This window comes from Elephas maximus, chromosome 9 (genome assembly GCF_024166365.1).
Source record: "Elephas maximus indicus isolate mEleMax1 chromosome 9, mEleMax1 primary haplotype, whole genome shotgun sequence".
In the NCBI taxonomy this organism is placed as follows: domain Eukaryota; kingdom Metazoa; phylum Chordata; class Mammalia; order Proboscidea; family Elephantidae; genus Elephas; species Elephas maximus.
The window spans coordinates 110,233,831-111,349,961 of NC_064827.1; the positions used below are offsets into that span (position 1 = coordinate 110,233,831).

The 1,116,131-nt window shown below is 41.8% G+C and overlaps 11 protein-coding genes and 2 non-coding genes across 41 annotated transcripts; 3 read left to right on the forward strand and 10 right to left on the reverse strand.

Moving 5' to 3' along the window:
- Positions 1-5,089: 5,089 nt before the first annotated feature.
- Positions 5,090-98,636, forward strand: ZNF484 (zinc finger protein 484). Of its 5 annotated transcripts, none has more exons than XM_049897183.1 (5): positions 5,092-5,534; positions 30,086-30,132; positions 32,058-32,190; positions 58,671-58,769; positions 94,876-98,635. In XM_049897183.1, the coding sequence occupies exons 4-5, from the start codon at positions 58,730-58,732 to the stop codon at positions 97,188-97,190; spliced, it is 2,355 nt and encodes a 784-aa protein (XP_049753140.1). In that variant the 5' UTR covers positions 5,092-5,534; positions 30,086-30,132; positions 32,058-32,190; positions 58,671-58,729; the 3' UTR covers positions 97,191-98,635. The 5 variants fall into 5 exon arrangements, with proteins under 5 accessions (XP_049753138.1, XP_049753140.1, XP_049753141.1 ...); XM_049897185.1 differs by lacking the exon at positions 32,058-32,190 and adding an exon at positions 58,248-58,374 and having other exon boundaries at positions 5,436-5,534; positions 94,876-98,636; XM_049897181.1 differs by lacking the exons at positions 30,086-30,132; positions 32,058-32,190 and adding an exon at positions 58,248-58,374 and having other exon boundaries at positions 5,090-5,534.
- Positions 98,637-143,102: 44,466 nt separating this feature from the next.
- IARS1 (isoleucyl-tRNA synthetase 1) lies at positions 143,103-262,354 on the reverse strand. 3 transcript variants are annotated; one of them, XM_049896102.1, is made up of 34 exons: positions 262,216-262,354; positions 241,412-241,537; positions 238,104-238,260; positions 237,744-237,863; positions 235,646-235,728; positions 233,110-233,227; positions 225,751-225,898; positions 223,473-223,560; positions 223,157-223,217; positions 216,535-216,630; positions 210,883-211,005; positions 210,214-210,305; positions 205,734-205,832; positions 204,341-204,467; positions 202,718-202,791; positions 201,821-202,015; positions 199,591-199,677; positions 197,078-197,161; positions 195,715-195,859; positions 186,438-186,558; positions 182,795-182,886; positions 181,007-181,084; positions 179,851-179,972; positions 179,354-179,456; positions 179,029-179,112; positions 177,178-177,352; positions 171,489-171,601; positions 167,275-167,370; positions 166,173-166,349; positions 162,060-162,165; positions 154,870-154,995; positions 150,931-151,074; positions 150,119-150,271; positions 143,103-143,635 (listed from the first exon to the last, which is right to left on the reverse strand). In XM_049896102.1, exons 2-34 carry the CDS (start codon positions 241,528-241,530, stop codon positions 143,553-143,555), a joined length of 3,789 nt encoding a protein of 1,262 aa, XP_049752059.1. In that variant the 5' UTR covers positions 241,531-241,537; positions 262,216-262,354; the 3' UTR covers positions 143,103-143,552. The 3 variants fall into 3 exon arrangements, with proteins under 3 accessions (XP_049752059.1, XP_049752058.1, XP_049752060.1); XM_049896101.1 differs by having other exon boundaries at positions 162,054-162,165; XM_049896103.1 differs by lacking the exons at positions 143,103-143,635; positions 150,119-150,271; positions 150,931-151,074; positions 162,060-162,165.
- Positions 185,010-185,143, reverse strand: LOC126083505 (small nucleolar RNA SNORA84). The gene has a single exon (XR_007518847.1). It is a non-coding gene; the product is annotated as a small nucleolar RNA SNORA84 (small nucleolar RNA).
- Positions 248,465-248,598, reverse strand: LOC126083506 (small nucleolar RNA SNORA84). The gene has a single exon (XR_007518848.1). It is a non-coding gene; the product is annotated as a small nucleolar RNA SNORA84 (small nucleolar RNA).
- An 11,819-nt stretch (positions 262,355-274,173) lies between the features above and the next one.
- Positions 274,174-316,818, reverse strand: NOL8 (nucleolar protein 8). Of its 8 annotated transcripts, none has more exons than XM_049896109.1 (18): positions 316,625-316,818; positions 316,126-316,259; positions 314,921-315,064; positions 314,227-314,289; positions 311,799-311,877; positions 301,239-301,374; positions 300,409-300,477; positions 296,142-298,043; positions 294,614-294,727; positions 294,043-294,165; positions 293,705-293,795; positions 290,183-290,321; positions 288,784-288,861; positions 281,589-281,857; positions 279,686-279,812; positions 279,050-279,120; positions 274,775-274,857; positions 274,174-274,243 (listed from the first exon to the last, which is right to left on the reverse strand). In XM_049896109.1, exons 3-18 carry the CDS (start codon positions 315,057-315,059, stop codon positions 274,193-274,195), a joined length of 3,534 nt encoding a protein of 1,177 aa, XP_049752066.1. In that variant the 5' UTR covers positions 315,060-315,064; positions 316,126-316,259; positions 316,625-316,818; the 3' UTR covers positions 274,174-274,192. The 8 variants fall into 8 exon arrangements, with proteins under 8 accessions (XP_049752066.1, XP_049752067.1, XP_049752062.1 ...); XM_049896110.1 differs by lacking the exon at positions 316,625-316,818 and adding an exon at positions 316,529-316,613; XM_049896105.1 differs by lacking the exon at positions 316,126-316,259.
- On the forward strand, positions 316,780-697,989 carry CENPP (centromere protein P). Of its 2 annotated transcripts, XM_049896128.1 has the most exons (8): positions 316,780-317,404; positions 332,454-332,635; positions 355,770-355,858; positions 364,127-364,215; positions 420,553-420,649; positions 696,488-696,567; positions 696,931-697,022; positions 697,733-697,988. In XM_049896128.1, exons 1-8 carry the CDS (start codon positions 317,298-317,300, stop codon positions 697,858-697,860), a joined length of 864 nt encoding a protein of 287 aa, XP_049752085.1. In that variant the 5' UTR covers positions 316,780-317,297; the 3' UTR covers positions 697,861-697,988. The 2 variants fall into 2 exon arrangements, with proteins under 2 accessions (XP_049752085.1, XP_049752086.1); XM_049896129.1 differs by lacking the exon at positions 332,454-332,635 and having other exon boundaries at positions 317,319-317,404; positions 697,733-697,989.
- Positions 428,348-450,308, reverse strand: OGN (osteoglycin). 2 transcript variants are annotated; one of them, XM_049896126.1, is made up of 7 exons: positions 450,123-450,308; positions 448,873-449,040; positions 446,507-446,600; positions 436,019-436,177; positions 434,301-434,503; positions 431,712-431,807; positions 428,348-429,754 (listed from the first exon to the last, which is right to left on the reverse strand). In XM_049896126.1, exons 1-7 carry the CDS (start codon positions 450,300-450,302, stop codon positions 429,584-429,586), a joined length of 1,071 nt encoding a protein of 356 aa, XP_049752083.1. In that variant the 5' UTR covers positions 450,303-450,308; the 3' UTR covers positions 428,348-429,583. The 2 variants fall into 2 exon arrangements, with proteins under 2 accessions (XP_049752083.1, XP_049752082.1); XM_049896125.1 differs by having other exon boundaries at positions 428,363-429,754; positions 448,873-449,120; positions 450,123-450,260.
- OMD (osteomodulin) lies at positions 456,444-468,792 on the reverse strand. Of its 2 annotated transcripts, none has more exons than XM_049896121.1 (3): positions 468,663-468,792; positions 460,365-461,318; positions 456,444-459,821 (listed from the first exon to the last, which is right to left on the reverse strand). In XM_049896121.1, exons 2-3 carry the CDS (start codon positions 461,302-461,304, stop codon positions 459,478-459,480), a joined length of 1,284 nt encoding a protein of 427 aa, XP_049752078.1. In that variant the 5' UTR covers positions 461,305-461,318; positions 468,663-468,792; the 3' UTR covers positions 456,444-459,477. The 2 variants fall into 2 exon arrangements, with proteins under 2 accessions (XP_049752078.1, XP_049752079.1); XM_049896122.1 differs by lacking the exon at positions 468,663-468,792 and adding an exon at positions 468,396-468,652.
- ASPN (asporin) lies at positions 507,094-550,582 on the reverse strand. Of its 2 annotated transcripts, XM_049896123.1 has the most exons (9): positions 550,440-550,582; positions 550,292-550,346; positions 542,032-542,311; positions 535,512-535,624; positions 530,863-531,076; positions 520,077-520,187; positions 511,543-511,636; positions 510,956-511,094; positions 507,094-507,949 (listed from the first exon to the last, which is right to left on the reverse strand). In XM_049896123.1, the coding sequence occupies exons 3-9, from the start codon at positions 542,279-542,281 to the stop codon at positions 507,752-507,754; spliced, it is 1,119 nt and encodes a 372-aa protein (XP_049752080.1). In that variant the 5' UTR covers positions 542,282-542,311; positions 550,292-550,346; positions 550,440-550,582; the 3' UTR covers positions 507,094-507,751. The 2 variants fall into 2 exon arrangements, with proteins under 2 accessions (XP_049752080.1, XP_049752081.1); XM_049896124.1 differs by lacking the exons at positions 550,292-550,346; positions 550,440-550,582 and adding an exon at positions 547,837-548,016.
- On the reverse strand, positions 568,262-611,066 carry ECM2 (extracellular matrix protein 2). Of its 2 annotated transcripts, none has more exons than XM_049896114.1 (10): positions 610,871-611,066; positions 606,025-606,334; positions 601,882-602,070; positions 598,863-599,405; positions 596,551-596,666; positions 594,656-594,791; positions 588,837-588,994; positions 586,180-586,319; positions 584,301-584,627; positions 568,262-569,456 (listed from the first exon to the last, which is right to left on the reverse strand). In XM_049896114.1, the coding sequence occupies exons 2-10, from the start codon at positions 606,308-606,310 to the stop codon at positions 569,288-569,290; spliced, it is 2,064 nt and encodes a 687-aa protein (XP_049752071.1). In that variant the 5' UTR covers positions 606,311-606,334; positions 610,871-611,066; the 3' UTR covers positions 568,262-569,287. The 2 variants fall into 2 exon arrangements, with proteins under 2 accessions (XP_049752071.1, XP_049752072.1); XM_049896115.1 differs by having other exon boundaries at positions 598,863-599,339; positions 610,871-611,064.
- IPPK (inositol-pentakisphosphate 2-kinase) lies at positions 697,828-777,097 on the reverse strand. 4 transcript variants are annotated; one of them, XM_049896116.1, is made up of 13 exons: positions 776,816-777,094; positions 764,522-764,569; positions 761,679-761,774; positions 754,174-754,240; positions 752,157-752,278; positions 749,319-749,408; positions 723,929-723,987; positions 723,137-723,209; positions 718,922-719,201; positions 716,423-716,573; positions 715,342-715,444; positions 705,850-705,929; positions 697,884-701,208 (listed from the first exon to the last, which is right to left on the reverse strand). In XM_049896116.1, exons 1-13 carry the CDS (start codon positions 776,894-776,896, stop codon positions 700,983-700,985), a joined length of 1,476 nt encoding a protein of 491 aa, XP_049752073.1. In that variant the 5' UTR covers positions 776,897-777,094; the 3' UTR covers positions 697,884-700,982. The 4 variants fall into 4 exon arrangements, with proteins under 4 accessions (XP_049752076.1, XP_049752077.1, XP_049752073.1 ...); XM_049896117.1 differs by lacking the exon at positions 776,816-777,094 and adding an exon at positions 770,968-776,809; XM_049896119.1 differs by lacking the exons at positions 752,157-752,278; positions 754,174-754,240 and having other exon boundaries at positions 697,828-701,208; positions 776,816-777,097.
- A 49,749-nt stretch (positions 777,098-826,846) lies between these two features.
- BICD2 (BICD cargo adaptor 2) lies at positions 826,847-926,410 on the reverse strand. Of its 2 annotated transcripts, XM_049895408.1 has the most exons (8): positions 926,016-926,410; positions 847,562-847,774; positions 840,812-840,964; positions 838,720-839,184; positions 836,491-837,516; positions 835,435-835,586; positions 831,144-831,354; positions 826,847-829,179 (listed from the first exon to the last, which is right to left on the reverse strand). In XM_049895408.1, exons 1-8 carry the CDS (start codon positions 926,253-926,255, stop codon positions 829,174-829,176), a joined length of 2,466 nt encoding a protein of 821 aa, XP_049751365.1. In that variant the 5' UTR covers positions 926,256-926,410; the 3' UTR covers positions 826,847-829,173. The 2 variants fall into 2 exon arrangements, with proteins under 2 accessions (XP_049751365.1, XP_049751364.1); XM_049895407.1 differs by lacking the exon at positions 826,847-829,179 and having other exon boundaries at positions 829,190-831,354.
- A 42,242-nt stretch (positions 926,411-968,652) lies between these two features.
- Positions 968,653-1,107,520, forward strand: FGD3 (FYVE, RhoGEF and PH domain containing 3). 7 transcript variants are annotated; one of them, XM_049895419.1, is made up of 20 exons: positions 968,653-968,738; positions 969,311-969,433; positions 970,392-970,468; positions 1,017,291-1,017,448; positions 1,020,466-1,021,114; positions 1,041,008-1,041,097; positions 1,041,690-1,041,826; positions 1,044,540-1,044,696; positions 1,055,822-1,055,960; positions 1,056,497-1,056,555; positions 1,058,760-1,058,906; positions 1,059,150-1,059,242; positions 1,062,742-1,062,821; positions 1,063,882-1,063,912; positions 1,065,157-1,065,264; positions 1,077,884-1,077,946; positions 1,097,207-1,097,329; positions 1,099,197-1,099,337; positions 1,100,668-1,100,808; positions 1,105,019-1,107,520. In XM_049895419.1, exons 5-20 carry the CDS (start codon positions 1,020,515-1,020,517, stop codon positions 1,105,241-1,105,243), a joined length of 2,334 nt encoding a protein of 777 aa, XP_049751376.1. In that variant the 5' UTR covers positions 968,653-968,738; positions 969,311-969,433; positions 970,392-970,468; positions 1,017,291-1,017,448; positions 1,020,466-1,020,514; the 3' UTR covers positions 1,105,244-1,107,520. The 7 variants fall into 7 exon arrangements, with proteins under 7 accessions (XP_049751376.1, XP_049751377.1, XP_049751374.1 ...); XM_049895420.1 differs by lacking the exons at positions 968,653-968,738; positions 969,311-969,433; positions 970,392-970,468 and adding an exon at positions 1,002,315-1,002,476 and having other exon boundaries at positions 1,017,291-1,017,470; XM_049895417.1 differs by lacking the exons at positions 968,653-968,738; positions 969,311-969,433; positions 970,392-970,468 and adding an exon at positions 1,002,315-1,002,476.
- The last annotated feature ends 8,611 nt before the right edge of the window (positions 1,107,521-1,116,131 follow it).

A 1,116,131-nucleotide genomic window follows, 5' to 3' on the forward strand; every position in this document is an offset into this window, starting at 1 on the left:
TTTGACAACGAATACAATGCCATTCCTCTTCAATTTATCATTCCCAACATAGTAGACCATAAGATTGTCAGATTAAAAATGGCCATACCAGTCCATTTTAGCTCACTAATGCCTAGGATATCGATGTTTATGCATTCCATTTCACTTTTGATGATTTCCTGTTTTCCTAGATTCATACTTCATACTTTCTACATTCTGATTATTAGTGGGCATTTGCAGCTGTTTCTTCTCATTTTGAGTTGTGCCACCTCAGCAAATGAAGGTCCTGAAAGCTTGACTCCATCCATGTCATTAAGGTCGACTCTACTTTGAGGAAGCAGCTCTTCCCCAGTCGTATTTTGAGCATTTCCAAGCTAAGGGGCTCATCTTCCAGCACTATATCAGACAATGTTCCGCTGCTATTCATAAGGTTTTCACTGGGTGATTCTTTTCAGAAGTAGACCCCCGGGTCCTTCTTTCTAGTCTGTCTTAATCTGGAAGCTCAGCTGAAACCTGTCTACCGTGGGTGACCCTGCTGTATCTGAATACCAGTGGCATAGCTTCCAGCATGACAGCAACATCCAAGCCCCCACCGTACGATAAACTGACAGACGCATGGGGGCAGGTAATCATAGGTGGATGGATTTACATCTGGGTTATCAATTCTGTTGCACTGGTCAGTGTGTCTGTTGTACCAGTACCAGGCTGTTTTGACTACCACAGGTGTCTAGTAGGTGCTGAGGTCAGTTAGTGGGAGGCTTCCAACTTTGCTCTTCTTTAGTAATGCTTTACCTATCCTGGGCTTCATTCCTTTCCATATAAAGTTAGTGATTAGTTTTCCCATCTCATTAAGGAATACAGTTGGTGTTTGGATCAGAATCGCATTGTATTTGTAGATTGTTTAAGTAGAATTGACATTTTCACAAATTCGAGTCTACCTATCCATGAACATGGGATGTTTTTCCATTTATGTAGGTCTGTTTTGGTTTCTTGCGGTAGTGGTTTGTAGATTTCTTTGTATAGGCCTTTTAGGTCCCTAGTTAGATTTATTTCTAATTTTTTTTTTTTTTTTAGGGGCTATTATAAATCATGGAGCCCTTTTGGTACAATGGTTGAAAGCTTAGGTGCTAACCAGAAGCTCAGCAGTTCCAATCTACAAGTTGCTCCTTGGAAACTCCATGGGGAAATTCTACTGTCTTATAGGGCCACTATGTTTTGGAATTGATTCAATGGCAATGGATTTGTTTTGTTTTGTTTTTTTGTTTATTATAAATGGTATTGCTTTCTTGATTTCCTTTTTGTAGTTCTCTCTAACAGTATATAGGAATCTGATTTTTGTATGTTTATCCTATATCCTGCTCCTCTGCTGAATCTTTCTATTAGTTCAGGTAATTTTCTTGTGGAGTCTTTAGGGTTCTGTACGTATAGTATCTCATCATTTTTGAATAGGGATAGTTTTACTTCTTCCTTATCAATTTGGATGCCCTTTATTTTTCTTGCCTTACTGCTTTAGCTAGAACTTCAAGCACAATGTTAAATAGGAGTGGTGATAAAGGGCATCCTTGTCTTGTTCCCATCTTCAGGGGGAATGATTTCAGCCTCTCTCTGTTGCGAATGATGTTGGCTGTTGGTTCCCCTTATTATGTTGAGGTGTTTACCTCCAATTCCTATTTTATTAAGTTTTTATGTGGGATGGCTGTTAGATATTATTGAATACCTTTTCAATGTGATGATCTTGTGATTCTTTTGTTTTATTTATGTGGTGGATTACATTGATTTTCTGATGATGAACCCTGCTTGCATAAAAAAAAAAAAAAAAAAAAAAACCTGGTATGAATTCCTCTTGGTCATGGTATATCGTTTTTTTTTTTTAATTTGATGCTGAATTCTATTAGCTAGAATTTTGTTGAGAATTTTTGTGTGTATGTTCATCAGAGATATTGGTCTGTAATTTTTTTTGTGTGTGTGTGATGTCTTTGCCTGGTTGTGGTATCAGGGTTATGCTGCTTTATAAAATTAATTTGGAAGTATCACTTCCTTTTCTATGTTCTTAAATAGCTTGAGTAGTAGTGGTGTAAGCTCTTCTCTGAATGCTGGTAGAATTCTCCAGAAACCATCCAGGCCAAGGCTTTTTTGTTGTTGAGAGTTTTTTAGTTAACTTTTCAATTTCTTGCTATGGGTCTGTTCAGATTTTCTATCTCAGTTGTGTTAGTTTAGGTAGGTAGTGTGTTTCTAGAAATTTTTCCATTTTCTTTAGGTTTTTTTAATTTGTTGGAGTACAGTTTTTCATACTACTCCATTATGATCCTTTTTATGCCTGTTGGATCTGTTGTAATGCCCCCATTTCACTTCTTATTTGGGTTATTCGCATCCTTTCCTGTTTTTCTTTTGCCATTTTGGCCAGTGGTTTGTTGATTTTGTTGATCCTTTCAAAGAACCTACTTATGGTTTTGTTGATTCTTTCTATTGTTTTTCTATTCTCTATTTCCTTTATTTTCGGTCTCATTTTATTATTTCCTTTTTTCTGGTGGCTGTGGGTTTCTTTTGCTGTTCTCTGTTTGAGTTGTAAATCTAATGTTTTGATTTTATCCCTTTCTTCTTTTTTTGGTGTGTGTGCATCTTTTGCTATAAATTGACCTCTGAGCACTGCCTTTGCTGTGTCCCAAAGGTTTTGGTAAGATGTGTTTTCATTCTAGTTTGATTCTATTAGCACAGCATGTTTATGAAGATACCTCTAGCGGGGAGGGCATGGATGGCAAACATTGAAGGCACACATTATATATGTATAGACAGTCCCTGACTTATAGTGGGGTTCCATTCTAATGACTCTGTTATAAGTCAGTTCCTTATTTCACATTAACAGCCAATGCTTCTTATGGTACAAAAAATTGGATAAGATCATGCTATAGGCCTGGTCGGAAACCCTGGTGGTGTAGTGGTTAAGTGCTACAGCTGCCAACCAAGAGGTCAGCAGTTTGAATCCTCCAGGTGCTCCTTGGAAACTCTATGGGGCAGTTCTACTCTGTCCTATAGGGTCGCTATGAGTCAGACTCGACTCGAAGGCAATGGGTTTGGTTTTTTTTTGGTATAGGCCTGGTCTACGGTGAAGTCAGTGTCAGTGCCCTAATAATGAAGTCAGAGTTGTAACGGCTGTCAGGCACATGTGCAGTTCAATCGTCATATGTCTTTAAGAGTTGAATATTGCCCAGCTCTCTATCTGTTATGACTCCTGACACTCACTTCATTGTAGACCAGGCCAGAGCCTACTAACAGCAATATTTTGAACAGTAAATCATAACATTGAACAACTGCAAGTGAACATCTGGAAATGATATCAGCAAACTACATGCTGCAACACTAGTATATATTACTAACAATAAGATGGACAAACAAATCATAAAATAAAAAAAATGTATTAAGTGCAGTTCGTTGTAACTTAAAGACCTCCTGAGTCAGGGACTTCCTGTATAATATGCACACACACACGAGAAACACATATATATGGGAGAGAAAGTAAATGGGGCAAACTTTTTTTAAAAAACATGTAAAGCTAATGTATATTGCCAAAAGTCAGAACAGTAGTTGCATCTGGAGAAGCAGGAGATAGTGGCAATCAACAAAAGACCAAATTTTAAGGACATTTCTCTGGACATTCTCTTCTTGAGCTTCTGAAGCCTACAGGGAGGTAAAAATACTTGGTGTGCCAAAAAATAGACTCCTACTGTCTATTAGTTGTTTCAAGTGTTCTGGTAATTTCATGTCACAAAACAGTTGTTATTGAGGAAATTTTAGATGATTTAAAAGTAAATCACGGGAGGCAAATAAAGTATTAGGATAATGAAGGCCTTGTTTTTGTAAATGGATAACAAATCTTCCCTGCAGAAGAATTACAAATAATTTATGCAGATATTGTCCCCCCAAAAAAGGTGAAGCATAATGCCTCACACCTTAAGTGAGGGTTGTTCATAGGGAATTACTTCCAGAGAGTATAATAAAGGAGAGGAAATAACTTTACAATGGAGAAACCTCACAAACATTACTTCAAGCCAGATGATAAAAGTCGATATCAACAGTGATAAGTCATGTTGATAGAATTTACTCTTGATGTGATGAGAACGGCCTTTACCTCTGTGGTGTTCCTTCCCCAAACCCATAACCCCCATCTTATGAGACAAACATCAAACTAACACAAATTGAGGGGCATTCTATAAAAACACCCGACCAGTACTCCTGGAAACTACAAAGGTCATCAAAAACATACCTAAGAACACATGACAACTCAGTGACCTCAGTAGGGCTGGTGTCACCCAGTGTGGTCACCATCCTTAAGTGGGGCTGGCCAGCAAACGCCACCTGGTGGGCTGAGCGCTTGGCCCCGCCCTGCCCCACCTTCCTGCATTTCCTCCCCTGTCCCATTGGCCAAGGCAGAGACCTTCCTCTCCGCCCAATAGCAGGCACTCCGCCCACACCATGACTCGGGTGTGTGTAACGAATTACTGTTCCTTACAAATGGGTGACACTCACCTTTGTGATGCCACTGCCGTGGTAGCCCCTTCCCTTGCGGCGCCTGCCTGCTGCTGCAGCCCTGGATCCTGGGGTCATTTTGGTGTAGCCCCTTCCCTTGCGGCGCCTGCCTGCTGCTGCAGCCCTGGATCCTGGGGTCATTTTGGTGTCACCCCTCTGACAGCGTCAGGGGGTGCGGTTGGCACCCCGCTAGTGACAACTAAATGAAATATGGTATCTGGATGGGATCCACAGTCAGAAAAAAGACATTTTAAAAAATGGATACAAAAACCTCACCTAATGATCAGGGTTTGAAGAGAATTTCTGCTCAGTGATTCTTGTTTCTAGCCACACTGCACTCAACACAGCCCGCAACGTTGACCCTCAGATTTCCTCACTGACCTATCCTGGATCACCAGAAGCTAGGGGTCCTTTTGCTGTTGAGTTCACCTTTGTGTTGCCAGCGTCTGTCCAGAACCTGGACCTGGGCGGCACTCGCAAACATTTTTTTGATTTAAAGAAATATAAGGAATGAAACCTCCTCGGTTCCCCAACACTCCGCATTTTGCACAGTGGCAGTCGTCCGTTCACATCCCAGCCCTGGCTCGCCGCAGTCCTCGCGGCTCACACTTTAACCCGGAACGCAGAAGCCTCGGGGAAGTAAGGGCTTCGGTCACACGAGCGCAGGGAGGGCCTGTGGGCAACCTAGAGTGACGGCGCTCTGGTTCCATCCTGCTGTAGTCCGAGGGGAGGTACTTCTGCCTGTCTGTTTTCCGTCTAAAGACTCGCCTCTGCACGGTACGTACAGAACTTCAACTAGGCGGCCGGGGAGCTGGAGTAACTGCAAGGCGCCGCCATGTTGGCGCCAACCTAAACCACTGAAGCAGTGGGAGCAGAGCGAGGTGTGGATTATTCAATCTCCGGCTCAGCAAATCACTGCTGAGCATGCGCACACCGAGGCGGGCCGTGCGGACTCCCAGAGGGCCTGAGGGACGTTGAGAAAGAGGAAGCCGGTCCTGTTTTAGTTCCAGTGACTGTACACACCGCCAGAGGTAAATGCCACTGTCCTGAGAGGGTGTGGGGGAGGGGCAGGTGAGTGCAGGGATGGGCTGAGGGAAGAAGAGTTTTTGGTGTCCGCTCTGAGGAAGCCGGCTCAGTCACGGGGGAGGGTCAGTGGGTCGAATAATGGGAAGTGGGTGTGACCTTTCGTGGTGGATCTCTGGGCTGAGTGATGGGCGGACGAGGGTCCGTGGCGCGGGAGGGGAAACGGGGGCCTGGGAAATGAGCGGTCTGAGGGATGAGTCATGCTGTTCTGTGTTGATTTTCTCTGCTGTATGCTTTTTTTTTTTTTAATGCTTACCGGTCTGTTTACATTCCTGTTTCTGATTTATTATCATAGTATATTTTGCTGGGGATTTAAAAAACATATTGCCATAGCATTGCATATAATTTTCCATTTACCTTATTTTGATCTCTTCCATATCCAGATTAGTAGTTCCTTTGACATCCCTAAGCAGGAAACCGTGGTGGCATAGTGGTTAAGTGCTCCGGCTGCTAATCAAAAAAGTCAGCAGTTCAAATCCACCAGGCGCTCCTTGGAAACTCTATGGGGCAGTTCTACTCTGTCCCATAGGGTCGCTTTGAGTTGGAATTGACTCGATGGCAACGGGTTTTTTGTTTTGTTTTGTTTTGACATTCCTAATAAAATATTTATATGTCTTTCTTTTTTTCTCTTATCAGGCATTCCAAGAGTTCATGTATTTTATTGGCTATTTTGAAGCAGCAGCTTGGTTTTCTTTATACTCCCTGGTGGTTGTGTGCTGCGGTGGAGTCCCTCTGACTCATGGCGACCCATAGGGTTTTCTTGGCTGTAATTTTTATGGAAGCAGACCACCAGGCCTTTTTTTCTGGGTGTCGCTGGGTGGGTTCCAACACCAGCCTTTTCATCTGATGTAATTTGTTGTTCTTTCCCTTGTTAAGTTTTATACTGTATACATTGAGGGGTGTAAAATTTCCTCTAAATACAGTTTTATCTAGGAAATGTGTAATTTCATTTTGATGTTCCACTGAATTACTTAGGAGAGTTTCTTTATTTCCAAATTCTAAAAATAGCTTTTAATTGTTTATTGTTTATTTTATTGTATTGCCAAAAAATGTAGCCTGTCAAAGTCTCAGCTTTTAAAAATCTGTGCTCTTCTTTAAAGGCAAGTTACGCAATAAACTTTGTAAACTTTGTAAATGTTCCATGGATATCTTCTCTTTGTATGGTGCAAAGATATCTTTATATATATTAACTTTTTGCTTGTTTCTGTTTTTCAAATTTTCTTTACTTTTCCTGCTTTTGGTCTACTTCATTCATCGTATTGCCTAGTGGTTTATTTTATAGCCGTATTTGTCTCTTTGTTTTAGATGACGTGCTTCACGAATGGGTATTGGACTTTGTCAGATGCCTTTTCTGCCTCTCTTGAGATGATCATGTGATTCTTTTCTGTTGTTTTATTTAATTGGTGGAGCTCTGGTGGCATAGTGGTTATGAACTCAGCTGCTAACTAAAAGGTCAGCAGTTCAAATCCATCAGCTGCTCCTTGGAAACCCTATAGGGCAGTTCTACTCTGTCCTATAGGGTCTCTGTGAGTCAGAATCGACTTGACAGCACCTAACAACAAACTTGTAAATAATAGATGCCTTTTGTTTTTTCAAATCCAACCTATGGTTTCTGTTCATAGGAGATGTTTTCTCCTTCAGGTTAGTGTAGTAATGATCTGATTTTATGCCTTCCCTCTTAATTTATATTCATATTTATTTTAACTTTATTATTTTCTTCTCTTCCCTTTTGTACTTTTCATTGGTTCAGTAAGATTTCTATTCATTCTGTTTCCGTTCTGCACCCTATATAACCTCTGTTTTTCCTGAGATAATTAGGAATGTTTTAGGATATTAATAATAACATGGAATATTATTAACTTTCTCCCTTAGTGATCTCCTTATCATACCATCATCATTCTTTTTATAATTATATTTCTTGTAAGAATTATTGCTGAACACTACTTTCCTATTTGAGATTTCTCATTCATTTTGTTCTGATTCATTTTGCATTTATTTGGAATACTTCTTTGTGTATTTTCCTCAGATAAAGATAGAGATACTCTGCAAGTGTTTTCATTTCTGCAAATGTCTTTCTCTGGCTCTTACAGAGGAATGACTTTTAGATGCGATTTCTAATATCATTTAGGTTTCATTACTACGGGAGCTCCGGTGCCACAGTCGTTAAGCATTTGGCTGATAACCAAAGGGTCGGCAGTGAATCCACCAGCCGCTCCTTGGAAACCCTATGGGGCAGTTCTACTCTGTCCTTTAGATAGGGTCGTTATGAGTTGAAATTGGTGATGATTTGAGGGGTCTGTGAAGTCAGATAGGGAACCCTGGTGGCACAGTGGTTAAGTGCTTGGGTGCTAACTAAAAAGCTGGCAGTTCGAACCGAGCAGCTGCTCTGTGGGAGAAAGATGTGATAGTCTGCTTTCTTAAAGATTACAACTCTGGAAACCCTATGGGACAGTTCTGTGTCATGCGTCGGAAATCGACTTGATGGCAGCAGGGTTTTTTTTTTTTTGTGAAGTCAGATAATGCTGTTATGTGGGACGCAGTGATTACATTCTGTGTGGATTACTGATTTTGTAATAAAACCAAGACCAGTCCATTGCAGCCTATTTGGTTCTGACTCATAGTGACCCTCTAGGACAGCGTAGAACTGCCGCATCGAGTTTCCAAGGCTGTAATCTTTATGGAAGCATACTGCCACATCTTTCTCCCATGGAGCAACTGGTGAGTTTGACCCAGCAACCTTTCAGTTATCAGCCCAGTATGTAACCACTGTACCACCAGGGCAATTTAGCTAATATTTAATGAAAGTTTATGTGCCATGCATGAGCAGGGTGCTTTTCAAGTACAGGTAGTCCTCAACATATGACGGGGTTCTGCTCTGACAACTGTGATATAAGTTGGTTCGGATATAGGTTGAATACCTCGGTTTTTTTCTTTAGTTTTCATTATTACTGCCTTTTATTATCAGTATCTTTATAAATCTGATCTTTATTTGTCTTCTGGGGTTGGAAACTACAGATGTATTTACAGATATATTTTAATACATTCAGACATAAAAAAATACACACATCCATAAAAAAGGGATGATGCTGGTATTTTGTGAGTTGTGTTAATAACTCCACTTGTGGAGGGTTCTAGATTATCCCTGGAAATGGGTATAGCGTTTCTAGTGAGAAGATTAGGGAGAGTTGTCTGTATGGTCCTTTTATGCACTGCAATGTTGTATGTAGTATACATTATTAATGATAAGATGTACGGGGAAAAAAAAAGGTGGTCATAAGTATGGTTTGTCCTAACTTGAATATGTCATAAATTGGGAACTTCTGTATTATGAGACAGGTGTGTTTATCCCAAAAGTGTAAAGACAAGAAAATGTACTCTGAAGTGAATTCTCCTAGCTAGAAGGTGAAAGAGCTGGAATTCACATGTATGTTGATTTTGTCCCACATATTGTCTCTGGACGCTCACCCAGCTTCAGGCTCCTGGGAAAATTGGAGTTCTAAGATACAGAGGTGAGGCCCAGTATAAACATGCCAGCTAAGGAGAACTTGTCCCAAAGGCCCCACGTTCCAGCTTGGTAGGAGTGTGATAGCCCCTGTAAGGGGAAGGAAGGAGCCCCAGACACCAAAGTGAGCAACACTTGCCTGATGTCACAATATGCTGAGCCTGTTCCCTCTAGTGGGAGAGATTTTTAAAACTTTTTATTAGGAAAATCTTCAAACTTACACGAAAGTAGAGAGAATAGTATAGTGAATACTGTATACCCTCATCACCCAGTCTCAACAGTTAACATTTTGTTATTCCTTTCCACGTGCTTTGTTTTGGCTGAGTATTTTAAAACAAATCCCAGAAACCATGTCATTTCACCCATAAAGACTTCAGCATGCATGTCCAACTGTTATGGACTATTTTTTTTGGCATTATGTCAGTAACCCCGTAATATCATGTGATACTTTAATCCATAGTCAAATTTCCCTGATTATCTAGAAATGACTTCTTAAGCATTTTACTATGAAAATTTTTCAAGTATATACAAAAGTAGAAAGAGTAGTATAATTGCAATGCAATTAATTACTTTTGTGTGCATAGAGAGGAGGAACCCACCACCACCAAGGAAGGAGAGACCAGCAGGAAGACCCGGCAGCAGGAGGCAGTGTGGTGGGCTTCCTGGCCCACTGAGAGAGAAAGCTGAGTGCCTTTGGGCAGCGACTGAGGGCCAGGCAGAGGCGTGCCTGCGAGCATGGCTGGGGAGAGGTTATCCTGATGGAAGAACTGTATCCTGTGTGTTCTTGAGCCTGAATTGTAACTGTTACTTCCCCAGTAAACCCCATAATTGTGAGTATGGTCTGTGAGTTCTGTGTGGCCACTGCAATGAATTTTCAAACCCAGTAGAGGGTGCTGCGGGAGGGATGGTTGATGTCAGAGAATTAGTAAAGATGGCAGAGAGAGGAGGCATGTCTGACCTCTGCCTCATGGGAATCAGCCTTGGACTGTTGATCTTGATTCTCCTTCCCCCTTGTGAAGTAAGAGGAGGTCAGACATGTTACGGAACCCTAGAAGGTGGGTCCTTGTCCCGTGCAATCAGACTTGCCAATTATCTGGACACCAGTCTTTGAGAAAGAGAAAGTAACTTCATTGTAATGCATAGAGCAAGGAGCCAGGAGGAAGTTCCTCAGGCTGGCTCACCAAGTTATGGGGATGCAGGGCTTACATGTGATTTGGGCAGCAAGATGGCAGCCGCATGGGCATCCTGAGGAGGGAAAATTCTAGAAGGTAGCCAGGAAACAGGAGGCGATGTGGCTCTTGTGGGACTCTCGCTACGGAATAGGGTCCGCGTGATGATTTTTCCTTCTGATTCATCCCACCTGTTGCTCTGTCTTCTTTTGAAGTCAGTTAGCAGTCACAGTTGGCCCTTCTGAGCATGAACTCTAGCTTGGGCTAGTTTAAGGGCTAATGGAAGTTTGCTGGGATTCCTAGGGTCAGGTTACAGATGCAGCCTTTAAGGTGTGTTTGTAGTAATGAACCCCCATATATGTGATAACCAACTTCCACAATTATCAACTCTTGCCCAGACATGCTGTCTGTGGCCTCCCTTCTACCACAGTTTTCCCCTTCTGCTGGATCATTTTAAAAGCATTGTGTCATTTCATTCATAAATATTTTAATATGTAAATCTAAAAGATAATACTTTTATAAAAATAGCCATACTACTATACTTACATACAAAAAAAAATTACAATATGTTTTTAATATCATTTTATGTGCTTTGGACTGGTAGGCAGATTTATAGACTTGGTTAGATTCAGTTCCTTTTTTTTTTTTTTGCAAGACTGTTTGCCAGGTAGTATTGTATCCTTTCATCAGGAGTTTTATAATGTCTGTGTGTTGTAACATAAGGAATTGTCATGAGGGATAAGAATGAGGATCAGGACAAATCTGGTTTCTGTGAAGTGGAGGTCAGACATATCTCCACTTTGCAACTTCTTCACCATTTCTGACACTAGCCGTTCCTCCCCCACGTCACTCTCTACTTCTCCGCAGGATTCAATAATTTTTTGCAATGGCCACACGGAACTCACAGACCATACTCTCAGTTATGTGGTTTATTAGGGAAATAACAGGATACAACTTGGGATCAGGGTCAAGAAGCACACAGGCAAGGTCTGGAGGGCTCCCCTGAAGTAGAGAGCACATCCCTCCCTTCTTCACTGCAGGCCAGCTTCCTACCAGGACAGCTCTCTCAGCTGCTCTCTGCCATCAGACCTCTCTCTACCCTGTCGGCCTTTCTGCTGTTAATGGTCTGGCTCAGAGCCAGTGTGGCAGTCCCCTCAGCTGTGCGGGCCCCCTGTCAGCTGTGCAGCCCCCTGTCAGCTGTACAGGGCCCCTCTCTCAGCTATGCAGGCCCCGTCTTAGCTGTGCAGCGCCCCCCCTCAGCTGTGCAGCCCCCCGCCTCAGCTGTGCAGGCCCCCTGTCTCAGCTATGTAGGCCCCTCTCAGCTGTGCAGGCCCCTCTCGCAGCTGTGCAGGCCCCCTGTCTCAGCTGTACAGGCCCCCTGTCTCAGCTGTGCAGGCCCCCTGTCTCAGCTGTGCAGGCCCCCTGTCTCAGCTGTGCAGGCCCCCTGTCTCAGCTGTGCAGGCCCCCTCTCAGCTGTGCAGGCCCCCTCTCAGCTGTGCAGGCCCCCTCTCTCAGCTGTGCAGGCCCCCTCTCAGCTGTACAGGCCTCCTATCAGCTGTGCAGGCCCCCTCTCATCTGTGCAGGCCCCCTCTCAGTTGTGCAGACCCCCTCTCTCAGCTGTGCAGCTTCCCCCCACCCCTCCCCCCCACCCCCACCTTAGCTATGCAGGCCCCCTTAGCTGCTGGCTCTACTGCAAGGCCCCTTTCAAGCCTCTCACTGCTAGCTCTGCTTCCTGGCCCCTTCTGGGCCTCTTGTTGTCTTCAGTGTTACTGCCCTTGACCAGTATTACAGCTCTTTTAGTAGGTTCCTCTGGTAGTAACCGTAGGTCTAAATTTCTCTGCTCCAGGCTCTTGTTTGTCTTGTGGTTTCCTCTTCCTCTTCTAAACCCTCTATGGGGTTGGAGGCCTATGTAAGGAAATGGCTTGTCAATTACAAGGCGTGGCCCTCCCAGCAGGACAATGAGTCAACCAACCTCTATGGACCAAAGGTTGTTCAATCCTATTGGGTGGTTTTACATACCACCTTGCCAATTAGTAAACTGACCAATATCTGCAAGATGAGTGAAGTAGACCAATCACAGGGCAGACTCTGGCCCAACCAATCATTTCTGGCAGAATTACAAACTCAGGGCCAGAAAGGCCATGTGTAAGAGAAACCCATTGCACTGCAGTCTGGTTGTCTCTCTTTTTGTGATGTGAGCAGCTATCGATGATCATTCCTAGATCCATTATTTCATTAGGGGTGCAAAATGAACATTCCGTTTCTACCATTCCTTCATTTATTAGCAGGAATATTTATATAAAGAGAAACTCTTTCATCATATGTTTGGTTATCCTAAAGTACTGCTACATTAGAAAGGTAGCAGAAATGCTTGACTCTTCCCTCTTTTTTTTTTTAAACCAGTTCCAAAAATATTGATGTGGTTTGCTAGAATCTTCTAAAGTTCCTAGAAATGTTGTCTATTTTGATCTGGGTGGCAGATGCACAAGTGTGTACATACTGAAAAATGCATCAAGTCGTATACCTAATATCTATGTACTTTATGTAACTTACAGTCCTTAGGTGATGCAACAGTTAAAATGCTTAACTGATAACCAGAAGGTTGGAAGTTCAAGTCCACCTAGAGGCACCTCAGAAGAAGGCCTAGCAATCTACTTCTGAAAAATCAGCCATTGAAACCCCTATGGAACGTGATACAACTCTGGCACACACGGGGTCACCGTGAGACAGAGGTGACTCAGTGACAATTTTTTTATACCATAATAAAAAAAAAATAATGAAGAAGTAAACAAGAAGTTTTGCTTGTATTAGAAAACTGTATTTCACAGGAATACTTCCAGTATAAAAATTCAAAGTAAAAATAAATTTTAAAAATTAGTCATGAAAAAATACTGGGGTGGGCAAATAAATCTAGGGTAAAGGGGACACAGTGACCAATGTGTGAGCCTTGATCTGAGCAAAACATCAAGAAAAAAGGTGTTTCTGGGATAATTGGGGATATTTGAGTATGACTGAATATTATGAACTGAATATTAGAGTTTTATTATAGAATTACTATTTTGTGAGGCATGATAATGGTCTTTTAGGAGATTTATGCTGATGTATTTAGGCATGAAGTGTCACAATGTCTGCCATTTTTCAAATGGTTCAACAACAACAAAAAAGTATATGAATTTATATGTGACTCTGTGTGACTAGGAGCCCTGGTGGTGCGGTGGTTAAGCGTTTGGCTGCTAACCAAAAGGTCAGCAGTTCGAATCTGCCAGTTGCTCATTGGAAACCCTGTGGGGCAGTTTTGCTCTGTTCTTTAAGGTCTCTGTGAGTCGAAACTGACTCGATGGTACCCAGCAACAACAGCAGCAGCAACATGTGTGACTAAAGCAGCCCTGGTGACTCAGTGGTTCAGCACCTGGCTGCTAACCGCAAGGTCGGTGGTTCAAACCCACCAGCCCACGTGAGAAAGATATGGCAGCCTGCTTCTGTAAAGATGACAGCCTTGGGAACCTGACGGAGCAGTCCTACTCTGTCACATGGGGTGGCCATGAGTTAGAATTGACAGTACCCAACAACAACGTGTGTATGTATAGAGAGATAAATACGGCAAATGCTAAGTTTGAAACTAGGTAGGTGGTATATGTGTTTCTTGTACTAATCATGCAACTTTTCTGTTAGAAAACTGACATAAAAAAATTGGTCTCAGTCAGTAAGTGACTTGGTTTAAGTCTTAAGGTTTGTTATTAACTAGAACTAGATTCACTTACTGCATTGTAGCTAAGACAGAGTTTCCATTAAAATTCCCTTGTGGGAACAGTAAACGAGACAATAGTGAAAAACCTGCAAAGCTCCTTCTTTTTGGTCTTCCCTGTGGATGTTCTCACTACCTGGGATGGCTGATCACAGCAGCTCAGTAAAATCATTAATAGGACAATATATTCTAAAAAAATTTTGTTTACTAGCAAATAAGAATATAAAAATATAAATTACCTAGAATTTTTTCATCATTCAAATATAATATCTGTTAACATGTGAGGATATTTCCTTCTATGTATGTGCGTGAATGCGTTCATGTATGTGTGCATGTGTATGTATACACCCATAGAAACATATAGTTTAATGAAAACAGAATTATCCTGTTGGGTACATCTTTATTTTTACCTGAAATTTTAATATAAATATTTCTCTATAATATTTTAATGCTACATAACATTATCTTTGGATGTCTATGGATTACTTAAGCAATCCACATTATTATATATTAAGATGTTTCTAGCCTAGCTTTGATATTAGCCATGCTGTGATAAAACCCCTACGTTTAAATCCTCATGTAATCCGGGATGATTTTTTAAAAATAATTTATTTTTGGGAGAGCAGTTAGGAGTATATAGCTAGGTGTATGTCAATTTTTGTATGAGAAACTGACTTGATTTGTAAACTTTCACCTAAAGCACAATAAAAATTAGAAAAACAAAAAGGAACGAAGTATTGATACATGCTACAATACAATGGCAGACATCGTGACACTTCATGCCTAAATACATCAGCATAAATCGTCCTAAGTGAAGGTAAGCAGACATACATGGTCATATATTGTATGACACCATTTATATGAAATATCCAGGATAGGTAAATCCATAGAGACAGAAAGCCAATTGGCGGTTACCTGAAGCTGGGAGTACAGAATGGAGAGTGACTGCTTAATGGGTGTGGGCTCTCCTTCGGTGGTAAAGAAAATGTTTTATAACTAGATAGTGGGGATGGGTGCAGAGCATTGTGAGTGTGCTAAAGGCCACTAAATTTTACACTTTTATGTTATGTGAATTTTACCTTGATTAAAAAAAGTCTTACGATAAAAATAACATGGTATTAATATGCTAGATGTAAGATCATTATCTTTGCCAGATATTTTCCTGTATCAATTTTATTCTTCAAAATATAATGGAGAAACCAAAGATTCAAAGAAGAAACTGCAGGACTAATAGCCCACCCAAACCACGGCCTCATCTGCCTTGAGACTGGAAGAACTCGATGGTGTCTGGCTATCACTACTGACCATTCTGATCAGGGCCACAAGAGATGATCCCTGAGAGAACATGAGAAAACAGAACAGAACTCAAATTCTTAAAAAGTCCAGACTTACTGGAGTAGTTGAGACTGGGGACTCCCTGAGACTATTGCCCTGAGATACTCTTCAAACATTCAATCTAAACTATCCCCTGAAGTCGCCTTTTAGCAAAATAACAGATTGTTATACAAAATAAAGGATATTACCTGTGAGTAGGGTGCCCCATTAAAAAACATTTGAGACTAAAAGGTAAACAATTACTCTAAAGCAAAGATGAGAATATAAGGGTGGGGAAACTAGAGTACTGGAAATGGGACAACCAGAAAGCAATTAAAGAGAATGTTGGCAAACTGTGGAAAATGTAACTAATATCTCTGAACAATTTGTGTACAAATTGTCAAGTGGGAACCTACTTTGCCGTATAAACATTTACTGAAAGCACAATAAAATTGATTTAAAAAAAAGTTCATTTTTGTTGTTCTTGAGAGTGTACCCCGCAGAACATACACCAATTCGACAGTTTCTACATGTAGAGTTCAGTGGCACTGATTACTTTCTTTGAATTGTGCAGCCGTTCTTACCCTGCTTTTCTGAGTTGTTTCTTCCCCATGAACATAAACTCACTGCTGCCTAAGTTTCCTATCTAATGTTTTGAGTGGCTGTGGTCAGTTTGATCTCATACAGATAGATCTTAAAAGAGCTCAATGCTCATGGCAGACATTGTTTACTAGTTAAACTAAAGTGTTGTTTGGCTTTAAGAAGACTTCAGAGGATGTTTTGATTTAAGGTTAAAGATTATCTCAGGGCGATAGTTTCAGGGGTTCATCCAGCATCCAAGGCTCCAGAAAATCTGGATTCCATGAGAATTTTTTTAAAATGGTATTTTATTGTATTTTTCATGAAAGTTTACAAAGCAGTTTAGTTTCTCATTCAATAATTTCTACAAAAATTGTTTAGTGACATTGGTTACATTCTTCACAATTATATGAATAATCTCATTATTTCTGTTCTGATTGCTACATTTCCATTAATCTAGTTTCCCTGTCCCTTAACCTTCTTATCTTTATTTTAAAGTAATTGTTGACCATTGGGTCTCGCATAGCTGATTTTTTAAAGGAGCACAGTACTCATAGGCAATAGTCTTTATTTTGTGAGCCAGTCTGTTATTTAAAAGGCGATTGCAGGGCTTGTTTTGGTTCAGAGTTTACAGAGCATCTCAGGGCATTAGTCTCGGGAAGCCCTCTAAGAATTTGGGTTTGTATTACACATTTTCTCCCATTCTTTTGGGGTCCATTTTTTGTGGCCGTGATCAGAATGGTTGCTAGTGGTTGTTGGGTACCATCTAGTTCTTGGCCTCAGGGTAGATGAGGCCATAGTTCATGTAGAGTGTTAGTTCTGTATCCTAGTTTCTGTAAAAATGGAGTGGCAGAGAGGCGTCTGAGCTCCTCTGACTTCACGGGGGGGTTGGGGGGAGAAAGAATCAAGATCACCAGCCCAAGGCTGATTCCTGTGAGGTGGAGGTCAGACGTATCTCCTCTCCAACCTTTTTACCAATTCTGACACCAGCCATCCCTCCCATACCACTCTCTACTTCTCTGCTGTGTTCATAATTTGTTGCAGTGGACACACAGAACTCACAGACCGTACTCACAGTTATGGGGTTTATTAGGGAAGTAACAGGTTACAGTTCAGGTTCAGGAACACTCAGGATACAGTTCTTTGATGAGGCAGCCTCTTCTCAGTCATGCCTGCAGGTAGGCCTGTCTCTTCCTCGGCCCCTTGGGCCTCTTGGGCTGGCCCAGCTTCTGCCCTGCTTGGGCAAGTGTTACAAAGCTCTTTTGGCTCTACTTGAGGCACCTCACTCTGTCAGTAAGCCTCAGCCCAAAGGTGCTCAGCTCTCTCGTTTGGTGGTCAGTGAGCTTAGGTCTGCTGCCAAGTGCACAGAGGCACCCCACTCTGCCAGCAAGCCTGCTTCCTGGAGGTACTCAGCTTTCTTGCTCTGTGGGTGGGCAAGCCCCATGCCCAGAGGCACTCTGCCCTGCCAGCAAGCCTCCTGCCTGAAGGTGCTCAGCTTTCTCGCTCCGTGGGCCAGGAAACCCACTGCACTGTACTACTGCGTTCTGGTTCTGCTGGCTCTGCCGCAACTGTTTCTCTGTTGCTACTTCTTGCTGTCTGTCACTGTCTCTGGTGTCATAGCTCGCTCTCTGTCTCCTGGGTCTAGGAGGGCTTCAGCACAGGGATCCCGGGTCCAAAGAGTGCACTCCTTGCTCTTATTTCTTGGTGGTAGTGAGGACTCCCCTGACTCAGGGATTGGCTCTCTTTTAAGCCTAGAGGAATGGCAAAACTAATTCCCTTGTTGGGGTTCCATATATCTTATTCGCATGGTCCCACCCCCACAAGGATGCCATGCACCTTATTTGCATTATTAGCAAGCTATCCAATCCTCTTGGTGGGCCACAAGCACCTCATTTGCATTCCCTCACCCAGTCATTTGGTGGGAGTTACAAGACCGTGGCAAGAAAGACCACATAAACGTGATCCATTGCACTGCAGTTTCCTTCTTTCTTTTTGTCCTGGACCAGTAGAGACCAATAGTTGTATGTTAGATGGCTGCTTGCAAGCTTTAAAGACCCCAGACACTACTCACCAAACTAGATGTAGAATATAAATTTTATGAACTATATTATGCCGGTTGACCGAGTTGTCCCATGAGACTATGGTCCTAAGCCTTCAAACCCAGAAAGCTAATTTCAGCAAGTGTTTGTTTATATCAAAGAAGCATCCATATCTGTGCCCCCATGTGCTTTATTGTATATAGTAAAACCTGTGAAAGCCAAAACCTGTGTAAGGCAGAAACCTGTCAGATAAGGAAAACTCAACGTATTTTCCGCTAAAATGAGAGCTAGAAAAGTTGTAAGACTGCACCCTGTCAAAGGTTGAAAACTTTCGAGACCCCAAAAGACAAGACAGCCCCATTGAGTTCCAGCTGTGACAGCTTTCACTGTATATGAATATATATGCATGTACACACTTATATACATATGCATATACATTTGCATACACCTTTTTTTTATATATATACACCTATATATATACACATATATATATGTGTACACCAATCGTGCATACCTGGAATAAATCTCACTTGATCATGATATATACCCTCTCCTCACTTATCAGCATAGATAGGTTCCAAAGACCAGGTTGTTATGTGAAATCAGTGTTATGTGAAAATGAAGGATGACCACATCAGATCACAATGGGGAGGATCACTGCATCATTACATAACTGCCAAATTACATCATTAAATAACTGCCAAACCACTAAGAGTCATGGCCCAGCCAAGCTGACACATAACCTTAACTACCACAGCCAGTGTTACTCTCGCCTGGCACCTTGCTGTTTGTTACTGCTAGGTGTATGTCGTTAATGTGCAAAATAGTAGATTTTCCACTATTGTAGTAAATGGGAAATGTCAGATAATGAGATAATAAGTGAGGATAAGGTATGTAATTCTTTTTAATATACTGTTGGATTCTTTTTGCTAGTATTTTGTCCTAAATTTTGACATCCATATTCATAAAGGATATTGATCTGTAGTTTTTCTTGTGGTTTCTTTGTCTGGTTTTGGTACCTGGCTTTATAGAAAGAATTAGGGAGTATTTCTTCTTGTCAGTTCTTCTCTAATTGTTTGATAGAATTCCGCAGTGAGGCTGTCTGGTCCTGGACCTTTCTTTGTTGGGAGTCTGTTTATTACTGATTCAATATCTTCACTTTTTATGGGTCTGTTGAGGTTTACTACTTCCTTTTGAGTCAGTTTAGGTGGGTTATGTGCTTCTAGTAATTGTCCATTTCATCAAATGTATCAGTTTTGTTGGAGTGTATTTGTTCATTGTATTCAGTTGTGGTTCTTTTTACTTCAGTTGGGTGAGTTGTAATGTCTCCACTTTCTTATTTTGGTTATTTCACCTTTGTCTCTTTGTCAGACTAGCAAGTGCTTTGTCAATTTTATGGATCTTTTCAAAGAACCAATTTCTGAATATTTTAATTCTTTCCACTGTTTTTCTGTTCTCTATTTCATTTATCTCTGATCTTTATTATGCTTTTCTTCTAGTAGCTTCAGTTTGCTCTTTTTTTAGTTTCTCAAGCTGTAGAGTTAGACTATTTAGTTGAGACCTTCTTTTTTTAATATAGGCATTTATTGCTATAAATTTACCTCTGAAGACTGCCTTTGCCACATCCTGTAAATTTTGGTATGTTGTGTATTCATTTATCTCCAGGTACTTTTAATTTCACTCTTAATTTCTTCCTTGACCCAATAGTTATTTAATAGTGTGTGGTTTAATTTCCACAAGTTTGTATGTTTTCTATTTTTCCTTCTGCTTTTAATTCCTAATATTATTCTTTTGTGGTCAGAAAAGATCCTTTGTATAATTCCAACCTTCTTAAATTTGTTGAGACTTTTTTTGTGGACTGTTATATGGTCTATTCTGGAAAATGATCCATGTGCACAGGAGAAAAATGTGTATTATTCTGATGATGGGTGGAATGCTCTGTATATGGTGCAAATAATGAGCGTATTACACATTTTTTTCAACTGTGCCCTCCACCTGTGAAGAATTTTCATAAGCACACTATGCTAATTTTTTTTACAGCAGCGTGTAAAAAAATTAGCATAGCATGCAAAAATACTTTGTGGGCGGGATGGCACAGTTAGGAAAAAATTTTTTTAACACATGCATTATTTGTGTAAAAGCACAGTATGTCCATTAGGTCTGATCAGCTTATGGTATTATTTAATCCATCTATGTCCTTACTGATCTTCTGTCTAGAATTGAAAGTGGTGTATTGAAGTCCCCAACTATTATTGTGGAATTTTCTATTACTCCTTTCATATCAGTCAGTATTTGTTTCATGTATTTTGAAGTGCTCATATTAGGTGCATATATGTATTTATAATTGTTTTGTTTTCTTGATCAAATGACCCTTTTATTATTATGTAATATCCTTTATTTTTGTAATTCTGCTTTCAAGTCTATTTTATCTCATATCAGAATGGCTATCTCTGCTCTTTTTAGGTTACCAGTTACATCGAATATTCTTTTCCATCCCTTTCCTTTCAGTGTGTTTGTATCCTTGTGTCTAAGGTGTGTTTCTTGTTGGCAGCATAGGATGGATCATGTTTTCTTTTAATCCATCCTGTCACTCCGTGGTTTTTGAACAGGGAATTTAGACCATTTATGTGGTTTTTTTTTTCTTTCTTTTTCAACTGTGCTTCAGGTGAAACTTTACAGAACAAATTAGTTACTCATTCAATAATTTATACACAAATTGTTTTGTGACATTGTTTGCAATCCCTGTGATGTGCCAACACTCTCCCTTTATCCACCCCAATTCCCTGTTTCCATCCCTCCATTTTTTTATGTCCCTTCCTGCCTTCTTGTCTTGCTTTTGGGCAAGTGTTGTCATGTTAGTCTTGTATACATGATTGAACTAAAAAGCATGTTCCTCAGATGTGTTATTATTTGTTTTATAGACCTGTCTAGTCTTTGGCTGAAGGGTGAACTTTGGGGGTGGCTTCAGTTCGGAGTTAAAAGGGTGTCTGGGGGCCATAGTTTCAGGGGTTCTTCCAGTCTCTGGTCTGGTCTACTTTATTGTGTATGTGAATTTGAATTTTGTTCTACATTTTTCTCCTGCTCTGGTGGAACCCTCTGTTGTGATCCCTATCAGAGCAGTTGGTGATGGTAGCTAGGCACCATCTAGTTCTTTTTGGCACAGGCTGGTGGAGGCAGTAGTACTTGTGGTCCATTAGTCCTTTGGACTAATATTTCCCTTGTGTCTTTGGTTTTCTTCATTCTTCCTTGCCCTGGATGAGATGTATCTTAGATGGCTACTTGCAAGCTTTTAAGACCTCAGACACTACTCACCAACATAGGACGTAGAACATTTTCTTTATGAACTTAGTTGTGCCAATTGATGTAGATGACCCCTGCATTCATGGTCCCTACCTCTCCACCCCAGTCACTCAGTTCTTCAGGGTGTTTGGATGTGTCTATGAAGCTTCTATGACTTTGTCTTGGTCAAGTTGTCCTGACTTCCCCTATATTGTGCTCTGTCTTTCTCTTCACAAAAGTTAACAGTTATCTGCTATGTAGTTAATGATTTTCCTCCACACCCATGCCCTCCTTCATAACTATAAAAGATTGTTTCTTTCTGTGTGTAAACCTTTTCTTGAGGTTTTATAATAGTGGTCACATATTGTATTTGTCCTTTTGTGATTGACTTATTTCACTCAGCATAATGCCCTCCAGATTTATCCATGTTGTGAGATACTTGGCTGATTCATCATTGTTCTTTATCATTGTGTAGTATTCCATTGTGTGTATGTACCATAATTTGTTTATCCAGTCATCTGTTGATGGGCACTTAGGTTGTTTCTATCTTTTTTTCCTATTGTGAATAATGCTGCAATGAACATGGATGTGCATATGCCTATTTGTGTGAAGGCTCTTATTTCCTTAGGGTGTATGCCTAGGAATGGGATTGCTGGACCATATGGTATTTCAATTTCCTGCTTTTTAAAGAAGTGCCATATTGTTTTCCATAGTGGCTTTGCATTCCCACCAGCAGTGCATGAGAGTTCCAATCTCCCTGCAGCTTCTCTAATGCTTGTTCTTTTTTTTTTTTTTTTGATTAGTGCTAGTAATGTCGGGGTGAAATGGTATCTCATTGTAAGTTTGATTTACATTTCTTTAATGGCTAATGATCGTGAGCATTTCCTCATGTGTCAGCTGCCTGAATGTCTTCTTTGGTGAAGTGTCTGTTCATATCCTTTTCCTATTTTTTAATTGGACTATTTGTCTTTTTGTTGTTGAGATGTTGCAGTATGTTGCAGATTTTAGAGATTAGACCCTTGTTGGATATGTTGTAAACAAATTTTTTTTCCAGTCTGTAAATTCTCTTTTTTATTCTTTTAAAGAGGCTTTTGATAAGCATAAGTGTTTTTTAGGTGCCCCCAGTTATCTAGTTTATCTTTGGTGCTTGAGCCTTGTTAGTTATGGTTTGTACTCTATTTTTGCCATATATTAGGGCCCCTAGCGTTGTTCCTATTTTTTCTTCTATGATCTTTATAGTTTTAGGTTTTATATTTAGATCTTTGATCCATTTTGAAGTAGTTTTTGAATATGGTATGAGGTATGGATGCTGTTTCATTTTTTAACAGATGGACATCCAGTTTTGCCAGCACCATTTGTTAAAGAGATTATCTTTTCCCCACTTAATGGACTTTGGGGCTTTGTCAAAGATCAGCCCCTGTGTGGATGAATTTACACCTGGGATCCCAATTCTGTTCCGTTGGTCTATGTGTCTGTCACTGTACCAGTGCCAGCCTGTTTTGACTACTGTGGCTGTATAGTAGGTTCTGAGATCAGGTAGTATGAGGCCTCCTATTTGTTCTTATTTTTCAATAATGCTTTATTTATCCAGGGCCTCTTTCCTTTCCATATTAAGTAAGTGATAGTTTTTCTTGTTAAAGAATGCTGTTGTTATTCGGATCAGGATTGCATTATATCTGTAGGTTGCTTGATATATTCTTTTCCATCCTTTGATTTATGTCTTTGTGTCTAAGATATGTCTCTTGTAGACAGCATTTTGATGGTTGTGTTTTTTATCCATTCTGCCACTCTTGTCTCTATGGGTACATTTAAACCATTTAAATTTATTGTGGTTGTTCCTCGGTATGAATTTATTGCTGTTATATGGTTATGCTTTTTTTTTGTGGTGCCGATGTTTTCCTTATTCCTCTTACTCTCTTGTGTTGAGTTCCTTTTTTTTTTTTTATGGGTTTTCTTTTCTTTCATTATTGTAGATTTTGTGTTTTTCTGCTTTTCTTATTCTGATTGAGTTTGTTAACTTTTATTGTGATTTCCTTGAAATTTACCCTTATCCGCCTAAGTTTGAACCAGTCCTTTATTACTTAATATTGCCTTGACTTCCTTTCCATTTGAAAGTTCTATACTTTGTTTTGACGTTGTTGTCATTTACACATTGACATCTCTGGTTCCCTGTTTTAAGTCGTTTGACTTTGTTTTATTATTGAGAGTTCTTTGTCTAGGTTGGTATCTAGCTGTTGCTGTCCTGCGTCTTAACCTCTGATGTTTTTGGTTCTCTAACCAGGGGGCTCCCTTCAATATTGTAAGTTTGGTTTGGCTTTTGCCAGTTCTCTTAATTTCTTTTTATCTTGGAAATGTCTTAATTTCACCATCATATTTGAGAGAGAGTTTTGCAGGATATACTGTTCTTGGTTATTATATTATATATTGTTATTATTACATGCAAAAACCTGGAGATGGAACACCAAAAGGGAAGAACATGCTCTGCATTTCTCAAGCTGAAGGAACTGAAGAAAAAATTCAAGCCTCAAGTTGCAGTATTAAAAGATGCTGTGGGGAAAATATTAAACAACTCAGAAAGCATCAAAAGAAGGTGGAAGAAACGCACAGAATCACTATTCCAAAAAGAATTGATCACCGTGTAACCATTTCAGGAGGTACCATATGAACAGGAACCAGTGGTACTGAAGGAGGAAGTCCAAGCTGCACTGGAGGCATTGGTGAAAAACAAGGCTTCAGGAACTGATGAAATACCAGTTGAGATGTTTCAAAAATGGATGCAGCGCTTGAAGTACTCACTTGTCTATGCCAAGAAATTTAGAAGATGGCTACCTGGCCAATGGACTGGAAGAGATCCATATTTATGCCTATTCCCAAGAAAGGTGATCCTACTGAATGCAGAAATTATCAAACAATATCATACACAAGTAAAATTTTGCTGAAAATCATTCAAAAGTGGCTGCAGCAGTATATTGATAGGGAACTGCCAGAAATTCAAGCTAGATTCAGAAGAGGATGTGGAACCAGGGATACTGCTGATGTCAGATGGATCCTGGCAGAAAGCAGAGAATACCAGAAAGATGTTTACCTGTGTCTTATTGACTGTGCAAAGGCATTTGACTGTGTGGAGATTGGGAAGAATGAGAATTCCAGTACACTTAATTGTGTTCATGAAGAACCTGTACATAGATCAAGAGACAGTCATCTGAACTGAGTGGTATAAAGTCAAGAAAGGTATGCGTCAGGGTTGTATCCGTTCACCATACGTATTCATTTTGTATGCTCAGCAAATAATCTGAGAAACTGGACTGTAGGAAAAAGAATGCAGCATCAAGATTGGAGGAAGACTCATTAACCTGCATTATGCAGATGACACAACCATGCTTGCTGAAAGTGAAGAGGACTTGAAGCACTTAATCATGAAGATCAGAGACTACAGCCTTCAGTATGGATTACACGTCAACATAAGGAAAACAAAAATTCTCACACTGGACCAATAAGCAGCATCATGATAAATGGAGAAAAGATTGACATTGTCAAGGAGTTCATTTTCCTTGGATCCACGGTCAATACCCATGGAAGCAGCAGTTAAGAAATCAAAAGACACATTGCATTGAGCAAATCTGCTGCAAAAGACCTCTTAAAAGTGTTGAAAAATAAAGATGTTACCTTGAAGACTAAGGTGCACCTAATCCAAGCCATGGTGTTTTCAGTCATCTTCTATGCATCTGAAAGCTGGATGATGAATAAGGAAGACTGAAGAATTGATGCCTTTGAATTGTGGTGTTGGAGAAGAATATCAAATATACCATGAACTGCCAAAAGAATGAACAAATCTGTGTTGGAAGAAGAGCAACCAGAATGCTCCTTAGAAGGAAGGATGGCAAAACTGTGTCTTACATACTTTGGACATGTTGTCAGGAGGGATCAGTCCCTGGAGAAGGACATCATACTTGGTAAAGTAGAGGTCAGCAAAATAGAGGAAGACCCTCAATGAGATGGATTGACATGGTGACTTACCAATGGGTTTAAGCATAACAATGATTGTGAGGATGGTGCAGGACCAGGCAGTGTTTCATTCTGTTGTATATAGAATCGCTATGAGTTGGAACTGACTTGATGGCACCTAACAATATTATTCTTGGTTGGCAGTTTTTTTTTTTTTCTTTCAAGGTTTTATATATGTTATCCCACTGCCTTCTTGCTTGCATAGTTTCTGCCGAGTAATCAGAGCGTAGTCTTATGGTTTCCCTGTTGGAAGTGACTTTGTTTTTCTTGAGCTGCTCTCAGAATTCTTTCTTTGGTTTTGGTTTTGGCAGTGTGATTATGATGTGTCTTGGTGACTTTCTTTTAGAGTCAATCCTATGTGGGGCTGTTGAGCTTCTTAGTCGGTCTGCTGTTCATCTTTCATGGTATTTGGGCAGTTCACTGTCAGCACATCTTCAACAATCTTTTCTGTGTTTTCCATTTTCTCCTCCTGTTCTGGAACTCCGATCAGGAGCAAATGTTTGCTCTTGATTGTGCTCCTCATAATTCTTAAGTGTACTTCATTTTTCTCAATGCTTTTCTCTTATTTTTCCTCAAAGTGGAATCCATGGGTTTGTCTTCAGTCTTGCTGATTGTCTTCAGTTGTTTCAAATTTGTTCCTATAACTCTCCTTTAAGTTGTCCATTTCTGAAATTTTGTTGTTTATCTTTTGGATATCTAGTTGCTGTTTTCGTATGCTTTCTATGTGTTTACTTTGATGTTTTGTTCTTGTATTGTTTTTTTTAATTCTATTTTTTCCTTGTTTTCCTTGATTTTGACTGTGTTTTTATTAGTTTTATCTGCGTTCTTTATCTCTTTCCTTATTTCTTGGAGAGTTCTGGATATTAGTCTTTTGAATTCCATATCGTATAGTTCCACTGCTTTTTCTTCTACCAGAAGGACATGATTCTTTATTTTGGTCATTTGCTGGAGCCATCTTGTCTTTCTTTTTCATATGTTTTGATATTGCCTGCTCTCTCTGAGACATTAAGGTATTATTTTCTTTATTAATTGTACATTCATTTGTTTCATCCTGCATTTTTGTTTGGTTTTGATATGTCAGAGTGGGCTGGCCAGGCATATTTTGCTGCTTGTTCTTCTGTAGGCATGATAGTTGTCACCACCTTGTCCAGGGGGACATGACAGCAAAAGGAAGGGTGAGCCTGTTTTGCTGTACACTGGTTTGGTGAGGTGGTTAAGGGTGGACTGGGTGGGTGCTATCAGTCTCCTGATATAGGTCCAGCGGTGTGGGAGCTTTCCCAGCCCCATGCCTGATGGCTGGTGTTGTCAGATGGGGAGCAATGTGGGCTCACTTCCAATCATTTAGCAGCTGCTCAAATGGCAGGAGAGAGGGGGCAGTGCGGGCTTGATGTGGCGGTTGGCCTGAGCAACAAGGGTATTCTATCCATAGCAGCATGTTGGGGGGGGTGGCTAGTGGGGCAGTGGCATAAGGAGCTAGTTGGGAATGGAGAAAGAAAAGAGAAAGACAAAAAAAGTAGCCAGTGGGTGGGGGCTGGGCAGACCTGGGGGCCAGAGGGAAAGGGGACAGGTGGCATACGAGGCTATGTGGGAGGTAGAAAGAAAAGAAAGTAAAAGAAAAATAAAATAAGTGGTGGTGCGATGGGGGCGGGATTGTCTTGGGACGGCATTGGTGGCCCAGGGCAGCAGGGGTGGAGGTATCATATGGGGCTAGGCCTGAGAGGAAAAGAAGGGAGATCAAAGAAAAAAATAATAAACCGGCAGTGCTGTGAGGGCTGGGCAGACTCAAAGGCCAGTTGGAAGAGAGTGGATCTGATGTGCAGAGGTAGGTGGGAGGAAGGAAAAAAAGAAAGAGAAACAAAAGCAAAAAAAGAAAAATGGTGGCAAGCAGGAGCCTGCTGGTGAGGGGAGGTGGACCTGGGGTGGTGGCTTGCAGTGCTTCTCTAGCCAAGCGGCACAGCATGGCCCATCAGGAAGGGGTGACAGCAGCATAGGGGTCTAGGTGGGAAGGAGAAGGAAAAGGAAGAAAGAGAAAAAAAAAGAAAGAGAAAAAAAAATGGCATTGAGGGAACCGGCATGTGGAGGTGGAGCACACCCAGGGCAGCAGTAAGCCGGTGTCTCTGCAGTCAAGCGACTGTGGCCCATTGGGAAGCAGCGGAAGCAGTGTACAGGGCAGAAGGCTGAGACAAGCATGTTTCTCTGCTTGCCAGGTGCTCTGCCTCCTGTTGGGAGCTCCGTGAAGTTGCTTTCTTATATTCTCTGTCCGGGGTTGTTGCTGGCTGTTCTCCAGGATGGCAAAGCTGTGCTGCGTTAGCTGGCAGGGGACCTTCACTCTGTAGCACTCCTTGTTCTCTGTTCTCTGTCAGTTTCTTCTTCCATCTGGTGCTTGATCTAGTTCTTTATCCCTTCATTTGAGGCTTTGGGTTCAAGGATTGACATTTGTATCTGTTTTGCTTAGTTTTTTGGGTCTTTGCTACAGAGAGACAGCATGGTGCTTCTCCCTATACTGCCATGTTGGTTCCACCTCAGATTGTATACATTTAAGGTAATTACTGGAAATAAAATACATACATCATTTTGCTGATTGTGTTTTGAGTGTCTTATATCTTCTTTGTCTCATTATTTCCATATTTCTGTTATTTTTTGTGTTTAGCAGCTTTTTTGTGTTGTCTTTTTTATTTTTTCCTTCTTCCCATTTGTGTATTAGTGATTACAATAAGTATTCATTGAACAACTTACAAATCCAGCAGTTTATTTCAGCTTGCTGCCAAAATTTAACATACAAATAAGTAACATGTATTAACGTACTAACTCTTTTCCTGTTTTGCTTCTTCCTCCCCCTTTTCTGTTGTTGTGTCTCTATTTACATCATTATGCAACTTATATCCAGTAGATTTAATTAGTACTTCCTCCTTATGCACTTTATATTGTATTGTTGAATAACATAGGAATTTGAAATTTTGTTCTGCATTTTCCACATTTTGATCAGGATTTTTCTATATAATTCTTTTTTAATTAATATTGTGTTGGGTTTTCAGTGAAGTTTCACACAGCAGCTTAGTTTTCCATGTAGCAATTTCTACACAAGTTGTTCAGCGACATTGGTTACATTCTTCACAGTGCGTGAACATTTCATTATATCCATTCTGGTTATTTTGTTTCTCCTACGGAATCCTTGATAAAAATGTTGAATAGTGGTAGCTGGGCACTATGCAGTTCTTCTGGACTTATGGAAAAGGAGGCAGTAATTCATGCAGGAAATTAGCCTCATACTCCATTTTCTCCTATTCCTGACTATCCTTCTTCCTCTGTTGCTTCAAGTGCATAGACACCAATTGTACCTTTTCTTGTTTATTCTAATTTTATTTTGTAGTTGTAGAGAATATACAAAGCAAAACATAATACCATTCCAACTGTTTCTACACATACAATTCAGTGACATTGATTATGTTCTTTGAGTTGTACAATCATTTGCACCTTTCTTTTCTGAGATGTGACTCCCAAATAAACTTATCACACCCTAAGGTTCCTATCTTTGGAGTTGCTGTTGTCACTTTGATCCCATATAGATAATTCTTAAAAGAGCATAATGCTGCTGAGGGAGAGTGCAGTGCCTTACAACAGGACACTTGGGGGCAAAGTGGGATGGCTCTGGGCACTTATCGGCAGAGCTAAAAGAGCTTTGTAACACTTGCCTCAGCAGAGCAGAGGCCAGGCCAAGGACTGAGAGCCAAGGCCTGTCCTGAGGCAGCTGAAAGGAACCTGTCCCCAAGGGCCAAGAAGAGCCTTGCGTGGCCCAAAGGAGCTGAGAGAGCTGTCCTGCACTGAAGAAGGGAGACTTTGCCTTCTTTCTTATTTTGATTATTTGCATCTTTTTCTTTCTTTGTCATTCTAGCTAAATATTTGTCAGTTTTGTTGACCTATTCACAGAATCAACTCTGGTTTTGTTGATTCTGTTTATTGTTTCTTTGTTTTCAGTTTTCTGCTCTAGTTTTTGTTATTTCCTTTATTGTGGTAGGTTTGGCTTAGTTTGCTCTTCTTTTTCTAGTTCCTCATGTTGTTTTGAGTTAGACTGTTGATTTGAGATCTTTGTTTTTTCCTTTAGGCATTCATTGCTGTAAGATTCCCTCTGAATACTGCCTTTGCACATCCCATAGGTTTTGGTATGTTGTGCTTTCATTTTCATTTGACTGAGAAATTCGCGATTTCTCTTTTGATTTCTTCCTTGACACATTGGTAGGTTAATAGTGTGTTGTTTAATTTCCATATGTTTGTGCATTTTCCAGTTGTTTTTTTCTTCTTTTTCTGTCATTGATCTTAGCATCACTCCATTGTGTTCAGAGAAAATACTTCGTGTCATATCAGTCTTTTAAAATTTATCGAGACTGGCTTTGGGACTTAGCTTGTGGGCTGTGCTGGAGAGTGATTCATGTGTACTAGAGTAGAACACACAATGTGCTGTTGTTGGCTGGAGTGTTCTATATATGTCAGTAAATTCAGTTAGTAGTATCATTCAGGTCCTCTATTTCTTTATGTTCTTTCTAGATGCCCTGTCCAATATTGAAAGTCATGTATTGAAATGTGCATCTGTTATTGCAGTGCTATCTATTTCTCCAGTTCTATCAGTGTTTGTTTTATATAGTCAGGTGCTCCGATATTGGGCGTGTATATATTCGTGACTGTTAAATATTCTGGATTAATTTAACCTTTTATGACTATGTAATGTCCTGGGATGATTTTTTTTATGATATAGTCCTAGCAATAAATTTCCAAGTCAGAGGTTCATGAGCACTAAATAATGTATGCATCAGTGTGTGACATTTGCATACTCCCTTTTCTCATATGTCCCCTTGCCCATCTGTTTCCTCAGATCTCTCTGCCTCTTTCTCAGAAGAGCCAGAAATGACCATGTCCCTGGTGAGTTATTATTTGTTCATTTATTTGTTGCTTTCTTTATTTTCCAGTAGATTTTAAAAGGCCTCTAATGAGTTTCCGAGGAGTGCCTGGTGGATTTGAACTGCCGACCCTTTGGTTAGCAGCCGTAGCACTTAACCACTACGCCACCAGGGTTTCCCCAAGTAAGATGGACAAGCATAAATAAATAAAAACTAAGATGGGAATATCAACTCCAAGTCAAGTTTGGAATTTAGATATGTGAGTTATGTGGCCTCACACATTTATGAACTTTCAACTCTAAGATTGTCTCTTACCTATGGAAATTAGATATATGATTTATGCTGTTGACAAGTAACAATTTATTTTAGCTATGGTAAAGATATCCTGGTTCTTGATTTTCTGATTCCGATGTTTGAGATAATTTTTGATAAGTCTTCAGATGATTAGTGACACAACAGTGTACTCAACAATAAACCTCTTATAAGTATATTAACAGGTTTTCTATTATTGCCTGCTCACACCTTTAATTGCATATGAATTCAGGTTCTGAATTAGTAGATCTGGGATGGGATCTGAGAGCCTGCATTTCTCAAAAATTTTTGTGGGATGTCAGTGTTTATCCAAGGACTGACCTCTGAAGAAAGGTTTTGAGGTTTTGTTATGAGCAAGTATTGAATTTTGTCAAATACTCTTTCATAATCGATGTACATGAATGCTCATGTGATTTTTTTTCTTTAACTTGTTGATAATGATAGATTACATTGATTGATATTTGAGTACTGAATAAACTCCATTTGGTGATGATATATGATTCTTTTCGTATATTGTTGAATTGTATTTGCTAATATTTTCTTAAGGGTTTTTGCACCATAGTCATGAAGGATATATGTGTGTGTGTGTGTATATATATACACACACATATGTATGTATACATATATATATATGTTTTTTGAGGGGGTAGTGTTCTTGGTTTTGGATCAGTAATATTGGCCCCATAAAATGAATTGTAACGTATTGCTTTATCTTGATTATTCTGGAAGGAATTGTGTATAATTTGCGTTTCATTTTCTATACAGTCTTTGTATAAATTTTTGTATCATGGTAATTCTGGCCTCAGAATAAGCTGGGAAGTTTCCCCTCCTATTTTCTGGAAAAGATTATGTAGAATAGATGTTAATCCTTTAAATGTTTGTTAGAATCTCCAGAAAAATCATCTGGGCTTAGATAATTTTTTATTGGAAATTTCAAAATTACCAATTCAATTTCTTTAATACTTATTAAAAAAAAAAATACTTATAGGACTGTTCAAATGATCTATTTTATAAATAGTTTAATTAATTAAAAATGCAAATTATTTATTTTATTTTGGGATAGTTGTAGTAGTTTGTGCTTTTTGAAGAACTGGTTTGTTTCATATAAAAAATATAGGTTGTCAAATTTACTTTTTTTTTACTTTCAGCTTACCTATATCACTGTACACTATTGTCTATCTCATTACCCAATATTTCAACACCTACAACAATAGTAAAAAATCTACTGTTCAACAATTTTTTGTGTTAAGGATGTACGTCTGGCAGTAACAAACGCCAAGGTACAAGGCAAGAGTAACGCTGGCTGTAATGGTTAAGGTTATGTGTCATCTTTGCTGGGCCATGATTCTCAGTGGTTTGGCAGTTATGTAATGATGTACTCATTCTCCATTTTGTGATTTGATGTGGTCATCCTCCATTTTCGAAGAAAACCAATTTTTGCCTAATTACCTGGTCTTTGGTAAGTTTCTTTAGACAGCATATAGATGGGTCATGTGTTTTTATCTACACTGTCAATTTCTATCTTTCGTTAGTATATTTAAACCATCTACATTTACTGTAATTATTGAGTAGTTAAGGCTAAGCCTGCCATTTTATTTTTTGTGCTATCTTTGGTCTGTTTTTCTTTTTTTTAAGCTGACTTTCTCTGGATTCACCCGTTGCCATCGAGTTGATTCCAATTCATAGTGACCCTATAGGAGCGAGTAGAACTATCCCATGAGATTTCCAAGGCTGTAATCTTTATGTCACATTCTCCTCCTGTGGAACGGTCAGTGGATTCCAACTGCGTATCTTTTGGTTAGCAGCCAAGTGCTTAACCACTGCACTACCAGGTCTCCTTTGTCTGGATTACTTGAACACATTTTGGAATTCCATTTTAATTCACAATCTAGAATTCTGCATTCAAGCAAAGCCCATTTGTTGTTGTTTTCAGATGCCGTCAACTCAGCCCTCAACTCATGGTGACCTCATGCACAGCGGAATGAAACACTGCCCAGTCCTGCGCCATCCCCATGCTTGGTTTTGGATTGGACCATTGTGATCATAGGGTTTTCACTGGTTTATTTTTGGAAGTAGGTCACGAAGCCTTTATTCCTAGTCCATATTAATCTGTGTGCTCCTCTGAAACCTGATCACCATAGCAACATGCAAGCCTCCACTGACAGAAGGGCAGTAGCAGCTCATGAAGTGTATTGGCTGAGAATTGAACCCAGGTCTCCTGCATGGAAATTAAAAATTCTACCACTGAACCACCACTGTTCCCGAACTCAATTTAGTGAGGGTAAAATAAAGACATTTGCAAACATGCAAGTGCCCAAAAAATTTTACTTCCCATACACACTTCCTGGAGAGCTACTGGAGGATATGCCCTAAAAATGAAAGCAAATTCAAGAAAGTGCCAAAAACCCCTGAACTCTGTAGGTGTGTATAGTCAAAAGGGCTCTATACTACAGTGGTGCCCTCTTACCTGTCATTTGGCTAGAGAGAGTATACCTCTTTCTCCATTGAGTACAATGTTGGCTGTGGGTTTTTCATAAATGTACTTTATAAAATTGAGAGATTTCCCTTCTGTTTCTATCTTGTTGAGTGTTTTTTACAATGAAAGGGTGTTGAATTTTGTCAAATGCCTTTTCCTTATCGACTGAGATGATGATGGGCCCTTTTCCTAATTCTATTAATATAGCGTATAACATTGATTTTGGCTATGCAAAGGCATTCAGCTGCAGATCATAACAAATTATGGATAACATTGCTAAGAGTGGGCATTTCAGAACACTTAATTGTGCTCATGAGGAACCTATACATAGATTAAGATGCATTCGTTTAAATGGAACGAAGGGATACTGCGTGGTTTAAAATCAGGAAAGATGTGCGTCAGGGTTGTATTCTTTCAGCATACTTATTCAGTCTGTATGCAGAGCAAATTATCTGAAAAGCTGGACTATATGAAGAAGAACATGGCATCAGGATTGGTGGAAGACTTATTAACAACCTGTGATACGCAAATGATGCAACTTTGCTTGCTGAAAGCAAGGAGGACTTGAAGCACGTACTATTGAAGACTAAAGACAACAGCCTTCAGTATGGATTACATCTCAACGTAAAAAAACTAAAATTCTCACAAGTGGACCAATAAGCAGCATCATGATAAATGGAGAAGACATTGAAGTTGTCAAGGATTTCATTTTACTTGGATCCACAATCAACGCCCATAGAAGCAGGAGTCAAGAAATCAAACGACGTATTGCATTGATCAAATCTGCTGTAAAAGACTTCTTTAAAAAAAAAAAGCGTTAAAAAGCAAAGATGTTATTTTAAAGACTAAGGTGCACCTGACCCAAGCTGTGGTGTTTTCGATTGCCTCAAGCACATGAAAGCTGGGCAATTAATAAGACCAGAGAAGAATTGGCGCCTTTGAATTATGGTGTTGATGGAGAATATTGAATGTACCATGGACTGCCAAAAGAATGACCAAATCTGTCTCGGAAGAAGCACAGCCAGAACGCACCTTAGAAGCAAGAGTGTTCTTTGGACATGTTACTAGGAGGGGCCAGTCCCTGGAGAATGACATCATGCTTGGTAAAATAGAGGGTCCGTGAAAAAAAGGAAGACCATCAAGGAGATGAATTGACACTGGGTGTGCACTGGCTGCAACGATGAGCCTTAAGCATAGCAGTGATGGTGCATAACCAGGCAGCGTTTCCTTCTGTTATACATAGGGCCTGTTTGACTTGGAACTGTCTCAATGGCACCGAACAACAAGAACATTACATTGGTTGATATTCTAATGTTAAACCATCCTTGGGTTCTTGAGGTATATTCCACTTGATCATGATCTATAATCCTTTTAATATGTTTTTGGATTTGGTTTCCTCATATTTTGTTAAGTATTTTTGCATCTATGTTCATTAGGGATATTGGTCCATAGTTTTCTTGTGCTGTCCTTGTCTGGCTTTGGTATGCTTGTCTCATAGAATGAGCTCAAGAGTGTTGCCTCCTCTTCTATTTAAGTAGAATTGGGGTCTTTTCTTCTATAGATGTTTGATAGAATTTCCTAGTAAAGCCAGCTGGTCAATGACTTTTATTGTTGGGAGGTTTTTAATACTGATTTAATCTCTTCACTTGCAGTGGGTCTGTTGAGATCAGTTCTTTCTTCTTGAGTCAATATAGGGAATTTAGGTGTTTCGAGAATTTTGCCCATTTTGTCTAAGTTATCTAATTTGTTGGCCTGCAACTATTCATAGTATTCTCTTATAATCTATTTTATTTCTATAGAGTTGGTTGTAATGTTCCCAGTTTTGTTTTTCATTTTAGATATTTGCATCTTCACTCTCTTTTTATTAGTCAGTCTAGTCAAAAGTTTGTAGATTTTATTGATCTTTTCAAAGAGTGAAGTGCTAGTTTTGTTGATTCTCTTTATTGTTTTTCTGTTCTCTATTTCATTTATTTCTGCTCTGATCTTTATCATTTCTTCTGATAATCTTAGGTTCAGTTTGTTCTTCCTTGTCCAATTTCTCAAGTTGAAGAGTTAGGTCATTAATTTGAGATCTTTGCTCTTTATTAACATAGGCATTTTTTGGTATAAATTTTCCTCTGAGTACTGCCTTCACTGCATCCCATAAGTTTTCATTCTCATTTGACTAAGTACTTTTCAGTTTTTCTCTTGATTTCTTTTACGCATTGGTTGTTTGGTAGTGTATTACTTAGTTTCCCCATGTTTGTGCATTTTCCAGGTTTCTTTATGCTATTATTTTCTAGCTTCACTCCATTGTGATCAGAAAAGATACTTTGTATGATTTCAAGTCTTTGAATTTATTGAGACTTGCTTTGTGTCTAAGATATGATCCGTCCCGGAGAATGTTCCATGTGCACTGTAGAAGAATGTATATTGTGCTGTTGTTGTTGGATGAAGTGTACTATACATGTCTTTTAAGTCTAGTGTTGGTCCAGTCTTCTGTTTCTTTATTAATCTTCTTTCTAGTCTTTTTTAAAAAAGATTATTATTGAAAGTGGTGTACTGAAGTCTCTGCGGTGTGATGGATTACTTTTGTTTGGCCTTTCTCACCATGGTCTTGTAATTCCCACCCAAATGATTGGGTGGAACTGTACAGATAAGGTAATTCTGGCCCACCAAGGGGATTGGGGAGCCCTGGGCCCTGGTGGCACAGTGGATAAGAGCTCAGCTGCTGACCAAAAGGTCGGCAATTTGAATCTACCAGCCACTCCTTGGAAACCCTATGGGGCAGTTCTGCTCTGTCCTGTTGGGTTGCTATGAGTTTGAATCGACTTGACAGCAACGGATTTGGTTTTTTGGTTAAGATTACTTTTCAATTTTGCCATCTCGCTAGACTTAAAAGAGCCAATTTCAGAGTAGGGAAAGGATCTTACCACCAAGGACATAAAGGCAGAAGTGGAGCACGTCCTTTGGACCCAGGATCCCTGGGCTCCTGGAACCAGGAGATAGAGAAAGAGAGTGAGCTGTAACACTGAAGATGGCGAAAAGCAATGGCAGAGAAACAGCAGCAGGATACAGCGCAGTGGGCTTCCTAGCCCACAGAGCAAGAAAGCTGAGTGTCTTTGGGCAGGAGGCTTACTGGTGGAGTAGGGTGCCTCCGGCACTTGGCCGAGATGGTTTGCTGACCCATGGAGCTAGAGCTGAGTGCCTTCGGGCCAAGGCTTACTGGCAGAGTGGGGTGCCTTTGAGCACTTATTGACATAGCTAAAAGAGCTTTGTAACTTGCCCAAGCAGGGCTGAGCCTGAGGTTCAGAGAGGTGTGCCTCCGGGCACAGTGAAAAGAGGCTGTCCTAATGGAAGAACTGTATCTGAGCATTACTGAACCTGAATTTTAACCTGTCACTTCCCTAATAAACCCCATAATCATGGGTATTGTGTGTGAGTTCTGTGTGGCTACTGCAGTGAGTTATCGAAACCAGCAGAGAAGTGCCACGGGATAGACAGTTGGTGCCAGCATTGGTAAAGATGATGGAGAGATGAGGCATGTCTCTCTTCTGCCTCATATGAATCAGGCTTGGGCTATTGATCTTGATTCTCCTTCCTCCTGGTGAACTTCGAGAAGGTCAGAAGCCACCCCTGCCACACCATTTTTACGGTCTCCAACCGTTATTGTGGAGTTGTCTATTTTTTCCTTTAAGTAGTGTCTGTCTGCTTTGCAGATTTTGGGGCTCTGGAGTTAGGCGTTAGTATTTATAATAGTTAAGTCTTCTTGATGAATTGTCCCTGTTGTTATTATGTAGTGTCCTTTTTTGTTTCTTATAATAGATTTTGACTTAAAGTCTATTTGTCTGGTATTAAAATTGCCATACCTGTTCTCTTTTGGTTTCTGTTTGCATGAAATATTTTCTTCCATCCTTGCATTTTCAGTCTGTGTCTTTGTGCCTGAGGTATGTCTCTGGTAGATAGCATATACATGGGTCATGTTTTTTTATCCATTGTACCACTCTCTGTCTTTTGATTGGAGCTTTAATCTATTTACATTCACGATAATTTGATAAAAAGAGTAATTCTGCCATTTTGTTGTGTTTTGTGTGTCTTATACTGTTTTTGTTCCACTCCACTTTTTCTCCAGTGCTGACTTCTTTTGTGCGTAGATTTTTTGTGTGTGCATGCTGAACCATTTTGTTTCTCTTCTTTCTTTTTTTTAAAATAATATTTTATTGTGTTTTTTGGTGAAGGTTTACACAGCAGTTTAGGCTCCCATCCAGCAATTTCTACACAAGTTGTTCAGTGACATTGGTTACATTCTTCGCAATGCTTGAACATTCTTATTATTTTCATTCTGGTTATTTTGTTTCCATTAATCTAGTTTCCCTGCCCACTTTATTTTAAAGTACTTGTTGACCACTGGTTCCATCTGTGTTTTGTGTATCAATTTTTAATTTACTTTCTTTATGGTTACCTTTAGAATTACATTTAACAATTTACATTTGGAACAGCTGGGCTTATATTGATACCAACGTAACATACAATCTATACCTATGCCACTGCCCCGTCCCCGTTTATGTTGTTGTTTAAACTAATTACATCTTTATACCTAGATATGGTGGAAACCCTGGTGTCATATTGGTTAAGTGCTACAGCTGCTAACCAAGAGGTCAGCAGTTCGAATCCGCCAGGTACTCCTTGGAAACTCTATCAGGCAGCTCTACTCTGCTCTATAGGGTCGCTATGAGTCGGAATCAACTCGATGGCAGTGGGTTTGGTTTTTGGTTTTGAGCTAGACATGCTATAATTTAACTTTATTTCATTATTATTATATGTGTGTGTTTATTTGTTCCTCTATTTTTATCTTATTTTATTACTTTATTACAGTATCTTAACTCTGGCTTTTATATTTGTCAAGCCATTTCCTTTAATGGTATTTTTTTTCCCCCTGTATGTACAACTTTAAGTTACTATCAAGTGTCCTTGATTTTCCTTCTGGAGGACACTCTTGAGCATTTCATATAGGGCTGGTCTGATGGTAACAAATTCCATCAGCTTTTGTTTATCTGGGAACATCTTAATTTCACCCTCACTGCTGAAAAACAGTTTTGCTGCATGTAGTATTATTGGTTGACAGTTCTTTTCTTTTAGCACTGCCTTCTTGCCTGCATGGTTTCTGCAGGGAAATTGGTACTTAATCTTATTAAAGACCTCATGAATATGATTCTTTGCTTCTCTTGTGCTGGCCTCAAAATTTTTTCTTTGTCCTTGGTTCTTGAGATTTTGATTATAATATGCCTCAGTGTGGCTCTATTTAGATTTATCCTAACTGGAGTTCGTTGAGCATCTTGAATGCGTAAGTTCTTGTCGTTCATCATATTTGGGATTTCTTCAACCATCATTTCTTTGAAAATTCTTTCTGTACCTTTTGCTCTCTCTTCTCCTTCTGGGACTCCAAGTAAGCGTGTATTATTCTGCTTGATGGTGTCCCACAGATCCATTAGACTTTGCCTTTTTTTTGTTTTTTCATTCTTTTTTCTTTTTGCTCAGACTTTACAATTTCAATTACTGGATCTTCGAGTTCACTGATTCTGTCTTCTGCCAATTCAAATCTGTTCCTAAGTCCTTCCAAAGAATTGTTCATTTCTGTTACTACACTTTTCAGTTTCAGTATTCCTATTTTTAAATTTCTATCTCTTTATTGAAATTTTTGTTTTGTTTTTGGATCACTTTCCTGATTTCCTTTAATTTTTTTCTGTGTATTCCTTTAACTCTCTGAGCACAATTAATGCTGCTTCTTTAATGCTTTTGTCTAGTGATTCTGTTATCTATTTCTGTCCTCTTATTTTGGTCTTTTTCTTGGGCCATTTTTTTCCTGCTTCTTCATATGCTTTGTAATTTCTGTTCGTAATAGCGATATTAAGGTATTTTACTGTGGTTACTCTGGAGATTTGATTCTTCCTGTCTCTAGGGTTTGCTCTTCTTCTCTTTATTGTTGTTGTTACTGTTATTTTAAATTATTGATGGTTGTATTTCTCTGCTTCACTTCCAGACTTTCTGTCTGGGTTCATTTGCTGTAGTCCCTTTCCTGTTAGTTTCTCTGTCCAGGGGCAGTAGCCATCACTGTTTTATCTCTAGGTTTCTTGAGTGGGAGGATACCTCAGCACCAAACTGTATGGCTTGCAGTACTTGTGGTCACTTCCCCTTAGGATATTGGAAACATTGACTATATTACCCTGGCTCCTGACTCCCTCCATCCCAAACTATGCTGGCTATGCCCCTCCAGCACCAGCCCCTCATTTGGGAATACAGATGTTTCTGAGAGCTAACCACAAATCCTACCTCTGTGTCCTTGGCTATGCCTGTCTGGCACTAGGCCCCCCACCATCCGTGAGCTGCACATGTCACAGACATACCCCACCACTCGCATTCCAGGAACGTTGGCTGTGTTAAACCAGATGCAGAGTTCCACCCTGGAAGCAACAGCTGTTGCCAGTTTACCCTGTGTCACTGTTTATGAACTGCAGCCAACTCTGTGTTCACGTCATTGCTCCTTTTTGAGATCCACAGGTTACCCCTGGCCACACGGTGCTTACTGTGCCATTCTGTCCCAGGTCTGACTGCTCAGGTGTTGCTTTGGTCTGTACTGTCCTCACCCAGTCTCTCTTTCCTGAGCCCAAGTATTCAGAAACTCAAACTCTCACTGTACTTGCCAGGCCACTTCTCCCCAGGCCCAGATTCTCAGTGCCTTCTCCAGGTCTTGGCTGTTCATAAAGTCCAAGCTGCACTGCACTCAGTATGCCACTTCCTCCTGAATCCCACATAGTCCCAGGCCTCCAGTGTGCCAAATCACCCTTTCTTAGGTCTAACTGCTCATTCGTACCCAAGCTGCATTCACTGGTGCCTGGCTGTTTGCAAAGTCTTGGCCTTACTGTGCTGTGCACACTGCTCCCTCCCAGGACCCCTGCAGCTCCAGGATTGTGGCGTGCCAAAGTGCCCTTTCTTAGATCTGTATGCTCAAACTTCCCTGCCTGTAGTGCCTTCACTGTGGCCTGGCTGTTTGCAAATTCCAGGCCTCTCTGCAGCCCACACAGTGCTCCCTCCTGGGACCCACGCTTCCCCAAGCTTGTGATGAACCAATGTGCCCTTTCTTAGGTATGCATGCAGAGGCTTCTCTGCTCATGGTGCTGTCACCAGGGCCTGGCTGTTGGCAAATCCCTGCCTCACTGTGCTCCGCACAGCACTTCCTCTTAGGACCCACTCTGTCCCAAATCTGTGGTTTTCCTCAGCACCCTTTCTTAGGTTTGCTTACTTAGGCTTTCCTGCCCTGGGATGTCTTCACTGGGACCTGGCTGTTTACAAACCTCAGGCCTTGCTATGCTCTGCACAGGTTGCTCCTGCCCCAAGATGAACATACTGTGTTTGGGAGGAGAGTAAGATGAAGACGCTTTGCCAGCCTCCACTCTCCCATGGTCAGTATGTTATCTTTCCTTGATTCAGTGTTCCCTTTGGCCCTTCAACCCTTCTTCTGATATCTGGAGTTAGGTGACTACCAATTTTATCAGTATTTGCTTATTTTCTTCTGTGATATTTGTGGGGGTTTGAAGTGTGCAACTGCTTATGCTGCTATCTTGCTCTGCCTCCTGCCAATTTTTTTTATTATTTAAAAATATATGTAACACACATTTGCTAATTCAGTGTTTTTCATGTGTACAATTTAGTGACACCAATTACATTAACCATGTTGTGCAACTATCACCAATACCTGCTGCCAAATTCTCTATCCCCATAAACAGAAACTCTATGCTTCCTAAACAATGATTCCCCCTTTCCCTCTCCTTCCTGCCACTGGTAACCACAGTAAACTTTATCCATTGCCTTTGAGTCAGTTCCGACTCATACTGACCCTATAGGACAGAGTAGAATTGCTCCATAGTGTTTCCAAGGAGCACCTGGTGGATTTGAACTGCTGACCTTTTGGTTAGCAGCCAAACTCTTAACCCCTATGCCACCAAGGTTTCCCAATCAACTTTGGTCTCTATGTATTTACATGTTCTTGTTATTTCATGTAAGTAAGATCATACCGTATTTGTCCTTTTGTGATTGACTTTACTTCACTCAGCATAATGTTTTCAAGGTTCATCCATGTTGTTGCATGTGTTGGGACTTCATTTCTCTTTATGGTTGATAATATTCCCTTGTATGTGCGCCTGACCCAAGCCGTGGTATTTTCAATCACATCATATGTATGTGAAAGCTGGACAACGAATAAGGAAGACCGAAGAAGAATTGACGCCTTTGAATTGTGGCATTGGCGAAGAATATTAAATATACCATGGACTGCCAAAAGAACGAACAAATCTGTCTTAGAAGAAGTACAACCAGAATGCTCCTTAGAAGCAAGGGTGGCGAGACTGCATGTTACATACTTTGGACATGTTGTCAGGAGGGATGAGTCCCTGGAGAAGGACATCATGCTTGGCAGAGTACAGGGTCAGCGGAAAAGAAGACCCTCAGCGAGGAGAATTGACGCAATGGCTGCTACAATGAGCTTGAGCATAGCAATGATTGTGAGGATGGCGCAGGACCGGGCAGTGTTTTGTTCTGTTGTGCATAGGGCCGCTATGAGTCAGAACCGACTCGACAGCACCTAACAACAGTAACGATGTACGTACCACATTTTGTTTATCTCGTCATCTGTTGACGGGCATTTAGGCTGTTTCCACCTTTTGGGTTTTGTAAATAACGCTGCAGTAAACATTATTGTGCATGTGTTGGTTTGCATCACAACTTTCAAATCTCTTGGGTATATATGTGGAGTCCTTGACAGTGTAAGCTAGTTCCTTTGTGGCGCTTAGCTGCTGACCAAAAGGTTGGCGATTAGCGTTCACCCAGAGGCACCTTGGAAGAAAGGTTGGTGATCTATTTCTGAAATATCAGCCATTGAAAACCCTGTGGAGTACAGTTCTCCTCTGACGCACATGAGGTCACTATGAGTCAGAATAGACTCCAAGGCAACTGGTTTGTTTGTTTGTTTGTTTGTTTGTTTGGAGAGGTATATGTGGAGGGGTGGGGAGGTGGAAATGCTGGTTTATGTGGTGTTCTACGTTTAACTTTTGAGGAACCACCAAACTCTTTTCCACAGTGCCTGTACCATTTTTCATTCTGCCCAGCAATGGATTAACATTCTAATTCTCTACATCCTCATCAATATTTGTTGTTTTCTTTCTTTTTTTAATCTGAGCCATCTACTGGGGGTGAAGTGGTATCTCATTGTGGTTTTGACTTGCATATTCCCAGTGGCTAATGATGTTGAACATCTTTTATGTGCTTGTTGGACATTTGTGTATTTTCTGTGGTGAAATGTCTATTTAAATCCTTGGCCCACTTTTTTATTGGGTTGTTTGTTTTTTTGTTGTTGGAGTTATTTATATATTCTGGATATTAAACCCTTTTTATTGTGATTCAGATGAAAGTTTACAGAGCAAATTCATTTCAGATTCAAAAATTTAGACACAAATTGTTCCATGGCATTGGCTGCAGTTCTGCATTGTGCCAGCACTCTCTCCCCTTGGGTCTATGGTCCTTTGTTTTTGAGCCTGGGAGCGCCATCCTGTGAGGTGTTTAGTTATGTCTAAGAGGTTTCCCCAGCTGTGCCACTTGTGTGCTGTATTGTCTATATTAACATATGAGGAGCACCTACAGTCATGTATTTAGAAATTTCCACCTTTGAACCTATATCTGCTGATGGGTGTGTTCCCTTACCCATGCCCTCACCTCTTGGTGTATCTGTCTGTGTATCAATTTGTAGATTATTATTCTTTGATTCTATTATTGCAGGATTGTCTATGCTATCATAGTTATCATAGTTGTGCATTATTCCTCCATTCCTCTCAGTGTCCTCTTTTGCCTTGGTCATGTTGTGCTGATTTCTCTCATATTGTGTATTGCCTTTCCCTTCACCAATATAAACTCATGTCTATCTCTTAGGTGATTCCGCCCTCCCATCCCTGGTAACCATCAAAGAGTCTTTTTTTTCCTTCTTTTCCTGTGTGTAAACCTTTTGTTATTACTTTATAAAAGTGATCTCATACAATATTTGTCTTTTTGTGATTGTCACTTACTTCACTCAGCATAATGCCCTCAAGACTCATCCATGTTGTGAGATGTTTAGCGAAACCATCATTATTCTTTATTGTTGCATAGTATTCCATTGTGTGTGTGTACCACAGTTTGTTAATCTGTTGATGGGCACTTAGGTTGCTTTCACCTATTTGCTATTGTGAATAACGCAGCAATGAACATGGGTGTGCATATGTCTATTTGTGTCACAGCTCTTATTTCTTTAGTGTTTATATCTAGGAATGGGATTGCAGGATCGTATGGTTTTTCTATTTCTAGCTTTTTGTGGACGTACCATACCATTTTCTGTAGTGATTGTATCATTTTACATTTCCACCAACAGTGTATAAGAGTACCAGTCTCTCCACATCCTTGCCAACATTTCAACATTTGTTATTTTCTGTCTTTTTTTATTAGTGCCAGTAATGTTTGGGTGAGATGGTACCTCATTGTAGTTTTGCTTTGCATCTCTCTGATTGCTAATGATTCTGAGCATTTCTTCATATGTTTGTTAGCAGCCTGAAGATCTTCTTTGGTGAAGTGTCTATTCATTTCTGTTGCCCATATTTTAATTGGATTATTTATCTTTTTTGTTGAGGTGTTGAAGTTTTCTATGAATTTTAGAGATTAGACCCTTGTTGTATATGTCATAGCCAAAAACTTTTTCTCAATATGTGAACTCTCTTTTTACTCTTTCAGAGAAATCTTTTAAGTGTTTAATTTTTAGGAGGTCCCAATTATCTAGCTCATTTTCTTGTGTGTGTACATTTGTATTTATGTTTGGTAATCTACTTATGCCACATATTAGGGACCCTACTGTCGCCCCTAATTTTTTCTCCATAATCTTTATAGTTTTTGTTTTTTTTATTTAGGTCTTTGATCCATTTTGAGTTAGTTTTTGTATATGGTGTAGGTGTGGATCCTGTTTCATTTTTCTACAGATAAAAAAAAAAACCCACTGCTGTCGAGTCGATTCCGACTCATGGTGACCAGTTCGAACCCACCAGGCGCTCCTTGGAAACTCTACAAGGCAGTTCTACTCTGTCCTATAGGGTCGCCATGAGTTTCTACAGATAGATATCCAATTTTGTCAGCACCATTTGTTGAAGAGACTGTCTTCTTTCTCATTCAATAGCCTTTGGTACTTTGTCAAAGATCAGCTGTTCATAAGTGGATGGATTTACATCTGGGTTCTCTATTCTGTTCCATTGGTCAATGTGTCTGTCAGTGTACCAGTACCAGGCTCTTCTGACTATTGTGGCTGTACAGTAGGTTCTGAGATCAAGTAGTGTGAGGCCTCCTACTTTGTTCTTCTTTTTTAATAAGGTGTTACTTATTTGGGGCCTCTTTCCCTTCCATATAAAGCTGTTTTATTGTTAGGTTCCGTTGAGTTGGTTCTGACTCATAGCGACCCTATGTACAACAGAACAAAATACTGCCATGTCTTGCGCCATCCTCACAATCGTTACTATGCTCGAGCCCCTTGTTGCAGCCACTGTGTCAGTCCATCTTGTTGAGGGTCTTCTCCTTTTTCTATGACCATCTACTTTACCAAGCATGTTGTCCTTCTCCAGGGACTGATCTCTCCTGATAACATGTCCAAAGAACATGAGACGTAGTCTTGCCATCGTTGCTTCTAAGGAGCATTCTGGTTGTACTTCTTCCAGACAGATTTGCTCCTTCTTTTGGCAGTCCGTGGTATATTCAATATTCTTCGCCAACACCACAACTCAAAGGTGTCAGTTCTTTTTCGGTCTTCCTTATTCATCATCCAGCTTTCTCATACATATGAGGCAATTGAAAACACCATGGCTTGGGTCAGGTAAACCTTAGTCCTTAAAATGATATATTTGCCTTTTAACACTTTAAAGAGTTCTTTTGCAGCAGATTTGTCCAGTGCAATGCATCTTTTAGTTTCTTGACTGCTGTGTCCATGGGTTTTGATTTTGGATGCAGGTAAAATAAAATCCTTGAATTCAGTCTTTTCTCCGTTTATCATGATGTTGCTTATTGGTCCAGTTGTGAGGATTTTTCTTTATGTTGAAGTATAATCCATACTGGAGGCTGTGGTCTTTGATCTTCATTAGTAAGTGCTTCAAGCCTTCTTCACTTTCAGCAAGCAAGTTCTGTCATCTGCGTGACACAAGTTGTTAATGAGCCTTTCTCCAATCCTGATGCCGTGCTCTTTATATAGTCCAGTTTCTCAGATTATTTGCTCAGCATATAGATTGAATAGGTATGGTGAAAGGATACAACCCCGATGCACACTTTTCCTGACTTTAAGCCACTCAGCATCCCTTGTTCCTTTCAAACAGCTTCCTCTTGATCTATGTACAGGTTCCTCATGAGCACAATTAAGTGTTCTGGAATTCCCGTTCTTCACAATGTTATCCATAATGTTATGATCCACACAGTGGAATGCCTTTGCATAGTCAATAAAACACAGGTAAACATCTTTCTGGTATTTTCTGCCTTCAACCCGGAACTATGTGGCATCAGCAATGATATCCTTCATTGTTTGTCCTCTTCCGAATCCAGCTTGAATTTCTGGCAATTCACTATTGACGTGCTGCTGCAATCACTTTGAATGATCTTCAGCAAAATTTTACTTGTGTGTGATATTAATGATATTGTTTGATAATTTCTACATTTGGTTGGATCACCATTCTTGGGAATAGGCATAAATATGGATCTCTTCTAGTCTGTTGGCCAGGTAGCTGTTCTCCAAATTTCTTGGCATAGAAGAGTGAGCACCTCCAGCACTGCATCTGTTTGTTGAAACATCTCCATTGGTATTCTGTCAATTCCTGGAGACTTGTTTGTCACCAGTGCCTTCAGTGCAGCTTGGACGTCTTCCTTCAGTACCATCGGTTCCTGATCATATGCTACCTTCTGGAATGGTTGAATGTTGACCAATTCTTTTTGGTACAGTGATTCTGTGTATTCCTTCTATCTTCTTTTGATGCTCCCTGCATCATTTAATATTTTCCTTATTGAATCCTTTAATATTGCAACTCAAGGCTTGAATTTTTTCTACAGTTTTTCAACTTGAGAAATGCTGAGCATGTTTTTCCCCTTTGGTTTTCAAAAAAAAAAAAAACGTTAATTGGATTCTTAATTTTAAAAAGTTAGTGATTTGTTTTTCCATCTTGGTGAAGAATATTGGGATTTGGATTTCATTATATCTGTATGTTGCTTTGGGTAATGTTGACATTTCCACAATGTTAAGTCTTCCTATCCAAGAGCATGGTGTGTTTCTGCATCTGTGTAGATCTTTGGTTTCTTGCAGTAGTGTTTTATAGTTTTCTTTGTGTAAGTCTTTTATGTCCCTGGTTAGATTTATTTCTAAGTGTTTTATATTTTGGGGGACTGTTGTAAATGGCATTGTTTCTCTGATTTCATTTTCACAGTTCTTTTGTTGATGTAGAGAAATCCAGCTGATTTTTATATTAATCTTGTATCCTGCCACTTTGCTTAATGCTTTTATTAGTTCCAATAGCTTTCTTGTGAAGTCCTTAGAATTTTCTATGTATAGGATCATATCATCAGTGAATAGGGATAGTCTTATTTCTTCCTTACCAGTGTGGATACCGTTTATTTTCTTTTCTTGCCTTACAGCTCTCACTAAGACTTCCAATACAGCTTGAATAAAGACTGAGATAAGGGGCATCATTGTCTGGCTCCCGTTTGCAACCAAATGCTTTCAGATTCTCTTTGTTAAGGATAACGTTGGCTGTTGGTTTTATATAAATTCCCTTTGTAATATTGAGGAATTTCCCTTCTTTTCCTATTTTGCTGAGAGTTTTTATCAGGAATGGGTGTTGGACTTTATCAGATGCATTTTCTACATCGATTGATATGATCATGCGAATCTTTTCCTTTGTTTTATTTATGTGGTGTATTACATTGAGTGATTTTCTAATGTTAAGCCAACCTTGCGTGCCTGGTATGAATCCCAGTGAGGTGTGATGTGTTCTTTTTTTTGATATATTGTTGTATTATATTAGCTAGGATATTTTGAGAATTGTTGCATCAGTATTCATGAGGGGTATTGGACTGTAGTTTTCTTTTTTAGTGGTGCCCTTGCCTGGCTCTGGTATTAGGGTCATTCAGGTTTCATAGAATGAGTTCAGGAATATTTCTTCCTTTTGTATATTGTGTAGGAGCTTAAGTAGAATTGGTGTCAACTTTTCTCTGAACGTTTGGTAGAATTCTCCAGTGAAGCCATCTGGACCAGGGCTTTTTTTTTTTTTTTTGGTTGGGAGTTTTTTATGACCTCCTTCAATTTCTTCTTTTGTCATGAGTCCATTCAAATTTTCTACCTCAGTTTTTGTTAGTTTAAGTAGGTGGTGTGTTTCTAGAAATTTATCCATTTCCTCTAGGTTTTCAAATTTGTTGGAGTAGTTTTTCATAGTATTCTGTTATAATTCTTTTTATTTCAATTGGTTCTGTTGTAATGTCACCTGTCTCATTTTATCCAGATTGTTTGCATCTTCTCCTGTTTTTCTTTTGTCAGTTTGGCCAGTGGTTTGTCAATTTTATTAATCCTTTCCAAAAACCACCTTTTTGTCTTGTTTATTCTTTCTGTTGTTTTTCTGGTCTCTTTCATTTATTTCTGCTCTAATTTTTATTATTTTGTTTTTCTGGTGACTGTGGACTTCTTTTGCTGCTCTTTCTAATTATTCAAGGTATAAGGTTAATGTTTTGATTTTTGTCCTTTCATTTTTGATGTGTGTGCTTATTGCTGTAAATTGACTTCTGCGCATGGCTTTTGCTGTGTCCCAAAGGTTTTTATGTTGGGTTTTCGTTCTTATTTGACTCTAGGAATTTTTAAATTTCATCTTTGATTTCTTCTGTTACGCAGTAGTTTATTTAGTTTCCATTTATTAGATTTTTTCCTTGCTCTTATTGATTTCTACTTTTACAGCATTGTGATCAGAGAAGATGCTTTGTATTGTTTCAATGTTTTTGAATTTATCAAGGCTTGCTTTGTGGCCTAAGATATAGACTATTTCTGAGAATGATCCATGAGCACTGGAGAAAAATGTTTGCTTTGCTGCTGTTGGGTGATGTGTCTGTATATGTCTATGAGGTCAAGTTGGTTGTATGTACTATCTAGGTCTTTTGTGTCTTTGTTGAGTTTTTTTCTAGTTGTTCTGTCCTTCACCAAGAGCGGTGTGTTAACATCTCCTAGTATTATTGTGGAAGTGTCTATTTCTCTTTTCAGTACTGTTAGATTTTGCTGTATGTATTTTGGAGCTCAGTTGGGTGCATATATATTATGATTGTGTCCTCTTGGTGGATTGACTCTTTAAACATTATATAATGTCCCTACTTGTCTTTTATAATGGATTTTGCTTTAGAATCTATTTTATCAGAGATTAATATCACCACTCCTGCTCTTTTTGGTTATCATTTGCTTGATACATCTTTTTCCATTCTTTAAGTTTTAGTTTATATTGTTTTGTCTAAGGTGTGTCTCTTGCAGACAGCATATTGATGAGCCATGTTTTTTTAGTCCATTCTGCCACTCTTCGTGTTTTTACTGATGCATTTAGGCCAATTATGTTCACTGTGATTATTGATAGTTATGAATTTATTGCTGTCATTTTCTTGTGATTTGTGTTTGAGTGTTTGTGTGTGTGGTGTTGGCTGTTTCTTCATTCCACTTAATTTTCTGTGCTGAGTTTTTTTTGTGTGTGTGTGGCTTCTCTTTTCATTTTTGATTTTGTGTGTGCTCAATCTTTATCATTTTCTTTTATATTTCAATGAGTAGGTTTGTTAACTTACTTTGTGGTTTCCTGAAATTTACCTTTATCTTCCTAAGTTTAAAGAAGTAATTTGTTTTTTGATATCACCTTGACTTCCTCTCCATAGTAGTCCTTAACCTATATTCTTTATTCCCTCTTTATGTTTTGAAATGGTCATCAGTTACAGAGAGACGTCTCTGGTTCCCATCTTTTAGCTTTATTTTATTTTTGAGAGTACTTTATCTGAGTTGGTTTCTGTCTGTTGTCATGTGTTTTAATCTCAAGTTGTTGTCTGGTATTTTATTTGTTTTCTTTTGGAAGAACCCCTGTAATATTTCTTGTATAGTTTGTCTGGTTTTTACAAAGTCTTTTAATTTCTGTTTATCTGGAATGTCCTCATTTAACTATCATATTTGAGGAATAATTTTGCTGAATATGTAACCCTTGGTTTGCAGTTTTTTTCTTTCACGGATATATCTATATCTGTATGTATATGTGTATCTCTATCTATATCATCGCATTGCCTTCTTACCTGAATGGTTTCTGCCGAGCAATCAGAACTTCGTCTTATCAATACCTCTTTGTAGGTGATCTTTCATTTTTACTGAGCTGCTTTCAGGATTCTTTCTTTGTCTTTGTAAAGTTTGATTATGATACGTCTCAGTGTTCTTTTATTGGAATCTATTCTGTATGGGTTTCATTATGCTCCTTGTATGGTTGTTGTCTTGTCTTTCATGACATTAGGGAAGTTTTCAGTCAGCAGTTCTTCAGAAATTCTCTCTGTGCTTTTTGTTGAGTCCTCCTCTTCTGGGATTCTGATCACACATACGTTATTCCTCTTAATGGTGTCCTACATAACTCTTAGGCTTTTTTTTTTTTTAGTTTTTCCTCAGATCAATAAAGGGATTGGTTTTCTATTCCGCTGATCCTGTCTTCCGTGGTTTCAATTCTACTGCTATGACTTTCCATTGAATTGTCAATTTCTGAAGTTTTATTGTTAAGCTTCTGGATTTCTAGTTCTGCTTCTGTATCATTTCCCATGGTCTATTTATTTTGACATTTTGTTCTTGCATTGTTTTCCTGAATTCTTCTAGTGTTTTGTCTATGCTTTCCTTGGTTTTGCCTTGGTTTTCTATAGTTTCATCTTTGTTTTCCTTGATTCCTTTGAGGACCCTATACATAAGTCTTTTGAATTCATTGTCAAGAAGCTCCATTACCTTTTCTTCCTAAGAGAGAATTTCTGGTTCTTTATGGTGGCCACTTGCTGAGGCCATCTTCCCCTGCTTCTTTAGGTGGTTTGCTATTGTCTGTTGTCTCTGGGACATTAAGGGTTCTTGTATTTATATTTTATTTGTATAATGTTTGCTGGGTCCTGTTTGTTTTGTTTTAGTGATTTCTGGCAGGTGTGACTGGATTGTGCTCTGGTCACTAGATCACTAGACTGTCCATGCTGGAGCCCTCCCTACCTGTCTTTCGGTCAGTAGAGTGGTGGGTAGGTGTGGGAGCCCATATCTCTGTTTCTGATCTTGCAGGACAACTGAAGGTCAGTTGGTTGGGCTTTACCTCTGTGTTCAGTTTCGTGGCTTAGGAGCAGGGAATGATGCTCTCTGTGCAGGTGGAGCAGCCAATGTGGTGGGTGTGGTGGGTGAGTAGGGGCATGTTTGTCTTCTCTTGCTGGTTGCAGGGGAGGTGGTGTGGGTGGTATGGGGGGTGGTAGGGGATGTTCACACAGTAGCTCTACCACCACTTCCTCCTGGGCAGGGGGAGGAAGGAAGGAACAGCAGGCGAATATTCAATCCGTCATGCCGCATCTATCTGTGGTGGGAAGGGGGAGAAAGCTACAGTGGGTGGGTATGCACGCGCTCACTCTTCATCCCTGTGCTGGGCAAGGGGAGGTGGTATGCACCCCATAGTCATAGGTCCTCTGCCACTTGCTTTGCAGGTTAAGGGATGGATTAGAGCATGGGAAATGCATACACAGTCATGTCACCTCGTGTGAGGTGAGGAGAGGAAAGAAGGAGCTGCCTGGGAATATGCACACAGTTGCACCTCTGCCTCTTGCTGGGTGGATTAAGCGATGGGTCACTCCTAGAGAATGCACGTGGTTATAACACCTCACATCACATGGCGGGGGAGGGATGAAGGGACTTCGGGGGGTTGTGCACATAGTCACAATTCTGCCCCTTGCTGAGCATATAGGGATGGAGTCATATCTGGCAGTTATGTGCACAGAGGTGCTTCCTTGTGTTAGGCGAGGACAGGGAGGAAGGAGCTACTGGGGAATGCACACGCAGTCACAATTCCTCTGCCCCTCGCTCGGCAGGTTAAGGGAAGGGGTCATGCCTGGTGAATGTAAGCATGGTGGTGCCACCTTGCGTCAGTTGGTGGGCAGGGGAAAGAAGGGGCTGTGGTGGGATGTGTGCACAGTCACAGTTCCCCTGTTCCCCTTAAGGGAGAGAGTCACACTTGGTGGATGCATGCACAGAAGCGCCACCTTGTGCTGGAGGGAGATGTATACACAGTCACAGCTCTTCTACCTCTCGCTAGGCAGGTTAAGGGATCAAGTTGCACTTGGTGGATGTATACACAGAAGTGCTACGTCATGGTGGATGGGGGGAAGAAGGAGGGAGCGGTGGGCACGCTCTCTCACTGTCCAGCTGCTGCTACCCTCCACTGGGCCCTTAAGCAGGGAGTAGGTGGCAGGCAGGCACATGCATGGGGGCACGCCTAGTCTCACTTATCAGGGAGGCAAATAGGAGTAGTGGATGGGGTTGGATGGGGCGGGGGGAAGAGGATAGGGTCGTGCTATAGTCCCCCAGTCAGACAAGGTGGTTGGGGTATGGGGCTCTCTGCCACCTCTGATCAGGAGGTTTAGGTGTGGCAGAGTGTGTTCCTCTGGCTAGGATACACGGGTGCCAGGGCACCTTGCATCCACATGAAAACCTGTCCTCTCTTGCATGTGAGTGGGGGGGGGGGGGCCGGGGGACCAGTTGGGTGGGAGAGCTTCCACTGACACTCCACGAGTCCTCCACCTCGTGTAACTCTCACCCCTGAAGCGGCAGCTCCTGAGTATCTCTGGTTCTGGACCTGGCACCGTCCCCATGTCGGCTTCCTCATGTGTATCTACAGAGGTTCTCTATCCCTTTTGGGAAAGTTAAGAAGTTGCCCTACTGTTTTCTTCACCCAGGGTCGCTGCTGGCTTTGTCCTAAGTTAGCCGCAGTGGGCCAGGACAGCTGGCTGAGCTTCACCATTCCGTGTTATTCCTCTTTCACTGCTTTCCTTATTCCTTCCAGTTGGTGTTCAGTTCAGCCGTTAGACTTTCTTTTTGATGTTCACGCTTCCTGGATTGTTACCTGCTTCTGTTTTGATTGGGTTTTTGGTGCAGGGGGACATTATGGTGTGTGCGACTAAGCTGCCGTCTTGACTCTGTCTCTTAAACGCTTTTCTGATACATGGCTCCAAAAGTTTTCTCCAAGTCTATGTTGTTAAAGTCCTTTGTTAAACAAAAGTATTTTCATTTTGATCATGTCCAGTATATCTGTTTTGTCTTTTGTTGTGAGTGTTTTTTTGTCATATCCAAAAATCCATTGTTAAAAAAGTAGGTACTGAAGGAATACCCCTATATTTTCTTCTGGGAGTTTTATGGTTTTAGTTCTTACTTTTAGGTTCTTGATCCATTTTGAGTTAATTTTCATATATGTGATGTGAGGTATGGGTCCAGCTTCGTTCTTTTGCATGTGGATATCTAGTTGTCCCAGCACCGTTTGTTAAAGAGACAAATCTTTTCCAGTTGTTTAGACTTAGCACCCTTGTCAAAAATCAGTTGACTGTAGATATATAAGTTTATTTCTGGACTCTCAATTCCATCCAATTTGTCTATATATCTATTTTTATACCGGAACAAGACTCTTTTGATGACTGTAGTTTTATAGTATGTTTTGAAACCAGGAATTGTGAGTCTTCCTACTTCGTTCTTTTTTTGGCAAGATTGCTTTGACTATTTGGGATTCTTTGCAGTTCCACGTACGTTAGGGGATTGGTCTTTCCATTTCTGCAAAGGAAGCTTTTGGACTTTTGATAGGCCTTGCCTTGAATCTATAACTCACTTTGAGTAGTGTTGGCATCTTAACAATGTTAAGTCTTCCAATCCATGAACACTGAATGTCTTTACATTTATTTAGAACTTCTTTAATATTTTTAAGAGTGTTTTATAATTTTCATTGTATAAGTGAAGGATGACTTTGAATGGAAGAATCAGCATCAGGCTGGTTCCTATGAGGTGTAGGTCAAGTATATTCCACTATTCAATTTCTCCATGATCTCTGACACCACCTGCTCCTCCCTCAGCACTCTTTTTCTCTGTTGGATTTGGTAATTGGCTATAATGTTTCACAAAGCCCATGAATACTTAGGGTATGTGGTTTATTGGGGTAAAAGACTAACTCGGGAATAACTGCATATGAATATGATTCAACACAGTATCCACATCAGGAAGAGGCACACAGGCAAGATCTAAAAAGGCCCTCTAAGCAGACAGCGGAGCCCTCCCTGGTGGCACAGTGGTTAAGAGCTATGGCTACTAACCAGTTTGAATCCACCAGCCGCTCCTTGGAAATCCTATGGGGGCACTTCTACTCCTATAGGGTCGCTGTGAGTCAGAATTGACTCAATGGCAATAGGGTTTTAAACAGAGAGCATGTCCCTCTCTTTGTCAGTCAGGAAGCTTTTGGCCAGGACAGCCTTTGAAGCAGAAATACCCCCTGACGGTGTAGCTCTTGGAATAGAAGTGTTCCCTGTCTTCTCACAGTTGCCTGCATTTTGGGCCTGGTGCTGCTACTTTAGGCCACACTCTTCCACTGCCTCTGAATTGAGCTCCTCAACTGCCTAAGGGCTAGTCTCTGCCCCTGCCTCTGGGCCAGGTTCTGCTGCTGCCTGTGATCCAGGCTCTACCTCTTCTCTTTTGGCTGGTAGGCCCTTTTTTTTTTGGTTGGGACTGCTTCCCCACCATGCAGCTCTCAGCTACCACTGCTGTCAACTGGCCCGGCACTTAACCAGTACAACTCCACCTGGCACAGCTCTCAGTCAGGTCTGAGAGGGTTATCAGTGCAAGGCTTCCAAGTCCCGAAGGATGTGTCATCCTTCTCGGCTCTAGTGAGCTTTTGTGTTCCAGGGCCCCCTTTTTTTTGAAGCCAGTTTTTTTTTTTTTTTAACTATGGTAAAATATATATAACATAAGAATTTTCAATTTTAACCATTTTTAAATGTATTTTTAATGGCATTAATTATATTCACTATGTTGTACAACCATCACCATTATTTGTTTTCAAAATTTTCATCATTCCAAACAGTAACAGTAACAGTAACTCTCTATCCATTAAGCAATAATAACTCCCCATCTGTCTTTCCTTCCAGCCCCTGGTAACCAGTAATCTGCTTTCTGTCTCTATGAATTTGCCAATTCTAGATATTCCATATATATGAAATAATACGTTATTTGTCCTGTAGTGTCTGGTTTCTTTCACTTAGCATAATATTTTCAAGGTTTATCTATGTTGTAGCATGTATCAGAACTTCAGTCCTTTTCATGGCTGAATAATATTCCATCGTATGGATATGCCACATTTTGTTTATCCATTGATGGACACATGGGTTGTTTCCACATTTTGACTTTTGTAAATAGTTCTGTGATGAATACTCATATTCCATTATACGGATATGCCACATTTTGCTTATCCATTGATGGGCACATGGATGGTTACCACATACTGACTTTTGTGAATAGTGCTGCAGTGAATATTCACATACAAGTATCTATTTGAGCCCTTGTTTTTAATTCTTGTGGGTATATATCTAGGAGTGAAATTGCTGGGTCATAGCCAGAGTCTTTTTGTAGCTGAATTTCAGAAGTGGCAGTCTATCGCCTTTGACATATTTGCTTTGTTAGAAAAACGTCAGTAGACCTGTGCACACTCAAGGGAAGGGGATTACCCTGGATCATTGTGAGCCAATATAGGGCCTGCCTACCACAGTCCACTCACCGTTCACAAGCTGAGTGAAGTTAAAATCTCCATGTCTCAGTTACTCGGTCTGTAAAATGGGGTCATAGCAACTGTCGCACATGGTTGCTGTGAGGGCAATACACAATAATGTGTGGAACAGCCAAGCCTAGTGCTGGCACAAGACAGCCGTGTGCCTCCTCTCTCCCCTGAGCCACAGAAGAACCATGCGTTAAACACTTTTCATGACTATGTCTGCAAGTTAGAAATTTATCCACATAGATTAAGCTGTTTTGGAAACTCACTTTCAGAGAACTCTCCAGATAAAATTATGTTTATGTCAAAGAGCCTGGAATAAAGGGCTCTCTATTTAAAGGCTGCCAACACGCATGAGGAGGCGGGATCAGTACGGTGTTAATAATTACAGTGTGGGTGTGAATATTCCATGGATTATGAAATGCTTGCAAAAAATGGGGCCTTTTGCCACACATCTCAGTCATTAGCAAGGTTTCACATTCAAAATTAGTCAGAAAAGGTAATTAGTTGTCAAGGAGTGATTGTAGCCGCGTCCTTAACATGACGGATGTCTGTGCAAGCTCACGCTAATAATGGCTTGTGGAATTTTCGTTCAGCAGACAATCAGCAGTTTGGCGGTTAGCAGACAGTCTGAGAATCAATCACGATGGTAGTCAATAATTTATCGTTTCTCTTTAAAATCTGGAACCTGCATCAGCTTAAACAGAAGTGAGCACCGATGGGGGAAGCTTGGCATCAGCAAAATCCCGAGCCCTCGTTGGGCCTATTTAAACCAGTGTCCATTTTCTACCCAGTGCAGAGCAGAGAAGTTGTCTGAGTCCGTCCTGGGGCAGAAGCAGCCACATGCTATTAAAATAAAAACAGGGAAATCATGACATAGATATTAATTTTTTAATTGAAGTATTTTATTATGTTTTCAGTGAAAGTTTACACAGCAAATTAGGTTCCCATTTAACAGTTTCTACACAGTTTATTCAGTGACATTGGCTACATTTTTCAGTGTGTCAACTTTCTCGTTGTTGTTGTTCTGGTGGTTTTGTTTCCAGTAATCTAGTTTCATTGCCCTCTTGCCGTCTCTATTTGTTTCTGAGAAAATGTTAATCATTTGGTTTTATATAGATGATTTTTTAAAGGAGCACAGATAATATTGTTTATTTTATTAGCCAATGTGTTACTTAGCTACAGGGTGACTTCAGGGGTCAGTTTGGTTCCAGGTTTGAAGAGTATATTGGGGCAGTAGTCCTCGAGAATCCTCCAGTCTCAATCGTCCAGCAAGTCTAGACATTTTTCTAAAGAATTTGAGCTTTTGTCCAAATTTTGCTCCTGTTCTGTCAGAATCTGTCTATTGTGTTCCTGATCAAAATGGTCAGTAGCGGTAGCCGGCACCATCTTCTATATTTTTATGTAGATGATGCGCACCTTCTATGTTTGTTTGCCAGCTGTGCCCTGCTGCTGTGAAGTATTTTCGTAAATGCCATTATACCATTTTTTTTACATGTTGCTGTAAAAAAATTAGCGCTTATGAAAATACCTTGGGGCCGGGGGAGGTTGTAGCTGGCAAACAAGCATAGTGTGTTATTTGCATTAAAATACAGTAGTTCTTCTGGTCTCAGGGTAGATGAGGTGTAGACTATTAGTCCTGTGGACTAGTTTTTTCTCTGAGTCTTTGGTTTCCTTCTTTCTCTTTTGTTCTTGACAAGAAGAGACCAATAGTTTTGCCTTAGCCGCTCACAAGCTTTTTTTTTTTTAATTATGCTTTAAGTGAAAGTTTAGAAATCAAGTCACTCTCTCATATAAAAAGTTATATACACCTTGCTATGTACTCCTAACTCCTCTCCCCATAATGAGGTGGCACGTTCCTCCTCTCACCCTGTGTTCCCTGTATCCATTCAACCAGCTCCTGTCCCTCTCTGCCTTCTCATCTTGCCTCCAGACAGAAGTTGCCCATAGTCTCATGTGTTTACTTGAGCCAAGAAGCTCACTCTTCACCAGTGTCATATTCTGTCTTATAGTCCAGTCCAACCCCTGTCTGAAGAGTTGGCTTCGGGAATGGTTTTAGTTATGGGCTAACAGAGTCCAGGGGCCATGACCTCTGGGGTCCTTCTGGTCTCAGACCATTAAGCCTGGTCTTTTTACTAGAATTTGAGGTTTGCATCCCACTTTTCTCCTGCTCTATCAGGGATTCTCTGTTGTGTTCACCGTCAGGGCAGTCATTGGTGGTAGCCAGGCACCTTCTAGTTCTTCAGGTCTCAGGCTGATGGAGTCTCTGGTTTATGTGGCCCTTCCTTTGCCTTGGGCTCATATTTTCCTGTGTCTTTGGTGTTCTTCATTCTCCTTTGCTCCAGGTGGGTTGAGACCAATTGATGCATCTTAGATGGCTGCTTGCTAACTTTTAAGACCCCAGATACCACTCGCCGAAGTGGGATGCAGCATGTTTTCTTAATACACTTAGTTATGCCTGTTGACCTAGATGTTCCCTGAAACCATGGTTCCCGGACCACCCCCCCCCCCCCCCCGCTACTCTGTCCCTCAAAGTGTTTGGTTATATTTAGGAAACTTAGTAGCTTTTGGATTAGTCCAGTTGTGCTGACTTCCCCTGTATTGTGTGTTATCCTTCCCTTCCCCTAAAATAATTCTTGTCTACTAATTAGTGAATACTCCTCTTCCTCCCTCTCCACCCTCCTAACCATCAAAGAATGTTTTCTTCTGTGTTTAAACCTTTTCTTGAGTTCTTATAATAATGGTCTCATACAATATTTGTCCTTTTGTGACTGACTAATTTCACTCAGCATAATGCCTTCCAGATTCCTCCATGTTATGAGATGTTTCACGGATTCATTGTTCTTTATTGTTGCATAGTATTCCGTTGTGTGAATATACCATAATTTGTTTATCCATTCATCCATTGATGGACACCTTGGTTGTTTCCATCTTCTTGCTATTGTAAACAGTGCTGCAGTGAACATGAGTGTGCATATATCTATTTGTATGATGGAAAACAGAGCCCATTTGAATTGTCTTGTTAAAGAAAGGACTCACTGACTCAGTAAATTAATCGGTACAATATGAATGGCAGAGTATTTTTTTCTTTTTTAAGTGATCTTTTATTGAAATATGGCAGACATACAAAAGAATGCACGAAATATATGTATGCAACTTGATGAATTTTTACAACTTTTTCCTGTGTCATCAGCATGCGGATTGAAAAAAAAAACTAAAAAACAGAACATTATTAGCACCACAGAAGGGATGGCATGATATATTTAATGAGATTTATTTTTTTCTTCTTAATGTAAAAAGTAGGTGTTTAGTGGAAACCTTATATGCTGTCAAAAATTACTAAATTTTTTTAAATTTAAATTTAAATTACTAAATACAAAAAATTATGTCAAAAATTACTAAAAATAAGTTCCTGACTACCTTGTTCTCACCCCTCAGTCTTGATCCTTCACATTGAATAGGAATGTGTTTTTACAGGGATCAGTGTCATTCAAGGATGTAACTGTAGACTTTACCAGGGAAGAGTGGCAACAATTGGACCTTGCTCAGAAAAGCTTGTACAGGGATGTGATGCTGGAAAACTATTTCAACTTGGTTTCAGTGGGTAAGCATAGCTTTGCTGGGTATAATTTTAAGCCTGTACCTAATTGAGTGTTTTGTTTTTGTTTTTCCTCAGTGGAATTTCTGCAATCTATGGGATTTCTGAAGTATGTGGGACTTCAAAAGACTGTGGGACATCTGAAGTTGTGAAATGGTTTTGTCCTTATTTTGTCTCATGTTCTTAATAATCTCTTTGGGGTATTATGAATATAACTGTTCCCAGTCAGCTTTTCTGAAAATTAAATGAAATGCTTCATTGTATGGCCATTGAAACCAAGCTCTATCATTTCCTGTTAATAGGGTATCAGATATCCAAACCAGAAGTTATCTTCAACTTGGAGCAAGGAAAAGAGCCACATATGTTGGATGATGGTGAAATCTCAAGTCAGAGCCGTCTAGGTAAGTACGGAACCAAGAGACAGTGTGACCGAACTGCAGTTGTACTGGGAGAGGCTGATAACATTGAAGCGCTATTAAGATAACTTTCTTTATGCATTTTAAACTTCTAGAACTGCTTGAATAAAGTTTGATATTGGTCCCTCAGATATCTAAATTCCATCCCCACTTAAGGACTGTTGCCATATCGGTTTGTATTCTTCTTTGCTTGACTTTTTAAGGAGGGGATGTGCTACAGTTACTGGTAGTTTGAGTCATATCCCACCCTATATCATCCCTAGGATCCTACTTACTTGCTTTTTTTTCCTTCCTCTAGTATTCTATGCTTTCTACCTTCACCAAGGTCTTAGATCCTTTTCTTATACATTCGGATATTCGCAGATATGCCTTCTTTCAAAATTACTGGAATCATACTCCTGGTGGTTCCTTTTCATTTTCTCTTAGTGCCTCAGAATTGTCTTCTAGAGCTGGCCTTATTTTATAGTCTCCTAAACTTCTATATCTCCATTACTACCCTTCAGTTGTTGACTTTGAAGGTACTGTTGCCTACATTTGGGGCCAGCTTTTTGCTGAATTTGACATTTTTTTTCTACTTGTCTAATATAACACAGTATTGACTTGGTCTCTCTGACTAATTTATTTATGTTGATATTTTTAAAAAAGTTTTTGTACCCCATGCACAAAAGGTAGCTCTCAGTTTGTAGCACAATATCATTATCAATGTGTTTAAGGCCCCTTCTTTATTTATTTATTCCTCTTTATCACCATTCACTATACCCATTTTTATCATTCCAGTAGGCAACTGCTCTAATGTATATGACATGTTTGCTATCTATCTTTGAATTTGTGGGGTATTTTGTAAAATCTAAACTGTTGGTATTTTTAATTTATACAAGTAGTACTGAGTAATATATCCTATTCAGTTTCTTTTTTTCACTAAGTGCTAAATTGGTTCATGTTATAATATGTTTGTCTAGGTCATTGCTTCTCACTGCTGCATAACTTTCCATAGTGTGGATATATATCACATTTTATTTGTCCAGCATCCCAGCTACTACAAACAGTGCTGCAGTAAATTTCTTCATGAATTATTTTCTAGATTGGCTATGTTATTCTATAATCCTCTCAACATTCCACAAAGATAATGGTTTTCCCACATCCCTGTCAATACCTAGTATTATCCAAATTTTTAATAATTTGGCTAACCTGATGAGTTTTAATTACCAATTATTATTTTAATTTGTGTTTTCTAATAAAATGCTCTGAACATTATGATGGTTAAGGTTATGTGTCAACTTGGGTAGGCCATGATTCTCAGTGGTTTGACAGATATTATGTAATCATCTTCCATTTTGTGATCTGATGTGAACAGCCAATCAGTTGAAAGGCCAATCAGTTGAAGGCCAATCAATTGAAGAGCCAATCAGTTTCCTTGTGGGTGTGTCCTGCATCCAGTATATATGGATGTTCTGGCAAAGCTCTTGCTGGATCCTGGGTTAGACTTGTTATCCTCTGAATCCCAGTTCCTGGGATATGAGCCAGCAGCCTTCCACTTGACCTGCAGATCTTGGGATTTGCCAGCTCCTGCAACCCCATGAACCAGCAGCCTTCCACCTCATCTGCTGATTTTGGGATCATCAGCCTCTACAACCATGTAAATCAAGAAAAGCCTCTAACCTGACACCTAACCCATGGATTTGGGACTTACCAGCCTCCACAACTGTGTGAGCTGTTTCCATGAAATAAATCTCTATCTCTCTCTCTACACTTCACTGGTTTTGCTCCTCTAGAGAACTCAGGTTAAGCCATTTGGTACTGAGAGTGGTTCTAGAGGAATAAAATCTTAAGAATGAGTTTTCAAAATTGGTTCTCATGTCTGGCGAGACTTAAATACACTGATGACTCTAATTCCAGTAAGGAAGAGGGCACAGCTAATTCATGGCATGAGGTGGCATTAGAAATATGTAAAATATCACCACCATTGGATCAAATATTTGTGAGAAACAAAGCTCTGGGTGATTATATATTTGACAGCTTTTAGCATTTCTGTCAAACTGAGAAATATAGGGAGGCTGGTTGGTTGACCTTGCTTTTTCTAGACAAAGTGGTGAAAGAAAGAGATGAGCTCAGGCCTTCAGAGTCCTAGCTCAGGTACCGCATGAAAGGCCTGAAAGTTGCCGCTTGTGCCCTGAAAAAAAGCATCATTTTTTGTAGTAACAGAGTTGATATTGCCAAAAATGAAACCCAGAGTCTTGTCCTAAGAGTGGCTGAATGATAACACCAATTATATTCCCAACCTCGAATAGTGTCTGAAGTTAAAGTGAGGGCAGTGTTTGGGAAGAAATGGGATCCTGATATTTGGTATGGGGACATATGGGCAGATAATCAAGAAGCTGGGGACACTGAGTCCCTAAATTCCTTTGAATCACTCCTAAGAACAGAACAAGCCCTCTAACTCCCATCTGTAGAGCTTATTCAGTCTTAGTCTGCTAAGCCACCCTCTGCAGTAGAACCATTATTCCTTTCACCCCCATTTGATGAGATTAACCCAGCTGTGTCTGAAGGGCCTTTGTCTAAGATATCATTTAGGGAGTCATCTGCGGCATTGCCTGGGGCATCACCTGAGACAGATGCTTTAAAAGACATTGTCGAATGTCCCTAAGACCCACTCCCACCATCCATTTTTGCTTCTGGACCTATGACTAGGCTTAAATCCCAGTGAACCCCAAGAGGTGAAGTATAAAGTGTGACCCATGAGTAGGTATGCTACATTCCAAAAGAACTCTACTTGAGTTATCTAATATATACAGACAGACACCTGGGGAATATGTGTGTAAATGACTGTTGAGGGTGTGGGATAATGGTGCAGATAACATAAAGATGAATCAGTCTGAGTTTATGGGTATGGGTCCACTAAGCACAGATTGTTCATTGAGTTTTTTTTAGCTCGAGAGGTTAGAAAAGGATCTAATAGTTTATTTGGATGGTTCACTGAAGCATGGATTAAGGGTAGTCTACACCAAATCAAGTTGAAATGGTAGACGTTCCTTGGTATACTGTAGAAAAAAGTATCCAAAGGCTTAGGGATATTGGCATGTTAGAGTGGAATTATCAAGTTGGACCCACAGACTCACCCATGGAGTGCCCAGAGGACACACCTTTCACCACAATGGTGAAGAACAAATTTGTGAAGGGAGTTTCCGAATCCTTGAAGACTGCTGTGATTGGTATCGTGTGTAAGTCAGATTTGACAGTGGAAACTGCCCTGACTGAATTAAGATACCTAATTACAATGGGGCTGATTGGACCCAGTGGTAGTAGGGGCCAAGGTGGCACTTAATCATTAAAGACAGGGTAGTCACAGTTACCATAATGGACAGCAGAGTCAAAGCAGTAATCAGAATAGCCTGACTGGTATGGATTTGTGGTGTTGATTACCTTGTCATGGTGTCCCTAGGAGTGAAATAGTTGTGAAATCTACTAAATTATTTACTTGATCTGTACAAGTGGAAGAATTCTGAGTGAAGTGAATGGCAGTCTAACTCGAATCATCAGAACAGAGAGTCATAGCCCCTCAATCAATTCTCAAACTTGAGCCACTTTACAGACCCACAACCTCTTGAATTAAGGGGAGACTGGGTCCCATTGAAGAAGGACTCTGCTATACTGCCAAAAATGTATACTGCTAATCTTTCAGCCTTCTCCAAAGGTATCTACGGCCTTTGACGAGAGAGACAATTCATTGGGGAAAATGAAATAATCAGATTTTGGGGGATTACTGGACACTGACTCTTAACTTACACTATTTCAAGGAGACCTAAATGCTACTGTGGCTCACCAGTCACAGTGACTACATATGAAGGCCAGGTTATGAATGAGTCTTAGCTCAGGTCCATCTCACAGTGGTTCCAGTGGGTCCCTGAATCTATCCTGTAGTGATTTCCAAAGTTCCAGAATGCATAAGTGGAATAGACATGCTCAGCAACTGGCAGAATCCCCACATTGGATCTTCGTCATGTAGAGTAAGGGCTATTATGGTAGGAAAAGCCAAGTGGAAGCCATTAGAACTGCCTCTACCTAGGAAAATAGTAAACCAAAAGCAGTACCACATTCCTGAAAGGATTGCAGAGATTACTGCCACCATCAAGGACTTGAATGATGTAGGGGTGGTGATTCCCACCACATCCCCATTCAACTCACCTCTCTGGCTTGTGCAAAAAACAGATGGATCTCAGAGAATGATAGTGAATTACTGCAAACTTAACTAGGTGGTGACTCCAATTGCAGCTGCTGTTCCAGATGTGGTTTCATTGCTTGAGCAATGAATACATCTCCTAGTACCTGGTATGATCTAGCTAATGCCTTTTTCTCTGTACCTGTTTCAAAGGACCAAAGGAAGCAGTTTGCCTTCAGGTGGCAAGGGCAGCAATACACCTTCACTGTCCTACCTCAGAGGTATATCAATGCTCCATCCCTTTGTCATAATTTAGTCTGCAGTGACCTTGATTGCCTTTCCCTTCCACAAGATGTCACATTGGTCCATTACATTGATGATATTATACTGGTTGACCTAGTAAGGAAGAAATATCAATGACTCTAGACCTTTTGGTAAGATATATATCTCATCCTGTATCTTGTATTAGAATCTGACTTCATTTTTAATGTTTGACTGCTGATACCTTCTAAGCCTTGTCCCTTCCTCCCCTTCTACCCCACATGTGGGCAAGCTGAAAAGAAAGCCTGGGTACTGCATCCCTTAGCATGGTGTGAGGTTCTGTGAGACATAATAAATCCACTCTTTCTGACAGCAACTATGAGGATAATAATCTCCACTTTTACTTCTCTGTTATACTTTTGTTCAATTCTGACCTCATTTGCCCGTGTAGTATTACCTGAATATAGGTTCTGCCTCGTGCAACTTTGAGTCAATGAAAGTACACCAAGGTGAGGAAATAGAAGGGCATTTATTGCAAGCGTGCAGGCAAGGAGCAAGGACGTGTATATCTCCAATCAAGCTCCCCGAACCAAAGGAGGCAGAACTTTTTATACCGTCCCTCACAAGGAAGTACATACAAACATTGTGGAGTAATAGGTTATCATGGCACGCAGGTGCAATAAGATAAATTGCATTTTTTCCCCCAGTGTGTACAGAAAATGTCAGATAATCTCTACCTGGGGTGGGGATCTTAATATTCAATTAGGTCTTAATGAGGAATAGGTTACTTTAGGACAATTTTGAGGCTAGTAAACAATTTTGCCTGATTTAAGGCAGAAGCTGAGTTACAGACAGTGCTCAGGTTCTTGGTAATGGACAGGTGGAGCAGGTCTGGCTTGATAGCAGCTGAGCAGCTGCTGGTTGCACTCAACTATCAGTCCCTCCTTCTCTTTGAGGATATGGTGATAAGCCATATTCCCTTGGTTGTGGAGAGCACCTTCTAAATGGGGTAGTGACTTCTTGATGTAGAGGATTGTATTAAACATAAGTTTTAACCTCATGCTTGAGGAGCCGACCCCAAGATAGGCAAAAGGGTAGACACTGAAAACAATAACATACAGTTAGCCTGACTGCAAAAAAAAGAAAATGAGACCAAAAAGGTTTTTGAGCCATCCAAAGTTAGGAAGCCTTGATATAGCAAGTCAGATAGTCCTTTGGAGTCATCTGTTGCATCTGTTGCCTTTTGTTGTAGCTGCTGTAGATTTAGTTCTATACTTCATTGGAAGTGTTCATCCAAACATAGCACAAGGTATTAATAACTTTACAGACGCCACCTTGTTGAGCTAAAATAAAATCAATAGTTATGCAGTTGTCTAGGGCTACTTTAGTTAGGGAGTTAAGGGACTTTACTTGAGCCTGAAAGGCCGTAACCATATCTCAGATGATTCCTTCCATTGTTACTGACGCATTTCTGACTCATCTCTCAAGTTGTGCAGTTCCCATTGTCCAAATGAGGGACCTGGGGAAAGAATAACCTCCTGAGTACTCACTGATTACGTGGCATTGGCCAGACTCACCCCAATCTTTTCCCCACAGACAGAGGCCTTTTTTTTTATAGGTGGTAGCTGGTCAGGTCCAAACTAGTTGTCCATTGTATGCTCTCATTATATGAATAGATACCAAAAGGTATGCCAGGATGTCCCAGCGTACAGTGTCCAGTCATTTTCCAGCCATCTAAACATTGAATTGCCTAGGCATAGCATTCAGGAGTTGGGCCTGGGGTTTGGAATTCTGGGTGCCTTTTACCTCTGCACAGAAATACGTAGCCTGAAGGGACCCAAAGTGCACCTGCTCCTATGTCATTATTTGAAAAGGAAATGGTCTGGTTTATTTGATTAAGCCACAGCTCATTTACTGAGTTGTTGCACACAGGTAAAAATCCCCAGCAAGTGGGAGCATATAACTTGCTGCACATAGGTGGTCTGGGCTTGGAATTTGTCTTCAAGTCTGTTTTGCAGGGCCTATTTGCAAGCTGTTGGGATAAACTGGGAATTATGTGGGGATTCAGTCATCCAGTCAGTGCAGTTGCCAAATTTCCACTCTCCATTCTCATAGTGGGAGCAATTTCTTTTTGCCATTTCAGTGTCATTAACTCAGGAGCGTTGGGTTAGGTTAAAACAAGGTGCCCAGGGTCCAGGGTGCCATAGCCTGACGTGTATCGCTCACTTGAAATTGCTGTAGAGTTGATGGTGGCATGAGGAACTAGGCTATAGTTGTATACTGGAACTGCTAGTGGATCAGAATTTTCGTGGGTTGATTTTGTCATTGGGTGGCAAATCCAACATTTAGTGACGTTGATGGCACTTGCTACAGATCGGACTAATTTGACAAAAGCATATCTCTGCCAAGACCATGTGAAGGACAGAGTTAGGAGAAGAATGAAGGTGAAGTACCACAGCTTCATATTTGCATGAAACAGGGTCTAGCTTAAGAGACCTGCGATTTTAAACAGGGTAAATATGAACAGGAAGGCAAAAATCACAGTTAACAGGATAAAAACATTGAAAATTAAACTCGTACTCTATCAGTTGAAAACTCAGAGTCTCCTAAATAAAATCTTCAGGTCTTGTAATGGTTGACAGCTCCAGTTTCCTGAAGAGTTGTCATTGTAAGGTCAGGGTCTAGGGCAAGTGCCGCTTTCAGCCGGGTGTGGTGAATCCAAGGTTTGACTCCTTTCAGTTTGACCTCTGTATGGGTGATGAGAAGCACCTCGAAGGGTTCTTTCCACATGGGCTCGAGTAGCCTGTCTTTCCAGGTGTACAGCAGGACCCAATCCCCAGATTAAAGTGGGTGGGCTGTCAGGTCAAGAGGGTGTTCTTGTCTGGCAAGGGTCTGTCTGTGGAGGGAATAAAGGACAGCAGACAACGCAAATACTCTTGTACGGTTTTTTCACCTAATACAATTAAATGGTCACCATTTGTCAGCCCATGACTTTTCAGGAGGGGCTTCCCATAGGCTAGCTCAAAAGGGCTTAATTTGAGGTTGCTTCTGCAAGCTGCCCTAACCCTAAGCAAGGCCGTAGAGAGAGCCTGTATCCATATTAATTTTGCTTCTTGACACACCTTTGTTATGTGTCTTTTAAGCATCTGGTTTGTTCTTTCAACCTGTCTGCTGGTTTGTGTTCTCCAGGCTGCATGTAGTCACTATTTGATATCCAGGAAATGTGTGACTGTTTGGGTTACTTCAGCTATAAAGTGAGGTCCATTGTCACTTCCTGTGGAAGCAGGTAATCCAGACTGTGGAATGATGTAATGTATAAGATGTTTGGCTACTACTTTAGGTTTTTCAGTTCTACATGGGAAGGCTTTAGCCCAACTGGAAAAGGTATCTTCAAGGAGTAAAAGATACTTGTAGTTTCCAATGGTGTGAGGCATTTCAGTAAAATCTAATTGCCAGTCTTCTCCTGGTGCTGGGTCTTGGTACTGTACTCCAGGGAAAGAGGGAGGATGATGAGGTTTTGAATTTTTTTTATATAGATGGGACACTTTTGATAACTTCATTTGTGGTGGAATGAACTTCAGTGCTTAATATATGCTGTCTTATCCATTCATACATACTTTCATGTCCGGAGTGGGAGGATGCATGGGCATTTTTCAAAATGGGATACGGCATCTGTGCAGCAACTAGAACCTTTCCTTGTGGAGTGTATCTTGCTTCCTACATCTCAAGTGGCTCCTTACTCTTCAGCCCATTTGAGGTCTTCTTCTGAATATCCTGGGTCGTCTTCTTTTGGGATCTCTATCTGAGGCATCAAAGGGGCCACAATGACAGATTGTGATTGCATTTTGGCCACTGCTTTTGTAGCTTCATCAGCTCTCTGGTTTCCCCTAATAACATCTGTATCTCCTTTCTGGTGTCCTTGACAATGGATGACTGCTACTTTTCTTGGTAACCAGACAGCTTGTAGTGCCTGGAGGATTTCTGTTGCATATTTCATTTCCTGTTCTGCAGTATTACAGAGGCCTGTTGATTTCCAAAGGGCTCCATGAGCGTGCAAAATTCCCAAAACATACTTTGAGTCCATGTGAACGTTCACTGTTTTACCTTTGATAATTGGAGAGCCCTTACCATGGCAATGAGCTTAGCATTTTGAGCTGAAGTTCCTGGTGAAGTGTTTCTGCTTCAAGGATTTCCCAGGGTGTCACTATAGCATATCCAGCGTTATCTTTTTCCATATTCCATGAAGCTACTTCCATCTGTTAAGATCTCAAGGTCAGGGTTTTGGAGAGGCTTATCACTCAAATCAGGTCTGCTCCAATAAACTTCATCTATTATTTGAATGCAGTGGTGTCCCAAACCAGGGCTGGTTTGTGAAGGCAACAATGTAGCTGGATTTAAGGTGGTTGCTTCTTTTAAAGTTGCATCTGGGTTGTCTAATAAGACAGTTTGGTACTGAGCCACCTGCCCTGCTGTCTTCCAGTGAGCTCCTTTTTGTCCTGGTATTGTCAAGACCATATGAAGAATAAACACAGTGGTTTGTTGCCTCAAACTTAGCTTTCCTGCCACCTTTAAAATTAACACTGTAGCTGCCACAGCTTGTAGACAAGCAGGCCACCCCGTAGTGGTCATGTCTAGAATCTTGGAAAAATAAGCAATAGGTTGTCACCAGTCCCCCATCTTTTGGGTTAGGATGCCTGCAGCTATTCCTTGACTCCTATGCATGAACAATTCAAAGGGTTTTGCTAGACTGGGGAGCCCCATCACTGGGGCTGATAAAAGTTTTTCTTTAATTGTCTGGACAGCTTGTTCTTGTTCATCAATCCAAATAAAAGGATCTCAATCTTTTCCTTCAGTTGCCGTATATAAAGGTTTGGCTATTAGTCCAAAGTTGGGAATCTACATTTTGTCAAAACCTGACATTCCTGGGAATCCTTGGAGTTGCCACTGGACCAGGGAGGCATGATTGCACAAATAGCTTCTTTTCTCTCTGGGAGCAATTCTCTTTTTCCCTGTTGTTGTTGGGTGCCATCAAGTCGGTTCCGACTCATAGCGACACTGTGCATGACAGAACGAAACACTGCCTGGTCGTGCGCCATCCTTACAATCGTTATGCTTGAGCCTATTGTTGCAGTCGCTGTGTCAGTCCACCTCGTTGAGGGTCTTCCTCTTTTCTGCTGACCCTGTACTTTGCCAAGCATGATGTCCTTCTCCAGGGACTGATCCCTCCTGACAACATGTCCAAAGTGTGTAAGACTCAGTCTCACTATCCTTGCTTCTAAGGAGCATTCTGGTTGCACTTCTTCTGAGACAGATTTGTTCGTTCTTCTGGCAGTCCGTCGTATATTCAATACTCTTCGCCAACACCACAATTCAAAGGCATCAATTCTTCTTCGGTCTTCATTATTCATTGTCCAGCTTTCACATGCATGTGATGCGACTGAAAATACCATGGCTTGGGTCTTTTTTGGGTCAGGAGCACCTTGGTCTGCAAGGTGACATCTTTGCTCTTCAACACTTTAAAGAGGTTCTTTGCAGCAGATTTGCCCAATGCAATGTGTCGTTTGATTTCCTGACTGCTGCTTCCATGGCTGTTGATTGTGGATCCAAGTAAAATGAAATCCTTGACAACTTCAATCTTTTCTCCATTTATCATGATGTTGCTTATTTATTGGTCCAGTTGTGAAGATTTTTGTTTTCTTTATGTTGAGGTGCCATCCATACTGAAGGCTGTAATCTCTGATCTTCATTAGTAAGTGCTTCAAGTCCTCTTCACTTTCAGCAAGCAAGGTTGTGTCATCTCCATAATGCAGGTTGTTAATGAGCCTTCCTCCAATCATAATGCCATGTTCTTCTTCATATAGTCCAGCTTCTTGGATTATTTGCCCAGCATACAGATTGAATAGGTATGGTGAAAGGATAAAATCCTGACGCACACCTTTCCTGACTTTAAACCAATCAGTATCCCCTTGTTCTGTCTGAACAATTGCCTCTTGATCTATGTAAAGGTTCCTCATGAGCACAATTAAGTGTTCTGGAATTCCCATTCTTTGCAATGTTATCCATAATTTGTTACGATCCACACAGTCGAATGGTTTTGCGTAGCCAATAAAACACAGATAAACATCCTCTGGTATTCTTTGCCTTCAGCCAGGATCCATCTGACATCATCAGTGATATCCCTGGTTCCATGTCCTCTTCTGAAACTGGCCTGAATTTCTGGCAGTTTCCTGTCGATATACTGCTGCAGCCGTATTTGAATGATCTTCAGCAAAATTTTGCTTGTGTCTGACATTAATGATATTGTTTGATAATTTCTGCATTCGGTTGGATCACCTTTCTTGGGAATAGGCATAAATACGGATCTCTTCCAGTCAGTTGGCCGGGAAGCTGTCTTCCATGTTTCTTGGCATAGACGAGTGAGCACCTCCAGCACTGCATCTGTTTGCTGAAACATCTCAGTTGATACTCCGTCAATTCCTGGAGCTTTGTTTTTCTCCAGTGCCTTCAGAGCAGCTTGGACTTCTTCCTTTAGTACCATCGGTTCCTGATCATATGCCACTTCTTGATATGGTTGAACATCGATTAATTCCTTTTGATATACTGACTCTGTGTATTCCTTCCATCTTCCTTTGATGCTTCCTGCATCATTTAATATTTTCCGCATAGAATCCTTCACTGTTGCAACTCAAGGCTTGAATTTTTTCTTCAGTTATTTCAGCTTGAGAAACGTCAAGCGTTCCCTTTTGGTTTTCTGTCTACATCTCTTTGCACATGTCATTGTAATACTTGGTCTTATCTAGCCGCCTTTTGAAGTCTTCTATTCATTTCTTCTACTTCATCATTTCTTCCTTTTGCTTTAGCTGCTTGACATTAGTGAGCAAGTTTCAGAGTCTCCTCTGACATCCATCTTGGTCTTTTCTTTCTTTCCTGTCTTTGCAGTGACCTCTTGCTTTCTTCAGGTATGATGTCCCTGATGTCATTCCACAGCTTGTCAGGTCTTTGGTCACTAGTGTTCAATGTGTCAAATCTATTCTTGAGATGGTCTCTAAATTCAGGTGGGATATACTCAAGGTGATATTTGGGCTCTCATGGACTTGCTCTGATTTTCTTCAGTTTCAGCTTAACTTGCATATGAGCAATTGATGGTCTATTCCACAGTCGGCCCCTGGCCTTGTTCTGACTGAGGATATTGAGCTTTTCCATCGTCTCTTTCCAAAGATGTAGTCAATTTGATTCCTGTGTGTTCCATCTGGTGAGGTCCCTGTGTATAGTTGCTGTTTATGTTGGTGAAAAAGGTATTTATAGTGAAGAAGTCATTGGTCTTGCAAAATTCTATCATTCGATCTCCTGCATTATTTCTGTCGCCCCCACATGTCTGTCAGTTTGTTGTACTGCGGGGGCTTGTGTGTTGCTGTGATGCTGAAAGCTATGCCACTGGTATTCAGATACCAGCAGGGTCACCCAGGGAGGAAAGGTTTCAGCTGAGCTTCCAGACTAAGACAGACTAGGAAGAAGGACCTGGCAGTCTACTTCTGAAAAGCATTAGCCAGTGAAAACCTTATGAATAGCAGCAGAACATTGTCTTTTTCCCTGAAAGAGGTGAACACCCAGGAGTGTAACTTCGGCTTGGGAGATCTGGGCCTTAGGTCTGGATACATTGTACCCAGCCTGGCCCAGAAAGTTAAGAGTAGAGATGGCGTTTGAATTTATTCTTCCTTAGGCTTGCTCGCTTTGAGCAAGTCGTCCACATACTGAAGCAGAACTCCGTTTTGAAAGGCTAGCTGTTTTAAATCCTTAGCCAGAGTGATACCGAACAATGTGGGCTGTTTTTGAACCCCTGCGGGAGTACAGTCTAGTAGAACTGTTGCTTATTGCCCCTTTCGGGGTCCTCCCACTCAAAGGCAAACAGTTCTTGGCTTTCAGAATCTAATGGTATACAAAAGAAGCCACCTTTTAAGTCCAGAACAGTAAACCAAGCAAAATCTCCTGGAAGAGTGGCTAGCAAAGTATATGGATTTGGTACTACAAGACAGACTGTGTCTTACCTGTATAGTGCTGCTATAGCAGAAATACCACAAGTGGATGGCTTTAACAAACAGAAATTTATTCTTTCACAGTCTAGGAGGCTAAAGTGTGAATTCAGGGTGCCAGCTCCAGGCAAAGGCTTTCTCTGTCAGCTCTGGGGAAAGGTCCTTATTGATCTCGCCCTGGTCTAGGAGCCTCTCAGTGCAGGCACCCCAGGTCCAAAGGATGCACTCTGCTCCTGGTACTGCTTTCTTGGTGGTATGAGGTCCCCGTGTCTCCCTGCTTTCTTCTCTCTCTTATATCTCAAAAGAGATTGACTTAAAATATGACCTAATCTTGTAGATTGAGTCCTGCCTCATTAACGTAACTGCCTCTAATCTTACCTCATTAACATCATAGAGGTAAGATTTACAGCGTATAGGAAAATCACATCAGATGACAAAATGGTGAACAATCACACAATACTGGGAATCATAGCCTAGCCAAGTTGATGCACATTTTTGGGAGATGCAATTTTTTAATTCAGTCTATAAGAGACTATTTGGTTAATTGCTTCGAGGTCTTGAACAAACTTATAATCATTAAAATGAGGTTTCTTTACAGGCAAAACTGGTGTTCTATAAGTGGATTGGCATGGTCTTATGTGTCCAGATTTTAGATGTTGGTGGATAAATGGGTGGAGGCCTAGTTTCACCTCTAGCCTTAGAGGGTATTGCTTGAACCGTGGTGGGTCGATTCCTGATAACACTTCAGCCTTGACTGGAACAACATTTGTAGCTCACCCTGATTGCCCTTGCACCCATACCCAAGGGACTACCACATCTTTTATCTGTTTAGACACAGTCTTAGTGGGGCTACAGTGGACATCCTGAGGGTCAACAGGTGGGCCTGCATTCTCCACCCTTTCCTTTTTGGTACTGTTAAATTTAGTTTACCATCTTGGAAAAAAGCACATCTCACCCTAGTAAAGGAACTAGGCACTCCAGCATGTAGAGAAAAGAGTGAGTCAAAGTAGGGTCACCAACCAAATACTCCATGGGTTGGATAAAATTTCTAGTAAGGTTTTTTTCCTGTAATTCCTACCACTGGTATTGATTTCTTTGATAAGACCCCCTTCATATTGCTAATAACCAAATGGGTGGCTTCTGTGTCCAATAAAAAGTCAAATCATTTCTTCACTGACCTTTACTTTAACCAGGATTTCGTCAGGTGAAACTGGAATAAGATTGGCCCCTGGTCCCCCTCAGTCTGACTCTTCCCCTTGTTGTATCATAACCTTTTCAGGTTCCTTAGAAGCCCTCTGTCTCTTAGGGCATTCTTTCTTCCAATGTCTTGTTTATACCACACACATTGGTTTTTCCCTAGCTTAGGCTGAGTCCCTGATCCCAGGGAAAATTTCCCCGGCGCTTTTTTTAGGGGCAGAAACTTCCTCTTGGCTGGAAGGCAGCTGCAAGCATAACTACTTGCTGCTTGGTAGGCTGGTTCTCCTTTTTCTCCTGCACTTGTTCTCAGGATAGACCTTGAAGGCTATTTCTACCAACTGTTATATTCCCATTTCCACATTGCCTTCTACCTTCTGTAATTTCTTTCTTATGTCGGGGCACTTTGCCCTATGAATATTCATATTTACCATATGAGCGTTTTCAGGCTCCTCAGGAAATTGTTTGAAAACCGTGAAAATTTGTTCAAGGAAGGTAGAGGGGTCTTCCTCCATTTTTTGTTTGACTTCATACACTTTGTTTAAATTATGTTGTTTGGGTGCCCCATTTTTGAGCCCAGGGAGCAAGCAGTCACAGTACTGACTTAATCTGGCACGGCCAGCCTGGGTGTTTGAGTCTCCCAAACTGGATCAGTGGCCGGTACAGCCAAATCTACAAGAGGGTGGCCATCGGCATTTTGCTGGTGGAGCCTGTCTGCTTCTTCCCTGACCTTTTCGAAAACCATTCTCCTCTGTTCCTGAGTGAGTAAAATGTCACATAAGGCTTGACACTTTGCCCACTTTGGGTTGTGGGTTTTAAAAAGAGAGGCAAAGAGATCATGCATTCCCTTAAGATCATCTCGGTATGCTGGCAGATTGTTTGTCCAATTGAGTAAGTCAGAAGTCGTGAATGGGCTATGTACCCAGACCACGGCTGGGGCTCCCTCTGCCCCGTCTTCACCTCCACCTGGTGCAGGGAGTTACCTCAATGGGTATAGCCTTATAGAGGGTCCTGGGGCTCCTGGACAAAATCGGGTGCCATTGTGAGGTGTGCTGGGGAAAGCATCGCAGCACCAGAGGCCTTGGGCTGATGGAGATTTACAGGATAACGGGAGGTCTATGACCTCCAGTTAAAACTGGGTCCTCTTCCAGAGGACTAGATAAAACAGGGGTTTTAACCTCAGTTTGAACCATGATTTTACATTGTTTCTACAAACTCTTATTTTGCCACAATGAGATAAAAGCTTCAACATACATTTTATTATCCCACTTTCCTTCTTTAAAACCAAAAAACCAAACCCACTGCCATCAAGTCAGTTCTGACTAAGAGCAACTGTCATAGATAGAATTGTGTTCCCCAAAAGTATGTGTTAACTTGGTTAGGCCATGATTCCCAGTATTGTGTGGTTGTCCTCCATTTTGTGATTTTCCTATGTGTTGTAAATCATAATTTATACTACAAAAAAAAAAGATAGAAGAGCTCTGATTGGCTGTTTTGCCCATGTAGCTAACCTTAGTTTTCAGTCCCTCTAGTAGTTAAGTGTGGCCCAAAACCCCCACCATAAATCACATTTTTAGCAAAGGTTATCTAGTGTGGCACAAGGTCCCCAAGTAAACAAAGACATTTATCAGGCCAGAATATTCTAAGAATTTAGAGATTACCCGCCAGGAGCTATGGACTCAGTGGCAATGGGTTTTGTTTTTTTTTTTAATTCTTTACTACACAGCACTTCCACAACATAGGTTCTGCCTTGACTTTAACATTTGCTAAAATGCACCAGTTGGCAGATTGTTACGACCTTAATGTTGTTGATTTTGACTCATAGAGACTCTACGCACAACAGAACGCAACACTGCCCGGTCCTACGCCATCCTCACAATTGTTGCCACGCTAGAGCGCATTGTTGCAGCCACTGTGTCAATCCATCTCATTGAGCATCGTCTTCTTTTTTTCTGACCCTCTACTTTACCAAGCGTGATGTCCTTCTCTAGGGACTGATCCCCCCTGACAACATGTTCAAAGTATGTGAGACATAGTCTCGCCATCCTTACTTCTAAGGAGCGTTCTGGTTGTACTTCTTCCAATACAGATTTGTTCACTCTTTTGCAGTCCGTGGCATATTCAATATTCTTTGCCAACACCACAATTCAAAGGTGTCAGTTCTTATTTGGTCTTCCTTATTCATTGTCCAGATGCATATGAGGCAATTGAAAACACCATGGCTCGGGTCAGGCACACCTTAGTCCTTGAGGTGGCATCTTTGCTTTTCAAAACTCTAAGGAGGTCTTTTGCAGCAGATTTGCCCAGTGCAGTGCATCTTTTGATTTCTCGACTGCTGCTTCCACGGGTGTTGATTGTGGATCCAAGTAAAATGAAATCCTTGACAACTGCAATCTTTTCTCTTTTTATCATGATGCTGCTTATTGGCCCAGTTGTGAGCATTTTTGTTTTCTTTATTTTGAGGTGTAATCCATACTGAAGACTGTGGTCTTTAATCTTCATCAGTAAGTGCTTCAAGTCCTCTTCATTTTCAGCAAGCAAGGTTGTGTCATCTGCATAACGCAGGTTGTTAATGAGTCTTCCTCCAATCCTGATGCCCCCGTTCTTCATATAGTCCAGCTTGCTGAATTATTTGCTCAGCATACAGATTGAATAGATATGGTGAAAGAATACAACCCTGACGTACACCTTTCTCAACTTTAAACCATGCAATATCCATCCCCTTGTTCTGTTTGAACAACTGCCTCTTGATCCATGTACAGATTCCTCATGAGCACAATTAAGTGTTCCAGAATTCCCATTTTCTGCAATGTTATCCATAATTCGTTATGCTCCAAACAGCCGAATGCCTTCGCATAGTCAATAAAACACAGGTAAACATCCTCTGGTATTTTCTGCTTTCAGCTAGGATCCATCTGACATCAGCAGTCATATCCCTGGTTCCACATCCTCTTCTAAATCTGGCTTGAATTTCTGGCAGTTCCCTGTCGATAGACTGCTGTAGCAGCTTTTGAATGATCTTCAGCAAAATTTTCCTTGCGTGTGATATCAATGATATTGTTCGATAATTTCAACATTCAGTTGGATCACCTTTCTTGGGAATAGGCATAAATGTGGATCTCTTCTAGTCGGTTGGCCAGGTAGCTGTCTTCCAAATTTCTTGGCATAGGTGAGTGAGCACTTCCAGCGCTGCAACCATTTGTTGAAACATCTTAATTGATATTCTGTCAATTCCCAGAGCCTTGTTTTTTGCCAGTGCCTTCAGTGCAGCTTCGACTTCTTCCTGATCATATGTTACCTCCTGAAATGGTTGAATGTTGACCAGTTCTTTTTGATATAGTGACTCTGTGTATTCCTTCCGTCTTGATGTTTCCTGTGTTGTTTAATATTTTCCCTGTAGAATCCTTCACTATTGCAACTTGAGGTTTGAATTTTTTCTTCAGTTCTTTCAGGTTGAGAAATGCTGAGCATGTTCTTCCCTTTTGGTTTTCTATCTCCAGCTCTTTGCAAATATCATCATAATACTTTATCTTCTCAAGTTGCTCTTTGAAATCTTCTGTTCACTTCTCTTACTTCATCATTTTTTCCTTTTGCCTTAGGTACTCGATGTTCAAGACCAAGTTCCAGAGTCTTTTCTGACATCCATTTTGGTCTTTTCTTTCTCTCCTGTCTTTTTAATGACCTCTTGCTTTCTGCATGTATGATGTCCTTGACATCATTCTGCAACTTGTGTGGTCTTCAGTCATTAGTGTTTAACATGCCAAATCTATTCTTGAGATGGTCTCTATATTCAGGAGGGGTGTACTCAAGGTCATAGTTTGGCTCTGTGGACTTGTTCTAATTTTCTTCAGTTTCAGCTTGAACGTGCATATGAGTAATTGACGATCTGATCCACAGTCGGCCCCAGGCCTTGTTCTGACTGATGATATTGAGCTTCTCCATCATCCCTTTCCACAGATGTAGTCGATTTGATTCCTGTGCATTCTATCTGGCAAGTTCCTTGTGCATCGTCGCCATTTATGTTGGTGAAAAAGGTATTTGCAATGAAGAAGTCATTGGTCTTGCAAAATTCAATCATGTAAAAATCTCTGGCACCGTTTCTATCACCAAGGCCATATTTTCCAACTACCGGTCTTCTTTGTTTCCAACTTTCAGATTCCAATCACCAGTAATTATCAGTGCATCCTGATTGTGTGTTCAGTCAATTTCAGACTGCAGAAGTTGTTAAAAATCTTTAATTTCTTCATCTTTGGCCTTTGTGGTTGGTGCTTAAATTTGAATAATAATCATATTAACTGGTCTTCTTGTAGGCATATGAATATTATCCCATCACTGACAGCATTGTACTTCAGAATAGATCTTGAAATGTTCTTTTCGGTGATGAATGCAGCACCATTCCTCTTCAAGTTATCATTCCCACATTGTTGACCATATGATTGTCTGATTCGAAATGGCCAATACCAGTCTATTTCAGCTCACTAACCTAGGATATCGATGTTTATGTGTTCCATTTCATTTTTGACGATTTCCAGTTTTCCTAGATTCATACTTTGTGCATTCCAGGTTCTGATTATTAAGGGATGTTTTCAGCTGTTTCTTCTCATTTTGAGTCATGCCATAACAGCAAATGAAGGTCCCATAAGGTTTGACTCCATCCACGTCATTAACGCCAACTCTGCTTTGAGGAGGCAACTCTTCTCTAGTTGTGTTTTGAATGCCTTCCAACCTGAGGGGCTCATCTTCCAGCACTATATCAGATAGTGTTCCACTGGTATTCATAAGGTTTTCACTGGCTAATTCTTTTCAGAAGTAGACTGCCGGGTCCTTCTTCCTGGTCTCTCTTAGTCTGGAAGCTCAGCTGAAACCTGTCTGCCATAGGTGACCCTGCTGGTATTTGAATACCAGTAGCATAGCTTCCAGCATCACAGCAACAAAGAAGCCCCCACAGTATGACAAACTGACAGACACGTAGGGACTCAGTACTGGGGCTCAAATTACTGTTATACTTTGGGATCCCACTGAATTTAAACAAGAAACCCCTTATTGCCTTGAAGGGAGTTTCTGAACATAAAATACAGGACAAACTGATATACATTGTTAGAATAATGCCTTCCCTAAATCCCCCCAGGGTCATAGCCCCTATTGCCCTAAAATATCCTGTAGTGGGAATGGATGCAATGACTCAATGAGTAATAGATTAAAATTAAATTATGTCTGTGTCACTTACAAATTGGCTTCACGATGAAACCCCACGGATGTCCCCCTCTACCCTACCGCCATTTAAAGTATCTAAGATGCCCCATTGTAAATCAAAACAGAGCTTTTAAGGATTCAAAACCATTATATAAGATATATTCAGAGAAGAAATGATTATCCTCATTATAACCTGTAAATATTCTGCTGTTACAGATTTGGCTATTAATGTTCTTTTTTAGTGCCTATTTCAATAGCTACTCAGCCACAGCTTGCTTTCACCTCTGAAGGGACACAATATACCTTTATTCACAGGGTACCTTGGCAGCCTTACCTTCACACACAGTCTTTGCAGGCAAGATCTTGACTGTATCCACCTTTTCCCAGGAGTACTGTTACGACATTACATTGATGACGTCCTTTTTCCAAGGACATCTCTTTGACACACACGTTAATGACATACAAATACTCACTGTGTTAATAAAAATCAACATAAGGCCAGTTCCCAAAATGTGAAGATAACTTGTTTTCCTGCTTCTCCATTATCCTGCTCCTAGTCTCCCACATGGCACTTTGTCTCTCTGACCCTAAACACCCAGAGTTAGGTCAGACCTTATAAGTTAAAAGGACTCTGTCCTTTTAGATCAGCTGCCTACATAGCCTTTCTCTGACCACCAGCTACATTCAGTCCTCTGTGCTGCCTTTTGCTGCTCCTAAAAAAGAAAAGTGTGTTGAATAATTCACTAGAATGACTCACAGTGACTACCTGTACTTACAGTTATTTGTTGTAACCAGAAAGGATACAAATGAAGAGCCACCTCAGGTGCAGTCCAGGTCTCAGCACAAGGCCTCCATTGTCTCCAGGGACATGCCACCCTCCCTGGTGCATGAATGTTCTCACCAATCCAGGAAGCCCAGCTGCTTTTATGTTCAAGGTCGTTCATAACAATGTATATTTATGATTAGGGCCTCATTGCACAGTCATGATTGATCAAATCAATGAATATGCATGATTGATTGCGTTATTCCCCCTTCCCCTCCTGAGGTTAGTTAGCATGCCTGATTTGTAACCGTCACTCATTTGCACACCTTTCCTAGCCGTTTTAGAAAAATGAAGGTACCTAGATTGTTTGAGAAATTTCAAAGGCTGTTTTCATTCACAGGAGACAAAGGTCAAATCTAGTTCTTAGTTACATACTCAAAAAGGAGCTTACAAAAAGGGGATGGGCTAGTGCACTACCCGTAGTACAAGTTCCTGCCACCTTAGTGAAATTCTTGAAAATTATTTGGTAAGCTAAGGGTTGCTCTATCGCTTACACTGTCAAGGAACAACGATTGATGCAGTCAGCACCTACGATATTAAAAACAGGCCGAACATCTAGGCCTTTTAGGGTTCTGGTGCCAGCGTCCTGTAAAAATGGTGTGAGGGCGGTGTCTGACCTCTTCTCTCTTCACAAGGGTGAAGGAAAAATCAAGATCAATAGCCCAAGGCTGATTCCTGTGAGGCGAAGGTCAGACATGTCTCCTCTCTCTGCCATCTTTACCAGTTCTGATACCAGCCATCCTTCCTGTGGCGCTGTATACTTCCCTGCTCTGTTTGTTAATTTGTTGCAGTGGCCACACAGAACTCAGACAATACTCACAATTATTGGGTTTATGGGGGAAGTAACAGGCTACAGTTCAGGTTCAGGAACACTCAGGATACAGTTCTTCCATCAGGACAGCCTCTCTTCAGCTGCGCCCGCAGGCATGCCTTTTTCTGGCCCCTCAGCCTCTGCCCTGCTCCACAAGTTTTACGAAGCTCTCTTTTTTACCTCGGTCAGTTAGTGCCCGGAGGCACCCTACTCCACCACAAAGCCTCCTACCAAAGACACTCAGCTTTCTCACTCTATGGACTGGGAAGCCCACTGCGCCATCTCCTGCTGCCATTTCCCTGCCACTGCTTCGCGCCATCTTCAGTGTTACAGTACTTTCTGTCTCTGTCTTTCTCTCTCTCTCTCAGTCTCCTGGTTCTAGGAGCTTCTCAGCGCAGGGATCCCAGTTCTAAAGGATGCACTATGCTTCTGGCTGTTCTTCCTTGGTGGTGAAGAGATCCTCCTCTTCCCACCTCTGGGATGGTTCGTTTTAAGCCTAGTGGGATGGGAAAACTGACCAGTCCCACTGGCAGGCCACAGTTACCTTATTTGCACAGTCCTACCCAATCACTTTAGTGGTTAAGTGCTACGGCTGCTAACCAAAATGTCAGCAGTTCGAATCCGCCAGGCGCTTCTTGGGAACTCTACAGGGCAGTTCTACTCTGTCCTATAGGGTTGCTATGAGTTGGAATCGACTTGACGGCAGTGGGTTTTTTTTTTTTTTTTTTTGGACCCAATCACTTGGGTGGGAATTACAAGACCATGGTGAGAAAGGCCACACAAATGGGATCTATGGCACCACCCACACTACTCATTCACAAATATTAGATAAGCCCATTTATATTGTTATTTGCAAATCAGTCCACCTTGAATGGGGCCCCATTCAACAAAAGCCTCTAGAATCTGTCTAAATTGCAAGATAACAGGCATTCGTATTAGTTCCCTCAGAGACTCCTTCATTATAGAGGCTTTGTCAACATCCTGTCTTGCTTCCTGAAGTCTCTGGCCCACCTATGGTGGCCATAAGTTACCGGTGGGCTTCTGGTGCAAGAAACTGCCCTCCTCTACCCCATGCTATATGTACTTAGAGTGGCATGTGCTAACCATGTACTGGGATCTCCTGGAAATAGAGGCTGTCACAGACCATGAGCTTTTGCCCCTTTTTACCCAATGTCCATTATACCTTGGATCATGGAAACAACACCCAAGTCTGGTGTGGCCATTGAGGCTTTCTTGATACAGGATGGATCTAAACTGGGCACTCTGGCATATCCTAACCTGCAGGAGGCGGTGGCCTCCCCTGTCTTCAGTCCCTTGCCAGATGCCGTCGTGCTGGAAGAGGTCACCTCTCCCTTAGACCTCGTGACTACCTGTGATACCTCTTGGGATCAACCAAACGGACAGTAATGGGAGTTCATAAACTTTGTAGGCAGCATCACCTCTGTCACACATGATAGAGTTCATTGGAGAGCTGTTGCTTTTTATCCCTTAACTGGGACCTTCCTGCTAAATTTGGGGCCAGGGGTCAGCACGAATGGCCAAACCTGAGGCAGTTATCTTAACACTGGATACTTTGGCCAACAACCAGCTCCATCTGTTCATTTTTACAGATGATTGGGACATTGCCATTAGTCTGGCCATCTGTTCTGATCAATGATAGCAAGTTTCTTGTCCAAGGTTGCCCCCTTTGGGGGAAAAAGAAAAGCTCTGGGAATATCTCGCCTTATAAATACCCGAAACATAGATTCACAGTTATGCCTGTCTCTATATCTACTAAAGTCACAATAGAAGGCCTCACCAAAACACTCGTATTACCTTTGGCGTTCCAGACATCATTGATAGTGACCAAGGAGTGACTCATTTCACTTCTTCGAATATACAGTGGTAGACTTTGAGGCATTCAGTAAAACTTCTGCATCTCTTACCAACCTCAGGCTGCAGGCCTCATAGAGCACCATAATGGCTTATTTAAACAAGTTCAACTTCAATTAAATAAAACATGGCACTTTTCGGTTATCAGTCAAACATCAAGGGTGAACTCTAATAAAGAGTCTGACTCCGTTTTTTGATGTTTGACTCTTGACAGCTTTTAAGACCCACCACTCCCCTTTCCTTGTGTCCCACATCTAGGCAAGCTGATAATAAAACTGGGATGCTCCCATGGTGCCTGCAGGTGGCACAACAGTTAAGTGCTCAGCTTAACTACCTACCAAGTGGCCCCACGGGAGAAAGACGTGGTGATCTGCTTCTGTAAAGATTACAGCCAAGAAAACCCTATGGGGCAGGTCTGCTTTGTCATATGGGGTTGCTGTGGGTCAAAAATCAGCTCAGCAGCACCTAACAACAATAACAAAACCCTGACCACATGTAGGAACTCTCAGCCTGGCCCACCCGTGGACCACCTTACAAATCCCAGGCCAGTCCCCTTTCCCTGCTCTCAAGCCATTTTGGGAGCTGCTTGGGAGCCACCTGCTCTCCCCAGAAAGTCTCGTTATGTGAGTAATAAACCTTTTCATATCCTCTTGGTGTCTGTGGTATCTTTAGTCTCAACATCTGAGACGTATCTTGGGTGGGTATCCATGTGTTTTTATAAGAGGACTACAAAGCGTCTGTTTTCTAGGTGAATGTTCTCTCTGTGAACTGCTTGTATTTATTTTCTGATTTCAAAATTGTGTTTTGCTGTCTTTTTCTTTGTGATTTGTACTTATTATTTTTTCTTTATAAGCTTTTTCTCTTTTTTTTTTTTTCCATAACCAAGGTACCTCTATGAACTGACTTTTGTTCTGTGATCTTCTCTTCATAGACCTCAAAGAGTTTGAATCCATTTGAAGACTTAGCCTTTTTTTTCTATTCTGATCGACATCTCCAGTCCGTTTATTTCTCTTGACACTGTAATTCCATGTTAACTGTATTGATGGAATGTGTTACTTCATCTTCAGTTTAGCAATAATTGGAATTGTCACCCTCCTCATCAGGAATATACCTCACCTTCAGAATTTTGTCAGATTATATTGCGGTCTTTGACTTTTTCTTCTGATCCTTCTTACACAATTCATTCCACTACTTCTTCTAATTTTTGTGTTTTAAAAGATAACATTTAGACACGCTCATCTTCTTACTTTCCAGTGTTATCATCTAAAACCAGTTCTATATTTTCTCATATCTGGATTATTCTAACCCTATTTGGATATGCTATTGCAATTTTTTTTTTTACTAGTTCACTGTAAATGTTAATCATAGACTTCATTACTTAAAACACTGTTTATCTTGTCACAGCTGTGTGGAATGATACTAAAGTTTACAACTTACTATCTAACACATGACAGATTCTTCTCTCAGTGGGTCTGTAGGCTAAAGAAAGAACATGGCACCACCAAACACAAGAAAAGATGCTCAACATCATTATCCATCAGAGAAATGCAAATCAAAACTACAATGGGATACCATTTCACTGTTTTTTAGAATGGCTAAGATAAATAAATAACAAACATTGGCAAGGATGTAGGGATATTGGAACTCTTACCCATTGCTGGTGGAAATGCAAAATGATACAGTCATTGTGGAAAACAGTGTGGCAGTTCCTCAGAAAACTAAAAATAGAGCTACCATATGACCCAGAAATTCTACTCCTACATATATACCCAAAAAACTTGAAAGCAGAGATTCAGAGACTTGTACACCAATGTTCACTGCAGCACTATTCACGATAGCCAAAAGGTGGAAACAACCTAAATGCCCATTAGCAGATGAATGGATAAACAAAATGTGGTACATACATACACACAATGGAATACTACTCAGCCAGTAGGAGAAATGAAGCCTTGATACATGGTACAGTATCGATGGAGCTGGAAGACATGCTGAGTGAAATAAGTCAATCACAAAAGGAAAATATTATATAACCTCACATGCATGAAAAAACCAAAAGCAAACCCGTTGCTGTCAAGTCGATTCCGACTCATAGCAACCCCACAGAACAGAGTAGAACCGCCTGGTGGATTTGAACTGCCAACCTTTAGTTTAGCTGCCATAGCTCTTGACTACTATGCCACCAGGGTTTCCACTTATATGAAAAGAAAAGGCAAATGTATAGAGAACAAAGTTTATTAGTGGTTACCTGGGGTGGGAGGGAGGAGAAAAGGCGAGGAGTTAGCAGTGATGAAAATACCACGTTGACAATGCTAGGGCTGCACAGCCGATTATTATAATTGCTGTCAGTAAGTTGTACACCTGTAAAAGGTTGAATTGGCAAAAGTTGTGTGATACATTTATAACAATGACCAAAAAAAAGAGTAGCTGCAGAGGCTGTTTAGGTACAACCAAAACCTTATGGAATATGGTTTCTGGGTTTGAAGGTTTAGGGTCATGGTTTCTTGGGACATCCCAGTTAACTGGCTACTGACTTGTTTAGTGCCTCTGTTCTACCTCCTAATTCATTGCATGCTGCCTAGGGTCATAAAAGCTTGCACGCAGCCATCCAAGACACAACAATTGGTCTCTATTTGCCTGAAACAACAGAGGAAGAAGGAAAATCAGGAATAGGAGGAAGATACGGAATGTGTGGCTAATTGCCCCCATGAACAACTGTCTCCTTTGCCATGAGACCAGAAGAACTAGATGGTGCCCACCTACTGTTACTGAACATTTTGATCAAAGATGCTATAAGAGAATACTGTTCAGAAGGAGGAAAATACAGAATTTCAAACTCTTACTTACTTCAGACTTCTGGAGCTGTGAAGGTTGAATGAACCCCTGAAACTGCTGCCCTGAGATAATGTTTAAACCTTAAACAAAAAATATCCCCTGAAGTCTTCTTAAAACCAAACAACAGTTTAGCTTAATTAGTAAAAAAAAAAAAAAAGAAAGTCTGCCTTGAACATTATTCTCTTTTAAGACTTATCTATATGGAATCAAATTGGCACCAGCAATTAGAAAGATTGGATAGGAACCTTAGGGGGCAGTGAATTTATGTTAATGGAGAAGGAACAACTCAGAAAAGGAGGTTGAGAATGGTCACACAACTTGAAGAATATAATGTCACTAATTGGTCACTAATTGGAAACTCTATGGGGCAGTTCTACCTGTCCTATAGGGTCGCTATGAGTCAGAATTGACTCGACGGCAATGGTTAGTGGGTAATTGGTAAATGTAGAAACTATTGAACTGGTGTATGTTTTGCTGTGTATATTCTCAGCAACAACAACAAAATAAAAAGTATTGTATTTAAAAAATTATAAGGAAATTAATTAAATAAGAAAAAATATCTTGTAAAAAAAATCATTGCCTTATATTTGCAATTCAAATTTGTCTCTCTTTAGTTTCCATAATCATGTCTATTCCATTTTAATGTTTTCTTTAATGTTCTCCCTTCATAGACCCTTTGATTATTTTATGATCTGTCTATTCAGATAATAGATATACTTTGTGCTCAAGTTTCAGTTGCTCCTTGAATTGGACCTCTTACACCATACCTTTCCCTTTTCTAATTCTCCAACCCATAGAAACTTCTTGAAAATGAAAATAAGTTATGTGACAACTGAGGCTTTACCCCTACTTTTTTTTAAAACTCTGTCTTTGTTAGATAGTGTTGCTGTAACAGAAATGCCCCAAGTATGTGGCTTTAAAGGACAGAAATTAATTTTCTTGCAGTTTAGGACTCTAGAAGTTCAAATACAGAGCATTTACTATAGGGGAAGGCTCTGTGTCAGCTCTGGGGGAATACCCTTGTCTCAGCTTCTGTAGCCCTGGTGCTCTTCCGTTCCTGGGAGATCTTCATGTGGCATCTGTCTCCTCCCCATTTCTGCTTGCTTCTGTGTCTAATTGTTTTTATAACTCAGAAGTTATTAGTTTAGGAAACACCCTGTACTGTTCTGGCTTCATTAGCATAACAAAACCCTATCCCCAAACAGGATTATATCCATAGGTATAGTGATTAAGATTCCAACACTTATTTGGGGGAACACAATTTAATTGATAACAGTCTCTGTAGAAAATATTTAATAAAATTAAATTATTTCATTTAGGTGATAGAGGAGTTTGTTTTGCTCTATGTCAGAGGGATTTTAAAAATTTTCTGCTGAAAGCAATTCCAAGGGCCGAAGATTGTAAATGGAATGTGAAGATAACTGCATGAAATCTTCAGAATCTCAGCCTCTGTGCATTATTCATTTCTGTCACGGTGAAAGTCTCTGCTAGCTTAAATGCCAATATGGTGATTCAGAATATCCGTGCTTTTTAAGTTCATGGAAAAGGGAGTCTCCTGGAGTTGTGATGAGATTTGGTATTAGTTTTTGGAGCATACCCAGTGCCATTGAGTCGATTCCGACTCATAGCGACCCTATATGATCCATGAAGATAATGAATTTTTAATAAAAACAGAGGCTCAAAAAAAAAAAAATGCTTAGTTGGAAAAAGAATATATGTTTTGATTCAATAATAAAATGGACTTTAGTGACTAATGGAAAGATAGGTTGATATACACACTTTATTTTTTGGCCTGAATTATGACTCTGTATTTTATTGAATGAGTAATTGAATCGGTGGTGACAGGGGGAGCAAAGTTTTTACATTGAGCATAAAAAAAATATGTCAAGTTGTCAGGCGTAGAAATGGATTTGTAATCTAAAGAAAGTGAAAAGTTGCAAAAGATTCAAATCCACATTTAGGAATCCAGTAGTATTAGATGTCCTCACAAATAAAGAAAATTATTAATGTGTGTGAATAAAAATGTAATGTAACAGTTAAAGATCATGCTTGGGGACATGTCAGGGCTCTAGAGATAGAATAAAATGGACATGAGGTCAGACTATGTCTATATTCAAGAGCTTTAGTAGGACAAGAAAAAATATATGAAAAAAAATCTATTTTTTACGTAAATATTCACTGAGCGTATACTGTATCTTCCATGCTGTTCCAGAATTTGGAATATTAGTGATTCTCATTCTGAGTCAGAATGGTATATTAAAGTCAAGTTCCTAGAACAAAGACAGCACAAGAGACAGTGACTTAGTGAATATAAACATTGCATCTTCACATGACAGTTCTGAAGTGAGTAGTCCAGGACTACCAGGCAACTCTACTTCTCATGGCGATTCAGAGACAGAGTTTCTAATGAGTCATTGCACAACCATCCCTTAGGGCAAGGGTTGGCAAAACCTTTCTGTAAAAAGCCAGATAGTAAATATTTTGGACTTTGCAGGCCATACGGTCACTGTTGTAACTACTCATTTCTGCTGTTGTAGCCTAAAAGGAGCCATAGACAATACACCAACAAATGCGTGTGGCCGTGTTCCAGTAAGAACTTTATGCACACTAAAATTTAAATTTCACATGTCATGAATGTTTTCTTCAACCACTTAAAAATGTAAAAACCATTCCTAGTTTTCAGATGGAAGCTTGGATATGGCCCAAGGGCACTGCCAGCTACACAGAACTGGGTGCTAAGTCTGGAGTATAGCCAGTGGGAAGAGAAGAGGCTTAGATGAGACACACCCACTTCCTTAAGACATTGGCAGGATAGTCACGAATATAATTTTTGTTCCCATTTCATTGGTGATAACTTCAATACCTAATGGCAAATGAGGCTGGAAAACATAGTGTTGTGAGACAACTGTATGCATGGTAAATGAATAATTTCTTTTATAAGGATAAGCACAACGCTGGTTCCTATGGAAAAAAAAAGTTCCTATGAGGCGGAGGTTAAAGATGGCCCAAATGTCTAGCTTTTCCAGACTGCTATACCACTCCATTTTCTCCAACACTGACTTCTCCCTCTCCCCTCAGTGCTCTCCCTCCCATCTTTGGGTTCCCTAATTCACTGCAGTGTCTCACAGAACTCACAAACCATATAAAGGAAGTGGCTCACGCGGTTGTGGAAGCTAGCACGTCCCAAATTCTTGAGTCAGGCATAGGCTTCTCCCTGGCCCTCTGTCTCTGCTCACAGGGACTCAGCTTTCTCACTCAGTCAACCGGGAAGTCCACTGTGCCACATCCAGTGGGTCTCTCCTGCTGGTCTCTCCTTCCTTGGTGGTGGGCTCTTCTCTTTCCTGCCTCTGAGGTGGCTCGTTTCAAGCCCAGTGGGATGGTAAAACTGACCAATCCGTTTAAAAACCAAACCCAGTGCTGTCGAGTCGATTCCGACTCTTAGCAACCCTATAGGACAGAGTAGAACTGCCCCATAGAGTTTCCAAGGAGCACCTGGCGGATTTGAGCTGCCGACCCTTTAGTTGGCAGCCGTAGCACTTAGCCACTACGCCACCAGGGTTTCCCCAATCCCTTTGTTGTTAGGTGCCCTCGAGTCGGATCCGACTCATAGCGACCCTCTGCACCACAGAACGAAACACTGCCCAGTCCTGCGCCATCCTTACAATCGTTGTTATGCTTGAGCTCGTTGTTGCAGCCACTGTGTCAGTCCACCTCGTTGAGGGTCTTCCTCTTTTCCACTGACCCTGTACTCTGCCAAGCATGATGTCCTTCTCCAGGAACTGATCCCTCCTGACAACATGTCCAAAGTATGTAAGATGCAGACTCGCCATCCTTGCCTCTTTGGAGCATTCTGGCCACACTTCTTCCAAGACAGATTTGTTCGTTCTTTTGGCAGTCCACGGTATATTCAATATTCTTCGCCAACACCACAATTCAAAGGCGTCAACTCTTCTTCAGTATTCCTTATTCATTATTCATTGTCCAGCTTTCACATGCATATGATGCAATTGAAAATACAATGGCTTGGGTCAGGCACACCTTAGTCTTCAGGGTGACATCTTTGCTCTTCAATACTTTGAAGAGGTCCTTTGCAGCAGATTTGCCCAATGCGATGCGTCTTTTGATTTCCTGACTGCTGCTTCCATGGCTGTTGATTGTGGATCCAAGTAAAATGAAATCCTTGACAACTTCAATCGTTTCTCCGTTTATCATGATGTTGCTCAATGGTCCAGTTGTGAGGATTTTTGTTTTCTTTATGTTGAGGTGTAATCCACACTGAAGGCTGTGGTCTTTGATCTTCATTAGTAAGTGCTCCAAGTCCTCTTCACTTTCAGCAAACAAGGTTGTGTCATCTGCATAACGCAGGTTGTTAATGAGTCTTCCTCCAGCCCTGATGCCCCTTTCTTCTTCATATAGTCCAGCTTCTCGGATTATTTATTCAGCATACACATTAAATAGGTACGGTGAAAGAATACAGCCCTGACGCACACCTTTCCTGACTTTAAACCAATCAGTATCCCCTTGTTCTGTCCGAACAACTGCCTCTTGATCTATGTAAAGGTTCCTCATGCGCACAATTAAATGTTCCAGAATTCCCATTGTTTGCAGTGTTATCCATAGTTTGTTATGATCCACACAGTTGAGTGCCTTTGCATAGTCAATAAAACACAAGTAAACATCCTTCTGGTATTCTCTGCTTTCAGCCAGGATCCATCTGACATCAGCAATGATATCCCTGGTTCCACGTCCTCTTCTGAAACCAGCCTGAATTTCTGGCAGTTCCCTGTCAATATACTGCTGCAGCTGTTTTTGAATGATCTTCAGCAAAATTTTGCTTGCGTGTGATATTAATGATATTGTTCTATAATTTCCACATTCGGTTGGATCACCTTTCTTGGGAATAGGCATAAATATGGATCTCTTCCAATCAGTTGGCCAGGAAGCTGTCTTCCATATTTCTTGGCATAGACGAGTGAGCACCTCCAGCGTTGCATCTGTTTGTTGAAACATCTCAATTGGTATTCCATCAATTCCTGGAGCCTTGTTTTTTGCCAATGCCTTCAGAGCAGCTTGGACTTCTTCCTTCAGTACCATCTATTCCTGATCATATGCCACCTCTTGAAATGGCTGAGCATCAACTAATTCTTTTTGGTATAATGACTCTGTGTATTCCTTCCATCTTCATTTGATGCTTCCTGCATCATTTAATATTTTCCCCATGGAATCCTTCACTATTGCAACTCGAGGCTTGAATTTTTTCTTCAGTTCTTTCAGCTTGAGAAACGCCGAGTGTGTTCTTCCCTTCTGGTTTTCCATCTCCAGCTCTTTGCACGTGTCATTATAATACTTTACTTTGTCTTCTCGAGAGGCCCTTTGAAATCTTCTGTTCAGTTCTTTTACTTCATCAATTCTTCCTTTTGCTTTAGCTGCTCGATGCTCAAGAGCAAGTTTCAGAGTCTCCTCTGACGTCCATCTTGGTCTTTTCTTTCTTTCCTGTCTTTTCAGTGACCTCTTGCTTTCTTCATGGATGATGTCCTTGATGTCATTCCACAACTCGTCTGGTCTTCAGTCACTAGTGTTCAGTGTGTCAAATCTGTTCTTCAGATGGTCTCTAAATTCAGGCGGGATATACTCAAGGTCATATTTTGGCTCTTGTGGACTTGCTCTGATTTTTGTCAGTTTTAGCTTGAACTTGCATATGAGCAGTTGATGGTCTGTTCCACAATAGGCCCCTGGCCTTGTTCTGACTGATGATATTGAGCTTTTCCATCGTCTCTTTCCACAGATGTAGTCAGTTTGATTTCTGTGTGTTCCATCTGGCGAGGTCCATGTGTATAGTCGCCGTTTATGTTGGTGAAAGAAGGTATTTGCAATGATGAAGTCATTGGACTTGCAAAATTCTATCATTTGATCTCTGGCGTTGTTCATATCACCAAGGCCATATTTTCCAACTACTGATCCTTCTTCTTTGTTTCCACCTTACGCATTCCAATCGCCAGTAATTATCAATGCATCTTGATTGCATGTTCAATCAATTTCAGACTGTAGCAGCTGATAAAAATCTTCTATTTCTTTATCTTTGGCCCTAGTGGTTGGTGCGTAAACTTGAATAATAGTCGTATTAACTGGTCTTCCTTGTAGGCGTATGGATATTATCCTATCACTGAGAGCATTGTACTTCAGGATAGATCTTGAAACGTTCTTTTTGACGATGAATGCAACACCATTCCTCTTCGAGTTGTCATTCCTAGCATAGTATATGATTGTCCGATTCAAAATGGCCAATACCAGTCCATTTCAGCTCACTAATGCCTAGGATATCAATGTTTATGCGTTCCATTTCATTTTTGACGATTTCCAATGGAAATCGTCCCAATCCCTTTAGTGGGCCACAATCACTGTATCACAGTCCCGCCCAGTCACTGGGTTGGGAGTTACAAGACCATGGCTGGAAAGGCCACACAAAAAGCAATCCATTACACCACACATGGTTACAAACTTCATGCTTTGAAGGAAGGGGACAGAATTTGATGGACAGCTATATTCGTTTCCTAGGGCTAACATAACAAATTACCACAAACCAGGTGGCTTAAAATAACAGATATTTATTCTCTTACAGTTCTGTAGGCTCTAAATCCAAAATCAAGGTGTTAGCAGTGTTGGTTCCTACTGGAGACCCTGAGAGGAGAATCCGTTCCATGCCTTGTCTTAGCTTCTGTTGTTGCCAGCAATCATTGGTGTTCCTTAGCTTATAGACACGTCACTCCAATATCTGCTCTGTCATCACATGGCATTCTCCTCTGTGTGTCTGTGTGTCTCTTCTTCTCTTCTTATAAAGATACTCGTCATATTGGATTGGAGCCCACCCTCCTCCAGTATGTAGTAGGTATGACCACACCTTAATTAATTATATCTCGAAGACCCTATTTCCAAATAACGTCACATTCTGACATTCCAGGAAGCCCATGAATTTTAGGGGGTGCTAGGATAAGCCAAGAGCCCTCGTAGCATAGTGGTTAGGAACTTGGTTGCTAACCAAAAGGTTGGCAGTTCAAATCTACCAGCTTCTCCTTGGAAAACCTATGGGGCAGTTCTACTCTGTCCTACAGGGTTGCTATGAATTGGAATTGACTCAGTGGCAATGGGTTTTTTTTTTTGGTTAGGATAAGTCATATTTAACATCTCTAACACCAAATGTGTAAAGATCAGTTTAATTCAATTCTGTTCCCCTTCTGTTCAGGCAGCACTTCTTCCTCTGACCCTTACTACCCTGAGCTAGGTCAGAGCTCACAAATTAAAGGGAACAATTCTCCAGACTGCTATGTCTGCCCAAAATTTCAGATGCCAGATTCTGGGATAGGAATCCCTACAGCACTCCCACTTCTATCTGACCTGCTGGCTCCCACTGGTGCCCTGGTAGCACAATGGTTAAGAGCTCTGGCTGCTAACCAAAAGGTTGGCAGTTCAAATCCACCAGCTGCTCCTCGGAAACTCTATGGGGCAGTTCTCTCTGTCCTATAGGGTCACTATGAGTTGGAATTGATTTGATGGCAACAGGTTTGGTTTTTGGTTTGTTTTTTTGGTTCCCACTACTCCCTTGGGTTCAGTAATTTGCTAGAATGACTCACAGAAATCATGGAAAGTGCTATACTTATGGTTGCAGTTTTATTATAGCAAAAAAATACAAATGAAGAGATGCGTAGGGTGAGGTTTGGCACAGTTGCCAAAGTGGAGATTCCATGTCCCAAAAAGGGTAAGCTACCCTCCCATGTTGTGTTAGTCATCTAATGCTGCCATAACAGAAATACCACAAGTGGATGGCTTTAACAAAGAGAAATTTACTTTCTCACAGTCTAATAGGTTACAAGTCCAAATTCAGGGCATCGGCTCCAGGGGAAGGCTTTCTCTCTCTGTTGGCTCTGGAGGAAGGTCTTTGTCCTTAGTCTTCCCCTGGTTGAGGAGCTTCTCAGGTGCAGGGACCCCATGTCCAATGGACGTGCTCTGCTCCTGGTCCTGCTTTCTTGGTGGTATGAGGTCCCCAACTCTCTGCTTGCTTCCCTTTCCTTTATATCTCTTGAGAGATAAAAGGTAGTGCTGGCCACACCCCAGGGAAACTCCCTTTACTTTGGATCAGGGATATGACCTCGGTAAGGGTGATGTTACAATCCCAGGCTAATCCTTTTAAACATAAAAGTACAATCACAAAATGGAGAACAACCACAGAACGCTGGAAATACTGACTTAACCAAATTGATACACACATTTTTGGGGGGACATAATTTAACCCATGACACACATGCATCGATGTCTTTCACAAGTTGGAAACCCATGGAGCTTCCATGTCCAGAGCCCTTATTGGGACTTCATTATGTAGCCATGATTGATTTATTCCCCCCTCCACTGAGGTCAGCTGATATCGTGAGGTGGGTCTTTCTGGTCTGGCCAGCCCCCACCCAAGAGTCACTTCATTAGCATAACCTGTTAGGTTAGGTGTGGTCTGGCACACTCATCAGAGGCACTTCAATTACTGGGGAAATTTAAAGGCTTCAGAGGTTATGTCTTAGGAGCCATGAACAAAGACCAAATTCTTTGGGTAAAGTTAAATTCTTTTACTCAAGCGGGGACACTGTTCAACCCAGTATAACAGCTTCAGTCTTTGCCTCAGATGGGTGGCCCTTTCTCTTGTTATAGGCTTCCTATTAGATGTATGTATTTCTGCACCCAAAACCAGAGGTGAAGAACGGAATCATAGGCATTCATTTACTGTTTGGCTAAGTTAGGAAGGTTGAGGCTACAATAGTTTTGGGGCACAGTGGTTAATGGGGAAAAGCAGGGAGGTTAGTGAGCCTTTAAAGATGAAAGATAATAATAAGGATCTAGACTCAGAAACATTTCTTTTAAGCCACAGCGTTTGTCACTTTATTCTTTTCACTGTAGTTCTACTACATAAGGGAATGGATTTGCTTGTGTTTGAACCTCTTCTTTCCCAACTATTAAACATTTGATTTGGGCAATGTCATGGATTGAATTGTGTCCCCCAAAAATATGTGTATCAATTTGGCTAAGCTATGATACCCAGTATTGTGTGATTGTCCACCATTTTGTCATCTAATGTGATTTTCCTATGTGTTGTACATCCTACCTCTATGAAGTTAATAAAGTGGGCTAGGCGGCAGTTATGTTAATGAAACAGGACTCAATCTAGAAGATTGTATTGTGTCTTGAGCCAATGTCTTTTGAGATATAAAAGAGAGACACAAACAGAGAGACAGGGGGACCTCATCCCACCAAGAAAGCAATGCCGGGAGCAGACGACATCCTTTGGACCCAGGGTTCCTGTGCGAAGAAGCTCCTAGTCCAGGAGAAGATTGATGACAGGGACCTTCCTCCACAGCCAACAGAGAAACCCTTCCCCTGGAGCCGATGCCCTGAATTTGGACTTTTAGACTACTAGACTGTGAGAGAATAAACTTCTGTTTGTGAAAGCCATCCACTTTTGGTATTTCTGTCATAGCAGCACTAGATGACTAAGACAGGCAAATGGCTTAACTCTTTTGTGGCTCAGTTTTCTCATCTGTAAAATAGGGAAAACAGTAATACCAACAGAAAAGTGTGATAATGTTCATTGAGTTAATGTAGAACTTAAAACAATTCCTGGCACATCTAAATGCTATTACTTATCATATGTTGTTGTTAGGTGCCATCAAGTTGGTTCTGACTCATAGGAACCCTGTGTACAACAGAACAAAACACTGCCAGGTCCTGCTGTATCCCCACAATCATTGCTTTGTTGGAGCCCATTGTTGCAGCCACAGTGTCAATCCATCTCTTTGACGGTCTTCCTCATTTTTGCTTACCCTCTGCTTTACCAAGCATGATGTCCATCTCCAGGGACTGATCCCTCCTGATAACATGTCCAAAGTACATGAGATGAAGTCTTGCCATCCTCACTAAGGAGCATTACAGCTGTACTTCTTCCAAGACAGATTTGATTTGTCCCTTCTTCTGGCAGTCCGTGGTGTAGTCAATATTCTTTGACAACACCATAATTCAAAGGCATCAATTCTTTGACCTTCCTTATTCATTGTCCATCTTTCCCATGCATATGAGGCAATTGAAAACACTATGACTTGGGGCAGGCACACCTTAGTCCTCAAAGTGACATCTTTGCTTTTTAACACTTTAAAGAGGTCTTTTGTAGCAGATTTGCCCAATGGAGTACATCGTTTGATTTCTTGACTGCTGATTCCACATAACTTTGATTGTGGATCCATATAAAATGAATTCCTTGGCAACTTCAACTTGTTGACTGGTGGCTTGCATGTTGCTGTGATGTTAGAAGCTATGCCACCAGTATTTCAAATACCGGCAGGGTCACACATGGTGGACAGGTTTCAGGGGAGCTTCCAGACTCAGACAGGCTAGGAAGATGGACCTGGCAATTTACTTCTAAAAAAATTGGTCAGTGAAAACTTTATGAATAACACTTAAACAGAGAAAATATTGAAGTTGTCAAGGATTTATCTTACAGTAAATATAATGCAAGTTTTTTTTGTATATATTATTATATAGTATATAAAAAGAAAATACCCCCCAAAAAACCAAACCCACTGCCGTTGAGTCGATTCTGACTCATAGCGACCCTATAGGACAGAGTAGAACTGTCCCATAGAGTTTCCAAGGAGTGCCTGGCGGATTCGAACTGCTGACCTCTTGGTTAGCAGCTGTAGCACTTAACCACTATTCCACCAGGGTTTGCGTAGCATATATATCATATGTAAATACCCAATTTTATTTGTATGTATTTATTATATTTATGTATAGCCTCTCCCATTTCTCCGTGTTCACCCTGAATCAACTGCCTTATTCCTTCTGTTAGCTGTTCTTTGTGTCAATTTTATTTTTTCTTTCTTTTTTAGTTGGGGATATTGGATTTGAAACATCACAACAGGGAATTTCTGAAGAAGCCTTGTTCCATTCTATGGGAGTTAATCTATTCAGAAGAGATGACTCACTGTATTCCATTTTAGAAGCATTGTGGCAAGGTGATGAATGGGCAGAGAGATATGAGGAAAACCAAAACAAACTTTCAAGTCACGTTGCCTTCATCAACAAGAAAACACTGGCTAATGAGAGAGGCTGTGACTATAAGGACATAGAAAAAATAGTTCCTATAAACACAGACCTTGTTCCTTCAAGAAAAAGGATCCATAACTGTTACTCATTTGGAAAGAATTTGAAGCATGTTGCAAACTTACATAATTATAATGGAAACAGCACAACAGAAAATCTTGATAAGATTATTGGATATGGTAATGATTTTACTCATGTAAATTCTCACACAGAAATGAACGCTTATGAATGTAATCAATGCAAGAAAGTCCTGAGTGATAAGCAAGCTCTCATTCAACATCAGAAACTTCATGCTGAGGAGAACCTCTATTTATTTTCAGACTACATAAAGGTTTTCACTCAGAAGTCACATGCTTTTGCACATCAAAGTATTTATACTGAAGAAGAACACCATGAATGCAGCAAATGTGAGATAATATTCGCTCAGAAGCCCCAAATTGGTATAGCTCAGATGGTTTATACAGGAGAGAAACCCTACACATGCACTGAATATGGGAAGGAATTTTCCCTTAAGTCAAACCATCAGAAAACTCATGCTGAGGAGAATCACTATAAATGTAATCAATCTGGGAAAGCCTTTATCCAAAAGTCAGATCTGTTCAGATTTCGGAGTTTTAGTACTGGAGAAAAACCCTATAAATACAGTGAGTGTGGAAAAAACTCTCAGAATTCAGACCTCAATAAACATAAAAAAATTTATACAGGAGAGAAACACTTTGAATGTACTGAATGTAGAAAAGCCTTTACAAGGAAATCAACGCTAAGTATGCATCAGAAAATTCATACAGGAGAAAAACCCTATGTATGTCCTGAATGTGGGAAGGCCTTTATCCGAAAGTCACATTTTATTACACATGAGAGAATTCATACTGGAGAGAAACCTTATGAATGCAGTGACTGTGGGAAATCCTTTACTAAGAAATCACAACTCCATGTGCATCAGCGAATTCACACAGGAGAGAATCCCTTTATATGTTCAGAGTGTGGGAAGATCTTCACCCACAAAACAAATCTCATTATACACCAGAAAATTCATACTGGGGAGAGACCCTATATATGTACTGAATGTGGGAAGGCCTTTACTGACAGGTCAAATCTCATTAAACACCAAAAAATTCATACTGGAGAGAAACCGTATAAATGCAGTGACTGTGGAAAATCATTCACCTGGAAGTCTCGGCTCAGGATACATCAGAAATGTCACACTGGAGAGAGACACTATGAGTGCAGTGAATGTGGAAAAGCATTCATCCAGAAATCAACACTAAGTATGCATCAGAAAATTCATAGAGGAGAAAAACCCTATGCTTGTACAGAATGTGGGAAGGCCTTCTTCCACAAGTCACATTTTATTACACATGAGAGAATTCATACTGGAGAGAAACCTTACAAATGCAGTGGTTGTGGGAAATCCTTTACTAAGAAATCACAACTCCATGTGCATCAACAAATTCACACTGGTGAGAAACCCTATATATGTGCTCAATGTGGAAAGGCTTTCACTGACAGATCAAATCTCTTTACACACCAGAAAATTCACACTGGAGAGAAACCCTATAAATGCAGTGACTGTGGAAAAGCCTTCACTCGGAAGTCAGGCCTCCATATACATCAACAATCTCATACTGGAGAAAGACATTATGAGTGCAGTGAATGTGGGAAAGCCTTTGCAAGAAAATCAACACTAATTATGCATCAGAGAATTCATACAGGAGAGAAACCCTATATTTGTACTGAATGTGGGAAGTCCTTCATCCAGAAGTCACACTTAAATAGACATAGGAGAATTCATACTGGAGAGAAACCCTATGAATGCAGTGACTGTGGGAAGTCCTTCATTAAGAAATCACAGCTCCATGAGCATCATCGAATTCACACAGGAGAGAAACCATATATATGTGCTGAATGTGGAAAGGCCTTCACCATCAGATCAAATCTTATTAAACACCAGAAAATTCATGCTAAACAGAAGCCCTATAAATGCAGTGACTTTGGGAAAGCTTTAAACTGGAAGCGACAACTCAGTATTCCTCAGAAATCTGATTCTGAGGAAGTAGAGTGTCCAGTGCCACAATCATGGTGTGGAGATACAAAGATGTGAGAGACTACAACTTGACTGAGAAACAGAAGGTAATCGAGGTGAACTCTCCTCTAGTTAGAAGTATGGATATGTGGATTCCTTAGCTGATGCTCAGTTCCACATACGGGGAGACACTTTGGAGAAAGTGTTTAAGTATTGTGTAATGGCCATACTTAGTTATTTGAAAGATACTGGCATTGTCAAGCCCCTGTGGATAACAGAAGTAAATATGCAGGTAGATGACTTGCACTGTTTCTTTTTCCACTTTTTGAATAAGGAGCTTTATAAATTCAGAGTTTTTGAGTTTTTCGTGCTCTGGGTAGCAAAACTATTCAACATTGACCAAAAACTTTCATAATGAGTAGAGTGGTGAGAAAATTTTTCATTGTCTAAACACTCTAAGAACACTGAAGTCAAGGCAAAGTGTAGGCAGTTCAGGTCTCTAATGAAAGAAGCTGGAAATTTTTGTGAAAATTTAAAATTGGCACTAAAGACAGAACTCTACTAAAGAACTGCTTTTATCCTCTCCTCCTTTGGAAAGTCACCATTATTTATTATTTATGTGTGGAAACTTGGAAAACAAAAATTTAAACTTAAAATTTGACTTTGAGATTGGCAGATTAGAACCGCAGGCTTACTTGAATATTACCTTCTTTAGGTAACCAACATGTTCCCTCATTTACTAATTCCCAGCTGTGGCAGTAGGTGCCTCACACTCAACAGGTATACAAGAAAAGAGCTCCCAGCCTGTGACCAAAAATTCCTCAATGATGTAAATAACACCCCTATAGACTACTTATCACCATAGAACTGGCCCTAAGACCGTGGAATTGGGCCTCAGGAAGCCCCGGTCTAGATAACAGTACTTTGGATCCTTAACCTGATCCACAGAAACCTGCACTTGCCTAGGATTCCTTTTTGAAAGAGACTAATTAAGAAAATGGATTTCAAAACCTGTAATTATTTTCCTCTCAATCTTGTTAATATTAGCGACCCTACAGCGACTCTACATACACATTGCATACTAAATTACTATGAAACACAATTGTATTGTGTTTCTTAATTGTTTCTTTTCTTAGAGGATAAAATATAGTTGAACTTCTGGAAGAGTACGCCTCCTTTCCCTTCCCAATCTCTACAAGTTAATCTTTAAAATTGTTTCTCCAATCCTCTCTGTTCTTATGGAAGCCTTGGTTACGTAGTGGTTAAGAGCTTGGCTGCGAACCAAAAGGTCAGCAGATTGAATCCACCAGCCGCACCTTGGAAACCCTATAGGGTAGCTCTACTCAGTCCTATAGGGTTGCTATGAGTCGGAATCGACTTGACAGCAATGGGTTTGGTTTTGATTTTTATGTTCTTACTGACTTTCCTATCAACTTTTATTCTATCAGATACTGAAAGAAGTGTGTTATAATCTTCCAGAATAATTATTAATTTTTCTCTGTCTAGCTCTACCAATTTTTGCTTTTATATTTTGAGTCTTTGTTTTTACATATACTCAGATTTAGAATATCACCTATCTTGCATTTAAGTTGTGCATTTTTAAAGCAGAATATGGTTGAGCTTTGGTTTTTATGTAGCATGACAACCTTTGTATTGTAATTGCAGAATTTAGTACATTTACACTAAAAAAAAAAAAATTTTATGTAATTATTGATATATTTGGTTTTATTTGTAGAGTTTGTTCTTTTTTGTTTTGTTTTCTCCCTGTCTTTTTTTTTTTATTGTGTTTTATTATCCCATTTATCATAACATTGCTAGTTATACATTATTCTACTTACTTTTTTAGTGGTTATCCTAGAGATTACAGTATGCATACTTCACTTATAAATTAGTACTTGCACCACTTCCTGGACAAGGACTTACAACATTAACTCCGTTTATTCTCTTCCTGACTTATATGGTATTGATGTCTTTCATATCAATTCTCTATATAGTTGAAACAGCTGATCATTATGGTTTTAGAGTCAATATTTATACTAACCCACATACTTACCCTTTTCATTGCTTTTTATTCCTTCCTGTCGTTTAACTCTTTCATATGTACTGGTATATAAAAGTACCATTCATATTTTCTGCCTCTGGGGTTTACAGATATACTTTTGTAACATTTTTAATACATGCTGATGTTGGGGCAGGGACTTCTGTAACTGTGTAAACCAGAAGGATATTCACTGGTGCCATGTTGTGCTGAGAGGTTATTGCAGGAAGTGCTGTAGGTGGGAGGAGTGACTGTGAATGACTTTTGTCTCTTTTTCCCCCTCTGTTCAGTGAGATAAGGCTCGTAAGTACATTTACTGTTTCCTTTGTGTTACTGGGAGGGCTTGGTTTTCGGCATTGGGTGATATTCAAGTGCACAAGTTATTTTCAGGTGTAAACATAACCCTTGACATGTTTCATGTACACAGTTATGAATAAGTACCAATTACATTTTTGGGCTGTTTGGAATTCTGAACAGCAAGATAAGCCTTGTAAGGATATTTATGGTTTGCTTTGTTATTGGGAAGGCGCAGTTTTCAGGATTCATAATATTCATGTGAAAAACTTATTTTTAGGAGAAATACAGTGTAAGCACATGTTGTAGCATCCTTGATGTACTGCATGTATGTTTCATGCAGTCGTCAAGGACCTATCTTCTGGTTTCTGAGCTGTACTTCTTTTACAATAAGAGGTAATTTTTTGCACTGGTAATATTCCCATGACAGCACTTCCTTTTGGGGCTTTAGTTTTATAGGAAGCTGGAATTATGCAATGTCTCCACTTGTGTATTCTTATATTGGTTTAGAGGTATGGTATTTGTATTATCCTGTTGTGATGGTTCAGGTTGCATACTCACGTTGGTGGGACATGATTCACAGTGGTTTGGCAGTTATGTGTAATGATGTTCCACTCAACAACATAAAAAAAATTGTTAAGAAAAAAAAATTTTTTCCCTGCCTCATTCCACCTATCTTACCTCCAGAGTTTACTGGTATATATGTGCACCACAAAATATTAATAAAAAACAATATTATATAACAAAAGATTACTAGCTATCTTAGTTATCTAGTACTGCTGTAACAGCAATAACACAAGTGAACGGCTTTAACAAAGAGAAATTTATTCTGTCACAGTCTAGGAGGCTAGAAGTCCAAATTCAAGGTGCCAGCTCCAGAGGAAGGCTTTTTCTCTGTGTCAGCTCTGGGGAAAGGTCCTTCTCATCAGTCTTCCCCACTTGAGAAGTTTCTCAGCACAGGGATCCTGGGTCCAAAGGATGCACTATTCTCCTCGCTGTTGTTTCTTGGTGATGTGAGGTCCCCATGTCTCTCTGCTCACTTCTCTCTTTTATATCTCAAAAGAGATTGACTTAAGACACAACCTAATCTTGTAGATTGAGTCCTGCCTTAGTAACATAACTGCCGCTAATTGCACCTCATTAACACCATAGAGGTAGGATTTACAACACATAGGAAAATCACATCAGATGACAAAATGGTGAACAGTCACACAATACTGGGAATCATGGCCTGGCTAATTTGACACACATTTTGGGGGAACACAGTTCAACCCATAACATTCCACTCTTTGCGCCCCCCCAAATTCATGTCCTTGCCACACATAAAACACATTCACCCGTCATATCTTAGCAAAAGCCTTAAACCAACTCCAAATCCAAAATTCAAAAATTTCTCTTCATCTGTGAAATCTAGAATACGAGGTATTTGCTTCCAAAGTACAATGATAGAACAGGCACAAGCTAGATATTTCCTTTACAAATGGGAGATATTGGAGTGAAAGAGGGGACAACAGGCACCAAGAAAGTCAGCAGAACACATCACATTAGCCCTCAAGGCTTTGAAAATAACCCTCTGTTCTCTGAGACCATTTAGACAATGGCCTTGTCCTTCAAACTCTAGGTGTTGACCACACTCTCCAGATTCTGAATGGAGGCCCCTTGGCCTTGGCCCTGGGCTTCAGCTCTGCCTTCCAGGCCCACTGGAACAGCAGCTCTGCTCCCTCCTAGTGCTTCTGAGTGGCGACTCACCCTTTGAGACCAAGGTAGCTTGGCTCCCTGTGTTTCTTGTCTCTTCAACTTCTGTCTCCTGGTTCCTTGGCCTCTCAGCCCTTTGAGCCTCACTGCCCATGTCTACCTGCTGGGGCAGAGACATCCCACTCCACCAGTAAACTTCAGCCAGAAGGCACTCAGCTCCCTGGCTCCATGGGTCAGCAAGCCTAGCTCCACTGATAAGTGTTCAGAGCACCCTACTCTGCAAGGAAGGAAGCTTTCTGTTCAAAGGCACTCAGCTCTCTCACTTCATGGGTCAGCTCCAGTGCTGTCTCACGCTGGTCTCCTCGTTCTGCTGCTACCATTTCTTTGCTGCTGCCATTTCTCTGCTGCTCCTTCTTGCTGTCTGTGCCATCTCCAGTGTAACAGCTTTCCTCACTTCCTTCTCAGTCCTCACCAGAATTGTCTTTGGTGTCCATAATTCCACCAACAGCCTCTTCAAGGCACTCTAGGCTTTTACTGTTAGGCACTTTAAAACACTTCCAGCCTCTACCCATTCACAGTTTCAAAACTGCTTCCACATTTTAGGTATCTGTTAGAGCAGCACACCATTCTCTTGGTACCAAATACTGTTTAGGTTATTTTTTTAGTGCTAATATAATAGAAATACCACAAGCAAATGGCTTTAACAAAGAGAAATTTGTTCTCTCACAGTCTAGGAGGCTAGAAGTCTGAATTCAGGATGCTAGCTCAAGGGAAGGCTTTCTCTCTGTCGGCTCTGGGGGAAGGTCCTTGTCATCAGTCTTCTTTGGTCAAGGAGCTTCTCAGCACAAGGACCTCTGGTCCAAAGGATGTGCTTTTCTCCTGGCTCTTGTTTCTTGGTGGTATGAGGTTCCCATGTCTCTCTGCTCGAGTCTTTCTTTTATGTCTCAAAAGAGATTGTCTTAAGACACAACCTAATCTTGTAGATTAAGTCCTGCCTTGTTAACATAACTGCCGCTAATTGTACCTCATTAACATCATAGAGGTAGGATTTACAACAAATCACACCAGATGATGGTTGGACAGTCACACAATACTGGGAATCATGGCCTAGCCAATTTGACACACATTTTGGGGAGACACAGTTCAATCCATAACACCATTACTCAGTGATTTGGCATGCATTCCATTAGTGAAAAAACATTACAACAACAACAAAAAACCATCACTGTTGACTCGATTCTGACTCGTACCACCAAAAAATTACACACCAAAATAAAATAATTCATTCACAAAAGGGTTAAGTTTCCCTTTAGAATCATTCTTGTTCTGAATGAAGAGTACCCTTTTATATTTATTTTAGTCTGACTTTGCTGGTAACAAATTCAGTTTTGGAAAATGCTATTTGAAGACTATTTTTAATGAATATAGGTTACTAAGTTGGCAGTTCTTTCCTATTAGCATTTTGAAGGTATTCATTACAGTCTTCTTCCTGTTGCTTTTTTGAAAAGAGAGTTGTCAATCTAATTGCTGTACCATTGAAGGCAATGTGCATTTTTATTTTTCTGTGACTCCTTTAAAATTTATCTCTTTGTCTTTTGTTTTCAGCAATCGTACAATGATATGCCTAGATATGATTTTCTATATATTTATCTGCTTGGATTTTGCAGTACTTTTTAAAAGTGTGGCTTGGTGTCTTTTGTGCATTTGGGGAAATTCCTAGCTGTTATTTATTCAAATAATGCATCCGATTCATTTTCTTTTTCTTGTAGCAGTAACTCCATTATTAAGATCCCCTCTTGACCTGTTTTTATTGTTTGGCGTTGGGGCAAGTTCTTCTGGGTTTTGGTCATGTCTTGTATTCTCATATACCTAAATTTCTTTTTAATCAACTGTGAGACACTGTACATTAAAATCTGTAGAGATAATTAGATGGTCTGGATGATATCTTCTTCTACCGAGTGTTTGCCTTTGCTTCTAGCACGTGACTAAGCTAGGAACACTAGCAATCCCTGATGGCCTTCACACAATATGTATTGCAATTTCTTACTTGGTAGCTCTCATATGGCTTCAGCAAAAGTAAATGTATCTAAAATTTTTTGCACCTTTACTAATTTTCAAAGGGAGTACTGGTATCTACCACCTACTCTGCCATTAGTAGGCATTTTTAATTTATTGATAAACCTGTTGTGGTCAAGTCAATTCCAACTCATAGCAACCCTATGGGACAGAGTAGAAATGCCCCATGGGGTTTCCAAGGAGTGGCTGATGGATTCAAACTGCTGACCTTTTGATTAGCAGTGGAGCTCTTAATCACTGTGCCACTGGGGCTCCATAATCTGTTGATAGCTGTTATTATTTAAAGAGTATGGAGCCTAGAAATATAATTTTTAAATTACCAAAGCTTTACAAAACTACTGACCTAAAAATGAAAGTCTACTGATTTGATTCACAACATTACATTATTCTCAGTTTTTACGTCTGAAAGTCTTAAGGCATTCATTTTTTTTATTTAGACCCATGTTTCTGAAACCAGTGGGGACAAATAGACCAGTCCAACAATTGCCTTTCTTTTAATTAAAATAATATATTTAAACATGCACACATACATGTGTATACACATGCATAAAATTTTTTATAAAAGTGACTTTTATATTTTCTCCCTTCCTGATTTTTGTACTTCCTTCACTTCCATAGCAACTGCAGCTATATCGATAGCCTGTCATCAGATAATCAGTGCTAATTCATATTTTTCTTTTTACTCACAATCATATACAAACACGCTATCTGTGCACACATACACGAGTGCTCGTGTATGTATTTTTGTTGACAAAAGTGGAGTTGTATGCAGTTTTTTGCAACATTTACATTTAACAGTAACTTAAATAGCTGAAAATATTCTGTTATATGGACAGACCATGATTTGTTCAACCAATTCACCATTAGTTATTCACATTTTTGTCACTAGGAGAAATGATCTTATAACTCTCTTCTAGAGGTAGCATTGTTGTTATTATGTTGTTAGGTGCCATCTAGTTGGTTCCGATTCATAGCAACCCTGTATACAACAGAACGAAACACTGCCCGGTTCTGTGCCACCCTCACAATTGTTGTTATGTTTGAGCCCGTTGTTGCAGCCACTGTGTCAGTCCATCTCATTGAGGGTCTTCCTCTTTTTCGCTGCCCTCTACCAAGCATGATGTCCTTCTCCAGGGACTGGTCCTTCCTGATAATATGTCCGAAGTACATAAGAGAAAGTCTCGACATCCTCGCTTCCAAGAAGCACTCTGGCTCTATTTCTTCCAAGACAGATTTTTTCATTCTTCTGGCAGTCCATGGCATATTGAATATTCTTTGCCAACACCATAATTCAAAGGCATCAATTCTTCTTCGGTCTTCCTTATTCTTTGTCCAGCTTTTGCATGCATATGAAAAAACTAGAAAGAGACTAAAAATACCATGGCTTGGATCAGGCGCACCTTAGTCCTAAAAGTAACATCTTTGATTTTTAACACTTTAAAGAGGTATTTTGTGGCAGATTTGCCCAATGCAATACATTGTTTGATTTCTTAACTGCTGCTTCTATGGGCATTGATTGTGGATCCAAGTAAAAAGAAGCCCTTAACTACATCAATCTTTTCTCCATTTATTATGATGTTCCTTATTAGTCCAGCTGTGAGGATTTTTGTTTTCTTTCTGTTGAGATGTAATCCATACTGAAGGCTGTAGTCTTTGATCCTCATCAGTAAGTGCTTCAAGTCCTCTTCACTTTCAGCAAGCAAGGTTGTGTCATCTGCATATCACAGGTTGTGAATAAGTTTTCCACCAATCCTGATGTCGCATTCTTCTTTATATAGACCAGCTTCTCAGATTATTTACTCAGCATACTGGTTGAATAAGTATGGCAGAAGAATACAGCACTGACTCACACCTTTCTTGATTTTAAACCTTGCAGTATCCCCTTGCTGTGTTAAAAAGACTGCCTTTTGGTATATGTACAGGCTCCACATGAGCACAATTAAGTGTTCTAGAATTCCCATTCCTCACAATGTTATCCATAATTCGTCATGATCTACACAGTTGAATGCCTTCACATAGTCAATAAAACACACGTAAGCATCTTTCTGGTATTCTCTGCCAATATCCATCTGACATCAGCAATGATATCCCTTGTTCCACGTCCTCTTTTGTATCCTGCTTGAATTTCTGGCAGTTCCCTGTCGATATTGCTGCAGCTGCTTTTGAATGATCTTCAGCAAAATTTTACTTGTCTGTGATATTAAAGATGTTGTTCTATAATTTCCACATTCTACTGGTTAACCTTTCTTTGGAATGGGCACAAATATGGATCTTTTCCAGTTGGTTGGCCAGGTAGCTGTTTTCCAAATTTCTTGGCATAGGCTAGTGAGCACCTCCAGCACTGCATCTGTTTGTTGAAACATCTCAATTGGTATTCTGTCGATTCCTGGAGACTTGTTTGTCACCAGTGCCTTCAGTGCAGCTTGGACTTCTTCCTTCAGTACCATCGGTTCTTGATCATATGCTACCTCCTGAAATGTTTGAACATTGACCAATTCTTTTTGGTACAGTGACTCTGTATATTTCTTACATCTGCTTTTAATGCTTTGTGTATCATTCAATATTTTGCCCAGAGATTCCTTCAAAATTGCAATTTGAAGCTTGAATTTTTTCTTCTGTTTTTTCAGCTTAAGAAATACCAACTGTGTTCTTCCCTTTGGTTTTCTATCTCCAGATCTTTGCACATATTGTTACAATACTTTGTCTTTTTGAGCTGCCCTTTGAGACCTTTCATTCAGCTTTTTACGTCATCATTTCTTCAGTTGGCTTTAGCTGCTCTATGTTCAAGAGTAAGTTTCAGAGTCTGTTCTGACATCCATTTTGGTCTCTTCTTTCTTTCCTGTCTTTTTAATGACCTTTTGCTTTCTTCATGTATGATGTCCTTGATATCTTCCCACAACTCACCTGGTCTTCAGTCATTCGTGTTCAGTGTATCACGTCTGCTCTTGAGACGGTTTCCAAATTCAGGTGGGATATACTCAAGGTTGTATTTTGGCTATCTTGGACTTGTTTTAATTTTCTTCAGTTTCAACTTGATATTGCATATGAGCAGTTGATGGTCTGTTCCGAAGCCAGCTCCTGGACTTGTTCTGACTAATGATATTGAGCTTTCCCATTGTCTCTTTCTACAGATCTATTCGATTTGATTCCTGTGTTTTCCTTCCAGTGAAGTGTATAGCGGTCATTTATGTTGTTAAAAAATGGTATTTGCAATGAATAAGTCATTAGTCTTGCAAAATTCTGTCATGCGATCTCCAGCATTGATTCTATTTCCAAGGACATATCTTCCAACTACCAGTCCGTCTTCCAGCTTTTGCATTCCAATCACTGGTAATTTTCAATACATCTTGATTGCTTGTTTGATCAATCTCAGACTGTAGGAGTTGGTATAAATCTTAAATTTCTTCATTTCTGGCATTAGTGGTTGATGTATAAATTTGAATAATAGTCATATTAACTGGTCTTCCTTATAGGTGTATGGATATTATCCTATCACTGACAGCATTGTACTTCAGAATAGATCTTGAAATTTCTTTTTGATGATGAATGCGTCACCATTCCTCCTCAATTTGTCATTCCTGGTATAGTAGACCATATGATTGTCTGATCCAAAATGGCTAATACCAGTCCATTTCAACTCGCTAATGCCTAGGATATCAGTGTTTATGCGTTCCATTTCATTTTTTTTTTTTTAATTTTAAATGTGCTTTAAGTGAAAGCTTACAAATCAAGTCAGTCTCTCACACAAAAACTTACATACACCTAGCTACATACTCCCAATTGCTCTCCCCCTAATGAGACAGCCCGCTCCCTCCCTCCACTCTCTCTTTTCGTGTCCATTTCAGCAGCTTCTAACCCCCTGTATCCTCTCATCTCCCCTCCAGGGAAGAGATGTCCATTTCATTTTTGATGATTTCCAATTTTCCCAGATTCATACTTCGTACATTCCACGTTCTGATTATTATTGGATGTTTGCATTTGTTTCTTCACATTTGAGTCCTGCCACATCAGCAAATGAAATTCCTGTTAGCTTGACTCCATCCACATCATTAAGGTTGACCCTACTTTGGAAGGGCAGCTCTTCCCCGGTTGTATTTTCAGTGCCTTCCAAAGTGAGGGGCTCATCTTCTGGCACTATATCAGACGATGTTCCCCTGCTTTTCACTGGCCAATTTTTTCAAAGTAGACTGCCAGATCCTTCTTCCTAGTCTGTCTTAGTCTGGAAGCTCCTCTGAAACGTGTCCACCGTGGGTGACCCTGCTAGCACTGAAATACCAGTGGTATAGTTCTAGCATCATGGCAACGTGCAAACTACAGTAGTACGACAAACTGACAGATGGATGATGGCTCTTACCTGCTGGAGTTTTTCTGTGGAATACACTACCGGTCATTGGACTGATGAATTGTATATGTGTTTTGTTTTAATAGATGTTGCCAGATTCCTTTGTAATAAGGCTGTAGCTTTTCATATTTCCAGCATTAGTGTATGATGTAGCTGTTATTCTTTAACTTTGAATAGTTTTATGGGTTTAAGTGATACCTGATTTTATTTTTTTTTGTATATTTGTGCCTCTTTTAGATGTTTCTTAGCCATTTGCTCTTCCATAAGTTGCTTTTATAAACCATTTATGCATACAATCTTCAGGGGTTGTTTGTCTTGTTAATTTGTAACACATTTATTTATTAAAGGTAGTAACTCCTTTAAAAAAAAAATCTATTGTTAGTCTATTGACTGTATATTTTCCCATGAACATAATTTTATTTTTTACATTTTAAGCCTGACTTACTGTTCTTTTACAGTTTCTGAATTTTGTGGTTTTATTTAAGTTTTACATATTTGTAAGATTTTTACATGTTCCTCTGTATGTTTTTGTGTATCTTTTCGGAAAATAATTTGTTTTTTGTTTTTCTTGGATCTGGATAGCCACTTTCACAGTGGTAGACACTTCTTTTGCTGAGCCAACGGGCAATTCCAGTACTTGTTATTCTCACCATTTATTCACTTCATTAGCATCTTTTGAAGCTGGTAGTAGCCAAGTGACCTGGCTTTGACTAAGAAATAATGAAAAGATGGGTGAATACATCCAGGGGGAAACTTTGTTTTTCTAAGAAAAAGGACAGACTTAGCTTATGCCATCAATTTTACATTTCTTTCTGCCTTGTACATGATGTCTTGGGCAAGCTTCTTTCAACCGTAAGAGAAAAGCCTAAAGAATCAAGGAGACTCTGGTCTTGACATTATTGAGTTAACACGAGAAACAGCTTACCTCGAATTTTGCTATGTGATAAAAATAAACATGTTTTGTATAAACCATTCTACAATTCTAGCTTTATCTTGCACCCAAAGCCTTCTTAAACTTACTCAGGCATCAAATTTTATAAAGTAATCCATCATTTTCAGAATCCTAGTAAAAGAGATGCCTCACACCAATCTGAGTAAGATAATGAGATAGCAAAATTATGCAAGATTCATAGTGAGTTTAAAAAAATCAGATATTGGACCAATTGATAGAATCAGAAGGGAGTACTACCTACAATAAATACAGGGCATACTTGGTAAAAATTGAAGAATGAAAACTTAGAAAATGTCAATAACCACCAAAGAAATGGGAAATACTATGAAAGAGCTGCCATAAATGTAGCAGGACCATAGGAAATGATTTCATACATGAAGCACAAAACATAAATTTAAAAAGCAAAAATGATTAATTGGACTTTTTAAAATTAAAAACTCATGCTTTTTGAAAAACATTAAGAAAATGAGAATGCAAGATACAGAATGAGAAATTTTTGCAATATATGTATCTGACAAAAGACTTGTAATCTGAAAATACAGGGAATTTTACCCAATAATAAGATAGATAACCCAAATTAAAAAAAAAGGCAAAAGATTTGACTGGAGACATTTCATAAAAGAAAATATGAAATGGCCAGTAAGGACAAAGAAGGATCTCTCACATCATTAGTCATCAGGGAAATAAAAAACACAGTGAGATACCTCTGCTTATTAAAATGACTAAAATTAAATTGGCAACACTGAGTGTTGCAAGACAATTGAGAACACAAGCGTAGCAGGTGAAAATATAAAATGGCATAAGCACTTTGGAAAATTGGCGAATTCTTAAAATGTTATATTGTTATTGGTAGGTGCCATTGAGTTGGTTCAGACTCGTAGTGACCCTGTGTACAATAGAACAAAACACTGTCTAGTCCTACACCATCCTCACAGTTGTTGCTGTGTTTGAGGCCATTGTTGCAGCCACTGTGTCAGTCCATCTTCTATCATATAACCCAGCCATTCCACCCTTAGGTATTTAACCCAAGAGAAATGAAAACCTATGTTTGTACAAAGACTTGTACATGAATGGTGATAGCTTTGTTTGTAATAGCCTCTAACTGGAAACAACTCACCTGTCCTTGATCAAGTAAGTGGATAAACAAAATATGGTATGTCCATAAATGAAATACTACAGTACTATTAAGCAATAAAAAGGAATAGACTACTGATAACATATAACAATATGGATTAATTTCAGTCATTTTGCTTAAAAGAAGTGAGGCATTGTCTTGGTTATCTAGTGCTGCTGTAACAGAAGTACCACAAGTGGATGCCTTTAACAAAGAGAAGTTTATTTCCTCACAGTAAAGTAGGCTAAAAGTCCAAATTCAGGGTGTCAGCTCCAGGGAAAGGCTTTCTCTCTCTGTCGGCCTTCTCATCAATGTTCCCCAGGACTAGGAGCTTCTCTGCACAGGGGCCCTGGGTCCAAAGGACATGTTCTACACCCATCACTGCTTTCTTGGTGGTATGAAGTCCCCCCGTCTCTCTGCTCACTTCCCTCTTTTATATCTCAAAAGAGATTGCCTTAAGACACAGTCCAATCTTGTAGATTGAGTCCTGCCTCACTAACACAACTGCCGCTGTCCTCCTTCATTAAAATCCTGGAGGCAGGATTTACAACATACAGGAAAATCACGCAATACCAGAAATCATGGCCCAGCCAAACTGATACACACATCTTTGGGGGGATGTAATTCAATCCATGACAGGCATAAAATAGTATTACTACTGTATGATTGCATTTATGTAAAGTTGTAAAAATGCAAACAAATAATAAAATGACAATCAGATCAGCAGTTGTCTGTGGCTAGGGGTGGAGGGATAGCCAGCAAAAGGGCACAAGGAATCTTTTGAGGATGATGGAAATGTTCTGTATCTTGATGTGTTGGTCATTTCACAGGTGTCCACAACAGTCAAAATACATTGAATTGGAAGGAGATGGCCCAAGATAGTGGTTTAAGTAGACACACCAGGCTGTGGCCTGATAGCAAAGATCTGAGAAAGCAAGTGAAACAGATACAGATGACATTCCTGGAAACCTGAGCATGGGTGCCTGGGTGTTCCTCTTTGGCTGCAGCCACCAATCAGGACCTGGCTCTGACCAAGCATGAGGAAAGGGGGGTTTTCCTGGAGTCTGGTTGGGTGGGGACCTTCTGCTGACACTATGGATCTATTACTCCATGTGTACAACCCAGCCTAATGGTTGGGGACTGCCATTGGTGAGGAGTCCTGTCTCCGGATGACCAGAGGAGAACACTACTCCTGGTGATTAGAAGTGTGATGCCCTGCCACCTCTGCTGTTCTGCCCACCTGGGGACTGTAGTACAAGACCCTCTAAGCTCCACCCAGCACCGCCCCAGCTGCCGCCCCTCCCTACCAACCTAGCAAGCAGCAATGAGTGCTCCTGTACTGCTGGCTGCCTGCCACATTCTCCTGCCCACCACACCTCCCTACCTGCTGCCCCTCCCATACAGCAAGTGGCAGAAAGTGCCCTGTGTACCCAGTCACCCACCCACACTCCCCTTCCAAAGCCCTCCCTACCCAGTGAGCAGCAGTAAGTGCAACCACATTGCCATTCTCCCATCAGACTCCCACACCTGTCACCCTGCCCACCTGGTGATGAGCAGAGCACACTCATGCCCTGGCTGCTCAACACACACCCCCTGCCTGAAGCCCTACCTACCCAGTGAGTGCAACTGCACCACTGGCCACTTGCCACAAACCCTGCCCATTACAACCCCATGCCCACCACCCAGCCCACCCAGTGAGCAGCAGAGGGTTCCTGTGTCCCCATTTGCCCGCCACCCCACCCCCTTGGCAAGCAGCAGTGATCTCAACTGTGCTGTAGGTCATCTGCCACACCTCCCTCCCAGACACCCACCCACCAGGCAAGTGGTAGTGGGTGCTTCCACACTGCTGGTCACCTGTCACACACACCCACCACCCCACCTACCTGGGGAGTGACAGCCTACTCCTGTCCAGCCCACCCCCAGCTGCCCTGCACAACCTGATATATCAAAACAGAACATAGAATCAGGACAAAACAAACCTACAATCAAAAAATAATATCTTAATGCCTAAGAGACAGCAGGCACTAACAAATCACGTGAAAAAAGAGGTTAAGATGGTTCAAACAAGTGAGCAAAATAAAGGGAAAGAAAACCTTCCTGAGGAAGAAACGTTAATGGAACTACCTGAGAACAAATTCAGAAGACTTATATTTAGGGTCCTCAAAGAGATCAAGGAAAACACAGAAAAAAAAACTCTGGAAGAATTCAGGAAAACAAAACAAGAACAAAATGACAGACTCAATAGACAATCAGAAATCATCATACAATAACAACAATTAAAAATCCAGAAGATTAACAATAAAATATCAGAAATGGATAACTCAATGAAAGGGCATAGAAGTAGAATTCAGTCTGTGGAACAGTCAGTGAAATAAAGGACAAATCCTTTGATACTAATTTTTTTTATTAACAATCAGAAAAAAAGAATGAAAACCTAAGTTATGTGGGACGCCATCAGGAGGACTAATTTACGAGTAATAAGAATTCCCAGAAGAAGAGGGGGAAAAGGTAGAGAGAACCTTTGAAGATATATTGGCTGAAAACTTCCAAAATATCGTGAAAGGTGAGAACGTTACCATCCAAGAAGCTCCATGAACCCCATACAGGATAGATCCCAGAAGAAACTGACAAAGACATATCATTATCAAACTTTACAAAACTAAAGACAAAGAATTCTGAGAGCAGCTCATGAAAAATGAAATATCACTTACAAAGGAACGCCATTAAAGCTAAGTACTGTTCTCTGCTGAGAAACCGTGCAATAGGATGACATATAAATTCCTGAAGGAAAATTATTGGCAACCAGGAATCATATATCCACCAAAATTGTCTTTCAAAAATGATAGTGAAACAAAGACATTTCTAGATAAGCAGAAACTAAGGGGGTTTGTAAAACCAGACCAGCCTTACAAGAAATATTAAGGGAGTACTTCAGATAGAGAACCAATAACATCAGACAACAACCTGAGATAAAGACACACAACAACATCACCCAGGTACCAACCCAGGTAAAACCTTCATAAAGCAAAATAAAGCTAAAAACTGACTATAGAGAACCGGAGCAGTTAAGCTATAAACAATGATAACATCAAAACAAAAAGGGGAAATAAAAGATGTAGTTGTAGGACTTCCATATGAGGTAGAAGTCGAGGTGATTTCAAGATATAACATACTCAGTTTTCAAGGGATTAAGGGAAAACTTCAGGGTAGCCACAAAGAAAAGCAGTAAATCTACTTACAAAATGAAGAAGAAAGCCAAAAAGAATCAGTAAAGCCCAAAACAACAACAATCGATAGGAAAAGAAAACCCATATATAAAAAGAACTCTGCACAGAAGATTAAGAGGAACAAAAACCATTAACACCATTAAAAAAAAAAAAGTAGAACAAAATGACAGCAGTGAATCCGCATCTATTGTTAATCACACTGAATGTAAATGGATTAAATGCACCAGTCAAGAGAGAAAGCAGAATGGGTTAAAAAATGTGACCCATCAATATGTTGCCTACAAGAGACACGCCTTAGACACAAAGACATACATAAGTTAAAAAGCAAAGAATGGAAAATTATACACAAGTAAACGGTATTGAAAAGAGACCCGGGGCTACTTCCTTGGCTATTGCTCAATCGCTCATGCCTGTCCGTAAGCATATTTCCTAGAAGCAGATTGTTTTGAACTTCTGCCCAATTTGGTTTTGTTTTTGACAATTAAAAAAGATGTTTTACTGAGGGAAAAAATATTGGAGAATCCTGGGAAGTACCAGCCTGGTTCTTTTGCTTCTTGGGAAACAGTAAGGCTTTGCCTTTGGGAAATCACTCTCTGCACTCACCTGGAAAGTAACCAAGCCTTTCCATGCCACTGGGGCCTGTGCCCTGATGCTGCAGATAGGTCCAGCCATAAATCTTTGCAATTATGTTCTCAGGACCTGGCGTGTGGAGAGTGGGAGGCTCAGGTGTCCAGCCAGACCAGCCTCTTTCTGTGCACCCAGTGCTGCCCACCCAGCTTGTGTCTGAAGTTGTACATGACAAAGCAGCTAGAAACTGAAAAAACAATGACAAAAAGATGTTAACCTGTGTTTTATTGACTATGCAAAAGCATTCAGCTGTGTGGATCATAACGAATTAGGGATAACATTACAAAGAATGGGAATTTCAGAGTACTTTATTGTGCTCATGAGGAACCTGTACATAGACCAAGAGGCAGTCATTCAAACAAAACAAGGGGATACTGTGTGTCTTAAAATCAGGAAAGGTGTGTATCAGGGTTGTATCCTTTTACCATATTTATTCAGTCTGTATGCTAAGCAAATAATCTGAGAGGCTAGACTATAGGAAGAACAGAGCATCAAGATTGGTGGAAGACTCATTAACAACCTGCGATATGCAGATGTTACAATCTTGCTTGCTGAAGGCAGAGGACTTGAAGCACTTACTGATGAAGATCAAAGACCACAGACTTCAGTATGGATTACACCACAACATAAAAAAATTCTCAGAACTGGACCAATAAGCAACATCATGATAAATGGAGAAAAGATTGAAGTTGTCATGGATTTCATTTTACTTGGATCCACAATCACCACCCATGGAAGCAGCAGTCAAGAAATCAAAAGATGCATTGCATTGGACAAATCTGCTACAAAAGACCTCTTTAAAGTGTTGAAAAGCAAAAATATCACTTTGAGGAATAAGGTACACCTGACCCAAGCCATGGTATTTTCAGTCATCTCATATGCATACAAAAGCTGGACAGTGAATAAGGAAGACCAAAAAAAGAATTGACGCCTTTAAATTATGGTGTTGGTTAAGAATATTGAATATACCATGGACTGCCAGAAGAACAAACAAATCTGTCTTGGAAGAAGTACAGCCAGAATGCTCCTTAGAAGCGAGGATGGCGAGACTTCGTCATGTACTTTGGATATGTTACCAGGAGGGACCAGTCCCTAGAGATGGCCATCATGCTTAGTAAAGGAAAGGGTCAGTGTAAAAAGAAGTCCCTCAGTGAGATGGATTGACATAGTGGTATTAACAACTGTGAGGATGGTTCGGGACCAGGCAGTGTTTCGTTCTGTTGTAAATAGGGTCACTATGAGGCAGAACCAGCTCAATGCAAGAAAACAACGACAAGTCAAAATGCATTATAAGAAAGAAGGGCATTATATAATGATTAAAGAGTCAGTCCACGGAGGCATAACAATAATTAGTATTTATGCACCCAATGACAGAGCTCCACAATACATAAACTCTAACAGAATTGAAAAGAGGAATAATTCTACAATAATAGTATGAGACTTTAACATACTACTTTTGACCTTGGGCAGAACAACTAGAAGGAAACTCAGAGATACAGAAAATCTAAACACAACCAACTCAACTTCACAGACATATACAGAACAAACCACTCAACAGCAGCACAGTATACTTTCTTCTCCAGTGCACATGGATCATTCTCAAGTATAGACTATATTCTAGGTCAAAAAGCAATCCTTAATAAACATAAAAACATTGACAATACAAAGGCTCTTCTCTGACCATACCTGTATACAACTAGAACTCAGTAACAGAAAGAATAAGGAAAAATAAATAAATGCATGGAGGCTTAACACCTTACTTTATAACCATAGGTCACAGAAGAAGGTAAAAATGAAATTTTAAAAATTATTAGAATTAAATGAAAACGAAGACACAATGTATCAAAACCTTGGGACACAGTAAAAGCAATGCTCAGAGGAAAATTTATAGCAGCAAATGCATCATCAAAAAAAAAGTTCCAAAATCAACAACTTGAACAAATAGAAAAGGAACAGCAAAAGGATTCCACAGTCACCAGAAGAAGGGAAATAATATCTGAGCATAAATAAATGAAATAGAAAAAATCAACAAAACTAAAAGTTGGTTCTTTGAGGGGATCAGTCTAATTGACAAACCACTGGCTGAACAGACAAAGGCAAAAAATGAGAAGACATAAATAAAATAAATGAAATGCATGACATTACAACAGAACCAACTGAGATAAAGAGGATCATAACAGAATATTATGAGAAATTGTAGTCAAAACAGATTGGTACTGGTACGACAGACACATTGACCAAGGGAACATAATCAAGAACACAGATGTAAATCTATCTATCTACAGATGCTTGATCTTTGAAAAAGGCCCAAAGTCCATTACATGGGGGAAAAGACAGTCTTTTTAACAAATGGTGCTGGCAAAACTGGATGTCCATTTGTAAAAAAAAATGAAACAGGACTCACACTATACACAAAAACTAATTCAAAGTGGACCAAAGACCTAAATATAAAACCAAAACCTATAAAGATGATGGAAGAAAAAATAGGATCAACACTAGGGGCCCTAATGTACAGCACACAAACTCTGCAAACCATAATTAATTCAAAAATACCAGAAGATAAGCTAGATAACTGGAATCTTCTAAAAATTAAACACTTAGGCTCATCAAAACACTTCACCAAAAGAGAAGGGAAAAAAATTCTTGGCTAAGACATATATAACAAAAGTCTAATCTCTAAAATCTATAGGAAAATCCAACACCTCTACGATAAAATAACAAAGAACCCAATTAAAAAATGAGCAAAAGATATGAACAGACACTTCATCAAAATGACATGCAGGTGAGTAACACATGAGGAAATGCTCATGATCACTAGTAAAGATATAAAAGTCTACCTAGCTCAGTTTATTTTGATGAGACATAGACCCTTTGCCTCCTAGGTAGATTACACAGAAGAAAGAATAACTCTCAATATCATAGGTGAAGGCATTACACGGTAAACCAATGAAACAAGATCATCAAAACTGGGCAAACTTTGCTAAGATTTTAACACATTTCATAGCTTTTCAGACTCAAGTATTATAAGCCAAGGTCAACAAAATGTATTTCCAAGTTTTGTCCTTGGAACAAACTGACACTTTGTTTTAGGTCTGATCTCAGAGGATCTTTGAGGTCAGAACTAACTTCATAATACTATTAAGAGGTTATTGACATGCAACACATTTGTTGTTATCTTCAAATGATTTAATAAATGAACATTTTAAACATCAATTTTTGGCTTTTGGACTTGGAGTCGATTTAAGACTTGCTATGATACTATGGCGTGAATGTGTTTTACATGTGGCAAGAACATGAAGTTTTGGGGGCCAAAGGGTGGAATGTCGAGTATTGAATTCTATCCCTCAAAAATATGTGTATCAATTTGGCTACACTATGATCCCCAGTATTGTGTGGTGGTTCATCCTTTTGTCATCTGATGTGATTTCCCTATGTGTTGTAAATCCTATCACTATGACGTTAATGAGATGGATTAGCAGCAGTTATGTTGATGAGATCTACAAGGTTAGATAGTGTTTGAGCCAATCTCTTTTGAGATATAAAAGAGAGAAGTGAGCAGAGGAATATGGGGATCTCATACCACCAAGGTTCCAGTGCAGAGAAGCTCCTATTCAGGGAAAGATTGATGAGAAGGACCTTCCTCCAGAGCGGACAGAGGAAACCTTCCCCTGGAGCTAGTGCCCTGAATTTGGACTTCTCGTCTACTAGACTGTGAGAAAATAAACTTCTATTTGTTAAAGCCATCCACTTGTGGTATTTCTGTTTACAGCAGCACTAGATGATTAAGACAGAATTTTTTTTACATGTACAATTCAGTAACATGTTCATCATGTTGTACAATGATCATAACTATCCATTTCCAAGAGTTTCTGTTACCCTTAACAGAAGTTCATTCCCCTGTAAGCAGTAACTCCCTCCTTCCCCCTCCACTGTCACCCCTGGTAACCACTAATAGGCTTTGTTCTCTATATATTTGCCTGTTCTAAATATTTTACATAGGTGAGATCATACAATATTTGACTTTTTGCACCTGACTTATTTCACTCAGCATTATGTTTTCAATGTTTATTCATGTTGTAGCATGTACTCCATTGTATGTATGTACCACATTTTGTTTATTCATTCATCTGTTGATGGACATTTAGGTTGTTTCCACCTTTTGGCTATTGTGAGTCGTGTGGCAATGAACATTGGTGTATGTGTATCTGTTTGTGTTCCTGAAGAGTTTTTAATTTTGATGAGATCCAGTTTATAATTATTTATTTTATGGACTGTGCTTTTGCTGTCAAATCTAAGAACCCTTTCCCTAACCCTCAATCCCAAAGATTTTCTCATATGTTTTCCAAAAAATTTTATAGTCATATCTTTTACATTTAAGTCTGTGACACATTTTGAGTTTAACTTTTTATAAGGTGTGAGACATAGGTTGAGATCATTCAGCAAGTACCATTTAATAAAAAACCTATCCTTCCTGCACTGAATTACTTTTCCACCTTTGTCAAAAAGAGTTAGGCATGTTTGTGTGGGTTTATTTCTGGGTTGTCTATTCTGTTCCACTGATTTATCTATCACTCCACCGGTACCACACTGGCTTGTTTACTATAGCTATGTCCTAAGCCTTAATATTGGGTAAAATGATTTATTCTTTTCCAAAATTATTGTAACTATTTTAGTTTTTTTGTGTTTTTGTAATAATTTTAAAATAAGCTTGTCTGTGTCTACAAAAAAATATTGGGATTTTGAGAGGAATTTCTTTAAACCTATAGATTAAATTGGGGAGAATTGATACTTTTACTAAATTGAGACTTCCAATCCATAAACACAGTATGTCTCTCCATTTATTTATGTGTTTCTTGTGGATTTAATTGTATCTCCCACAAAGATATGTGACCCTGTTTGGAAATAGAGTTTTTCTTTTGTTATGTTAATGAGATTATACTGGAGTAGGGCGGATCCTTCCTTGAATGTTGTCTTATAAAGAGGAGTACAAGAAGGAAATCAAAGTCTATATGAACCATGGCCTTATCCACACTGAGAAGAGAAAAACTAGGTGGTGCCTGGCTACCACTACTAACCGGTCTAATCAGGTCCACAATAGATAGACCCTGATAGAATGGGAACAAAATGTGGAACAGAACCTCAAATTCCTAAAAACAAAACAAACAACAAAATAAACCCCAGATCTACTGGACCTGTTGAGATAGGAGGACTCCTGGAAGCTATTGCCCAGAGATACTCTTAAAACCTTGAATCAAAACTAACCCTTGAAGTTATCTTGTAACTAAATAACAAATTGGCTCAAAAAATAGTGAATATCAATCACCCATAAATACTGTGCTCCTTTTAAAAATCACCTATGTGAGACCAAACAGTCAACAATTACTTTAAAACAAAGATGGGAATTTAAGGGGCAGGGAAACTAGATTAATGGAAACAGAACAACTAGAAAAGAAATAATGGGAATGTTCACGCACTGTGAAGAATGTAACCAATGTCACTGAACAACTTGTGTAGAAGTTGTTGAAGGGAACCTAAACTGATGTGTAAAACTTCACTGGAAACACAATATTATTAAAAGAAAAAAAGAGGAGTACAGAAGAGAGATACAGACACACAGGGAAGAAGCCATGTGAGAATTATGTAGAAGCCAAGGAACACCAAGAAACGTCCAGGGCTAATGCTAAAAACTCATTGCCGTTGAGTTGATTCTGACTCGTAGCTACCCTTTAGGACAGAGTAGAACTGTCCCATAGGGTTTCCAAGGGGTGGCTGGTGGATTCGAACTGCCGACCTTTTGGTTAGCAGCCGAGCTCTTAACCACTTCGCCATCAGGGCTAATGCTATAACATATAAAATTCTGCAACAGCAACAACAGCCCAAAAGTATGTATATGGTTACATGGGTAGATATGTATGCATAGGGTAGATATGTATGCATATTTATAGGACAGCAGTGGGAGTACACGCTTGTGCATGTATAAAATCTTTAGGCATATGTATATACATGTTTGTGTGTAGCATATATATTCATATATATAATCAAGCATTTTTATATATATGAATCCTAACTCCTATACCTGTGGTTACAGAGACTTCCTAGACATAGCCAAACAACTTGTGGGATTAGTTTACTGGGTTGAAAGGCTTGGAACCACAGTCTTGTGGGACAACTCAGTCAACTGGCATGACATAGTTCATAAAGATAATGTTCTACATCCTAGTTTGGTGAGTAGTGTTTGCGGTCTTAAAAGTTTGTGAGCAGCCATCTATGATACAACCATTGGTCTCCACACGTCTGGAGTAAAAGAGAATGAAGGAAACCAAACACTCAGAGAAGAAACTAGTCCATAGGACAAATAGCCCACATGAACCATGGCCTTTTCTAACCTGGGAACAGAAGAACAAATGGTGCCCAGCTACCACTACTCATCATTCTGACCAGGGACACAATAGAAGGTCCCGACAGAATAGGAGAAAAGTGTAAAACAAAATTCAAATTCTTAAAAAAGGCTAGACTTACTGGACCTAGAAAGACTAGAGGAACCCCCAAGACAATTGCCCTAAGATACCCTTGAACTTGGCACTGAAGCTACTCCTGGAGGTCACCTTTCAACCAAATAATAGACTGACTTACAAAACAAACAATATCCCCCATGAGTAATGTGTTCCTTAAATAAACAATTAAGCAAAGATGAGGAGGCAAGAAAGGAAAGGGAAACTATATCAATGGAAACAGAAAAAACAGAATGGAAATAATGAGAAGGCTGACACATTGTGAAAATTGTAACCATCACAGAACAATTTGTATAAAAACTGTTAAATGGGAACTCAATTGGCTGTGTAAACGTTTACATAAAACACAACAAAATAATTTTAAAAAAGAAATGCCCAGGGCTTCCAGAAGCTGAAAGAGACCAAGAATGATCTTCTCCTAGAGCAGACGGAGTATAGCCCTGCTGATGCCCTGAATTCAGACTCCGAGCCTCTGAAACTGACACAGTAAATTTCTGTTTTTTTAAAGCCACCCACTTATGGTATTTTTGTTTTGTTGGCACTAGGTAACTAAGACAGTCTTCTTAGATTTTTTTTGTCAGCATTTTATAGTTTTCAGCATACAAGTTCTGTACACATTTTGTTAACCTTATTTCAAAATATTTTCTTAGAAGAAATTATAAATGGTATTGAGCTGTTAATTTTGGTTTTGACATGTATTTTGTTATTATGTAGAAATGAAATCGATTTCTGAGCATTGATCTTGTATCCTAAGAATGTGCTGTACTCACTGATAGTTCTAGGAGTTTTGATATATTACTTCTGATCTTCTACACAGGAAATCATGTGATATGCAAATAGGGAGAGTTTTATTATTTCCTTTCGTATCTCCTATGCCTTTTTTTTTTTTTTTAAACTTACTTCAGTGGTAAAACTTCAAATACTATGTTGAATAAGACTAGAAACCCTTGCCTTTTTCCTGATATAAAGGGGAAAATATTCAGTCTTTCACCATTAGCATACTGTCACCTGTAAGTTTTCCATAACCTTTATCGAGTTAACATAGCAGCCTCTATGTTTAACTTGCTGAGAGTTCTTATCATGAATAAGGGTTGGATTATGTCAAATGACTTTTCTGTGCCAGTTGATATAACGTATTATTTTTCATCTTTAGCTTGTTGATGAGGAGCTCTGGTGGTGCAATGGTTAAGCACTTGGCTGCTAACCAAAAGGTTGGTGGTTCAAATCTATCAGCTGCTCCACAGGAGAAAAGACCTGCTGATCTGCTCCAATAGAGCTTACAGCCCAGGAGAGCCTGTGGGGCAGTTACTTTGTCATATAGGGTCACTGTGAGTTGGAATCAACTCAACAGCACACAAGAACAACAACTGGTTGATATAGTAGATTACATTGATTTAAAAAAATTTTGAACCAGATTTGTATATTTGAAATAAATTCCCCTTGGTATGGAGTATAACTCTTTTTATACATTGTTGAAATTGGCTTGATAATATTTTGTTGAGGATTTTTGCATTTAATTACATGAGCGATATTGGTCTGTAGCTTCCTTCCTTCTTTTCTCCCTCCCTCCTTTCCTTCCTTCCTTCTTCCTGCTCTCTCTTTTTTCTTTCCATACTCATTTTGTCTGGATTTGGTATCAGGGTACTACTGCCCTCATACAATGAGTTGGGAAGTGTTCCCTCTTCTATTTTCTAGAAGAGATTATACAAAATTGTGTTAATTCTTTTTTTAAACATTTTTTATTGTGAGAATATACACACCAAAACATTCACCAATTCAACATATTCAATATGTGTAATTCAGGGACATTGATTACATTCTTTATGTTGTGAAACCAATATCACTATGCTTTTCCAAATTATTCTACCACCATTAACATAAACTCAATGCCCCCCATTATGGATTGAATTGTGCCCTCCAAAAATAGGTGTTGTAAATCCTAACCCCTATACCTGTGGTGGGAGCCCTGGTAGCACAGTGGTTTAGCATTGAGCCGCTAATCAAAAGGTCGGCAGTTCATGCAAAAACTCAACAACAAATAACCCAATTAAAAAATGGGCAAAGGATATGAACAGGCACTTCACTAAAGAAGACATTCAAGTAGCTAGCAGATACATGAGGAAATGCTCACGATCATTAGCCATTAGAAAATGCAAATCAAAACTACAATGAGATTCCATCTCACTCCAACAAGCCTGGCGTTAATCCAAAAAACACAAAATAATAAATGTTGGAGAGACTGGAACACTTATACATTGCTGGTGGGAATGTAAAATGGTACAACCACTTTGGAAATGGATTTGGTGCTTCCTTAAAAAGCTAGAAATAGAACTACCATATGATCCAGCAATCCCACTCCTTGGAATATATCCGAGAGAATTAAGAGCTGTCACATGAACAGATATATCCACACCCATGTTCATTGCAGCACTGTTTATAATAGCAAAAGGATGGAAGCAACCAAGGTGCCCATCAACGGATGAATGGATAAATAAATTATGGTACATTCACACAATGAAGTACTGTGCATGGATAAAGAACAATGATGAATCTGTGAAACATTTCATAACGTGGAGGAATCTGGAAGGCATTATGCTGAGTAAAATTAATCAGTTGCAAAAGGACACACATTGTATGAGACCACTCAAGAAATAGTTTAAACAGAGAAAAAATATTCTTTGATGGTTACGAGAGGGGAAAGGGAGGGAGACAGGGAGAGGGGGATTCACTAATTAGACAGTAGACAAGAACTAATTCAGGTGAAGGGAAGGACAACACACAATACAGGAGAGGTCAGCACAACTGGACTAAACCAAAAGCAAAGATGTTTCCTGAAAAAACCGAATGCTTCAAAGGTCAGTGTAGCAGGGCTGGGGCTTTGGGGACCATGGTTTAAGGGGACATCTAGGTCAATTGGCATAAAAAAAACTAAGAAAACATTCTGCATCCCATTTTGGACAGTGGCATCTGGGGTCTTAAAAGCTAGCAAGTGGCCATCTAAGTTGCAACAATTGGTCTCAACCCACATGGAGCGAAGGAGAATGAAGAACACCAAATACACAAGGTAAGTGTGAGCCCAAGAGTCAGGATGGGCCACATAAATCAGAGACTGCATCAGCCTGAGACCAGAAGAACTAGATGGTGCCTGGCTACAACCAATGACTGCCATGACAGGGAGCACAAAAGAGAATTCCTGAAGGAGCAGGAGAGCAGTGGGATGGAGACCCCAAATTCTCCTAAAAAGACCAGACTTAATGGTCTGAGACTGGATGGACCCCAGAGGGCATGGTCCCCAGACCTTCTGTTAGCCCAAGACAGGAACCATTCCCAAAGACAACTCTTCAGACAGGGATTGGACTGGACTATAAGAAAATGATACTCGTGAGGAGTGGGCTTCTTGGATCAAGTAGACACATGAGACTATGTGTGCAGCTCCTGTCTGGAGCGGAGATGTGAAGGCAGAGGGGGACAGAAGCTGGCTGAATGGACATGGAAACACAGGATGGAGAGAAGGAATGTGCTGTCTCATTAGGGGGGAGCAACTAGGAGTATATAGCAAGGTGTATGTAAGGTTTTGTATGAGAGACTGACTTGATTTGTAAAGTTTCACTTAAAACACAATTAAAAAAAAAAAAGGTCAGCAATTCAAATCAACCAGCCACTCCTTGGAAACCCTATGGCATAATTCTACTCTGTCTTATAGGGTCAGAATACACTCAACAGCAACAGTTTTCGTTTCTGTTTATACCTGTGGTTATAATTCCATTTGGAAATAGGGGTTTCTTTATTATGATAATAAGGCAGTATTCGTGTAGGATGTGTTTTGAGTCAATCTCCCTTGAGATTTAAAAGAGCAGATTAAGCAAGCAGGAAGGAAGCAGAGATGAGGTGAGATAGATGCCAAACCAAATGAAGATTTGCAAGGAACCAAGAAATATAAGTTGAAAAGAGAGAAGGATCTTCCCCCAGAGTCAACAGAGAGAGAAAGTCTTCCCTAGAATGGCACCCTGAATTTGGACTTCTAGTTTCCCTAAACTGAGAGATTTCTGCTTGTTAAAGCCACCCATTTGTGTTATTTTTGTTATAGGAGCACTAGATAACTAACACAGAATTTGGTTCCAGGAGTGGGGTGCTGCTCTAACAAATATCTAAAACGTGGAAGTGGTTTTGGAATTGGGTAATAAGTGGAGGTTGAAAGAGTTTTAAGGTGCCTAACAGTAAAAGCCTAATTGCCACTTGTCTGTCAGTTTATTGTACTGTGGTGGCATCCATGTTGCTGGAAGCTATGCCACTGGTATGTCAAATACCAGCAGAGTCACCCACAGCTCAGTGGAGCTTTCAGACTAAGAGACTAGGAAGAAAGGCCTGGTGATCTTCTTTAAAAATTGGCCAATGAAAACCTAATGAATAGCAGATTCGGAGGATGGCACAGAACTGAGCAGTGTTTTGTTCTGTTGTACACAGAGTCACTATGAGTCAGAGCTGACTCAATTGGCACCTAATGACAATAGTAATAAAAGCCTAGATTACCTTGAAGAAGCTGTTGGTAAGAGTTATGGATGTCCAAAGCAATTCTGGTGAGGGCCCAGAAGGAAGTGAGGACAGCCCATAGAGAAAGTCTCTATCTTCATATAGAGAGTACATATGAGGCCATCAACAGAATGTTGCTATTCATGGATGTTAAATGTGCTTCTGGTTAGGCTTTAAAAGGAATTGATGAATATGTGATTGGACAATGGAGTAAGGGGATGGTTTTTATGCAGTGGCAAAGAACTTGTCTGAATTATGTTCAATTGTTTCATGGATGTTAAATGTGCTTCTGGTTAGGCTTTAAAAGGAAACAATGAATATGTTATTGGACAATGGAGAAAGGGGATGGTTTTTATGCAGTGGCAAAGAACTTGTCTGAATTATGTTCAATTATTTCATGGAAGGTAGAACTTGTAAATGATGAACTTGAATATTTGGTTGAGGAGATTTCCAAGCAAGATCTTAAAGGGACCGCATGGTTTCTGCTTGCTGTTCATTGTAAAATGAGAGACAAAAGAGATGGACTTAAAAATGAGCCATGCTAAAAGAAACCAGAACTTAAAGATTTGGAAAATTTTGTTGTACAAACTAAGGACATATGCCCTAAAATCCTCACCAAGGACTTGGTGACTCAATCTTTTGTTAAAGAGATTAAACCTGTGACTGATGGATCTAACCAACTACCACAGCAGAAAACCCATCAGTTTAGACGGAAGGGAACAGAGATAGGGTGAAAGGAAGAAAAGCTATCTTCCTCTTAGAATCCTAACTATAGGAAGCAGGCCACAGGAGCTACATCTGTTATCCTCTAGGAAAAGAAAAGGACCATTGCTGGAGCAGCTTGAAGATCATTAGAATTGTTGGAAGGAGCAGGGAGGCAGGGCTGCCTCAGTATCAAAGGGTGGAGGCACAGCTTCCTACGTTTTAAAAGGTGGAGTCAAGGTCTCCTAGGTTTCGAAGGATGGAGCCACAACTTCCTGGGTTTCAAAGGGTGGAGCCAGGTCCTCCTAGGTTTCAGACAGTTAAATCTACACCAACTCTGTTCTGGAGTGTGGGGCTGTGGTGCCCTAAGGTTGAGGATGGATTTGCCACCCAAAGCAGAGGGGATGGGGCTGCGACCAAGGGGCAGGAGAACAGAGCCTGCCAGGGCTGAGGGAGTGGGGTTGCCACTCAGGTGGACTAGGAGAATGGGGTCACCCAAAGTCCAGGGACCTGAGTTGCCTTCCCAATGGGCCTAGAATGTGGGGCTGAAGCCGAGGGCCAATGGCCTCCACCTAGAAACCAGAGAACCTGGCCAACACTCAGAGTGTGGAGGACCAGGCCACTGTCCAGATGATCCCAGAGAACAGAGGATTATTTTCAAGCCTTGAGAGCTGATGTAATTTGCTCTTCTGGGTTGTGGATGTGCTTGGTGCCTCTTATTTCTTCTTTACCTCCAATTTCTCCCATATGTAATGGAAATGACAAACTTGGGCCTGTTCCACCATTGTACTTTGGAAGCAGATAACTGGTATTCTAGATTTCACAGGTTCACAGATGTAGAGGAGTTTTGCCCCAGGATGAAATATGCCTAATGTCTCACCCATACTTGATTTAGATGGTTTAGAAGATGAAATTTTGAACTTAAGGTTGATTTAACACTTTTTGGATGATCATACAGGGTGAATGTGTTTTGCATGCTGGAAGGATATGAATTATGGGGAGCCAAAGGTTGGAACCCCCACAGGTCTGTCAGTTTATTGTACTCTGGGGGTTTGTGTGTTGCTGTAATGCTGGAAGTTATGCCATCAATATTCAAACACCATCAGGGTCACCCATGGTGGACAGGCTTCAGCTGAGCTTCCAGAGTAAGAGAGATTAGGAAGAAAGACCTGGCAGTCTACTTCTGAAAAAAAAACTAGCCAGTGAAAAGCTTATGAATAGCAGCAGAACATGTCTGATATCGTGTTGGAAGATGAGCTCCTCAGGTTGGAAGGCACTCAAAATACGGCTGGGGAAGGGCTGCCTTCTCACAGTAGAGTTGACCTTAATGATGTGGATGGAGGACCATTTGCTGATGTGGCATGACTCAAAATGTGAAGAAACAGCTGCAAATATCCATTAATAATTGGAACATGGAATGTACGAAGTATGAATGTAAGAAAATCGGAGACTGTCAAAAATGAAATGGAGCACATAAACATCAATATCGTGAGCATTAGTGAGCTGAAATGGACTGGTATTGGCCATTTTAAATCAGACAATTATATGGTCTACTATGCCAGCAATGACAAATCGAAGAGGAGCAGCACTGCATACATGGTCAAAGAGAACATTTCAAGATCTATCCTGAGGAACAGTGCTGTCAGTGATAGGTTAAAATCCATATGCCTAATAACACTATTATTGAAATTTATTCACCAACCACTAAGACCAAAGATGAAGAAACAATATTTTTACCAACTTCTGCAGTCTGAAATTGATCAAACATGCAATCAAGAGGCATTGATAATTGCTGGTGATTGGAATGCAAAAAGTTGGAAACAAAGAAGAAGGATTGGTAGTTGGAAAATATGGCCTTAGTGATAGAAATGATGCTGGAGATGGCATGATAGAATTTCACAAGACCAAGTATTTCTTCATTGCAAATATCTTTTTTCAGCAACATAAATGGTGCCTATACACATGGACATTGCCAAATGGAATACACAAGAATCAAATTGACTACTGTTTTGGAAAGAGACAATGGAAAAGCTCAATATCATCTGTCAAAACAAGGTGAGGGGGCTGTTGAAAAGACCATCAATTGCTCATATGCAAGTTGAAGAAAATTAAAACAAGTCTCAAGAGCCAAAGTATGACGTTGAGTATATCCCACCTGAATTTAGAGACCATCTCAACAATAGATTTGACATATTCAACACTAATGACTGAAGACCAGACAAGTTGTGGGATGATATCGAGGACATCATACATGAAAAAAGCAAGAGATCATTAAAAAGATAGGAAAGAAAGAAAAGACCAACGTATATGTCAGAAGGGACTCTGAAAAGTGCTCCTGAACATAGAGTAGCTAAAACAGAAAAAATGATGAAGTAAAAGAGCTGAAAAGAAGATTTCAAAGGGCATCTCAAGAAGAAAAGTAAAGTATGATAATGAAATGTGCAAAGACCTGGAGTTAGAAAACCAAAAGGGAAGAACATGCTCAGCATTTCTCAAGTTGAAAGAAATGAAGAAAAAGTTCAAGTCTCGAGTTGCAACATTGAAGGATTCCACGGGGAGAATACCAAACGATGTAGGAAGCATCAAAAGAAGATGGAAGTAACCTACATAAGAGAAAAACATGCCATGCTCGTGGATAGGGAGACTCAACATTGTGAAAATATCTATTCTACCCAAAGCAAGCTACAGATGCAATGCAATCCCAAATCAAATTCCAACGGCATTTTTTAATGAGGTAGAAAAACAAATCACAAACTTCATATGGAAAAGGAAGAGGCCCCAAATAAGTAAAACATTACTGAAGAACAAAGTGGGAGGCCTCACACTACCTGATTGTAGAACCAATTATACCACCAAGGTATAATGGGCCAGAATTGAAAACCCAGACACAAATCCATCCACCTATGAGCAGCTGATATTTCAGAAACACCCAAAGTCCGTTAAATGGGGAAAGGACAGTCTCTTTAACAAATGGTGCTGGCAAAGCTGGATATTTATCTGCAAAAAAAAAGAAACAGGACCCATAACTCACACCACACACAAAAGCTAACTCGAAATGAACCAAAGACTTAAATATAAAATCTAAAACGATAAAGATCATGGAAGAAAAAATAAGGAGCCCTAATACATGGCAAAAAAAATATACAAACCATAACTAACAATGCACAAATGCCAGAAGAGAAACTGATAACTGGGAGCTCCTAAAAATCAAACAATTATGTTCATCAAAAGAGTAAAAAGAGAACCTACGACCTGGGAATAAAATTTTGGCTATGACATATCTGATAAGGGTCTAATCTTTAAAATCTACAAGATACTGCAACACCTTAACAACAAACTCAATTAAAAAATGGGCAAAAGATGAACAGATGCTTCACCAAAAAAGACATTCAGGCACCTGACAGACACATGAGGAAATGCTCTAGATCATAGCCATAGAGAAAAGCAAATCAAAACTACAATGAGGTACCATCTCACCCCAACAAGGCTGGCACTAATCTAAAAAACACAAAATAATAAATATTGGAGATGTTGTGGAGAAATTGGAACACTTATGCAGCTGGTGAGAATGTAAAATGGTAAAACCACTTTGGAAAATGATTTGATGCTTCTTTAAAAAGCTAGAAATAGAAGTACCATACAATCCAGCAATCCCATTCCTAGAAATATATCCTAGAGAAATAAGCGCTGTCACACAAATAGACATATGCCCACCCATGTTCATTGTAGCATTGTTTGCAATAGCAAAAAGATGGAAACAACCTAGGTACCCATCAACAGATGAATGGATAAACTATGGTATATGCACACAATGGTATACTATGCAACTATAAAGAACAATGATGAATCCATGAAACATCTCACAACATGAATGAATCTGGAGAGCATTATGTGAGTGAAATTAGCCAGTCACAAAAGGACAAATATTATATGAGACCACAGTTTTAAGAACTCAAGAAAAGGTTTAACAAAGAAAAAAGCATTCTTTGATGGTTACCAGGGTGGGGAGGGAGAGAGAGAGGAACTCACTAGATAGTAGACAAGGATTAACTTCAGTGAAGAGAAGGCCATCATAAAATACAGGGGAAGTCAGCACAACTGGGCCAAAGCAAAAGATAAGAAGTTTCCTGGACACATCCAAACACATTGAGGGACAGAGTAGCTGGGGCTGGGGACTGGAGACCACAGTTTTGGGGGATGTGTAGGTCATTTGGCATAACAAAGTTTTTTTAAGAAAATGTTCCGAATCCCACTTTGGTGAGTGGTGTCTGGGGTCTTAAAAACTTATGGGCAGCCATATAAGATGCATCGATTTGTCCCATCCCACTTGGAGCAAAAGAGGATGAAGAGCACCAAAGACACAAGAAAGTATTAGCCCATGAGACTAACGGATGATATAAACAAGAGACGCCATCAGCCTGAGACCAGAACTAGATGGTGCCTGGCTACCACCAATGACCGCCCTGACAGGGAACACAACAGAGAGTCCCAGCTAGCAGGAGAAAAGTGTGGAGGAGAACTCAAATTCACATATAAAGACCAGACTTAAGGATGTGGCAGAGACTGGATGAACTCCTGAAACTATGGACCTGGGACACTCTGTTAACCCAGAACTGAAACCATTCTGGAAGCCCACTCTTCAGACAAAGATTAGACAGGACTATAAAACAAAAAATAATACACACGAGGAGTGTGCTGCTTAGTTCAATCAGATACACAAGACCAAATGGACAGCTCTTGTCCGGTAGCAGGAAGGGACGGGAACCAGTTAAATGGACACAGGGTACCAGAGTAGAAAGGGGGAGTGTGTTGTCACATTATGGGGATTGCAACTAAAGTCAGAAAGCAATATGTATATAAATTGTTGCATGAGAAATTAACCTGAGTTGTAAACTTTCACCTAAAGCACAATTTAAAAAAAAAGAGGAAGAAGATAGAAGGAATACACACAGTCACTGTACCAAAAAGAACTGGTCGATGTTCAACCAATTCCGGAGGTAGCATATGATCAAGAACCGATGGTACTGAAGGAAGAGGTCCAAGGTGCACTGAAAGCATTGGCGAAAAACAAGGCTCCAGAAACTGAAGGGATACCAATTGAGATGTTTCAACAAATGGATGCAGCACTGGAAGTCTTCACCAGTCTATGCCAAGAAATTTGGAAGACAGCTATCTGGCCAACCATCTGGAAAAGATGCATATTTTTACCCATTCCAAAGAAAGGGAACCCAACAGAATGTGGAAACTATTGAACAATATTAATATCACACTCAAGTAAAATTTTGCTGAAGATCATTCAAAAGTGGTTGCAGCAGTACATCAACAGAGAAATGCCAGAAATTCAAGCCGATTCAGAAGAAGACATGGAACAAGGGATATCATTGCTGACATCAGATGGATTATGGCTGAAAATACAGAGTATCAGAAAGATGTCTACCTGTGTTTTATTGACTATGCAAAGACATTCGACTGTGTGAGTGATAACAAATTATGGATAACACTTCAAAAAAAGGGAATTTCAGGACACTTAATTGGGTTCTTGAGGAACCTGTACTTAGACCAATAGGCAGCCATTTAAATAAAACAAGGGGATACTGTGTGGTTTAAAGTCAGGAAAGGCGTGTGTCAGGGTTGTATTCTTTCACCATACTTATTCAGTCCGTATGCTGAGCAAACAATCTGAGAAGCTGGACTATATGAAGCACACAGCATCAGGATTGGTGGAAGACTCATTAACAACCTGTGTTATGCAGATGACACTACCTTGCTTGCTGAAAGTGAAGAGGACTTGAAGTACTTACTGATGAAGATCAAAGACTATAGCCTTCAGTATGAATTACACCTCAACATAAAGAAAACATAAATCCTCACAATTGGACCAATAAGCAACATGATGATAAATGGAGAAAAGACCGAAGTTGTCAAGGATTTCATTTTACTTGGATCCACAATCAACGGCCATGGAAGCAGCTCAAGAAATCAAAGGATGCATTGCATTGGGAAAATCTGCTGCAAAAGATCTTTTTAAAGTATTAAAAACCAAAGATGTTACCTTAAGGACTAAGGTGTGCCTAACCCAAGCCATGGTGTTTTCAATCGCCTCATATGCATGTGAAAGCTGGACAATGAATAAGGAAGACTGAAGGAGAATTAACAACTTTGAATTATGGTGTTTGCAAAGAATATTGACTATAGCATGGACTGCCAGAAAAACAAACAAATCTAGAATGCTCATTGGAAGCAAGGATGGCAAAACTTGGTCTCACATAGCCTAGAAGCCAGTATCGGTAGTGTGGAATTGTTTTTTGAGAATATTCAGCATTGTCTTGTAAAGTATCCGCCTCAGGCATGCCTAGGCAATGACTCAGACAAGGGCTCTTTAGATGCAGCTGGGCTAATCTCATTAAATGGGAGTGGAAGGGCTAATGTTTTTACTTGTCAGGGTGGTTTAGCAGACAAACATGGAGTAATCTCTTCAGATGGGAGTGGTTCTGTTGGCTGGAGTGATTCAACGGAATTTAGGGGCTCGAGTGTGTCCAGCTTCCTGATTATCTGCCCATATGTCTCCATCCTAAATTTTAGGATCCCATTTCTTCCCAATCAATGCCCTCACTTTAACTTCCGACTCCACTGAAGGTTGGCAATTCAGTTGGCATTGTAATTCAGCCACTCTTACGATAAGGCTCTGGTTTGGTTGTCGGTAATTTCAGCTCTGTTACTACAAGAAATAAGGCTTTTTTTCAAAGCGCAAGTGGAAACTGAGGTCATTTATGCGGCACATGAGCTTTGACTCTGAAGCCTGAGCACATCTCTTTCTTTCACCAGTTTGTCTAGTGAACGTATGACCAACCAACTAGCTTCCTTATACTTCTCATGAAGACGAAAGTGTAGATAGATATCACACGTGTTGACCTAGAGCCCCTCCTTTCACCAATACTTAATGCATTGGTGGCAATATTTTGCATATTTGTATTGCCATCCCACACCAGAGTCGTCAACATCTTTAAGACTAACCAGACTTGAGAACCAATTTAGAAAACCCATTCTTACAATTTTGTTTCTCTAGAACCAGTCTCGGTACCAAATGTCCTAGGCTAAGTTCTCTAGAGAAGCAAAACCAGTAAAGCGTATAAATATATAGAGATTTATATCAAGGAAATGACTCATGTGGTTGTAGAGGCTGGAATGTCCCAAGTCTGTGGGTCAGGATAGAGGCTTCTCCTGATTCGTGGAGCCACAGGGGCTGGTGAACCCACGGTAGCAGGGCTCTTGCTCACAGGCTGTGAAGATTGATGAATCCCAAGATCGGCAGGCAAGACTGCAGGTAAGCTGCTAGCTCAAGTCCCATGAACCAGAGGTCAGATGAACAGGAGCCAGATGCAGGATCCAGCTGGTGCAAAAAGTCCCCAGCCTTGACAAAATGTCCCCTTATATTCAATGCAGGCCACACACCCAAGGAGACTTCCTTTTTTTTTAAAAAAATTTGTACTTTAGATGATAGTTTGCAGAACAAACTAGTTTCTCATTAAACAGTTAGTACACATATTGTTTTATGACATCAGTTAACCCCACGACATGTCAACACTCTCCCTTCTCAACCTTGGGTTCCTTATTACCACCTTTCCTGTCCCCTCCTGCCTTCTAGTCTTTGCCCCAGGGCTGGTGTGCCCCTTTAGTCATAAGGAAACTCCCTTTCAACTGATTGGCTACTCACGGTAAATCGCATCATGGGGGTGATCACATATCAGATCTCAACAAGGAAGTGATCACATTATATGACTGCCAAAACACACAGAATCATGGCCCAGGCAAGTTGACACACAATCTTAACCATCACAGACCTCTTGGATTATTTCTCTAATTTACCTCTCTTTTCTCTCCCATTTTGTATCTTTGTCTTTCTTTTTTTCTCTAATTTTGAGAAATTTCCTCAACAGTATTTTCTAACCATGCTATTTTTTTTTTTTTTTAGGGAATGGAGTTTTCTTCTTACTGCATTATTTCATTCCTCTAAGTTGTTTTTCTTTTTCTTTCTTCTCCTTAGCTTGTTTTGAACTCTTTCTTTCATGCTAGAGGTTTTTGTTAGATCTCTGTTTATTTCAGATGGAGTGATCATTAAGACTGGGAGGTTAAAATGCCAACTAATATAGGGTATGGGTGGGACTTGCCAACTTTAAGCTTACTTGTAGGGTGAGAAGAGTGGGCCATTTTTTTTAGTAATCTCTAGCATCAATACTTTCCATGGCTTGTTGGGCAGTATGTACATATATACTGCCCAACAGACCATGGAAAGTGTACACACACACACACACACACACTTAATCTCCATGTTTTCATGTAATAGAGAATTTGGCCTTGGCCAAAAAGGAAGACTGGCCTTTGCCATTGGGTTATGAGAGGAAATCTCTAGGCCCTTAGAATGTTATGCCTGATAGGAGTGTCTTTGCTTGCCTGGAAACCTTGTATCATACTGGATAGTCCTAACAATGTGACTTAGGGTAGGAGATTTGAGTCACATGGTATCAGCTGACTTGGAGACTGAAATTAACCATGTGGGAAATCTACCAATCAGTTATATCTATGTATTGGCACCCCAAGAAAACCTTTGGACACTGAAGCTCAGGTGAGCTTCCATGGTTGGCTACACTCCATGCATATTGTCACACATCAACTGTGACAGGGAGCATTATGTCCTGATTTCACAGGGTCCTGACCCCACAGGGAGTGGATAATGAAAGCTCTCCTGCACACTGTCCTATGCATCTCTCTCTCTCTGGCTTATTTTAATCTGTATTCTTTTCCTGTAATAAACTTTAACCATAAGTATATTAGCTTTCAATAAATTCTGTGAGTTCTTCTAGTGAATTACTGAACTTGAGGATTGTTTTGAGAACTCTCCAGATTTGCAATTAGTGCCAAAAATGAGGGCAGTCTTGGGGACTGTATCCTCTAAACTGGATAACTGGTTAACTTCACAGTTGGCCCCAAACTCTTCATAGTTGTGTCAGGAGAACAACCCATGTGCTTTGGGAAGAGAAAAAAATGAGAGGGAAGTGGTTGATAAACTTTTGGTTCCTAAATGGCTTCCTAGTCATGCATGGTATGGAACTACAGCTGTGTTGCAATCAGTTACTAGAGATAAAAGTCACCTGTGGAATTTAGAAGTGGTAGACCTAACTCCCAAGGAGTTGGCTTACTGGATACATATAGAAATGAAAAAAAAAAAAAAAAAAGCTAAATATATAATACTTTGGTTCTTGTATCTGTAACAGCTAAAATGAAAGAAAAAGACTCATGGGGCAGATTCTAATACTGGGCCAAGCTCAAATTTTGCCTGGTTTGAACTACGCCTGCTAAAATCAGGGTTGCCATCAAAGGGAAAAGTTATGCTGGGACAACAGACAGCACCTCTATGACCTCTAGTCACCAAGAAGGTAGAGCAAGGGGGGAGAGGGCAAGTCCAAGAAACTACTGAAAGCAGGGCACAGTGTGAAGCAGTTGTCTTATTTTGTGGACTGGTATCATGGGCTTCCTAAAACCTTTACTAAAATGGATTGTAAGGTGACAAATTTATGGGAAGTATCCTTGAGTTTGAATGCTGCAGGATATTTAGGTTGAGGGAGGACCCACAGTTCACTATTGAACAATCACAGATGGCCAGGCATGATCCAGACACAGAACAGGTTATTCCTGAGTGGACATCTAAGCTGGTGGACTGGATAATAGCCTCTGTAAAGGGAATTTACCTTGAAAAGGAAGATTGTCCTTCTCCACCTATAAATCCCAAGTGGAGCACCCCAGATTAAGTGGCTGATTTTTTTATGTACATATGCAAATCATTTTGAGCTGCATTTAAGATGATCAGGATATTCATCTACTGAATATAAGTCCCTTACCCACGTTATGGTAAATACTGTGATTACGGGAGCCCCATTTGCCTGGACACTTACTACTGCAAAATCAATGGGTTCAAGAACCCTTACTGAATGTTATCTCAGCTTTCCCTTATGGGCCTTACAGATGCTGAGAAAATAAGGGTGATTCATAAGAAAGTGGGAAAAGATAAAGGGGAGAGTAAAAGGACTTGTCTCAGCAGGGGAGAAATCTTTAGACTATTAAAAAAGCAAATGAATAAAGTGGACATTAATAGGGTTGAAACAAAGATCATAATGCAGTACTATAAGAGGTTGGGTGGATCAATGGGAGACCCTACTGGTACCTCAACATTAAAAGTTAAAAGCTCTGCTCTATGTACACCAAACCAAACCAAAACCAAACCCAGTGCCTTCGAGTCGATTCTGACTCATAGCAACCCTATAGGACAGACAGAGTAGAACTGCCCCATAGAGTTTCCAAGGAGTGCCTGGCAGATTCGAACTGCTGAAACTTTGGTTAGCAGCCATAGCACTTAACCATTACACCACCAGGGTTTCCCTATGTACGCCAGTGTGGAAGAATTAAAAAAGCTAGAGGGCAAAGATGACAAGGAGAAATCCCACCTGGAATTGCCAGGGACAATGGTCCTGCAGATAAATCAAGATAAAGATTGACAGAGGGGCCAGTGTCCTCTCCCTACCTCCCCACTGGAGACCCATTATGCACATGTGTGGGTAAAATAGTCAGGTGGTGAAGAGACTCTTTTGAGTCTCCTTGGGAAGTAAGCCCAAAGCACTGTGGTTCCAGAACCTGTTGGTAATGTCCTAATAGGGGCTTCAGTTAGATTGGGAATGTGTGGGAATGCAGTGGTTGATGGGAGTAAGGTGAAAGTTTGGATAAAAACTGGAATGTTTGATTGGAATTTACATCAGGTGGTTGCATCTCCTTTACCTGAATGTATTATGGGGATAGATACTGTGTATAAAGGGAACAGTTCCCCTATCTATTACTGTAAAATAGAAGACATATAGTCCACCCTGAGGCCAATATTAAGTACACATGCTAAATGGGAACCACTAGAACTGCTCCAGTCCACACAGGTTAACTTAGTATAGGATACATGGTGGATAAAAAGAAATGACCACTTTAATTAATGACATGTTAGAAGCAGGAATGCCGATAACAATGAGTTTTCTGTACAATAGTTCTGTATGAATTGTTAAAAAAAAAAAAAAGGGGCGGAGGGATGGCTCATAGACATTAACAATAGATGATAGAGGCTTAAATAGTGCCATCTATTTTTTTTTATAGCATCAGCAGGCCCTTATATGGTTTGGGCCATACAAATAATACATACAGAAGACTAAAGGAGACTGGTATTTCATGATTGATCTTGCAAATGCTTTTTTCTTTGCTTCACGTTGGAAAAGAACCAACTGCAGTTTGCTTTCACATGAGGATCCCATGTACATTTACTGTATTGCCACAAGGTTATCTGAATTCATCAGCTTAATGTCATACTTTGTTTAAGGTGGATTTGGACTTGATGAATATTCCAAGTGTTATTTTACACTACATTCATGATACTACAATATCAGAAGCTGAAGAAAAAGCTAGGACTGACTTAAATGCAATGGTGACACGCATGACTAACAGAGGCTGGTTGATAAATCCTGCAAAGATTCAGAGGCCTGCCCAAATGGTGAAATTCTTAGGAAAACCTTGGCAGTAACCATGGTGACATTCCACAGGTGACTAAAATAAACTGCGTTCATTGCCTACTCCTAGAACTAGTTGGTCTATTTGGATTTTGGAGAATGCATAGTCCACATCTGGGAATACTGTTAGCTCCTATTCATAAAATTATTCAAAATAAGGCTGTATTTGAATAGGAGCTAAAGTGGGATGCAGAGCAGAAAACACAGTATTATTTAAAAATATTTTTTAAAAGTAGTCTCTCTTTTTATGCCTTTGGGCCCCTGTGATGCATACTCAGAAGTGTGCAACATGTACTTATGAGACTGGCGCTTACAGCAAGTCTGTGAGTGCCACCCAGCCACAACCTCTGGGATGAACCAGAGCATTTCAGGAATATCTCATATGCCATTTGAGAGAAAATTACTAGCTAAGTCTCATTTCTTAAGAATTGTGTCAAGCAAGAGGCAAATAAATATCACATCAAATAGACATACCATGTTGCATATTATCCTCAAAGTGATGGTTTGGTAGAAAATTGGAATGGGCAATTGAGACATTAGCTGTCCAAAATGGGAGAGACAAAGGCATGCAGGGCTGGTTTACACACAGTGTATGCTACATTCAACATGAGGGGAGCCAATGGAGGGTCTCCGCTAGATTCCTCTTTTCTGGGGGATATGGGGAAGAGGAGCTGGGGGAAGGATGCTGATATGAATGAATTCTTTTTCCTATCACCTCAACTTTTTCTCCTACCTGATGCAGTGGTCTCAGGACCACGGCTGCAACTGTGGTACAGAGAAGCACAGATGATTTCCAAGCAAGAAATAGTAGCTATACGTTTAAACCTTTATGTCAGAATTCCTAATGGCCTGGTAGGGTAGATTGCGCCTTCAATGCATCTGGTAAAATTGGTGTTAATGGTGAATGCATTCCTGGTGGTTGAGGTAGCTCACTACCTCTGTACCTATGTAATCCTACCCTGTTTGGGAGTGAACTGAGGGGGAACCACTTGGTAGAATGGTATTGCTGCCAGCCATCTGGACCAGGACAGTGGCCAAACCTAACATCCCTTCCAGAGGAGGAAAAGTTTGGGTGATAAATGACAAATGTAGAGGAGAAATAGTAGCTGAGGGGAAAGGAAAGAATAAGTGGATGGCTTTAACAAAGAGAAGTTTATAGTAAAGTAGGCTAAAAGTCCAAATGCAGGGTGTCAGCTCCAGGGGAAGGCTTTCTCTCTCTGTTGGCCTTCTCATCAGTCTTCCCCTAGACTAGGAGCTTCTCTGTGCAGGGACCCTGGGTCCAAAGGACGAGCTCTGCTCCTGTTACTGCTTTCTTGGTGGTATGAGGTATCCCCGTCTCTCTGCTGACTTCTCTCATTTATATCTCAAGAGATTGCTCAAGACACAATCCAATCTTGCAGGTTGAGTCCTGCCTCACTAACACAACTGCTGCCCATCCTCCCTTATTAGCATCATAGAGGCAGGATTTACAACATATAGGAAAATCACACAATACCAGGAGTCATGGCCCAGCCAAATTAAGGCACACAATCTTTGGGGGACATAACTCAATCCATGACATACATCAAGAAAGCTCAGAGCAGAATATTTTCTCTTAGCACAGTTATACCAGATGACAAAAGGGTGAAGCTGTTTTGCTAAGACCACTCCTGTTTTTGTAACCTGTCAAGTGGAAACTTTGCAAATCTGAGTGGCATCATACTAGGAGAACATTCTGGTCATATGATATGACAAAATGGAGTGGCTGTTAATGACTAAATGGAATTCTAGTAATGTGCCAGTATCTTTTGACTTTAAATTTTTCAGGTTACATCTACTACAAAGAGTATCATTTGGGAAGGAATTTCCAGGAACTGCTCCCAACTGGAACATTGGATTGTGTGATGCAGGAATCTTGTGACCAATCACTATGTAATTCATTGAAAGCATAAATAGGTTCCTGGCTATAATGGATAAAATACAACGGTGGCATGCCTAACATGCCACAGTGTGCTGTGCCCAAATACACATCACCCTTGTTTTTGTGGATGGAAATTAAACAGAACTGAAAAGGATCATAGGTTTCTCATGGAATTAAAACAGTAGGCATCACACGGTGTGGTGGGTCCAAATTCTCCTGGGGAACAGCCTGACCCTGAGATGAGGAAGGCTATGGAAGGTCTTATGGCATCTGGGTGGGACTATACTCATCTTAGTATGTGGGTCCCAGCATTTCTGCGAACAAAACATGTACCCAAACTGCACTCAGGCCAATGGCACCACGCATGCAGGCTTAAACCCACGAGGCAGAAAAGGGGTTTAGGAGAGATACATGGCACTCTAGGCATCACGGGACAGGCTGGATATTCATTTTTCATGAGGAGTGGCCTTGAGAGGAATAAGATTTATTATCTAGAATAAGGAGATTGTATGGAATTGTCTCCCAGGAGGAAAGCAAGGGATGTGAGTCGGCTTGGAAAGATAATGACTCTTTAGTGAGGTGGATCAGGCAGACTCAATAAATGATGATGTATAATGCTAGGACCCAGCACTGGAAATGCCCTTGTACCCTGACCCAATAGGGCCTCTTGACTATTTTAATTTAGAATCAGAAGTAGTCTTGGGCAATGGCCCTCCATCATAGCTACTGAGGCCCTGGGGGCACACCCATGAAAATTTATGGACTTCAAAACCAATGGAAGTTCTCTGGGGGCATTTGGAATGTGTATCAATGAATTACAATCGCCATCACCTCTAGATCAGAACAAGAGATGTCCTGTAGTACACTTAATGGAGATAACTATTCCGAAAAAAAATTTTTTTTTTTTCCTCTTCAGAGGACGGAGGTAGCTGGACCGTGCTATATGACTGCACACAGTGAAAACCAGTCTCAGTACAAGCTTGTGAGCTGAGGCAGGGTGATTGGATTTGTCCCCAATTAACTTGGGACCCAGTAATAATCGATTTACGGCCAGTTGGAACAGCACACATCCATAATATGTGGTATATGGGCAAGGGGTGATTCTGTTGGGAAGACATAGCAAATACCTCTGCTTCTTGCTCACTTGTTCTGTAATGAAAGAAAACTGTACCATGACCATATTTCAATATGGTGTGACACTGACACTGTTGATAAGCTTCAACTGCCCCCTGTACATAAGTCATACAATATCTACACTGATGATCAACATGGTGGGAGACTGAGTTAAAACCTCCCCAACATGTAGTGACGATGGAAAATGACTAGCCTGAGAGACAACTGGATTTAGCTAACCATCCATAAATGTGTATGTTAATAGTTCTGTACAAGTTTAAGGTACAAATAGCAGATTAAGGAGTAACTGAGTAATCAAATTACTAAAAATTTATGCGCATAAATTTGAAAATGTACATAATGGCTTTACAAAACTTCTGTATCCTTTACATCTATCCCTAGCTCACTGTGTCCTACAAATGTTAGGCATATTCATGATACTACTACTGTATCTGTCATGTTAAAACAAAAAAACCAAACCCATTGCCATCGAGTTGATTCTGACTCATAGCGACCCTGTAGGGGTCGAACTACCGACCTTTTGGTTAGCAGCCAAGCTCCTAAATACTGTGCCACCAGGGCTCCCTGTCATATAAAGGCTGTATTAAATGTACATGCCATAACATGATCATTTTGCTGTAAGAGCCTTGGTCAAAGACCAGGGGTGGGCTGTGTACTAAAGAATTTGACTTTGCCCACAAAAAGCAAAGACGAGAAGGAAGGAACAGGAAACTGAATGGAAACAGGAAACCCAGGGCGGGGGAAGAGTTGACACATCACAGGGTTGGCAACCAGTGTCACAAAACAATCTGTGTATTAATTGTTCAGCAAGAAACTAATCTGCTCTGTAAACCTTCACCTAAAGCATGATAAAAAATAATTAAAAGGAAAAAAAATAATTTGGCTTTGCCTTCAACTTCTAAGAGGTAATATCTGGACCCGTGGAATATTATGCTTGATAGAAGTGTCTTTGCCTGGGGGCCTAGGGTCATACCAGATAGTCTTAACAATGTGACTTAGGGTCGCAGCTGGGCACACCTGCATAGTCTTATGGTGGAGGCTGGCCTCCCCAGATAGACCAACCATGTGACTTAGGGTAGGAGTTTTAGGTCACCCAGTATCAGTGGACCTGGAGACCGAGATTGATGACATAAGCAATCAGTCCATCAATGTGGCTATGTAATGTTCTTAGGTGCCGTCCAGTTGGTTCCAACTCACAGCAACCCTGTGTACAACAGAACGAAACACTGCCTGGGCCCGTGCCATACTCACAATCATTGCTATATTTGAGCCTATGGTTGCAGCCACTGTGTCAATTCATCTCATTGAGGGTCTTCCTCTTTTCCGCTGACCCTCTACTAAGCACGATGTCCTTCTCCAGGGACTGGTCCCTCCGGATAACATATCCAAAGTACATGAGATGCAGCCATGCCATCCTCACTTCTAAGGAGCATTCTGGCTGTACTTCTTCCAAGACAGATTTGTTCATTCAATATTCTTCAACAACACCATAATTCAAAGGCATCAGTTCTCCTTTGGTCTTCCTTATTGTCTGGCTTTCCCATGCATATGAAGTGATTGAAAATACCAATGGCGTGGGTCAGACGAACCTTGGTCCTCAAAGTGACTAAACTGTGCTGCTGTGATGCTGAAAGCTATGCCACTGGTATTCCAAATACCTGTGGGGTCATCCATGGTGGACACGGTTCAGCAGAGCTTCCAGACTAAGACAGACTAGGAAGAAGGACTTGGTGGTCTACTTTTGAAAAAGTTGGCCAGTGAAAAACCTTATGAATAGCAGCAGAACACTGCTTATGTAATACCCAAAAACCAAACTCATTGCCGTCAAGTCGGTTCTGACTCATAGCAACCCTATAGGACAGGACAGAGCTGCCCCATAGGGTTTCAAAGGAGCAGCTGGTGGATTAGCACCCAAACTCATAACCACTGCACTACCAGGGCTCTGCCTATGTAACAGAACTTCAATAAATGCTTTGGACAACAAAGTTGAGTGAGCTTCCCTAGCTGGCAATACTCTGTGTAGAATGTCACACACCAGTGCTGGGAGCATAATGTGTCCTGATTCCAGAGAGGAAAATCTTCATATTTTAAATCCTCCGACACTGACTTATGTGCCTCTTCCTTTGGCTGATTTTAATCTGTATCCTTTCCCTGTAATAAACCGTACCCAGAAGTATATATTTCAGTGAGTTCTGTGAGTCCTAGTGAATTGTCAAACTCCCAAACTAGTGAGCACTGTTGCCTTCAACTCAGCCACCAGGCCAGGTCGCTCCACTTTTCTAAATAAACTTCCAAGTGTCAGCTGTGGTGGGGTACGGACAATTGCCTAGCAATGTGGATATGGGGAGGAGCTCTAAGGCTCAAAGTACTTCTCGGTGTTTACCCAGTCTTCCCAGTTTCTGCCTCTCCTGACCCTTAGCTCCAGAGGCAGCAAATGCTGAGGATTCTGAGTGCTAAGAAGCTTGTTTCTTAGTTTTCCCATTGCTGCCTTAGGTTTTTTTTTTTCTTCTTTTTTTTTTTTTTTGCGGGGGGTCTATCCAGTTAGTTAATATTCATCTGTTTTCCAGTTCCTAAAATTCTGCTGTTTGTTGTCTCCTGTCTCCACAAAACCTTGCGGGTTTGTGTTTGAATGGCTTTACTGTAGCAGCTATAGAGGTGCCCACCTGCTGAGATCTCCCTTCAAGCGAATCTGCTGCGAGGAGTGTAGTGGCTAACAGCATCCAGCTGCTCCGCAGCCAGAGCCAACGAGGCGTCTGTGCCGAGGACATGCTCCCTCTGAGCCGCTCCCAGCCACCAACCTAGCAAATGGCAAGAACCAGGTCCTTTTCTACCCAACTTTGGACCCTCAGTCATCTACCCAAGAGTTTCTCAAAGTTGCACTGAAGTCTGAGGCTTGTTTTAATCAATCTTTTTTCTTTTTTTTTCTTTCTCTTTTTTCACAGGTATCAGACTTAGATTATACTTTGAAGGCTCTCTCCACCTCTTTCTGCTGCCTCTCCCCTTTGGCCCTTCATACATGTTTTCAATAAATTCTTGCATATCTAATTTTGTCTTGGCATCAGTTTCTGTGACGACCCAAATTAACACACAAGATTTTGAAAAGAAATAAAATTAGAGATGTAGACCACTGCCTCAACAGAGAAGTCACTATTAAGTTTTTGTGTTCTTCAGAGATTATTACTGACAAGTTTCATTAAATTAACCCAGTGCCCTCGAGATTTAATGTTTTTCATTAAATTACTAGTGAATTATTTCCAACACATTTATTATCTCAGAGAAAGTTTATTGTTCTGATTTAAATTTGAGAAACCACTGAATATTCCATTGAATTGCTCAGGAAAATCCAGACAGCAGGAATATATAACATGTCCATTCCTTCCAGAGGTCCCAAACACATTTTAAAAGTGTACATACTATGCCATTTAAATAACTTCTACCTTGAGAACTCAAGTACAGAAATAAACTCGGTAGTACTAAGGTAACGCTGAAACCTTCCCCCAAGATGACCGCATAGGTGTTTATGGTTAAGTGTCAATATTACCATGAGTTCTCATTACTTGATAAATCAATCCCATTTGAACTTTGGACCAAAAGCAGCATATTACACATGTACCAGAAGAAAATATCTTCATTGTGTCTGTGTGTGTGTTGGGAATGGGTGTAAGCCAGGGAAACGCTGACGGATCACATTAACAGGTGAACGTTAGACCTCTGCCGTTGTTGGGAATACAGAAACATATATGGTCTTCATATTCAAAGTCTTCATGGAGATTTCCTCTGTAATTTCTAATATGGACAGAAAAGTTAAAAATAATAAATTTTCTACCTTGTGCAGACAAATAGTTTTTCAAATGTTAACTGTCCAAGAGTCCCATCCTCCTCCCCTGCACAGACATTTCCTATGTCCACAGAAAAGGCCTAGAAGCAATGCTAACCCAGTAGCAATGAGTGTTCCTAGCACCTAGATTTCTTTCCCTGTAAGTGGAGGACCAGCTCTTCCCAGGTCTGGGTAAGTAAGAACACATGATAAGCCTAGGACAGCTTGCTATCCCAGAAAACAAGAAGTTATCAAACACTAAAGGGATGTCAAAGAATACAGAAGCCAATATGGCCAAAGATGGACAATCTGAGTATCCGCAAGTATAATGTAAATGCAGCTGAATAAAACACAATGAATACAGAAATACTCAAAATGAAAGGAGGAAAAAAAAAAAAAAACAGAAAAAGGAGAAAATTTTTAAAGTTAATTGCCTACTATGAGACATTTTGCTTCTGGCCAGTCCTGAATTCAAAGAGAAGAATCGGCTGTCTACTAAAACAGCTTTCTCCCCAGCTGGCAATCCTGGATGTGAAAATACTCTTAAAGCTGACTCCTTAACAAATAATTACAGGAATCTGGAAATGATATCTGGAGTCCACTGGAACAAGCAAGAAGGCATCAGTGCGTTTCTCAAATTGTAAGCATTATTTAGTCCTTCTAATTTACCAAGTTAGTAATACTTTATAAAAGATAGTTCTGAGCAGAGAAACGTGATGAAAATGAGGCTATAGATACTAGATTGGAAAGAGATACTGGACTGAAAAAAGCCCTAGTTTTGTGGTGATCTTGGGCTAGTCATTTAGCCTTTAAACTCGTACCTACTAAACGTCTGTTCAGTCAGTCTCACAGAGTAATAAGAATGCAATAAGACAGTATATGTAAGACCTGGTTACATGACTCACAGGTATTACTGATATCTAATCTATACAGACATGATTCTATCCCTGATCAGTTTTCACCATTCCCCCGTCTATGCACAGGATAAGTGAGACAATGGACTCTTCTTCGCCACACTGCTCAACAGGACTTGGTGACCAACAGACTTGCGGAATAAGTCCACTTAAGAATGTCTTTAAAGATATGCATAAAGTTATAAAAACAGGAGGCTACGTTTACAGATAACCTCTGCTACCATACCACAAAGAAAGTTGGAAGGAGAGTGAAGAAAGGCTTTCCTAGAGTGAAAGGTTCACACACATGGCCAGAAGACAGATAAAGAGCAGAATGGGAAGGATCTTGTGTGTTAAGCTAAAGATTCTCAAGTGTTAGGTAATGGGGAGCCTTGATGGCTCTAAGCAGAGGAACTTCATGGTAGTAATGTGCGGATCCAGGAAAATAATTTGAGGGGAGGAATACAGGCAGGAGACAGAGAGGTCATTTGAGAGGCTGTTTCGATGGATGAGGAGGCCCTAAACTGGATAAGAGCAACAGGGAGAAGGGAGAGTCACTGAAAAGAAATGTGAGATAGTGAGATAGTCTCATTATGAGGAGTGAAGCCTAGGACCTATAAAAACTGGGAAGACTAATGAAATCCTCTCACAAAAAAATGAATGAGGATCCCATGGCAAAAGGGTAAATTCCAGTAAAATCTTTGCCAATAGAGAAAAGCAGCAAGAGAACATAGTGGATAGAATAGTGGCCCCCCAAGAGATATGTACACGTAATCTTAATCCCTGGAACCCATGAAACCAATACATTAAATAAACCAAACCCACTGCTGTCGAGTCGATTCTGACTCATAGCAACCCTAAAGGACAAAGCAGAACTGCCCCATATGGTTTCCAAGGAGTGGCTGGTAGATTGGAACTGCCTGCCTTTTGGTTAGGACCTGTGAAGGTTACCTTATTTGAAAAAGTTAAGGATCTTGAGATGAGATAATCCTGGATTATCCAGGTGAGCCATAAATTCAATGAGAGGTATCCTTACAAGAGACACACTGAGGAGGCAGAAGAGGCAAAGTCATCACAGAGGCAGAGACTGGAATGATGCACCACAAATCAAGGAATGTCTGGAGCCACCAGGAGCTAAGAGATAATGAATCTTCCTGCAGAGCCTCCAGAGGGAATGTAGCCCTGCTGACACTGAGACTTTTAGCTTTCCAAACAGTAAAAGAATAAATCTGTACAGAGAACTTGTCTTACCCAGCCTTGTTCTGGGTAGGAATGAAAGGAAGATATCCCCATGAGAATTCCTTGCCCTCCTGTATGATGGGGAGGCAGAACATTCTTACCATTTCCTCTGTGGCCCAAAAGAACTGAGTTTGAAGTGGGTCTGGGCTGACAGTATTCCCAAGGAATTAGAGGAACTGAGCCTTAAAGAATGCTTACTGATAAAGTTCCAAGAAAAGTTCACGGCAAAAAATTAAATCATAAAAGAAAACAAGAAAGCCAGAGTTAACAGAATCAGACCCACTAAGGCTACAGATACTGGCATTAAGTCAGTGTGAGTCTGTATATGCATATGTTAAATGTATTTTATATACTATATATAAGTGTTATGGAATGAATCGTGTCCCCCCAAAATATGTTGTAAATCCTAACTTCTATGCTTGTGGTTATAATCCCATTTGGCAATGTGCTGTCTTTGTCATGTTATTTAGACAGGTTAGTATAGTGTGTGCTTAAATCAATCTCTTTTGAGATATAAAAGAGATTAAACAGGCATGCCAGAGAAGCAGAGATGGGGGAAGAGAGATGCCAAGTCACATGAAGATCACCTAGGAGCAGAAGCTCAAAGAGACAAGGACCTTCCTCCAGAGCTGACAGAAAGAAAGCCTTCCCCTAGAGCCTGCAACCTGAATGCACACTTCTAGCCTCTCCGAAAATAAACTCCTGTTTGTCAAAGCCACCCACCTGTGGTATTTGTTATAGCAGCACTAGATAACTAAGACAATAAGCACGTGTAAGATATAAGGTAATAAAATTACCGGTACAGGATAATATATTTATATACATAGTCATGTGCTGCATAACGTCTGTTTAGGCGACAACTGATCACATATACATCTGTGGTCCCATAAGGTTTTAATAGAGTTCAGAAACCCTGCTCAGAGAATGGGACGTAGCAGACATAACTGGACGTGGCGAATGCACCAGCCTCCTGGTGGCTACTTAGTCAGTACACGTACACTACACTATTCCATCCAGCTTTGTAAGTACTATATAATATGGTGGAAACCCTGGTGGCCTAGTGGTTAAGTGCTATGGCTGCTAACCAAAAGGTAAGCAGTTTGAATCTGCCAGGCACTCCTTGGAAGCTCTATAGGGCAGTTCTACCCTGCCCTATAGGGTTGCTATGAGTCAGAATCAACTCAGCAGCAGCAGGTATATAATATGGTGTCCATTTACACAACGTCCAAACCACATAACATCCTACTTCAAAGAATGTATTGTGGATGTTAAGCAATTCATGACTGTACATTTATTTTACATAAATACAGGAATAAAAAGGGTATAGAAAATATGAAAAATATGAGACTATAGAAGTGACTAGGCAGGTTTGAAAAAATAACCACATAAAACCTTTGAAAATGAAAGACACATTAAAATTAAAAATCAGAGTTAGGAATTCAATGGTTTAGTTGAATAGCAAGGCAAACACAGATAACATGAGAATATATGAACTGAAAAATAAATCAGCAGGTCTTCCAGTTCCTGTTCCAAAGTGTAAAGAGTTGAAGTTGTCACTCCCCTGCTCACAACAAGAAAAAAGCTGAACAAACTGAAAATCAACTACTCTTCTTAGATTCAAAAGAGAATTGAGGTCACAGGGCAAACTGCCTGAAAGCTAGAGAGACAGACAGCCCACCTGAAGCCTGAAGCTGGAACCCGTGCTGGTAGAAGTGCAGACTATAAGTGACTTAAATTGCTACAGACTGAGCGTGGACTAGCTTGACAAAAACCTCCTGGGGGCTCAGTGTTAGTGACTTTTACCTCTAGGAGCCCCACTAGATTCTCAGGTTAAAGATCACAGGAAATCCCCTCATGCTCCCAGAAGAGGGAGGGGAAAAGCAACCATTTTGAAATATACCACTCAAAGGCCTGCCTTTGGGGGAAACTATTTTATCAGACCTGAATTTCACCAGACCCTAACTGACCTGAGGAAACTCCGGTGGCTTAGTGGTTAAGTGCTATAACTGCTAACCAAAGGGCTGGCATTTCAAACCCACCAGGCACTCCTTGGAAATTCTATAGGGCTGTTCTACTCTGTCCTATAGGGTCGCTATGAGCTGGAATTGACTCGATGGCAAAGAGATTTTGGTTTTAAATTACTTGAGAGACAAAAAATACCCAACTTTAGCCCCCTCTAGCCTTCCTATCTCACTAAAGAAAAAAAAAATATATATATATATATAAAAGCTGAGAAGCACTTGTGAAAGGCATAGCCCAGGGGCATAGGCTCATTAAAACCTGAGACCTAATCATAGGGTTACAGAACCCTTTCCCCTCCTTACATCTTCCCATCACATCAATCAATAGGGCTCCTGTACAACAGGGATTACAGTGAAGAGAACTGCAACCCTCAGACTGTATTTAAAAAGAAGTTTCTAGGCAAAGGCAAAGACAACAGGGAAAGACAAAAACAAGGACACTAGAAAAATTCATAGCTTCTCAACAGCTACAGCAAATAGTAAACACAGCCTAACTGCTAACTGATAAACATTAAACCTCACACCAAAGACTTATTTATCTCAGTTCCTTTTATCTGATAGACATGTCTGGCTTTCAACAAAAATTACAAGGCGTGCTAGAAGGCAAAAATACAGTCTGAAGAGAAGGGCAAGCATCAGAACTAGACTCATATATGGCAGAAATTCTGGAATTAACAGACCGGGAATTTAAAATAACTACGATTAATATCCTAAGAATTCTAAAGGAAAAAGTAGAAAATATGCAAGAACAGATGGATAATAAACTCTAAGACTCAAAAGGAGTGCCAGAAATAAAAAACTATAAACAGAAATGAATAATGCTTGTGATGGGCTCATTTGAAGACTGCATACAGCTGAGGATAGAATCAGTGAGCTAGAAGATGGGTCAACAGGAAGTTCCCAATCTGAAAAGGAGAGAGAGAAAAAAAAAAAAAGAATGAAAATATGGAACAGGATATCTAAGAACTATGTGACGATCACAAAAGGGGTGATATACATGTAATAAAAATACCGGAAGAAAGACAAAAAAGGAGCAGAAAAAACATTCAGAGTCATAATGGCTGAGAATTTTCCAAAATTAATGACAGACACCAACCAAACCACATATCCAGGAAGCTCAGAGAATACTAAGCAGAATAAAAACAAAAATCTACACCTACCCATATCACATTCAAACAAAGAGGCAATCTTGTTTGTCAAAAACGGAAAGAAAATCTTCAAAGAAGCCAGAGGAAATAAACACTTTGCCAAGATTACTCAGAATGTAGCACAGAAAGGAAAAATATGAAGAGAATAAGAGACAGGGGGGATAGAATGAACAGGTGTATTCAAAAAATGTCTAATCAAAGCTCCAGAAAAAGATATTAGATAGAATGAGGAAGAAGTAACGTAGGAAAAGAAAGACTGACAATCTTCCACAAGTGCTGAAAGACACAAATCCTGATTTAGAAAGACCAGTAGATAACACACTCACATGATATCTACTGGACTTTCTAAATCAGTATTTGCTATGAGTTGGAATCAACTCGATGGCAATGGGTTTGGTTTTTGGTTTAGTAGCTATCAAACTATATAAACAAAAGGATGGCGTGGTTTGGACTTCGGATGACTAAAAGGATGGCTACCAACAGCAAAAGCAAATGCCACAAAGAAAAGTTGTCTGGGGAATGATTTCAGTAGCAGCAATATTAAAGCAGGTATGTCCGATGTGTACTAGGGATTACAGAAACAGAGCTCAGAGGGTAGGGCTAAGATGTCTATAGAGAAGTTGTCAAAACATATACAGAAGCCAGAATCACAGAAGTGCATGATGTGAAGGGTGAGCACAATAAAGGAACAAAAAGAGTCTGCCAGGTATTAGCTGTGTATCCCGAGCCTCGGTTTTCTGAATTATAGAATGGAAAATGTCCACCAGTGATGCAGCTCAAGTCCTCCTGTAGCTCAGTGAGAACATGCATGTGAGCGTGCCTTATAACTGTGAACAGAGGCAGTGTCAGGCTTAAGTCTCTTTCAGAGTGTTATAAACTTTTGATAATTTTGATACCAAGGGAAGGAATAATTTTTAGAACAGCCAAGTATGTTAATCTACCTAGAAGCATTCATTTTTACTAACATGTAACTTTTAGACTATTTCCAAAGCAAGGACTATTTTCTTTAAAAATTATATTATGGTAAATTTCCAGGAAAAGGGCATAATATAACTATCTCACACACACACATAATCTACGACAGGTTGATGGCATCAAAATCTATTTTCAATGAAAGAAAAAAAATTTATAACGCTCTATAATCTCCTCACCTTGTGTTTGAGTCTCATTTAGAAACAGCTTTAGCTTCCTGCTCCGAAGGCCAAATACCTTGGCTGCTTCATACAGAAGACCTTCGTAGGTGAGTCCATTTTGCCCAATTGGGTTTTCAAGCAGGAGAGTCCCCACTGTTCCCATTAAACATTCTACAGAATAAAGAACAAACTGGATTAGACCGGAGAGTTCAGCCTCCATCTCCCAGGTCCCTCAACAGCCGTTGTGACTGCAGATGACTATAACAGGCCATGTTGAAGCTTCTGAAGCAGCAGTGTGTGTAGGAGGCAACGCGTGACAGCTGGAGGTACAGTCTCTGCAGCACAGCCCCACACACTTCACAGACGTGAGGGGGAAAAACAAACACCAACAAGTATAATAGCCCGCAGTTTCAGCAAACAAGCAAGTTAGGGGCCCAAAGAAGTTTAGTAACAAATGTGCACAAGAGGATCCTAAAATATTAAGGAAAGACAAACAAGAATCTTAATCTGTACAACAGCTTTCAGAACTTTTTCCAAGGAAAAAAAAGGTAACATTAAAATGTTCTGGCACTTAATTTAGCTTCATTTAGTCGTCATTTTTACCTTACCCATTTATCTCATTTCCTGACCGTATCAGATGAATGAGAATATTTCTACATAAACACCCTCCCCCAAAAGGAATCAGAGCCCACATTTCAAATCACTACATTAAACAGACTTGAAATATACATCTAAGTCAGAGAGGGTGCACATGAAAGGGAAACCTTAATGCCCAGTACCCCACAACCTGATCACTATGGGTATTCCCAGATGAGGGTGAGGCACCATACCTTGTGGTTCTGTGTTCAAGAGCTGTAGGTTGATATACTGACAGAGAAGAGTACTGTGATTGCTGACCAAAGACGGGGCTGATCCTGCAGTCACACACAGTGTTTTTCCACTAAGACTTAGAAGGTCGGTTTGGTTTTTTATTTCTAAAAATGATAGAAAAATCATTTTTTCAGGGCTAAGTAAGTCAAAACTAAAGTCATTTTTTCCTATTAAACTATCTTTTTACAATGATGCTTTCAGCTTAAGTTCTGCTTATCAAAGGAAATCTAAGAAATCAGGCTTCGATGATATGTAAGATAAATGACATACAATATTCATAACTTAAAATAAAAGGCAAATTGTTTTTCCTCTTTAGTATCTTCCCTGAATATTATGGCTCCTCTTAAGATTTCATCCAATATGAGAACACCGATCTTTGCAATGAAAAGGGGACTTATATTAAAAAATGATGGTATAAGTTGGAAGATAAGTTATTTGACCTATAAACATATGCTGAAATAAGCAAGACATACAATCACATGTGGTATATTTCATTTATGGAAAACTAAACACTGCTTGGCGATGCATAATGCATACACAGGTAAAATACAATGAAATGAAGTGAATGATTATCACAAAATGAGGGTAATGGTTAACTTCAGCGGTCGAGAGCGGCTGTGATTGGGGATGGGGTCCTGCAAACATCAACTGGCAGTGGCACGTATGAGACTGGGCTGGAGCAGGCCCAATAGGAACACATAAATTGCACCATAAAAAGTGGCCAGATGCCCACAGCCCAGCCTTGGACTACACAGTCTCCTCTCTCAACCCATACACGGCTTTACTGGAAGTCTGCTATAGCCAGCTGACTGAGAAAACATTTCAAGCCTGCTGTATAGATGGTACTGCGCAGCACACTGGCACCATCTGAAAGTGTGCCTGGGGTGGCCTTGAACAGTGGTGGAGGGAAACTCTGCCAGTGGGCATAACTTTGTTCAGTGCAAGCTGGTTGTTTATGTTGCTTGGAAGGAGAGATGGCCAGAAGAATGGATCTACACTGATTCATGAGCAGTGGATAATGGTTTGACTGAACAGTCAGGTACTTGGAAAACAGAATTGGGAAACTGGTTACAAGCCAGGTCAAGAGGGATGTGGACAGACCTCTCTGAATGGGCACAGAGTGTGGAAATGAAGATCCTAAAAAGCAGGGGGACAAGATAACCCATTCTGTGGATATCAGCCATCCTCTTTCTCAAGCCACGCTTCTCCTTGCCCAGTGGATCTATGAACAAAGGAGTCATGTTGGCAGGGAGAGGACAATGCATGGGCTCAGAAACATGGACTTCCATTCCGCAAAGCCGGCTGCTGCAGGCACTATTGTGAACCCCACCTGCCAACAGCAGGGACCAAAATTAAGCTTCCAACATTGCATTACTGCCAGGGGAGATCAGCTCAGTCATCTGATGGCAGAGTGGTTATACAGGACCACTTTCATCATGGAGAACATGAATCGCTGTTCTCCCTAGAATAGAGACGTCTTTTACAGAAGATCTTATTTCCCATTATGGCATTCCATACAGCATTGCTTCTGACCAAGGAACTCATATTTAAGCAAATAAAATGTGGCAAGGAGCTCACGTTCTAGAAATTCACTGGCCATACTATGTTCCCATCATCCTGAAGCAGCTGGCTTAATAAATTGTGGAATGGATTTCTGAGGACTCAATTTCATCATCCCTGAAGGCAACACCTTGCAGGGCACAACCAGGATGCAGTTCATGCTTGAAATCACAGGTGTCAAAATATGCTCTGTGGGTTGGCTGCCTGTTTATGTAAATAAATCTTTAATAAAACATAACCTTGCTCATTTGTTTACATTCTGTCTATGGCTGCTTTTCATGAGCATGGCAGAATTGCAACAGAGGCTAAAATATTTACTATCTGTTCTTTTAGAAAAAATTTGCTAACACCTGCTCCAAGGTAGAGGCCAATAAACACGTGGTGCTATTTCTCTCACAGCCAGGATTCATGTGTCTAGAAATGAGGAGGAAAATGACAGCAGCATGTCTCACTATTGCCCTTAATGATCCATCAGCAAAATGATTCACCCCGCTACTCTGGACTCTGTTAGCTTTCCCAAAGGAGGAAAATTCCTACCAGGTGACAGCAACGGCTTCATTAAACTGGAAGCTGTGAGCTGGCCACTTTGGGCTCCTTTGACCAGTGAACCAACCACCAAAGAGGGGTTACTGTTCTGACTACAGAACAAGGGTAAGGAGGAATGTCTGGTGTGCAGAAAATTCCCTGCATCATACCCAGGGGTATTTATGGCTCTAACCCTTTAGAAAGATTTGAATCACCTTAACGGGAAATTGCTTGCTTAAGGCAAAGGGAATATGGAATGGCCAGTGGAAGAAAGAAGTGATAAAAGCTTTGACCACATCATCAGTCAACAAAAATGAGGACTGCAATAGTTATAAGACTTCTTATTTTTTTCAGAATATATTTATGTACATATTAACCAATTTTTCCCACTCTTCTATTTACCAACCATATAACATAAAATAAATGAAAAGAGGTTAACTTTGTATCTCAATAAAGTTAAAAGACAGTAAAGGGGGAGTGTGTCTCAGGTAGAAGAGGAATAAATATCACCCAAAGATGGATAACCTGTTTTGGGGAACAGGGTTAGCATGTGTTCAGTTGTACAAAGGATACTTGTATCATGTCAGGGGAAAGCATGATTTTTAATTTATAATAATCTTTATTTGAAGTTAAATATGGTTTAAAGAGGCATGTGTAGGTGCCGAGATCACAAGTGCCAAGATCACTGTGATGGTATCATCCTGTCAACTTAGCTAATCTAAAACTATGTTTCCCAGAATTCTCTGCCCTGCATGGCTCTGGATAAGGGTTGACCACAAGAGAAACCCACATGGGATTTAGAAGGCAGAAGTTTTTTAGCAACAGTTATTATGTTCAAAAGGTTAACACAGGGCCCAGGCACCAGTGGAGTGCCTGTCATAGAGTGAGACAGCACAAGGACCACATGTGGCCCCTCCTCCTGCTCATCCAAGTCCTAGGCCAGGCACAAACACACTTCTGGGGCAAAGGGCACCAGCAGTGTCTCCTGCAGGTCACCTGTCAGTGTTAGATGGGGCTGGACAGATGTGGGTTCCAGTTTGTCCTTGCTCTCCACTTCTCATTCCACAGTGACTTCAGTCAGAGATTCGAGCCTTCTACTGACTTACCACCTCCTCTTTGTGGATCTTAGAGATTTTCCTTAGATCCTCCAACTGACCAGAATTTTACTTCCCCCAGCTTCTCCCACGTCACTTTTAGCAATCCTTAACAGATAAATGGCAAACGATTTTCCACAGTGGCTCTATCAATTTATACTCCAGCAGTGAATGGGCATTCCTCTTACTCAATGTCCTTGCCGATATCTGATACGGTATGTTTTTTCTAGTTTTTGCCAATCTGGTGGTATCTGATTGCTATTTTAACTTTTATTTTCCTGATTACCACTGAGGGTTAGCCATGTTTCCTCTACTTGTTGACCATTTGGATTTCTTCTTTTGTTAAATTATTTAAATGTTTCTGAAAACGAGAAAGTATTTACAATTCTTTAAAATTTTACTTAGGCTTATCTTATGGAAAATCTGGATTTAGGAGGATTTAGGCAATATGCTTAAAGTAAAAATTCACCAGGGAGGTTTGCGCAGCCTGAAACCCGTCCCATAAAACCCACCACATCTCTTAATAAGTCCGGAGTTCTTTCAACTGTATTACACAATGAAGGGGGCACAAAAGAGACTCTGTAGTCAAGCATTGTTTAAAAGTCCTTTCCTGACTCAGAAAAGCAGCAAAGGTTATGTAGCGTAAGTGATAACAAGTTAAGATCCTCATCAATCCACGTCATGTCAAAGGCCATGGACATCTTTTGATTTTCCACATACCTGTTTCATCATGGAAGACAACCAGCTCTGTATTTTTAACCTTAAAAATGCTACTAACAATGCTCTTCAGCTTTAAAAGGTCCAACCTATTATCGCCTTTTGGATTTTCTAGAAGCAAAACTCCACCTAAAAAGCCACAAAAGAAATAGTCAGAAAAGTAAAAAGAAAATGCTAAATCTGGAGGATAAGTCAGGGGATACCAGGGATTTAAGTCCTAATTCTTCAACACTATGGACATGGTTACGATGTGTTTTGGCAATCCTTGGCAGAAGTCCAAGAACAGAACTCTATCAGGCAATCTGTAGTCATGTTTTTCTACAGTAAACTTTCTGTTTTTATGACTTTCACTTTTCACCTTGTACCATTTATGAATTCTGAAGACCTAGGCAGACTAATTAAAAATACTATCTGATCATTATTTTAAAAATCATTCTCAAGAGGCTCCAGATGTTGATTTTCATACACCTTAGATTAACTGTATTTATTTAATTTAATAACGCTCTGTATAGGATTTTCCCTCCTCCAGTACGAGACCTAGTCTAGGGTCAGATGTTACATTTAGTTGTCCTATCTCGTAGCCTCCTGCAGCTCACACGCCATATAGATTACTGAACTTATGCAGCAGTTGGGGGAAACTACGTATTGCCCAAGGCATAATCACAGGTTCAAATGAACACACAGACACCCTGGAAGCAGCTGGCCACAGCGCTGGTGGGCAGACCAGTGCTGGTGGGCAGACCAGTGCTGGTGGGCAGACCAATTCAGGGCATGTCGTCTTCAACCTAGTCAACGTGAACGTCCAGTTATTAGTTCTTGGCGTTTTTTTGGTTTGTTTTTTGTTTTTGGTAGATTCCTTGGGATTTTCTACACAGAGAATCATGTTATCTACAAATAAGGACAATGTTACTTCTTCCTTTCTCATCTATATGCCATTTAATTCCTTTTCTTCTCTTAGAACTTCCAATACAATGAATAAAAGTAGTGAGAACAGGAATCCCTGTCTTGCTCCCAATCTCACGCAAAAAGCATCATGAAGTATTATAATGTCAGCTGTAATTTTTTTTTTTGTAGATGCTCAGTAAGTTGAGGAAGTTCCTCTCTTAATATCTGAGGGTTTTTATCACAAATGGCTGCTTTGAATTTTGTCAAATGCCTTTTCTGCATCAATTGATATAATCACGTAATCTTTTAGTTTGTTAACATGGTAGATTACATTGATTAATTTCTCAATAGTGAACCAGCCTTGCATCCATAGAATAGATCCCACTTGGTCACGATGCACGACTCTTAAAATACATACCTGAATTCTATTTCATAATATTTTGTTAAGAATTTTTATGTCTGTGTTTGGGAGAGATATTGGCTGGTAGTTTTCTTTTTTATGCTGTCTGGTTTTGGTGATGTGGGAATATGAGCTTTATAAAATGAGCTGGGGAGCATTTCCTCCTCTTCTACTTAATGGAGGAGTTTGTGTAAAACTGATATTAATATTTTAAGCATCTGATAGAATTCTCCAGTGAAATCATCTCAGTCTGGAGATTCCTCTTTTGAAAGATTTTAAATTACAAATTCAATCTTCAGAGCTATGTTGTTGTTGTTGTTGCTAGTTGCCACTGAGTCAACTCTGACTCATGATGACCCCACGTGTTATAGCGCAGAACTGTTCCATAGGGTTTAATTGCCTGTAATCTTAATGGAGGCAGTTTGCCAGGGCTATCTTCTGGGTTACCACTGGGTGGATTCCAACTACCAACTTTTAGTGGAGCAATTAAGCTCCCCCATTATAAAAAAAAAAAAAGAAAAAACCACCAAACCCACTGCCGTCAAGTCAATTCCCACTCATTAGGGACCATATAGGACACCACTGGGTTTCCAAGGAGCGCCTGGTGGATTTGAACTGCCAACTTTTTGGTTAGCAGCCGTAGCTCTTAACCACTATGTGACCAGGGTTTCCACACCCATTATAGGGCCATTAAAATTGTTTTTCATATTGGGTGAAGTGTTGTAGTCTGTGGTTTGAGAAATTGGCCCATTTCATCTAAGTTGTCAAATATATGCACGTACGGTTGTTCGCAGCATTTGCTTATTACCTTTTTGATTTCTCAGAGTCTGTAGTGATATTCCATTTCGTTCCTGATATTTTTTTTGTCAGTCTAGCTAGAGGTTTATCGATTTTATTGATTACTTCAAAGTGCCTGATTTTTGTTTCACTGATTTTCTATTTTCCTGATTTGAGTTGCCCTGATGCCTGTTATTTGTCTTCCTTCTGTTTGCTTTGAGTTTATTTTACTTTTTTAAATTTTATCAAAAAGCAGAAACATTGGACCTTAAGATTATTGAGAAACCTTTCTTTTTTTTGATAATGTAAGCCTTTGGTGCTATAAACTTCCCTCTAAGCACTGTTTTAGCTGTGACCCAAATATTTTGAGGTATGACATTCTCCTTTCATTTAGTTCTGTTTTTGTTTTTTAATTTTCCTTGAGACTTCCTCCCGGATTCACAGACTATTAGAAGTGTGTTGCTTAGCTTTTTTTTTTTTAAATAATTTTTTTTGTCACTGTTAGAAACACACAGCAGAACATGCACCAATTCAATCATTTCTACGTGTACACTTTGGTGACATGGATTACATTCAGTTGTGCAATTATTCTCACCCTCCTTTTCTGAACTGTTAACATAAACTAACTGCTGCCTAAGTTTCCTGTGTATTCCTTCAAGTTGCTGTTGTCAATTTGGTCCTGCATGGGTAATTCTTTAAAAGAGCACAAAGCTCAAGGCAGATTCTTTACTAATTAAGCTAAACTACTGTTTGATTTAAAGAATTCAAGGTTTTTTTTTTTTTTTTATGGTTTAAAGATTATCTCAAAGCGCACGTTTTGGAAGTTCATTCAGCCTCCGTGGGCTCCAGAAATGTTTGGATTCCATGAGAATCTGAAATTCTGTTCTGTATGTCCCCCTTATGATCAGGACTCTTCTATAGAATCTTTGATCAAAACATCTGGTAATGGGAGCCAGAGACCATCCCATTCTTCTAGTCTCACGGCAAAGGAGGCACGTGTTCATGAAGGCAATTAGCCACACATTCCATTTCCTCCTCCTATTCCTGACCCTCCTTCTTCCTCTGATGCTCGAGGTAAACAGAGACCATTTGCTGTGCTTCAGGTGGATGCCTGCAAGCTTTTAAGACACCAGGCACTATGCAACTACAATGAACGAGGAGGTAGAACAGAAGCACTAAACACGACATTAGCCCAATTAACTGGGATGTCTTGTTAAACCATGACCCTAATACTCCAAACCAAGGAACCAAATCTCATACGGAGTTTGGTTATACATAAGCAGTTGCTTTTTTTCCAGTTGTATCACACAATGTGTGCTGGGTCTTATGGTGGTGTTATTACTAGGTTTTTGAGGAACTGCCTAAAAGTATGCTGTTTAGTTTTCAAGTGTGTCAAGGTTTTCCATTTATCTTTCTGTTACTGATTTTTTGTTTGATTCCATTGTGTTCACAGAATACACACGGTATGGATTTACCTCTTTTAAATTTGTTGAGGTACATTTTATGGTCCAGGCTATCTTGGTAAATGTCTGTGGCACTTGAATGCAATGTGTTCTGTTGCTGTTGGGTGGAGTGTTCTATAAATGTGAACTATATCCTGCTGTTCGAGTGTGTTAAATTCTTCTGTATCTTTGCTGATTTTCTGTCTAGCTCTTCTATCAATGGTTGAAAGACAAATGAAGTCTCTGGCTATAATTTTACATTTGTCTATTTCTCCCCTTAAGGTCTATCAGTTTCTGCTTCACGTATTTTGTAGTTCTGTTGTTTGGTGCATATAAATTTAGCATCTTCATGTCTTCTAGGTGGACTGACACTTGAATCATTCTTAAAAGTCTCTGGTAATTTTCTATGCTCTGAAATCTAGTTTATCTGATATAAACATACCCATTCTTATGTTCTTTTGGTTAATGTTTGCCTAGTATCTTTTTTCATCCTTTTATTTTCAATCTGCCTATATTTTTACATTTGAAGGGTTTCTTACAGAAAGCATATCATCAATGTGCCAATCTGTTAATTGGTACATTTAGACCATTTAGATTTACTGTAATTACTGGTACATTAAGCCTTGTTGTTGTGGACTGGATTGTGTCCTCCTCAAAATGTGTGTCAATTTGGCTAGGTCACGATTCCCAGTATCGCACAGCTGTCCACCATTTTGTGATCTGATGTGATTATCTGATATACTGTAAATCCTAACCTCTATGATATTCATAAGGCAGGATTAGATGCTAATGAGGCAGGACTCAATCTACAGCATTAGGTTGTACCTTGGGTCAATGTCTTTTGAGATATAAAAGAGAGAACCAGCAAAGAGAAGAGGGACCTCATACTATCAAGAAAGAAGAGCCAGGAATGGAGCATGTCCATTGGACCCGGAGTACCTGAGCCGAGAGGCTCCTAATCCAGGGGAAAACTGATGACAAGCACCTTCCCCTAGAACCAACAGAGTGAGAAACGCTTCTTCTAGAGCTGGCACCCTGAATTTGGACTTCTAGGCTCCTAGACTGTGAGAGAATAAATTTCTGTTTGATAAAGCCAACCGCCTGTGATATTTCTCTTATAGCAACATTAGATAACTAGGACACATGTCTTCAATTTTATTTGTTGTTTTTTATTTGTCCTATTTGTTGTTTGTTTTCTTTTTCCTAGCTTCCGATGGCTTACAGGACATATACCAGATTTGCATTTTGACTTGTTTTTGTATGTATATCTTGACATAGGCTTTTTTAGCAGCTGTTCTAAGTAGCACATTATATGCACATAACTTACCACAATCTACTGGTATCAACATTTTACCAGTTCACGTGAAGTACAGAAGCCTTATCTCCCTTATGTTTCTTTACTCTTCCCTATTTATAATTGTTTTAAAATTTCTTCTCTATACAGTTTTGCTTCAACACAGATTAATTAGAAAATCCAAGAAAAAGGAGAGTCTATTTAAATTACCTATGTTTTTGACTCTTTCTTCTATTGTTCTTTCTTCCTTGCTAATATTCCCAGATTCCATCTTTTATCATTTTATATCTCAAGACCTTCCTATAGCCATTTTTTTAGGATAAGTCTGTTGATGATAATTCCTTTAGTTTTCCTTAATCTAAGAATGTCTTGATTTTCCCATCAACCAGAAGGATATTTCTGATGGACACAGAATTCAGGGTAGACAGCACTATTTGAAAAATGTCCTTTTACCTTCTGGCTTTCATGGTTTCTGATGAGAAATTTGCTATCATCTGAACTGCTTTCCCCCTATAAGTAAGGTATTCAATCTGTTTCTAAAATGTTTTCTTAAGTTTGACTATGATGTGTCTTGTGGCAGATTCATTTTGGCTTATTTTGTTTGGGGTCTGTTCATCTTTTTAAATGTGTAGGTTTATACCTTTTGGCCAAATTTGGGAAGTTTTCAGCCATTATGTCTTTAAGTATTTCTTTTAGTCCTATCCTTTCTCCTCTTATTCTCCTATTCTGATGACATGAAGGTTAATCTTTTGTTATTGTTCCACAGGTGCTTGAAGCTTTGTTCATTTTTTTTCAGTCTCTATTGCTTGGAACGGGTATTTTCTCTTTCAGTTCACATATTCTTTCTTCTCTCTCTTCCATTTTGCTGCTGAGCCCATCCATTGGGTTTTTGTTTCAGTTATTGTATTTTTTTCAGTTCTAAAACTTCATTTGGTTCTTTCTATCTCCTATTTCTTTGCTGAGGCTTTCTCCATTTCTAATTTGTCTCAATTAGGGATTCTAATGGCTTCTTGAAATGATTTTAATATGGCAGTTTCAAATTCTGTTAGATAATTCCAATATCTCTATCATCTTGGTGTCTGTATATACTGATTGTATTTTTTCATTCAGTTTGAGATCTTCCTGGTTCTTGGTACACTGAGTGATTTTCAATTGAAATGGACACATTTTAGGTATTATTTTGAGACTCTGGTTCTAAGTTGGAGCTCTGGTGGTATAGTAGTTAAGAGCTATGGCTGCTAACCAAAAGGACGGCAGTTCAAATCCACCAGCTGTTCCTTGGAAACCCTATGGGGCAGTTCTACTCTGTCCTATAGGGTCACTATGAGTCCGAATTGACCTAATGGCAACGGGTTTGACTGCTTCTTATTTAAACTATTTTAGCTGACTTATGACACTGGGCACTGCCTCATTACTGCAAGGTGGGAGTAGAAATACAGAGTCCCTACTCGTGTCTCCAATGACTCCTTGCTAGTGTTGGGTGAGGGGTGTGGGCTCCAGCTTTCCAGTTGTTTCCAGGCTGTGAGGGGTAGGAGTGCCTCATTACTGTTTCACTAACACCTTGGTGGCGGTGACATGTGGGCTCATTATAATTAGGCAGTGGTGAAAGCCCTGACTCTCCACTGAGACTACTCTGACACCACTCCAGTGGGGAGGGAGAGGAATACCTTGCTACTGCCCAGTGGAGATGGAAGATCAGTAGTTTCCACTGACACCATTGAGTGGGGAGGGGCTCGTTACCACTACTGGGATGAAAGTCCCAGCTTACTACTTGGTATTCACTACCACCACTGTGGTGGTGGTGGTGAGGAAGGTGGCACTTAAGGCACCTCAGTTCAGCCAGATGAGGGTGGAAGTTTGGGCTATTCACCTACTCGTTACTGATATGGGTGGTGGTTAGGCCACAGTTTTCTGTGGAGAGTGGTGACTGTCTAAAAATTTTCTGTCTTGCTAGGCTGCCACTTTCACAGATCTTTTGCTAGAGAAAGCAGGATGTTGCTGGGACTTCTTTTGTCTACACCTGTTGGCACTTCCAGGCTGACACCCTCAGCTTCATGTGTGTGACATTAAAAAGAAAACGCACCACTGTTTTGTTACTGGGTCCCAAAGTCTGCTTCTTTCTATCATCCACAGCCTCCTTATGTTTTTCTTTTCATTGCTGTCTTACTGTTTTTATATATAATGTCCCATTTAGTTGTACCCAGAAAAAGAAACAGGGAAAAGTACATTTACTCCATGTTCCCAGAAGTGCAAGTACCATCATTTACTTTTGTGGATTCCTTTTGATGATAATTAAAAAGTATCAAAATTCATCAATTCCTTTGTAATAGCCTTAAAAACATCCATAGGTTTTACTACAAAAATGGAATAAACCATTAAGTTTACTTACTCTTACCTTGCTCACTCCCATTTACACAAATGTTAACATTGACATATGCACAAGCGGGACCAGGCAGGGATGATCCTCTGGTGAGTGTAATTTCCAGTTCAGACCCCTTTAACTGAACATATGAAAACGTGTGATTGAGTAACTGCAACATTTGAAATATTGTGGGCCACGGACCACCAAATAACAAAGACCATGAAAGAAGCACTCTATGCAATTTTGGGAACATATTCAATCTTATCACTGAAATAGGAAACAGCTACAATTTCTTCCCCCATTTTTTCCTCCTTGTACTCTGTACTTTTCAAAAAGTAAATTTTTTTCTTTGATCATACAAACAATATATGCTCATTTCTAAAACTTCAAAATATTTAGTAAAATATCCTTGTTTCTAAGTTTTCTTGAGCAGGTTCCGACTCGGCAACCCTATACACAAGAGAACGAAACGCTGCCTGAACCTGCACCATCCTCACAATCATTGCTACGTCTGAGTGCATGGCTGCAGCCACTGTATCAATCCATCTTGTTCAGGATCCTCCTTTTTTTTTTTTTTTGCTAACCCTCTACCAATCATGAAGTCCTTCTTCAGGGACTAGCCCCTCCTGATAACATGTCCAAAGTATGTGAGATGAGATCTCACCATCACAGCTCCAAGGAGCATTCTGGCTGTACTTCTTCCAAGACAGACCTTATTAGCTGTTCGCATTTTGCATGCATATGAGGCAATTTAAAATACCACGGCCTGGGTCAGGCATACCTTAGTCCTCAAAGTGACAACTTATATTCACCCAACGGAATACATCATTTGATTTTGTGACTGCTGCTTCCATAGGTGTTGATCGTGGATCAAAGTAAGATGAAATCTTTTGACAACTTCAATCTTTTCTCTATTTATCATGATGTTGTTTATTGGTCCAATTGTGAAGATTTTTGTTTCATTTTGAGGTGTAATCCATACTGAAGGCTGTAGTCTTTGAGCTTCATCTGTAAGTGCTTCCTGCTTCCTCTACTTTGCTTTTAGCAAGCAAAGCTGTGTTAAATGCGTATCACAGGTTGTTAATAAGTCTTCCTCTAATCGTTGACACCGCATTCTTCTTTATAAAGTTCAGCTTCTCGGATTATTGCTCAGCATACAGATTAAATAAGTATGGTGAAAGGACACAACCCTGACACACACCTTTCCTGATGCTAAACCATGCAGTATCCCCTTGTTCTGTTCGAACGACTGCCTCTTGGGCTATGTACAGGTTCTGCATGAGCCCAATTAAGTGTTCTGGAATTCTCATTTTTCAAAATTTTACCCATAATTTGTTATGATCCAACTGGTAAAATGCCCTTGTACAGTTAATGAAACACAGGTAAACATCTTTCTGGTATTTTCTACTTTCAGTCAAGATCCATCTGACAGCAGCAATGATATTCCTTATTCCATGTCCTTTTCTGAATCCAGATTGAATTTCTGGCATTGTACTTAACTGCTGCAATCTCTTTTGAATCATCTACAGCAAAGTTTTACTTGCGTGTGATATTAATGATATTCTCTGGTAGTCTGTGCATTCTGTTGGATCACTATTTTTTGGCACAAATATGGATCTTTCCCAGTTGGCTGGCCAGGTAGGTGTCTTCCAAATTTCTTGGCACAGATGAGTAGGTGCTTTCAGTGTTGCATCCATTTGTTGAAACATCTCAATTGGTTATTCCGTCAATTTCTGAAGCCTTGTTTTTCACCAATGCCTTCGGTGCAGCTAGGACTTCTTTCCTTCAGTACCATCAGCCCTTGATTATATGCTACCTCCTGAATTGGCTGAACATCAACAAATTCTTTTCGGTACAGTGCCACTGTACTCCTTCCATCTTCTTTTGATGCTTTCTATGTTGTCCAATATTTTGCCCATAAAAACTTCAGTATTGTAACTTCAGCCTTAAAATTTTTCTTCAGTTCTTTCAGCTTGAGAAATGCCAAGTGTGTTCTTCCTTTAGGTTTTCTATCTCCAGGTCTTTGCACATTTCATTATAATACTTTACTCTTGTTTTCTCAGGCTTCCCTTCGAAATCTTCTGTTCAGCTCTTTTACGTCATCATTTCTTCCACTGGCTTTAGCTATCTACATTCAAAAGTAAGTTTCAGTGTCTGTTCTGTCATCCGTTTTGGTCTTTTCTTTCTTTCTTGTCTTTTTAATAACCGTTTGCTTTCTTTATGTGTGAAGTCCTTGATGTCATGGTCATTATCATTCAATGCATCAAATCCATTCTTGAGATGGTCTCTAAATTCATGTGGGATTATCACTAGGTAATACTACGGCTTTTGACTTGTTTTAATTTTCTTCAGCTTCAACTTGAACTTGCATATGAGTAACTGATAATCTGTTCCGCAGTTGGCCCCTTGCCTTGTTCTGTCTTATGATATTGCATTTCTCCATCATCTCGTTCCACAGATATAGTCAATTTGACTCCTATGTTTTCCATCCAACGATGCCAACGTGTATAGTTGCCATTTATGTTGTTGAAAAAAGGTATCTGTAATGAATAAGTCGTTGGTGTTACAAAATCCTATCATGCAATCTCCAGCATCGTTTCTATCACCAAGGCCGTAGTTTCCAACTACTGATTCTTTTTCTTTGTTTCCAACTTTCGCATCCCAATCACCAACAATTATCAATGCACCTTGATCGCATGTCTGATCAATTTCAGACAGCAGAAGCTGGTAAAAATCTTCAATTTCTTCAACTTTGGCCTTAGTGGTTGATGCTAAATTTGAGTAACAGTTGTATTAACTTGTCTTCCTTGTAGGTATATTATTATCCTATCACTAACAGCATTGTACCTCAGGAAAGATCTTGAAATGTTCTTTTTGATGATGAATCCAACGCCATTCCTCTTTAGTTTGTCAATCCCAGCACAGACCATACGGATGTCTGATTCAAAATGGCCAATACCAGTTCATTTTAGCTAATTCCTAGGATATCGATCTTTATGCACTCCATTTCATTTTTTACGGCTTCCAATTTTTCTAGATTCATACTTCATACACTTTACGTTCTGATTATTAATGGATGTTTGCAGCTTGTTTCTTCTCATTTTGAGTCGTGCTGCACCAGCAAATGAAGGCCCCAAGAGCTTGATTCCATTCATGTCATTAAGATCGACTCTACTTTGAGAAGGCAACTCTTCCCCAGTTGTATTTTGAGTGGTTTCCAATCTGAGGGGCTCATCTTCCAGTACTATGTCAGACAATGTTTTGCTGCTATTCATAAGGTTTTCATTGGGCAATTTTTCAGAAGTAGACTGCCAGGTCCTTCTTCCTAGTGTGCTTTAGTCTGGAAGCTCCGCTGAAACCTGTCCACTGTGGATGGCCCTGCTGGTATTTGAAATACCAGTGGCATAGCTACCAGCATCACAGCTCCATGTAAGCCACCACAAACTAATAAAAATTTCAAACTCCTGTAACTTGTCCCCACTGAAAACGAAACAGCCACTTTCAACCCTTGCTTGTGTTTTCTATTTGGCCCACACAAAGTACGAACAAGACAAGGAACCAATGATTGAATAAATGACTTAATGATATAGCAAAGAGTTCTTCCTCTGTTATAAATGACCTGCTTCTGAATTATTGGCAATATCTTCCATGTGTTGGCATTAGACTTTCATAGTTACATCTTAAATTCCCAGATGTACCAACAGGAAACACTATTATAATTTCACGCATAACCTACTACCATAAAGTTGCCAACTCGACAGCAACTAATGACAACAACTAACATACAAGTTAACTGCTGTTCAAGCTAATTGCTGTTTACTTTTAGCAATAATTCTCAGAAGCCACAATATTGACTTCTTTGATTTTAAACAAAACAGGACCCCCATCTCCTGGCAAATCTGACACACCCTCCTGGATACCTCTCTCAGGACAAGCGCTGTGAGAACAGATCAGCCTTCCCTCTCTCTCCCTCTCTTCTGGACATCCTCTCTCTGACCATTATTGACTCTTGTCCTGAGCAATGCTTTAGGACTGAGTACTACACCATTCTCTATTGGAGGACAGAATATCAAAATGTGACTATATAAACCTGAAGTTAAAAACTAATTTTAAATCTTGAACAGTTCAACAGAACTAAGAACTCACCTGTGTTTTTTCCTGAATAAGGATTTTATCTGATACAGGAACTGGATATGGTTTCAAAGGAGCCTTTATGGTGGCAAATATAAAATCTGTGTGGCTTTCAATAACATTATTCAGATACTTTTCTTCTGATTTTACTTCATAATAAACTGTTATTTCATCAGTTGGAACCAAATTGCACTAAACATACAGAAAAATGAAAACACATTTTGTTAATGAAAACATAAGGGACTGTTGAACAAGGACTAATAATCCCATTCTAAAAAATTACACAAGGGAACAGTTACCTGTCCCATCCTTTCTTGGGCAATCCACAGGACTAAGTACTTCAATAAACTGTTTTTGTGTCCATCTCCCCACTCTTTGAAGGGAGGGCATGTATCTTTCCCTGTCAAAATCAGTATCTCATGAACGTTTTTGAAACAAAAGAGTAACTGAGTAAGAACCCACTGACAAAAGTCTGAACTCAGAAAGAGCTCAACCAAGTGCCCTCTTGTTATTTGCTAGAGTGGTCTTCTCATACCCTAAAAACATCTAGCCTGGGTAAGAAGATGTGCTGGATAGCCCTTCTATATGTGAACTCCCTCCTTGCGGTAGAAGCTCTTAGGACCTCTCACCTGGCAAGGACTTGGCTGCATCTTCACTCCAGCTCCCTAATGAAGAAGAATCACCCGACTCTGTCCAGACCCAACACTTTCTCCTCTGGGCTACGTGCTTTTCCACACAAACTGCCACCTCTGGCTTCCCCAGACACAACCAATGTCATCTCTGATTAATTTCTGTACCTTACTTCCAATATAACTGTACTAGTTGGAAGAGCTATCTCCCCAGCAAATGATTCTGTGGAAGCCACAGGGAACTAAAAAAAGATGGAAAGAGGCACAGGTCGGGTGGAAACAAAAATTATCCATCTTGTGACTGAACAAATAGGGAGTGAAAGAGGACCATCTTTCCTACAAAGTACAAACTGAATGGGTAGGAGATTACTGAATAAGATCAAAAATCAATCCCTGAGGTTTATGCTACCTACCTCTCCTATTCTCCGACCATCAAAAAAACAAACAGAAAGACCTAACTAGATTGTTCGTAATCTGAAAACACAGACCTTCTTACGAAGTTTCTGGATGCGATTGATGACTTCCCGAGCCAATCCTTCATCCACCATCGACTGGTCAGGGGTGACATCTAAGAGAACCAAAGCCTGAAAGAATGGAGAGTACACATCATGACAATAAAGGAAAACACTCTTTCAAACTTAGCATGCTGTTTAACAATAAATTCTGAGTCAATACTCTAACTTCACACTTTAAAGAATTAGAAAAAGAAGTGCAACCTAAACCCAAAGCTAGTACAAGGAAGAAATTATAAAAATTAGAGCAGAAGCCAATGAAATAGAAAACATAAAAACAACAGAGGGAATCAATGAAACTGAAAGTTGGCTTTCTGACAAGATCAATAAAACTGATAAACATTGAGCTAGAATGACCAACTGAAAGTTGGCTTTTTGACAAGATCAATAAAACTGACAAACATTTAGCTAGAATGACCAAGAAAGAGACAAGACACAAAAAGTAAAACAAGAAATAATTATAGGGACATTACTACTGGTCATCCAGAAATGAAAAAGGATTATAAGAGAATAGTATGAATAATTTGATAATCTAGGCGAAATGGACAAATTCCTGGAAACACACAAATCACCTAAATTGACTCAAGAAATAGAAGATCTCAACAGATACAACAAATGAAGATACTGAATCAGTAATCAAAAAAGATGCCACAGAACTGGGCCATCTGTCTGTTGTACATGGGGTTGCCCTAAGTCAGAGTTGGCTCAATGGCAACTAAGAACAACAACAACAGGATGGCTATTATAAAAGACAAAACAAAACAAACACGTATTGGAGAAGATGTGGAGAAACTGGAACCCTTCTGCATTGCTGACAGGAATATAAAATGATGCAGCCTGTACTGAAAACATTTTGGCAATTCCTCAAAAAGTTAAACACTGAATTACCATATGACGCCATCCATTCCATTTCTAGGTATACACTCAAAAAAAAAAAAAAAAAAAAACAGGAAAGCAGGGACTCAAACATATATTTGTATACCAATATTCACTGCAGCATTATTCACAATAGTCAAAAGATGGAAACCCCCAAGGCCCTTCAACAGATGCATAAATAAAATGACATATGCATACAATGGAATATTATTCAGCCATAAAGAGATATGAAGTTCTGGTGCAATGTTATGGCACGGATAAACCTTAACAGGATTATGTTAAGTGAAATAAGCCAGATACAAAAGGTCAAATATTGCATGATCTCAATTATACGGAATATGTAGAGTAGACGAATGCACACAGAAAGCAAGCAGATGTGACATTATCAGGGGCTGGGCCAGGGGAGACGAGAGGCATAGTTTAATAGGCACTGAGTTTCTGTTTGGAGTGACACAAATTTTTGAAATAAATAATGGTGATGGTTCCACAATGTTACGAGTATAATTAATGTCACTGGATTATATACTTGAAAATTGTTAAAATGGCAAATTTTATCTTGTATATATTTTACCATAATTAAAAAAAAAATTCTGCAAAGTCTTTAATGCAACACCATTTATTCATACAACTCAGCAAAGGAAAGAAAAGTCCCTTAGTTGCTTTCTAGCTCTGTCCATTTTAACCAGCTATTCCTTTATCTGGAAACCCTGGTGGCACAGTGGTTAAGTGCTACGGCTGCTAACCAAAGGGTCGGCAGTTCAAACCCACCAGGCACTCCTTGGAAATTCTGGGGCAGTTCTACTCTGTCCTATAGGGTCGCTGTGAGTCAGAATCGACTTGATGGCACGGGGTTTGGTTTTTGGTTTGGTACTCCTTTATCTATGGAAAAAGGTGTAGCTCTTTTTTCTCAACTGTTTTTTGAAACATAGGGCCAAAGCGGTAATCTGTACAGGAGATGCCCTGAGATTTGCTTTTATGAAAGAGTCCCTCATGTGACTGCTTTTTAATAAATATCAACAAAATGAAAGACTAACAATCATGAAGTGCTTGGAGCAGCACAACTATAAAAAAAAAAAACTAGTGGATCAAAGGCCTCAAGGCAGCCACTCCTCCAAGTTGTTTTTTCACCATGACCTTTTCTGTCCATTGGTTCGTCAGCATGATTCAGGACACAATGATTTCTATAAGAGATCACAATACTTTTTATATGATTTATTTTAAACTGCTATCTTCTTGCTAACTTTATCTACTTTTCTATCTCATCTTTTGTAAAGGTTGTTGATTGTGATACAGTAAATAGCTATAATGTCACTTCTACTATAAAGCACATTATATAGTGAAATATATTCTACAAAGTCCTTGAAAATTAAGCATTATCCCCACTTGCTATGAAGAAGTAAATCAGAGAATTTAACAGACTTGCCCTGCTTTACAAAGACACAAGGAGGTAGAACTGGAACTGAATGAAGGGCTCAGGACAGAGCCACCACAGCTCACTACAATAATTAAACCATGTCAGGAAGCTCAAGATCCAAGATGACGCTCGTATAATTATGGACAAATTCTTCAGGCCCTCCCTCACATTTGCTATAATCAGAAGGCCCAGCAGGCGGGTCACCAACAATGGCAGCAATAGTGTCATCAGTAAGAAGGGACGTCCATCCCCATTGTGTTTACAGATTCCCTCCCCACCTCTCCTCTTCCTTCGTTCCTAGCCTCTTCACCTTTGATTGCTAACTTAAGCCCCTTTCTAAAGGCTTGAGGAGTCAGCCTTCCTGATAATAGAGGTGCAACTTCACCTCCCATTGTCCATGGCATGCTAAACACATGGTGACTTCCAGCAATTTTCCCCACTCCCACACTGAAGATCCTATAACCCATCTGCCTCGAAAAGTTTGGTCAGGAGTGAAAAGAGATTTCCTCTGATCCATCACTATAAAAAATACCGACTCTAGAATCTAGAACAACCTATACATACTCTTCAAGTAGTGTTCCCTGACTACCCCAACTCTACCCCAGATTTTACATAGGAACCCATCTCTGAACTAACTTCTAGCAGATTAACTGATCAAGCAGAAAAATAAGAATTGGTTTACTTTCCTGTCTGAATGACTAATTCATCCCTTGAAGGGTGGGGTTACATTTTATACATTTTTGTACAACCTAGAACAATTACCTGAAGAGGTCACAAAAGAAATGTTCATGTATTCACTAATCAAATGCAAAGAATGAGAATTGCAGAACACTTAATTGTGCTCATGGGGAACCTGTACATAGATGAAGAGACAGTCAATCCAACAGAACAAGGGGATACCACGTGGTTTTAAAGACAGGGTTCTATCTTTTCACCATACCTATTCAAACGGTATGCTGAGCAAAAAATCCCAGAAGCTGGACTATATAAAGAAGAATGGGGCATCAGGAATGGAGGAAGACTAATTAATAACCCGTGTTACGCAGATGACACAACCTTGCTTGCTAAAAGTGAAGTGGACTTGAAGACTTACTGATGAAGATCAAAGACTATAGTCTTCAGTGTGGATTACAACATCATGATAAATTGAGAAAAGACTGAAGTTGTCAAGAATTTCATCTTAATTGGATCCCCAATCAAAGCCCATAGAAGCAGCAGTAGAGAAATCAAACAACGTACTGCCTTGGGCGAATCTGTTCCAAAAGACCTCTTCAAAGTGTTGAAAAGCAAAGATGTCACCCTGGAGACTAAGGTGCGCCTTACCCAAGCCATGGTGTTTTCAATTGCCTCACATGCATGACAAAGCTGGACAATGAATAAGGAAACCCGAAGAAGAACTGACGCCTTTGAATTATGGTGTTGGCCAAGACTATTGAATATACCATGGACTCCCAAAAGAACAAACAAATTTGTCTTGGAAGAAGTAAGCCAGAACGCTGATTAGAAGCAAGGATGGCAAGACTTCGACTCACATTCTTTGGACATATTATCAGGAGGGATCAGTCCCTGGAGAAGGACGTCATGCTTGGTAAAGTAGAGAAAAAGAGGAAGACCCTCAATTTAATGAACTGACAGTGGCTGCAACAATGGGCTCAAGCATAAAAACAATTGTGAGGACAGTGCAGGACTGGGCAGTGTTTCGCACTGTTGTACACAGAGTTGCTACAAGTTGAAACCGACTCAACAGCACCTAACAACAATCAAGGGCATATAGTGGAGAAGTTAATAAAACCAAAAGACAAGCTGCTAACATTATCAAGAAAGGCACAGGGAAATACTTCCTCCTCTTATGTTCTGATTCCTCTTTTAAAATGAATATTCAAAGGGGACGGAAAAATACCTGAGCATCCGAGTGTGCTTCAAATTGTGCAGTCCCCCCTGTAGCCTGATCAAAGGTGTACATGAGGCGAATGTCTTCTTTGTGTAACTCATGGCCGTCTACAACAATGGTCCCTATTGGAGAATCAATTGCCACCGTTACTAAAACTATAGCATCCTCCTATTCAAGTCACCCCACTACCAATATGCTGAGCCACTTTTTTAAATTGTGCTTTAGATGAAAATTTATAGTTTAAGTTAATTTCTCATACAAACATTTATACACATATTGTTATGGGACCCCAGATGCAATCCCTATAATGTGAAAGTACACTCTCCCTTTCCATCACAGCTTTCCCGTGTCCATTCAACCAGATCCTATTACTTACTGTTTTCTCATCTCACCTCCGGACAGGAGCTGCCCATTTAGTCTTGTGTATCTACTTGAACTAAGAAGCACAATCTTCACGAGTATTATTTTATGTTTTACAGTCTAATCTAATCTTTGTCTGAACAGTTGGCTTTAGGAATGATTTTAGTTCTGGGTTAACAGAGAGTCCAGAGGCCATGTCTTCTGGGGTTCCTCAGTCTCAGTCAGACCATTAAGTCTGGTCTTTTTACTAGAATTTGTGTTCTTTACCACACTTTTCTCCTGCTCCTTCAGGGACCATCTGTTGTGTTCCCTGTCAGGGTGGTCACTGGTGGTAGCCAGGGACCATTTAGTTCTTCTGGTCTTAGGCTGATGGAGTCTCTGGTTTAGCTGACCCTCTTGTCTCTTGGGCTAATATTTTCCGTTATATCTTTGATATTCTTCATTTTCCTTTGTCCCAGGTGGGATGGGACCAATGGATGCATTTTACATGGCACTAGCAAGCTTTTTTAGGAAACCCTGGTGGCGTAGTGGTTAAGTGCTATGGCTGTGAACCAAAGGGTTGGCAGTTCGAATCTGTCAGGCGCTCCTTAGAATCTCTATGGGGCAGTTCTAATCTGTTCATTAGGGTCGCTATGAGTCGGAATCGACTCGACGGCACTGGGTTTTGTTTTTTTTTAGCAAGTTTTTAAGACCCCAGGCCAGAGTGGGATGCAGAACATCTTCTTAATAAGCTTTGTTATGCCAACTGACATAGATGTCCTCAGAAACCATGGACCCCAGACCCCCGACCCTGCTGCTCTGTCCCTTGAAGTGTTTTGCTGTGTTCAGGAAATGTCTTAGTTTTTGTTTTAGTTCAGTTGTGCTGACTTCCCCTGTACTGTGTGTTGTCCTTCCCTTCACCTAAGATAATTCTTGTCTATTATCTAGTTAGTGAATTCCCCTCTCCCTCACTCCCCACTCTCGTAACCATCAAGTATGCTTTCTTCCGTGTTTAAAACATTTCTTCAGTTCTTGTAATACTGGTCCCATACAATATTTGTCCTTTTGCAGCTGACTTATTTCATGCAGCATAATGCCCTCCAGATTCATCCATGTTGTGAGATGTTTCTGAGATTTATCACTCTTCTTTATTGTTGCATAGTATTATTCCATTGTGTGTATATACCATAATTTGTTAACCCATTCGTCTGTTAATGGGCACCTAGGTTGTTTTCATCTTTTTGCTATTGCAAACAGTACTGCAATGAACACGGTGTGCATATGCCTATTCGTGTGATGGCTCTTATTTCTCTAGGATATATTCCAATGAGTGGGATTGCTGGATCATATGCTACTTTCTATTTGTTCCAGTTGTAGGGTTACTGTTTTGATTTCGGCTCTACCTTCTTTTTGGATGTGTGCATTTATTGATATAAACTGACCTCTGAGCATTCCTTTTGCTGTCTCACAAAGGTTCTGTTTTCATTCTCATTTGATTCCGTGAATTTCTTTATTCTGTCCTTAATTTCTTCTATAACCCAATAGTTTTTGAGCAAGGTGTTGTTCAGTTTCCATGTGCCTGATTTTTTTTTTCCTTGCTTTTTCTGTTCTTGATTTCTACTTTTATGGCTGTATGATCAGAAAAGATGCTTTGTAAATATTTTGATGTTTTAGACTCTGTTATGGCTTGCTCTGTGGCCTAACGTGGGCTATTCAGGTGAATGTTCCATGTGCGTTGGAAAAGAAAGTATACTTGGCTGCTGCTGGGTGGAGTGTTCTGTATATGTCTATGAGGTCAAGCTGGTTGATTGTCGCATTCAGATCTTCCATGTCTTTACTGCGCTTCTTTCTGGATGTTCTGTCCTTCACCGAAAGTGGTGTGGTGAGGTCTCCTACTATTATTGTGGAGCTATTTCCCTTTTCAGTGCTGTTAGAGTTTATGTATTTTGGAGCCCTGTCATTGGGTGTGTAAATATTTATTATGGTTATGTCCTCCTAGTGTACTGACCCTTTAATCATTATATAGTGTCTTTCCTTATCCTTTGTGGCAGACTTTGCTTTAAAGTTTACTTTGTCAGAAATAAATATTGCCACTCTTGCTTTTTGATTGTTGTTTGCTTCATATATATATTTTTCCATCCTTGAGTTTTAGTTTGTGACTTTGAGTCTAAGGCATGTCTGTTGTAGGCAGCATATAGAGGGATCGTGTTTTTTAACCCATTCTGCCACTCTCTGTCTCTTCATTGGTGCATTTAGGCCACTTACATTCAGCGTGATTATTGATGGTATGAGTTTAGTTCTGTCATTTTGATGCATGTTTTGTGTTGACAATTTCTTCATCCCACTTAATTTTCTGTGCTGAGTCGTTTTTCTTTTATGAATTTTCTTTTTCATCTTTTTCACTGTTATTGACTTTGTATTTTCTGAATCTTTATGTTTTCCTTCTCTTTTACTTTCATGTGTAGGATTGTTAGTTTTCTTTATGGCTACCTGAATATATACCTCTCTTTTTATAAGTTTAAACCAATCTTTTATTTTTTGATATCACCTTGACTTCCTCTCCATATGAAATTTCTGTGACTATATTTAGTCCCTTTTTTTTGTTTTACTGTTGTCATCTTTCACATATTAACATCTGTTTCCCTATTTTCAGTGTTTTAGTTCTGATTTATTTTTGTGACTTCCCTATCTGTGTTGATATCTGGTTGTTCTGTCCTTTGTTCTAGTCTTGCGTTGTCATCTGATGTTACTGATTTTCTAACTGGAGGACTCCCTTTAGTATTTCTTGTAATTTTGGTTTGGTTTTTTGCAAATTTCCTTAACTTCTGTTTATCTGGAAATGCCCTAATTTCTCACCATATTTGAAAGACAGTTTTGTTGCATATATAATTCTTAGCTAGCAATTTTTTCTCTTCAAGGCTTTATATATGTCATCTCATTGCCTTCTTGCCTGCATGGTTTCTGCTGAGTAGTCAGAGCTTAGTCTTATTGACTCTCCTTTGTAGATGACTTTTTGTTTACCCCTAGCCCAAGCCACTTTTTGATGAGAATTTCATATCATAGCTGCAAAGGATCACTTTCTCCTAACTCATGTCACTGTTGCAACCAAGAAGAATGTGACACACGGCATTCCAATTTCTAGAACATTCTTTAGACTGTAATATGCTGCCTTGCAGAGAGTTAAGTCACCACCAGTGTGTTTTGTTTTATATAAACTCACAGATCCAAAGACATACCAAAGCAAAAAGCTCAAAGCTTCAAGAGGCTACAAGTCCCCACCATAAACAGAGCAGCATGATTTAATGAGAACACAGACACTGTGAGTCAAATCGACTCATGTTTGAATCTCAGGGCCACCACCAACTAGTGTAGTGTCAAGTACCAAGCATCCTGCCTGTTCAGGGTAGACAGAAGAGTAAAGATGATGATGGCACTTATTCTGTCTTCAGGAAGCCCATTGTGGGCACTCCTAATTATCCTCTTGGGCTCTGGGCATTCCATCAATGCAGAACAGTCCAATCAGAAACTACAAAAACTATAGATTTTCAGTTTCTAACAAGGCTTACATTTCAATGTTTTAACTACCTGGTGAAACAACTTAGGTTTGTGAGTTTTTACCAATTTAGAATTTCAGGTAAAATTAGGACAGACAACTCTTGGCTACTGACCTCTCATGTTTTATTAATTCTATCTAATAATTTGGAGACTCTTAGGGGCATTTCCCCTAATTTCCACAATCACTAGGTTGCAAGTTCTTAAGAGGTCACCTGCTTCCTCAGTTCTCAAATCGTTATTCTCATGCATGACACCTCCAACTTCAAAGGAAGCCCTAGCAGTGAAACACCTTATGCCCTGTGGCAGCTGCATGAACATGGGCAGCCATACTCAGGCCAAGTATAACTCAAATGATGGCAGAGCTCTGCACTCCTGAGCACCCTGAAAGGTTCTTTAGAGTGGAGGAGACAGGGGGGAGAATTCCCTTTCCTAACCACCTAGTTTACTTAGGCCCCTATTACATGACCTCATACTACTCTATACTGTTCCTTCACAGGATTTCTCAAAACCATGATTAATGATTTCTTCAATGTCTGTCAGTACACCATGAAGGTAAGGCCAATGTCTGTCTTATTCAACTCTACATTCCCAATGCCAGCCCCACAGAAGGGCCTTAAAAAATATCTGTTGAATGGATGAACCTAGTCTTCCCCAAATAAGAAACCAAAGTATAAATTCTAAATATTTTAGAGGACTGAGATAACTTTTGACCCAGTTCGCCTACACAGAAAGCTCCAAACTTCAATGCTAACTTCTTTCTTCTAGAAATAACTAATATTTTCTTGTGAATATTTCCAGTTTCCTGACACCTTCAAAAGTCATCTTCTTTTCTCCCGCAAGTGACATCTGGTAACAACAACGCTCTACGTACCCATTGGTTTGTAATGAAGATTCTGGCTCTCTCAGCACTAGGGTAAATTTTCTAGGCACACATCACCATTTGCGGAATTCAACAGTAAACTATGGTTCACTCATTTGATTGAGTAATATCTATCTAGAAATAGAGCCTAACGAAATAAATTTCACCAAAGTTTTATATGCTCCAATATGCACACACCACACTACACACCCACTGCTGTAAAGTCGATTCTGACTCATAGCAGCCCTACAGGACAGAGTAGAACTGCCCGATAGAGTTTCCAAGGAGCACCTGGAGGTTATGAACTGCCAACCTCTTGGTTAGCAGCTGTAGCACTTAACCACTATGCCACCAGGGTTTCCCCAATATGCACTGCAATATTATTTATAACACTAAAAAAAATGGAAAAATTTAAAGCATCAGCAAAAAAAAAAAAGGACTGGTAAAATACATTAAAATGTAACCATATGAAGGAAAACTATGCAGCTATTAAAATAGCATTTTCCAAGACCAATGACATAAAAAATTTATGACGTAAAGTGAAAAATGTAAAACAAAAAGATGAATAAAGATATATATCATGAAAAATATATAAAAGTGAAGTTTAAAATTACAGCGTGATCTCAATATCGTAAGGCTATAATTATGACTCTACATGTAACTGGAAGAAATAAATCAGAATTTTAACAGGGGCCCAGCACCCAGAATGCTAAACAGCACACAGTAGTCACTCACCCTATGTTAATGGATGGTAGTGGGTTAAGATCATTTTTCTTTTCTTCTTAAATTTTCCTGTATTATCAGAACTATATAAACATTTTTTTAATCAGAAAAAAAAAATTATTTAAGAATAGGATGTGACAGTAAAAGTCAAATGAATGCCTAACCACGGTGCAGATCTATCTGCATGCGGAGAGCAGCAGTGCCATCACACCAAATACTGACCGTTCTTTTGGAACTGTTCCAGCTCCTCATCACTCAACTGCTTGATAGAGGTCATCACTGCTTTAAAGGCTCCTTTCAGTCGCTTCCCAAGGACCATGTGATCAGGTTCGGCCTTCAGCCGGATGCCATATTTATTTTTATCTGTAGACAGTGTAACTTCCCGAACATTCAATTCCTATAGTTGGTGGACACGAGAAAACAAAAAATAACTGAAAATGTATGTCCACACAAAAACTTGCACGTAAATGTTCACAGCAACCTTATTCATAATAACAAAAAAGTAGAAACAATTCAAATGTTGTTTCCAAATTGAGGGGCAGATGGAGTGTGACTGGTTTTCTTGTTGGGGATGGCTGGAAATGTTCTAAAATTGAGACAGTGATGGTTGCACAACTTGGCAAAATACTAAAAAACTACTGAATTGTACACCTTAGAAGAGTAAATTACAAAAGTCATTCTTGTTGAGATCAAGTAAGATGGCTAGGCATAACTGACAAGGATTCTAAGAATTGGAAATACAAACTTCATCTTTCAGGGGTAACCTCTGCTGAAGCAATTGTAGAATACCACATGTTAACTATCAACCAGAAGAATCAGCTAATCGTAGCATTTTGTCCCTCCATCATGTTAGTTAAGGGCTATGGATGCAGCAGGGAATGGTGACAGTACAGTAAGAGATATGAAACTATGGATCATGAGAACTACAGACTGAAGCAAATACTAGCAGAACATCTAGTTCTGCCAATTATATTTAACTAAATTAACTGATCCCATTAAAAGTGATTAAGATATTTTATTTTTTAAAAAACACTAAATTTCTTTCCATGTCTAAAGGCATTAATTACAGAATTTATAATCTCCTTAACTTTCTGGTTTCTAATATTTGTCTGGAATTCTCCAGCAATTCAAAATCAAATATGGAAATTAATATATCCTACAAAAATGGACTAAAATATTTGGTGTGGGAAGAAAAAAAAATGAAGTTAAATAATATTTTTATTTCCAAAACGTAACAGAATAAAGCATCTTGTGAGGGTAACTGATGCTATATTTTAAAATTTTGACCCTAAGATTCTACTGCTAGGAAACTACCTGATATTCATAAACCTAAATTCTGAACAAATATATTATGATGCATCCAGAAAGCGAACAGTATGCAGTTACTAAAAAGAATAGAGCTCTCTGTTATTAGATGGGATGCCCTTTAAGATATAAAGTGAAAAAAAGCAAGATTACAGACTTGCATATAGTGATCCTCTATATGCATAAATAAAACCACAATCGTGTGTGTGTGCGTATGTGTATACGTATGCAGATATGTGTGCACATATGTATGAAGGCCCAGAACACCAGTGAATTCACTAGACAGAAGAGTGAACTTCTCTAGGAGGAAGGCGAGGCCTCAGAGAGCAGAATGGGGTAGAAAGAGACTCACTTTTTATTGTGTATACTCCATGCTAGTGTTTGAACTATTTGTAACTAATATGTATTCATCTGCTACTTGTATAATTTGAAGGAACAATTATTTTTTTTTTGTTGGTTAATTATCAAAAAGTATTTTGGGGGAAGAAGTGGATGAAGGCAATAAATAATCCAAATAAGGTAAAGAAATTCACTGATTTTGAAATCTCTATTAAAGAATCATAATTACATTATTAAAATTTATGATGATTCTAAGCAAAGTGTAAAATTTTATGGATACTGTTAAATTTGTTACAGGTACACAACAATATTCGAGAAAAATAATAAATTATAACTCAAAGTGTACTTAATTAAAGAGTATTAATCAAAATAATCTTTTCCAAGTAGGAAGTCTATTTCGACGCCAAACAGATAAATCATCTATCTTACCTCAATGATATACTTCTCTAAAGATCTGATATCTTTAAGAGCTTCTGGGTCTTGGTGGATAACCACAATTTCTTTCAAAGGGTACTAGGAGGAAAAGAGAGGGGAAAAAGTTCACTAAACAACCAGGTCCCTGAACTGCGGAAAAATGGAATGTTGAATGTTTTATTTGAATTTCAGCTCCTATCTGTCTCAGCTAGTACACCGTTCTTACAGAAGAGAAAAAAAAAATTTATGCCATTGCTGGAAGGTCTTTACATTTAGAAAACATTCCAAAGACGTAATTATTTAGGTCTGTGTGATGTAAAATAAAAATTAAATTTCAAACCTTTATTGGAATAGTTTTGCGGTCTCGGATCACTCGCCCAAGTTCTATCACAGACTGCATTCTGGACACTGCACTTTCAGTTTTCTTGTCCAACAATTCCTCTCTGATTAGTAGAGGCAGGGGTAGGAAAGAAAAGAGATTTAAAACAAGAAAATACCATATACCACGAGGTTTAAGCAAGGAAGCAGATCAAGCTCAGGACCTGGTGAAGCAGCTAGGAGAAAACTAGCGCTCAAGCCTGCTGCTCAGTGCCCAGCAGCACCCAAGGTAGCCACCAATGGGCCCAGCCATACCCACCTCCCAGAGCTCTAATGAGGCAGTCCACGGCCCTCCTATCTCCCACCCTGTAGCCTGAGCACCAGCTGAGGTGGGAGGCAGGGCAGGAAGGGGCTGGGGCAGGGAATGCCCACTCTCCTCGTTCCTCCCCCAGCCAGGATGCCGTGAGGCTGGGGGCCCCACACGTGCATGGCTCTGGTTTACCTGTGCTTCATTCTTACCGAACGTGGGGTAACATGAGGTAGTGAATACTGAGTATGTCCTTGTCCTGGACAGAAACTGGATCGATCAGCATCTTTAGATTCTGATACATCAATTCCGTGAGAAAAGGTGTATAGGGAGCCTAGATGAGAACAGATAACACCATTCATTCACACACAGGCAACATCAACTGATCTTACTTAGACTGAAAACCTTCATCTGAACATTCTGGAGAATGACATAGTAACACACCCAAAATGGACATTAGGAGACTAAACATAGCCTAGGGAGAAGAAATGGCCTCGTTTTGATTTGGGGAGCTGGACATCTGTGAAGCCCATCAGCAGGACCTAAAGCACCTCCAGCCTCCTTGAGGATGTCCGTAATAAAAACCAGGAGCCACAGACCTGGCTTTACACTCAGCTTACCACTTATCAGCCACATAGGTATGCAGAGAGGCCTGTCTGTCCCTAAGCCTCAGAAACCTCATCTCTCAACAGGAAAAGGCCATCTGTTTCACAGGACAGTGGTGAACAGTGAGTGAGACAGTGCAGGGAAGGTCCCAGGTATGCACAGGACTCGATCAGGTTCTCATGAACTGCATGTGATGCCAATGAACAGAAGGCTTATACATCAGAGCAGCAGAGATAGAATACATGGGTAAAACGGGAGATTTTTCCCTATTACACTACTTAATTAGTGTTTTAAGCTGTAGAAACATGCCCCAAAGAATTATATATTTTCCTGTTGATATTAATTTAAAATATTGCCTTTGATATGTTTCTGTGGTTAGCCAGTTTAAGTACCTTCCCATTCTCCCCGGATAACTACGGCAATCCACATTAAGATGAGGTATGTTATTTCAAAGGGAACTGCAGGCCCTCAGTCTTGACCCGAGGACCTTCCCTGGGTGGTAGTGCCAGGGACTATAAGAAAGACTCCAGCTGCTGAAGCCGATGTTTCTTAGTCCTTACTCAACATACATAAGCTAACGAGATTTCTGAAAAGGAACTAGAGATATAAGTTGTTTTAAAACTCCTATTTCTATTTCTTGTGGAACAAATACAGAGTAGACAGCATGCCATGGAGACTGTAGATGGAGGAAGCAAAAGTAATATGGTATCGCGTGGCTGCCCACAAGGCCAAAGAATCTTAGAAAGAGGTCAAGCATCTTACCATAAGTCTGCACAAAGAAAGCAGAACGCTAAACAAGGTTTCCAAGGCCATAATACAATCCTCTGTCCCATTTTCACCCTAGAGAACAGAAAAGGTCAGAAATCTGCCTATTCATAAACATTAAAATGCTAAAAATAAATGTTTTAATCATAAAACTATTCTAAGAAGTTTATAAAAAAGAGGCAGCCTACAGAGAGAAGACAGCACACAGACAGAACAACTGAGAAAACAACAATCACAGGTAGTCTGACCATTGCCATCCAAGTGTGATGAGAACTCAGAAAAGGGATGGGCGTTGTCCAACCCCCTTATTATCTCCCATCTCTGAGGCAGAGAGCATGGAAAGCGGCTCTGTACATCTGACGTAAAGGTGGGCGGCAGGGCCAAAGATGTTCAAAAGGTTACACTCTTTTCCAGTGCTGGAAAGCCTGAAGTAGCGTTAGCAGATGCTGCTATGATGCTACTGCATTGTAATAAATTACTAAATTTTTGCCAAGTGCTATCTGCCTTACATTTTTATTGGGTGTGTCTTGAAAGCCATAGTTTTAAAGAAATTGAGATTGTGCAAAAGTTGTGCATGCTTTGAATGAGGTAAGTTGTTTTTATTTTTACAAAATTATAACTATGCAAGTGTGTTTATTAAAAGGACACAAAACTACCAAAAAAAAAGTGTTATTCTGACTTGAGGATAAAACGGATTCACATGCAACAGAAACAGCTGCTAACAGAAAATTTTAAAGTACCTTTAGGTAAGATTTCTTATTAAATAGAAAAAGTATATACTGTGTATTGTTTATAATTACACTTATTCACTGTAGGAAAAATGTAAATATAGTAATAAAATAAAAATTGACTATAATTAAGTTACCCAGAGATATGACTGTAAACATTTTAGTCTATGTCACTCCAGATACACGTATGTACATACATATGTATACGTTTATGTATACACACACGTGTGCATGGTGTGTATATGCTGGATTTAAACATAAATAAAATTACTGTTTCATAACTTAAATTTCAACAAACATTAAGGTGGGAATGATGACCACTGGAAGCCTTTATCTGGCCTTGTACTAAGTGTATCTATCACTTTCTGTCTTATACCATAGTTATGTATGTCCACAGCTTAAATCCTGGGACCAGGACCCATGCTTGGCTCATCTTAAATCTCCAACAGGCTTAAAGAAGACTTTTGTCCAGGAATACTCAATAACTCACTCCCTGGCAGGAGAAGGAAAGGTTGCTCCTTCAAGATCACGGCCATACCTGACAACTTTTGCAAAATATTTGCATGAATTTATTTCTGAGTTGAAGAGGTCTGCTCAGTTTAGTCTTAAGGGCCCTTGAGACATTCCAATATGGCATTTCCATAATTCTGTTTTGAAAATATGCAACATGACCTGTAGAACTTATAGGTAGGTCCCCAGTGAATGGCGCTGCTATTATATGCCGTCAAGGCGATTCCCACACACAGCAACTCTGTATGACAGAGTAGGGCTGCCCCATAGGGTTTTCTAAGCTGTCATCTTTATGGGAGTAGATCGCCAGGTTTTTCCCCCTGCAGAACTGATTGGTTCAAACTGCCAACCTTGTGACCGGCAGCTTAACTGTTGTGCCACCAGGACAACTTTGAATGGTGACAGTTAATACACAAGGTAAAAGAAAAAGACGGCTTCCAGTAACTGAGAACATTTGCAAACACTCCCTTCCATTTGGATGTTCTCATTTTTTCTCAGCTCTCAAACTTCATGTTTTTTGCTTTCCAACAGAGCAGTCTGTACTTACCTTTAACCTCCTGCGGTTCATTCTGACATACCAGTTGGTCAAAATATCCACAAATTTGACCAGGCGAGGCACCACAGTATAAAGCCTATAAGCTAAAAGTAAGACAAATTAACCAGGCAGCAAGTATATACTAAGAATTTAGGGGGTTCTGGAGAGGACTGGATAAAAATAAAGAGCAGGCAGTTCCTGCTATCCAAGGGCCTCTACTCTTACTAGGAGAAAAGAAGAGGCAAAGTGACAGTCAGCATAATAAACAGCTGATTTACTCAGGATGTACTGTGGCAGTCAAGATGTTGACCGCTTGTATATAAAACCTCATTTAACAGTCATAACCACATTATACATGACTCATAAACCCCCACTGGACGGTGAGAAAAACTGAGGGTCAAACAAGTAAGTGATGTGCCAGAGGATACACTGTTAATAACTAGACCCACAGTACGTGTGGTGAAAAGCTGAAAGCTGCCCAGCGCACAACTTCAGGAGGCACCATTTCCATGGAGCAGTGCAGTAAGGAAGGCTGACAAGACTGCAGCTTCTTCCCATTACACTACATGCACTTCGACTAACAAAGAAAAAGGCTTTAATTAGATACTAAGAGGCATAGCACAGGCCAGTGGTTCTCAACCAGCAGCAATTTTGCCCTCTAGGAGGCATTTGGCAATGTTTGGAAACATTTTTGGTTGACACAACTTGGGGAGAGGGTACACCTGGCACCTAGTGGGTAGAGGTCAGGAATGCTGCTAAACATCCGACAACGCACAGACAGCTCCTATCAGAATGATAGAGCCCAAAATGTCAACAGTGCTGCTGCTGAGAAACTCTGGCACAGGATACGAATAAAACAGAAGGGGCTTTCTAAAGGTTAAAATAGTAAAGAAAGCTAAAGAAGGTAGTGGAATGAAAGGAGAGTTTTGAAGAATTAGAAGGATTTGAAGGCTCACCTGAGGAGCTCAGAAGACAAGTAGGAAAGTAAAGGCATCTAGCCAATCTTGTTTGAGGCACAGGCTTATTTTAAGCATTCCCTCACTGACCTGTCTATAATCTGTTGCACAAAAACTAATACCAACAACAAAAAGAATAAAGCCTAAAATTATAAACAAATACAGTTTTAATGAAAAAATTCCAGGGAATGTTAAATGATGCTCCAGGTCTAAAGAGGCAAGAAACTGCAAAGGGCAGTGCCTGGGACATGTGGAGGTGCCAGGCTCACAAAGACCAGGCTGAGGCGCTGACGCGGTTAAGTCCCTAGGCCAGAGTCGCTAACGGATCACGAGTTCCTAGACAGGCGATGTCAGTGATCTGAGCTTCCGGGTCTAATCTGTGACAGAAAGATCTGTCTAAATTATTCCCAGGGTTCACTACACTTTTAACCTTCTAGGAACCGAGAGTTTTCTGCGTTCAGGTTTCGACTCCGAGTGAATGAACCTGGCATGTACCGAGTAGTCATTAAATAGCAGCAGAAGCAGCGACTGCTGAAACCACTAGTAGTAACTGCAAACTCTTCAAGGTACGCTCACGATTTAGTCCTCACACCTCCACACGGCAGGCACTACCACTGTGCCCTCTTCACTGATGAGCGTGCTGGGGCCACGAAGCTGACACGCGGGCGGGGGAGAACTGCATCTGAACCTAGGCAGTCTGGGTCCGCAGTCTGTATCTTAAGTCTGTGTGTGCTGCCTCCCGCCGCACCATCTCCACGAGGGGTACAGCCAGGTGGTGTGTACACGTTCTAACACCAGGCTGACCACAGAGAGATGGTCTTCCAGCTGTGGTGTATGCACTCTTAGACCTGGCTTCACAGAGGAGGTTTGATGGCTGTGGCTGGAGCCTAAAGGTGGCGGAGGTCCTAGGGCAACAATCTCCACCACTGCTTCCTCCTCACTCATCGTTCACAAAGAGAGAAAAGTGGACGGAAGCAGGGCCCAGGCATTGAGGGGAAAGCACAGTGCATCCCTAGTGCTGCCATTGCCAGTTCGAGTCTGCCCTCTGCTGCCTTGTAGAACGACCATGACCGCTCTATCCACATTCATTAACATGGATTTCTGAGTTTCCAACAACTCCTTAAAAGCAGAGCCGCAGCCTGTTTTCACCGTTTGACCACCATTTTGAAAGTTATATGATCCTTATAAATGTTTAATTTTCTTGGATTAATAGTCCTATTGTGCTAAACACAAAGACCCAGTGTAAGGGTCACCGACCATTCCAGGAAGAGCCATGTACCAGTGACCGGGCTATGGCGGCTGCTGAGGAGGAACAGCCCCCATGCATACATCACAGTAATGCTCTGGCCCATTGCTATCCACTGGAGAGCTGTACCTGCACAACAGCATCCAGTAACCACAGGGCGTGGGGTGGAGGGAGGGCTAATCTCCCCAGGTCAGCCACAGGGATGCAATCTCCTCTCCCCTTCATTGTGACCCAGAGTACTCTGCCCACTTACTTCATGAGGCTCATTTTGTCTTCATTTAGAGTCAGGCCCATCTTAGGTATCCTAGTCAATAGTTTCTGGAAATTTTCATCTTGACATATGGTTGTATTGATCACAAACTTTGAGGAAACCCATATAATATCCTACATATATCTAAAACCAAATTCACTGTTACTTGGTAACAGATACAGGGAAATTTCTATTTCATTATTGCTTTTCTGCATTGTCTAATTTTAGTAGACAAGGACTACTTATTTAATAATAAAAGTAGATCTAAAAAGAAATTTAAAATAGTACTTATTGAGTACTATCATCTGACAGTTAGTTTATGTACATAATCTCCATTTAAGCTTCACTACAACTCTTACTGGAGCTCTGATGGTGCAGTGGTTAAGAACTTGGCTGCAAACCAAAAGGTCGGTAGTTCAAAACCACCAGCTGCTCCTTGAAAACTCTATGGGACAATTCTCTCTGTCCTATAGGGGGTCACAGTGAGTTGGAATCCACTTGACAGCAATGGGTGGGAACAACTCTATCAGGCATTTTACAGATAAAGGAACTGAGGCTTCTGAAGGTGATTCAATACTTTTCAAGGCAGAAAGAGTGCTAGGAGCTGAGTTTTGAACACATAGCTGTCCAGCTCCAAAGCTTATATTCTCTCCACAATTCCTGGGCTTATCATGGCACTCTGCATGGAGGTAATGCCATTTGGACATCCCCAAATTACAACTCCCTCCAGACCTTGAAACAAACACATTTCTACAAAGAACTACCCTTATCAAAATTGTATTTGAGAGGTTAAAAAACATATTTTAAGAAAACAATATAAATGTCCAAAAATGGAAATAATTAAATCAACTATAGTATATACACATACTATTATTTAGGTACTATAAGTTATAAAGAGTTTATTAAACCTTGCACTATTGTTTGTTATAATGTTAAATCAAATCAGGGTACAGGAATGTCAGTACATACAGAAAACTATAAAATAACAAACCTATGTAGAGAAAGAAAATATAAAACTGTCAACCATATTTTCTTTAGATGGTAGGACAGCAGGTATTTTCCTCTTTTTCTACTGCTCTGTATCTTCCAAAATTTCTATAAATTTTCCTTAATGTTTATGAATAGAGATGGTGAAATATCAAAAAGGTAACTGTAAAAAGGAACAATCTTCATACCAAGGAGGGCGGCCGGGAAGAGACCTACCTGACATTTCTGTCTCAAAGAACCCGATGAGCGACTGCATGCAGGACAGGATCCAGCAGTCGGTGATGTTGGTGCTGGCTTTAGCCATGTTCTCATTGTAGAGGAATTCTATCTCTTCCTCCTAGTGATTTACAATTATGAAGACATTCTGAATGCTTAGGGGGAAGTTACTGTGAGAGAAACAGACTCTTTAAACCATTAAACTAATAGAAACAGCAAAAATTAAAAAAAAAAGACCCAGATCCTTTCAGCAATCTGTATTTGATTCTTGGCAGTTTTTTCAAAATAGATACTAAGTTGGGATATTAAGTCCTCAAAAAATGAATTACATTTTTGAGTAGACTCAAGACAATCTAGGAGAAAATTACACCCCCACACCATAGAGAATTGAGATACTCCAAAATCTTGTCCTCAAGTACTTAGTGTAGTATAGTTCACACAGCTTTAGTTGTTTTAAACCAAAGAAAGAAACTACAGAAAAATCAACTAGGATCAGATCACTATTCATACATTAAAAATGAGTGCTGGGAATTTCTTTGCTTAAGCTGTTCATTCTACCTAGAATGCTCTATATCCGTCTTCTTGCTTTGGACAATCCTCCTCTATGCTAAAGGCCCCCTTCACCTATCTCTATTGCCCAATTTACCACCCTTTGGTGCTCTCTTGACATTGATGGGTAAATGTTTCCAGCATTCATTTGTTGAAGCAACTCAACTGGCATTCTGTCAATTCCTGGAGCCTTGTTTATCATCAACGCCTACAGTGCAGCCTGAACTCTGTCTTTCAGTACTGATGGTTCTTAATCATACGCTACCTCCTGAAATGGTGGAACGACGGCCAATTCTTTTTGGTACAGTGACTCTATATTCCTTTAATCTTCTTCTGATGCTTCCTGAATCATTAAATTTTTACCCACAAAATCCTGCAGTATTGCAACTCGACACTTGAATTTTCTCTTCAGTTCTTTCGGCTTGAGAAATGCTGACTGCGTTCTTCCCTTTTTGTTTTTTAACTCCAGGTCGTTGGACATTTCATAATTCTTTACATTGTCTTCCTGAGCTGCCCTTTGAAATCTGTTCAGCTTTTTTACCTCATCATCTCTTCTGTTTGCTTTAGCTATTCTGTGCTTATGAGCAAATTTCAGAGCGTCTTCTGACATCTTTCTAATTTTTTCCTGTCTTTTTAGTGATTTTTGATATATATATGATGTCCTTGAAGTTTTCCCACAATTCTTCTGGCTTTTAGTCATTGGTGTTTAGCACACCAAATCTATTTCTGAGATGGTCTCTAAATTCAGGTGAAATATATTGAAGGGCACACTCTGGCCCTCGTGGACTTGCTTTGATTTTCAGCTTCAACTTGAACTTGCTTCAACTTGAATTACGTTGTTGCAAAAATCTATTTCCGATGAATAAGTTATTAGTCTTGCAGAATTCTATCGAAATGTTACCAGGTGGAAACCCCAGGTTCTTACTTGGCATGACTCATACCGGCCAATAAAGAGAATGAGGCAGAAGAACAGGAAAGCTACCTTCATGCCGTTGTACAAGGAAATGGAGTCAGTTGGAGCTGCTGCTCGCCAAGGGTGAACAGGCAAGTTACTTTTAAAGAGGTTTACAAGTAGAGAGTTCATATAAGTTATGTCAGCAACATTTTTAACCATACTACAGGTGCAATGAGGTTTACATAAAACCGCCAAGCCAAAGCAGGATTTAAGCGCGAAGCTGGGGTGCACGGCCAGGCGGGGGCAGGAGACACAGCATTGCAGGGGAGGAAGCCAGGTAAAGAATACAGCACTGTGGGCTGGGGGGTGGGGGGGTCTGTTTCAGTGCAATCTCCTGTGTTGTTTCAATTACCTAGCTCACTGTGAGACCAAGAACTCAATTTGTCCTGTTTCCGGGAGAGAATTCCTGAGTAGCTGAGGTGCCTTTATTAAAATATTCAGACTACTCCTGAGGATTTGTGCCAATGAGTGGGGGCTAATGAATGTGGGAGGATAGGGCGCCCCACTGGGACATGGAAGCTTTCTGACAGTAACCCTCTCGGACCTCACCCATGCATACCTCACTTATGCTAACCCTGATTTGTATCCTGTTGCTATATTACACCTGCAATTCTAAGCACAGTACTTTCTGAGAGTTCTGTGAGTCCTTCCAGCCAATTATCAAGACTCAAAGGAGTTCTAGGATCCAGCAGGTGAAAGTAATGGTGTCCTATGAACTCCCAAGCTTGCCTGCTGGCATCCTGAAGCAGCAGCCAGCAGGTAGAAGTAAGGGCATTGTGTGGGCTCCTCAGCTTGGGGTTAACTTCTGCCTATCTGGCAGTCAGAAGAATGGTGTCCTTTTATCTTGTGAGATGTGAACCATCTCCTGGTGGCTAGGGTCAAGGAGGGAAGTGTCATGTGAGTGGCTGACTGAGAAGTGGAAAAGTGAGGATTTTTAATATCCTCATAGTTGGGAATAGAACAGTGGGATTCTCAGGTTTCCACAAGACACAGTTGGCACGTGAAGACTGATTTATTCTCCTCCTGACAGCAGTATTTTCTCTGGTCCTCCTATCTTTCCAACTTTCACATTCCAATTCCCAGTAATTATCATTGTTACGTTCGATTAATTTCAGACTGAAGCAGTCTGTAACAGATATTCAATTTCCCCATCTTTGCATTTGTGGTTGGTGCAGAGGAAAACTAAAATCTTCAAAACAGGTCTGATAAACAACATCGTGATACATGGAGAAGTTGAGTTTCTCAGGTTTTTCATTCTTGCTGTTATTGGGTATCGTCGAGTCGGTTCCGACCCATAGCGACCCTATGCACAACAGAACGAAACACTGCCTGGTCCTGCACCATCCTTACAGTCCTTGTTATGCTTGAGCTCATTGTTGCGGCCACTGTGTCAATCCACCTTATTGAGGGTCTTCCTCTTTTCCGCTGACGCTGTACTCTGCTAAGCATGATGTCCTTCTCCAGGGACTGATCCCTCCTGACAACATGTCCAAAGTATATAAGACGCAGTCTCGCTACCCTTGCCTCTGAGGAGCATTCTGGCTGTATTTCCTCTAAGATAGGTTTGTTCGCTCTTTTGGCAGTCCATGGTATATTCAATATTCTTCGCCAACACCACAATTCAAAGGTGTCAATTCTTCGGTCTTCCTTATTCATTGTCCAGCTTTCACACGCATATGATGTGATTGAAAATACCATGGCTTGGGTCAGGCACACCTTAGTCTTCAAGGTGACATCTTTGCTCTTCAACACTTTGAAGAGGTCCTTTGCAGCAGATTTATCCCATGCAATGTGTCTTTTGATTTCTTGACTGCTGTTTCCACGGCTGTTGATTGTGGATCCAAGTAAAATGAAATCCTTCACAACTTCAAACTTTTCTCTGTTTATCATGATCTTGCTCACTGGTCCAGTTGTAAGGGTTTTTGTTTTCTTTATGTTGAGGTGCAATCCACACGGACGGCTGTGGTCTTTGATCTTCGTTAGTAACTGCTTCAAGTCCTCTTCACTTTCAGCAAGCAAGGTTGTGTCATCTGCATAACGCAGGTTGTTAATGAATCGTCCTCCAATCCTGATGCCCCGTTCTCCTTCATATAGTCCAGCTTCTTGGATTATGTGCTCAGCATACAGATTGAACAGGTATGGTGAAAGAATAAAACCCTGATGCACACCTTTCCTGGCTTTAAGCCAATCAGTACCCCCTTGTTCTGTCTGAACAACCGCCTCTTGATTTATGTATCTATCTACTTGGATCAAAAGTCAAAGCCCATGGTAGAAACAGTCAAGAAATCAAATGATGTACTGCATTCGGCAATCTGCTGCACAAGAACTCTTTAAAATTTTAAAAAGCAAAGATATCACTTTGATGGCTAAAGTGCACAAGACTCAAGCTATGATCTTCTCAATCACCTCAAGCCAAATCAAACCCATTGCTGTCCAGTCAAATCTGACTCATACTGACCCTACAGGACAGAGTGGAACTGCCCCACAGGGTTTCCGAGACTGTAAATCTTCACAGAAGCAGACTGCCACATCTTTCTCCTGCAGAGCAGCTAGAGGGTTCAAACTGCCGATCTTTTAGTTAGCAGTTGAGTACTTAACCACTGTGTCACCAGGGCTCCTTCAATTGCCTCAGCTGCATGCAAAAGTTGGATAATGATGGCTCCTGGACAGCCCTTTAACTCAGTATTGAAGTCACTCCTGAGGTTCACCCTTCAGTCAAGGATTAGACGGAGACAGGCCCATAAAACAAAATGAAACTAAATGGGCACGCTAGCCTAGGTGCAAAGAAGAGAGGGAAGGATGGGACGGGAAAGCTGGTAATGGGGAACCCAAGATTGAGAAGGACAAAGTGTTGACACGTCATGGGGGTTGGCAACCAATGTCACAAAACAATATGTATGTTAATTGTTTTAATTAAAAACTAATTTGCTCTGTAAACCCTCACCTAAAGCACAATAAAAATATACATTTAAAAAAAAAGTTGAATAATGAAAAAAGAAGACAGAAAAATTGATGTGTTTGAACTGTGGTACTGGCAAAAAATACTGCATATACCCTGGACGGCCAAAGGAATGAGTAATCAGTCTTAGAAGAAACACAACCAGAATGTTGCTGAGAAGTAAGGACGGCGAGACTCTGACTCACTTACTTTGGACTCACCTTCAGGAAAGAGCAACGGACATCATGTTTGGTAAAGCAGAGGGTCAGTGAAAATAAGGGAATGAGATGGATTGGCTCAATTGCCACAACAACGGACTAAAACATGTTGACGATCGTGAAGACAGTACAGAACCAGGCAATGTTTTATTCTATTATACCTAAGGTATCCATGAGTTGAAGGTGGCTCAATGGCAAATCACAGTAATTGGTACTCTCACAGAACTATACTAGGCTGGCAGGATAGGAGTACCTGGCTCTTCTCCAGATGTAACTTTCTACAGATGGAGCCTGAGTCTTGCTAATATGGCCAGGTGACAGAGGCTATCTGTGACTTGCCTCAGCTGTGAAGAGTCTGACCTGGCAAGAGTCCCACACTAGTGGCGGGATGCAAATTGAAACCCTGTCCAAGAAATATGGCATTGACATGCTTGCCACAGAACCATGTACAAAGGAGGTGGCAGGATCACAAAGACAGGAGCTTGGGGAACACTCCTGCCTTTCTCAACCCACAGGGAAAATCCACCCTAAGAATCCCCTCTGCTAGGTTTCTAATGGCTAAAGTGAAACATGCTGCCTCATTAGCCTACTGAAGCCAGTCGAGTTCAACAGGAATGAGGCTGCCTGCTGAAGACTGACCACCACGACTCAGTGCTACCCAAGCAGTGATAACGACGCCACACAATTATTCAACAACTAACTAATACTTTAGGGTGCTGGAGTAGTACTGGTGAGTAGTCCTGGGGCCCTGCCTTCAAACTAAATCTCTTAAACACAGACAAGAGCATATACAATAGAATGTGACGGGCTCTGGAACAGTCAGTTGGAGGAAGGAACCAGCCCCGCGGCCCAAGGGGACTGATAAATTCCAATGGAGAGCTCAGCCAGAGCTTCTCAAAGGATATGACACCTGAGCTCTAACTAGAGGTAAGTGCTTTAAAGGGTACTTTCACATGCATCACAATTGTGACTTTTCACCCTAACAAGCCAACAGGAACTTCTCTTTTTCATAGTTTCAGCTCAAATGCCAGACCATACGGAGGCCTTCCCTGTCTAACCCACTTAAAGTAACCTACCCGAACCCACCATGACTCTCTCCCTTTGTCATCGTCATTAGGTACCATCAAGTTGGTTCCAACTCATAGCAACCCCTATGTACAACAGAACAAAACACTGCCCAGTCTGGTGCCATCCTCACAATCATTGCTATGTTTGAGCCCATTGCTGCAGCCACTGTGTCAACCCATCTTGTTGAGGGTCTTCCTCTCTTTTGGTGATGCTCTACTTTGCTAAGCATGATGTCCCTCTCCAGGGACTGGTCCCTCTTGGTAACATGTCCAAAGTACATGAGATGAAGTCTTACCATCCTCACTTCCAAGGAGCACTCTAGCTATACTTCTTCCAACGTAGGCTTGTTGATTCTTCTGGCATTCCATGGTACACATTTCAATATTCTTTGCCAAAACCATAATTTAAAACCATCTTTAACTGAATTCTTCTTTAGCCTTCCTTATTTGTTGTCCAGCTTTTGCATGCATATGAGGCAACTGAACATATCATGGCTTGGGTCAGATACACCTTAGTCCTCAAAGTGACATCTTGCTTTTCCACATTTTAAAGAAGTCTTTTGCAGCAGATTTGCCTAACGCAATACGTTGTTTGACTTCTTGACCGCTGCTTCCACGGGCACTGATTGTGGATCCAAGTAGAACAAAACCCTGGAAAACTTTGCTATTTTCTCCCTTTATCATGATGTTGCTTATTGGTCCAGCTGTGAGAATTTGTTTCCTTTATGTTGAGGTGTAACCCATACCAAAGGCTGCAGTCTTTGATCTTCATTACTAAGTCCTTGAGGTCCTCTTTCCTTTCAGCAAACAAGTTTGTGTCATCTGCACCAAACCTGATGCTGCATTCTTCTTCATATAGTCCAGCTTCTTGGGTTATTTGCTCAGCATACAGATTGAATAAGTATGGTGAAAGGACACAGCCCTGACACACACCTTTAAGTGTTCTGGAGTTTCCATTCATCACAATGTTACCCATAATTTATCATTCACGTAGTTGAATGTTGTTGGGTAGTCAATAAAACACAGGAAAACATATTTCTGGTATTTTTTGCTTTCAGCCAAGATAAATCTGACATTAGCAGTGATATCTCCCATTCCACTTCCTCTTTTTAATCTGGCTTAAATTTCTGACATTTCCCTGTCGATGTACTTCTGCAACCATTTTTTAATTATCTTCAGCAAAATTTTATTTGTGTGTGATGTTAACGATGTTGTTTGATAATCTCCACATTCTGTGGAATGGGCTACAAATATGGATTATCTTTCTTTGGGATGGGCACAAATATGGATCTCTTCCAGTTGGCTGGCCAGGAAGCTGTCTTCCAAATTATGTGATAGACGAGTTAGCACTTCTGGCGCTGCATCCCGTATGCAGACACATCTCAGTTTTTATTCCGTCAATTCTGAGAGCCTTTTTTTTTCACCAATGCCTTCAGTGCAGCTTGGACTTCTTTCAATTCCATCAGTTTTTGATCATAACTACCTCCTGAATTGGTTGAAGGTTGACCAATTCTTTTTGGTAAAGTGACTCTGTGTATTCCTTCCATCTTCTTTTGATGCTTCCTGCATTGTTCAGTATTTTGCCCAAAGAATTCTTCAGAACTGCAACTCAAGGCTTGAATTTTTCCTTCAGTTCTTTTAGCTTGAGAAATGTTGAGCATGCTCTTCCCTTTTGGTTTTCTAACTCCAGGTCTTTGCATCTGTCATTAGAATACTTTGTCTTCTCAGTTGCCCCTTGAAATCTTCTGTTCAGCTCATTTGCATCATCATTTCTTCCATTTGCTTTAGCTACTCTACGTTCAAAAGTGGTTTCAGAGTCTCTTCTGACATAAACTTTGGTCTTTTCTTTCTTTCCTTTTTAATGACCTTTTGCTTTCTTCATGTATCATGTCCATGATATCATCCCAAATTCAGGTGGGTTATACTCAAGGTCATGTTTTGGTTCTCGTGGACTTGTTTCAATCTTCTTTAACTTCAACGTAAGTTTGCATATGAGCAATTAATGGTCTGTTCTGCAGTCAGTCCACAGCGTGTTCTGACTGATGATACTGAGCTTTTCCATTGTCTCTTTCCACAAAGGTAGTCAATTTGATTCCTGTGTTTTCCACCTGGTGAGGTCCAAGTGTGTAACTGCCATTTATGCTGTTGAAAAGAGGTATTTTCAATGAGTAATTCATTAGCCTTGCAAAATTCTATTACACAATCTCCAGCATTATTTCTATCACCAAGGCCATATATTTCAACTACCAATCCTTCTTCCTTGTTTCCAACTTTTGCATTCCAATCATCAGCAATTATTAATGCATCTTGATTGGATGTTCAGTCAATTGCAGACTGTGAAAGTTGGTAAAAATCTTCAATTTCTTCATCTTTGGCCTTAGTGGTTGGTGCGTAAATTTGAATTAATAGTTGTGTTAACTGGTCTTCCTTATAGGTGTATGGATTTTAATGTATCACTGACAGCACGATACTTCTCGAAATATTCTTTTTCACAACGAATGCAATGCCACTCCTCTTTGTCATTCCCAGCATAGCAGACCTTTAGACTGTCTGATTCAAAATGGCCAACACCAGTCCATTTCACCTCACTAATGACATCGATGTTTACGTGTTCCATTTCATTTTTGACGACGCCCAATTTTTCTACATTCATACTTCACACATTCTACATTTTAATTATTTACGGATGTTTACAGCTGTTTTTTTTTTTTTGAGTTGTGCCACAACAGCAAATGAAGATATGAAAACTTTACTTCACCCACGTCATTAAAGTCAACTCTACTTTGAGAAGGCAGTTCTTCCCCAGTTGTATTCTGAGTGCCTTCCAACCTGAGGGGCTTATCTTCCTGCACCATATCAGATAATGTTCTGCTGCTATTCACAGGGTTTTCTCTGCCCAATTTTTTCAGAAGTAGACCACCAAGTCCTTCTCCCTAGTCTTTCTTAGTCTGGAAGTTCCGCTGAAACCTGTCCACCACGGGTTACCCTGCTGGCATTTGAAATACCAGTGCATAGCTTCCAGCATCAGAGCAGCACACAAGCCACCACAGTATGACAAACTGACAGACATGTGGCGGTCTCTCCCTTCACCAGGTTTTATTGTCTTTATGGTACCTATTAAGTGATATCAGCTGACTGCTTCACTGTTTGTCCCCTCCCTAGGAACCGCCCCACTGGCTTCACGAGAGGGAGGGCATCTTGTTCAAAGCTGTGTTCCCAGCACCGGGCAAACAGAAGGCACCCAACAACTTATTAAGTGAATATACAATGCAATTACTGTTTTCCAGATGAGGTTCCTGTGTCCTGGCAAGGTGAGCGCCCTCCCCAGATGGTCCAGCTCTGAGTCCTGCGCTCCCACTATGGCTTTCCTGATGGCTCTGATTCAACCTCCAGTCCAGCTCCAGAGCAGGCACCCATGTCCCCACAGGGTCTGCTATGCAGTATCTGGGCAGCAGAGATAAATGGTGGTGCACAAGTTCCCCCTTGGAGCTCCTGCACAGCCTGCACTGCACACACAGACCCTGGCCTGTCACCACCACCACGTCCATACCTTCTCGAGCCGCAGGACATTCTGGATTAAGAAGCGATACGCATTGTACCAAGGGAGCAGTACGTCCTTCAGCACATCGCGCACACCCTCCTCCTTAAAGCGAAGGTTTTCTGCTCTCACCACAGGGGAGTTCATCAGATATAATCTGGAAGAGGGAAAAAATTACACACAAAAGGTACAAAGATATAAACCAAGCATTATTACTTGGTACATCCTTAAGCATGCAAGACTAAAATTGGCATTTCTTTCTACACGGGGAGAAAATCATTAATACGGCTCTTCTAATGGTCAACTTAAAACTCAAAAAGCTCTTACTTTGTGTAAGAGGCTAGCAAATTAGAAAAGGGTGTATATAATGCCACACCAAAACATGACACTAGATCAACGTAATGTACAATTCCTGTGCCAGTCTCACTGCAGGCAGTATAGGAACTGCAAGGGTCAAAGCAGACCTGGGCATCCCAAAGAGCCCATCTCCTCACTCACACACACAACAATTTTACGTCTGCAATGTGCTAGACACGGGGGATTCACAAGCAGAGAAGGCACACATGCTCTTCCTTCACAGAGCTCGGAGCCTGACACAGGGAACTGTTGAGGTGGGGACGAGGGATGCTACTGGCATCTGTGAACAGAGGCCAGAAAGGCTGCTACGCATCCTATAGGACAGCCCCACACGAAGAACTGTAGAGCCAAATCGTCAACAGTCCTGGGGGAGAGCCCTGGTCTTGCAGATAACTGGGAGTCACAGCACAGCCCCACTAAGTGCTCCTGGGTAGCACAGGTAATGGGTGAGTGTGTCTAGCCACAAACTCATAACCCCAGGCCTTAGTTTCCCTGTCTATGAAATGCATATGCTGAACAATATCTCTTTGGTCCCTTTTAACTCTAATACTGTGTGATTTCAAGATCACAACTATTTCAAATGGTGGCTCTAATTTCTCTACGAAACTTCTTAATATTCAATTTTATTTGCTTTAGCATAAATCTCATATGGCTCTTCTAAGGAATAAGTACAAAATTAAAATAAATGGATGAAAAAGAATTATAACACCAATAAGACTGGAAGCCTAGAGAGGAACTGAAGTAGAGGCAACCAGCAACTAGTCTAGGGAACACCTGAACCTTTCAACCAAATCAAGCATAGGTCCTCTTCCTCAAAAAGACTGTGAGGTTTTAAATGTCTTCATTATTTAGAAAACTACTTTTGGGGTTTTAAAATCAACAACCACACCAATGTAATTCCTTATAAAAGGGATACATTAGGTTAAAAAAGCTAATTATAAACCAAAGGCAGTGAATGTTACTAACGAAACAAAAAATGCTGACATTAATAAATACAACGCAAAGCACTGTTTTTTACCTGAGGGCATCGGCACCATATTTATGGATGACTGAAACTGGATCTGGATAATTCTTTTTTCGTTTGCTCATTTTCTGGCCATCACTTGAAAAACAAAAGGGAGATTACACTATCAGTTTATTTTTGTACGTGGTTATAGATTATTTGCAAATAAGAACACACAAATGCAAATGGAAAAGAATAACTCACTTAGATACAAACTCGTGTTAGGATAAAACAATAAGGTTTTTTGTTAATATCTGTAAGCTTCTTGAATACTGTAATAAGTCAACGGGGAAGCTCTTAGGTAGACTGAAGCAGGAAGATGTTATAGTGAAACAGTTAAAAACACAGGCTTGGCAAGGGATAAACAAAATGTGGTATACACGTACAGTAAAATTTATACAGCCATAAAGAGAAATGAAGTCCTGATACATGCTACAATATGGATGAACCCTAAAAACATTATGCTGAGTGAAATAAGTCAGCCGCAAAATGATACAGTATGACCTCGCGTATATGAAACAGGCAAATGTACAGAGACCAAAGCTTATTAGTTGTCAACAGGAGCGGGAGGAAGGGTGGAGGGTAGTCATTGGTTAGGGGGCGCTGCAGGAGTTTCTCTCAATGGTGGCGGGATCATTCGGAAAAGGACAGTGGTAATGGTTGCACAACATGATGAACAAAATGTCACTGATTGTACATGTAAAACCTATTCACTTGGCAAGTGTTCCGTTATATGTATTTTTAGCCGCCCTCGTCCCCCCCAAAAATACAGGCTTGGCATTTGTGCCAGAGAAATAAAAACTAATTCTCACAAAAATCTGTATGTGATCATTCATAGTGGCTTTATTCACAATCGCCAAACACTCACACAACCAAGATGTCCTTCAGCAAGTGAATGGTTAAACAAACAGTGGTACATCCGCATCACGGAATACTACTTAGCAATAAAGAGGAAAGAACTATTGATACACACAACAACTCAGAATCTATCTCCAGAGAATTATGCTGGGCAAAAAAAAAAAAAAAAAAAAAAACCTCAAAGTTACATACCGTAACGATTCCATTTACATACGAACATTTTTGAGATGACAAAATTACAGAGAAGGAAAACAGATTAGTGGGATGAGGGATAGAGGGGTGCAAGGAGGTAGGTGTGGTTATAAAAAGGCAACAAGAGGGATCCTCGTGGTGTTGGAACTGTTCTGTATCTTGATCAGGCTAGTGGATATGGAGACCTACCTGTGTGATAAAATTCTATGCAACTAAATATATAAAAGCAAATGAGTACGAGTAACACTGGGGAAATCTGAATAAGATCAATGTGGTGAACTGTATCAAAACCTGGTTGTGATGTTGTACTACAGTTTAGTACAATGTTACCACTGGGGAGAAACGGGCAAAACCTACAAGGGTTTGTATTATCAATACAAAACCTACAAGGGTGTGTGTTATTTCTTATAACTGCATGTGAATCTAAAATTATCTCAATAAAATTATCAATTAAGGGAGAAAAAGCACAGTCTGTACAGTCAGGCTGCTGTTTTCAGATCCCGGATTTACCATTTATTTGGTTCTGCGACCTTCGGCAAATTATTTTTCTGTGTCTCAAATTCCTCAAATGTCACAGGGGATAATTACACCACCCAGCTCAAATGACTGTGAGTCTAAATGAACTAATACATGTAAATGCTCACAACAGGGCCTGGCAAAGAGTAAGTATGCACTAAATGTCAGCTATCCTACTTCTCTTCCTCACACTACTTATACTGAACGGGGCAGCTGTGTGGGTAAACACTTTTTTTTTAATCTATTTTTGTTTTTATTTTTAACAACTAGAGGTAACAAAAGTAAAGGGAATAGGGAAAACGGCTGAGGGAAAATTAGGCTCAGCTGTAATATGAGAAAATGGGAAGTAGGGCTCAATGCGAGAAGCAGTTTCAGGCGAGGGGAAGGGCGGGATCTGGGTGGGAGTGTCTGAGTCAAGACTGCCTGTGGCACTCCCAGCTCCAATCCTGAGGCGCTCATGGTCTCCTGTACCCACAGCTTCCTCATATGATAAAGGGAGGACATAAAAATCTATATTAAAGGACCAATATACAGACTAAATAAAATCTACAAAAGTACCTTAAAACTGCTAAGTGATAGACAAATGTTATTTTACTACTAGCAGGTAGAATCATGGTAAAGACGTAAAGCCTAAAAGTATTCACTTTCTCCTCCATTTAGCTTAGCTCTCAATCTATCACTTCTCCTATGTGGAGACAGAAAGCTAAGGATGAAGAAATGAACACTAGTTTCACTGAAACTCCTGGGGTTTCAAGAAAAAGGAAGAGTAGCAAGTATAAGGCTATAGGAGATTAAAAGGGTAAGAACTGAGCTGGACATTCCTAAATTCCTCTTCAGAAAAAAGGAAACTGTGATCAGGCCCTTGCAGAACCTGGCTGCTTTGAAAAGCAACTATTCCTGGGAGCAGAAAACAAAGGCATCAGGAGCTGCACTAGCCCAACGCGCAAGAGGAGGCCACCTACCTAGCTAGGACGAGCCCATTTACAATCACATTCTTGAAAGCTGGTTGTCCAAAGAGAGCTGTGGCCAGCACCAGTAGGGTGTAAAACCTGAAATAACAAAACAGTTTGATAAAAACAGAAAAGGATTCCAAGCATAGGAAAAAACTATATTTGCTTATAGGACTGAATTTCAATTTTTTGATAAGTTTACTTTTTAGCAATCAATTTAAAAAATAGTTCTTAATCCTGGTTACACACTTGAATCATCTAGGGAGTGCTGAAATATTACTGATGCACAGGCCCCACCCCAGACCAATCCAAGCAGTCTCTGGGCCAGGGGCCGAGCACGAGTATTTATTTTTGTTAAAGAGCCAGGGCTGAGAACCACTAAGCTAGATAAAGACTGGGGTGATATACTAACCCCTCCTTGCTACCTCCCGGATAGCTGAAGAGCACCTGAAAGTGCCATCCTCCTGTCCTCTCTAGAGCCACGTTAGAGGGCCACAGGGAGGATGACTGGCTGAGAAATCAAAAATATGTGTCACATCCGGCACAAGGTCACACTGGACAGATAATCTGACAACAAAAGAAACAAAAGGGCATTCCTATCCAAGAGGTAAACTACACAAACCAAGAAAAGGTTTTTACTTTATCAGATGATATGTACCTCATATTTCCTAGTTAGCTTGTTCCCTGAGGGCCTTTATCATATCCTTGCAGGCTGTTCCAGAAAGTGATACTCTTGTGCTGCCCTGGACCTGATTTTGTGCCCCAGGAACACTGAGGACATGAACTGCTGAGGATGGACATCAGAACCCATGCCTAACATCTGTGATGGACCAGGCATGCCTTCCAGTTACAGAGGAGGACCAAGGAGACACCCAGTGCCTAGTTTAACCAGCTCAAGTCCGAGGGAATACAGAAGGAAGGCAGCATGGCCAAGGGGACCCACAGTGAGGATCTTAAAAGACCGTCGGGGCCAGGGAAACCCTGGTGGCATGGTGGTTAAGTGCTACAGCTGCTACCCAAGAGGTCGGCAGTCCGAATTCGCTAGGCGCTCCTTGGAAACTCTATGGGGCAGTTCTACTCTGTCCTGTAGGGTCGCTATGAGTCAGAATCGACTTGATGGCAGCAGGTTGGGTAGGTCAGGGTCAGCCAAACAAGCTTACTGAGAAGTCATCTGACCCTCCCTAAAATCAGCTATTCCTATAGATAGATTTGAAACTGAAAAAAGACCGAAGGCTTTGAGAGTGCAATTACGTTTCTCACATAGCACTTTCCAAACATTAAGGCTCCAATTCACTCAGTTTGTGATGACCACAAGTTGTAAAGGCAGAAAATGACACCAACATTCATTAAACACACTCCTGCAGAAACATTACTAATGAAAGTATGACTATAATCTAGACCAGAAACGCTCATCTGATAAAGAGAAGGTAACTCATTTTTTCCCAGCTAAGAGGATGAGGGGACTATATTAAATAAAGCACCACATAAAACCAATACCAAAATCCTCCTCTCCATGTGATTATTTTTTTAATCTGCAATTTTTAGGATGATAATTTATAAGGCAAATTTCCATATAGCCTCAAAATTTCTAGCACCCAACCCAACATCCTGCACATAAATACTAAAAAAATGAGTATATCATTTGAAGTAAATAAGCAAAGTATATACATTGTTTTATATCACTTAAATTTCCAGTATAATTAACCTCTATATTCCAAAACATAAGTAAAATAATTCAAATTGTAAAACTATAGACCTACTGTTGTGAGAGACTCCTTCTCAAAAGACCCTTTAATGTCTGTGCTGTGGTGATAGGGGCAGAGGGTAGGGGCAGAGCCTGTTGAGCTGATTCCAACTTATAGTGACCCTATACTATAGGCTGGAGCTCTGGTACAGCAGTGATTAAAAGTTTGGCTGCTAACCAAAAAGGTCGGCAGCTTGAATCTACCAGCCACACATTGGAAACCCTATGGGGCAGTTTACTCTGTCCTTTGAACAGCTATGAGTTAGAATCGACTCAACGGTAACAGGTTTTTATACTATAGGCCAAAGTAGAACTGCTGCATAAGGTTTCCAAGAAGCGTCTGGTGGATTCGAACTGCTGACCTTTAGTTAGCAGCTGAGCTTGTAACCACTGTGCCACCAGTGCCCCTCACCATTTCCCCAGCATCCAGCAATACATGGTAGGCGCTCAGTAAAATCCTACCTAAATAAACACTTGATGAAAGAATAAGGAACTTACCATCCTCTGGTTTGGTCAATGCCTTCAGCAATGAAGTCTGCAGGAAAAACATCCTCAAACTCCTTCTTGTTTTCAAACGGATAATGGACTTGTGCATAAGGCATGCTGCCACTTTCAAACCAACAATCAAACACCTCAGAGATTCGGTGCAATGATCCCTTCCCGCAACGCGAAGGAATAGTCAGATGGTCAATGCTAATAAGTAAAAAATTAGTGATTTCTATTAATTTTAAGTACAACAGAATTTGCCGTTTAATTGCAAATAAGGCATAAAGCCCTGAAACGTTATCACATGCATATACAAATGGACATATCAGCAGGTATCAAAAGGCTTTCAGAGAGTACTATGAGTTCTTGGTCTGAAAGGTCATTTGTCAAAGTCATGGAATGAGCAGCCATTTGACATTTAAGTCAAGGATTGTTGTTAGCTGTAATCAAATGGGCCCGTGATTCATGGCCACCCCACGCACAAAGAAACACAATGCTGCCTGGTCCTGAGCCATCCCCACAAGCTGCTGCTGACTGGCCACTGTGATCGACTGCCTGATTTTCAGAAATAGTTCACTTGACCCTTTCGTCTCACTATGTCTTTGTCTGGAAACTCTGCTGAAATCTGTTCAGCATCATAGCGACATGCACATCTCCATGAACATGAAGTATATTGGCCAGGAATGGAACCCAGGTTTCCCACATGGAAGGCAGGAATTCTACAATTGCTCTCAAGTCAAGGACAGAGGTCACATTCATTATCTCAATGTAAAGTGAGTTAGCAACAGAGTAATTCAGTAAACTTGTAATTTCTACATGTGACCTGCTACAGAGACCAAATCTTAACAGGCGAGGAGCTAGCCCGAATGCTGACTGAACTGAGGGAATCAAACACATTCAGAAACTGACCTCTCTCTGTGGAGATCTGAGACCTTTGTTCCTGTCAGCTCTTCAAGTTCTGCCACTGATCCAATGCATACTACCTGTCAAAAACAAAGTTAAAAGACAGGAGCTCCTCAGAGCCAAACTTCTGACACTGAGAGTTAATTTATGTAGCATTCATGAGTGGTGGAATAAAAGCATAAGCTAATAAAACAACACTAGAAAGTTTTAAAAAAAAGAAAAGAGCCCTGTTGGCACAGTAGTTAAGAGCTCAGCTGCTAACCAACAGGTCAGCAGTTTGGATCCACCAGCCACTCCTTGGAAACCCTAGGGGACGGTTCTGCTCTGTCCTATAAGGCAGCTGTGAGTTGGAATCGACTGGAAGGGAGGGCAACAGGCTATTTATGTTTAGATAACCTTGATTTTCTAAAAGAGTTAATTAACATGTCAACCTGGGCTAGTGATCTGACATCATCAGCTGTCATCATCAGCTTGGCATACCTCTTCTGAAAGACTAAAGATAACTTTTTGAAAAGGCAAGTACTGACTTCATTATTTTATTTACCTACTTTTTTATACTGGAGTAGGTCCCTATACAGAGAGGATTTTCTTTTATTTTAAATCTTCATACCCATCAATTCAGTAAGTTTATGCAAATCTCTACTAAAAAGAATCAGCCTAAGTGATACACCTTATGCTCCTATCCTAAGGTGTCTGAGGCTCTTGCTGGCACTTGAATATGGCTCTTAAATACGAAATCTTTCCAAGTCAAAGCTAAAACTAAATTATGATGCGTGGACAAGTTCAAAATAATCAGACTAGATTACAAGATGCTAGGACTCTATCCCAGTAAGGAGGCTGATATGTGCGGCCAGGTAGAGCACTTAGAACAAAGGGCATCATCTGGAGGGACTGTGCCAAAGGAGCTGCTACGGCAATCCAAGGCCTCTTTCTCTGCCCTTCCTGTTCCATCCTGAAAAGACTTAAAATGTCCTTCTTCCCACCCTTGATGAGTCTACTGAACTATTATTTTTCGGGTCTGTAAGAGAGACTCACCAAGGCCCCTAGGGCTCCGTTCCTGGATCCCCACGCCTTCACCTCATCACTGCTCTAATGGTCTGAGTATATGTGTGTGTGTGTAAATATATGCATATTTCACCTGATTTTACAAATTAAAGGTTTGCAGTGCTTTACTGAACTTTTTTTTTTTTTCAAGTTTTGCTTTTTCCCTATCTATAAAATCAGTTTAACATGCTATGAATTTAGTGCAGGGGTCAGGAATCTCTGCTGCACTATTCATCAATAATGCACAACATAAGTAAGATCTGAGCAACACATGAAAAAAAAAATTTAATGTGAGAGCTTCTCTGAGAAAAACACAAATTGCATTCTTGACTTTTACGTTGAGGGTAATTTCTAAAAGTACATTGAATTAAAGTAAAAATAAATGGAAACAACAACAAAAACAAAAAAAAAACCCAAAACATTCTTATTCTGTCATGATTATAGGAATGAATAAAGAGGGAAAAAACAGATGATGTAACAAAGGAGCAAAGAAAAAGGAAATCATATCCTTTTACCCTATATTTAGATGGCACAGAGAAAGTACTTCAGCAAAAACAAAATCAAGGACATAACTTGCGACCTCACCTCTTGGAAGTCATCACTGACCCACAGTGGAATAGGGGTGCCCCAGTATCTATTTCTGGAAATTGCCCAGTCATGTGCATCTTTTAGCCAATTTCCAAATCGCTTCTCTCTCACAAACTCTGGGACCCTGCAATAAATAAATCAGATAATCAATTCTGTAAGAACATTAATGAGTCAAAACTGTACGTTACACCCACATAAGCCTACGAATATTTGTAGGCCAAAAGTCTGCATTCCTCAAACGTCTAAGCCCCCAAGGATGCAATGGGTGTGGGTGACCTTATTAATATACTATGCCTAGGACCTTACAAAATCCTTGACTTACCTAACTGCTATTATTAGGTAAACTAACGAGCTTACAGCAGCCCTGGTGCTGCAGTGGTTAGAGTTTGGCTGCTAACTAAAAAGTCAGCAGTTCAAATCCATCAGCCAGCTCCTTGGAAACCTTGTGGTGCAGTTCATTGGGTTCCTAGGAGTTGGAATCAATTCAATAGCAATGGGTTTGGTTTTTTGGTTTTTCAATGAGCTTACTAGTCATAAATATACAAAACAGTCTTATTTGGAGAAATCAGGGTCATTAGAAAACTAGAGATTAAAGTCGTTTCCCTTACTGTCCTGAGATTCTCAAATAGTCAAATACACATCTTTAGTACAGCTGGGGCCTTGTGGGCATAAGAATGAGTGCTAACCCTCTAAACTCTCAGTAAAAAACATGGAAATACACAGACTCAAGTCTTGTTTCGACAGGTTTAAATAAAACCTCTCATGTGTACATATCCTGCTGGTTAGAGTACTGTCCGTAAAGCCAATGTGTAGAATACAGCATTTTATTCTAAAAACTCAACAAGTATCACAACTAGTAAATGTAAATGGCTTTTGTAGGGACCACTAAAAAACGTTTATGCAGAAAACAACTAACATATAAGCCTAAATAAGAGTACAGCCAGACTTTTTCCACAAAATATATGTAAATCAAACAAATGGCAGTTTTTTATTTTGATTGGTTTTAAAAAAGAAAAACGATCCCTGGAGCCCTGGTGGTGCAGTGGTTAAGAGCTACAGCTGCTAACCAAAAGGTCAGTAATTTCAATCCACCTTGGAAACCCTACGGGGCACTTCTACTGTCCTAAAGAGCAGCTATGAGTCGGAATTAATACGATGGCAAAGGGATTTTTGGTTTACAAATGTCTTATCATAAAAAGGATGCTATCCCTTTTCTTATAATAATAATAATGTTGTGTTCCTGAAAATACAGAAAAAAAGATGGCAATTCCTACAAAACACAATAAAAGGTGGCTACTAAAATAATTATCATTTTGGGGGAAATGTAAACCAATAGTTACTTGCTGACGTGACAAAACATATTATGAGGAAATAATGTTTTTCTGCTCACCAATAACACAAGTCATTGTTGCTCAGCAGTCTGTCCACCATGTGTTCCACTCGCACGAACCAGCTGGGCACAGACTTGTAAATCAGAGGTGTGTCTGACCTGGGATACGAAGACACAGAATGTAGCGGTCAGACTGAGAGACACTGGCACCGGGGATGACTGATATCACCACCACTTGGCCTTCTGCTAATATTCATTGTATTACAAATAAGAACATAAAAGAATTAAAAAAAAAAAAAAGGTCTGATAAATCTCACTTTTAACCAGTCATCTCACTCCACAACACCAAAAAAACGGATGTTGTTGTTAGGTTTCTTCAAGTTGGTTCTGACTCATAGTGACCTGTGTACAACAGTATGAAACATTGTCCGGTCCTGCGTCATCCTCACAATTGTTATGTTTGTGCTCATCGTCATAGCACTGTGTCAATTCATCTCATCGAGGGTCTTCCTCTTTTTCGCAGACCCTCTACTTCACCAAGCATAATGTCCTCCTCCAGAGACTGGTCCCTCCTGATAACATGTACAAAGTACTTAAGATGAAGTTTTACAATCCATGCTTCCAAGGAGCACTCTGGCTGTACTTCTTCAAAACAGATTTGTTTGTTCTTCTGAAGTCCAGGCTACAGTCAATATTCTTTGCCAAAATCATTGTTAAAAGCCATCAATTCATCTTCAGTCCTCCAGATTTTTGTTTTGTTTTGTTTTGTTTGGCCAGCTTTCCCATGCATATGAGGCGATGAATATACCATGGCTTGGGTCACCCTGGTGGTATAGTGGTTAAAAGTTACAGCTGCTAACCAAAAGATCGGCAGTTTGAATCAGAATCGACTTGATGGCAACAGGTTTTTTTTGTTTGTTTGTTTGTTTGGGTCAGATGCACCTTAGTTCTCAAAGTGAGTCCTTGCTTTTCAACACTTTAAAGAGGTCTTTAGCAGCAGATTTGCCTAATATATCATTTGACTTCCTGACTGCTGCTTCCATGGGCATTGATTGTGGATCCAAGCAAAACAAAACCCTTGACAACTTCAGTATTTTCTCCCTTTATCATGATGTTGCTTGTTGGTTCAGTTGTGAGGATTTTTGTTTTATGTTGACGTGTAATCCATACTGAAGGCTGTAGACTTTGATCTTCATCAGTAAGTGATTCATGTCCTCTGCACTTCTGGCAAGCAAGGTTGTGTCATCGGCATAACACAGGTTGTTAATGAGTCTTCCACCAATCCTGATGCCCTGTTCTTTTTCATACGGTCCAGCTTCTCGGATTATTTGCTCAGCATACAGAATGAATAAGTATGGTGAAAGGATACAACCCTGATACATACCTCTCCTGCTTTTCAACCATACAGCATCTCCTTGTTCTGTTTGAATGACTGCCTCTTGGTCTATGTACAGATTCCACATGAGCACAATTAAGTGTTCTAGAATTCCCATTCTTTGCAGTGCTTTCCATAATTTTTTATGATTCACACAGTAAAATGCCTTTGAACAGTCAATACAGCAGAGATAGACATCTTTCTGGTATTCACTGCATTCAGCCAAGATCCATCTGACAGCAATGATATCCCTGGTTCCACGGCCTCTTCTGAATCTGGCTTGAATTTCTGGCAATTCCCTATCAATCTACTGCTGCAACTGTTTTTTAATTCTCTTCAGCAAAATTTTACTTGCATGTGATATTAATAATACTGTTTGATAATTTCCACATTCTGTTGGATCACCTTTCTCTGGAATGGGCACAAATACGGATCTCTTCCAGTCAGTTGGCTAGGTAGCTGTTTTCCAAATTTCATGGAACAGATGAGTGACCCACTACGGTGCTTCATCCATTTGTTGAAACATCTCAATTGGTATACCGTGAATTCCGAGAGCCTTGTTTTTCACCAGTGCCTTCAGTGCAGCTTGGACCCATCTTTCATTACCGTCAGTACTTGATCATACACTACCTCCTGAATTGGTTGAACACTGACTAATTATTTTTGGTCCAGTGACTTTGTGTATTCCTTCTATCATCTTTCGATGTTTCCTAAGTCATTCAATATTTTGCCCATGGAATCATTCCATGTTGCAATCCTAGGCTTGAACTTTTTGTTCAGTTCTTTCAGCTTGAGAAATGCCATGCATGTTCTTCCCTTTTTGTTTTCTAACTCTAGGTCTTTGCACATTTTCATTATAATACTTTACTTTGTCTTCTGGAGCTGCCCATTGAAATCTTTTGTTCAGCTCTTTTACTTCATCATTTCTGCCATTCTCTTTACTGTTTTTGAGAATGGGCTCTTTCATTGGCACAAAAAAACCACACCTGTTGCCGTCGTGTCTATTCTGATTCATAGTGACCCTACAGGACAGAGTGTAGGACATGGCAACTGCCCACAGAGTTTCCAAGGAGCAGCAGGTGGCTTCGAACTGCCAACCTGCCAACCTTTTGGTTAGCAGTCGAGCTCTTAACCACTATGCCACCAGGGCTCCCTTCTATTTGTTTTAGCTACCATACGTTCAAGAGCAAGTTTCAGAGTTTCTTCTGCCCTCCATTTTTGTCTTTCCTTTCTTTTTAATGACCTTTTGTTTTCTTTAGGTATGACAGTCCTTGATGTCATCCCGCAACTTCTCTGGTCTTCGGTCATTAGTGTTCAATGCATCGAATCTATTCTTAAGATGGTCTCCAAATTCAGGTGGGATATACTCAAGGTCACATTTTAGTTCCCATGGAGTTGTTTCAATTTTCTTCAGTTTCAACTTAAACTTATGCATGAGCAATCAATGATCTATTCTACAGTTAGCCCCTGGCCTTGTTTTGACTGATAATATTGAGCTTTTCCACAGTCTCTTTCCACAGATATAGTCAATTTGATTCCTGTGTTTTCCATCCAGTGAGGTCCAGGTGTATGGTTGCCATTCATATTGTTAAAAAAAATATTTGCAATGAATGAGTTGTTGGTCTTGCAAAATTCTATCATGCGATCTCCGGTATTGTTTCTATCACCGAGGCCATATTTTCCAAATACCAATCCTTCTTCTTTGTTTCCAAGTCTTGCATTCCAATCACCAGTGATTATCAATGCGTCGTGATTGCATGTTTGATCAAATTCAGACTGCAGAAGTTGGTAAAAATTTCAGTTTCTTCATCTTTGGCCTTAGTGGTTGGTAAATCTGAGTAATAATTGTATTAACGGGTCTTCCTTGTAGGCATATGGATATTATCCTATCACTGACAGTGCTGTACTTCAAGACAGATCTTCAAATACTCTTTTTGACAATGAATACAAGGCCATTCCTCTTCAGCTTGTCATTCCTGGCACAGCAGGCCATATGACTGATTCAAAATGACCAATACCAGTCCATCTCAGCTTACTAATTCCTAGGATATCGATCTTTATGTGTTCAATTTCATTTTATACAACTTCCAGTTTTCCTGGATTCATACATTCCACGTTCTGATTATTAATGGATGTTTGCATCTGTTTCTTCCCATTTTGAGTTGAGCCTCATCAGCAAACGAAGGTCCCAAAAGCTGTACTCATCTATGTCATTAAGGTTGACTCTACTCGGAGGACGCAACTCTTCCCCAGTCATGTTTTGAGTGCTTGCGAACCTGAGGGGCTCATCTTCCAGCACCATATCAGATAATGTTCCGCTGCTATTCATATTTTTCACTGGCAATTTTTTCAGAAGTAGATCACCAGGTCCTTCCTCCTAGTCTGTCTTAGTCCGGAAGCACTGCTGAAACCTGTCCACCATGGGTGATCCTGCCGGTATTTGAAAGATTACTGGCATAGCTTCCAGGCTAACGGCAACATGTAACCCACCACAATATGACAAACTGACAGATGCATGGTGGAATAAAGGCACAAGCTGATAAAACAACACTAGAAGTAAAAACATATGGAGCCCTGGTGGTGCAGCGGTTAAACATTCGGCTGCTAACCGAAAATTTGGCAGTCCGGATTCATCAGCTGCTCCTTAGAAACCCGACAGGGCATATCTACTCTGTCCTGTAGGGTCGCTATAGTCACAATCGACTCGATGGTAACGGGTTTTTTGAGAAAGTAAAACATAGTTCTACTGGTGTGTGACAGTTGTCTAAGAAACGCTGCCAACTGTAGCACCGAAGAGAATAGGAGGGCCAGTGGGACGCCACTGAACAGTTCCTTCTCAGCCACATCTTTCTGGCACGGTTTTGTATTAAAACAAATCATATTTCTTATTAAACTCCATTACAAAATTTTATGTTTCTCACCCTAAACAACAGACCCAATACAAAATGTATGTGTATATCTATTTTCCTCATACAATTCCTGTGGAGAGACATGAGATGTTAGCGCATTCATAAAATCCTTCCTCAAAAAGGAAAAAGAAGGCAGTTTCCAAACAGTGACTCCAAAGGATACAAAGGAGTTGGGAAGCACAAACAGGATGGCACAAGCACAGAGAATATGTGTGTCCACAAACACGATGCTCTAGCAACAGCAGTCTCTGCTCACCTCCAGCAGAAAGGGTAGCTATGAGTGAAGGTGCTGGCAACAAGAAGGCGGCCTTGTTCCTTCAGGGTCCTGATGATATGTTTGTCAGCATCCTGTTAAAAATAAATTTAGCCATTAAAATACCCTACAATACTGGCACAGTATGATTAAATATATTACTAAAATATGATATTCTGTTAACCTTCACTATAAACAAAAAACAAAAACAACATATTATTTAACAACACTTTTTTAAACCACTGTAAAACTTTAAGTAGTTTTAAAGCACATTCTGTAACATTTAAGGCAGTGAAGTTTTTTCCAATCAGCAATGACTACCTCTAAGGTCACAAAGTGGCTTCATGAGAGAAACAAACAAGGGCCTGGTTTCTCCAACTCCTACCCCTGAAGCTGCATCGTGCTTCCTCTGACAGTACCAAACAAGATGCTGTCAAGTTAATCCTGACTCATGGTAACCCTGGGTATGTCACAGTAGGACTGTGCTCCACAGGGTTTCAAATGGCTGATTTTTTCTTTTTTTTTTTTAAAGATCACCAAGCCTTTCTTCCAAGGCACCTTAATGGAAAAAAATTTGAGAAATCCCAGAGACAGAAACTACTTTATTGGAAACTAGTTAATGAAAGAAGTGTGATCAAACTCACACCTTTCTGTGTCATATCGATTACAGACCTTCACATACTGTCCCGTGAAATCTGTCACTTCTGCTGTGAAACAGCCTGAAGCATCAACAGGGCAAACAGGGGGTGAGTCTTTCTGAATAATGTTGAAGTCCACACAGACCCTATAGTCATCCTGGAGAAAAAAGGGAAGTGGTGGAGGGAGGGAAGAACAAAACAGTTTAAGTATGAATGTGCAGAAGGGGTGGGGGTGGTGGTGCAGAGAAGAATATGAGGTGGCAGATACACAAGAGAATTTTCCAATATTCTGACATGAGCGTCACTCACCCTCCTAACTGAACTTAACCCAGGGATCAGAACATTGCAGAGCCTTACAGGAAAGGCAATTAGATCATCTATTCCACTCCTCTCAGCCATTATTTCAGATATATAGTACTTACATACATTTTTTTTAGTTTCTATTAATGAGCAAATAGATAATACATGTGAATGTTTTAAAACTAAATCAAATGTGAATTTTAACAGCAGCATATACGCACGACTGAAAAACAGACATGCATACAGGTGTAATGTATTGCCTGTTTAGTGGCACATGATGCTTGATGTACACGTGGGCTTGCATCCTGTCAAGCAACACTCCAAGGACGGCCAAAACTCACCTAAATATGGTATTTCCTTTACATATAAGTAAACTGGGGCCTAGGTAGTATTGCTTATCCAAGGTTCCACCACAATGTTTCAGAAACACATTTGAACAGTGTTATCAATGACAACAATCAGAGTGAACACCTGTAAAACCCTGTACGTCAGACACTGCTCTAAGTGCTTTACTACATAAACTCATCTAATCTTCACAACAGAGGCGGGGCCAAGATGGCTGACTAGGCAGAAGCTTCTGCTGAACCCTCTTGCAACAAAGACCTGAAAAAACAAGTGAATCAATGACATATATGACAATCTACGAACCCTGACTGTCAAACACAGAACAAAGGAATTGACCCGAGTGACAACGGAGCGAGAGACCGCGCAGAAGCAGTAACTAGTTGCTGAACCCGCACAGCGCCCCAGCTCTGATTCCTTGGTCCTGTTCTTTGGCGCAAGTGTGGTGGGGCTGATGGTGGTTTCCTGAGACACCACAAGGATGGGACGCAGCCCTAACCCCCAGGGCAATCTCGGCAAAGACCCAGCCAGCACACACAGGCTACACACCAACCTGAGTGTCAGGGGAGTGAGAGACCACGTAGAAGCAGTGACTAGTTGCCGACCCCACGCAGTGACAGAGCTCTGAAACCTTGGTCCTGTTCTCTGGTGCGAGTGCAGTGGGGCTGATTGTGGTTTCCTGAGACAGGGCAAGCACAGGATGCAGCCCTAACCCCCTGCGGCAATCTAGTGGGGACCCAGTCAGTGCACACAGGCTACACACACCTCTGGAATCTAAGATAAAACAGCACTCTCGACACAAGATAAGTGATTTTGTCTACTCTCTCCTATCTATCTGATCCCTCTCCTCCCTGCCCCAGCCGGCTTCATTAACATTTGAATTCCCTGGGCCTGAGATTGAAGTCCTGTGCTTTTTCTGACCCATTCTCCTGGCCTGGGAGAAGTTGCAAATTAAAAACAGGGGGGCAATATACTTTCTTGACTCCCCTAAACTGGAATATCAGAGCAGAAGCAGCTCCAGTTCAGGCATAAGAGATCTACAGACTTCTACTTTCACCCCTACATGGAACCAGGTGGTTATTATAATGCAAAGAGAAATGTGTTAGAGGTCGGACTATAATTATTTCAGCTGAGCGGTGGAGAGGGTGGTTTTGGAGTTCTGATACTGCTCTACCTATTAACCAGAGCTCTCACCTACCCACAGCAGGGACCTGAGAGCTGAGGCTCCATCCACACCACCTAGCCAACCGCGAAAGGGGTCTGAGGATAGTGATGCCTACCCGTCTTTACAGGTATAAGCATTAGGTGCCTAAGGTACAGCTGCAGAGCCCACCCACCAGGGAACCCTAGAGAATGAAGGCGCTCCTTCCTCACTGACACTCGGAGGAAAGGCTGTCAGCCCCTTGGCTTCTTCAGAGTGTGACCCCCTGCTGCTACCAGAAACCAGTGCATACAACCATCCCCACTACTCCTCTAAGATAGCAGGCGAGAGCCTACACCACACACTAGGTGACTGACTATCAGGGCACCTGAGCTGATTCTATTCAAGAATAGTGAATGGGCTCATAGGCTCAAATACCTGGTAATAGGTCTAACTATCTGGTAACAGGACATTAGTGCTTCGAAGGCTCCAATAATCAAGTTACCACACTCCAGTAGCCTATCTGGGTATACTGAAACAAAACAAAACAAGACTCAGTGAGCAAATATAAAATAAATTATTACAATAACTTATAGATAGCTTGGAGACAGCAGTCGATATCAAATCACATAAAGAAGCAGACCATGATTGCTTCTACAACTCCCCAAAACAGAATCAAGATCTTTCCTGGATGAAGATATATTCCTGGAATTGCCATATGTAGAATACAAAAGATTAACATACAGAATGCTTCCAGACATCAGGGATGACATCAGAAATGAAATCAGGCAATGTACAGAAAAAGCCAAGGAACGCACAGATAAAGCAGATGAATTAAAAAGATTATTCAAGAACATAATGAAAAATTTAATAAGCTTCAAGAATCCATAAAGAAGACACCATTCAGAAATTCAAAAGATTAACAATAAAATTACAGAATTAGACAACTCAATAGGAAGTCAGAGTAGCAGAATCGAGCAACTGGAATGTAGAATTGGGGAAATGGAGGATAAGGCACTTGGCACCAATATATTTGAAGAAAAATCAGATAAATTAAAAAAAAATGAAGAAACCCTAAGAATCGCGTGGGACTCTATCAAGAAAAATAACTTGCGTGTGATTGGAATTCTAGAACAGGGAGGGATAACAGAAAATACAGGGAGAATTGTTGAAGATTTGTTGGCAGAAAAGTTCCCTGACATTGTGAAAGATGAAAGGATATCTATCCAATATATTCATCAAACCCCATACAAGGTAGGTCCCAAAAGAAAATCACCAAGACATATTATCATCAAACTTGCCAAAATCAAAGATAAAGAGAAAATTTTAAAAGCAGCCAGGGATAAACGAAAAGTCCCCTACAAAGGGGAATCAATAAGAGTACGTTTGGACTACTTGGCATAAACCATGCCAGCAAGAAGGCAATGGGATGACATATACAGAACACTGAAGGAGAAAAACTGCCAGCCAAGAACCATATATCCAGCAAAGCTCTCTCTCAAATACGAAGGCAAAATTAAGTCATTTACAGATAAACACAAGCTTAGAGAGTTTGCAAAAACCAAACCAAAGCTCATCTTCACAATGATTCTGTGAGGAAGGCAGGCAGGCAGACTAGGTTTTCACCACACGCTGCCCTCACACAAACCAGCAATTTTTCCTACTTTACAGGAGGAAGCTGAGGCACAGAGAAGTCAAGTAGTTCAGCTATGAAGTGGCAACACTAGGGTTCAAAACCAACCAGCTTGGCTGTGGAGGCCAAGGTCTTCACCACTGAGCTGTGCGGACCAAACTTAAAAAGGACTGCCTCAGGTTAAAGCAGAATCACACTCTGATTTGACGCAAAGACAAGCTGAAGACCTGATGTGTGTCTACCTGGATCTGTGGCCCGTTCTCATGGTGCTGACAGGCTGCACAGCGTGACGTGACAGACAGGCATGCTGTCGACAAGTACAGGAACGCCCTAGCCCTGAAACCAACCAAACCCACTGCTGTCGAGTCGATTCTGGCTCATACCGACCCTTTAGGACAGAGTAGAACTGCCCAATAGAGTTTCCAAGGAGCACCTGGCAGATTCGAACTACCAACCTCTCGGTTAGCAGCCACAGCACTTAACCACTACGCCATCACGGTTTCCGGCCCTGAAAGGTGAGCCAGAAAAACACCCACGCAACAAAGAGGAAAGGCCAAAAAAGCACAGCGATTTGAACCATATAATTGTAGAGAAAGCTCTCCCCACTTCAGCTAGTGAAGAGCAAGATTCCTGAATCCAGCCCAGAACACACAACAGGGGCTATTTACTCTGGTGATGTACCTGTGCACAGTATCTACAGATCTCACACGTTGCCACTTGTTGCCAAACCAAGATACAGGCAGTGGGAGCCCTCTCGGGAATGTTTGCCACATAGGGCTAATTTAGGGCTATAGTTTAAACATTTGATCTTCTATAAGATTAGCCCATGTGGCACTCAACACAGATATGAGGTATTAATGACAAATACCCGTATTCAAAGAGGAAACACTAAAATACAATTCAAAGCCAAGAATTTATTTTTTTATTATCTACTAGTGGATTAGCCATGCCAATTGATCCTAAAGTTATTATGAATAACTAGTTCCTCAAAATCAATTTTTAGGACTAGTTCCTAAAAATCTGTAAGCAGTATTACAAAATGCTTCCATCAAATCTGAATATGGATCAGGTCCTAGGTAACAGTAAGCCACAGCTCATTTTATTAGGTATAACAACAACATGACATGGTGGCTGTACTAAAAAGTCCTTATTACTCAGAGAGGCAGAGCAAGTATTTACAGATGAAAGACAAGGTGTTGAGGGTTAGGCTTTAATATCCTCTAGCCAAAATAAAAGAGAATAAAAGAGGGAGGAGAAGACAAGATTCCCAATGAAGCCAGCTGATGTGAATAAATCCTTATATTGTAATACTGTCTCTCCCGCGTATATCTGAAATTTTCTATATTAAAAATCCCTGCAGAGATGAAACAGGAAAGTGAAATGACGAATAGGGACAGAAGAGCTTCACTGCCTCTTAGGACAAAGCTTTAAGCCCTCTCAGCAACATGTGGTCAAGTCCAGAGAAGGGAGTCTATAGGTCCCAGCAGGCCCTGTGCTAAATGCCTGGTACAGAGGATTCCATCTAAACCTCACAATAATCCAGACAGGCATGTATTACTAACCCATTCACAGAGGAGGAAAATGAGGTTCAGACCAGCTAAGGGACCTGCCAGCAACTGCCAGTCAGTGGCAGGGCAGGGTTTAAATTGAGGTCTGGTTTTCAACAAATGTGTGCCCTTAGTCCCTGTGCTCTTGTGCTGTTACTCACATCCAAATTATATTAAAAGGCATACATTTCTAGAACAAGTTTTCAAGGCAAAAATGTAAAATCAACCATATAGTATAGTTCTGAGTAGAGAGATCACATTCTCCTTTCTGACCAACTTCAGGAAACTGCATATAGCATTTAGTCAAGAACACAGCAGAGGGGATGGAACTACTGTGTGTTCTGATTGTCATGGTGACTGCTCCACTCTGCATTTGGCAAAACTCTTACAACTGTATGCCAAAATGAGAAAAGTTTATTGTATATAAATTATGAATAAAAAAAGCAGACACCTTGGCTTTTTTTAGAAAGACTAAACACTCTATCAAGTGCTCTGGGTTTACCCACAATTTTCCAAAGTTAGCTGAGGGTTAAAAAAGGAATCCCAGCAAGGCAGCTGCAAGTTTCATAAGCAGTCTTCGGAGGCAGTAAGCTAGGAAAGAGGCAGACCCCATGGTCCAAAGGAGAGCAAGAAGCACAACTATACCATGGCTCACCATCCCACAAAAAGTGGCCTCTGAAATTTACTTCTCACAAATACGTTTGCAAGTTTTATACTACTTACAGCACCAAAGTAAGGAGCCTGGTGTACAACCCCAGTGCCTTCGTCCTCTCTCACGTAGTTGTCGACAAGCACAGTAAAAGCACCGTTCTCTTTATGCTGGAAGAGAAAGGTTAGCAAATTTAAAGGATGAAACACTACTGTACCACAATATTATTTTGTAATAGTTTTTGGTAAAAACTTGAGAACACTTTTAACATGTAAAATTATTTTTAGAAACAAAAGATAGATGAATTCAGGTCGAGAAGAAATATGCTATTTTGATAAATCTAATCCTATAAAATATGAAAAATGATTCCTAACACTTACAAATGAAACAATTATCTGAAGACTTGCAAATAAAATTTTCTAACTTTCTTAGCCACAAATGGCTTTTCCATTAGTTCTCCTCACACCCCACACACCCATCAGCATGCAGGTCAGCACATGTGCTCCCTAAACAGCCACTTCCTGGGATACTCGGCATCACTGCACATGCTTGGCTGCTCCTTTTCCTTTCAGCCTGGCTCCATTTATTCAGTCATAAAAGCCAAACCTTGAAAGAAACAGGATGGAAGAGCCAAGAGTTACATGTCTAATTTACAGGTATTCTACCCACTAAATTGAGGGGACATGTTTTCAATTTGATTTTCTTTGCAAAAACAATAATGCCAGATTAACACATATAACGCCACAGACCTAGTTTTTCTACCTGTTTGTCTTAATATTTCTTCCAACATACCCTTTGTTTCCACCAAGGTGGCTCTTTGCTTTTCTACCTCTCTGCCTCTAAAGAAAATACTTTCACAAATGATTTTCAAATTTAATTCCTATAATCTTCTGAAAAAAGTATTAGTATTACCATGTTTTAAAAACTCCCTGGCTCTGTCTGCACTTCACAGAGAAACAAACTCAGAGCTAGGATTAAATGGCTTGCCCAAATCATACCACCAACAACAATGAAGCCAGCAACCTGAAGCAAATCCTTCTGGCTCCAGGTCCTCCAATGTTATTTTCAGAGACATCATAGCTCTTTGCTTTCTTGGAACTTAACACTAAACTTGAATAACAACCATGAATTTTTATTGATATAACCCAAGTCACCTTGAAATATTTTGGGTGTGGCATGATAGGTGCTAAAATGTGCGTCTTCAATAATTTAAACATGGAGACAGATCATGTGAGTTCTTAGAATCCTATGTACACTCAGGGAACCCAAAGGTGCCTTACATGTTCTGATTCTAGACAAAAGAAAACCTGTATTGCACTGTCAGTCTCCCAGAGTCCAGGTTCCTGATTCTACAGGCACCAAGTCTGAGCTGCCTAACAGGCCACGTAAACCATTATCCACAAAGAGCTGCAGTGTTGCTGTGCTCACAAAGAGCACCACAGTACCACAGCTTTCACATTATCAATATTCCAGAATAGACATATTTTAAAGTATCCAGACGATTTTGTCATAAATCGAAAAAAAATTTAATACCTGTTTAAAACACACTGAAAGTCCTAGATATTTCAGGAAGCTAATTTAATAGACAGGTAGGTGTTATTCAGTTTAATTCAATATGTAAAAAACCAAAATCCGTTTCTGTGGAGTCAATTTTGACACATAATGACCCCACAGGACAGAGCAGAATTACCCCATAGGGTTTCCAAAGCTGTAAATCTTTATGAAAGCAGATTGCCACATCTTTATTCCACGGAGAAGCTGATGGGTTCAAATCACTGGCCTTTTGGTTAGCAGCCAAGCACTTTAGCCACTGCGCCACCAGGATTCCATTCAATATGTACTGAATGCATATTCCAGAAAGACCTCTGACTTAACCCAAAGCTTATAGGTAGTGCAGGAACTCTGAACCCAGGACTGGAGTGAATATATGTCCCTGCATATTTTTCTGAAAGGAACTTTCCTCAGCTTCTCAAAAAGGGTCTGCTACTCAGAAAGGTTAAGAATCACTGATCTGAATATAAGAGCAATTCCTTAACATAATAAAGGGCATTTATACAAGTCAATAGCCAACACCATTCTAAACAGAGAGACTGAAAGCATTTCCCTTGAGGATGGGAACCAGAAAAGGATGCTCTTTATCATCACTCTTATTCAACACTGGAAACCCTGGTGGTGTAGTGGTTAAGTGCTACCGCTGCTAACCAAAAGGTCTGCAGTTCAAATCCGCCAGAAGCTCCTTGGAAACTCTACGGGGCAGTTCTACTCTGTTCTATAGGGTTGCGATGAGTCGGAATCGACTCGACGGCAGTGGGTTTGGTTTTTTTGGTTTTATTCAACATTGTGCTGGAGGTCCTAGCCAGAACAATAAGGCAAGAAAAAGAAATAAAGGGCATCCAAATTGGTAAGGAAGAAATAAAAGTATCCCTATTCATAAATCATTTAATCTTACACACAGAAAACCTCAAAGAATCCACAAGAAAACTACTGGAGCTAATAGAAGACTTCAGCAAAGTATCAGGATAAAAGATAAACATACAAAAATCAGTTAGATTCCTCTACACTAACAAAGAAAACTTCGAAAAGGAATTCACCAAATCAATACCATTTACAATAGCCCCCAAGAAGATAAAGTACCCAGGAATCAATCTAAGCAGAGATGTAAATGACTTATACAAAAAAAAAAAAAAAAACTACAAAATGCTACCGTAGGAAATCAAGAGAGATCTACAGAAGTCAAAAAACATCCCTTGCTCATGGAGAGGAAGACTCAACATTGTGAAAACATCAGTTCTACCCAAAGTGATCTACAGGTACAATGAAATCTGGATCTAAATTCCAACGATCTTTTTTAATGAGACAGAGAAACAAATCACCAAATTTATACGGAAAGGGAAGAGGCCCCAGATAAGTAAAGCATTAATGAAGAAGAAGAGCAAAGTGGGAGGCCTCACTACCTGATTTTAGGACCTATTATATTGCCGCAGCAGTCAAAACAGCCTGGTACTGGTACAACAACAGATACATAGACCAATGGAACAGAACTGAGAATACAGACATAAATCCATCCACATATGAGCAGCTGATATTTGACGAAGGCCCAAAGTAAATGGGGAAAAGACAATCTGTTTAACAAATGGTGCTGGCATAACTGGATATCTATTTGCAAAAAAAAGAAACAGAAGCCGTACCACACAAAAGACACAAGAGCTAACTCAAAATCAATCAAAGACCTAAATATAAAATCTAAAACAATAAAGATCATGGAAGAAAAAACAGGGACAACACTAGAAGCCCTAACACATGGCATAAATAGTATATAAACCATATCTAACAAGGCACAAACACCAGAAGAGAAACTAGATAACATGCAGCTCCTAAAAATCAAACACGCTCATCAAAAACTTCACCAAAAGAGTAAAAAGAGAACCTACAGACTGGGAAAACATTTTTGGCTATAACATATCCGATAATGGTCCAATCTCTAAAATCGACAGATACTGCAATACCTCAACAACAAAAAGACAAATAACCCAATTAAAAAATGGGCAAAGGATATGAACAGACACTTCACAAAGAAGACATTCAGACACCTAACAGACACATGAGGAAATGCTAGTGATCATTAGCCATTAGAGACATGCAAATCAAAACTACAATGAGAAACCATTTCACCCCAACGAGAGGCTAGCATTAGTCCAAAAACCACAAAGTAATAAATGTTGGAGAGGCTATAGAGAGATTGGAACACTTATGCTCTGCTGGTGGGAATGTAAAATGGTACAACCACTTTGGAAAACAATTTGGTGTTTCTTAGGAACAGAAATACCATAGGATCCAGGAATCCCACTCCAAGCAATATATCCTAAAGAAATAAGAGCCGTGACACACACAGACATATGCACACCCATGTTCACTGCAGCATTGTTCACAATACCAAAAAGATGCAAACAATGTAGGTGCCCATCAACAGACAAATGGATAAACAAATTATGGTACATACACACAATGGAATACTACCCAACGATAATGAACAATGATGAATCCGTGAAACATCTCACAACATGGATAAATCTGGAGTGCATTATTCTGAGTGAAATTAGTCACATCACAAAAGGACAAATATTGTATGAGATCACTATAATTAAGAACTCAAGAAAAGGTTCAAACACAGAAAAAAGTATTCTTTGATGGTTATGAGGGTGGAGAGGGAGGGAGAGGGAAATTCACTAGACAGTAGTCAAGGATCAGCTTCAGTGAAGGGAAGGACCACACACAACACAGGGGAAGTCAGCACAGCTGGACAAATGCAAGAGTTTCCGGGCATACCCAATCACTTTGAGGGACAGAATAGCTGAGGCTGGGACCCGGGGACCATAGTTTTGGGGGACATCTAGGTCAACTGGCATAACAAAGTTTATTAAGAAAATTTTCTGCATCCCACTTTGCTGAGTGGCATCTGGGGTCTTAAAAGCTTGTGAGTGACCATCTAAGATGCATCAATTGGTCCCATCCCACTTGGAGCAAAATAGAATGAAAAAAACCAAAGACACTAGGAAAACCAAGGGCCAAGACACTAAAGGACCACATGAACCTGAGACTCCACCAGCCTGAGACCAGAACTAGATGGTGCCCGGTACCATCAACGACTGCCCTGACAGGGACCACAACAGAAAGTCCCTGATGGAGCAGGAGAAAAGTCTGGAGCAGGACTCAAATTCGTGTAAAAAGACCAGGCTTGATGGTCTGACAGAGACTGAAGGAACCCCCAAAACTATGGCCACTGGACACTGTTAACCCAGAACTGAAACAATTCCCGAAGCCCACTCTTCAGACAAAGATTAGACAGGACTATAAAACAAAAAACAATGCACATGAGGAGTGTGCTTCTCAGTGCAATCAGATATGTGAGACCTAATGGGCAGCTCCTGTCCAGTGGCAGGATGAGAAGGCAGGAAGGGACAGGAACTGGTCAAATGGACACAGGGTACCCAGGGTGGAAAGGTGGAGTGTGCTGTCACATTTTGGGGATTGCAACTAATGTCACAAAACATGTGTATAAATTTCTGTAAGAGAAATTAACTTGAACTGTAAACTTTCACCTAAAGCACAATTAACAACAAAAAAAAGAATTCCCCCCACATAAAAAAAAAAGAGTCACTGATCTAGTAGAAGAGGGTAAGGACACAGAAATGCAAAGACAACATAAAACAAAAAATGTTAAGATGTACAAGGAGGAATGCAGTAAGGACATTTTTCAGAGGGAAAAACTAAAGAGGCATTTCAGAAAGTGTTTCTTTCAGATAGCATATGAGTTCAGACTCGAAGGGTAAGTTGAACTCCAGCAGATAGGACATTAAAGAAAGGCCAGGGACTTTTTAAACAGGAGGAAAAGATAATGAAAACAAAGGCAAGGATGCAGGAAAGAAAAGACCAGTTTGAGTGGAGCACAGGATATGTTTAAAACAACATCAAGAGGTATGGCCAGGAAGCAGGTCTGTTGTGTGCCCAGGTGGAAAAGGCCAGGTGAGGGACGTACCCTGGATGCACTGACGTGGCAAATGACTAAGGGTCATGGGAGGCGACTGGGTCAGGTCAAGGTGGAAGGGAATCCATCTGGCAGCAGTATGGAAGGAGGAAGAATGAGACCATTAATTCAGAGATTACTGTAATATTCCAGGTAAGAAAAATGGAAAAGTACTCAAGGTACACAAAAGGAAGAGACAGATGTGAGGCACCTGGACAGAATCCAACTGTCAGAGCTCATCTGCATTAACCAAATTCCGGTCCCACATGAAACAAGAACACCAGAAAGGTAAGCAAGTGTTTTATATTAGGCTATGATCTTAAGATTTCACCTTCTAATGTTAGGAAAATTGTCCAGTTGAATATCCCCATAGGATGTATATGAGGGTGTTGCTCATTATCTACCCCTTAGACTTGTAAGAAGGGACCAATGAGAAATTCCTGCTTGACCTTGTTCTTTTTTTATTTTTTGTATGAAGGAGAAGGGGGGTGGGAGAACAGCTGTTAACTCTAGCTGTGGATTCTCTACTGTCAGAAAAGAAAACTACATAAAACTGCTTTATAACTGTTAAGAAAAGTAGGGGGTTAAATGTATTGTATGAGCTTTGTTGTGGTACCTAGATTTAAACACCTACTTCATCATCTTCCCTTAAATGAACTCCATTTAGCTTTATGCACGTTTTATTCTGAACATTATTTTAATTTAAATAAATAAAAAAATCGCGATAAATTTCCTGGGCAATATGCAGACCATTAACAATAAAAATAAACGCACATAAATCTTATCAAATGTAAAAGGATTCCTTATGCAAAACAAACCAGAATTTAATTTCATTAATACTTAAATTGCAGGGGCCAGGACGAGAAGGCAGGAGGGGACAGCAAAGCTGGTAATGGGGAACCCAAGGTAGAGAAGGGACAGTGTTGACATGTTGTGGGGTTGGCAACCAATGTCACAAAACAATATGTGTATTAATTGTTTAGTGAGAAACTAGTTTGCTCTGTAAGCCTTCATCTAAAGTATAATTAAAAAAAAAAAAGCTTAAACAGGCTTTTGGATTCAGGCACATTCATACAATATAACCATTGAGAAATATAAATACTCATCACATCACGTCATTTATCAAACCATGGGTTGTGAGAAACCACTGAGGACAAAATCCCTGAGCTCACCTTCACAAAGTAGTCAAACAGTGGCCTGTACTTCTTGCCTTTGAGATGGGCACCAGGAAATCTAAGAAAAGAAAGGCCAACTCGCAGTTAAATTAACACCATCAAACAAACTCGGCTGCAGCCACATCAAGTTGCCACCACCCCTCTCTGGTCTGCTTGCTGTTTTGTCACTAACGCTGACATATGAATGTTTCAGTATTAGAACAACTCAGTGCTCACAAATTAAACCTGAATAATATAACTGTTGGGTAACATAGCTTTTAACTATTTTTAAAGCTAAACACACACACATATATCAGCAAAGTTGTGTATTCACCTTTCAAGGATCTCATAGTCATTCTCCGCTTTATAGAGGGCTGATAATCTGGCTTCCATTAAAATGAACAATTTTTCTCTGACAATATCTATGAGCAAGGGAAAAGGTGGACTTCAGTAAAATTCAGACTTTTGATTACTCTGAAAATACACCTCAGGCATACTTTCTTCTCCTCGAGTGGGCACAGTACTCATAAAGGAACACTGCAAAGAACACTATGGTACACTGCTTTCCAGGCATGAAAACATAAAAAACATCAAACACGTTCAGGCAGCTCACTGGTTATTAATTGCACCTATATTTATTTTAAATAAATCAATCTTTTATTTTTTTCCTTCCAGTTCGTAAAAATCATTTAGCTCACAAAGGAAACCCACCACCACCACCCCCTGCCATTGAGTCGATTCTGACTCATAGTGACCCTATAGGACAGAGCAGAACTGCCGCATAGAGTTTCCAAGGAGCACCTGGTGGATCTGAACTGCTGACCCTTTGGTTAGCAGCCACAGCACTTAACCACTATGCCACCAGGGTTTCCACCCACAAAGGAAAAGTCCCCTATAATTCTCCCCTGCCCCAGATATGATCATTTGGTTGTCTACTCATCCAGGTATTTTTCTATGCAAATACTTACATATATATAAATATGTAAGTTTTTTTAAAAAAACAATCATGGAATAATATTCTAGGTATTTTGTAACTTGTTTTCATTTAATATATGTAGACATCTTTCCATATGTTAGCACATATAGATCTTTCTCACTCTTTAAAACAGCTCTATAGTATCTCATTTTATAGAGGTACACGTTATTTTTAAGGAAAATACTTGGTTCAAATTTTCACTACTATGAACATTGAATATCCTTGTGTGTATCTTTGTACCCTCATTGGAAGTATTTTTGGAGAATACTATCCTAGGAGTAGGAAAGCTGGAGCAAACAACCATTTAAAGTTTAATAGACAGTGACAACTGTCCGACTGAAACCTAGGTTAGCCAATTTACACTCCAACCTAAAAGGTATAGGAGTCCCTAGGTGGCGCAAATGGTTAAACACTTGACTATTAGCAAAAAAGGTGGCAGTATAAACACACCCAGAGGGGCCTTGGAAGACAGGCCAGGTGATCTGCTTCCACAAGGTTACAGCCTTGAAAATTCTACGGAGCAGCTCTGCTCTTCACGCGAGGTTGCCATAAGTCGGAGCCGACTTGATGGCAACTAAGGACAAGTCATATATTCAGTTTGCTATAAGAAAAATAAGAATCTATGAATCATTGCAAAGGCTTGCAGAATTCATTGAAAAACTGCTTATAATAAAGCTGCTACTCACTGAGCTCTGCCTTTACAGTAACTTTCTTATAAGTAGAGTCTACATTTCTGAATGGAACTCAAGACACATGGTCTGTTAAGCACAAGAATAATACGCAGGCAGAGGAAAAGGGTACTTGAAATCTCAGTCAGGTAGCTCCCATGGCAGTCAGGCTTGCTACAGGATGACCGCTGTACTACAAGGGGACCTTGAGAAGACTGGATTGTCCCTGCCCTGGAGAAGCAGCTGCAAAAACTGAGACCCAGGCCCCCACATGGATAACAGTTCCCCTTCCCAGCAGAGACCACTGAGAACCAACTCTTCGTTCTACATATTTCCAAAGAAGAACAGTATAAAGAATTTCCTCCCTCCCTTTTTCCTTAATACTCTCCATACTTTTCTTAATATTCTTCCCTTGCCAACACAAGCAATTGTGATTCAAGTGAACTCTTGTCACGCAGCTTTTTATTAGCTACCGGTTTTTCTTTTCTTTTTCTGCTTCCTACCTTCTACTCCTCTCCACCCTCCCCCCCAAAAAACCTACCCAAAACATGAAGATACTAATGTTCATAAAGCACTAATCTTTTAAATATAAAACTCTACAGAAAGGCCTATTTGAGACTGGAAACTCTTTTCCAGGAAATATCGGAAAGGCACAAAAATAACAATGTGACACCACATCTCAGAATTTTCAATTCTTCATCTGTAACAGGGTCATGATGCATGAAGCATATCAAAAGTATAAATTATAAAGAATTGGTACTTTCTACTCTTTACATCTCTACCCAATTTTTGCATTACTTTTTCAATCAGAAATGAAAAAAACTTCTCTAGAGGTTATTTTTCTGATAAAACACTTTCCAAAGCCTTTTATTTTTACTCTAAAAAGAAATGTATACTTTCATAACTTTAACATATTTTAAGAAAGTATGTGATACACATCAATCCTAAGTGCCCAGGCTCATGCCTACCTTTAATCTTCACATACTGTATATCGGGATTAACACAGACGGCAAGGTTACTAGGTAGAGTCCACGGAGTGGTTGTCCAAGCAACTAAACATACATTTTCATCTTCCTCCAAAGGGAAAGTGACAAATATTGAAGGATCTTGAACATCCTGAAATAAATTGAGGTAAAGAATTATTTTACAAAATCTGTGAGAACAGACATGTAAGAAAAAGGACCTTAAAGAGGAATAGAACAAACCAATTTTCAGAATACTCCAAGCTTTTAAAAATCTTTTTTGCCAAGTTTATAAAAAGAAAACACGAGGTATAAAATTCTAAACAGATTTTTAAAAATACTTAAAAAATGTTCTAACAGTCATCTTAGTAGTCATGAATCTGAAACATTTTAAGATATCTGGTGACTTTCTAAAGTAATAGATCAAAAGAAAGGGGAATACATTTTATAGTTTAAGTCCCTGAAGAGTTAGGTCAACAAAATACCTGTTTTGGAAAAAAGGGTTATACTTTTTGCAAAAGTATCTAAAAGAATTATACTGAAACACCATTAACTTGCAAGTATAATATACCAGCATTAAGTTCATTAAATAAAGGAAGAATGACTTCAACGCAAAAATATCAAGGATTTCAAAATAAACAGCTGAAGTAGAAAAGATCATTTCCCAACACAAACCAAATGCATTCTAAATAAAATACCATGAGAAAAAGGAGTTCTACAAGCTTCAACTTCCAGTATTTACACACAAAACACCACACCAACCAGAAATGAGAGACATTCTACACATTTACTGGCCTCTACTCATCAAATATGCTAGTATCATGAAACAAAGACTGAGAAACTGTTTCAGATTAAAGGAGGTTGGAGATATAGCAACTGTTGAAACACCTGATCTGGGATTTTCTTTTGATATAAAGAGCACTGGGACAATTAATACATTCTGAATAACGTCTACAGATTAATCCAAACCAAAAAAAACCAAACCCGTTGCAGTCAAGTTGACTTCGGTCTATAGATTAGTGATAAAATTTTCAATGTTAATTTCCCAATTTTGATTATTTAAGAGGAATCTGGTTGAAGGATATACAAGAATTCTCTTCAATTTTTCTGTAAGTCTGAAATATGTCAGACTAAAAATTAGAAGAAAAAAATACACAATCATCAGAAGGGCTAAAATGAAAAAGGTAGAAAATGCCAAGTAATCAGAACTCTGCAGTGGGAGTATAAATCGTAATAACCACTTTGGAAAACTATTTGCCTGGACCTACTAAAGGAGAGGTCAGGAAACTAAGGTCCATAGGTCAAACCTTTTTTGCTACCGGTTTTTATACAGCCTATGAGCTAAGAATGGTTTTGACAGAGTTGCAAAACAAACCATCTGGCCTGAAAAGCCAAAGATATTTACTATCTGGACCTTTACAGAAAAAGACTGCTGACCCCTGTACTTGAGCTTAAACATAGTATACCTATGACTCAGCAATTCAACTCCTGGGTACATAACCAACAGAAATGTCCACGTATACTAATCAAAAGATTAAATTTTAGAATGTTTACAACAGCACTATTCATAAAAGCCAGAAACCTGAAATTATCCAAATGCCCATCACCAACATAACGGATAAATTAATTAAAAAGTATGCAGCAATCAAAATGACCACAAAACTATAACCACCCACTGCATGGATGACTCTCACAAGCATAATGTTGAGGGAGAGACTCCAGACACAAAAAAGGACACACTGTAGGATTCTATTTATATATATAAAATCCCAAACTGACAAAGTAACAATGCCGTTGCAAGTGAGAACAGCGGTTATTCTAGGTGGAGAGAGGTAGGATTAACCTGAAAGGACCATGAGGAGAGCTTCTTTTAGGTTCCTAAGGGTTTTTTCTTTATCTGGGTGTTGGCTTCACCTATGTATTCACTTTGTAAAAATTCACAGAGTTGTGCTCTTGTATAATACTTCAAAAGTTAAAAGCCAACAATAAAAGAAACCCTTAGGCAAAGTACTGGTAAATGAAGGAGGCAAAAATTGTTGTCTTATCATTAAACCATGCAATAGGTTGTTGTTGTTAGGAGCCTCCGAGTTGGTTCTGCCTCATAGCGACCCTATGCAAAACAAAACAAAATGCTGCCTGCTCCTGCGCCATCCTCACAATCGTTGCCAATGTTTGAGTCCATTTCTGCAGCCACGATGTCAATCTATCCCGTTGAGGGTGCGCTGCAAAAAAGAGCTCTTTAAAGTATTAAAAAGCATAAATGTCATTTTGAGGACTAAGGTATACCTGGCCCAAACCATGGTATTTTCAATTGCCTCATATGCAAGGGAAGGCTGGACAAAGAATTAAGCAATAAATAATAAAATGTAAAAAAAATGATTAATTTTAGTATGTACAGTACTGAATACAACAAAAAGCAGAAAAGCCACTGAAGGGAAACCTATATAAAACAGTAATAATGACTGCCTTTGGGTACTGGATTATAATTTTTTCTCCTTCTTTATATTTTCTATGGTTTCCAAATTTCCCACAATGACCATGTAACTTCATAATTCATCAAATACTCTTAAAAGGTAAAAAATAAGACATCAAAAAATAAATCTGTTTTTATATATCACAAGCTGGTAGGAATGTTTACCTTTTGGAACAGCTGGAAGGACCTTCTCTTGTAACTCATTCTACTCACACACTGCTTGACTATTTTCTAATAAGAATGTATTTATTTCTTTATAGAAGAGCATAACTTTGGTAAACTCTAGAGGCTCATAAATTATTTTGAGGACCTAACATGAGTCAGAATCAACTACAGGATTCATACTGAAAATATTCGTGGCCAACAGTGTTACTGTACATGTGATATAAAGCACTGTATGGCAGTTAAAATAATCAAGCTTAAGCTACGTGTATCACTATGGAGCATATTTGAAACACAATGCTTAGCATAAAACGCAAGGTACAGAAGGAGGAATACAGTCTGCATGGTTTAAAGATATACAGAACAATGCTATGTAGTGTTTATGGATACTTAACTGTCAAGTTGATTCGGACTCATAGTGAGTGACCCCACCTGACAGAACTACCCCATAGGGTTAACAGAAGGCATGTAGTGAAGAATTAGCCTCACCCAAAGAGACTGGCTACTAGGTGATCTCTAAGCCCCTAGGCTGTCCTGCTTCGTGGGAGTGTCTGTTTGCTTGGATACTTTAGCCAAAGAACAGTCTAACAATGTCATTTATAATGGGGGCTTTGGGTCACATGATACCATTTTTGACCTAGGGAGAAACTAGACACTAAAGAGATCAGTGTGATCTCCAGGAGAGTCTGGAGAATAAAGGGAAGTCCCGCTGGCGGTATGTGATTTAGACCCAAAATCTAGATGTCATATGTTTGGGTGAGATTCCCTGGTTGGTAATTGTGTGTGTGTGTGTGTGTCTGTGTGTGTCAGCGTGCATGTTTGTGTTACAGACATCGTGTGCGTGTGAGTGTGCGTGTCTGTGTTGTCAGACATCATGTGTGTGTTAGCATGCATGTCTGTGTTGTCAGGCATCGTGTGTGTGTGTGTGTGTGTGTGAGTGTGCGTGTTTGTGTTGTCAGACATCATGGCCAGAAGGAGGTAAGACCATCCCTGACTCCAAGGGTAGAGGAAGACTGAAGTTGTGTTTGGACCCCTCCCAGACTCGGTCCTATGTGTCTCTTCCTTCAGCTAATTTTAATCTGTATCCTTTTCCTGTAATGAGCCATGAGCATAACAGCTTTCAGTGAGTTCTGTGAGTTCTCCTAATGAATTATCAAGCCTGAAGGTGGATTTGGGAACCCCTTAACCTGCAAATGGTACGAAAAGTGAGGCAGTCTTGTAGGTACTATACCTTCTAATCGCACAGTTGGCTAAATTCATTGCATAAAGATATTAAGAATAACTGATGATGACTCTTTTTAGACATGACAACAGTATTGTGGAATTGTTTTAAAAACAAGATAAAGATTTTTTATCCATTAAAGACATATACTGGATTATTTTTCATAATATACTTTGATGTCTAAAGTCTGCTTCAAGATAAAGGATGAGGAAAAGTGAACAGGGATGTATAGATAGGGTGGGGTTGGCCGTAGGTTAACGGTTGTTGGGGCTGTGTGATGGACACATGAGAGTTACTTTTATATATACTTGAAATTCTCCATATTCAACTTTTTTGTTTTCTAATAAGTAAGCAAATATAGCAATATATTAAGATCTGGGAAAGCTGGGTCTGGGTACCTAGGTGCTTAGTATATTATTCTCTATGTTTTTATGTGCTTGAAATATTTTATTAAAAAAATACAACACAATATGCACTATCACAGTTGGTATTTAGGAAACAAGAGGAATCATCACACCCACATCTATTAGTAATCGGAATGTGCAATGTACAAAATATAAATCTAAGAAAACTGGAAGTTGTCAAAAATGAAATGGAATGCTTAAAGAACGCATTAGTGAGCTGAAATGGACTGGTATTGGCCATTCTGAATCGCACAACCGTATGGTCTACTATGTTGGGAATGACAACTTGAAGAGGAATGGCGTTGCACTCATCGTCAAAGAGCACATTTCAAAAACTATCCTGAAGTGCAACGCTGTCAGTGATAGGATGATATTCGTACGTCTATAAGGAAGACCAGTTAAAACGGCTATCGTTCAAATTCACACGGTAGCCACTAATGCCAAAAAAGAAAAAAACTGAAGATTGTTCCAACTGTTGCAGTCTGGAATTGATCACACATGCAATCAAGAAGCACTGATAATTACTGGTGATTGTAATGTGAAGGCTGGAAATGAAAAAGGATTAGTAGTTGGAAAATATGTGCTTGATGATAGAAATGACGCTGGAGATTGCATGACAGAATTTTGCAAGACCAGTGCCTTACGCACTGCAAATACCTTTTTCAACAACATAAATGGCGACTTTACACGTAGACCTTGTCAGATGGAAAACACAGGAATCAAATCAACTACAACTGTAGAAAGAGACAATGGAAGAAGCTCAATATCATCAGTCAGAACAAGGCCAGGGGCCATCTGAAGACCATGAATTGCTCATATGCAAGTTCAAGTTGAACCCGAATAAAATTAAAAGAAGTCCATGAGAGCCAAAGTATGACCTTAAGTACGTATTACTTGAATTTAGAAAACACCTCAAGAATGGATTTGACTCATTAAACACTAATGACCAAAGTCCAGATGAGCTGTGGGATGACATCAAGGACATCATACACAAAGAAAGCAAAAGGTCATTAAAAAGATAGGAAAGAAATAAAAGACTAAAATGGATGTCAGAAGAGACTCTGAAATTAGCTCTTAAATATACAGTAGCTAAAGTGAATGGAAGAAATGAAGTAAAAGAGCTGAAAAGATTTCAAAAGGTAGCTTAAGAGGACAAAATGTGCAAAGGAAGACCTGGAGTTAGAAAATTAAAGGGAAGAACAGGCTTGAAATTTCTCAAGCTGAATGAAACAAAGAAAATATTCAAGCCTTGAGATGCATCTGTGAAACATCTCACAACATGGATGAATCTGGAGAGTCTTATGCTGAGTGGAGTAAGTCAATTATAACAGGACAAATATTGTATGAGACCATTATTATAAAAACCCAAGAAAAGGTTTACACACAAAAAAACAATCTTTGATGGTTATGAGAAAGGGGATGGGTGGGGAGGAGAAATCACTAACTAGATAGTAAACCAAAAACCCAAGAGCTTCCTGGCCAACTGACTGGGTTGTATCCTTTCACCACAGTTATTCACTTAGTATGCTGAGCAAATAATTCAAGAAACTGGACTATATGAAGAAGAACAGGGCATCAGGAAGAGAGGAAGACTCATTAATAACCTGTGATATGCAGATAATACAACCTTGTTTGTTGAAAATGAAGAGGTCTCGAAGCCCTTACTAATGAAGATCAAAGACTACAGCCTTCAGTATGGATTGCACCTCAACGTAAAGACAGCAAAAACCCTCACAACTGCATTAATAAGCAAAATCACCATAAAAGGAGAAAAGATTGAAATTGTCAAGAATTTCATTTTACTTGGATCCACAATCAATGCCCATGGAAGCATCAGTCAAGAAATCAAATGACGTATTGTATTATGCAAATCTGCCGCAAAAAACTTCTTTTAAGTGTTAAAAAGGAAAGATGCCAGTTTGGGAACTAAAGTACTCCTGACTCAAGCAATGTTATTTTTAATCACCTCATATGAATTCAAGAGCAAGACACGGAATAAGGAAGACCAAAGAAGAATTAACGGCTTTAAATTATTGTGCTGGTGAAGAGTATCGAACATACCATGGACTGCCAGAAGAACAAACAAATCCATCTTGGAAGAAGTACAGCCAGAATGCTCTTAAAAGGGCGGATGGCAAGACTTCGTCTTATGTACTAATACGTTATCAGGAAGGACTGAGAAGGACATCATGCTTGGTAAAGGAGATGGTCAGTGAATAAGAGGAAGACCCTCAATGAGATGGATTGACACAGAGGCTGCAACAATGGGCTCAAGCATAGAGATTGTGAGGATGGCGCAAGACTGGGCAATGTTTTGTTCTGTCGTACACAGGGTCGCTGTGAGTCAGAACTGACTCAATAGTACCTAACAACAACAACCTCGCAAAGATTTGCAAAGATCAAATGGGGTATGTGAAAGCATTCTATAAAATGAAAAGTGCTTAGAAATGCAAGTTTTATTAACATAATGTTTGAGTCTGAGCCACGAAGCTAGAATTCCATCCAAGTCAATACCCTTTAAAAGCAAAGTAGGTTAGATAAATTCTCAAACCTGTGAGAACAGAACATTCACTCCCTGTTACTACCTGCTTAAGTAGTTAAAACAATGTACTTCATATACATTTAAAAAAAAACAAAACATTAGACACCTCTAAAGTCCTCTGTCATACTAATGACAGCAAGTTATTCCATTTCATCAGTGAAAAGATTATAATATTGTCCACCATTCCCAAATTAAATTTTCTTCCTAATACCTTTAACAAATAAATGTTTAAGATACCAGATGAGGCATAAAATCATCAGTGACTGGAAGGAAATATGACAGACTTGGACATGTTAACTAAAGAGAGAGGCATAAAAATATGGTTAAAACAAACAAAATCTATCGCACTAAAAAACATCATTCATAAATCCCAGGAGAATAAGTCATCATTTTTCCATCTTAACAGAGTCTAGGTACAGTGATGGGCAATATCACCAGCCCTAGATGAGAAGTGGCTGAACTGACAAAGGTGAAATTTCCATACCAGGGATCCTTGGGAGTACTAACCAAAATCACCACATCCATAACTTAATATTGAGTGGTATCTCAGCATTTCACATACCTTGTAATTCTGGTGAGATTCAAAGTTGGATAGTGGAGTGCTGCATGCTGTGGAGAAGGGCATAACTTTCACACCTCTATAAACAAGGCCTTTATCGTAGAGTTGTTTGAAAACCCACCTAACAAGTAAAGAAAGTTTTCAACAATTGTATAACCAAAATTCTGTTTCCTCAAACACATTTATGCCAGTTTCTATTTATAGTTACTGCCTACCAAAGAAATAAAAAAATAAAGTAAAAAACAGACCAAAAAATACAAAGCAGTTGTTTACAATGAGGGGGTGGGTGTGGGGAGAGGAATGAACAAAGTAAATATCTCTCAATGGAAGACTAGTTGTAAATTTCAACAAATCAATACAATGGGACATTATACAGACATTAAAAGTGCTAATATCTGTTGGCATGAAAAAATGTTCATGACAGAATGTTGATTGGGAAAAGCAACTGACAGACCATATTATACAGTAAGCTTCTATTTATGTAAACCATATACACATATCGCAGTATACACATTTACATGTAAATAGATCTTTACCAACATGGTAACAACTATGGTTGGGATTTCAGAGTTTTTTTCTCTGGGTAGTTTTCTTGGGACATTGTTTATATTTCACTATAATGATTAATTTTACAAAAGCAATTTAGAAAGTACAAATCACGAAACATGGAACCACTGGGTTTAGGACCAGACACCTCTCCGATGGTGATAAAACTTGTGCTAAACACTTAAATGTGTTGGATTAAGCCAAATGTAACACGAGACTGCGCAAATGTTAAGTTGTGACAGTAACGCCAGCCTTCTCTTGTGATGACCGCTCACCTCTTCCAATTGGGTACCAGAAAACATTGACAGGACTCTGATTTAATTTTGCTGTAATTTAATTCATCTTTATGTTCCAGTTAGTAGTGTATAGCAGAATAAATGAATTAAATTTTCTCCCATTTATTTAATGACATTTTTATGAAACACTGTGCATATTTTTTTGGCTTTTGATAAAGCTAAAAAAGTGCTGTTTTAAAACAAATTTCCCAAGTTTAAACCTATTCTTAAATTATCTCCTTTGACGCAAGGATATTCACAGGAGACTACAGGAAGAATGTTAGATTTAATATCACAGACCCAGCGTCAAGCATAAAATGCTTAAAATAAGCTGTGTGATTTTTAGCAAGTCACAACCACTTGCCTTCACATCAAACTGTGTTCTAACCAATCCATAAGACTTCCTGGATGATCTGGGAAAAATTTATGTGGAAGTACTTTACATACTCAGGAGCATCAATTAAATCTAAATATTAACTATTATTATTACCATCAGTTTATGTGTCTTACTTATGTACCAAGAGGTTCCTCAGGAATAACTAACATTGTAACATGAAGAGGTTTAAAACTTCTTTCTGATTCAAGCCATGTTTTATGTAAATCAAGAAATACTATCTAGTGCTGTCATTAAAACTAAAAAATCATTTTCTTAGCAGTCCAAGCCACATTAAGTGCTCAGTAGCCCTGATCTGGAGTATATATAGTACCTTCTTTTTCAGATGTTTAACACAAAATCTGTTTTTTAACACTAATCATGTGAGCTCCAGCTGCTCAGTGAATTGGGAGTCCCTGTCCAAAGTCTGTCATGTCAGAAAATCTGGTCAGCTCCCCACCCTTGGGAAAACGGGACTGGACATGCTTCCACAGGGGCAATGTCAGAGTCAGAGTCTGAAGAAGCCAAGGTTATCTAGCACTGGCTCCACAAAGGCAAAGGGAATAGGTCAAGCATGTGCAAGAGATCTTGACTAAAAGAAATGTGAATAGGTACACAGGTGGTAAAAGTAACAAGCACCAACAAAAAAAGTGCATCTTACAACACAGCATTGCAACTCACCTGGACTTTTGTGCATGATATAATAAAGGCAGAACGTCCCCAGAGCTGGCTGGATTACATACACAATGCATTTTCTAACTACACTAATGGTATCTCTTGGCTCATTAATTATAAATAATAATTTTCAGAACGTTGTAGAGGCCCAAGGTAAACCAGCTATCAAGATGAGTATTGCTACAGTTGTCTTATGATAGCAAAAAAATAAAATTTCATTTTCAAACTGCTGTGAAACAGTGACTGCACCATATAATGTCTCAGTATTAAATTACACAATCTCTTAGATTTAATTCATTTAAAAAAAAAAACTTCCGAAAACCAATTTCCCCTAATTTCGTATAAACCAATTTGACGATAAAAATTTTAACTGTTATCAGGCCATTTATATACTTTATTTATTCTTAGTGTGAATATTTACATGTTCTGATGTAGAAATACATATTTGATTACAGGTTGCCACTCAACCTGCTGGGGTTATTACATACTACAGAGTATATGCATACCCTATTACCTTTCTAAAAACTTCTCAGTTCAGAACCATACCCGGCCCCAAAGATTTCAGATAAATAAATGAGGACCCGAAAACAAACTGATTCATGTTAGAACACCTCTCTACTGACCAATACAAGAGAATACTCACGATACTTATAATTTCAAATAAACCTACCAGACAGATTCCATGAATTGTGGGTACATAGTTTTGTAGTCATTGTCAAAGTCAATCCACCGGCCAAGTCTGGTTACAATAGACTTAAAAAATAGAAATGTTAGAGTATTATTAGACAATGATATTTGTTACTGAACACTAATGTGTATTTTCTTCTTCTATTAGCACCACATACAACTTTAGGGAGAAGAGAATAACCAACGGTTCAAGTAAATCTATTTTGAAAACCGCACACTGTGTAAGGTTAAGAACAAGTTTTCTTGGAATTCACTCTACATGCAAATGATGCTATTTACAAGTATAAATATTCCTCCATGAAAGTCTTCTACCAAAATCACCATCTGGCAACTACCATAGGTTAACTGTTGCTGGCAAGAATCATCAACGGATGCTAAAATTATTGAGTAAAAAAATGATGAAAAACAGATTATTGGGAAGCATCTCCCCACAGGATACTTATTAATTAAAAAGGGAAAAACTGTAACTTTACAATGGAGAAATCTGACAGGCACTTTCTCTGCTGAACAAACTTAACACTGCCAGACATATCAACGTGCCTCCCAATACCATACGCTGAGAAGGGCACAACATCACTGCCGAGGCACTCTTGCTGAAAATGTGTAACTGAAGTCATGTGGAAACATCAGACACTGAGGAACGTTCTACAAAATAACTGGTTTGCACTCTTCAAAAGCAAGAAAGTTATGAAAGACAAAAAAAGACTGAGGGAATGTTCTAGATTGGAAGAGATTACGGAGACATGACAATGAAATTCAGTATGTGATCCTGGACCAGAACCTGGGTGAGAAATAAACATGAGTAGGACAATTGGTGAAATTTCAGTAAGGTCTTCAGCACTGAATCAATGTTAATTTCTGCTTTTAATAATTATACTACAGATAGTGAAGATGTTAACATTTGGGAAAGGTGGGTGAACTCTTTGCACTATTTTTAGTTTTTTAGTCTCAAATTATTTCAAAATGAAAAGTTAAAAAAAAAAAAGACAAGACTTTTATCTATGTTATACTCATCAGTACTCTTCCCTTTTGGCAATCAGGAAAGCAAGTCAGGTTGGGAGAAAATTGAGGGGTCTTGATTTTCATGTTGAAGAAATCATTTTATCCCCCAATGAAGAGAAGCTATTCAAGAGTTTCTGAGCAGGCGAAGAGCACAATGAACACAGTCTTTTGAGAGAGGTTAATTTAGCAGCCTAAGTGCAAAGAATATGAGGAAGAGACCAATTAAGAGATTGTTACAGAAATCAAAATACTGGTGGGTGAGACGTTAAGGAAAGGTTGTAGGAATAAAAAGAAATGACTAGACAGAGACATCAAGAAAGATTTACAAGGATTTGGTGTCTGATTTGATCACGGAGACCACTGTTTGAAGACTAGAAGAATGAATCATTGGAAGAACAGGGAATTCTGGAAGGAGGGTATGTTTGAAAGGAAAAAGTGATAAGGTGGAGGAGATATAAAGAAAATAAAAGCCAGGCATGGTTTCAAGTCATACAGACAGACAAATTTAACGAGACAGGAAGAATCTGAGAGCCAAGGAACACAGGGGTAGTTGAGGATCTTTGTTTTATGCCCAGGAGCACAAGACAGGGCTGGAGATTTGCCGGCACCTGTTGCTCTAAAGGTACCAGGGTATGGGAGATCAAGCTAAGGGAAGCTAGGGACAACATACGAGTCAAATTCATAGAATAAGAACAGGTCCAAACTTGAATTACGTTTTTTTAACATCTGTAGTTTTATACTGAAACATTCCAGTTAAACTATTACTAGAGCAGTCTGGCTCCTGTCATACACTGTGCATAGGTAGGACATTAAATACGGAACACCAACTGAGCACACAGAAATCAGAAAAAGAGGGTTCAGTTAAAGCTAACAATTTAAGTAAAGGGTTGGAGGGGGAAGCCAAAGACCCTTTCTTAGGTATATACACTTTAAGGAGAAAGGTCAACCCTCTTGTGTCATCACCCTACACAGCCTCGCTTTTGGGAGCATCTCATAAAGGCACAAAGATCACAATTCATTTCAACTCCCATTTAAAAACTGAAGTTCTTATTCATTCTACTGAAAATAACCCAACGTACCCTCCACTCAGCAGAATATCTCATCACAATTGCTCGGCATTGGTTGTTATACTCTGTAATTCCCATCTTGGCCACATCCTCTGGTCCTCTGATTCCCAGTGTCTTATCAATTTCATATTCCTGAAATTTGTGATAAAACTGTTAACATGTCTGTCCAATGAAACAATTGCAACCAAGCAATCCTAGACATTAAAACCACCTTAAAAAGTTAGTTCTCAGAAACTGATGTATAAATGATATTACTATAGAAATGAATTAGAAGAAAAGTCTGACATAGAGTCAAAATCCATGATATTTAACATACAATAAAATCAAATGCTAAAAAAACAGAACACTGTGAGGCTGGAGACTCAAACATACCACAGGTAAGCCATGACAATCCCATCCAAATCTTCTGTCCACATGAAATCCACTCTGATGAGCGTATCTTGTAACTATGTCTTTAATTGTCCCTGCAAGTATATGTCCATAGTGAGGCAGTCCAGTTGCAAAAGGAGGCCCGTCGTAGAAGGTAAATCTAACAGAGACAATAAAAACACATTAAGTCACTTTAAAACAGACAGTAAAAATCTAGGAAAACATTTTTCCATAGATGGCTCCTGTCACAGCGGAATTTTTTTTTTTTTTAATTCTTATTGTGCTTTAAGTGGAAGTTTACAAATCAAGTCGGACTCTCACACAAAAATTTATAAACACCTTGCTATATACTCCTAATTGCTCTCCCCCTAATGAGACAGCACACTTCTTCCCTCCACTCTCTCTTTTCATGTCCATTTGGCCAGCTTCTAACCCTCTCTACCCTCTCATCTCCCCTTTAGACAGGAGATGCCAACATAGTCTTGTGTCTACTTGATCCAAGAACCTCATTCTTCACCATTATTATTGTCTATTCCATAGTCTACTCCAATGCTTGTCTGAAGAGTTAGCTTCAGGAATGGTTCCTGTCCTGGGCCAACAGAAGGTCTGGGGGTCATGACCACCAGGGTTCTTCTAGTCTCAGTCACACCATTAAGTCTGGTCTTTTTATGAGAATTTGGGGTCTGTGTCCCACTGCTCTCCTGCTCCCTCAAGGTTTCTTTGTTGTGTTCCCTGACAGGGCAGTCATCGGTTGTAGCCAGGCACCACCTAGGTCTGGTCTCAGGCTGATGTAGTCTCTGGTTTATGTGGCCCCTTCTGTCTGTTGGGCTCATAATTAACCCACAGTGGAATTTTTGTGGAGAAGAAAAGCACCAAGACCAGCAAAAAAAGACATATTGGGTTAGGTATTTCTAAAGGTTCTTCCTTCAGAAAGGCTACTTACGGTGGAGCTGGAGAGACCTCCATTTAACTCTCCATTCTTCATTTATTAGTTTCATGACATAAGGCCAAGTTATTTACTGTAATCCTGAGTTATCTCATTAGTAAAATAGAGTAAGGAACACCTATTTCATAAAGTTTTTGAGCAGAGAAAAAACATGATAAAAACAGCAATTAAAAGACTGGTCTTTTGACGACTGAACAGAAGCAGGAAGCACCCCAAGACAGGATATCACTAGTCTAGGTATGTGATACAGACCTAAATGAGGGAGGTGAGGACAGCCAAGGTGGAAAGGACAGAGGGTGATATACAAACTCTAGTCTACTAAGAAGACCTCTTAAAGAAACAGAATCTTCACTGATAATTAGGAACTCATTCACTCAACATCAGACAATCATATAGTCTACTATGCTGAGAATGACAACTTGAAGAGGAATGGTGCTGCATTCGTAGTCAAAAAAAAAAAAAAAAAAATTTCTACAAGGAAGACCAGTTAATACGACTATTAATCAAATTTATGCATCAACCGCTAAGGCCAAAGATGAAGAAATTGAAGATTTTTATCAGCTTCTGCAGTCTGAAGTTGATTGAACACGCAATCAGGATGCATTGATATTTACTGGTGATTAGAACGTGAAAGTTGGAAACAAAGAAGGATTGGAAATTAGAAAATATGGCCTTGGTGATAGAAATAATGCCGGAAATCGAAAGAATTTTACAAGACCAACGACTTCATTGCAGATACCTTTTTTCACCAACATCAACAGCGACTATACACATGGACCTTGCCAGACAGAAAACACAGGAATCAAATCAACTACATCTGTGGAAAGCGACGATGAAAAGCTCAATAGCATCAGTCAGAACAAGGCCAGGAGCTGACTGTGGAACAGACCATCAATTGCTCATATGCAAGCTCAAGTTGTAACTGAAGAAAATCAGGGCAAGTCCACAAAAGCCAAAGTACGACCTAAGTATACTGCATCTGAATGTAGAGACCATCTCAAAAAAAGGTTTGACGTGTTGAACATTAATGACCGAAGACCAGACGAGTTGTGGAATGACATCAAGGACTTGATCCACGAAGAAAGCAAGAGGTCATTGAACAGACAGGAAAGAAAGAGAAGACCAAGACGGATGTCAAAGGAGACTCTGAAACTTGCTCTCAAATGGTGAACAGCAAAAGCAAAAGGAAGAAATGATGAAGTAAAACACCTGAACAGAACATTTCAAAGGATGGCTTGAGAAGACAAAGTATGATAATGACATGTGCAAAGGGATGGAGATAGAAAACCAAAAGGAAAAACACGCTCACCGTTGCTCAAGCTGAAAGAACTGAAGAAAAAATTCAAGCCTTGAGTTGAAACAGTGAAGGATTCTATGGGAAAAATATCAAATGATGCAGAAAACATCAAAAGAAGATGGAAGGAATACACAGAGTCATCACACCAAAAAGAATTAGTCAACGTTCAAGCATTTCAAGAGGTAGCATACGACCAGGAACCAATGGTACTGAAGGAAGAAGGCACTGGTGAAAGACAACTTGAAGCAGCTACTGATGAAGATCAAAGACCACAGACTTCAGTATGGATTACAGCTCAACATAAAGAAAACAAAAATCCTCACAACTGGACCAATGAGCAACATCATGATAATGGAGAAAAGAATGAAGGCAAGGATTTCATTTTACTTAGATCCACAATCAACAGCCATGCAAGCAGCAGTCAAGAAATGAAAAGACGCACTGCACTGGGCAAATCTGCTGCAAAGGACCTCTTTAAAGTGTTGAAAAGCAAAGATGTCACCCTGAAGACTAAGGTGCGCCTGACCCACGCCATGATATTTTCAATTGCATCATATACATGTGAAAGCTGGACAATGAATAAGGAAGACCGAAGAAGAGTTGACGCCTTTGAATTGTGTGTTGGTGAAGAATATTGAATATACCATGGACTGCCAAAAGGACAAATCTTTGTTGGAGGAAGTACAACCAGAATGCTCCTTAGCAGCAAGGATGGTGAGACTGCATCTTACATACTTTGGACATGTTGTCAGAAGGGTCAGTCCCAGAGAAGGACATCGTGCTTGGTAAAGTAAAGGGTCAGCAGGAAAGAGGAAGACCCTCAACGAGATGGCTTGACACCATAGCTGCATGAGCGGGCTCAACCATAACGATTTTAAGGATGGCACAGGATCAGGCAGTGTTTCATTCCATGGTAAATAGGGTCACTATGTCAGAACCATCTCAACAGCACCTAACAACAACATTCACTCAACATATACTGCTGGGTACCCATTAGATAGAGAGCTAAGGGACTCTGGGAATACAAAGATGAATAGAAAAATACCTTTACCAAAGAAATTCACATACCTTGGTCTGTGTTTTGACTGCTTTAAGCATTCCTGAAAACAATTAAATTCAGACCAAAATTGCAAGATTTTCTCCTCTTCAGCAGGAAAATTGATATTTTCCGGAACTTGCTGAACCATTTTGTTGCTGCAAGAGAAACCAAATGGATTATTCTCAAGAGAGATGTCTAGGAATAACACGATACATTATCAGTACCTATGATACTACATAATACTTTTAAAAAACATTATAGCTTTACTGATAAAATTCACTCAACATAAAATTTTTCCTTTTAACAAATATTGTATAAGACCACCATTATAAGAACTCGAGAAATAGTTTAAACAGAGAAGAGAATATTCTTTGATGGTTACGAGAGAGGGGAGGGAGGGAGAGGCGTTTCCACTAATTAGATAGTAGATAAGAACTATTTTAGGTGAAGAGAAAGACAATACATAATACAGGAAAGGTCAGCACAACTGGACTAAACCAAAAGCAAGTAAGTTTCCTGAATAAACTGAATGCTTTGAAGGGCAGCATAGCAGGAATGGGGGTTTGGGGACCATGGTTTCAGGGGACGTCTAAGTCAATTGGCATGATGAAATCTATTGAGAACATTCTGCATCCCCATTTGGAGAGTGGCGTCTGGGGTCTTAGGCACTAGCAAGCGGCCATCTAAGATGCATCAATTGGTCTCAACCCATCTGGATCAAAGGAGAATGAAGAACACCAAAGACACAGGGTAATAATAAGCCCAAGAGACAGAATGGGCCACATAAACTAGAGACTACATCAGCCTGAGACCAGAACTAGATGGTGCCCAGCTACAACCAATGACTGCCTTGACAGGAAACACAACAAAGAAACCCTGAGGGAGCAGGAGAACAGTGGGATGCAGACCCCAAATTCTCATAAAAAGACCAGACTTAATGGTCTGAGACTAGAAGGACCCTGGAGGTCATGGTCCCCAGACTGTCTGTTAGCCCAATACAGGAACTATTCCCAGAGCTAACTCTTCAGACAGGGATTGGTCTGGACTATGGAATAGACAATGAAACTGGTGAAGAATGAGCTTCTCAGATCAAGTAGACACGTAAGACTATGTTGGCATCTCCTGTCTGAAGGGGAGATGAGAGAGTAGAAAGGGTCAGAAGCTGGCCAAATGGAAATGAAAAGAGAGAGTAGAGGGAAAAAGTGTGCTGTCTCATTAGGGGGAAAACAGAGCAATTAGGAGTATATAGCAATGTGTTTATAAATTTTTGTATGAGAGTCCGACTTAATTTGTAAACTTTCACTTAAAGCACGATAAAATTTTTTTTTAATTCCTTTTACAGTGTAAAATTCAGTGTTTTTTTAGTATATTCACAAGGTTGTGAAACCATCACCACTATCTCATTCCAGCACATTTTATTACCTACCCACCCCCATTAAAACCCTATACCCATTATCAGTCACTCCTCATTCGCCCCCCTTCCTAATCCCTGACAGCATTAATCTACTTTCTGTCCTTATGGATTTGCCTATTCTGGACATTTCATATAAATGGAATCATATATTAAGGGTCTTTTGTGACTTATAGTGTTTTCAATGCTCATCCATGTTGTAACACGTATTTGTACTTCATTACTTTTTATGGCTGAAAAAGATTCCATTGTATGGATATACCACATGTTGTTTATCTACTCATAAATTGATGGACATTGGGATTGTTTCCACATTTTGTCTATAACGACTAACACTGCTATGAACAGTCATGTACAAGTTCTCCTGTGGGTGTATGTTTTCATCTCTCTTGGGAATACACCTAGGAGTGGAGTTGCTGGGCAAGTGAAAACTCTGTGTTTAACTTTCAGAGAAACTGCCAAAATGTTTTCTTTCAAAGTGGGTGTAGCATTTTACATTCCCTCAACAGTGTATGGCGTTTCCAATTTCTTTACAACCTAAACAAACACTTATTTCCTTTTTTTTCTTAATGGCCATCCTAATGGGTGTGAAACTGTATCTCAATGCTTATTTTTTTAATTTGTGGTGAGCATGTATGTATGTATATAAAAAACATGCCATCTCAACAATTTCTACGTGTACAATTCAGTGACATTGATTACAAACTTCAAGCTGTACAACCATTCTCGCTATCCTCTAACATAAACTCAATGTCCGTGTAGTTTTGATTTGCATTTCCCTGAAGACTAACGGTGTTGAGCATCTTTTCATATGCTTACCAGCTATCTGCATATCTTCCTTGAAGAAATGTCTATCCAAATCTTTCACCCATTTTAAAAACTGGGTTGTCTTTTTATTGCCAAGTTCTAAGAGTTCTTTATATATTCTATATACAAGTCCCTTATCCAATTTATGATATGCAAACATTTTCTGCCATTCTATGGGATGTCTTTTTATCTTCTTGATGGTATTCTCTGAAGGACACATGTTTTTTAATTTTAATGAAGTCCAAGTTTTTAAATTTTCTGTTTTATCACTTAAGGTTTTGATGTCATGTCTAAGAAAACATTGCCTAAAACGAGATTGTGAAGATTTACTAAGAGTATTACAATTTTAGGTCTGATATTTAAGTCATTAATTCAACCATTTTGAGTTAATATATGCACATGATGAGTAGCAGTATATGGTACTGTCTTAGTCATGTAGTGCTGCTATAATGAAATACCACAAGCGTATGGCTTTAACAAAGAGAAACTTATTTCTTCACAGTCAAGTAGGCTAAAAGTCCAAATTCAGAGCATCAGCTCCAGGGGAAAGCTTTCTCTCTCTGTCAGCTCTGGAAGAAGGTCCTTGTCCTCAATCTTCCTATGGTTGAGGAGCTTCTCAGGCACAGAGATCCCAGGTCCAAAGGACGCGCTCTGCTCCTGGTGCTGCTTTCTTGATGGGAAAGATCGCCTATCTCTCTACTAGCTTCCTTCTTTTATATCTCAAGAGATTGCCTCAAGACACAATCCAATCCTGTAGATTGAGTCTTGCCTCACCAACACAACTGCCACCCATCCTCCCCCATTAACATCGTAGAGGCAGGATTTACAACATATAGGAAAATCACAGAATACTGGGAATCATAGTCCAGCCAAACTGATATACACATTTTTGCAGGGACATAATTCAATCCATGACAGGTACTTTTCAAACTATATGTAAAACACGTATGCAAATCACACACTTCACTATTATTTTTCAACTACAATATAACATTTTGTAATGGCAGACAATATATTACCAAATGTAAAGAAGAAAATCTTGGATTTTCTGACAGTATTAAAAACTCATTAATAATCTGAAAAAAATCTCAAAGTAGGTAGAAATTTTCTTATTTATAATCACATAATTGCAGAAAGCCCTTCTCTTAAAATAACCTCATCTTCCCTTTGAGGAAAAGAGGTAAAACTGAAAAATTTTAATGCTAAACATGATGAGAATTTCACATTCAAATACAGTCATGCATCAGTTAACGTCCACGATACATTCTGTGAAATAGGATACTATGCCATTTGGGTGGTATGCAGACACTATATTATATACAGGCAGTCCCTGTACAATCCATAATTCCAAATCAATCCCCGTAAACACTGTCATACGCTGCATAACATTCATTCAGGCAACTTCCAACTGCATGTCCCAAAATGTTGTAATAGAGTTCAGAGATTCCAACTGGAGAAGAGGACGTAGTGGATGTAACCAAACGTAGCGAATGCAACAGCTTCCTGCACATAACACATGTATCTCCTGTCTCTTGTATACAAAGCGATTGTGCTATCAGATTATGTAATGGTACAGTACCTATATAACACATAATACACGTCTTGATAGTCATATAAACACCTATGTTACCGGCTTATGTATGTATTCTACTGTATTTCTATCATTATTTTAATGTGATAAATAAAAAGTTTACTGTATAACAGTGTACGCTTCGACTCATAGGCAGCAGCATCCAATCTTGTGTTCACACAATGTCCAAGTCACGTAAGGTCATGTGTATCTCATATCTCCTGCATATGAAGCTATTGTGCTACCAGGTGTATAATGATACAGCATGTATATAACCTATAATACATGTCTTGATAGTCATAATGAACATCTATGTTACCGGCTTATGTATGTACTCTCGTCTCCAGGTTACGAACATCTGGCCTACGTGCAACCTGTGTAGTTACAAACCAACCCCTGTAAAACCTATTAAATTAAAAATTCAAGGTACATAATACTATGGTTCATAATTAACAAACAGGTGCTACTTTGCTATTCATTATTATTGCTGTAATATTATGTTACATATGTTTCAGTGTGTCTGGAAGTATTTAATGTTTTTTAAGCATAGAAAGGTACACTATTACTATACACTAAGACAGACATTTGCCTGACATTAGACACGAGCCGTACCTAACAGTTCTCACTTATGTACAAATTCAACTTAAAGACAGACTATATATAATATGGTGCTCGTACAATGTCCAAATCACAGAATGTATCGTGGACATTAAGTGATGCATGACTTATTAAAACCTCATGGGAACTCGCTGGACACAGCCTGCAAGCTGTGTTCACTGGCTACAGGAGGCAGGTCTGGGCACAGGGTGGGGGTACGTGGGGGGCCTGAAAGGTGGCTGCGGGAACTGGGTGTGCAGGTGTCAGGACTGCGGCTGAGAGTGGCAGCCCTGGTAGCCTCCACCCTGTTGGTGCAGCCGCTCCCTGATCACGTGTAGCCATCGCTGTTGCCACTGATGCCTGGAGCCCAGAGCACCCCGGGCCAGGTGGGACCCCCATTGGCACACTTCACAGGAGCAAAGGAGCCGCTGCAGGTGCTGCCCTGTGCCAGAGGTGATGAAGAGAGGCGGAGAGGAAGGTGGAGGTGGTGCTGCTGGGATTGGGATGCGCCCTGGAGCCCCACTGCTCATTCACTCTGGGGTTTTGGGGAAATAATACACAAAAGGAGAGCTTCTTTCCTTTTAAAAAAATAAAACAAAACCTTACAGGACCATGGATGTATATGAGGTAAGATACTGCCCAAATGGATGTTATGTGGCACATGACTGTAATTCCTAGCTTATTCCAATTTTTCATTGTACTCCTCTGCTTTTATTGCTTATTCATGATTTTTGTAAAGGACAAGCTCTGTACGTCTCTGACTTATATTCCCTAGTGAAAGAAGTCTTAAAGTATCTTTTGAAATGTTTTCCCTAATAACTTCATGCATTGCTACCATATCAATCTGGAACTTAACTATTTAGTGAGCATCCTTGAGCCCCCTTCTCCTCAAAGCCCATTTATTCTTATAATTCTAATAAGATTAGTGATCGAATTTTCAAACTAATATCAGATTAAAAGGGGACACACACACACACACACCTTACCCACTGTGAATTCCAACTCATAGTGACCCTGTAGGACAGAGTAGAACTGCCCCATAGTTTCCAAGGGAGCATCTGGTGAATTCGAACTGCTGACTTTTTGGTTAGCAGTCATAGCTCTTAACCACTACACCACCAGGGTTTCCTAGAGGGGGACAGGGTTGCTAATGATGAAAAAAGAAAACACTGAAAACCTTCAGAACCACAAGCTGCGGTAACTGACTCTAGCAGGAAAGAGACTTACATACCTTAACCAGTTCTGAAAGCTTCATAGCTTAAGCACAGTAACTGAACCTCATCATTACAAAAAAAAAGGTAAGGGGGGATCTGTTACAAACAGTCCTTCTTTTTCCTTTCCTGTCATAAAACCAAACTGATTTGTAAAATTTTAAGTTTCATTAATTTTTGAGGTTCATGAGTACCTCTGAGTTTTATACAGGAAAAAAAAAAAGGTGGCCCACTTAATTAACTGAAATATAAACCCACTGCCACTGAGTTGACTGCGATTCACAGCAAACCCACAGGTCAGAGAGAACTGCCCCATAGCGATTCCAATGCTGTAATCTCTACTGGAGCAGACTGCCTGCTACATCTTTCTCTACCATTAAAAAACAAAAAAACCAAACCCACTGCTGTCGAGTCAATTCTGGCTCAGTAGCAACCCTACAGGATAGAAAAGAACTATTCCATAGGGTTTTTTTTCCCAAAGAGCAGCTGGTGGATTCATACTGCTGACCTTTTGGTTAGTTGCTGTAGCTCTTAATAACTACTGTGCCACCAGGGCTCCTTCTCTACCAGTAAACAAAAAACCAAACCCGTTGCCATCGAGTCAATTCTGACTCACAGTGACCATATAGGGCAGAGTAGAACTGCCATAGAGTTTCCAAGGAGTGCCTGGTAAATCTGAACCGCTGACTTATTGATTAGCAGACGTAACTCTTAACCACTACACCATCGGGGCTTCCCCTCTACCATTACACGGTAGTAAACAGAAGTTGTAAGGCATTTTAGATTTTCAGCTGTTACAAATAACAGCCTTTCCAGGACAGAAAGAGGTGTTAGCCTGTGCATTTTCTGATTTAGTAGGGGATCTAATGGTTAAACGCTTGACTACTAGATGAAAGGTTGGTGGTTTGAACCCACCCAGAGGTACCTCAGAAGACAGGCCTAAGTGATCTGTATCTGAAAAGTCCCAGCCTTGAAAACCTAATGGAGACGTGAGTGGGAACAGAGGGACAGCAGCTAACATTACTGGTTCAGTGACTACCTTATCAGAGGCCAAATGAAACTTATGGAACTACATTTGAAGACTAACAGACCCTATTAGATATCAGTGTAGTCATTTCTGTTATGTCTAATCTAGTTCTCAGGGCTGGCCCCATGACCACCAGAGTCTACAACAGCTAGAATCTATAGGATATGATTAGAAATGCAGACTTGCCAGCCCCACCTGGCCTAGGAGTCAGAACTTGCATTTTAACAAGGTCCCCAGGAGACGAGCATGCACATAAAGTTTGAGACTCATCATTCTGGCAGTGTTCTGACAATGACTCAGAGATATCTGAACTTTTCTTCTTTTCTTGAGAAAATTAAATGTAATCTTTCTGAGAAGAGGGCCCATAACTTACTGAATTTTCTGGGGGCGTCTCTACTCCTCAAAAGATTAAAGAATCATAATGCCAAACACAAAGGGTATGGATTATTCCAGGAAGAGCCATGTACCAGTGACCGGGCTATGGCGGCTGCTGAGGAGGAACAGCCCCCATGCATACATCACAGTAATGCTCTGGCCCATTGCCATCCACTGGAGAGCTGTACCTGCACAACAGCATCCAGTAACCACAGGGCGTGGGGTGGAGGGAGGGCTAATCTCCCCAGGTCAGCCACAGGGATGCAATCTCCTTTTCTTCTCTCTTACTATAATCCCTCTACTCTTCCCTACTCTGCCACTCCTCCAGACCTCATTAGCCTCAACTTCCTGTTTAGCAATTTCTAGACTGTGCCCCCCGACTAAAATAAATTATGATACACCAATAAAATGAGTATCGTGCAGTCATTAAAAATAATAAATACATATTAAATAAGGACATTACCTATATATACCGAGAAAGAAAAAAAGTCAAAGAACTGTAGGTATAGTATATCATTTTCAAAAGATTTTAAAATATACATATTAAATCTGCGTTTAGGTATTTTATTTGCATTTAGAAGGCTACCCCCAAAACTTAACTATGGCTGTCATCAAGAGTAGGATCAGGATTGGACTAAACCAAAAGCAAAGAAGTTTCCTGAATAAACTGAATGCTTCAAAGGCCAGCGTAGCAGGGGCAGGGGCCTGGGGACCATGGTTTCAGGGGACATCTAAGTCAACTGGCATAATAAAATCTATTAAGAAAACATTCTGCATCCCACTTGGAAGAGTGGTGTCTAGGGGTCTTAAACGTCAGCAAGCAGCCATCTAAGATGCATCAATTGGTCTCAACTCACCTGGATCAAAGGAGAATGAAGAACACCAAGGACGCAAGGCGATTACGAGCCCAAGAGACAGAAAGGGCCACATGAACCAGAGACTACATTATCCTGAGACCAGAAGAACAACATGGTGCCCGGCTACAACCAATGACTGCCCTGACAGGGAACATAACAGAGGACCCCCGAGGGAGCAGGAGAGCAGTGGGATGCAGACCCCAAATTCTCATAAGGCCAGACTTAATGGTCTGACTGAGACTAGAAGGACCCTGGTGGTCATGGCCCCCAGACTTTCCATTGGCCCAGGACAGGAACCATTCCCGAAGCCAACTCTTAAGACACAGATTGTACTGGACAATGGGTTGGAGAGGGATGTTGATGAGGAGTGAGCTTCTTGGATCAGGTGGATACTTGAGACTATGTTGGCATCTCCTGCCTGGAGGGGAGATAAGAGGATGGAGGGGGTTAGAAACTTGCGAAATGGACACGAAAAGAAAGAGTGGAGGGAGAGAGCAGGCTGTCTCATTAGGGGGAGAGTAATTGGGAGTGTGTAGCAAGGTGTATATGGGTTTTTGTGTGAGAGGCTGACTTGATTTGTAAACTTTCACTTAAAACACAATAAAAATTATTAAAAAAAAAAAGTAGGATCAGGAGGGGAAGGCACAAAAGAGAAAAAATAAACATGTTTTTGGGTACCACAGAACTCACTGCAACTCACAGTGGCCCCATGTGACAGATTAGAGCTGCCCCATAGGGATGTGTGAAGAACTTTTAAATTTTGAGGTACTGGTAGGCCTAAACCGGGGGGGGATGTCCAGAATTAAAATTCGACACTCCATTCTGAATTTAAGTGAAATCTCACTTCACTCCTGATCCACACAGTCGAACGCCTTTGCATAGTCAATAAAACATAGGTAAACATCCTTCTGGTATTTTCTGCTTTCAGCCAGGATCCATCTGACATCAGCAATGATATCCCTGGTTCCATGTCCTCTTCTGAAACAGGCCTGAATTTCTGGCAGTTCCCTGTTGATATACTGCTGTAGCTGTTTTTTAATGATCTTCAGCAGAATTTTGCTTGCATGTGATATTAATGATACTCTCCTATAATTTCCACATTCAGTTGGATCACCTTTCTTGCGAATAGGCATAAATACAGATCTCTTCCAGTCAGTTGGCCAGGGAGCTGTCTTCTGTATTTCTTGGCATAGAGGAGTGAGCACGTCCAGTGCTGCATCTGTTTGTTGAAACATCTCAATTGATATTCCATCAATTCCTGGAGCCTTGTTTTTTGCCAATGCCTTCAGAGCAGCTTGGACTTCTTCCTTCAGTACCATCTATTCCTGATCATATGCCACCTCTTGAAATGGCTGAGCATCGACTAATTCTTTTTTGGTATAATGGCTCTGTGTATTCCTTCCATCTGTTGATGTTTACTGCGTCATTTAATATTTTCCCCATGGAATTCTTCACTATTGCAACTCAGGCTTGAATTTTTTTCTTCGTAACAAATTATGGATAACATTGCAAAGAATGGGAATTCCAGAACACTTAATTGTGCTCATGAGGAACGTTTACATAGATCAAGAGGCAGTTGTTCGGACAGAACAAAGGGATATTGATTGCTTTAAAGTCAGGGAAGGTGTGCATCAGAGTTGTATTCTTCCACCATACCTATTCAATCTGTATGCTGAGCACATAATCCGAGAAGCTGGGCTATATGAAGAAGAACGGGGCATCGGGATTGGAGGAAGACTCGTTAACAACCTGTGTTATGCAGATGACACAACCTTACTTGCTCAAAGCAAAGAGGACTCGAAGCACTTACTGATCAAGATCAAAGACCACAGTCTTCAGTATGGATTGCACCTCAAAATAAAACAAAAATCCTCACAACTGGACCAATGAGCAACATCATGATAAAGGGTGAAAAGATTGAAGTTGTCAAGGATTTCATTTTACTTGGATCCACAATCAACAGCCATGCAAGCAGCAGTCAAGAAATGAAAAGACGCACCACACCGGGTAAATCTGCTACAAAGGACCTCTTTAAAGTGTTGAAGAGCAAAGATGTCACCTTGAAGACTAAGGTGCGCCTGACCCAAGCCATGGTATTTTCAATCACATCATATGCATGTGAAAGCTGGACAATGAATAAGGAAGACCGAAGAACTGACACCTTTGAATTGTGGTGTTGGCAAGGAATATTGAGTATACAATGGACTGCCAAAAAAACAAAAAATCTGTCTTGGAAGAAGTGTGGCCAGAATGCTCCTTAGAGGCAAGGATGGCGAGACTGCGTCTTACATACTTTGGACACGTTGTCAGGAGAGATCAGTCCCTGGAGAAGGACATCATGTTTGGCAGAGTACAGGGTCAGCAGAAAAGAGGAAAACCCTCAACGAGGTGGACTGACACAGTGGCTGCAACAATGAGCTCAAGCATAACAACGATTGTAAGGATGGCTCAGGACTGGGCAGTGTTTCGTTCTGTTGTGCATAGGGTCACTATGGGTCAGAACTGACTCGAGGGCACCTAACAACAACATTCCTGATAACCATTCAGTTTCCATTAAAGTTTGGTAAGACAAAGCTCAGTGCTTGTTGAGTATGTTCCCACAGCTGATCCTAGAGGGGAAAAAAGCCTCACTGAGATGTTAAAAAATAGGTGACAGCTGTACTTAAAACTTGTTTTTAAACCATCTTGAAGGAACTTCCTCAGCAAGCACCGAGGCAGTATCTTCTTTTCCCTCAGTTAAATGAGTTCTTGCTCAAAAATACTTAAGATTTAAAATTGATATAATCTTCATACTTTCCCAACTAATGGCTGGTTCTGTATCCAAAGATTCTAATTAACTTGGCCCAGCTGCAAATCTATCAGTAAACTTCCATATCACTAAATTTTCATGTTGGAATTGTTTATACTTTTCATTTTAGAAATACTGCCTTAAACTATCATGAGATTTGTGTTAGACTAGAAACTGATGTAAAGAAAATTTTATAGTTAGTTAATTGCCACCCTTATAAATCCTACCCCCTTACCTGCCATCGCTTTGACATAAAACAGTTGTCTGTACTCAATCTCTGTTCGGTCTGTCAGGCAGCACATTCTATTATAGCCAAACCCAGGGCACACTCTCCCATGCTTCATTCCTCCAGTAAGTTTTTGTTTTGATATCATTTTGAGTCCTGGTCCAATGACTTCAGTAGGACAGGAGTTTCCTGGCTGCATTCTTTATAGATCACCAGGTCTTTCTCCCACAGAGCCACCGGATGGGTTCAAACTACCAATCTTTTTGATTCACAGCTGGGCACTTACCCATTGTGCTACTCACCACTGTAGATTAATCTTCCTAATAGCTCTGAAAATATCATTTCTGTATTTCAAAAAATATGCAGTGGCTTCTGGCTCCTTGCTCCAACTAAATTTCAGGCCTTTCAGTGGGGCACTCAAGGCCACCAAGACCTTACCCCAAATCACTAATCTTTTGTCTTATAAAACTCAGCCTCCAGCCACACCACACTGTCAGACATTGCTAAGAAAAAAACCTGTTCTCCTGTACATGGCTTCTTCTCCATATACTCTAGCACTACTTGGCTTAAAAGTACTTTCCATGAGGCTTTCATGGGTCCCCTCTTTCTCAAAACTGATTCAGGAGGCCCACCTGAATTCCCTTATCTGTTCCTCTCCTACACATTGTGGTTTATTTGTATTGCACATCCCAGACATCCTCCAATTCAACTGTAAGCTTGTTGCTGGTAAGAATCATTTTCCAACCTAACCTCCAGTGAGTGCCTGTCACACAAGCCCTCAGTAAACACTTATTAAATGAATGAATCCCTTTCTCCACACCCTTGGTTCCTCAGTCAGCGGTAACTCCTCCCACTGGCCTCTCCAATCTATCCCAGTCCAGGGGCTCCTCCTGCCACAGGAAAGCAGTTATTAGACAGTTTTGATGCCACCACTTAACATGCAGGCTATAGGAAGTCACTCAACCTTTAAATCTCAGCCTGTCATCTGTATAAAAAAAAAAAAAAGAGGGGGTTGGGTCATAAATCTTCACAGAGCTATTTTAATATTAAGTAAAATAATGGCTACCACAGTTCAGAGCAATCAAGTGCCATCTATGTAAACCATTATTATCATTTTGCCCACAAACTCCACTATATTATCCTTTCCCAGTCACTAAATTATATCCTATTGCACCATCAGGTCCCCGGGGGTGCAAGGTTTGTGATCGACAACTAACCTAAAGGTTGGTAGTATGAACTCACCCAGTGGCGTCAGGGAAGAAAAGCCTGGTGATCTGCTGCTGTAAAGATTACAGCCAAGAAAACCTTATGGAGTAGTTCTACTCTGTAAGACATGAGGTCACCATGAGTTCAAATCAACTGGATGGCAACAGGTTTTGTTTTATTGCACTGTCAGTGTGGAAACACCTGACATGAAATCTGTGGTAGATAATGGATTCCATTCCACTTGCTAATGGCTTCCTGCATCCCTTCTCTGATCAGTTCGGGCCTGAGCTGCTCCATCTAACCCTTTCTCTCTCCTTTCTACTCATCTGGGGCTAGGTCAGCAGATATCAGCCCCTTTCCTATTTCTTAGGGCCAATAATCAATCCCTTGAAATGACTCACAAGCTCCAGGGAAAAGGCTATCTTTAACCTAGCAGAAAAAAAAAAAAGATATAAACACACAGGGTGAGGTCCTAGAGGAGTCTTGGAGAGTTTCCATGTCCCCAGGAACATGCTTAGTCTCCTAAAAGCAGATGTTGGCTCTCTCCATCCAGGAAGCAGGGCTTAAAGCCCTGGAATGGGAGACTCAGAAAAGGCGTACAGAGCCCTTTCAGGAGCTTGATACAGAAGACAGGATTACTGGCAGGACTGTGGAGAGTGACACACATTCAGTGGTGCAGTCAGCCGCCATCTTTGGGTGGGGCACCTCTGCAGCAGACTCTGCTGGTCAAGAGATTGGGTTGCTAATGCGACGTGCATGCTACCCGTGTTTTCTAAGACGAAAATTCCCATTCTGGTTATCATTTTGGTTCACTCACATTTAAAAAATTTTGGGTCGAACAGAACACTTTCACTTTATCGGCCATGACTGAACCAGGAAGAACTGGTTCCATGCCCTATCAGGAAGCACCACTGAGCCTCTGTCTTCTAAGGCCATAATAGATGCCACCGTGCCTCCTGAGGATTAATCAGTATCAACTCCCAGGTGGTCCCTCTTGGTCTGGTCAGTCCCCGATTCAATGGCCTCAGGTGTGGTCCTGCTCTCCGGAACCAGGACCAAAGGTCAAATCGTTTACTGCAAGGGAGTTCCACACCACCCACCTATCTTTGCACAAACTTTTGAAGAGTAAAATCTATACTTAGCTGCCTTCTCTTCCATATAATTCACTTTTTAGTCACTTAAAAAGAGGATGTATCTCCAACTATTTTGCTGATACAGGCATATGTCATTTTATTGCACTTTGCTTTACTGTGCTTCACAGATACTGCATTTTTTACAAATTGAAAGTTTGGGGCAATCCTGCATCAAGCAAGTCTGTCGGTGCCATTTTTTCCAATAGCATGTGCTCATTTTGTGTCTCTGTGTCACATTTTGGTAATTCCAACAATATTTCAAACTTTTTCATAATTACTATATGTTATGGTGATCTGTGATGACTGATCTTTGATATTACAATCATTTTGGGGCACCACGAACCACACCCCTCTAAGAGGGCAAACTTAATTGACAAATGTTGTATGTGTTCTAACTCCTCCACCAACCGGCTGTTCCCGTCTCTCTCCCTCTCCTCGGGTGTACCTATTCCTAGAGACACAACAACATTGAAGTTAGCCCAATTAACAACCCTACAGTGGTCTCTAAGTGTTCAAGTGAAAAGAAGAGTCACATATCTCTCACTTTAAATCAAAAGCTAAAAATGATTAGGCTTAGTGAGGAAGGCATGTCGAATACCAAGGCAGACCAAAAGCTAGGCTTCCTGTGCCAGTAAGCCAAGTTGTGAATCCAAAGGAAAAGATCTTGAGGGAAATTAAAAGTGCTATTCCAATGAATGGAAACCTTGGTGGTACAGTGGTTAAGAGCTGGGCTGCTGAACAAAAGGTTCGCAGTTCGAATCCACCAGCTGCTCCTTGGAAACCCTATGGGGCAGTTCTACTCTGTCCTATAGAGGCGCTATGAGTCGGAATCAACTTGATGAGTTATTCCAGTGAACACACGAATGATTAGAAAGCAAAACAGACTTACTGCTGATATAGAGAAAGTTTTAGTGGTCTGGATAGAAAATCAAACCATCCATAACATTCCCTTAAGCCAAAGCCTAATTCAGAGCAATACCCCAACTGCTCAATTCTATGAAGGCTCAGAGAGATAAGGAAACTGCAGAAGAAAAGTTTGAAGCTAGCATGAGGTTTAAGGAAAGAACCTATCTCCATAAAAGTGCAAGGTGAAGCAGCACCTGCTGATGTAGAAGCTGCAGCAAGTTATCCACAAGATCTAGCTAAAATAATTCATGAAGGTGGCTACACTCAACAACAGATTTTCAATATAGACGAAACAGCATTATGCTGGAAGAAGATACCATCTAGGACTTTCATAGCTAGAGAGAAGTCAATGCCTGGCTTCAAAGCTTCAAAGCACAGGCTGACTCTCCTGTTAGGCACTATTGCAGCTGGTGACTCTAAGTTGAAGCCAATGCTCATTTACCATCACAAAAATCCTAGGGCCCTTAAGAACTATGCCAAATCTACTCTGCCTGTGTTCTACAAATGGAACAACAAAGCCTGGATGACATCACTTCTGTTTACAACATAGTTTACTGAATATTTTAAGCCTACTGTTGAGACCTGCTGCTCAGAAAAAAAGACTCCTTTCAGAATATTACTGCTCAGTGACAATGCAGCAGGTCGCCCAAGAGTTCTGATGAAGATGTACAAGGAGATTAATGTTGTTTTCATGCCTGCTAACAGAACATCCATTCTGCAGCCCATGGATCAAGGAGTAATTTCAACTTTCAAGTCTCATTATTTAAGAAATACATTTCATACGATTATAGCTGCCACACATAGTGATTCCTCTGATGGATCGGGGCAAAGCAAATAGAAAACCTTCTGGAAAGGATTCACCATTCTAGATGCCATTAAGAACATGGGAGGACGTCAAAATATCGACACTTAGAGGAGTTTGGAAGAAGTTGATTCCAACCCTCATGGATGACTTTGAGGAGTTCAAAACTTCAGTGAGGAAGTAACTGCAGGTGTGGTGCAAAGAGCAAGAGAACTAGAATTATTAGAAGTAGAGACTGAAGACACGACTGAACTGCTGCAATCTCACGATAAACTTTTAACAGATGAGGAGTTGCTTCCTATGCATGGGCAAAGAAAGTGGTTTCTTGAGATGGAATCTATTCTTGGTGAAAATGCTGTGAACATTGAAACAACAACTAAGGATTTAGAATACTACACAAACTTAGCTGACAAAGCGGCAGCAGGGTTTGAGAGAATCAACTCCAATTTTGAAAGGAGTTCCACTGTGGATAAAACACTATTAAACAGCATCACATGCTACAGAGAAATCTTTTGTGAAAGGAAGAGTCAATTGATGCGGTAAACTTTACTACTGTCTTATTTTAATAAATTGCCACAGACCAGGAACTAGGGTCACATAACAACGCGTATATGAATTTCTGTATGAGAAACTAACTTGAGCTGTAAACTTTCACCTAAAGCACAATAAAAAAAAAAAAAAACTGCCAAAAAAAAAAAGACATTGCCACAAATACTCCAACCTTCAGCAACCAACACCGTGGTCAGTTGGCAGCCATCAACATCAAGGCAAGACCTCCGCCAGCAAAAAAGATTACAACCTGCTGAAGGCTCAGATGATGGTGTGCATTTTTTAACAATAAAGTATCTTTTAATTAAGGTATTTTTTTATGTACATTTTTTTTTAGACAATGCCATTGCACACTTAACAGAGACTACAGTACAGTGTAAACGTAACTTTTATATGCACTGGGAAACCAAAAAATTTGTGACTCATTTTATTGTGATATTCACTTTATTGCAGTGGTCTGTAACCAAACCTGAGATATCTCCAAGGTATGCCTGTATTTGCTTTTCTTTTTCTTTTTTTTTTTTAAGTTTACATATTATTAAAAACCACAAAACTAATTCCAACCCCAGTGTGCAGACTAGAACTGCACTATATAACCTTTTCAAGGTTATGACCTTTCAGAAGCCACCTGCAAGGCCTTTCTTTCCAGGCACTTCTCGGTGGGTTTGATCTGCCTACCTGTCAGTTCCCCTATGCGATTGTACGTTTGTTGTACTGTGGGGGCTTGAGTGTTGCTGGAAACTATGTCACCAGTGTTCAAGTACCAGCATGGTCACCCATAACAGACAGGTTTCAGCTGAACTTCCAGACTAAGATGGACCAGGAAGAAGGGCCTGGCAGTATACTTCAGAAAAGAATTAAGCCAGTGAAAACCTTATGAATAGCAGAACATTATGTGATACAGTGCAGGAAGATGAGACCCTCAGGTTGGAAGCCATTCAAAATATGACTGAAGAGCTGCTTCCTCAAAGTAGAGTCAACCTTAATGACATGGATGGAGTCAAACTTTCAAGACCTTCATTTGTTGGTGTGGCCCGACTCAAAAGGGGAAGAAACAGCTACAAACATCCATTAATAATCAGAACATGGAATGTACGAAGTACGAAATCTAGGAAAATCGGAAACTGTTAATATCCTAGGCATTAGTGAGCTGAAATGGGCTGGTACTGGCCATTTAGAGAATTATATGGTTTACTATGCCAGGAATGACAAATTGAAGAACGGTGTTGCGTTCATAGTCAAAAGAACATTTTAAGATGAATCCTGAAGTACAATGCTGTCAGTGACAGGATAATATCTATACACCTTCAAGGAAAGCCAGTTATCATGACTATTACTCAAATTTACGCACCAACCACTAAAGCCAAAGATGAAGAAATTGAAGATTTTTACCAATTTCTGCAGTCTGAAACTCACTGAACATTCAATCAGGATGCACTGATAATTACAGGTGATCGGAACGCGAAAGTTGGAAACAAAGAATGATCTGTAGTTGGAAAATATGGCCTTGGTGATAGAAACGATGCCAGAGACTGCATAACAGAATTCTGCAAGAACAACTTCTGCATTGCAGATATCTTTTTCCGCCAACATTAACAGCGACCACACACACGAACCTTGCCAGATGGAATACACAGGAATCAAATCAGCTACATCTGTGGAAAGAGGCGATGGAAAAGTTCTATATCATCAGTCAAAAAAAGGCCAGGGGCCGACTGTGAAACAGACTATCAATCGCTCATAAGCAAATTCAGGTTAAAACTGGAGAAACTCAGAACAAGTCCATGAGAACCAAAATACGGTCTGGAGCACATCCCGCTGAATTTAGGGACCATCTCAAGAGTGGATCTGACACACTGAACGCTAATGACCAAAGACCAGACAATCTGTGGAATGACATCGAGGACATCACGCATGAAGAAAGAGAGAGGTCATTAAGAAGACGGGAAAGAAATAAAGGTCAAAATGGACGTCAGAAGAGATTCTGAGACTTGCTCTTGAACGTTGATCAGCTAAAGAGAAATGAAGAGATGATGAAGTAAAAGAGCTGAAAAGAAGATTCCAAAGGGCAGCTGAAGAAGCCAAAGTGCTATAATGACACGTGCAAAGACCTGGAGGTAGAAAACCAAAACAGAAGACCTTGCTCGGCATTCCTCAAGCTGAAATGAAGTGAAAGAAATTCAAGCCTCGAGTTACAATACTGAAGGATCCTACAGGGAAAATATTCATTCAGGAAGCATTAAAAGAAGAAGGAAGGAATACACAGGGTCACTATACCAAAAAGAATTGGTCGAAGTTCAACCATTTCAGGAGGTAGTATACGATCAGGAACTGATGATGGTAGTGAACGAAGAAGTACGAGCTGCACTGAAGGCACTGGTGAAAAATAAGCCTCCAGGAATTGATGGAACATCAATTAAGATGTTTCAAAAAATGGATGCAGCACTGGAAGTGCTCACTCGTCTATACCAAGAAATTTGGAAGACAGCTACCTGGCCAACCGACTGAGAGAGATCCGTATTTATGCCTATTCCCAAGAAAGGTGACCCAACAGAATGTGGAAATTATCAAACAATATCATTAATATCACACGGAAGTAAAATTTTGCTGAAGATCATTCAAAAGCAGTTGCAGCAGTATATCAACAAGGAACTGCCAGAAACTCAAGCTGGATTCAGAAGAGGACAGGAACGCAGGGATATCATTGCTGATGTCAGATGGAATCTGGCTGAAAGCAGAGAATACCTGAAAGATATTTACCTACGTTCTATTGACTATGCAAAGGCATTCAACTGTGTGTATCATAACAAATTATGGATAACATTGCGAAGAATGGGAATTCTAGAACACGTAATTGTACTCAAAAGGAACCAGTACATAGATCAAGAGGCAGTTGTTCAAACCGGGCAAGGGGATACTCTATGGTTTAAAGTCAGGAAGGGTGTGTGTTAGGGTTGTATCCTTTCACCACACTTAATTCAATCGGTATGCCGAACAAATAATCGGAGAAGCTGAACTACGTGAAGAACAAGGCACCAGGATTGGAGGAAGACTCATTAACAACCTGCGTTACGCAGATGACACAACCTTGCTTGCTGAAGTAAAGACGACTTGAAGCACTTACTGATGAAGATCAAAGACCACAGCCTTCAGTATGGATTATACCTCGACGTAAAGAAAACAAAAATCCTCAGAACTGGACCAATAAGCAACATCATGATAAACGGAGAAAAGACTGACGTTGCCAAGGATTTCATTTTGATTGGATCCACAATCAACACCCATGGAAGCAGCAGCCAAGAAATCAAAATATGCATTGCATTGAGCAAATCTACTGCAGAAGGCCTCTTTAAAGTGTTGAAAACCAAAGATGTCACCTTGAAGACTAAGGTGCGCCTGACCCAAGCCCTGGTGTTTTCAATTGCCTCATATGCATGTGAAAGCAGGAAGATGAATATGGAACACCAAAGAGAAATTGATGCCTTTGAATTGTGGTGTTGTAGAAGAATGTTGAATATACCACAGACTGAAACAAATCTGTCTTGGAAGAAGTATAACCAGAATGCTCCTTAGAAGCAAGAATAGCAAGACCTGGTATGGACATGTTATTAGGAGGGCTCAGACCCTAGAGAAGGACATCATGCTCGGGAAAGTAGAGGGTCGGCGAAAAAGAGAAAGACCCTCAACAAGATGGATTGACACAGTGGCTGCAAGAATAGGCTCAAGCATAACAACAATTGTGAGGATGGTACAGGACTGGTTCTGCTGTACATAGGGTCGCAATCAGTCGGAACCAACTCGACGGCACCTAACAAACGGAATAAAAACAAACCTTTCGGTTAAGAGTCCAGCATTTAACCACCTGTGCCACCCAGGGACTCCTATCATATTACTAAAGATGCCCTAAATCGGAACACCACAGAGAACCGCTGAGGGAGCAGGAGAGCAGTGGGATGCAGGCCCCAAATTCTTGTAAAAAGTCCAGACTGAATGGTCTGACTAAGACTAAAAGGACCCGGGTGGTCATGGTCCCCAGACCATCTGTTTGCCCACGACAGGAACCATTTCCAAAGACAACTCTACAGACATGGATTGGACTGGACAATGGGATAGAAAACGATACTGGTGAAGAGTGAGCTTCTTGGATCAAGTAGACACGTGAGACTATGTTGGCATCTCCTGTCTGGAGGGGAGATGAGAGGGCAGGGGGGTCAGAAGCTGGCCGAATGGACACGAAAAGAGAGTGGAGGGAAGGAGTGTGCTGTCTCAATAGGGGGAGAGCAATTAGGAGTATATATCAAGGTGTATATAAATTTTTGTATGAGAGACTGACTTGATCTGTAAACTTTCACTTAAAGCACACACACACAAAAAAAGCCCTACATTACTTTGCCTCTAATTTCATCCCCACCCTGAGGTCTCTGCAATATCTGAACGCTAAAAGTAAACTTTTCCCACTTTATTAAAAACCTGTTTTTGCTTCTGGGTTCATTTCAAACACCACCTCATTCAAAAGGCAACCATAAATTCTGAAGGCTGGAAGTTAAGCGCCATCTTCCACCTGCTTCTGACAAACACCCAAAGCTGCAATGACAACAGCAACTCCCCATCTCCTGGATAACCAGGTGGTACTTTCAAACTCTACTATACTTTAGTTATGGTCTTCTTTCAAGTTAGGTTTCCCTTCTCCTTTTTCCCCCAATTCTATTCATCCTTCAAGGCCCAACTCTAATGGCTGCTCCTTGGAGGGCCAGTGAAGAACTTTCTTCCCCCTCTCTGCTCCCAGCGATGTGGGCAGACGTCAACAGCACATGGAATATTGCATTCTCTGTATGTGATCTGAGAACAGGGAGCCAGTGCCTTACTCCCTTCTGATCCGGGCTCCCCAGAAATAAACGCATGTTCACGCCGGCCAGTTAAAGGAGCCTAGGACACAGAACCATGCCTTGATTTGTTCTTATTTAATACCACGATTTCGAAGTAATTTGGCTCATGTTCTTCACATTTCCAAAGTGCTTTATCACAGTGAATTCTCATAACCACTCAATTTAAGTATTCCCATTATCCCTGTATACATATGAAGACTGCAGTACTGGGTTCAAAGCCGCGCTGGTATGAAGGAGCCAAGTCAGGACTCGTACCTGGTAACGAGTTCTTTAAGGCCACGCTAGACTGTCTCCCAATATGCCTCTTTGGAAATAAATATTCTAGGCAACTAACATAAAGCAAGCCCTGAAGAAACATCTGTTTCTTATCGAGTTTTACCGGCTCGGAGCCGAAGTGCATGCTTGACCCTGGCCTCGCGCTCTCCATGCGCAGAAGCCTCCCAAGGGCGCAAAGAGGCCCCGCGGACTGGACAGGGCTGTACCTGAGGAGTCAGGAGTGCCGGACGGGACGGGCTGCGGCGGGCAAGCACCGCGGGTCGGAGTGCCTCCAGAAAGAACCTGGACCCACGCTGCAGCAGGGAGTGGAGAAATGATGCAACGCCCAGGCCGCGCTGCGTGAACGGGAAGGGACTGCTATGCACCAACCAATCACCGGGCGCTGCATGACACCCTGTAACAAACCGTCTTCCCATTGGTCATTTGGTGGCCGGGGTACGCCCACCTGTCCAAATGGTGGAACTGCGGTACGAATGTCAAGGAACGCTGCTCAGCGTTAAAAAGGAACGCGCTACTGATACACACCACAACAAGGAAGACTCTCACAACCCTGAGAGGTGACCAAAGGAAGCTAGACACAGAAGTGCACGTGCTGTATGATTCCGTGTATATAAAACTCTACAACCCGTTTTAAAAAAAAAAAAAAAAACCGTTGCTGTGGGGTCGATTCCAACTCCTAGCGACCCTATAGGACAAGGTAGAACTGCCCCGCGGACTTTGCAAGGAGCGCCTGGTGGATTCAAACTGCCGAGCTTTTGGTTAGCAGCTGTAGCTGTTAACCACCACACCACCAAGGTTTCCAAACTCTGCAACAGGCAATATGATTAACGGTGATAGAAAACAGAATAATGGTGACCTCGGGGTGGGCGAGAGCCCTGGTTAGATCCCTCGGCTGCTAACAAAAATGTCAACAGTTTGAATCTACCAGCCGCTCCTTGGAAACCCTATGGGCAGTTCTACTCTGTAGTATAGGGTCGCTATGAGTCGGAATCCATTCGATGGCAGGGGTTCTGAGTGGGTGAGGTAATTTAGGATTGACTGGGAAGATGAGTGGAGGGAAATTTGAAAGGGATGCTAATGTTCTACATCTTAATTGGGATGTTGGTAACACAGGTATATGCTTTTGTCAAAATTCATCTAACTATACATTTTTTTAAACCTGTTGCTGTGGCGTCAGTTCCGACTGATAGCAACCCTATAGGACAGAACAGAACAGAACTGCCCCATGAAGTTTCCAATAAGCGGCTGGTGGATTCAAACTGCTGACATTTTGGTTAGCAGCTAAGCTCTTAACCACTGCGCCACCATTTACATGTAGTGAAGTGCACAGATCTTAAGATCTGTGCACAGAACACTTAAGATCTGTGCACTTCACTACATGTAAGTTATATCCTAAATTTATACCCCCAAAACAAAAAATTTCTGGAGCCCTGGCCTGGAATAATCATACCCTGGGGCTATGAGCAGTCAATCCCGAGGCCATGTTCCTGTAGAAAAAAGCATTGCTAGGCTCTAGGGCTTAGGGCAGTATTTTTCAAAGTGTAGGGGATACCTGCATCCAAATCAGACCAAGTCTTTGCTAAAATGCCTAGGCAGCACACCGGAGCCCTGGTGGTGCAGTGGTTAAGTGTTTGGCAGCTAACCAAAAGATTCGCATTTTAAATCCACCAGTCACTTCATGGAAACCATATGAGGCAGTTCTACTCTGTCCTATGGGGTTGCTATGACTTGGAATTGACTCCATGGCAACATGTTTGGTTTTGGGCGGCCCACTAAACCCGCTGCCATACTAGACCTACTAAATCAGTCTCTGGAATTGAATCCTGGAAATCTGTATTGTAACAGGCATCCAGAATAATTCCACTGCTGGGTAAAATCCCTGACTGGCCCATCTGGAGAGACCCTCCTTTCCTTCGGGGAAATTCAGATGCCTACAGAACTATGTCTGGGCAGAGTCAAGGGACTGTTGGTCACTGGTGTTCCTGGGAAGCTTCTCCTTCTTTGTTTCCTTCAGTGTCACCTCATGAATTTTCCTGGACTTTTCTGCAGAAATTTTCTTAAATGGTCATATGGCGCAATATAACCAAACAAAAAGGGACAGAAGGGCCTGGCAAAACCAGCTTTAAATTTTTTATTGTGATTTAAAAAAAAAAAAAAGATGTTTCCTGTAATGGAAAAAATCATTCATTCATTCATTCATTGTAACTGGTATGTGTCTGCCTGATGCTTTCCGTATCTTCTGGTTAAAAACAAAGGGGGCATCTGGGCCATGCAAAGGGCAGTAGGTCTCAGACTTTGAGACCTGAGACTATGAAGGAAATTTTAGGCAGTAGCAAATTGAGAGTAATTCTGTATGTAACTGCTTATTTTACGCATCAGAGGGACAGAAAAAATTGATCTGGCTAAAATACGTAGGAAGTACTTCCTTAATAAGTTTAACTAAGAACATTTTGATAGTCTGTTTGGCATTCATTCAGCAATCACCTATGGTCTAGAACTAAGTGCAATGTCCTTGATCAAAGGTGTAACTCTCAATGATTCAATAACTTACTTCACTTGAACATACGTATTTAGTAGTTGTGTATCCACAGTTTTTTATTAACTGGAACTAGTTGGAATCTGTTTTAAGTTTTTGCATTCCTCAAGTTTCCACCTTGTTCAGTTCACCTCTATCATCTGTCCAGAAAGCCCAGAAGAAAAAGGTGGGGGTAAAGGAGACAGATGGGTCTGATTATTTAAAAATTGGACTGAGAAACATTTTATAGAACTATGGGAGAAGGTACCAGAAGACTACATGTGGAAAAGTTAAGCAAATGAAAAATGAGAATTACAGGAAAAACAGTTAAATGTGATCAAAATATACTAAAAGAGTTGAATCATCATTTTTCAGAGTAAGATGCTGTCTTAGTTATCTAGTGCTGCTATAATAGAAATAACCACAAGTGGGTGGCTTTAAGAAACAGAAATTTGTTGCCTCACAGTTTAGGAGGCTAGAAGTCTGAATTCCAGGTGCTGGCTCTATAGGAAGGCTTTTTTTCCCTGTGAGCTCTGGGGACAGTCTCTGTTTCTTCATTCTTTGGTGAAGGTCCTTATCTCCTCAGCTTTTATTCTTTGGATCCTTGGTGATCTTCACATGGCATGGCATCTATCTTCTCCCATCTCTGCTTGATTGTTTAATCTCTTTTATATCGCAAAAGAAATTGAATTAAATCTCAATCTACCTAACACTGCCTCATTAACATAACAAAGAAAACCCATACTCAAATGCGGTTGTAACCACGTGTATCCAAAAAAAAAAAAAAAGAACCCCAAACCCATTGTCATTGAACCAATTCCACCTCATAGCGACCCTATAGGACAGAGTAGAGCTGCCCCATAGTGTTTTTAAGGAGTGGCTGGCGGATTCAAACTGCTGACCTTTTGGTTAGCAGCCATAGCTCTTAACCATTACACCACCAAGGTTTCCAACCACACGTACAGGTGTTAGGATTTACAACACAAATTTTTTGGGGGACAAAATTCAAAACACAACAGAAATCAGTAGGTAACATCTAAAACTGACAAACCAAGAAATCGCAGCATAAGCACATTAGGTAATATGGAGGTGAATACCAGAGGAAACACATAAAATTGTTGAAGGTGGTTGTATCTGGGGAACAGAATTTGAGGGAAGAGTTGGAAAGAGCTCACTTTTTGTCATTACAAATCTGATAATTCTATGTTTAACTATTAATTTTGACATTTTAGACTTAAAATAGTAAGAATAGTACAAAGAATTATTGTATACCCTTAAGTTTGATTCCTCAAATGTTAACATTTTACCTACTTTTCTTTATCATTCTTTCTTGCTCTCTTTCTACACGCACGTAAAATATACTATTTTTTATTATTTTAGAGTAAGTTGCAGACAAGTTGTTCCTTTACCGCTTAATACTTGTGTATCTTTTGAAAACAAGAGCATTATATGCAAAACCACAGTACAAGTAACAAAATCAGAAAAGTAGAATTGATACAGTACACATTTAATCTACACTGTTAATTCAGATTTGGCCAGTTGTCTCAATAATGTCCTTTATAAACAAAGAAACTCATCTGTCACTTTGTCGTACTGTGGTAGCTTGTGTGTTGCTGTGATATTGGAAGCTATGCCAATGGTATTACAAATAACAGCAGGACCACCTGTGTTGGACAGGCTTCAGCAGAGCTTCCAGACTAAGACAGACTAGGCAGAAGTACCTGGCAGTCCATTTCTGAAAAAATTGGCCAGCGAAACCTTATGGATAGCAGCGGAACATTGTCTGATATAGTGCCAGAAAATGAGTCCCTCAGGTTGAAAGGCACTCAAAATACCACTGGGGAAGGGCTTCCTCCTCAAAGTAGGGTTGACCTTAGTGACGTGGATGGACTCAAGCTTTCAGGACCTTCATTTGCTGATGTGGCATGATTCCAAATGAGAAGAAACAGCTGCAAACATCCATTAATAATCAGAACATGGAATGTATGAAGTGTGAATCTAGGAAAACTGGAAGTTGTCAAAATGAAATGGAACGCGTAAACATTGATATCTTAGGCATTCGTAAGCTGAAATGGACTGGTGTTAGCCATTTTGATTTAGACAATCATACGGTCTACTATGCCTGGAATGACAAATTGAAGAGGAATGGTGTCATATTCATCCTCAAAAAGAACATTTCAAGAGCCGTCCTGAAGTACAACGGTCTGTCGGTGGTAGGATAATATCCATACACCTACAAGGAAGACCATTTCAGGAGGTAGCATATGAGCAAGGACTGTTGGTACTGAAGGAAGAAGTTCAAGTTGAACTGAACGTGTTGGTGAAAAGCAAAAGGCTCCACGAATTGATGGAATACCAATTGTGATGTTTTAACAAACGGATGCAGTGCTGGAGGTGCTCACACTTGTATGCCAAGAAATTTGGAAGACAGCTACCTGGCCAACTGACTGGAAGAGATCTATATTTGTACCCATTCCAAAGAAAGGTGATCCAACAGAATGCAGACATTGTCCAACAATATCATTAATATCACACACAAGCAAAATTTTGCTGAGTATCATTCAAAAGTGGTTGTAGAAGAACATCAAAAGGGAACTGCCAGAAATTCCGGACGGATTCAGAAGAGGATGCGAAACAAGGGATATCATTGCTAATGTCAGATGAATCTTGGCTGAAAGCAGAGAATACCAGAAAGATGTTCACCTGTGTTTTATTGACTATGCAAAGGCATTCGACTACATGCATCTTAACAAATTATGGACAACATTAGGAAGAATGGGAATTCCAGAACACTTAATTGTGCTCATGAGGAACCTGTACATAGACCAAGAGGCAGTCATTCAAAAAGAATGAGGGGATGCTATGTGGCTTAAAGTCAAGAGCAATATGTGTCAGGGTTGTATCCTTTCACCATACTTATTCAATGTGTTGCACAAATAATCAGAGAAGCTGCACTCTATGAAGAAGAATGTGGCATTGGATTAGAGGAAGACTCATTAACAACCTTTGATATGCAGATGATACAACCTTATTTGCTGAAAGTGAAGACTTGAAGCACTTTCTGATGAAGATCAAAGATTACAGCCTTCAGTATGGGTTGCACCTCAACGTAAAGAAAACAATAATCTTTACTACTAGACCAATAAGCAATATCATGATAAAAAGATAAAATATTAAAATTTTCAAGGGTTTCATTTTACTTGGGTTCACAATTAGCACCTGTCTTAGTTATCTAGTGTAGCTATAACAGAAATACCACAACTGGATGGCTTTAACAAACAGAAATTTATTCTCCCACAGTCTAGGAGGCTAGAAGTTCAAATTCAAGGAGCCAGCTACCTGTCGGTTCTGGGGGAAGGTCCTTGTCTTCAATAATCCCCTGGTCTAGGAGCTTCTCAGCACAAGGGCCCCAGGTCCAAAGGTCCTGCTCTGCTCCTGGCACTGCTTTCTTAGTATCATGCTGTCTCCATCTCTCTGCTGACTTCTCTCTCCTTTTATCTCTTGAAAGATTAAAGATGTTACATCCTACTGTAATCCTCTTTACCAGAACCTAATCTTGCCTCATTAACCACTGGCAGAGATTAGGATTTACAACGCATAGGAAAATTACATCAAATCACAAAATGGAGGACAACCAAAAAATAATGGGAATCATGGCCTAGCCAAGTTGACACAATTTTGGGGGACACAATTCAATCCATGACAACGCCCATGGAAGCAGCAGTCAAGAAATCAAACAACATATTGCACTGGGAAAATCTGCTGCAAAAGATCTCTTTAAAATGTCCAAAAGTAAAGATGTCACTTTGAGAACTAAGGTGCACTTGACCCAAACCACAGTATTTTCAGTCACCTCATATGCATGCGGAACCTGGACAATGAATAAGGAAGACTAAAGAAGAATTGATGCCTTTAATTATGGTGTTGGTGAAGAATATTGAATAAACCATATTCTGCTAGAAGAATGAACAAATATGTCCGGGAAGAAGTATAGTCAGAATGCTCCTTTGGAGTGAGGATGCTAAGACTTCATTTTGTGTACTTTGGTCATGTTATCAGGAGGGACCAGTCCTGGAGAAGGAATCATGGTCGGTAAAGTAGAGGGTCAGCGAAAAAGAGGAAGACCCTCAAGGAGAAGGATTTACACAGTGACTGTAACAATGGGGTCAAGCATAACAACAATTGTGAGGATGCACAGGTCTGGGCAGTGTTTCGTTCTATTGTACACAGGGTTCCTATGAGTCGGAACTGACTCGGCATGTAAAAACAATAGACAAAGAAAATGCTGGGTTATGAGGTATGTTCTGTTGCTGGGTCTATTTTGTCTCCTTTAATCTGGAAGTTACTGAGGCTTATCATTTTGTTTTATGACCTTGAGTGAATGTCCCTCAATTTGGTTTGTATGTTTACTTATTATTAGATTCAGGTGGTATGCTTTTAGCAAGAATGCCACCGAGGTGCTGTTGTATTCTGTGTGACATATCTAGAGGTATGTGATGCTGATTTATAGTTCTATTTGACTTTAAAATTTTGTACATCTATTACTGTGATTTAAAAAAAAAGCTCTTGTGCACTGACAGCAGTCCTCTGTCTAGTTATATCATATCTCTCCTGAAGCAGCCCCACTGTATGGCCCTTTTATAGTTTAGGACACCCTCAATACTTCCTTACTTATTCTGCAGCACCATCTACCCAAGTTCCAACCTAAATCATCTTTATTCCTACACGAATAAGCCCCCCCCCCCGCCCGACCCTTTTTTCTCAGTAGCTCTTGATGTCCCATCAGAAAGTCTTGTTGGCCCATTAAAAGCAGAATTCAAATTCATGTATTCAAGAAATATTTACTGCATACCTAATCTGTGCCAGCCATCATTCTAAAAAATGGGGAGCCTACTCTCTCAGAGCTTACATTCTAGTGGGACAACAATAAAAACTGAGAGCAACAAGAGAGAATATGATGAGATTGCCTGGTTTTGAGAGACGTGTGTGTCTCACTTCAACTGGAATGCCTGATGTGGAGGAGGGGGTTTTAACTTCAGCTAGAATGGTCAGAAAATACTTTGAGGAAGTATCATTTGAGCTGATACTGTATGAGAAATGACTCATGAGGAAATTCCAGGGAAAGAGTATTCAAAGCAGAAGGAAGAGCAAATGGAAAGGGTAAGGGTCTTGATTAGGCAGAATGGAGAAGCAAACTACAGTGAAGTTTCGATGCAGAAAGCAGAGTTCCGATCAGTAGTTGCTTTTTTTCTGCCTGTGAAGTTGGAAGCATGGTTATCTTTTGTGAATTCGAGTGGTGGAGGGAGTTAGAGGTTTAAACACTGAGTAGGATACCATGTGACTGGAACAGAACTAACACCTGGGTATTTAGGGAAATTAAAAACAAAAAACAGCACATTCCCTGTGCCAACCACAGTTAGGTTTAAGGAAGTACTTGGGGAGCTGTATTCTATATATTACCAGTGACTCAGGCTAGTGTTTCTTGGGCCAGACACTGGACTTGCACTGACATAGAGAAATGCAGGTTGTTGGGCAATGCTGAGGGCTCAGGCAAGGCTAGTGTCCATGACTTTTTAGCCAGACCAACCTGCCACACTGAATGATTTCCTGTAATAGTCTTGAGCCTGGGTGACACAAGTGGTTTGCTACTGACTGCTAAAGGTTGGCGACTTGAACCCACCCAGTGGCTCTGTCAAAGAATGGCCTGGTGAACTGCTCCTGTAAAGTTTACACCCAAGAAATCCTATGGAACCGTTCTCTCTTTACTACATTGGATCACCTGGACTCTGGGGCTAACTCTAAGGCAGCTAACGATAATAGTCTTAGCAGCCTGTGTTGGAGTTATTCAAATGTAAGGTCTTGCCAGACAGGCAGGATAAAAGAACAATAAAACAAACGAATTTAAAGCATTTTCAGGAGAGTAACTGAATTAATGGATGGCGACTCTAAGCTAGTTGTAGAAGGATGTGGTGTAAGGAGGGAGGGGTTCAAAAGTTGAAGGTACTGATGAAGTAAGTTAGTTGTAGGGGAAATAATTTTAAAAACGGACAAGCTCTGAGTTTGTGAGCTAAGAACAGGATGTTTGAGCAGTGATTTTGGAGGTGCAGATTTGGGTAACAACGTTCAGAGCGCTTTCGTGGGCAAGGATATTATAGGAGACAAAGGCATCCATCCATATATAGACTGGACATGCGGACTATCTTAGGCTGGGGTCTCTAGACAAGCAAAACCAGTAAAGCATATAAATGTATATATAGGGAGATGCTTATATAAAGGAAATGGCTCACGCGGTTGTACAGGCTGTAATATTCCAAGTCAGTGGGTTAAGATAGAGGCTTCTCCTTATTCATGCAGCCACAGGGGCTGGTGCGCCCAAGATCAGCAGGTTGGGAAGATTGATGGATGCCAAGATTGGCAGGCAAGACTGCAGGTAAGCTGCTACCTCGAGTCCCAAGAACTGCAGGTCAGACGGACAGGAGCCAGCTGCAGGACCCAGAATGAGCAAAAGCCCTCGAGCCCTGCCAGAATGTCCTCCTACACTCGATGCAGGCCACATGCCCAAGGAAACTCCCCTTCGACCAGTTAGCTATTCACAGCAGATCCCATCATGGGGATGATCACATATCAAATCTCAACAGGGAAGTGACCACCTCACAAGACTGCCAAAACAGTGAGAATCATGGCTCAGCCAAGTTGACACACAATCTTAACGATCACAGAGGACAACCACAAGTCAGACTACTTGATGTCCCTTAGTCATCTCCTTCCGGTTTGGAGAGTGTCTCAGATTTAATATGTTCACAAATAATTTGATACTCTTCACATTGAGAGCTGAAGGTCTGTGTCTCCTCCCTTTGAATCTAGGTGTGCTATGTCTGTCCTGACCAGCAGAATACAGTGGAAGTGCCTCTGAGCCAGTTTCTGGGTCCTGGCCTTAAGAGACTGGTAGCAGGTGCTTCCCGCCTTTTAGAATACTTGTTCCTAGAACCCGGTTGCCATACTATGAATAATTCCATGGAGAGGCACTAAGAGAAAGCCACCTTAGAAGTGGATCCTCTGGCCCCAGCTGAGCCACCCCAAAGGACAATACATGGAGAAGAGATGAGCACTCCCCAGAGTCTGTTTGTCATGCCAAAATAGGTATCCGTTGCCATTGAGTCGATTCTGACTCATAGTGACCCTATAGGACAGAGTAGAACTGCCGCATAGGGTTTCTAAGGACCAGCTGGTGGATTGGAACTGCTGACCTTTTGATCAGCAGCCAAGCTCTTAACCACTGCGCCACTGGGGCTCTGCAGTAGATAAAAGGGTATAAATCAATGTGATCTACATTAAAAGAAGGTGGAACATTTGAATTATTTATCCTTGAGTGGTTGTTCCTATTCTCCATGAAGTTTGAAGTCTTAGAAGCAGAGGAATCCAGAATGACTGGATTCTGGCTACTTTGTTCCTTGGACCCTGTATTTATTGAAAAACATTTGTTGAGTACGCAGTATGTGCTAGACACTATCCTAGGCAGTGGGTGCATAATGGTTTAGCTAGATTAGATTCAGGCCCTCATAGAGTTTACATTCAATTGGGAGAGACCATCATGATGTAAATCGATAAATATTTGTGATAATTTAAGATACATCAGGGTTAAATTATAACCACTTGGAACTGTCCATAAAAACTTTTTTTCTTTACTGTGCTTTAGGTGAACGTTTACAGATCAAATTATCTTCTCATTAACAGTACACATATTGTTTTGTGACATTGGTTGCCAACCGCACAATGTGTCAACACTCTCCTGTTTTCAACCTTGGAGGTCCCCTTTTCCATTTGTCCAACTTTCCTGTCCCCTCCTGCCTTCTCATCCTTGTTCCCACGCAGGTATACCCATTTAGTCTCGTATACAGGGTTGAGCTACATGTATTATTGTTTATGAGCCTGTCTAATCTTTGCCTGAAGGGTGAACCTCAGGAGTTACTCTAGTACTGAGTTGAAAGGGTGTCCAGAAACCATATTCTCGGGATTTCTCTGGTCTCCGCCAGACCAGTAAGTCTGGTCTTTTTTTGAGTTTGAATTTTCTTCTACATTTTTCTTCAGCTCTGTCCAGAACCCTCTATTTTGATCCCTGTCAGAGCAGTCAGTGGTGGTAGCCAGGCACCATCTAGTTTTGTGCTGGACTTAGTCTAGTGGAGGCTGTGGTAGTTGTGTTCTGTTATTCCTGTTGACTCTTTCCCTTGTCTTTGGTTTTCTTCATTCCTCCTTTCTCCAGATGGGGTGGGACCAGTAGAACTATCTTAGATGGCCACTCACAAGCTTTTAAGACCCTAGACGCTACTCACCAAAGTAGAATGTAGAACATTTTCTTTTAAACTGTGTTATGCCAGTTGAGTTAGATATCCCAAGACCATGGTCACCAGCCCTTAACCCAGTAAATTGATCCCTATGGGAGTTTGGATGTGTCTATGATGCCTCTATGACTCTGCCTTGGTCAAGTTGTGCTGGCTTCTCCGGAATTGAGTACTCTTACCCTTCACCAAAGTTAACACTGTTACCTAGTGTTTTTCCCTCCCCATCCACCCCCTCTCTTATAACCATGATTGTTTCTTTCTGTGTGTAAACCTTCCCTTGAGTTTTTGTAATTGTGGTCTCATACAGTATTTATCCTTTTGTGATTGACTTATTTCACTCAACATAATGCCCTCCAGATAAATCCATGTTGTGAGGTGTTTCATAGATGTACCATTGTTCTTTATCATTGCATAGTATTGCACTGTGTGTATGTACCATAGTTTGTTTATCCATTAATCTGTTGATGGGCACTTAGGTTGATTTAACACTTTTTATAGAGCCCAGTTTGATAGGAAGCATATTTGTCTTGAATCTTAGGTTGGTTTATTTAATTATTAAATCTACTTTCTTCTCTGGACTGATTCCTGACTCCTAATTGTGACCATATATCTTTCAGACACTAGTTATTTTTCATAAGTTATGTTCTAACCAGGATTTGGGGATTGATGAGCCTGCCTTCATATACTGCTTCCTAATTCCTGGAGGCCAAGGACACAAATACTCTATTCTGCTTCCTTTTCTGGTCTCAAAGATGGTCTCATATGACATTGGTCTGAAATGTCCTGCACTTCTGTTAGCTACTCATTAGGACAAGAGTATAGAACCCCAGGTTGACTTGTAACTAGACTGTTTAATAAAAAGAAATGACAAAATGGAGATAAGGTATATTTGGTACAAACAGAAATAAGTTATTTCGAACAGCCTATAATTCACCTAAAGCCTAACATGGAAAACACAAGTACTTTGACCCACTTATTAAATAAAGGTTTCATGTAAGGCTTACATCAGAAGATACCTATGAATTATTGAGGATGGAAGGCAAAGAGATTCCATACAAAAAGTTGAAAGGTATTCTGGGGATCTATCTTAGGCTTCAATAAAAAAAGTTCAGTTTAATTTTTTTAAAGTAATTACTTAGAAAGAAGTACAGTGGAGTTCCACAGAAAAAAGATGGCAACCAGGATGATATTCCATTAACCAGAATTTGGATGGTCTTCATTCTAAAATTTCTTCTTTCCCATCTAAAATTATTTTCTGGGTCAATTTCCTTAGTTGAGTCTGTTCACATTCAATATCATAACTAATGTCATAACTGATGGTAATATTTATTATTTTGGTTTCACTTTTCTTTTTGCATCTTTATGTTTCTTCCGACAGTCCTAGAAAAACAAAATCAAAAGGTTTTGTTAACAATAACTGTAGATTATTTTCAGGTGTTGCCTACTAGAAAGTAAAACGTTATCCAGTTTCAGGGTTGTGGAAGCACAAAACAATCCACCCATTTTGGAAACACTAGCTTAGAATGAATACGGAATATTCAAAGTTTTGGCTTCAAATCTTTACAGTGGGAACTGCAATTCAGTCTTAAAAAACAGAACAAAACAAAAAAACTCTCATGTTTGCATGTTACTCAATAAGCCTGGATGGAACTCCTGAGACCAGGCAGTTAATGTCGCCAGTCTTCAGTCTCCTCATTTGTACCATACATGGGTTGAATTAAACAACCCTCAAGTTCTCTCCCTGCTCTCTAATTCTGATAGTTTAAATCATGCTCTCAGTTGTCATCCTTTCTTAAGTTTCATACCTCATTCCAATTACTCTTACACCAGGGACATATTAACACAAAGAAATGCAAAGGATATACCACATATATTTTAGGAGACAATCTATAGGGAGATAGAATTACTCACCATACGCAGGTTATTTGTTCGGGCCTCCCAACAATTCCTGCTCGTATCACTTCCTGCTCCTTTCCAGAACAAGCCAGAACCTACTAGGGGAAAAATGAAAAAGACGAGGCAGCAAATTAATATCAACACAGACAATATTCTTGTGCTGGCATCATCAAGGTTGCCAACGTGAATGCTAGTTAAGGCCATTTTTTTTTTTTTTTAAATTGTGGTGAAAATATACTGAACAAAACCTACAGCAATTCAACAATGTCTACATGTATAATTCAATGACATTGATTACCTTCTTCAAGTGTGGAACCATCTTCACTACTCTTTTTCAAATTATTCCACCATTAACATTCAATGCACCCCAAGTAAAAAGACCTTCTTTCCCCCTCCCTCCCACTCCTGGTCCAAACCCACTGCCATCAAGTGCATAGCGACCCTATAGGACAGAGTAAAACTACTCCATAGGGTTTCCAAAGCTGTAATCTTTAAGAAAGCAAAAAGGCGGGTATTTGGAGTGCACCAGCTGCTCCTTGGAAACCCTATGGGGCAGTTCTACTCTGCCCTATAGGGTCACGATGTGTCAGAATTGACTTGACAGCAACAAGTTTTGGTTTTTTATTCCACTCAACATGTTTTCTATGTTCATCCATGTTGTGGCATGCCTCAGGACTTCTTTCCTCTTTATGCCTAAGTAATATTCTATTGTATGTATATAACATACTTTGTTTCTCCATCCATCAATTGATGGACTTTTTGGTTTCTACCTTTTGGAAACTGTATTGCTGCAATGAGCACTGATGTACATGTGTCTCTTTGCGTGGCTGCTTTAAGGTCTTTTGGTATATACCAATGAGTGGAATTGCTGGATCATATGGTAGTTCTATGCTCAAATTTTAGAGGCACCACCAAACTGTTTCCATTTTTTGGATCACTGCCATTCTAGTGGGGGGAGATGGTATCTCATTATAGTTGTGACTTGCATCTCCCTAATGGTTAATGACTTTGAGCATCTTTTCAAGTGCTCGTTGGCCATTTGAATTTCTTTGGTGAACTGTCGGTTCAAGTCCTTTACCATTTTTTGACTGGGTTGTCTTTTTGTTAATTTGTAGAACTATTATATATTTTAGATATTAGACCCTTATCAGATATACAGTTCCCCAAAATTTTCTCTGAATCTGTAGGCTATCTTTTCACTTTTTTGATGAAGTACTTCGATACACATAAGTATTTAATTTTTGTGAGGTCTCATTTACATTGTCTTTCGCTGCTTGTGCTTTTGTTGTCGTATCTGATAGCTCATCGCTAAAACTAGGTCCTACAGCTTCACCCCTACATATTCTTCTAAGAATTTTATGGTTTTAGTCTTTATATTTAGTTCTTTGATTCATTTTGAATTAGTTTTTGTGCATGATGTGAGGGTTGGGTTAAGGCCATCTTTTCCCTTTTCTATGAATTTTCAAAAGAAATTTAATGCTTTTTGAGAAATGAAAATGTAGTATTCCTAGGCTGATACTGTTTACATACAATTTACTATTATATAACTATTTATGTTTGTGCTAGGCTTTAAGAAATGAGGAGTTCACCAGCAGCCTTAGAGTTTTCACATGGACTTTTAGGGTAATAAAAACTTAGGGGTTCTGTATGTCTACTATGTATGCAAGCTCCAGAACAAAACAAGTTCTAGTAGAGGATACTGAATGAGCAAGGAAGGTGCTAAGTGGTGAGCTCTCCATCCCTGGAGAGCTTCACAAGTCAACATGCATCAGTCTCGTGGAGGCAGCTAAACCACAGACATTACAAAGTATTCTTCAGGGTCATAACCGTACTTATCTGGATGCATGTTATTGTATCAGTGTGTGCAGTGGAAAGAGCTGTACTATTGGAATCCATTCTTTCTGGAGTCATTGATGCTGGATAAATCCCTGAAACCATTACCCTGAAATGATCTTTATTTACTTTTATTGTACTTTAGATGGAGGTTTACAAAGCAAACTAGTTTCTCATTAAATAATTAGTATACATACTGTTTGTGACACTGGTTGCCAACCCCAGGAATGTAAACATTCTCACCTTCTTAACCAAGGGTTCCCCATTATAGCTTTCCTGTCCCTCCTGCCTTCTCATCTTTGCCCATGGCTGGTGTGCCCATTTAGTCTCATTTTGTTTCATAGGCCTGCCTAACCTTTGGCTGAAGGGAGAACCTCAGGAGCAACTTCATTACTGAGCTTTAAGGGTGTCTGGGGCCCACACTCTTGGGGTTTCTCCAGTCTCCGTCAGACAGAGCAGTTGGAGCTAGATGTTCCCCAAGATGGGCAATTTCCCTCAAGGAGTTTGGATGTATCTGTGGAGCCTCCATGACCTTTCCTTGGACAAGTTGTGCTGGCTTCCCCAGTACTATGTACTGTCTTACTATTCACCAGTTACCACTTATCTACTGTCAGTTTAGTGTTTTTCCCTCCCCACCCCTCCCCTCACTTGTAACCATCAAAGATTGTTTCCTTTTGTGTGTAAACATTTTCATGAGTTTGTTTAGGTAGTGGTCACATATTTGTCCTTTTGTGATTAACTTATTTAACTCAGCATAATGCCCTCCAGATTCATCCATGTTGTGAGATGCTTCGCAGACTCATCATTGTGCTTTATTGTTGCACAGTACTCCCAATGTGTGTATGTACCACAGTTTGTTTATCCATTCATCTGTTAATGGGCACCTAGGCTGTTTCCATCTTTTTGCTATTGTGAACAATGTTGCAATGAACATGGGTGTATATGTCTATTTGTGTTATGGCTCTTATTTTTCTAGGCTATATTTCCTAGGAGTGGGATTGCTGGATCATATTGTATTTCTATTTCTAGCGTTCTACGAAAGTGCCATATCGTTTTCCAAAATGGTTGTGTCATTTTGCGTTCCCACCAGCAGTGCATAAGAGTTCCAATTTCCCCATAGCCTCTCCAACATTTGTTGTTTTCTGTTTTTTTGATTCATGTCGGTAACGCAGGGGTGAGATGGAATCTAATTGTGGTTTTGATTTGCATTTCTCTAATATCTTTGAGCATTTTTTAATTGGATTGTCTTTTTGTTGTAGAGATGTTGGATTTTTTAGTAGATTTTAGAGATTATACCTTTGTTGGATTTGTCATAGCCAAAATTTTTTTCCCAGTCTGTAGGCTCTCATTTTACTCTTTTGGTGAAGTCTTTTGATGAGCATAGGTGTTTAATTTTTAGAAGATCCCAGTTATCCAGCTTATCTTCAGGTGTTTGTGTATTGTTAGTTACAGTTCATATCCTGTTAATGCCATGTATTAGAGCCTCTAGTGTTGACCCTATTTTTTCTTCTATGATCTTTATAGTTTTTGGTTTTGTATTTAGGTCTTTGATTGATTTGAATTAGTTTTTGTGTATGGTTTGTGGTACAGGTCCTGTTTCATGTTTTTGCAGATAGATGGACATTCAGTTTTGCCAGCACCGTTTGTTAAAAACACTGTCTTTTCCCCATTTGATGGACTTTGGGCCTTTGTTGAAGATCAGGTGACCGTATGAGGATAGACTTACATTTGGGTTCTCAATTCTGTTCCATTGGTCAATGTGTGTGTTGTTGTACCAGTACCAGGCTCTTTTGACTACCATAGCTGTATAGTGGATTCTGAGGTCAGGTAGTGCGAGTCTTCCTACTTCATTCTTCTTCAATAGTGCTTTACTTAACCCTGAGATTATCTTTAAACCTTTATACCAAAAATATCCTCTGAAGTCTTCTTTAAGGCAAACAATAACCAAAACCCAAAAACCAAACCCGTTGCCATTGAGTCGATTCCAGCTCATAGTGACCCTATAGGACAGAGCAGAACTGCCCCATACGGTTTCCAAGGAGAGCCTGGTGGATCTGAACTGCCGACCCTTTGGTTAGTAGCCGTAGCACTTAACCACTATGCCACCAGGGTTTCCAGCCAAATAACAGTTTAGCTTAATTAGTAAAGAATATCTGCATTGAGCATTGAGCTCTTTTAAAGAACTATCTATATGGGATCAAAATGACAACAATCCCAAAGATTAGATAGGAAGCTTAGGGGACAGTGAGTTAATGTGGGAGGAGCAATTCAGAAAAGAAGGGCAAGAATGGTTGCATCACTTAAGAATATAATCCATGTCACAAATTGTACGTATAGAAATTATTGAATTGGTATATGTTTTGCTGTGTACATTTTCAACAACAAAAACTAAAATGAATTATTGAAAAAAAAAAAAGGCTATACCACTATACCACTTAATGAAAAAAATGGACTTACCATGAAGTCTTTCATCATCCTTACAGAAAAAGAAAAATCTATTGTTCTCTTTCTCAGGTAATGATACTTCTCTGAAAAAAGACAGAAATAGACAGACAAATATTGATTGGTTGCATTTCAATCCTTAAGAAAAAATGTTCACATTGAAAATATAAATGACTGTTCCTCAACTATATCTGCTTTGTGTTTTTGCTCATTACATCCCTGAATGGAAATGACCCCGCCCCCTCTTTTTTCAATATTCTTCTATCTCAAGCTTTGATAATCAAGAGTTGGTTAAGTACAAACTCTACCCTCCCCCTCATGCCGGTTTCTGATAGCACATGCTCACCCCACAGCTACCCGCATCTCTGGTTGCCAGTAGTTCCAAGGGGAGACAGCCTACTGCAGCCTGTTTCAGATTAGCACCACCACTGTCAGGTCCCTGTCCCTGTGCTCATCATGTCCACCAGCCCCCACCAGTGCTACCCAAATCTCATTACCAAAGGTTAGAGAACTCTCTAAAGGGGCTAAGGGAGAGAAGATAAAGTTGTCTTGTGAAGATAAGCTTAGATACTTCTATACTATCTCTAAAGTGTGTCTAACTCAGATTTTACAAAATTTGAAACATACTTGCACCAGAAACAAATTACTTACCCAGGACTGGGCTTTCTGTGATCTACTACTTCAGTCGTATCTTCCTCTTCTGAGCTGGTATCTTGAAAACGAGGGTTTTCCTGCCAGGCAATCTTTCCAGGTTTCACTGTTCCAACTCTATAGGTCTCTATATTGTCACAATAAATGATGGGATTAGAACTGAACAACTCAATACTTCTGAACACACGTTTCATTACCATCTTTTTAATGCAAATAATGAGCATCTTATATATGCATTTTGCCAACAGTGCCCCCCCCAGTATTTTCATGAGTGCACTATGCTAATTTTTTTACATGTTGCTGTTAAAAAAAAAAAAAAAAAGTCATAGCACGCTTATGAAAATACCTCATAGGGGGAGGGCGCAGTTGGCAAAAAAAACATACAACACGTGCATTATTTTGGTAAAAATACAGTACTTTCACGATGCACACGTATCTCTAAATTTTTAATATTTTAATCATTAATTTAAAAGAGATAATCATCTTTTTAGATTTTCAAATATTAAGTGAAGCTACTATCATATTTTTTGACATTTCTAGAGTGAAATATAGTGATACTATGAAAAGGCACACAAGCTAGAGGTACTTTTGTTATAAAGTATGTAATGTATAATTAAAAAAAAAAAAGACAAAATAAAATTTGCACTTGTGCTAGAACAAAAAGACTAAAATAAAACATGATGTAGTGAAACCAGGTTTCTGTTTCCAATTATTTATAAATGAGTAAAGGAACATATCCTTAGGTTTTCAATTCCCAAGCCTCTTTCTCGAACTGCTGAAGAAGCCATGACTAAAAAATATGGACTATCAGCTCATGAGCCCCCAAAGTTTCTCAAGGAGTTAAAGCACATCTCCCAGTTTGCTGGGCATCTTTAGGACTCACTTCAAGGTATATTTCTTCACATGTGGCTCCGAAAGAAGAATGGTAGCTAATACCCACATCAGCATCAACTCTACTCAATGAGGTACTCAAACGGACAATACAGGCAATAAAATGAAGCAGGGGACATGACAGATTATGGCTTATTTATAAGAACATTTGAAAAACTACCACTAGATGGTTATGCCGCCTTTTAGAGTACCACAGGGCTGGCATCTAATACACGGATGCTATTTTAACTGCTGATCTCTGAATCAGAATTCACTGTAGTTAGGTTTGCGTATGTTCTTCTATAAAGGTATATACTGCTTTTTATAATAAAATTTCAGAAAAGCTACGTGTGTATCTGGATACTAGGTAAGGAGCAGCCTGCTAAGGAAGAGGCATTTTTAACCTGTGGTCCAGGTTGGGCTTCAGAGGTAAACCTCCTGAAATGGAATACAAAATTGCAGGTACTAGAATCGACTCGATAGCACTGGTTTTTTTTTTTTTTTTTTTTTTTTTTTTTTTTTATTATGTATACTTTTCCTTGGGTTCTGGCAAAATCCAAGAATAAACTTTCAAAACAACTGGCACATCAATCACATGGCATACACATTTAAAGCTGTTTACCTATTTCTTCTTCTCCCTACCATATGCAGCACTGGCTGTCTGTAAGTCACAGCTTTTCCAGCGTAAACTGTTTGCACTACCAAGGGACCTTGCACTTACCGTATAAAGCTGTTTAAATCTATGACTCATTTCACTTCTTCATGGATATTTCTACTCAACAAAAGAAGAGGATGGTGTGCACTATTTTCTGGCCTCTTTTCATATGGTGACTAATCAGAAGTGTGCAAAAACAATTTCTTCTTGTATTAAACACGGCTTCAGGCACATTACATTTCTGATGATGAATATTGAATCTCACATTACTTATGTGTGGAAGAGTCCTTTACTCAGCTAAGGTTAAATCATTACATTTAATGTAGACTCAATCTATTATGTACAAACTGAAGTGAAAAAGCAAAAGAGAAAAATTACCTTCCTTTACATCTTTAGCATCTGAATCAAAAAAGGAAAATGTAAACCCAGCTGGCTCCTCAATCCCATTCTTTAGAGGTGTAGGGTCATGTATTTCTGTTTTGTCTCCATCACAGTCTGCATTCCAGGGTATGTTTTCTTTCTTTTCACTGCTATCTTTTGTCGTCTGGAGTCTTTCTTTCAAATCGGCAGCGATGTTATAATACATTTCTTTTGACACCTCAGGAAGCTTCTCACATTCTGCCCTTTTCTTCTTTCGCTTTGATTTACTGCCACGACATATACAGAGAAGTGTATCACAAAGAAATAGTCGCTTTTGGGAAAATTTCCAGACATCAGGAAAGGAAACACTTTGAATAACTGTTTATTCCATTCATTCAATAAAGAGGATCCACTCAGCTAACTAAAGCATAATCTTTATCCAATAAGCTTTTTTATACAAAAGTATCTCAAACAGCTCCAAATATTAAACATGAATCATACATATTCTTCTATCTCAACTTCTGTATTTCGGAAATGATACCAGCAATATTAGCTTTGAATAAGAAAATCACTTAGCCTTAAGGGGCCTCAGTTTTCTTATCTGCAAATCGAATATGCTAAACCAGGTTACTTCTGAGACCCTTCCAAGTTCTAAACTTACGTGCATTCTATGGAACTGACATAAAAGGATCTGGTTATAACTTAGTGTTAAAATGAGGCATAAGTGTGCTAAAACTAGTCCGTTTTGGAATGAAATGTTTATTTCACCATAAAGCTGCTCTAGGTTTAATATGCTTTTCTCTTTGAGCTTAGACTAAACACAGCTGGTTTCAATACTGAGTTTTTAAGCTAAGAAATATTAAAATCCTTTTTTCTCTAAGAGTCCATTCTGTATGTTTTATATGTAAGACCAGGCCAAAGAGTCTTAAAGTATTACGTGAAATAATGAGCGACCAGCGTGTCCTAAATAACCATTTTATTGGTGGAGACCATTTCATAGAAACTTTTAATAGTTCACTAAGTAAACCAAAGTGGCTAGGATTTACGACAGATATGACTTCCTAGCAAACTGAGCTCTAAAAAATTACGTTATAGACACAGTTTCGAGAGATTATCATTGAGCCTCAAAGTGGTGGTTTTAAAACTGGTCCAAAAATTCTTCTTCCTTCCAGAGGTGGAGGTTAACGCCCTATCCCTTGAGTGTGCGTTGGACTTACTGACCTTTTTTAACAAATAGGATAGATGTGATGGTATGTGACTTCTGAGACTAGGGTCACAAAATACAGCTTCCTTCTTGCTCTCTCCCCCCAGGCTGGATCTCTTGCTTTGGGGGAAGCCAGCTGTCATGTTGTGAGGCCCGTGAGGAACTAAGGCCTTCTGCCGACAGCCACGTTCAATGAGCCTTCTTGGAAGGGGATTTTCCACCCCAGTCAACCTTCACATACTGCAGTACCGGTGACAACCTGACCGAAGCTCTTGGGAGAGTCTGAGCCAGAACTACCCAATGAAGCTGCACCCAAATTTCTGACCGACAGAAGTTTTAAGTTGGTAAGTTTTGGGGTAATTTTTTACACAATGATACATAACTGACAGATTTTTGTACCTGGAAGTGGGGTGCTGCTATACCAAAAACTGAAAATGTAGGAGTGGTTTTACATTTGGAACCCAGGCAATGATGGCCCAAGTCGGAAGGTCATTGATGAGGGTGTTAGCGAAAACCTGAAGGGTCCTGAGGAAACTGTTGGTAAAAACCACGTGGTTTTTTTTGAGGCTACAGGTAAGGGCTTGCAAAAGAGTAGGGTAAATGCAATTGGAAATTAGAGGAAAGGAGATCCTTGTTATGTAGAAGCAGAAAGTTTAGCAACACCATATTAATGTGGACAGCAGAATATATACCTAATGAACTGGGTGATTCAGCTAAGGAAATTTCCAGGAACGTGTTGAAGGCACGTTCTGATTTCTTCTTGTTCCTTATAGAATAAAATGCGAGAGGGCAGAGGTAAACTAAAGGAAGAATTTTAAAAAATTTTTATTGTGCTTTAAGTGAAAGTTTACAAATCAAGTCAGTCTCTCATACAAAAATTTATACACACCTTGCTATATATTCCTAATTGCTCTCCCCCTAATAAGATGGCACACTCCTTCCCTCCACTTTCCATTTTCGTATCCACTTGGCCAGCTTCTAATCGCCTCTGCTCTCTCATCTCCCCTCCACACAGGAGATGCCAACATAGTATCATGTGTCTACTTAATCCAAGAAGGTCATTCTTCAGCAGTATCATTTTCTATCCCACAGTCCAGTCCAATCGCTGTCCGAAGAGTTGGCTTTGGAAATGGTAACTGTCTTGGGCTAACAGAAGGTCTGGGGGCCATGACCACTGGGGTCCTTCTAGTCTCAGTCAGACCATTAAGTCTGGTCTCTTTATAAGAGTTTGGGGTCTGCATCCCACTGCTCTCCGGCTCCCTCAGGGGTTCTCCATTGTGCTCCCTGTCAGGGCAGTCATTGGTTGCAGCCAGATACCATCTAGCTCTTCTGGTCTCAGGCTGACGCAGTCCCTGGTTTATGTGGTCCTTTCTGTCTCTTGGGCTTGTAATTACCTTGTGTCTTTGGTGTTCTTCATTACCCTTTGCTCCAGGTGGGTTGAGACCCACTGATGCATCTTAGATGGCCACTTGCTAGTGTTTAAGACCCCAGACGCCACTCTCCAAAGTGGGATGCAGAATGTTTAGGAAGAATTTTTTCTTTAAGGAGCCAGGACTTCCAGTTTTTGAAGATTCCTAATCCCTGGTGGTGTAGTGGTTAAGTGCTATGGTTGCTAACCAAAAGGTCAGCAGTTCAAATCCACCAGGTGCTCCTTGGAAACTCTACGGGGCAGTTCTACTCTGTCCTACAGGGTCACTATGAGTTGGAATTGACTCAATGGCAGTGGGTTTTGGTGAATCTTTAAAAAGCAAAAGGCATGAAATTTAAGAAAAGGCTTCTAAGCAAAGACAAAATCTAAGGCAATCTTTGGAAAACATGTCTAAAGCAAACTGGCTATGGGCCCAATACAGCCTGCTACCTATTTACGTATGGACTGCAAGTTAAGAACATCTTTTTTATTTTTAAATGGTTGGGGAAAAAAAAGTTTGCAGACTCTGGTCTAAATATAAAACAAAATCCCTTAAGAATCTAGATGGGAACTAAGTAACTTCAACTGATCCCACACTAGGGCTTTCAAGGATCTCATACATGTTATCCCTCAGCAGTTTTAGCAGAATTCCAAGAAGAGCTTGTCTTCAAATGATTTGTGGGTGTGACCTTTGTCTAATGGAGTGTACTCCAAGAAAGAATCACAGGAGACCCACAAAGATTTTAAGAGAATTATATTAGCAGAAACACCACCAGCTTGCAGCTTGAACAGATAGGCACAGAGAGATTAGAAAATGAAAGAAGGCTTTTGGATTCCCAAACTTCTATTGGCAAAAAGCAGGCAGAAAAACCTACTCAGCTGCAAACCTGTGCTACGATTGTTAAAAAAGGCTGATCCAAAAGGCAGAGTGAAAATCCATGGAGAATTATTCTGAGATCCTTAGTCCTAATGAAGAATGTCCAGTATTTTGCCTGTCTGGATTTCAGAGCCCACTGTGGATCAGTGCCTCCTGCTTTCCCCTTGATTAACAGTAGTGTTTACGATGGTTATCTTATGTCTGTCCTACCATTTTGTTCAGGGAGGTGCAGACAACTGTCTCTCTAGTTTGCAGGTCTGATCAAAAAGAACTGTATTCAAGGAACTGCAACAGATATGCCTCATCTGCACTTAGATCTGATGACATCCTGGATTTTGAGCTAATGTTATAAAGGGATGAGACTTTTGGGGATTCTAGGGCAAGGAGGATGAGCATGTGGTAACATAATTTGTGCCCACAGGGTGGATTGTGGTGGTTTCAAAATATATTCACAAGTTTTGTGACACTTCTCCCTTCAAGAGGAGGAGCTTGAGTCACCCAAGCTTAGTGACTTGCTTCTAAAATTAGAATAAGACAGATGTGTCAGTATGTAAATTTTGAGACTAGATCATAAAATACAGCGTGGCTTCCTTTTCTTTCTCTCTCTCACTCAGGCTCTGGAAGAGGCCAAGCTGTGAGGGCATTTAAGCAGCCTAATGGAGAGGCCCATGAAGCGAGCAACTGAAGCCTGCTGGCAACATCCATGAGTGAGTCATCTTGGAAGCAGATTGCGATGGTTAATTTTGTGTGTCAACTTGGTCAGGCCATGATTCTCAGTGTTTTTGGCAGTTGTATAATGTGATCACTTCCCTGTTGAGATTTGATACGTGATCACCCCCATGATGGGATCTGCTGTGAGTTGGTACTGGTGGATGTGAGGCCTGTGGCAGCTCACTGCCCTCCTCAGCCTTCATTTCTCCTCTCTCCCACATCTAGCTCTTCCTGCTCTCCTCGCTGAGGCTTTTGCTCATTCTGGATCCTGCAGCTGGCTCCTGTTCATCTGAACTTTGGCTCTTGGGACTTGAGCTAGCAGCTTACCTGTGGTCTTGCCTGTCAATCTTGGGTTCGCTAGCCCCTGCAGCTACGTGAATCAGGAGAAGCCTCTTTCCTGACCCACAGACTTGGAACATTACAGCCTCTACAACCACGTGAGCCATTTTCTTGATATACATCTCTCTGTATATTTATATGCTTTACTGGTTTGCTTCTCAAGAGAACCCAGCCTAAGACACAGATCATCTAGGCCCAGACAAACATTCAGAGATGGAAGCCCTAGGCAACCTCTTGCCTGCAACCTCGTAAGAGTCACAGGGCCAGAAGCACATAATGAAGCTGCTTACAAATTCCTGACCCACAGACATTTTTTGATAATAAGTATTTGTGGTTTTAAGATGCTGCATTTTAGGTAGTTTGCTATGTAGCAACAGATAACTAATACACCCTAGACAGAAAAACAAAACTGATGTATAATACACAACAGCCCTCACATACCTGTGATGTTCAATGTGGACTAGCTGAAATAATATACAAAAATTCTACAATTGCAAGGAATATTTATATTACTTCTACTTTGGTCTGATATGAGATTCTTTCTAAAATAAACTTTTTAAAAAAAATTATTTAAAATTTTTGTCATTATTGAGAATAAACACAGCAAAACATACACCAACTCAACAGTTTCTACATGTACAACTCAGTGACACTGGTTACGTTCTTCAAGTTGTACAAGCATTCTTACTCTCCTTTTCTCAGTTGTTCCTCTCCATTAACATAAACTCACTGCCCCCTAACGTTCCTATCTAATCCTTTGAATTCCTGTTGTCAATTTGATCCCATATAGATAGTTCTTAAAAGACCACAATGCTCAAGGCAGACATTCTTTACTAGTTAAGCTAAACTATTGTTTGGTTTTAAAAAGACTTCAGGGGATATTTTTGGTTTAAAGATCATCTCAGGGTAATAGTTTCAGGGGTTTACCCAGCCCCTATGGTTCCAGAAAGTCTGGAGTCCATGAGGATGTGAAATTCTGTTCTGCATTTTCCCCCTTTTGATCAAGGATTCTTCTATGGAATCCTTGATCAAAATGTTCAGTAATGGTAGCTGAGCACCATCTAGTTCTTATGGTCTCATGGCAAAGGGGGCAATTAGCCACACATTCTATATCCTCCTATTCCTGACTCTCCTTTTTCCTCTGTTTCTCCAGGCAAATAGGGACTAATTGTTCCTTGGATGGCCGCTTGCAAGCTTTTAAGACTCTAGGAACTAAGCATCGAACTGGGAATACAGCAGAAGCACCAAACATGTCATTAGACCAATTTACTGCGATGGTCAATGGTACCATGACCCTAAACCTCCAAACCAAGGAACTGAATCCTATCAGGTGTTTGGCTGCGCATAAGCAGCCTCAGCAGCTACACTATTTTTTTCTTTTTTGGTTGTTTTGTAAATTTATCTATCACACAACTTTTGCCAAGTGACAACTTACTGACAGCAATTATATTAATCAGCTATGCAACCCTCCCCTTAATCAGTGCCAATTTTTCCATCACTGTAAACCAAAACACAGTACATAAACGATAGTCCCCTCTTTCCCCCTTCCTCCCTTTAAAATAAAGATTTAATTTTAGTCCTTTTAGATTTACAAAAAGGTTGCAAAAAGCTCCTAAATAGCCGTCTAATTTCCCATAATGTTACCATCTCATATAACTATGGTACAATTGTCAAAACTAAAATATTAACATGGTACATTACTAGTAACTAAACTCATAAGAATTTATTCTGATTTCACCAATTTCTCCATTGATATTCTTTTTCCAGGATCCAATCCAGGATACCACATTGCTTTTATTGATTTTAGTTGCTATTAACAACAGGAAAATGAAAGCATTAAGTCAGGTAAATACTTGGTGCTCCTTCTAATTTGCCATATTTATCAAACTGACTGCATATCTATAGGAAGTAGAAGCTTCTACCACACTAAAATCGACTCAGTGGTAACAGGTACCACACTAGAATAGTGCAGTGGGTTAATGGTAGCCTCCAAAAAAATATGTCTATGTTCTAATTCCTGGAAACTGTGAGTGTTAGCTTATCTGGAAAAAGGGTCTTTGTGGATGTAACTAAGTTAAGGATCTTGAGATGAAGAGACTACCAGGATTATCCAAGTGGCCCCTAAATGTAATCATAAATGTCCTTATAAGAAACCCAGAGGAGAGACAGCAGAGGAGGAAGACAGATGAAGACAGACGTAGAGATTAGAGCGTCGTGGTCACGAGCCAAGAAAGACCAAGGATTGCCAGCAGCTACCAGAAGCTAGAAGATAGGTATGGAATGGGTACCCCCTACACCCCTTCCAGAGGAAGTGTGGTCCTTCTAACACCTTGATTTCAGACTTCTAGCCCCCAGAACTGTGAGAAAATAAACTCCTGTTATTTTAAGCCACCAAGTTTGTGGTAATTTGTTACAGCAGTCATAGGAAACCAATACAAATAGGAAGCACTGTACTAGAGCAGGAGCACATATCATTATTTATGTATGGGATTCCTTTGTCAAAAGGGAAGACTTTCTCCACCGTGTTGATAATTCCCAGCTTTTCCCTCTGCTGGTCTTAAAATAAATATAAGGGGACTTATTCATAGATATTGGTTATTACCTGCTTTTCTCATTATCTGAAATTAGATTAGTTCATAACTTTTATTACTAAAAGAAGTAGTTTGACATTTACCTTTCTTTTGGTTCATCATCTCTTTTTCTTTCAAAAGTGGCATGGTCATGCCTTGTTGGATCATAATGTATGATGTCCCTACGTAAAAAAAAAAAAAGAGAATTGTTAAGTCAGAAGAGATAAATCAGAACACCAACATAAAAAATAAATATCCAATTATAATTCAACACCGGGAAAACCCTAATTTGGGGGCAGTGGAAATGATGTGACATCAAAGAAGAGTATTAACATCTTGTGAGAAATACTCTTATTTTAAATTACCTAGTTTTGAGTATCCTCGGATCTTTTTTAACTTTAAAAATTATTTTAAAAATACAAGATATATACAAGCCCAAGCCCAGTGCCGTCGAGTCAATTCCGACTCATAGTGACCCTATAGGACAGAGTAGAATTGCCCCGTAGAGTTTCCAAGGAGCGCCTGGTGGATTCGAACTGGCGACTCTTTGGTTAGCAGCCATAGCACTTAACCAATACGCCACCCGGGTTTCCGTCATTATATTAGTTTTCCTAAATTATATATGTTCTAAATTTTCCATAATAAACAGTTTAAATAAATAATAATAATTCAAGGACATTTAAAGAACATCAAAATGACCCTAATTCTACTATATATATAATCATAAAAATAAAAAATATATCATAAAACTTTTTTCTCATTCCTAATACCAGTCCCAGAAACCCTGGTGGCATAGTGGTTAAGTGCTATGGCTGCTAACCAAGAGGTGAGCAGTTCGAATCCACCAGGTGCTCCTCGGAAACTCTATCGGGCAGTTCTACTCTGTCCTATAGGGTCGCTATGAGTCAGAATTGACTCGACGGCAGTGCGTTTGGTTTTGAATACCAGTCCCTGGAGAAGGACATCATGCTTGGTAAAGTAGAGGGTCAACGAAAAAGAGGAAGACCCTCAAGGAGATGGATTGATACAGCGGCTGCTACAGTGGGCTCAAACAGCAAAGATTGTGAGGATGGAGCAGGACCGGGCAGTGTTTTGTTCTATTGTACAAAGGGTCACTATGAGTTTGAACCGATTCGACAGCACCTAACAACAACATACATAATTTGACCATTTAAAATAGCTAGATAACATTTAATGTACAGTTACAGCATATATATTTTTCCATCCATCATTGTTGAGTATTTTGGCTGCTTTCCAATTGTTTCACTAATGGGAGCAGTGCTGCAATAACATCTAAGTAGATAAATATAGAAATAATTTCTTTATAATTAATTTCTTGAACAGAATTCCTGGGTCAAAGGTAAGTATTGTTTTAAGGGTTCTGATACATACTGCCAAATCCCCTCCCGGGAAAGTTTAAAATGGACTAGTTTCAAATTGAGTTCAAGAAACTATTTATGGTAAAGAAAAATATGGTGAAACAGGATGAAATATAAACCATACTTAAATTTCTTAACAGTTACTGATCCTTTGCTTGTAGAATTGTTCAAGTTGATGTGCAAAACACTTTGCACAACATCCAGTGCTTTCTTTTTTTCTGCAGCAAGCACTTCTTCTTCAGCAGTTTTCTCTTCATTTACCTCTGTCAGAGAAAGGATAATTAGCAACCTCATGGCAACCACAGCTTTAAAAGTCTCCACCATTAAGTAACTACCAAGCATCTAAATATGTGCAAAGCCCAGTAAGATAGGAAGAAGGAAATTAAGCCTCATTTTGATAACTCCCCTATCTCTAAGATCCTCACGCCACAGGGAATCTAGAAATCCCATGACCAGCAAACAAAAAGAGCCACTTACAGTTATGAAAGTGAAATCTGGATTTAATGGCTTTAAGTGGCAAGTGTAAAAAAATTTAAAGTAAATATTGATAAATATAAAAAAACAAGATACTAATACCAAAACTAAAGTGATTACAGACTATTCTGTTTTTAACATTTTAAACAATGATAAAGCTAATGAAGATGGTAATTTTACTGTCTGTTAATATGACGCTTTAGAAGACACTGGCTTCAGCCTTTGACTCAGTAATGAGTATCTCAGGTAAAGTCATGTGCCCTACATACAGAAGGCATCATGGAACTCTATCAGCTGCTATCTTCAATGACTAGAAATAGGCAAATATCAGAACAAAGTTAAACACTTATTTTGGATTACAGATAGAACTACAAAAGAAGATGTCTAAGGCTTCAAGACTCTTTCAATTTATTGCAGGATATAAACAACCAATAACAGAACTAGAAAAAAACACTGATTTAAGTTCTTTACAGAAATGCCCCCAAAATTTCTAAGGATGCAAATGAGGTAGAGATTATGTTCAATCAACTGGACCAAGAAATGCTTTACAATTAATTGCAGTCTGAAGTAAGAAAGGCAAGCTGGATCCCCAGAGGTGGGAGGAGAGCGTACCAGGTGGAGGAAACAAAATGAGCGTGTACTGAAGTCAGAAAATACGTATAGTTCAGATCACATATATATTGAACCATACGAAACTGCCGATATTCAACAATTTCTGACCTCAAAAAGCAGTAATTTCAATTTTAACCTAAGAATACATAAAGAGGAGAAGTAGAATATAATGTTGGAAAGGACTAAAAGTTCAAGTAAGGGGCGGTTATGCCCTTACTTGCAGGAGTCTTTGTAATTCACAAAAAAAAACTGAGAAGGAAAGAAACAGCAAAAGATAGAGGTTATATGTCTGACTGCCCTAAGAGCAGAATTTCCATTAACAGAGAGAAGGGTCAGGAGAAGCTGGTTTAGGGAGAAAGAGAGAGAGAGAAATCCAGTTTTGGACTTGCTGAGTTTCACATGGACACAGGACAGCCTGTTCCAAGGACCCGCCTCTTCCTTTCAGGCATGTGCAAGGAGAGACGCGAGAGCTCAGAGAATAGTCAGAAGCAAAAAAGACCTAAAACTGGGAAATATCATGTATAAGTGGGAGCTAAAGCCACAGGGACTTACTGCGAAGAGTCTATATCTGGGGGCAAAAAGAAAATTAGGAATCACAAGGGTTAGGAAGAAAACGAGGAAGCTATAATGGAAGGAAAGGGAAAAGAAAATGTCAAGAAGGGAGATGGTCAACAGTGAAATATTACAGGTAGGCTGAAAAGAATGAAGTTTAAGAAAATGCCACTCAGTGAACAAGCTATCCATAGCTTTCAGGAAATACATATCACAAGGGCTATAAGGAGACTGACAAAAGTGGCTCAAGTTAAGAAAGTAACCTCCTTCTAAATACAGGTTATTTCTAAGGTTCTGCCATTCCTGTGTTTTCAACATGGAACTTTGAGTCAGAAGAACTGAAGTCTTAGCTCTGAAACATTATTTGGTATGGATCTTGCAGAATTTATTACAAAGCTAGCTAAACCCTGGAAACACAACGTACTGTGATAATTGCCTTGAAGAATTGTGAGGAACAAATCAGAGATGGTATTCAATAAAGTACATATTGTGGTACGTACTGAATTAGATGTAATTTATTTTTCAAGTTTAGAAATAAAAAAAGAAATTGTATGTAAAGCAGGAATGCAGATACTTGTAGACCAATATTCACTGCAGCATAGTCACAAGAGACAAAAGGTGGAAACAACCTAAGTATCTATCAACATAAGAACAGATATATAAAATGTTGTATATATATATATATATGATGGAATATTACTCAGTCATAAAGAGAAATGAAGTCCCGAAACATATTACAATGTGGATGAACCTTAAAAATATTATGGTGAATGAAATAAACCAGTCCCAAAGGACCATATAGTGTATGACCTGACTTACATGAAATATCTAGAAAAGGTAAGCATATAGAGACCACAGATTATTAGTGGTTACCAGGGGTGGGAGGGAAGGAGAAAGAGAGACTCATTGCTTAGGGGGCACTCAGTTTCTGTTAAGGGTGATGGAAAAATCTGTAAACAGTTAATGGTGACAGGTGAATAACACGATAAACATAATGTCACTGAATTGTAGATATGGAGAATATTGAAATGGCAAATGTTTTGTTAGATATATGTATATATGTATATATATATATATATATATTTACCACGGGGGGAAAAAAACCCAAAGAAACATAGCAAGGCAGAAAGAAAGAAAAGTGAGGTGGCAACTAAAAAACTGGTAGAGCTGAAAGAATGGCTTTTTGGGAACCCACGAGACTTAACTATGTCTGTAGAAAGCAAGATGCTAGAAGAAAGGGGAAGGGTCAATAGGCAAATGGGAAAGGAAGCAACAGAAAGTATGAATGGTAAGGATTAAGAAGCAGATTTAAATTAACTCAAGAAGAAGACAAAAGCAAAAGAGTAAGGGGTAAGGATAGAGAAATTCTGAGGCTGAGAGAGGGAATTTCAGGGAGCTCACTACACGTGGCTATCCTCTTGGATGTAGGAGGTAAGATTCTTTGAAAATAGTAAGAGTAGAAAGTCTTAAAGAGAAAATGTGGAACCACTGCTGTGAAAAATGCTATAGGGATTCAAAAAGAGGAACTAGGATGCCTCTGATAGCATAATAACTCTTAGATATATCCAAATAAGGATGAATTTAAGTGGAATGGCTACACTGCCTTTTTAAAAACCTGCACCCAGCACGCACACCTAAGGAAAGATGAACACTCTTCTTTTAAGAAAGTCAAGTGTGCCTCAACAGTTTTTCGTGGCCTCAGCCAGAACATGCCCATCTGTTGATGTGGGCTGCCAGATAGGCCTTGTCTTATGCCAAGGGATGGGATGGCGAAAAACGGAACCTCTAGTGGATACTATCCCTGTTCTTCCTGGCAGCTTCAAGTAACTAAATGTTACTAAATAAATTAATATGTACAAACAAACTCAGGAAGTATTAACTAAGCTCCTCAATTCAATGTCTTCAGATGTAGAGTGTCTTCATTTGTTAAGTAAAGAGGTAGACTAGATGATTTCTAAGGGTGCCAGCAGCCCTGATATCATGACTTGTTTGACAATGAGACATTTACCTTCCTGTTCCTCTTCACTGTCGCTTTCTAGAAATCGAGAGTCCATGCGAAATCTGTCATCAGTGCCAAAGCGAGATTGCAAATCCATGAGCTACAGATAAAAAACATTGACAACTGAGAGCCAGGCTCTCCAGAGTACACCTCCCCACACTTTAAAATCCACTGCATTAATGTTCCCATAAAGTCACCTAACCGTGACTCAATCAAAGGGATCACAGAGACTTACTCCCAAATATCTCAACACTGGAAGGTTTGTCAAGGTCTATCTGCTACCTTGTTCCAGAATTATGTATAATAATGAGATATTGGAAGTTCTACCACTTCCAGTCTTCACTAACCTTCTGTCCAGCTCTGCCTTCAAACTGAGGTTTGATTTTAAACCTGTTACTGTCATCTTCGGAATCAGATTCCTCTTCATTGCTGCTATCAAATAGCTTCCCAGATGCTTTATAAATGGACTCCTTTCACATCGACGAAGAAAGAAAACAGAAACATAACACCTGAGTAATCAGCATTTGTTTTCATAATGTAATCTTTCCCTTCATACTTCCCATGAATGTTCATGCATCTACCATAAACAGGTAGATGGTGGGTTAGAACATAAACTCCTAACTGGATATTTAACTGGCCTCTGAGATCATTAATCCAGAGTTTCCCCAGTATGGCCTAGATTTGGAGGGTAATGGCGGCCGTGGTTCTGGTGAATTAACTTAGGAGGTGATGTGCAGAGTATAGGATCACTACGGAGAAAACTTCCAAGACACCTGTAGTCTCAGTGTATAGGGTTATGGGGAGCCCTGGATCGCCCTGTAGCTTCCAGGAGGATTTTATGTGGAGACAAGTGTGGAAGTCTCGGTATGCGGTAGACAAAAACGGATGAATGCCCACAGTGACGTCCTAACTTCTTACCTTCCCAAGCTCCTGTCTGGGATTGCTTTGCTCCTGAACATCTGTCTCTTTTGTTTCACTTTCATTGTCAGAACCAAAGACGATGTGTGTTGGCTTGATCTCTGAATGATCATCCTAGGGAAGTCATCAAAAACAGTATATCTTAAAACAATCTCATCTCAAACTTACCGTGCACAAACTTTATCATCTCCTTCCATGTCTACTTCCTATCCTTTCCTCATCTCAGTGAACACCACTGTCAACCACTTAAATGGCCAACACAAAAACTTATGACTTCTCTCCATATCCAGTTGATAACCAAGTCCTATCAATTTGACCTTCTTGGTATCTTTTAAAGTTGTCATTGCAAACTCAAAAGGCTCTCCATGGTTCAGGTTTAGCCCCACTCAATTTGTTGGTTTGTCATGGCCTGAAGGATCTTTCTAACAGAAGTTACCACACATTTTCTGTAAAGGGCCAGAGAGTAAATATTTTAGGCTTTGCAGTCTACACATGGTCTCTGTCCCATATTCTTGTCTTTTACTACAACCCTTCAAAAATGTAAAAACCATTCTCAGCTTGCAGAGGTACAAAAACAGGCTGTGGGCAGGGTGGCCTGTGAGCTGTAGTTTGCAGCCTCCTCTTCCAAAATACATACAACTAATATTCATTCTCTTGCTTAAAATCCCTCAATGTCTTTTCACAGCCTTAAGAATAAAGTCCAACCTCTGTAGGCTCTTCATGACGTGCCCCTACTTTTCTCTCTAGCCTCATTTCTGGCCACCTTGCACTCTATAATTGCTCCTTTCACCTGCAATACCTTTCCTCTCCTTGCCACTCTTCCCTCTGCCTGACCAGTTTCCACTTATCCTTTCATGCTGACTCTGATCAGATACTTCTTCCACAAGGAATCCTCCCTTGGTGGTTCTGCAGACCGACTTGATGCTTCCCATACTGCTTCCTGGCACAGAGGCACGCTTCTCTCTTGGTCCCAACAAACTGATTTGTGATTGTCTGCCCCTCACATCCTAAGCTGCATGCTTCTCTCTTGGCCCTAACAAACTGATTTGTGATTGTCTGCCCCTCACATCCTAAGCCAACATGCCACATGTTACTCATTTTGTAAAGCTAGCACTTACGGTAAAGGTCTAGAACTGGAACTCAACAATTGTTCAAAGAAGGAATAACTCACTACAGTAAATCTTGGCAAGACTTCTATAACTGATTTACATGTAAATTCAGACATATTAGGATACGTCACTTAATTACATCAGTTATAGCTTCTAAATGAGACAAAATGATGAAGAAATTTTAGATAAAAACAAATTAAAATGTTCTTAGTAAATGAAGGTTAACCTCACTTTCTTTGGGATATACTAAAGATTAGTATAGTAGGTATACGGTAATAAAAGCTTGTAACTCAAGGGCACAAAACAAAAAATTAGCGAATGCTAAGATGACCCTCAACTCTAGAGACATGCCTTCGTATGAAAAGAAAAGCTCAACTTTGTGAGAATTCTTATTAAACACAGATTTAAGATGTACTCACCAAATTTGCCAGAGCATTATGAACCAGCTTCTTTTGTATTTCTTTTGCTTTCTGCCTTGCGTCTAAGGCTGCCAAACGCTTCTGGTTATCTTGGGCATGCCTATCCTCAGATGGATTACTGACAGGGTGTGGGAAATCACTTCTGCTGTCCTGAGCCTTTTTACTGAACACAGAGCTGGGCCTGTCTTTCCCGGAAGAGACCTTTGGTGGCTTCTCAGATGTAAGGCTGCATGAATCAGCCCTCTCCTCCTCTGAACCATCTTCTATCTTTGGGTTACTATGGCGACCATCTTTGTCAAAGTCTATCTTGTGAATCTTTGCACCAAGACTTAAGGATTTCTTACCTGTTAATGGCAACAGACTAGAAGTAGTACTTCTACTTTCCTTTTCTGAATTGCTTGCAGACACCACCTTGGGATCCTGGCTCTCAAAAGTGGTCTGTCTGTTTTGAGGCTCAGTATGGTTTGGGCTATTTGCCTTCTTTGTGTGTTGGCATGGAGTCAGTTCTCTTGATGAGCCATCAGCATACGAGGGCCTCTTTTCCATGGAAATGCTACTGGGATCCTCAAGTTTCAAAGAATCCTGATCCTTATTAATATTGTTAGAGGCAACACCCTCTTTCAGTGAGTTTTTCCTAGATTCCTTTCCATAGAGAGAGCCTATGCCCTTGAAAGCCTGGAATTTGTTTTCCTTTGGTTTCTGTTTACTACAGGTGTTCTTTTCTCCTTCTAAAAGAGAGGCCACAATGTCTTCAGGGTGAATGCACCGTTTGCCTCTACGGGGATTGTCAGGACCCTTGCGGCCCTTGGAGGCCCTGACAAACTGGCAGCTGGTGGCAGTTTCCTGGCTATCACTTGCAGTACTTTCTCTTGGAACCTCTGCATCGCTACAACCCAACTGTTGCAAATCAGCTAAAGTGAGGTTGACACGGAGACAGTTTTTCATCAAGGCGTTATACTCCTCGTCTCCTTCGGACTCAGCTGATTCTGACACAGAAGCAGCATCTTCACTGTCACTGGAGCCAGATGGAGATTTACAATTAAGAAACGTAACCCCACTACTGACTGCTAACTCTGCTTTTTTTTTTCTCTTTTGTATTTTAACAGAATCCTCAGAAAACTCACAGCCATTTCTGTCTTTCAAAGAAGCTTTCTCGCATACAGATTTTTCTCTATTCAAAAATTCTGTGCTGCTTTGTACCTTACCAACGTTTTTTTTCATCGCAATGATTTCATCTGTATCTTCTGAATCATAGGCACAATCATTTCCTATAACATTATCATTATTCACCTGGCAAGAGACCTTATTTTTGATACCTAAACTTGGTAAAAGGTAAAGTTTGTGAACATCTGATGTGAAATCATCCCTGACAACTACAAAGGGATCGTTTTCAGGTTCTTTTACTGAGGACTGTGTAGCTCTCTGTAAGCTTTCCTCTCTTGCAATCACTGCTCTTAACTCCTCTTCAGAATCGGTATCATCATCAGACATGCTATTTTTGTTTCGGGCAGTTTCCAAGCCACAAGTCTGAAAAGGTACATTTTTAGGTTTCTGATGATAAGAATTAGGTACACAGGGTGATTTACAAAGACTGATGGAATCACGAGGTGTGTTTTGTGCAGCCTGTTGCTGTATTAAGAGTGGACTGTCCACCACCGAACTGTGTCTTGGGCGCACAGCCAGAGGCCCAGCAGCACCCTCACCACGCTGCACTTTTATTTTCTTCTTGGGAGGGCTGTGAAAGTCAGAAAACTCTCCTCGTCGTTTCTTACTCATAGGATCATTCCCTCCTTCCAATTTCCAAGTGAGGCTGGTTACTGGGATGGCATTTATGGAATCCTCCCCTATCTTCTTCAGGTTGTGGCAGTATTTTGAGGGATCATATTTTATGATGTTACCCCAGTGAAGGAACGAAGCAAAAGCACCAGGTGTCAAGAAAACCTATCAGTCTGGTGAAATGAAAGAAATACTGTTTACCCTTAGGTAAAGCACTTGCTTTGTCTTACCTTCAGGTTCTAATCAAACAAAATGAAGACTGCACTAGGTGATCTTTCAGGGTCTTTGGAATTGGGCTTTCTATGACATGTCCAGAGTTAAAACCAAGCACCATCATGATTAGTTGGCAGAAATCATTTGGGACGTAAGTAGACGTTATAGCAAACCTATTCAAATCATATTCTAAGTACACAGGCCCCAAGATTATGTTTATGGTAAATGAGAGATATCATCCACTGAGCCAATACTGTGAAGCAGAGTATAGAGGGGAACCCAGGAAGGCAAAGCTATGTAACTCTTATCCTTTCTTCTCAAGTATCTATGGCCTTTCCTGTCTTCTCAATACTGACTCATCCTAGCTCTCTTGATTTTCCTAGCTCAAAGAAGTCCACTTCATATTCTGTTCACTCACTGTAAGACGTTTTATAGGTCTTTATCAGAAAGCTAATAAATTTTTACTGGACCTGTTTTGCTACCGACTCACAAAAAGACACTAGTTAATGTCAATGTGTAGAGATGACACCTGGCTACCTGGCACTCGCTGATTTCCTAACACATATGAGTGGGAAAGCATAAGCTGCTTTAAGCTGTCACTCTTGAAGAGCCCCTTTGTTCATTTAGTAATTATTTGTTGTTGTTAGGTGCCGCTGAGTAGACTTCGACTCACAGGAACCCAATGAGACAGAGTAGAACTGTCCCATAGAGTTTTTTTAGGCTGTAATCTTTACAGGAGCAGATAGCTGGGTCTTTCTCCCGCACAGCCACTGGGTGGGTTTGAACTGCCAACATTTTGGGTTAGTAGCTGAGCGCTTAACCATTGTGCCTTAAAACATGCCAACGTGAGGTGTGCCAGTGTTATAGTCTGAACTGTGTCTCCTAAAAATGTGTATGGTAAATCCTAACCTCTATGCCTGTGGTTATAATCCCATTTGGGAGTAGCTTGTCTTTATGTTAATGAGACAGCATTAATGTAGGGTGTATCTTGAGTCAATCTCTTTTGAGATACAAAAGAAATTAAAGGGAAGCTAGAAGCACAGATGGGGGAAGAGAAATGCCAAGTTATATGAAGACTGCCCAGGAGAAGCTAAAAGAGACAAGGACCTTCCTCTAAAGCTGACAGAGACAGAAAGCCTTGCCCTAGAGCTGGCACCCTGAATTCAGACTTCCAGCCTCCTAAACTGTGAGGAGTTAAGTTTGTTTGTTAAAGCCATTGACTTGTGGTATTTCTGTTACAGCAGCACTAGATGACTGAGACAGCCTGACGGTGTCTATCATCTCTCAGCTATACACTGTCCTTCTATATGCTACCCCCTTGCTGTTAGCTGCTGTCATTTGTGGGAAGCCAAAGGTGAAAAGGAAAGAAGAGGTCACTATTTCCCTGACTTTAGTGCCACTGGCAGTGGGAACAGAAGCAGCAGACAAAGCCAAAGCTGCTGAGCCTCGATTCCAGTAGTAGCTTCAGGGGCACTGTAATGGTGAGCTTTTTGTTTCTCTAGCCTCAGGAGTAGTAATGGTTTACTGCAGTAATTCATCTTTGAGCAGCCGGGCTATCACTTTTGTTCCTCTGGCACCTTTTTAACCAATTGCATGTATTCACTCTGTTTGAAATACCTTGAGTAGATTTTGCTTCCTTGTTTGACTGATACACAGGGTGGAGCCAAAGGATACACATAGATGTGTCCTCTACTCACGAGTCCATGACAAACGGTCTGTCCTCATTTGCTCAAGGTAACAGGCAACAGTTACTTTGGCCATCCTGGGTCTGTGCTATTTCCCTACCCACCATTCTCTTGCCTGTCTACATGGTTTTATCTACTCTTTTCCTCTTTACTGGACTTCTTCCTGTACCTTTTCTATTAATTCAGAATGTACTCCAATTCTTCAAGATCCAACTCAAGTTCTAAGGCTTTCACAGAGCCTTCTTTAATGACAGCCCACTGTTCTGCCCTCCCCCCCACCCAACCTTAGCTCATTTACCAATGGCTTCGAATCTATGGGAATAAGGGAAAGCATGTACAAATTAATAAATGAAGTTGCTTTTTTGGCACTTTTTGTAGGAAACCTCATTATATCCTCTCATTAATCCTTAATGTTTCATACACGCAAGTAGGTAGGTCTTACCTAGAAATTGGAAACATAGAAACTGCTATATAAATACCTAAAGATTTACTGATAGAAGCCGGGGAATTTTAAAGATATGTGGTAAACTTGTGAAAATATCCCTCGCTATCGTAAACAAAAATTACTTTGAAAAGTCAATCAAAAAGGATATTTTACGTTTATGTTGATTCTTAAGGTGAAGGACAGGTAAAACTCTTCCAAATTTACTCACAACCCAATTCTGAAAGAAAAAAAGGATGTACTTATTATACAAATCACAAATGAAAAAGATTATAATAACCAAAGAAAAGAAAAACCACAAACCCATGGCCATCCAATCAATTCCAACTCATAGCGACCCTACAGGACAGAGTAGAACTGCCCCATAGAGTTTCCAAGGAGTGGCTGGTAGATTCGAACTGCTGACTTTTTGATTAGCAGCCAAACACCCACTGCACCACCAGGGACCCTTATAATAGCCACACTACATAAATACAACTCTTGCAAAAAATTTGAACTAGGTGTGGGCCCTGATTATTGTTGGGTTTAGTTTTTGGACAATTAATCAAGTTCTAAAGAGAAAAAAGTGTGAGAGAAAAAAGGAAAATAGGAACAGCTATCAAATTCAATAGAAACCATAGGATGCCACAGAAAAATCACCAAAAAAAAAAAAAAAAAACCCCAAACAAACCAAACCCATTGCCATTGAGTCGATTCTGACTCATAGCCACTAAAAGATGCAAACTTGGGACCTGATGGCTCCTCACCACCTATGTTACCTTGGAAAACCCACCTCTGCTTGAGTTTTAATTTATCTGTAAAAGGGTGGAGAACTCTGCTTACCTAAGTTGTAAATGCAGTTTGAAAAGCATAAAGGACTATGACTATCCATGCTGTTTCAAAAAAATGAGAAAAAGCAACCAGCTTTTGCCATGACCTCCACGGTCCTGTGGTCTCAGGTGTTGGTCCCTCACTAGCTAAGGCTACCAGAGGGAGACTCACTTTATGCCCTGGTACTTCTGTTCCTGGCACAGCTTTCACATGCAAATCAACCGCTCTCATCTTTTTTAACAAGTCAGTGTTGCCTGGTCTTGAATTTTCTTTTTTTACTTTTGCTTCTTCTCTCTCTTGGGCCAATCTGAATCAAAGAAAAAATATAAACAAAAGAATTAAAATTACTGACCAAACAAAACTGGTTATTTCTCTTCAGGTGATCTTAAATGACTGCTATAAAGTAAAAAGCTTATTAATAGTATTAAAAAACCAAAATAAAACAAATTCACTTTGTTAAAAGTTTAATAGCTTATACTTCTTTTCTGAACACACAAATACTAAACTTTCATTGTCAATTAACTGCAAAACAGAGAAATGTGAAAAAAACTCATTCCTTATTTCACATCCTACTGTTAACATTTCATCTATTTTCTTCAACTCCATTTTATGTGCAAATATATACATTAAAAAAAAACTGTAATACTAGAAGTACTGTTTAGTGCATTTCTTTTTTTAATTTATCATTACAAAAACATCACTTAAATGGCTGTTGGTGATGTCAGGTGGTGTTGATTCAGTTCTGACTCACAGTGTCTTAGTCATCTAGTGCTACTATAACAGAAATACCACAAGTGGATGGCTTTAACAAAGAGAAGTTTATTTTCTCATGGAAAGGTAGACTAAAAGTCCAAATTCAGGGTGTCAGCTCCAGGGGAAGGTTTTCTCTCTCTGGCTGTTCTCATCAGTCTTCCCTCAGACTAGGAGCTTCTCTGCGCAGGGACCCCGGGTCCAAAGGATGCGTTCTGCTCCCGGCACTGCTTTCTTGATGGTACGAGGTCCCCGTCTCTCTGCTCGCTTCTCTCTTTTATACCTCAAGAGATTGCCTCAAGACACAATCCAATCTTGTAGGTTGAGTCCTGCCTCACTAACACAACTGCCGCCCATCCTCCCTCACTAATGTCAGAGGCAGGATTTACAACACAGGAAAATCACACAATACCAGGAATCATGGCCCAGCCCAGTTGATACACACATTTTTGGGGGGACATAATTCAACCGTGACAGTGACACCATGAATAACCTTGGTGCTATGCCATCTTCACAACAGTAGGTATGTTTGAGCCCATTATTGCAGCCAGTGACAATTCATCTCATTGACCATCTTCCTTTTTTTTGCTGACCCTCTTCTTTACCCAGCGTGATGACCTTCTCCAGGGATTGGTCCCTCCTGATAACACTTCCAAAGTGAGCCAGGCAAAGTCTCACCACCCTTGCTTCTAAGGAGCATTTTGGCTGTACTTCTCCTAAGATGTATTTGTTCATTCTTCTGGGTTATTCAATATTCAATACCAAAAAATTAAACCCGTTGCCGTATGGTTGATTTTAACTCATGGCGACCCCGTAGGACAGAGTAGAACTGCCCCATAGGACTTCCAAGACTGTAATCATTACAGAAGCAAACTGTAACATTTTTCTCCCAAGGAGTGCTGGTGGATTTGAACTGCTGACCTTTTGGTTAGCAGCTGAGCACTTAACCACTGCGACACCAGGGCTCCTTTTCAATATTTAATAGTCCATGGATTATTGGTGAAGAATACTGAATATACCACAGCCTGCCAAGAGAAAGAACAAATCTGTTTTGGAAAAAGTACGACCAGAATGCTCCTTAGAAGCAAGGATGGCGAGACTATGTCTCATATGCTTTGGACATGTTATCAGAAGGGATCAGTCCCTGGAGGAGGACATCATGCTTGGTAAAGTAGAGGGTCAGCGAAAAAGAGGAAGACCCTCAACGACATGGATTGACACAGTGCCTGCAACAATGGGCTCAAGTGTAATGATGGTATAGGACTAGGCAGTTTCATTCTGTTGCACATAGCGTTGCTATGAGTCAGAACCGACTTGACAGCCCCTGACAACAACAATGGTATATTCGGTGTTCCTAGCCAACATCATGATTCAAACGTGTCAATTCTTCTTCAGTCTTCCTTTTTCATTGTCCAACTTTTATATGCATGTGAGACGACTGAAAAGACCATGGCTTTGCTTAGATGTACCTTAGTTGTCCAAGTGATACCTCTGCTTTTTAATACTTTATAGACACCTTTTGCAGCAGATTTGCCCAATGAAACACTTCATTTGATTTCTTGACTGCTGCTTTCATGGGCATTGACTGTGGATCCAAATAAAATGAAATACTTTACAACTTCAATATTTTCTCCTTTTATTATGGTGTTGCTTATTGGTCCAGTTGTGAGGATTTTTGTTTTACATATGTAGAGGTCTCTACTGGAGACTGTAGTTTTTTATCTTCACGAGTAAGTGCTTCAAGTCTTCTTCACTTTTGGCAAACAAGGTTGTATCATCTGCATAAGGCAGGTTGTTAACGAGTCTTCTTCCAATCCTGATGCCCATTCTTCTTTAGATAGTCCACCTTTTTTGGGTTATTTGCTCAGCATACAGATTCAATCAGTCTGATGAAAGGATACAACCCTGGTACATACCTGCAGTATCCTCTTGATCTATTCAAATGAGTACCTCTTGGGGTCTACGTCCAGATTCCACATTAACACAAGTAAGTTTCCCAGAATTTCTATTCTTTGCAATATTATCCGTAATTTATGATCCACACAGTAGAATACCTTTACATAGTGAATAAAACACAGCTAAACATCTTTCTGATATTCCGAGCTTTCAGCCAAGATTCATCTGACATCAGCACGATATCCCTAGTTCCATGTCTTCTTCTGAATTCAGCTTCAATTTCTGGCAGTTAGCTGTTTTTGAATGATCTTCAGCAAAATTTTGCTTGCATGTGCTGTTAATAATATTGTTGAATAATTTGTGCATTCTGTTGGGTCACCTTTCTTTGGAATGGGCACAAATATGGGTCCCTTCCAGCTGGTTGGCCAGGCAGCTGTCTTCCAAATTTCCTGGCATACACAAGTGAGCACTTCCAGTGCTGCATCCATTTATTGAAGCATCTTGATTAGCATTCCATCAACTCCTGTAGCCTTGTTTTTTGCCAATGTCTTCAGTGCAGCTTGGAGTTCTTCCTTCAGTATCATCGATTCTTGATCATATGCTACCTCCTGAAATGGTTGAATGTTGACCAATTTTGTGGTACAGAGACACTGTATTCCATCTTCTCTTGATGCTTCCAGTGTTATTCAATTTTTGCCCACAGAATCCTTCAGTATAGGAATGGCCTGACAACTTATACTATGGTAGCTTGTATGTTGCTGTGATGCGGGAAGCTACACCACTGGTATCTCAAACACCAGGAGGGCTACCCATGGTGCACAGGTTTCAGTGAAGCTTTCAGACTAAGACAGACAAGAAGAAGGATCTGGTAATCTACTTCTGAAAATAAATTAGTCAGTAATCTTATTCACAAACCTTATGGATAGCAGTGGAACACTGTCTGATATAGTGCTGGAAGATGAGCCCCTCAGGTTAGAAGGCCCTCAAAATACAACTGGGGAAGAGCTGCCTCCTCAAAGTAGTCAGCCTTAATGCTGGGGATGTAGTAAAGCTTCAGGACCTTAATTCGATGATGTGGCACAACTCAAAATGAGAGAAACAGCTGCAAACATCCATTAGTAACTGGCACATGGAATGTACGAAGTATGAATTGAAGAAAGTCGGAAGTCTTCGAAAATGAAATGGAATGCTTGAAGATCAATATCCTAGGCATTAGTGAGTTGAAATGGACTGGTATTGGCCATTTTCAATCAGACAATTATACGGTCTACCATACCATCAATGACAAATTGAAGACGAATGGAATCATGGTCATGGTCGAGAAGAACATTTCAAGATCTATCCTGAAGTACAATGCTGCCAGTGACAGGATAATATCGCTATGCCTACAAGGAAGACTAGTTAATATGTTATTCAAATTTGCAAACCAACCATTAATGCCAAAGATGAACAGAATTTTTTTTTATCAATTTCTGTGGTCTTAAATTGATGAAATATGCAACCACAATATATTGATAATTATTGGTGATTGGAATGCGAAAGCTGGAAACAAAGAAGGATCAGTAGTTGGAAAATACAGCTTTGGTGACAGAAAAGGTGCTGAAGATTGCATGATAGAATCTGCAAGATCATGATGACTATACCCCTGGACCTCACTGGATGGAATACACAGGAATCAAATCAGCTATATATGAGGAAAGATAAAATGGAGAAGCTCCTCGTTATCAGTCAAAACAACGCCAGGAACCTACTGCAGAACAAACCACCAATTGTTCATATGCAAATTCAAGTTGAAGCTGAAGAAAATTAAAACAAGTCCATCACAGCCAAAGTACGACCTTGAATATATTCCTCCTGAATTTTGAAACCATTTCAGGAACAGATTTGACACACTGACCAAAGAGCAGAAGAGTTATGGGATGATATCAAGGACCTCATATGTGAAAAAAATCAAAAAGTCATTAATGATAAGAAAGAAAGACCACAATGGATGTCAAAAGAGACTCTGAGACTCACTCTTGAATGCAGAGTAACTAAAGCAAATGGAAGGAATGATGAAGTAAAAGAGCTGAATAGAAGATTTCAAAGGGCGGCTCGAGAAGACAAAGTATTATAACGACATGTGCAAAGACCTGGAGTTAGAAAACCAAAATGGAAGAGCACATTTGGCATTTTTCAAGGTGAAAAAACTGAAGAAAAAATTTAAGCCTCAAAATGCAATACTGAAGGATTTATAAGTAAAAAATTCAATGAAACAGGAAGTATCAAAAGAAGATGGAAGGAATACACAGTCATTGTACCAAAATGAATTATAGGTAGTCCCCAACTAACATTGTATTTGAGTTACGACAAACAGCACTTATCGACCTTTTTTTTTGGTACACCTTGTTAGTTGGAGCCCTGGTGGCACAGTGGTTAACAGCTTGGCTGCTAACCAAAAGGTCGGCAGTTTGAATCCACCATCTGCTCCTTGGAAACCCTATGGGACAGTTCTACTCCATCTTATAGGGTTGCTATGTATCAGAATCGACTTGATGGCAACAGGTTTGGTTTGGATTGTTAGTAATATATACTACATACAACATTGCAATACGTAATTTGCTAATGTTATCATTCTTAGGTGTTCATTTGCAGATGTTCAATTTTATGATTTACTACTGTTCAAAACACTGCTGTATAGATTTAGTGTTCTAAATTAAATGAGGGGCTTCAACTGCTTGAAAACTTGGACTCAAATGCTGATCCCTTTGCTAAAGCTGATAGGCAGATTTGGGAAGCAGTGAGATGTTATCTTGAAATACATGAAGAATAAAAGGAAAGGACCACACAGACAATTGTCACTAATTTTCTTACTAGAAACCCCAATGCCATTCCCAGGGATAATCCAGAACCTTCTATAATTGGAGTTATTATCACAACTGACAAAATGCCCATGTTGTCCAACTTGTCTTTCTCGTCTGAGTAAAGTTTTGTGATTTGTGTATGTTTTTACATATGTATGTGTGTATTAAAATATATCTCTAAGTTTCTATGTAATGTTTCCAACCCCCAAAGACAAAGAACAGATTTATAAACACTGAAAACAAAAGACAATAACAATGAAAAAAAAGAAAAAGAGGTATTCGACTTATGTCAGAACTGACCTAGGATGGAGTTGTTTGAAAGGAACCCTGTCCGAAGTTGGGAGTACCTGTAGTTAACGTTAATGGCTATACGATACATCATTATATAAATATATCATAATTTACCTAGCCAGCCTCCTATTGTAGGCCATTGCGTAGATCTGTAAAAAACCCAGTGCCATCGAGTTGATTCCGAAAAGCATGGAAAAGGCTTTGCTATCAGAGCTATACCAACAGAGCTTGGAGGCCCACCCCCGCCACACCCATTCTAGTCATTTTCCCTAATCCCTTCATATTCTTTCCCATACCCATTGCCCTTCTCCCAGCAGATGTCCCAGCTCCACTTCATGGGAAGACTGAGACTATGGATAATAAGGTCTCTTGATTCTCCACTTTCAACTTGTATACTTGACATTTACCCATCCTCTCTGCCTACACTGATCTTCATGAGGAACAGGTGTCTTTTGGAGCTCAATTTACCACCTTTTAACAATTGGTTATTTCTACCTTGGTGGTGCAAGGATTAAGCACTCAGCTGCTAACCAAATGGTTGGCAGTTTGAATCCACCTAGCGGCCCCGTGGGAAAAAAAAGACCTGGTGATCTGCTCTCATAAAGATTACAGCATAGCACACCCCATGAGGCTGTTCTATTCTGTCACATGTGATCACTATGAGTCGAAATCAATTTGATAGCATCTAACACCACCATCCTCATAATGACAGAATGCCATTTAACCATCCAATTCAAACTACCCCCAACTTACTCAGGACTGAAAAATGGTACTGATCAACCCTTGCTGACCTCTTTGCCTCTAGCCTGTTTTGTATTCCACCTTTCAGAAGGACCATCAAATTTGTGCCCTGTATGCACACCTACAACACTCCAATGCTGCGTGTTCACCTTGCTTGGGGTGCACACAAAAGGCAATCAGATGCTGCTGGATCAAAGTCACATCACTACCTTGTGCACACATAGTCAGAGGCCCCCAGCTGAAGAATAAAACCAAATAACCACCTTTTCCACCTAGTCACTCCCCTGTAACATAGCTCATGTAGGCTGCCCGCCACTAGTTTTAGCCTGTATATTTGCTTATGCCATTTCTAGAGTTTAGAACCATCTTATCAACTGTCCTGGTCCCTTCGTCTTTAAGTGTTTTCTAGATTGAAAGCCTCCAAACTCAATCTTTTCTCCCTAAGAATACCTTTAGGATTTGAAAATTCTATGTTTATTGGAAACCCTGGTGGCATAGTGGTTAAAAGCTGCAGCTGCTGACCAAAAGGTCAGCAGTTTAAATCCACCAGGTCCTCCTTAGAAACCCTATGGGGCAGCTCTACTCTGTCCTAGAGGGTTGCTATGAGTCGGAATCAACTCGACAGCAATGGGCATAGTGCTTATAATTGCACTGTTTTGTTTTTAAATCACTTGCATAAGTAATCTCTTGCTTCTTATCCTGGGATCTTGAATCATCTTTTTACATTTGTATAAAACCATTAATTCTCAAAACTAATATAAACACTTCAGTAGTGTCTAGTAAAGTTCACATGTGCATAAATCCAGGACTCAGTGATTACACTTTTTGTTATAAACCCCAAAGCAGTACTTGCACATATGCAAGAGACAACCTCAAGAATATTGGAGGATCATCTATGGTAATGAAGAATTGAAAAATTTCTAAATGTCCGTCATTAGGGCAAGTCCACAAGAGCCAAAATATGACTTTGAGTATGTCCCATCTGAATTTAGAGACCATCTCAACCACAAATTTGACACATTGAACACTAATGACCAAAGACCAGATGAGTTGTGGAATGACATCAAGAATATCATACATGAAGAAAACAAGAGGTCATTAAAAAGACAGAAAAGAAAGAAAAGACCAAGAGGGAGTTCAGAAGAGACTCTGAAACTTGCTCTTGAATACAGAATAGCTAAAGCAAAAGGAAGAAACAATGAAGTAAAAGAAACGAACAGATTTCAAAGGGTGGCTTGAGAAGAAAATGTATCATAATGAAATGTGCAAAGATGTATAGTTGGAAAACCAAAAGGAAAGAACACTTTCCACATTTCTCAAGCTGAAAGAACTGAAGAAAAAATTCAAGCCTCAAGTGGCAGTACTGAGGACTCCTAAGGGGAAAATACTGAACGATGCAGGAAGGATCAAAACAAAATGGAAGGAATATACAAAGTCACTGTACCAAAAAGAACTGTTTGACATTCAACCATTTCAGGAGGCAGCATATGATCAAAAACCAATGGTACCGAAGAACTCCAAGCTGCACTGAAGGCACTGGTGAAAACCAAGGCTCCAGGAATTGACAGAATACCACTTGAGGTGGCTGAACAAACAGATGCAGTGCTGGAGGTGCTCACTCGTCTCTGTCAAGAAATTTGGAAGACAGCTTCCTGGCCAACGGACTGGAACAGATCCATATTTGTGCCCATTCCAAGGAAAGGTGATCCAACAGAAAGCAGAAATTATTCAACAATATCTTTAATATCACACACAAATAAAATTTAGCTGGAGATCATTCAAAGGCAGTTGTAGCAATACTTTGACAGGGAACTGCCAGAATTTCAAGACGGATTCAGAAGAGGACGTGGAACTAGGGATATCATTGCTGATGTCAGATGGATCGTGGCTGAAAGTAGAAAACACCAGAAAGATGTTCACCTGTGTTCTACTGACTGTACAAAGGCATTCGACTATGTGGATCATAATGAATTACAGATAACATTGCAAAGGATGGGAGTTCCAGAACACTTAGCTGTGCTCAGGAAGAACCTAAGCATAGACCAAGAGGCAGTGTTTCAAAAAGAACAAGGGTATACTGCGTGGTTTAAAGTCTGGATAAGTGTGCGTTAGGGTTGTACCCTTTCACCATACTTATTCAATCTGTATGCTGAGCAAATAATCTAAGCAGCTGAACTATATGAAGAACGAAGCAACAGATCCAGAGAAAGACTCATTAACAACCTGCGATATGCAGATGACACAAACTTGCTTGGTGAAGTGAAAAGGATTTGAAGTGCTTACTGATGAAGATTAAAGACTATAGCCTTCAGTATGGATGGTATCTCAACATAAAGAAAACAAAAATTCTCACAACTGGACCAATAAGAAACATCATGATAAATGAAGAAAATACTGAAGTTGTCAAGGATTTCATTTTATTTGGAGCCATAGTCAAATCCCATGGAAGCAGCAGTCAAGAGATCAAACAATGTACTGTGCTGGGAAATCTGCAAAAGACCACTTTAAAGCATTCAAAAGCAAACGTCATTTTGAGGTAAGGTGTGCCTGACCCACGCCATGTGTTTTCAATTGCCTCATGTGCATGCGAACGCTGGACAGTGAATAAGGAAGACCAAGGATTTGAACCTTTGAACTATGGTGTTGGCAAAGAATACTGAATATACCATGGACTACCAGAACGAACACATCTGTCTTGGAAGAAGTACAGCCAGTATGCTCATTAGATGCAAGGACGGCGAGACTTCATCTCATATACTTTGGACATGTTGTCAGGAGGGACCGGTCCCTGGAGGGCATCAGGCTTGGTAAAGTAGAGGGTCAGTGAAAAAGAGGAAGATCCTTAACAAGATGGATTGACACAGTGGCTGTAACAATGGGCTCAAGCACAACTATGATTGAGAGGGTGGTGCAGGACTGCGCAGTGTTTTACTCTATTGTAAACAGGGTCACCATGTTTGGTAATGAGTCGATGTCACCTAACAACAATAACGGGATAACTAAATACACTGTGGTATAGCCATTTTCTGAAATAGTACTGAAAAAGTGATACAAAGGAGGAAGATCAACATTAAAAAAAAAAAAAAACCAGTTTCTGTCGAGTCGATTCACATACATAGCAACTCTATAAGGGCAGGGTAGAATTGCCCCATAGGGTTTCCAGGGGCAGCTGGTCGATTTGAACTGCCGTCCTTTTGGTTATCAGCCATAGCTCTTAACCATTGTGCTACCAGGGCTCCATAATAGGTTGTGTTTATAAAGATGAAATTGCATATACCTACATTTTTATGCAAATAACACATGCCTTTTATGTTTGCCAATCATTCCATCCCCTCATGAGGTATTTTCACAGGGCCATTATACCAATTTTCTCTTACATGTTGCTGTAAGGAAAAAAATTTAGCACAGCACACTTATGAAAATACCTCATTTTTTGGTAAGGTACAGGAGGAAGTGGTTGGTAAACAAATGTAGAAGGCGCATGTTACACGTGTAAAGTGTAAACCAAATCAAACCCTTTGCCATCGAGTCGATTTCAACTCATAGCGACCCTACAGGACAGAGTAGAACTGCCCCACAGGGTTTCCAAAGAGTGCCTGGTAGATTTGAACTGCCAACCTTTTGGTTAGCAGCTGTAGCTCTTAACTACTACGCCACCAGAGTTTCCGTGTAAAATGTGGTGCGTATACACATATACATATGTATGTATATATATATAGACAAACAAATAAAATACGTATATATATATGTGTATACATATACATGGAAACCCTGGTGGCGTAGTGGTTAAGAGCTACAGCTGCTAACCAAAAGGTTGGCAGTTCGAATCCGCCAGGCACTCCCTGGAAACTCTATGGGGCAGTTCTATTCCGTCCTATAGGGTCGCTATGAGTCGAAATCGACTCGACGGCACTGGGTTCTGGGTATACATATACATACGAATACATAGAAAAATACACACACATATATAAACATACACATGCACACACATACAATGATCTTGCTGAATCATCACTGGATTATCTTTCTTCGTCAGTTCTGGGGTGGGGGGAGTTGGAGCTGAGAGGGATTTCAGCTTCACCTGTAATGTTTGAATTTACTAAGAATGTTACAGCATATTTCTCAATAATTTCAAATCAAAGATGTAAACATGTAAAACCATTAACAATATAAAGAAATAGGGTTTAAATGCATGCAGAGTAAATCTTACCTGTGCAAAAAGCTTTCTTTTGCTTGCTCAATTTGCAGTGTTCCACCTTTCCATTTTGTTTTATTTAAAACAGACATACCTATAAAGTAAGCAATTATTATTCAAGTGCATGGCAATTCGAATATATTTCAGCACCTGCTTTTCCTAACTATGTTAGTACCAAGGCTTGTTTATCACAAAGAGACACAAAGGAAACAGAACAGAGAGAAGAAAATGAGACCTAGAGCGGGAAGACATAGGTTCACACCTCATTTTTACCACTTACTAGCTATGGGGGCGAGTCCCTTATCCAATTGCAGTAGTGTGTGGAGCAGGGTCCTTGCCCTCCCTATCTTACACTGTTACTGGAAAGTTTGAATGAGGCAAATATGTAAAGTGTAAAGCAACATTTTTTTGTCACTTGTTTATAAAGTAATGCTGGAAATCTGGTGAGTAACTGAATTTACTTAATATTTCATTTTTCATTTTGTAACTATGAAATATAAATGTGATTTATTAAGGGTAGATCAGCCAAGACTCCAGAGCCCTGCAGCCCCTTACTTTCATTATTCACCTCATACCAGTGATCACTGTATAACTTGGAAATGACTTAAATACAAGGAGTGACTGAACTGTGGTTGAACTGCTGTACCCCAGTAGATTTTTCAATTATCTGCTATCAGCCTCCTTAATAATAATTGCTATCAGGCTGTAGAAACCCAGGCGGTGTAGTGGTTAAGTGTTACGGCTGCTAACCAAAAGGTTGGCAGTTTGAATCCACCAGGTGCTCCTTGGGAACTCAATGGGGGGCAGTTCCACTCTGTTCTATAGGGTTGCTATGAGTCGGCATCGACTCGGTGGCGACGGCTTTTTTTTCCTTTTAATCAGGTTGTATTTTTTATGTGCTAGTTAGTATGCTAAGTACATACGTTATTTAATTTAATCCTCCCAGCAATATTATGTGGTAAGAACTATTATTATTGTTATCCATCAGATAAGCAAATTAACCTTAGAAGTTTAAATAATTTGCCACAGGCACACAATGGAAGTGATGTGTTTTTAACACAACCTTATATTTGCCATATGTATTTCCTCACTTGAGCAACAGAACAAAGTAATCTTTTGGCAAATGAAATTATGAAAGGCTGATGATAGCTCCCTCCTCTTTACATACTTTTTTGATATCCTCTGACTTTTCAACCTCAAAATAATTAGGATACATTACTGCATTGGCAGCAGTATGAATTGCTTCTTTCTTTACTGCAAGCCACTGTTCACCCTAAGCTTTATTAACTTTAGTCATATAGACTTCACAATTTCGAGGAGTTAATACGGTATTTAAAAGGCATATTCCAAAGCCCTCTGCAAGCAGCATTTAAGAACAACCATTAGCCACTCAAGAAATGAGTACATTGGGGAGGAGGAGCAGTTTAGTTCCTTGTCCAAAGTACTTGTGAATACTAGGTTTTGAGCAAGCACACTTTTTTCAACACATCTAAGCTGTGCTATCATATGTCTGCTGAAGTCAGATGGGATGGAACTAAACTTGGTGAATTGTAGAATATCAGAATATTCTTGATCACGGTTGTCTCTCTGAATGACATAAAAGGGCTATGGAACATCTAGGTCAATTGGCATAAAATCTATTAAGAAAACATTCTGCATCCCACTTTGGAGAGTGGCATCTGGGGTCTTAAATACTAGCAAGCAGCCATCTAAGATGCATCACTTGGTCTCAACCCACCTGGAGCAAAGGAGCATGAAGAACACCAAAGACGCAAGGTAATTATGAGCCCAAGAGACAGAGAGGGCCACATAAACCAGGAACTACATCAGCCTAAGACCAGAAGAACCAGATGGTGCCCGGCTATAACTGATGACTGCCCTGACAGGGAACACAACAGAGAACTCCTGAGGGAGCAGGAGAGCAATGGAACGCAGACCTCAAATTCTCCTAAAAAGACCAGACTTAATGGTCTAAGACTAGATGGACCCCAGAGCTCATGGCCCCCAGGCCTTCTGTTAGCCCAAGACAGGAACCATTCCCAAAGCCAACTCTTCAGACAGGGATTGGACTGGACTGTAAGACAGAAAATGATACTGGTGAAGAGTGAGTTTCTTGGATCAAGTAGACACATGAGACTATGTGGGCAGCTCCTGTCTGAAGGGGAGATGAGAGAGCAGAGGGGGTCAGAAGCTGGCTGAACGGACATGAAAATAGAGGGTGGAGAGAGGGAGTTTGCTGTCTCATTAGGGGGAGAGCAGCGAGGAATATATAGCAAGGTGTATATAAATTTTTGTATGAGAGACTGACTTGATTTGTAAACTTTCACTTAACGCACAGTAAAGAAAAAAAGTGGCTAAGGAAGTTTAGATTTCGAACCAAAGTTATGCCAAATTATACGATGATATCAACTGGCAAACGGTATAGAAAACATGATAACCTTACATTTTTTCAGGTCTGCTTCTGCCACCCTGATGTTGATGTACGCAAAGATTTTCTGTGGGTTTCCTAAAAAGAGAATAAATTTACTTAAATTCTCATCTAGAAAACAACGTAAAAATTAAGTTTCTAAAAATAATTCCTAAATTAGTTCTAGGTAAGTTTCTAAAAAATAAAATGATCTCTTGGAAATTTACAGTTTCAAAGGTTCCAAAAAATAAAATGATCTCTTGGAAATTTACAGTTTCAAAGGTAGATCTTGTTTATTTTTTACTGGATATAAAGATTACATTTTTCTAAGCATTATTATCAGAATACTTCAAAAGGATATAAATAAGAAAAAAATGTTAAGTAGTCATTTAAGGAAACATATTATTTTTAATTTAGAGGTATCCTATGTTAATCAATGTTAGAATGTTAGCTCTGAAAACAATGTTTCAGAAATCAGACATGTTTTGGAATTTAGGATTTTTCTGACTTCATTAATGTAATTCCGGGCAAGTTCCAAACCATATGTAACACCTCCACGAGTCGGGGTAGGGGTGCAGGAGTAAGGGTAGGAGTGCGGAATATCTTGTAATCAAACATGCATCACTTTCAGTTTTCAGAGCTAACAGTTATCTCTGTGATTCCTTTATTTTGTAATACTTGACCTTGTTAAGTCTGCCTTTAACTATCCAAAGAGAGGCTATAAATATACCTTGCTCATCTTTTCGTGTGATGATCTCCACATCAGAAACTTCTCCAAATCTACTGAACTGATTTTGCAGGTCAGCCTGGGAAATGGCCTGGCTAAGGCCACCCACATAAAGGCGCTTCATTTCTCTGTCGGCTTTCATGAGTTCTAGTGAGAAAAAATACTTTTCTATAGGCAGAGAGAGAGAAAAAAAAGAGCTCTTCCTTTCAGTTCTTAATCTAACAAAAAACTGAGTCGTTCCCTTAAACCTTCTATGCCAAATTGGTCCCCTGGACCTGTGTTTCAAGTCCAGCTGTACTGCTCCCAAATTTTATCCCTGGAGATTCTGCTCAAGCCCCATATCCACGTTGCTCATGAATGCAGTTTGCAACAGCAGCTCTACACACATACACACACAGGTACAGGCAGGTGTTTTCCCTCCAAATGACAATACTATAGTCCGCCCTTCTTCATTTACTTTTTCACGTTGTTAAGTATGGTTCCTGTATTCATTCTTACATTCATTTATTCACTCTAAGGAATGCTGACAGAAATAGCATGGGGCAGGTAATATGCTAAAGGATAAAAAATAGGTCTTTATCCTAGAGCTACTCAGTCATAGTAAAGAAATGCTGCAATAACAATACCATGTTACAATAGAAGTGTTTGCAGAGTACTGTTATAATTATAGCTAACACAGGCTTGTTGTTTACTATGCACCTGCACTATACTTTGTATGTATTCTCTCATTTTTTATTTTTTTTGTGTTTTAAGTGAAAGTTTACAAATCAACTCAGTCTCTCAAATATACACCTTGCTATATACTCCTAGTTGCTCTCCCCCTAATGAGACAGCACACTCCTTCTCTCCATCCTGTATTCCCTGTGTCCATTCAGCCAGCTTCTGTCCCCCTCTGCCTTCTCATCTCTCCACCAGACAGGAGCTGCCCACATAGTGTCATGTGTCTACTTGAGCCAAGAAGTCCGCTCCTCACCAATATCATTTCCTATCTTTCAGTCCAGTCCAATCCCTGTCTGAAGAGTTGGCTTTGGGAATGGTTCCTGTCTTGGGCTAACACAAGGTCTGGGGACCATGACCTCTGGGGTCCTTCTAGTCTCAGTCAGACCATTAAGTCTGGTCTTTTTAGGAGAATTTGAGGTATGTATCCCACTGCTCTCCTGCTGTGTCCTCTCATTTAATCCACACATTGTCGTCCTATGAGTACTCACGTTTTTGAGACGAGCAAATTGACGATCAGAGAGAGTAAATCGCTTCCGCAATGACGCACAAAAAATAACCGGTGGAGCCAGGACTATAACCCAGATCTAATCTTAGAACCCAGGACTCTTAACATCACACTACACTGTATTAAAATAAAATAAATCCATCCGAGGGTTGTTGGATTAGAGGAGCCTCAAGAAAGCTTTTGCAGAGGTACTGACATTAGAGGTCCACGTTGAGCTCTCTCACCCAGTTTAGACACCGGTACGCACTGAGCTCGCCCCCGTCCCTGCCCCAGGAGCTGACAGACTCCTCCTAAGCCAGACCCTAAACCCGCGCCCGGGAGTCCAGAGCACGGCGTGAGCTCTGGGCGTGAGCTTCCTGGTACCCGCCTCCCTACCCGCAATTTACCCAATCCAGCCTTCTTCCTCCGAGAGACCCAGAGAGGAGAAGGGAGGCTAGATTGAAAGGCCCTGTCCCTTCCCTTGCCTCCACACCACTTCTCACCAGACGTTTTCTTAGAGCCAGCGCCGCTTAGACGTCTAGCTTCTAGTCACGTGTCCCAGCAGGCGCACTCTCTCTTCCTTCCTACCCGATTTCCAAACCAGGCTCAAAAGGTTCCGTTTCTACAATCAATTCTCGAGGGCTCTTTATTTCGTTTCTCGGCTTTGGAGCTACTGTGATGCCTTAACCACTTTTCCCTTCAAAGTCCGAAAAAGAGTCCAAGCCTAAAATCCCTAATTCTTGATGAAGCATGGTACGGCCCGGAATTCACCAGCTACTGGATTTGGTTGGCTGAAGTGAACAATGAAGTAAACAGCTGCTCGCCCTGGCGTAGCCCGGCCCTTCTTGTTCAGTGACGTAAACGCCCGGGTTCCTCTAAGGCGCCACCAGCGCGGGGTCCGCGGCGGCACCCTTGGCTTTGGGGCTGGAATGAATCAGCTCTCTCGAAAGTGTAGGACTTCTTGGAGTCAGCTGTGTTAATGTGCGCAGAGATGTGAACGACCTGGGGTATGTTGTGGGCTTGGGGTTTTATGTTCTAGGGCGCGAGCTTCCACACGTTCACCCCCACCGAGCTCGGGAAATGGTCCGCGCTGGGAGAGCGCGGGAGTCTTGAAGCGCCTGGAAGGCTCCCGTCAGTCGGGCTCTGACTGAATCCGGTTGCGGTCAGCGCTGCCGCATGGAGGCCGACCGGGCTGAGGTACGCGCCCTGGAAGCGGAGATAGCAGCCCTGAGGCGGGCATGCGAGGAGCCGACGGCGCCCTGGAAAGAGACCGCCAAAGCCAAGTACGTGGCCCTGTCCCCAGCCTGGCGCTCCCGCCCCCGCCTTTGCTCCCTGCCGCGGGTCCCACCTGCACCTCTGAGGGGCCAGCTGGCACCGTCTCCTGGGGGAGGCCACCTCATTCCCTCGGGGGAATCCCTCTTTTCTGTCAAGGCGCTTAATATCTGTCCACAGACATTTATTTCTCTATCAATTCAAACCCGGCAGTGGACTGAGTATTTTAGCGGGGGGCATCCCAAAATAGGGGCTTGAAATAATGTCGAGCCTATAAAAATGGCCAGTTACTGAGCACTTTGTGTGTGGCCCTTTTCTAAGCGCATTACATTATCAAAAGAAACTGAGTCAATAATAACATTAATCTATTAAACCCAGTGCCATCGAGTCTATTGGATATGGTTTATTCCGCAGAGGATTCGCGAAATGGGTAGCACCAGGCCACAGGGGGAAAGGTACCCCACTGAGTATTAGCAGTGATTGGCTTTTTATTGACAAAAATGCGGACGCAAAGAAGCTTGTTTCTGATTGGCTTATACAATTTACTATTGAAATGCTGTCAGGATTTTGTTGGTCGACAAAGTCAGAATCTCTTCCGTCAAGGTGTGTGGACTGATTTACGGGAAAGCGTTTTGGTAAAGACAAGTCTTAGGGGAGTTTTCCACCTAACCACGAGTCCATTTTGTCAACCACAAGAATCCATTTTTATTTCATTTAACAACGGAATTAACTAATTGTAGTGAGAAAGTGGAGCCCTGGTGGCACAGTGGTTAAGAGCTATGGCTGCTAACCAAAAGGCCTGCACTTTGAATCCACCAGCCACTCCTTGGAAGCCCTATGGGGCAGTTCTATGTCCTGTAGGGTCGCTATGAGTTGGAATGGACTCGATGGCAACGGGTTTGGTTTTTGGTTTAGTGAGAAAGTTGTTTTTCTTTTCCATTCTCCTTCCATTGCTGATAACTGTCAAGGAGAAAGTCTTGCCTATCTCCCTAACTAGCTAATCTTGTCTTCAGTAGGCAGCAGTATCTAGTTAGAATTTAATACCAAATACCTGATATTTCATGGTATTTGCTTCCATGGGTGTTAAAAATAATAAAAACTCACTGAAATTAGAACATAAGGTTTATTCTGAGCACTTATTCTGTATGCATTGTTGTAGAGTAACAACGGTGTGCTCTAGTTAAAATAAGATCAAGAGAGATTTATTAAAAGGAAGAGCAACTGAACGGGGGATGCACTGAATCTCACAAAGTGAAAGCCAGCCTTCACTGTGCTGGCCTCACATAGCAATATTCATACAGTAAAACCAGGAGCTACACGGTGCAATATTCTGATTGGTTGCCAAGCAATTATGCAACTGGGCAGGGGGACATCTCAAAGCCCTGATTTTGCCAGGGTTAGTTTACAAAGCATATGTGGGTTAGGGGGTTTGTTTTGTGAGGTGTTCCTTTCTGGGAATGTAGAGGTTAGATACGCTGTGTCTATGGGGTCTCCTTGGGAATGAGCTGATGTTTGTATCAAGGCTCTTTCTTAGCTTGGCTACAAAGAAAAACACTTAGATATAAGATTAAGTCTGTATAAAGGTAAACTGTTGCTAAGGCAAAAGCAGAAACAGCAAAATGGAGTTGGGCCCACACCTGAGCTAGCCACTCCAGATTTACCAGGTACCTCAATTTTGGAACCCATGTACAGCATATGGAAACCCTGGTGGCGTAGTAGTTAAGTGCTACAGCTGCTGACCAAGAGGTCGGCAGTTTGAATCTACCAGGTGTTCCTTGGAAACTATGAGGCAGTTCTACTCTGTCCTGAAGGGTTGCTATGAGTTGGAGTCGAATTGACAGCAGTAGGTTTTTTGGCTTGGTACAGCATATTAAAACTAAACCCAAAACCGTTGCCGTTGACTTGATTCCAACTCGTAACAACCCTATAGGACAGAGTAGAACTGTCCCATAGGGTTTCCAGGGAGCGGCTGGTGGATTTGAACTGCTGACCTTTTGGTTAGCAGTCGTAGCTCTTAACCACTGTACTACCAGGGCTCCACAACATATAGGGAGGTCATCTGAATTCCAGAAAAAGCAAATGGCTGGAAGATCGTAGGTACAATGAAACTTATAAAGAGAGGAAAAAAATAGAGAGGAGGAGGGAGAAATACAGAAGATCAACCTTTGGTTAACCTTAACATGATTGATTGAGCCCTGCCTTTCCCCCTTACTGAGATCAACTGATATCACTTTACTTCTGGCCTGGCTGCTAATAACTTGGCCCACTACCCACACTTGACAAAGTGAATCGACACAGTGGCTGTAACAATGGGCTCAAACATAGTAGCGATTGTAAGGATGGCACAGGACCAGGCAGTGTTTCATTCTGTTGTACATGGGGTAGCTATGAGTTAGAACCAACTCGAGGGCACCTAACAACAATAACAACCCACCTGCAGCAAAGAGACTTTTATAGGTTTACATTCGGAGGTAATGGTTTGTTGACTATCCTTTTGTAGCAGGATAAGACAAATTTACATTGTGGTAGAGCAGTTTCTTGGTAGGCTTTTTATGGTTAATATTTGGTTTTGTGGAAAAGAAAAACCTTAAAATCAAAGTAAGATGTCTGTTATTAAATTTTCTCTTCAACTTGGTTCACCCAACAATGGCAAGTGATAATGATTTTTGTTTATGATAGTGAGATAACATTTCCTTTGAAAAATACCTTATGTAAAAAGTAAGTTAATTTAAAGAAAAATAATCAATACAGCCTTTAGGAGACATTTATAAAAGCTGGGACGGTGGTTGCCAAATGCATTCAATTCAGGAAACAGACTGCAGTAAGGCAAGGAGGCAGAAGTTAACTACAGTGATCATATAATATAGTGGTGGCATATATGAGGTCTTTGTTTTTTTTGTTACTAGTAATAGCCAGTATCTATTGATTACATACTAAATGCCAGACTGAGAAAGGCATAGGACTTAACATGCATCATCTCTTTTAATGCTGATGAAAATCCTCTGAGGTAGATGCTGCTGTTAACCCCATTTTAAAGTTAAGTAAACTGAGGCTCAGAGAACATAAATAAGTAGCTCGCCCAAGGTCTCAGAGAAAGGAAGTGATAGAGCTGGATTAGAACACAGGAAACTTAAAGGCCAGGCAATTTGCTTTATTGAAAGAAAGGTAGAGAGAGGTCTATAACAATTCATTATGAATATACCATCTCAAACATGCAAGGTGTTTGTTACGTTTTTGACGTAGGTGTTACGCGTTTGGGGTCCGTACCCTGGAGCAGTGGAGCCAATGAAACGTACTCCAAGTCAGAAAGAAAGTCTATTAGGAGGTGACATGAACGGAAAATCTGACAGCAATGCAGGCTGTCTTTATGGTGCCCCGAAAAGCAATTTCTGCATTAGAGCTCATATATCATTTTGGCAAGGATTACATAATGTTTCCAAACATGTAGTCCACAGATGGCCAGATGTGTATATATCACAACTACAAGAAACTTTTTATTAAACTAAAGATAAACTCTTTAAACGAAAGAGTCCGGACATCTGGACTCTAATCTGTATATTTGTAACAGGCAAAAAAACAAAAAACAAAAAAAAAACTTACAAAAAAACTCTCTGTTAGTGGAACTGGCCTACCAAGTTTACTCTGACCAAGATAAGAAGCAAGAAACAAAGTTGCAGACCAAAATCCCCAGGCAGCATTCGTAGCTGCCATCTTGGAGGCTGAAGGCCATCTCCCAAGAGAAAAAAGAAAAGGAGGGAGACCAAGGCCGCAAGGGCGGAGAAGGCCCTGCACCTCTTTGGAAAGAGTGCAGCTGGTGTAATAAAAAAAGAACATTGAAAGTGAGAGTGTACAAAGTGCCAAGAAAAAACTTACAGGTTACTTAGGGTATCACGGCATTAGTTATGTCAAGCTCTCCATCGTCCATTTTGAACAGGAGAAAACATGTTGCGAGGTATTATGGTCACATAGGTGTAGATAATGAGATTTTCCTGATTTAACTGGACAAGAGTTAGTAGAAAATGGGAAGGAAGAGGATGTATAAAGAAAATGTTTGCATGCATACGAGATGAGTCCTGGAAGTACTCTGTGACTGGTACAAAGGAGATGGAAACAAGTGAACAGGGCATGAATATGTACCGTACAAGTGAAAGAGTAAATGTATTTGATACCCTTGCTGCTCTAAATGTGCTCCACGAATTGGAAGCTATCAGCATCATCTGGTAGTTTGTTAGAAATATAGAATTATTTGAGCCCCACTTTTGACCTACTGAATCAGAACCTGCATTTTGACAAGTCCCCCAGATGATTTGTTTGTACACTTTAAAGTGTGAGAATCACTGTATTATACCGTGGGGGAAAAGTTTTTTTTTTTCTGGCTGTAAAGTGTCGTAATTAGTCCAGGGTACAATAGTAGATTAAATATGATCTGAGACTCTTCAATGATCAAGTTGGGAAAGTAGAAAGGGTCCAAATTGTGGAAGACTTTCAATGTCAGTCCGTGTGTTCAGACCTTATGTGAAGTTTCTTTTTACTATGGTGAAGCTATTTTTTAAGTGATTTAAAATGGCTGGATGGATAGGAAAATTGGAGCTAGCGTTCAGCTATATCCATGTGTCCGCAGTCCATAGCCAAATTGCCTGGTTTCAAATCATGGCTGTTAACTAGCTCTGTTACTCTGCTTTCTGTGGTCCACTTTCCTCCGTGGTAAAATAGCACCCAAGTTTTCTATAATTGCGAGGACTAATTGAGCTAATGTATATTTAGAATAGAGCTTGGCTCATAATAACTCTTCTTAGTAGACTTTTAAACTTTAGTCATGTATAGAATTGTTTTAAAGGAAAAAAAAATTCTTGTTAGCCTCTAATTTTGACAAAAAATATTTTTATGCTATTAAAACAAATTTGCAAATAATAAAACTATAAAACCAATAAAATTTAAACTAACCAAAACAATTCAGACTAACGTCATTACTTGAAACGGACCAAAGATATTTTGTTGAAAGTAAATGGCTGCTAAAAATGAGAATATACAGGTTCTTTTTTGAGTTCTGTATGTTGTTAGGTGCCTTTGAGTTAATTTTCGACTCATAGTGGCCCTGTGTGACAGAGTGGAACTGCCCCATAGGGTTTTCTCGTTTTTTTTTATGGAAGCAGTTCACCAGGTCTTTCTCTTGAGGTGTACTGCTGGTTGGATTCGAATCACCGAACTTTCAGTTAGCAGCTGAGTGCTTAACCGTGTGCCACCAGGGATCCTATCGCTACTAGGGATAGCCTTTAATGTGATGACTTAGTTCTCTTATCACTTTGCTGTACTGAAGTACCTTGAAATCTTCATTCCTATAGCTTGCTATTACATCATTTGGTGTTCCCTTAGCAAGACCGCATCATTAAATATAAATATTGCCTATTTTTTTTTCTCATTAGCTTTCTATATTTAATTATTTTTATGGCATTCAATGATGACAAATGCAAAAGAAGGTGGTGTACCAGGTAATACAGAATATACTTATGCTAATAGTTTAAATTCATTAAAACAAAAACGTTTTTACAGAAGTCTTGGATTTGCACTGTGAAGAATATTGAGTTAGTTTATTCCCTATAGACATAGTATAAGGTCGTAAGCACATGGGATGGTGTAGTGGAATTAAGGATAGAAAAGGAGGGATAGCTATGAGAGGGAGCAGAAAGGATGACAATTGGTCTAGATATAAGGGGAGTAAAAGAGCCAAGGATAACTCCCATGTATGGAGCCTAAGAGATAAAGGGAAGGGTTTTATCATTAATAAAAAAAAAAAACAGGAAAATTTGGAAGAAAGGCTGATTTTTCTTTATTTTTTTTTATTGTACTTCAAGTGAAAGTTTACAAATCAAGTCAGTCTCTCATACAAAAACTTATATATACACCTTGCTCTGTACTCCTAGTTGTTTTCCCTCTAATGAGACAGCACACTCCTCCTCTCCGCCCTGTCTCCCTGTGTGCATTCAGCCAGCTCCTGTCTGCCTTCTCATCTGACCTCCGGACAGGAGCTGCCCACAGAGTCTCATGTGTCTACCTGAGCCAAGAAACTCACTCCTCACCAATATCATTTTCTCTCTTATAGTCCAGTCTAATCCTTGTGTGAAGAGTTAGCTTTGGGAATGGTTCCAGTCTTGGGCTAACAGAAGTCCAGGGACCATGACCTTCGGGGTCCTTCTAGTCTCAGTCAGACCATTAAGTCTGGTCTTTTTAGGAGAATTTGAGGTATGTATCCCACTGTTCTCCTGCTCTATCAGGGATCGTCTGTTGTATTCCCTGTCAGGGCAGTTATTGGTTGTAGCCGGGCACCATCTAGTTCTTCTGGTCTCAGACTAATGTAGCTCTGGTTTACGTGGCCCTTTCTGTATCTTGGGCTCATAATTGTGTCTTTGGTGTTCTTCATTCTCCTTTGCTCCAGGTGGGTTGAGACCAGGTGATGCATTTTAGATGGCTGCTTGCTAGTGTTTAAGACCCCAGGCACCACCCACCAATTTAGGATGCAGAATGTTTCTTAATATGTTATGCCAATTGATCTAGATGTCCCCTGAAACCATGGTCCCCAGACCCACGCCCCTGCTACTCTGGCCTTCGAAGTGTTCGGTTGTATTCAGGAAACTTCTTTGCTTTTGGTTTAGTCCAGTTGTGCTGATCTCTCCTGTATTGTGTGTTGTCTTTCCCTTCACCTAAATTAGTTCTTGTCTACTGTCTTAATTAGTGAATACCCCCTCCCTCCCTCCCCACCCTGTAACTGTCAAAGAATATTTTCTTCTGTGTTTAAACTATTTCTTGAGCTCTTATAATAGTGGTCTCATACAATATTTGTCCTTTTGTAACTGACTAATTTCACTCAACATAATGCCTTCCAGATTCCTCCATGTTATGAGATGTTTTACAGATTCATCTTTGTTCTTTATTGATGCGTAGTAGTATTCCATTGTGAGAATATGCGATAATTTATCCATTCGTCCGTTGATGGGCACCTTGGTTGCTTCCATCTTTTTGCTGTTGTAAACAGTGCTGCAATGAGCACGGATGTGCATATATCTGTTTGTGTGAAGGCTCTTATTTCTCTAGCATATATTCCAAGGAGTGGGATTGCAGGATTGTATGGTAGTTTTATTTCTAGCTTTTTAAGGAAGTTCCAAATTGATTTCCAAAGTGGTTGTACCATTTTACATTCCCACCAGCGGTGTATAAGTGTCGCAGTCTCTCTACAACCTCTCTAACATTTATTATTTTGTGTTTTTTGGATTAATGCCATCCTTGTTGGAGTGAGATGGTATCTCATTGTAGTTTCGATTTGCATTTCTCTAATGGCTAATGATCATGAGCATTTCCTCACACACCTGTTAGCTGCCTGAATGTCTTCTTTGGTGAAGCACCTGTTCATGTCCTTTGCCCATTTTTTAATTGGGTTATTTGTCTTTTTGTAGTTGAGTTTTTACAGTATCATGTAAATTTTAGAGATAAGACGCTGACTGGAATTGTCGTAGCTAAAAATTTTTTCCCAGTTTGTAGGTAATCTTTTTATTCGCTTGGTGGAGTCTTTGGGTGAGTATAAGTGTTTGATTTTTAGGAGCTGCCAGTTATCTTGTTTCTTTTCTGGTGTTTGTGCGTTGTTAGTAATGTTTTGTATACTGTTTATGCCATGTGTTAGTGCTCCTAGTGGTGTCCCTATTTTTTCTTGCATGATCTTTATCGTTTGAGATTTTATATTTAGGTCTTTGATCCATTTTGAGTTAGTTTTTGTGGATGGTGTGAGGTATGGGTCTTGTTTCATTTTTTTGCAGATGTATATCCGGTTATGCCAGTACCATTTGTTAAAGAGAGTGCCTTTTCCCCATTTGACAGACTCTAGGCCTTTGTCAGATATCAGCTGTTCATATGTGGATGGGTATATGTTTGGATTCTCAATTCTGTTCCATTGGTCTATGTATCTGTTGTCGTACCAGTACCAGGCTGTTTTGACTACTGTGGCATTATAATATGTTTTAGAGTCAGGTAGTATGAGGCCTCCCACTTTGTTTTTCTTTTTCAGTAATGGGAAAAGCTGATTTTAGAGGAAAACATATTCGGTGAGATCTAGACATTAGCAAGGAAACCTGGTGGTGCAGTGGTTAAGCTGTCAACTGCTAATTGAAAGATTGGTGGTTCAAACCCACCAGTTGCTCCATGGGAGAAAGATGTGGGAGTGTGCTTTCGTCAAGATTACACCCTTGGAAACCCTGTCAGGCAGTTCTACTTTGTCCTATAGGGGTTGCTATGAGTAGGAATCGACTAGATGGCAATGAGTTTTAGACATTGGTGGTTGACTGGTAGAATTCTTGCCTTCATGTGGGAGACCCAGGTTTGATTCCCAGCCAACGCACCTGTCTCTCCCGTGGTGGTTTGCATGTTGCTATGATGCTGAACAGGTTTTAGCAGAGCTTCCAGAATAGGAATAGGACTAAGAATAGGAAGAGAGGCTTCTGATCTACTCACAAAATCAGCCAGTGAAAACCCCATGAATCACAGCTGTCTTATCTGCAACTGATCATGGGAATGGTGTGGAATTGGGCAGCATTTTATTCCATTGTGCATAGGGTCACTATGGTTTGGGAGCCAACTTGACAGCTAACAACAACAATAACCTTGCAGTAGAAGAAATATGTGGTTAGAGGTGTATTTTAAGAGTTAACAGCATGGAGGAGCTATTGCCTCATGCATGCCTCTGGAATGAGAAAATGCTTTCCTAAGCAGCAGCCAGAGTATAGGGTTTTTGTCTAAGAGGCAAAAAGCAGAGACAGTGGAGGACTCAAGCTGTAAAAGGAGAAACAGGATATGCCGCAGAAACCAAAGAAGGAATGTTTTAAGATAGCTGGAGAGGTCAACAGTGTAGAATGTAGCATAGAGTTTAAGGGGGAAATAAAGGATGCCAGAGAGTAAAATACCATTCAATGAGATTATTAGCTAAAATTTTACTCCTTTTCTTAATTTTAATTGTGCTTTAGGTAAAAGTTTATGGAGCAAATCAATTTCTTATTAAACAGTCAGTACACAAATTGTTTTGTGGCATTGTATGCCAACCTCGCAATGTGTCAACATTCTCCCCTCTTTCCTGTCCCTTCCTGGCCTCCTGCCTTTGCTTGTGGGTTGGTGTGCCCATTAGTCTCGTGTATGTGATTGAACTGCAAAGCATGTTTCTCATGTGTGTTACTGTTGGCCCTGTAACCTGTCTGTCTTTGGCTGGAGGGTGAACCTCAGGAGTGACTTAAGTACTGATGTAAAAGGGTGTCTGGGGGCCATATTCTTGAGGTTTCTCCAGTCTCCGTCAGACCAGCAAGCCTGGTCTTTTTTTTGGTGAACTTGAATTTTGTTGTGTGTTTTCTGCTGCTCTGTTCAGGGCCCTCTATTGTGATCCCTGCCAGAGCAGTCAGGGGTGGTAACTGGGCATGATCTAGGCATTCTGGGCTCAGTATGGTGGAGGCTGTGGCAGTTGTGGTCCATTAGTCCTTTGGACTAATCTGTTCTTTGTGTCTTTGGTTTTCTTCATTCCGCTTTGCCCTAGCCAAGATGGGACCAGTAGATGTACCTTAGATGGCCGCTTGCAGGTTTTCAAGACCCCAAACTCTACTCACCACGTTTGGATGTACAGCATTTTCTTTATAGACTATGTTACGACAATTGAGCTAGATGTCTCCCGAGCCTTCAGCCCAGTAATTCAGTCCCTCAGGGCATTTGGATGTGTCTGTGAAGCTATTATGACTTTGCCCTCGTTAAGTTGTGCTGGCCTCTCCAGTATTGTGTACAGTCTTACTCTTCACTGAAGTTACCACTTATCTACTATCTAGGTAGTGTTTTTCCTTCCCTTTCTCTCTCCTCCCTTGTAACCATCAAAGATTGTTTAGTTCTGTGTGTAAAACTTTTCATGAGTTTTTATAATAGTGGTCTCATACAGTATTTCTCCTTTTGTGATTGACTTATTACACTCAGCATAATGCCCTCCAGATTCATCCATGTTGTGAGATATTTCATAGATTCATCATTGTTCTTTATTGTTGTGTAGTATTCCATTGTATGTATGTACCATAGTTTATCCATTCATCTTTTGACGGACACTTTGTTGTTTCCATCTTCTTGCTGTTGTGAATAATGGAGCAATAAACATGGCTGTGCATATGTCTATTTGTGTGACTGCTCTTATTTCTCTAGGATATGTTCCTAGGAGTGGGTTTGGTAGATATTTTTAGCTTTTTAAGGAAGCACCATATCGTTTTCCAAAATTGTTTTACCATTTGGCATTCTCACCAGCAGTGCACAAGAGTTCCAATTTCCCCACGTCCTCTCCAAAATCTGTTACTTCCTGTTTTTTTGATTTGTGTCAGTAATGTCGGGGTGAGATGGTATCTCATTGTAGTTTTGATATGCATTTGTCTAATGGCTAGTGATCCCCAGCATCTCTTCATGTGTCTGTTAGCCGCCTGAATGTCTTCTTTGATGAAGTGTCTGTTCTTATCCTTTGCCCATTTTTTAATTGGGTTGTCTTTTTATTGTAGAGGTGTTGGATTTTCCTATATATTTTAGAGATTAGACCTTGTCGGTTATGTCATAGCCAAATTTTTTCCCCCAGTTTGTAAGTTCTTTTTTTATTCTTTCGATGAGCATTAAAAAAATAAAATTGCCGTCAAATCGACTCTGACTTATAGCGACCCTATATGATAGAGTGAAACTGCCTCATAGGGTTTCCAAGAAGTGGCCAGTGGATTTGAACTGCTGCCCTTTTGGTTAACTAGCTTAACTAGTGTGTCATAAGCGTTTCATTTTTAGAAGATCCCATCTATCTAGCTTATCTTCTCGTGTTTGTGTATTGCTGATTATGGTTTATATCCTGTTTCTGCTGTATATTCGGGCCCCTAGTGTTGACCCTATTTTTTCTTCTGTGACCTCTTTAGTTTTTGTTTTTAATATTTAGGTCTTTGCTCCATTTTGAATTAGTTTTTGTGTACAGTGTGAGATATGGGTGCTGTTTCATTTTTTTTACAGATGGACATCCAGTTTTGCCAGGACCATTTGTTGAATAGACTGCTCTTCCCCCATTCAATAGCCTTTGGTCCTTTGTTGAAGACCAGCTGTCCATAGGTAGATGGATTTACATCTGAATTCTTGATTCTGTTCCATTGGTCAATGTGTCTGTTGTTGCACCAGTACCAGGCTGTTTTGACTATTGTAGCTGTATAGTAGGTTCTGAGGTCAGTTAGTGCAAGGCATCCTACTTTGTTCTTCTTCAATAATGCTTTACTTATGTGGGGCCTCTTTCCTTTCCATATAAAGTTAACGATTAGTTTTTCTATCTCGTTAAAGTATTCAGTTGGAATTTGGATGGCAATTGCATTGTATTTGTAGATTGCTTTGGGTAGAATTGACATTTTCACAATGTTGAGTGTACCTATCCATGAGCATGGTATGTTTTTCCATTTATGTAGGTCTCTTGGTTTCTTACAGTAGTGTTTTGTAGTTTTCTTTGTATAGGTCTTTTATGACCTAGTTAGATTTATTCCTAAGTCTTTTATTTTTTTGGGGGGCTGTCATAAATGATCTTGCTTTCCTGATTTCCTTTTCTTAGTTCTCTTTGTTGGTGTATAGGAATCCAATGGATTTTCGTATGTTTATCACATATCTTGCTACTTTGTTGACTGTTTCTATTAGTTCCAGTAGTTTTCTTGGAGAGTCTTTAGGGTTCTTTATGTATAGTATCATATCATCCACAAATAGGGACAGTATTACGTCTTCCTTACCAATTTCGATGCCCTGTATTTCTTTTTCTTGTCTTATTCCTCTAGCTAGGCATTCCACACAATGTTAAATAGGAGTAGGATAAAGGGCGTCCTTGTCTTGTTCTTGTTCTCAGGGGGAATGTTTTCAGCCTCTCTGTTGAGAATGATGTTGGCTGTCGGTTTTGTATAGATGCCCTTCATTACACTGGGAAATTTCCCTTCTAGTCCTATTATATTGAGAGTTTTTATCAGAAATGGGAATTGGACTTTACTGAATGCATTTTCTGCTTTAATTGAGATGATTACGTACTTCTTTTATTTTACTTATGTGGTAGATTGCATTGATTGATTTTCTAATGTTGAACCATCCTTGCGTACCTGGTATGAATCCCACTTGGTCATGGTGTATTTACTTATTTTTATATGATGCTCAATCTATTGCCTAGAATTTTGTTGAGAATTTTTGCATCTATATTCATGGGGGATGTTGGTCTGTAATTTTCTTTTTTTGTGGTGTCTTTGCCTCATTTTGTTATCAGGGTTATGCTGGCATCGTAGAATGCATTTGGAAGTATTCCTTCCTTTTCTATGTTCTGAAATAATTTGCATAGTACTAGTGTAAGCTCTTCTCTGAATGGTTGGTAGAATTCTCCATCTGGTCCAGGAATTTTTTTCTTGGGAGTTTTTTTTTTTACCTTTTAATTTCTTCTCTTCTATTGGTCTTTTCAGATTTTCTACCTCAGTTTGTGTTACTTTAGGTAGGTAGTGTGTTTGTAGAAATTTTTCCATTTCCTCTAGGTTTTCATATTTGTTGGAGTACAGTTTTTCATAGTACTCTGTTATGATCATTTTTATTTCAGTTGGATCTGTTGTAATGTCCCCCATTTCGTTTCTTATTTGGGTTATTTACTTCCTCTCCTGTTCTTCTTTTGTCGATTTGGCCAACGGTTCTTTCAAATAATCAACTTTTGGGCCTGTTGATTCTTTTATTGTTTTTCTGTTCTCTAATTTATTTCTGCTCTGATCTTTATTATCTCCTTTCTTCCGGTGGTTTTGGGCTTCTTTTGCGGTTCTCTTTCTATTTGTTTGAGTTGTAGGGCTAATGTTTTGATTTTGTTCTTTTCTTCTTTTTTGATGTGTGCACCTATTACTGTAAATTGACTTCTGAGTATGGCCTTTGCTGCGTCCCAAAGGTTTTGGTATGATGTGTTTTCATTCTAGAAATTTTTTTATTCTCTTTGATTTCTTCTACTACCCAGTGGTTTTTAAGCAAGGTGTAATTCAGTTTCCATGTCTTTTATTCTTTTTCCTTCCTCTTGTTATTTTTTACCTTTATGGCTTTGTGATCAGGGATGTTGTCTGTGTTATATTGTGCTGTCCATTTCTGAAATTTAATTTATTTTTTGGATTTCTAATTGTAATTTTTGTATGATTTCTAGTTGTTTTTTTATTTTGACATTTTGTTCTTATATTATTTTGTTGAATTCTTCTCTTGCTTTGCACATGTTTTCCTTGATTTTGGCTGTGTTTTGGTTGGATTTGTCAGTATTTTCCATGATTTTGTCTGCGTTTTCCTTGATCTCTTTCCTAATGTCTTGGGGAGGCCTGAATATTAGACTTTTGAGTTCCCTATCAGGTCGTTCCAGTGCCTTTTCTTCTGCCAGAAGGTCAACTGGTACTATATTCTGGTCGCTTACTGGAGCCATCTTTTCTTTTTCATTTTTCTTTTTTAATTTTTATTGTTCTTTAAAAGAAAGTTTACAAATCAAGTCAGCCTCTCATACAAAAATATATATACATCTTGCTATGTACTCTTAGTTGCTCTCGCCCTAATGAGACAGCATACTGCTTCTCTCCACCCTGTATTCTCCGTGTCCATTCAGCCAGTTTCTCTCCCACCCGCCCCTCCCCGCCTTCTCTTCTCCCTTCCAGAAAGGAGCCCACATAGTCTCATGTGTATCCTTGATCCAAGAAACTCACTCCTCACCTGTATCATTTTCTATCTTATAGTCCAGTCCAATCCCTGTCTGAAGCGTTGGGTTTGGAAATGGTTCCTGTCTTGGGCTAACAGAAGGTCTGGAGACCTTGTCTTCTGGGGTCCTTCTAGTCTCAGTCAGATCATTAAGTCTGGCCTTTCTATGAGAATTTGAGGTCTGTATCTCACTGTTCTCTTGCTCCATCAGGGATTGTGTGCTGTGTTCCCTGTCAGGGCAGTCATTGGTTGTAGCTGGTCACCATCTAGTTCTTCTAGCCTCAGACTGATGTAGTCTCTGATTTATGTGGCCCTTTCTGTCTCTTAGGCTCATAATTACCTTGTGTCTTTGGTGTTCTTCATCCTTTTTTAAAAAAATATGTTTTGTTTTTATAGACAAAACATATATTTTAAAAAAATATGTCTGTGTGTCCGTTCTGTACCTCTGTCTCTTCTTGGGAATTCTGTAGAGTTACCTTCTGGGTGTGGGGTTGTTGGTTTTATTCCAAGATGGCCACACTGAGTCATGCCATTTGGCTGGGAACCTCCATCCCATATCTCTGTTCCTTACCCATTTTCTGTTAGTTTCTTCTTCTCCTCAGTGACTTCTAACCTAATACTTCATCCCCTCATTTAAGGTTCAGGGTTCCAGGATTGACATCCGTATCTGTTTTACTTGGTGTTTTGGGTCTTTGTTGCAGTGGGGTGGCTTAGTGTGTCTGACTAGTCTGCCATCTTGGCTTTGCCCCTCAATTTTACTCTTCTTTAAAAGAAAAATAGAAATACATGTTTTCCATGAAGAATATCTGGCTATAGTGTTTAATTTTTAATTCCTATGGAATTTTTGCCCTCTTTTTTTTTTTATATTTTTAGATTTCATGAGAAAACTTCTTACTATCAAGTGCTTTATGATATTTATTCATATTAGAAATTAAAGTTACTTAATTGAGTTTTATTTTTAATTTCAAAACATCTTTTAAAATAATTTGAGATATCTTGTGATATCAGACATTTAGGTTGGAAATTCCTGGATTCGAACTGACATTTTAATTTTGCGAACTACTCTGGTTATGATTTATTTTAAAGGTGTCTCTACCGTGTAGAAATATGTTAGAATTATTTGGGTACATTTGTATTATGCTGAAATTAAAGTTTACTGTGTTAGTAGCCACACTGGTTTTGAGGAAATCCTTATGAAGTTTTAATGGGAAGAGAGTAAGAGGGACGAAATGAGAATGGTTCGAAGAAAATAGGGTATATCAGGTAAAACACTTAGTGGTTTCCTCATTTGAGTGATTATTTCTGATATTTGCTTTCTAGAAAATCATTTAAAAATATATACCAATCAGAATCTGAACGATTGGAGTCTTCAAAAGATCTGAGGAGACAGCTTGGACATTTAGAATCAGAACTTTCACTTCTAAGTACACTTACGGGCATCAGCATAAGAAAGTACTCCAAGAAAACAGAGGACTTGACAAGCACTGTGATGACAGAAAAAAGTAAGCACTGATTTTAACCTAGAAATGTTATTGAAGTTTACATTATTTTGCTTAGGAATTTGGTTGTCATAATGTTGAATTAAAATTCTGTAAGGTAACTATTTGTAAGTATTGTTGTGATAAACTTGCTTAGCCAGATGTCTTTTGAACATCACAGTGTGTGCAGTACTCTTAAAAGCTGTTTGAGGCAGATATTAAAGAAGATACAGTCACAGTTATCAAGTAACTTAGCAGTCAAATAACAGAGGTGAGTAAGGACAGCAACAGCATCTTACAGGTCATTCCCTTAGTAAGATAAAAGCTGCTGGCTGCACATCTACAGTGCTCTCTACTCCTAAATCTCTTGATCTATGGCCAAGATCAATGTTTCAGTGTCTGGGCCTTTTTCCAGAAGGAGAATTTCTGGTTCCAGTCACTGAGTTTTATTGCCCAGGCTTTGTGATGCACTAACAGGTAAGAGGAAGTTAATTCAGCAGTACAACTGGGTGTCAGAAACTTTGGAACTGGTTCCTGACTTTTCCACTGCCATAACCTTAATGAGTAACCCTCAGAAGGGGTTGGGCAGTTCAACTAAGGGGAACTGAAAGGATAATTTTGCAAATCAGAATCAGCATAAAGCTGATTCCTATGAGGTAGAGGTCAAGTATATCTCAGCTTTCCATTTTCTACATCATTTCTGACTCTAGCTTTTCCTCCCATGGTACTCTTTTTCTTTACTGGGTTTGATAATTTGCTGTCACATTTCACAGAGCTCATAGACTATACTCAGGTTATGTGGTTTATTAGGATAGTAACAGGATATAACCAGGCAAGATATAACTAGAGATAACAGGCAGCATCAGTAAAAGGTACAGAGGTAAAATCTGGAAAGATCCCCGAAACAGAGGGCATGTCCCTCCCTTCTGCAGTCAAGACAGCTCTTGGCCAGGACAGCCCTTGGAGTAGAAACCTCCTGCTGGTGCAGCACTCAGAGCAGAAATGTTCCCTGGCTTCTCCTGGCTGCTACCTCACGTATCTGGGCCAGGTTCCACCTCTTCTCGTGGCGGATGTCTCTTCCTGTTCATGTTACTGTCAGCTGGTACAGCTCCTTAAGAGCACAGCTCCAATCGCATTGATTAAGGATAAGGATACACAGTTGCTTATGGTAAATGCTGTCAAAAAGTTGTACACCTGTAAAAAGTTGAATTGGCAAAAGTTGTGTGACAAATATATTTACAACAATGGCCAAAAAAAAAAAAAGCTACTGAGGCTGCTTATGTACAACCAAATTCTCTTTTTCTGTTTTTCAGATTGGATAATTTCTCTTGATCTGTCGTCTTTAAGTTCACTGACTCTTTCTTCTGCCTTCTCACATCTGCTGTTGAACCACTGTATAGAAATTTTTATTTCAGGTTGTGGTACAGTGAATTATTAATATGGCCCTTCTAGCCATAGTCTTTGTGATTCCCATGTAATGATTGGATGGGACATGCAAATACAGTGTTTGTGTCCCACCAAGGGGATTGGACAGCCTGTTAAGAATGCAGATAAGGTGCATCGACCCCTGTGTGGGTGGGGCCATGCAAATAAAGGGAATGGAACCCTAATGAGGGAATTGGTCAGTTTTACCATCCCGCTAGGCTTAAAAGAGAGCCAGTCTCAGAGCAGAAGCGGACCTAATTACCACCAGGCAGAAGAGACAGGAGTGGAGCATGCCATTAGGACCTGGGACCCCTGTGTCAAAAACCTCCCAGACCAGGAGACACAGCGAGAGGGCTGTAACGTTGGAGATGGTGGGAAGAAGCTACAGAGACATGGCAGCAGCAGAGGTAGCAGAACGAGGAGACCAGTGGGAGACAGTGCAGTGGGCTTCCTGGCTCACAGAGTGAGAGAGCTGAGCACCTTTGGGCCAAGGCTTACTGGTGGAGTGGAGTACCTCCAGGTACTTATTGCTGGAGCTAAAGTGCTTTGTAACACTTGCCTGAGCAGGCGGAGGTTAAGGGGCTCAGGGCCAGAGAGAGGACTGCCTGCGAGCATGGCTGAGAAGAAGCTGTCCTGATTGAAAAACTGTATTCTGTAATTTCCCTAATAAACCCCATAACTATGAGTATTGTCTATAAGTTTTGTGTGGCCATTGTAACGAATTATCCAACCCAGCAGAGAAGTAGAGAGTGCCGTGGGAGGGACGGCTGGTGTTGGTGTCAGAATTGGTAAAAAGTTTAGAGAGAAGGAGATATGTCTGACCTCTACTTCATAGGAATCAGTTTGGGGCTGATGTTGATAATGAGCCTCCTCCCTCCATTGTGAAGGTAAACGAAGAGGTCAGATGCCCCTGCCTCCACCGTTTACAGTTGGTACCATGCCATTCTTACACAGATATTGTACTTTTCAACTCCAGATTTTAATTTGGTTCTTTTAAATAATTTCTGTTTCTTGAGATTCTTTATTCACTAAGTCATTTTCTTTGTACTTTAAATGATTTCATCATGGTTTTCTTTCTTCTTTGAATATATTTGTAACCTACTTTGAAGTATTTTTTCTGTGAAGTATTTTTTTTCTAAATATAGGTTGCACTTTCTATGTATGTCTGGTGAAATGAGTTCCTCTATGTGACGTTTTACCTTGGTTCTTTGGAAAAACAACTTGAGAGGTTTTTCCCCTAAGCCCTGAGGAGTTAGATACCTTTGCCCTAGTTTTCAACCCAGAGGGTTTGTTACACTTCTTGGGTAATCTGTAAACAGTTTGGTACTTTTCATCTGGTCCTGCGCTGTAGCCTGCCCTTGGCCCTTGCAGGGATTGGTCAATATACTATGCAAACGATGTGACTATGGAGTATGCAAATATATGACTACAGCCTACTATGCAAATGAAGTTTGTTGCCCCTCCCTGGGAGGGGCCATGCCTTGAAATTGATGAGAAGTTGTATATATGTGCAGCCAATCCCACAGAGATTTTCCAGACAGAAAGAAGCAGGAAGACAGGAAGCAGACAGAAGCAGAAGAAACAGAGAAAGGAAGCAAGGAAGCTCCTAAAAGAACTATAACACGGATCAAGGGCTGTATCACTGAAGATAGCAGCAGGCCTGGAAGGGGCCCAGCGACATAGCATGCTAATTCTTATTTTTCATTTTGAGAATTGTTCTTGGCTTTGTTCAGGTGTTTGTTTGCATAGTAAGTTCCCCGGATTAAATGTGTGAGGTCTTTTTCCCTCACCATGTGTGTCTAATGATGTCTCTGCTCAGTTTTTTTCTTTTTTTTTTTGTCTGTTGAGTTGCCCGTGTCTGCATAACTTAGCATATAGCCAAAGTTGGGCAGAGGTTGTGCTGAAACACCGTTGGTGGATCTGGTGGCCTGGGTAGCGCATTCAGACCGTAAGCCACTTTCAAGTCAACCTTTGCTTTAACTTTGTACCAGCTGCATTTGGGTTTCCTCTGCACGTGTGCGTCGTCTCTGTTGACCAGGGATGTGTGGGTGGCTTGGACCCCAATACCTTATCTAGAAGGTGAGAGGAATGAAGCGTGGCTGAAGCTGTAATTAGTAAAGAAGCAGTAGCCACTCATATTACCTTGAAGAGGGGGTTATTGGTATTGTAATTTTTGCATTTTGCACTGTGGCCTTGTTTTTGCCTGAGCTTAGAAAAGATTATGCAGTGGTCCTGAGTTTTTTGTGTCACGTAATCATGGTTAGAGTGACCTTGTCTTGTGGTGCTCTGGGAGATTGTTTATGTTCCCCAGGATGACGCCATGGCCTGCTCATGAAAATGAGGCCAGCACCTAACAACACTGTGGCGGAACTGTTAGCTTCAGGCCAGGTTAAGATGTCAAGGGCTGCTTTTCTTTGCTCAGCATACCGTTTTGGCCAAGGGTGGACGTAATCAGTCCATGAGATATTAAACCATGATGTTTGTATTTTCATCACTAGGGTGCTTTTGCTTGTCATGATCAGGAGGATGTCCTGAGAATATCGTTTGTAGTTGGACTAGGATTAATTCCTTCTTTTGTTTTGTAGGATGAGTTGTTGAATCATCTGACGCATACAATAGCGTTTCAGACTGTGGACAGGATACAGTGGCCAACTGCAATGCAGGCAGTGCCCAGAAAGAAATGATAATTTGTTTATTAAAACCCAGACATTGAAAGTACATTCTAGAATCCAGCTTAGTCTATTTTAGGCAGTCAAGTGGCTTTTGCTTTAGCTTAGATAGATAGTTCCGGTCAAGTCGACTCTGACTTATGGTGACCCTATGTACAGAATGAATCGTTGCTGGGTCCTGTGTCATCCTTATGATTGCCGGCATTTTGGAGCCCATCATTGCAGTACTGTGCCAATCCATCTCACCAAGCATCTCCCTTGCCTTCGTTGGCCCTGTACTTCACCAAACATGCTGTCTTTATCTAGCAGTTGATCCCTTCTAATGACATGTCCCGAGGAAGTCAGACAATGCTCTGTTGTGATGCATAGGTTTTCATTGGCTAATTTTTGGAAGTAAATTTCCAGGCCTTTCTTCCTACTCTGTCTGGAAGCTCTATTGAAACCTGTCCACCAGTGTGAGCCTGCTGGTATTTGAACTATCAATAGCATAGCTTCTAGCATCACAACAAGATGCAAGCTACCACAGTATGACGGACTGAAAGATGGGTGGTAGTTCTATAGCTTAACCACAGATTATTCAGCTTGTCCTATAGTTACAGCAAGAAGTGCTTCCTACAAAACAAATGTAGGAGAAATTTACTCCATGGCTTACCTAAGAAGAAATTGAAGGTCATTTGTCTATAACATGAGTGAAGTTAAACAATTTTTGCAAAGAAGGCTGGAGTGTCTCTGAAGAGAAGAAATTATTATAGTAAGGATGGCCTCAATATTAGTTCTCATTCCTGAAGGGCTAGATTTTGCTGCAGGTTGTGATGAATTCACGAGAAGCATTTTGTTGATGTAGGATCACCATTCAATTTTTGTGAGACTGAAGATTGGATTTATGATATAAAACCAGCAAAACCAAACCCGTTGCCGTGGAGTTGATTCCAATTTATAGTGACCCTATAAAGGAACTTTAAATACCAGAAAAAGCCTTCCTTCTGTATCGTTTAATTATTAATTTATTATTAGCCCTTTTTTTTTAGCAATCAGTTAAATTCAGAGCAGTGTCTGTGGTCTGAGACACATCTGACCTGTGTGTTTTGGATGGTCTCTAAGCTAAGAATGATCTTTATGTTTTTGTTTTTACTGTTTTTTATTTCGGTGGCATTAGTTACATTCGCAGTGTTATGTGACCACCACCACTCTCTATTCCAAAACTTTTTCATCATCCCAAACAAAAGCTCTATACCCATTATGCAGTAACTTCCCATTCCACCCTACTACCAGCCCTGGGAACCAGTAATTTACTTTCTGTCTGTATGAATTTACCTATCTAGATACTTCATGTCAATAAAATCATATAATATTTGTCCATTTGTGTCTGACTTATTTCACTTAGCATAATGTTTTCGAGGTTATCCATGTTATAACATGTATTACAATGTTATTTTTTTCTTTATGGTTGAAAAATACACCATTGTGAGTATATACCAGTCTGTTTATCCACTCATCTGTGATGGATACTTAGTTTGTTTCCACCTTTTGATTATTGTGAATTATGCTGTGAACACTGGTGTGCAAGTATTTATTTGAATCCCTGTTTTCTGTTTTTTTGAGTATGTACATAGGAGTGGAATTACTAGGTCATATAATTCTGGAGCCCTGGTGGCACAGCGGTTAAGAGCTCGGCTGCTAACCAAACGGTTGGCAGTTCAAATCCACCAGCCACTCTTTGGAAACCCTATGGGACAGTTCTACTCTGTCTTAAAGCGTGGCTGTGCGTTGGAATTGACTTGTCAGCAATAGGTTTGTTATTGGGATTTTTATGGCAATTCTGTGTTTAACTTTTTGAGGAACCCCCAAACCATTTATTTTATTTTTATTGTACTTTAAGTGAAAGTTCACAAATCAAGTCAGTCTCTCATACAAAAATTTGTATACACCTTGATACGTACTCCTGGTTGCTTTCTGCCTAATGAGACAGCACACTCCTCTCCACCCTGTATTCCCCGTCCATTCAGCCAGCTTCTGTCCCCCTCTGCCTTCTCATCTGCCCTCCAGACAGAAGCTGCCCACATAGTCTCATGTGTCCACTTAAGCCAAGAAGCTCACTCCTCACCAGTATCATTTTCTATCCCATAGTCCGGTCCAATCCCTGTCTGAAGAGTTGGCTTTGGAAATGGTTCCAGTCTTGGGCCAACAGAAGGTCTGGGGACCATGACCTCTGGGGTCCCTCCAGTCTCAGTCAGACCATTAACTCTGGTCTTTTTAGGAGAATTTGAGGTCTGCATCCCACTGCTCTCCTGCTCCATCAGGGATTCTCTGTTGTGTTCCTTGTCAGGGCAGTTTTCAGTTGTAGCTGGGCACCGTCTAGTTCCTCTGGTCTCAGACTGATGTAGTCTCTGGTTTATGTGGCCCTTTCTGTCTCTTAGGCTCGTAATTACCTTGTGTCTTTGGTGTTCTTCCTTCTCCTTTGCTTCAGGTGGGTTGAGACCAATTGATGCATCTTCGATGGCCACTTGCTAGCGTTTAAGACCCCAAACACCACTTACCAAAGTGGGACACAGAATGTTTTCTTAATAGGTTTTATTATGCCAGTTGACCTAGATGTCCCCTGAAGCCATGGTCCCCAAACTCCACCCCACTACACTGGCCTTCGAAGCAGTTTATTCAGGAAACTTCTTTGCTTTTGGTTAGTCCAGTTGTGCTGATCTCTCCTGTACTGTGTGTTGTCTTTCCCTTCACCTAAAATAGTTCTTGGCTACTAACTAATTAGTGAATACCCCTCTCCCTCCCTCCCTCCCTCCCTCCCCATGCTCGTAACCATCAAAGAATATTTTCTTCTGTGTTTAAACTATTTCTTGAGTTCTTATAATAGTGGTCTCATACAATATTTGTCCTTTTGCAACTGACTAATTTCACTCAGTATAATGCCTTCCAGATTCCTCCATGTTATGAAATGTTTCACGGATTCATCTTTGTTCTTTATCCAAAAACCAAAAACCAAACCCAGTACTGTCGAGTCAATTCCGACTCATAGCAACCCTATATGACAGAGTAGAACTGCCCCACAGAGTTTCCAAGGAGCGCCTGATGGATTCGAACTGCTAACCCTTTGGTTAGCAGCAGTAGCACTTAACCACTACACCACCAGTGTTCTTTATTGATACGTAATATTGCATTATGTGAATATACCATAGTTTATCCATTCATCCGTTGATGGACACCGTGGTTGCTTCCATCCTTTTGCTATTGTAAACAGTGCTGCAGTGAACATGGGTGTGCATATATCTGTTCATGTAAAGGCTCTTATTTCTCTAGGATATATTCCAAGGAGTGGGATTGCTGGATGGTATGGTAGTTCTATTTCTAGCTTTTTAAGGAAGCACCAAATTGATTTCCAAAGTGGTTGTACCATTTTACATTCCCACCATCAGTGTGTAAGTGTTCTAGTCTCTCCACAACATCTCCAACATTTATTATTTTGTGTTTTTTGGATTAATCACCATTGTTGGAGTGAGATGGTATCTCATTGTTTTGATTTGCATTTCTCTAATGGCTAATGATCATGAACATTTCCTCATGTGTCTGTTACCCACCTGAATGTCTTCTTTGGTGAAGTGTCTGTTCATGTCCTTTGCCCATTTTTTAATTGGGTTATTTGTCATTTTGTTGTTGAGTTTTTGCAGTATCATGTAGATTTTAGACATCAGATGCTGACTGGAAATGTCATAGCTAAAAAATTCTCCCCTGTCTGTAGGTAATGTTTTTACTCTCTTGGTTAAGTCTTTGGATGAGCATAGGTTTTTAGGAGCTCCCAGTTATCTAGTTTCTTTTCTGGTATTTGTGCATTGTTAGTAATGTTTTGTATACTGTTTATGCCGTGTATTAGTGCTCCTAGTGTTGTCCCTATTTTTTTCTTCCATGGTCTTTATCGTTTGAGATTTTATGTTTAGGTCTTTGATCCATTTTGAGTTAGTTTTTGTGGATGGTGTGAGGTATGGGTCTTGTTTCATTTTTTTGCGGATGGATGTCCCCCCCCAAACCATTTTTGACAGATGCCACACCATTTTACATTCCCACCAGCTTTGGAAGAGGGTTCCAAATTCTCTACATCTTTACCAACATTTGTTGTTATTATTTTTTTAATTAATTGTTGCCATTCTGGTAGGTGTGAAATGGTATCTCATTGTTTTGATTTGTACTTCCCTAATGAATAATGAAGGTGCCCTGGTGGTGCAGTGTTTAAAGTGCTCAGCTGCTAACCAGAAAGTTGGCAGTTTGAACCCACCTGCCACTCCACAGGAGAAAGATGTGGCAGGCTGCTTGAGTAAACATTTATAGCCTTGGAAACTCTACGGGGTCGCTATGAGTTAGAACTGACCCGATGGCAGTGGGTTTGGTTAATAACTAATGATGTTGATCGTCTTTTCATGCATGTCTTACTATTTACATGTCTTTACAGTAAAGTCTCTTCAGATCCTTTGCCCATTTTTAAGTTGGATTATTTACATTTTTGTCCTTGAGTTGTAAGGAGCTGTTTATATATTAAACCCTTATCAGATATATGATTTGCAAATATTTTCACACATTCTGTGTGTTGTCTTTTCACTGTCTTAATAATGTCCTTTGATGCACAAAATTTTTTAATTTTGATGAGATGTAATATCTATTTTTGTTGTTGGTGCTTGTGCTTTAGGTATCATATATAAAAACCCGTTGCCAAATCCAAGGGCGTTCAGATTTGCCCTGTGTTTTCTTTTTAGAGTTTTATAGTTTTGCTCTTAGATTTAGGTCTTTGATCCATTTTGTGTTAATTTTTGTATATGGGGTAATGTAAGGTCCAAGTTTCATTCTGTTGTACAGTGTTGCTATGAGTTGGAACTGACTCAACAGTACCTAACAACAACAACAGCAAGGTCCAACTTCATTCTTTTGCAAGTGGCTATCTAATTTTCCCAGCAGCATTTGTGGAAAAGACTGTTTTTTCCATACCAAGTGGTCATGGCACTCTTGTGAAAAATCAATTGACCATAGCTGTGAGAGTTTATTTTTGAACTCTCAGTTCTGTTCTTTTGGTCTATATGGCTCTCCTTATGCCTGTTCTACACTATTTCTGTTACTCTAGCTTTGTAGGAAGATTTGAAATCAGGAAGTGTGAGTCCTCTTTCTTTTTTCTTTTTCAAGATTTTATTGGCTATTCTAGATCTCTTGAAATCCCACATGACTTTATTGTGGGTTTTTATGTTTCTCCAAAATATACTGTTGGGGTTTTGTTAGCGATTGCATTGAATCTGTATAGTATTGTCATTGGATAGTATTGTCATCTTAATATTCAGTCTTCCAATCCATAAACATGGGATGTCTCTCCATTTATTTAGGTTGTCTTTGTGATCTTTACATTTAAAAATAATTTTTTAAAGAACAAGAATATGTGGCAGATGAACATGTGATTCTCAAAGCTTAAAACTTGGACTGTCTGGCACTCTACAGAAGAAGTTTGTCTACCCCTGGTCTAAAAAAAAAAAGACCAAGAGAGTATTGCTTTTCTTAAACATCAGAAGACTGGAGGGGTTTAAAATTAACAGAAGGAATATGAGGATGATCATAATGAGAAATCTTTTTTTTAATAGAGGATGACAGAATATGCAGGGTATTAGTTGAATGCTAAAGAATCTGAAAACTAATTTTTTACATCGTCTTGTGTGTCCACTTGTATAGTCAGCAGCTTCTGGAGAATTGCTAAAAGTCTTATGTTTGAGGTATCCCAATGGAATGGATGCCCCGTAGTTTGGAGAAAGTGATGTGTGTTATTTTAGCTGAGATTCATGAATAGAAAGATCAACATCTTGGAATTTTGCTACTGTTTTCCACAGTAATAAAGATGGGGATATTGTATAAGTTCCCTGCAGTTGTATTAGCTTTTAATAGGGTACAATCTAGAATTGGGAGTAATCCTCAAATGCACGAGGCAATCTTTAAGTAACTTAGAGATAACTTGTGAATCTTAGATGCCATTGCTCTTATTACCATCAAGGTTAATGGCAATACTTGTGGCATTGCAACTACAAGGGTTTTCAGTTTTGTAATTATAGTCTCTGAATTCCATTAGCTTTCTTTGTTTTTCCTAAAGATTGTGCATAAGGACAGCAGAGTTTGTTAGTGCAAGGTAAAGCTCTTTAAAGTTCTGTAATTATGGTAACAATGAAATGTGTATCCTTGTTACTAGAGAGATAAGGTGAGATTTATATTGAGGGTTCTCAAGAGCACCCCCAGGTTTGATCATTTGGTAGAACTCACAAGAGTCAGTATATAATTGTACTCGTGGTTATTACTGTGAAAGGATAAAAAACAAAATCAGCAAAGGAAAAGGCACATGGGGTGAAGTTCAGAGGAAGCCAGGTACAAGCTTCTAAGCATGTGCCTGTGAAGTCACATAGGGTGCACTTCATTTGTCCAGCAATGAGTTGTGACTACATATCTGTAATGTTGTCTACAGGGAAGCTCATCAGAGACTCAGCATACACAGTTTTTTGGGGGGGCCAATCACAAAAGTAACCTTTGCCTAGCTTGTAGCAAAATTTCAGATTCCCAGAAGGAAAGCAGGTGTTCAGCATAAACCGTATTGTTTATACAGACAGTTTAAGCACACTGAGCCACTCTTATCAGTTCTAGGAATGGTGAAAACTCTCCTGAAATCTGAGTACCCAGGCACCAGCCAAGGGCCAGCCTTGTAAGCAGGTCTTTCTAAGGACAGCAATGTCAGGTTGGCTATGTTAACTTTTTTCTGCACAGGATTAGTTACACCAGGAATACAAATCAAACAGTTATTATTTTTATCATTGCAACCATATTTCTCCACCAAGGCAGTGCTTCAGTCTATCCTAAAAATAAGCAACAATAAACAGAACTTACTCCCTTAGCGCATTTGGAGGTATTCAGGAGCTTTAAGGGTTTACTTCCTATCCATGTGTTGCCTGCGTAGTCTTGCCAGGATTGTGTCATTGGCAGCTAGGAAGTGCATTGGAAGCATCTTTGACAATATTGTTAAAATTACCTTCAATATTGTGGCCAATTTTTTTTCTGCTCTTATGCATAATATCATGAAGCATTTTTGCTGAACTCCACTTTTACTATGCTATTTCCTTAGTTCAATGTTTCTCAACTTCAGGACTATTGATAATTCCTTTTGTGAGAGAGAGGCTTTCCTGTGCATTGTAGAACGTTTAGCATCATCCTTATGGTACTAGTATTGCCCCCACCCCCATCTGAGTTGTGAAAACCAAAAATGTGTATTGCCAAATGTAGCCTGGGTGGCAAAAGTCTGTGAGAACATAGCCCGTTTGCTAGTTGACATCCAGGTGATTCTCTAGAAGGACTGTGCAGGTTGGATAATTCCCTAACCAAATAAAAAAAACCAAACCTGTTGCTATCCAGTCAATTCTGACTCACAGTGACCCTATAGGACAGAGTAGAACTGCCCCATAGGATTTCTAAGGAGTGGCTGGTAGATTTGAACTGCTAACTTCTTGGTTAGCAGCCAAATGCTTAACCACTGTGCCACCAGGGCCTCAATTCTGCAGGAGGTAAGCAATAATGGACTTTAACTTCTTGGGATGAGGGAAGGAAGAGGAGGTTTAGAGTGCTGCAGTAACGGATAGTGTTATGCGAATGCAAAGCATAGATAAGGCGCTTGCTGAAAAGTCCTGAGGGTTTTCTGTTAACAGAATGGACAGCATGGGGAGCCAATAAATTTAGTGGACTTGGTCAACTGACCTTTTCACACATTTTGCTATTACTGCTATAGCTCTTAGAAAGGTGGATGTTACTTGGCTACTGGATCTAAAAAAGTCTGAAACAAGCGGTGGGCCTCTGACAACCATGTAATTACACTTTTCATGAACAAAAAAGGAAAAAGAGTTTGTGAATCTGTTACTGGGCAAGACTTCTCAGCTCGGGACTAAGCCCTGCCTAGGTTCTTTACCTTCTTCTGACCAAGAATGACCAGGAGAGGCTCAGAGGCTCCACATGAACAAAGGTTTATTAGGGACAGTAAGAAAGTAAAAGGCTTGCAAGGGAGAGGGGTTTCCACCTACGCTAGCCTCCAGTCTCTTACTGGACAAAGGATTCCCTAGGGGTAATGAAAGTTTTTAGGAAGGAAAAAGGTATTAGCTTTATTCATTAGATGGGTGGAGATTTCCAGGAGAAGGGGAGGGATTATGAAAATCAAATACATGTGCAGTTAGTATTCAAGATGGACTTCCTCACAGAGGTTGCTGGAACTAAGATGGAATCTGTCACAAAGCTGCCAGGATGTCGAAAAGGACTTGTTTTGAGATGTTGTGCATGCGTGATGCCTCTGGATCTTGGTTTGAGACCCGGCTAGGGGTCCCTGTTCATGTTTATCTCATGTGGAAGGTCATTCATAGGCCACATCGATCTTTACTGCTCATGCTGTGTACCTGGTGAGGCCTTGAAAAACCACTCAGGAGGATTATCAGTAATTTATAGCTGGTCAAGCACACAGGGCTTTGAAATGTAGCCCCTTATCTTGTCTAAGCACCTAGTTTGTTAATCACAAGTAGTTCTTGGGTACCAGCAGTAAAGATTATGTGGTGGTCAGTACTTAGGTTTATATTTAATTTTAGCTGGTCAAGCACACAGGGCCTTCAAATATAGCCCTTATTTAATTCAGCCAGCCTGATCTCTTCCCTGTTTCAAATCTACCACAATTAACATAAATTCAGTGCCCCCTAGGCAAAATCTTGCCCTTTCCCTCTCCTCCTACTCCTGGTAGCCACTAATCATTTTTGGTTTTTATGTATTTGCTGATTGCATGTAAGCGAAATCATACAGCACATATTCTTTTGTGATTGACTTATTTTGCTCAGCATAATGTTTAATAGGTTCATCCATGTCGTGGTGTATGTCAGGACTTCATTTCTCTCTATGGCTGAGTAATATTCCATTATATATATATATGTATATATACACATACACACACATCAGTTTGCTTAGCTAGTCATCTGTTGTTGATATTTCCGTTGTTTTTACCTTCTGGCTTTATGAAAAGTGCCATAAGAACATTGGTGTATAGGTTTCTCTTTTTTTTTTTCTCCTGGTTTCCTTCTTCTGAATATATACCTAGGGTTGAGGTTGCTGGATCATATGGTAACTCTAAGTTCAAATTTTTGAGGAACTGCCAAATTGTTCTCCGCAGCAGCTGCACCATTTTACACTCCCGCCAGCAATGATGAGGGTTCCAGTTTCTCCACAACCTCTCTAATGATTATTGTTTTTCTGTTTTAAATCAATGCCATTCTAATAGGGGTGAATTTTGTTTATTTTGTTGATGTTGAGAATATACACAGCAAAATGTACACCAATTCAACAGTTTCTACATGTACCATTTAGTGACGTTGATTACATTCTTCGAGTTGTACAACCAACTGTTCTCACCCTCCTTTTCTGAGTTGTTGGTTAAGGGTTCCAATTTTTTTAAATCTTTATTGTTATTATTTTTTTATCTTAGCCATCCTAGTTGAAAAATGGTATCTCATTTTGGTTTTGATTTGCATCTCCCTGATGGCTAATGATGCTGTGTGTCATTTCATGTGTTTGGCCATGCCAGTGTCCTCTTTGGTGAAATGTCTATTCAAGTCCTTTGTCCATTTTATGATTGGGTTATTTTTTCATCTTGTTGTCAAAATTTTATATATGTTTTGATTATTAAATTCTTGTAAAATATATAGTTTCCAAAGATATTCTCCCACTTGGTAGCTTTTCACTTTTTTTGTAAAGTCTTTGTATGAACAAAAATTTTTAATTTTTATAAGGTCCCATTTATTTATTCTTTGCTGTTTGTGCTTTTGGTATTATGTTAGATGATCAGCCATCAAAAGATAGACCTGACAGCATTGCCCCTACTTTTTCTTCCAAGAATTTTATGGTTTTGGTTTGTACAGTTAGGTCCTTAATCCATTTTGAATTTGTTTTTGTGTAGGGTGTGAGATATTGGTTCTGTTTCTTTTTTTACATGTGGAACTGCAATTTTCCCAGCATCATTTTTTGAAGAGACTCTTCTTTCCCCATCAAATGGACTTAGCACCCTTGTCTAAAATCAGTTGACTGCAGATATCTGGGTTTATTTCTGGGCTCTCAGCTCTATTCCATTGGTCTATGTGTCTGTTGTTATACTAGTACCAGGTTGTTTTGACTTCTATAGCTGTATACCCATTGCTGTCAAGTCGATTCTGACTCATAGTGACCCTATAGTATGTTTTAAGTGCTCCTACTTTGTTCTTCTCTTTCGTCATTGCTTTAGTTATTTGGGGGCTCTTGCCATTCCATATAAAGTTGTAGACTGGTTTTTCTATTTCTGTAAAGAAGCCTATTGGAGTTTTATTTGAGATTGCAATGAATCTGTAGATTGCTTTACGTAGTATTGGCATCTTAACAGTGTTAAGTTTTCCAGTGCATAACATTGAACATCTTTCCATTTATTTAAGCCTCCTTTAATCTCTTTCAGCACTGTTTTATACTTTTCATTGTAGAAGTCCTTCATACCTCTGGTTAGTTTTATTCCTAGTTAATTTTTCTCCTAGATAGTATTGTAAATAGAATTATTTCCCTTTTAGATTTTTCATTGCTGGTGTATAGAAACCCAACCTATTTTTGTTTGTTGACCTTGTACCTTGCAACTTTGCCAAGTGGCTCTATTAGCCCTAGAAATTTTCTTGTTTACTCTTTGAGATTTTCTTTATATAGAATCATATCCGCTAATAGAGACATTTTTAGTTATTTTCCAATCTGGATACCTTTTTTTTTCTTGTTTTATTGCTCTGGCTAGGACTTCTAATATAGTATTGAATAGAAGTGGTGAGAGAGCGGGCACCCTTGTCTTGTTTTTGATTTCAAGGAGAAAGCTCTCAGTCTTTTCTCCATTAAATATAGTGTTGGCTGTTGCCTTACTATATATGCCCTGAATCATATTGAGAATTTTTCCTTCTGTTCCAGTCTTCTTAAGGGTTTTCATCAAGAAATGGTGTTGGATTTTATCAAATGTTTTTTCTGCATCTATAGAAATGATCATGTGGTTCTTTTCCTTTGTCCTATTGATGTGATGTATTTCATTGATTGATTTTCTAATGTTGAAGCATCCCTGCATTCTTGGAATGAATCCCACTTGGTCATGGTGTATGACTCTTTTAATATGCTTTTAGATTCTGTTTGCCAGTATTTTATTGAGCATTTTTGCATGTATGTTTATAAGAGATATTGGCCTGTAGTTTGCTTGTAGTGTCTTTGCCTGTTTTGTGTATCAAGGTTACATTTGCTTCATAGAATGAATTAGGGTCATTGTGGTTTTGATCTACATGTCCCTAATGGCTAGTTGAGGAGCCCTGGTGGCACAGTGGTTAAAGCTAGGCTGTTAACCAAAAGAAGAACCCACCAGTTGCTCCACAGGAGAAAAATGTGGCAGTCTGCTTCCGTAAAGATTACAGCTTTAGAAACACCATGGGGCAGCTCTACACTGTCCTATAGGGTCACTGTGTGTCTGAATTGACTCAGTGGCAACAGGGTTTAATGGCTAATGATGCTGAGCATCTTTTCATGTGCTCGTTGACCATTTTAATATCCTGTTTGGTGAAATGTCTGTTCAGGTGCTCTGCCCAATTTTTTGACTGGGTTGTTTGACTTCTTACTGTTAAGTTGTAGAAATTTTTTTCATGTTTATTTTGGATATTAGACCTTTGTCAGATATGTAGTTTCTGAAAATTTTCTCCCAACCTGTAAATTGTCTCTTCACTTTGTTGACAAAATTCTTTTGATGAACAATAATATCTGATTTTTTGAAATCCCATTTATCTGCTTTGTCTTTCGCTTGCGATTTTGTTGTCATACCTAATAACCCATCATTAAAAAAACCAGTACCACAATCTCACCACTACATTTTCTTCTAAGAATTTTATGGTTTTAGTTTTCACATTTAGGCCCTTGGTCCATTTTGAATTGGTTTTTGTTTATGGTGTGAAGCATGGATCCTGATTCATTCTCTCATGTGGAAATCCTGTTTTCCCAACACCATTTATTGAAGAGACTCTTCCTTCCTCGTGGAATGGACTTAGTACTGTTGTCGAAAATAAGTTGTCCATACCAAAAAAAACCCAAACTCATTACCATCGAGTTGATTCTGACTCATAGCAACCCTGTAGGACAGAGTAGTACTGCCCCATATGGCTTTTAAGGCTGTAATCTTTATGGGAGCAGACTGCCACATCTTCCTCTTGTAGAGACAGAGATGTATGGATTTATTCCTGGACTTTCAATTTATTTCATTTGTTTGATTTGTCTGTTATTATACCTGTACTAGGCTGTTTTAATTACTATAGTTTTATATACCCACTCCTCCCTCATTGACATGGTTAGGTTCCAAAGACCAGGATGTTATGAGAAAATCAGTGTTATATGAAAATGGAGGATGACTGCATCAGATCACAAAATGGAGAATAACTACATCATTATGTAACTGCCAAACCACTAGGAATCAGGCCCTAGCCAAGTTGGTACATAACTTTAACCATCACAGCTAGCATTATGCTCGCCTCACACCTCGGCGTTCCTGCCGGATGTACATCGTCAATGTGCAAGATAGTCAGATAATAGATGTTGTGAATTGAACTGTGTCCCCCCAAAATGTGTATCAACTTGGCTAGGCCATGATTCCTAGTATCATGTGGTTGTCCTCTATTTCGTGATCTGATGGTATTATCCTATGTGTTGTAAATCCTAATCTCTATGATGTTAGTGAGGCAGGACACAATCTATAGGATTAGGTTGTATTTTGAGTCAATCTTTCTGGACATTTAGAAGAGAGAATCAAGCAGAGAGGAGAGGGACGTCATTACCACTAAGCAAGAAGAGTCAGGAATGGAGTGCATCCTTTGGATTCAGAGTCCCTGCACTGAGAAGGTCCTAGGCCAGGGAAAGATTGATGACAAGGGCCTTCCCCCAGAGCTGACAGAGAAAGCCTTCCCCTGGAGCTGGCATCCTGAATTCAGACTCCTAACCTCCTAAACTGTGAGAAATAAACTTCTGTTTGTTGAAGCCACCTACTTGTGATATTTCTGTTATAGGAGCACTGGATAACTAAGACAGTAGAATTTTTACTGTTGTCATAAATGTGAAATGTTGGATAAAGAGGTAGTGAGGAGTAGGCATGGTATGTTTTGAAATCAGGAAGTGTGAGTCTTCCTACTTTTCCTTTCTTCTTCAAGATTGCTTTAGCCATTCAGAGTTTCTTCCCTTTCTGTATAAAGTTGAGGATTGGCTCTTCTGTTTCTGCAAAGAAGGCTGTTGGAATTTTGATAGGGATTTCATTGAATTTATAGATTGCTTTGGGTAGTATTGACATTATAACTGTATTAAACCTTCCAAACCATGAACATGGAATGTCCTTCCATTTGTAGTTTTCTGTGTACAAGTTGTTCACCTTCCTGGCTATATTTTTTCTTAGGTACTTTATTCTTTTAGATGGTATTATAAATGGTAATGTTTCTTTAGTTTCCTTTTCAGCTTGCTCATTGCTGATATAGAGAACCTGACAGATGTTTGTTTGGTCTTGTATTCTCCCACTTGCTGAATTCATTTATTTAGTTCTAATAGCTTTCTTGTGGATTCTTTGGGATTTTCTTTGTATAGGATTATGTCATCTACAAAAAGACATATTCTTCCTTCCTCCCAATTTGGACACCACTCATTTATTCACCCATATATTTTGTTTATCTGTATATCTATGTTTTTCCACATCTTTGCCAAAACCTGTTGTTTTCAGTTTTTTTTTTTCAGTTGTAGCCATCTTAGTGGCTGTGAAGTGATATCTTATTGTAGTTTTGATTTGTGTTCTCCTAATGACTAATTTGGAAACCCTGGTAGCATAGTGATTAAGTGCTATGGCTGCTAACCAAAAGGTTGGCAGTTTGAATCCACCAGGTGCTCCTTGTAAACTCCAAGGGGCAGTTCTACTCTGTCCTATAGGGTCGCTATGAGTCGGAATCTACTCAACGGCAGTGGGTTTGGTTTTTGATTAATGACTGATTTGGAAACCCTGGCAGCATAGTGGTTAAGAGCTATAGCTGCCAACGAAAAGGTTGGCAGTTCAAATCCACCAGGCGCTCCTTGAAACCTCAATGGGGCAGTTCTACCCTGTCCTATAGGATCACTATGAGTTGGAATCAACTCAGCGGCAATGGTTTTGGTAGTGACTAATTTGGTGGTGCAGTGATTAAGAGCTCCGGCGAGTTATGGCTACTAACCAAGAGGTCAGCAGTTTGAATCCACCAGTCACTCCTTGGAAACATAGGGGCAGTTCTACTATGTCCTATAGGGTTGCTATGAGTCGGAATTGACTCGATGGGAACAGGTTTGGTGTTTTTTTTTTTTTTTTTTAATGACTAATGGGAATCCTGGTGATGCAGTGATTAAGAGTTTGGGCTGCTAACCAAAAGGTTGGCAGTTTGAATACACCAGCTGCTCCTTGGAAACCCTATGGGGCAGTTCTACTTTGTCCTGTAGGGTCGCTGTGAGTTGGAATTGACTTGGTTTGGAGTGTTTATTATTCACTTGTGTTTCTTCTTTGGTGAAATGTCTGTTCAAGTCCGTTGTCCATTTTTTGATTGGGTTGTTTGTCTTTTTGTTGTTAAGTTGTAGGAATTTTTTATATATTCTGAATATTAAACCCAGATATATGATTCCATCAAATCTGTTTGTAATCTATAGGTTGTCTCTTCACTTTGTTGATAAAGTCCTTTGATGAACAAGGTTTTTTTATTTTGATAAAGTCCAGTTTGCCTATTTTGTCTTTTGTTATTGGTGTTTTTGGTGTCATATATAAAACTCATTGTTTAAAACTGGGCCCCAAAGCATTACACCTGTTTTCTTCTGAAGAGTTTTGTGGGGTTTTTTGTTTGTTTTTTATTGTGGTAAATATGTATGTAATAAAGTATTCGACTTTTCAACAATCTTCCTATTTGTACAGTTTAATGATATTAATTATGTTTATCATGTTGTTCAGCCATCACCCTTATCTACTCACAAATTATACCATCACCTAACAGAAGTTCAATGTAAATTTTATGGTTTTAATTCTTACATTTGAGTCCTTGATATGTTTTGAATTAGTTTTTGCATATGATGTGAGATGTTCTAGGTTTATTTATTAGTTCTAGTAGCTTTCTTTTGAATTCTTTGGGGTCTTTTATGTATAGAATCAAAGGAACCCTGGTGGCACAATGTTTAAGCACTTGGCTGCTAACTGAAAGGTCGGCAGTTCAAATCTGCCAACCCCTTGGTGGGAAAAAAGGCCTGGTGATCTGCTCCCATAAAGATTACAGCCTGGGAAACCCTATGGGGCAGTCCTACTCTGTTCTGTAGAGTCTCTATGAGTTGAAATTGATTCGATGGCACACGATAACAACACGTATAGGATCATATCATCCACAAGACGGGATAGGTTTACTTCCTTGTTCTTGATTTGAATACTTTTTATTTCTTTTTCTTGCCTAATTGCTCTGGCTAGTACTTCTAGTACAATATTGAATAGCAGTGGTGATAGCATGTGTCATTATCTTGTTCCTGATCTTAAGGGGTAAGTTCTCAGTCTTTCCTCCATTGGGTATGATGTTAGCAGTGGGTTTTTCTAAAATGCCCTTTATCAGACTGATTAATTTCCCTTTAATTCCTAGTTTGTTAAGTGTTTTATCATGAAAAGGTGTTGGCTATTTATCAAATACCTTCTCTGCATCAATTGAGATGATCATGTGTTTCTTTTCCTTTGGTCTTCTAATGTGGTATATTATAGTGACTTTTCTGATGTTGAACCACCCTTGTGTTTCAAAGATAAATCCCAATTGATTATGGTATATACTTTTAATATGCTTTTGGATTGGTTTGCCAGCATTTTGTTGAGAATTTTTGCATCTGTATTCATTTTATGCATATAATTATTAATTTTCAAGATATTACAGAAACATTGATAATTTACTTAACTCCTAAAACACATGAAGGAAATTTAGCAAGTTTGAATTGTAAGAAATTTAATTCTGGTCTCATACAAGCCAAAATATTATGGTGATATAAGTTATATATGGTAAGCTAATTTTTGAAGACTTGAAACTAACACCTTTCTATCTCATACCTATTGTAAAAAAAAACTATTATGTAAATATTTTTTCAGTGTCTACAAAAGGAAACATGGTTTAAAAACTTTCAGAACTTTCTGAGTGTTTATCTGGGCTAGATATATGGTGGTGGGTTTAGATATTCCTAGAATGTACATGTAACAATTGAATGGCTTTTTGTTTTTGTTTTTTAATCAGTTAATTTTTAAAGATTCTCAAGGGAGTCAAAAAAAAAAAAAAAAGAGAGAGAGAGAGAACAGCAGGGAAGGATGTGAGGGAGCTGACTTCAAAGAGAAGGAAGAAAGTTTATATATAGAAAACAGATATTGACCTGAAGACTTGAAGAATGCTATAAACCAAGTAGCCCTAACAGATAGCTTAGAATACTCCACCCAACAACAGCAGAATATGTATATTCCTCAAATGCACATGGAACATTTCTCAGGGTAAAACCATATGTTAGGCCATATTTATAAATATAAATACAAGTCTCAAGAAACTTAAAACAAATCTCAGTAAATTTAAAAGCGCTGACGTCATATAATGGAATGAAATTAGAAATCAGTTGCAGAAGGAAATTTGAAAATTTTACAAATATGTGGAAATTAATCAACTCTGCTAAATAAATGATTTCCAACACAGGTGCCAAGACTATTCTGTGGGGAAAAATAGTCTTTTTAGCAAATAATCCTGGGACATCTTGATATCCACATGCAAAAGAATGAAGTTGCACCCCTATCTCACACCATATAGAAAAATTTGATTTCAGTTTCATTTCCAGCTTCCAAAATTAGATTGCTCTTATCGTACCTGTTCTATTTATCCGTGTAGAATTGTGCCTTTCTAAAAACATCTAGTTAACCAAAAATGGACCAAAGACCTAAATGTAGTAGCTGAAACTATAAAACTCTTAGAAGAAAACACAGATGTAAATTTTTGTGACTGTAGATTAGGTGTAAAAAAGAGTGAAGTTCTAATACATGCTATGACATAGATGAACATTATGCTAGGTTAAAGAAGTCAGACATAAAAGGCCTTGTATTATATGGATCCATTTATAAAATGTCCAGAGTAGTCAAATCCAAAGAGTCAGAAAGTAGATTAGTAGTTGCCAGGGACTGGGAAGAGGGGACAGTGGGGATTTCTAATAGATACGGGATTTCTTTTGAGGATGATGAAAATGTACTGGAATTAGGTAGCATTGTTGGTTGCAAACCTTTTGAAAACTGAATTGTACACATTTTAAAGGGGTAAATTTTGAGGTATGTGAATTATCTCAAAAACAACCAATCAAAAATAAGGAGAAAAAAAGGAATTACGCTTGTGTAATTTGTGTCCCTGGAGCTTGGTCAGGGCCGGTTGTCACCAGCTGTGAGCTGGACAGAACCTCTTGATCAGGGGCAGATGAAACTAAGCAAAGCAGTTTTGGGACACAGCAACAAGACCAAGGAAGATGTTCTTATAAGATTTTGCACAATCCATAATCAAGGTTTACCAGTTGCCTCCTTTATAGCTATTTATTTTTTGAATTACAGATTCTATCCAGGATCAGGCATTGATTGCATTTAGTTGTCATGTCTTTTTAGTCTCATTTAATCTGGTCAGCCTTTCTTTGTCTTTATGACACTGACATCTGTGAAGGCCAGTTGCATCGTAGAATGTTCTTCAATTTGTTTATTCCTGATGAGATTCAGGTTATACATTTTCAGCAGAAAAATGATACAAATTCGATGTTATGATTTTCTCAGTGTATTTCATCAAGAGGTAAATGATGTCAATTTGTTCCACTCTAACTGCCCTTTTCTTTCTTTCTTTTTTTTTTTTTAAAAAACTTTTTCTTAAACAGACGTTTAACCAATATTCCTATTTTGAGCCTCATCTGTAGAGGTACTTGGTGCTGCCGATTCAAAATGCCTCTCTGGTATTCTGCTGTACCAATTGGCTTACTTCTGGGCTTTCCCCATTGCTGGTTTAGATTTTGATTTTCCTGGGTTTGCCAGGTCAGTTCCACTTGTCTTTGTGATATCTAGCTCATCCATTTTATTTCCAGCTTCCAAAATTAAGTTGCTCTCATCATTCCTGTTCTCTTTATCCTTGTAGATTTGTGCCTTTCTAAAAAACACCTTCATTAGCAAAACTAGATGATAGTAAAGTCAAGATAATGGTTACCTCTTAGGGATAGGGAATAGCTTGAGAAAGGTGCATGATAGAACCTTATGGACTACTACAAAAGTCTGTATCTTGATCTGTGTGATGGTTACATACATGTAAAAAATTTTTTTGAGCTGTATAATAAAGTTCAGTGATTCAAACCTACCAACCACTCCATGGGAAAAAGATGTGGCAGTCTGCTTCCTTGAAGATTTGCAGCCTTGGAAACCCTTTGGGGCAGTTCGTTTTACTCTGTCCTATAAAGTTGCTATGAGTTGGAATCAACTTGCCGGCAGTGGGTTATAGTTAAGATTAGGGCATTTTATGTATTTAACTGCATATATGTTATATCAAAAAAATACTTTCGTTATCATTTTAGTGGAGTTTTGAGAGACAGCAGAGGTAAACAAACACATGGATTGAATCTACTTTCTTTAACCAGAAATGTTTAATATTGAAAAAATGCAAAACATCTAACAGTTAACATGATTTAAACGTGTCTTTTAGTTATACTAGTATATTTCTATTTGTTACCTTGGTATAACTGAGAACTAGAAAGTACAAGTTATCTTTCATTCTACTTTGAGAAAGTAATCGAATTTTGTACACCTTCTCCCATACTTTTTTAATGCAAATACTAACATACATTCTCACATATATACCCACATATATTATAAATACACAAAATTAAATAGATATTTGAAGAAAATTGTTATTTACAACCAAAGTATTTGATTTCCTTATTTACAGATATAAAGAAAGTTCTACAGAGATACAGATTATCAGGAGATTGCCACATGGTTACATTTCAACTTGAATTTCAGATTCTGGAAACTCAGGTAAATTAAAGGAATATGTTGTGATAACAGTGATTCTTCTGCTGTGAAATAAGCAATTTCCATACCCCAGCCTCCAGCAGCAGCATAGCTGAGAAGTTCATGAGCCAGGTCTCCCTTGGAGTACATTCATGGAAAGTGGTACTGTTTTGGGTTAAATTGTGTCCCCCAAAGATATGTGTTGAATTCCTGGTTCTTATACTTGTGGATGTAATCCTATTTAGAAATGGTGTTTTCTTTGTTATGTTAATTAGATCATAGCCAAGTAGTGTGGGTTCTAAATCTGATCACCTCTGAGTTATACAAAGAGTAGATTAGACACAGAGACACATGCATACAGGGGAAGACAGATGACGTGAGGATCTACGACATCTACAAGCAAATGAACACCAAGAATTAGTAGAGAAGCTTACAGAAGAAATCAACATGGCCAAGACTCTGATTTGGACTTTTAGCCTCCAGAACTGTGAGAAAATAAATTTCTGTTCTTTAAAGCCACCCACTTGTGATGTTTGTGTTACAGCAACACTAAGAAACTAAGACGGGTACCATTCCAAAAAGTTCTTAAGTATCAATACCCCAGCAACTGAATATGGTGGGGTTGCTGCTAAGGTCATAGATACTTTATTGGAGCTCCGATAGTAAGACGGTCCTGGGCTCCTAGTGTTCCTCCAATGTCATGGCAACAGTCCTGGATACTTTTGAGAGTCAACTGAAATGCCAGCTGTGTTAGTTATATATTGCTGCTTCACAAGTTTTTCCAAAGTTTAGCAGTTTAGAACAAAAATCCTTTATTATCTCACTTAGTTTCTGTGTGTCAGGAGTCTGGGAGCAGCTCAGCTGGGCGGTTCTTGCTCAGGCCTCTCTTGAGGTCACCTGGGCCACATCTGTCTGCAGGCTGCACTGAGACTGGAGAATCTGTCTTTATGGTGGCTTGCCGTCACGGCTAGCAAGTTAATGCTGCACTGCTGAGACACAACAGAGAGAAGAAGACAGCTGTTGCTGAAACCTCCACATAAAATAAATGAAGCAGATAGGATGGTAACATGCAGCCCAACAGCCAGAATGGGGACATGCCACCTGCTCACATGCAGGTTAAGGTTCATGTGCAGATATGAAGCTAAAGGCAGTGTTCCTCGTCCTTGTCCTGGGCACCTGTGTCCTCAGCCATGGAAACAGTCTCAAATTGTCCCTTTCTGTATGGGACAGGAGTCGATGTCAGAGAGGCAGGATCCTTTCTCTTTAAGTATTAGACAGCCATACCCCTGAGTAGCCAAGAGCATCTATGTGGTCCAGGTATCTGGAGTTGGAGTTTGTGCTTCTTCTCTTTACAGTCCCTATTCCTACCTGCTACCACTGACCCTGGCAGGCTGAGGGGGGCAGAGACATATCTACGCTCTTCATTTGATGACAAAGTTCCCAGCTTACACCCCACCTGAGAGTTGCACCCTTCAATATTACCAAGGTGACCAAAGAAATTCACAGTGTGGCATTGCCAAGGCCTATTGAACAGGATACAACACATAGTTTGGCATGTGTGGGGGACACGTATAATGAGTCTCTCTGGAGGAGTTGGCATCAGCCTGGGGGGCCATACAGGGTCACCATGGCAAAATTATTGTTCAAAGATCATCTGCTGAAAACTAAAACAGAACATGGAGCCAAATGAATTGGTGTCGTTTCAGGAGTCACCCTGTGCCTTTGGGTGCCTCAGGAGCTCCTGGATATTGCCTCACTTGTGAAACATTGCATAGTGTGGCCATTTGCATTTTCTTTGTTTGTAGCTAATGTGATTTTGAACTCAGAGTGGTGATACACTGAATCCTTAAATACCTACAACCTGTGGCATGTGGTGTCCTAAGCCTGAGGGTCCAATACCATCACTAAGAACATCTGCATTCTCAGTGTATACATTGCCCCGGAAACTGCTCGTAGCAGCCTTGGTGTCCTGCAGGCCTTTTCTGCTATAGACATACTATGTCTGCTATAGACATAGTAGCTCCATGGGTTGGGTTATCTGGAGAGAAGCTAGGCCATGAGAAAAATTAGCCTCATACTTGGGAAGTTTATAGAAAGTTGAGGTGAAAGAGCTGCTCAGTGAAGTTGTACATTCTGGGATGGATTATGCCAAAAAGATTGGTCATTGTGCTCATTAGTAGAGCTATGGCTTGAGAGATGAAATCGATTACAATATTTTAGCTTCAGGTTATTTAAGTTGTATACTTCAGTTACCTTTAGCCTGTGAAAGAAATGTTCAACAGCAGTTTAATCTTGTCCTGAGTCAGATTAAGGATTAGGTCATGGTTTAGAAGACATTTTTGATACTGTGATGTGCTTCTGAAGAATAGCTGCTACCTGTCCAGTGGCATTTCTAATATGAGCTGGTACTGGGTGTGATCGTTAAGGTTGTGTGTCAACTTGGCCGAGCCATGATTCTCAGTGGTTTGGCAGTTATGATGTAGTTTGGCAGCTGTGTAATGATGTAATCACCAACATGATGAGATCTGATATGATGTGATCACCTCCATGATAGAATCTGCTGTGAGTAGCCAATCAGTTGAAAAGGAGTTCCCTTGGGGGTGTGGCCTGCATCCAATATATGTGGACTTTCTGGCAAGGCTCGTGGCCTTTTGCTTGGTCTGGCTTGTACAGCTGGCACCTGTTTGTCTGGCCTCCAATTCATGGGACTTGAGCTGGCAGCTTACCTGATCTTGAGATTTGTCAGCCTCAGCAGTCTCTGAGCCAGAGGCTTGCCAGCTTATGTGTCTATCTTGTGATTCGTTAGCCTCCACAGCTTGTTAGCCAGAGGCCTATTGTCTGACCTGCTGATGTTAGGTTCACCAGTCCCTGCAGCTACATGAGTCAGGAGAAGCCTCCAACCTGACCCATGGACTTGGAACTTTCCAACCTCTAAAACTGCGTGAAACATTTCTTTGATATAAATCTCTCTCTCTCTGTAGATGCTTCACTGGTTTTGCTTCTCTAGAGAACCTAGCCTAAGACACTGGGCAGCTCCAGGTCATACAGGCTCAGCTTGCTGGGCCTGGGGGCTTCACTGAGGCAGCACAGAACTAAAAAGACCAAATAGCAGCTGCCCCACCATTGTGTGCCCACCAGCCCTGTTGCCCTCCCCATGCTCCCTACCCTCTGTCAGGCAGTGATGGCATTGGCCCTGATTAAGGTTTGCTCAGCTAATATTATGATCCCCCTCTCCCCAAAGCATGATTGAATATTTTGTGACCATTTGGTAAGACCTAAAGTTATATTATTAGCTGTAAAAATGATGTGGAGGAGGCATCTGACCTCCTCTAGCTTCACAAGGGAGAAAGAGAATCAAGATCAACAGCCCAAGGCTGATTCCTATGAAGCGGAGATCAGAAATGCCTCCTCTTTCTGCCATCTTTACCGTCTCTGACACTGACCGTCCCTCCCATGGTACTCTCTGATTCTCTGCTGGTTTCGATAATTCATTGCAATGGCTACACAGAACTCGCAGACAGTACTCATGATGGTGGGGTTTATTAGGGAAATAACAGTTACAATTCGGGCTCAGGAACACTCAGGATACAGTTCTTCCATCAGGACAGCTTCTTTCCAGCCATGCTCACAGGCATGCCTCTCCCTGGCCCTCAGCCTTTGCCCTAAGGCACTCAGCTTTTTCTGTCCTTGGGCCAGGAAACCTACTACTCCATCTCCTGTTGCCAGGTCTCTGCTGCCACTTCTTTCTGCCTTTGGTGTTACAGCTCGCTTGCTCTCTCTCAGTCTTCTTAGTTCTTTGAGCTTCTCAGTGCAGGGATCCCAGGTCCAGAGGATGTGCTGTCTCTTCTTCCTTGTTGACAGTGTTATCCTCCCCTTCCTGCCTCTAGATGTCTTACCTCAAGCCCAGCAGGATGGCAAAACTGACCAATCCCTTTGGTGGGCCACAATTACCATATCCTCATAGTCTTGCTCAATCACTTGAGTGGGAGTTAGAAAACTATGGCCAGAGAGGCCACGGAAACCCTGGTGGCGTAGTGGTTAAGTGCTACAGCTGCTAACCATGAGGGTCGGCAGTTCAAATCTGCCAGGCGCTCCTTGGAAACTATGGAGCAGTTCTACTCTGTCCTATAGGGTCGCTATGAGTCGGAATTGACTCAACAGCACTGGGTTTGGTTTTTGGGTTTAGAGAGGCCACATAAAAGTGATCCATTGCACTGCACTAGCTCACATGATGACTGAATTAAAATTAGTTGAGCTGCAAATGACAGAAAACTTAAAGACAAGATGGTGCAAAGTACTAGAAGTTTATTCCTCTGATACTTAAACTTATAAGGTAAAATTTCATAGGCTAGTTTGGTGGCTTTGTGATCGTCAGGCGCTGCCTGATGTATTGCTTCTCTCATCCACATGTGGCTTTCAAGTAATGGTGCAATGATTAATATTTCAGTCATCAGGGAAGGAGAAATGGGGAAAGTCATTAGGAAATGGGGAAAAAGGAGCCCACCTCTTCCTTTGAAGTACACTTTCTTGAGTTCTTACATTATATTCTATTAGCCATAACTTAGTGCAGGGGAAGTCGGGAAATTTAGTCTGCATCGTGCATTGCCAGGTAACCAGTAAAAAATTGGGGCAAGAAAGAGGAGAAGTACAAATATTGGGAATTACTACCAGCTTCTGTCACACATGCTTTAGGAAATGCATAAAAAAATCTAAGGAGAAAACTGTTGATAATCTTTGAGAGATATAGAACACAGGAAGTGCTGAGTCTCTGAAGAGGCATGAGTTGTCATTGTTCACATTTTAAAGTATTTAGGTGCTTTGGAGCTGCTGAATTTTACTTGCAATTTGCTGCAGTTAAGAGTGTGCTGTCCCTGGCTGTAGTAAGAACACTGTTTTTCTCTCTGAGCTTTTCAAATTCTGTGATTCTTCTTATGGACAAGACTGGAAGGCAAGATGTTGAAAGGAATCACTGATAACTCTTGAGTCAGCAAGATTTTAAGAATTAGGTATATATGAAACTCCTAGACTTCCTTGCTTGGAAAGGAAAGGAACGAAGGACTACTATCTTATCTTTTTTGTTGTTGTTGCTTACAATTCTGATTTAATGGAGTGATGGGAATTATTTTATTCTTCTTATAATTTAGTGGTAAATCCTAGCATATCCTAGGCCTTCTCTTGTGAGTATACCTTTAGAATATATTCTAGTAGAATTGCTAGGTCAAAGGAAATGTATATATGAATTCTTATTGATAGCACCAAATTGCCCTCTAAAATGGTTTTACCATTTTCCATATTAAGAGATTTTTTATAGTTGAGACTTATAGAAAATAGAAATGGTGAAGATGCCACAACTTTGTGTTCTAAAACCTTTTTTAGAAAGAAAATTTCCACTAGAGGGAGACATTTAGCTGTCAGAAAATGAAAAAGCAATAATAAAGCTTTCTCTCACTTCACAGAATATTATTGTAATAAAATCATATTAATAGAATGTTAGAATCAAAAGTAATCTTATGTATTATTTAGGTAAGCCCTATTATTTTATAGGGAAATATATACCCAGAGAGTTTGAATGATTACCTATGTTTGCACAGCTTTTGTTGTCAAAGGTGTTTGGGACATAGAACTGTATTCCCGAGATTTACTCTTTGGTGTTGTTGACACTATTTATAAGGACCTGAAAACATGAGAATAAACACATATCAGCGTTCAGTAGTCCAGGCAGAGTAGTAATCCAAAGAGGTGGGAGATTCTGGGGAAAGTGGCAGATTAAGTGTGCTTGCGTATTTCTTTCCCTGAAGCCCAATGAAGGTCAAAAAGTGGGGAAATTTTAAACTCAAGGATAATATAATGCCATACAAAGGGCTTCAAAGCATAGCTGTCTGATATGATTAACTTTGAAACAAAGTGAAGGAAAACACTGAAACAGGGTGTTTCATGAGCAATATATAACTTTTACACAGTTAATGAAAGCCCTTCCCTAAAGATCTCTTAAGCTGCGGAGAAGAATAAGAACTTCATGCTTAAATTAAATGGGCCATGGTAGAATGAGGAATGGGCTCCTTGAGGTTCATTTAGGGACCATGAAGCCAGGTTGTTTTTCAGATCCTTTCCCTTGTTTACCAACTGGGAAGGCTAGACCTGATTAGCAGTGTAACAGGCAGGAGAGAGATCAGGAAACAATATTTTGGGAATCAGCTTTCCTGTGACTGAACAGAATCCACAAACCACACACACACACGCACACACACACACGCGCACACACACACGCACACCATTAAAATTCATGGACTTAATGTTGATCTGGCCATCTGACAGGGTAACCTGCTTATTCTAATGGATTAAAGGCTAAATCTAACACATACTCTCCTTCCCCACAAGAGACCAGATGTGCCTCCCTTTCCCTCCCCTCCCTCTCCCTCCCCGCTGCTGTCCTCTCTTGTCCTCCCCTCCCCAATCTTTCTTCTCTCCCTTCCTTCTTTTTTTTTTTTTTCGGTAACAACTCTATTGAGGTATATTCACATAACATAGGATTCACTCATTTAAAGAGTACAATTTGATAGTTTTTAGCATAGTCACGTAGTGAGTTTTAGAACATTTTCATGACCTGAAAAAGAAAACTTGTACACCCTCTAGTACCCTGAACCCCCAACCCAGCCCTAAGCAACTACTACTCTACTCTCTGTTTCTATAAATTTACCTGTTCTCGATATTGCACCACTTGTGTCAAACTATGTGGCTTTTTATTATTACTAGCTTCTCTCACTTTGCATATTGTTTTCAAGGTTCATCCATGACGTAGCAGTACCTTATTCCTTTTTATGGCTACAAAATTTTCCATTGTGTGGTTATATCTCATTTGGTTTATCCACTTCTCAGCTGGATTCTAAATCTAATTAGTTCCAGAGAGCGGGGCTCCCACTCAGGTGGGACAAGAAAATGAGGCCGCTGACCAGAGTTGAGGAGGTGGGGCTGCCATATTAGTGAGCCAGGAGAACGGAGCTGCCAGATGCCGAGAATGTTGGTTCACCACTCATGTGGACCAGGAAAATGGGACGACCAAAAGCCAGATGAGTGGGATTGATGTCCCTGTGGGCCTGGAAGGCAGGGCTATGTCCATGGCTGCGGGGTCTCCACCCAGAATTCAGAGCGTATAGCCAATGCCTAGAGCCTGGAGGACAGGGCCATGATTCCTAGTATTGTGTGATTGTCCACCATTTTGTCATCTAATGTGATTTTCTTGTGTGCTGTAAATCCTACCCCTGTGATGTCAATGAAGTGGGATTAGTGACAGTTATGTTAATAATGCAGGACTCAATCTACAAGATTAGTTTGTGTTTTAAGCCAGTCTCCTTTGAGATACAAAAGAGCGAAACAAGCAGAGAGACGGGGGGAACCTCATACCACCAAGAAAGCAGTGCCAGAAGCAGAGTGCATCCTTTGAACCTGAGGTTCGTACGCAGAGAATCTCCTAGACCAAGGGAAGATTGATGACAAGGATCTTCCTCCAGAAATGACAGAAAAAGCCTTCCGCTGGAGCTGACACCCTGAATTTGAACTTTAAGCCTACTAGACTGTGAGAGAATAAATTTCTCTTTGTGAAAGCCATTCACTTGTGGTATTTCTATTACAGCAGTACTAGATAAGTAAGACAACATCTTTCTGGTATTCTCTGCCTTCAGCCAAGATCTATCTGACATCATAATGATATCCCTCATTCCACATCCTCTTCTGCATCTGGCTTTAATTTTAAAGCATAACATTCTTTAATCTTTGCTCATTTTATTGCCAAAAATGTCATATTATTTTTATTTTCATTTGTTACTGAATTCATCTATAATTTTTAGTTTTTCTTTTCCATTTTCTTTTCTATGTTTATGGATAATATTTTCCTCAGTTTATTGGTTTTCTTTTAATTTTAAGATCTTTTTTACATAGATATTTTGAATTTTTTATGTAATCATATTTACTTATTGTTTCTGCTGTTATTTTTCACTTAGGAAATTCTTTCTCACTCAATAATCAATAAAACGTTTTATCTATACTTTCCCCTAGTAGTTTGTGGCTTCAGTACTTACATTTTTATTTCATTTGAAGTTCATTTTGTTTTTTGGTATGGATTGAGGATCTGACTATATTCTTTCAACAAATAATTGAGTTTCAGTATTATTTATTGATTAAACTATCCCTTTTCTGTTACTTGGTGGCTTTTCATTTTGCGTGTTGTGAAGTATTTTTGTTTTATTATAAAAGTTTATTGTGCTCTGACACATAAACTTTTTTTCTTTATTTTAGAATGAGAAGAATTTATCTTCTGTTGTTACTGACCTGAATATAATAATGGAACCCACAGAATATCCAGAATTAAGTGAACTTGTATCTAGGTAAGCTATTTTGCAAGTTTATTGTTTTAGGAATGGTTTTTACTTTATAGTTTTAAGCTTACCTTTTCTTTTTCTTTTTAAGTAAGTCGTGTTTGAAAGCATAACACCATTATTTTGGCTTGTATTTATTAAAAGTAATATATCTATCATTCTTTCATTCAGTAAATATTTATTGTGTTTTATGCAGTAGGTATTAAGGTTAAAATGTGAGCAAAACTTTAGACCCCATGGAAATTACAGCCTAGTGGAGAAATTGGATATAACTATTTTTTTACCCAAACAATGCGTGCCCTTTACATTTTTTGCCAACCATGTGCTTCCCCTGTGAGGTATTTTCATAAGCACTGCTATGCTAGTTTTTTTTTTTTTCACAGCAACATATAAGAAAAATTGGCATAGCGGTGCTGACAAAAATACTTCACAAGGGGAGGGCACGGTTCGTAAACAAATGTAGGAAGCATACAAATGTAGAAGGTATGTGCTATTTGTGTAAAAATACAGTAATAAAGTAATCAAATAAATCTAAAATTGCAGCTGTGTCAGGTGCTACAAAGGACAGTTACATAATACTGTTGCAGAATCTATCAGTAAGCTAACTCTCAGGGAGAACACAGAAAGATTTTCTGAAGCTTAAGCTGAAATCTGAAAAACAAGTAGACGTAGACTAACAAAGATGTCCTAGATAGAGGGAACAGCTTGTGCATAGGCACTGTGCCAGGAGGAGGGAGCATGACATTTGTGAGCAACTGATAGAAGGCCAGAGTGACTGGAGGGGAGCAGGAGCAGGGGAGTGTAGTATAAAATGAGACTGTAGAAGTATGGAAAGTCCTAAGACCAAAGTTGAGCTATTGAAAGGTTTTAAGCAGAGCTGGGAGAAGAAGGCAGAAGTGTCACATTCTAAAAAGAATTATTTTGTATGCTGCAGGAAGAATGGATCGTAGGAGTTGAATAGTGGATATTGTTGTTATTAATTGCCGTAGAGTTGGCACTGACTTATGACAACCTTATGTGTAACAAAATGAAATATTACCCAGTCCTGTGCCATTTGCATGTTCTTTGATATGCTTGAGCCCATCACTGTGGCTATTGTGTCAGTACGTCATTGAGGACTGTGTCAATACATGTCATTCTGTCCTTTTCACTGACCCTCTACTTTACCAAACATGATGTCCTGTTCTAGTGATTGGTCTTTCCTGATGACGTGTCCAAAGTAAAGAAGACAAAGTTTCACCATTCTCACTTCTAAGGAGCATTCTGATTTTACTTGTTCTAAGACTGATATTTTTCATCAACACCACAATTCAAATTCATCAACTCTTCTTTCTTCTTTTTTCATTGTCCATCTTTCACGTGCATATGTGGTGACTGAAAAAACCATGGCTTCTTAACTACTAAAGAATGTCTGCCTTGAGCATTGTGCTTTTTTCAGAACTGTCTATATGGGATCAAATTGATAAGAGCAACTGGAAAGATTAGATAGAAAACTTAGGGGGGCAGTGAGCTTATGTTAATGGGGGAGGAAGAACTCAGATAAGGAGGGTGAAAATGGTTGCACAGACTTGGAGAATACAACAGATGTCACTGAATTGTTCATGTAGAAATTATTGAATTGATATATATTTTGCTGTGTATATTCTCAACAACATAAAATAAATTATGTATATATATATATAAAAAAGTATTTTCATCTTCTGTTGAAACACGGAATGTGCATACCCAGCAAAGTATCCCGTGGTTAAATTGGGAACTTACCTCTGGTTCTGAGGTTTCTTCACAAAAAATATAAACCTTTTAGACAAGCCACTGGAGGCCAAATTTAATGAAGTCCTCCAGATTTCTGGGCCAATTCATGCAAGCCATCTTCATCAAATGCATAAACAGCCTCTCAGTCTCCAACCAGGGTGACTAGTTGTGATGCAGGTACGAGGCAGTGGAGATAATCCACGATGCAAAGAACTACCATCTTCTCAGGCTGGGACAAATACAAACTCTGCCAGAATTCCAGCATCTCCTCCTAATCTACATAAACAGTCCCTGCAAGATCACAGATCTTTAACTGGAGATTTCCAGGAAGTGCCTGGTGAACCCAAGTGGCCTTTTTTTCCCCTCACATACTCAGCATTTCCAGGGTTGCAGCTAAGAGAGAATAAAACACGAAGACACAAATACACGTGTGCACACACATACGCACACACACACACACACACACACACAAAGACTGTTGCTTGAGTCAGCCGCACCTTAGTCATCGAAGTGACATCTATACTTTTTAGAGCTTTAAAGAGATCTTTTGCAGCAGATTTTTTTTTTGCAGCGGATTTGCCCAATGAAATACATCATTTGGTTTCTTTAAACATCTGAATAGTCAAAAAACTGCATGGGTAAGCAATGTGAATTCCCCAGTTAAAACCATCAACTTTGATGATGGTAGATTCAAAAGAAATAAAGTTACAACCAAGTGAACAATTAAAAAATAATAAAGTTATGACATAACGGTATACGTTTCGTGTTTAATATCAGGGAAAAACATAAGAGGAAACACATAAATTTTCTTCTAACCCAAAGAAAATCAGGCACTCCTTGTGATTTATCAACATGTTTCATGTAACTCATAACTTTATAACACATTAAATCTTTTTAGTGTTTTTCCTTTTATACAGCAGAAAGAAGTCTTTTGCAGCTTTCCACAAAATTTCAGAACTGTCAGGAGTTTATTATAGGCCACTGAGAAGCAATACTTGAGTTATTTTACCAAAGATCTTAAGGTAAAAATCTTAACCCTTTTTTTCTTTCAAAACCATGTGGCTTGGGTTTCAACTCAGGAATTTTTATTCTGTTGAGAGGCTGAACCTTTGCCTTTGAGGTAGATTACACGAAGAATAAATTAACTCTTCAACCCAATAATTAAAATTTTGTTGTTTTAATAGTGAGAAACCCAATTCTTTGCTTTATATGTTATTTGATACTAAAAGTTCTTAAAAACCTCATAAATTTACCCATCAAACTTTAGCCAGACAGATAAAAACTTTGAACTTATCAAGTTAATTCCCTTTTAATAAACCTTTTAAACATTGTCTTATTGTATATTTCTTATAATTCTCTAAGTGGCAAAAATGAACACACTCATTAGCAGACCCAAATGTATACATTAAGTTATAATGAATATCTGTGAACTTAATTTAATATCCTAAAGATCTTGGAAAATATTTTAAGCCTGTATACCATAAAACATAATTACTGTTGAAATAAAGTTTAATTTTATTCAAACCTTAACCATTTCCCATTTATTCCCTAATCTAACTTTAGCTCCTCAAGGTTTTATCACCTAATTTTGGAAATCACAAAGTCTCTGCTCAGCTGGGCCAATTCATTGATATAGATATAACCTTAAGTCTCTGGCTACGAGTGGAAACATTTCCCCAGGCCGTTTCAGGTGTGCCTCATTCTGATTTCTATCTTTCGGCTTCTTAGTATTACTTTACAATACAGAGTTCTTGCTTATAGTTCTTTTATGATGAGCATCCACCCCATTTCTGGTAACTATAGTAAGGCAGCATTTTTCTTGTTTTCTTTTGTCTTAAAAGGTCTCTGTCTATTTGGGAAGGGTCCTTCAAAAACTCCCTGGAGCTATATGACCTCAGAGGCTGGGGAACTGTGGTACAATTAGTTTTGTGTGTGGCCTTTCTAGCCATGGTCTTGTAACTCCCACCCAGGTGATTGTGTGATAGGGTAATTGTGGCCTGCCAAGGGAATTGGTCAGTTTTGTCTTAAAAGAGAGCCAATTCCACAGCAGAGATGAGGAACCCACCACTACCAAGGAAGGAGAGACCTGCCAGGAGCAAACCTGGTAGCAGGAGATGGCACAATGGGCCTTTCGGCCCATGGAGAAAGAAAGCTGAGTGCCTTTGGGCAGAGGCCAAGGCCCAGGGAGAGGCATGCCTGTGAGGACACTGGGGAGAGGGTGTCCTGATGAAAGAACTGTATCCTGAGTGTTCCTGTGCCAGAATTGTAACTGTTACTTCCCTTATAGTAAACCCCATAATTGTGAGTATGGTCTTTGAGTTCCGTGTGGCCGCTGCAATGAATTATCGAACCCAGCAGAGAAGTAATGCTGTGTAAAGGATGGTTGTTGTCAGAATTAGTAAAGATGGCAGAGAGAGGAGGCTCTTCCGGCCTCCACTTCATGGGAGTCAGCCTTGTACTATTGATAATGGATCTGTTTCCCTCTTGTGGGTTGGGGGAGGTCAAACACTGCCCCCCAAGCTGTTTATACAGGGCCCAAGAAACTTGACCTTGCCTTGCCCTCCCTCTTTTGGCTTATGGTTGAAGACAAGAATTAGTCATCCCTATTAATTAATTCACCTATGTTCAAGCTGGCCTAAGTATTTTAAAAGACAAAAGATAATTGAATTCTTTCCCTTTTATTATTCTTATGGTAAGCAGTTTTGCCTTCTCTTTATCAGAACCATTTATCCACCCAGTAAATATCAAAGCTCTGTAGCAATTTTGTAAATGAATCCATCAGTTCTTGGCTAGTCTTTTTTATTCCTTCCATTTGCCCTAGGCCTATGCTTTCTCCAATCTGAGACTACTCATTTTACCTTGAGACAAAATTACCCTTTCCTTTTAAATAAAAAGACAATTCATGTAGTATCTAGTTTACATTACTTAGAACACTTTTCCTTTTAAGATTGACGTAATACAGAACAAGAATCTTTGTCAAAATGAATTCACTTTCATTAATTCCTGGAATTATTTGGACTGTAAAGTTTATGTAACCACTTATTTATCATTAAACCAATCAGAGTAAGTTCCTTAAAGAAATCTAATTTAATAATATCATCCGAAGGTAGGAAATTAATGTATTTTCATAACCCTGACGTTGCATGCTTTATAGGATCCTTTAGAGAAGAAATTTAGAATAATTTTTCTCTTTCTGAGCCCTTGTTATACCAATTAAAATGCGATTACTAAAAGTCCAAATCATGAGACGGACTCAAGAAGCAGTCTTTCTTGGAAGAGAAAAGAACTGAGATTTTAGACAACCCTATGTAAAACACCAGTTGTGACCATTAATCTAAAACAAGATAGAAACCTAAACACAAATGGTCTGGACTAGAGGCAAGCTCTCAGAACAAAATGAAACAACAAAAAAACCCACATGAACTCACTGTTCTGTGAGGACAGCTCAAAGATCAGGCTTATACAATATCGCATGAGACGAACATATGGGAAACATAAAGTGTATGTAACAATTTTTGGTAAAATTAACACAGTTTAACAGAAAAAACAGATTCTATATGCAACTTATTAACTTGCCAGAGCCTCCGATGGAGGACTCTCAGACTGCCTGACAAACCTGAAAACCAAAAGTTTGCCAAAGAGGAAAGAAAAGGCAACACAGATGGGAGTTCATTTTCCAAAAGTGATTACGGAAATTCCAAATTAATTCTAGTATATTCAGCTTATAAAACCTGTTGTTGGAGGTTCTTAGGTTTAGTCCCTGTATAAGCTCTAAATTTATTGTAGTTAAGAAAAAATTTTTCTAGTCTTTCCTGGTAATTAAAAATGCTGCATCTTTTTCTCCACAAATGAGATAGCCCTAGCTAATAAGTGGCTGCTAAAATCTTAAATTCTACAGTGCATTCCTAGGAGTCTTCACATGAGTTGGCAAAGTCTTTTATGATTGTGTGAAGTTCAGCTTCGGACCACGGAGTAAAAGTAATTTTATAAGGCAATTCATCAGGAGTGTAAGAAGGTAAAGGTGGATAAAGGGGAGTAACTATCAGAGGAGCAGAAGGGGGAGAGGGATCAGAGACTGGGTTAGAGACAGAATTGGAAAAAACAGTCAAAGAAGTTATAGAGCTCTGACATTGCAATTTCTTAATTTCTTTGGACTGTTTAGAAACAGGGAGCCCTTCTGGTGTGATGGTTAAAAGTGTGGCTGCTAACCAAAAGGTCAGCAGTTTGACTCCACCATCTGCTCCTTGGAAACCCTGTGGGGCAATTCTACTCTGTCCCGTAGGGTTGTTATGAGTCCATGGCAACAGGTTTTTTTGTTTGCTTGTTTGTTTAGAAACAGTGTCTTTAAGGATACAAATTTACTCTACTGGTATCTTTTGTTGTTGGGTGCTGTCAAGTTGATTCCAACTCATAGTGACCCTGTGTACAACAGAATGAACGCTGCCCTGTCCTGCACCATCATAATCGTTGCTGTGTTTGACCCCATTGTTGTAGCCACTGTGCCAATCCATCTCATTGAGGGTCTTCCTCTTTCTTGCTGACCTTCTACCAAGCATGATGTCATTCTCCAGGGACTGGTCCTTCCTGGTACCATGCCCAAAGTACGTGAGACGGAGTCTCGCTGAACTTGTTTCTAAGGAGCATTCTGGCCTTACTTCTTCCAAGACAGATTTGTTTGGTCTTCCTTTTAGAGGCTTTTAAATACAAATTAAAATAGACTTCCCCCGTGGCTGTTTTACACAGAATCTTTTAGATTCCAATTTGCTGCACAGAAAAGTTAATTTACCTGGTTCAAATGAGTTCCACAACAGTCGTTGAGCCTCTGAATTTTCCATTTTAAGTGTTTGTCAGTGATCAATGTACAAAACTGTACTGGGGCCTTGAATGTGACATTCTCCCTCTTCTAAGTAATCAGCATGTGCAAACAGTCTGAAGAAGCATGTTATGGATTGAATTGTGTCCCCCCAAAATGTGTGTCAACTTGGCTAGGCCATGATTTCCAGTACTGTATGGTTGTCCACCATTTTGTGATCTGATGTGATTATCCTATGTGTTGTACATTCTAACCTCTGTGCTGTTAATGAAACAGGATTAGAGGCAGTTATGTTAATGAGGCAGGACTCAATCTACAGGATTAGGTGGTATCTTGGGTCAACCTCTTTTAGATATAAAAGGATCGAGCAGAGAGGAGATTGACCTCATACCACCAAGAAAGAAGTGCTGGGAGCAGAGCGTGCCCTTTGGACCAGAGTCCCTGTGCTGAGAAACTCCTAGACCAGTAGAAGATTGATGACAAGGACCAGAGCCAAAAGACAGAGAAAGCCTTTCCCTGGAGCTGGCACCCTGAATTTGGACTTCTAGCCTCCTAAACTGTAAGAGAATACATTTCTGTTTGTTAAAGCCATCTACTTTTGGTATTTCTGTTATAGCAGCACTAGATAAGTAAGAGCAATAGTAGCCTAATGTGTCCTGAAAAAACAGTTTGGACGTTTTCAAACTCGAGTTCTGGTAATGTTCTATCACAATGTTATGGCACTAAATGGCAGTCTCGAAGAACTCATCAGAAGGTTCAGATAGCAAACAAAGTGAAAGCAAAAACACAACTCTAGCAATAAATCTCGAAGAGTTGTCTATGCAACAAAGCGGAAGCTTGAGATTCATGAGGGCTTACCATGAGTGGCTCCCGAGAATTTGTGGAGATGAAAGAACCTCATGCTGGTGCCTGTCTCCAGGTCCTCAACTTCTTGGGATTTGCTGAAGACCAGACACCTTCAGACCCTGTTAAAGTAAAATCAAAGAGATTTATTGAAAGCATAAGAAACATTTGAATGGGGAGATGTTAGCCCACACAGAGTGAAAACCATCGAATCCAAGGGGCGGCTGCTTCGCAGGGATATTATATGGTGAAATCAGGAAACTTCCAGTGAGATTCTGATTGGTTGACTCTCCCTTGACTTGCCCAGGGTTGTCTGGGCTTGCCTAGATATGGCCACATTCTAGTAAGGATTTTTTCTCAAACCCTCGCTGGGATTGCCAGGACTTGTCTAAGCACAGCTACCTCGCCTGCTGCTCCCACCCAGCCAGAGACTGAAGTCTACATGCATATGAATGGGAAGAAGACAGAGTCGCAGTCTCAGGAATGCAGAAACAGGAGCTTGTAACCAAAACGTAGTGAGGTCTGCTCCTAGGCCAGCCACCATAAATATGCCAGGCACCTCTGTTCAGAAGCTCTTATTCATGCTATTACAGAAGTACCACAAATGGATGACTTTAACAGAAATTTATTTTCCTACAGTTTAGGAGGCTAGAAGTCCGAATTCAGGGTGGGAACTCTGCGGTAAGATTTTCTCTCTCTGGAGGAAGGTCCATGTCTCTTCAGCTTGTTTCCTAGTTCTTTGTGGCTTGTCATCAGTCTTCCCCATCTCTGTTTGCTGGCTTGCTTGTTTAGTCTCTTTTATATCTCAAAAGAGATTGATTTACACCATGTCCTACACTAATATTGTCTCATTTACATAACAAAGAGAACCCATTCCCAAATGGGATTATGAGAAGAAGCATAGAGTTTAGGATTTACAACACGTATTTTGGGGGACACAATTCAATCCGTTACAACCTGTGTCATTGCTTTCAGCATCAGAGCAATATGTCAGCCATCACAGTATGGCAAATGGATGGTGGCCCTTAACCTTTAACCCCCTGGCAAAAACAGATCTGTTGTCTATGACTAGAGTTTTGTGTTTTAGAGACTGTCATTTAAATGCAATAATGTAATGACTTTGAGATATATCCACGATGTAGTTGCTTTCTCTTCATTACTGAGCAGTAATCCATTGAAGGGATATACCAGAGTTTGTTTATCCTTACAGCTGCTGAAGGACGTTTGAGTTATTTTTAGTTTTGGTGATTATGAATACAGCTGCCATGAACATTCATATAGAAGTTTTTTTTGTGAATATCTGTTTACTTTTCAGTAAGGTTAATAACTAGCAGTGGAATTACTGGATTGTTTAACTTTATGACAAGCTGTTAAACTGTTTTCCAGAGTGGCTCTAGCATTTTGCATTGCCACCAGCAATGTATGAGAGTGATAACATTAAGTGAATTAATTTTCTTTTTAAATTTTATTGTGCTTTAAGTGAAAGTTTACAAATCAAGTCAGCCTCTCACACAAAAACCCATGTACACCTTGCTACATACTCCCAATTGCTCTCCCCCTAATGAGACAGCCAGTTTCCCCCCTCCACTCTCACTTTACGTGTCCATTTTGCCAACTTCTAACCCCCTCTACCCTCTCATCTCCCCTCCAGGCAGAGGTGCCGACATAGTCTCAAGTGTCCACCTGATCCAAGAAGCTCACTCCTCACCAGCATCCCTCTCCAACCCATTGTCCAGTCCAACCCCTGTCTGAAGAGTTGTCTTTTGGAATGGTTCCTGTCCTGGGCCAACAGAAGGTCAGGGGGCCATGACCACCGTGGCCCTTCTAGCCTCAGTCAGACCATTAAGTCTGGTCTTTTTACAGGAATTTGGGGTCTGCATCCCACTGCTCTCCTGCTCCCACAGGGGTTCTCTGTTGTGTTCCCTGCCAGGGCAATCATCGGTTGTAGGTGGGCACCATCTAGTTCTTCTGGTCTCAGGCTGATGTAGTCTCTCCTTTGTGTGGCCCTTTCTGTCTCTTGGGCCTGTAATTACCTTGTGTCCTTGGTGTTCTTCATTCTCCTTTGATCCAGGTGGGTTGAGACCAATCTATGCATCTTAGATGGCTGCTTGCTAGAGTTTAAGACCCCAGACGCCACTCTCCAAAGTGGGATGCAGAATGTTTTCTCAATACATTTTATTATGCCAGTTGACTTAGATGTCCCCTGAAACCATGGTCCCAAAACCCCTGCCTCTGCTACACTGGCCTTCGAAGCATTCAGTTCATTCATGAAACTTCTTTGCTTTTGGTTTAGTCCAGTTGTGTTGACCTGCCCGGTATTGTGTGTTGTCTTTCCTGTCAACTGAAGTAGTTTTTATCCACAGTCTAATTAGTGAACATTCCTCTCCCAGCCTCCCTCTCTCCCTCCCCCATCTTGTAACCATCAAAGAATATTTTCTTCTCTGTTTAAACTATTTCTCGAGTTCTTATAATAGTGGTCTTATACAGTATTTGCCCTTTTGCAACTAATTTCACTCAAGCATAATGCCTTCCAGATTCCTCCAAGTTCTGAAATGTTTCACAGATTCATTACTGTTCTTTATCGATGCATAGTATTCCACTGTGTGAATATACCATAATTTATTTATCCATTCATCATCCATTGATGGGCACCTTGGTTACTTCCATCTTTTTGCTGTTGGAAACAGTGCTGCAGTGAACACGGGTGTGCATATATCTGTTCGTGTAAAGGCTCTTATTTCTCTAGGATATATTCCAAGGAGCGGGATTGCTGGATCGTATGGTAGTTCTATTTCTAGCTTTTTAAAGAAGCGCCAAATCGATTTCCAAAGTGGTTGTACCATTTTACATTCCCACCAGCAGTGTAGAAGTGTTCCAATCTCTCCACAGCCTCTCCAACATTTATTATTTTGTGTTTTTTGGATTCATACCAGCCCTGTTGGTGTAACATGAAATCTCATTGTAGTTTTGATTTGCATTTCTCTAATGGCTAATGATCGTGAGCATTTCCTCATATATCTGTTAGCTACCTGAAGGCCTTCTTTAGTGAAGTGTCTGTTCATCTCTTTTGCCCATTTTTTAATTGGTTTATTTGTCTTTTTGTAGTTGAGTTTTTGCTGTATTGTGCAGATTTTAGAGATCAGGTGCTGATCGGAAATGTCATAGCTAAAAACTTCTTCCCAGTCTGTAGATAGTCTTTCTACTCTTCCGGTGAAGTCTTTGGATGAGCATAGGTGTTTGATTTTTAGGAGCTCCCAGTTATCTAGTTTTTCTTCTGCATTGTTAGTAATGTTTTGTATACTGTTTATGGCATGTAATAGGGCTCCTAGCATTGTCCCTATTTTTTCTTCCATTATCTTTATCATTTTATATTTTATACTGAGGTCTTTGATCCATATTGAGCTCTTTTTTGTGCATGGAGTGAGGTATGGATCTTGCTTCAGTGAATTAACTTCTGATATCCACTTGATTTTGAACTTAATAGTTCTCGGATTTTATTTTTAGAGTGAAAATATAGAATTTTATTCTAAATTTTCATGTTTTGCTTTATCCTCAAGTAAAAGATGCTTGCATTTATTTTAGTTTTCTAACTACTCTGTTGAAATTGAAATGTGTCGCTGCCAGCATTTTGTGAAAGAAATTCCTAACATCTGTTTTACATTAGGTGAAGTTTGGACTTTGCTTTGAAAAATTAGATAAATTACAGTTATTCTTATAGTTTTAATAGCCAACACACACATACACAATTTCTTTCTGTAATGAAGAACAACGTGTGCTGTAACAGAATACCCTTTATGGTGAATGGGGTTAAAGGATTGTGAGCTACTCCACTTTTCAGTAAGATTCTTTTTTACAATTTGTATAACATGACAGTGTATCTCTTTTTCTCTCAGTGAATGTGTGTATATGTTTGTGTACATTTAAATTTCTGGCAGTTTTAGCTTCTAAGTTTTTTTTTTTTTTCTTACTGTCATCACATGATTCAGAGTTTATTTTGTTGTTCCCTTGTTTGATGGAAATTAAAATATCACATTACTTTTTCCTGTAAGCTATAATGAAGTCATTGCTGCTCTTTCCAGGCCTCTTTTCTTTGGAGAGTAATTTTGTTCTCTCAGACGTTAGTAAAATACTTTTAATAGGTATAGAACCAAATTTTAACACTTAATCTCCGGTATTCACTGTAAAGTACTTGCTTATGTAGCTGTATATTAATCCAGCTGTTCCCTTTTTACTTTATTTTTAAAATAAAAAAAAATTTTTCTTGTTTGTTGTCTATATTTTTTTGTTCCTCTAGTCACGTTTCCCACCTCCTTTTGGATTATTTAAAAAATTTTTAGTGCTTCATTTTAATTTATCTGTAGACTTCTTGGCTGTATCGTTTTGTGTTTTTTTTATTGGCTACTATAGAGATTACAACATACTGTTGTAGGGTGAAAAAAATCACAAAGTTTAGTAAAGCAAAAAGAGAGTGTTATTCGGCATATATTCAAAAAGGCAAAAGTGGGAAGTGGACAAGCATGTTGCTAGAGCCATGTTTGCAGAGTCCAAGGAAATAGTACACAATAAGCAAGAATGGGAAAACAGACAAGCATGCTGCCACAGCCCTGTCTGCCTGAGTCCAAAGAACATTACAGAGTCATCAGTATATATTAACACTAGAAAATGGGTAAAACCATTGAAAGCTTCACCTTTTCACAGATCGGCTAGAAACTGTGATCCTACATTTCGAATTGTCCCTCTCAGCAATCATTGGTACAGGTTTCAGGCAGTTGGGAGGGTCTTCATTGGTCCAACAAATTTCTATTCACTAAATGTTAATAGAAAAAGATAAAAGTAGAAAGTCTTTTGTGTTCAGGTTTCTGTGAAAGTTTCCCTCAAAGATATTTTCCAAGATTATTCTGTCTATTGTCTTTATCTCAGGGCCTAATTGATGTGTCCTTGGGAGCCCTTGTGAGGCCAGCTCCAGCTATGTCACATTCTCTGTGCTCAAAGACAAGGAATAATTACTGCCATGTTGTTGTTGTTAGGTGCGGTTGAGTCGGTTCTGACTCATAGAGACCCTATGCACAACAGAACGAAACACTGCCCGGTCCTGTGCTATCCTTACGATCGTTGTTATGCTTGAGCTCATTATTGTGGCCACTGTGCCAATCCACCTTGTTTAGGGTCTTCGTCTTTTCCGCTGACCCTGTACTCTGCCAAGCATGATGTCCTTCTCCAGGGACTCATCCCTCCAGACAACATGTCCAAAGTACGTAAGATGCAGTCTCGCCATCCTTGCTTCTAAGGAGCACTCTGGCTGCACTTCTTCCAAGACAGATTTGTTCGTTCTTTTGGCAGTCCATGGTATATTCAACATTCTTCGCCAACACCACAGTTCAAAGGTATTAACACTTCTTTAGTCTTCCTTATTCATTGTCCAGCTTTCATATGCTTACGATGCGATTGAAAATACCTTGGCTTGGGTCAGGTGCACCTTAGTCTTCAGGGTGACATCTTTGCTCTTCAACACTTTGAAGAGATCCTTTGCAGCAGATTTGCCCAATGCAATGCGTCTTTTGATTTCTTGACTGCTGCTTCCACGGCTGTTGATTGTGGGTCCAAATAAAATGAAATCCTTGACAACTTCAATATTTTCTCCATTTATCATGATGTTGCTCATTGGTCCAGTTGTGAGGATTTTTGTTTTCTTTATGTTGAGGTGTAATCCATACTGAAGGCTGTGGCCTTTGATCTTCATCAGTGAGTGCTTCAAGTCCTCTTCACTTTCAGCAAGCAAGGTTGTGTCATCTGCATAACGCAGGTTGTTAATGAGTCTTTGTCCAATCCTGATGCCCCGTTCTTCTTCATATAGTCCAGCTTCTCTTATTATTTGTTCAGCATACAGATTAAATAGGTATGGTGAAAGAATACAACCCTGACACACACCTTTCCTGACTTTAAACCAATCAGTATACTCTTGTTCTGTCCGAACAACTACCTCTTGATCTATGTAAAGGTTCCTCATGAGCACATTAAGTGTTCTGGAATTCCCGTTCTTTGCAGTGTTATCCATAGTTTGTTATGATCCACACAGTCGAATGCCTTTGCATAATCAATAAAACACAGGTAAACATCCTTCTGGTATTCTCTGCTTTCAGCCAGGATCCATCTGACATCAGCAATGATATCCCTGGTTCCACGTCCTCTTCTGAAACCGGCCTGAATTTCTGGCAGTTCCCTGTCGATATACTGCTGCAGCCATTATTGAATGATCTTCAGCAAAATTTTGCTTGCGTGTGATATTAACGATATTGTTCTATAATTTCCATAATTGGTTGGATCACCTTTCTTGGGAATAGGCATAAATATGGATCTCTTCCAGTCAGTTGGCCAGGAAGCTGTCTTCCGTATTTCTTGACATAGACGAGTGAGCACCTCCAGCACTGCATCTGTTCGTTGAAACATCTCAATTGATATCCCATCAATTCCTGGAATGACTGCAATATTATTTCCTAATCAATACATAACCTAATTTTTCATTCTCTACTTAGATTTAGTATTTACTACTCAATTACAGCATAGAAAGCCAGAACATATAAATCCCATTTCCTTCACTGTTTCATGTTGTTTACATATGAATTACATATATATGTATATAAAAAATACATATATGTATACATGTATATACATGTACCTATCATATGTGTGCGTTGAAAACCCTGCCAGTGTTATAATTTTTTATACTCAACAGTTATACATAATTTAAAGAATTTAAGAGAAGTAGAATACTTTGTTACATTTACCCAATATTTAATATTTCTGTTGCTCTTTCTTCATATCTTATGTTCCGGGTTACCATTTGATATCATTTCCTTTTCATTTGAAGATTTTCCTTTAGCATTTCTTTAGTTCAGTTCTGGTGGCAATGAATTTTCTCGGCTATTGTTTGTGTGCAAAACTATCATCTGAAAAGTACACCATTGTTTTTATTTTGAAATATTTTTAAACTTCAAGAAGTTGCACACAAAAAGAATATGAGCAACAAATGCCCTTATACCCTTTACTCAAATTCATCTGTTTTTAGTTAGCAATTCATCCCGTTTGCTTTTATCATTTGCAAACATGCACACATGCCCACCCTCCCCCCTCGATTGCATGTTTGTTTATAGGTTTATTTTTTCTGAACCATTTGAGCACACATTATATACATAACGGCTCTGTTCCCCTAAATACTTCAGTGTAGATTTATAAGAAAAGGGATATTCCCTTACATATCTTAGTAAAGTAACTGACTTCATAAATCTACATTGATATAATATTTCCATGTTCCAATTTTGTTAATTCACCAAATAATGTCCTTTATTGCATTTTCTTTTCCACGGCAGTACAAGATCCAGTTTAGGGTCAAGTATTGCATTTAGTTGTCATGTCTGTTCGACTTCCTTTAATCTGAAACAACATTAGAGCCTTTCTTTGTCTTTTATGGATTTAACATTAAAAAAAAATTTTTTGTTTACCATTTTTATTTTTCAATACATTTCCAATTTTTGTCTTTGTCTAATGTTTATGTCATGCATTCTCAGGCAAAATACTGTATAGGTCATTTTTATCTTACCTAGAGTATCTATCCCTCATAAAAATAGTTGATGTTAATTTTGATCACTCAGTCAAATTATTGCCAGATTCTCCACTGTATGGTTATTAGTTATTTTATCTCTCTTGCAACTAAAAAGCAATTTATTGGGACACACTTTATGACCCTACAGATACTGTTCTTCTTCAAAATTTCTGTCCTTAGATTTAGCATACACTGATAATTTTTGCCTTCTCCACTCTTTACTGTGTTGGTTGCAAAATGGTATTTTTCCAACACTAGCACTTTCTCGTATTTCCAAATGACATTTGATATTGTACTTAAAAAATAGATCTCCTTTCTCCCCTATGTATGTATGTCTGTGTGAATGTGTATATGTACATATCTATTTATTATAGTTATGGATTCTTATTTTTTTGATGATTTATTCCTTACTTTCTTTCATTATTTTGGTGCTCAAATTATCCCAGACTTCACCAGTGGGAACACCCTCAAGTTGGCCTCTGTATCTGTGTAATATTCCCTCATCATATTTTGAGCACTTCCTTATATTGTGCCATAGAAACGTATTCCAGAGTCTCTGGTTTGGTTTGGTTGGTACATATATAAAATCAAAAAAACCCATTGCCGTCGAGTCGATTCTGACTCATAGTGACCCTATAGGACACAGTAGACCTGTCCCATAGGGTTTCCAAGGAGCGCCTGGTGGATTCAAGCTACCAACCTGTTGGTTAGCAGCCGTAGCTCTTAACCACTACACTACCATATATATATGTGTATATATATGTATATGTGTATGTATCCCGTTGAAAAAAAAAAACTCGTAGCGACCCTGTAGGACTGGGTAGAACTGTCTCATAGAATTTCCAAGGAGCGCCTGGCAGATTTGAACTGCCGACCTTTTTAAGGTTAGTAGCCGTAGCACTTAACCACTACGCCACCAAGGTTTCCGTGTGTATGTATCTGTGTGTATATATAAGAAGTAAAAAAAAAATATATACACGCATATATATGTATACGTATGGATATATATAAAAGAAAATATGAGTTCACACCAATTCCTCCAATTTGAATCACACCAATGAGTTCACACCAGTTCCTCCCATCCCTGTGTTTTGTGTGTGTGTGTCTACTCCTATTTTATATTTGTATATCCCTTCTTCCACAATGAGAAACTAGGATTCCAACATTATCAACATATTTACTCATTTAATTCCATTGTTTTTTTGTAGTGAAGGTCTGCTTGTTTCAACCTCTTTTTTTCTCTTAAAATGTTTTTATTTCACATTTGCTTTTGAAAGTTATTTCCTCCGGTTATACCATTTTAAATTGACATGTTTTTGTGGTTATTGTTTTCTGAATACTTTAAAGGTTTCCTACAAGACAGGGCACATTGTCTTAGGGCTTGGCAGTGGTAAGTCTGATGTGATTTTTCTCTTTCTTCCCTGTATGGATGGAACTGTTTTATATTTTGGCTATATCTTGGCAAAAATCATAAAACTCTATATCAAAAAGATTGAATTTTATGATCTGTATATTTAAAAAATAAGTAAATATGTGTGTTAGCATATAGTTTGCACTGTATTTATCTCCAACAATACAACCATGAAAAAAACAGTTTCCAACTTCATGAAGCTTACAAACTAGTGAATAAGCAAAAATAATGTGTGGACAGTGATGAGAGGAAAACGTAAATGCATACTCTATTTTATGGGTAAGTGAGGAATGGTACTAGCCTCAAGTCACCTAGCTCATTGCTTTGCACATGATTATTATTCTGACAGTTCTTGAATGAACCATCCGGCGAATAGTCATCAGTATAAGACTGAAGTTGAGTAAACAGATGAGTCAATGTTATTCCTTCATTCTTCAGCAGTTTGAGTGCCTACTATGTACCAGATATTGCTGTTTTTGTTCAAGATGTAGCAGTGAACAAAAAATTCCTGCTGTCATAAACTCAAGAGGCTTATTTTCTAGTTGAGGAGACAGACAATAAGCAAAACAGATATATAAAATTAACATATTAGATAAAGCTAAGTGCTATGGAGAAAAATAAAATAGGATAGTGGATAGGTAATGCACAGGGTGAGGAGGGGGTATCCATTTTTAAATAGCATGGTCAGAGCAGGGCTCATTTAGAAGGTGACATATAACTAGGTGAGGGAGCTAGCCACCCTTAATTCTTCCCTGTTAGCTACCACCTCTAAGAGCACTCATAATATTTGTATTTTAAAATGTGTCAAAACTGTGCCATCTATTATAGTAAACCAGTGTATATATATATCTCTTAAATGTAAGATATGAATATATGAGAACAAGGATGATGTGCCTTCATATAACACACTTCATATTTTTTTCTTAAACTAATGACTTATACCACTTAATTAGGAAAGGCATCTCATCTCTATGGAGGTCTTTTTTGTCTGCAAAATGAGGTACTGGGTAAAATTATTTTCAAGGTTCTTTCTCATTCTAAAAGTTTATAGGTTTATGACTCAAAGAATAAAAATGTATCTGAGAAATAATGGAAATGTTGGAATTGGAATCTTCAAGCTATTAGAAGGACATTCCTGACTTAGGACTCTTCCTTACAGAATGATTGTCAGAATCTAGGGAATGCTATCCATCAAAACCAGGTCTACAAAACACTGTTCCTTGGGCCACCAAAGAGGCATGGAATTATTTCATCATACAGATTGCTTATTGTTTAGTATTACTTATGGCACACATTCCTAAAGCCCTTTAGTAAGTATACATGCCCACCATTATTTACAATATCCTCAACTGATCTAGTTATAGAATTGTGCAGAAATGAATGCTATGTGCAGATGCTTTCTTCAGTACTTCAAAAAAAAAAAAAAAGCAAAAGCCACTCATTTTGGGAAGAAAAAAAAAAAAAAACATGTAGAGGGGAAGGATTCAAGGTGGCAGCCTAGTCAGATGACCACGCCATCTCTCTACAGCAAAGACCTGAGAAATAAAGAGAAACAGGTACAGATGACAACCCTGGAACTCTGAATATCAAATGAAAGGGTATAGAATTACATCAAACACTGAATGAAAAAGGAAACTGAATGTCAGCAGTGAATGAGGAGAGATAAGGAATAGAGGTACTCAGCCATACAGCCCAGAGCAGTGGGGACATTTTGAGACAAAGCCAGCAGCGACCCTGGTTGAGGAGCACAGGAAGATAACATCATGGAACTCCCCAAAGGAGACAGAGAAACTGTTGCGACATAACTGGAGGAAAGCAAGGTGAGCAGGATATGAACTGGAGCTAAGGAGGGAATGTAAAGGAAGGAGAACGAGACCTTCAGAGGTCCCAGCATACACTGATAAGGGAGGGAGCCAGGACCCAGAGGGTGACTCTCTAGCAGCGGTACCTGACTGGTAGGGTGGGTGGTGAGCACGGAGCAATAGATGAACCCCCCCTCCATTTTTGTTTTTTTCTCTCTCTTCTTTCCTCCCTGGCTGCCCGCCCTGCCATTCTCTGCCTGGGAGAACATCTGCATGACCTCTGGCTGACTGCCCCCCCCAGTGGACGGAGTGCCTCAGCATCCCCTGGATGCCCTCCTTGCTCCCTACCCATCACCCATGTACCTGGTGAGTGACTGTGACCATTCCTGTACCACCGGACAGTGCCCGGCTAGTACACCCTCAGCTGTCTCACATATACAGTGAACAGCAATGAGGGCTCGCCTTGCCTGCCATTTCCACATCCAGCTGGGGGCAGGAAGTGAACACCCCTGTACTGCTAGACAGTCAATCGCCAAAGCGTGCCTGACCCACTTGCGCTGATAAACCAAAATGAAACGAACAAAAATTATAAATAAAACAATACCTTAATGCCTCAGAGGCAGCAGGCAGTATCAAATCATACAAAGAAACCAGATGACTCAACCAAGTGACCCACATAAAGGGGCAGAAAATCTTCCTGAGAAAGAGCTGGAAATGAAACTGCTTGATAAAGACTTCAAAAGGCTTATATATAGGGTCCTCAAAGAGATCAAGGAAAACACAGTCAAAACTCTAGAAGAATTCATGTAAACAATACAAGAACAAAATGACAAATAGACAATTAGGAATCATACAAAAACAGCAACTAGGAATCCAGAAGATTAACAATAAAATATCAGGAATAGATAACTCAATGGAAGGACATAGAAGTAGAATTGAAACAATGGAAAAAAAGAATTCACGAAATAGAGGACAAATCCGTTGATACCAGTTTGTTTGAGGAACAATCAGAAGAAAGAATGAAAAAAATGACCAAAGGCTAAGAGTTATGAGGGACACTATGAAGAGGAAATAATTTACACTAGGCAATTCTACTCTGTCCTGTAGGGTTGCTATCAGTTGGAATCAACTTGGCAGTAACTGGCTTGGTTTTGGTTTGGGAACCCCAGAACAGAAGTAGATCAAAAAAGAAAAAAAAAGGAAGCTCAACGAATCCCATACAGGATAGGCCCCAAAAGAAAGTCACCAAGCCATATCGTAATCAAACTTTGCAAGTTCAAAGATAAAAAATTCTGAAAGCAGCTCAAGAAGAATAAAATATCACCTACAAAGGGAGTCCAATGAGACTAAACTCTGATTTCTTGGCAAAGACCATGCAGGCAAGAAAGCAATGGGATAGCATATCTAAAACCCTGAAAGAAAAGAATTACCAACCTAGCAACATTCTTTCGAATACGATGGCAAAATTAGTGCATTCCCAGATAAACAGAAAATAAGAGAACTTGTAAAAACCAGACCATCCTTACAAGAAATACTAAAGGAATCCTTTGGATAGAGAAGCAACGATAGCAGGCAGCAACCTCAGAGTAAGCCACACAACAGCATCACCAAGATGCCAACCCAAACAGAAATCTCAAAAGTAAAATAAAGGTACAGAACCGAAAACGGAGAACTGGAGATGTCAATCTGAAAGAGACAACAACTTCAGAACAAAAACGGGAAATGGTGTAGATACAGAAATTTTATATGGAGAGGAAGTCACAGTGATATCTAAATATAGCAGACTGTTTTCAAAATAGGATGATAAAGGTAAATCTCACAGTAACCAAAAAGAAAATTAAGGAACCTACCCACCAAAATAAAGAAAATCAAGAAGACTCAGTAAAAACAAAATCGACAAAAATGAAGGAAAAGACAATCCATAAACAAAAAGAACCCAGCACAGAAAATTAAATGGAACAAAGGAACTGTCAACACCACACACACACACAAAGCATAACAAAATGATAGCAGTAAATTCATACCTATTGATAATCACACTGAATGTAAACAGGTTGATACACCAGTCAAGAGATACAATGTGGAATCGGACTGGATCATTGATATACCCTTGAGGTAGGAAAGTGAAGGTGTATTGCTGGCCTTGCTAGCTGAAGTCACACTGGTTCTAGTGTTCCTTCGAAACACATGTGGAGAAAAAAGCATTGGCCAGGTCAATAGCTGCTTACCTGGTACCAAGAGATGTATTTATTTGCTCAAGCAATGAAACCACATCTGGAACAGCAGCCGCAATTGGAGACACCACCTTGTTAAGCTTCCCATAAACCACTGTCAGTCTCCAAGATCCATCTGTTTTTTGCACAGTCCAAATAGGCAAGTTGAATGGGAATGTGGTGGAAATCACCACCCCTGCATCCTTCAAGTGCTAGATGGTGGCAGTTATCTCTGGAATCCCTCCAGGAATGTGGTATTCTTTTGGTTTTCTATTTTCCTAGGTAGAGCATTTCTAATGGCTTTCTCTTAGGCTTTCCTACCATTGTAGCCCTTATTCCATTTGTCAGGGATCCAATAGGGGTTCTGCTAGTTGCTGAGTATGTCTATTCCAATTATGCATTCTGTAACTGGGGAAATCAGTATAGGATCGGTTCAGGGCCTCAATGGACCCACTGTGAGACAGACATGAGCTAAGAATCCATTAACAGCCTGACCTCCATATACCCTCAGTCTGACTATTGAGCCACGTTTTGGATCTCCCAGAACTGGTTTCAGTTGAGAGCCTGTGTCCAGTAATCCCTTAAAATTCTGATTATTTTTTTTTTCCCCAATGAACAGTCACTCTTGTAAAAGGCCATAGATCCCTTTGTGGGAGACTGTGAGGAAGATTAACAGTATAAATTTTTGGAAGTGCAGAGGGGTTTTTCCTTAAGAGGACTCAGCTTCCCTTTCATCAAGGAGTTGTGGGTCTGCAAACTGGCTCAAGTCCTGGGATTGGTTGAGGGGCCATGACTATTCTGGTGATTCAAGTTAGACTGCCATTTCCTTGACCTAGAATTCTTCTGCTTGTGTATATCAAGTAAATATTTAGTAGATTTCCCATGTATTTCACTCCTAGGGACACCATGGCTAAGTAGCTGATGCCACAAGTCCGTTCAAGTCAGATTATTCTGATTACTCCTTTGATTCTGCTGTCCATTACTGTAACCATGCCCACATACCCTTTGCCGACTGAGTGCTGCCACTTGCTCCCTACTACCATGGGGCCTGACAGAGTAGAAGTGCCCCATAGGGTTTCCAAGGATCGGCTTTTGGATTCAAACTGCCGGCCTTTGGGTGAGCATCCGCAACTCTTAACCACTGCATCACCAGGGTCCCCCATTGTAGTTAGCTGTCTTAATGCAGTTAGGGCTGTTCCCTTCTGTGAAATCTGACTTACATAAACCAGTATTCACAGCATTCTTCAAGGATGCTGGGGTTCCCTTCACAAAATTGTTCCTCAACATTGTAGTGAAGCTGTGTCCTCTGGGCACTCCCTGTGTGGGTCTGTAGGTCTAACCTGATAAAGCCACTCTAACGTGCCAGTTTCCCTGAGGCTTTGGATAACTTCTTCTATGTATACCACGGCAGCACTGGCACTTCAGCTTGAATTAGTGTAGGCCACCATGTAACCCATGCTTCGAAAACAAACAGAAAAAACCAGGTGCTGTCGTGTCGATTCTGACTCATAGCAACTCTATAGGACAGAGTAGAACTGCCCTGTATGGTTTCCAAGGAACGTTGGTGAATTTGAACTGCCAACCTTTTGGTTAGCAGCCATACCTCTTAACTACTATGTCACCAAAGACCTAGCCAAATAAACTATTAGATCCTTTTCTAACCTCTCAAGCTGAAACATTGAATGAACAATTTGTGCTTAGTGGGCCTATATCAATAAACTTTGACCCAACTTTATCTTCCTTGTACCATTATCACACATATATTCCCCAGGTTTCTGTTTGTACTTACTAGAAAAGTCAAGTAGTTCTTTTGGAGTGTAGCATACCTCCTTCTGGGTCACACTTTGTGCTTTACTGCTCTTTGTTTTTTGCGGCTGGAAACGTTACATATAAATTTACAGGTGTATTTAAATACATACATGCATAAAAAATAAAAATCATAAAAATTTATCCTGATGGTAAAGAAGAGTTGGACGACATTGGCATTGTGTCAGTTGCGGACATAACTCCGCTTGTGGCAGGTTCTGGATTATCTGGATTATCCCTGAATGGGGATGGCGTTTCCAGGCAGATTATTAATGACAGCTCTCTGTTTGAGCCTTTTCTTTTTTCCTTCATATATTTTGCCATAACATTCTCGCTGCTTTCTGAAATTGCCTGTCTTTGGGTCCATGTTTTCAAGCAACTGAAGTCCCTGATTTGGCTTAGGGAAAAAAAAAAAGCTGGCAGAAATTGTCAGAATTCACTTTTTAAGAATTCTAGAAATTTTTTTCTTATTTTTTTATTGTGTTTTAAGTGAAAGTTTACAATTCAAGTCAGTTTCTCATACAAAAATTTATACACACTGTCACTCTAAAATTTTTTGACAATTTATCTCCTTCCTCTTCCTTATTATTTTTTTTCTTCAGGATTTCTTTCCTCTTCAAAATCCATTGAGTCCTGATTTGTCAATTTTCCTCCTCCGTGCTGTGTAAGCTGTTCCACATTGGTGATATCCAGTTCTGAATTCAGTGTTCTTGCCATATGGACGAATTTTCCACCCATCTCTTCCATGATATTACCCTGATCAAATGTTTGGAGTGTGATCACATAACTCAGCAATTTTTTCCATTTGCCCTGTGTACATTTTCTCATAATTTTCATCCAGAAAGATGCACTGTTCCAGATTTCCTGAGGAATATTATAATTCTTCCAGAAATCAAGTAATGTTACTGTACCTCCATTTGCCTAAGCCAGTGTAGTCTGGAGGTGGTATATACTGAAGGTGGTAAGTGCACCCTGATCCACAGGCGGAATCACAGCTGTTGGGTTGGGAGATAGTTGCAGCACTTTCGCATCTGGATTTAGATCATCTACGTGAGGAGGATATCCAGGGGTATTACCAAGTAGCAGCAGAGCCTTGAAAGGAATGCTTTTTTCAAGGCAGGAGGTACGCACTTCTGGGATGAAATAATTAAAAAACCAGTCTTTGAATAACACCGTCGTCGTCTAGGCCTTGGGCTTAGTTCTGTAGTAGATTGGCAGGTTATTTTTGTCATTGTTTTTGAATGCTTGGGAGTTTTCAGAACGGTAAACAAGAAAAGGTCTTAATTTAAATCCAGCAGCATTTCCTCCTAGCAGCAGTGTGATTCTGTCTTTAACTGCCTTGAAGCCAGGCATTGACTTTGCCTTTGTGTAAAAACAGATGGTCGAAAGGATGGTTTGTCATAACTCAAATACGTTGTAAGTCAGGACTACTTGTACCTTAGAAAATTTCTCTTTCTATAAGAACAGTGAAAAAACTGGCAGAAATTGTCAGAATTAACTTTTTAAGAATTCTAGACATTTTTTTCTTATTTTTTTTTTATTGTGCCTTAAGTGAAAGTTTACATTTCAAGCCAGTTTCTCATACGAAAACTTATACACACATTGTTATGTGACCCTAATTGCTCTCCCTGTAATGTGACAGCACCCTTCTCTCCACCATGTATTTCCCATGTCTGTTCAACCAGCTCCTGTCCCCCTCTGCCTTCTCATCTTGCCTCCAGAATTCTGGAAATTAACCGAGGGCTTGCAGGAGCCTGGGGAACGTTTATTCAAGGAAGATGGTAGAATCTCTGTGATCAGTGAGCTTTGTGGTGTTTTCAACGCCCCCCCACCCTTTACACCCCCACAGTAGCTTTGAAAACCAATGGCCCTCAGTCATGGTGATAACCAGCAGCCTGGCACCTGGAGGGGGAAAAAGGGTTCAAGCTCCTTCAAGCCTCATTTTAGACATGTGGGTCAATGCAATCTATTCTACTTCTAACATCATCTAAATGAAGACATTCAGCCAGTCCAGTTTAAATCTATTCAGTTATGTTCCCTACTGCACATATAGTACTTGACCCGAACCACCAGAGCTAAATCGACTGTGACAAATTAAAGAACACAGCCCCCCAGACTGCCAAGTCTGCCCAAGGCTTCAGATGCCAGACCTAGCTTGGATGTCCAGGCCCCCTTCACTTCTTGCCTGCTGCTGCAAATTTGGGATTTTTCTTTGCCTCCCTCAGGATACCCATAATAAGCTCAGGGTCCCCCTCATGTTGAATGTTAGCACATACTAGTGAAGACATGTAAGCCAATTCTTTATGTCTTTATATCTCCCATTTTAGACAACCGTTATTTCAACTGCCTGTTTCAATTCTCTACCAAACCACTACTCTGAGGATAAAAGTATATTCCTTGGTCTGAGGAAATACTGGAGTATTTCGGTTTTCAAGATTATTTTATGTCTTTCAGTTATGGTGCCAGTCTCAATCAAGGTCCAATATCCAGGTAGCAATTGTTTCTCATTTGGAAATTTCCAGGTCCAGAATTATAGCAGTTGTGGCTCTGTGACACTCACAAGCTTTTGCCATAAGCCCCAGTTTACACAGCACCCCAGCTTCTAGTCTGTACTGTTTGAAATTAACAACGTATGTGGGTTCAGGCAATCTTATTGGTTCTCATATAGCATGAGTAATTAATATTGACTGAAGGCCAGATTTACGTGCCTTGTGTTTTACAATGATAGGTAGGAGAAACATTCCCCAGTCAGACACAGTGTCTGTTCTCATAATATATTCAGATAAAGGCTCAATCCCATCAAGTGGTGCATATCCGTATTTTTCCAATCTAACTGTATCCCCTGTTAGGACTTTACCAACAGGTTTTGGTTTTACAACACTATGTATGAGAAGTATTCCCCAGTCAGACATGATATCCATTCCCCTAAAACATTCAGGTAAAAGAAGCACAACCACTTCATATAAAAGCTGTTAAAACATTCCAATTTTTATGCAGGCTTTACCTTAAACCCATTTACCCTTGCATTTCTATGTCTTCTCCGTCTAATTGTATCCCCCACTAGGGCTTCACTTACAGAGTTTGGAACCACTCTGCATGGGGCTGTCCTGTCAAAGAGTCCCAGAAACTTGGGTCCCCGATGGGGGAGTTGAGCCAAGGGACCATGGCCACTCTTTATTTTGATTAATCTGCTGAACCATTGTCCTAGGTGATTGCTTCCAGGTCAGACTTCTCATTATCATATCTGCCTCCTGGCTTTTTAAATTCCTACACATTTGGGCAAATGGAGTGGACTTATTTATGGTACTTTAATGTAGAGGTACGGGCAGGTGCTCCTTTGAATCCAGCCAGCCTTCAATAGTACTGTATTTAAGACCTTTGTTTCAACCCTACCAATGTCTACTTTATACATCAAAATTTTAAATAACTTTCTGAAGATTTCCATTCTATTGGGGCAAGTCCTTTGCCTCATTCCTTTTTTCCCCCTTTGTTTGGCTCCCATGGGTGTTTGCTTTATTCACCCCGTTTTTTTTTTTTTCCTCAACCATGCCTGTGGGGAATAAGGAAGTGGGGAGAATGACCCTTAAGTTCGAGATGTAGTTGTGATGCTGTGCCTGAAACAGTTTCTATGATTTTTTTAAGTAAAAAGTAAATTAAAAGTAAGTTTTTGAAGTACAGTTTTTCTTCTTCTTTTTTTTTATTAACAATTTATTGTGTTTTTGGTGAAAGTTTACACAGCAGTTTAAGTTCACATTCAGTAATTTCTACACACATTGTTCAGTGACATTGGTTCCATTCTTTTTAATATGTGAACTTTCTCATTTCGGTTCTGGTTCTGTTATTCACCCTATTTCTTAATAACAGTTTAAAGATTTCCATCCTTTTGGGATGAGTTCTTAACTCTTCCCTCTGTCACTCCTAGGTATGTGCTTGGGAATTACTCTAATGTTCTTCATTATCTGTTGTTTTAGCCAGGTTTCCCCTTTGGAAATGGTTTCAAGAATGGCAGCTGTCACTTAGTCAGCCAGAATCTAAACTTAGCCCAACATCAGGATCTTACCCAACACGTTCCTTTGGTAGGAATCCTCAGACTAAAGACTGTAGCTCAGACTGCCAGAATCCAAGGTTGGCCCATCTCTTAATTTCATTTTACAATTTACAAAAACCTAAGGATTATATAGTGTTTTCTGTTACTTTGCATTTCTTTATGCATCTAGCGAGCCACCTCCCAGAAATTTGATCCATTATCTCTAAATTCCACTGGTAACTTTTACCTTTAGTAACTGACGTCAACACAACCACAGTTTTTTTTTTTTTTTTTTAAATCACCAGTGACTATGTAGCCATTTAGGAATCAAAATTTCCTTATTCCCGGCCCTTTTATCCTTTCTCTTCCAAAACCACATGATTCTGTGTCAAAGTCTGTCTAGCAAGTCCCACTTCTGACACCAAATGTGTGGATCAATGCATCAAATTTACCGCAACATCCATTCCTAACTACAATTTCGCTTTCAAATGGAGCACTTCTCCCTTTGACCTTAATTATCTCTAGAGCTTTGTCAGACCTCACAAGTTAAAGGGCACAATCCTCCAGACTGCTAAGACTTCCCAAGACTTTTGATGCCAGCTGCAAGCTTGAGAGTCCCCACAAAACCCTTACTTCTAACTTGCTGCCTAAAAATTTGAGATTTTTCCACTACCCCCTCAGGATGCCAGCTGTAAACTTGGGAGTGTACCAGGGAACCCTTTACTCTTGACCTACTGGCTACAAATTTAGGGGTTTCCTCTTAAGTACAGGGTTCGCAGGATCTCCCTCACTTCTAACCTGCTGGCTGTCATTGCTCCCTCAGGTTTCATAATTTGATAGAATACTCATAGAACTCAAGGAAGTACTATACATACAATTACAGTTTTATTACAGCAGAAAGTGCACAAATTAAGAGACATGCAGGGCAAGATCTGGGAATATTTCCAATGTAGAGCTTGGATACACCACCCTTCCATGTGCATTGATGTATGTCACCAACTGGGCATCCCATGGTATGTTTGTGTTCAGAATCTATTTGTGCTTTATTATGTAGGCATAATTAATTGAATCATGACACCCCTCCCCTGAGATCAGCTGATATCCAGCAGTAGATTTTTCTGGTGTGGCCAGCTCATACCTGAGTCATCTCATTAGCATAACCCATCAGGTAGGTGTGATCTGAAATCCTTATAGATAACAAACACACTTCAATCACTGAGGAAATTCCAAGGTTTTAGAAGTTCTGTCTCAGGAAGCAAGGATAAAGACCAATTTTTTTTTTGGTAAACTTAGTTGTAAACTCCACACCAGAAAATTGACATTATATGACCTGTGTGTCATTATATAACCTGAAAGACCCCACTTGAAAGGCTGTTTTTATTTGACCTGTCTCAGAACTTACCTAGTACATAAAGCCTTTTTCTTAGTAGTGTTTGTAAGAAAATATTTGTAAGCGTGGTAGCCTGAGGTGGCAAATAACAGTTGGGGCAAATAGTAGGTTATCCAAAATACTTAAAAGGAAAAGCTGGACAATGAGATGTTCATAGGGGCTCTGAAAAGCTCTGACATATTTCTGGAAATATACAAGTTCCTGTGCATTTATAGGCCTGCGTGCAAACCAGGGCCAGTTTGCATGTTCAGGAAAGACATGAGAGAACCCCAACTACTGGCTGACTTGGAGGCTCTGTGCCAGCAGGAAGTGAAAGGTTAGACAGAACTGTCTGCTGCCTTGCTGAATATTGAAGGCATGCCCCAAAACGTACATAGTGGCCCTTGGGAAACCTCAGGAGACTTATTGGTTACAGTCCTTTAAGGACATCTCTGCCCAATCACTAGTTAATCGAGCAAAAACCTCATTAACCCCACACAGCAGATAATGCATACTTTACAGAATTAACTCAGAAAAGTCACTATACAAACAAACAAGAACATAAAACATAAGAACAAAGATTGGTGATCGAGAAGAATCTGATCTCTAGAATTGCCACATTGTATTATTTAAACTGTTTAGTTTTCAACAACAAATTATGAAGCACAGAAACAGGAAGGTATTTCCATACACAAGAAAAACAAAAAACAACAGTAAATAGAAACTGTCCCTGAAGAAGCCCAAATATTGTACTTACTACACAAAAAATTTTAAATCGTTCAAAAAGCTAAAGGAAGCTATGTCTGCAATTGGTCAAACACGTAATTGGGATGCACTGATAATTACTGGTGATTGGAATGTGAAAGTTGGAAACAGAAGGATCAGTAGTTGGAAAATACGGCCTTGGTGATAGAAAGGATGCCAGAGTTCACACGGTAGAATTTTGCAAGACCAATGACTTCTTCATTGCAAATACCTTTTTTCAACAACATAAACGGCAACTCTACACATGGACCTTGCCAGATGGAATACACAGGCATCAAATCGACAACATCTGTGGAAAGAGACAATGGAAAAGCTCAATATCATCAGTCAGAACAAGGCCAGGGGCCGACTGTAGAACAGACTATCAGTTATTCATACACAAGGTCAAGTTGAAGCTGAAGAAAATCAGAAGTCCACAAGAGCCAAAGTATGACCTTGAGTATATCCCATCTGAATTTAGAGACCACCTCAAGATAGATTTGACGCATTGAACACTAATGACCGAAGACCAGATGAGTTGTGGAATGACATCAAGGGTATCATACATGAAGAAAGCAAGAGGTCATTAAAAAGACAGGAAAGAAAGAAAAGACCAAAATGGATGTCAGAAGAGACCGTGAAACTTGCTCTTGAATGTTCGAGTAGCTAAAGCAAAAGGAAGAAATGAAGTAAAAGAACTGAACAGAAGATTTCAAAGGGCAGCTCCAGAAGACAAAGTATTATAATGACGTGCAAAGACCTGGAGTTAGAAAACCAAATGGCAAGAACACACTTGGCATCTCTCAAGCTGAAAGAACTGAAGAAAAAAAAATTAAGACTTGAGTTGCAGTATCGAAGGATTCTACAGGAAAAATCTTAAATGATGCAGGAGGCATCAAAAGAAGATTGAAAGAATACACAGTCACTGTACCAAAAAGAATTGGTCGACATTCAACCATTTCAGTATGTACCATATGATTAGGAACTGATGGTAGTGAAGGAAGAGGTCCAAGCTGCACTGAAGGCATTGGCAAAAAACAAGGCTCCAGAAATTGTCGGAATACCAGTTGAGATGTTTCAAGAAAGGGATGCAGTGCTGGAAGTGCTCACTTGTCTATGCCAAGAAATTTGGAAGACAGCTACCTGGCCAACTGACTGGAAGAGACTGATATTTGTGCTCATTCCAAAGAAAGGTGAGCCAACCAAGTGTGGAAATTATTGAACAATATCATTAAGATCACACACAAGTAAAATTTTGCTGAAGATCATTCAAAAGTGGCTGCAGCAGTATATTGACAAGGAGCTGCCAGAAATTCAAGCTGGACTCAAAAGAGTATGTAGAATCAGGGATATCATTCCTGATGTCATAGATCCTGGCTGAAAGCAAAGAATACCAGAAGGATGTTTGCCTGTGTTTTATTGACTATGCCAAGTCATTCGACTGTGTGGATCATAACAAATTATGAATAACATTGCAAAGAATGGGAATTCTAGAACACTTAATTTTGCTCATGAGGAACCTGTAGCAGATCAAGAGGTAGTCGTTTGAACAGAACAGGGGCATACTGCATGGTTTAAGATCAGGAAAGGTGTGTGTCAGCGTTGTATCCTTTCACCATACTTATTCAATCTGTATGCTGTGCAAATAATCCAAGAAGCTGGACTATGTGAAGAAGAACGGAGCATCAGGATTGGAGGAAGACTCATTAGCAGCATATGTTATGCAGATGACAGAACCTTTCTTGTTGAAAGTGAAGAGGACTTGAAGCACTTACTGATGAGGATCAAAGACCACAGCCTTCAGTATAGATTACACCACTCAGCATAAAGAAAACAAAAATCCTCACAACTGGACCAGTGAGCAACATTATGACAAACGGGGGAAAGATTGAAGTTGTCAAGGATATCATTTTACTTGAATTCACAATCAACACCCATGGAAGCAGCAGTCAGAAAATCAAAAGACCCAGTGCATTGGGCATATCTGCTGCAAGAGACGTCTTTAAAAAGTTGAAAAGCAAAGATATCATCTTGAAGACTAAGGTGTGCCTGAACCAAGTCATGGTGTTTTCAATTGCCTCATATGCATGTGAAAGCTGGACAGTGAACAAGGAAGACCAAAGAAGAATTGACGACTTTGAATTGTGGTGTTGGCGAAGAATATTGAATATACCATGGACTTCCAAAAGAATGAACAAATCTGGCTTGGGAGAAGTACAACCAGAATGCTCCTTAGAAGCAAGGATGGTGGGACTACGTCTCACATACTTTGGTGTTGTTGTCAGGAGAGATCAGTTCCTGAAGAAGGACATCATGCTTGGTAGAGGTTCAGTGAAAAAGAAGACCCTCGATGAGATGGATTGACACAGTTGCTGCAACAATGGGCTTAAGCATAGCAATGATTGTGAGGATGGCGCAGGACCGGGCAGTGTTTCGTTCTAGTGTACATAGGGTTGCTATTAGTCAGAACCAACTCCGTGGTCTCTGACAGCAATGGCTTATGAGGTGCTCTGGTGTTGCAGTGGTTAAGAGCTACAGCTGTTAACCAAAAAGTTGTCAGTTGTAATACATCAGCAGCTCCTTAGAAACCCTATGGGGCAGTTCTACTTTGTGCTGTAGGGTTGTTATGAGTCAGAATTGTCTTGACTGCAACAGATTTTTTTGTTCAGTGGCTTATGATGTTGAATGTCTTTTCATGTGCTTTTTGGCCATTTGAATACTCTCTTTGCTGAAATGTCTGTTCAAATCCTTTTCCCAGATTTTTACTAGGTTGTTTGTCTTTTTGTTGTTACATTGTAGAAGTTTTATATATATTTTGCATATTAAGCCCTTTTCCAGCATATGGAAATTTTCTCCCCATGTATAGGTTGTCTCTTCACTTTGATAAAGTCCTTTGATGTACAAAAGTATTTAATTTTTTTTTATGAGGTCTCGTTTGTCTATATTGTCTTCTCTGCCCAAGTTTTTGTTGTCATATCTGATAATCTGTTGTTAAACTCTAGGTCCTCCAACCTCATCCCTACATTTTCTTCTAAGAATTTCATGGTTTTAGGTTTCACATTTAGGTCCCTGGTCCATCCATTTTGAATTGGTTTTTGTGTAAGGTGTGAGGCCTAGATCCTAAGTCATTCTTCTGTATGTGGAAATCCAATTTTCCCAGCACCATTTATTGAAGAGATTCTTCTTTCCCCATCAAATGGATTTAGCACCCTTGTCAAAAATCAGTTGACCGTAGATGTCTTTCTTCATTGAGAATGATGTTAGCTGTGAGTTTTTCTTAAATGCCTGTTATTATATTGAGAAATTTCCCATCCATTCTTATCTTCTTGAATATGAGTGTTTTTTATCATAAAAGCATGTTGAATTTTATCATATACCTTTTTTGCTTCAATTGAGATGATCATGTGGCTCTTTTCCCTTATTCTGTTAATGGGGTGTATGAACCGGGCTTGCATTCTCGGATAAATCCCACTTGATCAAGATGTATAATCCTTTTATAATATGTTTTTGGAAATGGTTTGCTAGTATTTTTTTACATAGTTTTGCATCTCTATTCATTAGGGATATCGGTCTGTAGTTTTCTTGTGATATCCTTGTCTGGCTTTTGTATCAGGGTAATATTACCTCGTAGAATAAGTTCAGAAGTGTTCCCTTCTATTTTTTGGAAAAATTTAAATAGGAAAGAGGTCACTTCTTATATAAATGTTTGGTAGAATTCCTTCACCTAGGACTGTATTCATTTATTTATTTTATTGCGGGGGTGGGGTGGTTAGGAGGTTTATAATTACTAATTTAACCTTTTCTCTTCAATGGGTCTATTGAAATCCATTATTTCTTCTTGAGTTAATGTAGGAAGTTCGTGCATTTCAGGAAATTTGTCCATTTCCCCTAAATTATCTGATTTGTCGACATAAAGCTCTCATAGTATTTCCTTATAATTTTTTTTTTAATGGTAGGTTTAAATGTTCCTACTTTTGTTTCTGATTTTACATGTTTGCATCTTCTTTTTTTGTCAGCCCAGCCAAATGTTTATCAATTTTATTGATCTTTTCAAAAAACCAACTTCTGGTTTCATTAATCCTTTTTTTTTGTTGTTATTTTTAATTTATTCTTTTTATTTATTTCTGCTCTGATGTTTATTATTTCCTTCTGTTACACTTAGGTTTAGTTTTCTGTTTCTTTTCAAATGCCTCAAGTTATAGAGTTAGGTTATTGATTTGGGATCTTTGCTCTTTTTTGTTTTTTTCTTAGCTGTTTTTTTATTGTAAATTTCCCTCTGAGTACTTCTTTGCTGCATCCCATAGGTTTTGGTATGTTGTGCTTTCGTTTCATTCAACTAAGTGTATTTCAATTTATCTCTTGACTTCTTTTACCTATTGATTTTGTGGTAGTGTGTTATTTAGTTTCCACTTATTTATGTATTTTCCAGTTTTCTTTACGTTATTTATTTCATTTTGATCAGAAAAGATACTTTGTATGGTTTCTATCTTTTCAAATTTATTCAGGCTTGTTTTGTGTCCTGAGATGTGATCTATTCTGGAGAATGTTTCATGTGTGCTAGAGAAGAAGGTATATTGTGCATTTATTGGATGGAGTGTACTGTATATGCCTGTTAGGTCTAGTTGGTTAATAGTGTTGTTCAAGTGTTCTATTTCCTTATTTATCTAGTACTTTTTATTTTTGAAAGCGGTGCATTAAAACCATGGAACCTAATTTTTTTGAAAAAATAGACTAACAAACCTACCTACAAATGCACAAATAGCAGAACATAAGTTAGATAATTGGGACCTCATAAAAATTAAATACTTATGCTTATCAAAAGAGTAAAAAGACAACCTACAGACTAGGAAAACATTTTCAGGAACAACATATTCGATAAAAGTCTGATCTCTAAAATATATAGAAATCTTCAACAACTCATCAACAAAAAGACAAACAACCCAATTAAAAAATGGACAAAGGACATGAACAGACAGTTCACCATAGAGGACATTCAGATGACTAACAGACACATGAGAAGGTGCTCTGATCATTAGCCATTAAAAAATCCATTGCTGTCGAGTTATAGCGACCTTGTAGGACAGAGTAGAACTGCCTGTTAGGGTTTCCATGGAGCAGCTCCTGGATTCGAATTGCTAACCTTATGGTTAGCAGCTGTAGCTCTTAACTGTTATGCCACCAGGGTTTCTCATTAGCCACACATTAGAGAGATGCACATCAAAACTACAATGAGATACCATCTCCCTCAGGCTAAAATGGCACTGATTAAAAAAAAAAAAAAAAAACCAGATAGCAACAAATGTTGGCAAGGATGTGGGGAGATTAGAACTCTTATCTATTGCTGGTTGTAAAGTCATACAACCACTATGGAAAATAGTATGGCGTTTCCTCAAAAAACTAGAAAAAGAAATACTTTATGATTCAGCAATCTCATGCTAATAAAAGAGATAAAAACATGCATGCCTATGTTTGTTGCAACATTATTCACAACAGCAAAAAAAATGTGGGAAGAACCTAAGTGCCCGTCAACGGATGAATAGATAAGCAAAATGTGGTAGAGACATAAAATGAAATAGTGCACAGCCATAAAGAACAGTGTTGAGTCCGCAAAGCATTTTATAACATGAATGGATTTGGAGGACATAATGCTAAGTGAAATAAGTCAATCAAATAAGAATAGATATATATACAAAGACCAGTGTTCATTGGTGGTTACTAGGGATGGGAATGCCTTCCACTGAGAAGAATGGGAATTCCAGAACACTTAATTGTGCTCATGAGGAACCTTTACATAGATCAAGAGGCAGTTGTTCGGACAGAAAAAGGGGATACTGATTGGTTTAAAATCAGGAAAGGTGTGCGTCAGGGTTGTATTCTTTCACCATACCTGTTTAATCTGTATGCTGAACAAATAATCCGAGAAGCTGGACTATATGAAGGAGAACGGGGCATCAGGATTGGAGGAAGACTCATTAACAACCTGCGTTATGCAGATGACACAACCTTGCTTGCTGAAAGTGAAGAGGACTTGAAGCATTTACTAATGAAGATCAAAGACCACAGCCTTCAGTATGGATTACACCTCAACATAAAGAACACAAAACTCCTCACAACTGGACCAATGAGCAACATCATGATAAAGGGAGAAAAGATTGAAGTTGTCAAGGATTTCATTTTACTTGGATCCACAATCAACAGCCGTGGAAGCAGCAGTCAAGAAATCAAAAGACGTATTGCATTGGGCAAATCTGCTGCAAAGGACCTTTTCAAAGTGTTGAAGAGCAAAGCTGTCACCCTGAAGACTGAGGTGAGCCTGACCCAAGCCATGGTATTTTCAATCACATCATATGCATGTGGAAGCTGGACAATGAATAAGGAAGACTGAAGAAGAATTGATGCCTTTGAATTGTGGTGTTGGCGAAGAATAGTGAATATACCATGGACTGCCAAAAGAACGAACAAATCTGTCTTGGACGAAGTGCGGCCAGAATGCTCCTTAGAGGCAAAGATGGCAAGACTGCGTCTTACATACTTTGGACATGTCAGGAGGGATGAGTCCCTGGAGAAGGACATCATGCTTGGCAGAGTACAGGGTCAGCGGAAAAGAGGAAGACCCTCAACGAGGTGGATTGACACAGTGGCTGCAACAATGAGCTCAAGCATAACAACGATTGCGAGGATGGTGCAGGACCGGGCAGTGTTTCGTTTTGTTCTGCATAGGGTTGCTATGAGTCGGAACCGACTCGACGGCACCTGACAACAACAACGACAAGGGATGGGAGGGTGGCGAATAACTCTCTAGATCATTAAAAAAAAAAAAAAAACAAAACTCATTGCCATTGAGTCGATTTCGACTCTTAGCATCGCTATAGGACAGAGCAGAACTGCCCCATAGGGTTTCCAAGGAGCTCCGGGTGAATTCGAACTACTGATCTTTTTGTTAGCAGCCCTATAGCTCTTAGTCACTGTGCCACCAGGGTTTCCAATACTTGTTATTTTTGGTGGTGGGGAAAGTAACGCCAATGTGGGTGTGATGACCACAGCCTGACCAAAGTAAATGCCACTAAGAAGCGCCCAAGAGAAAGGGATATTTGTGCTAAAGAATATGACATAAACAATTTGGCAACAATACTAACAATAACGAAAAAATGAATGTATGGTTACATATGTTTGTTTATAGGCATATGTGTATGGGTAGGCATAGGTGTGTACATATGTGTGCACAGATAGATGTACTTCTATGTGTACAGATATGTGCGTGTGCACACACACACGCACACATGCACACACACACATATGCATAGGAGACAGAGTTACAGGTACTTCTCAGGCATAACCAAACACCTTGCAAGACTGGTTTGCTGGGTTTGAGGCTTAGTACCTTAGTCTCATGGGACAATTCAGTCAATTGGCATAATATAGTTCACAAAGTTCATGTTCTGAATCCTAGAGAGGGGAGTAGCGTCTGGGGTCTTAAAAGCTTGCTAGCAGCCGTCTAAGATACAACTATTGGTCTGTACTCGTTAGGAGCAAAAGAGAAAGGAGGAAACCAAAGCCTCAGAGAAAAAACGAGTCTATAAGACTAATAGCCTACACAAGCCATGGCCTCATCTACCCTGAATCCAGAAGAACTAGATGGTGTCTTGCTACCTCTCTACTGACCGCTCTGAACAGGGCCACAACAGAATGGGAGAAAAAAGTGGAACAGAACTCAAATTCTTAAAATCTCCAGACTTACTGGACCAATGGAGACTAGAGGACTCCCTGAGACTATTGCCCCGAGATACTCTTTAAACCTTGAACTGAAACTGTCCCTTGAGATCACCGTTTAGTGAAATAGCAGATTGACACACAAAATTTTATTTTGTGTGTCAATACGTGAGTACGGTGATGTATTCAAAACCATCTTTTTAAGACCAAAAGTTAAAGTGAGGGCATTGATTGGGAAGAAATAGGATCCTGACACTTGGGATGAGAGTATATGGGCAGATAATCAGGAAGCTGAGGACAGAGAGCCCCTAAATTTCTTTGAATCACACCTGCCAACAGAGCCAGCCCTCTTACTCCCATCTGAAGATATTACTCCATCTTTGTCTGCTAAGCCACTCTCCCCAGTAAAATCATTATCCCTTCCACCCCCATCTGATGAGATTACCCAGGTGTGCCTGAAGGGTCTTTGTCTGAGATGTCACATGGGGCAGCGCCTGGGATTATCGCCTGAGACAGATGATTTACAAGACGTTGCTGAATGTTTCCAGGACCCACCTCCACCACACATTTTTGCTTCAAGACCTATACCTCGACTTAAGTACAAAGTATGACCAAGGAGGAGGTACGCTACACTCCAAAAGAACTGCTAAATGTTTCTAATACATGCAAACAGAAACCTGGGGAATATGTGTGGGAATGGCTATTAAGGGTGTGAGATAAGGGTGCAAGCAACATAAAGTTGGATCAGTCTGAGTTTATTGATATGTGCCCACTAAGCACAGATTGTTCATTCAGTGCTTCAGCTTGAAAGGCTAGGAAAGGATCTAATAGTTTTGGTTGGGTCCCTAAAACATGGATTATGCAGTGGCCTATACTAAATCAAGTTGAAGTACCAGACTTGCCTTGAAGAAGGTATCCAAAGGCTTAGGGAAATTGGCATGCTAGAGTGGATTTATCAGGTTAGACCCAGAGACCCACACATGGAGTGGCCAGAGGGCATACTTTTTACCACAGTGGTGAAGAACAAATTTGTGAAGGGAACCCCAGCATCCTTGAAGACTGCTGTGATTGCTATCTTATGTAAGTGAGATTTGACAGTGGGAACTGCCCTAACAGAATTAAGACACCTAACTATAATGGGATTGATTGGACCCCATTAGGTATTAGGGGCCATTTGGCAGCACTCCTAAGACAAGGTGGGTGTGTTACCATAAGGGACAATGGAGTCAAAGCAGTAATCAGAATAGTCTGACTCTTATGGACTCTTACAGGCATCTTTGAATTTGGGAGGCAAAATATCCCACATTTTTCTGTGCTACCCCCTTTTTTTTTTACCCCAGCCTGTTTGTCAAATGTCTCTAAAAGCTGTTAGTTTTGGGTGGGGATAGAACAAGAGAAGGCTCTGCAACAGGTTCAGGCTGCTGTGCAAGCTGCTCTGCCACTTGGGCCATATGATCCGCCTGATCCAATACTTCTGGAACTATCAGTGGCAGATAGAGATGCTATTTGGAGTCTTTGGCAGTCCTCTGTTGGTCAGTCACAGCACAGACCCTTAGAATTTTGGGGCAAGCTCTGTCATCCTCTGCAGATAACTACTCCCCATTTGAGAAATAGCTTTTGCTTGTTACTAGGCCTTAGTAGAGACTGAATGCCTTACCCTGGGCCACCAAGCCACTACACAGCCACAGCTGCCCATCCTGAACTGGGTGTTGTCTGACCACTGAGTCATAAAGTCAGATGTGCACAGCAGCACTCCATCATTAAATGAAAGTGGTATGTATGTGATCGGGCTCAAGCAGGAACTCAAGGTACAACTAAGTTACATTAGGAAGTGGCCCTATACTCTCCACTCGTGCACTCCACCCCTGTCACATTACCTTCCTTCTCCCAGTCTGTTCCTATGGCCTCATGAGGAGTTCCTTAGGATCTCTTGATTTAGGAAGAGAAAACTTATGCCTGGTTTACAGATGATTCTGTGGGATAAGGAGCACCACTCATAAGAGAACAGTGGCTGCACTACACCACCTTTCTGGGACCTCCATGAAGGACAGTGGTGAAGGGACATTTTCCCAATAGGCAGAATTTCAAGCAGTACACCTGGTTGTTCATTTTACTTGGAAGGAGAGAGAGCCAGATGTGCAATTACATACTGATTCATGGGCTGTGGCTAGTGGTTCGGCTGGATGGTCAGGGACTTGGAAGGAACATTATCATAAATTTAGTGACAAGGAGGTATGTAGGTAGGCCTCTCTGAATAGGCCAAAGAAGTGAAGACATTTGTGTTTCATGTGAATGCTCACCAAAGGATTACCTTGACAGCAGTGGATTTTAACAATCAAGTGAATATACAATGGCATGTTTAGCCTCCTTTCCCAGCCAATTCTGTCGTTTCCTAATGATCTCATGAAAAAAGTAGACTTGGTGGCAGGGATGGAGGTTATGCATGGGCTCAGCAACACGGACTTCTTTCTACTCACCAAGACCTGCTTGCCTACAGCCACTACTGAGTACCCAACCTGCCATTAGGGGAGACCAACACTGAGTCCCTGATATGGCACCATTCCTGAGGGCGATCAGCCACCAACCTGGTGGGAAGTTCATTACATTGGACCATTTTCATCATGGAAAGGGCAACATTTTGTTCTTACTGGAATAGACACTCTGAATACCGATTTGCTTTCCTTTCATGCGATACTTCTGCCAAAACTACCATCTGTGAATTTAAAGAATGACTTTTCCAACGTCCTGGTATCCCACACAGCATCTCTTCAGATCAAAGGACTCACTTCACAGCAAATAAAATGTGGCAATGGGCCCATGCTTATGAAATTCAGTGGTGTTACTAACTTCCTCATCACCCTAAAGCAGCTCGCTTGAGAGAACGATGAAATGACGTTCTAAAGACACAATTATGGTTCTAGCTAGGTGACAGTACTTTGCAGGGTTGGGGCAGTGTTCTCCAGGAGGCTGTATACCCTACACCAGTGTCCAACATGTGTTGCTGTTTCTCCTGTAGCCAGGATCATGGGTCCAGGAATGAAGGGCTGGAAAAAGGAGTGGCGCCACTCACTATTACCCCTAGTGACCCACTTGCAAACTGTTTGCTTCCTGTCCCTTCAACCCTATGCCCTGTGGGTCTAGAGGTCTTAGTTCTAAAGGGAGGAATGCTCCCATCTGGAGATACAACACTGTGAGGTATGGGTCTTGTTTGGTTTTTTTGCAGATGAATATCCAGTTATGCGAGCACCATTTGTTAAAAAGACTCTCTCTTCCCCATTTAACAAAATTTGGGCCTTTGCCAAACATCAGCTGCTCATATGTCTGTGGATTTATGCCTGGATTCTCAATTCTGTTCCACTGGTCTATGTATTTGTTGTTGTACCAGTACCAGGCTGTTTTGACTACTGTGGTGGTACAATAAGTTCTAAATTCAGGTAGAGTGAGGCCTCCCACTTTGTTCTTCTTTTTCGGTAATGCTTTCCTTATTAGGGGCCTCTTTCCCTTCCATATGAAGTTGGTGATTTGTTTCTCCATCTCATTAAAAAATGTCGTTGGAATTTGGATTGGAATTGCAGTGTATTTATAGATCGCTTTTGGTAGAATAGATATTTTTACAATGTTAAGTCTTCCTATCCATGAGCAAGGTATGTTTTCCCATTTACGTAGGTCTCTTGGTTTCTTGCAGTAGTGTCTTGTAGTTTTCTTTGTATAGGTCTTTTACATCTCTGGTAAGATTTATCCCTAAGTATTTTATCTTCTTGGGGGCTACTGTAAATGGTATTGATTTGGTGATTTCCTCTTTGAAGTTCTTTTTGTTTGGTGTAGAGGAATCCAAGTGATTTTTGTATGTTTATCTTGTATCCTGATCATCTGCTGAACTCTTCTATTAGTTTCAGTAGTTTTCTTCAGGATTTTTTAGGGTTTTCTGTGTAAAAGATCATGTCATCTGCAAATAGAGATACTTTTACTTCTTCCTTACCAATCCGGGTGCCCTTTATTTCTTTATGTAGCCTAATGGCTCTGGCTAGGACCTCCAGCACAATATTGAATAAGAGTGGTGATAAAGGGCATCCTTTCCTGGTTTCCGATATCAAGAGGAATGCTTTCAGTCTCTCTCCATTTAGGATGATGTTGGCTGTTGGCTTTGTATAAATGCCCTTTATTATGTTGAGGAATTTTCCATCTATTCCTATTTTGCTGAGAGCTTTTATCATGAATCGGTGTTGAACTTTGTCAAATGCCTTTTTTGCATCAATTGATAAGATCATGTGGTTCTTGTCTTTTATTTATATGATACCCACTGCCGTCGAGTCAATTCTGACTCATATGATGGATTATATTAATTGTTTTTCTAATGTTGAACCATCCCTGCATACCTGGTATGAATCCCACTTGGTCATGGTGAATTATTTTTTTGATATGTTGTTAAATTCTGTTGGCTAGAATTTTGTTGAGGATTTTTGGATCTAAGTTCATGAGGGATATAGGTCTGTAATTTTCTTTTTTTGTGGTGTCTTTACCTGGTTTTGGTATTAGGGATATACTGACATCATAGAATGAGTTTGGGAGTATTCGGTCCTTTTCTATGCTCTGAAATAGCTTTAGTAGTAGTGGTGTTAGCTCTTCTCTGAAAGTTTGGTAGAACTCTGCAGTGAAGCTGTCTGGACCAGGGCTTTTTTTTTGTCGGGAGTTTTTTGTTATGGGTCTATTTAGTTGTTCTACCTCTGTTTGTGTTAGTTTAGGTAGGTAGTGTATTTCTAGAAATTCATCCATTTCTTCTAAGTTTTCAAATTTGTTAGAGCACAATTTTTCGTAGTGATCTGATACGATTCTTTTAATTTCAGTTGGGTCTGTTGTATTATCGCCCACCTCATTTCTTATTCAGGTTATTTTCTTCCTCTCCTGTTTTTCTTTTGTCGGTTTGGCCAGTGCTTTATAAATTTTGTTAATTTTTTAAGAGAACGAGCTTTTGGTCTTGTTAACTCTTTAATTGTTTTTCTGTTCTCTATTTCATTTAATTATGCTCTAATTTTTATTATTTGCATTCTTCTGGTGCCTGAGGGTTTCTTTTGTTGCTCTCTTTGTATTTGTTCAAGTTGTAGGGATAATTCTTCGATTTTGGCTGTTTCTTCCTTTTGTATGTGTGCATTTATTGATATAAATTGACCTCTGAGCACTGCTTTCGCTGTGTCCCAAAGGTTCTGATAGGAAGTGTTTTCATTCTCATTGGATTCTATGAATTTCTTTATTCCATCCTTCATGTCTTCTGTAATCCACGCATTTTTGAGCTGGGTATTGTTCAGTTTCCAAGTGTTTGATTTCTTTTCCCTGCTTTTTCTGTTATTGATTTCCACTTTTATGGCCTTATGGTCAGAGAACATGCTTTGTCATATTTTGGTATTTTGGATTCTGCTAAGGCTTGCTTTCTGACCGATTATGTGGGCTATTGTAGAGAATGTTCCATGCGTGCTAGAAAAGAAAGTATACTTGGCTGCTGTTGGGTGGAGTGTTCTGTATATGTCTATGGGGTCATGCTGGTTAATTGTGGCATTTAGATCTCCCGTGTCTTTATTGAGCTTCTTTCTGGAGGTTCTGTCCTTCACCAAAAGTGGTGTGTTGAAGTCTCCTAGTATAATTGTGGTGCTGTCTATCTCACTTTTCAATGCTTATAGAGTTTGTTTTATGTATCTTGCAGGCCTGTCACTGGGTGCGTAAATATTTAACATGATTATATCTTCCTGGTATATTGTCCCTTTAATCATTATATAGCATCTTTCCTTATTCTTTGTGGTGGATTTAACTTTGAGGTCTATTTTGTCGTAAATTAATATTGCCACTTCTGCTCTTTTTTGATTGTTGTTTGCTTGATATATTTTTTTCCACCCTTTGAGTTTTAGTTTGCTTGTGTCTCTTAGTCTAAGGTGTGTCTCTTATATGCAGCGTATAGACGGATTGTATTTTTTAATCCATTCTGCCACTCTCTGTTTCTTTAATGGTACATTTAGTCCATATACATTCAGTGTAATTATGGATAAGCATGAGTTGAGTGCTGTCATTTTGATGTCTTTTTTGTGTGTTGTTGACAGTTTCTATTTCTCACTTAATTTTTCATTTTGAGTAGTTTAACTTTGTATATTGTCTTTTGCTCTTACTCATCGTTGTTGATTATGTTTCTGCTGAGTCTCTATTTTTTTCTTGTATTTTATTTTGATGAGTAGGATGGTTAATCTCCTTTGTGGTTACCTTAATATTTGCCCCTATTTTTCTAAGTTTAAACCTAATTTTTATTTCTTTATATGGCCTTGTCTTCCTCTTCATATGAAAGATCTATGACTATATTTCTTAGTTCCTCTTTGTTGTTTTAATGTTATCTTCCTTTTACATAATTGCATCGCTGTTTCCCTGTTTTGAGCATTGTTTTACTCTTGATTTATATTTGTGATTTCCCTATCTGGGTTGTCATCTGCTTGCTCTGCCCTGTGTTCTAGTCTTCGGTTGATATCTGATATTATTGATTTTCTAACCAAAGAATTTCCTTTAGTGTGTCTTGTAGTTTTGGTTTGGTTTTTACAAATTCCCTAAACTTCTTTTTGTCTGGAAATATCCTAATTTCACCTTCATATTTGAGAGACAGTTTTGCTGGAGATATGATTCTTGGCTGGCATCCTGTTACCTTCTTGCCTGCATAGTTTCCGTCGAGTAGTCCGAGTTTATACTTATTGACTCTCCTTTGTAGGTGAATTTTCGTTTATCCCTAGCCGTTCTTAAAATTCGCTGTCTTTCGTTTTGGCAAGTGTGATTATAATATGTCTTTGTGACTTTCTTTTAACATCTACCTTATGTGGGCTTTGATGAGGATCATCGATAGATATCTTCTCATCTTTCACGATATCAGGGAACTTTTCTGCCAACAAATCTTCAACAATTCTCTCTGTATTTTCTGTTATCCTTTCCTGTTCTGGTACTCCAATCACTTGTAGGTTATTTCTCTTGATAGAGTCCCACGATTCTTAAGGTTTCTTCATTTTTTTAAATTCTTTTATCTGATTTTTCTTCAAATATATTGGTGCCAAGTGTTTTATGTTTAGTGTCGCTAATTCTGCCTTCTACTTCCACAGTTCTGCTTCTCTGACGTTCTGATGAGTTGTCTAATTGTGTAATTTTATTGTTAATCTTCTGAATTTCTGATTGCTGTCCCTCTATGGATTCTTGCAGCTTATTAAGTTTTTCATTATGTTCTTGAATAATCTTTTTAATTTCTTCAACTGCTTTATCTTCAGGTTCCTTGGCTTTTTCTGTGTGTTGCCTGATCTCATTCCTGATGTCTGGAATCGTTCTGTATATTAATCTTTTGTATTCTGCATCTGGTAATTCCAGGAATGCACCTTCATCCAGAAGAGCCCTTGATTCTTTGTTTTGAAAGCTTTTTGAAGCGGTCATGGTCTGCTTTTTTTTTATATTATGGTTTAAGTGAAAGTTTACAAATCAAGTCAGCCTCTCACACAAAAACGTACACACACCTTGCTACATACTCCAAATTCCTCTCCCCCTAATGAGACAGCCTGTTCCCTCCCTCCACCCTCTTTTTCATGTCCATTTCTCCAGCTTCTATCCCCCTCTACCCTTTCATCTCCCCTCCAGGAAGGAGATGCCAACATCGTCTCAAGTGTCTACCTAATCCAAGAAGCTCACTCCTACCAGCATCCCTCTCCAACCCATTGTCCACTCCAATCCCTGTCTGAAGAGTTGTCTTTGGGAATGGTTCTGGTCATGGGCCAACAGAAGGTCTGGGGGCCATGACCACCAGGGTATTTCTAGTCTCAGTCAGACCATTAAATCTGGTCTTATGAGAATTTTGGGTCTGCATCCCAGTGCTCTCCTGCTCCCTCAGGGTTTCTCTGTTGCATTCTCTGTCAGGGCAGTTGTAGGTTGTAGCTGGGCACCATCTAGCTAATCTCGTCTCAGACTGATGTAGTCTCTGGTTTATGTGGCCCTTTCTGTCTCTTAGGCTCGTAATTACCTTGTGTCCTTAGTGTTCTTCATTCTCCTTTGATCCAGGTGGGTTGAGACCAATTGATGCATTTTAGATGGCTGCTTGCTAGTGTTTAAGACCCCAGACTCCTCTCTCCAATGTAGGACGCAGAATGTTTTCCTTATAGATTTTGTTATGCCAATGGACTTAGATGCCCACTGAAACCATGGTCCTGAAACCACGCCCCTGCTACACTGGCCTTTGAACCATTCAGTTTATTCCAGAAATTTCTCTGCTTTTTGTATCATCCAGTTGTGCTGACCTCGTCTGTATTGTGTGTTGTCTTTCTCGTCACCTAAAGTAGTTCTTGTCTACTCTCTAATTAGTGAATAACTCTCTCCTACCCTCCCTCCCTACCCCCACTGGTAACCATCAAAGAATATTCTTCTCTCTGTTTAAACTATTTCCTGAGTTCTTATAATAGTGGTCTTATACAATATTTGTCCTTTTGCAACTGACTAATTTCACTCACCATAGTGCCTTCCAGATTCCTTCATGTTATGAAATGTTTCCCAGATTCATCACTGTTCTTTATCTATGCATAGTATTCCGTTGTGTGAATTTACCATAATTTACTTATCAACTCCTCTGTTGATGGGCACCTTTGTTGCTTCCATCTTTTTGCTATTGTAAACAGTGCTGCAGTGAACATGGGTGTTCATATATCTGTTTGTGTAAAGGTTCTTATTTCTCTAGGGTATATTCCAAGGAGCGGGATTGCTGGGTCGTATGGTAGTTCTATTTCTAGCTTTTTAAAAAAAAAAAAAAAAATTTTTTTTCTTTTTAAGGAAGTGCCAAATCAATTTCCAAAGTGATTGTACCATTTTACATTCCCACCAGCAGTCTAGAAGTGTTCCAGTCTTTCCACAGCCTCTCCAACATTTATTATTTTGTGTTTTTTGGATTATTGCCAGCCTTGTTAGAGTGAGATGAAATCTTATTGTAGTTTTGATTTGCAGTTCTCTAATGGTTAATGATCGTGAGCATTCCCTCATGTATCTGTTAGGTACCTGAATGTCTTCTTTGGTGAAGTGTCTGTTCCTGTCCTTTGCCCATTTTTTAATTGGGTTATTTGCCTTTTTGTAGTTGAGTTTTTGCAATATCGTGTAGATTTCAGAGATCAGGCGCTGATCGGAAACATCATAGCTAAAAACTTTTCCCTGTCTGTAGGTAATCTTTTTGCTCTTTTGGTGAAATCTTTGGCTGAGCATAGCTGTCTGATTTTCAGGAGCTCCCAGTTATCTAGTTTTTCTTCTGCATTGTTCGTAAGGTTTTGTGTACTGTTTATGCCATGTATTAGGGCTCCCAACGTTGTCCCAATTTTTTCTTCCATGATCTTTATTGTTTTAGATTTTTTATTTAGGTCTTTGATCCATTTTGAGCTCGTTTTTGTGCATGGAGTGAGGTATGGGTCTTGTTTCATTTTTTTGCAAATGGATATCCAGTTATGCCAGCACTATTTGTTAAAAAAGACTGTCTTTTCCCCATTAAATTGTTTTTGGGCCTTTGTCAAATATGAACTGCTCGTATGTGGATGGATTTGTGTATGAATTCTCAATTCTGTTCCAGTGATTTATCTTTAAGTTCAGAAATTTTGGCTTCTAATTGCTCAATTGTGGTCCTCTGACTTTCTATTGAGTCTTCTATTTCCGTAATTTTATTGTTAATCTTCTGAATTCTGATTGCTGTCTGTCTATGGATTTTTCCAGCTTATTAAATTTTTCATTATGTTCCTGCTTAATCTTTCTAATTTCTTCAGTTGCTTTATCTTTGTGTTCCTTGGCTTGTTCTGTGTATTGCCTCATTTTCTTCCTGATGTCTTGAAGGGTTCTGTACATTAAACTTTTGTATTCTGTGTCTGGTAATTCCAGAAATACACTTTCATCTAGTAGACCCCTGGATTCTTTGTTTTGAGAGCTTGTTGAGGTGATCATGGTCTGTTTCTTTATGTGAGTTTATATCGACTGTTGTCTTCGAGCCTTCTATAAATTATTGTATTAGTTTATGCTTCCTTACTGTGTTGTAGCTTCTTGCTTTGTTTTGTTTTGATACGCACAAATGGGTTGCTTGAGTGAGCTAGCTTGATTATTTTCACCTTTGGCACTCTAACGTCCTGTCCCCAGCTGTCTAGAGCTGTTATCAGGTATATCAGTCTAGGAGTCCATTCACTTTTCTTGTATGAATTCTGCTCAGGTGTCCAGGTAGCCGATCATCAATTATGTGGTTCAAGCTCTGTCGTACAGTCTTAGAGGGGCAGGGGTGATTGGTGTAGGTACAGGTATCTGGTTGCAGAAGGGGGTCATGCTCTGAACATGGCAGGGGGTTGAGAGCCAACCCCTGTCTCTGAGGAAAGCACGCCCCTATTCCCTAGAGCATGCAGGTGGGTGGGTTCTGCAGTTGGACCATGGGAACCCAATGTTTTTGCTTGTAAGGACTGGGAGGTACCAGTTATCCTTGGACCCCTGTCGTGGGTGCCTGGGTGACCTGAGTGGAGCTACCATTCCTTAGGCCCCTGATGTGGGTAGGTTAGAACCCTGTTTAATAGGCAAAACAATGTCAAACATCAAACACCCACCTCTCCAATGCACCGCTGAAATGGTTGGAGTCTGCCAACAAGGGTCTATTCCTCTAAAATAGGCCCACACAGGTCCATGCAAAGGGGAAAGGTGCTCAAAGTCCACACACCTTTTATGCCTGGAGAGGAGCTGCTTCTGTCCTGAGCTCCCACAGTTAGTGGAGCTGGCAAATTATCTTTTCCCCTAAATGTGAATTTTTTCCCTTCTCTAAGCCTAGGAGGATGCTCTAGGTGCTCAACAGTGCCTGTCTCAGGCCCAGGGAGTTCAGCTGCTGAAGCTGGCTTGAGGGTGGGGTGGTGTGTTAAAAGATACTCAGGTACTTAGCTTTTGCTGAGAGCACTTGTTCTTTGGTTCCGGAGGTGTGAGTAGGCTGTGTTGCTGGCTGCTTCTCCCTGAGGAATCTGCAGCTGAATGCTAGTACTAGCCCGCCGCCGTCACTCTGGAAATCGTGCCTGAGGGCTTCCTGAGATTCAGGTGTGGTAACTCCTCTCTGCTTCTGAACTGTCTTTTCCTCCCCGTGCCTCTCTGTGCATTTTCTAAGCTTGCCTTTGATGCTCAGGGCTCCTAGCTTGTCATAAATATTCTTGTTTCACTTGTTTTTTTGGGTCTTTATTGTAAAGAGGGCTGGCCGGAAGCATCTGGCTATTCTGCCATCTTGCCTCCGCCTCCTGGTCTGCTTCTTTATGTGATTTGATATTGACTGTTGTCTACTAGCCTTTTATAAGTTATCGTATTAGTTTTTTTTTATGTTTGCTTACTGTGTCCTAGTATCTTGCTTTATTTTGTTTTCATATTCCCAAATAGGTTGCTTGAGTGAACTGGCTTGATTATCTTCGTCTTTGAAGCTCTAACATCCTGTCACCAGATGGCTAGAGCTGTTTCAGTTATATCAGCCTAGGAGTCCATTCACTTTTCTTGTGTGGATTCAGCTCAGGTGTCCCGGTAGCTGGTCATCAAGTGTTTGTTGCAGACTCTGTCCTATAGTATTAGAGGGGCAGGGGTGGTTGATGTAGGTACAGGTGTCTGGTTGCACCAGGGGTTCACACTGTGAACAAGGCAGGGGGCTGAAAACCGTCCCCCAGGTGTCTGTGAGGAAAGTGAGCCCCTGTTCCCTAGAGTGCACAGGTGGGTGGGTTCTGCAGACAAACCTTGGGCACCAAATGCTTTTGTTTGTAAGGACTGGGAGATAGCAGTTATCCTTGGACCCCAGTCGTAGGTGACTGTGTGACCTGAGTGGATCCACTAGTCCTTATGCCCCAGATGTTGGTAGGTGAGGACCCTGTTTAATAGGCAAAGTGATGTCAAACATCTAGCACCCACCTCTCCTCAGCACCGCTGAAACAGTTGTCATCTGCCAACAAGGGCCTATTCTCCTGAAATAGGCCCACACAGGTCCATGCAGTGGGGAAAGCTATTCAAAGTCCATGGACCGTTTGTGCCTGGACAGGAGCTGCTGCTGTCCTGAGCTCCCCAGGTTAGTGGAACTGGCAGATTATCTCTTCTCCCAATTGTGAATTTATTCCTTCTCCAAGGCTGGGAGAATGGCTCAGGGTGCTCAGCAGGCTCTGTCACAGGCTCAGGGAAATCAACAGCGTCTGAAGCCAGCTTTGGTGCATGTTAAAATATATGCAAGTACTCAGCTTTTGCCAAGAGCACTGTTCTTCTCTGGTTCCGGAGGTGTGAGTAGGCTGTGTGGCTGGTTGTTTGTCCCTGAGGAAACTGTAGCCGAATGCACCAGTCGCTCCCGGGAATGGTGCCTGAGGGTCCGTAACAATTCAGTTCTGGAAACTCCTTTCTGCTTTTGAACCGTCTCTCCCTCCCCCTGCTACTCTGTCTGTTTTTTAAGTTTGCGTTTGATGTTCAGGGCTCCTAGATGCTCATAAATATAATTGTTTCACTTGTTTTTTTGGTTCTTTATTCTAAGAGGGAACACCGGAAGCATCTGACTACTATGCCATCTTGGCCCCGCCTCCTATAATGGACAAGAGGCTTTTTGGTCTTCTTAGCTGAGAGCTGAGAGTGTGGTATGACCATTACAACAAAGAAGCCCTGTCCCGGAAACCCTCACAGATCCATGTAAAAGATTTGTAGTACAATTAGAGATGTGGATGTCGGTCTGCCTAACTGCAGAGACAAATAGTGGGCTTGAACAGCGGTAGTAGAGTGGAGCAGAGCTGAAATGAGCAAAGAGTTGTCTGAGAAGCAGAGGCATCGATTAGTTTCCAGTTAAGAGCTGGACCTGTCAGCAACAGGGGCAAGAGTAGAGCTGTCCTGATGCTGGTGGTTGAGAGCTGGCCTGGTCAGGTACAATAGCTGAAGTGGATGTGCATTCTAGAACTGTAGAAATCAGTACAGGATAGGTTTGAAGATCCACTGGACCCACTGTTAGATGGACCTGAGCTCTTTCACTTCTAGGAATATATGCTGCTTGAGAGCTGGACCAGTCAGTTATGGGAGCAAAGCTACTGAGAAAGAGGGATAGAAAGAAAGAGAGTGTCCCCATGCAGTCTGATACCTGAAGCCAAGATGCGCTCACTGACACCGGTTGTTGCGCAGGGCCCGACATGCTGAATTTGCTGCAGAAGAACTATTCTAGGGCTATCCTGGCCAAAAGTTTCTTTTTGAAAGTTTTCTGATAGGCAAGAGTGAACATCTTTTCTCAGGAGGGTGCATGCATTTCCTTGAAATATAGGAACTTTTCCCTGAGGCTATTTTCCCAGACCTCACCCATTGCATTTCTTCATTTATGTATTTCCCTGTTTATATCCTTCTCTGTTGTCTTAAAAACAGTTATTGTAGATATGGTGATTTGATGAGTTTTATGGATGTTGCAAGGAATTATTGAACGCAATAGAGAAAGTGCTGTGGAGGAAGCGGCTGGTGATCGGTAGTAATGAAGTGGCAAAACGGTAATATACTTGACCTCCGCCTCATAGGATCCAGCTTTATGCTGATTCTTACAATCCATGTTAATGTGAATCAGTTTCGGTGATTCAAGTTGGACTTCTGTTTGCTTGACCTAGAACTATTCCACTTATCCAGGTCAATATATATTTAGTCAGTTTCCTGTCTATTTTACTTCTAGGAACATGTGACCAGTTTGCCAAAACCATGGGTCTGTGAGAGTTAGGCTATTATGATTACTGCTTTTACTCCGCTGTCTGTTGTGGTACCAACCTTCTCCTTGTCTTTGTCAATTAAATGCTGCCATTTGGCCCCTGCCCCCCAAGTTCCAATTACCTCTGTTATAATTAGGCTGTGCAAATCAATGTAACATCAGTGTAATTCACTGTAATACCTGACCTACAGGAAATAGTGATCACAACATTCTGCTTGTATGCTGGGACTCCATTCCCAAATTCCTTACAGTGATGGTAAAAGGTGTTTCCTCTGGGCTTTCCCAAGGTGGGTGGGTGGGCCTGACATGATAAATCCACTCTAGCATACCAGCTTCCCTAAGCCTTTTTATACCTTCTACAGTATATCAAGGCAGTTCTGGCATTTCATATTTATGTAGTGTAAGCCAGTTTTTGTTCCATGTTTCAACCAACCAACCAAATAAACGTTAGATCCTTTTCTAACCCCTTTTGCTGAAATATTGAATGCAAAATCTCTATTTAGTATGCCCATGACAATAAATTCCAACTGATCCAACTTTATCTTCTTTCCACCATTTTACCAAACTCTTAACATCAATTTCTATACATATTCCCAGATTTTTGTCTATATAAATTAGAAAAATCCTGTAGTTCTTTTGGAGTATAGTGCACATCTTAGTGAGTCACACTTTGTACCTCATCTTTCAAGGGCTGCTGGGACTTGAGTCTAGTTATCATCTAGAAGCAAACACTGGTGGTGAGGGTGGGTCCTGAGGACAATCAGCAGTGCCTTGCAAGGCATCTGCCTCAGGGGATGGCTCAGGCAAATATTCCTCAGGCAAAACTGTATCAATCTCCTCAGATGGCAGCAGAAAGGATTATTCCACTGGCATAGATTACTCAAGATTTTAGGGGCACAATGTTTCCAGCTTCATCAGTAAGTGCCTGTATGTCCCCATTTACAATGTTCAGGATCCCTTTCTTCCCAAATAATGTCCTCACTTTAACATCAGATACCTTACAAGGTTGGGAATTTAATTGGCCTTGTAATTTAGCCATTTTTAGGTAAGGCTTGGCGTTTCATTATCAGCAATCTTAACTCTGGCTACAGGAGGTAAGGCTTCCTTTGAGGGCACACATGGTAACTTTCAGGTTCTTTATGTGGCAATTGAGATGGGAGATTGAAACCCTGAACCCATTCTTTTCTTCCCCTATTTGGTCCAGCGAAAGTATGTCTTACTCATCAATTTGACGAAAAAGCTCTAAAGTATCAAATACACCACTCTAGCTCTCTTTTGGTTACTATTAGCATGGGATATCTTTTTTCCATCCTTGTGCTTTTGATCCTTTTGTGTCTTTTTATTTTTTTTGTTTGTCGACAAAGTGTAGATGGAATAGGTTTTTAGTATCTGTTCTCTTATTTCTTGCTTTTTAGTTGCAGAGTTTAATTTACATTTATAATAATTACCAACATTATAAAAAAAGCACAATTGCATGCCATTTAGCAATTAGTTTTTGTGTCTTACATATTTTTTATTCCTCAATTCCTTACTCATTTCTTTTGTGTTTAGTTGAAGTTTTTTTTTTTTTTTTTTTGGTAGTGTCACCATTTGATTCTCTTCCTGTTTCCTTTTTCTGAATATTTCAAACTGTTTTCTTAATGCTTACCTTGGGGATTACAATTAACATCTTAAATTTATAACAACCTAGTTTGAATTAATAGTAAATTGCCTCAACAGTATACACAAACTCTGGTCCTTTACATTTTTCCCTTCCTCACGTGAAATTGTTATTTTCAGAGATTATATCTTTATACCAAACCTGTTGCCGTCAAGTAAATTCTGAGCCATAGCGACAGAGCAGAGCTCCCCCGTAGAGGGTCCAGGGAGCGTCCGGTGGGTTCAGACTGCTGACCTTTGTGGGAAGCAGCTGAGCTCTTAACCACTGCACCACCAGGGCTTGCGTCTTTATTCACTGTGTGCTTATTAATACAGATTTATAATATTTTATTCATTTGTTTTTTAAATAATACAGGAAAAAAGAGGAGTTATAAACTGAAAACACAATAATATTGGCTTTTTAATTTTCTTTAGTAATTACGTTTTCCAGTGTTTTTTATTTCTTCATATGGCTTTGATTTACTGTCTAGTGTCCTTTAATTTCAAAATGAAACACTTCCTTTAGCATTTCTTGTAGGTGTAGTTGTACTGGTAATGAACTCCTTCAGCTTTTGTTTTTCTCAGAATGTATTAACTCCTATTCTGAAGAATAGTTTTTTCAGATTTAGAATTCCTTATTGACAGTGTTTTTCATTCAGAACTTTAAATACGTTATTCTACTGCCTTGTGACCTCCATAATTTCCAGTGTGAAAATTTGCTGTTACTCTTATTGATGCTCTTTTGTATATGACTATTCACTTCTCTTACTGCTTTCAAGATCCTGTTGTTATCTTTTACCTTTTAACAGTTTCATTATAATGTGTCTCAGTGTGTATCTCTTTGAGTTTATCTTACTTAGAGTTCATTGATTTTCTTGGATGTGTTGATTAACTTTTTTATGCAATTTGGTGGAGTTTTGACTTATTTCTTCAGACATTCTTTCTGTTCTTTTTTCTCCTCTTTTAGATCTTCCATTGTGGGCATGTTGGTATACTTGATGGTGTCCCACATTTCCTTTAGCCTCTGTTCTTTTTTTTCCTTTTTTTCATTTTTCCTTCTATCCCCGAGACTGGGTCATTTCATTTGACATACCTTCACGCTGATTTTTCTTTCCGCTTTTATCTGCTGTTTAACCTCTTTGGTGAATTTTTCATTCTAGTTATTGTACTTTTTAGTGTCATAGTTTCTATTTGCTATCTTCTTATAATTCTTACCTCCTTACTGTTATTCTTCATTTGTTGAGACATTGTTATCCTGGTTTCTTTTAGTTCTTTCATTATATTTAAGACAATTTAAAGTCTTTGTCTAGTAAGTCTAAGATCCGTGATTCTTCAGAGACAATTTCTGTTTATTTCTTGTTTTTCAGTGAATAAGTCACATACTTAGTGCAGTGTGTGGATAGTTGACAGAGCATCCCACTGTGTTTGCATCAGCCATGGTGGTGGAGAGTGGGCCTGGCACCAACTCTGATATTTTTTGCTTAGGGCCAGATGGGGCTAGTTGATAAGGCTTCCTCTCAGTCTCCCCAGCAGCAGCATTCTTTGGAGAGTGAGGCCATTGCCCCTTTGCCTGTGTTTGCTTGTTGCCAGCAGTGCTAGTTGACAGATTTCACACTACAGTCACTATGCCCGATTGTGAGTGTAAAGTGGTGGGAGTAGTAGCGTCAGAACCAAACTTCAGGGGGCATAATGACCAAGATCAGCTCAAAGCTGATTCCCACGAGGTGGAGGTCAGATATAACTCCACTCTCCAACCTTTTTACCCGTTCTGACACCAGCTGTCCCTCCCATGGCACTCTTTACTCCTCTGCTGGGTTCAATAATCCATTGCAGTGGCCAAGCAGAACTCACAGAGCATACTTACTGTTAAATGGTTTATTAAGGAAGTAACAGGGTACAACTCAGGATTAGGATTAACAGGCTACAACTCAAGGATCAGGATCAGGAAACATGTAGGCAAAGTCTCTTTTATTCGGTGTAGGACAGCTCTCTCAGCTCTTTTTGGCCATGCAGGCCTCCTCTCGGCCCCCTCAAGACAGGCTTCCTTTTGGCACCCTGAGGACAGGCTCCTCTTGGCCCCGCCATCTGTCACCACCATTCTTCTGCATGGCACCTTACAAGATTGTCGCCACTGGCTCTGTCACTGGGCCCCTTCCAGGCCTGTCGCTGTCTTCAGTGTTACAGCCCTTGACCCATGTTATAGCTCTGTGTAGAGGTTCCTTGCTTCCTTTGTCTCTGCTTCTTCTCCCTCTTGCCTTTTCTCCTTTCTGCTTCCTGTCTGAAAAACCTTTGTGGGATTGGCTGCATATACAAACTCCTTGTTAATTTCGGAGCCCTGGTGGCATGGTGGTTAAGCATTCAGCTTCTAACCAAAACATTGACAGTTCAAATCCACCAGCCGCTCTTTGGAAACCATATGATGCGGTTCTACTCTGTCCTATAGGATTGCTATGAGTTGGAATTGACTTGACAGCAATGGTTTTTTTTTGGTCAATTTCAAAGCATGTCCGTCACATGAGGGCCACAAACTGACCAATCCCCTCTTGGTAGGCTGCAGACACTTTATTTGTATTTGTATTGTCTATAGTCACTTCATTTGCATAGTATATTGATCAGTCCCTGCAAGGTGCACACAAACCACAGGGCAGGCTGTAGGCCAGGACCAGACAAAAAGTATCAAACCTCAAGTTGTTTACAGCTTGTAGGGGTGATGTCAAGCTACCCAGGCAAAAGTAACCAACTCTCTGGAGTAGAAAACTAGGAAAAAGGTTAACTCCTCAGTGCTTAAGGGAAAAACCTCTGAAGCTGTTCTTCCAAAGAACGAAGGCAAAAATCCACATAAAGGAACTCATTTCACCACAGGGAGGGAAAGGGTTATAGCTCTTTCTTGACATTAGGGTTCCATTCTGCATGGCCTCCCTCTTCTTGTCCTACATAGCTTCTGCTGGCTAGAGGAAGCAGACTTTCCCCGAGCCTTTTATACTTTTGTCTGCATCCTTTGGCAATTCTGGGTTGTAGAGTGCTCTGGACCAGTCTACGATTACATAGTAGGTAAAAATAAACCCCAGGGAATTCATCGCCAGGCCTTTTCTTGAGTCCTAAAGTCCTATCCATTCTGCCTTCTTTCCACATTCAGAGTTTTCAGAGAGTTGATTTATGTGTTAGGTCTAGGGCTTTAAATTGTTATTAATGGGAGCATTTGGGTGGAACGTGCTTACTTCATGATTAGAACAGGAACCTCATTCTCACAAGCATTTATTGAACAAATGATCAAGGAATACAAGGATCTTACCCTCACACTGTTTGTACTGTGTATAATAAAGAATGCATGGATGTTAATATGATAGGTGTAATGCTAAGAGAATTAAGATAAATTTATGTGGTAGCTCATAAGCAGAAGAATGAGAAATTACTTCTAGCTATTAGGGAGTGGGGTTGATGAGCCCATCAAATAATATTCCAAATAGAATGTGTCATTAATTGATATCTTGAAAGACGGGTAAGATTTAAACATTTGAAAACTTTGAAAGTGCATTCCAGGCTAATATACAGAGGCATATCAAATACATTTGTAACTTCAGGATATATAAAAAGTAATAATAAGAAAGCAAGCTAAGGTAGGGCTCTGAGCAGTCAGTTTTCTCTCTGGCTAGCTCTGCTCTCTGTGCCAATTGTGCAAACTAGTCCAGGGAGTCTAAGATCACCCACCTCTGATGCCAAATTGTATGGTGGATAACACATGCCATCTGCATCATTTGGAAATCTCATTTTCCCTTTCCTGTTTAGTTCAGACCCCCATCTGCTCACATAGGTCCCTGCCCTGCCGCCCTTGCCCCCCCGGGACTGGGTCAACAGATACTGACTACAAGTTCAGGAGTCCCTCTTGACTCCCTCCACTTTAGACAAGTGGTCCCTTCTTTCTCTTATCCCCAGCCACTCAGGAATGGGTCAGCAGGTAACGGCCACAAGCTCAGGAGTCCACACGACTCCCTCTACTTCAGACCAGCTGGCTTCAAACCTGGGATTTTTTTCTACACCTCAGGGTAATGACCACAAGCCCAGTAGTCCACATGACTCCCTCCACTTTGGACAAACCTGCTCCCCTTGCTCCTTCGGGTCCACTGGAACAGCTCACAGAGCTCACAGGAGACACCATACCTGACATAACAAGTTTAGCACGCCCACTCCTAGCTTATCGACATGGTTAGGTTCCAAAGACCAGGTTGTTATGTAAAATTGGCATTATGCAAAAATGAAGGGTGACCATGTCAGATCACATAATGGAGGATGACTATATCATTACATAACTGCCAAATTACATCATTACATAACAGCCAAGCCACTGAGAATCAGGGCCCAGCCAAGGTGACACATAACCTTACTCATCACAGCCAGTGTTACTCTTGCCTCATACCTCAGTGTTTGTTACTGTCAGATATATGTCATTAATACGCAAATAGGCAGAGAGTAAATTTTTTTTTACTATTGTCGTAAATGTAAAATGTCAGATTATGGGATAGTCAGCAAGTGAGAAGGTGTATAACAAAAAAGGTTACAAAGGAAGAAACACAGGGGGTTTTTACAGGAGGAGTTCCAGTACAGGGCTTCCATGTGCCCAGGAGACACGCTTACCCTCCACAGAGCAGATATTTACTCTCTCCAACCTGGAAGCTCCATCTGAGCCTCTGTCTTCTAAACCCTTTATTGACCTCACCATGTGGCCATTGGTAAATTACATTGTATCTCCTGAGGTTCAGTCTGTATTGGGCCCCAGGTGAGCAGTAGTCCTTGAGGTTCTTAGGAACCCAGAATAAAAGGCCAAATTACTTTCTGCACCTCACAGACTATCATTTAATGCTATTTATTAATCATGGACTCTTTTAATCCTGCAGAGCAGAAGAAAGAAGAGATCTTTTCATGTTTTTCAGAAGCCTGCACTTTTTTGTGGAGTGGTGTGAATATCGTAAGCGCACATTTAAACATTTCAAGGTAAAGTCTTGAATTTAATCATATATGGAAAATGAAACTGGTATTAATTTGAGGATTCTGCCATAACATTCTTTCCTTAAGGTTTTTGAAGAGTAGAAAACATTTTCCATGCCTTTTGGAATTTCCAATTATTTGGAATAAGTAGAAAAGGGAGTGTTTCTGTACAAATTCTTGAGACATTTGTGTCATGGAATATTTCGAAAGAAGCTCAGTTATATCCTTATTAATTTTAAAATACATTTTGAAAAATTAATCTGTCAAGGGTACTTAAAGTAAAATGACAAAAGCTAAAAAAGATTATAATCATAGTAAACTTATCCCTTAGCAGTATAATATTAACTTACTGAGCCAGATTTTATTTTGAGTTTCTTAATTATTGTAACATTTCAAGTTTAAATATTGAAGGCTGATTCTTGTGAAGTAATGTTTCTTAAATTTGAGAGAGGTCCTTTCAAAGACTTCTTTTTATTCCCTTTGTCTTTTTGTTTATTTTTTCCCTGTCATAACTAGAATATGTTTGGCGGCATTTAATCCCCTAAGCACTGCTCAGTTGGATAGCATCAAATTATTGACAGCCGTGATCCACACAAAAAACAATTCTTAAAGAATAACCATAAATAATATCTCAAGTTCTCTCAAAAGTCTGGCCAGGTTATGACTGTTGTTTTGAGGGCACACTGGGGTTTACAATTAATTTTACCCAAAGGATTTGGTCTTTGTCTTTGGTTCCTGAGAGATAACTTTGTAATTTCCACAGTGATTGGAGTCTTTTTTATCCTTGAGGGGTCAGAGCAGACCTGAGGGTTTATGCTGTTGAGTGACTCATGTTGACTGGGGCTGGCTGTGCCAGCAAGATATCAGCCTGAATTTAGGGGAGAGGGAGGGCTAGAGATTGAACTCAACCAAGTGGGCAATAATTCAGTCAATCAATCGTGCCTGTATGAGACTTCAATAAAAGCTCTGAACAATGAATGTTTAAGTGCTTACTGGTTGGTTAAAGAAATCAGTGCTTGGGAGTGTGACGTTTTACTTTTTTTGGACATTGAGGGCCCTCTCATACTTCCCTATGTGTTTCTTTATTTTGTATCATTTTTACTATAATAAAACTGTGATCATAAGTATAGCACTTTTCTGAGTCCCGTGAGTTGTTCTAGCGAGTTATCAAACCCAAGGATGTAATTGGAATTTTGAATTTGTAGCCAGCAGTTCAGGAAGAAAAAAAAAAAAAAGTTTTTTTTTTTTTTCTTAGTTCAGAAGTGAAGAGGAACTTGGGATTCCTGAGATTGTGGTTGGTATCCGGAGGGGGTAGAGGGAACTTCTGAATTTGTAACCAGTAGGTTAGAAGGAAGAGTGTCATGAGGACCCCCAAGCTTACACTGGCCTCTGAAGTCTTGGGCAGAATTGACAGCCTGGAAGACTGTACCCTTAAATTTGAGAGAGCTGACCTAGCTATGGTGGTTAGGGTCAGAGGAAGAAGTACTACATTTCCAGCTAGTATAAAGTTAGGTTTAGAGTTAGTTGATACACGTTGGAGAAGGCACGCACACAAAGAGACACCTTGCACGGGTAGTATCTCTCCTTTACTTTGGGTTTAAGCAGCCTATTTGATTGAGCTGATAAAAACTGTCAGATATAGGGTTCTCTCCAGAATAAAACATGGTGATACCTATACTGTGCTCCTTTGAGACGTTGTCATGATTCTGTTATGGCTGTTCTCAGGTAGTACTGTGGCAGAACTATGACCTATGTCTGCTTTACATTTGGTAAATACAGTATTGATTAGGGAGTATGCTGGCCGTTATAGTAATGAATAACCTAATTTGATCTTTTGCTTACGTATTTCAGTGGGTGGTAGGAAATGTGCCTGTTCATAGTCCCCCTTTCTGGAAGCTGATTTGCCGTTCTATGTAGATGTAGAGGTATATTTGGTGTATTTTTTTCTACAGTGGCTATAGCAGTTCTAGGAGCTGGGCTTTGCTGGTAGTAAGATTTACTAAAATGGAAAAACAACAACTACAAACCACAGTTTATGGCTTGTCTGTTTTGAAAGGCAGTTGGTGCATAAGCATTACAATCCTGAGTAACATTAAAGGTTTCCAACAAACTTTGAGCTTGTGTATATAAATCGAGGTTTATATATAGAAGTTCAATCCTGACAAGCGGCAAAGGAGAAACATGATATGAGTATATGCATAGGATTTGGCTTAAAGCTTCAGTAAAGCATCTAGGGAGGCAGCATGGGAGGAGACATTTGTTGCAGAGTCCAAGTTCACAGATACGGATCCAGTTTGGGGATTCATATTGGACATGAGTAAATGGCTGTATGCAAGGAAGTTTGGGTGTTTATAGCTGGTTCTACTATAACTATACCTGTATTTTTTAAATATTTTATTATCAAAAGTCACATCATAAAAATAAGTGTTTAAATAGGGTTAAGAGGATTAGAACCATAGCTTTTCATATTCACAATAATAGTCATTTTTCTGTAAAATTTTAAAATATAAAAATTTTGTGTCTTATTTTATTTGGTTCTAAGTTCATTTTAAGCTAAAAATAAAAACTGGTGTATCAAAACTGACCAAAAAAATCCTTTCATCTACATACACAGAAGTTCCTCTGTCCCCTGTATCACATTTGGTTTGAATTTACACACATCAGAGCTGCCATGGAAAATTATTTGGTATCAACAGAGTTGCTGGCCAACCACTTAAACAAAGCAGCTGCATGTATTTGCATTCAAAATAGTTTTTTTTTTTTTTTTTTCCTACTTGTACAATATTAGTACCTGTTATGGATTGAATTGTGTCCTCCCAAAATATATGTTGGAATCCTAACCCCTGTATCTCTGGCTATAATCTAATGTAATGTACTGTAACACAATTACTTTCCGTAATGCAATGTAATGTGATCAGCCAATGGGCAGAAGTTATTCTTGTGTAAGTGGATCATAAACCTAATCATTCCTGAGATACATAAAGAGCAACATAGACACACAGAAACACTCACACTTGGGGGAATGATGGATACTATTTAACGCAGAGGCAGATGAATCTCCAAGCCTAGGAACTCCAAGGATTGCCAGCTACTAGAAGCTGAGATAGATTAGACCAAGAAGGACTTCCCCCTAGAGCCACATCCTGAATACAGACTTCTAGCCTCCTGAACTATGAAAAAATAAGTTTTTATTCTTTAAAGCCACACATTTGTGGTACAGGTAGTCTCCGACTTACGATGGGGTTCCGTTCCAACGACTGTCGTAGTTGGTTCTGACATAAGTCAAATACCTCATTTTTTTTTTTTTTAGTTTTCATTATTATTGCCTTTCTTATCAGTATCTTTATAAAACTGATTGTTATTTGTCTTTGGGAGTTGGAAATATTACAAATAAACTCACAGATATATCTTAATAATACGTACGTACATTAAAAAAAATACACAAATCATAAAAATTCACTCCAGTGATGAAGAAGTTGGCATTTCGTCAGTCCCAGCAATAACTCCACTTGTGGAGGGTTCTGGATCATCTGGTATATCCCTGGGAATGGGGGTGGTTTTCTAGTCAGAAAATTTAATGTGAGTTGTCTTTATGGTCCTTTCCTTTTTTTTTTTCTTTTTCTTTTCCCCACATATTTCAAGGTAAAATCTCACTGCTTCCCAAATCTGCCTGTTGACTTTAGCAAAGTGATCAGCATTTGGGTCCATGTTTTCAAGCAACTGAATCCCCTGATTTTGTTTAGAAAAAACTTCAGCTAATCCTTTCACTGTAAAAAGAATTTTTAAATAATTTTGTGCTTTAGGTGAAAGTTTACAGTGCAAATTGGTGTCTCATCCAAAAATTTATACACAAATTGTTTTGTGACATTGGTTGCAATCACTGCAATGTGTCAGCAGTCTCCCCCTTTCCTTTATACCCTGGGCTCCTCCTGTCCATTCATCCTGGTTTCCTGTCCCTTTCTGCCTTCTACACCTGGCTCTTGTTTCTTGGTGGTATGAGGTGCCCCTGTCTCTCTGCTTTCTTCTCTATTTTAAATCTCAAAAGAGATTGGCTTAAGACACAACCTAATCTTGTGGATTGAGTCCTGCCTCATTAACATAACTGCTGCTAATCCTACCTCATTAACATCATAGAGATTGGATTTACAACACATAGAATAAGCATATCAGATGACAAAATGGTGGACAATCACACAATACTGGGAATTGTGGCCTAGCTAAGTTGACACATATTTTGGGGGAATACAATTCAATCAATGACATTCCACCCTATGGCCCCCCAAAATTCATGTCCTTGTCACATGTAAAACATATTCACCCATCATATCATAGCAGAAGTCTTAAATCAACTCCAAGTCCAAAATCCAAAAATTCTTCAACTGTGAAATCTAGAATATAAGTTACCTACTTCTAAAGTACAACGATGGAACAGGCAGAAGGTAGATGTGTCCATTACAAATGGGAGAAATTGGAGGGAAAGAAGGGATAATGGGCACCAAGCAAGTTAGCAGAACACATTACATTAGCTCTCAAGGCTTGAAAATAATCCTCTGTCCTCTGACACCCTTTAGACAATGGCCCCACCCTCCAGACTCTGGGTGTTGGCCACACTCTCTGAATTTTGGGTGGAGGCCCCTTGGCCCTGGACTTCAGCTCCACCTTCCAGGCACACTAGGACAGCAACTCTGCTCCCTGGGTTTTAGGTGGCCCCATTTCTCTTAGACCATCTAAGTGGCAACTCCACCCTTAGAAACTCCAGAGGCTAGGGCTTCACCCTTTGAAACTCCAAAGGTCATGGCCCTACCCTCTGAGGTTGAGGCAGCTCTGCTTCCTGTGCTCCTTGACTCCTCAGCTTCTGCTTCCTAGTTCCTTGGCTTCTTGGCCGTTTGGCTGGCGTCTGCCTTGCTGGGGCAAGTGTTCCAAAGCTCTTTAGCTCCACCAATAAATGCCTGGGAGCACCCTACTCTGCCAGTAAACTTCAGCCAGAAGGTACTCAGCTCTCTTGCTCCGTGGGTCTGCAAGCCTAATTCCACTGATAAATGCTCAGAGGCACCTCACTCCACCAGGAAGCCTCCTGCACAAAGGCACTCAGCTCTCTTGCTCTGCAACACTGTCTTGTGCTGGTCTCCTGGTTCTGCTGCTGCCGTTTTTCTGCTGCTGCTGGTTCTCTGCTGCTGCCGTTTCTTCTCTGCTGCTTGTCAAAATCTGTGCCATCTCCAGTGTAACAGGTCTCTTCACTTCCTTCTGAGCCCTCACCAGAATTGTCTTTGATGTCCATAATTCCATCAATAGTCTCTTCAAGGCAATCGAGGCTTTTACTATTAGAGGCTTTAAACCTATTCTAGCCTCTATCCATTCACAGTTTCAAAACTGCTTTTAGGTATCTGTTAGAGCAGCACCCCACTCCCAGTACCAAATTCTGTCTTAGTTATCTAATGCTTCAACCTGAGCAATTGTTTAGGTTCTCTCTACTATAAAGTTACTTTTTTTTGCTTTGTGATGAATAAGAAACTTGTGAGGAGAAACTTTGAAAGTATGCAAATACCTTGCTTCTTATCATATTTTGCCCTAGTATTTGTGGCATCCATTGATAATTCTTGCCTGCAACAATTATTACTGTGGTGTTTATCTAACAGTGATTTTCTATTTCCACCATTTCTTTTTTGTTTATTAATTAGAATTCTACTCTAAGGAAGAACTGGCCCTTCCCCCATTTATTGAGTTATACTTTATTAGATATTAATATTATAACTTCTTTCTTTTTTAATATTTGTGTGATATATCTTTGTTCACTTATTTATTTACTTCTTTATTTTGCCTAAGTTACTTTATCTCAGTTGTGTGGTTTATGCATGTTGTTGTTAGGCACAACCGAGCCAATTTTCAACTCATAGTGACCTCATGTGACAGAATAGAACTGCTCCATAGGGTTTTCTAGGCTGTAATCTTTACAGGAGCAGATAACATGTAGTTCTCTCACGGAGCCTCTGGGTGAGTTTGAATTGCCAGCTTTATGTTAGCAGCTGAGCACTTAGCCATTGCACAACCAGGGGCTCCTCACGACTATGTGAAACCTTTTTTTTAACCCAACATGCAAGTCTTTGTCTTTCAAAGGGGAATTTGCATGTTTTTTTTTTCCCTCTCATCTTGTTTCATGATTTTTGTTTTATATATGTCTTTGCTATTCTCAACATCTTTCCTTACCTCCCAGCCCCCTTCATTAACTTGGAAGACAGATGCATATATTTTAATTCTAAATTTAATTCTCCCTCCCTCACTTCAGGTCTTTACCTACTGTTTTCCTCTAGGAGGGCTTGTTTTAGAGCTTTCAATCCCCTGACATGTCCAACATCTCCCCCACCTTTTTTTTTTTTTTTAACCAAAGCACTTACGACTATCTAATATACTTTATATTTAACTTACTTATTGATCTTGATGATTGTCTCTCTCACCCAGTAGAATATAAACTTCCTAAGGACAGGGATTTCTGTCTGTTTTGTTTACTCCATGCCCTCAGTGCCTAGAGCAGAGCCTGGCACACCTTAGGTGACTGATGAAAGGGTAAAGAATAAATTATTTAATTTCAAGCATCTATTTCTCTAATTGTCAATGTCAAGAATGAAACAGTATCGATTTGTCTTGCTCAGTTTTATCTTACTTTCTCTCATCATTCCCCCGGCACCTTCTGGATAAGGAACCCTGGTGACACAATGTTAAGCTCTCAGCTGCTAACTTAAAGGTCTGCAGTTTGAACCCACCAACCACTCTGAGGGAGAAAAGACCTGGCAATCTCCCATGAAGATTTCAGTGTAGGAAATCCAGTGGGGCAGTTCTCTCCTACAGGGTCACTATGAGTCAGAATTGACAGCATATAACAATACCACCTTCTGGGTCTTGGAGATATGATGTGGAATTTTCTCTTTCTTTTCTTTCTTTCTTCCTTACTTTCTTTTTTGTTTATTTATTTGTAATTTAAGGGAAAAACTATATGAGAGAGTACGATATCTATGTTCATATCTTCTTAGCTAAAAGTTCCAAAAATTCTTTCTTTAAGATAATTTTGTAATTTAGACTTTTTATCAGTGCTCTTTCTCTGCTGGTCATTATTTTATCTAAATTACTGGTGTTTAAATTTTTAAAAATTTGAGAGATATCTATGGTATTTTTTCTCATTACATTTTAATTATATAAAATATATAAGAATGCATTATTCTTCTGGACACGAGGCGCATTACAGAATTCTCCTTTGATCACCATCTTTAATCTTGGTCTCATTACTCACTTCTCCTTTATCAGATATATTTTTTAGGTAAAGCTATAGTTTGTTTCTATAGTTTATTCAAAACTGTGGTAGTTCAAAGATTGTAGTTTTGTAAATGAAATGGAACCCCCCATTTAAATGTATTTTTTCAATATTTATTGTACATTCAATTCGGATGTGCTCACCATTATGCTAGGTACTTTGAAAGTATAAACTGAATATTAGACACGTTCCGTTCTCTCAATGAGCGTTCAGTCAGAGAAATAAGGCGTGCACACAAAATAATGAGAAAAGAGTAGAACAGGACTATCAGTTGCCAAAATAAAATAAGTGAATGAGTTAGTGTTACTGACCTTAAGAGATTACAGATGGTTTAATGAAAATAATTCATCTTAGCATTGACCTTGAAACTGAAAAACAAATAGGAGGTCATTTTAGGTGTGGAAAAACCTGAAGCAAATTCTTAACAATAGGAATAAGTATGTGTTCTTGGCACAGTATACAAAGACCAAGTGCAGATAATTTTATATACACAGAGTTCAGATTCATGTTTCTAAAGCACTAAGAATTTTGTATTTAACATTGAAGCAGTGTGAAATCTAAGACTTTTGAGTGGATAAGGGGCAACAGGAATGATATTTTAGGAACTTTAATTGTGCAGCATTGTGTTATCATTAATCACCATTATTAAAGATGAAAATGCTGGTCAGAAGCTTTATTGTGAATATATACTTTGGGTGAATACAGATGTGTATGTGGGGTGGGAGGGCAGTGTACAGTAACACCACAGAATACATTTTGTTTTCATTTCTTAAGTTTGAATAATTTATTGATGACTTTCTAGTTTTTATAGTGTACAAAATATTTTGCACTATATGTAGTATTTGAAAGTATCTGTTACAATGGAGAGCTTTGTGGCTATTCTCTGAGGAATGGGATTATACTGGTTTTAGCTTGATTGTCTTCTTAAGATGTTTTATGGCCAACTTAGACTGTTCATATTTAGATAAAAGAAAATTCTGTACTATTTTACAAAAACTTTCACTATAGGACCACAAGTAGAATAACTATATGGAATCACTGTATGAGCCCTTTATAAGAGAATAATATAATGCTTTATTTGGAAAATTTTGCTTAGGTATGAGATTATATGCTATTTATCAAGCTAAGTAAAAATATGATAATATAACTGCCTTGATAGGGAGAAAGCAAAGTTTCTACTTAATAATAATACATGTATCATAAAAGAAAAGTGTGAGGTCATTCTCAAAGTTTTTGAAATGCTTGCCTTAAGTGCTTTAGGGATACAATAAAGGCCAAGAATGAAAGACAATTGAAAGTTTCTTAGACTCATCCTCTCATTTCATTAATAATGAAAATAATTCCTCTCAAATTTGGGTATTAACATAAGAACATACCTTTTGAATGGCAACCAGTATTATAAACTGCAAGGATTTTGTAATGCTGATTAAATATTTTCACATTATTTTGTTTTGAACTTATTGTTTCAATCTTACTTTTTACTTGTTATCTGTAAGATTTTTGAACATCCTTGCTTAAAACATAAAATTGCTTCATAGTGGGTTATAAGTTAATATTAAAAGAATATGCTCATTTAAACATTGTTGAGACATTATAAAAATATGTGTACTTTAGCTTATATACTGCATTAATAATGGTTAAAAGTATGATCCTATAGGCAATTTCTTTAAACAGGTAAAACTGTTTGGGTACTTTCCCAAGATGATGGGATTGCCCTCCAGACGTATCTCCTCTACACGGTCGCGAATATAACGTGCGTCATTTGCCTTACAGAAGGTATCATCTGTAATTGATGTTATGTTGTTAAACTGGAAAATAAAAGGAAAAAAAAAGTTTAGAAATCTGAATTTAACCTCTTTTAAGCTACGTAATGGAATCTTACGTAGTATTTTATCTAAAAAGTGATTTTTAAATTTTGTACATACTGTGCCTTCTCATGGCAATAAAACTGTGCAATCTGTGCTTCCCTTTTTTTAAGTGTAAGTATAAATAATACACTAGTTCGAGAAAGTATGCTATTCTAGAGTGTCAACTCAAAATGGGTACCGTGTCCTTACATGCACTTTAAAAAAGCAAGAAGAAGAAATACATATGCTTGCGATGCTAAGACAGCCATTTTAGTTTATTTGCATTACCTCTTCACTTTTGTATTACTTCAAGTAGGTGTTTAAAAGTCAGTGAAAAGTTTCACAAAGCAAATGTTTACTGACATTTGGAGAAAGAAACATAAATCAGAGGACTTAGCGCCCCTGACTTCAAACTCATGTGTCAGACTAAGTAGGAAATGCTAAGTGCATACCTAGACAGGAACCCACTCTGAGGAGCATAGACCTCCCACCAGACTCTTGCTGGTCATTGGTGACTTTCTGGAAAGAACTAGCCTTTTGGACAGATTACATTAATATTTAATAACTAATCAAATGATGCATCACATTGGGTAAATCTGCGAAAGACCTCTTTAAAGTGTTAAAAAGCAACGATATCACTTTGAAGACTAAGGTGTGCCTGACCTGTGGTTATTTTCAAGCACCTCGCATGCATACAAATGTTGGACAATGAATAAGGAAGACCAAAGAAGAATTGATGCCTTTGAATTATGGATTGGAGGAAAATTCATTAACAACCTGTGATATGCAAATGACACACCCTTGCTTGCTGAAAGTGAAGAGGACTTGAAGCACTTATTGATGAAAATCAAAGACTACAGCCTTCAGTATGGATTACACCTCAACATAAAAAAAAAAAAAGAAAGAAAACAAAAATCCTCACAACTGAACCACTAAGTAACATGATAAATGGAGAAAATGTTGAAGTTGTCAGGAATTTCATTTTACTTGTCAAGAAATCAAAACACACATTGCATTGGGCAAATCTGCAAAAGACCTCTTTAAAGTGTGTAAAAGTGAAGATGTCACCTTGAAGACTAAGGTGCTCCTGACCTAAGCCATGGTATTTTCAATCACCTCATATGTATTGGAAAGTTGGACAATGAATAAAGAAGAATTGAAGCCTTTGAATTATGGTGTTTGCAAAGAATATTAAAGATTCCATGGACTGCCAGAAGAATGAACAAATCTGTCTTGGAAGAAATACTGCCAGAATGCTCCTTAGAAGCAAGAATGGTTAGACTTCGTCTCATGTACTTTGGACATGTTATCAGGAGGGACCAGTCCCTGGAGAAGGACATCATGCTTGATAAAGTAGAGGGTCAGTGAAAAAGAGGAATACCCTCAACGAGATGGATTGACACAGTGGCTGCAACACTGGGCTCAAACATAGCAACGATTGTAAGGATGGCATAGGACTAGGCAATGTTTTGTTGTACATAGGGTCGCTGTGAGTCGGAACCGACTCGACGGCACCTAGCAACAACAACAACAATCAAATATTAGAACTTTTGATATTTATTTGGCTATTGTACTACCACCAAGGGCAGTGGTGCTTCAGAGTAGAATTCTCACCTTCCATGCAGGAGAACCCAGGTTTGATTCCTGGACAATGTATCTCGTGCTCAGCCACCACCCGTCTGTCAGTGGAGGCTTGCGCGTTGTGTGTCTCAGCAGAGCTTCCAGACTAAAACTAGGAAGAGAGGCCTGGTAATCTACTTCCAAAGTCAGCCAGTGGATCCCAGTGGTCCAACTCTGTTGGGTTGCCATGAGTCCAGGCAGCTAACAACAATCACAGTGCCACAGCAATCTAACCAAAATTTACATATGAATGAGCTGTTTTGCTAATTGACTCCAATAGTAAAAGGAACAATCATACCTGAAGATGAATTACACGTAGACTTTCTGGTAAATTAGGAGGCACAGAATCCAGGGCATTGTGGTCCAAGTAGAGGAAAGTGAGGTTATTCAGTTTCTGCAAGGAAAAGGTACTTGTGCTTTATTGTTACTGGGGTCACTGCACTTCTTCACAGGATTCAAGCTATATACACATATATACGTTGATACATAGGTACATAAGTGTATATGTACATACATGTTGTTGTTGGGTGCCGTTGGGGTGATTCTGATTCATAGTGACCCCATGTGACAGAATAGAACTGCCCCATAGGGTTTCATAGGCAGTAGTCTTTATGGGAGCAGATTGCTGGGTCTTTTCTCCCATGGAGTGGCTGGTGGGTTCGAACTGCTGACCTTTTGGTTTGTAGCTGAGCACTTAACCATTGGGGCACCATGGCTCCTATATATGTATATAAAAATATAGATGTTGATATATATATGTATCAATAGCACTAATCGCTGACATGGTAGTGTTGTTTTTGTGGTTTTACATGTAGTATATTTTTTTTATATTTTGGGTCTTTATGAAGGCCCATAGAGTGCTGCTGCACACCTCACATTTCTATCCATTCTTCTGATCTCTAGAGACCTACTTTATGCCAGGCCTTCAACCCTGATGTACTTGGGCATTGTGTTGTGGGGCAGTTAATGAGGTTAGTTTCTACACAGGATTGAGTTTGGAACCTGGTGCTGCCATAACCTCTTCCTGAACCTCCAAAGATTCCCCTTTCACTCAGCTCCACAAATTTCTAAGAAAATGTATACTTCTAAAGGATGCATGTGCTTATTGAGATACTCACCCAAGAAAATTATTAAACACCTAACTGGGTATGGTTTTTTCTTTTGGGGCAGTGTATTGGATTATTCTTCATGATCAGTAACCTGTTACTATGTGTAATTTTATAATGTGGTTTCAAGATGTCGTTTCCCCTGACATTAACCTTTTACCTTACCTTTGATATGCACCCTATGTTAGATTTCCTGACTCTTTTCTGCTTAAGGCAGGATTCTTTTTAATCTTTTCTTAAGCATCATACCTTTCCACCATAAGGGTACCACACCTCCAGTCTTTCCTAGTTGGACCTCATTTAACATAGGTTAGAGCAATCCCATTGTACCAGTTGCTGTTGTAGCCAAGGGCATTAGGCAAAACTACAAGGTAGCTAAGTTTATAATTTCCAAGCTAGCTTGTCATGTAATACTTACTTGTGAGGCACGTCTGAAATCCAAAATATTGAAATATTTCTTTTTGTGAAATATTGATCAGCCCTTATAGATCCTTAACATGTCAGTTTTCAAAGATTTGCTGACTCCAATTATGTATCTTCATATTAAGTTTTTTTTTTTTTTAAAGAGAGTTGTCTTTGAAAAAAGTCCCCTTAACTCGAGTCCCTTAATCCCTAAACATCAGAGGAATCTGATTTTCCATTAGAATGTTCGTCAAAGTTGAAAAGAAATACCTTAAAGGTTTTTTAAAAACAAGAAAAGAATACTTTTACATTTTCTGATAGAGTGTACATTTGTGGAGGAGCCTACTCTGGACAAGTCTTTAGGGAAGACCATTCTCTAGAAAAAGGATGTCACGGTTGGTAAAATGGGGGGGTCAGTGAAAATGACAGAAACCTTTAATGAGATAGCCTGATGCAGCAGCCACAAACAGTGGACTCAAACATACATCAAGAAGACGGCAGCGTTTCCTTCTCTTACACGTAAGGTTGCCGTGAGTCGGGCAGCAACTACTAACAACAGACTTTATGATAATATGACTCTTCATTTGATAGTTTTAGATGCTCCTGTAAGACGTTATCATTAGAAGCTTCAAGCTCTGTTTTTTGAATGAGGTTACTTCTTTCCCCAACAATGATCTTCTAATCTATTTTGGGTTACCTTTTGGGACTGGGAATAATTAGAGCTATAGATGTCCTGGACTGAGATGATCACTTCCTTGAGGCCATGCATTTTGAGATAACTGGCTGACTTCCCTTTTTCCTGTATATAATATTGTCTTGAATTATGAAATTAAGAATGTATTTAATTCTTACTATATTTGGAATTTTGTGTTAGATGCCATCATGGAATTCAAAAGAAAAATCTGCCTACAGAATCTTACAGTCTAATATATTGAAATATTAAAAGTCATATTTATTTTGTAATTTGTTAATTTCATAAGAAAAAAGAAACAGAAAAATTCCCATTTGGGGTTTTTGCTAAACTGTAAGTGCCATGAGGGTGCTAACCACGTTTGTGGAAACAAACATTTTCTATGTGAGCAAGTGAAAAAATGGGATGCGATTTTTGTTTTTACTACTCCTGTGAAATAAGATAAAGACTATTCATTTGAAGTACAGGCATAAGTTAGGTTGAGCTAGCCTAATAGCTTGGTTATTTATTATATGAACAATTGCTTTATTATTAAAATAGTTTTGTTTTAAAAATATTTTTAAATGTCCTAATTATTTAAAAATATAATCAAAACAGAATTCTGGACCAAAGTTTTTCTTTGTTCTATCCTATTATCATTAGCTGTAGAAAATTGATTTTGCATTCAGTCATATTCTAAAATACTTACTTTGAATGTGTTTGCTTTGATTCCTCTACTCTTGATTTTGTTGTATTTTGCATTAAATAAAGTAAGCTTGGGAGGAAGAACGGGAAGTTTCACTAGTTGATTTTCAGCAAGTGAAAGTTCTTCTAATAGAGAAAGTTTTGAAAAAGTACCGTCTTCTATCTCTTGGATCAAATTTCCCGTAAAATCAAGTCTTCTTAAGTTAGCTTGAGGGGAAAATATACAGAAAATATGCAAAAAATACAAAGTTAAATTCTCGTTCATGTGGAATGAAGAAAAACATTTATTTAACAGATCACTCAAACGTCTTTTATTTTTAGTGCCTAATAGAGCATCTGCAATTAGTAGCAAGGTAATTTTTGGTTAATGAATTCTGAGCATCTCCCTTCAGGTTTGGAAGGAATCTTAAAGTTAACAAGTCCTGCCGGCCTTTTATGTGTGAATTCCTCAGGATGCTCAGGTAGCCTGAAGAAAACTCTTGCTGCAAATCATGCAAAGAAATCATTATTTTTGATTGAATAGAATCATGTAAATATTTTTGGATTTTTCACCAGCATGTTGCACTGTGATTGTGGGTATTTTAATCTTGCTCTGCCTTTTGATTAACAGCAAGAAAGACAAAAACGTTCCCTGATTTGTTAAAATGATACAGAGTGAGAGAGAAATTCAGTATGTGTGTGTGTATCACTTGTGTCTGAGATGATTAGTAAATATTTTAGACGAAAATTTGGAACTACCAATAGCAGATGGGTCCAGTTACGGTTTATCTCATAGATGTGTAGTGTGCCTGGCACTTTTTTTTTTTTTTTGGTGTGATTTTCTTTAGAAATACTTGGCAACATAAAATGTTGCCATCAAGTCACTTACGACTCAGATCAACCCTGTAGGACAGAGTAGAACTGCCCCACAGGATTTCTAAAGAGCGGCTGGTGAATTCAAACTGCTGAACTTTTGGTTTGCAGCCAAGGTCTTAACCACTTAGCCACTAGAGCTCTAACTTGGCAACACAGGAGTCCAGAAAACTGAGAAGAAATCGGTAATGCTGAAATGGGTGTTCTAGGGCAGTCATGGCAATACACTAGTGGGAAACTGTTAAGATTTGATAGGAAGCCAGAAGTCAAAGATGGTTAATGAGCTGGGAGAATTGGAAGGAGTTAAATAACTGCTGTTCTCAACACTAGTTCCACATTATAGTCTGAGGAGTTTGTGTTGGTTGCTTTTAATGCTAATACTTAAGCCTCACCCCAGACCTGGACTAGACTATCTGGGGAATAGGGCCTGGTCTCAGTATTTTAAATGTGCTTCCCCAGATATTTTTAATATGCAGCCAGGGTTAAGAACCATGTGTTAAAGTAAGGAAAAGCAATGTCTGTGATTTTATGGTGAAAATAGAAAATTGTGATTGAAGAAGCATGATTATATCAGTGCTGCTGACAGGGTGAGGCCAGTGGGTCTGGAAGGATTAGGGTTGAGGTCACCTACTTGCCCATAGTGATAGATGGGCTATCAACCTAGACACTGAAGTCACCAGTTAAGAAAGATCACAGGGGACACATGAATGAAAAGGAAATTCACCAAGAAACCAACATACTTTTGTGAAGTGCAGTAGATACTTACATATTCCAACAGTGAGAACCTTGGATGTGATAGGCCACAAATACCTAGAAACTCACAGTTTTTACCAAAATTAGTTAAATAGTAATACTTTAAAATTAACTTACGTATGTCTGCAAAATCTTTGGCAGTCAACTTTTTAATTTTGTTGAATCGTGCATAAAGGTAGGCTGATTCCTTTGGCAAGGGTGGTACAGCATCAATGTCAACTTCTTCACAGTATACAGAGCCGAGTAAACAAACACACAACAGGCACGTGGGCATTTCTAAATTGGGAAACAATCAAAAAAGTAAAAAAAGTTTACAAATATTCTGTCCCTTGTGGTAAAGTTATTGTTATCATGAATGCTAGTACTAATTTGAAAAGATATTTTATAGAACCATGGTAGTTAATGACCTATGTTCTACCTGATAATTCACCAGAATGTTATTTTAGATTCTGAAACCTACGATCTTTCTTTATTCTGTTTTAGCATTGATCCCTTAATTGATTAATATTTACATTTTCTCATTTGAATACCAAAAGATGACTTCATAAAACAGAAAATAAGGTTGTAACTAGCTTGATTTATCTAGTTTGGTATATCTGAAACACATTTCAGATTATGACAGTAGCTACTGAGTTTAGAAACCACTAGTTAAATAAGCAAACCACTAACATGAAAACTGGAGTCATCACAGGCACGTTTCTGATCCTATCACACCTCAAGTTATCCATTGCATTTAGTGGGCCTGCCTCTTTTGTCTCCTGCAGTTCTACTCTGTCCTCTAGGGTCGCTATGAGTCGGAATTGACTCGACGGCATTGGGTTTTGGGTTTTAACCTGGAGCTGTTCCTTAGTCTTTGTTTTTATAGCCATTACTTTTTTGAAAAATAAAGGGCATTTATTTTACAGAATGTCTTTCAATTAGGATTTGTCTGAAGGCTCTTCGTTTTTTATGTGAGTATTATGGAAATGATGTGTCCTCAGTGCTGTGTATCAGTAGGCACAGGATATCTGTTTGTCCTGTTCCTGATGATGTTATCTTTGGTTACTTAGTTAAAATAGTGTCTGCCGTGTTTCTCACTTCTTAAAGTTACTATTTTTTTTTTTTACTTTGTAATTAATAATTATCTTGAGAGTGTAAATATCCAGTTTGTCTTCAAACTTTCACCATTAGTTTTAGCAGCCATTGATGATTGTGCAGTTCCTGAATCAGTTATCACTAGGATTGTTGCCAAATAGTGATTTTCTAATTCCATCTTTCCTTCTTCATTTATTCGTTGTCATTCTATTATAAAGTGGCATATTCCCTTCTTTATTTATTTATATCAGGATGAACTTAAGGATTTGTACTTTATCCCATGAGTTACAATCCGTTACCATCGTATTTGTTTTGGTAATCAAAGTCTCCGAATGGCCCCTTTAAGCGGATTCCTTTTTTCCTTGCCATAGCTTTATTGTGGTTAAATGACATACAATAAATTGTACATATGTAAATAAAATAATTTTTGTTTTGAAAACGTGGGTACACCCATGAAATAATCATCATAATTAAGATTATTAACGTATTCATCACTCAAAAAATCCCTCTCCCACTTTTATCCCCCAGCAATCACTAATCTGCCTTCTGTCATACATTAGTTTGCATTTTTGAGAATTTTATGTCAATAAACCCTGCAGTATGGACTCTTTTGTCTGGCTTCTTTAACTATTACTTAAACTGTTTAGCATAATTAGTTTCAGATTCATCCATTATTGTGTGGATCAGTAGTTGATTTTTTTGATTTTGTTTTCTGTTTTGTTAGTTACTTAAGAATTCAATGGTTTTGAGAAGAAGGTGAGGATATGCATATGTTTTTTAAATAATTTATTTTATATTGCTGTTGAGAATTTACACAGCAAAAACATATATCAATTTAAATTTCTACATGTACATTTCAGTAACATCGATTACATTCTTCCAGTTGCACAACCATTCTCACCCTCTTTCTCTGAGTGATTCCTCCCATTAACATATACTCACTGCCCCCTAAGGTTCCTCTTTAGTCTTTCAAGTTGCTCTTGTCAATTCGGTATCATGTAGATAGATCTTAAAAGAGCATAATGCTCAAGGCAGATGTTCTTTTCTAGTTAAGCTAATTTATTATTTGGTTTCAAGAAGACTTCAGGGAATATTTTTGGTTTAAGACTTAAAGAGTGTCTCAGGGCAGTAGTTTCAGGAAATTATCCAGCTGGATGTCCATGAGAATTTGAGATTCTGTTCTGCATTTTCCTCCTTTTGATCAGGATTCTTCTACCAAATCTTTGATCAAAATGTTTAGTAATGGTAGCTGGGGACCATCAGTTCTTCTGGTTTCATAGCAAAGGAGGCAGTTAGCCACACATTCTGTTTTCTCCTCCTATTCCTGACTCTCCTTCTTCGTCTGTTTGTCCAGGCGAACAGAGACCAATTGTTGTGCCCTGGATGGCTGCTTGCAATGCACTAGAAGTTAATTTCAGTATCAACCTTTATTAACAATTTCAAGGATACAATCAATCAAGAGGCATGAGTGAGGCAGAAAAGTCGGAGGCATTCTGTGTGAACCCTCAGGAGCCTTCTCTCATTGAACATGCCCACTCGGGTCGAGAATAGTAGATAAAATTTCACAGAGCAGAGGAATGTATGGCTTATGAAACATCTCCAGTTTATAGCCCAGCTACATGACATTTTCCAGAAAGTCATGCCTCATAAATCTGTAGAGCCTGAATTTCTGTACTATAAGCAATCTTAACCAGGGACATCTGGCTAACAACATGCCATAGAGAAGAAAATATCATTAGCCTATTTACCAGGAGTTCCAGTTATCAACATAATTATTATGAGACTAGTCCAGGTCACCTGCCTGTAAAGCAAAGGAATGGATCACAGCTAAGTCACCTTAACTCCTTTCTCTCCAGAAGTCTATCAATGTAGAGCATTTCATTTTTTTAGAATACTACATTTTACCGTATGATTTCAACTCTTTTTTAAATGCTGTGTACTCATAGTAAGTAGAAGATTATTGTTTTATAGGCACATTTGAGGCATTGTAGTTTGAGTGTTCTGGCTTGTAATTATTTCGATAATTGTAAAAATGCAATGATACCTTTAGAATTTGAGATTAGTAATATAATGGTCCCATATGGCTATAGAGTATCATTATGAATTAAATCCTATTTATCTGCGGTTAATGTAGCCACACCAGATGTCTGCCTTTTATATCGTTCACCATCCTTTTACTTTCAAAATTTGTGTCTCTATGTTTTATTTTTTTTATTGTGCTTTAGATGAAGGTTTACAGAGCAAATTAGTTTCTCATTAAAAAATTCATACATTTACTGTTTTGTGACATTGGTTGCCAACCCTACAACGTATCAATACTCTCCCCTTCTTGACCTTGGGTTTCCTGTTACCAACTTTCCTGTTCCCTCCTGCTTTCTCATCCTTGCCCCTGGGTTGTTGTGCCCATTTTGTTTTATGGGTCTGTCTAATCTTTCACTGAAAGGTGAACCTTACGAGTAACTTCAGTACTGAGTTAAAAAGGGTGTCCAAGGGCTATATATACTCTTGGGTTTCTCCAGTCTCTGTCAGACCAGTAAGTCTGGTCTTTTTTTTTTTTTTTATGAGTTAGAATTTTGCTCTACATTTTTCAACAGCTCTGTTCAGGACCCTCTATTGTGATCCCTGTCAGAGTAGTCAGTGCTGGTGGAGGCTATGGTAGTTGTGGTCCATTACTCCTTTGGACTAATCTTTTTCTTCTGTCTTTGGTTTTCTTCATTCTCCCTTGCTCCAGATGGGGTGAAACCAGTGGAGTATCTTCGATGGCTGCTCACAAGCTTTTAAGACCCCAGACGCTACTCACCAAAGCAGGGTGTAGAATATTTTCTTTATAAACTATGTTATGCCAATTCAGCTAGATGTCCTCTGAGACCATGGTCCCCAGCCCTCAGCCCAGTGATTTGATCCCTCAGGGAATTTGGATATGTTTATGAAGCTTCCGTGACCTTGCCTTGGTCAACTCGTGCTGGCTTCCCCAGTATTATGTACTGTCTTACCCTTCACCAGAGTTACCACTTATCTATTTAGTGCTTTTCCTTCCTCACCCCTCCCCTCCCTCATAACCATCAAAGATTGTTTATTTTTGTGTGTAAACCTTTTCATAAGTTTTTATAATAGCGTTCTCATACAATATTTGTCCTTTTGTGATTGACTTATTTAACTCAGCTTAAAGCCCTCCAGATTCATCCATGTTGTGAGATGTTTCACAGATTCATCATTGCCCTTTCAAGTTGGGTAGTATTCCATTGTGTGTATGTATCATTGTTTGTTTATCCATTCATCTGTTGAGCACTTAGGTTGTTTTCATCTTTTTGCTATTGCGAATAATGCTGCAGTGAACATGGGTGGGCATATGTCCTATTTGCGTGATGTTTCTTTTTTTCTCTAGGATGTATTCCTAGGAGTGGGATTGCTGGATCATATGATATTTCTATTTTTAGCTTTTTAAGAATGCGCCATATCATTTTCCAAAATGGTTGTACCATTTTGCATTCCCATAAACAGTGCATAATAGTTTCAGTCTCCCCGCAGCCTCTCCAACATTTGTTATTTTCTGTTTTTTTGATTCTTGCCAGTAATGTCGAGGTGGATGGTGTCTCATTGTAGTTCTGATTTGCATTTCTCTGATGCCTAGTGATCGCAAACATTTCTTCATGTGCCCGTTAGCTGCCTGAACGTCTTCTTTGGTGAAGTGTCTGTTCACATCCTTTGCCCATTTTTTAACTGCATTGTTTGTCTTTTTGTTGTAGAGGTGTTTGATTTTCCTATAGATTTTAGAGATTAGACCTTTGTCGGTTATGTCATAGCTAAAAGCTTTTTCTCAGTCTGTAGGTTCTCTTTTTACTCTTTTGGTGAAGTCTTTTGATGAGCATAAGTGTTTAATTTTTGGAAAATCCCAGTTATCTAGCTTATCTTCTAGTGTTTCTGTATTGTTAGTTATAGTTTCTTTTGTTTTTGTCGTGATCTGTACAGCTTTTGGTTTTATATTTAGGTCTTTGATCCCTTTTGAGTTAGTTTTTGTGTATGGTGTGAGATATGATTTCGGTTTCATTTTTATGCACCATTTGTTTAAAAGACTGTCTATTCCCCATTCAATGGACTTTGGACCTTTGTCGAAGATCAGGTGACAGTACATGGATTTACATCTGGGTTCTCTATTCTGTTCCATTGGTCAGTGTGTCTGTCATTGTATCAGGACCAGGCTCTTTTGACTACCACAGCTGTATAGTAGGTTCTGAGATCAGGTAGTATGAGGCCTCTTACTTTATTCTTCAGTGGTACTTTACTTATCTGGGGCCTCTTCCCTTTCCATATAAAGCTAATGATTAATTTTTCCATCTCGTTAAAGAATGCTGTTTGTAGCTGGATCAGGATTGTAGATTGTATTTGTAGATTGCTTTGGGTAGAGTTGACGTTTTCACAATGTTGAGTCTACGTATCCAAGAGCATGATATTTTCCTCCATTTATGTAGGTCTTTTTTTGGTTTCTTGAAGTAGTATTCTGTAGTTTTCTTTGTATAGGTCTTTTACGTCCCTGGTTAGATTTATTCCTAAGTATTTTATCTTTTTAGGGGCTGTTATAAATGGTATTGCTTTCCTGATTTCCTTTTCATAGTTCTCTTTATTGGTGTATAGGAATCTAATGAATTTTTTTGTACGTTTATTTTGTATCTGCCATTCTGCTGAATCTTTCTATTAGTTCCAGTAGTTTTCTTGTGGAGTCTTTTGGGTTCTGTATGTATAGTATCATATCCACAAATAGGGACAGTTTTACTTCTTTCTTACTGATTTGGATGCTCTTTATTTCTTTCTTTTTTTTTTGCCTTATTGCCCCAGCTAGGACTTCCAGTACAATGTTAAAAAGGAGTGGTGTTAAAGGGCATCCTTGTCTTGTTCCTGTTCTCCAGGGGAATTTTTCCAACTTCCCTCTGCTAAGAATGATGTTGGCCATTGGTTTTGTATAAATGTCCTTTATTATGTTCAGAAATTTCTCTTGTATACTTATTTTACTGAGAGCTTTTATCAGGAATTGTTGGGTTTTATTGAATGCCTTTTCTGCTTCGATTGAGATAGTCATGTGATTCTTTTGTTTGATTTATGTGGTGGATTACGTTGATTTATTTTCTAATGTTGAACCATCCTTGCACACCTGGTATGAATTCCACTTGGTCGTAGTGTATTATTTTCTTGACATGATGCTGAATTCTATTGGCTAGAATTTTGCTGAGAATTTTCCATCTACATTCATGAGAAGGATTGGTCTATAATTTTCTTTTTTCGTGGTGTCAGGGTTCTGCTGTTTCATAGAATGAATTCAGAAATATCCCTTCCTTTTCTGTGTTCTGAAATAGTTTGGGTGGTACTGGTGCAAGCTCTTCTCTGAATGTTTGGTAGAATTCTCCAGTGCAGACGTTTGGGCCAGGGTTTTTTTTTTTTGTTGGGAGTTTTTTGTTTTTTTTTTTAAACTGTTTCAATCTCTTCTCTTGTTATGGTTCTGTTTTGATTTTCTACCTCATTTTGTGTTAGTTTAGGTAGTTATTGTGTTTCTAGAAATTTGTCCGTTTCCTTTAGGTTTTCATATTTGTGTATTGTTTTGCATAGTACTGTTTTATATTCCTTTTTATTTCAGTTTAGTTTGTTGTAATGTCCCCCATTTCATTTCTTATTTGGGTTATTTGCTTCCTCTCCTGTTTTTCTTTTGTCAGTTTGGCCAATGGTTTGTCAATTTTGTTGATCCTTTCAGAGAACCAACTTTTGGTTTTGCTGATTCTTTCTATTGTTTTTCTATTCTATATTTCTGCTCTGATCTTTATTATTTCCTTTTCTTCTCATTGCTGTGGGCTTCTTTTGCTGTTCTTTATTTGTTCATGTTGTGTAACTTATGTTTTGACTTGTCCCTTCTTTTTTGGTGTGTGCATCTATCTGTGTAAATTGACTTCTGAGCACTGCTTTTTCTGTGTCCCAAAGGTTTTTGTATGATGCGTTTTCATTCTTGTTTGATTCTAGGAATTTTTTTATTCCATCTTTGATTTCTTCTATTACCCAGTAGTTTCTAAGAAAGGTGTTATTCAGTTTCCATGTTTTGATTTTTTTTCCTTGAGCTTCCTGTTATTAATTTCTAGTTTTATGGCACTGCGATCAGAGAAGATGCTTCGTATTATCTTAGTGTTCTGGATTTTGTGGAGGGAGGGTTGCTTTGTGGCCTAAGATGTGCTCTATTTTGGAGAATGTTACATATGCATTGGAAAAGAATGTATTCTTTGTTGCTATTGGGTAGAGTGCTCTGTATTTGTCTATGAGGTCAAGTTTAATGATTGTGGCCTTTAGATCTTCTGTATCTTTATTGCTTCTAGACTATTTCAGCAAAGAGAGCTAGGAAATATATGTATATGTCTCACTGTCCATGTGTAATACACACACAGACATATGTGTATAGAAATATATATACATACACAAATATACACATACATATTTACATCATATACTCCTACACACACACACCATATGCACATATAGACATACGTACACACTTGCATCTCTATGTATATTATAAACCATGAGTTGATAGTGATACTTTCCACTCTAGTCCAACTCACAGTGTTAATTCTATCTTTCCCCCTTCCAGTATTTGTAACATCCTTCTCTGACAATGAGAGCCCTGGTTCTTGTTATCCACAGTATATTATTCACTTTAGTCAGTCCTAGAACACACGTTAAGTAGTTTCAAAATTGCTAACCCATAACACTGTTGAAAACAAGCCTGCTTACTGTAATTTAGTATTTGTCTATAATCCTTTTTTTTTCTTTACCCTAAGAGTATATAGTCAAAATACTGTGTTTAAAGATCACTTGGATTAGATTTTTCCCCCTTTAGTGTGTTATGTTATTTACTTGAAATACAATTAAGTTTATTTCTTCTATTTCTATTCCAATTTGAGCTAGTTTATTTATGTAGGTATTTGTTTGCCTATGTGAAGTGTAACATTGTTCTAAAAATCAAATCTACACAAAAAGTGAATGTCAGAGAAATGATGCTACCCCCCATCCTTTTCAGCCCATCCCCATATCCCCATCCTTTTCACCCTTATTCCCACCTACACCTTGTAGGTGACTTTGTTTTTTAAAATTATCCTTACTGTATTTCTTTTTACACAAATGAGTGGATACCTGTATACTTTCTTTTATCTTCTTCTTTCTTATATGAAAATAACATACTATAGATACTCTTTCTACTTTACTTTCTTCACATAATACTGTATTCTGGAAATCACTCCATATTAGTTCATAGATATCTGCCACATTCATTTTTGCAACTGGACAGTACTCCCTTGTATGGGTACACCATGGTTTATTCAGTCACTTTTCAATGTATGGACACTTAGATTGTTTCCAATATATTGCATTTGCAAACAATGCTTCAGTAATTTTGCATGTGTATTTTCTTATTGTTGGAAGTATGTCTTCAGGGTAAATTCCTAGAAGTGGGATTGCTAGGTCAAAAAGTAAATAACATAATTGGTTTTGTCAGATATTGCCAAATTAGTCTCCAAAAGTACTGTAGCAATTTGCATTTCCACCGGCAATGTATGAGAGTGTCTTTTACCTCAGAGCCTTACCAATGGAGAATATTTTTATACTTTTAATTTTTGTTGATTGGATAGGTCAAATGTAATTTTAATTTACATTTCTCTAGGTATGTGTGCCATTGAATTTTTTTTTTTTTATGTTTAAGTATCAATTTTTGCCCATTTTTCCATGGATTTTTGGTCCTTTTTCTCCTCAGTTTTTAAGAGTTTAAAAAAATAAATAAATTAGAGATGTTAACTCTTTATCTGTGATAAATATTACAAATATTTTCTCCAGTTTTTAGATGTCTTTGACTTCCTTTATGATGTTTTTTGCCATGCTAAGAAATTATTTTGTGGTACAAAACTTGTGTCTGGATCTTGGGCACCTTTACACCCCGGTTATCTTCTAGTACTTGAACAGTGGTTCCATTTTTTTTTATACTTATACACCCAATCTATTTGGAATTTATTTTCCATATGGTGTAAGGTATGGATCTAAATGCATCTGTTTTCAAATGTCTACCTGGTTGTTCCAGCACCATTTTTTAAAAACACCATTTTTGCTTTAGCGATTTGAGATGCTGCCTTTATCATATATACCCACTCCTCAATTATCGACATGGTAAGGTTCCAAAGACTAAGTTGTTAAGCGAAAATCAGTGTTCTGAGAATATGGAGGATGACTACATCATTACATAACTGCCAAATTACATTATTACATAACTGCCAAATTGCACCATTACATACTTAGCGAATTACATCATTACATTACATAACTGCCAAACCACTGAGAATCACGGCCTGGCCAAATTGATACATAATCTTAACCATCACAGCCAGCATTACTTTCTTCTCACACCTTGGGGTTCATTACTGCCAGACATATGCCATTAATGCACAAAATACCTGGATAGTAGATTTTTTGCTATTGCTGCAAACGTGAAATTTTGGATAATGAGGTAGTTGGTAAGTGCAGAGTAGGTGTAATAATTTCTGTGTGCATATTTTTTTCCATCAGAACTTTAGTTAATCTACTTTTCTAGCTCTATAAAATAATGAAGCCTATTATACTTTTCAAATGTTTTAACACACATTTTCTGTTTTGGTTCACAATATGAAAATTAGGCTGTGTTTTTTTTGTGTGTGTTATTATGTGAATAATATTCTATGATAGAACAAAAATAACAAATAAAAAGAAAGAAAAAATTTTTGTCTAAATAGATGTTATTTATTAACAAGTCCTACTATTTTAATAAGTAGAACTTATTAAAAAAGTCTTACTTTTTTATGTGATTTGTTTTGTTTTTTCTTTTTTAAATCTAAATGTACGTTAAAATTATTTATGTATATAGCCCATGCTTCTGTTTCCTAGAGGCAAGAATTGTATTTTATTTACCTAATCCTTAGGCTTTACGTAGTATTTAGCAAATAATAGGTGTTTAATAAGTATATCTTCAACTGATTTTATATAAACACGCACATACACTCTTTGTGGAGACTAAGCTTTGGTTGTTCTTCAATGTTCCTAATTCACATTTCTCATTCATAATATGGTATCGCAAATTATATATGCTCCCACTATATGTGTTTGACCTTATCATTGCAGATAAATTCCCACTGTTTGGATTTCCTATATCCTGAGGCAATTTGTGATTACTGTTGCTGTTGCTGTTGTTAGTTGCTGTTGAGTTGATTCTGACTTGTGGTGACCCCACGTGTGCAGAGTAGAACTGCTCTGTAGGGTTTTCAGCCTATGACCTTTCGAAAGCATATAGCCAGGGCTGTCTTCTGAGGCACCTCTGGGTGGGTTCAAACCACCAACCTTTCAGCTAGTAGTCTAGTGCTTAACTGTTTGCACCACCCATGGGCTTCTTTGATTATTATAAGGAATAAAGATTTATTATAAGCTCTTTTTAAAAAGATCCTTTTGGGAACAAAATTTAGATGGTAGAGTGTTAATACTTACCTTCATTTTCTTTCTTGGGTGGTAAGGCTGTTACGCTCTCATCTTTTTGTAATTGAAGACTTTTTCCATCAGGTATTATTATAGATTCTTTTACCTATTGGAAAAATAAAAGTGAGATAAAACCTAATCTTGACTATAAAGCTGAGGGATTGCATTTATCTTCTCATAGTCTCAGTAGCATTTTTTTTATGTTCGTATAGTATTCTGTACCTTACTTCATTTTATTGGTCTTTAAATTAAAATGTAAATTTTTGGTTAGCTTGCTTTCACTCCATACTGTGAGCTCCTCGAGTAAAAGAACCAGATCTTTTACTTTTTTTTTTTTTAATCTCTAATGGCTGAACTGAGTGCTTAGTTAATGTTTAACATACTCAAATTCAAAACAAGAGCTAGGCGGGAATTCTCTAAATTGGAATGAAAATTTTTCTGTGGTGAACAATTGAAATGAAGATACTATCTTGAAATAATCTTTATGTAGAGTAGCTCTTTTAATTATTTATGATTCTTGTCTGACAATGAGTTTCTATGTCAGCTTCTACAATTTTGAACAGGACTAAAACACCAGTTGTTTCACAGTTGTAAAGGACTGAGTAAGTTCTTTTGTTTTCTTCTGGTGGTGACCCTTTGAATTACATACATGCCTCCATTATGCCCTGACCCTTGGAGCACTTTTTCTTCTTGTTTGTTTACAATATTTTATTGTTTTTTGGTGAGGGCTTACACAGCAGTTTAGATTCTCATTCAATAGTTTCTACGCAAATTGTTCCGTGAATTGGGTACATTCATTACAATTGGTGACCATTCCCAGTGTTTCCGTTCTGGTTGTTCCATTTCCTTGGAGCTCTTTTATCCAAGCCTACCCATCCTGCGTCATACCACCAGTCTAGGCTGTGAACTCTAGGGAGTTGGGTCTTTTATCGTTTACTTTCTCTTTTTCCTACTCTAGGAGAGTACTTTTTCTGCCATTAGATTAAAGTCTATCACCTACTTTGTATCCTTTGTAAGCGTTTCTTCCACCTTTAGTCTCAGTCTTGACACTTAACTCTGCCCTTAGCCTTCATTGCCCCACATGTGTTCAAACTGAACATTTCTTCCTCCCTCTACAGTTGTATATCAAGGCTCACTGAATTCTACTCCTCTTTAAAAATACCTTAGTCCCTGCAATTATATTAGAATAGAGAAACTTCTAATACCCTGTGAAGAGAAGAAGCAGAGAGCAAATCATGTCTAACCTTACTACTTTTTAGAGACCAGGGAATTGAGAAAGTGTTTTTATAATTGTCTGTCAGAGTCAAATTATGTTGACAGTAGCTTTCTATAAAACTGTAACTAGTTTTACCTATCTTTTTTTTTGTCTTAATAATAGGCAAAAATAATACCAGCAGGTTAACTCCATTTAAAGAAACTGTGGTGTTAATATGTGCTCATCATGTACTTTAAAAAAAAAAGGAAAAAGCAATTATAACAGGTCGATCTTAAAGTCTTTACCATTTTATTTACAGTGGTGAAAAACTTTTGAAGCATCAACATTGTTATGTATTTAGCTACATTTCTCTTTTTCCATTATGTCTGTATGTGTGTATTTGTGTGTGTGTGTATTTGTGTGTGTGTGTGTGTGTGAGGCAGAGTGGGCAAGAGATTCTTACGTACTGTATTAACTTTTTCCTTACTCAGCCTTCATTTCTGTGTGCCAAAAAAAGCGCAAGTAATTACTTAGCCCGTAAAGGAATGGTGTAATTGATGTGGTATAAAAGTCATCCCTGCAGAGTATTAACTCCACATTTACTTGGTATAGATTGATGAAGGGTCTAAACTGTCGAAACTGATTAAAAAAAGAAAGTCCCATATTAAATAGTTTTTCACTTTTTGGTACTGTGTGTTGTTAGCATATATGAATTATTATGAAATACTTATAGATACCAAAGTAATCGGTACTCTCCTATTTATTTCCTTGAACTCCTTTTTCCTAAAATAATAAGCCTTAAGCTGATAATTCATCTTTATTTCTCTTAATACACATTTCTTCTAGTTTACTTTTGAGGCAATATAATATGCAAGTATTGGGCACTTTGTAACATTACTTAGCATATCGATCTTAATGAGTCAAGGATCATTTTAAAGTCTAGTTTTCAAAAAAGTGTTATTTTTTGTTGTTGTTAGTATAGATACTGTTTGGTTACCATAGATGCTGTTTATTAATTTGGGAGGCATGCATACTCTAAAAATGTAATTGTAGGGACAATTACTTTTGAATCATTTAATGTAGTATCCTTTCCCCTTACCTTATCACACTTTTAAGAAAAACAAAACATGCATTTAAATGGGCTACTATTTTAGAAGTTGAATTTAGAGTAGAAATAAAGTACCTTAGTATTTTTTCCATCCAGGTATTTATCCTCATAATCTTGTCTAAATATGGTTTCTTCAAAATTATCTGTTCCATAATCATAGATACTGCGTAAGTCCTGCTGAGTTGGTGGTGCTGGCTTTATCAGAGGCACAAACAGTAACAGAAGAAGTATAGACTGCAGAGTCTTCATTTTAGCAAAAATCAAGGTGACTCCAAGTTAATAATTAGTGACCTGCTGACAGTGGGACAATATTCTCTTTTTCCCTGGAAATAAAAATGCAGACCATCGAAACAATATTTAAAGCTTAGAGGACTTTTTGGCAGGGTTTTAACATTAGGGGCCAGAGACCAAGTATTTAACCCTTAGTGAATTAGTTGCTAACATTTTTATGTATCAGTGAATATTATGAAAAATAGTTTCAGAAAATAGTTATATTTCTTCTTTATCAAATATTTTAAGCAATGTTGATAATTTCAGTTTCTTCGTGATTAGCTGCTGTGAACAGAGATACTATTTGCAATTGGAATCTTCTTAGAATACCTGTAGTATAAATAGTTAAAATGAAGACTCAAGGTCCTGTCTCATGTGAGTTAGATATCATATTTCAGCTTTGCTACTTTATAAGAATTCTTGATTTGCATTGGTATAAGCAGAAACAAGTTCCAAGAAAAGTTTTAAAACTTTAAATTTAGCGTCATGAAAAGTAGTCATTTACACTTACTTTTAAGTTGTACAGAGTAAAGTAAAAGCCATCTTTAATTTTTTTAGTTTTATAATTTTAATAGATATCACTATATAATTTCTAGTTAATATTTTCTTTTTAAATTTTTAATTGTGGAAAATACAAAAACTGTATTGCAGACTACAGGAAATAGAACTTTGTAATAGAAAGAATTCTTTTAGGGTTACCAGTGGATTTTGTTTGGTAGCTGCACATTTCAAGCTTTTTCTTAAGTAACTTCAAACACAATCACCCTGAATTGCTGACAGGGTATCCTAGATGTCAGTTGTGTCAAAAATCCAGTGGTTGGATATTAAGAATAAAATGGTTTTATGGCTTGCAGCACCCTGTTCTTGTCTACGTGGATCTTAAAGTTATCTAAAAGTATTTAAGTACTTTTTATACAAAAGCATTTTTTAAAGATTGTTCAAGGTAACTGAAACTTAAAAAAATTAAAGAGATGGACTTTACATTTATCAAGAATGTTAGATGAGTCACACTGTAACAAACAATATTTAAAATAATTTGTGAATAAAGAGCCTACCGTTTTAGCTGTTTTGAAGTTTTTTGTGGTTTTCCTCAATAGATGTTCAGGCCTGTGCATTAGCCCCAAATGGGAGGGTGAATGAGGAAAGCTGTGGATTGATTTCAAACTGCTGAATAAAATTTTAGGGCCCAACAGCTTTAAAAGTAGTTTCCATGTGGTAGAGATCTTTGCCAACATTCCTTCTCTAGGGTAAAATGCAGTGTGTTGTACTAGAGAACTGTGCTGAAAATATTTGTAGCTGCTGTGTTTTTTGCTTCTACTAATTTACTCTACTCTCATTTTATTTTTACCTTGTGTGAGAACCACTAATGTTTTAGTGAATATTAGTTTATGGCGAGGGCATAGTTATAAAATCGTGCTTTTCATTTTAATGCTTTCCTAGAATATCAAACATCTGTTGTTTGAAAGAAATAGAACACCAAACCAAAACATAGTCTATAGTCTTTAATTTTATGAGTAAAAATATTGTTTTAGTAGTACACTTAGTATATATCTAAAACCTTTCCCATGTAAAAATTACTTTTAACACAAATCAATTTATAGTTTGACCATTTTAGAGCTTTTTCCCTTTATTATAGTTACATGTAACAAAAACCCAAGTGCTTGGAAATCAGTTTTCTTTTTTTTTTTTTTTAAGTAAATTTGTAATCTGGGGTTAGATAGGAAAAGATTTTTGTTTGTTAAATGAAGGAAATTGTATAAAAATTATTTTAAAATTTTATGTTAAAATGTTAGTGGTATTTTAAATACATTATAGTATCTTTAAAGTTTTACTTTTATTTTTTTTTAACATTTCTTTCTCCTCTAAGCTAAAAATTTAAAAGAATATGGATAAATATTATATTACAAAATGGAAAAAGTACTAATTTGTTATCTATTTAGAATTGACTTTACCCATTGTTGTCAAGTCGATTCCAACTCATGATGACCCTATAGAACAGAGTAGAACTGCCCCATACAGTTTCCAAGGAGCACCTGGTGGACTTGAACCACCGACCTTTTGGTTAGCAGATGTAGCTCTTAGCCACGACTCCACCAGAGTTTCCAAAATTGACTTTAGAACCTTTTAAATAATGAAGCAGCAAGTATTGGTTTTGTTTTTGCATGTATAACATTTTTAATAGGATGTTGAGAAGCGAGCTGGGGAAATGTTAAAATGTCTAGATTTAGAGATTCATGGTTTTATTAATGGTATCTGCAATTTGATATTTTGTACTCCAGAAAATTATTTTGTTGATTGTAACGTATTTGATGGAAAAGTTATGACCAAGGAATAAAATTTTATTGGCACTCATTCATTTAATAAAATTTTATTGAACACTAGTCCTGTGGTGTAGATACACAGACAAATAAAATTCAATTTCTCCTCTTAAGAAACCTGTAGTCTCTGAGTTCTGCAGGAGGCCACACACAAGTGATTAAAATGCAACGTGATGCCTGCTACACAGAAATGTATACAGAGTTCTGTGTTGGGCTGGGAAAGGCCATAAACCTTGATCAGGTGAGGTCGTGGAAGGCTTTACCAAAGAGGCTGCACCCAAGCTGACTACTGTAGAGCAAATACAAGAAGAGGGTAGAAGTGAGGGTGAGATGTTCTAGGTAAGGAGAATAGCAGACAGGTAGAATGTGTGGGGGTAGATTGTTTAGAAGTTTTATAATTAGTTACACATGGCTGGGGCTTGGAGGGTGAGAGAGAAGAGATGAGGGGAATAGAGCATATATTAACAGATGTAACTAAACAGGGAAATAGAGGTCAGATTAAAAGGAGTCTTTTATACCCTGCTAAGGTGTCTGGGCTTCATTCTGTAGGCAGTTTGAGACCATTGACAGATTTTAAGCCAGTGAGTGACATGATCCAATTTACATTTTAGAAATATCCTTCTAATGTTGCATTTTTGAAGAATACCAATGCTTGTCTATTATAATTGGGATTACCACAAATTTAGCAGCTTAAAATAGCACACATTTATCATTTCACAGTTTCTGTGGGTCAGTAGTCCTGTCATGGCTTTGCTTGTTTTTTTGCTTCAGGATCTTATCTGAAAACTGCAATCAAGTTGTTGGCCAGGGTTGAGGTCTAACTTCAAGGCTTGAGGAGGAAAGGATCTACTTCTAAGCCCAGGTAGTTGTTGGCAGCATTTAGTTCTCTGCAGTCTGTGGGTCTTAGGGCTTCAGTTAACTGTTAGCTGTCGGCCAAAGGGTACCCTTAATTCTGTGCCATGTGGCCTTCTTTAAAGGGCAGCTCCTAACATGGCAGCTTGCTTCTTCATTGCCAGAGAGGGAGAGGGTCGTCTAGCAAGATGGGCGTTGCAATCTTATATAACATAATCACATGTATGTAATCATGTGTATGTGGGCACCTTTGCTGTATGTCACACCCATACTGAAGGGGAGGGGATTATGCAAGTAAAGAGTCTGGAAATGCAACTAAACTGGAAAATGAACAAACCTATGTTTCTAATATAAAATATGTTTGAAGCATAGGTTGCTTTCTATTCCACAAAGGACTCTAGTATCCTGCTGTAGCCTTCACTGTACAGTAATAAAAGAAGCCCTAGTGGCACAGTGATTAAGTGCTTGGCTGCAAATGGAAAGGTCAGAGATTTGAACCCACCAGCCACTCTGCAGGAGAAAGATGTGGCAGTCTGCTACCATAAAGATTTGCAGCCTTAGAATCCCTAAGGGGCAGTTCTACTGTGTCTTTTAGGGTTGCTATGAGTATGAGTCAGAACTGACTCGACAACAATGGGTTTGGTTTGATACAGTAATAAAAGTGAAAGGTGTCTAATATTCAAAAGCAACCATTTTTCCAAAAACAAAAAAAGTTTTCTCTGTGGAATTCTTTTAGGTGACCTCATTATTGCATCATCCTTGGCGTCTTCTTAGAGATTTTTTATCTTCAAAGTTGTCCCAGTCCCACTGGTCTATTGGTTCTACTCCTTAATTGTTTCTCTGCAGTAGACTCTCAAAAAACACATTGAATGGAATTGAGTTGTGGAAACAAGGTTGCACTTGAAAGGAGTATTCTTTGGAGGTGGCTTGGTTCTACTGATAGAGATTGTATAACTACTGAGTGGATTCACTATTCAAGAAAGGCTATAAGCAGGACGAGTCTTTGTCCATCTTTCATCTTCACCCTCTAATTCTATAGGAAATAGTGTGGTTTAGGAGTCAGAGCACCTGAAGTTCTAGTTCTGTCATTGATCTTCCCATGATCTTCACCAAGTTATTTACAGTAGTTTCTTTGGGCCTCAATTTCTTCATTTGTTTTTTAGAATCTAATTACTACAGAGTTTCCCAACCTTGGCATTATCGACATTTTGGATTAGATAATGTTTTGTAGTGGAAGACTGCCCTGTGTGTTGTGGGTTTAGCAGCGTTCCTGGCCTCTCCACCCCCAGTTGTGACAACCAAAAATGTCTCCAGGTATTGCGGAATGTTCCCTGGAGGGCAAACTCACCCCCAGCTGAGAGCCGCTGAGTTTTTCTAGGTACTTATAGATCTTTTTAAAGCCAACATTCTGTGATTTTTATGGAAAGTCTGGTTTGAATCTCTATCTTGGATAGTGTGCCTGTGCCTGTGCCTGAAGCCCAGTCATTTAATCAAATGAGATAAAGATGGGAGCCAATTTACTTCCCAGACTAAAGGGTGAAGCTTAAAGGGAGGAGAATTCTAGCTCAATATAAGGACGAATTCATGATAAAAAAAAAAAAAAAATGTATCTTCTTTGCGGATTTACTCTGAGTAATCCATAATTGCCATTACAGTTGGACTCTCAACCTAAACATGTGGAATGACGATAAATGTGTCCATGATTTTTACTTACTAGGCATAGTTATATTTATTTTGGAAATTGGAGCATATAAGAAACTTTGGGCTTTTAGCTGTTATGATTTAATTTAGTTTCCAGTGTTGTTTTACTTCCAGGGTTTAGAAATAGATTTACAATCAGGAAACCAGAGTTTTAGTTCTAGCTGTCCTTGGAGCCATATGAATTCTTTGCAACAGGAAAAGTATATAGAAGAGACAAGGTTTGTTATTCTTTTTTTCCTCCTGTGCAGTTGGTTAAGTGTGTTATATGATATGCATAGACCTGTATTTTAGTTTAGCAGTCCCAAACTTGAAGAATAAAGTAAAAATGTATAGTGTTTTAGGTAATATTTAAACACAAGCTAACCATTCTCAACCAGTATTACTGTAAGCAAATTTATTAAATATCCTTTATTTTTATTTGCTTTTTAAAAGCTAAATGTGTGTTTGTTAAGCTTTTATGTTGTTTACTAAACTTGAATTTATGGTGTGAAATTCACATGTAATTATAAAAACCAATTTTTTTGTTCATCACAAAAACAGTTCAATCTGTAAGCTAATATAACTAAATTCTTCGATTTCTTGATGTATAATGAGAAAAACAATATATGAATTTTCATGTTTTAAACTTTAAATCAGCTAGTCGGTATCTCTGATTGTAATCTTGATGTACTAGTTGAAGGAATATTTTATTCGTTAGAGTTTCTGCTGGGGAAAGCATTGTTTTTTGTTTTTGTTTTTAGTGAGAAATATTTGGGGTGGATGTCATGGATTGAATTGTGTCCCCCCAAAGTATCTGTCAACTTGGCTAGGTCATGATTCCCAGTATTGTATGATTGTCTACCATTTTATCATCTGGTGTGATTTCCTTATGTGTTGTAAATCCTATCACAATGATGTAATAAGATGAATTAGTGGCAGTTATATTGATGAGGGAAACCCTGGTGGCATAGTGGTTAAGTGCTACAGCTGCTAACCAAAGGGTCAGCAGTTCAAATCTGCCAGGCGCTCCTTAGAAACTCTGTGGGGCAGTTCTACTCTGTCCTATAGGGTTGTTATGAGTCGGAATCGACTTGACGGCGCTGGGTTTGGTTTTTTTGTTTTTATATTGATGAGATCTACAAGATTAGATAGTGTCTTAAGCCAATCTCTTTTGAGATATAAAAGAAGCAAGCAGAAACATGGAGACCTCATACCACCATGAAAGCAGTGCCAAGAGCAGAGCATGTCCTTTGGACCTGAGGTTCCTGCGCTTAGAAGTTCCCAGACCAATGGAAGACTGATGACAATGACCTTCCTCCAGAGCCAACAGAGAGAAAAAGCCTTCCTCTGGAGCTGGAGCCCTGAATTTGGACTTCTAACCTACTGGACTGTGAAAAAGTAAACTTCTCTTTGTTAAAGCCATCCAATTATGGTATTTCTGTTATAGCAGCACTAGATGACTAAGACAGTGGCTATGAGTACCCCAGGGCATATTCAGATAGCAAAAGAAAGTTATCAAATTGCCTACTTAATGGATCATGTTAACTATTAACCTCTTGTTTTGTGGTAGTTTAAATATACACAGCTTTGGAAGGAGGTGCCAAGAGTAGAGTTGAACTGTTCTTCCTAATACATAGAAGAGCCTGGAGCTGTGTGCCATATGAGGGAGGGTGGAGTTAACTCCGCCCCCCCCCCCCCCGCCTCCATGGTAGGCCATCCAGAAGAGTACTTTGGAAAGCAGAACTCTCAAAGAGTGATTTTGACTTTGTTTATTGTTGAGTGTTTAGGCACTCTCCCTTCTCTCCCGAAAGAAACCTTTAGTAAAGCCTCTTTTTGTATGAGTACAGTCTTGGAAGGAACCTAAAGAGATGCTGACTGTCTCCATTCTGTGCTCTCTGGTACCAGAAACGAAACGAAACATCTCAATGATTTAGCACCCAGATTGGCACAGGAGTGTTTAAGCCCAGCTCATGTATCTAGTTGTCTGCTATGGTACAGGAGTTGGAATTAAGTTACTGTTTATTGGATACATATAGAATACACTTTGTTAAATGCCTTATTATGTACATTATTTCTTTTTATCCTTATAATACTCTGTGAGGCCTGTCTTCTATAAAAATGAGGAAAGAAAAGCTTAGAGAATCTAAGTAACTTATTCAAGATCACCCAGCTAAGAAGTATAAAGTCATGCAATTTTATTCTTAGCTAAGGCTGTTCTTTGAGAATTGCAGTGTATTTTCTCTTAGCAGCTTAGGAATTCTGAAAATTGGAGGGTTTTTTGTTTGTTTGCTTTGAACTTTGCAGAAGGTAAAACAAAAAAATCACTACATCTTTGTTATTAAACTCAACTTCCAGAGCTTGTTTTCCCCATTTTCTGCCGATGGGTTCCTACTTATCAAGGTGTCTCTTCTTCCTGGAAGGCTTCAGCTACTTCACCACTGCCTAGGCAGAAGTAAAAATTGTGGTATCTTTACTCACGTAGCTGTTCACAGTTACTGACTCTTCAGCACTTGTTTTATTTTTTCCTTCTATTAGAATGCGTTGTTTGATCTTACTGTTTTCATTAAGTTTTTTAATAACAGCTTTATTGAGATAATTTACATACCATACAATTCACTCATCTAAAGTGTACAATGTTGAAAATTTAACAATAAAATTTAAACTATACAATTCAGTGGTTTTTAGTATTTTCACAGAGCTGTGTATCCATCTCCACAATCAATTTTAAAACATTTTCATTACCCCACAAAGGAACTTTATACTCATTAGCAGTCACTACTCATTTCTCCTTAATTCCTACCCCCACCAGCCCTTGGCTACCAATATTTTCCTCTCTATAGATTTGCATGTTCTAGACATTTTATGTAAATGAGATCATACAATATGTGGTTTTTTTGTGCCCTGCTTCTTTCACTGAGCATACTGTTTCATGGCTCATCTGTGTTGTAGCATGTATCAGTACTTCATTTCTTTTTATGAATGAATAATACTCCATTGTATACATATAATACTATATTTTGTTTTTCCATTCATCCGCTGATAGAGTTTTTGTTTCTTTTGACTTCTGGCTATGCTGCTATGAACATTCATGTATAAGTTTTAGCATGAACATATGTGTAAACCTAGAAGCAGAATTTGTTTAACTTTTTGGGAAACTGCCAGACTGCTTTCCAAAGCAGCTCTAATCCTATCAGCAATATATGAGGGTTCCATATCTCTCTACCTCCTTGATAACACTCCTTAATATCTGACTTTTTTAAATTATAGCCATCCTAGTAGGTGCGAACTGTTTTCTCATTGTGGTTTTAATTTACATTTCCCTGAGAGCTCCTCATGGAATTTTAAATTCCTGTAGTTTAGAAAATGGAGACCCTGGGTGGTGTAAATGGTTAAGCACTCGACTACTAGACAAAAGATTGGTGGTTCAAACCCACCCAGGGGTGACTTGGAAGACAGTGCTGGTGATCTGCCTCTGAAAGGTCTCAGCCTTGGAAACCCGACTACTCTGACACACATGGGGCTGCTATGGGTTGAAATTGACTCAACAGGCAACTAATAACAACAGTTCATAAACAGTCTTATCTTACTTACTTCCTAAAATACCCACAGTATTTTGCACATATTAGCTCAGAATAAATGTTAGAATTTATAACCCTATTTTTAAAAATTGCATCAAAGGGGAAAAATTTTTTGCTTCTGTTGAAAATGTGCTTTGTCAATATCACTAGCATTTTACTTTTACCTTAACTCCCAGACTTGTATCTTATAGTGTCACAGTCACACATATGTACTGTTTCATGATCTCTCATTGCTAAGCCATATGACTTGAATAATGTTGATTAAATGAATACATGAAGTTTTGCTCATGTTCATTCTGGATTGTTGGGATTGTCCCTGGGGACAGGTGGGTGTTCTAGTTCTGATATATGCTAATAATCTACACAAAGGTATAAACAGCATTAGAGGCTTTATTTTCAACTAACACATTCAGGAAAAGAAAGACTCACCACTTGAAAACTACTTCCAAAATATAGTATTACTTGTCTGGTTGTTGCATATTGTCCAAACTGGTATCATTTGTTCTTTGAATTCCCTGTATAGGCAGCCCCAGATTTTATTTACCCCTTATCTGAGGAATTCTGTGAAATGTTAGCCTGGTAAATCAAGAGTTCCTCACAGCAGTTAGATATTCTCCATTATAAAACATGCTGAAAATATTTCAAAATGATAGATTAATATTGTTATTAATATTCATAAAAGGATAATTACAGAATAAGTGATTTTTACAAAGGTTTAAAGATGTTAAAGCCTCTTCTAATGTTCAAATATTAAAGGAATTATGTTCAGTTTTGGCACAATGTAAATAAGGCATAAAGCATTTCTTACTGAACAGCCAATCAGCTATAGTCGAGTCAATTCCAACTCATAGCGACTCCATGTGTGTCAGAGTAGAGTGTGATCTATACGGTTTTCGATGGCTGATTTTTCGGAAGTAGATTGTCAGGACTTTCTTTCAAGACATCTCTGGGTGAACTTGAGCCTCCAACCTTTCTGTTAGCAGCCGAGTGAGTTAACTGTTTGCATCACCCAGGGACACCTTTATTTTGCAAAGCACTTAATTATTAGCAAATCTTTATGTACATAAAACCAAGAAACATTTCTGTAGTTGAATTTACTATAAAACATATTTGTCCCAATTCAAATGGAGCACTGTAAAAATTGTTTTTGACAGTGGTTGAAATTTGCTAAAATATAGATTACAATGAGATAATTTGGTGTTGTTTTAGTTATCCATACATAGGGTTTATGATTTTGCTGCTTTGGTACTCTGAGACAGAGCCCAGGTGATGTCATGAATCTGTACACCTTGAATCCTTAGTAGGGTAGCTTCTTGAAAATCAAAACTATTGTCCTATGCTGGTTGGTTTGAACCAACCAGCCCCTCTGTGGGAGAAAGATACGGCAGTTAGCTTATGTAAAGATTTACAGCCTTGGAAATCCTGTGGGGCAGTTCTACTCTGTCCTATAGGGTTGCTATGGGTCGGAATTGACTCCATGGCAATGGGTTTAGTTTTTGGTCAATGGTGGGACCAGGGGGATGGACGTCACAGTGATGAGATCGCAAATAGAAGTGTAAAAGCTTTTGTGGTGATTAAGGCAAAGAAAATAACCTACTTTTTTACTACTGAATGGCCTGTTACATTAATACACACTCCTATAATTGGAACATGATTTTCATAGTGATTTAAAGGACATGGCTTCCAGTTCTTAGCTTCTAAAACTATACCTTTCATCATTCTTAAAAAAATCTCTGTTAATAGAAATGGCGTACACACTTTTTTTCCCTAACACGATAATCTTTTTACATTTAAAAAGTATAAGAAATCATTAAAGTTTAGCTTTTGATTTCTACTTGTCACTCTAATATATATTTCCAAATATTTATATCATTTTGAGTAAGCTCTAACCCCAATGATGCAAAATCTATCAATGACTGAAATTTAGTGTTCAGTTAGATTTGCCTTGAATAATAAGGTTTTGTAAATTCATAAATGTATACCTATATAGTTTCCTGCCATTGTTGAATTTCATAATAATGAGGCGCAATATTTTCTTCTGTTTCTTCTTGTTCTTGGACTTCATAAGCATTATTATGGTCACCATCATCATCATCATCATCATCGTCTTGATCTTGATGTCTTCGGAAAACTTGGGTCTTAAGTTGTATTGTTTGACCATTAGTGCTTCTTTGTTCACCATAATAAATAGTATGCATGTGAGGGAAGCAGAAGAAAATATATGAGCTTATTGGTTCTTTTAGCTTATTTTGGTCTGCACGAATGTATGTTAAATGGTTGTAATGTAGTGGGTTAATAGATGGACACATCACTGTAGCATTGATATCTGAAAAATACAAATTAAAAATTAATCCTGCTGTACTCCATCTAATGTCCTACATGCATTTTATTAAAATGTTATATGGTTGATACAGTTTTATCAATTAAAATACAAGTGGAATTAGATTTAATTTTTTTTTACGTTAATCAAATGTTAAAAATGAAGAAAATAAAAATATAAATGAGTTTTACATCATCAAAATACATATCTGCTTCATTGGCTTTTCTGAGTATTGAAGTAATAAATTCTTAGTAAAACAACCTAAAGAAAAAAATAAAAATCACCTGTAATCCTCCTATTCAGGATATCCATGTTTCTTCATATACTCTCTAGTACTATTTCTCAGTGTTCAAAGTGGTAAAATTTAATAGAAAAGACTCAAATTTTATAGCACATCTTTCTTTTGGGGCCAATTTCTGCCATTTCCCTAGCCAACTTCAGAGCAATGACTTTCAGCAAAGTGTAAAGTATAGATTATTAAAGATCGACTCTTTAAAAGGTAAAACTACCATTCATTCTCTCTTTAACAAATAATAAAATTTTACATACTTTCGATTTCATTATATTCTATGTATAGGTGTTCCAGATTTCTTGGGATGTAGAATGCTTGCTTCAATTTATTGTGTCCGATATTAAGCTCTCTAAGGTTGGAAAGATTAAATATATTGTATGGAATGTCTTGCAATTTGTTGTGTGACATTCTTAGAGTACGAAGTTCTGGAAGTTCCTTGAAATAATTTTCTGGTATAGAAGCAATTGAATTGTTTTCCAAAGACAGATACATAAGTGAAGAAGGTAAATTACGAGGCATTGATTCCAATCTGTTACTACATAGGTTGAGCTGCATTAATTTTTTCATTTTGAAGAGGGTTTTCTCTTTGAACATAGAATCGTGAAGATGATTGTAACAAAGATCAAGCATGGTCAAGTTTATTAACCCATCCATGGCGTTTGTCTGCAGTCTAGAGATTTCATTATAGCCAAGAAGGAGTCTTTCCAAAGATTTAGGAAGAGGAAATGGAAACTCTTCTAAATTGTTATGCTCCAGGTGAAGCTGTAGTAGATTTGAAAACTTAGTGAAGACTCCATGATCAATCTTATGAGATTTAATTTTGTTGTGGCTAAGATTAATTTCTTTAAGATGAGTTGCATTAATGAATGGATGTTCAGTCACAGCTTCAATTTCATTGAACTGAAGGTAGAGCTGCTGAATGTGCATTGGAATATCTGGGATAGTCTTGAGTTTGCGATTATCACAGTACATTGATGAGGGAAAATTAGGCGGACAAAAGCATTCGCTGGCACAGCCTAAAGTACGCTGATGGAAAGGAACTCCATGTTCTACATTTTGATGGAATTGGAATTCTGGTTCATAGACATCGTCTGGCTCTCGATCATAGTCTTCATCCCACTGATGAGTTTCATACTGGCAATATACCTTGACTCCAAAAGAGAAGAAAAGGATGCATACTTGACTTAAAAAGCCCATGGTCTTCTGTTGTCCTGTTGCAAGTAGAAAAGAAATATATTGTGGGAAAAGTGAGTAAAATTCAGAATAATTCTTGCATAAACTGATAGTTTTATAAAATAAACCTATGTCTATATTGAAAGATGTAAAAGTGTCCAGAAAGAATGTGCAAACCAAAAGGAGTGTTTAAGTACCAATGAGGGGATATTTTTAAAAAGTCATTTGTTACATTGAACCAGAGTCCAAAGTTTATGTTCTAGACTTTTTACCAAGTAACCATCTTTAGTTTATCTTGCTTAATAGACTATAGAGTTATGTTTATAGCATGACATCTCTCAGCTACAAAGCCCGTTGCTCTTTCCACTATAGATGCTAGGTATTCTTACTGATTATTTGATCTCTTTAAGGGATCCTGTGAGAAGAGAGCACTGGTGGCACAGTGGTTAAGCACTCAGCTGCTAACCAAAAAATCACCGGTTGGAACCCACCAGCTGCTTCATGGGATAAAGATGTAGCAGTCTGCTTCTGTAAAGATTACAGCCTTGGAAACCCTTTGGGGCAGTTTTTCTCTGTCCTATAGGATCACAACAGTTGGAATCGACTTGATGGCAACGGGTTTATGAGGAGAGAGACTCTGTTATTTTAGCTAGAGAGCTTTTGCCTAGGTAATTTTTTCTTAATATTAAACCAAAAGCTGCCTCCATGTAGCTTCTATTTACTGATTCTTTTGTCTGCCTTTGGGAAGAACATGAAACACTCCCTTCTATGTGATAACTTCGTATACTTAAAAATAGTTACTGTGTTTCCTCTTAGTGTTTTCTGTCCAAGTGTAACTACCCCTTTCAAATTTTCCTCCTATGGAACAGTTGGCAGAATCCAATTATTTTGTCTGACTCTACTTGAATAAAAACCAGTAACCATCCAGTTGATTCTGACTCATGGTGACCCCATGTGTGTCAGAGTAGAACTGTGCTTCATAGGGTTTTCAAAGGGCTGATTTTTTTTTTTTTTTTTGGCAGTAGATTACCAAGCATTTCTTCGAAGGCGCCTCTTAAAAACAAAAACAAAAACCCCACTGCCGTCAAGTCACTTCTGACTCATAGTGACCCTATAGGACAAAGTAGAACTGCTCCCATAGGGTTTCCAAGGATCGACTGGTGGATTCAAACTGCCAGCCTTTTGGTTAGCAGCCTGAGCTCTTAACGGCTATACCCACCAGGGCTCCAACGTGCCTCTAGGTGGGCTCAAACCTCCAACCTTTCGATGCAGCCAAGCGTGTTAACCATTTATACCATACAGGGACTCCTCTACTTGAAAACATACTTCAAATTCCAAACACACACAATATTTACATGCTGTAAAATTTTAGTTTCCAATAGATTATTTTATACATTTTTCTTGCTACCTTCCTAGGTTCCTGCTTTCCATTAGTATTTTTGAGTTCAGTCCTAGATATACAAAGATTAAAATCACACTGCCTCTTCTCCAAGATGTTTAAGTCAAGTGCAAAATCAGAGAGATATGCAATGCAATGCAGTGTAACTGTACTGTATAGAGTAAGATTGTAAAAGAGGGAGTGTCCATCTCAAGAAAGACAGGGAGGGCTTTACAGAAGATGAACACTTGTTTGAGCTGAAATTTGAGGTTGTGGTTGATAGCAGATTATGCGTTGGATGAAGAGCCTGAAAACTTTCATTTCAGTCCTATGACTTGACGGTCAAGTCACTTAACATACTCAACTTTTGTCTCACCAATGAAATGAAATCATCATGACTCACCTCATATGGTTATTGTTGGGATCATAGGAGATATTCATGTAAAAGTGTTGAAAATTGGAAAGTGCTATCCAAATTGAATAAACATATTAAAGAATTTCTTTTATTCTGCCATTCTCATCCAGGACTCTGTGATAGAATTAAACTCTAAAGCCCTAATGCGTCATTAAAACCAGTTGCCCTTGAGCTGATTCCGTTTCATAGTGACCCTATGGATCATTGAATGTAATGAAATAACTTATCTCCTATTCATCTAGTTATTTTTCATCATTGGAATAATTGAGAAAATAGTTATTTAAATCATTTTCTCTGGCAGAACCTCATTTAGGAAAAGCTGCTCTAGACCCTAACATCTCAGTCTCTTCTTTATTTTCTTGTCAGAAACTTACAAAATTATAGAATGTAGTTAATTTGGTTTAGTAGTTAAGTAGAGTCAGAGACCCATTATCTCTTTTCCCTCAATGACATTGTCCTCTAGTCCACCTAACCATCACACCCATGCACCCACATCCCGGACCTTGTCATTACTGGAAACTGCAACCCGTTCATACTCTCAGTTTTGAGCATCCTGCACTCTGACCTGCCTTGCTTTCTTTTTCCCAAGAAAATGAAATCAAACAATCAAAAGAAAATTAGGCAAGTCCCCAACCCTACAGCTCCCCACAGGTCTGCATTTGAGCCCTTTTACTCTGCCTTCCGTTTATTATTTTGGGTGAAGTTTCTGTTCTCCTGCCATCACAGTTGCCCACCAGGTCCCATTTTTTCTTGCCCACTCAAAGACGATGGTCCTCTGAGTCTTGCATTGTCTATTTTTCCTTCTCTGCTCGATCATTCTCAGGAGCATATAAACATACTGTAATTTTCTCCACTGTTTTTTAAAATTTCCCGGAGTCCACAACCTCCTCTAGCTACCAACTGTCTTTCTGCTTCTTTTCATTTGCAAAACTCCTCAAAATAACTTTTTAATTTCCTTCTCTACAATTCCTCCTCTCTTGGACCCACTTTAGTCAAGCTTTGCACTTTACCAAAACTGCACTTGTCAGGATTACCAGTGACCTCCACATTGCTAAAGCTGATGGCCAATTTTGGTCCCTGTTCCATTTCACGTATCCGCTGCATTTGACACAGTTGATGGTGCCTTCTTTTAAATACTTCATTTAACCTCTAGGACACAGTATTTTCCTCTTCCTCGCTGGACATTCTTTCTCTGTCTTCTTTGCTGGATCTTCCTCAACTCCCTGAATTCCTGATATTGGAATGTCCTTGGACCTTTTCTCTTCCATGCTCTCCCTTGGTGATCCCATCCAGTTTCCGGGCATTAAATGCCACATAAATGCTAATGCGTTCCAAATCTGTATTTCTGGACCAGTTCTCTCTCCTGAACACGTACCCAACTGTATACTTGATGATCTGCACTAAAATGTCTAATTGTTATCTCAGACTTACTGCGACCAAAGCCAACATTTCCCCTCAGTCTTTCGCATCTTGGTAAATGATAACCTCATCTTTCCTCAAACCAAAAACATTAAGAGTCATACTTGATACTTCTGTGTGTGTGTGTGATATTGTGCATCAATCTAACAGAAAATCCTACTGGATCTATGTTCAAAATACATCTATAATCAATCTGGTTCAAAGCTACCATCTTTACTCACTTGTGTTATTACTTATACCCTTGCCTACTTACAGTATATTCTCAACACAGTGATCTTTTAAAAATGTTAGAACATGTTGATTTTCTATTAAAAATCCTCAGGCAACTTCCATTCTTATTGAGAATAAAAGCTGAAGTCCTTACAGTGACCTCCCGGGTCCATGGCTCACCCCTATAGGAGTGAACATATCCTGGTCATTTCCCCGTTCCTTCAGCCCCAGATCCCTCTTCCTTATTGCTTGAACAAGAAATGCCAAGTATGTTCCCTACTTAGGGTATTTCCACTTAATGTTTTCTCTGCCTAGATGACTTGTTCTCTCCCTTCCTTCGGCTCTTTGTTCCCATGTTACCTTCTCAGTGAGGGCTTCCCTGTAACCACCCTATTTATAATTGCGCACAATTCCATCCTACGAGCCTGCCCTGTCATCTTCCCAGTCTTATTTTTCTTCATGGCACACATCACCATCTGACCTATTATATATTTTGCTGATGTATTTATTTTTTATTTTCCCCCATCTTCACTCCCCACTATTTGAACAAAAATTGTTGTCTGTTTTGTTTAGGTATTTAACAGTTCTTTTGGAAACGCTGGTGGCGTAGTGGTTAAGAGCTATGGCTGCTAATCAAAAGGTCAGCCGTTTGAATCCACCAGGCACTCCTTGGAAACTCTATGGGACAGTTCTACTCTGTCCTGCAGGGTCGCTATGAGTCGGAATTGACTTGATGGCACTGTTTTTTTTTTTTTTTTTTTTTAAATATATTACTTCCATTGTTCCATCGTATCCATGAGATTTATGGAGAACATGGCATTTGAACTATTGGGGTTTTTATAGAGGAAGATGGCGAAGATGATTTTCCAGATGGAAGAAATGAGCAAAAACATGGAAGCAACAAAGGGTGAGGTGTTTGGGAAATGGTGACTGACTGTTGGATAAGCAAAATAAGGCTATTAAAGTCAATCCAGACCAGAATGTAGAGGGCCTGAATTCTGACCGAAGGAATTTATATTCTGGCAATGCACACCTCATTTAATATGTTTGAGCTATGTACTTCTATCATCCTTAATATATACACAATTTGTAGCCCTGATGTTCACCCTGCTTTATGCATGCATGGAACAGAAGAGAGTCTTGGGAGGAGGTAGAGTTAAAGAAGTGGGATTTCAACTCGAAGGGCAATATTCAGAATGAAGCCTGTGCTTCTCTATGTTGTGAGTGTACTGGGTGACCCAGACACTGGGGCTCACTTCCAGTGGGTCTAATTGGGAGTGCTCTTTTACTTGGTGTAGTTATTGACCTGAAACTAGATAATGCATGGGAACATACTTAGTAAATCACTTTATACCAATTAGTAGTTATCTAGTTAGTTTGTTTGTATCACTTCAATTAATATTTTCTAGAGTTGTTTCCAAGGGTGAGGCACTATGTTAAATTTGGTGGGGAATACAGAAGTGAAGAAGACTTGGTCCCCTTGTTAAAGAGCATGCAGTTTAGTGGAGGAGAGAGATACAGCAAAACAAACAATGTAAGGCAGTGTTTTGCAAGGCCAGTAGCTTAACCCTGCTTAGGAGAGACAGGGAAGTCTTCGGTAGACATCATTTGACCCAGACTTTTGGAGGTAAGCAAGAATGGGTGTAAAGCATCCTATATGTTTTACTCACTAGTTTTATAATATTTTATGTATTAATTCAATACCATTGTATTACTTATAGCAGTTTTTAAAGTACTTGCCATATTTCATTTTAGTCTCAATATAGCCGTTGGAGTTGGGTTTCTTTTAAGAACTGGCAGATCCCTAAGGTAGATCGTGCTTACAGAACCATGAAGTAGAATCAGAGAGGCAAAGACGTGCAGCTATAGTATGTTCAGGCCACGTGTGCACTTTGAAAAGAGCATAGCTTGTGAAAACTCAATCTGAATTTCATCATTGTGTTAAAAACATTCGAAATCATCAATTAGTAACCTTACTGTAGAGAATTAAAGTCATGACTATATTGTTCAACAATTATGAGGCAATCAGTGTTAGAGAAAAGGAGACCTGGATGATACTTTTCGTACTGTACTTAATCGCATAAGTTTGATTTGGAATCAGGGCCTCTGAAAATAAAGGGATTCTTAATGTTGTCTCCTTTTGGTCTTGTTGAGCACTTAAGAAGAAAGACTTCCCTAGAATAGCAATTTCTTTTCTAAATCTGAACTCATCTGAGACATTGTCTTCATCCATTAAGATTCTTAACCCCTGTAGCTCAACCTCGCCCTACTCCCTTTTTGATAAGTGCAGTTTTCTGATCAGAAATCCATTTCATAACTCACTGTCAATCATCCCATTCCCTGACCACTAATTTCTTGACAGAATCTAGTAGAATGCGTGGTGTGTAAGTGCTCAAAAGATTTGTTGAGTGACTGATGAAATTGAAAAGCGATGGATTATATTTTGTTAGGCATGCTTATCTCTGCTAACGTTGATTATTTCTAGGCATTTATTTTGCCACAGTGCTATCTTTGAGTGAACATAACTAAAAAAAGTCCTAGAGAAATTAGCTATCCTCTTTTCTATTTCACATCTATCACAATATAGTGTATTCTTCACTTTCCCTATTATATTGTCTAATAGAAAAAATACCAAACAAATGTAAAAAAGAAACTTAAAGCAAATTAAAATACATGTTACCAGTATTTTTAATTATGCATTAATGTGAATTTTTCATATTATAGTTATAAAAGCTTCTGTCATACCATTTCTCTTACTTGGAGAAAAAGCACTCATACTTTCATCAAGAAAAGTTCTAACTGAAATTATTACTGAAAATACGGTAGAATTTAGTTTTTTTCTGGAAAGTTTAAAGTAATCAGAAAGCCTTACAGCATTTTATTACTTAAAGACTTAATTGTTTTATTGGTATATCATAGAAACTAGTTTTTTTTTTTTTTAGTATATAAAAAACCAAGTATTAGTATATTATTCAGAATTTTTCCCAAAGCAATTTAAAATTTAACTCTGTAAAATCAGTGCACACCACTATTATTACAAGGCCCAAGGAAGTTAGACTGTTTGTGCTAATAAAAATACGGAAGTCCCCAAAACATTTTTAGCCATAGTGCAGTGAAACCTTAATTAACCGAAACCCTAGTACCTAGATCCTTCAGTAGACTAGATTGAGCACTCATATCTTCTCCTTGAGAAAAGAGACAAATGAAAACAAAAACATGCTAATACAGGGATCTACTCAGTAGAAAAAGTTTGAGAAATTTTTGAAGGAAATTTGTACAAATGCTCATCTTCTGTACAACCAGAATCATTAGCATTGCTCAGACATATGGCTATAAAGTATTTGCTGTTTTTTTCTCATTTAAAAGTGAGATAGACAAGCAGAGAGAGAGAATTGATTCAGATTGAGATCAATTTCTGTAATCTGAGCATTTTCCTTTCATTCAAAGTAAAAAATAGAAACAAAGATTTTTCATTGGGTAAATTTGAAGTAAATTAGAAAATTAAATTTACTTCCTTCCCTGAACATTTTGGCTAAACAAAATTTTAGTGTAGCCTGTAGCAGATTTTCCTCCCAAATTGTGCTTTCATGATAGTTGCAATCTATTTATAATATTAAACAAATCAAGCAAACTTTTTTATTTTTAACAGTAGGAATAGTTTTTTAAAAATTGAAAATTATTTCATTTTCATACCTGTTGAATTTGCTCTAGTTTTCAGGATTTGATGAATTTGGAATCCATTAAATGAATCAGAAATTCCTAAATTCTTAACTGGGTCTCTTAAAAATCCACAGTAACTGTGTGTCCAGACAGGACTGTCCCTTGAATTACTCTACCCAGTTAAGCAAATATAATCTGCTTGAAAAACACTTGGGTTGACTTAAAATTATGCATTTCTTTTTATTACACAAAACTTTGTGGATTCAAATTAAAACGTTTGTATTTTTTGATCAGACTTACGTGGCTTACTTCTTTCTTTCTCCCCTTAATTTTGGTTTGAGGTGTGGCAAGAATTTCCTCTAATATGAAAGGCAAACAGAATGAAATGAAACAGCATGCCCTGATTACTGTTGTTATTTTCATTTTCATGCCAAAGAACTCTTCAAATTAAGGTCTACTGTAGCTTGGAACTTAGTGTCTTAGCAGTTTAAGGTGGAACTTGAGAGTTGTTTTGAGCCACTTGGTTCTCAAGACACCTTGTGTGCACACTGATGCTACTGTTTATTAAGACTAGCATTCACGATTAGAAACGTAGCGTTACACATTTAGTTTGTTTTGAAAATGAAATAGATTGTCATTGGTTATACAGATGGAATATATACCTTTTCCAGACAGACTTACACTTTCTTTTTTGCTATCCCTTTTCTCGCCTTTTTCCCCAGTATACCCACTAGAATGGCTCTGAGAAACCTTTGAAAAATCGAGATTAATCCCTTGGTTATGGAAATCAGTGTCTTGTTCTAAGAAGGGATCTCTTTGATTTGCCTGGTTTTGATCCCTGGGCGGTATAATCAGTTTGTGCTCAGCTACTTATCTAAAGGTTGGCAGTATGAACCCACCCAGTTACATTGTGGAAGAAAGGCCTGGTGATTTAGCTTAAAGATTATAGCCAAGAAAACTCTATGCGGCAGCTATACCCTATACTTCAACACTCGGGGTTGCTATGAGTCAAAATCAACTTAACAACAACGGATTTTTTTTTTTTTTTTTTTTGAGTACTACATAAAATAGTTTTATAGTGTTGAATAAAATAGAGGCTTCTGTTGACCAATCATTATTGCCTTTATTTTGTGGATGTAGAAAATTTCCTCATTTCCTTGAGCTATCTTTCCTGAAGAATAATAGTTAACTGCTTAAATGCTAAATTTTTACACTAAAGTTTTCATACTTGAAACAGAATTAATCTGTGTGTCTTGGCACTAGACTTTTAGTTCATTCTTTGGCAGATTATTTCAAGCCTTTGCATACCAATAAGGTAAATTCTAGAGTTCTTTTTTGTTTCTTCAAAATAATGTTTTACATTAAGTTTTTACAAAGAGCTCACAAGATGTATTTTGTAATACTTCAGATTTTAAAAAAGTACAGAGAGAGTGGGTCAAGGGATACATTGACAACATTTTTAAAAAATGTAGTCTATTATTTAAAACATTGGTATGCAAAACGTGGCAAGCCACATTTGGGCCAGGATTTCATCTTGTTACTAATCTTTTCCATATGTTTCCTGTTAGTTTCTTTGTTTTTAAACCCCAGGCTGCTACACTAAGGAAAAGGCAGCAAATCTGTGTACTTATTCCAGAAATTATTTTACATTTCCTTATAGTTCTTTTGGAAGATTAGTTTAAAACCAACAGCTTGTAACTAAAAATGCACAAACAGCAGAAGATAAACTAGATAACTGGCACCTCCTAAAAATTTAATACTTATGCTCATGAAAAGACTTTACCAAAGACTAAAAAGAGAGCCTAGAGACAGGGAAAATATTTTAGGCAATGACATATCTGACAAGGGTCCAATCTCTAAAATATATAGAAAACTTCAGCACTTCAACAACAAAAAGACAAACAATCCAATCAAAAAATGGGCAAAGGACATGGACACATCACCAAAGAAGACACTGAGGTGGCTAACAAACACATGAAGAGACACTCACGATCATTAAACATTAAAGAGATGCAAATCTAAACTGCAATGAGACACTATCTCATCCCTACAAAAATGGCACTGATCCAAAAGACATAAAACAACAAATGCTGGAGAGGTTGTGGGGAGGTTGGAACCCTTATACACCACTGGTGGGATTGTTAAATGGTATGACCGCTACGAAAAACAGTGTGGTGCTTCCTCAAAAAGCCTGAAATAGAAATACCATGTGACCCAACAATCCCACTCCTAGGCATCTATCCTAGAGAAATAACAGCAGTGACATACACATATGCACACCCATGTTCATTGCAGCATTATTCACAACAGTAAAAAGATGGAAACAACCTAAGTGTCCATCAGTGAATGAATGGATAGACAAAACATGGTACATAAATACAATGGAATAGTATGTAATGATTAAGAATAATGATGAGTCCATGAAACGTAACATGGAAGAATCTGAAGGACATTATGCTGAGTGAAATAAGTCAGTCACAAAAGGACAAATATTGTGTGATACCAGTTTTATAAAAAGTCAAGAACAGATTTCCACACAGAAAGCAACATTCTTTGATGGTTACCAGGGATGGGAGAAGTAGGGTGGGAGAATCACTTGCTAGATAGTAGTTGTTGTTGTTAGGTGCCATTGAGTCAGTTCCATCTCATAGTGACCCTATGTGTAACAGAATGAAACACTGCCCCATGCTGTCTACTAGACAGTAGATGGGTATTAATTCTGGTGAAGGGAAAGGCAATATACAATAAGGGGGAGTTTAAGCACAACATGATCAAAGTAACTGAAGACACTGAGAGGTACGTAAGAATAAAGGACAATTACGTTAATTCTATAACATGTACAATTCTGCAACAACAGTAATAGCAATCAAAAATTTGTGAGTGGATACATAGGTAAATATGTATGCGATATAGGTGTTAGAGGGCAAATGGGAATACATACATGTGCGTATATAGGTATGGTTGTGAATATTTGTAGGTACATATTTGTATGTTATATATATATATATATATAAGAGTACATAGTGGGTACAGTTATGGAAACTTCTTAGATATATCCAAACACCTTGTGGGACTGAGTTACTGGGCTTGAAGTCTAAGGACCATAGTCTTGGTGAACATCTAGGTCAATTGACATAATTCATAAAGATAATGTGCTACATCCTAGTTTGGTGAGTAGTGTCTAGGTCTTAAAAGCATGTGAGCAGCCAGTTAAGATACAACTATTGGTCTCTTCCAGTTTAGAGCAAAGGAGAGTGAAGGAAACCAAAGACTCAAGGAAGCAATTTGCCCACAGGACTAATGGCCCACACAAACTACAGCCTTCTCTAGTCTGAGACTAGAAGAACTAGATGGTGCCCGGCTACCATTACCAACTATTCTAACTGAGGATATAATAGAAAGTCCTGGATAAAATGGCAGAAAAATGTAGAATAAAACTCAAATTCCTGAAAGACCAGATTTATTAGACCGATAGAGACTAGAGGAACCCCCAAGACTATTGACCTAAGACACCCTTTTAACCGGAAAATGAAGCCACTCACAGAGGTCACCTTTCAGCCAAATATTAGATTGGCCTATAAAATAAACAGTAACACCCATGAAGAATGTGCTTCTTAGAACAATTAACTATATGAGACCAAATGGGCAGCATTTTCTGAAAAGCAAAGATGAGAAGGCAAGTAGGGGCAGGGAACTGGAGGAATGGAAATGGTGAAGACAGGGTGGAGATGGGACCAATGTCACAGAAGAAATTGTGTATAAATTGTTGAACAGGAAACTAATTTGCTGTGTAAACTTTTACCTAAAACAAAATGAAGTGTTTTAAAAAACAAAAGACACTACAATAAAAATCTCATTTTATTAGAAAAAAACCAAACCAAAAAAATCAATAGCTGTTTTAGGCTGGGTTCTCTAGAGAAGTAAAACCAATAAGGCATATAAATGCCTATATAGAGAGATTTATATGAAGGAAATGGCTTACGTGGTTGTAGAGGCTGAAATGTCCCAAATCCACGGCTCAGGCTGGAGGCTTCTCCTGATCCACGTAGCCACAGGGACTGGCGAACCTAAGATCGACAGGTCAGACAGCAGGGCTCTTGCTCACAGGCTGCGAAGACTGACGAATCCCAAGATCAACAGGCAAGACCACAGGTAGCTGCTAGCTGAAGTCCCAAGAAGTGGAGGTCAGATGAACAGGAACCAGCTGCAGGATCCAGAGTGAGAAAAAGCCCAGGAGCCTTGCCAGAGAGTCCACTTATATTTGATGCAGCCCATATCCCCAAGGAAACTCCCTTTCAACTGATTGACTCCTCACAACAGATCCCATCATGGAGGTGATCAAATTATATCAGGTCTCATCATGGAAATGATCGCATCTCATACGACTGCCAAACTGTATCATAGCTGTCAAACTACTGAGAATCATGGCCAGCCAAGTTGACACATAACCTTAACCATCATAACAGCTTAATTTGTATATAATTCCTCATTTAACTCTGATTTGAATTTAAGATAGTGATTATGTTGTTTCTGTGTCCAACAAATGCAATAAATAAAAAAATAAGAAGGCCTGTTTATCAATAGATGGCTAGCTTACACAGAATTAAAAATATCTAAAAATTTGAACAGTGTCTATCATATCTAAATGTTCAGGTTGGCAAGTGTTGTGAATGGGGGAGCTGTGAGTTTAAGTGATAGTTTATGATAGATCACTCTTTTAGTTAGGTGGTCGTAATTGTCATATGCCTTTTCCTCACTTATTGACTATCTTGTTATCTGACATTTCACATTTATGATAACGATAAAATTCTACTATCTGACTATTTTTCACATTAATGACACACATCAGGCAGCAACAAACACAGCAGTGGGTAACACTGGGTGTGATGTTTAGGTTTTGTGCCAACTTGGCTGGGCTGTGATTCTCAGTAGTTTGGCAGTTATGTAATGGTGTAGTCTTCCTCCATTTTGTGATCTGATGTAGTCATCCTGCATTTTCACATAATGCTGATTTTCCATAATGACCTGGTCTTTGGAACCTAACCATATCAATAAGTGAGTAGAGGGTATAATTGTAGGGAGAAGTCAGTTGAATTGGTGAAGTCTAAATTATAGATTATTCTAGGATTGTACTTTGAAGTTTTTGCAGTATCTCAAAGCTGAATAACATGGCGCTGGACAGGAAATGTCCAACTGAGATCTACTTAATTAAGGTTGTAAGCATATGGATTTGTCATTCATTCAACTAATATTTAGTGAGCACCTACTTTGTGCAAGTCAATTTCAGTTTCTGGGTACACAGCGGTGAAAGTCGCCACTGTCATGGAGCTTATATTGTAATGGAGGAAAACAAAATAAACATGTATCAAGTGGCGATGAGTGTGCAACGGAGGAAAATAAGGCAAGGATAAAGAAATAAAAATGAATGGGGCACAGAGGGATGGGTTAATAATTCTGTCACCGTTGTAAATGTATACTGGAATAGAACATTAACTGTGTGGGGGATGCTGGAGTTCCTGGACTGTACAAGCAATTAAGCTTGGCTAGTAACCAAAAAAAAGATTGACAGTTCAGATCCACCCAGATGTGCCTCTGAGGAAAGCCCTTATGATCTACTTTGGAAAGATCACAGCCATTGAAAGACCTGTATGGCACAGTTCTACTCTGAAACACATGTGGTTGCCATGAGTCAGAATCAAATGAAGACAACTGATTTGGTTTTGGTTTTATGGTAGATGGTGGGAGCCAAATTTATCATTGCTGGAGTGGGAATTTATAGATAAGGAAGGGGAGGAAGCCAGAATGATGCGGTAATGGATTAGAGTTGGAACATCAGTTTGATCTCCTGTTTAGCTTAATATACAGATGATTACAAATAAAAGTAATTATGTACGTGGGTGTATACATGGTTAGGACATATTTATATTTCCTTGCTCTGTCAGCTGAGAGGGCCCGGAAACAATGACACCACAATAGCAACAAACACACCTAGAGCCCAAATCTTGGTTTCTAACACCATTCTCCAATAGAAGGAACCAGGGCCCATAGGATAAAATGACTGGTTCTAGGACTGGGATGGGGAATATATATGTGCCTAGAGCATCTTATTTTTTAGGGCATTTTATGGAGCCCTGGTGGTGCAGTGGTTAAGAGCTCGGCTACTAACCAAAAGATTGGCAGTTCGAATCCACAAGCCACTCCTTGGAAACCCTGTGGGGCAGTTCTACTCTCTGTCCTTCAGAGTCACTATGAGTCAGAATTGACTCTACTGCAATGGGATTTTTTTTTTTTTTTAAAGTAACACCAGAAGGTAAGAAAATACTTGAAAAAGTAAGAGGTGGGTACTATTTTAAGTAGTTTAGCAAAGATCTGCATGTAGTTAGGAGTAAGCCAGGCTGGTATCAGACAGGCAAAAGATCAGTGTGGCTGGAGCACAGTGGCCTAAGAGGAGAGTGGTAGGAGTTATAGAGGCAGCCAGGGCTAGAATCAAGGTAAACATGCTGCTGACATGCTGGAAGGTACTAGTCTCCTAGGATTCTAATATACAGTCGTGTTTACAAGGCAAATATGGCATTTAGCTGTTAAACTATTTCTGTAAGAAGGACAGTTTAGGAAGTTCTACAGAAGTAATCAGAAAACTAAATGTCACATTTGCCCAGCAAAGATGATACATCTTTTTGGGTATCTGTGCCTAGACACTATGAGGAGCATATGCTACTAAACTCATGATCAACCCTCATAAGCTAACTTGTCCCCCAGTGTTCAGTAAATGATGCCATCATCTCACCCCTACCTATTCCCTTACATAAGCCAGAAGCTTGGGAATTATCTAAATCAGTGCTTCCCAAAATGTGGTAGGAGGTCCACCAGCATCAGAATTATCAGGAGTGCTTATTAAAAATTCAGGTTCCAGGTTCCCTACACTCTAGATGTATGAAATCAAAATCTTCAGGGATGGGGCCCAGGAATTTCCAATTTTATCAAGCTTCCCAGTACCACAAAAATTTGAGAACCACTCATCTAAATTGCCTTCTCCCTTTCTTTCAAATTTGGTCTAAATTCTCTGTATTCTGTTCTGTTGTTGTTGTTGTTAGGTGCTGTCAGGTCATAGCAACCCTATGTACAACAGAACGAAACACTGCCCAGTCCTGCTCTATCCTCACAATCATTGTTATGCTTAAGCCCATTGGTGCAGCCACCGTGTCAGTCCATGTTGTTGAGGATCTTGCTCTTTTTTGCTGACCCTCTACTCTACCAAGTATGATGTCTTCTCCAGGGACCAGCCTCTCCTGATAATATGTCCTAGTGTATGAGACAAAGTCTTGCCATCCTTGCTTCTAATGAGCATTCTGGCTATACTTCTTTGTATTCTGCTATGTAAATATCGTTTTAATTTGTCCATGTCTCTTGGTCTTCACTGCCACCTCATCTTTCTAGTGGCCAGCATCTCTCACTCATGTGTATTCAGTAGTTTCCTGGTGTCCCTGTGTTCATACATCTCCTTCTCCAATCTTATTCTATATAAAAGAAATCCAATTATACAATTCTTCTGCTTAAAATCCTCTAATAGTGCCTCATCATTTCAGTTAAGTTCCAGTCATGACCTTCAAGGCTTGGAAGGACCTGACCTTGGCCTACCTCTCTAGCCTGTTCTTTTACCGTTTGAATCGTGCCACTATTGATTTCTGGTGTATATCCATACTGGTCTTTTTACTTTCAGAGGCTCTACCTGCCATGTTCTTACTTAACCTTTGCATGGTCTTTTTCCTCTATGTGTAATGCTGGACCTATACATTACAACCTTTTTGCTACCTAACTCCTACTTACGTTTCAGATGCCAGCTTATCCTACTTGAATTCAATTAAGTATGTCATTATTTGTTTAATTTCTCTTCCTGGCTAGAATCTTTCTTATGCACCGCTATGTCCACAAATTATCCGCACATTGTATGTGTTTAATAAATATTATTTGAGTGAATGAATACACACTACCCTCCAAGAATAGCCCTGTTCTCCATTTTGAAACATCTTTCTAATTTCTTGCCTGCTGAAGGAAAGAATCCCTCTAGGTGAACTATCCTGGTACCATTCCATGGATTAGCTACTCTGTTTTCTTGCTGTCAACTCCTTCATCAGCTGATCAGTTGACCTCATATGCCCTATATGTGGAACAAGCACCTATTAATGTAAAAACTTGAATACAGTCAGTAACATTGTGAGAAAAGTACAATTGGCAAGTAAGTGGCTGAAATCAATACAAGAGAGAAAAGGGAAAGAAGAAATGAGAAAAGGGAAAGAAGAAATGAGTAATTGTGATCTTTAACTCAACATTTAAATCACTTCCGGAGGGTTTTTTTTTTAATTTACTTTGTTACTGTTAAGAATATATACAGCAAAACATATACCAATTTAATAGTTTCTACATGTACAATTGAATGACACTGACTACATTCTTTGAGTTGTGAATCCTCCTACTTTGTTCACCTTTTCAAGATTACTTTGGCTATTTGGGGCCTCTTGTCATGCCACATAAATTTGAGGATTGGCATTTCCATTTCTACAAAAATGCTGTTAAAATTTTAATGGGGATTGTGTTGAAACTATAGAATCTATAGATTGCTTTGGGTAGTATTGACATATTAACAATATTAAGTTTTCCAAATCATGAACACTGAATGACTTCGCATTTATTTAGGACTTCTTTAATTTCTGTTAGTATCATTTTATAGTTTTCATATTTGAAGTCTTTCACCTCCCTGGTTAAATTTTTTTTTATATAGTAAGTTTTATTGAGCTTTAAGTGAATCTTTACAAATCAAGTCAGTGTGTCACATATAAGCTCATATACACCTTACTCCTTACTCCCACTTACTCTCCCCCTAATGAGTAAGCCCTTCCAGTCTCTCCTTTCATCACAATTTTGCCAGTTTCTAACCCTCTCTACCCTCCTATCTCCCCTCCAGACCGGAGATGCCAACACAGTCTCAAGTGTCCACCTGATACAAGTAGCTCACTCTTCATCAGCATCTCTCTCCTACCCATTGTCCAGTCCCTTCCATGTCTGATGAGTTGTCATCAGGAATGGTTTCTGTCCTGGGCCAACAGAAGGTTTGGGGACCATGACCGCCGGGATTCCTCTAGTCTCAGTCAGACCATTAAGTATGGTCTTTTTATGAGAATTTGGGGTCTGCATCCCACTGTTCTCCTGCTCCCTCAGGGGTTCTCTGTTGTGCTCCCTGTCAGGGCAGTCATCGGTTGTGGCCAGGCACCATCTAGTTCTTCTGGTCTCAGGATGATGTAAGTGTCTGGTTCATGTGACCCTTTCTGTCTCTTGGGCTCATAGTTGTCGTGTGACCTTGGTGTTCTTCATTCTCCTTTGCTCCAGGTGGGTTGAGATCAACTGATGCATCTTAGATGGCCGCTTGTTAGCATTTAAGACCCCAGATGCCACATTTCAAAGTGGGATGCAGAATGTTTTCATAATAGAATTATTTTGCCAATTGACTTAGAAGTCCCCTTAAACCATGGTCCCCAAACCCCCACCCTTGCTCCGCTGACCTTTGAAGCATTCAGTTTATCCTGGAAACTTCTTTGCTTTTGGTCCAGTCCAGTTGAGCTGACCTTCCCTGTATTAAGTATTGTCCTTCCCTTCACCTAAAATAGTTCTTATCTACTAACTAATCAGTAAATAACCCTCTCCCACCCTCCCTCCCTCCCCGCCTCCTAACCACAAAAGTATGTGTTCTTCTCAGTTTATACTATTTCTCAAGATCTTATAATAGTGGTCTTATACAATATTTGTCCTTTTGCCTCTGACTAATTTCACTCAGCATAATGCCTTCCAGGTTTCTCCATGTCATCAAATGTTTCACTGATTCGTCACTGTTCTTTTTTTTTATTTTTGTTTTATTAACTTTTATTGAGCTTCAAGTGAACGTTTACAAATCAAGTCAAACTGTCACATATAAGTTATATACACCTTACTCCGTACTCCCACTTGCTCTCCCCCTAATGAGTCAGCCCTTCCAGTCTCTCGTGACAATTTTGCCAGCTTCCAACTCTCTCTATCCTCCCATCCCCCCTCCAGACAGGAGATGCCAACACAGTCTCAAGTGTCCACCTGATACAAATAGCTCACTCTTCATCAGCATCTCTCTCCTACTCACTGTCCAGTCCCTTTCATGTCTGGTGAGTTGTCTTCAGGAGTGGTTCCTGTCCTGGGCCAACAGAAGGTTTGGGGACCATGTCCGCCAGGATTCCTCTAGTCTCAGTCAGACCATTAAGTATGGTCTTTTTATGAGAATTTGGGGTCTGCATCCCACTGATCTCCTGTTCCCTCAGGGGTTCTCTGTTGTGTTCCCTGTCAGGGCAGTCATCGGTTGTGGCCACGCACCAACTAGTTCTTCTGGTCTCAGGATGATGTAGGTCTTTGGTTCATGTGGCCCTTTCTGTCTCTTGGGCTCTTAGTTATCGTGGGACCTTGGTGTTCTTCATTCTCCTTTGCTCCAGGTGGGTTGAGACCAATTGATGCATCTTAGATGGCCGCTTGTTAGCATTTAAGACCCCAGACGCCACATTTCAAAGTGGGATGCAGAATGTTTTCATAATAGAATTATTTTGCCAATTGACTTAGAAGTCCCCTTAAACCATGGTCCCCAAACCCCCACCCTTGCTCCGCTGACCTTTGAAGCATTCAGTTTATCCTGGAAACTTCTTTGCTTTTGGTCCAGTCCAGTTGAGCTGACCTTCCATGTATTGAGTGTTGTCCTTCCCTTCACCTAAAGCAGTTCTTATCTACTAACTAATCAGTAAATAACCCTCTCCCACCCTCCCTCCCTACCCCCCTCGTAACCACAAAAGTATGTGTTCTTCTCAGTTTATACTATTTCTCAAGATCTTATAATAGTGGTCTTATACAATATTTGTCCTTTTGCCTCTGACTCATTTCGCTCAGCATAATGCCTTCCAGGTTCCTCCATGTTATGAAATGTTTCACAGATTCGTCACTGTTCTTTATCGATGTGTAGTATTCCATTGTATGAATATACCACATTTTATTTACCCATTCGTCCGTTGATGGACATCTTGGTTGCTTCCAGCTTTTTGCTATTGTAAACAGAGCTGCAATAAACATGGGTGTGCATATATCTGTTTGTGTGAAGGCTCTTATTTCTCTAGGGTATATTCCGAGGAGTGGGATTTCTGGGTTGTATGGTAGTTCTATTTCTAACTTTTTAAGAAAACGCCAGATAGATTTCCAAAGTGGTTATACCATTTTACATTCCCACCAGCAGTGTATGAGAGTTCCAATCTCTCTGCAGCCTCTCCAACATTTATTATTTTGTGTTTTTTGGATTAATGCCAGCCTTGTTGGAGTGAGATGGAATCTCATCGTGGTTTTAATTTGCATTTCTCTAATGGCTAATGATCGAGAGCATTTTCTCATGTATCTGTTAGCTGTCTGAATATCTTCTTTAGTGAAGTGCATGTTCATATCCTTTGCTGTCTTCTTGATTGGGTTGTTTGTCTTTTTGTGGCTCAGTGTTAACGGAATCATATAGATTTTAGAGATCAGGCACTGGTCGGAGATGTCATAGCTGAAAATTCTTTCCCAGTCTGTAGGTGGTCTTTTTACTCTTTTTTTTTTTAATTTTTTTTAAGCTTCAAGTGAACATTTACCATTCCAATCAGTCTGTCACATGTAGGTTTACATACATCGTACTCCCTTCTCCCACTTGCTCTCCCCCTATTGAGTCAGCCCTTACAGTCTCTCGTTTCGTGCCAATTTTGCCATCTTCCCTCTCTCTCTATCTTCCCATCCCCTCTCCAGTCAAGAGTTGCCTACACACTCTCCCGTGTCCACCTGATTTAATTAGCTCACTCTTCATCAGCATCTCTCTCCCCGCCACTGACCAGTCCTTTTCATGCCTGATGATTTGTCTTCGGGGATGGTTCCTGTCCTGTGCCATCAGAAGTTCTGGGGAACATTGTCTCTGGGATTCCTCTAGTCACAATCATACCATTAGGTGTGGTCTTTTAGTGAGAATTTGGGGTCTGTATCCCATTGGTCTCCTGCTCCCTCAGGAGTTGTCTGTTGTGCTCCCTGACAGGGCAGACATCGATTGTGGCTGGGCACCAACTAGTTCTTCTGGTCTCAGGATAATGTAGGTCTCTGGTTCATATGGCCCTTTCTGTCTCTTGGGTTCTTAGTTGTCGTGTGACCTTGGTTTTCTTCCTTTGCCTTTGCTCCAGGTGGGTTGAGACCAATTAATGTATTTTAGATGGCCGCTTGTTGGCATTTAGGACCCCAGGCGCCACAATTCAAAGTGGGATGCAGAGTGTTTTCATAATAGAATTGTTTTGCCCATTGACTTAGAAGTCCCCTCAAACCAAGTTCCCCAGACCCCAGCCCCTGCTTCGGTGACCTTTGAAGCTTTCATTTTATCCCGGAAACCTCTTTACTTTTACTCCTGTCCAATTAGGCTGACCTTCCTTGTTTTGAGTGTTGTCTTTCCCTTCACCCAAAGCAGTTCTTATCTACAGATTGATCAATAAAAAGCCCTCTCCCTCCCTCCCTCCCTCCCTCCCCCCTTTGTAACCACAAAAGTATGTGTTCTTTTCCGTTTTTTCTATTTCTCAAGATCTTATAATAGTGGTCTTATACAATATTTGTCCTTTTGCAACTGACTCATTTCGCTCAGCATAATGCCTTCCAGATTCCTCCATGTTATGAAATGTTTCAGAGATTCGTCACTGTTCTTTATCGATGCGTAGTATTCCATTGTGTGAATATACCACAATTTATTTACCCATTCGTCCATTGATGGACATCTTGGTTGCTTCCAGCTTTTTGCTATTGTAAACAGAGCTGCAATAAACATGGGTGTGCATATATCTGTTTGTGTGAAGGCTCTTGTATCTTTAGGGTATATTCCGAGGAGTGGGATTTCTGGGTTGTATGGTAGTTCTATTTCTAACTGTTTAAGATAACGCCAGATGGATTTCCAAAGTGGTTGTACCATTTTACAATCCCACCAGCAGTGTATGAGAGTTCCAATCTCTCCGCAGCCTCTCCAACATTTATTATTTTGTGTTTTTTGAATTAATGCCAGTCTAGTTGGTGTGAGATGGAATCTCATCATAGTTTTAATTTGCATTTCTCTAATGGCTAATGATCGAGGGCATTTTCTCATGTATCTGTTGGCTGCCTGAATATCTTCCTTAGTGAAATGTGTGTTCATATCCTTTGCCCACTTCTTGATTGGCTTGTTTGTCTTTTTGTGGTTGAGTTTTGACAGAATCATGTAGATTTTAGAGATCAGGCGCTGGTCTGAGATGTCATAGCTGAATATTCTTTCCCAGTCTGTAGGTGGTCTTTTTACTCTTTTGGTGAAGTCTTTAGATGAGCATAGGTGTTTGATTTTTAGGAGCTCCCAGTTATCTGGTTTCTCTTCATCATTTTTCTAGTGTTTTGTATTCTGTTTATGCCCTGTATTAGGGCTCCTAGGGTAGATCCTATTTTTTCTTCCATGATTTTTATCGTTTTAGTCTTTATGTTTAGGTCTTTGATCCACTTGGAGTTAGTTTTTGTGCATGGTGTGAGGTATGGGTCCTGTTTCATTCTTTTGCAAATGGATATCCAGGTATGCCAGCACCATTTGTTAAAAAGACTATTATTTGCCCAATTGACTGACACTCGTCCTTTGTCAAATATCAGCTGCTCATACGTGGATGGATTTATATCTGGATTCTCAATTCTGTTCCATTGGTCTATGTGCCTGTTTTTGTACCAGGACAGGCTGTTTTGACTACTGTGGCTGTATAATAGGTTCTAAAATCAGGTAGAGTGAGGCCTCCCACTTTCTTCTTCTTTTTCAGTAATGCTTTACTTATCCGAGGCTTCTTTCCCTTCCATATGAAGTTGGTGATTTGTTTCTCCATCACATTAAAAAATGTCATTGGAATTTGGATCAGAAGTGCATTGTACGTATAGATGGGTTTTGGTAGAATAGACATTTTTACACTGTTAAGTCTTCCTATCCATCAGCAAGCTATGTTTTTCCACTTAAGTAGGTCCTTTTTAGTTTCTTGTAGTAGTACTTTGTAGATTTCTTTGTGTAGGTCTTTTACATCCTTGGTAAGATTTATTCCTAAGTATTTTATCTTCTTGGGGGCTACCGTGAATGGTATTGATTTGGTTATTTCCTCTTCGATGTTCTTTTTGTTGATGTAGAGGAATCCAAGTGATTTTTGTATGTTTATCTTATAACTTGAGACTCTGCCAAACTCTTCTATTAGTTTCAGTAGTTTTCTGGAGGATTCCTTAGGGTTTTCTGTGTATAAGATCATATCATCGGCAAATAGAGATAATTTTACTTTCTCCTTGCCAATCTGGATGCCCTTTATTTCTTTGTCTAGCCTAATTGCTCTGGCTAGGACCTCTAGCACAATGTTGAATAAGAGCGGTGATAAAGGGTATCCTTGTCTGGTTCCCGTTCTCAAGGGAAATGCTTTCAGGCTCTCTCCATTTAGAGTGATGTTGGCTGTTGGCTTTGTATAGATGCCCTTTATTATGTTGAGAAATTTTCCTTCAATTCCTATTTTGGTGAGAGTTTTTATCTTAAATGGGTGTTGGACTTTGTCAAATGCCTTTTCTGCATCAATTGATAAGATCGTGGTTTTTGTCTTTTGTTTTACTCATATGGTGGATTACGTTAATGGTTTTTCTAATATTAAACCAGCCTTGCATACCTGGTATAAATCCCACTTGGTCGTGGTGGATTATTTTTTCGATATGTTGTTGAATTCTATTGGCTAGAATTTTGTTGAGGATTTTTGCATCTATGTTCATGAGGGATATAGGTCTGTAATTTTCTTTTGTTGTGATGTCTTTACCTGGTTTTGGTATCAGGGAGATGGTGGCTTCATAGAATGAGTTGGGTAGTATTCCGTCATTTTCTTTGCTTTGAAATACCTTTAGTAGTAGTGGTGTTAACTCTTCTCTGAAAGTTTGGTAGAACTCTGCAGTAAAGCCATCCGGGCCAGGGCTTTTTTTTGTTGGGAGTTTTTTGATTACCGTTTCAATCTCTTTTTTTGTTATGGGTCTATTTAGTTGTTCTACTTCTGAATGTGTTAGTTTAGGTAGGTAGTGTTTTTCCAGGAATTCATCCATTTCTTCTAGGTTTGCAAATTTGTTAGAGTACAATTTTTCATAATAATATGATAGGATTCTTTTAATTTCAGTTGGGTCTGTTGTGATGTGGCCCATCTCATTTCTTATTGGGTTATTTGTTTCCTTTCCTGTATTTCTTTAGTCAGTCTGGCCAATGGTTTATCAATTTTGTTAATTTTTTTTGAACAACCAGCTTTTGGCTTTGTTAATTCTTTCAATTGTTTTTCTGTTCTCTAATTCATTTAGTTCAGCTCTAATTTTTATTATTTGTTTTCTTTTAGTGCCTGATGGATTCTTTTGTTGCTCACTTTCTATTTGTTCAAGTTGTAGGGACAGTTCTCTGATTTTGGCTCTTCTTTTTGTATGTGTGCATTTATAGAGATAAATTGGCCTCTGAGCACTGCTTTTGCTGTGTCCCAGAGGTTTTGATAGGAAGTATTTTCATTCGTGTTGCATTCTATGAATTTTTGTATTCCCGCCTTAAAGTCTTCTATAACCCAGTCTTTTTTCAGGAGGGTATTGTTCAGTTTCCAAGTATTTGATTTCTTTTCCCTAATTTTTCTGTTATTGATTTCCATTTTTGTGGCCTTGTGGTCTGAGAAGATTCTTTGTAATATTTCGATGTTTTGGATTCTGCAAAGGTTTGTTTTATGAGCTAATATGTGGTCTATTCTAGAGAATGTTCCAAGTGCGCTAGAAAAAAAAGTATACTTTGCAGCTGTTGGGTGGAGAGTTCTTTATAAGTCAATGAGGTCAAGTTGGTTGATTGTAGCAATCAGGTCTTCCGTGTCTCTGTTGAGCTTCTTACTGGATGTCCTGTCCTTCTCTGAAAGTGGTATGTTGAGGTCCCCTGGTATAATTTTGGAGGTGTCTATCTCACCTTTCAGTTCCGTTAAAATTTGTTTGTGTCTGTTGCAGCCCTGTTATTCGGTGCATAAATATTTAATATGATTATATATTCTGGTCTATTGTCCCTTTAACTAACTTGTATTGTCGCACATCCCCTGTATTCCTCTCCATATGGCAGTTCTGTGCCACGTGTATTTAGTCCCTCTTTTTGATTATTGTGGTCTTTTACATATTGACTTCAATAATTCCCTGTTTTGAGTATTTTTTTTTTAATTAATCTTAATTTGTTTTTGTGATTTCCCTATTTGAGTTGATATCAGGATGCTCTGTTCTGTAACCTTGTGTTGTGCTGGTATCTGATTTTATTGGTTTTCTGACCAAAGAATTTCCTTAGTTTTTCTTGTAGCTTTGGTTTGGTTTTTGGAAATTCTCTAAGCTTTTTTTATCTGTAAATGTCTTAATTTCGCCTTCTTATTTCAGAGAGAGTTTTGCTGGATATATGATCCTTGGCTGGCAGTTTTCCTCCTTCAGTGCTCTGTATATGTCATCCCATTGCCTTCTTGCCTGCATGGTTTCTGCTGAGTAGTCTGAACTTATTCGTATTGATTCTCCATTGTAGGCGACCTTTCTTTTATCCCTGGCTGCTTTTAAAATTTTCTCTTTATCTTTGGTTTTGGCAAGTTTGATGATAATATGTCTTGGTGATATTCTTTTTGGATCAGTCTTAAATGGAATTCGATGAGCATCTTGGATAGATATCCTTTCGTCTTTCATGATGTCAGGGAACTTTTCTGCCAACAGATCTTCAACTATTCTCTCTGTGGTTTTTGTTATCCCTCCCTGTTCTGGGACTCCAATCACACGCAAGTTATTCTTCTTGATAGAGTCCCACATGATTCTTAGGGTTTCTTCATTTTTTTTAATTCTTTTATGTGATTTTTTTTCAGCTATGTTGGTATTAATTCCCTGGTCCTCCAGATTTCCCAGTCTGCATTCTAATTGCTCGAGTCTGCTCCTCTGACTTCCTATTGCGTTGTCTACTTCTGTAATTTTATTGTTAATCTTTTGGATTTCTGCATGCTGTCTCTCTATGGATTCTTGCAACTTATTAATTTTTCCACTATGTTCTTGAATAATCTTTCTGAGTTCTTCAACTACTTTATTAGTGTGTTCCTTGGCTTTTTCTGTAGATTGCCTTATTTCATTTCTGAGGTCATCTCTGATGTCTTGAAGCATTCTGTAAATTAGTTTTTTATATTCTGTATCTGGCAATTTCAGGATTGTATCTTCATTTGGGAAAGATTTTGATTCTTTAGTTTGGGGAGTTGTAGAAGCAGTCATGGTCTGCTTCTTTATGTGGTTTGATATCGACCGCTGTCTCTGAGGCATCACTAAGATATTCTAGTGATTTATTCTGTATTTGCTCACTGAGTCTCATCTTGTTTTGTTTTCCTTCAATATACGTAGATGGGCTACTAGATTGAGCTCTGTTGATTATTGTAGCCCTTGAGTCACTTATGTCCTATTACCAGGTGGTTTGGCGTGTTACCAGATATATAAGCCTAAGAGTCCATTCACTATTCTTGAGTAGAATATGATTTTGGGTCCACCTAGAGAAGTAGTCGTGATAGTTGTGTGCAGCAGACCTTAGGCCCCCAATGCAAGTACCTCTAGAGATTGGTAGGTGTCACTCTCCTTAGACCCCTAAGGCAGCAGGCTAGGTGGTCTTGGGGGGCTTCAGCCCTCAGTTCCCTGTTGTGGGTCAGTGAGGGCTCTGTTGAATTCGCAGAGATATCAGACCTGGGAAACTTGTCTTTCCAGTAAATCGGCTAAAACAGTTGCAGTCAGATCCCTATTAGAAATGCCTTTGCAGTGTAATAGCCACCTTGTTCCCTTTAGGGATGAAAGCTGGAGACTGTGGATCATATATGCTTGGCTGGAGCTGGTTCTGTGTTTTTAGTCCAATTATGGAAGGATTTTTGGTCCCTGGGTTTTTTATGGTTGCTTCTCTCGGGCCAGAAGAATGGGTTAGGAAATGAAAAAAAGATAAACCGCAGAGCAGTTCTCCCTCTGGCTCAGGAAATTCCAATGTTAATGAAGCCGCCTGGAAAGGGGAGGGGAGGGTTCAGATAAACAGGAGAGAGTAGCACCCCAGAATACAGACAAAGTTACTTATCTTGCTTGGTATGACTGTTTTATCTGAGATTCCCGAGGGGCTCGTCGACTGTGTGCACTGGCTGGGTAGGGATTGCCCCCGAGGGTCAGGCCCGCGTCCCGTGCTTGCACTGTCTCAGAGGCCAGGGTTAGTTCCTATGCTCCCAGTCCAAAACCAAGCGTCAAGGTTCCCTGGCTGGGACGCTGCACTCCTGGCTCCAAAACCAGTCGCTGCCTTCCAGTGACTTTTCTTCCTGTCAGCCACGTCGCTGTGCTTCCTTCGTGCACCGGCTGGGCTTCCCCCGAGGTCAGTTCAGGGGGCTAGGGCTGTGCCCCATTTTTGCGCCATCTCAGGATGCCGTGCTCAGCTCCCCTGCGCCCAGTCCAAAGCCCGGTGCCAAGGTTTCCTGACTGGGACGCTGGCTCCAGGCTCTGAAAACAGTCGCTGCTTCCCCTTGGTTGTTCGTTCTCAGTCTCTGTCACTCAGGTCAACTCTTTAGATCTGTGTTTGATGGTCAGGGTTCATAGATTGTTATGTATGTGATCGATGCACTTGTTTTTCTGAGTCTTTGTTGCAAGAGGGAATCTGAGGTAGTGTCTACCTAGTCAGCTATCTTGGCCCCGCCTCCTCCCTGGTTAAATTTATTCCTAGGTATTTTATTCATTTCAATGCTGTCTTAGCCTGGGTTCTCTAGAGAAGCAAAACTAGTAAAGCATATAAATATATATATAGAGAGATTTCTATCAAATAAATGGCTCGCGAGATTGTAGAGGCTGGAGCATCCCAAGCCCATGGATTAGGATAGAAGCTTCTCCTGATTCACATAGCCACAGGGGCTTGTGAACCCAAGATTAGCAGGATGGGAAGCAGCGTTCTTGCTCACAGGCTGTGAATATCTATGAATCCCAAGATTGGCCGGCAAGACCTCAAGGTTTCTTCTGATTCACGTAGCTGCAGGGGCTGGAGAGCCCAAGACTGGCAGGTAAGAGGGCAGGACTCTGCTCACAGGCTGTGAAGATCGATGAATCCCAGGATCGGCAGATAAGCTGATAGCTCAAGTCACAAGAACTGGAGGGCAGAAGAACAGGAGGCAGCCACAGGATCCAGAGTGAGCAAAAAGCCAGAACGTCTGCTTGTGTTCAGTTGCAGGCCACACCCCCAAGAAAGCTGCCTTTCAACTGATTGGCTGCTCACAGCAGATCCCATCATGGGAGTGATCACATATAAACGCTGAGAATCCTGGCCCAGCCAAGCCGACACACAATCTTAACCATCACAGATGCTATTGTAAATGGAGTTGTTTTCTTAATTTCCTTTTCAAAACGCACATTTCTGATGTATAGAAATCTGACAAATTTTTGTATGTTGATATTGTACCGTGCCACTTTGCCAAATTCATTTATTAGTTCTAATATCTTTGTGGAAACTTAGAGATTTTCAATATATATTTAAAAAAAAAACCCAACCCCGTTGCTGTCAAGTCGATCCCGACTCATAGCTACCCTCTAGAACACAGTAGAACTTCCCAAGGAGCAGCTGGTGGATTTGAACTATCGACCTTTGGGTTAGCAGCCAAGCTCTTAACCAGCGTGCCACCAGGGCTCCTTCTGTATATAAGATCGTGTTATTTGTGAAGAAAGATAGTTTTCTTTTCTAATGTGGATGCCTTTTTCATCCCGTTTTCTTGCTGGATTGCTCTACATAGTACTTGCAGTTCAGTGTTGAATAGCAGTGGTTGAGAGCGAGCATCCTTGTATTGTTCCTGATCTTAAGTGGGAAGCTCTTAGTGTTTTGTTGTTAGCAACGTGTTATTCATATAGCCTGTTATCATATTGAGGAATTTCCCTTCTAATACCATCGAAAGGGTATTGAATTTTTTCAGATGCCTTCTCTGTGTTGTCAGCTGAAATGACTATGTGTTTTTCTTTCTTCTGTTAATGTCGTTTATTACATTGATTAATTTTCTAATGTTGAACTGCCCTTGCATTCCTGTGATAAATCCCACTTGATCATGGTGTATAATCCTTTCAGTATGTGTGCTAGCAAAAATTCAAACATAGAGGCATTCGGAGCAGGCTTACAAAGGGTTAATATGAAGCACTCTTAGGCAACAAGTGAGGAAATGAAGGGGTAGTGGTTGTTCTGGGAAAATATGTCCAAAGAACATTCTAGGAAGCATGTAATGAAAATGTTCTCAAAAATTCCTTATCCAAATTGTTGTCAGGAAATGTTTGTCAGAAAATAGATTAACCAAGATAAACTATCAGAGTATGAGATTTTCTTCTTGATTTATCTTTTGAGTTCAGTTTACTAGTATTTTGTAGAGGATTTTTGCATCTGTATTCGTAAGAAATATTGGTCCATAGTTTTCTATTCTTGTGATGTCTTAGTTTGGTTTTGGTATTAGGGTAATGCTAGCCTTTCCCTCCTCTTATATTTTTTGGAAATATTTAAGCAGGATTAGAGCCACTTCTATAAATGTTTGGTAGTATCTGCCAGTGAACCCATGTGACCCAGGGCTTTCCTTATTTTGGGAAGATTTTTGATTACTAATTCAATGCCTTCACTTCTTATTGTTCTGTTGAGATCTTCTAGTTCTTCTTGAGTGAATGTAGAAAGTTTACATGTTTCTAGGAATTTGTTATTTACAGTTAACATTTTCAATATGTAATAATCTAGTTTGAATTGATAGCCACTTAGCTTCAATAGCATTCAAATGTCTTCATTATAACCATGTACCTACTCACTTTACATTGTTATTGTCACAAATTAATCTTTATACTCTGTGTGCCCATTAACATAAATTTATGATTATTGTTTTTTGTATTTGTCTTTTAAAATAAAATAGGATACAAGAAGAGGAATTATAAAACAAAAAGCATAAAACTAATAAAACTATAATACTGACTTTTATATTTACCTATGTAGTTATTTTTATCAACATTCTTTATTTCATCTTGTGGATTCAAGTTACCGTCTAGTGTTCTTTCATTTGTTTCATCTTGAAGGAATATCTATAGCATTTTTTGTAGAGTAGGTCTGCTAGATAGACTTCTTCAGTTTTTGTTTATTTGGAAATGTCTTAATTCTTTATCGTCCTATATAGAATTCTTGGTTGAAAGTCTGTTTGATTTTTTTCTTTTAGCACTTTAAATATGTCATCTCACTGCCTTCTGGCTCTATGACAGCTGATGAGAAGTTGGCTGTTGATCTTATTGAGGATCCCTGATATGTAATGAGTCTGTTCTGGAATTTGTTTAGCATTGTGAATATGTATATTCATGTTTTTCATAAAATTTGGAAAGTTCCTGGCTATTATGTCTTCAATTATCTTTTCTGCCCCTTTCCTTTTTTCTCTTCTCTGGGACTCATATGATGCATATGTTGGTACACTTGATTGTGTTCCTCAAGTCCCTCAAGTTCTGTTAATTTGTCTTTATTCTTTTTTCTTTCTACTCCTCACATATAATTTCAATTGCCTATCTTTGAGGAGCTGATTCTTTCTTCTGTCTGCTCAATGTACCATTGAACCCCGCTGGTGAATTTTTCACTTCCTCTATTATACGTTTTAGCTCTAAAATTCCTATAGGCTTCTTTTTTATAGTTTTTATCTCCTTTTTGAGATTCTTTATTTGTTCATGTATCATTCTCCTGATTTCCTTTAGTTTTTTATCCATTGACTGCATTTAAGACAGTTGAGTTAATATCTTTGACTAATAATTTCCATGTCTGGGTTTTCTCAAGGATTGTTTCTGTCAAATTCTTTTTTTCTTTTCCTGCAAATAGACCACATTCCCCAGTGTCTTTGTATGCTTTGTCATTTTTTTTTTTTTTTTGAGAGCTGGTCATTTTGAGTGTTATAATGCTAACTGAAAATTAAACTCTCTTCCTTCTCAGGAATTGCTGAGTTTTGTCTTTTGAGAGTTACAGCCATCTGTTTGTTTAGTGACTTTTCCAAACTAATTTTGAAAAGTGTATATTCCATGTTGTGTGAGGTCACTGAAGTTTTTATTCCATTATCTCTGTGGTCAGTACGTGATCTGATAAAGATTTCCTTAAATATCTGACTCCAGAAAGGAAAAAAAAGACTGAAAGGTATACTCTCATTTTTAAATTTTCTGATAAACACTGTCAGAGGAAGCCACTGTAGCCTAAGAGAGCCAAAATCAAGGAAAGCGTCTGCACCGGTTCCTAGGCAGCTACCACATCTTCCAAAATGTACGAGCCCAAACTTTAAGAGTATGAGGTTTTTGCTGCCTGCCCCGGCACCAGCCACTGCTCCAAGATTTGGGGCTGCTATGCCATAGCCCTTATAAGTGTACAGTGAGGTTCCAGAGTTTCAATATAGTTCATTCTGATTGTTTTTCTAGTTAATAGTTGTTTTGGTGGAGAGGCTGACCCCTAGACCTTCCTACTCTGTCATTTTGTGATATCACTGTGATTGACTTTTAGGAATTCTTATATATTAGAAAAAATAGGTTTATGTGCTGAGTTATAAATATCATTTTCCAACTGGCCATTTGTTTTATGACTTGGCTCTTGACAGTTTTCTTAATAAGATTTTTTTGGGGAGTATATGTCACTGGGGTTTATATATCTCTTCTTAATGGTCTTCTGGCTTTTCTGGCCTAGAACTACCTTCCCTACTTCCACATCATCAGAAAAATTCTCCGTCCACGGTTTTCAGTTTCTTTAGTACTTTTTTTTTTTTTAGTACTAGTAAGGTCTCTTTCTTTTTTTAATTAATTGATTTTTCATTATAATCTTTGATTTCTTCATAATATAAAGAATTTGATTTCTTTATAATATATTCTGTTATGCTCTGTGAGGTATGATCCTACTTAATATTTTTCCAAATGACTCTCCAAGTGTCTTGAAAGCATTTATTAAAGACTGTACCTTTCCCCTGTCTAACTGGAAATGTCACTATTGTTAGATGACATTGAGTTGGTTCCAGCCCATATCTACCCTAAGTAAACAGAACAAAACACTACCTGGTCCTGCACCATCCTCAGAATTGTTGCTATGTCTGAGCCAATTATTTGCAGCCACTGAGTCCATCTCATCGAGGGTCTTCCTCTTTTTCTTTGACCCTGTCCCTTACCAAGTATGATGTCCGGTTTTACCTCTTCGAAGACAGACTGGTTTGTTCTTCTGGCAGTCCATGGTATATTGAATATTCTTCACCAACACCGTAATTCAAAGGCATCAATTCTTCTTTGGCCTTCCTTATTCGTTGTCTAGCTTTTGCATGCATATGAGGCGATTGAAAATACCATGCTGTCTTAGGCTGGGTTCTCTAGGGAAGCAAAACCAGTAAAGTGTATAAATATATACGTAGAGAGAGATTTATATCAAGGAAATTGCTCACAATGTTGTGGAAGCTGGAATGTCCGAAGTCTGTGGACCAGGATAGAGGCTTCTCCAGATTCGCATAGGCGCAGGGGCTGGCGATCACAAGTTTGGCAAGTTGGAGAGCAAGGGTTCTTGCTCACAGGTTGTTGACGAATTCAAAGACTGGCAGGCAAGACCACAGGTAAGCTGCTAGCTCAAGTCCCAAGAACTGGATGTTAGACAAACAGGAGCCAGCCACAGGATCCAGAGCAAGCAAAAGCCCCCAAGCCTTGCCAGAATGTCTGCTTGTATTTGGATGCAGACCACACAGGCAAGGAAACTCCCTTTCAACTGATTGGCTACTGACAGCAAATCCCATCATGGGGGTGATCATATATCAAATCTCAATAGGGAAGTGATTACAGTATTATATGACTGCCAAAACACTGAGAATCATGGCCCAGCCAAGTTGACACATAATCTTAACCATCACACATGGCTTGGGTAAGGTGCACCACAAAGTGACATCTTTGGTTTTCAACACTTTAAAGAGGTCTTTTGTGGCACATTTGCCCAATGTAATATGTTGTTTGATTTTGGGACTTCTGCTTCTGTGGGGGTTGATTGTACATCCAAGTAAAATGAAATCTTTGACAACGTCAATACTTTCTCCATTTATCATGATGTAGATTATTGGTCCAGTTGTGAGGATTTTCGTTTTCTTAAAAAAAAAAAAAAAAAATTTTTTTTTTTATGTTGAGGTGTAATCCATACTGAAGGCTATAGTCTTTGATCTTCATCAGTAAGTGCTTTAAGTCCTCTTCACTTTCAGCAAGCAAGGTTGTGACATTTGCATATCACAGCTTGTTAATGAGTCTTCCTCCAATCCTGATGCCACCTTCTTTATATAGTCCAGTTTCTCAGATTGTTTGCTGATCATACAGATTGAATGAATATGGTGAAAAGATACAACCCTGATGCACACCTATCTTAATTTTAAACCACACAGAATCCCCTTGTCCTGTTTGAATGACTGCCTCTTGATCTATGTACAGGTTCCACATGAGCTCAGTTAAGTGTTCTGGAATTCCCACTCTTGTCAGTGTTACCCATAATTTGTTGTAATCCACACAGTCGAATGCCTTTGCGTAGTCAATAAAACACGGGTAAACATCTTTCTGGTATTTCTGGCTTGATTTTCTCGCAGTTCCCTGTCAATGTACTGCTGCAACAATTTTTAAATTATCTTCAGCAAAATTTTACTTGCATATGATATTGTTTGATAATTTCTGCATTTGGTTGGATTACCTTTCTTTGGAATGGGTACAAATATGAATCTTTTGCAGTTGGTTGGCTACATAGCTGTCTTTCAAATTTCTTGACATAGAAGAGTAAGTACCTCCAGTGCTGCATCCATTTGTTGAAACATCTTAATTGGTATTCTGTCAATTCCCGGAACATTTTCTTCACCAATGCCTTCGGTGCAGCTTGGACTTCTTCCTTTAGTACCATCGGTTCCTGAATCGTATGCTACCTCCTGAAATGGTTGAACGTTGACCAATTCTTTCTGGTACAGTGACTATGTGTATTCCTTCCTTCTGCTTTTAATGTTTCCCGGATCCTTCAATATTTTGTCCATAGACTCTTTCAGAATTGCAGCTTGAGGATTAAATTTTTTCTTCAGTTCTTTCAGCTTGAGAAATGCCAAGTGTGTTCTTCCCTTTTGGTTTTCTTTCTCTAGATGTTTGCACATTTCATTATGATAGTTTACTTTGTCTTCTTGAGCCACTTTTTGAAATCTCATGTTCAGCTCTTTTACTTCATCATTTCTTCCTTTCCCTTTAGCTACTGTACATTCAAGAGCAACCTTCAGAGTCTCTTCTGCCATCCATTTGGGTATTTTCTTTCAGCCTTGTCTTTTTAATGACCTTTTGCTTTTTTCATGTATGATGTCTTTGATGTCATCCTACAACTTGTCTGGTCTTCAGCCGTTAGTGTTTAATGCATCAGATCTGTTCTTGAGATGGTGTCCAAATTCAGGTGGGATATACTCAAGGTCATATTTTGGTTCTCATGGACTTGTTTTAATTTTCTTCAGCTTTGCTTTGAACTTTCATGTAAGCAGTTGACGGTCTGTTCTACAGTTGGCCCCTACCCTCGTTTTGACTGATGATCTCTAGCTTTTCCGTGTCTCTTTCCACAGATGTAGTTGATTTGATTCCTGTATTTTCCCTCTAGTGAGGTCCACTTGTATAGTCGCCTTTTATGTTTACTTATATGTTTTGTGTTTATTTATGCTAAATTCATGTAAATATTTTAGTGTATTTCTGAACATTGTATTCTTGCCCCTTGATTTGTCTATCAATTCATGCACCAGTGCCATGTGACATTAATTGGAGCTTTTCTAGAAATGTTAGGATTTGTTCCCCTCATCACTCTTATTTTTCAGAATTTGCCTATTCTTAGTTGTTGCTGCTGCTGCCACCTTGTATTGGTTTTATGTGATCTCCATTTGTCTTTTTCTTTAGTATATTCCAATATTAAAGTTATCTCTATTTTGTATTATGGGTAATTGTCTTTACTTCTGTTTTTTTACTTACTTACTGTTTACCACAGTAAAACAATTTTTTTAAAAAAGCAGTGAAGTACTGGTACAGGTTAATGACATTGAACCTTGAAAACATTATGCTCAGTGAAAGAAGCCAATCACAAAAGACCATTTACTATATGATTGATTTATATCAAATGTCCAGAATAGGCAAATCCATAGAGACAGAAAGTAGATTTATGGTCGCCTAGATCTGGAGGCATTGTGAGAAAATGGGGAGTGACTGTTAATGGGTGTGGAATTTCTTTTGGGGTGATGGTTACACAACTCTGTGAATATACTAAAAACCATTGAATTGTATGCTTTAAGTAGGTGAATTTTATGGTATGTGAATTACATCTCAATATAATTAAGCTTTTAAAATAATATGAATGAGAATATTAATGAATAAGAGACTTTGACTTGATAATTTTTGAAACTCAGTGAGAAATACTTAGAAGTTCACTATATTGCTTTGTGTACTTTTGCTTCTGTTGTAAATTCTCAACAATAAAAAGGTAAAGAAACAAAGACTTCTATACTCAGACTCCAAGACTTAGTATCAGAACTTCATACAATTAATTGTGCCCTGCCTATATAGCCATGGAGTGATCATGCTTTTGCCCCTTAGTCTTCTAAATTGTCCCTGTTTTTCTCCCTCTTCAGACCCTATGCAAACTCTTTGTTTACATCTGTGGGTTCATTTTAAAGCAGCTGTCTTTATTTCCTTTTTATTATTTCACTACGTGAACAGTGCTACTGATGGAAATGTTTACCTTGTTAGAGTACCGATCAGAGCTGATTGGTGGGAGAACCTGTTTCTGAGTTCCACAGAGCCTATAATTAAAACTGTAATAAATCCTTTGAGTAAAACTGAATATACGTACATTTGAATACAACGCTGTTTGCCCTTACCTCTCTGTAATGCAGAGTATACCAGTGCATCTTTATACAGTAAATAGAGCCTATGGTGGAGGTAAACCTATGGTGGTGGAACATTAAAAAGAAAGAAAATACATAATATAAAAATCACAGGGTGTTCTTAGGATGAGGATAGAAGTTTTTTCTTTCCCTTCACTAAAATACTTCCTTCAGTGATTTAATTAAGAAATATATATTAAGTCAAGGCAATGTGCTACACTTGGTGAGGGGGCTCAGGAAGAGGATTCTCTGAAACACAATCCTTACAAGATTTTTAAAATCCTCTGGAGAATTTCAAAGATTATACCAATGTACTCATAGCTCTGATAAGTTAGATGGCAATAAGTGCAAAAGAAAAGCACAAACAAAATACTCAGAAAATTCTGTGGCGGAGGAGAGTCTGTATTTGTTTACTGTATTTTCGTGCAAATAGGGTATGCCTTCTATGTTTGTTTGCCAGCCACTGTCCTCCCTCACAGAGGTATTTTCATAACCACTGTTATACCAAAATTTTTTTACATGTTGGTGTAAAAATTAGCATAGCACACTTATGAAAATACTTTGTGGTGCAGGGGAGGGCGTGATTGCAAACAAACAGAAGGGGCACGTGTTATTTGCATAAAAATATGGTACATTGGAAAAATTACTGCAAAAGACCTCTTTATTTTATTTTTTGGATAGGAACAATAATTTTATTATATTTTTCTCCCCTTTTTTAAATTGTATTTGAGTTGAAGGTTTACAGAACAATCTAGCTTCTCATTAACCAACTAGTACACATATTGTTTTGTGACATTGGTTACCAACCTCACAACATGTCAACACTTTCCCCTTCTCGACCTTGGGCTCCCTGTTACCAGCCAAAGACCTCTTTAAAGTGTTAAAAAGCAATGATGTCATTTTGTTGACTAAGATGTGTCTGACTCAGGCCATGGTCTTTTTAGTTGCCACGTATGTATGCGAAAACTGGACAATGAAAAGGAAGACTGAAGAATTGACACATTTGAATTGTGGTGTTGGCAAAGAATATTGAATATACCGTGGACTGCCAGAAGAATGAACAAATCCATTTTGGAGGAACTAAAACCAGAATGCTCCTTAGAAGCAGGGGTTGCGAGACTTTGCTTACTTTGGCACATCATCAGAAAAAACCAATTACTACAAAAGGACGCCATGCTTGGTAAAGTAGAGGGTTAGCAAAAAGGAAGACCCTCAATGAGATGAACTGACACAATGGCTAAAACAATGGGCTCGGATGTACCAGCAATTGTGAAGATGATGCAGGACCTTGGAAATGTTTCATTCTGTTATCCATAAGGTTGCCATGAGTCAGAGCCGATGGATGGCAGTTAACAACAACAAGGTTTTGACAGGTGCTGTTTTAATTGTGTCCCCCAAAATATCTGTCAACATGGCTAGTCTAGGATTCCCATTGTTGTGTGACTGTCCACCATTTTGTCATCTGATGTGATTTTCCTATGTGTTGTAAATCCTATCTTATGATGTTAATGAAGTAAGATTAGAGGCAGTTATATTAATGAGGCAAGACTCAATCTACAAGATTAGGTTGTGTCTTAAATCAATCTCTTTTGAGATAAAAAAGAAAGAAGGGAGCAGAGAGACAGGGGGACCTCATACCACCAACAAAGTAGTGCCAGGAGCATAGTATGTCCTTTGGACCCGGGGTCCGTGCTCTGAGAAGCTCCTCAACCAGGGGAAGACTGATGATAAGGACCTTTCTCTAGAGCCAACAGAGAGAGAAAGCCTTCCCCTGGAGCTGATGCACTGAATTTGGACCTCTTGCCTACTAGACTGTGAGAGAATTAGCTTCTTTTTGTTGAAGCCATCCACTTGTGTTACTTCTGTTATAGCAGCACTAAAGAACTAAGACAGGTGCAAAGAATATTATGAACAAACACACAGAAGCCAGAAAATACAAAGTATGTTTGAGAAACAGCTAGTAATCTTTAGCTGAAGCATAAAATGATAAAGAAAAAAAAAATGATATAAGTATGAAAATTCAAAACCTGTTACTTGAATGTAGATCGTAGACTTGAAAGCTAGGTTAAGATGTTTTTGTAATTCAGCCGTCAATGAGCACTACTGTAAGTTTTTAATGGAGGTAATGACGTAATCAATCCAGATAGCACACAGAGTTATTTGATTGATGTTGTTAGAGTTGGATTGGCAAGATGAGGTTAGGAACAACTAGAAAATAAAGTGACTGTTATATGGTGACGGTCATGGATTGAATTGTGTCCCCAAAATATCTATCAACTTGACTAGGTTATGCTTCCTTTGTATTTTTGCGTAATTGTCTACCATTTTATCTTTTGACGTGATTTCCTTATGTGATGTAAAGCCTATCACTATGATGTAATAAGATGGATTAGTGGCAATTATACTGATGAGGTCTACAAGATTAGATAGTGTCTTAAGCCAATCTGTTTTGATAAATAAAAGAGAGAAGTGAGTAGAGAGACATGGGGACCTCATACCACCAAGAAAGCAGTGCCAAGAGCAGAGCACGTCCTTTGGACCTGAGGCTCCTATGTTGAGATGCTCCCAGACCAAGGGAAGACTGATGCATCACAGGGACCTTCCTCCAGAGCTAACAGAGAAGGCCTTCTCCTGAGCCAGCACCCTGAATTCAGACTTCTAGCCTACTGGACTGTGAGAGAATAAACTTTTCTTTGTTAAAGGCATCAACTTGTGGTATTTCTGTTATAGCAGCACTAGATGACTAAGACAGTGACTGAGGATGAAAAGGAAGGAATGGATGCTAGAAACACTGGTTATCAGGTCAGGTGTGGGGACGCAAAAGGGGAAAGGAATAAACAGCAACTCTGCGGTTTAGAATTTGAATGACTGGTGGATGTAGGTACATTTAAGATAAGTAGAAAAGTCAAGAGGGAAAATGTGGTTTGCAATTGTTTATGATGTTGATTTTGAGTGCATTTTAGGTTTCCAGATGTTTGAGCTTGCTTTGGAAAGTTTGTTATCATGAGAGAGGTCAGCATTTTAGATGTGGATTCGGAGCCCCCACTTTAGAGGTCATAGTTAAATGCATGAAATTGCCAAGGGACAGAAGAAAGCCAAAAGAAGAATATTGGGGAACACAAGCCACTAAAAGGCAACCACAAAAGTACATTGTATGGAAATCATGTAAGCCAAGAATTTCAAGAAGAAAGGATGGTAAACAAATTTTATGGGGAAGATGACTGATCAGGAAAAAAAAAAATATTATGTCATCATGGTTAAAAGCTTGTAGCTAGACTGCTGAATTTAAATCCCAGATCTGTGACAAATTACTTTATCTCTGTTCCTCAGTGTCCATATCTAAAAAATAGGTGTATTACTTTAAATGGTGCTGGGACAATTGGATTCCCACATGCAGAAAAATGAAACAGGATCCATGCCTCACACCATACACATGCAAAATTCAAAATGGATTAAAGACTCAGAAAAAAAAAAAAAAAAAGAAGTGCAACCTAAAACCATAAAATTCTTAAAAGAAAATGCAGGAGCAATGCTGTCAGACTTAGCTTTTAACAACAGATCATCTAATACAATAACAAAAGCAGAAACAGCAAAAGACAAAATAAATAAACGAGACCTCATAAAAATTAAAAACTTTTGTTCATTAAAAGATTTTACCAAAAATGTGAAAATACAAGGTAGCAACTGGGAGAGTATCTTTGGAAACCATATATCCAATAAGAATCTAATAACCTATGTATGTATAAAACTTCAACAACTTACCAACAAAAAGACAAATAATCATAAAATGGGCAAAGGACTTGATTTGACATTTCACCAAAGGGGAAATTCAAATGACCGACAAACACATATTCAACGTCCTTAACCATCAGGGAGATGTAAATCAAAACCACGGTGAGATAGCATTTCACTCCCACTAGGATGGCTAAGTGAAAAGTAAAACAGAAAATAACCAATGTTGGTTAGGACTTGGAAAAATGGGACCCTTATCTATTGCTGGTGGGAATGCAAAATGGTACAGCCATTGTGGAAAACAGTGTGGCAGATCCACAAAAAAACTAAAAATAGAACTACCATATGACCCAGCAATTCAACTCCAAGGTATACCAAAAGACTTGAAAGCAGAGACTCAAACAGAGGCTTGTACACCAGTGTTCACTGCAGCACTATTCATAGTAGCCAAAAAGTAGAAACAACCTAAATGCAAATCGACAGATGACTGAATAAACAAAATGTAGTACATACAATGGACTACTACTCAGCAAGTAGGAGAAATGAAGTCTTGATACATGTCAACAATATGGATGGAGCTTGAAGACATTATGCTGAGTGAAATAAGTCAATGACAAAAAGACAAATATTGTATGACCTCACTTATATAAAATGACAAGAAAAGGCAAATGTATAGAGATCAGAGTTTATTAGTGGTTACCAGAGGCAGGAGGTAGTAGGAAAACGGAAATTATTATTTATGGAGTACTGAGTTTCAGTTTATGATGATGGAAAAATGCACTGACTAAGGGTAGGATTCTTTTTCAATCCTTGGTTCCATGTCCTCTTCTGAAACTGGCCTGAATTTCTGGCAGTTCCCTGTCGATATACTGCTGTAGCCGTTTTTGAATGATCTTCAGCAAAATTTTGCTTGTGTGTGATAATAATGATATTATTCTATAATTTCCACATTCGGTTGGATCACCTTTCTTGGGAATAGGCATAAATATGGATCTCTTCCAATCAGTTGGCCAGGAAGCTGTCTTCCATATTTCTTGGCATAGACGAGTGAGCACCTCCAGCGTTGCATCTGTTTGTTGAGACGTCTCAATTGATATTCCATCAATTCCTGGAGCCTTGTTTTTCGCCAATGCCTTGAGAGCAGCTTGGACTTCTTCCTTCAGTACCATCGGTTCCTGATCATATGCCACCTCTTAAAATGGCTGAACATCGACTAATTCTTTTTGATATAATGATTCTGTGTATTCCTTCCATCTTCTTTTGATGCTTCCTGCGTCGTTTAATATTTTCCCCATAGAATGCTATTGCAACTTGAGGCTTGAATTTTTTCTTCAGTTCTTTCAGCTTGAGAAACACCAAGCGTGTTCCTTCCTTTTGGCTTTCCACCTCCAGCTCTTTGCACATGTTATTATAATACGTTGTCTTCTCAAGACACCCTTTGAAATCTTCTGTTCAGTTCTTTTACTTCATCAATTCTTCCTTTTGTTTTAGCTGCTCGACGTTCTAGAGCAAGTTTCAGAGTCTCCTCTGACATCCATCTTGGTCTCTTCTTTCTTTCCTGTCTCTGCAGTGACCTCTTGCTTTCTTCATGTATGATGTCCTTGCACAATTCGTCTGGTCTTCGGTCATAACAAATCATGGATAACATTGTGAAGAATGGGAATTCCAGAACACTTAATTGTGCTCATGAGGAACCTTTACATAGATCCAGAGGTAGTTGTTCGGACAGAACAAGGGGATACTGATTGGTTTAAAGTCAGGAAAGGTGTGAGTCGGGGTTGTATTCTTTCACCATACCTATTTAATCTGTATGCTGAACAAACAATACGAGAAGCTGGACTATATGAAGAAGAATGGGGCGTCAGGATTGGAGGAAGACTCATTAACAACCTGCATTATGCAGATGACACAAGCTTGCTTGCTGAAAGTGAAGAGGACTTGAAGCACTTACCAATGAAGATCAAAGGCCACAGGCCTTCAGCATGGATTGCACTTCAACATAAAGAAAAACAAAAATCCTCACAATTGGACCAATGAGCAACATCATGATAAACGGAGAAAAGATTGAAGTTGTCAAGAATTTCATTTTACTTGGATCCACAATCAACAGCCATGGAAGCAGCAGCCAAGAAATCAAAAGACGCTTTGCATTGGGTAAATCTGCTGCAAAGGACCTCTTTAAAGTGTTGAAGAGTGAAGATGTCACCTTGAAGATTAAGGCGCACCTGACCCAAGCCATGGTATTTTCAATCACATCACATGCGTGTGTAAGCTGGTCAGTGAATAAGGAAGACCGAAGAAGAATTGACGCCTTTGAATTGTGGTGTTGGCGAAGAATATTGAATATACCATGGACTGGCAAAAGAACAAACAAATCTGTCTTAGAAGAAGTACAACCAGAATGCTCCTTAGAAACAAGGGTGGCGAGACTGCGTCTTATATACTTTGGACACGTTGTCAGGAGGCATGAGTCCCGGGAGAAGGACATCATGCTTGGCAGAGTACGGGATCAGCGGAAAAGAGGAAGACCCTCAACGGGGTGGATTGACACAGTGGCTGCAACAATGAGCTCAAGCATAACAACGATTGTAAGGATGGTGCAGGACTGGGCAGTGTTTCGTTCAGTTGTGCAGAGGGTCGCTATGAGTCGGAAGCGACTCAACAGCAACAACAACAACAACAAGGGTAGGATTGCACAGCGGATTATTGTAAGTGCTGTCAGTAAGTCGTATGCCTGTAAAAAGTTGAACTGGCAAAAGTTGTGTTATATATTTACAACAATGACAAAAAACAGATGAAAAAGAGTAGCTGCTGAGCTGCTTATGTACAGCCAAGCACCTCATAGGATTTGGTTCCTTGGTGTGGTGAAATGAGTTTCTTTACGTGGCCTTTTGCTTTAGTTCTGTGAAAAAGAGAGAAAAAGAAAATAGCTTGGGAGATTATTCCCCTGGACCCTGAGGAGTTGTTCTAGTTGCTGTAGTTCTTTGGAGAAGCTTGTTACTTTTGCCCAGGGAAGAAGCCTGTCTCTGCAGGCAGACAATACCAGTTCTTATGCAAATAGGAGGAGCCTTTTGCAGGGATATTTGTCAGTTTAATCCAGTGAGAGGATTATTCAGTCGACCTTGCATGTACCAGAAAAGTAAAACAACCCATTTGCCATCGAGTTGATTTTGACTCATAGCCTCCTTATAAGGACAGAGTAGAACTTTCCCATATTGCTTCCAACGAGTGACTGGTGGATTTGAACTGCTGAACTTAAGATTAGCAACTGAGCTCTTAACTACTGCGCCACCAGGGCTCCACTGTGCATACTGGGTACGTAAAATCTGCCCAGCAGGGTTAAAGGAGTTCCCTATATAAGGAGCCATCCCACAGAGGTTGAGGGGGGACCTCACTACCATCAAAAAGAAGAACATGGAACGGAATGTGTCCATTTGACCCTGGGTCCCTGAGCTGAGAACCTCCTAGACCCAGGAGACGGACAGAGCTGTACCACTGGAGACAGCACAAGATGGCAAGCCTTGGCAGCAAGTATCACAGAGTCCAGCAGCAGGGAAACAGCAGCAGTAGAAAAAGGGACCAACTCGATATGGCTCGGTGGGCTTCCCAGGCCACAGAGCTAGGTGGCTTCAGTGGGCTGGCTGACCTATGGAGCAAGAGAGAGCTGAGCACCTTCGAGTGGGTGGCTTGCTGGCAAGTGGGGTGCCTCTGAGTACTTGGCAGAGCTAAGAGGGCTGTAACACTTGCCCAAGCAGGACAGGGGCCAAGAAGAGGCAAGTCTTAAGGGGATATGTGGCCGAGGGAGAGAGAGAGAGAGCACGAGCTATCTCACAATAAAGATGGGAGAAATGTGTTCTTCGCTTTGAGGGATCCTTCCAGACCTTACCTGTGTGCTTCGCAACATTGATCCTGTTTCCTTTTTCTTCCAAGTTAATCCTGATCCCATTTTACTTCCTTAATAAACCACATAACTGTGAGTATGGTTGCTGAGTTCTGTGTGGCCATTACAGTGAATTATCAAACCCAGCAGAGAAGTAGAGAGTGCCGTGGCGAGGATTCCTAGTCTCAGAATTGGTAAAGGCTTGAAAGCATAGGTATGCCTAACTTCCACCTCACAGGAATCAGCTTTGGGCTGATTCCGATGGTGATTCTTATTCTTCTTGAAGTTAGAGGAGGTCTGGTACCGCCATTACCACGTTACAACTAGTATGAGAAGTAGGATAAAAAGGTTGGAGAGTTGGGGCATGTCTGACCTCCAGCTAAAAGAAATCAGCTTTGGGCTGATTTTGGTGCTCATTCTCATTCTCCTTGAAGTTATACAAGGTCCGACACTGCTAACCATGTTACACTTGATTTGGAGGTTTAGGGTCATGGTTTCTGGGGACTTCCCAGTTAATTGGCCTAATAATGTGTGTAGTGTTTCTCTTCTACCTCTTAGTTCCTTGCATATTGCGTTGGTCTTAAAAGCTTGCAAGTGGCCTACAAGGCAAAAAAATTAGCCTGTATTTGCCTGGAGCAAAAGAGGAGAAAGGAGAATCAGAAAAAGGAAGAGGAAATGGAATGTGTGGCTAATTGACTCCATGAACAACTGTCTCCTTTGCTATGATACCAGAAGAACTGGATGGTGCCCAGCTACCATTACTGAATGTTTTGATCAAAGAGGCTATAGAAGAATTCTGATCAAAAGGGGGAAAATGTAGAACAGAATTTCAAATTCTCTTGGACTCCAGACTTTCTAGAGCCATGGAGGCTGGATGAACCCTCAAACTGTTGCCCTGAGATAATCTTTAAACCTTAAATCAGAAATATCTGCTGAAATCTACCTAACACCAAACAATAATTTAGCTTAACTATAAAGAAGCAGGCTCAAAGAGCTTGTGATTTACCCAAATGTTTGAGTATTGTGGAAGCACTGGGGAGAATCAACTCAGAAAAAGGGGGTGGAATGGTTGCACAACTTCAAGAATGTTATTAGTGTCACTGCATTGCACATGTAGAAACTGTTGAATTGTATGTTTCACTTTGTATATTCTCAGCAACAAAATAAATAAAATTTTAAAAAATAAAAATAAATTTAAAATGGGCATAATAAAGGTATCTGCCTTGTAGAGTTATTTTGTTATTAAGTTAATAAATGCAGGTAATGCATTTGGAAGAATGCCTGAAAAATGTCTGTAAGCATCAGGCATTATTGTTTAATACTATTAATATAATATGGTTTTGAGAAGATAATTTCAGAAGAGTTGTTAAGTCAGCTGCAACAGGGCAATGTTGGTAGTAAGGAAGTGAAGACCTAATTCAAACAACGGTGAAGGTATAAAGGAAAGTGAAATAGTATGGCAGCTTCATGGGAAACAAAAATGAGGTTAAGAAGTTTAAATTTCAATGACTTTACCAAATGCTTATTGAGAAGTGTTACATTAGTTTCATGAATTCTGATGATCATTTTTTTTACTGTGGTAATTGGGAGGCAAAAAAGTTACATAATCTCTGAGATCTTTTTGCTGCCTTGAGGTCCTTCATAAACCTAGGAAGCTGTAGCAACTCATTTGTTTTAACACTTTAATGGAGTTCATTCGGTATTTTGTATTTAGCATTAAATGGGTTTGTGGTAGTTACTCAGTGGGCATTATGATGAAGATTTGTAGCAAATATAAAAACAAGATTAGAAATCAGTTTTCTTGAAAGGTCAATTTTGAAGAAATATAATGACAGAAAAAACTTTTATGCAGTTTTGATTATAAATGATTTTTAGTAGTGATTTGTCTTTTTAAAAGTTTTAACCATAATTGGCTAACAACTCTGGGATAAAAAACACAAACATTGATTGCTGTGATTTCAGGAATCATTTTCAGTGTTTTAACACTTTTGTTCTATCTTTTAAGAGGGTTAATTTAGCTCTTTAAGTCTAACTTAAAGATAGGTTGAACACTATTCTCACTTTGTTTAGATGATTCTAACATATTACTCTTATGATTTTAATTAATTTCAATAACTAGATTCATCTAACTTCAATGCACACTTGACTTTTTATTAATACATATGTTCTTATATGTGCCAAGATGACATAATTTTTTATTTTTACTTGATATTGGAGAACTTATTTTGAATATTTCAATTTTAGAATAATTATCAGTGTAGTGTTATCTTTTATTTTTAAGGACTTCATAATCTTTACTTTTTCATGTCAGTTGGTACTTCTTGAGTAACAAAGCATTTTCACAAATTTTTATTATTCAGTCCTCATAAAAAGCTTATGTGCTCAGTATCATCACCCCTACCTTTTATAAAAGAGGAAGCAGGCTCAGAGAGTTTGTGACTTGCCCAAGACTGTAAACAGAACTGGATTTCCTGTTAAGGTCTTCCAACTTGAAACCCTGGATCCTTCTGGTTAGACTTTACTATTTTAATCACAATATATTCTTGCCTTTATAAATTCAATGAAAGTAGCTGTTTTGTTCCAGACTGCCAAACTTATGTCAAAATTTATAAACAAGTAAAATTCTCATGAAGTAATTGCACCCCTCCTTCCTACTCCTACCCTTCCCCTCTCCCCCCCCCCCGACCCCAGGATATTCAGCAACATTGGTAGAAATTTTTTATTTTTATGACTGGGGGGTGGAGATGCTACTGTCATCTAGTGGGTAGAAACCAAGGATGCTGCTAAATCTTCTGTAATGCACTGGAGGACAACCCACAAACAAAGAATTACCTGGTTAAAATGTCAATAGTACAAGGTTTAGAAATCCTGCTGTGAAGAATAATACCTTATTTACCCTTTCTTAATCTTTAATATGCCTGACTGAAGCCATGATATTTTTAATCACCTTATATGCATGTGAAAGCTGGACTATGAATAAGGAAGACCAAGGAAGAATTGATGGCTTTCACTTATGGTGTTGGGGAAGAATATTGAATATACCATGGACTGCCAGAAGAACAAACAAATCTATCTTGAACGAAGTACAACCAAAATACTTCTCAGAAGCAAAGATGGGGAGGTTTTGTCTCATGTACTTGGACATGTTATCAGGAGGGACTAGTCCCTGGAGAAGGACATCATGCTTGGTAAAGTAGAAGGTCAGTGAAAAAGAGGAAGACCTTCAATGAGATAAACACAGTGGCTGCAACAGAGGGCTCAAACATATCAACAAACATGGACTGGGCAGTGTTTTGTTTTGTAAATAGGGTCACTATGAGTCCGAATCGATACCACGGCACCTCACAACAATAATGTTGATATGGAATCCCACCATCCCTTCATGCTATAACTGTAATATTTTCTCCCCCCAAAATGATTTAAAATCTTGTTTTTTTTAGGTAGTGTAGTATAAAGGTTATTATCTTCCATGGCACAGGAATAATATTGGGATATTTCAGTACTGTTATTAAGAATGAGCATTAATACTGCTCTGAAAATGCCATATATAAATTAAAATTTTCTGAAAAATAGTTTATGTTCCTGGATGGGATAAGAAAAATTAAAGCACAAATGTTTTATTTCAAACAAATGCTTTTAATGATGTTTTCTTTATTTTATAATTTTATTTAGCTTATTTTGAATGCCGATAAAAAATACATAAAGCACTCTTAACTTTTATACAGAGCTTTCAGTTGTGTCTGTTTTATTTAACACTTTGCCTATTTAGTTACACCAGGTGAGTTTTTCAGAATTTTCCAGTTTGAGCATATTTGAGGAGAAAATTTGGAGTAGAATTGATAGTATCCAGGCTCTTCAGATCTTCCAAATGGGATATTTCAAAAGTACTCTTAAGTGTAGAGGTTACAATGTTGTATAACCTAACAACGGGCATGTCATTATAAGCTTATAATAACTGTGATAATAAAAAATGTGAGTTGCAGATTTTATATAAACACTCACTACACATTTTTACAGAGACTTAATAATTAAAAATAAAAAAAAATTTTTTTTTTTTTTAGATAATAATAATTAAAAAAGGAAAGCATGTAGTATAGTCTGAAAACCAGCTTTCATGAATAGCATTTGTTGAGTTGGTAAAAAAACACTTACTGAAGTCTTTATTGTAAGAAATTAGTTTTAAATGTAAAGAAAATAAGGCCCTAAGATGTGAGAATTTGAATATGATTATATCAAACCATACTCTATCATCCTCCGAAATATTACACTACTACCCGAGTTATTGACGAAAAGAAGAAAAATAGTACAGCGTACTCTTCATGTGGCTGTCTTTTTAACTTTCTTTTCTGACAGCAAGTGAAGAAGCACAAATTTTGCTAAATGAAGCATTTCATTTACAGTACTGTTCCTTTTAAAATGTACTTGATAACAAAGTATTAAATACTGAACGACTTACATGTTTGTTACTGAGAAAGAGATGGTCAAGCCTGAGATTCATGCAAAATCATTTATATGCAAAAGGAAACGTCAACAATCCTTCTCATAATCCTAATGTAACAATAATTTTGCAAAATTCTGGTGAATTTTTTTGTCACAAAATAAGTCAGTGGACTTGCCTCATTATGTACCTAATTTACAACCTTAAAATTTGGGAACAGATTTTTGCATGTGTGTATAATACCACCACTACTGATAGAGTTCAAGTATTCCAAATGTAAGGATTTTTGAGTTTCATATTAAATAATAGACGTTACTGATTATTACTTTCTGAAGTTCCCAAGCTGAACACTCATTCTGCCCAAAACACAGCGGAATGTTGCAGGTTGTACTTCCCAGTACTTCACCGGGTTGTTGAATAAACTTATGGCGCTGTATAAAGATTTCTTCATCTTTGGCACTGTTGGACAGAAGTCATTCACTCCCACTTTTGTAATTGAATTAGAATGAAGGAAGATTATCTGTTGTGTTAGGAAAAAACAATGTATTATTAATATCTAGTACATGTAAAAGGAAGATATTCTGTTTAGGGGTCTATTTGTCTGTGTATTTCACCTTGGTTTGCAAGTATTTTCACTTAAAATATGTGTACTTCAATATGCATATTAAATACCTGTTATAATGACTCAAGCTTGTGGTATAAAGTGCTTTGTGTATGGGATGTGGCACAGAACCACGTGCAAGGATCAACGCACCCAGGTTAGGTTCCCTCTCTCTTTCTCTGTCTCTCCATCTATATATGTGTTGTTGCTAGTTGTTGTCAAGTCGATTCCAGCTCATGGCACCTCCGTGTGTGCAGAGTAGAACAGCTCTATAGGGTTTTCAAGACTGACCTTTCATAAGCAGATTGCCTGACTTGTCTTCTGAGGTGGGTTCAAACCTCTAGCTTTTCAACGAGTAGCCAAATGCTTAACCGTTTGTACCACCCAGAGACTCCATATATATGTATGTATGTACGTATACATATAAAACCAAACCAAACCCATTGCCATCGAGTCGATTCTGGCTCATAGCAATCCTATAGGACAGAGTAGAACTGCCCTGAAGGGTTTCCAAGGAGCGCCTGCTGGATCCGAACTGCCGACCTTTTGGTTAGCAGCCATAGCTCTTAACTATTGTGCCACCAGGGTTTCCATACATATATATAGGCATATGTATACATAGAGAGAGAGAGATGTAGACATATAGAGACAGAGTTATTTCAGCGGCACATTTAAAGGATTAGAAATGAGCAGAAGAATGAAATTTAATGCTTCAAGTATTCGGCTTGCTATATGAATGTGAAGAATTGTTAGCTAGCATTTTCTGTGATCAAGGGAGATAAGTATACAACTGCTTTTTTAAGTTATTTCATAAATACATATTTGTAATACAGCAGTAATAGTTGAATCTTTATTGCACCAATTACAATTTTGTAGTCTCTTGAGGGCTATGAACAATATGCGATGGATCCTGCCTACGTAGAACTCTGGGAGAGAACCAGAGTAAGACACACCAAACACCTGACTTCATGGTAATGTCAATCGGAACTTATTAACTAATACAAAAACAACCCCATCCAGCATAGATATGTTTTTTCTGGCTCCCCTGCACAGATCCTTGCACGTAAGCACACAGTATATAAACACACCCTGCACTGCCTGCACGAACTCTACCTGGGCCACTCTCAGCGCTTCGCTGTCTAAGGTGAAAATCTTGGTGCTGACCTCTGTCTGTAAGTTCCCTAATAAAGCTAGATCAGATCAACCTGAATTTTACAGTCCCCCCTGCCACCTTTTTTTTCCTTTTTTCCAGAATCTGACCTGTGCCCCCTTCAGAGCCACTCCTGCCGCTGGTCTGGTGGGGTGCAACAACACTGTGTACATGTCTTTTTAAATTAAATTATTACTCAGAAAGGAATAGTGAGTATAGGAATTTTCCACCATCCCCCTTTAATAGCCCTTTAAATTCCTTCTTTAGCCTTTCTTGGCAACAGTGAGATTTCTGGGAAATCAAAGCAATCTACTGAATTGACAGCACGTTGGCATATAAAACAGCAGGAGCCTTTTGCTGGCAGAGCTAGGATGTAAGCTTCTGGCTGTTGTTACTTCTTGATTCTGCCTTTACAGGTTGCTAAGACTGATTTGAGCCAGGTCATGAAAAACCTTTACGTTTGGTGTTAGATCCTCTTCCATCCTCTATTAGTCCGGGAGGTTTTGTGACAGGTGCTTTATTTGGTTCCTGTACATTTCTCTGGCAGCTCACTATTAGTACCCTGCCCGCAGCACTGACCTCACTGGGAGTGGAAACTAGTGCTGGATATGGTATGTTTACTTTGTGAGAATTCATTGAATGGTACACTTATGACTTGTGTTCTTTTCTGTTTGTATTATAATTCTGTTCATTAAAAAAAAAAAAAAAATGCTAGCAAGAGTATAGATACATTTGATAGAGACCAGAAGCTGGGATCAGAGTTGCAGAGAAAAGTAAGCAAAAATGAGATCAGAGATGGGATAGCTTGGTACTGAAAGGATGCAGGTGATGTTCACTGGTTAGATAGACATTCATAGGCAGCCTCGGAAAAACTCAGAGGCAAAAGTTGTTACCTTGAGATCAGTACCTGCTCATAGCACATCCATTTTGATAGCTCATGTCTCAAGGGAGTGCAATAAACAAAGCTTATTTAAAGATAGATCAAGAAGAAAACTAGAAAAAGTGGCTCAGGGCCCAGTGTTTTCTGTTATACAGCACATAAGAAAGATGGATTAAGGTGAAGCAGAATTCCCCACAGATTCTTCACCTGAGGTCCATAGATGTGAGACTCCTAAAATTAGGTGCAAATTCTTGTCTGCATTATGTTCTTGGGAGCTTCATCAGAATCTCAGAAAGAGTCTGTAACCCCTCTCATCTATTTAAGTTACTAGATTAGAAGGATAAGATTTCTAATAATGAAAAACAAGAAATGACAAAATTTGAACTCTTAATCTTTAAATGCTGACTTTCCATTAGCAATGTATTCTTTTTTGAATAAAATAATGCATATACCTTAAGAATATAGTACACACCAGTACTACCTTGATAAATAAAAAGACCTGAAGTCTAGTCTTCATGTTCTCCTTTTGTGAAATGTTTTCACAATGAAAGGATATACAATCCTATTTGGGTCCCTCCCAACCTGCCTGCTTTAATGTAGCCACCCCCACCTGAGAAATCTGAAATTGGCTACATTCGTAACTGCCACAGTGGCTGTGGCAGTTTCAACACGAGGAACCAGAAGATGAAGACGGGTACCTGAGTTTTCAGGTCTCATCTATGTAGAAACCATTCTAACTCTCTCCTACTTCTCCAAACATCTCCTGCAACCTGTAGAGTCAGTACGTTTGAATTACCCTTGCTGCTTACTTAGTCTTTGTTTGAGATATTACTATATTTTATAAAAACTAAGAAAAGAGCACTAATATCTACCACACACAAGTAGGATGTTTTACCTGGAGGTATTTCAACTCCTGTAATCCTGAAGGGATTTTTTTAAGTTTATTGTTGTCCAAATGTATTTCCCTTACACGTGGTATAGTAGCAAGACTTCCGTTTTCAATATCTGTGATTCTGTTGTTTCCTAGGCCCAGTCTAAAAATGATATAAAATGCATCAACTCTTATGCAGATGGTTAGGTGTAAAATATTGCAACTAGTTAGCCAAAAACCCTGCAACCTAGTTAGAAATATAAATCTGTCCTATTTGTGTATATCTTCAGAGAGAGGAATTTCATGGCTTTATTTAACAACCTGTTTCTGTATATAACAGCCCTGTCAAGAATGCCACTGTCAGAAAATTCTTAATCCTAAATTAAAACAAAAGAGAAATTTGAAAAGTATCCTTTTCCTCTATTTTGTTTCCCTCTTCCATTAGCATAGGCAGCAATAATAGTTGTCCTTTTCATTTTTCCTTCACGCTCTCCAGTAAAAAAAAGTGGTAATTTGCACTACAGTCCCTAAAACACATTTTTCAAAAGGTTTGATTAATATCATAATCAGGTATACCACCACTTCTAAGTTAAGATTTTGAGGACTCTTACCTTTGCAGATCTTTGTATCGTTTAAAATCCTCCAGCTCCACATTTGAAATTTTATTATAATCTAAATGAAGCTCCAGTAAAGTTGATGGTAGTTCTAGTGGTAAGAAAAAAAAAGACAGATGTTAGATCAACTAAGAACAAGCCCCATTGCTTATTATTATTATTATTATTATATTTTTATTATAAATAACCCAAATATTTGGTTCCATTTCCAGTTTAAATGGATAAAGCATAATATCGATGGTTTGCAATAGATACAATACAAATCGAGCTTCTTTACCAGCTAGCTGAACCATTTAATGGAGAATACATCAAAGGTATAAATTCCTGCAGATAGGATTGCTATGCAATAGCATATATTTTCTATTCAACCTTTTATACGTAATGTTTTGTCCTGCATTGCAGTGGCTATATTTATGGATCAGGAGCTTTTCTGTGAAGAAGTGTCAAGTACCACCTTTTTCCCTTCTCATAACATTGGCCTCTGGAGATAGTAATTACTTGTTGTTCTTTATAAAAGAGCTGGAGTATGCCCCCTTCATCCTCAAGGGTGAGTTTCCTCTTTTGGGATGAGACTCTGTAGTCCCAAACTATCTAGGATCTACCTAGCAATTGTTGTTAGCTATCGTTGAGTTAGGAAACACTGGTTGCATAGTGGTTAAGCACTACAGCTGCTAACCAAAAGGTCAGCAGTTTGAATCCACCAGGCGCTCCTTGGAAACTCTATGGGGCAGTTCTATTCTGTCCTATAGGGTCGCTATGAGTCGGAATCAACTCGATGGCAGTGGGTTTGGTTTGGGTTTGGTATCCTTGAGTTGGCCTTTGACTCATGGCAACCCCATGCACAACGGACTGCTGTGATCCATAGAGCCTTTATAGGCTGATTTTTGGAAGTACATCACCAGGCCTTTCTTCCTAGTGTGTCTGAGTCTAGAAGCTCCCCTGAAACCTGTTCAGCATCATAGCAGCATACAAGCCTCCACCAAAGGATGGGTGCTGGCTGCACAAGAGGTGCATTGACCAGGAATTAAGCCCACGTCTGCTGCATGGGAGGTGAGAATTCTACCAATGAACAGCCAGTGCCTTTCAGAGAGGATTAGCGGTGCATATAATGATGAGAGCTATCCCATTGCCCATTCTCCTGGGATAGCAGTTGGTGAACTTGACTGTAGGTATGTTTTTTTTTTTCCTAATTTTTATTTATTTTGTTGTTGTCAAGAATATACCGTATTTTACAGAAATAATGCGCTCCTTCTATGTTGCTGGCCAACCTTGTTCTCCCCCTGTAGGGTATTTTTGTAAGCATACTATGCTAATTTTTTCTTTTTTACAATAAAAAAAAATTTGACATGGCAGCGCTTACAAAAATACCTCAAGGAGGGATGGCACAGCTGGCAAACAAACAATAGAAGTTGTACATTATTTGCATAAAAATATGGGACACATGAAAACACACCAATTCAACAGTTTCTACATGTACAATTTAGTGACATTAATTATGTTCTTTGAGTTGTGCAACCATTCTCACCCTCCTTTTCTGAGTTGTTCCTAAGTAACATATATTCACTGCCCCCTAATCTTTCAAGTTGCTGTTGTCAATTTGATCCCATGTAAAAGAGCATAATGCTCAAGGCAAACATTTTTTACTAGTTAAGCTAAACTATTATTTGGTTTTAAGAAGGCTTAAGAGGATATTTTTAGTTTAAGGTTTAAACCAAAAACTAACCAAATTATTGCCAATCTCAGGGCAACAGTTTCATGGGTTTGTCCTCCCTCCATGAGAAAGCCTAGAGTCCGTGAATATTTGAAATTCTGTTCTATATCTTCCCCCTTTTGGTCAGGATTCTTCTATGGAATCTTTGATTGAAATGTTCAGTAACAGTAGCTGGACATCATCTAGTCCTTCTGGTATCATGGCAAAGGACCATTGCTTATTTATTTTCTTAAGTTTCAGATTATATATTCAGGTAATTATACTTTTTTATTATGGAAAATTTTAAACAAACACAAAAACAAACAAGTATCAGAAACTGCCATGCTGTTGCCCAGCTTCAACAATTATCTCATTTTTCTTATCTTTTTTTTTATTTCATCTATCCCACATATTTACTTATTGACTTATTTGTCTGTTGTTACTTGTTTGTGCGTTAATTTTTTTGCTGAAGTCTTTAAAATCAGATCCCATACAAAATGTCATTTCAGCAGTAAATACTTCACTAAAAAATACTTCACTAGATGGCTCTAATTGATAAGGTCATCTTTTTTTTTTTTTTTTTTTTTACATAACCGCCCCATCAATATCACATCTAAAAAATTCAACAATAATTATTTAAAGGCATCTAACATTCAGCTTCGCATATTGTCTCCAGTATGCCTTTTTATAGTTGTTCAAGTCAAGCTCCAGATAAGGTTTACAAAACACATTTAGTTATTTCTCTTCTATAACATACTCCTTCGTTTTTTCTCCCTGTTCTACTGAGTTGTTTCAGATATTGATTTGTTTGAGATACTCATAGTAAGGACCTGGCTGGTTTTGGATAAAACTTCCACATAATATTACTTACCATGTCCCTCTAATGCTTTTATTTTTTATGATCTGGCAATTAGCTCTAGAGACTTTATTAGATTCAGATAGAGCAACCTTTCCATTAATGGTTTTAGCATTCATTGATAACTGTTGCCTAGATCCATTATTTCATTAGGAATTTTAAAAAGTGGTGAATTTCTGGTTTTGTCATTCTTTCTGCATATATTAGCTGGAATTCTTTTATGAAGAATTTCCCCCCATCAATTATTTAGCTACAGTTTTTACAGAAAAGGTGGAATAAATGCTTGATTTTCCCCCCCCTTATCAGCGTTCAGAGTAACGAATGGATGCACTGTCCAGTGGTGACCTATGAAGATTTTTATAATATTATTATGAGCAAATGGGTTTGTAATATATTTGATATGATCAATCCATTGCAGTGCTTATTCTTTTCAATTGGTTGTAGTTTTTGTATAAATTAAAAGAGGCATCTGTAGATGCCACCTGGCCATGGTCAGTGCTCAGTGAGTGCCTGTTCCTTCTCTTCTCCTTGTATATTGCATTTCCTGTGCCTAGCCCTCCCCAGATTAGCTGAACCTGGAATGAAAGAGACAAATCAGAAAATGCAGTCAAGCTTCATTTTATTATCCCTACTTACAAAAGTTATTGTTAGGTGCTGTCCAGTTGGTTCCAACTCATAGCGATCCTGTGTACAACAGAACGAAACACTGCCTGGTCCTGTACCATCCTCACAATCATTGCTATGTTTGAGCCCATTGTTCCAGCTGCTATGTCAACCATCTTGTCGAGATCTTCCTCTTTTTTTGTTGACCTTCTACTTTACCAAGCATGGTGTCCTTTTCCAGGGACTGGTCCTTCCTGACAACATGTCCAAAGTCTCTGAAACAAAGTCACACCATTCTCACTTCCAAGAAGCACCCTGGCTGTATTTCTTCCAAGCCAGATTTGTTTGTTCTTCTGACAGTCTGTGATATATTCAACATGCTTTGCCAACACCACAATTCAAAGGCATCAACTCTTTTTCGGTCATTATTCATTGTCTAGCTTTTGCATGCATATGATGCAATTGAAAATTCCATGGCTTGGGCCAGGCGCACCTTAGTCTTCAAGGTGACGTCTTTGATTTTCAACACTTTAAAGAGGTCTTTTGCAGCAGATTTGCCCAATGCAGTGCGTCTTTTGATTTCTTGACTCCTGATTCCATGGCTGTTGATTGTGGATCCAAGTAAAAGGAAATCCTTGACAACTTCAGTCTTTTCTCTGTTTATCATGATGTTGTTCATTGGTTCAGTTGTGAGGATTTTTGTTTTCTTTATGTTGTGGTATAATCCATACTGAAGACTGTGGTCTTTGACCTTCATCAGTATGTGCTTTGAGTCCTCTTTGCTTTCAGCGATCAAGGTTGTGTCATTTGTGTCTTCCACCAATCCTGATGCCACATTCTTCTTTATATAGTCCAGCTTCTTGGATTATTTGCTTAGCATACGGATTGAATAAGTATGGTGAAACAATACAACCCTGACGCACACTTTTCTTGATTTTAAGCCATGCAGTATACTCTTGCTCTGTTCGAATGGCTGCCTCTCAATTAAGTGTTCTGGAATTCCCATTCTTCACAATATGATCCATAATTTATTATGATCCACACAGTTGAATCCGTTTGCATAGTCAGTAAAAAACAGGTAAACATCTTTCTGATACTCTCTGTTTTTAGCCACGATCCATCTGACTGGATGTGTGACAGCAGTAATGATAGCCCTGTTTCACGTCCTTTTCTGAATCCAGCTTGGTTTTCTGGTAGTTCCCTGTCAATGTACTGCTACAACCGCTTTTGAATGATCTTTAGCAAAATTTTACTTGCATGTGATATTAAAGATATTGTTCAGTGATTTCTGCATTCTGTTGGGTCACCTTTCTTTGGAATAGGTACAAATACTGATGTCTTCTAAGTGGTTGGCCAGGTAGCTGTCTTCCAAATTTCTTGGCATAGACGAGTGAGCACCTCCAGTGCTGCATCCCTTTGTTGAAACATCTCAAATGGTATTCCGTCAGTTCTTGGAGCCTTGTTTTTTGCCAATGCCTTCAGTGTAGTTTGAACTTCTTCATTCAGTACTATCGGTTCTTAATCATATGCTACTACCTGAAATGGTTGAATGTTGACCAGTTCTTTTTGGTGCTATGGTTCTCTGTATTTCTTCCATCTGCTTTTGATGCTTCCTGTGTCATTCAATATTTTGCCGATAGAATTCTTCAGCATTGCAACTCTGGGCTTGAATTTTATTCTTCAGTTCTTTTCAGCTTGAGAAATGCCTAGCATGTTCTTCCCTTTTGGTTTTCTCACTCCAGGTCTCTGCACATTCCATTATAATATTTTACTTTAACTTCTCGAGCTGCCCTTCGAAATCTTTTGTTCAGCTCTTTTACTACATCATTTCTTCCTTTCATTTTAGCTAGTCTGTGTTCAAGAGCAACTTTCAGAGACTCTTCTGCCATCCTTTTTTTTTTTTTTCCTTCTTACCTGTCTTTTTAATGACCTTTTGTTTTCTTCATGTATGATGTCCTTGATGTCATCCCACAACTCATCTGGTCTTCGATTATTTGTGTTGAGTGCATCAAATCTGTTCTTGACATGGTTTCTAAATTCAGGTGGGATATAGTCAAGGTTGAACTTTGGCCCACGGGGACTTCTTGTACTTTTCTTCAACATCAACTTGAACTTTCACATGAGCGATTGTTCTGACAGATGATATTGAGCTTTTCCATCATCTTTCTGTAGATGTAGTCACTTTGACTCCTGTTTTTTTCCATCTGGTGAAGTCCACGTGGATAGTCACCATTCACATTGTCAAAAAAAAAAAAAAAGTATTTGCAATGAAGAAGTCAGTGGTCTTGCAAAATTCTGTCGTGCAATCTCCTGCATCATTTCTATCACCAAGGCCATATTTTCCAGCTACCGATCCTTATTCTTTGTTCCCAACGTTCACATTCCAATCACCAGCAATTATCAATGCATCTTGATTGCATGTTTGATCAATTTCAGACTGCAGAAGTTGGTAAAAACCTTCAATTTTCTCATCTTTGGCATTAGTGGTTGGTGTGTAAATTTGAATAATGGTCATACTAACTGGTCTCCCTTGTAGATGTATGGATATTACCCGATCGCTGACAGCGTTGTACTTCAGAACAGATCTTGAAACATTCTTTTGAGGAACCCGACCGCATTCCTTTTCAATTTGTCATTCCCGGCATAGTAGACCATGTGATTGATTCAAAATAGCCAATACCAGTCCACTTCTGCCCACTAATGCCTAGGATATTGATCTTTATGCAGTTCATTTCATTCTTTATGACTTCCAATTTTCCTAAGTTTATACTTTGTACATTCCATGTCCTGATTATTAATGGATAGTTACAGCTGTTTCTTCTCATTTTGAGCCGTGTCATCTCAGCAAATGAAATTCTGGAAAGCTTTACTCCATCCACAAAGTGTTATTTGTTAACCAAATGTTCTAGTTAGCTACCTGGGAAAACTTTGTTTTTTTCCAACCCTTGCTAAAACATTTTCTTCCTATATTAATGTGGTAAAGACTGATGAAGGTAATTAAAGCAACCATATAAATGTCAGTACTCGTTTTGAGCTGAATTTATGTTGATTCTAGAATATACCTCGAATTTTAATTAAAAAAAAAACTAGAGAGCAAAAAAATAATTCTTCTAAACCGAGAGGGTTCTAATTTCTTGAATTCTGATTAGTTGAATTTAATTATATTCATGGCATGACAATATGCTCTCTCCAATATGTAAAAGACAAAACGTTCTGCCCTCAAAGACTTTATATTCGAGTTGAACAAATTCATCATACATACAAAAATCACTAGCAAAATATACAGTATGCCAGCCTATTCGAGAATATGTTTTAGAAAGAGAAGAGGGAAATCTCTGTTCATGTTGAGAAGTCAGGAAAACTTCTTGGAAGAGTGTGTGTAGAACTTGAGGGAGACTTTTATGCCACCTGAGACATAAAGAAGGAAGATAAATAAAGAAAAAAGTATAGCCTCTATAGGATAAATGAGGAAAGGTATTAATTTGAGTAGAAGCTCAATGACTGCCGACAAACATCAATATAGTTTTGCTCAAATATTGCTCTTCCTACCCTATCTTTGAATGGGTCTTTTCAAATTTTTTAAAAATTTCCCTGCACAATACCATTATGTAGCAGAACTTTCCAAATGAGAAGTAAGCATTTTTCCACTCTCCTTATGTTAAGTCATATCTGATAAGGACTCTTTAGACTTCTGCATGATTTCATTTAGTCACAAGGAGTGATATTGATTGGATTTTTAACATTTAGGCAGTCAACATTAACATTTTCGTGAATAAATGACAAAAACAAAAAACTTTACTGCCATCTGAATGTCAAAGAGATTTTGAAGGAGTAATTATGTAAATTGAGAGATATTATTCCAATGTAAATTTCTTAAGATATGAAATGTTCCTTTAGGCTTAGGAAAACCTCAAGAACTTCATGAGAAGGTAAGCCACTTTTAAATTCACTTTGAAGTTTGAAGAAAATTGCAAGCCGGATGTTTTGCAGTATAGAAAAGGCTGCTCATGTGAACGGTGATGACTTGGGAAGATACGCTGAGCCCCTCCTCTTCATGCTTTCCTCTGCCTCCCTTTCCGTGTCTTCTGGCCTCTGTCTTCACTCTATTCTTTCCTTTTCCCTGTATTTGCTTCTGCCATATATAACGGGTTTTATTTATTTAGCTTAATGAGTAGAGTTTTTGTTTCTTTTTTCTAAAGATAGAAGAAGGTAAATAAAACATTGTAGGTTTCTTGCAGGAAAACAACCATCTCCTTCAAAGCTAAATTAAGGTGGTTTTTTATTTGTGGGGTTCTGAATTAAAATGTTTTGTCCCAGGTAGAAAAATCATCTCCTCACTCTTCAGATGATTTTTTCTCCTAAGCGAAACATCATCACTTGCTTACTAATTTCAGCTTTGCTATGTCTTTTAAGTTATTGTTTTTGTTAATCTTTTGGATGGGATATGTAGTAGAGAAGAGGTTATGGTGAAGTTACTGCTATTACTTGTGGATACTCAAGGACAGAGCTGTTTGACAATGAAATTTTATTAATCACAGGGGTTATTTCAGATCTAGGTGGTCATCAAAGCAGAGGGAGAGAGAGAGAAAGCTCAAGCCCTTGTCAGGGAAACGGAAAGCATGGCTTCCATGGAAGGCAACCGTATGCAGTTAATCATCAGACTGGGTGGGGACTTGGAAATCATGGCCCAAAACTAGTGGTCATATAACAAACTTCAGAAACGTTTTACTTTGAGGTCCCAGCTTCAGGTCACATGAAGCTATGATAGAATGTAATTCTCATTTTGGTAATGAGAATGTCATGAGAGGGCACTTACTGTGTGCCAGACACTGCTCTAGACCTTTCTATGTATTGGCTCATTGATTTCACAGCATCCCTGAGAAGGAGCTGGGGTATAGAGGGCCTTGCCTCAGGTGACACGCCACTCACAGCAGAGCCAGGGTTTGTCCCCAGGTCTGTCTTCCCAGGCTTCACACCTAACCACTGCTGCTGTGTTTAGGAGTTTGGTTCTCTGGCCCTATCCATCTTCTCTGCTTTCTTCTTTATGGAAATGTCCACCTCTAACAGGTACTCGACAGAATGACAAGTATCGGTAAGTAAATGTCAGAAAAGAGAAAGAAAAGAAAAAGTTCATTTCTTCTTAGTATTTGTTCATACTAGAGAAGATTCTTGCTTGTTGTTGTTGTTGTTTAAGGACTTTATTTTTCTGTGAGAAAATGCTAAATTTCATACTACACTGGCCAGATATACTAGTAAGAAGGATTTCTAATTGCAATGTAGTTTTGACAATGTATATATTGCACAGTGTACGGCATTATGTTTAATGTTCATTTAAAGATGGTAATTTTTAAAAAATACTCTATTAAATAAGTAAATACAAACCTTTAGGAACTGAGGTTAGTTTTGCTTCTGCAATTCTGATATGGAACACTGTCACTCCTTCAAACGCCCCTGGTTCTATCCCATTATTTTCGAGAGGATTTGCACTCATTTCTGTGGGGGAAATTATATAATTTAGCATACATATATTGTAAGGAGACTTCAAACGCCAAAATACACATCCCAAGAAAATTCTGATTCATGTGCACTTCATCGTTCAGGCTCACTTTCACTCAGTATATCTATTTCTCTCTCTTCTCCCCTTTCTGCCAGCCGCAGAAAAAGACTGCTTCTTATTACACAAGCTAGAATTTAGAACAGGCTTGTTATTTTGCTTTAAATTACTAAACCATTAAGTTACTAGCCCTCTCCTCCAGCCATGAACATGATAAAGTTTTCATTATGGTAATACCGCATCAGAAAAAAAAGAAATATCATCCTTTATATAATTCAAAATGTTTGCATTTTCCAGTGTACATTTTATTTATTTGGTACCTAAAGAAATCCTTATGGGGCAGTTCTTCTCTGTCATATAGGGTCGCTTTGAGTCAAAATTGAGTCAACGACATACAACAAACTTAAAAATTATAAGTCAGTTAGAAATTGTGATTTGATTAACAGAAATATAACTTTGAGAAAATTTAAGTAAATAAAGCTATTTGATAAATGCCAGGCACTTGATTGAATGAAAGAAATGAACAAATGAATGAGAATATTTCTTGGAAATTTTGAATAGATAATGTGAGAGAAATGGTATGGTTATATGATGGTTGGTAGAAGTAAAACAGGTGGGATTTTAAACTATACCACAAAAAAATTCCTTGGGCTAATAATCTTAAAGATGTAATCTTAAATCTAATCAAAATTTAGTTTTATATTGCAAATAATATCTGAATTAATTTTGTATGTTTTATTTGAGTAGTTTGTATTGTTGTTCTTGTTAGGAGCCATCCAGTCGGTTCCGACTCATAGTGACCCTACGTAAAATAGAGCCAAACAGTGCCTGGTTCTGCACCATCCTCACAATCGTTGTTATGCTTGAGCCCCTTGCTACAGCCACTGTCAGTTCATCTCATTGAGGGCCTTCTTCTTTTTCCCTGACCCTGTACACCACCACCAAGCATGATGTTCTTCTCCAGGGACTGATCTCTTCTGTCCATAGTATGCGAGATGTAGCCTCACCATCCTTGCCTCTAAGAAGCATTCTGGCTGTACTTCTTCCAAGAGAGATTTGTTCATTCTTCTGGCAGTTCATGGTATATTCAATATTTTTCACCAGTGTCACAATTCAAAGGCATCAATTCTTCTTCGGTCTTCCTTATTCATAGTCCAGTTTTCACATGCATATGATGTGATTGAAAATACCATGGCTTGCATCAGACGCATCTTAGTCTTCAAGGTGACATCTTTGGTTTTCAACACTTTAAAGAGGTATTTTGCAGCAGATTTGCCCAATGCAATGCATCCTTTGATTTCTTGACTGCTGCTTCCATGGGTGCTGATTGTGGATCCAAATAAAATGAAATCCTTGACAACCTCAGTCTTTCTCTGTTTATCATGATGTTGCTTATTGGTCCAGTTGTGAGGATTTTTGTTTTCTTTATGTTGACGTGCAATCCATACTGAAGGCTGTGGTCTTTGATCTTCATCAGTAGGTTCTTAAAGCCCTCTTCACTTTAGCGAGCAAGGCTGTGTCATCTGCATAATGCAGGTTGTTAATAAGTCCTCCTCCAATCTTGTGCCCCACTCTTTGTATAGCCCAGCTTCTCAGATTATTTGCTCAGCATACAGATTGAATAATTTTGGTGAAAGGGTACAACCCTGACACACACCCTTCCTGATTTTAAACCATGCAGTATCTCCTTGTTCTGTTCGAACGATGCCTCTTGATCTATGTACAGGTTCCTCATGAGCACAATTAAGTGTTCTGGAATTCTCATTCTTCACAATGTCATCCATAATTTATTATGATTCACACGGTCGAATGCCTTCGCACAGTCAATAGAACACAGGTAAGCATCTTTCTGGTACTCTCTGCTTTCAGCCAAGATCCATCTGACATCAACAGTGATATTGCTGGTTCCATGTCCTCTTCTGAATCTGGCTTGAATTTTTGGCAGGTCTCTGTTGATGTACTGCTGCAGCTGCTTTTGAATGATGTTTAGCAAAATTTACTTGTGTGTGGTATTAATGATATTGTTTGATAATTTCTACATTCTGTTGGATCACCTTTCTTGGGAATAGGCATAAATATGGCTCTCTTCCAGTTGGTTGGCCAGGTAACTGTCTTCCAAATTTCTTGGCACAGAGGAGTGAGCACTTCCAGTGCTGTATTCACTTGTTGAAACATCTCAGCTGGTATTCTGTCAATACTTGGAGCCTTGTTTTTCACCAGTGCCTTCAGTGCAGCTTTGACTTCTTCCTGATCATATGCTACCTCCTGAAACAGTTGAATGTCAACCAATTCTTTTCAATATAGTGACTCTGTGTATTCCTTTCATCTTCTCTTGATGCTTCCTGCATCGTTTAATATTTTCCTCATAAAATCCTTCAATATTGCAAATCGAGGCTTGAATTTTTTCTTCAATTCTTTCACCTTGAGAAATGCCGAGTGTGATCTTCCTTTTTGGTTTTCTATCCCCAAGTCTTTGCACATATTATTATAATACCTTATCAGATTTATCCAAATCATGAAGAACGAATTAGTAATTTAGTCCATTAGTATATAAAAAGGATAGTACATCATAACCGTTTGGATTTCCTCTCAGCAGTACAAAGTTAGTTCAACGTTCAAAAAATAAACAATGCAATTAATCGCATTAACAGATGCACAGAAAACATCTGAAAAATTCAATGCTTAGTCATGTTTTAAAAAATACTCTCAGAAAAATGATATAAAAGTGAATTTCATCAATCTGATAATGTATTATAATATGCAAAGTAAAGTATTATAATGAGTAGTTTGTTGAATACACTAATAATACTACCTTTAGGGAGGTGGGGCCAAGATGGCGGAGTAGTCAGATGCTTCCAGTCAGATGCTCTTACAACAAGACTCAAAAAAAGTAAGTGAAATGATTACATTTTATGACAAGCTAGAAGCCCTGAACATCAAAGGCAAAGTTAGAAAATTGACTGAGTGGCAGGGGGAGGGAGAGATGGTTCAGAAGCAGAGAGGAGTTGCCAAACCTGAATCGCTAGGAACCTTCAGGCTTCGGTGGGCTAGTGGTAGCGTTGGGCCACAGTTTCCTTAGGGAGAAACAGCTAGCCGCACAGCCTACTCACACTTCCGGAACCAGAAAACGGTGTTCTTGGCAAAAGCTAAGTACTTGTGTATATTTTACCACCCCCTTTGCCAGCTTCAGTGACTGTCAATTTCCCTTGGCCTGAGATGGGTCCACTTGTGTGCCCTGAGCCATTTTCCCATCCTTGGAGAAGGAATAAATTCACAACTGTGGAAAAGATAATCTGCCAGCTCCACTAACCTGGGGGGCTCAGGACAGAAGCAGCTCCTGTCCAGGCATAAACAGTCTGTGGACTTTGAATACCTTTCCCCCCTGCATAGACCTGTGTGGGCCTATTTTGGGAGAATAGGCCCTTGTTGGCAGAGTGCAACTGTTTAAGCCGTGTGGTGGAGAGGTAGGTGCTTGATACCGCTTTGCCTGTTAAACAGGGTCCTAACCTACCCACATCCTGGGCCTAATGACTGGAGGCTCCAATCAGGTCACCCAGCCATCCACAACAGGGGTCCAAGGATAACTGGTACCTCCCAGTCCTTACAACCAAAAGCATTGGGTGCCCAAGGTCCATCTGCAGAACCCACCCACCTATATGCTCTAGGGAACAGGGACATGATTTCCTCACAGACACTCGAGGGACTGTTGTCAGCCCCCTGCCTTGTTCAGAGAATGACCCCCTGCTGCAACCAGATACCAGTACCTTCACCAATCACCACTGTCCCTCTAAGACTGTAGGACAAAGCCTGCACACACACTTGATGACCAACTACCTGGACACCTGAGCTGAATCCATACAAGAAAAGTGAATGGACTCCTAGGCTCATATACCTGGTAAGAGCTCTGGCCATCTGGTGACAGGACATTAGAGCTTCAAAGGTGAAAATAATCAAGGTAATTCACTAAAGCTATTTGCACATAGGAAAACAAAACAAAGCAAGAAGCTAGGATACAGAAAGCAAACAAAATAAACTAATATGATAACTTACAGATGGCACAGAAACCACAGTCAATATCAAATCACATAATGAAGTAGACCATGATCACTTCAACAAGCTCTCAAAACAAAGAATGAAGGGATCTTCTGGATGAAGGTGCCTTCCTGGAATTACCAGATGCAGAATACAAAAGATAAATATACAGAACTCTCCAAGACATCAGGAACGAGAACAGGAAGGAGATCAAGGAATACACAGAACAAGCCAAGGAACACACAAATAAGGCAGTTGAAGAAATTAAAAAGGTTATTCAAGAACATAATGAAAAATTTAATAAGCTGCAAGAATCCATAGAGAGACAACAATCAGAAATTCAGAAGATTAACAATAAAATTACAGAATTAGACAACTCAATAGAAGGTCAGAGGAGCAGAATTGAGCAAGTGGAAGGCATAACTGGTGACACTGAATATAAAGCATTTGGTACCAATATATTTGAAAAGAAATCAGATTTAAAAAAATTTTTTTTTAATACTAAGAATCATGTGGGAATCTATCAGAAGAAATAACCTATGAGTGATTGGAGTACCAGAATAGGGAGGGATAACAGAAAATATAGAGAGAATTGTTGAAGATTTGTTGGCAGAAAACTCCCCTGATACCGTGAAAGATGAGAAGATATCTATCCAAGATGCGCATCAAACACCACATAAGGTAGATCTTAAAAGAAAGTCACCAAAACATATTATAATCCAACTTGCCAAAACCAAAGACAAAGAATTTTAAGAGCAGCTAGGGATAAATGAAAAGTCACCTACGAAGGAGAGTCAATAAGAATAAACTTGAGCTACTCGGCAGAAACCATGCAGGCAAGAAGGCAGTAGAATGACTTATATGAAGCACTGAAGGAAAAAAATTGCCTGCCAAGAATCATATATCCAGCAAGACTGTCTCTCAAATATGAAGGTGAAACGAGGACATTTCCAGATAAACAGAAGTTTAGCGAACTCATAAAAACCAAACCAAAACTACAAGAAATACTGAAGGGAGTTCTCTGGTTAGAAAATCAATAATACCAGATATCAACCCCAGACTAGAACACTGGACAGAGCAATCAGATGTCAACCCAGATAAGAAAATCAGAAGAATAAATCAAGATAAAAAAATGCTCAAAACAGGGAAACAATGATGTCTTTATTAAAAGAAGACAACATTAAAACAATAAAGAGGGACTAAGAAATGTAGTCATAGATCTTTCATATGGAGAGGAAGACAAGGCGATATAAAGAACTTAAAATTAGGTTTAAACTTAGAAAAATAGGGGTAAATATTAAGGTAACCACAAAGGAGACTAACCATCCTACTAATCAAAATAAAATACAAGAAAAAAATAGAGACTCAGCAGAAACAAAATCAAGTACAATGAATAAGAGGAAAAGACAATACATAAAGATAAACTACTCAGGACAAAAAATTAAGTGGGAAAAAAACTGTCAACCACACACAAAAAAAGACATCAAAATGATAGCACTAAATTCATACCTATCCATAATTATGCTGAATGTTAATGGACTAAATGCACCAATAAAGAGACGGAGAGTGGAAGAGTGGATTAAAAAACACGATCCGTCTATATACTGTCTACAAGAGACACACCTTAGACATAGAGACACAAACAAACTAAAACTCAAAGGATGGAAAAAATATATCAAGCAAACAACAATCAAAAAAGAGTAGGAGTGGCAATATTAATTTCTGACAATATAAACTTTAAAGTTCAATCCACCACAAATGATAAGGAAGGACACTATATAGTGATTAAAGGGAGGCCATAACCATATTAAATATTTATGCACCCAATGACAGGGCTGCAAGATGCAAAAAACAAACTCGAACAGCATTGAAAAGTGAGATCGACAGAGCCACAATTATGCTAGGAGACTTCAACACACCACTTTCGGTGAAAGACAGAACATCCAGGGAGAAGCTCAGTAAAGACACAGACGATCTAAATGCCACAATCAACCAACTTGACCTCACAGACATACACAGAATATTCCACCCAACAGCAGCCAATGAACATTCTCTGACTAGTCCACATATTAGGTCATAAAGCAAGCCTTAGCAGAATTGAAAACACTGAAATATTACAAAGCATCTTCTCTGACCATAAGGCCATAAAAGTAGAAATCAATAACAGAAAAAGCAGGGAAAAGAAATCAAACACTTGGAAACCGAACAATACCCTGCTCAAAAATGACTGGGTTATAGAAGACATTAAGGATGGAATAAAGAAATTCAGAGAATCCAATGAGAATGAAAACACCTCCTATCAGAACCTTTGGGACACAGCAAAAGCAGTGCTCAGAGGCCACTTTATATCAATAAATGCACACATACAAAAAGAAGAAACAGCCAAAATCAAAGAATTATCCCTACAACTTCAACAAATACAAAGAGAGCAACAAAAGAAACCCTCAGGCACCAGAAGAAAGCAAATACTACAAATTAGAGCAGAATTAAATGAAATAGAGAACAGAAAAACAATTGAAAGAGTTAACAACACCAAAAGCTGGTTCTTTGAAAAAATTAACAAAATGGATAAACCGTTGGCCAGACTGACAAACGAAAAACAGGAGAGGAAGAAAATAACCTGAATAAGAAATGAAATGGGCAATATTACAACAGACCCAACTGAAATTAAAAGAATAATATCGGATTACTATGAAAAATTGTACTCTAACAAATTTGAAAACCTAGAAGAAATGGATGAATTTCTAGAAACACACTACCTACCTAAACTAACACAAACAGAGGTAGAACAACTAAATAGACCCATAACAAAAAAAGAGATTGAAAAGGTAGTTTAAAAACTCCCAATAAAAAAGCCCTGGCTGGGACAGCTTCACTGCAGAGTTCTAACAAACTTTCAGAGAAGACTTAACACCGCTATTACTAAACGTATTTCAGAGCTTAGAAAAGGACGGAATACTCCCAAACTCATTCTATGAAGTCAGCATATCCCTAATATCAAAACCAGGTAAAGACACCACAAAAAAAGAAAACTATAGACCTATATCCCTCATGAACATAGATGCAGAACTCCTCAACAAAATTCTAGCCAATAGAATTCAACAACATATCAAAAAAATAATTCACCATGACCAAGTGGGATTCATACCAGGTATGCAGGGATGATTCACCATTAGAAAAACCATGAGTGTAATCCATCATATAATAAAACAAAAGACAAGAACCACATGCTCCTATCAATTGATGCAGAAAAGGCATTTGACAAAGTTCAACACCGATTCATGATAAAAACTCTCAGCAAAATAAGAAAAGAAGGAAAATTCCTCAACATAATAAAAGGCATTTATACAAAGTCAACATCATCCTAAATGGAGAGAGTCTAAAAGCATTCCCCTTGAGAACGGGAACCAGACAAGGATGCCCTTTATCACTGCTCTTATTCAACGTTGTGCTGGAGGTCCTAGCCAGAGCAATTAGGCTAGATAGAGAAGTAAAGGGCATCCGGGTTGGTAAGAAAGAATTAATAGTATCTGAATTGCAGATGACATGATCTTAGGCACAGAAGACCCTAAAGAATCTTCCAGAAAACTACTGAAACTAATAGAAGAGTTCAGCAGAGTATCGGGATACAAGGTAAACACACAAAAATCAGTTGGATTCCTCTATACCAACAAAAAGAACATGGAAGAAGAAATCACCAAATCAATACCATTTACAGTAGCCCCTAAAGCCCCTAAGGAGGTAAAATACTTAGGAATAAACCTTACCAGAGACGTAAAAGACCTGTACAGTGAAAACTACAAGGCACTACTGCAAGAAACCAAAAGAGACTTACGTTAAGTGGAAACACATACTTTGCTCATGGATAGGAAGACTTAACATTGTAAAAATGTCTACCAAAAGCCATCTATAGCTACAGTGCAATTCCAATCCAAATTCCAATGACATTTTTTAATGAGATGGAGAAACAAATCACCAACTTCATATGGAAGGGAAAGAGGCCCTGGATAATTAAAGCATTACTGAAAAAGAACAAAATGGGAGGCCTTACTCTACCTGAATTTAGAACCTATTGTACCACCACCGTAGTCAAAACAGCCTGGTAGTGTTACAACAACAGATACATAGACCAGTGGAACAGAATTGAGAATCCAGGCATAAATCCATCCACATATGAGCAGCTGATACTTGACAAAGGCCCGAAGTCAGTTAAATGGGGAAAAGACTGTCTTTTTAACAAATGGTGCTGGCATAACTGGATATCCATCTGCGAAAAAATGAAACAAGACCTCTACACAAAAACTAACTCAAAATGGATCAAAGACCTAAATACAAAATCTAAAACGATAAAGATCATGGAAGAAAAAATAGGGACAATGCTAGGAGCCCTAATACATGGCGTAAACAGTGTACAAAACGTTACTAACAATGCAGAAGAGAAACTAGATAACTGGGAGTTCCTAAAAATCAAACACCTATGCTCATCCAAAGACCTCACCAAAAGAGTAAAAAGATTGCCTACAGACTGGGGAAAAGCTTTTAGCTATGACTTTTCTGATCAGCGTCTGATCTCTAACATCTACATAATACTGCAAAAACTCAACTACAAATAGAGAAACAACCCAATTAAAAAATGGGCAAAGGATATGAACATGCACTTCACTAAAGAAAACATTCAGGGAGCTGACATATATGAGGAAATGCTCACCATCATTAGCCATTAGAGAAATACAAATCAAATCTACAATGAGATTCCATCTCAGTCCAACAAGGCTGGCATTAATCCAAAAAACACAAAATAAATGTTGGAGAGGTTGTGGAGAGACCGGAACACTTATACACTGCTGGTGGGAATGGAAAATGGTACAACCATTTTGGAAATCAATTTGGCGCTTCCTTAAAAAGCTAAAAATAGAACTACCATACAATCCAGCAATCCCGCTCCTTGGACTATATCCTAGAAAAATGAGAGCCTTTACACGAACAGATATATGCACACCCATGTTCATTGTAGCATTGTTTACAATAGCAAAAAGATGGAAGCAACCAAGGTGCCCATCAAATGATGAAAGGATAAATAAATTATGGTATATTCACACAATGGAATACTACGCATCGAACAATGATGAATCCGTGAAATATTTCATAACATGAAGGAATCTGGAAGGTGTTATGCTGAGTGAAATTAGTCAGTTGCAAAAGGACAAATATTGTATGAGAGAACTATTATCAGAACTCAAAAAATAATTTAAATAGAAAAGAGAATATTCTTTGATGATTATGAGAGCAGGGAGGGAAGGAGGGAGAGGAGTTTTCACTAATTAGATGGTAGGTAAGAATTATTTTAGGTGAAGGGAAAGGCAACACACAATACGGGAGAGGTCAGCACAACTGGACTAAATCAAAAGCAAAGAAGTCTCCCAAGTAAACTGAACACTTCGAAGGCCAGCGTAGCAGGGGTGGGGGTTTGGAGACCATGGTTTCAGGGGACATCTAGGTCAATTGGCATAATAAAATCTATTAAGAAAGCATTCTGCATCCCACTTTGGAGAGTGATGTCTGGGGTCTTAAATGGTAGGAAGTGGCCATCTAAGATGCATCAATTGGCCTCAACGCACCTGGAGCAAAGGAGCATGAAGAATACCAAAGACACAAGGTAATTATGAGCCGAAGAAACACACAGGGCCACATAAACATGAGACCACATCAGCCTGAGACCAGAAGAACTATGGTGCCCGGCTATAACTGATGACTGCCCTTACAGGGAACACAACAGAGAACCCCTGAGGGAGCAGGAGAGCAGTGGGATGCAGACCCCAAATTCTTGTAAAAAGACCAGACTTAAAGGTCTGACTGAGACTAGAAGGACCCCAGAGGTCATGGTCCCCAAACCTGTTAGCCCAAGACAGGAACTGTTCCTAAAGCGAACTCTGCAGACATGGATTGTACAGACTATGGGATAGGAAATGATACTGGTGAGAAGTGAGCTTCTTGGATCAAGTAGACACATGAGAGTATGTGGGCAGCTCGTGTCTGGAAAAGAGATTAGAGGGCAGAGGGCGTCAGAAGCTGGCCGAATAGACACGAAATAGAGAGCGGAGGGAAGGAATGTGCTGTCTCGTTAGAGGGAGAGTAACTAGGAGTGAATAAAAAAAAAAAAAAAAACCCAGTATAACAAGGTGTATATATGTTTTTGTATGAGTGACTTACTTGGTTTGTAAACTTTCACTTAAAACACAATAAAAATTAAAAAAAAAAAAAAAACTACCTTTATGTTAAATGAGAATAACATGGATTTTCTCAAGGAGGACCCAGTCAGAAAACAGAAACCACAGCAGACATTTTAGGTGTTTCTAAGCAGATGTGTGTGTGTTGCAAAAGTCATGTTTTCTTTAAGTGGTACAAATTTTGTTTGATACTGCAATTGATTTTTAAGTGGCTTCTCTAGGTTAGGATTATTAGATTCAAAAAATCTATTTTAGAAATTTTCAGTCTTAGGATTTGTTACCAATGATGATAAATTTCTTTATATTTGCATAGTGCTTATAATTTCAAGATGTCCCATTCATTTGAAAAACTTACCCAGAACATGTAAAGTATTCATTCCTTTGAATGTATCCTTTTGTATTTTCTTAACTTTATTATCGTGAATCCTGAGTTCTGCTAATGACTTCGGAAGATTAAGTGGTATTTCGCCTAGTTGGTTGTGGGACAAATATAGCCTTCGCAGCTTCTTTGTGGTTAGAAAGGCTTTTGGGTGAATCTTTGTTAGCTTGTTGTTATTCAGAATCAGACCCTAGATAAAGCATAGAAAGTTAAACATTGTCAGGAATTATATTTTCTACATTCTTCAATGATTAGTCAGTCATGGAAATCAATGTAATTTGTGTCATTCATGTACTTAATCAACCATATAATTATTTTCAAACCCATTCCAAGCTAAAACAATATTTACTAGTGAATTGGATCAGTGTGCAAAGATTTAATGACTTATTTTGTGCCTTTAGTTTACATACAAACTCATCTTTTTCAATTTAGCGTATTTTTGAGTAGGCTAAGCCTTCAACTTCATTTCTAACCTCATCTTTCACTTTAGAGAAATGAACAATGTTACTACAGATTGAAGTTTAGTACATACTGAATATGTTTTTGCATGATTTTATCTACTTTTAAAAACTCATTCTCATTTCTTTCATGCCTACTAATATTTATCATCTTTCCTAGAATAGAAAACTGTAAGGGGGGGAAAAACTTAAAAAGTTCCCTCAGTGTTCTGGCATGTTTTCAAACCCCTGTAAGTTCGTAATGAATCCTGAGGAATGGCTCAACCCTTCCTCAATTATGTTACTATTTCTCGGTGTAAGTGGCAATACTCTTTAAAGAAGATATAACCCCAGAAAATAGAAGAGCTTGCTATCATAGAGACTCTGCTTTCTCTACAGCTAAGTCCTTTATGATATGTTCAAGGGTGCGTGAGTATTTGGGTGACCAACCAGCTCAGTCTTCTGCAACTGAGAGATTCTCGGGATGTGGAAATTTCAGTACTATAACTGGCAAAGTCTGGGCAAACTCGGACAAGTTGATCACCCTAATAACTATATTCATTGCAGAATGTACATAGCTCAGCCCTTTTCGTATTGTCAGATTTTGTGGAAAGAATTCTCACTGTGTTCCAGGGACAATTGCAAGTTGCTAAAAATTCTTTGGGACCTTTTTGCCCCTTTGTACTAATCGAAATCATATACTTATTTCAAGGAACAGCTCCAGATTCACTCCTTTTGTGGATTTTTTTCCCCAATCCTGTTCTATAACCATCTTCCTATTGTTTCCAAACTGGTAGTATTCAAGTTGTTGTTTTCCCACTGAAGAAACACAAACTCTTTGGCAGTTAAAATAAGCTTCCTTTTTATTACGTTGACTTATTTTAATCTAGGCCCTTTGCTTCTCTCTTAGCTTCTTTTTAGACATAGCAGTACCGGTAAAAATTACACCTAAGAAGGGTTACACCTAGGAGAAGAGTAAAAACTACATTATGTTACCACGTGTGGTAAAATATACTTCTTTCTTAATCTATGATGTCAACTAAGAGTTTATTCTATTTTCCTTTGGTTGTACTGAAAAATAAGGGGAGGGAGGGAATTTAACAACTTGGTGAATCACAAAGATGGTTGTGAACATTTGTTTGATAGCAGAAATTATTACCATCATTTTAGTTATAAGGAAACAGGCACAATGAGAGTAGTGACTTGCCTACAATCCCCCTACAACTCTCAGATCTCAGTTCCTCTGCCCCTAAATCCTTTGTTCTTTCTGAGTATCAGGCTTCCCTGCCATCCGCCCCAAAATAAATGTATGCCTTAGTAAAGACCCAGCTATGATGAGTATGGTTTTTTGTTTGTTCTTTTTCCTCTGGTTAAGACATGAGGTTGTTGGAGCTGCATAAAAGGAAGGCTAAGTAATACAAAGTAGGGGAAGAGTTTTTATTTCGCACTATTAAATGTTGCCCTAGCCTGTTGGGTTGACAGAGTGTCTCCAGTTAAACTATACTTTCAGCCTTGGCTTTTACATGAAAATTCCAAAACTGGAAGTCACAGAGCTCCAAATTTGTCATTAACAAGAAATGTGGTTATATGTAAAGACAGAAGATGAGAAAAGTATAGCCTTTCAAAAGTAGGCAATAATTCTTCATAATGAATGTGGCTATAATAATAGGTTAGAAGTAAACTGCAAATGTCTGTGTGTGCGTGTTGAATAACCTGACTCATTCTCTAATACTGTACTGTCCATTTTGTAAGAACCAGAATGTCATACAAGTAGCTAAAACATAATAGAATTTATAGAATATCTAAAAAACATTGGATTCTCTTTCAAGACAGGTACCACATGTGGTGATATTATAACTAAATAAATGTTTTGAAAATGACAAAATGTGAACACAATTCAAGTATAAAGCATATGGTTTAAAAGATGCTCAAATTAGTATGTTGTGATTCAGTTGGCCAACATTAAGCCAGTGGTAATGATAGTTAACAGTTGAGTGCTTGCCTATTATGTATTGGAATCTTATGTATTAGCTCATTTAATTTTAATAACCATTCTATGTATTAGATACTAACGTACTGCTTTTACAGCTGCAGAAGTTAAGGCTTAGGGAGATTAAGCCACTTTTCCAGTGTCATGTATTTGGGTAGAGCCAAGATTTGAGCCCAGGCCTGCCTTACTCCAAAATATTTACTCATAAGCACAATCTAGGAGGCCTAGTACAGCTCCTGACACCTTTTAGATTCTCATTTTTCAGTGAATAATGAGAGTACCTGTGGACTAAGTCCCTGAAATACTCCTAATAGTTTAACGAAATAATTGTATGACAAATTAAATTTAAAACGTTTTCTGCTTCTGTATTAAATACACCATTTGTTATTATTCTTGTGGTTGTATAAGCTGAATATGAATTGAGGAAGTGGTTGAAGTATTCATTGGCCATATTTCCAGCCTATGATGATGAAAAATGTCAAAGCCATTCTCCAATAGTTTCTTTGCTCTGAAGTTAGTGGAGTGTACTGGATGGATCTTTGGTGGAATCCATTGTGTCATTGTTGATTGTCTTAATATTTAAGTGATGCCTCAGTTATAAAATAAATATGCCCTCTTCCAGTTGCCCCCCCCCCCACCTTTTTTTTAATTGTCAAAGCTATATTTTGCGTGGAGGCTTATCGGATAAGAGCAGTCTGAATATACATTTGAAAGAGAAGACGTAAGGAAGGTCCCAGAGAGCCCCAGGTATATGATAGTACAGCAGGAAGAACATGGGCTTTGCAGGGAGGCCACTGGGGCCTTCCTCTAGGCTCTGGTCCTTGCCATGCAGACTTATAAAGGTTAAGCTAGAGAACATGAGTGAAGAGCATCCTTTACTCTGTCAGGAACATAGTTGGCCCTCAATAAACATTAATGTTCTTGCTCATCCATCCAATTAAAACAGACAAGGACTGGTTTGCACAGTGGAACTCAGTAGTCACTTTCCCCTCCCTGCTTAAAAGTATCCACAGGGTTGAAGTGTCCACTGCATTGACCTGAATGGTGATCGTGAGGCAGGGGTGAACTAGCATCTCAACATTACACCTCTCAGGCACAGGAAAAGACCAGGCTTAATATGGTTGTGATATTTTCTGCCTTCTCCTCTCAGGGCTATAACTTAACTGGAGATGGCTGACTTTGTCTTTGCCCTCTCTAACTCACCGTGAAAATACGGAACATGGCATGGAAGAGCCATATTAGTTTACCACCCAGCACAATGCAGAACAGCAAGCTGCTCTACCCTACTGAGGAGGGAAATTCAGCAAGGCGGGGGCAAGGTCCCAGGGGAAAGATGATACCTCCAGGGCTTGGTACTGTGAAATCAGGCTCTCCTCCAAACCCGAGTTCAAATTAAACTAGAAATATTCCTAGCAAAAATCTAGAAGGCACAAAATGTTAAATAGAGAAATTGTTGAGAATCTTTTACATCTTAGAAAATTAGAATGATATTCATAAAGATAGTAAGGAAGAAAATGCTGTTACATCTCTGAAGGCCCAGAAACAAAACCATACAAATATATATTAGTCAATTAGTTATAGTCCATGTGCTGCTGTTAGAGATTTTTTTACGTTTGTTTTGGTTTTAAGATAAGGCAATGGGTTCAGGTAAAGATTTTCTTATATGCTGTGCTAATGTTGTGTTGTTGTGAGGTGCTGTCAAGTCAGTCAATTTTTATTCATAGCAACCCAATGTGATAGAATAGAACTGCCCCATGGAGCTCTCTAGGCTGTAATCTTTATAGGAGCAGATCACCAAGTCCTTTCTCCCATGGAGCTGCCAGATGGGTTTGAACTCCCAACCTTTCGGTTAGCAGCCAGGCACCACCAGGTTTCCTTCTGTGCCAGTGAATTCCTGTAAATAATTTTTTTCTTATTCATTTTAATATATAGTGACTGTTATTCCTTGAGTAGATTGTAAGCTCTTTTAAGAACCATTTACTTAAACTCTTAGCCCACTGCCTTTCACCTAGCTGTTACTTGACAAACATGAGTTGAATTAAATCTATATACTTTTTCATTAACTAGAACACTGTTGAATAACAGGGATTTTCTCATTCTTCACACACAGAAAAGTAAGGCTTGTTTACAATTAATCATTTCAGCAGTGATATAGATTATTCACTTAGATATTGAAAATAAGAACATAATATTCTTACATAAAGTGAAGTGAGTCCTTTAAAATCATTTTCTTTTATTTCCTTGATTTTATTGTTTTGAAGGTCTAGCATTCGAGTATCAAATGGAATGTTGCTTGGGACTGAGGTCAAACCTGAGGAAAAAACAAACATCATACACTGAAAAATTAGCTAAAAATGAAATTAATAAGATTAAAATATACTTTTTTTTTTTTTTTACCCATAGTTATCATTAAGTAACGGAAGACTTACCATTATAACGGATGACAAAAACATTCTTTTTGGAAAGGCCTAAAGACCTTTTCAAGTAACCTAATTGTTTTCTTTTTAATTGTTTTTACAAGGATGAGCCATCTGCTTATATGTCTAGCTAGGCCTAACTGTACAGCTCATCTGCTCCAAGGTAAAATTGTTGTTTCTGGTGTTAGATGACATTGAGATGATTTTTGACTCGTAGCAACTGTTATATATCAAACTGTTTCCCAGCAAAACATGTGTTGTAAATCCTAACCTCTATGCCTCTGGTTATAATCCCATGTGGAAATGGATTCTTTGCTATGTTAATAAGACAGGATTAGTATAGGGTGTATCTTGAGTGAGTCTCTTTTGAGACATTAAAAGCAGGCTAGCAAGCAGAGACCAGTGAAGAGAGATACCAAGCTACTGAAGATCATCCAGGAGCTGAAGCTCAGGAGAGACAAGGACCTTCCTTCAAAACCAACAGAGATAAAAAGCCTTCCCCTAGAGCTGGCACACTGATTTCAGACTTCTAGCCTCCTAAACTGTGAGAAAATAAATTTCTGTTTGTTAAAGCCACCCACTTGTCGTATTTCTGTTATAGCAGCACTAGATAACTAAGATAGAATTTGGTACTGAGAGAGTGGAGTGCTGCTCTAACAGATAACCTAAAATGTGGAAGCAGTTTTGGAATTGGGTAACAAGTAGAGGCTGGAAGAGTTTTAAGGTGCCTAATTTTTTTTTAACAGTAAAAGGAGTTGCCATGGAGTTGATTCTGACTCATAGTGAACCGAAAGGACGGAGTAGAACTGCCCCATAGGGTTTCCAAGGAGCACCTGGTGGATTCAAACTGCTGACCTTCTGGTTAGCAGCTGTAGCTGTTAAGTACTGTGCCATCGGGGCTTAAGTATTTGGCTGCTAACCAGAAGGTCAGCAGTTCAAATCCTCCAGGTGCTCCTTGGAAACTCTATGGGGCAGTTCTACTCTGTCCTACAGGGTCACTGTGAGTTGGAGTTGACTTAATAGCAGTGTGTGTTTTTTTGTTTTTTAATAGTAAAAGCCTAGATTTCCTTGAAGAGATTGTTGGTAGAATTATGGAAGTCAAAGGCAATTCCGGTGAGGGTGAAGAAGTGAGGAGAACTATAGAGAAAGTCTCTATCATCTCAGAGAATAAATATGGCCCCAGCAACAGAATGTTGCTAGACATGTGACTGTTAAATGTGCTTCTGGTGAGGCTTTAAAGGAAAATGATGAGCATGTGATTGGACAACGGAAGAAGGGTGATACTTTTTATGCAGCGGCAAAGAACTTGTCTGAATGTGTTCAAACGCTCGGTGTAAGGTAGAACTGGTAACTGATGAACTCGGGTATCTGGCTGAGGAGATTTCTAAGCAAGACCTTAAAGGCACCATGTGCTTTCTCCTTGTAGTAAAATGGAAGAGGAAAGTGATGGACTTAAAAATGAACTGTGAAAAATGAAAAGAGAAAAAAAAAAAACTTAAAGATTTGAAAAATTCTGTTGTAAAACTCAGGACACGCGTCCTAGAATTTTCACCACGGGCTTGGCTACACAATCTTTTGTTGAAGAGATTAAGCCTGTGGCTGATTGATCTAACCAACTACCACAGCAGAAAACCCATCAGCTTAGACTAAAGAGGACAGAGAAAGAAAGGAAAGAAAGCTGTCTGCCTCTTGGAATTCTACAGGCAGGAAACAGGCCAAAGGAGCTACATCTACTGTCCTCCAAGGAAAGAAAAGAACCATCCCTGGAGCAGCTGGGAGAACAGCAGAACTGTTGCAAAGAGCACAGGAAGCAGAGCTGCCTTGTCTCAAATGGTTGGGCCTCTGGAGTCGAAAAGGGTAGAGCCATAGTCTCCTAGGTTTCAAAGAGTTAGATTTTCACCAACTTGGTTCTAGAGTATGGGGCTGCCATTTAGTTTGGTCAGGAGGATGTGGCCGCTGCCCAAATCTGAGGGGGTGGGGCTGCCATGCCCAACAGGGAGAAGAATGGGGCCTGCTGGGGTAGAAGGGACGGGATCGCCACTGAGATGGACTGGTAGAATGGGGTTGCCCAAAGCCAAGGGAGCAGAGTTGCCGTCCCAGTGGGCCTGGAAGGTGGAGCTGAAGCCCAGGGCTGAAGTGCTTCCACCCAGAATCCAGAAAGCTTGGCCAACACCCAGAGTCTGGAGGGCAGGGCCATTGCCTAGATGGTCTCAGAGAACAGAGGATTATTTTCAAGCCTTGAGAGCTAATGTTATGTGTTCTGCTGACTTGCTTGGTGGCTGTTATCCCTTCTTTCCCTCCAATTTCTCCCATTTGTAACAGAAATGGCTACCTTGTGCCTGTTCTACCACAGTACTTTGGAAATAAAACTTGTAGTCTAGATTTCACAAGTTCATAGATGAAGAGGAATTTTGCCCCAGGATAGAATATGCCTAATGTCTTATCCATGTTTGACTTAGATGATTCAGAAGATGACATTTTGGACTTGGAGTTAAGACTTTTGGAATGATGTAATGGAATGAATGTGTTTTGCATGGGGGGAGGACATGAATTTGGGGGGCCCCAAAGAGGAAATGTTATGGATTGAACTATATCCCCCCAAAATATGTGTTGTAAATCCTAACCTCTGTGCCTGTGATTATAATCCCATTTGGAATGGATTGTCTTTGTTATGTTAATGCTACAGGGTTAGTGTAGGGTATAAAAAAAAAAAATATCCTGAGTCAATATCTTTTGAGATTAAAAAAAAAAAAAAACAAGCTAGCAAGCAGAGACCAGGGAAGAGAGATGCCAAGCTACATGAAGATCACCCGGGAGCCAAGGCTCAGAAGAGACAGGGACCCTCCTCCAGAGCCGACAAAAAGAGAAAGCCTTCCCCTAGAGCTGGCACCCTGATTTTGGACTTCTAGCCCCCTAAACTTTTTGTTTGTTAAAGCCATCCACTTGTGATATTTCTGTTATAGCAGCGCTAGATAACTAAGACAGCGACTCCAGTGACAGAGTAGAACTACCCCATAGGGTTTTCTGGGCTGTGACCTTTACCAGAGCAGATTGCCCAGTCTTTCTTCCATGGAGCTGCTGAGTGGGTTTGAACTACTGACACTTAGATTAGCAGCCAAGCGCTTAAATGTTGTGCCAACAGGGCTCCTAAGGTGAAATTAAATGGACATAAATTGGGGCTGCCACTGCCACCGTGAGGAGGTTACTGACAGCTAAGTGTAGCTTCTGGTGATTCACTTTGGTCTGAGGAATAGCAACATTCTTTTCAAATTTTTTGGCTGTTGTAGTGCCAGATTGGAACAAGTGGGTCTTGATCATTTTAAGAAGCCTCAACGTGTAGGAAGTTGTGGGTAGAAAATAGGTAAATTAGATTATTTTCATGTACATTATCAAAAATTCTATTACCCATTTCCTTTCAGTCGTGAGGTCCTCTAATCAGCTATACATTATCTGATTTACAAAAACTTGTATATAACTCTTCATTAACACCTGTTTCTAATCATCCACATCATCTGTGCAAAGATGGAGTGGCTTGGCTCACAACCATTTTCCACCCGTGCACCATAGTTGAAAGGTATATGAGCCTACCTTTTAGTCACCGTCCCTCTTTGCTGGTACAATAATAGTTTTCTGTCATCTCAGAATGAGAAACAGCTGCATACTTTCTCTTTGTATAAGTGCTCAGTAAATATTAATTAAAAGATTTAAATGGGTATGTTATGTCCCCCTCTTAGGTTAAAAAAAAAATGAGCAGAGAATTATCAAGAGCTACATGTGCTATGGAAACCCTGGTGGTGTAGTGGTTAAGTGCTACTGCTGCTAACCAAAGGGTTGGCAGTTCAAATCTGCCAGGCGCTCCTTGGAAACTTTACGGGGCAGTTCTACTCTGTCCTATAGGGTCACTATGAGTCGGAATCGACTCGACGGCGCTGGGTTTTATATGTGATATAGGAAACCCTGGTGGTGTACTGATTAAGTGCTACAGCTGCTAACCAAAGGGTTGGCAGTTCAAATCCTCCAGGTGCTCCTTGGAAACTCTATGGAGCAGTTCTACCCTGCCCTGTAGGGTCGCTATGAGTCGGAATCGACACAGCGGCACTGGGTTTGGTTTTTTGGTTTTATATGTGATATATTTCTTCCTTATTTTTCTTGTTTTACCTAGATGGCCAGTCTTTGGGCTAAATATACCCCCCCTTCTACTTATTGTCAGACATGTGGTTCAAAGTTAGGCTTGGTGAATATAGGGCCTTCTTTTTCCCTCCTAACATGTTATTTTGAAAGTGTTTAAACATACAGAAAGTTTAAAGAACTTTCCAGTGAAAGCCCATATTTCTACTGCCTACTTTCTACCATCAACATCTTATACATTAACACTTACTGTCCGTCCATCAATTCATCTTGTTTTTTTTTCTATTTTAAAGTGAGTTGCAGACATTAGTTATACTTTTGGTGGTGCCATCCTTACTCCTGAACTAGCTATGTCTTGGTATATTTAATAGTTCCAGATTAAAGAATTCAGTAACTAAATATTTTCAATATCAATGTTCTACTCTACAGCCATGTTCTTTAAAATTGATACCTCATAGAAATTTGATCATAGGTAGAAAGAGGGAAAAGGGGGTAATCTGGTGATTAGCAAGTAGAGGGGCAGTTTTGTTTGTTCTTTAGACTAGATTAATTTTGCCATCCTTATAAGCACTGGGGTGGGGATAAGCATAGGAGATTATTTTGGTTTTAGAAAAGGAAGTAGAAGATCTTGTAGAAAGCGGGGGTTCTGCAGAAAAGAATCTGCTGTTGATTTTGGCAAACCTACCTCTCATTAAAAATTGAAGCCCTGAAAAAAGTCTCATTTCCTGAAGAAGAATGGGTGAGAAGTGTCCAGATCCTTAAATTTTTGTTTTTATCACCAACGGTCATTGCTGCTGGTGTGTCATTTTAAATGTGTGCGTCATACTGATATCACAGATATTCTTAGGTGAATTTCATTTAGTAGGTATTTTTCAAAGCTAGATATTCAGAAGACTGTGTAACCAAAACCCTTTTCCCCAAGCTGTCATGAGGCAGTTTGGTTTTCCTCATTTCTTGGATGGCAGTTGTGTACTGGAGCAGGGCTGTGCAGTGTGTCCTCCAGTGGCTTTAAGCGGAAAGCAGAAGATGCCTTTGCTATGAGCAACAAATTAGGAAGGCCAGCACATGGGAATGGTTTATACTAAAGATAAAAAGCTCCTTTCACAGCCTTACCCAGAACCAACCTTGTTTATATCCAGCTGTATAAAAAGATACATTTTTATCCTATCTATTCCATTAAGACTTTCCCAGTGATTCTAGCTCATAATAACCTTCTCCTTTTCTAAATGCTTTCTGTTCACCTCACTTATGTTCTCACATAATTGCACACTTTATTAAAGTCTTTTGAGTGTAGGAAGCTTCTGACTTGCCACAAACGCTGTGGCAGAAGAAAACTAGTCCTAAAGCTTTCAGAGACACCTTCTGCACACATGGACGTACAAAGTACCACTGAGACGTAATCAGCACCCAGAATGGGCATTGTATTTACTGGATGTTGTCTTCCCACAGCAAACATGTCTCAGCCTTCCCTTTTTGAAAACAGGCGAGTACAATCACTACCGATGTGCATTCCCATCAAATCCCCTCCCTGAGGAGAGCATTGTTCTCTTTGCCTGTACCTTCATTGGAATTTTTAAAAAGATGAAATAAAATACTCAGGTTTCAAAACAATAGGTGACCCAATTGTTTACTCCTGTAGGAGTAAACATACAAAGCAGAGAATTATAAATTTTAAAAATACTTTGGAAAGTGATTTAGCTCAGCCACTTCTCTTCTTGGTCTAAATCATTCAAAACAAATAGAGCATTGTCCTTAGCATTTCTAGATTAGAGATTGCACCAACCTCTGCAACTCATGTCACTGTTCTGGGCAATCAACTTATTTTGTTATGGTAGAATTTTACGAGAAAGTACATTGTCCACCTGCTTCCAACCCCAGCTAAAACACAAGGATGGCCATTCTCTCTCAAGGAAATTGACATGAAGCTCTTTGATTCAGTTCAGGATGAGGAGGAAACGCCCTACACGTAAAATTTCCATTCTTGTCCTCTGATTTTCTGGGTTTTTAAAATACGCTTGGATGTACTTTGGGTTTTGCTATACTTTCCACCTACAAATTTAAATGAAAAAGTCCTTTACAATCAAGATAATTTTTGAAATTTCAGTGAGGACTTTTCCCATCTTTTCGTCAGAATAACATCATTTTTCAAAGCAAAGTTGATTTATGTTCTTACCTAGATCGGAACAGTGAACAACTCTCGAGTAGCATTGACATCCAAAGGGACATGTTGGAAACAAATCAAATGGAAAAAAGGGGTTAACTGGTTCTCTTGTTGGAAAAAGAGAGTTATCATTGTCATCTTCATCGTCGTCTGAATCTTCTATGTCCTTCAGCATCATATTCTTTAATGTCATGTATGAAGGGCTAAAGACGTGTTTGGCAGAGCATAAAGTCAACAACAGTAGGAGCACATATTCCTTCATGTTGTCTTAGAGTAGAGGACCAATCTAGGACTAAATAGACATTGAATAGTAAATTAAGTATAAACAAATGTAATTGCTGCATCTGTACGTTACTCACAGCTGGCAAGAGTACAATGAGATGGCATTCTTATCTAAAGCTAGTGTGAGAGTAAATTTTAAAAACTTTTTGGAAAGCAAAATTATTCTTATTTTTCACACAATGATTCTACTCTTTGGAATCTAGTCTCAGGAAATCATTCTAATTTGCAAAAAGGTGTTCATTGCAGAATTATTTATAATAAAAATTTAAAGATAATTCTAATAATTAAAACATCAAAAATAGTTCTTAATGGTTAAAAGGGAATAGTAAAACAAAACAATGTATATTTATTTCACAAAATATTTTGGAGCCCACAAAATATTTGCAGAGATTTTTTGAAAATATAAAGTATTATTTTTGTGGAATAAAAATAGCAAATATAAAAATCCACACATAATGTACTTTAAAACACAAACACACATACACACAAAATAACAGTGGAATGAATGTACCGAATTAATGATAATCTCTAGGTTTTTGAGAGTTTTTTTGGCTTTAATTTTAATAATGAGGATTAGAAGACTAACAAATATTTTTAAAAACAAAAATAACAAAGAAATTAGATTATCAGACCTGACTCTCTATTCCCAAAGTCCTTCCATTGAGTAAAATCCTCAGTGTCTCCTTAGCACACATCCGGAAGTTGTCTTTAAATGATCTTTCTCTCCTATGACCCTCCCCAACCTCATCCTCAGAGAGTTGATCACTTTTTCCATAATGTCATTTGGGTTTTCTTTTTTCTAACCTGTTCCATTGTGTAATACCTGATCCAAAGCATCTGATGTCCATACTATTCTTTCTTACTCATCTTTCCACTTTGTTCTGTTTTTTGTTTTGTTTTGTTTTGTTTTGTGGGGATGGGGAGATGGGAAGTGGTGGTTGTTTTCAGTTGCATTTTTAAAAGCACACACAAAACTGGAAAGTACAAATTAGACCCTTCTAAGCATTGGAGCCCTGGTGGTGCAGTAGTTAAGAGCTATGGCTGCTAACCAAAAGGTCGGCAGTTCGAATCAACCAGCTGCTCCTTGGAAACCCTATGGGACATAAAAAAGAAAAGAAAAAGAAACCGTATGGGGCAGTTCTGCTCTGTTCTATAGGGTCACTATGAGTCAAAATTGGCTCTACAGCAACATTGTTTTTTTTTTTTCTTTGTTTGCTTTTTTTTTTTTTTTTTGGTTTAAGCACAGATTCGTTGCCATCCCAATGGCTGACATTCCCATTCCCACAGGTATATTACATATCATAGTTTCTAAACTATCGTTGTGCAGCTTGTATGTTCTTAGAAATTTTCAAAAATTAAAACATCACGAAATCATCAAAAAAAAATTTATCCCATTCTTCCGTTGGGCCACGCAGTGTCTTTACATGCAGATGCCCACTGATGAGGCTGAGTACTGGCAGGAGGTGTCCATGCCCATACTGCCCCCACAGTACAGGCGCATACCCACATCCCTTAGACCATATCCGCTCAACCATGTCCTGAGGACCAGTCAGTAACTTAGCTTGTGAAGACTTCAAAATCAGTTCAGAGTTGGTCCAGCCACAGGAAGACCTAGCCCCCAAATCCTTGAATCATCTCAGCTGGCTACAATTCCCCAGAGTCCATTAATCAGCTTTAATATCTCCCCATCCACTTAGCTTTTTCCTCAACTTAAGAATAAGACATGAATTAATTTAGTTAATTAAAATACTCATTTATATGTGGAATATCTCTTTAATCACCAGAGGAAATTTAGAAAATCTTACCGTCATCAGTTGTTGTTGTTGCTGTTGTGTGCCATCAAGTCAATTCTAACTCACAGAAACCCTATAGGACAGAGTAGAACTGCTCCCTAGGGTCTCCAAGGTTGTAATCTTTATGGAAACAGATTGCCACACCTTTCTCCCTTGGATTGGCTGGTGGGTTCGAACTGCAGTCCTTTTGGTTAGCAGCCACATGCTTAACCATTGTGTCACCAGGGCTCTTTTCCTGTCATCAGCTAGTGACTTGATAATCAAATTTAATTCTTTACAAGTTCCAGAAATCTAAGTGAGCACATTAGCATTTTGCTCAGTGGGTAGCTGAACAGCAGAGGCTCTTTTGAGTGTACTTTCTTTAATAACCCCATACTTGACTGTGCTTGGGAAGAAGAGATGACATGAGATATCTTAAAATGGTAAAAGCTTTTTATATTTGAATAATCCTATGCTGAACCCCTTTCAAAACCAGCCCTAACCTCTCATCTCTACACTAACTTCTGGAAGTATAAATTCCGAGTTTATTCTAAACTAGTTCCTCACTTTAAATAATAGGAAAGTGAGGCACAAGGAGCTTAAGTGACTTCACCAAGGTTACGTAACCAAATTGTAATAGAAACAGAATTTGGACTCATGTATTCCACCTCCCTGCCTGTGCTGTCTCCTACTACACCATGCCGGAAGACTCAGTTCTTTATCTAGAAACCTAGCAGCTTCACATGCATACTGTTACTTCTTCCTATCCGACCAGTCTACAAATTGCTGTCCTGAGTACATTTGTACAAAAAAAAAAAGGGCTCATATATAGCCTGGGTTGGGAGGGCAGAGAGTAGGAATGATTGTGTGGTCCGATTTATGTAGCCCAGAGAGTGAAAGGTTATATTGGCAATACAGGGGCAGTCAGGGGCAGTGACGGTTTTTTGTATTGTGTTGTGTTGTGTTGTATTAGACAGCCTAAGTGATAACCTACCACTTGAGGCAGACTGCTTAGAGCATGCAGTGTCTGAGCCAGCCAGTCAGATTTGCTCTGTCTGTCCCACATTACTCGGGTAATCTACAAAGGAGGAGCCAGGAAATCCTGGCATTATTCTGTTTTAGCTGTAAAATACTCTGGGTTAAAGTAGACTCGGCTTTGTTTTCAATATCACTTTTGTTTCTGGAACATTATTTCTGTTTTTTGGTGGCCTGCCTAACTTTGATCCAGTGTTTGTTGACTTTTGATCTCAGGCTTCTGTGTAGTTTCTGGTCCTTAATACTTGGTTCCTAGTTTTGCCTCAACCATTGGCCTCCAAAATACTCATTCCCTAGGTAGTTCAACTCCTGATTTTTACCTAAATCAAAGCTTGACCCTGATGCTAATTTTTTCTTTTGAGTTCTTTTTTTTTTTTTTTTACAATTTTGCTCTACCCTCTGAGTCCACAACTGCTCCTGAACTTGTCTGGCTCTGCCTTCTCTGACCTGGTCAAGGAGAGCCTCATGGATTAGAAATGTCGTTTGGGGCCCCGTCTCTTGGCTTTGTTTGTGGTTGCTGGGGTTATTCACTGGGCATATATCAAGTACCTACTCTGTACCAAGCAGTGTTAGAATGCCGAGTCAGTGAAGTAGAACACTTGTTGATGCTGTCAAAAGTGAGTTCCTTTCTTATCTACTTCTTTCCCACACTTCCATACTCAAAAAAAAAAAAAAAAAACTAACCATCTACACCCAAATAAGTATGGAATTGTTATAAAAGTTAATACTTGAATGTCAGGTACATTAGCAGAAACACTAAAAAAGTATATCCTAGATTAGTAAATAGAATCAAAGTGCAAGTAGACAGGGTAGATTACTCTTGAGTAAGGTACTCTGTGCCTGACTGCTGGGACCTCAAATAGCTTGATCTCTGCATATATGGTTCCCAGGTTTTTTTAAAGAAAAGATTTTCTCCATATGTTTGTCTACTCCTCATAACTCTTGGTTTATTATTTGAGACGAACAGACCTAAAGATGTCTATAAAAATATACATATATGTTGAAAAAATTGAAATAGAGTATATAAACCTAATAAGAAGAATGGGATTATGAGTGAAGGATGTTTTTTTCCTCTCTCTGATGCAGAATTTTTAAATTATTATGGTGCTTTGGAAATATTTTAAGTATCAGTCTGCCAACAAAAATTTTTTTTCCTAGTTCCTAATTATGCTTTTGTTTTTCCCTACCACTTCTGTACATTAGACTGATATTACAGTTAGTAGATACAATTAAAGGTTTCCCATACATGCTATTCTGACCTATCTCCCACCCCTACCCTCAAGTCAAACAAATCCTATATATGATACTGATTTGGGTTCCACAGCTTATTAACTTATTTTCTTGAGGTCTGTACCCAAACCTGGATAATGAATAAGGAAGACCGAAGAAGAAATGATACATTTGAATTATAGTGTGGGTGAAAGAATATTGAATATACCATAGACTGCCAGAAAAATGAACAAATCTGTTTTGGAAGAAGTACAGCCAGAATGCTCCTTAGAAACAAGGAGGGCGAGACTTCATCTCATATACTTTGGACATGTTGTCAGGAGGGATCAGTCCCTGGAGAAGGACATCATGCTTGGTAAAGTAGAGGGTCAGCAAAAAAGAGGAAGACCCTCAATGGTTGGATTGACACAGAGGCTGCAAGAATGGGCTCAAACATAGCAACAATTGTGAGGATGGCACAGGACCAGGCAGTGTTTCATTCTACTGTATACAGGGTCACTATGAGTCAGAACTGACTTGATGGTAACTAACAACAACCCCATTTACTCTGGTTCATGAGATATGAGGATTTTAATAAAAAGTTCTTGTTGAGTTTGTTGGTTGGTTTAGTTTAAGTGTTTTTTCGAAGAAACTGAGGTATATAGCCTTTAGCTTCCCACTCTATACTAGAAAAATGTATTTAATACACAAAATACCAGAAATATAAAACTAATAAAACTATGGAACTTAGAAAATATGTATAACAAGAGGAGAAGTGGAGTGCCAAGACCACATTCTGGGTTCACTTGTGTCCTGGCCCCTGGAGTGAGGAATCACCTTCTCTCTTTCTGCATACCACATACTGGTTTCCTAGGTGCCTTCAGCTTCATGCGATAGAGTGTGCTGCACCTGTGACCTGAGGAGAGACCCCTTAGTGTTGGGTAGATCATACATGTGGAGTTAGAAGACTACAAGCCACGGTCCCTCCTCTTTCTCTTCTTTCTTATACTTAAAGTTACCTTGAGACCCTTTCTGACTTTAATCAAAACTAGTGTAAAATGAAAAGATGAAATTGACTTTTGCCTGCTAGTTTTCAATAGTACCATTCATTATCTGTAGTAGTTAGAGTTGGAAGCATTCCAATTTGCTGATTGGTAGAGGTAGCCATGTAATACATTAGTCGAGCCCTTCCCTGATAAGTGGGAGATGGAGACCTGTGGAGGCAGGGAATGTCATCTAGTTGAAAGTCCCTCCCTATGTTGGAGGTTCCACAGAACATTCTGGACCAGATAGCGTATCCACTCTCTGCTGGACTAACTGCAATGAAAGGACTCCTGGAAGTGCACCACCTCAAGAGGCGTTCTCTTCCACTGTTCATCTTTAGTTGATAGATAAAAAATGCCTTCTGGCACATTCTTCTCTCTGCTAGTTCTGTCCTCTCTTAGTCATATAAAATTAATCTAATCTTTTTACATTCTCTCACCCAGGTTACTTGGAAAAAAAAAAAAGTCAGGCAAACCTTGACTCCATGAGGAATCCACTATTTACACTCTTCATCTGGTATTGCTGGATCTCTCCCGTAGCCTTGATAAAATACAAGTGATTATAGATCCCAGACCATTCCCCTATTCTGGTAGAGTGATTTTTTTTTTACAAATAGAAAAAATATTGGAATGTCCATCCAGGAAGGCACACTGTATAGCAGTTTTTTCCTATTATTTAAAAAGAATATAGAGAATGTTATTTCTTATTTAAAATTATGTGACTATCGGTTGTTTGTCTTATTTTTAAATTATGGCTTTATAAATATGGTTCAAGCTCTTTTATTGGTTTTGGCAGCATTTAGATTGTACCATTTTTAAAGCCTTTAAAAATATTTCTGTCTTGTTCTCAGAAGACTCAGTATTCACTGATTTAGACATTTTGCCAGTCTTTTCTACTCATGGAAAGTTTCTTTTAATCCAAATGATATCTGGAACAGTATTTCAATGCTACTGCTGAGAGTAATACATTTTTGCACTTTAGAGTTAGGAGAGACCTTCCGTACTTCACCGACCTGTGCCCTCTTTTTACAGATGAAGAAACTGAGGCATAGAGCGTTCAGTCTCTTACTAGAGGTGAGAGAACCAAGGCCAGGGTTTCTCACTTCTCCTCAGTTAGGCTTTCAACTGTGCTACACAGCCTCCTCTGAAACTAATTTCAACCTTGCAGTTATTTCCAGATGTTAAACTGACCTTTACTCTGAGAAAAGACTGGGCTAAAAGGTTTGGCAGGTTCTCAGGAAGAGTTCAGAACAGAATCAGAAATAGCTAATAGGTGTCCTTCTGAATTTACTTAGGCTTCCTATTTTCCACTTAACTGGTCTGCAGACCTTAGAATGGAAAATGTGTCTAAGTGAGATGGTATTTCTTTTCATGTACTATTTTAGGTAAATAAGTCACTGTGCTTTTAAATCCCATGTTTAAAGAGCCGCTTGGCAACTTTTCCCTTTGGTTTAAATATTTCTATCGGTTGACTTGTACAAGTAGTAGTTTTCAGCATATAAATGTTCTATACTCCATGTATCTCACAGATGGAATCCAAACTAAATTCAGGTATAATCCAGGCACGACACTGTAAGTTAACAAGTAAAAGTTTAAAACACATTTGTAAATTTATTCACAATGCCATTTATTCATGGACACTAAAAGACATTTTCCTTAAAGAAATAATTAACTTTACCTTAGAAGTGTAAATGTTATCCTAATTAAAGAACTTGCGGTTGCTCTTCCTGTTGTACTAGTTTTGCCTTTCATGAGCTTTTTGATACCTCTAGCAATCTAGTTGCTGTGTTAAAAAACAAAAAACTCCCCCCTCTTCATTTTTCTGATATTTACTACAGTGCATTAAGACTTGTGTTTATAAAGCGTATCTACTGTGTCCCAAACATCAGATCAGGTATCAGAAGCTTTCATTTTTATTACAGCATTTAGTTGTTATCAGAAGACTGTATCTTCTTTCCACTACTATACTCTATTGCTTAATGCTAGAAGCAAACTAAAAACATCAAGATGCTTTCACGTGTGTGGACTTGTGATTTATTTTTATTTCTTTTTGTTTTTTAAAAACTCAATGATTCTTTGTGGGATTAAAAAAAAAAAAGGACCTTTGGAGAGACACAGAACTCTCAGGTTTGTTTATGACTTAACACTTACCCATGTGGCCACTGCCTCATGGCTGCCACACCTCTAAATAGGTTCATAGGAAAGAATACTGTGCTCTTTAGCTTACTAACGAGTTATTGAATACATTGTTTGCTTTTTTTAAATCCAAGTATTAATGAAATATTTACTCTGGGAAGGAGCAAAGGAAATCTTTGTGTATGTTAAATTCTGACTGTATGGATTTTGTGAAAAAAGTCTAATCTTTCATATTTAGAATATAAAACTAGTTGAATTATTGCTGATAAGTATTCTTTCTTGGAATTATATGGATTTCCATTGTAAGTGTCCAGTGCCATTTCATACGTTTATCAAGGAAAACATTTATCAAGGAAAAGTACTGATATTCAAGTATGTAAGTAAAATATTTGAATAAATTCACACATTTTAAAAACAGAAAATATCATAATTCTACATTTTGAAAGAAATATTTACTGTTTCATTTAATGTATTTGTAATGCCCCCAAATGTCATCATCATTAATTAAGGTAATGTTATTTTCCTAAGAGAACTTATTTACAAGATGTTTGTTTCAAGGATTTTCAAAATTAACAGTGTTAACATTTAGCAGTGAAAAAAGTCACATAATTATATTGAAAATAAATTCTTTGTATATAAAACATAAAAGGATAATTTTAGGTTAGTAGATATTTAAGCATTTTTTAAAATTTATCATTAAACTTTATCCCATTATTTAGAAGTATTAACATGAATGTCCCCTTAGCAGTGAGTAAATTAATTACCCTTTGGTACACTTAAGACATGAAAACATACCTTGTAAGAAAAGAGCAGTCGTCTTGAAAGTAGAATTAATCCACCATGTGCTAATCTAAAAAGTAAATATAATGTAAATGTTGTTAGGTACAATTTAAGAAGAAAAGATGAGAAGGTGTTACATTTATTTAAAAAAAAAAAAAAAAACCTTCAAAAAAATTCTCCTGATGTTGCTGGCACCCTGGTGATCTTGAATAAACTGCTTCTACAGATTAGTCCATTTTAGTACTGACGAGAGAGATTAAAACTTGTTACTGCTCATATGTTTTCCATCACTGTTTGTATCATAGCCAAGACTTCTAGCTAAACTCTAGACGTCTACTGGAAGATTCTGAAGAAAAAAAAAGAGAGTTTAATAATGCATGGCTACAGGCCATCGGCAGTGCAGTCAAATCATTCAAGAAATACCTGACTTGAAAAATACTTTATGAAATTCTTAAGTGAATTAATACCTACGAATGATAATTTAAAAGTCATTTACCCTATGTAGACTAATAAAATACTTCTCAATCTTCATAAAGAATACTAACATTACTGAAATATAAACCGAAACTCCAGATGTACCTAAGAAAGAAGCTATACTTTTGTTTTCTTCTAATGACTAGAGCTAGTACATTAAGCATATTTCTCAAGATTGCTGAGCCACTTTACAAAACTTTTAACCCTGTCAGGGAAACTGCGGACCAAGTTCTAAGAATTACCCCCTGGCTCTATATATACATATATATCCATATAGACATGTATATACATATATACATACATATCACAAGTGACACTTTGGGACCTATACAGTTTTCCCTTTTCAAGAGAATAACAGCTTTGATCACACTAGCATTTAGGGAAGACTTGAAAGAAGTGGAGACTCGGTTGTCTGAGAAGAAAATTTCTATGAATATGGCCTTTCCTACTTCACCCCTAAGAGAATGCCCAATTCCCCCATCAACTAAGATATGGTCCTTCAAGAGACAGCTTTTTCTATAACTCTAGTGAGAAAGACTCTCCAGTACTATGTGAACCCAACAAATCTTCCTGATGGTTGAATAGATTTTTGGACTAGCCTTTTTGCAAAGAGCATCTCCAGTGGGTAAGCAGCGTCTATTCTTCCCTGACGTAAACAACCTGACTTTCTTTTGTTCTCACTTTCCAAAGAAATGAAGTGCATTGTTGAGACAAGGCAGCCATAACCATAGAGTCAGCTAACTCCTGCCTAAAATATGCAGGGCGCTAGCCACCTGTACTGGGTACTGGGTTGGGTTAGCCACCTGTTTATCCTCTACTCATTTTAAACAAAATCCTCTTTCTTGAACCTCATGCCCCAAAGACATTCACACTACATTCGTCAGGACCACAAAAGCGTCCCTTGGCATAGCTTCAGCCTCTCCATTCAGGTAGTGTATTGCATAATTACCTAACACAGTACCTGAGGGGAATAGCAGCCCTCTTGCTTTGGTTAGGATGCTCATATTCCCATTTATTCAATTATGTTTTAGTTGCAAATGTATCTATCTGTTACCTTGAAGAACTGGGGACATCCTGAATGTTTGAACTGGATTTTATTAATCTTTGTATCCAGTGCATCCAGAATAGAAACCGGACCCCATGTTGAGCAAGGGTCATCATACACAGAAGGCCTTTGGGCAAGGGTCATACGCAGAAGGCCTTTGGGCAAGGGTCATACGCAGAAGGCCTTTGGACAAAATGCAGTCTAAGGATGTATTGTGTTTGTCCTGCACAATGTATTGTTTTTTAAGTTTTTATTTTAAACTTTTTTTTTTTTACAGAAATGTAAGCAAATCACGATGGTAGAGCTCAATTAATTTTCACAAGCAACCCCAATCAAGAAATTACCAACATTCCAAAAGCTTCCTTCATGCCCCTTAGAATCACTGTCTCCTCTCAAAGGGAACTGCTGCCCTGATTTCTAACACCATAGGTTGTTTTCTGAACTTTATATATTTGGAATAATACAGCATTCACTCTTGTGTCTGGCTTTTTTCAGTCAGTATTATGGTTGTGAGATCCACCCATGTTGTTGTGGTTGACAACAGTTTGTTTGTTCTCATTGCTGCAGAGTATCTAGTGTCTAAATATGCCACAAATTACTTATATATTCTACTGGGTTCATTCCTGTTGGGAGCTCTGCTCTGAACATTTTTAATCTGTCTTTTGAAGTTCATATGTATGCATTTCTATTGAGTTTACACCCAGAAGTGGAAGTGCTGTATTGAAAAATCATGAGATTTCCAGTTTTCCTCAAATACCAAATTTGGCCAATGCTTGGCTCTTATTTTTGCATGGCAGCAATTGGCTGGAGCTGGCAACAGCCCCCCTTTCGGTGGGACATGTGTTTTTTTCCACATCTGCACCTGAGCCAGCTGCTTCACTTAACATTGTCTGCATGGCTCTTCTGGGCAAGAGAGACTTGAGGCACTTTTGGGTAGGACTGTTTTTTAAAATGTTGTTACAGGTACTCTCTTTTCTCTTCACTTGTGAGCCCTGAACTAGTCTTCCTTCAGCCTCTTCCTCTGATCTTTGGTTAAAGGGTTTGAAAAAAGAATTAGGCCCTGAAGTATAACGGCATAGTCACCCGATTCTGCAGGAAATATAACTAGAGGTACAGTCCAGGGCTCAGGTCCTCCACAACCTTGGGACTGCCTGGGTGGAATGCTTAACCTCAGAACGGCAGAGATGGGATGCCATAGACCAGACACATCGTTTGGGAAGTAACTGGGGTTTTTCTTCATATTTTCCACATTGTCATCCCAAACACAAATGCATACCTCCTCTTTCCTGTAATCATGAGGGGAAAATTTTCCATTTGGGGTTTCTACGGGAGAAATGGTAATGGAGGGGACCTAATTCTGTGTTTTACGTTATTTTTATTGTTTGGTTTTTGCCACATTGGGCTTTGGTCTAAATATTAGAGAACTAGTTTTACTGTATCAAACAATATCCTTAGTAATCATGAATAATCTGTATATTATTATGTTGCAGACAAGTAGATAAATTATAAAACTGAAAAAGTAGTATTATCTGTACTGACATTTTATGAACAAAGGCATTCATGCTATAAAAGGAATTCCATAAATTTCTTGTATTGCTAGATATACTCCAACCATTATGAAAATAAAAATTTTTTTAAACCAAGCAGTGCATATAATCTTTAAGGCCCTTTCCTGACCTTTTCATAGTCTAGAAATAGACAACAGTAGATTAAAGTCCAAACATAAGTAACAACAAAAGAAATTTTAACTAGAAAAGGGCCTTATAAATCATCTTATGCAAATTAGTAATTCCTAGGCGAGGTGGGGAAGAATAAAGAATTTGCTTGTGGCAGGAGAGTGAAGAGCGGGGAATGGATTATGGGGGCCACGAGCAGTGCCTTTTCTGACTTCAGATATTCCCTCAGGTGATTGGAGTTTGTTGTTGTTTGTTCTGGTGTTTGCTCCCCTCTCTCACCTTACCTTCTAAGTAAATTGCTGCAGATTGTATAAAGTTCTGTTGTAGTGGTAGCTATAAGACTGTTCACTCATCTTTTCATTCCGTAAGTGGTGTAAGTGCTGTGGAGAAAAAGCAAGATAAGAGGCTGGGGGTTTCCTGTTTTGGGGGGATCATCAGGGAAGTCCTCACTGTAGAGGTGACATCTTCACAAATGTGATATGAGGAAGTATGCCATGCAAATATCTAGTTTAAGAAAGTTCTAGGTCACTGAATCCTAGAAGGTAAATAATGTATAGCCTTTAGGCATGACATATGGCTTCGTATATAGTAGGCACTCACAAGGAATTCTGTAAATGAATGAATGAATGATTAATATCATGGGTTGTATCGAATAGTCTAGCTTCCTTCATGGTGGACTAGATTCTGTGGTTATAATGAATTTATACTGTGGTTCATAGGTCATGAGCCATAGGCAATATTCAGCCTCAGGTGTGTTTTGTTTAGTCCATAGGGTATTTTTTAAAAAACGGGAAATTTTATATCAAAGTTCAAATTTACAGTCCACGGTTATCAGACCTGAGCTCATTATTGTACCCACAGTTGAGGTTTCTAAGTCTGAAAAATGAATTAATGCCATAAATTGTCATTTGAAAAGAATTCAGTGAAATTTATGAAAAACGAAGGGTTTGAACAATTTTGTTTATTAATTTTGCTGGGTATCAATAAATATTTTTAAGAAATGTCTCAAAATTTAGTTTACTTTGTGGAATGGGTACAAAGTAATGATTTTGTTCTAAGTAAATTTCCTCGTTCTTTCCTCTAAAAGGACATGAAAGCAATGATACCTCAGTAGCAATCAGTACATCTAGCATCCAGATCTTTGTTTTTAAATACCATTTTCCATTAGAAGAAACCAGGTTCCTTTGAGAAATGGCCAATAACAGATCTGGGCCAAGGAAAGTATAAGGCATTCCTGAAGTATTTTATTGCACCAGAAAGTATGAAAATCTCAGCGATTACTGAGGACATGTAAAAAGTATATAAAAGCCAGTTTGAAGGGACAATTTGAGCATCTCAAAAAAAGTAAAGATGGCAGTGGATTATAACATGGTGAGTACAAAATCCTTTTTATAAGAACAGAAGGTGAAAGGGGAAAGCTTTTCCTTATAGAAGAATGCCAACTAATAAATACAGAAGGAATAGTAGAATTAGAAAACCATTGTTATGAAACCTCTAGTGTCATAATTGATTTAGGCAAAAATAACCAATGAAAGCTAAAACCACTAAGGGAAAGGTTATTGGGTGGCAGGATATTCACACAGAGCGAAAGTATTACCTTGCAGATTGTTTCTTAAAATGCAAGAGGAAAAAGGTACTTTCACACTGAAGACATCTGGTAGATGCCACCTTAACTCGAAGACTCAGGATCATCAATAACGAGACGAAGCTACATTATGTGCCTCCTGGTCTGATCCAAAAGTACATGCCATTATCTGTGTAGAATCTTGCCAAAAATGTTTAAATCTAATCATGTGAAAACAATCAGAGAAATCCAGATTATGGAACATTCCTTAAGATAGCTAGCTTGAATCCTTCAAAAAAGTTAAGGTCATAAAAGACACAAATAGGCAGAGGACTACTCTAGATTAAAGGATATTAAAGAGACAGTCTCTGAGCCTTGATCTGATCTTGAGTTTCTCTCTCTCTCTCTCTATTTCCCTCCCTCTCTCCTCCTCTCCCTCCCGCCGCTCTTCTCTCTTCTCCTCCCTCCTTCCTTCCCCTCCCCCCCATCAGGAGTGAGCACACAGGACAATGAAGGACATTATTCATACAATTGGAGTAATCTAAATATGGACTATAAATTAGACGATACTGAATCAATGTTAAATTTATGGGGTTTGATAATGTCAAGGAGTATGATAATTGGTTCTTGGTTGTATAAGAAAATGTCCTTATTCTTAGGAGATTCCTACTCAGGTTTTATAGTCAAGTGTGTGATATCTGTAAGTTACACTCAGATGGCCCAGCCCCCTTCCCTTGAGGGGAGGGAAGATAGATACATATGGAAAGAGAGAGATATCAAATGTGACAAAGTATTATAATTGGTGAATGTAGGTAAAAAGCGTATAGGGATGTTCATTGTATTATCCTTTCACCTTTTCTATGGCTTTGAAAATATTTCATAAATAAATACTTGGGGGAAATAAGGCAGTTTGGCTTAAATTAATTTTAATTTTTTGATTTATCCTTCACTCTAGTGAAATATTTGCAAATAAAATTTATTATGAGTTAATTATGGGTTTACCCTAAGCGGATATTTTTAATTTGTATGCACGAATCCCTAGAGGATTTGTGAAAAAGTTTTATGAATCTTTTGGGATTACCTAAAAAATGTTCTCATGTATATATTTTTTCTGTGGAGATTCTGACTCATAGTGACTCTACAGGACAGAGTGGTTTCCAAGGCTGTGATCTTTGCAGGAACAGACTGCTGCATCATTCTCCTGCGAGATGACTGGTGGGTTGGAACCTCCGACCTTTCGGTTAGCAGCCCAGTGTTTAACCACTGCGCCGCCAGGGCTCCATCATCGCTTTCATCATATTCTCAAAATGTTCCATTGTTCAAATAGTTAACATCTACTGCCCTAAAATAAGCTTATTCTGAATGTGCTAAATTCTAGTTAACTTTTCAGATGATTCACATGTAAACTTGGAAATTGTGAATGTAATTCCCAATTTATACAAAACAAACCTTCAACAGATTCCAGTTTGTAAAAAGACTTGCATGTATCAGCTGATAGTTTAATGTACATTTATTTGACCACAGAGGTTCTGTTACTTAGAAACACACAAGGACATTTTAATAACATGATGTATTCCTTTCCTTTTCCAAACTAATACGTGTTTAGTGTAAGCAGATGTTATTTTTAATAAAATCCTGCTTTTTCTTGTGTGGATTAACATTCTTCACATTTTATGCAAAGGAAAAAATAAGCTAGACTGTAAGTTTTTATTTTATCCATTTTCATGTAGAAAGGGAAGCATAATTTCACAGAAGACATGGTCATGCTTTTATGTTTTAGTTGTATAATCACTAAGCTCTATCGACAGTTACTCCCTTTCAAATACAAGTCTGTGATAAGCCCCATTCTAGCCATGGCTTCACAGTCTCTAATATTCCTGTTCAACGTGTTAAAGCAATGACATGTGAGTAATATGTTAAAATATACTGAAGCATTGTTTAAGATACATAAGATCAAACATGTACCAACCCATGACTGCACTGTTTAGATTTTAGTTTCTTGAAAAATCTTTTACAATTGCCTCTTGTTCCATTGGATCAGGTTCAACTGAAGCTGTTTTTCATAGGGTCAGCAATGAAATGCTTAAAGAAATAAACTTTCCCAGGAGAACCATCCGTCCAAAGTATACTGTAGCAGGCCACAGAATGGTAATAGCTACACTTATAAACACAAACTGCCCTACCCTGTCCTTACAGACTCATTCATAGGTTACTTCTGAGATAGGAATCCATCTACATGGCAGGTTTATTGATCAAATACCTCGCTAGTGTTGCTGCCTATTTTAAATACAGCTCCCCCCCCCCCTTTTTTTTTTAGATGTTTTAAGTAGTCACAGTGAATCAAAGTCACAGGTCAAACCTGCTTTTCTTTCCTATGATCAGGATTTTTTTTTTTAATCTGCTTTCAAACTACTCCCACGTTTATGAGGAAAATCGGTCCCATGGGCTTCCTCCATCTGGACAGTCTGCATTTGTGGAGCCTCATGCCTAAATACCTTCCACATTGTGTCTGACCTGCTCTATGCAGTGCGCATGAACATATAAGTGGTAGAGTAGAAAGACATTAGCCCAGGTTTTGTTGTTAATCCCACACCTCCTTCTCAGGAGCATGGGCGCCATAGTTGAGGGTCATTTGTGTGCTGAGCCACTGATGACATGGCTGCAAGGTCTAGTCTCCTCAGCAGCACAGCCACAGCCCTGGCCAGTTACAGCATAGCGTGTTTGTCATTTATCTGCTGTCTGCAGCTGCACCAGCAGGGTCAGTAGTTGCAACAGAGATCCTGTGGCCCATGAAGCCCTAAGTATTTAGTGATATCTGGTCCTTTACAGAAGAAGCTTGCCTACCTCAGACCTAGTGTAACAGACTTGCTTTGTGATATTAAGGGGTCTCGCAGCCTTGAGCAAGTCACTTAACCTTCTTCTTCTGTGCCAGTTTCCTAACGTCTGTAAACGATGATATTGAAACTCGCCTTTTTAAATGTTTACCATGTGCACTTTTATGGCCATCGCCTCATTTAATCTTCATATCCCATGTGAAGTAGATATTGTTTTCCCCAATTTTACAGGTGAGAAATACTGTACTGTGTATATATTGTATTGGAACTCAGGGTCTATGTAACTTGGCCAAGGCAATATCTACTATGGATTGAAATTCAAATGCTACTGTATTTTTTTTTTTTTTTACACCCACAAGAGAAGGGTTAAGGAGCCCTGGTGGCGCAACAGTAAAGCACTTGGCTGCTACCAAATGGTTGGCAGTTTCAACTCACCCAGTGGTTCTGTGGGAGAAAAACCTGGTGATCTCCTTTCATAAAGATTGCAGCCAAAAAAACCCTATGGGGCAGTTCTACTCTGTCACATGGAGCTGCTGTGAGTCAGAAATCAACTTGAGGGTCATCTAGGTCTCTAGGTGGGACAGTTTATGCTTGACTGCCAACCAAAAAGTTAATAGGTTTGAACCCACTTATTGCCTAAGATAGGCCTGGCAATCTGCTTCCATTGAGATTACAGCAAAGAAAACCCTATGGAGCAGTTCTAATTCTGTAACGCATGGGGCTGCCATGAGTTAGAATTGACTGGAGAGCAACTAACAACAAGAGTCATCTCAGATTAGGTTAGAGCTGGCCAGAAACTTCTGTTTTCATGGGTTCCTTTAAAGTTTTTGAATTTTAAGTTGATCAGCAATCTAAACTCACATTCAACTTTGAACGCATACATAGTTCAGTCATCCGTCATTCTGTAACTAATTCTCCCATGAGGAAACTTCTAACCTTTTCCAAATAAGGGAAGGAAGTGGAATAGTTGTCATAGAGGGTTTTACCCAGCAGTTTGAGGTTTCTGTTAAACAGCAGAGTTCGAATATTTTATTCTTTTAGGTTAGCATCTTATGAACATAGTAATTCATGGTATGTTTAAATGACGGCCTTGGAAAACATAGTCAATGTTGCTATTATGCACAAAAATCAGATTGATTACTAAGTTTTACCAGTTGTCAAGCATGATGTAATTGTCTAAAAAATACACTCTCTACTTCCTGATGTCCATCAAGAAATATTAAGTGTGATTATTCCATATTAATTTTACAACCTTATATACACCTTTTTCAGTTCAGTTTCTAATTTTTCTTTTAAAAACCCTTAGATTTTGCAGATTTCTGTTTTGTTTAGGAAGAGTGTTAATATCTCCTTTGGACAACTTATAAGCTGATCTAGTTTAGACTGGGATGTCAAGGAGGTGGGACTCATTCTTTATTCAACGGTCATTTTAGCACCTACTCAAAATGAATTGTTCCTGTTCTACCTTTTACAACCTTTGGAGAAACAAGATACATTCCTCTACCCAACTACCATGCAGCACCCGCACATGTGCAAAGAAACAACATAAAACCCAACTAACAATACCAGTGTCATAAGACTTGTGGCAGACACCAAGCGCTAAGAGGAGAAGGACAATCCTGAAGGATTTTAGGTGCAGCTTATCTTGAGCTTTGGAAGGTGGCTTCTGAGAGGTCAGACAGCAAGGCTTCAGTCAGATGTATAATTAATTGCTCGAACTTGGCTTCTTCACTCCTCCCTTGAAATTGAAGTAAGCACCCAGTAAGGTTTGGCTCAACTGCTCTTCTCTTCATATGCCCCTTCAAGTGTCCGACCTTGTTCGTGGGTTCAATTCCAACCCCTGTGCTTTCATGCCTGTACCACTCCTCCCATTCTCTTTCCTGAAATCCACTGTGTCCCCAAGTTCAGCACATTCGTTTGCAAACTGTCTCTTTTTCTCAGATGGCAGTCACAGAGATTCAAAGGAGTTTTCCTGTTTGACTTACTTTTCTTTATATCCCTTATCTTGTCAGATAAGATGATGTTGTCATTGTTGTTAGGTGCCACCGAGTCAGTTCCTATCCATAGCGACCCCAAGCACAACAGAACGAAATCTGCCTGGTCCTGCACCACCCTGCCAGTAGTTGCTATGTTTGAGCCCATTGTTGCAGCCACTGTGTCAGCCCATCTTGTTGACGGCCTTCCTCTTTTTCACTGACCCTCTACTTTACCAAGCATGATGTCCTTCTCCAGGGACTGATCCCTCCTGATAGCATGCCCAAAGTATGTGAGATGAAGTCTCGCCATTCTCACTTCCAAGGAGCATTTTGTCTGTACTTCTTCCAAGAGAGATTTGTTTGTTCTTCTGGCAGTCCATGATAGAGTCATTATTCTTCACCAACACTATAACTGAAAAGCATCAATTCTTCTTCAGTCTTCCTTATTCACTGTCCAACTTCCATGTGTATATGAGGCGATTGAAAATACCTCGCGCTGGGTCAGGCACAACTTTAGTCCTCAAAGTGACATCTTTGCTTTTTAACACTTTAAAGAGGCCTTTTGCAGCAGATTTGCCCAGTGCAATACGTTGTTTAATTTCTTGACTGCTGCTTCCATGGGCATTGATTGCGGATCCAAGTAAAATGAAATCCTTGACAACTTCAGCATTTTCCCTGTTTACCATAATGTTGCTTATTGGTCCAAATGTGAGGATTTTTGTTTTCTTTACCTTAAGGTGTAATCCATACCAAAGGCTGTGGTCTTTGATGTTCATCAGTAAGTGCTTCAAGCCCTCTTCACTTTCAGCAAACAAGGTTGTGTCATCTGCATGTCGCAGGTTGTTATTCTTCCTCTAGTCCTAATACCTCATTCTTCTTCATATAGCCCAGCTTCTCAAATTATTTGTTCAGCATACAGATTTAAAAAGTATGGCGAAAGGATACAACCCTGACACACACATTTCCTGATTTTAAACCAGGCAGTATTCCCTCGTTCTGTTCAAATGACTGACTCTTGTCTGTCAGTTTGTTGTACTGTAGTAGCTTGCATGTTGCTGCAATGCTAGAAGATATGCCTCCAGTATTTCAAATACCAGCAGGTTCGTTCACCCATGGTGGGCAGGTTTCAGCAGAACTTCCAGACTAAGACAGACTGGGCCAAAGACCTGGCAATTTACTTCTGAAAAAAATTGACCAGTGGAAACCTTACGAATAGCAGTGGAACATTTACTGGCAGTTCTCTTAAAATCTCTCTCCTATCTGTTCTTGTTTCTTCTGTTTTGACTGTCACTTCTCCTGTCTAGTTTCCTATTTACTCTGTTTCTAGATTATTACAGTGGGTAGTTCTTTTCCCTTCCTTACACCTTTGCTCTCATGAGGACTCCTCCTTTAAAACTTTTTAGTGTTGTACTACATTTAGTTGTTAGGTGCTGTCAGGTTGGCCCTGACTCGTGGTGGGCCCGAGAAAACAGGATGGAGCCATTGTGGTCCACAGGGTTGTCATCGTCTGATTTTTGTAAGTAGATCACCAGGCCTTTCTTCCTAGCCTGTCTTTAGTCTGGAAATTCCACTGAAACCTGTTCAGCATCACAGCAACATGTAAGCCCCTACTGACAGATACGAGTGGTGGCTGCGCTTGAGGTGCATTGGCCAGGAATTAAACCTGGGCTCCCTGCATGAAAGGCGAGGGTCCTACCACTGAGTTACCACTACCCTCAATACTAAAGCGGTCTCTTCTTCCCAACCCTCAGAGCTCTACCCCTTGTGTCTTATTTCCTAGGTCAGGCTGGAGTCCTCCGTGACCAGTGAGCCCAAACTTGAACTTGACTATCGCCCTCTTTGATGCCAGTATTTCCCTTTACCCCTGACTGAGTCAAATCTCATTTTATGGCCCACCTTAAGCCTGTTGATCTTTTCTTCTCTGAACTACTGTGTATATGTATATGTTGTATAATTTAGTATATCCTGTATTATATTCAGACTTTCTTTATTCCAAACCCAAACCCACTGCCGTCAATTCGATTCCAACTCATAGCGACCCTATCAAATTTGTTAGTTCAAGGAAGCCATTTTTGCCTACAATCTGCAGCACACAGCACTATGCTTAACACAAAGTATGCCAGAGTAAATACTTCAGTTTTTATCCTTGAGCTATATACCTGTAATCAGTGGCTTAAATTTTCATGTACTTACCAAATCTAAAGTAATATTAAAACAAGCATTATCATAATTTATTAACACTTCCAAATGAATTTAAAGTGTTACGCTACATACTATTAAACAGTTATTGGAATAATTCCATTTCTTAGGTATATATGAAGATAATTCCCCTGGATCTGATCCCCTCTTGGAGGATCAGAGGACTCTGTGGACAGGAAGTGTTTAATTATACAATATTGTGGGGTATTTTTTCATTTTAATGAAAGCAATCATCTTGAAGAGTTTTAACTTAAATGGGAATGACTCATAAGAAGACATATACAGAGTCATTTGACATTGCCAGCTCAAAGAGACATTGCTTTTGGCAACATCTTCTTTCATGCCAGGTGCCCTATGCCTAGAGTCAGATATGCACCACTGGTCTCTCCCTTTTATTGGGCGGCATGCCAATCTCCTGATTTTCCAGACATCCCATCCAAACCCTCGTGGGGAAGCAGCTTTGTCTAGTAGAAGCAGCATGGACTTTAGGGTCAGTAGATCCAAAAAGAGCCCTGGTGGTGCATTGGTTAAAATAATTGACTTCTAACCAAAAGATCCTGAGGATCCATGGGAGAAAGATGTGGCAGTCTGCTTCCATAGAGATTTACAGCCTTGGAAACCCTGTGGGGTTGCTATGAGTCGGAATCAACTCTACAGCAGTGGGTTTGTTTGTTTGTTCGTTTTTTGGTTTAGACGCGGGTTAAGTCCAGTCTTGGCCACATACTCACCAGGTGCTCTCCATGTGTCACTGATCCTCTTGTGCCCTAGTTCCCTCACCTGCCTACTTCATAGGGATACCAGGAGGTTTAGAAGAGGTTGAGGGTGTGAACCCAGTTTGTGAACTCTAGAGCACTGTACCGATGTTGCTGCTGTCTGTAATCTCTACAGCACTGTTATCTGCAACGTGCCCCTTCCTACAGAATGATTGCCTAGTTGCCCAGCCTTTCAGTGTGTTTCAGGCCAGGTGGTCAGTAGTCCTTTGTTGTTGCAGAGCTGCTCAGGGCTAATCCCACCTATTGTAATGGAGCAAAAGGAACAAAAACACCAACTAAACCTCACTGCCCCTTGGCATATGTGACAGATTGGCAGCATCAAAAGCAGCTGAAATCAGAACCCTTTGGCTAGCCTTGTCCTAAGGCAAATGCTCTCTATCTTGGGCGCTCCTGCAATGTGGATGGAACTGGGGAAAGCATTTGTTGCTGGTTGGGGAAAAGGTGAGGGAAGGTGTTGTGGGAGGGAAGCACCAGCGGACTTTGGCTGCATGTTCTTTATGAATTTTAAAACCAGGTATATAATTTAGGTGGCACCTAGTCCGTTGGTTTTAAGAAAAAAAAAAAAAAAGAGAGAGAGAGAGAAAGATGGGGTTTGCAACTAATCCTTTCTTCCCACTAATGAGAGCAAAGCTGCTGTAATTGAAGGGAATGTTGCTGGAGCCTGTTCACTGGTTCTTCACTGGCTCTTCAACCCCCCCCCCAAAACCCCTAACCCGTTGCCATCAAGTTGATTCCAACTCATAGCCACCCTATCAGTGATCTGTTCCAAATGCTGTATTTTTTAATTCAATCAAATGAATTCCAGAGAAGTAAAATGACTGCATAATTGATCATTAAAGACCAAGATAGGCAGGTCTCCTGACTCCAGGTCTCCTGACTCTTAGCATAATGATTTCCTTACTGTGTACCAGGCTATGTATCTTTCACTGTATCATATATCTAGTACTTTACCAAAATCAACTTCTGATTTGAAATATTCTTATCTACCATAAGCCAAATCTACAAATAAAAATATACTTAATGTTCCTTGTACAGTGAAATCTGTGGGAGTTGAAACTCAACGGGACTGCCTTGTTTTTCTGGGTCTTGTAAGTTTTCTGCATTTGACAGGGTGCAGTCTTACCTTTTTTCTGTCACTCATTTTAGTGGAAAATATTTGAGTTTTCCTTCTCTGACAGATTTCTGCCTTACACAGGTTCTGGCTTTTGCAGGTTTTACTGTACATATGTGTAAAGATGGTATACTGTTAATATTTTTTTTAATAATTTTTATTGTGCTTTAAGTGAAAGTTTACAAATCAAGTCAGTCTCTCACGCAAAAACCCATATACACCTTGATTAATGCCTGAGCCAGGATTTCCTTAGTGTACATATGCATTAGTAATTATATTTCTGAAGCCAAACAGAACATCTGTTTGTTACGATATCATGAAGAATGTTTGCTTTAAGGACATTTATCACTAAATTTTTTGTTTTATGGGATTAAAATTTCCCATCCAGAACATGATGAAATTTCAAGGCTGAACAAATTCAATGCTACATATATTTTCTTTTTAAAATTAAAAGTTCAGGAAGAGTGAGCTAATTATATCAGGTGGACACTTGAGACTGTGTTGGCATCTCCAGTCTGGAGGGGGGATGGGAGGATAGAGAGAGTTGGAGGCTGCCAAAGTTTTCACGAAAGGAGAGACTGGAAGGGCTGACTCATTAGGGGGAGAGCAAGTGAGAGTAAGGAGTAAGATGTATATTAACTTATATGTGACAGACTGACTTGATTTGTAAACGTTCACTTGAAGCTCAATAAAAGTTAATAAAAAAAAATTAAAAGATCGGTTGAAATAAATGCATCTTCAAACTTAAGGGTAAAGCTTAAATCAGTCCATCAGATTTTCAGTTTTCTTAAAAAATCTGCTCCCAGCATGTCGTCACTAAACGCAGTCGGCAGAGAACGTGTACAACAGGCTCTCCAGTGTGCGCCTGCTCCATGTGCTTTGGGCCTGGTGTCTTAGTGTCACTGCAAGACTCTTACGTATAACTTCATCTTCACTGGGACTTGTTAGGCTTTGATGCTGTTCTGACCTAATCACTAGGACTACCCCAAGGTCTGGGCATGAGTCCTTAGTTTCAGGGATAAGAGGCTTAGAACTCCGACCTGCTTAATTACATTACCACCCTGTTTCAGTGACTTCATACTAATTGTTTATTTGCTTGTCTCTTTGATTACTTGCTTATTGCCCTTTGTTGTCCTTGTTAGGTGCCTTCGAGTCAGTTCTGATTCATAGAGACCTTCGTACAACAGAACAAAATGCTGCCTGGTCCTGCACCATCCTCACAATCGTTGCTGTTTCAGCCCACTGTTGCAGCCACTATGTCATTCCATCTTGTTGAGGATCTTCCTCTTTTTCGCTGACCTTCTGCTTTACCAAGCATGATGTCTGTCTCTAGAGACTGGTCTCTCCTGAAACATGTCCAAAGTACATGAGACATAGTCTCACCATCCTTGCTTCCAAGGAGCATTCTGAACTTCTTCCAAGACAGATTTGTTTGTTCTTCTGGCAGTCCATGGTATATTCAGTATTCTTCACCAACACCATAATTTGAAGGCATCATTTCTTCCATTCGTTTTAGCTACATCAGCAAGTTTCAGAGTCTCTTCTGACATCCATTTTGGTCTTTTCTTTCTTTCTTATCTTTTTAATGACCTTTTGATTTCTTCATGTATAATGTCTTCGATGTCATTCCACAACTCATCTGGTTGTTGGTCATTAGCGTTCAGTGTGTCCAATCTATTCCTGAGGGGGTCTCTAAATTCAGGTGGGATATACTCAAGCTTGTACTTTGGCTCTCGTCAACTTGTCTTAAGTTTCTTCAGCTTCAACTTGAACTTTCCTGTGAGCAAATTAATGGTCTTTCCACAGTTGGCCACTGGCTGACTGATGATATTGAGCTTCTCCATTGTCTCTTTCCACAGATGTAAGTCGCTTTGATTCCTGTGTATTCCATCTGGCGAGGTCCACGTATATAGTAGCTGTTTATGTTGTCGATAAAAGGTATTTGCAATGAAGAAGTCATTGGTCTTGCAAAATTTTATCCTGCGATCTCTAGCATCGTTTCTAGCACCAAGGCCATATTTTCTAACTACTGATCCTTCCTCTTTGTTTCCAACTTTTGCATTCCAATCACCAGTAATTATCAATGCATCTTGATTGCATGTTTGATCAATTTCAGACTGCAGCAGTTAGTAAAAATCTTCAATTTTTCATCTTTGGCTTTAGTGGTTGGTACATAAATTTGAATAATTGTCATATTATCTGGTCTTCCTTGTAGGTGTACGGATATTATCCTATCACTGACAGCATTATACTTCAGGGTAGGTTTTGAAATGTTCTTTATGACAATGAATGTAACCATTTCTGTTCAGTTTGTCATCTCCAGCATAGTAGACTGATTTTCTGATCCACAATGGCCAATACCTGTCCATTTCAGCTGACTGATGCCTAGGATATCAATCTTCAAGCCTTCCATTTCATTTTTGACAATTTCCAATTTTCTTTGATATAGTTTGTGTGTTCCATGTTCTGATCACTAATGAATGTTTGCAGCTGTTCCTTCTCATTTTGAATCAGGCCACATCAGCAAATGGAGGTCCTGAAAGCCTCACTCCTTCTCTATCATTAAGGTTGACTCTACTTTGAGAAGCATGTCTTAGGCTGGGCTCTCTGGAGAAGCAAAATCAGTGAAGTAGAGAGTGAGAGAGAGAGAATGAGATTTTTATCAAGGACGTGGCTTACACAGTTGTAGAGGCTGGAAATTCTCAAGTCCTTGGGTCAGGCTGGAGGCTTCTCCTGACTCACGTAGCTGCAGGTCCTGGCAAACCCAAGATCAGCAGGTAAGACAGCAGGCCCCTGGCTCACAGGCTGTGGAGGCTGATGAATCCCAAGATCTACAGGTAAGCTGCTAACTCAAGTCCCAAGAACTGGAAGCCAGATAAACAGGATCCAGCTGCAGGATCCAGAATGTGCAAAAGACCATGAGCTTTGCCAGAAAGTCCACATATATCGGATGCAGGGCACACCACCAAGAAACTTCTTTCAACTGGTTGACTGCTCATAGGAGACTTCATCATGGAGGTGATTATAATATATCAGATCTCATTATGGAGGTGATTACATCATTACATAGCTGCCAAACTGTATCATAACTGCCAAACCACTGAGAATCATGGCCCAGCCAAGTTGGTACACAACCTTAGTTATCACAAGGCAGCTTTTCCCTAGTCGTATCTTGAGTACCTTCCAACCTGAGGAGCTCATTTTCCAGCACTATATCAGCCAATGTTCTGCTGCTATCCATAAGGTTTTCACGGGCCAGGTCCTTTTTCCTAGTCTGTCTTAGTCTGGAAGCTCTGTTCAAACCTGCCCACCACGGGTGACCCTGCTGGTATTTGAAATACTGGTAGCATAACTTCCAGCATCACAGCAATACACAAGCCACCACAGTGTAACAAGCTGGCAAACTGCCCCTGCTAGACTATAATTCCCACAAGGGGAGACCTTGTCTGATCTGTTTATCACTGTACCTCTCTAGAACAGCATCTGGAAGATAGCTGGAAAAAAAGAGAATAATGAGTGAAGGAATGGGTCAGAGTCAGTCTCTGTGTTGTCCCAGCATGCTAACTCCAGTTGGCTTACCTTATTCAATTTAAGTCCCCTTTGAAGCTGGTTTGTTTAATGCATAAATTGCTATAAGCTATTTATATCAATGTATTCTCACAGTAAGATTCATCGCACAAGGGTTCTTGTTAAATGAATGAATAACCTTATCTTCTTGTTTTTCCTGTCTCTTACATACAACTGGAACATTTTAATGCTCCTACATTCTTAGACTATGAGTCTCAACTTATTGTTTCATAAGATTCTATTTCTGTTCTTAACCACCTGCCTTAAGTCTTTGACTCTTAATTCTAACATCTTCATCATATTAGTATTCTTGTTCATATTGTAATCTTAAAAATTAGATTCCTAGATATTAAGAGAGGAGACTTGGAAAGAAATGCTTAGAAATAACATTAGCTCATATGGAGTAAATCAAACTTTCACATCTCAAAAGCTGCCCATGAAATGGTGAACTTTGGTTGAACGTGCTTGTTTCTGTCAATTTTATATGAAATTTTATAATAATAACTGCACTGACCATGTACAACATATTCTCAAAAATGCTTTGCGTTCTTCTCTGATTCTCATAACAAACAATTATGTGAAGTTGGACCGAAAGATTCCTAGAGTGTTGATAGACCTACTAAAAGATTAAATAACTAAAGTTGGAAAAATTAGAGAAACCTGACCAAGGTATAACTGATAGAGCGGCCAAGACTGGAATTTGTTTTTTTTTCAAGACATAAAACTGACACTAAAAAAAAAGTCACCATAGTTTCTATATGTGCCTTTTATAATTTATTTTAGCAATATAAAGATAAAATATTGTTACATAATGAAAATTGTAATATGTGGTTTTGGTACGGCCTAGTACATAGTAAATGCTAATAGCTTTGTGTTAAATTGATCTGAATAAAGGATGTATTGAACAAATAAGGGCAAAAGAGAGAGGTGTTGACTGTCATCAGTGGAACAAAAGTGTTTTTAAATAGATGCTTTAGGTTTACATTTACAAGGTTATAGTCAAGAATAATCAGCCTGTATTTTAAACAAACTCCACTGATTTCCATAAAATCTTTTGATCTTGACCAATGAGAATAATGAGAGTAGATTTTAGAATAATGTTTTGTTAACATTTTAAAAAATATTTTGACTTACGGGAACACGTATACCCTTCTCCCAACTTCCCCTAATGGTAACAACTTACATAACCATAGTACAATGATCAAAACCTGGAAATTAACTTTACAATAGTATTAATTTCACACTTGGAGTTAATAGAAGGAACTAAAGCTAAGCCAATACTTATGCGTATTTATATCAGTAATTATAACATAAAATCTTAAAGAAAATTAACAAATTACTGTTTTAATAACAGAACATAAATTCATAAGTTTTATTTGTTATTTTTTCCTGCCAAAATACTTCTTGATCTTGGACCATAACATACATATATAATTTTTAAAAGGATTTATGAAGTTATTAACTTATGAGTTGTTAACTCAGGTTAATTATAAAGGATGTGTATGTCTTGTTCCAGATTCTTCTTGTCTAGCTCTGCAGTGCATAACATCCTATTCTCATGAGAAAAACTTTGCAATTTGATAAGTTCTTTCTAGAGGTGGGAAACCAAATGTTTTTTTACCTTCACTAACACACCTTGTGGGTACATTTTTGGTTACTCGTCTCTGTATTGGTGAACCAGGCTGACTGTCATAATGACACTAAATACAACATGAGAATTACGTCTGTCTTATGACAAATGCTGCAACAAATATATGAGTACATTTTATAAATGACAAAGAAGAATTTTGAATTACTTGATATTTTGTGGTTTAAGAACAATACTTGAATATGATCTTATGCATGAAAATGTATACGGCGATATTTCTCTTGTTTTAATGTAATTATTTTCAAGATGAAGATGTTCCAGAGTTGAATCGCCGTCTTCTTCAGCTTTGCAAATTTCTTCTGGAAGAATGTTCCTGAGGAAAAACACAAATGCAAGTCACCAATGGTCCAAGTAATGACCTGGCTTTATAACTTAGGAGTTAAATTTTACATTTGCTAAATAAAGGTCTTTTGTTCTTAAAATAAATTTGGATCCTTTTCTCATATCATACATCAGCTCAATTCCAAATATACAACAATCAAAATGTGAAAAATAAAACCATAAAAGTATTGTAATAAAGCATGGTTATAGCCTGAAAGTGGTAAAAGACTAGTGTACAAAGACCTCCTAAAAATCCAGGAGGAAAAGGGAAAAGAGCAAAATTGTGGGTTACTGGCTCACAGAAGAAAAAAAATAAAAATGGTCTGTAAACAAAAAGGAGCTCAATTTTATTCATAAGAAGAGAAATGCAAATTACAACTATTTCAGCCACCCCCCCCGCAAATCCAAAAGTTCATTAACATTCTGATGAGGAGGCTGTAGGAGGTCAAATATTATTGAAGTGAATACCAAATGGCATGACCCTATGGAGAAGAATGTGGAAATATGTAACAAAGTTTTATATGCATTTTACCCTTTTCACTCAGCAATCCCACATTTAGAAGTCTATCCCAAAGTTAAACTAGAAATACAAAGTGAAAGTTGCACTGTTATTCATTGTGGTATTCTTGCAGTAATAAAAGAAACAAAGGTCTATCAGTAAGGAACTGATTAAATAAAATATGGCACATCCATATAAAGAAATACTATTCCATTGTAAAAAGGAATGAGAATGTCTCTATATCCTGATATGAACTGATACCAGGACATACTGATAATTTAAAAGAGCAAGGAGTAGAAGAAATGCACACACACTTTATTTATCTATCTGCGTATATAATGCTCCTCTTGTATGATAATGTGGGCGATAATGGAGGTATGTCAACATATATATGTGTATGTATGCTTATATTTAAAAAAGAAATACTGTAAAAATAAACTAGAAATTAATTAAAATTTTAACCTATGGGGAGGGAGGGATAGAATAGCATGTAAGGGACAGGAGTTCTCTCAATATTATTATACAGTGTTGACTTAGGAATCGTATAAATGCTTAATATAAAAAATATTAAATCAAAAAGAAAAAAGCAATTCTTAAGAACTAAAACAAATGACCTTATCTCAATATTAAATTGTAGACATAATATTACAGAGAAAATAATTATTTCAAGAGCCGCTGTATTTCACCTGGACATCTTTAGTGGAACATATTATAAGAATAAATAGAGTGACAAAAAAAATCTGAAACTTAATTCAGTACTTTTATTGTTAGTAGCAATAATGGTATCATTTTGAAACTGTTTTTTATGTATTGTAAGGAAAAAAATAAGTTAAAATTGTTTAGAACCTAGGTTTTCAATGTGAGAAACAAGTTTGAAACAAAAAAAATTAAGTAAATACCTATAATGTTAAATTTCAATTGGAACTGTCAGTATGAACTCATATTTTTTCCTTTCAAAATATGTATTTCCTCAAAGTCCACTGAAAAGCCTAAGAAACAATGACAACATAGTGAAATGAACACATCTGGTACCCAGATTTTGGTCTCTAAATAGTGTTCCCCAATAAAAAGAACTAGGCTCCTTAGAGGAAAACTGATTACAGATCTGCAATAGCAAGCAAACAAAAAAAACAGAGTCGGACGCATGTTTTTGTGCCAGGAACAAGTAAGCTATCCAAGATCAATGGAAACATGTCAGAGAACACAAGAGCCAGCTTAAATTACCATTGTTCAAAAAAAAAAAAAAAAACTAAATCCACAGCTCTTGAGTAATTTCCGACTCATAGTGACCCTATAGGACAGGTTAATTGCACTATAGGGTTTCCAAGGAGCACCTGGGGGATTCAAACTGCTGACTTTTTGGTTAGCAGCCGAAGCTCGTAACTGCTGTGCCACCGGGGTTTCCACCATTGGCCAAAGATGGGTGAATTTAAGCATCAAAAAGACTAATAGTTACAATTGACTGAAACAAACTGGATAGATAAAACCCACAAGTTCATATTGATTCTTCAGGAAAAGAGAAAGAAAAAGCCAAAAACAAAACAACAAAGCAAAAACACTGAGGCAACAACTTCTTACTCTGCTTGGTAGTTTAAAGAAAAGAACTGAGCATTTATCCTACCTTTCAGATCAACAAAATAGTCCCAGTTGATAAGTGAAAATTCTTTACAGAGGAATCACAACTAATGTGGAATGAATGACAAAATAGAAATTCACCATTTTGTTACGAATGAATAATAGCCTCAAGCAACAGTCATCGTTGAATGAAACCATTGGTTGAATTATTGTTGGAGATAATCAGGTGGTGACCCCCTAAATGCACTGATGAATTTCAGAATCACTGATAGTGGAACAAACAACTGTTGTATGCCTCCTGGTGCAATGCAGTGTGACTCATAGCATGACCTATCAAGTACTTTTTGCCAAAAATTTTTGAAACTAAAACTTACAAAGTCTTTAGAGGTAGTTTCCAATTTACTGAAAATATAGGTGATAGACAGATAAATCAGGTGATACCTGATTTATTCAATAATTCAAAAAGAGGTGGGGGTCAGTGCTGCTCTAGATTAAGAGAGAGGTAACAAACAAATGTCCCATATTTGGATCCTGATTTGAAGAAACCAACTAGATAAAACACTTTTGAGACCAATGGGAAAATTTGAATATAGAGAATTAAGGAATTATTTTTTAAGCTGTAAGAGTGGCATTGTGATTATATCACAAAATGCCATCAATTTTTTAGGGATGCATATTGAAGTACGTAGGGATAAAATAACATGATATCTAGTGTTTGCTTTTTTAAATTTTTTGTTTTGGTGAAAATATACACAACAGCACATATACCCATTCATCAGCTTCTACACATATAATTCAATACATTGGTTACGTTCTTCATGCTGTGTCCCCATATTGTTTCCCCAGCATTGACTTGGACCCACTGCCCCCTAAACTTTTCACTTATGCTTTAGAGTTACTGTTAACAATTTGATCTTATATAGATAATTCTTCAAAAGAGCGCAATCCTCATGGTGAACATTCTTTGCTACTTTAGCTAAACAGTTGTTTAGTTTAAAGATGACTTCAAGGGATAATTTTAGTTGATAGTTTGAAGATTTTCTCAGAGTGATAGATTGAAGGGTTCTTCCAGTCTCAATAGGTCCAGCAAGTCTGGATTCTGTAAGAATCTGAAATTCTGTTCCATTTTCCCCTCTTGATCAGAATTCATCTATTGATTCCTTGATCAAATGTTCAGTAATGGTAGGTAACTGGGCATCATCCAGTTCTTCTGATCTCATGGCAAAGGAGGCAGTAGTTTATGGAGGCAGTTAAACCTACAGTCTGGTTCCTTCTCTTACTCTTGGATCTCCTTCTTCCTCTGCTGCTCCAGGCACACAGAGATTAAATGTTGTATCTTGGATGGCCACTCACAAGCTTTTAAGACCCCAGGCACTACTCACCAAACTAGGTAGGGGAACAGTAACTCTATAAAACAGCATTAGGCCAATAGACCTGACAGTCCCATGAAGCCATGAGCCTGAACTGTTGAACCAAGAGAACTAACCCCATGCGGTGTTTGAATGTACTTAATTAGAATCGGCAACTTTAACCTCTTTTTTTTGGTTTGGTTTTGGTTGCTATTTTAAAACTATATATAATACAGTATTTGACATTTCACCTTATTTCTGGCATACAACTTAGTGATATCAGTTACACTCATCAAGTTGTGCAGTCCTTAACCTCAATCGATGCCAATTTTCCCGTTACCATAAACATAAACCAATTACTTCCCAGAGAATAATCCCCTCTCTCCCTCCCACCTCCTGCCCAAGGTAACCACTGATAGCCACTGATCTCTATATATTTACTTATTCTCGTCTTTTCATATGTGAGGTCATACAGTATTTGTCCGTTTACGACTGACTTATCTTACTCAGCATAATGTTTTTGAAGTCTGTCCATGTTGTAGCACGTATCAGGACTTCATTTTTTCTTTATAGCTGAGTACTATTTCATTGTATGTATATACCACATTTTGTTTATCCATTCTTCTCTTGATGGGCACTTAGATTGTTTTGGGGTTTTTTTTGGTATTGTGAATAGTGCTGCAATGAACATAGGTGTGCACGTGTCTGTTCGTGTCACATCTATTAGATCCCCAGTATATATACCTAGGAGTGGAATTGCTGAGTCACATGGCAGCTCTACCTCTAGTCTTTTGAGGAACTGCCAGACTGTTTTCTACAAAGATTGTACCATTTTATGTTCCTACCAGCAGTGGATAAGAGTTCCGATCTTCCCACATCCTTACAAATATTTGTTATTTTCTGTTTTTTGATCATTGCCATTCTAGTAGGAGTAAGGCAGTGTGATTGTTAAGGTTGTGTGTGTCAACTTGGCTAGGCCATGATTCTCAGTGGCTTGGCAGTTATGATGTAGTTTGGCAGTTGTCTAATGATGTAATCACCTCCACAATGAGAGCTGGTATAATGTGATCACCTCCATGATGGGATCTGCTGTGAGTAGCCAGTCAGTTGAAAGAGATTTTCCTTGGGGTATGGCCTGCATCCAATATATGTAGACTTTCTGGCAAAGCTTGCTGGCTTTTGCTCTGTTCTTGATCCTGCATCTAGCTCATTAGCATCTGACCTCCCGTTCCTGGGACTTGGGCCAGCAGCCTCCTGTCTTACCTGCCAGTCTTGAATTTGTCAGCCTTCATAGCCGTGAGCCAGCAGCCTGCTGTCTGACCTGTGGATCTTGAGTTCGTCAGCCCTTGAAGCTACCAGAGTCAGGAGAAGCCTCCAGCCTGATACCTGACACACAGATTTGGGACTTGCCACCCTCTACAACCACATGAGTCATTTCCTTGAGAAAAATCTCTCCATATATATACACATATACATCACTGGTTTTGCTTTTCTAAAGAACCCAGCCTAAGACAGGTGGTCTCTTAGGCTGGGTTCTCTAGAGAAGCAAAACCAGTAAAGCATATAAATAGAGATTTATATCAAGGAAATGGCTCACGTGGTTGTAGAGGCTGGAATATCCTATGTCCATGGGTCAGGATAGAGGTTTCTCCTGATTCACATAGCTGCAGGTGCTGGCGTACCCAAGATCGTTGGATCAGACACCAGGGCTCTTGCTCACAGGCTGGGAAGATCAATGAATCCCACAATTGGCAGGCAAGACCACAGGTAAGCAGCTAGCTCAAGTCCCAAGAACCGGAAGTCAGATGAACAGGAGCTAGCTGCAGGATCCAGAGTAAGCAAAAGCCTGTGAGCCTTGTCAGAAAGTCCACTTATATTTGATGTAGGTCACACTCCCAAGGAAACTCCCTTTCAACTGACTGGCTACTCACAGCAGATCCCATCATGGAAGTGATCACATCATTATACGACTGCCAAACTATATCATAACTGCCAAACCACCAAGAATCATGGCCCAGCCAACTTGACACACAACCATAACAATCACAGGCAGTATCTCATTGTAGTTTTGATTCACATCTCTGGCTTATGATAATGAACATTTTTTCATGTATTTGTTGGCCACTTGAATATCATCTTTGGTGAAGTGTCTATTCATGTCTTTTGTCTCTGTTATAGAAATTAAAAATTTTTTTTTAGGTATTAGACCCTTATTGGACATATCATTCCTGAAGATTTTTTTCTCAGCCTGTAGGTTGTCTTTTTACTCTTTCAATAAACAGAAGTATTTAATTTTTATGAGATCTCAGTTATCTATTTTGTCTTCTGCTGCTCATGCATATTGTTGTGTTTGATAATCTATCATTAAAAAAATTAAGTGCCATGGCTTTGCCCCTATATTTTCTTTCAAGAACATCATGGTTTCAGATTTAACGTTTAGGTCATTGATCCATTTGGAATTGGTTTTTGTGTATAATATGAGGTATAGATCTTGCTTCATTTTTCTCCATATGGAAATCTAATTTTTCCATCACTATGTGTTGAAGAGACTATTCCTTCCCCACTGAATAGACTTAGCACCCTTGTTGAAAATCACTTTACCAGAGTTGTATGGATTTACTTCCGGGTTCTCAGTTCTATTCCATTAGTATATATGCCTTTCGTTAAACCAATACAAGTTCATTTTGATTACTGCAGCTGTGTAATGTTATGAAGTCAGGAAGCGTGAGGCTTCCTACTTTGTTCTTCTTCAAAATTGCTTTGGCTATCCAGGGTCTTGTGTCTTTCCTTATAAAACTGATGATTAGTTTTTCCACTTCTGTAAGGAATACTGTTGGAATTTTGATCCAGATTGCATTGTATCTGTAGATTGCTTTGAGTAGTATAGACATCTTGACTATATTAAGTCTCCAAATCCATGATCACAGAATATCTATCTATTTAGGTCTTCTTTCATCTCTTTCAGCAGTGTTTTATAATGTTCATTATATAAGTCTTTGCCATCCGTGGTTAAATTTATTTCTAGGTATTCTCTTAGGTGCTATCGTAAATGGAACTGTTCTCTTAATCTCTTTTTCAGATTTCTCATTACTGTTCTATAGAAACCGAACTGATTTTTATGTGTTGACTCTGTATCCTGCGATTTTACTACATTCCTCTATTAGCTCTAGAAGCTTTTTAGTGAATTCTTTTTTATTTTTTTTAAATACAGGAGCATGTAATATGTGAATAGAGATAATTTTACCTCTTCCTTTCCAATTTGGATGATTTTATTTCTTTTTCTTGCCTTATATCTCTGGCTAGGACTTTCAATACAATATTGAATAGGAGTGATGAGAGCGAACATCTTTGCCCCCTTTCCTTTTTTCAAGGGGAAAGCTTTCAATCTTTCTCTGTTGAATATAATGTTGGCTCTTGGTTTTTCATAAGTCCCCTTAATTGTATTGAGGAACTTCCCTTTTATTTCTAGTTTATTTAATGTTTTTTATCAAGAAAAAAATTTATTTAATGTTTTTTATCAAAAAAGGGTGTTGGATTTTATCAAATACTTTTTCAGTGTCAATTGAGATGATTTTGTGGTTGTTTTCCATTGTTCTATTGATATGGTATATTACATTGATTGATTTTCTAATGTTGAACCATCCTTGCATTCCTGAAATAAATCCAGTTGATCATGGTGTGTAAGGATCATGGGGATCCCAGAAGGAGAGGAAAGAAAGAAAGGGATGGAAAGAATATTCCAAGATATAATGACAGAACATTTTGCAGATCTGAATAAGGAGTTGAACCTGCAAATCTATAAAGCTAAGTGAACACCAAGCAGAATGAATCCAAAGAAGTGTACACCAGGATACATTGTTATCAAATTCTTGAAAACCGAAGACAGAGAGAATTCTGAAAGCAGTAAGAGAAAAGCACAGTATAATGTATAAGCGGTCCTCAATCAGACAACATGCCAATTTCTTCTCAGAAACCCTGGACACCGGGAGGTCATGGAATGGCATATGGAAAATACTTATAGAAAAGGGGCACAACAGCCCAGGTGCAAGGACTAGAAGTCAGGAGGGGACAGGAAAGCTGGTAATAGGGAACCCAAGATCCAGAAGGGAGAGTGTTGATGTGTCATGGGGTTGTTAACCAATGTCATAAAACAATATGCACACTAACCGTTTATTGAGAAACTAGTTTGTTCTGTAAAGCTTCATCTAAAGTACAATGAAGAAAAAAACTCTTAAAAAAAAAGGAAGTGCCAACCAAGAATTCCTTCCCCAACAAAGTTGTCTTCCAAAAATGAAGGTGAAATCAAGATATTCCCAAATAAACAAAAATTATGGGAATTCATTATCACCAAACCTGCTTTTCACACATTGCTAAAGGGAGTCTTTCAGATGTAAACAAGGACACTAGACAGGTACTCAAAGATGCACATGGGAAAAAAAAGAAAAAAGTATAAAGGGATCTCCAATAAAGGTAATTATATGGGCAAATGAAATGGCCAGTTTATGGTATTTCCAGTGGATAAATTTAGTAGTTAAGATCTATAAGCATTATAACATCAAATATGTGACAGATAAATACGAATTTAACCTAGCAAACACAGGATGTATAATGATGTTATTGGTACTGCAACAACAGAGATGGTGGAGGGAGAAGTGAAATAGGAATAGAGTTTTAGTATGTCACTTGTTTTTTGTATGTTAAATGTTGGTATAAAGCTAAAATAATTGTTGTAAATGTAAGTCGTTAAATGTAATTTTTGTGGTAACCACCAAGAAAATATTTTAAAAATATATACAGAAGGGAAAAAGGAAGAAATCAAATAGACTCAACATAAAAATGTAACTAAACACAAAAATGTAGGAATTGTGGGCTAAAGAAGATACAAGACATACAAAAAAAATAAATTAACAAAATAAAAGAAGTAGGTCCTTTGTTTTCAGTAATTACCTTCAATATAAATGGCCGAAGCTCCCCATTCAACAGGCAGAGTGGGAGAATGGATTAAAAAAAAAAAGATCTATGCTTATGTTGTCTACAAGAGACACATCTTAGGCCCAAGGATGCAAACAGATTAAAAGTGAAAAGGATGGAAAATATTCCATGCTACTAGTAACCAAAAGAGCAAGGGTGGCTATACTGACATCAGACAAAATAGAGTTTAAATAAAAACCTGGTATAAGAGATGAAAAAGGGCATGACATAATAAGGAAAGGGCCAATCCATCAAGAAGATGTAATAATTATAGATATATATGCACCTGATATCAGTGCCCCAAAATATATGAAGAAAATACTGACAGCCCTGAATGGAGTAATAAACAACTTCCCAATAATAGTTCGGGACTTCAATATACCGCTTTCATTACTGGACTGAAAATCTAATAAGAAGATAAGGACATAATAGCCTTAAACAATACCATAAACCAATTAGATTTGATGGACATATATAGAACAACTCCACCCTACATCAGAACAATACACATTTTTCTCCTGTGCACATGGGCCATTCTCCAGGATAGACCATATGCTAGGCCACAAAACAAGTCTCAACTAATTAAAAAAGATTGAAATAATGCATCATATCTTCTCCAACCACAAAGGAATAATCTTAGAAGGTAATATCAAAAGGAAAATTAGAAAACATACAAATATGTGGAAATTAAACAATGCACTACTAAACAACTATTGGGTCAAAGAAGAAGTCAAGAAGAAGTTTAAAAATACCTGGAGTTAAAATAGAAACACAACATGCCAAAACTTGTGGGACTCAGCAAAGGCAGTCCTCAGAGGTAAATTTTTAGCAGTAAACACCTACATTAAAAAAGAAGAAAAATCACAAAAAAAGTCTAATTTTACAACTTGAGAAACTAGAAAAAGAAGAGCAAACTAAACCTAAAGCTACTAGAAAAAAGGAAATAACAAAGGTCAGAGCAAAAATAAATAAAATAGAGAAGAAAAAAACAATAGAAACAGAACCAGAATTTGGTTTTTTGAAAGACCAAAAAAAATTGACAAACTTTTAGCTATGCTAAGGAAACCCTGGTGGCGTAGTGGTTAAGTGCTACGGCTGCTAACCAAACGGTCGGCAGTTTGAATCCACCAGGTGCTCCTTGGAAACTCTATGGAGCAGTTCTTCTCTGTCCTATAGGGTCGCTACGAGTCGTAATCAACTTGACGACACTGGGTTTTTTTGGGTTAGCTATGCTGGCAAAGAAAAAAGAGAAGATGCAAATAACCAAAATAAGAAATGAAAGCAGAAACATTACAACCGGCCTGACAGAAGTAAAAAGGATCATAACAGAATCCTATGAACAAGTGTACTGCAACAAACTTGATAACTTTGATGAAATGGACAAATTCCTAGAAGCACATAACCTACCTACTCTGACTGAAGAAGTAGAAAATCTCAGCAGACCCATAACCAGTGAAGAGATTGAATCAGTAATTTAAAAAAACAAAAGCAAAAAACCTCCCAATAAATAAAAACCTTGGACCAGATGGCTTCACTGGGAAATTTTACCAAAACATTTAGAGAAGAATTGACACAAATCCTGTTTAAAATCTTCCCAAAAGTAGAGGAGGAAGGAATACTTCCAAACTCTTTCTATGAAGCCAGCATTACCCTGATGCCAAAGCCAGATAAAGACACCACCAGAAAACTGCAGACTAATATCCTGTATGAATGTTGTTGTTGGGTACTGCTGAGTCAGTTCTGACTCATAGTGACCCTATGTAGAACAGAACAAATGAAACACTGCCCAGTTCTGCGTCAGCCTCGTAACTGTTGTTATGCTTCAGCCCATTGTTGCAGCCAGTGTGTCAATCCATCTTGTTGAGGGTCTTCCTCTTTTTTGCTGACCTTTATGAATATAGATGTCAAAATTTTCAAGGAAATACCAAAGAACAAAATCCAATAGCATGTTACAATACAGTGTTTGCTTTAAAATACAATTAAAAATTTTTTTTCCAAAAGTAAGAAAAAAGTCAAAATACAAATCTCTCAGAGTTTCTGGAATGGATGTTATCTAACAGTTTTGCTGTTAAGGGAATATTTTAATGCCTTAGTGTTTTTTTTATATTTAACGTGGGGTAGATTACCTCTGATACTTAGCCTGCTTTCATACAGCTTCAGTCTTAGTTTTGCTCCAACCTTGGTCATTTGTATGTTTTTTCTACCAGCCACTGTATTATAGAACCTGAGTACCACCATGAATATAGAAACCAAAAGCCCACTTTTAATTTTTTCTGAAAATGTCGTTTATGTGTTTTGGGTACTCTGTTTTTAGAGTTATCATTTAATGTAAGTTTTATGGACTTAAAGTATTACAGTAATGTCAGGATAAAAGTTTTACAAATCCTTCTTAATTGTTATAAAAACCATATTACCCAACTAAATTAAGAACTACTGGCCCACACACTTAAAGTATGATTCTAGTAATTCTATTCAGCTTTTAGACTTTTTTTTTGGTAACTTTCTATTTTGAAATAATTATAAATTTACAGGAAGTTGCAAAAATAGTACACAGAAGTCCCTTGTATCCTTCACCCAGTTTCCCCCAATGGTTACAGCTTATCTAACTATAGTATGGTATCAAAACCAGGAAATTGACATGAGTACAATGTGTGTGTATATTTCTATGCCATTTTATCCTATGTATACATTCATGAAGCCACCAAAAAAAAAAGTATGTAACCACCACTGCAATCAAAATAATAGTATTCCATCCCCACAAAAATTTAATCGTCCCAGTATTTTGTCTGTTCAGTGAAGTGAAAAAAATCTTAGCTCCATTTAACTACTTTTACTTTCCCCAGTTTATAATTGTCTTAAATGTTTCCTATATGTGTCTCGATATCCACATCAGACAATTTTATACTTTTTGCTTTAATCACCAAAAATGATTCAGAAAATTCAAAGGGAATAGAAAAGTCTTTCCTATTTACCCATAATTTTGCTTTTCTCATTGTTCTTTTTTTCTGATTTTCTAAAACTCCTTTAGCCATTCTTTTAAAGTAGGTTAGCTGGTGACATATCCTTAGTTTTTCTTTGTCTGAGAATGTCTGTGTTTCTTCTCATTCCTGAATGATGATTTTACTGGATATAGATTTCAGGGTCGAAAGTAGATCTTTTCTTTCAGCACTTGAAAAATGTGCCTCTTCTTCTGGCTTTTCGTGGTTTCACTTGTCATTGAAACCATTGTTCCTGTACAGGCAATGCATAGTTCCTGTCACACCGCTTTCAAGGTTTTCTCTTTGTCTTTAGTTTTGATGTGTTCAATTATTATATATCTTGGCATGAATTTCTTTGGATTTATCCTGTTTGGAGTTCACTTTGACTTCTTTGGTTAAGTTTGTCTTTTGCCAGATTTGGTGAATTCTCAGTCATTATTTCTTCAAGTACTTTTTCAGCCCCACTTTCTTTCTCCTCTCCTTTGGAACTCTGATGACGTGAATGTTCATCTTTTGTTATAGTCCCGCTGTTCCCTGATGTTCTTTTTTTTTTTTTTTGCAGTTTATTTTCTTTGTTGTTCAGATTGAATAATTTCCGTTGTTCTCCGATTCTTTCCTTTGTTCTCTCCAATCTGCTATTGAGCCCATTCATGTAGTATTTTATTTTGGTTGTATTTTTCAGTTCTAAAACTTCCGTTTGGTTCTTCTTTATATCTTCTCTCTTTTTTAACAGAGAATTCCTTTTTTCCCTTTGTTTCAAGCGTGTTTGTCATTGTTCTTTGAGGCATTTTTGTGATGGCTGCTCTAAAATCCTTGTCAGGTAAAGCCAACATCTGTGTCCTTTCAGTATTGATGTTTACCGATTGTCTTTTCTCATTCAAGTGACAATATTCCTTGTTTTTGATATGATGCATGATTTCCTATTGTATCCTGGACATTTGGGGTATTATAAGACTCTGGATCTTATTTGAACTGTGTCTTATAGCAGGCCTTTTCTGACATCAAGCAGGTGGGGTAAGGGAGCTGCTGCTTCACTACTTTCAGGTGAAGGTGAAGATTCAGGTTCCCCACTTGTCCTTCACTGACATCTTGGTGTGGGGGAGAGTGCGTCATTGTAGCTGGCAGAATTGGGAGTTCAGGTTCCCCACTAGGCTTCTGCTGATGACATCTCCCTGGCTGGGAAGAAGAGGGGTGTCCCATTACTGTTCCCCATGTAGCCTGCACTAATACTGCAAGTGGGGGAGAGAAACTCATTACTGCTGTGCAGGGTCGAAAGTTTCTGCTCCCAACTTGGTCTTCTCTGATATGCTGGCAGTGATAAGGGGGTGTGCTGCATGTGTGCCGCGTTACAGCCAGGTGAGGGTGGAAGACTAGGCTACCCACTAGACCTCTGCTGACAGGTATGGGGGTGGGTCCATGGCTTTTTCCATGGAGCTTGGCTGGAGTAGAGTGGTTTCTGTCTAAAACTTTTTTTCTTGCTAGTTATCCCCTTTATTAGTCCTTTGTCTAAAGAGAGTAGACTTTTCTTGGAGTTTTGTCTGCTCCCATTGTCATTTCCAAGGTGCTACCATTTTGAGGTATATGAGACAAAAGAAAACCCAAGGAACTCACTGTTGTGTTGTTCTAAAGCCCTGAGGTCCCTAGCTGATTTGCCTTTTCTCCACTTCTTGTATTTGCTTTACATGTAATGTCCAGAGTTTTTAGCTGTACTTAGTGGGAAGAATGGGAATAAGTGTGACTACTCTGTCTTGTCTGGAAACAGAAGGCCCTCTTTCCCTTTTTAATTATCTCCTTTCTTTTGTGCCCTTCAATGGCTTTAATGTGGTATTAAAGTATATTTAAAGTAATTATTGACTGAGAATTTTTATATCTTCTCTTCATGTAGTAGTTAGTTCAATTACCTGTGATCGATTCTAAATTAATTTTTTCATGGGTGGCCATCAAACTATTTTCATTAGATCAGCGACCTCTAATAGAAAACAAATTGTCCTTACCCTTAGTTTCTTAGCATTAAATAGAAATGTCAAAATTTTCTATCACAGTATTTCACAGAAAGAGTTCTGGCGGTACAGAGGTTAAGTGCTCAGCTGCTAACCGAAGAGTTGGGTTTGAACCCACAAGCTGCTCTGCAGGAGAAAGATGTGGCAGTCTGCTTTCATAAAGATTTATAGCCTTGGAAACCCTATGGGGCAGTTCTGCTCTGTCCTGTGGGGTCACTATGAGTTGGAATCGTCCTTGACGGCAATGGATTTGGTTTTGGACTTTCACAGATTGGGGCAACAGGGTCAGTAAAGAAATTAATTCTATAATCTTGAAGCCTTTGAAATGGCTTTAGTTAGAATCCATACTCTACTATTACCTCATCAAATCTCTTTCACATTTCATAAAACGTCTAAAATTTTCTGTCCTAGGAGAATTGATGTATTAATAAGTATATTACAAGCAATCATATGCAATTTGTAGAACTTACAGACAAAAATGGACTATATTGCCATATGCTCCCTTGATGGCAATGGGTTTGGGTTTTTTGGCTGTACACATACCAGTCTATTTCCTACCCTTCCCCACTTCCACCTCTTCTCCCAGCCCTTTATAAGTCCTTGTTACAGTTTAAATGTATTTGGAATTTTAGAGTGGGAAAAGAATAAGGGGTATCTCAGTGACAAAACAAAAAGATCTTAGTGTTCCTGTCTCTCTGTATCCCTTTACCAGTGATAAAAGCAAAAAAAAAAAAAAAAAATCAAACCCATCGTCATCAAGTCAATTCTGACTCATAGTGACCCTGTTGGTCAGAGTGTAACTGCCCAGAGGGTTTCCAAGGAGGGGCTGGTGGATTCAAACTGCTGACTTTTTGGTTAGCAGATGGATTCTGAACCACTGTGCCACTAGGACACTAGCAAAGTATTCCAGATCAGTTTTTAAGACATTCATGATATCTGGGCATAGTTAAATGACTGAACACACAGAAAGATGCATCCCCCTAAATGAAGAAAGTTGAGACTCAATAGATTTTTTCAGAATTATGCCCTCAGAAAAATCTAGATAGAAGCAATTTTATTTTTAGCATATATGTATTTAGGCTTTGTGTTTTACAGATTCATATTTTTTAAATTATATGTGGGGCTGGGAGTAGCCCCATAATCTTTTTATTGCTGTAAGGCCTCATTTGAACCCATCTCTAAGGTTCTGAGCATTATGTAATTATGCTGTTTTTTTTTTTTTGTTATGGCAATTGGCAAAAACATATAAAAATAGAAAAAATTATAATGGATCCCCATGTACATAATACCCAGCTTCAACAATTACTAACATTTTGTCAGTCTTATTTAATCAAACTGTTTATCACTTTTTTCCCTCGCTGGGGTATTTTAAAGTAAATCCCAGACATCATGTCATGATCATTTAATCATATATTTTGTCAACCCCAACAATTTAAATTTATACTTGAAAAAGCCAAAATTTACCGTATCTTGTTGTTGTTCAACCTCAGATAATGTAGTGCTTTCATTTCCTGTATCCCAGGTGGTATAGATTTGAAGTCATTGTGATCCAGAAATAATTCTCTCAGAGAATGGTATGCCCCATAAAAAGATACACGGTCCACTCCATTATCCACAAGCTTGTTAAATGACAGGTACAGGTACTCCAGGCCGGGCTCCATGTGAGCAAACACATAGCCAGGAATCCGTTCAATTTGATTCCCAATTAGCACTAGGTGCAGCAAAGACTTTGGTAGATATGAGGGAACGTGATAGAGCTTGTTGTAGGAGAGATCAATCGATTCGAGATTTCTACAGCAATGGAAAAAGTAAACAGTTGGGAACATCAGGGTAGTGACCATGAACTCCAAATTTTAACAAGGCCAGTCTTGATGCTAGTCCATTTTCTTAAAAGCACTCAGTTTGTAGTAATGATTCTAAATACAAGCTTGGATGTTTAACCAGCTTGGGTTGTCAGGCTACAAGACTCATGTTTTTACCAGTGCATTTTATTGCCTCTCCAGGTACTTTGAGTTCTATTAGAGAGGAGTAACAAAGTTCAGGAGAGAAAAACTCTTAAATCCCTGGGGGTTAATTGTGAGGCTCAAAGAGGTCCCCGAGATATCTCTAAGGTCAAACAGTTTAATCAGAAATGAAATCCAAGAGTCCCATCTGACCTCAAATCGCCTATCTCTAAAGTTGTCTCTGGTTCAGGAAGAAGGGATCATTTTTGTTTGTTTGTTTAGTTTTTGTTCAACATTTGATTTAATGACTTGGCATACCTAGGACCTGTGATAAAACTGGGGGATCTAGAAAACATTGCTAATTCAGCAGAAAGTCTGAGAAATGTGGAGAATGACCTTGCTTGTTTCAGGAGCCTTACCCTGAGTCCCCTAGGACTTTTGTCCCATTCTCTCTTTTCACCTGATGAACACCGGTCTCCTCTATGCACAAGGGACTCAATCCGCCCTTCCACTCCCCTGCCCTCCCTGAACTCAGTTGGCTCTAAGGCCTCTTTTCATTCATTTCTCTCCATCTTACTTCTGAAAACCAAATGTCCCCATCTATGCTGCTCAGATGATGATCCATCATTCACATGAACCCACACATAATTCCAGGCCCTCTCTGTTAGGGGACGGGGACAGAGTTGCTGGCAGGGCTTGAGTCAGTCTTGACTGTGCTGCTTGTCCTTTCCCTGTCCTAACGTGCCTGGCTCCACGGCCTTGCCCCTTCATTGAGTGCTGCAGCCTCCCAGAACAAAGGAGTCTACTCTCTGCTCCCACCATTGGGCCAAACATTCTTCAGTCCACGTTTTAAGATTTGAAATAAAGAAATCATATGGAGAAACAGGCAGCGTGGTATAGGAGAAAAGGCTTGGGCTCTGAAGCCTGGTGCTTCCATTTAATGATTAGGATAATGAACACATGGATAGAAGCTTACTTACTGTGTGCAAGGGATAGCTCATCTAAACTTCATGACCACCCTAAGAGGTAGACATAAACTAGAGTGGCATTTTACCACTGTGGTCTGACCTCCAAGTTCAAACTGCTAGGGTCAGTTCTGGCTGTACCTGGTATGTGGTAGGGTAGTGCCATGTACTGGCAAGAGGCAGTAATAATGATAGTAGCAGTAGCAGTAACCATAGATATCCTAACACTAATAATATAATTAACAGTTTGGAAGCTCCATGAAGTGGCTGACTAAATAGGGTGGGGAGGGGTTAAATAAGAAAGGACTATCTGTCAGAGCCCCTCGATGTTTCGCTGTCACCTCCTTCACTTACCACTCCCAACTTGTACACTCTGTTAAATACGAGCAAATGGAAGAATTAGACGAAGCCAGTCCAATTGTATTATATACTTACTCTTGATTTATCCAGGCTAAAGGAGCAATCCTATTTTCTTCAATTTTATTATAACGAAGTACAATGACATTTATCATTCTGGTATGATTGAAACAAATTTCAGTTATTTCTTCAATTTGGTTGTTTTCCAGGTATAATTCCTATAATTAAGAGAAAAGGCTATTATTTTTCTTCCTTTTGTTGATAAATATATTCAGTTTCACAGAGACTAAAATAGCTAATGTGATTATTCTCAGTATTATCTAAAGTTTCATCTGCTGCTCTTTCAAGTGAATTCATATTTTTTAAGATGTCAAATTTTCTAACTAAAAAAATAAAATGCACCATTTGACATGCTTATGGAGTTAAGTAAATTTTATTTTTTTAGCCAGTGTTGCAAGATAGAGTATACTATAATAAATGTATAAAGCTTTCTAGTTTACGAAAGTTTTTCACATAAACTCTTTCATGTGGACTTCAAAACTCCAGAAGGTTGGTAGAAAACTATGATCTCCATTTAGCAGTAGAGAAAGTCAGGCTTGGAGAGATTATAAGACCTGCCTAATGTTACGTGACTAAGCATGAGAGAAACTCATCCTAACTCAAGCCTCCCACTATATACCACACTGTCTGTATATATTTTTAGGCTGAATTTTTTAGACTCACTTATATTATAATTAAATTAATTAAAAGAATCTTAATTTAAGATCAGGATGAAGTTTGCTAGAATTATTAGTAGCTTTGGAAACCCTGGTGGCATGGTGGTTAAGAGCTATGGCTGCTAACCAAAAGGTCAGCAGTTTGAATCCACCAGGCACTCCTTGGAAACTGTACAGGGCAGTTCTACTCTGTCCTGTAGGGTCACTATAAGTCGGAATTGACTCAACAGCAATGGGTTTTTTCAACAGGTAACTGCCTTCAAATTAAATGTAGTTGGCATTAGTGGAAATTTTTCGTTAAAGGATTTGAGCTACAAAATTCTCCTTGTACTGTTTTTGTAATTCACAAGTGGAACTGGCATATATCTTCAGTGTCACTTTCTATTCATATTATGGTGATTTCCCCCTCTTTGTCACTTAATTTTGGTATTTGTTAGAAATGAATAAAGAAATTTCCAGTTCTTTGCTTTTCATGAATATTGACGGTATTAAACTAGATCAGTGGTTCCCAAACCTGAACTTTCTAAAAGTATGTATTTCAACCTAAATGTACCTCAGTAAGAGACTAGTTAAATAAATTGTGATAAATCCATCCATACATTGAAAACTCTGCCTGTAGGAAAGAATGGGAAGTTATTTTATATATAGATGTGAGACTGTCTTCAAGATACATAGTTAAGTGGCGAAAGTGTGGAGCAGAGATTTTAAGAAGCATTTATAATGTATGCACGTGTGTGTGTCGGAGGGAGGATTTCCCAAGCTAGTACGAGTGCATCCTTTGTAGAGAAAAACCAGGGACAGGAAGTTCAAACATGGGACAGAGAGGCATTGCTTTTGTATTATCATATTGCATGTATGTTTGTGTGTGTGTGTGTGTGTGTGTTTTACCATATGCATACATTATTTATTTAAAATTTTAATTTTTAAAGAAATTATAAATTTCTGGCCCCACTTTCCAAGGAACCTGATTCTGCCTGACTGGGATAGGTCCAAGGACTCTCTATGTCTTAGTTCATATGATTCTGATGTAAAGCCAGGTATTAGAGCCGCTAATCTTTAAGATTTTGATAAATCCTGTCTTTTAATTTGGAAATAAGAAAAAAAGGAGGGCACCTAAGGCAGTAGCATAAGATCAAAAGACAACCTCTAGTCTGGCTCACTGGGGCCACAGCCACGGTAAACTCCACCCTGACGTCTGGCTGAATGATCATATAGTATGGCAGAAACTGACTCAGACAAAGAAACTTGGCTTCTAATTGGGTTCTGGCAATATTTATAGACGCTCTGAATGGTTTTTTAAATGCATCAAATGAGGAATGTTGACACGCATCAGCCAAACATTTATTACTTGCTGCAGCAAAGGAGACCACACACCATGGGGAACTGTGGGGCATCTCCAAAAAAAATTTTAAAAATCTCCAAAGGGGTGAGTTAAAAAGGGTTTCGGGCTTTGGGGTCTGGAATTAGTCATAGGGCTGTCCTGGTATTGGTCAAAATTTGTAAGTAGCAGAGCTACTAGAACAGTACTTGATCTTCTCTCTGGAACCCGTGAGTCCATGCAGAGTTACTGTTCAATCAGTTTGTCTGTGGTTTTACCTTGGAACATATGGGCCTGAACAAACCGGTATTTTTAAAAAGCTTAAGCTTAGTTTGTGATAAACATCATGGGTTTGGTTTGGTACAGTTTAGTAACTATCTTGCGAAGCAGGGTCCTTTTTGCAAGTTGTGGTTTCTGTTCGAAATCTTAGTTCCCCTTTCCCATTCTCTCCTAGAGCTGCCAGTGGGACCATTTTTCACTTAATCAGTGGTCTCTACCAGTATTATAATTTCAATTAATAATTTTATATCGTTTGAAGAGGAAACAATGGTCAGATTATAGTAAATTCTGTATATCAGCACCCATATACTACAGTTTAATATGCATCACAAGTCTTTTAAAATGTTACTTGTTTGTTGTGTTGTAGTGTACTGCTTTTAAAATATGAAACATTTAAAACATAAGAAGAAAAATATTTATACCTCAATAGAAGCAGGAAGATTCTGTGGTATAATTCTAAATTTGTTTTTTCCTAGACGCAGGTAGTGTAAGCTCTTCAGAGGTCGGAAAGCTAAAGGATTGACGTTGGATTCACTGAGACTGTTTCCTTCCAGTTCCAGAGTGAACAACTGATTTAAGCCTATTAAAAATAAAATAAAATTATTGGAATATTAGGGTAATTGAAAAACCATGAAGTTTCTATAACCTTTCAAAATGTCATATGAAATTATTCAATTTATTTGAAGGGTTCTTTTGTAGCTTCTTTGTGTCCCACTGTAGAGCCCTTTTCTAAGCACTTTGTAAATCCCAAAGGCTCAGTTAACTAGGACTAAATGCATGGTCTAGTGCAGGCCTATAAAGGAATAAATAGAGTGCTGTGTGGTGGAAGTATACATAAGGAGAAGAAGCAAAATAGAGAGGATAGTGATGGTGATATTTTTAATTCTTTTGGTCAGAGGAAGTTAAGAGAGAGATAGGAAAAAGAGTCAGGAGAATCACCACAGAGGCAGTGATAGCTAAATTGGGGTAAGTAGAAGGTTATGGAAGGTTATTCTAAACATTCACAAAGACATGTAGGTATGAGATGGCAGGATAATAGGGAATGATTTGGGGTTTAATACAATGAGTGATTCCTTTTTCTAGGACATAGAAAGGAACACTCTTTTCTTGCAGACCCTTAACCTCTGGATAAGGGAGTTAGAACAATAAAGCAGAGCAGTGAATTCTCATCATAGTTATTCACTTTTTGGTATAGAGTACGGCCACATAAAAGTTTTGAAGAGAAGATAATCTGAAATTCTCCACACTTTCAGCTGAGCGACCAAGAAAGGCCTTTTATATGGACTTTTTTTTTTTTTTCCTACTGGCCTCAGGAGTGGTATGATCCAGATCGATAGAAAGCTTAAAGATGAATGGACAGCTCAGCAGTGATGATGTCCAGAGGCATCTAATTCAGATATTTCAGAGTGTGGCTTTGTATTTGTTCAGTGATCAAGATTCCCAGGGTAGGGGAAGTTTTCATATTCAGCTACAAGTCACAGGCATTGCACTATATGCTATATGCAACTCCACTCCTCTCTTAGCTGTATTAGAGTCCAGTTGGAGAAGCAAGAGCAAAAGACAGTTCCATCAGATAATAAATGCTGAAAGATTACAAAGAGGAGATAGCAGTATAGATGTGGGTGCTTAGAGAAAAATTAATGGAAGTAGGACTAGAGCTAGGCTCTTAAGGATAGAAAGATTTAGATAGAAATGGAAGGAAATGAAACAACAAAGTGAACACATGTAGGTTCAGAACTCCATGGATGTGCTCAAGTGGGAGAAAAGAAACCAAACCTGGAGTGGATCTTGGGTGATTAGGGTGGGACTAAACTGTGGAGGCTCCTGTACCCTGGGCAACCTAGTTTGGCTTTCATTGCTAGGTAGCAAGCAGCCTCTGAAAGTTTGAGTAGGGGAATGGCAGGACCAAAGCTAAATTTTAAAAAAGATTGTTCAGATGGTGGAGTTTAGCATTGAAGGGCTAAAAGACAGGAAGTAGGGAGGCCAGCTAATAAACTATGATAAGTGGTTCTGTTTCCTTTATATTCTCTTAAATTTCCAAAACTAAAAGTACTGAGAATCCAGTATACTTGTCTAGTACCTCTAGTACCTTGAGGTTTTGAAATATAATAAAAGTTTTCCTTTGAAAAATAGATAATAGAAGGGAACTGGTCATCATTACAAGACCTCACAGAGCGAGAAACTATACACAACACAAATTCATGATATTATGTATTACTTTGTATTTAGTCTGTATTTGTATATTGTATGTGTAGGTAGCATAAGGTAACAACACACACAGAAGATAGCGTGGAATGAGAGGAGGTATCTTGTAGGTTAGACATGAGGTAGATGTTGAAAGGAGGATTCATTTGCAGGAAATAGGCAGGAAGTCATTCCATTTGTGAGGGTTTCATAGGTGTTGATACACATGTATAAGAACACCAATCATATCAATATTCTTATTAGATAACAACATATGATCATTGCTAGAGAGGCCTCAATGATAATGCATTTTGATTTGTTTTACTCATTAATGAAGATAGGAAACTTTGGAAGCATGTCCAATTTTCTCCTGTTCTCCCTCACTTCTACCTTTTATGCCCTTTTCCCTCATATTTAATGACCTTCCTTTTCTCCTCGCTGGGTATGCAAATCTCATCTAGTCCCTCTCCTACTTAAAGGTCTTCAGTGGACTCTACCTCTCCTACTGGATCAATTTCAGACCCCTTAGCACAGCATGTAAAACGCTTCCTTATCTGGTTCTTTCTGTCTTTTCACACCCATCCCTTGCTATCCCCCGCATCATGCCCAGAGCTGCGTGCAGTCCCAGGGTGTCCAAAATCTTTCATTTCTTCACTCCTTTGTATATGCTGTTTTCTCTCCCTGGAATATGCCTCCTCTCCACTTCTCTGGAACTGCCATCTGAAGGGTCATAAAAGAAGAGCTGTCATAAAAGAGAGAACAGAAGAACTGTGGGCCCAGCTAATAGCTTCCACACAGAAAGAGAACAGAACCACAGCTTGGGTGGTGATCTGTGCTTGGCCTTACCCTCCTCACTGCCTGCTGGCTTGCCAGCAACTGGAACAATCAAGAGAGAACTCTGCATCTGAGGGACCAGCACTAGAGCAGGACTAAGAACCAGGTACCCTAGTACCTGAGAGTCCAGCACTAGAGCAGGACTGAGAACCCAGCACCTGAGGGGCTAGAACTAGAACAGAACTGAGAACCCAGCAGCTCAGTACCTGAGAGTCCAAAGCTAGAGCAGGACTGAGAACCCAGCACCTGAGAGGCCAGCACTAGAGCAGGACTAAGAACCTGGTACCTCAGTACCTGAGAGTCCAGAATTAGAGCAGGACTGAGAACCCAGCACCTGAGGGGCCTACACTAGAGCAAGACTGAAAACCCAGCACCCCAGTACCTGAGAGGTCAGCACTAGAGCAGGACTAGGAGCCCACAACCTGATAGGCTAGCACTAGAGCAAGACTGAGAACCTGGCACCCTAGTACCTGAGAGTCCAGAACTAGAGCAGGACTGAGAACCAACACCTGAGGGTCAACACTAGAGCAGGACTAAGATCCCAGCACCTGAGAGTCCAGAGCTAGAGGAGGAATGAGAACTCAGCACCTGAGGGGCCAGCACTAGAGCAGGACACAGAACCTGGTACCCCAGCACCTGAGAGTCCAGAACTAGAGCAGGACTGAGAACCCAGCACCTAAGGGCCCAGCACTAGACCAGGAATGAGAACCTGGTACCTCACGGGCCAATACTACAGCAGGACTGAGAACCCACAATAAAAAAACGAAGAGGCCTTAGCTGCACAGAAGGGAGTTTTCTGGGCTAGATGACAACAGAGAGCCTTCTTACTGGCATCTGAACTGGGCAGGATGGAAGCCTCTGTGGTACTTGGACTTTGGAGGCAGGAGGGGAGGGGAATGAGAGGAGGCCAGTTTACCACAGACTGCAATTTGACAGGTTGGATGTAGTGGACACATTTGTGTGTGAAGGAAAAGAGTGGGCTAAAGGAGATGATAGAGAAGCAGTTCATGGATGTTTGAGGGCACATTTTATAATGATTAATTTGAAAATACAGCTAGGAATGTGATCTTCATATACAGTTCACATATAGCTCAGTAACATACTTGTTTTAAGTTACGTGTTCTCTTTGGTTTCTGTTTAACCCAGCAGAGAGAAGTTGACTTTTCTAATAACTTTTCCCTATGACGAAGCCCATCAAAATTTGTATTTATTAATGTTTTTCATGTGTACTCTGAAAACCATCTAGAAATTGAGTATTTCCATAACTATGTACTCCTCAGATTTAGCAATTTTCATTGTTACTGTTCTTTTCCTATTACCAGAAGTACATTGTTCCTTTAAACCCTATGAAGTTTTTTGGGAGTAGAAGGAAATAACTGAATTGGTTTATTCCTTTAAAGGCTTGATTTATTAACATTAGTAAAATAAGTATATTTCAAATGAGGTAAACAAAAAGTATTGAACATTACATCGCAAGAGCTATGTTAGATTGTGTCTTAGTTATCTAGTGCTGCTATAACAGAAATACCACAAGTGGATGGCTTTAACAAAGAGCAATTTATTCTCTCACAGTCTAGGAGACTAGAGGCCCAAATTCAGGGTGCCAGCTCCAGGGGAAGGCTTTCTCTCTCCTTTGGCTCTGGGGGAAAGTCCTTGTCATCAATCTTCCTCTATCAAGGAGCACAGGGACCCTGGGTCCAAAGGATGTGCTATTCTCCTGGCTCCTGTTTCTTGATAGCGTGAGGTCTCCCTGACTCTCTGCTTGCTTCTGTTTTATGTCTCAAAAGAGATTGACTTAAGATACAACCTAATCTTGTAGGTTGAGTCCTGCCTCATTAATGTAACTGCCTCTAATCCTGGGAAACTCTGGTGGCATAGTGGTTAAGAGCTACGGCTGCTAACCAAAAGGTCAGCAGTTTGAATCCACCAGGCACTCCTTGGAAACCCTGTGGGGCAGTTCTACTCTGCCCTGTAGGGTCACTATTAAGTGGGAATCGATGGGTTTTTTTTTTTTTTTTTTTTTTTGGTCTAATCCTGCCTCATTAACATCATAGAGGTAGGATTTACAACACGTAGGAGAATCACATCAAATGACAAAATGGTGGACAGTCACACAATACTGGGAATCATGGCCTAACCAAGTTGACACACATTTTTTGGGGACATAATTCAATCCATAATAGACTGTTAGGAAAATGAAAAATGAGGCAGTCTTTGTCTTAAAGAAGTGTATATAATCAAAGATATTAGCTAGGAGTAAGTGAAAAACTAAATGTAATAATACCTCTTTTATACAGAGTTCACAGTATGACACTTTCAATCTTCCAAATTTGGTCAAGAAACAAATGTAAAAAGCGTCAGTTCAGCAATATCAAATGTATAGAATATGGCCGCAACTTCACTAGAACCTGTTCGCTCAGACAGCCAGGCCATGGTGATAACAGTGTATACAAACATTTGTTCATACTCGGCACATGGTGTGAATACAGCCGTTTTTCACTGACCTAAGAGTGCAGGAAGTACCAGAGCAAGCCCTCTCAAGCAAAGCTTTCAAACTTAAGTTACTACCGTAACGTTTATGTACTGAAATTCATGACCTTTTGTTGCAGGATAGCATCTCAGCCTCTTATTTAATGCGCATTTACTCATATTTTATACATAATTCTCATGTGCTTGGTTTTAGGTTCCAGCATATGACAAATTAAAATATCAAAATGTAAAGAGGCAGGGAGAGTTGTGGGTGGGGTACGTTTAAGAGTGATAGAGGAGATTCAATGGACAAATTTTAATAAATGCCTCTTACGATCAAGGAACTCTCAGTTACCACCTAAGGAAATAAAACAGCACAAACATAAATACAGATGCAACATTAAAACACACAGTAGTTTGAGGACTATGTGGTGTAACTATTAGAATATTATGGATTTATAGTACAGTTATATTATGGATGATGATAACCTGAAATCTTTGAAAGTTTTATTTATGATAAGGGTGCTTTTTAAGACAACAGGTAGCTTACATTTTAAGAAGTTGCGTCAGTCAACAGTTAAAATAAGTTTTATCAACTTTTTTAGTAGTAAAATGGCCTAAAAAAATTCACTAGCTACTCATTTGTATATTTTTACAATATTTACATATTTATAGTACTGTAGATAAAATTTCCACACAACTATAGAAGGAAGGTTACATGGAAACTTGTAATGAAAAATCAAATGTTAAATACCTGATAAACTTTCTTCATCGATAGCCTGGAGATTGTTTTCGTTGATTTTAAGCTCTTCTAATGTAGATGGCAATTCTGAAGGAATCTGTATCAAATTGTTTTCATCTATATTCAGATGTACTAACTTCTTCAGAAGCTTAAAAAGCAAATTTCAGTTACCCTTTTATCTGGTTACAAATCTACAGACATGTGTCTTATATAATGGTCAGTTTGAAGTAGTAAGTTAAGTCTCACAAAACTGTATTGACTTACATGTTGGGGCCACATGAGCAGTCCCCATTTTCACCCTGCCAGGTAGAATGGCCTGAAAGGTAACTATATTTTATGACTTTGTATCCCACTACCGATATATTGTTATTATATAGGGTATCTATGAGTTGATATCAACTCAATGTCAACAGGTTTGGTGTTTTTTATCCATATTATATAGCATCTTTAGTAAGCAAGAAGAAGCTACTCTAGTCACTAGATAGATCATACTTTGCTAGCTCTTAGGTTTTTCATCTTAATAGCAGCAGACATAACATTAATTAAATCATGCCATAATGTGTCATCACTGTCAACAATTAAGACAGTTATTTTAATCCTTTCAACCTACTTGTAAATCTCAGTTTCCTATCCTAAGTAGGAATGGTGTCATAAAATAGCACTAATTATTGTGAAAAATTTTCAAAATGAAGAACAACAAATAGTGCAAACCATTTCTATATGATTGATATCCTGGTTGTCTGGAAAGCGCAGTCTCTGGTGTGTAGCTGCCTCTCACAGGCCAGCCTGCCCAGCACCAGCAGTGGAAAGCTGTAGTTGGGCAGTGTTAGGGGAGCCACGTGGAGGGATTCCCCTATCCAGTGGTCATATATTCAAATTTCAATTATTTTGGAATAGGACAGAGAATCCCAAAATGAGAAAAGGAGCTAACTTCTACAATATCTTCCTCTTGGTCAAATATAGAAAATGGACTCCCTAACCCCTAACACCAGCGTCATTCTATCAGGAAGGTGGATAGACAGCTTTTGGCAGATACTGCTGGTCTGTGGCAGTAGCTCGAGTGTCTGGAGCTCACTTACTGCCATCCTAGAATCTGGATGAAAACTAGGAACTGGAGATAAAGGGGCCAGAGATTCATCCAAAGAGTGGTTGGAAGACCCAGAAGATTGTCCAAGGGAATAAAGTTTGACCTAGTGAGATATAGCGTGTTTTACTTACGGCTTTTTAAAGAACATGCATTTACGTGTACTTGTCTAAACACATAGACTGTGCCTCTCTTGTTTCTGCCTTTGTTTCTCTGAAATTCCTCTCCTCTCTCCTTCCTTTTTTTTTTTGTTGTTTGTTTTTAGTCAAATCTGTTTCCTTTGAAGGTTTAGTCTATGCTGTTTCCTATTCTCTCTCTTCCCCTCTTCTTTCCCTGGCCTATCCCCATGCTAATTTTTGTCTGAGTCCATTTGATTTTCCAGCATCCCCTCCAGCTGAAGTATTCTGCACAAAAATAAGGATGCTCTGTCTTGCTGGCCTGAAAAATGTCGATAGAGTTTCCAGATGAGCTCTCTTTAATTGCCAGGAAGTGCTTTATGGATTAAGAAACCCTATTTCTACATTTTTTCGGCTACATGGGGAGAAGCTACTCCATAAATTCAAAACATTATTTTTGTCACTGATGCTACTGTTGGTGCCCTAAGAATGAAGCATAGAAAAACTACTAGAAATATGTAGAACAACAAACTATATTCAGGATAAAACTTGAATACAGTTTAGGGCTCATCAGAGAGGAAACTTTCTTAGCTATCGACATTTTGTTTTTTCTTCCCTTGCCCACCTCCAAACATAGCCAGTGCAAGTCATATAGGAAAACAGGTTAAATATATTGTTATTCACAGATCAGATCAAAATGTTTTTACCTTGAATGCTTTGGGGCCTATGCCTGCAGAAGTGATATTATTTTTGCTCAGATCAAGCCTTTCCAAATTAGGTAATCCATTAAATGCTTCGTCTGGAATGGAAGTGATGGAATTCCCTAGGACAAGCAGCAGTTTATGTTATAGATGCATGTGCGTATACATACGTATGCATACATATATGTAACCAGAGCTTTATTTGGAGTAGAAAACAACACTCAGAACAAAAATAGAATATATACGGTATAAACAAATGTATGTTTAGAAAAATAACAAAACTGGAACTAAATTGTTTTACATAGTCAAATTTTTCTCCTTAAAACTTGCTCTGTTTTGGTACATCATGTTTTAGATAAAGCCTCTGGCTCAAAACAGCCAGATTGTGGTCTGCTTGACAATTCTATTAGCATTATACATTATACAGCAAAGATGTATTTCTGGAAGGTGTATAGAATTGATTTTTATAGTTCTTCATATTTTCCAATTGACATTTCCTTAGATCCTGGGCTGGAAATGTGATGCTGTTTTTATCAATGAAATCTCAGGGACATTACTTACCCTCTCTGAGCATTGGTTTCCTTCTCTAAATAAGAAGGTTGGGAAGATAATCTCTTCATTCCACTCCTGATCTAATGTTGCACCTCTGTGATTTTTTTTGTCTTTAATTCTGTTCTATCTTCAATCTGCAAAAGTTCTATATGCTTTAATTTTATGGGGGTTTGTGTGTGTGTGTGTGTGTGTGTGTGTGTATTTTTTACATTAGCCAAGTATAGAAGTTGATGATTTTAAACACACAAAAAAATGAGCTTACCAGAAGTAGTAATACTATAAAAATACAGTGATCTTGTAAAGCCAAGATTTGATAATGTGATCAACCATGGGTCATTTATCTTTCGTAAGACTTTAGATTTCAAGAGTAAGGTTTCCTTAAAGCCGAGTGCACCTGACACACAGGCCAAAGGAGCAGGGAGCCTTGTTGGATCCAAAGGATCACTAGGCATGAGGCCTGATAGCAGGAAAGGGCATTAAAGCTGCCGTCAGCTGGACACTGGGAGTATCCTCAGTCTGGCCATTCTTGGTCAAAAGTATTGAACTTTGTCTATTGAGTATTCATCTCAATGATAATACATTTTAGAGTTTAAAAATGTCAATGGGCCCCATTCCCTTACCAATTATAAATGACACCTAAATTATCATCTCGGGGTCTGCCTCTAGGGCCCCTGAACTAAGTCAGTGGTGAGCACGGAAGCACAAGGCCTCACCCTCCTCCTGAAGTGCACTCTGAACCCCATTCAGACTCTCACCCCTACATCTTCGGGCCACCCATGGTGTGGACCTTGTCACCCAGATGAATGTCCAGGCTCACGCAATCTGGTCCAACTTCCCCTCCAGCCAACCTCAGGCACACATCTGATCGTGACATTTCTCCATTCAAAACCCTCCAGTTGATCCCATAAAAACATGGGCAAAAGGTCTGAGCCACTGCATACCCACTAGAATGGGTAAAATGATGGGGAAAACAACGAATAATATCATACCAAGTGCTAGCCAGGGTATGGGGCAGCGAAAGCTCATCTACGTGGCTGGTAAGAAGGTGCAGCCACTTTAGAGAAGTGCCTGGCAGCTTCTTACATAGTTATACATTTACCATATGACCCAGCAATCCCATTCCTAGAGAAACAAAAACTTAGGTCCATGCCAACATCTGTACAGGAATGTTCGTAACAACTGTATACATAATCACTCCAAATGTCAAACAACCCAGATGTCCCCTGGTTACCATGATCCATCCATACAATGGAACACTACTTAGCAACAAAGGAGAACTATGCTGATGAAAGAAGCCTAACTGAAAAGGCACTATGTATGTGACATTTTAGAAAAGGCAAAACTATAGGGACAGAAAACAAGTCAGATGTTTCCAGTGAAGGGAGGGGCATGAGGGAATTTGGGGGAAATGTTCTGTATCTCGGTTGTGGTGGTGGTTACATGACTATGCATTTGTCAAAACTCATGGAACTGTACACTAAAAATAAGTTGTACTCTGCAAATTATACTTCAATAAAGCAGACTTTAAAAACAAAAAGGCCAATGGAAAAATCATGATTTGATTTGGAGGAATTTGCTTTATAACTATTCTGCATTAAGCTCCTATCATCTCTTCTGCAGAGTTTATTTATATGTTTGAAGATCATGAAATTAGTCTATTCGGGGTCGATTTATATTTTTATGAAATTGAAATATAATGTTCTTAGGACTATCAGATGTCATTTACTTTTATAGCACAAAATAAAACAGAAGTTAATGTCTCTTACCAGCCAGCTCCAGCCTTGTTATTTCTGGTGCTGTTATTGGCGGTATCTGTGTGAGCTCCACATTTATGCAGCTTATGGTCTTGTAAGACAGAGAGCACCTGCTTGGCAGAGGCGGTGTGCCTCTAGGAGGAGCAGGTATTGGGAATTGAGAGGGCGTTCTGAAGACATCTCCTCTGACAGTATCTTCTTCATCTGCCTCCCCTTCCTCTTCATCTTCCTCTTCCTCTTCCCTTCCTTGATTTAGATGTTGATATGCCTGCCCCTCCTCCTCTTGAGATCTCTGCTTTTGCTCTTCTTCTCTGCTCTCCTCCTCAGTGTGCAATTTCCCCCGAACCTGAGGCTGCATAGCTTCATCTTCTTTAATTTTTTCATCTCCCTCTTCCTCAGGTTGAAATGCTTCTTTTCTTAATACTTGGTCCGTTTCCACCTGGGTAGGTGGCAGTTGCTTATGAAGTAAAGCGGTAGGTTCACTTTGTTCTGAAGAATCACCAGAAAATTCAGTTCTATCATTTAATGCTATACCACTGAACAAGGAATAGGAGACTAATAGCCAGGCAAAAGGAGGTAGCAGAGGCAAGTTGATGATATTAATAAAGGGAAAAATAATGAAAATAAGCTTAGTAAATATTATTCCCTCCAAGTATTTGAGTGCAATTTAATGATGCAGTACATCTTGAAATTTTTGCTTGAAAAGTTTTAATAGTAACTTTATTTCTATTTTTTAACATCTCTTAGAGTTTTGTTTTGTTTTTTTTTTTTTGGCCTCTGTGTCTAAATACTTATTTTCACTAAAATACTATGCTGCCTAATAACTAAAGAGGGAATAATACTGCCACATGATGCAAAATGGTAAGCAGTCCTATTGTGAGATGACAGTATAATCAGATGTCATACCTTTATAATAGATACTGTTCAGTTCATTAGGGCTATTACTGATATAAGAATTTGTAGACCGTCAGCAGACATAAAAATGTGAAACATACATATATTTTACTTGCTTGTGGTAGTGAAATCAGCTGATGTTTATAGACTTGCTATTATTTTTATCTGATTTTATTTCTTTCACCTCCATAAACCTACTAGTATACTCTGGTATTCAGAAGTGTAAAAAGTTCCCCATTTCCCTCCTAGACTCTACTGAAGTCATTTTTACTACCTGAGACTTAGCAGCTTAGTGGACTTAGTGATGGTGCTTTATCTTAGACATATGCACACTAACGCTTTTTATTATTCCGTGATGATGGGAGAAGAATGGATAATAGCAGAGAGTTAGTCTACTTTTATATTTAGCCATTATCATTTTTGGCAGAAAGCTGGGAAGACATGACAAAGACTGGAGTCCAAACTCACCCTCCAAAGGAAGAGTTCTAGGGAGAATTGAGTTCACAGTTACTTAGGTTTTCTTCCATCAAAATTTATACATTTATTTTATCATGTCCCTGCTTTCATTTAATACTATACATGAATTAGTCCAATAAAGAAATTAGAAAATATAATTATTTGAAGAAATTTCTTGATATCAATTCAGTATATATTATAACACCTGTGAGTTACAGTTTCACATCTCTAATAAAAAAAAATTTTTTTAATAGAACATGCAAAAAGGGATGGGAAAAATTAGTGAAAGAAAATGAATGCTGTCGTATTCAAGCATTTGAAATCTTTCCTATATATTCAAGTTTATTGTTAAAAAATAACCACAGCATTTCAAGAATATTTCATATCCTTTGAAAAATATCTGAGAATTTCTGAATCTTGTCTTTCATACCTTGTGTTTTATTCCAAAGAATCAGTTCCATTAAACACTTTAATTTTCTAACATTTTTAAAAATCATAATACCTTAGCAAACTAATTAGTAATATAAAGCAAAATACAATTGCTCAGTATTCTAATTGTTCTCCCCGGCAAGAGACTTTTGTAGACATCTACCCTTGTGGTCATACTGTGTGCATGGGAATAATTTACCTTAGAGACAATAGAAAATTTTCCTGTCCTTCCCATCGTTAATGATTTAACAAATATTTATTTGCTTATTTTCATAAGGCATTGATTAGTCTTTTCTTAGAGTATCCATAGATAAAGTAAGATGTAGGTCTCCCTCCCATGCCGTCATTTGATAAGAATTAGTAAACCACCAATAAAACCATAGGGTATGACCTTCCTGTGTATAGAAGTACCACAAGAGACCACTGCTCCCAGGCCGTGCCATGCTCCTTTATTACCCGGAGATAATCCAGGGAATAATGGCCTGCAATTTCCTGCACTAGCTTTGAGTGGTTGGGGACAGACTGGAGAGTTGGGGCTTCATTCTTATTAGATAGAAACCACTCCTCGTTTGTTCACCATGAATTCTGCACGTTTAAAATGAGGGTAATGATTGTGCCCACGTTGAGTTGGGTTCAGTGAGATAATGCATGTAAAACACTGAGCAGAGACCCTAACACATAATAAAAGCTCAGCAATGTTTATATGCGTGTGTATCAACACATATGTATGTTTATAGGAGCCCTGGTGGCGCAATGGTTAAGTGCTCAGCTGCTAACTGAAAGGTCAAGGGTTTGAACCCACCAGTGGCTCTGCAGGAGGAAAGACCTGGCAATCTGCTCCCATAAAGATTATCTGCTCCTGTAAAGCCTAGGAAACCCTATGGGGGCAGTTCTACTCTGTCATATATGGTCCCTATGTGTTGGAATCTATTCGATGGCACACAACACTAGCCATAGAAAATACTGTTGCTGCATCTTGAAAGCTGACACGTATTGCCCAAGAGAGTCAAACGTGGAATGTAATCTGATCCAAGTTCACTCTGGCTGACAGAGCTGGAGCAATAAAGCCAAGATCTTTGATTTCTATCCCCTACCGTACACTTTTCCAAATATTTTTTCTGTTTGTCAGCATTGTGCCAAAATCTAATGCCCTGATGACTAGTTTGTAAAAATGGATAGTGTCAGAATAAAAGCAAATAGAATTTAAAGGCTAAATCACACTTGATATTTTGTGTTGGCAGAATCTCTATACCAGTATCAGAGCAGACTGGGCAGCATTCTCCTTCCGGTGTAAATGTCTTGGGGCACGTCAGAGGGTGGCACATGGTTTCATCACAAAGCAGTCTTCCATTCGAGCAGAGGCAGATAGTACAAGGCTCAGGGGACCATACAGCTTTGTTGTACATGATCATCCCCTTGAACAAGCAATGCCCCTTTTTTCCTAGAAGAACACAAATAACACACATGGAATACGTTCAATTTCTTATGTGAGTTTTAGCAACTGTGCATAGAAATGAGCACGACATGAAGCCAAACTGACATAACCACGCAAGAAGTGTGCTCTTTGTGCGTTCATGCGTAGGGTAGACATGCCTTATTATATAACCCTCTGAAATGCCTCTCACACCCATCTCCTCTCTACCCCTCTCATGAGAGTAACCTCCTCATGGTAACTGGGCTCCTTGAATTCCACTTCCATCTTGTATCAGTCAAGGTAGATGAAGTTATAAAACAGCAAGAAACAACCCCCAAATCTCAGTTTATTTCTCATCCACACTTTGTTTCCAAGGTGGAAACACAGGGGTTCTGCTCACGGTAAGTCACCTGGCAACCCTGACAACGGCTTCATCTCAAAGCAAGCTGCCCTAAACACTGAGAGGATGCAAACCACATATGTGCTCTGGAGTGTTTTGTTTTATTGGCTAAGGCAGGTTATACGGCCACATCAACTTCAGAAGGGGCACAGCACGCGGTTCTATCAGTGCTTGCTGCTGGGACAGCACCAATGATGAGCCCACACCCCACTCTTCTCGATAATGCAGGTAGGGAAGGGGACCACACAGCATGTTTTTGTGGCATTTCTGACATTGAATTCTCAATGAAACATTGCAACTACATTTTGATTCAGGGTTTTTTATTATTAGTCTATTGAAATATAATTCATATACCACAATATTCACCTTTTTAAAGTGTGCAATGCAGTGTCTTTTAGCATATTCACTTCTGTACATACAGAGTTGTAGATAAGAATACATGCTTCTGGGACTGCAGATATGTGTATCAACTAAGTAGGCTGTTAGAGAGCAAGGAGCATACTAGAGGGATATTTTCCTTCTGCCCCAGCTGTCGGCCCTGATAAATCTCCTCCATCTGATGAGCCACTGTCTCCAAATTCCATCCCCAAATGAGCTCTCACATTTGTCTCCTTCTTTTTCCCTCACTACTGTCTCAGCCCAGTTCAGGCTTTACCTATCTCTCATTTGGATACTTGCAGTAGACTAAGCCCACCCTTCTACACCCCACTCTGTCACCTCCAGGAAAAAAGTATATACAAGTTTTGTCCTGGCTATAAAAGTACTATACCAAAACCAAACCAAACCCAGTGCTGTCGAGTCGATTCCAACTCATAGCTACCCTATAGAACAGAGTAGAACTGCCCCATAGAGTTTCCAAGGAGCGCCTGGTGGATTTGAACTGCTGACCCTTTGGTTAGCAACTGTAGCACTTAACCACTATGCCACCAGGGTTTCCATAAAAGTAATACACCCTATAAAAATTTCAACAGCCTTTTTCGCAAATGGAAAAGCTAATGCTCAGATTCATGTAGAATTGCATGGGACTCCAAATAGCCAAAACAATCTCAAAAAAGAAGGCCAAAACTACAGTATAAAAGTACAGTATTATGAAACTACAGTAATTAAAACAGTGTGGTACTGGCATAAAAATAGACATATAGATCACTGGAATAGAATTGAGAGTCCAGAAATAAACCCATACATCTCTGGCCAATTGATTTTTGACAAGGGTGCGAAATCCATTCAATGGAGAAAGAACAGTTTCTTCAATAAATGGTGCTGAGAGAGCTGGATTTCTACACACAGAATGAAGCTGGACCCTTAACTCCCACCATATGTAAAATTAACTCAGAATGGATCAACTATGCAAATAAGAGGAGCTAGAACTGTAGAAAGGATACATATTCTCTTATTTCATTTATATGAAATATCCAGAGTGGGCAAGTCCATAGAAACAGAAAGCAGATTAGCGGTTGCCAGGGCTGGGAGGAGAAGGCAATGGGGAGTGACAACTTAATGGGTACAGGTTTTCTTTTGGGGTGATGAAAATGTTTGTAAACTAGATGGCGGTGATGGCTGCACAACACTGTGGGTATACTAAATGCCGCTGAATTGTGCACTTTAAAATGGCAAATTTTGTTACGGGTATTTTGCCATAATTAGAAAAAAAGTAGCTTAGAACCATTGGAAAACAGTCCTAGACAATTCAGAAATGTTTAGTATACGTCTTCTAATCTTTTTTATGCATACCACTTGAATTATATTTTCTATGTTTTAAACATTTGAGATCACATTTTACACAGTACTTTTTAGCCTTTTTATTTTCTATCGTTATAGCTGGGACATCTTTCCCCTTAACTAGGGAAATTGACCTCATCATTTTCTAGCAGCTATGTGTATGCTATTATTATAATATCTTTTAAACTGATTTCTCTGCCTCCATATTCTCCTTCCCCACTCATGCTGTAAATGTGTACTAATCTGCCTACTTTCATGATGGTTGTTCTTACGTGCCTTCGAGTAGGTTTCATGATAATTGTATGCTATTCTTGTTTATTTGATGGAAGTAATATCATTCAGAAGCATTTGGTTTTATTGACATAATCTATGAAACTATTGGCCACAGAATATTATATAGTGATATTTTCTTTTGTCTTTTAAAGTTTTATTTAATGACGACATATCCTATAATATAAATTGCTGTTTTCTGCCAAACCTGGAAAAACACGGGCCATTAAATACTAGTTTTTTTTTTAAATGCCTAGTTAAAATCTTTGAAAGAGCCTTTAGAAATTCGGTACAAGTAGTCCCCAACTTATGACATATTCAAGTTACGACCAAGCACACTTACTACTCTCTGGGTTTTTTTGTACATCTTATCATTAGTAATATGTACTACATACAGTGATGCAACACATAATTTGCTGATGTTATCATTTCATTCTCAGATGTTTACTCAAAGATGTTCAGTGTTATGATATTCAAAATGCTACCATATAGCAGGCTATGGAAACTAAAAAAAAAAAAGGTATTTGACTTACATCAGAATCAATTTATGACAGTCATCAGAACAGAGCCCCATCATAAGTTGGGGACTACCTGTTGTTTATTCTATACAAAATCAATTCAGTGGTTTGAAATGAAAGGTCATGACAAAGTTCTCTACTGAAGTGAGACTATATTTACTTATATTTTGTTTGGATGCATGTATTATTAGTTTCTTGATAAGGAACTGAAACAAAAAGATACATTTAAAATTACTATTTTAATATTACAGCCAAAAAGATTTTTCAAAAATCTAATAAAATACCCTATAGGCATTGACAGTATAATGAGAGTATAAAAATGAGAATTTAAGGTGTAAGAATGAGAGTTTAAGGTAATTTCAGTAATGGAATAAACTTCTAAACATACTTGAATTCTTTCAGCTTTTTGTGTTGGTCTCTTTCTGTCATGCTCTCCTCTTCTCCCACTAGGCTAAATTTGGTGTGGAAGTTCCTATGTTCTGTGGCTCTCTAGGAAACAAATAGCCAAGCTCCCAAGTTCGTGCATCTGGGGCCTTAATATTACCCAAAGAAAGAATTGTAAGAGAAGATAAAGCATAGAAAAGGGAAAGCAAAAATAAGAGAACCATAGATAAATAGGAAATGGGGGAATAGGAGAACAAGGAGGGTGAAGGAAGAGGTGAGGAAAAACTGCAAGGAAAGTTTAAATGGAAGGCTGTGTGTAATAGCCATGTGTGCATAGAATCATCCAAATAATTTATCTCTGTGCTCTAGATCTATCATTATAAATAAGAAAACAATTTAATATTTATGTATTATGATTAATAAACCAAAATGGTAACTGTGGTTTTATAAGAATAGTTGTAATAGTTGTAGGATAAGTAATTTTTTTTCTTTTCCCAAGAGTTTTGTATTATAAGTATTGTTCCATAAATCATTCTTTAAATTATTTTAAAAGTTACCTTTATAGGTGAATGAAATTGTAATAATCTGGAGTCATTTGTTTTTTGTGGTTTTTTTTTTTTCTTTTGCAAATTATCTATATGGAGTTTCTCTCTTTCTTCTCTCTCACACTCTCTCATACTTTTTTCTTACCTGGTAACACATTATAGCTTGCTTCTTCTCCAGTAATACTTGAAAAGGATTCAAAGTTTTCATCCATAGTATAACCAAAGTTAGCAGTGGGAAATCTTGTGGCTGGTGTAACAGTATCTGTTTGCTGTACCCCAAGCTGTCTGTTTGACCTGTGGTTGGGTGAGGAACTTTTCCTTAATCTTCGGTAATTCATCTTTCTCCCTTGCTTCCTAGTTTCTTTATTTTGTCCAAAATCAGCATGAAAAGTAACAAGCAGAAAAAAAGAAAACAAAACTGCAAACTTCATGTTTGATTTGTCACCAGCCAATTTCTAGAATGAGAATCAAACACAATTTTGAAGTTAGTGGTAACTAAATTTTTACCTCTGAAATTGACTTATAGTTGCTTGTGACTTAATAAGAAAGTCTTTGAGAAATAACACATATACAATAGATGGGCTATATGCTGTAGTAGAAAAACCAGAATTTAGAGTTTTTCAATCAGAATCAAAACACTTTTGGTATGTTTACTTCTAGACCAGGAGCCACTGAACTTTTTTTTCATCAAGTACCTGATAGTGAATATTTTAGGCTTTGTGGGCCAGATGTTCTCTGTCACAACTATTCAACTCTTCTATTGTAATGCAAAAGCAGCCATATGTGAACAAGTAAGTGTGGCTGTGTTCCAGTAAAACTCCATTTACAAAACAGGCAGTGGGTTGGAATTGGCCCTTGGGCCATAATTTGCTGACCCATGTCTCGACCACTGCATTGTAGGTTTTCAGAGATTACTCAGGAAATAATTCTCCACCTGTTTGACAATTTGTTCTTTGACTAGCATCACCTACAACCCATTTTTCTAGCTCTTCTATTTTGTTTGTTTATTCTCTAACTTTATAATTTGGGGGGGGGCATGATTATACCATATTAAAATAACAGTAAACTAGCATCAATTATAGAGGCACAACAGCACAGAGCCCTGCACATGACAAGCTGAAAAAAGTATTTGAGAAATGAATATTTAGTTATTCCTAGTGATAAAGACTAAGTGCAGTAGCAGCATTGTGGTCAGACAGGTGGTCCTGGTAAAATTAGGGTGGCAGGGGTTGGAGTCAAAGGGTTCATACAGCAAAGCTCTCCTGACCTACACTTAGTGCTGCAAAAGGAGGTTTCGGCAGTTCACTGCCTCTTGAAGCTTTAGCAACTTCAGGCCTACTTTGGTCAACATCCCCACTCTCACCCTACTGGTCAGCTCTTGTCTCACTGCACTCTACCTGAGTTCCCTCACCGTCAATCTTCTCTTGAATAGAGGGCCTTCTCTATACACTTAGGTAGTGTGGAGGAGACTCTGAAACCCCAGGCATCTTAATGACCCAGGATGGCAAAAGCTTTCCTGCTGTCATCTTTTAATGAGAATTTAAGGTATTTGGTAATCCTATAAGGTTAGAAATCCTGGTGGTGTAGCTGTTAAGAGTTTGGGTGCTAACCAAAAGGTTGGCAGTTCAGATCTATCAGGCGCTCCTTGGGAACCCTATGGGGCAGTCCTACTCTGTTCTATAGTGTCGCTATGAGTCGGAATCGACTCCACGGCAACAGGTTTTTGGTTTTTTTACATGAATAATGTGTGCCTCCTACGTTGTTTGCCAACTACTCCCTCCCCCATCAAGGTATGTTCATAAGTGCACTATGCTAATTTTTTAAAAGCAACATGTAAAAAAAAAAATTGGAATACCAGTACTTATGAAAATACCTCACAAGGGGGAGGGTGCAGGTAGCAAACAAACATAGAAGGTGCACATTATTTGCATTAAAATATAGTAGACCCATCTATTGACTTCCTTATTTCTATTATTGCATTTTTTAGTTTTAGAGGGTCCATTTTATAGATTCTGATTCTCTGCTGAAATTCTCAATCTCATATTTTATTTTCTTGAACACGTTAATCACATTTGTTTTAAAGCCTGAGTCTAAAGACTCCATATTCTGAATCCTCTGTGGGTTTATTTCTATTGTTTGTTATTGCTTTAGGTTTTTGGCCATGTTGTTCTGGCATTATATTTGAAAAATAATGAAAATGCTTTGAGACTTTGGAAGATGTATTCTTTATCCAAAAAGAATTTACATCTCCTTAAAAAAAAAAAAATTTTTTTTTTTTTTTTATTTTAGGCATGAGGGTAAGGGCACAAGAAGTCATAACACTGAGTGGTTTGAAGCAGAACCTTACTCTATCCAGTCAATACTTATACCTTGGATTCCATCCCAAAACCTGATGATTTCACCAGCGCTGCTCTTCTCCCACTCCTTGCTTGGCCCTGATTCTCATTTTTTTGGTTTCTCTCTAGCCTTGTAAGACTGTTTTAAAGCTCTACTAAGCTTCTCAGCTGGCTCTTCTGCAATCCATAGATGCTTCTAGAAGAAAAGTTGTTCCAAACCTCTCTGGGTTTCCTTCTTATCCCAAATATAGACCCAACTTTTTCAATTATTCTCAGGAGGTGGATTGGTCTGAATTCCTACACTGCCATTACCGGAAGTTGAAGTTCCCTCAAATTCATTTTAATTTTTTTTTTGCTGAAATATATCATCTTCTCTCAGAATGTATGTAGGTTGTAAAATTTTTAACATCTTGTACATATGACTGAAAATATTATTCTGTTTAGATGGAAATAGAATTATAGTTTCAAAATCTTTTTCCTCCAATACTTTACACTGTTTCATTATTTTCTTACATCTAGTGTTTCTCATGAAAAGTTTTATTTGAATCTAATTCTCATTCCTTTGTAGGAAACCTTTTTTTCTCTCTGAAAATTTTTCAGATTTTCAAATATTCTTCAATATTCAGAAATTTTACTATGATTTACCTAGCTATGGGGTGTTCTTGTATGTTTGTTTTTGTTCTTCTTCTTTTTTTTTTTTAATCCTTCTTGGAATCTCTTAATCTGAAGGCTTCTTTCTTTTCCACACAAGATCTCTTATACTCAGTTCTCCCCATGCCTATTCAAGGCTATATTTTCCCTCTTTAAATTCATTCCCATCTTCTCTCCATCTTTCAAAGAATTCTCAGTTTCAGTCCTGCCAGGAGTTCCCCTTCTTGTTTCCTAGTGCAGCTATATATTCAAGTATGTATTAGTTTGTAACATATTTTCTATTATTTCTAAGGATTTGATGAGAGGGGAGAGACTATGGTGCCTGCTCCATTTGACCTCTTGAATTTCAGTAGATCTTTTTATAACTTCACTCACCAGAATCATCTTCCTCTATCAGATTTCATTCGTTCATGTTCCAGCTTGCTACCACTTTCTGGTGGGGCAGTTCTACTGTGTCCTATAGGGTCGCTATGAGTCAGAATCGACTCAGCGGCAGTAGGTTTACCACTTTACCTTATCTCAACAAATAGCAGTCTCTAAGGTATCCTCATGTCAGCTAACTTCAATATACAAACTTATTATGTTCAGTATATATGCATACATTAATTACAGCAGTCTTTTCAAAACTATTGGTGTATATCATTGAAATGGAACTATATTAGAACTTTTTTTTTGGTAATCTACTTTAGTTTTAGAAAAACTAACATGCAAAGCCTAAGAAAGAAGCCAATCCCTTAGCTAACTGGTAGCTGCAGTTGTAAAAGTCAATTCAGAGAACAAATTCATATGTTGGAAAGGAATGGCAATAACAAGAGGAGAAGCAACACGAAAACTTAAACTGTGAGACAGGACAGAACTGGGATGCTAAGTGACCAGGGAAGTGGGCTCTGATGAAGAGCATAAATGTTCTATGGAGCATAAAATATATACATTGAAATTTTCTTGCTTTGAGAATCGTAAGTGCAGACTCTTATCCTTGACATGGGTGACAGTTGTGAGGAGCCAGGCCTAGACCACAAGGGCTGGGCATAAACTCCCATGAAGAGCTCAGGCAACCTGTTGTCCCCGTGCCTCATCTCACCACTCGCTTGCCAGGGCGGTGCCTGAGGGAGTAATAGGAGAATATATGCCAGCTGTTGCCAAGCTGAGGGTAGACAACCCCTTCTTCCTTTATCCACATCCTGGGAACCATCTCCCCTAGTCTTTCTTTTTTTTATTTTCCCAACATGGGCCTACTTCTACTTATCCTTAATTTTTACAAAATCAGTACTTAGTCTCACTGAAATGTTTAGATAATGTTTATAAAATGACCTCTCAATGCTAATACTACATTTGATGCTGAGGCTTCATTATTTTCAGTGATTTACAGAATTTTATATTTAATATTTACTCTAATGAGGAACTTTATAAGTTATTGAGTATGTTTCTAGTGATAAAATTTAATAGCACTCTAATTATAGTAGGTATCATTTTGATCAAGTACATTTTTTATTTGTAATACTAATTTTGTTCATCTCAACATTTAATATCTGTAAACCTTGATTAATTTATTATTTTTCTCCATTTGAAGTTTTTCATCATCTGTCTTTTTAGTTAAAAATACTAAATTTAGAAATTTAAACTTTCAGACAAAGCTGTATTACGACGTTTTGCTTCACTCAACAAGTTTAAAATGAAAAACATTTTCAATTGATCCTTGATGTTCTTTTAAGACTTAAAAATAAAGAATAAAATTTTCAAACCATTTTGTACTTCTGTTGAGTACTTAATTCTATCAAAACATAAAAATAACTTTGTATCTAGTTTTGTAAAGTTTGAAATATTGGGAAATATTCATCCTGAAACAAACAAGTAAACACAGTAATGCTTACTTTAAACTTTAAAAATCTATTAGTAAAGAGCTGATTTCCTAAATTGTTAAACATATTTGCAACATAAAACACCCAAATATTAAAACCATTCCACATGCTTTAGTAGAAACTGAAAATTAAAAAAAAATTTTACCTGGAAATCTAAACTAAGTAGGCTTTGCTTGGTGCCATTTAAGTCCAGCTGAAAATGAAACAAAATCAGAGCTTTCTTTAAAACAAAGAGAGCAACGGAAGGGAATGCTGAAAAATATTAACTGACTTCTTAGTAAAATCTAAAATAGCTGTTTCCCTTGGGGATAAATGCCTTTCAGTTCTTTGTATGGAAAGTCAGCCAAGAAAGTAACCAGGGAAAATGGTTACCAAGGGAAATGTTTTTAAAAATCTCAGGAAAAGTGCAAAGCAGCGAGCAACAGCAACAACAAAATAATCTACAGGCTCAAAAGACAGAGTTGGAAGCACAAAATGCAGCTTGATTAAGAAATCTTTTATTTTCATAGATTATTTGCTTTGAAAAATCTTAAAATACACATAAAAATAAAAACTTTTGTTCATCAAAAGAACTTTAACAAAAAAGTGAAAAGACAAGCTACCAACTGGGAGAGTATCTTCGGAAGCCACATATCTATCCGACAAGAACCTAAAAACCAAAATATATATAAACAACAACAAAAAGACAATCCAGTCATAAAATGGAATAGACATTTCACCAAAGAGGACATTCAGATGCCCACCAAATACATGAAAAGATGCTCAGTGTCATTAGCCATCAGAGAGATACAAATCAGAAACACAATGAGATGCCATTTCACCCCCGCTATAGCTAAGATTTAAAAAAAGCAAAAAAATGTTGCTGAGGATGTGGGGAAGTTGGAACCCTTATCCATTGTAGCTGGGAATACGAAATGGTACAGCTGTTGTGGAAAACAGTGTGGCAGTTCCTCAAAAAACTAAAAATAGAACTACCATATTATCCAGCAATCCCACTCCTAGGTATATACCCAAAAGACTTGAAAGCAGAGACTTGTACACCAATGTTCATTGCAGCACCATAACAATAGCCAAAAGGTAGAAACAACCTAAATGCCTATCAAAAGATGAATGGATACACAAAATGTGGTGCATACATACAATGGAGTACTACTCAGCCAGTAGAAGAAATGATGTTTTGATGCATGCTAAAATATGAAGCTGGAAGACATGCTGGATGAAATAAGTCAATCACAAAAGGACAAATACTGTATAACCTCACTTAATAAAAAGACAAGGAAAGACAAACGTAGAGACCAAAGTTTATTAGTGGTTACCAGGGGCAGAAAGGAAGGAAAAAGTGTGGGGAGGTTAATGATGATGGAAATATCACATTGATTAAGAGTAGGGTTGCATAGCCGATTATTGTATTAGCTGTCAATAAGTCATACACCTGTAAAAAGTTGTGTGATAGATACATTTACAACAGCGACCAAGAAAAAAAAAGTAGCTGCGGAGGCTGTTTATGCACAACCAAAACCTCATAGGATATGGTTTCTTGGTTTGGAGGTTTAGGGTCGTGCCTTCATGGGACATCCCAGTTAATTGACCTAATAATATGTTAGTGTTTCTGTTCTACCTCCTAGCTCGATACGTAGTACCTGGGGTTTTAAAAGCTTGCAAGCAACCATCCAAGACACGATTGATCTCTTTTAGCCTGGAAAAACAGAGGAAGAAGAAGAGTAAGGAATAGGAGGCTATGGAATGTGTGGCTAATTACCTCCATGAACAACTGCCTCTTTTGCCATGAGATCAGAATTGCATGGTAACTGGCTACCATTACTGAACATTTTGATCAAAGATCCCATAGAAGAATTGATCAAAAGGGGGAAAATGTAGAACAGAATTTCACATTCTCATGGAATTTAGACTTCCTTCAGGAAGGTTAGATGAACCCCTGAAACTATTGCACTTAGATAACCTTTAAACCTTAAACCAAAAATATCCCCTGAAGTCTTCTTGAAAGCAAACAATAGTTTAGCTTAATTAGTAAAAAAATGTCCTGTCTTAAGCATTATGCTTTTTTAAGTACTATCTATATGAGATCAAATTGACAACAGCAACTCAAAAGATTACATAGGAAACTTAGGGGGCAGTGAATTGATGTTAATAGGGGAGGAACAACTCAGAAATGGAGAATGAGAATGTTTGCACAACTTGAAGAATGTAATCAGTGCCACTAAATGGTATATGTAGAAACTGTTGAATTGGTGTATGCTTTGTTGTGTATTTTCTCAACAACAAAAAAAATTGATAAAATTACATTGTAAAAAAAAAATCTTAAAGTTCATACTGGCCTACGTGATCTCACTTGAGCTTTATGAGACTCCAGAGATGATATACATGTCAAATTAAAAGTCTGGATATATTTTGGACAATTTTTTAAATTGAGTTAATTTTATTTAACTCTTTCATCATTCTCTACCTGCGTACAGTAATCACATACACAGTATTAACAAAGAATTGTTACACATTAATTGCTTTTGAAACAATATAACTTCTAAGTATGAAACAATGAAATCAAGATGTGCAAAAGAGCTATGAGAGTTCTAATTAAACTCCGGCATATTTGTCTGCTTTGGCCTTAGTTTCTTCATCTGCAAATAAGCAAGTTAGAGACAGGTCAGAGTTCCAAGCTCAACACTGCTGCTTATTGGGGAACATTTAGCAAGTTACCTAGTGTTTCTGACTAACATTTATTCTCCTGTAAAACTGGGATGATAATATCTACCTTTCAAATTTTTGTGAAAATAAACTAAGTAACATATATAAAGTGCCTCGCTCTGTGTCTATCATAGACTAAGTAATTATATAATAACTAGTTTTTAAATTTTTATTATTCTCCCTCTGGGATCCAAATTATTCAACAGACAGGAGCTACATTTTTGTTTTCCCCAAATCCTAAAATGGCCTGGATAGATTGAATCAAGATGAGGGACTAAACACATGGCCACCCAAATTCCCAAAACAACAAAAATTGTATTTGTTTTTAAAAATGTGGAACTACTGAAAAACAAAAGTAGTACTATTAGAAGACAAATTTTGAGAAATCCTTTGAAAACTGAAGGCAGATAGGATCTACCTAACACAGTACAAAACATGGAGAAGATTACTGGGAAAAGTAGCTCTGTGGGTGTTCCAGGTTTAGAAATTACAGATTCCAGAAACAGCGAGGTTCTTTGAGAAACCTCACTTAGTAACAGGGCAAATGACCGTAATCCTTCTGATGTCTCCATTATTTGTGCCCAACTATGAGGCGTTTGCCACCACACTAGAACTCATGCCTAGTCCATTTGGTCTAGAGTAGCTGGCAGTGGAACACCCTGTGGATCTGGGTGGCTGGCGGAACAAGAGGCCCCTATGCTCAGAATCCAAACCAGCTATTATTAATATAACCCAACTAAAAGTACAAAGCTAACAAGTTCCACCCACGTACTCAGAGCTTTTAACCAATGTTTTTAATCAAATACTATTAATCATAAACAGCCTGAGATTGCTAAGAATTTGGGAAAATTCTAACATTAGGGATAGGAGCCCACCCCCCAAAAATATACATATGCACAATCAGAAAAGAGAAGAGCTTTGGAGATTAAAAGCTTGATAACACAAATTAGAAACTCAATAGTCAAGGTTTGAGATAAAGTTAAGGAAGCCTCCTAGAAAGCAGAGCCAAAAGACAAAGAGATAGATGGAAAACAGAAAAGATAAAAGTTCAATATCCACTTAGGAGTTCCAGAAAGAGAAAAACAGAAAAAATTGAGTAAAACAATGAAGTAACAATTCAAGAAAATGTCCCAGAATTGAAGGACATGCATTTCCCATACGAAAGAACCCACTGAGTGTTCAGCAGAAGAGATGAAATCAGACTGATGTCAAAGCACATAAAATTGAAATTTAAGAATACTGGGGACAAATAAAAAATTCTTCAAACTTTCAGAGGCAAAAATAAACCACAGAATCAATGATTAGAATGGCCTCAGACTTCTCAACACCAACTCTAGAAACAAGAAAATAGTGAAGAAATGCCTTTAAAATTTTGAAAGGAATTTATTTCCAATCTATAACTCTATACCCAGCCAAACTATCAATCAAGTGAGGATGTAAGAAAAAAAAAATTTTTTTTTCTTCTTTTGTATTTTAATGGCTAGGTTTGTTAGCTTCCTTTGTGGTTACCTTAAAATTTGCCTTTACTGTTTTAAGTTTAAACCGATCTTTTATTTCTTGATATCTCCTTAACTTCCTCTCTATATGGAAGTTCTATGACTACACTGTTTATTCCTTCTTTTTTGTTTTGACGTTGGCATCATTTACATATTGATATCTCTGGTTCCCTATTTTCAGTCTTTTAGCTTTGTCTTGTTTTTGCTACTTCCCTGTCTAAGTTGATAACTGGTCAGTCTGCCCTGTGTTCTAGTCTTGGGTTGTTGTCTGATACTGTTGGTATCAGAAGACTCCCTTTAGTATTTCTTGTAATTTTGGTTTGGTTTTTACAAATTCCCTTAACTTCTTTTATCTGGAAATGACCTAGTTTCGCCATTGTTTTTGAGAGACAGCTTTGCTGGATATGTAATTCTTGGCTAGCAATTTTTTTCCTGCAAGGCTTTATATATGTCATCCCATTGCCTTCTTGCCTGCATGGTTTCTGCTCAGTAGTCAGAGCTTAGTCTTATTGACTCCCCTTTCTTGATGGCCTTTTGTTTATCCCTAGCAGCTCTTAAGAATCTCTCTTTATCTTTGGTTTTGGCAAATTTAAGTATAATATGTCCTGGTGACTTTCTTTTGGGATCTACCCTATGTGGGGTTCGATGAGCTTCTGGGTAGATATCTTCTCATCTTTCATGATATCAGGGAAGTTTTCTACTAGCAAATCTTCAACAATTCTTTCTGTGTTTTCTGTTATTATACCCCCCACCCCTGTCCCCGTTCTGGTACTCCAATCACTCATAGGTTTTTCCTTGTGATTGTGTCTCATATAATTCTTAGCCTTTCTTCATTTTTTTAATTCTTTCTTTCTGATTTTTCCTCAAATAAATTGGTGTCAAGGGATTTATCTTCAATCTCACTAATTCTGACTTCCATTGCCTCAATTCTGCTCCGATGACCTTCTACTGAGTTGTCTAATTCTGCAATTTTATTGTTAACCCTTTGGATTTCTAGTTGCTGTCTCTCTATGGTTTCTAGCAGCCTGTTAAATTTGTCATTTCAGTTTTGTGTTATTTTCCTGAATTCCTCTATTGCTTTGTGTGTTCCTTGGCTTGGTCTGAGTTTTGCCTGATCTTCCTGATCTGTTGGAGATTTCTGTATACTAGTCTTTTGAATTCTTTCTCAGGTAATTCCACAGCCTTGTCTTCCTCCAGAAAGTTTCCTGGTTTTTTGTTTTTGTCACTTGCTGGAGCCATCTTGACCTTCCGCTTTATGTGATTTGATATTGACTGTTGTCTCTAAGCCATCAATAAGTTATTTACTTATTATATGTTTTTTTACTATGTCCTAGCTTTTTGTTTTGTTTTCATTTGGTATGCTCAAGCAGGCTGGGCATGTGAGCTGCTTTGGTTATTGGTGTCTTTGAAGCTCTCACATCCTGTCTCCAGGTGGTTAGAGTAGCTACTAGGTGTGTGAGCCCAGGAGTCTGTTCAGTTTTCTTGTGCGGGTGCAGCATAGGTGTCCAGGTCATTGGTTACCGAGTGTGTGGTACAGACTCTCACCTACAGTTCTAGACGGCCAGGGCTGCATAGGGGTGTTCAGAGCAGGCAACATATCTGGCTGCAGTAGGGGACTATGTGTGGAGCAAGGCAGAGAGCTGATGGCTGCCTCTAGGTGTCTGGGTGGAGGGTGTGTCCCTGTCTCCTACAGCACAAAGTGGGGGAGGGTATTGCAGCCAGTCCTTGGGCACCTGGTGCTGTTGGCTGGAGGGACTGGGAGGTACCACTTATTCTCAGACCCCTGTCATCAGGTGGCTAGATGGAATGGTTTGTACTATCAGCTCTCAGGCCCCTGATGTGGGTGGGCAAAGTCCCTGCTTAAGGGGCACAGCGTTGTCAAATGTCAGGAATCTGCATCTCGCCCTTGGCTGCTGCAGTCGAAAGTAAGTTTCAGGTATGTGCCCTGCTGTTTTATGCTAATGAGGGCAGCCAGTGTTTAATCTGCCCGCACAGGTCTAGGCAGGAGTAAAGGGCGCTACAAGTCCCTGGACCCCTTATGCCAGTGGCTGGACATAAGGGCAGGGCCTCCCAACACGACCTGAGTACTTTGCTTACAGGGCGTGGCGTTTTTTAAAGGTGGGAGATTGGTGTGGGCGTGGATAGCCCTGAGTTCTAGCAGTTGTTGAATACTGTCAGACTGGTGCTGGAGCAGAGCAGGTTGGATGATGGGTGACAGAAAGGAAGTGCTTCTCAGCTGTGAAACTGTGGGGGAGAGGATATTATGCCCCCATGCTGTAGGTTAGATGCTTGCACTTAACTTTCACAGGTCCAGTGCCACTTCCTCCGGGCTCAAGAGGCTTGTGCAGACCTGCCACCTCCTGGCCTCTCCCAATGCGGTGAGACACGTCCTGAACACTACTGCTCACCTCAGCCCACGTGCACCGGCCATCCCAGCCAGCAAGGTGCTGGCAGCCTCATAACTGGCACTTCTTCGCTGCTTTTGAACTGTCTCTCCTTCCCCATGTCGCTCAGTCTAACTCTTCAGCTTTCTCTTTAATGATCAGGGCTCCTAGATTGTCATATATAATTGATTCACTTGTTTTTTTGGGTCTTTGTTGTGAGATGGGCGACAGGAAGCATCTGACTATTCTGCCATCTTGCCCCTTCGCCGAAAAAATATATTTTTTAATGTAACATCTTGATTGAGATCTGTCTGATTCACAGATGATATAATTAACAGAATTGTACAACAATCACCACAATTAATTTTAGAATATTTCATCAACTGAAAAAGAAACCCCATGCCCATGATGAATTCACTCCCCATTTCTCCCCAACCCCAGCCCTAGGCAACCCCTAATCTACTTTGTCTCTATCAATTTGCCTACTCTGGACATTGCATATAATTGGAATCATGCATATGTGGTCTTTTGTGACTGGCTTCTTTCACTTGGCATAATGTTTTTGAGGTTTATCCAGGTTGTAGCTTATACCAGTACTTCATTCCATTTTATTGCCGAATAATATTCCATTTGTATGAACAGACTACATTTTGTTTATTCAGTCATGTATTGGAGCCCTGGTAGTGCAGTGGCTTAAGTGTTTGGCTGCTAACCAAAAGGTCAGCAGTTCCAATCCTCCAACCACTCCTTGGAAGCCCTATGGGGCGGTTCTGCTGTGTCCTATAGGGTCGCTATGAGTCGAAATCAACTGCATGGCAATGGGTATTCATCAGTCGATGAACATTTGGATTGTTTCCACTCTTTGACTATTATGAATAATGCTGCTATGAATATTTGAGTGTAAATTTTTGTGTGAACATGTTTTCAATTCTTTTGGGTATATACCTAGAAGTACTGAATGGGGTTTTTTATATTTTTTTCAAAGAAAATATTTTTATACATGGAAGATTTCAAACACTTATCCTCCCATACACCATTCTTGAGGAATTTGATAGAAAACGCACCTGACAAAAATAAGGGATTAAACCAATAAAAAATAATACATGGAATACTGAAAACAGGAGATGTAGCAAAGGAAAGAAGCAAAGACAGTCCCCAGGATGACAGAGAAGGGACACCCCAGGATGACCAGTGGACATACAACCAGTCGATTGGAGCAAGGTAACACAGGAGACAAACATGTCGAGATGTGCTAGCACCAGAACTTCTACTATTGAACCATCTTCTTAAACTGATGAAACACCGGGAATATGTGTTCCAACAAAAGCTAAAAAAGGAAAACATAAGGCCCAGGAAACAGAAAATCCAACCTAAGAGAAAGGCAAAGAAAATTCCAAGTACCCTTGTCCTGGCACACAACACTCACCAGTTTAGATAGATAAGTTTTCAGGAGAGATAGTCCCAAGCATATAATTCAAATCAATAAACTACCTGATTTGAATGCTGTGAAATATTGTGTTGTTGTTAGGGGCTATCAGGTTGGTTCCAGCTCACAGCAAGCCTATGTACAACAGAACAAAACACTGCCCAGTCCTGCACCATCCTCACAATCACTGCTATGTTTGAGCCCATAGTTGCAGCCACTGTGTCAAGCCATTTCACTGAGGGTCTTCCTCTTTTTCACTGACCTTCTACTTTACCAAGCATAATGTCCTTCTCCAGGGACTGGTCCCTTTTGATAACATGTCTAAAGTATGTGAGATAAAGTCTTGCCAGCCTCACTTCTACGGAGCGTTCTGACTATACTTCTTCCGAGACAGATTTGTTTGTTCTTCTGGCGGACCATGGTATATTCAATATTCTTTACCAACACCCTAATTCAAATGCATCAATTCTTCCTTGGTCTTCCTTATTCATTGTCCAGCTTTCCCATGCATATGAGACAATTGAAAACACCATGGCTTAGGTTAGGCACACCTTAGTCCTCAAGGTGCTGTCTTAGTTATCTAGTGCTGCTATAATGGAAATAGCACAAGTGGATGGCTTTAACAAACAGAAGTTTATTCTCTCACAGTTTAGGAGGCTGGAAGTCCGAAATCAGGGTACCAGCTCCAGGGGAAGGCTTTCTCTCTCTGTTGGCTCTAGGAGAGGTCCTTGTCATCAATCTTTCCCTGGTCTAGGAGCTTCTCAGTACAGGGGCCCGGGGTCCAAAGGATGTGTGCACTCCTGGCACGTCTTGCTTGGTGGTAATGCAGTCCCCCTCTCTCTACTCATTACTCTCTCCTTCTATCTCTTGTAAGATAACAGGTAAAGCAAGCCACACCCCAGAGAAACTTCCCTTACATACGATCAAGGCTGTGATCTGAGTAAGGGTGTTGCATCGCACCATAATCCTCTGTAACGTAACCTAATCTTGCCTTATTAATCACAGGCAGAGATTAGGATTTATAACACATAGGAAAATTAAATCAGATCACAAGATGGAGGACAACCACACAATACTGAAAATCATATCCTAGCCTAGTTGACACACATTTTTGAAAGACACAATTCAGTCAGTAGCAGTGATATCTTTGCTTTTCAATACTTTAAAGAGGTCTTTTGCACCTGATTTGCCCAACGCAATACGTTGTTTGATTTCTTGACTACTGCTTCTTTGACAACTTCAATATTTTTTCCAGTTATGGTGATGTTACTTATTGGTCCTGTTGTGAGGTTTTTTGTTTTCTTTATGTAGAGGTGTAATCCACACTGAAGGCTGTGGTTTTTGATCTTCATTACTAAGCGCTTCAACTCCTCTTTCAGCAAGCAAGGTTATGTCATCTGCATATCATAGGTTGTTAATGAGTCCTCCTCCCATCCTGATGCCATGTTCTTCTTCATGTAGTCCAGCTTCTCAGATTATTTGCTCAGCATACAGTTTGAATAAGTGTGGTGAAAGGATACAACCACAATGCACACCTTTCCTGATTTTAAAACACACAGTATCCACTTGTTCTGTTTGAACGACTTCCTTTTGGTCTCTGCACAGGTTCCACATGAGCACAGTTAAGTGTTCTGAAATTCCCATTCTTTGCAATGTTATCCATAATTTGTTATGATCTACATAGTCGAATGCCTTTGCCCAGTCAATAAAACACAGGTAAACATCCTTCTCGTATTCTCTGCTTTTAGGCAAGATCCATCTGACATCAGCAATGATATCCCTTGTCCCACATCCTCTTCTGAATTCGGCTTGAGTTTCTGGCAGTTCCCTGTCAATGTACTACTGCAACCATCTTTTAATTATCTTCAGCATCACTTGCAAGTGGTATTAATGATATTGTCCAATAATTGCCACATTCCATGGGATTATCATTCTATGGAATTGGCACGAATATGGATCTCTTTCAGACCATTAGCCAGGTAGCTGTCTTTCAAATTTTTTGGCATAGACAAGTGAACACTTCTAGTGAAATATTGTTCTGAGGAGTTACTGGAAGATATAAAAAGATCTATCAAAAGCATTTGACCATGTGGATCATAAAAAATATGGAGAACATTATGAAGAATGGGAATTCCAGAACACTTAATTGTGCTCGTGTGGAACGTGTACATACATCAAGAGGCAGTGTCTCGAAGGGAACAAGGGGATACTGTATGGTTTAAAGTTGGAAAAGTGTGTGGCAGGATTGTACCCTTTTACCTTACTTATTCAATCTGTATCCTGAGCAAATAATCCGAGAAGCCAGACTGTGTGAAGAAGAACACAGCATCAGGATTGGAGGGAAGCTCTTTAACAACCTGTGATATGCAGATTACACAACCTTGTTTACCGAAACGACGTGAAGCACTTATCAATCAAGGTAAAAGACCACAGCCTTCAGTATGGATAACACCTGAACATGAAGAACATGAAAATCCTCATTACTGAGCCCATAAATATCATGATAGATGGTTAAGAAATTGAAATTGTCAATGATTTTATTCTACTTGGATCAATAGTCAATACCCATGGAAGCATCAGTCAAGAAATCAAACGACATATTACATTGGGCAAATCTGCAGCAAGAGACCTCTTTAAAATCTTAAAAAGCAAAGATGTGACTTTGATGACTAAGGTATGCCTGATTCAAGCCATGGTCTTTTCAGTCATCTCATATTCATGCAAAGCTGGACAGAGAAAAAAGAAGACCAAAAGAGAATTGACACACTCAAATTGTGGTGTTGGTGAGGAAAATTGAACATACTATGAACTTCCAGAAGAACTACCAGATCAGTCTTGGAGGAAATACAGCCAGAATGCTCCTTAGAAGGAGGAAGGGAGACATCAGAATGTAAAAAATAATTATATCAAATTAAATCAATAAGAAAAAAGAAGCATTACAGAATAATGCAGAAAGAATGGGAACTACAGTTCTCAGAAGAAAAGTTACAAATGTCCTATAAACATACAAAACCCACTGCTGTGGAGTCGATTCCAACTCACACCAACTATCTTAGATATCTATACTAAAAGTGGATGGCTTTAACAAACAGAAACTTATTCTCTCACAATTTAGGAGGCTAGAAGTCCAAATTCAGGGCACCAGCTCCAGGTGAAGGCTTTCTCTGTTGGCTCTGGAGGAAGGTCCTTGTCATCAATCTTCCCCATCTAGGAAATTCTCAGCACAAGGACGGGCTCTGCTCCTGGCTCTTCTTTCTTGGTGATATGAGGTCCCTCTCTGCTCACTTCTCTCTTCTTAAATCTCTTGTAAGATAAAAGGTGATATAGGCCACACCCCAGCAAACTCCCCTTACATCATATCAGGGCTGTAACCTGAGTAAGGGTGTTACATCCCACCCTAATCCTCTTTAAGATAACCTAATCTTGTCTCATTAACCATAGACAAAGATTAGGATTTACAACACAGGATAATTCCATCAGATCACAAAATGGAGGACAGCCACACAATACTTGGAATAATGGTCTAGCCAAATTGACACACATTTTGGGGGGACACAATTCATCCCATAACATTTCACCCTTTGGCCCCCAAAATTCATGTCCTTGTCACATGTAAAACACATTCACCCCATCATGTCATCCCAAAAGTCTTAAATCAACTCCAAGTCCAAAATCTCTTCTTCTGTAAAATTTCCCTTCATCTATGAAATCTAGAATACAAGTTATCTGCTTCCAGAGTACGATGGAACAACCACAAGCTAGACATTTCTATTACAAAAGGGAGAGATTGCAGGGAAAGAAGGGATAACAGGCACCAAGCAAGCCGGCAGAACACATTACATTAGCTCTCAAGCCTTGAAAATAATCCTCTGTTCTTTGAGACCATTTAGGCAATAGCGTTGCCTTCCAGATGCTTTGTATTCTAGGTGGAGGCCCCTCACCCCTGGGCTTCAGCTCCACCTTCCAGGCCCACTGAAACGTCAACTCTGCTCCCTTGCATTTGGGAGACCCCATTCTCCCAATTCATCTGATTGGCGACCCTACCCGCTTGGCCCAGGCAGGCCCCATTCTTCTGTCCCTTGGACATGGCAGCCCACCCTCCACAACTGAGTTGGCGAAGATCTGACTCTTTGAAACCTAGGATGCTGTACCCCACCTTTTGAAACCCCAGAGGCCATGGCTTGACCCTTTGAGACCCCAGAGGTCATCACCCTACCCTTTGAGAATGAGGTAGCTCCACTTCCTGTGTTCCTTGTCTCTTTAGCTTCTGCTTCCTGGTTCCTTGGCCTCTTGGCTCCTTGGGCCTTTTGGGCTGACCCAGAGTCTGCTCTGCTCATGCAAGTGTTCCAATGCTCTTTAGCTCTATTGATAAGTGCCTAGAGGCACCCCACTTCACCAGTAAAACTCGGCTGGAAGGTACTCAGCTCTCTTGCTCCATAGGTCGCAAGCCTAGCTCCACTGGTAAGTGCCCAGAGGCATCCCACTTCACTAGGAAGCCTCCTGCCTGAAGGCACCCAGCTCTGTCGCTCCATGGGTTGGCTCCCTCGCCATCTCGCACTAGTCTCCTTAGCTTTCTTTGCTGGTGCTTCTCGCCATCTGCGTCATCTCTAGTGTTACAACTCACCTCACTTCCTTCTCAGTCCTCAGCAGAATTCTTTGATGTCCATAATTCCACCAACAGTCTCTTCAAGGCAACCTAGGCTTTTACTATTAGGCACTTTAAAACTCTTCCAGCCTCTACGCATTATTCAATTCAAAAGCCACTTCCACATTGTAGGTATCTGTTAGAGCGGCACGCCACTCTCCTGGTAACAAATTCTGCCTTATTTAACCAGCGCTGGTGTAACAGAAATACCACAAATGGATGGCTTTAACAAACAGATGTTTATTCTCACAGTTTAGGAGGCTAGAAGTCCAAATTCAGGGCATCAGCTCCAGGGGAAAGCTTTCTTTTCTGTGGGTTCTGGGGGAAGATCCTTGTCATCAGTCTTCCCCTGGTCTAGTTGCTTCTCAGCGCAGGGACCCTAGGTCCAAAGGACACACCCTCCCCCCCCCCCGCGGCACTTCTTTCTTGGTAGCAGGAGGTCCCTCACTCTGCTGTTTCTCTCCTTTTATCTCTTGTAAGATAAAGGTGATGCAGGCCATAACCCAGGGAAACTCCTCTTACATCACATCAGGGCTGTGACCTGAGTAAGAGTGTTGCCTCCCACACTAACCCTCTTTAAGATAACTTAATCTTGCCTCATTAACCACAGACAGAGATTAGGATTTACACTATAGGATAATTCCATCAGATCACAAAATGGAGGACAGCCACACAATACTAGGAATCATGGCCTAGCTGAGTTGAAACACATTTTTGAAGGATACAATTCAATCCATAACACCAACAGGGTAGAACTACACTAAGGCCATAAATCTTTACAGAAGCAGACTGCCACATCTTTCTCCCATGGAGCCGCTGGTGGTTTTGAACCTCCAACCTTTTGGTTCGCAGTTGAGCGCTTTAACCACCGGCCATCAGGGCTCCTTTCCCACCTTACTCGTGTTAAGGAAATTCATATTATAACAAATTCCCCATTAGAGGAAAAAATAATAGGAAAACTGATTGATATTCTCCAGCATTATTTATGTTTTAAGGTAATAAATACTACATACACTGTTGGTAGGAACATATTTTGTTGCAGCACTTGATAAAAATTTAATTGTACATACCCTTTAACCTAGCAATTCATCTTCTAGGAATCTGTCCTACAAAAACACTCATATGCGTACACAAAGAATTTTTACTGGGCCAGCGGAATGGCTTAGATACCCTAAATGCAGTACATTAAAACAGGAATTGTAATTAAATTGTGGTAAATCCATACCATCACATGCTCTGAACAATTAAAAAGAATAAGTTAGACCTATGTTTCCTACTAAATGGAAGGAATAACAAGCAAATGGCTTACAGTTGTTATCTCTGGGTGATGAAATAAAGGAGGGATTTTTAGTGTGTAACTCTTTATTTCTATAACATTTTCAGCTTTTTGTAACCAGATCAGTAAAAGAATCATTTTCTAAAAGAATACAAATACTCAGAAAAAGAAATACCTCTTAAAATATCAGGATAGAGGAGTAGGAGTAGGCTACTATGTTGAGATGGACAAGGTTGGAGAGAACCAAATTATAGTTTGAGCCCTCTACTCTAAAATTTTGTGATTTAATGAACTGTTACTTGAGTCCTTTTGCAGAAACTGTTGTAACCACAACGGTACATGGAATAAGCTGGTATTACATTTTCTCCTACCCCTTTTATTATTGTAAACATAATTATGTCCTGAAACTTTACTCTCACAACAGTTCTACAAAAGTATGTTATTGGTTACCCAAATATGAAATGAGCAAAGCAAGCATTTTCCATTGCCACAAGGTCTGCCAATGAATAAAATTTGTACTTCAGAAAATTTTATTCAGATGCAATTTGTTTTAAATAAAGTCATCTTTACAGTATTTTAATCTCTGTTCTAGAGTACCAGTGACTTAGTTTTTCTTTTAAGTTTGTAGTTGCTTACCATGGCAATTCCTTAAATATTAATATGCAGATAAAGCTCGATTTTGGAAATTTTAATTAGGGCCTTTTTCAGAAATAGTAGTCTTATGCTTGTAGTGCTTCAGACTTTTTCTAGGATTTACCCTCCCTTTAGTTCAAATATCTATTTAGCTACTCACACTATAGTGTGACATTCGCCTCATTTACTTTTGTCAAACTTAGCCTCCTAACAAAATATTTACTTTTTGTACAAATATTCCATTTTTTTTAGCCATTCCCTTATTGGTGGACATTAGGGTTGTTTTCACTTGAGTTTGGGTGTGTATTTCCAGATTGCTGTCTGATAATGTTGTATTACTATGTGTACTCTCATGAGATGTATATAAAATGGACATTTCCATGCCAATTTATTTATTTCTAAAATTTTTTATACTTTTGAAGAGGTAATACGTACAAGTGGCATAAATTTTAAAAGTACATGGTTACAATTTCTAGTTTTCTGTATCCAGTACTGGCAGACTGAGTGATTCTACCAAACTTTCCATCAAATACAACCTTCCTATAGAAGATAACTAAAAAATCCAACATCACATATAAAAACATCTTAATATTATCAACGAGGTAAGAATATAATGAGAAATCACTGGTTCAGATCTGAGAGACTAGAACATATATAAGGTTGAAGACCCTTTTACCCTGGGGATGATTGCCAGGGTTATCAAAAAGCAACAATATCGATGAAATAGAAAACAAATGGACAGCAAACAAGATCAACAAAATCAAAAGTTGGGTTTTTTAAAAAATAAAACTAATAAAATCTCTAGTAAGATTGATATAGGAGTTAAATTAGAAAGCACAGATTACCAGTATGAGGACTAGAAAAATTCCTATCACTATAGATTCTGAAAACATTTAAGAGAAAATAAGAAGACATTATGAACAATTTTTTGCCAGTAAATTTATATATTTACATGAAATGGACAATTCCTAGAAAAATACAGCTTAACAAAGCTGTCACAAAAAGAAATAAAAATCCGAATTTCTATAACTAGTAAGAAAATGTAATCCATAATTTTAAGCCTTCCCACAAATAAAACCACAGGTTCATATGTCTTCACCAACAATTCTACCAGACAATTTTTTAAGGCCAACATGACCATAATACAACCTGACAAGGACATTACAAGAAAAGAAAATTATAGGTCAATGTCACTAATGAACATAAATCAAAAAACCTAATATTAACAAACCAAATTCAGCAATATGAATATGTAGTGGGAAATGCTGAAAATTTGGTGGTGTGAACAGGTCTAGGATCCTGACCCTTCCCACATGAACACCAAGAAAAACAACTAGAAATTTGTACACAACCCTGTAAGCACCCTGAAAAGATAAAGGATGGCAGGAAGGAGCCGTAAACTGAAAACAAGATAAGGATGAATTTCAAATGGTAGGAAATCTTTTTTTTCCACTGTCCCCAACCCTCCCACTCCCAGCACAACAGACGGATGACTGCAGCACAGCCACAGCCACAGCCACAACCAACCACGGCTCTCCTGTGCACGAAGAAGGGCCCCGATCTCTGGCTCCAAAGGAAATAGGACGGCTCTTCCTGGCAGATTGTTCAGGGTGTAAGTTCTAACCATTCTGGGTGAGGTCTGAAGTACTGGGATCTCAATCTGGCCTGAATCAGAGCCCTCAAAGAGTGGGGGAGGATGCAGTCTGCAAGGACTAAAGGCTGTTCTGGCTTGAGAGCACAGTGATCAATGTGTGTTTTCTGGCCAGTCTGTGAGCTGCTGTTGAGAAGTCTGAGGCCATTCTTTTTATTGATTATATGATTTATTTTTGCCTCTGAAAGCTTGAAGAATCTTCTGTTTGTCCCTGGTATTCTTAAATTTCAAATTTATGTGCCTTTACATCGGTCTGATTTCATCTCTTAACACTAAACACTCAGTGGGTCCTTTCGTATTGGAAATCTGTGCCCTTCAGTTCTGGGACATTTTCTTGAATTGTTACTTCATTGTTTTACTCAATTTTCTTTTTCTGAAACTCCTAATTGGATATTGAACTTCACTATCTGGTCCTTTATCTCTTCTCTTCTGTTTCCCATTTATTTCTTTGTCTTTTGGTAGCAGTATTTTTAATTAGGGGGAATTTCTGGTATTTCTTGCTTATTCTAGGCTCTCTTTGCATCCAGTCTAGGCCACTCCTATGTCTTTCCCCTCAGCTAATATGCCATAGAAATAAATGTATGTATGGAGTAAGCATACCTTCTTCCACCATTACTTACATCTGACTCCATAATTCAGAGGCCAATAATAATAATAAGCATTTGAGAGAGTGTAGCTTGATATAATGCTCTTTGAATACTGAAATAGAATTTTGCATTCTAAGCCTTTCTATAATGTGCTATACAGGTAGGAAAACTATAATTTATGGTACAAACCAGTTCCCTTTTGAGAGTGAATGTGGGCACTAACTAGATAGGACTCAGGAACAAAAGAATAAACAGGAACTGTGCCGGGCAAACCAAGGACTTGTGGTCATCAAAGCTACTGTGAAGTTGCTGTGCTGACTATTATATACTCAGCCCAGATCACAAATTCTAGAGGAGATTATACAGCTCTTTGTGGGAGAAAGATGTGGCAGTTTGCTTCCATAAAGATTTATAGCCTTGGAAACGCTATGGGACAGTTGTACTGTGTCCTACAGGGTCGACTCTATGGCAATGGGTAATACTTTGTATCACTTTAAACTTGTGTGGAACTTAATGTTAGGTTGGTGGCATCCTCTGTCAGCTTCCTAAAGAACCTTGTCTTCTTGATTCTGTGTTGTGCTTTATAGATATCAACACCATTGAACCATATTCTGCCTAATTTGAATTTTTAGTGACAGTTCCTGATAAAAGATAAGAATGGGAGGGAGATAGAAGAAATAATTGTGAACTCACCATCAGCTCACTGTCTTTCTTCTTCCTATTCTTCTCTTGAAGGGTTTTTTTTTTTTTTTTGATATATATATATATAATTTTAATTGTGCTTTAAGTGAAAGTTTACAAATCAAGTCAGCCCCTCACATATAAACTTATATACACCTTACTACATACTCCCATTTACTCTCGCCCTAAGGAGTCAGCCCCCTGCCTCCTTCCGATCTCTCCTTTTGTGACCATTTTGCCATTTTTTTTATCAGCCTCTACCCTCCCATCTCCCCTCCAGACAGGAGATGCCAACATAGTCTCAAGCGTTCACATGGTGCAAGTAGCTCACTCCTCATCGGCATCTCTCTCCAACCCATTGTCCACTCCAATCCATGTCTGATGAGTTGGCTTTGGGAACGGTTCCTGTCCTGGGCCAACAGAAGGTTTGGGGACCCTGACCACTGGGGTCCTTCTAGTCTCAGTCAGACCATTAAGTCTCTGGTCTTTTTATGAGAATTTGGGGTCTGCATCCCACTGTTCTCCTGCTCCCTCAGGGGTTCTCTGTTGTGTTCCCTGTCAGGGCAGTCATCAGTTGTGGCCGGGCACCATCTAGTTTTTCTGGTCTCAGGATGATGTAGTCTCTGGTTCATGTGGCCCTTTCTGTCTCTTGGGCTCATAATTACCTTGTGAGCTTGGTGTTCTTCGTGAAGGTTTTTTATATAAGAAACTATCTTCCTTCAATACCTATTTCCCTGCCTCTTTCCTTTTATATCTCTTTGAACTTTACTGCCTCATCTTAATATATGGATAGCATCCTTCCAACATGAAAAGAAGAGTCTAGAAAAGGCATTGTCTTGAGTTTCTTTCTAACTCTGATCTTTCACATGTGATTCTTTTAGTCTTTAGTTGTGGGTTTTCCTGAAACAGTTTGATTTTGGGCTTTCTTATGTTTATATTTGGTCCATTTATAGCCTTAGAAACCCTATGGGTCAGTTCTACTCTGTCCTACAGTTTACTCACTGACTTTGCCAGAAGCCTAGAAATTTGTAAATATTATCTTGATTTTCAAATGGGAAGAAATATATATAACAGAAATAATGGAAATATATTAAATCCCTGGACATTTTTTTTCACATCGTATATATGTTTTTAATAATATTTTATTGTGTGTTCAGTGAAGGGTTATACATCAGTTTAGGTTCCCATTCAACAATTTCTAAACAAATTGTTCAGTGACATTGTTCACATTCTTCACAATCTATGAACATTCTCAATATTTCTGTTCCTGTTATTCTGTTTTCTTAATCTAGTTTCCCTGTCTCCTTAGCTTCTTATCTTAGTTTTAAAGTAACTGTTGACTGTTTGTCTCATATAGCTGATTTTTTAAAGGAGCACAATACTCACAGGTAATATTCTTTGTGAGCCAGCTTGTTATTTAGCTAATAGGTGACCTGAGGGCTAGTCTTGGTTCAAGGTTTAAAGAGTATCTCAGGGCAATAGTATCAGGGAGTCCTCCAGTCTCAACTGCTCCAGTAGGTCTGGTTTTTCATTTTATTTTGGTTTGGTGTTTTAGGAATTTAAGGTTCTGTTCCACATTTTTCTCCCATTCTATCAAGGTCCATCTACTGTGGCCCCCAATTAGAACAGTCAGTAGTGGTAGCCAGGCACCATCTAGTTCTTCTAGTCTCAGGATAGATGAGGCTGTGGTTTGTGTAGACTCTTAGTCCTATAGATTAGTTTCTTCTTTGAGTCTTTAGTTTCTTACTTTCTCTTTTGCTCCAGACAAGTAGAGATCCATAATTATATCTTAGATGGCTACTCACATGCTTTTAAGACCCCAGACACTACTCACCAAACTAGGATATAGAACATAGCCTTTATGAATTGTATTATGCCAATTGTATCTCTGGTAATTTTTGAGAGCAAACTGGTAAGCATATAGTAAGCAGGATGGGGTGACTGTAAGTTGTAATGTATTCATCATGAATAGGTCTTTCAGGGTCTTCTTATACCTCTATCTGTATCTAGCTAGCAGTGTCTGTATTTAGCTGTATCTGTCTATGTGGTTTCTAGGCTAGTAAGACAACGGAATCTCCCAGACCTAGTATATCTTTAGTATAGTAAGACATTTGTCTTAGGCTGGGTCCCCCAGAGAGGCAAAACCAGTAAAGTATAAGTATATATAGAGAGATTTATATCAAGGAAACAGCCCACATGATTATAGTGGCTGGAATGTCCCAAGTCTGTGGATCAGGATAGAGGCTTCTCTCGATTCACGTAGCCACAGGGGCTAGCAAACCCAAGATGAGCAGGTCGGAGAGCAGGGCTCCTGCCCTCAGGCTGTGAAGATCGATGAATCCCAGGATCTGCAGATAAGCTGACAGCTCAAGTCCCAATAGCCAGAGGTCAGACAAACAGGAGGTAGCTGCAGGATCCAGAGTGACCAAAAAGCCAGAAACGTCTGCTTATTTTTGGATGCAGGATTGGCTACTCACAGCAGATTCCATCATGGGAGTGATCACATATAAACACTGAGAATCATGGCCCAGCCAAGTTGACACACAATGTTAACCATCACAACATTCAACAAAATCTCATCAAACCAAAGAATATCGTGATTTTCCAATTGCAATATAAATAAAGGCTGCCTGCTTCATAGTAGGCACTTACTATTTGTTCAATGGATGGTTGAATTTATACAGCTAACCCAAAGTTTCCTTATCAGTAGTTCAAGGTATGTATGCAGCGAGACCCCAATTTGTATATCGTAAGGCTAAGTCTATTTAAATAAAAACATAGAAAGTTTGTTACTTGCATTTATATATGACAGGGAGGGATAGCTAAGATGCTGGAAGACTGAATCAACATTGAAAAATCAACAATGGGCCAAAACCACCAGCCTACAGTTTAGCAAGGAGTAATAACATGTTCTGCATCTAGAGTGGAAAAACACCTGTTACTCATACTCAGTCCAGGAGGAGACATGGAAGTTTGTATAAAAAATCTGGAGCTTTTATATGACCACAGATTCAGAGTTAGTCTGGTCCTAGTCAGACCCCACATGAAGGACTGTGTTCAGCTCTGGGGACACAGCCTTAGAGATTTGCTGACAGGCAGAAGCAGAGCCAGAGGAGGGGAAACAGCCTAATGAAAGGATGATAAGCTTTGTCTCATAGGGATTGTTTAAAGGAGTAGACATCACAGACTGCAAATATGCAAGCAGGCTGTGGACTTGTTTTACTGTGCTCCAGAAAATAGAACTCAAATCAGTGGATAGAGTTTACAGAGAGGCTGATTTGGACTCAATATTAAAACAAAATAAACAGACAAAAAACATTTCTCACAACCAGAACTGTCCAGCTGAGCTGCTTCTGAGGTGCTGAGCCCACGCTATTGGAAATACTGCAAAACGGATTTCTCAGACGTTGGACTAAATGATATCATTTTAGTGATAAGATTTTATGTTTCTTTGATTCTGTCTCCGAAAGATGGCATTTTTAGGCAGCAGGGAGCTTAGATGTTGGTTTCTTCTCTGTGTACTTTCCTTACTCCCTGAGCAAAGTTTGATCACAGTGAGGCTTAGTAGAATGTCCAACCTAGATTGAGGGTGTCAATGTCGGAAGCAGATTTTAGGTCTGCTGCACTGTCCATAGGTCCTCCAGTCTCCTAGGTACTGCAGTCCTAAATGTCTAGAACAGACACTAAATCTCTCTTTCTACAGCATGATATCAGAGGCAGAGAGCACTTAGATAGGTTCCTCTGTGTTAAGTCAGGGTGGAGACAAGCTTAGTAGAGCAAACAGTGGAACTTGAGGATGCTGGAGTTCTGAAAAGAGGGACTAATCTAATGAAGTAGTCTGGTTACCTATTTTTGAGAACTGAGTGAATTATAACATATGCCATTTGATATGAAAAGCTGTCCTGGGATTCAAAATGGATCAACGACCTAAATATAAAAACAAAAACTGTGAAGATCATGGAAGAAAAAAATACGGTCAACACTAAGAGCCCTAATATAGGGCATAAACAGGATCCAAACCATAGCTAACAATACACAAACACTAGAAGATAAACTGGATAATGGGGGTCTTCTAAAACTTAAACACTTATGCTCATCAAAAGACTTCACCAAAAGAGTAAAGAGAGAACCTACAGACTGGGAGAAAATTTTTGGCTATGCCATATCCAGTGAAGGTCTAATCTCTAAAATCTATAAGAAAATCTAACACCTCTACAACACAAAGACAATAATCCTTTTTAAAAATGGGCAAAGGAAATGAACAGACACTTCACCAAAGAAGACATATGGGTGGCTAACAGAGACACGAGAAAATGCAAGTCAAAACTACAATGTCACCTCAACATTATACTGGCACTAATAAAAAATAAAAAAACAGAAAATAACAAACTTTGGAGAGGTTGCAGGGAGATTGAAACTCTTATGCACTGCTAATGGGAATGTAAAATGGTACAACCACTTCGGAAAATAATACGGCGCCTCTTTCTGTAAAAAGCTAGAAGTGGAAATATCCTAGAGAAATAAGAGTTGTCACACAAATAGACATGCACAGCCATGTTCATTGCAGCAATATTCACAATAGCAAAAAGATAGAAATAACCTAAGTACACATCAACAGATGAATGGATAAACAAACTAAAGTACATACACAAAATGAAATACTATACAGTGATAAAGCACAGTGATGAATCTATGAAACATCTCACAATATGGATGAATCTGGAGGGCATTATGCTGAGTTTAATAAGTCAATCACAAAAGCTCAAATACTGTAGACTTATGATGGTGATCATAAAATCTTAAAAAAGGTTTACATACAGAAAAACAATCTTTGATGGTTATGAGGGAGGGGATGGGTAGAGAGGGAAAAACACTAACTAAATAGTAGATAAGTGGTAACTTTGGTGAAAGGTAAGACAGTACACAATACTGGGGAAGTCAGCACAACTTGACCAAGGCAAAGTCATAGAAGCTTCACAGACACATCCAAACTCCCTGAGGGACTGAGTTACTGAGCTGAAGGCTAGAGACCATGGTCTTGGGGGACATCTAGCTCAATTGGCGTAACAGAGTTGATAAAGAAAGCGTTCTACATCCAATTGTGGTGAGTAGCATCTGGGGTCTTAAAAGCCTGTGAGCAGCCGTCTAAGATACATTTACTAGTTTCATTCCAGCTGGAGCAAAAGAGAACAAAGAAAACCAAAGACACAGGGGAAAGATTAGTCCAAAGGACTAATGGACCACAACTACCACAGCCTCCACCAGACTGAGCCCAGAACAGCTAGATGGTGCTTGGCTACCACCACCAACCACTCTGACAGGGATCACAATAGAGAGTCCTAGACAGAGAAGTAGAAAAACGTAGAACAAAATTGAAATTTCCGGGGTATGTGTGAGTCTAAGTTTATGGGAGTGATACAACTGGAACAGAAATAATGAGAATATTGACACAATGTGAAGAATATAACCAGTGTCACTGAACATTGTGCACTGAAATTGTTGATTGTGAGTGTGGTTTGCTGTGTATATTTTCACTAAAAAAATACAATAAAATATTTAAAAAAAAAATTGAAATTCCCAAAAAAGGCCAGACTTAATTGTCTGACAGAGACTGGAGAAACCTTGAGAGTATGGCCCCCAGACACCCTTTTATCTCAGTACTGAAGTCACTTCCTAAGTTCACCCTTAAGCCAAAAATTAGACAGGTCCATAAAACAAACAATAATACACATGATGAAAGTGCTTCGTAGTTCAATCATATATATAAGACTAAATGGGCACACCAGTCCAAAAGCAGAGACGAGAAGGCAGGAGGGGACAGGAAAACTGGACGAATGGAAATGAGAAACCCGGGGTGGAGAAGGGGAGAGTGTTGCCATATCGCAGGGCTGGCAACCAATGTCACAACACAATTTATGTGTTAATTGTTTAATGAAAAATTAATTTACTCTGTACACTTTCACCTGAAGCACAGTTAAAAAAAAAAAAAAAAAAAGCTATCCTGGGGCTGGCATTCCTTTGTTTAGGCTTTTTTTGTTTTCCTGTCCTGCTGTAGTAATGTTCAGCCTGGGAGGCTGGAAGCATTTCCACACAGTCATCCGTGTGAAACGGTGTAGAAATTCAGACAAGAATACAAATAAAAAAGAACATACGATATTCTTAGTATATAAAAGTTATAAAACAGGTTTGTTTTTTTTTTAAGTTATAAAGCCGCAAGCAGTTAAATAAAATATGTTCTATACTCTTACCTTGACAAGTATGCCTCCATAATGATCTGGAAAGCAAGATTCAACTTTAGAATTCTCGAACACCTCAGAATTCACCTACAACAGGACATGGTGGTTCAGGAAAGAGCCAGGACCTGGCCCACCACATTTTTGTACCACCTCATGCTATGTCCTACCCCAGGCTATAACCTATTTATGTGGACACCCCAGCCCATATACCCACATTTGCTCCTCAACTACACATAAACAGCTACCCTCTGGGCCTGTGGTTGCCCACACTAACGGCATGATCTGTCTGTAGGGTGACAGAACCAGGGAAGAGGCCCTGGAAATAGAGCCATTTGGGTAGGGAATTCTGGGGTGCCAGATACCCACAGCATGATCTAAAGGGAGATTTCACTGTCTGTGAGAGAGCACGTCCCTGTGGTTCCGTGTATGCCTTGCTTAGTAGAGAGGGATGGGGTCAGAGCGGAGTCCAGTTCAGAGACGCCCTCTTGGCCAGGTCAAAGGGTGATAATGGGATTGGTAGCCAAGAAGTATCATTAGTGGAAGGCACAGTTTTCAGGGAAGAAAAGATTCTGTGTGGAGAAGTATATAATTTTGTTCTATGGTAAGGAGTTAAGCGTAGTAGCCTTATTGTGATTTGGCACAATCTCCAAAAATGATGTCCTCTGTGTGTGTGTGTTTTCTTTCTTATGTTTTAAAATGCACTTTGCTTTTGAGATTAGAGAAATTCTACCACAAATGTAACGCAAATCAAGGAACATTTATTCTGAGATAGTTGGGTTTGGGGGAGACAAAAAATAGAGTATGTAAACATGTGAGAAACAAGGTTCTCATAGCGTGAGTGAAGAGAAGAACATCTTCACACACTTGTCCATGATAGCAGAGATCATATATTAACTCCTTAGGAGTTGAGTCAGGAATAGATCTTAAGTTTAGTCTTGGATATGAATTCACACCTCTCAGGTGGTGATCACTCATGACCTAAACTGAAATGAAATGTCTTAAATAAACTAAACTATCTCAAGAGTATGACATCAGAGCTCAAGCTGAAACCACTGTGTCTGGGTGGATCACAATGGAGTCAATCTGAAGCACATGAATCAGAGGAGGGTGTTTTGCACAATCTTAATTTGTTCTTCTTAGTCAATCAATATGGTCACGCTCCTATCAGCCAAAAACACTCTCTCTACACCCTGCTCAACTCTTCAAACTGCCATCTATCCCTTTTTCCCACTCTCTACTCCATTTCTTAAGAAATTAATCTACATAAAAAAATAATAATCATCTACAATAAATGCCTCCACTTATTCACTTCCCATTCCTTATTCTACTGCAGTTCTGCTTCTTGCATTTACTACTGGAGTAAAACTGTACTCTTAAAAGTCCCAGTGGCCTCTAGACCCGTTTAAGCAACCTCCTTTTCTTTTTTCTTACTTGTTGCCCTTTCCTTAGAAGTCAATCTGTTCTTTCTTCCATCTTTCTGACTTTCTTTCTCAACATATTTTACTGGTCCTCCTTCCTTTGTCCGTAGCTGAAATGTTGATGCGCTCCAGGCCCCTTACTGGCCCTCTTCCCATTCTTACTCTTCCTGCATGATCTCCTTCGTTCATTATATAAACATAAATAAGCACCTCCATTAATCACATTACTTTAACATATGCTAATGAGTTACATACCTATTTTAAGCTCTAAACTATTTCCTAAGCGTCATACTCAAATTGCCAAATTCCATTTGGTCAGCTTGACTCAGATGTCTCCGAGGCAGTTCATGAGCATGTCCAGAAGAACAAGATTTATGACCTTATCCCCCAAAGTTGTTACTCCTCCTGTATTCCTTATTGTAAATATGGAAATACAGAAATGCAAGATTTACCTAACCACTGGTCTTATTGGTTAGAGGAGTTTTCAAGTTTACCTTCATCTCTGCTTTTTATAGCTGTTTGAGTTTGGGCTTGGATGGAGAGAGTTTATATTATGTCCCTACAGCCAGGAAAAAGTTTTCCTTATCCAGACCAACCTGTTTTAACACTTGGGATATTCTGACAAGAGTTCAGGAAGAGTTTAAGTTACAAGAGAAACTTTGTACAAAGAAAACAGCACTTGTTACTTACAGTTTAATTTCCTTTCTTGAAAATGACATTAAGCCATTTTTACCACAAGAACATGGACTCAAAGCTAAAAAATGTAATTTATTTTATTTAGTATTTAAATAGTTTTATAGCGCTTTAGAGTAATCTTGGAATAAACATTTTCATTGTGTTCATTGGCAGAATCCAGTACTCACCTGTTCCTACACAGGCAGAGCTAGGTAGGGGAGGGAGAAAGGGAACCAGTATTCATGAGTACCTACTATGTGGCAGTAGGAAGAAAGACCTGATGATTTACTTCCAAAAAAATCAGCCAGTGAAAACACTATGAATCACAACAGTCCAGTCCCGTTGTACGTGGGGTCTTCATGAGTTGGGGCTGAGTCAATGTCAGCTAACAACAACTATGAGACAGATGCCACATTTTTGCCTGGTACTTGTATATGTATAATCTCAATGAATACTTCAACCAAATCACATACATTATTATCCTTCATTTTACAAAGGAGGAAGACAGAGGCTAAATAAGGAAACTAAAGCATCATGGAGTTAAATACTTTGCCTAATTGCTAATAAATTGGCAAACCAGATTGAATCTAACTTAGCTTGATTTCTTTTTTCTACAACAATCCAGCTGGAGTCATTCTAGCTTGGTTCTGCTGGTTCTTTCCCCCAACAGGCACTGAAGGAACTATAAAGAAACAAACCAAACCCACTGCCGTAAATTCTATTCTGACTTAGAGTGACAGTATAGGACACAGCAGAACTGCACCATAGGGTTTCCAAGGCTGTAAATCTTTACGGAAGAAGACTGCCACATCTTTCTCTAAAGGATAGAGCTATATATATTCTGTAGCCCACATTGACAGAAACCAACAGTTGCCACCATTACGGTTCCACACTCACATAAAGAAGTGGGATTTAGGTGCCTCTGAGGTCAAAACAGAGCCCTGATGGCAAAGTGGCAGTTGGAATCCACCAGCTGCTCCTTGGAAACCCTGTGGGGCAGTTCTACTCCATCCTATAGGGTCACTGTGAGTCAGAATCGACTAGACAGCAACTGGGTTTTTTGTTTTGTCTGAGATCAAAACCAAGTTGCGTAAGTGAAGTGGTTGGAGAGAAGATGTAGAGAAAAGATCACTGCTACAGCAGTCAGAGGACGGGAATTCAAATCTCAGTTCGGTCACTTGCCTCACAATGAGGACTTTAATGTGTCACATTCCCCTTCTGGGACTCAGTTTCCTTGTCTTTAAGTTAAGAGTATTAGAGATTTCTTGGGTTGTTTCTCTCTCTAGCATTCTAAGATGTAGTATTCTTGCTTTGGGAAGCACACAGCCACAGCTGCAGCCTCCAAAATAGTTCTTTTCCCTATAATTTTCCTACTGCCAGCCCCGAACCCCATGCTTAGCGTGAGGTTAGTGAGAGGATTACACATATGGTAGTTTTAACATTTGTTGGGAATTCTTTGGTAATGGGGATTCTTTTCCACTGATATACTGTCTGAAGGAGATGGCTATAAACCAGAGCGACCACAATATTTACAAAGGTATTTGGTGAAAAAGAAGACTTTGGCAACTAATTTAACCCATCACTCATGGAGAAATAAAGCTCACTTGAGGTTTAATAAATCAAAACATAGTTGTGTTTGTCTGCACCCTCATTTTTTTCCCATTACCGGTGGATGATATCATCTTTTTCATTTCCATTAGAACCTTTTAGCATCCAGGAGTAGGAAAAAAATAATTTTAGCTTAATTTATTATGCTATATTTTCGTATTTAAAGAAAATTTTGGTTTTAATTGTGCCAGTTATGTGAATAGAGTTTTCAAAGAGTACCCAAAGATTAATGGAATTTTCATAAAAGTAGCATTCTGGAAAGTACTGACTTTTTGTGTGTGTGTGTGTGTGTGTGTGTACGCAGATATTGTTTCTGAACTAAGTTCTTTTCTCATTTTCCCCAAATGAAACCCTAATCTTAAAAGAACAAAACTGAAACTTTTTCCCAAAATTATAGCCGAGTAGAAAATTTGAAAATTGCTAGAAAATATACAGAGGAAAGTTAAAATCACCTATAATCACACCAGTGTTGAGATAAATAATATGTTTAAAAAATAGTAGTATTTTTAAAATACTATGGTCATTTTTATCCTGAATTTCTATGCCAGAAACAAACATTTATAACATTTGTCTTGCCACAACGGGGGAAAATTAACAATGGGTAAATAGTATTATTATTTTAAAATCTCAAGCCCTTATTTTCTGATAGCCTTCAATCTCTAACTTAAATATCCTTTTTTTCCAAAAAGCTTCCTCTAACTCCGTAGTGCTCCAAAGCACATCTGTTATACCAGTTAAACTTGAAGGTTAAATAAAGGTTTGGATACATAGAGATAAGGAGAGGGAGAATGTTCTAGGCAGAGAGAATAATGTGGACAAAGGCCTAAGATGAAACTGGCACCTTGGAGAAGGTGAAAGTGATTCATCAAGTCTCAAGGGAATACAGGAAGGAAACAGCAGCCGGATCACAAGTTTTGTAAGTGATGTTGAAGGTTTTGGACTTTCCCGAAAGGCCATAGGGGAGGAACATAATCAAGTCTGCCTTTTAGAAAGACTACTCTGATTATAGTGTGAAGTCCATGGAGGGATCAAGTCTAGAGACAGGGCATCATTTAAGAGGTTATTGCAGTAATTCAAGATAGAGAAATTTCTTTTTGAGGTTAGGGGGAATTTCAAGCTATAATTAGGAGGAAAAACATACAGGACTTAATATGTGGTTGGATGTAAGGAAAGGGGAGGGGGAAGAATCAAGTATTTAATGCTCAGATTTCTGGCATGAGGGTTCTCAAATATCCAGGCCTGGCTTCTCTTTGATTCTACAGAATTGATCACATTATCCTTTTCCAAAACCTGTGCTCATCTCAGGAAATGACTCTCCTAACATGCCATCTCCCTTAGCATGTGGATGGATGGTACTGAAGCCGCAAAATTGAATGAGACCATACAAGGCCATTGGGCAAGGTTTACAGGAATTACAGCAACTAAAAGATGAGAATTTAGGAATCTTCCTGAAATAAGTACTTTTATACATAGCTGGCATAAGTGTGAATTTATAGACTCTTTACATAGGTCATTTTATTAGTTTTTACTAAATGTTATTCCCCTAGAAGTCACTTTGCTTCTAAGAACCTAACAAAAAAAAAATTATATAAATGTACAAAAATACTTTACAAGGATATTCATTATATTATGTAAAATTGTGAAAATCACAAGTAACACAAATGATTGTCAGTAGAAGATTGGTCAAATTGCAATATATTATATATCTACACAATGGCTTAACTTATTGCCTTGAAACTAACAAAGCAGTTTTTTGTTTATTGATATATCTTAAATGGAAAAAGCAGTTGTAAGAAAAATGTACGGCAGTTATGTTTTCTTGATCATTTGTTATATCCTAGGCAATACATAAAAAGAATTCCAAAAACCAGTAAGACGCAATGAACAATCTGAAAAGAAGATTAAGAACATAATTCCATTCACAATAGCAAATAAAAGAGTAGAAGGTCAGTGAAAAAGAGAAAGACCCTCAATAAGATGGATTGGCACTGTGGCTGCAACAATGGGCTCAAGTATAACAATTATTGTAAGGATGGCACAGGAGCAGGCAGTCGTTCTGTTATACATAGGGTTGCTCTGAGTTGGAACCAACTCAACGCACCTAACAACAACCTAACAGGTATAAATTTGACCACCGAAAACTATAACACATTGTTGACAGAAATTAAAGGAGACCTAAATAAATGGAAAGGCATTCATGTTCATGGATTGGAAGACTTAACATTATTAAGATGTCAATACTACCCAAAGCGATCTAAAGATTCAATGCAATTCCTATGAACATTCTAATAGCCTTTTTTCAGAAATGGAAAAGCCAGTCCTTAAATTTATATGGAATTGCAAAATGCCCTAAATAACCAAAACAATCTTGACAGAAAGAACAAAGTAAGTAGGAGGACTCATACGTCACAATTTCAAAACTTACTACAAAGCTACAGCAATCAAAACAATGTGGTACTGGAATAAGGATAGACATATAAACCAATGAAATAGAATTGAGAGTCCAGAAATAAACACATACATCTCTGGCCAATTTGTTTTCAGACGAGAGTGCCAAATCCATACACCAGGGAAAGAAGAGTCTCTTCAGCAGGTTGTGCTGGGACAACTGGGTATCCATCCACATGCAAAAGAATGAACTTGGACCCCTACCTCACACCTTATATAGAAATTAACTCAAAATGGATCAATGACATAAATATAAGTACTTAAAACCATAAAATTCTTAGAAGAAAACAAAGGGGCGAATCTTAAGCACCTTCTATTTGGCAATGAATTCCTAGATGTAAAAACCAAAGCATGAACAACAAAAGACAAAATAGATAAATTGGACTTCATCAAAAAAAAAAAAAAAGTTTGTGCATCAAAAAACATTATCAAGAAAGTGAAAATACAACCTACAGAATGGGAGAAAATATTTGGAAATTATATATCTGAAAAGGGTTTAATATCCAGAATATACAAAGAACTACAACTCACCAATAAAAAGACAAACAACCCAACTGAAGAATAGGCAAAGGGCTTGAATAGACATTTCTGCAAAGAAGATATACAAATGACCAATAGTACATGAACAGATGCTTAACATTATTTATTAAATTAGTTGCTGTTGTGTCTATTCAGATTCATGGCAACGCATGCGTGTCAGAGTTTTCAATGGCTGATTTTTCAGAAGCTGATAACCAAGGCACCTCTGGGTGGACTCAAACTACCAACCTTTCAGTTAGCAGTCAAACACATTAACCATTTGTACCAAATGCAAGTCAAAACCTCAATAAGATACCACTTCACATGCACTGGAATGACTATTATTTTAAAAAATGGAAAATAAATATGAGAATGTGGAAAAATTTGAACCCTCATACACTGCTGGTAGGAATGTAAAATGGTGCAGCTGCTGAGGGAAGGAGTTGGCCGGTTTCTCAAAAAGTTGAGAATAAAATTACCATATGACCCAGCAGTTCCATTTTGGGGTATATACCCTAAAGAATTGAAATCAGGAACTCAAACAGACACCTATACACCCGTGTTCATTGCAGCATTATTCACAATAGCCAAAAAGTAGAAACAATCCAAATGTCCATCAACAGGTGAATGGATAAACAAAATGTGATATATTCATATATAGAATATTATTTAGCCACAGAAAGGAATGAAATTCGGACACGTTATGACATGGGTGCACCTTCAAAACATTGTGTTAAATGAAACAAGCCAAACAAATATTACATGATTTCATTCACGTGAAGTAGCTAGAATGTTGTTATCCGTCGCGGGCAGGTCAACTCTGACTCCTGGTGACCCTGTGTGTGCAGAGTAGACCTGTTTCATAAGGTTCTCAAGGCTGTGACTTTTCAGAAGCAGATTGCCAGAGCTGTCTTCCCAGGTACCTCTGGGTGGGCTCCAACTGTCAACCTTTCAGCTAGTAGTTGAACATTTAACCATTTGCGCCACCTAGGGACTCTGTATAACTAGAATAGACAAATCCATAAAGACAGAAAGTAGATTAGTGTTTACCATGTGCTGGAGGGCCAGGGGGTTGGGCTGTTACTGCTTAATGGGGACAGAATTTCCGTTTGGGGTAACGGAAAAGTTTTAGAAACAGACAGTGGTGATGGTTGCACAATATTGTGAGTGTGATAAAGGCCACTGGATTGTACACTTAGAAATGGTTAAAATGGCAAATTTCATGTTGTCTATATTTGACCACAATAAAAATCGGTAAGAAAAAGACAAACAACTCAGTAGAAAATTAGCAAGCAATTTGAACAGGCAATTCACAAAAGACAAAATTCAAGTGGCTGATAAATACATGTAAGTGCTCAACTCCTGTGTTGTAGAACAGTGGATTGTCTCAGTTTATGAGGGATAGGCATCAGGATCAGCACAAAGCTGGTTCCTGTGAGTTGAAGGTCAGACATACCTCTGCTCTCCAGTTTCTTCACCATTTATGACACCAGCTGTTCCCCCACGGCACTCTCTGCCTCTCTGCAGGATTCAATAATATATTGCAGTGGCCACACAGAAGTTACAGACCATACTCATAGTTATGTGGTTGTTAGGGAAGTAACAGGCTACCACTCAGGATCACGATCAACTTGGAAGTAATAGGAACAACTGAGGATCAGGATAAGGAATCACATGGGCAGGGTCTGAAAGGCTCCCCTAAAGTGGAGAGCACTTCCCTCCCTTCTTCAGTGTCGGACAGCTTCCAATCAGGATAACTCTCTCAGCTACTATCTGCTGTCAGGTCTCTGCTGTGCAATCAAGCCCTCTCTGCCATACAAACAGGCATTCCTTGACTTCCTCTGCAGCATAACTGCATGGTCACATGGCCTTCTCCCCTCTGTCTCACTGTGTCTCTTCTCCTCTTTTATAGGACACCACTCAGATTTAGGACTCACCCTACTCTGGTATACCGCATGTTAACTGATAACACCTTCAAAGACTCTATTCCCAAACAAAGTCACATTCACAGGTACCTGGGGTTAGAATTCAGTATAAACTTTTGGGGGACACAATTCAATCCATAACAGATGATGTAAAACAAAAATTGTAGCCAAATATCATTGGGATTATAGCATATATAGATGTAATATATATTAAAATAATAGTACAAAGGAGTGGGGAGAAAATGAAGCTATATAGAAGTGAAGTTTCTGTATTTTACTGGAATTAAGTCAGTATTAACCTAAACTAGATGGTGATAAATTAAGAAGAATATCGTAATTCCTAGAGCAACCCATAAGAAAGTGACTAAATGTGTGCATGTGTGTATGTGTAGTTTAGAAATTAAGAGAGAGCAGGACTTCTGGAATGGTGGAATGAGGAGCTCAACAAATCCTCTCCCATATAAACAGTAATAAAACTGGAGAAAATTGTCAAAAACAACCACTTTCAAGACTCAAGATATTGATCAAAGGCATGCAACACATTGAGAAATATTTGTTCAGGAAAAATATTGAACATTTGATAAGAACAATGAGAATCTGTGTGTTTTAGCCTGGAACTGTTCCTACTACCCCCACTTCCCCACTGCCCTTGTTAGGGCAGTAGTTCATCCAGGGTGAAGCAAGACTTGATTGCCAAAGGGTGCTGAACTTTATTTGGAGTAGACTGTAGAAAACACTATACCTCTGGGTATTGGGGAAAGCAATAGCAATATCTTGCAAAGTGTCTAGTTGCAGCTAGCCTGAGGTTGCAATACTGGTTAGGTCAAGCAACAGATCAGCAGACTAGCGAGAAATTTAAGAGAGATCCAGGTAATGAGACAGTCATAGTGGGCTTTTATAAGCTCCCTGGTGGTCTGGAAAGCTGCACACATGGGCAAGGTTATGCTCACACTTAGGAGAGATTGGACAGGGCCCTGGCTATCTACACATGAGGACTTCCACATGCACAGAGGAAATATAAGAGGGTCTAGTAGAAGTAAGGAGCCCTAGTGGCACAGTGGTTAAGAGCTCAGTTGCTCACCAAAAGGTCAGCAGTTTGAATCTACCAGCCACTCCTTGGAAACCCTATGGGACAGTTCTACTCTGTCCTATAGGGTCACTATGAGTCAGAATCAACTCAACGGCAACCAGTTTGGTTTTTGGTTTTTTAATAGACTTGTAAACTTCCTGAACCTGAATACATTCCCCAACATACACCCAGAAAAGGATGGAAAACTTACTGGACAAAAGTGAGAAAAACTTTTGACCAATCGTTGGCTGATCACTAAGCAATATTGATACAGAGGTGGCCCCTAAGATGCCAGAATTAAAATTTAAAAACAAGAATAAAAAAAAGGTTGAGCAGAGAAATCAGTAACCATGTACTGTGGGAGACATAGACTCTACACACTTAGTCCAGTGTTAGTACAATATATTATCTAAAATTTCCAGTTTTCAACAACAAATGATGAAACATGAAGAAAAAAAAAAAGAGAGAGAGAGAGATAGAAGTAAGTGTGGTCCATATTCAGGGGGAAAAAAAGCAGTCAACAGAAACTGTCCCTGAGGGAGCCTAGTCATTGGACATAGAAGACAAAAGTGTCAATAACAACCACAAAAAAATAACTTTCAGAGAGTTAAATAAATAAATTAAATAAAAGAATTAAAATGACTTCCTAGAAAATATTTGTTTAACACAAAAGGCAGCAAAGGGGAACCAAAAAAAAAAAAAAAGTCATAAGACATATAGCAAACAGGCAAAATGACAGACATTAAACTGATCATATCAGTAATTACATTACATTGCAGAGATTGTCAGACTGGATAAAAAAATATCCAACTACATGCTTTCTATAAGAGACATACTTTAAGATTTAAAGACACAAATAGATTGAAAGTAAAAGGATGAAAAAAAAATACATACCATGCGATCAGTAATTAAAAGAGAGCTGAAGTGGCTATACTAATATCAGATGAAATACACTTTAGGACAAAAATATTACTAGTGACATTACATAACAATAAAAGTGTCAATTCTTCAGAAAGATATCACAATTATAAATATATATGCACCTAACAACAGAACTTCATAAAATACATAAGCAAAAAAAAAAATTGCAGAACTCAGGGATGGGGAGGGAATTTACTCTCTAGGTAGTAAAAAAAAAAAAAGACGCCTGTTATTTCTGGTGATGGGAAAGGTAACACTGAATCAGGATGAGGTGTACACAGCTTGATGAAGGTAAATGTCACTAAAAAGTACACAGCAAAAAAGGACCTGTTGGTAATTGCTATGGCATATATAATTTTGAAACAACAGCAAAAACAACCAAAAAATATATGTGTATGTATGTAGGCATATACATGTATAGTTTTGCATATATGTGTGTATATATAGGTGTATGCATATGTATATATATGTGACTATATTCATATATATAATAAAACACATGGGGGCACAGTTAGGGATACTTCTTAAACATAACCAAACACCTCACAGGATTGAATTTCTGGGTTTGAAGGATTAGGAAGGTAGTCTTGTGGGACATCTCTGTCAATTGGCATAATATAATTCATAAAGTTAAGTTCTACATCCTACTTTGGTGAGTAGTATCTGGATTCTTAAAGCTCGTGAGAGGCCATCTAAGATACAACTATTGGTCTCTACTTGTCCAGAGTATAAGAGAAAGAAGGCCAAAGACTCACAGAAAAAAACGAGTCTACAAGACAAATAGTCTACATGAACCACAGCATCATCTATACTGAGACCAGAAGAACTAGATGGTACCCAGCTACAACTACCAACTATTCTAATCAGGGCCAAATAGACGAACCCGGACAGAATGGGAGAAAAATGTAGAACAGAACCTCAAATTCATAAAAATTCAAAAAAGCAAGCAAACAAACAAACAAAAAACAGATCCACTGGACTGATTGAGACTGGAGGACTGCCTGAGATTATTGCCCTGAGATACTTTCCAAACCTTGAACTGAAACTAGTCCCGAGGTCACCTTTTAGTTATTACAGATTGGCTCATAAAATAATATCACCCATAAGTACTGTGCTCCTTTAAAAAATCACCTGTGTAAGACCAAACAGTCAACAATTACTTTAAAACAAAGATGAGAATGTAAGGGGGCAGGGAAACTAGATTAATGGAAGTGAATAACCAAAACGGAAATAATGAAAATGTTCTTGCATTGTGAAGAATGTAACCAATGTCACTTAACCTGTGTAGAAATGGTGGGATGGGAATCTGAACTGCTGTGTAAACCTTCACTGAAAACACAATAAAATACTATTTTTTAAAAAACTAATCAAGTATGAAAAAATGCTGGCATTTCACATGCTGGAAAATATTTGATATCAAAAATGTTTTGGATCTGTAAACCTAAGATCAAAAAAGTATAGGTAATAGATAAAAATCTAGAAAGCAGCAGCAAAGCATCAAGGAGTATGAATGGGCATAACAGAGTGAAAAAGAAGTGAAAAGAATCGCTCTTAGCATACAAGTTACAACCACTTAAAGTTACTTCCTATTACCAATTAAATTAGCATAAATTCACATACATGACAAAAAAGTTAACAGACTATAAGGAAACAGGAGCACATACAATTCTGGTAGCTATAAATTGTATAATTTCTTCAGAGAAATGAGACAAAATATGGTATGAGTAAAAAAAGATCATAACCATTAACTTAGTAATACCACTTTTAGAGCTTTTCTTAAAAATATACTTGCTCAATAATATTAATAATCTATGATATTTTACAGCTAAGAATACATTGATGTGTCTCTTCTCAGCCTATTAAATCGGTTAGATATACAGTAGCATTATAACGTGGAAATACTGTTTAAAGCTGCTAAATAAATGTTCCTTTTTATTGTTTAAAAAATAGCAGAATTGAGAGAGAAATAGACAATACAACAGTAATTGAATGTTTTAATATCCTACTCTCAATAATACCCCCACATGTCCGTCAGTTTGTCATACTGTGGGGGCTTGTGTGTTGCTGTGATGCTAGAAGCTGTGTCACCAGTTTTCAAATACCAGCAGGGTCACCCATGGCTGACAGGTTTCAGCTGAGCCTCCAGATTAAGACAGGAAAGGTGTGCATCAGGGTTGTATCCTTTCACCATACCTGTTCAATCTGTATGCTGAGCAAATAATCCAAGGAGCTTGTCTATATGAAGAAGAACGGGGCATCAGGGCTGGAGGAAGACTCATTAACAACCTGCGTTATGCAGGTGATACAACCTTGCTTGCTGAAAGTGAAGAGGACTTGAAGCACTTACTGACGAAGATCAAAGACTACAGCCTTCAGTATGGATTACCTCAACATAAAGAAAACAAAAATCCTCACAATTGAACCAACAGCAACGTCATGATAAATGGGAAAAAGATTGAAGTTGTCAGGGATTTCATTTTACTCAGATCCACAATCAACACCCACGGAAGCAACAGTCAAGAAATCAAAAGATGCATTGCATTGGGCAAATCTGCTGCAAAAGACCTCTTTAAAATGTTGAAAATCAAAGGTTTCAACTTGAAGACTAAGGTGGGCCTGACCCACGCCATGGTATTTTCCATCACCTCCTATGCATGTGAAAGCTGGACGATGAATAAAGAAGACCAAAGAATTGACACCTTTGAATTGTGATGTTGGAGAAGAATATTGAATATACTGTGGACTGCCAAGAAAATGAACAAATCTGTCTTGGAAAAAGTAGAACCCAAATGCTCCTCCCTCTCACATACTTTGGACATGTCAGGAGGGATCAGTCCCTGGAGAAAGACATTATGCTTGGTAAAGTAGAGGGTCAGCAAAAAAGAGGAAGACCCTCAATGATATAGACTGACACAGTAGTCGCAACAGTGAGCTTAAGCATAGCAACTATTCTGAGGATGGCGCAGGACCTAGCAGTGTTTCCTTCTGTTGTACATAGGGTTGCTATGAGTCGGAATCGACTTGATGGCACCTAACAACAACAACAACTCTCCATAATTGATAGCAAAACTGTCAACCAACATGACCTAACCTTCGTAAAAACAACTAGACAATACATATTTGAGTGCATATGAAACATTCAGTAGGGTAAACAATGTCATACGTCATTAAACAAGTGTCAGTAAATTTAAATGGATTGTAATCATACAAAGTATGTTCTTTGACTGTAACAAAATTAAATTCACGAACAAGAGAAAAGTTTGGAAAGTCTACAAATATTTGGAAACTAAGCAACACACTTCTAAATACTCATGGGTCAAAGAAGAAATTACAAAGGAAATTAGAAAATATTTTTTAACTGAATGAAAATAATAACAGCACATCAAAATTTATGAGAAGCAGCTAAAGCAGTGCTTAGGGTTAGATTTATTAGAGCATTTTTTTTGAATCTCAAATCTAACTCCAACCTTAGAAACTAGAAAAAAAGAGCAAACTAAGCCCAAAGAGACTGGATAGAAGGACATAATAAAGCCTAGAGCAGAAATCATTGAAGTAGAAAAACAGAAAAAAATAGAGAAAATAAATGAAGCCAAAATTTTTCCTTTGAAAAGATCAATAAAATTGACATCCGTGCCTAGAATGAGTAAGAAAGAAAGAAGACTCAAATTTTCAACATCAGAAATGAAAGAGGAGGTGTCACTAGCAATCCTAAGGAACCTGAAAGACTGGCAAGGGAAAACTATGAACACTGTCTGCCAACAAATTAGACAACTTGGTTGAGATGGATAAGTTCCTAGAAAGTAAAAAGTAATGAAAGCTGACTCAAGAAGACAGAAAATCTGAACAGACCTATATCAAGTAAAGAGATCGGTTTGTTGTTGTTTGTTGTCGTCGAGTAGGCTCCAACGTTTGTTGATCCCGAATGCACAGAGTAGAACTGCACTCCATCCGGTTTTCAGTGCTGTGACCTAACAGAGGCAGATCACCAGGCCTGCCTTTGAGGCATCTCTAGGTGGGTTTGAACCATCAACCTTTTATCTAGTATTTGAGCACATAACCATTTGTGCCACCCAGTAATCAAAAGCTTCCCACATGGCTTCACTGGTGAATTCTATCAAATATTTTAACAAGACCCAGAGAACTCATTTGACAAAATCCAATACCCATTCATGATTTTTTCTTAAATTATGATAAACTAGGACTAGAAGGGTTCTTCTTCACCCTGATAAAGAACATTTATAAAAATCCTACAGCTAACATCATGCTTAGTGGTGAAAGACTGAATCATTTCCCCCTAAGTTCAGAAACAAGACAGTGTTCCATTCTAGTCAATGTTTTATTTGCATATGACATGATCCTTTATGTAGAAATCCTAAGGAATCCACACACACAAAAAAAAAAAAAACCGTTACCGGAACTGAAAATGAAATCATCAAGGACTCAGGATACAAGAGCAATGTACAAAAAATAAATCGTATTTCTTTAGGGTAGCAACTATCTGAAATAGAAATTAAGAGAATAATTCTATTCGCAATAGCGTAAAAAAAATAGTATTAATTACAACAAAAGAAGTGCAAGATTTGTATACTGAGAAAACTACAAAATATTACTGAAATTTTTTTAAAACTCTAAATAAACAGATGTCCCATCAACTTAACGGTACACGCAACAACTCGTGAATTGGAAGATTCAATATTATTAAGATAGCAATCCTTCCGAAATTGATGTAAAACACAATAGTATCAAAATTCCAGCAGACTTTTTGCAGAAATTGACAAGGTAATCCTAAAACTTAAATGGAAATGCAAATGACTCCAAATAGCCAAAACAGTCGTGAAAAAGAAGAACACAGTTAGAGGAGATCCATATAGACCAGTGGAACAGAACTGAGATTCCAGAAGTAAACCCTTAGTTTACGGTCAGTTGATTCTTTTTGACAAAAGTGTCAATACAATTTAATGGGGAGAGGATAGTCTTCTGAATAAATAGAGCTGGAAAAATTTAGTATCCACATACAAAAAGATTAATTTAGAAGATTACTGCACAAAACACACAAAAAAGTTAAATCCAGATGGATTATAGACTGACATGTGAGGGCTAAAACTATAAAACTGCTAGAAAAAAAAGAGGAGAAAATCTTCATGGCCTTTGGTTAAGCAAAGAGTTCTTTAACACAATACCAAATGCATCATCCATAAAAGAAAAAAACGATAGAGTTCATCAAAATGTAAAATTTTGCACCTCAATGAAATCCATTAAGAAAATGAAAACACAAGCCATAGACTGGAAGAAAATTCACATTTATCATATATCTGATAAAGCACATGAAAAGGCTCTCAACGTCATTACTTATTAGGGAAATGCCAATTAAAAGCACAAATGAGATACCAAACAAACAATCTGAGAAGCCAGACTACATGAAAAAGAACCCAACACCAAGATTGGAGGCAGACTCACTAACAACCTGAGGTATGCAGATAACACAACCTTGCTTGCAAAACACAAAGAGGACTTGAAGCACTTACTGATGAAGGTAAAAGACTACAGCCTTCATTATGGATTACACCTGAATGTGAAGAAAACAAAAGTCCTTGCAACTGAACCTACAAACAACATCATGATAAATGGAGGAAAAAACTCAAAGCTGTCAACGATTTCATTCTACTTGGATCATCAATCATCGTCCATAGAAGTAACAGTCGAAAACTCAAATGACATACCGCATTGGGAAAATCTGCTGCAAAAGACCTATCTTAAGTCTTAAAGGGGAGTCCCTCGGTTGTGCAGACGGTTAACGAACTTGACTGCTAGCCAAGATGTTGGAGATTCAAGTCTATCCAGAGGTGCCTTGGACAAAAGGCCTGGCAGTACACTTCTGAAAAAACAACCATTGAAAACCTCATGGAGCACAGTTCTAATCTGACAAACATGGGATGGCAACTGGTACTGGTTAAGGTTTTTACAAGCAAAGATGTCACTTTGATGACTAAGGTGCATCTGACCCAAGCCAAGGGCTTTTCAGTTTGCCTCATACATTTTAATCCACTGTTGCACCAATTGTGTCAATCATCTCATTGAGGGTTGAATAGTTGGATAGTGAAAAAGGATGACAAAGAAGAAGTGATGCATTCAAACTGTGGTGTTGGCGAAGAATGGTGACTACAGTGGACTGCAAAAAGAATGAACAAACCAGTCTTAGAAGAAATACAACCAAAACGTTCCTTAGCAGCAAGGATGACGAGACTTTGACTCACTCACTTTGGGTACACCATCAGGAAAGACCAATCACTAGAAAAGGACAATATGTTTGGTAAAGTAGACGGTCAAAGAAAACGAGCGATAGGATAGATTGACACAACAGCTGCAACAATGGACTCAAACATACCAGTGATCATGATTTGTTATACGTAAGGTCACCATGAGTCAGAGCCAACCTGACGGCGACTAACAACAATGACAACAGGATGACAATATTAAAAAACCCAGACAATAATAAATGTTGATGACAGTGAAGAAACAGGAACCCTCGTGCACTGCTGCTGGGAATACAAAGTAGTATAGTAACTTTGGAATATTGTTTGGCAGTTTTCTTAAAAAGTTCATCATAAACTTACCCTAAGCCTCAACAATGCCACCCCTAAATATCTGCCCCAGAGAAATGAAAACGTTCACACAGAGATTTGTATGTGAATGTTCGTAGCAGCATTAATACGAATACTCAAATAGGTGGAAACAATCCAATTGTTTATCCACTGATGAGTGGATAAACAAAATACAGTCCATCCATACAATAGAATAAGCAATAAGTAATGAACTTCTGATTCTACAACATGGAGGGACCTCAAAAATATAACACTAGGTGAAAGAAGCTAGACACAAAAGACCATATATTGTATATTCCCGTTCATATGAAATGTCCAGAAAACGCAGATCTAGGGCTGGGATTGGGATCAGGAGTTGACAGCAGATCATGAGATATGAGAGGTTTTTTTTGGAGTGATGGAAATTATCTAAAACTGGATTGTGTAGTGATGGTTACACAACTCTACGCACTCACTAAAAATCATTGAATTGTACACTTAAATGGTTGAAATTTATGGTATGTAAATAATACCTAAACAAACTTCTTTTTAATAATAAGGGGTATGAAAGAAAGGCTGGATGAAGAAAGCCTAAGTAGTATGTTTACATCTGCATTGCTTGAGGTAATTTCTGTTGGTAATTGCATAGCAGTTATGATAAAAGGCAAAGCAATTATATAATATCACTATATCACTATATATCCTAAGCTTGTAGAGACTGACCAAATTCCTTGGAATTATAAAAAATTATCACAGATTGTTGCTTTCTGCCACAAAAACTTTCAGGTTTTTTGGTAACTTTATTATTGATAGTGCTCAGCTACAGGTTTTATTCTTGTCAGATCTAATGCATGTTTTCTTGTCCTCCCCATTAGCTTTTTTGTTAAAATAGATATTTTGACCTCCTCTTTCTTGGAATTCTCTTCTTTCTAGCTACCAGGTTCTCCTGCTTCTTGGAATAGTCCTTGACATTTTGTCTCAATCTTCTCCCTTCTATACCCACATAAAAGTGAACATTTCCTTTGTGCTCATTTCTTAGCCCTTTTCATGAAAGGCGATGTATACTAGAAAGAACCCTGGACTTGGAGCCTAGGGACATGCATTCAAGCCCAACTAGGTCATTTTGTTTAAATCATTTAACCTCTCTAAGACTCAATTTCTTTATTTCTAAAATAGGTTTGGTATGTGCTTTATCACCTCAAAAGGTGTGAGGATAAAATATGCACTTAATGTAAAAGTATTTTAGGAACTATAATGTATTCTTTTCATATAAATTATCATAATTCATTAAGTCTAAAATGCCATCAACTTTAAGTTAAATCATTACGTTATGTTTTACAGGACACGGGGAGGGACTGCCGATTAAAGTATACTATGGTGTTCTCTTCTCATTTTGTTTTTTCATTTTATATTTTTTAAGTGCTCCTTTAGATTTATTTAGACATAAGTTTTATCATATATGTCACTCTTTGGCATACACACAAAAAGAAAAAATAAACTGGCTTAGGAAGTCCTAAAATTTCCACAAATCCATGATTTTTTATACATTATCATTTTTTATGCCATCAAGAGCATTTGTCTTGGTCATCTAGTGCAGCTACAACAGAAATACCACAAGTGGAAATTGATTCTCTCACAATCTAGTAGGGTAGAAGTCCAAATTGAGGGTGCCAGCTCCAGGGGAAGCCTTTCTCTCTCTTTCAATTCTGGGAAAATGTTCTTGTCATCAGTCTTCCCTGGGTCTAGGAGCTTCTCCACACAGGAACCCCAGGTCCAAAGGATATGCTTTATTCCTGGCACTGCTTTCTTGGTGGTATGAGATCCCCCTCTCTCTCTGTTCACTTCTCTTTTAAATCTCAAGAGATCAGTTTTACACAAAACCTAATCTTATAAATAGAGTCCTGCCTCATCAACATAACTGCCAATAATCCCATCTCATCAACATCATAGAGATAGGATTTACAGCAAAAAAGAAAATCACATCAGATGACAAAATGGTGGACAAACACAATTCTGGGAATCATGATCTAGCCAAGTTGAGAGATATTTTAGGGGGACACAATTCAATCCATGACAGCACTGAAGATGCAGTATTTCTTGAGATTGTTCTACTGTTGTCATGATTAGGTTTTTGTCTAAAATTCTGACACTCATTCTACAAGTTTTGGTGCTGACACTTTCTTGGCCTTACCAGAAAGTATCGAGCAGCGACAACCTTTTCATGATTGCCACCTGACCAAAAGCAGTTGTAACTCACCGTTAATTGTAAGATATATCTTTATTTTAAGATACACCTTTATTTCAGAGATGTGAAAAAGACATATGTTAAAAGTAAAAATATATATATAATATTGATATTTGTCAAATTTGTAGCTTTAGTTCTGACTTCTATGCTGAGTTCAATCCCGTAAGTCCAGTTGCCTGCATTATGTCCTCTTAGATGACCCACAAGCCCCTAATTCAACATTTTCAAAACCAATTTACCTTTGTTCCCGAACCATACTGCTCAGTGACTTTATTCTTTCTGACAATATAACCACCTTTCCCAAGCTCTCAGGCTTGATTCTGCCCTGTCTTTCATTATCTATCTTCAATCTCTACGACGACTTTCTGAAAAAATATCTCCCACATTTATCTCTTACTCTTCATTGTCACTAATGGAATTGAAATGCATTGTGTTTGTTAAGACTCTTTTGGTTGCAAAGAGCTAGAACACACTTCAAATAAGCCTAAGAACAAAAAGGGAAAGTATTGGAAAGATAATTGTTATAGTTTGATTTGTGTCTCCCTACTCTGACACTTATTCTGCAAGTTTTGGTTCTGGTGCTTTCTTGGCCTTACCAGAAAGTGTCAGGCAACCTTAATTGGAGATGGAGTCTTTGAACATGTATTAGTTAAGTTATCATGAGGTCATACTGGAATAGGGTGGGCTCTAACCCATATGACTGGTGTCCTTATAAAAAGAGAAATCACACAGACAGACACAAAGGAAAGTTGGCCATGTGAAGACAGAGGCAGAAGTTGGAGCGATGCTGCCAAAGCCGAGAAAGGAAGGCTTCTCCCCTGAGGCTCTGGAATGAGCATAGCCCTGCCGACACCCTGAATTCCAGAACTGTGAAAGAATAAATTTCTGTTGTTTTAAGCCACCTCATTTGTGGTTCTTTGTTACAACAGACGTGGGAGACTAATACAACACTGAAGAATATCCTCACCTCAAAGGGCAGGAAGAGCAGCAGAGACTCCCAAGGCCTGGGACTGGGAATGTAGACACCCCCAGGGACCCACACAGTCCTCAGGGACTCTAACTTGCTTTTTCTTTCTGGTGTCTTGTGCTGCTCTCTGTATGTCTGCTTCATACTTTGCTCTCAGTAGGTCTTGTCTTCTGCGGAGCTGCTTTTACTATATTGTCAGGCATGGGCCAAAGTAGCCCATCTCAACTTACCTAAGTCCACATATTCTTAGTTTGAGTAACTTTCTCTGGCTCTCATGTTCAGATTTCTCCAAGGGAATCTGATTGGGCCAGCTTGAGTCATATGTCCACCCATGGTGCTATCAACTATGATCAGTGGGGTCAAGGCCAAGTGCACGTAGTATAAGCATGGCTGGGAGTGGTGGTGATGGCAGGGTCGTCTATAATTAAACATCTATTCAGAGCAAGAACTTCCACATAGATGTTCCCATGCAATGCTTTTGTAACAAGGAGAAGAGTTGTTAATATTTAATATAACTCTCTTCAGGCAACACATATTTATCTTTACTTTCTGAAGAGAAAAATTTTATATTATTTGAAGTGCTTCATTGTGTTTGTAACCCAGTGCAAAGCTTCATACCTATTAAGCTGTCAGTAAGTATTTGATTTGGTTATTTTTAGTTTAATTCATTTATAAAAAGACAGTGATGCAGTGGTTAAGCGCTCAGGTGCTAACCAAAAGGGCAGCTAATTGAACCCATTAGCCGCTCTGTGGGAGAAGGATGTGGCAGTCTGCTTCTGTAAAGATTTACAGCCTTGGAAACCCTATGGGGCAGTTCTACTCTGTTCTGTGGGGTCCTATGAGTCAAGTTGACTTGATGGCAATGGGGGGTTTTGGGTTTTTTGTTTGTTTGTTTTGGTATAGGATCACTATGAGTTGAAATCAACTCAATGGCACACCACCATACCAACTGAAATCTTACATAGTTTTAGCTCTGTTTCGTGAGAACTGTCCTTTAATTATATAAAAGGTTCAAAGACCATGGTTGCTTTATTTCATTCTTAGCATTTTTTCTGAATATATAATTAAATTACGGAGAGGATTTTGTTGTTGTTTTGGAGGATAGTTTAAAACCATAACATATTTACAGCAAAGTCCTCAGTGGGTAAGAGTTTTTGTTTTGCTTTTAAATTGACTAACATCAAGTAGACTTCAGTGAAACAAACAACATTCTCACTATGAAATCATGAGCATAATAGCTGGAGGATCTGTGCCATACTCTGTTTATGATGGCATGCTATTGGTGTCTTTAATATAGTTCAAAACAACAAAAGTAAGTTTTAAATGTTTTCACACTAAAAATGGCTTTTTTATGACATTGGAGGGAGGATTGGCAATGGCTGAATACTTAGCGGTAGCCACGTTTTCTGCCTAAAATTCAGTGGTGTCCTTAGTTCAGTATCTTGAGCTCTCAAAGCCCTGTGCAGCATTGTGCCCTTGTCAAATATGGATGAAAAGCTGAGTCAAACCAGTATGATTAGTTCCACTTCCTCATATTTTCTCAGGGGCCCATCCTCACCTCCCTATTGCCACCACCCAGCCTTGGCCTGGCCCATTTAATGAAGGGCTACTCAAATTGTTCCCATCTGCAGCTAGATACAAGTCTGTTCCAAAGAAGTGCCTGGTGGTGACTTTGTCCTGGCATGTGTCTACTTTGTTTCACTTACTCTTTGCTTCCCAAAATCAGATGAGGATCTCTCTGAAGTATGTTTAGCACACAGTCAGTACATAATAGCTGCTCAGTGTTTTCTTTATTTCCTTGCTATTTTCATTCAACAGGCATTTATGTTCCAGGAATTGCTCTAGTTTTTCCTGTCTTGGACCAAGTGTCTTTCCCAAGGCTCTAGAACTTTTATGTTAAAGCATCTATATAAAAACTTCTGTTTTTACTTTCTTGTGTAAAATTATGTTTCTCAGTCATCCTCCCATACTTCCCAGCTTTACTAAATCCCTTTTCATTTCCTTTAGCCTTTTCCTTTGTAGCTTGTATACATTCATGAATTCAACAAATGCTTTCAAGCATCTACTATGTGCCTAGATACTATGCTAGCAACTCAAAGTGAATAAGACACTTACTCTCAAATTCATTTTATATAGTTGCTTCAATACTTAAGTATGTAGTAAACAAAACAAAACAAAAAAAAGTATGCAGTAGGAGCAACAAATTTCTACACCTAACTATAATCACAAGTGATTGCTATAATACACAGATTATACGGGAACATACAAGAGAAGCTGGGAAACGTCCTGAAAAGATGGCATTTGAGCTGAACTTGGTAGAATGACAAGAATTTCTGCAGGTGATGCTAGAAGGAAGACTGTTTGCTGAGTCTGGAGTGGAGTATTTGACAAAAAGATTCGAAAGAACTAACTCAAAATGGATCAAAGAGCTAAACATAAAGCCAAAAACTATGAAGTTCATAGAAGAAAAAACAGGATCAACGCTAGAGGCCCTAATACATGGCATGAACAGGATACAAACCACAACCAGCAACACACAAGCTCCAGAGGATAAGCTAGATAGCCGGGATCTTCTAAAAATTTAACATTTATGCTCATCACAAGATTTCACCAAAAGAAAAAATTTTTTAGCTATTATAAATCAGACAAAGATCTATTCTCAAAACTCTACAAGAAAATCCAACACCTCTACAACAAAAAGACAAATAATCCAATTAAAAACTCGGCAAAGGAAATGAACAGACACTTCAGCAAAGAAGACATTCAAGCAGCCAACAGACACATGAGGAAATGCTTACAATCTCTAGTCCTTAAGCCTAGAGAAATGCAAATCAAAACCAAAGGGAGATATGTATTTTAACTTTCATATGTATATACATATATATGTATATATTTATATATATGAAAGTAATTTTGGAGAAATCTCACAGAGGGCCTTGAATGTCACATTTTAGAAATGCAGACTTTATTCCAGGCTCTACAAAGTCACTTTCAGTTCTTGAGCACAGTGTTGTTGTTAGGTGCCATAGAGCCAATTCCAGCTTATACTGACCCTAGGTACAACAGAACAAAACACTGCCCTGTCCTGTTCCATCCTCACAATTGCTGTGCTTGGGCCCATTGTTGCAGCCACTGTGTCAATCCATGTCATTGAGGGTCTTCCTCTTTTTTGATGACCCTCTACTTCACCAAGCATGATGTCCTTCTCCAGGGACTGGTCCCTCCTGACAACATGTCTAAAGTATGTGAGACAAAGCTTCACTGTCCTCGTTCCTCAGGAGCAGTCTGGCTGTACAGATTTGTTTGTTCCTCTGGCACTCCATGGTATATTCAACAGTCTTATATTCTTCACCAACACCATAGTTCAAAGGCATCAGTTCTTCATCTTCCTTTTTCCTTGCCCAGCTTTCTCATGCATATGAGGCAATCGAAAACACCATGGCTTGGGTCAGGCGTACCTTAGTTCTTAAAATGATACCTTTGCATTTTAACACTTTAAAGAGGTATTTTGCAGATTTGCCCAATGCAATGGGTCGTTTGATTTCTTGACTGCTGCTTCCATGGGCGTTGGTTGTGGATCCCAGTAAAATGATATCCTTGACAACTTCAGTCTGTTCTCCATTTATCACAATGTTGCTTATTGGTCCAGCTGTGAGGATTTTTGTTTTCTTTATGTTGAGGTATAATCCATACTGAAGGCTGTAGTCTTTGATCTTCATCAGTAAGTGCTTCAAGTCCTCTTCACATTCAGCAAGCAAGGTTTTGTCACCTGTGTAATGCAGGTTGTTAATGAGTCTTCCTCCAATCCTGATGCCACCTTGTTCTTCATATAGTCCAACTTCTTGGATTATTTGCTCAGCTCACAGATTGAATAAGTATGGTGAAAGGATACAACCCTGATGAACACCTTTCCTGACTTTAGACTACGCAATAACCCCTTCTGTTCAAACGACTGCCTCTTGGTCTAAGTACAGGTTCCTTATAAGCACAATTAGGTGTTCTGGAATTCCTGTTCTTCCAAATGTTACCCATAATTTGTATGACCCACACAGTGGAATGTCTTTGCATAGTCAATAAAACACAGGTAAACATCCTTCTGGTAGTCTCTGCTTTCAGCCATTGTCCATCTGACGTCATCAATGATATCCCTCCTCCACATTCTCTTCTGAAACTGGCTTGAATTTCTGGCAGTTCCCTGTTGATGTACTGCTGCAACTGCTTTTGAATGATTTTTAGCAAAATTTTACTTGTGTATGATATTGATATTGTTCAATAATTTCAGCATTAGGTTGGATTACCTTTCTTTGGAATAGGCATAAGTATAGATCTCTTCCTGTCCGTTAGCCAGGTAGCTATCTTCCCCATTTCCTGACATAGGCAAGTGAGCACTTCCAACACTGCATCCATTTACTGAAACATCTCAATTGGTATTCTGTTAATCCCTGGAGCATTGTTTTTCACCAGTCTCTTTAGTGCAGCTTGGACTTCTTCCTTGAGTACCATCAATTCTTGACCATATGCTACCTCCTGAAATGATTAAATGTTGACCAATTCTTTTTGGTACAGTGACTCTTGTGTATTCCATCTTCTTTTGATGCTTCCAGCATCGTTTGATGTTTTCTCTGTAGAATCCTTCAATATTGCACCTCGAGGCTTAAATTTTTCTTCAGTTCTTTCAGCTTGAGACATATCAAGCGTGTTCTTCCCTTTTGGTTTTCTAACTCCAGGTCTTTGCACATGTCATTATAATACTTTGTCTTCTCATGCTGCCATTTGAAATCTTCTGTTCAGCTCTTTTACTTCATCATTTTTTCCTTTTGCTTTACTACCATATGTTCAAGAGCAACTTTCAGAGTCTCTTCTGACATCCATTTTGATCTTTTCTTTATTTCCTGTCTTTTTAATGACCTCTTGCTTTCTTCTGTATGATGTTCTTGATGTCATTCTACAATTTCTCTGGTCTTCAGTCATTAGTGTTCAATGTGATAAATTTGTCCTTAAGATGGTCTCTAAATTCAGGTGGGATATACTCAAGTTCGTACTTTGGCCCTCGTGGACTTGTTCTAATTTTCTTAAGCTTCAACTCAAACTTGCATATGAGCGATTGATGGCCTAGAATTTGAGTTCTGCACCCCACTTTTATCCTGCTCCATCTGGGATTCTCTGCTGTGTTCCCTGTCAGGGTGGTCATTGGTGGTAGCTGACACCATCTAGTTCTTCTAGTCTCAGGCTGATGGAGTTTCTGATTTATGTGGCCCTTTCTGTCTCTTGGGTTAATATTTTCCTTGTGCCTTTAGTGTTCTTCTCCTTTGCTCCAGGTGGGTTGGGACTAATTGATGCATCTTAGAGGGCCGCTCACTAGCTTCCAAAGTGGGATGCAGACCATTTTCTTAATAAACCTTGTTATGCCAATTGAACTAGAAGTCCCCTGAAACCATGCTCTCCAAACCCCCGCCCATGCTGGTCTGTCCCTTGAAGTGTTTGGTTGTATTCAGGAAACTTCTTAGCTTTTGTTTTAGTCCAGTTGTGCTGGCTTCTCCCATATTGTGTGTTCTCCTTCCCTTCACCTAAGATAATTCTTGTCTATTATTTTTTTTTTTAATCTAGTTAGTGACTACCCCTTTCTCTCCCTTACCACCCTCATAACCATCAAAGAATGTTTTCTTCTGGGTTTAAATGTTTCCTTGAGTTCTTATAATAGTGGTCTCATACAATATTTGTCCTTTTGCGACTGACCGATTTCACTCAGCATAATGACTTCCAGATTCATCCATGTTATGAGATGTTTCGTGCATCTATCATTGTTCTTTCTCATTGTGTTGTATTCCATTGTGTGAATATACCATGATTTGTTTATCCATTCTTCTGTTGATGGGAACCTAGGTTGTTTGCAATGAACATGGTATGGATATATCTATTCGTGTGACGGCTCTTATTTCTCTAGAATATATTCCAATGAGCAGGATTGCTGGATCGTATGGTACTTCTATTTTTAGCTTTTTAAGGAAACGCCAAATCGATTTCCGAAGTGGTTATACCATTTTACACGCCCACCAGCAGTGTATAAGTGTTCCAGTCTCTCCAACATTTATTATCTTGTGCTTTTTGGATTAATGTTAGCCTTGTTCGATTGAGCTGGTATCTCATTGTAGTTTTGATTTGCATTTCTTTAATGGCTAATGATCGTGAGCATTTCCTCATGTATCTGTTAGCTGCCTGAATGCCTTCTTTGGTGAAGTGCCTGTTCATATCCTTTGCCCATTTTTTAATTGGGTTATTTGTCTTTTTTTGTTGTTGAGATTTTTGCAGTATCTTATAGATTTTAGAGTTAGACCCTGATTGGATTTGTCATAGCCAAAAATTTTTTTCCCAGTCCGTAGTTTGCATTTTACTCTTTTGGTGAAGTCTTTGGATGAGCATACGTCTTTTGATTTTTAGGAACTCCCAGTTATCTAGTTTCTCTTCTGGTGTCTGTGCATTGTTAGTTATGTTTTGTATTCTGTTTATGCCATGTATCAGGGCTTCTAGCATTTTTCCTACTTTTTCTTCCATGATTCTTTATCATTTTAGATTTTATATTTAGGTCTTTGACCCATTTTGAGTTAGTTTTTGTGTATGGTGTGAGTATGGATCTTGTTTCATTTTTTTGCAGATGGACATCCAGTTATGCCAGCACCATTTGTTAAAGAGACTGTCTTTTCCCCATTTAACAGCATTTCAGCCTTTGTCAAATACCCGCTGCTCATAGGTGGATGAATTTACAGCTGGATTTTCAATTCTGTTCCATTGGTTTATGTATCTGTTGTTGTACCAGTACCAGGCCGTTTTGACTACTGCAGCAGTATAAAAAAAATAGTAGGTTCTAAATTCATGTAGTGTGAGGCCTCCCACTTTGTTTTTCTGTAATGCTTTACTTATCCGGGGCCTCTTTCCTTTCCATATGAAATTGGTGATTTGTTTCTCCATTTCATTAAAAAAGTCCGTTGGTCTATGTGTCTGTTGTCGTATCAGTACCAGGCTGTTTTGACTACTGTGGTGTTATAATATGTTCCAAAATCAGGTAGTAGGAGGCCTCCCACTTTGTTCTCTTTTTAAGTAATGCTTTACTTATCCTTGGCCGCTTCCCTTTCCATATGAAATTGGTGATTTGTTTCTCCATCTCATTAAAAAATGCTGTTGGGATTTAGATTGGGATTGCATTGTATCTGTAGATCGCTTTGGGTAGAATTGACTTTTTCACAGTGTCGAGTCTTCCTATCCATGAGCACTGTATGTTTTTCTACTTCTGTAGTTCTCTTTGGGATTCTTGCAGTAGTGTCTTGTAGCTTTCTTTATATAGATCTTTTATGTCTCTGGTTAGATTTATTCCTAAGTATTTTATCTTCTTGGGGGCAATGAGATACTTCTTTGAAGTTCTCTTTGTTGGTGTACAGGAATTCAACTGATTTTTATATGTTTATCCGGATACTTCACTGAAATCTTCTATTAGTTCCACTGGTTTTCTTGTGGATTCTTTGGGGTCTTCTGTGTAAAAGATCATATCAGCTGCAAACAGAGATACTTTTACTTCTTCCTTACCAATTTGGATTCCCTTTATTTCTTTTTCTAGCCTAATTGCTCTGGTTGGGACTCCCAACACAATGTTGAATAAGAGCGGTGATAAAGGGCATCCTTGTCTGGTTCCCATTCTCAAGGGAAATGCTTTCAGACTCTCCATTTAGGATGATGTTGGCTGTTGGCTTTGTATAAATGCCCTTTATTATGTTGAGGAATTTTCCTTCTACTCCTATTTTGCTGAGAGTTTTTATCATGAATGGGTGTTGGACTTTGTCAAATGCCTTTTCTGCATCAATTGATAAGATCGTGTAGTTCTTGTCTTTATTTATTTATTTATTTTTGTGATTGAGTACGTTGATTATTTTTCTAATGTTGAACCATCCCTGCGTACCTGTTATGAATCCCCCTTGGTCATGGTGAATTATATTTTTGATAAGTTGTTGAATTCTATTGGCTAGAATTTTGTTGAGGATTTTTGTGTCTATGTTCATGAGGGATATTGGTCTGTAATTTTCTTTTTTGTGGTGTCTTTACCTGCTTTTGATATCAGGGTTACGCTCGTTTCATAGAATGAGTTTGGGAGTATTCCACCATTTTCTATGGTCTGAAATACCTTTAGCAGTAGTGAAAGTTTGGTAGAATTCTCCAGTGAAACCGTCAGGGCCAGGGCTTTTTTTTTTTGGTGAGAGTTTTTTTAATTACCTTTTTAATCTCTTCTTTTGTTATAGGTTTATTTAGTTGTCCCACCTCTGTGTTAGTTTAGATAGGTAGTGTGTTTCTGGAAATTTGTCCTTTACTCTAGGCTTTAAATTTGTTAGAGTACAATTTTTCATGGTATTCTGTTATGATTCTTTTAATTTCAGCTGGGTCTGTTGTGATATCGCCCATCTCATTTCTTATTCAGGTTATTTGCTTCCTCTCAAGTTTTTCTTTTGTCAGTTTGGCCAAAGGTTTATCAATTTTGTTTGTCTGTTCAAAGAACCAGCTTTTGGTCTTGCTAACTCTTTCAATTGTTTTTCTGTTCTCTATTTCATTTAATTCTGCTCTAATTTTAATTATTTACTTTCTTCTGGTACCTGAGGGCTTCTTTTGCTGCTCTCTATTTGTTCAAGTTGTAGGGTTAATGTTTTGATTTGGGCCCTTTCTTTTTGGATGTGTGCATTTATTGCTATAAATTGACCTCTGAGCACTGCTTTTACTGTATCCCAAAAGTTGTGGTAGAATGTGTTTTCGTTCTCATTCAATTCTGTGAATTTCTTTGTTCTGTCCTTAATTTCTTCTATAACCCAGTAGTTTTTGAGCAAGGTATTGTTCAGTTTCCATGTCTTTGATTTTTTCCTCGCTTTTTCTGTTATTATTTCTACTTTTGTGGCTTTATGATCAGAAAAGATGCTTTGTAATATTCCAATGTTTTGGATTCTGTTAAGTCTTGCTTTATGGCCTAATATGTGGTCTATTCTGGAGGATGTTCCATGTGTGTTGGAAAAGACAGTATACTTGGCTGCTGTTGGGTGGAGTGTTCCATATATGTTTATGAGGTCAAATTGGTTGATTTTGGCATTTAGCTCTTCCTTGTCTTTATTGAGCCTCTTTCTGGATGTTCTGTCCTTCACTGAAAGTGGTGTGTTGAAGTCCCCTACTATTATTGTGGAGCTGTCTATCTCCTTTTCAGTGTTGTTAGGGTTTGTTTTATGTATTTCAGAGCCCTGTTGTTGGGTACATAAATATTTATTATGGTCATGTCCTCCTGGTGTACTGATGCTTTAATCATTATACAGTGCCCTTCTTTATCCTTGTGGTGAATTTTACATTAAAGTCTATTTTGTCAGAGATTTATATTGCCACCCCTGTACTTTTTTGTTTGCTTGATATATATATTTTTCCATCCTTTGAGTTTTAGTTTGTGTCTTTAAGTCCAAGGTGTGTCTCTTGTAGGCAGCAAATAGATGAATCGTGCTTTTTCATCCATTCTGCCAGTCTCTGTCTCTTTATTGGTGCATTCAGCCCATTTACATTCAGCGTAATTATTGATAGGTACGAGTTTAGTGCTGTCATTTTGATGTCTTTTTTTGAGTGTGTTGTTGACAGTTTCTTTGTTCCACTTAATTTTTTGTGCTGAGTCTATTTTCTTTATGTATTCTCTTTTCAGTGATTCTCTTTTCATCGTTCTTGATTTTGTATTTACTTAATCTTTATGTTTTTCTTGTTTTTTATTTTGATGTGTAGGATTATTAGTTTAAACCAATCCTTTATTTCTTTATATCGCCTTGACTTCCTCTCCATATGAAAGATCTATGACTACATTTTTTAGTTCCTCTGTTTTGTTTTAATGTTGTCATCTTTTATGTATCGATGTCTGTGTCCCTATTTTCAGTGTTTTAGCTTTGATTTATTTGTGACTTCTCTATCTGGTTGATATCCTGTCTTCTAGTGTTGGGTTGTTATCTCATGTTATTGATTTTCTAACCGGAGGACTCCCCTTAGTATTTCTTGTAATTTTGGTTTGGTTTTTGCAAATTCCCTAACCTCTATTTATCTGGAATTGCCCTAATTTCACCATCGTATTTGAGAGACAGTTTTGCTGGATATATAATTCTTGGGTGGCAATTTTTTTCCGTCAAGGCTTTGTATATGTCATCCCATTGCCTTCTTGCCTGCGTGGTTTCTGCTTAGTAGTCTGAGCTTAGTCTTATTCATTCTCCTTTGTAGGTTGCTTTTCATTTATCCCTAGCCGCTCTTAAAATTCTCTCTTTATCTTTGGTTTTGGCAAGTTTGATTATAATATGTCTTGGTGACTTTCTTTCAGGGCTACCTTGTTTGCGGTTTGATGAGCATCTTGGGATAGATATCTTTTCATCTTTCACAACGTCAGGGAAGATTTCTGCCAACAAATCGTCAACAGTTCTCTCAGTATTTTCTGTTATCCCTCTGCCCCATTCGGGTACTCCAATCACTCTTAGGTTATTCCTCTTGATAGAGTCCCACATAATTCTTAGGGTTTCTTCATTTTTTTAATTCTTTTATCTGATTTTTCCTCAAATATGTTGGTGTCAAGTGCCTTATCTTCAATCTCACTAATTCTGACTTCCGTTTCCTCAATTCTGCTCCTAGGACTTTCTGTTGAGTTGTCTCTGAAATTTTATTGTTAATCTTCTGGATTTCTGTTTGCTGTCTCTGTATGGATTCTTGTAGCCTGTTAAATTTGTTGTTATGCTTGTCTATAATCTTCTTAAGTTTCTCTATTGCTTTGTCTGTGTGTTCCTTGGCTTGTTCTGCATTTTGCCTGATCTCTTGAAGAGTTCTGTATATTAATCTTTTGTATTCTACCTCCGGCAATTCCAAGAAATTCTCTTCCTCTGGAAGATTTCTTGATTATTTGTTTCGGGAGCTTGCTGAAGCCATCATGGTCTGCCTCTTTATGTGATTTGATATTGACTGTTGTTTCCGAGCCATCAATAAGTTATTATACTTGTTTTCTTACTGCATCCTAATTTCTTATTTTCTTTTGTTTTGATATGCCCAAATAGGGTGCTTCTGTGAACTAGTTTGATTATTGGCGCCTTTGAAGCTGTCACGACCTATCACCAGGTGGTTAGATCTGTTGCTAGGTACGTGAGCCCAGGAGTCCATTTATTTTTCTTCTATGGATTTGGCTCAGGTGTCCAGGTAGTCAGTCACCAAGTGTGTGGTGTAAGTTCTTACCTACAGTTCTAGACAGGCAGGGGTGATTGATGTAGGCACAGTTATCTGGCTGCAGTAGGGGGCCATGCACTGAGCAAGACAGGGGCCTGACAGCTGCCCCTGAGTGTCTGGGAGTGTTCCTCTTCCCTAGAGCGCATAGGTGGGTGGGTTTTTCAGCCAGACTATGAGCACCCAATGCTGTTGGCTATAAGGATTGGGGGGCCCCAATTATTCTTGGACCCCTGTCATGGGTGGCTAGATGGTATGGGTGGAGCTACCAGTCCTCAGTCCCCTGATATGGGTAGGTGAGGACCATGCTTAGTGGGCAGAGCAGTGTCAAATGTCACAAAGCTGCCACTCCACCATATAGCTGATACAGTTGAACTTAGGCTTCAGGCGTATACCCTGTTGTATTGTGCTAATGCACTGGGGTTTTTTTTATTGTGCTAATGAGGTCCTATTCTGTTGAAATAGGCCCACACAGGTCTATGCAGGGGTGAAAGGCATTCAAAGTCCGTGTACCCCTTATGACTGTGCCTAGACAAAGGAGGTGTGCCCGCCCTGAGTTCCTGGCTTAGGGGAACTGGCAGATTACTTTTTCCTGTTTGTTAATTTGTTCCCTGTCCAAGCCCAGGAGAATGCCCCAGGGTGCGCAACAGGTCCTACTTCCAGCCCAGGGTATGCGAGAATCTCTGAAGCTGACTCAGGACCCAGTGCAGAGCAGGGAGGGGGCAGGTAAATGGGAGAGATTTTTCCTAAAGGGGTGTTTTTTGATCCGCATGGTAGGTTAGACGCACGTGCTTACCTTTTGCCGATTGAGCGCTGCTTTTCACTGGCTCTGAAGGGTTGAGCAGACTCTCCACCACTCAGTCTCTCCCAATTGTAAAAGACACATCCCAAGTGCCTTTGCATGCCTCACCGCTTTTGCCAGCCAATCTGGCCTGCAGGGTGCCAGTTGTTGCCAGGTCAGGTTTGGCAACTCCTTGCTGCTCCTGAACCATCTCTCCATTCCCCTGCTGCTCAGTCCAATTCCTCAGCTTTGCCTTTCAAATTCAGGGTTCCTAGATTGTCATATATAATCGATTCACCTGTCTTTTGGGTCTTTCTTGTAAGAGGGATCACAGGAAGCATCTGATTACTCTGCCATCTTGGCCCTGCTGATCAGGATAGACCTTGAAATGTTCTTTTTGACAATGAATGCAATGCCATTCCTCTTCAACTTGTCATTCCTGTCATATTAGACCATACGATTGTCTGATTCAAAATGGCCAATACCAGTTCATTTCAGCTCACTAATGCCTAGGATATTGACATTTGTGCTTTCTATTTCATTTTTGACAACTTCCAATTTTCCTAGATTCATACTTTGTACACTCCATGTTCCGATTACTGATGGATGTTTGTAGCCATTACTTCTTGTTTTGAGCCATGCCACATCAGCAAATGATGGGCTCATAAGCTTGATTCCATCCATATCATTTAGGTCAAGTCTACTTTGAAGAGGCAGCTCTTCCCAATTGTCTTTTGAGTGCCTTCCCACCTGAGGGGCTCATCTTTCAGCAGTATATCAGACAATGTTCCACTGCTATTCGTAAGGTTTGCACTAGCCAATTTTTTCAGAAGTAGACTGCCAGATCCTTCCTAGTCTGGAAGCTCAGCTGAAACCTGTCCACCAAGGGTGACTCTACTAGTGTTTGAAATACTGGTACAAAGCTTCCAGTATCACAGCAACATGCAAGCCACCACAGTATGACAAATTGACAGACACATGGCAGTCCTGGCATAGTAGTCCAAATAATTACCTGATTCAAAATGGCCAATACCAGTCTATCTCAGCTCACTAACGCCTAGGATATCAATCTTTATGCATTCCATTAAATTTTTGATGATTTCCAATTTTCCTAGGTTATACTTCGTACATTCCTGTTTCTTTTTTTATTATTAATGCATGTTTCCAGCTGTTTCTTCTCATTTTGAGGCTTCCACATCAGCAAATGAAGATCTTGAAAGCTTGACTCCATCCATGTCATTAAGGTCGACTCTACTTTGAGGAGGTGGCTCTTCCCCAGTCATCTTTTCAGTGCCTTCCAACCTGAGGAGCTCATCCTCCAGCAGTATAACAGACAATGTTCTGCTGCTATTCATAAGGTTTTCACAGGCTAATTTTTTTCAGAAATAGACCACCAGGTCCTTCTTCCTAGTCTGCCTTAATCTGGAAGCTCTGCTGAAACCTATCCACGCTGGGTGACCCTGCTGGTATTTGAATACTGGTGGCAGAGCTTCCAGCATCACAGCAATGCACAAGCCCCCACAGTATGACAAACTGACAGACAAGTGGGGGTTGAGCAGGATAGTGACATGAAAACATGTTTGTTTTAGGAAGATAACTTTGGAGATGTATGAATGAATTTAGAGAATTTAAGACATTAGGGATGATATATAATAAACAGTCTGACTCCATTTTTGATGTTTAACTACTGACAGCTTTTAAATCCCACCCCTCTTTTTTCCCCTTTGCTCCTCATCTGGGTAAGGTGATAAGAATGCCCAAACACTCCCTCCTTTGGCAATGCCAGGTCAAGCCACACAAGTCCCAGTCCAGGCACAAAAACCCTTGCCCTGGTCCCATCCCCCCACTACAATAAAAGCTGAAGCCAGTCTCCTTTCTCTGCTCTCTAACTCTTGCCTGGTTGGGAGCTGCCCTACTCTCCCCAGAAACCCTCATTATGTGAGCAATATATTTTTCATACCCTCTTGATGTATGCATGGCATCATCTGTCTCAACATCCAAACCAAATTTTGGGTGGGGATGTCCATCCCTCTTATGTGGGGGTTACCCCTATATATGATTCATAATGATAACAGCCTGATCAAACATGATGGTAGGTGGAGGGTGAACCTATCTTACTGGACATCTGTTGTTTGATCTGCCCAACACCTTTCTCTTTTCCTTCCTTACAGTAACTTATTTTTCATCCTGCCAACATGTGATTCTGATTGGTGCTGTTATAACCCTTGATTAACACACAGTAGAATACTAGGCAGCCATGACAAAGAGTGAAGTAACTCTATATATCTTCACAGGAAAAGATCTTCAATACACATTGATGAGTGAAGGAAAGCAAAAGGGAACACAGTATATGTTACAAGTATGATTTTATTCATTAAAATTATCTTAAGTATAAATGTTTTTTATTAAAATATAATTTACATACAGTAGTTTTGATAACCAGTACCCATCTGTCAGTTTCGTGTACTGTGGTGGCTTGTGTGTTGTTGTGATGTTGCAAGTTATCCCACCAGTATTTCAAATACCAGCAGGGTGACATATGGTGGGCAGGTTTCAGCAGAGCTTCCAGACTAAGACTAGGAAGAAAGGCCTGGCAATCTACTTACAAAACTTAGCCAATGAAACCTTATGGATCACAACAGAACACTGTATGATGTGCTTGCTTTGGACACATTATCAGGAGGCATTAATTGCTGGAAGAGGACATCATGTGTACAGAAGTAGAGACCCAGAGAGGGTGAGGTGAGATTCTCAGTGAGATGGATCGGGACAAAAGCCACAATGGTGGACTCAAACACACCAGTGAATGTGAGGATGATGCAGTACTGGGTAACATTGTATCCTGTGTTATATAAGGTTGCCATGAGTCAGAATCTACTCAACAGCAGCTATCATCTATCTGTCTGTCTGTCTGTCCATCTATTTATCTATCTAGTTTTGACAGATACATACTGTCAGGTAACCACCACCACAGTCAAGATACGGATATGTTCTACCACCCCAATACACTCCCTCATGCCTCTTTATAGTCAGCCTCTCTCTGCACCTCTAGTCCCTGGCAACCGCTAACCTGTTTTCAGGCCCTATAAACATTTTTTTTCTAGAACCTCACACAGGGTGTAGCTTTTTCCATCTGGCTGCTTTCACACGGCACGCTGTCTTTGTGCGTTGCCATGTTGTTGCGTTTGTCAGTAGCCGGCTTCTGTTGAGCGGTGAGTGAATTTCCGTTGTGTGGATGGACTGCAGGCTGTTTATTCACTCACCGCTTGAAGCACATTTGAATTGTTTCCGGGCTTGGTGATTAGGAACACAGCTGTTACAAACATTGTTGGGTTGCCGGGTATGAACATTAGTTTTTATTTGACTTTGGTAAATACTAAGGGTAGAATCCCACGGTAAGTGTATGTTTAACTTCAAAGAAACCGACGAACTGTTTTCCGGAGGAGCGGTAGCGTCGTGCCTTCCTGTCAGCAGTGTATGGGAGTTCCCGTTCTCAGGACCATCGTCTGGGTCCACGTAGGTCTGTAAACGCAAGACGAAAATCTGCAAGATGCTCACCCAGAAAGAGGGGTAGACATGAGAATTGGGGTTAGTGTCAAAGAACAGTGCAGCTTAATAAGTTTTAACTGTTTAATTTTTATAATTAGAATGCATTTGTTAATTACTTTTAAATTAAATTTTTAAAAAATGTAATATTTCTTACCGAAAAGGAAAAAAGGCGAGACTTATAGAAATACGACAGACCGAGCTGACTATATTCATCTTCCCCCACCCCCACCATTTAAAAGATGCAGAAATTCTAGATTAAGTATAACATGTTATGCTGCTCAAGAGGAAGATATAGAAGTGTTCCAAGAGCCATAAATAAGAACAGAAATCAAAGCCAAAGCAGGAGCTGGTGCTGGGGCAGCCCATGGGGGTTTCATAGCAGATCTGGACCCAAGTGCCTGGGAGCTGCAGAGCTACTGCCCACTCAGAGATGCGAGGAAAGTATGGGTCCTCTTTCCTGAACTTGGAACCTCAAAGAGTTCTCCTGTTAGTGGAAGGAGGATTTGAAAACCTGCCAGCCACCCTAAGGAAACGGCAGGGAACTTTGTAGGGGGAAAAAAATACCTTTCAAAATCCCTGGCATAGATACAGGTCGCTATGAATTGGAATTGACTTGATGGCAACGGGTTTGGTTTTTGGTTTATATGTTATATGGAAGTCTCTAGGTGATGCAGAGGTCCCTGGGTGGTGCAAACAGTTTGCTATCGGCTACTAACCTAAAGGTAGGCGATTCAAACCACCTAGCAACACCATGGAAGAAAGGCCTGGCAATCTGCTTCCATAAGATTACAGTTAAAAAACCCTGTGGAGCAGTTCTACTCTGTAACACATGAGGTCATTATACGTTGGAATCGATTTGACAGCAATAGGTTTTTTTTTTTCTTTAGTTTGTTTGCATGACCGCTCATTGAAAGGTTGGAGGCTCAAGTCCACCCGCAGTCGCCTTGTAAGAAAGGCCTGCTGATCTACTTCTGAAAAATCAGCCATTGAAAACTCTATGGAGCACAAGTCTACTCCGACGCACGTGGGGTCACCATGAGTCAGGATCGACCTGATGGCAGCAGGTTTTTATATGTTGTGTATGTAGAAACCCAAGCCAGAAAAGGAATGTAAGTTGTATTACAGTGAATCCCCCATGCTCCAGAAGAAACCACCAGGAAACTGCCCTGTAGGGGCATTCTCATACCCAGTGCTCACAGAACGGTCACAGCAAGAAAAAAAAAAATGACCCAGTTGAAGAGGAGTGCATATTAAAAAAAGTTATATATCACTTGAAGAAATGAACCGTTATTAAGTGAGAATCAGGAGACTGAACCCTAAGGCGAGCCATCACCAGTGACTGCAAATTTACTGTACAACTCCAGGAGGCATGATGCACATAGAATACAGTGGCAGTGCTGGATAACACCCTATGAACAGAAAATAATAGAACAATCTGGATAAAACCTACCAAATAAAAGCTTAAAGCTATCAAAATGATAACAGAAAGAAAAAGAAATTCTAATAAAAAAACAGCATTTTTTTTTACAAAAATCTGATTAGAAAAAGTAACAAATTGACATCCATAAATTAAAAAAAAAAATTCTCAGCAACAACAACAAAAAAACCCTGTTTAAAAAACGGGCAAAGGACTAGAATAGAAATTTCATCAGCGAAGATAAACAAGTGGCCGATAAGAACATGAAAAGATGCTGAACATCATTATTGTTATTGCTGTTAGGTGCATTTGAGTCAGTTCCAATTCATAGTGACCCTGTGTACAAAAGAATGAAACACTGTCAGGTCCTGTGCATCCTCACAATAGTTGTTATGCTTGAGCCCATTGTTGCAGCCACTGGGTTGATCCATTTCATTGATGGACTTCCTCTTTTCCGCTGGCCCTCTGCTTTACCAAGCATGATGTCCTTCTGCAGGGTCCGATCCCTCCTGATAATAGTCCAAAGTATGTGAGACGTAGTCTTGCCGTTCTTGCTTCTAAGGAGCATTCTGGTTGTACTTCTTCCAAGACAGATTTGTTTCTTCTTTTTGCAGTTCATGGTATATTCAATATTCTTTGCCAACACCACAATTCAAAGGTGTCAATTCTTCTTTGGTCTTCCTTATTCATCATCCAGCTTTCCCATGCATATGAGGTGATTGCAGACACCATGGCTTGGGTCAGGTGCACGTTAGTCTTCAAGGTGACATCTTTGCTTTTTAACATTTTAAAGAGGTCTTTTGCAGCACATTGCCCAATGCAATACATCTTCTTGATTGCTGCTTCCATGACTCTTGGTTGTGGATCCGAGTAAAATGAAATCCTTGACAACTTCATTCTTTTCTCCATTTATCATGATGTTGCTTATTGGTCCAGTTGTGAGGATTTTTTTTTTTTCTCTTTGTTGAGGTGCAATCCACACTGAAGGCTGTAGTCTTTGATCTTCATCAGTAAGTGCTTCAAGTCTTCTTTACTTTCAGCAAGAAAGGTTGTGTCATCTCCATAATGGAGGTTGTTAATGAGTCTTCCTCCAATCCTGATGCCCCATTCTTCTTCATATAGTCCACTTTCTCAGATTATTTGCTCAGCATACAGACTCAATAAGTATGGTGAAATGATACAACCCTGACACACCCCTTTTCTGAATTTAAACCACACAGTATCCCCTTTTTCTGTTCAAACCACTGCCTCTTGATCTATCTACAGGTTCCACATGATCACAATTAAGTGTTCTGAAATTCCCATCTTTTACAGTGTTATCCATAATTTGTTATAATCCACACAGTCGGATGCCTTTGGATAGTCACTAAAACATAGGTAAACATTTTTCTGATATTCTCTGCTTTCAGCCAGGATCCATCTGACATTAAGCAGTGATAACCCTTGTTCCTCTTTTGAGTCGAGCTTGAATTTCCAGCAGTTCCCTGTCCATGTTTTGCTGCAGCCACTTTTGAATGATCTTCAGCAAAATTTTACTTGTGTGTGATATTAATGATATTGTTTGATAATTTCCACTTTTGGTTGGATCACCTTTCTTTGGAATAGGCATAAATGTGGATCTCTTCCAGTCAGTTGGCTGGGTAGCTGTCTTCCAATTTTCTTGTCATAGACAGGGGAACACTTCCAGTGCTGTATCCATTTGTTGAAACATCTCATTTGGTATTCTATTAATTCTTGTTTTTCGCCAATGCCTTTCAGTGAAGCTTGGACCTCTTCCTTCAGTACATCGGTTTCTGATCATATGCTACCTGCTGAAATGGTTGAGCTTCGACCAGTTCTTTTTGGTACAGGGATTCTGTGTATTTCTTCTGACTTCTTTTGATGCTTCCTGCGTTGTTTAATAATTTCCCCATAGAATCCTTCAATATTGCAACTCGAGGCTTGAATTTTTTCTTCAGTTCTTCTAGCTTGAGAAACACTGAGCGTGTTCTTCCCTTTCGGTGTTCTAACTCCAGCTCTTTGCACATGTCATAGTTATACTTAGTCTTCTTGAGCCGCCCTTTGAAACCTTCTGTTCAGCTCTTTTACTTCATCATTTCTTCCTTTTGCTTTAACTACTCTACATTCAAGAGCAACTTTCAGAGTCTCTTCTGACATCCATTTTGGTCTTTTTTTTTTTTTTCCTAATTTTAATGACCTCTTGCTTTCTTCATGTATGATGTCCTTGATACCATTCCCAACTCGTCTGGTCTTCAGTCATTAGTATTCAACACATCAAATCTAGTCTTAAGATGGTCTCTAAATTCAGGTAGGATGTACTCAGGGTAGGATATACTCAAGGTCATACTTTGGCTCTCATGGACTTGTTCTAATTTTCTTCAGCTTCAGCTTGAACTTGCGTATGAGCAATTGATGGTCTGTTCCACAGTCGGTCCCTGGCCTTGTTCTGACTGATGATACATCTCTTTCCACAGATGTAGTCAATCTGATTCCTGTGTATTCCATCTTGTTTGGCCCACGTGTATAGTTGCCATTTATGTTGTTGAAAAAAGGTATTTGCAATGAAGAAGTAGTTGGTCTTGCAAAATTCTATTATGCCATCTCTTGCATTGTTTATATCACCAAAGCCACGTTTTCTTGTTTCCAACTTTCACATTCCGGTCACTAGTAACCATCAATGCATCCTAACTGCATGTTCAATCAATTTCAGATGGCAGAACCTCGTAAAATCTTCAATTTCTTTATCTTTGGTCTTAGTGGTTGGTGTATAAATTTGAATAATAGTTGTATTAACTGGTCTTCCTTATAGGCATATGAATATTATCCTATCATTGACAGCATTATAGTCCAGGATAGATCTTGAAATATTCTATTTTGATGATGAATGCAACACCATTCCTCTTCAATTTGTCATTCCCAGCATAGTAGACCATATGATTGTCCGATTCAAAATAGCCAATACCAGTCCATTTTAGCTCACAAATGCCTAGGATATCAGTGTTTATGCGTTCCATTTCATTTTTGATGATATCCAGTTTTCCTAGATTTACACATAGTGCATTCCACATTCCAATTGTCAATGGATGTTTGCAGCTGTTTCTTCTCATTTTGAGTCATGTCACATCAGCAAATGAAGGTCCCAAAAGCTTGACTCCATCCACATCATTAAGGTGGACTCTACTTTGAGGAGGCAGCTCTTCCCTAGTTGTATTTTGAGTGCCTTCCAACCTGAGGGGCTCATATTCTAGCATTATATCAGACAGTGTTCTGCTGCTATTCTTAAGGTTTTTACTGGCTAATTCTTTTCAGAAGTAGACTACCAAGTCCTTCCTCCTAATCTGTCTTAGTCTGAAAGCTCAGCTGAAGGCTATCTGCCATGGGTGACCCTGCTGGTATTTGAATACCGGTGGCATAGCTTCCAGCATCACACCAACACATAAGCCCCCACAGTACGACAAACTGACAGATGTGTGGGGGTCAACATGATTAGGAAAATGCAAATCAAAATCACAGTGGTATATCACTTCACACTCACTAGGATGGCTATAATCAAATAGAAAGTAAAAAGTATTGACAAGGGTGTAGAGAAATTGGAATTCTTGTACATTGCTGTTGGGAATCTAAAATGGTACAGTGCTGTGGAAAACATTTTGGCAATTCCTTAAAAAGTTATACATATAATTGCCATATGATACAGCAGTTCCACTCTTAGGGTTATACCCAAGAGACTTGAAAACGTGTACTCAGACAAATACTTGTACATGAGTGTCCATTGCAACACTATTCATAATAGCCAAAGATGAAGCAGCAACCCCAATGTCCACCAACAAACAGATGAATGGATAAATAAAATGGAGGATAAATACGCAATGGAATATTTAACCATAAAGAGAAATGAAGTTCTGATACATGCTATGACATAGATGAATCTTAAAAACATTATACTGAATAAAGAATCCATACACTAAGGATCACATACTATATGTTTCCATCTATGCATAATGTTCCGAATAGGCAAATCCATAGAAACAGAAGGTGGATTGGTGGTTGCCAAAGGCTGGGGGCGGGGGGAGGGAGAGGTATGGGGATTAATCACTTAATGGTTATGGGGTTTTATTTTCCAGTTATAAAAATGTTTTGTAACTAGATAGTGATAGTGGTCACATAACATTGCGAATGTACTAAATGACACTGAATTGTTTGTTTTAAAATGGTTAATTTTATGCTGAGTGAATTTTACCTCAATAAAAAATATGAATTTTTTTTTTTTTTTTTTTTTAAGAGAGAAGCTGTGGTTTAAAAAGGTCCCGCCACCTTGTACTTTCTCCTGTTCCATCCTACAACTCCCAGGATGTGGACCTGAGCAAGAACTTTTTTGGAGGAGAAAAATGTTGCTTTTTCAGAAACCCTCACTTGTAGCAGTCCAGTATGATTTGAATGACAGAATTTCTTTGAAAACAGGATAGATTAGGTTAAGAATCAGATTGTGGTAGCCCTGAAAGTAACCCAGCCCCAACAGGAGGTTGTGTCTCTACAGCCATACCTCCCTAGAGGAGTTCCCATATTAGGGCCAAAGTTAGGGTGATGGGAAGAGGGGAGACCACAGCATTCACTTTGCAAGAGATAGCAAGTACCCATTCTGAGGCTCCCATAGGACTGAATATATGTGAGGCTATGAATAAATATCTGCATTACTATGAAATTTAAAGGAATAACTTCACATAATACACTGAATGTATCATTTCAGAATTTATAAGGACTAATAAATGCTTACTCTGTTAAAGGAAGGAGATTTACTGAAGATTTGATAACAGTCTGAACTGGGGAAAACGTCTGATTTTAGAGTGGAAAAGTGCTTCCAAAATGGTGAAGCTGCAGAGACCTTTTAAAGGGTGAAAACAAAGAACTTGAGATGTAGTGTTTTGACTGAACATTACAAACTTAGATTAAATAAGGTGGGTTACTGGAAGTGAGGGCTAGGAGGAGGGAGGTTACAGGACGTTTTTCTCTTAAAAACAGCTTGCTCAAGTGCAATATTTCTTGTCAGCAGTTTCTTAGGAGACCTAGGTAAGAGTTAGCATCAAGACCTTTCTGAGAGGTTTAAGGAAGCATCTTGATAGCTCCTGTGAGACAGTTTGTTGTTATTCTCTCAGCTTAACCACAAAGAAATGAAAAAAACTTTCTTAGTTTACATTTAGTCGCAGGCTTTAAAGAATAAGTTAGGGGGTTGCATATATTAAAAGAAAGACAAGGTGGAGGAGGGCCCCAAACTCTAAAGCAGTCATTTTTTCTTTAGACATTAAGAAAGAAAGCAGAAAGAAAATGCTAAACTGTTCTACAAAATAGCCACCATTTTACATTCTCGTTAACAATGTATGAAGGTCCAGTTTCTCCACATTCTTATCAACACTTGTTATTGTCTATCTTTATGAGTACAGCTGTCATAACGTAGAGGGTCAGAGAAAAAGAGGAACAACCTCAACAAGATGGATTGACACACCGGCTGCAACAGTGGGCTCAAACATAGCAAAAATTGTGAGGATGGTGCAGGGACCAGGCAGCTTTTCATTCTGTTGTACATGGGGTCACTATCAGTCGGAACTGGTTCCATAGCACCTAACAACAACTCTAATGAGTGTGAAGTGATTCTGAATTCTTTTAAGGAAGATTTCAAATTAAACATCCTGCAAATCTATTTTTTATTTAGAACTCTTTGTTTTGAACTTTTTACATTAGTTCAAATTCTTTCTGAATGCCTTTCAAAACTACCTTATCTTACAGAGTCTAGTTGACCTTATGTTCACATTTCCCGGCTGTTTATCAGTTTTTATCCGGTCTTTAATTATGATGTTTTTAATGTGTTTAAAATAGTGTATTCAGCTGATAAACACAAACTACACATATCTCCCTCCCCCAAAAAAAAGGCTGATTATTTCTTCTGCTTAAGAATTTAACGGGTTGGTTAATCAGAAAAAGCCTGTTTCAGCTAAGCATCTTCTGAGCTTTAGGCTCAGAGGATTTCACGAATCTCTAAGCATATCTACCTTTAGTTTGGAAGATCTGAGAATTCCAAGAATACTACTGCCAAAGTCAGGGTCTTAAGTCATTTTGGGATGAGACTTAATGAGAACATCACAATGGTATTTACATGTGAGGGTGTGGAACAGAAGAGGCCTAAAGAGATTTGCAAGTGCTCAAGGAGCCTGAGATCTCTGACTGAGCAAGCTCACCAACACTGCTAGGTCGGTGGTGGGAAGTGTGTCAACAAAGGGCTTCTAGCTTCTCGAGTTTCGAGTTTCGTTAACATAGCAAATGGTTAACTACTTGTTTTAAGATTTTTTTCAAACTTTAACTTTGGTTTCTTCTCAGTACAATTTCTTATTTTATGAGCAGCAGTAAAGCATATCTGGTTAGTATTTGAGAAAGGAATTTTTCTAATGTATGGTAGATACTCAATGCTTATGACACTTGTAAAAAGAGTTCTATTTCTGTTACAGATGTTTAAGTCCCATGTTTAAAAGATGTTTGATTCTGAAGACAGCATGGGCTTCGCATTTGCCTGAAGCTGATGTATGACTTTTAGGAAACTGGAATCTGTCCCTTGGCTGTTTTGTCTTTAAAAGTGGATGGCCTGATTTTCTTGGCTCTCATTCTCTGTTTCCATTTCCTACCCTTGGCTGGGCTGCATAATCAAAGTTAGGCTGAGGTTATGCAAGTCTCCCGGGCCTTGGGGCCCTTGTCCCTCTTCAGTACTTAAACACAATGTCTTTGTGTTTCCAAATAAAGCTAAGAACTGTGCAGTACTTTCTTCCATTTCTTTGATCAGCCTTGGCCTCTGTAAATTAGTATGTTTCTTCAAACATTATCTAATAAGCTTAGAAGTTAGCTGACCTTTTTCTTTTTGCCTTTTCTTGTCTTTTTATATAAGTGAGGGCATACAATACTTGTCCTTTTGTGATTGACTTATTACACTCAGCATGACGTCCTCAAGCTCTATCCATACTGTAGCATGTATCAAGACTTCGTTTCTTCTGCTGGCTGAGTACTATTACATGTATGCATGTACCACCTTTTGTTTATGCATTTATCTGCTGATGGGCATTTGGTTTTTACTACCTTTTGGCTATTGTGAATAGTGCTACAGTGAACATTGGTGTACAAGTCTCTGAGTCTCTGCTTTCAAGTCTTACTGGGTCACATGGTCATTCTATTTTTAGTTTTTGAGGAACCACCACACTGTTTTCCAAAATGGCTGTAGCTGTACCATTTTGCATTCCCACCAGTAATGGATAGGGGTTCCAATTTCCCCTCATCCTCAACAACATTTGTTTTCTGGGTTTTGTTTGTTTGTTTTTGTTTTTTAATCTTAATCATCCTAACCCAGAAAGTGAAATGGTATCTCATTGTGATTTTGATTTGCATCTCTGATGGCTAATGACCTTGAGCATCTTCTCATGTGTTTGGTGGCCATTTGAAAGTTCTTTTTGGTGAAATATCAAGTCCTTTGCCCATTTTAGGATTGGGTTGTCTTTTTGTTGTTAAGTTGTCAAAGTTTTATATATATATATCGGTTATTAGATTCTTATCATATGTATGTTTCCTGAAGATATTCTTCTAGCGGGTAGCTTGTCTTTTCACTTTTTTTGGTAAAGTCTTTGAATGAACAAAAGCTTAAAATTCTTATGAGGTACCATTTTTTTATTTTGTCTTTGCTTTTGTACTTTTCTTTTTAAATTAAGCTACTGCTAAAACCTAGGCCCAACATTGCGCCTGCATTTTCTTCTAAGAATCTTATGGTTTTAATTTGCACATTTAGGTCTTTAATCCATTGTGAATTCATTTTTGTGTATGGTGTGAGGCATGGATCCTGTTTTATCTTTCCCCACATGGATATCCAGTTTTCCGAACACCATTTTTTAATGAGACTCTTCTTTCCCCATTGAAAGGACTTAGCACCCTTGTCAAAAATCAGTTGACCATAGATGTGTGGGTTTATTTCTGGACTTTCAATTCTATTCCATTGGTCTATGTGTCTATTGTTATACGAGTACCAGGCTATTTTGATTACCGTAGCTCAAGCGTAACAACGATTGTAAGGATGGCTCAGGACCGGGCAGTGCTTCGTTCTGTTGTGCATAGGGTCGCTATGCGTCTGCACCGACTCGACAGCACCAAACAGCAACAGCTGTATAATATGTTTTAAAATCAGGAAGTGTGAGTCCTTCTACTTTGTTCTTCTCTTTTGACTGTTGTAGAGAAAAACTTGGACAGTGTTTCAAGTTAAAATAGAGAGGTTTATGAAGGGAATTGGGAAATCTCATAGCCCATTCAAAATGGAGCCATGTAGTCCCCAGGCAGTTTTGTTATACAAGTATTCTTATGGGGTAAAAAGAGGGGCCAAACCATAGGGAGGGCACTTACAGGAAAATCAATAAATATTGTAATAATCACACTCTGAATGGTTACTGATTCTTAACAGTGTAGTGATTACAGATAGTTTCACAATATGCTTTCATCATGGTCACAAGATACTTACATGTATTTTCTTTGTCTGTCCTGCACAAAGAAAAAATACCTTGCTGGCAGCAGCACTCAGACAGCACTCTTCCGGAGTACGGGTATTTTGAAGGGTACAGGTGGACACTTGGTTAAGACCCCTTGGGGCACATGGTTTCACATCCAGGTTTTGACCACCAAGGAAAAACATATTTTTCGCAAAAAACGTAGCTGTTAGTCTAGAATCCAGATCAAAATTAGATCGCATGGTCAGCATATATATGCCTCTGTCTCACTGATGGCACCGAAAGCCGCCGTTTCCTGAGACACAGCACTACGTTAGCTGTTGGGGGCCTCTTGCCATTCCAGATAAAGCTGAGGATTGGTTTTTCCATTTCTGTAGAGAAGGCAGTTGGAATTTTGATTGGAATTGTGTTGAATCTATAGATCGCTTTGAGTAATATTCACATCTTAATAGAAGATTATAAAAGATACTGAGCAGAAAGCTCAGAAACATTAAAACAAATGTCTTTACAACTGAAATCTTACATAACAAAGATCTCTAATCTGCAGCTTTTGGCCTACTCATTGTGAACCTGATGCAATTAATTCTAGTTCAACAAAATCATTTGAACCATATTTTTAAATATTCAAGCAATTAAAGTTTTGTAGAAATGACCCAAGAAAGAATCCACAGTGGAATCTCCAGATTTTCAGATAACATTAAGCCTTTCTACACACTGAAATACAAAGCGGATGGGAATGCAGTGAAATTATTATTCAGGGCACCCAAAAAAAAATAATAAATCATTATACATAAAATAAGACCTTCAGAGAAAAAAATCCAGAAAATATTTATTGAAAGATATACCCTTGTCTATCAGTTATGACCCAAGAAAAGACACATCGAATGTTCCCTAAAATAGTATTTCAGAACATCGCCACGTTAGGAAAGGCTTGTAGATCATGGCAAACAAAATAGATCGTGTATCCTCACCTTTGTCCCAAATCCGGGAGAATCGACACATAATATTCCATGCACTTAGGGTCACTGCTCTTTAGAAATGATCCAAAGACCCACGGTAAGACCTTCGAGAGGGCCGCAAGTCTTCCAAATGAGAAGAAAAGTGCATTCTTCCACCTGGAATGGTAAAGGCAAAGATGAGGTCTCTCTGCACTCATCACAATGTTGTCACTGTCAATTTAGTTGCTTATTTACTGGTGTATGGTCTGTCTTCTCTGCCAGATTGTGTGCTTCGTGGAGTCAGGAATGCTGTCTTCCTTTCTACTGAATACTGTTCAGTAATATTTCACAAAATGAGCTTGTGTAATGAGCACCCACAGGAAGAAATAGAACATGAGCAGCCCCCTAAGCCCCTCTGGCCTCCCTTCCAGTCACTACCCCCACCAAGGGCAGCAAAGATTCACTGTGCCTGTTGTAGGCATAAATGGACATATATTGTAGATAGTATTTGGTGTCTGCTTTCTCTCACTCATTATGGTTGTGAGATTGACCCCCATTCTGTATAGCTGTGATCATTCATCTTACTGCTGTATAGTATTCCACTGTGTGACTGTACCACAAAGTATTTCTCCATTCTACTCTTCCTGTACACTTCCAGTGTTTGGCTACTATGAACAGGACTGCTGTGAACGTTCTGGTACATGTCTTCTGGTAACTACATGTACACGTTTATGTTGGGTGGACATACGTTCAGCTTTAGTAGATTCTGCCAAACAGTTTTCCACAGGAGTTGTACCAGTTCACAACCTCGCCAGCAGTGCGTGAGGGTGCCAGCTGCTCCACGTCTGTTTCACCACCAGTTCCGTCAATCTTTTTAGCTCTTCAGAGGGGTGTGTAGTGATTTTAATTTGCCTTCCTATGATGCCCACTGTTTATTTTGTTCACCAGTATATACCTAACACTTAACACAGTACTTGTGTTTCTTATTAGTCAGGCCTCTTTCAATACAGGAAACCCTGGTGGCGTAGCGGTTAAGAGCTATGGCTGCTATCCAAAAGGTCGGCAGTTCGAATCCATCAGGTGCTCCTTGGAAACTGTATGGGGCGGTTCTACTCTGTTCTGTAGGGTCGCCATGAGTTGGAATCAACTCAACAGAAATGGGTTTGTTTTGGTTTTGTTTTCTTTTAATACGAGTGACAGGACGGAGTGGAAATGGAAACCAAGTGTTCAAGGGTTAAAAGCAGCTCTCTTCAGCTCTGGTGAGTCTCAGCTCAGTCTGCCCTGCCTCTAAAATGTGCGGACCTTCTCATACAGCCGAAAAATGGCTGGCAGCAGCCCACTGTTGTCTTTACAGCCTGGCAGCTCCAGGAGAAGGCTTCTCCCTCACAGCTTCTTCATCAGCTCCAGAGAAGCACCTGGGTTAGCCCGGCTTCACCAATCACAGTTTCACTGCACTGAACTAAGCCTGGGTTTTGTGGCCAGGTGGGCAGGATTCGTTGTCAGAAGAAGGGAGATGAGAAAGCTTGCTGGGCAATGAAAAAGAGGTATTGTAGTTCACTAAAGCTCACACAGAGTAGACAGTAAAATCATTTTAAATGAATGAATGAATGAATCAATCCAATTTTATCATATTATGTAGTCTATGGATGGGGTGAACCTGAACAACTTTTATAGGGAATACTTTAGGAAAATAAAGCAGATTTAGGACAGCAAAGAAAATTCTCTGTCCTTATTTCCACTAATTTAAGAGCTGCTCCATGCCAAAACATGAATGGCCATCAGAAGCGTCTTGCCAGTCCTTGCGTGCTCTGTAGACAGCTGAATAACTGGAAGCACAGTGTTGGATTCTCGAGTCCAGCTGAGCCAGCGAGAGGCTCCTCCCTCCTGCGCTGGCCACACGCAGGGAGCAGGGACTTCTGCATGGTGGAGCTGGCGAGGGGTCGAGCTGGCAACGTGGTCTGTGGTCAGACTGCAAGGCGGTGTTATTCTAGTACCCAAACAAAAACTATGCCCTTTTCTCTTTTAAAAAATGGGAATTATTAAAATAACTACACATAATATTTAAGCCTCTGGCAGTATGTAAAAAAGAAAATGTAGCATGTAGCTTAAACTTTGCTACCTTTCTCACTAATCTCTTACTAGATAAAAACTAAGAAAACCTGAATAAAGTGCAGGTAGTCCCTGACTTAAACAACGTATTCAGGCCACAACAAACCACACTTATGACCGTCTGTGTTTTCTTTTTTACACCTTATCATTAATCATATGTACCATATACAATGTTGCAGTGCATATTACTAATGTACTGCAATTTGTTGATGTTAAAATTCTTAGACGTTCACTTACAGATGCTTAAAGACCAGATTTATAAAGACACTGATAATAAGAGGCAATAATAATGAAAGCAAAACAGAACAAAATCAGAGGTAGTTGTTGGGACTACCTGTATGGAGCTTAGTTAATAATGGTATGTTGATCAATATTGGTTCATTAATTGAAACAAATGTACCGTGCTGATGTAAAATGTTAATAATATTGTAAACTGGTTGTGGGTTATATGGGAACCCTATTACCTTCAAATTTTTCTGTGTCTAAGATACAACTATTGGTTTCTTCTTGTCTGGAACAAAATAGAGCGAAGAAAACCAAAGACTCTATCAAGGATGCAATTAGTCCAAAGGACTGGTGGCCCACATGAACCACAGCCTCCACTAGACTGAGACCTGAAGGTCTAGATGGTACCTGGCTACCACTACCAGCCGCCCTGACCAGGAACACAATAGATGGTCCCAGTTACAGTGGGACAAAAACGTAAAATAAAATCCAAATTCATTAAAAAAAAAAAAAAAAAAAAAAACAGACTTACTGGTCTGATGGAGACCAGAGGAACCACCAAGACTATACCCCTAAGATATCCTTCTCACTTAGAACTAAAGCCAGTCCTGGAGATGACTATTCAGCCAAATAATAGACAGGCCTACAAAATAAACAGTAATAACCGTGAGGAAGGTGCTCCTTCAAACAATCAACTATACGAGACCCAAAGGGCAACATTTGCCCAAAAGCAAATACAAGAAGGCTGGAAGGGGCAGGGAAACCAGACAAATGGAAATGGGGAACCCAGGGTGGAAATGGGGAGAGTGCTGACACATTGCAGGGATTGCAACCAATGTCACAGAACAGTTTGTGTATGAATTGTTGAATGGGAAACCAATTTATTACATAACTTTCACCTAAAGCACAATGACATGTTCAAAAAAAAAAATTACACAAAGGGAAAAAAAATTTTTTTCTGTAAATCTAAAACTCTTCCACTGTGCCACCCGGGCTCTGTATTCTAAAAGATAGTTTATTAAAAAAAAAAAAGGTACAGGACATTGGAAGAAGCCTATACAAGGGTGGGTTCCTGAAGAGTATGCTTTATTACTGCCACAGTAAATCACCCCTGACCTCCCTCCATTCTCACCAGCACATCAGCTGGGTTGAGGGGAACTGGAGACTTGTTTCGGGAAAGCCATTGTGACCAGGAGGCCTGGGCTCAGCCTGGTTTCATTCACTTGTGGCTCTGGGTTGTTGGACCAGCCATGCATATCTCTAAACCTTGGTTTTCTTATTTTTAAAATGGGCATACTTTTATATTCCTGCTTCATAAAGTTCTTGATTAGGTATATAAGAGTTTTGAAAACTAGACTACTATACAAATAGAATTAATTATTATTGTCCTTCGATTATTTAACCATGGCTTTAAAAAAATGTTATATATATAAAACCAAAAACCAAACCCACTGCCATCGAGTCGATTCCGACTCATAGTGACCCTATAGGACAGAGTAGAACTGCCCCGTTGAGTTTCCAAGGAGCACCTGGCAAATTCAAACTGCCAACCTTTTTAGCAGCTATAGCACTTAACCACTACGCCACCAGGGTTTCCAGAGAAAGGTTATATATAGGAAATGCTGGTGGCACAGTGGTCAAGTGCTATGGCTGCTAACCCTAAGGTTGGCAGTTCAAATCCACTGGGTACTCTTTGGAAACTCTAATGGGCAGTTCTACCCTGTCTTATAGGGTCACTATGAGTCAGGTTGGACTCCATGGCAACAGATTTTTTAACCTTTTTCTACAGAGAAAACTAAAGATTTTCAATTAAAAAATAATGCATAGCAAGTTTCCTTTCCTAGATTGGGAGCTATTTAATGTTGGAGGTTTGGTCTTATTTCCGGCACTAGATGTAAAATAGATCAATAAACCCTTTAGGGGCAATTTTGTTTCCCAACAAAAATGTTTTTGTCACTATAATCAAAGTCAATTGTCAGCCTTGAATTTTAATGTTATAAATTGATTGTAATAAAACATGACTAAACATTACAACTATATTTGAATTTAGTAATGTTATGTAGTAGAGTGTTTTTAGTGCTTAGGCTTTGGAATCCAGTTGCCTTAGGTTTGAATCCATTTATTAGCTGCATAATCTTTGGTAAGTATCTTCATTTTTCCAAGCCTCAGTTTCATTAAAATGGGCGTTATACCAAAGATTTCCTACTATCGTATCTTTATGCAAACCACACACTGTGTTAATACTTTTTTTGCCAACTCCTCACCCTCCAGGTATTTTTGTAAGTGTGTGCTATTCTAATTTTTTTTACAGCAACATGTAAAAAAAAAAAAACAGCGTAGCACAGTTAAGAAAATACCTGGGGGGACCAATGAGAAACTAATTTGGCTATAAGCTTTCATGTAAAACACAATAGAAAAAGAAAATAGTTTACAAGCAGTCATCCAAGACACAACAACTGGCCCGTATTCACCAGGAACAACAGAGGAAGGAGGAGAATCAAAAATAGGGGAGGATATGGAATATCTGGTTAGTTGCCGCCATGAACAGCTGCCCCCTTTGCCACGAGACCAGAAGAATTGGATGGTGCCCGGCTACCATTAGGGAACATTTTGATCAAAGACTCCATAGAAGAATACTGATCAAAAGGGGGAAAATGCAGAACAGAATTTCCAATTTTAATGGGCTCTAGACTTTTTGGAGCCATGGAGGGTGGATGAACCCCTGAAACTATTGCCCTGAGATCATCTTTAAACCTTAAACTAAAAATATCCCTTGAAGTCATCTTAAAACTGAACAATAGTGTATTAAAAAGGTCTGCCTTGAGCATGCTCTTTTAAGAACTATCTATATGGGATCAAATTGGTAACAGCAACTCAAAAGACAGGAACTTTTGGGGGTGATGAGTTTATGAGGGAAGAAAACCTCAGAAAAGGAGGGTGAGAATGGCTGCACAACTTGAAGAATGTAATCAGTGTATGTGTGTAAACAGTTAAATTGGTGAATGTTTGTTGTGTTTATTCTAAACAAAAACAACAAAATAGAATTTTAAGGAAAAAAATGCCTGTGGGAGGGTGCAGTTGGCTAAATAAATAAATAATGTATAACAGACATTAAATGAGGATTAAATGAGCTAACGAATGTAAAGTGCATAGTGCCTGTATGAACTGAGGGGTTAACCAGAAACCACTTACTGCCGAGTCAGACTCTTGGCAGGCCCGTGTGCACAGAGCAGAAGGCGCTCCACAGGGTTTTCATGGCTGTGACCTTGCAGAAGCAGATTGCCAGATCTTTCTTATAAGGCACCTCTGGGCCGGTTCAGACTACCAGCCTCTCAGGTAGTAGTCAAGCACTTAATCTTTAGGGACTCCAGATTAAGAAGTTAGGGGTCAATAAATTGTGTGTGTGTGTGTAATCGATCTCAGAAAGTCTGTGATTCCATGAAAAAATTTAAATGAGACAATAACTTCTAATTATAACCAGTTTCAGTGTTTTGTACAGCATTACTTTGAGATTTATGAAATAATGAGATAGTTTAAACCTTAGCAATGATAAAATTTCCAGTGAATAGCTAGACTCTTATTTTCTGTATCTGCTATAGATTACATATTAACAGCTGTATAAAGAAATTGTGACATCATCTCTACCATTTATTTTCTAGCATTTCACATTACATTTGTATGTGTGTGTGTGTATTTATCTTTTTTTTTTTTTTTTGCAGTTACAAAAATTATTTACCGGTGGTCTGAGCTTTGAAACGACAGATGATAGTTTAAGAGGGGTGAACTCACAGATGGTGTGGTGATGAGAGGCCCCCAAACAAAACGTTTCAGGGGCTTTGGTTTTGTGACTTACTCTTGTTGAAGAGGTGGATGCGGCCATTAATTAGCATTTCTGGCTGCTGTCTTGACGGCACTGGTGGGACTGCTGTAAAAGGTACCAACTGGGCTCACCTTCTCACGTTAGTAGTCTGGGGAGGGGGGAGCTCTGGTGGCGCAGTGGTTAAGGGCCCAGCTGCTAACCAAAAGGTCAGACGTTCTAATCCACTAGCTGCTCCTTGGAAACCCTATGGGGCAGTTCTACTCTGTCCTGTAGGGTCAGAATCGACTCAATGGCAATGGGTTTGGTTTTGAGTTCAGTTTAATCTAGGAGGGTACGGGATTACTTTACAGAGCATACAGTTGCCACATGATTAGCTTAAAAGGACAATCATAAAGACAGAACTACTGCTAGGGTCTGTATTCTAACCTAGAGTGGTATGTTTTCTCTGGTCATCTGATTGGGACGTGGGTTATTTTTAAGGGCACATGGCCTTCAGCTTGATTGCAGGGTATATATTTATTGGCTGTGTATTACTGATTGTGCAGGCACGATTTTCCCTTTCCCAACCTAAAATGGGAGAGTAGAGAAGCATTCTATTGGTAACTTTTACTTATTTCTAGGATTCCCACATCCCTGTATTCTTTCAATTCCATTTTTTAAGCAAAGTGTGTATGACTTTACCTTCAAGTCCTCATCTCTCCCATCATCAATTCCTTGATTTCCTTCCTAAAAAATGCTGCTTGGCGTACAGGATTATTTCAAGCAGGTTTGAGATGGAGATCTATGTGTGGTCTATGTGTTTGGGAGAGTCACAGGGAAGGTTAATTTCACTGTCTGGCCTTGGGGTAGCCTCAGTCTGGGCCAGCTAAGGACAGTACCAATCATTCCAGGAACTTGTGGCTGAGAAGAGCAGGTGGGGGAGCTTCATGGAGGGTCTTTCTCTGTGGCCCTGACAAAGGCAGGGCAATTTCCAGCGAGAAAACCCTCTATAGACAGGCTGGCAGTGGGGTGGGAATGTGAGGAACTGTGTTAGGAGAGAGAAATAAAATGGGCAAACAGCTTGTCTTGATTTTTTTTTTTTTTTCCAGAATAGATGTGGAGTGGGGGAGTGCAGGTACATATGACAGGGGAATAGGCAGTGCGGGGCTGTCCCTTCAGTGTTAAGAAAGGCTCAGCAGGAGTGAAGTCAGAAGACAGGGTGTCTCCTGTGACTGCCAACAAGGCCCACTGAGAACACTCTGAAGTGGTATTTACCGCCTCCAAGACAGAAAGCGTTAGTGTACCAAATAGAAACAAAGATAAAATGTAAGCAACTCACTTGTAACATAACTGAGGAGGTTCCCCCCCCCCACCCCCAGCTTAATAGAATTAAAATAAGATACGAAAAATGTGGTAAAAATTACAAGGAAGTAGAAAGAAACATGGTTGTGGGAACAAAGGAATTTTCAGTTAGGAGGTTTAAGAACCAATTTTGTAACCTGTGACTACTGTGGAAAAGGATACTTTAATTGGGCCCTGATAGGTTAAGAAGGCATTTCAGGAATGAGGACTAGTGTAAAAAAGAAAAAAGGGGGGTGGGCGGTGGGGGAAGGAAGCATATTTCAGTCCTGAGAGGACATTGTCCAGTGTAAAAAAGAAAAAAGGGGGGTGGGCGGTGGGGGAAGGAAGCATATTTCAGTCCTGAGAGGACATTGTCCTGGGTGAGATGGAAAATGTTTGAGGTTTTTACTTTTTACTGAGCAGGAAAGTCCTACCCATGCATTTTGGTTTTATTCTCAGGAGCCACGCAGAACGTATGGGATCCCTCTTGTGAGTGACCCATCCAGGCCAGGCATCTTCTCCCTCAGGCCCCACAATTAAAGGAACCTGTGTGGCATGATATAGGCGATGGGTTTTTGTTTTTTTACATCTGCTTTCCTTTGTCTCCTAACATTACTTCCTAAAATAAAACACTTGAAAACTTGGTATGATTCCTTCCAGACTTTTCTCCATGCCTGTGACATGGCTTGATTCCCCATCCTGCCTGGCGGCGCTCCTCTCCCACTCCTGTGGTCCGTCTTTGTCTCTCCTAAGCATCCAAGCTGTCCAGAGCTACCTGTAGCCCTCTAGGCCAGGGACAAGGGTGGGACTCCCACCTCCCATGACAGGTCAGCGGTGGCAAACATCTTCTATAAAAAGCTAGAGACAAAATATTTTAGGCTTTGCAGGTCACATGGTCTCTGGTACAACCACTAAAAAGCAGCCGTAGACATGTAAATGAATGAGCTTGGTTATGTTACAATAAAGCTTTATTTATGGACACTGAAACTTGAATTTCACAGAATTTTCATGAGTTATGGAATATTACTCTTCTTTTTTTTTCAACCAATTACAAATGTAAAAACCATTTTTAGCTTGCAAGCTATACAAAAACAGGCGGCCGCAGAGCCTGGCCAGTGGGCCAGAGTTTGCTGCTCCTGTCCCAAGCGGTCCCTCCCCCTGTGAGCTCCCATAAGCTGGTTACTGGTGCCTCACTGCTGTTTATTAATGTGGAAATTTCTGTTGGTAAAATTCTCTAAATCTTCATTTTTAAAATGCTATTGAAATATATTTCCAATACAGTGGTTCCTTCTCAACCCCGAGGTCCCTGATTCTTCCCAAGCCTGTACAAAATGAGAAGACGATGAAGGTGAAACTGAGGCAGAGGGAGTGCAGGCATGTCTGCTGTGTGGAAGCCGGGGATGAGGGTCCACAGAGGACGGGAGGCACGCAGAGGCCACACCCTGGAATGAGCCCTCTGCGCGGTGTTCAGGTCATCTGGGAAGGTTGTGTGTATGCGGAACCCCGGAGGCATTAATGCTGTAATGTTTACGACCCACTTCGGGTTTGGAATAGGAGTCTTGGGTTGTTTTTTTACTAAGCCACATTCACGGCACATTTTTTAACTCCCTGTGGACAAGCAATACTATTAGCAGAGCTGCTCAGCTGTTCCCAATTACTCTTTTGGACATTTCACTGATGCTGGTACCCCAAGAAGTTCTGTGTTTGACAGAAGCTACGGACACTCAGCGTATCCCACTGCTGGCCTCTTGCACCCCCACCCCCACCCTGAAGTGATGACGATCTGATGCTGCTTAGCCCACCACTTGTGTTCTCCCCTGTATTGTTTTTATGAACCAGGTGACCCCTTTGTGCAAACCACTTGTGCAGCAGGGGTGCTGCTGTGTCTTGACACCCTGTAGGACCACATCCAGGAAAGTTAGGGTGACTCAGTTTACAGGGGGTAATTCAGCAACACAGCTACTTCATTCAGTTCTGTTTATATTACTTCATGTCGTGTTTGGTTTCAAAACATAAACAGAGTGTGTTAAGACTGGTTAAAATAATAGTCCCCAGTAATAGGAGACTTTGGAAATATGTAGTCTTTCCATCTTGTAAGTAATCAAAGGATTTAAAAGTAGGTCGCCTTTTATCCTGCCTTGTAGCTTGCAGATTTTTGTTAAGATTTCATTTTGATTGTATGTTGATTAACATACCGTCTTGAAATGAAAAGCTTCCATCTGTTCTAGTTGTTACATTAATTAGAAAATTTCCAAATGGGATCTGTAGATAGTTGGTTTTATTACTTCAAATGACTATGAATTATACAAAGGATTTCTTTTCCAGAACTGCTCTAGAATAGTAATTCCTTATGGTTTTGTTTTGTTTTAATAATGTTTGTGTTTTAGGTGAAAGTTTACACAGCAAATTAGGTTCCCCTTTAACAATTTCTATACAAATTGTTTTGTTCCATTGGTTACAATTTTTACAATGTGTCAGCATCTCATTATTTCCATCCTGTTTCCACTGATCTAGCTTGCTTTCCCTTCCCTGCCTTCTCATCTTTGCTTTTGGGTAAACGTCTGGTCTCATATGGTTGTTTAAGGGAGCACATTACGCCCAGGTGGTATTCTTTATTTATAAGCCAATCTATTATTTGGCTAAAAGGTGACCTGCAGAAATAGCTTCAATTCCTAGTTCAAAGGGTATCTTAAGGCAGTAGTCTCGGAGGTTCCTCTAGTCTCTATCAGTCCAGTAAGTCTGGCCTTTTTTAAGAATTATTGTTCTACACTTTTCTCCCATTCTATCTGGGACCTTCTATTGTGACCCTGGTCAGAACTGTTGGTAGTGGTGGCCAGGCACCATCTAGTTCTTCTGGTCTCAGGTGAGAAGAGGCTGTGGTTCGTGTGGGCTGTTAGTTCTGTGGACCACTTTCTTCTTTGAGCCTTTGATTTCCTTCATTCTCTTTTGCACCATATGAGTAGAGACCGACAGTTATATTTTAGATGGCCACTTTTAAGACCCCAGACGCTACTCACCAAACTAGAATGCACATTATCTTTGTGAACTATGTTATGTCAGTTAAATAAGTTGTCCCCCAAGATTGTTGATCCTTTCCCTTTTCATAGGTTTTTACACTCTGAAAACCCTTGACCACATGCACACCTTTATCAGCCCTCTCGCCCTGGATGGGAGTCCTGTACTTACACACCACATGCACACCTTTATCACAGCCCTCTCGCCCTGGATGGGAGTCCTGTACTTACACACCACATGCACACCTTTATCACAGCCCTCTCGCCCTGGATGGGAGTCCTGTACTTACACACCACATGCACACCTTTATCACAGCCCTCTCGCCCTGGATGGGAGTCCTGTACTTACACACCACATGCACACCTTTATCACAGCCCTCTCGCCCTGGATGGGAGTCCTGTACTTACACACTGCATCACTGATACAAAGGCACCACAGTATTTGGTGATAAAAATCAATTAATAAACATTATTATATATTTAAAACCACCGCTAGTGCTGTGCAAGCTAGATGTGGTTATACAGATTTTTTAAAAGCTAAGGTCTCTCCTTCCCTCCCCTTCGTGGAGGTGCAGATGTGCCCGGCAGCCTGAGGAGGAATTGGTGGTGGGGTGGGGTCTGCCTGGGGGTCGGGGTGTGGGCTGGGGAGGAGGCAGCAGGCACTTTGGGAGATTGGTTTCCTGTTGAGGATAAAGGGAGTCAGGTTTCTCACAACTGGCAAGGTGATTTACAAACAGGGGCTCTGGAAGGCAAGAATGTTCACTGCAGCACTCTTCACAATAGCCAAAAAGTAGAAACCACCCAAATGTCCATCAACAGATGAATAGATAAACAAAATATGGCACATACATATAAGTGGAATATTATGCAACAAAGTTCTGATACATGCTGCAGCATGGATGAACCTCAAAATAAGTCAGTGAAATAAGTGAGACACAAAAGGTCACATTTTATGATTCCATTTATATTGAAATGCCCAGAATAGGCCAGTCCATAGCGACAGAAAGTCCATGAGTGGTTGCCAGGGGCTGAGTGAGGGTGGAATGCAGAATGGCTGCTAATGCGTAAGGGGTTTCCATTTGGGGTAATGAAAATGTGCTGGAATTAGAAAGCAATGATGGTAAATAAACTAAAAACCTCTGAATTGTACACTACATTTTAAAAGGATATGTTTTATATTGTGAATTTTATCTCAATTTTAAAGTCACTGAAGCAGCCAGACCTAATTTCTTTGGAAAATATTAAAATCAAGATGAAGTGCCATGTCTGTGGACACCCAAGGGTAGGTTTAAACCCAGGATTCCAGGATTCCTGTTGATTCAGTGGGACTTGGGATGAGGGGGGTGGCTGCCTCTACTTCTGCCTCAGCTGTGCTAGTCTGACGTGTAACGAAGCTGTTTATCTACAAAGCTCTGTTAAAAATTACATTCCCTGTTGGACTAGCATCCAGCAGCCATTCCAACAGCAAAGTGGATCTCAGGTATAAAAGAGGTTGGATATCGAATTGCCAACATTCTCACAGCTGCTGTTTTTCTATCACAAATACCAGACTTCCTGAGTGTAGACCCTACCATATGGCAAGCAGCTGCATAAACACCCATTTTGAATCACTGCTCCAGGCATTCCTGTAGCTGAGCTTAAGACAGGCTTCCAGTAGAAGGCTAACGGACTCCAGGGGGTGGCAGTGTGCACAGTGAGGGCCAGGCGAGTCCCCTTCCAACTGCCCACTTGCTCAGCTGTGTCACAACCTTCACAGTAACACTGGGAGGAGTGGGTGCTATACTGGCTTTTTTATAGACCAGCAGTGCTTTTGTTGGAAACCCTGGTGGCGTAGTGGTTAAGTGCCATGGCTGCTAACCAAAAGGTCAGCAGTTCAAATCCTCCAGGCGCTCCTTGGAAACTCTATGAGGCAGTTCAACTTGTCCTATAGAGTCGCTATGAGTTGGGATCAACTCAACAGCAACAGGTTTGGTTTGTTGTTGTTAGTGCTCTTGTTGCAAGGGCTCTGGGGTACGCGAACGACCAGAGGCTGAAATCATCTGCCAGCCACCCTGCCTCCAGGAGAGCCCAGCTGAGCACTTTGGGTGATTCAGTCTTCGGTAGCTGTCGAAATGTACAGATCTTATGCCGGGCAACCTCAAACCCACGTTGCACTTAGAGTTATATCATTTTTCACAACTTTCCGTTTTATCCCTCGAAGCCATCTGCACAGTCTGTCACGGAGACCCATCTTTTCTAATGTAATGGTCAGTAATCGTGAACAGGCTGCCATCTTTAGATTATCTATTTGGCTGTTCACCGGGCTTTAATTGCTTTCTTTTTATTCTCAACTGTGCTGTGAATACTTGAGGTTACCAGATGCATGAACTGGGGCAAAGGGAGCAGTATTACAACTTATATAAAAGGATACAACTTCTCACACAAGCCAAAAAGTTCTCCAGAATCACACACTGAACGCCTGGCCTCTCCTACTTTTGGTTTTATTCTGAAAATGAAAATAAGGATTGCACTTTTTAATGTTTTGTGAAAGTAGCTAGCCTAAACCCTCCCTCTGCTCGTAAGGAAAAGGCCTGAGAGGCTGCGCGGCTCCCCCCTCTGTGCTCAGAGCCTGCGTGCCCCCACGTCTCCCAACTCCTGGGCTGCAGCTGCTGTGCCGACTCCAGGCTGTCCGGGCTGGGCGCCACGTGGCCACCGAAGGCAGCCTGGCCCTGCACAGCGCTGCTGGCGCCAACAGCCACGTTCACATGCTGTGCCTTCGCACGCTTCCACAGTTGTTACTCATCTAGGGGGACCTGAGGTTTAAAAATCAACCAGTGCTTTCCACTTAAAACGTTTAGATACACATTTTCTCACACAATTTGTTTTGCTGAATTAGTAGTTCCATTTCTCTTTAAGTACTAGCCCACAGCATTTGGTTTGGAATACTTTTGTATTGGCCGTATTTTGGTGTTTTGTTCCATCGCAGGGTCTCTCTCTCTCAGCGGATGGAAGCGCTGACCTCACACAGGGAATACACTAACCGCTGTCAGGCTGGGGCCTGACAAACAGCGGCATCTTTGTCCCCACAAGACCTCATCTGCCAGGAGCTTACCTCAGTTCCATCTAGCATCCGCGGCCCTTATGAAGGCCTCCCTCCTCTGAACGCCTAGCAGGCTATGTTGACCCTCACAGTTTAGCCCTGGGACCCCTGCCTGCGGGATCCAGACTGGTCATTAGGCTGGAAACGTTTTTAGATGAAGGCGTCCCCAGGTCGTGCAGTGAATAATGTAAACAAGCAGGCATTTCCAAAATTAGGTGCGGGTGGCGGGGGGGTCCTCCCTTATTGTTGCAAGCCTAGGAGTTTGTGAAATTTAACTGTTTCCCTGTTTAGAGCAAATACTTGTGAGATCCCATCCTGAAGATGACTCTTTCCAAAGCATGGGTCTTTGAGACAGCTGCTCCCTGAACCAGGTTACCCACCTATTGCACCTCCATTGGGAGCCAGGCACCATGCTGCGGCTTGCAACGTGAGCTGACCCAGGATGTCCTGCTCCATGCCAGGTGCCAGGGACAGTGTCTCAGGTGGCAGCACGCTGGGCAGGAGCCAGTCTGCCCCACCTGGAAGGTGGGTGGGCCCTGAGGAGCATCCGACAGTCACGTGAAGATGGGCAGGACACGAGCATCCGCTGAGGCTGGGAGAGCCCAGAGGTCGTTACAGAGCCTCCTTCTGAAAGGCTTCGTTAGGTTAAATGCTAAGTTCTGTTTTCAAACATCAGTGAGAAAAAAGGTAACTTGACAGTGGAGACACCTGGCAGCCAGCACCTCAGCCAGTGATCACCACCACCAGTGGTGAGTCAAGTTGATACCATGTGCCCCGACACATCAGAAGGCACCTCACCTTCCTCCAGGGTTCTTTTTCCAACAGCCCACTGCCCAGTTTAATCGTGAAGAGAACATCTGACAAACCCAAACTGAGGAACGTTCTACAAAATACCTGACCAGGACACTTTATAATTGTCAAGGTCATGGAAAACAAGGGGAGACTGAGGGGCTCTCAGACCAGAGGAGACTAAGGAGACAGCACATGAAATGTAGTGTGGGCTCTGGGCAGGGTCCTGAGCACATATGGACACTGGTGTGGGCTCTGGGCACAGTCGGGACACTGGTGGGAGCCAGGAGGAGTCGGAGGAAAGCTAAGCTAACAGCTGTGTGGCGACACTATTGTCCTGGTTTTGAGATGTATGCTGTTGACATCAGGGAGAACTGGGTGACGGGTACTCTATACCATCTCGGCAACTTTTCTGTAAAATTATTCCAAAATAAAGTTAATTAAAAAAAAAAGGTCCAGTGGCTGTTGTAGGGAGACTGGAGGAGATGCGTTGGACAGGTCTAAAGTTGGGTGAAGTCGGGGCGGGGGGCACAGGCCAGGGGATGTGGGGTGGCAGACAGCGTCAACACAGAGCCTTCGAGAGCAGTGCCAAGATGCCCGTGAATGAGATGGCACATATAAAATACCACATACAAAATTCAGAATTTAAAGGAAAACATGAAAAAAACTTCAAAAGTTTTTCCCTTATTTTCAGTCACATCGAACAGTATCTGTCCTGTTCCTCCCCAGCAACCCATGCTCGTTACCCAGGACGTGAGCAGGGCTAAAGGACACAGAACCAAAGCCCCAGGCCGCACAGCTACCACTTCATATCCCTCCTAGCGCAGTTCTCTGTAACCGTTTCTTCTTCCCACGCAGGAAAAATACCCAGATGTCGTACAGCTCCCCGAAGGCGCCGCCTCCAGCTGCCTGGGGATCCAGAATGCCAGCCAGCCAGGGTGAGTCCATGGCAGGCAGGCTCAGGGCAGCCGTGGTGGCACGCCACACCAGGGCTCCGCAGCCCACAACAAGAGTGGCTCCCCTAGCTGACTGACCAATCGCCTCCCTCTTCTCTGACCTCTCCTGCGGCTCCCATGGTGGCCACTGCCCCACCCAAGATGCAGGCTATGTCGAGATCCAGCCACTGAGGCCTCCAGGCCTGGGCAGGAAGGACGGGAGGAAGCAGCCCTTCTGCTCTGGGTGCGGGGCTGGTTGGTGTCTCCTCTCTTCCCCTAGCACAGACAGATAAGAGACGCCGCACACAGTTTGATCTTTTAATCATATTTCAAAATGCACTTAAAAATGTATTTTACCTCTTGCAGATTTGAATTAGTAATTGTTTGGAGGATACAAATAGATGATGAAGGGAAGGTTTTGCCAAAGCTGGATCTTTTAACCAAAATCCCACAGCAAGGTAATCTGAGATTGTACACAGGGCTTGCAGTACAGATGTTCTGCGGTAGCTTCTGAACGTGCTAGATGAAGTCTCCCACTTCTTCCATCTGAGGAGCCCTGGTGGTGCAGTGGTTAAGCCCTCGGCTACTAACCAATGGGTCAGTGGTTCTAAGGTTCTAACCCACCAGCCTCTCTGTGGGAGAAGGATGTGGCCATCTGCTTCTGTAAGGATTACACCCTTGGAAACCCTATGGGGCAGTTCTACTCTGTCCTATAGGGCTGTTATGAGTTGGAATCGACTCGATGGCAGTGGGTTTTTTGGTCTTTCATCTAATTTTAGATGGTAAGAATCAAAAGTTGAAAATCTCATTTTTACATGTTTTTTATCTTTATCAATTAAAAATATTTTTTATCAATAATCACTCAAAAAAGCATGAGGGGGAGGAGATAACCCCTCAAAGGCCCTCTTGGACTGAATGCATGAAAGGAATATTCTCTCTTCACTTCTTGCACAGGGGGATGGGCCCTTCCTTGGCCACTCCCTACCCCTCTTTCTCACTCCCCACCCCACCCCCAGTGCTTCTCCTTCCAAGTGGCCCCTCAGGGGAAGGTGCTGCCTCAAGCCCTTGATGAAGGCTTTTGGTGAGGCCCAACCCCAGGAGTAAAAGATGCTAAATCTAAAAGCCGGTCACTTTGAAGTTTCTTACCTGGTTTGTGTTTTCTTTATAGCCCTGGAGCTGGACAAGAAGAACGTTATAGAAAGTGCCCCTCTCAGCTTCCGCACCCTTCTAGGAGTGCTTGGAATCGAAGCCTCTCTAGAAAGCCTGATAAAATTATTTTTCAACACAAAAGAATGACTAGTTCACAAAAATTGAACACTTATGAAGTAAGACTGTGTACTCGCCAGTTCATAATTTTATTGAATATAAACATTTGCTATTTTCCATTTAGAAATCATACCCTTAAAACATGCTATCTATGCAATATGGCACATATATAGAAACTGTCATGACATGAAAAATAAATACAGCTATTTAAATACAAAATGCCAAATACAAGTGACATGTATAGTGTATTTTTTTTTTTAAATAAGCTTGACATTTTTAATTAGAGTCAGTGGACCAAGAGTGACTGTGCCTCCTTACAGACGCCTGGAGAGGTTTTGTGAGCACGAGCCTGGGAGCTATGGTGTGGGGCACGGGAGCAACATGCTGACCTAGCCTCGTTCTTAAAACATCTCTCCACTTCCCAAGGGGAGACGCTGGGCACTTCAGGCCTTGGGTTGTCCCAGGCAGCCTGGGCTGCACTCACCTCCGTGCTTTCTTCAGCTGGGAGGTGGCAGTTGGGGCATTCACAGCGCCCCTCAGCAGATACCCTGACATTCACTTAGTCTTCACACAAAGTGGCACTGCTAACCTTAACACAACCCAGCGAGGCAGCAGACAGCACTGTGTCCTCCCTCCCCAGCTGTTCCTCCAGAGGGGGCACCTGCTCCCACCTCACAGGGCCTAGGTTTGAATGTGCTGTGATAATTGTGACTGCCCCAGCACCTCCACCACCCATTTAAATGTTGTTAGAACCAGTAAAAATGTACTGTTTGCAAACACAGGAACTTCACAGATGAGGGAGGAACCCTCCAGCTGCAGTCTGAGCAGCACAGCTGGCCAGAGGGTCAGGACCACCCAGCAGGACATGCGCGCCCCAGGAGGGCCGTGCGCCCACACACAGCAAATGGCCTGCAGCAGGGGACAAGGCAGCTCCTTGAGGGGGCAGGTTTCAGTTTCTCTTTTTCCCCAAAAGAGAGGGGATAGGTTTTAATACTGCTCAGTCCTGCTAGGAAGTGGGCCCCTGTGAGGCAGTTGCTTGCACGGACAGCGGGGTGACATCCCCAGCCCTGGTGGGAGGCTGCTGTGAGGACATGGAAGTGGCCCACCCCCAGGCTCAAGGGCACACCCCACCACCTCTGCACAGGGCCTTTCTGCACAGCCTGCAGCAGCCAGGCCACCCTGAGGTGCTCCCGCGGCCCAGGCCTATAACCTGGACAACCTCAGGTTAAAAAAACACAAACGAAACATGGAGCAAAGGCTCATTCAAGTGCAGACATCTACAGCCCTTTCCCTCCATGTCTTATCTGGGTTCTCTAGAAGAGCAAAACCAGTGAAATGTATGTATAGAGAGAGAGAGCTACTTCAAGGAAATGGCTCACAATTGTGGGGGCTGGCAAGTCCCAAATCCATGGATCAGGTGGCAGGCTGGAGACCTCTGCTGTTGGCTTATGGGGTTGCAGGGGCTGGCAAATCCAAAATCTACAGGTCAGGCAGCAGGGTGGAGAGCTGCAGGCTTACGTCCCAAGAACCAGAGGTGAGGCAACAGGGAGAGTGCAAGGTTGAGAGAGAGGGACAGAGAAAGTTTTGCCCGAGTATCTAATTGTATACCGAAGGCAGGCCACACCCCCAAGGAACCTCCCTTTCAACTGGCTGACCACATCACATCATAGAAGGTGACTACATTATATTACATTACAGAAGAGCACCCAGTCCAGTGTCTGCCACACCACTGAGAATCACAGCCTAGCCAAGCTGACACAAAACATTAACCATCACACTCCAGTATCTCCAGAGCTGTGTGTCACCCTGAGCCTGAGCAGGCTGCTCACCTGTCCGGTGGAGTCTGCACACCATGTGTGCACCAGAGCCAGGTGTGATGTGAGACCTGAGGGAGAGAGCAGTGAAAGCATCCACCTCTGAGAGAAGAAGGAAGAAAGAAGTAAATACTAGGACAGAATTGAACAACAAATTCTAGAAGAGCTGGCTTGGTTCAAACAAGTGTAATTCTCAAGTTATCACAAAATTTCCCACAAAAATTTACAAACAGCAAAATATTTTCCTCATTTTTCATATAATCCCATGGTTTCACTAATATATTTTGTTACAATAAGCCTTTGTTAGTCCCTCAAAATGATGATATAATCAATTTGTACACCCAACCATAGAAAAAAAATGACACCAAGACCCCAACAGGGTTTCACAGCAGCTGTGCACACTGGTGACCACCAGCAGGGCCTCTGTGCCACTGCCAGGGGCACTCACCTGCCCACCAGCCCCAGCACAGAAAGAGGCCCACAAAGAAACCAGAGCGGGTAAGTGAAACACATCAGAATGCCCAGAAAGACAAACATGTCAGCAGCCTGCCCCGGATGCCGGCCCAGCCGGCCCCCAGCAGCTCTACCCAGTTACATCTCTGCTCCCACTTCCTACAGCAGCAATTTCAGGTGGGAAAGAATATACCGTTGCCCTCCCTGACATTAAAGAGGGAACTGTTCAGCCAACACGGTGCAACTGCTTGACAGAGGGGTGGCCCTCAGTGAGAGTCGCTGCACTCCCTGCTGGCCCAGGCCGCCAATACGTGACTCCAACCCCAACTCCACAGGGATCCTGAGTCTGGCCCGCTCATGCCGACGCCCCAGCTGGCACACTCGCTCTGCAGCAATGGGTGGCTCGCACTCAAAAAACCACCACGTGACTTGGCTGAAGAGAAGTTCCAGTAGTATCCATGTGTTCTTAAACATCCAGCTCTAAGATGCATGGGATGACTCAAGCTTTCCATGTTAGGCGTATGGTGGCAGGAGACCCAAATCTTGGGTTTCAGTAATAAGGCTTTGTGCATTAGACAACGTGAGCCTGGTTGAGAATGAAGAACTACCCAGAATGTCTTCACGGCGCTTTTGTAGAAGCTTGTTTTAAGAACGTGAAAGGCATTCCTGGGAAACAGCACACTGCAGGACTCACGTCAATACATTCCTTCTCCTGGAAGACATTTCTAGTGCTATTCAATTCCATGTCTGTGAGAGGCAGCCACACTTCAACAAAGGTTAAACAAAAACATTCACAGCCAAAAGTCACCCAACACAACAGAAAACAGCTCTATCATTAGCCTTCACATTCTACGTTTGAGTTCCAAAGACACTGCAGGAGAAAAGTTAGACTTTGTGCAGAACTAGTGTGCAATCCTCATTTCCTGTGAATCTGGGCGGTACAGCAGCGGCATCCTTGGTGCGCACGGCCTTCAAGTAGTAGCTGACAATCTTGCCATCCAGCGTGTACTGGTGAGGAATGCTCTCGTAGGGCTTGAGGTCAAGGTCCAGCACAGACACCGAGAAGGCAAGGCGGGACTTCGATGAAGGGACGACAGCTCTTTGACCAGGGCTGGAAAAACAAAATGAAACATTAAGACTACACATACCCTCCATGCCCTGCACCCCAGCTCACAGGCGCAGCCATGCTGGGCACAGTGCTGTGTCTGCCAGTGGTGGGCACACACTCAGGGAAGCTTTGCCAGCGCCCACTGCAACAAGCCAACAGACTTGGACTTGAATGAGAGATGGAAAGCAGTTATGTAGGATATGTGTTTGATTTCCCCACATCCTGAGCCAGTCACTTTCTTATAAGCCAAGTATACAGAACAAAAAACAAGGAAAATGTAGGTATGGACATTCAACAGCTTGAGATAATGAAAACAGACTTCTCTTCAAGTGCCTTTTCCATGTCTGGGAAGAAACTCGTATCCGTTGACGCTTTCCACTTTCGAAGAGTGAGGTTTGGTTTTGTGTTTTAGTTCTCAAATCATATATCCACAGTGCTTCTGTATTCTGTTTCTTAGGACTTTAGTGCTTTTTTTTAAAGATCAGAATACTCATATGCTTATAACAAAATACTAACAATTACTGACACTTAAAGACACCTCAGAACACTCCTGAATCTTGCACTAAGCTTGCTCTCCTCTCTGAACACACAGAGAACATTCAAATGAGCAGTTAAATAAACAACATAAACTCAGGTTAACCCACAGGAAGTACTCTGGGGTCACAGCATCTCTCTACACTCACCAGCACACTTTTAGATTTAGACAACATTATTAAAAAACAAAAACACCAATTTCAAAAGGTTCTGCCCGGGAGTGGGAAGGGGGTCACTAAGCTTTTGTGTTTCAGTGATGCTGCTCGAAGGCCCAGAATTTCAGTGAGAATGGTCTCTGGCAAATTCTTGCTCCAGAATCCTGTTTATAGGAAAGACAATCGATGGTTCGGTTACTCTCTCCCCAAGAGGAGAGTAACAGTGCTTTTACGAATGGAGGAGTCAGGCTTTCAGCTGGCCCTGGCCCCCTAGAGAGTGAACAGACCTCTGCTGCCCGCTCGCCACCTGCTTGGTCAGGGCCAGTGACCTGCAGCTCCACGCGGTCAACCATGATGTCACCAGCATTCAACAAGAGTTGAGGTTTTTAAAGGCCCCTCAATTTCCTGTGTCAAAACCATGACCTAACAAGATGACATACAGACAGGGGCTGGAGGGGGCTGGCTTCCTGCCCCTCCTGCACATCCGTCTCCTCTCAGGCACTGACCAACTGGGAGGGTAACCAGGGACAAGGCCGCCTGGGAACAGCGACCTGAAGGCAGGCTGAGGAGACCAGGGCTAGCAGCTGGCCACCTGGGCTGGGCTCTGAACAGGAAGGCAAGAGGAGCAGCGGGAGTTGGAGCATAGGACACTGAGGCCGCTTGTGCGTCGCTGTATTTCCAAGCGGTGGAAGGGTTCTCCCAGGGCTGGGGGGGAAATGTAGCTGAAGACCAGACTTCTTTTACCAACAGGGTAGAAAGAGCAAAGTAGACTGGAGACATCTTTGTTTCAGAGGGTGTGATGAGTGTGACTGTTAAAACTGTTAGTGAGTTGCAGATGAACGTTAATGGGTGTAAACGTGGTCTCAGGTTTAGTGTCCGAGGGATCAGTGAGGACACAGATGATGTCTGAGTGTTTGCCCCTGGTCTGTCTCTGGTTTTGCTGTGACGGGGACAGTCTCTTTCTGTAGGGAGGTATAGGATCACAGAACCTTACCACAGGGAGGAAGCAGAGTACTTACCTTGCCCTCTAGGGTCACATTGATCTGAATGCCCAGCCCAGGCTGTCCCAGGCTGCTCCACTGGATGAAGGCAGCACCCAGAAAGCCTTCCTCAAAGGACCCAGGGGCCCTAATCTTCCAGCCCTTTCCTGGGCATCCTGCTTTCAGTGGTGCCTCAAAATGGTACCCAAGTGCCACAGGACCCTTGGTCTGCATGCAGTCCCCGGGGAAGGAGGTTTGCCTGGAGAAGGGCCACCGGAAGCACGGGAGCCCCCGGCTGACTGCACTCAGCCTGGCAGTCCATCTCACACCTCCGGGCTACATCCTCTTCTCTGTGGGTGGCAGGGGAGGGTCTGCGAGGTAGGACTTCTGTCCTCTCCACCTCCTGCTACATCACACCACCTATCTCTAGGCAGGAGGCCATTCCTTCTATCTCTCTCTGTCTCCTTCAACACCAGCCCCAGGTCAGGCTTTGTATGATGTGGTCTCTGAGGTGACCTGAGTCACCGCTGCCCCTCCCTGCAGCCTGCTTGTACATGGGGACCTGAGCCCACAGCCACCACCATGCAGCAGAGGGGCTTCCTCAGGGCAGGTTCCTCCCCGTTCTCGTCTTCTTTAGCACCATCCTCAACTTGGTCATGGGATCCAAAGTCTCTCTAGTCTTAACTTTCCCCAAACCCAATGTGCATGTCCAACTGGCAAAAGTTTTCTAACTCAAAGCTTCTCTGCTCAAGTTTTAAAACATTTTTTAACATTTCAAGATTAAAACTAACTTAAGCCAGCATCCACAGCCTGGAAATACCTCCCTGGTCCCTTCTTTGTGTGCTGCAGAGCCCTGCTGACAGCAGCTCGGGCCCTTTCCTGCCTATCTCACCTCTGATGACTTGGGACAGTTCTCATGATAATGTGTTAAGTGGCAAAAACATGATACAAAATTATATATAAATAAGCAAATAGCACATCACAATTTAACCACTTCCTTCTTTTTGGACATTTAGCCTGTTTTCAAATTTTTCAAATAAAAACTGCTCATCAAGGAACTGCCAGCATACGGCCTGGAAGTCCACACCCAGGGCTGGGTACGCTCTTGGGTCTCATCCCCTTCACACTCAGGGGCTGGGGGGGGCAGGTGCAGTGAGGACTCGAGACCTGCACGGAGGGTGCCAGGACTGCAGGTACCTGGAGCAGTGTCACGCCCTCTTCCTGGGCTCTTTTAGATCCCACCTCCTAGCCTCTGCCTGACCTTTTTGCAACCTCATCTGAGCTCCCTTTCTATCTGCTTCTGATTCAGGAAGGGTGGTGGAAACGTCTCACCTAACAACACTAACTCAATTCAGCTTTAGATCTTTAGAGGATATGACAGGAGCTTTCAATGAGAATGAACAACTTTTTTATAAGTTAGTTCTGCCCTATCAGTCTTGCAGTATCTCCTGTCAGAAAGTGGACCATTTTGGGCCTGCCAGGGAACAGAGCCTCCCGGAAACTGCTGAGTTCAAAAGCATTAGGAAAACGAATGGCCGGCAGCCAGCAACAAAGGTCATCTTGACCCAGGAAAACATGCAAGATGAGTCACTGGGAAAAACACAAAGCATTTAATAAATACTCTGTGTGGAATCTGGCACCTCTGGGTTCCTAGGTGGTACAAATGGTTACTGTGCCTGGCTGTTGCTAACCAAAAGGTTGGAGGTTTGAGTCTGCCCAAACGTGCCTCCAAAGAAAGGACTGGCGATTTACTTCTGAGAAATCAGCCACTGAAAACCCAGCTGTAGCACGGTTCTCCTCAGACACACTGGGTCACCACCGATCGACTCAGTGGCAACTGGTTGGCTGGCTGGTTGAAGGTCAGAAAATAATTTAAACAAGATAATACAAAGATGCCATTTAATTTCCCTGAGGAGATGATCAGGTTCATCCTTAATTCCAAAACAGGGGCGGAGTGGGGAGCTGGACAGCAATGACGAAGTTCAGGCTAAAAGGGGGTGCTGGACAGCAAGGACGATGTTCAGGCTAAAAGGGGGAGCCGGACAGCAACGACGAAGTTCAGGCTAAAAGGGGGTGCTGGACAGCAAGGACGATGTTCAGGCTAAAAGGGGGAGCTGGACAGCAATGACGATGTTCAGGCTAAAAGGGGGTGCTGGACAGCAAGGATGAAGTTCAGGCTAAAAGGGGGTGCTGGACAGCAATGACAAAGTTCAGGCTAAAAGGGGCTACTGGACAGCAAGGACGATGTTCAGGCTAAAAGGGGGTGCTGGACAGCAAGGACGATGTTCAGGCTAAAAGGGGGAGCCGGACAGCAATGACGATGTTCAGGCTAAAAGGGGGTGCTGGAGAGCAATGATGAAGTTCAGGCTAAAAGGGGGTGCTGGACAGCAAGGACGATGTTCAGGCTAAAAGGGGGTGCTGGAGAGCAATGACGACATTCAGGCTAAAAGGGGGTGCTGGACAGCAAGGACGATGTTCAGGCTAAAAGGGGGAGCCGGACAGCAATGACGATGTTCAGGCTAAAAGGGGGAGCTTCTACAGACACCGTCCATTCTGCAGAAGAGGAAGCAGGAAGACGTATTGTCTTAAAAGCCTCAGAGTGACTGAGATGATATCAATATCGAAAAGTCATGCTAACCCGGAAGAAAACCGTGAAGCAAGGCTCAGGGGCCCCACGGCTTTACAGACATCATCGAGCCTGGACGGGGGACTTGGGGCTTTCTTGAGAGAAAGGCGTTTGCACCACAGTATCCAAACAGCTTCTAAACCCTTGGGCTATTTCCTTAGACAATGATGGTAAATTTTCAATTTAACGATCCCTTTTAGTTTTTTTTTAGTTATCCTCCATCAGTGGCTTTGGGACTGTATTACAAGTTAACTGAGAACATCTGTTAGACCCAAGCTGGCCAGCGCCCCAAGACCATGTGCTCACGGGGTGCCCCTCCTGAGCAGTGAGACCCTGCTGCCATCCTTACCTTTCATCCTGCAGACAAGGGGAGAGGGTGATCATGATGGAGCAGTCCTTGGCAGTCATGGCCACACGGTACTGCTGCACCTGCAGAGAAGGGAGATGTCAGCAGCAGGCCGCACACCCCACCACCACCAATGTGGGACCCCACAAAACGTCGTCTCCGGCCTTCACACCTGTCAAGGCCGAGACCTGGTTTAGCTACAGAACCTGGGATGGGGTAGTTACGAGTGCAGTCAACATCAAGCAAGGAAGGTCCTGGGGCAAGAAGACCCTGCACATGTGCCCTGGCCCCAGAGCACCAACCAGCACAGCCCCAGAAAAGGCATGTGGATTTCCAAGCTCACACAGCAAGGAGCTACCGTCTGCCTTTGGAAGAAAACCAGGGCTTCTCAGATGCAGCAAAGCCATGCCAGTCAGCCAGCTGGCATGCTGGCCACACCAACAGCACTGAACGAGTGTCACTCCACACCTTCCAGAAGGAGGCTCAGTCAGGCACTGCCCAACCAACGAGATGTCACAGACCACCTCAGTGTCCATCAGAAGAAGCCTCCTCAGTACACGAGGTCACACCCACGTGTGGCATATTGTAAAAATGCCACCATTCCCCACACTGTGCGCATGTTAACTCACTCCTCAGGCACCAAGCACTTTACAGACAAGGAGATAAAGAGAGACGGCAGGGCTGGGACCCACACACCAGCAGTCTGCTCCAAAGCCGTGCCCCATACGCCAAGCTGCAAGCCCCGAGGCCCCTGCTCACGTGAGCCTGCGTGTGCAGATGCAGACACATGCGGCTCTGCCGAGACGGTCGCCCAGCCCCCCTTTTTTCTCTGGACGTTCATGTATCATTTGAATTTTGTTTAGGTTGAATAACGTTCACTTTTTCAAAAATAAACTAGTCATCTATAAACGCATTAGGCTTTAAACGTTAACTACTGGCCTCCACATTTGAACTGAGGACAAGTCGTAGCCTCTCATCTCCCTTTTACTCATTCTCCTCAGTTTCATACAACCAGGAGGATCTGTCCTTAGGAAACATATCCAAACTGTACCTTCAAAAGCTCAGGACATTATAGGAAGAAGTGGGGAAAACCCAAAGAGTGGGCTTTTCTCAGGCCCGCTGACTGGTTCTACCTGTCCTTTTTTCTGGGCCTGGAATAGCCTTTTATAATAGGAAGGAATCAGCAAGTCCTGTGCTTACGCTCTATTCAGTAATGTCAGAAATCAGTTATTTCACATAATACACAAATAAATCCAGTTCAAAAGGATTTGTTTTTAAAATCAAAAAACAAAGTATAGGAGAATATTTATTATATTATGTCCTTAACATAGGGTGACCTTCTGTAAGCAAGACACAAAACCCAGAAGCCATCAAAGACTAACAGATCTGTATACCTAAAAACTAAAACGCTTGGACATGATACAGTCATAATTCAAAGGCAAAAGACTAGGAAAAAATATCTGAAACACATAACAGGATCAGCATCAAGAATCTATAGAGTGTTAAAAATCGACATAAAGAAAAACTACTATCTTAGTTATCTAGTGGTGCTATAACAGAAATACCTCAAGTGGATGGCTTTAACAAATTTATTCTCTCAGTCTAGGAGGCTACAAGTCCAAATTCGGGGTGCCAGCTCCAGGGAAAGTCCTCTCTCTGGGGCCTTTGGGGAAAGATCCTTGTTATCAATCTTACCCAGTTGAGGAGCACAGGGACCCCGGGTCCAAAGGATGCGCTATTCTCTTGGCTCTTGTTGCTGGTGGTATGAGGTCCCCATGTCTCTCTACTCACTTCTCTTTTATATCTCGAAAGAGACTTACTTAAGACACAACCTAATCTTGTAGATTGAGTCCTGCCTCGTTAACATAACTGCCTCTAATCCCAGCTCACCAACATTATAGAGGTAGGATTTACAACACACAGGAAAATCGCATCGGATGACAAAGTGGTGAACAAGCACACAATACTGGGAATCATGGCCTAGCCAAGTTGACACATATTTTTGGGGGACACAATTCAATCCATGACAACTACCCAAAAAGAAACGGACCAAATAAACTGACCAAAAAATATAATCAAAAATATGTGAGAAGATGCTCAATCTCACTAACAACCAAGGAAATACAAATTACAACAATGAAATATTTTTTGCCAATTGTTGCTGTTGTTAGGTGCCATTGAGTCAATTTCAACTCATAGTGAACCCTTGTGACAGAGCAGAAGTGCCCCATATAATTTTCTAGGCTGTAATCTTTATGGGCCAGCTCTATCTCCCTCAGAGCCACTGGGTGGGTTCAAACTGCCAACATTTTAGTTAGCAGATAAGCTCTTAACCACTGTGCCACCAAGCCTCCATTATTCACTAATTAAATGGGCAAAAAAATTAAAAATATATATACATACATACACATACACATCAAATATAAAATGAATGGGCTAGACTCTTTCACTTCTAGTATGATAGACTAGGTAACTGGGGCCAACCCAAACACTGAGGTCTAGAAAAACTAGACAAATACCGAAAACATCTGCTTGAAGGCAGAGCTAACAAGACTGAGAAGAACTGCTGGAGCAGGGAGAGCATAAAGGTATTTGCAGTTGTTTTTCCCAGGGGACTGGGGTGCCAATTCGGAAGGGTCAGCTAAAAGGCACTTTTACCTGACCTCCAGGGCTCCAAGGACAATTACCCTATTGAGCCCCCTCTTTGAGTAAGCACCCAAAATGCTGCACCTTAAGATTAATGGTGAACCAGATGTCAACAGGCCCGTTAGGAACTTCAGCTTCACTTCAAAGAAAACAATTGCCAAAATTGGATTAAGATGACCCCAGCTTGCTAGTGCTTCCCAGGCCCCTGACAGAAACAAATCTAAAATTCTCTACTTCTAAAATAATGGCTCAAATACAATTTCTGGCATACAATCAAAAATATCCAGGCACAGGAAAACAAGAGAACATAAATGAAAATTAAAAAAGATAACAGAAACAGTCTCACATGGGCTCCAGATATTGGAGGTACCAGACACACATGCTACTCTGCTCAATGAAGGAAAGACAAAAATTGAGAACTTCAGAGGAGAACTGGAAACCATAAAAATGAACCATTTTGAAATCCTAGAACTAAAAAATACAAAAATCAAAATTAAGAATTCAACTGATAATTTTAACAACAGATTAGAAAATATCCAGAATAAAACATGCAAAGTAAAACAGCTGGAAAATTTCAAGGGAAGTGTATGAGATATAAAAGATAATGTGTCTAACATACATGTAATTGGAGTCCCAGGAGAAAAAGGGACTGGGCAAAAACAAAATGTGAAAAAGGCTAAGAATTTTCCAGAACTGGAGAAAGACATCAAGCCACAGATTCAAGAAAGCCTTCAAATTCTAAGCAGGAAAAATATGACTACAAAAAAATTACTTGTACATATCACTAAGGAAAAACTAAGAATTTGTCACCAGCAGAACTAACCACAGGAAATATTAAAGGGTGTTCTTCAGACAAAAAAAAATGATTCCAGATACAGGCTCAGAGATCCGGAGTGGAATGAAGAACAATGCAAGGGATAAATACCTTGGTAAATCTAAATCAATAATGTATAAAATAATAAAGTTTAAAGTAATAGAATATACAGCAACAATAGCCATGTAAGTCAGAAGCAGTAGTAAATACATTCTAAGAGCCCTGCGTTGTCCAAGAACGGGGTAAAAATACTACATAATATTAGACTTTAACAAGTCAATTGCTTGCTGTAAAGCTAAGATAACCACTTCACAGAAAAGTATAAGACTATATCTTCCAAGCTAACAGAGTAGGGAAATTGAAAGATAAAAAATAATCAACCCAAAAGATTGTAAGAGGGGAGAAAAAAGAACCCTAAAACAGGTGAGAAAAATTAAAAGATTTAAACCTAAGTGTAAGTCCAATAAAACAGAGACAAAATGTCAGAATGGCTAAAACACAAAACCCAAGTATATGCCACAGTTTAAGTACAAAGACACAAAAAAGTTGAAAATAAAAGAATGGAAAAAATATACGGTACAACTGGACTATAAGAAAATGATACTGGTGAGGAGTGAGCTTCCTGGATCAAGCAGACACGAGACTATGTGGGCAGCTCCCGTCTGGAGGGGAGATGTGAAGGCTGAGGGGGACAGAAGCCGGCTGAATGGACACGGAAACACAGGGTGGAGAGAAGGAGTGTGCCGTCTCATTAGGGGGAGAGCAGCCAGGAGTACATAGCAAGGTGTATATAAGGTTTCATATGAGAGACTGAATTGATTTGTAAACTTTCACTTAAAGCACAATAAAAATTTTAAATATATATATATATGGTACAACTATTACTTGGCAAAGTACAGGGTCAGTGGAAAAAAGGAAGACCCTCAACGAGATGGACTGACACAGTGGCTGCAAAGATGAGCTCAAACACAACGACTGTAACGGTGGCACAGGACCGGGCAGTGTTTTGTTCTGTTGTGCTAAGGGTCGCTATGAGTCGGAACCAACTCAACCGCACCTAACAACAACAGCACAGCTATTAACCAAAAGAATCCATCAAAAATAGACAAATCAATTTTATTTCTAAGAATCTATCTTACAGAAATGCTCATGGATACAAGGATAAACTCTTCTCATCACCTACCCCTAAAACAGCCAAAGCTAATTTTAATCAGGGAGCAACTGGGAAGGCAGAGCTGCCCTGCAGGTAAATACCAATATTAGCACCGCTTTTAGGAATAAGCCTCAGGGTACAGGGTCTAAACCTCACATTCCTGCCTCACACCAAGGACCCCAAGTAGGAGCTACAGTGATTTCAGGTCACCTAGCTATTTGCAGATAACATGATCTTATATAGAGAGAATCCTAAACACTATTAAAACTAGTAAACGAGTTTAGCAAGACTGAAGATACACAATACACAAAAATTAATTGTATTTCTATACACTTACAATGAACATTCCAAAAATGAAATTAAGAAAACAATTTCACCTATAAAAAAATATAGCATCAAAAAGAATAAAATATTCAGAAGTAAATTTACTGAAAGTGTAAAGCTTATACTCTGAATATTATAAAACATTGTTGGAACAAATTAAAGACCTAAATAAATGGAAAAACATTCCATGTTCATTTATTGTATGACGTAATATTGCAAAGATGGTAATACTTCCCAAATTGATCTACAGATTCAGTGTAATCTCTATCAGAATCCTAGCTAGTTTCTTTGAAGAAATAGCCGAGTTGATTCTAAAATCTATATGGAATCGCAAGGGATCAAGAACAGTCAAAGCCTTTAAGAAGAGCAAGTTGGAAAACTCACATTTCCTGATTTCAAAACTTACTAAAAATCTACAGTTATTAGGACTGTGCAATACTGGCATAAGTAGAGGTATATAAACCAGTGGAATAGAACTGAAAAATAAACCCATACATCTATGGCCAACTGATTTTCTACAAGGGTGCCAACGGGGAAAGAAAAGTGTGGGACAGAGAACTTGGTTTGGCCTTTATCTCTGACTTCTGAAAATAGCTCTTGGAGTAGCCCGAACAATTAAGGTGCCTTTTGCAGTGGTTAAGAGCTCAGGCTGCTAACTAAAAGGTCAGCAGTTCAAATCCACCAGCGGCTCCTTGGAAACCCTATAGGGCAGTTCAGCTCTGTCCTATAGGGTCATTATGAGTCAGAATCAACTCAACAGCAACAGGTTTGTTTTCCAAAATAGCCAGGCAAGTAGGGGCTACACAGGCCCCGCACCTGGTGAACTAACCTCAGGAAGGGAGGAGGGCACGGACAGGGGAGGGGATGCATATTCACTGGTTGGATAATTTATAAACTATGCATTAGGGCCCCGTCATGCACATTCATTGAGGTCTCAACGACTAAGGGACCCTGGACCTTAGAGCTGTCTTTCAGGGCTTGCTGGATTTGGTGAGAACACCCATGAATGGGTGAGGGTGGTACATCCCTGGAAACAACAGAGGCCTTGTGCCAGGAACTCTCCCAGACCTTGCCTGATGTTTCTCTTCATTTGCATCCCTTCTGGTTATAATAAATGAGTAAATGTTAAGTACTGATGACAGTTCTCATGAATTTTGTGAGCCATTATAGAGAATTAACAAACCCATGGGGGTAGTGAGCCAGCAGGGGCTGGCAAAGCACAGTTGATTTGTGAAGACCCAGCTCTGGGTGGCTGGGTGATAGAAAAAGGCTGCACAGGCAGATGATAAAGAAGGATAGAGTCTTTCTAGCTTGTGACCTGGTTCCAGGGGGCCAGACAGAGAGGGACTGGCAGGTCTAAAGTGCAAGGAGTTGTGCAGACTTCTGAGCCTATAGCTGGCACTCAATGACATGGCCCCGAGTGGCCAGGGATGTTTTGACCTAACTCTAGATGGTTAGGGTGAGAGAGAGACTGACACAAAAGAAGTGGCTGGGGATGAGGAATGGAGACGTAGGAAGGTGAAGCCTAGGTCCACTTCCAGATGGGAACTGGAATCATGGTAATCCTTGCCAAGCAGTTAATGATAAAGTAGGGTTTGACCATCTTGCCACTTGAGTACAGGTAGTTCCCAACTTACAATGTATTTGAGTTATGATGAACCACACAAACAACCACCCTTACTGTTAATAATATGTACTGTACAATGTTATAGTACAAAATTTGCTGATGTTATCATTCTCGGATGTTCACTCACAGATGTTCAATTTTACGATTTACCACCCAAAACACTGCCATATTTATAAAGGTGCTCATAATAAAAGGCAGTAATAACGAAAACTAAAAAAAAAAAAAAGGTTTTCGCCTTATGTCACGAGTCGACTTACGACGGAGTTGTCAGAACAGACCCTGTTGTAAGTCAGGGACTATCTGTAGTGCAGTTAGCAACAAGTCTTTTCAACAAAGGGGGCTGGGACAAGTGGATATCCACATTCAAAAGGTTGAAGTTAGACCCCTACCTCACATCATATATAAAAATTGACTCAAAGTGAATCAAAGACCTAAATGCTAGTCCAAAAGCTATATAAAACCCTTAGAAGAAAACGGATGTAAATCTTCATGACTTGGATTTGACAATTAATTCTTTAGATAAGACACCAAAAGAATAAGCAATGAATAAAAAAATAAATTAAACTTGATCAAAATTAAAAATTTTTATATTTCAAAGAACACCATCAAAAAGTTAAAACACAACCCACAGAACGTGAGAAGTTTTGCAAATCATATATCCAATAAAACCAAAAAACCAAACCAAATCCTCTGCCGTGGAGTCAATTCCAACTCATAACTACCCTACAGGACAGAGTAGAGCTGCCCCATAGTTTCCAAGCAACACCTGGCGGATTCGAACTGCCAACCTCTTGGTTAGCTGCCGTAGAACTTAACCACTATGCCACCAGGGATTCCTATACCTGATAAGGATCTGTATTTAGAATATATAAAGAACACTTACAACTCAATAATAAAAAGACAAGCAGCCCAATTAAAAAGCAGGCAAAGGACCTGAATAGACATTTCTCCCAAGAAGATATACAAACCGCCAATATGCACATGAAGAGATGTTCCTCTGGGGTGGGAGGGGGGTGGGGAGTGACACAGGTATTTACTCCTAAATCAATGCACCCAAGTTGTAAACAACACTTGATGGATCCTGTTGCCTTATTCTGATCCCGAGGACTCCTGGGAGCTTGTGGGTCTTCCACCAACTTAAGAACAGCTCAGTCCTGGGCACCTCAGCTAACTCCCCTAAGGTTGGAAGGCTCATCTGTAGAGTCTACAAGACATCCTCAATCCACATTCTCAAAAAACTGACAGCTGCAGAAAAGGGAGAAGATAGGCCTTTGGCCAGAGAAAGCAGACAGGTTACAGACCCATTGTCAGGCCCAAGACAGGGGCACTCAGGGGCTGCTGGGCAGCGCAGCACACATACGGGGAGAAGGAGTTTCTCTTTGTTTTGCTACTGCCTTTTTTTATTTACCTAGCTCCTTCTAGCACAGGGATTCTTAGCTGTTTTAGTGTCTGGTGAAGCCTCTGGCAATCTAGTAAAGCCTTAGGGACACCCCTGTGAATAACATTTTAAACACATAAGATACAATGTCAAATTACTATGTCAAATACCAAAATATTTTTTAAAAAACAAATTTATTGTCAGCAGCACACGACAATGAACAGAATGATGCCGCGGGAGGTCTGCAGCCACACGGTGTGGCGTGAGAGCGTGGACTGCTACCGCAGGAAGGCTCCAGTACTACTGACCCTACCGTTGCCTACATTCGGAACAGAAGAAGTGCTAAATTCCTGCTGGGTTTTCTAAAGGCACAGGTGTAATTTTTTTTCCTACCCAAGTTCACAGTGCCCATGAAATTCCTCCACAGAGCCAGAAAGAACAGGGCTTCCTAAGAAATTCTCCGAAGTCCTGGGGGCAGGAAGCCACTCCCACTCAGCCAGGAGTAAGGCAGGAAGCACAGGCTGGGGGCTCCAGGCCACCCTGAGTAAGGCTGTCAGGAAAGGGACAGTTGATGCCGACTCCCATTCTGAGGCTGCTTAAAAGGACGTGGGGAATCAGCAGGCCCGAGGGCCTGGCCCCATGACAACAGGGGCTGGGCACTGGAGCTCTGCTTCACACCCGGATGGCCACGGGGTGCTCACTCAGTGAAATTCTATTTAAAAGTCAAGGTGGTGTATTATCACCTGGACCTAGGAAAACTTGCCCATATCATTTAGGGGAAACTTCAGCTACTCTTTTTTTTTTTTTTTAAGAGACACTTTTTTTAGAGCAATTTTAGGTTTATAAAAAAACTGTGCAGAAAGTAGACGGCTCTCATTTGGCCCCTCCCTCCCTTCTGCACACAGTTCCCCTATTGCTGGTGTCTATGCACTGGTGTGGAAACCCTGGTAGTGTAGTCAGTAGTTAAGTGCTAGGGCTGCTAACCAAGAGGTCGGCAGTTCAAATCTGCCAGACGTTCCTTGGAAACTCTATGGGGCAGTTCTACTCTGTCCTGTAGGGTCACTATGAGTCGGAATCGACTCGACAGCAGTTGGTGGGATGCACTCATTGTGGTGCCATCGTTACAACCGATTAGCCAATACTGACAGACGATCCTAACTCAAGTCCATAGTTGACTTTAGGGTTGACGCTTCATGTTGTACACTCTATGGGTCTGATGTATGCACATGTCCACCGGCATCATACTGAATAGCTTCACTGCCCTAAAAATGCCCTGTGCTCCACAACCCAGCCCCCCTCCTCTCACCCTGAACCCCTGGCAACCGCCCATCTTTTCACTGTCTCTACAGTTTTGCCTTTTCCAGATGTCATGTGGTTGGAAGAATACAGTATATAGCTTTTTCAGACTTAGTCACTCTCTTTGTGTGTCCCCAATTTTTCTGCTTTAACAGTTAGGAGTAGGCAATGAGAACCATTTCTAGGGAACAAAACCCCAAGGTTTGTGTTAGGAGTTTAAGGCGCCCAGTCTGGTCCAGGAGTGGCACCAGCCCTACCTTTGTTAACGCATAAGCCAGCGTCCCGTCATCTTCAGTAGAAAGATCAAGCAACTTCTGATAAAACGATTCATTGTAAGGCCCATCTATTTGTAATGTTTTTCTGAAGAGGAAAAGCACCAAAAAAAAAAAAGATAACAAAGATGCCTGAAAATTGTTTCCTAAACTGTTAACAAGTTTAATTTAAAACTCACACATTTAGTTTTAAAGAACATCTAACGTATTCAAAGAGCCCTGGTGGTGCAGTGGTTAAGCACTTGGCTGCTAACCGAAAGGTCAGTAGTTCAAACACATCAGCTGCTCTGTGAGAGAAAAATGTGGCAGTCTGGTTCTGTAAAGATTACAGCCTAGGAAACACTATGGGGAAGTTCTCTGTCATATAGGGTCACTATGAGTCTGAATCAATTCGACAGCACACAACAACAAGGATGTATCCATCTCTTCCTAGAAGTAAAATTTGTTCTGGTAAAGCATCAAAGTTTTAAATAGAACTAGCAAAACCAGAACTTTGGGGGGCCTAGAAGTTGAGCTTTCTCCTGTTTATGACTAAGGGCACCTGGGGTTAGAGGTGTCCACTAGCGCAGGCAGGGGTCTAGGAGAGATGTCCAGGCCAGGAGACTGAACCCTAGCACCTGCCACCCCTCAGTGACCCCCAATTCAAGACAGGCCCAGGGACCAGAGGCTCAGCTCATGAGGGGCTCCGCTCTCCCTAGAGACCCACCAACTGAGAGTTCAACCTCAGAGCCCTCAGCCAAGGAAGCAATTCTCGTTTGTGGAGCAACACTGCCCTCTACAGGCAGGTGGAGATACCAAGGGAGGGACAGACCAGCCCAATTTTGGAAATGTCAAGTTCACAGAATGTGCTTTGTTTTCTAGAAATGGATAAATAACAACTAACGTGGTGGTGACCCCTGGTCCTCCTTCACAATGCCCAGGCCCAGATCTAAGGAGCAGGGTGCCTAAGGGGAAGGGCGTATCCTCATCAGAGGGAGGTGTCCTGGGACATGCTGTCAGTTTCCCCCCTGCAGCCCCACCCTCAGAGCAGCTTGGGTCGCGCAAGGCACCCCGGACCATGACTTACCTCTGCTCAGGGAAGTCCTGTAGGTACCGCTCCACCCGGCTGTACAGAGGGTAGAGGCCCTCGATGTCCAGCATGTCCAACATCTGCACCTGGAGGGTTTTGTACAGAAGACAGCCCTTCGGTAACCCTGAGTGCTCCGGGGGGGTTTTTCCTACCAAGAACATCAGGGGAAAACGAGAGCAGATTTATTATCAAAGAGAACAGGCTGAAGATGAGCTCCAAGGGCTCAGGCCCCAACTTGTCCACAGGCTCAGCATTGGATGCCCCAGATAGGCAAGGGAGCCAGCCTCACAGTGACAGGAGAGCACAGCCATCCTTCCAGGACCACCACAGGGGTCATCTGAGCACCCCGAGTGCTTCGGCGAGGTGCCCGCCTAAGTGTGGACGGACAGACGGGGCTGTGTAAAATGAAAGGCCAGAAGCCCAATCCACCCCCAGTGGGCCTGTCCTGCTCAGGCCATCCTTGACATTTCACCGCACTAGCCCCAAAGTCACTTATGATTTACGTTTAGAAGGAGATGATCCTCAGACTACAGAGACCAACACACAGAATTCTACAATGACACCCCCAAATCTGCAAATACCACTGCCACAGGACAACGTCCGTACAGCATACCTGCTGAGTCCAGAGCACAAAGCCATGCTGGGAGGTGGCGCTGGGTGCCGGGCTGGCGCAGGCACGAGTCACAGCCCAGTAACACTGTGGTGGAAGTCAGGGCCCCCAGCGTTAATCCTGTACTGAGGCCCTGTTCTTGTACCGACAAATATGGAAACTAACGTGACTCAACAAGCAGGTCTTACATTCCTAATACGTACAAGGCACTGTATAAAGCTTTGAGGGAGCTAACCATCTCCTGTGAAGAAACACACAACTGCAGACAACAGTGGGTAAGTGTGCAAGGGAAACCACCACAGCCGTCCGAGCTACTGTGCTCTCAGACAGTCCTGGCTGGACAGGCCCTGCTCCAGGACCCCTGAGCCCTCCACTGCGGGGTATGCTCAGGCACTCAAGTGCCAGAGCAAAAGGGGAGCAAGAGCCGAGTCCAGCAACGGGGGAAGTGTGAAAACCGCAGGACAGCCACACAGTGGAGTACTTCATGATCAACACGAGTTGAAAAAAAAGACATTTACAATAGAGATACAGATCTATGCTAATTAAGTGGAAAAGGTCAGTTACAAAATACCACACAGTGACCTTGCTGTTTCACACACTGCCTGCCCTGTGGGCGTGCTCGTCCAGTGTTCCTGCACAGCTAAGGTGCCGTCCACCAGGGGGCGCAGTGCTCACTCACCTGGGTGGTGGGAGCCTAGGGCTTCCTGAGTGTGCGTGTGTGGTGCATGCCCATGGAAAGAAGTACCTCCCCAAGACCTCCGGAGCAACCAGGGTTTCCAGATTATGGGTACCATCTTATCAAATTTTTTGGATATGATCATGCATCACTTTTGTAACAAGGGAAAAAAAATTAATTTGTGTTAAGAAAAATCAGCATGGGTATGGGCACAGACAAGGGGCAAGCCACACATCTGCGGGGGGCACCCTAGAAGGCCAGATGCCACCTCCCCAAGGAATGCCACGGGCAGGCGTGGCCGTAGGGGGCAGGCTGGTCACTGTTGAGTCCCAGGAGCCGGCTGCTTCTTCCGCCTCACACCATGTTCTCAGACCACAGGCATCTTTAACACAAAAACTAAACAACCAGAGTCTTCCTAGTTGGCTCAAAAAAGTAAGTTAATGACTATGGCTCTCACATTCCAAATGTTAATAAAGTTGTGGTGTCTACTGGCAGATGACAAAAAGAACAAAGAACCAACAATTATTAAAAGGAAAAACTCAAACCAGCCCACCGACCCATCCAGCTACTGAACTAGGTATCATTCCTGACACCACACTGCACCCAGAACCCGTACCACCAAGTGACAACTGCTCCATTGGGAGAAGCACCACGCACAGCACCCGCCCTCTGGCCACCTGAAAGGGCAGAGTCCCAGCGGCCTGAGCTCCTGGCATGGCCTGCTCCTGTCTATGAGTCATACACAGGCCCTTCGGGTATAGGTCTGAGGCCCCCATATCATCACTGAAGACCACTGCCCGGGGCAGGCTCACTGCCAGCTCAGATCCCAGCCTTTAGAAACTTTCTAGCTGTGGGACAATTTCCTTCATTTGAAAAACGGTGTTAATGAAAAACTATCCTCAGGGTTGCGATGAGGATGCAATACAGTTGGAAATACTCTAAATCACAAAGACGATGCACAGATACGTGGGATAATACATATCCCGAAGGTGTCCTGCAACTTACAAACCCAGATCAAGGACAGGAAGGGGAAGCCTCCCAATGTGGGTACGAGAGGCAACAAGGCTGCTCTAAAGAAAACCTGTCAGACCAGGGGCAGCGCCCATGGGGACTTACCAGGGCTTCAGGTCAGCGCCCCCATCCCAGGCCGTGTGTGCAACTCTGCTCCCACGGCCCCACCCCAATACCACCTACCGGGAATGGGGCCTACCTTGACAGCGCAGCTGCCTGCTGAAGGGGCTGGCTTCACAGGCTCGAGGACCCTGTGTGTTGGGCACAGCTCTCCAGGTGCCCAGCCGGCTCTTGTCAGTGCTAGTCAGTAGCACCCGTGTGAGGACGTGTACCAGCTCCCGGATGACAGCCCTCGTGCAGTGTGGCCCACTGGCCAGGCCATTGGAAGGGAAGAAGAAAGGCTTCAGGTGGTACGCAAGCTCACTCCAGTCAGCCACCGAGTCCCGTGCTTCCTTGCCACCATAGATTAATTCACCGTTCTTCAGGTGGGGGAAAAGAGACAGGGAAATGTCAGCCCCAGCAGGCACCGAGACAGACACCTTCATACCAGTGCCACAGGGGTGACCCACAGCACCTGGCATTCTCAGTAGGCCCTGTACGTAGCTTCCCCCACAGCTGGCCTCTAGGGGGAGAACCGTCCATGGGCACAGTGTCACAGGGTCACTGGCCAAGAGACAAGTCCTGGTAGGATGTACAGCAGGAGAAGTCTGCAAGAAGTGAAGCTCAGTGCCCCGGCCTGCAACACACCTCCTGCATTCTGAAACGGCCAGCAGACCCTCACAGCACACAAGCCACAAATAGTCTCACAGAGCAGCCAAGCTGGCCATTTAATAGCATGAGTGACAAGGGAGAGCAGTTCTTATCCTGGGCAAGCAGATGTATCTCAGGCGCTCTTCTCCCTGACACCTGGAGGTTTCTGCAGACTCCAGACTCAACGCCACAAAGACTTGTGCCCAAGCCAGCCCCTCCAACACACACGAAGGGCTCCACTGCCTCTCCTGCCATCAGGCTGGGCCAAGGTTCCCCCCACACCTCCTCAGCCACATGGTGCTCCAGTGGTCCTGCACCCAGAATTCACGGTGGGTGAGGACACCTGTCACACCTGTCATCCTCTCCACATGGCACCAGGCTTGTCTACATGACCAACAGCACACAGCAGAAGGAACGGCGTGTCACAAGGTTATCAAAGACCCTGGGACTACGTCTTGGCCAAGTTGATCCTTGGGTCACAGATGCCACACCGAGCAGCATCATGGCTCAGGACCTCAGATGACAGCAGCCTCATGAGAGACCCTGGGCTACAAGCAGCTCCTGAGCCTGGCTATAAAAACTGTGAGATAATAAATGCTGTTGTTTTAAGCTGCTAGGTTTGGGATAACATGTAATGGGGCAGTAGATAGTGTGGGTTGATTCAGCCCAATAGGACATGTGGACTGGGTGCTCTCCCTGACCACATCCTGGGATTCGGCAGCAGAGCCCACCTTGGGAGCCCCCACGTCGGGGACAGCTGGAGCTCACAGAAGTGGATGTCAAGGATGAGGGGCACACAGCTGAGACGAGCACTGTCTGCACTTGGCAGAGCGGGCAGACCAGGGAGAAAAGCAGAAGGAGGGTTTGACAGCAGACAGAGGAAGAGCAGATGCTCCCGAGTGAGAGCACCTCTGACAGCAGCGAGGTGACACCAAGGCCACAGGGGCAGAGCTGGCTCATGGGGGTGGGCACTGTGGCAGCCCGGCACAGGGACAGCCCACAACAAAGTGCACCTCAAAGGTGAACCCAGCCTTCTGTCTGTCACTGGCTCTGTGCTTCAGCTGAGCCAGAGCCCCATGGAGGGCGCAGAGTGTGCTGAACGACTCCTCGGGTGGCTGAGGGGTCAGAACTTGGCAGGCAGGGATAGTGCAAGGCTGACATCAGGGCTAAAGGACGTCACCTGTGCATAAGGGAACCCCAGCAGCGCTCTCCACACTGAGCAGAGCGGCAGCCCCGTGACAATGGCGACCACAGCCCCAGTCCCAAGGCTAGCATTCAGGTAGGCAGCACCGCTGTGTGGTCAGCAGAGGGCAGACGTACAAGGTTTCAACGACATGCAGCAGGAGACCGCTCAGCCACTCAGTGGCTGTCCCTTGCCCGGAAGCCCCGCGTGTCGGTGAGGCTCCAGGTGTTTCTGCTGTGCTCCGTTTTGGGGGTCACAGGGGTGAGCTGTATGTTCCACCAGGACAATGACCCATGTCATTTCTCCTCTTGATCTCTCTCTTGTGATAAAGGTGACCTAGTCCTCTGGGTATTTTCAGAGCTGACTTGGCAGAAGCAGCAGGGTTCTCATCTCTGGCCCAGGTGAGGGTGCAGGCTGCCCCAGGGCCCCGGGAGCCCAATCATAGCTGGGAAGCATGACCAGTGTCAAGGAAGCATGAGGGCACAGCCAGACCCAGACAGCAATTCCAGGTGGAAGGGAATTTATCTTCAGAATTTAGTTATAAAATCCCTAAGTCCTTTAAAGGACTAAGATTAAAACTTGATCTTTTATTTTAAAACGTCTCCCTTCACTGGATGAAGTGGTGAGGCACCACTCGAGCCAGGCTCTCGGTGCAGCCACAGCACGTGGCATTCACATTCCTACAGGATTTAAAAACAAACAAGCAGAGAGGGTCATGCCACGCGGGCTCCGACCCTTCACAGAAAAGCTTGTCCACCTTGGAACTTTGCGGTTGGCTAGCTGCTGGGCTCTCAGGGGCCCTGTGAGAATGGCCATCCCTCCATGGCCAGAGCCAGGACCAGAACCCGGGGTTTCTGAGCAAGGAGAGGGTGAAGGTGGTCAGGGGCCTTCTCCCCACCGCCACCATTCACCTCTGAGCAGAACTCCAGATCAGAGACCCCTTCAAATGGAAAAGAACAAAGTTTGCTCTATAAATACAAATGACCATGCCAAGAGCAAACGGGCTTTAATAGGAGGCACCCACGTGACTACCCTGTTTTTTCAGTGGCTCTGGGGCCACAACAGTGACAGGAGTAGACAACCGCCCTCCACCATTCACACTCCAGGACCTGCGTGTCTGTGAGCGCTTCTGCTCCTGGAGGAAGCCTGGGCCCTTCACAAATGGTCACTTATGCTTCATGTCAGGAGCAGTGGGTGTGGTATGGAATCAGTGCAGAGCAGGTGAGGAGATGACAAGCTGCAGGAACATGCCCCAACTTGATACAGCCCCCAAAGTGGATGCCCTTATGCCGAGGCAGAGCCACAGTCTCCTCCAGAACCGTGCAGCCTGCACCCCTCTCACCACACCTGCTCCTCTCCACCTCATACCCCCTCATCCCCTCACCTCTTCACCCCTTCTTCCTCTCACCTCCTCACCCCTCATTCCCTCACCTCACCCCTTATTCCCTCACCTCCTCACCCCTTCAACACTCATCCCTCACCTCTTCACCCCTCCAACACTCATCCCCTCACCTCCTCGCCCCTTCAACACTCATCCCCTCACCTCCTCACCCCTTCATCCCTCATCACCTCCTCACCCCTTCATCCCTCATCACCTCCTCACCCCTTCATCCCTCATCCCCTCCCGTCACTTCCTCACCCCTTCATCCCTCATTCCCTCACCTCCTCACCCCTTCAACAATCATCCTCTTGCCTCACCCCTTCATCCCTCATCCCCTCACCTCCTCATCCCTTTATCCCTCATCCCCTCACCTCCTCACCCCTCATTCCCTCACCTCCTCACCCCTTCAACACTCATCCCCTCATCTCCTCACGTCTTCATCCCTCAGCCCCTCACCTCCTTCCCCCCTCACTTCCTCACCTCTTACCCCCTCTCTGTGTGGATGCCCAGTTCCCACCCTGGATGCTCTGCCTCCGTCGTCTTCCCCTCCTCAACCTTGCCCCACCCCTTCTCTGAGGCCCCCTCATGCTGCCCATTTCAACTACAATGGTCGGGAAGATAGAAGTAAGCTGGACGCAGCGTGGGCCTGGTGGGATGGGGTCAAGCTACCCCTTGTCCAGGTAGGACAGGACCATGCTCTTTGGAGGCCCCAGGACCATGGGGTTTCACCGAAAGCCTCGGGCCAGGGCACCAGGCCTGTAAGCCAGGGCACAGGCCCGAGGGACCAAAAGGTCTGTATGCACCTGGAAGTGTGTACTAGCAGAGTGGAGCCTGGGGAAAGGGCTCTGGGAACAAAGACGTTCCGGGTACGAGTACAAAGCCCTGTACTACCTATAACGAGCAGGGCTGGCAGGGCACTGGGGTGCCACAGTGAGGATGCAAACGCCTATGGCTGTCCCTGAGACAGCCCTGTCCACCTGCTCATCCCCGAGGCCACAGACCCCTGGTCAGGCTTGAGGACGCAGGGGCCTGGACAGGTCAAAGGTACCCACTGGTCACCCAGCCCCAAGAAACTGCCATAAAATAGAAGCAACTCTTACCTTGAATATCTTTAAGTTGTTCTGTGCCTCCTGTAACAAACTTTTCAAGGCAAAGTGCATTCTTTGTTTATTTCTAAAAAGGGAAAGTAGTATTAATATAAAGCAAAAGCAGCTGAAATCGCCCTTTGAACATTTCTGACATGTGTTAGAGGAAGTGCACTAAGGACGTGAGGGAGGCCTGCCCAAGGGTCTCTGGGACTTTGCTGGGCCACTGGACACCGGCTGCTGAGCATGAGCCTGAAGAGACACCGCTGCCCAGTGAGAAGGAGCCACTTGCAGCAGGAGCTAAGATTATTGCAGGCTTTTTCGTATCTCCAGAGGCGTGAGAGACCAAAGGCTTAAACAACTGCATTTGGATGTTCCAGAACGGGGGGACAGTAAGGGCTTAGGGCCAACTGGTTTTTGGCATTCCAAACACCAAACCAAACCTGTTGCTGTCGAGTCAATTCTGACTCATACCGACCCTACAGGGCAGAGGGGAGCTGTCTCATAGGGTTTTCCAAGGAGTGCCTGGTAGATTCTAATTGCTGATGTTTTGGTTAGCAGCCATAGCTCTCAACCACTACGTCCCCAGGGTTTCCTTTTGGCGTTAATGGAAGACAAATCTAGCCATGATCTGGATTACAAGGGAAAAACCAGTAAGTCAGCAATGGCCTCAAGTGTGTGAGCACAAAGGCAGAGCCTGGCATATCTGAGGCACCAGTGGGAACACCAGAGCGGGGCCTTCACATGGTATCACCCCCAACACTACAGAGCCTTGTGCAAGGAGTCAGACAAGAAACATTTTCTTACCCTGAGTAGAGATCAAGGGGGCAGTATTTACTTATCTGCTTCCACTTTCCAGTTGCTACCTGTGAAAAAACAACAAGAAGCATGAGACAAGACATGACAAGACAGCATGACTGGTCACACAAATATCAAGGTAGTAGTCCCAGGACACAAGAGTCCCAAAGGATCCCATCAAGCTTTCAGGTACACACACGGGCTAGGGGGCAGGGGAGTATATGGACTCCCACCCAAAGAAAGCCTCCGCCCCTTTCTCTGAGATTCAGCATGGTATCCCAGCCTGGCATGTGGGTGGGGCAAGAAAGCAGCAAGCCCTTCTCAAACTACAGGTTCAAGGATGCTTACCACAAATTCACTTATGACAATAAAAACTTGGGACCAATGCAGACAGTTGTCACCAGGCACACAATTAAGTAAACCACAACTCCTCCACCCCAAGGCCCAGCTCACAGCAGGTACTCCGCTGAGTGGGTGAGCGAGTTAATGCAGCCACTAACAGAGAGAGGCAGAGCTAAAAGGCTCCAAGATTCGTTACACGAAAAAGCAACTGGCAGAAAAATGTACACAGTGTGTCACTTCTAGTGCGCATGTGTACATGCACGTGTCCTAATACAAACAGAAAATCCCTGAAGAATAATCCTCAGGGGTTACTGAGGAACTACCACAATCACATACGGTATGATCCCACATTTGCTTTTTAAAAAAGTTATGAGTGCATGTGCATATTAGAATATATACAGAAAAAGTTTGTAAGAATACCCAACAAACCTAGCAGTAGTTCTACAGAGGTGCAATTCTGGAGACACAGGTGTTCAAGTTTTACATCACACATGTCAGTATTTTATTTATTTAAAGAATCTAAAAAAAAATTTTTTTTTTTTTTTTTTTTAATAAAGACAAATGCCTACAAAAAACAAAAAAAAACTCTTGTGGTATCCACAGCATGCTGACTAAAAATATGTTGACAGTAAGAAATATTTATGCTTGCTTCACAGTATTTGTTTAGATCTAATATTTCCTTTCATTATAATCTCTTTTCAAGGTGTTTGAGCCAGCGTGCCAAAATGTAAAATACAATTAAGTAAAATATACTTGTAAACTCAGAGACGAGGGGACAGAGGCCTCAGGGCCCATTTTCTGACTGCTCCTCTCACTAGGTCCCTGTAGACGTGTCTCCTCCACACTCACAATGACACACTGTCAGATGAAGATCTAATTGGGACTCTCCCATAACGTCTCGGTGCTTCTAAAATGGAGAATTTGGCTTCTCCCCCCTCAGAACCTCAGCAACGCATTCCTCAGAAGAGTTACCTCATCAGGGAGGTCTTCCTGGACCCGACTCAGGGAGGGACCCTGAACAGGCTGCACGTTTCCAAGCACAGCGCTCCGCTGTAGCAATGCAGTCCTTCTGCAGTGGGCCACTTCCACTAGATGGCCAGAACTGGGGAGAGGCCCAGAGGCCCTGCTCACCACCACACCCATCATCCAGCTCAGTGGGGGCTCAATGCACAGCTGGTGAATGACAGCTCCTTTAAGGCTGATACTAGTAGCCCTGCTTTATAGGCAGTCATTGCTAACGGGGAGTTTCTACTCGACTGCTTGCCCTGAAGACACCTGAGAAGGGTACAATGATGACAGGAAACACTCTAAAGCCTCAGTTAGCCCCACATACACTACCAAGCAGTGGCCACCATGGTAGAGACCAGCCAGTGGCAGAACAGTACAGGAAGCATCACCTCATTTCCATTTAAATACCACGCATACTTTTATTTGCACAGGAGGAAGTCTAGAAGGATGCATAAACTGCCGATATGAGCTACCTCTCAGAAGGCAAGTTGTTTGTTGTAGTTCTTATTGTTTATATTCATAAAACATATCATTTTATATAATTCTATATTTTATCAATCATATGAGCAGGGGCTGCTTTTATAATAAAAAAATATTTCGGTGAATGGTGGCATCCCCCTCTCTCCAGTTCCGCAGTAGCCTTAAAAACCAACAGCCTGTATCATGGTGGAAACCAATAGCCTGGCAGTTCATCTGAGGGACCAGAACACAGCTGGAACTTCTTCAAAACCTCATTCCTAGAAAAAATTCCATTATTCTACCTGTCTGGAGTTTCCCTGGAAGACCTCACTTGCAAGAAGGCTGTCTTTTATTGAGCTAAGTAGGAGCTCATCAAGTGCAAAAGGCCTTACACTGGGAGCATCTGTTGAAAAAATTAGAGGCAATTGTTTAACTTCATGGCTACCTAAGAAAATAGGTAACAGTTGGTCCAAACAACAGACTAACCAAAAAGCTTAAAAGAAAAAGCTGAGAAATGAGATGCATATAGAGGCTTTGTAAAGCTCTGACATGTTTCTGAGAACCTAGGAGACCAGGCACATGCATAGCTCTCTGCCCATGCCCCGTGCTGTGCACATGCTCAGGAAGACCTGAGAAGGCCCTAAGTTCTCACCTCCTGCTGACCTTCATGCCCCGTGCAAACAAGAAGAGAAGGCAGAGTTGTCCACTGCCTGAATGAGTGTTGAAGGTCTGCCCCAACACGCACACAAAACCCCTCAACAAAGGCTGAGAAACTTATTGGTTCCAAGCGTTCATTTATGGAAATCTCTGTGCAGTCATCAGCTGACCACTAAGCTAATCAAGCAGAGATTTCAGACACCACATAGGACAAGGAATACAAACTTTAAAGAACAGACACCAGGGACAAAAAACTAAAGGAAATCAAGAGAACAATGCCACAACAAATAGAGACAAAGATAAAAAGAGATATCTATCTCAAGGCGGAGCAAAGATGGTAGAATAGACGCTACTGGCGAGCCCTCTTTACAACAAAGACCCGAAAAAACAAGTGAACGAATTATTTATGACAAGCTAGGAGCCCTGAGCATCAAAGGCAAGCTTAGAAAACGAACAGAGGGGTAGGGGGAGGAAGAGATGGTTCAGAAGCAGAGAGGAGTTACCAGACCTGAATCGCAGGGAGCCCTCAGGCACCATTCCTGGGAGGAGCAGCAGCGGACTAGTACTGGCGTTCCGCTGCAGTTTCCTCAGGGAGAAGCAGCCAGCCACACAGCCTACTCACAACTCTGGAACCAAAGAAGAACGGCACTCTCGACAAAAGCTAAGTACTTGCGTGTATTTTACCACGCTCCCACCGCCAAGCCAGCTTCAGCAGCTCAATTCCCTGGGCCTCAGATAGGCACTGTTGAGCACCTAGAGCCATCCTCCCAGCCTTGGAGGAGGAAAACATTTGCAATTGGGGGAAAAGATAATCTGCCAGCTCCACTAACCAGGGGAGCTCAGGACAGAAGCGGCTCCTGTCCAGGCATAAACTGTCCATGGACTTTGAGTACCTTTCCCCTCTGCATGGACCTGTGTAGGCCTATTTCAGGAGAATAGGCCCTTGTTGGCAGACTCCAACTACTTCAGCTGTGCGGCAGAGAGGTGGGTGTTTGATATTTGACATTGTATTACCTACTAAAGAGGGTCCTCACCTACCCACATCAGGGGCCTAAGGACTGGTAGCTCCACTCACATGAGCCAGTCACCCGCGACAGGGGTCGAAGGATAACTGGTACCTCCCAGTCCTTACAACCAAAAACACTGGGTGCCCATGGTCTGTCTGCAGAACCCACCCACCTGCACACTCTAGGGAACAGGGACGCGCTTTCCTCAGAGACACTTGGTGGTCAGTTCTCAGCCTCCTGCCTTGTTCAGAGCGTGACCCCCTGCTGCAATAACATACCGGTATATACACCAACCACCCCTGCCCCTCTAAGACTGTAGGACAGAGCCTGTACCGCACGCTTGATGATCAGCTACCTGGAAACCTGAGCTGAATTGATACAAGAAAACTGAATGGACTCCTAGCCTGATATACCTGATAACAGCTCTAGTCAGCTGGGGACAGGACACCAGAGCTCCAAATGCAAAAGCAATCAAGCTAGCTCACTCAAGCAACCCATGTGGGCATAGCAAAACAAAATAAAAAGAAGCTATGACGTAGTAAGCAAGTGTAAACGAATAAAATAACTTATAGTTCGCTTGGAGACAACAGTCAATATCAAGTCACATAAAGAAACAGACCATGATCACCTTAACAAGCTCTCAAAACAAAGAATCCAGGGATCTTCTAGATTAAAGTGCATTCCTGGAATTACCAGAGGCAGAAGACAAAAGATTAATATACAGAGCCCTTCAAGACATCAGGAAGGAAACGAGACAATACGCAGAACAAGTCAAGGAACACACAGATAAAGCAATTGAAGAAACTAAAAAAGATTACTCAGGAACATAATGAAAAGTTTGATAAGCTGGAAAAATCCATAGACACACAGCAATCAGGAATTCAGAAGATTAACAATAAAATTACAGAAGTAGACAACTCAACAGAAAGTCAGAGGAGCAGAATTGAGCAAGTAGATGCCAGAATTTCTGAACTTGAAGATAAATCACTTGGCACTAATATTTTTGAAGAAAAATCAGATAAAAGAATTTTAAAAAATGAAGGAAACTTAAGAATCAAGTGGGACTCTATCAAGAAAAATAACCTAGGAGTGATTGGAGAGCCAGAAGAGGGAGGGATAACAGAAAATACACACAGAATTGTTGAAGATTTGTTGGCAGAAAACTTCCCTGATATCGTGAAAGATGAGAAGATATCTATCCAAGATGCTTATCGATCTCCATATAAGGCAGATGTTAAAAGAGCGTCACCAAGACATATTATAATCAAACTTGCCAAAACCAAAGATAGAGCATTTTAAGAGCTGCTAGGGATAAACGAAAAGTCACCTACAAAGGATAGCCAATAAGAGTAAGCTTGGACTACTCAGCAGAAACCATACAGAAAAGAAGGCAATGGGATGACTTATACAAAGTTTTGAAGGAAAAAAACTGCCAGCCAAGAATTATTCAGTAGAACTGTCTCTTAAATATGAAGGTGAAATTAGGACATTTCCAGATAAACAGAAGTTTACGGAATTTGTAAAAACCAAACCAAAACTACAAGAAATACTAAACGGAGTTCTTTGGTTAGAAAATCAGTAATCACTGGGCAGAGCAATCAGAAGTCAACCCAGACAGGGAAATAAAAAAAAAAAGCAAAATTAAAAAAACAAAAAAAGCTCAAAACAGGGTAATAGCAATGTTATTATATAAAAGAAGAAAACATTAAAACAATAAAGAAGGACTAAGAAACATAATCATAGCTCTTCCATGTGGAAAGGAAGATATGGCGATACAAAGAAATAAGAGTTAGGTTTAAATTTAGAAAAATAGGGGTAAATAATCCACAACAGAGACAAACTACCCTACTCACCAAAATAAAATATGAGAAAAAAATAGAGACTCAGCAGAAACAAAACCAACAACGAATCTGAGGAAAGGACAATATATAATTTACCCAGCACATAAAATTAAGTGTGAAAAAGAAACTATCAACAAGACATCAAAAAGACAGCACTAAATTCATACCTATCCGTAATTATGCTGAATGGAAACAGACTAAAGGCACCAATAAAGAGACAGAGAGTGGCAGAATCAATTAAAAAACACAATCCGTCTATATGCCGCCTACAAGAGATACACCTTAGACTTAGAGACACAAACAAACTAAAACTCAAAGGATGGAAAAAAATATATCAAGCAAACAACAATCAAAAAAGAGCAGGAGTGGCAATATCAATTTCTGACAAAAAAGACTTTAAAGTTAAATCCATCATAAAGGGTAAGGACACTATATAATGATTAAAGGGACAATATAGCAAGAATTTTTTTTTTTAATACCAAGAAGATATAACCATATTAAATATTTATGCACCCAGTGACAGGGCTGCAAGATACATAAAACAAACTCTATCAGCATTGAAAAGTGAGATAAACAGCTCCACAATAATTTTAGGAGACTTCAACACACCACTTTTGGTGAAGGACAGGACATCCAGAAGGAAGTTCAATAAAGACACAGAAGATCTAAAAGCCACAATCAAACAACCTGACCTCACAGACATACAGAACACGCCACCCAACAGCAACCAAGTATACTTTCTTTTCTAGTGCACATGGAACATTCTCTAGAATAGACACATATTAGGTCATAAAGCAAGCCTTAGCAGAATCCAAAACACTAAAATATTACAAAGCATCTTCTCTGACTGTAAGGCCATAAAAGTGGAAACAAATAACAGAAAAAGCAGGGAAAAGAAATCAAACACTTGGAAACTAAACAATACCCTGCTCAAAAAAGACTGGATTATAGAAGACATTAAGGACAGAATAAAGAAATTCAGAGAATCCAATAAGAATGAAAACACTTCCTATCAGAACCTTTGGGACACAGCGAAAGCAGTGCTCAGAGGTCAATTTATATCAATAAATGCACACATACAAAAAGAAGAAATGGCCAAAATCAAAGCATTATCCCTACAACTTGAACAAATAGAAAGAGAGCAACAAAAGAAACCCTCAGGCACCAGAAGAAAGCAAATAATAACAATTAGAGCAGAACTAAATGAAACAGAAAACAGAAAAACAACTGAAAGAACTAACAAGACCAAAAGCTCATTCTTTGAAAAAAATCAACAAAATTGATAAACCATTGGTCAAACTGACAGAAGAAAAATGTGAGAGGAAGCAAATAACCCAAATAAGAAATGAGATGGGCGATAATACACAGACTCAACTGAAATTAAAAGAATAATATCAGATTACTATGAAAAATTGTACTCTAACGAATTTGAAAACCTAGAAGAAATGGATGAATTCCTAGAAACGCACCACGTACCTAAACTAACACGAACAGAGGTAGAACAACTAAATAGACCCATAACAAAAGAAGAGATTGAAAAGGTAATCAAAAAACTCCTAACAAAAAAAAGCCCTGGCCCGGACAGCTTCACTGCAGAATGCTACCAAACCTTCAGAGAAGAGTTAACAACACTACTACTAAAGGTATTTAAAGCATAGAAAAGGACGGAGTACTCCTAAACTCCTTCTATGAAGCCACCATATCCCTGATACCAAAACCTGGTAAAGACACCACAAAAAAAAAGAAAATTACAGACCTATACCCCTCATGAACTTAGATGCAAAAATCCTCAACAAAATTCTAGCCGATAGAATTCAATAACGTATCAAAAAAATAATTCACCATGACCAAGTGGGATTCATAATAGGTATGCAGGGATGGTTCAACACTAGAAAAACAATTAATGTAATCCATCACATAAATAAAACAAAAGACAAGAATCACATGATTTGATCAATTGATGCAGAAAGGGCATTTGACAAAGTTCAACACCCATTCATGATAAAAACTCTCAGCAAAATAGGAACAGACGGAAAATTCCTCAACATAATAAAGGGCATTTATACAAAGCCAACAGCCAATATCATCCTAAATGGAGAAAGCCTGAAAGCATTCCCCTTGAGATCGGGAACCAGACAAGGATGCCCTTTATCACAGCTCTTATTCAACATTGTGCTGGAGGTCCTAGCCAGAGCAATTAGGCTAGATAAAGAAATAGCAGGCATCCAGATGGGCAAGGAAGAAGTAAAAGCATCTCTATTTGCAGACAACATGATCTTATACACAGAGAACCCTAAGGAATCCTTAAGAAAACTACTGAAACTGATAGAAGAGTTCAGCAGAGTATCGGGATACAAGATAAACATACAAAAATCACTTGGATTCCTCTACACCAACAAAAGGAACATCGAAGAGGAAATCACCAAATCAATGCCGTTCAGAGTAGCACCCGAGAAGATAAAATACTTGGGAATAAATCTTACCAGAGATATAAAAGACTTTTACAAAGAAAACTACAATACACTCCAGCAAGAAATCAAAGAGACCTACATAAGTGGAAAAATATACCTTCTTCATGGATAGGAAGACTTAACATTACAAAAAATGTTTATTCTACGAACAGCGATCTATACATTTAATGCAATTCCGGTCAAAATTCCGATGACATTCCTTAATGAGATGGACAAATCACCAACTTCATATGGAAGGGAAAGAGGACCCAGATAAGTAAAGCATTGCTGTAAAAGAAGAACAAAGTGGGAGGCCTTACTTTACCTGATTTTAGAACCTTTTATACCGCTACAGTAGTCAAAACAGCCTGGTACTGGTACAACAACAGATACATGGGCCAGTGGAACAGAATTGAGAATCCAGACATAAATCCATCCACATATGAGCAGCTGATATTTGAAAGAGGCCCCCAAAACAGTTAGATGGGGAAAAGACTGTCTTTTTAACAAATGGTGCTGGCATAACTGGATATCCATCTGCAAAAAAATGAAACAAGACCCATACCTCACTCCATGCACAAAAACGAGCTCAAAGTGGATCAAAGACCTAAATATAAAATCTAAAATGATAAAGATCATGGAAGAAAAGATAGGGATAACATTACGAGCCCTAATACATGGCATAAACAGTATACAAAACATAACAATGGAGAAGAAAAACTAGATAGCTGGGAGCTCCTAAAAATCAAACACCTATGCTCATTCAAAGGCTTTGCCAAAAGAGTTAAAAGGTTACCTATAGACTGGGAAAAAGTTTCTGGCTATGGCATTTCCAGTCAGCACCTGATCTGTAAAATCAACATGATACTAAAAAACTCAACTACAAAAAGATATATAACCCAATTAAAAAATGGGCAAAAGATATGCACAGACACTGCATGCACTAAGGAAGACATTCAGGTAGCTAACAAACCCATGAGGAAATGCTCATGATCATTAGCCATTAGAAAAATGCAAATCAAAACTACAATGAGATTTCATCTCACTCCAACAAGGCTGGCATTAATCCAAAAAACACAAAACAATAAATGTTGGAGAGGCTGTGGAGAGACTGGAGCACTTACACACTGCTGGTGGGAATGTAAAATGATACAACCACTTTGGAAATCAATTTGGCGCCTTCCTAAGCCACTCCTTGAAATGTATCCTAGAGAAATAAGAGCCTTTACATGAAGAGATATATGCACACCCACGTTCACTGCAGCACTGTTTACGATAGCAAAAAGATAGAAGCAACCAAGGTGCCCATCAACGGATGAATGGATAAATTATGGTATATTCACACAATGGAATACTATGCATCGATAAACAGTGATGAATCTGTGAAACATTTCATAACATGGAGGAATCTGGAAGGCATTATGCTGAGTGAAATTAGTCAGTTGCAAAAGGGCAAATATAGTATGAGACCACTATTGTAAGAACTCAAGAAATGGTTTAAACAGAGAAGAAAATATTCTTTGATGGTTACGGGTGGGGGGGGAGGGTGGGAAAGGGGTATTCACTAATTAGATAGTAGGTAAGAACTACTTTAGGTGAAGGGAAAGACACCACACAGTACAGGGGAGGTCAGCACAATTGGACTAAACCAAAAGCAAAGAAGTTTCCTGAATAAACTGAATGCTTCAAAGGCCAGCGTAGCAGGGGCAGGGGTTTGGGGACCATGGTTTCAGTGGACATCTTAGTCAATTGGCATAAGAAAATCTGTTAAGAAAACATTGTCCATCCCACCTAGGAAAGAGGCGTCTGGGGTCTTAAATGCTAGCAAGCGGCCATCTAAGATGCATCAACTGGTCTCAACCCACCTGGATCAAAGGAGAATGAACACCACCAAGGACACAAGGTAATTATGAGCTCAGGAGACAGAAAGGGCCACATAAACCAGAGACTACATCATCCTGAGACCAGAAGAGCTAGATGGTGCCCAGCTACAACCAATGACTGACCTGACAGGGAACACAACAGAGAACCTTGAGGGACCAGGAGAACAGTGGGATGCAGACCCCAAATTCTCGTGAAAAGACCAGACTTAATGGTCTGACTGAGACTATTGGCCCAGGACAGGAACCATTCCCAAAGCCAACTCTTCAGACATGGATTGGACTGGACAATGGGTTGGAGAGGGATGCTGGTGAGGAGTGAGCTTCTTGGATCAGGTGGACACTTGAGGCTATGTTGGCATGTCCTTCCTGGAGGAGAGATGAGAGAGTAGAGGGGGTAAGAAGCTGACGACATGGACATGAAAAGAGAGAGTGGAGGGAGAAAGCGGGCTGTGTCATTAGGGGGCGAGCAATAGGGAATATGTAGCAAGGTATATATCAGTTTTTGTGTGAAAGACTGACTTGATTTGTAAACTTTCACTTAAGGCACAACTAAAAAAAAAAAACCCAACCCAAATAAAAATTAAAAAAAAAAAAACCAACCCCCCCCCCCCCCGCAAAAAAAAGTGACATCTCAAAAAGGTGATGTTATTGCTGTTAGTTACCACAGCGTTGGCTCCAACTCATGGCAACCTTATGTATAACAATGAAATACTGCCTGGTCCTGTGGCATCTTCATGATCGTTGGTATGTTTGAGTCCCTTGTGTCAATCCATGTCATTGAGGGCTTCCCTCATTTTTAATGACCCTCTACTTTACCAAACATGATGTCCTTTTCTAGGGGTTGGTCTTTCTTGACGACATGTCCAAAGTAAGTGAAACAAGTCTTGCCATCCTCACTTCTAAGGAGCATTCTGGTTGTATTTTTTCTAAGACTTCTAATTTTCTAAGGCTGATTTGTTCCTTCTGGCAGCATATTCAAGATTCTTCGCCAACATCACAATTTGAATGCATCAATTCTTCGGCATTCCCTTTCATTGTCCAGCTTTCACGTGCATATGAGGTGACTGGAAAGACGACAGCTTAGGTTAGGTGCACCTTAACCATGAAAGTGACATCTTTGCTTTTTAAAACTTTTAAGAAGTCTTTTGCCAGAGATTTGTCCAATGCAATATATCATTTGATTTCTTGACTGCTGCTTCCATGGACACTGATTATTGATCCAAGTAGAATTAATCCACTGACAGCTTCAATTTTTTTTCCATTTATCGTGATGTTATTTATCAACTCAATTGTGAGGATTTTTGTTTTCTTCATGTTCTGGTGTACTCTATACAGAAGGCTGTAGTCTGATCTTCATCATTAAGTGTTTCAAGTCATCTTCATTTTCAGCAAGCAAGGTGTCATCTGCATATCACAGGTTGTTAAAGAGTCTTTCTCCAAACCTGATGCCACGTTCTGCTGCATACAGTCCAGCTTCTTGGATTATTTGTTCAGTATACAGGCTAAATAAGTAAGGCAAAAAGATACAACCCCGCTGCACATCTTTTCCAATTTTAAACCATGTAGTTTCCCCTTGTTCTGTTCAAACGATTGCATCTTGATTCATGTACAGGTTCTGCATGAGCACAATTGTTACAGAATTCCCATTCTTCATAATATTATCCATAATTTGTTATAATCTCCGCAGTAAATGACTGTGTAGTTGATAAAACACAGGTAATCATCTTTCTGGTATTCTCTGCTTCTGGCCAAGATTCATCTGACATCAGCAATACATCCCTTGTTCCATGTGCTCTTCAATCTAGCTTCACTCTGGCACACAGCCACTCTGGGTCTGTGCCACCCACACAGGCCAGCTCCCTCAGCGCCATATTTTCTATTTATCTTTTCCTTCTCCCTCCCACTTAGGCTCTGCACCGCCTCTGGCCCTTCCTGACGGGCTCTGCCATGCCACCCAGTGAGAGAGACATCAGCTCACCGCCACCCCAATTCTGCCCCATCCCTAATGGCCGGTGCCCCCACATTTTTGTTGTTTTATTTAACTGTTGATTTCTTCTCTGTCTTCCCCCCTTTCTTTTCCTTTCCCCCACACCCCCAAGCAGCACAAGCACAGACTACCAGAGCCTTCCCTGCACCGCCCCCCAGCCCCAACCTGTCGGCCCCAGTATGTGCCACAAACAACCCAGCCCTGCCCCTCCCCCCTCTACTGGACTTGCCCTGCTGCACCATAGCTGAGCGACTGGCTCTGCCCACCTGGACAAGGTGGTGAGAGTATCATCCCCACAGATGAGCAAACAACAAAGAACGTCCAGCCCACCTGCCCAGACATAACCAAACAAAAAAGCGGGATGAAATAAACACATCTAAATCGATAAATTAAGAAAATAATTACCGAATGTCCCCAAAACAGCAGACAATATCAAAACATATTTAAAAAAAAAAAAAAAAAAGACAGAACAGGATGGTTCCAGTAGGTGTCCAAAATAAAACACCAGATGACCTTCCAGTAGAAGAAAAGGCACTGGAACTACCTGATAGGGAATTCAAAATTCTAATATTCAGGGTTCTCCAACAGATGAAGGAAAATGCAGACAAAAATAGACAAAGTCATGGAAAATACAGATAAAACAATGGAAGAAGTCAGGAAAATAATGCTGGAAAAACGTCAAAATAAATAAACAACTAAAAGTCATACAAAAACAGCAGTTAGAAATCCAAAAGATAAACAAGATTTCAGAAATGGACTGTGCAATTGAAAGTTTCAAGAGCAAATCTGAAACAGTTTCAGAAAAATTGAAGGCAAATCCTTCAATACCATTAGGAAAAATCAGAGAAAAGAATGAAGAAAAATGAAGAAACCCTGAGAACTAAGTGGGCTACAATCAAAAGCAAAAATTTGCACGTAATCAGAGTTCCAGAACAGGGGGAGCAAACGGAAAACACAGAGAGGATCATTGAAGATTTTCCGACAGAAAACTTTCCTAATATCATGAAAGACAAAAAGCTATCCAAGAAGTTCACTGAACCGCATACAGGATAGACCTCAAAAGAAAATCACCAAGACATATCATAATCACACTCACTAAAACCAAAGACAAAGAGAGAATCCTGAGAGCAGCTCGAGAAAAATGAAAAGTCACATACAAAAGGGGAAACAATAAGACTAAGCTCTGATTACTCGGCAGAAACCATGCAGGCAAGAAGACAGTGGGATGACATATCTAAAATCTTGAAAGAAAAAGACTGCCAACAAAAAATAATACATTCTTTAAAACTCTTGCTCAAATATGATGGCAGAACCAGTACATTTCCAGATAAAAGAAATTAAGGGAATACGTAGAAACCAAATCAAACTTACAAGAATTATTAATGGGAGTCCTTCAGTTTAAGAACCAACAACAACCTGAATCTAGCACATAAGATAGCATCAGCCAGATACCAACCTAGATGATGAACTCTAAAGGAAAAACAAAACTAAACAACTTAAAACAGGGAACCAGAGGCATCAATCTGTAAATGACAACAACATGAGAATAAAAGAGGGAATAAACAGTGTAGGTGTAGAACTTTCAAATGGAAAGGAAGTCAAGGCGTTATCAAGTAATAAAAGACTAGCTCAAACTTAATAAGTTTGAAGTAAATTTCAAGGTAAATGCAAAGAAAGTTAACAAACCTACTCATCAAAATAAAGAAAAACAAAGTCTCACTAAACACTAAATCTACTAAAACAAAAGAAATGAAAACAAAAATACACAAACAAAAGGAATTCAGCACAGAAGAGTAAGAGGAACAAAGAAAACGTCAGCACCACACACATACAAAAAAAAAACTACAAAATGACAGCAATAAACTCACACCTATCAATAATCAAGCAAAATCTGGCTTGAACTTTTGAAAGTTCACTGCTAATGTAAGGCTCCAGTCATTTCTGAATTATCTTCAGCAAAACTGGCATGCAATATTAATGGATATGTTCGGTAATTCCTACATTCTGTTTGATCACTTTTCTTTGGAATGGACATGCATACGCATCTCCTTCAGTCAGGTAGCCAGTAGCTGTCTGCCAAATTAACTGACAAAGACTAGTAAGTGCTGCCACCATTGCACCCATTTGTTGAAGTATCTCAATTGGTATTCCATCAATTTCTGGAGACTTGTTTTTCACCAATGCCTTCCCTGCAGCTTGAGCTTCTTCCTTCAGTATCAGTAGATCTTGATCATACACTACCTCCTGAAACAGTTGAACATCAACCAATTCTTTTGGTATAGTGGTTCTGTGTATTTCTTTTATCTTCTTTTGGTGTTTTCTGTGTCCTTCAATTTTTTGCCCATAGAATCCTTCAGTAATGTAACTGGAGGCTTGAATTTTCTCTTCAGTTGAGAAATTATAAAAAAAAATAGAAGTCCTATATGATGCTATTTCCTTCAAAATTTTTGTCTACCTATATTTCTCTTTTTAATAAAATTATAGTATGTAATAAAAAAAAACAAGTTCTGAAGATGAAAAGTATGATAACTAAAATGAAAAATTAACTAGAAAGGATTAACAGCAGATCTGATCAGGTAGATCAAAGAATTAGTGAATCTCAATACAGGCCAATTGAAATTACCCAGTCTTAAAAAAAAATAATGACTTAAAAAAAATTTTTTTTTATTTTAAGGAACAGAAATTACAACGAATGAAGAAAAATGAACAGAGTCTCAGAGACCTGTGGGATACCCTCAAGCATACGAACATATACATAATGAGAGTCCCAGAAGGAGAGGAGAGAAAAAAGGGGCAGAAAAATATCTGATGAAATAATGGCCAGCAACTTCCCAAAATGGATGAAAAACATTAATCTACACATCCAAGAATCTCCACAAACAACAAGTAGGATAAACATCAAGAGATCCATGCCTAGACACATCATAATCAAACTATTGAAAGACAGAATCTTGAAAGGAGCAAGAAAAGGACTCATCATATACAAGGGATCCTCCATAACAGCTGATTTCTCATCAGAAAAACATGAAGGCCAGAAGGAAATGGGATGACATATCCAGTGTTGAAAGAAAAAGATTGTCAACCAAGAATTCTATAACCAGCAAAACTACCCTTTGAAAATGAAAGCAAAATTAAGACATTCCCAGATACACAAAAATTAAAAGAATTCATCACAAGCAAAACTGCCCTACGAGAACTACTAAAGGGCATCCTTCAAGCTGAAATGAAAGGATATTAGACATTAACATGAATCCACATGAAGAAACAAAGAGCACTGGTAAAAGTAACTACATAGATACATACGATAGAAGGTATTAATATATCTTCTTTATAATGCTTTTTTCCTCCTGTCTAATTATAAAAACAACAACATAAGTCAATTACAAATGTATTGACAGACATACAATGTATAAAAAAGTAATTTGATGACAATAACAGCACAAAGTAGGGGGGAGGCAACAAAGCTACATTGGAGCAAAGCTTTTGTATACTACTGAACTGAGGCTGGATCACTCTGAACTAGATTATTTAGGTTGGAATGTTAATAATAGAGCAACTACAGAAGATCAACAAGGAAACAGAAGACTTGAATAACACTATATACCAACTCGCCCTGACAAGAGCAGAAAACACATACTTCTCAAGTAAACATGGAACAATCCCCAGCATAGACCATATGTTAGGCCATAAAAAAGTCTCAACAAATTTAAAAGTATAGAAATCATGCAAAGTATGTTCTCTAATCAAAATGGAATCAAATTAGAAATGACTAACAGAAAGAAATGTAGGGAATTCACAAATATGTGGGAACTAACCAAAAACCAAAACCAAACCTGGTGCCGTCGAGTTGATTCTGACTCATAGCGACCCTATAGGACAGAGTAGAACTGCCCCATAGAGTTTGCAAGGAGCACCAGGTGGATTCAAACTGCCAACGCTTTGGTTAGCAGCTGTAGCCCTTAATCAATATACTACCAAGGTTTCCCCGTGGGAACTAAACACACTCCTAATCAATAAATCAAAGAAGAAATAAAAAAGGAAATCAGACAATATCTTGAAACGAATGAAAACAAAAATACAACACACCAAAACTTAAAGGATGCAGCAAAACCAGTACTCAGAGAGAAATTTATAATTGCAAACACCTATACGAAAAGAAAAAAAGATCTTGAATCAATAACCTAATATTTCACCTTAAGAAGGTAGAAAAAGAACAAAGTAAACCCAAAGCAAACAGAAGAAAGGAAACAGTAAAAATTGAAGCAGGAATAAATAAAATATAAAAAAAACAATATAGAAGAAAAATCAATGAAACTAAAAGTAATTTGTTTAAATGACAAACAAAATTGACAAACCATTAGCTAGAATGACCAAGAACTCAAATCACAAAAATCAGAAATGAAAGAGAAGATTTACTACCAATCTTATAGAAATAAAAGAATTATAAAGGAATACTATGAACCATTGTATGCCAACAAATTAGATGAAATGGACAAATTCCTGGAGAGGCACAAATACCGAAAACATTCTGGAATAAATAGGGAATCAGAAAAGACCTTTAACAAGCAAGGGGATTTTATCAGTAGTCAAAAACCTCTTAACAACAAAAGCCCAGGACAAGATAACTTCACTGATGATCTTTTTTCTTTTTTTTTTAATATTTTTTTGTGTTTTAGGTGAAAGTTTACACAGCAAACTAGCTTCCCCTTTAACAATTTTTATACAAATTGTCCTGTGACGTTGGTTATAATTTTTCACAATGTGTCAGCATTCTCATCATTTCCATTCATTTTGCTCTATTTCCATTTATCTAGCTTCTGTTCCCTTCCTTGCCTTCTCATCTTTGCTTCTGGGTAAATATTGACCGTTTGGTCTCCTACTCACGGGTGATATTGTTTAGCCAATCTATTATCAGACTGAAAAGTGACCTCCAGGAGTAGCTTCAGTTCCAAGTTCTTACAGTAATAATCTCAGGGGCTCACTAGCGATTTCTACAAAACGTTTAAAGAGGAATTAGCATCAATCTTTCTCAAGCTCTTCCAAAAAATAGAAGAGAACACTTCCTACATTGTTCTATGAGGCCAACATTACCCTGATATCAAAGTCAGACAAAGACATCACAAGAAAACTATAGGCCAATATCCCTTACAAACATAGATACAAAAATCCTCAATAAAATATTAGCAAATCAAATCTTGCAGCATGTTAAAAGGATTATATACCATGACCAAATGGAATTTATTCCCGGAATTCAAGGGTGATTCAACATACAGAAATGAATCAATGTAATATACTACATTAAGAATAAAGTAAAAAATAAAACAAGTAATCATCTCAATAGATTCAGGAAAAACATTTGACAAAATCAAACACCCATTTGTGATTTAAAAAAAAAAAAAAAAGACTCAACAAATTAGGAATAGAACGGAGCTTTGTCAACCAAAAAACATCTATGAAAAACCCATAGCTAAGATCATAGTTAATAATGAAAAACTGAAAGCTTTCCCCTATGATCAGAAATAAGACAAGAATGTCTATTCTCCCTACTACTATTCAACATTGTACTAGAGATTCTAGCCAGGGCAACTGTGCAAAAAAAAAGAGAAAGAGAGAGATAAAAGGCATCAAGGTTAGGAAGATGTTAAACTATATTTGCAAATGACATAATCTTGTATACAGAAAATCCTAAGAACACACATACACATACAAAAACTATTACAGTTAAAAACCAAAGTTCAACAAGTTTTCAGAATGTACGATCAAAATACAAAACTTAATTGTATTTCTACACACTTGCTATCAGCAAACCAAAAATGAAATTAAGAAAACAATTCCATTTACGAAAGCACCAAAAATGAATAAATACTTAGGAATAAGTTTTACAAAAGAAGTACAAGACTTGTACACTGAAAATCATAAAACATCACTGAAAGAAATTAAACAAGCTCTAAATAAATAGAAAGATATTCCATTTGGATGGATTCCATGGATAAGAGTACTAATATTGTTAAAATAGCAATACTTCTCAAACTGATCTCCAGAGTCAACAGACTCTCTTATCAAAATCCCAGCTGCCTTTTTGGAGAATTTGACAAATTGATCTTAAAATTCTAGGAACTGAAAATAGCCAAAACGTTCTTGAAAAAGAAAAACAGAGAACTCACATTTCCCAATTTCAAAACACACTACAAGTCTACAGTTATCAAGACTGTATGGCACTGGCATAAGAATAGACACATAGACCAGCAGAATAAAATTAAGACGCCAGAAATAAACTCTCACATTTAAGTCAATAACTTCTCAAAAAGAGTGGCAATACAAGTCAATGGAGGAAAGAATATTCTCTTCAACAAATTCGGCTGGGACAACTGAATCTCCACGTGCAAAAAAATGAAGCTGGACTCATACCTGAAACCATACACAAAAATTAACAAAAAATGGATCTAAGACCTAAATGTAAGAGCTAAAACTATAAAATTCCTAGAAGAAAATATAGACATAAATCTCCTGATCTTGGGTGTGACAACGGTTTCTTGGTATGACACCTAAACCACAGCAATCAAAGAAAAAATAGATAAAACATCGCAATTAAAAATGGTTGCACTTTAAAGAATACTATCATGAAGGTAAAAAGACAAGTTAGAGATGGGAGAAAATTTTTGCAAGTGATATACCTTATAAGAGTTGTCTAATATCTAGAATATATGCAGTCCCTCAGTGGTGAAAATGGTTAACATACTCAGTTGCTAACAAAAAGGTTGGAAGTTCAAGTCTACCCAAAGATGCTTCCTGTTATGGACTGAATTGTGTCCCTCAAAAGCATGTGTTGTAAATCCTATTACAACCTATACCTTTGGTTATAATCTTAGTTTTCTAGTGCTGCTATAACAGGAATACCACAAGTAGATGGCTTACAAACACAAATTTATTCTCTCACGGTCTAGTAGGCTAGAAGTCCAAATCCAGGGCGCCAGCTCCAGGGGATGCCTTTCTCTGTCTGTTGGCTCTGGGGGAAGGTCCTGTCATTAATCCTTCCCTGGACTAGGAGCTTCTCAGTGCAGAGACCCCAACATGCTCCCGGTTCTTCTTTCTTGGTGGCAAGAGGTCCCCCTGTTTCTCTGCTTGCTTCTCTCTTTTATATCTCAAAAGAGATGAGTGTAGGATAATCGTGCAAGGAACATAAAGTTGGGTGACTCTGAGTTTACTGACATGGGCCCACTAAGCACAGATTCTTCATTCAATGTTTTAGCTCAAGAGGTGAAAAAAGGATCTAAGAGTTTATTTGGCTGGGTCGCTGAAGCATGGATTATGAGGTGGCCTATACTAAATCAAGCTGAAGTACCAAACCTGCCTTGGTGTACTGTAGAAGGAATCTAAAGGCTTAGGGAAATTGGCATGTTAGAGTGGATTTATCAGGTTAGACCCACAGATTCACACATGGAGTGCCCAGAGGACATATTTTTTACCACAACGGTAAGGAAAAAATTAGTGAAACGAGCCCCAGCATCCTTGAAGACTGCTGTGATTGCTATTTTATGTAAGTCAGATCTGACAGTGGGAGCTGCTCCAACTGAATTAAGGTACCTTAACTACAATAGGGCTAATTGGACCCCTGGTGGTAGAGGTCATGTGGCAGCACTCAATCAACAAAGACAAGGTGGGTGGTTACCATAATGGATAGCAAAGTCAAAGCAGTATTTATATGGACTTATGGCATTGACTCTTTAGTCATGGTGTCCCTAGGTGTGAAACAGATCAGAAATCTATTAAATATTTACTTGATCTGTACAAGTGGAAGAATTCTAGGTCAAGTGAATGACAGTTTAACTTTTATCACCAGAATAGAGACTCGTGGCCCTCAATCAATTCCCAGACTTGAGCCAGTTTACAGATTCATGACCCCTTCAAGGAAGAAGAGGCCAGTCCCCTTCAGAAAGGACCCCACTACACTACCAAAAATTTATACTGGAAATCTTTCTCCCAGCCTTACCTAAAGAGATCTACAGCCTTTTACAGAGTGGCTGTTCATTGGGGAAAAAGAAAGAATCAGACTTTTCAGGGATTACTGGATACTGGCTCTGAAATGACACTACTCCCAGGAGACCCAAAACGTCACTGTGGCCCACCAGTCAGAGTGGGGGCATACGGAGGTCAGGTTATTAATGGAGTCTTAGCTCAGCTTCAGCTTATAGTGGGTCCAGTGGGCCCCTGATCCTATCCTGTATTGACTTTCCCATTTCCAGAATGCATAATTGCCATAGATATACTCGGCAACTGGCAGAATCCCTACATTCGATCCCTGACAAATAGAGTAAGGGCTATTATGGTAGGAAAAGCCAAGTGGAAGCCATTGAACTGCCCCTGCCTAGGAAAATAGTAAACCAAAAGCAATACCACATTCCTGGAGGGAATGCAGAGATTACTGCCACCACCAAGGGCTTGAAGGAGGCAGGAATGGTGATTCCCACCACATCCCCGTTCAACTCACCTACTATTTAGCCTGTGCCAAAAAACAAATGGACCTTGGAAAATGACAGTGGATTACTAAAAGCTTAACCAGGTGGTGACTCCAACCGCAGTTGCTGTTCCAGATGTGGTTTCATCGCTTGGGCAAATTACTACATCTCCTGGTGACCTGGTATTGCGCTGTTGATGTGGCTAATGCTTTTTCTCCACACCTGTTTCCAAGGACCATTAGAAGCAGTTTGCCTTCAGCTGGCAAGGCCAGCAATACACCTGTACTGTCCTTTCTCAGAGGTATATCAGCTTTCCAGTCCTATGTTATAATTTAGTCTGCAGAGACCCTGACTGCCTCTCCCTTCCACAAGACATCACACTGGTCTAATACATTGATGACATTATCCTCAATGAACTTAGTAAGGAAGAAGTATCAATGACTCTGGACTCACTGGTAAAACATTTGCATGCTAGAAAGTGGAAAATTAATCCAACAAGGAATTCAGGCGCCTTCCGCCTCAGTGAAATTTCTAGCAGTTCAGTGGTGTGGGGAATGCTGACATATTCCTTCTAAAGTGAAGGCTAAATTATTGCATCTGGCCCCTCCCACAACTAAAAAGGAGGCATGATGCCTAGTAGACCTCTTTGGATTTGGAGGCAACATATCCCTCATTTGGGTGTGTCAGCCCAGCCTATTTATCAAGTGACTCGAAAAACTGCTGGTTTTGAGTGGGGCCCAGACCAAGAAAAGGCTCTGCAACAGGTTCAGGCTGCTGGCAAGCAGCTCTGCCTCTTGAGCCGTATGATCCAGCTGATCCAGTAGTTCTTGAAGTGTCAGTGGCAGACAGAGATGCTGTCTGGAATCTCTGGCAGGCCTCTATTGGTGAATCACAGCTCAGACACTTAGGATTATGGAGCAAAGCCCTGGTCCTGGGATTGCAGCGTCCGGCAGGAAAGAAGCAATTTTAGGTGATATGGGGAAGAACCATACAGTGGCAGGAGCATCCTCCTCCCCAACTTCATCTTCCCCAGATCCCTCAGAGAAACACAGGAATCTGTCCAGTGTTGATCCTCCCTTTGTCCCTTCATATTGAGTGTGAGCACACTTGTGAAGGTGTGTGAGCCGGCCCTTCATGCCTTCATCTACCCCCCGTTAGGTAACCAATGTTTCAAATGCCCATTCCAATTCTCTATCAAACCATTACTCTGAGGGTGGTATGCAACATGGTATGGCCATTGAATATGATGTTTCTTGGTTTATTTCTGCACCCTATAAAGTGTGTTCCTTGGTCGGATGAAATATAACTGGCAGCCCAAACTGGTATGGCGCAAAGGGAACGTGACTAGATCCAGCCCATCTCTGCACTGCTACAGCATTCAAAACTAAAGACATTGCCCCTAAATTAGTCGCTCTCAAAATCCATTTTCGTAACAGTTCCTCTGGAAGCTGACGATGCCAATCTACAAATTGAAGCAACTCCTTTGTACTATACCTCCTGGTTTGTAGAGTTTCTTGGTTTTGCCCATTTTCCTCCTGGACTACCTTCTACCAGTGGTCACAGAGGAACTTCCTGTTGCTCTATCACAATTCTTCCTTTCCAGGTTGGCCTTGAGACTAGCGGTCATAGCTCTGACCGGATCAGATCTGGGATTGGTTCAGTGCTAAAATCAGCGCCTACATTCTTTCTCTCTGCCACTCCAGCTATTATGGATAACAGAAACCAAGGAACTGTTATATCTGGCCCTTTCCTTATCACTCTGTATTTCCATATACATCCCATTAGCCAATTCCTCAGGAGTTAGATCCATCCCTCCTAAATCCCATGAAGAGCTTTTGCCTGGGGTAGGAAACTGATTGCAACATAAACAGCTGCTTCAATCCATGGGTATTGTTTATCCCATCTACAAACCAAAGGTTTCTCACTCTCCTGCTTACCTCCTTTTATCCAAAATCACAAACACATTCCAGTGAGTCTGGGCTGCTGCAGTGAAACCCACCATTCTGACATCAACTAAATGAATAATTTCTTTTATAAGGATCAGCACAAAGCTGGTTTGTATGAGGCAGAAGTTAAAAAAAAGAAGTTAAAGATGTCTCAAATATCCAATTTTTCCAAGCTGCTGTACCACTCCATCTCTAACATCAGCTACTCCCTCTTCTTCCCCTCAGTGCTCTCCCTCCTCCCATCTTTGGGTTCCCTAATTCGCTGCAACTCACAGAACTCACGAACCATATAAAGGAAATGGCTCACACAGTGGTGGAGGCTTGCAAGTCCCAAATTCATGCATCATGCGTAGGCTTCTTCTGACTCACGTGGCTGCAGTGGCTGACAAAGCCAAGCCGCCAGTTCAGACCACAGGCTGCTGGCTCACACAGCTACAGAAGCTGGCGAATCAGGTCACACGATAGGCCACCAGCCCAAGAGGTCATTAAAAAAGACAGGAAAAGAAAGAAAAGACCAAAATGGATGTTCAAAGAGATTCTGAAACTTGCTCTTGAATGTAGACTAGCCAAAGCGAACAGAAGAAATGATAAAGTAAAAGATTTCAATGGGCAGCTATAGAAGACAAAGTAATATAATAAAATATACACAGACCTGGAGATAGAAAACCAAAACGGAGGGACCTGCTTGGCATTTCTCAAGCTGAAAGAACTGAAGAAAAAATTCAAGCCTCCAGTTGCAATACTGAAGGATTCTACAGGGACAATATTGAACGACACAGGAACCATCAAAAGAAGATGGAAGGAATACACAGAGTCAGTGCACCAAAAAGAATTGGTCGATGTCCAACCATTTCAGGAGGTAGCATATGATCAAGAACTGCTGGTAATGAAGGAAGAGATCCAAGCTGCAGTGAAGACAGTGGTAAAAACAAGCCTCCAGGAATTGACAGAATACCAACTGAGATATTTCAACAAACTGAGGCATTGCTGGATGTGCTCACTCATCTACACCAAGAAATCTGGAAGACAGCTGCCTGCCCAACTGACTAGAAGAGATTCATATCTGTACCCATTTCAAAGACAGGTGATCGAACAGAATGTGGAAATTATTGAACAATATTATTAATACCATACAAAAGTAAAATTTTACTAAAGATCATTCAAAAGCAGTTACAGTAGTACATCGACAGGGAGCTGCCAGGAATTCAATCCAGATTCAGAAGAGGACGTGGAATAAGGGACATCCTTGCTGATGTCAGATGGATCATGGCTGAATGCAAAGAATACCAGAAAGATGTTTACCTATGTCTCACTGACCATGCAAAGGCATTCAACTGTGTGGATCATAACAAATTATGATTAACATTGCAAAGAATGGGAATTCCAGAACACTTAATTGTACTCCTGAGGAACCTATACTTAGACCAAGAGGACTAGATGAAGAAGAAGGCGGCATCAGGATTAGAGGAAGACTCATTAACAACCTGCGATACGCAGATGACACAACCTTGTTCGTTGAAAATGAAGAGGACCTGAAGCACTTACTGATGAAGATCAAAGACTACAGCCTTCAGTATGGATTGCACCTCAACATAAAGAAAACAAAAATCCTCACAACTAGACTAATAAGCACCATCATGATAAACAGAGAGAAGGTTGAAATTGTCAGGGATTTCATTTTACTTGGATCCATAATCCACACCCATGGAAGCAGCAGTCAAGAAATTAAACGATGTGTTGTTCTGGGCAAATATGCTGCAAAAGACCTCTTTCAAGTTTTGAAATGCAAAGATGTCATTTTGAGGACTAAGGTGCACCTGGCCCAAGCCATGATATTTTCATTTGCCTCATGTGCATGTGAAAGCTAGACAATGAATAAGGAAGACCAATGCCTTTGAATTATGGTGCTGGCGAAGAATACTGAATACACCAGGGACTGCCAGAAGAATGAACAAATCTGTCTTGGAAGAATCATACCCAGAATGCTAGTTAGAAGCTATGGTGGCGAGACTTAGTCTCACATACTTTGGATATGTTATCAGGAGGGACCGGTCCCTGGAGAAGGACACCATGCTTGGTAAAGTAGAGGGTCAGTGAAAAAGAGGAACACCCTCAGTAAGATGGATTGACACAGTAGCTGCAACAATGGGCTCAAGCATAACAATGACTGTGAGAATGGTGCAGGACCAGGCAGTGCTTCATTCTGTTGTACCTAGGGTTGCTATGAGTCAGAGCCAAGTTAACGGCACCTAACAGGAACAACAAGGGTGGTAATAATTTAAAAATGGAAAATAAGAAGTTCTGGCAAGAATGTAGAGAAACTGGAACCCTCATCAATTGTTACTGGGAACATAAAATGCTATAACCACTTTGGAAAACAGTTTGGTAATTCCTCAAGATGTTAAACATGAGTTACCACAAAACCAAAAAAACCCAAACCCATTGCTAGAGTTACCATATGACCCAGCAGTTCCATTTGCAGGTATATACTCAAGAGAAATGAATTTATGTCTGCATATTCTTCTAAAAGAAGTGAAATGTCCATGCAAAAACCTACACACAAATGTTCATAGCAGCAGTATTTACAAGTGCCAAAAGGTAGAAAGAACTCAACTGTCCACCAATGGATGAATGGATTAACAAAATGTGGTATATCCATACAATGGAGTATTATTCAGCATAAAAAGAAATGAAGGGGTAATACATGCTACAATGTGGATGAACCTTGAAAACATCATGCTAAGTGAAAGAAGCCAGTCACTGAGGACCACATATTGTATGATTGCATTTTTATGAAATGTCCAGATAGGCAAATCCACAGAGACAGAAAGCAGATTAGTGATTACCACAGACAGGAGGAGGCAGTGAATGGGCATGGGGGTTCTTTATGGAGTGATGAAAATTGTCTGGGATTAGACAGTGGCAAAGTTTGCACAATCTTACAAAAATACTAAAATAGAAGGAGATGTACAGGAGCCCTGGTGGCGCAGTGGTTAAAGTGGTAAGACCGTTAAACCAAAAGATCAGCAGTTCGAAACCACCAGTGTCTCCACAGAAGACAGATGTGGCAGTCAGCTTCCATAGAGATTCACAGCCCTGGAAATGCTGTGGAGTCACTACAAGTGGGAATCGACTCAACAGCAATGGGTGGGTACATTTTTAGAGGTTAAATTTGATGGTATAGGAATTACATCTCAATTTTTTAAAAAAGAGGAACACGAACTACTTGTGAAATAAAAACTAAATAGTACATACCTACATTTTCCTTTACTCCTCAAGCCCAGTACCCCACCAAGCAGCCCCTTCACACAGACAGAAGAGCCCTGAACAAAGCCCTGCAGACCGGCTGCTCTCCACACGTACCTTGAGGTGCTGATGCATGCAGTATCGGCACACCTTACGCTTCAGCTCCTGTGTGACATCGCTGGAGAAAGGAATAAAGCCACATTTTGGCTGCAAAGTAAACAAATAAGGAAGGAAAACTATTTAGGGAATGTTGTGGATTGAATTGTGTCTCTCAAAAATACATGTTGTAAATCCTAACCCCTGTATCTGTGGTTGGAGCCCTGGTGGCGCGGTGGTTAAGAGCCTGGCTTCTAACCAAAAGGTTGGCAGTTTGAATCCCCCAGCTGCTTCTTGCAAATCCTATGAGGCAGTTCTACTCTCTTCTGTAGAGTTGCTATGAATCGGAATCGACTTGACAGCAATGGGTCTGCTTATAATCACGTTTGGGAATGGGTTGTCTTTGTTATGTTAATTAGGCCATGTCAATCTAAGGTGTGTCTTAAATCAACCTCTTCTGAGACATAAAAGACATTAAACAATCAAGCAGAGATGGGGGAAGAAAGATGCCAAGCCACATGAAGATTGCTCAGGTGCAAAAGTTCTAAAGAGACAAGACCTTCCCCCAGAGCCGAGAGAGAGAGAGAGAGAGAAAGCCTTCCCCTAGAGCCAGTGCCCTAAGTTCAGACTTCTAGCCTCCTAAACTGTGAGAGGAAAATCCTGGTGGCGTAGTGCTTAAGAGCTGCAGCTGCTAACAAAAAAGTCAGCAGTTTGAATCCACCAGGCGCTCCTTGGAAACCCTATGGGGCAGTTCTACTCTGTCCTATAGGGTTGCTAGGAGTCAGAACCCACTCGATGGCAACAGGTTTGGTTTGGTTTGGTTTTTTTGGTAAACTGTGAGAAAATAAATGTTTTTTGTTAAAGCCACCCACTTGTTATAGCAGCGCTTAGAAACTAATACACAGTGTTTGTAGGATTTTACCCTTTATATAAATGAGTTCACACCGTTCATATTCTTCTGTGACTTTTTTCACTGAACCTTAGGCTTTTGAGATTTATCCATGTTGATAAATAAGGATCAGGTGCCTTTACTGTCCCTGTTGTGTTGTAGAACTTTGTATGGCAACTCTCTCAGCCGTTTCTCCTGCTGATGGACATTTTTCCCTATTACAAATAGTGCTTACACACGTCACATACTAGGAGGAGGAATTTCTAGGTCTCAGGGAAGCCTCAGTTTTTACTACACATTGCCAAATTGCTCTCTAAGGCTTGTACCAACTTACAGTCCTACCCAAAACAAAAGGAGAGTGCTGGTGCCCTAATTCCTCTCCAGCCTTGGGCAGGGTCGGACTTTTTATTTTTGGCCAGTCTGATGGGCATGAGACAGAATCTCTTGATTTGGTTGTGGTTTTATTCTGCATTTGCATTCGGACTTCTAGCCGCCTAATCTGTGAGAAAATAAATTGCTGTTTGTTAAAGCTACCCACTTGTGGTATTTCCATTATAGCAGCACTAGCTAACTAAGACAGGTAGAAATCACATACCTTTCAAAATACATACAATAAACTATGAGATAAAGAAATGCAAAGAGGAGTGTTAAAAGGGTTAGGTACAAACATCCCCCAAAGTTTTACTTTCAGCTCCCAGTGGAAAATGATGCTTCCCTCATGGCATCATACAAACATCTCTGCCTCTAGAGGCTGCATGTCAGAACTGTCAGTCAGGGGGAAAATATGCCTGTACTGCTGGCTTGATGAAGGTACAACACAGAGCAGCTCTGTCTCTCCATGACACAATGCAACTTGAAAGGCTCTAGAGCTCCAGCTCCCAGAAGCAGCCCACTATTGCCTCTGACAAGTGCAGTTCTGCCCAGAGCTCTAAGACGTAGGCCATTGTTCCCTCTGACAAGGGATATCCGAAACTGGAAGGTGCCAATCTGATTGTTGCTACGCTCCCAAAAAGTCATGAAACTGCCTTTTAAAAGCTATGGTCTTACCATTAAACACAACTGAGCACTATGCCAAGGGCTGTCTTGGTGCTAACACTGACATCCACCCTCTGGGAGAGGAAGCAGAACGTCCGTCTGCACAGCAGTATCATGAGTGTGAATGCTCAGGGCCAATGATGACCCATATGTGGGTGCCACAAAAGTGTGAGAGGTGACATGCAATGACCTGGGACATCTGGGTGGGGCCTCCTGAGGAGACTTGCGCAGCCACCCTCGACTTTGGACAGCTGAAAGCTAAGACTTTGCCAAGTCCCCTCCCACTACTGCACCCAAGTAGAATAGATATAAATGCCCTTTGTCACCCCAGATTCAGGACTCCCAGCCATGATGAACTAGAGCTTCTAGGGATTAAACAGATTTTTGCGCCTCTGGAGAAATCCCTCCTGAGCAGGACATAAGCAAAGGACCTGCCACCCAGTCTAACACCCCAACTCACAAACTAAGCTTCTGGAACAAAGCATGCGGCATCACCCACTGGCAAAGGGAGCCCAGCAAGAAGGAGGCACGCAGAGAGGGGAGGGCCAGGAGGGGCAGCCAGTGAGCTGAACCTTGAGGAAAACACAGAGGGCACCACCCAGGCCGATTCCTCCTGGGGCTCAGCAGTCAGTGCTCGCCTGGCCTGGGGATGGTGCGGCTCCTGTTTGAACTCTGGCTGGCAAAGGCACAAAGCACGCAGGATGCAGGTGGCAGGGGCAGGAAGAAGAAGGAGTGGCAGAGTCTCTGAGAGCTGGGGGTTGCATGGGGCTGAGAAGGGACCACTGGGTCCAGCAGGGAGTCTGTAGAACAGGCTTCTGGAGGAAAGCATGCAGTAGGCTAATGAAGCATAGATTGTTGCAAGACAATTCACTCGTAACCAGGGACCTGCCTTCTCCCTTTTTACCCACATCTTTTCCCCCTTGACCAAAGTTCACCTTAATCTCTACACACAGAATCGGTCGGTGCTCCACAAAGTGGTAGGTCTGAAGTCTGGTCAAGTTAGGAAGGCACATAGCATAACCACTGAGAGTGTCCAGGTCCTTGTCACAGCGAGATTCTGGAAAAAAGAGCAGGGACCACCTGAGGGTCAGTGCAGGAGGGACAAGTCAGAAACTTGAAGACTCGTGGTAAAGAATCAACCTGGCACACAGAGGAGCGGGCCTTGCCCCCGGCTCCTGGCAGGAGATGGGAAGGCCTGGTAGTGCCCTGCCTGACAGGAGCAGTTTCATTCACTTGGGTTTTAGGCCAGAGGCTGAGGTGGGTCCCATGGGCAGGCAGCTACATCCACATGATGGGGCTTGAGGAGCATCCCTGCTGGGTAAGAGGGGTCAGTGCTCCACAGGGAGAGGACAACGGGAGCTCCCCCCATGGGGGCCTCTCCTGGACCTCGCCCCAGGCATCTTTTCCTTGGCTGATCTTAATCTGTGTCTTTTCACTGTTGTAGACTGTACCCATGAGTATAATGGCTTTCAGTGAGTTCTAGTGAGTCTTTCCAGCCGATTATTAAACCTGATGGTGGTCTTAGGGATCCCTAAACTTGCAATTGGTTGTCAGAAGTGAGGGCCATCTTGGGGACTGCCCCCAACCTGCAACTCCCTTAACCCAGGAAGCCTGGAGAGGAAGGAGGCTGAATGCCAATCTAACGAGGCATTCAGAAAAAGTCTCTACACTCCTCAAACCAAGGTTCCTTCCAAATATTTGATACCAACAGTCCTTCATCACTGACTGCTAGAAACAGCACTGTAGACAAAAGTCGGCTGTCCTCCTTTCCACACAGCAAGGCTCATTACAATTCATTATTACAGCTGCTCTTGTCACTATTAAGTAGCCTGACTACTAGCCAAAAGGTTGGCAGTTCAAACCCACCAAGAGGCACCTGTGAGGACAGGCCTGGCGATCTGCTTCGAAAGGCTGCAGACTTGAGAGCTCTATGGCGCAGTTCTACCCTGCACACATGGGGTCACCGTGAGTTGGAGTGGACCTGATAGCAACTGACAACAACAGAAGAAAATGGCGGTGTCTGGGAGTGCTTGCTGCAGGATGGCAGAGCCCAGAAGCACACCTACAGCCCGTCTTCATCCAGATGAGGAAACCAGAGCCAAGACATTGTCCTGGTTTGGCTGTGGGCAGCGGCCTCCCCCCACTTCCTGGGCCCTTTCCCACAAGGATCCCCTGCTCTGCACTCCTCCCTCCAATCTGAGGCTCCCAGGATGTCGACGCCCTTTTTACTTGATCAAATCAGGAAGGAATTTTATACTAGCCATTCGCACAACTCAACTGGCCGGTTGCGCTTTCTTGAGAAGGCATTTCTATCCTCAACAAGGCTCGCATGTTAGGTCCTCAGTCTCCGACCTGGTTCCTGACACTCCACGTACCAGCAAGTGCACAGGAAGCGGACACCTGGCAATGGGGAAGGGTACATGTGGCAGTGATGGGAAGGATATATTTGCTGATGGAGAGCGAGGAGATTCACAGGTCTTCCCAGTTTCCTCCAGGAGGATAAGCAGGCACTCCTAGAGCCCAGCTTCTGGGGGCAGGCTCCTGTTGACCTCTAGAACCAGGCCTATGTGCTGTGGCTCAGGTTGATCATGGGAACTTCCTTTGACTCTTCCAGGCCACCCTTTTACCCTGCCTTCCGCTACCTACATCACTCCCAACTCCTTCAGCTCCCTCTTTCTCTCCCAAATGCACTGCTATGACACTGTATTAGGTAATTTTTGGTTACATATTCTATGCTCTGATCTGGTTATCTGATGCCCAGAACTGTATTCATGAGCTTCCTAGCCTTCTAACCCTGATGATGAAGTTTCAAGCATTAAATGCATCTCTGGAAAACATTCTCGTGGCAACAGAACTGATGAAAACTGCATCTACTTAATATGGGTAATAATGTCACTTTCCAAGGAGAATGTTTTAAATTACTATCAAATTCATAAGTTTCAAAACCCTTACCTGGTCTTTCGGACTGTATCTTTAAACAAAGCTGTTTCACAAAATCTAAAGGCAGCTGAACAACTTCCTGTAAGAACAAATATGGAATACTCAGTGTGCGGATCTGGGGAATAAAAGTCACTTTATGATTTTAAAGGTCATATCCAGGTTAAGCAAAGAAGCTAACATTTCCATACACTAAGAGCAACGGGCTCTCCTCAGTGAGGCCTCTGCCCATGTGAAGGCGGCCAGCAGCACCCAGCCTAGTGGGTGTGGTCTCTCCCACACAGACTGCTTCTTCATACAGCCACTCATGTGTCCTCCCCACGACGCTGGGAGGCACCGAGGACACGCCCAGAGAAATCAACTTCTGAGGACACTGGGCTTGGGCTCCCTGGCCTTGTGCTGACCCGTGGGGAGACTGTGCTAACATTCTTTACCCCAGTACCTACTGATACAGCCTGAGTGTTCTAAGCCTCTCCCCTGAGAAGCAGCTGGGCAAAGGGCTGCTAATGACTAATCTCTGGGTGAGACGTCTGGGCACAGCAGCCACCAGCCAAGGACTCCGAGAGCAATATCCAGTGCATGCAGGGCAGATGAAGACGCACTTCTCTCCAATTGGCTGCTGCTTTGCAATTCCCCATAATAAAAGGCTTTTATTTCAGCCATGTTGCTCACCATCTCTGGCTTCCCTATCCCTGTTCTCTGGGGTTTCCAAGGCACCAGAACTCTGATTTCCAAAATGCCCCCAAACGGTGGCACAGCCAGCATCACCATGCCATCCCAATGCTCCATCCTAAGACTTCCTGAGACAGGGTTTTAAGGATTGCCAAGATGTATCACTAATGAAATAATCAAGGTGTAAAAGAGTGTGGGAAAAAGAAGAAAACGGATATAAATCAACCCAGTGAAGGAGAGGGTGGGAAAGTGGAACACCCTTTCCACTGAACACCCTTTTGTACCAGCTGTTGAAGGCTGTACGATGGTACGTATGCCTGTTACTTACCCCCAAAATGAATTAACATCTAAAAGAGACACCAAGCAAGTGTTGGCAGCATGTGCTATCCTGGGCACCAGGTGGCAGCCCTTCCTCCAGGAGCTCACACCTCGTCTACTAAAATGAGTTCCTTTACGTGGCCTTTTGCCGTGGTTCTTTGGAAAAAGGGCTTGGGAGATTTTTGCCCTAGGCCCTAAGGAGTTACCTTTGCCTTAGTTTTCATCCCAAAGTGTATGTTATTTTTGTCCAGGTTGATTGACATTTCCTGGATAAACTGTAAAACAACTTGGTTTTGATACTTTTTGTCTGGTCCTGGGCTTTGGCCTCCCCTGTGACTGGTATGCACATTGAAGGGATTGGTCTATAGACTACGCAAATAAGTGAGTTGTAGTCTACTATGCAAATGAAGTATCTATGGCCTACCGAGAGAGGGCTGGTCAGTTTGTGGTCCTGGTGCGAGTGTCATGCCTTGAAAGTGACAGTTGTGTATTTAAGCAGCCAGCACTACAGAGGTTTTTAGAGACAGAAAGCAGGAAATGAAGCAGAAGGAAGAAAGGAAAAAGAAGAATCAGAGAGAGAGAGAGAGAGGATCAAGGGCTGTAACACTGAAGGTGGAGACAGGCCCACAAGGGGCCCAGCAGCAGAGCTAGTGGCGACAGGCCCAGAAGGAGCCCTGCAGCAGAGTCGGTGGTGACAGACAGCAGGGCCAAGAAGACCCTGTTCTGAGGGAGCTGAGAGAAGTGTGTCCTAAGGGGGCCAAGAGGAGTCTGTCCTGAAGGGGCTGAGAGGAGGCGTGCATGGCAGAGAGAAGAGCCTCCTGCTTGCAAGGCCAAGAGGAGCTGAGAGAGCTGTCTTGCACTGAAAAAGGGGGACTTTGCCTACATGGTTCCTGGTCCTGATTCTGAGTTGTAGCCTGCTGATCCTGCTTCCAAGTTATACTCTGTTACTTCCTTAATAAACCACTTAACTGTAAATATGGTCTGTGAGTTCTGTATAGCCATTTTAATGGATTATCGAACCCAACAGAGAAGTAGAGAGCGCTGTGAGGAGAGCAGCTGGTGTCAGAATTGGTGAAAAGGCTGGAGAGCGTAGGTGTGCCTGACCTCCACCTCATGGGAATCAGCTTTGGGCTGATCCTGGTCATTATCCCTGCTGAAGTTAGACAGGTTCTGATGACACAATTACTCTCACCATTTTACAACTCATGGGCTCCAAACGCCACCCGGAGAGACACCACACCACCAATCACCACGCTCCCTTTCTTCCTGGATTCTAGAACCCCAATTTCATTTGGCCATCCAGCCCTCTGCCTGATGGGCAGTCGTGATGAGTCCAGGGGATTGGTTTTAGAGGCGAACGCACAGTCCAGTTCCGACCAAAGAGATGTAAGGGAGGGTCTGTGGTGAAGGGGTGAGGGGGGTGCTTACAGCACATCCTCACTCTTCAGATACCACCACAAGGATCATCTGTCTCTACTTGGACACCGTGCGTCCAGACGGGAACGGGAGGTGCCAGTTTAGGACAGAGCATCCCTGAGCGGGGAGCAGAAATGCAGGACCTCCATGACTTTCCTGAGCCTCAAGTTGACAAAACTGGCTCCATGGGTGTCTTTAGGTTTAAGCCCATGTGGGCTGAAGTTTTCTGTTCACTGTTGCAGCTAAAAGCACCTTCCTGGTACACAGGACAGGAGCACAGAGCAGATCCCACCTAGGACTCACTGCCCCCCCTCCCACACACAGGCCCCCCCAAGCAGCACAGAGCAGATCCCACCTGGACCTCACCGCCCCCCCCAACACACACAGGCCCCCCCCAGCAGCACAGAGCAGATCCCACCTGGGCCTCACCGCTACCCCCCCCACACAGGCCCCTCCCAGCAGCACAGAGCAGATCCCACCTGGGCCTCACCATCCCCCCCACACACAGGCCCCCCCAGCAGCACAGAGCAGATCCCACCTGGGCCTCACCGCTCCCCCTCCACACAGGCCCCCCCCAGCAGCACAGAGCAGATCCCACCTGGGCCTCACCGCCGCCCCCACACAGGCCCCCCCCAGCAGCACAGAGCAGATCCCACCTGGGCCTCACCATCCCCCCCCCACACACAGGCCCCCCCCCCCCCCCAGCAGCACAGAGCAGATCCTACCTGGGCCTCACCATCCCCCTCACACACACAGGCCCCCCCCAGCAGCACAGAGCAGATCCCACCTGGGCCTCACCATCCCCCCCACACACACAGGCCCCCCCCAGCAGCACAGAGCAGATCCCACCTGGGCCTCACCATCCCCCCCCCCACACAGGCCCCCCCCCAGCAGCACAGAGCAGATCCCACCTGGGCCTCACCGCCCCCACCCCCCACACACACAGGTCCCCCCAGCTGCTGCCTGTGGCTGCCTGCATGCCTGGTCCATCATGGCTGGCCGATGACACCTGCACACCTCTGCCACCACCTGTCCAACCGATCAGTTGGGTTTCTTCCCAGTCTGTTTGTAACAGCTTAACTTGTGTTTTATCCTTTACCTAAATATGTTATAAATGGAAAAATGCTAGTATGTAAAAACTAACTTGAATGTTTTTGACGTGAAAGATTTTAAAAGGAGAGTTATTTAAAAAATTGTTAGATTAGGAAAGGTGAAACAATAGAAAAGAGGTGGAATTGTAAAAAATTGAAAATTCTAACCTTAGATTGTCTCAAAAGAGTTCAAGTTTTCACTGCACTTAAGGAAACCAAAAGCACAAAGCACACAGGTGGTCAATTACAGATGTTGTGCGTATGAGAAAGATAAAGAACTGCAATCAAAGCCTCCCTCAAAGAAATGACCCACCCAGCAGGTACAAGGCTACAAGGTCACAGTGACAGGAGTCTCCCCATGGACTGGTCACCTCAGAGCCCATGTGCTGCCGGGAAACAAAGCTGTGCCTGGCACAGAAGCAATGGGTGACACACAGAAATGTGAGGAGGAGGTGACAGAGCCGATCCAGAGCCAACGGTCACTGAGCACCTACCCTGAACATCGGTGCCTGTCACACGGCCCAGCCCAAGTCCACAGCCCACAAGGTCACAACAGGAGAAGTGTATTTCTTCTAAACAACTTTAGACTATTGATTTTATAAACGAGTTATACTTCTGTTTTAAGTCAAAATAAAGTGTTTACAGTACACAACCTTTCTAACGTTTGACTACCTTTATCTCCTGGCTCTTATTCAGACTCAGAAACCAGCCTGAGTCCCGTCATCTCGCTGACAGAGGACAAGAGCACCGAGCACACAGCAACCATCCACTTAAAAAGGACCACAGTTAAAGACCCAGCTTAAGTCAAATAAAAGGCAAAACTGCAGCCTTTCCCTTACGAAAATGTAGTTCAGTGGGGACATGGTTGGACTCTCTTCTCCAGTGATCGCCATCCCATCCACTAAGGATGGATATCAGGCAAGCCCTGAAAGCACCCTGGAGCGGGCCACGCAGGTAACGGGCAGGTTGGCAGTGCTTGTAAAAGCCCCTCAAGGAAAATAAGCACCCTCCCTCACACCACCGCCATGCCCAGCAGCACCAAGATCATGGAAGTTCCAATGCAGAGGAAAGGCCTACCTCCTGGGTCTAAACACACGGCAATGAGGCCACCAAAGTGGGGCTAAACTTTTAAAATGATATCAGTGGTCACCTTCCTGCAGTACCTATGGAGCAACAACAAGAGAAAAAAGGCACGATGCGCCCTGCCTCCCCGTAACCAAGCCCTGAGCTCACAGGCCCGCGTGTCTCCTGGTGGAGACGCACCTAGGCCAGCCAGTCTTTGCCTAGAATTCTCATCACAGGGGCTAGTTTTGTCTTGTCCCAGGGCAGACAGTCCCAGAAGACAGAGGACAGAAGTGCTCTTGTGAGGCTCTAGCTCAGGTCGGCTTCCTTCTTCCGTTTGGGAAAAAAGGCCTGCAGTGGTCGAGGAAAAGAGCATTGTTTACAGTTGTTTTTGCCTGGGAAGTGGTCTTTTGTGGGTCCAACTGATAGATTCCAATAACATCTGTCAGGAAGTTGACTCTGAGGGACTCTAAGGTGTGAGCAGCACCGTTTACCTGGAAAATGAACTCTGTACCCTGTGTTTCAATCATGCCAGAACCCCAGTCAGAGTCCTCTCAGGAAAAAGCGTCCCTCAAGAAGAAAACAGGCTGTTTCACTTTGGCAGGTGTCTTTAGTCCGGAAAAGACAAGCCAAGACAGTCTGGTATCCCCTGAATTGCTTGTGCAGGCTCCTCTCATACGCCCTCAGGACACAGTTTAAGGTGTCTTCATTTATTTTGATCTTCTCTGCTCTGAGGACAAATAGAACCAGTATGGAGTCAAAGAACCCACTGCTGAGCCCGTGCTGGTGACACTCCTGATACCACCTCCTTTCCCTCAGAGCAGTCACACTTGCCCTGTTTACCCAACACCTCCTGCCACCAAGTGCCAGCTCACATTGTTCACTGGCTGACCCCTCCTTCCTCTCCAGAGGGAGGGTCTAGGGAGCTCTCTACTGTTACAAGACAGAGATATGTTCACATATGGCCAATGCAGGCAATGGCCTGGTCTGGGCCTGCATGTGCCAGCAGATGACACCTCTGAGGAGAGTGCCTCTGTTAAAGAGAAAAACTGCCCACTGGGCCCATATACGATCACAGCAGAAGACACCATCTGGGGGTAAGTCCTATGGAAGAACATGGAGTTCATGAGCCCTCCGAGCATCCTCCAGCCTTGCCAGGGTGCCTTGGACAGGGCTGACCGAGGGGAGTGTGTCTCCTGAGCATGTGTATGGCGGGAGAAGGGAAGAAGGTGCCAGGGGGAGAGCTGCAGGACAGCTGGCTGACCCCGGTAACCTGTCCAGAATAAGAAGTCCTCGGCAGGGCTGCTCTGCCGCCCACACAACCCCAGATCAGGCAGATGAGCCTGCCCTGTGCCCACAGAATTGGGGCCAAGCAACGGGAGCAGAACAACACCTCAGAGGGGCTCTCACAGTCACAGAATCTCAGCCTTCTTTCCTTCCTGAACTCCAGCATTTAGATATAAATTGGGTTGCTGAGGATCCCCCAGAGTGTGGAAGCCAGCCTCCATGACAGCCCCCAGTGGTCCCCACCTCATACTTATGCCCCTGTACAGCCCCCTCCCCCATTGCACAGGGCTGACGGCATAGCCAATAGGATGCTGTGGAAATGACAGTCACAGCTTCTGTGGAAGGGGCATCCAAGACACTGTGGCTCCTGCCAGGTTCTCACCCAGCTCACGTGCCATACTGTGAGGACACGGGAAACCAAGGCCTCCGCCAATGGCCTTGCCAGCCAGTCACCTGGAAAGCAGAGCCTTCAGCCTCAGCTGAGCCTTTGGATGGCTATAGCCACAAGTGACATCTAGACAGCACCCTCACAAGTGACCATAAGCCTGAGACCCCCAACTAAGGCACTCCTAAGTTCCCGGCACCCAGAACTACGTGAGGTAGTGTGTGGTGTCATTTAAGCCGCTAAGCTTGGAGGCCCCTGCCTTGCGCTGCAGATAATGAGTTCCGGGCCTCACGTGGCCCTCATTCTGCTCAGGTTGCGTGCGGCACACCACGGTGGCAAGGCAACAAGGAACTTCCCTCCAGCTGCATCAACATCCACTGACAGCCCATCTCAGCTGTAAGGAGGCCTTCGTTGGAAAATACTTTGCTGCCAGGGCTGTTTAAATATTGTTTCCTGGTAATCCTTAAGTTTCAAAGACACTTTTACTCTAGCTCCTTAGTATTGTTTTTCTCAGGTTCATCTTGAGACACAGCATTTTCCCAGGAGAGGCAATGTTCCCTCTGTTCAAGATGACAACCCATGAATCAGTCTGTTGAGGGTTTGATCTAAGATCAGCAGCCAGGCTGGCAGAAGTAGAGAAGCAGTGGGGACCAAAGCCATCCCCAGGGCAAAGATGGACACCACCTCCTTTGGAGGGAGCCACCCTGGCTTCCTAAGCTGCCTCTCTTCCCTGTATATCCTAATAGTGGCCCTCACCTATAACAGGTGCTCCTCTCAGCTACTGGAAACCTGAAGGAGCCCTCCCATCAGATCGCAACCAGGAGTGAGAGGAGGCTGGAGGCTGAGGGAAGGCCACGAGTCCCACGCGGGCCACTGGTGGGCCCGTCCCACCTCCCACCCAATGTGAAGCCCTCCCTTTTCTCCCCAAGTTGCTCTGAAGGTGTCCACAGAGGCAGGGTCAGGAACTCAGTGCTGCTGATGACGCCACGCCATCTAGACTGTCACTGGAGAGGCCACACCCACAAAACACCCCCGAGGGGCTACGGGACCAGCAAGCTGTGGGGGCTCACAAAGCTTCTCTGAACCTCACATCTCACCCCTAGAAAGCAGAAATAATAACGTCTCCTCTGCCTACCTCACCGTACAGGATGGGAAAAGCCCTTGGAAATTCTATAACTAATGCAAGCGATTACTATTAATCCCAAAGTCCCACAGTGTAATTCAGATGTTGGCATTACTGACATGGAATCTGCCCCGGAATGTAGACTACATAAATAAAAACCACTTACCCCAGAGTGAACATAGTTCTCCCCAAAGAACTGCTTCATGACATTTTTGCTGAAGTCCACTATGTTCTGGAGGTGCTGAAGTATTTCTTCTGAGGCCTGTAAGAGACACACACAGAACACCTCAGCGACTGGACTCTGGAAAGAGCTCCCACAGTGAGCTAACATTTGAGAAAACGACAGTGAATCACCTCTTAACAGGGCTGTGGACGTATGCGGCTGCAGGCCACGTTGGCAGCAGTCCTCAGATCCTGGGGAGGGGAGGCTCACCCAGGGCTCATGAGGAACACCTGTGCCTGGGCCCCAGCCTCCCCTTCTGAATCAGAGCCCCCTCCCCACTGCCCCACAGGCCCACATCTGTGCTCTGAGCCAGGTCCCCACATGACCCTGAAAACACCCCAGCTTGAGAACTGCTGCTGCTCCCGCCTGGCCAGGTGTGCAGTGGAGAACCTGTGTGAGCCCTGTCTGTGTCCTTCCTCCCCCACAGGAGAACAGCAAGCAGCTGACAGCAGCCCTGCAGGTACCTCCCAGGCAGCTGACTCTGAAAACCTCTCCCCTCCAAAAGTTACCAGGTACTTTGGTGTTACTTTCTAGCCTTTAAATCTAGAAAAAAATTATTTTCTCCCCAGCCAGAAATTCTTAAAAGGTCAATAAGCTGGTGAGACTTGGGCGAGACAGGAAGTTATCTTGGTGTTACTCAACCTGTTCCAAAGGTGCCCAGGGGTGAGCAGTCCAAAGGGCCACCGTAGTTCTCCCAAGGAGAGAAAGGTTCTACAACAGGTGGCTTTGTGGAGGCCGGGTGGACGCGTGAGCCAGCCTCACTCCGGGCCCCTGGGTCTGGAAGCCTGACACACGGCCCACGCACAGTAAAGCCCCAAAGCTGAGCTGGCCCTGGAAAGCTCCCACCCCACTTGCAGCGCCTCCGCATGTGTAAGCGCGCCCACACATCCAGAAGCACCATCTACGCCTGTGGCATGTGCAATGTCATCATATCACAACTAAGCACAACAGAATGCCCTAGAGCATGCCCTGTGGCTCTGCATGGCTGTGGTAGGGGAACTTCTTTCTTATCCACAAAAGAATTAGCACACATGATTGCCCACTGATAACGCAGCTGGTGTCTCAATGTGCTGGTAAATAACAAATACAAGCAAATGACTGCCTTGGAAGACATTGCCTGCAGTAAATTTAAATAGAAAAAATGAAGGAGGCATCCACAGAATGCTGAACCTTCAACTGAGCCGAGGCTGGTTTGGGTTGGGTTAGGAATTGCTGTCACTGAGTCGGGGGACACAGGGAAGAGAGTGGCTGGAGGCAGCCACCACACACTTCTGGTTTTCACGCTGATGTGTTTCCACAGAAACAGAACAACTCTCGGCACATTTTACTGCAGAGGCTGAGACAGAGAAATGAAGCCTCTCCTGGGAGCACCCCAGCGAGCTGGGGTTCTCAGCCAGGAAGCTGCACCCGATCCTACTGTGAGCGCGGACATTGCGGATTCGCACAATCTGCCATGGCAGCCGCCATCTCCTGCCCTCGTTCTTCTAGCCAGAGTATCCATCCATGCAGTGTCTTTCTCTAGACTGACCACTGCGCCCAGTTCCTCCACTGCAGTCCCTACTAGATGGAACTCTCCGCTCTCTCCCAGAGTCCCCTACTTCTCTTTCTACGACACAAATCCCTGGGCTGTGCCTGTCACTTCCAAGGGGTCAGCTGCCATCTTCAAAAACCAACTGCTCCGCCCTAACACCCCCTCTCCATCTCCGGCCTCCAGTCCTTCACACACATCAGACTGGGTGTCTCACCACTAAGTCAAATTATTCATTTTCTCTACACCACTCATCATAAGCCCAATTTGCACTCTACCCCGTAACTATCACCTCTCAAGCAAGACGCACCCAGCCACACCCACAGTGTTGCAATGCACTGTTCACAGGTGTGGCTAGCATCTCCTGCTTTTGCTCTGGTTTTTGAGATAAGAAAATGGGCTTTGGGGTCAACCCTACCTGGCCTCAAATGCCTGCTCGGCCATAAATGAAGAACAATCCAGGGCAAGTTTCGTGGCCTCTCAGAGCCTCCCTTTTGTTCAACTGTACAGTGGAGAAATCCTGACCTCCCTCACAGACCAAGCAAATGAAGGGCTCAGCTCAGTGCCCTGGGCATAGCAGTACATCTAACACATGGTATCTATCACTGTTACAACTGAGACACAGACACAAACACAACAGCAACACGCTGGGTGGGATGACTAGTCTCCAGCCATGCCACATTGCAGGGCAGAGGAGAGACAGACCACTGCGACGCCATGGCAGAGAAAGTCAGTTAAGACAGCTTGCTAAACAATAGCAGCAGCTTTCTGAAGATGGTCCACGGCACTTTGCTTGGGTTACTCAGCTAATAAGAAACCTAATAATCCATTAGATTGATCGCACCTATTGTGACTTACAGTACAGGTTGTCTACCACACCTTTATAGGCTTTATCTTCATAGATACAGTTCCATAGGTGGGGAAAACTGAGGCAGCAGGGGGACATCACCACAGCAACACTGAGGCCCAACCCTGGGAATCCAGACCACTAGGCCAGGCCCTGAGCAAGCCCTGCACGCTGGAGCAGGTTGGCTCTTCCCAGCTCAGCACTGCAGACACCTCACTGGTGGCCATGCCACTCTCCAAGCCAAGGGGTCCAAGCCCTGGAGTGGGCATTTCAAATAAAAAATGGCGGACACATCACCTCTGTCATACTTCAGTTTTTATAACTAGCATTAATTCTTATGCATCAGAAACAAAATCAAAGTTATTCTTAAATAATTTTTTAATGACTGGGCGGCAACGCCCCCGATCTTACCTTATTCCTATTTGGATGAAACTTCAGAAAACGCAGTACCACACAACGCTATTGGAAAACAAAACAAAGTCTGATTAGTACTCTGCCCAGAGCCTGGGGCGGTTGACAGTGGCTCTGGAGACGACATGGCGGCACGGTGGCCAGGGCCCAGGCCTCCATGGGTGAAGCACATGAGCGCCCAAAGCAAGGAAGCTGGGAAGCCCCAGGACAGCACTGATTTCGCGGAACAGCCGCTGGCCAGCCATCCACCAAGGAAAGGTACAGCCCTTGGTCACATGCTGGCAAGAGCCAGGAGAAAGGACATGCCCTCTGACCCGCTGGTCCACTGCCAGGAAATACAACGAAGGATGAGCAACTGCGTATAAAAGCACTGCTTACAGTTCCAAATGAAATAGAGACAGCTACCGTCCAACAAGAGTAGGAATGGCTAAATATGCTGTGATCCCTACAGATCTTCCTTGTATTATTTTAAACGACCTTCTGCAGTCATTTAACAGAAGATAACGAAGACCTGTATTACTGCTGCAATCATCACAAGCTGCCAAATGAAGAAAGGTTACAGAAGAGGGTTTATAGCACAAATCCATTTTTGAAAAAAAATCATATTTATGTATGCATACATACATATGTATATAACCAAAACCAAAAAATATACATACATATATATTCTACTAACCTCTGGTGGTTACCTCTCAGGCAGGAGGGCATGGGGACTGGGAAGGCCTGAGAAAAGCTTCGCGGGGGCTGGCGATGTTCTGTTTCTTGATCCCGATAACAGGATATACTTTGTGATGATCAAACAAGCTATACACTTACGATCTAAGCATTTTTCTGTAGGTATGTTCGCTTCAATTTTAAAAGTTTTTAGAGTAAAAATGTAAAAATGAAGTATGTATATGATCTGTTTGTATTGAAAAAAGTCTGAAAGGACATTCAACACAATTTTAACAGTGTCTCCAGGTAACAAGAATTGGGATTTTTTATTTCTGCTTGTTTAAATTTTCCAACTTGTTTTCACAATGTTCATGTAATATGCACTATGAGAAAATGTAAAAAAGCGACTGTTTAAACACGCACAGTCTGTGTGACAGCCATTCCCCTGAGGAAGTAATCCAGAGGTCCTGTGAATGCAAGGAGAAGGAAGATGAACTCTGACTCATGGCTTCGAACACTGCAGTCAAGCAACTCTGGAGCCAAGTGACTAAAGCCATTTAACAGCTGGAGATGGAGGCAGTTCCAGGCAGAAGTGAGGCAGGGAAGGCAGGTGTGCTCAGAGAGAAGCAGCCAACAGGTGTGAGGAGGGCACAGGGCCAAGAAAACTGGCAGGGCTGGGAGGGCCACTGCAGAAATGGATTGTGGGAAGACCTATGCCATGGGAAGGGCACCCACTCTCCTGCCCACCCACACAGCACAGCTCAGAGGCAGGGGCTGCAGACTTGGCCAACCACCACAGAGCCAACACCTGGGCAAAGGGGCAGGCGGAGGGCAGATCAGGGTTGAAGGTGGCTTAGAAAACACAGCTTTCTGAACCAAAAAATGCCTAAGAAGCAACAAAAGCCCTTATGGAGACCAAATCCCCTTTGGCTAAGGTGAGGCCCCCCAGCCCTGGCAGCCTGGCCCTATCTCCCCACTTCCAGCCCCACACAAGCCCCTCTGGGGACTCCCCTGCCTCCTTGGCACCAGGGCCCAGGCCCCATTCAGAGACACTGGATGCTACACGTAAGACCCAGTCATCCCGGTTCGGGGAGGTAAATGCCTTGCCCAGGACCTCCAGCCCCCTTTTACTGAGCTCTAGTTCCCAGGTGGAGCTACACACCTGGTTCACAGCTAATCTGCTAAGAGCTGTAACATCCCTGAATCCAAGCCTAGACTCAGAGAAGCCAAGGTCAATGGCATGCATGCTGGTACTGTCCCTTCCCAAGTCCAAGGCAGACATTAAAATTTGATTATGGCAATTCACCAAGCATCATTTCAGCAAAACTATAATTCCACCAAAACGCGAGGAAAAATAGGCATCGATATGCAGAAATCCTAATTCTAGACAAACTTCCAGAAACTCAGCGACCCTAAAGGTGGGCTTACCCTGCCATGGGCCTGCTGTGGCCACCAGTCCCTCACCCAGTGAGCTCAGTCACCTGTCAGGAATCACATGTGGAGTTACGGTATCCAGAGGACAGTGACAGCTCTCTCAATTTACCAGGTAACTACTTAATAAGCTGCACATCAACCTCCTCCTTCTCCCACGTGCTAGACATTTGAAGCCTGGCATTCCTGAAGGGCAAGACACAGGAGCAGTCTCCTCGTGGGGGATTCCCCCACGTTAGCATCAGAGCAAGGAGTTCAGTGGGCCCACAGACAAAAACACAAACTATAGGAATACAGGAATTCTCTTACCTGACATCGTTCACCCATTAAATACAGACTCAGATTTCCAAAGCTCTGAGCCACTCTGTGCCTATTAAAAGCAAGAAAAGCTAGTCTTTTCAGTTCACTTTCTATTGGAAATTTTAGGTTTCCTTTGTACTATTACACATACACACACAATCAGCTTCAAGTATAAGTTAATTCATAAAGCCATTATCTGAACTATGAAAAAGAAAATAAAGAAAAACCATACTGTACAGGGAACTATACAAAGAAAAACCCTAGCTGGTCTCAAGAGAAAAAGACATCAGAGCCTTGTGCCTTCAGGGGTTATGATCTATCTCTTGCTCACTCACCAATAAAAAATCATAACATCACTATTCCCACCAGCACTGATAACTATTACTACTAATAATTACTACTATTATATTACAATGGAAACCCTGGTGGCATAGTAGTTAAGAGTTCGGCTGCTAACCAAGAGGTCGGCAGTTCGAATCCACCAGTTGCTCTTTGGAAACCCTGTGGGGCAGTTCTGTCCTGTCCTGTAGGGTAGCTATGAGTCACAATCGACTCGACGGCAACGGGCTTGGGGTTTCTTTGGTATTATATTACAACAGCTAGAGTGTACTGGGTACCCCTGGTGTGTCAAGCTCTGGGCTATGTTTTGAAATAGAGCATCTCCACACATCACACCCTGCGAGGCAGGCAACTCTGGTCCTGCTTTACAGAGTGAGGATCATGAAGGTCCAGGACGGGTGGACCAGGTTTCTGAAAGCATCCACATCCTGCTCATGGGATGCAGAGAAGCCCTGCCCCAAAGGCCAAGTTTCGTCACGGAAGCTGCCCTCTGCCTTAGAGGTGCCAGCCCCCTTGCCCACTGCCAAGACGTCAGCTGGGACCGGGGAGCTCTGTCGGAGAGCTGCTTGTGGCAAAGGGTACAGAGACCCACCGCTCTCCCTGGCCCAGCACTGCTGACATCCCCTCCCTAAACCCCTTCCCTTCTCTCCTTCAACCCTCTTCTTGTTTCTAAAAACAAATTGCTTTCTTCTCCTCCCCACCAGGAAACCAAAACCAAGACCAATCAGGAAGTTCTAAATTTCTGATATGTCCACTTCAAAGAAAATCATGCTTTTTCACTGACTGCCTTTATTATTCAAAAGCTGTCACCAGAAAAAGTGACCCATCCTCTCTCACGTGGGGATTGCAATATAAGCCTGAAAGACCAATCTCAATCAAGCCAAAGTGCATGTTTCATACCCATCCCACAGCGAAAGGAAGAGCACGCAGTATGGGCACCTGTTTCATCTGGTCAATGATGACCCCCGCTCCTGAGTCCCCTGCAGAGAGAGGTGTGCAACAGGACCCAGGTGGTATATGGTAGCAGAGAACTGCCAATGCAGCATGCAGGGAGGGGCTGTCTCCCAGGGAAAAAAGAGCTACACTGTTATCAGCCCCATTAAGGGCAGCCCCTCGGTCAGCACCCCCAACAGCGCCAGGATTCCCACAGAGTTCACACAAAGGGGCCAGTCAGGCACTTATGCTTAACCTGGAAAGCTCCAGGGCTCATGGTAGCTGATGTTTTTAACTAATTTTGAAGGAAATGATTCTTTTCCCTTTTAAACCAAATATATGAAACAAGATATTCAAATTTTACCATTTTCTAGGCTAAAATATTAAAATACTGAAGAGAAAAGGGTAAGACCAAGAAGGGAGGTGTTGAACAAACGTTTCTGTAACAGTCCACAGGCTGAAGCAAAAGTCTGCGCTTCTTACCAAGAGCATGATATACAATCAAAGCCTAAGCCACCTTTCATGTCCTTATAACACGGAAGCATGGGATGCTCACCCACAGCTTGGAAAATGATACGAGGATTTAATGATTTTAACAAGCCGTAAAAGCTAATGAACAGAAGGACAAGAGGAACAATCTACATAAATGCAAGCACACAAATCAATACTAAGTAACCTCAAAATGTGAAAGAAGTTGAGGGATACAATTTGTTACTTAAAAAAGTAGCAAAAGCTGGTCCTGCAGTAAACAAGCAGTGCTTGGGGAGGATGAGAACAGGGTAGAACAGTCCCAGCAGGAGTGTGGTGTGGCACCCACATCTGGAAAGCAGTCTGGCAATGCATGCCAAGGGAGCCTGAAAGATGTGCCCTTTGAGTCACCCCAGAGAAGCAGCCAAAGTTGTCAGAAATAAGAATGAAGATTTATATACCAAGAGACTCAGCAAAGCACAGTTCATAAAGGCTTTAAAACTGCAACAATGGGAATGTTCAACAATACAGGAACAGGAGACCCTGGCAGCCTACCAACGAACACTAAGCAGCCTTAAAGAAGGACCTGAAGGATGTTCTCCACAGCTATGCTGTAAAGGTTAAGTAAAACAGTTGCAAATGAAAACAAACACATTGTATTCCTAAGTATCCAATAAAAGCATATACAGTCAACTGCCGCCTAACATGCATCAGGACAACGTCCGGCCACATATACACCCATGGTACCAAAAGGTTATGCTAGAGTTCAAAAATCCTGATCAGAGAACAGGACACAGCAGACATAACCGGATGTAGCCAAAGCAACGGCTTCCCACACATAATCGTGTATCTCATACCTCTTATATACAAAGCGATTGTGCTACCAGGTGTATAATGGTACGGTATGTATATAACCTATAATATGTATGCCTTGATAGTCATAATAAATGTCTAACCCCCCAAAAAACCAAACCCATTGCCAACAAGTCAATTCCGGCTCATTGCGACCCTACAGGACAGAGCAGAACTGCCCCATAGGATTTCCAAGGAGTGGCTGGTGGAATCCAACTGCCAACCTTTTGGTTAGCAGCCACACACGATGTTACTGCCTTATGTATGTACTGTACTCTACTTTCTATCATTATTTTAACATGAACTTTTCCTACTTACAAATAGTTTACTGTATAACAGTTGGCTCGACTGGTAGGCAGCAGCATCCAATCTCATGTTCGCTCAACATTCAAATCACATAACATCCTATTTCACAGAACGTACCACGGACAGGAAGCGAGAATGACTATAATTCGAAAGATTGGAGGGAAGTGCAGCAAAGTGGTAACAAAAGGAGAGGATCTTCTGAGTGGGGCTGAGTGGGGTTACAGCTACCTAGAGTGTTCAATAAAGACCAGGAGGAAAGTGTCGTCCTGATGCCCACGGGGCACTCACACTTTCGGGGGTGGGGGGCGGTGTGTGTGGAGACATGAAACCAGTTGTCTCAGGGTGAGGGCCTCCCTGTTGAAAGAGATGGGGACTGGGGTCAGCTCTTCCATCAGGGGAAGTTTAAAGGAGGCCCAGGAGAAGAACGCTCCAAGGACAATGACATCAAGCAACTTTCAAGGAAACTAACAAGTACTCAGCCCCACTTCTTCTCAAAATATGAAGATAATTCACAAGCGGGAGCAGTAGGAAGAACACTTCTGTGAGGCCAGAGAAGAGAACTACTCAAATGTCACCTTCTCCAGGAGGCTACCTCTTCTTGCTAACACTCTCCCACCAGGGCCCTGGCCCCACTCGGCTAACATTCAATATGAAGAGGACTTCCCGGCAGTCACATCTCTCAGAAAACAGAGGAAAAAAACTGGGAAAGCTGCTCTTCTGACTTAACTCTGGCCAAAGAGGAAGAAGGGGTTGGCAGTGGGGCAGTGGGAAAGGCGACCATGTCATCGTGGAAGACGTAAAGGATAGGAATGACGGGCCCAGAGTGACAAGCACTCTCCTCACACATCAGGGAGGCAGGTCCTAGAGTTCTGGCTGAAGGACAGGTACAAGCTCAGGCTGACATTAAAAGGGGATGTGGTTTGGAAATAAAGCCCAACCACGCAACTGCAAATAATCCCAGAAATAAACAGGTTTTACACGCAAAGCTCTCTGATGAGCTTAGATTTTAAAAGAAAGGTGGGCATCACCAAGAAAGAAATCACATGAGCAGTATCGACCTGTCAGAATATCAACGTTCCTGCTCATAGGTGATGTTGAGTCAGTTCCTAATCATAGCAACCCTACGTACAACAGAATAAAACATTGCCCAGTCCAGCACCAACCTCATAATCGTTATGCTTCCGCCCATTGTTGCAGCCACTGTGTCAATCCACCTCATTGAGGGTCTTCCTCTTTTCCGCTGACCCTGTACTTTGCCAAGCATGATGTCCTTCCCCAGGGACTGATCCCTCCTGATAACATGTCCAAAGTATGTGAGACCAAGTCTCGCCATCCTTGCTTCCAATGGCTATACTTCTTCCAAGACAGATTTGTTTGTTCTTCTGGCAGTCCATGGTATATTCAATACACTTCACCAACACCATAATTCAAAGGCACCAATTCTCTTTGGTCTTCCTTATTCGTTGTCTAGCTTTCACATGCATGTAAGGAGATTGAAAACACTGTGGCTTGGGTCAGGAACACCTTAATCCTCAAAATCTTTGCTTTTCAACACTTTAAAGAGCTCTTTTGCAGCAGATTTGCTCAATGCAATACATCGTTTGATCTCTTGACTGCTGCTTCCATTGGTGTTGATTATGGATCCAAGTAAAAAGAAATCCTTAGCAACTTCAGTCTTTGTTGTTTATCATGATGTTGTTTACTGGTCCAGTTGTGAGTGAGGATTTTTGTGTTCTTTATGTTGAGGTATAACCCATACTGAAGGCTGCAGTCTTTGATCTCCAGCAGTAACTGTTTCAAGTCCTCTTCACTTTCAGCAAGCAAGGTTGTGTCATCTGCATATTATAGGTTACGAAGTCCTCCTCCAACCCTAATGCCCCATTCTTCTTCATATAATCCAGCTTCTTGGGTTATCTGCTCAGCATACAGATTGAATAAGTACGGTGAAAGGATACAACCCTGACACACACCCTTCCTCACTTTAAACCAAGCAGTATCCCCTTCTTTTGTCTGAACGGCTGCCTCTTAGTCTAAGTGCAGGTTCCTCATGAGCACAATTAAACGTTCTGGAATTCCCATTCTTCACAATGTTATCTATAATTTATTATGATCCATATAGTTGAATGCTTTTGCATAGTCAATCAAACACAGGTAAACATCTTTCTGGTATCCTCTGCTTTCAGCCAGGATTCATCTGACATCAGCAATGATATCTCTCATTCCACGTTCTCTTCTGAATTCGGCTTGAATTTCTGGCAGTTTCCTGTCAACGTACTGCCACAACTGCTTTTGAATGATCTTCAGCAAAATTTTACTCGTGCGTGATATTAACGATATCGTTTGACAGTTTCTGCATTCTGTTGGGTCACCTTTCTTTGGAATGGGTATGAACATGGATCTCTTCCAGTCAGCTGGCCAGGAAGCTGTCCTCCAAATTTGTTGGCATAGATGAGTGAGCACTCACAGCACTGCAGCCATCTGTTGAAACATCTCAATTGATATTCCATCAAAAAAAAAAAAAAAACTCAACTATAGAATAAGGCTCAAAATGCTAGAGGCAACAAAAAGTTATGACTTTCAATGACGTTCAGGCAAAAATGAAAGAAGTGGGTGGCCCAGAGCTTGGGAATACATCATAAAAACATACAGTTAGAAAATACAAACCTCTCCTATTTTGCTTCCAACACCTCCAATAAAAAGCATGATCTACAAACCAGAAATTCTAAAGCCCAAGATGAAAAAAGAGATAGTAAGATAACATATGACTGCTTGAACTTCAAATCTTTAAGGCTCAGACAAAATGTTTCCCAGGACACCGTAATAATTTGCAAAAAGATCTGAAGCACTGGTCAAAATCTTAGAAAGGTCATAAAGCCCGAAAGACTGAAAATGAGCAGTCTCATTCATGTCTTTAATAAATGTCAGTTATATGACAAAGTCTGCCATATTACCTCTGTCAGTAAGAAAGATGTCAAACCTTAGTATGACAGGAGTGAGCGATGGTTTGTCCAGTGTGTCAAAAGCCCAAGGGCAGCCTGGGATGCCTTGCTCGGTACCAGATGTAGGACAACTTGCCTAGGCCTGCCCTGAGTGCCCAGCTCACATCCCTGAAAGCAAGTAACACAGGTCTGGAAGAGACACGTAAGAGATCAAACGACAAACCAGATTGAAAGTGATCTTTACAGGCTAGGAAATGAGCCAAAACTAATAAAAAGGTGAAGAAGGGTAAGTGTGAATGTAAGCACAGTGACATCCACACAGGAGAGGAGAAGTCCAGCCTGGCCTGACAGAAGCTTCTGGCTACCACAAGCTCAGCTTGGGCAAAAGTCCAGCGTGGCAGCTAAAAAAAAACGCAAGTCCTTCAGGTTGCCGTAAGGAAAGTATGTTGCCTAGATGGAAAACGCACTTGCCCTAGACCCCCCATGGGATTAATGCCTGCGATTCCAGGCACCCATTGGGATGGTGCCTCAGCTGGTGAGAGCGTGGGAAGTACATCAGAGACTATGCTCAATGGCTGGGGCTGCTGGGCTCGAGGCTGAGAACGCCAGAAGCAATAGGAGCGCTGTGTGCGGGAAAGAGTTAAACTGCACAGCCATGCCCAAAGGGTGCTGCGTAACAAACGGGTCAATGGCAACCAAAGACAGCCCAGATGACAGGCAAACTTGCAATACAAGGTGAAGGAGCAGTGCACAGCTGATGAGTCTGCCAGAAATGCTGGTAAAAACTCCAAGCTCGCTCTTAGAACTGGGTTCTCTGGGCTGGTCTGCAGTCAACGTGGGCTCCCTCTCACTGCCCACCCCTATGCTACCCTACCACGCTGTGCACTTCCTGTGGCGTGTACTTCTCACATCTCCAGCCCATTTTCCACAGGCCCAGATCCCCATGAAGCCTTCCCAAACCCACTGGCATGGAAGGCTGTCTCCCTCCCTTATCCCATGTTTATACGCCTCAAGACAAGGACCATGGTGTTTCTTCTAGCAGAGATAACTGTGCTACAGCATATCTTCCCAACGAGACTCTTGGCTCCTGGGGGACAGGGCCTCAAGGCTGAGGACGGAGGGGAGCTGCTGCCTGAAGACCAACAGTCCGAATGCATGTGTGTAGTGTTCTCGTGCTGGAAAGGAGGGAGGCCAAGCAAAGCACCTTTTTAAGGACCTTTCAATTCTTAGTAGATGATGCCCCTCAGAGAAAGCAACCCTCTCCCTACCTGGAAGAAACTTGGCTGAAGGTCTTCCTACTACCTTGGAATCAATGAGGTGGGATCTGAGGAGTATTATGAAGCAGCTGTATTCCATAAATGGCACTACTGAAAGTATAAAATAGGGAGCCCTGAATGCAAGGCGGCCCAGACTCAGCTCTTGAGTGAGGACAGGGCTGTGCGTGTAGTGAGCTACCTGGCTTGCAGCACCCACAGGAGAGGAATTCTCGTAAACCTCTCTGCTTCTGGCTGCTCACATTCAAAGGGCACGATTCAACTTTCTTACATCAGGTACTGGGCACAGTCTGTGCCTGAACTTAATGCCTTTACTTAGTGGGAAACGCTTCCTTATGAGGCCACCAGTGATATAATATTCAAGCTCAAATGATGAACCAACATCAACAGCCATGAAAGAAGAGCATAATAAATAAAATTTAGATTTGAAAGAAAAAAATGAATAATACTAAGTCCATGATAGCCTACCTACTATACTTAAGTTTCAAAAAAAAATGGAAATTACCCCCCACCCCCCAAAATTGAAGCCGTGTAACACGGAAAGTGGCTGGGCTGTCCTGGAGATGCCTCCACAGAGGGCAGGTTGGACACACTCACCAAGGACAGGAGGAGGGATTCCGGTGCCAGGTGTGGCTGCCTTTACTTTTCCAATCCTGGGTGTCTTTTTAATCTGAGTCTGGAACTTTCTCCATTATCTGTAACTACTATTGAAACTTAGTACATTAAAATAAAAAAAAAAAAAAAACATTGTCATTGCGTCTATTCCTACTCATAGTGACCCTATAGCATAGAGAAGAACTGCCCCATAGGGTTTCCAAGGAGCAGCTGGTGGATTCGAACTGCCGACCTTTTGGTTAGCAGCCAAATGCTTAACCACTGTGCCAGCTGGGCCCCACTTAGATCCTCCGCTTAAAAGAAGCCTTAGTTTTACAGAAAATACAGAGATACCCCATCCAATCTTATTAAGAAAGCTGAAGATTAGTGTTTGTTCTGTGAAAGGACTCTGGAATCACTATAGGAACCTGACCACAAAAGGGGCTCGTACTGGAATAGCCCTTACTTTACTTGACCTTGAAAACAAGAGGACCCAGCAGACTATATAGACAAGGACAACTTTGGGTTAATCCATGTTCATTACTAATTCCACTAAAGATCTTGAGCAAAGCATGTACTTCCAGTTCTTTAATTTCCCAACTGTGCTAAGGAATGCCAAAATGCAAACGCAGAACCCAAGGGGCCGCCTGAGAAATAGCAGCTCATACTTCAGCCTACCTAACACCACCAGCACAATCACAACACAGGCCAGGCAGGACAAGAGGGGAAAGTGCAATTCAGTACCCGCCCCATCTCTTACAAACTATTTGCCTGCGTCAGGGCTCTTCTCCAAGCTCTGTTTTCTTCATTGGTCCAAGGCGGATAATAGTTCTCACTCACTAGGTCTTAACTCGTCAGCTCCATGCTCAACTAATCTTTCCAGCCATTCCACCAAGAAGGTTCCATCATTAGTCCTATTTTACAAATGCAGAAATGGCACTGGATTCCAACCAGTTCTGTTGTTGTTAATTGCCGTCCAATCGATTCCAATTCAGGGCGGAATTGACCTCATCTGTGCAGCAGGTCCATTGGGTTTTCAAGGCTGTGACCTTTCAGAAGCAGATCGCCAGGCCTGTCTTCTGAGGAGCCTCTGGGAGGGTTCCAGCCGCCAACCTTTCGGTTAGTAGTAGAATAACTTAATCGTTTGCACCACCCAAGAACTTCTCCACCTAGCCGTACATACCATACCAATTGCTGTCCAGTAGATTCCAACTCATAGCAACCCTGTAAGAGATTAGAACTGTCCCATAAGGTTTGACTCTAAATCACTTGCTCTTCACTGCTCTGTGACACCTATTCCCCTCCCTCAGCCAGCCGCCTTTCTGCATGGTTCTATCAGAGCAAGCCATGTCAAAAACATCTGGCCTCTCACACACACCCCTAAGATTCTCTTCCTCAATTCATCTCCTTGGGAGTTCTCAATTGCTAAAGTCAGGGGATGCAGTTTCCGAAGCTCTTGCCCAGGTCAAATTAAGAAAGGGTAGAAGATCGGCTCAATTTGAAGGTTTCAGAAGATTCTGGAGGAGAACCTGTGGGCAATGCTTCATTATTATCATTATTAAGCAACAGCAAGTACAGCAATCCCGAGTGTCTTACCAGCCTGATCCCCCTCGGTGCTGGGGCGGAAACCACAGCCCGAGTACTTGGGTTCTCCGCCACCATCTCCCCCAGCTCTCCATCTCCCCCAGCTCTCCATCTCCCCCAGCCCTCCATCCCGGCTCAGCCTCTCCCCAGTGCAACTCCGCAGTCCGGCTAGTCCGGCTGGCCCGGCCCGAGGCGACACCCCGTGAGGCCGCGCGCTGCACCGACAGGGCGGGAGGCTCGGAGTGGGGGTGCAGCGGGGCCGCGACAACGACTGGGGAGTGATGTTGGGAGGGCGCACAACCAACCTAGAGAGGACGGGAGTGATGATGGGAGACGCAGAACCGACCCAGGAGAGGTGATACTGGGGAAACGCGGAACTGACCGGGGTGGGGGGAAGGGATTACACTGGACGAGGGACAGGTCCGGGCGTGGGGTGGGGGTGGGGGTGATGCCGGAGGGACGCGGAACCCAACCCTGGCGGGGAGGGGTTACTGAGAGGACGCGGAACTGACCCTGGGGAGCTACTGAGTGGACGAGAGTCCGGCCGGCAAGGAGCCCCGCGGACCCGGGGCCGTCCGGGTGAGGGACCCCAGAACCGCGCTGACCGTTGGCAGTCTCACCTGAGCGTGGGCCACTACCAGGCTCTTGTTGCCTTCGCCGTGGTACACCCATTCATTCTCGTCCATCTTCCCCTCGTCCATTCCCCGGCGCGGCCCTAGCGCCTCGCGGGCTCAGGACGCGGGGACGCGAGCTTGCGGCCGCCGGGTCTCGCTCGGCAGTAGCCGCTGAGCTCGTGGGAGGAGCGCCTGTCAGCTGCCGCCTCCGCTTGACCCGACGGCCTCGACTCGCAGTCTCCGGACGCCGGAAGCCACGCCCCCGGGCGGCTGCCATGGCCGGGCAGGGCAACTTCCGGGTTTGCGCCCACCTCCCCTATATTAACAACTCCAGCGGAAGGATCGGCCGGCCATCTTAGGTGCTGGCATAGTGACTTACTTCCGGAGCGCGGTCTTGGGAACTGGAAAGGAAGCTTCTGGCCTGGGCGCCGGATGTGAGGGAGACGGGAGGAGCTGGCGGCTGCTGCAATCTCGGACTATCCGTGCCGGGCCGGAACAGGCAGGGCGGGACTGGTCTGGGGGGTGTTCGTGCTGGCTGGAGGTCCCTGGAGACTCGTGACCGCTCAATCGTGTGACCTTACCAAAGCACTTGGCATCTCTGAGCCTCGGCTTTCTTATCCGTAGAACGTAGATAAAACACTCACGGGTTATTAATATCACCGTTTGCAGGCTCTACGCTGAGTACATTACCTGACGCAGAATCATCTCGGTTATCCTGTGATGAGAGAGAGAAAATACTGTCATCCGCATTTTACAAATGAGGAAACCGGCTCAGAGGGGTAAATGGGCTCCTAAGTGGCACAGCTAGGATTCAAACCTCTGCCAGACTACAGAGCCCGTGGTTTTGCGGGTGCAGCAGGCGTCACTGACCTTTAGGACGCACTTGGCGCACAAGACTATGGGTTCGAATCCTGTCTCTGCTGCTTAATGGCAGTGAGGCATAGGGCAGAAGCAGCTCACTTCCAGAGATAAGTACAAGTAGTCTCCAGCTTAACACCAGTTAACAGCTGACCGCGCTTAGAACCAACCTCTGTTTTGGGGTCTTTTTTATGTGCTACATACAGTGTTGGAGCCCTGGTGGCACACTTGTTAAGGGCTACGGTGGGCTGCAGCTACTGAAAGGCAGTCACAATCCACCAGCAGCTCTTTGGAAACTCCATGGGGGCGGTTCTACTCTGTCCTGTAGGGTTGCCATGAGTTGGAGTCCACTGAAGGGCAAGGGCTTTAGTTTGTGTTGTTGTTTTTTTTTTACATACAATGTTGCAGTGCGTAATTTGCTGATGTTACCAGATGTACACTCCATGTTCAGTGTTAGGATTTATAAAGATAATGATAATAAAAGGCAATAATTAAAAAAAAAAACGAGGCATCCAACTTAGGTCAGAACTGACTTAGGATAGTATCTGCCGGAGGGTAGGTAAGTTGGGGACTACCTGTACTTACCCAAGAGAGGGGGAGGGAACTTTTTCAGGGAGCAATATTTTATCACTAACCTTGATTAGGATTGTTAGCTGTATGGTGATGATAAAAAGCAGATCGAATTTTTTAAATTCTCCACAGACTGCATCTGAGGCGGACTACATCAGCTCCCTCCCCACCCACCCCCAACTTGGTACACCACTGGATACAGAGAAAGGAAATCAGGTGCATTAAATGAAATATGATAGGGTAACAGTGAAGGACAAAGGACAGTGTGGCCCAATCTGCAGGGGTGGGGAGAAGAGAAAGAAAGGCTGGAAAAGAAATATATGAGCAAGGTACCAGTCAGAGATCCACACTGCTTGTCTTTTTATAATACCAACCCAAATACTACGGAAAGCACCTTTCCTCTACTCAGCCCATGCAGTCTGAATTAAATTGACACTTAATTCCTTGTCCCAGGGCTGGCATGTGACCTAAATCCTACCCCATCCCACCTCCCCCACCGAAAAAATCATTGCTGTAGAGTTGATCCCAACTCAAAGTGCCCCTACAGGACAAAGTAGAACTGCCCCATAGGGTTTCCAAGCAGCAGCTGGTGGATTTGAGCTACCAACCTTTTGGTTAGCAGCTGAGCTCTCAACCACTGTGCCACCAGGACTGCAAAGTGGTAGTTCACAAAACAGGGACTTGAACCCTGGACCCTCAGATTAAAAGTCTAAAGCTCTACAGAATGAGCTATCAGGCTCAGCAACTGACCTTACCCATACAACCCCAGTGCCATCGAATTGACCTAGACCTGGCCAATCAGCAATTACATTTTCTTGGCACAGTGATTGGTTCAGGGAGGGGCTATGATCCAAGTCCAACCAATGAAGCTCACTCCTGTGATCTGCACTGAAATGACTGAGACAGAGAAGATAAGCCGGTAATAACTAAACCCCCTGAGGCTGACTCATAGCAACCCTATAGGACAGAGTAGAACTGTGCCATAGGATTTCCAAAGAGTAGCTGGTAGATTCAAATTGCTGACCTTTTTGTTAGCAGCCAAGCTCTTAACCACTACACCACCAGGGGTCCATCACAAAGTGAAGGCAACAGGAAATATAAGCTGAGAAATAGCAAGGAAGGTGACGCCGCTGGAGCCCACAAGCCTAGTAATACCCTATAGCTTTTAAGTTTTGAGTCAATGAAGTCCATCTTTTGCTTAAGGTAGTTTGAGTTGGTGTCCCTTCACTTACAACGTAAAAATAGGGACATACCTGTAGAGAGTATTCCAGCACTGGGAACAGTTTTACTGGATATTTACGCTCTTCCATCTAGGTCTCATCTAGATTCCAAATACTGTTAATTACGGTTTTCTGTGTGTGTGTGTTTTCAAAAAAAAAAAAAGAAAGAAATGAAAACTCAATTTCCAAACATATTGAAAGCATTCAGAAACAAGGTGGCAAAAAGTTGATAACTGTTGATGTTATTCTATTCTTGCTATTTATATGTGGTTTGAAATTTTACATAATAGTTTCGTTTTTTTTTTCTTTTTTGAAGAAAGCATGCAGTATCATGTATCACCTCCTATGACATGAGGAAATGATATGAGGAAAGGGGCACTTCCCCTACGTGACATTTTCTCCAAAAACCCATAACCCTGTCTAATCATTAGACTGTCCTATCTGTGCAGCATTTCTGTGAATCTCAGAGATGGCAACTCTCTGTACTGTCTTTGCAATGTTTCTGTAAATCTAAAACAATTCCAAAATTAAAAGTTTATTTACAAACAAGGTATTCATTGCACCTTGCTCAGCTTCACTCATAATTAAAAGAACGAAATATCTTTATATATCAAAGTGACAAAAATAACATAACTCTTACGCAGTGTTTGCTGTAGGTAGTGGGGAGGGGACAGATAGAACTCTTGTGCACTGTTGATGGGGAGGGGGTATAGCATTTTTGGAGCTCAGTTTGGCCATATCATTAAAAACTAAGGCAGTTAATCCCATTTGACTCATCAGTATCCTACAAAACTCTCAAATGTTCAAAAATGTGTACAAGAATGTTTGTACAAACATTGGTAGGAGTAATGGCTTGGGTCCCAACTTGGCACACGTGAGAATGGCCTGCAGTTTGGTATGCCGCCCTGGGCCTACCCCACAATGCCACTCAGAATGTCGGGGTAGTTTCTAAGAAGTTGTCCAACTGAATCTCAGGCCCACCATTGAATGATGATATACTCAGGCAAACTATACAGCCAGTAAAAATGTGTAAGTGAGAAGTGTACTGACGTGTTCATAGCAGATGGTTAAGTGAAGCAAATGCATGTATGTAAATGCAAAGATACAGAAGTGGAACTGATCATTCCTCTGGGAAGAAGAGTGAGGAACCATGGGAGGAATGTTACTTTCCCCTTACAATCATATACTGCTGACTATACACAGAAATGTATCCATGTACCACTTCTGTAATAAAAATTTAACTAAATGAATAAATTCTCGTCTTGTTTTAATCAGTTAGATCTATCTCTGTGTAACTGGCATGGAAAGATGGCTATGACATGTTAACTGAAAGAAAGCAAGTTGCAAAAGAGTATAAGATCGTACTAAACATAAATAATAAATACAGGAATAAGTGTCTATGTCTGAATAGAGGAATATGCACCTTACTGTTAACTGAGGTGGTCTTTGGAGTGGGACTACAGGTGACCTGCACTATGCTATGTATTTCTGTAATACTGAATTTTGCATAAAAGATGTAAGTTATTTTTGTAAAACCAAAGAAGCTCTCCATGCAGTGGCCTCAGGATACTCACCTAGATGGAACTGGAGCAGCTTTTCTGGAGAGTGGACTCCAGGTTATTTGGGTCATTTGAACCTACACATGGGGCAAGACCCTACTGTACTAAGAAGACTTTGCTGACTTCCAGGAGCCATTCCTGAGTCAGGGAGGGCATGTCACTCTTTCCCATATGGTAATGCTATGGATGTTGTTACTTGAATTAGCCAGTCACTTTCTTGGGGTCTGCTGTCCAGAGGGTCTGCTTTCCACCCACCTTCCACTCACCTCTCTTTTCTCCAGCTTTTACATTCCAGGAAGATCTGGGTGAAAGGGTGATGTACCCATGGATGATTGGAGAGACCCAAGCTCCCCCTTAATGAGGGCATCCCAAATCATCATCATCTTTGTCTCAGACAAGATTAAAAAGAAAAGTACCAGCCATCAAGGAAAAGATTGATACCTTTACATTAAAAACAAAATCTCTGCACAACAGTCACAAACTACAATGCATTTAATTGACAAAAAAAAGAAACTGGAAATGCCTAAATTATTCACCAAAGATATATTACAGACTCATTACAAAGAATAGAATGGTCTGAAGGATACATTGTTAAGTGGGGAAAAAAAAAAGTGTTGAGGCCACTGCATATATTATGCTATCACTGGTGTAAAAATATACAGCCTACAGCACACACACATACATATATGGTCAGCCAGATGTTTATGTCTGCATAGAGTATCTTGAAGGATACAGGAGAAATCGTTAACAGTTACGTATTAGGAGTAGAATGGAGTGTAGCAAAGAAAACTTGCTGTACTCTATTCCCTCTTTTTTAATTTTGTACATATGTATTACTATTAAAAATAAATATATAAAATAATTTATGTTAAAAATTATGTAAAGAACTCTTACAAATCAAAAAGACTAGACATGTAACCCAAGGGAAAAATTGTCACACACACGAGCAAGGAATTCACAGAAGAGAAGCCTCAAGTGACCAATGAAAATAGGAAATGATGGACTGTATTCATAAGCAGGTGTGCTGTGTCCCAGAAAATTAGAAATCAATCACTGTTCTGGTACTGACTATGGAGAGGATATAACAAATCTCCATTTTTCACTTCTCTGTTCAGTTCTGACAATAGCTGCCCATGCAGCACCTCTTTGACCCTAGCCACCTAGAGCTAGGTCAGATCTCAAGTTAAAGGGGCACTGTCCTTTAGACTACCAACAGGCAGACACCGGCCACAAGTTTGAAAATCCACATGACACCCTCACTGCTGACCAACTGGCTCCCACTACTCTTTTGAGTTTGATTATTCACTGGAATGACTCACAAAACTCACAGAAAGTGCTATACTTACTATTCCAGCTTTATCATGGCAAAAAAGGATATAAATGAATGCAAGCATAGGACGAGGTCTGAGACGGGCTCCAGTGCAGAGCTTCCATGTCCTAAAACGTGCTACCCTCCCTAGTGTACTTATGGCTTGCACCAACCAGGCAGTCAGCCCATGGAGCTTCTGTCTCCAGAGCTTTTATTAGCTTCATTACACAGGCATGGCTGATTGGATCAGCTCTCCTCTCTCCTCTGAGGTCAGACGATATCAGGCCATGTGGTGGTCTTTCAGGTCCCATCCATTACCACAAATCCTCTAGATAACAAAGGCATTTTTAATACTCAGTAAATTCAAGGAGAAAGGCCAAATTACTTGAGGTAAAGTAATTGTTTACCCCTCATCAGGCAAATGCAAAGTAAAACCATAACCAAATTAATAGATTCTGCCTCATGCCCATCAGAAGGATACATCCCATGCCCATCAGACTGGCCAAAAGTAAAAAGTCCGACCCTGCCCAAGGCTGGAGAGGAATTAGGGCACCAGCACTCTCCTTTTGTTTTGGGTAGGACTGTAAGTTGGTACAAGCCTTAGAGAGCAATTTGGCAATGTGTAGTAAAAACTGAGGCTTCCCTGAGACCTAGAAATTCCTCCTCCTAGTATGTGACGCGTGTAAGCACTACTTGTAATAGGGGAAAATGTCCATCAGCAGGAGAAACAGATGAGAGAGTTGCCATACAAAGTTCTACAACCAAAAACCAAGACCACACCCAGTACCGTCGAGTCAATTCCGACTCATAGTAACCCTCCAGGACAGGGTAGAACTGCCCCATACAGTTTCCAAGGAGCGCCTGGCGGATTCCAATTGCCGACCCCTTGGTTAGCAGCTGTAGCACTTAACCACTACGTCACCAGGGTTTCCTGTTCTACCACCAGGGTTTCCTGTTCTACAACACAACAGCTAAAATAAAGGCACCTGATCCATATTTATCAACATGGATGAATCGCAGAAGCTTAAGGTTCAGCGGAAAAAAGTCACAGAAGAATATGAATGGTGTGAACTCATTTATATAAAGGGTAAAATCCTGCAAACACTATGTATCTTAGTTTCTTAACTTCTAACCTAACCCACTGCTGTCGAGTCGATTCCGACTCATAGCGATCTTAGTTTCTTAGTGTTTCCATAACAAGTGGGTGGCTTTAACAAACAATCTATTTTCTCGCAGTTTAGGAGGCTAGAAGTCTGAACTCAGGGCACTAGCTCTAAGGGAAGGCTTTCTCTGTTGGCTCTGGGGGAATGTCCTTGTCTCTTTTCAGCTCCTGTTCCTCAGTCCCTTGGCGGTCCTCAGGTGGCTTGTATCTGCTTATTCATTTGTGCTTCCTGCTTCTGTGCCTAATCTACTTTTTTTATATCTTAAGAGTGATTTGCTTAAGACAGACCCTACCTGATATGGCCTCATTAATGCCACAAATAAAGCACTGCTCCCAAACGGGATTACATTCACAAGTATATAAAACTAACCTAAACCCGTTGCCATTGAGTCAGTTCAACTCATAGAGACCCTGTAGGACAGGTAGAACTGCCCCACAGGGTTTCCAAGGAGCTGCTGGTGGATTTGAACTGCCGACCTTTTGGTTAGCAGCCAAACGCTTAACCACTGCTCCACCAGGGCTCCACATCCACAAGTATAGAGGTTAGGATTTACAAAACATATTTTTGGAAACACAATTCAATCCATAACATTCCATCCTTAACCAAAACCAAAAACCAAACCCAGTGCCGTCGAGTGAATTCCGACTCATAGCGACCCTATAGGACAGAGTAGAACTGCCCCCACAGAGTTTCCAAGGAGCGCCTGGTGGATTCGAGCTGCTGACCCTTTGGTTAGCAGCCGTAGCACTTAACCACTATGCCACCAGGGTTTCCATTCCAAAATTCATGTCCTTCCCATGTGCAAAACACATTCACCCTATCACATCATCCCAAAAGTCTTAAATCAAGTCTTAAGTCCAAAATCTCCTCTTTTGAATCATCTAAATCAAGTGTGGGTGAGAATCTGGGTATATTTCATCCTGGGGCAAAATTTCTGCCCATCTCTAGACCTGAGAAATCTAGAATACAAGTTATGTGTTTCCAAAGTACAAAGGTGGAAAAAAAAAAGAGTAGACATTCCCATGACAAACGGGAGAAATCATAGGTACCAAGCAAGCCCAAAACCCAGAAAAACAAATTACATTAGCTCTCAAGGCTTGAAAATAATTCCCTGTTCTCGGGGACCATCTGGGTAATGGCCCTGCCCTCCAGACTCTGGGTATTGGCCACACTCTCCAGATTCTGGGTGGAGGACCCTGGGCCCTGGGCATCAGCTCCACCTTCCAGGCCCAACGAGATGGTAATTCTGATCCCTCAGCTTTGGGTGGCCCCATTCTCCTAGTACATCTGAGCGACAATCCCACATCCTCAGCCCCAGTAGGCTCTGTTCTCCTGCCCTTTGGGCGTGGCAGCCCTGCCCCCTCAACTTTGGGTAAAGACCCCATTCTCTTGGCCTTTGGGCATGGCAGCCTTGCCACATCAGCTTTGGGCGGTGATCCCATTCTCTTGGCCCACGTGAATGGCAGACCCACACACTGGAACTGAATTGGTAGAGACCTGACTTTTTAAAACCTAGGAGGTAGGTTTTCTACCCTTTGGGACAAAAATAGGATGGTTCCACCCCCTTTAAAATGGAGGCAACCCTGACCTTTATGGTCCCTCCAATAATACTGCTGATCTCCAAACTCTTCCCAGGATAATGCCTTCCTTTTCTTGGAGTACAACAGACATTTGCAACCAAGTTGCTCCATTGCTCCATTTCCTGTTTGTAGAATTCCAGGAGGCAGGCAGCTTTCTTGCATTCTAAGCTGATGAGATTTCATTCTCTGACTCTGTCGCTTTCATTCTAAGCTGATAAGATTTTTGCTTTGGTGGCTAAATAGATCCATCAGTCAAAGGCTTACTCATTTTAACAGAAGATTGAGTCACCATGTCCTTGATTAGAGTTCTAAGACACGTGTCCTTAGTTTGTGCAACAAAATTTTCCAGATCTTTAAGTCCTGGTCTAATTTTGCATAGTTCATTTTTAAGTCCATCTCTTTCTTCCTACATTCTACTGTAGTGGCACTTCCCTGTCAAGGTACTGCTGCAACTGCTTTTGAATGATCTTCAGCAAAATTTTACTTGTGTGTGATATTAATGATATTGTTCAATAATTTCCAAATTCTGTTGGATCACCTTTCTTTGGAATGGGTACAAATATGAATCACTTCCAGTAGGTTGGCCAGGTAGCTATCATCCAAATTTCTTGGCATAGACGAGGGAGGACCTCCAGCAGTGCATCAGTTTGCTGAAAACATCTCAGCCCCTGGACTTGTTCTGACTGATACTGAGCTTTTCCATTATCTCGTTCCACAGATGTAGTCGACTTGATTCCCGTGTATTCACATCTGGTGAGGTTCACATGTATAGTCACCGATCATGTTGTTGAAAAAAGGTATTTGCAATGAAGAAGTCATTGGTCTTACAAAATTCTATCATGTGATCACTGGCGTTGTTTCTATCATCAAGGCCATATTTTCCAATTACAAATTTTTTTCTTTGTTTCTAACTTTCGCATTCCAATCACCATTAATTATCAATGCATCTTGTTTGCATGTTGGATCAATTTCAGACTGCTGAGGTTGATAAAAATCTTCAATTTCTTCCTTTTTGTCATTAGTGGTTGGTGCGTAAATTTGAATAATAGTCGTATTAACTGGTCTTCCTTGTAGGCGTATGCATGTTATCCTATCACTGACAGCATTTACTTCAGGATAGATCTTGAAATGTTCTTTATGTAAATTTATGAACTATTTTATGCCAATTGACTGCGATGTACCATGAGACTATGGTCCTAACCCTTCAAACCAGTAATCCAATCCTGCAACGTGTTTGGTTATGTCTAAGATATAACCATAACTATGCCCCCTATTGCTTTATTACATATATATGAATAAAAAAGTACATAAATTCACATACATGATGTACATACGCATATACATACATATACACACATATATGCGTATCTGTCATGGACTGAATTATGTCCCCCCAAAAATGTGCATATCAATTTGGCTGGGCCATGATTCTCAGTATTGTGTGATTTTCCTATATGTTGTAAATCCTACACCTATGATGTTAATGAGGGAGGGTGGGCGGCAGTAGCGTTAGTGCGGCAGGACTCAATCTATAAGATTGGATTGTGTCTTGAGGCAATCTCTTCAGATATAAAACAAAGAAGCAAACAGAGAGACAGGGGACCTCATACCATCAAGAATGCAGTGCCGGGAGCACAGCGTGTCCTTTGGACCTGGGGTCCCTGGGCAGAGAAGCTCCTAGTCTGGGGGAAGATTGATGAGAAGCCTGACAGAGAAAGAAAGCCTTGTGCTGGATCTGAAGCCCTAAATTTGGACTTTTAGTCTAGTTTACTGTGAGGAAATAAATTTCTCTTTGTTTAAGCCATCCACTTGTGGTATTTCTGTTATAGCAACACTAGATGACTAAGACAATATCTATACACATAAATGACTGCATACATACATATATACCCACGCATGTATTTTTTTGGTTGTTTTGCTGTTGTTTCAAAATTACATAGGCCAAAGCAATTACCAACAGGTTCTTTTTTCTTGTATACTTTTTAGTGACATCGTTTACCTTCATCAAGCTGTGTACACCCCATCCTCATTAGGTGTTACCTTTCCCATCATCAAAAATAACAAGAGCCAAAAAAAGGTGGGGCCAAGATGGCTGACTAGGTAGAAGCTACCTCGGATCCCTCTTGCAACAAAGACTCGGAAAAACATACATGACAATCTACGAACCCTGACCATTAAACACACAAATCTAAACAGTTGACCTGAGTGACAGAGACTGAGAACGAACAACCACAGGGAAGCAATGACTGCTTTTGGAGCCTGGAGCTAGCATCCCAGTCAGAAAACCTTGGCGCCAGGCTTTGGACTGGGTGCAGGGTAGCTGAGCACGACATCCTGAGACGGCGCAAACACGGGACACAGCCCTAGCCCCCAGAAGTGACCTCCGGGGAAGCAAAGCCAGTGCATGCAGGAAGTGCAGCAATGCAGCTGACAGGAGGAGAAGTCACTGGGACAAAGCGACTGGTTTTGGAGCCTGAAGTGCGGTGTCCCAGACAGGGAACCTTGGCAGTGGGCTTTGGACTGGGAGCAGAGGAACTGACAACGGCTTCTGAGACAGCACAAGCACAGGACACGGGCCTGACCCTCTGGGGCAATCTCAACCCAGCCAAGGCACACAGGCTACACACCCCTCGGGAATCTCAGATTAAACAGTCTTCACCAAACAAGATAAGTAACTTTGTCTATATTCTGGGGTGCTACTCTCTCCTATTTATCTGATCCCTCCCCCCCTCTTCCCAGGCGGCTTCATTAACATTGGAATTTCCTGAGCCAGAGAGTGAAGTGCTCTGTGGTTTTTCTTTCTTTTTTGGTCTTTTCCTAACCCATTCTCCTGGCCTGAGAGAAGCAGCTACAAAAAACTCAGGGACCAAAAATCCTTCCCTAATTGGACTAAAAATACAGAACCAGCTCCAGCCAAGCATATGTGATCCACACTCTTGGGCTTTCATCCCTACAGGGAACAAGGTGGCTAGTATAATGCAAAGGCAATTCTGAAACGGATCTGACTGTAATTGTTTTAGAAGATTACTGGAAACACAAGTTTCCCAGGTCTGATATCTCTGCATATTCAACAGAGCCCTCACTGACCCAGAACAGGGAACTGAGGGCTGAAGCTCCTCCCAGACCACCTAGCCTCCTGCCTTAGGGTCTAAGGAGGGTGACACCTACCAATCTGTAGAGGTACTTGCATTGGGTGCCTAAGGTACAGCTGCAGAGCCCACCCACCAAAGTGCTTTAGGAACAGAGACACACCTACCTCACTGGCACTTGGGGAGAGCCTGTCAGCATCCTGCCCCCCCTGGAGTGTGACCCCCTACTGCTACTAGAATCTGGTGCACACACCTATCACCACTACTCCTCTAGGTGGATAGGTGACAGTCTGCACCACACACTTGATGACCCAAAATCAGAGTCTACGCAAAAATACTGAACAGACTCTTAGGCTTATATATCCGGTAACAGCCCAAACAAGGTGGTAATAGGACATAAGTGATTCAAGGGCTACAACAATCAAGACAGCGCAATCTAGTAGCCCATCTACGTATATTGAAAGAAAACAAAACGAGATAAGATTCAGAGAGTAAATATAAAATAAATCACTACAATATCTTATAGATGGCTCAGAGACAGCAGTCGATATCAAACCACATAAAGAAGCAGACCATGATTGCTTCTACAACTCCCCAAATTAATGAATCAAAATCTTTCCCAAATTAAGATACAATCTTGGAATTGCCAGATGCAGGATATAAAAAACTAATTTACAGAATGCTTCAAGACATCAGGGATGACCTCAGACATGAAAGAAGGCAATCTACAGAAAAAGCCAAGGAACACACTGATAAAGCAGTTGAAGAAATCAAAAAGATTACTCAAGAACATAGTGGAAAAATTAATAAGTTGCAAGAATCCATAGAGAGACAGCATTCAGAAATCCAAAAGATTAACAGCAAAATTACAGAATTAGAAAACTCAATAGGAAGTCAGAGGAGCAGACTCGAGCAATTCGAAGGCAGAATGGGGGACCTGGAGGACAAGGGAGTTGACATTAATATAGCTGAAAAAAAATCAGATAAAAGAATTTAAAAAAATGAAGAAACCCTAAGAATCATGTGGGACTCTATCAAGAAGAATAACTTCTGTGTGATTGGAGTCCCAGAACAGGGAGGGGTAACAGAAAATACAGAGAGAATAGTAGATCTGTTGACAGAAAACTTCCCTGACATCATGAAAGACAAAAGGATATCTATCCAAGATGCTCATCGAACCTCATATAAGACTGATCCAAAAAGAAAATCACCAAGACATATTATCATCAAACTTGCCAAAACCAAAGATAAAGAGAAAATTTTAAAAGCAGCCAGGAATAAAACAAAGGTCTCCTACAAAGGAGAATCAATAAGAATAAGTTCAGACTACTCAGCAGAAACCATGCAGTCGAGAAGGCAATGGGATGACATATATAGAGCACCGAAGAAGAAAAACTGCCAGCCAAGGATCATATATCCAGCAAAACTCTCTCTCAAATATGAAGGTCAACTTAAAACATTTACAGATAAACACAAGCTTAGAGAATTTGCAAAAACCAAACCAAAGCTACAAGAAATACTAAAGGAAATTGGTCAGAAACCATTAATATCAGATACCACCACAACACAAGGTCACAGAACAGAACATCCTGATATCAACTCAAAGAGGGAAATCACAAAAACAAATTTAGATTAATTTTAAAAAGAAAAAAATGCTCAAAACAGGGAATCATTGAAGTCAATATGTAAAAGATCACAATAAACAAAAGGAGAGACTAAATACAGGAGGCATAAAACTGCCATATGGAGAGGGAAACAAGGCAATATAGGACAATACAAGTTAGGTTTTTACTTAGAAAAACAGGGGTAATTATTAAGGTAACCACAAAGAGGTATAACAACTCCATAACTCAAAATAAAAACCAAGAAAAACATAACGACTCAGCAAACATAAATTCGACTATGAAAATGAGGAACACACAATTTACAATGAAAAACGCCTCAGCACAAAAAAGTAAGTGGAAAAATGAAATTGTCAACAACACACACAAAGGCATCAAAATGAGAGCACTAAACACATACTTATCTATAATTATGCTGAATGAAAATGGACTAAATGCACCAATAAAGAGACAGAGAGTCTCAGACTGGATAAAGAAACACGATCTGTCTATATGCTGCCTACAAGAGACACACCTTAGACTTAGAGACACAAACAAACTAAAACTCAAAGGATGGAAAAAAATATATCAAGCAAACAACAAGCAAAAAAGAGCAGGAGTAGCAATATTAATTTCTGACAAAATAGACTTTAAAGTTAAAACCACCACAAAGGATAAAGAAGGACACTACCATAATGATTAAAGTGACAATAGACCAGGAAGATATAACCATTTATGCACCCAATTACAGAGCTGCAAGATACATAAAACAAACTTTAACAAAACTGAAAAGTGAGATAGACACCTCCACAATTATAGTAGGAGACTTCAACACACCACTTTCAGAGAAGGACAGGACTTCCAGTAAGAAGCTCAACAGAGACACGGAAGACCTAATTGCTACAATCAACCAACTTGACCTCATAGACTTATACAGAACACTCCACCCAACAGCTGCAAAGTATACTTTTTTTTCTAGCGCACATGAAACTTTCTCTAGAATAGACCACATATTAGCTCATAAAACAAACCTTTGCAGAATCCAAAACATCGAAATATTACAAAGCATCTTCTCAGACCATAAGGCCATAAAAGTGAAAATCAATAACAGAAAAATTAGGGAAAAGAAATCAAATACTTGGAAACTGAACAATACCCTGCTGAAAAAAGACTGGGTTATAGAAGACATTAACGAGGGAATACAGAAATTCATAGAATGCAACGAGAATGAAAACACTTCCTATCAAAACTTCTGGGACACAGCAAAAGCAGTGCTCAGAGGCCAATTTATATTGACAAACGCACACGTACATAAAGAAAAAAGAGCCAAAATCAGAGAACTGTCCCTACAACTTGAACAAATAGAAAGCGAGCAACAAAAGAATCCATCAGGCACCAGAAGAAAACAAATAATAAAAATTAGAGCTGAACTGAATGAATTAGAGAACAGAAAAACAATCAAAAGAATTAACAAAGCCAAAAGCTGGTTCTTTGAAAAAATTAACAAAATTGATAAACCATTGGCCAGACTGACTAAAGAAATACAGGAAAGGAAACAAATAACCCAAATAAGAAATGAGATGGGCCACATCACAACAGACCCAACTGAAATTAAAAGAATCATATCAGATTGTTACGAAAAATTGTACTCTAACAAATTTGCAAACCTAGAAGAAATGGATGAATTCCTAGAAAAACACTACCTACCTAAACTAACACAATCAGAAGTAGAACAACTAAATAGACCCATAACAAAAAAAGAGATTGAAAAAGTAATCAAAAAACTCCCAACAAAAAAAAAGCCCTGGCCCGCATGGCTTCACTGCAGATTTCTACCAAACTTTCAGAGAAGAGTTAACACCACTACTACTAAAGGTATTTCAAAGCATAGAAAATGATGGAATACTACCTAACTCATTCTATGAAGCCACCATATCCCTGATACCAAAACCAGGTAAAGACACCACAAAAAAAGAAAATTACAGACCTATATCCCTCATGAATATAGATGCAAAAATCCTCAACAAAATTCTAGCCAATAGAATTCAAAAACATACCAAAAAAATAGTCCACCATGACCAAGTGGGATTTATACCAGGTATGCAAGGTTGTTTTAATATTAGAAAAACCATTAATGTAATCTGCCATATAACTAAAACAAAAGACAAAAACCACATGATCTTATCAATTGATGCAGAAAAGGCATTTGACAAAGTCCAACACCCATTCATGATAAAAACTCTCAGCAAAATAGGAATTGAAGGAAAATTCCTCAACATAATAAAGGGCATCTATACAAAGCCAACAGCCAACATCACTCTAAATGGAGAGAGCCTGAAAGCATTTCCCTTGAGAACAGGAACCAGACAAGGATGCCCTTTATCGCCACTCTTATTCAACATTGTGCTAGAGGTCCTAGCCAGAGCAATTAGGCTAGACAAAGAAATAAAGGGCATCCGGATTGGCAAGGAGGAAGTAAAATTATCTCTATTTGCAGATGACATGATCTTATACAGAAAACCCTAAGGAATCCTCCCGAAAGCTACTGAAACTAATAGAAGAGTTTGGCAGAGTCTCAGGTTATAAGATAAACATACAAAAATCACTTGGATTTCTCTGCATCAACAAAAAGAACATCAAAGAGGAAATCACCGAATCAATACCATTCGCAGTAGCCCCCAAGAAGATAAAATACTTAGGAATAAACCTTACCAAAGATGTAAAAGACCTATACAAAGAAAACTACAAAGTACTAGTGCAAGAAACTAAAAAGGACCTACGTAAGTGGAAAAATATACCTTGCTCATGGATAGGAAGAATTACCATAGTAAAAATGTCTATTCTACCAAAAGCCATCTATACATACAATGCACTTCCGATCCAAATTCCAATGACATTTTTTAATGTGATGGAGAAACAAATCACCAACTTCATATGGAAGGGAAAGAAGCCTCGGATAAGTAAAGCATTACTGAAAAAGAAGAAGAAAGTGGGAGGCCTCACTCTACCTGATTTTAGAACCTATTATACAGCCACAGTAGTCAAAACAGCCTGGTACTGGTACAACAACAGGCACATAGACCAATGGAACAGAATTGAGAACCCAGATATAAATCCATCCACATATGAGCAGCTGATATTTGACAAAGGCCCAGTGTCAGTTAATTGGGGAAAAGAGAGTCTTTTTAACAAATGGTGCTGGCATAATTGGATATCCATTTGCAAAAAAATGAAACAGGACCCATACCTCACACCATGCACAAAAACTAACTCCAAGTGGATCAAAGACCTAAACATAAAGACTCAAACGATAAAGATCATGGAAGAAAAAATACAGACGACGTTAGGAGCCCTAATACAAGGCATAAACAGAATACAAAACATTACCAAAAAAGACAAAGAGAAACCAGATAACTGGGAGCTCCTAAAAATCAAACACCTATGCTCATCTAAAGACTTCACCAAAAGAGTAAAAAAACCACCTACGGATTGGGAAAAAATTTTCAGCTATGACATCTCCGACCAGCGGCTGATCTCTAAAATCTATATGATTCTGTTAAAACTCAACCACAAAAAGACAAACAACCCAATCAAAAAGTGGGCAAAGGATATGAACACGCACTTCACTAAAGAAGATACTCAGGCAGCTAACAGACACATGAGAAAATGCTCTCGATCATTCGCCATTAAAAAGAGAAATGCAAATTAAAACTACGATGAGATTCCATCTCACTCCAACAAGGCTGGCATTAATCCAAAAAACACAAAATAATAAATGCTGGAGAGGCTGCAGAGAGATTGGAACTCTTATACACTGCTGGTGGGAATGTAAAATGGTATAACCACTTTGGAAATCGATCTGGCGTTTTCTTAAAAAGTTAGAAATAGAACTACCATAAAACCCATACAACCCAGAAATCCCACTCCTCGAAATATACCCTAGAGAAATAAGAGCCTTCACATGAACAGATATATACACACCCATGTTTATTGCACCTCTGTTTACAATAGCAAAAAGCTGGAAGCAACCAAGGTGTCCATCAATGGATGAATGGTTAAATGAACTATGGTATATTCACACAATGGAATACTGCGCATCGACAAAGAACAGTGACAAATCTGTGAAACATTTCATAATATGGAGGAACCTGGAAGGCATTATGCTGAGTGAAATTAGTCAGTTGCAAAAGGACAAAAATTGTATAAGACCACTATTATAAGATCTTGAGAAATAGTATAAACTGAGAAGAACACATACTTTTGCGGTTACGAGACGGGGGAGGGAGGGAGGGTGGGAGAGGGTTATTTACTGATTAGTTAGTAGATAAGAACTACTTTAGGTGAAGGGAAGGACAATACTCAATACACAGAAGATCAGCTCAACTGGACTGGACCAAAAGCAAAGAAGTTTCCAGGATAAACTGAATGCTTCAGAGGTCAGTGGAGCAAGGGCGGCGGTTTGGGGACTATGGCTTAAGGGGACTTCTAAGTCAATTGGCATAATAAACTCTATTATGAAAACATTCTGCATCCCACTTTGAAGTGTGGCATCTGGGGTCTTAAATGCTAACAAGTGGCCATCTAAGATGCATCAATTGGTCTCAACCCACCTGGATCAAAGGAGAATGAAGAACACCAAGGTCACACAATAACTATGAGCCCAAGAGACAGAAAGGGCCACATGAACTAGAGACTTACATCATCCTGAGACCAGAAGAACTAGACGGTGCCCGGCCACAACCGATGACTGCCCTGACAGGGAGCACAACAGAGAACCCCGGAGGGAGCAGGAGAACAGTGGCATGCAGACCCCAAATTCTCATAAAAACATCAGACTTAATGGTCTGACTGAGACTAGAAGGATCCCAGCGGTCATGGTCCTCAAACCTTCTGTTGGCCCAGGACAGGAACCATTCCCGAAGACAACTCATCAGACATGGAAGGAACTGGACAATGGGTTGGAGAGAGATGCTGATGAAGAGTGAGCTACTTGTATCAGGTGGACACTTGAGACCGTGTTGGCGTCTCCTGTCTGGAGGGGAGACAGGAGGGTAGAGAGGGTTAGAAACTGGCAAAATAGTCACGAAAGGAGAGACTGGAAGGAGGAAGCGGGCTGACTCATTAGGGGGGGAGTAAGTGGGAGTATGGAGTAAGGTGTATATAAGCTTATATGTGACAGACTGACTTGATTTGTAAACTTTCACTTAAAGCACAATAAAAATTATTTTAAAAAAAGTAATAACAAATAAAATGAATAAAGTATTAAATAATAATAATAATAAGAGCCTACTGTCTAGAGAGTAAATCCGCCTCTCGCCCCCATCCCTGGGAACTACTAATGAACATTAGTTTCTGTATACTTACTTGTTCATGTCATTTCATAAAAGTGAAAACATACAATATTTGTTTTTTTTGTGATTGACTTTTTTCACTCAACATAATGTCCTCCAGTTTCATTCATGTTCCAAAATGTTTTGGAACTCATTTTTCTTTATCATTGAGTAGCATTCCATTGTATGTATGTGCTATGTTTTACTTATAGAGGTGTGATGAACATAAGTGTGCATATATAAAAACCAACTGATTTTTGAGTGTTAATCTTGTATTCTGCAAATTCACTGAATTCTTCTATTAGTTCAAGACGCTTTCTTGTGGATTCTTTGGAATTTTCTGCATATAGGACCATGTCTGCAAATAGAGATCATATTATTTCTTCCATTCCAATTTGTATCACTTTTATTTCTTTTTCTTGCTTTACTGCTCTAAGACTTCCAGTACAATATTAAATAGAAGTGGTGATATCAGACATTCTTGTCTCATTCTCATTCTTGAAGGGAAAACTCTCAGTCTTTTCCCATTGAGTATAACATTGGCTGTTGATTTTTCATAGATGCCCTTAATCATGTTAAGGAACCTCCCTTCTATTCCTATTTTATTGAGAGTTTTTATCAGAAACAGATATTGAATTTTATCAAATGCCTTTTCTGAGACTATTGAGATCATCACATGGTTCTTTTGCTTTATTCTATTAATGTGGTAACTTACATTGATAGATTTTATAATGTTGAACCATCTTGGAATTCCTGGAATAAATCCCACTTGGTCATGGTATAATTCTTTTAATATGCTGTTGGACTCTGTTTACTAGTATTTTGCTAACAATTTTTCCATCAGTGTTCATGAGGGATATTGGCCTATAGTTTTCTTGTGATGTTTTGGTCTTGTTTACGTATCAGTATAATGCTGGCTTCATAGAATGATTTAGAAATATTTCTTCTTCTTCTTCTATATTTCAGAAGAGTTTGAGCAGGACTGTGTTAGTTCTTCTCTGATTGTTTGGTAAAATTCCCCAGTGAAGCCACCTGGTCCAGGACTTTTTTTGTTGGTAGGTTTTTTGATTACCGATTGAATCTCTCATTATGGGTTTGTTGAGATTTTCTGCTTCTTGTTGTGTTAGTTTAAGTAGGTTATGTGCTTCTATAAGAATCTGTCCATTTAATCTAAGCTGTCAGGCTTACTGGAGTACAGCTTTTCATAGTAGTCTGTTATGAGTCTTTTTATTTCTGTTGGATCTGTTGTAATGTCTCCATTCTCATTCCTTAATTTAGTTATTTGCACTCTCTCACTTTTTTTCTTTGTCAATCTAGCTAGAAGTTTGTCAATTTTATTGATTTTTTCAGAGAAACAACTTTTGGTCTTGTTAGTTCTTTCTATTGTTTTTCTATTCTCTGTTGCATTTATTTCTACTCTGACCTTAATTATTTCCTTTCTTTTGATAGATCTTGATTTGGTTTGCTCTTTTTTTTTAGTTTCTTCAAGTTGTAGATTTAGACTGTTGATTTAAGGCCTTTCCTCTTTTTTTGATGTAGGTATTTCTCACTATAAATTTCTCATAACTGCCTTTGCTGTATCCCATAGGTTTGGGTATGTTGTGTTTTTCATTTTCATTTAACTCCAAGTATTTTTTTATTTTTATTTTTTAATTTTTCCTTGACTCATTTGTTTAGTAGTATGTTATATAGTTTTCATCTGTTTGTGCATTTTCCATTATTCTTTGGATTCTTAATTTATAGTTTTATTCCTTTATGATCAAAGAAGATACTTTGTTTCCTTTCAATTTTTTTTAATTTGTTGAGGCTTGTTTTGTGACCTAGCATATGGTCAATCATGGAGAATGACCCACGTGCACTAGAGAAAACTGTGTATTGTTCTGATGTGGGATAGAGAGTTCTATATATGTCCATTAGATCTCATTGGTTTAGTCTATATCCTTGCTGATCTTCTCTCTGGAAGTCTGCCAACAGAACTTTTAAAGAACTCCTTTGTGCTGGGCCACAAGAGACAAAGAAGTGATGAGGTGGGAGAATTAATGTGGGGTAAGAGGAATATCAGGAGTCCCTGGATGGTACAAACCGTCAAGTGCTTGACTGCTAGCCAAACGGTTGGTGGTTCAAACCCACTCAGTGATACCTTGGGAGACTGAACTGGTGATCTGTTTCCGAAAGGTCACAGCCTTGACAACCCTATGGAGCAGTTCTAATCTGCACACATGGGATCGGCATAAGCCAGAATCAACTTGATGGCAACAGGAGGAGTATCAGGCCAGACAAGGGTAAGGAGGAGGGATCTGTTTGGGGTGGACCTTGAAAAGGCAGAGATCAAGGACCTTCTTGGGGGAGGATACAGTGGCCCCAGCTGCAGAGAAGGATGCTAACACTGAAAGGGGGCCTTGGACATTGTCCTCTGTTTACCTGCTTTAGCAAGAGTCACCATTCACCTGTCTATAGCAGAGTACCCTGCACATGGTGTCAAAGAAGAAAAACTTGTTAGGAGTGAAGGAAAAGAAGTTTTATTGTGGAATAATACAGCTTGAGCTGAGCAGAACTAAGTAAAAATACAAACCACTCCCCTGAGAGCCACCCTGTGGCCTGGCATACTCTTGGTTCCCATGTCTGGAGGCCTGGTCTCCCAAGCACAGGCTCCCAGGGGCCAGACAGAGACTGTAGGAGGGGCACCATAGAGAGGCTGGAAGTTCTGTCAAGTTCCCTTCCTGGGATCATGGGGTCCCAGAGAGGCAAAGGCAGTCAGGGCTCTTCCCTGATCATCAGTCAATCAGCTTCCTCAGGAAGGCCTCCAGCTGGTCCTCGTCCTTGATACCTGCAAACTTGTCCACCACATCTTCATTCTTTTTTTTTTTTTTTTTGCTGATTTTATTTACGTATTTGAATTGTGTGTTTGGGTTTTATTTATTTTTATTGTGCTTTAGGTGAAGGTTTACAGAGCAAATTAGTTTCTCATTAAACAATTAATACACATATTGTTTTGTGATATTGGTTGTCAACACCATGATGTGTCAACATTCTCCCTTCTCAACCTTGGGTTCTCTATTACCAGCTTTCCTGTCCCCTCCTGCCTTCTCATCCTTGCCCCTGGGCTGGGATGCCCATTTAGTCTGGTTTTGTTTTACAGGCCTATCTAATCTTTGACTGAAGGATGAACCTCAGGAGTGACTTCATTACTGAGTTAAAAGGGTGTCCAGAGGCCATACTTTCGAGATTTCTTCAGTCTCTGTCAGACCAGTAAGTCTGGTCTTTTTTTGTGAGTTAGAATTTTGTTTTACATTTTTCTCCAACCTGTCTGGGACTGTCTATTGTGATTCCTGTCAGAGCAGTCAGTGGTAGGACCCAGGCACTATCTAGCAGTGCTGGACTCAGTCTGGCGGAACACACCTCCATTCTTGATGGCCAGCACGGTGGGCACAGCAGATACTTCATACTCGATGGTGAGATCTGTGTGGTCGTCAAAATCCACCTTGGCCATCACAACCTTCCTGGGCTGCTTGGCCACTGTCTTCTTTAACCTCAGCCCCAGGATCTTGCAAGGGTCATGCTACTGTGCATGGAAATCCACAGCCACTGGTGTTACATTGTTAACAAGTGAAATCAGGCCCATCCTAGATGTTAACGGTTGTAGTACAGCTTCTGGTGGTGTGTATTGCCTGGGCTGGGCTGGGCGTTGCTGGCAGGCCACCGGGATGGCACTGTGGGATCTGCAGGGCCCCATATGTGAGGGGTGCCAGGAACCTCCTCAGGAGAAGTTGAGCCATCTCCCTGCAGCAGGAGCAAAGGGATGCACAGCCCAGCCCTCCCTACCCTTCAAGGCATTCCTGCCATCTCTACAGAGTCGGAGGTTTTTATGCATACAGAACAAAAGGAAATGTAGGGGTTAGGTAAGATCAGCTTCAGCTTTGGAGTCCTTTGAAATGTAAAGGTCAGCCACTTGGCTAGGAGGGAGTGAGTTACCACCTAGGTGAGTGACTCCAGCCAGTTCAGTTACTGCGGACCCCCTTATCCTTGGTTTCGTTTTTTTTTTTTTCACCGTTTCAGTTACCTGTGGTGAAACATAGTCTGGAAATATTAAATGGAAAATTCCAAAAATAAACAATCCGTAAGTTTTAAATTGCTCACCATTCTGAGTAGCATGATGAATCTTTTGCCATCCTACTCCAGCTGGTCCTAGATGTGAATCATCCTTTTGTCCAGCCTTTTGTCCAGTGTATCCACATTGTGTGTGCTACCTGCCTTAGTAGCTGGTTATCAGATCAACGGTCTGGTATGTCAGTGTTTGTGTTCAAGTAACCCTTATTTCACTTAATAATAGCCTCAAACCTTAAGAGTAGTGATGCTCAGAAAACCCTAAGGAATCCTCCAGAAAACTACTGAAATTAATAGAAGAGTTCAGCAGGGTATGGGGATACAAGATAAACATACAAAAATCAGTTGGATTCCGCTACATCAACAAAAAGAATATCGAAGAGGAAATCACCAAATCAATGCCATTTACAGTAGCTCCCAAGAAGATAAAATAGTTAGGAATAAATCTTACCAGAGACGTAAAAGACTTACACAAAGAAACTACAGTACACTTCTGCAAGAAACCAAAAGAGACTTACATAAGTGGAAGAACACACCTTGCTCATGCATAGGAAGACTTAACATTATAAAAATGTCTATTCTACCAAAAGCGATCTATACATTTAATGCAATTCCGATACAAATCCCAAAGACATTCTTTAATGAGATGGAGAAACAAATCACCAATTTCACATGGAAGGGAAAGAGGTCCCGGATGAATAAGGCATTACTGAAAAAGAACAAAGTAGGAGGCCTTACTTTACCTGCTTTTAGAACCTATTATACCACCACAGTAGTCAAAACAGCCTAGTACTGGTACAATAACAGATACATGGACCAATGGAACAGAATTGAGAATCCAGATATAAATCCATCCACATATGAGCAGCTGATATTTGACAAAGGCCCCAAAACAGTTAAATGGGGAAAAGACAGTCTTTTTAACAAATGGTGCTGGCATAACTGGATATCCACCTGCAAAAAAATGAAACAAGACCCATACCTCACTCCATGCACAAAAACTAACTCAAAATGGATCAAAGGCCTAAATATCAAATCTAAAACGATAAACATAATGGAAGAGAAAAATAGGAACAATGTTAGGAGCCCTAATACGTGGCATAAACAGTATAGAAAACATTATAAAGAATGTAGAAGAAAAACTAGATAACTGGGAGCTCCTAAAAATCAAACACTTATGCTCATCCAAAGACTTCACCAAAAGAGTACAGACTCCTACAGACTGGGGAAAAAGTTTTTAGCTATGACATTTCTGATCAGCACCTCATCTCTAAAATCTACAGGATACTGCAAAAACTCAACTGCAAAAAGACAAATAACCCAATTAAAAAATGGGCAAAAGATATGAATAGACACTTCACTAAAGTAGACATTCAGGTAGCTAACAGATATATGAGGAAATGTTCACGATCATTAGCCATTAGAGAAATGCAGATCAAAACTTCAATGAGATTTCATCTCACTCCAAAAAGGCTGGCATTAATCCAAAAAACACAAAACAATAAGTGTTGCAAAGGCTGTGGAGAGATTGGAACACTTCTACACTGCTGGTGGGAGTGTCAAATGGTACAACCACTTTGGAAATCGATTTGGCGCTTCCTTAAAAAGCTAAAAATAGAACTACCATACCATCCAGCAATCCCACTCCTTGGCATATATCCTAGAGAAATAAGAGCCTTTACATGAAGAGATATATGCACACCCATGTTTACTGCAGCACTGTTTACAATAGCAAAAAGATGGAAGCAACCAAGGTGCCCATCGACGGATGAACGGATAAATAAATTATGGTATATTCACACAATGGAATACTACGCATCGATAAAGAACAGTGAGGAATCTGTAAAACATTTCATAACATGGGGGAACCTGGAAGGTATTATGCTGAGTGAAATGAGACAGTCCCAAAAGGACAAAAATTGTATAAGACCACTATTATAAGACCTTGAGAAATAGTTTAAACTGAGAAGAAAACATTCTTTTGTGGTTACGAGAGGTGGGAGGGAGGGAAGGTGGGAGAGGGGTATTCACTAATTAGATAGTAGATAAGAACTACTTTAGGTGAAGGGAAAGACAGCACAGAATACAGGGGAGGTCAGCACAATTGGACTAAACCAAAAGCAAAGAAGTTTCCTGAATAAACTGAATGCTTCAAAGGCCAGCGTAGCAGGGGCAGGGGTTTGGGGACCATGGTTTCAGGGGACATTTCAGTCAATTGGCATAATAAAATCTATTAACAGAACATTCTGCATCCCACTTTGAAGACTGGCGTCTGGGGTCTTAAACGCTAGCAAGCAGCCATCTAAGATGCATCAATTGGTCTCAACCCACCTATCAAAGGAGAATGAAGAACACCAAGGACACAAGGTGATTACGAGCCCAACAGACAGAAAGGGCCACATGAACCAGCCACTATGTCATCCTGAGACCAGAAGAACTAGATGGTGCCCAGCTACAACTGCTGACTGCCCTGACAGGGAACACAACAGAGAACCCCTGAGGGAGCAGGAGACCAGTGGGATGCAGACCCCAAATTCTCATAAGAAGACCAGACTTAATGGTATGACTGAGTCTGGAAGGACCCCAGTGGTCATGGCCCCCAGACCTTCTGTTGCCCCAGGACGGGAACCATTTCCGAAGCCAACTCTTCAGACATGGGTTGGACTGGACAATGGGTTGGAGAGGGATGCTGGTGAGGAGTGAGCTTCTTGGATCAGGTGGACACTTGAGACTATGTTGGCATCTCCTGCCTGGAGGGGAGATGAGAGGGTGGAGTGGCTTAGAAGCTGGCGAAAAGGACACGAAAAGAGAGAGTGGAGGGAGAGAGCAGGCTGTCTCATCAGGGGAAGAGTAATTGGGAGTGTGTAGCAAGGTGTATATGGGTTTTTGTGAGAGACTGACTTGATTTGTAAACTTTCACTTAAAGCACAATAAAAATTATTTAAAAAAAAAAAGAGTAGTGATGCTGGCAATTCAGATATACCAAAGTTATTGCGGTTAATCTCTTACTGTGCCTAATTTATAAATTAAACTTTATCATAGGTATGTATGTATGAGAAAAAACAGTATATACAGGGTTCGGTACTATTCACAGTTTCAGGCATCCACTGATAGTCTTGGGACTATCGCCCGATGGATAAGGACAGGGGGACTGCTGTATACACATTCTTCCCAGGAACAAGTAGTTTACATCCTGACACATTCTTCCCAGAAACAAATGTTTACATCCTGACATTTTATTATGTCCTGATGTGAGTGCCTCCATGTTTGAAATTTTCCATCTACTATGGTGTTCCTTGGAGCCTGGTGGCACAATGGTTAAGAGCTGGCCACTAACCAAAAGGTTGGCGGTTTGAATTCACCAGCCGCTCCTTGGAAACCCTATGGGGCAGTTCTACCTTGTAGTATAGGGTCCCTATGAGTCAGAATCGGCTCCATGGCTACAGTTTTCTTTTTTTTTTTTTTTATGGTGTCCCCTGCATGGCCTGCTGCGGTGGCACTCTGGAGCCCGATTGAACGATGGAGGAAGTAAGCCTGGAGTCTAGCGGGACTGGAATTGAGCTCAGCTTCGGCTGGAGCACTGACCAGCTGGGGAGGAATCCACTCATAAAGCAGCCATGGAGCCCCATGGGTGGCAAGGAGTGACCAGTGTCCCGGCTTTGAGAACAGAGGGTCCCCAGAATGTGAGTACTGCCAGGACCTGGGGGGAAAGGACTAGTCCCAAGCTAGGTCCAAGGTGGCTGGTGGAGAACTTGAGGGAGAGAGGTAGAAAAGCCGCAACCCAGGAGGTTGGCCTGGGGCCTGGGAGAGGATCAGGATAGGGCAGGGCTAAGACCCTGCAGGTGGGCCCCTCACCAACATCCGCCCCCCCCCACCTGCCTCTACCGCCTAGCAAGGTTGAGACAGACCCTTGGGAAACTCCAGGGAATCTGTGTTGTGCAACAAAAGACAGTGGAAACAGTGACAGAAGAGCCTGGAATCTGCCTTGACTCCTGGAATCTGGCCGTGCTGGTGCTGCAAGCAGTACTGAAGCAAGCTGGATCATGGGGGAGTGGCCTGGCGACCCACACTGTGAGAGAAGACCCACACTGTGAGAGAGGACCTGCAGGAACGCGGGGCTCTGGCACTTGTGGCCAAGGTGCGTGCCCAGTGCCGCGCCTCCACCCACTGCGGCTATGCAGCAGTGGTCTCCAGGCATTGGGAAGCCATTGCCAGGAAAGGGTTGTGAGCCACCCAAGGACGGAGGGTGGAGGGGAGGCCACCTATCAGGCAGGGCTGCCAGGGAACGAGAACTTTGGCCAGACTCCCTCATCCACTCTGGCTCAGGAAAATGCTCCTGTCTACAGGACCAATGAGGAGAAGCTGCAGGCTCCCCAAAGGACAGAGGTAAGAGATGGAAATAGCTTCTCAGTCTGGGATACAAGCTGTGCTCTGGGGGTGCTAACTGGGGAGGGGGGTGACGATGGTAAAGGGGTTGGCCGCTTGTAAAGACTTCCTTGAGGATGCCAGGAGCATTTTTGCTTTCTGCACAGAAGCTAGTGCCTCACCAAGGCTTGCTCCTTCTCCTTCTTCAGAGACCCCACTCCTGGAATAAGCAATTCACAGACCCAGCCAACCTGTTCACCATTAGCCCCAGCACCCATGAGTGAGTTACAGCACCTCAGGAATCTTAGCATCAGCAGCCAGAGAACCTGGATATTGAAAATAATTAGAAAACAGCTAAGCCTAGCATTCTGCAGAGATCCCTGAATTTGCTGTCCAAACTTCTGGGTTCTATGACACTCTGATGAGAAAATATTCAAAAACATCAATGCTTGATGGTAAATGGTGCTGGCAAGGCTGCCAGAAAATGAGCAGTCTCCTCACACTCTGCATTGTGGTTGATTCTTGTCCAATCCTTTTGGAGGACAAAATTGTGGTATCTACTAAAACGTAAAGTATGCAAAACTAGATCTACCTTTGTATCAAGCAGAGTTACTAAGTCAAATTCAGCTCATTTCTCCATGCCAGGGATTCTCCATCTTGCCACAACTGACACTTTGGACCAGACTTCTTAGTTGTGGGGGCTCTTCTGTGGGATGTAGGGTGTTGAGCAGCATTTCTGCCCTCCACTCACTAGAAGCCAGTGGCACCATTTCCCCCGCCCTTGCTGAAATGTTGTGACAGCCAGAAATATCTCCAGACAGTGCCCAATGCCTCCTGGAGGGAAGTCATGCCCTCTCCCCACCCCCAAACCCAGTGCTCTACACTTGCCCCCCTGGAAGGAGGACATGACCTGTCTGTCTCAGGCCCATGGTGAGGTGACTGTGCATGTCACCCTGGAGTGGGGAGGAATGGGAGGATATAATGTGGGGGTCGCGGGGGGGGGACCCAGATGGACAGAAGGGAGGTGAGAAGCCATCAAGAGAAAAGGCTTCCAGGAAGTATGAACAGCAAATGCAAAGGCCCCAGGTAGGGATGAGCCTGAGGCCTGCACAAGGGACAGAGGATTAGAGAGTGAGGGAAACGTAGGCCACGGTGAGGGGGCAGGGCCTTCTTTTATGTGAAATGGAAAATCTTGGAAGAATTTTAAGATGAGAATGATATGGTTCAATGGACATTTTTGTAAAATGCCCCTGAGGGTAAAAGGGCTATATGGCTACCCAGAGAGGTGAACCCTAGGTGCTGGAATGCACAGCAACCAAGTCCTCAATCAAGTCTGGGCCAGAAATGAAGTGTCCCTATCCCTGACAGACAGCAGCACTTTGAAGAATTGTACCTTATTAGCTGGGACCACTATGGACACTTTGGTTAAGATCCCCTGGACCTGGGCAAGCCCTGCAAGGAGGGGAGAAGGGAGCCTGGGGTCTGGAACTGAATTTCTTCACCCCAGGGAACAGGGAGTTGGAAACAGATGATAGCCAACTTACAGCAATGCAGGATGAGGACATTTCTTACACCCATAGCTGTGGAGCTAAAGCTCTATCCACTATACCTATTAAAATATAAACCAAGGAATTTGTAAAACACCATCCACTATAGAACTGAGTATGAGCAAAATTGGAAAGCAGCTCCATGACCACCAGTTGGGACCTGGCTAAATTCCTGCACAGGCACATATGGATGAACCCTCTGTAGCAATTAAAGAGAAAACTGGGGTTCTGCATGTGCTGTGAGAAGGATCTCCAGGAGGAAAGCAAAGTGTAGAGTGTGATGTCTTTTTACATACATTTTTTAGAAAGGGATATGGAAATGTGGTGAAACGAGTTCCTTTTGCGGCCTTTTGCCTTGGTTCTTTGGAAAAACAGCTTGAGAGATTTTTCCCCTAAATTATCTTTTCCCTAGTTTTCTACCCCAGAGGTCTGTTACTTTGGTCCAGGTTGACTGACATTTCTTGGGTAAGCTGTACACAACTTGGTTTGGTACTTTTTGTCTGGTCCTGGGCTGCAGCCTGTCCTGTGATTGGTATGTACTTTACAGGGATTGGTCAACAGACTATGCAAATGAAGTACCTAGCCTACTATGCAAATGAAGTTTCTGTGGCCTACTGAGAGGATTGGTCAGTTCATGGCCCTGGTGGGAGGGCTATGGCTTGAAATTGATGAGGAGTTTGTATACAAGCAGCCAACCCCAGTAAAGACAGAAAGAAGCAGGAAGAGCAGAAGGAAGAAAGTCAAGAGAAGAAGTAGATAGAGTCAAGGAACCTCCTAAAAAGATCCGTAACACTGAAGACAGTGAGGGGCCTAGAAGGGGCCCGGTGGGAGCACTGGTGGTGGCAGGTCTGGAAGGAGCCCTGCAGCAGAGTCAGTGGTGACAGATAGCAGGGGCAAGAAAAGCCTGTCCTGAGGGGGCTGAGAGAAGCCTGTCTTGAGTGGGCCAAGAGGAGCCTGTCCTGAGGAGCAGAGAGGAGCCTGTCCTGAAGGTGGCCAAGAGAAGCCTGTCCTGAGGGGACTGAGAGAAGCCTGTCTTGAGGGGGTCGAGAGGAGCCTGTCCTGAGGAGTGGAGAGGAGCCTATCCTGAGGGAGCCTGGAGGAGGCCTGCCCTGAGAGGCCTGAGATGAGGCCTGCACAGTTGAGAGGCGCTAAGAGAGCTGTCCTGCCAAAGAAGGAAGACTTTGCCTACATGCTTCCTGATCCTGAGTTCTACCCTGTTCCTTAATAAACTAGTTAACTGTAAGTATAGTCTGAGTTCTGTGTGGCCATTGCAATGGGTTATTAAACCCAGAAGAGAAGTAAAGGGTGCCATGAGAGGGACAGCTGGTGTCAGAATTGGTAAAAAAGTTGGAGAGTTGAGGTATGTCTGACTTTCACTTCACAGGGATCAGCCTTGGGCTGATCTTGATTCACACTATCGCCCCTGGAGTTAGACAGGTTTGGACGTTATTACTACTTCCACCATTTTACACACAGAAAACACTCCTGTAAAGTTAACATGAGGAACTGTCAGCACAGGCTTCTTTGGGGTGGGGACAGATTTATAATTTTTAACTTGACATTTCTAACTGTATTCTTATATTCCTTTTTTACTTTTGGAATTATGCACTATTTTTTCCTTATGTTTTTCTGTACTTGTGCTGCAGTAAATTACTCAATAAGGCCCTTCCAGCCATAGTCTTCGTGACTCCCCGTCATGGATTGAATTGTGTCTCCCCAAAAATATGTGTCAACTTGGTTGGGCCATGATTCCCAGTATTGTGTGATTGTCTTCCATTGTGTGATTGTAATTTTATGTTAAGAGGATTACGGTGGGATTGTAAAACCACCCTTACTCAGGTCACCTCCCTGATCCAAGGTAAAGGGAGCTTCCCTGGGCTGTGGCCTGCACCACCTTTTATCTCTCAAGAGATAAAGGGAAAGGGAAGCACGTAGACAGTTCAGAACCTCGTACCACCAAGAAAGCAGCACCAGCAGCAGAGCACATCCTTTGGAACTATAGTCCCTGTGCCTGAGAAGCTCCTCGACCATGGGAAGACTGAGGACAAGGACCTTCCTCCAGAGCCGACAGAGAGAGAAAGCCATCCATCCCTTGCAGCTGATGCCTTGAATGTGGACTTTTAGCCTACTTTACTGTGAGGAAATAAATTTCTCTTTGTTATTTCTGTTATGGCAACACTAGATGATTAAAACACTCCCACACAATGATTGGGTGCAACTATGCAAATAAGGTGCTTGTGGCCCACTAAGAGGATTGGACAGCTTTCTGCTAATGCAAATAAGGTGCATGGAATACTTGTTGGGGTAGAACCATGCAAATAAGGTGTATGGAAACCTGATGAGGGGATTGGTCAGTTTTGCCATCCCACTAGGCTTAAAATGAGCAATCCGAAAGGCAGACATGGGGAACCTGACTACCACTAAGAAGAAGAGACAGGAGCCCAGTGTGTTCTTTGGACTGGGGCTTCCTGCGCCGGGAACCTCCTAAACCCAGGAGACAGAGAGAGAGAGCTGTAACACCACAGACAGCAAGAAGCAGCTGCAGAGAAGCTGTAGTAGCAGAGGCAGCAGAACCAGGAGAGCAGCAGGTGACAGTACAGTGGGCTTCTCAGCCCACAGAGTGTGAAAGCTGAGCACCTTTGAGTAGGCTGCTTGCTGGCAGAGTGGGGTGTGCCCCTGGGCACTTGTTGGCGGCGCTAGGCTTGCCGACACATGGAGCGAGAGGGCTAAGTGTCTTTGGGCTGAGGCTTACTAGTGGAGTGGGATGCCTTGGGCACGTATTGGCAGAGCTGAAGAATTTTGTAACACTTGCCTGGGCAGGGCAGAGGCCGGGCTAAGGGGCATAGGGGCTGAGAAGCCGAGGGGCCGAGGGCCAGAGAGACCTGCCTGTGGGCATGGCTGAGGTTGTCCAATGGAAGAAATGTTACCTCCTTAATAAACCCCATAACTGTGAATATGGTCTGTGAATTCTGTGTGGCCATAGCAACAAATTATTGAACCCAAAAGAAAAGTAGAGAGTGCTGTGGGAGAGACGGCCAGCATCAAAATCGGTTAAAAGGTTGGAGGGTTTAAATATGTCTTACCTCCTCCTCATACAAATCAGCTTTGGGCTGTTCATCTTGATTCTCCTTCCCCCTTGCGAAGTTACAGGGGGTCAGACACCACCCCCACACCACCATTTTTACAGTATTAAAACAGAACAGAACAAAACTGATATCCTAGTAGGATATTGTAAAACTTGGCAAGCTGACTTTAATTTATATAGAAGTGCAAAGGATATAAAATAGGCAACACAATGTTGAAGAACAAAATACAAGGACATATACTACATGATTTCAAGACTTACTACAAGACTTCAGTGATCAATATAGTACAGGTTTGGCATAAAGACAGACATATAGATCAATGGAACAAAACAGGGAGTCCAGAAATAGGCTCACACACATATGGTCAACTGGTTATGACAAGCACACCGTCTTAGGTTGGGTTCTCTAGGGAAGTAAAACCAGTGAAGAGTATACACACACACACACACACACACACACACACAAACATTGTCTTAGTCATCTAGTGCTGCTACAACAGAAATATCGCAAGTGGATGGCTTTAACAAAGAAAAATTTATTTCCTCACAGTCTAGTAAGCTAGAAGACCAAATTCAGGACCTCATCTCCAGGGGAAGGCTTTCTCTCTTGTCAGCCTTCTCACCAATCTTCCCCTAGACTAGGAGGTTCTCCGCCCAGGGACCCTGGGTCCAAAGGGGGCACTCTGCTCCTGGCACTGCTTTCTTGGTGGTATGAGGTCCCCAATTCTCTGCTTGCTTCCCTTTCCTTTTATATCTTATAAGATAAAAGGTGGTGCAGGCCACACCCCAGGGAAACTCCCTTAACATTGGATCAGGGATGTGACACAATACTGGGAATCATGGCCTAACCAAGTTGATGCATATTTTTGGGGGACACAGTTCTATCCGTGACATGCATATATATAGAGAGAAAGAATTTATATCAAGAAAATGACTCACGTAGCTGTAGAGGCTGGAAAGTCCCCAGTCTGTGGGTCAGGTTGGAGGTTTCACCTGACTCACACAGCTGCAGGGGCTGGTGAACCCAAGATCAGCAGGTCTGACAGCAGCCCTCTGGCTCATAGGATGCAGAGGCCAACAAATCCCAAAATCAGCAGGTAAGCTGCTAGCTCAAGTCCCAAAAACTGGAGATCAGATAAACAGGAGCTAGCTGCAGGATCCAGAGTGAGCAAATGCCAGCAAGCCTTGCCAGAAAGTCCACCTATATTGGATGCAGTCCACACTCCCAAGGAAACTCCCTTCCAACTGTTTAGCTACTCACAGCAGATTCCATCATGGAAGTAATCACATTATATTAGCTTTCATCACGGAGATGATTACATCATTATATAACTGCCAAACTACATCAAAACTGCCAAACCACCGAGAATCACAGTCCATCCAAGTTGACACACAACCTTAACAATCACAGTCCATCCCTTGTCAACTTGGCACCTGTACACATCTACTTAAACCAGACATAATTTCTGAATAAAGAAATTATAAAGTCATACTTGTGCCTAACATGATACAACTAACACACGTACAACTGAAAACACATTACCCTGGCTTACATCTCCTATTTTATAAGTGAAGAAAACAAAATATTTGATGCATACATACAAGGAAGAAATACTCATAACAATTAAAACAGTCCTCGTTTCCACAACTGGTCACATGGTTGTAATTGGTATTTCTTCTTCCACCATCCATTCCGTATTCCCTTTGCCCTCAGCAAGCACTCAGCTGGTCGTGGTTCTTTGCCTCGTGGGGTGACCCAAACCTTTGTTCTTGCAGGGTCTGGGCCATTAGTAGTCATGCCAGAATTGGATTGCTGTAGTTTTCCATTGACTTTAATCACAGGGCGTTTTAGTACTAACTGATGCCCTGAGGGATCTCCTGCATTCCAGACATATTCTTCTTTGCCTCCATTATGTAATATAAATCCAATTTCCTCTTGATAATCAGGATCAATCACATTAGCCACTATAGTAACTCCCTTCTTTGTCTGTTGATCCAGAGGCATAAGAAGCCCAAAGTGGCTAGGTGGCATTCTTAAGTTCCAGTTCAGTGGAATCGGATATGTCTCCAGGTAGGAACATTCCTCCCTTTGGAACTAAGACTTCCAGACCCACACAGCATAGGGTCACAGGGACAGGAAGCAAACATTCTGTGAGTGGGTCACTAGGGGTAATAGTGAGTGGTGCCATTCCCATTTCCACCCCTTGATTCCTGGACCCATCAGTCCTGGCTATGGGAGAAACAGCGCCATATATTGAATGCTGGTTCAGAGCCTACACAGCCTCCAGGGGAACACTGCCCCAACTCTGCATGGTATTATCAACTAGCTGGTGCCGTAATCGTGTCTTTAGTAGGCCTTTCCATTGTTCTGTCAAGCCAGTTACTTCAGGATGATGGGGAACATGGTAGGAAAGTGATTTCCATGAGCATGGGCCCATTGCTGCACTTCATTTGCTGTGAAGTGAGTCCCTTAGTCCAAGACGATGTTGTGTAGGATACCATGATGTTGAATAAGACATTCTGTAAGTCCATGGATGGTAGTTTTGGCAGAAGGATTGTATGCAGGGAAGGCAAATGCGTATCCACAGAAGTGTCTATTCCAGTAAGAACAAAATGCTGCTCCTTCCATAATGGAGGCATTCCAGTGTAATCAGCCTGCCACCAGGTTGCTGGCTATCGTGTCAAGGAATGGTGCCATACTGGGGACTAAGTGTTGGTCTTTGCTGCTGGTAGATTGGGCGCTCAGCAGTAGCTGTAGCCAAGTCAGTGTTGGAAGTGGAAGTCCATGTTGCTGAGCCCAAGCTTAACCTCTATCCCTACCACCATGGCCACTTTGTTCATGAGCCCACTGGGCAATGACAGGGGCGGCTGGGGAAAGAGGGAGACTCATTTCCACAGAACACGTCATCCTATCCACTTGATTGTTAAAATCCTCCTCTGCTAAGGGCACCCTTTGGTGAGCATTCACACGAGACACAAATATCTTCACTTTTTTGGCCCATTTAGCGAGGTCTGTTTTTTATCCACATACTAAAAAAAAAAAAAAAAAATTTTTTTTTTTTTTTATCCACATACTGGAGCTCTGGTGGTAAAGTGGTTAAGAGCTTAGCTGCTAATGAAAACGTTGGCAGTTCAAATCCACAAGCTGCTCCTTGGAAACCCTATGGAGCATTTCTACTCTGTCCTATAGGGTCGCTGTGAGTTGGAACCAACTTGATGGCACCTAACTACAACAACATCCACACACCGGAGCCCTGATGGCATAGTGGTTAAGAGCTCAGCTGCTACCTAAAAGGTCAGTAGTTCAAATCCAATAGCTGCTCCTTGGAAACCCTATGGGGCAGTTCTACTCTGTCCTATAGGGTCACTATGAGTTGGAATCAACTTGACAGCAACAGATTTTGTTTTGGTTTTCTTTGTTTATCCACATACCTCTTCCCCATACCTCCTTGTCTCCGATTATCCAATCATGTTCCTTCCAAGTCCCTGATCATACAGCCAAACCATTGGCCACAGCCCATGAATTAACACACAGCCATACAGCTGGCCATTTTTCCTTCCAAGCGAAGTGAACAACCATGTGCACTGCTTGAAGTTCTGCCCATTGGGAGGATTTCCCGTCACTGCAAGCCTTCAGGGAGGTGGCAGAAAAGGACCGTAGTGCTGCTGCTGTCCACTTTTGAGTGGTGCCTGCATATCGTTCAGAACTATCTGTAAACCAAGCATGAGTTTTCTCTTTCTCAGTCAATTGATCATAAGGCACTCTCCATGAGGCCATAGGTACAGACTGGGAGATGGAAGGTAATATGACAGGAGTGGAGACCATGGGCATTCGGGCCACGTCCTCATGCAACTTACTTGTGCCTTCAGGTCCTACTGAGGCCCGATTTAGTATATACCACTTCCATTTAATGATGGAGTGCTGCTGTGCATGTCCAGCTTCACGGCTATGTAGGTCAGACGATACCCAGTTCATGATGCGCAGCTCAGGCCACATGGTGGCTTGGTGGCCGATGGTTAAGGGTTCATTCTCTACTATGGCCCAGTAACAAGCCAAAAGCTGTTTCTCGAAAAAAGAGTAGTTATCTACAGAGGATGGCTCCAAAATCCTAAGGGTCTATGCTGTGATTCACCAATAGGAGCCTGCCAAAGACTCCAAACAGCATCACTATCTGCCACTAACACTTCAAGCACCATTGGATCAGCCAGATCATATGGCCCAAGTGGCAGAACTGCTTGCACGGCAGCCTAAACTTTTTGCAGAGCCTTCTCTTATTCTGGGCCCTATTCAAAACTAGCAGCTTTTCGAGTGACTTGATAAATATGCCCGAGTAGCACACCCTAATGATGACATGTTGTCTCCAAAACCCAAAGAGGCCCACTAGGCGTTGTGCCTTTTTGTTGTGGGGGGGCCAGGTGCAATAGCTGATCCTTCACTTTAGAAGGAATATCTTGACATGCCCCACATCACTGGACCTCCAGAAATTTCACTGAGGTGGAAGGCACCTGAATTTTTGCTGGGTTAATTTTTCACCATCTAGCACGCAAACATTTTACCAATAAGTCCAGAGTCATTGACACTTCTTCCTTACTAGGTCTAATCAGCATAATGTCATCAATGTAATAGACCAGTGTGATGGCTTTTGGAAGGGAAAGGCAGCAAGTTCCCTGCAAACTAAATTATGACAGGGCTGGAGAGTTGATATACTTGAGGTAGGATAAACCAAAACCTGTTGCCATCGAGTCGATTCCAACTCACAGCAACCCTATAAAACAGAGTAGAACTGCCCCAGAGAGTTTCCAAGGAGCAGCTGGTGGATTCGAACTGTTGACCCTTTTTGGTTAGCAGCCGTAGCTCTTAACCACTGTGCCACCAGGGCTCTTTGACATAGGACAGTGGAGGTGTATTGCTGGCTTTGCCAACTGAAGGCAAACTGTTTCTGATGGTCCTTCGGAACAAGTATGGAAAAAAAGTCATTAGCCAGATCAATAGCTGCATTCCAGGTACCAGGAGATGTAGTAATTTGCACAAGCAATGAAACCACATCTGGAACAGCAGCTGCAATTGGAGTCACAACCTGATTAAGTTTTGGATAACCCACTGTCATTCTCCAAGATCCATCTGTTTTTTGCACAGGCCAAATAGGCAAGTTGAATGAGGATGTGTTGGAAATCACTACCCCTGCATCCTTCAAGTTCTTGATGGTGGCAGTAATCTCTGAAATCCCTCCAGGAATGTGGTATTGCTGTTAGTTTACTATTTTCTTAGGCAGGGGCAGTTCTAATGGCTTCCGCTTGACTTTTCTGACCATAATAGCCCCTACTCCATTTGTCGGGGATCCAATATAGGGGCTCTGCCAGTTGCTGAATATATCTATTCCAATTATGCATTCTGGAACTGGGGAAATCACCGCAGGATGGGTTTGGGGACCCACTGTGAGACAGACATGAGCTAAAACTCCATTAATAACCTGACCTCCATATGCCCCTACTCTGTGGGCCACAGTGACGTTTTGAGTCTCCTGAAACTAGTGTCAGTTCAGAGCCATTATCCAGTAATCCCCCAAAAGTCTGATTATTTCCTCTTCCCCAGTGAACAGTCACTCTAGTAAAAGGCCGTAGACTCCTTTGGGTAAGGCAGGGAGAAAGGTTAATAGTATAAGTTTCTGACAGTGTATCAGAGACCTTCCTCAAGGGGACTGGCCTCTTCTTCATTCAAGGGGTTGTGGGTCTTTGAACTCGCAAAAGTCTGGGAATTGACTGAGGGGCCATGACTCTATTCTGGCGATCTGAGCTAGACTGCTGTTCATTTGACCTAGAATTCTTCCACCTGTACAGATCAAGTAAATATTTTGTAGATTTCCTATCTATTTCACTCCTACGGAGACCGTGACTGAGTAGCCAACCCTATAAGTCCATATCTGTCAGACTATTCTGATTACTTCTTTGACTCTGATATCCATTATGATAACCATGCCCACCTTGTCTTTATTGATTGCGTACCACCATTTGGCCCGTACCACCACAGGGTCCAATCAGCCCCACTGTAGTTAGGTGTAGTTAGGGCAGTTACCACTGTCAAATATAACTTACTTAAAATAGCAGTCACAGCAGTCTTTTGGGATGCTGGGACTCCCTTCACAAATTTGTTCCTCACTGTTGTGGTAAAAGGTGTGTCCTCTGGGCACTCCATGTGTGGGTCTGTGGGTCTAACCTGATAAATCCACTGTAGCATGCCAGTTTCTCTAAGCCTTTGGATACCTTCTACAGTACACCAAGGCAGGTCTGGTACTTCAACCTGATTAAGTGTAGGCCACTTCAAAATCCATACTTCAGTGACCCAACTAAATAAACTCTTAGATCCTTTTCTCACCTTTTGAGCTGAAACATTGAAGGAAGAATCTGTGTGTAGTGGGCCCATATCAGTAAACTCAGAGCGACCCATCTTTATGTTCCCTGCACCATTATATACCCTTAATAGCCATTCCAACACATATTCCCCAGGTTTCTGTTTGAACATTGTCTTAGGCTGGGTTCTTTAGAGAAGCAAAACCAGTAAAGTGCATAAATATCTACATAAAGAGATTTATATCAAGGAAATGGCTCACGTGGTTGTAGAGGCTGGAACATTCCAAATTCATAGTTTAGGCTGGAGCTTTCTCCTGATTCACGTAGCCGCAGTGGCTGCCGAACCCAAGATCGGCAGGTCAGACAGCAGGGCTCTTGCTCACTCTGTGAAGGCTGATGAATCCCAAGACTGGCAGACAAGGCTGCAGGTAAGCTGCTAGCTCAAGCCCAAGAACCAGAAGTCAAAGGAACAGGTGCTGGCACAGGATCCAGAGTGAGCAAAAGCCTGAGAGCCTTGCTAGGGAGTCCACTTATATTTGACGCAGGTCACACCCCCAAGGAAACTCCTCTTTAACTGAATGGCTACTCACAGCAGATCCCATCGTGAATGTGATCACATTACATCAAATCTCATCATGGAAGTGATCATATCATCATACGACTGCCAAGCTACATCATTACTGCTGAACCACTGAGAATCATGGCCCAGCCAAGTTGACACACAACCTTAACCATCACACTCATAATCATATTGATGAACATCCCTTCTATTCCAATTTTCTTGAGGTTTTCATCAAGAAAGGGTGTTGGACACTCTTATTCAACATTGTGCTGGAGGTCCTAGGTCAGAAAACCCTAAAGAATCCCCAAGAAAACTACTGAAATTAATAGAAGAGTTCAGTAGAGTGTCAGGATACAAGATAAACATACAAAAATCACTTGGATTCCTCTACACCAACAAAAAGAACATCGAAGAGGAAATCACCAAATCAATACTATTTATAGTAGCCCCCAAGAAGATAAAACCTTACCAGAGATGTAAAAGACCTATATAAAGAAAACTACAAGACACTACTGCAAGAAACCAAAAGAGACCTATGTAAGTGGAAAAACATACCTTGCTCATGGATAGGAAGACTTAACATTGTAAAAATGTCTATTCTACCAAAAGCGATCTATAGATACAATGCAATTCTGATCCAAATTCCAACGACATTTTTTATGAGACAGAGAAACAAATCACCAACTTCATATTGAAGGAAAAGAGGTCCTGAAAAAGTAAAGCATTACTGAAAAAGAAGAACAAAGTGGGAGGCCTCGCTCTATCTCATTTTAGAACCTATTATACTGCCAGAGAAGACAAAACAGCCTGGTACTGGTACAACAACAGATACATAGACCAGTGGAACAGAATTGAGAATCCAGACATAAATCCATCTACATATAAAAAAAGCAGCTGATATTTGGCAAAGCCCCAAAGTCAGTTAAATGGGGAAAAAACAGCCTCTTTAACAAACAGTACTGGCATAACTGGATATCCACCTGCAAAAAAAATGAAACAAGACCCATACCTCACACCATGCATGAAAACGAACTCAAAATGGATCAAGGACCTAAATATAAAATCTAAAATGATAAAGATCATGGAAGAAAAAATAAGGACAATGCTAGGAGCCCTAATACATGGCATAAACAGTATACAAAATATTATTAACAATGCAGAAGAAAAACTAGATAACTGGAGGCTCCTAAAAATCAAACACCTATACACTGCTGGTGGGAATGTAAAATGGTACAACCACTTTGGAAATTGATTTGGCCCCTTCCTTAAAAAGCTAGAAATAGAAATACCATAGGATCCAGCAATCCCACTCCTTCGAATATATCCTAGAGAAATAAGAGCCTTTACAAGAACAGATATATGCACACCCATGTTCACTGCAGCACTGTTTACAACAGCAAAAAGATGGAAGCAACCAAAGTGCCCATGAACGGATGAATGGATAGATAAATTATGGTACATTCACACAGTGGAATACTATGCATCAATGAAGAACAATTATGAATCCATAAAACTTTTCATAACATGGAGGAATCTGGAAGGCATTATGCTGAGTGATAATTTCAGTTGCAAAAGGACAAATATTGTATGACTATTATAAGTACTTGAGAAATAGTTTAAACAGAGAAGAAAATATTCTTTGATGGTTACAAGGGGGGGAGGGAGAGAGGTTTTCACTAATTAGATAAAAAAAATTAGATAATAAAAAAATTAGATAGTGGCTGAGAAATATTTTAGGAGAACGGAAAGACAACAGACAATAAAGAAAAGGTCAGCACAACTGGACTAAACCAAAAGCAAAGAAGTCTCCTGAATAAACTGAATACTTCAAAGGCCAGCATAGCAGGGGCAGGGGTTTGGGGACCATGGTTTCAGGGGATATCTAAGTCAACTGGCATAATCAAATCTATTAAGATAACATTCTGCATCCCACTTTGGAGAGTGGTGTCTGGGGTCTTAAATGCTAGCAAGCGGCCATCTAAGATGCATCAATTGGTCTCAACCCACCTGGACCAAAGGAGAATGAAGAACACCAAAGACATGAGGTAATTATGAGCCCAAGAGACAGAAAGAGCCACATAAACCAGGGACTGCATCAGCCTGAGACCAGAAGAGCTAGACGGTGCCCAGCTACAACCAATGACTGTTCTGACAGGGAACAGAACAGAGAACCCCTGAGGGAGCAGGAGAGCAGTGGGATGCAGACCCCAAATTCTCGTAAAAAGACCAGGCTTAATGGTCTGACTGAGACTAGAAGGATCCCAGTGGTCATGGTCTCCAGGCCTTCTGTTAGTTCAAGACAGGAACCATTCCCAAAGCCAACTCTTCAGACAAGGATTGGACTGGACAATGGGATAGAAACTAATACTGGTGAAGAGCGAGCTTCCAGGAACAAGTAGACACATGAGACTAGGTTGGCATCTCCTGTCTGGAGGGGATATGGGAGGGCGGAGGGGGTCAGAAGCTGGCCAAATGGACACAAAAAGAGAGTGGAGGGAAGGAGTGTACTGTCTCATTAGGGGGAGAGCAATTAGGAGTATATAGCAAGGTGTGTATAAATTTTTTGTATGAGAGACTGACTTGATTTGTAAACTTTCACTTAAAGCACAATAAAAATTTTAAAAAAGGTGCTGGATTTTATCAAATGCTTCTTCTGTATCCATAGAGATGATCAAGTGGTTCTTTTCCTCTGTTCTATTGATGTGTGTGGTATATTACATTGATAAGGAGGCTTGGTGGCACAGTAGTTAAGTGCTCACTGAAAGATGAGTGATTGCAACCCACCAGCTGAGAAAGATGTTGCAGTCAGCTACTATCAAGATGTACAGCCTTGGAAACCCCATGGAGCAGTTCTACTCTGTCCTATACGGTTGCTGTCTTACTTATCTAATGCTGCTGTAACAGAAATACCACAGGTGGATGGCTTTAATAAACAGAAATTTATTAAGGCAATTTAGGAGGCTAGAAGTCCAAACATAGGGCGCCAGCTCCAAACATAGGGCGCCAGCTCTAGGGGAAGACTTTCTCTGTCAGCTCTAGGGGACACTGCCTGAACAGACGTTATGACCTTGTTTCCCTTCTACATTTGTGGGTCCAGTATTCCTTGGAGATCTCCACGTGTCATGGCATCAATCTTCCCCTGGGTCTAGGAGGTTCTCAGCACAGGGACCCTGGGTCCAAAGGATGTGCTCCACTCCCGGTTCTTCTTTCTTGGTGGTCATCAGGTCCATCCCCTTTCTGCTTGCTTCTTTCTCCTTGTAAGATAAAAGGTGTTAATCAAGGAAGTGTGTGACTTAAGTAAGGATGTGATTCAAGGCAGTGACTTAAGGGCATGACTTGAGCAAGGGTGTGATCTTGAGAAAGTAAGTCACACCTTTTATCCCTGCACTGAGAACTTCCTAGACCCAGGAGAACTACAGAACTCCCATTAGTATTTTTTTGTAGGAGCAGTCTGGTGGATATGAACTCTCTTAGCTTTTGTTTTTCTGGGAATGTTTTAATTTCACCCTCATTCTTGAAGGACAGTTTCATTGGGTACAGTATTCTTAGTTGACAGTTCTTTTCTTTTAGCACTTTAAATACAGTCATGTGTCATTTAACATCCACAATATGTTCTGTGAAATAGGACGTTATATGATTTGGACATTGTGAACATCTTATTATTTTCTTATGGCAACTTTTAGATAGAAGTGTTCCTTATCAAGGGATAGGGAGGGCCCAGGATTCCGCTCGCTGCTGTCTGGGCCCGGGTTGGTGGCTGCATCCTGAGGGAATGAGGGCGTGGCGAGGGTACGTACTGAGCTGGCAAAGTCTGAGGACTGGGCCTCTAATTAGATGAAGTCCTGGGGCACTCAGGAACGTATGAGGCCCTTTGGAGGCCCGAACAGTCCTTCAGGCCAAGTTTGCTGAGGATGAGGTCTAGATGTGTGGGGCAAACCCAGGGTAGGTTCCCCAAGCATGAGCTGGTCCAGGGTGCAAAGGTGGTGGCTTCCTCCTGGCTATGTCCGGTTACATCCACTAAGTCCTATTTTCCCATCAGGATTTCTGAGTTTATGGGAACATGGATATATAAGCAGTCAGACATTGCCTGAACAGACGTTATGCAGTGCATGGCTGTATATTTTTCCATTGCCTTCTGGCCTCCAAAGTTTCTGAGGAGAAATCAGCACTTAATCTTATTGGGGATCCGTTTTATGTGACTGCTTCTCTCTCACTGCTTTTAGGATTCTATCTTTACTTTTGGAAAGTCTGACTATGATATGTCTTGATGTAGATATCTTTGAGTTCTTTGAACTTCTTAGATTTGTAGATTGAGGAAAATTTCTGTCTTTATTTCTTCAAATATTCTTTTTGTCCCTTTCTCTCATTTCCTCTGGAATTTCCATGATGTGTATATTAGGTTTCTTGATGTTGTCCCATAATTCCATTAAACTGTGCTCAGCCTTCTTGAGTCTCTGTTCTTCTTGCTCTTCGGTCTCTGTAATTTTAACTGTCTTATTTATCCTCTAATTTGCTGATCCTTTCCTCTGCCTGATTAAATCTGTGATTATATCCTTCCACTGTGTTTTTCAATTCAGTTATTGTCCCTTTTGGTTGCAATATTTCTGTTAGGTTTTTTTAATCTAATTTTTTTTTTAGATCCTCATTTTGTTCTTGCATTTTCCTTATTTATTTTAGGTCTTTGTCCATTTTTTCCCTTAACTCTATTTTAACATTATTGTATTATATTCTTCCATCCTTTTCATTATTCAGTCTTTCATAGATGCACTTTCACACCTTTCATTATGTTCATTTGGACTGGCCAGGGTTTCTCTTTTCTTTTTGTGTTTTGTAATTTTTGTTATGGAAAAAAATTTTTTTGTGTGTTTTTTTGGTTGGGTTAGGGCATTGGAATTTTTGAGGATGTTAACTTTCTCAGTTCTCCCCAGTGTTTGGTGTTTTTGTCCACAATACTTTCTGCAAAAAAAATAAAACCTCTTAGGCATGCAGAGCCTTAGGCCTTTGTTTACCACTTCCTCTCCCTCTTTGTGATAGCTCCTTCTCTCTTCCTGGTTTAATAAGGATTTGAAAGTTCTATATCTTGGTTTTCAACTTTCATTGTCCCCAAACACACCAGTGGCATAGTAGTTAAAAGCTCGGCTGCTAACCAAAACGTTGGCAGTTCAAATCCACCAGTTCCTTGGAAACCCTGTGGAGCAGTTCTACTCTGTCCTTTAGGGTAACTATGTGTTGGAACTGACTCAATGGCACCTAACAACAACAACAACAACAAACATAACAGAGAACATGCTGTAATCAATCTGTCCACCAGCAGGCGCTGTCACTCAGGTGAGATATGCACCAATCTGTCTACCAGGAGGCACAGTCCTCTCTCTGGCTATTACTTCCATCCTTTCTCTGTTTTTGCAACCATGTTTTCAGTTGGAAAATTGACACCCAGTGAGCCCCCTTCAGGGCTGAGTGTTACTCTTTGGTTTTCCAAGAGGTCTTCTTGTCTGCTCTGTGTGGGCTGCTTATATCTGGGCTGGCATTCAGGGGAAGAACAGGCAGACTTTCTTCCTTATCAAGATGAGAGGAGCTGGCACTCCCCAAGAGGACCTCCAAGAGATCTTTATTGTTGGTTTCAGGGCCCCAGTGGCCCTGTGGTGATTTGGGAGCAGTCTCCCTTAGGTGACCCACCTCCCGGCTCCGCTGTAGAGAATCTTGTGTAGGAATTCGTATCAGTCCAGCAGCTGAGAGTTATTGGATGGGGGGGGGGGGGGGCTGCCATGCTCTGAATGAACCCCTGAAACCCAAACCCAGTGCCAGGGAGGTCTTATTACTTTTGGAGCCACCCCTGCCCACCTTTTCTGGTAGTTTATTGGATGTGGGTTTAGCCTCCACTCAAGATGCCTGCTTGCTAGCACTCAGCAGCCTCAGTGCCAACTGGGGAGCAGACAGACCTGAACTGACACCCAGGGACGTCTGTTCTGTTGGCCTCAGAGATTTGAATATGGGGTCTGCAGGGAGGCAGGCAGAGTGCTGAGTATGGAAGCAGACTCCACTGCAGTGTGCCTTCTACAGCAATTTGGAGCAGCTTGTCAGCCACCCATGACTAAATCAGGGAGGGGCTGTCACACTCCAGTTGGACCCCTAGGGACATCTGTCTTGTGGCTATCAGAGTCCCCCCAATACACTGTTGACTGTGAGTGCAGCCTCTACTCAAGACACCTATTTCCTAGCATACAGCAGCCTCAGTCAGTATACCTCAGTGTGGACCAGAAGAGGGACAGACAGACCCAAGCTGATCCCAAGGAGGCCTCTTCGGTTGGTTTTGGGGACCTGAGCTATGGGTGTGCAGGGAGGCTGGCAGAGTACTGCTTATGGGAGCAGAATCCACTGCGAGGGCCTTCTGTAGCAATCTGTAGTGGCCTGGCAACCAACAGTTACCAGGTCTAATGCTGGTCAGATCCCCACAGAGATCTGCCTTGTTGCTACCAGAACCTCCTCCCACCCTGTAGCATATTGGCTGTGGGTATAGCCTCTAGTCAAAATGCCTAATTCTCAGTCAGCAGTCCTCGGCGTTCACTAGAAGCAGGGGCAGACTGACCCAAACTGACCCCCAGGGAGGTCTGCCCTGTTACAGAGGCCTGAGCCATTCAGTACCCAGGGAGGCAGGTAGAGTTTTGACTATGGGAGAAGACTCCGCTGCAGGGACCTTCTGTAGCAATTCACAGCAGTCTTGAAGCTGACAGTGTCCGGGTGCGGGAGGTGCTGGCAAGCTCCAAAAGAACCCCGGGGAGGTCTGCCTTATTAATTTTGAAGAAAAATCTTGGGGTCCTTTCTCTTCGTACAGGCAGGGGTTGTGGTGGTTAGGAAGCAGCTCTTTTGCTGCAGCCGCTCTCAGATCACAGCAGCTGAAGGCCCATATGGCTGGAGGGAAGGGCAGGGACAGTGGAAGAAGCAATTTTCCTACTGTATGCATATCGTGGAAGCCCTGGTGGCACAGTGGTTAAAGCACTCAGCTGCCAACTGAAAGGCTGGCGGTTGGAACCCACCAGCTGCTCTGAGGAGGAAAGGTGTGGCAGTCTGCTTCCATAAAGATTTATAGCCTTGGAAACCCTGTGCAGCAGTTCTACTCTGTCCTTATAGGGTTGTTGTGAGTCAGAATTGACTCCATGGCAGTGGATTTGTTTTGGTTTCATGCATCTCATTGTTGATTTGTTGATTCTTGCCTGACTGCAGTTCCCTGCTGCTGTTCTCTGCTCCTGATTCAGAGTCCCTCAAGGCCAAGCATCGTTTCCTTATACTTCTTGTATTTGTGGGGGAGGGTCAGAATGATGGTTTGTTTGTGTCACCATCTTGCCAGAATTCCTCCTCCATAGGGTTTTCAATGGCTAATTTTTCAGATCACCAGGCCTTTCTTCCAAGGTAGCTGTGGGTGGACTCAAATCTCCAATCTTTCAGTTAGCAGACAAGCATGTTAACCATTTGCACCTTCCAGGGACTTCTTAAATGTCTAGAATTGGACCTTTTTCTCTTTTCTGGAAAGGCTTTACTGGATTTTAAATATCAACTACATTCCATTGTTTCATTTTTCTTCTTGCAGGGCTTCTGATAAATTGCTTTTCCATTCCCACTACTTTTTGCCAACTTATTTTACTTCTATTGTGTCATTTTCATTGTTTTGGTTGTTTACCTTTCTTTGACGCCCCTTATTCAATTTTCATTTTATTCAATTTTCATTTGATTCTAGTGTCTGGGTACACTCCTAAGAAAAAAAATTTCCATTTCTTTTCCTGAGTTAAGTCAAATCCATTTTTTATTTCTCCCTATTTCTGATTTTAGTTTTTATGTCTCTCATTCAAGGTTGGAAACCCTGGTGGTGTAGCGGTTAAGAGCTACAGCTGCTAACCAAAACATCAGCAGTTCAAATCCACCAGGCACTCCTTGGAAAACCTATGGGGCAGTTCTACTCTGTCTATAGGGTCACTATGAGTTGGAATCGACTCAACAGCAATGAGCTGTTTTTAATTCAAGGTTGTTTTTCACATCTTCAAATATTTGTTTCAGGATACTTAATTCAGTTTGGAGTATGGACTTATACTCCAGGTAGTTTTCTTCTGCTTCGTAATTGTATTTTAGGAAGTAATTTTCCTCAGTTGATGAATTGCTTTTCATTTCATAGTTCTCTATGAACTTTACTTTTCATCCATCTTTATAATCTTGGGTGTTTTTACAACACAAGGGAGTCATTTTGTGTCAGTCCAGCAAGATTCAAGTATTTCAGCAGGGCTCTTGTTTGAGGGCGGGGTGTGTTTGTGTGTCTGTGTGTAAGTGGGGTAGATTGCAAATTCTCTCATTTTCTGGCTCTCCTTTGTCTTGCAGAATCCTGTTTTCCCTTTTTCTCCTTTCCCCCTCACCTGACTGCCAAAGAGTGCTTCTTCCTGTATGCATTCTTTTTTTTTCCTCCCAGAAGCTATACATTGTCCCTTTTTAAGCCATGGGTGGCCTTTTAAATTCCACTTGCTCCTCTAACTTGTGACTGGACTTTTATCTCTGTCTTAGGTAGTCTGGCCTTTTGGCTCCTCTGCCCTGTTTCCTGTCACCTCAGGTCATCTGGGCTGTGATGACCAATACAGGTGTGTAGGTGTCCCCTCCAGCCTGCACACATCATGAGGATGGGGGCATTGTCACACCCATCTTGTTACACGTAACGCTTGCTTTACATTGACAACCCCATGGCTCTTTATCACATGCCAGGCCAGTTCTAGCTGCCCCGTAGTGTCTCTCAGTGCTCTGACAGCCCTGAGTGTCCCATTCCTCCCCCATTTCACAGGTTAGGCTGCTGCCCAAGGTTGCACAGCTGGTTGGAGTGAGGTGCTGGCCAGACCCTGGTTTCCATGCTGTCTTTCTGATGAACCACTGAGACACGCTGAGCCTTGGGCGACAGGTTCGGCCAGCTCCTGCCCCTCCTTGTTGACATCCTTTCTTTGAGGGGTTGCTGGCTGAGGTTGGGCCAGGGTCCTGTACACAGCCAAGGCCCTGTAGGATTTGCCTGAGGAGGAGAGAACGGGTGCAGGGAGGGTGGGCTACCCTTGAGCACAGGTCTATCTTCAGCTTGGGTGGTGGCAGCATCACCTCTCCAAAGTCAATTGGGGCAGCCATACAGTGGACCTGGGTGTCTGACACCCCCAGGAGGGACAGGCAGGGCCGGACAGCTGGACAGAGCCATCAGCTGCACAACAAATGCAGTATCCAGCAGGAGGTCCCCTCCCTCCAGGCAAGGAGCCAAGAGTGGGTACATGTCCTACTATGTTGGGTCTAGGGTCGTCAGGATGGACTGCCAGATGGAGTCCAGTCAGTCTGCCTGGTTATGTGCCAAGCATGGGCATCCATGACGGAAGCAGCTGTGAGCATCAAGGCCTAGGCTCAGGAAGGCCCCTTATCCCACAACACAAATGGTATACGGTGAAAACTGTGCTGGGCAAGGAGGAGGCACACTGTGGGGCAGGCAGGGCTGACAGGCAAGCAGAGCAAAAGTGCGAGGAGAAGGGATGGAAGTCGGACTGGCCTAGAGGCAGGGAGAGGGGTCTGGGTGTTCAGAGGGGCACCAACGCTCTGGGGAACCAGGACTTGGTGGATGGGGAAGGAGGAGCTGCCAGGATCAGAACCTGGGCTAGCACCTTCCTGGGAGGTGACACAAGTGTACACTTCACCTGGTGGCAGCGAGGGGCACCAAGGATGATCATCAGGGAAACAAGTGGATCTCCGTGTCAAGATGAGGCCCCAGTGGACCCAGGAGGGGGGTGAGGGGGATTATTTCAGGGATGGGATGAGAGGCGTGGGCCCAGAACCTCTGAAGTACACGCCTGAGTTCAGAGGGTGCAGGGTGACAAGAACAGCACAGCTGGAGAGGGGGATGGGAGAGGTGGGAGAGCATGGGGGCACTCAGGCAGATGTGGGGACACAGGAGGAAGAAGCTGGGGGCTGATGGGCCAGAAGAAGAGCTGAAACCCCAGGACATAGCAAACTTTGCTCTCAGGAAGCTGGGCTGAGCTGGACTCAGGGCAAGAGTCTGAGGTCCAAGAGTCTAACTCCCCACAAGCAGGTAAGTCCACCTGAGGAAGGGGGGGCTACGGGCAGGTGGGTGTGACGAACCTAGCCTCCACAGCACCTCCTGCTGTGGGCCTGTCACCAGGTGTGAACTCTTCCCCGATGGGCTCCCCCACCTGCCCTGAACACCAGGATGCTCTGCTCACCCACCTGCGTGGGACAGCTTCCCATGACGTCTCCAGGTGCATCTGCTGCTCCATCCTGCCTCTGCCCTCAGAACCCAGGGCCTTTTCTGTGTCCCGTGTGTGTCCATGCCCCTGCCCCAGCCTTTAACTTGTGAGGTCTGACCTAGCTCTGTGTGGTCAGGGTCAGGAAGAAGTGCTGCATGTGCAGCTGGTGTCAGAAGATAATTGGATTGAGTCATTCATCTGCCCTGGGAGCTCAGCATCCTCTTGCCACCTCCCCTGGTCCTTCCATCTGCACAGAGGGCCTACTGACACTTCCCTCTAGGATGGAGCCTGGCCCTCTGGCCTAGTCCACCTGCCTCTGCATAAGACTCTCTTGGGGGCCCCTCCTCCTCTTCTCCCTCCTTACAGGCACACCTGTCCATCTCAGGCTGACCCAGATGGCTCCCCTTAGGCCCTGACACCCCTCATTATGCAATGCTGATCATGGCTACAGGGGCCATTTCCCCACTGACCTTCCTCTCCTCCATCAGGGGCCATCCTGGCACCCCATGGATCTGCTCACCTGCCCTCCTACCTCCCTGTGCCCTGGAAGAGAGGCAAGTGGCTTTGTGTTGGGCAGGGTCCTCCTGACTCCATGGGAGCTGCAGGGTAGGGTGTGTTCAGTTGGGGAAATCCAGCACTTTCATGTGTGTGTATTATACTTCATGAAGAAACCCCAGAAAACAGACCAGACCTGGGCTTCTTAGTCAATAGTGGGCTAAACAGAAGGGCGCCTGGAGGGCATCTAGGGTTCCCATTGTGGTCTCTCCCCCAGGAGGAGCCTGCTGCAGAAGTCTCTCATAAGCGTGCCACGATTTGTATGAGGCCTTAGCTGGGGACGAGGGGCTCCAGACCTCATGGGTGGGATCGACTAGCTGCCAACTGTGAGGCTAGGTTTCCAGCCCTGGTAACTTGCCTTAGGGGAGGGGTAAGAGGAACAGTGCTGCAGGGAGATGGCAGAGGACGCAGAGGGTGAGGGCTGGGCTCCACCACGTCCTCCTCTCACAACTGTGAGGACTCCCACTTGGGTTGCCGTCATCCGTCCTGGTAATCAGAGACAACAGCCGTGCCGGGGGTGGAGGGCGGGGCTGATGATGGATAGGAGGGCTCAGAAGTGTTGTCTGACTGTGTGGACGAGCCCTGGAGCCCTGCTGCCCTCCCAGACCTCCTTCGGGTCTCCACTCAGATGAGCTGGGCAAGAGGCCCAGGTGACAACACAGGCCAGAAGTAGGGCGATTACTTCTGGCTACTGAGACAGAAAAAGAAACAAGCTTCTTTTATCCAGCCAGAAAGGTTCAAACTCACACCAGTCACGACAGCCCCTACTAAATAGACAGAATCCTTTTGCGGCGGGGGGGTGGTGGGGGGGCACAGTGGCGGTGACAGGACAGTGAGAGCCTGAGGCAAGTGGGGCCCGCAGGGCTCCATGTGGGGCAGGGGTGACAGGGCAATGAGAGCCTGTCTTAGAATGCTCCCAGTGATGGCCCCCAGGGTGCTCCAGCTCCCACCACCAAGATGACCCATTCTTGTTCAGCTTTCTTCTGTGTTTTGCTTCAAAGCACTGACATCACTGGGTATTGCTGGAACCACAGTCGTCTGGAGCAGGGCGTCAAAGCAGCTACAGAGAACAATACATGCCTTTTGTCTTTTTATTGTTCTTTTTTATTTACTGGTCCTACCAACCGCGACTCTTTACACAGGCCCATCATTCCTATGCACGCTGGCTTTGGAAACATTCAAGTTATACGTTTGTGTGCCAAGAATCTCCATGAATTTCTCCTTCCCATTCGTTTTTCATGCTCTGCCTCGTTTTCTCTGAAATTCAAGGCATTTGCTTAGTATTTTTGTTTGCTTGTTTGTTTGTCTAGGTCTGTGTAAAGGTCCCTTGGCAGGAGAACATGCACATGACCTTAAAATAAAGACCAACATCCTGACACTAGGGTAATGCACAGAGAATACAGCACTCAGACAGCACTGCAAATAAATACCCCACAGAGGTGAAGTTATTGCAAATGTAACAATATTTCTTATAAATCAATACTGTAACAGAAGACAGGAGTCCCTACAACTAGGAATAAGAAACACTTATTCCAGGAAACAGAATTCTTTTATTCTTGTCATTTACATTGTTATAATTTGTACTTTTTTCTTTTTGGAGGAGAGAAGACAGTTTTCTTCTTCCTCTACAAGTACCAATTTAATCATTCACACAAACCTCAGCAAACAGGGCAGGGATTGAGGACCTGCTGACCTGGCTTGCTGAGGAATGCTAGCGATTTCTGTTTCCTGAAATTAACAGTGATTAGTCACACCAAGCAAGAGAAGATATTAATGTCTCATTTTCACATTTGCAAAGAATACTAAGGTTAACCCTTGTCCACCACCGTGCGAAGCAAAGAGAGAGCACTGATACTCCTAACGCATTCTTGGTTCTTCACAAACATGTTATTAATACAGATTGCTTAGTTTGTTCCAGGAAAGTCCATTTCGTTCCCAAAGCACACTCAGTGTTTTGTGGCTGTTTTCATTTTCTAAGCCCCTGAATTTGCAAAGATCTGCAGAGTAAAGAATCACTGACTAACAGAATTTTGTACAATCTCTGTTCTCTTTCTCTCAACGGAGATGCCCAGGTAAAGGTGTAAGGGCATACGCTCACCTCACACTTATTGCTTCACACTGGCTGTGAAAATCCCCAACTAGCTCCTCACTGTCCATTTTAGAGAATAAACCACTCTGGGACACCTCCCTTAAATGACGAAGGCACTACTGGCAGTGATTACTAACAAAAAGGCGCTGAAATAGAACACCCTAAAAATCGACGACTGTAGAATTTTCTAAGTGTACCACAATTTGGCACAACAACCAGATTAACAAAACAATTCCAATTTGGAATTTCACTGGTACAGTTGTATAAAATCCTGTTAATCAGTCATGCCTCACAATATCCTAAAACCCAGAAAATTCTGGAATTTGCAGGTAATACTCTCATTCAATAATTTATTATGTTTTTTTTTTCAAGTGCCTATTACTGTTTTAACCAGAGCAAAGGTCAAGTTTTCTTCTTGTTACATTGAACTATTCCTAAGAATAATAATAATACAATATGAAAAACCCCAGAATCTGAATACCCTGGATTTCTTAATGAACATGGCATTGAAAATCCATAATTTCAAACATGAATCATCACGCTGTATAACCTAGAAGGCTGCTGACCCACAGGGTGGATCCATTAGCCGAGCGCCTTGCTGGCTCCGAGCCCTCACCTAAACAGCCTAGAGCTACACACTACAGGGAGCACACATGTTTGCAACGTGCTGACATCCAGTCAACAGGCTGAGAGCTAAGACAGTGAGCTATGTGACCAAGAGCACACACCACAGCATCTGAGAACCATCTCTACATGAGGAGTGAGGAAGCAAGTATAATATCAAAGTATCAAAAGTGCACAGGTTTATCGGATAAAAAAGGGGTGTCTGTAACAAGAGGGGTCCCCCGTGGTGTCTCTAGCAGGTTCACAACGAACATGGTGGTCACGGTTTGGAGCGGGTTCCTCAGCACGTGTAAAAAGGTCTTTCAAGCAGCAGCTCGCAGCATTTGCAACACTAAAGCTCTTGTTCTTCCCATTACAAACCTGGGGAATGCTGTTTTGAAAAAAATTGCAGTGACATATCCAAAGACATTGCTAAGTGGGATTTAGGTTGCCTTTCCTTCCTCCGTGTGGGTGGCCCACATTCCTCCAGCCGCAACCACGAGGGGAGGAAAGGAGCTGCAAGGCGACAGGGCCAGGCAGCCGAGTCCTCTCAGCCACTACTCTACAGCTGCAAACGGGAGAAAACAAGATGCCATTAGAAAACCAGTCACTCGTCATGCCTGCTCATCCCACATCTCCAAGTCCTGGTGCTGCTGTGAGCATGCAGGGTGAGTTACTGGCTGAGCAGAAACCTGGGTGTGTTAGCTGTGGCCATGCTCTGCAGTGGGGCTGCACAAAGACCCTGACAAGCACTGAAAGGAGCTGCTGCAGTAGGGGACAGAGCTGAGGGTGCAGACGGGCATGCGGTGACACACGCAGGGCAGGGAGTCCTCCTCACCAGGCAGGGGACGTGCGACCTTTCTGAAGGACGAGAGGCACTCCAAGGCCCACCGTGAGCCCGGATACCAGTGGGATACCTGCGGGGCCCACCCCTCCGTCATTCCAGGCTGCTGTGGGTACAGCCCAAGGCAAAACCCGTCTGCAGCAGTTGGAGTTTGGTGGGGACTCAGGCACACTCCAGAACCATAGGATAGAGTAAAGCAGGGCAAACACCTTTGTGAGAGCGGGCCAGGCAGTCTCTCGTCAGATAGTGTGAATTCCCCTTCTGCAGAAAAGTGCCCCTGACTTCCGACAGGTAAGGAGCGCTTAGGTGGAGAAGGTGCAGCCTCTCGTCCAGCTGACCCCACAGGGTGGTCAGGAAGAGAAATACTGAGAGAAGTTCTCGCCAGGAAGCATAAACTCAGGACGCCCAACACAGTGCAGACAATGCCTCTGCTAACTAACGGAGAGCCACAGGTCCCATGGTGACTTCTCATTTTATGGCCTAACTCCTGCCCACCCCGCACATTGCACAAAGGAAGCCACACTGCTGCCCATGCATCCCGGGACCCGGTCCCACTCAAAGCCTTTGAGAGTAGCCCCAGCTGGGCTCTTGCCAGCAGCTGTGAAGGTCTTTCAACTCAGCTGAGCTCAGGATGCTCAGACTTCAGGCTATGGGTTCAAGGCCCTGTTTCTCAGGTGTGATGTCACCTGGGAAGAAGTGATGTGCTGTGGGTGGGTGGGTGTGCACAGGGCACTGCAGCCCTAGATGCTGGCCTGTCGGGAGGGGCGGATAGCAGGGAAACCTACCACCATACAAAAGGGTGGGGCTTCGCACTGGATACAAAGGCCCTGGCCAGGCACTTGGAAAGCTTTTTTCATTGCAACAATGGTTCCTGTTGGCTACCTTCCTACCCACTTGCAGACCCAGATAGGTGTAGACCTCAGATGGGGATGAGCAGCCAGGTCAGGTGTCCTGGACTAGATCAGCTGAGCCTGGGCTGACACATTTATCGGCTCCCCAGCCACACATGCGTGTCCAGGCCTGGAGGTGTGGGGAGCTCACGGCAGCTCTGTCCCTGGGTTTGGGGTGTGATTCTGCACTTCTGTCGTGAGTGGGATGTGCAGTGAGATGTGGCACAGGCTACAAAGTAGTTCCATAAACCAGCCACGCACAGAGTCAGCTGCTGCAGTTGCTCCAGCTTGGGGGAGGGGGGGCAGGGATGCAGGGCAGGACAACTGCATGGCACACATGCCAGGGCATGGAAGTGTCCAACTCAGGCCCTGTGCTCCCCTGCGGGTGCTGAGCAAGGAGGCCGGATCAAGACTTCCTTGCCTCGGGTTCTTTCCATGGCAACTGTGCTGCCGGGAAACCCCTTTCTCACGTCTGTTTTCTGCAGCTCTGGCCCCTCCTAAAAGGGCAGCTGTTACTAATGGGAGCGTCCTGTGAGCAATGAGACGATGAAGAGCAGACACAGAACAGGCCCGAGGGTCCGGCAGGCCAACGTGCTGTGCCCATGTGACGCGGTCAGAGACCTTCCCGTGAGAGAGTTAGTGGGGACGAAGCGGACAGGTGGCGCGGAGCGTTAGCTGCAGTGTGCGGTGCCCGCAGCCCTAGTCACAGTAAATGTTATATTTTTCACTGCAGAACACCTGAGTGGAGAGGCCAGAGCCCTCGGCCCTGTCACTGGCGCAGGCGCAGGTGTGACTTACACTCGGGGTGCTGGGCTTGGCCTTGGGGGTGGCCTTGGTGCGGCCACGCCGGGCCTGCTCATGGTCCAGCTCGAGCAGCTCCAGCCGCTGGGTCAATGCCAGCTTCTGCTGGATGGCCATGCGCAGCAGCGAGTTGAGTGTCTTCTTCTCATCCTCGGCAGCTGCCAGCTGCCGCTGCATCTCATCCAGCTGCGTGATGTACTCGTCACACCTGCAGGGCAACGCGAGAGTACATGAAGGAACACGGCGGGTGGGGTGGGGTTGTTCCCCTGGGCAAGGAGATGAGGGCCCAGGAGGGCAATGGCAGAGAAGCGGGCCTGCCTGAGTCATAGGGAAGCAGCAGCAGCAGCGAAGTCAACGCCCATGTGGGAGGCTGGGGACTGCGGGGGCAGGGGGATGGGTTCCAATTCTTGTTAGCAACAGCTTCCTGAGCCTGACTGAGCAGGCCTGTGTCCTCCACCCACCTGCCCTGGGGTGTATGTATTGGGGGGGTCTGCTCACAGCCCATGCTGGGCCTTGTCACCAGTCCTCCCCCAATGTGGGAGGACCCCCATAAAGATGGCACGAAGCCTCCTGACCACAGCTGTTGAGAGAGGACTCTTGGGGCCCAGACAGTGCAGCCCTAATGGGTTGGTTGGCTTCATTTTTTAATGGCAAAGGCGGTGTGCGTTTGACTCAGCCAGCTTTGCTTACTCAGTGAGATTTTCCATGGAGAGTCTGTTTTCCCCTGAGCAATTCGGCTTTCTCTGGGAGGGGCTCTTTGGAGCAGGTGTTCCCAAAGCGGGGGCTGCCCTTCCAGACCTCATGGTGGCCCAGGCAGCCAACAGAAGCACTGGTGCCATCAGGACCATGAAAGGGGTTTTCTAGGTGTGGGTGTGGACCCTAGAGGGCAGGACCGGGTTCAGTCTCGGCTGCACTGGTGCCTGGCATGGTACTTGTATGCAGTAGGTCTGTGCTGAGTGAGCCACCCAAGCCAGGCAAAGGTGTGTGTCAATATAGTGCAGTAGACAAGAACAGCTCCTGGGTCTCTGCTCAACTTGTGACATAACTGCTCCCCCTGCCACATTTGGCCTCGAGTGGCCTTTCATAGCCCTTGTCGCATGTCATCTCACTGTGCCCAAGGCCCCCCTGGTAAGGGCAGAGCTGGGCAGCCTGAGTGGAGTGTTTTGCCACAAGAGTTGCCATAGTCAGGAGGTCCCAGAGGTGCCAACACAGAAACACCCGGGCACCCTGAGCCTGTCCCACACCAAGCTGAACCCAGAGCTGAGTTGGTACAACAGCTGCTCCTCACACTGTGAGCCTGGCCTGTCGAGTGTCCAGCATCTAAGCACATCTCTCCCACCCCCCCAAAGTACCTCCCCAGGAAATTCCACCCACTCCACAAACAAGAGCCAGGGCTGAGCAGGCTGCATACAGCCCCTCGGGGCCAGTGACTGATCTCAGTCTTTCAGGTAAGGCAAGCAGGTTTGGGATCCTGGTGCCACCTGCAAAGTCAGGGGCTACATTTCTTAAAGTAAGCTTAAGAAAGCTGACCATCACAAGAATAGATTTGACACATTGAAGACTAATGACTGAAGACTAGACAACTTGTAGAATGACACCATGGACTCATACATGAAGAAAGCAAGAGATCATTAAAGACAGGAGAGAAAGAAAAGACCTAAATGGATGTCAGAAGAAAGTCTGAAACTTGATCTTGAATGTCGAGTAGCTAAAGCAAAAGGAAAAAATGATGAAGTAAAAGAGCTGAACAGAAGATTGACATATAATCCAGAGCCAATGGCACTGAAGGAAGAAGTCCAAGCTGCACTGAAGGCTCTGGTGAAAAACAAGGCTCTGGGAGCTGACGGGGACACCAACGGAGATGTTTCAACAAATGGATGACGCACTGGAAGTGCTCACTCATCCATGCCGGAAATGTGGAAGACAGCTACCTGGCTGACTCGGACAGATCCATATTTATGCCTATTCCCAAGAAATGTGATCCAGCCGAATGTGGAAATTATCGAACAGTATCATTAATACCACATGTAAGCAACATTTTGCTAATAAAATTCAAGCCAGATCAGAAGAGGATGTGGAACCAAGGGTATCACTGCTGATGTCAGATGGATCTTGGCTGAAAGCAGAGAATACCAGAAAGGTGTTTACCCGTGTTTTATTGACTACGCGAAGGCATGGGACTGTGTGGATCATAACAAACTATGGATAACATTTCGGAGAATGGAATTTCAGAATGCTTAATCACGCTCATGAGGAATCTGTACATGGATCGAGAGGCAGTCATCTGAACTGAACAAGTGGATACTGCATGGTTTAAAGTCAGGAAAGGTGTGCATCAGGGTTGTATCCTTTCACCATACCTACTCAATTTGTATGCTGAGCAAATAATCCGAGAAGCTGGACTATATGAAGAACAGGACATCAGGATTGGAGGAAGATTCATTAACAGCCTGCGTTATGCAGATGACAGAACCTTACTTGCTGAAAGTGAAGAGGACTTGAAGCATTTACTGATGAAGATCAAAGATCATAGCTTTCAGTATGGATTATACAGCTCAAACATAAAGAAAACAAAAATGATAAACAAAGAAAAGACTGAAGTTGTCAAGGATTTCATTTTACTTGGATCCACAATCAACACCCATGGAAGCAGCGGTCAAGAAATCAAAAGATGCATTGCATTGTGCAAATCAGCTGCAAAGGACCTCTTTAAATTGTTGAAAAGCAAAGACGTCACCCTGAGGACTAAGGTGTGCCTGACCCAAACCATGGTATTTTCAATCGCCTCACATGCATGCGAAACCTGGACAATGAATACGGAAGACCGAAGAAGTATCGATGCCTTTGAATTGTGGTGTTGGTGAAGAACATAGGATATACCACGGACTGCCAAAAGAATGAAAAAACGTGTCTTGGAAGAAGTACAACCAGAATGCTCCTTGGAAACAAGGATGGCAAGACTGCGTCGCACATACTTTGGACGTGCTGTCAGGAAGGACCAGTCCCTGGAGAAGGACATCATGCTTGGTAGAGGGTCAGCAAAAAAGAGGAAGACCCTCAACAAGATGGACTGACACAGTGGCTGCAACAATGGGCTCAGCATAACAATGATTTTAAGGGTGGCGCAGGACTGGGCAGTGTTCATTCTGTTGTGTACAAGGTCGCTATGAGTCAGAACCGACTTGACATACCTAATGACAACAACAACAAGGAAGCTGAGATTTAGGTGTTAATGCTGAAGAATTGTGAGCCCTTTTCCCAAGGGCTTGCCTAAACCCCAGGAAGAGGGGGAAGCTTCCAGAGAATGTCTGAAATGTTCTTTCCTTGTCTCCTCCCCCCTTCCTCCCACATACCCTGTTTAGGAAAAAATCCAGCTTGTCTCCATTTTGACCAGGCAGGGGCCCCTGTGGCAGGGACACCAAAAAACTGGGATGCCCAGCCTCGGGCATGAGGGGAAGCAGGGCTCCAGCCCAGACTCCAATCCTGTCTAACCTCAGGGCTTGGGTTCCTCAGGTGCAACACGGAACTGACTAGACCAGCTCCTGGACCACAGTGGGAGGGATGCTTGCTGCTGGCCAGCAGGGGGCACCATCGCCCTTCAGATGGAGAAAACCAGGGGCCCCCAGCAGAAACTCCCTGTATTAAGATCCTTCTCATGGAAGGGCCCCTGAAGCAGCCTCCAACACCTGGGAACTCTCACCATGCCCAGCTTCCTGGTCTAACCTTCCCTGGGTGGGTGGGTAGGTAGGGGAGGGGGGGAGGTCACAGAGAAACTGCCATGTCAGAGCAGTGGGCTGGACTGGGCAGGCCCGTGTCCTCCACCCACCCACCCTGGGGTGTGTGTATGAGGGGCTTACTCACAGCCCACCCTGGACCTTGTCACTAAACTCCCCCTCCATGTGGGAGGATCCCCACCCAGCCAGCATCAGGGCAATGTGCCTCTCACAGCCTACCCTGGACCTCAGCCCTAAGTGCCTCCATGTGGAAGGACAAGGCCTCTTCCATCAGGGATGTCCGTGGCTGGCTGCCAAGGAGATGCTGGCTGCGTCACAGGGAACAGGGCAGAAATCTGCTCCTTTCCACATCTGCCGCTGCCCCTGCCTCCCCACCCCGCCCACCCTACCAGCCCTGTGACCCCTTCCAGGGCTCTGAGGAGGCAGCACACAGGATACAGTCAGCTGCAACTCCACTGCGTGGCACAGACGCAGCGCCTCTGCTGGGCCCTGACCAGCCAGCCCAACCAGCTGCACTTGGCGTGGCCTGGTGCAAGCTCCTCCCACCTCCTCACCTGGTGGCGAACATGGCACGCAGTGAGGAAAAGGTGGCAGCGTCCTCTTTTAGCGCCTTGAGCTCATTGCGCAGCTTCATCATGGTCTCAGTCACCATTGCCTTCTCGTTCTCGTACTTGCTCTTCAGGTTGGCCAGGGCCACCTCAGCTGTCTGCAAGGAGAGAGTCCACAGGTAGGCGGGCTGCAGAGCAGTGCCAGGCCTTACCCCACCACAGGGAGGTACTCCTCCGGGTCAGCATGGGGGCACGTGAGCTGCATGGTGGGGCCCATGTGAACATGAATGTATCCCTCCTCCAGCACAGCCTCCAGGCCAGATCCTCAGTCACACCACAGTCTGGTGAGGATCCCAAACCATTCCCAAGACCCCTCACAATACTCTACCCACAGCACTAAGGCTGGGCAGTAGGCATGGCTTCTCTACAGACCCCCAGTAGGCGACAACCATAAACAAACTGCTGCTCTGGTTACGGGAGGACCCACCGAAGCTTGCCGCCCCCACCCCGCCAATCCTCCTGGCTGGAGGTCCTTAGTGCCTTCTGGGGGTCGTGGGCTTCCACAGAACCACTGTGGAAGCCACTGTGTCAGGGCTCCAGGTCTGGAGGGGCATACACTCCAGCTTGGGGACAACTGTATGATCAAGGATGCCTGACCAGGCAGAGCAGCGGTAGGGTCAGGGTGGAGCCAGCACCAAGGGTAGGAGGACAGAGATGAAGGGGAAATGCCCACTCAGGCCAGCAGCCTTCCAGGGTCCAGCCCAGCTTCCCCAGGGACCAGAGCCCAACCCCTGGAAGCCTCACAGAGCCCTTGGCTTGCAGCTCTGAAGAGAAGCTCTGTCCCACTCCTATCCCTGTCCCCGGCCCTCCTGGGCACTGAACTCCTAGCTCCCGTCCCCAGGCTCTGTTCCCCTTGCATATAGCCCTCCTGCAGGCCCCAGCCCCCGGGCTCTGCCCCCACGTCCCCAGTCCTCCCAGGCCCCAGGCCCTAGGCTCTGCCCCCACGTCCCTGGTCCTCCCAGGCCCCAGCCCCCAGGCTCCACGCCTGGCCAGCTGGCTCACCTGCTTGTTGGCCTTCAGCACGGTCCGCAGTGTGGTGATCTGCTCGCGCTTGGTGCTGAGCAGCGACTTGAGCTTCAGGATCTCTTCCATCAGTGCCTCCTTGTCCTTATCCACAGCAGGGCCCAGCTCCTGCGAGGCGATGCGCTGCCGTGACAGCTCGGTGGTGCGGTCCACAGCTGCCTGCAGGTGCTTGATCTGGTCACGGATAATAGCGATCAGATTGTAGATGTTCATGGGCTCGCGGCGCGGGTCGCTCAGGGGTGACAGCAGCGAGGAGCCGGGCGAAGGGCTGCTCTCCCCGCTCCCACCCTCCGCTCTGCCCAGCTCCGTGGCCAGCAGCCCCTTGGGCAGGAGGACAGGAGAGCGGTGGCCACGGCCCTCAGGGCTGGCACGGCCGGCCCCGCCCTGGCCCTCGCGGTAGTAGTCCAGCATAACACGGTTGGGTGTCTCATTGTTGCACATGCAGACGTGGTGGTAGAGGTTGGCCAGCTCCTCACTGAAAGTCACCAGCTCATCCTGGGCCACGCTCAGGCTGCCCTGAGTCTCGCCGGCCACGTCGCTCACATTCTTGAGTTCCTTCTCTAGCCGAGCCAGCAGGTCGCGGTCCTGCCGACTGGCCTTCTCTAGCAGGGCGAGCTTCTCCGTGAGCACCTGGCCTTCGGCTTCATGGCGGCTCTTCTCCTCAGCATGCTGGGCCTCACTGGCCTCGTGCACGCTACGCAGTGCCTTCAGCTGTTCCCGGAGCTCAGCCGCCTCAGCCACGGCCACATGGTACTTGCAGGCCAGGATCTCGGGCCCGTTGATGTCCACCTCATAGTAGTCACCGTCCTCATGGCTGTCCCGGTCCTTTTCGTTGTCCAGGGCTGTCTGCCGCTCCTTGCCGGCCTGTAGGCGCCGCAGGGCACTCAGGTTCTCTGTGAGCCGGCTCACCTTCTCGTGCTGCTCTGACAGGGCCCCACGTGCCTGCTCCAGCTGCTTTTGTGTGTCCTGCAGTGTTGCCAGCAGGTTCACCTTCTCTCGCTCCATCTGCAGAGGCACAAGCACAGCGAAGTCAGCAGGTGGCGATGGGCCACCCTGGCACAGTGATCACTGTCCTGCCTGATACCATGTATCGGCCCCTGGGCCTCCATTGGCCGTCAGTGAAATGGGATGTGGATGGAACAGCTCATGTGGACCCTCAGAACCCTCTGTGCCAGAACCAACTCTCACAACCATGCAAGAAGGAGGTGCTGCTCCCACCCTCGCTTTGCAGCTGGAGCAGCTGAGGCTGAGGTGCTAGGTGACTTGTCCAAAGTCATGTGGGCAGAAGGGGGTGGGCTGGAACTCAGAGCCTGATTGTGTAGCCACTCAAAGCCAACACGAGGTGAACACCGCTCTGAGCTTAGAGGGACCTAGGCACCGCCGTGCCACCACCCCGTATGGGCTCATGTTCCAGAGTCCTGGGATGCTGGGCTCAGGAGGCTGAGGTCCTAGACCTGCAGGCTGGAGGGTAGATCCTCCAGCCCAGCACTCAGCTCCCCGGGGGCAGGGACTGCCTGTCCTTGTCCCCAGCACCCTCGGGGCAGGGAACAGACATTTGTGGAGTCACCAAAAAAGGAAAGGTTCCCTGTCTTCCAGGAGATAACTTCATGAAGACCCTAAGCGTGTCACCCCCTGCGGCCTGTGTCCTTGTGTGTCAAGTGCTGTGTGTGGTGCTACGCACAAGACTAGCTTTGTATCATTTCACACACGGGCTCTCTACCTTATCCTGGGTCTCCATGCTCAACACAGGGCGGCGGGGGAGGGAGAGCCCCACCTCTGCCTGCCCCCTGGGGCCTGCAGCACCTGCAGCAGGCTGGCGGCTCTGAGAGTCCCACGGTGAGACACCAGGGGGTTTTCATCTGAGAATACTGTCCTTACATGACCCTTCTGCCCCCACTGCAGTACATGAGAAAACCTCTACCTAGCAATCAGAACCTTCCTTTTCTGGGTATCTTCTATCGGTAACATGGGTGCTGCACTTATGGTAACAATGCAGAATTTAAAATGAATTTAAGTAGGACTTTCATCAACATAAAGCGTTGGGTGCATACCATTTAGGAATGTGCAGATGTGGGGCAGGGCTGGAGGTGGGGAAACCCAAGCCAGAACTTTCCGAGTTCCAGGGGTCTGTGACAGGGGCCTTGTGTGGGGTGGGGATGTGGGCCAGGGGCCCCCACACGGCCAGTTCTGGCATGGCCACACCCTCACCTGCATCAGCTGCTGTTTCAGCTTCTGGATCTCGGAAATGTTCAGCTCACTGAGGAGGTCGGAGACCAGGCTGGGAGAGGGTGGTGGGAGCCCATCCTTTCTGGGTGTGGAGGTCTTATTGTCGAGTGGCAGCTTGGCCAGGCCATGCTCCAGGCCATTGACCAGGGCCTCAGCATCGTTGTTGGGCTCTGTGGTGGCGGCAGCAGCGTCATCACTGAACTTGAGGCCATCGAGGGAGACGTGCAGGTGGCTGGTGTAGAGCGAGTCATTGATGCTCATGTAGTGTGACAGCTCCTTGCGCAGGCTGTTCTTCTGCTCCCGCTCCGTCTTGAGCGTCTCCAGTGCCTCCTCCAGCTGCCGCTCTGAGATCTCCTTGAGCCGGATGGCGTCCTCCAGTTGGCTGTTAAGATACTCAGTCTCTTCTTCCAGTCGCTTAATCTCATGCTTGAGGCCCTCGAATTCCACCTGAGAAAGGGAATTCAAAGAACTCACAAGTCAGGCAATCCCTTTATGCCAAGTAAATCTGCAAAAAGTTTCAAAGTGCTCGCTCACACTGCAGAGCAGGAGAAGGCCAAACCCAGCCCCTGCTGGGGGAACCAGGCGTTATTTTAAATGGTATAAAAATTTCTAATTGACATTAAGCTATTTAAATATTCTTAAAATAAATTAAATACGTACTTACACGCTCACTAGTACCATGCTAAGTGTATTTCAAATTGGAAGGAACTGAGACCCCCCCAAGGCAGTCGGAGCGAGCCTGGGACAACAGCAGCCACTCGCTTGTACTGTAGGCAGCACACACACCACAGCCGCACCCCAGGGGCGCTGGTACTAAGCTGGCAACAGCAGAATCCAAAATTGCAACTATGTGAAATTACATGCCTAGGACAAACTGGACCCCAGGTCACAGCCAGAGGTGAACCTGTCTTCTCTAGCAGGTCCCTGAGACTTGGCCAGCCACAGCCCCCATAGCAAGGAGCAGACAGCCCCATCTTACTCCTCAAGGCCCACCCAGCTCCTCCACTAACTTCCCCTCCCTCGACTCCTTCAGAGGCTCCTGCTGCAGCCCTGAGCATGGAGGCTACACTAGGCTCAGAGAAGAGAAACAGCACCTGAGGCCGCAGGTGCAGGAGGGTAGAGCTGGGTGGAGCTCATGTCTCATGCACCTAGATAAGGCACAGAGGACGAGAGGGACCACCGGAAAGCTCAAAGGCCCCAGTTCCACAGAGGCTTGAGGATGACCCTGTGAAGACCCCATGGTCACCACTGGAGGTGGGGACACAGCCTGCAGGTCTAGCTTCTGGGATGTTTAGTGTAATCTCTTGTGATTTGCTGGGACCACAGCTTCAGGTTGGCCAATGGTCAGCAGCACGCCTGCCAGAGGTCTTGCCCCTTGGGAGTTCTGGGCCTAAGTCCTGGCCATGAGAGCTCACCGCCCTTGCTGGTATGTAGGGTGAGCCAGGGTGTTCTAGTTACCCAGTGCTGCTGTAACAAATACCACAAGTGGACGGCTTTAACAAACAGAAGTTTATTCTCTCACAGTTTAGGAGGCTAGAAGTCCGAATTCAGGTCACCAGCCCAGGGGAAGGCTTTCTCTCTCTGGGGGTTCTCGGGGAAGGTCCTTGTCATCAATCTTCCCCTGGCCTAGGAGCTTCTCAGAGCAAAGACCCCAGGTCCAAAGGATGCGCTCTACTCCTGGCACTTCTTTCTTAGTGGCATAAGGTATCTATCTCTGCTCACTTCTCTCTCCTTTTGTCTCTTGTAGGATAAAGGTGATCCAAGCCACACCCCAGGGAACCTTTCCTTACATAGGATCAGGGACGTGACCTGAGTAAGGGTGTTGCTACCCACCTGAATCGTCTTTAACATAAGCTAATCTTGCCTCATTAACCATAATAGGCAGAGATTAGAATTTACAACACATAGGACAATTACATCTGATCACAAATGGAGGACAACCATACTTGACACACATTTTGGGGGGACACAATTCAACCCAAGACACAGGGCGACAAACCTTCCCAATATGGGAAGGCAGGATGAGGTGGGGTGAGGGCCCTTGCGTGCCCCTGGCCCTGGGCCACAGACTCACCTGGTTCTGCCTGAGCACAGACACCTGCTTCTGCAGGCAGATGTTCTCTTCCTCCAGCTCCGAGTAGTCCTGCAACAGGCGGGCCTCCCGGAACTTGTACTCCTTGATGTCATCCCGCAGGCGGCCTCGCTGTATCTCCACGTTCTGGTTGATCTGTGGGGGGAGACAGAAAGGTGGGCATGAGCATCCACCACCTGGCACAGGAGGGACATGAGGCCCTGAGCAGCCAGGCACTCTGTGTACAGTCAGCTGTACTGCCAGGACACAGGAGTCTGACCTGCCATGCCCAATGTGGACATCCTGTCGGGGAGGGGAACCTGCGGCCGTGTGTAGGGAGTGGGCAGCAGAGGGCCTCGGGTCCAATCCCTCGCTCTGCCACTCAGTAGCTTGGAACCTACGGCAAGGGACGCAAGCCTGCTCTGACCCTCAGTTTCTTCATCTGTAAAACCCATTTACCCATTTAAAATAGCTCCTCCCTCATACACTGTGGGTGCGAATGTAAAATGGTGCAGCTGCTGTGGAAAACAATCTCGTGGGTCCTTGAAAAGTTAAATTTCCACATGTAGAATTTCCACATGATCCAGCAATTCCACTCCTAGGTACATACCCAAGAAAACTGAAAACGGGTTCACACAAAAACTTGTACACAAAGGTTCACAGCACCATTATTAAGATAATCTAAAACAGGAAAACAACCCAAATGTCCATCAGGGAATGAATGGCTAAGCACAATGTGGTACACACACACAGAGCAGAACGTTATTCAGCCACAGAAAGGCATGCCGATGACCCATGCTATGACACGTGACATGTTACAACCTTAAAAGCATGATGCTGCGTGAAAGAAGCCAGACACAAAAGGATAAACACCGTATGGTTCCATATATTAAAGGCCCAGGAGAGGTGAATCCACAGAGACAGAAAGCAGATTAGTGGTTGTACAGGGCTAGGGGGGTGGGAGGAGATGGGCAGTGACTGCTGATGGACACAGGGTTTCTTTTTGGAGTGAGGAAACATCTGTGAATAGACTAAAAGCCATTGAATTGTAGACTCTCAATGGGTGGGTTGCACGGGATGTGGTTCGTCTCAATAAAGTTGTTAAACAGCTCCTGCCTCATGGCTGCTTGTGAAGACGCAGCGATATTTTCACTCAAGCAAAGAGACCAGTGCAGGACCTGGTGTACACTGTGCTAGAATCAAAAATGCCCGCTGCTGTTATGTGCTCTGTGCTGGGGACCCTGGTCTCAACCTCAGAGCTGTGATATTCAGGGCTGGGTAATTCACCATATTTATTCAATCTGTATGCTGAACAAATAATTTGAGAAGCTGGACTACATGAAGAAGAATGTGGCATTAGGATTGGAGGAAGACTCATTAACAACCTGAGATATGCAGATGACACAACCCTGCTTACTGAAAGTGAAGAGGACTTGAAGCACTTACCGATGAAGATCAAAGACTACAGTAAAACCAATAAGCAACATCATGATAAACAGAGAAAATACTGAGGTTGTCAAGGATTTCATTTTACTTGGATCTACAATCAACGCCCATGGAAGCATCAGTCGAGAAATCGAACAATGTATCGCACTGGGCAAATGTGGTGCAAAAGACCTCTTTAAAGTATTAAAAAGCAAAAATGTCACTTTGAGGACTAAGGTGCACCTGACCCAAGTCAAGGTGTTTTCAATCACCTCATATACATGTGAAAGCTGAATGATGAATAAGGAAGACCGAAGAAGAATTGACACCTTTGAGTTATGGCGTTGGCGAAAAATACTGGATACACCATGGACTGCCAGGAGAATGAACAAACATGTGTTGGAAGAAGTACAGCCTGAATGCTTGTTAGAAGCAAGGATGGCAAAACTTCATCTTACACACTTTGGACATGTTATCAGGAGGGACCAGTCCCTGGAGAAGGACATCATGCTTGGTAAGGCAGATGGTCAGCGAAAAAGAGGAAGACCCTCAACAAGATGGACTGACACAGTGGCTGCAACAATGGGTTTAACCATAACAACAACTATAAGAACGGTGCAGGTCTGGGCAGTGTTTCATTCTGGTGTACACAGGGTCGCTTTGAGTTGGAACCAACTCAATGGTACCTAACAACAATTCTTTGTTGTAGTAGCTTCCCTGGCATCTACCCATCAAATGCATCCCCCTAAGGTGTGACAACCAGAATTGTTTCTCCAAACACTGCCAAATGTTCCCTGGGGGGCACGAGCACCCCCTGGACAAACCTTCCATCCTCCCCATCCTCCTCCCTTTCTGTCCCCTGTTCCCACTGCCTCAAATGGCCTCCCTACCTATCTCCAAGGATCTGGCTGGTCAAGATCACCATCACCACCACTCCGAAGCCCTCACAGTTCCCTCGGCTGGAAGCACTGTCTGTCCTCTGGGTTCCACAAAATCTCTCTGGCCTCATCTCCCAGGACACTAGAGTTACCCATGATCGTATCTTATGTCCTCATCTGAACGGCATTCTTAGCAGACAAGATTCCAAGGGTCTATGCAAATACACAGCAAATAGTAATGTTGGATTGATGAAACAGGACCAAAAAAAAAAAACGGGAAAGTAGCAAAGAGGAAGAATCATTCAATATAGCAGGCATTGCTGACGAATGCAGTCCTCTCATTAAGTGATCCAGAGAGCTTACACCACAGGAGACCAGACATCAAGTTACCAACTAGAAAAAAGCAAGGCTCACCAGGAAATCAAAATTCCTGTTAAACAAGCAAAGGTAAATAAAAATGCCAACCCATATGGGTGGCAATGTAAGGAAACATATATAACCTGCTTCTACTCATCTGAGCAGCAGCTGGAAGCCCCTCAAAAAGTCGTGCACATAACTTCTAATCTAGCCATCTCCTTGTGGGAAACACCCCAGTGGGAAGCCAAAGGAAGACTATAAACAAGAGACTGACCACTGAGTTCACAGCACCACCACCCACAGCACCGGGGCAGGGGGCAAGCCCCCTGCACTGTGCAGACAAGCATGTGGACCATTCCCCCACTGGACTCCCCCCACCATGGCGTGCGGACATAGAAGGGGTGCAGGACACGAGAGGTTTGCCATGGGCCAAACAAGGTCCTTGTCCCTGTAGAAAATCACTGCTGTCGAGTCGATTTCGACTCATGGCATCCCTAAAGGACAGCGCAGAACTGCCCCACAGGGTTTTCCAAGGAGCAGCTGGTGGATTGAAACTATTGACCTTTGGGTGAACAGCCCAAGCTCTTAACAACTGTGCCAACAGGGTTCCCCATCCCTGTAGAGGGCCCTGCAAAAAACAAATGCCCTGAGGTAACAGAGAAAGAGGAGGCCCAGCCTTCTCGGCTTGGGCCTGGAGCACGGGCCCAGTAGAAAGGAGTGAAGAGCAGCGAGGCTGCCAGGGTGTCCTCCATCCTAAAGGGTCCTATCTACATCCTCGTGTCCCTACTCCATTGTGCTGCCCACACTCCAGGCCAGGCCCCTGCTCCAGTGTGCTGCCCACACTCCAGGCCCAGCCTCTTCTGTGGATGGGGAAGAGGACCCCCAGGTGGTTGTGGTGTCAGTGAGCCCCACATAAGGCTCACAGGTCTGCGTGAGTGGGGGCCACAGTGCCAATACCACGAGTAGGCGCAGGGTGTGATCGACAACTGTAGATTTCCAGGCCCTCCCAAGCCACCAAACTAGATTTTAAGGAAAAGCCTAGGAATCCAACATTCTCGCCATGGGAAAGTCGAGGGCGCCACCGCTGTGAGGTCCTCACTGAGCACCTGCTATGTGTCAGCACTGCACAAGCTGCCACCCAGGGTGCAGCCCAGGCCAATCAGCAAATACATTCTCATGGATCTCAGCCCACCACCAAGGAACACCCCATGGCAAGGCGGGCAGGCCAGGTACAGGACGGAGGGTTCTGGGGAGGCGATGTGCTGGCCACTTGCCCCAGGTAAGGTCTGGTGAGATTTCCCTGCAGAGCACAGGCGACACAGGCCTCGCAGGGCCTTCCCAAGGGACGAGGCAGGTGCCAACTGGCATCCACCCTGGAGCGGGTGCTAGAGGTTGCCACTCAGCGATAAGGATGGGGAGACTGGAGCTGGTGTCCACTCTCCCTCAGAAAGGAGAAAACATGCCAGGCAAGGAGGCCACAGCCTGTGCCCCAGCGGACACAGAGTTCTCACCAGAGAGAACGGTGCCAATGAGAGTTGACAGCTCCCAGGGGGCCAAGGTACAGGAGTCATGCTGTAGCCATAGCACACAGACCCGCTCTCCGTGCTCAGTGGACACTTCCCAGCCGGGTTTCTGGGGACAGAGAACTACCATGGTGACCACTCTATGCCAGGCATGGAGACTGGCAGCAGAAGCCAGGGGAGGGGAGGGCCAAGAGCACCAGCAGAGTGAGGCCAGAGTGTGGGCCCCCTCCTCGCTGGCATCACTCCCTACTGCATGTGCTTAAAGCAAAGTGCCACAGACGTTTAAGTGCTTGTGGGACTAGCTGAGCTCATTTCCGGCCAGCCTGTCACCCAGCTCCCTCCTGGCTTCTGCCCAGGGAGAATCGGCCCTCCAGGCTGCTGCAGCTGTGACGCCCTGTCCCCTACACCCACCCTATGTCAGAGGGATCTTGGTAAAATGAAGTGAGACCATGCCATGCCCTCCTGGAGGCCTCTTCGGGCTTCCCGCCCCCTTGGAATTCAATCTAGAGTCCTGGTAGCTTGGTGGTTAAGCGTTCAGCTGCTAACCAAAAGGTCAGCAGTTCAAATTCACCAGCCACTCCTTGGAAACCCTACAGGACAGTTCTATTCTGTCCTATAAGGTCACTATGAGTTGGAATCAACTCGATGGCAGTGGGTTTTGTTTTGTTTTTGGAATTCAATACAAGCCCCTCCCCAGCCACTCCTGCCCTGTTCAGGTGCCAGCACCCCAACCCCCTGGGCATGGCCCCCACTCACCTCCAACCTCCTGGCCTTTGTTCACTGGTCTCAGGGCACTGGTCTCTGCTCAGAACCACCTCACCTGCCCACAGGGATGCCCATGCCCAGGCCAGGGACAAGGCCTGATCCCTACAAGGTCAGGGAACGGGACACAAGGTCACGAACCAGTGTCCCCACTACAAAAGGATTCAGGGACCATGGTTTTACAGATGGGGAAACTGAGGCTGGACCGAAGACAACATCTTGCCCTCACTGGGGGCCCACCCATCCCACCTGGACTCAGGAATGTGGTGCCAACAGGACAGAGTAGTCAAACAGGAGGTGAGCTGCCCCACACCCCAGCATGGGTTGGTTTTGGTTAGCAGTCCTGCAGATGGGTGTGATACAACCCTCTTCCCAAGCAGAACTAGGGACCTGGAGTCAGGACTGCACCATGTGGGCATACCTGGCACCCCCTGCTGCCTGCCTTGTGGCTGTCCCAGCACACACTGGTGGTGGCGGCCCCACCCTCCTGCTGCTCAGCCCCTCTCTGGATGCCCACCTCTACCGCAGGCCTCTCACCTGGATGATGTGGGGTTGGGGGCTGCCTCTTCACTGACCTCCCTGCCTCCACCCTGACCCCCAGAGTCTGTTCCCCCACATGGCAGCTTGTCCCTGCCCTGTGCAGAGCCTCCTCAAGCCCATCCCTCTGAGAGAGAAGCCAACGTCCTGACAGTGTCCTGTGAGGCCCTGCAGGAGCTGGCCACCTGCCTGAGTGCAGCTGTCTCCTGTGATGCCCTTCATGCCCTGGACACTGGTACTGCCAGGCAGCTGGTTCCATGACCCCAGACTCACCCAGACAGTCTATGCCCACCCCCACACACGCCCCGTGGACTCACTGTTGCATTATCTTCCCCCTCTCCCGACTAGAAGGCTCACTCCTGGGGCCTGGGCACATGGCACAGGACTCACTAGGCAGAAGCAGCCACTGGGTGCCATGGGCATTAAGGCTCACATGTATGTTCTTGCTTCACCCGTACAAATCGGAGGACATGGGCATGACATTGGGAGCCCAGACCCACATCACTCCAGCGCAGAGTCCACACACCCCTCCACCCTGCTGCCTGCCCACAGGTGGGCTTAGGACACAGTGCCTTACTCTCTCTGCCAGGTATGTTTGAGGCATGGCTGGCTGGGACAACTGAGGGTAGGGGAAACAGCACCCCCATCTGTCTTTTTAGGCACTAATTTTCAGACACACCCATTCTACCTTAACTTCATGGAGCACACGGTCAGGCCCAGATAGGCACAGCTTTGAGAGAGAGCATCCCCCAGGTGAGGAAGGGTGTGCGATGAAGAGGAAATGGAATGCTGACCTGAAATACCCCTGCGGCCTGCAGACTGGTCCCTGGAGGGGCTGACTGCACTGCTGCCCAAGCAACAGTCCCCTGTGCCCTTGCCCTTTGTCCTGTTGTCTTGTCACGTGGCCCGTGTGGGCGCTGGGCTTGCTCGTGGGACTTGCTTTGACCAATGAGACAGCAGCACACTAAATGCAGGCAGACGTTTGAAGAATGCCATGTGTCTCTCCCTGGTCCTCTGCCTCCACCAAAGTGAGACCTGGTGGAGGACGAAAGAGCACGAGGAGCACAGACAACGCCCTGGCTGAGCCACACTGGGTGACGTGACGCCCCGGACCTATGAGCCTGGCCCGGCCCACAGAGCTACTCCCTGCCTGGAGCTCCTGGACCATCAATCACAAATACTGCTGTATTCAGGCACAGCGAGCAGGGAGGTGGGCTGCACGGCAGTGCTGGAGCATCTGACCGCTGCCCCACCCCTGCCCCAGCCCTCACCTCCTTCAGCTCCTGGGCCACTGAGGTGAGCCGCTCGTTCTCCGACTGAGTGTTGGTTAAGACGTTGCGCAGCTGCTTCAGCTCCGTCTGCAGTTCCAGCACTTTCCTCACGTAGTATTGCTCCTTGGAGGCCGACTCCTGGATCAGACTCTCCTCCCGGCTCTCGCCATCCGCCGCCACCTTCTTGTGGTTTGTGTGTGCCTGTCCAAACGCCTGGGTTGGGAGACACAAACACTCATGAGAAAGGTGTCCTGGGGCGACAGGGCAGCCAAGACCCAAACTGACAACTGCTGAGGTTCACAACCACACAGCGGCCCTTGGACACCACGCAGACGAAGAGGAGCCAGGACGAGGGCACAGCTGATGCCGCACAGCCACACGGACACAAAAGCTGTGGAAGGCGCAACTCGCCACAGCCAGGGAAATCAGAGCGTGGTTACCTGGGGGCGTGGTGGGGCAGGGAGCGGGCTTAAGTGGGAATGGGCTAGATGACCCTGGTGGGCTGGAGGGGCTTACGTGGGTATGTACATATGTAAACTCCACTGAGCTGAACACATGGTTAGCGTGTGTAACTAATAAAAAATAAACTGGAAATACAAAAGTGGTATCTGAGCAGCAACCTTTTGTGCCCAAAGGAATGAGTGCTGACTTGGCCTCACCCCACCAGGCATCGTCCACTCCCTTGCCCTCCTCCTGGAGGCAGCCACCATCACTCAGGCGGTGGCAACAGAGCCTGCTGGCGGCCTGCCTCACAGCACCCACTAAGGCTTGTTCACGCAATCGCATCCACTGAGCCTGTCCAGGAGCCAGGCCCTAAACTGGGGCTGAGTGTAAGGTGGTAAACCAGGGGCTGACGCAGTAGGTGCAGCCTTGCAGACCCAAGCACGCCTGACACCCATCCTGAATGTGAGGCCCATGCCCGGCCCTGGGTCTCTGCACAGAAGGGCTCTCTGACTGAAGAAGTCTCTTGCTCCCCCGCCCCACCCTCAGCTCCTAGTTTTCATTTGGAGTGCTCTGCAAGGCTGCCCTTCTTTAGGCCTGTGGCCACTGCCCACAATACCTGACCAAGCCAGAGGCTGCTGGGTGCAAAGATGACCACCGGGGCCTGTGGCTCTGCCAAATCCTCCCAGTCCATTGATGGGACTCTTGAGAGCATGCTGGCCCACCACCACCACCCCAAAGACAGAGGCAGAGGGGTCTGTTCTTGCTCTAACCCCTGCTTTCTCTTGTCTCTTTGCAGGGGTCCTGGGTCACAGAAAGAAAACAGTCAAGAGAGGGCTGCTGAAGAACAAGGAAAACAAACACCTTTTTATATTTTCTTGAGAGAAATAGAAAAATTTCACTGATTTACTCTTTAATGTTAAGTTCAGGAATTTAGTCCAAGGAAATTATGGGGCGGGGGGGGAGGGGAAGATATGTGCAAGGATGTTTACTGAGCAGGACTGTTTGTCATATAAAAAAACAAAAAATAGAAAGCAACTCATTTCTCCACCAATAGCAGATTGGTTAAGTAAATCAGGGTCTTGCCTAAACAAAAGACTCCTACGTGGCTGCTAAAGGGCGCAGGAAGCCCAGTGGTTTGCAGGGAGCCTTGGACACAGGAAGGGGCAGACGGACTTTACGTAACAGCACATTACTATGTGTGAAACAGTGTCACTGGAGGAACAGCTCCTTGAACAAAAGAGCTTGGAGAACACGGGACTCAACAGACCCCTGCAAGAAACACCGACACCTTCACAGCGCTGAGTACCTCTGAAGTTGGGGGATAGGAGGAGGCCGCTCCAACTGTGCACCAGGCCACCCCACCCCTGGTGTGTCACCCACCTGCTCTCCCTGTGCCAGGTGGGACCAACGCTTGTGCTCTACTCTCCCCCTAACCAACATAATGTCTGCTCTGTGAAAGATACCAGAAAAACTCTGGTTTTCAACTTTCTTTTCAGCCCAAATCAGCTCAACTCTAATTCCTGTGGCTGTTAATTGTCAAATCCACACAGCACCTGCCCCACCCTGGGCTGGCCTCCCCAGGCAGATAAGGGTGAGCCCGGTGCTGAACTGGGCCATGGCCCAGGACTTCCAGCCCTGAGCAGCAGGCCTGTCCCAGCCTCTGCTCCAAGCTTAGTCCCGTGGTGAGTACACAGACTCCTCTGTCTACCTGCCAACGAATGTGAGGGGGTCTGCGTGGCTCCTGGGGAGCACATGCTGGGCTAGACCTCAGCCTCCAAAGAGAACCCATCCTGGCCAACAGAGGCCAACACCCAATGCTCAAAAAAACCTCCTAAGGAGCTGAACATGCAGATTTCGCCTATGAATGCTGAGTTGCAGGAGTGGGACACCTAGAAGCTGTGAAGCACAGTTCCTGTCCAGGCCTGCCTGCCTCCACCAGAATCCTTGCCCCCGCCCACACGCCCAGCCCACCAGCATCCTAGACAGCTTTTCAAAAACAACTGAGGTAAATACTTCCGCTTCCAGCCGAGCTGTGAGAGTAATAGGAACTGGATTTATATTCTGTGTGAAACTAAAAAAAACTGGAAAAATTATGTGAATAAACAATTTTTTTTTTTCCTGTGACTAAATTAATTTATTTAAGCCGTCTCCCGCCACAAGCAAAGGGATGAAAGATGAATTGTTTGATACAATTAAAAGTAAGCCTAAGGTCTCGTACACTTTTCTGGTCCTCACACAGAGTAATGGTCCATACCAGTGCTGTGGTCCCCAACAGTGGTCCAGCTTCTCTTCAGTCATCTTCATAGCCAGCTGGATTCACATGAGGGTTACAGTATGGTTACAATCTCCCCAGGGAAAGGGGGTGGGCCTGACGTGGAGAAGGGTCAGCAACGAACTCGGGTCTCGTGCTCCCTGAGGCGGGACTTCAGGAAGACGTTCAGCGTGCTTATTCCCACCCCGGGGAGTGTTGCCAACCCGGGGAGCACGACAAAGTAGGTGAGAGCCTTCCACGTGTGAGCTGAACCCTCCTCGTTGTGAGCGCTGCTCGTCATAGGCTGCCCTAGCTGTGGCCGGGCCCAAATCAGCAGCCCAGAGGCCTGGGACACAGCCACTGCCACCATTTTTGACTCAGCAATTTTTTTTTTTAAATAATTTTTATTGTGCTTTAAGTGAAAGTTTACAAGTCAGTCTCTCACACAAAAACCCATATACACCTTGCTACACACTCCCAATTACTCTCCCCCTGATGAGACAGCCTGCTCTCTCCCCCCACTCTCTCTTTTCGTGTCCATTTCGCCAGCTTCTAACCCCCTCCACCCTCTCATCTCCCCTCCAGGCAGGAGATGCCAACATAGTCTCAAGTGTCCACCTGATCCAAGAAGCTCACTCCTCACCAGCATCCCTCTCCAACCCATTGTCCAGTCCAATCCATGTCTGAAGAGTTGGCTTCGGGAATGGTTCCCGTCCTGGGGCAACAGAAGGACTGGGGGCCATGACCACTGGGGTCCTTCCAGTCTCAGTCAGACCATTAAGTCTTGTCTTATGAGAATTTGGGGTCTGCATCCCACTGCTCTCCTGCTCCCTCAGGGGTTCTCTGTTGTGTTCCCTGTCAGGGCAGTCAGCAGTTGTAGCCGGGCACCATCAAGTTCTTCTGGTCTCAGGATGACGTACTGGCTGGTTCATGTGGCCCGTTCTCTCAGGCTCGTAATCACCTTGTGTCCTTGGTGTTCTTCATTCTCCTTTGATCCAGGTGGGTTGAGACCAATTGATGCATCTCAGATGGCTGCTTGCTAGCGTTTAAGACCCCAGAAGCCACTCTTCAAAGTGGGATGCAGAATGTTTTGTTAATAGATTTTATTATGCCAATTGACTTAGATGTCCCCTGAAGCCATGGTCCCCAGACCCCTGCCCCTGCTACGCTGGCCCTCGAAGCATTCAGTTTATTCTGGAAACTGCTTTTGGTTTAGTCCAATTGTGGTGACCTCCCCTGTACTGTGTGGTGTCTTTCCCTTCACCTAAAGTAATTCTTATCTACTATCTAATTAGTGAATACCCCTCTCCCACCTTCCCTCCCTCCCACCTCTCGTAACCACAAATGAATGTTTTCTTCTCAGTTTAGACTATTTCTCAAGTTCTTGTAATAGTGGTCTCATACAATGTGTGTCCTTTTGCAACTAACTAATTTCACTCAGCATAATGCCTTCCAGGTTCCTCCATGTTATGAAATGTTTCACAGATTCCTTACTGTTCTTTATCGATGCGTAGTATTCCATTGTGTGAATATACCATAATTTATTTATCCATTTATCCATCGATGGGCACCTTGGTTGCTTCCGTGTTTTTGCTATTGTAAACAGTGCTGCAATAAACATGGGTGTGCATATATCTCTTCATGTAAAGGCTCTTATTTCTCTAGGATATATTCCAAGGAGTGGGATTGCTGGATCATATGGTAGTTCTATTTCTAGCTTTTTAAGGAACCACCAAATCAATTTCCAAAGTGGTTGTACCATTTGACACTCCCACCAGCAGTGTAGAAGGGTTCCAATCTCTCCACAGCCTCTCCAACATTTACTATTTTGTGTTTTTTGGATTAATGCCAGCCTTGTTGGAGTGAGATGAAATCTCATTATAGTTTTGATCTGCATTTCTGTAATGGCTAATGATCGTGAACATTTCCTCATATATCTGTTAGCTACCTGAATGTCTTCTTTAGTAAAGGGTCTATTCATATCTTTTGCCCATTTTTTAATTGGGTTATTTGTCTTTTTGCAGTTGAGTTTTTGCAGTATCATGTAGATTTTAGAGATGAGGTGCTGATCAGAAATGTCATAGCTAAAAACTTTTTCCCAGTCTGTGGGTAGTCTTTTTACTCTTTTGATGAAGTCTTTGGATGAGCATAAGTGTTTGATTTTTAGGAGCTCCCAGTTATCTAGTTTTTCTTCTACGTTCTTTACAATGTTTTCTGTACTGTTTATGCCATGTATTAGGGCTCCTAACGTTGTCCCTATTTTTTCTTCCATGATCTTTATTGTTTTAGATTTTATATTTAGGTCTTTGATCCATTTTGTGTTAGTTTTTGTGCAAGAAGTGAGGTATGGGTCTTGTTTCATTTTTTTGCAGGTGGATATCCAGTTACACCAGCACCATTTGTTAAAAAGACTGTCTTTTCCCCATTTAACTGTTTGGGGGCCTTTGTCAAATATCAACTTAGCAATGGTTTTTAAGTCACTGAACTTCAGGTAATAAAAGACAGTGACCCTGTGAGGCATGACACCGGTGACCTCCACAATGGCCCCCACTCATCCCTGGAAGGAACTTCCTGCCATAGCGCAAAAGAGGGGACGGAGGCAGAGACAGCAGCCCCCTTGGAAGACCATGGCAGACAAGGCACCATAGGCTTGAGACCTGCAGACAGAAGACAGCCGAGGACTGGTCAGTGCAGGCCTGTGAAGAAATCAACCGAGGCCAGGAAAGAACCACCCAGAAGGTACAGGGTAATAATCTCCATCATTCACATATAACCCCCATCAAAGAGCTCCTATGCCCACCAGCTGGAAGGAAAAACCTAATTCACCAAACAGCAAGTACAGTACTCAGAAAGTTTGAGAAAATTAGACCTGTATTAAATACTGCTCAGGTCCCATATACTAAAGCTTAACATCAACTGGAAAGGCTCAGACACTTCTTGAGCAACTTAATTACATCCCAGAACAAAGGTCATACGGGAATACAAAGATATCCAGCTCCCAACAAGGTAAAACTCACAAAGTCCAATATGAAATCATAAATTATTCACCATGCAAAGAAACTGGAAAAATATCTATAATGAAGAGGAAAGAAAGTCAATCAAAACTCAAAGAGCACAGTGACAGAATTAGCAGACACAGACATTAAACCAGTTATAATAATGGAATTCCACGTGTTCAAGAAGCTAGAGGACAGACTAAGCATGTTAAACAGAGACACAGAAGATATTAAAAAAAGGCCTAAGTTGAACTTCTAGGCACAGAAACTACAATATGTGGGAAGAAAAACACACTAGATGGGATTAACAGCACATTACACAATGCAGAAAATTAGTGGACTTGAAGACACAGCAATACAACCATAAAAAATGAAACAAAAAGAGAAAAAAAGACTTAAAAATTTAACAGAACATCGGTGAGGTGTGGCACAACTTCAAAGGGCCTAATACACGGGTAACTACAGTCCTCAAAGGAGGGGAGAGGCAGACAGAAACAATATTTGAAGAAATAATTGCTAAAAATTTTCCAAAGTTGATGAAAACTAAAACCCACAAAAACTAGCAGCTATATATAAGCTATATGCCAAGGCAAATCATAAAATTGTTTAAAACCGGTGATGCAGAGAAAATCCTAAAAGTACCCAGAGGAAAAAGAATACATCACTTCTAGAGAAGCCCAGGTAAGGATGGCAGCAGATTTCTTACCAGAAACCAGCCAGAGGACAGTGAAGCAACATCTTGGGAAAAAAAAAAAAAAACCTGTTAACAGAAACACATAAACAAAGGTGAAATAAAGACATACAAAAGCAGAAAGAATTCATTACCAGCAGGCCTGAATTACAAAAAAAAAAAAAAAAAAAAAAAAATTACAGGCTATGTTAAATCAAATCTTTCCGGTGTAAGAAAGATGATACCAGATGGAAATCTGGATGTATAAAAAGGAATGAGAAGCAGTAGAAATGTAGCTATGTGGGTAAATATAAGAGATCTGGTTTTCTTCTTATTTAAATCTCTTTAAAAGATAATTAACAATTGAGATTCAATGCAACCCCTATCAAAATTCCAACGGCCTTTTTAGCAGAAATGGAAAACTGATCTTCAAATTCATATGGAATTGCAAGCGGCCTCAGACAGCCAAAACAATATTGAAAAGGAGAGCAAGGTTGGAGAACCCAACTTACTGATTTCAAAACTTACTACAAAGCTACAGTAATCAAAATAGTATGGCTCAGTCATACGGAAGGACATACAGACCAATGGAATAGAACTGAGAGTCCAGAAGGAAACACATGTATCTAATGTCAAACAATTTTTCATACGAGTGTCAAGTCTACTCAAAAGGGAAAAAATAGTTTCTTCAATAAATGGTGCTGGGAGAAATAAATTGACATGCAAAAGAATGAAACTGGATCCCTACCTCACACGGTATTTTTTAAAAATTAATTAAAAGTGGATCAACAATCTAAATACAAGGGCTACAACCATAAAACTCTTAGAAGAAAATGGGTAAGTTTTCATGACTTAGGTTTGGCAATGGCTTCTTAGATTTGATACAAAAGCATTACCAAGAAAAGAAAAAACACATAAACTGGACATTATCAGAATTAAAAACTTTTGTACATCAAAAGACATTATCAAGAAGGTGAAAGGGCAAATTACAGAAGGGAAGAAAATATTTGCAAACACACATCTGATAAGGGTCTTTCTTGTTGTTAGTAGTTCCGACTCATAGTGACCCTGTATACAACAGAATGAAACACTGCCCAGTCCTGTGCCATCCTCACATTCGCTGCTTGTGGCAGCCACTGTGTCAATCCATCTCTTTGAGGATCTTCCTCTCTTTCCCTGGCACTCAACATAACTAAACGTGATGTCCTTCTCCAGGAACTGGTCCTTCCTGAAAACATGCCCAAAGAAGGTGAGACAAAGTCTTGCCATCTTTGCTTCTAATGACCATTCTGTCTGCACTTCCAAAACAGATTTGTTCATCCTTCTGGTAAAACATGGTATATTCAATATTCTTTGCCTACACCATAATGCAAAGGTGTCAATTCTTCTTTGGTCTTCCTTATTCACTGTCCAGCTTTCGCATGCATATGAGGTGACTAAAAATTCCAAGGCTTGGGTCAGGCGTGCCTTTGTCCTCTAAGTGACATCTTTGCTTTTCAACACTTCAAAGAGGTCTTTTGCACCACATTTGCCCAACAAAAAACATCATTTGATTTCTTGACCATTGCTTCCATAGGTGTTGATTGCAGATCCAAGTAAAATGAAATCCTTGACAATTTCAATCTTTTCTCAGTTTACCATGATTTTGTTTATTGGTCCACTTGCAAGGATTTTTTTTTTATGTTGAGGAGCAATCCATAGTCTTTGATCTTCATCAGTAAATGCTTCAAGTTCTGACTTTCAGCACAGAAGTTGTGTCATCTGCATATTGCAGGTTGTTAATGAGTCTTCCTCCAATCCAAATGCCATGTTATTCTTCCTATAGTTCAACTCCTGAGATTATTTGCTCAGTATCCAGATTGAATAAGTATGGCAAACGGATACAACTCTGAAGCACAGCTTTCTTGACTTTAAACCACAAAGTATCCCCTTGTTCTGTCTGAAGGACTGCCTCATGGTCTATGTACAGCTCCCTCATGTGCACAATGAAGTGTTCTGGAGTTCCCATTCTTTGCACTATTATTCATAATGTGTTACAATTCACACAGCCAAATGCCTTTGCATAGTCAATAAAACACAGGTAAACACCTTCCTGGTATTCTCTGTTTTTAGCCAAGATCATATGACATCAGCAATGATATCCCTAGTTCCACGTCCTCTTCTGAATCCAGCTGGAACTTCTGGCAGTTCCCTGTCAATGTACTGCTGCAACCACTTTTGAATGATCTTCAGCAAAATTTTATTTGGGTGTGATATTAATGATACTGTTCAATAATTTCTACATTCTGTTGAATCATCTTTCTTTGGAATGGATACAAATATGGATCTTTCCCAGTTGGCTGGCCAGGAAGCTGTCTTCCAAGTTTCTTGACATAGACAAGGCAGCCCCTCCAGCATTGCAACCATTTGTTGAAACATCTCAATTGGTATTCCATCAATTCCTGAAGCCTTGTTTTTCACCATTCCTTTCAGTGCAGCTTGGGCTTCTTCCTCCAATACCATCGGTTCTAGATCATATGATACCTCCTAAAACGCTTGTACATCAATCAATTCTTTTTGGTACAGTGACTCTGTGCCTTCCTTCCATCTTCTTTTGAAGTTTCCTGTGTCATTCAATATTTTACCCATAACCAACCAAAAAAAAAAAAAACCACTGCTGTCGATAGAATCCTCCAATATTGCAACTCGAGGCTTGAATTTTTTCTTCAGTTCTGTCAGCCTGAGAAATGCCAAGAGTTTTTTTTTTTTAATCTCCAAGTCTTTGCACATTTCATTATAATACTTTGTCTTCTTAAGCTGCCCTTTGAAATCTTCTGATCAGCTCTTTTACTTCATCATTTCTTCCATTTGCTTTGGCTAGTCTACATTGAAGAGCAACTTTCAGAGCCTCTTCTGACATCCATTTAAGTGTTTTCCTGTCTTTTTAATGACTTCTTGCTTTTTTAATTATGATGTCCTTGATGTCATTCCAGAACTCATCTGGTCTTTGGTCATTAGTGTTCAATGCATTAAATCTGTTCTTGAGATGGTCTCCAAATTCAGGTGGGATATACTCAAAGTCGTATTTTGGCTCTCATGAGCTTGCTCTAGTTTTCTTAAGCTTCAACTTGAACTTCCATATGTGCAATTGATGGTCTGTTTTGCAGCTGACCCCTGGCCTTATTCTTATTGATGATACTGAGCTTCTCCATCATCTCTTTCCACAGATGTAGTCAATGTGATTTCTACGTATTCCATCTGGTGAGGACCATGTGTATAGTCACTCTTTACAGTGCTGAAAAAAGGTTATTTGCAATGAAGAAGTTGTTGGTCCTGCAAAATTCTTTCATGTGATCTGCAGAGTCATTTCTATCACTAAGGCCGTATTTTCCTACCCACCTTTCTTTGTTTCCAACTTTCGTATTCCAATCACCAGTAATTATCAACGCTCCTTGGTTGCATGTTTGATCAATTTCAGACCACAGAAGTTGGTGAAAATCTTCAGTTCCCTCATATTTGGCATTAGTGGTTGGTGCGTAAATTTGAATTTAACAGTTATATTAACTGGTCTTCCTTGTAGGCTTATGGATATATCCTATCACTGACAGCGATGTACTTCAGGACAGATCTTGAAACGTTTTTTCTGACAATGAATGCAAGGCCATTCAATTTGTCATTCCCAGCAAAGTAGGTATGTTTATCTGATTCAAAATGGCCAATACCAGTCCATTTCAGCTCACTAATACCTAAGATATCGATGTTTATGCATTCCATTTAATTTTTGATGACTTCTAATTTTTCTAGATTCATACTTTGTATATTCCATGTTCTGACTATTAATGGGTGTTTGCAGCTGTTTCTTCCCATTTTGAGTTGTACCACCTCAGCAAATGAAGGTCTCAAAAGCTTTACTCCATCCATGTCATTAAGGTCAACTCTACTTTGAGGAGGCAGCTCTACCCTAGTTGTATTTTGAGTGCCTTCCAACCTGAGGGGCTCATCTTTCAGCCCTATACCAGACAATGTTCTGCTGCGACTCATAAGGCTTTCGTTGGCCAAGTTTTTCAGAAGTAGACCACCAGGTCCTAGTCTGTCTTAGTCTGGAAGCTCTGCTGAAACCTGTCTACCAAGAGTCCCCTTGTTGGTGTTTGAAATACCAGTGGTATAGCTTCCGGCATCACGGCAACAAGCAAGCCACCACAGTATGACAAACCAATGAATGCACAGGGATAAGGTTCTAGTATCCAGAATATATAGAATTGTCTAATTCTGAAAATTTATTGTTAATCTTTTGGATTTCTATTTGCTGTCTCTCTATGGATTCTAGCAGCCTGTTAAATTTAGCTCTTGTATACCCTTCCTAAATTCCTCTCTTGGTTTGTCTGTATGTTCCTTGCCTTGGTCTCAGTTTTGCCTGATCTCTGTATATTAATCTTCTGAATTCTACCTCCGGTAATTCCAAGACCTTCTCTTCCTCCAGGAGGTTTTTCCTGGTTCTTTGTTTTGGTTGCTTGCTGGAGCCATCATGGTCTGCCTCTTTATGTGATTTGATATTGACTGTTCTCTCCAAGTCATCAGTAAGTTGTTATATTTATTTATTGTACGTTGGCTTACTGTACCCTAGCTTCTTGCTTTGTTTTGTTTTGTTTTGATACACTCAAATAGGCTGGGCATGTGAGCTACTTTGATTATTGTTGCCTTTAAAGCTCTCACGTCCTGTCATCAGGTGGTTAGAGCTGCTACTAGGCATATGAGCCCAGGAGTCCATTTAATTTTCTTGTGTGGATTCAGCTCAGGTGTCCAGTGCATTGGTCACTGAGTGTGTGGTGCAGGCTCTCACCTACAGTCCTAGATGGGCAGGGCTTCACAGGGGTGATTGGAACAGCCACAGTCATTCAGCTGCAGTAGGGAGTTATATGCTGAGCAAGGTAGGTGGCTGACAGCTGCCCGAGTACCTAGGTGGAAGGTATGTCCCTGCCCCTTAGAACACATAGGTGGGTGGGTTTTGCAGCCAGACTTTGGGTATCCAGTGCTATTGGTTCTAAGGACTGGGAGGGACTACTTATTCTTGGGCCCCTGTGTTGGGTGGCTAGGTGAGGCTTCCAGTCCTCAGGCCCCTGGTGTGGAGGGGTGAGGACCCTTCTTAATGGGCAGGGCAGTGTCAAATGTCAAGAATCTACCACTCCCTCTTAGCTTCAGGTATACACTCTGTTGTACTACACTAATGAGGGCCTATGTTGAATGGGCCCATACAGATCTAGGCAGGGGTGAAAGGTTTTCAGAGTCCACAGCCCCCTTATGCCCATGCCTAGGCAAAGGGGCAGTACCTGCCCTGAGTTCCTGGCTTAAGGGAGCTGGCAGTTTCTTCTTTCTTGTTTATCTGTTCCCCCCACCCCAAAGCCAGAAGACTGGTTTGGGCATGATGGGATCCCACTTCCAGCCTGGGGGCATGGCAACCGCTGAACAATACAGCCAGACCAGACTGCAGCAGAGTGGGGAAGGGGGCGGGTTGAGGGGAACAGAGGTACTTCCCAGGGAGGGAAGGGTTATTTTGATCCTGTGCAGGTTAGACGCTTGCACTTAACTTTTGCAGATCTAGCACTGCTTCTGCCTAGCTCCAGAGGCTTGTGCAGACTCTCCAATGCTCAGTTTCTCCCGATGTGGAAAACACATCCTGAGTACTACTGCCTGCCTCAGCCCACGTGGACCAGCCTGCAGGGTGGCAGCCAGGTTAGGTCTGGTACTTCCTCGCTGCTTCTGAACTGTCTCTCACTCCCCCCGCCACTCGGTCCGACTCTTCAACTTTGTCTTTGATGTTCAGGGCTCCTAGATTGTCATATATAATTAATTCACTTGTTTTATCAAGTCTTTCTTGTAAGAGGTACCACAGGAAGCACCTGACTATTCCATCGTCTTGGCCCCACCTCCTCCAGTATCCAGAATATATAAAGAACTTCTACAACTCAACAAGAAAAAAATAAATAACCCAATTAAAAAATGGGCCAAGGATTTGTATAGACATTTCTCCAAAGAAATATACATATGGCCAAAAAACACATGAAAAAATTCTCAACATTACTAGTCACTAGGGAAATACAAGTCAAAACTACAATGAGATAAAATGTTATACCCATCAGGATGGCTGTAAAAAAAAAAAAAAAAACAGAAATTAACAAGTGTTGACAAGGACGTGGAAAAACTGGAGTGATCCTACACTGCTGGTGAGAATGTAAAATGGTGCAGCCACTTTGGAAAGCAGTCCGGCATTTCCTCAAAAAATTAAACACATAATTACCACTTGCCAGCAAATCCACTCACAGGTATATACCCAAAAGAACTGAATACAGGTACTTAAATACTTGCACATGAATGCTCACAGCAGCACTATGAACAAGAGTCAAAAGGTAGAAACAGCCCAAATGTACATCAGTGGATGAATGAATAAACAAACTGTAGGATATTCATAAAATGGAATATTACTCAGCCATAGGAATGAAGGACTGATACATGTTACAAATGATGAAGTACAAAAACTTTGTGTTAAGTGAAAAAAGCTAGTCACGACAAGTCACATATTGTATTGCTAGATCACAGGAATGAAGGACTGATAGATGCCACAAATGATGAACTGCAAAAACATGCTAAGTGAAAAAAGTTAGTCACAAAAAGTCACATATTATATGTGCTGGATGCACAGATGTGTTTTAACTGCCCCCTCACAGTCTCCCTAACTGCTAATGGACATAGTAACTACTAATGGATATAAGGATCCCTAATTTTAGTGGCATGTGGTTAAGAGCTTGGGCTGTGAACCAAAAGGTCACCAGTTTGAGTCCACCAGCCACTCCTTGAAAACCCTATGGGGCAGTTCTACTCTGCCCTATAGGGTTGCTATGAGTCGGAATCAACTCAATGGCAAAGGGTTCGGTTTGGGTTTTAATGGACATAAAGTACGTGCTTTAAGGGGAGATGACTGCCCTCTGAAGTAAAGGAGGAAGGGCTGGTGTCTGGCACCAGTATATCTAGAATAGCCTGAACAGGGGCAATAAGTGATGTCCATCGCCTATAAGAGGCCTTCCAATTTTATTATTTTCTTTTACTTTTTATTTTCCCTCTCACTTTTATCACCCCCTTTTATGTTTTATTGCCCCTTTTCATTACCCTTTTCTCTACCTGTTCTCTATACATGCTTTTTGGCACTAATAGGCATGGCTGTCCTATTAGTATTTAATTCCAGGAGAGAGGGACATCCCAAGATGTGAACTGGGGTGTGTCTGGGCATGATCTAATACTGTGGATGGGAGCCTAACTTCAGGGAAACTAGACTGATGATGATGGATCCTGTTCTACTCATCCATGTCCTGCTTATTTCTGTAAGTAATAAATGCCTGTTGATCATGCCATTAGAAGTACCAGGTCTGTGCTCTGTCCAAAGAGTCTTTCCCTAAGAACTTGTGAATATAGTGACATTACAATTATTCCATTTATGTGAAATATCCAGAATAGGTAAATCCATAGAGACAGAAAACAGGGGCTAGGAGGAAGAGGAGAAGAGGAGAGTGATAGGGAGTGATTACTTAATGGGTACAGAGTTTTCTTTTGGGATGATAAAAATATTTTGGAACTAGACAGAAGTGCTGGTTGTACAACACTATGAATGTACTAAATGCCACTGAATTATATACACTTTAAAACGGTTAATTTTAGTTTATGTGATTTTCAAAGCACTTAAAAAAATTAACTGGTGACAGCAGTTTAGAACATACGTAGAAAAAAATTAAGACAACAATAACACAAACACTGGGGGGGAGAAATGAAGTTTATGGTTGTAAGTGCCTTATATACACAAGAAGTGGTATAACATCACTTGAAGGTAGACTGTTATAAGTGAAAAGTATATACAATAATATAATAAACTAGGGATTGGCAAACAAACAGGGCAGCCACGTGTTTTTATAAATAATGTTTGACCGGAACTCAGCCATGCCCATATGTTTACATATTGTATATGGCTGCTTCCCTGCAGAGTTTTACAGTTACATCAGAGACTGTATGGACCACAAGCTTAAAATATTCACTATCTGGCTCCTTAAGACCCCTGCTCTAAATCCTAAAGTAACAACTAAAATAACAATAAACAATCTATCAAAGGAGACAAAAATGAAATCATAAAATTAAATTAATCCAAAAGAAGTCAGAAAGAGAACAAAAAAGAGATGAGATCATTAGTAAACAAATAGGAAGATGACAGACTTAAATATAATCACATCAGTTAATCACATTAAGTATAATTGGTCTAAATACCTCAACTAAAAGGCAGAGATTATTAGATTACCTGCCTACAAGAAACCCACTTTAATATGAAAACACCAAGAGGTTAAAAGTTAAAGGATGGTACCATTTCACCCTCACTAAAATAAAAAAACCCAAACCCGTTGCCATGAAGTTGATCCCAACTCATACTGACCCCACATGTTACTGAGTAGAACTGAGCTCCATAAGGTTTTCTTGGCTGCAATCTTCCATGGAGGATCATAAGGCCTTTCTTCCTCAGTACTGCTGGATGTGTTCTAACCAAACTGTTGGTGCCACCTAACTAGGATGGCTATAATCAAAAAGACAGATAATAACAAGTGTTGATGAGGATGTGGAAAAATTGGAACTGTCATACACTGCTGCTGGAAATGTAAAATGGTGCAGTCACCTTGGAAAACTTTTGACAGTTCCTCAAAAGAGTTATCTATGACCCAGCAATTGCACTCCTAAGCACATACCCGAGAGAAATAACAACATGTTCACACAAAAACTTGTACAGAAACGTTCATAGCAGGATTATTCATAAAAGCCAAAAAGCTGACGTAACCAAATGTCCATCAATTGACGAATAAACAAAATGTGGTACACCCATACAAAGGAATATTATTTTCAATAAAAAGAAATGCCAGGCCGATACATGCTACAACATAGATGAATCATGAAAACATCATGCTAAATGAAAGAAGCCATTCACAAAGAGCCATATTTGTATGGTTCCATTTATATGAAAAGCCCAGAACAGGCAAATCTACAGAAACAGAAAGCAGATTAGTAGTCACCTAGGGCTTGGTTGGGGCAAGGGACAGAAAGGGTGATGACAGTTAAGGTTAGAAGGTATCTTCTTGGGCTAATGAAAATGTTCAAAAATTATGGTAATGGATGCACAACTCTGTAAATACACTACAAGACACTGAGCTGTACACTTTAAATGCAATAACTGCATGGTATGTGAATTATATCTCGATAAAGCTGTTAAAAAAAAAAGCTGAAGAACGGAAAAAGACTTAACGATGCTAACTCTAATCAACTGAAGCTAGAACAGCTCTATTAACATCAGATAAAGTAGATTTCACAACAAAAAATACTATCAGGAATAAAAAGGGTCATTTTAATAACGAGGTCAATTCATAAACAAAACACAACAATCCTAACCATTTATGCACCTAATAAAAGAGCTTTCAAATACATGAAGCAAGAACTGGTACAACTGCAGGGAGAAAGAAAGCCACCAATTATATTTGGAAATTTCAACAACGTGTTCTCTTTCAATAACTAAAAAAACGAGTAGACAGAAACTTGAACAATGCTGTTAACCGATTTAACTAACTGGCATTTACAGATCCACTCCAATGAGAACAACATACACATTCCTTAAAGTGTACATGCAACTTTATTTATTAGTGGTTTTTTTACCAAGGGCAGCTGCACTTCTTCCAAGACAGATTTGTTTGTTCTTTTGGCAGTCCATGGTATATTCGATATTCTTCGCCAACACCACAATTCAAAGGTGTCAATTCTTCTTCACTCTTCCTTCTTCATTGTCCAGCTTTCACATGCATATGATGCGATTGAAAATACCATGGCTTGGGTCAGGCGCACCTTAGTCTTCAGGGTGACATCTTTGCTCTTCAACACTTTAAAGAGGTCTTTTGCAGCAGATTTGCCCAATGCAACGCGTCGTTTGATTTCTTGACTGCTGCTTCCATGGCTGTTGATTGTGGATCCAAATAAAATGAAATCCTTGACAACTTCAATCTTTTCTCTGTTTATCACGATGTTGCTCATTGGTCCAGTTGTGAGGATTTTTGTTTTCTTTATGTTGAGGTGTAATCCATACTGAAGGCTGTGGTCTTTGATCTTCACCAGTAAGTGCTTCAAGTCCTTTTCACTTTCAGCAAGCAAGGTTGCGTCATCTGCATAATGCAGGTTGTGAATGAGTCTTCCTCCAATCCTGATGCCCCATTCTTCTTCATACAGTCCAGCTTCTCGGATTATTTGCTCAGCATACAGATTGAGTAGGTACAGTGAAAGGATACAACCCTGATGCACACCTTTCCTGACTTTAAACCAATCAGTATCCCCTTCTTCTGTCCGAACAACTACCTCTTGATCTATGTAAAGGTTCCTCATGAGCACAATTAAGTGTTCTGGAATTCCCGTTCTTTGCAATGTTATCCATAATTTGTTATGGTCCACACAGTCAAATGCCTTTGCATAGTCAATAAAACACAGGTAAACATCCTTCTGGTATTCTCTGCTTTCAGCCAGGATCCATCTGACATCAGCAATGATATCCCTGGAAGAAGTGCAACCAGAATGCTCCTTGGAAGCAAGGATGGCCAGACTGCAACTTACATACTTTGGACATGTTGTCAGAAGGGATCAGTCCCTGGAGAAGGACATCATGCTTGGCAAACCACAGGGTCAGTGGAAAAGATGAAGACCCTCAGCAAGGTAGACTGACACAGTGGCTGCAACAATGAGCTCAAGCATAACAACAACTGTAAGGATGGCACAGGACTGGGCAGTGTTTCTTTCTGTTGCGCACAGGGTTGCTATGAGTTGGAACTGACTCAATGGCACCTAAAAACAACAACAGCCAGGGGTGAGCAGGAGGGGTAGGGAAAAGGGGTACTCATTGCATTGATTTTCTGTTAAAGGGTGACGGAAAAATCCGGTAACACTGATGATGGTTGAGCAACAAGTTCAATATGATTAATGTCACTGAACTGTACATGCAAAAAACACTGAAATGGAAAATGTTTTGTTACATTTATATTTACCACCATGAAAAAAACTAGTAATCAACACTAGTAATGGCATAAAGGGATACAAATAAATCCCTGAACAGAATAGAGGATCCAGAAATAGACCCACACATATGGTCAACTGATTTGACAAAGGTACAAAGGCAATTCATGGAAAAAGGATAGTCTTTTAACAAATGGTGCTGGAACAACTGAATATATATATATGCAAAAAAGTGAACTTCAATCCATACCTCACACTATATGCAAAAATTCCAAAATGGATCATAGGCTTAAAAATAAAACTTAAATGTATAAAACTTCCAGGAGAACACATTTGTAACCTTGAACATAATCCATAAAAGAAAAAACTAGTTAATGCGGACTTCAAAATTAAGAACTTATACTGTTTTACTGTTTGAAAGGCAGGGTTGAGAGAATGAAAAGGCAAGACACAGACTGGGAGAAAATCTTTGCAAAGGACTTATCTAATAAAGGACTTGTATCCAGAATATATAAAGAACACAGAAAATTCAAATATATATAAACGATCCATAAAAAATGGGCAACGACTGATCTCTAAAATCTATACGATTCTGTCAAAACTCAACCACAAAAAGACAAACAACCCAATCAAGAAGTGGGCAAAGGATATGAACACACACTTCACTAAAGAAGATATTCAGGCAGCTAACAGATACATGAGAAAATGCTCTCGATCATTAGCCATTAGAGAAATGCAAATTAAAACCACAATGAGATTCCATCTCACTCCAACAAGGCTGGCATTAATCCAAAAAACACAAAATAATAAATGTTGGAGAGGCTGCAGAGAGATTGGAATTCTTATACACTGCTGGTGGGAATGTAAAATGGTACAACCACTTTGGAAATCTATCTGGCGTTATCTTAAACAGTTAGAAATAGAACTACCATACGACCCAGAAATCCCACTCCTCGGAGAAACAAGAGCCTTCACACAAACAGATATATGCACACCCATGTTTACTGCAGCTCTGTTTACAATAGCAAAAAGCTGGAAGCAACCAAGGTGTCCATTAACGGATGAATGGGTAAATAAATTGTGGTATATTCACACAATGGAATACTACGCATCGATAAAGAACAGTGACGAATCTCTGAAACGTTTCATAACATGGAGGAACCTGGAAGGCATTATGCTGAGTGAAATTAGTCAGAGGCAAAAGGACAAATATTGTATAAGACCATTATTATAAGATCTTGAGAAATAGTATAAACTGAGAAGAACACATACTTTTGTGGTTACGGGGGGGGAGGGAGGGAGGGTGGCAGAGGGTTTTTTACTGATTAATTAGTAGATAAGAACTGCTTTAGGTGAAGGGAAGGACAACACTCAATACATGGAAGGTCAGCTCAATTGGACTGGACCAAAAGCAAAGAAGTCTCCGAGATAAAATGAATGCTTCAAAGGTCAGCAGAGCAAGGGCGGGAGTTTGGGGACTATGGTTTAAGGGGACTTCTAAGTCAATTGGCAAAATAAATCTATTATGAAAACATTCTGCATCCCACTTTGAAATGTGGCGTCTGGGGTCTTAAATGCTAACAAGCGGCCATCTAAGATGCATCAATTGGTCTCAACCCACCTGGATCAAAGGAGAATGAAGAACACCAAGGTTACACGACAACTAAGAGCCCAAGAGACAGAAAGGGCCACATGAACCAGAGACTTACATCACCCTGAGACCAGAAGAACTAATTGGTGCCCGGCCACAATCGATGACTGCCCTGACAGGGAGCACAGCAGAGAACCCCTGAGGGAGCAGGAGATCAGTGGGATGCAGACCCCAAATTCTCATAAAAAGACCATACTTAATGGTCTGACTGAGAGTAGAGGAATCCCAGCGGTCATGGTCCACAAACCTTCTGTTGGCACAGGACAGGAATCATCCCCGAAGACAACCCATCAGACATGAAAGGGACCGGACAGTGGGTAGGAGAAAGATGCTGATGAAGAGTGAGCTAATTATATCAGGTGGACACTTGAGACTGTTCGGCATCTCCTGTCTGGAGCAGGGGTGGGAGGATAGAGAGAGTTGGAAGCTGGCAAAATTGTCACGAAAGGAGAGACTGGAAGGGCTGACTCATTAGGGGGAGAGCAAGTGGGAGTACGGAGTAAGATGTATATAAACTTATATGTGACAGTCTGACTTGATTTGTAAACGTTCACTTGAAGCTCAATAAAAGTTAATAGAAAAAAAAGATGGGCAAAGGAACTCAAGAGATCACCCAAGAAGACATACCAACGGGAAAGAATCCCATGAAAAGATGCTCAACATCGTTAGTCATTAATCACCTCCCGCCAAGATGATTCCGACTGCTATGTGTCAGAGTAGAACTGTGCTCCACAGGCTTTTCAATGGCTAGTTTTTTGGAAGTAGTAGATCGTCAGGCATTTCTTCTTAAGTGCCTCTGTGTGGACTCAAACCTCCAATCTTTTGGTTAGCAGCTGAGCATGTTAACCTCTTGCACCACCCAGGGACTCCACATATCTAACAGAATGTTTAAAATTAAAATGACTGACTGTACCAAGTGTTGGCAGATGAAGACCAACTGGCACTCTCCTACACTGCTGATAGGGGAGGTAAAATGGTACGATGACTTTGGAAAAGAATTTGGCCGTTTCTTAAAAAGTTAGGCATACATCTACTCTATGATTAAGTCATTCTACTCCTAGGTACTTACCCAAAAGAACTGAAAGCACATGGCCATACAACGACTTATACACAAATTATGTCCTTGTAACAGCATTAAAAACAAAAACCAAATAACCATCACTAGAACAGATTAAAAAAAAAAAAGTGTGGTACAGCCATACAATGGACTACTTGCTCAACAATAAAAAAGAAATCAACTATTGATATACACAATAACATGAATAATTCTAAAAAGTGCTTAGTGAAAAGCCAGACCAAAACAAACGACAATAAAAAAACTACATACTGTATGCTTCCATATGTATAAAACTCTAGAAAATGCAAACTTAATCCATATTGTGGTTGCCATGGAGATTACATATGGGCACAGGGAAACATCTAGGAGTGGTGGATATGTTCTTGATTGATGGTAATGGTTTCACTGGTTGAAAGTGATCAAAGTACACTTTAGTATGTGCAATTTATTGTATGTTAATTACACCTGTTTAAAGAAAACAACTCGAATGTTTTTGGAACATCCTACCCTCAACCCAGAGAATGTGAACCTGTAAGACAGGGGTCACTGTGGTCACTGTGCCCAGCTTACAGGCCAGCAGGCTGAGGGTCAGGGAAGTAAAGAAAGTACCCCTGGTTACTCAACCCATCTTTCTGAATTTCTTCCAGCCAAAACACCTTCACCCCATCTCACACAATCCAATGCAGCCTTTCAAGCCCATCCCAACCCCTGCCTCTCCCTGGAAACCTGGGGTCACTCCCTTCTCCCAGGTCCACTGCAGGATTGGAGATCCCCTTGAGGGTGTACTCAGACATCAACCCAGGCCATATTCCTCAGCTGACCTCAGGGTCACCAACTGTGGGCTTGCATGTCTTTGCAGCTTTTCCTGCCTCACCTGCTGAACTGGTTCAGGTTGGGATGCCTACCCTGTTGTCTAAGATTTGGCCTGGGAAGGATGACCCCCACTGCAGTCCTCCACCTTGTTCTCTCTGGAGAAGAAAGGGGGCAGGGTGGGGGTGGGGGGGGGTGGGGACAGAGAATGGCCCAAGCTTCCACCTTCCTGGACCACATGGCTCTTGGCTGGGCTTCAAGCAGGGGTACCTTGGCAATGTGGCCCCAGGGCCTGCCCTGGCTTCATATGAAGCTGACACTGTTCTTGACGCAGGCATGGAAGCTATCTGGGGCAGACAAGCTCTGACTCAGCACGCTGAGCCCAGAGATGAGGTCACAGACCAGCCAGGTGTTTCAGGTTGGGGTTCCAGCCTGGGTTTGCTACTGGCCAACACGCCCCCTCCCACTGCTTGTTTCAAGTGGATACTGCAAACATCTGTGCCTACTGGAAGCCCAGGGCTAGACACAGCTGGGGAGGCCCGGCCCCTCCCTCAGAGGCAGCCTCAGAGGCACTGCAGGAGGGAGGCTGGCTTTGCCAAATGGAGGTGGAGGAGCTTCTAGTCAGGAAGGGATCAGGCGACTCTAAAGGCAGGGTTTCAAAGCCAAATGTGGTGGAAGGGGGTCTCAGTAGAGGGAGCAACGTGAGCAAAGATGTGGAGTCGGAAGTCTTGGGGTATCTCTGGGAAGCACCAAAAGTTGGTTTTGAGAGTGAGTGGGAAGTTCGAGAAGGCTGGAGAAGGTTTGGGTCACAAAGGCAGCTGGAGCCAGACCTGGGGTCAAGTCAAGGGGGATGAGCTGAGGGCTGATTTGAAGGCAGAAGGGAGAGAGGCAGGGGCGGGGGGAGAGGCAGGGTGGCACTATGAGAGAGCCTCGTGTGGTGGCAGGTCTAGAGCCCACGGCTTGGGTTCAAACCCCAGCTCTGTGGGGTGACCCGAGTAACCTCAGCAAGCTACATCATTTCTGAGGGCTCCCTTTCCTCATTTGTACCCCCCAGAGAGAAAAAGGCTGCAAGCTCGGAGAATAGAGGAACGGTTTCACTGACCCTCACCACTCAGGCTCTGGGTCCTGAGAACAAGGCCTGTGCTCAGGAGGCGTGGTGCTGGGGAAGGGCAGCGGGCACCAGCATCGGTCTAGGCTGAGCCCCTGGAGAGTGGCCGCCCAGGGCTCTGGGAGTGTCCCCCTTCACTCTCACATGGTGGAGCCACACTGGGGAGGCAACTGTTGTGGGCGGGAAAAGTTGGCTGGAAAGAGCCAGTGACTGAGATAACCGCAGTGCCTGCTACCATGGAAACGCTCACACAGCTAACACTTACTGAGCACTCACTGTGTGCTTGGCTGTTCTAACAACTCCATGAGGGGACACTCCAAGACTCTCTATTTTGCAAATAGGGAAACTGAGGCACAATCAAGGTGAAGAGCCTGTGCTGGGTCCAAACACACTAAGAGCTGGACCCATGACAGCTTCAAAGAAGGCAGAGTCTCGGGATGGAAAACAGACACCCAGAGAAGGGGCAGTGTAGGGGTGTCAGGGAAAAAGCACCCCCACTTCACAAGAGACAGGCCACGGACACATGGGCACACCCAGTCACCCCACCCACCCACCTGCCCAACCTCTTTCCCGCAGTGCCCCATCTCAGTGAAGGGCAGCTGACACTCGTCGCTTAACTCAGTTTGTCCATCTCTTACATGACTTCTGCCCCACATGACTCATCGGCTTCCTCCCCACAGTGGTGGTGGAGCTGGGTAGCCTTAGGTGGCCACCAATCCTGGCGTGCCTCAATTTCCTTCCCTGTAACACGAATTAATGACACCATCAAGCTCAGGGCACAGTCATGAGGATTAAGTCAATTAATACAATTCACTTGTCAGAGCTGGGCGCTAGTAGGATGGCTGTGCCAGCCTCCCAGCAGCCCCACCCCAGACTCCCCCACCCTCACCGGCCACCACCCAGTGGCCCCAACAAGGTGAACCTGTAAAATACGAATCCATTAAGAAAACAATTAATGTAATCCACCATATAAATAAAAAGACAAGAAGCACGTGATTTTATTAATTGATAAAACACATTTGACAAAGTCCAAAACCCATTCATGATAAAAACTCTTAGCAAATAGGAATAGAAGGAAATTTCCTCAACATAATAAAGGGCATTTATAAAAAGCCAAGAGCCAACATCATCCTAAATGGAGAATTCTGAAAGCATTCCCCTTGAGATCGGGAACCAGACAAGGATGCCCTTTATCACCACTCTTATTCAACATTGTGCTGGAGGTCCTAGCCAGAGCAAGTAGGCTAGACAAAGAAATAAAGGGCATCCATATTGGTAAGGAAGAAGTAAAATTCTCTCTATTTGCAGATGCCATGATCTTATACACAGAAAACCCTAAGGAATCCTCCAGAAAACTACTGAAACTAAGAGTTCAGCAGAGTATCAGGATACAAGATAAACATACAAAAATCAGTTGGATTCCTCTACACCAACAAAAAGAACATCGAAGAGGAAATCACCAAATCAATACCATTTACAGTAGTCCCCAAGAAGATAAAATACTTAGGAATAAATCTAACCAGAGACGTAAAAGACCTATACAAAGAAAACTAGAAGGCACTACTGCAAGAAACCAAGAGACCTAAATAAGTGGAAAAACATACCTTGCTCATGGATAGGAAAACTTAACATTGTCGAAATGTCTATTCTACCAAAAGCCATCTATACATACAATGCAATTCCAATCCAAATTCCAACAACATTTTTTAATGAGATGGAGAAACAAATCACCAACTTCATATGGAAGGGAAGGAAGCCCTGGATAAGTAAAGCATTACTGAAAAAGAAGAAGAAAGTGGGAGGCCTCACTCTACCTGATTTTAGAACCTATTATACAGCCACAGTAGTCAAAACAGCCTGGTACTGGTACAACAGACACACAGACCAATGGAATAGAATTGAGAATCCAGACATAAATCCATCTACATATGAACAGCTGATACTTGACAAAGGCCCAATGTCAGTTAATTGGGGAAAATATAGTCTTTTTAACAAATGGGTGCTGGCATAACTGGATATCCATTTGCAAAAAAATGAAACAAGACCATACCTCACACCATGCACAAAAACTAACTCAAAATGGATCAAAGACCTAAACATAAAGTCTAAAAAGATAAAGTTCACGGAAGAAAAAATACGGACAATGTTAGGAGCCCTAATACAAGGCATAAACAGAATACAAAACATTACTAAAAATGCCTAAGAGAAATCAGGTAACTGGGAGCTCCTAAAAATCAAACACCAATGCTCATCCGAAGACTTCACCAAAACAGTAAAAAGACTACCTACAGACTGGGAAAAAGTTTTCTGCTATGAGATTTCCAACCAGCGCCTGATCTCTAAAATGTACATGATTCTGCTAAAACTCAACCACAAAAAGACAACCCAATTAAAAAATGGGCAAAGGGTATGAACAGGCACTTCACTAAAGAAGACATTCAGGCAGCTAACAGATACCTGAGGAAACACTCTTGATCATTAGCCACTAAAACTCTGTGCCGTCGAGTCGGTTTCATTAGCCATTAGAGAAATGCAAATCACAACTACAATGAGATTCCATCTCACTCCAACAAGGCTGGCATTAATCCAAAAAACATAAAATAATCAGTGTTGGAGAGGTTGTGGAGAGATTGGAATACTTATACACTGCTGGTGGGAATGTAAAATGGTACCACCCTTTGGAAATCGATTTGGTGCTTCCTTAAAAAGCTAGAAATAGAACTACCATATAATCCAGGATTCCCATTCCTTGGAATATATCCTAGAGAAATAAGAGCCTTTATACAAACAGATACATACAGCACACCCATGTTCACTGCAGCACTGTTTACAATAGTAAGAAGTTGGAAGCAACCAAGGTGCCCATCAACGGATAAATGGATAAAGAAACTATGGTATATTCACACAATGGAATACTATGCATTGATAAAGAACCATGCTGAATCCATGAAATATTTCATGACATGGAGAAATCCGGAAGACATTATGCTGAGTGAAATCAGTCAATTGCAAAAGGACAAATAACGTATAAGACCACTATTATAAGAACTGGAGAAACAGTTTAAGCAGAGAAGAAAATACACTTTGATGGTTACAAGAGGGGGAGGGGGGGAAGGAAGGAGAGGGGTATTCACTAATTAGATAGATAAGTTTCATTTTAGGTGAAAGGAAAGACAATATACAATATAGGTGAGGTGAACACAAATGGACTAAACCAAAAACAAAGAAGTTTTCTTAATAAACTGAACACTTCAAAGGCCAGCACAGGAAGGGCAGGGGTTTGAGGACCATGGTTTCAGGGGACATCTAAGTCAACTGGCATAATCAAATCTATTAAGAAAACATTCTGTCTCACTTTGGAGAACGGCGTCTGGGGTCTCAAACGCTAGCAAGTGGCCATCTAAGACGCATCAATTGGCCTCAACCCACCTGGAACAAGGAAGAATGAAGAACACCAAAGACACAAAGTAATTATGAGCCTAAGAGACTGAAAGGACCACATAAACCAGAGACTTCATCAGCCTGAGACCAGAAGAGCTAGATGGTGCCCGGCCATAACCGATGACTGCTGACAGGGAACTCAACAGAGAACCCCTGAGGGAGCAGGAGAGCAGTGGGATGCAGACTCCAAATTCTCGTAAAGAGACCAGACTTAATGGTCAGACTGGGACTGGAGGGACCCCAGAGGCCATGGACCCCAGACCTTCTGTTAGCCCAGGGCACGAACCATTCCCAAAGCCAACTGTTCAGACAGGGATTGGACTGGAATAGGGGATGGAAAACGATCCTGGTGAAGAACAAGCTTCTTGGATCAAGTGGTCACATGAGACTATGTTGGCATCTCCTGTCTGGAGGGGAGATGAGAGGGCAGAGGGTGCCAGAGGGGGCCAGAAGCTACCTGAATGGACACGAGGAGATAGACTGGAGGGAAGTACCGTGCTATCTCATTAGACGGAGAGCAATTAGGAGTGTATAGCAAGGTATATGTAAGTTTTTGTATGACAGACTGGCCTGATTTGTAAACTTTCACTTAAAGCACAATAAAAATTAATTAAAAAAAAAAATATGAATCCAATCGAGTACTGCCGTCAGGATGCTGGCTTCCAGGGCTCAGCCTCAGTGCTCCCCACACGTTCACCACCCACACAATGTACTGTGGCTTCTCTGCTCCTGGGTCTTTGCTCCTGCTATTCCCTCTGCCTGGCATGCCCTTTTTCCTAGCCCATCCCACTCCCTCTTCTCTGCCTGGTTAAATCCTGTGCACCCTTCACACCTTACTTGATGTGCCCCCCAGGGTGTCTGCTCTGCCCTGCTCCCCCGTGGCACCCCACAGACACAGCATTTGGGGTGACCAGTGTTCACAGGCTGTGCCCAGCCTGCTCAAGGCGCACAGAAGCACTCGATCAGTAGCCATTAGACTGAAACTAACACCCGAGGCCCTGTCTGTGACCTAAGGCAATGTAGGGGCTGCGGGGGGCTGCCCAGATCTGGTGAGCTCTGGACAGGAGAGACCCAGAGACTGGCCTGCCCTGCCGACCCCACAGCAAGGCCTGGAGCATCCCAACAAGACAAGATGAGAGGCAGGTGGGGGCGCCCAGAAGCCAGGCCACTGGCCTGTCAGAGCCCAGAGCTGAGGCTGCAGAGGAGGAAACTCTTAGACGGTGATGATGCGTGGTCACAGAGGGGTCTCACTGCTGTGCAAGGACAAGCAGCAAGTGTGACGCCTAGGCTGGTGCTCACCCAGAACAAAGCAATTGCTGTGAAATGGGGGCACAGGAACGGAGGGACCCTGCTTTCCTGTCCTGCCGGGAAACCAGCAGTGTCAGGACACTGCTCAGAGGACAGATCTTGTTTTCTGTAGGCAGAATAACTGGGTCCCTGCAATTCCCTGCCAAGTGCCAGGGCCAAGCCCCTGTACCTCCCCAACACAGCTATGTACGGTCCCTCTGCTGCCGAGACTCCTCCAGGCTACTCCAGCACATGGGGAAAGAAGCCGACAAAGGACGCTTGCCAAGGCCTCAGGGAGCCTGGCAGAGGAGGGGCTGGACTGGTGGGCCAGGACACGAGGTGTAGGGCAGGGCGTCTGCAAATGTCTGACAGCATCCAGGATGCAGAGAGGCAGGCCAGGGCCCTGTGGCCAGGAGCTGGGCAGGCATGGGTGCCCACTGTTTTTATATTATGACACTTATGCAGTGAAGTCATCCTGCTCTCCCAGGGCTAGGCCTTCCTCCTCCCACACAGAATATCAGTTCCTGCCTGCCCTGAGGATGGAACCAACTTTCCCGAGTCAGCACTTCCTAGATGGCCGTGATGGGATGGGCAGCCCAGCGCTGAGTCATTTGCTGTTGTCTACAGGCTGTTTCAACACACTGAGACACCACAGATGGACAGGCCCTAAGGATGTCTAGAGCAGAGCTGCAGGAAGGCTCTCCAGGGGCTGCTCCCCACTGCCCCCAAACACAGGCCACGATCAAGAGTCACTGCAAGACAATGAAGCGGAGCTCAACCCTGGCAGAGAGTAAGAGATTTACAAGTGACAATGGCAGTGTCCTGGTGTTTAAAAACAGGGTTTTCCTGGACACCTTCTGCAGCCTGATTTCTAAATACCCCTGACGGAGCTGAACAGGCCTACCTGATGCTGTCATCATATACCTTGAACCAGGGAGGCCCGATGCCAAGTTTCCTCTGCAACTCCCCTAGAGGGGAGAAGGTGCGAGGGCCACTCACACACAGGGTCAGCCACCCGGTGAGCTGCCTCGAGCCACAGGCTGGGTTATCTGGAAAAGGGCCCTGTCCACCTGTCCCTTCCCCGAATCGGGAAGAGGAGGCTCCTGTTGGTCTGAGGGGCCCCTCCAGTTGGGGCTTCTGCACCCCTGGGGAGTCCTGTGTCCAGGATCCTGTACCCCTGCTGCTTGGGAGGCGTAGGGATGAGGACAGGAGGGCGGAGACACTATAGGCCAACAGAAAGAGACTCCAAGCAGTTCCCCATCTAGGGGCTCTCACAGTCTGAGGCCAGTCCCTAAGCAGACAGCCAGGGGCCCCAGCCAGTTCTCTCTGCCCTCAATACAGGCCTTGAAGGGGCTTGCAGGTCTGGGCTCCTGCCGGCTGGCTAACCACGCCACCACATGGCTGCTCACACGATCTGCAGCCCCACGTGGCAAGGGAGAGCCATCACTCACACCCCAGCCAGCCTGAGGGAGAAGAAGGCCCAGCTGCCAAAATCTCAACAGCTGACCTGTAAGCACTGAGGCTTTCAAAGGCGATGCAGGCCCTCCACCCCAATGCCAGCAAGTGCAATTCTCTGAAATATCACACCTTCCCCTGTGTAAAGTGGCCTGCGTGACCATTACAGTCCCCAGACAGTCTGCAAACTTTGTAAATATTTTACACTTTGCAGGCTGTAGTGTGAAAGCAGCCATAGACATTAGGTACAAAAATAGGCGTGGCGGTGTTCCAAAAAACTCTATTTACAAAACCAGGGTGCAGGCTAGATCTGATCCCTGGGGAGGCGGTATGCTGGCCCCTGGCCCAGACCAGCACTTCTCATCCTTTGCTGGCTCAGGCGTCCCCCAGAGCAGCCTCCTTAGCACCTGCCAGGGACAGATTTTCAAGTGTTGCTTTCTGTGGTTCATTATAGAAAAGCCATGGGTATATTCTGGAACGGAGCCCTGAGTGGTGCAAATGGTTAATGCGTTCGGCTGCTAAGTGAAAGGTTGGAGGGCTGAGTCCACCCAAGGTGACTCGGAAGAAAGGCCTGGAGATACACTCTGAAAAAACCAGCCATGGAGAACCCCACGGAGCAGTTCTACTCTGATATACACGAGGTCGCCAGAAGCCAAAATCAGCTCGACAACAACTGGTAATATGCTGGAAGGGCTTTTAAAACAACTCCATGCTAAGTCACTGAGGGGATGGTTGCAAGGTTGTCATGTACTCTGGGGGTTAGCTGCCTTGCTCACCAACCTCAGCATAGGCTGGAAACCACAGGACAAGGCAGGAGGTGGGGATCCCTCCCCTCACCCCCAAAAGGTCCTGTGCTGGAGAAGGCAGAGCTGTGGTTCCAACCCCAGTAAAGCTCAAATCTCCTGCCCATACTCACGCTTCCTCTCATCTAAAGTCCCTGGGGCCCAGGATCACCTGAGCCTCGCTGGAAAGGACCAGAGCCCCACCTCTCTCCCTCCCCGTCTCCAGTCAAGAACATCACAGTGGCGGGCCTCACAGATGTGCCTGTAAGAAGGTCAGCCTGCCTTCCGGGCACAGGAAAACTCCAGTGAGGGGGCCACCCCGGCTCCGGAAGTGGGAATGTGTCCACGGGCACTGAACGCTTTCCCGACACCTGGCACACTGTAGCCCCTGGCACAGCGGGGTCCTGGAGAGACAGACCCTCCCGCAAACCCTGATTCCACAGCATTAACCACTAAAATGAACGACAGCTCGGAAGTTAACTGGGAACCTGCCGTTGGTCAGGCCCCATTGTAGGCCCCTGAGATAAATTATAGCTCACACAGAGTGGGTAGTAGAATTATGTCCATTCACAGACTGGGAACAGGCTGGGAGGAAGAAGCTCACTGAAATAGCAAGGGTGGGATTCAGAAGCAGATCTGTCTACCCCAAAGCCCTCTTCCATTCCTGCAAACTGCCTGGCCTCCCTCCAGCCCTGGGGTCCCAGCGTGCTAAGCCAGCTTCAGGGCCCAGGGGCAGATCTGGGTGCCTGTCTCAGCTGGGTAACCCTGGACAAATGACTTGACCCCCTTGTGTCTCAGCTTTCATGCCTGTAAATGGACTAATCATAGAGCTGCTGTGAGATTTAAATACGTAATGTTTCAGGTACTTAGTAGGGTACCTGGCACAGAACGGAGGCTCACCAAGGGCTTGCTGCAGGCCTGCCCTGCCCCACCTGCCCCGGGTTCGAGGGAATCACTGTCTCCTCCCCACAGGTCAGGTCAGGCTAGTCCCAACAGGGCCAAGAGGCAGCAAGTCACAGCAGGAAGCTCCCCCAGGCCCTCATCAGCTAGGCGGGGGCTTCTCTGGGCCTGCCCCAGCAGGTGGATGTTCCTGTTGGGTAGAGGGTGAGCTCCTGACACCAGCACCTCCTCTGCCTCTGCGGCAAGTGCAGAGGGAAGGTACCGGCACTCAAAGCCTGGAAGGACGGGGAGGTCTTCTGGTGCAGGGTGCCGTATGGGCAAGTGCACAGAGGCACAGCATGCGGGCCAGGCTGAGCTGGCCACGGGCTAGAAAGGTGGCCTGGATCTTATCACCAAGACCTCTGGCCCCCCGGACAACTGTCCTGTGCCCTTGGTTCTTGAGATCCAAGGCCCACAGCAGAGTGGAAGCACCTACCGCACAGGAGGGCTTGCTCTCCTCAATCACTCCTGGGGGCCAGGAGGAGAGCCAGCAGCTAAGACACATCTGGAGCTGGGCTCTGCCACCCACTGGCGGCATGACAGGGTCTGACCCCACATCTCTGTGCCTCTCCTGAGAGTGCAGTTGTGGGGAGGGTGGACGGTGTTTGCAGTGCCCAGCCAGGTGTAAGGCATTGCAGGTACTATGTGGATGTCACCTGTTACCACAGCCAGGGCACCACAATCAGCCCACATGAGACCATTTATAGTGCAGGACATGACAGTGAAAAAACAGGTGGGCATGCCCCTTTCCCACCAGCCAGCAGCCCCAAGAAGGCCATGGGCAGGCTCTATGGCAGCTTACTGTCCACAGGTGGGTGAAGACCTACTCTGGACTTAGACCAAGGAGCCAGCTGGCCCCATGACAACCACCTAATTCCCCAAAAGGAGAATTCTCCAAAGGGAAGTCAGGGTGCGCCCCTCCTTACCACCATTAAGAGAGTAATCTGGACAACATGTATTTTCTTCTCTGAACATTTCTACCATGAAAGCTGGTTATCGCAAATCAGTGCAAGAGGGCTGACTTCAGGGCCCGGACGCACCCAGGTGGGGCCTGGCCACGTGACTCTGTTGGAGAGACTTCAGGACAGCCCACCTTCCTGACCTTCCAGACAAGGACCAGCTCCCAGAGAAAGCTTTACACCAGCAGGGTAAAGCTTTTCCTCCAGGCAGGGCTGTACAGGAATGTCTTTTCTTTCTAAAGTAGTTTGGTCTTTTGACACAGCAAGCACAACAAATGCAAAGCCCTGAGAAGCACTCCTGCACATTCCAGTGAGGTAAGGTTCCCGGAAGCAAGTTCCATAATGAAGCTGGGTCATTTAACTCCTCTATCTCTGATGAAATTCCTGGGCAGACTCAGTTTGCTCACCCACGCCTGCACCTGGGGGCCCACCTCCTGTAAGTCAGCCACTGGGTATCCCATGAAGTTCCTGAGTGCCTCCAGCTGCATGCTCTCATACCTGCTAAGGCAGCTACACGGCTGGGCTACCCTGTTGGGCCCCAGCAGACTGGCAGGTAGCTCAGGCTCCTGAGCTAGGGGATGGCAGAGGCTAGCCCACGTTCAGACACATTTCTCTGCCCAGGCTGGATGGAAAACTCCAGTAGGTGAGCATTAGCAAAGAACTTTCTAGATGGCTTCAAGTATCCACTCAACCTTCCCAAATACCTTTTATATGTGCCTTTTCTGTCAAGAGGCACTTATTGATGCTTGCTGTGGACCAGGCCTCAGTACAGAAGACCCTGTCAGGCCTTCCAAGACCCAGCTTGGTGGGCCTGCAGCCCAGACAGCCAGCTGAGACCCAAAATCCTTGCATTCTGGGGGACCACAGACTCACAGGATCACTCCTCCCTTCGGCTCACCAGTGAACTGGCTCATGGGTGGCAGAGGTTGAGCACCTCCAGCCTCTCTAGTCCTCTACCCACACAGAGGGAGGGAGGGAACCCCTGAAATGTCCATTTATATGCCTCTTTTCCATTTCAAAGTGGAAGCCCTACTAGAACCCAGCATTTGGGGAGTGCAGGGGCCAAGGGCCAGAGAGGCCTGACTGCGGGCACAAATGAGAAGAGGCTGTCCCGATGGAAGAACTGTATCCTGAGTTGTTTCTGATCCTGAATTGTAATCTATTACTTCCCTAATAAACCCCGTAACTGTGAATATTGTCTGTGAGGTCTGTGTGGCGACTGTAACAGATTATTGAACCCAGCAGAGAAGGAGAGCGCCATGGGAAGGATGGCTGGTGTCAGAATTGGTAAAAAGGTTGGAGAGAGGAGGTATGTCTGACAGGAATCAGCCTTGGGCTATTGATGCTGATAATGACTCTCCTTCCCCTTGTGAAGTTAGGAGAGGGGGTCTGACACCATCCCCACGCCATTTTTACAGGAGCCAGGTCCTTACGAAGCAACTGTGCTCTGCTAACATGGCGGGGTGGGGGGGGGTTGCCCCGCTCCTAGGAGAGCTGGCCCTGTAAATGGCCACCCAGGTCTCAGGAGCAGTGGGGCCTGCCGGAAGAGGAGGATTCCTCATTTTCCCCAATAGAGCCATGGTTAGCCCCACATGGCCATCTGCTGACACTCACGGCCCCACCATACACTCCATGGTTCATCCTCACACCTCAGGCATCGAGAAAGTTTGTGTCTATATCCCTGTAACTGTTTGCTTCTGTCCCTGAAGAAGGGAGGAGCAGCCTTTCAAACAGGGTCCGCCTCTCCCCATACTCCTACTCCCCCAGCAATTTTACTTCTTTTGAGGGTGATCAGGGATGCAGTGATGCAGCAGAGAGCAAGCCACAGGGAAGAGGGAAGAGTGACTTCCATCCAGGGCCCTGCCAGTTCCACAATCACAAGTGCTCAATAAGTATGTACCAACTGATGGGCTTACCCCCAAAACTAATATATATAAGAAAAAGGGTTTCAACACTCAGTAGACTGCAAGGGGAGTCTGTCTCTGAGGGCTGGACAGAAGACATGTTGCGGACAGCTGCAAAGCATGGCGGCAAGGTGCTGAGCCTCACATCCACTGTTCTTTAAATCATGCTCCCTCTGCCCAGCTCCAGCAGAGCTGCGATCCCACAGGAACCCGAATGACATGAAATCTTACCAAATTCAAGATCAGGCTCAGGCCTGTTATTCGTTGCCAATGAGTCGATTCATAGGAACCTTATAGGGCAGAGTAGAATTGCCCCAATAGGGTGTCCAAGGAATAGCTGGTAGAATTGAACTGCTGACTTCTGGATAGCAGCCAAAGCTCTTATCTACTATGCCATGATATATATGCCAACTCAACAATATTATTATGAGCATATAAGTATATAGAGATTTTAATATATTTATATGCTTTAATGGTTTTGCTTCTCTAAAGAACCCGGACTAAGACAACCACCCATCTTCCAGTTTATCATACTGTGGTGACTTGCATGTTGTTGTAATGCTAGAAGCTATGCCATCAGTATTTCAAATACCTGCAGGTTACCCATACATCCCACCCTAATCCTCTTTAACATAACCTAATCTTGCCTCATTAACCACAGGCATACCCACGGTGAACAGGTTTCAATGGAGCTTCCAGACTAAGACGGAGAAGGGGTGGGGTCGAGATGGCAGAGTAGTCAGACACTTCTGGTGATCGCTCTTACACTTACAAAGACCCCAAAAAACAAGTGAAATGATTACATACATGACAAACCAGGAGTCCTGAACATCAAAGGCAAAGTCAGAAAACAAACTAAGCAGCAGCGGGAGGCAGAGTTGGTTCAGAAGCGGAGAGGAGTTGTCAGACTTGAACCGTCAGGAACCCTCAGGCACCATTCCCCGGAGCGACTGCAGCAGTGCTGGAAGTAGCAGTAGCATTCTGGATGCCATTTCTTCAGGAAGAGACAGCGAGCCACACAGCCTACTCATGCCTCCGGAACCAGAGAATAATGGTGCTCTCGGCAAAAGCTAAGTACTTGAGTTTATTTTACTATGCCCCCAGCCCCCAAGCCAGCTTCAGTGGCTGTCGATTTCCCTACGCCTGAGATAGGTCCTGCTGCACGCCCGGAGCCATTCTCTCGGCCTTGGAGAAGGAATAAATTCACAATTGGGAGAAAAGATAATCTGCCAGCTCCACTAAGCAGGGGAGCTCAGGACAGAATTGGCTCCTATCCAGGCACAAATGGTCCATGGACTTTAAATACCTTTCAACCCTGCACGGACCTGTGGGGGCCCATTTCGGGAGAATAGGCCCTTGTTGGCAGACTGAAACTGTTTCAGCTGTGCGGTGGAGAGGTGGGTGTTTGATGTCTGACATCACTTTGCCTTTTGAACCAGGTCCTCACCTACCCAAATCGGGGCCTAAGGACTGGTGGCTCTACCCACATCACCTAGCCCCCCGCTCAGTCCTTACAACCAAAAGCATTGCGTGCCCATGGTCCAGCTGCAGAACCTACCCACCTGTGCGCTCTAGGGAACAGGGACACGCTTTCCTCAGACGCTCAGGACAGTTGTCAGTCCCCTGCCTTGTTCAGAGAGTGACCCCTGTTGCAACCAGACACCTGTACCTACACCAATCACCCCTGCCCCTCTAAGACTGTAGGACAGAGCCTGTACCACACATTTGATGACAAACTACCTGGACACCTGAGCTGAATCCATACAAGAAAAGTGAACGGACTCCTAGGCTCATATACCTGATAACAGCTCTAGCCATCTGGTGACAGGACATTAGATATTCGAAGGTGAAAATAATCAAGCTAGCTCACTCAAGCAACCTATTTGGGCATATCAAAACAAAAAGCAAGAAGCTAATTTTTTTTAGGATACAGTAAGCAAACATAAAATAAACTAATAAATAACCCATAGAAGGCTCAGAGACAGCAGTTGATATCAAATCACAGACTAAGATGGGCAAGGAAGAAAGACCTGGTGATACTTCTGAAAATTAGCCAATGAAAATCCTATGGATCACAACAGAATATCATCTGATACAGTGCTAGAAGATGAGCTCCCTAGATGGAAGGGCCCTCAAATACACACTGGCCGCAACAGTGGACTTCAGCATACCAACGATCATGAAAATGGTACAGGACCAGACAACATTTCATTTTGTTATACATGAGGTTGCCAAGAATCAGAGATGACTTGATGGCAACTGTCATGGATTGAACTGTGACCCCCCAAAATATGTGTCAACTTGGCTAGGCCATAATTCCCAGTATGATGTGGCTGTCCTCTGTTTGTGATCTGATGTAATTGTCCTATGTGTGGTAAACCCTAATCACTGCCTGTGGTTAATGATGCAAGATTAGGTTATGTTAAAGAGGATTAGTGTGGGATGTAAATCCTTACTCTGATCCAATATAAAGGGAGTTTCCCACGGTTTTCCCAGGGGTGTGGCCTGCATCACCTTTTATCTTGCGAGAGATAACAAGAGAGAGAAGCAAGCAGAGAGAGGAAGCCTTCCCCTAGAGCTGGCACCCCGAATTTGGACTTCTAGCCTCCTAAACTGTGAGAGAATAAATTCTTGTTTATCAAAGTGACCCACTTGTATTTCTGTTATAGCAGCACTGATAACTAAAAAAACCAAAACCAAACCTGTTGCCATCAAGTCGATTCTGACCCACAGCGACCCTACAGAACAGAGTAGAACATCCCCAAAGAGTTTCCAAGGAGCGCCTGGCGGATTCGAACTGCCAACCTTTTGGACAGCAGCGGTAGCACTTAACCATTACACCACCAGGGTTTCTGAGATAACTAAAACAAATACTGAATTCCTGTGACCCAAACAGCCTAGTATGAAATACATAATAATCGTGTAAATACTTGAATGTGTCAGCTGGGCAAAGAGTCAGAGGTCAGGGAGCTTAGCAATATGCAAATCAAGCAGAATGAACATAAACAGAGCCGACTGAATAGCAGGGTTAAGGGCACAGCTTTCTTTTCAAGATGCACAGATCATTGCTTTCCTATGAAATGACATCACAGTGGGACCTGGAGTGCTGCCCCAGTCATCTGAAAAAGGAAGAAATTCCACATACATGTTTGTACAGAATTTTAAAATATATATATTTCACATTTGTTTCTGTAAATATAAAACATAACCCACTGCAGTCGAGTCGATTCTGACTCACAGCGACCCTGTAAGACAGAGTAGAATTGCCCCACAGCGTTTCCAAGACTGTAAGCCTTTTCAGAAGCAGACTGCCACATCGTTCTCCCTCACAGCAGCTAGTGGGTTCCAACCGCCAATCTTTCCATTAGCAACTCAGCGCTTTAGCCACTGCACGGGGAGGGCCCACTGTAAATCTAAAACCGTTCTAAAAAATAAAGGTTGTTAAGAATAGCAAACGATATTGGCATGTGCCAAACACTTGAAAATTGAAAAATTATCTCTTAAACAATATCTGTATCAGAGGGCAAACAGAACAAAACAAGAGGAAATGGAATAAATAAAAATAGAAACATATCTACCTTTAGGAATCACTGCCAAAGGACTACGTGTATGTATGTAAAAATATGTATCAATGATAAAAAGCATAACCTCTCTACTTCAGGACTTCAGAAACTGAACCAAGTAACGGGGCAAAAATCTCAATCAGGAGAAGTGATAGGATAAAAAGTAAAAAATGCAAACAGCAAAAGGAAATAAAATTGGTGTGTTTTTTACTCTGCTAATGAGTTTATTCAGATTGGTAAGTCTGTGCAAAGAAAACACACAAGCTAGGAGAAGTGAACAGTGACTGTCCAGTAAACACCAGTGACGTGCTTGGTGCCACCGACCCAAGCTCTGTCCCGGGAACCACTCGGAAGACAAACATCAGCAAGCCCATCTACGGGGAAGGGCCAAGGCCGCCTGTCCAAGACTCTAGGGTACTCTGTGGTGAAGACTTGAACCCAGATCTAAACCTCAAGCTACTCTATCCCCTTCCAAATCCACTCAAAGAATGAGAAGGGAAAAGAGGAGAGGGGAGAGACCATTACAAACTTAGTGGACATGCTCCACACACTGATCTGAACAACTCTTCCCAGTCCAAAGGGCAGGGAATCGGAACCAATCCCATGCTGAACATGAAGGCAAAACTGAGTAAAACCTCAGCAAACAGAAGCAACAGTCTATCTTCATTGAGAATTACTCACTGTGATCTAGAATGCTTTGCCCTAGAAACACAAAACCAAGGTAACCAATTCGATTCAATATAAAGAACATTTATTCTGTATCCACTATGGATCAAGATAAGCAAACAAATATAATTAAGTAAATTATATAGTATGTCAGAAGGTGGGCTACCAATATTTCTGTAAATCTAATCATTTTCAATCATAGATAACTTTAGTTTTTTAAAAATTAAACAGAATGCCATGTACACTGAGAAGCTTTTGCTATAATTTGGCCTCTCTTCTCAACTAAAGTGCTAGAAAAACTGATGAGGTAATTTTCTTTCTTAACGTCATTTAAAAAAGCATGTATACAATATCTTTGGGAGCCATACACCTGCTAAGAGTCTAATAACCAAAATATATATAAAACTTCAACAGAACAGACATTTCACCAAAGAAGACACTCAAATGGCTACCAAACACAAGAAAAGATGCTTAATGTCATTAGCCATCAGAGAAATGCAAGTCAAAATCACAATGAGATACCATCTCACTCCCACTAGGATGGCTGTAGGGTTGCTATGCGTTGGAATCGACTTGAGGGCAACAAGTGTTTTTTTTTTTTTTTAAGGATGGCTAAGATTAAAAAAAAAAGGAAAACAAATATTGCCGAAGATGTGAGGAAACTGGAGCCCTTATCCATTGCTGGTGCCAGTACAAAATGGTACAGCCATTGTGGAAACCAGTGCAGCAGTTACTAAAAAAACTAAAAATAGAACTACCCTCTGATTCAGGAATTCCACTCCTAGGTATATACTCAAAAGACTTTAAAGCAGAGACTCAAACAGAGACTTGTACCCTGATGTCCATTGCAGCACTATTCACAATAGCCCAAAGGTGGAAATAACCTGAATGTCCATCAACAGATGGATAAACAAAATGCGGTACATTCACACAGTGGAATGCTATTCAACCAGTAGGAGAAATGAAATCTTGATACATATTACAATATGGATGCAGCCTGAAGATACTACGCTGAGTGAAAAAAGTCAATCACAAAAGGACATATATTGAATGACCTCACTTATATAAAAAGACAAGAAAAGGCAAATGTATAGAGACCAAAGTTTATTAGTGTTCAGCAGGGGTGCGAAGAAGGGAGGGTTAACAGTGATGGAAAACTGCACTGATTAAGGGTAGGGCTGCACAGCCTATTATCGCAGCTGCTGTCGACACGTTGTACACGTGTAAAAAGTTAAACCTGGCAAAAGTTGTCTGACAGATAAATATATAACAACAGAAAAAAAAAAAAAAAAGAGAGTAGCTTCTGAGGCTGCTCATGTTTAACCAAACACCTCATGTGATTTGGTTCCTTGCTTTGGAGGTTTACAGTCACGGTTTCACGGGACATCCCAGTTAGCTGGCATAGTAGTGAGTTCAATGCTTCTGTTCTACCTCCTAGTTTGTGGCGTAGTACCTTGAGATCTTAAAGGCTTGCGAGCTACCATCTAAGGCAACAATTCGTCTCTAGTTACCTGGAGAAACACAGGAAGAAGAATCAGGAATAGGAGGAGGCAATGGAATGTGTGGCTAATTCCATCCATGAACAACTGCCTCCTGTGCCATGAGACCAGAGGAACTTGACTGCGCCTGGCTATCATTACTGGACACTTTGATTGAAGACTCTATAGAAGAATCCTGATCAAAAGGGGGACAATGCAGAACAGAAATTCAAATTCTCATGGACTCCAGACTTTCTAGAGCCTTAGTGGCTAGATGAACCCCTGAGACTATTGCCTTGAGACAATCTTTAAACCTTAAACCAAAAATATCCCCTGACGTCTTCTTAAAACCAAACATTAACAATTAAAAAAAAAAAAAAAACCCTAAACCACTGCTGTCAAGTCTATTCCAACTCACAGTGTACGGTTTCCAAGGAGTGACTGGTGGATCTGAACTACTAAACTTTTGGTTAGCAGCCAAACTCTTAACCACTGCACCACCAGGGCTCCAAAAACCAAACAATACTCTACCTTTTAGCTAGTAAAAAATGTCTGCCTTGAGCATTCTGCTCTTTTAAGGACTATCTATATTGGATCAAAGTGACAATAGCAACTTGAAAGATTAGATACGAACCTTACAGGGCAGTGAATTTATGTTAATGCGGGGGAACAACTCAGAAAAAAAGGGTGGGAATGGTACAATTCAAAGAATGTAATCAATGTCACTGAACCGTGCACGTACGAACAGTTGACTTGGTATGTGTTTTGTTGTGTATATTCTCAACAACAAAATAAAATTTTTTTAAATCTATTAGGAAGTTTTTTTTTTTTTTCTTCCCTCTCTCTAGTTATTACTTCCTTCTATTCTTGTTTCTGCGGAAACCCTGGTGGCGTAGTGGTTAAGTGCTATAGCTGCTAACCAAAGGGCTGGCAGTTCGAATCCGCCAGGCGCTCCTTGGAAACTATGGGGAAGGTCTACTCTGTCCTATAGGGTCGCTGAGTCGGAATCGACTCCATGGCACTGGGTTTGGGTTTTGGGTTTATTCTTGTTTCTGCAACCACATTTTCAGTCGGAAAACCCACATTGAGAGAGACCCCTTCTGGGCTGTGTGTTGCTCTCTAGTTTTGCCAGAGGCTTCCTTCCCTGCTCTGTGGGGGCTGCCTATATCGGAGCTGGCATTCAGGGGAAGCACAGAGGACGTACCTTCATTTCAGGAGTAGGAGGGGCTGGCATTCTCCAGAAGGACCTCCTTGAAATCTGTCTTGTTGGTTTCAGAGCCCCAGTGGTGCTGTGGTGGTTGAGGGAGCAGTCTCCACTTAGGTGACCCACTTCCTGATTCCACTATAGGGAACCTTCTGTAGGAGTTCGTATCGGTCCAGGATCTGACAGTTCCCGGGTGGGAGAGGGGTTGTCATGCTCCAAACTGATCCCCAGGGAGTCTGCCTTGTTGCTATCAGAGCCTGCCCCATAGTATGTTGGCTCTAAGTATAGCCTCCACTCAACATGCCTGCTTCCTAGCACACAGCAGCCTTAGGCACCGGTCCGCGGCACTGACTAGAAGCAGGAGCAGAAAGACCCGAACTAACCCCCAGGGAAGGCTGTCTTGTTGGTTTCGGAGGTCTGAGCTATGGGGTGCACAGGAAGGCAGCGAGAGTTTTGACTGGGAGCAGACTCCACTGCAGTGGCCTTCTGTAGCAGTTTGCAGTGGCCTGGCAATCAACAGTTACCAGGTCAAGGGGAGGGTGTCACACTCTGGTTAGATCCCCACAGAGGTTTACCTTGTTGCTACTGGAAGCCCCTCTTCCCCCAACAGATTACTGGCTGTGAATGTAGCCTCCACGCAAGACGCCTACTTCCTAGCACACAGCAGCCTCTGTCAGCAGTCCTCAGCACCAACAGGAAGTGGGGCAGTCTAACTCAAACTGACCCCCAGGGAGGCTTGCCCTGTTGGTTTCAGAGGCCTGACCTGTAGGACGCACAGGGAGGCAGGCAGAGTGCTGACTATGAGAGCAGACTCCACTGTAAGGGCCTTCTGCCGCAGTTCACAGTAGGCTTGCAGCCAACAGGTCCACGCTGGGCGGGTGCTTGCAAACTCCAAAAGGAACCCCAGGGAGGTCTGCCCTGATTTTAAAGTTGAAGCTTGGCATTCTGTCTCTTTGTACAGGCAGGGAGTGTACTGGTTAGGGAAGTTGGTTCTTTTGCTAGGATCACTTCCTCTAGTTCACAGCAGCCAGTGGCCCGTGTGGCTCGAGGGTGGGGGTAGGGACAGTAGGATAAGTGATTTTCCTACTCTATGCGACTTGTTGGTTCGTTGATTTTTGTCTGTCTGCAGTTCCCCACTGCTTCCCTCTGCTCCCCGATTCAGAGTTCCTCAAAGCTGAGTACCATTTCCTTGTTGTATTTGTTGGAACAACGGTCTGGTCTGTTTAGAATGTCATTTTCTCTGAATCCCCTCATTGGTTTTTTTATTACTGAACATTTTCATCGAAGATTCTATAGAAAAATCGTGATCAAAAGGGGGAAACACAAAACAGAACTTCAAATTCTCTTGGAATCCAGACCTTCTGGGACCACGGAGGCCATATCAACCCCTGAAACTATTGTCCTGAGACAACCTTTAATCCTTAAACCTTAAACCAAAAATATCCCCTGAAGTCTTCTTAAAACCAAACAATCATTTGGCTTAACCAGTATAGAATGCCTATATTTAACACTCCTCTTTTAAGATATAACCCAGTGAAATATATGGGATCAAACTGACAACAGCAACTCATAAGATTAGATGGGAAATTTAGAGGGCAGTGAGTTTATGTTAATGGGGGAGGAACAACTCAGAAAAGGAGGATGAGAATGGATGCACAACCCAAAGAATGTAATCAATGTCACTGACCTGTAGAAATTACTGAATTGGTATACGTCCTGCAGTGTATATTTTCAAAAACAAAAATAAGATAAACTACAAAAAGGAAAGCATCTATAGCTTTAGTAAATCCACCTAGATTTAAAACCAAAAGAAACTATTAAAAAACAACTAAACACTTTAATAACAGTGGGAAGCAGTACTAGACACAGAAAGAAGCATTTGAGTTTCTCTCCTTAAAATCAGGACAAGTACACCCTCTCACCACACTTAACAGAAGACTAGAAAAAATAAATAAATCTGTGAAAAGACAATTCCATTAATTAAAAAAAAAAATCCTATTTTTTGCAGGTGATGATTTTATCTAGCAAATGCACTAAGAAACATCTCTAAAAAGGTCACACTTAGAGATCGCAAATTCACCAAGATGCCCACTAATCGCCCCAAACTATATTGTTGTGTTAGAAATACATAATAAAATATGACAATTATATTTACAAACTTGACCTAAAAAAATTAACCCCCTGGATATTAATTTAACTGGAAACATGAGATTTATTCAAATACAGTTATAGATACTCTAATGAGAAAGGGTTATATAAAATAAGCAGGAACCTAGGGTGATTCCTCAAGAGAGTTAATGTATGTGGGTACCACATTCACACGTCCTGAAGAAAGTGGCTTCAAATCCTTTGGGGAGCAAAAACTTTAGAGTAATAGTGAAATTGTCTGGAAGAATTAGGAAGCAATATATTACCCCCTCCTTAAAAAAAATTTTGAGATATAATTCACATACCATAAAAATAATCCTTTTAAACTGTACAACTGAGTGGTTTTTAGTATATTCACAATGTTGTACGACCACTACCACTGTCTAACTCCGCCACATTTTCTTCACCCCATAAAGAACCCTGTACCTATTAGCAGTCATTAACAACTTCCCCTTCCCCCAGATCCTGAAAACCATTAATCTGCTTTCTGTCTCTATAGATTTGCTTATTCTGGACATTTTATATAAAGGCAGTTACATAAAATGTGGTCTTTGTGACTGGCTTCTTTCACTTAGCGTAATGTTTTCAAAGTTCATCCATGTTGTAGCATGTATCAGCACTTCATTCCTTTTTATGACTGAATAATATTCCATTTGTATGGCTATACCACAATGTGTTTATCCACTTATCAGTTGATGGACATTTGGGATGTTTCTACTTTTTGGTGTCTGTGAATAATTCTATGAATATTTGTGTATAAGTTTTTATGTGAACTTATGTTTTCAATTCTTTTGGATACATACCTATGAGTGGAATTGTTGGAACACTGGTAATTCTATGTTTAACTTTCTGCGGAGCCGTCAAACTATTTTCCACAGCATCTGTACCATTTTACACGTCTACCAGGAGTATGTAAGGGTTCCAATTTCTTCACATGCCTACCAACACATTACTATCTGTCTTTTTTATTACAGCAATCCTAGTGGGTGTGAATGGGGACAGTGGTAGTGCAGTGGTAAAATTCCTGCCTCCCATGGGGAAACCCCGGGTTTTATTCCCCTGGCCAGTGCATCTCATGTGCAGCCACTAGAGGAGGCTTGTGTGTTGCTATAATGCTAAACAGGTTTCAGCAGAGTTTCCAGACTAAGACAGACTAGGAAGAAAGGTCTGGCCATCTACTTATGAAAATCAGCCAGTGAAAACCTATGGATCACAATGGTTCAAAGGTTTCATATTCAACAAGTGAGTACAAGGTCATCTTTTAAAATTAATATTAGTATTAAGCAAATCATAAGCCAAACAGTCTATGTCTCCTTACATACATCATTTCACTTAATGCCTATCTCAAAGATCTTGGGAGAATTCTCATTTCTATTTCATAGAGGAGGAATAAAGCTCCACGAGGCCAAGGGCCATGTCAAGGCCTCTAAGCTATCCAGGGCTAGAGGCACACCTGGAACTCAGAGCTGACCCAAGTCCTCTCACCCCAGCTCCTTCCATATTACTACAGTTTCAGAACTACTGCTTGATAGCAAAAAAGGGTTTGTATCGAGAATATATAAAGAACTCCTACACAATAAGAAAAAGGCAGACAACACAATAGAAAAAACAGGCCAAGTTCTTGAACAGGCTCTTCACAAAAGAGGAGCTCCAAATGGTCAGTAAACATATAAAAAGGTGCATCAGGGAAATGCAGATGAACACCAGAATGAGATATACCACACACCAATAGGAATGGCTAGAATTTTAAAAACAACAATCATACCAACTGTTGGTGGTGAGGATGGGCTGGCGAGAGAACTCTCAGGCACAGCTGATGCAGCTTCTCTGGGAAACTGTTGGGCAGCAGCCAGTGAGCCGAACCCATGCCCGTCCTACGACCTAGCAACTCCACTCCTGGCGAGACATACAACAGCAGTGGGCAACTATGTGCACCAAGGCACACACATGAATGCCACAGCATCACTAGTTCTGAAACCCACCACCCCCAAAGGCTTACCTACATGACAGTGGATACACAGGTTGTGCCAGCAATTTAAGAGTACGGGCTGCAAGGAGGATCGGGCTCACGAACACAATGCTGAGTGTTAGAAGCCAGACACACAAAACATAAGTACTACGTGATTCTATTTACAGTAAGGTCAAAAACAGGCAAGGTCAGTCTAACGTGTCGGAAGTCAGGAGACCAATTCCCTGGAGAAGAGGTAGGGAGCAGTCATTTGGATGCTGATAATGGTACAGTCAGAACCCGACTTATGACAGGGTTCTGTTCCAACGATTCAGTTGCAAGTCAGTTCTGACGTAAGTCGAATACCTCTTCTTTGTTTTTGTTTTTGTTGTTGTCAGGTGCCGTCGAAATGGTTCTGACTCATAGCAACGCTATGTACAACAGAATGAAACACTGCCCAGTCCTGCGCCATCCTCATTATTATTGCCTTTTATTATCAGTATCTTTTTAAATCCCATCTTTATTTATCTTTGGGGGTTGGAAACTACATATAAACATCTGCCAGTGAATATCTGAGAATAATAACATCAGCAAATTACACGCTGCAACACTGCATGTAGTACAAAAAAAAAAAAAAAGATGGTCATTAGGTGCAGTTCTTCGCAATCTGAACAGCCTTAAGTCAGAAACTAAAATATGTATGCTCATTCTTGACCTGTTGGTGGTCACATAGGTGTATTCACTTTGATAACTCATCAAGCTGTGCAATTAGGTACTTTCCATATTTATTTTACATTTCACTGAAAGTTCATTTTAGAAAAAAACTAGTGCAATATGACAACCAGCAAACTATTTGAATGGGGTTTAAAAATAAGCAGAAAGTGAATTATATCTCAAAAAGTAAACAGGAAAGTTATCTCTGAGGCCAAAAACTGAAATAGAATCAAACCATTGAAAAAAAAAATTCCCAGAAGATAAACTAGATAACTAGGAGCTCCTGAAAATTAGACACTTGTCTGAAGGTTTTGGACTTGTTGAGGGCTGCCTGTGGCCTAAGGTGTGGTCTATTCTGGAGAACGATCATGTACGTTGGAAAAGAATGTGTACATTGCTGATGTTGGGTGGAGTGTTACATATATGTCTATGAGGTCAAGTTGGTTGATTGTGGCCTTTAGGTCTTCCGCATCTTTGTTGAGTTTCTTTCTAGATGTCTCCTACTATTATTGTGGAATTGTGAATTTCTTTTCAGTGCTGTTAGAGTTTGTTTTATGTATTTTGGAGCCCTGTCATTGGGTGCGTAGATATTTATTATGGTTATGTCCTCATGGTGGATTGTCTCGTTTATCATTATATAATGTCCTTCCTTGTCTTTTACGGTAGATTTTGTTTTAAAGTCTATTTTATCTGAGACTAATATTGCTACTCCTGCTCTTTTTTGGTTGCTGTTTGCTTGACATATATTCTTCCATCCTTTGATTTTTAATATATTTATGTCTTTGTCTCTAAGGTGTGTTTCTTATAGACAGCATATTGATGGGTTCTGCTTTTTTTATGCAGTCTGTCACCCTTTGTCTCCTCATGGGTGCATTTAAGCCATTTACATTCAGTGTAATTATTGACAGGTATGAGTTTACTGCTGTCATTTTTGTAGTGCCTTTTTTTGTGATGCTGATGTTTTCTTTGTCCCTCTTGCTCTTCTTGCTGAATTCCTTTTTGTGTGTGTGTGTGTGGAATCTTTTTTCTCATTTCTTTCATTTTTCTAGATGTTGTGTTTACTGAGGCTTTACGTTTTTCTTCTTTATTTTGATGAGTAGGTTCGTTACCTTTCTTTGTGTTTACCTTGAAATTTACCCCATCTTTCTAAGTTTAAACCAGTCTCTTATTACTTGAGATTGCCTTGACTTCCTTTCCATTTGAAAGTTCTATACGTCCACCATTTATTCCCTCTTTTATTGTCCTGAGGTTGTTGTCATTTACAGATTGACGTCTCTGGCTCCCTGTTACAAAACTTTTAGTTTTGCTTTATCCTTGAGGGTTCATTACCTAGGTTGGAATCTGGATGATGCTGTCTTGTGCACTAGATTCAGGCTGTTGTCTGATGTTGTTGGTTCTCTAACCAAAGGACTCCCTCTAATAATTCCTTTAAATATGGTTTGGTTTTTACATATTCCCTTAATTTCTATTTATCTGGAAATGTCCTGATTTTGCCATCATATCTGAACAAGAGTTTTGTAGCATATATTTTTCTTGGTAGGCGGTTTTTTTTTCTTTCAAGATTTTATATATGCCTTTTTGCCTGCATGGTTTCTGCTGAGTTAATAAGAGCTTAGCCTTACTGTTTCTCCTTTGTATGTTACTTTTTGTTTTCTCAAGCTGCTCTCAGGATTCTTTGTCTTTGGTTTTAGCAAGTGTGATTATGGTATGTCTTGGTGATTTTCTTTTGGGGTCTATCCCAAATGAGGTTTGTTGAGCTTCCTGAATGTTCAGCTTTTCTTCTTTCATGACATTAGAGAAGTTTTCTGTCAGCAACTTGTCAATGATTCTGTATTTTCCATTTTCTCCCCCTGTTCTGAAATTCCAATTACAGGCAAATTTTTGCTTTTGATTGTATCACACATAGTTCTCAGGGTTTCTTCATTTTTTTTTTTTTTAATTCTTTTCTCTGATGTTTCCTCAAAAAAAGCGGTATCCATGGATTTGTCTTCAATTTCTCTGATCCTGTCTTCCATTGTTTCAAATTTGCTCCTAAAACCTTCTACTGCGCTGTCCATTTCTGAAATCTTGTTGTTTATCTTTTGAGTTTGTAATTGCTGTTTTTGTATGATTTCTAGCTGATATTTATTTTGACATTTTGTTCCTGTATTACTTTCCTGAATTCTTCCATTACTTTGTCTGTGATTTCCCTAATTTTGTCTGTATTTTCCACGATTTTGTCTATTTTTTTTCCATATCTTTGTCTGCATTTTCCTTCATCTCTTGGAGAAGCCTGAATATTAGTTTTGAATACCCCATCTGGTAGTTCCAGTAACTTTTCTTCTACCGGAAGGTCATGTGGTGTTTTATTGTAGTCACTGTCTGTAGCTAATCTGTCTTTTTTTTTTTTAATATGTTTTCATATTGTCTGCTGTCTCCAGGACATTCAGGGATTATTTTCTCAATTTACTGATTGTAGATTTGTTCATTCTGTCCAGCTTCTTTATTTTATTTAGTTATGTCTGGGCAGGCGGCCTGGGTGTGTTTTGTTCCTTGCTCGCCTGTGGACACAATACTTCTGACCACTTTGTCCAGATTGGCAGTGCCAGTCACTCAACTATGGTATAGCAGGGTGTGCCCAGCAGGAGTGGAGGGGTGCAGATGGGTAGTTTGTGGCATGAACTGGGGCTGACAAGGCAGGGCTGAGGGGCAGTGAAGGGCGGGGTCTGGGGGACTACATTGGTGTTGCTAGGGGGTACAACATTTGGCGCACAATGCAAACAGGCAGGAGGGAAGGGAGAAGATGTGATGTGTGAAGCTAAGTAGGTAAGTGAAAGAAGAGAAAGAAGGGAGAGAAACAAAAGCAAAAAAAGGAAAAAGAAAAAAGTAAATAAAATGGCAGCGCAGTAGCACTCAGCAGGTAGGGGGAGGGCAGACCTGGTGAGGCCGTGTGTCAGCAGCTCTCTAGCCAAGCAGTGTGCCTCTGCCTTCGAGAAGGGGCATGGGTGGTGCATGGGGCTAGGTGGGTAGGAAAAAGGAAAGAGCAGAAAGAAAGAGAAGAAACCAACAACAAAAACAAAAAATATATGGTGGTGGGTAAGCCGGCTGCTGGGGTTGGGACAGAATCGGGGTGGTAACGAGCTTATGTCTCTCTCGCTGGACAGCATGGCATGGCCTGTCATGAAGGGGTTGAGGCAGTGCAGGGCCTAGGTGGGAGGAAGAAGGAAAAAAGAAAAGGAGAAATATTTAAAAAAGTAAAAAATATGCACTGAGAGAGCCAACCTGTGGGGGCGGTATAGAGCCAGGGAGGCTGTGTGCCAGAGGATCTCCAGCCAAGCAGTACAATAAAGTCCACCAATAAGTGTATGTGGGGGGGGGGGGTGGCACATAGGGCTAGGTGGGTGGGAGAAAAGAAGGGAGAAAGAAACAACAAAAAAAGAAAACAATAAATAAATAATTGAAATGGTAGTGAGGGAGCTGGTCGGTCATGGTGGGTGGCACAGACCCAGGGAGGCCACATGCAGTGACTCTCCAAACGAGTGGTGCAGCACGGCCTCTTGGAAAGCAGCAGGGGCGGTGCACTGGGCTGGGTGGGTAGGAGAAAGGAAAGGGAGGAAAGGAGAGAGTCAGAAGAAATAAAAAAAGAACAAAGCAAAAAAAAAAAAATCACAGCCCATCAAGAAGGGGAGAGGATTGCACACAGGGCTAGATGGGTGGGAGAAAGGAAAGGAAGGAAGGGAGAGGGAGAGAGAGAGAAGCAATTTAAAAAACAGTAACAAAAAACAATCACACTGAAGAGGCCAGCTGGTGGGAACAGGGAGGACCCAGTAGGCAGTAAGCTGGTGCCTCTCTGGCCAAGCTACTGTGGCCCATTGGAAAGCACCAGAGGCCGCATAGAGGAAAGAAGGGTGTGGGGTGGAAACAGTGTATACCTGGTTACCGTGTGCTAAGAGCTATGGCTGCCAACCAAAAGGTTGGCAGTTCGAATCCACCAGCCACTCCTTGGAAACCCTATGGGGCTGTTCTACTCCGTCCTATAGGGTCGCTATGAGTCGGAATCCACTTGACAGCAACAGGTCTGGTTTACTCGGTCTGTCTCCTGTTGGTAGCTCCATCAAATTGCCTTCCTGTACTCCATGTCTGCAGTCCTTGGTGGCTGAGGTCCAAGATGGTGAATCCAGGTGGCAGTGAGCTGGTAACTCTCTGGCCAAGTGACCATGGCCTGTCGGAAAGTGGCAGAGGACTCATACAGGGAAGAAGGATGAGTGGGTGGGAAACCATGTATTCCTGGTTACTGGGTGCTCTGTCTCCTGCTGGGAGCTTCGTGAAGGTGCCTTCCCATATTCCCTGTGTTCTTTGGTGGCTATAATCCAAGATGGGAAATCCATGCTGCATTAGCTGGTAAGGGACCTCCACTCCGTAGCTCTCCCCATTCTCTATTCTGTCAATTTCTTATTCCATTCAGTGCTTGATTGAATTCCTCATTTCTTCATTTGATACTTAGGGTTCCAGGATTGATGTTTGTATCTGTTTTACTTAGTTTTTTGCGTCTTTGCTGCAGAGAGATGGCATGGTGCTTCTGTTTGTAACAGTATTTTTAAAGATTAGTAAAATCCCAACCAAATATACCCCAGGTCAGAATATACTCCTGGGAGCTCAACTACTCATTATTGATGAAACAGATGGCATCAGAAACCAGATGAAAGATCGAATTTCTGTAAACGCACTTCTGCAAAAACCTAATCTAAGACTGTGAGACCGAATCAGTACACAATGAAAAGAAATGGGCTGCCAGGTAACACAGCCATAAGCTTCAGAGCGTCCATGTGAAAAATGCAGCCTTGCCAGCAATTAAGGAAAATCCAATTAAAACAGCTAAAAAGCACCACTGCACCAGCAAAGACAGGGTAATGTGACCAACCTGGCATTGGAAGGGCTATGGGGTGGCCTGTGCAAGGCACTCAGGGACGGGATATGGGTGAAAACAAGCACCAGGTAAGAAGTGAACCTCAACCCAATAATTAACTGGGTGGGGTACGGGGAGTTTTTATCCAGATGAGAAATCCAAAAGGAAGACACTCAGAACTGACTCAAATGCCCAACCCACGGTGCTGCACAGGGTGGTGGCAGCACTGAAACAACCAGGGAGGATGGGTTCTGGTTCCTGCAGCCCAGCGGCCCTCTCTGAAGCCACCCAGACAACCCAGCCAGCAAGTCTGGGGATGCCCCAGAGAGCCCCAGCCTCCCTCCACATGAATTCATGTGAAAGTGTAGTAAGGTCATTAGCACTCCAGCTTTGATGGGGCATGAGGGGAGAGGGAGGTGGGAAGATTTAAAAAAGCAGGGTTTCGAACTGGTTCACAAGGATTCAATAGTTAATTGGCTACATAAAGAAGGGCAGTGTACACACTGCATAGGAACCAAGTCTGTTGCCCACTGGATTTTGACCCAAGTAGGAAAGAAACAGTAGTGCCCCACTCAAAGATGGTGGGTGGCCAACCTCACCACTGGAATGTGTGTCACTTTCCATAGTCCTACCAGTAATCCAATCTCCCCCATTAGGCTCCTGGAGGTTTCAGGATCCGTGAGGATGATTGGATTATTGGCAGGCCCACACAGAGCGACACACATTCAAAGTGGCAAGGTCATCAGCCATCTCTGAGCGGGGCGCTGCTGTTTGTTTCCTACTCGGGCCAAAATTCCACAGGCAACAGATTTGGTTGCTATGCAACACATACACTGCTGTCTTTTACTTGGGCAATTACTGAACCATTCCAAACCAGTTCGAAACCCTGTTAAAAAAAGGTGTTAAAAGAAAAGCAAGAGGATTCCAAGTGCCCCAGGAGAAGAATAATAATGCCTTGAAGCTTTACTGTACTCAGGGGCGGATTATCCAATAGGCAAGGTAAGCACAGGGCTTACCTTGCTTACCAGATCATCTGTTGTGAATGATTTCACATTTTTTCACCACATCAAAGATTCTGCTTCTAGGTATGGTTGGCATCCGTCTCTCCCAAACCCAAAGCACCTTTCCACAGAATCACAGCCTCTTTTCAAATTTACAATCCCTGACAGGAGTGGATTACCCAGTAAGCATGGGCTTACCTGTGGTTACTTACTAACCTGTAGTGCACAATTTCATATTGGTTTCACCATATCTTTGATTACTACTAACACAAGTAAGCCCATGCCTACCCTGTTTACTGAGAATCTGCCTCTGACTGCGCTATACAGTTTGTTCCAATGTAAACTCATTAGCTTCTCTCACAGGTAGGTATTATTTCCATTTTACAGATGTGGAAAATGAACTCTGAGAACAAGTTAACTCCATAAATCTTTCTCCAAGCACGCCAGACAGAAAAAGAAGAGGAAGCAGAACAGCTACTAAAGTGCAGAGCCAGAGCTTGGACCCGAGACTCCAACTTCTCAACATTCCTGTATCTCAGAATTACCTGTGGAACCGGAAACTGCTATTCCCAGGCCCTGTGCACACTTATCAGGCCCTGCCAGGTCCAGGCCTAGCATCTGAATGTTCAGACTTACTTAGGTAAGTGCCTATCAATCACCAGATCCACTGAGCACCAGTCACATGGGCCCTGGGCCCATCTCACATCATTACAGAAATGAATGTCCCTCTGTCCCCAGACTCTCAGCTAACAGAAGCCACAGCACCAGGCACGCGAGTTGGTCTTTGCCAGGGGATGAGGGCAGCTGTCACAAAGGTTGATGTCTGCTTTTCCCTCAGCCTCACTGCCACCCAGAGATCACATGAGAAAAAGGAAAGAGCATGACCACACAAAGCCTTGTACACAAATGTTCACAGCAGCTGTGTTCCTGACAGCCAAAAGCAGGCTACACCCCAAACGTCCACTAGCAAGTAAAGGGACAAACCCTGGTTTACTGATACAAAGGAACCCTACACAACAGTGAAAAGAACCAGGCTGCTGACAGTGCAGCGGTTAGGAACCCAATACACCATGCTGGGCAAAAGAAGCCAGACACACAAGGCTGCTTACGGGGTATAACTCTATTTATATGAAACACCAGAAGAGAAATCTAATCTACAGCAACAAAACTCAGCTGTGGGTGGGGATGGGCTGGGAGAGGGCGCCAAGGCACTTCCCAGGGAATAGGAAAGCTGTGTCTTTGCTAGAGCAGTTACCCAGTGCACATTTTAGTGTATGTCAATTATACCCCAATTTTTTAAATGAGAGCTAGTTACAAAATCTGGGCAGCTGCCAGAGTCGCTCCGGAAATGTCCACTCCTCGAAGCTAGAGGCTGTCCTAAAAAACGCAGCCTGGTCTCTGCTGGATCTCCAAGCAGAGTCAGCAGGCTGGCAGGAACAGTTTCCCAGAAGCCTCCAGGGAAGGGACGGTTCACAAAGGGTCTGAGGAGCAATGATCAGTGGGCACACGGCCCACTCCAAACTCCCACATACACAGCCTTTGGGAAGAGTGGAAACAGCTCTGGGGCTCCCTGCTGGGTCCCCACCAGGCCCCATCTCAGAACTAGGAGTCTCCAGGGTTCAAGCTGGCCAGCGGGAGGAGCAGGAAGGAGGAGAAGCTGCTAGGAATCAGGGGAGAGTGAAATATACTTGGACCCCTGCCCCCGCCAAGAGCAGTGGCCACGTTCTGCCCACTGCAGGTCAGCACGTTGTGGAAGCATAGAGAAACACTCTGCCCCATACCCCTGGGCTACAGCAAGGGCCTGGGGTCTGTGTGCTGGTCTGTGCCCTTCCAAAGCCCTCGCCAGACTCCTCAGGCGAGGCTGCAACCTCCATCTCCTCCACAGACAGGCCTGGATGGCAGAGCTCCAGGGATCAGCCCCTAAGGACAGCAGGGATGGACCGACTGGGTAGTAAGGAAAAGCATGGAACAGCTCCACCAGACCAGTGCTGGGCAGGATCCTTCACCTTTATCTCAGAATCCCCTACGATCCCCATACCACCCCAGGGCTGGCACTGCTGTCATTACACAGCACAGATGGGAAAGCAGGCTCCAAGGACAGGGCGTGGCCCTAACCAGCTCACACAGCAGTGTGGAGGACCCCACCCACCAGGGCGCTGCCCTCTGGCAGGAAATCTGCATCTTATCAGTGGGATGAAGGAAGTGAGAACACTCAATAAACCTCTGTGGAATGGAGGAAGGATGAAATGGGGGAGGACAGGTGGGAAGTGGGGCCCCTGTTGGGTGGTGACTGCAACAATCCAGGCAACGGTGGTGAAGAGGGCTGGGTGAGCAGGCCTTGAAAGCTTCCTCTGGGGCATCTCCTCTTTTATCTCCCCCTACCCCAGCATTTTTTTACCCCAGCCAGCTGGGGGATAGCAATACAACAGAACCCTTCCCTCACCCCCAGCTGACTCAGCACCAGGAACAGCTCCCTCTACCTGGATCTTCCAAGCGACCCTGCTTTTCTCAGCTCGTGAGGTGTGCCTGAGCTTCCTCCAGGCCCAGGAGAGAGAGGCCTGGCGGTCCTGACTCAGCGTGGGGGTGCAGACACAGAGGCATGCAGCCCTCCAGCACACTGACACTTGACCTGAGATCAGCAGGGATCCAGGCCTGACACAGGAGAGCTTCCGGGGCAGGCGGAGAGGTAAGGACAAATTCCATCATCATCAGATAAATGCACAGGGGCAGTCCGCCTAAGTCCACCAACAGAACCAGTCCTCTCAGCTTTGGGAGGAGGAATTTCCACCCTCGCTCCAGGAAGTTCAAGGAGATTTTTTCACATTCCTTATGTGCTAAATTGTGTTTTGACGTGCTAAATTGCTAATGACTGGACCAGTGGTTCCCAAACTTGTCTGTCCACTAGATCCTTTGGGAAGCTTAAAAAGCGCCTGATGCCGTGTCCCACCCCTGAGACTGGCTTCATTGGTCGGGGTGTGGCTTGGGAGCTGGAATGTCTGAAAGATTGCCAGGTGGTTCTCCATGCCCACAAATCTGGGAGCAGATGCCAACCAAGCAGGGACCGGCTGCTAAGAAACTGGAATAGACCTGCTTCTTACCCAGGCCCTTCATGAACCCCATGCCAGACCTCACCAGACCACCTCCTTGGCCAGCTCTGCCCATCCACACCCACCTGACTTGAGGAGGCACCAAGGGGGAGCTCCCCTACCCCCAGACCAACTCCCTCTTCCCTGTGTTCCAAGAGTATTTACAGCAGCCCCTGGAGGCAGAGGGACATGACCGTAGGGGCCCCTGACCTACTTTTGGAGACAGTCTAGGGAGGCCTGGCTACAACCTCAGGAGGAGACAGCGGTGGGAACAGGAGTGGTGTCACTCTCATCTGATCCTCACAACGGCCCTACAAAGTAGAAACTTTTACCACCTCCATTTCACAGTGAGCAAACTGAGGCTCAGCAAGTCAGACAATTCACCCAAGTGGCACCATAGGGCTGGCTTCTCACTCCAAAAACCATTTTTTCTTCTTTGCAGCAAAGTGGTTCCCAGAGCAGGATGTGTCTAGGGAGAAGTAAGGGATGTGCTGGGGGAGGGGCAGGAGATGGAGGTGGAGCTGGGTGGGAACCCAGGAGACCCAACAGCCTCACCAAACACAGATGATGTGGTGATGGGGTGAGGGGTGAATGGGGCAGCCCAGGGCACAGCTCCCACCCCAGTGCTGCCTGCACTTTGCCCAGGGGATCAGGAGTCAGGGATGGGAGAGCCTGAGACACAGCTCCCATCCCAGCTCTGTCCACACCCTGCTTGGGGGTCGAGGGGACATGGATGGGGCAGTCTAGGACACACCCTGCCTGCTGGTGACCCCATTTGGCCATCAGAACCTCTCTCCAGAAGGCCCCAGGCTCCACCCGATGGAGCATGAAAAGCTGCCCTCCACACAGCAGGAGGCTGAGAAGGGAGCAGGACATGGCAGTGCCTGAGACATGAGCCTGCAGCCAGAGCCCACACAGAGGGGCCGTCCCAAGGTGGAGTCCGGCCCTGCGCCCACCCCACTTCTCTGAGAAGTCCACGTGGCTCTCGCCTCAGGGCTGGAGGGACAGTGAGCAGTGGCAGTCTGGTGCCAACTGTGCTCTGCAGCTGCCCTGGGCAGCATCCCAAATGCTAAGCTGCATTTAGAGAACCGGGAATTCATCCCGAGCAGGCGGGACTTATCAAGAATTGAGCGCCATTTAGAAAAGATTACACCTTAATTGCCCTAGTGTCTGCAGACAGGCTTTTAGCCAGCTGAGCCCTGAAGTTGGCTGAGGTCCCCAGAGACCCCGGCTCCTCCACCACAGGCACCAAGTCTGGCCCTGGGATAAAGGGCAAGCCCTCATCTTCCCTAGCAGCTGGCCTCCCCAGGCTCACGTGGTCCCAGACAAACCCCTCATTCATCACATGCGAATCAGGCCCCCTCGAGTGCTCGGTGTCCCTTCATCCTGAGGGCCTTGGGCCTCCGCCAGGTAAGCCTCCCTTCATTCGCAGGCCTTGGGTACCGGTATGGCAAAGTGTCATCCTACAGGCCTCAGGTCCCAGCCAGGTGAGTGTCCCCTCCATCCTCCAGGGATCAGGCCCTGGATGGGTGACTGTCCCTCCATCCCACAGGCCTTGGGTCCCAGTAGGGCAAAGTGTCATCCCACAGGCCTCAAGTCCCAGCCAGGAGAGTGTCCCTCCACCCTGCAGGCCTGGAGTCCTGGATGGGTGAGCATCCCTCCATCCCGTGGGCCTCGGGTCCTGAATGGGTGAGTGTCCCTCCATCCCACAGGCCTTGGGTCCTGGATGGGTGAGCATCCCTCCATCCTGCAGGCCTGGAGTCCTGGGTGGGTGAGCATCCCTCCATCCCGTGGGCCTCAGGTCCTGAATGGGTGAGTGTCCCTCCATCCCACAGGCCTTGGGTCCTGGATGGGTGAGCATACCTCCATCCTGCAGGCCTGGAGTCCTGGATGGGTGAGCATCCCTCCATCCCACGGGCCTTGGGTCCTGGATGGGTGAGCATCCCTCCACCCTGCAGGCCTGGAGTCCTGGATGGGTGAGCATCCCTTCATCCCATGGGCCTCGGGTCCTGGATAGGTGAGTGTCCCTCCATCCCACAGGCCTTGGGTCCTGGGTGGGTGAGCATCCCTCCATCCTGCAGGCCTGGAGTCCTGGATGGGTGAGCATCCCTCCATCCCATGGGCCTCAGGTCCTGGATAGGTGAGTGTCCCTCCATTCTGTGGGTCTCAGGTCCTGGATGGGTGAGCATCCCTCCACCCTGCAGGCCTGGAGTCCTGGATGGGTGAGCATCCCTCCATCCCACGGGCCTCGGTTCCTGAATGGGTGAGTGTCCCTCCATCCCACAGGCCTTGGGTCCTGGGTAGGTGAGTGTCCCTCCATCCCATGACCATGGGGTCCTAGATGGGCAAGTGTACCTCCATCCCACAGGCCTTGGGGCCTAGATGGGTAAATGTCCCTCCATCCCGCAGGCCTCAGATCCTGGATGGGTTAGTGTCCCTCCATTCCACAGGCCCTCACCCAGTAGGGTGATGTATCCCTCCATTCCGCAGGCCCTCACCCAGTACAGCGAGGTGTCCCTCCACCTCTGGCATGCACTTTCAGCCACAGGGTATCCTGCAGGACCACTGCAAAAGCACCCACCCTAAGTTCCTCTCTCCTCCTTCCAGTAACCCAGGTCATTTAAAGAGGTGAGAAAATGCAGGCTTGCAGAGAAGCAAGGACAGATGCTGGTGGCTCACTATTCTGTAAGGGGCAAAGCCCAGTCCTGCGTGCAGGTGCTTGGTCTGCATCCTGGACCTCAACCCATCACCCACGGGGCATCTGCCTAGCACTTGAGGCCTTGGGCAAGGTGTGGGTGAAGGGCTGGGGCTTGCTGCTCCTTCCACATACAGCCAATCCCTCCAGTGGTAACCATACGAGGAGCGTGGGGTCAAATCACGCCTCCACACAGCTTTGAAATCATCCTGATGCCCTCTTTCAGAGATTACTCTAGGGCTATGTAATAATTCATCATAACCACACATGAGCTGAAGTATCACATGCCAAGCAGCCGACATCCAAGCCACAACTGCGGACCATGCCCCATGTCCTGCCCGGTGGGTGGGGGCACTCAGGTGGCACAAGTCCACTGTGGCTCCCTGACAGCCAACAGCCTAGAGACATGTGTGGGGTACCAAGCAGAGGTGAGGCTGCAGAGAAGGTAAAAAGGTCAGGCAAAAGTCACTGTAATCCAAGGGAACTACGGGCTACTCCGAGGGATCAAGGGTTCAGAGGAAAAATCACTGAAGGATGTGAGGAGCACGAGGGTCAGGACCTGACATGCCTACATGACGCTTTGCACAAGCCACTTTCCCCCTGAGCCCCATAGCTCACTGAAGTCCTGGAAACAGAAAGGCATTTCAGATTCTAGCCAGTGTGGACGAGGGAGAAAGGCATTACAAAAGTGGAAACTGAGAAACAGCCCCTCCCATGACAACTCAAAGAGCATGCGAAGGGAAGGCTGGTACATGGTGGAGGTAGGAGTGTGGCCTGGGGAGGTTCAGCTGTGGATCTGGACACAGACTGTGGGAGGTCCTAAATCCAGCCCAACCTGGAATTCAGCACATCGTCCAGACCAACTCCAAATCTGTGTGTGGGATTCCTACAAAACTGTCCCAAAGCTGGAGGTAGAGGCGTGCAGAGCTGGGCATCTCCAGAGTAGAGTCTGGCCCTAGGAACCATGGAGGGGCAGGAGGAATGGGGTACCTGATCAGGAGCATCCAGGAAGTAGGAAAGGGGGAAGGTGTAAGCAGGTACCGAGGAGGAGCCAGACAAGTAGAAAGCCAAAGCTGAAATGACAATGGAGGCATCTGGAAATCCAGTGTAGCCACCTGTCACACTACAAGAGCAGCCTCACCAGCCAGGTGTGTTACTCAGCCACCAGCCTCACCTCCAATAAGCTCCACTGCAGCCTTCCAGAAAGGGCCACTGGCCGTGAGGCATCTCACTTCATCCTAAACTATCACCCTACTTCACAGCCAGGACAAAATGCTCAGAAAGGTTCAGTGATCCGCCCAAAGGCAGCCAGCTAGCAATCTCCCAAACAGATTTTGAAGCCAAGTGACTCCAGATGCCCCGCCCTAACCACTAAAAAAAAAAAAAAAGCACTACCTAGGCTCAAATCCTTGTGAGAAAGGGCTCACCTCACTTCAGCAGGGAGAAAATCATCCTTGCACTGAGCCCAAACAGGAGGGAAATTACACAAAGACTTTTTCCTGTGGACCGACTTACAAAAACAAGGACTCAAAGAGATAGAGGGAAGAAGAGAAACACCTCCACATTTAGGTTTAGCCTTTTATTAAACTCTAACCAAGTGTACAGAGGGGTTTTTTGTTGTTGTTGTTTTGAGAATACACATTGCAAAACATACACCAATTCAACAGTTTCTACATGTACAATTCAAAAGTGACAATGATTATATCCTTTGAGTTGTGCAACCATTCTCACCCTCAAGAAGGTTCCTAAGTTTTCAAGTTGTTGTTGTCAATCTGATCCCATATAGATAGCCCTTAAAACAGCACAATGCTCAAGGTAGACATTTTTTACTAATTAAGGTTGACTATTTTTTAAGAAGACTTCAAGGGGTATTCTTTGTTCAACATTTAAAGACTATATCAGGGCAATAGTTTCAGGGATGCATCTAGCCCCCAATGCTCTAGAAAGTATGGTGTCCCTAAAAATTTAAATTTCTGTCTTCCATTTTCCCCTTTTTAACCAGGATTCTTCTATAGAATCTTTGATCAAAATGTTCAGTAATGGCAGCCGGGCACTATCCAGTTCTTCTGGTGTCATGGCAAAGGTGGCAGTTGTTCAAGAAGACAATTAGCCACACTTTCCATTTCCTCCTTCTATTCCTGACTCTCTGTTGCTCCAGGTGAACTGACACCAACTGCTGTGCCCTCGGTGGCTGCACGCAAGCTTTTAAGACCCCAGAAGTTACACAACAAACCAGGAGGTACAAGCAGAAGCACTAAACATGTTATTAAGTCAATTAACTGGGGTATCCCATGAAACCATGACCCTACACCTCCAAGCCAAGGAACTAAATCCTATGAGGTATTTGGTTGTACACAAACGGCCTTAGAAGCTACTCTTTTTTTTTCTCATTGTGGTAAATACCTCCATCGCACAACTTTTGCCAGTTCAACTTTTTACAGGTGTACAACAATTACAAAATAATTAGCTGTGCAACCCTACCCTTAATGTGATTTTCCATTGCTGTTGGCCCCCTCCCCTTCCGCCTTCTTCCTGCCCCCTGGTAACCACAAATAAACTTAGTCTCTATCCATTTGCCTTTTCTTTTTTATGTAAGTGAGGTCACAGAATATTTGTCCTTCTATGTCCTTCTGACTTACACATCTTCAAGTTCCATCTATATCATAGCATGTGTCGAGATTTCCTTTCTTCTACAGGTTGAGTAGTAATCCATTGTGTGTATATACCACATTTTGTCTATCCATTCAAATAATGCTGATGATAAGCATTAAGGTTGTCTCCACCTTTGGGCTATTGTGCATAACGCAACGAACGTTGGTGTCCAAGACTCTGTTTGAGTCTCTGCTTTCAGGTCTTTAGAGTATATGCCTAGGAATGAAATTGCTGGGTCAGATGTTAGCTCTATTTTAGTTTTTAAAGGAAACGTCACGCTGTTTTCCACAACGGCTGTACCATTTTTCATTCCCACCAGCAATGGACAGGGGTTCTAGCTTCTCCACATCTTCAGCAATGTTTGTTATTTTCTGTTTTTTAAATCTTAGTCATCCTAGTGGGATTGAAATCGGTATCTCATTGCGGTTTCGATCTGAATCTATCTGATGGCTGATGACGTTGAGCATCTTTTCATGTGTTTGGTGACCATCTGAATGTCCTCTTTGGTGAAATGTCTGTTCAAGCCCTTTGCTCATTTTGTGATTCGTTTATTTGTCTTTTTGTTGTTGTCTATGTTTTATAAATATTTTGGTTATTAGATTCTTATCAGATACATGGCTTTTGAAGATATTTTCCCAGTCGGTAACTTGTCTTTTCAATTATTTGGTAAAGTCTTTTGATGAACAAAAGGTTTTAACTTTTATGAGGCCCCATTTTTTTAATTTTGTCTTTTGCTTTTTGTGCGTTTGTTATATTAGATATTCCATTGTTAAATGTTAGGCCCGACAGCACTGCCCCTGCATTTTCTTCTAAAATATTTATGGTTTCAGTTTCCATATTTAGGTTCTTAATCCATTTTGAATTGGTTTTCATGTACGGTGTGAGGCATGGATCCTATTTCATTTTTCTGTATATGGAAACCCAGTATTCCCAACACCATTTATTGAAGAGGCTCTTCTTTCCCATTCAAATGGATTTAGCAAGCTTGTCAAAAATCAGTTGATCATAGTTGTGTGGGTTTATCTCTGGACTCAATTCTACTCTATCAGTCTATGTGTCTACTGTTATACCAGTACCAGGCTGTACTGATTACCATAGCTGTATGTTTTAAAATCAGGAAGTATGAGTCTTTCTACTTTGTTCTTCTCTTTCCACATTGCTTTAGATATTCGTGGCCTCTTGGTGTCCCACATAAAGTTGAGGATTGATTTTTCCATTTCTGTAAAGAAGGCTACCGGAATTTTGATTGGGATTGCATTGAATCTATAGATTGCTTTGGGTGGTATTGACATCCTAACAATATTAAGCCTTAAAACTTAAGAACATGGAACATCTTTCCACTTATTTGTCTTCTTTAATCATTTTTCAGCAGTGTTTTATAGTTTTCATTGTATATGTCCTTTATATCCCTGGTTAGATTTGTTCCTAGGTATATTATTCTCTTTACATACTATTGTAAATGAAATTATTTCCCTAATTTCCTTTTCAGATTTCTCATTACTAGTGTATAGAAACCCAAATTTTTTTTGTTTGTTGACTTTGTACCCCGAAACTTTGCTAAATTCCTTTATTGGCTCTAGAAGTTTTCTTGTGGACTCCTTGGGATTTTCTACATATAGGATTATATCATCTGTGAATAGAGATAATTTTACTTCTTCTTTTCCAATCTGGATACCTTTTATTTCTTTTTCTAGTCTTATTGCTATGGCTAGGACCTCTAATACAATACTGAATAGAACTGGTGAGAGCACACACACTTGTCTTGTTCCCAATTTCAAGGGGAAAGCTCTCAATCTTTCTTCATTAAGTATAATGTTGGCTGTTGGCTGTTCATACATGCCCTGAATCATAATGGGGAATTTCCCTTCTACTCCACTCTTCAGGATTTTCATCAAGAAATGGTACTGGATTTTTATCAAATACTTTTTCTGCATCCATACAGATGATCATGTAGTTCTTTTCCTTTTTTTTTTTTTATTGATATGGTGTATTATGTTGATTGATTTTCTAATGTTGAAACACCACTGCATTCCTAGAATAAATCCCACTTGGTCATGGTGTATGACTATTTTAATATTCTGCTGGGTTCTGTTCACTAGTATTTTCTTGAGAATTTTTGCTTCTATTTTCACAACAGACACTTGCCTGTCATTTTCTTGTGGTGTCTTTCTCTGGTTTTGGTATCAGTGTTGTGTTTGCTTCACAAAATGAATTAGGAAGTAGTCCTTCCTTCTCTATTTTTTGGAAGAGTGTTAACAGTATTGGTGTCAATTCCTCTCCGAACGTTTGGCAGAATTCCCCAATGATGCTGTTTGGTCCAGGCCTTTTTTTTTGGGGGGGTGGGGTGGAGAGTTAATTTTTTTTTATTGTGCTTTAGATGAACATTTATAGAGCATACTAGTTTCTCATTAAACAATTAATACACATATTGTTTTGTGACATTGGTTACTAACCACACAACATGTCAACACTCTCCCCTTCTCGACCTCGGGTTCCCCATTACCAGCTTTCCTGTTTCCTCCTGCCTTCTTATTCTTGCCCCTGGGCTGGCATGCCCATTTAGTCTCTTTTGTTTTCTGGGCCCATCTAATCTTTGGCTGAAGGTGAACCACAGGAGTGACTTCATTACTGAGCTATAAAACCGTCTGGGGGCCATACTCCCTGGGTTTTCCAGTCTTTGTCAGACCAGTAAGTCTGCTTTTTGTTGTTTTTGTTTTGAGTTCGAATTTTGTTCTACATTTTTCTCTAGTTCTGTCCAGGACCCTCTATTGTGATCCCTGTCAGAGCAGTCAGTGGTGGATGCCAGGCACAATCTATTTGTGCCAGACTCAGCCTGGTGGAAGCCGTGCTAGTTACCGTTCATTAGTCCTTTGAACTAATCTTTCCTTTATGTCTTTGGTTTCCTTCACTCTTCCTTGCTCTAGATGGGGTGAGACCAGTAGAGTATCTCAGATGGCTGCTCACAAGCTTTAAGACCCCAGACGCTACTCACCAATGTAGGATATAGAGCATTTTCTTTATAAACTGTTATGCCAATTGAGCCAGGTATTCCCTGAGACCATGGTCCCTACAGCCCTTGGTCCAGTAATTTCATCCCTCCGGGAGTCTGGATGTATCTGTGGCGCTTCCGTGGCCTTGCCTTGGACAAGCTGTACTGCCTTCCTCTATATTGTGTACTCTCTTACCCTTCACCAAAGTCACCATTTATCTATTGTCTATTTAGTGTTTTTCTTTCCCACCTCTCCCCTCACCCATAACCATCAAAGATTGTTTGTTTTTGAGCATAAAACTTTTTTTTATAGTAGTGGCATCTCTGTCTCTCTCTCTCTCTCTTGTCTTGGGCCTCCCTATTCCCTGAGACACAACATATTGAAATTAGGCCAATTAATAGCCCTGTAATGGCCTCTAGGAGTTCAAGTGAAAGGAAGAGTTGCATGTCTCTCACTTTAAATCAAAAGCCAGAAATTATTAAGCTTAGTGAGGATGCCATGTCAAAAGCTGAGACAGGCCAAAAGCTAGGCCTCTTGTACAGTTAGCCAAGTTGTGACTGCTAAAAAAAAATTCTTGATGGAAATTAAAAGCGCTACTCCAGTGAACACAGGAACGATAAGAAAGACACCAGCCTTATCGCTGATATGGAGAAAGTTTTAGTGGTCTGGATAGAAAATCAAACCAGCCACAACATTCCCTTAAGGCAAAGCCTAACCCAGCGCATAGCCTTAACGCTCTCCAATTCTGTGAAGGCTGAGAGAGATAAGGAAGCTGCAGAAGGAAAGTCGGAAGCCAGCAGAGGTTGGTTCATGAAGTTTAAGGAAAGAATCCATCTCCGTAACACAGAAGAGCAAGGGGAAGCAGCAAGTGCTGCTGCAGAAGCTGCAGCCGGTTATCCCGAAGACCCACCAGGACAACTGACGACGGCGGCCACACTGATCAACAGGCTTTCAGTGTGGACTGAGACAGCCTTGTACTGGAGAACGCCAGCGAGGACTTCGAAGCTTCTCAGTAGGGGCTAAAGCGTCTGGGGACTTTAAGTTGAAACTCGTGCTCATTTACCATTCTGCAAATCCTAGGGTCCTTTAAGAATTGTGCTAAATCAAGTGAAACAAGAAAGCCTGGCTGACAGCCATCTGTCTACAATATGGTTTATCAAATATTTTAAGTTCACTGTTGAGACCCACTACTCAGAAAAAAAAAAGATTCCTTTCAAAATATTATTGCTCATTGAGAATGTACCTGGTCACCCAAGAGCTCTGATGGAGATGTCCAAGATTAATGTTGTTTTCGTGCTTGCTAACACAATATCCATTCTGCAGCCCACAGATCAAGGAGTAATCCTGACTTTCAAGTCTCATTATTTAAGAAATGTATTTTGTAAGGCTATAGCTGCCATAGATAGTCATTTCTCTGGTGGATCTGGGCAAAGTAAATTGAAAACCTTCTGGAAACCATTCACCATTCCAGATGCCATTAAAAACATTCGTGAATCATGGGAGGAGTTCACAACATCAACATTACCAGGAGTTTGGACGAAGTTGATTCCAACCCTCGTGGATGACTTTGGGGGGGATTCTAGACTTCAGTGGAGGAAGTAAACGCAGATGTGGTGGAAATAGCAAGAAAACTAGAAACAGAAGTAGAGGCTCAAAATGTGACTGAACTACTGCAGTCTCATGATAAAACTTTAATGGATGAGGGATTGTTTCTTATGGATGAGCAAAGAAAGTGGTTTCCTGAGATGGAATCTATTCCTGGTGAAGATGCTGTGAACACTGTTGAAATGACAACAATCTATCTAGAATATCACATAAAAACTCAGTTGATAAAGCGGCAGCAGGATCTGAGAGGATTAACTCTAATTTTGAAAGAAGTTACACTGTGGGTAAAATGTTATCAAACAGCATCGATGCTACAAAGAAATCGTTCATGAAAGGAAGGGTCAATTGATGCAGCAAACTTCACTGTTACCTTATTTTAAGAAATTGCCATAGCAGCCATCTGCATCAAGGCAAGACCCTCCACCAGCAAAAAGGTTATGACTCACTGAAGGCTCAGGTGATGGTCAGCATTTTTAGCAATAAAGTATTTTTTAATTAACATATGCACTTTTTTTTTATTAGACATACTGCTATTGCACACTTAATAGACTATGGTATAGTATAAACACAACTTTTATATGCACTGGGAAACCAAAAAATTCACGTGACTCACTTTATTGTGATATTGGCTTTATTGCAATGGTCTGGAACCGAACCTGCAATATCTCCAAGGTATGCTATGGCTGCTAACCAAAAGGTCAGCAGTTCAAATCTACCAGGCACTCTTTGGAAACTCTGTGGGGCCGTTCTACTACATCCCATAGGGTCGCTAAGAGTCAGAATCGACTCAGTATCAATGGGTTTTTTGCTTTATTCCATATATTTCTGTTAAGTCTAATAGGTGTATGACATTCAGGTCCTCTGTTTCCTTATTGATCTTCTTTCTAAATGTTCTGTCCAACACTGAAAGTCTCCAGCTATTATTGTGGTACTATTTGTCTCTTCAATACTATCAGTGTTGCTTTCTATATTTAGATGCCCTGATGTTAGGTGCATATATATTTATGATTGCTAAATCTTCTTGATTAATTGTCCCTTTTATCACTATTTAATGTCCACCTTTATCTCTTCTAACAGATTTTGTCTTTAAACCTACTTTGTCTGATATTAAGACTGCCAACCTAGCTTGCTTTTGGTAATTATTTACATGGGATATTTTTTTCCATCTTTCACTTTCAACCTATTTATGTCCTTGAGTTCAAGGTGTGTCTCTTGTAAACGGCATACAGTTGTGTCATTTTTTTTTTTTTTAATCCATTCTGCCATTCTCTGCCTTTTGGTTGGAGCATTTAGTCCACTTACATTCACTGTAATTACTGATAAGAACTGACTTCTGCTATTCTGTTGTTTTTTTGTGTCTTAAGCCTTCTTTGTCTCTGTCCTTTAGAACTGCTTGCTTTTGTGTTTTGTTGGTTAGTTGTAGTGAGCCTTTTTGGCTCCCTTCTCCTTTCCTTTTGTATATTTTTTATATTTTTTTTTACTGGTTAACATGAATATTATATTTAACAGCTTGTATTTATAACATTTTAGGTTAAGTTGGTACCAACTTCAGTAACTTACAAGAAATTCTATAGGTATACCATTCTTCTCCCCATTTTTTTGTTGTTATTACTAATTATGTCTTTATATTTCTTGTGCCCTCTAATTTTATCCTTGTTTTTAATTAAAAAACAAACAAACAAACCCGTTAGCACACAACAGCCTTAGTCAGTAGTCTTCAGCAGACCAGAAATGGGAGCAGGCAGACCCAAACTGTCCCCCAGGGAGGTCTGTCCTGTCGGTTTCAGGGGCCTGAGCTATGAGGTGAACAGGGAGGCAAGCAGAGTGCTGACTATGGGCGCAGGCCCCACTGCGAGGGCGTTCTGTGGCAGTGAAACAGCCAGGCAATCCACAGTTCCCAGGTGGCGGAGGGAGTGTCACGCTCCAGTCAGATACCACAGAGATTTGCCTTGTTGCTATTACAGTCCCCCCAACAGATTGTTGGCTGTGCGTGCAGCGTCCACTCAAAACACCTGCTTCCTAGCACACAGCAGCCTCCATCTGCAGTCCTCAGTGCCAATGGGAAATGTGAATAGACTAACCCAAAATGACCCCGACAGAGGCTTAGACTGCCAGTTTCAGGTGCCTGAGCTATGATATGCAGGGAGGCTGGTAGAGTGCCGACTGTGAGAGTAGACTCCACTGCAATTCTCAGCCTACTTGTAGGTGACAGTGTCCAGGTGGGGGAGAGGCTGTCATGCTCTGATGGATGCCCAGGGAGGTCTGCCTTGTTATCAGAGCTCTCCCCCTCCCCCCACCCCACCCCCACAGTATGTTGGCTATGGGTGTAAGCTCCATTCAAGATACCTGATTCCTAGCATACAGCAGTCCTCAGTGCCAACCAGAATGGGGAGCACACAGATCTAAAAAGACTCTCCCAGAGGTCTGTCCTGTTGTTCTCAGGGGCCTGACCAATGGGGTGCACAGGGAGGCAGGGAGTGTGTTGACTATGAGAGCAGACTCCGCTGCAAGGGCCTTCTGTAGCAATTCACGGTAGGCTTGCAGCCCACAGTGTCCATGCAGGGAGGTGCTAGCACACTCCAAATGAATCCTCGGGGACATGTGCCTTACTGATTTTAGAGGAGAAGCTTAGAATCCTGTCTCTTTGACTAGGGCCACTTCCCCAGTTCACAGTAGCCAGTGTCCTACATGGCTGGCAAGAGGGGTATGGACAGTGGTAGAAGTGATTTCTGTGCCGTATGAGACTCACTGATTCTTGTCTGTTTGCAGTTCCCCACTTCCTTCCTCTGCTCCCCCATTCAAAGTCCCTCAAAGGTGAGCATCATTTACTTGTTGTATTTGTAGGGGAGGGTCTGAACAATGGTCTATTTATGCTGCTATCTTCCCAGAATTCCAGTGTTTTTTTTTTTTAACCATGTATATTCTACTACGTTTTCTCAAGATGAAGAAAAAGGTTTGTCAGCAACAGTGACCAAAACCAACTCCATCAACCCAGGGCTTGTGCCCCAGGCAAGCCCTAGCCAGCAAGGCAGGGGAGGCCCAGTCTCTGGTTACAACAACAGACTTCCCAAGAACATAGGGCAACAGGTCCCAAGCAGCCTCCACACGCTTCTCACACCTGATTAAAGATTCCCATCATTCACACCAATCCTCCATTCTGCAAAGGGGAAAGCTGAGGCCCAGGCAGGGAAAGGACTTGCAGAAGGCGTGCAGCATGCTGAGAGAGCTGGGGTTCCACCCTGGGCTTTTTTACACAATCCTGTCTCTCAGTCACAAGACGGAGGGCTTCATTCATTCATTCATTCATTCATTCATCTCATGTGAAGTACCTCCCCTGGGTAGATGCCAGGGAAGAGGGTCCACACAGAAGTGAGATTCAGTTCCTGCCTCAAGAAGGTTCCAGCCCAGAAAGAGACAGGCAGCTGAGAAACAACACCACTGGAGGGAGCAGGACTCAAACCAAACACTTGAAGAATTTTTCCAGCAAAGAATAAACAGAAGAAAATCTGTGCGACCTTGGGTTTGGTGATTAAGGGGACAACAGCAAAAGAATGATCCGTGAAAGAAAAGAAGGTAGGCTAGACTTTATTAAAACTGCTCTGTGAAAGACACTGTTAAGAGCATGAAAACACAAGCCTAGGAGAAAATATTTGCCAAACACATAGCTGATAAAGGACTTGTATTTAAAATAAACAAAGAGCTTTTAAAACTCAACAATAAGAAGACAAATAACCCAATTTAAAGATAAGCCAAAGAGCTGAACAGATACCTTACCAAACAAGATATACAGCTGGCAAATAAGTGCAGTGTAGTAAATTACTTTAATATGGTCCTTCTAGCCACAGTCTTTGTTATTCCCACAAAATGTTTGCGTGGGTCTATCCAAATAAGGTGCTTGTGGTCCATCGAGGAGACTGGACAGCCTGCTAATTATGCAAATAAGGTACATGGAAACTTTGTGGGGGTGGGGATATGCAAATAAGGTGTATGGAACCCTATCAAGGGGATAGGTCAGTTTGCCACTATGCTAGGCTTAAAGGGAACCTATTCCAAAAGCAGAGAGAGGTGATCTCACTACTATCAAGAAGAAGACTTGGGATGGAGTGCATCTTTTGGAGCCAGGACCCTGCACTGAGAACCTCCTTGCCCAGGAGACAGAGCTGTAACATCAGATATGGTGTGAGACAGTGAGACACAGCAGCAGAATCAGAAGAACAGCTCAAGACAGCATGGTGGGCTTTCTGGTCCATGAAGTGAGATGGCTACGGTGGGCATGCTGACCCACGGAACCAGAGAGCTAAGTGTCTTTGGGAAGGGACACTTATTGGCAGAGTTAAAGGGCTTTGTAACACTTGCCCGAGCAGGGCAGAAGCTGGGCTAAGGGACCAAGGGGCCAGGTGAGAGGCCTGCCTCTGGGCACAGCCAAGAGGAACCTGTCTTGATCAGAGAACTGTATCTTGAGTCATTCCTGATCCTGAATTGCACCCTGTTACTTCCCTAACAAACCACTTAACTGTAGCTATGGTTCATGACTTCTATGAGATGTTGCAGCAAATCACTGAACCCAAAGAAGGGAGGAAAAGTACCGAGGGGAGAAGAAGTAGTTGAAGTTAGAGATGATGGAATGGTACAGGAGTTTGGAGAAGTTGGATATTTAGGACATCTTTAACCTCTGCCTCATAGGAACCATCTTTGTGGTGATCCTCATAAAAAAATTATTCATTTATTAAGCATACAAAAAGATGCTCAACATTAGGGAACCGCAAATTAAAACAACAATGATGTAGCACCATGCATCTATTCCAAAAAATAAAAAACCAAACCCTTTGCCATTCAGTTAATTCCAACCCATAGCGACCCTACAGGACAGGGCAGAACTGCCCCACAGGGTTTCCAAGGAGCCCTGGTGGAGTCAAACTGCCAATCTTTTGGTTAACAGCAGAGCTCTTAACTACTGCCCCACTAGGGCTCCACTCATCTATTAGAATGACTAAAATCTGAAAACCTAAGGTTAATAGCTGGTCAGGATGTGGAAAAACAAACTCTCATTCACTGCTGGTGAAAACACAAAGTAGCACAGCCACTTTGGAAGACAGGCTGGTAGTTTCTTAAAGTTAAATATAGTCTTAACACTCAATCTAGCAATTTCATTCTTAGTATTTACCTACCTCATAGGAAAACCGGTCTACACAAAAGTCAAACTGGAAGCAACCAAGATGCCCTTCAATAGATGGGTGAATAAACAAACTGTGGTAGATGCATAGAATAGAATATTATTCTGTGATTTAAAAAAAAGAGAGAGAGAGAGAGAGCTACAATGCCATGAGAAAAGACATGGATGAATCTTAAAGATGAGTGATTACCAGGGGTTCAGAAAGGGAGGCAGGGGCATTTGAATAGGTGGAGCACAGGAGATTTTTTAAGGCAGTAAAACTATTCTGTATGATACCGTAAGGAGCTCTAGTGGCACAGTGATTAAAGCACTCAGCGCTAACCAAAAAGTTAGCAATTCGAATGCACCAGCCATTCCATGGGAGAAAGACGTGGCAGTCTGCTTCTGTAAAGATTACAGCATTGGAAACCCTGTGGGACAGTTCTACTCTGTTCTATAGGGCCGCCATAAGTCAGGATTGCCTCAACGGCAGCAGGTTTGGTCTGGTTCAGGTTTATGATACCGTAACAATAGGTAAATGACACTATGCATTTGTTAAAACCCCCAGGCCTTTACAGCACAAAAAGTGAATCTTAATATATAAAAATTAAAATAAATCAGTTAGGAGTTGGGGAAGGAGGAATCCCAAGATGGTATGCATAAGGGGACAAACCAATCTAACTGTGTATAAGAAATGTATGAAACAACCTCACTGAAAGGGGTGGGGAGAAAGGTGTTGATCTAAGTACCTTTAGAAATGAGTAGAGTCCGTAAGACTAAAGTCAAAAGGACCTGGCCATAAGCACTGTACTCTAGCTGATAAAATTATCCCCCATGGGCGTCGTTGATGTTGTTAGGTGCCATCGAGTCGGTTCCAACTCATAGCGACCCTATGCACAACAGAACGAAACACTGCCCAGTCCTGAGCCACCCTTACAATCGTTGTTATGCTTGAGCTCATTGTTGCAGCCACTGTCAATCCACCTCATTGAGGGTCTTCCTTTTTTCAGCTGACCCTGTACTCTGCCAAGCATGATGTCCTTCTCCAGGGATTGAGCCCTCCTGACAACAAGTCCAAGGTATGTAAGACACAGTCTCGCCATCCTTGCCTCTCAGGAGCATTCTGGCTGCACTTCCTCCAAGACAGATTTGTTCGTTCTTTTGGCAGTCCATGGTATATTCAATATTCTTCACCAACACCACAATTCAAAGGCGTCAACTCTTCTTCGGTCTTCCTTATTCATTGTCCAGCTTTCACACGCATATGACATGATTGAAAATACCATGGCTTGGGTCAGGCACACCTTAGTCTTCAGGGTGACATCTTTGCTTTTCAACACTTTGAAGAGGTCCTTTGCAGCAGATTTACCCAATGCAACGCGTCTTTTCATTTCTTGACTGCTGCTTCCATGGCTGTTGATTGTGGATCCAAGTAAAATGAAATCCTTGACAACTTCAATCTTTTCTCCATTTATCATGTTTTCCCATGGGCGTAGAAGTTAACAATTTTGAAACTACCATGTATGTATGCTAAAAAAAAAAAAAAAAAAACCCACTGCCGTCGAGTCGATTCCAATTCACAGCGACTTTATACACGTATGTTAGAATCGAGTGATTATGTAATTGTATGGCAGATGATAGAAGCTAGGCTTCTCACTATTGAAGTGGGAGGTTACAAATAAGCAGGGGGTAACGGCGAGAAGGAGACATGGTAATGGATTAGAATTGGCAACATCGGTATGAACTCATGTTTAGTGAAATGGATATGCAGATGGTTACATATAGAAATATTCTATACACACACATTTCTTCGCTCTGTCAGCTGAAAGGGCGTAGAAGCAATGACACCTCAGTAGCAAGGAGAACACTCAGTGGCCAGATCGTGGTTTCCAATACCATTCTCCAATAAAAGGAACCAGGGCTTCTTGGAGAAATGGCTGATTGTAGGTCTGGGGAAGGGAACACGCAGATGAGACTGAAGGATTTTGTAGTACCAGAAAGTAAGGAAGTGTTCAAAAAACAGAAAAAGAAAGCAAACAAACAAAGGGAAGCAGGATGGGAGGGAGAAAGGAAGAAAAGAAAGGTAACGAGAGAGAAAAATTCTAATGATGGGGTATGTCAAGGGGTCACAGGAGCCAACTCAAAGAGCTCTCAACAGCCAAAGTTGGAAAAATTTGAGCAATAAGTAAAATAGTATTAGGTTATAACCCAAAGTAAGATAAATATTCATCAGTCCATATAGATACAAATGAATGATGGAGAAGAGACTAATCTGCTCTGGAAAAGAATTCCAAATAATTTATGTAGCTGCTCTGCCCTCAAGGAGGAGCAGCATAACTTCCCACTCCTTAGGTGTGAGCTGCACAAAGTGACTTCTTTCCAAAGAGCAGAGTATGGAAAGGAGACACAGGGGAAAAAAAGGGGGGGGGAGAGTAACTTTACAGTGAAGAAACCTGACTAACACTACCTCAGCCAGATGATCAAGGTCAACATCAACAGTGATAAGGCACATTGCTAGTTCATACCCTTAATCTGATGTGATGAGAATGGCACTTTACCGAGGATGGCACTTTGCCAATAACCCACTAACCCCCATCTTATAATGAGAAAAACACTCCAAGTGAGGTACATCTCACACCTGGGACATTGTAAAAAATTTCAATTGAAGGACACTTTACAAAATATTTTTTAAAACAAGATAAAGCAAAGCAACTGAGGCCCAGAGAGAGGAAAGGGCCTACTCAGGATCACCCAGCAAATCAAGTCAAAAGCTGCTGAGTCAGCTGCTTTGCTCCTTGCTTGTAAATAATGTGATAGTTAGTGTAGCATGGGGACAATAATAGCTCCTTCCTCCGGTTTAAAGTGCTCGGTTTAGGGTGCTCGGTATCTGCCTGACAGAACGTACTCAACAGGTGACGGTGTACTCCTGTGGGCACAGAGCAGGTGTCAGTAAGGGCTCGTTTAACAAAGAATTGAGGACGGATGCCCAACATAGAGCCAAGCTTTGTAACACCTGAAGAAGTTACCTAGCTACTGGTAAAGAAAGGAAAAGTAAAGATAAGAGCTGGGGGCCTAGTCAGATTTGTGAGCCATCTCCCTCTAGAGCTCAAGGAGCTGCAGTCTCCTGCGGTCAGAGAGAGCAGCCTGCAGCTAATCCCAGCTCTGGGCTCCAGTGAGGAGGCTGGGAGACCTGGGACAGCCCCAACAGAACACCTTGGGCTCTATCTTTAAAATGACAAGATGCAACCAAGTGCTACGTGTAGCCCCTGCCTGGGTCCCAACACAAACAAAGCAACTCTAAGATGCTATTCATGAGACAAATTGGTGAAATCTAAACACGAAGGTGTCAGACAATATTAGAGAATTTTTTTTAGGTGTGAAAATTCAATTGTGGTTTTATAAAAAATATTTTAGAAAGAGTCTATTTCTCAGTAATATACACTGATGTATTTACAGAAAGAGTCAAATGAAGGTGGCCAAAAGTTGACAAATGCTAAAACTGGGTACTCTGGGTTATGTTTAAAACCACCACCAAGAATAAGAAGGCATTTTTATAAAAAATAGTAGAGTCTTTTAGGAGGAGACCAATAGTGGGGCGGGGGGGGGGGGGAGCATTTAAAAAAGCAAATACATAAAATGAAAACCTTGACATTATTTTACATAAATGATCAAGAATTGGAGGTGAGCTAACAGCCCCTTTGGAATTGCCACAGAATCCTTCTTGTCTTTATTCACTTTAATTAAAGTTGCTTTTCTGCAACTCAGAGGGTAACACCAAATTCTGTAACTTTTTAAAGAAAGCTGTTACAGACGCACAAAACATTTTCTGTATTTTTACGGTACCTTGTGTATCTCATATACATACACAGAAAGAAAAAGGCTAGTAAGTAGAAACACCAAGTTGTTTTCCAGGCTTAGGCCTCAATTACGTGGGACGATACTGCTCAGTTGTAATTTCTTATGTTTCTACAATGAATATATAATTTTTAAGCATGTTAAGTTCTAAAAAAAAAAAGAACTACGCCCATCACCTACCTGAGCCCAGATGGCCCCACTCCTCTCTGCTGTCTCCTCTGTGCCCACTCAGCCCGCACTGCTCTGAGGGTGGTGAGCAGCACCCCGCCCTGCCCCGCAGCCCCCAGCTCATGGTCAGCCTCCCACGGTGGGGAGGTAAGGGTGAGCAGGGAAGAGCCTGGCCTGGGACAGCAGCCTCTGACCCTGCGAACAGCCAGCTGGGCAGCCATACAGGGCTCCCTCCAGCTCTCAGTGCCCACTTGAGGAGCCCCATGCTGAAACTCCTACAACAAGGGAACCAGGGGCTGCATATCCGTCAGAGTCAGCTCCAGCACGGTTCACAGCTGGAGAGCAATGGCTGACAAGACTACCTGGCCCCTAGCCCCCTCTCCTCAAACACCTTGTACATTCTCTGAGGAAAAACTAACCCTCTCTTTACAACAAGGTATGCAGGAACTCTGCACTTGGCTCACCTTTGTCTGGTTGAAGGGGTAGCTGCCTCAAACTGACTAGAGAGAAATGGAGCTCTTCCCTCCAAGAACCGCCAAGACTCCAACCATGGACAGCTGCTCACAGACCCAAATCTTTCCAAACCTGAGGCCCAAGGGAAACAAGTGACCCCTATGGGCACCCAGTGTGTCAAGTTGTGTGATAGCACAGTCATCTCTGGGCAGCCATCCTGTGACAAGGGGCTATTACTACCTCCACCTTACAGGGAAGGAAACAGGCAGAGAGGCAGGATTAAGACTTCCTTCTGCCTGAGTGCAGAGTTTGGAAACTAGGAACCTGGGTGAACTCCCCAGTCCCCCACTCCACGGCCCACCATCTGCCCTCTGCTGCCCCCCAGCCCTGCCCGGAGAGTGCCAGCTTTCTCACTGTGACAGGCTCTCCCCTGGGGCCCACATCACAGCAGGGCAGGCTTCTAGCAATGAGCCTGTGCTTCCCTCTGGCTTCTACATGCTAAGCCTCAAAGCGTGCTCAGCGTTCCCCAGAGATGAGCCAGCCCTGCATCCGGGGAAGGTGGCCAAGGCCACTCTTCCACATGTTGACAGGGCTGGACAGGAACTGTCTGGATGCATCTGGCTGCCGGGTAGATCCCACAGCCAGGTCCAGTCCTTTGCAGTGTGCAGGTGCCATCCCCAGCCCCTGCATGAAGAAACAGCACCAAGGCTTGAGTTGGCACCTCCGGCATTTTTACAAGTGGAAGGGCTCTTTAAGAGTCCTTCATAACCCCTCCCCCGACCCATGCACATTTTGAAGGTAGGGAAAGGAGGTCTCAAAGAGGGGAGGTGAACCACTCAGCAATTTGGTGACAAGAGCGGGAGCACACGCCTCTCCCTGGTCGTAGGGTCCCTGGGGACAGGGACCACCTTCTGTGCCCTAGGGATTCTTGGGACCCTGGCTTCCACCAGTCAGGCTTCTTCATGCCTGCAGCAGATCAGCACCCCAGCCCAGGCCCTGAAACCCTCAAGTCTACCAGTCTCCCTCCCCCCACCCCCCCACGCAACAGCTCTGTGCTCCAGTAACAGGGTTCTGTCACACTGGGTGCCCCACTCCAAGCTCCCAGGAAGCAAGTAGGTCCTAGGGTGGTATCAGAAGAACAGGAAAAATCCTCTACATGTTTACAGCAAAATCAGGGCTTCTCTTGCCCGGAAGCAAACACTCAAGAGTGGCCTGGCCTCACCAGTCAACTCTTTACCCACTGAGCAGTGAGCACTGTGGGTTCAGTGCAGTCACCCTGTCACCTTTCCCTCTGCACGGTGGCCTCCTGCCTTCTCGAGGAGCAGGCGCACCAGGAGTTAAAAGCAGACGCCAGAGCCCAGCTACCTGAGTTCACAGACTTGGGCAACTCCTCATCTTCTCTGTGCCTCAGTTTGTCCAGCTGTAAAATGGACAAGAACAGAATGGTGGCCTCCTAGGGCTAGTGTGAAGAGGAAGGAGTAAAGGGGACATGGTGAGGCTATGATGGGAGCAGCTAACGTGCACAAGGCCCTTGCTCGGTGTCCTCATCCACAGAGACCTCTGGAAGCTGAGCTGCAGGCCCCAGTCCCACAAACCCACCACAGTCCCTGGCAAGTCCCTACACATAGAAATCCTCATCTGTCTCAGCTCGTGCCATCATTACATATGGGATCAAACCGACTTTGCAGTCATATTTTTGTCCAAGGATTTGAATCAAGAGCCTGGTGCCAAGACTCTTTCCCACACTGACCGGAGCTACAAGGCCTTCCTTAGGTCACACTGATGCCTGCCTCAATTTCCCCATCCACTAGAGGAGGGGACTAATCCTGCTTGCTCAGAGTTGTGCAAGTCACAGGAGAAATGGGTGACATGCTACTCTAGGACCAGAGGATATGAAAGACAGGGAGGGAGGGAGTGATGGGAACAGAGCAGTTTCTGGTCCCAGCCCCTCAAGGCTGTCCCTGGAAGGCAAGGAGCCCTTTGTGCTGCTGCTGAACCTGACCCATGTCTAGACACTACACCATGAGTGACACAGAGCTGAAAATGTCAAGACTATAAGACTCACTGCTGCCCTGCCAGCCTCCTAGGAGGTTAAGGCATGTTCACAGGTGCAGGATGGGAAAGGCCTGCAGATGTTGGAGACAGGGCTCAGTGAAGTTCGGAAGGCAGTGAGCAGGCAGGCTTCCCAAAGGACAAGTACTCACATGGAGCCTTGAGGGGCAGTGGGAGGCACTAGTGGAATTCCCAGGGGCACAGGTAGAAAGGCAGGGAGGGTGGCTAATCCAATTATGGCTATCTTAAGGGTAAGTGAAACAAGGCAGAAAAGGAAGTAAAATGCAGGTCCAAGCTAGTCGCAAAGCCCTGGGATTAAGCTGAGAAGTTAGGCCCTCGAGGAGGCAGGCGACGTGAACCACCGAAGACTGAGCAGGGTACAAGGATGGTGTGGTGACAAATGGGGTGACCGCAGGCACAGCAATAAGGAAATCAGGGCTTAAACAGGGCGACAACACTATAGTAGGAAAGCATTTATTAAGCACTTGTTTTTTTTTTTACAGTTCTACTGTGTTCTATAGGGTCACTATGACTCAGAATCGACTCGACAGCCATGGGTTTGGTTGGGTTTTTTTGTGCCTGCCCTCATACTAGCCCTGACGCTCCAGAGTTCACCTAACTACCCGCAGCCCTCTCTGGAGGCACTATCTCACGCCACATCAGGGACAAGTTCAGCAACAGCCCAACATAACACAGTAAGGCAGCAAAGACATCCAGATCCAAACCTGCCTCCTTCTGCTCTCATAGCCCAGGTTCAGGTCTGAGACTATGCCTCAGCTCTGCTTGTACTAGGCCAGGTAGGCCTGGAGAGGAACACAGTGGCAAGGCCTTTCTGCCCTCTTATTCCAGATCCACAAAGACCAGGCTCTGATCCAATCCCGTCACGTGTGCCTGGCCTGGTTCACACACTGGTTCCCACCAAGCCCTCCTGCCTGACCCCAACCTCAGTCTACCCCCCACAATAACTGCCAGACTGCCCAAAGACAGGAGCTGGCAGCCTTAGCACACCAGTCCCCTTGGAAGCTGCAGCTGAGGCAAGAGAGTAAGATGTACCTGGCCTAAAGTCACAGAGTCACTCAGGACAGGAAACGATATTTACCTAACCCAGCATCACTCCAGCTCTCTTAACTATCCACCAGGGAAGGGGAAGCAGGGGGCAAAGCTAGACTTGGGATGGGTCACCCCCTACCCTACCTATTCCTGTTTCTCTCCCACCAAACTGGGGCACTTGCAGGAGGGTTTTCATCTTGGCCCTCTCCTTGATGCGGTGCCAGCCAACCCTGGCTCAGAGGAGGCTCCACTACCTGCAGACAGACCACCAGGGCCCTATGTCATACAAGTCAGCCTCGAGGTTGTGAGACTCATGTAGACATGCAAGGAGCCCAGCTCCCAGCTGCCCCTCAGCCAGTTATTTACTGGTACCAACAGGGCACCTCCACTGCCCAGGTCTTGCTTTACACACTTGGCTTGGACTAACTCATTTACTCCTCTCCACAGTCAGGGAGGGTCCTACTGGTCTCCCAGGGAGGCAGTAGAGGCTCCAAAGGGCCAAGGCACCTGCCTAAGGCCAACAGGGGTGGGAATGCAGGGAAGTGAGCATCAGGGAAGCAGCAAGTATGGTGGATCCCCAAGACCCAGGGCCCACAGTCAAGAGCCCACCTGGCCAAGGGAGGAGTCAGTGGGGAAGTGGGGCACACGCTGTCAGAGAAATCAACAGGCTACAGAACTGTCAACTACACATCAGCCACCATGCCAGGCTTGTTCAAATACACGATCCTCAGACACACCCATCTGGGTGGGCAATGTTGTACACTCATTTGGCAGAGACAGAAACTAAGGTTCAGAGAGTATCCCTGCCTACCACCACATCACCACTAAAGGGCAAACCCAGGTGTATCTACCCAGACAGCAACTTCTTCTCCCCAACCCCACAATAGGGTATGGGCGTTAGGGAGGGGTGGGATAAAAACTGGTATTTAAATCATCCCAGGAGAACTACTGCAAGTGGCAGGTTGCCCAGTTCTCACAGGTACTCTCCCAGAAGCCCCTGGTGCCCCTCCCCTCCCACTCTCTCACCACCCTCCAAGAGAACTCTCAGGCCACCTGGGGGCCTAATCTCCTAATCCTCAAAGTGAAAATTAAACAGGAAACAGAGGTCTGTCCGTGAGGGCCACAGCCCCACCCAAGGACCCACAGACCTGCCATCACATCTGCAGAGGCCTTCTCGATGGCATAGTGAGGAAGGTCCCGTGAGGAGGCATGGGACAGGAAGTGGTCGGGAGAAGCATTACATCCCAGATGGTGGGAGAAATAATCATGGCAGTGAGGAGAGTGCATCCTGGTCGGGGAGCTGTGCCTGGTAAGGAGACACTGGGGGGACCCCAGTCAACGCTGATGGCCACATGCAAAACCGAGTCCCTGACTCCCTCAGGCCCCTTGTCCAGGGCCTTTCTCAGCCTCACAGCACTCAGGAAGGAGCTGAAACCGCGCTGAACGTAGCTGCGCCCAGAGAAGGGAAGTGATTTGCCCGAAGGTGACACAACAGCAGCCCCCACAAAGACTCAGGCCTGGCCTTTCCCAACCGGTCAGCTCCATCTGCCAGCCTCAGCTCTTGGCTCAGCATTCACACACCACCCACCCACCCACGCACACACACAGGACAGCAAAACGCTGCAGAAAATATTACCCCCACTTTATAAAACCTAACTCTGCCTGTGGTGCCCACAGGCCTGCCAAAAGCAGAAAAGCTGGCTGGCGATGGCCCGACTGAAAGCGTGTACCTCCACAGGTTCCACAACCGCTCAGCCCAAAAAATCAGCCTGGCTGGACATTTCCCTGCCTTTGCTCGCGGAGGTCAAGACTCCCTCCCACATGTCCTGTCTACGACATCCTGGGGCCTGCCTAGCTCCCAGGAAGCCACTGGGCTGGAATCCTCCTGAGAATGGGCCATGCAGGCTGCCACTCTCCAGGGGCAGGGGCAGAAGCCGGGATACGAAGGATTGGGCCGGGCAGCCGGGGTCCTGAGGGTCCAGCTGCGGTCCCCACGGCCCCACTCACGGAAGCCAGCCGCTACGACTGGGGCGAAGGAGGCTCTCGGGGGCCTCTGGGCCCCTCTTCCACAAACAGCACCTCCCGGACCCATCTCCCTCTGCCAGTGGAAGGGTGACCTTGGGCGCCGGCCGCCTCCCTCTCGGCGTCGGTGTACCCTCTGTCCCAAGGGACGCCTGCCCAGCTGAGCCCCGGCTCCCCGACTCGCGGGTCGGGGAGGGGGGGTCCGATCGGGCGGGGCTTGCCCAGCGGCCGATGGAGGGCGTGGCGGCGGCGGCCCGGCCCGCTCACCTCTTTGAGCTGCTCCATCTCGCCGCGGATGGCCTCATAGTCCACCTCGAGCTCCTCGAACTGCAGCTTCAGCTGGTGCTTCTCCTCCAGCACCGCCAGCCCGTACTCGGCCGCCTGTATCTTCTCGCGCGTGGTCTCGGCCAGCTCGTGGGAGAGCCTCTTCACCTCGGCGCGCAGCCACTCGGGCTGCGCCTCCATCACCAGCCGCGCGTACTCCTCCTCCTCCGAGGGCGCCGACATGGTGGCGCACGGGCGGTGGCTCGCGCCAGGACTGGCACGGACACCGCAGGCCGGGCAGGCGCGGGGCCGTAGCTCTCGCAGAGCTCACCAGTCACCGCCGCCCATCCCCGACGGCCGCCCCGGGCCGCGGACGCGCCGCCGCAGTAGTCTCTCTGCCCGAGGGATTGTGGGAATGGTAGTCTCCACTCATGAGCCCACTACAAGGCCCATCGTACCCCGCGCCGCCCCGCCCTCAGCTGTGACTGGCTCTGGCTGTGACGTCACGGAGCCGGGACCCTAGTGGCCCAGCGGCGGAAGAGGCTTTCCTTCCGGCCCCGGGAGTCTGGAGGCTTGGATACCCTGCTGGTGGCAGAGGTCCGAGTTGGCGGGCGCGGTGGGGCCGGTGGGAGGGGTCTCCGCAGCCCCCAGGACCTTCCGAGGCAGAAGGCGGTGGCCCGGTGCTTTGTGTTCGCCGGGTCCGCCCGTAGGCGCCTGCACGTACCGAGCTCTCGCTGAGCCTGGCCTGGAGGGCGTTTCGCGGGTCGGTGATACCCGCGCCGTGTGGCCCCTACACGAGCTGCATGACCTGGGCAAATGGCTCAGCCGCGCCGAGCCTCGATTTTCCCATCTGTGCCGTGGAGCTTCTAAGGAAACCTGGCAGGGTTCTTGGGAGGGTTAAGTGAGCTCCTCCAAGAATGCGCGGGCGCGGTGAGTTCTGACCGCCGGTGTGGAGAGCAAATAGCGGTTGTGTTTTGAAATGTTTCTGTGTCAGCGCTTTGAGCCATCTTTGAGAAATTCGTAGACCGAGCTCGAGGAGGCGCATTGTTTGTGGAGGTAAAAAACGAACCAACTTCGGTGCACGGCGACAGGGTCTGGGACGAAAAAAACGGAGGTAGCCAGGCCCGGTATGTGACTTTATCCGACAGTTAAATGAGATGGAGAGAGTCCCGAGACATTCTCGAGTCAGAGGTACATAATAAACCGTTCAGTACTGAATTTCTAAATCCTAACAACATAGGAACAGTGTTCTGTGGGAACGTGTATGGACATAAATGTTAAGAAACAAGCTGCAAGAGCACACACCAAAATGATGACAGGTTAGCAGAACGGGTATATGGGTAGGGATCAAAGAGAACTTTAGCCCCAACTATGACTTTCTTTCATAACCCCTAAGTACTTCAGGGTGTATTTCTTAAGAATAAAGGTATTTACATAACCGCAGTACAATTATCCAATTCAGGAGACTGAATATTGATACAGTGCTATTGGAGCCCTGGTGGCGCAGCGGTTAAGAGCGCCGTTGCTAAATCAAAAGGTGGGAGGTTTGAATCCACCAGCCACTCCTTGGAAACTATATGGGGCAGTTCTACTCTGTCCTAAAGGGTTGCTATGAGTTGGAATTGATTCAGTGGCAACAGATTTACAGTACTATTGTCCACTTTCCATATTCCAATTTCTTTGATGTCCCAATAATGTCTTTTATAGCTTCCCCCCCCATCCAGGATCCAATCTGAGATCATGCATTGCATTCAGTTACCATGTCTCTTTCGTTGTTGTTGTTAGGTGCCATCCAGTCAGTTGCGACTCATAACGACCCTGTGTACCACAGAACAGAACACTGCCCTGTCCTATGCCATCCTTACAATCATTGTTATGCTTGAGCACATTGTTTCAGCCACTGTGTCAGTCCATATCTTTGAGGGTCTTCCTCTTTTCCACTGACCCTCTATTTTACCAAGCACCATGTCCTTCACCAAGGACTGATCCCTCCTGACAACCTGTCCAAAGTATGTATCTAAGGAGCATTCGGGTTGTACTTCTTCCAAAACAGATTTGTTCGTTCATTTGGCAGTCCATGGCATATTCAATATTCTTCGCCAACACTACAATTCAAAGGCGTCAATTCTTCTTCGCTTTTCCTTCTTCATTGTCCAGCTTTCACATGCATATGATGCGATTGAAAATACCATGGCTTGGGTCAGGCGCACCTTAGTCGTCAAGGTGACATCTTTGCTTTTCAACACTTTAAAGAGGTCTTTTGCAGCAGATTTGCCCAATGCAATGTGTCTTGATTTCTTGACTGCTGCTTCCATGGCTGTTGATTGTGGATCCAAGTAAAATGAAATCCTTGACAACTTCAATCTTTTCTCCATTTTTCATGATGTTGTTCACTGGTCCAGTTGTGAGGATTTTTGTTTTCTTTATGTTGAGGTATAATCCATACTGAAGGCTGTGGTCTTTGATCTTCATTAGTAAGTGCTTCAAGTCCTCTTTCAGCAAGCATAACTGTCTGCATAATGCAGGTTGTTAATAAGTCTTCCTCCAATCCTGATGCCCTTTTCTTCTACAGTCCAACTTCTCAGATATTTGCTCAGCATACAGATTGAATGGGTATGGTGAAAGGATACAACCCTGATGCACACCTTTCCTGACTTTAAACCACGCAGTATACCCTTGTTCTGTCCGAACAACTGCTTCTTGATCTATGTACAGGTTCCTCATGAGCACAATTAAGTGTTCTGGAATTCCCATTCTTCACAGTGTTACCCATCATTTGTTATGATCCATGTCCCTTTAGTCGGCTCTAATCTGGAAGTTTCTCAGTCTTTGTCTTTCATGACCTTGACCTTTCCAAGGAGTACAGATGATACCCCTTCTGCTAACCTGTCATCATTGTGGTCTGTACTCTTGCAGCCTGTTTCCTCGACATTTATGTCCATATACACTTCCACAGAATATGGTAGAACATCGTTCCTATGTTTTTATTAGAAATCTAAAAATCCAACACTATTATTCTCACTCAACAATGTCTTGGGGCTCTTTCCACTTCATTCATTTTAACTGTCAGGTAAAGTCCAGTTATTTACACACTCCCTCCATTTGGGTTTGTCTGAGGTTTTCTTGCGGTTAGATTAAGGTTACACATTTTTGGCAGTAGAGTCACAGAAGCGATGCTGAGTTCTTCATACATCATATTTGGAGGTACACAATGCTTAAATTGTCCAATTACTGGTGATGTTAACTTAGATCAGCTAAGGTGGTGTCTGCCAGGTTTCTCCACTGTCCAGTTACTGTTATGGAATTAGTATCATATGAGACTTGTGCCTTTGAGATTTGTGCCAGTATCCTGCTACTACTCAAACTTTTACCCATTAGTTTTACCATTAATTGATAATATGTCTTGTCTGAACTAATTATTACCATACTAGTTGCTTTCTTCTTTCCGTCATTCCTTCTCCATTAGATGGCTTTGCACTATAAGGAAGATATTTCCCTTCTCAATAATTCATTACCAGTATGGATTCATGGATTCTTTGGCTGATGAGAGCCCCTCCAAGCTGGCTCCTGTGTCCTTTCAACATGTCGTCATTTTCAAGCACTCTCTTACTTTCTGGCACAAGTTATTCCAGGATCGTCTTGTCCTTCCTTAGAATCAGCCATTTCTTCAAGGAGCCCTGACTTCTTTTAGTCATTTAATGTTTTATTTTTATGAAATGAATGTGTCATATTTGTGAAATTAAAAATACTTTTTCAGGAGGTCAACTGTGGTAGTAGTAGGATGACCAACCATGCTGGTTTGCCAGGACTGTCCTGGTTTTAGCACTGAAAGTCTCACATCCTGGGAAACCCCTCAGGCCTAGGCAAGCTGGGACCATTGTTGGCCTAAGTAGAAGGGATCTTAGGGCGAAGAAGGGCAGAGAGAATGAGCCTTGTTTGAGTGAGTTTCCCCAGTGTAGGAGGAAGGACTGATGCTCCCAGAATCAGTGATTTGCTCAAGGTCATACGTCAGTGGTAAAGTCCAGTAGCCTGACTTCAATGCCTGCTACTCTCACCCCCAGTCTTCATATGCTATTGACCTGAGGGGGCAAGGGAAAGGACCGTGGGGATCTGGTGCAGGGAAAGACCACAGAGCTTTGAACTTAAAGACAGGGTGGTGGCTGGAAGGGGACAGGGTAGGCCTCACACACATTCAGGCTACAGGCAGGGACTTTTCTGGGTATTGGGGACATAGGGACCTGTCAACCATTTGGTACTTCCAGCAAGAAGGACAGCTGCTCTGGTGTCAAGGCTTGAGCTGTGTTGGAGTAGTCTGGAAGCCATGACATGTGACATTGTCATGAGAGGGGATCAGAAAGGGCTTCCCTGAGGGAGTGACACCTGAGCAGAGATCCACAGGATGGCCAGAAGTTGGCCGGTCTACGGCTCCCATCATAGAGGGTCTCACAGGGACAAGAGGAATAGGGTGGCTTTGCACTCACCCAGGGAGCGGACAGCTGCGTGCCCAGCATTGCCAGGTCCTCAACACACATTGTCTCGTTTAATCCTTCCTGCACTCTGAGAAGTGGGGATTACTCCATCCATTGCAAAAGTGAGAACACTGAGGCCCAGGGCAGAATCCTTGTGGTCACCCTTGACTTTGTACTCCCCGCACCACTCAATCTGTCAGTAAAGGCTGTGTGCCCAAGTTTCAGAACAAACTGAACTGAAATCAGATCTTTCTCCCCTCTCCCCACTGCTGCCTCCCTGGTCTGAGCCCCATTACCTCCCAACTGGACTGTACAGACACCTCGTGTCCCTGCCCTCACCCCCTCCCACCCTCTACCGAGTCTATTCTCTTCACCCAAGTTGGTCACGTCCCTACTCTGCTCAAAACCCTCCTAGAATCAGTCAACTCTGCAGCAACCTCCAAAGCCCTGCTGACCTGACCCCTCTCTGACCTTTCTACCACTCTCGCCCTCTCTGACCTCCTCTCTGCCACGCTCTCCCTCTCTCACTCGCCTCCAGCCTCCTAGTCTCCCTGCTGCACCTCCAGCAAGGACCTTTGCTGTTCCCTCTACCTGACAGTGCTTACTTCCTCACCTCTACTCAGCTTTTTATTCAAAAGTCCCCTGTACCCTATTTCCCTTCTCTGCTTTATTTTTCTCCATAATATACTGTATGTTGTACTTATTTACCTTTTCACTGTCTGTATCCCCCACTAGAACATCAGGTCCATGAGGGCAGGGGTCTTGGCAAGGCCTTGATCTTTCCTCACCCACAGCATGTGCGCCAGTGTTCGTGGAAGGAGTGAACAAATGAAGAGATGTTGAATAGCTCAGCCAAGGTCCTACTGTGAGTCAGATGGAGACACAGGCTTGATGCTGAAATCCAGTCTGTCCTCACCATGCACCATTCCCTGGATCCCAGACACTTTCTGATTGAAAGATAAGGAAGGCCTAGGAGAACTGAGGTAGCTTTGGTAGAGAACGGGAGAACACAGTACAAGTAGTGGTGGAAACTTGGGGAATACCAGGGACACATATAGTGGCTTCATCCCATCAAGAATAGCTGAACCACTGAGCCAGGGAGACTGAAAACAAAGGAAAGTGGCATTCCTTTCAGCCAACCACACTCTGTAAGCCAAGGATCCCAGGGTCCTCTGACCTTTCCCTACAGGTAAAGGTTGGCAAGATCCTCAGGCATACACTGGCTCATGCTTGGGCTTGACCTAGGTGTGGCCACTCAGCCCCAGCCTCCCTTCCTCCCCATCTGCTTTACAGCTCTGCCTGTCCATGTGAGGCCCTCCTTCCTCCTGGAGTCCTGCACCCGCTCTGCCCATGCCTGATTGTGCCGAGCACCTTGCAGAGCAAGGGTCTCACAGAAACTGAGTCCAAAAACACAGGCTTTACCATAGTTGCTCCTCATTGTTGGACTGAGGCCGTCCATCCTCATGGTGAACTGAGAAGCAAAGCCATCTTCCTTTGAAGTGGTAGCCCTCCCAGGTGCACTTAGCTGCCTGCATGGTGGATCACTTGGTGTTCCTACATATTCATGCTGTTTAACCTCAGATAAGTGTTTGGCCCAAATGTCATTCATGCAATAAACTTGTCCTCTGTGCCCGGCCTGGGAGGTTCAGACACCGTAATGATGACAATGACGATGACACCAACAGATTTATCGAGCATTTAGTTTAAACCCTATGCTAAGCACTTTGTATGCGTTGCCATCTCTTAAGCCTCACAAGCAAGTTACAAGCTGGATACTACTGTTCTAATTTTGTAGGTGAGGAAGCTAAGGCTCAAAGTGGTTAAATGACTTGCCAAGGTCATATAGCTTACGCAGTAATTGGAAAAGCCCAGGTCTGATTCCAGAGCCCAGCCTCCTGACCTTCACTCCAGAGGAGCAGGAGCTCACTTTCCAGAGGGGCAGACCAGATTACCAATTCTCCTGTGATGGGCTAACAGTACCTTAACAGAATGCACCTGGGAGCCTGCGAGGGCGCAATCTGTGTCTAGAGGACATAGGAAGACAGCATGGAGTAGGGGACAAGTGGGCTGGATCTTGAAGGGTGAGCAGGTGTTTACCAGGCGTAGAAAGTGGAGAGGAGTCTTCCAGAGACACAAAGGCATGGAATCATGGATGAGCATGGCCAGGACGGGGGACGTTGCAGAATTCAACACAGCTGAGCATGATGGTGTGTGTGTGTGTGTGTGTGCGTGCGCACGTGTGTGTGCATGCTTGTGCATTTGGTGGTGAAAAGAGGGAGCTAAATTGGAATTAGATTATAAAACTCTATCATAACACTTAAATCATCTGTATCCAAGCAGGTATTGACCAAAATCCCTTGGGGTTTGTCACCAGTTGAGTTCTCCAGAAGCAGGAAGCAGCAAGATGTGGCAGTGGAAGAAAACAGGAATACAGGCTTGACCAAACCCCCGCCAGCCCAGCGTGAAGCTCTGGCACTATGTGGTGGCCTGCAGCCAGCCCCGCTCAAGTTCAAGGATACCAAATACTTCACCTTCAGGAATTTTGCTGGCTGGTTTTTAAACCATTGGGAACTTGAAATCGTAACGGGACTACCTATATCATGGGAATAATCAAACATTACAAATACTTTTTTTTTGTTCACTTTTTTCCCTGAATGTCAGTTAACCAGCAAACTACTGCTCTGGAGTGAAATATTGCCTATCAGAGTATCCCACGTTGGCCAAATGGTAAGGTCTTTTACTCTAGACCCCCTCATATGTGGGCACCTGGAAAGAGCACATTCTTAGACAGGGCAGCTTTTGGAGCCAAGGCCAACTTGAAGGAGCTGACAGCTTGAGGCCTCTGCTGACCACACTTCCCAAGGCTGGCAGTGAGCCCTTCCTCGATGGGGGGACCTTGACCATGCATATCTGTGTCTATTATACTGCCCTTGTCAAAAACAGCTCTGCCCAAATTAACTGAATCAGAACCTCTAAAGGTGAGGCCAAGGAGGGTTGTAATTTTTTACAAAAACTCCAGAGAATTTTGAAGTATTCAGGGACGAGGAAAAGCCATTGGGGCATAGCTGCTGCTCCTCAATGCCCTTCTCTTCCTTGGTAATGGAAGGTGATGTGTAAAAAGTCTGTTGGCTTCCCCCACACAAAGGTCAAATCTCCATTAGCCTAAGGAGCTGATCACATACATCCAGTCTCCTTGGCATTGACTAGTTTTAGAGATGAGCATGTGATGTCGTTCCAGCCAATGGGAGGTGAGGAGAAGTCAGCTGGCTGGCTGTGGGGGTGAGTTAAGGCCAGTCTGGAAGCAGGAGACCAGTTAGGAGGTTGTAGTAATACCTACCAAGAACCTTGAGGCCTGACTGCAGACAGTGGCTGTGATGGTTAAAGTTATGTGTTGACTGGACCATGATTATCAGTGGCTTGGCAGATATTATGTAATTATTCTCCATTTTGTATCTGATGTAAGCAGCCAATCAGTTGAAAGGGGAGTTTCCTTGGGGGTGTAGCCTTCATCCAGTATATATAGATGTTATGGCATACCTCATCCTCTCCTGGATCCTGCATCCTGCTTGCTATCTTCTCATCTCTGTTTTTTGGGATGTGAGCCAGCAGCCTGCTGTACGACCTGCAGATTTGGGGATTCACTAGCTCCTGCAGCACAGTGAACCAGCAGCCTACTGTCTGACCTGCTGATTTTGGTTTGTCAGACCCTGCAACCACATGAGTCAGGAGAAGCCTCCAGCCTTGCATGGGACCCATGAATCTGGGACTTGCCAGTCTCTACAGCTGCATGAGCCATTTCTTTGAAATCTCCCTTTCCTGCTCTGTGTGTGTGTGTGTGTGTGTGTGTGTGTACATATATATGCAGATTTGTTTGCTCTTCTGGCACTCCACATATGTGTATGCATGGCTAGAGGAACAGACAATATGTCTTAGAAGAAGTACAGTCAGAGTTCTCCTTGGAAGCAAGGGTGGTAAGACTTCATCTCACATACTTTGGATGTGTTACTGGGAGAGACTGCTACTCCCTGGAGAAGGATATCATGCTTAGTAAGGTAGAGGGTCAGCAAAAAAGAGGAAGACCCTTGACAAGGTAGATTGATATTGTGGCTGCAACAATAGGCTAGAACATAGCAACAATTGTGAGGATGGCGCAGGACCGGGCAGTGTTTCATTTTGTTGTACATAGGGTTGCTATGACTTGGGACTGATTTGACAGCACCTTTTTTTTTTTTTTTTAACAACAGATATATACAGATATGTAGATACAGATATTTAACTGGTTTTGCTCCTCTGGAGAGCCCAGCCTAAGACATTTGCTACCAAGAAAATTGTAAGGAAGAGTTTTCTGAACTGGTTCTCAAGTTTGGCTAGTGTTAAAGGCTCAATGACTCTGCCTCCAACAGTAAAGAGGGCACCGCTGGTCCATGGTGTGCGATGTCAATAGAAATACACAAAATATCACCACTAATGGATCAGATATTTGTGATAAACAAGGGTCTGGATGATTGCATATTTGGTACTTTTCTACAATTTTGTCAGAATGAGAAATGTAAGGAGGCTGGTTGGTTGGTCCTGCTTTCACTAGACAAAGCTTAAGTGCCACGTAAAAGATCTGAAAGTTGCTACCTGTGCCCTGAAAGAAAGCCTTATTTTTTGTGGTAACAGAGCTGATACTGCTGAAAACCAAACTCAGAGTCTGTTGTAAGAGAGGCTGAATTACAGTGCCAGCTGAATTCCCAACCTTGAATGGTGTCTGAAATTAAAGTGAGGGCATTGATTGAGAAGAAATGGGATCTTGAAACTTGAGTGGGAACATATGGGCAGATAATCAGGAAGCTGGGAACATTGAGCCTCTAAATTCCACTGAATCACTTTTGCCAACAGAACCAGCCCTCTTACTCCCATTTGAAGAGATTACTCCATCTTTGTCTGCCAAGCCACCCAAACCATTATCCCTTCCATCACCATCTGATGAGATTAACCCGGCTGTGCCTAAAAGGTCTATGTCTGAGATATTGCCTGGGTATTCTCTGGGCATTGCCTGAGGAAGGTGCCTTACAAGACATTGCTAAATGTCCTCAGGACCCATCGCCACCATCTATTTTTACTTCTAGACCTGTAGTTAGACTTAAGTCTTAGCACACCCCAAGAGGTGAAGAACAAAGTGTGACTCTAGAGGAGGTAAGCTACACTCCAAAAGAACCACTTGATTTTTATAATATATACAAACAGAAATCTGGGAAATAATGTGTGGGAATGTCTATTAAGGGTGTCATGGATTGAACTGTGTTCACCAAAAACGTGTCAACTTGGCTAGGCCATGTTTCCCAGTATTGTGTGATTGTCCGCCATTTGCCATCTGACGTGATTTTTCCTATGTGTTGCAAATCCTACCTCTATGATGTTAATAAGACAGGATTAGAGGCAGTTATGTTAATGAGGCAGGACTCAATCTAGAAGATTAGGTTGTGTCTTAAGTGAATCTCTTTCAAGATAAAAAAGAGAGAAGCAAGCAGAGAGACGTGGGGACCTCATACCACCAAGAAACAAGAGCCAGGAGAATAGCCCATCCTTTGGACCCGGAGTCCCTGCACTAAGAAGCTCCTCAACTGGGGAAGATTGATGACAAGAACCTTCCCCTTGGAGCTAGCACCTTGAATTTGGACTTGTAACCTCCTAGACTGTGTGAGAATAAATTCCTCTTTGTTAAAGCCATCCACTTCTGGTATTTCAGTTGTAACAGCACCAGATAACTAAGAAAAAGTGTGTGGGATAATGGTGCAAGGAACATAAAAGTTCAGTCAGGCTGAATTTATTGATTTGGGCCCGTTAAGCACAGATTCTTCATACAGTGTTTCAGATCAAGCAGTTAGGAAAAAAAACCTAATAGTTTATTTGGTTGGTTCACCTGAAGCTGGATTAAGCGATGGCTTACACTAAATCAAGTTGAAATGCATAACCTGCCTTTGTATACTGTGGAAGAAGGTATCCAAAGGCTTAGGGAAATTGTTAGAGTGGATTTATTAGGTTGGGGCTACAGACCCATACGTAGGGTGCCCAGAGGATACACCTTTTACCACAATGGTGCAGAATAAATTTGTGAAGGAAGCCCCAGAATCCTTGAAGATGACTGTGATTGCTATTTCATAGAAGTCAGATTTGACAGTGGGAACTGCCCTAACAGAATTAAGACATCTACTACAATGGGGCTGACTTGACCCCAAGTTAGTAGGTGCCAAGTGGCAGCATTAAATCGACCAAGACAAGGTGGGCATGGTTACCATAATGGACAATGGAGTCAAAGCAGTAATTCGAATAGTCTGATTTGTATGGACTTATGGCATGGCTACTTAGTCATGTTGTTCCTAGGAGTGAAGTACATGGGAAATCTAAGTATTTACTTGATCTATACAAGCAGAAGAACGCTAGGTCAAGTGAACAACAGCCTAACTCAAATCACCAGAATAGAGAGTCATGGCCTCTCAATCAATTCCCAGACTTGAGCCAGTTTATGGACCCACAACACCTTGAATGAAGGGGGGGCTGAATCCCCTTGGGGAAGTACCCTACTACACTGCCAAAAATTGATACTGTTAATATTTTCTTCCAGCTTTCCCCAAAAGGATCTACAACCTTTTGTGAGAGTGACTGTTCATTGGGGAAAAGGAAATAATCAGACTTTTCGGGGACTACTGGGCACTGACCCTGAACTGACATTTCTTTCAGGAGACCCAAAATGTCACTGTGGCCCACCAGTCAGAGTAAACTGAAAAAAAAAAAAAAAAAATCAAACCCTGTTGCTGTTCAGTTGATTCCGATTCATAGCAACCCTATAGGACAGAGTAGAACTGCTCCGTAAGATTTCTAAGGAGCACCTGGCAGATTTGAACTGCCATCCTTTTGATTAGCAGCCAAACTCTTAACCACTGTGCTACCAGGTCTCTAGGGGCATATGGAGGTCAGGTTATTAATGAAGTCTTACCTCAGGTCTGTCTTACAGGGGGTTCAGTGAGTCCCTAAACTCATCCTGTAGTGATTTCCCTAGTTCCAGAATGCATACTTGGAACAGACATACTCAGCAATTGGCAGAAGCCTCACGTTGGATCCATGACATGTGGAGTAAGGGCTATTATGGTAGGAAGAGCCAAGTAGAAGCCATTAGGATTGCTTCTACCTAGGAAAATAGTAAACCAAAACAATACTGCATTCCTGGAGGGATTGCAGAAATTAGTGCCACCACCAAAAAAAAGGACTTGATAAATGCAGGGGTGGTGATTCCCCTAAAATCCCCATTCAACTTGCCTATTCGGCCTGTGCAAAAAACAGATGGATCTTGGTGAATGACAGGGAATTATCATTAACTTAACCAGGTGTTGATTCCAATTGCAGCTGCTGTTCTGGATGTTATTTCATTACTTGAACAAATTAATACATCTTCTGTTACCTGATATGCACCTATTGATCTGGGCAATGCCTTTTTCTCAATTTTGGTTTAGAAGGAACACCAGAAACAGTTTGCCTTAAACTGGCGAGGCCAGCAATACACCTTTGCTGTCCTATCTCAAAGGTGTATCAGCCCTCCACCCCTGTGTCATAATTTAGTCCACAGGGACCTTGATTGATCATCTTTCCCTTTCAAAAGACATCACACTGGTCCATTACTTTCATGATATTATGTTGATTGGACCTAGTAAAAAGTATCATTGACCATAGACTACTTCAAAGACATTTGCATACTAAAAAAAAAAAAAAATAGAGGTTGGAAATTAACCAAGCAAAAAGTCACAGGCCTTCCATCTCAATGAAATTTCTAGGAGTCTAGTGGTGTGGGGCATGTCAAGATATTCCTTCTAAAGTGAAGGATAATTTGTTATATCTGGCCCATCCTACAACTAAAAAGGAGGTACAATGCCTGGTGGGCCTCTTTGGATTTTGGAGGTAACATCCCTCATTTGCTACTCTGGCCTATGTATCAAGTCACTCGAAAAATTGCTGGTTTTGAGTGGGGCCCAGAGCAAGAAAAGGCTCTGCAATAGGTTTAGGCTGCTGTGTAAGCCACTCTACTACTTGGGCCATATCCGGTGGTTCCAATGGTTCTTGAAGTGTCAGTGGCAGATAGAGATGGTGTTTGGAGTCTTTGGCAGGCCTCTATTGGTGAATCACAGCACAGACCCTTAGGATTTTGGACCAAAGCTCTGCCATCCTCTGTAGGTAACTACTCTCCTTTTGAGAAACAGCTTTTGACTTGTTACCAGGGCTTAGCAGAGATTGAATGTTTAACCATGGGCCATCAAGTCACTATGTTGCCTGAGGTGCCCATCATGAACTGGGTGTTGGCTGACCCACAGAGTCAAAAAGTTGGACTTGCACAGCAGCACTCCATTATAAATGAAAGTGGTATATACGAGATTGGGTTTGAGCAGGACCTAAAGGCACAAGTTGCATGAGAAAGTGGCCCAAATGCCCATCGTGTCCACTCCTGTCACATTACTTGCCTTCTCACAGTCTGGCCTCATGGGGGGTTCCTTATGATGAGTTGACTGAGGAAAAGAAAACTCATGCCTCATTTACAGATCCTTCTGTGTGATATGCAGGCATCCCTCGAAAGTTGACAACAGCAGCACCACAGCCCCTCTCTGGGACCTCCCTGAAGGGCAGTGGTGCAGGGGAGTGCTCCTAATAGGCAGAACTTTGAGCAGTGCACCTGGCTATTCACTTTGCTTGGAAGAAGAGTTGGCCAGATGTGCGAACGTATACTAATTCATGGGCTGTAACCAATGGTTTGGCTGTATGGTCAGGGACTGGGAAGGAACATGATTGGAATATTGATGACAAGGAGTAATGGGGAAGAGGCATGTGGAATGAGCTCTCTAAATGGGCCAAAGAAGTGAAGATATTTGTGTCTCATGTGAATGGTCACCAAAGGGCAGCCTCAGTAGAGGAAGATTTTAACAATCAAGTGAATAGGGCGATGTGTTCTGTGGATACCAGTCATCCTCTTTCCCCAGCCACTCCTGTTGTTGCACAATGGGCTCATGAACAAAGTGGCCATGGTGGCAGGGTTAGTTATGCATGGGCTCAGCAACACAGACTTCCACTCACTAAGACTGACCTTGCTACAGCCACTGCTGAGTGCCCAATCTGCCAGCATCAGAGGCCAGCACTGATTCCCTGATATTCCACCATTCCTACTGGTGATCAGCCAGCAACCTGGTGGTAGGTTGATTATATTGGACCACTTCCACCATGGAAAGGACAGTGTTCTTAAGACACTTACTCTGGATATGAATTTGCCTTCACTGCATGTAATTCTTCTGCCAAAACTACCATCTGTGGATTTACTGAATGCCTTATGCACCATCATGGTATCCCACACAGCATCACCTCGATCAAGGAACTCACTTCCCAGCAAATGAAGTGTGGCAGTGGGCCCATGCTCATGGAATTCACTGGTCTTACCATGTTCCCCACCACCCTCAAGCAGCTGGCTTGATATAACAATGGAATGGTCTTTCAAAGACAAAATTATGGTGCCAACTAGATGGCAGCACCTTGCAGGGCTGGGGCAGTGTTCTCCAGGAAGCTGTATATACTCTGAACCAACCAGTGTCCATTATATGGTGCTGTTTCTCCCATAATCAGGATTCATGGGTTCAGGAATCAAGGGATGGAAATGGGAGTGGTACCACTCGCTATTACTCCTAGTGACCCACTCTCAAAATTTTTGCTTTCTGTCCCCACAACCCTATGCTGTTTGAGTCTAGAGGTCTTAGTTCCAAAGGGAGGAATGCTTCCACCTGGAGACACAACACTGATTATATTTAACTGGAAGTTAAGAATGCCACCCGGCCAATTTGGGCTCCTCTTGCTTTGATCAACAGGCAAGCAAGGGAATTATCATATTAGCTGGTGTGATTGATCCTGGTTACCAAGGGGAAATTGGATTGCTGTCACATAATGGAGGTAAAGAAGAGTATGTCTGGAATACTGGAGCTCCCTTAGGGCATCTCTTAGTACTACCATGCCCTGTGATTAAAGTCAATGAAAAACTACAGCAACCCAATTCTGACATGACTACTAATGGCCCAGACCCTTCAAGAATGAAGGTTCGAGTCACCCCACCAGGTAAAGAACCATGACCAGCTGACCTGCTTTCCAAGGATAAAGGGAATATGGAATGGGTAGTAGAAAAAGATAGCTCTAAATACCAGCTCTGACCACATGACCAGCTGCAGAAATGAGGAGTGTAATTATTTTTATTATTCCTTCCTTGTTTTGTTATATGTGTATATATATATGTATATATATTGCAATTATCTTTATTTTCTTCACTCCCTTATTCCATTACTTACCATAAAATATAAGATGTTAACAGGACTAGTACATTTTTGGTTGTATGCAGGTTAGTTTTATCACGTTAAGTGCAAGTACGACTTTATGATTGTCTTTAGAGATTGTGTATGGTTTAAGGAGATATGTACAGATGCCAAGTGGACAAGGGGTGGACTGTGATGATTAAGGTTATGTGTCAACTTGGCTAGGCCTTGATTTTCAGTGGCTCGGTAGATATTATATAATCACCCTCCATTTTGTGATCTGATGTGAGCAGCCAATCAGTTGAAAGGGGAATTTCCTTGGGGTTGTGGCCTACATCCAATATGTATAAATGTTCTGGGAAAGCTTGCCCTCTTTGGATACTGCAACCAACTCGTCGTCCTCTGACCTCCAGCTCTAGGGACGTAAGCCAGCAGATTTTGAGATAGGCCAGTTCCCGCAGCCCTGTGAGCCAGCAGCCTACCGTCTGACCTGCCAATATTGGGTTTTTCAGCCCCTGTTACCACGTGAGTCAGGAGAAGCCATGAAGATGTCATCAGAGAAATCATTGTTGTCTATAGATGGTCATGGGGGAGGATGAAGCATCTCATGGTAGGATGGAGTGTGAGAAATAAAGGAGCCAAGGGCACAAACCATGGGAAGCACCAACATGTAAACAGCAAGCATTCCTTTCTTCACTGGATCCACACGTATTCCTCTGGAGATACAGGAAGAACAAGATAGATAAGGCACTTGCCCTCATGGAGTAACATTCTCATTTGGCAAAGCATCAATAGACAGTTCAGGAATAAAAACAAAGAGGTCTCATGTTTAATAGCTGGCATGAGGAAACATTCAGGATAAGATGAAGGAGTCTCTGAAGACAGCTGGAAAAAAAAAGGTCAAGAGAAGATCATCCCCAAATGCTTTAGTGTGAATTTTCTGCAGACTAGGACATTCTCTTGCATATCCCCAATATACTCATCTAAATCAGGAAATTAACACTGATGCCTTACTGCCATCTAATCTCCAGTAATGCTATCCTAATAATGTCCTTTTATTGCAAGAGGATCCAGTTCAAAATCACACACGGTTTTTAGTCTTTTTCCATGTGAAATAGTGCCTTAGTCTTTCCTTAACTTCCACGAACCCACCACTTTTGAAGATTACAGAATGTCGCTCAATTTAGTTCTGGTGTTTCCTCATGATTAGATTCAGACTATGCATCTTTGACAGAAGCAGTAAGTGATGCTGAGTTCTCAGTGTATCTCAGCAGGAGTCACATTATATGACTTTGTTCCATTCCTGGTGATGTTAACTTTGATCACTTGATTGAGATGATGCCTGCCAGGTTTCTCCATTGTGAAGTTACACCTTTTTCCTTCATAATTAAGTGTTTTGGGGGAAAGTACTGTGAAATTATATAAATGTTCAATTTCTCATTAAAAATCACCCACTAGTTTTTAGCATTTGTTGATATTTCTTGGTTGAGTTATTATCATCACCCTAGATGTCAAATTGTGATTTTCTAATTCTATCGTTTATTAGCTGGCATTTAATTGTAAGGAAAAGTATTTTCTTCTGGTTAATTTATACACTATGGAACAAGGGTCTTCTATCTTATGGATCATCATCTGTTACTGTCATTACAATTTGATGTTCAAATTGTCCCACATTCTGCTAGCGACAGACTCTTGAAGCTGGCTTCTGTGTCCTTTTGACATATCCCCCTCCTTTTGTGAGCATTTCGTCACTTTTTGGCATAAGAACATATTCCAGGCTTATCTCATACTTCCCCTGCCCATCTCCTGGAATCAGCAATTTCTCTGAGGAGTCCTGGTCCCTTTTAGTGGAGGAAAAGAAAAGAAAAACAAAATTTTTGTCGAGCTGATTCTGACTTGTAGTGACCCTACAGGACAGAGTAGACCTGCCTCATAGGGTTTCCAATGAGCTGCTGGTGGGTTCGAACCACTGGCCTTTTGGTTACTGGCCGAGCTCTCCACCACTGTGGCACTAGGGCTCCTTTGTGGAAAATGGTATGTAAAAAACTAAGATCTAGGGCTCTAAGTGTGCTCATTGCTATTGGGGTGTCACTACTCCCTGGCAAATGAAGTATTTTTAAGTTTTTTTTTTTTTTTTTAGCTTTAACAGACTTAAAATTAGTCTATCGAATTGTAAATCTTTCAAATGCTTGCTTTCAATTTCTGTGCTGGAGTATTTTTTTTTTAAATCATGCTTAGGAAAATTTAACAACCTCCTATTAGTCCTCTCAACTTTTTTTCTGTTTTATTAGTCTAAAATCTAGAAATTATAATTTTAGAGCTATGCTGTCCAAAACAATATCCACTAACGACAGGTGGCTATGTAAATTAAAATTGAAATAAAATGAAATAAAATTAACAATTCAGCTATTCACATTTGCCAAATTTCGAATGCAGAACAGCCACAAAGAGTTAATTGGCTGCCATATTGAACAGCACAGACATGTAGAGCATTTACACCATCACAGAAAGTTCTACTGAACAATGCTATCCTTGTTTCCCAACGTGGGTTCTTCAGGTCACTAGGAGTTCACTCAAAATAATGACCGGTATTTGTGAGCTAGTTTTAGTGTTTTTTTTAAAGTCTGATAAAACTCAAAGTAAAAAAAAAATCATACTTCAAATGTCCTCACTTTTACCTGAAATAGAGTGGGGTCACTTGGTTATATCTTATGTTGATCTCAATCTGATGGGTCATTACATGTACCTTTTGTTAACAGAAGGAGCCCTGGTGGCACAGTGGTTAAAGCACTCACCTGCTAACAGAAAGGTCAGCAGTTCAAACCCACCAGCTGCTCAGAGGGAGAAAGATGTAGCAGTCTGCTTGTATAAAAATTTACAGCCTTCAAACCATATAGGACCATTCTACTCTGTCCTGTAGGGTCGCCATGATTCGGAATCGACTTGACAGCAGTGAGTTTGGTTTTTGGTGTATTCATTATTAATTATTCATTATTAATGAATACAGTATTACCCACCAAAATGGCTAATATTAGAAAAAAATTAATACCAAGTGTTAGAATGTAGAACAACTAAAACTCACATATTACTGATACAACCAAAACCAAACCTGTTCCCACCGAGTCAATTCCAACTCATAGTGACCCTATAGGACAGAGTAGAACTGCCCCCATAGGGTTTCCGAGGAGCAGCTGGTGGATTCAAACCACTGACCTTTGGGTTAGCAGCTGCACTCATTGCTGATAGGACTGTAAATTAATACAATTACTTTGGAAAATTGTTTAACAGTTTCTAACAAAGCTTACGCTATGACCCAGCAATTCTACTTGTAAGTATATACCCAAGAGAAAAATGTTTACAAGATAATTCCTAGTAGCTTTATTCATAAAAGCCCAAATCAGTCTGGAAACAAATAACCCAAATGTCTATCAACAGAAGAATGTAGAATATATAAACTGTGGTATATTTATTCAAAGGAATATTTCACACCCCCCCCCCAAAAAAAGAAGAAGAAACCATTCCAGTGCCCAAATCTTGGTTTCTAATAGCATTCTCCAATAAAAAAGAACTAAGGCTCCTTGAAGAAATTACTGATTTTAGAACTTGAGTAGTCTAAAATCAATTCAATTCCGACACCAACCGCAACGCAGGTCTTCTGACCCTAACTACCTAGAGTTAGCACCAAACTTCACAGACTAAATGGCACAGTCTACAGACTGCCAAAGACTTCAGACAGCAGCCACAAGTTTGTGGTTCCCAGCCCAACTGCACTTCTGACCAAATGGCTACAAATTCTGGGATTGCTGCTAATGCTTAGAGCAGCAGCTGTTTCAGGGCCACCAGGACACTTGCACTTCTGTGGCTTCAAATTTGGGGGTTCTCACTACCCTCTTAAAGACACCAGTTGCAAGCTTGGGGTCCCCAACACACCTGCACTTCTTACCAACTGTTTGCACATTTGATGTTCCTACTACGTGGTGCCCTGGTGATGCAGTAGTTAAGAGCTTGGCTGCTAACCAAAAGGTCGGCGGTTTGAATCTACCAGCCACTCCTCGGAAACCCTATGGGGCAGTTCTACTCTTTCCTATAGGGTCACTATGAGTTGGAATTGACTCAGTCATAACCATGTAATTGAAATCAATCTCCAGATACTGAAGGTAAGATTGATACGCAGTGGTCCTTTCTGGTGTGGCCAGTTCCCATTGTGAGTCACATCATTAACATAAACCATCAGGTGGTCCAGAGCCCTTGAATAACAAAGACACTCTAGTCACTCAGAAAATCCTAAGGATTTAGAGGTTACTCCCAGGAAATGGGGACAGAGACCAAGTTCTTTGGGTAACATAATAATTCATCCCACAGGCATAAAATATACAAGGTGAGTTTGGAGCATCTTGTAGTATTAGAAAGTGAGACAGTGCTCAAAGAGTGATGTCAGCAAGAGGGTTGCCTAAGTAGCTCCATGTACCATGCCCTCACCCCCACAGAAACACAAAAAAACAAGCAGAAACTGACAGAGCCAACTTTGTGAGAACTCTGGAAACAAAGTTTGATAGCAATTCACTGAACACTGAATGAAGAAAAAGGCATTTTCAAAATATTAGGGAAAACATTTGTTTTCTATGTGCCCATGCCTACCTCTTCCCAGCTTGGTGGCAGTTGTAAATCAGTGACAACCCTTATTCCCAGAGAGGTAGCTCTGAAGGGAGCACAGCCCAACTTATTTGCAAATTATTGTGCATGTCTCTTTTAATCCGCCTTGGGGATGCCTGCAAGGCACCTGTCTCTGAACTCACACAGCCTGGAAAAGCGGCAGGCTTGCTGAACCTAGAAAGTGTAATTGAGGCATATAATAGTTGCCTAAGGACTGGGATGAGATGCCAGGGAGAGAGTTTCAGAAATGTGCCATTCAAAACCACTTGTGTATACAGGGAAATTTAGAGAGGCACATGGGTGCCCAGGGCAAGATGCACACTCAGAAAATACTAGCAGAAATTACACATTCACCTGAAGCTGATCTCCAAGCTCAGGGCAAGCCTGGAACAGAGCCAATAAGCAAAGACTTGGAGAGGTGATTCCCACCTCCACCCCTGGTGTTCAAGGAAATTTCTGTCAAAACACTAACTAAACACAAGCTAAAGAATAAATACTTCATTGATCACACACAACCAGGAAGGCAGTCTTTACAAAAATAGGGGAGGTCATGAATCAGACTGCCACAGTTTCAACAAAGAAAGAGCAAACCCCAGTGAAAGAAGAGAATTTGATTTCCAGAGTTAATACATTATAATATTTAATGCTCAGAAAATTACCTGGCATGCAAAGAAACAAGAAAGAATGGCTCATTCGAAAGAACAAAATAAGGCAACAGAAACCATCAAAGTGGAAGCTCAGAAAATGGACTTGCTAGACAAAGAATTTAAAAACACTGTATTAAATATGGTCAGAAAGCTAAAGGAAAACATGAACAAAGAACTAAAGGAAATCAGGAAAATGATGCATGAACAAAATTAAAATATCAATAAAGAGAAATTATAAAAAGAAACCAAACAGAAGTACTAGCGGTGAAAAAGTACAATAAGTGAAATGAAAAAAAAAATTCACTGGAATATTTAAACAGCAGATTTGAGCAGGCAGAAGAAAAAATTAGCAAACTTGAAGATATGACAGAAATTTAGAGTCTCAGGAGCAAATGTAGAAAGAATGAAGAAAAGGACAGAGCCTATGGGACTTTTCGGACACCAGCAAGTGAACCAACATACACAGAAAAAGAAAGAAAAAGGGACAGAAAAACATCCCAAATTTGATGAAAGACATGAATCCACACATCCAAGAAGCCGAACAAACTCAAAGTAGGGTAAACCCAAAGAGATCCACACCAAAGAGACATTGTAATCAAAGGGTTGAAAGCCAAGATAAAGAGAGAATCTTGAAAACAGGAAGAGAGAAGTGAATCACCACACACAAGTGACCCTCAATAAGATTAATAGCCAATGTCTCATCAGAAACCATGGACACCTGAAGGCAGTAAGAGGACAATTTAAAGTGTTGAAACAAAACAACTCTTAATCAAGAATTCTATAATCCAGAAAACTGTCCATCAAAATGAGGGTAAAATTAAGACATGCCCAGGTAAACAAAAGCTGAGAGAGTTTGTAACCACTAAATCTGTCCTACAAGAAATGCTAAAACGAGTTTTCCAAGTTGAGATGAAAGGACACTTGACAGTAACCCAAAGCTTATGGAGAAATAAAGATTGCTGGTAAATGTAATTTCATATACAAATATTAAAATCTAATTCTAATTTTATTGTATTCTACATGATTTAAAAGACAAATGCATAAAAAACTATGTTACTGGGCACACAGTGTATGTAAAAATAGTGTAGGGGCAGTGTCTGGCCCCTAACTTCACAAGAGGGAAGAAGAATCAAGATCAACAGCCCAAGGCTAATTCCTATGGGGCGGTGGTCAGACATGCCTCCTCTCTCTGCCATCTTTACTAATTCTGACACCAACCATCCCTCCCAGGCACTGTTACTTCTCTGCTGGGTTCGATAATTCATTGCAATGGCCACAGAGAACTCACAGACAATACTCACGATTACAGGGTTTATTAGGGAAATAACCAGTTACAGTTCAGACTCAGGAGCGCTCGGGATACAGTTCTTCCATCAGGACAGCCTCTTCCCAACCGTGCTCACAGGCATGCCTCTCTCTGGCCCATTGACCTCTGCCCTACTTGGGCAACTGTTGCAAAGCTCTTTTAGCTCTGCCAATCAGTGCCCAAAGACACCCTACTCTGCCAGCAAGCCTCCTGCCCAAAGGCACTCAGCTTTCTTGCTCCATGGGCCAGAAGCCCACCATGCTGTCTCCTGCTGCTGTCTCTCCTGCTGCCATTTCTCTGCCACCTCTTCTCACAATCTTTAGTACTACAGCTCTCTCTCTCAGCCTTCTGGTTCCAGGAACTTCTCAGCACAGGGATCCTTGGTCCAAAGAATGCAATCTGCTCTTGGCTGTTCCCTCTTGGTGGTGGCGGGATCCTCTTTTTCCCACCTCAGGGGTGGCTCATTTCAAGCACAGTGGGATGGCAAAACTGACCAATCCCTTTGGTGGACCACAATCACCCTATCACAGAGTCCCGCTCAATCACTTAGGTAGAACTTACAAGACCATGGCAAGAAGACCATATGAAAGTGATCAATCACACTGCAATGTATGAAGATGTAATTTGTGACAACAACAACAACAACATAAAAAAAGGAATGGAGCTGCAAAACAACAGAGTTTTTGTATGCTATTGGACTTAAGGTGGAAGAGATTGTTACAGTGTAAGATACTAAGTGTAATCCTCATGGTAACTGCAAAGGAAATCTCTCTCCATATATATGCCCCACATATTTGTCAGTTTGCCATACTGCAGGGGCTTGCGTGTTGCTGTGATGCTGGAAGCTATGCCACCAGTATTCAGATACCGACAGGCTTACCCGTGGCGGACAGATTTCAGCTGAACTTTCAGACTAAGACAGACTAGGAAGAAGGACCTGGCAGTCTACTTCTGAAAAGAATTAGCCAGTGAAAACCTTACGAATAGCAGCAGAATATTGTCTGATATAGTGCCAGAAGGTGAGACCTCCGATTGGAAGGCACTCAAATTATGACTGGGGAAGAGTTGCCTCCTCAAAGTAGAGTAAACCTTAATGACGTGGATGGAGTCAGGCTTTCAGAACCTTCATTTGCTGATGTGGGATGACTCAAAATGAGAACAGCTGCAAAAATCCATTAATAATCGGAACATGGAATGAACGAAGTATGAATCTAGAAAAATTGGAAATCATCAAAAATAAAATGGAACGCATAAACATCGATACCTAGGCATTAGTGAGTTGAAATGGACTGGTATTTGCGATTTTGAATCAGACAATCATATGGTCTACTATGCAGGTAATGACTAATTGAAGAGGAATGGTGTTGTTGCATTCATCATCAAAAAGAACATCTCAAGATCTATCCTGAAGTACGACACTGTCAGTGATAGGATAATATCCATACACCTACAAGGAAGACCAGTTAATACAACTTTTATTCAAATTTACACACCAACAGCTATGGCCGCGGATGAAGAAATTGAAGGTTTTTACCGGCTTCTGCAGTCTGAAATTGATTGAACAAGCAATCAGGATGCATTGATAATTACTGGTGATTGGAATGCCAAAGTTAGAAAGAAAGAAGAAGGATTGATAGTTGGAAAATATGGCCTTGATGATAGAAATGATGCTGGAGATCGCATGATAGAATTTTGCAAGACCAACGACTTCTTCATTGCATATACCTTTTTTTCACCAACATAAACAGTGACTATATATGTGGACCTCGACAACTGGAATATACAGGAATCATATCAACTACATCTGTGGAAAAAGACGATGGAAAAGCTCAAAATCATCAGTCAGAACAAGGCCGGGACCAACCGTGGAACAGACCATCAATTGCTCGTATGCCCGTTCAAGTTGAAACTGAAGAAAATTAGAACAAGTAGGCAAGAGCCAAAATACGACCTTTGGCATATCCCACCTGAATTTAGAGACCATCTCAAGGATAGATTTGACGAGTTGAACACTGATGACTGAAGATCAGATGAGTTGTGGAATGACATCAAGGACATCATACATGAAGAAAGCAAGAGGTCATTAAAAAGACAAGAAAGAAAGAAAAAACCAAGATGGATATCAGAAGAGACTCTGAAACTTGCTTTTGAACGACAAGTAGCTAAAGTAAAAGGAAGAAATGATGAAGTAAAGGAAATGAACAGAAGATTTCAAAGAGTGGCTCAAGAAGACAAAGTAAAGTAATATAATGACATACGCAAAGAGCTGGAGATAGGAAACCAAAAGGGAAGAACACACTCGGCATTTCTCAAGCTGGAAGAACTGAAGAAAAAATTCAAGCCCCGAGTTGCAGTAGTGAAGGTTTCCATGGGGAAAATATTAAAGAGGCAGGAAGCATCAAAAGAAGATGGGAGGAATACACAGAGTCATTATACCAAAAAGAATTGGTCAGTGTTCAACCATTTCAAGAGGGAGCATATGATCAGGAGCCAATGGTACTGAAGGAAGAAGTCCAAGGTACACTGAAGGCATTGTCAAAAAATAAGGCTCCAGGAATTAATGGAATATCAATTGAGATGTTTCAACAAACGGATGCAATGCTGGAAGTACTCCATCATCTATGCCAAGATATTTGGAAGACAGCTACCTGGCCAACTGACTGGAAGAGATTTATGCCTATTCCCAAGAAAGGTGATGTCACAGGCAAGTAAAATTTTGCAGATCATTCAAAAGCAGCTACATCAGCATATCAGCAGGGAACTGCCAGAAATTCAGGCCAGATTCAGAAGAGGATGTGGAACCAGGGATATCATTGCTGATGTCAGATGGATCCTGGCTGAAAGCAGAGAATACCAAAAAGATGTTTACCTGTGTTTTATTGACTATGCTAAGGCATTCAACTGTGTGGATCATAATAAATCATGGATAACATTGTGAAGAATGGGAATTCCAGAACACTTAATTGTGCTCTTGAGGAACCTGTACATACATCAAAAGGCAGTTGTTCAAACAGAAAAAGGAGATACTGAGTGGTTTAAAGTCAGAAAAGGTGTGCATCGGGATTGTATCCTTTCATCATACCTATTCAATCCGTATGCTGAGCAAATAATCTGAGAAGCTGGACTGTAGAAGAAGAACAGGGCATCAGGATTGGAGAAAGACTCATTAACGACCTGCACATTATGCGGATGACACAATCTTGGTTGCTGAAAGTGAAGAGGGCTTGAAGCACTTACTGATGAAGATCAAAGACCATAGCCTTCAGGTGGCAGGCCCGGGATGGTGGAGTAGTCAGACACTTCCAGTGATCTCTCTTACAACAAAGACCCAAGAAAACAAGTGAAATGGTTATATTTATGACAAGCCAGTAGCCTGAACATCAAAGGCAAAGTTAGAAAACAGACTGAGCAGCAGGGGGGAGGGAGAGACAGTTCATAAGCTGAGGGAAGTTGCCGGACCTAAATTTCTGGGAACCTTCAGACATCATTCCTGGGAGCAACTGTGGCAGACTGGTGGTAGCGTTCCAGCTGCAGTTTCTTCAGGGAGAAACAGCCAGCCGCACAGCCTACTCATACCTCTGGAACCAGACAAGAATGGTGCTGTCGGCAAAAGCTAAGTACTTGCATATATTTTGCCATGCCACCCACTCCCATGCCTTCTTTGGTGGCTGTCAATTTCCCTGGGCCTGAGGTAGGCTCTGCTGAGTGCTCTGAGCCATTCTCCCAGCCTTGGAGAAACAATAAATTCACAACTGGGGGAAAAGATAATCTGCCAGCTCGACTAACCAGGGGAGCTTAGGACAGAAGCAGCTCCTGCCCAGGCATAGATGGTCCGTAGACTTTGAATACCTTTCCCTCCTGCATGGACCTGTGTGGGTCTATTTCAGGAGAATAGGCCCTTGTTGGCAGACTGCAACTGTTTCACCTGTGTGGTAGACAGGTTAGACAGGTGGGTGTTTGATATTTGACACCACTTTGCCTATTAAACAGGGCCCTCACCTACCCACGTCAGGGGCCTAAGGACTGGTGGCTCCACCCAAGTCATCCAGCCACCCATGTTCATTGCAGCATTTTTTACAATACCAAAAGGATGGAAGCAACCAAGATGTCCATCGACCAATGAATGGATAAATAGATTATGGTATATTCACACAATGGAATACTACACATCGATAAAGAACAACGATGAATCCCTGAAACATTTCATAACATGGAGGAATCTGAAAGGCATTATGCTGAGTGAAATTAGTCAGTTGCAAAAAGGACTAATATTGTATGAGACCACTATTATAAGAACTGTAGAAATAGTTTAAACAGAGAAGAAAATATTCTTTGATGGTTACGAGAGTGATGAGGGAGGGAGGGAGAGGGGGTATTCACTAATTAGATAGTAGACAAGAACTATTTTAAGTGAAGTGAAAGACAACACACAATACAGGTGAGGTCAGCAGAACTGGACTAAACCAAAAGCAAAGAAGTTACCTGAATAAACCGAATGCTTTGAAGGCCAGCATAGCAGGGTGGGAACTTGGGGACCATGGCTTCAGGGGACATTTAAGTCAATTGGCATAATAAAGTCTATTAAGAAAACATTCTGCATCCCACTTTGGAGAGTGGTGTCTGGGGTCTTAAAAGCTAGCAGGCGGCCATCTAAGATCCATCAGTTGGTCTCATCCCACCTGGAACAAAGGAGGATGAAGAACACCAAAGACACAAGGTAATTATGAGCCCAAGAGACAGAAAGTCCACGTAAACCAGAGACTACATTAGCCTGAGACCAGAAGAATTAGATGGTGCCAGACTACAACCAATGACGGCCTTGACAGGGAACACAACAGAGAACTCCTGAGGGAGCAGGAGAGCAGTGAGATGCAGACCTCAAATGATCAAGAAAAGACCAGACTTAATAGTCTGACTGAGACTAGAAGGATCCTGGAGGTCATGGTCTCCAGACCTTCTGTTAGCCCAAGACTGGAACCATTCCCAAAGCCAACTCTTCAGACAGGGATTGGACTGTTTTTTTTTTGTTTGTTTTGTTTTTTATGGGATAGAAAATGATACTAGGTGAGGAGTGAGCTTGTTGGATCAAGTAGACACATGAGGCTATGTGGGCAGCTCCTGTCTGGATGGGAGATGAGAAGGCAGAAGGGGTCAGAAGCTGGCCAAATGGACACAAAAATAGAGAGTGGAAAGGAGTGTGCTGTTGCATTAGGGGGAGAGCAAGTAGGAGTGTATAGCACGGTGTGCATAAATTTTTGTATGAGAGACTGACTTGATTCATAAACTTTCACTTACAGTACAATAAAAATTAAATAAAAATACAGCTGTTGTTAAGTTACATGTACTGAAAAAATTTTTTTTAATTTAAATGGTTAAAAAAAAAAAAAAAAGACCATAGCCTGAAGTATGGATTACACTTCAACATAAAGAAAACAAAAGTCTTCACAACTAGACCAATAAGCAACATCATGATAAACAGGGAAAAGATTGAAGTTGTCAAGGATTTCATTTTTCTTGGATCAACAATCAACACCCATGGAGGCAGCAATCAGGAAATCAAAAGACGCATTGCATTGGAAAATCTGCTGCAAAAAACCTATTTAAAGTGTTGAAAACCAAAGATGTCACCTTGAAGACTAAGGTGTGCCTGACCCAAGCCGTGATGTTTTCAATTGCTTCATATGTTTGTGAAAGCTGGACGATGAATAAGGAAGACCAAAGAAAACTGATGCCTTTGAATTGTGGTGTTGGTGAAGAATATTGACTATACCTGGACTGCCAAAAGAAGGAACAAATCTGTCTCCAAAGAAGTATGAGAACATTCCTTAGAAGCAAGGATGGCAAGACTACGTCTCACATACTTTGGATATGTTGTCAGGAGGGATCAGTCCGTGGAGAAGGACATCATGCTTTGTAAAGTAGAGGGTCAGAGAAAAATAGGAAGACTCTCAACGAGATGGATTGACACAGCGACTGAAACAATGGGCTTAAGCAAAACAACGATTGTGAGGATAGTACCGGACAGGCAGTGTTTTCTCGTGTGGTACATAGGGTCGCTATGAGTTGGAACTGACTCGAGGGCACCTAGCAACAATCTGCTGACTGTACTGAAAGTTGTCTTTTCCTGAGACCTCCTTTTGATCAAAAATATCATAGAGCACCTTTTGATCACCAATGCATTGAGTTGTCTCTCACACAAACAAACTACAATTGTTTATTTTAGTGGCTGCTTGAATTACCAAGCATTTAAGACCTCGATGCCACAGCGTAATTGTGACCAAGCACCACAGAGTATTTTCCTTTTACCTTGGCGTAGTGGAGTTCTCCTCCTCAGGCCAGACTGGCCTCAGGTTGCCCACAGGACAGCAGTTTGTCTTCTGCAAGATTTCCCTAGCTTCACCATGCTTTAGAGGGAGACATTCTGGTGGGCCTCAAAGGGGCAAGGAAAGGGGCAAAAGTCTCAGATATAACGGATCAGAGGCACAAAAGTGTGACTTATTCTTTCAGTCCCTCAAGCAGGATTTCATCAAGGTCATCACTGACCTGGATGGTTTCTATATACATTACCTTTCTTACAGGCATCATGTTAATTCTCAAGGTGAAAACATGAGTGGTTAATTTTATGCAATATTTAGCAGTAGCAATTATGATGACAATGACCATTAAAATCATAATTCTAGTGAACAAAATTGTCTGTAAAAGCGGTTTTATAAAAAGAGGTCTGGGTTCACAAGGGGAAAACTAAAGTCAAAACAGGATTTATGCTAAAATTGCAATTTGACAAAAGTGAAAAGGAAGGTTTGTTAATAAAAAAGAAATATCTGAAATATCTAATTGTTTAGAAGTTTTAAGCAATAGGTTTAACTGTCATCATGGAACAAGATAAATAATATAGTTGATCTGTTCAATTAACAATAAGCAAATGCACTAGGTAGCATTATCTTCTACTATTTACATGGGAAAAACATATCAAACATGAAATAACTTGAAGTTTATGGAGTAAAACAATTAAAAACATTTAGCAAATAAAACAAATAGAAGAGCAAGAAAATTAATATAAGTGAACTTCCTCTGCACCAATAAGCAATGTCATGATAAATGGAGAAAAGATTGAAGTTGTCAAGGATTTCATTTTACTTGGATCCACAGCACCCATGGAAACAGCAGTTAAGAAATCAAAGAATATTGAATATACCACAGGCTGCCAAAAGAACGAACAAATCTGCCTTGGAAGAAGTACAACCAGAATGCTCCTTAGAAGCAAGGATGATGAGACTTCGTCTCACATATTTGGACATGTTATCAGGAGGGATCAATCCCTGGAGAAGAACACCATGCTTGGTAAAGCAAAGCGTCAGTGAGAAAGAGGATGTCCCTCAACAAGATGGATTGAAACAGTGGCTCCAACAATGGGCTCAAGCATAACAATGATTGTGAGGATGGCACAGGACTGGGCAATGTTTCGTTCTGTTGTACATGGGTCACTATGAGTCTGAACCAACTCGATGGCACCTAACAACAAACTTCATCTATGAGTTCAATTTAAGGTTTTTTTTTTTTAGTTTAGTCAGTCTCAGGTAGCTAATTTTGGTTTCATGTTATTCTGTATCAGCCACAGTCTCTGAATCCATCAGCTTCTGCATAGGAGTTTTCGAAATTGTGATTCAGCCTGGTCCCAGTCTTTTTCATGAGTGTAATATAATCCACCTTTTTCTTGAGATATTTTGGTCAGGGTTTTTCAGCAAATCAGCAAAGTAAAAACTTATCTGCAGGTGACAAAACTTAATATGGCTATGATTAATTTATAATAATAATAGTTCTTAAAAGTGAAAGCCCTGATAGAAATTAATTTAAAAGGTTATGCAAAGCCAAATAAAGTCAGTTTAAAAAAGCTTTAGACAAAAATATCTCTAGAGACTACATCAGCCTGAGACCAGAAGAGCTAGATGGTGCCCAGCTACAACCAATGACTGACCTGACAGGGAACACAACAGAGAACCTTGAGGGACCAGGAGAGCAGTGGGATACAGACCCCAAATTCTTGTAAAAAGACCAGACTTAAAGGTCTGACTGAGACTAGAAGGACCCCGGAGGTCATGGCCCCCAGACCTTCTGTTGGCCCAGGACAGGAACCACTCCTGAAGCCAACTCTTCAGACATGGATTGGACTGGACAATGGGCTGGAGAGGGATGCTGGTGAGGAGTGAGCTTCTTGGATCAGGTGGACACTTGAGACTATGTTGACATCTCCTGTCTGGAAGGGAGATGAGAGGGTGGAGGGGGTTAGAAGCTGGCGAAATAGACATGAAAAGAGAGAGTGGAGGGAGACAGCGGGCTGTCTCATCAAGGGGAGAGTAATTGGGAGTGTGTAGCAAGGTGTATATAGGCTTTTGTGTGAGAGACTGACTTGATTTGTAAACTTTCACTTAAAGCACAATAAAAATTATTAAAAAAAAAATCTCTAAATATAGAGGCAGAGCCAATATGGTGCTACAGAGAGAAGCACCTTGCCATCCCTCTGCAGCAAAGACCCAAAAAACTAAGTGAAACAGATACAAATGTCAGTCCTGGAACCCTAAGCATCAAATGAAGGGATAATGAACTCAATCAAGCACTGAATGGAGTAAGAAACTAACAGAGAATGGAGAATGGGGGGAGCTACGGAGTGGAGGGCACCTACCAGGTAACATGGTGTGGATTCGTCATCTTGGACCTCAGCCACCAAGGATCTCAGACGGGGAGTACGAGAAGGCAAATTCACGGAGCTCCAAACAGGAGACAGAGGACCTGGTAAACAGGAATACACGCTTTTCCACTCTCTGTGCTTCTTCCTAGTACGAGGCCTCTGCCACTTTCGAATGGGCTGTAGTGGCTCAGCCAGAGAGTCACCAGCTCGCTGCTGCCCGAGTCCATCCCACCCACAATGGCTGGTTCACCCAGCACCATTTTTTGTTACTTTTTTTTTTTTTGGCTGTTTTTATTTCTTCTCTCCCTCTCTCTTCCATCCTTTGCTCTCTGCTGCCCAGCTAGCCCCGTGCCCATCCCCCTCCCTTCTCAATTGGCTGTGCCTCACTGTTTAGCTAGAGAGCCAATGGCACAGCCTCCCTGGTTCCAAGCCACCCCCACCAGCAGGCTCCTTCAGTGTCATTTTTTTTTCTGTTTCTTCCCTCCCTCTCCTTTCCTTCCTTTCCTTTCTTCCACCCAGCTAGCCCTGTGCACTGTCCCCACCCCTTCTCAATGAGCTGTGTGGGTTCACTTGGCTAGAGAGCCACTGACACAGCCTCCCCAGTTTCATGCCACCCCCACCAGCAGGCTCCCTCAGTGCCATTTTATCTTTTCCCCTCTTCTTTCTGTTTCTTCTCTCTCTCCCTTCCTTCCTTTCCTTTCTCCTACCCAGCTAGCCCCATGTGCTGTCCCAGCACCTTCTCAAAGGGCCATGCGGCACCACTTGGCTAGAGAGCCACTGACACACTGCCTCCCCAGGTGTGCGCTGCCCCCACTGGCTGGCTCCCTCAGTGCCATAATTTTTTAGTGTGTTTGCTTTTTTTTCTTCTGTTTCGTCTCTCTCCCATCCTTCCTTTCCTTTCTCCTGCCCACCTAGTCCTGTGCACTGCCCCTACCCCTTCTTGAAGGGCCTTTGCTTCACCAGTCAGCTAGAGAGCCAATGGTACTCAGCCTTCCTGGGTCTGCACTGCCATCACTGGCTGGCTCCCTCAGAGCCATTTTGTTGTTGTTTCTTCTCTCTCTCTTAGTTTCTTTTCTTTTCTTTTTTTTTCTGTTTCTTCTCTCTCTCTCTCCCATCCTTTCTTTCCTTTCTCCCGCCCATGTAGTGTGTGATTTGAGTTCCAGAACAGGGGAAGAAAACAGAAAACATGGAGAGGATCACTGAAGATTTGCCGACAGAAAATTTCCTTAATATTATGAAAGATGAAAAACTGACCATCTAAAAAGTGCAACAAACCCCATATAGGACAGACCCCAAAAGAAAATCACCATGGCATATCATAATCACACTTGCCAAATCCAAAGGCAGAATCTTGAGAGCAGCTTGAGAAAAAAAGTCACCTACCAAAGGAAAACAATAAGGGTAAGCTCTGACTAATCGGCAGAAACCATGCAGGCAAGAAGGCAATGGAATGACATATAGAAAACCTTGAAAGAAAAAAATTGCCAACCAAGAATAATATATCCTGCAAAACTCTCATTCAAATATGATGGTGAAATTAGGACATTTCCAGATAAACAGAAATTAAGGGGATATGTAAAAACCAAACCAAATTTACAAGAATTATTGGAGGGAGTCCTTTGGTTACAGATCAAACAACATCAGACAACAGCCTGAATCTAGGTCATCCCAAACATCCTGCAGAGGCTCCCAGAGCTGCCCTTCCACAGAGAGCAGGTTAAATAAAGCCTACTCCCCCTGTGGTGAGTGTTGGCTTGGAGAACCTCACCAGTCAGCCCTGCCAGCACCTTTGAGCCTCCCAGCCCCATGCTCCAGGCACTGTTTTCTCCCAGCCTGCATGGGCAGGGGCCCTGGGGCCTACCCAGGAGGCACCCGGCCAGTTTTTGGGTGCTGCGCTCAGACTCGGGGAGATCCTTAAGGCCGATAAAAGGGCTCTCTCATCCAGAGGCCCCAATGTCCACAGGGGCTGCTGGGGTGTGCGGCTGCTGAAATGAGCAAGGGGGCCTCCCACTCCAAAAGAGGGCCCCTGGCTCTGGCCACCAGGGTCAGGCAAACCCTGAGTCTTGTCAGCGAGCAAGGAAAAGCCCAGCTTAACTGAAGGGCTGGTTAGAACCAGAACTGTGGGAGCCTTTTTCTGCCCTGCGCTTCTAGGGAGCAGCAGCTCTGGGGGTCAGGGCTTTCTGTGCACACTTACTTCACAGCCATCTTCAGTGTTTACAACCGGCTGGCACCTTTTGACCCTTATTTTTCTGGTTACCTGACTTAATTTTCCAGCTTCTCACGAAGAGGCTGAGAACTGTGCGTAAGCATGTGTATGGGGTAGGGGTGCGCGTGTGTGTTCACATCTGTGTGTGTGTGTGTGTGTGCACGCGCGCACTCCCTTCCCCGCTTGCCATCAGGATGGTGGGGACGTGGGAGTCCGATGGCAGCCAGGTGGGCTGAATCCAGAGCCCGGGAGGCGTCTTCGCTGAGGTCAAGGGTGCTGGGAACCCAGGGATGAGAATCTGGAACTGCTGTGGTCAGGGGCTCCTCACCGCTCACTCTTATTGAAGACAGCTCTTCCCTAAACATTTTCAGACGAACACGTATCAGGAGGTGAGGAGCCAGCGAGGTGAGAGCAGATCTGGGATTAGACTGGAGAGGCGCTGATTCCAGCCCGCTGACAGCTGTGGAGCATGCGTGTGGAGAGCCCCTCCCCCCGCCGGAGCCTCAGCTTCGTCATTGGTAGGGTAGAATGAATGATGCCCACCTCGCTGGGGCAGATGATATCCTTAGGTAAGGGTCTGGTAGGTACCAAGTGCTAAAGATTATTGCTATTGTTTCTTCTGTCTATGAATAACATATTAATAAATAGTTCTTACTTCCTTTATATAATAATTTATTCATTCCATTTGACCACTGATACAGAAAAAAGAAATTCTTTTTTGAGGCGGGTTTTCATCTACCAGATGGTGCTCACCTGTTACATGGCTCAATGGGTTGCCTCAGAGGTTCCAAGGACAGTGAGGTTTTACTGGGCTGGTTAGTCCTGAGAAGTCGGACACACAGCACGTGGTTGTGCTGCCCCCTTGTGGCCATATGCTTGGACGTGAGAGGGGCATTTTGCGCAATTCCATAAGGCGTGGATGTTTAGAGTTAAGTCGTTGCCGTCACCAGTTCTCCTCCACGGTCAAGCGAAGGATGGATGGAGGCTGTGGACGTGGGAGCAGAACTATCTGCTGGGGCCGCTTTCCTGCTTCTTCTGCATAAACACCAAAGGCTCACGGGCAAATGCTACAAAGAAAGAAGGCCCACTCTCTGAGGATAAGATACTTCTGACTTTCTTGCTCCTTGGCAGCAAAAGGAGAAAGGAACCTTTGCTTGGGCAGCAGCCTGCATATTTTTAAACCCAGCAGATAAATGCTGGAAATTAAAGTGTTTCTGCCATTTTTCTGCTTGCCGTGGGAGAATCCACACTGTTTGAACTTCAGATAAGGAACATTCTTCATTACTAAGGTTTTTGAAGAGAAAAGTCAACCATGGTTCAGTCCCTGGGTGCTGAGTTGGCGTGGTGACACCTGGGGGGGAGGGTCACATGAGGGAGGTAATCTCTGGGGAGCGAGTGCTCTAGGGCAAGGGTGCAGCGGACTTTGAGGTGAACCTTGGAAGTGCTGCAGGGTTAGATTAGCCCCTCGGTGGTTTTTAAGAGTTGTGAGGCAGCCTTTTTTGGATAGATGGTCTGGGTCTGGTGTCAGTTTTGGGTTCAGAAGCTTTGGATTTGGAATCTTGGTCCAGCTGCTTTCTTGCCAGGAGCCCCTGGCACGGCAATCAAGGCAGTAAAATGAGGTCACCTGCAGAAAGTGTCTGGGACACGACAGGTGCTCAGAAGACAAAGTAAAGTCCTCTTTCTCTGGTTTTTATTTATTACACATTTTTCATCACAGCAGTAAGAAGGATCAGCTAAGAGAAAGAGAAAGAATAGCCGCCCACTCTCCCACCAGCCCTTCACTCTGCAGCTTCTTTTTAAGCAGGAATCATTTTTACAGAGTGGCAGTCACAGCTCTGCCTTCTTTCTGCCTCTTCTCCTCTGTGTTTCCACGTTGCTCCATAACCCTCACAATTATTTCTTGGCTACATACTACTTTATGATGCATCAGCTCTTCAGGACCAACAGAAAATTGATTGAAATGAAGGGAATTTTCCTAGCCACAAGTACATGTTTTTATTTGCACTGGTTTTCAGAGCGTTGTAAAGGCCGTAGGGGACATGCGTAGAGCTGCCGAGCAGGCGCTGCCTCTGAATGCCGAGAGGACCTGCCCTGCCCTGATGCCTGCTCTGTTGTAGTGGGAGTGGGGCTGAAAGTAGCCCTGCACATCACCCCCACCCCCAGTCCTCATGTGAATGAGCATGTGAGAAGCTTACAGCTGGTGTGTGCCGGCCTTTGTGCTCACATGGCCCCGGTAAGGCTGGTCCACGAGGTGCAAAGGTGACAAGTTCACAGCAGGAAGTAGGGCTGGGATTGGAACCGGCTCTACAGCCCTCTCTTTCCCATCCAGGGAGGCAGGGGAACACAAAAACACACCTTGACTCTGCAGCTGTACTTTGGACTTCTGAGGAGTTGTGAGGTCTGGAAAGTTTTAGGTCCACAGACAGTGTGTAGTGTTCATTTGTTAAGTGGCAGCGGGAGTGTGTGGAAAGGATACATTGTGGTGCGATGACAGAGACTGGAAGCCTGGGTGACATCTGTGGCTGAGTGCAGAGGGAGAGGTGTCCCTCAGAGAAGGGAGAAACCGCTGAATTGCTGGTTTCTGCCCACGCCTCCCCCTCACCATCAGGAGCTGAAGGGGCAGAGGGTGGAGAAGCAACAGATATTACTCTAGCTCTGGTAGGAGCGAACCAAGCTGCGTCTGGTGCCCAGGAAGGAGCCAGCATGCGGTGCAGACAGAATCACACAGATGCAGCATATTTAATAAAAGGGAGCGTTTTATTACATTGTGGGGTCAGAAAACACATTCTAAAACAGCACACAGAGCAGATTCCCGTTAAAAACCAAACGTGTTCCCTTCGAGTCGATTCCGACTCATAGCGACCCTATAGTCAGAGTAGAACTGCCCCCGTAGGGTTTTCAAGGAGCGGCTGGTGGATTCGAATTGCTAACATTTTGGTTAGTAGCTGAACTCTTAACCACTGTGCCTCTAGGGCTCCAAACAAAAATAAAAAGCCAGTGTAAATGTTGGAATAATATAATGCCAGCGACATTCACTGAGCGACCACTGTGCCTGGTGCCTGCATGGTGGTGCTTGTGTGTCCATGCTCCGTCAAGCTGCCCAGCATTGGGGGCGCGAGGCCCCTGTGAGACCTTCACAGACACCGGAGGGCGGCCTGCTCGGCAGGTGACACGGCCTCCAACACCAACACCACACTCCCTTTCAGGTGTGTCCTCTCCACTGTGTTCTTTTCTAATTTCGCAGGTAGCATGTGAGTGTGCTCTCTGTCAGGCATTTCATTACGGCTAGGGACATTTTTTTTTAGGGACATACTTAAACATACAGAGTAAGAAGTGCAGGTTTCAAGTTCAGATTCCCGCCTCTCCTACCAGGCCTCTGTCTGAGGGCAACTGTGGGGAACTTTGTGGTTCTCTCCAACCCTCCGCTGGTGCATCTCCAAGTCTGCATCTCCCTCCCTGAGGGTGATGTTTAGTGAAGCCGGGGAGTTTGGCTAGTGGACAGCTGGGTTGACAGATGCTCAGACCAGTGCAGAGGACAAAGGCCTGGGGGAACTCAGGCATGGCTATTTGTACAGGCGACGTTGCCTTGGGAACCACTGGTCTGACTTGTCTTGGCCGTGGGTCTGCCCCCATCAAGTGGGCCAGCGTGGAGTGGCTAAGCCTGTGCTGCCCCGCCCCTGCACTTCCTGCCTCCCACTGGCCATCTGCCAGTGTGTCTCTGCAGGTGGACGTCACCTTTGACACTTAAAAAATCTGTAATATGGGCATATACTACCCAGACTCCTCTACTTACAATTACAGTGACACCGAAAAGATCTATGTCTTCTCTGTGCCTTGGTTTCCTTGGCTGAAAAGTGGGTGGTAAGAATAGGGTACTCAGAACAGTGCCTGGTGGAGACGTGTGTTCAGTCAGTGCCTGCCATATTAGCATCGCCATAGTAACTGGGTGGTTGCAAGGGTGAGGGGAAGCGCCCAGGGCAGGACTGTGCCCAAGTATGATGGGCTGTGTGTGTGCGATGGAGGGTGTGTGTGTGTATGTGATGGACAGTGTGTGAGATAAACGGTGTATATGTGTGTGATGAACAGTGTGTGTGTGATGGAGGGTCTGTGTGTGTGATGGAGAGTGTGTATTGTGTATGTGTGTGTGTGACATGGAGGTTGATGTGTGAGATAGAGGGTATGTATGTGTGTGATGGACAGTGTGTGTGTCATGGAGGGTGTGTGTGTGATGGAGCGTGCGTGTGTGTGTGATGGACAGTGTGTATGTGTTTGTGATGAACAGAACAGTGTGTGTGCATGTGATGGAGGGTGCATGTGTGTGTGTGATGGAGGGTGTGTGTGTGTGATAGAGGGTGTGTGTGTACATGTGATGGAGGGTGTGTGTGTGATGGAAGGTGTGTGCGTTTGAGATGAAGGGTGTGCGCGTGTGATGGAAGGTGTGTATGTATGATAGAGGGTGTATATGTGAAAGGTGTGTGATGGAGGGTGTGTGTGTGTGTGATGGAGTGTGTGTGTGACACATGATTACATTGTACATCCTCCATCACACACACACCATCCCTCACACACTCTCCATCACACACACACCTTCCATCACACACACACCCTTGATATCACACACACACCTACATACCCATCACACACACCCTTCATTACACACACATACACATTCCATCACACACACACCCTCCATCACACACATACACACACCCATCACACAGACATCCTCAATTACATACATGTACACATCCTCCATCACACACATAATATCACACACAAACACAGCCCCACCACACACACCCATCACACACACCCATCACACACACTCTCCATCACACATGTACACATCCTCCATCAGAGATAAACACTCTCCATCACACACACACACACACATACACACACCCATCACACATAGACATCCTCAATGACACACATGTACACACCCTCCATCACACACGTACCATCACACACACATATCCTCCATCACACATACACATAAACACCCTCCCTCACACACATACACACTGTCCATCACACACACACTATCACACATGCACATACCCTGGATCACACACACACACACCCTCCATCACACACACACACCTTCTGTCACACATACACACCCTCCATCACACATATATGCACCCTCCATCACACACACATACACACTGTCCATTGCACACACACCACCACACATACACATACCCTGGATCACACACACACACACATACCGTCCATCACACATACACATAAACACCCATGACACACATACTAACCCTCCATCACACACACACCCCCTTTGTCACACACATCACAAACCCTCCATCACACATGCACATAAACAACCTCCATCACGCACACACATGTCACACACCCTCCATCAAACATGCACACACATAAACACTCTCTATCACACATACTCATCACACACACGCAGTCTCCAAACAAAGACCTCTTTAAGCAAATGCAGGTTTTCCAATATGCCCTCCCTAGGCATGTGGTAAAGTGTCCATATACCAAAAGAGGGCAATGGCGGGTTTAAGCCCCCTGCTGGCAGTACCTTCTAAAAAGTCTGCAGGAGGTGTTGAGTGGGCGGACAGGTGTCAAGAACGTCTTGTCTTTGCCCGAGTCCCCTCCCCAGGCCAAAGCCGCAGGGACCTCCTCTGTCTTCCAGATTTGCCACCAGCCGGTTGGCCACCCCCCTCCACATTTCCATGGTTACCATTCTGAGCACCATGGCCCCTCCTCGTGGCTCTCCCAACAAGCATACTGGCTTTGTCAAAGGCTCAGTGTTTCCCTGCAGCTGTGAGTGAGCACCAGAAGAGGAGGGGGCTGCCTGTGGGTGCCACTGTGTCCCCAGGGCCCTGTGAATGGCCTGCCCTGGGCTCTGGGCTCACGGACCCCAAGCTGGCTTTAGCACTGGGCTGACCAGGGGCTGGTGGGGTGGCACAGGGGCCTTAGTGTTCCAGGAGGATACCAGCCTGGTAGACAGCACCCAGGCTCCACCAGGGGCATGCCATGAACCCCCAGGTCCCCTGCTCCGCATGGACCCCTTCAGAAGTCTCCCTAGGAAGCTGAGCCAAGACCTCCCGGAGTCCAGCTGGCCACAGCCAGACAGGAGGTGTGTCCGTCGGGCCAGGCTGGGCGGTACTTGCGGCCGCTCCCGTTTGTGAGCCTCAGGCTTCGGGGTGCACGGACTCTTCTTCTTCATCTCCCCACAGGAAGGCGGGTGAGTACATTGGTGTCCACAAAGGTGGAGGTGCCCCCTTGTGTCAGTCCCTGGGGGTCATCCTTCTGGGTCCCTTGGGCGGAATGCCAGTGAGTGCATTACATATTTCCCAGGTGGTGGGCTGGGCCACCCCTCCCTGAGTGAGGGGGACGATGACTCTCTCTGGCCTGTGTAATGGGAAGGAGTGGTTGTAATTAGCTACATGTGATTGCAAACTCCCTGTGCCGCTCCTCAGCACACCAGAGCCCAGACTGAGCTGTTGGAAGACAGCCTCAGCCAGACCCTGCTGGGGGACCAGGGTGTGCGGAGAATTGTCCCGGATATTTCATGGAACAACCTATAACGTGGTGGATGCTGTGATCATACCCAGCTCAGTTGCAGGCTTCCCCAAGCCTTCTGCCATTTCCCATTTCTCTTCAAATGGATGATAAGGGAAAAGAGAGTGTGCTTAAAAAGCACAGTGCCCGTGAGGTTGCTATGACAATGGGAACCTGGCTTCAGATACCAGGCTGTTTTTTGTTTTTATGTTACTACTACTGCTAAAAGGAGCCCTGGTGGCTCAACGGTTAAGCGCTTGACTGCTAACCAGACAGTCAATGGTTCGATCCTGCCAGCCACTCTGTGGGAGAAAAGACCTTGCCAATCTGCTCCTTGGAAACGCTATGAGGCAGTTGTACTCTGTCCTATAGGCATGCAACAATAACAATGCTGCTGCTAAGCGTCTCCCTGAATTGTCACCTCTTGGGGACTTGCCACTCAAAGGAGAAGATAAAACCAGGGAAGACGGGGTGCTTGGTGCTGCCATGTGGAAGTGTGAGGTTCACTACAAAAACTCGCCCTTTGGGTAAATATGGACTGGAGAACTTTTTTTTTTAAAGAACTTTTTTTTTAAAGAGACTGTGAAATGTACAGCCATTGGTTTGTGGTTTGTGCCTCCGGGTCCTTTGGGGACACCAAGTTGTCTCTGGCTCTTTGGCTGTGTGTCTTCTATGCTCTATAGCCGCGAAGTCAGGATGGTCTGAGTGTTCTATCTGATACTGTAGTTTTCTAGGATTACCGAGAATACAAGCATTATGACCTAAGATCAGTCTGACGTGCAAGGAACAATCCTGTGTATTGTATCTGTGGGAGCATGTGTGGGGTGTGTGCGTGGGTAGGGTCTTTTTTTGTCAACTAGTAAAGTGACAGCAAACCCCAGCCCCAGGGAAGCTGTCTGGAGGAGGTTTGTATTTGTGCAGAAAAGTTTCATGTTTCTCAGCATCTGGTTTGCTCACAGCCGGCCCCCTCCCGCCCCACCCCTGCCCCAACCATGGGGAAGTGGGATGGGCCTGCAGAAGGCCAGCTGGCCTCAGAGGCAGGGCATTTTGATGCTGTGCCGAGGGTCCACCAGCTGGGGACCCAGCCTGGCTACCTAGAAACAGCGGCTCCCCCATCTGCTCCAAGAAGTGCTAGTCCTAGCCAGTGCCCCATCAGCCTGCCTTGCCCAGGGAGCAGTCAGATCATCATGCTGCCCCTGACCACAGGCTTCTAGGTGCCTGGGCAGGTAGGAAGTGAGGGCACCTCGACGCCTTCTTGGGCGTGGGATTCACGGAGACACCATTAGGCAGAGTGGGGCCTCAATGTCCTCATCTGCAAAATGGGCATCCTGCCTCAGTCTCTTAGGGCGGCTCGCTCCATGACAGCCACCTTCACCCAGACGGTTGTGGGTCTGGCTTGGTCTGGGCCTAGGAGACAGCCTTGCACACACAGTCTGGGGGTGGGGGTCAGAGTGGAGCGTCGTCCCACGTAGTGGCTAGTTCCGCACGAGTGGTGAGAGCTGTGTTGCTGTCCCAGCTGTGTGTTGTGCTTCCCTCGTGCAACACCTCCTGAGCTGGGGGCTCTCCGTGTCAGCTTCAGGGCTCTGGGGCACTTGCGGCATCCTGCCATGGCTGGGGTTCCCAGACCATGCCTTCCAGCAGGACATGGAAAGGGCGGACTTCCCCTCCCCCAGCCCCCTGCTGCTTTTACCACCTTGTCCCTCGGGGTGCTGGGAGTCAGCTGTGGTCACAGCTTCATGCTCCAGGTGTGTGAGGCAGGAAGGTGAGCACTGGCAGTGCCAGGAGGAGGCAGTTGTTAAACCCCTGTTGCTCCACACTCAGCCAAGGCATGCCCAACAGCTTCCCATTGCCCAGGGGCCATGGTGGACTCCTGGTGCCCTGCTCTCAAGGGCTCAGCTAACCACTACGCACTACTAATCAACTAGCCAACTGATTATCCAGCTGACTCACTGACCCCCTTCCTCTCTCATCCCATGTCCTTCCTACCCTCCTTCCCGCCTTCTTTCCTGCTTGCTTTCATTCTTCCTTTTCTTTTTGCTTTCCTTCTTCTTTCTTTGGCATCTTTTTAAAAGTTAAATGTACAGGATAAAAGTAAACAAATGGATTCTGGGCTGTGCCAATACTCCGAATCCCTGACTTGGGTCAGGAGAAGACAAATGATGGTAGGGGTTGGTGGTGTTAAAAGCCCGCAAGAGGTGGTCCCTGCCCCTCCTACCTCCCATGTAAGCCCCCTGCAAGCTGCCAGGGATGAGGCTGGACAAAGGCTGGGTCAGCAGTGAAAGTATGTGGCTGCCAGACTAGGCTGGCTTGGATGATGTTTGGCCCAACGGATAGAACCGGGGCTGTAGCCCCGTGCCTCAGAGGCTGCCCTTCCTGCCCTGGACTTTCATGAGATGGGGTTGCTCCTCCCAGTGGCTGGAGCTCTCACCCACACAGTGAGTGCTGGGGTGGCCGACTCGGCACCCGCTCCCCTTGACAACGGCTCCGTCTGTGAGGGTCCTGTTGCTCCCAGCTGTTCAGCCAGGCCCCAAAGAAAAGGAGCAGGACTACACAGGGTGTGGGCAGGAGCAGCCCTGAGATATTTGTCCCCACACAGGCCACCGGCCCAGGGCGGTTCCCCTCATTTGGTCATTTTGTGTGTCGTAATCCAGGTCTAGTCATTTATGATGAAATTCTAACTGGCTCTTTTAGAAATCCACATGTGGGGCTTTTAGAATGAAAATAGCTTCTAGTAATATATGCTCATTGAAGACTAGAAACCCTGGTGGTGTAGTGGTTAAGTGCTACGGCTGCTAACCAAAAGGTTGGTGGTTCGAATTCACCAGGTGCTCCTTGGAAACTCTCTGGGGCGGTTCTCTGTCCTATAAGGTTGCTATGAGTCAGAATCGACTCGTCAGCAATGAGTTTGGTTTTGTTTTTGTTGAAGAATAAATGAGGAAAGCCTTTTTGTTTTCTAGTAATTATAGTACTACCATGATATTTTCAATCACTTCGTATGCCTGTGAAAGCTGGACAATGAATAACGAAGACTGAAGAAGAATTGATGCCTTTGAATTATGATGTTAGCAAAGAATATTGAATATACCATGAACTGCCAGAAGAATGAACAAATCTGCCTTGGAAGAAGTACAGCCAGAATGCTCCTTAGAAGCCTGGGTGGTGAGACCCTGTCTCACATACTTTGGACATGTTATCAGGAGGGACCAGTCCCTGGAGAAGGACATCACGCTTGATAAAGTAGAGGGTCAGCGGAAAAAAGCAAGATCCTCAATGAAATGGCTTGATCCAGTGAATGCAACAATGGGTTCAAACATAGCAATGATTGTGAGGCTGGCGCAGGACCAGGCAGCGTTTTGTTATGTTGTTTATAGGGTTGCTATGACTCGACTGCATCTAACAACAACCCTAGTAATTCCTGGCCTATCTTAGTAAATAATTTTCCATCTCAGAATATTTCAGTTGGACAAAGCTGCACTATGCTAGAGTTTTTTGTCTGACACCAAACTTGTAACATCATAAAATATACTGTCGTCTCATGTAGACTTTCCTCTGCCAACCGTTAAAACCTGTTGCCGTCAGGTCAGCTCCGCCTCAGCAGAGGGTATTCCCATACACTCCAGCGCTCTTAGTCCTTTAGCTGCCCATGCTTAAGGGCCCATGTAGCTGCTGCTGTGCCCTAAAGATGAAACTGTGCCCTCACTGTGCCACAGTCAACAGGCTGTGACTTCCTGCTGATGTCACCTTGGCAGCCATGTGACTTTGCCAAAGACCATGTTGGGGAGTGTGGGGCCGCCCTTCCTGTTCGGGGCAGCTGGGCAGGAACCACTCGTTTGGCTGGGCAGGGCCTGGCAGGTGTTGGTCAAGGAGGCCAGCCTGGCGTTGAGTGTCTACCACACTGTAGGTGGGGGGGGGGTTGCGGGGGTGTGTGCAGGTTAATGTGGGACCTGCTGTCTACTTGTCTGCTGCAAAGAGCAGATCCCACCTCCTTTCTGACTCCCGGCACCCCCCCACCCCCCTCCTGTCCCCTCCTGACTCCTGGAGACCCCCTTCCTGCCTCCCTCTTTTCCTCTCCCCTTCCTCTCTGCCCCTCCCCCTTCCACTGCTCTCGACCTGGTCAGAGACAGCCTCAGGCTCTCTGTGCTGTTCATGGCACGTTTCAGAGTCTAAGGGGCTTTTTTTTTTCAACCAGCTTTCAAAACATTTTGCCTGCAAAACAAGCTCTGCTGCTTAAGGAATAAGAAATCAGTTGCCTGCATTTATTCATCTGAGACCATCAGCGCTCCTGATCGGGGTAGCATGGACCACACCAGGCCCATGCCTTTCTGCCCAAAGAAAATGGTCACTTGTTCACCTGGTCTGGGAAAACTGCAGTTTCCGGTAGAGGCTTAGAGATAATGGACATAACTCAGGCACGCTGTCCATCGTTGCCCTTGGAAAGCTGCTGATCAATAACCTCTGTCCTTTTACAGATCAGCAAAGGGGTCTGAGGAAGCGAGTGACTTGCCCAGGGTCCCTGTGAGTGCCCAGCTACTGAGCACCCAGCCGGCTTCTCCTTGGTCCTCTGTTTCTTCATGAAGATGCTCCGTTTCCAGGTCAGTTGCAGCTGTGGCCAGTAAGGGCAGCCTATTTACACAGTTCTGTTTATTTTCAATTTTGCAAAAAATCAAACCCATTGCTGTCGAGTCAATTCCGACTCATAGTGACCCTATAGGACAAAGCAGAATTGCCCCATAGGGTTTCCAAGGAGTGCCTGGTGGATTCCAGCTGATGACCTTTTGGTTAGCAGCCAAACTCTTAACCACTATACCACCAGGTTTCCTTCAATTCTGCAAAGGACACATAAGTGTATTTTTCTTAAAAATAAAATATTATACATAAAGCTGGTACTCACCTTGTCCGCCTCCCAATCCTGGACAATCCCAACCCTCAGTGTTGTTGTTAATGGTTGGTGTGTATCGCTCACACCCCTCCCGGTGGACACTCAAGACCGGCCTTCCTCCCTCCCTTGCTCCCTTTTTTCATTCCATCCACCCATCTATCCATCCTTCGTTTCTTCCCTTACGGCAGTGCTGCTATGACAGCCTGTGGGTGCCCCCCACCCATAGCCTCTCTAGTTATTGCCCCAGAGCCCAGCATCGCACCCTACAAATAGTTCATCATAAATTGAAGCTGAGAGCTAAGGGTGGGCTCACGTGAGCACAGGGAGTGCCCTTGGCAGGATTTGATGTCTCAGCGGATGGGACATGGAGCAGCAGGAAGGGCAACAGCCTCTGGGCTGTGGGGGTTTCTGGTGGGTGCTGGGCAGTTGCCCCACACAGGCTGGAATGATCCTTTATTCAAGCTACCCAGGGCCCAGAGGCCACCATTAGGGCGCTTTGTCTTTGTGTATCACTCTCTGTTTACTCAAGGAAACAAAAGCTCCAAGCCTGCACTTTAAGTGTAGACACATCAGAGCTCTTTGTTAAGGAAAAGAAGTAATTGCTTCTCGTCAGGCTCCAGTGTTATCAGAATTGTCTGTAATTATCGTCTCCTTTTTTTTTTTCTGGAAAGCTTTCAAGACGTCACTTCAGCTAAAGAGTTTAAAACCAGGATTGCTTCTCCAGTAGAATGCTAAACGTTCCTCTTGGGTAAGATGACTAAACCGTCGAATATTTTTAAAGCAATTCTATGTTTTTGGTTTTTTTAATAAATAAGGAACTGAATGAGTGATAATTAACCAGCTACTCACTTCTCATACTTAGCATTTTACGGATTTTTCCCAGGAACCCCCAAAGCCTTTTGCGGTAGGGATACTAGCCTCACATTGAGGTTCAGAGGGGTGAAAGGGCTCCCCCAAGGTCACCCTGCTCAGGAGTAGCTTACTGGTTCCAAATCTGGGGCCTGCCTACCCTCCCAGGTACCTGACCGAGAAAGGAAAACCAAACCAAACCAAACCTACTGCCGTCGAGTTGATTCCGACTCATAGCGACCCTATAGGACAGAGTAGAACTGCCCCGTAGAATTTCCAAGGAGGGCCTGGCGGATTTGAACTGCTGACCTTTTGCTTAGCAGCTGTAGCACTTAACCACCACACCACCAGGGTCAGATGCAATTAAAAGCAGGGCAAAAGCTGAGGAAATATTTTCTGTCTTCAAACAAAATTCAATTTCAATTTAAAGCAACCTAGAAAACTTTCTGCAAAAGCGTGTTTTCAGAAAGTAAAATTACACTCAGCATCCTTTCTTTTTCGGTTTCTTGACCCAATTTTTCCTTACAGAAATGTAGGCGAGCTAAGTAGAAATTAAATTTTCCATACATAAACAGACACGGCGACAGTTGGTTTTCATTGTGCAATCCTGGGGCTTGGTGATTTTGAATGCTATGGCTGGGAAGCTTTTATTTCTTATTTTTAAATAGGTTGATTTTTTTTCCCTTCCAATTACAAATATAATAAATGTCACTTGTAGAAATGCATATGTTACTGAGACGCCAAGAAGAAAAGGAAAATTCCCAGAAGCTCACCACCCAGAGCCACAGTTTCCTGGGTCTCCGTCTATTTTTAGGTGGAAGGTTCTGTAGAATTTGTCTTGGGACCTTAAAACAAAGGTGTCCCCAGCTAGGGCCCATTCAAAGTCATTGGGAAACACCTGCCCCACCCTCTGCTCCCCATCTACCCCGAGACAGTTCTGGTCTGTGGTTTAGCCTGCCTTGTGAGAACAGGAAAAGAGCAGAGCCGTGTGCACTGTGCAGTTGTCCTTGGGGTTTGAGTGTGCTGGAAAGACTGAGGTCTGCAGCTCTTAGTTCCTGAGAGTGTGTGGGTGATTGAGACGTGGAGTGGGCTCCTTGCCACAGGTGGCTGGATCATCCCAAGTGCAGGGTGTGCTGTGCCTGTGTGATCACTGAGTGTGACCAATCACTTTCATAAGTGAAAGGAGGAGGGTACATGGACACAGAATAGCCTAATCTTATTCCAGAGATGCCATGCCATCAGTGTTTTTACAAGCTCTCTTTTCTGAGAATTGCTCTCAGGGCCTTCTTTTGTACCCAGTAACTGCCCAGCAGATGGTTGTTGACTGACTCAGTGAAGCCATTGAACATCTCAGAACCTCAGTCTCCTCTTCCATTAAGTGGGGCTCTTCATAGGGCCTTGTATTCACCCTCCAGCTCTCAGCTGGGCTGGCCCCTCCTCCAGGAAGTCCTCTCAGGGTCTCCCTTAGGCACAGTCTCCCTTAGGCACCCCCCTTTCCCATGTCATGCATGCAGGGCTGTGTCATAATCGATGGCTGTCTTGACTAAACCCTTCACTCGGCTTTGAGCAGTGTGACTTTGACACATTACTTCATCTCTTTGAACCGCAGCTTCCTCATCTGAAAACAGAGCAGTGGAGATGACAATGGCTCCGACGTTACATCATTGTTCACTGGTGCATCATGGGGAGCTCACAGTCCGGTGGGAGAGTGGTTGTAGTACACAGTGCCAAGTGCCCATGGAAGGAGCTGTATGTGGTGGAGGCCCAGAGGGGCAACATGGAACAGAGGGGCAGACTAGAGCGAACTCACCAGGTGGCTGGGGCAGAGGGAAGAGTGTGTGAGGGTGTGGAAAGGATGTTCCAGAAGGCTGAGACAGGGTATGACGCTGGAGGTGCACAGAGTGAGGCCAGGCCTCAGGAGGACTTTGTGTGCCAGGCCAAGAGTGTAGGCTGCTTCATCTCTGATTATGGGGTTTGCATAGTCACCATGTATCACTCGAGAACCCACTGTTTCTTATTAGAAGAAACACGATGACTCTATCAGCTTTTTTTAATTTAACTTTTTAATTTTGAGATAATTGTAGATTCACATGCAGTTGTAAGAAGTAATACATAGAGATCCTGTGCACCCTTCACCCATTTCCCCGGATGGTATCACAGCCAGGATGTTGACACTGATGCAGGCAAGACACAGGACATTTCATCACAGCAGGAACCTGCCTGCTGCCCCTGTGTAGCCACGCCCACTTCCCCCCCTTCCTGATCCCTTGGCAGCTACTGGTGTGTTCTTCCATTTCTATGAGTTTGTCATTTCAAGAATATTATGTAGATGGAATCATTCCTTTTGGGATCGGTTGTCTTCACTCAGCATCAATCTCTGGAGATTGATCTAAATTGCTGTGTGTCTCAGTAGTTCCTTCCATCTCATTGCTGGATAGTTCTCCATGGCATGGTAGACCAAGGTTTGTTCAACCGTGGACTCGCTGAAGGACACCTGGATGGTTTCCAGTTTGGGGTTATTACGAATAAAGCTGCTGCAGACATTTGCGCACGGGTTTTTGTGTGAGCCCAGTCTTCATTTCAGTGGGATAAAAGCCCAGGTATTTACCCCTGGGTCTTTTGCTGGCTATATGATAGTCGCATGTTTCTATTTTATTTATTTATTTTTAACTTTTATTGTGCTTTAAGTGAAAGTTTACAAACCAAGTCGGACTGTCACGTAAAAATTTATAAACACCTTGCTATATACTCCTAACAGTTCTCCCCCTAATGAGACAGCTCACTCCTTCCCTCCACTCTTTTCGTGATCATTCAGCCAGCTTCTGTGCCCCTCTGCCCTCCCATCTTCCCTGCAGAGAGGAGATGCCCACATAGTCTCATGTGTCTACTCGATCCAAAAAGCTCACTCTTCACCAGTATCATTGTCTATTCCATAGTCCAGTCCAATCCCTGTCTGAAGAGTGGGCTTTGGGAATGGTTCCTGTCGATTTTTAAGAAACTGCCCAGGTAGCTCCCCACTGCTTGCCCTATGATTCACCCACTGCCAACATTTGGCCATGTTTGCTTTCCTTCTCTGTATATATTGGCAGACATTTTTGTCTGAAAGTTGCAGGCCTCATGACCCTTTACCCCTGAATTCTTCATCAGGTGTCTCTTCGGAGAGCAAGGCCGGCTCCTCCATGACCACAGTAGTTAGGATAATTGGCATCAATTTTATTGTGTTTTAAGTGCAAGTTTATAGTATAAATTAGTTTCTCATTAAAAAACTTAAACGCAAATTATTTTGTGAACTTGGTTGCAATCCCTGCAATGTGTCGGCACTCTCCCCCTTTCCCTTTCCACCCTGGGTTCTCTATGTTCCATTTATCCAGTTTTCCTGTCCCTTCTACCTTCTTGTCTTTGCTTTTGTTCAGGTGTTTCTGGCATCAATTTTATCATATCATGTCATATACTTAGTCTATATCGAAATTTCTCCAATTAACCCAAATGTCTTTTATAGCTGTTGTTTTCTTTTTCTCTCTGATCCAGGATACAACCAAGGTTCAAGCACTGCATTTGGTTGTTATAGTGCTTTATGTTTTTGTTTGTTGGTTTTTAATGACATTGAAAAATTGTTGGGCGGCCAGACCAGCTGTTTCACAGGATGTCCTATGTTCTGGACTTGTCCAGTTCAGCATTTCTGGCTAGATGATTTCCAGCACGTTACTCCTGTCACATCCCATCAGGAGGCATTCAGTGTGGGGTCACCCCATTGTGAGTAATGACAACTTCCAGCAGGCCATCGGGTGGTTAGGCCATATCTCTCCACTGCATAAATTTCCTTTTGCAATTAGCGAGCAATCCATGTGGCTTGTTTAAGGAGTTCCCTATTGATGGATGCTGGGCTGGTTCCAGTCTTCACTCTGACCAACGATGAGGTGGTAAGAACCTGGTACCTTGGCTGTGGTATGCCTGTGCAGAAGTGTCTGCAGGATTGGTTCCAGAAAGGTGGCTGCTAGGTGAAAAAGTAACACCTGCAGCCAGCACACCTGGTTAGATGCATCATCTCCAGAGTTCTCCTGTTTGATCCACTCACTGTCTCAGACCCACCTGGACCTCTGCTCATCTAATAGATAAGAAACGGCATCTCGGGGTGGTGGTAATTTGCAGTTCTCTTATTATGAGTGAGGCTGAACCACTTTTCTTGTGTTTAAGAGCCATTTCGCCAATTGATATTTCATCAATTCCTGGAGCCTTGTTTTTCACCAATGCCTTTAGAGCAGCTTGGACTTCTTCCTTCAGTACCATCGGTTCCTGATCATATGCCACCTCTTGAAATGGTTGAATATCAACTAATTCTTTTTGGTGTAATGACTCTGTGTATTCCTTCCATCTTCTTTTGATGCTTCCTGCATCATTTAATATTTTCCCCATGGAATCCTTCACTATTGCAACTTGGGGCTTGAATTTTTTCTTCAGTTCTTTCAGCTTGAGAAACGCCAAGCGTGTTCTTCCCTTTTGGTTTTCCATCTCCAGCTCTTTGCACACGTCATTATAATACTTTATTTTGTCTTCTCGAGACGCCCTTTGAAATCCTCTATTCAGTTCTTTTACGTCACGAATTCTTCCTTTTGCTTTAGCTGCTCGACGCTCAAGAGCAAGTTTCAGAGTCTCCTCTGACATCCATCTTGGTCTTTTCTTTATTTCCTGTCTTTTCAGTGACCTCTTGCTTTCTTCATGGATGATGGCCTTGATGTCATTCCACAACTTGTCTGGTCTTCGGTCACTAGTGTTCAATGCGTCAAATCTATTCTTGAGATGGTCTCTGAATTCAGGTGGGATATACCCAAGGTCATATTTTGGCTCTCGTGGACTTGCTCTGATTTTCTTCAGTTTCAGCTTGAACTTGCATATGAGCAATTGATGGTCTGTTCCACAGTCAGCCCCTGGCCTTGTTCTGACTGAGGATATTGAGCTTTTCCATCATCTCTTTCCACAGATGTTGTCAATTTGATTTCTGTGTGTTCCATCTGGCAAGGTCCATGTGTATAGTCGCCGTTTATGTTGGTGAAAGAAGGTATTTGCGATGAAGAAGTCGTTGGTCTTGCAAAATTCTATCATTCACTCTCTGGCATTGTTTCTATCGCCAAGGCCGTATTTTCCAACTACTGATCCTTCTCCTTTGTTTCCAACTTTCGCATTCTAATCGCCAGTAATTATCAATGCATCTTGATTGCATGTTCGATCAATTTCAGACTGTAGCAGCTGATAAAAATCTTCTATTTCTTCATCTTTGGCCCTAGTGGTTGGTGCGTAAATTTGAATAACAGTCGTAGGAATTGGTGGAATATCAATTGAGATGTTTCAACAAACAGATGCAGTGCTGGAGGTGCTCACTCGTCTATGCCAAGAAATATGGAAGACAGCTTCCTGGCCAACTGATTGGAAGAGATCCATATTTATGCCTATTCCCAAGAAAGATGATCCAACCAAATGTGGAAATTATAGAACAATACCATTAATATCACATGCAAGCAAAATTCTGCTGAAGATCATTCAAAAACGGCTGCAGCAGTATATCGACAGGGAACTGCCAGAAATTCAGGCCAGTTTCAGAAGAGGACGTGGAACCAGGGATATCATTGCTGATGTCAGATGGATCCTGGCTGAAAGCAGAGAATACCAGAAGGATGTTTACCTGTGTTTTATTGATTATGCAAAGGCATTCGACTGTGTGGATCATAACAAACTATGGATAACACTGCGAAGAATGGGAATTCCAGAACACTCAATTGTGCTCATGAGGAACCTTTACATAGATCAAGAGGCAGTTGTTCAGACAGAACAAGGGGATACTGATTGGTTTAAAGTCAGGAAAGGTGTGCGTCACGGTTGTATTCTTTCACCATACCTATTTAATCTGTATGCTGAACAAATAATAAGAGAAGCTGGACTATATGAAGAAGAACAGGGCATCAAGATCGGAGGAAGACTCGTTCACAACCTGCATTATGCAGATGATACAACCTTGCTTGCTGAAAGTGAAGAGGACTTGAAGCACTTACTAATGAAGATCAAAGACCACAGCCTTCAGTATGGATTACACCTCAACATAAAGAAAACAAAAATCCTCACAACTGGACCAATGAGCAACATCGTGATAAACAGAGAAAAGATTGAAGTTGTCAAGGATTTCATTTTACTTGGATCCACAATCAACAGCCATGGAAGCAGCAGTCAAGAAACCAAAAGGCGCATTGCATTGGGCAAATCTGCTGCAAAGGACCTCCTCAAAGTGTTGAAAAGCAAAGATGTCACCCTGAAGACTAAGGTGTGCCTGACCCAAGCCATGGTATTTTCAATCGCATCATATGCATGTGAAAGCTGGGCAATGAATAAGGAAGACCGAAGAAGAGTTGACGCCTTTGAATTGTGGTGTTGGCAAAGAATATTGAATATACCACGGACTGCCAAAAGAACGAACAAATCTGTCTTAGAAGAAGTACAACCAGAATGCTCCTTAGAAGCAAGTGTGGCGAGACTGCGTCTTACATACTTTGGACATGTTGTCAGGAGGGATCAGTCCCTGGAGAAGGACATCATGCTTGGCAGGGTACAGGGTCAGTGGAAAAGAGGAAGACCCTCAACGAGGTGGATTGACACAGTGGCTACAACAATGAGCTCAAGCATAACAACGATTGTAAGGATGGCGCAGGACCGGGCAGTGTTTCGTTCTGTTGGCATAGGGTCACTATGAGTTGGAACCGGCTCGATGGCACCTAACAACAACAACAACAAGAGCCATTTACTTTTTTCTGTGAATTATCTGTTCCAGCCCTGACGATTCAGTGGTTAAGAGCTTGGGTGCTAACCAAAATCCACCAGCCACTCCTTGGAACCCCTATGGGGCAGTTCTACTGTGTCCTATAAGCGTTGCTATGAGTCAGAATCGACGTGACAGCAACGGGTGGGCCCTTTGTCCTGAGTAGTGTGTTTTTGGATTATTCCACAGCCCATTTGCCACCCCCAGTACTTGCCACTGCTAAATAATACAGGTGACTCAGCTCTCAATTATCTGAATATTAAAAAAAAAAGTTAAAAAAAATTTTTTTGCAATAAAACCCTACATAAATTAGGCAAACATAAAACAAATTGTTTTACATCTGGCAATTGGTTTTTTTTGTAATCACTTTTTGTCTATCATTGTAAAAATGGTGTGACACCAGCATTAGACCTCCTCGTCTAACTTTACAAGAGGGAAGAAGAATAAACTTCAACAGCCCAAGGCTGATTCCTATAAGATGGAGGTCAGACTTACCCCCGTCTCCAAACTTTTCACCGAGTCTGACACCAGCCATCCTTCCCATGGCATACTCTATTCTCTGCTGGATTTGATAATTTGTTGCAGTGGCCACACAAAACTCACAGACCATACTCACAATTGTGGGGTTTATTAGGGAAGTTGTTGTTAGCTGCCGTTGAGTTGGTTTCCACTCATAACAACCCCATGTACGATAGAATGAGACAATGTCCAGTCCTGCACCATCCTCACAATCCTTGCTGTGTTTGAGCCCATTGTTGTAGCCACTTTGTCAGTCCATCTCATTAAGGGTCTTCCTCTTTTCTGCTGACCCTCTCTCTACCTTACGAAGCATGATGTCCTTCTCCAGGGACTAGTCCCTCCTGATAACATGCCCAAAGTACATGAGATGAAGTCTCGCCATCCTCACTTCTAAGGAGACTCTGGTTATACTTCTTTCAAGACAGATTTTTCATTCTTCTGGCAGTCCATGGTATATTCAATATTCTTTGCCAACACCATAATTCAAAGGCATCAATTCTTCTTTGGTCTTCCTTATTCATTGTCCAGCTTTTGGATGCATATGAGGCAATCGAAAATACTGTGACTTTGGTCCTTAGTCCTCAAAGTGACATCTTTGGTTTTCAACACTTTAGAGAGATCTTTTGCTGCAGATTTGTCCAATGCAATATGTTGTTCGATTTCTTTTTTTTTTTTTTTCAAACTATCATTTTATTTGTTTGTTTATTTTATCGTGGTTTAGGTGAAAGTTTACAGGGCAAATTCGTTTCTCATTCAAAAATTTATACACGAATTATTTCATGATATTGGTTGCAATCCCACATTTTATCAGCACTCTCCCTCTTTCCCTTTCCCCACTTCCATTAATCCAGTTTTCCTGTCCCTTCCCACTTTCTTTTCTTTGCTTTTGGACAGGTGTTGCCCATTTGATCTCATATACTTGACTGATCTAAGGAGCACCTCATGTGTGTTGTTATTTGTTCTATAGGCCTGCCTAATCTTTGGCTCAAAGGTAAACTTCCGGAGTGGCTTCAATTCTGAGTTAGAAGAATGTCTGGGGGCCATAGTCTTGGGGTTCCTCAAGACCAGATCAGTAAGCCTGGTCTTTTTTGTGAATTTGATCATTTGTTCTACATTCTTCTCCCTCTCTGACTGGGACCCTCTGTTGTACTGTTGTAATCCTAGTCAGAGCAGCTGGTAGTGGTAGCAGGACATCATCTAGTTCTTCCAGTCTTGGGGTTGTGTAGGCTTTGTTTATGTGGTCCATTAGTCCTTTGGATTAATTGCTCTTTTGAGTCTTTAGTTTTTTTCGCTCTCCTTTGCTCCAGATTACAAGAGACCAACAGTTGTATCTTAGATGGCCGCTCGCAAGCTTTTAAGACCACAGACACTGTTCACCAAGTAGGATGTAGAACATTGTCTTTAAGAACTATGTTGTGCCAACTGACGTAGCTGTCCCCCAAGACTGTGGTCCTTTTCCTTTGAGCCTGGGAACTTCAACCCTTGAGGTATTTAGTTATGTCTAAGAGATTTCCCCAACTGTGCCAGTTGTGTGTCTTATTGTCTATATTATGAGGAGCACGTGCAGTCATGTATTTAGAAATTTCCTCTACAAACCTGTGTCTGCCAGTGGGTGTGCTCCCTTACCCCCTCCCTCACCTCTTGGCATATCTATCTATGTATCCATTCATAGATTATTATTTGTTAATTATATTGTTGCAGGATTGTCTATGCTATAGTAGTTACCACAGTTGTCCTTTATTCTTGCATTCTTCTCAAGGTCCTCTCTTGCCTCAGTCATGTCCTGATTTCTCCCATATTGTATATTGCTTTTCCTGTCACTCGTATTAGTACATGTCTATTGTCTTTTTGGTAACTTTCCTTCCCTCTCATCCCTAGTAACCATCAATGAGGTTTTTTTTTTCCTGCGTGTAAACCTTTTGTTGTTACTTTTTGAAAGCAGTCTCATGCAATATTTGTCCTTTTATGATTGACTTATTTTACTCAGCATAATGCCCTCCAGATTCATCCACACTGTGAGATGTTTTACGGATTCGTCATTACTCTTTATTGTTGTGTAGTGTTCCATCATGTCTGTGTACCACAGTTTGTAATCCATTCATCTGGTGATGGGCGCTTAGGTTGCTTTCACCTTTTTGGTATTGTGAATAATGCTACAATGAACATGAACGCACATATGTCTGTTTGTATCATGACTCATTTCTTTAGACAAGATATATACCTAGGAGTGGGATTGCTGGATCATATGATATTTCTATTTCTAGCTTTTTGAGGAAGCACCATACTGTTTTTCATAGTGGTTTTATCATTTTACTTTCCCACCAGCAGTGGGAGTTCCAATCTCCCCACATCCTCACTAACATTTGTTATTTTTTGTTCTTTTGATTAGTGCCAGTAATGTCAGGGTGAGATGGTGTCTCATTGTAGTTTGGATTTACATTTTTTTTTTAATTGCTAATGATCATGTTGTACCAGTGTCAGGCTATTTTGCCTACAGTGGCTGTATAGTATGTTCTGCTATAAAGTAGTGTGAGGCCTCCTACTTTGTTCTTCTTTTTTAATAAAGCTTTACTTATTTGGGGCCCCTTTCCCTTCCATATAAAGTTAGTGATTAGTTTTTCCATCTTGATGAAGAAAGCACTTGGGATTTGGGTTGGGATTGAATTACATCTATATATCACTTTGGATAGTATTGGTATTTTCACAATGTTAAGGCGTCTTCTCCAGGAGCATGGTATGTTTTTCCATTTATGTAGGTCTCTTTTGGTTTCTTGCAGTAGTGTTTTATAGTTTTCTTTGTATAAGTCTTTTATATCCCTGGTTATATTTATTCCTAAGTATTTTATCTTTGGGGGGACTATTTTATTTTCCTGATTTCTTTTCACAGTTCTCTTTGTTGATGTAGAGGAACCCAACTGATTTTTGTATGTTGATCTTGTATCCTGCCACTTTGCTGAAAGCTTCTATTAGTTCCAGTAGGTTTCTTGTGGAGTCCTTAGGATTTTCTAGGTATAGGATCATATCATCTGTGGATAGGAATAGTTTTACTTCTTCCTTTCCAATGTGGATGCCCTTTATATTCTTTCCTTGCCTTATTGCTCTCGCTAGACCTTCCAATACAGTGTTGAATAAGAATGATGATAAAATGGGGTCTTAAAAGCTTGCAAGTGGCCATCTAAGATGCATCAGTTGGTCCCAACCTATTTGGAGCAAAGGAGACTGAAGAACACCAAAGAGGCAAGGAAAATATTAGCCCAAGAGACAAAAGAGCTATATAAACCAGAGACTCCATCAACCTGAGACCAGAAGAACTAGGTGGTGCCCTGACAGGGAACACAACAGAGTCCCTGATGGAGCAAAAGAAAAGTGTGGAGCAGAACTCAAATTCAAGTAAAAAGACCAGACTTAATGGAGTGACTGAGACTGGAGGAACCCTCGAAGCCATGGTCACCAGATGCTCTGTTAACCCAGAACTAAAACCATTCCCAAAGCCCACTCTTCAGACGAAGATTAGACTGGTCTATAAAACATAAAATAATACTCTTGAAGAGTGTGCTTCTTAGTTCAAGCAGATACATGAGACCAAACGGGTGGCTTCTGTCCACAGGCAGGATGAGAAGGCAAGAAGGGACAGGAGCTGGTTGGATGGATATGGGAAGCCTGGGGTGGAAAGGGGGAGTGTGCTGTCACATTACTGGAATTGCAACTAATGTCACATAACAATATGTGTATAAATCTTTGTATGAGAAATTAACTTGAGCTGTAAACTTTTACCTAAAGCACAATAAAAAAAAATGATAAAGGGCATCCTTGTCCGGTTCCTGTTCTCAGAGAGAATGCTTTTAGATTCTCACCATTAAAGATAATGCTGGCTGTTGGTTGTATATAAATTCCCTTTACTACACTGAGGAATTTCCCTTTTATTCCTATTTTGCTGCGAATTTTTATCAGGAATGGGTGTTGGACTTTATCAAATCCTTTTCTGCATCAATTGAGATGATCATATGATTCTTTTCCTTTGTTTTATTTATGTGTTGGATTACGCTGATTGGTTTTCTAATGTTGAACCAACGTTGTATGCCTGGTATGAATCCCACTTGATAGCGATGTATTATTTTTTTGATATGCTGTTGTATTCTATTGGCTACGATTTTGTTGAGAATTTTTGAATCTATATTCATGAGGGATATTGTTCCATAGTTTTCTTTTTTAGCTGTGTCCTTACCTGGCTTTGGTATTAGGTTATGGTGGCTTCATAGAACAAATTCTGGAGTATTTATTCCTTTTCTATGTTCCGGAATAGTTTGAGTAGAATTGGTATCAACTCTCCTCAGAATGTTTGGTAGAATTTAGAATTTTTCAGTGAAGCCATCGGGACCAGGCCTTTTTTTTTGTTGTTGTTGGGATTTCTTTTATGACTCCTTCAATTTCTTCTTTTGTTATGGATGTGTTCAAATTTTCCACCTCAGTTTGTGTTGGTTTAGGTAGGTGGTGTATTTCTAGAAATAAGTCCATTTCCTTTGTTGTTGTTTGTTGTTAGGTGCTGTCGAGTCGGTTCCGACTCATGGCAAACTTATGCACAACAGAACAAAACACTGTGCAGTCCTGCGCCATCCTTACAATCATTGTTATGCTTGAGCTCATTGTTGTAGCCACTGTGTCAATCCACCTCGTTGAGGGTCTTCCTCTTTTCCGCTGACCCTGTACCCTGCCAAGCATGATGTCCTTCTCCAGGGACTGATCCCTCCTGACAACATGTCCAAAGTATGTAAGACGCAGTCTCGCCACACTTGCTTCTAAGGAGCATTCTGGTTGTACTTCTTCTAAGACAGATTTGTTCGTTCTTTTGGCAGTCCATGGTATATTCAATATTCTTTGCCAACACCACAATTCAAAGGCATCAACTCTTCTTTGGTCTTCCTTATTCATTGCCCAGCTTTCACATGTATATGATGCGATTGAAAATACCATGGCTTGGGTCAGGCACACCTTAGTCTTCAGGGTGACATCTTTGCTTTTCAACACTTTGAGGAGGTCCTTTGCAGCAGATTTGCCCAATGCAATGCGCCTTTTGGTTTCTTGACTGCTGCTTCCATGGCTGTTGATTGTGGATCCAAGTAAAATGAAATCCTTGACAACTTCAATCTTTTCTCTGTTTATCACGATGTTGCTCATTGGTCCAGTTGTGAGGATTTTTGTTTTCTTTATGTTGAGGTGTAATCCATACTGAAGGCTGTGGTCTTTGATCTTCATTAGTAAGTGCTTCAAGTCCTCTTCACTTTCAGCAAGCAAGGTTGTATCATCTGCATAATGCAGGTTGTGAACGAGTCTTCCTCCGATCTTGATGCCCTGTTCTTTTTCATATAGTCCAGCTTCTCTTATTATTTGTTCAGCATACAGATTAAATAGGTATGGTGAAAGAATACAACCGTGACGCACACCTTTCCTGACTTTAAACCAATCAGTATCCCCTTGTTCTGTCTGAACAACTGCCTCTTGATCTATGTAAAGGTTCCTCATGAGCACAATTGAGTGTTCTGGAATTCCCATTCTTCGCAGTGTTATCCATAGTTTGTTATGATCCACACAGTCGAATGCCTTTGCATAATCAATAAAACACAGGTAAACATCCTTCTGGTATTCTCTGCTTTCAGCCAGGATCCATCTGACATCAGCAATGATATCCCTGGTTCCATGTCCTCTTCTGAAACCGGCCTGAATTTCTGGGAGTTCCCTGTGAATATACTGCTGCAGCCATTTTTGAATGATCTTCAGCAAAACTTTGCTTGCGTGTGATATTAAGGATAATGTTCTATAATTTCCACATTTGGTTGGATCATCTTTCTTGGGAATAGCCATAAATATGGATTTCTTCCAGTCAGTTGGCCAGGAAGCTGTCTTCCATATTTCTTGGCATAGACAAGTGAGCACCTCCAGTGCTGCATCTGTTTGTTGAAACGTCTCACCATTTCCTTTAGTTTTTCAAATTTGTTGGAGTACAACTTTTCATAGTATTCTGTTATGATCCTTCTTATTTCAGTTGGTTCTGTTGCATGTTGCCCATCCCATTTTTTATTTGGGTTATTTACATCTTCTCCTGTCTTTCTTTTGTCACTTTGGCCAGTGGTTTGCCAGTCTTATTAATCCTTTCAAAAAATCAGCTTATCCTTGTTCATTTTTCTATTGTTTTTCTGTTCTCTTTTCGTTTATTTCTGCTCTGATATTTATTACTTCATTTCTGCTGGTGACCGTGGTTTCTTTTGCTGCTCTCTTTCTACTTGTTCGAGCTGTAGGGTTGATGTTTTGATTTTTACCCTCTATCCTATTTTTGATGTGTGCGTTTATTTATAAATTGACTTCTGAATGCTGCTTCTGCTGTGTCCCAAAGGTTTTGGTGTGCTGTGTTTTCTTTCTCATTTGATTGTAGGAATTTTTTAAATTTCATCTCTGATTTCTTCTATTACCCAGCAGTTTTTAAGCAAGGTGCTATTTAGTTTCCATTTATTAAAAATTTTCCCTTGCTCTTCCTTTTATTGATTTCTACTTTTGTAGTGTTGTGATCAGAGAAGATACTATGTATTATTTTGATGTTTTTGAATTTGTTGAGGTTTGTTTTATGGCCTAAAATGCGGTCTATTATGGAGAGTGATCCGTAGCAGTGGAGAAGAATGTGTGCCTTGCCACCGTTGGGTGATGTGCTCTGTATATGTCTATGAGGTCAAGTTGGTTGATTATGGTATTTAGATCTTCTGTTTCTTTGTTGAGTGTCTTTCTAGTTGTTCTGTCCTTCACTAAGAGGTGATGTGTTAAAGTCTCCTAGTGTTGTGTGTCTATTTCTCTTTTCAGTTAGCTGTTAGAATTTTATGTCTTTTCTTTTTTTTTTTGCTGTTTACTTTTTTTTTTGTTGTGCTTTAAATGAAAGTTTATAGCTCGAGTTAATTTTGCCTGCAAAAATTTATACACATATTGTTTTGAGACATTAGTTGCAACCCCCGCAATGTGACAGCACACCCTTCTTTCCACCCAGGTTTCCTGTGTCCATTCGACCGGTTCCTATCCCTTCCTGCCTTCTCATCCTGCTTTTGGACAGAAGCTGCCCATTTTGTCTCGTATATTTGATTGAGCTAAGACACACATTCCTCACATGTATTATTTTTTGTTTTACAGGCCTGTCTAATCTTTGTCTGAAGAGTGGGCTTCTGGAATGGTTTTAGTTCTGAGTTAGCAGAGCATCCGGGGACCATAGTTTTAGGGGTTCCTCCAGTCTCTGTCAGACCATTAAGCCCGGTCTTTTTATGTGAATTTCAGTTCTGTTCTACATTTTTCTTCTGCTGTTGGGGACTGTCTGTTGTATTCCCTGTTAGAATGTTTTATGTATTTTTGAGCTGTATTGTTGGGTGCATATATATTTATTATGGTATTTCCTCTTGGTGAATTGACCCTTTAATTGTTATATAATGTCCTTCTTTGTCTTTTATAGTAGATTTTGCTTTAAAATTTATTTTATCAGAGATTATTATTGCCACTCCTGTTCTTTTTTGGTTATTGTTTGCTTGATATATCTTTTCCTATTCTTTATGTTTTAGTTTATTTATATCATTGTGTCGAAGGTTTGTCTCTTGCAGGCAGTATACTGATGGGTTGTGTTTTTTAATCCATTCTGCCAGCCTCTGTCTCTTCACTGGTGCATTTAGGCCATTGACATTCAGTGTGATTATTAATAGGTATGAGTTTATTGCTGTCATTTTCGTATGCTTTTTTTTTTTTTGGTAGTGTTGACAGTTTCTTCATTCTGGTTAATTTTCCATGCTGAGGTTTTTTTGTGTGTGTGTGTGGCTTGTCTTTTCATTTCCTTCATTGTTTTCGGTTTTGTGTGTACTGCATCTTTATGCCTTCTTCTTTTATATTTTGGTGAGCGTGTTTGCTAACTTTCTTTATAGTTACCCTGAACTTTACCTTTATCTTCCTAAGTTTAAAGCAATAAATAATTGGTATCGCCTTGACTTCCTTGCTGTATTTACTCCCCCTTTATGTTTTGAAGTGGTTATCAGTTACAGATTGGTGTCTCTGGTTCCCTGTTTTCTGTTGTTTAGCTTTATTTTATTTTCAAGAGTTCTTTATCTGGGTTGATATCTGTGTGATGTTGTCATGTGTTTTAATCTCAGGTTGTTGTTAGTTTTCTGCCTGAAGGACTCTCTGTAATATTTCTTGTAAAGTTGGTCTGATTTTTACAAATTCCTTTAGTTTCTGTTTATCTGGAAATGCCCTTGTTTCACCATCACATTTGAGGTATAATTTTGCTGAATATGTAATTCTTGGTTGGCAGCTTTTTTCTTTTGAGTTTTTATGTGTATTAGCCCATTGCCTTCTTGCCTGCATGGTTTCTGCTGAGTATTCAGAACTTAGTCTTATCTCTGCCCCTTTGTAGGTGATCTTTTGTTTTTCCTGAGCTGCTTTCAGGATTCTTTCGTTTTCTTTGGTTTTGGGAAGTTTGGTTATGATATGTCTCGGAGTTCTTCTATTGGGATCTATCCTGTATGGTGTTTGTTGTGCTTCTCATATGGTTACCTTCTTGTCTTTCATGATATTAAGGAAGTAGTCTGTCAGCATATCTTCAACAATTCTCTCTGTGCTTTTCGTTGACTCTTCCCTTTCTGGGATTCCAGTCACATGTAAGGTATTCCTCTTAATGGTGTCGCACATAGCTCTTAAGTTTTCTTTATTTTTCTTCATTTATTATTATTATTTTATTGTTCCTTGAACAGATTAGTGTCAAGGGATTGGTCTTCTATTCCACTAATCCTGTCTTCCATTGTTTCAATTCTACTCCTGTGACTTTCCACTGAGTTGTCAATTCCCACAATTTGATTGTTAAGCATCTGGAGTTCTAGTTGCTGTTTCTGTACCGTTTCTAGTTGTCTATTTATTTTGTCATTTTGTTCCTGTATTGTTTTCCTGAATTCTTCCAGTATTTTGCATGTGTTCTCCATAGTTTTGTCTGTGTTTTCCTTGATTCCTTTGAGGACCCTATTCATAGGCCTTTTGAATTCCTTATCAGGAAGCGCCATTACCTTTTCTTCCTCAGGGAAGATTTCTTTTTTTTTAATGGTCACTTGCTGAAGACATCTTGCCCTACTTCTTTAGGTGGTTTGCTATTGTCTGTTATCTCTGAGGCATTAAGGGGTTATCGTATTTGTTTTTTATTTGTAGCACTGTTTACTGGGTACTTTTTTTGTGATTCTTGGCACATGTGGCTGGAGTGGTACTCTGGTCGCTGGACTGGCCATGCTGAAGCACTCCCTACTTGTATTTGGGCAAGTGGAGTGGCGGGTAGGTGGTGGGAGTTCAGGTCCCTGTTTACTGATGCAGGACAGCTGAGGGTGGGTTGACTGGGCTTTGGTCTCTGTCTTCAGTTCGGTGGCTCTCCATGCAAGTGGACCAGATGATGTGGTGAGTGTGGAGGCCAAGTGGGGGCATACTTCTCACATCTTGCTGGTTGGGGGAGAGCTGTGGGTGGTAGAAGGGGGAGGGCAGGTGGATGTTCACATAGTTGCTCTACCTCCACCTTCTCCTTGGCAGGGGGAGGGAGGAAGGAACAGCAGGTGCATATTCACATAGTCTCGCTCTATCTGTCCTTTGGTGGTGGGAAGGGGGAGGAAGGTGCAGCAGGTGGGTATATGCACTTTTACTCTTCTTCCACCCTGTGCAGGGCAGGGGTAGGGAGGAAAGGGCCTCAGGAGAAATGTGAATGTAGTCATAGCTCCTCTGCCCCTTGCTGGGTGGATTAAGGGATGGAGCCATGCCTGGCAGATGCATGCACAATGCTGCTGCCTCGTTTCAGGTGAGGGAAGGAAGGAAGGGGCTGTGTGGGGGGGGAGGATGCGCATGCAGCCACATCTCCTCTGCTCCTCGCTGGGTGGGTTCAGGGATGCAGTTGAGCCTGGTGATATGGGCACAATGGTATTGCCTCGTGTCCAGCAAGGGGTAGAGGGAGGAAGGGGCTGCAGGGGCATGTGCACACAATCACAGCTCTTCTGCCCTTCACTGGGCAGGTTCGGGGATGAAGTCTCACCTGGCAGATGCGCACACAGTAGTGCCGCCTCAAAGTCAGGTGGGGGGAGGGAGGAAGGGGCTGCAGTGGGTTGGCGCATAGTCACGCCTCCTTCATTTTGCTTCCATGGGTGTTGATAGCGGATCCAAGTAAAATGAAATCCTTTACAACTTCAGTATTTTCTTCATGTAGCATGATGTTGCTCATGTTTCTTATGCTTTTTTTTTTTTTTTTTTTGGTAGCATTGACAGTTTCTTCATTCTGGGTAATTTTCCATGCTGAGGTTTTTTGTTTGTTTGTTTTCGTGGCTTGTCTTTTCATTTCCTTCATTGTTTTTGGTTTTATGTGTCCTGAATCTTTACTCTTTCTTCTTTTATATTTTGATGAGTATGTTTGCTAACTTTCTTTGTTACCCTGAAATTCACCTTTTTGCTTTCTTTATGTTGAGGTGTAATTCATATTGAAGCTGCAGTCTTTGATATTCATCAGTAAGGGCTTCAAGTCCTCTTCACTTTCAGCAAGAAAGGTTGTGTCATCTGTACATGTGAGGTCGTTAATGAGTCTTCCTCCAATCCTGATACCACATTCTTCTTCATACAGTCCAGCTTCTCAGCTTATTTGCTCAGCATACAGACTGAACAAGTATGGTGAAAGGATACAACTTGACACACACCCCTCCTGATTTTAAAATACACAGTATTCCCTTGCACTGTTCGAATTACTGCCTCTTGGTCTAGGTTACAAATGAACACAATTAAGTGTTCTGGAATTCCCATTCTTCACAGTGTTATCCATAATTTGTTGTCATTCACACAGTCGAATGCCTTTGCATAGTCAGTAAATATCTTTCTGGTATTCCCTGCTTTCAGCCAAGATCCACTTGGCATGAGCAATGATATCGCTCATTCCACATCCTCTTCTGAATCCAGATTGAATTTCTGGCAGTTCTCTGTTGATGTAGTGCTGCAACTGCTTTTGAATGATCTTCAGCAAAATTTTACTTGTGTGTGATATTAATAATATTGTTCATTAATTCCCGTATTCTGTTGGATCACCTTTCTTTGGAATAGACACAAACATGAATCTCTTTCAGTCATTTGGCCAGGTAGCTGTCTTCCAAATTTCTTGATATAAACGAGTGAGTACCTCCAGGGCTGCATCCGTTTGTTGAAACATCTCAATTGTTATTCCGTCAATTCCTGGAGTCTTTTTTTTTTTTTTTTGCCAACGCCTTCAGTGCAGCTTGGACTTTTTCCTTCAATACCATCAGTTCTTGATTGTATGCTACCTCCTGAAATGACTGAACATCACCAACTCTTTTTGGTACAGGGACTCTGTGTATTCTTTCCATCTTCTTTTGATGCCCCAGGCATCATTCAATATTTTGCCCATAGAATCCTTCAAAATTGCAACTCAAGGCTTGAATTTTGTCTTCAGTTATTTCAGCTTGAGAAATTCTGAGTATATTCTTCTGTTTTGATTTTCTAACTCCAGGTCTTCACACATTTCATCATAATTCTTTACTTTGTCTTCCCTAGCCGCCCTTTGAAATCTTCTGTTCAGCTCTTTTATTTCATCATTTCTTCCATTTGCTTTAGCTACTCTGTGTTCAAAAGCAAGCTTCAGAGTCTCTTCTGACATGCATTTTTGTCTTTCCTTTCTTTTCTGTCTTTTTAATGACATTTTGCTTTCTTCGTGTATGATGTTCTTGGTGTCATCCTACAACTTGTCTGGCCTTTGGTCATCAGTGTTCAGTGTGTCAAATCTATTCTTGAGATGGTCTCCAAATTCAGGTGGGATATACTCAAGGTTGCATTTTGGCTCTCATGGATTTGTTTTAACTTTCTTCAGCTTCAACTTGAATTTGCATATGAGCAATTGATGATCTGTTCCATAGTCCGCCCCGGCCTTGTTCTGATTGACGATATTGACCTTTTCCTTCATCTCTTTCCACAGATGTAGTCCATTTGATTCCTGTGTTTTCCATTTAGTGAGCGTCCACGTGTACAGTTGCCATTTATATTGTTGATAAAAGGTGTTTGCAATGAATAAGTCATTGGTCTTGCAAAGTTCTATCATGTGATCTAGAGTGTCATTTCTATCACCAAGGCCATATTTTCCAACTACAGGTCCTTCTTCTTTGTTTCCAATTTTCACATACCAATCACCCATAATTATTAATGCATCTTGATTGCATGTTTGATCGATTTTAGATTGCAGAAATTGGTGAAAAGATTTGATTCCTCATTATGGCATTAGTGGTTGGTCTGTAAATTTGAATAATAGTCATATTAAGAGGTTTTTTTTGTGAACATATAGATATTTATTATCTTATCACTGACAGTGTTGTACTTCAGGACAGGTCTTGAATTTTTTTTTTTTTTTTTTTTGACGATGAATGAGAGGCCATTCTTCTTCAATTTGTCATTTCTGGCATAGTAGGCTATATGATTATCTGGTTCAAAATGGCCAGTTCAGTCCATTTCAGCTCACTAATGCCTAGGATATAGATCTTTATGAATTCCATTTCATTTTTAACCACTCTCAATTTTCCTAGATTCTTACTTTGTATGTTCCATGTTCTGATTATTAATATATCTTTGTAGCTGTTTCTTCTCATTTTGAGTCACGCCACATCAGCAAATGAAGGTCCTGCAAGCCTTATTCCATCCATGTCATTAGGTTGACTCCACTTTGAGTAGGCAGCTCTTCTCCAGTGAGCTGCCATTGAGTCAGCTGGAACTCACAGTAACCCATGTACAATAGAATGAAACGTTGCCCAGTCCTGCGCCATCTTCATGATCCTTGGTATGCTTGAGCCCATCATTGCGGCCACTGTGTATTTTGAGTGCCTTCAAGTTTAGAGGGCTCATCTTCCAGCACTGTATCTGTTGTGATTCATAGGGTTTTCATTGGCTGATTTTTGGAGGTAGATCAGGAGACCTTTCTTCCTAGTCTATCTTAGTCTGGAAGCTCTGCTGAAACCTGTCTACCATGAGTGACCCTGCTGGTATTTGAAATACCAGTAGCATAGCTTTCAGCATCACAGCAATACTCAAACCACCACAGTACAACAAACTGACAGATAGGTGATGATATCAAGGAATTAGCATGGAGGGAACCTAAACTGCGGTGTAAACATTCACCAAACACAATAAAATATTATTTAAAAAAAATTAGCATGGTGGGTACTATAAAGTACAGACTTTATTTGGATTTCACCAGTTTTTCTACAAATGTCCCTTTTCTCTACCAGCATTCAATCTGGGATACCATGTTGCATTTAGTAAATATTGAATTTTAATGTTGTCTATGTCCATTATTCTGTTAAAAGACAGTTTGGAGAAAGAATTAGGTCCTGGCACTGCATTTGCTAAGCCAAGCCAAATTAAACTCATTGCTGTCAAGTTTATTCCAACTCATGGCAGTCCCATGTGTTACAGAATAGAACCGAGCTCCATTTGATTTTCTTGGCTGTAATCTTTACGGAAGCAGATTGCCAGGCTTTTCTGCTGCAGTGCTGGATGAGTTCGAACCCAACCTTTAGGCTAGTATCCAAGCACAAGCCATTTGTACCACCCAGGTGCCTTGCATTTGCTAAAGGGACTTATTATGCTAAGATGGTATTCAGATATAAGACTCTCTCAAATATATTAACTCAAGTGTGTGACTAAAAGAATGAATGAGGAAGCAAATAATATTTCTCAAATTCCCTCGGTTGCCCAGCATTTCCATATATATTGCCTCATTTCATCTTAGTATATGGGCCTCATGGTCTCAGAATGGCTGCTGTAAATCTTGCCATCATATCTTATACACCGACGACCAAGCAGAACACAGATCTTCCCTTTCAGGATGTCTTTGAGGAAAGCCTTTCTCATAAGCTCCCCAGCAGATGTCCCCTCATGTCCAGGTCCAAGTCAGTCACCCTGTGGTAGGGACTCCTTGTGTCATTTATCCTTAACAACCCTGCTTAACAACCCTGCAAATAGGCATTGCTAAACACATTAACAGAGAAATCTCTGTAGGGAGACTCAGTGTCATTCCCAAAGTCCCATGGCCAGTCAGCCAGCAAGGAACACAGGTGGACTTGACCCGGGTGGGCTGCCAGGCTCCCTCAATCTTGGGCAGGGGGTTCCTCAGAGGAAGTTCCCACAAAGATCTGCCTGCCCCACGGTTACACAGAAGATCTAACTTGGATTCCCTACTCCTCATTTGCGTGACAAGAGCAGCCATGAGTGAGGGAGCCCTGGTGGCAGTGGTTATGGTGTGGTCTAAAGCACAGGAGTGTCAGAACCCCCTGGAGGATTTGCTAATCCAGATGGCTGGCCCCACCCCAGAGTTACTGCTTCAATAGGCCTGGGGTGTGGCCAAGAATTTGCATTTCTGACAAGTTCCCAGGAGGTGCTATTGTGGCTGGCCCAAGAACAACTTGAGAACAACTGCCCTGAATTGGGGATCACACTACAGCTGGCAGTCTGTTGGAATAAGGCACTCCCATTCCTTTACTTGTGATGTCAGAGATGAGTAGCTGTGACAGACTGGATAACCTCAAGCCTGAAGCCCAGACAAGCTTCACTTTGCTTGGTTCCAGTGCGTGAGAATATCAGTTATCTCGGTTCAGTTAAGTAACACCAGTCCCCAACAACAATATCAGTTCCCATGGTATATTGTAAGTAATGGTGTGAAGCACACACTTGGCTGCTGGTGCTTCAGTCCACAGATCACTGTGCAAATAACAGCTGTGCGTCATGATCAGTGACCAACTGGGTCACTTCTTTCAGAGTATGTTGTGACTGGTCCCTGAGGTTTGTTATTCAGTCGCTCCTTGTCTCCCAGGGATAAACTCACATGGCATTTTACAAAAATGGGTAATCAAAGGGGGAGTTGGATGACAAAAATGATAGCGCAGAAAAAAAAAAAAAACACCAGTGGTAACGCTGGAAGTAAAATTTTAATCCAGCACCAATGGAGTTATAGAGAAATATCTGGCCGTGGGAATGCTAGCACTGCTGCGGTTTCAGAAACTCTCGAGGCTCAGCCAGAGGAAACTTGATGAGAGGAACTTAGCAACAGAAAGGAGGAAAGTGTTTGTGACGAAAAGAATGGAGATGTCCCAGAGGAATCAAAGGAACTCTTGGAGATATTTCACATGGAAAGTGCAAAGGAGATAACACTGGAAGCAAATCCAAAGTTGGAAGTAAGACAATTTGCCAAGACATAGAAAAGATGCCTGCTCCATATTGTAAGTTATATGACAAAAAAAACCCTCAAGTCTCATTCAAACTACTCTTGATCATTTTTTACAAAGAAATAAAACACTTAAACTCTCATTGTTTCTGATGTTTTAAGTTATAGGTGCTAAATAAATACTGTTTTTTCCATTTTCTCATCTCCCTATATATTTATAGCCAACAGTAAGAGAGTTTTGAAACCTTGACAAAAATATCTAAAGGTCACAGACCAATTGTAATTTTCCTGGTTGATTAAGCTCACTCTGCACGCTCCAGCTTGCATCCTCATTTTTTTTTGCACGCTCATTTTTATAGTCCTGCACAGCCGTCCAAAGCAGGGCGGGCCTGTACTGATTATCTGACCCATTAAGAAAACTCTCACTGATCGCTCCTCCCCATTGTGTTGCTAATGCAGGGAGGCTTCAGCAAAGGCGCTGAAGTTGTGTTGGCCATGTGGTCCTGCCAGGCTGTCCTGCAGGGTACCCCAGGGACAGGGCAGCAGTGGTGAGAGGTCCTGACAGGGAAGTAAATGAGGGCATCTGGAAGATTCAGAAAAATGGCTGCCTGATGTCCACTCGGCTTTGCCTAGTGCTGTGGGAAAGTGGAAGCCCTGGTGGCATAGTGGTTAAGAGTTATGGATCCCAACCAAAAGGTCGGCAGTTCGAATCCACCAGGCTCTCATTGGAAATCCTATGGGGAAGTTCTACTCTTTCCTGTAGGGTCGCTATGAGTCAGAATCACTTGATGGCAGTGGGTAGTCTGCTCCCTCTAGCATGAGACAGGAGAACGGGATTCAAACCCCAGCCCCACCACACTCCAGGAGAGAAGTGACAGACCTCCGAGAGCCTTGGTCTGGGCCTCTATGACAGGGAGGTGGACGCCCCCACTGGCTGTTGATGGGGTTTGATGACAGCTCTGGGATCGCCTGCCTGGAATGGACTTGGGCTGCATTAGGTTCCCCCTTTTATTTTCAGGAGCCCTGGTAGCACAGTGGTTAAGAGCTCAGGCTGCTAACCAAAAAGTTGGCAGTTGGAACCGACCAGCTGCTCCCTGGAAATCCTATGGGCAGTTCTACTTTGTCCTATAGGGTCAATATGAGTAGGAATTGACTCGACAGCAATTTTTTTTTTCCAGCATGGGCTTGGCATTAGAGGTGGCAGCAGGTAAAATCAGAAGGTGTTTTAAATGCTTTCAAATTCTTGCTCTGGGCATTAGTTATACTCTGAGAGCTCACTGCCACACTCCAGGTGAGAGATGACCAGCCTGGTGCTTATTGTCTTTGTGCCCTGCCCTCTGCATCCATGAAAGGTCCTCAGGGTGGATCTGATTCTTAGAACACGCCCACACGTTCTGGGCAGCATTCAAAGCCAAGGACACTCTCCATGACTGACTCATGTGCCCAGCGAGAGACTTGGTTCTGTGCAGCCATGCGGGGTGGTCTGGTGGGTGCTGAGTTACTCCAGCAAACCCAGCCAGAATCAACACACGTCAGAGAGCCCAGGGCAGGTGTGGCTTATGTTGTGTGTTTCATAAATATGCACTGCCTTCCGCCTAAGACCTTCCACTTGAGGGCTAGAAAGTCACCAGGGATAATATGGTCTCACTGAGAAAATGCACTTCCAGTTTCAACCCTGGGTGCCAGGAGGGCCCCTGGCCACCACGGGACGTAAGCTGGTAGCTGCACTGGGGATAAACCACCAGCGCCAGCCAGGAAGGTGGGGTGTATCAGTCAGGGCCCGCTGGCTGCTTTAACAAGCCACCCAGAACCTCCTGAGCTTAGCATAATGAAGGTTCATTTCTGTCAGTCATGGTCCTGTGCTGGCTTGGGGAGTGCACAGGGGCTGTGCTCCAAGTAGTCCTTCAGGGGCTGTGCTGCTCAGAGTTCGGTCGAGGAGGCAGCGGCTCCCTGAGTGACACAGTATAAGGGATTACTATAGGCGTTGACTTGATGGCAATGGGTTTGATTTGGTTGTTTTATAGAACCAAGGCATTGGTGGTGCAGAAGTAGAATTCTTGCCTTCCATGCGGGAGACCTGGGTTCGATTCCCAGCCAATGTATCTCATGTACAACCACCACCTACCTGTTCATCAATGGAGGCTTCGTGTTGCTATGATGGTGAACAGGTTTCAGTGGAGCTTCTAGACTAAGATGAACTAGGAAGAAAGTCCTGGCAACCAGCTTCCAAAAATCAGTTAATGAAAACCTTGTGGATCACAATGGTCCAATCTGCAGCTGATCTTAGGGATGCCACAGGACCAGGCAGCCTTTTGTTCCATTTTGTATGGGGTCACCTTGAGTTGGGGATCGACTCAACGGAAGCGAGCAAAAACACAGAACAAGAGTGGACACAAATCTAGGAGAAGCACACAGACTGGGGTCACCAAGGGATCGTGAGGGGAGCTGGAGCAGTTTTCCCATGCATAGCAGGTGACTGAAAACACCATGGCTGGGGTCAGGCACGCCTTGTTCCTCAGAGTGACATCTTTGCTTTTTAACACTTTAAAGGCGTCTTTTGCAGTAGATTTACACAATGTGGTACATCATTTGATTTCCTGACTGCTGGTTCCATGGACATTGATTGTAGACCCAAGTAAAATGAAATCCTTGACAATGTCAATCTTTTCTTCATTTATCATGATGTTGCTTATTGGTCCAGTTGTAAAGATTTTTGTTTTCTTTATGTTGAGGTATAATCCATACTATTTGATGTAGTCTTTGATCTCCATTCATCAGTAAGTGTTTCAAGTCCTCTTTGTTTTCAGGAGCAAGGCTGTGTCATCTGCATATCACAGGTTGTTAATGAATCTTCTACTAATCCTGATGCCACGTCCTTCTTCGTATAATCCAGCTTCTCTGGTTATTTGCTTAGCATACCAGTTTGAACGGGTATGGTGAAAGGATGCCACTGTGATGCATACCTTTTTTTTTTTAGTATCCGCTTGTTCTGTTGAATGACTGCCTCGTGGTTTATGTACAGGTTCCACATGAGCACAATTAAGTGTTCCAAAATTACCATTCTTTGAAATGCTATCCAAAATTTTTTATGATTCACACAGTCAAATGCCTTTGTATAGTCAATAAAACACAGGTAAACATTTTTCTGGTATTCTCTGCTTTCAACCAAAATCCATCTGACATCAGTAATGATATCCCTCATTTCACGTCCTCTTCTGAATCCAGCTTGAATTTCTGGCAATTTCCTGTCAATGTTCTGCTGCAACTGTTTTTGAATGGTCTTCAAATGGTATTGTTCAATAATATCCACATTCTGTTGGATCACCTTTCTTTAGAATAGACACAAATATGGATCTCTTTCAGTCAAATTTCTTGGTATAGACAAGTGAGTACTTCCAGCACTGCATCCATTTGTTGAAACATCTCAGTTGGTTTTCCGTCAGTTCCTGGAACATTGTTTTTTGCCATTCCCTTCAGTGCAGCTTGGACTTCTTCCTTTAATACCATCAGTTCTTTTTTTTTTTTTTTCAATAATTTTTATTGAGCTTTAAGTGAACGTTTACAAATCAAGTCAGTCTGTCACATACCTTACTCCATACTCCCACTTACTCTCCCCCTAATGAGTCAGCCCTTCCAGTCTCTCCTTTCGTGACATTTTTGCCAGTTTCTAACCCTCTCTACCCTCCTATCTCCCCTCCAGACAGGAGATGCCAACACAGTCTCAAGTGTCCATCTGATACAAGTAGCTCACTCTTCATCAACATCTCTCTCCAACCCATTGTCCAGTCCCTTCCATGTCTGATGAGTTGTCTTCGGGGAATGGTTCCTGTCCTGGGCCAACAGAAGGTTTGGGGACCATGACCACCAGGATTCCTCTAGTCTCAGTCAGACCATTATGTCTGGTCTTGTTATGAGAATTTGGGGTCTGCATCCCACTGATCTCCTGTTCCCTCAGGGGTTCTCTGTTGTGCTCCCTGTCAGGGCAGTCATCGGTTGTGGCCGGGCACCATCTAGTTCTTCAGGTCTCAGGATGATGTAAGTCTCTGGTTCATGTGGCCCTTTCTGTCTCTTGGGCTCATTGTTATCGTTTGACCTTGGTGTTCTTCTTTCTCTTTGATCCAGGTGGGTTGAGACCAATTGACGCATCTTAGATGGCTGCTTGTTAGCATTTAAGACCCCAGACACCACATCTCAAAGTGGGATGCAGAATGTTTTCATAATACTATTATTTTGCCCATTGACTTAGAAGTCCCCTTAAGCCATAGTCCCCAAACCCCTGCCCTTGCTCCGCTGACCTTCAAAGCATTCAGTTTATCCAGGAAACTTCTTTGCTTTTGGTCCAGTCCAGTTGAGCTGACCTTCCGTGTATTGAGTATTGTCCTTACCTTCACCTAAAGCAGTTCTTATCTACTAACTAATCAGTAAATAACCCTCTCCCACCCTCCCTCCCTTCCCTCCTCGTAACCACAAAGTATGTGTTCTTCTCAGTTTATACTATTTCTCAAGATCTTATAATAGTGGTCTTATACAATATTTGTCCTTTTGCCTCTGACTAATTTCACTCAGCATAATGCCTTCCAGGTTCCTCCATGTTATGAAATGTTTCACAGATTCGTCACTGTTCTTTATCGATGCGTAGTATTCCATTGTGTGAATATACCACAATTTATTTACCCATTCATCTGTTGATGGACACCTTGGTTGCTTCCAGCTTTTTGCTATTGTAAACAGAGCTGCAATAAACACGGGAATGCATGTATCTGTTCGTGTGAAGGCTCTTATTTCTCTAGGGTATATTCCAAGGAGTGGGATTTCTGGGTTGTATGGTAGTTCTATTTCTAACTTTTTAAGAAAACACCAGATGGATTTCCAAAGTAATACCATCAGTTCTTGATCACATTCTGCCTCCTGAAATGGTTGAATGTCGACCAATTCTTTTCTGTACAGTGACTCTGCATATTCCTTTCATCTTCTTTGATGTTTCCTGCATCATTCAATATATTGCCCATAGAATCCTTCAATATTGCTACTCGAGGCTTGAATTTTTTCTTCAGTTCTTTTAGCTTGAGAAATGCCAAGCGAAACAATGTAGAACTCTATTAAAAAAAAAAAAAGTTGTCCCCTGGTCGATTCCGACTCATGGAGACCTCATGTGTGTCCCAATAGAACTGCTCCATACCGTTTTCAATGGCCGCTACCTTTCAGAAGCAGACAGCCAGTCCTTTCTTCCAAGGTGCCTCTGGGTGGGGTCAACCCTCCAACTTTAAACTGCAAGACTCACCACCTGAGGCCTTATTCCTCATTCTTTCTACCACCCCTTCATGCCATCTTCCTGGAAATAGTCTGCAGTTGGACAGGCTCTCCTTTCTGAGTGAGTCTCTCTGTATCAGAAGAGGGGGTCCCCCCCTCCGACTGCCCCACATGCTTCTCTGTGAGGGCTGAGTGTGGGCAGGGGGCTTCCCTTGGCCCTGCTAAGGGTTCTGGATGTGGCTCTGTATGCTCAGTGTCCCAGACCCAGTTCCTCTTGGCTGGCTTCCAGGACTCCCTCGTTGGGTACCCTGGTGTAGTGGCCACATTTCCCTCCTGGTGTCTCTAAGATCCTACACAGGTACTTTGGAGCCCTGCCTTCAGGGTTGCTAGCCTTCCTCACTGACCTGGTCATCCTTCAGGTCTTTGCTGGCTGTCCTGGCATGGGGGTCTCTGGGGCAGAGCAGGGCCTGGGGGAGAAACCACAGGGTGCTTGGGTAGACCCTGTCCTCCTCCAGGCTGCTCCCCCCACCCCCCGCACGAGGAACTACCTGGGGAAGTGGTATGTGTTGCATGCTTGGGAGTGAGCGGTGCTGAGGGAGTGGAGGGGAGCCCTAGGCCTCACTTGAAGGCTCTCTGACTCCATGAAGTGAGTTAAGGCCCATGAGAGTGCACAGCACAAAATAGAATCTTCACTGTTGTCAAAGTGAGCTGCTGGTTGCCACCAGGGAAACCCTTTATGGGTGAGGGCCTGGTTTGAACTGTTGGGGGAGTTTAATGAAATAAATGAATATAGAGATAGGATGTGCCGTTAGTTCCCTGTGAGCACATCTCACTGTGGGCAGACACCTCATCATCTTCAGGTCATCCTTGCCCTTTTTCCTGGTGAAAATATGGTCATCAGGTGTCTTAGTTATCTAGTGCTGCTACTACAGAGATACCACAAGTGGATGGCTTCAACAAACAGAAGTTTATTCTCTCACAGCCTAGTAGACTAGAAGTCTGAATTCAGGGTGCCAGCTCTAGGGGAAGGCTTTCTGTCTCAAGGAAGGTCTTTGTCATCAATCTTCCCTTGGTCTAGGAGCTCCTTGGTGCAGGGACTTCAAGTCCAAAGGACACACTCTGCTCCTGGCACTATTTTCTTGGAGGTGGGTCCCTTGTCTCTCTGCTCACTTCTCTCTTTTATGTCTCAAAAGAGATTGACTCAAAATACAACCTAATCTGGTAGATTGAATTCTGCCTCATTAACATAACTGCCTCTAATCCTGCCTCATTAACATCATAGGGGCAGGATTTACAACACACAGGAAAATCACATCAGATGACAAAATGGTGGACAATCAGACAATACTGGGAATCATGGCCTAGCCAAGTTGACACACATTTTTGGGGGACATGATTCAGTTTATAACATCAGTTATCTATTGCTGCATAACAAATTACTGAAAACCCAGTGACTTAAAACAACAATAAACAAGTAAAAAAAAAAAAAGGCACTAGTTTTTTTTTATTAACTCTGTCAGTTTTGGTGGGTCAGGAATTTGGGTGCAACTTCTCTGGCTCTGTGTCTCCTATGAGGTTGCACTGGCTGCAGTCATCTGGAGGTTTTACTGAGGCTGGGGATCCACTCCCAAGGGGGCTCACTCATGTGGCTGGCAGGTTGCTGCTGGCTGTTGGCTGGAGGTCTCAGTTCCTCCCCTCCCCACACAACTCTTTCCACAGGGTTGCTTGAGTGAACTCACAACATGGCGGCTGGCTTCCCCAAAGTGAGTGACCCAGGAGAAAGCAAACCAGAAACTGTAGTGTCTAGCCTCAGAAAGTCACCCTCTATCATTTCTGCAATGTTCTATTGGTTACACAGGTCAGCCCTGTTCACAGTGTGAGGGTACCACCCAGGAACTTGAATATCAGGAGGTAAGGCTTACGGGGGCTGTCTTGGAGACTGGCTGCCATATGTTTCTTCTTGGACAGTGTCACTTCCCATGTGGAGCCACCGCTTTCTCCCACTCGCACCCACTCAAGGAAGAGAAGACACTTGACCTCAGATCTACTTTCAAGCCATGGACCCCACCACTACTCAACTCTTCGTCACTTACCTGCCATGACTCCTCACCTTCCAGATCATTACACCTGGCCTGCCACTCTGTTGCCAAGCACCCATTTCTGCCTTCTTAGGCCAGTTCTCTCCCCTCTTCCTCTTCTTGCTGTTCCTCCCCTTCCCCCATGGTGGGGTTACCCACAACTGGGTTGCCCTGCTCATGCTCCCCTGAATAGGTGCTGTCTCCCCGCTTGGGGGGACATGTTGATGTATCCAGGGTGGGCCCCTCAGGCTGGGCACACAGTGGCCCTTACTAATGTTTGCATGAACCAATGTTCTGTCAGTGCATTAATTGTAGGGTTCTTTTAATCCTCAGTTAATAAACAATTGGATAAATATTTGGAGCAGGCTTCCATGTCTGGCTGGGGTGGACACAGTTTGGGAATTCGTGGCGGTAACAGCCCTCTGCCACAGGCTCTGTGACAGTGTTGTAGTTATGAAAGCTGATTTGAGAAGTCATCACAGTAATTTTTAGTTTGTCACAGCCATTTCCTCAGGGTGGTTTATCTTCTGGAACAGTCACTCGTTCGACTCCCCACAGCCCTGTGAGGGGCTCTCTGATGACCCCAGCCTGATTGGTGGGGAGACCAAGGCTCAGAATAATCACTTGGCTTTTGCAAGAAGAATTTAAGGCTGGATTTAGAAACCACTTGTCTGTCGGTTTGTTGTATTGTGGTGCCTTGTGTTTTGTTACTACGCTGGAAGCTCTGCCACTGATATTTCAAATACCAGTAGGGTCACCCATGGTGGACAGGTTTCAACAGAGCCTCCAGACTAGGAAGAAAGGCCTGATAATCTACTTCCAAAAATCAGCCAGTGAAAACCCCTATGGGTCACAATAGAATACTGTCCAATATAGTGCTAGATGAGCCCCTTAGGTTGGAATGCATTCAAAATACACAGTGGCCTCAGCAATAGACTTGAGCAGACCAATGATTAAGAAGATGGCACAGGACTGGGCTATGTTTTGTTCTGTTGTACATGGGGTTACTATGAATCAGAGCCAACTTGTCTACAACTAACAACGAAACCAAAAAAAAACTAAATCCATTGCTGTTGAGTTGATTCCAACTCATAATGACTGTATAGGACAGAGCTGAACTTCCTGAAAGGGTTTGCAACACTATGAATCTTTACGGAAGCAGACTGCCACATCTTTCTACCACGGAGCAGCTGGTGTGTTCAAACCACTGACCTTTTGGTTATCAGTTGAGCACTTAACCACTGCGCTGCTAGGGCTTCGACAGTAAGAAACCATTATTTAAATTGGGTCAGAATTTGTAGTCTAGGCCTTTTAGAAGCCACCATGTCTTCATTTACTCTCTTCCCCACACAGTTGAGCCGAAGGACATGGAGCCCTTCCTGCTTGTGAGGGGCTTCCTGGAGGAGACAGCTCTGTCCCCCAGAAGAACCTGGAAATGATTCAGTTCAGTGGGGCCTCTTAACCTTCCACCTGCCTCTGGTCATTTTCATTGCTTCTGCTGGAAAAGACTGGAGGAGGCCTCCTGTCATGCCTATGGGCACTATCTCTGCCTTCCTGGCCCTGGTGTCCAGCCCCACCTGCTCAGAAGTCAGTCCCCTCCAGGGCCCCCCGGGCCCTCCTCTCTGCAGGCCTGAGAGCTGTGAGCCTACAGGTGGTCAGCTCAGAAAATCCATCTGAGGGAAAAGAAGGATGGCTGTGACAGCCATGTCCACACCCAGAGGCCCCAGGCTCTGTAGAGCGGGTGCTGTTAAACTTTAACTGGCACTGGGTGTCGCCTGCCGCCCAGTGTTAGGGGCGAGCTTGGGATACCCATTTGGCTGGGCTTGATTGTGTTTTTGCTGTCACTGCCACCACACTGTAAAGTAGCACGTGAGGCTCCTCGCTGTGTGACAACGCGGAAATGCAAATACGCTGTCATTTTGTGACCATAGTTCATAAACCAGAAAAAGGAAGTTCTGCTTTGCTGTTGCATGAAGTTCAAGCCTGGAGGAGAAACGCACAGGCACGCAGCAGGCTGGTGAGTGAGATTCCATCGTGGAGTCTTTGGCGACCCTGGAGATGGTGTTTAGTTTTGTGAGGGGACTTTTGGGGACAGTGAGAGCGTGGAGGGCAGGAGCCATTTGAAAGAGACTGTGATGTTTTTAAAGCAGGAAGCCGCCATGGTGGTAGGCTGCGTCATGTCCCATGATTGTCCTTGTTTCTCTCTGTGGGCTCCTCCAGTGTTGTTTATAAAAAGTCAGTCATTGTGGCGGAATGTGAGAGCCCTTTGTAAACCAGTGGGCAGGACAGGGCTAGCCCTTGTATGCTGAGGTTGGGACCTAGGACATTGTCTTTAACAAGCTCTGCGGGGGCAGAGCTGGGTGGGGGGTGCAGCCCTACCAGTCAAGGACTCAGTGGAGCTCTGAGCCCCGGATATTGGGCCGAGGTCTGTCTGACAGCTCAAATGCCAGCTCAGCGTCTCCAAAGTGTTGGGGAATTCAGGTCTTCCTTTGCCAAAGCAAAACGGGGCCCAGTGGTCTAGACATTGTCCCTAGGAGGGCCGGGCCTTCCCCAGCCAGCATGGCCCCAGAAGGTCCATCTTCAGTCCTGCACAGCCACATAGTGGTTTAGATCCCAGCAAGCCCCGGGGCTCTCTGGCATGGCTGTACCAGGAATGGGAGTTTAGCTGGCCAGGGCCTTCTTGGGCTGGCACTGAGCCACAGAGAGTGGCCGGCTGTTGTGGAAGAACAGGTAATACCAACTGTGCCCACAGTGCAGACGGGAAGCGAGGCCCCAAGGGGCAGCAGCCTGTCTGAAGGTGCACAGGCCCCACACCCTCCCAAGCTTTGTGTTCGGGATCACTGTTACTGTAAACAACCATTGTTGGACTGGAGATAGTGAGTCACTCTCAGCCCATGGAGGACTGTGTGGACAGAAAGGTGGACTCTTGAGCTCCTGAGATATCTCCAGGGATGGAGAGCCAGGCCCTGGACAGCAGTAGGATGCTGGTGCGTGGTGCTACATGACCCCAGTGACCCTGGTGAGGGGCCACTGCCCACTGTGACTTTGGAGGCCACAGCTGCACCTGCCTTTGTACCTGTAAGGTGGAGGTCTGAATAATTCCAGGCTCTGGAGGTGGGGGGAGGCTGCGAATGATAGCAGCTCCAAGGTTGTCAGAACTGGTCCTGGGACCATACCCAGGCCCCATATTACTGAGCCATTCTGACAGAAGAGGGAATTGAGGCATAGAGAACTTTGGGGTTTTGCCTAGGACCTCAGAGCCTGCAGCTGCCTGTCTAGACCCAAGCCCAAATCTTCTGAGTTCAGCAGTGGTCTGGGGACAGGATGGGGCACTGGCTGAGGTGAAGGGAGGAAGTGGTTTGCCCTTGTGTCACAGGAGGCCAGGCCGGGGTCAGACACAAGTCCCCGGAGCCAGCTGCCTGAAGACAGGCTCTGGCTTCTCTCAGGTGTGTGCTTGGTAGTGCCTGGCAGGGCTGTGGGGCTCCAGGCCCAGCTGGGCAGGAGCCATGCCCCTAGGCCCATGAATTACCCAGCTAAATGTTCAGCAGGCAGTCATGCAGTCTTCCAGAGCAAGCTGCCAGGCTGCTGGGCCCAGGAGTCGGGTGGGCTGCCAGCTGCCTATCTGTACCTGCTGGGCTGGGGGCAGAGTGTGTTAGGGATCCTATAGGCTCCTAGTGGGTTCGTATGGCCATTAGTGGCCAGGTGAGGCATGAACTGAGGGCAGGCTGGGCCAGCAGCTACAGTGTGACCAGCTAGTCATCTGGCTGGGTGGTGACTGACCTCCTAAACCAGCACAGGGAGGACCAGAGGGGCTGCTTGGGGCCCTTGTTATGGAGAGGTCACCACTCTGGGCCTTCTCACTCATGGCAATGACCAGCAGTGTGCTGTGCAGTGGGAACATGAAATGCGGCCGTGAGCTGAGAGGCCGGCCATAGGCGATGTGGCTTGCATTCTATATTTTCAAAATTCGGACGAAGCCAAGGCATCGTTTTGCATTTTTATGTAAAGGAAATATTAGAAGGGAAATAAAAAGTACTTGATACAACTTAACAAGAAAGGACAAGCAATCCAATCAAAAAATGGGCAAAGGACACGTACAGACATTTCACCAAAAAGGATATAAAAGTGGCCAACAAGCACAGGAAAAGATGTTTGCCGTCATTAGTCATTAAGTCATTAGGAGGATCCAAATCGAAACCACAATGACATACCACCTCACCCACACTGGAGTGGCTAAGATCAAAGAAATTGGAAAATAACAAGTGTTGGCAAGGATGTGGAGAAATTGGAACCCTTGTCCCCTGCTGGTTGAATTGTAAAACAGCGTAGCCATTGTGGAAAACTGTTTGGCTCTTCCTTAAAAAGTTGAACATAGAACTACCCTATGACCCAACAATCCCAATTCTAAGTACATACCCAGAAGTGAAGTCCTGCTGCATGCCACAATATGGATTAACCTTGAAAATCATGCTGAGGGAAGGCTCCCACAGGATGTTTTCACGTGACTTTGACTCAGTTAAAGCTGTCTTCGGCTGATGCTTAGACACTGACACCACATGGCCTTCAGGCTTTAAAGGTTAAGTTTTCAACAACTACAGAGTGCTTGAGATGCTGGTTCAGATTCATCCATTCTTCTATTTATTTGAAGATACTTATCGAATGTCTCCCTGTGTGCCAAGGACAGGGGTATCTCGCCACTCACATGGGGTGGGGCAAGTGGGGAGGGAGGAGGCTGTGAACCAAGTGGTATGGGTGGAGGAGAGCCCCTGGAAGGGAAGCAGAGCTGGGGAGGGCGGGAGTGTGGTACAGACTGTCATTTGATCAGAGGCCTAAATGAGGGGGCAGTGGGCGTGTGGTAGGCAGCCGGGCAGAGTCAGTGGCCAGAGCAAAGGCTCTGAGTCACGCTAAGATTTAAGTGTATAATGGAAGCTATTGGAAGGTTTTTGTTTGCTTTGTTTAATGAAAATTTCAAACATAATCTGAAGTAGAGAGAATTATGTCGACAACCGGGAGGGGTGCTTCTGAACTCATGAGAAAGATGGCATCCAGGCAGTTGCCCCTTAGGTACGGCCTAAACTGCCCCACCTAGTACTTGTTATGAACACTTTCAAACACACAGCAAAGTTCAAAGGATTTTGCAGTGAACACACACACGCCCACCACCGAGTTTCCACCTTCTTTTTTTTTTTTTTTTAACACACATCTAGCTGCCAGTATAGGCAAGAATCATTTTTAATTTTAAAGGTCGTGGTTTTGTTTTTATAAAAAAAAAAAAAAAATAGTCGCTCTTTATTTATGGCGATGACGTAGTTTTTCATTCATGGCTGTAGTATTTGTATTTATGTGCTTTCTAGATGAGTAAAAACAGTACAGGTGGGGCATTTCCTAGACCCTCTCGGGCACTTGCAGCAGCCTCAGCCCAGAAGCACTGATCGCAGGGAGTGAGTGAGGGGGAGGTGAATTCATAGAGAACCCTCAGGCCCTCCTGCCCACTGCTCCCTCCCACAAGGTCCTTAGACAGAGGAACTGTCTACTTTTGCCTGAGCCTGAGTGAAGAACTGCAGGGCTCCAAGTTGAGGCCAGCTTCCACTCCAAAGAAGCTGTGTGACATCGGGGAAGTCCCTGCACCTCTCTGGGCCTTCTGTATCAAAGTGGGGTAGGAGTGGGTGGAGTGTTCCCAGGGTCAGCTCAGCTCTAAAGTCCTGGGTTCCAGGTGGTGGGTTGGGGATTAGACTCCAGAGGTTGCATGCTCCCACACCCTGACTAACTCTGGGGGTGTAATGGGAGCACATTTCCTCATCCAAAATGGGGTCAGAACTTCCCTCACTCTGCTGGCTCGAGCGTGCACCCAACATGTGGCCTCTTCCGCAGAAAGGTTCTCGTATTAGGAACCATTGTTTTTATTTAGTGTGGTCGCAGTGTCCACGTCACAGTTACTGCATTACTTACTTAAGTTGTTTAGATATTTTGTTGTGGGAACATCCAGTGTGCACAAGTGCAGCCATCAGCTCTGGCCAACCTTGTCCCACTTCTACTCAGCCTTTCCCCACCCCAGTCTATTTTGGGGTAAATCTTGTCATCATCTTACTATTTCATCCATAAACATTCTAGTTTGTATCTGTTGATTAAACAGAAGGAGTCTCCAGAGTTTGTGCCACCCTCTGTTCTGTGGTCCTGCCCTGGCGGCACCCTGTCTACTGCAAGGCGAGCTTCGGGCTGCCTGGAAGGGACGTCAGAGTAAGGGGAGCTGGACCCAGTCTGGAGTAGGGTCCAGTCATGCTCGCCCTCGCAGAGCGAGCCTCCCTGGGTACACAGTTTGCAGAGCAGCCCTGGCAACTGGCCCAGGCCAGGCCAGACTGCTGTCCATGCCCCAGTTCACCGGACCACCTGCGCTCTGTGGCCCCGTGAGGCCAGGCGCTCTGGCGGCCTTTTGGGGAAGGATGCCCAGCCTGGCAGAGCTGCAGGGCAAGGATTTCTGGATGCTCTCGAGCAGTGATGTCCACAACAGTTCAGAGTGGGCGCTCCCTTGGCACGAGTTCCCAGAAGGTCTGATGGGACCATCCTGAAATGAACTCTGGAGGACACAGTGGACTGTGCGGGATGTCAGGGTTGCAGTAGATGCAGTTTCCCTGGGGGGAGCCACAGCACAACCAGGAATCGTCAGCAGTGCCCTCTAAGCGCCTGCTTCACACCGGCCTGCCCAGCCCAACCCACAACCATAAGTGTTTCAGTTTTGGAATTACGGGTAACTTTTACTTCTTTTGTGTTTTTCTATAACGCCCAAGTTTTCTAAAAGGCACTCCTTACTCATATGGTTAAAAAAAGTAAAATAGTTTTAAAGGTGAGAGTGTGACTTATTTACGAGTGTCTGATTGGGGTGGGTATCTGAGAATGAGAAAGGTACCCACACTGGGCCACCTCTCTCTCCCCATTCAGCTTGCCCTCAAGCCCTATGCCCATGATGAAGTCCTGCTGACCCCTGCCCTGATCCTGAAATACGTGGCAGCCCAAGGAGTCTGGGCCCATCTCGATGTTTTCCTCAGGCAGGGTTGAGACTCCAGGCCAGGCCACTGACAGCCAGCGCACTTCCCACACAGAAACACCAAGGCAAGTTGTCCAGCTTCTAGGTCCTTAGCCCTCAAGTGGAGGCACCTCTGGGTCCTGGGGCTGCTGCCGTCTCACCGGTCACCCGGTCCCTCCATCTCAGCCCTGGGTCTTCCTGACTTCTGAGACACGACCTTATTTCCCAGTCTGGGGGAGCACACGGAATTTCTTTTATTGGCCCCATGGTGCTTTGAACAGAGTTCGGATAACCTATCGCGATGTAACCAGCTCCCAAACTTAGTGGCGTGAAACAACCACCTCTGATCATCATTATTATCTCTTGTGGTTCTGGGGGTTGACTGGGCTCAGCTGGGTGGGTTTCTGTCAGGGTTTCTCCTGTGGCCAGATAGTGGTTGGACTGTTTTCAAAGACTCCTTCACTCAGACCCACATGTCTGGCAGCTGCTGCTGGCCATCAGCTGGGACCTCATGGGGACTGTCAGACTAACATGAGGCCTCGCCATGGAGCCAGGGCTTTCTCACAGCATGCCAGCTGCGTTCCCAGGGCAGGAGTCTTGAGCATCAGGTGGAACTATATCACCTCTGTGATCTGCCTCAGAAGTTGCAGTGCCTCTCTTCCTCTGGTTCTGTCGAGGCAAGTCAGTGAAGCCGGTCCATATTCAAGGGGAGGAGACTAGACACCCCTCTTGATGCGGGATGGTCAAAGAACACGTGGACTTTTCAACTGAAAGGATATTTATTGAGTGCCAGAGGTCACGGGGCCCCTCCCAGTGAGCCAGAGTTGTTCCCTGCCCTCTCGGAGCTTCTGTCTGCAAGGGGAAGTCTCAGAAAGGTACAGCACAGGGAGCTGGGGTGTTTTTAAAGGGAGGACTCCCACTGCTGCTCCTGGAGGAGGTGATGTGGGGTGGCAGGTGAGGCTGGGGTGATAGGGGTAGGCTCAGGTCCTGCAGGGCTGGCCTGCCTGCTTCCTTCACTCACTGAGCCAGGCAGAGGGTCCAGCACCCGCAACAGCAGCCTTCACAGTCCGCTGACTGCTGGCTGCTTGAGAGTTGGAGCTCACTACACAGAATCTGCTGCCCTAGATGGTAGTTTTTTTCATTTCTGTATGCTCTTTATGGGATCACCAAGTTGGGGCCCAGAGGGCTTTTTCAGGTGGCATGGAGTCTGCTTCCTCACCGCTCTGTGTATGCTGCCTGTGATAAAGCCCTGGGCTACAGCTGACCCTGCAGCAGATGCAGCTCCTTGGGGCTCACTCAGCTCAGTTCATGCAGCCCAGGGCTTGTTATGGGAGGGAAGTGAATGGCCTCCAGCCCTGTACTTGTTGGAATCCTGGGAGCCCAGGCTGGGAGCTCAGAGAGTGTGCTGGGAACTGGGCCCAGCTTCTGTGTCAGTTCACTCGGGTCACAGGGCCAGGGGCTTGGCCTCACTGAGCCTCAGTGTCTTCATCTGAAACATGGGGAAGCACTGCCCACCTCGGGTGCTCATGAGTGAGCAAACATGTGGAAAGTACTGGCAAAATTCCTGGCACATTGTGCATGCATGTATGTGCACACATGTGCAATCGCAAGCGTGTCTGTGTGTACAGGTAGGTGTGTGTGCATGTGCATGCAGGTGGGCATGTGTGTGTACCTGTGCATGTGCGCATGTATATGTGTGACTACTCGTCAGTGCACATGTGTGCATGTGTGTGCATGTGTGTACACATGCACGCTAATGTGTATGAGTGCATGTGTGTAGGTACACATGTATGAGGGAATGCGTGCATGTGTGTGTCCTGTCCTCCCCGGAGGGAAGCTTCAGGTGAAAATTTTGGCCAGAAGAAGAGGCTACCCTGTTGAGCCCATCCCTGGATGAATCATCTTCCACCTGGTCCTGTTTCTGCTTGTCTTTTTTTGTTAGCCTTTTAGTTTTAAAACCACACATACTCTTTGCAAAAAGTCATCCAGCAGAGCAAAAGGGGATGAAGTGAAAACTGGAGGCACTCTCCCTCAAGTCCCTGCTCCATTCGGCTCTAGGGTAACCACCTCTGAGAATGGTCTCTCACGTCCCTGCAGTGTTTCTCAAGCACACGGAAGCACATACTTACGTAGATGCTGATTCCTTTTCTTCTTTACACAAATGAAACCCAGCTATATGCACCATGGTCATGGTGCGAGAGGTCCCATGGTCACAGTGTGAGAGGTCCTGTGGTCATGGTGCAGGTTTCATGATCACGGTGCGGGGTTCTGTGGTCATGGTGCAGAAGGTCCCACGGTCACAGTACGGGAGGTCCTGTGGTCACGGTGCGGGAGGTCACATGGTCACGGTGTAGGAACTACCGTGGTCACGGTGCAGGAGATCCTGTGGTCACGGTGCGGGAGGTTCCATGGTCACAGTGTGGGAGGCCCCATGGTCATGGTGCAGAAGGTCCCGTGGTCATGGTCCAGGAGGTCTCATGTTCATGGTGCAGGAGGTCCCATGGTCACAGTGTGGGAGGTCCTGTGGTCACCATGCAGGAGGTCCCGTGGTCATGGTGCAGGTTTCATGGTCACGGTGTGGGAGGTCCCATGGTCATGGTGCAGGAGGTCCCGTGGTCACAGTGTGGGAGGTCCTGTGGTCACCATGCAGGAGGTCCCGTGGTCATGGTGCAGGTTTCATGGTCACAGTGTGGGAGTTCCCATGGTCATGGTGCAGGACGTCCCATGGTCACAGTGTGGAAGGTCCTGTGGTCACAGTGCAGGAGGTCCTGTGGTCATGGTGCAGGAGTTTTCGTGGTCATTGTGCAGAAGGTCCCATGGTCATAGTGCCGAAGGTACCGTGGTCATGGTGCGGGAGGTCTTGTGGTCAGGGTGTGGAAGGTCTCACGGTCATGATTCAGGAGGTCTTGTGGTCATTGTGGGGGAGGTTCCATGGACATGGTGCCATGTGGGAGGTCACATCTTTGGTCTTCCCACGGCCCTGGGAGCCCATTTAAGCTGTAGGGAGCATGGCCTAGAGAGCCACAGGGCCATAGGTAGGTCATACAATCTGGGAGCCAGAGAGGGGGTTTGACCCCAGGAAGTCAGGCTGCAGGGACAGCCCTGCAGCTGCAGCATCCATATCTGTGCACTGTGTAACACCCTTTCTTGGAGCCTGTCTCTCCCGGTGGGCATGTGCCACGTCTCTGTTTAGCTCGGCATGAGGAGGGACATACACTGGCCGATGGCTGGTGCCCCAACTGCTCACCTCCTGGTAGGCGGTGAGCAGATCATTCTGGAATGACAAAGAGAGGCCGGCAGCCGCTGACCAGAGCCTAAACCTCGCTTTCTGAAATGGGAACATGGTGAAGTAACAAACCTCCACATGGTGCCTGTTATGGATTGAATTGTGTCCCCTAAAAATGTGTGTCAACTTGGCTAGTCCACGATTCCCAGTATCGTGTGATTGTCCACCATTTTGTCATCCAATGTGATTTTCCTATGTTGTAAATTCTACCTCTATGATGTTGATGATATTAGATTAGTGGCAATTATGTTAATGAAGCAGAACTCAATCTACAAGATTGGATTATATCTTGAGCCAGTCTCTTTTGAGATATAAAAGAAAGAAGCAAGCAGAGAGACAAGGGACTTCATACCACCAAGAAAGCAGCACTGGGAGCAGAGCACGTCCTTTGGACCCAGGGTCCCTGAACCGAGAAGCTCCTAGGCCAGGAGAAGATTGATGACAAAGACCTTCCAGAGCCTACAGAGAGAGAAAGTCTTCCCCTGGAGCTGACGCCCTGAGTTTGGACTTCTAATCTACTAGATTGTGAGAAGATAAACTTCTGTTTGTTGAAGTTATACGGCAACACTGGATAACTGAGACAGTGCCCCAGAGAAATGCAAAGGACCCAGGAGCATATTGAGAACATCTTGTCACTTGGCAAGATTGTTGTAAGGCTGCGTGTACTCTGTGCTCCTGGTTTCATTACTCATGTGGGCATAAGAAAAAGGCTGAAGGGACAGCACCCCTATGTTACCAATGTTTCTCTCCCACAAATAAAAAGGATAGGAATGCGAAGGAAATGCAGGCTCATGGAAAGAGCACAGAATGGTGTGGCTCTGCATGTCCTCACTGTGACCTCTCTGGGCCCTGGTCTCCTCATTTCTAGGGGGTACTAGAATAAGCCCAGGACTTTCCCTGACTGGTGGCTGTGGTCCTTGTCAGTGGCTTGAGAGTGAGTGCCTTGAAAGTAGGCAGCAGGATGGGATAGATGGAGCCTGGTGCTGACTTTGGCCTCTGAAAGGCAAGCGGATTTAGGCATGCTGAGTGAGTGAGGTCTGCTGGCTGCATCCCGAAGTGTTGGTGGGGTGGTCTTGGCTGTTCCACATTCAGCACCTTCCACCGCCTGGTTAACTTCCCTCTGTGGAGGGCCTCTCTCATGCCATTCCAGCCGAGGCATGGGCACCACAGAGTGGAGACAGAGCCTGATAGCTCCCGAGCTGCTATGTTCATCTGTGCCCAAGCCAGGATCGGGAAGGGCCATCCTAGGTGGCTGGGGCTTCTCTGCCTCTCCTTTTCTAGCTCCTTGGGCCAGAGCCATAGAACAGGATACCCAGCTGCCAGAGATGGGGTATACAGTCAGGGAGCCTGGGGAGTTAGACCTGGAATTTGGGGACCTGGCATTTGCAACCGTGAAGCTGGAAGGTGACCATCCTTAGTCTGGCTCATCTGACCAACACCATGCTCTTCACAAAACCCTTCAGAGATGAGATGGTCATGGTTTCAAGGATGTCCAGAGGCTACAGGGAACCCCTCTCCTCCAGACTAGGACACAGACGACCCTGACACTGCCTGAGTCTTCCCTGGTGAGGCCCTTCTTCACACCTGTCATTACCTTTTTCCATGTGGTCTCATCGTCCCTTTTATAAGGGAAATGACCCTCAGAGGATGTAAGCAACTCACCAAGTTGGCACATGGGCTGAGGTGGGATTTTTTTTTTTTTTTAATAATTTTTATTGAGCTTTAAGTGAACGTTTACAAATCAAGTCAGCCTGTCACATATAAGCTTATATACACCTTACTCCATACTCCCACTTACTCTCCCCCTAATGAGTCAGCCCTTCCAGTCTCTCCTTTCGTGACAATTTTGCCAGTTTCTAACCCTCTCTACCCTCCTATCTCCCCTCCAGACAGGAGATGCCAACACAGTCTCAAGTGTCCATCTGATACAAGTAGCTCACTCTTCATCAGCATCTCTCTCCAACCCATTGTCCAGTCCCTTCCATGTCTGATGAGTTGTCTTCAGGAATGATTCCTGTCCTGGGCCAACAGAAGGTTTGGGGACCATGACCGTCAGGATTCCTCTAGTCTCAGTCAGACCATTAAGTCTGGTCTTGTTATGAGAATTTGGGGTCTGCATCCCACTGATCTCCTGCTCCCTCAGGGGTTCTCTGCTGTGCTCCCTGTCAGGGCAGTCATCGGTTGTGGCCAAGAACCATCTAGTTCTTCCGGTCTCAGGATGATGTAAGACTCTGGTTCATGTGGCGCTTTCTATCTCTTGGGCTCATAGTTGTCGTGTGACCTTGGTGTTGTTGTTCTTCATTCTCCTTTGATCCAGGTGGGTTGAGACCAATTGATGCATCTTAGATGGCCGCTTGTTAGCATTTAAGACCCCAGATGCCACATTTCAAAGTGGGATGCAGAATGTTTTCATAATAGAATTATTTTGCCAATTGACTTAGAAGTTCCCTTAAGCCATAGTCCCCAGACCCCCGACCCTTGCTCCGCTGACCTTTGAAGCATTCAGTTTATCCAGGAAACTTCTTTGCTTTTGGTCCAGTCCAGTTGAGCTGACCTTCCGTGTATTGAGTATTGTCCTTCCCTTCACCTAAAATAGTTCTTATCTACTAACTAAATACCCCTTCCCACCCTCCTTCCCTCCCCCTCCTTGTAACCACAAAAGTATGTGTTCTTCTCAGTTTATACTATTTCTCAAGATCTTATAATAGTGGTCTTACACAATATTTGTCCTTTTGCCTCTGACTAATTTCACTTAGCATAATGCCTTCCAGGTTCCTCCATGTTATGAAATGTTTCACAGATTCGTCACTGTTCTTTATCGATGAGTAGTATTCCATTGTGTGAATATACCACAATTTATTTAACCATTCATCCGTTGATGGACACCTTGGTTGCTTCCAGCTTTTTGCTATTTAAACAGAGCTGCAATAAACATGGGTGTGTATATATCTGTTTGTGTGAAGGCTCTTATTTCTCTAGGGTATATTCCAAGGAGTGGGATTTCTGGGTTGTATGGTAGTTCTATTTCTAACTTTTTAAGAAAACGCCAGATAGATTTCCAAAGTGGTTGTACCATTTTACATTGAGGTGGGATTTTTTAAAACAGCTTTATTGGGATGTAATTGACAGACTACAAACTGTACATATTTAAAACGGACAATTTGATAAGTTTTGACACAAGTGTATACCATGAAACCATCACCACAGTCAAGATAATGAACATATCCATCACCGGAAGAGTTGCTTTGGGCCCCTTTGCAATTCCTTATTTCCACCCCATCACCTACCTCTCCAGGCAACCACTGATCTGATTTTGAGCACTATATATTACTTTGCATTTTTTAGCATCTATGTAAATGGAAATATATGGTAATTAGCATTTATGTAAATGGAAATATATGGTAATTAGCATCTATGTAAATGGAAATGTAGGGCAGGTGCTCTTTCTTTGCCTGACTACTTTCCCTTGGCATAATTAGTTTTAGATCCATCCATGTTGTTGGGAGGTATTCCCTCCTTTTCAATTTTCTGAGAGATTTATATGGAATTGGTATTACGTCTTCCTTAAATGTTGGGTAGAATTCGACAGTGAAACCGTCTAAGCCTGGAGTTTTCTATGTGGGAACATTTTTAACTACAAATATTTCTGGTGCTTGGTGTTCAGTGAGCTTTTAGATCTGTGAATTTATAGTTTTCACAAAATCTGAAAAAACTTTGGCTATTATTTTCTCAAATATTTTTGTCACTCACTCCTTACTGGGGTCTCCAATTACACATACGTCATGTTCCTTGAAGTTTCCCCACACTTGACTCATGGTCTGTTCCCTCTCTGTTTCATTTTAGATAGTTTCTATTGCTGACTCTTCAAGTTCACTAACATTTCCTTCTACAATGTCTAATCTGCCATTAATCTCTTCCAATATATTTTTTTTTACTTTTTTTATTGTGTTTAGAAGTGAAAGTTTACAAATCAAGTCAGTCTCTCATACACCTTGCTATATACTCCTAATTTCTCTTCCACTTCCAATGTACTTTTGATCTCACACACATTGTAATTTTAATCTCTAGAAATTTCATTTGAGTCTTTTTATATCTTCCATGTCTCTACCTAACTTTTGAACATAATGGAATGGAAATAAAATAACTGTTTTAATGCCCTTTTTTTCTGACACCGGTTATCAGTCATGGGTCAGTTTCAACTGATCAACTTTCTCCTTATTAAATCAAACCAAAACAACACCCACTGCCAATGAGTCAGTTCAGACTCATAGTGACCCCTCAGTTTGGGTTGTATATTCCTGAATCTTTGTATTCCAGGTAATTTTTGATTGGATGCCAGATGTGAATCTTACCTTGTTGGGTTCTGGATATTTTATAGTCCTATATATATTCTGGTTTATATATATTCTGGAAACTCTGGTGACATAGTTGTTAAGACCTTGGCTGCTAACCAAAGGGTCAGCAGTTCCAATCCACCAGGTGCTCATTGGAAACCCTATTGGGCAGTTCTACTTGGTCCTATAGGGTCACTATGAGTCAGAATCAACTCAACAACAACGGGTTTGGTTTGTTTTGGTATATATATCCTTGGAGTTCTGGTGGTGCAGTGGCTAAGCATTCAGCTGCTAACCAAAATGTCAGGAGTTTGAATCCACCACCCACTCCTTGGAAAAGCTGTGGGGCAATACTACTCTGTCCTATAGGGTCACTATGAGTTGGAATCAACTTGACGGCAACAGGTTACATATATTCTTGAGCTTTGCTCAGGGCTGCAATTTAGTTACCTGGAAGCAATTTGATCTTTCTGGGTCTCGCTTTTAAGATTGGTTAGGTGAAATGAGAGCAGTGCTCACTGTAGGGTTAACTGTTCCCCACCACTGTGGCAAGAACTTTCTGAGTACTCTACCCAATGGCCCTTGAATAGAGGTTTTCTGCTCTGGCTGATGGGAACGGGCACTATTCCCGGCTCTCTATGAGAGTTCCCATTACTGCACTCTCTAACCTTCTTGGGTGGTTTCTTTCCATGACTTTAGGTAGTTTCCTCACACACATGTGCTAATGAGATCTCAGCTGAATACTCAAGGGAGAGCTTCTGCATTTCTTTGGAGTTCTCTCTGTGCAGCTCTCTCCTCTCCAGCACTCTGTGAACTCCAGCCCCCTTGGTCTTCCTGGGCTCTCAGCTCATCGTCTCACCTCAGGTAGTTCACTGGGCTCTGCCTCTGTTCTCTGAGACATCTTCAAGCAGCCATCTGGGTGAGAGTAGGGCTCACCTCATTTCTTTCCCATTTCTCAAGGATCACTATGCTTTGCTGTCGGATGTACCATGTCCTGCACACTACTGTCTCATTTATTTGTCCATTTTTGGTTGTTTTGGGTGGCAGGGTAAATCTGGTTTCTGTTACTCCATCTTGACCAGGAGCGTAAGTCCTCCTGAGGTAGGATTTGAACCAGGCTCTGTCTTGCACCAAACAGTGGATGACTCTGCCTTTGAATACACTGAGGCTAAGAGCATGGTTCACATTCCTTTTGGCATATTTTTATTGCTGTGTCATGTCTGATTTCTGGAAATTTGAGTTGCTCTCCTATGCTATGAGAAGAATGCAGTAAAACAAGTATTTTCTGTTTAGAAAGCCTAGTATCTCTCCCCAATAAGCTTGCTTTAAGATTGAGGCAGTAACCAGTGATAAAGGTCCATGTTGAGCTGATTTTGGTGTCATTCTTAAGGAAAGGTCCAATCAAAAGTAGTTTTTGCCACATGAGAAAAGTGAGCCCTTATGAAACTGCTGGCGATGAAATCTCATCAACTCTCAAAATAGCGTGAAGAAGCAAGGTGAATGCGTCACTTCCCTTGAACACTCCCCAGATGCATTTCAATCAGGCAAAGCCACCGTGGACCAGGCTCGGGCCAATGTGTCTGTTCTGTGTATGTGTGAAACCTTCTTAGCGGAGCATTCTTCATTCTGCTTAGCAAGTGAGGAAGGGAACAAGGAAAGAAGCTGCTGGGAGAATACCTGAGTGTGAGTGTGTGTGTGGCTGAATGTGTCTGACTGAATGAGCGTGCATGAAAATAGGAGTTACTGTGAGTGGTGTGAATGTTGGAAGTATGTGTCTCTGTGAATGTGGGCAGCAGGAGGTGTGTGATGGTCTTCACTTGTTCTTCCACACACTGGGGTGGTGAAACCGCCTCCCTGATGCAGGGCACTACTTGCCAGGAATAAGCCTAGTCCTGGTTCCTGAGTTTGCCAGCCAAGCCCAGGAAGCAGCCTCATACTTGAGGGCACTGCCATTGCTGCCTGCCCTGCCCTTCTCAGGGCTGTGGCCATCTCGGAGTCGAGGAAATGTCTGTGTCCACCTTGCAGCCTCCGCAACTACGCTGACCAGAAAGGACCTGCTTCTGGAATGGGCCCTCTTAGTTTGCTACCACTGCGCAGTTGTATGAAGCTGGCCTCTTTCACCCTCTCCCTTTAGAATCTGAATGCCAGTTGGAAGAAGATGGGTTTTCATTCTCCTTTAATGTTTTTCAGTACCCCCTGAACTGCTCCACTTTAAACTTCCTGGACAAGAAAGAGATTTTCAACTAATCCCTCCAGCCCCACAACAGCCTCTGCCGGCCAACACAAGAGCCCCCTGGGAACCTGTGACCTGTTGGGAGTGCCCTCATTGGAAAGTTCAAAGGAGCCAGGTAACCTGCCTGTCATTTAAGAGTAAGTTATTGTCAGTATGCTTTAGTATGATTTGCCCCTTATCTGCCTCTCTAGCCCCACTGAGGGCTCAAGGGGGGCATTTCAGTGAACGTTCACCTCCTTTCTGGTCCATTCTGGTCTTTTAGTCCTTCTCACTTGAAGTTCTGTGAAACGCACTGTACACTTAGAATTAACACTTTGTCTTCCCTCCAGGAGGGTTTTCAGGTGAGAGTGATGTGAAAGTGTAAAGTAGCTTCTGTTTACCCAGGGAGGAGAAATCCTGGGATTTGGAGGCAAAAACTTGGGCTTATGGCCTTGGGTGAACAGGGATAACAAGAAGGGTGATGAGGGCAGTAAGGGTGCTGTGACACCACAATAGTGGTGATTGTGATGGTGGTGACTATGATCACCATGCTGATGAGGGTGATGGTGGTGATGGTGACTACGATCACCACGGTGTCTTAGTTATCTAGTGCTGCTATAACAGAAGTGCCACAAGTGGATAGCTTTAACAAAGAGAAGTTTATTTTCTCACAGTAAAGTACGCTGAAAGTCCAAATTAAGTGTGTCAGCTCCAGGGTAAGGTTTTCTCTCTCTGTTGGCCTTCTCATCAATCTTTCCCCAGATTAGGAGCTTCTCTGTGCAGAGCCCCGGGTCCAAAGGACATGCTCTGCTCCCGGCACTTTTCTTGGTGGTAGAGGTCACCAATTCTCTGCTTGCTTCTCTTTCCTTTCTATCTCTTGAGAGATAAAAGCTGGTGCAAGCCACACCCCAGGGAAATTCTCTTTACATTGGATCAGGAATGTGACCCGGATAAGGGTGTTACAATCCCACCCTAATCCTCTTTAACATAAAATTACAGTCACAAAATGGAGGACAATGACATAACACTGGAAATCATGGTCCAGCCAAATTGATACACACATTTTTGGGGGGACATAATTCAACCCATGACATTTCACTCTTCGGCTCCCAAATAATCACATCCTGCAACATGTAAAACATATTCACCCCATCATGTCATAGCAAAAGTCTTAACTCCAAGTCCAAAATCCAAAAATTCCTCTTCATCTGTGAAATCTAGAATGTAAGTTGTCTGCTTCCAAAATACAATGTCAGAACAGGCACAAGCTAGACATTTCCGTTACAAATAGGAGCAATTGGAGGGAAAGAAGGCGTAACAGGCACCAAACAAATTCAGTAGAACACATTACATTAGCTCTCAAGGCTTTGAAAATAATCCTCTGTTCCATGAGACCATTTATACAACAGCCCTGCCTTCCAGACTCTAGGTATTGGCCACACTCTCCAGATTCTGAGCGTAGGCCCCTTAGGCCTGGGCTTCAGCTCCGCCTTCCAAGCCCACTGGGACAGCAACTCTGCTCCTTCAGCTTTAGGCGCACCATTCTTCTCGCACCATTATCCCCGTCCATCTGAGTGGCAACTCCACCCTTAGAAACACCAGAGGCCATGGCTCCACCCTTTGAAACCCTTGAGGTCCTGGCCATACCTTTTGAGAAAGAGGCATCTCAGCTTCTTGTGTCCCTTGTCTCTTCAGCTTCTGCTTCCTGGTTTCTTGGCCTCTCAGCCCCTCGGGCCTCACACCCACATCTGCCCTGCTGGGGCAAGTGTTCCAAAGCTCTGTAGTTCCACTGATAAGTGCCCAGAGGCACCCGAGTCCTCCAGGAAGCCTCCTGCACACAGGCATTCGGCTGTCTGGGTCTGTGGGTCGGCTCCAGCACCATTTTGCGCTGGTCTCCTGGTTCTGCTGCTTCTCTGCGGCAGCAGGTTCTCCGCCACTGCTGGCTCTATATCCATTCACAGTTTCGAAACCACTTCCACATTTTAGGTATCTCTTAGAGCAGTACCCCACTTTCTTGGTACCAAATTCTGTCTTAGTTATCTAGTGCTGCTATGACAGAAATACCACAGGTGGATGGTTTTAACAAAGAGATGTTTATTTTCTCACAGTACAGTAGGCTAAAAGTCCAAATTCAGGGTGTCAGCTCTAGGAGAAGGCTTTCTCTCTCTGTTGGTCTTCTCATAATTCTTCCCTCAGACTAGGAGCTTCTCTGCTCAGGGACCCCAGATCCAAAGGACATGCTCTGCTCCCGGCAATGCTTTCTTGGTGGTATGAGGTCACCAACTCTCTGCTTGCTTCTCTTTCCTTTTTATCTCTTGAGAGATAAAAGCTGGTGCAAGCCACACCCCAGGGAAGCTCCCTTTACATTGGGTCAGGAATGTGACCTGGATAAGGGTGTAACAATCCCACCCTAATCTTCCTCAACATAAAATTACAATCGCAAAATGTAGGACAATGACACAATACTGGGAATCATGGCCCATTCAATTTGATAACACATTTTTGGGGGGACATAATTCAATCCATGACACATGGTGATGAGGAGGGTGTTGGTGGTGATGGTGACTAGGACCACCATGGCGATGGGGAGGGTGTTGGTAGTGATGGTGACTATGGCAATGATGGCGACTAGGAGGGTGATGGTGGTGATGGTGACTACGGTAGTGACGGTGATGATAATGATGATGGTGACGAACATGATACCTGTATTACCTCACAGGACTATCTTGAGGATTAAAGAAACACATTGGATAGAAAAACACTTTATAAACTGAAACCACTGTGCTCATGTTGGTCATTATTTTGTGCAGGTGGTTTGAATTTATTGAGCAGCAGATAGTTTCACACCACAGGATTTCTTTTCTAATGTAGAAGAAACTTATTTTCAAAATAAAATATTTTGTTTAATGTCATCGGAAAGACCCCACTGAACCTGACCTGAATGTTCAGATATCATACCCAGAGACATGTCATGGGTCTGGCCAGGCCTCCCCACAGCCCCAGGCTCTCTCCTTGATGTGGACATTCTCTGGAGAGGAACTTCCTGGGACTGGAGGCCCCAGTGCACTACCTGCCTGCACTCGGGGGCCCACAGGGCCCTGCTCACATTGCTTCAATGCCTGCAGAGCCTGAATGAGTCCTTTCTCCCCACAGGAGTCTCCCGCTCAGCCTTCCACAGGGCCTGGCAAACTCTGCTGTGAGAATGGAGTCAGGTGCAGGCTCCTCAATCCCCTCTGGTGCTGTTGCTGCCCTAGGGGATCTGGATGCTGGGCCTAGCAGCTCTTCCCAGGAGAAAGCCAAGGCCGGGAAGCACCAGCCCTTGGAGCCACAACTCACAGACCTCAGGATGCCCCAAGAGCTTCCCATCTGCAGGGACCATGCTATCACCAGTCCTGGCATGCTGGCAGCTGCAGGGGATGGGGACGGCCTTCTGGACACAGGCCCCACAGGCGAGCAGAGTGGCAAAGTCCCTAACCGGGACAGTGGAATTGACAGCCCGTCCTGTAGTGTGACTGGTGAGAGCTTCCCCTGTGAGGAGAGCAGCGAGGCCCGCCAGGGCCCCACCATGCTCGGACTCCACCCAGAGACAGACTCACAGAATGCCTCACAGGATACCACCAGTGATGTGGATGAGGGCAGCAGCGAGGCCGGCCAGGGCCCTGCCATCCTGAGGCTCCATCCAGAGGCAGACTCACAGGATGCCCCACAGGACACCACCAGTGATGTGGACGAGGGCAGCAGCGAGGGGCCTGACCTAGGGACTGTCCTCCAGACAAGTGACGTGGAGGCAGGTGTGGCCAAGGTAGGCCTCATGGTCCTTTACCCCATTCTCTCCTGGGAGGGGTGGTGACTGTGGTAGGGGTCAGCTGGGGTGTCACTTGTTACTCTGATCTCACGCTCACGTGACCATACTGCACACAGGAGGCTCCCTGCAGTTGGGCCTGCAAGGAAAGCCCTGCTGGCAGCGGACACCTGCAGGCCTAGGGGCCAGGCCAACCTGACCCCTTGGGCCAATGACTTATTCCCCTGAGCCTCAGTCTCCACATCTGCAAAGTGGGCACTTAGCCTGTGGCCCTGGAATGGCCCTGATGATCTAGTCTCATTGGCAGCGGTGATGCAGCCACAGGCCGTGATGAGGGCTCTGAGTGTGGCAGTACACAGAGGCCTCGCAGAACCCCACAAGGAAAGCAGTGCCTATCTCACCCTGTTTCATAAACATGGAGACTGAGGCAGGGAGATGTTAGAAACTTCCTCAGGGTTGCACACGGTTAGGTAACAGAGGGCCTGGTGCAGCAGGTACTCTGTCAGCTTGAGGTGGAGCCAGAAGCTGCCTAGTGCCTCCAGGAGGGCAGGGGCTGCCTTGAGAGGAAGTTTGTTCTTTATCATTTGTCAAGCTTAGGCGTTGTGCTGGGACCTGTGGGGACAGGGGAAGGAAACGCAGGCCTGGCTTAAAGAAGCCCCTATGGGCAGAGAGGACACTGGGTGGTGCAGTGGTTAAGAGCTCTGCTGCTAACCAAAAAGTCACAACTGGAATCCACCAGCCACTGCTTGGAAACCCTGTGGGGCAGTTCTACTCTGTCCTATAGGGTTGCTATGAGTCAGAATCAACTCGATGGCAATGAGATTTGTTTTTTTTTAGTATGCATGGGGAGGATGACCATGGAGAGCCAGCAACCGGTCAGGGTCAGTCTGCTGGCTCTTGGGTGATGGATGTCAGGAGTCCAGCTAGCGGGTGCAGGGCAGCCTGGGAGGTAGGGCCGCTGCAGACCAACCCCCTTGGCTTCTCAAGGTTGCTCCACCAGAACCCAGCCCCGGTGCCTTGGTGTTGGTGGGAACATAGACCCAGGCCCACCCCCATCTGCCCACACATGCTCTGCCCCAGGCTTCCTGTCTGTAATGCCAAAGGCAGCACCTTGTCCCTGGTGGGGAGGGAGTCTGTTCATCTTCTCCATCACCTGGTGATGGTGAGAGCACCATCTGCCACACACATCCTGGGGGGAGGCCATATGCCAGGAGCCCAGGACGCTGTGCCACCTGACTCACCAGGTAGAATAAGGGGTCCTGGTGCGGGTGGTGGCACAAGTGTGTGCTCACTGCGAGGCATTACATCTCAGTGAAACAGCTGAGATGCCATAAAGGAAAGGAGGGGACATTTGGGAAGCATGTCAGGCACATACCTCCTGGCTCCATGAGTGGACTGGGTCCAACACAGAGCACAGAGACTGGACACTGGGGCACTGGGCCAGGCTGATGTGGAGACAGGCATGGAGAGGCCAAGCCCCTTCCCCAAAATGCTCCTTTCCAGGCAGAATCTCAGCTGAATTCTCCCATGTGGTTTATTTTTTTTTAAGGGGGGCTGTCTTTCAAGATTAAGTAACAAAATTGAGACCAGATCAGACTTAGCTTTCTGGGACTTGTAATGTCTGTCCTGGGTAGACTGCAGGAAGTGTGCTAGGAGGGCAAGGTGGGGCACTAACGGAAAAATGCAGGGCCAGAGGGGTCAAGCGATATGGCCACCATCAAGATGTTCCCAGCCGAAAGCCTCTTCTTCCACTTGGTTCTTCCCTACCTCCTTGTCCACTCACCCCGATTCCCCACATCGTTTCAGCTCTTCCAGGTCCCTGGGTGGAGTAGTTTGCTCTTAGCTGCTAACTGAAAGGTTGACGGTTAGAACCCACCCAGAGGCACCATGGAAGAAAGTCCTGGCAATCTCCTTCCATAAGATTACAGCCACGGAAAACCCTATGGAGCACAGATGTACTCTGAAATGCTGTGAGTTGGAATCCACCGACCACAGTGAGTTTAGGTTTTTTGTTTGTTTTCTTGGCCTCACCCAGATCTGCTGGCTGGACTTTTGGGTCCCAGACCCCGTGGTCACATGCTAATTGCACCCTCCTCTGTTCTCATTGTCCTGCCCTTTCCCCGTCTTTGAGGGTGCTCTCCTCACTGAGGTTGGAGACAGCTTCTCAAGTGCACGCCCACTGTTTGCCATCCCTGACCCTGTGTCCTGGGCCGCGAGGCCCACCAGAGGCCCAGGCTGGCGCCCACCTTGCCCCATACCAAACACCTCCCCCAGCACTGCCTTGCTCCTCTTCTGGGGACTTCTTGAATTCTGAAGCCTGTGCCTAGTACAGTGTCCCCACCAAGCAGTGACCCTTGAATGAAGGAATGAGCTGTGCTATGGGCACCAGCCTCAGCTCGCCGGTGCTGTAAGTGCGTGAAGGAGTAACCGAGCCTGGATGCCCGAAGGACTGAAGAATGCAAGCCCCAGGCAAAAATATTTTCTGTCAGGAGATGTGGGCAGGGCTCCAGTTTGGGTTTGTAGGGTCCAGCAGGGACACTCCTGTGTCATGTGGTGGTGCCTGCCATCTAGTGGCTGTGTGGTAGGCGGCCACCTGAGGGCCCTTGCTGCAGTCCCACCCCTGCCTGCACTCTGCCCAGCCCTGCTCTGCAGTCCATTGTTCTTCACTCCTTGTTCTTCCCCTTTCTTCACCATCTAGCTCCTTGGCGAAAACTGTTTATAAAGGAGACTGTGCTGGGCCTCCTGTCTAGAGGCAGCAGGCTTCCCAGGCCAGTCATCAGACCTTACACCTGCTCTTTGAAGAAGGTGCTGCATGACTCCCATTGTGTTGTTGTTGTTAGGTGCTGTCGAGTCGGTTCCAACTCATAGCAACTGTATGTGTAACAGAAGGAAACACTGCCTGGTCTTGCACCATGCTCGTAATCATTTCTGTGTTTGAGCCTATTTGTTGTAGCCACAGTGTCAATCCATCTCATTGAGGATCCTCCTCTATTTCCCTGACCCTCTACTTTACCAAGCATGAGGTCCTTCTCCAGGAAGTGGTTCCTCCTGATAGCATGTCCAAAGTACATGAGACAAAGTCTTGCCATTCTCCCTTCTAAGGAGCGTTCTAGCTGTACTTCTTCCAAGACAGATTTGTTCATTCTTCTGGAGGCTCATGGTATATTCAATATTCTTCGTCAACACCATAATTCAATTGCACCAATTCTTCCGTCTTCCTTATTCATTGTCCAGCTTTCTCATGCAAATGAGGCAATTGAAAACACCATTTCTTTGCTCACACCTTAATCCTCAAAGTTACATCTTTGCTTTTCAACACTTTAAAGAGGTATTTTGCACCTGATTTTCCCAATGCAATGCGTCTTTTGATTTGTTGGCTGCTGCTTCCATGGATGTTGATTGTGGATCCAAGTAAAATGAAATTCTTGACAACTTCCATCTTTTCTCTGTTTATCATGATGTTGCTCATTGGTCCAGTTGTTGTTGAGGTGTAATCCATACTGAAGGCTGTGGTCTTTGATCTTCATCAGTAAGGGCTTCAAGTCCTCTTTCAGCAGGCAAGGTTGTGTCATCTGCATAACGCAGGTTGTTAATGAGTCTTCCTTCAATCCTGATGCCCCATTCTTCTGCATATAGTCCAGCTTCTCGTATTATTTGCTCAGTCTACAGATTGAATAGGTATGGTGAAAGGATACAACATTGACCCACACCTTTCCTGATTTTAATCTACACAGTATCCCCTTGTTCTGTTCGAACAAATGCCTCTTGATCTATGTACAGGTTCCTCATGAGCACAATTAAGTATTCTGGAATTCCCATTCCTCACAATGTTATCCATAATTTGTTATGATTCACACAGATGAATGCCTTTGCATGGTCAATGAAACACAGGTAAACATTTTTCTGGTATTCTCTGTTTTCAGCCAGGATCCATTTGACATCAACAATGATATCCTTTGTTCCACATTGTCTTCTGAATTAGATTTGAGTTTCTGGCAGTTCCCTGTCAATGTACTGCTGCCACTGTTTTTGAATTGCCCTCAGCAAAATTTTGCTTGCGTGTGATATTAATGATATTGTTTGATAATTTCTGCATTCTGTTGCATCACCTTTCTTTGGAATGGGCACAAATATGAATCTCTTCCAGTTGGTTGGCCAGGTAGCTGTCTTCCAAATTTCTTGGCATTGACGCGTGAGCACTTCCAGGGTTGCATCTGTTTGCTGAAACATCTCAATAGGTATTCCGTCAATTCCTGGAACATTGTTTTTCACCAGTGTCTCAGGGTAGCTTGGACTTCATCCTTCAGTACCGTCAGTTCTTGATCATACGCTACCTCTGTCTTGGTTGAAGTCTCCTACTGTTATTGTGGAGCCGTCTATCTCACTTTTCAGTGCTGATAGAGTTTGTTTTATGTATCTTGCAGCCCTGTCATTGGGTGCATAAATATTTAATATGGTTATATCTCCTTGGTGTATTGTCCCTTTAATCATTATATAGTGTCCTTCCTTATCCTTTCTGATGGATTTAACTTTAAAGTCTATTTTGTCAGAAATTAATATTGCCACTCCTGCTCTTTTTTGATTGTTGTTTGCTTGATATATTTTTTTCCATCCTTTGAGTTTTAGTTTGTTTGTGTCTCTAAGTCTAAGGTGTGTCTCTTGTAGGCAGCATATAAACGGATCTTGTGTTTTTTTTTTTTAATAATTTTTATTGTGCTTTAAGTGAAAGTTTACAAATCAAGTCAGTCACATATAAGCTTACATACACCTTACTCCATACTCCCACTTACTCTCCCCTAATGAGTCAGCCCGCTCCCTCCTTCCAGTCTCTCCTTTCGTGACAATTTTGCCAGTTTCTAACCCTCTCTACCCTCCTATCTCCCCTCCAGACAGGAGATGCCAACACAGTCTCAAGTGTCCACCTGATACAAGTAGCTCACTCTTCGTCAGGATCTCTCTCCAACCCATTGTCCAGTCCCTTCCATGTCTGATGAGTTGTCTTCAGGAATGGTTCCTGTCCTGGGCCAACAGAAGGTTTGGGGACCATGACCGCTGGGATTACTCTAGTCTCAGTCAGATCATTAAGTCTGGTCTTTTTATGAGAATTTCGGGTCTGCATCCCACTGATCTCCTGCTCCCTCAGGGGTTCTCTGTTGTGCTCCCTGTCAGGGCAGTCATCGGTTGTGGCCGGGCACCATCTAGTTCTTCTGGTTTCAGGATGATGTAAGTCTCTGGTTCACGTGGCCCTTTCTGTCTCTTGGGCTCATAGTTATCATGTGACCTTGGTGTTCTTCATTCTCCTTTGATCCAGGTGGGTTGAGACCAATTGACACATCTTAGATGGCCACTTGTTAGCATTTAAGACCCCAGATGCCACATTTCAAAGTGGGATGCAGAATGTTTTCATAATAGAATTATTTTGCCAGTTGACTTAGAAGTCCCCTTAAGCCATAGTCCCCAAACCCCCGCCCTTGCTCCGCTGACCTTTGAAGCATTCAGTTTATCCCAGAAACTTCTTTGCTTTTGGTCCAGTCCAGTTGAGCTGACCTTCCGTGTATTGAGTATTGTCCTTCCCTTCACCTAAAGTAGTTCTTATCTACTAACTAATCAGTAAATAACCCTCTCCCACCCTCCCTCCCTTCCCCCCTCGTAACCACAGAAGTATGTGTTCTTCTCAGTTTATACTATTTCTCAAGATCTTATAATAGTGGTCTTATACAATATTTGTCCTTTTGCTTCTGACTAATTTCACTCAGCATAATGCCTTCCAGGTTCCTCCATGTTATGAAATGTTTCACAGATTCGTCACTGTTCTTTATCGATGCGTAGTATTCCATTGTGTGAATATACCATAGTTTATTTAACCATTCATCTGTTGATGGACACCTTGGTTGCTTCCAGTTTTTGCTATTGTAAACAGAGCTGCAATAAACATAGGTGTGCATGTATCTGTTCATATGAAGGCTCTTGTTTCTCTAGGGTATATTCCGAGGAGTGGGATTTCTGGGTTGTATGGTAGTTCTATTTCTAACTTTTTAAGAAAACGCCAGGTAGATTTCCAAAGTGGCTATACCATTTAACATTTCCACCAGCAGTGTATAAGAGTTTCAGTCTCTCCGCAGCCTCTCCAACTTTTATTATTTTGTGTTTTTTGGATTAATGCCAGCCTTGTTGGAGTGAGATGGAATCTCATCGTAGTTTTAATTTGCATTTCTCTAATGGCTAATGATCGAGAGCATTTTCTCATGTATCTGTTAGCTGCCTGAATATCTTCTTTAGTGAAGTGTGTGTTCATATCCTTTGCCCACCTCTTGATTGGGTTGTTTGTCTTTTTGTGGTTGAGATTTGACAGAATCACATAGATTTTAGAGATCAGGCGCTGGTCGGAGATGTCATAGCTGAAAATTCTTTCCCAGTCTGTAGGTGGTCTTTTTACTCTTTTGGTGAAGTCTTTTTTTATTTTTTTAGATGAGCATAGGTGTTTGATTTTTAGGAGCTCCCAGTTATCGGGTTTCTCTTTGTCATTTTTGGTAATGTTTTAGATTCTGTTTACACCTTGTATTAGGGCTCCTAACATTGTCCCTATTTTTTCTTCCATGATCTTTATCGTTTTAGTCTTTATGTTTAGGTCTTTGATCCACTTGGAGTTAGTTTTTGTGCATGGTGTGAGGTATGGGTCCTGTTTCACTTTTTTGCAAATGGATATCCAGTTATGCCAGCACCATTTGTTAAAAAGACTATCTTTTCCCCAATTAACCTACACTGGGCCTTTGTCAAATATCAGCTGCTCATATGTGGATGGATTTATATCTGGGTTCTCAATTCTGTTCCATTGGTCTATGTGTCTATTGTTGTACCAGTACCAGGCTGTTTTGACTACTGTAGCTGTATAATATGTTCTAAAATCAGGTAGAGTGAGGCCTCCCACTTTCTTCTTCTCTTTCAGTAATGCTTTACTTATCCAGGGCTTCTTTCCCTTCCAGATGAAGTAGGTGATTTGTTTCTCCATCACATTAAAAAATGTCATTGGAATTTGGATCGGAAGTGCATTGTATGTGTAGATGGCTTTTAGTAGAATAGACATTTTTACTATGTTGAGTCTTCCTATCCATGAGCAAGGTATGTTTTTCCACTTAGGTAGGTCGTTTTTAGTTTCTTGCACTAGTACTTTGTAGTTTACTTTGTATAGGTCTTTTACACCTTTGGTAAGGTTTATTCCTAAGTATTTTATCTTCTTGGGGGCTACTGCGAATGGTATTGATTTGGTGATTTCCTCTTCGATGTTCTTTTTGTTGATGTAGAGGAATCCAAGTGATTTTTGTATGTTTATCTTATAACCTGAGACTCTGCCAAACTCTTCTATTAGTTTCAGTAGTTTTCTGGGGGATTCCTTAGGGTTTTCTATGTATAAGATCATGTCATCTGCAAATAGAGATAATTTTACTTCCTCCTTGCCAATCCGGATGCCCTTTATTTCTTTATCTAGCCTAATTGCTCTGGCTAGGACCTCTAGCACAATGTTGAATAAGAGCGGTGATAAAGGGCATCCTTGTCTGGTTCCCGTTCTCAAGGGAAATGCTTTCAGGCTCTCTCCATTTAGAGTGATGTTGGCTGTTGGCTTTGTATAGATGCCCTTTATTATGTTGAGGAATTTTCCTTCAATTCCTATTTTGCTGAGAGTTTTTATTATAAACGGGTGTTGGACTTTGTCAAATGCCTTTTCTGCATCAATTGATAAGATCATGTGGTTTTTGTCTTTTGTTTTATTTATATGGTGGATTACATTAATGGTTTTTCTAATATTAAACCAACCTTGCATACCTGGTATAAATCCCACTTGGTCGTGGTGAATTATTTTTTTGATATGTTGTTGAATTCTATTGGCTAGAATTTTGTTGAGGATTTTTGCATCTATGTTCATGAGGGATATAGGTCTGTAATTTTCTTTTTTTGTGGTGCCTTTACCTTGTTTTGGTATCAGGGATATGCTGGCTTCATAGAATGAGTTAGGTAGTATTCCATCATTTTCTATGCTTTGAAATACCTTTAGTAGTAGTGGTGTTAACTCTTCTCTGAAAGTTTGGCAGAACTCTGCAGTAAAGCCATCCGGGCCAGGGCTTTTTTTTGTTGGGAGTTTTTTGATTACCGTTTCAATCTCTTTTTTTGTTATGGGTCTATTTAGTTGTTCTACTTCTGATTGTGTTAGTTTAGGTAGGTGTTTTTCTAGGAATTCATCCATTTCTTCTAGGTTTGCAAATTTGTTAGAGTACAATTTTTCGTAATAATCTGATATGATTCTTTTAATTTCAGTTGGGTCTGTTGTGATGTGGCCCATCTCGTTTCTTATTTGGGTTATTTGTTTCCTTTCCTGTATTTCTTTAGTCAGTCTAGCCAATGGTTTATCAATTTTGTTAATTTTTCCAAAGAACCAGCTTTTGGCTTTGTTAATTCTTTCGATTGTTTTTCTGTTCTCTAATTCATTTAGTTCAGCTCTAATTTTTATTATTTGTTTTCTTCTGGTGCCTGATGGATTCTTTTGTTGCTCACTTTCTATTTGGTCAGGTTGTAGGGACAGTTCTCTGATTTTGGCTCTTTCTTCTTTATGTAAGTGTGCATTTATCAATATAAATTGGCCTCTGAGCACTGCTTTTGCTGTGTCCCAGAGGTTTTGATAGGAAGTGTTTTCATTCTCATTGCATTCTATGAATTTCTTTATTCCCTCCTTAAAGTCTTCAATAACCCAGTCTTTTTTCAGCAGGGTATTGTTCAGTTTCCAAGTATTTGATTTCTTTTCCCTAATTTTTCTGTTATTGATTTCCACTTTTATGGCCTTGTGGTCTGAGAAGATGCATTGTAATATTTCAATGTTTTGGATTCTGCAAAGGTTTGTTTTATGACCTAATATGTGGTCTATTCTAGAGAATGTTTCATGTGCGCTAGAAAAAAAAGTATACTTTGCAGCTGTTGGGTGGAGTGTTCTGTATAAGTCTATGAGGTCAAGTTGGTTGATTGTAGCAATTAGGTCTTCCGTGTCTCCATAGAGCTTCTTACTGGAAGTCCTGTCCTTCTCTGAAAGTGGGGTGTTGAAGTCACCTACTATAGTTGTGGAGGTGTCTATCTCACTTTTTAGTTCTGTTAAAGTTTGTTTTATGTATCTTGCAGCCCTGTCATTGGGTGCATAAACATTTAATATGGTTATATCTTCCTGGTCTATTTTCCCTTTAATCATTACGTAGTGTCCTTCTTTATCCTTTGTGGTGGTTTTAACTTTAAAGTCTATTTTGTCAGAAATTAATATTGCTACTCCTGCTCTTTTTTGCTTGTTGTTTGCTTGATATATTTTTTTCCATCCTTTGAGTTTTATTTTGTCGTGTCTAAGTCTAAGGTGTGTCTCTTGTAGGCAGCATATAGATGGATCGTGTTTCTTTATCCAGTCCGAGACTCTCTGTCTCTTTATTGGTGCATTTAGTCCATTTACATTCAGCATAATTATAGATAAATAAGTGTTTAGTGTTGTCCTTTTGATGCCTTTTTCTGTGTGTTGTTGACAATTTCATTTTTCCACTTACTTTTTTGTGCTGAGACTTTTTCTTTGTAAATTGTGAGATCCTCATTTTCATAGTATTTGACTTTATGTTTGTTGAGTCGTTACGTTTTTCTTGGCTTTTATTTTGAGTTATGGAGTTGTTATACCTCTTTGTGGTTACCTTAATGTTTACCCCTATTTTTCTAAGTAAAAACCTAACTTGTATTGTCCTATATCACCTTGTTTCCCTCTCCATATGGCAGTTCTATGCCACCTGTACTTAGTCCCTCTTTTTGATTATTGTGATCTTTTACATATTGACTTCAGTGATTCCCTGTTTTGAGCATTTTTTTCTCTTTAAAATTAATCTTAATTTGTTTTTGCGATTTCCCTATTTGAGTTGATATCAGGGTGTTCTGTTCTGTGACCTTGTGTTGTGGTGGTATCTGGTATTATTGATTTTCTGACCAGACAATTTCCTTTAGTATTTCTTGTAGCTTTGGTTTGGTTTTTGCAAATTGTCTAAGCTTGTGTTTATCTGCAAATGTTTTAATTTCGCCTTCGTATTTGAGAGAGAGTTTTGCTGGATATATGATCCCTGGCTGGCAGTTTTTCTCCTTCTGTGCTCTATATATGTCATTTCATTGCCTTCTTGACTGCACAGTTTCCGCTGAGTAGTCTGAACTTATTCTTATTGATTCTCCTTTGTAGGAGACCTTTCTTTTATCCCTGGCTACTTTTAAAATTTTCTCTTTATCGTTGGTTTTGGCAAGTTTGATGATAATATGTCTTGGTGATTTTCTTTTTGGATCAATCTTATATAGGGTTCGATGAGCATCTTGGATAGATATCCTTTCGTCTTTCATGATGTCAGGGAAGTTTTCTGCCAACAGATGTTCAACTATTCTCTCTGTGTTTTCTGTTACCCCTCCCTGTTCTGGGACTCCAATCACACACAAGTTATTCTTCTTGATAGAGTCCCACATGATTCTTAGGGTTTCTTCATTTTTTTTAATTCTTTTATCTGATTTTTTTTTCAGCTATATTGGTGTCAATACCCTTGCTCTCCAGATCCCCCACCCTGCATTCCAGTTGCTCGAGTCTGCTCCTCTGACTTCCTATTGAGTTGTCTAATTCTGAATTTTACTGTTAATCTTTTGGATTTCTGAATGCTACCTCTCTGTGGATTCTTGCAGCTTATTAATTTTTCCACCATGTTCTTGAGTAATCTTTTTGATTTCTTCAACTGCTTTATGAGTGTGTTCCTTGGCTTTTTCTGTAGATTGCCTTCTTTCATGTCTGAGGTCATCCCTGTTGTCTTGAAGCATTCCGTAAATTAGTTTTTTATATTCTGCATCTGGCAATTCCAGGATTGTATCTTCATTTGGGAAAGATTTTGATTCTTTAGTTTGGAGAGTTGTAGAAGCAATCATGGTCTGCTTCTTTGATATCGACTGCTGTCTCCGAGCCATCACTAAGATATTGTAGTGATTTATTCTATATTTGCTCACTGAGTCTTATCTTGTTTTGTCTTCTTTCAATATAAGTAGATGGGCTACTAGATTGTGCTGTCTTGATTGTTGTAGCCCTTGAATCACTTATGTCCTATTACCAGCTGGTTTGGGCTGTTACCAGATATATAAGCCTAAGAGTCCATTCACTATTCTTGAGTAGAATTTGATTTTGGGTCATCAAGTGTGTGGTGCAGACTGTCACCTATCCACCTAGAGAGGTAGTGGTGATAGTGGTGTGCACCAGATTCTAGTAGCAGCAGGGGTTCACACTCCAGGGGGGTCAGGATGCTGACAGGCTTCCCCCTAGTGCCAGTGAGGTAGGTGTGTCTCTATTCCTAAAGCACTTTGGTGGGTGGGCTCTGCAGCTGTACCTTAGGCCCCCAATGCAAGTACCTCTTCAGATTGGTAGGTGTCACCCTCCTTAGACCCCTAAGGCAGGAGGCTAGGTGGTCTGGGGGGAGCTTCAGCCCTCAGTTCCCTGTTGTGGGTCAGTGGGGGCTCTGTTGAATATGTAGAGATATCAGACCTGGGAAACTTGTCTTTCCAGTAATCCACTAAAACAATTACAGTCAGATCCCTATCAGAAATGCCTTTGCATTATACTAGCCACCTTGTTCCCTGTAGGGATGAAAGCCCAAGACTGTGGATCACATATGTTTGCCTGGAGCTGGTTCTGTATTTTTAGTCCAGTTAGGGAAGGATTTTTGGTCCCTGAGTTTTTTGTAGCTGCTTCTCTCAGGCCAGGAGAATGGGTTAGGAAAAGACCAAAAAAGAAAGAAAAACCACAGAGCACTTCACTCTCTGGCTCAGGAAATTCCAATGTTAATGAGGCCACCTGGGAAGGGGAGGGGAGGGATCAGATAAATAGGAGAGAGTAGCACTCTGCAATATAGACAAAGTTACTTATTTTGCTTGGGATGACTGTTTTATCTGAGATTCCCGAGGAGCGCGTTGACTGTGTGTGCTGGCTGGGTAGAGATTGCCCCCGAGGGTCAGGCCTGCGTCCCGTGCTTGTGCTGTCTCAGAAGCTGTGGTTAGTTCCTCTGCTCCCAGTCCAAAGCCTAGCGCCAAGGTTCCCCGGCTGGGACGCCGCACTCCCAGCTCCAAAACCAGTCGCTGCCTCCTGGTGACTTCTCCTCCTGTCAGCCGCATCGCTGCGCTGTCTGGGTGCACTGGCTGGGCTTCCCCCGAGGTCACTTCTGGGGGCTAGGGCTGCGTCCCGTGTTTGCGCCTTCTCAGGATGCCATGCTCAGCTCCCCTGCCCCCAGTCCAAAGCCCGGCGCCAAGGTTCCCTGACTGGGATGCTGGCTCCAGGCTCCAAAAACAGTCACTGCTTCCCCATGGTTGTTTGTTCTCAGTCTCTGTCACTCAGGTCAACTGTTTAGATCTGTGTTTGATGGTCAGTGTTCGTAGATTGTCATGTATGTGATTGATTCATTTGTTTTTCCGAGTCTTTGTTGCAAGAGGGATCCAAGGTAGCTTCTACCTAGTCAGCCATCTTCTGGATTTTGTTTTTTAATCCATTCTGCCACTCCCTGCCTCTTTATTGGTGCATTTAGTCCATGTACATTCAGGGTAACTATGGATAGGTATGAATTTAGTGCTATCATTCTGATGTCTTTTTTTGTGTTGACGGTTTATTTTCCCACTTGATTTTATGTGCTGAGTAGATTTTCTTTATATATTGCCCTTTCCTCATATTTGTTGTTGTTGGTTTTTTTTCTGCTGAGTCTGTATTTTTCCGTTGTATTTTATTTTGATGAGAAGGATAGTTTGTCTCCTTTGTGGTTACCTGATTATTTACCCCTATTTTTCTAAATTTAAACCTAACTTTTATTTCTTTGTATTGCCGTATCTTCCTCTCCATATGGAAGGTGTATGATTACATTTCTTAGTCCCTCTTTAGTATTTTAATGTTGTCTTCTTTTATATAATAACATCACTGTTACCCTGTTTTGGGCTTCTTTTTTTTTTATATATATAATCTTGCTTTGTTTTTTTGGATTTCCCTGTCTGGGTTGACTTCTGGTTGCTCTGCTCAGTGTTCTAGTCTTGGGTTGATACCTGATATTATTGATTTTCTAACCAAAGAACTCCCTTTAGTATTCCTTGTAGTTTTGGTTTGTTTTTTACGAATTCCCTTAACTTGTGTTTTTGTGTTTACCTGGAAATGTCTTAATTAAATGTCTTAATTTCACCTTCATATTTAAGAGACAGTTTTGCTGGATATATGATTCTTGGCAGGCAATTTTTTTCCTTCAGTTTTTTAAATATGTCATCCCATTGCCTTCTTGGGAATGGTTTCTGCAGAGTGGTCTGAGCTTATTCTTATTAGCTCTCCTTTGTAGGTGACTTTTCGTTTAATCCCTCGCTGCTCTTATAATTGTCTCTTTATCTTTGGTTTTGGGAAGTTTGATTATAGTATGTCTTGGTGACTTTCTTTTAAGACCTACCTTATGTGGAGTTCGATGAGCATCTTGGATAGATATCTTCTCATCTTTTGCAATATCAGGGAAGTTTTCTGCCAACAAATCTTCAACAATTTTCTCTGTATTTTCTGTTATCCCTCCCTGTTCTGGTACTCCAATCACTTGTAGGTTATTTCTCTTGATAGAGTCCCACATGATTATTAAGGTTTCTTCATTTTTTAAGATTCTTTTATCTGATTTTTCTTCAAATATATTAGTGCCAAGTGATTTATCTAGCTTCTATTTGCTCAATGACTTTCTAATGAGTTGTCTAATTCTGTAATTTTATTGTTAATCTTCTGAATTTCTGATTGCTGTCTATGAATTTTTCCAGCTTATTAAACTTTTCATTATGTTCCTGAATAATCTTTCTAATTACTTCTTCTTTCTAATTTCTTCTTTCTAATTGCTTTATCTGTGTGTTCCTTGGCTTGTTCTGCATATTGCCTCATTTCCTTCCTCATGTCTTGAAGGGTTCTGTATATTAAACTTTCGTATTCTGCATCTGGTAATTCCAGGAATGCACTTTCATCTAGAAGATCCCTGGATTCTTTGTTTTGAGAGTCTGTTAAGGTGATCATGGTCTGTTTCTTCATGTGACTTGATATTGACTGTTGTCTATGAGCCACCTAGAAGTTATTGTTTTAGTTTATGCTTGCTTACTGTGTTGTAGCTTCTTGCTTTGTTTTGTTTTGGTATACCCCTATGAGTTGCTTGAATGAGCTAGCCTGATTATTTTCACCTTTGGAGCTCTGGTGTCCTGTCCCCAGCTGGCTAGAACTGTTATCAGTTATATCAGTCTAGGAGTCCATTCAGTTTTCTTGTATGAATTCAGCTCAGGTTTCCAGGTAGCTGATCATCAAGTGCGTGGTACAGGCTCTGTCCTACAGCCTTAGGGGGGCAGGGGTGATTGGTGTATGCACCGGTATCTGATTACAGCAGGGGGTCATGCTCTGAACAAGGCAGGGGGCTGAGAACTGACCCCCGAGTGTCTCTGAGGAAAGTGCATCCCTTTCCCCTAGAGCGTGCTGGGGGGTGGGTTCTGCAGAGGGACCATGGGCACCCAGAGGTTTTGGTTGTAAGGACTGGGAGGTACCAGTTATCCTTGGGTCCCTGTCACGGGTGGCTGGGTGACCTGAGTGGAGCTACCAGTCCTTAGGTCCCTGATGTGGGTAGGTGAGGACCTTGTTTAATAGGCAAAGCAATGTCAAACGTCCAATACCCACCTCTCCACCACACAGCTGAAATGGTTGGAGATTGCCAACAAGGGCCTATTCTCCCAAAATAGGCCCACATAGGTCCATGCAGAAGGGAAAGGTGCTCAAGGTCCATGGACGGTTTATGCCTGGACAGGAGCCGCTTATGTCTTGAGCTCCCCTGGTTAACGGAGCTACAAATTATCTTTTCCCCCCAGTTGCAAATTTTTTCCTTCCCCAAGGCTGGGAGGATGGCACTAGGAGCTCACCAGGGTCTATCTCAGGCCCAGGGATTCAGCTGCTGAAGCTGGTTTGGGGGTGGAGGGGGGCACGGTAAAATATACGCAAGTACTTAGCTTTTGCCAGGAGCGCCGTTATCCTCTGGTTCTAGAGGTGTGAGTAGGCTGTGTGGGTGGCTGCTTCTCCCTGAGGAAACTGTGGCCAAACGGTAGTACCAGCCTGCCACCACTGCTGCTCCAGGAATGGTGCCTGAGGGCTCCCCGCGATTCAGGTCCAGTAACCCCTCTCCACTTCTGAATGGTCTCTTCCTCCCCTTCTCCCTCAGTTCATTGTCTAAGCTTGCCTTTGATGCTCAGGGCTCCCAGCTTGTCACAAATATACTCGTTTCACTTGTTTTTTCAGGTCTTTGTCATAAAGAGGGCTTGCCAGAAGCTTCTGTCTATTCCACCATCTTGGCTCCGCCTCCTCTGTCTTGGTCGAATGTCAACCAGTTTTTTTTGTTTTTTTTTGGTGCAGTGCCTCTGTGTATTCCTTCCATCTTCTTTTGATGCTTCCTTTATTGTTCAGTATAGTTCATAGAGTCCTTCCATATTACAACTCAAGGCCTGAATTTTTTTCTTCAGTTCTTTCCCTTGAGAAATGCCAAACATGTTCTTCCCTTTTGGTTTTCTACATCCAGGTCTTTGCACATTTCATTATAATACTTTACTTTGTCTTCTCAAGCTGCCCTTTGAAATATTGTGTTCATCTCTTTTATGTCATCATTTCTTCCTTTGTGTTAGCTACTCTATATTCAAAAGCAAGTGTCAGAGTCTCTTCTGACATCCATTTTGGTCTTTTCTTTCTCTCCTGTCTTTTTAATGACCTTTTGCTTTCTTCATGTATGGTGTCTTTGATGTCATCCCACAACTCGTTAGATCTTTGGTCATTAATATTCAAGGAGTCAGATCTATTTCTTGAGATGTTCTCTAAATTCAGGTGGGATACCCTTGAGGTTATACTGTGGCTCTTGTGGACTTGTTTTAATATTCTTCAGCTTCAACTTGAACTTGCATATGAGCAATTGATGCATATAAGCAACTGTTCTGCAGTCTGCCCCCAGCCTTGTTCTAACTGATAATATTGAGCTTCTCCATCATCTCTTTCCACAGATATAGTTGATTCGATTCTTGTGTATTCCATCCGGCAAGGTCCATGTGTATAGTTGCCATTTATGTTGTTGAAAAAAGGTACTTCCAATGAGTAGGTTGTTGGTCTTGCAAAATTCTATCGTGGGATCTCCAGCGTGGTTTCTTTCATCAAGGCCATATTTTCCAACTACTGATCCTTCTTCTTTGTTTCCAGCTTTCACATTCCGATCACCCATAATCATCAATGCATCCTGATTGCATGTTTGATCAATTTCAGACTGCAGATGTTGGTAAAGATCTTCAATTTGTTCATCTTTGGCATTAGTGGTTGGTGTTGTGTAAACTTGAATAATAGTTGTATTAACTGGTCTTCCTTGTAGATGTATGGATATTATCACTGACAGTGTTGTACTTCAGGGTAGTTCTTGAAAGGTTCTTTTTGATCATGAATGTGACGCCTTTCCTCTTCAATTTGTCATTCCCAGCATAATAGACCATATGACTGTCCGATTCAAAATGGCCAATACCTGTCCCTCTCAGGTCACTAATGCATAGGATATTGATCTTCAAGTGTTCATTTTTGACAACTTCCAATTTTCTCAGATTCATACTTTGTACTTTGCATGTTCTGATTACTCATGGATACTTGCAGCTGTTTCTTCTCATTTTGAGTCATGCCACATCAGCAAATGAAGGTCCTGAAAGCTTTACACCACCCAAGTCATTAAGGTTGGCTGTAATTTAAGAAGGCAGCTCTTCTCCAATTGTGTTTGGAGTGCTTGCCAACCTGAGAGGGTCATCTCCTGGCACTGTGTCAGATGATCCGCTGCAATTCATAAGGTTTTCACTGGTCAATATTTTCAGAAGTAGACCACCAGGTCCTTCTTCCCAGTCCATCTTTGTCTGAAAGTTCTGCTGAAACCTGTTCACCATGGGTGACTCTCTTGGTATTTGAACTACCAGTGGCATAGTTTCCAGCATCACAGCAACATGTAAGCCAGCTCAGTACAACAAACTGATAGACAGGTGGTGGACCCCCATTGTAGAGATGAGGAAACTGAGGCACAGACTGGAAGTGTTCTCAGTCATCAGTAAGTCCAGCAGGAGACAGACACAGGCTGGAGTGTTGGGCAAGCCACCAAGGGGCAGTGTTGCCGAAGGGCCTGGGGGCCTGGGGAGGGGGGCAGTCGGGCTGCACACGAATCCTGCAGGACAAGGCACCCTTCTCTGCTGTGAAAGGTGGGGAGACAGTAGTGGCACCAGGGAGAGGTAGAGAGAAATGAGTAGCAGCACTGGGATCAGGAAGGGGCTGGAACACCAGGACAAGGAGTGTGGGCTTGTGCCAGACAGTGGGTGCCATGGGATGGTTTGAGTAGGAGTCTTCAGGCTCACTGTGGGAGGTCATGATGTGGCTGGTCTGAGGGTGGCTAGGAGGGGAGTAAGCTTGGTGTGGGGTACAGTTAGATCCGTGTACCCCCTCGGCCAATGAGGAGGGCCCCCCAGGGAGGAAGGGAAGACTCAAGAAGGGCTACTACTGTGATGGATACCCAAGATGGGCAGGTATGTCTGGGGACTTCTCCAGTCAGGGTCTGGGGGCCTCTAGGGAAGAAGATAGGAGTAGTTTTGTGGGAAGAAGGATGGGTGTTGGGACTGTTTCCTGGGCAGCTCCTAGCCTAGGCACCCTGAGACCCCCAGGACAAGCCTGCAGCCTGACAAAGTTGGCTGTGTTGAGGTGTTGCAATGAGGAAGGCCGCAGAGAGAGGAGTCTTAGGGCACCTCACCAAAGTAATGGGAAGCTGGAGTTGGATTTGGGGCAGATGGAGCTGGCTCACTCTCTGAGCACAGCAGGGCTATAAGGTAAATGATCAGCACAGGTCTGGGTGGCAGAGCAGACCTGGGCCCCATTTCCTTGAACACAATAAAATGGAGATAGCTGCGGGATGTTGTGTCCAGGAGCCCCTTACCTGAAGCACTGCCCCTTACCTGAAGTACTGCACCTGGCTTGGAAATCAAGGCTGCTGCTTCTCTGTGTCCAAGTAGTGATATCCCATTCAACAGAACCGGTAAATGGGCTCAGGGGAGTGAGCTGCCGGTCTTAGGTCACAAAAAAGTGTCAAGATCAGAGGGGGGACCCAGGCCCCACTGGCCCCACTGCCCTGTGTAATCCAGTAGAAACATGGAGAAAATGTTACTAATGACATTAAATAAAAATCTCTCAATACAGAGTCAAGGTCTGTTCGGTACTTGTAACTACACAAAAATATGTCTACATGTAGAATGGGGGTCTCACATTCAGGGGTCACCAAGGGCCCGATAGATGCTGTAGTGAGTGAACCAGATGGGGGTTGTAGGGAGGGGACTGTCTCAGGGGGGACAAAATAGTCTTAAGGTCAAAATAGTGTGCCTTGTCATTGGTGAGGTGCTGGCTCTCAGTCCAGGCTAGCTATCAAAGTCACCGAAAGCTTTACCAGGTGCTGGGGACTCACCCCAGACATCCCGCAGGGACCTCTAGAGGGACCCTGCCTCTTCTGGTGTTTTATTCTGTTTTTAAACTTTCCTAATTGATTCTGGTGCACAACGAGAGATGTGAAATCAGCACTCTTGCCTATGGATTGGCAAACAGGGCCACAGGCCAAATCCGGCTCCAGGCACATTTTTATAAAGTTTTATTGGAACACGGCCACATCCATTTTTCACATTTTGTCTACAGCTGCTTTCATGAACAAAATCAGAGCTGACTAGTTGCAACAGAGGCTATATGGTCTGCAGTGCCTAAAAAATCTACTATCTGGCTTTTCATGGAAAAAGCGTGCTGACTCTCCGGTGCCGAATGATGTTCTCTGCTCTATTTTGGGCTCATGTCTTGCTTTTTTAGGGCAGATGGAGATTACTGTTTCCCTGGACTGCAGAGGGGATGGGGTTCTGCAGAGGAGAGGCAGGAAATCCAGAATTCACAGGGAAGCAGGCAAGCCTAGCTCCAGCCCCAGCTGGGGAGCCTGTCTGTTTCTAGTCACCTCATTGAACTTTTCATCTCACTTGCAACTGACCCAGGAAAGGCCACCTTTGTTGTAGTGTTTGTTTGTTTTAATAGAATTTATTTTTTAGGGGAGTTTTAGGCTTAAGAAAACTTGTGCAGAAAGTACCAAAACGAGAAAAACCAAACCCGCTGCTGTTGAGTCGATCTCGACTCATAGCGACCCTACAGGACAGAGTGGAACTGTCCCATGGGGTTTCCAAGAAGCACCTGATAGATTTGAACTGTTGACCTTTAGGTTAGCAGCCATAGCTCTTAACCACTATGTAGAAAGTACAGACCTTCCCATATATCCTCTCCCCCTGCACAGTTATTATCAATGTATTTTTCTATCTTCTATTATTAACATCTTGGATCCTGTGGCACATTGGTTACGATGGATAAGCCAATATTCACACATTATCCTTAGCTAGAGCCTGTAGTTCACAGAGAGGTTATCTCTGTGCTGTACAGTTCAGTGGGTTTTGAAAAAGACTTAATGCCACATGTCCCCCATTCTGTGCTCTGCCTCGGTCACTGTGCCCTACAGCCAGAGTACACGTGCTCAGCTTCGTGTCTAGGTTGCTGAGGCTGCTCTGTGGTTGGTGGACACTGTGTGCCTCCCTGGAGATGGCCCTTGAAATCCTGTCTGTGAAAACTGAAGGCCCTGCCCAAGCCCCAGCCACCTTTCCTGGCCCCCTGGCCCCTGAGCGTCCTCCTGGCAGTTCCTGGTGGACGATGGCAGCCATGGTCTGCGCTGCTGCCCCTCGCCTTCCCCAGGTGAAGCGTCTCTCCTCTCCTGGCAGAGCACCAATCCCCAGCAGCTGTTCAACGTCGCCAGAGAGCTTCTTCACACAGAGGAGGCCTACGTGAAGCGGCTGCACCTGCTGGACCAGGTAGAGTGCCAGGCTGTCCAGGGGGTGAAGGTGGGTGCAGTGCAGAGGGGGTGCCTGTCCCTGCCACCTGCTGGGGTACAGGTGGGGCGTGAATCACTTAACACCGAGGCTTGGATAAAGCTTAGTCTGGCCTAGACATGCTGAGTTTTTGCTTCCAGTGCTGTGGCTCTCCTTGGGGACCGTCCTTGGGGACATTGGTTGTATCTGAGCCCAGAGGCGGTCTCTGGACCCCTTCCTGCATAAGTGGCTGAGGCGGGGGAAGCACCGAGTTTCTTAGCACAGGGAATGACATGCAAGTAGAAGCCCAGGGTCTGTCAGTGTGTGTTGCCCTGGTTTGTGTCACACAAACCAGAGGAAGGAGCTCTGAACCTTCCAACCCAGGTGAGCAGGTGGGTGGAAGGCAGGTCTCCTGCCACACCAAGTGTGGCCATGCACAGGGCGTCCCTCGCCTTGTCCCGGTCCTCAGTCTGTGAATTTGTTCTAAGACCAGCGGTGTTTGGGCTGGCTTAGTGAAATGGGAGAAGGTGACTCTGCAGCACACTGAGGAAATGACCAGGCGATGCCCCTCCTGATGCAGCCTCCCTGTCCGCAGGTCTTCTGCACCAGGCTGACGGAGGCCGGGATCCCTGTGGAGGTCACCACTGGCATCTTCTCGAACATATCCTCCATCTATCGCTTCCATGGGCAGTTCCTCCTGCCAGAGCTGCAGGCACGGATAGCTGAGGAGTGGTGAGTGTGAGCATGGCACTGGGTTGCCGTGCCCCACTGGGTGTGTCTGCCAAGCTGGCCCTGACACCGTCTGTGGTGAGGCCGTTTGGTTCTGTCACAGTGACTGGCTGAGTGACTTTTCTCCTGCCTGCTGATTCCTCAGTCTGGGGCTTCTGGTGCTGGGCACCACGCAGGCATTCAGGGCAGAGGGAGGGACTGGTCTGGGTCCTCAAGCCTCATGGCCCAGCATCCAGTCCAACCCCCTCCTGGTTGAACGACCTTCAAGAGTCATTGTCTCCTGCTTTGGTTTCTTCATCTGCAAAAGAGAGGAAGTTTAACGCCTGGCTCAGGCTCTGTGGATTTGGAGGAGGCCAGGCACTGGAAGCACTCCATACTGCTGGTCTGTCTCACCTTCTGCCCTGGGTGTGCTCCGCCTGGGCTTGTAGCGATGAGGCTTTCCTCTCCTCTCAGCAGTCCACCTCAAGGCCTCTTCCTGCCACCCTTGTGGTTCGACCCTCTGCTGCCCCTGGGCCTTCAGCAGGGAGATGGCTCAGCTGTGTCAGGGTTGATAACGGTGCTGTGATTGTGGCCTGCAACCAGCCAGGCCTTCCCACTGTGTGCCCTCTCCGCTTTCTACCCCTTTCACAGGCCTCAGTTTGGTCTGCAGTCCTTGTGGTCTCTGTGGCATGGGTGCTCGGTCCCTTGGTGTGGGCGAGAGCCGTTCTCCAAGCTGCCCAGGGCCAGGGAGACACAGAGGTGAGGGGCTTAGCTCAGTGGGAGTTTGGTCCCCGCAGAGCCACAGTCAGAGCATGCCCAGAAGGGGGAAGCTCAGCTGGACGAGGCTTCTGACTGACAAGTCCACACCTTCAGCCCTAGAGAGGCCCTAGTGAAGTCATGCCCATCAGTTCCAGGCTGTCCTTTCTACCAGTCTCTGGCTGGCCATCCTTGGCCCTGCCTTCATGCCATTCATCCCAGTATGACTGTCCTCTGTCCAGACTTTCAGGGACCTGCCAGGGCCGGGCACCAGAAGCCCTTCCACCTGTATCCCCTGTGCTGGCCCTTCCCTGGTTGGAGGGAGTGTGGTAACCCTGTGCCACCCAGTGGGATGGGGATCAGGCCCTGGTCTTCTCACTTATTCTTGGTGCTGCCTCAGTGTCCGTAGTGTTAGCCATGTAGGTGAGGGGAGGAACGGTGTACCCTCGGCACACAAGGTCCTCTGGTGACTCACCAGCACCCATGTCTTCCTTTTGTGAAAGGCCAGGAGTTGGCACTCCCCCACCCCCGACCAGGTTCCCCACTGTCCCCCAGAGTCCCCACGTTCCCAATCAATCATCTGCATGAGGATTCCTGCCCACCCCCCCCCACGCTGGGAGCCAAACTTATGCTAATGGCAGCTGCCCCATGACTGCAGCTCCACTGTCGGGGGATGATAAACCTGAACATCCAGGCCGAGGGGTTCCTGGGTGGGGCCAAGGCTGGGAGATGGGAGAGTGCCGAGGGCCTGTGGCAGGCCTGGAGCAGGGTTCCCCTGGCTGGGTATGACACCCCTAGACTACAGATGTGGCTTTCAGAATCTGAGCCAGGCGGAGGTGCCAATAATTGAGGCTGCCTCCTCCTCGTCTCTCCTCCTCACTCCTGAGCAAATGCTCCTGGGAGAGGACAGTAGGCAGAGGCCAGGTACCACTTAAATTAGGATCTTCGTGCCTCTCTTTCCTTGCACAAAGATTGCATGTGCCGTGGTGCACCACTGCTAGCTGCGCCTTCACGTTGGGGCATGCTTGTCACCCAGTCTCAAGGGGTGCTGCTTTGTCGTAAGCATTCTTCCACAGGCTGCACTCCCTGCAGCCCCTACTTCACAGTAACGGGGCAGCCTCTTCACTGCCGGACAGTTCAATGACAGCCACACCTTCTCACCTGTGGCCACTCTGTGGTGGCAGCTTTGTGCATATGGCTTTTCCCTTCTTGTTTATTTCTTCAGGATAAATTCCCAACAGTTATGACGTTGAACAATATTAGTATGTTTTTATACTTCTTGAAACTTATTTCCAAATCACTGTCCGAAGCAGCAACTGGTAGTTTTCATTATCGATAATACAAAGTATTAATACCAGGTATTACCTTCCCAGTAACTTGGCCAGCACAGGCTGTTCCCATGGGGTATTCCTGTTTCTCTTTTTGGCTAATGTTTCATCGATTCTCTCCGAGAGCTGTGCCTCTGCCTCTGCTAAGTCCTCTTTCTTGAGCAGTGGCTCTGGGCCTGGCACCGCTGATGTGTTTTGTGTACACTCTCTATAAGGTCTACCAGGAACATACTTTTTCTCCTCCCACCCCCAGTACATAGGGAAGGAAATTAAGGCCCAGAGAGGTAGACTGTTTTGCCCACCATCACGCAGAGCTGGGAGTCCTGTGTGGGGTGGCCCCAGAGTCCACACTCTTGGCCACAGCCCATGGTTCTAAACTAAACCCAATTCTGACTCATAGTGACCCTATAAAACAGAGCAGAACTGCCTCATAGGGTTGCCAAGGCTGTAAATCCTTATGGAAACAGACTGCCACATCTTTCTCCCGTGGTACAGCTGGTGGGTTCAAATCATTGACCTTTGAGTTAGCAGCCAGGCTCTTAACCACTGTGCCACTAGAGCTCCCCTGGGGAAGGTAAGCGTCCATTAATTACAGTGGCCCCCACCGCCCCTCATCTCAAGCTGTTTCTTTGCTGCTCTGACTCCCCATAAAGGGATGTGAACCCCCGGCTCGGGGACATCCTGCAGAAGCTGGCCCCATTTCTCAAGATGTATGGCGAGTATGTCAAGAATTTCGACAGGGCCATGGAGCTGGTGGGTACATGGACCCAGCGGTCAGTGCTGTTCAAAGACATTGTCCACGACATCCAGGTAAGGAGGGGAGCTGCTGGGAGCCGGGGTTCAGACATCATCAGGGGCAGGACAGTGGGAGTTTTAAACATAATTCTCTTTACTCCCAAAATGTAGTATGACATTTATCAAAAATTTGGAGCATAGAGAAAATAAGTAGAATTATGGGATGTGTTCCAGATGCCACACTCAGGTTTTGATCCTTACAATAACTCTCAGAGACATCAATTGTCACCCTCACCTCACAGGGGGACATGGTGGCTCAGAGGTTTTCCAATCTACTGTTATCATGATTGTCTCAGTCATCTAGTGCTGCTGTAACAGAAATACCACAAGTAGATGGGTTTAACAAAGAGAAATTTATTCTCTCAGTCTAGTAGGCTAGAAGTCTGAGTTCAGGGCATCAGCTCCAGGGGAAGGCTTTCTCTCTCTATTAGCTCTGGAGGAAGGTCTTTGTCATCAATCTTTCCCTAGTCTAGGAGCTTCTCCGCACAGGAACCTTGGGTCCAAAGGATGCACTGTGCTCCCGGTGTTGCTTTCTTGGTGGTATGAGGTCTCCCTTTGTCTCTGCTTGCTTCTTTTATATCTCAAAACAGATTGGCTTAAGACACAATCTAATCTTGTAGATCTCATCAGCATAACTCCAGCTAATCCATCTCATTAACATCATAGTGATAGGATTTACAACACATAGGAAATTTACATCAATCACTAAATGGAGGACAACCATGCAATACTGGGAATCATGGCCCATCCAAGTTGACACATATTTTGGGGGGACACAGTTCAATCCATGACACCAATTATTATTTGATAGAACCTGATTCGAATGAAGGTCTCTGCATCCAAAGTGTCCCTCTGACTCTAGTGGCAGGTGATTTTAAAAAATTCTATACTGATCTTTCTTTTTGTTTTTCTGCACATAGCTGCAATACCAAACCAGTCCTGGGAAATCTCAGCTTCTCTTCCCTGGCTAGTTCAGACCCCAGCCACCAGCGCGGCCATTTCTCTTTCAGCTCCATTCACCTGGGCCTAGGTCAGTGGGCACCAGCCCCTTCTCTGTGTCTTAGGTCAGATAAGCTATTGAAACAACTCATAAACTGCAGAAAAAAAGGCTATCTTTAATCTAGAAGGAAAAGGATACAAACAGAAAGGTAAAGTTCAGAAGGGGGTCTCAGTGCAGAGCTTCCATGTCCCCAGGGGATGGCCTTACCTTCCCCCCATATGAAATTGTTCACTACAAATAAGTAAATAAACCCACGCTTACCCTTGTTACTGCGTCATCTGCCCCTGGGCCAAATTGTTCAGTGGAAAGGGGTTCCATACCTCATAGTTCACCCCCGGCCCTTTGGTCGTGGTTCTTTCACATGCTTGACATTTGAGGATGAAGATCGTCATCACAATTCCAGTCCAAATCAGACATCAACAATTAGCCCTGTCCTCTCCTCTCAGGCAGAGATCATCCTGGTCTCTTACAGGCCTCCATTTGGTCTTGTCAGTCATGGTCTTGGCTTTGTCCTTTCAGGTATCTGCACAGCTGCAACTTTTATAATTAGTTTCCACAATCACAGCCTTCACAATTACAGTTGTTCACAATTACAGCTTAATCATCACAGTTGAATTGTATAGTCACATCAGCATCCTCCCCACCCCTTCTTCCCCAGACCTATCACAGACTCACAGTTTGTGAGTTGTTTCATCAGGAAAAGAGGAATCTATCCAGTGAGGACCCTCCCTTGTCCCCCTCATGCTGAAGGTGAGCACACACATGTGGAAACATGTGAACCGGCCCTTCAGGCCCTTCAGGCCTCCATCCTTCCTGTTTAGACAGCCAATGTTTTAAATGACCAACCCCATCAAACCAGTACTCTGAGAAGAAAAGTTTACTCCTTGGTTTGAAAAATGTTCTGTTCCGGTTAGAACTCTGAGCATCTGCATCCCTCACTGAGTAAACAAAGTCCAGTCCAGGGTAAACGCAGCCTTTCAGGGCTACTGGTGGTATTCTGTGCCTCAGAGGGTGCAAGAGGAACATGCCCAGACTCAGCCCATCTCTGTACTTACCTCACTCCCACTCATCTCATGAAACCAGGTGGTCAACTCAGGTGAGCATTCCAGGATATCTACTCACTGGTTTCCATTAACTTCCAGTTCTGGAATGCGATTCTTCAGATGGGCACTGACACATCCTGCTTTAGTGCATTCCTCAGGTTTCCATGTGGATGTGCCCCACATGGGCATCCTTTCAATAAGTCAACAGATTATTTACCTTCTTCAATCAGCTTCTGGGTCCAATAGTAGCTGCCTCTCAAATGCAAAGCTCCTGGTCATTCTTGATTTTTAGCATAAATCCTGATTAAAGCACCACAGAGGATTAAAGTGAATTACCAACCAGTGTGGCATGGACAATTCTTACTAGTTTCCAATTTAACATATCCAGTTAAGTATTGCCTGAAGGGCAAGTTACACTCTGTTTTTCACAATACCCAATATTCATTCTCATACATTCAGGTCTATTTTAAAACACCAGGTAGGCGAAACCTTTCTTTAGCCAAACATAATACATTCTGATAATAACTTCAGATAAACGCAACCACTTCATGTAAATCTTTTTTTTTTTTTTTTAACATTTGGCTTTCATATTTCTCTTTAATCCCTTACATAATACCTGTTTAAACATTGCAGTTTCTAATTTCATTTTACCCCCTTGAGCATTTTGCCCATTTATATGCATATGGCCTCAGGTCCCTGGCTGGCCTGGACCAGGAAAACTCTGGCCCCTTGTCAATAATCATCTGGATTAGCCTGCCTGACCTTCACCCCAAGCTACTCCAGGTGTGTCTTCTTTCTCCTCATTACTGTTATGGAAATCAATTTAACTTTCTTCTTTATCTGCTGCTGAGGCTGTGGGCCAGCCAGAATCTAAACTGAGTTTATCTCTTACTTTAATTTCCACCACTACAGATATCAACAACCAAAGTAACCATCCAGAAATCAATTTTCTCATACCTCACCTGTTTATTCTTTTTCTTCCAAAACCTCATGTTTCCCTGAGTCAGAAGTCATTGCATTGGATCTCACTTTTACTGACCCCAGTTTGTAATGTCAAATCAGTCTAGGGAAATCTCAGCTTCCTTTTCTTGGTCAGTTCAGACCCCAGGCTGGTCACATCTCTAGCTGTATTTGTCTGCTACAGTGTTGATTTTCCAATTATTGATCAATAATGGTTTTATATGTTAAGGATATCAACCATTGTCTGTGACATATGTTACAAATTATCCTTTGGTTATAGCTTTATTTATGGCATTGTTTGCCATACAAAATTTTTGGGTTTTTGGGGAACAACCAATTTTTAGGGAGTTCAAGAATTTTTTTTTAAAGTAATGCCTAAAAAAAAAAAAAAAAAGCCTTTTAACTAGCAATTATATTTTCCCAGCTGTAAATGTGCCTTGCAGGGTGGGCAACAGGGTGCTGAGAGTACAGGGTAGCCTCCGGAAGTGTGCTGTGGTGTCCAGGATTTTAAAAACAGAAGAGTTTCTGTAAAATAAAAGAAGAGTAATTTTATTCAGATTCAAAGATTTGCAAATTGGGACGTGCCAAAATGAAAGTTCAAAATGTCCTGAAAAGGGAGCATAAGCACACATCCTTTATACTCAATTTTGCAGAATGCTGTACAGAGTTGGAAAAGAGTACATGAGTATATTTGATTAGTTAATATTCAACATACTCTGTAAGACTCATTTACCAAGAATTTCTATTGGCTGGGGTACCCAACCTTAGCCTCAGTTTCCAGCATTCCCGATCTGGTTTCTGCAACAATATGGGTGGGTCATCTCAGAATGTTGCAGAACAAGTTATCTTGGGCAAAAGTGTGGTCATGGATCATGTACTCTAAAAAGCAGAAGCAGAGGACTAAGACAAAATGGAGTTCAATTTAGATCTGTGTCAGACATTTTAGTTATGAGTTATGTCAAGCACCTCTGTTTTAGAGTGCTCTTTCACATTTCCCCCTTTTGATCATGAATCTCCCCAGCAATTCCTTGATTATCATTGTAAGATTGTTTTCTTCTACATGAACTTCTTCTTGGATTGATCTTTTTATAAGTTGGGACTTTTATCAACCTTTTCGCCATGCCATAGCTCAGACACTCTGCTTCTGTAGTCCTCTAGTTGGGGTATGTGTGGAGCAAGGCCACATTTTGGAGGAACAATTTAGCATTCAAAAAGGCTAAGTCAAGGTGTGAGGTCAGTCTTCTCTAAGAACTTAATTTCTTCAAGACTCATAACCTTCAGCATAGCAAGGGGAACTATAGTTTGGCTATAAGCATTAGATAGGCATTTTATTCAACATTTAATAAGACCTATAATAATTATTGAAAACCCTGGTGGCATAGTGGTTAAATGCTATGGCTGCTAACCAAAGGGTCAGCAGTTCAAATCCACCAGGAGCTCCTTGGAAACTCTATGGGGGCAGTTCTACTCTGTCCTATAGGGTCGCTATGAGTCGGAAGCGACTCGACGGCACTGGGTTTTTGGTTTTATAATAATAATTATAGCAACCAAGAAGATTAACCCAGGTTGTAGTATAGAGTGTAACCAGGAACAAATGCCATTGAGTAATCAACTAAATATACTTAAAAAGGGAGAGTTAGACATAGGAGGTATTGAGTGTAGTCAACTAGCTTTCTGGCATATTTTTCTAATATCTTGTTCTACTTATCCTGTGATATTTATCCAGATGCAGCAGAGGTATTAGCAATGGCACAAACTTCTCCTTGTTGGGCTAGAATGAAATTAAGAGCTATCATATAATCTAATACAACCCTAACAAGAGATTCTAAATATTTCTGTTGGGCTGACAGTCCCTCTGCAATAGAATCAGCAATCTGAGCTGATTTTTCAAGCTGAGGAATAGCATAGCTGGGTAGAAGTGCTCAGAGGAATACCCAACCCATCTCATCCCAGGTTTTTCAGCTATTGGATTATTCCATGGCATAAAGTCTCTCTTATTCTTGAATGAGGACCTTTAAATCACTAGTCCAGTGTATACTTTCATTATAGGAGTAGACATTTAAAGGAACTCCTAAAAGACCTAAGGTGCATTGACCCATCATGTTCCAGCTATTTAAGCAGGATAATGCCCAGGCATGAGGTTCATCACTTGGGTTCAGTTCCTTTATTATTATGGGGCAACTTGATCCTCTGCACAAAAATACATACCTTAAGGAGCACAGAGCATGTTACTTCTGGTGTAATTGTGTGGGAAGGGAATGGTTTGATTGACTTGCTCAAGCTAATTTCCTGTTAAAGAATTGTTACAAACGGACAATTGTCCCATCCTTAGTGGGTTCCAGAGTCTAACACGGGGAGGGGGGAGGAATAAGTTGCTTAAATCTGTTTTATTTCCATTTAGGCAATCTGGTAGTTTTGTTGCCTGTACCAATAAACTCATAAAGTATCTAGGGGGGTCTCCATGTTAGACTGGAAAGTCATTTTGGCAACTACGATAAGGAAAGGCTTCTTTCACCCTACAGCAATTCTGCATCCTTCCTGATTTGGGTTATATTAAAGCATAGCACCTGAGTTTGGGCCAACAATCCAGGGGAAAGCCACAGTCTAATGTGTATGGCTCATTTAAAGGTAATGTTGAAGTTAGCAGTAGCATTGGGTACAAGAATGTAATTTAATGTAGGAGACAATATTGGATCTGAATTTTCATGCCCAGATCATGGAGGGCATTGATTCAGCCAAATTGCTGGCACTAGCTACCAATTGGGCTAATTTAACAAATACTTTTTCTCTTCAAGAATTAGAAGAAATTGTTAGAAACAGAATGGACTTTCATGATGAATAAAACTACCAGGAAATAAGACCGCAGGTATATAATAAGGCTAAGAGCATAGGGATAGTTACAACTACTAAGCAAATTCCACAAAATTCACAACATGCATGAGGTCTTCTTCCATGATCTTGGGGCTAGCCGTCTACTACTGTGGTCATCTGCTTCTGGGTGACCTTGGCATAGGTGAAGTTTGAGGTCACCTGCTGGTGTACTTTTCTAACAATTGGGAGGTGCACATTTGAGTTGACTCACATGTATCCACAGGGCCATTGAGTTTGGCTGCACACTGACTGGTGAGCAACACCTGAAATGGTCCTTTCCAGTGGGCCTGTAAGGTTTTGGAGCTGAAACTCTTCCAGTAGATTAGGTCTCCAGGTTGCAGGCCATGGTCAGAGAAGTCAGGAGCCTCAAGATCTTTGTCCGTGAAGGGTTTCCTACGTGTGCAACACAAGCTTTAGAATAGGCCATCAGCCCTTGCAATACTTAAGGATATCTGCACCAACAATGTGTAGATCAGTGTAAGTAATGTGACTTAGCAGCATAGGCCTTCCAGTGTGTTTCATGAGGAGACAGCTTGTGTTTTCCAAATGGAGAAGTTCTGAGATTTGTTAACACTAAAGGTAGTACTTTAGGCTATGGCAGCTCTAGACTGTCAGTTAATTTGGCTAGCTGCTGCTTAATAATTCCATTGATGTTGTTGTTAGGTGCCGTTGAGTCAATACTGACTCATAGTGACCCTATAGGACAGAGTAGAACTTCCCCTTAGGGTTTCCAAGGTGTGGCTGATGGATTTGAACTGCCAACCTTTTGGTTAGCAGCCAAGCTCTTAACCATTACCCACCAGGGCTCCAATTTCATTGATATACAACATTTAATAAGACCTATTTATCGACAGCACTGGATTTGTTTTTATAGTAATTACTGGAAACCCTGGTGGCGTAGTGGTTAATTGCTACGGCTGTTAACCAAGGGGTCAGCAGTTCGAATCTACCTGGTGCTCCTTGGAAACTCTATGGGGCAGTTCTACTCTGTCCTGTAGGGTTGCTATGAGTCAGAATCAACTGGACAGCAGTGGGTTTGGTTTTTTTTTGTTGTTTGTTTATACTAATTATTAATAGGACCTACTAATCCAGAGGATTGGGGATGATAAGGAGTAGGTAAAAATTGTGTGATTAGAAAGATTTTGCAAATTTCTTTAACAACCTGTTCAATAAAATGTATTCCTCTGTCACTGTAGAGAGTGGTGGGGGTACCCCATGATGGTATGATAGTCTCTAGAACTTTCTTAGCAACAAAAGTGTCAGTTGCTTGGTGAGCAGGATAAGCTTCAACCTAATGAAAGTACATACAAATCATTACTAAGATAAATTTATATCTCATAGAAGGAGAAAATTGAATGAAATATATCTACCATTCCAACATTGGACCCAGATGTGGAAGAAATTCTCCTGGTGATTGATGCCATCAAGGGCTTTCCTGGGCGTGTCTTTGACGTGTCTGATTTGCACATACAATTGTTTGGCTACATGGGATTTCCCCCACCAATGTCTTTCCATAATTTGGGCCATTTTATCAACTGAATAGTGGCTTAGAGAATGAATTGTGTGCAGGATAAGCACTGTTAGGTTTGCAAATAGTGTAGATTTTTGATTTGCCCCCATTCATAACTTTGGATTGTTTTCATATTTGCACCCTTGTGATTTCCAATAATTTAATTCTTCACTCAGTGCTTGTGATTGTTTAGTGGCCAATTTGTAGGGTGGAACTAGCATGTCAGGGGCAATGACTTCATTGAACTCGTACATAGGTACAGGCTAAGCAGTTACATTTGCAGCAGCTCAAGCAGCATGATCTGTTAAATCATTTCCTTTAACCTCAGGAGGACTACCTTTAGTTTGTGCTTCTAACTTGATGACAGAAATTTCTTCACTGGAAAGAGTAAAGCGTCTAAAAACTGATGTATCTGGAGTCCATTTTTTATGTTATCACTATTAGAGGTTAGAAATTCTCGCTGCTTCCATAGCATTCCAAAGTCATGCTCTCTGTGAAAATATTAACTCTTTGACATTTAGCTAGATGGCAAACTTGAGTTAAAGCTATTAGCTCCACTTGTTGCGTGGAGCATGCTTTGGCAAGTAGAGAGCTTTCTAATATATCAGTATAAGTAGTTACAGCATATCCAGCTTGGTAAGAGCCATTAGAAGTCTTTAAACAAGACCCATCGGTAAATACAACAAGATCTGGATTATGTAAAGGAACATCTTTAAGATCAGACCTAGGAACTAACAATTGTTCCGTCAAATCTAGGCAACCATGGTCAGGAGTTCTGTAATCAGGCAAAGGTAAGAGAGTAACAGAATTAAGTAGTCTGCCGTGACACAGATGAATGTGCAGAGTGGATAAAAGAATGGTATAAGAAGAGACCCAGCTAACAGAGAGATGTTGAGTAAGATCAGAATTTAATAATAATTCTACCAAATGTGGGACAAGTACATCTGAATCATTTCTCATAGCAATGTCAACGGTGGCTCTATCCAGTTTGGCGGTAGCTGCAACTACTCTCAAGCAAGGTGGATAGGCTCTGGCTACAGTATGTAATTGGAGACTATAACATCCAATAGGTCTCCTAAGGCATTTCTGTTTCTTTCATGAACAAATAATGAAAAAGATTTGTCATAGCTAGGTAGGCTTAAAGCTGGTGGATTGGTTAGTTTCCTCTTAAGTTCATGGAAATGTTCTATTTGTTCAGGAATCCGTTGTAGAGGATCTGGGCTCTCTGATTTAAGCAAAGCATAGAGTGTTTGAGCAATCAAAGAAAAGTTTGGAATCCAGCTGTGGTAGTAGCCACGAAGGCCCAAAAACTTCTAAGCTGTCTTTTTGTATTTGGCAAAGGATGGTTATAAATGGTTTCAAGTTTTTGTGGATCTAACTGGATCACCTGTGAAGTTAGAATGTGGCCTAAATATTTAACTTGGGTTTTAACAAAATAAAACCTTTAGAAGCTTTGTGCCCTTTAGTGGCCAAGTAATTAAGCAAATATATAGAATCTTCTTCACCTTCTGAGGTGTTCCTGGAATAAAGTAGCAGACCACCAACATATTGAATGAGGAGAGAATTATTTGGAAACGTTAGGTCCTCTAAATCAGCTTTTAAGACTCTTGGGAGAAATAGCTGGGAGATTCAGTAAATCTCTGAGGCATGACAGTCCAGGTATATTGGCATTCGTCCCAAGTGAAGGCAAATAAATATTGACTATTAGTGTGGACTGGGATACTAAAGAAAGCACTACATATGTCCACTAAAGTAAAGCTCTTAGCGTTGAGAGGTATTTGAGACAACAAAAGGTGAGGGTTTGTAATTACAGAAATTGGGGAATCACCAGAAGGTTAATGGCACTAAGGTCTTGAACAAACTCCAACTTTTCTCATTATTTCTTAACTGGAAAGAATTGGGGTATTACATGGGCTAATGCAAGGTATTATTAGCCCTTTATTAATTAATTCCTCAACTACAGGGGTTAACCCTTGAATTGCCTTTTGTTCTAGAGGGTATTGAGAAATACTGGGAAGTGGTTTCATTGGGTCAATTTGAATTTTAATTGGTTGGGCACTATGTATTCTTCCCACATATGTGGAGGAAGAATACCATAAGGTTGGAGACAGAGAGGATAACAATAGGTTATCCTTATCCATTGTCAAATCCTGTAAGTGCCATAAGGGCTCTATTTTGTGCCTTTCCTAATCCAACTAGCATATGGATTAACTGATACAGATCAGCCAGACCAGGTTGGAAACCCTGAATGAAACGTACAATTCCTCCTTAAATGTTTTAGGGTTCTCAATGGGTTTTGGAAACTCCTAAGCTATTGCTGTTAATTTGGCTATAGGCCAGGGAGAGAAAGTAATTACAAGGGGGTTGTTCTCTCACTTTTCAACTGGTTTGACCCTTAAAGAGCATCTGAGACACTGGAGGAGGTTTAGGGTCAAGAAACAGATCATTGTTTAAAACAGCATTTCAGACAGACCAGGATCCTTTCCAAAATATGGAGGGAGAGTAAGGCACAAAGATAAGAGGAGGAAGAGAGGGGTCAAAAGGAGTGGACTCATTGACTGTCTTGTGTGTTTCTTTTTTAAGAGACTTATTAATCTTGGTTAATTTGGATACCATGTCTTATAAAGAAGCCAATTTTGAATCCTTGACGCATTTAGAAGTTTCTAAATACCAATCAAAATAAGCATCCTGAACCATCTGTTTAGTTCTACAGTTTTCTAATTTAGATCTCAGGTATACAAATTTTCTCAATTCAAATGAACCATAAAGTAGCCACTGGTCAGACAAACTGTCTTTGGTCAGGGCATGCCACAGTTGTAAATACAAACATGAATAAATCCTGTAAGTCTTAGACATGTAGTAGGAGATCCACTAGGGAAATCAGCAGGCCTGGATTCAGCAGAACCCATGGCCAAGCAAAAAGACAGAGACAAACATCTGCAGACACAAACCAAAATCTGAATAAGATGGAGCTGAGTTGCAATGTAACAAGACAGAGCTCGAGATTCAAGAGGACTCAACAAATAGCTTCCAAGTCTCCTCACTGAGACAGAATGCCTAAAAGGATTCGGGGGAATCCTTTGCTCGTGTCTGACAAGGGCTTCAAAGCTGATTCCATCAGTCCTGCTTTTGACACCAAATAATTGTTGAAAACAGAGCTTTTGTAAAATAAGAGTTTTATTCAGATTCAAAGATTTGCAAATCAAGTAGCACGAAAATGAGAGTTCAAAATGGTGTTTCAGAGGGAGCATAAGCACTTCCTTTATACTCAATTTTGCAGAACTCTGTACACAGTTGGGGAAGAGTGCAGGGGTACATTTGATTGGCAGATATTCAATATGCTCTGTAAGGCTCATTTACCAAAAATTTCTGTTGGCTAGAGTACTCAGCCTTAGCCCCAGTTTCCAGCATTCTAGAGCTGGTTTCTGCAACAGTCTGGGTGGGCAATCTCAGAATGTTGCAGAACAAGTTATCTTGGTCAAGAGTGTCATTATGGGTCACATATTCTAAAAAGCAGAAGCAGGGACCTAGGATAAAATGGAGTTTGATTCAAACCTGTATCAGCCATTTTAGTTATGTTAAGCGCCTCAGGTTTAGAGTGCTCTTTCATAACGAGGAGGGGCCTGTGTCCCAGATGTGGATTGGCCCCCTGCAGGGCCCTGGATTCTCTCACAAAAGCAGGGGGTGTTCAGGAGCAGGGGGCCAGGTCCCAGATGTGGATGGACCCCAAAAATATTGCCCTGGGATCTCTCACAGAAACAGGAGGTGTGTGGGAATCTGACACTGCAGCACCACATGCTGGAGCCTGTGCAGAGGATCCCCCGCTACGAGCTGCTGCTCAAAGACTACCTGAAGAGGCTCCCGGCAGACGCTCCTGACTGGAGGGATGCAGAGAGTAAGCTGGGGCTGTGCAGCCAGGGTCCCTGGGAGAACACTGGGCCTCAGTGAAGTGTGAGTGGCACTTGCAGGAAACCTAAGTTTAATTCAGCAAGCCATGGAGAGAAAAAGAGAGAGGGAGGGATCCAAGTGCCTCTAAACATGACTTGAGAATGGACTTAGACTTGAAGTGTGAGGGGTAGGCATTGGTCCTGGGGAAGGAGCTGTGAGGGCTGCCCACCCCACCCCCAAGTTTAGGATGCAGGAATTAGAATTGTGGAGCTGGTGGGGGCTGTTCTCGGTCCACGGGTAGCTGGGCAGCTGGGAAGGGCAGGCCTGGGCAGGAGAGCTGCTTGCTGCCAGCCCCTCCCTCTGTGAGCTCACCCTTCCTGATCAAGCTCCTGAGCAGCCTGGGCCCCCATGGGGAGGGATCTGACATCCAGGCAGGGCCTCTACAGGGAGGGCCAGGTGCTGGGGCTCTAGAGAAACAGCTCCACAGGCCCTATAGGGCAAAGATGCAGCCCCGCAGGCTAACTGCCCTCTCGTTTCCTAAAGAGTCTTTGGAGCTCATCTCCACTGCAGCGAACCACTCCAATGCAGCTATTCGGAAGATGGTGAGTGAGTGTAGGGGAGGCTCTGGGCGGTGGGGCACGGTGCAGCATGGGGAGGGCGGCATGCAAGCACTCCCTCGCCAATCTCCGAGGTCAGGGCAGGGGATTAGTCTCGGGCTAGCAGGCCTGCCACCTGCTAGCTCTGTAGTCTCTACTTAGTTATGTATTGCTCTGTGCCTCAGCTTCTCTCTGTCTGTAAAATGGGGACACAAACTGAACTGGCCTCATTGTGAGGATTAAATTAATTTTATTGTGGGGATTAAATGAGTCGCCTACATAAAGTGCTTAGAACACAACCTGGCACATTAAATATTACTCTCAATGTTATCATACTGTCAGTGTTATCATTATTCACTTATTCAGTTATTTATTTATTCATTCATTCATTCATTCAGTAAAGCTTCATTGGTGTGTTTTGTGTGCCAGGCTCAGAGCTAAGGACTGGAAAAAACACAAAGGCTAATGGGACAGTGTCGCATTCTTGGTCTGCAGGCAGCCACATCTGAGGACTGGGCAGAGCCCTGAATAGGCCTATCCTGGGCACCCCTGAGCCTCACCTCCACACCTGTGATATCAGCATCAGAGTGAGCCAGTGAACATGTCCCCAGGAGGCTGAGACCTAGTAGTCACTGCTCTTGTCCACCACACGTGCACTGCTCTTTTTTTTTTTTTAGAGGAAACAAGAAAGGAAGGCAAGCTCTCCACGTGCCCTCGTACCCACTGGGCCCAGAGAGCCTCCTGGCAGTCTAAACACCTCACAGGCAGACTCCATTTATTTCCATTGTGTTCTTTATTTTCCCTCTTTTCCTACCCTGGACTAAATAAATCAAGAAAAAAGAGCTGTTGCTGAGAACCCCATGGTCATGTGGCCCGTGGAAGTCTGGGGAATTCCTCACAGATGCAGCTCTGGGTATCTCTGACCCCCATCTCTCAGGCCACCTGGGGCTCCCCCAGCAGTGAACTCAAGTTCACCCCAACCTACCTGCCACCTGGCAGTTCTTTTCCCCACCAACATGAAGCTTGTGGCGAGGTTCCCACCTCACTGGTGTGGAGGTGGGCGAGCAATCTGACCCTGGCTCTCTTCTCACCAGGCTGTGGCAGTGCTGTGTTGTTAGGTGCTGTCGAGTTGATTCTAACACATCACGACCCTAGAGGACAGAGTAGAGCTGCCCCATAGGGTTTCCTAGGCTCTAATATTTACAGTTTTTTTTAATCCTTACAGGAGCAGATTGCCACGTCTTTCTCCTGCAGAGCTGCTGGGGGAGTTCAAAGCTACCTTCTGGATAGCAGCTGAATTTGCTACCAGGGCTCCTTAGGCTGTGGCACTACTGCATGTTAATGTGCAGTCCTGATAAGCAGGGGCTGTCATAGAGCCTCTTGGTGCCCAAGGCCATGGATAATTGTCCCCTGGGAGCTGTCATCATAGGCCCAGGCCCAGGTGGTAGCAAATGGTAGCAATAGCTCAGTACCTGAAACTCTCAGTGCCAAGCCTGGTCCAAAAGCTGCTGGCCCTCTCCCTCTGCACCAAAAGACACTGCTTGGTCACATGGCCAGGGGAATGCGAAGTGCTCATTAACTGGCTTCTGTGTCACGTGCCTGCCCTGGGTTCCGTGGCATGGGAGACAGGCTGAGGCTGCCAGAAGGAAGGGAAATGGCTGCCCAGTGCAAACGCTCCAGATGTCCCAGTTGTCTCTTCTGACTGGATTGCCCTCCAGGAGAAAGGGCCAGATGCCTGGGTCTAATCCCAGTGTACTAGCGGGAACTCCTGCAGTAATTCTCTTATTGTCTCTGTGCCTCCGTTTCCTTGTCTGTAGATTGGGGATAACAGTGAGGTCACTATGAGTCAGAATTGTCTTGAAAGCAACTAACAACATCAACAATGGTACCTACTTCACTGGATTGGTCTTAAAATTACATGAGTTAAAACACGTATTGTGTGTGGAACAGGGTCTGGCACATAGCAATGGTGTTAGCTGTTATTATCTTATTATTCTCTGCGTGGTGAGAGATTCGTCCTCCAATACCCTTCAATGTTCCCTACCCCTGTGTTTCTTCTCCACCCCTAGGTCAGTAGGCTTCTCCTCTCAGATGGCCCTGTTGTGGTTTTGGGTCCTGGTTGCAGAGCAGTGCTCAGTTCCCCTCTGTGTCCCTGACGGGTTCTTGTTCCCCGTGGCCACCCAGGTGCCTAATCCCTTTGTCTTTTGCAGGAGAAAATGCACAAGCTTTTGGAGGTGTATGAGCAACTGGGTGGGGAGGAGGACATCGTCAACCCGGCCAATGAGCTCATCAAGGAAGGTCACATCCAGAAGCTGTCAGCCAAGAACGGCACCACCCAGGACCGCTACCTCTTTCTGGTGAGGTCCCAACCCTGGGCCCTCAGTGCACAGCCCATGGCAATAGGGGCCCTCATCCCCAGATCCTATATGCAGAGTTCACGGTCATGGGGCCCCCAGGGCTCTGCAGCCTCCTCCCTGACTGCAACCCCTGGTGCCCATCTCAGGGACTGCCCCAACTCCCTTCCCAGGCCACACAGGGTCACACTCCTCCATACAACTGGACCCGTGCCCACCATGCTTATCTGTGCTTCCCTCTTGCAGTTCAACAGCATGGTCCTTTACTGTGTGCCCAAGCTGAGACTCATGGGCCAGAAGTTCAGTGTCCGGGAGAAGATGGACATTTCGGACCTCCAGGTGGGTGAGCCCCTCCTTTCTATACCCACTCCCAGCCTCTCCTTCCCCCGCCCCTATTGCTGAATGAGTGGAAACAGCTGGGTCTCCTGCTGCTGCAGCACTTACCTGCCTTGTGACCCAGCACCTTGCACTGACTCCTCTGAGCTTCAGGCTTTACCTGTAAATGCCGGTGTGGCATGGACCATCTTCCAGCCTGTCACGGTACTGCCATTCAGTGCTGGGTTTAGCAGGGACTTGCTGAGGTTCTCTCTGCTTCTCTAGTTGGCCCCCCTGCCAGTGGAGTGTGGTCTAGTGATAGAGGGCTATAGACAAGCAAAGACAGGAGGTTGTTGGAGACTAAAGTCAACATAGCCTGGGGCACGGGGCAGGGGAGGGTCCCTCCTCTCCTAAGTGCCTAGATGTGAGAATCTGGGCTGAACTCTTACCTTTGGGTTGGGGATCCTGGCCTCTGTACAGACCTGAAGGTGAAGCTTGGGGGTGGAAGGGACTTGTCAAGTCCCCGGCTAGTAGTGTATGCTCATGTGTGCCTGACCTGCCTGGTCCTCTCCTGTGCAGCATGGTCTAGACAGCCTGTTTGTTGTCACTCTGTCCCATGAGCCTGGCAGTGTCTCATAAGAGTGGGCCACAGGGGACAGATTCAGTCCCTGTCTCCTGTTGGGGAGGGCTTTGGATTCATGGGCACCCCAAAAAGTTTGGCTAAATTAAAATACTTAACCATCTCAAAAAGGTAGAGGTATGCCTCAAAGATGCAAAAAGTTCCCTTCTCACCTGGAAATTTGCTAAATCCAGGTTAAGAAACACCATTAAAAATAACGACTAACTAGAGGAAAAAATAACTTTTCTACAGGTAGAAGAAACCATTTCTCTAGTGTGTCTTGTCATTAAGTTGATCTGTTGATGCACAAGTTCTCAGCCTCGCAGCTGTTGGAGAAGCCCTGTGGAGGCGGCCCTGCCCGAGGTGCTGGGTGTGGATTTGTATTGTGCTATCACTACCTGTGTGCACTGACACACAGCCAGGCTGAGAACCCCTGGAACAGCACCTCTGCCCTTTTACATTTTGATTGCATCATCAGAGGTCACTCTCTCTCATGAATCTCACCTTCTACTGATACCAGCTGTTGCCAAACCAGTCCAAAGAGACCAAAATCATACACCTCTGATGCCAAAAGTTTGGTGGATAATAAGTTCCATTCCACATTCCAGCTGTGTCCCCGTGGATGTCTCAGCCTCCCTTCCCTGTTTAGTTCAGGCCCCAGCTGCTCCACTCAGCCCTTTCCCTGTCATCCTCAGTTGCCAGGGCTAGGTCAGTGGGCACCAGCCCCATCTCTTTCTTAGGTACTGTAATCCATTGAGAGGACTCACAAACCGCAGGAAAACAGTTATCTTTAATCTAACAGGAAAAAGGATACAAACACATAGGGTGCAGTCTGGGAGGGGTCTCAGAGCAGAACTTCCATGGCCCCAGGAGACACGCTTACCCTTCTGAGAGCTGTTTCCACCCAGGAAGCTCCACCGACCCCAACCCAGTCTTCCAAAGAGGTTTAATCAGCATCAGATCCCCATGTGGTCCCTCTTGGTCTGGTCAGCCCCCCATTCATTAGTCTTAGGTGTGGCCCTACTCTCAGGAACCAGGATCAAAGGCCAAATTGTTTACTGCAAGTAGGTTCCATATTTCTCACTGGCCTTGGGAAGTGATAGAAGGAGGCAGACTCTTCAGGGTGTGGTTTATAAGGAAACAACCATATTCCATTAGTTCTGACATTTGAAGTCAGGACATGCTGGTTTGGTCATCTGTTGCTGGGCAGTGCCCTTTCCTTCCCAGTGGATTGTATGGTGATGGGTGCATGGCACCCTCATGGGCTGAGTGTGTGAGTATTCACCATGGCCAAGTGTACCATCCCCCTACTACAAACAGAGAGGCGTGGGGGCAGACCTGAGGTCATAGCATAGCACTGCACCCCAGGACTCAATAATGTCTGCAGAGTGATGGGAATCCCATTGTTCCTATGCAATAGTCTCTAAGATAGAGCTGCAGAACTGATTAATATAATTGATGTCAGTAAGTTGTACACCTGTAAAAAGTCGAATTGGCAAAAGTTGTGTGATAGAAATATTCACAACAGTGCCCAAAAATACAAAACAAGAGTAGCTGCTGAGGCTGTTTATGTATAACCAGACACCTCATGGGATTTTTTTCCTTGGTTTGGAGTTTAGGATCATGGTTTCATGGGACATCCCAGTTAATTGGCCTAATAACATGTTTAATGCTTCTGTTCTAGTGCCTAGTTTATTGCATAGTGGCTGGGGTGTTAAAAGCTTGCAAGCAGCCATCCAAGGCACAACAATTGGTTTCTATTCATCTGGAGCTACAGAGGAAGGAGAGTCAGGGATAGGAGGAGGATATGGAATGTGTGGCTCATTGTCTCCATGAACAACTGCTTCCTTTGCCATGAGTCCAGAAGAACTAGATGGTGCCCAGCTACTACTACTGAACATTTTGATCAAAGATTCTGTAGAAGAATACTGATCAAAAGAGGGAATATGTAGAACAGAATTTCAAATTCTCATGTAATCCAGACTTTCTGAAGCCGTGGAGGCTGGATGAACCCCTGAAACTATTGCCCTGAGATAATCTTTAAACCTTAAACCCAAAGTATCCCCTGAAGTCTTCTTAAAAGACTTATGTGCCTTGAGCTTTGTGCTCTTTTAAGATCTACCTATATGGGATCAAATAGATGACAGCAACTTGAAAGAGTAGATAGAAACCTTAGGACGAGGCAGCGAGTTTATGTTAATGAGGGAAAAACCACACAGAAAATGTGGGTGAGAATGGTTGTACAACTCTAAGAATGTAATCAGTGTCATTGAGTTGTACATGTAGAAACTTTAATTGGTGTATGTTTTTACTGTGTATATTCTCAACAACACCACAACAAAAAAAAGTAATGTGTGTTGTTTTCAGAGAATTTAGAAAATAGAAGTGTAAAGAAAATAAAAATTACTCTGTAAATTCAATAAAACAAAACAAAGAAGTCTCTAAGGGCACAAGGGCGCATGCTGCGGAGAGGCAGTACCTGTCAGATACCGCAGTGGGGAAAGGTTTGGCTTGTCCAAGGGCTGGCTGAGGACATTTCCCCGAAGAAGCGGCATCACAGGTGGGCCTTAAACGGTAGGCTGGGCTTGATGGGAAGCATTCCAAGCATAAAGGATGAGAAATCCTGGCCCTGTGTGGGCTGGGATGAGTGGTCCTCCCCCATCAGAGCAGCTCATGTAAGAGGAAAAGGAGGGTGAGAATGGCTGTACAACTAGAAGAATGTAATCAGTGTCACATTTCATTGCCTATGTTTAGACACCCCTGACCCTGCAGACCTGTAGGCCTACTGGGGTCACAAGCTCCTCTTCTACCCCCTTATAGAAGATTTCTGGGTTAGAGAGGAGTGAGGCTGGATTGAAGACATCTATTAACATGACTGCTTTGTTTTTGTTACTGTCCCTTTAGGTACAGGATATTGTCAAGCAAAATGCAGCTCATACATTTGTTATAACAGGAAGGAAAAGGTCCTTGGAGCTGCAAACTCGGTAAGGCACAGTCTATTTCTAACTGTCTGCTACTGGGTGAAAATCTCTGACTTGACATTTTGGCACATTGCTTCACTTTCTAAACAGGGTAACTGCAATGTGTTCTTATTTACTCATTCATTTTTTTCATTAACTTATTTATTCGTGGTTTAAAATTTGACAGTCCTAAGGGGAATATGAGTTGGATTTTTTTTTTTTTTTTTTTTTAAGGGGAATATGAGTTGGAATCGACTCGACAGCAGTGGGTTAGAAGGGGAATACAGTGAAAATTAAGCTTCGGTCCGCCTCCTGTCCCTCCCTCTCCCCAACTGATCATCTCTTAAGTATCCTTCCATAATTTTTTATGTACATACATACATAACTGTTTCTTTAATCCCAAATGGCAGTTTACTATGGAGCCTGTTCTGCATCTGGCTTTTTTTCAATTCAGTTTATCAGAAATCATCACATACCTGAGCACCGTTTCCTAAAGCCACATAATTCCCCATTATAACCATTACCAGTTCCCATCGATGGGTGTCTGGGCTCCTCTGAGTCTGGCTACTGCAAACAGTGCTGAAGCAGGCTTGCCCTTGCACATAGGTCTCTGTATGTAGTGTCAGTATATCTGTAAGATAAATTCCTCAAGGGGAGTTGCTGGTCAAAGAGTAGGATGTGAGTTTTACATCTTAATGGCTACTGTCAAGCTGCCCGCTGAAGCAGATGCTTGGGTTGTGCCCTGACTGGCAGTGCATGGGCAAACCCATCTCCCACCTCCCACCAACAAGAATGCACTGGGCATTACAGGGAGGCATTGATCTGCATCCACTGTCAGGTAAAGTGAAGCAGGGCTCCACACACACCTGGCCACACCTGGTAACAGGTGGTTTGGATCACTCAGAGCCAGTCTTCTAAGCACTTGAGCTGCATGTACATGGTGGCAAGTAGCGAAGCAGTCCCTGCTGCTTAGGTGTGCTGCTTAGGTATGTGCTCAGGTGCACGCTGAGTGTCAGCCTGCTTGTTTACAGTTAGCATCAAAGTCTGGGTTAATAAAATATTTTTTGCTTGTTTGTTTTTATAGGACAGAGGAAGAGAAGAACGAATGGATTCAGGTAAGGTCTCTAAGTTTAAAGTAACCCTGTGGTGAGTTTGCTGAGACCCATGGCCCTGTCATGTTGGAGCAGAGATGAGGTCCCAGTGACCCAGGCACTGTCAGCCCCATCTGCCCAGCTTTGCAGTGATGCAGCAGCAGGGATCTTCTTCAGAAGTACCTTCAGACTCACAAGCCTTCTATTAGCTTGTCTGAGGCTCCCACCCACCCCCTCCCCCTGAAATAAGCAAGACTAGAAGGAGCTGGAGAGGCCAGCAGATAGAGTGCTCCTTCCCCGGGGGTGGGTCTGAGCTGTCTTGACCACGATCCCTCCTGGGAGCATCTTCCCATTGCCTTTTGAGGGTCCCGATAGGCTGTCTAAGAAGGGCCTGGTGGCCATCTTCCCCCGACAGCCAGCAATGTGCCTCACAGGAATACACTTCCAGGGTGTGGGGGGAGGTGTGCTATCAGGGAGACAGGGAGCACCCAGAGAGAACCAAGGGCAGATTTAACCCTGTTTTCCTTGGAGGACTCAGTACCAGCCAAAGCGGGTCAGAGGGCAGGGTCAGAAACTACAGCCTGGCCCTCAAAGGTCAGGGAGTGATGTGGCAGAGGGCAGGGCTCTTGCTCTCCCTTCCCCGTGGACGCCACCCCATGTGCCTGCTCAGGGTGTCCAGAACCAGGGATGGGTCCACCTAGCCCTGCCCCAGGGAGCCACAGCCAGGCCAGTATGGCATTAAGTCCCATGGCCTTGGTGGACATATGCTAGTTGTTAGAGGACCTCTAGCTTCCAGAATTCATGAAGTGGAAACCTCTGGAAGAGAAGAGAGGAAAACAAAATTCAGAGATTAGGTGGAAATGCTGGTACTGGCAAGTGGGAATGCAGCAGTGATTTTCTGTGAGCTGGGCAGTTGCCAGCACAGACTGTCCCCAGAAAGTGTCCACCCATAGCCCTGGGGCCCTGGGCAGGAGGAGGGACACAGCATGTTGGGGTGGGAGACAGGGTGACATCAGGGGTGAGTGGGGTGTGGGGACTTGGCCAGCTCACCTGAGCTTGACCCCCAGTTCCATGTTGACCAGCTGAGGACCAAAGGCTGCTGACTTGTGTCCTTGAGCCTCAGCATCCTCATCTCAGATTGGGGCTGGAACGCAACATCTCAAGTCAGAGTGAGATAAGATAACCCTCTGGGTGGGTGCTCCTCGGGGATGGCTCCCCACCCCCTTCCTGCACTGGACATGCTCCCTGACTTTTTCACCTTTTTCCAGGTCATCAGGACCACCATTGAGAAGCACAAGCAGAACAGTGAGACCTTCAAGGCCTTCAGTGGCCCCCTCAGCTGGAATGAAGACTCCACCCTCCCTCCAGAACCATCTGTTAGTACCAGCACCTGGGGCCTCTCCTCTGTGGCCTCAACCAGACCGCAGGGCAGAGTAGGGGGGTTCCCATCACAGAGGGACTCAGACAAAGGCTCATAGCAGAGGGATTTGTGGGCAGGCGGGCAGGCAGGCAGCAGGAAGCATCCCCTGAGGCCTTTGTGGGACTGGGGCTCCAGGCAGGTGGCCATGGGCCAGGGTGGTAAAGCAGGTGCACGTGTACTTCTGTTGGGCATTTGCAGGGTATGCTGTGGCCCAGGTGGTTGGAGTGGGAGGGAAAGCAGGAGTGTGTGTGGAGCACCACTGCATGCGGATATTTGGTGGGGCAGCCCTGTGCATTGTAGGGCCGTTGTCCTCACTGTGGAAATCAAGTCCCAGAGATGCCAAGTAGCAGGCCAAGGCCACAGAGCAGTGTCACAGTGGCCACTGCACCCTTTCTGCATTCTACCGGGAAAGCTAGTAGCTGTAATACCTCTCTGTGATTGTATATTTTGCCCCAAATGCCACCACTGGAAAATGGTCATTGAAAGCTTCTTACCTCCCACTACCTCCATAGGCTGTGGGAGACTCATTGCCGACTCAGGTCTGTTGATGGGAAGGGATGCTACGGCCTACTGCTCCAGTTACTTATGCTTTTTACCAAACCAGCTTCCTTTTTTTGCTTAATGAATGTATTTTGGAAGAAACATTGTATTTTTGCTGTGAACGAAAACTACTGTCAGATTCTGGGAAGATGACAATGTGAGCAGGTCTAGTCTCCCAATCCTCCCCACATGTACACCAAGAAATACAGCAAGAGATCTGTGCTTGGCTCTGCAGGACTCTGAATTGGTGCACAGAGGACAGCAACAAAGACTGTGAGTGGACCCAAATCTGCAACAAGCCTCCTATGATGGGAACAGGGTCTCTTCCACACTACCCACCTCTCTCCCTCCAGGCATGGTGGGCAGTCAGCCTCTATGGACTACGGCAGTGGTGTGTACAGACTAAGGGCTGTAGCAGTGCTCACACCCCTATCCAACCCACAGCTTGTCTGTGCACAGAGAAAAGCCCTGAGCTCTGGCTCTGAAATTAATAAGACAGATCTCCCTGGTGGTCTGTTCTAAGAGTGCCTACCCCTATGCCTCCTGGCATGGTGCAAAGACAGCAATCATAGTCCTAGTCAACCCCTGGCTTTCCTGAGAATGGGAAAGGGTCCCAGTCTCTGGCTCTGAGAGAAGTAAGCCTTCACAGAGTTGGGGAGGGAACAGGCAACAAAGACTGAAGGTTACACTACCAGAGAGCTGTTCATTCAGTGTGAACTTTTTGATCAGTTTGGGAGTTGCCAAAGGACTGAAAACATGGTCAGACACAGCCCTCACAGAGCAGAAGAGCAATAACCAAAGAATGAAGGCTGCACTCCCTGGAGGATAGATTGATAAGTGTGTGTTCTCTGTTGTGTTTGGGAGATGATGAAAGATGATGAACAGGTCTAGGTGGAAGGCTGAACTTTTTGAAACAGAATCATCACAGACAGGCAGAAGGAGCAGTAAGCAAAACTTGAAGTTTTCCTCCTGAACAGTTTCTTGTAGAAAGTAATGCTGTCAAAAACACTGAATACTTGAAAGAATTGAGAAATTCAACACCTTGTAAAATTCTAATGTCCTGGCTTCAACAAAAAAGGACATGGCATACATAAAAATGGAAATGATGGCTCATTCAAGTGAACAAGGCAAAGGGAGAGAAATCGTATCTATGGAAGCCCAAATCATGAGCAGAATGGAAGAATATAATAAAACAATATTAAACAAGATCAAAGAATAAAAGGAAAACACAGACAAAGAACTAAAGGAAATCAGGAAAACAAGACATGAACAAAATAAGAATTTAAATAAGAAGATGTAACTCTAAAGAGAGAGCAAACAGAAATACTGAAACTGAAAAAGATAATAACTGAAAAGAGAAACTCATTAAAAGAGTTTAACAACCAATTTGAGCAGGCAGAAAAAAGAATCAGTTAACTAGAAGGTAAAAAAATTTTTTTTTCTTTTTTTAAAAAAAAAAAAGAAGATAAGGCAATTAAAATTATGAAGGCTGAAGAGCAACAAGGGAGAAGGCTCTAGACTGTTGTGCTCAGTTTAATGGAGTTATGGGAAAAATCAAGCAAATCAGTATACACATCGTAGGAATTCCAGAAGAAAACAAGACAGAGAAAGAATATTTGAAGAAATAATGCCAGAAAACTTTCCAAATATGACAAAGACATGAACCTACTCATTAAAGAAGCTAAATAAACTCCAAGTAGGATAAACTAAAAAAAAAAAATCCACACTGAGATACGTTATAATCATGCTCTTTAAAACAATAGACAGAGAATCCTGAAAGCAGCAAGAGAGAAGCAAATTGCCACATACAAAGAACCTCCAATAAGAGTAAATGCTGATTTCTCCTCAGAAACCTTAGAGGCCAGAAGGCAATGGAATGACATATTCAAAGTGCTGAAATAAAAGAACTATCAACCAAGAATACTACATCTGGCAAAACTGTCTTTTCACCTTGAGGGCAAAATCGGAGTATTCCCACATAAATAAGATCAGAGAGTGTGTAACCACTAGATCTGTCTTACAAGAAATGCTAATTGCTAAGCCCTTCAGATGGGTAAGAAAGGACACCAGACAATAACTTGAAGACATACATAGAAAAACAAACAAACAAAAATATCCATAAAAAACACAGGTAGGGGCAAGTATAAAGACAAGTTTTAAGGTATTTTTGCTTGATGATGTTAGCGGTCGTGTCTTTCATGCTTTACAATGACAAATGCATAAAAAATAAGTATGAACGTATGTTATAGGGCACGAGATGTATAATGATGTAAATTGATGATAACAACACTTTTTTATGTTATAGGGCACATGATGTATAGTGATGTAAATTGATGATAACAACAACACAAACAGGGTGGAGTGGGGTGGCATAGGTATAGACTTTCTGTATGCTATTGAAGTTAAATTGGTATCAATTTAATCCAGGTGTTATAAATACAAGATGTTAGAGGTAATACTTATGGTAACCACAAAGAACATATCTGAAAAATATACACAAAAAGAGAGGAAGAGGGAATCAAAATGGTTCACAATGAAACACAAAAGTTGTCAGTATTAGAGAAAATAAGAGGAAAAGAAGGTATAAGATGGAACATCAAGAAAGGAGATCAATGAGGAAATAGAGGACCCGAATGACAATATAAACCAACTAGACCTAACAGATATATCTGGAACACCCCATCCAACAACAGTACAATATATATTCTTATCCAGCACATGTGGATCATTCTCCAGGATAGACCGCATGTTAGGTCACAAGGCAAGTCTCAATAAACTTAAAAAGATAGAAACCATAAAAAATATCTTCTCATACCACAATGGAGTGAAACTAGAGATTAATAACAAAGAAAACTGAAAAATGCACATACATATGGAAATTAAACAATAGACTGTTAAACAACCGATGGGTCAGGAAGGAGTCAAAAGAGAAATAAAAAAAAATACTTAGAGTCTAATGAAAATAAAAGCACAACATGTCAAAACTTATGGAATGCAGTGAAAGCAGTGCTCAGAGGGAAATTTATAGCTGTAAATGCCTGCATTAAGAAAGGCGAAAGCTCGTAAATCAATAACCTAACTTTACAACTTGAAGAGCTACAAAAAGAAGAGCAAACCAAACCCAAAGCGACTAGAAGGAATGAGATAATAAAGATCAGAGCACAGATAAATAAAATAGAGAATAAAAAACAATAGAAGCAATAAAATTAGAAGTTAGATTGTTGAAAAGAAATAAAATAGACAAATCTTTAGGTAGACTGACAAAGAAAAAAAGAAGGTGCAGATATTTAAAATCAGAAATTAAAGTGGGGACATTACAACTGACCCTACAGAAATAAAAAGAGTCATAAAAAAATACAATGAACAATTGTATGACAGCAAATTAGATAATCTAGATGAAATGAATAAATTCCTAGAAACACAAATCTTCCTGCATTAACTCAGAAGAAAAAGATTGTAATAAACCCATAACAAGTGATGAGATCAAATCAGTAATCAAAAAACCTCCCCCCCCCAAAAAAGACATAGATCAGATGGCTTTACTGGGGAATTCTAAAACATTTATAGAGGAAGTGACCTCAATCCCTCTTAAACTTTTCCAAATAATGGAAAGGTGAGAACACTTCCTAGTCATTCTATGAGATGAGCGTTACTCTAATGCCAAAACCAGGCAAAGACACTACAAAAGACAACTACAGACCCATGTCTCTTAAGAATAAAAAAAAAAAAAAAAGTTGGCATCAAGTCAACTTCAAATCATAGTGACCCTATAGGATAGAGTAGAACTGCCATATAGAGTTTCCAAGGAGCACTTGGTGAATTCAAACTGCCAACATTTTGGTTAGCAGCCATAACACTTAACCGCTACACCACCAGGGTTTCCTTCTTAAGAATATAAATGCAAAATTCCTAAAGAAAATACTAGCAAACCAAATTCAAAACCATATGAAAAGGATTATATACCAGCAGCAAGCAAGCTGAGATAAGCTGCTGTAATTGTAAGTTGTTCAATGTAATATTTGTAGTAACCACTAAGAAGCTACTTAGAAAAAAATACACAAAAGGGAAGAAGGAAGAAATCAAAAAGGCTCAACATAAAAAAGCTGCTAAACACAAAAAATAATAAATAATGGGACAGAGAAGATATAAGACACACAAAAAACAATCAGCAAAATGAATGAAATAGGTACTTCATTTTCAGTAATTACCTAAGCTCCCCATTCAAAAGACAGAGAGTGACAGAATGGATAAAAAACATGATCCATCCTTATGCTGTCTACAAGAGACACATCTTAGACACAAGGATACAAACAGGCTTAAACTAAAAAAGAATATTCCATGCAACTAGTAACCAAAAACAGAACAGGGATGGCCATACCGGTATCAGATAAAATGGACTTTAAATCAGAGTCTATTATAAGAGAAAAGAAAAACATTACATAATAATAAAAGGGTCAATTCTTCAAGAAGACATAACAGTTATAAACATATACGCAACTAACATCAGTGCTCCAAAATATATCAAATGAATACTGACTGATATGAATGGAGTAATAGACAACTCCACAATAATACTTGGGAACTTCAAAACATCACTTTCAATTCTGGACAGAACACCTAAAAAGAAGTCCAGTAAGGACACAGAGGACTTAAATAATACCATAAGTCAAGTAGACTTAAAGGACATATATAGAGCACTCATGAAAACTAAAAAAATTTTCTTCCTATGCACATGGATCATTTTCCAGAATAGACCATATGATAGACCACAAAACAAGTGTCAACAAATTTTAAAACATTGAAATTGTACAAAGTATCTTCTCTGACCACAAATGAATAATTAGAAATTAACAGCAGAAGCAAAACTGGGAAACACAAAAATGCGTGGAAATTAAACAACAAACTATAATAACGGTTGAGTCAAGGAAGAAATCAAGTGTGAAAATAAAAAATACCTGGAGATAAATGAAAATGAAAACACATCATACCAAAACTTATGGGGTGCAACCAAGGCAGTCCTCAGAAGAAAGTTTATAGCAATGAATACCTATATTAAAAAAGAAGATCTCAAATAAGTAGTTTAACTCTATAGTTTGAGAAGCTAGAAAAAGAAGTGGAAACTACACCTAAAGCTACTAGAAGAAAAGAAATAATAAAGATTTGAGCAGAAATAGGTGAAATAGTGAACAGGAAAACAGTAGAGAGAATCCACAATCCAGAAGTTGGTGCTTTAAAAAGATCAATAAAATTGATAAATCACTTGCTAGGCTGACAAAGAAACAAAGAGAGAAGACACAAATAACCAAAACAAGAAATGCAAGCAGAGACATGACAACTGAACCAACTGAAGTAAAAAGGATCATAACAGAAAACTATGAACAACTATACATTGACAAAATTGATAACATTGATGAAAAATGAACAAATTTCTAGAAACACGTAACCTACCTAAACTGACTCAAAAAGAAGTAGAAAACCTCAACAGACCCATAACAAGTGAAGAGAAATAAAAAACCTCCCAACAAAGAAAAGTCTAGGACCAGATGGCTTCACTGAGAAATTCTATTCAATATTTAGAGAAGAACTGACACAAATCCTGTTGAAGCTCTTCCAACAATAGAGGAAAAAGGGATAATCCCTAACTCTTTCTATGAATCCAGCATTGCTCTGGTACCAATACCAGACAAAGACCCCATAAGATAAAAGTACAGACCAATATCCTTTATGACTATAGATGCCAAATTTTTCAACAAAATACTAACAAACAGGATCCACCAGCATATTAAAATAATTATACGTCATGATCACATGGGATTTATTCCTGGAATGCAAGGTTGGTTCAACATTAGAAAATCAGTCAATGTAAGACACCACAGTAGTAGAACAAAAGAAATGAACCACATGATCATCTCAATTGATGCAAAAAACACATTTGATAAAATCCAGCACCCTTTCTTGATAAAAGCTCTTACCAAGGTAGGAATAAATGGAGAATTCTGCAACATGATTAAGAGCATTTGTGAAAATCCAACAGCCAACATTATACTTAGTGGAGAAAGATTGAGAATTTTTCCCTTGAAAATGGGAACGCAGCAAGATGCCCACTCTCACCACTCCCATTTAATATTGTATTGGAAGTCTAGTGAGAGCAATAAGTCAAGAAAAAGTCACATTGGAAAGAAAGAGGTAAAACTATCCCTTTTCGCAATGGCAAGTTCCTATATACAGAAAATCACAAAGAATCTACTAAAAAGTTTCTAGAACTAATAGAAGAATTTAGTAAAGTATATATAAGGTCAACACAAAAAATTCAACTGGGTTTCTAAACACCAGCAATGAGAAATCTGAAAAAGAGATTAAGAAAACAACTCCATTTACAACAGCGTCTAAGGGAATAAAATATCTAGGAATAAATTTATCCAGGGATGTGAAAGATCTATGCAATGAAAATTATAAAACATTGCTGAAAGAGATTAAAGAAGGCCTAAATAGATGGGAAGACATTCCGTGCTCATGGATTGGAAGACTTAATATAGTCAAGATATCAATACTACCCAAAGCGATCTACAGATACAATGCAATCCTGATCAAAAATCCAACAGCATTCTTTACAGAAAAGGAAAAACTAGTCCTCAGCTTAATATAGAAACACAAGAGACTCCAAGTAGCCAAAGCAATTTTGAATAAGAGGAACAAAGTAGGAAGCCTCACACTTCCTGACTTCAAAACATATTACACAGCAAACAGCCTGGTACTGATTTAACGATAGACACATAGACCAAAGAATAGAATTGAAAATTCAGAAATAAATCCAAACATCTATGGTCAACTGATTTTTGACAAGGAAGCCAAATTCATTCAATGGGGGAAGGAACAGTCTCTTCGACAAATGGTACTGGCAAAACTAGATTTCCACATTCAGAAAAATGAAACAAGAGCCACACTTCACACCATATGCAAAAACTAATTCAAAATGGATCAAAGACGGAAATTTAAATCTAAAACCATAAAGTTCTTGAAAGAAAACATGGAAGCAAGGCTTTGGGACCTAATTTTTTTCAATGATAAATTATCAAACACAACAACAATTGCATGACCAACAGAAAACAAAATAGATAACTGGGACTGCATAAAAGTTAAGTACTTATGTTCATCAAAAGACTTTATCAAAAGAGTAGAGAGACAACCTACAGACTGGGAAAACATCTTTGGGAATGTAACCAATAACAGTCTAGTATCTAAAGTATACAGGAAAATTCTGTAACTTAACAACAAAACGACAAACAACCCAATCAAAAACTGGGCAAAAGACATGAACAGACACTTCGCCAAAGAGAATACTATTCGAATGGCCAACAGGTACATGAAAAGGTGTTCAATGTCATTGGCCTACAGAGAAATGCAAATCAAAACCACGATGAGATACCATTTTGTTCCCACTAGGATGGCTAAGATTAAAAAAAGGAAAATAGCTAGTGTTGCAGGGGATGTGGAGAAATTGAAACCCTCATCCATTGCTGGTGGGAATGCAAAATTGTACAGCCATTGTGGAAATCAGTCTGGTGGTTCCTTAAAACAATAGAGGTAGAGCTACAATTAAACCCAGCAATTTTACTCTTAAGTTTTTTTTTATATATATCCTAAGGATCTAATAGAAGTGACACGAACAGAAATGTGCACATATATGTTCATCACAGCATTATACACAATAGCAGAAAGATGGAAACAACCTAAGTGCCCATCAATGGAAAGAGTAAGTAAAATGTGGTGCATAAGTACAATGAAATACTACTCAGCGATAAAGAAAAATGAGTGCATGAAACATCTTGGAACATGGATGAACCTGGAGGACATTATGTTGAGTAAAATAATTCAACCACACGCACATACAAAAAAACAAATATTGCATGTTCTGTTTATGAAATGACGTGAACAGGTAAATATACAGAAACTAACATTCATTAGTGGTTACCAGGAATGGGGGAAAGGAGGATTCATTCTCTAGATAGTAGACACTTGGTATTTTTGGTGTTAGGAAAGGTAAAACTGAATGAGGGTGAAGTGCACATAACCTGATGAAGGTAAGTGATGTCACTAAAATGTACACAAGAAAAAAGACCTGTTGGTAATTGCTATGGCATATATAATTTTGAAGCAACAGCAAAAACAACCAAAAATATGTGTGTAGGCATATATGTATGTATGTAGGCATGTGTGTTTATAGGTATGTATATGTGAGTATATGTGTGTGTATATATAGGTTTATGCATATATATATGCACGTATGTGTGTGTATATATATAATAAAGGATATAGGGGGCACAGTTACAGATACTACTTAGATTCAACCAAATGTCTCACAGGATTGGTTTTCCGGGTTTGAAGGATTAGGACCATAGTCTTGTGGAACACGTTAGTCAATTGGCATAATATAGTTCATAAAGTTTATGCTCTACATCCTAATTTTATGTGTAGTGTCTGAGATCTTAAAAGCTTGTGCCCAGCCATCTAAGATACAATTATTGGTTTCTACTTGTCCAGAGCAAAAGAGAAAGAAGAAAACCAAAGACCTGAAGAAGAAACTAGTTTATAGCACTAATAGTCTATGTGAAAGATGGCCTCATTTACCCTGAGACCAGAAGAACTAGATGGTGCCCAGCTACCACTACCAACCATTCTAATCAGGGTCACAATAGATGGGCCCCTATAGAATGGAAGAAAAATGGGGAGCAGAACCTCAAATCCCTAAAAAAAAAAAAAAACGACCTTTTTGGATTGGCTAAGACTGGAGGACTCCCTGAGACTATTACCCTGAGATACGTTTCGAACCATAAACTAGAACTAACTCCTTAGCTCACCTTGTAGCTAAATAACAGATTGGCTCACAAAATAATGAATATCACCCGTAAGTACTGTGCTCCTTTAAAAAATCACCAATATGAGACCAAATGGTCAATAATTTCTTTAAAACAAAGGTGAGAATATAGGGGGGCAGGGAAACTAGATTAATGGAGATGAGACAACCAGAATGGAAATAATGAGAATGCTCATGCATTGTGAAGAATTTAACCCATGTCACTGAATAATTTGCGTAGAAATTGTTGAATGGGAACCTAAACTTCTGCGTAAACCTTCACTGAAAATACAGTAAAATATTATTAAAAATAAAAAGAAGGAAGATGTAAAACAATCCCTTTTCTTAGGCAACATGATTCTCTATATATAGAAGACCCCAAAGAATCCACAAGAAAGCTACTAGGGCTTATAAATGTATATATCAAAGCGGCAGGATACCAGGTCAACACACAAAAATCAGTCTGGTTTTTATACATCAGCAATGAGCAACCTGAGAAGAAAATTAAGGAAACAATTCCATTTACGATAACATCTAAAAGAATAAAATACCCAGGAATAGATTTAGCCAAAGAAGTGAAAGACTTGTACACTGAAAACTATAAAATATGACTGAAAGATGACCTAGAAGAAGACCTAAATAAATGGAAGGACTTTCTGTGCTCAGGGATTGGAAGACTTAATATTGTTAAGTTGTCAGTTCTACCTAAAGCAGTCTATAGATTCAACACAATGTTCATCAAATTTCCAACAGCCTTCTTTGCAGAAATTGAAAAGCCAATCCTCAGATTTATATGGAACTGAAAGGGGCCCCAAACAGCCAAAGCAGCCTTGAAAAAGAACAAAGTAGGAGGACTCACACTTCTTGGCCTCGAAACGTATTATAAAGCTATAGTAATCAAAATAGTCTGGTATTGTATAATGATAAACATATATACCAATGGAATAGAATTGAGAGTTCAGAAACCAGTGCTTCTATGGTCAACTGATTTTCAACAAGGATGTTAAGTCCATCCAGTGCAGAACGGATAGTCTGTTTAATAAATGGTGCTGGGACAACTTGATTTCCACAAACAAAAGAATGAACCTGGACTCATACCTCACACTATATATGAAACTGATTCAGAATGATCAAGAACCTAAATATAAGAACTAAAACTATAAACTCTGGAACAAAATATAGCAGTAATGGTTTGTGACCTAGTTTTAAACAATGCATTCTTAGATACAGACACCAAAACACAAGCAACAAAAGACAAAATAGATAAATGGAACCTCATCAAATGTAAAAACTTCTGTTCATCAAAAGACTTTATCAACAAGTGAAGAGACAAACTACAAATTGGGAGGAAAATTTTGAGAACCATATATCTGACAAGGGTTTACTATACAAAATATATAAAGAACTCCTACAACCGAACAACAAAAAGACAACCCAAACAGAAAATGGACAAAGGACTTGAATAGATTTTTTTTTCAAAGAAGAAATACAAACTGCCAATAAGCAGATGAAAGATGTTCCACGTCATTAGTCGTTCGGGAAATGAAAATCAAAACCAGAACTAGCTATTATTTCATGCCCGCTAGGATAGCTATGATTTTAAAAAAGGACAACAACAGGTATTGGCGAGGAGTAGAGAAATGGAATCCCTCATCCATTTCTTGTGGGATTGTAAAATGGTACAGCCACTGCAGAAAAGTTAAACACAGAATTGCCGTCTGATCCAGCAATTTCTCTCCTAGCATGCACTCTGAAGAAATGAAAGCAGGAAGACAGATACAGGCCTCCAGTATACTGATGTTCATTTCATCAGTATTCACAATATCTAAAAGGTGGAAACAGCCTAAATGTTCATCAACAGGTGAATGGATAAACAAGATGTGGTGTATCCATACAGTGGGATATTATTCAGCCATAAGGAGGAATATAGTCCTGACCCATGCGACAACATGGAAGAACCTTGAAAAAACATCATGCTGAATGAAATAAGTCAGTCACAAAGAGACAAATATTGTATGATCCTCTGGTATGAAATATCTAGAGAGGCACATGTAGAGAGACCAAAACTCATTAGTGGTTACCAGGGACTGGCAGGAGGGAGGGGGAGAGGGCTTGCTGCTTAGGGGACACTGAGCTTCTGTTTAGGGTGATGGAAAGGGTTGGAAGCTGATAGTGGTGATGGTTGAACAGCATGTTGAACATAATTAATGTCACTGAATTGTACATGTGAAAAATGTTAAAGTGGCAAATGTCTTGTTATGTATATATTTACATAAAAAGCAAAAAACTACCGCCTTCTTCAGAGAACGACAGACAAGAACTCAGGAACACGCTGTGTGCTGGCGTCTGCTCTCCTCCCGTGCCTGGGTCTGAGCTCAGAGCCTTCCTGTGCTCAGGGGCCAGGGAGCACTGAGACCTCACAGGCCATGTGAAGGGTGGAGGTAGATGAAACGGGGTGATGTCTCCCTGAGCCCGGGTTGTTCAGCACCCCCGGACTTTGTGGTGGGCCTGAGGAGGAAATGCCCCCTCTCGGGGGGAGGCCTCAGGGACAGACAGGCCAGAGAGCAGGGAGCTCAGCTCAAGCTCTTGAGGCTGCCCTGAAACAAAGCACAGCAGGCTGGGGAGGGCTTAAAGCACCAGAAAGTAATTCTCTCAGTCCTGAAGGCCACAAGTTCCAATTCAGGGTGTCGGCTGTGTCATGCTCTCTGTAAAGGCTCCCAGGAGAATCCTTCTTCCTTGCCTCTTCAAGCTTCTGGTGGCCCCAGGCATTCCTTGGCTTGTGGTGGCATCACTTCACCTCGGCGTCCTTTGCAGCTGTCTTCCTTGGGTGTCTGTGGTCCTCCTTGCCCTCTCCTTATAAGGACACCAGTCATTGGATTTAGGGCCTGCCCTACTCCAGTACGACCCCATCTTGAAAACATCTGCAAAGACCCTATTTCCAAACAAGGTCACATAGACAGGTACCAGGGTAGGGGGTAGGACTTGAACACATCTTTTTGGGGGATACAATCCAGCCCACAATGGAACTTCCTGAAGTCACATAGCAAATGATGTAAGCCTACTTATTCACCGATCCTGCCACCATGGACGAAACACCAAGGGTTTGCAGATGTCACTTTGCTGCTTGTGATACAGCCATGCAGCCAGGGAGCCTCATGTCACTGTCTGTGGCCCTTCCTAGGTGATGGGTGCCAGCTCTGTGGAGCCTATGGTGGCGACCGATGGCAGCAGAGGCGCTGGAAGGGTAAGTGACCACAGCAGCTTTAGGCAGGGGTGGGCTGGAGCTGTTGTGTGGAGAGATCGTGACCTGGAGGGTGTGGGTGGTAATCAGTGTGGAGCTCCTTGCAAGCTGTGTGTGTGTACAGGGTGGTGGGAGAATTACCAAGTGCATTTAATGGTGTTGTCATCACATAGCTGTGAGAGCTGGACGGCCCAGAGACCGAGCTGGGCACCCGGGCAGCGACCCTCAGTCCTTGTCGAGTCAGGAGACCATGTGGCTGGCCCCAGCTGTGTGACTCAGGGCCCTGGCTGTTGGGCCTGTGAAGTGGTCCTGGAAACCCAGGCGATGGGGACTCAGGTCCCAGCAGCAGTTATGGCAGGGGACGGGTCGGGGAGTTGGCGCTGGCAGAGCTGGGTGGGTGCTGGTCAGAGCTGTGAGCGCAGGTGCATTCTCTGGGCTGCACACGGAGGGTTTGTGTACTCTGTGGCATGTGAACTGTGCCTTGGTGAGATAGTAGCAGGGACGGATTCCCCAATAAGCACGGGCTTAACTGTGTCTACTTAGTGATCTCGGGTGCAGAATTTCACATGAGTTTCACCACAAAGATGTGGTGAAGCCCTCCAGGTTAGTAAGTAAGCACAGTTAAGCCCATGCATACCTTGCTTACTGTAAACTGGTGCATACATGCTTACCGTTTAATCTGCCCCTGGATGGTAAGGGACATGGTGCCAACTCTTGGCAGGGCACAGTAGCCCCAGGAGAGACCTTAGGCTGTGAGGAGCTGATGGTGGGCAGAGGGGCTGCACCAGGCCTGGCCGGGGGACGAGGAGGGTGCAGGCCGTGCTGCAGTGAGGCGACAGAGGCTGTGAGCACCCTGGCTTTCACCGGCCCCATCTGGCGCCCCCTCCATCTAGGCCTCTAGCCATAACCCTGCGCTTAACTGCCTACCCTGCCCTTCCAGGATTTCTGTGTGACTGTGGCCGTGGCCCCTCCTCTGCCCTGGTGCCTCGTCTGTGCACTGGGGCACTTGGGAGACTAGAAACGGCCCTGCACGTCTGTTCCCAGCATGCAGTGAATGCACAGGACCCGGGCCTGTGGTCCTGAACCACCAGGCCTCCTCGTTGGTGCCACCAATGGCTAAGGAGCCTCAGGCTTGCCTTCCTGAAGGTGCTTCTTTCAGCCCACACAGTGTGTCCCTTGGCCCTCCAGGCTCAGGAGAAATGACACAGAACCACCTGTATATAGAGGGTTCCCTTCGGAGGCAGGGGCTTCTCCCCAGGGTCTCTGGGCTGCCACCTCTGGGGCGTAGTCCCCACAATGTCTCCTACAAGCCACCTCACCCATCCCTCATGCTCCTGCCCACCTCTCTCCAACTCTGAAATTCCCTCCCTCTCTTCCTCTCTCCCTTTTTCCCTCTGTCTCTTCCTCTCCCCTTCCCTCCTTTCTTCCCTCCCATTCTCTCCACCACACCCCAGGACCTGGTGAACTGAACAACCAGCTCCAGGAGCGAATTTCCATTTATTGCCCCTTTAGGTTATTGCGGTTTGTGGTGGTCACTCCAATTTGGATGGGTGAGGAAACGGGCTTGGATCAGAGAGGTGACTTGGCCACGGTCCCTGTACCTGGGGGTGGTGGTGGGGGCCACGACTAGAGCCTTGGACTTTGGGCTCCAAGCTCCTTTGCCTCGTAAACCTTCTCAGATCTTCCTGGCTCACTGGCCATGCCAGCAAGCATTGCTTTTGTGACTTACGTTTTTATAAGAAAACACTGATCCCATGCCCTGGGTACATGAGTGGACACAGGGTGAGCCCTGCTGAGGTGGTGCTGGCCCCAGGTGGCACCTGTCTTTGCCCTTCCCCTGCTCCCCTCACCGGGGATCTGCCCGAACAGGAGCTAGACACAGGGTGACCTTGAGGAGACCCGTGAGTCTTTCAGGAATGTAGGAAGCATTTCACGTGGCTCGATGGAGTGTAAGGAGATTTTAGGATGAAAACCAAGTCAGTAAGCAGAGAAGCTGCTCGGCAGGGGGGTGCTGCTGAGCAGACAAGTGCCCAGGGAAAGGCACAGGTGGGACCTACGGCCTTGTCCAGCTTCCACCTGTCCACCTCCCTGCCCCCTCCCCACCCTACCTCCCTTACCTCCGCTTGGCCCCAGGACCTGCCCTGGGGCCACTGACAAATGCTTGCCACATAAGTTGGCCCCCAGCCCTGTTTGCATTTTCTGTCCTGGGTGATGGCCCTCCAGACAGCATGGAGCTTTAGTGTTCTGTTTTCTGAGACTCTGGGTAGCTTCATGAGGCAGAGCTCACACAGTTTGCAGCATGAGTGTGTCTGTCCCCACGCCAACGTGAGCCATACCTCGAGCACCCGGCCTGCCGTGGAGGCAGTTATGCTTGTCTCACAGATGGACACGGGGACTGTGCAGTCAGGAGAAACCCACAATAGTACACCTAAGGTGCTGCCATCAGCAAGTCGAGTCAGTGCCAAGGGGACCTCTGGCACCTCCATGTGGGTACAGCACTCCCTCGCACTGGTGACCACTGAGTCTGAGCTGGGGTTTCTGTGCAGTGACCCCAGGAGCCTCTGCTCTGGTCCCCTGGCCCACTAGCCATCCGGAGAGGTGGGGATGGCACCAGGGCCTGTCAGCTGACAAGAGGCCCAACATCATCCCAGCCCCGTGGTGAGCACAGAGAGGCAGTGGACCAGTGAGCAGCCACCCCTGCCCTTGCTGAATGTGCACGTCAGAAGCCTGAGCCCAACAGGACATTGAAGATGGGGACTCTCAGAGCAGTAGGAAGCTGTGAGCGCTACCTGGGTTGGGGAGAGCTCCCTGGAGCCAGTGAGCTAGGACAGAGAGCGGGAGTGTGGTGCAGAGGGAGTGGACATTCTGTGCCAGAGCAGCAGGTGTGGGGCATGGGCTGGTGCGATGGAGGATTCATCAGGTCCCATGGCATGGGGCCTCTGGTGTAGAATGGGGTCCCCTGGCAGAGGCAGATAGAGGCTCTGGAGCCTGAATCAGAGAATGTTCTAGCTGAAAGGGACCTGAAAGGTCTTTTTTTAACATGTTTAATCCTGTAGAAAGACCCAGGTTTGCGATGTAGTCCTGGCTCCATTTCTCACCAGCTGCAATGTCTTGGGCAGGCCCCATCCTCCCTGAGCCTCACATTTCCTGGGCAGTGGAGATAAGCGTTGCTGTGAGGACCAAAGAGAAGCTCCCCAGTGTCTTGAACGGGCAGAAATGTGACCGGAAAGGTGACCAGGGGTCCCTGAGGTTCAGAGCTGTACCTGGGCCAGGTGATGTGCAGGACCCTGCTGTGGGCGGACCACACAGGCTGCTCCACTCTCTGTTTGCGTTCTTCCCCCGGATGCAGCCTTCCTCGGGCTCCCACCAGTGTCCCTGACAAGCAGCAGTTGAGTGCTGCGGCTACAGTTCAAATTTAGGCCTCCTCTTCTGCTTCCCCAGTGGCAGCTGGAGGCTGATCCCACTGGCAGATACCAAACCCGATAACAAAACCAGCTGTCCCCGGGCCTCCAAGGATCCCTGCCACTCAGGCCCGGGGTTGGTGTGCCTGGGTCTGGGCCATGTTTTTCTCATTTGTTTTATCTCCGTGAGGAGAAATTGATCTTGAGTTGGGATTTTGGTGGTGTAAAGGGTTTAGAAGGCCAACTACAGACTTTGAGGGCACAGTCTCCAAGACCACCCTCACTTCTGACACCAGCTGCAAATTCGAGGGTTCCCAAGCCAACCTCAGGTTCGATAATTCACTAGAAGGATTCAGACCGGCCGGCAAGGCGATTCTGACCCCTGGCAGCCCTGTTCGTGTCAGAGTAGGACTGCACTCCCCGAGTTTTCAGTGGCTGGTATTTTGGAAGTAGATTACTAAGCCTTTCTTCCAAGGGACCTCTGCATGGACTTAAACCTCCAACCTTTCGGTTAGCAGCTGAGTGTTAACCATTTGCACTACCCTGGGACTCTGCCTGTTGTGTAAATCCTGTAAATTCAGCTGGGCCTTGGTATCGGGGACCAGTCGTGGTTAGAGCAGAGCTGGCCATGCCATCCTCGGCACTGCTGGGACCCACATCTCTGGGTGTACTGCCTGTCAGCTGGTATGTCCCTCTTGACCTGTCCCCATTTGCATGGCTGCTCCCGCCCTCTGCCTACCCCATGGCCCTCCCTGGTTTTACCAGGTCATGCAGCACAGCCTGCTGGGTGCCATAGCTGGTTCCCAAAAACCAGGGTGTCCAGTGAGCCACCAGGCTGCCTTTGGGCTGAGGGGCAGGTCATCCCACCACTATGGCCTTCACCTCTCAGGTCTCGGGATCCTCAGCTGAAAATGGGGGAAGCAGCTACACCCAAAGGCAGTGATACTCTCAGGGCAACAGAGAGCTGAGGCTGGCTGGGACCTAGGAGACCCCACAACGTTGTCCCCCCACCCCGTCTCCTTTCCTCATTCCTCTCACTGTCCCTGCCTCCCCCAGCCGGCCCCCTCCTTCCCCTTGGCAGTCTTGAGAGATGTCACCACCAGAGAGGACTCCCGAGTGGGCACAGAGCTCGGGTGCTTGGCAAGGGTGTGAGGAGTGGCCGGCACCAGGCCGGGTGAGGGTGACACTCAGGGGGACATGTGGCTCTGCGGGTCTGTGATACTCCTCTGTGACCCTGAACTACTTAAACTGCAAAGGGGAGCCAATGTGATACTCCTTTGTGACCCTGAACTACTTAAACCACAAAGGCGAGCCAAAGTTCTCGAGACATCTCATGTTCAAGGAGCAAGGGTTTCAGTAGATAAAGGGGCCGATGCCATCATGAGGCTTCAAGACCTGTCCTGGTGGAGAAGCCAGTCCCTCCTTGGGCCCCGAGTGCCCAGCACCCTGCGGAGGGACCTCCTTGTCCCCACTGCCAGATGAGGATGGGGCAGGAGGAGGCCTGTACAGTTCACCCAGCTAGAAGCCAGGGCCAGGCTTTGTGCTGACCCCGAGCCCAGCTCCAGCCCTCCCCTTAAGCAAGTCCACCGATTTCTTCTTAAAAGCTGCAGAGTTTATGTCAAAAATAATTTTGGTTTTTTTTTTTTTTTTACTTTTTATTGAGGAATTTTTTTTTTTTATTAACTTTTATTGAGCTTCAAGTGAACGTTTACAAATCAAGTCAGTCTGTCCCATATAAGTTTACATACGTCTTACTCCGTAGTCCCACTTGCTCTCCCCCTAATGAGTCAGCCCTTCCAGTCTCTCCTTTCGTGACAATTTTGCCAGCTTCCAACTCTCTCTATCCTCCCATCCCCCCTCCGGACAGGAGATGCCAACACAGTCTCAAGTGACCACCTGATATAATTAGCTCACTCTTCATCAGCATCTCTCACCTACCCACTGTCCAGTCCCTTTCATATCTGATGAGTTGTCTTCGGGGATGGTTCCTGTCCTGTGCCAACAGAAGGTCTGGGGACCATGACCGCCGGGATTCCTCTAGTCTCAGTCAGACCATTAAGTATGGTCTTTTTATGAGAATTTGGGGTCTGCATCCCACTGATCTCCTGCTCCCTCAGGGGTTCTCTGTTGTGTATTGAGGAAGTTTTAAAACATTGTATACAAAAGTAGAGATATTAGGCACAGCAAGTCCCCAAGCAACCCCCACCAGTCTCAAGAAACTTCAACTTGACACTGACCTTGTTTCTTCTGTCCCCTCCCCCCCACACTTTTTTTTTTTTGCTGTAATATTTTAAAACAAATCTCAGACTTTGTTTTATTTCACTCACAAACTAATGTTAACATTATTTAAGATGTTCTCCTGTCAAACAGGAGAACGGTGTCTCTGGCCTCAGTTTCCCCGTCTGTGCACATAGATGTTGAGATAAGTATTCTCGGCTCTGGCATCCTGGGGAGTTCAATAAACATCCCTGGCGTTCCTAAAATCACCTTAAGTTTGTAACGAGCTAGCTGTGCTCTTTGCTGCCAACAGAAACCTCCATCCCGAGAGAGGAAATGGTAGGGGGAGGGGGGCTTTCGATAGCGCAGGAAGCTATTTCATTTCCTGACAGAGCACTTTTGGAGGCTTGGCAGACCGTTGTGAAATGAGAGAGTGTGAGCAAGCTGCCAAAAAAACCCAGATTTTATGTACAGCAGTGTGAGTTTAGGATCTGGGGAGGAGCTGTTTATTCCCATTTTACAGAAGAAAAAACTGAGGCTCAGAGAGAAGTGACCCATCCAGGGTCACACAACTGATGAGGGGCAGAGCAGAGAGCCTTCGGTTTGCCCCGTACTTTGCCACTGCCTCACAATCAGACAGGGAAACCTAGGCTCAGACAGGAGGCCCTGACTGAGTCCCCAGCCTCAGATCCCAGAGTCTGTGCCTGACCCCTTACTCGCAGTCCCAGCGGGCCTCACATCATGGGTCTGTGTTTTGCTCCCCTCACAAGCCCGTGCTTCAGATGGCGCTAGGGTGCTAAAAACTAACAGTGTCACTGTGGCCAGGGGGTGGGTGTCCCTGGAGCAAGCCAGCAAGCCCCACCTCCCGGCACTTGTATCCAGGGGTCTTAGATGAGATGAGAGGATGAGGGGGTGGGCAGCCCAGGGGCCTTTGGGTGTATGTGGGGCAGGGGGGTGCACTGTGTAGGGTTGTGGTGAACAACAAGTTTGCTTTTGGTTTTCTTCCTCTTTTATAAAATGCTCTTGGTAAACAATTTCAAAAATACAGACAAAACACTCAGTTGAGAAAAGTCACTCAACATCCTTCTACCCCAAAAGCAACCAACAGAGACATTTTGGTGTATTTCCTTCCACTCCTTTTCAATGCTTGTTGTCTTAGGCTGGGTTCTCTAGAGAAGCAAAACCAGAGAAATATATATATATACATTGTTGTTAGGTGCTGTTGAGTCAGTTCTGATTCAAAGTGACCTATGTACAACAGAATGAAACACTGCCGGGTCCTGCGCCATCCTCATGATCGTTGTTATCCTTGAGCCCATTGTTGCAGCCACTGTGTCCATCCATCTCGTTGAGGGTCTTCCTCTTTTTCACTGACCTTCTACTTTTCCAAACATGATGTCCTTCTACAGGGAGTGATCCCTCCAGATAACATGTTCAAAGTATGTTAGACGAAGTCTCACCATTCTCACTTCTAAGGAGCATTCTGGCTGTACTTATTCCAAGACAGATGTGTTCGTTCTTCTGGCAGTTCATGGTGTATATTCAGTATTCGTCGCCAAAACCATAATTCAAAGGTGCCAATTCTTCTTCTGTCTTCCTTATTTATTGTCCAACTTTTGTGTGCATATGAGGTGGTTGAAAACACCATGGCCTGGGTCAAGAGACAGATAAAGAGAGAGAGAAAGATTTATATCAAAGAAATGGCTCCCTCTGTTGTAGAGGCTGGGAAGTCCCAAGTCTGTGGGTGAGGCTGGAGGCTTCTCCTGACTGACATAGCTGCAGGGGCTGGCAAACCCAGGGTCAGCAAGCCAGAGAGCAGACCTCTGGCAGAGACCAACAAATTGCTAGCTTAAGCCCCAAGAACTAGGGGTCAGATGAGGATCCAGAGGGAGCAAAAGCCAGTGAACTTTGCCAGATGGTCCACTTATATTGGATAAAGGCCACACCCCAAATAAACTCCCTTTCAACTGATTGGTGGCTCATAGCAGATCTTATTAAGGAGGTGATTACATCATTACACAGTTGCTAAACTAAATCATAATTGCCAAACCACTGAAAGCCATGACCCCGTCAAGTTGACACATTGCCTTAACCATCACACTTGTAAATACCCTTTTTGGCATAAAAATTATATGCTACTGTATGCTATTTTGTAATTTGCTTTTTTCTCTTAACAATATAACTCAACACCTTTTCATTGCTGTTGTTGTTGTTGTTAGGTGCCATCCAGTCAGTTCCAACTCATAGCAACCCTATGTACCACAGAACAAAACATTGCCCGGTCCTGCACCATGCTCACAATCGTAGTTATGCATTGTAGTAGCCGCTGTGTCAAACCATCTCATTGAGAGTCTTCCACTTTTCCCTGTGCTTTACCAAGCATAAGGTCCTTCTCCAGGGGCTGATCCCTCCTGACAACATGTCCAAAGTATATAAGACGCAGTCTCGCCACCCTTGCTTCTAAGGAGCATTCTGGTCGTACTTCTTCCAAGACAGATTTGTTCATCCTTTGGCAGTCCATGGTATATTCAATATTCTTTGCCAACGCCACAATTCAAAGGCATCAATTCTTCATTCTTCCTTATTTATTGTCCAGCTTTCGCATGCATATGATGAGATTGCAAATAATATGGCTTGGGTCAGGTGCACCTTAGTCGTCACAGTAACATCCTTGCTTTTCAACACTTCAGAGAGGTTCTTTGCAGCAGATTTGCCCAATGCAACGTGTCTTTTGATTTCTTGACTACTGTTTCCATGGGTATTGATTGTGGATCCAAGTAAAATGAAATTCTTGACAACTTCAGTCTTCTCTCCATTTGTCATGATATGGATTATTGGTCCATTTGTGAGGATTTTTGTTTTCTTTATGTTGTTTTTTTTATGTTGAGGGGTAATCCATACTGAAGGCTGTGGTCTTTGATCTTCATCAGTAAGTGCTTCAAGTCCTCTTCACTTTCAGCAAGCAAGGTCGTGTAATCTGCGTAATGGAGATTGTTAATGAGTCTTCCTCTAATCCTGATGCCCCGTTCTTCTTCATATAGTCCATTTTCTTGGATTATTTGCTCAGCATACAGATTGGTGAAAGGTATACAGGATACAACTCTGATGCACACCTTTCCAGACTTTAAACCACACAATATTCCCTTGTTCTGTCTGAACAACTGCCCCTTGATCTATGTACAGGTTTCTCATGAGCACAATTAAGTGTTCTGGAATTTCCATTCTTCCAAACGTTATCCATAATTTCTTATGATCCACATAGTTGAATGCCTTTGCATGGTCAATATAACACAGGTAAACATCCTTCTGGTATTCTCTGCTTTCAGCCAGGACCCATCTGGCATCAGCAATGATATCTCTGGTTCCACGTCCTCTTCTGAATCCAGCCTGAATTTCTGGCAGTTCCCTGTCAATATACTGCTGCAGCCGCTTTTGAATGATCCTCAGCAAAATTTTGCTTGCGCATGATATTAATGATATTGTTTAATAATTTATGCATTTGGTTGGATCACCTTTCTTGGGAGTAGGCATAAATATGGATATCTTCCAGTCAGTTGGCCAGGTAGCTGTCTTTCAAATTTCTTGGTATAGACGAGTGAGCACTTCCAGCACAGACTCCGTTTGTTGAAACATGTCAATTGATATTTTGTCAATTCCTGGAGCCTTGTTTTTTTTTGTTTTTTGCTAATGCCTTCAGTGAAGTTTGGACTTCTTCCTTCAATACCATCAATTCCTGATCATATGCTACCCCTTGAAATGATTGAACATCAACTAATTCTTTTTGGTATAATGACTGTGTATTCCTTCCATTTTATTTAATTAATTTTTTAAATAATTTTTATTGTGCTTTAAGTGAAAGCTTACAAATCAAGTCAGTCTCTCACACAAAAACTTATATACACCTTGCTACACACTCCCAACTACTCTCCCCCTAATGAGACAGCCCGCTCCCTTCCTCCACTCTCTCTTTTCGTGTCCATTTCACCAGCTTCTAACCCCCTCTACCCTCTCATCTCCCCTCCAGGCAGGAGATGCCAACATAGTCTCAAGTGTCCACCTGATCCAAGAAGCTCACTCCTCACCAGCATCCCTCTCCAACCCATTGTCCAGTCCAATCCGTGTCTGAAGTGTTGGCTTTGGGAATGCTTCCTGTCCTGTGCCAACAGAAGGTCTGGGGGCCATGACCATCAGGGTCCTTCTAGTCTCAGTCAGACCATTAAGTCTGGTCTTTTTATGAGAATTTGGGGTCTGCATCCCACTGATCTCCTGATCCTTCAGGGGATCTCTGTTGTGTTCCCTGTCAGGGCAGTCATTGGTTGTGGCTGGGCACCACCTAGTTCTTCTGGTCTCAGGATGATGTAGTCGCTGGTTCATGTGGCCCTTTCTGTCTCTTGGGCTCGTAATTACCTTGTGTCCTTGGTGTTCTTCATTCTCCTTTGATCCAGGTGGATTGAGACTCACTGATGCACCTTAGATGGCTGCTTGCTAGCATTTAAGACCCCAGACGCCACTCTTCAAAGCGGGATGCAGAATGTTTTCTTAATAGATTTTATTATGCCAATTGACTTAGATGTCCCCTGAAACCATGGTCCCCAAGCCCCTGCCCCTGCTACGCTGGCCTTTGAAGCATTCAGTTTATTCAGGAAACTTCTTTGCTTTTGGTTTAGTCCAGTTGTGCTGACCTCCCCTGTATTCTGTGCTGTCTTTCCCTTCACCTAAAGTAGTTCTTATCTACTATCTAATTAGTGAATGGCCCTCTCCCACCCTCCCTTCCTCCCCCCTCTGGTAACCACAAAAGAATGTTTTCTTCTCTGTTTAAACTATTTCTCCAGTTCTTGTAATAGTGGTCTCATACAATATTTGTCCTTTTGCAACTGACTCATTTCACTCAGCATAATGCCTTCCAGGTTCCTCCATGTTATGAAATGTTTCACAGATTCATCACTGTTCTTATTGATACGTAGTATTCCATTGTGTAAATATACCGTAATTTATTTATCCATTCATCCATTGATGGGCATCTTGGTTGCTTCCATGTTTTTGCTATTGTAAACAGTGCTGCAATAAACATGGGTGTGCATATATCTGTTCATGTAAAGGCTCTTACTTCTCTAGGATATATTCCAAGGAGTGGGATTGCTGGATTGTATGGTAATTCTATTTCTAGCTTTTTAAGGAAGCGCCAAATCAATTTCCAAAGTGATTATACCATTTGACATTCCCACCAGCAGTGTAGAAGTGTTCCAATCTCTCCACAACCTCTCCAACATTTATTATTATGTGTTTTTTGGATTAATGCCAGCCTTGTTGGAGTGAGATGAAATCTCATTGTAGTTTTGATCTGCATTTCTCTAATGGCTAATGATCCTGAACATTTCCTCATATATCTGTTAGCTACCTGAATGTCTTCTTTAGTGAAGTGTCTGTTCATATCTTTTGCCCATTTTTTAATTGGGTTATTTCTCTTTTTGTAGTTGAGTTTTTGCAGTATTATGTAGATTTTAGAGATCAGGCGCTGACTGGAAATGTCATAGCTAAAAACTTTTTCCCAGTATGTAGGTAGTCTTTTTACTCTTTTGGTGAAGTCTTTGGATGAGCATAGGTGTTTGATTTTTAGGAGCTCCCAGTTATCTAGTTTTTCTTCTGCATTCTTAATAATGTTTTGTACACTGTTTATGCCATGTATTAGGGCTCCTAACGTTGTCCCTATTTTTTCTTCCATGATCTTTATCGTTTTAGATTTTATGTTTAGGTCTTTGATCCATTTTGAGCTAGTTTTTGTGCATGGAGTGAGGTATGGGTCTTGTTTCATTTTTTTGCAGATGGATATCCAGTTATGCAAGCACCATTTGTTAAAAAAGACTGTCTTTTCTCCATTTAACTGTTTTGGGGCCTTTATCAAATATTAACTGCTCATATTGGATGGATTTATGTCTGGATTCTCAATTCTGTTCCATTGGTCTATGTATCTGTTGTTATACCAGTACCAGGCTGTTTTGACTACTGTGGTGGTATAATAGGTTCTAAAATCAGGAAGAGTAAGGCCTCCCACTTTGTTCTTCTTTTTCAGTAATGCTTTACTTACCCAGGGCTTCTTTCCCTTCCATACGAAGTTGGTGATTTGTTTCCCCATCTCCTTAAAGAAAGTCTTTGGGATTTGGATCGGAATTGCATTGTATCTATAGATGGCTTTTGGTAGAATAGATATTTTTATAACTTTAAGTCTTCCTATCCACGAGCAAGGTATGTTTTTCCACTTATGTAGATCTCTTTTGGTTTCTTGCAGAAGTGTACTGTAGTTTTCTTTGTATAAGTCTTTTAAATCTCTGGTAAGTTTTATTCCCAATTATTTTATCTGCTTAGGGCTACTCTGTGGTTTTTTTTTTTTGGTGATTTCCTCTTCAATGTTCTTTTTGTTGGTGTAGAGGAATCCAACTGATTTTTGTATGTTTATCTTGTATCCTGATACTCTGCTGAACTCTTCTACTAGTTTCAGTAGATTTCTTGAGGAGTCCTTAGGGTTTTCGGTATATAAGATCATGTTGTCTGAAAATAGAGATAATTTTACTTCTTCCTTGCCCATCTGGATACGCTTTATTTCTTTATCTAGCCTAATTGCCCTCGCTAGGATCTCCAGCACAATGTTGAATAAGAGTGGCGATAAAGGGCATGCTTGTCTGGTTCCCGTTCTCAAGGGAAATGCTTTCAGGCTTTCTCCATTTAGGGTGATGTTGGCTGTTGGCTTTGTATAAATGCCCTTTATTATGCTGAGGAATTTTCCTTCTATTCCTATTGTGCTGAGAGTTTTTATCATGAATGGGTGTTGAACTTTGTCAAATGCCTTTTCTGCATCAATTGATAAAATCATGTGTTTCTTGTCTTTTGTTTTATTTATGTGATGGATTACATTAACTGTTTTTCTAATGTTGAACCATGCCTGCATACCTGGTATGAATCCCATTTGGTCATGGTGAATTATTTTTTTGGTATATTGTTGAATTCTATTGGCTAGAGTTTTGTCGAGGATTTTTGCATCTAAATTCATGTGGTGTCTTTACCTGGTTTTGGTATCAAGGATATGGTGGCTTCATAGAATGAGTTTAGGAGTATTCTGTCCTTTTCTATGCTCAGAAATACCTTCAGTAGTAGTGGTTTTAACTTTTCTCTGAAAGTTTGGTAGAACTCTGCAGCGAAGCCATCCGGGCCAGGGCTTTTTTTTGTTGGGAGTTTTTTGATTACCTTTTCAACCTCTTCTTTTGTTATGGGTCTTTTTAGTTGTTCTACCTCTGTTTGTGTTAGTTTAGGTAGGTCGTGTGTTTCTAGGAAATCATCCATTTCTACTAGGTTTTCAAATTTGTTAGACTACAATTTTTCATAGTAATCTGATATTATTCTTTTAATTTCAGTTGGGTCTGTTGTAATATCACCCATATCTTTTCTTATTCAGGGTATTTGCTTCCTCTTCTGTTTTTCTTTTTCAGTTTGGCCAATGGTTTATCAATTCTGTTGATATTTTCAAAGAACCAGCCTTTGGTCTTGTTAATTCTTTCAATTGTTTTTCTGTTTTCTATTTCATTTAGTTCTGCTCTAATTTTTATTATTTGTTTCTTCTGGTGCCTGAGGGTTTCTTTTGTTGCTCTCTTTCTGTTTGTTCATTGTAGGGACAGTTCTTTGATTTTGGCCCTTTCTTCTTTTTGTATGTGTGCATTTATTGATAGAAATTGACCTCTGAGCACTACTTTTGCTGTGTCCCAAAGGTTCTGATAGGAAGTGTTTTCATTCTCGTTGCATTCTATGAATTTCTTTATTCCATGCTCAATGTCTTCTATAATCCAGTGTTTTTTTGAGCAGGGTATTGTTCAGTTTCCAAGTATTTGATTTCTTCTCCCAGCTTTTTCTGTTATTGATTTCCACTTTTATGGCCTTATGGTCTGAGAAGATGCTTTGTAATAGTTCGATGTTTTGGATTCTGCAAAGGCTTGCTTTATGACCTAATACGTGGTCTCTTCTAGAGAATGTTCCATGTGCACTAGAAAAGAAAGTATACTTTGCAGCTGTTGGGTGGAATGTTCTGTATATATCTATGAGGTCAATTTGGTTGATTGTTGCATTTAGATCTTCCGTGTCTTTACTGAGCTCTTACTAGATATTCTGTCCCTCACCGAAAGTGGTGTGTCTAAGTCTCCTACTATAATTGTGAAGCTGTCTGCTCACTTCTTCGTGCTGTCGGAGTTTGTTTTAAGTATCTTGCAGCCCTGTCATTGGGTGCATAAATATTTAATGTGGTTATATCTTCCTGGTAAATTGTCCCTTTAATCATTATATAGTGTCCTTCTTTATCCTTTGTGGTAGATTTAATTTTAAAGTGTATTTTGTCAGAAATTAATCTTGCCACTCCTTCTCTTTTTTGATTGTTGTTTGCTTGATATATTTTTTTCCATCCTTTGAGTTTTTGTTCGGGTCTCTAAGTCTAAGGTGTGCCTCTTGTAGGCAGCATATGGACGGATCTTGTTTTTTAATCCATTCTACCACTCTCTGTCTCTTTACTGGTGCATTTAGTCCACATACATTCGGGGTAACTATGGATAGGTATGAATTTAGTTCTATCATATGGATGTCTTTTTGTGTGTGTTCTTGACAGTTTCTTTTTCCCACTTAATTTTATGTGCTGAGTAGATTATATATTGTCCTTTCCTCATATTCATTGTTGTTGATTTAGTTTCTGCTGAGTTTCTATTTTTTTCTCATATTTTATTTTGGTAAGTAGGATAGTTTGTCTCCTTTGTCGTTACCTTATTATTTACCCCTATTTTTCTAAATTTAAACCTAACTTTTATTTCTTTGTATCGCCATATCTTCCTCTCCATATGGAAGGTGTATGATTACATTTCTTAGTCCCTCTTTATTGTTTTAATGTTGTCTTCTTTTATATAAGAACTTCACTGTTACCCTGTTTTGGGCTTCTTTTTTTTTATAATCTTGCTTTGTTTTTTTGGATTTCCCTGTCTGGGTTGACTTCTGGTTGCTCTGCCCAGTGTTCTAGTCTTGGGTTGACACCTGATATTATTGATTTTCTAAACAAAGAACTCCCTTTAGTATTCCTTGTAGTTTTGGTTTGTTTTTTACGAATTCCCTCAACTTGTGTTTACCTGGAAATGTCTTAATTTCACCTTCATATTTAAGAGACAGTTTTGCTGGATATACGATTCTTGGCAGGCAATTTTTTTCCTTCAATTTTTTAAATACGTCATCCCATTGCCTTCTTGCCTGCATGGTTTCTGCAGAGTGGTCCGAGCTTATTCTTATTAGCTCTCCTTTGTAGGTGACTTTTTGTTTAATCCCTCGCTGCTGTTATAATTGTCTCTTTATCTTTGGTTTTGGGAAGTTTGATTATAATATGTCTTGGTGACTTTCTTTTAAGACCTACCTTATGTGGAGTTCGATGAGCATCTTGGATAGATATCTTCTCATCTTTTGCAATATCAGGGAAGTTTTCTGCCAACAAATCTTCAACAATTTTCTCTGTATTTTCTGTTATCCCTCCCTGTTCTGGTACTCCAATCACTTGTAGGTTATTTCTCTTGATAGAATTCCACATGATTATTAAGTTTTCTTCATTTTTTAAAATTCTTTTATCTGACTTTTCTTCAAATATATTAGTGCCAAGTGATTTATCTTCGAGTTCAGAAATTCTAGCTTCTATTTGCTCAGTTTTGCTCCTCTGACTTTCTAATGAGTTGTCTAATTCTGTAATTTTATTGTTAATCTTCTGAATTTCTGATTGCTCTCTGTCTATGGATTTTTCCAGCTTATTAAACTTTTCATTATGTTCCTGAATAATCTTTCTAATTTCTTCAGATGCTTTATCTGTGTGTTCCTTGGCTTGTTCTCCGTATTGCCTCATTTCCTTCCTGATGCCTTGAAGGGTTCTGTATATTAATCTTTTGTATTCTGGCTCTGGTTATTCTGGTAATGCACTTTCTACTAGAAGATCCCTGGATTCTTTGTTTTGAGAGCCTGTTAAGATGATCATGGTCTGTTTCTTCACGTGACTTGATATTGAGTGTTTTCTCCAAGCCATCTTTAAGTTACTGTGTTAGTTTATTTTTGCTTACTGTGTTGTAGCTTCTTGCTTTGTTTTGTTTTGATATACCCAGAAGGGTTGCTTGAGTGAGCTAGCTTGATTATTTTCGCCTTCAGAGCTCTGATGTCCTGTCCCCAGATGGCTAGAGCTTTTATCAGGTATATCAGTCTAGTAGTTGATTCACTTTTCTTGTATGAATTCAGCTCAGGTTTCCAGGTAGCTGATCATCAATGTGTGGTACAGGCTCTGTCCTACAGCCTTAGGGGGGCGGGGGTGATTGGTGTATGCACCGGTACTGGATTACAGCAGGGGGTCATGCTCTGAACAAGGCAGGGGGCTGAGAACTGACCCCCGAGTGTCTCTGAGGAAAGTGCATCCCTTTCCCCTAGAGCGTGCTAGTGGGTGGGTTCTGCAGAGGGACCATGGGCACCCAGAGGTTTTGGTTGTAAGGACTGGGAGGTACCAGTTATCCTTGGGTCCCTGTCACGGGTGGCTGGGTGACCTGAGTGGAGCTACCAGTCCTTAGGTCCCTGATGTGGGTAGGTGAGGACCTTGTTTAATAGGCAAACAATGTCAAACATCAAACGTCCACCTCTCCACTGCACAGCTGAAATGGTTGGAGATTGCCAACGAGGGCCTATTCTCCCGAAATAGGCCCACACAAGTCCCTGCAGAAGGGAAAGCTGCTCAAAGTCCACGGACCGTTTATGCCTGGACAGGAGCTGCTTCTGTCCTGAGCTCCCCCTGTTAGTGGAGCTGGCAAATTATCTTTTCCCCCAATTGCAAATTTTTTCCTTCTCCAAGGCCAGAAGAATGGCTCTAGGTGCTCAACAGGGCCTGTCTCAGGCCCAGAGAATTCAGCCACTGAAGCCGGCTTGGGGGTGGGGTAGGGGGGAGGGGAGCGGTAAAATATACGGAAGTACTTAGCTTTTGCTGAGAGCGCCATTCTTCTCAGGTTCCAGAGGTGTGAGTAGGCTGTGTGGCTGGCTGCTTCTCCCTGAGGAGAAACGCTAGTACCATCCCACTGCCGCCGCTCTGGGAATGGTGCCTGATGGCTACCATTAATTCAGGTCCAGTAACTCCTCTCCGCTTCTGAACAGTCTCTTCCTCCCCCTGCCCCTCAGTTCATTTTCTAAGCTTGCCTTTGATGCTCAGGGCTCCCAGCTTGTCAAAAATTTACTCATTTCACTTGTTTTTTCAGGTCTTTGTTGTAAAGAGAGCTCGACGAAGTGTCTGTCTATTCTGCCATCTTGGCTCTGCCTCCTCCTTCCATCTTCTTTTGATGCTTCCTGCATCGTATAATATTTTCTCCATAGAATCCTTCACTGTTGCAACTCGAGGCTTGAATTTTTTCTTCATTTCTTTCAGCTTGAGAAGTGCTGAGCATGTTCTTGCCTTTTGTTTTTGTATCTCTAGCTCTTTGCACATGTCGTTGCAATACTTTGTCTTCTCGAGCTACCCTTTGAAGTCTTCTGTTCAGTTCTTTTACTTCGTCATTTCTTCCTTTTGCTTCAGCCACTCATCTTTCAAGATCAAGTTTCGGAGTCTCTTCTGACATCCATTTTGCCCTTTTCTTTCTTTCCTGTCTTTTTATTGACCTCTTTCTTTCTTCATGTATGATGTCCTTGATGTTATTCCACAACTCATCTGGTCTTTGGTTCTTAGTGTTCAACATGTCAAATCTATTCTTGAGATGGTCTCTAAATTCAGGTGGGTTATACTCAAGGTTGTACTTTGGCTCTCATCAACTTGTTCTTATTTTCTTCAGTTTCAACTCAAACTTGCATATGAGCAATTGAGGATCTGTTCCACAGTCAGCCCCTGGCCTTGTTCTGACTGATGTTATTGAGTTTTACCATAGTCTGTTTCCACAAATGTAGTTGATTTGATTCCTGTGTATTCTATCTGGCAAGGTCCATGTGTATAAAAAAAAAAAAAAATGTGTATAGTCACCGTTTATGTCGGTGAAAAAAGGCATTTGCCATGAAGAAGTTGTTGGTTTTGCAAAATTCTGTCATGTGATCTCTGGCATCTTTTCCATCACCAAGGCCATATTTTCCAGCTACTGATCCTTCTTTGTTTCCACCTTTCACTTTCGAATCACCAGTAGTTACCAATGCATCCTGATTGCATGTTCGATCAATTTCAGATTGCAGAAGCTGGTAAAAATCTTCAATTTCTTTATCTTTGGCCTTAGTAGTTGGTGTTTAATTTTGAATAATAGCCATATTAACTGGCCTTCTTTGTAGGCATATAAAAATGGATATTATCATATCACTGACAGCTTTGTACTTCAGAATACATCTTGAAATGTTGTTTTTGAAGACGAACACAACGCCATTTCTTTTCAAGTTGTCATTCCTGGCATTGTAGACCATATGTTTGTCCTATTCAAAGTGGCCCATACCAGTCCATTTCAGCTCACTAATGCCTCGGATACTGATAATTATGCATTCCATTTCATTTTTGACAATTTCCAATTGTCCTAGATTCATACTTTGTACTTTCCATGTTCTGATTATTAATGGACGTTTGTAGCTGTTTCTTCTCATTTTGAGTCATGCCACACCAGCAAATGAAGGTCGCGAAAGCTTGACTCCATCCACATCATTAAGATCGACTCTACTTTGAGGAGGCAGCTCTTCCCCAGGCATCTTTTGAGTGCTTTCCAACCTGAGGGGCTCGTCTTCCAGCACTATATCAGACAATGTTCTGCTGCTGTTCATAAGGTTTTCACTGGCTAATGCCTTTCAGAAGTAGACTGCTGGGTCCTTCTTCCTAGTTCATCTTAGTCTGGAAGCTCAGCTGAAACCTGTCCTCCATGGGTGACCCTGCTCATGTCTGAATACTGGCGGCATAGCTTCCAGCATCACAGCAACACACAAGCCCCCACAGTATGACAAACTGACAGACACTTGGGAGACACCTTTACATAGTTTTCTAAAATGCCATTTTAATGGCTGCCTTTTGTGAAGAGCCCTGATTTATCCAGTTCTTTGTTGTTGGACAATATCAGCTTCTAAATTTTTTGAAACATTTTAAATTATGAACGGAATGAATACCTGTTTTTATAAATGTAAACAATAAAGTAAAATGAAAGCCTTCTACTGCCTGCCCACCCGCCCCCCCCCCCCCCGCCCTCCAGCTTTGGGCATGGGCCCTGCAGACCTGTGTAGGACGTCAGCTCACACTGGGGTCACATGAGTCCATTATGCACCTTTTTTTTTTTTTAACTTAGAGGCATGTTGTATGTAATATTGTAACTTGTTTTCGAGCTCTTTTAACATCTATAAACATAAATCCGTATTGTAGTTAATGACTTCATATTGTTTCTTTATCTTGCTAAAAAAAAGTAAGCAGGCACTCTTGTGGCAGAAGCTCAGACAGCATAAAAGAGATAAAATAAAACATGAAAGTTCCCTGGTCCCCAGACTCCCCACCAACAGCTTGGGCTCTTGACCAGAGGAAGGTTTGCATCTACTGCTTGGCGCCGCCAGGCACCCCTGCTGGGCATGGGGCGTGCTGACTCCAGGCTGACCAGAGCTGTTCTCTTCCTTGCAGCTTGATTCTAGAAAGTCTTCGTCTAAAACGAGGCGTGAGAAGGAGAGGCAGAGCTGCAAGAGCTGTGGGGAGACCTTCAACTCCATCACCAAGAGGAGGCACCACTGCAAGCAGTGCAGCGCGGTGAGTCCAGGCAGCCACCGCTGTGCACGGAGACTGGGAGGGAGGGAGGCATGGGGCTAGTGCTTGTAGACTCACCTCTCTGAAAGCCCCTGAGACCTGCACCCCACAGATGAGCAGAGGCACAGCTCTGAGCACAGGTAAGACAGCTTCCTCTGAAGTAGAGCCTCAAGACATTTCCCTGGTCGGCTCTGAGCCCCACACACTCATTGTGGTGGAAACTGTGCTGGGTTTGGGGTCAGCGTCCACAGCCAGTGCTGCAAGCTGCTGACCGGGTGGGTTTGAGTCAAATGGGGGCACCGGTAGCTTCACGTCTGCGAGCCTGGAAGGAGGCACGGGGAGGAGCCAGGCAGCCCGAGGTAGGAGTGCCATCCTGCTGACATGGGCTGCCCCTCATTTATTCCCCAAAGCCCCCATCTTAGTCGTCGAGTGCTGCTATAACAGAAATACCACAAGTGGACGGCTTTAGAAAAGAGTTTATTCTCTCACAGTCCAGGAGGCTGGAAGTCTGAATTCAGGGTGCTAGCTCCAAGGGAAGGCTTTCTCTCTCCGCTGACTTTAGAGGAAGGTCCTTGTCACCAGTCTTCCCTTGGTCTGGGAGCATCTCAGCGCAGGAACCTCAGGTCCAAAGGAGATGCTCTGTTCCCAGTGCTGCTTTCTTGGTGGTATGAGGTCCTCATGTCTCTCTGCTCACTTCTCTCGTTTATATCTCAAAAGAGATTGGCTTCAGACACTACCTAATATTGTAGACCCCATCAATATGATTGCCGCTAATTCATCTTATTACATCATAGTGATAGGATTGACAACATACAGGGAAATCACATCAGAAGATAAAATGATAGATGATCATACAATCATACAAGGGAATCATGACCTAGCCAAGTTGACAAATATTTTGGGGGGACACAATCCAATCTATGACACCCCCTTTCCTGAGGATGGACTGTCCCCGAGAATGCCTTTTGCGGATTCAAATATTTTTAGCTGAAGTTATTAATAATTAAACACTGTGTTAGCAAGTAGACCCGGCCCAGGGTTGCCTTGAGGAGAGATCATGGCTGCTTCTCAAGGTAGGCATGGGCCTGGAGCAGAGCTCCTGTTGCACCTGCAAAGAGCGGGGCCAAGCCAGACAGATGAACGGATGCTTGGAAATTAAACTGAGGGCTCCCTCAGTGACCATTACAGACATTTTTACTACCTCGGACCCCACCCCACCCCAGCCAGCAGCAGGCCCCTCTACTGGCTGTCCCCTCTGGTCATTTGGTTCGCTTGGTCTCAGCAAAAGCATGTGTCTCCCACAGCACCAGCGCCCCCAACCCTGGTGTATCAGTCCCCTGTGACACATCCCTGTAGTCTCACACTAGGCTAAGGGGGCCTTAGGAGTAAAGGCCGTGGCCCACGTGGACTCCCCTGGCCTGTCCATGCTAACATTGCCCTTGTACAGGTGCTCTATGGGTTTTATGTCCCGGCCATGTCGACGTCCAGCCTGCCCTTGGTAAATGCAGCCCAAGAGTGGGCCCACACTCCTCCCAGGTCTAGAGAGCTGGAGTCACCTTTCTTTTTATCAAGCTTGCTTTCCCATGGCCCTGCTTCCCCTACCTCCTGCCACAAGTGGAAACCTGTGCAGCCTACCTGGAAACCACAGAAGGACCAGGGAAAAGAACTGTCCTCTTCCACACTTTGCTGGGCTTCCTCCTGGTCTTTTCTTCACTCACATAGACCACTGGACACTACTGTTGCAGGCAGAGAGGGAGCTTGGTGGGCACAGTCTTGGGCCCTCCTCCTCACCCTGCCCTGTTGTAGCCCTTCGCCCTTTCAAACTTCCTGTCCCTGGGAGCTGGGGTTACAGGTGGCCTCTATCTTGCAGGTCATCTGTGGGAAGTGCTCCGAGTTCAAGACTGAGAACAGCAGGCAGAGCCGGGTCTGCAAGGAGTGTTTCCTGACCCTGTCAGCGGACCCTGCCAGCCCCAGCTCCGAAGCGCCCACTGAGCCCAAGAAGGGCACAGAGGTGGGTAGGCCACAAGGGCCCCTGTGGACGTGCCCTATCTCCCTCAGCAGCCTCGGCAGGTGCTTGTCCCCCTAGGCCCGGCACAGATGTGGGGGTCTCAGTGGGGTCCATAGGCCCTCTGGGAACACCTTGCAACTGAATGTAGGACTGTGCATGGGGTGGGGGGGCTCTCCAGTCCCCAGCACAGCCTGTAGGCCACAGATCATGTGTACCCAGGAGTTAGGGGCCCAATGTCACCAGGCTTGGAAGACGTGGCCTGGAGCTACTCACCCGAGGGGACATACTGCTCATCCTCGGCAAGCTTAAGGGGTCCCCACCCTGTATCCAGGTGCTCCTCCTCCTCCTCTACCCTCCTCCTGAGGGCAGCCCCACTTCCTGGCTTTCCTTCCACACAGGCAGAGTCCAGGAAAGCTGGAGAAGAGAGAAAACAGTTTTCCATACAAGAGCACCCTTCTCCTCACCTAAGACAGCCCTGCAGTTCTCAGTGCTTTGGTCTCCCACCCCCAAGTTTCCCATTCTAGGTGAACCTACTTCATTGTGCAGGTGGACCACTTGGCAGGTGGTGTCTGAGGTGCAGGAAGCTTCCAGGTGGCCTGGGGGTTTGTCTCCATAGTTCTTCCTCAGTAATTTAGAAGAGAGGGAAAAGTGTGTGTATGTGTATGTGCGCATGCATGTGTGTGAGTGTGCATGCATGCATGGGGTGTGTGTGCATAGGGTATGTGCATATGTGTGTGGTGTGGTGAGTGCATGTGTGGTGTGCATGCACGTGCGTGCATGTGGTTATGTACACGTGTGTGTGCACATGTGCTGTGTTCACAGGTGTCATGTACATGCACATGTGCACGTGTGTGTGCATGTGTGGTATGGTGTGTGCATGCATGTGTACACACATGGTGTGTATGTGTGTGTGTGGTACAGGGTGTATGTGGGATAGTATGTGTGTGCCTGGTGTACACCAAATTACAACAACGCCATAAGTCCCTTTACCTCATAAACACACTCTGGTATTTTCTGTTCCATTTTTTTCTTATTACTTTTTAACACTGGCCCTGGCCCACTCCATTGATTCCACATCCGCCTCGTGGGTCCAGCCTGCAATGTGGGACACCTCACCCTGTACCAAGCAGCCCTGGGCTCTGCAGAGTGAAGGTGACCCTGGAGCCAGTTCAGCCTGGTTAGGGCCTTTCTCCTGCACCTCTCTCACCAGGTGTGCCTCACGCAGGCCTCGGGTGTGTTTCCAAGGCCTGGTACCTTCCTAGAAGTCTCCTTGTGGAGGATGAGCTAAGAATGCAGGTGAGGAAGCAATCTAATCTGCCCTCTGTGTCCCCAGAAGCCGCCTGCTGCAGACCCCCAGGACAGCCTGCTCTGCGGCACCCTGCAGCTGTCGGAAGACGGCAAGGCCTGGAGTGAGGTGTGCGCCTCCATCCCGAGGACAGACCCACAGGTGCTGCACCTGCAGGGAGGCAGCCAGGTGCATGTCCCCACCTCCTTGGAGGGCTGGGCTGGGAATGGGGGAAAGGTTGTGGGAGCCACTATGCTCAATGCAGCCCCAGAGCCTGAGTGGGGAGGGGAAGAACATCCTGGAGGAAAGCCAGTGGTGCAGAGAACACCACTGAGCCAGCTGCTGGGACCAGGCCTGTGGTGCCACCTGGCAAAACCTAACCTAGGCCTCAGCTTCCTCAGCTATAGACCTCGCTGCCTGGCGGTGCCTGCAGGTTCTGTAGGGAGGGACATGACCTGGCCAGGGTCCCCCCCGCCGGGCCACAGAGCTGCCTCCCCAGCTAGGCCCCTGCCTAAGTGTTCCCATCCCTCCTTGGCCTTCCCACCTCTCCCCCACTCCAGTCCTGCACAGCGTGTCCTAGAAACGGGGCTGTTGGCTGAAATCCTGGGAGTGGTGCTATACTGGCCCTACAGGCCTTGGACTTGGCAAACTCGGGGACAGATGCTGCTGGCCCCAGGAGGGTGGTCAGGTGCTATGCCTGTGCATTCAGTTTCGAGTCAGTCTGAGTCAGGGAGGGCTTCTTGGTGGAGATACCCTTCTGATCACCCCCAGAGCCTCAAGACTGCTGGATTTGGGCTGGATGCCCAGCATTCTCCGCCTTGGTGGGCTCACTCAGGGACACAGTGGCTCGTGACCTCAGGACCTTGTGGCCACTGCCTGGGCTTGAGCTTGCCAGGGACTTACCTTCCATTTCCCTGATGCTAGCTCACTTTTTCCTTTACTAGATTTATTCTAAATGAAATTTGTGTATGTGTGTGCTTTAGGTAAAAGTTTACAGAGCAAATTAGTTTCTTATTGAACAATTTATACACAAATTGTTTTGTGACATCGGTTGTAATCCCTGCAATGTGTCAACACTCTCCCCCTCTCCACTCCCGGTTTCCTGTTTCTACTTGTCCAGTTTTTCTGTCACTTCCTATCTTCTCGTCTTTGCTATTGGGCAGGTGTTGCCCATTTGGTCTTGTATATTTGACTGAACTAAGAAACACATTCCTCACATGTGTTATTGTTTGTTTTATACCCCTGTCTAATCTTTGGTTGAAAGGTGGACTTCCGGAGTGGCTTCAGTTCTGAGTTAGCAGGGTGTCCCGGTGCCAGAATTTCAGGGGTTTCTCTAGTCTCTGTCAGACCAGTAAGTCTGGTCTTTTTTTGTGAATTTGAATTTTGTTCTGCATTTTTTTCCTGCTCTGTCAGGGACCCTCTATTGTGATCCCTGTCAGAACTGTCGGTGGTTGTAGCTGGGCACCATCTAGTTCTTCTGGGTTCAGGCTGGTGAAGGCTGTAGTACTTGTGGTCCATCAGTCCTTTGGACTAATATTTCCCTTGTGTCTTTGGTTTTCTTCATTCTCCTTTGCTCCAGATGCAATGGGACCAGTAGATGTATCTCAGATGGCTGCTGACAAGCTTTTAAGACCCCAAATACTACTTTCTGACTCAGATGTCGAACATTTTCCTTATGAACTATGTTATGCCAATTAATCCTGAGACAATGGTCCCCAACCCTCAGCCCCAGTAACTCAGTCCCTCAAGGTGTTTGGATGTGTCTAGGAAGCTTCTATGACTTTGCCTTGGTCAAGTTGTGCTGACTTCCCCTATATTGTGTGTTGTCTTTCCCTTCACCAAAATTAACACTTGTCTACTATCTAATTTGTGATTTCCCCTCTCCACCCCTCCCCTCCTTCATAACCTTCAAAGATTGTTTCTTTCTGTGTGAAAACCTTTTCTTGGTTTTTATAATAGTGGTTTTATACAATGCTTATCCTTTTGTGATTGACTTATTTCACTCAGCATAATGCCCTCCAGATTCATTCATGTTGGGAGATGTTTCGTGGATTCATCACCGTTCTTTATCTTTGCATAGTATTCCATTATGTGTATATGCCATCATTTGTTTATCCATTCATCTGTTGATGGGCACCTAAGTTGTTTCCATCTTTTTGCTATTGTGAATAATGCTGCAGTGAACATGGGTGTGCACATGTCTATTCGTCGTAAGCTCTTATTTCTCTAGGGTGTATTCCTAGGAGTGGGATTCCTGGATCATATGGTATTTCTATTTCTAGCTTTTTAACGAAATGCCATATCGTTTTCCATAGTGGTTGCACCATTTTACATTCTCACCAGCAGTGCGTGAGAGAGTTCCAATCTCCCTACAAGCTCTCCAACATTAGTTATTTTCTGTTTTTTTTTATTAGTGTCAGTAATGTTGGGGTGAGATGGTATCTCACCGTAGTTTTGATTTGCATTTCTCCAATGGCTAATTATAGCAAGCATTTCCTCATGTGTCTGCTAGCTGCCTGAAAGTCTTCTTTGATGAAGCGTCTGTTCATATCTTTTGCCCATTTTTAATTGGATTATTTGTCTTTGTGTTGTTGAGGTGTTGACGTATCTGACAGATTTTAGAGATTAAACCCTTGTCAAATATGTCGTAGCCAAAAATTTTTTCCCAGTCTGTAGGTTCCCTTTTTACTCTTTTGGTGAAGTCTTTTGATGAGCATAAGTATTTAATTTTTAGGAAATCCAAGTTATCTAGTTTATCTTCTGGTGTTAGTGCATTGTTAGTAATGGTTTATATCCTATTTATGCCATATATTAGGGCCCGTAGCTTTGTCCCTGTTTTTTCTTCCATGATCTTTATCGTCTTAGGTTTTATATTTAGGTCTTCGATCCATTTTGAATTAATATTTGTGTATACTGTGAGGTATAGGTCCTGTTTCATTTTTTTAACAGATGGACATCCAGTTTTGCCAGCACCATTTGTTAAAGAGACTGTCTTTTCACCCATTTAATGAACTTTGGGCCTTTGTCAAAGATCAGCTGACTGTAGGTAGATGGATTTACATCTGGGTCCTCAATTCTTTTCCGTTGGTCTGTGTGTCTGTTGTACCGGTACCAGGCTGTTTTGACTACCGTGGCTATATAAAAAGTTCTGAGGTCAGGCAGTGTGAGGCCTCCTGCTTTGCTCTCCTTCAATAATGCTTTACTTAATCTGAGGCTCCTTCCTTTCCATATAACATTAGTGATTAGTTTTTCCATCTTGTTAAAGAATGCCGTTGGTGTTTGGATAAGGATCACATTATATTTGTAGATGGCTTTCAGTTGAATCGACATTTTCCCAATGTTGAGTGTTCCTGTCCAGAAGCATGGTATGTTTTTCCACTTGTGTAGGCTTCTTTTGGTTTCTTGCAGTAGTGTTTTGTGGTTTTCTTCCTGTAGGTTTTAAAGGGAAATGTTAAATTTCACTACTCTGAGAACCAGCTGTACTCTCCAGAGATAAGCAGTGACAACAAAAACAGACAACCTAGAAATAAATGATCACTGAAGGCTGGCTTGGCCCTGGGACCCCCAGCCAAGACCACAGTCCCTGCTCTGCCCCATCCCCACCCCAGTTCCCCAGCAGAAATTTGGGAGCAGGGTAAGGCCCAGCCTTCTCCTGGGCAGGTGGGGCTCTAGTGCCAAGTGTACTTCCGCCCAGACCATCCTTCTCCTTCCCACACCCTGGAATAGGAGCGGCACCAGGGCTACTGGACCCCTGAGGAAGGGCAGGGTGAGGGGGCTCTCCTTCCCCCTGCATTCATTCATTCCTTCAATATGATTCACTCACTCGCTCATCCCTGCTGGTGGTGGGGAGGGGCAGGGCAGGATGGGAGAACCCACACTGCCTCCCATTCAGGCAGAGGCTGGGGCTGGCCCCTGCAAGGAAGGGAGGAAGGAAGGAAGAGAGGGGAGTTTCCAGCCAGTCTTCTGTCCTAGCACTCGCACAGGCAGGTTTCTGTGGCTAGGAAAGAAGGGACAGTTGAGCTCAGGCTCTCTCTGGCAAGCTCCGTGCCCAGTGGAGGGACCCGTGTAGCCTCCTGTGTGTCCCACGTGCTGCCTCCTTGTGCCTCCAGTAGTCTGAGGGTGGGCAAGAGTCTGATGGTCCCTGTGTCCCCGTCTGGTAGATGCCATTAAGGTGAGAGGCAGGGCATCCCCAGCTGCCTGCCCCCAGTCTGTAGACCACCTGCCCCTGGTCCTCTCCCTCTGGGGCAGCTGGCAGAGGAGGGGGGTGCAGCGGGTCCAAGGCAGGGTGGGCATCTCACCAGTCCAGCTCACCAGCCCCCCCTTCTTCTGATGGAGGAGGGAATGGCCTGGAGCGGGCTACCTGGAGGTAGGGCCACTCACCCACCCCTCCCTGCTGCAGGATGGACAGCCGCCTCGCATTGTCCCACTGCCCGGCTGCAAGGTGAACGCCCCAGACCCTGCAGAGACGCCGGATGGCAGGCACATGCTGAAGCTGCACCACAAGCACCTGTGCCTCTACCTGGACACCCAGGCTGCTGAGCTGCAACAGCAATGGCTAGACGCCCTCAGCGCTGCTGCCCACGGGGACCCAGCATTGCCCAGCCTGGGGACCCCACAACCCTAGGCCTGGTGGGCACAGACCTCCATAAGCCGAGCCTCGGGCCTGCTGCCAGGATGTGGCCCAAGGCCCCTCCGGGCCCCGTCTCTGCAAAGCTCTGCCGGCTCTTTCCGCCTGGCTCCATGCAGCCTACTGGTGCTGCTGTGGGGTGCCCTGCAGAGCAGGGATTCAGTGCAGCCAGGTCACTTCCCACCTTGCAGCCTGCTTGCCACTCACACCCCCACATTTGCCCCATGCTTACCATACCAGGTAAAGGGCTTTAGGACTGACATGGGGGCCGACAGAATAGCTCAGGTCATAGGCCCAGGACCCAGGGCCCAGGGTGTTACCCGAAGCAGTTCCTGTCCAGTGCAGCTTGTTATCAATACAGTCCCGGGTAGCAGGCAAGGAAGAGCGTTTATTGCAAGTGAGCAGGCAAGGAGCAAGGAGGTGTATACCTTAAATCCAGCTCCCAGAGCAAAGGAGGCAGAACTTTTTATACTGTCCTTCACAAAGAAGTACCTATAAACATCACGGACTGCATAGGTTATCATGGCACGCAGGCACAGTGAGACAAATTGCATTTTTTTTCCTTTATTATGTATATAAAATGGCAGATAAGTCCAGTCCTGGGTGGAGATTTTAATATTCAATTAGATCTTAATGAGGCTTAGGTTACTATAGGACATTTTCGAGGTTAGTAAACTGATTTGGGCTGGTTTTGGCTGATTTAAGGCAGAAGCTGAGTTATAGGCAGTGCTCAGGGTCTTGATGATAATGGACAGGAGGGGCGGGTCTTGCACTTGCTATCAGGGGCTCCTGGTGCTGTAGGGTCCCCTATTTTAGAGATGAGAAAACTGAGGCCCAGAGAAGGGCAGCCATTGGCTCAATGTCACCCAGCATGTCTTGCAAAGAGCAGTGTAGCTGGCGGGAGGGAAATTTCTCAATAAAAATTATCTGAGGGCATGAGGCATAATAGCACAATGGGGATGGCCGTGGCTGTGTGCAGTGGTCTGAGCTCTTCCCAAGGCCCTGCCCTGATGGTGGACAGTCCTACTGCCTGTTATCCAGTGTCTGCAGCCACCACGGGGCAGGCCAGAGATCCTATGTCCAGCTCCTCTGCAACCTCTGCTGCCTTGTCTACACTGGGTAAAGCTGAGCATGGCTTTGGATCCCACCTCTTCTTGACTCCAGATCCTTCTTCTACCCTTGAGGGCTGGCACAAGGCAGGATGTCCCCTCCTCCACCTCGAAGTCCACTGCCCAGTGCTGGGATGAGGCAGGGGCCTCCTGCTCCAGACACTGTCTCTGCCACCAGCAAGTGGCAGGTAGGCAGGTCTGGGTGAGCCTGCCTGCCATCCAGGAAGCCCCCAGACATTGAGTCCCTTCTGTGAGGTGGCGCACAGGGCTAATCTGCACAAATAAATGCTGGCAGCCAGCCGTTGGACGGTCGGCAGGCAGGCTGTGCGGCCTCGGTTCTTTACTGGCCCCTGGCGGGGGGGATCTGAGGGGAACGGAGATGGGACACAGGCCTGGCATGGTGGTGAGCGAATTCCAGCTCATTGGATGCTGACAGCAAAAGATGGGACTGCGAGGCTCAGAGAGGGCCTCAAAACTGCATAGCCAGTGGGGGTTGGCAGGGAGGCTGCATGACCTAGGCCTGCAGTGCTACTTCACTCACTTCGGGGTCTCCAGAGGCCTCCCAGTGATGCAGGGGCTGGGAGCCAGGCGTCGGGGCCTTGGCTCTGAGCCTGTTAAGTGGACAGGAGTGATTGCCCTGGGTAGCAGGGACACTCAGGTCACAGATGCACAGTGTGAGGTATTGGGAGACTTTAGAAAGGCCATGGGAGTGGGGTTCTGTCTGCACCAGAGCCCCAAGGGCCTCTGGGAGAAAGAGTGGGTTGTTCAGGGATGATGGTGGAGGGGCTTCCAGTCACTCCGGGAGGGGAGCCCTTCTGGAAAGGGAGGGTTGGCCTTGGCCCCTCCATGGCAGCACCAGCACAGTACCACACAGGGACACGTCTCAGAATGGCGGCCGCCACACAGCCCTGGGTGACCCAGGAGCCCTGACCTGGGGGCTGAGAGGACTGGGATGAGTGACAGGTGAGGTAGAGCAAGATACAGGTGAGCTTATGAAAAGCCTCGGCTACCCTGTGCCTACACTGGCTGTGCCTTGCTGTATACCTGGGCCTCTGCCACTGTCCTGACACCGAGGCTCCTCACCCTGTGATGTGCGTCCTGGCCCCATTTTACACCTGAGGAACCTGAGGCCTGGTAAATGGAAGCAGCTCTGCCTGCTCCTGGGCTAGGGAAGAATCAAGCCCTTCCTGCCTGCATGGGGTCTGGCCTGCCCTGAAGGAGCCCTGCGGGGTGGGCGGCGGGGCGGGGGGGTAGGGGGCGGGGTCTGGCCGCTCGAGCTGCTCAGCGCCTTCGCCCACCCCTGCGCCCCTCGCTCAGGAAGAGGGAGCAGCAGAGGCGCTGGTGGGAGGATCCCCGGGGCCGCCGGCCCTCCCCACACCGCTCGGTGCCTGTGCCCTTCCGGCTCTCCCTCAGGGCTTTCGAATCTGCCCTGGAGCATGTTCGCTCCTTCACGGGTGTGCACGGAGCACCTGCTATGGGCCGGGCTCCCATGAAGCGCTTTTGAGAGTTGGGACCTTGTCTCTTTGACCAGTCGCTGCCATTTCTGCCATCTCAGCACAACCTCGGATGTTCCCCCGCCCCGACATCTGAGAAAACTGAGACTCATAGAGGCAAATGCCCTGCCAGCTGTAGGTGGGGCTACTGGGTGGGGACGAGGTGGCCTTCTCCCGGGTAGGGTCTCCCAGAGCCTAGTGGGCAGCTTGGGTTGGGCCTCGTGCGGGGCAGCATCAGCCGAGAATGGGGGTCCTCTGAGGCCCAGAGATCAGCCACTCCCCAGCTCCTCAGTGGAGGCCCCAGCTCCCTCCCTGAGCTACCTCAGGAGGGTCCCCCCTTCCGCAGGCCCTTCACTTGGCACCTGCACTGCAAGGCGAATGCAGTACCGCCTCAGCACCTCAGGAGTTAATAGAGTGCTGTAGTCCCAGGCATTGTCCATGAAGTGGGGGAGGGGCCTGTCCCTAGGCCCATCCTTCCCCCACTGTCTCAAGAAACTTGTACTATGTGCAGAGGACAGACAGATCCTCCCTCCTGGAGCTGACCCTTGTCGGGGACACTGAACGAGTAAACATGTAGTTACAGGGAATAGTGGCCAGGATCAGAGGGACAAAAGCAGGGAACAGGAGTGGGGGAGGCAGGTGTGGTTGGAGGGTCACCGGGGAGCCCCATAGAGGTCGCCCTGGAGTGGGTGAGGTCAGGATCCAGCAGGTATCTGCAGGAAGGGTGCTGGGGCCATGCAAAAGCTGGGAGACAGGAGAGTGCTGAGCATGTGATGCAGGGTGAGGCTGTGCCAGTTCCTGCAGGATCCGGTCAGCAGGGGAGCTGGGGGGATGGGGTAGTGAGCAGAAGAGGGGTGTGAGTGGCAGGTCTCTAACAGGTCCCACATGGGGATGTTGGGGTGAAGCTGGGGACCAGCGAGGAGGCCACAGCCCCTCATCTTCAGCAGGACCACCCCCAGACCCCTCTAGGTCCAATAGGCAGGTGCCCTGGCCAGGTAGGAAGCCCCAGCCATCCATGCCCATGTACGGGTGTGACCTGCGTGCTCAGAGGTTCCAGTTTCTCATGAGGTGAAAGAAATCTAGATGTTTTGGTGAAATAGCCTAATTTTTAAATGTTAAACTAATCACATGATCCAGGCCAACCCTAGGTGGCCTGTGCCTCAGTGACCAGCTAGTGTGTGCAGGGTCTGCAGATAAGTCTGGGCGCAGGGACAGGCATGGAAGGCACTTAGTTCCCCATCACTGTGGTCTTGCCTCACCACAAGGCCTTGGGTGGGTGCCCCCCAGGCTCTGCCTGCCTATGATAGGGTGAAAGCAAGAGAGCCAGCCCCAAGGGCTGCCACTTACCAAGCACTCCAGATGCCAGACAGTCCGCAGAGCTGGCCTCAGCTCCCAAACCATCCTCAACAGCCAGCCCCACTTGCTGCAGAAGAGAAGGCTAAGGCTCAGAGAGGGCCATGAGGTGCCTCAAGCCACACAGCCCTTCAAGACGGGGCCGTCGTCAGCCCAGAACCGTGTGCTGCACCTGCTGCACCTGTCTTCACAGGATCCATCCAACAAGGTCCCTCCAGCTGGAAAACACCTGCCCTAGCATGCTCCCTTGAGGAGGAGGGCTGCTTAGAGGGGGCTCAGCCTCCTGCGTCTGGCCTGGGTGCTCCCTGGGCCTGGGTCCTTGCCCACCAGCACACCCAACCCCCTTCCCCACTGGCCCTTATTCTGCCTCCTGAACACTCTCCACTCCCCCCTCCGTATGTGGGCACAGACTGGCTCTCAGCCTCTGCTTCCTCTGCCTCCGCCTCTGAACCCCACTCCCCACCCTGTGGCAGAGGAGGCCACTTCCTGGTGAGAGAGCATGGAGGCCAGTGGAATGAGCTGACAATGACTGCTGGGGTCTCGACATGAAGGACATCAGATGGGGCAGGACAGGGTCTGAGGGTGCCCAGTCACCACAGGAGCCAGGGGTCTGGGTAGGGGGCTCCTCTGTGCTCCCCTGGGGCCACTGCCTGCCTAGCCTGCATGCTGGGGTCCTGGCACCAGATGCCAGATCCAGGGCTAGGGCTGGAGCAAGATGCTCACCTGAGCAGAAAGATTTTCACATGAACTAGATTAGAAGAGAAAGAAAAGAGAAAACCATGGGAAGAGATGAGAGAAGGGGCACTGCCTGGCAGAAGCCCTGCATGGTGATCAGAGCCCAGGTCCTGCCGTGGGTACCAGGTAGTGAAACTGAGGCCCAGAGAGGGGGATACATTTGCCCAAGGTCACAGAGTGAGCTAGGGACACAGCAGGACTTATTCATTCACTCATTCATTTGTTCATTCAAAAGGCATTATTGGTGCACCTACTGTGTGTCAGGTACTGTGCAAGGCACTGGGGTACAGCAGTGGGTAAGTCCAGCCAGGCCCTGCCTGCCTGAATGCCCAGGCGTGTGGGGGAAACAAATAAAAATACACTGGATGCCATGTAGATTTGTGAGACTGGGGGGTCAGACAATGTCCTATAGACTCTGGCCCTGCCCATACTTCCCGCCTGTTTCCTCCTATTCCCTCTTGTTACCAGGCTCCAGTCACATGGGCCTTCAGAACACACCTGGCTCATTCCCACCCCAGGACCTTTGCATGAGCTGCCCCTTCTGCCTGCAGGTCTCTGCATCTCACCTGCTCCTCAGCATTCATGACTCTTCTGCAGACCCCAGACACTGTGGGCCCAGGGAGCCGTCCCTACCCCTTTCACAAGACCTTCTCTCTGGGTGGGAGGAACCCCAAGTCGCATTTTACAGTGGAGAAAACCAAGGGCCTAGGGGGCTCACACGGCCTCTTCTTCCAGTCCAGGTGGAGTAGGTGGCTGGAGGTTGCCTTTGGTGGGCCAAGGAGGCAGGCAGGGTCAGGGCAGGCCCTGGGGAAGCAGCCAGGCCCTGCCCCACATGCTGCACATTCCTGGACAGTCTGGCCCAGGGCTAGTGTACTGACCTGGTGGATTTCTGGGCACAATGCTCTGCTTGACAGGTGCGGTGCTCTGAAAAGGATAAGACACCCAGCAGGCTGCAGAAGACAGGGGTGTAACTGTACTAACGACAGTCCTGTACCCCAGGCAGCATCCACAAGCCACCTTCCCCCACTCATGGGGACCTGAGGCGGCCCAGTCCTTGAGGGCATCCCTGGGGGCATGCAGTCCTGCGGTCCTGAGGACAGGGCTCACTCAGTGCACTGTCCCAGTATTCTCCTACCCCCGCTGGTAGGTGCCCCGCACTGCCCCCAGCTGGACTCAGCCCCTCTCCAGCCAGCCGAGGCAGGCAGACACGAGGTGCCTCATGGGGCTCCAGGACAGCAGCAGGTGCCACCTCACAGAGAGGAGGAGCTAGAGGCCAGAAGCAGGCCAACTGGGCCCCATGAGCCCAAGGCCATGCCCCTTCCTCTGCTAGGGATGTGGCTTGTTTTTCAGTGTTGATTGTCCCTTTCCCCTCTTCCAATAGCCCTGAATTTCTGGAAAGTCAAAGGTTTATAGGGAAGCTGACTCTGCCCTTGGCTTCAGTTGGAGCCAAACAGCATATCCTTGTCCCTTGGCACAGTGACTGGTCAGGTGACCCAGGATGGCCATCTTGGAACCCGAGGGCAGAGGCAGTAAGAAGCCTGATCTCTGACGACACCCTTAATCTGCTAATCCAAGCGGCATCTAAAGCAGTTACGTGAGTGAATAAATTTCATTTGGAGTCAGATTTTCTGTCTCCTGTACCTGAAAACATGCTAACTGCTGCCCTGCCCCACCCTGCAGCCTCCATTTTGTGCAACCAGCCTACATTCTCCAACACAGACTGCCCTGGCCATGTTCCCCCTCCCCTGACACAGGCCCTCAGCATCTTTGAGGGACACAAAACCCTTCTCCAGTCCTGCCAGGGCCACAGTCTTCAGTGTGCTACCTCCACACACCAGAAACGCAGACTTTTTAAAACAATTTATTTTATTGATATTGTTGACAACATACACTGCGAAACATATACCAATTCGACCACTTCTACATGTACAATTCAGTGATATCACATTCCTCTAGTTGTGCAACCATCCTCACCCTCCTTTTCTGAATTCTTCCTCCCCCATTAACATAAACTTGCTGCCCCCTTATCTTTTGAGTTGCTGTTGTCAGTTTGATCCCATATAGTTAGATCTTAAAAAAAGCACAACGCTCAAGGCAGATTTCTTTACTAGTTAAGCTAAACTATTGTTTGGTTTTAAGAGGACTTTGGGGGATATTTTTGGTTTAAGGTTTAAAGATTATTTCAGGGCAACAGTTTCAGGAGTTCATCTAGCTTCCATGGCTTCAGAAAGTTTGGAGCCCATAAGAATTTGAAATCCTGTTCTGCGTTTTCTCCCTTTGGTTCAGGATTCTTCTGAATCTTTAATCAAAATGTTCAGTGCTGGTAGCTGGGCACCATCCGGTTCTTCTGGTCTCATGGCAAAGGAGGCAATTGTTCATGGAGACAGTTAGCCACACATTCCATATCCTCCTGCTATTCCTGACTTTCCTTCTTCCTCTGTTGCTCCAGGCAATTACAGACCAATTGTTGTGCCTTAGATGGCAGCCTGCAAGCTTTTAAAGCCCCAGGCACTAGGCAACTAACTTTTACACCACAGTGCGGAACATGCCACCTCCTTCTCTTGACCACTCTATCCTAGAAAGAAAGCTTGGCTTTCCCTGTGTCTTTTCAAAATTCAGAGGAGTAAATTATTCCCTCCCTAAAATCTGCCCCCAGAGAGACATCTGAAAACTGCTGACACCTCTGAATTAACAGCCCATCCCACTATGAGGAAAAACAATATCGGGGTCTAGTGTCAAAGCACCTCATCTCCCCGAGTTAGGGAGTGGTCACTGCGCTGTGTGGCCCCAAGCCCAGTGCTCTGCAGGATCCTCTCCCCCACCCTCACTAAACCTCTGAGAAAGGGCTGTAGTTCTCACCCCCACTCCACAGGAGGGCTCCGTGGCCCCAAGCAGCTGCAGGCCTGGCTATGCAAACTTGAATGACAGCGGTTCATTGGGGAGGTGATCCAGGAACATAGCAGAGGAGCAGAGGGTGAGGGCGAGAAGGGAAGCAAGCGACACAGGGTGCTTATCAGGCAACTCAGGCCTGGAGGCCATTGTAGGGAACTGGCTAGCCTCCTGGCCAAGACCTCCAGGAACACACTGGAGCCAGACAAAGTGGGGTTTGCAGACTACTTGCTGTGGTCCCTGTCAGAGGTGTGAGAAGGGTCTGTCAGAGGACTGGGGCTGCTGTGAGGAAACTTTGAAGAGGGTCCAAGGAAGCGGGGCTTGCTTCTGGATTCCATGTGAAAGGGAAGCAGGCTCCTTCTATGATTGGCATCTTCCTAAATTTCATCCTGAAGGTGGGAGGAATGAAGCACAGCTAGAGATGCAACTGACAAATTAACAGCGGTCACTCAGTTACCAAGGCTGGAGGATGTCCTGTACTTTTATCGTTTGCACAGTGGCCTTGGTTTTCCTGGGCCTGGATGAGATTATGAAGTGGGCTTGTGTTTGTGTCTCACCCACAGTCACAGGGTGGCCTTGTCTGATAGTGGTACTCTGTGAGACTGCATATTTCACAGAGCACAGGACTGAGCTGGGAGGGCCAGGCCACTCTGGCTTTCTCACAGCAGGGAACAGTCACCTCAGAATTATCCTACTTGAGGGATGAGGGAGCTAGGCATTTATCCACCAACTCCTGAGAGTCACTGGACAAGGGCTGTTCCTGCAAGCATCTGTTCCCCAGCACTCCGGCCTGCCCTGCCTCTCAGGTGGGCATGGCTGAGGGGATGGGGTGGGTACAGATGGCATCTGCTACACACAGAGCTCAGCCAGGATTTGAGTTCAAGGTTATCTTATGCCAAATTCTGATTTGTGTAGGGACTGAGGAGACAAGTCCACACTCTGCTCCAACCCAGCCTGGGTGGGCTAGGAAGTGCTTCCTGGAGGAGGCGACACGGTAGGGGCAGGGCTGGGGTAGCCACAGACCAGGGGTAGGGGTCGCTGAGAACTGAGGACTTTATTCCTGGGCCCTGTGGGTTCTGGAGGAACGAGGGGTATCTCGGTCTACCTGTGATGCTACTGCTCTCCAACCTTAACCCTGAGTCTGTGAAGGCCCATGCAGGGCTGAGACTTGGTAGGCCAGACATGGAGCAGCCACTGGTCAGTATTTGATGAAAGTATGAAATAAAATTGGGAGCTAAGGAAGGAGCTTAGGTTTCAAGGAGGAGCTGGGCAGAAGGCACAATCGTACCTTCAAGTTGGGCCCCAAGAACTGGTGGCCATCAGCAAGAGGAAGGCTGTCTGTGGCTGTCCTCTGGAGCCTGAGGCTGTGGTGACACTACTCCCCACCAAGGATTACCATGGTCAGTTGGGCAGGTTGTCCACTGCACAAAGGCCCCAGTGAGGAGGTAGATACACTGAGATCCAGCCATGCTCTACCCTCAGGGATGTGACCTCCCAGGAAGTACCTTTTCCAAGGGTCCTTGGCCCTGCCTCTTTGCCCTCCAGAACCCTCTCAGAGCCCCCTGGGTTCAGCTGGGCCTCAGTGGGAAAGGAAAGGCTGTGCACACTGTCACTGGGACCCCATACATGCTCATGATGGGCGACTGGAGACATGACTGTCCCTAGGAATGGACGGTATCCGCCTGCCCTTGCAGCCAGTGTTGCCACACTAGAGGGTTGTAGACAAATGAAATATACATTCCTTTACACAGTTTAGAAAGTACAGATAAATGTCAAAAAGAATGTGAAAAGACTCAATGTCAGGACATTAACAATACATTATTTATATTGCATATCTTAACATGGAACGTCTTGATAAAAAGGTAAGATAATTTTTATACGGACAAAATAAGCACAGTATAATTCATGTTACAACAAAGGTTTTAAAATTTAAAAGGCTGTTTATACCTTTTAGCCTTGCAAAATAATTCAGAATGGCTAAGTATCTACCACAGTACAAGCCCTGTTAAAGCAGCAGTGGAAACGTGACCTTTGCTAGGAGAAGATCCCACTTTAAACACCGTTATCAGATACTATCATTTTTGTACTGTTTTAACTATGTCTTATAAACTGTGTGTTGTGGGAACTATTGTGCATCTAATCAAAAACAAGTCAGACATGTAGATTAAGATATAACTGAAGGACACTATTGACCGCACACACACAAAAAAGAATACAAACATTCCTGTAACCACCCCCCACCCCTAGCAATCACCCCTACACTAGTGCCCTCCAGCCTTTCTCTGTATGTTTGTCTGTGTGTCTGAGCTGTAACAGAAAACAATGGGATCACACTTCCATTTGGGGCCTGAACCTGATCAGGTTTTCTAACGTGGAGTATGCTCCTGTGTTCAGGTGCTTGGCAACCCCCAAGAAGAGGTTAGGAAGGGCCCAGCCTGGTGCCCTGGCAGTTTAAACGCATAGTCCCCACATTTGCTGGCAATCTTCCCATTGAAAGGTGAGGTCTAGGTTTCTACTGTTGAGTCTGAGCTCTGTGACTGCTCAACTAATAGAATCCAATAGAAGAACTGTTTCCAGGTCAAGGCCTTAAAAAACTGGCAGCTTTCACTTCCTGTCTTCTGGAATGCTTACTCTTGGAACCCAGCCTCCATGCTGTAAGGAAGTTCAAGCAGCTCTTTGGAGAGGCCCACATGGAAAGGGAGTGGCACCTGGCACCAACGTGTTGGCCTTGCCTGTGAGTGAGTCATCTCAAAAATGGACCTCCGACTCCAGTTGAGCAGCGCTCACCCCCGCTGCAATACTGCGCGGAGTAGAAGGGAGATGTCCCTGCTGAGTCCTGCCTCAACTGCACATTCCTGAGCAAAACAAATGGCTGTTGTCACTGTTCTAAGCTACTAAACTTTGGGGTGGTTTGTCAAGCAGTAACAGCTATCTGGAATACTGGAGCACCCCTGCCTGGCGTCAGTGATCAGTCCAGGGTTGAGCACGTGTTCTAAGCCAAGCCTATGGGCACCTACCCTGAGAGGAGGCATTAGAGTGCTGGGAGAGATGCTGTCCCGTCCTCTGGGACCATGAGCTGCAAGGACCCTCCACAGGACTCTGAAGCTGTCAGCAGCCATGTCCCCTGGCTGCAGAGGGGGAGGTAGGCTTCTATGGAATGAGGAAGCACGGATGGGAGACCCAAGAAAGGGACAGAGTCCTGCAGACACCTCATGGCACTCCAGTCAGGAGGGTCCCTGGTCTAAGCTAGGTGTCTGCCCCTTGCAACTAAGGCAGCCACTTAAACCAAATGAATGACTCAAAGGC

Bases quoted from the DNA above. Each gene is read 5' to 3' on its own strand.
- ZNF484 (XM_049897185.1), top strand. The intron at 58,375-58,670 runs GTAAGCATAGCT...TCCTGTTAATAG, and splicing joins TTTCAACTTGGTTTCAGTGG to GGTATCAGATATCCAAACCA. The intron at 58,770-94,875 runs GTAAGTACGGAA...TTTCTTTTTTAG, and splicing joins CTCAAGTCAGAGCCGTCTAG to TTGGGGATATTGGATTTGAA.
- IARS1 (XM_049896101.1), bottom strand. From the start codon at position 241,530: ATGGTTCAGCAAGTTCCGGAAAATATCAATTTTCCTGCTGAAGAGGAG. The intron at 233,228-235,645 runs GTAGGTTTATTT...TTTACTTGTTAG, and splicing joins CAATTCATGGAATCTGTCTG to GTGGGTTTTCAAACAACTCT. The intron at 179,973-181,006 runs GTAAGATGCTTG...GTTCTCATCTAG, and splicing joins TTTCTTTGTGCAGACTTATG to GCTCCCTATACACCTTTTCT.
- NOL8 (XM_049896105.1), bottom strand. From the start codon at position 315,059: ATGAAAGCCGACAGAGAAATGAAGCGCCTTTATGTGGGTGGCCTTAGC. The intron at 301,375-311,798 runs GTAAGATTTACT...TCTTTGATTCAG, and splicing joins AAAGAAAGCTTTTTGCACAG to ATTGGCCCAAGAGAGAGAAG. The intron at 281,858-288,783 runs GTAAATGTCAAA...ATGTCGTGGCAG, and splicing joins GATGATGAACCAAAAGAAAG to TAAATCAAAGCGAAAGAAGA.
- CENPP (XM_049896128.1), top strand. From the start codon at position 317,298: ATGGAGGCCGACCGGGCTGAGGTACGCGCCCTGGAAGCGGAGATAGCA. The intron at 332,636-355,769 runs GTAAGCACTGAT...CCTTATTTACAG, and splicing joins CACTGTGATGACAGAAAAAA to ATATAAAGAAAGTTCTACAG. The intron at 364,216-420,552 runs GTAAGCTATTTT...TTAATCCTGCAG, and splicing joins TTAAGTGAACTTGTATCTAG to AGCAGAAGAAAGAAGAGATC.
- OGN (XM_049896126.1), bottom strand. From the start codon at position 450,302: ATGTTGGCAAAGATCTCTACCACATGGAAACTACTTTTAAAGCTGTTG. The intron at 449,041-450,122 runs GTAGGCTCTTTA...GCTAAAATGAAG, and splicing joins ACTTCAAAACAGCTAAAACG to ACTCTGCAGTCTATACTTCT. The intron at 429,755-431,711 runs GTATGATTGTTC...TTTATTTTCCAG, and splicing joins TACGTGTAATTCATCTTCAG to TTTAACAACATAACATCAAT.
- OMD (XM_049896121.1), bottom strand. From the start codon at position 461,304: ATGGGCTTTTTAAGTCAAGTATGCATCCTTTTCTTCTCTTTTGGAGTC. The intron at 459,822-460,364 runs GTATGTAAAATT...TGTATTTTTCAG, and splicing joins AGAATATAATGAAATCGAAA to ATATCAATGCTACAGTGATG.
- ASPN (XM_049896123.1), bottom strand. From the start codon at position 542,281: ATGAAGGAATATGTGCTCCTACTGTTGTTGACTTTATGCTCTGCCAAA. The intron at 535,625-542,031 runs GTAAGAACATAA...TTTTTTCCTCAG, and splicing joins TGTTCACTGTTCCGATCTAG to GTTTGACCTCAGTCCCAAGC. The intron at 507,950-510,955 runs GTAAAACATCCT...CTAACACAACAG, and splicing joins AGGAGTTGAAATACCTCCAG to ATAATCTTCCTTCATTCTAA.
- ECM2 (XM_049896114.1), bottom strand. From the start codon at position 606,310: ATGAAGTTTGCAGTTTTGTTTTCTTTTTTTCTGCTTGTTACTTTTCAT. The intron at 594,792-596,550 runs GTAAAAACATTT...TTGCTTTTTAAG, and splicing joins TAGGCCCCAAAGCATTCAAG to CTTCTGAAGAAGTTAGTACA. The intron at 569,457-584,300 runs GTAAATTTTGGC...GTTTTTCCTCAG, and splicing joins TTGAACAACAACAAGATACG to GAACATTCTTCCAGAAGAAA.
- IPPK (XM_049896116.1), bottom strand. From the start codon at position 776,896: ATGGACGAGGGGAAGATGGACGAGAATGAATGGGTGTACCACGGCGAA. The intron at 752,279-754,173 runs GTAAGGGTTTTG...TCTTTTTTCCAG, and splicing joins GATACAGTCCGAAAGACCAG to AATCTCGCTGTGACAAGGAC. The intron at 716,574-718,921 runs GTAGGCCCCATT...TGTTCTTGGTAG, and splicing joins CAGGCAGCTGCGCTGTCAAG to GAAAAACCCCCCCGGAGCAC.
- BICD2 (XM_049895407.1), bottom strand. From the start codon at position 926,255: ATGTCGGCGCCCTCGGAGGAGGAGGAGTACGCGCGGCTGGTGATGGAG. The intron at 847,775-926,015 runs GTGAGCGGGCCG...CTCCCAACCCAG, and splicing joins AGATGGAGCAGCTCAAAGAG to GCGTTTGGACAGGCACACAC. The intron at 831,355-835,434 runs GTGAGGAGGTGG...GTTGCCCTGCAG, and splicing joins CGTGCCATGTTCGCCACCAG to GTGTGACGAGTACATCACGC.
- FGD3 (XM_049895419.1), top strand. From the start codon at position 1,020,515: ATGGAGTCAGGTGCAGGCTCCTCAATCCCCTCTGGTGCTGTTGCTGCC. The intron at 1,041,827-1,044,539 runs GTGAGTGTGAGC...CTCCCCATAAAG, and splicing joins GCACGGATAGCTGAGGAGTG to GGATGTGAACCCCCGGCTCG. The intron at 1,044,697-1,055,821 runs GTAAGGAGGGGA...GATCTCTCACAG, and splicing joins ACATTGTCCACGACATCCAG to AAACAGGAGGTGTGTGGGAA.